The 1,147,688-nt window shown below is 42.0% G+C and overlaps 8 protein-coding genes and 1 long non-coding RNA gene across 18 annotated transcripts; 6 read left to right on the plus strand and 3 right to left on the minus strand.

Moving 5' to 3' along the window:
- Positions 1-4,584: 4,584 nt before the first annotated feature.
- Positions 4,585-42,584, minus strand: TDRP (testis development related protein). 3 transcript variants are annotated; one of them, XM_073336180.2, is made up of 5 exons: positions 42,507-42,584; positions 41,972-42,117; positions 28,044-28,103; positions 11,134-11,237; positions 4,585-7,812 (listed from the first exon to the last, which is right to left on the minus strand). In XM_073336180.2, exons 2-5 carry the CDS (start codon positions 42,083-42,085, stop codon positions 7,467-7,469), a joined length of 624 nt encoding a protein of 207 aa, XP_073192281.1. In that variant the 5' UTR covers positions 42,086-42,117; positions 42,507-42,584; the 3' UTR covers positions 4,585-7,466. The 3 variants fall into 3 exon arrangements, with proteins under 3 accessions (XP_073192281.1, XP_073192283.1, XP_073192282.1); XM_073336182.2 differs by lacking the exon at positions 28,044-28,103; XM_073336181.2 differs by lacking the exon at positions 42,507-42,584 and having other exon boundaries at positions 41,972-42,218.
- A 100,322-nt stretch (positions 42,585-142,906) lies between these two features.
- On the minus strand, positions 142,907-252,388 carry ERICH1 (glutamate rich 1). 3 transcript variants are annotated; one of them, XM_073336184.2, is made up of 8 exons: positions 252,250-252,361; positions 236,619-236,660; positions 228,154-228,318; positions 205,956-206,087; positions 157,171-157,545; positions 153,223-153,417; positions 145,349-145,529; positions 142,907-144,159 (listed from the first exon to the last, which is right to left on the minus strand). In XM_073336184.2, exons 1-7 carry the CDS (start codon positions 252,269-252,271, stop codon positions 145,456-145,458), a joined length of 1,005 nt encoding a protein of 334 aa, XP_073192285.2. In that variant the 5' UTR covers positions 252,272-252,361; the 3' UTR covers positions 142,907-144,159; positions 145,349-145,455. The 3 variants fall into 3 exon arrangements, with proteins under 3 accessions (XP_073192285.2, XP_073192284.2, XP_073192286.2); XM_073336183.2 differs by lacking the exon at positions 236,619-236,660 and having other exon boundaries at positions 252,250-252,388; XM_073336185.2 differs by lacking the exon at positions 205,956-206,087.
- Positions 252,389-252,489: 101 nt separating this feature from the next.
- On the plus strand, positions 252,490-948,196 carry DLGAP2 (DLG associated protein 2). The gene is made up of 15 exons (XM_073336187.1): positions 252,490-252,786; positions 390,490-390,544; positions 603,208-603,240; positions 751,543-751,575; positions 822,691-822,756; positions 847,276-848,345; positions 872,028-872,239; positions 887,276-887,423; positions 895,826-896,045; positions 917,093-917,442; positions 930,437-930,522; positions 931,798-932,213; positions 943,811-943,902; positions 945,447-945,599; positions 947,853-948,196. The coding sequence occupies exons 1-15, from the start codon at positions 252,769-252,771 to the stop codon at positions 948,069-948,071; spliced, it is 3,171 nt and encodes a 1,056-aa protein (XP_073192288.1). The 5' UTR covers positions 252,490-252,768; the 3' UTR covers positions 948,072-948,196.
- A 29,480-nt stretch (positions 948,197-977,676) lies between these two features.
- Positions 977,677-993,435, plus strand: LOC140908636 (protein CLN8). Of its 3 annotated transcripts, none has more exons than XM_073336188.2 (3): positions 977,677-978,124; positions 988,836-989,488; positions 990,775-993,435. In XM_073336188.2, the coding sequence occupies exons 2-3, from the start codon at positions 988,946-988,948 to the stop codon at positions 991,096-991,098; spliced, it is 867 nt and encodes a 288-aa protein (XP_073192289.1). In that variant the 5' UTR covers positions 977,677-978,124; positions 988,836-988,945; the 3' UTR covers positions 991,099-993,435. The 3 variants fall into 3 exon arrangements, with proteins under 3 accessions (XP_073192289.1, XP_073192291.1, XP_073192290.1); XM_073336190.2 differs by lacking the exon at positions 977,677-978,124 and adding an exon at positions 983,492-984,265; XM_073336189.2 differs by lacking the exon at positions 977,677-978,124 and having other exon boundaries at positions 984,952-989,488.
- A 26,848-nt stretch (positions 993,436-1,020,283) lies between these two features.
- LOC140908638 (protein CLN8) lies at positions 1,020,284-1,029,871 on the plus strand. The gene is made up of 3 exons (XM_073336194.2): positions 1,020,284-1,020,712; positions 1,027,811-1,028,460; positions 1,029,548-1,029,871. Exons 2-3 carry the CDS (start codon positions 1,027,921-1,027,923, stop codon positions 1,029,869-1,029,871), a joined length of 864 nt encoding a protein of 287 aa, XP_073192295.2. The 5' UTR covers positions 1,020,284-1,020,712; positions 1,027,811-1,027,920.
- A 7,818-nt stretch (positions 1,029,872-1,037,689) lies between these two features.
- On the plus strand, positions 1,037,690-1,061,349 carry LOC140908637 (protein CLN8). Of its 2 annotated transcripts, none has more exons than XM_073336191.2 (4): positions 1,037,690-1,037,826; positions 1,041,138-1,041,270; positions 1,058,128-1,058,780; positions 1,060,764-1,061,349. In XM_073336191.2, exons 3-4 carry the CDS (start codon positions 1,058,238-1,058,240, stop codon positions 1,061,085-1,061,087), a joined length of 867 nt encoding a protein of 288 aa, XP_073192292.1. In that variant the 5' UTR covers positions 1,037,690-1,037,826; positions 1,041,138-1,041,270; positions 1,058,128-1,058,237; the 3' UTR covers positions 1,061,088-1,061,349. The 2 variants fall into 2 exon arrangements, with proteins under 2 accessions (XP_073192292.1, XP_073192293.1); XM_073336192.2 differs by lacking the exon at positions 1,037,690-1,037,826 and adding an exon at positions 1,040,838-1,041,034.
- A 39,638-nt stretch (positions 1,061,350-1,100,987) lies between these two features.
- On the minus strand, positions 1,100,988-1,109,503 carry LOC140908641 (uncharacterized). Of its 2 annotated transcripts, none has more exons than XR_012157940.2 (3): positions 1,108,448-1,109,503; positions 1,105,027-1,105,112; positions 1,100,988-1,102,371 (listed from the first exon to the last, which is right to left on the minus strand). It is a non-coding gene; the product is annotated as an uncharacterized LOC140908641 (long non-coding RNA). The 2 variants fall into 2 exon arrangements; XR_012157941.2 differs by having other exon boundaries at positions 1,100,988-1,102,374.
- CLN8 (CLN8 transmembrane ER and ERGIC protein) lies at positions 1,109,262-1,119,354 on the plus strand. 2 transcript variants are annotated; one of them, XM_073336197.2, is made up of 4 exons: positions 1,109,262-1,109,644; positions 1,111,705-1,111,793; positions 1,114,275-1,114,928; positions 1,116,699-1,119,354. In XM_073336197.2, the coding sequence occupies exons 3-4, from the start codon at positions 1,114,386-1,114,388 to the stop codon at positions 1,117,020-1,117,022; spliced, it is 867 nt and encodes a 288-aa protein (XP_073192298.1). In that variant the 5' UTR covers positions 1,109,262-1,109,644; positions 1,111,705-1,111,793; positions 1,114,275-1,114,385; the 3' UTR covers positions 1,117,023-1,119,354. The 2 variants fall into 2 exon arrangements, with proteins under 2 accessions (XP_073192298.1, XP_073192297.1); XM_073336196.2 differs by lacking the exon at positions 1,111,705-1,111,793.
- A 1,138-nt stretch (positions 1,119,355-1,120,492) lies between these two features.
- On the plus strand, positions 1,120,493-1,125,134 carry LOC140908640 (zinc finger and SCAN domain-containing protein 32-like). Its single transcript, XM_073336198.1, has 2 exons — positions 1,120,493-1,123,946; positions 1,124,535-1,125,134. The coding sequence occupies exons 1-2, from the start codon at positions 1,123,403-1,123,405 to the stop codon at positions 1,124,615-1,124,617; spliced, it is 627 nt and encodes a 208-aa protein (XP_073192299.1). The 5' UTR covers positions 1,120,493-1,123,402; the 3' UTR covers positions 1,124,618-1,125,134.
- The last annotated feature ends 22,554 nt before the right edge of the window (positions 1,125,135-1,147,688 follow it).

Here is a 1,147,688-nt window from a genome sequence, read left to right on the forward strand (position 1 = left end):
TTCTCCAACTGGTTTATGAATGTTATAATTCTTGACATCTGATTTGTGTCCATTTATTCTTTTACGTAGAGACTGTCCAGTTTGACCAATGTACATGGCAGAGGGGCATTGCTGGCACATGATGGCATATATCACATTGGTGGATGTGCAGGTGAACGAGCCTCTGATAGTGTGGCTGATGTTATTAGGCCCTGTGATGGTGTCCCCTGAATAGATATGTGGGCAGTTGGCAACGGGCTTTGAAAGTTGCGATATTACAACAAAAAAACTTCAAATCCAGACTCCAGCGAGAGACTGTTGAATTGGAATTCATTTGAAAATTGGATACAATTAACTTAGGCTTGAATAGAGACTGGGAGTAGCTAAGTCATTATGCGAGGTAACCTATTTCCCCTTGTCTTTTCCTAACCCGCCCCCCCAGACATTCTTGTTAAACCCTGGATTTGTGCTGGAAATGGCCCACCTTGATTATCATACACATTGTAAGGAGAGTGGTCACTTTAGATAAGCTATTACCAGCAGGAGAGTGGGGCGGGGGGGAGGTATTTTTTCATGTTTTGTGTGTATAAAAAGATCTTCTACACTTTCCACAGTATGCATCCGATGAAGTGAGCTGTAGCTCACGAAAGCTTATGCTCAAATAAATTGGTTAGTCTCTAAGGTGCCACAAGTACTCCTTTTCTTTTTATGACTAACCCAGTTGATCCTGCTGTTGTTGAGCCTGTGTCCAAGGAGCCAGATACCAGCTCTGTTGGTAAGGCAATGTGGGGAACTGCTATGGTGCCATTGGAACCCTTCGGTAGTCATGCTTCCAGAATGAGAGCAGTTGGCCATGTTGAATGTTTGTATCCTTAGAGTCAGAGACATCGGAGACCTCCACAAATGGAAGCTAACGAAGCCATCAGAACCATATTCAAGTTACAGTAGTTAATTTTCTGTATTCTTTACTCTCAGACAGAATGGATTGATTTAAATCAAAGTGATTTAAATCCTGATTTAAAATCAGCAAGCAGGAAACCTTGATTTATGAGGACATATTAATAAGAAGACTGCAACTTTTCAGTTTAGAAAAGATGACTAAGAGGGGATATGATAGAGGTCTATAAAATCATGACTGGTGTGAAGAAAGTAAATAAGGAAGTGTTATTTACTCCTTCTCATAACATAAGCACTAGGGGTCACCAAATGAAATTAATAGGCAGCAGGTTTAAAACAAACAAAAGGAAGTATTTCTTCACACAATGCAAAGACAACCTGTGGAACTCTTTGCCAGAGGATGTAGTGAAGACCAAGACTAAAACAGGGTTCAAAAAAGAACTAGATAAGTTCATGCAGGGTAAGTCCATCAATGGCTATTACCCAGATCATGCTCTGAAGTGTCCCTAGCCTCTGTTTGCCAGAGGCTGAGAAGGGGCAACAGGGTGGATCACTTGATGAGGACCTGTTCTCTCCATTCCCTCTGAAGCACCTGGCATTGGCCACTGTCGAAACACAGAATACTAGGCTACATGGACCATTGGTCTGACCCAATATGGCTGTTCTTATGTAAATAATCAATTTTAATCTTTTTTTGCATGTGTATTTGAATAATTTTCCTAAAGAAAGGTTGATTCTTTTTGGTTGGTAACCATCAAAATGTGTTGAATTGAAACTAACTATAGACTTTACACTAAACTTGGTACTTTCTGCTAATCAGGAGGACATACCATGTACATACGTTTATTCAAAGTCTTAATTTTTACAATTTTGTATTATGTTACAAAAATGGTAAATGATGCATTTCTTATTTATTAGATGATTAATTTTTTACTTGTGATTTATGTCAAGCTTGGTTTGGATAGAAATTGGAAGTTCAATTAAAATTATAAAAATAGCATTTAAAACTTTTATTAAACTATCTTAAATGTGTTGGATACAAGAGAATGGTTTGCATTTAAAGCTACCTTATTTATTAAACAAAAGTAGTATTACCTGTATCTAGCTGATCATTTCTGGTCATCATGTCCTTCAAGACTTTAGAATTTGTCAATCTCACCCCCTCACACCTAATTTTTATTCATAGACTGGAAGAGGAAAACAAGCTTTCCTGCTTTTTCAACTCCGAATCAGTTTCTTAACTTTAAATGAACTGAACTACCTGAATAAGTGAAATGAAGACATTGCTATCAAAAGCTGGTTTAGCACTTAAAAAAAAAAAAAAACCAACAGATTTCATGTGCTTAGCCTGTTCATTAGTTTGGCTTGCTTTAAAACTTTGGCAGCAAGCAGATGTAATCTGGGTCTAAACGAGTTTTCCCCTGACAGCTATCTGGGAGGAGGAGAGACTTCAGGAGCAAACTGTATTTAATACACCTACTTTGCATAAGTGTCCAGCAGACAGGAGCTGTGTAGCTCCAAGTGATCAAGTTTGGCTGGTGTTGGGTTACAAATCACTTCAGTACTGAATGCAGGGGTGGTGAAATATTATCAGTGTTATTGTCTGTATTATATGAATAAAGGGGGGCAGAACTGTGCTTAACCTGTCCCAAACAAGGGGGTTGTCCTCAGTTGAAAGGGTGATTAAGCCAGGGGCTTGAATACCAGATCCCTGTGAAAATAAGAGGAGTGGGGATAGCGAGCCAGAACGAGTGTCCCCAGTCTGGTGTAACCTGTTCCTCCCCACTTTTCAAAGACAGAGCTAAATAAGCTCCATTAGGAGCCTTTTGTTATTTTAGGTGCTCGAAAGATCTGACAATCACTTGTGGTGGGACCATGTTTCTGTCCAGCGTAAGAGCTGAAGATCACTAAGAGCTGGGTGAAACCTCAAGAAACTGACTTGCAGAGGTCACAGCAGAGAGGCAGGTGGCAAAAGGTGACGGGTGAGTGAAATGGGGAGGCAGAGGGCAGAGCGAGCGGCTGGCAGGGAACCAGCGGAGTGGAACGAGTGGCTGGTAGAGCGGCCAGCCAGAACAAGTGCTCAGAGCAAGCAAGGTGCTTTCTTCCCCTGGTGGGAGGTGAACTCACCCAGATACGCCTCACTGACCAAGGACAACCACGGTGAGTGGGGTATGGTGAGGGAGCAGAGGGGCACAGAATAGAAACTTTTGGTTGTAGAACTCAGGAACATGAGGCAAAAGACACTGCCCCACGCACTCTGGGGTGGGTGTCCTATCACAGTTTTAGGATTATGAATCCTGCTTGTAGAGTTTTCCCTAATTAATGTCAGGTGACTTCTCTCCTTTCATTAGAAGTTTCTTTTCTACTCTCAGGTTCTGTGCTTGTGAGTGGGGAAGCATTGCCTCTCAGAGGCGCCCAGAGGTGGTGTGTAATTTTCCTAGGTTACTGGGTGGGGGCTCAAGCTGATTCTGTGTTGTATCGATGGAAAGGAGCCCCTAGGTATTGAACTTGGTCCTGGTTACTGCTGGCGCCACGTGGCAGAAGGGTTACACAATTACTGCTTAATTTTTTTATTTATTTAAATTAATATAATAGATTAAATTTAGGCTGTAACACAGGTTATCAATTTCAAAAAATTACTTTAAAATAGATTTTTAAAAGAAAAATATATTTGTATTAAAAAAATCTGATTTTTATAAATCATCAATTTTTATCCACCCTGCTCTCAGCAGCATAAAAGTTTAAACAGACAAGTTCTTGAACCATTTAATAAACTGGTAAAGGTAAGACAATATAATTGTTTTCTTGTGTCTTTCAGTGGATGCCAGAATTTGATGTCTCTGACTTCCCAAATTCTGAAGTAAATAGCCTCTTCCATCTGAGATAGAAGACAAGTCTATCTGAAATTTACTTTACAAGCAGTTCTTCTCCTTCCCTGTGAAACTAGCTCAGAGTTTACATGAGATTAGAGTATACAAATATTTTAGTCACTTTTGCCTGATTTTTCACCACACGCTTCACTGCCCTATTGCTACAGAGAAATCTGAAATTAAAGTAAAATGTACACTATGTTCAATATCCTTTGTTTCTCAACTTTGTGCTCTTTATCCATTTGTTGATTATCCAGCATGCCATGATAAAGGATACCACTCTTACAATCCTTCTAGTTGTAGCCAGGAAAAACAGTCAGCAAGAACCAGCAAGCAAAAAACCCAAAACAAAACATACAATAAAACCCACTAAACATCTCTCAAGCCTTTGTTATATATCACAATCCCAACAAAATCAGTAACAAGCAAGGAGGAATCAGCATATTGAGATGTCCTTCCTACGTAAAGATAGCATATTACTAACTTTGAAATCTTCAGAATGCAGTAGGGTACCATTCTGCTCTTGCTTTCACAACAGTTATGGAATTATTAACAAACAAGTGAGTATCAGTCAAGACAAGTCAAATTCTCTCACTACAAGAACAGGCAATGCTTCATAGCTAGGATATCTGCTACTTCTAGGAGAATTCAAACGTGCATCATTATATACACATGTATTTGTTTAGACATATTTATTACTTCTTTGAATAAATTCTAAGATGACTCAAGAACCTGAGAGTTACATACAAACACTAATCACATAGCTTTATGGCAAATCAGATCACATATACAGGCATGAATATGGAACAAAAATTATGGAATGAGGCATTTCAGTTCAAATTGATTCTTTATTAAGATGTGAAAATACTATATTTTTGCAAGTGATGCTAATAAATAAAAATACCCAGAAAAAGAACTTTTATTTACTATTAAGTGACTAGTTACAGCTACGGAGCATCTTACTCCCATTAAGTTCAAGACAACAATCATGCAGATTGGCAATGAAAAAGCAATATAAACAATATTTTATTCATTTTGTGCAATCTTAGTATACAATTTTGATGCTATCTTTCTTCTAAACCAGTTCACATAGGATTGAAATGCAATTTCAAAACAAATTTTAAGGGGCATATTCTACTCCTGTTCCACACATGGAGTTATGTACAGCATAAGTCCATGAATGTATAGTGTAGCTAAACATTTAAAAAGAAAAAAAATCAATCTCTGGATAGATATTTAACAAAAAGTCTATGAACATTACAAAAGAAAATGTCACACCACTGTGTTCTCAAAACAGAAATGTTACCAAAGCAGAACAATAAATTATATTAAATTTAATATTTGTCTTTATAATTAAAGAATTATGTCTGAGGAAACCACTTTTTTAAAAACATTTGTATAGCTAAGGAAGTCAGACTTTACATTTACATATCTCAAGTTCCCATTTAGATACAGCTTTCTTTTATAATAAATTTCTGCCTTGAGACTATATCCTTTATTGGAAATTTAAAAACAAAAAATGAAAATTAACTTCTCAGTTCAGCTGTGCATCACAAATACATCATCAAGGTGAAATACAGGCACTTAGCAGTATAATGTGCAAGGCATAACTTTTACTGGTAACAGTATAAACGGAGCTTCCACTGGAGGAAAAAATGACATCCTTGACTCTTCTCCCCCAGTAAAACATTCAGGGTTCCTAGTAGATTTGCTTCAATCCCTTTATGTTAGCACTAACTGCCAACATGCCACACTTTTGCTCCTGCTCTATAAATGCTTTCCATGAACTGTAGAACAGAGTATCTTTTACAAAAAGTAGCAAGGATTTTCTATACTCATGCCCAGGACAGAAGTTTGTATAAACCTGTTTCTTGCCTAAGGTGAATTTGTATTTTTCCTAATGGAGCCAAATAATAATATTACCTAACTCGTATACAGCATAATATAACTCCAGCCCTCTCTCCCCTATTAATTTTTGAAATAATAAATTTACTAACCAAGAGACCCCGTTTTGCAGCAGCTAACCACTGTTGTTCCTTTATATAATTTTAAAACAGTGTCTCGTAACGTTCTATTTTTAAAAAAGACATGCTTTGACACACTGTTTCCATACAGGCAGATCTATATAGCAGATATTTCACTGATTTCAAATGAATATCCATTTGGATACTGCAAACCAGAAGGACATACATCAGCGTATGTGTTGGGGGGCAAATGTGGCAGCGGAAAGACAGGCACCAGCAGAAACGTTTAAAGAAAATTGCAAGCATCCTTTTGGTTAGCAGAGACTTCTTGTGAAAAATATATATACAGCAAGACATGCTTAGCATATTAACAGTACATTTTAATTTCTTATAAAAGGTTTTGATTTTGTTTGAAATGGGTATTTGAGCTTCCTACTCATGGTAGTCATATTGCTGTAGAATATATAATATAGAAAGAGTTACAAATGACATATGTTATACTCTATCTAATTTGTAACTTCTAATACCAGTTTAACATTCAGGAGAGAAAAATCCTAACATCTGTATTTGATGAAACATTAGGGGGTTTTTTCCCTAAGTGTTAAAGTAGTATTTATACAGTATACATGAAACAAAATGGAAACTGGTTTTAGATCTGATGTTGGACATACTACTAATTATGTCATTAAAATAATGGCATGTTATAAAGAGGCACTTTTAGTGTTTTATATACATCTCACATCTCTAGTGTAAAGTTTCATGCTTTGCCCCTTTTTCACTAAAAATAAAAGTATCAATATAAGATGGAGCCTTATAACAAAAAAGCATTAAAGCTTGTGTGTGTGTGAATGTACTTGCAATTGCTTAGCTATATTGAAAATGCCAAAGGGCATCATCAGATCCTTTCTTACAAAAAATAAACGTAGGACCAAGATTAAACAATTTGAAGGGAACAAGGACCAGCTTTTGTAAAAACAAGAACATTCACCACCTCCATGAGAAGCAATATATCCCTAGATAGAAGGGTAAGGGTTTCAAATATTGAATTCCCTTACATCCAACTGTAATGTTTGCTTTCCTGATGTTTAATAAATATTTATATTTATTCTTAGCATGACAAATTTGTTTTTAAAAACTGCCAACTTTTCACTAAGGACCATTCAGTATAAACTTTGGAAGACTCATTTGGTGTTCTCACATTTCACGTACTGTAACATAGCACATTGTGAAAATGTAGCATCTTGTTTGGACAAACCAGAGAAGCATGTACTCATGCTGAAGATCTGGAAAACGGTGTATCAAATGGAAGCATTGTTGTGGCAAGCTGCAGATCGGCACTGTTACTTAAAGAGACAGAATCAAAAATAAAATCTTGAGTGATCCTTAAGAATCAGAAAACCCAGGACCCCAGGCTCATGGAAGTTCCTACATAAGGCAGTCAAAATTCACAACCTGTATTTTACATTCGCTAAGGAATTATTTTTTTTTTCTTTTTGGTAAAACCAACAACCCAACATACTTCAGAGTCTGAATATGAAATATAGGCACAAAATAGGTTCTCCATCTTTTCAGTGTGGAAAACCTAACTATCCAACAATGTAATAAGAAAATGTGAGAAAAAAATCTCTAACAATTTGAATAAAACAAAGTACTGTATAAAGGTGCAATATTGAGCAGATTTAATTTTGGTTTAAATACACATATAAATCATGGAACTTTTCTATTCTTATTTGTAAAGTATTTCACATTATCCGTGTCATTCTAGTTCTTCCCAGTTATCAGTAAGGTTACCTTTGCTCTGTCTTCTAATACTAACCAGCTTTCCCGCTGATTTGATACTCCACCTGGAACTGTTTCCTGAGCTTGCAAGGTTGGTGTATTTTGTGGAGCCTTTGGTCTCATCTTCCCAGCCTGACCAGGATGGATAGTCACTTACAGTATTGCCTGCATCACAGATAGGGTCTCCAGCAGTAATCTGCGGTGGTTCCCACCCTTCAATCTGATCTGGTTTCCTGCTTTGGATGTTCTGTTTTATTGCCAAACTGTCCCAAAATCCAGATTTCTTTTCTGACTTCACATCTTCTTTTAATTTTAAATTAGTGCTAGAGAATAACAAAAACGTGTTATTTAAACATTGATGTTTCTCCCCATTAAAAACTTCAAACTCTATTTAAAGGACATTTATTCAAGATAGCAAAAGATAAACTTTCCTAAACTGGTTCTGCCAAATCAACTCAGTAGAAAGAAGTCTGGGGATAATTTTCACACACCAAAGAAATACTCTGACACAAAAAAACAAAGGCATCAATATGAGCATTTGAAATATTTTGCACCAAATTCCATTATCTTTATTGATAAGGAATAGGATTCCTTACTCTATGAATGATCACGCTGAAATTAGTGGAATCGCTTGTTAAGTAAGGTGCTACTCAACCTGATACTCTGTACCCCTTTGTACTTAATGCCTTGACTTACCCTTGCACTAAACCAGCGTTTGTATGTTTTTTTTTAAAAGGAGCCAAGTTTTGAGAGAGTTAAATTTTGTTTTCAACCAAGTTCTAAAGACTTTTTAAAGTGTGTTTATAATCATCAATGTGTGCGGAACACATTGCATCCTAAAAATAATATGTTCCAGTTTTCTTTGAGCAGTTCATAAAGAAAAGTTCAATTATCTAAACTACTTTGTTTGACATAACATGTATATGAAGTTATGTAATTTCATTTCTCTAATTAAGCAAAGTGTACAATGGTCATTTATAATACTAATGTAACTGTTACATTTCAGTGAAAATCTTGTCCTACAGAAATAGCAATAAGGTCATGCAGTAATTCTCATATATTAAAATTATGTTTGCACTTTATCCAAAGCTGAGCATGCAGACACATTCACTAAGGTTAAGATGTCAGCCCATGATGGTGACCATGCCATGCTAACATATCCAGGCTTCATTACTGTCAGCTTCAGATAGAGCAGCTCGCCAGACTTCTGGTCCCAAGCAAGGTACAGTGATATGATAATCTAGAACAAGCTAAGTGGGTGAACGCAAGACAAATTAGGTGTTACAATTCAACCAAATCTTATGGTTTATATCTTTTTATTACATTATTTTTGAACTATACTTAACAACATTATAGCATTCAATTAGGTAAATTTACCCCAGTGATAAAAGGAAATAAATTACGAAAATGTTTATCATTTGCCAACCAGCTTTAGTATTCGGTCACTGTAATGCTAAGTTTCATACATCAATTGTCACCCTGCCAGGTTATGTCCAAAAATATTTAATGTGCATTGAAATGCTTTTATAGTTACCGGCTTTCCTGAAAAGATTTATACTATATTGGCCACAACGCATTGCCATAAAAATCACCTTATGAAATCTCTGCTAGCTATATTTCTCTTTCAAAGGAAAGAGGGACCTTTATACAGGGTATCTGAAATATGAATTTAGATTTTCAGCTGTGTATAGGTTAATAAACTTAATATTTGCAGTGTACAGCATTTCAAAATGCAAAATGTCAAGTGTTTATACAAGTAAGTTTGTATATAATTAAATAGTAAAACACAGAAGATCGGGTACTAGTGCTGATATATACATAACCTTTGATGTGCAGTGAGTTATGAAGTGAAGCAGATTCAAAGTTTCCATTACCCACTAATAATGCACAAATGTCTTTATTGCAGTTAAAATACGCCATTGACTATAGTCGGGGAAGAGGGGGTTAAAAAATGAAAACACTGTTTTAATTTCAGTTTGCAACCTCCGAAATAGGGAAATTATTAATACCCCAATTAAACAGAAGTGACTGAATATCAGTACTTTAAGAAATCTTTCCTCTGTTATTAAAACCAAAAATCTGTTTTAGCTATTTTAATCTCAGACTCATGGATTATGGTCAGAAGGGACCATCATGATCATCTACTCTGACCTCCTGCACCTTGCAGGCCACAGAACCTCACCCACCCACTTCTGTAACAGACCCTAACATCTCTGGCTGAGTTACTGAAGTCCTCAAATCATTAATTAAAGATTTCAAGTTACAGACCATCCACCATTTACATTACTTTAAACCTGCAAGTGACCGGTGCCCCATGTTGCAGATGAAGGCAAAACACCCTCAGGGTCTCTGCCAATCTGAGCCAATGGAAAATTCCTTTCCAACCCCAAATCTAATTAGACCCAGCCATAGATTTCCCAGTGATTTCCTCATTTTTCATAGCATGATCACTTCATTTTCTATAAAATAAAAATAAAAAAATCAAGAGCTGTTTACAGCAAAATTAACCTTAAAGTTCAGTTGTACTCTGAAAACTGATTAAAAATGACCATGTTTTTCCATGTTTACCGAGTCTCAATTTCCATATCATATGTGCTCGCTTTACAAGTCAGAAGATATTATGCAACTGGCAATTCTACAAACTCAACCTGAGAATCTAGACTTAAGCTGGGTTCTTTCCTTCTCACATTAGCATTCCATAAGTAACCTGGGATCAAAGTGTCTGTGTAACTGTTGTCTTCAGGTGTAACTTGATTGGCCCTGTCACTGGAACTTAGAAAACAATTATACTAAATGAAGCACAAGAGCGAAAGAAAGTTGGATTCTTTCTAAGCTTGCTCTGGAGTGTTATTAAGAATAAAAATAGTCAAAACATTTTTGTTGCTAAACTGAATCTTTATATGCAAGGAACAGATATGATGGATTAGAAAGTACCACTTTACACAGTCCCTTTTCAGTGTCCAACCACATTATAAGGACTTATTTGAGAGATATATTTGAGAGGGTTTTTGTTTTGTTTTTGTGTTTTTTAAAGAAAAAAGTAATACTGGCTTAAAATTTCAGAGTGCTGCTATTGGTTATCCAGCAATTCACTTGCACCCCCAATCAGTTACTTAATTTTGATTTAAACAGAAAAATCAGTCAAAAGCATTAAAAGAAGCTTTGAACTGATTTTTCCACTACAAAATGAAATTTAGTTGACTCAGAGGAGGAATTACAGGGCAATAGGTATTATACATATAGGCTTGATCACAGTTTAAAGTGCTAAATTATACCTAAGAGGGAAAAAAAATTCAAAAAATTTTAATTACTTTCTACAGTAGCTTCATTCTACAGTAAAAGGCTGTTATTCCAACTATATTTATTGTGGCTGTCCCCCCAGTATGTTCAGGAAATCACCCAGCCTAGTAGAGCAGCCCCTACACATTTTAAGTTCAAAGCTTAAACAAGAGATCAAATTTGAAGAATGCAAATTTAACAGTTTCAAAAATATAAACCATTTAGCTTTCTGCAACTTTCAATAGACTAGTATTTTTTTTCTAAATTGGTTCTTTAGACCCTACCTTTACTAACTCCAGTGATCCTGCAGCTATTATCCTCAGCTTGCTGATTTCCTAATTCATTTGCCACTAAGTTTTACTTACCCTTTTGATTTTGGAGACTTGCATTCTGCTAGCAGTTGTTGTTCATCGTCTTTATTGAACATAGAGGTCACTTCTTTCCAACCCCGAAAACTTGCACTCTGAACCTACACAGGGTAGTAAAAATACCAATGAAAATGCATTACAAACTTACTCCCAGGGCTTGAAAAGCCCACTCCCTTATGGCAAGTATAAATAAATCTTTTCCAGGTAGTTACCATCAGCTTACACAGAATCTCTTTCTCCTCCTTCCCCCCATCTCCCAATCATTCTTCTGAGAGAAAGGCTTTTCTTAAAGACATATCCTGGGCCAGATTCACTGGTCCATTAAAGCTACTTTGCACCTTAAAACCAACTAAGCTGGCCAGTGAGGACAAAAGTAGTGGCTCCTTTGACACCTCTGTGATGGGTTTGGTCATAGAGAACCCCTTGGGACTGTCACTTGATGTGCTGAATTCACCTCTGAGCCCGTTTTCCCTGCCAGCTTGGGACTCCAGAACCCTGCCTCGTTGAGCCAGACACACTAGCCTGCTGCAACACAGACCCAGGGTCTGGGCCACGCCCACAAAGCTGCAGACTGGTGAGCTGTTTTTAGTTAAAGTCTGTCTCCAGCACACAGACACCCAGCTCCCAATGCGATCCAAACCCCAAAAAAATCCGTTTTATTCTGTATAAAACTTATACAGGGTAAATCTGTAAATTGTTCTCCTCTATATCACTGATAGAGAGAGATGCACAGCCCAATCCTTTCCCCGGTACAGTCCTTGTTAGTTCAGCAGACATCTCAGGTGATAAGCAGAGGTTCTCTCATAACTGGAGATGGATTTCATTATCAGGTGACATGGTCACATGTCACTGTAAAACCCCTAGTCTCCATTCTTCCTGGTTGGCCCACACGTACACAGGAAGGCTTTCAAATAACTAAGGACATTTACAACCGATTGTTTCTGGAGCACCCTTAATGGCCTCCATTTAATATGTTTACATCAGTGATATAAGTTTATATCTTAGTCTCCTAACTCCAGATATAGAAATAATGCATGCAAACAAATAGGATGAACACATTAAGTAGATTACAAGCTTTCTAATGACAGCATATAAAGGGTGTTTAACATGAAGCATATTCCAGTTATGTCATATTCATAAGCATATTTCCATAAAGCATATAGAGTGCAATGTCACAACCTCCATTCCGCTTTTCTTTTTCTGGCACAATTGGCATACCTAAGGGGTCTCTACATCTGGGCATTCACAGCTACCAGACCCCTTTCTTGGGGCCTGAGGCTATTTTATGCCAGAAACATAACCCAGCAGTCTCATGGCCTTAGGATTTGGGGAAGGCAAAGACAGTTTAAAGCCACCTGTCAGCCTTTCTCCATCTGTGCTGTGGTCCTGCACAGATACACCAAAGACTGGCTCTGAGCCCTCTGGTTGTGAAGATAATCTTCCAAACATGACCACTGTGTAAAATGATGTCTTCCCAAGTCTGCAGACAGACAGCTCCAGTACGGACAGAACCCTAAGGTTTTCAAGCTACGTGCTGGGCAGCTTATGCTTGAAACAAAGGAAGCACACAGGCCGCATGGCAAAAAGACTATAAAAGGCAGCTGCATCTTCTCCATTTTATCTCCAGTCCTGCTTCTTACCTCTGGAGGAACTTTGCTACATACTGAAGCTCTGAACAAAAGGACTGAATGACCCATTCAAGTTGTGAATGTATTCCAGGGGGACTTTCAAGCCAGCAAACTCACGAATACTGCTAGGAACCTGATATATGGATTTTGAAGTCATTGTTTGTATGTGACTGTTTTACCATTTAACATCTCTCTTTTTGTTCTTTCGTTATAATAAACCTTTAGTTTTAGACACTAAAGGATTGGCTGGCAGCATGGTGTTCTGGCTAAGATCCAGACGTATACTGATCTGGTAATGTGGCTGACCCTTTGAGGTCAGAAGAACATTTTGTATATGTGAGCAGAGTTTTTAAAACAACTTCTCTCTTTACTGGACCTATGTGCTGACTGGGAGCCAGAGAACTGGAATGCAGTAAAGGGGTCTGTGTGGTTTCTTTTTTTGCTTCTTGATAACCAGTGTGGGGAATCAGACGTGGAGTTTGTGACTTGTTGAGGAGAATAACTTCAGTGTTACCCACCAGTCTTGGGAGTATCTGCCCTCCCTTTTGCAACCTGCCCTGACCTTGGCATTTCCAGTGAGGGCTGCCCTAGGCATCCCGAGTCACACAAGGTAGCGAACAAAGTGTCAGAAGAGAGAGAGAGAGAATTATTACAATCGCCTTTTATCTTTTATAATATGATCTAATTATAAATAATTTATTTTTCCTTAGCAAAATGGCAGTCTAACCCATATGAAATCATGCAATCCAACCTAAATTACAAGTGGTTTAAAGAGGAATTGTAGGGATTAAAACAAGAATTTTGCAGATTTAGCTCCAAACTCACTTTTTACCAGTACTATTCCTCAATTCAGAATTGAGATGTGCAGCTGAAACCTCTGCATCCCTAACCTGCCTTGCACTGTTTTGAGAACTCCTCCAGCAATGCTCTAGCATGATAACCCAGAGACCAAAGAACAAAATGTTCCAAAGTTGTAATTTTCCCAGTGAAAGCCTGGTAATCTCTTTTGTGTTTTATTTTCAATTTAAAATATCTAAATTAACTTCACTGAACTTGATACCGATTTGAAGATCTACATTTGGAATAATTAACAGGTCTAGTACTCCAAACCGATAACATGTATAGGTCTGCAGATGCACTTTAGAGAAAGAATGAACAGCCAATCTCGTATCTGTCATGGTGTTATTCAATAAGAATATAATATCCTCTTCAGAGAGCTATGCCTTTTCAACACACAGCAATTTACATGTTCACAAAAAAAAAAGGTGCCTTCAACACAAGCCTGTGCTCTTGGCAGATATATAGCTATGGTAACAGCTCTGTAGTAGAAGTCTTTCAAAAATTATTTACTATACTTCCCATCCCTTAATGGAAACTTCTAAAGCTTATTCAGAATTTCCAAATTTAAAACTTCCAGTTCAATTTATAGAAGGGTTTTAACATCCAAAACAGCATGAATATAACTTTTACTGAAAGTTAAACATGCTGTACATCGTCTGCGACTAGGACCTCTCTCTAGGTCCTCACACCCAGGTTATATCTAAATCTGGCAGATAGAATGGATAGAAATTTCTTATTTGAATATTAAAAATATAGCAGTAGGTATATACTACCAACCACCACACCAGAATGGTGATGGGTGATTGTGAAATGCTCCAGGAGATTAGAGAGGCTATAAAAATTGAAAACTCAGTAATAATGGCAGATTTCAACTACCACCATATTGACTGGATATGGATGCAGGAATAATATTTCTAGACACCATTACTGACTACTTCTTGGAGAAACTGGTCCTGGAACCCACAAAGGGAGAGGCAATTCTTGATTTAGTCCTAAGTGAGGCACAGGATCTGGTTCACGAGGTAAATATAGCTAAACTATTTGGTAATAGCGAGTGTAATATAATTAAATGTAACATCCTTGTGGAGAGGAAAATACCAAAGAAGTCCACCACAGTAGCAATTAACTTCAGAAAGGGGAAACAGAAAAAAATGAGGAAGCAAGTTAAACGGAAATTAAAAGTACAGTCACAAAAGTCAAATGCCTGCAAGCTGCAAGGAAAATTTTTAAAAACATTATAGAGACGCAAATGAAATGTATATCTCCAAATTAAAAAACAATAGTAAGAGGACCATGGCTAAACAACAAAGTAAAAGAAGTGATTAGAGGCAAAAAGGCATCCTTTAAAAATTGGAAGTAAAATCCTACGGAGGAAAATAGAAAGAAGCACACACTCTGGCAAGTAAAGTGTACAAGCATAATTAGGAAGGCCAAAAAAGAATCTGAAGAGCAACTAGCCAAAGATTCAAAAACTAACAGCAAAATATATAAGTGTACATCAGAAGCAGGAGGCCTACCAAATAATCAGTGGGGCCACTGCACATTTGAGATGCAAAAGCAGCTCTCAAGGAAGATAAGGCCATTGCAGAGAACCTAAATGAATTCTTTGCATCAGTATTCACTGCAAAGGGTATGAGAGAAATTCCCACATCTGAGCCATTTCTTTCAGGTGACAAATCTGAGGACCTGTCCCAGATTCAGGTATCAGTAGAGAAGGTTTTGGAACAAATTTATAAATTAAATAGTATTATGTCAGGACCAGATGGGATTCACCCAAGAGTTCTGAGGAAACTCAAATATGCAACTGCAGAACTATTACATGTGGTATGTTACTCATCACTTAAATCAATTTCTCTACCAGATGAATGAAGGATACCAACATGAATGAAGGATACTAACGTGACACCAATATTTTAAAAAGGCTCCAGGGGCAATCCTCGCAATTACAGGCCAGTAAGACTAACTTCAGTCCCAAGCAAATTGGTAGAAACTATAGTAAACTATAAAATTACGAAACACATAGATGAACACAATTTGTTGGGGGAGAAGAGTCAACATGGAAATCATGCCTCACCAATCTACTAGAATTCTTTGAGGGGGTCAACAAACATGTGGACAAGGGTGATCCACTGGATATAGTGTACTTGGACTTTCAGAAAACCTTTAACAAGGTCCCTCACTAAAGGCTCTTAAAACAAACTAAGCAGTCCTGGGATAAGAGGAAAGGTCCTCTCATGGATCAGTAACTGGATAAATGATAGGAAACAAAGGACAGGAATAAATGGTCAGTTGTCAGAATTGAGAGAAGTAAAGAGTGGTGTCCCCCCCAGGGTCTGTTCAATATATTCATAAATGATCTGGAAAAAGGAGTAAACAGCGAGATCTACCCCCAATGAAGATAGAGGTAAGAAACCTTTCTGTACAGGTATTACGGCGGAGAATGGTTTGGAAGAGTCATCTGAGGGAAGGGATCAGAAGAAGACCCCATTGACCAGAAGGCATGAGATGCATTGTCCTAGGGATGGGGGTTCCACCACCACCACTCCCAAGAAGAGGAGACAGGTGGTGGTGGTGGTGAGGGACTCCCTACTAAGGGGGATGGAATCATTCATCCACCATCCAGACCGAGAAACTCGAGAAGCGTGCTGCTTGCCTGGAGCTAGAATTCAGGATGTGACTGAGTGTCTGCAGAGACTGATCAAACCCTCGGACCACTACCCCTTCCTACTTCTCCACATGAGCACCAATGATACTGCCAAGAATGACCTTGAGCAGGTCACTGCAGACTATGTGGCTCTGGGAAGAAGGATAAAGTAGTTTGAGGCGCAAGTCGTGTTCTCATCCATCCTCCCTGTTGAAGGAAAAGGCCCTGGTAGGGGCCATCTAATTGTGGGAGTAAATGTGTGGTTGCACAGGTAGTGTCGGAGAGAGGGCTTTTGATTCTTTGACCATGGGATGTTGTTCTAGGAAGAAGGATTGCTAGGAAGAGATGGGATCCACCTAACAAAGAGAGGGAAGAGCATCTTCACTTGCTTACCTAGTGAGGAGGGCTTTAAACTAGGTTTGCCATGGGATGAAGACCTAAGCCCTGAGGTAAGTGGGGAAGTGGGATACCTGGAGGAAACACAAGGAGGAGGGTGCAACAGAGGAGGCCTCCTGACACATATTGAGAAAGTAGGGCAATCGGCTAGTTATCTTATCTGTACACGAACACAAGAAGTCTGGGAAACAAGAGGAAGAACTGGAAGTCCTGGCACAGTCAAGGAACTATGATGTGATTGGAATAACAGAGACTTCGTGGGATAACTCACATGACTGGAGCAATGCCATAGAAGGGTATAAACTGTTCAGGAAGGACAGGTGAGGGAGAAAAGGTGGAGGAGTTGCACTGTATGTAGGAGAACAGTAAGATTGTTCAGAGCTCCAGTATGAAACTGGAGAAAAGCCTGTTGAGAGTCTTTGGGTTAAGTTTAGAGGCGAGAACAACAACAGTGATGTCGTGGTGGGTGTCTGCTATAGACCACCAAACCAGGAGGAAGAAGTAGACAAGACTTTCTTCGGACAACTAACAGAAGTTTCCAATTCACAGGCCCTGGTTCTCATGGGAGACTTCAATCACCCTGACATCTGCTGGGAGAGCAATACAGTAGTGCACAGACAATCCAGGAAGTTTTTGGAGAGTGTTGGGGACAACTTCCTGGTGCAACTACTGGAGGAACCAACCAGGGGCTGTGCTCCTCTTGATCTGCTGCTCACAAACAAGGAAAAATTAGTAGGGGAAGTAGAAGTGGGTGGCAACCTGGGTTGCAGAGACCATGAGATGGTCAAGTTCAAGATCCTGAGAAAAGGAAGAAAGGAGAGCAGCAGAATACGGACCCTGGACTTCACAAAAGCAGACTTTAACTCCCTCAGGGAACTAATGGGCAGAATCCCTGGGAGGCTAATATGAGGGGGAAAGGAGTCCAGGAGAGCTGCCTGTATTTTAAAGAAGCCTTATTGAGGGCACAGGAACAAACCATCCCGATGTGCAGATGGAAAAGCAAATATGGCAGGAAACCAGCTTGGCTTAACAGAGATATCTTCAGTGAGCTTAAACACAAAAAGGAAGCTTACAAGAAGTGGAAACTTGGACAGATGACTAGAGAGGAGAATAAAAATATTGCTCAAGCATGCAGGGGTGAAATCAAGCAGGCCAAAGCACAATTGGATTTTGCAGCTAGCAAGGCATGTGAAGAGTAACAAAAAGGGTTTCTACACATATGTTGGCAACAAGGTGGTGGTCACGGAAAGTGTGGGACCCTTACTGAATGGGAAAGTCAACCTAGTGACAGATGATGTGGAAAAAGCTGAAGTACTCAAAGCTTTTTTTCCCCTCAGTCTTCACAGACAAGGTCAGCTCCCAGACTGCTGCACTAGGCAGCACAGTATGGGGAGGAGGTGAGCAGCTCTCAGTGGTGAAAGAACAGGTTAAGGACTATTTAGAAAAGTTGGACATGTACAAGTCCATGGGTCCGAATGCAATGCATCCGAAGGTGCTGAGGGAATTGACTGATGCGATTGCAGAGCCATGGACCATTATCTCGTGGCGATCAGGGGAGGTGGCGGATGATTGGGAAAAGGCAAATATAGTGCCCATCTTTTAAAAAGGGAAAAAGGAGAATCTGGGGAACTACAGACCAGTTAGCCTTGCCTCAGTTCCCAGAAAAATCATGGAGCATGTCCTCAAGGAATCGATTTTGAAGCACTTGGAGGAAAGGAAGTTGATCAGGAACAGTCAACATGAATTCACCAAGGGTAAGTCATGCCTGACCAACCTGATTGCCGTCTATGATGAGATAACTGGTTCTGTGGATATGGGGAAAGCAGTGGACATGATATACCTTAACTTTAGCAAGGCTTTCGATATGACTAAGGGGGAGAAGACTGAGGTCTATAAAATCATGAATGGTATGGAGAAAATGAATAAGGAAGAGTTATTTACTCCTCCACATAACACAAGAACCAGTGAACACCCAATGAAATTAACAGGCAGCAGGTTTAAAACAAACAAAACAAAGTACTTTGTCACACAATACACAGTCAACCTGTGGAACTCATTGTCAGAGGATGCTGTGAAGGCCAAAAATATAATTGCGTTAAAAAAGAATTAGGTAAGTTCTTGGAGGATAGGTCCATCAATGGCTATTAGTAGAGATAGTCAGGGATACAACCCTATGGTCTAGGTGTCCCTAGCCTCTAACTGCCAGAAGAGGGAAGTGGATAACAGGGGATGGACTACTCAATGATTGACTGTTCTGTTCATTCCCTTTGAAGCACCAGACATTGATCACTGTTGGAAGACAGAATACTGGGCTAGATGGACCATTGGTCTGACCCAGTATGGACGTTCTTATGTGCTAATCATCTGTAAGATATATCCTTTCCTATGCACAAAACTAAAACTCTCATTCAAGCTCTCACCATTTACATCTCAATTACTGCAACATCTTTCTCTCATCCTTCACACATACAACCTTGCCAGGCTCATGTGCATTCAGAATACTTCTGCAAAGATCATTTCCCGAGCCCATTGCTTTCACCATGTCACCTCTCTCTTTGCCAGAGTCCACTCCCACTCCACCACTCTCTATCACATCAAGCATAAGATGTTTGTTCTCATTTGCAAGACTCTTCCCTACCTACCATCTCTCATTTGTTATATAGAATTCAGCCCTCACCTACAACTGGGCCATGATCTCAGCCTCTATTACCCACTTGTTAAATTTCCTGGAAGCATCTTCGTACTTTCTCCCTTACTGCCCCTCATACTTGGGAGGAGCTCCCGGTTAGGGCTGCCACCTTTCTAATTGCTGGTAACTGGACCCCTGAGCCCTACCCCAAGGCCCCACCCCGCCTCTTCCCCAGACTCCACCCTTCTCACCCTATTCCCTGAAAGCCCCACACATGCTCTGCCTTCCCCGCCAAGGTCTCATCCCTATTGCTCACTCCTCTCTCCCAACGCCACTGAATCATCTCAAGGAGCCTGCCTTCAGGCAAGAGGCAGCCCCTGCTGAGCCGGGGCTGGCATGGGTTAATGACCCCGTACCTCCCTGCCACCCCATGGTAACCAGACTTTTGGTTCGAATGCTATTTAAAACCGAGCACCTGGCAACTCTAAATGGCACCTGGACACAGAAGCCAAAAACTAGACTGTCTGGGTGGCAACCCTATTCCCAGTAAATATCTGCAATACTAACTCATGATTCTCCTTAAAAACCCTCCTCAAAACTCTCCTTTGCCATGATGCCTACAAAAGACTTGACAACAGTTAGGCTGCTGGTGCACTGAGACCACAGCCTATCATGCTCACCAACAGTGTCTTATAGTTTCCTTGTACCTCCCTCCAATAGGAATGTCTGTATCCATCTGTTTCTTTCTTGTCTTTGTAAGCTTTTTGGAGCAGGGAGAGTCTTTTTCTTGTGTGTTTGGGGGGAGGGATAGCTCAGTGGTTTGAGCATGAGCCTGCTAAACCCAGGGTTGCGAGTTCAATCCCTGAGGGGGCCATTTAGAGATCTGGGGCAAAAATTGGGGATTGGTCCTGCTTTGAGCAGGGGGTTGGACTAGATGACCTCCTGAGGTCCCTTTCAACCCTGATATTCTATGAACCTATCAAAATGGGGTCCTGGTCCATCACTAGGGTTCCTAGGTGCTATGATAATACAAATTAATAATAATAGTGTGAGTAAAAGAGGAATCCCTAAAAACCATTAGGATTAAAAAGTTTCATGCGCACACACACACATACACACAAACTTCATTTAATGACAGTTAAATTTGAATCAGGACACATCTCACCAACTCAAAACCTGAAAAGCATGGAAAAAGTTAATGGTAAAGTCTCTTGTGTTCCTTGCCATTTTCACATTGTCTCACTCAGCAAAATTCACATCTCGTTCAGTAAAATTCCCCAACCCTCCAAAAGGCCTTCATTTCCACCTCCAACAGAAACCAAAAAAACAACGTGTACTTAAACTTCCTCAAACTCACACTGTGGCGCAGAACCTTAACAGTGACCTCAAATGCTGTTGCACAGATGCTCTCTCCCCAGTGCTGGTCATTCTCCCCACCGTGCTAACTGTTTTCTCCAAGCCCTTCCCACTCTTCCATCATGCTCTTCCTCCTCACCTTTCCACTGTCTCTCTGTCTAGCTAATTCCTTCCTAACATAACCTCACTGAAAGCACTGAAATAACAAACCAAAAAGTTGTGGAACTAATATGACATTTGCAACCAACTCATTGTGTATTCTGCTTGAAACTTCTATCCTTTTCTCCTCCCCTACATACGACTTTTCTATTTACATTGTAAGTGCTTTGGGGCAGGACTGTCTCTTGTTCTGTATCTGTACAGTGCCTATTACTATGGAAGCCTGTTCTCAATTGAACCCTAGACATTATTGTAATAAACATGATTCATAATTGTATCAACACATTGACTATCACACATTCAATTCATTTGGAAAGTTATTCTACCTTAACTTTGCTGAGATCATTGTTAGAGTGGTGCACTACCATCAGAGTATGACTAAGTTGGAACACATATTGCTTCATATCTCTTGGAAGTAGAAATACAAGGAATTTACAAGGTTTTTTGCCTATCACATTATTTCCATGGTTTTCAGGTTTTGAGCTCACAGGTTGTGTCCCAATGCAACCTTAATTGTCACTAAATGAAGATAGTGTATGTTTATTTCTTAGTGTTTTATATATAAGACACACATTCATTCATACACATGCACAGGGTTGATGAACCTTAGCAGATAGTTCCCCAGGATCAGGGAAATTAGAGAGGGAATTCACAAATGACTGAAATGTGAAAACACCTGCATTTTAATGTGTCAATTTACACATAATAGTTCTTAAAACTACAAATGTGTGTTACAGGGTGTTTTCTCATTGTGCGAATTAAATAAAATTAGTTGTTTTTAAAAAGAAAAAAAAACTTTGTAAACAACATTTGTCACATACAGCCATAACATCCCTTCACATAGGTCAACAGCAGGATTTGAACATTCAGACCAGAAATCTACCATTTGACCTACAAGAATAATTGCTAGTCTCTACTTAGTTCAGCCACTAGCGTATGATTTTATGCACACTCTCCCAGTGTATACATCTATTTTCTAGACAACAGTAGTACACTGAAGATCAGAAATTCTTAGTTAAGTACCAGGAGAAGAGTGTGGTTTAGCAGTAAGAGTCAGAACAACAAAATGTATTCAACTGCACCTGGATAGCTAGGATTTGAGTCTATCACATTAAAGTTCTGGGTTCCTCACCTGCAGTAACCTGAGGTAACCATTATAATTTATTTCTAAAATAGGTAGCCAGCTCATACATGACTGCTTTCTCAAGCAGTTAAGTGCATGGGAATAAAAGCTGTAGCTGGTCAAAAAAAAATTTAGGAAACATTTTGCCAATCAAACCAAAATATTTTGTGGAAACGTATTGGTTTCAACTAAAATTTTGTTGGAAAGGTTTCTCAGGTCGAGGCTGGAATGTCTGGTCTGAGACAAAGAGATCCCTCCAGAATAGCCAAGACACACATCTCACTTGTCTGATTCAGAGCAGCGACTTTAATCTGCATCTCCCACATCCTAAGTGAGTGCTCCAACTATTCAGCTATTGACTATTCTGCAGTGAGTTGCTCTCATGATTTTCCACAAAAAAAAAAAAAAAACAAAACAAAAACAAGCCCAACATTCTGAAGGTCTCATTCCTCCAATGAGGGAGGAAAACAAATGTCAAAACATCAGCATTTTTTGTTAAACAGAAATTTGTTTTCCCATCAGTTGTAATATAAACCCCAGTAGTACACATGAGATTTAAACTCATGAACTCCTCTTTCAAACCTTCCCCTAAACTACTGGGGAATTTAGTAGGGGAGTGTCACTGCCTACCCACCTCCCTAGGCGTATCATGTTATGTTGTTACTGATAAAAAGGCCTGGTAGAATTTGATTTCTTTTGGTTGCAATTTTGATGGATAATATTAATGTTTATTTTGAGCTTTTTTTTTTTTACACTATTTTTATCAATTGACATTTTCACAGTGGGGGAAATTATGGGAGGGATCAGACAACAATGATGTAATGACCATAGATGATGAGATTCAAAAAGTTAAGAATTTTATAAAGCTTTAAAATACAAACTGTCAATATCACATGTCAAAAACCACAAATTAAATACTCTTAAATCAAACTTAATTTCTAAAGCAGCATTTTTCTTACTTTATCTGTAAATTTCAATGACCATTGCTGGAAATATTTTTTAGTAAGTTTGTGTGTATACTGTGAAATCGACATTTACCAATAAAAAACTAATCCTTCCAAGCCTATTGATAAATCTGATAGGTTTGACTTGGTGCATTTCTTTTCAGTTACGGAGAGAAAGTGAAAAATCATGACCCAGATTACCTAACATATAACTGATATTGTATTAACCAGAACATGAAGAGCAGCACATGAAGAAAAGCACAAACCCTAAAGTATTTAGATTTCCAAGGGGTGTCGGAAAAGAGGTAAGACATCCAGTAAAAAATTTAAAAAGGTCATTTTGCAAACCTTATAATTTTCTCTGTAGAAACCCAATTTTCAAACCACCATGAAAAAGTCATAGTAGTAAAAATTTACTTTGTTAATTTTTTGTCATTGTAATGACATTTTTACAAAATAAAGGTTTAAAGCTTCAGTTAAACAGAAAAATTCTCACTCAACCTTACCTACGAAGTTATGACCAATGATTTCATAGTTAGTTTGCAAGTCTCCACTGTCAATGTAAAGGTCAGGAGTGGGTATTCCCATCTCTAGAAGTCTCTTTTCCATAAAGTATTTAGAGAGAAAAATCCATTGTAAGGGTAATTAGATGATTTGTAGATCCCTAATCTCTTTGAGTGTTGTTTCACATCACTGATGAACAGGAAACAATCTAATTTCCACAGCTTATTGGTATCGTTAGCCCAAACTCAGTTATATATTCAAACACTGACCTTTAAAATTAAAGAGATGTAATTTAACAAAGCTATAATTCAACTAAAATCTCTTGTCTGACAAGAATATAGAATACTATTAAAGACTATATTTGCCTGTGATATTAGCCTTTTAGAAAGGTAACTTTAAAGTGGACCCATCAGGGACCAGGATCCATCTTACAGATTGCAGTCAACTGTTCTCATAAAACAAAGCAGAAACTAATGAAGGAGCATCCCTTTGAAGTCCAATACTCACCAATAGAACTAGAGGTATGTGAAGGTCTGACCTATGTTGGCTGGACTCATAAAAGCAAGGAGTGTTCCCTTCAGAGAAAAGCCAGCCACTGCAAGACTCCCCCTTTCCTATCCTATCTGCCATTTTAGGTGATTAAAGGACTGGCCTGCTGTAATGCAGTGTCCCACACAGTCCTCCTCCTGTACTGTTCAAGATCAATAGGACTAATCATTAAAAGTCAACCAACTAGCATCAGGGAAACCATCTTCTCTTTACAGGTTTCTAAGGATCTGAAGCCCTCGGAGCAAATTCCTCCACTTCAGCTGGCCAAAACCCCAGCTCCAGCAGTACTCTACTTTCTGTACCGTGAAAAAGCTACCTTTAATTGGCATAGCTGAAAGTGGAAGCTTGCACAGTCACTTCCACAACAGGAGGCAATCTGCTGCTCCATAGTTGCGTTTCCTCCACTCTGCCAATGTTTCCAACCTCATCACTTATCTGTTAGATTCTCACAGTCTTCTATGCCCTCTTTCTTACAGCATCCTCTGCACAATACAATCTCCCTGAACTCCTCCACAGGCCCCTCCCTATTCTGTCCTCCTTCAAGTCCTTTTTGAAATACCTTCTGTTATGTTGACTATAATGATTCAAGTTGACTTCTATATAAATTGCATATAGATTGCTTCCTATTATTCCTTTTCCTCAGACCTCTCTGTCTACTTATTTGGATCTACTGTTTTCCCTTAAATTATAAGATTCTCAGATGAGGGACTGTCCTCCTTATGCATTTAGAAAGCCCACTTGGTGAGCACTATCAGAAATAAATAACAGCTTTCCACAACTATACGAATATTTACTCAATGTAGTATGACAATGCATATTATGCTAGATTTCTATACTAAGCAGGCACCTTTGTTAGCCAATAAGAAAGAAATGACACAACATAACATCCTTCTGAGAAGGAGTAAATCATCACTGAAGAGTCCCTTTTAAGTTAATTTTAAAAGGTACATAATTCATCATTAAAACTGTGCCAAAGGGCCAGAATGGGCATGAAGAAATGGAAGCTATGATAATGAGTCACAGTTAAAAGGAAACAGAGCAGGAATTCTGACAGTGGTTAAAAAGGCAACTGAAAAACACAACCTAGAAGTCTGACACATTGAGTACATGATGAACCTCCACTAAAATATTTAAATTAAATTAAACAAAAATAAAAATGAGAGACAATTTGTAAATGTAACTGAAGGCAGGATGGCAGTCATTAAAATATACAGAATAAGGTGTGAGGCAGATGGAGACAAATAAGGTGTCAAAAACAGGAGAGTAAAATATGTTTGGGTTGTTGGGTTTACTACAAAAAATTAATTCCTTTTTAAAGTAAACACTGGTTATAAATCTGACTGTAAACAACCCAGACATTTTCTTCTTCCGCCTGATTACATAGACTCTAAGTGCGGGGAGCTTTGAGAAAACAAGAGAGGGTCTCCCTGCTCTCAGTTCTGGTGCCACAGCAGTCCCTGGCTTTCAAGAGTAACAACTGGAGAAAAGTCTTGCTTGGTCATAGGATGGAGAATATTCTGTGCAGACGGAATCTTCAGAGAATTTAACTGCCAAACTCTTAACACGCCTCTACTTATTTGTGAACTGAGTTTTTCAGAGGTTCATAACTTGACCCAATTTGGCCATATTTTCACTGGAATAGCTTAAGGCACACTTCTGACACTAAGTCAATCCCTTTGCCAAATTCCAGGCCCATTCCCCAATGCATAGATGCACTAGGGCTTTTCAGCAAAGAGCTGTAAGAATTTTTTTCACCTGGGCAAAATCACATATTTTCTACTAACTATGATCTGAGAAATGAGTGGACTGTTTGCACAGAAATTTTTCCACAAAAATTCAGCCTGATACAGATACCTGACGTCGAAATTTTTGCTCCAAATGGTTGAAGTTTGGCAAAGTTATAAGCAACTGAAAACAGGGTCTTATAATGGAAGGTGTCAGGCAACCTTAACTACAAGTGTTGCTAACTCCACTGTCTATAATAAATACATTAGGCTTTATTGCAGGGAGGATATAATGTAAAATAAATCTCTTATCCAATCTGGAGCTTGCCCCCAGATACCAAAAGACAAGAAAAACATTGTTTCTGGACTCAGCTGCTGACAAAAGGCCGCTCTACTCTGTGGTTTGAGTGGGCTGGAGCTGACCTGAATGTGCTGCAATTTCCAATACACATGGTAAAAAGTGACTGACTTACTTCCCCACAAACCAGTCCACTCCATTTTTTCCAAAACTGGTCTGTTAGTCACAGTGGGAATCACGAAATTCCCTCTCCAACCACACAAAACTTCCAGCTGTGCTTTACTGTCCTTAGTTATATTGATTCAGTACAGGGATTCCCCTATAGCCATGAAGTACATGAATGGCCTCCCAACATGCGTAATTCTTTAACTCTTTATCAAAGATTAAATATTCCAAAGAACCTCACTGCATCACATTTTAAAAAAGTTTAGATTACCCAAATAAAGAACTGAAATGATTCTGCAGACACGAACAGTTGGAGAAAAAGGCAGTTAAGGGAAAAGGCAGGGTTGCCAAAAGATTTCTCTAATGTATCGGTTTAACAAAGTTTGTATGATAATGACAGCTCACTGATTTAGCTGGTGAAATGTTTCCCTGAAACCAAAACAAGGGTTACAAGTCTTTACAAATGATTAAGAAAGTCTATAAAAAGTCCCAAAATAGAAACAATTTTAAAGAATTATTTTTCATTGTTTTGAATTTCCAATATCTGGCCTGAAATCCATTAAAACTTATCTGTGATACAAGGAGTCAATTTTTTCTAGTACCATATTTTATATGAAGTTAAAAAAAAAACAGGAAAATTATAGTACATTTTGAACTTATAATTTCAGTAAAAACCATTTTTTTCTTGCGACCCAGTTGAAGAAAATTGTTGATGCCCACGACCCAACAGAGCTGGCAATGAGGGGTTTGGGGTGTGGGAGGGGGTCAGGGCTCCAGACTGGGGGTGTAGGCTCTGGGGTGTGGCTGGGGATGAGGGGTTTGGGGTGCAGGAAGGGGCTCCAGGTTTGGGGGGGCTCAGGGCTGGGGCGGAGGCACGGAGTTGGGGTGTGGGCTTACCTCGGCCAGCTCCTGGTCAGCAGCGCAGTGGGGGTGCAGAGGCAGGGGTCTTGTCTGTCCTGGCACTGCAGACTGCGCTGTGCCCCAGAAGCACAGTAGCAGGTCCAGCTCCTAGGCGGAGGTACACAAGTGGCTCCGCGTGACTCCCGCCCTCAGGCACCATCCCCCACAGCTCCCATTGCGGAGCTGGACCTGCTGCTGGCTGCTTCTAGGGTAGAGCGCAGTATCAGAACAGGTAGGGACAAGCCTTCCTTAGCCAGGTAGCACCACTGACGGGACTTTTAATGGCCCGGTCGGCAGTGCTGAGCAAAGCCACTGCGACCCAGTCCCTTCCATTCTGCAACCCAGTTTTGGGTTGCAACCCACGGTTTGAAAACCACTGATCTAACAAAGATGAGGCAAAGAAGTGACTTTCATACATTATTAATAGAAAGTATCCTTTTACACCAATTAAACTATAGTTCAATCACTTTGCTCAATTCATTTGGAATTTCAAAACAAGTTCTTACTTGCAATAATTAAGTTCAACTTCTGATCCTTTAACCTTCAACTCATGCATTTTTAAGAGCGTATGTTCTGGGGAGGTTTAAAGACATACATTTTACTGGCTGCAGAAATTGGTTTAATTTGCTTTTGCTTAAGATGAAAAACAGAGTCCCAAACCACTTGTGGTCAGAGGGAGAGTCAAACTTGGAAAACAGTACCTATACTATAGTTAAGAAACATCCATTTTACTTTTTATCTTTTATAGCTTGTTATACGTACCCTTTGAAAATTTTCTTAGCCCTCTACTTCAGTTATTCCTTTGGTTCCTTGCTTTTTTTATTTTATTTTAATAGTACTCCAACACTGGAGAAAAAATTAGTAAAAGACTTGAATACAGGTTAAAAATATTTTTCTTAAAAAAAATAAATAAAGAATTAGTACAAAGCCATAGCGAATAAAAGCTCAACTCAGGGGGCAGAAAAGAAATAAGGATTTTCCTAACATGCATTAACAGAAAAATGCATAACATGAAACAAGTTTAATTACTGAAGGAACAAATATTTACCTTTGTTGCAAGTTGTGACACAGAAGACGTAACTTCATCATGAAGAAACTGGTCCTTATTCTTCGGGGGGGGAGGCGGAGAAGGGGGGGAAGGAAATAGTACAGTCAGTTATAGCTGAACAATATGGAATACTTGTTTCAGAATATTCATGATGTCTTTATTTTACTCAGCTCATCTCAATGGTAACTTATTATGAAGATATGATATACAACTCAAATGTTTACAAAACTTAATGAAAAATGAAAGATGTAAACAAAATCTCATTCAGATCAATGCCACGTTGTGTGTCAAAAGTTATAAATAGCCAAACTGTCACAATATATAAAAGTAAAGAAATAAAACTTCCACCAGGGATTATCTCTACCTCAACATTCTATTGATGTTGTTTTGATCTATATTTGAAGCCTCATTTCGATGACCATGTTTTATACATTACTATCTCATGTACAGAGCTATTTTTTTCCTTGGATGTAATTTTACTAGTTCTCACAAGTTAAGCAAGATAAAGCCTGCTCAACGGGTCAAGCTTGCTCATTATATAGACTGGAGGCTTCCAAGGAAAACCAAAGTACTGCAGGAAGTGGTAGCACATTTCTCTTCAACTCAGAGCTAAAACTATTACCCTATTGGGCCACAAGTATACCATGCTGCCACAGGTACTGTCTTCAGAATGAGACAAAGTATGATCCTAATCACTTGTGCTAACTAGAGACTCTATGCATGTCTTCCTTAACATCCTGCCCAAATTCTATTCTTCTTACCCAAATTCCCCACTATGGGCTATATTCTCCTACTTCAGTTCCTGTCCCTAAATGTGGTGTAGTGTTTCGGGAACCATTACACTGGCTGTTATATCCCAGAGAAAGCTGCATTTTGGAGATAAGTATAGTGATCTCTACAGGAGATCTCCACAACAGTAGCAGACCTAGTTGTTAGAGTACAGGACAATGTCAGGACCTCCTGGGATCACAAAGAACTAAAAAATTACTTGCTGGGGCTTTTGGAAAATCAGTTAGCTAACCAAAATGCAGAGCTTATCTTTAAAATTGGAGAATACTACTACAGATGAGAGTTGAAAGGATTAAAGAGTACTTTACAGTACTTTAATGATGAAAAAAGTGTTATACAAATTCTAAGTATTATTAAATGGTTAATAATTTTCTTTTTTAAAATGTTGAGGCTTTGAAAAGGAGCTATATTAAAAATAAAGTCCCCCCATTTTCACCTCACTCCTTTGTCAGCTCTAAAAGAGTTGGCCCAGTTTACAAGGCCTTACACTCTACTTTATGGCACATCTCTTTTTTGACGTTTAGATGTAATGCTGCATCCAATCAATTCAAAATTTCTGAGAATGTTCTAGGCATCAATGGGGAGAAACCTACTCATTTTGGTGAAAAGTGAAAAAAATAAAAGGCGGAAATGGGGGACCCACAGAGCACCTGGCATCTGGTTAGCAGAGCTACCAGTTTCAGCAACCTCTTTCATTGTCTATAGAGCAAAGAACCAGTTGGTGGCAGCCAGTAAACACAGTCCATCATACCAAGAGGAAGAGGAAAAAGCCAGTTAAACATTTCCCTCCACACTTCTTATATCTTTATAAATATATATATTGAACACAGTGATTTCAAGATGATAATTATTACTATTAATGAAACTATGTTCACTGCTTTTTTCTTTCAGCACCACACATTACTAAATGCTTTTATGATTGATAAATAGTATATATTTATTTCTCCTATTATTATAGGTGGGAAGGGATTAGAAGGGTTTTTTTTTTTTTTTTTTAAAAAAAGGTTTTATTCTAGAATTTCTCTACCTGCATATTTCATGCTCAGTTTCCTTTACCATGCCAATTTTTCCTATATAATAATTTTTGATGTTCAAATTATTTCAGAATTATTCATTGTAATTTAGGTTTGGATAATGTACAATATTACACTATTTCTTTTCACTTACATGTTGAACTCGTAGGGCTACAGTCTTCTGTTGCTGAACAAGTAACTAAATGCTAATGTTCCATGCATTTGGTAAACTCTGATCAACAACTTAAAAGCAAATTTCCAGGTTTGGCAATAGAATGTCAGTACACACAAGTTTCCACAAGGAAACACAAGTGTCCTTTTGTTGAACATACTGCAAACCATAAAGTACTCAAGGGATTAACTCAATAAGCTACAAACTTTTTTGTATAAAGATTATACTGTTGATCTACTTTTCCTCAGTTTCTCTTGTGGTTAAGTAATAAACTAGCCTCTTTTGATTATTCACTTTTAATAAGAAATCTAAGCTGAGAAACCTGGTTAAACACAAAGAATGTACCAAAAGGGGGGGCATACAGGACAAGAGCTGCCCTACTACATAAATGGCAAATTATTAATTATTTCCAATCAGTGCGTCAACCTCATACTATAAGTCTGGATGTCAAAAATCAAAAGCATGAACAAAATATACAATTTATAGCAAAAAGAAATAATCTGTAAAACGGATTTGGGTAACGATCACTTTTACTATAAATCCTTTAAATGTAAATTGTTGCTCTCCTGCTCACCTGTCTTAATTATTTCCCCCACAATTGATCAAGGAATTAGGCATTGTAATTTTAAAATGTCTACACTGTGGTGATTACAAGTGTAGGCTAGGTTAAAAACTTGACATATTTAATTTCTCAGGGAAAATAGCAAAGAATATTCCCAGCCTCCCTCCATGCCTGAAAATATGCATTGAAAAAGGGATCTGAAAATCACCCAGGAAACTACAAGCCTGCAAATTAGCCTCTATAGTTGGAAAGATTCCTGAGTCATGGATTACAGATCAAACAGTAAAACAACGATATAGGCCGATCAGAGACCGTCATAACAGATTTAGAAGAGGTGGTCATGCCACCTGATTAACTTCTTCAAAGAAGTGACAACAAGAGCTGTTGCGAAGTAGTAGATAGTTTACTAGAGTTCAAGGTGGCTTTGGTACAGTATCAAAAGAGATACAGAGGGCTAAGTATATTATTAAGGCAGAATTTCTTCTTGTCTGGATTAAGAGTTGGCTTCAAAGACAAAAGGCAATGGTAAATGTACACAGCTTCAGGTAGGAAGGAAGCAACAAGAGGTAACTGAGTGACATTGACATTATGCACCATTTTGTTTGTTGTGCATGAATATATCTGGAAAAAGGGACAGTGCAGGCAGGTATACATATTTACAGTCATGAAACTAAGAGGTCAAATCAACATTAGAAGATGAGTGATCGCGTTTAAATGAACACAGAAAAAACGGACGTTGTAAAAGCTTTAGTGATGTATTTCATTCAATATTACAACAACTTCCTGAAATAAAATTAACTTGGGTTGGAGATGAGCACTGTCACATGACTCTCCATACAGATGTTAGAAAAACTAGATCTGCACTTTTCAGAAAATATTTAGAAGGGCTGTGTGTATCAATATTACTCAGCCATAACTCTTTTACGTCTAGGACATAAGGCTACATGTTCAAGTGCAATGCAATTATTTGGATGTATATCCAATGTTGATTACTAAAGGTGCTGCATTGTAAGGTGCCAGCCTTTTGAAAAGTCATAAATCAAAGATCCTTCTGCTAGCCTCCAGTGGATGGGAACTAGAACAGGTGGTCTAATGATAAGATTGCCAAGATTTTAGGCTTCATTTTGTGAGATTCATTTGCCTATTTTCACAGCAAAGTAGCTAAAATCCATTTGGACAGACTATACAATTTTAGACTTACCTATGACTATCACTGATGAAAAATATTAACTAGATTACTTCAGAGGAAGAGCAGATTCAACATACTCATTAGGGGGTCAACCATTGTTTTCTTATACAAAAAAAAAATCTTTTTCACCCCCAAAGCTATTCATGATCAAAACCTAAAACGTATCTACACTACCAAAATACACCATCTTTAATTGTAATTGTGAATAAAACATGTTGTAACATGCTTTATTCTGCCCACAAATGTGTTTTTTCCACAGGTAAATATCTAGATTAAAACAACTTTTTTTTTTCTGTCCATACAGAGCCTAAAAGAAACTACTGTAAAGCAACTGGGTAATAAGCATGTTTTAAAACCATGTTTAAATGTGACTATTTATTTTCAGAAGACTGGCCTATGGAAAGTCATCACAGTTAGATCTCTACCAGCCTGAAAAGCAGTAATCGAAGTCTTACCTTGATCTAGTTATGAAAACCTTGTTTACTGTATGGAATTTTTACAAAAACGTCTGTCAGCACTGATGGACAATTTTTGCAAAAATTCTCTGATGCAGTTGAGGCTCAAGCAGCAGAGCCCCAGTATAGCTGTTTGTTGCCACTTCTGATCATATTCACATTGTCTTAAGTTACATTGTGTTTCCACATCATTTTTGCCTTACATGTTTTCATCTTTGAATGGGAGGCAGCATTGTTTGCTTGAAGTTAGAAAAGAAGACAGAGTAAGGATACAAGAGCTCAATTCCTGACTCTTCCACCTGCTTACTGTGTGTTCTTATGCAAGACACTCAACATATCTGCATTTCAGTTTTCTACATCTATCAAATGGAATTAATACTTGTCTACCTTTGTGAAGTGTTCTAGATTTTTGGATGAAAGTATTATTAGACCATGAGTTTAAATAATAATTTTCTGCATTTTCAATTTCCATTCTCCACCTCCACCACTCATGCAATACATCAGTGTGCACATACACAGGACAACACAGCACTGGACAACACAACTACAAACATCTTCTAATCCCCAGACCGTCACATTACTGGTATTGTTTCATTGCTGACAATGAGATTGGTGTTTCATCTTCAAGGATCGCTTTATGACCTTACTGTGAGGAAAAACAGCAAAAGACTGTTGGAGGGGAAAAGGTGATCAAGCACAGATGCTCACAAACTCTTTAATATGTGGACCACATTTTAATAGAGTGAGTTTCATGGACCACCATCTCTTTCATTCCAGATTGCATGAACCACCTCCTTTCCCATTCACAATTGTGTACTTTACTGTCGTTACCACATGCAAGAATATTAACTTTAGTAAGTATTTAATGTATTTTAAACTTTTCAAATGCTGTTTAGCAGATGCAAAGAAGAGAGAGGACCAGCATGTTGTGACCAGAAAATGCTTCATGGACCACAAGTTGAGAACTACTGAATTGGCATACACAATTCCTTTAAGGATATCTCTTCTGCATTTTTCTGCTTGGTTGCTGAGTTTTTTGGTTCACTCTTTCTTAACAAAAGCATCTAGAAGTCTCAAATTCTTTTAAACTATTTGTTTAAATGCCCTTATTTGCGCACTAATTCCATAGGTTTAATACTTTATGTGAAATATTGTGAAAGTTCTACCTGAATGCCAAAATTGATTGTGATTTCAGTTGACAGACTTTTTCCATCAATATGAGGAGTTTCTTTTTATTAAAAGAGGCAAAGAGTCCTGTGGCACCTTATAGACTAACAGACCTATTGAAGCCACAGGACTCTTTGCCACTTTTACAGATCCAGACTAACACGGCTACCCCTCTGATCTTTTTATTACATATTTTAATTCTTCCCATTATTTTGTGTACCTCTATACTAAGCCACCTCAACCTTCTCAAGTGGAGTTAGGATCAAAAGATCATGTTATTTAGACTTTTCTCATTATAGATGTTTTTTAAAAAGGAACACCATTGAACCATACAAAACTAAAAGTATTGCTGGTCAGAAAAAGGAATGTGCATGATGCTGGAAGTTCTGACATTTCAAATCAAGATAAAAAGTAAAAATATTAAAATATTTTGTGGAATGGAAATTCTGAAACATTTTGATTTTACCAAACAACATTTTCTGAGGGAATGCTGTTCCATCAAAATTTTTTAGCCACGCTCTACCTAAAAGGTGACATCTCACCCACACAGTAAAGTGCATATTTGTTACATGCCTCCTGATCCAGAAAATAAGCCCTCCAATGCTGAGAATGCAGTCACACCATTTGGAAAGAACACAGCATTTGACGCATATATTTATAAGTGCCCAGAGGCATTCTGACAAGACAAACACTCCATCTGAAAACTCAAAAGCTCTCCCCCATCAGTTCTGGCAACATGAGCCAGTTTAGCATCTGAAAAGAAGTTTTCAAATGCTGAAGCTGAACACACTATTTTGAAGATTTATTATCAAATCCACTGTTTTGTTTGGTATGTTGCTTTTAGTACCAATTTTGATGTTAACATAGGCCTATCTGTACTGTACTTCTATACTAGACCTAATACTGTAGTCCTTTCTCAGGCAAAGCTCCCACTGAACTCTTTGGGAGTTTTATCTAAGTAAGGACGAGAAGATCAGACACTATTTATTTGCTGCAGAATTCATGCACTAGTTTTGTTTAATTAGTCTCCATACGTGAATCTGTAACTTGAGTGTGCAATTATTGGCAAAAGGTTTTTACTCCATTACTAACTTCATTTTTTATTTTAAACCATCATCTTCTACCGAATCCTCAATTGATTAAAAGTTTAACTTAGATGGAAAAGCTTAATTCTCTTTCAGAAATTGGGTATTTTAATTTACTTCCTCTAAGTTATTATTTTATATGTATTACAATAGCACCAAGAGGTCCCAAACAATATGCACTGTACAAACATATAGAAAGACATTAATTAGCTGATTTCTTATGGGCAGTATAGAGGAGGTGAATCTTGAGGAGAGAACTGAAGGAGAAGAGGATAGTGGCTTTATGGATCTGTTAATAGAGCATTCCATGCATAAAGGCCAGTATGGAAGAAGACACTGAAATATTTGTGAAAAGCTGACAAAGTTGGCATGCCTGGGAGCAGAGCAGAAGTGGCACACTAAATGACATGACAAGAGACAAAAGCAGAGTTATGAGGGGCCTTGAACTTAATGTAATGAAGCAGGGGAAGCCAGCTGTGGCCATTGCGGCCTTGAGGGGTACCCCATCCACACCAGTGGAATGACTGACCCAGATAAGGGGGATGTGGGGCACAGGAGGAAGAGAGTGAGATGCACCGGGACATAATGGAGCTTCTCCATCAGCAAACTCAGATGCTGCAGACTCTTGTAGACATTCAGGTTCACTAATCCTGGGCTCGACTCCCATTGCAGTCTGTGAAGAACTGCAGCACAGTACCTCCCTACATGCCACCTCAGCATTCCACATGGCTTCAGCACCCGCATGCCTACCCCTACCACTCCACACCTGGGGAAAAATGGACAACCACAGCTTCGCATATACTGATCCGTGAGAACCACAGTTGATGTATGTGTAGCCATAGTGGACATCAGTGTTCCTTCCTCTTTTCATTAATTAAGGTTCAATTTTTTTAAATTTAAATGTGTTTACTTGTAAGTTCTTCAGGTATTTTTGGAGCTGTTTTTTGTAAGTAAATAAAACTCTTTTGTTTTGAAAGTTATTCGTTGTTGTTGGTTTACAACACATGGTATATAAAGTCTGCTTGCAGTGAAAGTAGTGGTCTTGTACACTCACAACCCATAGGATTAATGCCAAACAATGCAGTCATCATAAACACACAGCAAGCACCCCAATATTAATAGATCCACTGTCAGTGATATATGCACAGATGTGCATCTAGCACCAAACAATTCCCAACAGGCCCCCAAACTGTTAAGCCAGGTTGAGCACAGTACACTGCAGCACATTAATGTGGCTTTCTTTTAAAGTTCTCCTTCAAAGTCTCCCTGAGTATAGCTCTGTGCTAAGTTCTTCTAATAGCCCTTGTGTCTGGCTGTTCAAACACAGCCGACAGCCACTCCACCTCTGCCCTCCAACCCTGCAGCAACTTTTCCCCCTTTGCTTCACAGATATTAAGCAAGACACAACAGGCAGCTATAATCATTGGATATTTCTCGCACTGAGATCCAATCTGGTGAGTAAACAACACCAGTGTCCTTTCAATCTACCAAAAGCTCATTCAATTGTCATTCTGCACCTGCTGAACCAGTAGTTGAATCTTTCCTCAGTCCTGTTGAAATGAACGGTGTACAGCTTCATGAGCCAGAAGAGTGAGGGGTAGGCTGGACCCCGCAGGATCGCTATCGGCATTCAAACATTGCCAGTGGTAATCCGCAGGTTGTGAAAGAAGGTCCCTGCTTGTAGCTTTTTGAACAGGCCTGTGTTGTTAAAGATGTGAGCATCGTGCACATTTCCTCACCAGTCAACACTAATGTCAGTGAAACATGCACAGTGAGCCACCAACACCTGCACAACTATGAAAAAGTAGCCCATTCTGTTGAGGTACTCCGTGGCAAGATGCTCTGGGGCCAAAAAAGGGATGTGCATGCTATCAACTGCTCCACCACAGTTCAGGAACCCCATAGATACAAAGCCATCCACTACATCCTGCACACTGCTGAGAATCTCAGTCCTGAGTAGCAGGAGACAATTAATGGCCCTCACGGTGGATTTGCCCGCTCCAAAATGACTTTCCATGGACCAGTAGTAATCTGGCATTGCAAGTTTCCCTAGTGTGATCGCTACTCACTTCTCCACCAGCAGTGCAGCTCTCAGTTTGGTGTCCCTGCACTGGATAGCTGGGGTGAGCTCAGTACACTGATCCAGGAATGTGGCCTTGCGCATCCGAAAGTTCTACAGCCACTACTCATCATCCCAAACCTGCACTATGATGAGATCCCACAAGTCAGTGCTCGTTTCTTGGGCCCAGAAGCAGCTGCTCAGTGAACACCATCAATAACCTTGAAATAATTCTCACCATGTCCCACAGCAAAACAACTGCCAGGAACAACAACAACTGCCACCATGTTCCCTGCGGTTCTTCTTGAAGCTCTGCAAATACCAGAGAAGCATAAATCCTGTGCTTGCAATGCTCATGACAATAGTGCAGAGCTGTGCAGGCTACATGCTTCTGCCAGAGACAGCAGGCAGCGACAAGTCTTACACAGATTCGTGGGAATTTGAAAATTGGCACAAAAATTATGGGACAGAGATATTATGGGATGAAGAACACTGCATTATAGGAAGTTGACCCGTTGCTCCCAGTCACCCCTGTGTGACTCAGTTCTGTCCCACCATGCATTGCCAAAACTACTCAAAAGACTGTCCATAGATACCTGTCCATGGTGCACCACACACTCCATCAACACAGCACTCCTCGTGGGTATGCACAATGCCAACAAAAGGAGCCAAGTATGCCTGTGCACAAGCAATGTGCACAAGCACTAACTCTGCCAACATAACTGGTGTCAGCAAAACTTTGTAGTGTAGATATGGCCTCACTGTCAATAGCTGTGATTTTTATGGACTAGGGGGGAGCAATGTAGGCATTAGGGAGGCCATAGAGGGGGGTGGTTACGGTAATCAGGATGGGAGATAAGGGCCTGCAGAAGTTTCTGTTGTCTGGGCAGAAAGAAAAAGGCAGACTTTAGAGATGTTACTCAGTAAGAAGCAACAAGATTTGGACATAGACGAACTGTGCAGTGTAAAGAAAGGAAGAAGTCAAATACAACAGGTGACAGTAAGGACAGTGGTGTTGGCTACTGTGGGAGAAAGCAGGAAGTAGAGGTTTGGGGATAAAGAAAGAGTTATTTTGCAGTGATTTCAAAGAGAAAGAATAATAAGCAGGATTGGACTGAAGTAGACTGATCTACCTCTCTTCTCCTGACCTACAAGTCATCAATGTAAAGATGGTAATAGAAACAATGTGAGCAAATAAGACAGCGTAAAAGGAGGAGAGAAAGGGACAGAAAAAGAGCTCTGTGGGACCTTTATGGAGAGTTGGAGAAAGAAGGAGGACTTACTTAAAGAATTGCCGAAGGAGGGATCAGAGAAGTAGGAGGAGAACCATGAAAGGACAGTCATGAAAGCCAAGGAAAAATAATGTTTCAAGAAAATGTGTACATCTGACAAAGTCAAAACCAGTAGAGTTCAAGAATGATAAGGATGGAATAGACTACTTCAATTTTGGCCAGGAAGAACTTGTCAAGAGAAGTTTTGCTGAATGGAGGAGACCCAGGATGGAATTGCAAAGACAGGAATGAGGTAATGTCGAAAGCGACATAATTTAAGGAAATGGAAAGTGAAGGGGAGAAGTTTGTTGGATTAACATTTACTGCTTTCACTTTTTAACAAAAATAATTAGATTTAATTATAAACAAAATTGAAATACTAATACTTTAGTCCATTCCTGACTTTTAGTAGAGTACCCCAAATCTCTAAATGAAGAACCAAGAATGAAATTAAAGTAGAAATATGACTGGCTTACAGTCTAAATCAGAATGTGCCTGTTAGCAGACTCTCTTCTCTGAAGCAAAAAGACAAAGACCTCATTCTCCAAATCAATCAACTTAGCCAAACTGTTCATGGAACTTTACTATTTTTTGATCCTTAACATCAAAAACTGATGTCATTGCCCTTATTTGATTTATTTCACTAATATACATCTGAAAGCTTTACTAATTTCTTATCCACTCCTTCAGGGCCTGTGTGAGTTTTATTAATTTAACATGAAAGCTTGTGTCAAAACTGTACCAAAGACTTTTAAAAACATTAATTAAAAAGATAACTAAATTTCTGTAGAGCTCAGCTTTGAAATGTTCAGTGAACAGGTCTAAACTGTAACATGAAACATGTCTCTGCATTTCTTTCTATTTGAATATAATAGAAATTAAGATCAAATGAGAACACGTCAAGGAAGAGGAAATCCAGTATTTCATTGTGTCTTTATTTTCTTCCTTTAATTTAAAAATGAAAATTTAGTTCAATTCTCCCTCCCGCCGATAATATGTAATCAACTATCTTACTAAAACAGTCAACAACATCTCATGTATTAGAGTTGCATATCATATTGACACATCACTGTCATCTTAAAGTTTCATTTGATTAATATTTTTAAAAGTATAGTATAGAACATACATAAGACCTTTAGTCAATGAGCACTTACTCAATATGAATGCCAACGCATTAAGTCCTACAAAAGTACAAAAGAAACGTATTTTCAAGTACAGACAATTGACTACAACTTGAATCACAATGAGTATCTTACAAAGTAAATTTATACTCATCATGCAAAGTTGAAGAGCTCTTTGAAAATATAGTAGAAAGAGCAAGTTAAGGAGAATACATTAGATTTTACTAAATACTTGGGCTCTTTAGTTGTATTAAAATCTACTCATGTATTAATTCTTACTTTAGCCAACAAAGTACATTTTGTGGGCAAAAGGGTTTATACACATAATTAAAGTCATTTTTGTGATTTAAGGAAGAATTGTCTAGTAAAAAGTACATGTAGTCAAATTTATTGTCTGATTAATCTTTCAGAGTTTGTCTTTTCACTCTCGGGAAAGTTTTTAAACAGCGTCAACAACCCAACCCACTTTTGTTATGCAGGCACTTCCATCTTCAGTTAGCTCAAGGATGATGATTCTGTTTTAGGAAACTTTTGAAATTGCATTGGAATGAAAATCTTTTCAACATTTTCATGAAAATGGTGTCAAAATATCCATTTTCTGATCAAAACCTAAGCTTTTTGACTTGAGAAGATAAGGTTAGGTTGGTGTCTGTTAAGGGTATGTCTACACAGCAGCTAGAAGCTCTGATTCCCAATTCAATGCTAGCCCTGCTCAAGATAGCAGGATAAAACTGCAGCATGACTGTGGAAGCATGGAAGAAGGCTTAGGCCAGCCATCTAACTGCACCCACCAGACTCCCTGCATCTGTAATCAGGAGGTTAGCAAAGAAAATGTGTGTACATCCAAGCAAACAGGAGATCATACCTCTTAGCTGCTACAGTATGGCAGTTAGGGCACTAACCAGCAGTGTAGGAGACCCAGATTCAAGACCCTGCTCTGGATGATTCAAAGCAGTTTCAGATCACTCTGAAGCAAGCAGAATAAGAACTCTGAATCCCCATCTCCCACATCCCAAGCTAGTGGCCTAACCACCAGGCTATAGGGTGAGAGCTTGAGCTCCCTCTCCAAAATACTTTTTCAAAACAGATACGTATTTGAAAAATGTTTCAGCTTCAACAAAAAGCATATTTTTACAAGATTTCATTTGGTCTAAAATGTTCTGAGCAGCTCTATTTACAACAATATAGATGTTATTTCATATTATTTTTTAAAGTAAGAAACTATAATAGTTATAAATGTTTTAACACTAATTATGTAAATTGTATGCAGAAGCCTTTGAAAATCCTATTAGACTTGACTTATAAAAATACAGATATCTGATTTTAATGCATGGGGAAGACAATATATCACAAATTCAAAGTGAGATTGAAATGTTCTTGTAACACAACCTGAAAAAATTGATTCTCTCTTAAGAAAGTAGAAGATTAGCGAAAGAAAATGTACATTTAAGGAAAAGGAATAATGATCACATTAAGGGGATCTATTTTGTCATTATGAAAAGTAAGTCTATGCCAAGAAACAATACTGAGCTCTCTCATTTACTTACAAGCATGCAAACAAGTATCTGAATATATGGTCCAGTGGCTGGGCCACAAGACTGATAATTGAAGAGATCCTGGCTCCTAGTTCTTGTTGAACTAACTCTCTGATCAGGGCTAAATATTTATGCTATGTACAGCATGATTAGCCAGGCTGTGCAGTGAGAAGGTAGACATTATTAGGGGGTGAGGACTGAATCACTCTCAAGCAGAATTCATAGCAGAAGCAACTCCACAGCTGTATGTTAGAAGCTTGATCCTGTTCCTACAGAAATTAGTGGCAAAATGCATTTATCTCAATGGTGCATGATCAGGCCCTAAACCATATCAACTCAATCTAATTGGTTGTACAACCTTATTTCCTTATGTTATACATCCTCCTTAAGACACTTACCTAAATAGTGAGTTGTAAAAATAAAGCATCTTTGTTTTGAGTGATGTTCTATCCAGATAGTTCATTACAATTAAAATAGATTCATCCAAAACAGCCTTAGCTATATACTCTGACAATCCATTTTCTCATTCTCATATAATAAAAGGTTTAAATAAAGGAAATCCTTGTTAACTAAACAAATGTTTTACACTACATTGAATATTTTACTACAATCATCAAAGCTGTTTTGATTTCAACAAACAAGCAATTATAGCTTATATTGATTTACAGACTTCTCTATAATTACTGTACTAATATATAACATAGACTGGGTAAAGAATTTCTAACTACACACCCATGGTAAGTCATCAAGAGTTATTGAATGATTAGCTTGGTATACTCCTGTGCTGGCACACCCCATCCAGTAAAATTAAACTTCAATCAAATGCTGTAATTACAAGGCACTTGCAAAAAAGAATTTATCAAAACTAATAATAGTGGTAAGCCATTAGACTCACAATTACTAATGGAATCAGTAACTATTTTAGTTGTTCTGTTTTACATTTGACTAATACCTCTCCCTTACCCAAACAGAACCTTTACTCCAGCTTGTAAATGTATCTTTGTAGTATTTATGCAATCTTTTGTGTGCTGAGGGATATCTAACAGGGAAAAGTCTTCAAACAACATTGTGTCTACTTTAATAATAGCAACAGCTGCCTCTCTTTAAGTATAAAAACACGCCAGCCATAACCTAAATCCCCCCCTTTTATATTTAATGGGGATTATGCCTTTGGGGATCATTTGTTTGTTGTGTTCAATGGACTAGTCGCAGTGCCTGTGCTTGGGGGTGGGAGAAAGAAAGTACCCTGTGTAGTATCAAGTCGTGGGAATGAAGGGCGGCAGGTCCCAGCACCGCAAGAGGACCGTTTTTAAGGAGGGAATCCGAGAATCCCAACAAACAGCAGCAATTTATACCCCCTCTACAAATGCCCCGTCGTTCCCGAGTCACGCCAAGCCTCACCACCCAGTGAGTCCAGACAAGTGAGCGGGGGCAGTGGGTCCCACAGAGCGCACGGGGGTGCCGCGATGCTGGGCACTCTTGTTATTAACCGAGTCCCCGCTCCGGTTACCTGCGCGGCGGCGGCGCTGGCTGCTGGCTGCGGCGGCGGGTCTCGGAGCCGGGTCTCTTCCTCCTCGGGAGAATCATCCAGGAGAACTTTGCTGCTCTTGTTGAGTTTCCACATGATGGGGCGTGGGGGTGCCGCCTCACTCAGCCCTGGGACAGGGGGGGAAGGGAGTGACTCCGCGGCCCCGGACGCGCCTGCGAGCGCACTCGGGCACTCGCTGCCGGGCGGGCGGGCAGAGCTTCCCCTCCCTCCGGCCCTATACCAGCCCCAACCCCCTCCCCTCTCCTGCCCGCATCCCCGCCCCGCCGGCCCAGGCGGCCCCCGCCACCCGGGCCAGTGCCCGGCTCCGTCCCAGGGGGCTGCGCCTTCTCGGGCCCCTCCCGCCGGCCGCTCTGTCCCCTGGTCGCAGCGGCCGCGAGGAGCTCGGCCGGGAAGGTCCCGCCCCCGGCCGGCTGAGCGGTCCGAGCGCGGGGCTGACAGGCCCGGAAGGCGGTGGCCGGGGGAGGGAAATGCCGCTGTCTCTCTGGCCCCTTCTCACCTGTGACCTTCCCCCACCAGAGCCGCGGCCCGGAGCCGCCGAGCGGCCGCTGCCATGTTTGCGAGTGGCGGCGGCGGCGGCGGCGAGCGGAGGGAGGGCGGGGGGAGCACGGGCTTTCCGGTCACCACGGCAACCAGGGCGGCTCCGTCCGGCCTCCCACATCCCGCCGGGGCCTACCGGGGGAGAGGGGCGGCCCTCTGCGTGCCCGCCGCCGAGCGCTCGCTGCCCCAGAGCATCCACATATCAACGCCCCCTCTTCACAGTGCCCCACGCACAGAGAGCCTCCCGTCCCTTCACACTATCCCGTGCACACAGACAGCACCCCCATCCTTCACAGCACCCCCACACAGAGCACCCCACTCCTTCACAGCACCCTCAGACCGCCCCCAAACAGACAGCACCCCAGCCCTTAACAGTACCTCACTCTTTCCCAGCACCCCTACAGACAGAGCCCTGGACAGACAGCATCTTACCCCTTCACATCCCTCAGACCACCCCACCACACAGACAGTACCTCTCCCCTTCATAGCATCCCATACTGAGCATGCCACACAGAGCACCCCACCCCATCACAGCACCCACACACAGACAACACCCCAGCCACCCTTTCACAACACCCCCAGACCAACCCCACACAGGCAGCACCTCACCTCTTGACAGCACCCTTGCAGACAGGATCCCACCCCTTCAAAGCACCGGTAGACCAGCCTCAACACAGACAACACCTGGCCCAGACAGCATAGTATTAGGGGAAACCATTTCACTAGGAGAGTGGTGAAGCACTGCAATGGGTTATCTAGGGGGGGGGGGGGGTGGAATCTCCATCCTTAGAGGTTTTTAAGGCCCGGCTTGACAAAGTCCTGGCTGGGATGATTTAGTTGCTGTTGGTCCTGCTTTGAGCAGGGGGTTGGACAAGATGACCCCCTGAGGTCTTTTCCAACCCTAATCTTCTATGATTCTATGATCTCACCCCTTTACAGCACCCCCATGCATAGAACACCCTGCACAGAGAGCACACTACCTCTTCACATCACCTCAGACACAGACAGCATCCCACATAGACCGCCCACACACAGGCAGCAGCACGCCACCCCTTCACAGCACCTCCATACAGAGCACTACACATAGTGAGCAGGCTACACAGCACCCCTCACACCACCCACACAGAGAGCAACCCCACCCACCAATCCATCCCTTCACAACACCCACACAGAGCACCCCCCACAAAGAGCAACTGCACATTACTCGCCACACAGACAAGACCTCTGGGCTACCCTACACTCAGAGAGCACTTCACCCTTTCATAGCACCCTACAACACACCCCAACTTCTCATAGCACTCCACACACAAAGCAATCTACACAGAGAGAATTTCTCACAACAGCCTCCACACACAGCACCCCATCCATCACTACCTCCCAAACACAGAGATGGCACCGCTTACAAACCATTCACAGAGACAGCACTCAGCACAGTTCCCCACATGTAGCATGCTACACAGTCAGTTCCCCTTGCCTCCTTTGTAAGGTGCTTTGAGATCTATTGATGAAAAGTACTATATGAAATATCAGTATCATTTTATTATTATATTAGTATGCCACTGCACACAAATACCTTCCCATAGACAGTACCTCACATGCAGACAGTATCCCCCACAGCCTTGCATACATACACGTACAGCAACCCACACAGTCACTACTCTACCCCCCAACCTTACCTGTACACTGTCACTTCCCACTGATCACCCACCACCCATACAATACCCCCACACAGACAACCCCGAGAACAAGTTTCCACAGTACTCTACACCATTGGTTCTCAAACTAGGGCCGCCACTTGTTCAGGGAAAGCCCCTGGCGGGCCGGGCCAGTTTGTTTACCTGCCGCGTCCGCAGGTTCGGCTGATCGCAGCTCCCACTGGCCGCGGTTCACCGCTCCAGGCCAATGGGGGCTGCAGGAAGTGGTGCGGGCCGAGGGATGTGCTGGCCGCCCTTCCTGCAGCCCCCATTGGCCTGGACTAGCGAACCACAGCCAGTGGGAGCTGCGATCAGCCGAACCTGCAGACGTGGCAGGTAAACAAACCAGCCCAGCCCACCAGGGGCTTTCCCTGAACAAGCGGCGGCCCTAGTTTGAAAACCACTGCTCTACACACAATCATCTCTCACTCGTTGCACACACACAGCATCCCTAACAGTGCCCTCCCTGCTCCACACAGTCACCAATCACCCCACAAACATCACCTTCTACACAAAGTAGCCTCCTTACCCATGCAGGGACTGCACTCCACCCACTGTCCCCACACATGCAGTTACCTCCCACTCATCCCACTAGTTCTTCAACATCCATAAAGATTTCCAAGACAGAAAATACTCAAATTTCTAATTAGCTGAGCAAAGTGAGATCTTACACTCAACTCAATGGCATTTCTCTGTATGTTCAACCTGGAAATACCAGATTTGATATGTTTAATATTTTATAGATAAAAAATAAGCAGACGAATATCTTTAACTTTTTTCCCCGACAGCATGAGCTAAAGTTTAATGGAAAAGTTTAGTGACAGAAACAGGAGTTTGCCATTGAGCAAAAGAGCAGTGAGTTTTCCTTCAACAGTAATAACAACATTTAACAGTAAATACAATTTTTCCTTTAGATATTCATTCAAATTTCACCCAAAATATCTACTTAACATTTCAAATCAAAATTAAATTTAAAGATCTGAGTAATTATAAAATTTACAAATGTTAACTAAACCTTGGGACAAGTATGTGGGAGAATCTAGGTGACTCATCAGTCTTCCCTGAATTCTGGGAAGGTGGGATCATTATTATTATTTATTCTAATACTTATTTTACATATAGGGAAACTGAGACACTAAAAGATTAAATCCTCTGTGTACTACCAGCCATAGCCTTTTGCAGCACACCTCTCTAGGAGAGAACATCTCTATCTACGCCTGTTCAGCAAGGCTCAGAGGATGGTGTAGGTTCCAGAAACTCTTTACCCTCCAGTACGTCTCCTTGAAAGTTACAGGGTTCTCTTTTCTCCAGGCACATCTGCATGAAATAAGGTTTGGACCCACTACTTTCTCCAAGAGATGATCCCTGTGGATACAAAGTCCCTTCATGTAAATTAATATTCACCTTTCAAATGTTGAACAATCAAGCTTAGATACCATAACTAACAAACTAGTCTGCATGTCTGTCCCAGCCAGTTTCTGTATTGTCTTTTTCAAATAGATTGGTATTTTCTTCAATAGAAATTCCCATACAGGCACTCATTTTCCATTGTCATGAATTACGAATTAGGGATGGATGTTTACAGATCTGTCACGGTGCTCTTGGAAGCTGACTGATACCATCTGAGACTGTATGAATTGCTTATCCTTACATGCAATCACACATACCCAGCACATTTACTCACAATGGAGAGTGACAATGTTGCACTCCCTATTGTGCACCATACAAGGGCTTGCAGCATCAAGGCCTAGGTGAGTATATCTGTAGCCTACTTGCTCTACTCTTCTGAACCAATTATAAGTACATATAACAGTGTTTTGCTTAGGGCCCTTTGGGCTGCAATGTACTCCTACCTGCCTATCAGGAAAAGTGGGCATATTTAAGATGGAATGCTGAGTCCCCAAGGCCTGTTACTCAACATGCTGTACATACAAAAGGGGAGTTAGTTTACCTCAATGCCAGTGGATTCTGATCCCACACTGAATCAAAGGTTGCAAATTCAATATAGCTGTATCACATTTTGTGTCATAAAGTAGTGTCTGAATAACATGAACTGAAACCTTAGATGTATCATCATTCTAACCATTCTAACCATTCTGTCATAGAATCTGCAGCAATACTGTTTTAGGCCCCAACCTGGAAAATGCACCTGAGGAGTTCCATTGAGTTCAATGGTATTCATATGTGTTAAGTTTAAAATGCGTAAGTGTTTGTGGAACTGGGGCCTTACATGTTATAATAGGTTTTCCATCCAAGTCTGATTTATTTTCTTTTTTATCCCCATCTCCCATAGAACTAAATCTATTAACAGTGTATGGTAAAATTCCTTTCCAAATCCTCCATTAATATTAACTGAAACTTCAGAGGGCTGAAAGACAAAGCACATTTTCAATTATTAAAGACAGATCAGAGTTAGCATGAAAGTTCCCTTTAAAAGAGCAGGCTGGTTTGTATCTGGTTTTTTAGCCTCTTACTTCTCATTCATATCTAAAACTCAAAGGTTAATCAAGTGCAAGAGACAATCGCTAACATTTCCAATTTACATTTAATTATATTATCTCATATTAAAATAGTAGATAATGATTCTTAAGTTATTTAATTTAGTTTTCATTTGATCATATTAGTTGCTATATAAATAAATAGTTATGAATACATGATCCTACAGTTTTAATCTTATGTCTTTCTTTACCCTTTCCCCTCACTGTTGTTTATTACCCTAACTTGAAACATCATGTCTAAGATTAGGTCCCAACCCTGAAAATACTTATGCATGTGCTTAATTTTGCTCTCATGAGTGGACCCACTGGACTACTCACATGACTAAAATTAATCACATGTGTATGTTTTCAGAATTAGGGCCTGGGTCTGGTCTACATTACTTGCTGGATCGGTCCAGTAGGGGTTGATTTATCACATCTAATCTAGACATGATAAATTGACCACCGAGCCCTCTCCCATCAACTCCAGTACTCTACCAAGGCGACAGTCTCAGGTGGAGTCAACGGGAGAGTGTCAACTGTCGACTTATCGCAGTGAAGACACTGCAGTAAGTAGAACTAATCTAAGTACGTCGACTTCAGCTATGTTATTTACATAGGAAGTTGCATAACTTAGATCAATACCCTACACACACACACACACACACACACACACATGTGTGTAGACCAGGCCTTAGACTGCAAACTCTTCAGGGGCAGGGACCTTGAGTTAAATCCTGGTCTCATTGAAGTTAATGGAAAGATTCATATTGACTTCAGTGGAGTCAGGATTTCACCCCTTGCTTTCTGTTTTTTCTGAGATGCCTAGCACACTCTTGGGCAGTACCAATATTTCATATTGATATTTCATGATCCTGTTTCTTTAAACAATTCAGTTTGTTTACAGACTTCTGAAGTTTAGAAACCTTTGGGTTTTTCATCCTCTTTTAAAAGCTAATTATATAAAAATATCAACATTTTTCCGCTGTCCTCCAGATTAGAAAGTGCACCCCATGAACTCGGCTTGCCTGGTATGAAGGGGAGGCCAGACTCCTAAGGGATACACTCAGTTACAGTGTTTTCTCTTTTATCCTGCTACAAGATGGTCTAAAAACTGATTCAGTGGTGGTTATCAGCAGGATGATAGGAAGTGTGAGAAACTGGGACATTTTGTGGGGGGGGGGGAGGGGAAGGGAAGGTGTAGTTGCCTATATAAGACAAAGCCCCTAATATCAGGATGGTCCTGATAATATCGGGACATCTGGTCACCCTAGCAGTGTGACTTATTTCCTAGAATGCATTGGCTTTATAATGTAGGAAGATTGTGTCTGGAGAAATCCCACCAAGACACAATAAATTATGCCTCAAATATTAACTCAAGAAAAAAATATTAAAAATATACCCCTTCCATAGTGAGTGTCCCCTACCAATAATATATAAAAACCCAACTTCTCAAATCATTTCCATACCTCAGAAAAGGAGAAGCTCTTATCTAATTATTAAAGCAAATCATCCACCCTGCCCCCAACATCAGTGAAGTCTTTCTGGAAGTAAAAACCTAGGTCCACAACTGATGAGAAGAGAAGTGGCAATAGCGACTATAAATAGGCTTGGAAAGATTAGATTTTTATCAGTAAATGTTAGTAAAAATCAATTTCACCATACACACTCAAACTAATTCAAAAATATTTTCATCTACAAATAATCAAAATTTACAGATAGGCAAAGTCAGAAAATTGTTGTTTGAAAAATTCTTAGTTTGATTTAAAAGGCTATGTACTTTGACATTTGATGTTGACAGTTTGTGTGTTAATGTTTATAAAGTTTTAACTTTTTGAATCTCAACATCTGTTGTCATTAAATAATTATTTTCTGACACCCCATACTTTCTCACAACTGAAAATTTAAATCACTAAAATTCTTCAGAAAAAATGCTTAAAATTCATATTTGTGCACAACTGTGAAAATGTAAATCAATAAAAATCTAAAAAAGTTTAAAGATAAATATCAATATCAGTTGAAATTATAAAAAAACAAAAATCAAATTTTGTCAAGCCTTGCTATAAAATACTAAATGATCTGATCCACCCACATTAGTAATGTGTCTCCAACTAGGGCAAAGCTTTTGTCACAGGTGAAAATAAAGTAGTAAGTGCAGCCATTAGAAAAAGGAAATACTTCTTAACTTTAACTTCCTAAAACAATAACAAATCAGTGTCTATAGCCTATTGTATTGAATAGGCTGTGTCTCAGGTCCAGCAAGGGATAGGATGTTAAAAAAAATATCATTTACTGTTGCAACATTAAATGGCTAAGCATGATTCAAGGTTTCATGCCAAGTTATTGCTGGCTTATGTCCATTGTAACAACCACCAGTTAAAATCTCTTTAACCCATTATTAAACTCACAGAAAAATAAACAAAATATTTAAAGCATTTCAAAACTAAGAATTAAGGAAAGCTTTCATTTTAACAATTTTCCTTATTCCCTTTAGATGTGCAACGTCTCCATATGGAAAAACTTCTGTTTGACAGTCTCTTTAGACAGCATTATAGATTGTATTAGAAGTTCTTTTTGGAAGAAGAGAGACAACGTTCATTTATATGGTCTTGAGCTATTATTATTTTTGAAATTCAATCCTGTTTCCTTTAAGAAAAGATATGCCAAATGGAACAAAAAAAGAATAACAAACACGGAAAATGAAGCTTCTGTCTCTGGTCCTTACTTTTACTTGCATACTAGCTGCTGGGAAAGTGAAGGCAGAGTACAGGGTCGTATATACCACAATGAGAACTGACATACTTTTTACCAGCATCAAGCTCTGTAAGGCATTGCTTTGACCTTGGCTTTTTCAACACAGGATCTCAGCAGTGTTCCAAAAGGTGAAGTTGTTTTGGCTGACTAATCCAGATTCTTATTAGATAGAAGGCAAAATGAGAAGGATAAGAAAGAAGACAATTAGGGTAGAGGAAGGAAAATGCCAAACTAGGAATGACAGTCAGAAGCAATGGCTTACATCCCCGATGTTTTTCAGGATTTAGCTGAAGCCGGTAGAGGTGGTGACATCCCCCATTTTTCTCTCTAATTAGTGAGGTCAAGACCTCTGTCTGAATCGGGACAACAAAGGCCCAGTGGTGTTATGGTAGATCGCAGGATGCCAAGAGATTTCTGGGAGGAGGAGAGCAGGGGGAGTTGCAGCCATTATGGCAAAACTCTTTCCTTCCAATCCATTCATCCCATTGTTCCCTTTCAGGGACCCCCAAATAAGCAATGTCCAAAAAGAGGTGTCAACTTCATCTGATTAAACTTAACCACTCAAAACACATTTTGGTGATTTCAGCTATAAACGTTTCCTCCCATTTTTAGAATATTTCAACTTGTCATATCCACTCACGAGTCTGTCAGGAGCTTTAAAGACCCCTTATCACCATTCTTTTAACTTAAACAATCTAGTTCGTGCCAGTCTTTCTGTCTCCAACTTCTTCTTACCCTTCTACACAATTTAGTATAATGAGCTGAGTTGGACTTTTGTTGCCTTGAGCAACATAGAATACAGGCCTCTGCACAATAAACTGCTATAATAAATGAAAATTTCTTCCCAACCTCATGGCAGTAATCACAGAAATCATCAAAATGTATGCCTGAAAGGGACTTTGACAGGTCATCTAGTCCAGTCTCCTGCAGGGGACTGGACATTTTCCCATGACGTCCACCTCATGGAAAAATCTAGGATCGTGGGTGATAAGCAGGACAATAACAGGTTTTGGATGGCAACAGAACACAAGTTATGTAAGTCTCCCAAACTCTGAACTCATACTAATAAAAACTTTATATTACATCACACCATCATGTTCTGTTTGTCATATTTGTTTCAGAGAAGCTAATTTAGAAATGATTTAGAGAGTTTTACAATTTTCTATTTGTAACTCTTTTCTTGTAAATCCAGGTTTGTACCAGTATAGTAAAACCACCACCCACAAGTGAAACAGGCTATACTGGTAAAAAGGCAGCTATGTCTACACTAAGGACGTCAGCGTAGCTATGTTAGTCAGGGATCACACCTGTTCACACCCCTGATTGACATAGGTATGCCTGCAAAAGTCTTGCACAGACATGATATTAAAATGGCTCTTCAAACAGTTCCAATTCTAAAAAATCAGCTTATTAGAAAAATGTTTTTGCTTTTCCTCTAAAAAACTACATTGGCTTAAAGCAAGGTTGAGCAAGGTTTACTCCTGAAGCAGAAACAGTTTTTCTATACATAAAAATGTTATGACTTAAAATCTTGTATCTCACTGCCTTGTCTTACTACAAACAAGCACTTTATTCCTTAAAAAGAGGAGATTCCCAGCTTCCCACTGGGGCCTTGTTACTTGTGTCTCATACTGGAAGGTCTTAAAATAGGGCTGTCAAGCGATTTAAAAAAATTAATCATGCGATTAGTCACACTGTTAATAATAGAATACCATTTATTTAAATATATTTGGATGTTTTCTACATTTTCAAATATATTGATTTCAATTAGAACACAGAATACAAAGTGTACAGTGCTCATTTTATATTTATTTTTATTACAACCTAATAGAAGTACTGTACTGCCATCTCTTTATCATGAAAGTTGAATTTATGAATGTAGAATTATGTACAAACAATAACTGCATTCAAAAATAAAACAATGTAAAACTTTAGACCCTACAAGTCCACTCAGTCCTACTTCAGCCAATCACTCAGGCAAACAAGTTGGTTTCAATTAGCAGGAAATAATGCTGCCCAAGTCTTTTTTACAGTATCACCTGAAAGTGAGAACAGGCTTTCACATGGCACTGTTGTCGCCGGCATCGCAAGATATTTACATGCTAAATGCGCTAAAGATTCATATGTCCTTTCATGCTTCAGCCACCGTTCCAGAAGATGTGTCCGTGCTGATGACCGGTTCTGCTTGATAACGACCCAAAGCAGAGCGGACATATGCATATTCATTTTCATAATCTGAGTCAGATGCCACCAACAGAAGGTTGATTTGCTTTTCTGGTGATTCGGGTGCTGTAGTTTCTGCAATGGAACGTTGCTCTTTTAAGACATCTGACAGCATTCTCCACACCTCATCCCTCTCAGATTTTGGAAGGTGCTTCAGATTCTTAAACCTTGGGACAAGTGCTGTATCTATCCTTAGAAATCTCATATGGGTACTTTCTTTGCATTTTGTCAAATCTGCTGTGAAAGTGTTCTTAAAACGAACATGTGCTGAGTCATCATCCGAGACTGCTATAACATGAAATACATGTTTCAGAGCAGCAGCCGTGTTAGTCTGTATTCGCAAAAAGAAAAGGAGTACTTGTGGCACCTTAGAGACTAACCAATTTATTTGAGCATAAGATTTCGTGAGCTCACGAATGCTTATGCTCAAATAAATTGGTTAGTCTCTAAGGTGCCACAAGTACTCCTTTTCTTTTTATGAAATACATGGCAGAATGTGGGTAAAATAGAATAGGAGACATACATTCTCCCGCAAGGAGTTCAGTCACAAATTTAATTAACACATTTTTTTTAATGAGCGTCACTCAGGGGTGTAAAAAATCCTAATCCCCAGTGTAGACCGCACTATGTTAACGGAAAGGCTTCTCTCATATACATAGCTACCGTCTCTCGGGCAGGTGGAGTTCCTACTCTGACAGGAGAAGCCCTCCCATTGGCATAGGTAGCATCTTCACTGAAGAGCTGCAGCTGCACTCCAGCGTTTTAAGTGTAGACCTGCCTTTAGATAAATAAAAAGTCACTACCAATTGCATTGAGAAATGAGATTTCTATGGAGAATGGAAAAAACATTATGCCATACCATCTACATGGAGAAATTAAGGAAAAGTTTCAGTTTATGTAATTTTCATCTGACATTGATCCAGCTCATTCTCTATTTTCCTCAGTTCAGCCCAGTCAATCGGGAGACAAGAGATAGAGTACAGAGTTAAGGCCCATAATATATGCCCGTATAATTACTTAGAAATACTGTACAGTAAGTGACACGGAAGTCCAGGAAGGTGATCACAGACTGCAGTAGTGCTGCAGCCTTTGATAAGGGCAGAATCCTGAGTCAGTGGGAGGGAGAGGGAAGAGAACTATATATACATCTACAAAATTCTTTGCATAGTTATGATTATAAACTAATTTTCTAGTAAGTATGTATAAGATAGCAGTGGTATGCCCCTATATTTTCCTAAAGAATGTAGCACGCCTGTTCATTTTTTTCTCATTTCTTCTAGTGATTCACTGGAATATGACTGTCTCAATCAGAATGTCTTTTTATTGTAAATGACAGACTTTTTAAAGTCCCACTCTTAGAGAGACAGGTTGAAATCCTGGCCTCATTGGAGGCAATGACAAAACTTTCATTGCTTCATTAGGGTCAGATTTCACCCCCAAAATATCTTGATTCAGACAGGAGAGAAAGCTCTTCATGTAGACAAATCTCTAGGTCCATCCATTTAACTCACTCAGATGCTTGAGGAGGTTTACTACTGGGGTTGGTAGGAAGAATGCTTTTGCATAGATGGATTGGGAGAGAAGTTTTTAATATGAGGCTTCCTTATTCTATGCAGTTTGTTGTAATTTTTTTTTGTTATATGCAGTTTAAAAAAACAATGCAACCAGGATGCTTGAGCATTGTACATACATTCATCAATATCAACCCGTAAAAAGTGAACTTCTGTTACCAAAGTAAAGTTCAAAGGAGTCAGACCTTCTCTACACCTTAAGCTTAGGCTGATCTAGCCATTTCACTCGGTATGAAAAATTCACCCTCCCAAGAAATGTAATTAAGCCAATTTAAGTCTGGTATAGAGACCACCAAGTTGATGGAAACATTCTTCTCTCAACCCAGCTACCACCTCCTGAGGGGCTGGATTTACTACAACAATGGAAAAATCTCTTCTGTTTCTGAGACAAGCGTCTACACTACAGCAATGCAGTGGCATAGCCCCAGCTTCACAGCTCTGCCACTATAGTGCGTGTACTGCTGAAGTGTCAACTTACCCGAAGATTCATTTGATATGCTTCAAGATATAGATGACAATGAGTAATTCTATTTTCTCCCACTTTCCTCTTGATCACAGCAGTAACTTCAGATCCAAAGTATGAATGGAGACTGTTATATTTGCAACATTTCTCCTGGTGGGAATTGTTTTAAGTGACTCTTAACTAAATAATCAAGGTAAGGAACACAGGACATTGACTTCAATGAGTGATGGACCAGACCCCTAGTTTCTGCAGAAAGTCAAGTTAAATGTTGTTAACTTCTTTGCCAAAAAAAGAAGGAAGTGAAAGCTTTCTCATCAGGAGTCAGAGGATCAGAATTTCTGCACCATTCTTCCTGCTTTGGTTTATGAAGCTTGTCTCACGCTGAGTACCCACCCCGATTCTGCTTGACAGACCTCCCATAAGGTTAATCTCCTGCTACAGATGTGTCCAGGCCTCTTCCACTGGCTTCTTCTGTTCTGAGTCTCCCTCTATCCCATTTCTATTCCAGAGTTTACATTTGGTTCCAGTCCCTTTTGTGGGCCACCTATAGTTTTTAATTCCAAGAAAAAAATTACTTACAGGTCTTCACTGATTGTGTATCAGATCACATGTGACAAAGTAGTCTATCACAAAGAATGGCCCTGGGTTTTTGAAGAGATTAAATTGGTTATTTGTGTTCAACTCTCAGTGAACCAGGTGGAAGGGGCTGAACCTTTTACGGGTGGGTCTAAGGAACTATAAAGCTCAGCCACAAGTGGTTTAACTCCAATCTAAGAATTCAGTTTGGGCTGAAACCTGAGAGATTTACTCTGGTTGGGAGTTTGCTTATGTTTAAGGAGCTCAGTTTGGTCTGACGAGCTGGGAGATTTTAGGAAGGGCTGCAATTAGAAGTTTGTATACCTTTCATGGGGAAATTTATACTGGAATATTTCTTATGAAGATCTTACTATAATTTTTATAATTTAAATTATCATATTTCTTTTAGGACCTTGAAATAAAAATGTGTTTTTCCATATTTTAACAGACTCCTGACCTTTCTGAGTCTGATGCATGCTCATACTTCATGGTGTAACAATACTCCATTGACTATCATTTTACAAATAGTAACTTCACAGATGCACTGTATCACTTTTACTCTTCTTCAGTATCCCACAACCTGCTGAGATACTTTAGGATTTCCTTAGGAATGGATCCTACACATAATGCCCACATGCCTACTTTTCCATTTTTCCTCTGGTATTCCTGTCTCAAATATTCATAACTTCTGCTGTTGAGGTGCAGTCCCCTGAATTTGCCCTTCCATCTTCACCAACACACCACTACCCATTTTTAAGCAGCAGGCGGTATAGTCAAATTAAATTTGCTGTCTTTCCCATGGTTAACCTGTTGTAGGCTTAGGCAATTTGGGCCAGATTTTAAATGTATTTAGGCATTTTAAAATGCCTGGAATTTAGGGCCCCAAGCTTCAACTGAAATTAATAATTCTTTTGGAAATCTCATTTAGCACCTGTCTTCAATTTTAGGCATCTAAGTATCTTTAAAAATCCACCCCTTTGCTTTTAAAACCATCATTGTCCCTTATCTAAACATCAAATATTGAAATTTCAGAATATTTGTTCTTATCATCTACTTACATCCAAGAAATTCAGATACTTCTGGAAAGTTTGGACATGCACGAAAACTTTTGGAACCAAATCTGAAGTAAGCTCAAACCTTTAAACTTTTAAGATTCACCATCACAAATAGTTATATGTCACCTATAATGCTGTAACATAGGGTTATAATTGTTAAAACCTGTTTTTGTAAATATATGTTCAGATCTTCATGTTTGGCTACCAGTGTGTTGATCCTGAAGTTAAACTGATTTTTTTTTTTTGTAATCTCATCCATGCAACCATTTGCCCTTAAACACTTAGTATGTAAAATGCCAATGGACTTAAAAAGCAAATAACATCTGCTATAATCATACTGTGAAACTTTTTGGCTGTGGTCAGTGGCAAAGAAGCAGCTGAGCAGTTCTCCCACTGCCTTTAAAGGCAAATATTTAAGAGTGCTTCAGATGGTATGGGCGAGCTCAGCCATCAACCCCCCTAAAAAGCAACTTAAATACAACAGATCTTAACACTACAGCACTGAAAAGAAAATATTTTTCTTTAGAAAACAAGGCTTGGATTCTAAATGTTATATTACATCATGTCTTTTTTCTATAAGCTAATGAAAATCCAATAGTGCTCTCATTTTAATTATAAATGTTTAAAATACTAGATTTTATATATAACGTTTCAAAACTCAAGAGATGCACTTGTACCTATAAAATGAAACCCTATGTTGGGGAGTTCAGGGAGAGATTGTCCCTTAAGGAGGCACAATCTCTTTGAACTCAATTGTGTGTGAGGAGGTGGGGGGCCGTTGTGTAGGTTGCACCACACTTTGGGATACTATGTGTCCAGCTTCCTCAGTGGGCCAGTGTGGCAGGGCAGTGGTTCTCAACAAGGGATACAGGTACACAAAGGTCATCCAAGGCGTACATCAACTCATTTAGATATTTGTCTAGTGTTACAATGGGCTACATAAAAATCACCAGCAAAGTCAGTACAAACTAAAATTTCATACAATGACTTGTTTATACTGCTCTATATACTATACACTGAAATGTAAGTACAATATTTACATTCCAATTGATTTATTTTATAATTATATGGTTAAAAATGAGAAAGTAAGCCATTTTTAGTAATAGTGTGTGCTGTAGGGTGACCAGATGAAACTGACAAAATATCGGGACACATGGGGGAAGCGAAAAAAAAAAAAAAAAAAAAAAGAAAGCGGCCAGAGTTGCCAAGGCAAAAAAAAACAAAAAAAACGCCAGAGTGCCCAAAGCCGCAATATCGGGACAAATGGCATCCCGACCGGGCATCGGTCAGGATGCGGGACAAAGAACTAAAAATCGGGACGTCTGGTCACCCTATGTGTGCTGTGACACCTTTGTATTTTTGTCTGATTTTGTAAGCAAGTAGTTTTTAAGTGAGGTGAAACTTGAGGGTATGCAAGACAAATCAGACTCTGAAAGGGTACAGTAGTCTGGAAAGGTTGAGAGCCACTGTGATAGGGGAAGGAGGGATGTCCCTGCTTCCGTCCCACCTCTCCCTGAAGGCTTTTTTGGTGATGCTTGCTCCTAAATGTGCATAGAGGAAGCCGTCCTTGTGTTTCTGCAAACATATAAACTGCAACTGTCCCTGGTCCTTACACAGGGCACACAAGTGGAGGATGCTCCTTGTGCCTTCCCCATACACTCATCAGGAACCAAAAGCAATCTATCTCAGGAGTTATGTATATAATGTGATACACAAAAAATAATGAGTAACTTAGGGGGAAACCTTTGTCACCCATGCAGTGCCCAATGAAACAGGGCTTGTGTAGGCGACCTGCATAAGTGCTCGTCCAACAAACCAATCACCAGGCACTCAGTCCAGATTTTACTGCAGGGTATGTGGTCAGTAGGTGGTTTAGTGCACAGACTCACTGGAGGCACCTACTCCTCCCCTGAACTGTCACCTCCAGGGCACACTAGTAGACACACGTTTCCCTCTGTAGCCCCCTAGCAGTTCCACTGCATCTCTGGTCTTGCATACCTTTGGAAGATTGGGATGGATTTCGCTCTAGGGCAGTTGAAGTTGCTACAGTGTATAAAAACTTACATCCTTTTCTCTGGTGGTTTGAGTTTAGTGTTCCGAAACACTCATTAGAAATATTTATTTTAATTTTTTTTATTTGATTACATAATATCTGGGTACATGTACATGAATTACTGGGAAACAATACAATAACTGACTTTAAACTAAATTTAAAGAAACTCCATTATATATACTCCATTATCAAGACCTACAGGGAAAGAATAGTGGATCAGCGGTCTATCTGTGAGGCACCAGGAATCCTGGGGCTAGATGTGCCCTTAGGTACAACCTGAACAAGGTTTGTGATGTAAATTACACCACCACAGGAGTAGCCCCAGGATTCCTGGTGCCTCACAGATAGACCTCTGATGCACTATTCTCTCCCTGCTTCCTCCTTGTTGGAGGTAGGGGGATTAGTAATTTGGTTCCAGCCTCCATCAACAAATTATGACATCCTCATATGTAAATTTTGCAAATGTATTTGGGAAGGAGCTTATATTAAGCATGCTCGCTATGTATGTGCTCTGTGAGGGAGATTGTGCATCTGGACCCAAGATCTGTGTAGCGCATAGAGGAGTGGATGAGGGTTCTTACTCCCATGCATAAGTGTATAGTCTAAGATGTTAGAGGGCTTTCCCTCAACCCTCCCACTTCCCTGGTTCTTGTCATGCAGACAGCAAGCAGCAAAAGACCAGAAGTCCGAAGCGCAGAAAATGCAATGTTTGTTGGGGTTAGTTTCCAAGCAAGCATATTCTGAAGCACTTCACACCAGTCAGGCTTATCTCTATTCCCTGATAGCATCTGTTCCCCAGTGTTCCGTTCCCAGCACTGATGCCGCAGAGCATTTACCCCATGTCCCCCTTCCCAGCTCTGACGCCGTAGAGCATTTACCTTGTGTCCCCCTTCCCAGCTCTGATTCCACAGAGCCTTGCCTGTTCCCCATTCCCTATTCCCATTCCCTCATCCTTTGCAAACATGATTCCAATTTCCCTTTCCCCCACTTCCTGTTTGACCCCAGTTTATATAGTAATATTCTTAGCTATACCTTAACCAATCATTTTACTGAAATTTAACTAACCAATCCTAACATATTGTAACATAATTCTCTAACCAATTATATCCCACTACCCTAATTAATTTACACCTAGCAAAATTAATTATACTGCAGACAGAAACAATTAAAGATTAACAGTCAGATTAACAATAGAAAAGTGGGGGCCATAAAGATAAAACATACAGAAATGCGGGTTTCACAACCACAACCATTGATAAGTGATTTCTTGATAGACAGGATGCTATCAAACTAAGTTTTCTTTAACCATCTTAAGATCTGTTTCTTTATCTGGTGGTGATGGGTATTGTCAGGACAGGATTGTATTCCTAACAGCCCAATACCACCTTATTTCAATGTGACTGATTTGGAACTCAAAGATGTGACCATAAGCTTCCCAGCTGTAGCTAAGCAGCAGAGGCAGCCATAAGCTCTTAGCCTAAGAACCAGGCCTCAGACTATCCTAGTGAGAGAAGGCAGACCTGTGATTTCAATTCTTTGTTTTATACCTCTGTAACTAGCTAAGTGATAAAAATACATCTAAGTTCTTAAAGTATAGGCCTTTACAGGCAGGCCTGCATATCTATAGTCTAACATAAGGGATTGTTTACATGGAGAAATTTACTTCCATAACTATAATTGTATATAGCTGTGTAATTATACAGCTATATTTATACCGGTATATGAACTAGTGTTGGGGCCTGGCGGGCCAGTTTGTTTGAAGAGGACTAAATAAATGCAACCCTTTGCAGGGATTGCTAGAAATACCTGTGGACTGTGAGTTCTTCAAGGGCCAAGAAGAGGGGGAATACAGAGGCAGGGTGCCATAGATAGGGCCCTACCAAATTCTTGGCCATGAAAAAACGTGTCACGGACCATGAAATCTGGTCTTTTGTGTACTTTTACCCTATACTGTAGGGATTTCATGGGGGAGACCAGCGTTTCTCAAATTGGGAGTCCTGACCCAAAAAGGCATTGCAGGGGGATCAAAAGTTTATTTTAGGCAGGTCACGGTATTGCCACCCTTACTTCTGTGCTGCCTTCAGAGCTTGGCAGCTGGAGAGCGGTGGCTGTTGGCCAGGCACCCTGATCTGAAGGCAGCACCCCGCCAGCAGCGCAGAAGAAGGGTGACAATACCATACCATGCCACCCTTACTTCAGCGCTGCTGATCGTGGCGGCTCTGCCTTCAGAGCTGGGATCCCGGACAGCAGCCGCTGCCCTCCAGCTGCCCAGCTCTGAAGGCAGGGCTGCCACCAGCAGCTGTGCAGAAGTAAGGGTAGCAGTACCGCAAGCCCCCTTTAAAATAACCTTGTGACTCCCACACAACTCCTTTTTGGGTCAGGACTGCTACAATTACAACACCATGACATTTCAAATTTAAATAGCTGAAATCATGAAATTTACAATATTTAAAATCCTCTGACTGTGAAACTGACCAAAATGGATCCTGAATTTGGTAGGGCCCTAGCCATAGAATGACCTTTGGTCATGAGGGGTGCTTGCCAATGTTACAAATCATCTATAACATATTATTGGCATCTATAAATGCTTAAAACATCTATTAATAATGTATAAATACTTTATAAACTATTTATGTAACCTTACCGTACAAAGTATATATAATGTTGTATGTTTTGACAAGATTATGTACTACCTCCCAGCAAAAGGGAAGGACTGTTTCTTACTTTTACAAAGAAAATTAGTTACAACTTCTAAAAATACCCACCAAGACTGGAGTCACTCACAGCCTGCAAATAACATCCATCTAATAATACAAATGTAAGACAATAGTGAGCATTTCTGAAAGAAACTGCTTTCTTGGTGACATTTTTCACTTTCCATCTGACCAGCAATGCTACTTTGTTGAAATTTGTAATGCAGTGCAAGGGAACATTTCAAGTTATCTTCTCCTTTATTTCCCAAGTAAGAAGCTGAAGTTACAGCGTATGTGCAGTGTAATTAAAATTAAAAAGCTAAGCAGAAAAAAATCCCCTCTTTCAGTTGCTTTTCAACTGGTCAATTTTTGCTTGGTGAAAATTATATTATAAAACATGACCCTGTAATAAAATAAACGTTTATTTCTCTTGCAAAGTACACCAGCTACTTTATTTTAAGATACTGTATATAATTCTAAAGCAGTTAATACTTAGCATGGCCAATTTGAAACAGTCATTGGAATGTTACCACGTATCTGCAATATAACATTTTAAAGTATTTAAGGGAGGCTTGCAAATTAAGTTCTGAGTCTCATATGCTCTGAATGAAAACTGTTTTGGAGACAAGTGCTTTTCTGATGGAACTTCAATTGCTAAAGAGATGTCAGTTTATCAGTTAATCATAGTTTAACACAATTCCTATGTTAACACATAATCATATATTTATGACCTATGAGGGAAGATTGAAAAAATTTCATTTGTTTAGTCTGGAAAAGAGAAGACTGAGAGGGGACATGATAACAGTTTTCAGTACATAAAAGGTTGTTACAAGGAGGAGGGAGAAAAAATGTTCTTTTGAACCTCTGAGGATAGGACAAGAAGCAATGCAGCAAGGGAGGTTTGGGTGGGACATTAGGAAAAAATTCCTAACTATCAGGGCTGTTAAGCACTGGAATAAATTGCCTAGGGAGGTTGTAGAATCTCATTCATTGGAGATTTTTAAGAGCAGGTTAGACAAACACCTGGCAGGAATGGTCTAGATCAGAGGTTCTCAAACTGTGGTCCACGGACAACCAGTGGTCCGCGAGCACCATTCAGGTGGTCCGCGGATAGTAACCTTTCAGTTGCGCACCTGGGTGGCCGCACACAAGAGAATGAAGGGCCACCCACCTAATTAGTGGAGCTGCGCAGGTGTGCCTGGACCCTGAAGAAGGGTGCCTATATCCTGGAAAAGAAGCACGGGGGCTGCTGCAGGCAGGGAGAGACCCCCCCTCCTTCCCAGCCCCAGCTCGGGGGCTGCCGCGTTGGGGGAGAGAGGGAAACATCCATTGCATTCAAATGGTAAGACTGCTGATATTAAAATATAAGTTGTGTGCTTTTATTTGTAAAACAAAAAATGTTAATTATTATTAAGGTTTTTTTTATATAGTGCTTTTATCCAAAGCGCTTTACAATAGTTATCTAATGGTACAAACAACATTTGGAAAGATCATTAAGCGGTCTGATGAGACCCTCAGCCATTTTCAAGTGATCCAAGAAAAAAAAGTTTGAGAACCACTGGTCTAGATAATTCTTAGTCCTGCCATGACTGCAGAGGACTGGACTAGATGATCTCTCGAGGTCCCTTCCAGTCCTATGATTCTATGATTAACATATAAAACAAACGTAAATTATATTAAGGTTGTGAGAAATGCCTCTGGGCTGCCACAAAAGAGACCTGGTTCCAGCTCATTCTCCACTATCCAGGTCAGTTTAGGCTGGAACCATGGCAAAAGCAGCAAATCCAGCTCATAGAGAGTACCTCATATCATTTTCAAGCAACCCCTTCCTGTCAAACCAGGAATGGCAGAAGAAACTATGTCTAACCCTCAGGATTGGACAGGATGTTCTGAGATTGGGCCTTTGAGGGTGAGAAGGAAGGTAAAAATTATGTAGTGGGGAGGCAGTGGGGAGGGATCTAATATGTTGCCCAGGAAAAGAGAACCCCTACAAAAAGAACTTTTTTGGCTCCAAATTTCTGTTTGAATTTTAAAGATATTTATCAACCATCCAGATTTTGTTTCTGTTCTAGTATTTCTTGTTGTGTCTTGGAGTCATTTGTAAAGTTGGAATAATACTTACATGTTATGGTTTTCAAGTTTCAAACCCAGGTTGGTAAGGTTAATGGGAGCAGCCACACTCCAGTCTGCCACCTGGCAGCCTGCTAGGAATAGCTTACCTGAGACCCAGGATGCCCAGCCCCAGTGTGAAGCTCTGGGCTAAGGTCCAATGGCAGACTGACTGGCTTGCTGGCCTGCTTAAGCCAGCAACAGACACGTGAGGATGTCTGAAAAACTGAGTTTCCCTCTGCTCAGGACTGTGTGACTTGTGCTTGCTGCTTCCCTGGCTTGATCCCCTAGCATTCCAATGTGCGTTGATTCTTGGCATCTGACTTGTGTTTCCAGACCTCTAATTTGTTTCCTGCTTCTGGCCTACACTGGTTCCTGCATTGTTTTCTGATCTCCAGTTTGTCGCCTGCTTCCAACCTGCCAGTATGCTGACCCAGCTGACTCCTGTCTTGTGATGGTGAGCTCTGGTCTCTGACTGTCCATGATCCAGCTGTGATATTTTGTACCTCTCAGAGGTGTTTTGAATATAAATGAATGGGTCAGATTCATCTCTGGATTGAATTGGGCCCAAAGTTTGAAGACTTTTGAGATCCTTGAATGAAAGGCTTTGTAGAAGTGCAAAGTATTAGTAAGTATTATTATACTGTTAACTGCAGTTATAATCATATTTATACTGTCAGTCTGTTCCTATGAAAAGAATTGTGATGATCCACTTTAATCAAATTCTGTAGACCACAGGCAAAAGGAATTTTGACTGAATGAGGAAGATAGGATTTAGCCATAAGATTTAATGTAAGGTTCATATACTAAAAAAAGAGAAGAGTAACTAGGAAAGAAGGCCAATATTTTCCAGTCTAGGTACTTAAACGTAAGTCTCTAAGTCCATACTTATATTCATTCTATTTAGCTATCTTTCAATAGCTCCAGCTACTATTGTCTTAGGTGGGAGCTGGGGATACTCAGGATCTCTGAAAATTAGGCATGTTGTACTTATTAACCCAGCTATTTCTCAGAAAGATGCATTATAACTGACATATCTGCTGTGGGTGAGGGACATCTTAGAATCATGCAGCGCCAGAAGGAACCTTAAGTGATCATCTAGTCCATCCCCCAATGCCAACACATTGAACTATAGCTAGACCATCCCTGACAGATGTTTGTCTAACTTGTTCTTAAAAATCACAAATGACAAGGAATCCACAACCTCCCATGATAAGCACTGGAACGGGTTAATTATCCTTATAGTTAGGTTTGACATTATGGAAACTTTCTAAGTCTCTTGTAGTAATAGGCTTAATTTACTTCTCCTACCCTTGGTGGATATGGAGACTAATAGATCGCAGTACTCTTTATAACAGCCCTTAACATATTTGAAGACTGTTATCAGGTCCCCTCTCTCGTTTCTCTTCTCTAGACTAAACATGCCTAGTTCTTTCAACCTTTCCTCTTAGGTCATGTTTTCTAAATAATTTTTCTAATATCAGTTTTTGTTATCCTCTGGACCCTCTCTGGTTTGTCTACATCTTTCTTAATGTGGGGTACCCAAAACTGGACACAGTACTCTCCAGCTGAGGCCTCGCCAGTTCTGAGTAGAATAATTATTTCAGGTGGCTTACATATGACACTCTTGTTAATACACCCCAGAATAACATGTGCCCTTTTCACAACACATCACATTGTTTATTCATTCAGTTTGATCCACTATACCCTCTGCCTCATTACAAGTCTCTGCTGGCAACAGACCATGATGCTGTCACCTGCTGCCATCCACAAGTGGTTTGCTAGTGTGACTATACCTGTATAGGCAAACCCTCCCAGTGTAGATGCAACTTCTATGGGAAAAAATGTGATTTTTGCCAGTATGGTTTATACTAGTTCTCCAAATTAAATAAACGACGCTGTTGGAAATGCTTTCTTTGCCAATATAACTGTATCAACACTAGGGCTTTTGCTAGTATTAAAAATCACACCACTAACCAACATCATTATACTGGCAAAAGTTTCTAGTGAAGATGTGACCTTAAATTTTATAACACCATGTAGACGGCAGCCATTTTAACCGTATATTAACATTTCATTTACTAAACAGAATACATTCCTGTATGAATACTCGGTCATTAGTTCAGCCTATAACTTCTGATTGTTAATTTTTGATACATGAAAGAAGGATGTTTCTTTTGATTATTCATTTCTTGGCTCCGTCAAGCTTTCTAACAGAGATGAAACTTACTAAATGAGCCTACAATTGGGAATACAAAAAAAAATCCATCTTCATTGCCAGTGTATTAGCATAAACTGTTAGAAAATTCTAACTAAATTCAGGAGGTGTGCAACTATTTCACAGGAGAAGGGTACAAAATATGAAAAATTCATCCAGCACTATAAGAGGATATATTGGAAAAATATAGAAAACAGACAACTGTAAAATATAAGTCATTTGTGGGGAAGATAAAAATCAGATATACAAAAAGACTTACAGAGAAGTCAGCACTGTTTTTAATTCCTACTATAAAACTATGTATTGCTCACTACAGAGAACAGGCTGAAAGCTAGAGCTACTCACAAAATGGAAAAATATTTTGCATTTTTCCCTTTTTTGGGTTTTTTGAAATCAAAATTAATATTATAAAAATATTCCAACCAACTGTAGTGAAAACAACCCCCAAGCTTGTCATCTGATAATCACCCCCATATCAAGAACTGTTGTTTTGGGAAGACATGCAGGAGTTTCTCTTCTATGACAGTCTCAAAAAAAAAATCAGTTGTATATTTGACAAAGCAGATACAGGTTTCCTTCTTCTGAAAGTGTTAACTTACAAAGCAAACAGCTGTCAGTTCCTCAGTTTCTTCTCTTTCAGTGTGATGTGATATGGGCTCTGTTTACTTTTTCAGACAATATAGGTCTGTTACAGGGCCTCCCTGCCTCCTCTACAGACTCAATAATTTACAGCCACAGTAGCAAAGTTCTTATTTGTGTCACTGTATGTCTGTATTTCTGTAACTACAGTTGAGTGAAAGTTAACGACCATCCCCCTGATTATGCTCCTCTCTTGATTTTTGCGAGAGATCAGCAATAGATATGTTACAAGAAGATTATGTGGATTGTGTCAAATCCTCTGATTTGTGGGTACTGGCAGGAACTGCGCAGCCTGGAGGATGATGCAGAATAAGAGCAGTAGCCATAGCTTGGCAAAATAATGAAATTATGGTAAGACTTCCTCCTTACTGTCCACAACTGAGCTATCATCATTTCTTGGGTGCTCCCATTCAAATTGCTTAGGTCAATGATATATTTATCTTCCTTACTATTTTTAATCTCAGCAGATCTCATGAACAGATGGGGTGGACTGCAAATGTGAGCATAACCTTTGAAGGAAAACACCAATGGCTTTTTTTTTATTTAAAATTTATCTTGGTTTGTACATCAAATGCCGTGGGGTTTGCCTTTCTTTTTTAAAGTAACATTGTAATTAATGCTACAAAAGAGGTAAAGCCACTGCTGAGCTGGAGCTGTCTCATAGGGGCCACTTTCTTAAAGTTGTAGCATCATTTTGACAGAAAAATTGGTCTGATTTCCCTGCCCCTGATAAAGTTCAGCCCTTCCGTACATACCCTTAGTTTACCCTTACTGGAAATGACTTATTGTTCAGACTCATGAGTACACTGAAGCGAACATTTCCTTTGAATGGAACTAGATTGCGACAGGAGCTGAATTTTTTTTTAAAAAAAATCCCCAACAAAGGTTCCCCTATATTCCCCTTAAATACCTTCATCCGTTCTCTTGACTTCAGATTTTTCTGACATTATCACTTGTATCTTTAGTATGTTTGTCAGGAACAAAATATAACCTTTTTCAGTCAAAGGACACTTACACTGTTTCTTGTTTAAATGGGAAGCAGTTAGGTTCTCCAATCTCTCAGTCTTCCCTTCTGAAAGCATATGCCACAGGGCTGGTCAGTCAATGATACCAAACCTGCACCCAAAGAGGGCTCATAGGTCATACAAGCTTTACCTCACAGAAGACAGGCTGATATGCTTTCTTTTCCTGATCATATTCCAGCTGCAAGCTATTTTGTGCTGACAGAGCTCACTTAAGCCACCTTAGAGAATTATCACATCTGCTTTTGCTCTGGCTGGGGCTCATGGGGTTCTCCCTTTCTCCTTTTAAATGAACGGATCCATCCCCTGTTCTCAGAACTTTTTTTAAAAACACACTATTTATGGGTACATTCGCGGTTGCCTTCCCTTTCCACACCCAGAAACTAGGGTAAAGAAGCTTGGGGCAAGTGGTGATGAAAAGCTCACACCCTGAATTTTAGGCCCTGTAATGAGGGACCCAGAAAAATAGGGAGCTTTTGGGGGGTGGGTGAAGGTGGCTTGGCTTTGAACTGGTCCTGATATGGCCCCTGTATATAGAATTTTATTGTAGGCTACAGGGAAAACATTTTGTTAAAATATTTTCAGTGCATTATTAGGAGATGTGGACACTGACTTACATACAAGTTATTAATCTAGATACGCATCGGTTCAAAAATGAGGAAATACATGTTTAAGAACTGGACATCTGCAATGAAGTTTTCCAGGCTGCTCAGGATGAAAGATGCTCTGGCTTAGGCTCACCCCTGTGTAGGGGTCATTGCACAGCTGCTGCACCTCCCGCAAGGAGCCCTGTGAAGGACCTGTGACACTTGGTACATCTACATTGTAGCTAGCAGGTTTGGCTTCCAGCTCAGGTAGACGTACATGCTCTAGCTCTGCTTGAGAACAACCTTGTATGAATTTCAGGTAGTGAGCCTGAGCCACCACCCATGCCACTGTGGCTACATGGCTATTTCTGCCTTACTAGCTCAAGCAGAGCTACTGTATGTACATCTACTCACACTGGGAACCACACCTCCCAGACGTATTGTGTAGACATATCCCCTGACTCATAGCTCCTTCTCTACTTCCTCTCACTCCATGGGGAAGTTATTTACTGCAGTCCTTTACAGTACAGTATCTTTCTTCCTCCCTTGTGCTGTCTTAACACTGCTGGCTCAAGCCATTGGGAGGCAGAACCATGACTCCACCCATTCCATGCTCACCTGCTGAAGCTGTGATGTGGGGAGTGTTACCAGGCCTGTGTATGGTGGGGAAGAGGAGAGGGCATCTTACTCCTCAGTGCCAGCCACGTTATATTGACTTATAATCTGGTCCTATGGAAATATTAACAAATACAAGTATCAACTTTCTTTCCTTTTATAGTGTGCCTTCGACAGCTCTTAACTTTCTTCTGGATTCTGCTACGGCAATAGACAAAAATATTCCCTTATGTGTGTATCTTTAACTCAGCCTTTAGTATGATGATACACAGTGCAGAGCAGCTTCTTAGCTGTGAACTGACAGTACCACAATGCAGGACTTGGCATCTCCTGCTCCAGTGGAAGAAGTTCTTGGATCATCTTCTCTAAGGGCTTGTCTGAGTTGGAAACTTACTGAAATAACTATTCCAGAATAATTTTTCCAGAATATTATTTCAGTATAAGCCCCTATGTGGACACTCTTATTCCAGAATAAGTGTGTTTCTTTACAATTTAGCTTAATTTACTTTCCAAGAAAAATCAGAAAAAGAGTATCCATAGGGGGGCTTATAATGAAATAACTACTCCAGAATAATAGCTAGAATAGCTCTTTTGGTAAATTGCCAAGCGTAGACAAATTCTCAGCATTCTGCAACCTGTACTTTACTGGGAAAGGAAAATCCTTTTGCCAAAGAGTCTTACAAAGACAAATGAAAAGCCTTTTAAAATGTTATCCTGAACTGCAGCTGTTGTGACAAATGATCGGTCAATAGGTACTGCACTTTATTTTTGGAGCTTGAAGAAGTGAAAGCAGAATTTTAGCTTGTATTGCATTACTGTATTACTCATTGAGTTGCTTTAATCTTAAATAGGGAAAGATGATTCACTTGTATCTAATGGCAAGGAAAGGAAATGCTGTTTAGAATACTGAAATGATGCATTGGTTTATTTCTCTTGCATTATTTCTGAGGTTTGTCATTACAGTTATAGGGACAGATACTGGGCCTTGTCTCTGAAAGGGACTATAAAGCCAGTTTAACTAACTTTAGGGAATCCTCTGGTGGTACAAAGTAGATGTAACTGGTTCTATGTCCCCTCCCTCCCTAAACATAAGGAGCATGGCCAATGGAGAATTTGTACCTGGAGTTCTCTTGCTTCACTCCAGTGATTCCCAGCTGCTGGAATTACCTCTTGTGGCTTCTGCAGCCAGCTACAAAGTAGAACAGCCCTGAATCTGGAGTTCTGTCAGACCAGAGGATAGGACAGATCATATACAGTACATGTATTTCAAGTGTTGTTCATATCCCAGTAAATACTATGTAACTGGTATGTTTTCCTATAGCCTGTAATACTCAGTTTCATACAGTTGAAAGATAGAGGTCCAAGGTGTTTGCAGGCAGCAAGTTAAGAGGCCTGTTATAAAAGGTATGAGTCCCAGGAATGCTGGGAAGACTGAACTTTATTTCTTGGTCCCAGACACATCATCTGGGTCTAGTTTAGAAAGGGTTAATATACGTGCTACATGACAGAAGTCAGCATCCAGCAGTTACTGTTACGAGCCCAAAAGATAGAAAATAACGGTCATATGATTATAGAAATCCTTCTGCTCAGTTTGGCTAATAAAAACCCTCAGTTATTCATAGTACAGGGATCTGCCTGGTGTATAGTTGGTGAAAAATAATTGTTGTTCATTTTATTTTCAGCATCCAAAAGCAAGTATTTTTGGACAGTGAAAAATACTACTACTAACATAGGTTGGTCTGTGACTCCACAGAATTTCTCTGCTTTGATTAGTTGAAACCATACTATTTCAGTATACCCCTGAAGAAACTCTCGGAGTTTGAAATATGCAAGCTTTTTGGTTATAAATAGCAATATTTTGCACATCATCCAAGGACCTGAAAGTAATTTACTACATCAACTAGCGTCTTAGAACACCCCTGTGAAGGTTAGATGCGTGAACTGAATCACAGAGAGAGAGGTGACTTGCTCAAGGACACACCAGAAGGTAGCAGCTGAAGCAAGAAGTATGACCCATTTGTCATAGCTCTCTGATCTCTGCTCTAAACACCAGATTGAGTCCCCCTTTCTGGTCTGTCAGGTATATCTGGTCTACTGTAGTCTATATTAGGTATTTACAAGGTGCCTATCAACTTGGAATCAAAAATTATTTAAAAATGCATACTTTCACCAAGCACCATGCTAACAGCCATCAATTGGGAGAAAGGCCTATTCATCATGATTACAGTTCCAAATCACCAATTATCAGGTCTTATTTTCAAAATGGGTGAGGGTATCTACCTTCATTTCTAAGCACCCACAAGATGCCAGAAAAGAGCTAAAGGATATTATCTTAGAAGGCCATTTAGTACCAAAAATATCACTACAAGCTTCCGTGGATGCTTTGGACACAGCAGCTAGATCCATGGCCACCACTGTGATCATGTGCAGAGATTCATGGCTCCAAGCCTCTTGCATTCCAAAAGAAGTGCAAGGCATTACCAAGGTATTGCCAGTTGAGGGAAGAGAATTGCTCAGCATGCATATGGACAATGCACTGCTTTCTCTCAAAGATTCCAAGCCTGTATTCTATTCTTTGGGCATATGTATCACAGCCCTTCACCATAAGCCCTTCAGGTACCAATGTCAGTCTGTGCAAAACCCAACTACCTGTCATCCGAATAGATCCTCCAATTATCCACCTAGGGAAAAGCCTATATACTCTCAAAGAACACCACGGTCTTCCTCAACAGTTGGTCACTCCACACCTGCATCCACCTGCTGTAAGGCCATGCATCACCTAGCCATGAGTTTTTGCTGTTAGACTACTGTCTCTGTGAAGTCTGAGGTAGCAGTGCTTTGGCCCCCTGGCCAAGGCACACTTCAGTCCTACCCTTCCAGGGTGCTATAGTTTTAAAGAAATTGGGAACAAAACAAAACAAAAAAAACCCAAACCCCACAACTCATAAAGAGGGTCATCCAATAAACCAACAGTGGGGCTCCACCCTTCCGTTCAGGGCTTCTCTTCACATAGGCCATACTTCAGCCAAGCTTCTAGCAGGAGGCTTGTCCAGCCAATAAGCCAGCTCAGTCTCTGGGCTGCAATTCGGTTTCCCTCACATCAGGAGTAGCAGAACTCTGCTCTCCTTCCTGCACAGCTCTGAACTAGGCTAGATCTCCTCCCTTTGACCCCCCTTTCCAGGTCTGACACCTAGTGCAAGTGGAGCAGGGCATTGCCCATTGGCTCCACAGTCCCTCATTAACTCTCTCATTCCTTTCTTCCAGGAGAGAAAAAAATCCACATCTTGGACTTAGTATATACCTTGACAGAACATAGCCCTTTAGATTCTCTTTCCATCTCTTCACTGCCATCTCTGGTAGTTCAGAGTCGAGCCACCTCCTCCCAGAGAAAATCAAAATGGGCTATGCACTGCATACCACATGGCTGATATACCCCTCTCCTCAGTGTTAAAGTGTACTTCATTAGAGCTCCTGCTGCATGCTTCAGAACTATCTCCATATCCGAAATTTGCAAGACAGCTACATGAAATAACCTGCTGGCTTTCGTTAAACACTATGCCCTTGACCCAGCAGCAAGATCAGATGCTAATTTCAGGAGGGTAGTGCTGCAATAACTTTATAGCTAGTGTCCGGACTACTCAATCTCACCTTCCAGCTTGGGCACTGCATATCAGTCACCCAGAGTGGGAACCACACAGACACATACTTGAAGAGAGAACATTTATGTACTTTATAGTGGATCCATGACCCAGCCTCCATCCTTGCTCTTTTAGAGTCCTTATTATCTGGGATTCTGAATTATCAAGGAAACTGAGGGTTTATTGTGGCTTCTCTGCCCTTTATGCCTTTGGGGGTTGAGAAAGGGTAATGGGGGTCATGCAGATGGTAGGTGCGGCCCAATGGATACTGCTTTTCAAATGAGTCGGATCTTGCATACATGGAGGTTCATGTGAACTTACAGTGGGATCCACATGGATAAAAACATCAGTATAAGGTAAATAATCATTCTTTTATACCAGTACAGTGAGTGGAACAGCCATTTTGTATATTATTTATTGTAATGCAAATAATGTGTTAAAGGTTGCCAGCGGGAGTGTCTTTGGACCTCACTGAAGCTGACATGCATGCCAGCCGGCTTTCATTCAGGATAAATGAAGAAGCAATTAAACTTATTTATAGCTGAAACGATAGAAACCAATGCCCAAACACTAGACCAGGTGGGAAGGCCTAAGCATAAAGTAACTCAGGGAGAACAGTAGGGGCTTCCCTGAAACTGACTGAAAATGCAGGGCTTGGGGCATTGATTGGATTGTAGCTGTTTCTGTCTGTGAGTGACAGAAGCGGAAAGAAATCGGAAAGCTAGGAGAAAGCTAAAGAAGCACTGATAGCATGGTCCTGAGAGGAAGCAGCAACTGAGCTGCTTGGGGCATAGGGCTGGATTTCTGAACAACAAAACTGCCTCCTATTTGTTCCCAATATGCTCAGGGAAAGAGGGCCTTGTGTCCATTCCTCGCAAATAAACAGGATTGCACCAAAAAAAAAATCTGACTCTATCATCAATATTTTTTCCTAACAGAACCAACCCAGCTACACCCCAAATATTGGGTAGCCACTTGGCCCAAGGGTCAACAAAAATAATATCCATCAACATAATGACAGGCATGATACTTGCCTTCTGAGTAAAGGACACAGCTTGAGAGACCAGAGAAGGCTTGATCCAAATCTTACTTGCCTCAGGTTTTCACCAGGGTAATTCCAAAATGTTCAGTGGAGTCATTCCTGATTTACACTAATGTAATTGACAGCAGAATCAGACCAAGAAGACCTAATGAAACAAAGGAATAAGTTATTCAGTAACTGAATTCAGCAAAAGCCCCCATCAGAGCAGAATAAAGGAAGTGATCTACTTATCATTGTTTGTTAAGTAATCAGGGTTGTGTTTGTATATAGACAGTCTTAGACAAAGAAACTCTGGTTTCAACCAACCCTGTAATACGAAGGTGTCTGTGGGCTTCAAAATGAAGGAACTAACATTAGCTTTCTGGGTTCTCACTAAAATCCCCAGAAACAATTCTTGATTAGGTATAGTAGATCATCTGAATGGAAGTGGTTCTGATCTCTTCTAATTCTTCCTTCTTTCTCCTCTGTACTCCTCTCTCTCCCCATGCCACCTCACTCTTGTAATATTATTTATAACCATTTTTTTCAGATTACATTCCAGTACTGGCAGTTGCCCATCCCTCTTTGAAGAGCATCGCTATGAATCTCAGAACCTTTGGACTCAAGGCTTTCTTTTCTTTGCTCGTTTCAGACATACTGATTCAGTGCAGCAGAAGAGGAAAACTGGTGATCAGATATAGAACAGAGCAAACTTTGCCACAGCCAGATTCAGAAAAATCATCATCTTCCTGTGTATCTCACCTGCTGTGCTGTGCAGATCCAGTTGCAGAATGCAATGAGGAGGTTACAAGAAATCTCATTGTCTTCCACATCAAGCACAAACGTCTTGTCATCACCTTCAGTGATCTGCACAGTTCTGTGCCTGTCTATATCTACTCTAATCTATTTCTGCTCTTTAACTCACTCCTTCTGCTCTGCCAAGTCCGTATTTCTATTACCTTTGGATCCATCACCCACTTTTCTCTTCTCACCTTTTTTCACACTGCCCCTTATTTCTTCCTCTCTGGGTACACCAGATAGCCTCCCTCTCTTCCTCCAGATCTCTTCTTGAAACACATTTCTTCCATGGAACCTATAGTACAAGCTTTAATCAATTTTATGCTGTCATGTATATTGTTTTCAGCTTTGCTTTGTGATAGATCCATCTCCTGGACATGTTGTACTTTGTTGGTCTGAATTGGTTGGTTAAATTTTAGTTGGCTCTTCCTTTGTGTTTTGTATAGCAGCAAGCACATAATCACGACAAGCTGATTACAAAATTGCCAATCTGAGGTATACTGTGCTCTCCAGAGGACAAGCTTCTGGAGAACAATCTTACCATGAAAATGCAAGGGTACTCTCACTCCTGGATGAAGAAATGTGATCCAATGAGAATGTTACATGTGTACTTAATTCTGGTTCTGTGGGAAAATGTTCTCTTTAATTAAAAAAAAAAAAGAGATTTAAATGATTTTGCATGTCTCAATAAACCTGATTAAACAAACTCTGCTGCCAGTTTGTCAATCTGCCAACTTTCGCATTATGCTCCAAATACAAACCCTAAAATGGACATTCGGCATATTCATAATGTAAACCTTACCTAGACAAACATGCCAACATGCAGAATGCTAGTAATTCTGCCTTTACAATGGAAGCTTATTGGAGCATGGCCTTACTATGAAGTAAGATAAGTAACTTTAAACAAACCTATTGTATGCTGTTGAAAATGCTTCTTATATATTTATTTCTTAACTTAAAATGTATAACATTTTTTAAAAAAAACTTTGCAGTACCAGATAGTAATAGGGAAAATATAAGGCGAGGCTTAGCCTTAAGGCTAGCTCCTTTCTTTAGCTTGCAGTCTGTCTCAGGCTGAAGAACTCTCACAAGATAAGCAGGCTTGAGCCTTGTTAGTATTTCAATGATGGACTTCCCAGGAAACCCCATGTTGCTGTAGATCTTAGTGACTCCTTCTTCATTGGAACTGAATGAAAGTCCTAACATGGTGCGAGGGCCAAGAGCACTGTGCTGCTAGGAGTACTGTGATTCAGATGAGATGAAAAGCTGGAGGTCCTGACCATTTGCAGTCATTTCATATCCCATGGAACTTTTTGGCAGGAGTATGTGTCCATTTTGACCAAATTCTAATTTGGGTAGTTACATTCTGCCCTGAGTCTGCTCTAATTTACACAGCGGTATGACCTGGCTCCTGGAAGCCCTGTGGATCAGGACAGCAGAAAGATGCTTAAAGCCACTTGTTCAATTCCCTCTTCTTAGTGGAATTCTAGCACACCTGAGGATCTGGTCAGAGGAGTTAATACACTGCAAAAATATCAGACCTTATGCATTTTTTGGCACCATGCTCATCAGAGGCTATGCAAATATAACAACGATGCTAGAGTAAGACATTACATTGCTGTTAGATGGGGCATATAGCACTAAGCTTTAATGGCAGTATGAAACAAGGCATAAAGACAAGAGTCAGTGAAGTATACAAATAAAGCCTTAGGCCTTGATTGTGAACCACTGACATCAATCGGAGTTTTGCAACTGGCTCAAGTGGGTGCAGGATCAAGTTCTTCATGCAGGAGAGTGGGAGATCAGAGGTATTATTATATGAGCATTTGCAGAGCACCATTAATTTTTATTTTGAGAAATTATACTGTGGTGTCTAGTTCTTTTTCCGGGCTGGTTTTTCAGTTATATGTTAAAGATGTTATTTAAGATGCTGTTGTTAAGGAAATAACAGTGGATATGAAAGCACAAAGCTTCCATTTCTTTTAATGACATCCTGCTGCGAATCACTGACCTTGACATTTCTGTCTCCATGTTTATTTTTTCTTTGGGGAATACTTTGAATTCCTAAGCAATAATGTGGACTAAGATTAAATACCAAGCAAAGATTTCTAAAGGTGGCTCTTTTACTGAGAACGTGGATTTTATTATGTTTCCCAGGGAGATAAAAGATTCATAGCCTAAGAAAAGTAATATGCACTCTTCACTTTGCTATTTGTCACAACTGTGAAGACACTTTACTAAAGTAAAGGAAGAGCTGATTAGACTGAGTAGTTAGAGGGGTAAAAAAAATTTCTCAGAATGAATGTGCTTTTTAAACTTCCAGACACTAATACCAGACACTGGGATTCTCTAATTGATAAAGCAGAATATTCAGAAGGCACTGAAAAAGGAAGGATATGTATTACCCTAAAGATTTTCTAGAAGACCAATACTTCACAGGTTGGAATTTTCAGAAATAGCATCAGTCAACCAAACCCAGGAACAAATTTCCAGTTTGCCAAAAAGAATGAGCATTTGCCATTTTCTAACCACACTGACACTTAGCTGATCAGACCAGTGATATTTGTTTGTTTTGTTTTCTAAAATTGTCCTCTATGGTTTTCCATAATCTGGCCTTTATTTATTATTAATGAGCCTTCAGTTTATTAATTGAAAAAGATAGCTGTCTCTACTTAAGAGACTACCTTGATATTTTTCTTACTGCTTTTATAATAGCAAGATTTTTATATAAAAAAATCAATACATGAAATAGTTTCCTCCTCCCTGATTTCTAGAAACATCTCAAACTTTTCTCTTTTTTTCAAATGAGCCTAAAGGGACTCAACACACAGGACTGGCTACATTTTTGTAATGTTTCCTTAACAGCAGTAGAATGCACTTAAATCCAAATCCAAAGCCCATTGAAGGACTGTCCTTGACTTCAATGAACTTTAGATCAGGCCCATATACTTGTAGATCAATGAGTTTAACTACTAACTAAGGGCTTGTCTACACTGGCAAGTTTCTGCGCAGTAAAGCGGCTTTTTTTACACTCAAACTGCAGACGTGTGCACACTGCCAAGCCTCTTTGTGCGCAGAAACTGCTCAGTTGCAGGACTGCAAAAAAAACACCTCGACGAGAGTCGTAAGGCTATTTGCACAGGGGCTCCAGTGCTCTATGCCAGTGTAGACACTTGATTGCTTTCTGTGCTGTAATTGGCCTCTGGAGCTGTCCCACAATGCCTCAAGTGACCGCTCTGCTTGCTGTTTTGAACTCGGCTGCCCTGGAGACATGCGCCCCGCCCCTTTCAAAGCACCATTTCTGACAGCCCTTGTTTGCTGTCCTGATCTTGCTTCCTGCCCCTGTCTGAACTTACAAGACAGCATGCTGACACAGTCTCTGTGCCCCAAAACACACTGTCTCTCTCGCCCCCTCCACATACACATACACACACACACACACACCGCCCCAATCACTTCAGTTGAAAAGCAGCTGGCAAAGTAGTAGGATCAGTACCGGGTTTATAGTGCCATAGCGCCGAGCCCAGAGTCAGAGGAGCCCCGGCCAGTCCGATCCCCAGGCCGGCTGGGCCAGCCAGGAAAGCTGCCCCCGCCCCTGTTCCGCCCTGCCTCTTCCCACCCCTGCTCCGCCAGAGCCCTGCCGCCATTCCACCCCTTCCCCTGAGCAAATCCCAGTGGACTGCAGCAGGGGTCGGGCGTGCCCTGCAGTCACGGGGCGGTGGGAAGTGGAGCGACCCGACCTCAGCCCACTCCATGCTGCCAGTGAGTGCTGGGGGGCAGTTCCCCCAGTCCCAAGGCTGGGAGTGAGGGGAGCAGAGCAGAGCAGGCTGGGTTACTTCACTTCCCGGTGCCCCGTGACTGCAGGGTCGGGCCCTCCCTGCACTCACCGGGTGGCGGGAACTGGAGTGACCCGGCCCCAGCCCGCTCCGCTCCACCGGCTCCCAGCCGCGCCGCCAGTGAGGGCTGGGGGGTGGTTCCCCCTTGCTCCCCAAGTCCCAAGGCTGGGAGCCAGGGGAGCAGAGCGGAGCGGGCTGGGGCTGGGTCACTTCACTTCCCGCTGCCCCATGAGTGCAGGGTCGGGGCCGACCTGCAATCACCAGGCGGCAGGAAGTGGAGCGACCCGGCACCAGCCTGCTTCTCTGGCTCATGCTTGGGGGCAGTTTTCCCCCTGACCCCCAAGCCTGGGGGGGGGAGATGGAGTGGTGGGGAAGGGGCATGGGATGGGGAAGAGAAGGGGATGGGGAAGCGGGGGAAGGAAGGGGGTGGGATGAGCAGGAGATGGAGTGGTGAGGAAGGGGCATGGGATGGGGAAGCGAGGGCCCAGCATGTGGATCCGCTTGGCAGCAGCTGGGGCTCCCCTGTTAAGCAGGCCCATCAAACCCTCATCCTGACAAGCTCCACCTCCCCTGCATCTGTACCACCCCAAGGAGCCCCCCCTGACACCCTCCCCACTGACCTCCAACCACTACACCTGGACCCTCACCCAACTGAACCCCACCTCCCCTGCACCCAGCTCCCCCTCCCCCTGCCGAGCTCCAACCAGTTTCACTTGGTACCCCCTGCAGACTCCCATTGCCCCTGCACCTGGAACCTCCCTGTGCATCCAGATCCCCCACTGAGCTGCCTGCACCCAGACTATCTCTTACCCCCTCCCCCCACAGAACCCTATTACCCCCATCTGGATCCCCCCTACACTAAGTCCCTCTGCACTTGGATCCTGCTCCCAGGCTGAGCCTCCCTGCCCACATCTGGTGTGCCTGGCATAGGGTGTTTCTGTGGCAGGCATTGCCCTTGTGCAGTGTAAGGGTCAGGTTCAGCCTCATTGCCAAGTCCCTGTCCCGGGGGGGCGGGGCAGGCTGCAGGGTATTCTCCCACCTCCATGCAGCCAGCAGCCTGTGCTCCCCACTACCATGGTGGAGCTTCCACATTTATTTATTGTTAAAAAAATTGCAGAATTTTAAAATATTATGCACAGAATTTGATGCAGAATTCCCTCAGGAATATGGGGTGCTGTACAGCTGTGATGGTGGGACTGTGAAGGGGGTGTTGGACAGTAGGGGATCTGTGGGTGGGGTAGTTGGGCAGGGGGTATGGTGTGCAGGGTGCTGTGCAGTTGTGGTGGAAGGTCAGCGGCAGGGGTTTCTGGGGAGTGGGTGCTGGGCATAGCATGTCCATTGGCATTGGGCATAGGGATCTGTGGGGGAGGTCTCTGGTGAAGGGGTGCTGGGCATAAGGGCAGGGCACTGGGCAGAGGGGCAGTGTGGAAGGGGCATGCTGGCAGCGCAGGGCTGGGTGGGCCAGTGTGCGTCTAGCAGTTGTGGGTTTGTAAACAGTGCCCTTGTGCTGGGCTGAGTGGGGCTCTCACGCTGCTCTGCACCACATTACCTCCAACCGGCCCCTCGCTCTGCCGACTGCCCCCCATCACATGCCCTATTTCCCCAATGGAGGCCGATAAATATGTATGGTGCTGGGCTCACAAAAAGTTAATCCGGCCTGAGTAGATGCCCATGGAACAATGGGACTGGGAAACCTGCATCATGTGGCCCTGTGCCTGCCCCATGAGGCATTGCAAACCCTTCCCAAAGCACCCTGTGGCCAGTTGCACAGTGGGATAGCTACCACAAGGCACTGCTCTCTTTGCCATTGCAAAAGCTGCTAATGTGGATGCACTCCAATGTCACAAGGAGCGCAATGTGGACACGCAACAGCGGTTTAATTCCAGCGGTTTAATAAAAGTGGTATAACTTGTGATGCAAAAACTTGCCAGTGTAGACATACCCTATCTGTTCCAACTCCTGAATCTCTCTCATTACAGTTATAAGATCTGGGAGACAAAAGCCTGCTTGCCCTTCTCTATATCAATACATGAATAAGGGTAGAAAAAATTAGGAGGAAAGATTCTTCCTATTGACTGTAAGTAAGTGCCATTTGCACAACTTTCTCAAGGTCAAAGGGCAAAAACCAGGAGGTGGCATTTGTACAGATTATGTACATTATGGGCCAGATTTTGACACCCCCCTCACAATGAATAACACCAGGTAGTTTCACTGAGGTCAATAAGGCTCCTGGAAGTGTAATGTACTATTAAATGTGAGTAAGAGTGTCAGAATCTGGACTTATACAAACTGACTTATGTCAATGCTGGGTTTATTTAGAAATTGACATTTTTCAAAAATCATGGGGTCCTTTTTGATTACAAGGGACACATTTCAACAATTTTAACATTCTCTGATAACGAGATAGTGGCATATTTTGTAAAAAACCTGATGTTCAAACAAGTACCATTTCTCATCCAGCAGCACCGAAGTCAAAGTGTCTGTCTACCAAACTGCCTCAGACAAAACAGCCACTTTTCACAAACGCTGCAACAAGTTTTAGGTTCCCTATGACATGAGCTGGAAAGATCTGTATTGGTTATGTTATGAAAAATAAATAAAATTAGGTAGTGATAGAACCTGAAACACCGGCTAAAAAAGCCACATTAATAAAAAAAATACATAAACCTATCAAGAGAAGCCGGAGGAGAGGAGATTAAAGGGTGTTAGTGAATAAAGGATGGAGGCTCATAGCTACTAAAAAGCAGAAATTCATTATAGATCATCTTGTCCCTGGATATCCTTAATATAGGAGATCCTGCTAATGGTTTTCTCTTAAGAATTTGTCCCCCCAAATCCATCTTATAACTGAATCCCAGTCACATGTCTGTACTTCACTACTAGGCTCTTTTTCTTAGCCTCAAGATGATACGGTTGCAATGTGCATGTATGTGGCTTTTATGCTAGGAGAGATGCCTTTCTGTATTTCACTTGCCTATCTACCTGTAAAAAGCATAAAATGGAGAACAGCATTTTATACCCAATCAATGTCTCAGAATGGGGCTTATGCTGGCTCAGCACACTAATGTCCTATTGACTATCCTAGGGTCGACTCTATTTTCAGTGCCACCTGAGTACCCCAGACCTCAATCACGCTGACTGTGGAAGAAATTCTTCAGACAAAAAGAACAGTTGCTTCTAAGGGCAGAGGAAGCAATGGGAAAACCAGGGCAGACTTTTGGTCAGACAGCATTTTGTTTGTCCAAGCCCATTCTTCCCAGAGAAGAATGGAGGTATTTCAGGAGACCTAAGTTTCAGTTTGGAGTTTTACATGGGGAAGTGGCCAAATTATTGGAAATGTGTAAGTCTTAAGATGACAAACGAACTCTATTGCTTGCATCAGTGGACACAACCCCACTGAAATCACATTTGTGCCTACTTAGATCAACAGTGAATTTGGCCCAATAAATCTAAATATCTAAAATGGCAACTGTATGGGTCAGATTTTTCAAGGAGTTGCCTAAGTGAAACTTGTTTGCATGCAGAGGTGGTTGACGTGACATGCTTTCTACAGAGGACCCCACTTAACAAGCATAGCATGGGAGAGGCCTTGATTCCTTGAGCTGTAAGAACTACATATGGGTGGGATTTCAAAAAGAGCTTAGCATTGGCCGAACTCTGATCCCACTGAAGTCAATGAAATTTTCACCATTTACTTCGCTGAGGTAGGCCACCGCTGAGTGCTTTTGAAAACTCTTCTCCATCCACACCACCCCTTCGCTCCCTTAATAATACTGCACATTTCATTGCATGCTTTTCAAAGACACGTAGATTTTTTTCAAAGCCAGAAGGGACCATTGTGATCATGGGGTCTGACCTCCTGAATAACAATGGGCAGAACCACCCAATGACTTTTGCCTCAAGCCCACAGCTTCTGCCTGGGTTCAAGTATATCTTCTAGAAAGATACCAATCTTGATTGAAAGAATTTGAGTGACAGAGAATTCACCACATCCCCAGGTAAACTGTTCCAATGGTTAATCACCCTCAGAGTTGAAAGTTTTAATCTGATTTTTAGTCTGAATTTATCTAGTGTCAGCTTCCAGCCATTAGATTTCGTTTCACCTTCCTCTGCTGTTTAAAGAGCCAGAGAGACAAGGTGGGTGAGATAATATCTTTTAATGGCTCCATCCACCCACATGCACACACCCCCACCCTAAGGAAGGAAATTCTTTCTTTCTGTTTTTAATTCTCATCTCAAACAATTGATATGGTGTATTTACATGCCAATAGAATGGTTTACTCATCATTTGAAAAATAAATACTTTGGGTGAGGAGTTTGTTTTTATTTTTTGTGGCTTTTCCTTCTTCTCTGCCTCTTCTTTTGTTTTGCAAATAGATGTGGAAGGAATTCACTACACCACCACTTGTTGCTGTTCCTTCCTTGTGCAACTTATTTTGAAAGTAAAATTTCAATGAAAACAAAACCTGCCCATTTACATTTACAAATACAGAAATTTGTACATGTGGACTGTTGCATGCACATATTTTACAGACACAATTTAGGAGGCTTGTTTGGAAATCTACCCCTTTATGCATAACAGTGCACTTAGAGCATTTTGTGTGGGGACACACACAATCGACTATATAAAAACGATTTCTAAAAAAACGACTTCTATAAATTCAACCTAATTTTGTAGTGTAGATGGAATTAAGAACAAACAAAGAGGTTGTGATGCGTTCCAGTCCCTAGATGATCGATTATCTGTGAAACGCAACTCAGTGGACCATTTCAACAGAGGGAAAATAAATTACAAGTTTGTTGATAGCCCATTAACACTCCTTGAATTGTTTAAATATATTTGGGGCGATGGGCAGTTTCCCTGGGTCATGTTCCTTAAAAGAAGTCACATTAGATTACATTTCCCCCTTTCTATAATTCTATTATCTTCATAAGGTGGTGTAACCAGAAAAAAAAAGGGGTTCCGATTTTCTCTGAGAGTCTAACACTAGATTTTGGGCAATATACAGATACACACAAAGAGTAAAGGAACTGAAGCAGGCTTGAAAGGATAACAATATGATATATTATTAAAAGAACATGCATATATTTTGGGGATACCAAACTAAAATGTTAAGTTGAATTCCAAGCAGCCACCACAGCCCATCAAACTGTAAATTAGGCTTCTCTTCCCAGTTTCTGCTTTGAAAATGGATGATGTCAGCTATCCAAAGTCTCAAACCTGCCAATTGGCCAGCTGCTCACTCCCTGAGTGTGAAAGGTAACACTTCAAGCCTTTCAGTTCACTCCTCAAGCAAGCCTGGGATTTCACTTCCACTCCAAGCAACAGATCCATCCAGACTGCCCAAGTCAACTCTCTTTTACCTTCAGTAAGTCTAAGATGTGCATGGTTTCCTTGGCAACTTACGTGTGGCCAACACAACAGTTAAAAGTAAAATTCACATATGCCACTTCAACTCTCATCAATGCATCCTCCCTTGGAGCAGCACCACTAATGGACAAGGAAAGATTTTCTCTTACTATTTTTCTGAAAAATGATATGTTCAGTGGTGCAGGTACTACAAGATTGCATAATATTTATTTGGAGATGTCTATTTCATCAGAGATCATTACTATTATTTATTATCTGCAACGACAATCTACTCAGCACTATACAGAGCACAGTTCCAGTCCTGGAGCATTTACAATGAATATGAGATTCAATAAAATGCATAAAGCCTTTAAAAACATCTCCCCAATAAAAAGAACAGATTCTGATCCCCTAACTCACACTGAATAGTACCTTCCTCCATTGGTAGACCTATTGATACCAATAAGTAAGTGCTACTAAATTGGAGTAAGGTATCACAATATGGTCTGGAGGAAACAAAATGGTTATGACATCAGCCCCTTAGGGCAGTGTAGCCCCATAGCCTAAGTCACTAAGGCAGGCCTGGGCTTCAGGACCATAAGGCCGAGTAGCTAAAGTCTAAGTAGCAGCCCTCCTCCCCAGGGCAGTATGGCCCAACAATCAGAGACAATAGGGCTATCTTGGGATTCAGGACAGGAAGGCCCAGTGACCCAAGTCTAAGTAGCCACCCTTCTTCCCAGGGTAGTAAGGCCCAATGGCCAGAGTTAGTAGGGCTGTCCCTACTGTTCAAAAAAGAACTAGATAAATTCATGGAGGATGATGGTGTCCCTAGCCTCTGTTTGTCAGAAGCTGGGAATGGGCAACGGGGGATGGATCACTTGATGATTACCTGTTCACTCCATCTGGAGCACCTAGCACTGGCCACTGTTGGAAGACAGCATACCGGGCTAGATGGACCATTGGTCTGACCCAGTATGGCCGTTCTTATGTTTTTGTGTCCCAGGGTTGAGAATAGTAAGGCTAAAGTATGTAATGGCCTTCGGCAGTCCAATTCACTTCCCTGCATGTTGGCGGTATCCATGGTGAGTCAGACAGTTGGGAGAGCTGGACCACCATTCTCCACAAGGTCCCGAGCCAGCACCCTAGAGAGCAGATAACTCACTGCTCAGTCTCAGTCACCCGTTGCTACTGTCCCATTTGTTGGGTTGCTTCACCATTGTGCGGGGGGGGGGGGGGGGATGCACAAGGCCCATGCACAGCTTAAATGCCATTTATGCTCTAGTGCAGTGGTTTTCAACATTTTTTCATTTGTGGATCCCTAAAAAATTTCAAATGGAGGTGCGGAAATTCAATCTGTGGCCTGCCGCCCTGTACCATGGACGTCTTAGACGGAACAGAATTCGACTATAAATGTTGCACAGCTCGGCGTGGCATTTGACGCAGCAAGAAAAAGGGGCACTGAACTGTGGGCTCCTATGGTAACGACAATGCTGCTGGGTTTTGACCTGTAGGTGGGGGGGCCTTCACTTACTGTTGATTGATCAGAAAAATGGAATGCCTTTTCTGGGATCTGAAACTGCATTTTCATAGCCACCATCCATGGCCCCCTTCTACATAGTCTGCGGACCACAGGTTGAATACCGTTGCTTTAGAGCACAACTCTAGCATAAGTTGGAGAGGCATCTATCCTCTAAGGACTTATATGCTCTCCATTGCCATAGTATAAGAGCACTTCCCAATCTTTAATGTATTTATCTCTACAACTCCTCTTTGAGGCAAGGTGTTGGATCATATTAAAGAAGTTCTGTATTAAAATCACAAATGAGTTTGATTCCCCACAGTTTAAATTCCAGGGTATTACTAATTAAGAGGTCTCTTGGTTTTTGGTACTGTTTCTCTCCCTCTATGTGTGAAACTTGCAAGCTGCTAATTGTGTTAGTACATTCTAAGACAGAGTCTGTTCTCAAAGCAATTCACAGAGAGAGAGACTCAAAGCAATACTCTAACAACAGAAACAGCACCCAGAGACTCCCCGCCCTTTTGTTGTATTAACAATTGTGATTAAAATAGAGATAGAGGATGTATGTGGATGGATGCTTGGTGTGGATAATAACTGAATGATCAGGGAGGTGCCAGCCTAAGAATCCAGTGTCCATCGGCTGAAGAAGGCGTCAAGTGGAAATAACCAGAGGACCCCACCCGGAGGGCAGACTGGAATCCACCCAACAGCCTCAAGAATGGGAGAACCAAAGAACAAGATAACATCTTGGAGCCGTCAGGAATGTGCTATCTGCTGACTGATTCAGCAACAGCATGATGAAGCAATTCCCATAGACTGGCATAGGAAGAAATTCCTATAAAAATAGACTCTAAAAAGTGAGAACTTTGGGGTCTGATTCTGCAAACCAACTTCCAGGAGCATCAGATGAGCATCTGACAAGGCCCTGCTCCCTCCTCATGTCCAGGCCACCTGGCCAGTGACTTGGCATGAGCAACTCTAAGGCTGGTAACTATGATAACAACCTTGCAGAACCTGTGTGTGTGTGTGTATGAATGAATGTGAGAATAAATATGAGATTGAATGGAATGTTATAGCTATAACTAACTGCTTACTATGATTCTTTCTGTATTCACAATAAATGTGGTATTTTGCCTTTTTCCCTTTAATAAGATCCTGCTGGTTTTTATTTTATTGGTACAACAAAGGAAGTGCTATTATCCCCACTTTACAGATAGGTAGTAACTGAGGCACTGAGAGGCTAAGAGCTAGATTCACAAGGGAGACTCAGGTGACTAATTGGCACTTCAGGCACCTCAGTCCAACATTTAGGCACCACTGGCATTCACAGAACTGCCGATCAACTGCCACCTAACCCTGAAGGCACCGAAGGCTAAACTAGATGGCTACGTTTTCAGCAGTAAAGTCAGTGGGCTGCCTACATTTCTGCTGCTGGACATGTGCACAGCCACCTAACACCGCCAAGCTGCTTGTCAACTAACTCATGCTTAAGCCTCAGTGGGATTTGTAAGGTAGGAGTTTCTTTGCCTCACTCACTTGTTGGGCCTGATCCAGCTGGCATGCTGAAATGCCACATAAAAGCTCACTTACTGGACGGGGCCTTGTACAAAACAGAGAGGGGGGTGATAACTTACCTCCATCCCAATAATCCAGTGGTCAGAACTCTTGCCTACGAGTTGGGAGACTGAAGTTCAAATGCCCCCCTCTGCTGGATTCAGAGCAGGGACTTGAATCCATGTCTCTCCCCTCTGACATGAGTATGCTAAACACATAGGGCTAGGTATCTAATCTCTCCTGCTGAATCTGTTCCTCTTGATATGAAATATTTAAACATGAATTGGAGCAGGGACTGGAATCTGGGTCTCCCGGAGAGTGCACTAAGCTATCAAGTCATTCCCACTTTGTCTCTGTACCAATGAATTTACAGGTCTCATACAAAGTAGAACAGCTTCACTAGATGGAACTAATCTTCCAAAACTTTATTCATGTGTTCAATCTTTCCGTGAAGAAGTAGCCTGATTAAATCAATGAGATTACTCCAGTGAGTAAAGATTACTCATGTGGGTAAGGAATTGCAAGTTCTGGGTGTATTTTTAGTTACATTTGTTTAAAAACTTAATTGGGAGGCAGGAGTTCGGCTGTGCACAATGTAAACCATTGATGTAAGTCACAAACTAAACCAAACAGCAAGATAAAGCAGTTATTAAAGAGATAAGAACTGTCCTGAAGGGGAGGAGACCAGAGACAAACAGAAGTAAGGAGGGAAATGAGTCAACTGATTTTAAACGTGTAATTCATCCTATTCCCCTTTCACAAGTTTCACAGCCCTGTTTTGTTTGCTTGTTTGTAGTTTTTTTCTTTCCACATCAATTTAAGAGTTTCTCTGAGGGTAACAAGATACTAAGAGGACAGTTTTTGTTGCAGTCAAACAGATTAAAAATCTGAGCCAGTCAGATCAGAGGGATTATAGTAGCCCATCAGAATAAAGAGATTTGCAAAACAGTAGTTACTGAGAAATAATGGTACAGGGAAATGCATGCACTCTGGTAATAATGGCATGCAGGTCATCCAAGTAAATGGATTCTCATCCTAGAAAATAACCATATAGTGATTATATCTATTAGATAACTAGGAAATAACCTGCCAGCTTCAGCTTCAGTAATTGTACAGCATCCCAGGATTCTTGGTACAACATCTCTATTTCAATATTTTCTTATATAATGCAGATATTTGCAACAAGGTGACTGACTGACAGAGAATAATTATTTCCACATTCCTGTTGAATTGGAGTATTGATGTTTGGTACACTCAGTCATTCTGAGGCACTGAGTACAGGAGGGAAAAAAAATCCCAACATTCAACTCTGACTTTTCCATCAGAGAACACCAGAGATCACTGGTCTGTCCTTTCAAATTTCAACCATTCAAGTGCTCATCTGAGCTAATACCTAGGTATTTGTTACACTCTGGTTGGATATTATCTCTCTTTCTTCCACCCCTTGTTTTTCTTGTCTGTTTAGTTTGTACACTCTTAGGGGCAGGAACTGTTTCTTATCAACGTTTGTATAGGACCTAGCACAATAAGACCCTGAGCTCAGCTGGGGACTCCAGGAACTTCTGGAATACAAATAATAAATAAATAAATAAATAAATAAATAAATCATAGGCTGCTACCATCACACCCCATAAAACACCTACCACACGGCATAAGCAGCTGGGGAGGGAAAAATATAGAAACTAATAAAGAAAGATATGGAATATAGGGAGGTGTCAGATGGAATGTCGGGCTTAGAAGGTGGGGGTAGGGACTCTTGTGATAGATAGGACTGCAGGTGTCCAGAAGGTCGCTAGTTCTAATTAACAGATTTTAAGAAAGAAAATTGTCAAAGGCAATTGTTTTTACAATTGTATTTTTACACATTTTTGTATTACAGTAACTAACACCCTAACCAAGATCAAGGCTCACTGCCAAACAAGGACAAATCTAATGGAGTCCCAGGGGGTCAGCCCTGGGTCTGGTCCAGTCATTATTTTCATTAGTGACTTGGATAATGGAATGGAGAGTATGCTTCTAAAATTTGTGGAGGACACCCAACTGGGAGGGGTTGCAAGCACTTTGGAGGCCAGTATTGGAATTCAAAATGACCTTGACAAATTAGAGAATGGGTCTGAAATCAACAAGATGAAATTCAATAAAGACAAATAGAAAGTGCTTCACTCAGGAAGGAAAAATCAAGTGCACAGCTACAAAAGGGGGAATAACTGGCTAAGTAGTAGTACTTCTGAAAAGGATCTGGGGGTTAGGGTGGATCACAAATTGAATAGGAGTCAGTCACGTGATGCAGTTGCAAAAAAGGCTAATATAATCCTGGGGTGTATTAACAGGACCATCATACGTAAGACAGAAGAGGCAATTATCCCATTCTACTTGGCACTGATGAGGCTTCAGGTGGAGTACTGTGTCCAGTTCTGGGCATCACATTTTAAGAAAGATGTGGACAAACTGAAAAGAGTCCAGAGGAGAGCAATAAAAATGATAAAAGCTTTAGAAAACCTGACTGTCATGGTGTGTACCTCTTGCCGCCGGACTGGCACCTCCTCCTGGTTGCTCTGGGGATTAGCTTGAGACCAACACCCCCATTGACAGTCTTCACACCATCTCTCCATCTCTGCTTCCACTTACAGCCCCTCTCTTGGCTTCCAGAACTGCAGCATGCTCTTCACGACTCAGCCCTCTGCTGTGTCGCCATCCAGGTTTCCCCCTTGCAGGGGTGAGTATCCCAGTCCTATTGTCCAGCCACTTCCCCACCGTGGGGGGAACCAAGTGTTACCAGATTTGCCCGTTACTTTGGGGTATGCTCATTTATTGGGGCTACTCTTCTTGGGAGGGGGGTGTTCTGTAATTCTATTAATGTACTGCTTATGTCACTTGTGTTTTCATATAGAGCTCTACTTCTCCCTTTTGCAAGTCCCCTCCCAATAGAGCTATCTTGCAGGACCTAGGTTTCCCAGGGCTGGGTTCCTCTAGCCCCAGAACCAGATGAACACACACACACGCACACACACATTAACAGAGCAAGTCTGAGCGGACTGGGTCAATCAGCACTTTCAAGCTGTCACCCTTATGTACCACAAGTACCGCACTCGAATAGAGTACGCCTGAGCAGGCTGGGTCGAGCAGCACTTTCAAGCTGCCACCCTTGTATGTCATAGGTTCATATCCCCACTTTCACATCACAGTTGTTCTGGTACTAACCCACCTGATGAGCAAACCCCATAAGATTTTTGGGTGCTACAGGGATCTTTAGCTTAGGCAAAAGAAGCGTTGCTGCAGAGTAAATGGGGAAGCTAAAGACACAGAAGAGTAAAGTTCGGGGGGAGGGGTGGGCAACCAGCTTAACCACAAAAGTTATTGATTGAATAATAGTGATAACTACACAAGGAGAGCCTAAACCAACATAACGGTTACATTACTAAAGGTTAATACCTGAGGTAGAAAAGATGCTATATGCTAATGAAGATGTCTCCGTGTCCTATCTTTCATGCAGATGAGTCCAGGGGAGTTGCCTCTGTTCTCCATTCTGTATGCTAATGGAGATGTCTCCCTGTCCCATCTTTCATGAATATGAGGCTAGGGGAGTGGCCTTTGTTCTTGTCACCCTTGTCAGGAGGGGTCTAGGTGTGTCTCCAAACACCCTTCACTGCTCTCTGCAAGTCTTTTCTTTGATCAGTTTTGGTTCAAGCAGAGGCTGGTGGGGGGCGGGGGGCGTGTCTTCCATGAGTCAGACAGGCTGGATACTGTGCCCTAGTTCCCCAAGAACACAGAGCTGACTGATATCACCAGGCCTGCCCACTACTCTGGTTCCCAGCCGAGGGACCCTGTAAAGAGCAGCCTCCTGTTGCCTTTCCTTAATTCTCCACTAATGCTGCTTCAATTCCCTGGGCCACTTCCCTGCAGCCCCAGCATCTTCTTCCCCCTCGTCTCAGAGCCTCCAGGCACATGTCTGGGCAGCCATCCAGGAGCTCCCTCTTGCTCCCTCAGTCCCCACCAACAGCTGCTTTGTCTAAGGTGCTTGCTTCCATCTACCTTCTAGGAGCCCAATCCTCCCTCCTTGAGCTCCAAACAGCAACCACTGACTGTCTCTGGCCCTGCAGCTCCTTTTAGGTAAGCGCTGGGCCCAGATTGGCTGCGCCATACAGCCTCTCGACAATTGGCTGCTCCCTGTGCAGCTTCCCTAGGTTGCTTTTAACTCCTTCCTTTCCAGTGTGGGGTGAACAACCTAAAAACTAGGCATGTTTAGTCTTGAGAAAAGAAGAGTGAGTTGGGATCTGATAACAGTCTTCAGATATATTAAGGGCTGTTATAAAGAGGATGGTGATAAACTGTTCTCCATGTCTACTGAAGGTAGGACAGGAAGTAATAGACTTAATCTGCAGAAAGGGAAATTAAGGTTCAATATTAGGAAAAACTTTCTAACTATAAGGGAGCTTAGCTCTGTAATAGGCTTCCAAGGAAGGTCGTGGAATCCCCATCATTAGAGGTTTTTAAGAATAGGTGGAACAAACACCTGTCAGGGATGGTCTAGGTGTTCTTGGTCCTCAGCTGGACAAGAGGCTGGACCAAATAACCTCTGAAGGTCCCTTCCAGCCCTACATTTCTATGATTCTATGATTGTGCTACTCACAGCACAAACAGATATTAAGAGACTCTGCCTTGAAGAACTTATAATTAAAATGATTTATTTTTTGAATGAAAGTAGAACCTAGCAGCTCCCATCAAGGATCAGGGCCTCACTGTGATAGGCACTGTACAGATGTATCATGAAAATTTGGTTCCTAACACAAAGAAATTAGAAACCAAGTTGGGGAGATAGACAAAGAGTGGAGGAAAGGAAGTTTTATTATCCACATTTTACAAATGAGGAAGGGAGGCAAAGAATAATCTCCATGATCAGAAGTAAATATAAAGCTTGAGTTTTGCTCACCATTGACCATGTCTCCATTTCTCTCTCCCTTAATAAAGCGGATGATTGCAGGTCCTTGGCATCTTGTCAGCTCTCACAGCACAAGGCACAGCACTGTATTTACAGTACACCATGGATCTACAGGTAATCACCCACAGAGCTATTACACAACTATGTACATACAGATGCATGTACTGAAAATAAATGAAAAAAATATTTATATACAATCCTTTAACATTACCCAGGGCTGAACAACATAATAATAAGTAACAACCCCTATATAGCAAACACTTCATTTACAGAAAGAATTCAACAAAAAAGGTATTGCCATATCAATGCTGAATTTAAAAGGTTACTAGGTTATAAAAAGGTATGTTTTAAGACTAGTTTTAAGGAACCAAGAACGTCAGCTGTGCAGCACAATTCCCTTCTTAATTCCATTTTGGAATGGCCACAAAACACACAAACGACTGCACAATGCGGACCAATGGCAGCTGAATTTCTACACAGTCAAGTACAAAATAATGTACAGTATCTGTTCATCTATCATGTATCATTATTGTATCAAAGTGCCATGGATATACGTTATAATAGTATCATTTCTGTCTGACAAGGAGCATGGCATCATGATTTAGGGAAGGCTAATACAAATAGATGCGTCTTACATTTGCCCTAAAGTTGGCAGGACTCAAGTTCAGTTTGATCTTCTGTGGTAGAGAATAGCTGAGGGCCTGAGGGAGAATGCCTAGCCCCTGATAGTTTCACTTTGGGGACCTTCAGCGGTAGTAATGCCCCAGTACAGTATAACTGTTATAGTTGGCCACACAAAGAGAGATGGTTTCTGAGATCGCTCACCACAGTCTTGTGCAAAACATGATGGTTCTAAGTCTAATGAACATGTCTGAATTTAGTCCTCATCCTAGGACTCAGTACCCACAGTGCTGCTTTAAAGTCCCCCATGCCCCAACACCAAAGAAAGGGATCTTCAGGAGGTCTACATCTCAGATAGGGGACTCTCAGGATATCCAGTCTGAGGGCCCTATCTTACCATCAGCGCAAGGGAGGCCTTTCATCCAAGATCCATAGCTTGGATACAAAGGGCCTTTGCTGGCTCCAAGCTCTCTCACACAATGGCTCTTTTCTCCTCCCCTCCAAAAGAGGCTTCCCAGGAGAGCTCCCCATGCTTAGTGAGCAAGTTAAATGGGCCATTCTGCTTCTTCTGAAGGTACCTCTTTTCCACCCCTAAAGCAACAAAACCCTTGTCCTTTATTGCTTCCCTCCCTCAGATACAGTTATCCAGAGGGTGAGCTAGACTCAGAGCTGGACCTGTGCATTTTAGCACAATACCTTCCCCTCCCCTCAACACACCTCAGAAAACCTTAGGAGATCATGCTGGAGAAGTGCAGATACTTGGTCTCCCACAGGACAAAAAACTTAACTCTTTCTCTAGTGGAGGAAAATTCCTTGGCGAGTGGGGCAGAGCACTTTATGTTCTCCCAGGGGACCCCTTCAAAGTTGACTGTGCCTTTTGGGAAGATGATGCAAACAGGCGGTGCCACTCCTGACTGTGCACCCATTCTGCCAAAGAACCTCCTCAGTCTCTAAACTGAACCCTAACTCCCACAACCTCTGGTTGTCCCACAGCAAATATGACTCAGTGGTGGCTTCCTATTCTAATTCTCTGCCTCTGGAGGTTAGTGTGTTTCTTCATGACCACTCTGGACTGGAAGGTAGAAAGGGCTGTTAAACAATCATTCAAACTGGGGACTCCCAGATTGTTATCACAATCTGTGCCTCACACACTTTGAGAATGGCCATCCTGTAGCTCATTGCATTCCAAGAGGACAAAGTAGTTTACTCCAAGCTGCCCTTCTTGGTACACAGGAACCTCTCAAAGTGCCTTATTGCTGTTAATGTTCTGAACAACATGACTCCAGGATTCCTGCTTAGAAGGTCAATGTTTTGGGAGCTACTAAACTGGGAGGAGTGGTGATACTAAACTGGGAGGAGTGGTAGATACGCTGGAGGGGAGGGATAGGATACAGAAGGACCTAGACCAATTGGAAGATTGGGCCAAAAGGAATCTGATGAGGTTCAATAAGGATAAGTGCAGGGTCCTGCACTTAGGACGGAAGAACCCAATGCACAGCTACAGACTAGGGACCGAATGGCTAGGCAGCAGTTCTGCAGAAAAGGACCTAGGGGTGACAGTGGACGAGAAGCTGGATATGAGTCAGCAGTGTGCCCTTGTTGCCAAGAAGGCCAATGGCATTTTGGGATGTATAAGTAGGGGCATAGCGAGCAGATCGAGGGACGTGATCGTTCCCCTCTATTCGACATTGGTGAGGCCTCATCTGGAGTACTGTGTCCAGTTTTGGGCCCCACACTTCAAGAAGGATGTGGATAAATTGGAGAGAGTCCAGCGAAGGGCAACAAAAATGATTAGGGGACTGGAACACATGAGTTATGAGGAGAGGCTGAGGGAGCTGGGATTGTTTAGCCTGCAGAAGAGAAGAATGAGGGGGGATTTGATAGCTGCTTTCAACTACCTGAAAGGGGGTTCCAAAGAGGATGGCTCTAGACTGTTCTCAATGGTAGCAGATGACAGAACGAGGAGTAATGGTCTCAAGTTGCAGTGGGGGAGGTTTAGATTGGATATTAGGAAAAACTTTTTCACTAAGAGGGTGGTGAAACACTGGAATGCGTTACCTAGGGAGGTGGTAGAATCTCCTTCCTTAGAGGTTTTTAAGGTCAGGCTTGACAAAGCCCTGGCTGGGATGATTTAACTGGGAATTGGTCCTGCTTTGAGCAGGGGGTTGGACTAGATGACCTTCTGGGGTCCCTTCCAACCCTGATATTCTATGATTCTATGATTCTATGATTCTGTCCAGATCTGGAGATCATTCTAGATCCAGCATTGTTCACCCTCTTGACAATCAGAAAGCAAATGCCCTCAATGAACAATGATGGCACACCCCCAGCCAGTTTCTCAACCTGCTTCCTCCATTTTGTGAGCAGCACATCTGCTTTACCTACTTTGAACCTGGGACAGCTGCTTTTCATCCAGATATTTATTTTTCCCAGGAACTGTGATGCTTGATACAAGCACTGTCTCTGCTAGATTTATGTACAGCTGGGCATTGTCAGGGTATGCCTGGCATCAAAGCTTACAGCATCACACTGTTTCTGTTAATGGCTGAACATAAAGGTGAGAGCTCTTGAAAGTCACAATGAGCAATTACTCATCATAACTTTCTGGGATCTATCCAATAAGAATGAGCAAAGACAGCTTACTGCTACTCCATTTGTACCAACATTATTTCAGTCCTACATGCATTCAGCTGGAGCCCGCTTCTTTTCAGCCAGTCACTTACTTCTCTCTGGCACTAAAATAGTTGGCCAATGGCAATGCCTGCAGTTAATGTGAAAGAGATGTAGCAGTAGGTGTCATCAGCATATTGTTGGCAATGAAGGTGTGAAGGAAGCCAGCTTAATGCAATTCCAGCCACCCCTGCCAGGACTCATAAATGAGTCAGGACCATCTCATGATGAATAGCATTGAAAGCTGTGACTAGATCTAACAACACTAAGATGGAGGTTTGTCCTCTCTCTCTGAGTGAAAGAAGATTATCCATTAGTGTAAAAAGTGTCTTCTCCATACCATATCCTGGTATGAATTCTGACTGGGAAGGATTCAGATCAGGATATGGCAAGATCAGGTGTTGTTAGAGTCAGTTCACCGTCTTGATAACTTTGCCCAAGAAGGGGAGCTAAAGGACAAGGCGGTAGTTGATGAGATTGTATGTGCTGAGTTGTGGATTCCTGAAGTGTAGTTGGACTATTGAAATTTTCAGGGTGGTTGGAAGGCTGTCATTTCTGAAAAGGGCATTTACAGTCTAAGTTAGCAGTGGCTTCAGGCTAAGCACTCCTCATTAGCATTCATCAACCATGAAAGTCATAGTTCTATTTCATATACAGAGACTTTTGTTCATGTCTTGACAACCTTTGGTTTTGAGATTTGGGTAGCCTCTATCAAAGAAGAGGTTGGGTTTGCTGGCCACTGCTGCGATTCCAGTTCCTCAGACTCATTGGAAAGAGTCTCAAACTCAGCTGACATTTTCGGAAAAACAAGCTGAGTGTTCCACACAGCAGGATGCGTTCGTCTGGGAGAATGCACTAATTAATCCACCATCTGGAACATCTCTAGCTAGTCGGCATTTTGCAGACACAAGGATTCTGAGTTTTTGCCTCCCAGGGCTTCTTGATATACTGCTCAGTGAAAATGTTTGTTTAATGCACAATGGCAGTCAACAAAGCAGAAGTCAGGCTGTGTTAAGGAGGGATAACAAGTTATAAAGAAAATATTGTAATGCCATTACATAAATCAAAGGCATATTCTCACCTTGAATACTTTCTATCAACAAAGGCCTGATACAATACACATTTTGAATGTGGTGCTTTGGTCCATTTCCCTCACTTGGCCAAACTGCTGTGTGTACAGCACTAGATAGTCAAATTCATCCCAAGGCCCTCTGCATAGGATTATCTGAGCTCATCTCAGCTAGACAGGAGGGTGCACATTGTGCTTCCTATATTCTTCACAGTATTATGGTCATCTCGTTTCCTTTCACTCCTTTTTGCAAGATAGCATCAGTTGAGGTCTTTGTGCTTTTTTACATGGCAAAGGAAAGAGACACAGGGACACACACAGAAAGGGTGGAAAGGAGGGGGGATTTAAATATGTTTCAAAATGTTATGAACAATGATTTACAAATTATGGGGGGGAAATGACCCTTTTTATTTTACATGTGGAAAATACCCCTAGACCAGTGTTTCCGAAACTAGGGCTGCTGCTTGTTCAGGGAAAGCCCCTGGTGGGCTGGGCCAGTTTCTTTACCTGCCTCATCCGCAGGTTCGGCTGATCGCGGCTCCCACTGGCCGTAGTTCACCGCTCCAGACCAATGGGGCTACAGAAAGCGGCAGCCGGTATGTCCCTCGGCCCTCACCGCTTCCGGCAGCCCCCATTGGCCTAGAGCGGCGAACTGCGGCCAATGGGAGCCGCGATCGGCTGAACCTGCGGACGCAGCAAGTAAACAAACCGGCCCAGCCCGCCAGGGGCTTTCCCTGAACAAGCAGCATCCCAAGTTTGGGAAACACTGTCCTAGAGTTTCTTAAAGCTTCTATTCAGAAACCTCCTCTTGAAACTTGATATTATCAAATTCCAGTAAGAGATGAAAGGTGAAAATAATACCAAGGCAAGCTCCAGGTCTGAAGCACAGTGTGTAATCTGTAAGTGAATGAAAGGAAAGGAAAAAAAGAATCGGAGTTGTCTGATGAAAGTTCAGATTCTTACCAGATCTACACTACAGACAGAAACTAAGAACCAAGGAAGGATTTTGTTTTCTAGATAAGTAAGAGTCAGGGATTTGCACAAAGAGTAGGTTATATAATGGCATTCTTCTTCACACCCCTTCATTATTAAGCTCTTCTGTAATTTGAGTATCAGAGCTCTGTCCTTGCCCTTGAATGCTCTCTCTCAATCTCTCTTTCTAATCCTGTAGTACAAAGGGACCAGAAAGCTGCTCTAACAGGATAGCTGATATGGGGAATGGTGACATGGAGTCAGTATGGTGAATCCCTGCTAGTGTAGAGCTTCCATTGCCAGCTCTGTGCCAATCTCCCTGGTGTATCTTGATGTGCAGCCAGAGCACATAATACTTAAGAAACCCCAATCCTTAGGGGGCTGTTACAACCCAGGAGACATTAGAAGAGCTCTGAGGCTGCTCTAAGTTATGCAAGGGGTTGAATGGCCCCTGGCAACCCAAGGGAGCAAGGTAGTACAAAGACAGACTTAAGGCACCATTGCTCTCCCCTTCTCTCCATCTGTGCCAAGTAGAGCTCTCATGTTGCTACAGGTCTGGCTCAGAGAGTATAGCACAAACATATGCACTAGTTTTTAATAGGTGGAATTCTTACTATCTTTTTGAAAGAAATCCAGATCATAGACTCATAGAGTTTAAGGCCAGGAGGGACCATTGTGATCATCTAGTCTGACCTCCTACACCTAGAATCATAGAACTGGAAGGGACCTCGAGAGGTCATCTACTCCAGTCCCCTGCACTCACGGCAGGACTAAGTATTATCTAGACCATCCCTGACAGGTGTTTGTCTAACCTATTCTTAAAATTCTCCAGTGATAGAGATTCCATAATTTCCCTAGGCAATTTATTCCAGTGCTTAACCACCCTGACAGTTAAGAAGCTTTTCCTAATGTCCAATCTAAACCTCCCTTGCTGCAAGTTAAGCCCATTGCTTCTTGTCCTATCCTCAAAGGTTAAGAACAATTTTTCTCCCTCCTCATTGTAACAACCTTTTATGTACTTGAAAACTGTTATGTCCCCTCTCTGTCTTCTCTTTTCCAGACTGAACAAACCTGTTTTTTTCAATCTTCCCTCATAGGTCATGTTTTCTAGACCTTTAATCATTTTTGATGCTCTTCTCTGGTCTTTCTCTAATTTGTCCACATCTTTCCTGAAATGTGGCACCCAGAACCTGGACACAGTACTACAGTTGAGGTCTAATCAGTGTGGAGTAGAGCAGAAGAATTACTTCTCATGTTTTGCTTACAACACTCCTGCTAATACATCCCAGAATGATGTTTGCTTTTTTTGCAACAGTGTTACACTGTTGACTCATATTTAGCTTGTGTTCCACTATGACCCCCAGATCCCTTTCTGTAGTACTCCTTCCTAGGCAGCCATTTCCCATTTTGTATGTGTGCAACTGATAGTTCCTTCCTCAGAGGAGCACTTTGCATTTTTCCTTACTGAATATCATCTTATTTACATTATGGGCCACAAAATTTCACCCATCCATCCACTCCTGTAATAGACCCATAACCTCTTGCTGAGTTACTGAAGTCCTCAAATCATGGTTTAAAGACTTCAAGTTATAGAGAATCCACCATTTACACTAGTTTAAACGTGCTAGTGACCCATGTTCCATGATGCAGAGCAAGGTGAAAAAGCCCCAGGATCTCTGACAATCTGACCTGAGGGAAAATTCCTTCCCAACGCCAAATTTGATGATCAGTTAGACCCTGAGCATGTCAGTGAGACCCACCAGTCAGACACGTGGGAAAGAATTCACTGTAGTAACTTAGGTATAACTCAAGTGTAAGCATGAGCTATGCTCGCTGAATTATTCACAACCAGTAGTGAGGGGACTCTGCTCAAGGTTCTATGCTTTGCCCAGTTTTGCACCATCACCACATCACAATTTCAAATCAGTAAATTCCTTGGTGTACAATACACATTGGAGGACAGACAATTCTCTTATTTATTCTGATATCTTTTTTAAATTGCCAAAGTCCTTAGCAGCAAGGTTCTTCCTCTACTTTTATAAAGAAGAGATCAGCAGGATTAAAAGAAAAACAAATGGACATTTACATGTATAGTAAGAACATTCACATTCCATTAGACAAAGGAAGAATGGACTAGTGCTTTGTGAACAGAAGGGAGTTCCATGAACTTCTGAGATCTAATACTGTGGCTCTAACTTTGGGTCTCCTCTGTGGCACTGGTCACAATTTAACCTCTCTGTCTTAGTTTCCCTCATCTGTAAAATAGGGCTGTCAGTATTACCCACCTGCAGTGCATTCTGGGGGTGTTATTGATCATAGAATTTTTTAAGTTGAAAAATGCTTATTATTATTATTATTGAAGATGGAGATTAAAATGCTTGTATTTTGTAAGATCACAAGAGTGACTGAAGTAAAATCACTCACATAACTTACTGGGTAACAGTTTTTAGGCAAGAATGATGTATGTGTGCATAAAATTCCAATATGAAAGTGAAGAAGCATCTCTTTCAGGCCACATTGTGTCACTGATTTTTAAACAGAATTCTCCATTAGAATCAGTGAGAAGCACTGTTTACAAATCAATGGCACAATATGGCTCTTGATTACTGCGGAAGTAAGTGATTAGATGCTCAGTTAAAAGCTGAAGTGATGGAGCTCCTTGAACCTTACTACGCTACTATTTGATTAAACTACTTTCAGCAACCTTATTCAACTACTGTTTTTGTAGAACAGTAACACAAGAATCGTATAGAAAAGAACAGACAATTGTATCCACTTATTCTATTTCTTGGTGCTGTTGCTGACTATTTTTAAACCAAAGGGTAAAGACCATGAAATGATGAGCACTAATATCAAAAACACTGTCAAAAAACCATTTGTCCTGCAATCACTGTAATCTGTATAAAATCTCAAAGGACTCTTCTGAAAGCAAACACCTGTATAAGCATTAAAAGGTACTCTGCAGTTTAGATGTAGTCTATTCATCTAACAATGCAGATAATGACATGCAAAGGTATATCTTCTAAGGGAAGCTTCTGCACAGAATAAGTCCATATTAACCTGGGCTTCCTTTTTATGATTATTATTAGTAGTAGTAAAAGCAGCATTTCAGTTCCACCTTATAGGCCCCAACCAAGATCAGAGTTCTACCATGCCAGGCACTGCATAAACACAGAGTGAGAGATAAATCCCTGCCCTGAAAGACTTATAGACTTTACAGACAAGAAAAAAAGGGAGAGACGAAATAGAGACTTACTCAAGACCATGCCACTGATCACTGGTAGAACTGGAATTAGAACGCAGCTTTCCTGACTCCTAGGCCAATGCCCTATCTACTAGTCCAATACTGCCTCCCTGTTTACTGCCCATGTGGGCTCTCTGGGTCATCATCATCCCTGGGGCAACTGTTGTGTTATCAATAGTTACACAAGTGAAGCATCTGACAGAGATAAAACCTCCCTCGTGGCTTTTCATTTTTTAATTAGAAACTTGATAGCAATTTTACAAGTCTAAAATCCTACAGTGTTTGGAGGGCAGGAAATATCTTAGACAAGTGATTTGATTATTCAAACTGCAGCATCTCTTCTCCATAGTGAAAACATATACATAATTCAGGGAAGGAAACGTGCACTTTCCCATTTTAGCTTTATGAGGATTATTATTTGAGCACTGTGGAGTCTAACTTAAACAATCATAGTTACAAACATTGTGAACACCATGAATTTGTTTTCAATGGATTCACAGTTCAGGAAATACTTTTTCTGAGTTCTCTTCCCACATTTGTTCATCACTTAGGCAAACTGTACCACAGTTAGGCCCCTGAGCCCACACGGATCCCCTTTGAAGTAATCTTTTTCATTACCTTTCCTGAGTTTTCAGCATAATTGTTCTATGGTGTATGCATTTGTCAAGGTCTCTTCCCCACTCTGAACTCTAAGGTACAGATGAAAAAACCCCTAAGCTTATTTCTACCAGTTTAAGTTAAAAACTTCCCCAAGGCACAAAGTCTTTGTCCTTGGATTAGGTAAAACATTGCCACCACCAAGTGTTTTAGACAAAGAACAGAGAAAGGACTACTTGGAGTTCCTATTTCCCCAAAATACCGCCCCCCCAAGCTCTTACACCTCCTTTCCTGGGGAGGCTTGAGAATAAACAAGAAGAGCACAAACCCCTTGGATTTTTAAGACCCAAAAAACCCGATCAGATTCTTAACCATCAGAACTTTATTAGAAGAACAAAAAGAGATAAGAGAACAACTCTGTAAGATCAGAATGGAAGATAATCTTACAGGCAGTCAGATTCAAAACACAGAGAATCCCTTTAGGCAAAACCTTAAGTTACAAAAAGACACAAAAACAGGAATACACATTTCCTCCAGCACAGCAAAGTTACAAGCCAAAAAACAAAGAAAACCTAACGCATTTTCTAGCTAGATTACTTACTAACTTTACAGGAGTTGGAGAGCTTGCATCCTTGGTCTGTTCCTGGCAAAGGTAACACACAGACAGACCAAAACCTTTTTTCCCCCCTCCAGATTTGAAAGTATCTTGTCCCCTCATTGGTCATTTTGGGTCAGGTGCCAGCGAGATTATCTTAGCTTCTTAACCCTTTACAGGTGAAAGGATTTTGTCTTTGGCCAGGAGAGATTTTATAGCACTGTATACAGAAAGGTGGTTACCCTTCCCTTTATATTTATGACAGCATTTTAGCAAGCTGTTTATATAAATTATATCCTGTAACTCCAAAACCTCCATTGCTTTTTCCTTTAGTCTCTATGTAGTTCCCTAGCCAATCTCTGGATACTTGGGGCCCAATCTTCCTCCCATTAAGGTAATACCAATACTTGAATAGAAGCAAGATCAAATCTTTCACAACTTTGTTTGCCACAGATACACAACCACAGCAATCGTTTGAAGTACCAGCCCATACTTTCCAAGGCAAAGTACTAGCATAGCTACTGTTATATCCAAGAGTCTCTACAGATCGGCATTATTATAGTGCAGGGATTCTCAACCTTGAGGTTGTGACCCCAGGGGGTGGTGGGGGAGAGAGAGGTTGTGAAGTGGTACCAGGGAAGATGCAATCATACTATCTTTCCCATATTGCTAAAGGAGAGCTAGATCCCAGCTAGCTGGGCTGAGGTGGTGGTTTTGGGGTGGTCCAGGTATGGAGGAGGTTGAGAATCATTATGTTAGAAGATATATTCAGTAAATCCATATATAAACACAAGTCATTAGTAAAACACATTATTCAAGTCTCTGTACTGACTTCTTGACATTCTTTGATATACATGGGCTACAGCATTTATCTCAAATAGCTCAAACCAATCCCAGTGTATTTCTCCACAGAATCCCTTCCCAATCTCAGTATCTCTGTCTGATGAGAAGAATAATTAAAATATTTGATTTACTATTTAACATTTTCATTTCATTTGACTTTAAGAGATACACTTATGCATGCAAACTAAACAGTTACAAAATCTTCTGAGGTTGCTGCTGGTAGAATATAATAATTAACTTGAACCATCAAGCTGTAATGCAGATTTGAGAAGTTATTGCTGACCAATGTGGATTAGTTTAGTTAAAGATTGTTTGGCATCAAGAGACATTCATTTAGATGTGCCTGACTTTGAGAGTTAATAAAAACAAGAGATAAATTCTGTGAAGCAGCTTTTAACACACATTAGTGAGTAAGGTCTCGTGTTTACTCATACAGCTCTGCTATTTACATATTTTCACACAGCTAGGGAAGATAAAAAGTAATTCCTGGCATATAATGTCTCAAAACTAACAAATTATGTGCCAAATTAAATACATCTCTGGTGTTTCTAAAAAGCTTTACAGTATTAAGTAAGCAGCTTCAACTTACAAGCACTCAACACTTTTGCTCTGTGTTAAATTGCTGATGAATTGCTGAATTGCCAAGATTTTCAAATTTAAAGTCATATACACTAAAAAGGTGAAGATGTCGAAAATACAATTTTTTTTTTTTGAGGTTCAAGTAGAGGCAAGGAGATCAGCACATTAGTACCCCGATTCAGCAAGACACTTTAGCACATGCTTAAATCACTTTTACTTCATTGGGACCTAAGAACATGCTGAAAATTAAGCCTGCCTACAACCCTAATTTTGCACTGCTAGGGACTTTGGATTATAGTAAAACTACTTTTGTGGTCACATAAGTTGCCTATGGCTGGATATTGTTGACGTTCTAGAGACACATGCTTATGTCAAATCTCCCCACACTATACTTGTCTGTCGCCAGTGCAATCAATCCATCACTTTTATCAGCACCAAATAAATCTGGCGAAATTATTAAAAGCAAATGTTCTGAAAAAGAACACACATTCCTCATGAGTTTCATAACTTTGAAATTATAGCTGCAATGTAGCCATTTTATACAGTTGTAGTATATCTTCTGAGCATCTTATTTCAAAAACAGACTCCAATGAGAGACTGATGAATTGGAATTAATTTGCAAACTGGACACCATTAAATTAGGCTTGAATAAAGACTGGGAGTGGATGTGTCATTACACAAAGTAAAACTATTTCCCCGTGGTTATTTTTCCCACCTACTGTTCCTCACACGTTCTTGTCAACTGCTGGAAATGGCCCACCTTGATTATCACTACAAAAGGTTTTTTTCCCTCTCCTATTGGTAATAGCTCACCTTACCTGATCACTCTCCTTACAGTGTGTATGGTAACACCCATTGTTTCACGTTCTCTGTGTATATAAAATCCCCCTACTGTATTGTCCGCTGCATGCATCCGATGAAGTGAGCTGTAGCTCACGAAAGCTTATGCTCAAATAAATTTGTTAGTCTCTAAGGTGCCACAAGTACTCCTTTTCTTTTGTTGTGTTAGTTCTACTTAAAAGCAGGTCCAATATATGATACACGTATCTAGGCAAAAGCTTTTATTTTAACACAGATAGTGGAAGTGGTAATATCCAGTTATCTTATATTCACCTTTGCACAGGCGCTGAATGAATGGCAAACAGGATACAGTACAAAAATTAATTAATTAGCTCACGAAAGCTTATGCTCAAATAAATTTGTTCGTCTGTAGGGTGCCATAAGTACTCCTTTTCTTTTTGCGAATACAGACTAACACGGCTGCGACTCTGAAACCTACAAAAATACAGCTGATCAATGTAGTGTACATTGATTAGAAAGTCATAAGAAATACAGACATTTTGTGCAACAATCTATGTACTGAATCCCTCAGCGATAGGTCTGACATGATTAAATATTTTCCAAACGCACTATTACTTTTATTTTTGCCTAAAAGATGAAGTTTTCTCTACTTCCTCACAAAGGAAGGCAAAAGATGGACTATTCCACCACCTTATTTTATATTTTAAGTAGAAACAAAGTGACAGCAGATGCTAGGTAATTTGTCGGAAAATGACCTGCTAAAACTCATTTTCTAATTTGCTTGAATTTAATCACACATGGTTCTGGAAAACAAACAAACAAAAAACAAAAATAGCACAGGGGGGTTTAAATCTGAATCTCTCTGTGATTTATAATGTTGCACTGAACAATCTTGAGACCTGAAAATATTCAGCTGTGTAGGATGCCCCTTAGTGGCAGACTATAAATATTGTTGACAGAAGAAATAATTTTTAACATTGAAAAAAGAAAAATAGTATTACATTTGGTTATTAGGTTAGAACACAAGAGTTTAAATACTAACTACTTACATATCTGACTTGCTGCACCCAACCAGAGAGTGAGAACTGTGTTTTTCTCTGACACATAAAAGTGCCTACAAAGCTGTTTGCACAAAATCTCTGAAACAGTTAAAACAAAATGAATAATAGTTATAGAGCTTGCCTGAGTAAAATGCTCATTAAATAAAATTGCACAGAAACGTAAGAGGGGGAGGGGAAAAGCACAAACTCCAGTTCTATTTTAATCAGAATATGTGTTGTGGGATCAAGAGGCTAAGCAGAGGAATGTGATCAGACAGGTTGAACTCTGCACAAGAGACAATTCTTTATTTGTACTGTTCCCTTCTAGAATAGAAAATTTAAAAAGCTACACAGCCACATGCACAGAAGCAAACCAGACTTAAAATAATCATATCAAGACATAAAACACCAATAAAGACATTCATATATTTGCTTTGGCATTATCCTTCCTTTTTCATACCATATGCACGGTATATAATCTGCAGCATTTTTTTGTTTATTACACTGGAATATCTGAATATATTTTTGTATAAACATTTCCAGACAAAGGTAGCCAAAGGATTGTAGATGTAACATGCAATATTAGATGGAAGTTCCTGCAAATTCTGTAATACACATAGCTATATATATATATAAAAACAGTGCCAGCAGTCCATGGGATGTGTTTTGCTATTTGCTTGTCATTAAAAATATTTTGCTTCCAACCCTCCCTTTCAAAACATGGCTTTGTACTGTAGATGATTTGCAGAAGCAATAAAAAAGGTGACCCTAATTGTGCATAGCACCCCCCCATCAATCTGTTTGCACTTGTTCTGATTTTAATTGTACTTCATACATTTACATTTCTCTCAGTGTTCATACTGTATACTGACAGAAATCCATCACATGTACAAACACTCCATCTTGCTTGCAAATCTAATGCTTCCCCAAATCATTAGTCTTTTTTTATTTTATTTTATTTTTTTGCCGGCGAGATCTACAACTCTTCTTCCATCTTTTCCAGCTTGCTTTTAAAAAGTGTCTTATGACCTCCAAGCTGATAATGGAGAGACAAATAATTCATCAGTTCTGTTGACATAAACTTTCATTTCTTGGATCATATTCCATCAGTTTAAAGGTTCAAGGGGAGTCTCTTCTCTTGAGTTAGCCGGCGTGTGCTATAACCAGATATACTGATCCCAAACATTCCTAGGAGCAAAGCTGTACGTTGCATCAATATGTCTGTTGTGTTGATAACAATTTTTCCAGCAGCTTGAGTCTATGGGAAAACCAGGACAAGTTACATGCCAGTTCTGCTGAGTTTGATACTTTACAACTTCCAAGACAGTCTCCCCCCAGCCCCCCTTCACATTATTTCATGTGGCATGACTCTGCTTTCTGCTGAAAAATATCAGGCAAAACCTCCTTGTACTGAGAAATATTAAGATTTCTCCCCTTCTACAAGTCAGCTACTAACGCAATCTCACTTCCTTAAATGTTAGACATTAATTCTTTACTGAAAGTCTGAATAAGGAATGGAGACTACAGCTGACTGGTACATACATCTTCTTAGGAATCAAAGAAATGAATGCATGGAAATTAATTAATTAAGTCCTTGGAACATCAGTCATAAGTTAAAATGTACTGCGTATCTTTCCAGTGGCACCATTTGTTACATTAAATATTGTTTAAGCACTGTTCAGGGATTTATTTCTTGTACTCTTTTCCCTGCTCACCTAGGGCGAAATCCTGGCCTCAGTGAAATTAGTGGCAAAACCCTCACTTAGTGGAGCCAGGATATTGCTCCTAGACCATAGTTTTTGTATGTATGCTTGAATGAGAGTTCGCTGCTCTAATCCTGAAAATGTCATAGACAACAGGATACTTTAACATGTAAAAAGAAAGATTTCAACACAAAAAGTTACTATATAAAGATATCACAAGTCAGAGGCAAACAGGAAGGAATTTCTGTTATGACTGCAACAGTATCCTGAGCTCAACCATACTGTCTGTAAGCTATTATACTTTATGCTTTCGAGTATGTGTGTTATGTTGGTTACAGCTGTTGGACCCACTGATGAAAAAATGTAAGTATTGCAAATATGAACTGAGTTAAGGAGGATGCCCCAACAGCCTTTATTCCCAATCTGCTTTATATTGATATTTTATTCCCAAATATTAAACTTATTTAAAGGCATTTTATATATTAGCAGAATTCTTTCTTCAGGTACTTCACTTCCGGAGCTCATAATTGTTCCAGCTTTCCTCATCCAAATCACCAAACTAGGTAGGCATGTTTAATTAATGATCTGTTTTAGCTGTTTTGGAATGCTGTCATTCTCTTTGCCGTTAGCATTTTTCTACTGTCTTAAAGACACTAAGTTATTGCAGTCTAAAGCTTCACTCAGAAATATTCATCATTTAAATACATTAAAAATTTAAAATGTATCTTCTTCCAAATATTCTGCATTAGGTATTCCAGACCGACACCCATTATCAAGCATTATCATAACTCATTTAGTTTTCAGCAGATGCTTAATTAAGACTTCTATGAGTTCTTCTGAAAGTTAACCCAGCAGAAGCCAATGTTCTCTTGGGTTGGTCACATGATGTTATGAACTAGAATCCCTTTTAGCAAGACAGATATCAGTATTTCAAACTTCTAATTAAAAGAGAAAGGAAGAAGAGAGAATTTTCATACCTGCAATAATCTTATATACCCAGGCGTGATCCTCCGCAGACGAATAACCATTTTACCAGAGTTTTCGTGGAGTTTCAGTTCCTAAAATTTTAGAACACAGTGTTACTAAACTCTGGGGGTTTCTTTACAAGATGACATCTTAATGAAATAAAAAATTAAATCAAATTTGGTTTGTTATAATGCCAAAGCACTTTGAGAAGCAATATTAGAGGGATGAGTACATTTTTCCTGACCTGGTGCAGATCTTTCCATAAGCCCTTTACATGCCAGTGTCCCACTAGTATATAAAGTCCAAGTCAATTGCATAAGCTGTCACATGTGATCCATCTGTAAAGCTTCTGTGCTGGCAGAAGGCCTTAACTATCATGCCTGGGGCTAGGCATGTCTGCAATACTGGAAAACTCTTTAGGTATGTCCGAAGCTCATTAGGAAAACAAAGGAACAGTTGCCCTGCTTTAGAACAAAAGGCCCTAAGCCTGTTTAACAGATAGGATTTGAGATAAAGAAGGAGGTCATTGAAGCATTGTGCAGTGACAAAGCAAATTGGATTCTACCGATTTAATATCTTACATAAATATATTTGTATCTGAATAGCAATTTACTCCGTAGTCAGTTTAATTTAGCCATGATCCAACTTAAAAGGATGTGCTATATTAGGGTTATACAAATTTGAGTAGACATTTAGAAGTAGACTGTTTCTTTTCTATGTGTATTCTAATATATTCTGTATGCAACATAGGTATGGTCACCTTTTCTACTGCTACATCCTTAACTCATGGAATTGGGTCCCCATCACTTGGCTAAACATTTTCAATTAATTTTAAAACTCAAACGCAAATAAATAATAATAATACAAATACATTTTCTCTTAATTGTGGATGCCATCTACCTGTAATGACTTTGGTCCCAATGCTGCCCTCCTTACTCATGGGGTAAGGTGCTACACTATGTGAGTAAGGGTGGCAGAATCTGGTCTTTTATAATTCATTTCCCTTTCAGTAAATAGAAATATTCAGGGCTAGACTGTGGTAAGGATGGGGAAGATCCCTTACATCAATTTGTGCCCCCATGAATAAAGGCAAGGCAGAATTTACCCCCAAATATATATACACACACATACTCTCTCTCTCTCTCTCCCTCTCCCTCTCCCAGTGCCAGATCCTCAGCTGGTGCAAATCAGCATAGCTCCAGTGAACACAATGAAACTACACAAATTTACACCAGCTAAGGATGTGAAATACTCCATGGAACTAGGCCGATTTACAGCAGCTGAGGATCTTTCCATCTTAGCACAATCTGCCCTTGAATATTGAAATGTAATGCTTCGTGAAGAAATATTCATCACTTAAATACAGCAAAAACATGAAATGTATTTCTTTTCGATTCTTCATTAGGTATTCCAGAATGACACCAGCTATCAAGAATTATCGTAATTCATTTACTTTTCAGCAGATGCTTAATTAAGGGCATGTCTATACAGAGGAGCAATGTGCACTACAGGAGTGTGATTTCTAAAGTGCAGTGATGTGTTGTACACTAATTGGTCCATGTAGGGCCTGCTGGTGCACACTGGACGTTCCCCAGTGCACTTTAAGGCAGTACTGATTGAAACAGAATAAAGCCCAAGTCAATTGCATAAGCAATTGAGGGAACCTTTAGTTCACACCAGAAGAGTCTACACGGGATGGATAGAGTGCAACATTCTCAGTGTGCGTGAGGATGGCAGAGTCATCAGCATACTGAAGATCAGTAATGGATGCCCTGAGGGACTTTAGACTTTGAGCAGAGATGTTGAAGATTAAAAAGCTGCCTATCCATTCTGTATTGAATGTCAACTCCATTGGGGAAGTAGTCTTTAACGAGGACAAAAATGACTGCTAAATAGGTGGAGAATAGGGTTGGGGCAGTAACGCATCCTTGCTTAAACCAAGTTTTGATGATGAAAGGGTCCGTCTCCAGGCCATCACAGAGAATGGTGGCAGTCATCTGATCATGAAGAAGTCTTAAGACCTTAATAAATTTTGGAGGGCAGCCAAATCTCGCCAGCATCTTCCAGAGGGCTTCACAATTGATGGAGTTGAAGGGTTTTGTCAAATCGATGAAGGCTATATATAGATCCTGATTTTGCTCCCAAGACTTTTCCTGGATTTGGCAGTTATCCTGCGGGATGGTCTAAAACCACACTGAGATTCTAGCAATATTTCCTCAGCAAGGGGAATTAATCAGTTTAAGAGGATACAGGCCACACTGGATTTTTTTTTTTTGCACAAGCTTACCAAAGCCTAAGACTCGCACTCAATATTGAGAAGACTAAAGTGCTCCATCAACCTGCTTCAGGCCTTGCACATGACCCACCACAAATCACCATCGAGGGACAGACTTTGGAGACTATCATGTACTTCTGCTACCTTGGTAGCCAACTTTCTCAAAACACAAAAATAGACAGTGAGATCCAGCACAGGATCCAGAGTGCAAGTGCTTCCTTTGGGAAATTACTCCAACGCTTTTTCACAGACCATGACCTATGGCGGGACACCAAAATCCATGTCTATAAGACAATTATTATTCCTACACGCTTTTTTGGATGCGAAACCTGGGTGACCTATTGACAGCACCTCAAGAATCTGGTGAGGTATCACCAACGATGCCTCTGGAAGATCCTTCACATCAAGTGGGAAGATCACTGCACTAATGCCAGCCTCCTTACTAAAGCCAACGGCAGCAGCATTGAAGCAATGATTCTCATGAACCAACTCTGCTGGGCTGGACATTGTGTGCAGATGCCAGACTCTCACCTCCCAAAACAAGTCCTCTACTCTCAGCTCACCCATGGTCAGAGATCATATGGTGGTCAAAGGAAAGGCCACAAAGACACACTGAAAGCATATCCTAAGAAAACTGATGTGGACATCACAAGCAGAGAGGAGCAAGCCACCAACTGACCTCAATGGTACCACATCCTCCAACAGGCAGTGGCCCACTTCAAGGAGAAGCACCTTGCCTTTGAAGCCGAAAAGAGAGAGAGAAGGAAGGAAAAAGAGAGAACTTTCTCTCAGCAGGCAGCTAACCCGCCAGGAAATCTCTATACTTACTGCAGGCAGATCTGTGTTCCAGGATCAGACTCCTGAGTCATCTCAGGATCTGTATGTAAATCTGTGGGAGAGATCATCCTCAAATCGAGGGACCGCTGATGATGATGATGTATGTGCAACACGTTAGTGTGCTTCAGAAATCAAACCCCTGTAGTGCACATTGCTGCTCTGTGTAGACAAGCCCCCAGACTTCTATAAAAAAAGGATCACTAGCTGATGATATGGCCCACAAAACACATTCTGAACAATTTTAGACCACTTTAACTCCATTGACTTCGGTGGAGTTACTTTTGATTAACAAAAATGTAACTGAGGGCAGAATCAGACCCAGGGTGTCTGCTATATTCCTTACAGCTGGGAGACTGGGAGCCCAGAGTCCTGGGCTTTATTATTCCTAGCCCCACAGTAAGACCATGATCTTAGATAAGCCTAAAATTTAGGCACAGTGAAAATCACAGAGATTCACAAAGTCTGCGTTAGGCACTTATAGAATGAATGCGGAGCAACAGGCACCTATGAATGGGATACACAAAAGCAAGCAGGCTAGACGATGCTTCTTCTAAGCTAGTCAATGGGAGATGCAGAAGCTGAGAGATGTATGCTAAGCCCTGCCCCTCTCATGGAGCTAGGCCTGTCTCTCCTCATTCACTGTGGCTAAATAATTAAAACAAAGGTTACTGGAGCAGGGTGACTGGATTCTGGGGCTCCCACATCCCAAGTGACTGCCGGGTCACTCTCATGCTCTCTGTCTGGCCCAATGATTCTTTCATTATTTATCCACAGTGGAGCAGCCTCCCCTGCAACAAACCAGAGTATCCTATAGCCCAGTGGTTAGGGCAAGCCCCTAACAGAGGGCACATCCCTGGTCAAATCCCTTCTCCCTCTCAGGTGGAGAGGGCACCTGAAGCAGGGGTCTCCCACATCCCAGGTGAGCACCCTAACCAATGGGCTAGAAATTATGAGGGAGAGCCTACCCCTCCCCAGTTTCTTGCAAAAACAGCATAGGCACCCAATGCCAAGAGAGGGTTTGCAGCTGAGATTCCCAGCCAGAGGGAGACACTTCCCTGCATCTACACTTAGGCTCTGAACTCTCTAAGGGGTGGGATTCAGTACACACCCCTTGCCTTGGCGTCCCCCATTGGCTAGCTTTGGCAAGGAACCACCTAACATGCTGGCTTATGTGAATCTCATTCTTAGGCACCTCTCTCTCCCCATTTATTGTACAGGGAGTCTATGCTAATTCAGGCTTTGTGAATCCCAGTGATTTTCTGGGCACCTAAAAGCTAGGCACTGTGATGCTTGGCAATCACAACGCCGAAGTTCCTTTGTGAATATAGTCCCATGTGACTTATTTTACCCATTTTTATTACTGGAAACATTCAGGGCCTGATCCAAGGGCACTGAAGTGAATGGAAAGACTTCCGTTGACATCCGTGGACTTTGGATCACGCCCGTCTTCTCATTATAAGTGGAAAAACCAACTGAAACAGAATGCATCTCTAGACTCACTGAACACACACAAATGAGTTTGACAGTAGAATCTGTACTATAAAAACAGCAAGGGTAGCCTACTTTCTTATTATTAGTAGTTGTTTCCAGCAGCATACAATGTGCTAGCTGCTGTAAAAACACAAAAAAAGCCAAAAAGAAAAGGAGTACTTGTGGCACCTTAGAGACTAACCAATTTATTAGAGCATAATAAATTGGTTAGTCTCTAAGGTGCCACAAGTACTCCTTTTCTTTTTGCGAATACAGACTAACACGGCTGTTACTCTGAAACAAAAAAAGCCATGATCCCTGCACAAAAAAGCTTGCACTCTAAATCATCAGGCAGAAGAACTGCATCCCTTTGGAAGCATACAGCTCAGTGGTTTGAGCCTTGGCCTACTAAACCCAGCGTTGTGAGTTCAATCCTTGAAGGGGCCATTTAGGGATCTGGGACAAAAATAAGTACTTGGTCCTGCTGTGCAGGCAGGGGACTGGACTCTATGACCTTTTAAGGTCCCTTCCAGTTCTATGAGATAGCTCTCCATATTAAAAAAAAAATGATTAGCAGAGCTTTAAATTTCATGCGTTTTAAGGATCATATGACTGGAGGTGGTTTTTTTTCCAATGCTACTTTTATTCTAGTGACTAGCAGATGGATTCTGTAGTTATGTGACAGTACAAAAGTGTTCCAGCAAAAATCAGTGTGTCTTCTTAACACAACACAGTGCTTTGGCAACAAAGTAGTTCAACCTCACTACACTTTACATTGTCATGTTGCCTCACAGTACAATGTTCTACTGAGAGACTCTAGCTGCAGCCATAAATGCCACCCTAGCAAACCTTGTTCCAACTATGTCATTTACCTTCTGTGAATGTCATTGCTTTTGGAGAAACAAGGTGGGTGAGGTAATATCTTTTATTGGCCATCTTCTGTTGGTGAGAGAGATCAGCTTCACTGCTTTTGGAACTCTCAAGGGACCTGTTGCATGGCTGGAGAAACTATATGATGATTTTCTCAATTTTTTATCTGCTTTCAATATTGAGACAGTGCAGGGTATGGAAAAATCGGTCATTTCATAGACAGAGCGGGTCGAAAAATTTTCAAGAAACCTTTTTCCATTAAAAATGCTGTTTTCTCAAAATCTAAATATTTCACAGAAATGTACTGGGTTTGACAAAAATGTCTCATGTCAAAATGAAAGCCAGAGAGAGACCTCACAACAGCCAATAACCTGGTGGTTAGGGCACTTACCTGTAGGAGACCAATTCAAATCAAACAGAACAGGGACTTGAACCTGGTCTCCCACTTCCCAGACAAGTGCCCTGAACAGCAACTATTGACAATTCTGGGGTAGGTCTCACTCCATTTTTGGGGGGTTTTGGTTTTTGTGTTTTAAACACAAAATATCAAAAAGATCTCATTTTCTTTTCTCATCAAAACAAAAACAAAATCCAAAACCTCAGAATTGTTCACTAAGTAGAATTGCCATTTTCTGGCCAGCCCAATTCTTAGCCCTACTTTGGGAGAGAGGGCTGCCAGCAACAATGTGGCTTCAACTCCACTCGCTGCTACGATTGAATAGTACAAATAAGGATCTTGTTCAATGCTCACTAAAGATGTATGGTAGTGGATCTTTTTTGTTTTATTCAGCTCCTCTTGTGATAGGCCTTTGTGAATATGCAGGGCTATATGCCTTTAAGATGAAATGACCCCCAATGCAGAGGGCCGACACAAGGTCCACACAACACATAAATTCTGTTTTAATGATTTACAAAATGGTATATAATTCACTTGGCCCAATGCTGAAATGTTTCAGGTGGAACACAGCGGCTGTTTTAAGAGCACACAGTAGGTTGATGAAGCAGAATAGACATTATTCCGCTGTAATTCCAGAGCACTGATTTATACCAGAAATACCTAATTCCAGTCATTCTTGGAACCCACATGTCACTTTTCCCCGCAAACCAAACATTCAGATTTTTATCATACCAACACAGATTGTGTGGGTTAATGTATTCTATGTGGGTTTGTTTTAGAAGTTGTGAGTCATGAATCCGAGTTTTTTTTTTTAACCTAGCAATACATATTTAGATGTCACCTCCAAAATATCTGATCAGCAAGGCTACAGAAGCCTTTTTAAAATATTTTTGGGGGGGGGGCAGGGATGGACAATATTTTGTATGTGATTTAGGTCAAAATTAACCAATGGATTAATATCAAAGTGGAAAATACTGACATGTTTAATTATTACAGCTTCAGCAAAGTGTACTGGAACAAGGAGCAAAAATCCTAAATTACCCTGTATCTAAATAATCTTTTAAGAAAGTTATTTGTTTAAATTCAGCAATAATTGATAAGGAGATTTTCAGAATCCACAAATACTTCCTAATTTAGAAACTGTACATGCTTGTATCTACCCTGGGAAACATTCATGGGCCTGAATCACCACTGTATTACTCCAGTTTTATGCCAATTTAACTCCATTGAAATACAATAGTGAATCAGGCCAATAATAAAATATTAAATGTCAGAGAATTTGTTTGCTGTCTCTAAACTACAGAAAGCGCATTCCAACAACATACCAAGAGATAAAGTACTGTAGCCTTCTTAGTGTGACAGAAGATGATTCAAAACTTTACATTAAAGAGTTTTGGTGAGGTCTTTGCCAGCTGAATTTTGATTCTTGCACCTTTTTTGACACATTCACTGTTGTTTCTGTTCTCTTGTAATTGCCTTACATAGAATCATAGAATATCAGGGTTGGAAGGGACCTCAGGAGGTCATCTAGTCCAACCCCCTGCTCAAAGCAGGACCAATCCTGACTTTAAAAACCTCTAAGGGTGGAGATTCCACCACCTCCCTAGGTAACCCATTCCTAGGTAACCCATTCACCACCCTCCTAGTGAAAAAGTTTTTCCTAATATCCAACCTAAACCTCCTCCACTGCAACTTGAGACCATTGCTCCTTGTTCTGTCATCTGCCATCACTGAGAATAGCCAAGCTCCATCCTCTTTGAAACCCCCCTTCAGGTAGTTGAAAGCAGCTATCAAATCCCCCACCCCCATTTCTTCTCTTCTGCAGACGAAATAATCCCAGTTCCCTCAGCCTCTCCTCATAAGTCATATGCTTCAGCCCCCAATCATTTTTGTTGCCTTCCACTGGACTCTTTCCAATTTTTCCACATCCTTCTTGTAGTGCGGGGCCCAAAACTCGACATAGTACTCCAAATGAGGCCTCACCAATGCCAAAGAGAGGGGAATGATCACATCCCTCGATCTGCTGGCAATGCTTCTACTTATACAGCCCAAAATGCTGTTAGTCTTCTTGGCAACAAGAGCACACTGACTCATATCCAGCTTCTCATCCACCATAACCCCTAGATCCTTTTCTGCAGAACTGCTGCCTAGCCACTCGGTCCTTGTTGAACTTCATCAGATTTCTTTTGGCCCAATCCTCTAATGTGTCTAGGTTCCTCTGTATCCTATCCCTACCCTCCAGCATATCTACCGCTCCTCCCAGTTTAGCGTCATCTGCAAACTTGCTGAGGGAGCAGTCCACGCCATCCTCCAGATCATTAATGAAGATATTGAATAAAACCGGCCCCAGGACCGACCCTTGGGGCACTCCGCTTGATATCAGCTGCTAACTAGACATGGAGCCATTGATTGCTACCCTTTGAGCCCGATGATCTAGCCAGATTTCTATCCACTGTGACAAAGTTCCTCCTCTGCCTTGGTGGGTCCTGCGCTTACTGGCAGATTTTCTCACCTCAGAGGTTCATGGAAGCCCTCAGTTGGCCACTTTCATGGCTCAAATCTGCCATTCACTCAGTTAGCCTCATCTTTGGCCAGCATGGGGAAAGGAAGAGGAACAATCCCTACAGTCTCTGCTGATCCACCTAGTGGATCGGGGAACAGGCCAGGGACCTTCCCCTCTGGTGGAACCCACAGTCCAGTTCAATTGCTCTGGTATCAAGTAGGGAGTTGGGGGGACGGAGGGAACCCAGGCCCGTCCTCTACTCCGGGTTCCAGCCCAGGGCCCTGTGGATTGCAGCTGTCTACAGTGGCTTCTGTAACAGCTGCGTGAAAGCTACAACTCCCTGGGCTACTTCCCCATGGCCTCCTCCCAACACCTTCTTTATTCTCACCACAGGACCTTCCTCCTGATGTCTGATAATGCTTGTACTTTTCAGTCTTCCAGTAGTACACCTTCTCACTCTCAGCTTCTTGCGCCTCTTGCTCCCAGCTCCTCACACGCACCACAAGCTGAAGTGAGCTCCTTTTTAAACCCAGGTGCCCTGATTAGCCTGCCTAAATTGATTCTAGCAGCTTCTTGATTGGCTGCAGGTGTTCTAATCAGCCTGTCTGCCTTATTGTTTCCAGAAAGTTCCTGATTTTTCTGGAACCTTCCCTATTACCTTACCTAGGGAAAAGGGACCTACTTAACCTGGGGCTAATATAGCTGCCTTCTATCACTCTCTTGTAGCCATCTGGCCCGACCCTGTCACACCACCTTATAGTTCATTCTTCCAGCCCATACTTCTTTAACTTATAGGCAAGAATACTGTGGGAGACCATATCAAACGCTTAGCTAAAGTCAAGGAATAACATGTCCACTGCTTTCCCTTCATCCACATAGCCAGTTATCTCATCATAGAAGGCAATTAGGTTAGTCAGGCATGACTTGCCCTTGGTGAATCCATGCTGACTGTCCTGATCACTTTCCTCTCCTCGAAGTGCTTCAAAATTGATTCCTTGAGGACCTGCTCCATGATTTTTCCAGGGACTGAGGTGAGGCTGACTGGCCTGTAGTTCCCTGGATCCTCCTTCTTCTCTTTTTTAAAGATGGGCAGTACATTAACCTTTTTCCAGTCATCTGGGACCTCCCCCAATCACCATGAGTTTTCAAAGATAATGGCCAATGGTTCTACAATCACATCCGCCAACTCCTTTAGCACCCTCGGATGCAGTGCGTCCGGCCCCATGGACTTGTGCTTGTCCAGCTTTGCTAAATAGTCCTGAACCACTTCCTTCCTCCACAGAGGGCTGGTCACCTCCTCCCCATGCTGTGCTGCCCGGTGCAGTAGTCTGGGAGCTGACCTTGTTCATGAAGACAGAGGCAAAAAAAGCATTGAGTACATTAGCTTTTTCCACATTCCTACATTGTAGCTTACATATGGGTCTTTTCTTTTCCATTCTGTGTTCTTATTTAAATATCCTAATCCCTTAACAAGGCATCTATTATTTTGGAATGGCCTTGTGCCAGCACAGTTGTTGGCTATTTAACTTGATTAGATAGGTATTCTTAAGTATAATCTCAAGTAAAGGTACATTAATTATGCTGTACACATTATGGCTGAACACTGGAAGATTCTCACATCAACTTAAACACAGGGTAAAACAACCCATGAGGTAACTAAATCATAGAAAATATTTTAATTAAAAAGTGAAATATTTGTACAGTGTTTATTTTTTCATTAGGCAGCCTTTATTCTGATTAACTGCTGAGGCCTCCTCACTGTGAGGTGAGGTGGAAATGATATAAAGAATTTTAATACCTTTGTGGAGTGAAAGTGTAACGCAAGAGGAGGAACAGTGAAAATCCACACTTCTGACAGCCACAGGATGTGGGGATTTGGGATTTCTCCTAAGATTTTGCTGTATTCTCCAGGATAAAGGCCTAAAAAAAGTTTCTAGCCCTTTTGATTGTAAAGATGCCACTGTTCTATCATTTTGCTGTGTCAAATGATTTCAACATGGCTACAAGCCATCATGTGGACCCATGTTCATTTTTCTTGTGTGCAGAATGACAACCAGACCAAGCACAAATGTTATAGTGGTAAATGCAGTCCTTGTGACCTTCACTCACATTCACCTTCCTCCGCTCCCACTTTCTCCCCTAAGCTCAACCAAACTCTCCTATTTTTCTTCCTCTACTTTCACTCTTCATTCATGATTTCCCCTTTATTCACCCCTTATTTAGGGCTTGTTCACAAGGTGGAAAAAACCCAAAATAGTTGGTGTGAAACAGCTAGTGCTGAATAACCCATACAGCAAAAAGCACTGTAAATAACGTTTATACTGAAGGTGTAAATTCCAAAGACACAATATGCTAAAAATAGACATGTAGCCATGGTGGCATTAGCTGTGAGAAGGGCTAGCCACCTGAGTACATAGCTAAGGTCTTTGAAAGGCCCCTAGATCTTCACTAACTCCCAAGCATGGGCTCTGCTTGGTGAGTTTCATTCAGAGTGGGAACCTAAGATTGTGATCTAGACTCCCCTCCACCTCAATGCTTTGAGACTGCACTGCAGGGATACTTCCTTCCGAGAATTTCATACTCTCATTCCTTTTAAAAGACTGTTAATTTTGCAGTCTAAACACAATTTCAATGTCAGTCAAGGTACCTGCTTCACTGTTGACAGACGGACAATGCCTTTAGCCAAGCAATGGTTTCAACTGCATGTTTCAATTTTGCATTTCACCTGCGGATTTTGTTGTTGTTGCAGTGCAGTAATTATAAAAACTGACTGATGCTTTCTGATGACTTGATCAACCAGTTCAGCTCAAGCCAGCTCTGAAATCCGGACCCGAGAAGCATGAGCTTCTTCCCATCTGAGCCAATGATAGACATTAAGCTACTGTGTGATTCATGGTATTGTTCCTTGGCTCATGCAACTTCATGGAGTCAAGATGAATCCATGGGCCAAGTTGGAAGGCACAGTGCTGAAATGACTGTTAGCCAAAAGTTGCCCTTCGTTAACCTGCTGGCAGTTCAGTTTTACAAAAGTTTCATTCCTTACACTTTCTGTGATACAGTGTAAGGATCAATCTATTTCTAACATCTGCAGTACTAAAAGCCTTTATCCTACAGAAGTAATTCAGTTGCTGAGCTGAAAGTAAGTGCACATTTTCAGGAAGCTATTGAAACTTCCCTGAGTTTGTTTGGCACCATACAAGATGAAGCACCATACCCAGACAAAGGTTAACCCAATCAAGAGTGGCAGCAATACAGACGTACTGGGCCACTAATCTGAATGTGGTACTGTGAAACAGGTGCATAGACCACCTTACTAAACTGTTGCTAGTTGTCATAGAAAAGCAAGGAAGAGCAACAAACATAGAGGGCACTAGAAATGGAAGGTGCACTTGGTGCAGATGGTCAGCAGTTTCTATAAAAAAGGTAGCTGAAAGCTTATGTTTGTGTGTCTTACCAATTGCAGCACCATGGTGAACTGCATTGCACTGATACAGCTGTCCATCTGTAATGTATGCCCTGAAGGGGTCTCTGCCCCCAAAATAAAAGGGAGTTTTACAGCTGTTTTCCTGATGCAGAGTATTCTTGGGTCCAGAGTCAGACCCAAGTCATTCCTCAGAGTATACAGTGAGTATACATTCCTCATGCCTCAGGGTATACAGTGAGTGAATGCTCAGTTATGATGATTCTTATTCACATGCACAGTGTTGAACTGACTGCCAGATTTAGGAATGGGAATTAATATTCCTGTGGGGCACATTGGCAGCTTTTGAAGCACTGGGCATTCAAAGCCCATGGTTCTCTGACTAGGATAATATCCAAGTCCATGGATTTGGATATTGCCCAGAGAAGAGAAGGAAAAGGAACTGACTGTAAGATGCCTTTCTCCAGTGGACTTTTGGATGGTCTGCTTGATCATAGACAATTTTCATTCAAAATGTTTTTCTCTCAGTTCTCGAAAAAGGAAGAGTGACAAAGATTGACTTGATTAGGGTTTGTTACAGTTTATAGCTTTTGTAGGCTTATAGGTTTCATAGTTTCTTTTTTGATTAGCTCCAAGCAAAGGAAATGCTCTTGAAGAGTTTGAAAAGCCATCCTCCCCAACGAGATGAGTCAGGGCCCTATCCCCTTCCATAGGATTTAAGTAAAAGCAATTTCTAGGGTAGCCAGGATACCCCTGATTAAAAGCAGGGTTAGATGATTAACTTAGATAGCTTGTGCACATAAGCCAAACTAAGTAGCTAACCAGATTTGAAGACAGGAAGGAACCCTCGCAGGCCATATTGGCAGACTTTTTTTTTTTTTTAACCTTCCAATGGAGGCCTGAGCCAAAGAAACTGTTAGAATCCCACAAATCATTTTGTGAGGATCAGCATTGGGGGAACTCATTCTTTCCTATCTTCACATGTGAGTCATTTACACACAGACCACAATAGGCCAAATCCTATTCTAATTCTATTATGTTAATGAGACTTTTGAGAGCAGCAGAAACTGGCTCATGGTCATCATCCACATCGAGAAAACCAATCATTATGTAGCTATAAAAATCATGTCCCTCTGTTTCCTTTATTTTACTGTGTATGGTGCAAAATATTTCAATTCTCCCTTCCCCCTTAAAACTAAACAAATCTAATTGTGGCCCTTACAGTAGGAAGGATGGGATACTTCAAGTTACATTTTGTTTTAAATTCCCTTTCCTGTCATGTTTAGTTCCTGTTTTAATTGGTCCTGCTGTGATTGTGCTTGTTACTGTGCTACTATGCAACTGTTTTTCCTTTGTTTTTCCATAGTGAACCTTCAGGGCCAGATTGTGACGCAGCCTGAACTGGGGGGAGTTGGTTGGGTGAGGAGGCATTGCGCTGGCATGGGGACCCCAACAGAAATTCTGTCTGACTTAGAAATCCTCCTAGGAGTCTGCCTGTGTTCCCCTCTGGAGTAGGACAGCTTTGGGCAAAGGGTAATTGGGGCCCTCACACCAGACACCCTTTCAGCTGCCTAGCACCAGCTGAGAGAAGAAATAATGCTGCCTATCATGACTGTGCCTGGCCCATGATGCCACCTCTTCGGGGCTGGGTACAATTTGGTCCTCACTGAGCAATTTCAGTAGCTAAGAGCCCCTATCACCGTGGTGAAAAGCACTTGTTCCCTAACAATAGCATTGAGTGCAGAAAATGTTACTTTGTACTAGCAGTCACAGCTAACATTTTGCTTTTGTACTATGGAAATCTGCCATAATGCACTCATGAAGTTATCACACACAACTGCTTTGTAATGCCCTGAAAGACTGTTGTAGTATAAAAACTGTCTGTGTTGATTCTCAGGCTAATTTCTGGATCTCACTTTTTTATCATTAATCCGTACTTAATGTGCAGTTCAAAGGTCCTTCCCTCCCCTATTAGCTGAATGTAACAGAACAGATAATGTACAGACTAGACACATTCATCTGATCATCTTATCGAACACTGCAAACATTAGAAACAAACATTCTCCCTTACTGGTGGCAGAGTTAATGATATGGATCACATCTTGCAAAGAAAGAAAATGAATATGAATTTTCCTTTGATGCTTGGAAGCGTGGAACCTTTCTGAATAAACACTCTTAACTAACACAAACCATTCCCTGCAGAGCAGCAAATTTAAAATAAACACATGAGATGTAATTGAAAGGTGGTTTGTTGTAAACAGTTTTCAATTATTCTTCTTTCTGTGTAACTGCGTTTTTTAAATATGTTCCACTCAGAAAATATTATGGATAGTAGTATACTATGACCATCAATATGGGCTAGTTATTAGACTTTTGTAAGGTTTTTGACTTAGTAACACACATGACATTCCAATTAAAAATATGGCATTATATAATATCAATAAAGAACTGTTTAAATGGGTTAAGAACTGATTAACAGATCTCAAAAAATTTGTATCAATAGAAAATCATCATCAAATGAAGGTGTTTTTAGGAGGGTTCCACAGAGATTGATGTTAAGCTGATGCTATTCAATATGTTCATCACTGATCTGGAAGTAAATATAAATTTAGTGCTGATAAAATTTGGAGATGACACAAAGATTGGCAGAATGGCAAATGATGACGACAAGGCAGTCATACAGAGCAGTCTGGATTGCTTGTTAAACTGGGACCACTGAAACAAAATGCATTTTAATACAGCCAAATGCAAAGGTATACATCCATGAACAAAGAATATAGGCCATACCCACAGAATGGGAAACTGTCTCCTGGAAAGCAGTGACTGAAAAGGATTGAGGGGTCATAGTGGACAAGCATCCCATTATGAGCTTCCAGTGCGATGCTGTGCCAGAAAATGTTAATACAATCTTTGGATGTATAAACAGGGAGTTGTACATGGCAATACTGCACACAGCTATGGTGTCCATATTTTGAAAAAGATACTGAAAAATTGTTAGGGTGCACAAAAGATCCACAAAAATGATTCACAGGCTGGAGACTCACAGTGAGACACTTAAAGAGCTCCATCTATTTAGTTTACCAAAAAGAAGACTGAGAGGTGACTTGATTACAGTGTGTAAGGACTTTCACAGGGAGAAAATACTGGGTACTAAAGGGCTCTGTAATCTAGCTGAGAAAGGCATTATAAAACCAGCAGCTGGAAGTTGAAGCCAGGAAAACTCAAAGTAGAAACTAATTCTAACTGATAGGTCTGAAAATGTAACTGTAAACAGAGAATGGTCATTGAGTGGGTATGTTTCCAGTGGGGTCCTGCAGGAATTGGTTTTTGGTCCTGTGCTACTTAACATCTTTATCAATGAGTTGGAAAAAAACCTACAGTTATCACTGATAGAGTTTGCAAATGACATAAAAACTCAGAAAGTGGTAAATAATGAAGAAAACAGGCCATTGATTCAGAGAGATCTGGATCACTTGGTAAACTGGGCGCAAGCAAACAATATGCATTTTAATTAAGCTAAATTTAAATGTACACATCTGGGAATGAAGAGTGTAGGCCAGACTTACAGAATGGGGGGGCTCTACTTTGAGAAGCAGTGACTCTGAAAAAGATTTGGGGATCATGATGGATAATCAATCAGTTGAACATGAGCTCCCAGCGTGACACAGTGGCCAAAAGATCTAACGCCATCCTGGGATGCATAAATAGGGGAATCTTGAGTAGCAGAACAGTTATTTTACCTCTGTATTTGGCACTGGTGTGACCACTGCTGTAATATTGTGTCCAGTTCTGGTGTTCTCAATTCAGGAAGGATGTTGATAAATTGGAGATGATTCCGAGAAGAGCCATGAGAATGATTAAAGAATTAGAAAATGTGGCTTTTTGTGATAGATTCAAGGAGCTCAATCTATTTAGCTTAACAAACAGAAGGTTAAGGGTTGATTTGATTACAATCTATACCTATTTATCCCTGGGTAGTTTGTTCCAATGGCTAATTACCCTCCTTGCTAAAAATGTGCCTAATTTCATAGATTCTCAGGCCATAAGGGACCATTGCGATCTGGTGTCCTATAGAATTTTCCCAAAATGATTCCTAGAGCAGATCTTTTAGAAAAACATCCAATCTTGATTTAAAAAGTCAGTGATAGAGAATCCATCATGATCCTTGGTAAACTGTTTCAGTGGTTAATTACTCTCACTGTTAAAAATATATGCCTTATTTCCAGTCTGAATTTGTCTAGCATCAACTTCCAGCTATTTGATCGAGTTATATCTTTCTCTGCTAGATGGAAGACCCTGTTATTAAATATTCGTTTTCCATGGTGGATGCTTCATTTCTTGATGTCTTCAGATCAAGACTGGATGCCTTTCTGGAAGATATCCATTAGCCAAACACAAGGTATTGGGCTCAGTACAGGAGTAAGTGGATGACATTTAACGTGATATACAGGAGGCAAAACTAGATGATTTATTGGTCCCTTTTGGCCTTAAACTCTATGAAGCTATCCACTTACTGAATGAACATGGAGTGGGAGTCTTTTTGCATGCCTTTGGCCATCTAGATAACACTGTGACTCATGGAAGAGGCTAAACACATCTAGTGATAATAATATATCAGAATACCTCAAGAAGAATCCATCTGTTTTCCAATGCCTATCAATTTAGAAGTTTAAGATTATTTTATTTGATGCACACACATGTTACACTGGGTTAATGTGAAAGGGTTAAGCACAAAAGGTAACGAAACACTGTGCCACATATTTAGTTTAATGTGGCTGGAAAAATCAATACACTTGGGTCTGTCAGCAATCTCACATTTAATTGAACAACATGTCAAGTATTTTAATCTGTTTACCAGTGTAAACAGAATCTACACTAATGCTAATAAGCCAGAATACTTTTCCTGAATTGCAACTGGATTTGAACATGACCTTCATTTTAGGACCTTCAGCATGATCAGATATAGATCAAAGAGCTATCATTATGTCTACAGAATTTGGTGAAGACCTCTGTTATTCAATTATATATTCACTTATTGATTCACTTTCTAAACTCAAATAAAGGGTAATCAGTTAAATATTTCTAGTGATGGTTACTTCATGGGTGTGCATTTGTATTCACTTCCATTTTATTATTGTCACTGGGCGAGGGCATAAATCAGACAGCAGTCTATTATTGAAGCCGTTTGATAAACAGTTGGAGCCAGATTGTGTCTGCCCCTTGCACAGAGGGGGACTGAGGAGAAGGGTATAAATAAGTATTCCTTCTTGCATCTTTTGGGCCAGGACTAGGAATAATTGCAGCCCCTGCACTCTCCTGAGACTGGACTACTTCCTCTTAGCTCTCCCTGGGATACTAGTTATGCAAAAGGGGGCAGAAAGGGGGAAGGAGAAGGTGGGCCCATGGACCCAACTCTCATCAGAAGATCTTACCAGTAACATAGGGAGAGCATGCAGCACCATCTTAAGGATTGGTGAAGTGGGCATGCTCCTCCTGGGTGCTTTGAATCACAGGAAGGCACATTCTGGCTTGAAGCTCTCCCTGATAAGGTGCAGCTGGGGGTATTGTCCCCCAAGTGTCTAACACCTATCAACCAAAATCTGGTCAAAGCAAAACAAGTGTTTTCACAATGGAGAGAGGTAAATAGCAGGGTCCCCCAGGGATCTGTACTGGGACCTGTGCTATTCAACAAATTAAAAAATGATCTAGAAAATGGGGTAAACAGTGAGGTGGCAAAGTCTGCATATGATACAAAATTACTTGAGGTAGTTAAGTCCAAACCTGATTGTGAAGAGTTACAAAGGAATCTCACTAAACTGAGTACAAAATGGCAGAGACAAAATATTGACAAGTGCAAAGTAATGCATATTGGAAAACATGATCCCAACTATACATACAAAATGATGGGGGTCTAAATTAGATGTTACTGCTCAAGAAAGAGTTTTTGGAGTCCTTGTAGAGTCCTGACTGTGAGGATTTACAATTTTAGCAAACATTTTTATAGTTACAGAGCAAATATTTAAACATTACCTTGTGTCATAAATATAAAGGGAAGGGTAAACCCCTTTAAAATCCCTCCTGGCCAGGGGAAAGCTCCTCTCACCTGTAAAGGGTTAAGAAGCTAAAGGTAACCTCGCTGGCACCTGACCAAAATGACCAATGAGGAGACAAGATACTTTCAAAAGCTGGGAGGAGGGAGAAAAACAAAGGGTCTGTGAAGGGTTCATGTAGCGTTCATGCACCTGGAAACAGTCAGGGCACACCCTGACTGTTGTGTAGGAGCAATGCACACATTGCTCTGCTCTGTCCAAGGACATGGACCATGGAAACATGGACCATCTGGGAAGTCAAAATAAGGACATCAACCGTGGGAAGCTTCCTCGGCCTAAGCTCAAGGCCTGAGAACAAAGATTGTAGTAGATAGAGGCTAGTAAATAGGAATATTAATCAAAGTCATATTATTTCCTTTGTTGATGCCTTTTGCGGTCGGTTGGGGTATGTAATGCGCAGGGGGGAGAGAAATAAAAAAGAGGTGGAAAAGCTGACAGGGGCAATCCCGTCAGCAGACCAGCCTGCTTGCTTGCCTAAAGCCGTGTCCTGTCTTGTATTGAATCGCCACAACCGGCGCCCAAACGTGGGGCCCTCAGCACTCACCTCGCCCGGCAAGGGTTTCAGACGCATCACTCATCCACTTCGCAGATCCCGGTGAGTATTTTTCGTTGTGGTAAGTATGGGAAGCTCCCTCTCTGCTTTGCAAGTGCAACACCGCAATGAGCTACAGTATTTGCTGCGTAAGGCTCAGCATGATTGCCCCACTCGAGAACTCACTCTCCTGCTACAGGAGGTGAGTGCCCAATGCCCGTGGTACCCTGAAGCTGGAACCCTTAAGCTAGCGGACTGGGAGCGGTTGGGCCAGACATTGCACAAGGAGCCTCGGGCGCCCGTGCAGGCTTTACACGCCTGGCATCTCTGCCGCGACGCGATACAGCGTGTTGCTTCGGACAGGCCTCCCCCCCCAACAGAGGGTCTGTCGATCTCGCCACCCCCGTCTGCTCCTGTAACCATCCCTCCCCCTGCTTCGCCCCCAGGGCCTCTATTACCACCGCCTCCCTGGCCTTCCCCACTGGAGCTGGTGTGTGATCACCCTCCCCCCGTGGGGCCCCATGCTCCGGGGCCCCCCGGAGGGTCGTCCGCGTCTGCTCAGGGGCTTTTGCTGGTGCAACAAATGGTCCATGCAGCGAAGACTCGCTCAGATCTTACAGCAGAGGAGCTGGCTGAGCTGGTCTCAGTCTGTCCGGTGACCTGGGCAACCAGGTTGCAAACTGGGTCAGTTTGCCTTACTCGGTGATCAGAGACGTAAAGAAAGCGATTCGCGAGTTCGGCCTCACTAGCACGAATGTAAGTGGTCTCATTGAAGGGCTAGGTACTGGGTACATCCTGATCCCTGAAGATTGGAAGGTGCTGTTGCGCATGATGCTGACACCTAGTCAGTATGTTATTTGGCTTAGTGAATTTCGGCAGATGGCGGAACGCCAAGCCCAGGTATATAGAGAGCAAGGTGTCATTTATGAGCAGTTGGCAGGGGAGGGCCAGTTTGCTACTGTTCAGATGCAGTCTCAACTCCCTCAGGCCGTCTTCCCCATTATTTCCACCTGCGCCCAGCATGCTTTCCGGAAGGTCCCGGATTCAGGCAAGCCTAGCAAAAGCTTTGCCAGTATCCGTCAGGGTGCATCAGAGTCCTTTATGGATTTTACCAACAGATTGCAGGAGGCTATCCTCCGACAGGTGGATAGCCCTGCAGCAGCTCAGGAGATCCTGTTAAAAATGGCGGTTGAAAATGCGAACGAGGATTGCCGCCGTGCTCTCCAGGCAGCACAAACTGCTGGAGTTCTAGAGCTGTCGGACATGCTGTGGGCGTGCCAAAACATCGGAACTCAAGCACATAAAGCTGGGGTTCTGGCCGCCACCCTGCGGAAAAGCGGGAAGGAGGGGAAGCGTCGTTACCGCTGTGGTAAGGAGGGTCACTTTCAGCGGGAGTGCCGCTCATCGACGGCGCCCGCCCGCCCCTCAAAGAAGTGCCCCAAGTGTTGGAAGGGCTATCACTGGGCTAATCAGTGTCGTAGCGGGTCGGGAAACCGCACGATGGGTTCCCCCCGAACCCAGGGCCAAACGGGGGTGTTTCCCACTCAGACAACTGTTCCTCTGCCTTAAAATCCATAGACTTCATGAGGGCGGCGACTGCTGGAAGTGCAGGGCTTGATTTGATTATGCAGGAGGACGCTGATTTTCAGTTGCCGGGGGAGGTTTGTGCCATACCTACCCAGGTGACAGGACCTCTCCCTGACGGATTTGTGGGTCTGGTTCTCCCTCGCTCATGCTGGGAAACAGGGCTTTTTTGTCATCCCAGGGGTCATTGACGCCGATTACAACGGCATAATTAAGGTTCAGGTGTGGACCCATCTACCACAGTCGCTCCCGCATGGACAGTCAATTGCGCAATTGATTTTAGTCCCCTATCAGGTGCCAGCTGCAGAGGATCGAGCCTGGGGCGGAGGCGGCTTTGGATCGACACTGGCTCAGTCGCCATCTCACAACACGTCCTCTCCACTTGTTGCTTTAACAATGTCGGTCCGCCCCTCAAAACCTCAGTTAACACTTCTCTTAAATAATGTTCCTTTTACAGGGCTGGTGGACACTGGAGCTGATGTTACGGTGATTTGTGATCCGGAGTGGCCGGTCGGTTGGCCAACAGTTCCTTCTAAAGAGTTGTGGGGGATCGGGGGTAGCAAACCTGGGAGCCAAAGTTTGTCTTGGGTCACGGTCTCTAAACCAGGAGGCCGTGCTCTTGCTACAATCCACCCTTTTGTACTCCCTGTCCACCTCAATATTTGGGGCTGTGATTTACTTACAAAGCTGGACACCACCCTTGATATTAATATATAATGGCCCGAAATCCTCCCTCACCCACCTTGCCATCTGCATTACCGTTGGTATGGCAATCCTTAGAGCCCGTATGGATTGACTAGTGGCCCCTCCCCCTAGAAAAGCTGAAAGCGCTTCATTTACTTGTACAACAATATTTGCATGCACAGCGCTTGGAGAGCTTCACTAGTCCTTGGAACTAGCTGCTGTTATTTTGGCCTTTCAATTTTTTGCTGATTGTCCCTTTAATTTGATCATGGACACGCATTATGTTTATCAGGTAATTGATCATTTACCCCTTGCCCTTATTACCCCTCAGGTCGATGCGGACCTTCTTCGCCTGTTTTTGTCCTTACAGTATCTCATCACCACTCGTAATTTCCCTTATTTTGTTGCTCATATTCGCAGTCATACACCTCTGCCTGGGCTACTCACTGAAGGCAATGCGCGTGCTGATCGCGTGTTACGTGGTCAGGTAAATTCCCTTTTTTCTGACCCCATCGAAAGCCATGCCTTTTTTCATCAGTCTGCCTCTGTTTTGGCCCGACAGTTTTACATTCCTGCTGATGGTGCACGTTCTATTGTTCGTTCCTGCCCCCACTGTGCTGCTGCTGCCCCTACCTTTTTTTATGCCGTTAACCCCAGAGGTACCGCAGCGAGTCAGCTGTGGCAAATGGATGTCACTCACGTGCCACAATTCTGCCCCTATTCGTTTTTACATGTTTCCATTGATATCTATTCGGGATTCCTCTGGGCGACCCCACAGCGTAGGGAAGCCACTCCCGAAGTTAGTCACCATTTGCTAGCCTGTTTTGCTGTTATGGGTCGCCCGAGCCAGATAAAAACAGATAATGCCCCAGCCTATTGCTCCACAGCCCTTTCCATCTTTTGTGCCCAATGGGACGTCCGTCTCAAACACGGGATCCCTTATAATTTCACAGGCCAAGCTATTGTTGAACGTGCAAATTGCACACTAAAAACCTTGCTTGACAAACAATTAAAACAAGGGGATCTGCGTCTCTGAACCTTAGGAGACATTCAGCAACAAATGCATATCTTTTTGTTTACTTTAAATAATTTAACGCTGAACGCAGATCAGCAGACCCCCACGGATCGGCATTTTCATAAATCCGAGGTACTGGAAAGACCACATGTCTATTACTGTCAGCTGCCCGATCCGCAATGGCTGGGCCCAGTACCTCTAATCACTTGGGGTCGGGGATATGCTGCTGTGTCTCTCCCTGCAGGACCGTTGTGGGTTCCGGCGCGGTGTGCGCGACCGGCACTGAAACAGCATGGTGTGGCACCAGGGGCTGTTGAACCCCATACCGGAGTTTCAGCTGACCTTGGAGGAGGACGCGGTGCCTCCCAGGTCGACAATGGCAGGACGGAGACGGAGGAGGCGTAGTGTCCCAAGCCAGCCCGTGACATGGGGAGCAGTAAAAGCATTGGTCGCCGCTGCTCAACGACGGCTGGCAGCAAACCAACAGCCAGAGACTCCTGAGACTTTGTTTGTGGCAATTCTTGCCCAAATTACTGCTAATTCTGTATTGATTGTGTGCCTTTTGTGCCTGCTATTTCCTGTAGGGGTTGGCTCGGGAGCGCTTTCTCCGTTACGAGCCCAAATGATATATAACCTATGGGAAAGATTGGCTTCAATAGCAAATGTTACCCACTTTTGTTTATCTAATTCTGTAGCAGCCGGAGAATTGTTAGGTACATGCCCTATCCCAGTATGTCATCACCCTGAGGAAATAGGGAATGAGACGATGCTCGCTGCTTACGCGAATCTCTCTTCCCAATACTCTGGTATGGCTAATTGGGGCCCGGCCAACTATACTTTGCCTCACACGGCCATATCCCTCCACACACCGTACCCGGCCGGGGCCAACAATGTCACCTGTGTGCGTGTGGTTAACTGCACTAGTACAAAGGTGCCCTTGGGCTGTCGGCAAGTTTCTCAACCCTTTTTAAATTGTTCCCACGCCGTGAATGTTTCGTAAAATTATGGCCATATCATTCTACCATCAGGGTGGTTTTTTACCTGCGGCTCACGCACCTTTAGTTATATTCCCGCAAATTTAAGCGATGGCACCCTTTGCTGCCTCAGCAGAATGACACTCATTCTGCCTTTTGCCAGCCAAAAGCGCAGTAAAAGAGGTGTACCCCTTTCAGAAGACTGTGTTGCAGATGTTGATCTTTTTAGCCGCGCTGAGTATACCGCCTTAGCGGCCTCTATTGTTGGAGTTCCCGGGCTTGCCACTTATACAGCCAGAACTTTAAATAACCTGGCATGCTTTGCAGCAAAGGCAATTAATACAACATCCCAGGCAATTGCCCTACTTAACACAGAGCAACACGAATTAAGGGATGCAATTTTGGATAACAGAGCAGCCATTGATTTTCTGCTCCTGAAACACCATCTAGGCTGCTCCACGTTTCAGCATATGTGTTGCTTTAATTTAACTGATAATAGTCGCTCCATAGAAACTAGACTGGCCAAATTGGCCAATCTTACAGCACACATACACCAAGATCTGGGGTTTGAGGGCTTTTGGAATTGGCTTACAGGATGGCTGCCCTCTCTAGGATGGCTGCGACAACTTTTCGGTTATGCTGTGTTTGTAATTGTTGGGCTTATATTTTGCTGCTGCTGTATACAATGTATTCCCTCTTTGCTAAGGCTTTGCAGAGATCCGCCCTGGCAGGCTCCCAAGTTATGTCCTTGTCTGTCCAGGAGTTAAATCACTTGCAAAAGCAAATTGATGGCTACCATGAGATGGCCGAGCACAAATAAAAACAAAAGGGGGGATGAAGGGTTCATGTAGCGTTCATGTACCTGGAAACAGTCAGGGCACACCGTGACTGTTGTGTAGGAGCAATGCACACATTGCTCTGCTCTGTCCAAGGACATGGACCATGGAAACATGGACCATCTGGGAAGTCAAAATAAGGACATCAACCGTGGAAAGCCTCCTCGGCCTAAGCTCAAGGCCTGAGAACAAAGATTGTAGTAGATAGAGGCTAGTAAATAGGAATATTAATCAAAGTCATATTATTTCCTTTGTTGATGCCTTTTGCAGTCGGTTGGGGTATGTAAAGTGCAGGGGGGAGAGAAATAAAAGAGGTGGAAAAGCTGACAGGGGCAATCCTGTCAGCAGACCAGCCTGCTTGCTTGCCTAAAGCTGTGTCCTGTCTTGTATTGAACCGCCACAGGTCTGTGTCTGTCTGTATGCTGCTTTTGCCGGGGATAGACCAGGAATGGAGTCTTAGAACTTTAGTAAGTAATCTAGCTAGGTATGTGTTAGATTATGATTTCTTGAAATGGCTGAGAAAAGAACTGCGCTGAATAGAATGACTATTACTGTCTGTGTGTCTTTTTTGTAACTTAAGGTTTTGCCTAGAGGGATTCTCTATGTTTTGAATCTAATTACCCTGTAAGGTATCTACCATCCTGATTTTACAGAGGTGATTCCTTTACTTCTATTAAAAGTCTTCTTGTAAGAAAACAATGCTTTTTCATTGTTCTCAGATCCAAGGGTTTGGGTCTGTGGTCACCTATGCAAATTGGTGAGGATTTTTACCAAACCTTTCCCAGGAAGTAGGGTGCAAGGGTTGGGAGGATTTTGCGGGGAAAGACGTGTCCAAACTACGTTTCCCAGTAAACCCAGTTAGAGTTTGGTGGTGGCAGTAGAGATCCAGGGACAAAGGATAAAAGTAATTTGTACCTTAGGGAAGCTTTAACCTAAGCTGGTGAAAGTAAGCTTAGGAGGTTTTCATGCAGGTCCCCACATCTATACCCTAGAGTTCAGAGTGGGGGAGGAACCTTGACACCTTGTAACATGGAATACAGATATTATAAGTAGGATTAATACATGCAGCATCCTACATAAAGCATTCCATAATGTCTAAACACCAAACACATTCTTATAACTCTATTATCTGTTTTAACAATACTAACACACAAGTAAGTCAGACTGGTTTGCAGCTATGCATCTATCAGTGTTCAGTAAGGCCTGGGGCCTTGATATGAACTGGCATGGGGTCTGCCAGCTTCACACACCCAACTTGAATACTGCGTGAAGTTCCCCATCTCAGGGGGAAAAAAAGAAAAGAAAAAAAAAAGGTACATAAAATTAACAGAAGGTAAAACTTCCATATGAGGAGAGATTATAAAGACTGGACCTATTTAGCTTAGGAGACGACTAAAGGTGGATATGATAGAGGTGTAAAAATCATGAATGGTATGCAGAAAGTGAATAGCTAAGTGCTATTTACCCTTCACATAATACAAGAACTAGGAAATCACATGATGAAATCATTAGGCAGCAGGTTTAATTTAAACATAAGGAAGTACTTTTCGTAGAAGTGGATCTCTTTGTCACGGGATGTTGTTGAGGCTCAAAGTATGACAGGGTTCAAAAAAGAATTAGATAAGTTTATGGGGATAGGTCCAGGAATGGCTATTAGCCAAGACAGTCAGGGATGCAACCCCATGCTCCAAGTCTCCCTAAACCTCCAACTGCCAAAAGGTATGGGTCACTTGAAATTGTCCTGTTTTGTTCATTCCCTCTGAAGCATCTGGCACCAGCCATTGTTGGAACACAGGATACTGGGCTAGATGGACCATTGGTCTGACCCAGTATGGCTGTTCTTATGTCCATAGATTTCAGGACTGGAAGGGTCTGCCTGGGTCATTAAATCCAGTCCCAGTAGCCATCTAGGAGTTTTCCAGTTTTCTCTTAAGTACATCTACTGATGGTGCCTCAACACCTTCCCTAAGTAGATAAGTCTATCGTGTGGCTGACCTTGCTGTAGGAACTTTTTCTCCTAATATCCCAGCTTGAAGTTTAATTTATGCAGGTTCATACCACTAATCCATATATGGCCTCCTTTGGCTAGCCTGCATAATTCTTCCCTTTCTTTTAGCTTCTGTCACATACCCTCTTTGAGAGTCCTTTTCTGTACAATCAACATATCTGATTCCTTCAGTCTCACATTCATGTCCTACAACCCTTTATTTTTGTAGCCTTTGTTTTGACTCCAAGCAAACAATGCTTATTCTATATAATTCGGATGCAGTGCTGTAGTTATACGATGTGTTCTTAGTAAGGCTGAGTAAAAGAGAAATTGTCATTTGATTGGTCTTAAAAAAGTATAGATTCCATACAAAAAAACGGAAATGAGAATATTAAGGTAACACATTTAAGCACTAAAGTCACGAAATGCCAATGTTTAAAGATATATGTATAATCCTAACACCTCGAGTCTATTCATTAAAATGCAATTGCATTACATGATCACATACTATTTCTCAAATAATAGAATACATCTCACACATTTTTTCTGTAACTTTAGACACACACACACCCCACCTTATACAATTTTCCACACTTTTTAAATGTATAGTAGTTTCCACTGTCATCAAGGTTTAGTACAATATATACGTATTGGCTTAGACATCTGATTTTTTTCCCTCCATAAGGAAAATATTGTCATCATTCATATACTATACTTGCCCTATTCAACCACAATTGCTTAGGTGCAATGCAGAAGGATAAAGCAGTTTACGACACTAAAATTAGCTGCACACAACGTATTCAGTACAAACTGCATTAGGTACAGGTCAGGGCTGAAGTAATTAACTACAACGCTTATTTAGCTCCAACCTTCAGTGGCCCACTGTAAAAATGTCAGCAAACTTTGACTACTATTCTGTTATACTTCGTGTGTAGTTTGCTGTGAAATTTTTGTACTCCTTTCCTAGACTTTTTTATGATGTAAAAGATGCTACATGTGTAGTTAAGTGTTTCACAATTTTGGTATATACTTTTATCTGAGAAACTGAAATTGTATGTGATCACGTCATGAAAGATTACATCATAATGCATACATACAAAGGGCTAGAGTTCAGGCTTCATGGACAACTTTGCATTTTCCGACTTCTGAGTGTTTAACCCATGCATGCAACCATAGGGCTAGATTGTGGCTTTTATTCTACATCTCTGCATAGAGGTGATTGGTGCAGAGGCCCCCTGTCACAGGAGAACACTAGAAAGATTATGCTGCAGTCTCTCCAAGTCTGTCCTTGTGCACAGAGGCCTGGGGTGGGGACTGCAATCTATTCAATCTTTGGCCCATCCACCTCCTTGCCCCGAACTTCCCAGAGCACTATTGTGAGCAGGGCTGACTGGAGGAGAACAACTATGTTTAGAACGATTCCTCACTGGAACAAAACCAAACCTTTTAAATGTTTACACAAAAACACAACGGGGCTCAAATGTCTGTTTTTGGACAGAAGAAGAGGTTACTCACCTTATGTAGTCAATTAGAGGGGTAGCCGTGTTAGTCTGGATCAATAAAAGCGGCAGAGAGTCCTGTGGCACCTTACAGACTAACAGCAATAATAGCTGTTAATCTATAAGGTGCCACAGGACTCTGTCACCTTATGTAGTAACTGTGGTTCTTCGAAATGTGTGTCCCTATGGGTGCTCCACTGTAGATGTATTCACGTCCCTGCACCTTAGATCAGAGATTTTAGGTAGCAGTGTCTGTTTGGCCTGCACATGTGCTCTCTGTGCCGCAGGCTCTGCTGCTATATATTGCTGTGCGGGTGAACCACCCTTAGGTCCTTCACCACCACATAGCTGATTGATAAGAGCTTTGAAGCAGAGGCGCGGAGGGTGGGTAGTTGAGCACCCACAAGGACACACATCTCGAAGAACCAGTTACTGCACAAGGTGAGTAACCTCTACCTCCTCCTCTTCTTCACATAATGTCCTCATGGGTGCTTCACTCTAGGTGACTCTACAGCACTACCTCTAATGGATGGGGTGGGGCTTTGGAGTTGAGTCCAATATTGAAGACAGTACAGTCGAGCTAAATAGAGCATCAGATGCCGAGTCATGGGTGACTGCATAATCTTCAGCAAATGTATGAGTAGATGCCAGAGTCACTGCTCTGCATATTTCTATGATCAGAACGTTATTGAGGAAAGCTATGGAAGTGGAGAAAAGTCTTGCAAAGTGAGTTCGAGCTCCAGAAGGAGGTTGAAGGTCACGCATGTGATAGCAGTGGATAATGCAGTTCAATATCCACCTAAAGAGAGTCTTTGCTTAGAGACCAGGTACCTTTAATCTGTCTGTGATGGAGAGGAATAGTTTTGGAGGTTTTCTAAAAGGTTTGGTCCTTTCCTAAAAGAATGCTAATGCTCTCCAGATGTTGAGTGTGTGCAGTGTTGCCTTCCCACTTTTATCCCTGTGAAGTTTGGGAAAGTAGGCTGGGAAGTGGATAAGCTGATTGATGTGGAAGGCTGAAGGTATTTTTGGTAGGTATTTGGGGTGCGGTCATAATATGATCTTGAGAAAATTGTAAGGGTTGGGGGTACTCCATTAGGGCTCCTAGCTCTCTCATTCTCTGATCAGACGTGATGGTTTTCATAAAGAGGTGCAGAAGCAAGCAAGTGGGCATAGGCTCAATGGAATCTTTGTAAGACTGTTTAAGACAAAGATAAGGTCCCATGCTGGTGTACCGTCTCTGGTTTGAGGGTAGAGGTTACTCAGAAACCTTTAAGAAACCTTTTCATCGTAGGATGAGAAAACACAGAATGTCCGTCTGTCTTCTGATGGAAGGTGGATATGGCTGAGATGTACTTTAACTGAGCTTAGAGATAGATCTGATTTCTTTAATTGTAAGATGTAATATAGCACAATCAGTAGAGAGGATGCAGATGTAGCCTGTCTTGCATCAGACCAGAGTTGGAATCTCTTCCATTTTTGAATGTATGTATGACAAGTAGTTATTTTCCTGCTATGTAACTGTACCTTCTTCACATCCCCAGAGCAGTTCATTTCTAAGGTTTGGAATCATCAAGGAGCCACGCTTTGAGTCGGAGAACTTGTAGATTGGGATGATGGTTCTAGCCTGCGTCTTGAGAGAGAAGATGAGGAATGGGGGGCCAACTGAGAAAGGTATGGAAACCAGGTCTGCCTTGGCCACATGGCAGCTATAAGAATAAACTTGGCTTTTTTTTTTAAACCTTGAATATAACCTTGGATATTGATGGAAAAGCATAAAATAGCTGTCTGTTCCATTTGAGGATAAAAGCATCTCTGATAGAATGGTGACCCAGGCCTGCCCTGGATCAGAATTGGGAACATTTCTTGTTTTTGGCTGTGGCAAACAGATCTCTCTTTGGAATTCCCCACTGTATGAATATGCTGTGAAGCAGGGTAGTGTCTATTTCCCATTCATGATCTTGGGAAATTTTTCTGTTGAGTATATCTGCTGCAGCATTCTGTATGCTTGTGAAGTAGGTTGCTGATATGCTGATGAATGCACCAGTTCCATAGTTTCACGGCCTTGGCATTCAGGGAAGGTGATTTTGCTCCTCCCTGGCAGTTTATGTAGAACATATATGCAATTTTGTCTATCATAATCTATACGTTTGCTTTTGATCAGTGGCAGGAAATGTAAGCAAGCGTTGCTGACTGCTCTGAGCGCTAGTAAGTTGATATCCAGTGTGGATTCGAGAGAGGACTATTTGCCCTGAATGGTGTAGGTGTCCAGGTGGGCACCCCACCCTATTAGGATTGTGTCTGTCATCAGTATCTGGCATAGTTGAGTGGAGGAGACTTCTGTGCAGACATTGTGAGGATCTGTCCACCAGTCAAGAAGTTTTTGACTGCTGAGGGCATTTAAAGTAGTGTGTTTAATTGTGTCTGCTAGGGATGTATACCATTCTGAGCCACCCTTGAAGGCAACGCATGTGGGGTCTCACATGATTTAAGACAAAGGTACCCACCACCACATGTGCCAGTAGTTGAAGACAGGCTCTGGTCAAGATCTGGGGACTGGCCTGAACTGTTGAGATTAAGCTGGCTAAGGTGTTGAACCTGTATGATGGGAGGAAGGCTTTGGTCTCTACTGCATCTAGGTAGGCTCCTATGAATTCCAGTTGCTGCACTGGGGTCAAAAGTGGACTTTGGGGGTATTTAGTTGTAGTCTCAACTGTAGGATTAGATCTATCATCTTTTGTCTCTCTCAAGACATCAGTGAAGAAATGTGTTTTGAGCAGGTAATCGTCTAGATACAGACATATCATGATGCCTTGTTTGTGATGGTGTGCAGCTACCACTGAAAGGACCTTAGAGAACACCCTTAATGCAGATGAGAGACCAAACAGGCGCACCTTATATTCAACATGATCTTGACCCAGAGTGAATCTTATGAACTTCTTGTGGGACGGGTGGATTCTAATATAAAAGTAAGGGTCTTGTAGGCCGAGAACCAGTTCCCCTGATCCAGAGATGGGATGGATCCTGCCAAGGTAGCTAGCTTGAAGTATATTTTTACAAATCTGAGGCAGCTATGCCCCCTCAGCGCTACTGGGCATGCTCCAAATGCACTAGTATATAAGGGAGCAGCACAGCTCAGTTGAGCTGACCGCCAGGGAGGAAGGACGCATGTTGCAGCTGAAGCCCGAGGCTGGAGGAGCTGGAAATGCTGCAACCCAGGCAGACGTCAAGATACACAGAGGCCTCACAGAGTCCGGGAGTCACCGGGGACCATGAGGACTGGGGAACCTGGAGACAGCAGAAATGCCTAGACCACAGAAGCAGGAACCATGGTACGAAGCAGCCCAGGGGAAATAGGTCATGGCCCGGTTAGTAAACTGGAACTTTGAGTCAGCATATTTCGGTTAGATCCCCGCTGACTCATTGGCACGTGCTCTTACTACTACCAGGGCCCTGGGCTGTGGCCCAGTGGAGAGAGAGGGCCCAGGCTCCTTTACCCAGGCTGCTACCCCCCCCCATTGTGAATGGCGGCCCCCCCTTTCCTGACTGGGGCCACTTGGCCACTACGCCTTGCTGCCTGCTGACTGGGGAGAATCTATTGCTGTTGACCACTAGGCCTTACTGCCCGGCTGACTGGGGCAAATTTATTGACTTGGGTCCCTAGGCCTTGCTGCCCTACTAATAAGGGCGAATATATTGACTTTGGCCACTAGGCCATATTGCCATGCTAACAGGGGTGAAAACACTGACTTTGGCTACAGAGGCATAAACGTGGGATACTTACGTCCCGCCCCTACACCCTAAGGGGGATGGAACAGATTCGGCCTGCACTGGACGGGGTTCCCCCACCCTGTTACACCTTCCCTCTGTGTTGTGTGGGAACTGGTTCTATAGTTCCTAGTTTAAGGAGGTGGTTTGTTTCCCTCATGTAAAAAGTGCTCATGAGAAAGGTCCCTGAAGGGGGGGTGGATACAGGGAGGAAGGTAAAGTAGATTGAATATTCCTTGGAGATGATCTCTAATACCCACTTGTCTGTGGTTATACACTCCCAGTTTTGATGAAAAGGAATAAGGCGGTTGCCGAATGGGTGGAGATGTCTGGGTTGTTGCAGCAAATGAAATTGCAGGTGGTAACTCGGGGCCTCGACCAGCACATTCAAATTGTTGCTTGGATGTAGAAGGCTGTGATGTGATTCTTTTTGTAAATAATTTTGATCCCTCAGGAGGTCCTCCACTGTGGCTTATACGTCCTTCGGAAAGCTGGAGAGATGAAGTGAAGAAGCTCTCCTCATGACCACTGCTGTCAAGATGGAACAAGCAGCTGTACCAGCAGCATCCAGAGATGCCTGTAATGCTGTCCTTGCATGGAGCTCTCAACAATAATCACCTGAAACTGCTCTTTGATCTGATATGTTCAATAAAGGCATTTAACTTACAGTAATTGCCATGAGGGCTTGGTAACCAGCGATCCTAAATTGTAGGGTTGCTGATGAATATGATTTCCATTCAAATAAATCCAGTCATTTCCAGTCTTTGTTGTATGCTGTCATTTTAGCGTGCTGCTGTCTGCCATATTAGTTAAAAGCATTGAAAACCAGGGAATTTGGGGATGGCTGAGAAAATAAAACTCCATGTCTTTAGAGGACATATAATATTTTTTGTCCACCTGTTTGTGGGTATTGTGGCTGGGTCTGCCATATAGTTTTTGCTGGGTGACGAGGCCTCATTGATGGGGAGCGAAATTCTGGCTGAGGACAACATCTATAAGATGTCAAGCAGTTTGTGCTGTGACTCTGATTTCTTCAAGCGGGATTTATAGTGAATCTTCTACTCTCTTAAAAGAGGTCTTGGAACTGTTTCAAGTTGTCTGCTGTAGTTGGTAGAGGAAGCATAACAGCTTCATCAGGAGAAGAAGAAGAAGAAATGTGGGTTGCAGGAGTAGCCTCCTTGTCTAGCCTCTCCTCCTGTTCCCCAAAGATCTCCACTTCAGGATCAGGGGATCTGGCTAATGAAGCTGAGGGAGTTCACCTTCCTTTATCCCTTTGGGTAACCCTAGAGGTCCTCAAGAATTGGTGTCTATATGCCACTCATGGATCCCAGTATGACCAGTGAGGTGGTACAAAGGGCAGGCGTGATGGCATCCACGGGTGTCCATACCAACTGTGTGGGCCATGTCTCCCCTGATAGTAAACTGAAGGTGCATCAGTTTCTAGGTGGCTAGATCCATGGTGTTGTAATGGAGAGCTTTCCAGACACTTAATATAGGTCATCCTCATCATGCTCTTTATTGTCACTTAATGGGGTAGAGCAGTCATGGATGGTGGAGGAGATTGTCTCAGCACCGCATGTAAGTCAGGGGAATAGGACGTAACTGGTACCATGGTCAAGTTGGTGCCTAGCAAAGATGATTCAGGCATCTCTGAGATCATCAAGTCTTTAGGGAACCAAAATCCCTGTGATACCAGCACAGCTGGCGGTACCGCTGAGGCTGGCTGAATAAGAACTGTTGAAGTGTACAGAATCAACGGTACCGGAGGTCTTTTGTACTCCAACAAATGACCAGCAGATGTTGTCCTAGACTTCTGCGGGGCTGAAGTACTCATGACTGAGACTCTAGAAGACTCTGTCAGTGCCACTTTAGAGGAACTAGACCACCATTCTTTGCTGCTTCTTTCCCCTGCCAGTACCAATTTACCCAAGCCTGGCCCTTAGGATCTTTGGGCTTAGCAGTGGTAGTGGTACCTGAGGATCCTGCAGCTTCATGGGTACCAAGTGGTGGGTTGGGTAGTCGACCTTGTCAGGGTCTCTTTCTCTTGGCTGATTCCCTATTCAGGCAACTTGTTGCCTGTTTGAGACTGAGAGAAATCAAAGGATTTCCTCTTTGAAGTCATCAGAGAGTACTTAGCCCATGATGTTGACAGAATTGGCCTTGTCATGGATCACTGTACAGTGGGTCCTGAGTCCAGGGTTGGAGGCTGGTCGGAGTGAGCTTTCCATCATGAGCAGTCTTAATTTTTGCCCATGGTTCTTTCCAACTCTCAATTTTAGTTTGAGGCAAAATGTGCACTTCTGAGACATGAGTGACTCTCCAAGGCAATGAATGCAGTGGGAATGGCCATTGCTGATAGGAAAGGTTTCTTCACTGGAGAGGCAACGTTTAAATCTAGGGGAGTTGGGCATACCCTTTTAGGGTTCACAACCTGAATGGGAAGAAACTAAGGAGAACTAACTTAGGCTTGGACAATAACTATTCTACAAGTAAAGTCATTTTTTTGAAGGGGGGAGAGAAATGAAAAGAAGGCAGTATTAAGACTAACTAACGGAAGCTCTATTACTACATCTAATACTGAAGGAAACAAACAAGAAAACACTAAGAAACTCTGTTAATGGGATTTGCTAAGGCTCTCTCTCAGGCCAAAGGCAGTTGAAAAGGAACTGAGGGCAGAGCAAGAGACTGGGAGAGCACATGTGTGAGTCAAACAGACACAGTTATCTAAAATCTCCGATCTGAGGTCCAGGGACACGAATACACCTACAGTAGAGTACCTATAGGGACACTACTGGAAGAATCACCTGAGCTTTTCGATTTGATAAACGTGGAAGGCTGGTTTGTGGCCTGGTGGTTAGGATACTCGAATCAAGAGTCTGCTGTCTGATTAAAAGCATTGTTTTTCATCCCAGATCACTCAGAGCAAGGATTTGAACTTGATTCTCCCACATTCCAGACCAGTGCCATAACCATCAGTCTATACATCATGAAAGTCTCTCCCCCTTTTCCCCAGGAAAACTTTTTGAAACTGACATGTCTCCATGAAACTTTTCAGCTTTGACAAAATAGTATATTTTGGCTAAATGAAATTTTGCTGAAAATGTTCAAACCAGCTCTAATTGCGAACAGCTCTTCTTGCACACCTTGAAGATCCTGCACAGCCATGTGTGGGCCACTCACTATTTGGTCCTTAATATTCTCTTGATTTTTCTTTGGCATTTCCTAGGGGGGCTTTTAAGAGAAAAACAAAGTAAAACTTACCTCTCCCAGGCTTTGAAGTTCTGGGGGCTTGCAAAAAATTGACAATAGCAAATGTTTGCTGAAACTATCTGGCTCGAAGAAGCTGGAACACCTCTCCCCTCCATATCTTAGGACACTGTCCCTCTCTTGCATACCAGAGGTGAAAGTCTCTGTCTTATACTCCTTAGGAGCTAAGCAGCTTATAAGATGCATGATTTCAAGGCTCCCACTTGTGCTCCTTACCAACTTAGCAAGGAAGTCCAATGTAAAATGTACTGCACATGCACAGCATGCATCTTTGAAAAGTTCATGACTTAATGAATTCAGAATTTAACCAATACAAGGCACTTCTGCTCAATGAGGACTATGATTATTCCAATTTTCAGTTTTCATAATTCAGCAATGTTGGTTATAGGGCTGTTTCAATAAACGTTCCAGGATTTTTGATGTATTTAAAATAAAGGGGAAAGTATACCCCTCAACTCTCCTCAGAATTCTAAACAGATAAACTCTTTTTGCTAAAACTTAAAAACAAAAAACCCACCTAAAAACACTTATAATTTGGGACCAGACCCAAGGTACATCTAATCTAGTATTCTGTCTCTGACAGTGGCCAGATACTTCACAGAAAGAATGCTAAAAACCCTAACACAGGCAGAGATGGGGTAATCTGCCCCCCTTATGCTAAACTAACAGAGCATAAGGTCTAATGTCTCATCCAAAATTTACCATTAATAATGATCACTTTGCATATCCTTGTTATCCATATAAATGTTCAATCCCTTTTTGAATCATGTTAGATTCTTGGCATCAGTGATTTCCTGTAGCAGGGAGTTCCACAGTTTAATCTGTTTAATGTGTGAAAAAGTACTCCTTTTACTGGTTTTGAATTTCTCACTTTTTAATTTAATTGGGCAGTGACCACAAGCCTGGAAAATTTCAACCTGAAAAGTCAAAATTTTGGTAAGTTTTGAGAACTAAAAACAGGATGTTAAAATGGAAACTATGAAGAAAATGACACTTATATTAGTTACCCCGGTCGTATTACTAAAAAAACAGGGCTTGCTTTATTTACCCACATGGTCTGGCTGTCCACTCACATTTATTACTCCTGAGTCTCATTCTGCAACGCTGCTCTTAAACCAGTTTTCTTCCATCTTATATTTTAGTATGGCATTACTGCATACACTCATACACAAATATACACTTATAACCTTGCATTTATCCACAGAGAACTTTATCTGATTGAAACTGGCCCAAATTTCATAACTCTCCAAGATCTCCTGCAGTTTTATTTTATCCTCAACTGTGTTTATAATCCCAGTTAGTTTAACAGCAGCAGGTTTGATTAGTGTTTGATCTCATATTGCACATCATGTATAAAAATATCAATCACCATTGACCGCAACTGGCTAAACCATTAAATGTTTCTTAGGCTTGTTTTGTTTGCAGTACTTGACTTTTTTGCACAAAATGCACGGATTTTACAGTGGCTACAGTGAAAACAAATTAAGAGATTAAACACAATCTTCTCCCCACTTCTAATTCATATTAAATACTTTTTTTTTTGAATGAGGAACTTCTTATCATGATTTTTGGGACTAGACAGTTTACAAGACAATATCCTTGTATCGTAGTGTGTAACCCAAAGGTACATTTCAATTTTTAAATAAATGGCTTCAAAATACTATTACAAATTGTACAGAAGAACAACAAACTTTGAATAACCAACAACATCTCTCAGTTGTCACTATTTCCTTAACAATCTTATATATATTTGTGTTTTCCTTTAGATAGAAATTCTTCCCTACTGCATGAAATTATTCATGACAAATGACAAAAGTTAAGATGCTCACATGAAGCAATTTCTGCTATGCCAACAAAACAGTCTTTAAAAAGTGGGACACAAGAACTTTCCCACTTTCTAACAATCAGTCTCTTAAAAAAAAAAGACAAAAGGATTAATGCTGTCCACTATCACCATCACTGTGTATGGTGAATGTGGAGCCTCTTGAAGAAGCAATCAGCAAACATTTGGGAATTTCTGGAAGTGAAGAGGAGGAATGGAACATAAGGCATTTTACTACAAGGGATAACCAGTTAATGAATCTTATTAATTAATGAGTATTTACAAAAATTGTGGAGAGGAGTGAAATATTCCCTTTGTCCTAATTCTATTCTAATATGCCAATGTTTAAATGGAGCTCGTCATGGCTGAAAAAGAGACAAAACACCAAACCAGCAACTCAGTTAATTAAAATGGATTAAGGCAGTGGTCCCCAAACTTTATACCTCATGCCCCTCCTTACCCCTGTCTGCATCCCCCTCAAATCAGGGATGGGAGCAGGGATATGGCTCTGGGAGGGGGGGACATGGACAGGGTAAGGGGTCTGACCCTGGGCCCATAACTGGAGGAAGGGGTAGGGCTGGGAGTGGAGCCTTGGCCAGCAGCTGGGACCCAGGGTATGGGGCCGGAGCCATGAGAGGAGCTGGATTGGGCCCCAGCTGTACCCCTCCAAACATTACTTGGGGGCTCTCCACAGTTTGGGGACCTCTGGATTAAGGGTTAGAATTCAAACTGTCAAACAAAAAGGAGAGAGACAAAGTAGATGAGGTAATATCTTTTATTGGTCCAACTTCCAATAGCCTTGTTCACACTGAGTAGCAATTTACTCTGCGACTAGTCCCACAGAAGTCATTGAGATTACACATGGAGTAAAATGTTCTTCCTTGTGAGTGAGGGTATCAGAGTCTGGCCCCTTTAAGTATGCAGCAACTTAAAATTGAGCTGCACTGTTTTAAATGAATACTGCACATGATCAAATCCTTTTTATGGTGAGGGAACAGACCAAGCATTAAAACGGAAATATTATTACAAGACATGGTTTAGAGTTTCCAACTGTAGAATTCTATCATACTCAACACAGCCTTTCACTATTGGCTCGTTGCGGTCATTTCCTACTTGGACAGCACCTTTTCCATTCCAATCCTAACTGCATGAGGACAAAACTGTCTAATCCACCTAAATGTTGATTAATTAAAAATGAACTAATATTACAGTATAGAGAAAGAAGATGTTTGTGGAAGATCAAATACATTGATCAATGTTCTACCATTATTAATACAATGTTCTTCCATCTGGAACAATTCAATAAAATAGGTCCCAGAGCTGGGAGGAATGGATATGAAACTATTTCTATTATACATCTCACTCTCTTCCAATCACTCAGTGCTCTCCATCCTCTTACACTGTAACGGGCCCATCTTACCAGCAACAGCATGTTAGTAAATGGATAGGAACCATGGACCACATCCCATCCAGTCCCAACATGCCTGAGGTGTGCTGCCAGCAGCACTGACTAATTCTCCTTTCCTGTGTGCTGCCAAAGTGCAAGCAGCCAAATTAAAGCTGCTGGCTCATGCAACCTTAATTTGGACCCTTTGTGCACGTTCTTTATTATATAGTTTTTAATTCCATGAACACAAGTATGCTGTGCTTAGGATTCCTGCCTCATTCAGTGCACAGGATGGACAGTGCTCACTTAATAAGCAGCTATTCAATATTTTGTTTTCTCCTAGTTTTTCACTGTGCGGTGCAATGCCTTATTTTCTGCACACTATTCAAACCCTGCTCTGAAAAAATAAATTATTAATTTCCTCATGGGCTTTTCTGTGGTGCTCCTCACTATAGCATCCAACTACTTCACAAACATTCACAAATGTTCGCAACACCCTTGTGATGTGAAGGCGTGGGGAACGGAGGCACAAGAAATCAAGGTCAGAAGTGTCAACTGATTTTGTGTTCCCAATCTGAGATACCCAGTGCTTGACTTTTCAAGGAGTTTAGCATTGTATAGCACTTTATATATTCAAAGCATAGCTCCCACTGACTTCACTTATCACCATCATTATATGTATTGCAGTAGAGCTTAGGAGTTCCAGTCATGGACCTGTACTCCATTGTGCTAGGTACTGTGCAAACAGAGAAAAGAACGGCCCTGCCCAAAAGAGCTTACAATGTAAGTATACGACAAGAGTCAATCAATGGAGCAGACAGACCGACAGGGGAGTACAAGGAAACTATGAGATAATTTTGGTCAGCATAATAAACTGTCAAGTTTGTAGGCCTCACAGGAAAGAAGAATTTTATTGAAGGATTTGAAGGAGGACAATGAAGTAGCTTTGCAGATGTTTGCAGCTGTGAGTGCTCAACATTTCTGCAAAACAGACCCCAGCCTCTCAAGTCAGGTAAACAGAAAAAGAAGAACAAAATTAGTGACCACCTGTGAAAAGTTTGATTTAAGCGACTTGCCTAGCATAAGAACTCTGTGGCAGAGGCAGTCATAAAATTCAGATCTTCAGGGCAGCATTCAGCTGCCTTAACCAGGAGACAATCCTTTCTCTTCCAACAATACCCTGCTTCCTTCACTGCACACCTTCCCACTTCTGCAAAACCACATTGATCGATCCCCAGAGTGGTCCATCCTGTGCACTGAATAAGATGGGATCCTGTGGAAAAAAATAGGATGTGATCATGTAATTAAAGACTTTCATTCAGCCCCCTTATGCATATGCATTATGAAAGTTGCACTGGTAAGTCCTAGTCTCATCCCTTCATATTCCTTATGTTGGGTCCCGGTTTACCTCTTCACTCCAAGCCTTGGTGCCAATATGGGGGTTATTAACGGCACAGGAGAGACAGGTTCCCTGAGCTCACTTCTGGTGCCCAGATCCACTCTTGCCCGGAGTAGCCACTATAGGGAAAGTCAGACTTCACTCTGTAGCTCTGGGCTGGAGGGAGCCTGCACAGTCCAGTCACACACAGGAACTGTGAGGAGATGGAATCTATGGAGATGGTAGCTATTAAACTCTAGCAAATCTCTACCGAGCATTGCGAACTGCAATATTTCAAAGGTTTATAACTTTGACAAATTTGGACAGATTTTCACAACGACCCGAGAGACACATCCCTGACACAAACGCCAGCCCTTGCCAAATTTCAGGTCCCTGCTACAGTGCATGGAGGAACTTATTAGAGCTTTCTAAAGAAAAGATAATCAGAATTTTTTAAAAATAAATTTATAAATATATATGTAATTTAAAATTATTTAAATGTTTAATAAAAAAGCATGGCTAGAAAGGAGATGTTCTCAGAGTTTTAAAAACAACTTTATTTTCCTTCTTGTCTTTCTCAAAAACAGCAGAACTGTTGTGGCTGAACTTTCCAAAAAAGTCAGCCTGCGGCAGGTCACCCAGCATGGAAAATTTCAGCTCAAGTGATTAAAGTTTGGCAAAATTAAATGCAACTAAAAAAAAAGGTCTTATATGGGAAGTGTTGAGCTACCTTACCAACAGGTGGTGCTATAAATTCCACCTAGAATACATTCTGACACTCTGCAAACAATAATGGCTAAGAAGCACATTTTCTAGAAAGAAATTACCAATAAACATTTAAGTTTAATGTACCTCTTGAATCTTTGAACACCTAGAAACCATCCCATATGTCCCTAATCCCGCAAAAAGATGCATCTGTTTGCACAGATCCAACTGCCGATTCAGGCTCTATGTTAAATGATTTGGTTGATGCATGTCCACATGTAAGATGTTCCCAACCAACCAAAATACAAAATCAAAGTACTTTTATATTGCTCATTATCTTTTGGAGGACAGTCAATGATATGAAAAATACTTCATTTACCTTGCTGAATATACAGCATGTACGCTGCTATTTCTGAACATTCGCTATTCAGTTTACAGTTGGTATATTAAATTTTAACTCTGCACAGATGGACACACACACATGCTTTATTTCCTGTTCTTCCCAGGAAGGATATCTGTAATCCAGTAGTGGAATAGAGAAGAGATGATCTTGGCATGATCTGAAAAGAAGAAAACAAATTCTTCCTGAAATATATTTGTGGTATTTTTCAGCAATCAAATACCTGAAGGTTAAAAAAAAAGCTTTATAAACATATGTTTTCATCTGACATTACCATTTAAGAAAAAAAAAAAACCCTTGGAGCTTGAGACACCAATATAAATTTGAAGACGACAGACCAAATTCATTTCTGGAATAAGCAAGCGTGACTCTTCATAGATTAGTTGCTTGTACCAGGGCTGACTCTGGCCTTATACTGTTTAGTGCAACCACTGAATTATTTCGTAATCAACAACATTGAAAAGTGGATTAAAATGACACAACCACAAGTGTATAGTTGAGGCTGAAACAGTCTGTGATCTGCATCATTTCCTTAGGTATTCTCTGAATGGAGAGTGATTTCACCTACCCTTTATTTATTATTATTTATATTTCAGCTGCATTCAGAGCCCCAACTCATAGAATCATAGACTAAGGTCAGAAGGGACCATTATGATCGTCTAATCTGACCTCCTACACAACGCAGGCCACAGAATCTCACCCACCCACTCCTGTAACAAATCTCTAACCTATATCTTAGCTACTGAAGTCCTCAAATTGTGGTTTAAAGACTTCGAGGTGCAGCAAGTGACCCGTGCCCCACGCTGCAGAGGAAGGCGAAAAACACCCAGGGCCTCTGCCAATCTGCCCTGGAGGAAAATTCCTTCCCGATCCCAAATATGGCGATCAGCTAAACCCTGAGCATGTGGGCAAGACTCACCAGCCAGACACCCAGGAAAGAATTCTCTGTAGTAACTCAGATTCCACCCCATCTAACATATCATCACAGGCCATTGGGCATATCTACCGCTAATGGCTGAAGATCAATTAATTGCCAAAATTAGGCTATCCGATCATATCATCCCTTCCATAAACTTATCAAGCTTAGTCTTGAAGCCAGTTGGTCTTTTGCCACCACTGCTTCCCTTGGAAGGCTGTTCCAGAACTTTACTCCTCTGATTGTTAGAAACCTTGGTCTAATTTCAAGTCTAAACTTCCTGATGGCCAGTTTAATCCATTTGTTCTTGTGTCCACATTGGTACTGAGATGAAATAATTCTTCTCTCTCCGTGGTATTTATCCCTCTGATATATTTATAGAGAGCAATCATATCTCCCCATAGCCTTCTTTTGCTTAGGTTAAACAAGCCAAGCTCTTTGAGTCTCCTTCCATAAGACAGGTTTTCCATTCCTCAGATCATCCTAGTAGCCCTTCTCTGTACCTGTTCCAGTCTGAATTCGTCTTTCTTAAACCTGGGAGACCAGAACTGCACACAGTATTCCAGGTGAGGTCTCACCAGTGCCTTGTGTAACGGTACTAACACCTCCTTATCTCTATTGGAAATACCTTGCCTGATGAATCCCAAGACTGCATTAGCTTTTTGCACAGCCATATCACATTGACGGCTCATAGTCATCCTGTGATCAACCAATACTCCGAGGTCCTTCTCCTCCTCTGTTACTTCCAAGTGATGTGTCCCCAGTTTATAACAAAAATTCTTGTTATTAATCCCTAAATGCATCACGTTGCACTTTTCACTACTAAATTTCATCCTATTACTATTACTCCAGTTTACAAGGTCATCCAGATCTTCATGTATGATATCCCAGTCCTTCTCTGTATTGGCAATACCTCCCAGCTTCGTGTCATCCGCAAACTTTATTAGTGCATTCCCACTTTTTGTGCCAAGGTCAGTAATAAAAAAGATTGGTCCCAAAACCGATCCCTGAGGAACTCCACTAGTAACCTCCTTCCAGCCTGACACAGTTCACCTTTCAGTGTGATCCATTGTAGTCTCCCCTTTAACCAGTTCCTTATCCACCTTTCAATTTTCATATTGATCCCCATATTTTCCAATGTAGCTAATAATTCCCCATGTGGAACCATATCAAATGCCTTACTGAAATCGAGGTAAATTAGATCCACTGCGTTTCCTTTGTCTAAAATATCTGTTACCTTCTCAAAGAAGGAAATCAGGTTGGTTTGACACAATCTACCTTTTGTAAATCCATGTTGTATTTTGTCCCATTTACCATTGACCTTTAACTACTTTCCCCTTCAAAATTTTTTTCCAACCCTGTGCATACTACAGATGTCAAACTGACAGGCCTGTAGTTACCCGGATCACTTTTTTCCCCTTTCTTAAAAATAGGAACTATGTTAGCAATTCTCCAGTCATACAGTACAACCCCTGAGTTTACAGATTCATTAAAAATTTTTGCTAATGGGCTTGCAATTTAATATGCCAGTTCCTTAAATATTCTTGGATGAAGACTATCTGGGCCCCCCTGATTTAGTCCCATTAAGCTGTTCAAATTTGGCTTCTACCTCGGATGTGGTAATATCTACCTCCATATCAACTGAGCTTGTGCTAAGCAATGTGCAGCTATATAAAAGCACAGTATGGCCAGAGCTTCAGCCTTAACACAGAGATTCCCGTCTATTTTAACTATATTTTTGATAGCACAGCAATGAGTACCGTAGATATACCTATCACATTTAAGATGCTCTATAAAGTCATTTTAATGCAGCTTTCCTATTTTATTTCCTTTTGTATGAATAATCTGCAAAAATGTTATTTTGAATAACTTGAGGCATATGTATTAATTTGAAGGCACATGTACTGTACCTAGGTGCAGCATAACTATTACTTTTCCTGGCCTGCAAAACACAAATGAAATATTTTTAGAGGACATCTCTCCAAGAAAACCAGCAAAAAGTAGCTTTCAGCTCTTTAGTGAGTGATAATTTCCTAGGCAACAAGAGAGGAGTCTATTTTAGACTTGATATTCGCCAACAAAGAGAAAATGTTAACAGACAAGGGAAGGGAGCTAATGAGTAGAAACTGAAGAGGTCATATATCAGGGAATAATGACATTATTTTTCTACTGGATAATTACCTATGCTCTTAACACACACTCAGAATTAGGACTAAGAATCACTCATTCTAAAATTTGTAATTCCCAACAGCATATAAAAGCTTTATCTTCTAGTCACAGACCATTTTTTGTCTCATGCACAATAAGGTGACATGAAGCAGCTCAACCTCCCCTCCAACGTAGACTCACAAGCAGCATTCTGTTTCCCACACTTTCTGGAAGAGGTGAGTGAAACTTCTATGAGAGATTCCTTTATATTTGACCCCTATCCCTACCCTCTTCAGGTGTATGGAAGATTTTGGGTAGAGAGGGCTAGAATAGGGGTCTCCAAAGTGGGGTGCGTGCACCCCAGGGGGTGCGCGGCAGGAGGAGTGCTGCCGGCACGATGGCAGCAGCGCTCCCGGACCTTTGATTCTTCGGCCGCAGCTCAGCTGTCCCCGCTCTGTCTTCGGCAGCACGCCGGCAGTAACTCTTTTTTTTTTTTTTTTTGGTGCTTCCCTAGAGCTGGACCTGGGGGTGCGTGATCCAAAAAGTTTGGAGACCACTGGGATAGAAAATAGTACACGTTTTTTGTGAAAAAATTCAAAAGAAGTGAAAAATGTTAGGTTTTCCTTGCAAACATTTTCACAATTTTTTAAATTTTGAAAATGAACAAAAATATTTTTAGAAAAATTGCCATTTTTTAATCTTATTTTTAAAAATGAAAATTTTTGATCACCTCTAACTTTGGGGTGATTACTGAGGTGGAAACCATCCAACTCCCTCAGTCTGCCTCCCCAATCCCCTTCCTCTGGTTCTGGAGTGAGCTAGGGGACCACCTCTATATTGGTTAGAGTGCACCACATTATCATAGGCGTCCTGGATTTCCCCGTCTCTTTTCAGGTACGTTTCCTCACTTGGTACGAAGTCCTAAGGGCCAGAGAGAGAATGACAGCTTGAAGTGCGCATCTCTACAGTTTCACTGTCCTAAGCAGTCTCTGCCATGTCCTCTGCCTGCAACTCTGATGTGTTTCCCACCTCTTCTTCCGGACATCTCCACCACCACCATTGCATGCTCTGCCAAAGAATAGGAACTAAGAACTTAAAATAAAATGTAAATTTCCTTTTTCTTCTTTTCTTTTTTCTTTCTTCTGTCTACTGAACAATACCTCCCAATCACAGTATTGTTCTGGGAGGTGTGGAGAGAATTCCAGATAAATGCTTTATTCAATTATCTTTTTATAACAGGGTAGAGCATAACACCATTATAAAGTTCAGAGATGAGGAAGATACATTATTATGTATAAGGAGAGGGTCCGCGTAAAGACTTTTATTCATTCTTCTTCATGACTCCCCACTGCAACATCCTTCATTAAGGGAAAAATACCCCCCACAAATTATTAGCCATTTGACCCAGGTGTCTTGCACTGAATCATAACCACAGGGAAAAGGGGTTCTTTTGTTAACTTATTGCTTCTTGAAGCACAAGAGAAAAAAATGGGTTTGTTTTGCAAAAATAAGCCTCTTTGCTAATACTAATAAAAACTGTTTTCTTTTCATCAAGTTAATGAGGAATTACCCTTTATTCTAGGGCATCACAGCCCAGTAAAAAAAAAACAAACCAAAAAAAACCAAAAAAAACCCCACACTCTAGAAACAAAGGCAAGAGAATCATATGAGCAAGTCCTGATGGAATTTAGATCTCATGTTTGGGAAATATTGCGGTTACTAAGAAGTACTCTATGTTTTATCTTTTTGAATAGCCCTGAATTGTGTTTCTGTAATGAGCAGCTGGAGTTTGCTGAGGCAGCGAACTTCTGTAACAGCTACAAGGAAGGTTGTCTGCTTTTATCAGCTTTCTATTGTAGATTAAATCTGGGGTTTTTTGGACTATGAAAGAAAAAAGTTTATTAATTAAAAAGGTAGAAAAATAAATACATAATTAAAAAATTATGTCGGAAGTAATTTCTTACCATTACATTGTAGCTCTTTGAGATTTCAAAAAATAAAGTTAAAAAGTGATTACCTCTGCTGAGGTAAGTTAGTATAGAGCAGACCTTTAAATAACAACACTTAAAATACAGAAGGCTGGATTCTTCTCTTACACTGGTGTACGTGAGGAATAGAAATTTGATTGTATTGACCAGTGGAAAATAGGTGTGAGTGACAGTAGAACTGAACTAGGAGTGACTAAAGACATGAGGAGAAAATCAACTGGGAGAATAAATAAGGCTGTACACCAACAGGGATGTTTTCAGTCTTCTAAAAGAGGAAAAATACTTATTTCAAAGGGCAGCTCTGCTGTGAATGCTTATTTTATATTTTCTGAGTGGATTTTTCAAAGTTAATTTGTTTTCTTTTCCTTATTCTATTCAACAGTTGTGTTTTACCAAAAAGAGAGAGAGAGAAAAAAGGTGAGTCTGATCCAAAAGCCCACTGAAGCCAGCTGAAAGATTTCCATTCACTTCAATGGGTTCCGGGTCATGCGCACAGTGACTATAATGACTTTGCACATGACTCAACTCTCACTTCTCATTGACTTAATGGAAGATGAATTAGGCCTTTTGTTAAAGGCCCAATTCTGTTACCCCTATTAATGCTGAGTTGTATTTTGCTTTGAGAGTATTTACTCTGAAATCAGTGGGATACACAACGTACTTAAGGGTAGCAGAATCTGGCCCTAAAATTCCAGCTCCAACTTTAAGCAGTTCACCTGTGATCACAGTGAGGGATGATTCTTTACATTTACTGTACACATGCATTTTATTCCACATGCAGATGCACTGCCAATGCACCAGGTCTTCAAGTATTGAAAAATTTCAAATGTACTTTTTGAAAGAGTAGGGAATAATAACTGAGTTCTGGTTAATAGCCTCAGACTGTAAACCCTTCAGGACAGAGATTCTCTCTCTTCTGGGTCTGAACAGCAAAATGATGCACAAAACCCTACTGGGGCCTTGTGGTGTTACCATCACATAAAATTATAGTAGGTTCTAATGCCCAGTCCTCTATGAATTACTGTCAGGTATCTAACGGCTACTGTCTTCACTTACTCAGTTACTGCACTACTGGAACAGAATACAGCCCTGTATTCATAACCTAAACTCTATTGCAGTGGTTCTCAACCCGCGGCCTATGGGCCAACTGTGGCCCAATCGGCACACAGCTGTGGCCCATATGACATCCTCAGGGCCATAAAGGTAGTATTTTTATACGGTGTGGATGTGGCCCACATAACACAAAGAGCGGCATATGCTGCCCACAATGATAAATAGGTTGGGAACCTCTGCTCTATTGTAATAATCTTTGTATAAAGTATGCCTTGTAAAGTATCATTTGAAAATTCATACTTTGCTGGTCAGTACTGTCCTGGTAAAATATGTGTGGCAACATTGTGTGTGAGGTTATAAGATTCCCCTGTATGATGTTGTTAACATATGTTCCAAACCCCACAGCCCTGCCCAGGCAGAAGTCAGGTCTGGCCTAGACAAAGGAAGGAATGTATGCCTCCCTTAATTTGCATTTAAGCAGTGAAGAGAGTCATCGAACAGGGAGGGAAAACAAAGGAAGTTCAAACAGGTGAAAAATACCCAGCAGGGAATATCTTTCCACATAGACCCTTTGTCTCCTGCGTCTCAGCTGGAAATGTTTTCCAAGAGGGGAACTGAAACTATAAAAGGGAAGGAAAAACACTACAAGGGACCCCTCTCTCTGCTGGCCCATCTTATTCACTACATCTGAAGAGACAAAGGAAGCAGCCATTGGACTCTGGGAGCAGGGTCTTGACCTAAAGAGTTTGGCCTGTAAGACTGCTGAAACACGTAGTGAGAAAACAAACTATATTAGATTCAAATTAAAGTTAAGTTAGGTACCAGTAAGCTTTTTATCTCTATTTTTGTTGTAACTACTTCTTTCTTTGTAGTTAATAAACTTGTTTTATTGGTTTATCTCATCCAGTGTGTTCAAGCTGAAGCATCTGGGTAACTCCATTTGGGGTAACAAATTGTGTGCATATTATTTCCTAAAATGAGTAACGGACTTAATATATTTGCATTGTCCAGGAGAGGACTGTGCAGTACAGGACACATTTCTGGGGGGAAATCTGGGAGTAGGACTGTGTTGGTGTCATCCTGTGGTAATTTTTAAGACTGATAAGAATCAAAGGTGTGCTTGGCTGTCTGCAGCACACACAGACATAGCTGGGATTGAGTTCCATGCTGGAGGCTGTTTGTGAGCAGTCTAGGTTGGCGGCTACAGCAGCAAGACACTGGAAAGGACACCCCAGGTTAAATGGCAGGGATGACACAACTACTCATTCATCTGAATTGTACCTTGATAGGTCACAACTACCACTATCTTACTCATTACTTTTCAAGATTCTTTAAAGCACTATACACAATGGTATAAGTATAGTTCACAATACTGGTTTCTTATTCTAAGCATTGAGAAGAAACAGGGACTAAACCTATTCAAATAGCTGATCTCTTCCTATGCAATTCTGAGAGCCTTCACCTCTCACTAACTTCTTTGAGAGCTGAGGACACTCAGCACCTTACAGTACGAGTCACTATTGTGGTTTCATATCAGTCACAACTCTTCCCCCCGACAAAAAGGCAAATTAATGTCTTCCCCGTGAAGAACGATGCTTTCATAATCTAGTAATAATCTTACTTTCACCATTGTGTAGTTATTTAGTTACTGTTTTGTCCCTGTATGAGAATCATGACAAATTTGAATATTTGAACATTTCTAAATGTTGAGAAGAACATCAGCAGTATGATGAGTAAACTGCACATACCTGGCAGCATCATGGAATGTTCTTGGAATTGTTCCAAAATGCCCTTCAATCTCTCAATATCCTGCAAAAGTACAAGGGATTTCATCTGATGTAGAAGTGTCACATCTGAGGAAGCCATGCTGTGAGATTCAAGATGTTGTAAAATCTCTTGGACAGTTGCTGAACTTATAGCTGAATCCAGGCATTTTGATTTAGCTGAACAAAGAAAGCCAAATAAATTTAGGAACTTTCTCCATGTTTATTGAAAATTTGTTAATTACCTTTACTTTTAAAATACATTTCCTTCCTTTTTATTTACACTTCCTTAAAACCAATACCATGTTGTACTGACATGCAGCCTGTTTCTTCTTAACATGATGGGTAGGAAGATGCTGAATATGAAAAGTAAAGACGACGCCAATAGGACTACCAATGAATTGTGAGGAATCTAAACTCGCTACCTAGCTTTTCTAATAAAAACAAATTGTGATTTATGATAAAGTAGGAAGGACTAAGGAAAAAACTGTACTATAGTCAAAGCAAGTGTCTGTGTACAGTACCACGCACATATTTTTATGGATATACATATACAGAGAGAGGGTCTGCTGTAAAGCTTTTTGGGAGACAACTGATCAACTTATTCCTGTATATTAATATTTATGCTTTGAAAATATATATTATAGCATACAATAAAACTAGAAAGGAAACTATGATTTCTCATACTGTGCTGTTGCTTCTCCTAACTTCTCCAATGCCAGTACCTTTGAATGGTTTGTCCCTATAACCCCCTCAAGACAGGCTTTCTTTAAAGTTAGCTTTTCTAATAAAAACATTTTTAAGTGATGTGTTTAGATTCCTCCTAATTAATCTTTCTAACAGAAATATAAAGGTATAATGCAACGTGGTCATTGGTAAATCATGCTGAAAGCAGTGGCTTCCAATTTTATCTAAAAATGGGGAGGGAAGTGGGGTACCCAATGAGAAAGATTGTGATAAAAGCAAACAGCATAATTTCAGATCTATATATAAACCCCCATTTGTCTAACAGGCAAGTCAGTCATACCGTGATATGTAGATGCGACATCTAATCCATAACATAGATTTGCTTTTGCCTGACAATTTCTCTTTTGTGAATAACCAGGTCCATGTTGGGTTTACTGTCTGCGCTACAGTTTTGGAGTTAGGGCCAATCTGTCAATCACTGACAGAATTTAGCTTTGCCTATTTTGGAAACTGACAGTCTGAATACTTTTTGTTAGAACTGTGCAGTCAACACAACTATGGGAAAGTGAACAGGATTCCATTCTGGCTCAATGAATTGTTAACTAAGAGTCAAATTCTACTCTCAGGGTACATTTGAGCTGGGAGGTGAGTGTCTCAGCTTGTGTAGATATACCTGCAGTAGCTCTGCTCGAGCTAGCATGCTGAAAATAACAGTGTAACTGGGGTACCATAGGTAGCAGCTTGAGCTAGCTTCCCGAGTATGTATCTAAGGTGTCTGGGTGGGTACACAGGTCTACATGAACTGTGAATCACAACTCCCTGCTCAAATTTAGATACACTCCTAATTACAACAGTGTAATTCTAGAGTAACTCCATTAAGGTCAGTTGAATTACTTTTGATTTACACTGATTTAAACAAGAGCGTAATTTAGTCATAAATTCTAATTGCAAAATCTTTATTACTGATGACAATATATGAACCTGAAAAACGGTGTTTGTCTTTCATATAACAGGCTTAGGCCTGGTCTATGCTGCCACTTTACAGCGCTGCAAATTTCTTACTCAGGGGTGTGAAAAAACACCCCCCTGAGCGCTGCAAGTTTCAGTGCTGTAAAGTAGCAGTGTAGACAGTGTACCAGTGCTGGGAGCCACACTCCCAGCACTGGCAGCTATTCCCTTCATGGAGGTGGGTTTTTTATAATGTGAGCAGATCTCTCTCCTAGTGCTGGTGCCACGACTACACAGCCACGTTAAAGCGTTGCTACAGCAGTGCTTTAACGTTGCTAGTGAAGACATACAGACCTGAGATAGAGTAGACATCTTTTTACATGTAATCTGAACAAATTTTATCTGAAAATCATTGAGGAAAAAATAAATATGAATTCCCCAAATGCCATTTTTACAGTCATTTTTCAAAGATGTTCTATACCTTAAAGGTGAATTTTATGAGACTGGGGTCCAACAGCTTTGGCTTACAATAGACACTTTATATGCAGGCAAACTATTTAAAATTCTCCACATAGTTCCACCAGGAATGTCAAAGCTGTGAGTTGTGAAAAGGTGACATTACATGTCCTAGTTTTAAAGCTATGTTCTGGATCCCAACAATGTAAACAACAGTATTTTGCACTTACAAAGCATGTTCCATTCTTCATTATACTAAATTGCTTTAGAATATGCACAGGGAATCACTTCACCCATAATTAAAATCACTTCACTCATCACTAGTTACTTCTGAAGTGGATTCATGACAGAAGCTCCATAGAACAATACTTTAATAGGACAAGAAAATAATATTGTCCACTTGAAACAATAGGGATGTGCCTGATCCCAGTCACCTGAATTAGAATATAATAGGACATCAGATCTAACACCTTGATAGTCTTTTGAAGGGTGCTACAGCATCTTTAATTGCCACAGGTTACTAAAACCTGAGTTATGCATCTCATCCACAAGATCCTTAGGTCCTCCAGTAAAGCTCCTACTGCTTCCCCATTTTCTCTGGGTGACTGGTGAGTTGGCAAGTCATTGTAGCTCTCCCTGTACATCACAAATGAATCAAGAACAGTGGTACTTGTGGCACCTTAGAGACTAACAAATTTATCTGAGCATAAGCTTTCATGGGCTAAACCCCACTTCATCGGATGCATGCAGTGGAAAATACAGTAGGAAGATAGATATCTATCTATCTATCTAGAGAGATATCCACACACACACACACACACAAACACACACACACACACACAGAGAACATGAAACAATGGGTGTTATCATACACACTATAACGAGAGTGATCAGTTAAGATGAGCTATTACCGGTAGGAGAGAGAAAAACAAAAACTAAAACAAAAAACAAACCCCTTTTGTAGTGATAATCAAGATGGGCCATTTCCAGCAGTTGACTATTTCCCCCATGTTTATTTTTCCCCCATTCTGTTCCTCACAAGTTCTTGTCAACTGTGGGAAATAGCCCATCTTGATTATCACTACAAAAGGGTTTTTCTCCCCCGCCCCCTCCTGCTGGTAATAGCTCACCTTAACTGATCACTCTCATTATAGTGTGTATGATAACATCCATTGTTTCATGTTCTCTATGTATATATCTATATATAGAGCTATATATAGATATAGATATCTTCCTACTGTATTTTCCACTACATGCATCCGATGAAGTGGGTTTTAGCTCACGAAAGCTTATGCGCAAATAAATGCGTTAGTCTCTAAGGTGCCACAAGGACTCCTGTTCTTTTTGCAGATACAGACTAACACGGCTGCTACTCTGAAACAAATGAATCAGACACTGGAGAAGGGGGAGGAGGAGAAGGGGGAGGGGAGGTTGGAAAATAAGGACAAGAAAACTCAGATTAGAACAGCAATTACTTCTGTAATTTGAATGTTTCTGACATCAAGCAATTCATCTGGATGTTGATTCACAGAAGAAAAAAAAAACAATTTGGATGATTTAGCACTTTTTACCGAAGGTTCACAAAATGCATGACAAAATATTATACACATTTTAAAGATGGGGAACCAGAGATCTCATCTTTTACATCTGTGCACCTACTTGCATATTTAGAGACCTAAAAAAGGGAACTGAGTTTTAGAAGTGCTAAGCACTTGCAACCCTTACTGACTTCAATGCAGTTATACTAGCAATGGATATAGCCCATTTTATATAGAAATAATAAGCGTATTTTTCCCTAATTTCAAGCTGTTATTGTTACTGGAAAAAAAGGTTGATACATACTGTCAGCAAAATAGATTTCTTGTGTTGCCTGCAAGAAGTCCAGAATGCCATCTGCTTTTTCATATATGTCTTTAAAGTCTGCTCCTTCACTGTTGTCCTTCTCAGGCTGATACGTAAAATCCACACCAGTGGTTTTTGTTAGCAAGCCAGCTGCTCTCATCTTTTCTTTTTGTCGTTTCTTTTTCATTTTCCTCTTTTTGTTTTTGCTTATTTTTCTGCCATCTGTCTGCTGCAGCTGTAAATTATCTTGAAACAGAGTCTCATGCTTCCCAGATTCTGTTTGTTCTCCATGTAAATTATCAGGATTTCCAACACTGTTCTTTCGTTTCGTCCTTCGAATGCGCTTTCTCTTGGGTTGTCCGCAAGAATCCTCCACTGTAGGTTTAAAAGAGGGATATTAACCACTTCCCCCCCCCAAATTCTGACATATATAGATACCCCTAATCTTACTCTCTTTCCTCAGTGTGGCTTTCAGTATTACGTATCACACTTCTTGAGTCCAATTGGTCCAGAAAAAGAAATGGCCTTACCCACTTTGTCTTTCTAATATCCTGGGACTAACAGAGCTACAACAACACTGCAAACATCTCCTTGAATGCATCAGACAGGAAGGCCAGTGTCTCTCCCCTTCCACTGCTGATGGAGACTTCTTTTCATCCCATTGGTATGAAAGGCCTTAAGACTCATGGCCATATTAAGTATGGCCCTACTCAGGGAAGAGGACAAAAAAGCATCCCACCCTCGCCACGCATGGGGGCACAACATAACGATGGTGAAGCTTCTGCTAGGCTACCACTGGTGGCTGATAACAGAGCCAAGACCCCACCCATCTGAACACCAGCTAGTGGAGCTGATCAAGCACAGAAGAGCATTGTGTGCAATATCCTAAAAATGATTGATGGAGCCTCCTGTATGTTCCAACTGTAGGGCTGTGCCTGAAAGGCACAACTTAGTTCTCAGTCTTTGGCTCTTTCCTCTTCTCCATTTACACCACTGATAGCTTTGGCCTTGGACATCACCTTTATGGGGAAAGACATTTAAGGTAACAATGCCCTTGACTCACAATTGCTGATCTCTCTCACTGCCTCTCTTGTCTGTCATTCCCTGGCTATAACACCATAACTTCCTGACTGTTTCATTTTTTAAAAGGCTGAAATGTCAAGGGGATGAAGTCCCTCCTTTGGCTTTCATGCTCCTTTATTCAGAGCTTAGCTTTGTACCCAAACCAGAACTCTGACATCATCCATAACACCGAACTTGCCTCCTCTCCCACACATCTCCTCAGAATGCAAGTCTTGCCTGTTACTACCCACAGAAGATTGCCAAAATCCACCCTAACGTTGACTGTACTGCTGCTGAAATCCTTATTTATGCCTAAAATATTTTTCTGTCTAATTAACTGCAATTCTCTTTTATGGTCTAATGACATCCTTACTCTCAAACTTCAGGGGGCCCTGAACACTGCTGCCATTCTACTGTCTCACTTCAGAAAGCAAGACCACTTAATCCTTATTATCCTTTATCTTCACATTCTGAATTCAACTGAAAACACAGGTTCTGATTCTCTGTAAGCTAGTTTTACACCAGTGTTACTCTGTTGAAATCAAAGAGTTTCTCTACATCATTACACCAGTGTTATGCTAGTGAATCAGGTCCACACTCTTGGTTGCTCTGCACACTTTGTCCGCTTGCCTCTGACATCCACAATTTGTCTGGCCCTCCAATCTTGGCCTCTATTTTCTCAGTAATTGGGGACTTTTCATTTGTGCTTTCATTCGACTCTTCTGTCTCGAACTCAGTTAGCTCTAGCCACTTTCTCTCTTTTACAACCCTCAATTCCTCTTTAGCTATGGATGACTCACTGCAAAGACATTTTTGATACCTTCTATGAAGGAGGCTGTGGAGCATTTCACATGCATGACATTTGAGCTAAACATCTTTATGTAGGATTTTGACATATGGGATGTAGGAAAAATACAGTCTGTAGTGCTGGTGGAGTAAAATATGAGAGCTAAAGGCAGGGATGAATGGGGGAAGAAAATATAAACAAAGCACCAATGTTGCATTTTAAGATCTACATTGGCCTTGACTGGATTAAGTTGGTAATAATAAGTAAATCCTATGGTAAAATTTGATAACTTTTCTTCTCTGAGATTACTTAACCGTCTCTTTACATAAGCACATCAGTTTCGGCTCATGAAAGCATCTGTAACCTGTTTCAGCTGCCAAATGCTCCAAGACATTTTTAAGACAGCCTGAGACCACTAAGGCTCAGGGCAACAATTTCATACCGTGGAGCAAGGCACCCCCAAAAGGCTTGAAACTGCCAAGAAAATGTCTCAAAAGGGAGGAAAGGGCTTAAGATAATAGAAATTTTGAGTCAAGTCCAAAGGTTTTCCTATCCTTTGTAGCTCAGGACAGCAGGAGGTCTGGAGACAGCAGGGTGAGCAGGCAGAATGAACTGATTCTTCTCATGTATACTGGCTCCCCAATGGTGTACTTCCATTGATTTCAATGGAGTCACACCTGATTTACACCAGTGTAAGTTAGAGCAGAAGCAGAGGCAGCATTTTTATAAGGTGTACTTAGTTCTCTTCATCTTTCTTAAGTTAAGCTTCCTGTCCTCTAGTCATTTCTTGTGGGTCTTTTCTGAACATCTTACAGTGTTTCTACATTTTTCTGGTATTAGAGTTCACAAAAGAACTTGCCACTTTGTTTGATTACTCCATGGTACTCCCTGCTGGCCAATCAGATATTGTACCACTGATATGACGCTCAATGGCAGAAAAAAATCAGTGTTGATAAATGCAAAGTAATGCACACAGCAGGAGGGAATAATTTGAAAAACTCAATACTAGGCTCTTAATGGACTGTATCAACTGAAGAAAAAGACCTGGTCATCAGTGTGGACAGCTCAATGAAGATCTTTGCTCAGTGTGCATCACTGATAAAAATAAATAAATAAGAATGTTAGGATGGATAAGAAATGGGATAGATAATTGTTAGCATATAGGTCTGTTTGTTAGCCTGGGATTGATAGCCTAGTCTTTTGATACTCTTATACCAAGAAGTTGCTGAACCGACTAGAGGGGATGCCATTTTAGATTTGGTCTTGGTGAGTAATGAGGACCTCATAGAGGAAATGGTTGTAGGGGATAATCTTGGCTCAAGTGATCATGAGCTAATTCAGTTCAAACTGAATGGAAGGATTAACAAAAATAAATCTGCAACTAGGGTTTTTGATTTCAAAAGGGCTGACTTTCAAAAATTAAGGAAATTAGTTAGGGAAGTGGATTGGACTGAAGAATTTATGGGTTTAAAGGTAGAGGAGGCCTGGGATTATTTTAAATTAAAGCTGCAGAAGCTATCGGAAGCCTGCATCCCAAGAAAGGGGAAAAAATTCATAGGCAGGAGTTGTAGACCAAGCTGGATGAGCAAGCATCTTAGAGAGGTAATTAAGAAAAAGCAGAAAGCATATAGGGAGTGGAAGAAGGGAGGGATCAGTAAGGAAAGCTACCTTATTGAGGTCAGAATATGTAGGGATAAAGTGAGACAGGCTAAAAGTCAAGTAGAGTTGGACCTTGCAAAGGGAATTAAAACCAATAGTAAAAGGTTCTATAGTCATATAAATAGGAAGAAAACAAAGAAAGAAGAAGTGGGACCGCTAAAAACTGAGGATGGAGTGGAGGTCAAGGATAATCTAGGCATGGCCCAATATCTAAACAAATACTTTGCCTCAGTCTTTAATAAGACTAAAGAGGATCTTAGGGATAATGGTAGCATGATAAATGGGAATGAGGATATGGAGGTAGACATCACCATATCTGAGGTAGAAGCGAAACTCAAACAGCTTAATGGGACTAAATCGGGGGGCCCAGATAATCTTCATCCAAGAATATTAAAAGAATTGGCACAAGAAATTGCAAGCCCATTAGCAAGAATTTTTAATGAATCTGTAAACTCAGGGGTTGTACCGTATGATTGGAGAATTGCTAACATAGTTCCTATTTTTAAGAAAGGGAAAAAAAGTGATCCAAGTAATTATAGGCCTGTTAGTTTGACATCTGTAGTATGCAAGGTCTTGGAAAAAATTTTGAAGGAGAAGGTAGTTAAGGACATTGAAGTCAATGGTAAATGGGACAAAATACAACATGGTTTTACAAAAGGTAGATCGTGCCAAACCAACCTGATCTCCTTCTTTGAGAGAGTAACAGATTTTTTAGATAAAGGAAACGCAGTGGATCTAATTTACTTAGATTTTAGTAAGGCGTTTGATACTGTGCCACATGGGGAATTATTAGTTAAATTGGATAAGATGGGCATCAATAGGAAAATTGAAAGGTGGATAGGGAATTGGTTAAAGGGGAGACTACAACGGGTCCTACTGAAAGGTGAACTGTCAAGTTGGAGGGAGGTTACCAGTGGAGTTCCTCAAGGATCAGTTTTGGGACCAATCTTATTTAATCTTTTTATTACTGACCTGGGCACAAAAAGTGGGAGTGTGCTAATAAAGTTTGCAGATGATACAAAGCTGGGAGGTATTGCTAATTTAGAGAAGGACAGGGATACCCTACAGGAGGATCTGGATGACCTTGTAAACTGGAGTAATAGGAATAGGATGAAATTTAATAGTGAGAAGTGTAAGGTCATGCATTTAGGGATTAATAACAAGAATTTTAGTTATAAGCTAGGGACGCATCAACTAGAAGTAACGGAGGAGGAAAAGGACCTTGGAGTATTGGTTGATCATAGGATGACTATGAGCTGCCAATGTGATATGGCTGTGAAAAAAGCTAATGTCGTCTTGGGATCCATCAGGAGAGGTATTTCCAGTAGGGATAAGGAGGTTTTAGTACCGTTATATAAGGCACTGGTGAGACCTCACCTGGAATACTGTGTGCAGTTCTGGTCTCCCATGTTTAAGAAGGATGAATTCAAACTGGAACAGGTACAGAGAAGGGCTACTAGGATGATCCGAGGAATGGAAAACTTGTCTTATGAAAGGAGACTCAGGGAGCTTGGCTTGTTTAGCCTAACTAAAAGAAGGTTGAGGGGAGATATGATTGCTCTCTATAAATATATCAGAGGGATAAATACCAGAGAGGGAGAGGAATTATTTAAACTCAGTACCAATGTGGACACAAGAACAAATGGATATAAACTGGCCACTAGGAAATTTAGATTAGAAATTAGACGAAGGTTTCTAACCATCAGAGGAGTGAAGTTTTGGAATAGCCTTCCGAGGGAAGTAGTGGGGGCAAAAGATCTATCTTGCTTTAAGATTAAACTCGATAAGTTTATGGAGGAGATGGTATGATGGGATAACATGGTTTTGGTAATTAAATAGTCATGGTAAATAGGCCCAATGGCCTGTGATGGGTTTTTAGATGGGGTAAGATCCAAGTTACCCGGGAAAGAATTTTCTGTAGTATCTGGCTGATGAATCTTGCCCATATGCTCAGGGTTTAGCTGATCGCCATATTTGGGGTCGGGAAGGAATTTTCCTCCAGGGCAGATTGGAAGGCCCTGGAGGTTTTTCGCCTTCCTCTGTAGCATGGGGCACGGGTCACTTGCTGGAGGATTCTCTGCTCCTTGAGGTCTTCAAACTACAATTTGAGGACTTCAATAGCACAGATATAGGTGTGAGGTCTTTTTTTAGGAATGGTGGGTGAAATTCTGTGGCCTGCATTGTGCAGGAGGTCAGACTAGATGATCATAATGGTCCCTTCTGGCCTAAATATCTATGAATCTATCTATGAATCTATGTGTAAACAAAGGACAAAGACACTGTGATGTTGCTTCTGCCTAGTCAGATGGATCTGTTAGTACAATGGGAATAGATAAAAGCAGTTAAAATGTTACTCAGAGCACACTTTCAGATTGCCTCAACCCCTATCTCAAGGCAAAAATCAAGCAACCAGTCGGGAGGGGCAAAAGGGGGAAGGTATAAAACACTACAAGACCAAAGAAATGCCCGTTAATGACCAGAGCACAACCTCACTCCTTACCCCTCCCATGGGGTAAAAGAAGATGTGGGATGAAGAACCCAAAATGCAACATGACCCTAAATTGTAAGGGGTGGGGCTGTGGGCATGCATTTCCGGTATAATGATGCCTTCTGAGGAGCAGGGGATGAGACACTGGAAAACAAGGCTCTGCAGCGTCAGAGTTATGGAACATGTTTGCTGGAAACTAACCCCAATAAACATTGCATTGTCTACACTTCGGACTCCTGGTCTTCTGCTTTCTGTCTGCATGACAAGAACCAGGGGAGAAGGTGAAGGGAAAGCTCTCTCACAATAATAGTAAAGAAAATAGTATAAAGCCATTGTATAAATCAATATCACTTCCTTTTCTGCATTAGTATGTTCAGTTCTTGTCACCCCATTTTCACTAGAATATAGCAGAATAGATGGGAGTTAGGAAATAGCAACAAAAACAATTAAGAGAATGGAAAAATCTGGAGAGAGACTGAAAAGAGTGGGACTATTTATATTACAGCCCAGATGAATAAGAGAGGCTATGATAAAAATATATGAAATAAAGGAATTATAGGGAGAAGAAAAATCATGTTACATAATACAAGAACAAGGGAACATTCAATGAACTTGAAAGATGAGAAATTCAGAACGGAGAAAAGTAAATATTTTTTTCCATAAAATGCACTGTGGGCCTGTGGAACTCATTGACACAAGACAATATTGAGGCCATGACCTTGCAAAGATTAAAAAAAGATTAGCTATTTATATGGACAGCAAGAACAACAGAAATATCGAGTTATATTATATAATAGAAATATTAAAAAATAAATAAGAGTATTGGACATTATATAGGCCCTCAGGCTGAGGGTATAAGCCAGCCTCTAACAGCTGTTGGGGTTAGGAAGAATCTCTGTCTGAGGGAAACATTAGCCCACAACTGCCACCACAAGTTTTCTTTCACCTTCACTGAAGCATCTGGTCCTAGGTATTGTTACTGTGCTTATGAACTATTGGCCTGTTCCAGTATAGCAGTGGTCTCCAAACTGTGGGGTGCAGAAGTATGTTCGTAAGGGCACAGAGGGGCCTGGGCCAGCCCCCACAGGGGGCGAAGAGGGAGGGCCACCCAGTCCCACTCTGCCTCCAGCCCCAGCTGTGGCCTCCTGCCCCACTCCCGGTCCCCATTGCGGCTCCACTCCCATCCCCAGCTGCAACACTGACCAGGGCTCCCAGCCCTTACCGCGGGCCCCAGCCGTGGCACCACACCTGGCCCTGGCTCCCAACCGTAGCCCTGCTTTTGGCCCCAGCTCCCAACCATGGTTCCCAGGGGGGACACGGACAGGTACCATTATGGGTAATGGGGGGTATGACAGAAAAAGTTTTTGGATCACTGCAGTATAAGAATGCTTATGTCTTTATACTCCTTGCTTGCCCATCAGGATGTGTCATATCACATGCATTGATCCCATACATGAGAAATTTAGGGTCAAATTTTGCCATCTTTACTTACTGACTGATTTCAAAGGGGCTCTCTGAGAAGTAAGATACTACTATTTAAGATGAGTCCAACATATTAGAATCTGACCTCTCCTAATTAGCAAAACTCACCAGCTTGCAATACATATTCAAATTTGTGAGATTCCACTGTAAATTAATTTTGATTGATCCGTTGCACCATATATCAGTTTGTAGAGCTACTTGGATTCTTTGAAAAATTCAAGTGACATAAATTTTGCTCTAATAATAACTTCTTGCTATTGATTCAAGAAGTCTGTTATTTCTGAGATATTAGTATGTTCTAAGAATGTATATTGTATAAGCAATTCTAATAAGAACATGTTAAATGTGTAGTTAAATGGAATACAATCATAAAGACATCATAAACACTGCTCCTGTCTGAAATAAAGGGGTCAGATCATTAATATTCATTAGGATGAATGGATCATTTATATAATATTCATACATTTGAAGCCCAGTTTAGGTCTTCATGGAAAAATAGAAATGATTTTAAATAGTAATGCTTTTCTCTTGCATACTGACATTAATTGATATTCTTATGCATCGATCCCCATGGCATCTGGCCACATGACACAATTAAATACAAACTTGCATTTCAACTGTACACACTAGGCCTGACAAATACTCCCCATTTCTGTGTCTTCCCCCTGGCCCAACCATAAGGAGAAATTCATTGACAGCAACTGAAAAGATGTGTCTCGTACTGCCACCTTAATGCCAGCAAACTGTCTCTGGTGAATCAACGCATCTAAATAATCTCCACTGAAACACTTAACTTTCACTCCCACATGGAGACTGAGTAAATGCACAGTAGCTGGCTTCAGTCACTAGGGAAAGAGATGGTGCCTAAGGTAGATGGGTTCTACACCACATAGGGCCAGATTTTTAGGGCACTGAGCACCCGCAGTTCCCACTAACTTGAATTCAAGTTGTGGATGCTCACCACTTCTGAAAATCAGGCCAGAAGACCTTTACAGATTAGAATCAATAGCACCCCAAACTGACAGAAAGACAGTGCAGTGCACAGAGCACAGATTAAGAGATTTTTTTAAAGGCACAAAGAATAGGTACATGCCCACCTCCCACTGGAAATCCTATGTGCCTTTGAAAATCTCCCCTACAGTGTGCTAATGTTGACCCAATCTAGACAGCAGGAAGGTTGCTGTGTTCTTCACTAGCTGAAGCTTCCTAGTGGTTTTCAAAGTAGTGTGCAGTACAACATGGTGATAACAAGGGCATAGAAGACTATGACATGGAAGACAAAGCTGGACATGGTTCAACACAAACTCAAGTGGGTACTGTGATTTTTCTTACTACTTATCCCCCAAAAGATAGCTATGTACAAAAAAAGTAGAGATGGGGAAAGATAAAGAGTCAAGTGTAATGTCTGAAGAAATATAGTTCTTGTACATAACAGGTTTACAAAAAGATTCTTTTAAAATGCATTGGATACCTCAACTGCAGCAGTCAACTTTACCATATTTGCTCAGGGACTTTCTAGCTCACACAATGGGCTTTTTGGAAGATGTCTGTGGTATTTATATTCAGAGAACAGCATTTATCTTCTGTTCAAATGAAATCAGTTGTCTCCGTATTTTCCATGTGTTTTAAGCTCTTTTTTCCCTCCCTGTCACTACATATTTTTCCATGGCGCACCAAGCAGTCACTGAAGATGAATTTCACTTTGGTTTAGGTTGTTTGAGAGAGAAAAAATATGCTATTTTTGGTGTAACTTAAATTATATCAGCAGGCTGTAACTGGTCCAAGAGAGAAAAAACAGTGGCTAGCAAATGCATTAAGACTTATGGTGCATGGGAAATCATAACAATTCTGAAAAGATCTCAAGAGCATAGCGCTAGACTTTGGTATTTCTAGTCTCTTCATTTTCTGAAACACAGAAAATGCAGCTGTAATGGTTTTACTCATATGTAATTTTGTTGGTGCTGAAGACGACAACAAAAGACTATCAGCTCTACACGGCAAGGACCATTATATCTTAGCACTCCTGTAAAACAAACCGAACAATAATAAAGTAAAAATCTCAACTCTCTATGACAAACTGACTTTTCCATCCTAAAAGATTGAGTAGGCCTCCACCAGACATTCTTCACAGTTTTATAGCGCTGAAGGCCAAAAGGGACCAGTAGATCATCTAGTTCAGGGGTCAGCAACATCTGGCACGCGTGCCAAAGACGGCATGTGAGCCGATTTTTAATGGCATGCTGCTGCCTACCGGATCCCAGCCGCCGGCCCCGCTCAGCGCCCGCTGCCAAACCCTGGCAGGCAGCAGCATGTCGTTAAAAATCCTGCCCACCCTGGCCTGCTCTTCTCCGCCCCCCACACAGGGGCAGGGTGAAGAAGCTTGTTACTGCCAGCTGCTGCTGCAGGGCAGGCAAGCTCCCCCTCCCCCTGCCGTGCTACCTGCCTGCCCTTCCTCCTCTCCCTCCCTGCTGCCGATCAGCTGATGGCCCTTGCGAGGGAGAGGGAGCAGCAAGAGCGCTCCGGGGAGGAGGTGGAGAAGAGGTGGGGACAGGGCCTTGGGGAAGGTGGGTGGAATCGGGACATATCCCCTCCAGACCCTTGCCATGAGCTGCTCTAGACAAGGGGCTGGGAGCACCCCCACGACCCCAGCCCACACCGCCAGCCCTCTGCTCTGACCCCTGCACCCCCCTCACACACCCCCCAGCATCCTGCCCTGACCCCTGCATACCATGATCCCAGCCCTGACTCCAGCACCCCCCCCATAAATTCAGTCCTCCACACTCCATGCCCTGACTCCTGAACCCCCCTCACACGCCCTCTGCCCTGACTCCTGTACCCTGCTCATACACTCCCAGCCCTCTGCCCTGACCCCTGCATCCCCGACGACCCCAGCCTTGACTCCAGCACCCCCACACATACCCAGCCCCCCCACACCGCATGCCCGGACTCTTGCACCCCCCATATTCTCACCCCCACCGTGAGCACCAAACAGGAGCTCCTACACCCCACCCCATTTCTACCTGCACCCCTTGCACCAAATGGGAGCTGCCCAGGTAAGCACTCCAATCACTCAAACCTCCTGCCCCAACCCTAAGCCCCCTCCCTCATTTTAGCTCCTGGTCAGACCCTACACTTCAACCCCCAGCCTGCTCCTTCACCCCCAGCCCTGTGTACTCCCACCCTCAGCCCAGTGCAAAGAGAGAGGAAGAGAATGGGCTAGAATCAGGGAGAAGGTAGGTACCCACTCTACGTGGGCAGGGCCGGGATGCCAGACCGGCAGCGGGCTGAGCGGGGCCGGCAGCCGGGACCCTGGCTGGCAGGAGCCAGCGGGGATGGAACCCCAGACCGGCAGTCTGCCGGTCTGGGGTCCCGGCCCCTGGCCCCACTCAGCCCGCTGCTGGTCTGGGGTTCTGGCTGCCAGCCCCTTGCCAGCCAGGGTCCCAGCCGCAGGCCCCTCTCAGCCCACTGCCGGCCTAGGTGAATGGAACCCCAGGTTGGCAGCGGGCTGAGTGGGCCGGCGGCGTAAGATCAGTATTTTAATTTAATTTTAAATGAAGCTTCTTAAACATTTTGAAAACCTTGTTTACCTTACATACATCAATAGTTTAGTTATATAATATACAGACAGAGAGAGAGACCTTCTAAAAAACGTTAAAATGTATTACTGGCATGCGAAACCTTAAATTAAAGTGAATAAATGAAGACTCGGCACACCACTTCTGAAAGGTTGCCGACCTCTGATCTAGTTTCAACTCCTGTATATCACAGGCCACTAAATTTCACCCAGTTACCCTGGTATTGAGCCCAATAATTTGTATGTTTGACTAAAGCATATATTCAGAACGATATCTGAATATATTCCCCACCTCGATATGAAGACAATTCTCTATCTCTTGATGTCAACTTCCCTTGGTAGTTTCTTCGAATGGTTAATCATCCTCACTGCTAAAACTGTGTCCTATTTCTAATTTGAATTTGTCTAGTTTCAGCTCAGTTCATGTTATGTTCTTACTTCATGCAGACATGGGCTGCAGTAATCCACAGGCTGCAGAGAGCTCCTACTAATGAATTTGTTTTCCCTAGTGATATCTATACCCAATACATGAAAGCCCCAATCCAAAGCATCTTGAATCCTACCGACTTCAATAGATTTGCGATCAGGAGTGCTGGTACTTTACATAGGGACATGTGGTTACAGAAAGCTTCTTCACTCAGTCACTGTGGACAACATCACCACCCTGCTTGTCAGCCAGATCTATAATCTGGGTGCCATCTTCAACTCAGATCTCTCTCTAGGTCAGAGGTTCTCACAACAAATTTTTTGGAGGCCTCAGAGTGTGGCCACCATCTTTTACTGGGGGCTGCTCTGACAAACCTGTCTCTCTGTCCCCGCCTCCCGTGGCCCTTCAGCAAGAGCCTGCCCCAGGGAACTTGGATAAGGAATTCACCTGCTGACTGCGGAGTCTCAGGCTCCTGTGTCCTGGCCGGGTGGGAGTGGGGGAACTGCCCAACAAGAGCTGCCTCCGACACCTTGCACGCCGTCCCTGTGTGTCTCCAGGGGCGATGCCCGGAGCCCCTGAGGAGGCTGTGCAGTGAGGGCACTGACCCCTGCTGGCAGTGTCAGCACAAACACTAAGGTAGCGCATCTCACTGCCCTTAGTAACAGCTATTCAGGAGCAACAGCTGGACCCTGCAGGTAGTGGTCACTACTTTGCCCCCCCCATAATCTCTGCCTATACTTTGTAGGCTGTCATGGCCCCCAAAAAATCTGCTGGTGGCTGCATTTGAGAAATGCTGCTCTAGGTCCTCATAACCAGGCTACCTCTAAATCTTGTAGATTCTTTCTGAATAACATCTCTAAGACATGGCCTTTCTTTATCCATCCACTCAGCTAAAACTTGCATCCAAGATCTGATTACCTCAAGTCTTGATTACTACACATCCTTTACTCTGGCCTTCACATATACAGTCTTGCCCCAGTCAGATCCATTCAAAATGCTGCTGCAAAGATCTTTTTCCTAACCTGTCACTTTGACCGTGTCACCCCTCTTTTTGCAACTCTCCACAGGCTTCCCCTTCTCCATCGCATCAAACATAAACTGCTTGTCTTACTTTCAAAAGCCCATCGTAGGCTATCCCCATTCCCCAACTCTACCTATCATTGCTCATTTGCTATTGAGACGTTGATTCCCATCTCCAATCAGCCCAGGATGCCAGCCTCTGTCACCCACTTGTTACATTTTCAGACAAGCACCTTTATGCTTTCTCCCATGTTGCTCCTCACTCTTGGGAGGAGCACCCTATAAACATCCACAAAACAAATTCATTATCCTCATTCAAAACTCTCTTTTGCCATGATGCCTACAAAAATCTGACAACAGTTAGGCTGCTGGGGTGCAGAGACAACAGCCTATCATGCTGACCAATGCCGGCCTCATCGTCTCCTTGTAGTCTCCTGTCAGTCTGTCTCCATCTGTTATCTCTTGGCTTACACTTAGATTGTAAGCTCTTTCGGGGAGGGAATGTATTTTTCCTCTGTATTTATACAGTGCCTGGCACAAAGGAGTCCTAGCGCACGATTAGAGCTCCTAGGTGCTACAATAATATAAATAATACAATTAAAAAAATAGGAATGGCTCTTGGAGCTATGACAACTCAATGGCTTGTTTTTTAAACATAAGTATCTTGAATGCTTAATGATCTCTATCAATTTTTACTTTAAATTCCATTTTATGCATTTTGACTTTTCTTGACTGACTTCCAACCAGGACCTTTCAGTCAGCCACCTTCACATTTAGACTTTAACCAGCACTTCCTACATTTTCTCATTGGAGTTCCCCAACACCATTTGTAATGACTATTTTGACAAAAAGGGGATGTCTACACTGCAAGTTGAAGGTGTAACTGTAGCATAGGTTGGCATACTTGTGCTAACTTTCCTGTAGCTAGCACAGATAACGATAGTACTGAAGACATGCAAAAACAACGAGGAGTCCTTGTGGCACCTTAGAGACCAACACATTTATTTGGGCATAAGCTTTCATGGGCTAGAACCCACTTCATCAGATGCATGGAGTGGAAAATACAGGAGCAGGTATAAGTACATGAAAAGATGGGAGTTGCCTTACCAAGTGTGAGGTCAGTCTAACGAGACAATTCAATTAACAGTAGGATACCAAGGGAGGAAAAATAACTTTTGTAGTTGTAATGAGAGTGGTCCATAGTGACATGGTGGCACAGATTTCAGCACAGGCTAGCAGCCCCAGTAGAAGCCTACCTAAGATCCTGAATACTTAGTTGGGTTGTTAGTCTGTGCTGTGCCGCCACGTCTTCACTGCTATTGTTATCCTTGCTAACTAGATCAAAGCTAGCATGGATTTGCCTACCCATGTTACAATTACACCTTAATTTGTGGTGAAGACAGACTCTTAGAGCAAAAAAAGTAGGCAGATCTAAAGATTCACAATCTGGGGAGAATTGGCAATGAAAGTTAAAGCCAGGTTTCTATGACAATTATTATCCTTTTTTTAGGGCTACTGAATCAGAAATGCTGTAAAGGTACCAAGCTGTGAGTGCCCACGGAACTTTTACAACTTAGCAGCTGCAGAGCTTAATTGCTGTTAAACAGGGAGATTCTTTTCTTAATAAGATTGTGTTCTTGTATTTGAACTGAAAGTATCATCAGGTTTGTGTGGTTGCTGGGAGTTCCCCCCCCCCCATAATTTATATGAATAAAACTGAAGACATTTTAAACATTTCAAACCACACATTTTCAATACAATCAATCTAATTTTCTTCTAGTTTTGTAGGCCACAGATTAACATTTCACAGAGTCGTCTTCACAATCATTTTTTCAGATTTGGTCTTCAATGAATTGTAAGTTTAAAGAACCCAAAGGGCTCCCATTTCCTCAGAAAAATAAAACAGAAGTTATGAGAAAAGCCAGAATATTAAAACACTTAAGCAGCATTTAAAATCTGCATTTTCAGTTAGTCACGATAAATTGATGTAGGCTATAAGGCCTAATTTGGACTAATCAATTACAGACTATTAAACGACAAGTGATTTAATGGGAAAAAATGTGATATTTATTTTAATTCCTAACAATTAATAGTATGAAGAACAGAAATTTAGTTGCAATTTGAAAATGGACTTCTGAAAGACCAAAATGATACAGATGAACACGGAAACTCTGCCCTAACTTATCTATTTTAGTTAACATGCTTATCAGATATTTAAATATTTTAAAATCTTCTTTAATTTACTGCATTGTACTAAACTCTACTGATTTTTTAAATTTCTGACAGCATGCCTGATTGTTAGTTATGGTGTAACCTTGTTTATGATGTAGTTCCTAAGGCTACAATTAGTAATTTTTAGCTGCCAGTATAGCCATTTTTAAAAGAGTGGAGAATGAAGTCTAATGAAGTATTATAAGGAATGCAAAGCTTTGGAGTATTTTTATTTTTCAGTATCTCCTCCAGAGGGGTTGTTTTGTACTGTTAATTCAGATTTAGATTAAAATTTGTACACACATAAAATAGTGGATGAAAACAGGTATGCTTCAAGGTGCCAGCTATTTCCTAACACTGGATATTCAAAGTTCATTTTGTTTATTAAATGGCTTAAAACGTATAGTTAAGTTAGAAACTTCTTAATGTAAGCAATAAGGCCTGGGGGGCAGGGGGGGAGTTAAATCGGTCTAAGTTATGCAACTTCAGCTACGAAAATAGCGTAGCTGAAGTCGACATACTTAGAATTACTTACCGCGGTGTCTTCACTGCGGTAAGTCGACTGCTGCCACTCCCCCATCGACTCTGCCTATGCTTCTCGCTCCGGTGGAGTACCGGAGTTGACGGGAGAGCACTCGGTGGTCGATTTATCGCATCTAGTAGACCCCTGGTGGATCGATCGCTCCAGAGGTAAGTGTAAACATGCCCTAAGACATGGATGAGGAGGCACAATGCTACATTAACTACACCCCAGGTGTATTCTGAGAAACGGAATGAAGAACATCCTGGACAGGTCCTCCAGTGGTGTAAACTGGCATAGCACCAATTTATGTCAACAGACCTATGTTAATTTACAAGCAACTGAGGATCCGGCTCAAGAAACTTCCCCATTGATTTAAATTTGTTATGAAATGTACACATTTGTAATTTTTTTAAACAACAAATTATTTTAACAAATATGTGGATTCTAGTCAGGGATATACCATAAATACCCCGTGTAAAATGCTACTGTGGTGATCTGGAGTTGGGAGTGCTCAGTACTTTGAAAAATTAGTCCCAAGGTTGGGCATCCAAACACAGAAGCACCTAAAGTTAGCAGTTTCTTGGAAGTTTTGACCTACGGGTCTTGAGTCTGCCACGTGCAGTGCACCCTTAACTCCCATTTACTTCAGGGGGAGCTGGGGTTGCTCAGCACCTCTTCCTTTAAACACAAAGGACATGGAGTTTATTATCTCAGTTCAGTGATATGGCACCATCAGTGAAATAAGATCCCTGCTGTAATAAGGAAAAATACACAAACCTCTCTGCACTTGACATTATACTTCATATAAGCCCAAAAATACGGCATCTGCATCCAAAATAAAGCTTTTCACATTACATATTTAACACCATAAACCAAGATTAGTGGTGATGCTATTGCTTTTGTTATTTGCTGGAGCATTGCCCAGCATCTTTATAGACTGAAAATGTGTCATCTTTTTCACTTCATACAATTTCAACTATCACTGGCCATATAATTTTTACAAGCATGCACAGTAATTCTTTTCACTTTTCTGATATTCTGTCTACATAGGTATTTATAAAGTGCCAATTACTGAAATATCTGAATACTTCACAAGCTTTAATGAATTAATTTATTCTCCCAGCTGGCTCATGATTTAAGGAAATATTGTTATCCCCATTAGGAGGGAATCAGAGCCCGCAGACAAGATGGGCAGGTGGAATGACTAATTTAAGAATCCTGCGTCACGGCCTGGTTTTTCCAGAGCTCTGAGCCGCTTGTTGGCTGTGGGTGAGCGTCAGGACTTAGGCAGCTTTGTGCATGCCTACCAGCAGAAACTTAGGCAACAGCTAAGCAGTGGCTTTGAGAAAAGACTCATTGCCTAAGTATCTTTGTGAATTTGGCCCTTGATCTCTCACCACTGAAGCCAATGGCAGGTTTGTCATTAACATCAATGGGCATATGATCAGACCCTGATTGACTTGCTCAAGATCAGACAGGAAGTCAGGGGTAGAGCTGAGAATGGAACCCAGCCCTCCCAAGTCTCAGTCCATTCTTCCTCTCCATATTTGCACACACAGAGCTGGAGATTTGGGGTGACAGACACTGATATGTGAGAAGATTTGGTACCAGAGAAACAAGGATCTAATTTTCTTAAATGTTTTACTGTATGTGTGTGTGTAGCTTGGGAAGCATGCATTTTGTAGGGAGTACCTTGAGCTAGATCTGATTCTCTCATTGTGTGTACCATTCAGTATGCAGTTAGTTAATCGTAAAGACTTCTTTAGTGATAGGGAAGAACACAAGCTTCAGAGGAAATCACAATTCCTCTGGTTTAATTTTAGTCAGATTTCTTCCAATCTGAAAACAAACAGAAAATGGTCAAAGACAGCCAAAAACTGAAAGATGATTTGATCTCGATACACCAAGACAGCAGACCAGAGTGTTTCTTCTAGCATTTACCCATCAATCCTTTTGGATTATGGTGGATTACAGTATTTGATTGGTATCAAATTACAACTGCCAAAGTCCATTATTTAGAAGATATAAAACCTTTACCTTGCATCATTTATTGTACAATATCAAAATATAAGGACATGAATGGGGAACCAGGCAGTCTTCATGTGTTTTATACCTTTATTTACCTAAATGCCAAACTGAGAAACGGATGAAGTTTTCATTATCTATATTGGTGAATCATTAATAAGCAGTCTGTTATCTACATTAGGTACAAAAATACAGAATGTAGTTAGGTGGCTGGAGGTCTGCACCCAGTGTCAAGATTGCCTTATGGCAGCTTACAAGTGTGTTACTTAACATAGTGAGAAGGGAACTCTCTCTCTTTCATCCTTCCTGACCTTTCAGCAATGTTTAATACTGTGTGCCACAACAGACTGATGTAGTGATTGTGACAGCAAGTAAATTTGGCTGACACTGTTCTGACCTCCTTCTCACCTTATCTGCTTATAGATTGTTAGTTTCTATGGGTAGCTTCTCATCCGATCTCTGTTACTAGATTTGGAATTCCCCTTTGCTATACGAGTTTGTTAGCATTTATATGCTACCTCTATCATTCATTATTCACCATTAAAATAAGCGTGGGCATTTTTTGCTGATGTCACCCAGTTACATTACTGTTTTACTGTTCCAGTGGTGAGTAGAAGTATGGGACATTACAAATAAGCTGATGATCAATATTGTTAAAACATTTAAAAAAATCCCAGCAATTTAACACCCCAATTTAACACATTGTAGGAGGTGTCTGTTGTCCTATCCCTGCCCAAACATCTTGGAGTCCTTTTTCCTTCTTGTTTATCATTTGACATTATTCTTTCAACACTGGAATGAAAAGTGTAGGGGTTTCCTGATTTCCAGAAAATATGAAGACTTTCAGAATTGCTCCAGTAGTATGATATTCAGAACTGTCAGGACTTCATCACAACTCAAGTAGGGCACCTCTAACTTGATTTTCAACGAAGCTACACATGTTCAGAGTGGTGCTAGGGTTACAAATCACATTACTGATGTGCTGTTGTATCTGCAATGGCTTTGTGCCAAACATTTTAATCTGACAATTTCCAGAGCCTGGGATCTTCTTAGAGAACAAAGCTTTTTACGCCTTGTGACTCCACTTACACCCTCTTGTCTCTCTGATTTGACTGACATCTATTTTTGAGAAAGCGTTTATTCGCACTGCACTTAAATTGCACAACTCAAATCTGACAATTTAGGGCAGCCAGATCCTAGGAAGTTTTTAAGAATCAGTGACTGTAGACATACAGTAGTGAAACATCTGCACAGAAGGCTTTGCAAACAAGACAGTATTTGTACCACCTTACCTTACTGTTTACATGGAAAGGGAGCCTTGCATGGGTGGGATTCTGGTGACCTCAGAGACTAATTCTCTTCTGCTGTAACACAGAGGCAGATGACATATCCTGAGGCTCTTGGCTTAGTTGTGAGGAGCTGGAGACATGGGAACAGATCTTCAGTTGGTATAAATGGTTGTAACTCCATTGAAGTCAAAGAAACTATGACCATTTTACACCAGATGAAGAGCTGCCCCATGGTGCTATCACTGAAGCGGTCTTTCACTAGAATTCACTTCTGTTTTTGATTTATTGTAGACTTTTTTAAGCTTAAAAAAGTAAGAACTGTTATAGCAGATTAGACCAATGGTCCATCTAGCTCAGACCAGTGGTCCATCTAGTGGTATCCTTGCTCTGATGGAAGCCAGCCAAGGTGCTTCTATAATAAAGTTTTATATACCTTATACATTTTATTCATCTCTTGTAATTGTGGATGTTCCCATCCACACATCTAATCATGTTTTTAATTCTGCTAAACTCTTGCCTCAAAAACAGCTGTAGCAGTGAGTTTTAAAGGTAAATTATGCAGGGGATAAAAAATTGCTTTTTTTTTCAGTTTTAAATTTTTGTAGAGACTTGGGAGGTGAAAAGGATTCAGTTTCTTGTGACATTCACCTTTTTTTTTTTTTAATTTTATATATGAGGATATACGGCCAGTCTACTGGATGTATATATTTTTAAATAAATAAAAGGATTGATTTTTTTAAAACACAAGTACAATATTCATAGGGCCTTTCATGTTCAGTTTTTATTTAATTTAATTTTCCCCCAGGGATTTATGAATGTTTATTACAACAACAACAAAAACAGCTGAAAATTGGTTCAAAAAACGATTAATTTTTCTGGGTAAATACTGGGGTTTATTTTGGTGGACGGAAGGATAGGGAAAAAGTATGCAGTAAATTAATGCTTTGATGAATGGAATACAATGTGGTTTGCTGCAGAACTAAGACAGAACTCAAAACACAATGCCACCTCTGAGTTTAAGAAAACAATATATTTCTAATCCCCAAATAAACCTTTTCATTTGAATAAACAGTTTACTTTTGTAGACTTAAAACTATTAGCCTATAAATATTTACATTTAATAATTGGGCCCAATATTTTAAAATATTTATAAACGTTCACTAGCTTACGCGAAGTCTTTCAGTGCAATTTCCAAAAGCCCTGCGAAGTGCAGGCTCGAAGCAATCTTTTCGTTCTCCCAGTTTTGGATGTAGCCGAATTTTGAAAATACTCTCTCCACATCAGCTGAGCCAGCTTGACATGTATACGTGGTCGGCGTGAGATTTACCAATACGTTCAGATGAGCGCACACGCTTCAGAGCTTGAGTGGGGGAGAGATTTGAGTTTGTCAAGGCCTGTGCCTATGGGACTATGTTACATGCTGGAGTGTATGTACCTCCTGAAAAATCGTGCAAGCAAGTGACCCGAGTGATTCACTGCAGTGTGTGGCTGTGAGCTCCCTGGAGACAGCAGCAATATCACTGACCTTAGTATGGCCATGACTGAGAATGAGGGCCAGCTGATGGAGAGAAAAAGCAGATATGCTTCCCCCTAGGTTGGCTATGCAGCTGGGACGAGACAAGAACAAAGGAGGTTGTAAATTATAGTGCTCAACTTCTCTCAGTCACTGAAAGAAAGACATACTACTCATGACACCAGGCAAGCAACTGTCCCTTTTTCATCATCTTGTGCTCTCGCTGCTAAAAGAGGGCTTCCATTGTACTAACAAGCTATATGACAGCACAAAAACCAACAGATCAGGTTCACCAACAGAATTCACATGGTGGAAATGCGCAGTTTCACTATAAGTGGGTTTTCCTATATAGTCTGTATTGTACCTTTAAAAGAAGGAAAGTATATTACAAAATTTCCATATATTTGACCTAAAAAGACACATGATACACTGAAAGTTTACACAACCCATGATATTTCAGCAAGGACTGTTTCATTTTGATATGTGCATATTTAAACTAGTGCTAAAAAGAATTTTAAAAAGCACAAAAATACTGTAGCTATGGAGCTAGAGCAGGGGTGGCCAACCTGAACCTGAGAAGGAGCCAGAATTTACCAATGTAATTGCCAAGGAGCCATAGTAATACGTCAACAGCCCCCCATCAGGTCCCACCCTCCAGCCCCCAACGCCTCCTGCCTGTCGCAATCAGCTGCTTCGCATGCACAGGAGGCTCTGTGAGGGAGGGGAAGGAGCAAGGGCATGGCAGGCTTGGGGGAAGGGGTGGAGTGGGGGCAGGGCCTGGGGCAGAGCAGGGGGTTGAGCAGTGAGCACCTCCCGGGACACTGGAAAGTTAGCATCTGTAGCTTCAGCCCTGGAGTCAGTGCCTAGGCAAGGAACTGCATATTAACTCTGAAAAGCCACATGCAGCTCCGGAGCCACAGGTTGGCCACCGCTGAACTAGAGGAATAGAACTGTTACCAGTCACACTATTGCACATTCAAGTCAGTTACACATTAAAGCTTTGCTTAGATTAACATATGGAGAAGTATTTTAGTTATTACAGATAAGTAATGCTTAGAATGAAGCTGTGTGTAAAAGAACAATGCTTAGAATGGCAACAGCAGCTCTACATAAACTTCATAAACTTTGAGAAGGCTTTTGATAGCTTTCACAGGACCAGCCTATGGCTCATTCTGTGGGCACATGAAATCCCTCTCCGTATAATCAACACCATCAAAAGCTTTTATTTCAATTTTACATGCAGTGCTGATCACAGTGAGCTCAGTTTTGAAGTCAAAACATGAGTACATCAGGGGTGTGTCATGTCTGCAATCCTCTTCAACATTGCCATTGACTGGGTAATGCAGCGTACAACAGAAGACATGCCAAGAGGGATTAAATGGACACCCTTCTCATCCCTTGAAGACCTGGACTTTGCAGATGATCTCACTTGGCTTTCCTACCACATACCCAACACCATATACAAGAAAAAACAACTCGACTCAATGCATTCACCCAGAAAACTGGACTGAAAATCAATCTCAATAAGACAGATATCATGACCTTTAAAAGGATGGTCGAACAAGCCAGGACATCTGGATCAAAATCAATACAGCCAGGAACACCTTCAGGAGCTTAAATACAGTCTGGAAATCATCAAAATACACCACCAAAACCAAACTCAAGATTTATCAGAATTGCGTACTTTCAACATTCCTTTACAGTACAGAATGCTGGGAAATGAGAAAGAATGACACATTCAAACTGTCTTCATTTCATACAACCCACCTCAGAAAAATCCTCCATGTCTTTTGGTCCATAACAATCTCAAACCCAGATCTACTGATACAATGGAACCAAGAGGGTATGAGCACCATCATTGTCAGGAGGAGGTGGAGATGGATTAGCCATGTGCTTCAGATGGAAACTGATTCCATCACCAGAGTAGCAATAAGATGGACACCTGAAGACAAGCAAAAATGAGGCCACCCAAAAACAACATGGCAAAGAGCTGTGGAAGCTGAGCTGAAAAACCTGGGGCACAGCTGGGGAACCATTGAAACTCGCCAGAAACAGACAGAAGTGGAGGAGCTTTGTTGCTGCCCTAAAATGCCAGAGGTGTAATGGGAACATGATGATGATGACACTAGTTCTTGTGTACTTTGTACAAAAATAAAAGCAAAGCTTCACTAGGACAAGTCCACCTTCAAGGCACCAGCTACACACGTTGTGTCCCAACTCAGACATGAAGGAAGAGGAAGGATGGTTCAGTGGTTAGGGGACTGGCCAGTTTGTAGGAGACCTTGGTTCAATTCCCTGCTCTACCATGGACTTCCTATGTGACTTTAGGTAAGTCACTTAGCTTCTTTACGTCTCAGTTCCGCATCTGTAAAATGGGGATAATAATGCTTCCCTACCTAACAGGAATGCTGTGAGGATAAATACATTAAAAGATAATGAAGAGCTTTGAGATCTACTCATTAGAAGTGCTACATAAGAAATAGGATTTATTATTAATAATGTAGGCAGCAACAATTGCTGTCTTCCTCTCTGTACTGCTTTATCATCACACTGCTCCAATTTCTGTACACCAACTCCCTCTCCAATACTAGCAGATATTATAGGGCTCTTTAGTCTAGTGGAGAAAGGCATAACAAGATCCAATGGCTGAATGCTGAAGTACATAAATTCAAATTAGAAATAAGGCTAAAAATTTTAAACATTGAGGGTGATTAATTATTGGAAAAAACTACCGAGAGAAGTGGTGAATGCTCCATCACATGATGTCTTCAAATCAAAACTGGATGTCCTTCTAGAAGACATGCTTTAGCTAAATTAGAGCTGGTCGGGAATTTCCTGACAAAACAGTTTTTATCACAGAACACAAGAATCAAAACTCTTCCCTGAAATGTATCAATTTAGACAACATTTTTGTCAGGAAAGTTTCTCAGGTCCAGGATGGAATTTCTGGTCAAAATCAGAGAAAGAGACATACACCCCATAATGGCCAAGTGGTCAGGGCACTTGTCTGGGAGACACATGTTCAAGTCCTTGTTCCAATTCAGGCAAAATGGGGACCTGAAACTGAGACCCCCCACATCTGAGGTGCCTATTTAACCACTGGACTATTGAGGAGAAAAGGAGTCTCTCTCACATTCACATAGAGAGAGCGATGTTGACATCACAAATATTTGTGTAGGATGGGAAAACCTTTTCCAATCCAGCTCTAAACTGAACACAAGTCAGTTACTGCACTCAGCAGAAGGGTAATCAGATGAAATTTAATGTCCTATGACATATGGGGAGGTCAGATTAAATGAGCTAATAGTGCCTTCTGGCCTTAAACTCTATGAATACATACAGATGATCCATAAAACATTGCAAGGCTAGATTTGAAGCTGCCTCAGTTGTTTGAGACAATGACATGAAATGCATTTGGCTAAATGTCCTAACTCATGATATATTTGGGATGGATAGAAATACACATTTATTAAGTGCTTATTAAGAAGATGAAATGCTGGTGGACCAGGTCATATTAGCAAAAAGAAAAGGAGTACTTGTGGCACCTTAGAAACTAACCAATTTATTTGAGCATGAGCTTTCGTGAGCTACAGCTCACTTCATCGGATGCATACTGTGGAAACTGCAGAAGACATTATATACACAGAGACCATGAAACAATACCTCCTCCCACCCCACTCTCCTGCTGGTAATAGCTTATCCAAAGTGACCACTCTCCTTACAATGCGTATGAAAATCAAGGTGGGCCATTTCCAGCACAAATCCAGGGTTTCAGACTCCAGCGAGAAACTGCTGAATTGGAATTCATTTGCAAATTGGATACTATTAATTCAGGATTAAATAGAGACTGGGAGTGGCTAAGTCATTATGCAAGGTAGCCTATTTCCCCTTGTTTTTTCCTACCTCCCCCCCCCGACGTTAAATTTGGATTTATGCTGGAAATGGCCCACCTTGATAATCACACACATTTTAAGGAGAGTGGTCAGTTTGGATGAGCTATTACCAGCAGGAGAGTGAGTTTGTGTGTGTGATTGTTGGAGGGGGGGTGCGGGGTGAGAAAACCTGGATTTGTCTGGAAATGGCCCAACTTGATTATCATACACATTGTAAGGAGAGTGATCACCTTAGATAAGCTATTACCAGCAGGAGAGTGGGATGGGAGGAGGTATTGTTTCATGGTCTCTGTGTATATAATGTCTTCTGCAGTTTCCACAGTATGCATCCGATGAAGTGAGCTGTAGCTCACGAAAGCTTATGCTCAAATAAATTGGTTAGTTTCTAAGGTGCCACAAGTACTCCTTTTCTTTTTGCGAATACAGACTAACACGGCTGTTACTCTGAAACACCTGTTCTGTTCATACCCTTTGGGGCACCTGGCATTGGCCACTGTCGGAAGACAGGATATCGGGCTTGATGGACCTTTGGTCTGACCAATATGGATTCAAAGGAAAATCCTGTATCTCTGCACTGTTTACATTCTAATAGGGCAGAACAAGTGATCGAGAAGATGGAGATCCCCAGAATTATTCTGGGTAGCCTTGAAAGATGTTTGGAAAATTGTCAGTTTATTATATCACTGCCACCATTTGGAGTTACAAACTGTGACTCACCTGTGCATATAGTTTGCCCGCTTTAACCTCTCAATAACTCTAATTTCCTTTTCTTAGTTAATAAATCTATCATTTGGGATGTCAGTCCTTGTTTTCCGACTGTCTGCTCTGAGACAGGCACTCTCAGTTTTGAGCCACTCCAGACAACGTGACAAAAGGTACAAACCATTAGAAGTTAATAGAAACTACTTGTGCCTTTGCTATATTATCACTCTATTGTTCAAGCTCTAGTATGAAAATCTTTTCTTAATTTTATATCTGACATGTTGACAGTGTAATTGTTATCTGTCAGAAATACCAGAAATACAACAGAACAACAATACACATTCGTTTCTGTGTATTGGGGATTAAACACGCTGTACCGGAACACGGATACCTGATCCAGTGTTCCATCTGAACTTTCCCAAACCTACGCTACCTCCTCTCTCCTTCCCTATTAAAGTGTCATAGATGCAGCTTTTTAGTAAATAACCACCAGTGAAATATTTCTAGGAAACTTCAATCCCCTAGTATTATTTTGGTGGAGGCCTGGTATCTCTGCCCTAAGGAAGCATCTAGTTCCATAAAGCAGGTTCATAATGGCTAGAAAAGCAACATACAGTAGAATCTCACAGTTACGAACACCTCGGGAATGGAGGTTGTTCGTAATTCTGAAATATTCCTAACTCTGAACAAAACATTATGGTTATTCTTTCAAAAGTTTACAACTGAACATTGACTTAATACAGCTTTGAAACTTTACTATGCAAAAGAAAAATGCTGCTTTTAACTATCTTAATTTAAATGAAACAAGCACAGAAACAGTTTCGTTACCATGTCAAATTTTTTTTTAAACTTTCCTTTTATTTTTAATAGTTTACATTTAACACAGTACTGTATTGTATTTCCTTTTTTTGTCTCTGCTTCTGCCTGATTGTGTATTTCCAGTTCCAAATGAGGTGTGTGGTTGACTGATCAGTTTAACTCTGGTGTTCATAACTCTGAGATTCTACTGTGTTTCTCACATGGCCTCAGCAAAAGCAGTAGAGACACATTTTTCCAGGCGAAACTGCAAGGAAGCTCTTGCCAACAACCATCAACTAAGCAGGAAAGTAAGGAGTTACTCGGGAAGGTAACTTGATCCTTATTTATAAGGTATATGAGCAAAGCTGGTTAGAATTAATGAAAGACTTAACTAGGTCATTAGATTGATTGAGCTAAGACAGACTCAGATCTGAACTTCCTAGCATTACTCAAATTCTAAACTAAATTGAAACCTATTAAACAAATGGGTTAGATTGCCAAGTGAAGCATTATAATAATTGATCCAAGAGGACACCACAAAGGCATGGATCAAAGTCTCTGCATCAACAAAGGAAGGGAAATGTTGGATATTGGCAATGATTCACAGGTGGGAAAAGGCTGATTTCACCAATGCAGACACATACAGTTGGATTCCCAGCTGGTGGACACTGGCATTGCACCATTTGCTTCAACGAAGCTATGCTGATTACACTAGCTGAATAAATGGCCCATTGGCAGCAACAAGCCTGAATCAATCTGAACTTCCAGATTTCATGTGGAGGAGTTTTTGAAATATAGCATCATCACACTGGGTCCAAGCAACGAAGTATCTTGCAGCAGCTTGTGAACTATGGGTCCAGCCACTGAAGTTACTGGCTTTCTTTATCAAGGGCCAGAGTAACAGCCGTGTTAGTCTGTATTCGCAAAAAGGAGTACTTGTTGCACCTTAGAGACTAACCAATTTATTTGAGCATAAGCTTTGAGCTGTAGCTCACGAAAGCTTATGCTCAAATAAATTGGTTAGTCTCTAAGGTGCCACAAGTACTCCTTTTCTTTTATCAAGGGCTAAATTGTGACTTTGCCATAAAAGGCCTGTGTATGTGGCTGCATACTGTCAAAGCAGCCTAGAAGCAGATTGATGTTTAGTCATAATCTGCCTCTTGGTTCCCCACTGAACCTGGGAAATAGGTGATAGATATGTATGGCACCCGCTCTATACCTGATGCTGTGCACGCTCCCTAGCACTGACTGGCACGTTACTCCTCTGCAGAGTAACATACTCTGGTAACATACTCTATTACATTCCCACAACAGGCCATGATCTGGCCCCAAGTTACTAGTAGTTCTATTCCAAATACACCTGACCATGGTGTAAACAATTTTCAACTTTTACAACAAGGAGAAGACATGAAAATTACAAACCCATAAAGCATAGCAGTTAGAAAAATTGGAGGTTTTTTTATGCTCATAAAGTTGTGTGGTGTACAAGATCAGGAGGTTATTCAATTTAAAAAAATAATCAGCAAATTTTGTAGCCACCAGCATTGCAAGCAACAAGATAAAGAAATTAATGGGGTGGTAAGGCTGACATAAATGGAGTTAGCAACATGATAAGAAACAAGATCTAAGACATCGGTCAGGGCAGAGTTGCACAAGGCATTGGAGGCAGTTCAAACTTGGTACAGCGGCCAAAGGGAAAGCTAGTGAAGGAATCTGAAGAAGGACATGATGTGATTTGATCGATGGGAAAGAAAGAATTTCAGCAGATTCACTTTGGATAGTACCATATTGGTCATGGAGTGCAGGATAGGAGTACATTACAACAGCAGGATGAGAAATAATTAGGGCATAGGTGTTATTTATTTAGAGAATAAGTATAATACATACAGCAACTAAGTGTAACTTTTTGGAATATACCACCCCACTCAAATGTAACTTCAACTCTGCTCCAGATAGATAACTCATAAAAATGAGTTCATGTCCATTTAACCCTTACATTTTCCACTACATCTGAGTATCTCAAAAAACAAAACAAAAAACAAACAAACAAAAACCCATGAGCCACAACAATGCTGATCAGTATCTTTTGTTGGACCAACTTCTGCTAGTGAAAGAGAGAAGCTTTTGAGCTAAGCAGACCAGAAAAGGTCTACATAGCTTGAAAGCTTGCCTCTTTCACCAACAGAAGTTGGTCCAGTAAAAGATATTACCTCACCTACCTTGACTCTCTAATATCCTGGGACTAAGAGAGCAACAACAACACTACAAAGTGCAGGTTAAGTCAACTTTAAGGCTGAATGTTGCATTAAGTATGACTGTCCACTAGCAACTCATTACACACAGATCAGCCAACAGCACTTAATGGTAATGACTTTCAGTCACTACTAATCTGTGCTGATAGAAGTCAGTGACGAACACATTTAAAGCACCACCCTTTGAGCCATTAAATTTCCTAACCTGTGACAGATTGGAACCAGTGTCCTAAAAGCTGTAACAACCTGTGGCCATGACCCTACAAAGGGCCATTATAGTTATATCAGCACGTAGAATGAGACGGCCATAAAAAGGAAACTGCTGGATTGGCATGATTCTATCTTTCAGCAGAGGTCTGTGAGGATTCCTATGGAGACTGCCTCAGCATTGTTTTCTATAACTTATGCTGTAACATACATTATTAAAAAAGAGCACACACATTATATATAAATTCTATTATTAAAGCCATCCACATGACTGGTTTATGTAAAGGCCCATTCTTTTTTCCCGTTGCCCTTTGTGACTGATTCAGTCACAAAGACCCCCTTGGGATTGTCACCTGATGTGCTGAAATGACCTCCGAGTCCAGTTTCCCTGATGGCTTGGGACTCCACAACCCTGCCTTGTTGAGTCAGACATGCTAGTCCACTGCAACACACACACCCAGGTCTGAACCAAGCCCCCAAAGCTGCAGGCTTTAACTGAAAACCACTCAGCAGGTTACCTATCTCCAGCACCGAGAGACCCAGTTCCCAATGGGATCCAAACCCCAAATAAATCGTTTTACTCTGTATAAAGCGTATACAGGGTAAACTCAAATTGTCCACCCTCAATAACACTAGTAGAGAGATATCCACAGCTGTTTGCTCCCCAGGTATTAATCACTTACTCTGGGTTTACTAATAAACAAAAGTGATTTTATTAAGAATAAAAAGTAGAATTTAAGTGGTTTCAAGTAATAACAGCCAGAACAAAGTAAGTTACCAAGCAAAATAAAACAAAACATGCAAATCTAAGCTAATACATTTAAGAAACTGAATACAGGTAAATCTCACCCTCAGAGATGTTCCAATAAGTTTCTTTCACAGACTAGACTCTTTTTTAGTCTGGGCCCAATCTTTTCCCCTTGTACAGTTCTTGTTAGTTCCAGCTCAAGTGGAAACCAGGGGATTTCTCATGACTGCCAGCCCCCTTTGTTCTGTTCCACCTCGTTTCATATCTTTGGCACAAGGCGGGAATCCTTTGTCTCTCTCTGGGTTCTCACCCTTCCTTCTAAATGGAAAAGCACCGCGTTTAAGATGGATTTCAGCATCATGTGACATGTTCACATGTCCTTTGAGACTTCAGTACTTGCTGGCTGACACCCATGTATACAGGAAGGCTTACAAGTAAACAGAACCATTTACAACCAATTGTCCTAGTTAATGGGAGCCATCAAGAATCCAAGCCACCATTAATGGCCCACACTTTGCATAGTTACAGTAGGACTTTAAAGTAATACTTTACACAGTAACTCCTCACTTAATGTTGTAGTTATGTTCCTGAAAAATGCGACTACAAGCAAAACGATATTAAGCGAATCCAATTTCTCCATAAGAATTAATGTAAATGGGGGGGGGGTGTTAGGTTTCAGGGAATTCTTTTTTTGCCAGACAAGAAACTACATCTATCTATCTATCTTTCTATCTACACACACACACACACGCACACACAGAGTATAAGTTTTAAACAAACAATTTAATCTGTACACAGTGATAATGATTGTGAAGCTTGGTTGAGGTGGTGGAGTCAGAGGGTGGGATATTTCCCAGGGAATGCCTTACTGCTAAATGATGAACTAGCAATTGGCTGAGCCCTCAAGGGTTAACTCACTGTTAATGTAGCCTCACACTCTATAAAGGCAGCATGAATGGAGGGAGGGGAGACAGCATGACAGACAGAGACAGGCACACCCTGTGTGTGGGAGAGAGAGAGAGAGAGATACCCATTTCCACTTTAAGTACGCTGATACCACTCTTAAGTACACTACCTTGTTAAATTAATCAGCAAGCTGAGACCACAGCAGCTGCTGCCAGGAAGCTCCCTGAGTCCTGAGCCCTGTTGTGTATGTCCCCTACTCTATGGAGATGGGATAAGCGGGGTGCAGGAGCAGGGGGGAGGGGGACACCCTGACATTACCCCCTCTCTCCCTCCCCCCCCAAGTAGGAGGCTCTGGAGAGCAGCTCCAAGGCAGAGGGCAGGAGCAGCACATGGCAGTGGGGGGAGGGACAGCTGAACTGCTGACAATTGATAGCCTGCTGGGCAGCTGCTGTACAGGGAACTTAGGGGAGCGGGGAGCTGATGGGGGGCTGCCGGCCTGCCCTGGTTCCAAGCCCCCACCAGCTAGCTGCAACGGGCTGCTCTTCCTGCAAGCAGTGGACAAAGCAGGAGGCTGCCAAACGACTTATAAGGGACCATTGTGCAACTTCAAATGAGCATGTTTCCTAATTGATCAGCAACATAACAATGAAACAACATTAACCGGAACGACTTTAAGTGAGGAGTTACTGTATTTCTAGCTTCAGATACAAGAATGATACATTTATACAAATAGGATGAACACACTCAGTAGATTATGAGCTTTGTAATTATACCTTACAAGAGACCTTTTGCATAAAGCATATTCCAGTTACATTATATTTACACTCATAAGCATACTTCCATAAACATCACACCCTCATCTTCCTTCCCCATTTATTCAGGCAGATTGTTACACGGACTTGTTGAATCATGCCTTAAAACTGACAGAGCTCTTCGCATCAGGGACAGTCTCTTCCTCTGTATTGGTACAGTGTCTAGCACAATGGGCCACTGATCTCGATTGGAGCCTTTAGGCAGTTATAAGTTAACAATAGTAGAAATTTCAAACTCACACTGCTTCTTCTCCCTCACCTCCTTTTTAATGATGAGAGGGAACTGAAACAAGTCCACTGGAATAAGTTAGGTTAGAGAGTAAGAGCCACAGCTTCAAGTAGATGTGCACTTAAGTGATTGCACCTGTCATAGGTGCACAAGCTTCCAAATGTATGTGTAAACCTACATGACCCCACACCACCTCATCTTGCACATGTACATTTCTGGGGTAGCAGTGGTTCATGGTCATATGCTTGAGCCTGGTGTGTGCAAAACAGAGAGAATAATTAGATGTGCACCAGTGGACATGTGGGCCTAAGCGAGTAAGAGAAACAATACAATATTCAATGGTGATATTGGAAGGTTAGTAGATAGAGAGGGCGCAATTGGGGATTATAGTTTTACATACCATCAACCAAGCAAATGATGCCAAAATCAGAATACCATATATGAATAAAAATCTGTAAAGTTCTTTGAGATCTATAAAAGGAGGGTTAGAATAATTATTTCCATATTACAGGCGGAGAAACTGAGGTGTAGAAAGGTGAAGCAAATTACTCAAAGTCTGTCACAGTGAGTCAGCACCACAAACAGAACTAAGGGTTTCTGACTCCCAGTCCAAGGCCCTATTCACTGTATCATGCTGCTGCAGGCCAATTTAAATATGGAAGGACAGGTTCAGAAGGAAATTGTGCACTGATGAGGAAAGGGTTAATTGGTATGTTCTAACACCTCTACGGTTCCTAGCAGCATTAGGGGTTTGAATGAGGTGGACCTTGAGGCAGGTCCATGTGCCTGTCCTCCTCTGTAGGTCCCTGCAACAAGACAGAAGCTGCATGTTTTCTCCATTTCCCCTTCCTGCAAGTTGCCTGCTATCACTATGACAACAGGAAGCCTGCAGCACAGCTGCAGGGGAAGAGAGAACATATAGCAGCAGTCTAGAGAGGAAAAGAGACAGGGTGGGTGGGGGGCAGGAAAGAAAACGTATAAGATAGAATAAAGAATGAGAAAACAACCAGGAAAGGAAAGGGAGAAAAAAATTGGTGAGACACTGCCCTTGAACCATGGCATGGTGTGAAAGCACAAAGGGGCTGATAGGCACAACCCATCATAAAGGGGAGAAATGTCTAACCAAACAAGCTTGGGAACGCTGAAATATATAATTTAAAACAGTCAGCCAAAGGCCCCAATTCTCCCACTTACCCCAGTCTGACACCCATGTAGATCCACTGACTTCATGCTACTCCTGATTTACAGGAGTGTAAGTGAGACAGGTTAGTCAGGTCCTTTGAGAAGCTAAGAACTTAATTCAGGATGGCGAAGGGAGAAATATATTATAGAGAGCTAAATAAAACAATGTAAATGCCATAAACAACCTTTAAATGTCTCTTCACTACATGTATGCGGGGTGATGGTGTTTCTCTACATCTCGTGACATTCATAGAAATTCATACTCCTGGCTCCAAATACTTTATAACCTACTGTTCTGTCATTCAAATCTTTAAGACTTGCTCTTCTCCAATGCGTACACAAAGTGAACCATTTATATTATAAGTATAATTTTAAAATCTCCATTGAACCATTAATATATGCCCAAGCCTAAACTAAATCACTGTGTGGTAAAATTGCTGTAATCTTTGCCTTTCCTTACCACATCCTCATCCTAATATTTATGGTCTTTAACTGACACCACAGCTAGCTCTCTAGGTAGAAATTCTGTCTTCCTAGGTTCCTGAAAAGGCCTACTGTACTTACAGTTGCTGTAAGAACAATGTCTAACACCACTTGGAATAGCTTAAAAAGTCAATAGTATGTAGAAGCTCAAGACTTCTTACCATGATGCATGTGGTTGTGGAGATGCTGGCATTTAGGAATCAGACAGAATTACAGATGGTGAGGGCTATGAAAGGAATGGTAATTCTGTTACACACAAACTTATACTTTGAGGGGGGAAATAGTTTTTATTAAATTATATTTATATTCATGCTCTGTTTAACAAACTTGAACACTTCCTCAGTGGATGGCACAATTCCTCAGTGAGTTTCATACTCATCTACATGAGATTTAAGCTTGTTTTCATCTGAAATAAGAGTCTGTTTTAAGGGCCTACTGGACAGCTATATGCATCATCAAAAATCACCATTATACTGGGATGTCAAAGTTATAGTACATTGGCTGGATAGTGAGGCAAAGCTTTACTGGGTTCAGTAGATATAGGTCAGTCTGGAAACTTCCACAAGCTCAGTCATGACAGAGTGATGCCCTTTTTGCCTGGAGTAGCACACGAGTACTACTCATCTAGGCTCTACTTCAGCAAGGTACATAAGCATGTATCTAAATACAAGCACTGATTAATCCCCTTGAAATGAACATGCTAAAAAGTTGCTGCATTGGAGCCTTAATAAAAGGTGCTCGAGTCAGGCCTCATATTAATAAGTTTTAAAAAAATGATCCCTATATTTCCTTTACCTTTCCAAATTTAGCAGAACTGGGAAGTGACTAGTCAAGACAAGTTCTCCACCACCCAGATAACTTTAAACCAAGCAGAGTACTTGATTCAGATCCCACTCAACACCATGAAACTAGAGTAATCCCACTGACTTAAGTGATGCTGCTCCTGATTTACAACAGTGTGTGACCACCACCAGACCTTGAGTTTCTCATGAACTCAAGACAAAATGTAGTAAGAAAGACTAATCAAACACTGGGTATTTATTTGAACTCTTTGAATAAAGCTGCCTGATTAACATTTCATCTAAAAATGACAGCAGTGATTGCATCCCTTAGTATGACATATGTGGGAAAAGGTATTGCAAAAGGAAGAAGCTTGAGCAATTGCATAAAAGAGCTAACTAACAAGGATCTGCAAGGAAAGACACTTTGAATCCTTCAATATATCTTTCTGGAGATCCTTGCACAGCCATTAAATCTCTGCTAAGAGTTCCCTTTTCATATATCACTACAGAATGAGAATAAGGATAACACCAAAAAATAAGAGCATACAAATGGCCATAGTAGGTCAGACAAAATGTCCATCTAGCCCAGTACCCTGTCTTCCGACAGTGGCCTATGCCAGGTGCCCCAGAGGAAACGAACAGAACAGTTAATCATCAAGTGATCCATCCCCTATCGCCCATTCCCAGCTTCTGGAAAACAAACAGAGGCTAGGGACACCATCCCTGCCCATCCTGGCTAATACAGTCATTGATTCACCATGATGGACCTATCCTCCATGAACTCATCTAGTTCTTTTTTGAACCCTGTTATAGTCTTGGCCTTCATAACATCCTCTGGCAAGAAGTTTCCACAGGTTGACTGTGTGTTGTGTGAAAAAATACTTCCTTTTGTTTGTTTTAAACTTGCTGCCTATTAATTTCATTTGGTGACCCCTAGTTCTTGTGTTATGAGAAGGAATAAACACTTCCTTATTTACTTTCTCCAAACCAGTCATGATTTTATGACCTTTATCATATTCCCCCTTTGTCTTCTCTTTTCCAAGATGAAAAATTCCAATCTTATTAATCTTTCCTCACACAGAAGCTGTTCCTTATCCCTAATAATTTTTGTTGCCCTTTTCTGAACCTTTTCTAATTCCACTATATCTTTTTTGAGATGTAGATGAGAATGAAACTCACTGAAGAATTGTGCCATCCACTGAGGAAGCGTTCAAGTTTGTTAAATAGAGTTCGAACATAAATATAATTTAATAAAACTTTGATCATCTTTGTTACTCACCTCTGGATCCTTTCCAATTTCTTTACATCCTTTCTATACAATGGTGTCCAAAACTGGACACAGTACTCCAGCTAAAAAAAAGGAGTACTTGTGGCACCTTAGAGATTCACAAATTTATTTGAGCATAAGCTTTCGTGAGCTACAGCTCACTTCATTGGATGCATGAGGCTTAACCAGCACCGCATAGAGCGGTACCATTGTCTTCTGTGACTTGCATGCTATGCCTCTGTTAATGCACCCTAAAATTGCATTTGCTTTTTTTGAAACAACATCGCATTGTTGACTCATGTTGAGGTTGTGATCCTCCACAACTCCCAGATCCTTCTCAGAAGTGCTGTTGCCAAGCCAGTTTCTCCCCACTCTGTGCATTTGTTTTTTCTTCCCTAAAGTGTAAAACCTTACATGTGTCTGCTGAATTTCATTTTGTTGTCTATAATCCAGTTCTCCAATTTATCAAGATCCCTCTGAATTGCAGCTCCATCCTGCAAAGTATTGGCAACCCTCCCTAGCTTTGTGTCATCTGCAAACCTGACCAATATGCTCTCTATACCTACATTTAGATCATTAATAAAGATCTTGAACACCAGATCCAGATCCCCATGGAACCCCACTTGAGACCTCCCTCCAATCAGACATCATTCCATTAATAGTTATTTGTTTAAAGTTGTTTAACCAATTCTGTATCCACTTAATGGTAATTCTGTCAAGCCCACATTTCTCCAGTTTACTTATCAGAATGTCATGTCGAACTCTGTCAAAAGCATGGCTGAAGTCCAGGTATATTATGTCTACCACATTCTCCCAATCCACCAAATTAGTTACTTGTCAAAGAAGGAAATCAAGCTGGTTTGGCCTGATTTGTTCTCCAGGTATTGTCCTCCAGGTATTCACATATTTAATGTTTTATACATTGCTCTAGTAGCTTCCCAGGTATCAAAGTCAGGCTGACTAGTCTATAGTTTCCCGGCTCCTCCTTCCCCCTCCCTTTTAAATATAGGCACTACATTAGCCCTTCTCCAATCTTCTGGGACCTCTCCCATCATCCATGGGAGTGTAAATATTATTGCCAGTGGTTCTGAGATTTCTTCAGCTAATTCCTACAGTACCCTTGGGTGAATTGCATCCAGCCCTGTTGACAGGGGTGAAAGTAAGATTAAAAAAAGACTTGAAGGGGCGGGGCCTCGGGCAGAAGGGGCAGGCCTCGGGGGTCAGCCTCCCTAAGCCAGCCCTTCCGCGCTGCCCAACCTGCTCCAGCTGGGGCTCCGGCGGTGATTTAAAGGGCCCGGGGCTCCGGCCTCTGCCTCTAGTATTACATCTTTTAAGATCTGCCATGTGTGTATGTATGTATATAGGTAAAAGAACACTAATCTCAAACTCTCATTAGTCCAAAGACAAATGTTGACAAGGAGAGAGTATCCAAAAGGAGAAATAATATAATTATCTCGATTTTCTGAATATATATTATATTAGTGGCATTGTCATGACTGAGTTATATGGTGTGATTCTAATGTGTTTAATAAGTTACTCACAGAGCTTGTTAATGATGGATAAGCAAGAACTGTTCAGAAATTTTTCAAGTTATTTTAAATTAACTGAAAGCAAAAGTAACTGTGGTTGAGTCAAGATTCCAAGAGGCTCTCAAATTATACTTTTAAAAACAAACTGGTCAAAATCCAGAATTATAATCTGTTCTTCCACAAGGTCATCTCAGGTTACTGTAGTAAATAATTACACACTTGGAGAGTGTTACTCAACCATAGATCTCAAAGTGTTTCTCAAAAGTGGACAAGTATTCTGATACCCATGTTACATACAGGAATCTGAAACACAGAGGCCCCAGTTTAACAAAGCATTTAAGTTTAGGCACATTTGTAAGTTTCATTGACTTCAATAAGACTTAAGCACATGCTTAAATGCCTTGCTGAAACTGGGCCAGAAAGATTAAACAAGTTGTTCAGGGTCACAAAGTAGACAGCAGCTTGCATAGTCTAGTTTACCTTATACAACATAAAAGAGAAGGTAGGGACAAAAAATACAAATACGGGACAAAGAGGGTAGAGGGAGGAGTAGTAAGAGTCCAACTTCATGTACCTTCATGAAAATTTCTGTCAATTCCCCTTAGTTCTTTTCCCTCCTGGTTTCTGAATAAGCTCTATATTGCTGCAATATTCATTTGTACTCAGACGCTGCTACTGATCAAACAAACAGGCTTGTTGCTGCGTGGCAAGGCTAATCCTCTTTCTCGCTACAGGCGTGGGGTGCACTGGTTCCGTACACTCACTCCAAGTTCTAATAAACCTAGTGAGCAAGTGGCCAAGCACATGATTCAAACATAAATCTCCTCAGCAACAACAGAGTTTTATATTCCTAAACCTTCCTCGCATGCCTGCACCAGATCTTCTTGAACAAATCAACCCTAATAGATGCACAAGAAGCAGCAGCTGCCTGAGTAAGCCAGGGGCAGAAAAATCCCCATTTCAATGAGGGCTGAATGTTTTACAAACAGAGCTAATATTTTTGGGAAGACCTGTGGAAGAGCCACCATTCCCTGAAATGTAAAAAAATTCTTGTCTAACAGGATCAAATTACTGCCCTAAGAATTCTTTGGGATAAATCCCTATATTTAACTGACTTATTTACAATAGAACCTCAAAGTTACAAACACCAGAGTTACGAAGTGACCTGTCAACCACACCCCTCATTTGGAACCAGAAGTACACAATCTGGCAGCAGCAGAGACGTACCAAAAAAGCAAATTCAGTACAGCACTGTGTTAAACTACTAAAAAAAGGGAAAACAGCATTTTTCTTCTGCATATAAAGTTTCAAAGCTGTATGAAGTCAATGTTCAGTGGTAAACTTTTGAAAGATTAACCATAACATTTTCTTCAGTTACCAACATTTCAGAGTTACAAACAAACTCCATTCCCAAGTGTTTGTAAACTCTGAGGTTCTACTGTAAGTAAAAAGTATGAGGAGGGTGATCTTTATGTTCTCCCTCTCTGCCCCAGCCTCCTGGGGCAGAGGTACTGGGTTTTTTTCATCTCCAGTAGTCACTTTCATTTACATTTTCATTCCCTCTAAAGCACCTGACATTGGCCACTGTTGGAAGACAGGATATTGGGCTAGATGGACCATTAGTCTGATCCAGTATGGCTGTTCCTATTTTCAGAACTCTTTTTGCAACAGAACTATACTTAAAAAAAGTAAAACCACAAGATGAGATTCTCCTTCATGAAACTCAACGCTCAGCTTTATTACCAAGTGGCTTAGTCGCCCCAGTTTATCAGGAAGGAAATTTGGAACGTGTACTTATGTAAGGCTACATTGTACTTTTGCAATCTACCCAGTATAAGAGGCAGAGTGTAGTACAGGAGATTTGGGCTAGATGATGGGTCAGCTTATGTGTCTGCATAGGGACATAGGAGGAAATAAGGCACACTGACATACCTCTGCACAGCCTTCCCAAACCTTGGTGCAATGCTTCAGACCCATTCCTCCTCCTCTTCTCCCTCCACCCGCAAACCATAAAAATGGGAGGATGGGAGGGCAGCAGGCAGAGAAGGATGGGGAGTGTGTAGAGCCTTGTCTCTCCCCTCCTAATGTGCCAGCCAGCAAAGCTGTTTGAATGGATACCAGTAACAGATTATTATCCTCCAAGACAGTTCACATTTGCTGGCCAGCACATGGAGAGGGTGAAGCCATGGCTTCACCTACTCCCCATAGCTTTCTGTCCACCAGCTTACAGTGGGGGAAATGCAGAACTTACTATCTCCTTTGTACCTGGACTTAGTCTGGAGAGGCAATACAGGGGTGGGCCTTATGTGAGCAGATAGGCCAAGCCACAATCTGGCCCTACTCTCTTACACTGAAAGAATGGTATATGGTCTCATCTCGCTTGAGATTACGTAGCTCATCATCACGTCGGCTGTAATAGTAGATTACATACATAACACTATAGTTTAAAAACCGGGAAATACATAACTGAGATCGGGCAGGAATAAAAGAGGGGTAACCAAGAAAGAAAGAAAGAAAGCAAGCAAGCAAGCAAGCAGCAGGGTTCCCCCGCCCCCATCCGTTGATCTAGGTTCCCCAATTCTTTTGGTTGCATACTGTCTTTTTAGAACAGAGGTGGGCAAACTATGGCCCACAGGCCACATCCGGCCCGTGGAACCCTCCTGCCTGGCCCCTGAGCCCCCAGCTCCTTCTCTCCCCCTCTCCCGCAGCCTCAGCTCACTGCGCTGCTGGCACAGTGCTCTGGGCAGTGGGGCTGCAAGCTCTTGCTGGGCAGCACAGCTGCAGAGCCACGGCCTGACCCGGTGCTCTGTGCTGCGCCATGGCGTGGCTGGCTCCAGCCAGGCAGTGCAGCTGCCTGTCCTGGTGCTTTGGGCGGTTTGGCTGTAATGCTGCCAGCCACCGGTGCTCCAGACAGTGCGGTAAGGGGGCGGGGAGGTTGGATAGAGGGCAGGGGAGTTCGGTGGTGTGGTCAGAGGGCAGGGGTGGGGCTAGGGGTCAGGGTGGTCAGAGGGCGGGGAATAGGTGGGTTGAATGGGGGCAAGGGTCCCGCGGGAGGAAATCAGGAAGGAAAGGGGGGGTTGGATGGGATGGCAGAGGGGAGTCAGAGGCAGGGATTCTGGGGGCAGTCAGGGAGAAGAGGTCGTTGGGTGGGGCAGGAGTCCCAAGGGGACAGTCAGGAATGAGAGGAGGCGTTGGATGGGGTTGCGGGGGGCAGTCAGGGGACAGGGAGGAGTGGATGAGGTAGGGGCCCCAAGGAGGCTGTCAGGGGATAGGGGGGCAGGGGCTGGGCCTCGCCTGGCTGTTTAGGGAGGCACAGCCTCCCCTAACCGGCCCTCCATAAAATTTCGGAAACCTGATGTGGCCCTCAGCCCAAAAAAATTGCCTGCTCCTGTTTTAGAATATAAGATCTCCAGTTCAGGGATCTGTTCTACCCTGCATCCAGGAAAACACCTAAGAAACTTTCGGGCACTACATAAAAAATAAACATAATATTAATGCACTTCACAGAGAGAGTAGATCCCTGTGCTTTACATCAAGCATGATAAAGTTACATTATATGTTATACACTATCATTGCTTATGAAAGGCTCTCATGGAGAGCATTACTGAACATATTGGAGCAACTGCTCCTTTTAAGGATTTATCTTTTTGAGGAAAAGGAGTTAAATTAAACAAAAACAGTTAACATTTTATTGCATGGCATAGCATTATTGTTTAACTTACCTTGAAAGAAGAAATAAAAGGTTTGCAGATCAACTCCAGTTCATTAGCTTTATAAAAAAAGTTCAGCTAATGCTGTGTAGTAAGTCAGAGTAAGTGAATACATGATAATGCAACTTCTCATTGCTTTGCTTTCATTCAGAATGCCCTTGTAAACAAGATGGTGCATCACAAGGGGCTTATCCTGAAGAAGTACATTTAAGTAAAGAGATAAGATGGAAAAAAAATTGGCAGAGTCAGAGATCAAAATTAAAGAGCTTGAAGCTAGGAAGATATTGACCTAGCTACCAGAATTTGATGGATGATAGCTTATCTATAGCTTCAACACTGAAGTTTGTGTTAATGCCCTTGTTAGAAAGCTTCAAGTCTACCGCTAAAAGAAAGTTAGCTACGTGAGTTTAAAAATATGTAATATCACAGTGAATACAGAGAAATATTTGTAAGAGAAAGTAAGAACTTCTCTGCATTTTTCCCTACCTCTCTTCTATTTAGAACTCTATAATGCATCAAACATGACTGATCAGGTTTTAGATCACTATGGCCCAATTCCAATATTTCAATATATGCTCAAAACGAAGTCCCTGTTTTAGGTGCCTTCGTCCCACTTTTGGGACCACTGTGATACACAAAACTTCAGCCAAGCCCTGAAGGTGTTTAAACTCACTTGGCCCCAAAACCTTTTTGTAGTAAAAAGGTTCCTTAGGCGCCAATGTTTCTGACTCTGAGCATGCACGTTGCTGCCTCTCTCTAGGCATCTGGTTGCCTACCTCTCACGTAAGCCCTACAGAAATTAATGAACCAGGGTAGACAGGCTTTTGGCTGTCTACATTGTGCTCAGAGGCTGCCTACTGGATTGGGGCCCTAAGGTGAGATCTCAGAAGACAGCTGAGAAAAAGGAGCTCCCTCATAACTTTTAGCTGGGAGGCTAGGGTACTCACCTGGGATGTGGAATACCCCGGGTTCAAATCCTTTCGCCCCCTCATAGGGAAGGGGGACTTAAATCCAGGGGTATTCCACATCCCAATGAGTACTCTAACCACCAGGCTACAAGTGATGAGGGAAGTCAACCTCCTCCCCATCTATGAATTGCTAGCAGCAATAGTTGCCTCTGTCTGAGAGAGTGGTGGGTCTTATCACACATCCATATCATTGGCATCTCCCACTTGCTAGCTTAGATAGCTCCCTTGCTAGCATATTGGTTTTTGTGAATCACAATCTAAGGTTCCTATCTATCCCCTTTCATTGTATAGGAGCCTAGGCACCTAAATCAGGCTTTGTGAATTAGTGATTTTCTAGGAGCCTAGAAGCCAGGTGGTATGACTCTCAGTGTCACAAAGCTTAACTTATTTTGTGCATCCAACCCTCAGATCCTAATCTTAAGAATATGTGTTGAGTCTATGTCACAAGTTTCTCTTGAAAGAAAATACAGCTTTTGAAGAGCACATGTACGGAAATACAAAACAACCCTCCTTCCTCCCCCACAAGATCTTTTATAGAAGGAACCCAACCGCAGAGCCCAGTCATCTTCAAACAAACCTGTTATATGTATTGGAACTGTACAAAACAAGTCTCAAGCATCAGAGATGAAGCATCAAGATGCAACCCAAGCCTCTTTTACCTCAAAAATACCTTAAAATAACTTATGCAGTCACAATGATGTATATGTAATTAAACTAAGGTTAAATACAGTAGCAACGTATATTATTTATCCTTCATGATAGGGAAAAGAGCTTGAAGCACTCGAACAAACAGAGTGATGGATATTCACCTAGATATACTTTATTGTTCTTTTTCTTCCCCAGACTCAAGCCTGGACAAGACAGTCATAAATCAGAATTCTCATCTTCTAGTCAGATCAACCACAAGGCAACTATCACAGAAAAGAGGAAGAGGAATAATGGATATAGAGATTTTCAGGGTCTTAGGGCTGACCCTGCTACATTCCAAAGCTGAAACTCTTTTTCATTTTAATATGTAACTATTTCAATTTATAAAACAAAACAGGTTGTGTTTAAATTCTCAACCTAGAGGCTTGATATTCCATTTTACCATGACTGAATTTTGTGTAGTAAAATGTCTTTTCTAGGGCTATCCCTGCTCCTATTTTTTATGCCTGATGAGGTTGTATCTTCCCTCTTTAAAATCAATGGCATTCCATAAGCTTCAGTGAACACTGGATCAGGCAATAAAAAACTATACAGGCCAAATAAATCGAGATGAATGAAAGTGGGATTAGCAGCAGGACCCATCAATTCAGGAGGCAATATCTCAGAAGGCAAATTGACCTGCAGGAATACATTAGCTAGTTCCTGTCTGACCTTGCAGCAGAATAAACCTAGAAAACTCTACAATCCAATTACCATTGATATTGTACCCAAATACAATTAATCTCTTGTCATTATACTATTGTTGCACTTCTAAAGGAACTAAATTAGATTTAATGCCTAAACTGATGGCAGCACTCCATACACTAGGATCACAGTAAAAGGATATGAATGAGAACATTTTACAGATATTATTCAAGAAAGAGTGTCACTATAATTATTTTGATACATGCCCACAGCATCCTGTGTTTCACTTTAAATGATCACATTTTATGATTCTAGGAGCTATAAAGCAAGCATATAAATACACATTTTCAAAGAATCATGCATACACACAGACGCACGTGTGAGGGCACATATTCCTCTGTGCACATGGGATTGTATTTATTTTCATACACTCCTAAACACACCTGAACAGGCTAAGAATTCAAACAGAACTTTGTGTAGTCAAGGTCTGGAATTTTGTGTAGATTGTCCGGGATTTTGAGAAAAGCTTCTATGGCTTTCCAACCCAATTTTTCCTGTCTGGGTAACTGCAGCTCACAGTAACATCTCAACACTTTTTGCAACTCCTGAAAGGAATACTGAAGGAGGAACTTGGGCACAATGACGTAACCAAAGAGGGGATTAGTGGCATGAACCCTCTGTGACAGATATGGCAATTTCGAAATTGCTATATCCTGGACAAACCTTATTGAATTAATTCAATAAAGTTAAAGTATCTTATGAGTTCACAGTATTAACAATTAAAATGTTTACGTATTATTGTGGGATTTTATGTAGCATCTCTAAGGAGGAGATCTGATTAAGCTAAACTCTGGAACTCCTGGGGGAGTTCTGTGCCAAAACAATTTCTGCACACAATATTTTAAAATTCTGCAAAATTCTGCATATTTTATTTGTCAAAATAAAACTACACAATCACTCCAGTTTCAATTATTTTGGTAATTTATTTCAAAATATCTGTAAGCAACTACGTCTGTAACAATACAGACACAAAAAATATTCCCCCAGGAGAAGTTAAAGAAACTGCTATGACAACCCAGTTCCTGTTTTTCTGTCCCCTTCAATCCAGAGCCCAGACGGGGGGCCAGATGTAGGACACTCCCCCCCGCCCTCGCCCAGCTCAGACACTCACACTCCCTACCTTTCCAGACCCCAGGGATCCAGAGGGAAAAACAGCCTGATGCTGGGTCCCAGGCTTGTGTAGAGTTTCCTGCACACTGCCTCCTTCCTTCAGGGCATGCCAGGATGTGCAGCTGCCCAGAATCCTCCAGCTCCCTCCTCCTCTACCAGAAAAGTGTCTATTTGCAAGCTGGGCGCTGCCAGATCCAGCTAAGGTGACCAGATGTCCCAATTTTATAGGGACAGTCCCGATTTTGGGGGCCTTTTCTTATATAGGCATCTATTATCCCTCACCCTGGTCCCGATTTTTTACACTTGCTATCTGGTCACCCTAGGTCCAGCGGCCCCTTGTGGTGGCCAGCAGCTCTGCAGCCCATTTCTGGGGATGGGGAGGAAATTCTGCACAGAACAAGAATTTCTGCACAAATTCTGTATTGTGCAGTGGCACAGAATTCCCCCACGAGCAGAAATATTATGAGCTTCAAAAGGGACCACTTGAAACAATGTGAACTTTTAAAGTTAAGCTGGTTTCCCAGGAAATTTCCAGAGGGAGGTGAATGCAAATGTAAACCCTTTGGTTACACAAGAACTCAGCCTTTTGAAGCTTTGCCCAGAGGTTCCTTCTGGAGCTGTGAACCTTTTGTCTGCTAATCACCTGTTACAGGAGGACAGATCAAAGACCCAAACTGTTTAAAGCAGTGACTCAGATTCATGGCGAGGATTGTTCTGAGCCAAGGTGGTTATGAACTTGTAGCCACAGGAAAAAAATCCCAGGGGAGTGGAGAGAGGGGAAAGGAAGGTTGAAGAGTTGTTCACCTGCCAGAGGCTTTGCTGGAGCTGGGCTGATTTTTCGTAAACTTATTAACATGTGTGTAGGTTCTTTTATTGTTTTCAATACTTTTTCTCTGTAATGCTTTCATCTTAAGAATAGATGTGCTTGCTTAGAAAGAGCTGTATGGAAACTTAACTCTGGGCAGTCATACTGTATATTGCCTCTGAGGAATGAAGGCAAAGCAGGCCTGCTGAAGCAAGCTTTCTTGATGAGAAATTCACAGAGTAAACAGGAAACTCTGCAACCTAGAAATATCCTGGTCAAGAGGGAGAGAGACATGTGTATCTGCTCAGTAGAGGTGAAAACTGGGGAGCCGGGAGTCTAAAGTGGATGCACTTGCTGGATCACAGAGGGGAAATACAGTTGCCCTAAACTGTGACACCCGCTATGAAGTCTTGTTTACTACTGGCATAAATTCCAAATAAAACAATCGGCACAACGGAAAATGATGAAGTAGGAAATAAAATGGGAATTAAGCCAAAAGGGAATTGTTTCCTCAATTTGAACTGCTTTGATCTGGATGGTGGAGATAGACAGAGTCTGGCCTGGGTAAATTATTCTTAAGGGCTTGCTGCAACAGAGAAAATCTTTTCTGCATATGTAATTGTCTTAATTTCAGAAGTTGTGTTATGTTGCCGTTAGTAGGGGCACCACCAGTATATTATAACAAAAGAATTATCTAGCTATAACATCAACAGATATGTTTACAAAGCAACATTATAGCCACTGATATGAAGAATCAGCCATCCATTAATAGGAGTGTTAACACCCAATAGTGAACCTTCACCTGGGGCCCAGTTCTGATCACTGTCACACTAATTTTACACTTCAAGAGTCACTACTGGGATATAACTGAGACCAGAATCAGGTCCAAGATATTTATTCTAATCTATATTTTATTATTTATTATTTTATATTATACATCTATATTATTTATGTTTATAGTTTATAATATAATTTATATTATTTATCATTCTATTGTATTATAATCATATCATTATAATATAAATTTATTATAATTTATATTATATATCTATTATTATTTATATTTATTTATTTATTATAGTTTATTCTATATTTTCAGACAGATCAAGAAAGAAACAAACTTTCCTGAGCCAGGAAGTTAGAAATGGAAAACAATTAGCATCAGTAAAATGTCATTAGGCAATATGTTGTAATGTGTTAAGAGCTTTGAGACTCTGCTAGCAAGAGAGCATTAAGAGAGTGATATGGGATAGCTTTGTGTCTGCCCTAAGGATCACATCACAGGATGCTGTTACTTTCGCTTAAGAAATTTTGTTTTACGTATTTCATATTTTTTACAGCCTGTAACTACACCTAGTTAAAAAAAGCCGAGGGAAAAATCCCCACCGTGCAATTATTTAAACTGTTCCTGCTATACTGTCGGAGTCTTCTTTGAGATTTTAGCCTCAATCCCACAAAGATTTATGCATGGATTTAATGTTACTGGTGATGTTTATATGCTTTCATTTCAAACAGGACTACACATGTGCATAAAATTAGGCATATGCGTAAATCTTTGTCGGATTAGTATTAATCTGTTACAATTGCATTTATCAACTATTGTACAAGTGATTAGTCTCTAAATTGACTCCTTCTGAACATCTGACGGAGGCATTAGCTAAATCAGAGATTGCCTTCCAATGGTCAGAATAGTCAATGAGTGGTTCTGTGCGAACACTCCTTGCCAAAAGAGGTTGAGAAACTATGTTTGTAATAAAAATTTTGGAGTACTGGAAAAAGTAAGTTTAAACCACAAAAGTGAGCTCAGAACTGGCAAAGTGAAACAGATGTATTAGATATACACATTTATTCACTTAAAATAAAAAGAATGAAAGGATGCTTAAGAAGCGAGAGGCATAACTCAGTAAAGCAGTCATTGCAAAAACTGGAATGCAATGTTTGTACTATCTTTAAAGGTGGAGCTATAATACCATTGTACGTTTTACACTTCATTATTATAAAATATATTGGTATCCAATATGCACAAATATTTCTTCAATTAGACTTTTAAATATTTAAACAGCAGATGAGGAACATAACCACAGTAGTCCAGGACTGGTATCATAATGAAGATGGTTTGATAGTTAAAGCATAGGGCATTGAGATGACTCACAGGCCTGTGCTCTAATCAGTAGACGATCTTTATCATCCCATGTTTTACTCTCAAGTCATTTAAGTGCCTCATTTTCTCCACTTATAAAATGATAGTGCCACACAAGCATGGGGATTCCTAATTCACTCATGTTTGTGAAATGTGGAAAAGGGGCATGTGTGTACACCTGTCTGTATAAGGGATGTGAAAGGAGACCAAGTTAAAGGGGTCAGAAGAAATTTTTCATCGAGGCCTTGAAACTTAGGACAAGAAATTTTAACTATATGCACTGCAAAGTAGAAACCCAGTAACCTGTCATATGATGATTGTGTTATTAAAATAAAATCTTAAAAAACAAATTAATAAGCTTTTTATTCAGAATATAAGTCTGATTTAACACAAAGAAAAAAGTGCACAATTTAAATTTGGTTCTCAAATAGCTTCCTACAAGGGAAGATCAGCCACCTTAAAAGGCAATTAGAAGAAGAGAAATGGCTTAGCAAAATTGGTTTTTATTTTTAAATCCTAACAGAATTTTAATAAAATAAGCTTGCTAGCGTATATTTTGTTTTTACAAATGGATTTTAATGAGAAATACTTCTGTACTGTCCACAGTCTTTATACGGAGAAAAATCACCTTAAACTTTTTTTTTTTTTTGTGATGTCACATTTCCAGGGTAATGTATGTGTTTGACCCCTCGTTCCTTCTCTCTGAGGGCACCTCTTTCAAGTGACAAGCTCATGCTTGCCCTTCTGTCTCTGTAGGGAAATCCCATGATTCGCTCTATTCTGAGCTTAGGTCTCCACATTACAGCATCTCTTAGGTCTCCACATTACATGCAGGTTACTCTGCAGGTGTTTTGGCCGTGCTACAGACTTCCCTCCCGGACTGAGAACAGCATGAAAATGTAGTAGCAGAGAAAAGCTTGTTCAACACAAAGTATTACATACTTACCTCTAGGAACATACCAATCAAAGAAAAAAAGGGTTAAAACAACAAACACTGAAGATTAGCATTTCCCTCAAGATTTAGGCAGGCCTGACTTACGCTTGGTACCCTCCTCCTCCTCCTAGGGAACACGGCTGTGTCTGCACTACAGAGACTATACTAGCATAGCTACATTAGCCTAGCTGTGCCAGCATAGCGCCCAAGTGTGTAAATGCAACCTACACCAACAGAAGAACTTTCTTTGAACTCCTCCCCACAGCCTACACCTCCTCCAACTAATTAGCTAGTTGACGGACACATTCTTCTGCGGACTTAACTGTGTCCACACTTGGGGTTAGGCTGGCATAGTTATGTCTGTCAGGGTGTGCTTTTTCACATCACTGACCAATGAAGCTGTGTTGGCCTGACTTTTGAATGACAGAATCATAGGACTGGAAGGGACCTTGAGAGGTCATCTAGTCCAGTCCTCTGTACTCATGGCAGGACTAATCATCATCTAGACCATCCCTGACAGGTGTTTGTCTGACCTGCTCTTTAAAATCTCCAATGATGGAGATTCCACAACCTCCCTAGGCAATTTGTCAGGGTTCTTAAGCACTGGCATAGTTAGGAAGTTTTTCCTCACGTCCAACCTAAACCTCCATTGCTTCTTGTCCTATCCTCGCCTTAAGAACAACAATTCTTCTCCCTCCTCCCTGTAACAACCTTTTATGTGTTTGAAAACTGTTATGTCCCCTCTCTGTCTTCTCTTTTCCAGACTAAACAAACCCAATTTTTTCAATCTTCCCTTATAGGTCATGTTTTCTAGATGTTTAATCATTTTTGTTGCTCTTCTCTGGTCTTTCTCCAATTTGTCCACATTTTCCTGAAATGTGGCGCCCAGAACTGGTCACAATATTCCAGTGGAGGCCTAATCAGCATGGAGTAGAGCGGAAGAATTACTTCTCATGTCTTGCTTACAACACTCCTGCTAATACATCCCAGAATGACGTTTGCTTTTTTTGCAACAGTGTTACACTGTTGACTCATATTTAGCTTGTGGTCCACTATGACCCCAAGACCCTTTTCTGCAGTACTCCTTCCTAGACAGCCATTTCCCATTTTGCATGTGTACAACTGATTGTTCCTTCCTAAATGAAGTACTTTGCATTTGTCCTTATTGAATTTCATCCTGTAGACTAAGTCAAAGATACAGTCTGCTTCTCTCTCCCCAGTGTCTCTCTCTCCTTCCCCCCATCCCATTTCCCCAGGCTGCTCTTTTAAATTGCTTTCAAGTTCTTTGTTTCCAGACTCCTGCTTGTAGATCCCATGAGGTTAGAAGCTGGGATTTTCACACACTGCACCTCCACAGGTCAGCCAGAGTCCTGATTCCATACTGGGGGAGATACTAATTCTTTTGAAGTTTATCTCCCTTGTCCATTTGAGTATCAGCAACTGGGTGAGCTTCAGCCATTGCTTGGTTGCTGTGTACATGTGGAGAACTCCAGCAGGAATTAACCCTTAGAGTACATCTTCACTGCACAGCTAACCTGAGCTCTTTCTTCATATGTGGCACCTGAGCTACAAAAGAAGGAGCTAGTCAAATTCTACCCTTAGTTACATCTCTGCAACTTCATTAACATCTGTGGCATTGCAAAGATGTTACCAAGTGCAGAATATGGCCCTTTAATTCTAAAATAGAAAGTCAGCCCATGTGGACACATATCTTAAGAAAAGGCACTTCTTTTTGTTGCAAAACAGCGACACCCACTGGCAGCAAGAGTTAAATACCTGGGTGCTCCAGTTAGGTTTTACTTGATAATTGTGTTGTTAACATATCTTTCTTAAAGAAAATGTATTATAGAAACTGTCATTTAGAGCAATTCCTTACCTGCTGCATCACCACTACTCTCTGAGTGTTCAGCATTTGTGGGACTATCTGTTCTTGGATTACCTGGGACGTAGCTATCCGGAGGGAGACTTACTGTGTATAACCTTGGAAGAAGGATTTCATTTTCTCCACCTGTAAGGCAGAAACAAAGTGTCTGTCTATTGATTTTTGCATAGATTTGCTCATACAAGTTTTTCACCTGTGCATGGACACAATGGCAATAGGACATCTAGGAAAACCGATCAAAAAGACAGAGCATTTCAAACAAGGAGAATTATTAAATTATTTTGTAAACAACTGGAATAAACAAACTATGGAGGTTAAATTCTGTGGTTGCTACAGAACAATTAAGGAGGATCCTGAAGTTATTCTGAAATTTGTTGTCCCTATTTTCAGAGCTTTCCTTCTTCTAAGCTTTGGAAGAAGTGTCCCCCAAAATGAGCCATTTAAGTTATATATTTTTTAAACTGCCTTATTTCCTTCTCCTTTGAATGAAATGAACACTTTTTCTATTAAGTGTTTATTAAAAAATGGATGGGGAGTAATAAATTCTTTCCCATCAGCAGAGACCATAATGAAGCAATAAGAAGAAGTGGGGTTCTACTGCCCCTGTTTGGAGAGACTTCTCAGATGCGGCTTTTGCTGTGGCTCTGAAAGGTTCATAGAGAATCTGAAAAGCACCACCTGGCCAGGTCTGAATAGTTTCGTTCACAGTGGCAGTCTGGATGTGGCTCAGCTCTGTGCAGAGTTCTGAGAGAGGAGAGTGCCCAGCAAGTCACTGTTCACCATTTACATATCTTTTAGAGGAAAGATTCATTGTGGTGATGTTGGCAGCACCTCTTAAAGTAGTCATTTTAGAGAATGGAAAGGCTAGCTTTGTTCAGCAGCTCAGAAGAGCAGAGGACTAAAGGGACTTGGAAATGGGTGAGAGTGAGAAGCTGAGGCATATTTGTTCTGGCATAGGAAGATGAGATCCGAGCAAGTTGAGCCAAGAGATATAACCACTAGATAGCCATTGAAAAATAACCACACAGATGTGGGTCAGTAACCATACAACTTCCCTGAGCTTCAATTGGAGGAAGCCATTCCATTTCAACACACCAAGGGCTAGACTATGGCATTTGTCCAAATGCCAAATTTGGAGTGACTACAGGAGGAATTGTACAGAGGGTGGACTATCCTTCCCCGAGGTCCAGGAGGCTTGGGAAGGCTTCTGAATGATACAATGAGGCTTCTGAATGATACAATGTGTTCTCTCTGTAGCCAGCTATCTCTGCAAACTGTGAAGGGCAGAACCATGGCTCTACTTCTCTGTCCTTTTGGGGTGATTTGTGCCCTTAGGGGTAAGAGAAGGATCAGTCTATATGACCCTGAAATGCAGACACTGACAACGTGGAAAAAACAGCCACCAAAATTAAATTTTAAAACTATTCTTCAATAAATTCATTTCATTACGCTGATGCCAAAACCTTGAATGGCCAGTACCTGGGGCTGATTTTTCTCCACCAGTGTTGATTAATGATGAAGTGTTAATCAGTGCTAGAATTAAAAGACAAGGACATCTGAATGTCCATAAATGTGTTTACGCTATTAAACAATATCAACGTTTGCTAATTTTTCAGTGCAATATTATTGGATACTTTGGATTTGATTCCTACAAAAAATGGTTTACTCAAAACATTAAACACAATTTGCAAGGTCATTTTCAATTTAAATCTTTTGACTCCAGAGTGCCACTATGTAATGATAAGATTTCAGCATTTATAGTTTGGATAGATATGCAAGAAGAGAGAGAAACATGTCTAATGGTTGAAGAAATTCCATTGAGTTAATTGTGATGACAGCTACTGCCTCATATTGATTTAAAGTAAACTGCAGCACCAATGCTGCAGGAATCTCAAACGTTTCTAGGAAAAGGTGTTTACGCAAAATATGCTTTTTTGTGAAGATGTATCACCAAATTCTCTGCAGGACAGCAATAATTTCTGTGACAAGGTAGACAAGTGATTAATTCAATGGGTAATTTTAAATACTTTGAAAAAAATTACCATATGCTTACTTGAGTTGTGTTTAAATTTGTACTCCTCAATCAAAAGTCTAGGGCAGTGTTTACCAAACTTCAGGGAAAGCTCCTGGCAGGCCCAGACAGTTTGTTTACCTGCTGCATCCGCAGGTTCGGCCGATTGCAGCTCCCACTGGCCGCAGTTAGCTGTGCCCGACCAATGGGGGTTGCAGGAAGCGGTGCAGGCCGAGGGACGTACTGGTTGCCGCTTCCAGCAGCCTCCATTGGCCGGGCACAGCGAACCCCGGCCAGTGGAAGCTGCGATCGGCTGAACCTGCAGATGCGGCAGGTAACCAAACTGGCCGGGCCCAGCAGGGGCTTTCCCTGCACAAGCAGCGTCCCAAGTTTGGGAAACACTGGTCTAGGGCACAGGTATATAGATCTTTTAAGATGCACAGTATTTTAGATCTGGTCTACACTAAAAGTTAGGTCGACCCTGGCTATGTCCCTCAGGGTGTGAAAAATCCATACTCCTGAATGACATAGTTAAGTCAACCTAACCCCTGGTGAGACAAAGCTAGGCTATCAAGGAATTCTTCCATTGACCTAGCTACCACCTCTAGAGAAGGTGGATTACCTACGTTGATGGGAAAGCCCTTCCGTTTGAGTAGGCAATGTCTACACTGAAGCACTACAGTGGCGCAGCTGTCGCTGTGCTGCTGTAGGATTTCAAGTGCAGACAAACCCTCAGTCTTTGCTAACATTGTATAGGTATATCACCCTTGCCCTTCCTATAGTTCCCTAAATCATTCACTACACTCCTAGCACCTGTAGCAACTGAGGCAGAGATCCTACAGACAATAGCCTCATTCAGTGAACAACCCTGATTCCTCAGTGTACACCATCCCTCCTGTTCACAGAATGAAGCAAGGGTCCCCTGGAAAAATATAGGCTTTAGTTACATGACCACAGACTGTTCCATAATGCACATGCACAATAGTGCAGAATTCATTTGTTAGACAATGTACAGGATAAAAACTAATTATATATAACACAGCAAAAATTAAGGTTGCAAAGTCAAGCACTCATAAGTAGGGCCCTACCAAATTCACAGCCATGAAAAATGCATCACCTACAGAAATCTGGTCTCCTCCCGTGAAATCTGGTTTTACCCTATACTATACAGGTTCACAGGGTGGGAGGTAACTGTGATTCCCCCTCCTGCCCCAACTCCTTTTTGGGTCAGGATCCCTACAATTACAACACCATGAAATTTCAGCTTTAAATAGCTGAAATAATGAAATTTACAATTTTAAAAATCCTATGACCATGAAATTGACCAAAATGGACCCTGAATTTGGTAGGGCCCTACTCATAAGGCAGGAAGTGCTAGAATTAAAGGCTGCACAGGCAGAATTAAAGACTGTAACATCGCAACCTTAATCACATGATTACATACTATTTTTTCCACAAGATCAGCATCTCCTTCAATGCACAGAACTTGCTCTCAGGATCAGTCAGAGTTGTGTGGTAAAGGAGGCTGCTGTCTGAAGCCTCTGCCTCATTTGTTGCAGAAATTGGAAGGTTTGTAGTGAATGAAGCAGAAGACTGCAGAAAGAGAACGGAGGTTAAGGCTGTTGAATACTACCCTGGAGAACCGGCCTCTAACCCTGTCTCTGCCAAAGAGCTCCCATCTGATGCTAGTCGAGTCCCATGAACAAAACTTTTCACAGGTGGTCACTAACTGCATACACCTAATTTTATGCTTGTCCAGCCTGATCGGATCTGATCTGCAGAAGTGCTGAGCACTCACAACTACATCTGACGTCAATAGGAGCTGTGCTTTGCAAACATGAAGTGTTATAATGCTAAGTACTCTAAAAAGTCAGGTTGGTCTTAGGCATCTCATCTCAAGGTACCCAAAATCAGTGGACAATTTTAGCCTTAATCTCCCTGTGCCTTAGTTCCCCACTTGTAAAATGGGGATAATACTTCATCTCACAGGGATGCGGTGAAGATAAATTAACGTTTGAGAAGCAGTCAAGTATCATATTGATGAGTGCCATAAAATAGCCCATGAGAATATTACTAATTCTGGCTTCATAGCAGGATTTGAATAGTGTGCAGTAAATAAAGCATGAGGTTACGCACTGAACAATGTTCAAAACACAATATTTAATAGCAGCTCATTCAGTGAGCGTTGTCCATTCTGTACACTGAATGAAGCAGAGGTCCCGTGAAACAAAATAGTACGTGGACATAGAATTAAAGACTATCATAACGCATATGCACAAGAGGGTCAAATTCAGGTTGCACAGACAACCTTAATTCTAATATTTCCTAGCCCTTGAGTGCTTAATTTTACAAACTTAATGTTCTTTTAACATAGTTTTTTTGTTTTTGGTTTGGGGTGGTTTTTTTGGGAGGTGTGTGTATAATTTCCTAGGTTTTTAAAAAAAGCAAACTGAAAAGACAAATTCCATATGTAGCATCATATTGACACTCACAAGGTTCAAAAGCATATTTCACCTCTTCTAAGGGATAGTGTCTAATTCCTTTCACATTTATGTTAATAGAAAACTCATTTCCTTCAACAAAAGCAAAAATCAGGTGTAATGAGATCTGAAACACAAAGGGTCTATAAAATATGTCATGGCCCATTTTTCCCCCCATATATCATCGGGGAGAAATAACAGAAAATGTGGAAATGGTAGAGGTGTTTAATGACTTCTTTGTTTCGGTTTTCACCAAGAAGATTGGTGGTGTTTGCACATCTAACATTGTGACTATCAGTGAAAATGAGGTAGGATCAGAAGAGGCTAAAATAGGGAAAGAACAAGTTAAAATTTACTTAGACAAATTACATGTCTTCAAGTTACCAGGACTTGATGAAATGCATCCTAGAAGACTCAAGGAGATGACTGAGGAGATATCTGAGCCATTAGCCATTATCTTTGAAAAGTCATGGAAGACGGGAAAGATTCCAGAAGCCTGGAAAAGGGCAAATATAGTGGCAATCTATAAAAAGAGAAATAAAGAGAACCCGGGGAATTACAGACCAGTCAGCTTAACTTCTGTACCTGGAAAGATAATGGAGCAAATAATTAAGCAATCAATTTGCAATCACTAGAACAGGGGTTCCCAAACTCGGTTCACGGCTTGTTCAGGGTAAGCCCCTGGTGGGCCGCAAGACGCTTTGTTTACCTGAGCGTCTGCAGGTATGGCCGCTCGCAGCCAATGAGAGCTGCGGGAAGAGGTGAGGGCCAGACCACCGCTTCCTGCAGCTCCCATTGGCTGGGAACTGCGAACCGTGGCCGCTAGGAGCTGTAAGCCACTAGCCATCACCTTCAGCCCCCAACTAAAACCTCTCCAACGCATCATCAAGGATCTACAACCTATCCTGAAGGACGACCCATCACTCTCACAAATCCTGGGAGACAGGCCAGTCCTTGCCTACAGACAGCCCCCCAACCTGAAGCAAATACTCACCAGCAACCACACACCACACAACAAAAACACTAACCCAGGAACCTATCCTTGCAACAAAGCCTGTTGCCAACTGTGTCCACATATCTATTCAGGGGACACCCCCATCATAGGGCCTAATCACATCAGCCACACTATCAGAGGCTCGTTCACCTGCACATCTACCAATGTGATATATGCCATCATGTGCCAGCAATGCCCCTTTGCCATGTACATTGGTCAAACTGGACAGTCTCTACGTAAAAGAATAAATGGACACAAATCAGATGTCAAGAATTATAACATTCATAAACCAATCGGAGAACACTTCAGTGTCTCTGGTCACTCGATTACAGACCTAAAAGTCGCAATATTACAACAAAAAGACTTCAAAAACAGACTTCAACAAGAGACAGATGAATTGGAATTAATTTGCAAACTGGATACAATTAACTTAGGTTTGAATAGAGACTGGGAGTGGATAGGTCATTACACAAAGTAAAACTATTTCCCCATGTTTATTCCCCCCCTCCCCCCAAGCCCACACTGTTCCTCAGACGTTCTTGTTAACTGCTGGAAATGGCCCACCTTGATTTATCACTACAAAAGGTTTTCTCCCCCCCGCTCTCCTGCTGGTAATACCTCATCTTAAGTGATCACTCTCCTTACAGTGTGTATGATAACACATTTTTTCATGTTCTGTGTGTATATAAATCTCCTCACTGTACTTTCCACTGAATGCATCTGATGAAGTGAGCTGTAGCTCACAAAAGCTTATGCTCAAATGAATTGATTAGTCTCTAAGGTTCCACACGCACTCCTTTTCTTTTTTCCAGGTAAACAAAGCATCTCGTGGCCCACCAGAGGCTTACCCTGAACAAGCCGTGAATCAAGTTTGGGAACCCCTGATCTAGAAGATAATAAGGTGGTAAGTGACAGTCAGCATGGATTTGTCAAAAACAAATTGTGTCTAACCAACCTGACAGCTTTCTTTGACAGGGTAACAAGCCTTGTGGATGTGGGGGTGGGGGGAAGTGGTAGACGTGGTAATATCTTGACTTTAGTAAAGCTTTTGATACTGTCTCGCATGACCTTCTCATAAGCAAACTAGGGAAATGCAACCTAGATGGAGCTATTATAAGGTGGGTGCAAAACTGTTTGGAAAACCGTGCCGAGAGAGTAGTTATCAGTGGTTCACAGTCATGCTGGAAGGACATAATGAGTAGGGTCCCGCAGGGATCAGTTCTGGGTCCAGTTCTGTTCAATATCTTCATCAATGATTTAGATAATGGCATAGAGAGTACACTTATAAAGAACAATCGGTTGCACACATGCAAAATGGGAAATAACTGCCTAGGAAGGAGTACTGTGGAAAGGGATTTGGGGGTCATAGTGGACTACAAGCTAAATTTGAGTCAACAGCATAAGGCTTTTGCAAAAAAAGCAAACATCATTCTGAGATGTATTAGCAGGAGTGTTGTAAGCAAGACATGAGAAGTAATTCTTCGGCTCTACTCCATGCTGATTAGGCCTCAACTGGAGTATTATGTCCAGTTCTGGGCACCACATTTCAGGAAAATGTGGACAAATTGGAGAAAGACCAGAGAAGAGCAACAAAAATGATTAAAGATCCAGAAAACATGACCTATGAGGGAAGATTGAAAAAACTGGGTTTGTTTAGTCTGGAAAAGAGAAGACTGAGAGGACACATGATAACAGTTTTCAAGTACATAAAAGGTTGTTACAGGGAGGAGGGAGAAGAATTGTTCTTCTTAACCATGAGGATAGGAAAAGAAGCAATGGGCTTAAATTGCAGCAAAGGAGGTTTAGGTTAGGAAAAACTTCCTGTCAGGGTGGTTAAGCACTGGAATAAATTGCCGAGGGAGGTTGTGGAATCTCCATCATTGAAGATTTTAAAGAGCAAGTCAGACAAACACCTGTCAGGGATGGTCTAGATAATACTTAGTCCTGCCATGAGTGCAGGGGACTGGACTAGATGACCTCTCGAGGTCCCTTCCAGTCCCATGATTCGATGATTTCTTAATTATCTTTTAAAAATGTATTTTCTTATACTAACCAGTGATCTCTTAAATTAGTTCTAATATGTTGCCTCTCATTTCAAATAAATTTCTACAAAAAAATAAATCATGCTCCTAACCTGACTTTTCTATTAAACTGTCCTACTTAACACAAAGCTGGGCATATGATCCTTATATAAAATTGAGTTTAGAGCAAAAGCATATTGTCAACACACATCTGTTTAGCTATAATAAACTGAAGGGGTCACACAAAGGCCCTAAATTAGTGACTTTTTATTCCTCTTAAGGAATCAAAAGGTATAAGGACATGAAGCAAATTCTACTCCTTCCCACTTCTCTTACATAATTACTTTTACATTTTCAGGCAGGCTTACAAGTAGTCAGAGGAACTTCTCCCTGTCTTCTTACGGAGGAAAAAAAGAACCAGCACTGTCATGTGTCTCTCCTTTCCTCCATTCCATGCATTTGCCTGCAGTAAGTTTGACCAGGACCATTCAGGCCAGGACATCACCATTTAGAAGATCAGCTTAAAGGCATGCTTCTAGGCTACTGAGTTTCCTAACAGACTCCCTATGGATTAATCCAAACTATAAGTTTGAGCAAAAGGATTCATTTAGAACAGTCAACCTTTGAATCTATTAACCTAGATAAGTTTACCTAATGGAAAATTTAAATTTTCAGACTTAAACATTTGGTGCGTTAATGTAAGCACAGAGTACTTGTTTATTTGAAGAAGATAATAATTGGGGAAAAATGCAGCAATCTATAAATTTACCTCTTCACTCCTTTAGCATTTAATATGTAGCCTACCACTGAAGGCGATTAGGAAGAGAAAACAGAAATCCACTTTGAATTTTTGGAAGACCAGAAACCAATTTAAAGAGAAAGCAAAGTCAGTGACATGGCTGCTTTTAGCAGGGCTGAATTTGGTTAGAAGGGAGTCACAAAAAAGGAAGAAAATCTGGCTCAATGCATAATTCTCATTCTGAAGTATGAAGATAATTTTTTTACTGTATACTGGAATTTCTACACCCTTTTAACATTTCTACACCCTTTTAACATAACAAGACAGGATTATAGTACATTTTATTGACTATCAGTTTGAAGATACACAAATCATGACTGAGGGGATCCAGCTACAGATCTTCAGCAAATACAAAGTCTGATCACCTACAATGATAGGCAACATTATTAGGCCATTAACTGAAATTACGCTATTTTGTAAATACAGTAGCTTAGTCTCCATCAGCTGTTTTATGTAAAAGGATAAAAACAAATTATAGAGTTAAGTATCAAGCTATTTATCATGTACTTTATTGTGTATCAATATAGGCTGTGATGTATTGGCCAATTTCCTGCAATATTTCTGGAAGATCTTATTGAATTAAATTTAAATAGCTGTGGAGTCATTTGTATTACAAACTTTGCATTTATCTATTATTGTGGGATTTTACATAACTTCTCTAGGGGGGAGAAGTGGCCAGTGTATACCTTGGGAAGTGTTCTGAGCTTCAAAAGGAATATTTTAAACAATGTGCCAGACAAGAAGGAACATGCAGGATAGACAAAATAAAGTTGGTTTCCTAGGAAATACCTAGGGGGAGAGGAATGTAAATTCTCACCATCAGACCCAATCTTTAGAAGCTATGCCCTCAGGAGAGAAGCACTCTCTGGCTGATTACCTACTCAAAGTCTCTGATGATCAAAGTCCTAGACCAGCGGTGGGCAACCGGTTGCCCGTCAGGGTAATCTGCTGGTGGGCCGCCAGGCAGTTTGTTTACATTTGCATGGCCGCCTACAGCTCCCAGTGGCCGTGGTGCGCCATTCCTGGCCAATGAGAGCTTCGGGAACCAGTGTGGGCTGCAGGGATATGCTGGGTGCCGCTTTTCACAGCTCCCATTGGCCGGGAACGGCAAACCACAGCCACTGGGAGCTGCGGGCGGCTGTGCAAATGTAAACAAACTGCCTGGCTGCCCGCCACTGAATTACCATGATGGGCTGCGTGCGGCCCGTGGGCCACAGGTTGCCCACCACTGTCCTAGACTGTATAAAAGAAAGGACAACCTATCCATAGGGGTGATTGTTCTGAGGTAACAGCTGTTATGAACCTGTAACCACAGGAAAAAATCCTTCGTGGGGTTTGAAGAACTGACTTCTACCAGAGCCTTTGTTGGAGTGAGGGGGTGATCTCTGGTAAGCTTATTAGCATGCAGGTTGGTTCTTTTATTTTTTTTAAATATATTTTCTCGTTAATGCTTTCACCTTAAAAATAAATGTGATTGCTTATAAAGAGCTGTAAGGTAACTTAACTGTGGGCAATTACATTGCTACATAGCATCTGGAAGAAAATAAAGCGGGCCTGCTTAGGCAGTTTGCCTTGCTGGGGAACTCACAGGGCAGGCAGGGAACTGTGCTGCTTGGAAAAACCCTGGTCAGAAGGGAAAGAGACATGAGTGTCTGTCCAACAGAGGTGATGGCTGAGGAGCTGGGAGCCTACAGTAGGAGCCCTTGCTGGAGGATGGAGGAGGAATATAGGTTGCCATTGCCCTGAACTGTGACATAGGCAATTATATTTTGTGTTCAGCATTATTTTTTCTGTCAGATGTCTACAGATTTCAGACATATTGGGAGAGCACATAGTGATATTTCCAATATGGCTTTATAAGTAAGTTAGCACTTTGCCAAATATTTCAGCCAGAACTGTAGATCTCATTGGTTGAGTGTTCCTTCCAAAAGTCTAATAATAGAACCCTCTGTCAATCAATGTAATTTTTATAGAATGCAGCAGCTTCAAATCCAAAAGGCCACGTCTATGCTGCAATTTGTTAATTACCTTCAGTGATTAACTGATTATATCATTACTGAGACTTTTTCCTGGAACACTCACAGGAAAAAAAAAATTATCCATAACCCTATACAAAGTACAAGTTTGCTCAAAGATTTAGTTTTTAAACTGAATTTTCTTCTAATATCCTTCCTTACTTTGGATAATTGACAAATAATCAGTATAGCAATTAGTTCCTGTTAAGTGCAACAGTGATAGTAAGACACATATTTTGGGAAAACACAATGTATAGTATGCCAAATTCAACACAGATTTACACCTTAAGCAATCCTACTAACTTCAAATAATGGTTTTGTATTGTGGGGGAGGGTAGAGGAGGCAGGCACTTGTGAGAGGACACAATGAGAGGACACAATGTTAAATTTGACCCCAAATGCCATGGTTTTGCCTCTGAAGAGCAGCCACCAGTGGAATGAGCTCTAACTGGACATTTAAGATAACTGACTAATTTTAAGAAATGGAAATAAAAAGACGCTAACCTAGAAGGCTTTCAATGACTCATCCATCAGATACTCCAACATATCTAATGAAAACAAAGATGACTAGAGGCTAGGCTTCTACCAACTCATCTCCTCAGTCTCTTGAAAAAATGTCCCAGGTGTAAGGTCCAGTTGGTCTTGAATCTGGGCCTGCAAAGCTGATCCGTAGCAAACACCTCCACGCTTCCACCCAATAGCAGCTGTTAACTGGCTCATGCTCCACTACCTACAACCTGCTGCAGACACAGACCGTGCAAAGTCCTGCCTCAGGGGATCCAACAGGCAGCAGCTTCATGCATCCTGATTGGCTCCTGGCCCTATATGAATCCAAAGTGGGTGTGTTTCAGGAAGTATCCAGGTGACATCACTGATCTCCTGTAGCTGCCATGACCTGCTTTCCTCTCAAATTCCTGGCTTTGACCTCAGCTTGATTTGTACCTTGCTTCTTGATCCAGACCCTGAAACCTGACTGGGATTTGGATTCCCAGAGATTGACTATAAACTCCCCTGCTACTTTCAGGCTCAGGTTTGACCCTGCTCTGACCCTTGGTCCCAACTGCCCTTGTCAGGATCCTGACAGTTTGCCTGGACAACTCTAGTTAGTGGTGAAGGCCTACTCTGAGGGAATATGGAGGTAACGATCCACTCCCTACCAAGAGGCTGCATAGGTTGATTGCTCCCAGAAGGAGCTCCCCATGCTGTGAGCCCAAGTATCACAGCTTGCAACAGAGAACCAAGCTCTGTGCAGGCAATCTACCCAGCTCAATGATGAAAATGTGGGACTGTGGGCCCACCTGGCACAGCATGCCGCAGATGCTATGAGAGCAGGTGGCTCAGCTGTGAGCGAGAATGCTACACTAGGATATGTGCTATGGCCGTGTACCTGGACCCAGAACTCCCAGTCCTCTTCTCAGAACATTTTAATGGAGACTATGAAAAAAATGGGGGGGTGGGAGAGAAAGAAGGTTATTAACCAATGCCAACTGATGTTTCTGCTTCAACCCCAATACTACCCCATCAATCAAGCAAAAGGAAAACTCGTTACTACCCTCATAATGGGAGATGCATTCGATCGGACCTTGCCCCTGCTTGAACAAGTGACCCTGACGCTCTCTGAGATACTTTCCTCCAGGCATTTCCCGCCATATTTGGGGAGTCCAACCATGCCTGCTCAGCAGAGGCAGCCCTGTGCAAACTCAGTCGGGGCAGGGACTGGCCTCCTCCTATGCTACCCGCTTTTGGCAACTAGTCTCTTACACTGAGTGGAACAAAACAGCTCAGCTCTACCAGCTGCGTTGACGACTATGAAAGGAGATTAAGGATGAGCTAGCTTGTGTAGCTACAACTTGGAACAAGGCATCAAAATGAGGGATTCCATTAAGGTTGCTGGAACAGGAAACTTCAGCCGTGTCCAGCCATGGTTTATGATGCAGTAAGACAAGGCAGGTTCAGCACCAGGCAAGTGGCCTAGTACTCATATGTGGTGAGGTATGAGATGGAGCTCTCCCTTCCCGCAATCAACCCCCGTCAGCTGGGAAGCTCAGACCTGGAACATTAGAAATAATAGCCTTAGTGCTTAAGATGTGGTTCTAATTGTGGAATGCCGTTTAGGTGGAGGCGCTGATCAACCTAGATGCCTTCATTGACCTCATCATATGCATCAACAACAGGCAGGGAAGGGGTCCGGGCCACCACACCCCCAGCATCCCTTGGGACCCGTCTCCAAAATGGACTCTGAACCCATGCAGCTGTATATTGTCTGCCGTCATGTGACCCCTAAGGAAAAGGAGTGCTGTTGCCCCATGGGCTGTGTTTCTGCTGTGAAGGATCTGACCACACTCTTAACAAATGCCCATCATGTGCTCGAGCACAACTCAGTTTAGCAAATGACCATCAGGGCCGGCCTTATGGGTGGGCGACTGCCTGGGGTGCCATGGTCGGGGGTGCCAAGGTCAAGCGACCAGGAGCGGGGCATGCCTGGAGTGTGAGGCCGTAGAAGGGAGCTTGGGGCAATAGAAGCAGGGGGAGGGCTAGGGGAGAGGCAACAGAGCTTGGGAGCAATGGGAGGGATGAATGGGGGGGCAGTGCTTAATTTGCAATGACAGAGGTGCCAGAACTCAAGCTGGGTGGCCAGAGAGCGGCGGCTGGTTGAGCACCCAGCTCTGAAGGTAAAGTCGCCACCACCAGCAGTGCAGAAGTAAGGGTGGCATGGTATCGTATTGCCACCCTTATTTCTGTGCTGCTGCTGGCAGCAGTGCTGCCTTCAAAGTTGGGTGGCCAGAGCGTGGCAGATGCTGGCTGGGAGCTCAGGGTGCCAGGGCTATGAACCGCCAAGCCTAGAGGTGCTGATGCTCAGCCCCAGCAAGCCCTAGCACATATTAAGTACTAAAGCAGTGGTCAGGGGTGCCAAGATACAAGTTTGCCCAGGGTGCCATTTTCCCTAAGGCCAGCCCTGATAACCATGCCCAGGCCCGATAGAGTGGGTTGGCCTGAGCAAGCCCCAAGATAGTACCACCCTACTGCTCACCCTACTGTCTTTTTCCTTCTCTACCAGATTTCTTTTCTTTCCTATCTTTCTTCTTTTTCTTTCTGTAATAACAATCTGGCTTAGCCAGCAAAGACTGCATATTTTGCAACACTGTTGTAAGCAAGCGTGTGACCAAAGAAGCAAATAAAGGCAATGTCCTAAATAGCCTGATGCTGGTACAAGTTTCGGAGTCCAGGTCTTGGAGTCACTAATAAGACTGAGTGCCATGCTTGAGTTCTTCCAGCAGTGAGGCTGCAAGTGATAGCCAACACCAGAGACTAAAGCTGCATTTTCTACCTTTGCAGTTCTTTCCTTTCCCCTTGTACGTGTTGGTCTTGTTTCGCCTTCTAGAAAACAGAATCAAACTAAAAGCAAAAAGAAAAGGAGTACTTGGTTAGTCCCTAAGGTGCCACAAGTACTCCTTTTCTTTTTGCGAATACAGACTAACACGACTGTTACTCTGAAAACTAAAAGCAGCAGCAGCAGCAACAGCCCCGTTCCATCTCAATTAACTTCTTTTCTTTCCCCCAAAAGGCCAGTAGTTACCACATTTAACTCCATTTAAGAGACAGTCAAACAAAGGGCTTTTTTCAGGGAACAAACGAGTTGTTAAAATGAAAGCCTTATTTAATACTTTACATTTCAAATGCTTGAACTGTTTTCCCCTTCTTTTCTCTATCTTTAATAAAACGTTTAAACTATTTTTAATGGTGTGTTTTCTATGGTACTATGCAGGCTGAGGTCTGTGTACCGAACCTTGTTTTAAGCTGTTGTTTGACAGTGACAGGGTTCTGTTATCATCTTTAATTTAGATGGAATACATGAGCCCAAAGAATTAACACAACAGGAGGTCAGAGGGCCAGTTATCCTGAAACTGTAACATATTCTGTTACAGAAGAGACAGACTCAAAGGCAGCAAATGTGCAGGCCCTGTTCTGATATTAAGGCTAAAAAGGCTTTTGAAAGCACTGGTACCCTACATAGCACAATTTTGCATAAGTCAAAATTAAGGAGTGGCCGGGGGGGGGTTAGAAAAAAATAATTTATTGACACTGAATAAAAGAGGAAGTTACTCACCTTGTGCAGTAACGAGGGTTCTTCGAGATGTGTCTCCCTATGGACGCTCCACTTCACGTGTCGGAGTGTCCCTGCGCCGCAGATTGGAGATTTTCAGTAGCACTGCTCGGTTGGGACACGCGTGCAGAGTAGTCACCTCGTGGTGCCGTTGGCACCTCATGTAGCACACACATGACCCTGACCCTTTAGTTCCTTCTCTACTGCAGAGCTCGAACGAATTCTGAAGTAGAGGGGAAGAGGGTGGGTAGTTGAGCACTCACAGAGACACACATCTCAAAGAACCCTTGTTACTGCACAAGCTTGAGCAACTTCCTCTTCTTCTTCGAGTAGCGTCCCGGTGTGTGCTCCACTTCAGGTGTCTGTAGAGCAGTGCCCTACCGTGGATGGTAGGAGCTTTGGTGTCATGCGTGTTGTTGCAGAAAGCATGGTAAGGCCTAGTATAGTATCTGACAGAGCACTGAGTGATGGCATCATGTTTTCCAAAGGTGTGCTCTCAGGCCTGTGTGGTAGCCCTGCATATATCTATTAGAGGGACATTGTTCAGGAAGGCTATAGATGTGGCCATGTCATGCGTACAGTGGGATCAGATCCCCAGTGGGGGTTCCTTGTTGCGCAGTCAATAGCAAAGTTGGATACATTTAGATAGTCTCTGGTTGATATAGCGGTCAGCCCTTGGAGTGTTCTGTTGTGGAAATAAAGTCTTGGGGATTTCTGGAACGGTTTGGTTCTGTCTAAATAAGTCGATAAATAACTCGATAAGACATCGAGTGTGTGTAGAATGGCCTCTTGGGAGTTCCCATGTGGTTTTGGGTAAAATGGTAACTAATTAATTAAACAAATCTAATTATTTCTAGAGAGAAAAAACAAAAAAAGCAGCACTGCCACTAGGCTCCGTCTGCAGCTGAGGACAGTTGAGAAGGAACTGAAGGGTAGGTTGCACACACCCTGACATGAGGCACCAACGGCACCGTGAGAGGACTGCCACGCACGTGCACCCTGATTGAGCACTGCTACTGAAAAATCTCTGATCTGTGGCACAGTGACGCACTGACACCTAAAGTGGAGCACCCACAGGGACACTACTCAAAGAAGAAACAGGAGTTCCTCATATAAAAGAATTTATTCAGCCTGTTTCACTCTCGGAAATTCATCATGAATGAAGTTTATACTCTCAAGAGTTTTAATTGTACTTTGGTCAATTATATAGTATTACATACAGTTCTTGTATGCTACACCGTAAGCAGTTTAATTAAACTTAAATAATATTTGCTACGTTTGCTTCCCTTCCCCATTAGTGCTGCTTCAGACTTGAAAAGACAAAAGAATTCAAGTGACTTGTTTCTGCAGGACCTTAAACCACTTCAGTTCCCTTACTCAGTGGTGAAGAAAAAGAAAAAGCCAAGTGGGATGGTGGGCTTTGCAGAGAAGAGAATAATTGAACACTACAGATCTTGTTCTTAGAGTAATTATTTTTCAGCCTCTTCCTCAGCACAGGTCTGCTGCTCAGCACCTCTCAGAATCAATCGGTACCAAATCCCAAATGAGGCTGTTGTGCAGATCAAGTGAGAAAGTGTAGACAATTGTAAGAGAGAACATGATTCTAAGACGCCCTTAGAAATATGCTGTCAAAAGTGAGCAAGCCTACTTTATAGTCTATCTACTTACTTACAAAGCCCCTCCACCACAGGACTGGAGCTCGAAAGACAAAAACCCCCACCCATCAGGTTCCAGCTTTGCAGATTTCAAGAGAAACCATCTTTCCCAATATTTATCCTTGCTATAGCTAGGTCAGGCCTTAACAAAAGTCAGAAGCCAAGAACATTACTTCCATCAGCCAGGAGGTGTAAAGTTTTAATGCAGTCTATTAAAGTGAGTCTCTCGTGCCCATATGAAACAAGTTTCCTAATAAACTTCATGTTGCCAGGCATTTCTTTGATGTGATACAGGTTTTGCAACATGTTATTTAATATGGCATTTGAAAACACTTTGGGAAGCTTGATGGAGAACAATTCTGTCTTTCTGTCTGTACTTGAAGGGGACTAATATCAGCACGGTTCAGTTTTCCAATCATTTCAGCCTATATGACCGTTGTCAAAGAGTGAAGATTTTACCATGACCAATTTTGAATTTGAAAAAGTTGTACAATGTTCTAGACAGGTAGGGATATAAGCACCTTCAAGACCAAAAGATAGCTACCAAAGGCAAAATACTAGTTTCCTGGGTAGACCTAAGAAATAGGAAAAAATAGAACCCCCTAGAAAGGCAGAGAAGGATACAAGTGTTTTTTAGATTCAGAAGTGAACTTCTAGTTCCAGTACCAAACAGCTTTCTTTCTTTTCTTAAAGGGAATAATGACTAGATTGAGCTTGTGAATGATATCTACTTTCCAAGTCATCGGCCACAAAGGACATGGATTTCTCTGAAGTTCTCAATTATTTTGGGCTTTTTCCTGAGCTTTCGTCCCAGAATTTTTGCAGCAACACATGACTAATACTACGCAGAACTACCAATTTGTCACTTTTGGGAGAATTAAAACAAATTTTAAATTGTATCCTATTTAAAACCATACATTAAAAAAAAAACAAAAAAACCACTTTTCATAAACAGTTAGGCAGGTGCTGCCTGAGTGTTTTTAAAAACTAAAACAGTCTTTTACAATGAGTTCCTATTTTTGCATCTTTCCAAAAATAGGGCTCTTACTGTGCTAGTGTTCTTTGTTTATCAAAACACGAGCACTGATATTTATCCCTATCAGAATTCCAACTATCAAGTCATTATTAAAAAGAAAAGGAGTACTTGTGGCATCTTAGAGACGAACAAATTTATTTGAGCATAAGCTTGAAGTGAGCTACAGCTCACTTCATCGGATGCATTCAGTGGAAAATACAGTGGGGAGATTTATATACACAGAGAAAATGAAACAATGGGTGTTACCATACACACTGTAAGGAGAGTGATCGCTTAAGATGAGCTAATACCAGCAGGAGAGCGTCGGGGGTGGGGGGTGGACGACACGACCTTTTGTAGTGATAATCAAGGTGGGCCATTTCCAGCAGTTGACAAGAACGTGTGAGGAACGAATAAACATGGGGAAATAGTTTTACTTTGTGTAATGAGACATCCACTCCCAGTCTCTATTCAAGCCTAAGTTAATTGTATCCAGTTTGCAAATTAATTCCAATTCAGCAGTCTCTCGTTGGAGTCTGTTTTTGAAGTTTTTCAACAAAAAAACTTCAAAAACAGACTCCAACGAGAGACTGCTGAATTGGAATTAATTTGCAAACTGGATACAATTAACTTAGGCTTGAATAGAGACTGGGAGTGGATGTCTCATTACACAAAGTAAAACTATTTCCCCATGTTTATTCCTCCCCCCTCCCCCGTTCCTCACACGTTCTTGTCAACTGCTGGAAATGGTCCACCTTGATTATCACTACAAAAGGTCGTCGTCCCCCCGACGCTCTCCTGCTGGTATTAGCTCATCTTAAGCGATCACTCTCCTTACAGTGTGTATGGTAACACCCATTGTTTCATTTTCTCTGTGTATATAAATCTCCCCACTGTATTTTCCACTGAATGCATCCGATGAAGTGAGCTGTAGCTCACTTCAAGCTTATGCTCAAATAAATTTGTTCGTCTCTAAGGTGCAACAAGTACTCCTTTTCTTTTTGCAAATACAGACTAACACGGCTGCTACTCTGAAACAAGTCATTATTAGGATTTATTGGTCATAAAGTGGGCAAATATCAATGCTTGCACTCCCAGAAAGGGGGATTGTTGTGTTTTGGGCTTTTTTTCTTGTGCATTTAGGAAACTCTAGTCAGAGAAGTTTATTCATAGGCTTTAGAGAGAAACATTTATTCTACGAGAAGGTAATTTTTAAAAAAAAGAGCCTGTGTTCATGCATGAAGTCTAAAGGAAACACAGCAACAGTCTTCAGAAGAGACAGATTCGTGTCCATGTGAAATTACCTACTATTTTACATAGGAACAAGACATCTTTTTGGAAGGTGTTAGCTTTGAATTGCAGCCTGGTATAAGAAAAGGACTCAGGGCTAGAACGCCTCAGTTCTAATCACAATTCTGCCATCGACAAAGCGAGATAAATCACTTCTATATGCCTCATGTTTTACCCAGTTGGAGAATGAAGATATTTATTCACAAACATTGTAGGATTCTTTTAAATAGTAGTTAATATCTGTAAAGGACATTGACGATATAAAGCACTTTAGTCAGTGACCGTGCCAAATATTATTTGGAAGTTCCTAATCGAGACTAGAAAAAAAAATTAGGCCGAGATCAACTAACAAATCTGAATGCCTGGGGAGCCATTTCAGTCACCTTTATAGCACTGTTCTCCTCCTCCTCCACACTGCAAGAAGGCCTTGTTGCAGAGACTGAATTCCATGATGGGGGAGGCGGCAGAGATGTGGAAGGCTTCAGGTTGGGGTGGCAAGAGAACAGAATGTTGGAGCAGTGGTGAGGGAGTCTGACTAGTTTGTGTGTGCGTGCATGCGAGAGAGAGAGAATAGAGGGTCAGCAGTAAGCGGCAAACAGTTTCACACATTATAAGGCCAAAAGGGACCATTGTGATCATCCAGTCCAACCTCCTGTATAATATAGGCCATAGGACTTCACTGAATTAATTACTGTTTGAATTAGAGCACATCCTTTAAATCAGGGTTGGATTTTTTTTTTGTAAAGATTTCCACTGATTGAGAATCCACCATACCCTTGTTACATTGTTTCTATGTTTAATTATCGTCACTGTTAAAAGTTTGCACCTTATTTAAGAATATGAGACCGGCCATACTGGGTCGGACCAAAGGTCCATCTAGCCCAGTATCTTGTCTTCCAACAGCAACCAATGCCAGGTGCTTCAGAGGGAATGAATAGAACAGATAATCATCAAGTGATCCATCCCATTGCCCATTTCCAGCTTCTGTCAAACAGAGGACACCATACCTGCTCATCTTGGCTAATATTAATTTCTAGTCTGAATTTGTCCAACTTCAACTTCCAGTCACTGGATCTTGTTATACATTTGTCTGCTAGCCCTCTATTATCTAATATTTTCACCCATATAGGTACTTACAGACACTGTTCAAGTCACCCCTTAACTTTCTCTTTGTTAAGGTAAGTAGATTATGCCTTATAATGAGAGACTTGAGGAGCTTGTTTTCCAATCCACCTCACGGCCCTTTGAGCCCTCTCCAACTCATCCATATCCTTGAATTGCAGACACCAGAACTGGATTTCCAGGAGCAGTTGCTAAGGGAGCTAATATAGACCTCCTATTCATACATGATTCCCCTGCTTATACATCTGTACACTACCAATCTCACTCACTTGCCTGGGGAATTAGCCACACCCAAATTATACTTTAGATAAAAATTGGAGCCTGGAGGGAAAGGCTAAACAACCACAAACTCACAAAGGAAAAAAAACTTCCAGATAGGGCTTTCTACCCAGCCACTACTTCAGTCCTAGGACTTCCCATCCAGTCTGTCTTCCGCAGGGCCACAGCAGTAGATGGTTCTTTCCTGCAGCTTCTCTGTATTACTCCCTCCATCCCCCCACAACTCTTTATAGCCAACAGCTGTCCCCTTCTCAGCCTCATCTGATTAATCTTCATCCAGTGTTGAGAAAAAAGAAAGTTACATCAATTATGTTGTGGGGGACTGTCCAGCAAGTGTATTCAGAAGTGAAGAATAATTCTTTAATGTTTATGATGAAAAAAACACAACAAGACCTTATTTAACTAGGAAATTGAAAGAACTAGCAGGAGTCTCATTCAGCGTGGGCCCATATGCAATTTTCATACATCCTTGGAGAACTTTCTACCTTATTGTAATTGTATGCAGCAACTACCGTCACTGCAATTCATTATCAGTTAGTATATGCAATGTCCTAAAACAGCATAGTTGGATGACCACTAGTTCATGAGTTATTGCAACATACCCACATTACCCCACATATACTTTATTAATCGTCATATGCAAGTTACATTTATGTTAAAAAACAGCTTGCTAGTGAGGAAGACAGTCACCACTATTACAATAAAAGATACTCTCTTAGAGGCAAAAGTGTATATAGAACTACTAAAAATACAGGATAACAGTACAACATGTTTGGGGTACATTTTACCCACATACTTTTTGATAGAGGAAAAATATGTTTGTCACACTAAATTGAAACTTTTTTTTTTTGCTGAATTTGTCACTTAAGCACAAGTACACATGTCCAAAGAACAGCATAGTTGGAAGACCACTAGTTCATGAGTTAACAAATACATGCTTGTGGAGTACAGCATAACCCTCATTCATGTTCACGGGGTAAATAAACAGGGCTGGCTGCCCCCAGACCTCCAGCCTTTGAAGGGGAAGGCCACCCTGTTACAACATCGAAGGATCACAGCCTTTTTAGCACAGTGTTGCACTGGAAACTCATGATTATCCACCATGACTGGCAGAGAGAGGGGAGTTGAGGCGATGACAGCAAAAGCAGTGGAAGAGAAGAACTAGGCTGTGGTAAGTGTGGGTTCTGAATAATTATTCTAAAACATAACTGACACTGAGTTTAGGCTGAAGAGTGGTGCCTAGTAGCATTCCAGAACGAGGAGAGTGGCTAACCAAGGAAATACAAAGTTGAGGTACATGTCTTCCCGGTGTGGACAGGCAGGATGGTCAGGAGTGGAGATTAAGTGGGTGAGCCTAGCTAGAGCAATGATTACCATGGATGCATGTTAATCCCTTCACTGCCTCTGCCATCACCATCTCCTCTCTCCGCCAGTCCAGCACAGTCCTCTCTCTATGGGAAGCAGCTCAATGTACAGCTCAGCTTATGTAGCAAAGAAAAGTGCTGCCTATGATTTGTTTGCACCAGCAATGGGCACCAAACAGCAATGGACAACTTTGCTTCTAGAGTATAATGATTTGCAAGACAGGAAGGGGAGGGTTAGCTGGAAATATGGGGAAGGTTCTGTGTAGAGAAGGACACACACAGTGTTCTCTCACATGCTTAACCAAAACAGAAAGTCTATCAGCATTCCGTAACAGTCAATGCGCAGTTTCTCTCCCTGTCCTGTCAGCCACTCCACACTCCTAACATTTCAAAGTACAAACCATTACATTATAACAAAACATACTGCGGGGTAAACTACAGACCACTTAGGAATCACATTGCATCTTTGGCCTTTAGCGGGTCACAGTAGCATCTTTACCGTACACCTCTGTAATAACTACAGCTGTCCGAATAAAGAACTCCTACAAAGAGCATTTTTATGTTTAAAAAAAAGTTAGAAAAGGATATTTTGTTAGCGAATTTCCTTAGTGCAGAGTTAAGGTTGCCTGGTAGAATCATGTGCCTTTCCAGAATTTCAAGTTCAACAAAACTCAGAATTCTGAAAACCAGGATGTACAAAAATCAAGGTTGCTCTGGTGCATACCTTAACTCTCAGACTTCTGAGTCTTGCTGAACTTGACATTCTGGAAGGACACACGATACCACCAGGCAACTCTAACTTTGCATTAACAAAGGATTTTTTGTCAGTGAAAAATTTAGTTTGATCAAGATGCCGAATGGTATGCACTGCAGGGAACTTGATGGGTAAACCCAAAAGTAATTTTGCATTTAAAATTTGGGGCTCAGTGCATACATAGGACAAGGCTCTGCACTATGCGTTCATATATAACTTTTTTCTCTTTAAAAACAATGACCAAAACCCAAGTATTTTCACATTGCAGTAATTAGCAGATTACATTACCTGCCGAACTGGCACAGTTTGATGAAGCCTGAGTATTCTCAGAATCCTTCTGCTGTGGTTTTGATGTGGGATTTTTTAGTACCATCTCTTCTCCACTTGGAACAGGCACATGAGAAGTGGAGGGAGTAGCAGCGAAGAGCCTCTTCAGTACTTTCCCTATGAACACTATGGGATAATAAAAATAATTGTAATAAATAAAAGTAGAAACATCTTTACAATAGACATAAATCACTGTATTCTGAGATCCTTTTTTTAACCCTCTAATCAATTAAGAGTTGCTTCCCTTTCCTCCAGCTGTAAGTGCAAGCTGCCATCTGCACGTAAATCCCACATCCTCAAGGGTCATCAGTGAAATTTTGAACCTGGAATAGCCAGCATTCCCCCTGGCTATTCCGAGCTAAAGGAGTAAATGTTAGCTCGCGGCAGCAATTGTACGCTGCAATCCTCTGCAGCCAGGACAGGACATTTTACAAGAATGCTACACAAGCATCTTAAGACTGCTTAAAGTGTCTTGTTGGCACTGGGAGAATAACATGAGGGGGAAACGAGTCCAGGAGAGCTGGCTGTATTTTAAAGAATCCTTATTGAGGTTACAGGGACAAACCATCCCGATGTGTAGAAAGAATAGTAAATATAGCAGGCGACCAGCTTGGCTTAACAGTGAAATCCTTGCTGATCTTAAATACAAAAAAGAAGCTTACAAGAAGTGGAAGATTGGACAAATGACCAGGGAAGAGTATAAAAATATTGCTCGGGCATGCAGGAGTGAAATCAGGAAGGCCAAATCACACCTGGAGTTGCAGCTAGCAAGAGATGTTAAGAGTAACAAGAAGGGTTTCTTCAGGTATGTTAGCAACAAGAAGAAAGTCAAGGAAAGTGTGGCCCCTTACTGAATGAGGGAGGCAACCTAGTGACTGAGGATGTGGAAAAAGCTAACGTACTCAATGCTTTTTTTGCCACTGTCTTCACGAACAAGGTCAGCTCCCAGACTACTGCACTGGGCAGCACAGCATGGGGAGAAGGTGACCAGCCCCTGTGGAGAAAGAAGTGGTTCAGGACTATTTAGAAAAGCTGGATGTGCACAAGTCCATGGGGCCGGATGCGCTGCATCCCAGAGTGCTAAAGGAGTTGGCGGATGTGATTGCAGAGCCATTGGCCATTATCTTTGAAAACTCATGGCGATCAGGGGAGGTCCCGGACAACTGGAAAAAGGTTAATGTACCGCCCATCTTTAAAAAAGGGAAGGAGGAGGATCCTGGGAACTACAGGCCAGCCAGCCTCACCTTAGTCTCTGCAAAAATCATGGAGCAGATCCTCAAGGAATCAATTCTGAAGCACTTAGAGGAGAGAAAAGTAATCAGGAACAGTCAGCATGGATTCACCAAGGGCAAGTCATGCCTGACTAATCTAATTGCCTTCTATGACGAGACAACTGGTTCTGTGGATGAAGGGAAAGCAGTGGACGTGTTGTTCCTTGACTTTAGCAAAGCTTTTGACACGGTCTCCCACAGTATTCTTGCGAGCAAGTTAAAGAAGTATGGGCTGGATGAATGGACGATAAGGTGGATAGAAAGCTGGCTAGATTGTCGGGCTCAACAGGTAGTGATCAATGGATCCGTGTCTAGTTGGCAGCCGGTATCAAGTGGAGTGCCCCAAGGCGTCGGTCCTGGGGCCGGTTTTGTTCAATATCTTCATAAATGATCTGGAGGATGATGTGGATTGCACCCTCAGCAACTTTCCAGATGACACTAAACTGGGAGGAGAGGTAGATACGCTGTAGGGTAGGGATAGGATACTGAGGGACCTAGACAAATTGGAGGATTGGGCCAAAAGAAATCTGGTGAGGTTCAACAAGGACAAGTGCAGAGTCCTGCACTTAGGACGGAAGAATCCAATGCACCGCTACAGACTAGGGACCAAATGGCTCGGCAGCAGTTCTGCACAAAAGGACCTAGGGGTTACAGTGGACAAGAAGCTAGATACGAGTCAACAGTGTGCCCTTGTTGCCAAGAAGGCCAATGGCATTTTGGGATGTATAAGTAGGGGCATTGCCAGCAGATCAAGGGATGTGATCGTTCCCCTCTATTCGACACTGGTAAGGCCTCATCTGAAGTACTGTGTCCAGTTTTGGGCCCCGCACTACAAGAAGGATGTGGAAAAATTGGAAAGAGTCCAGTGGAGGGCAATAAAAATGATTAGGGGACTGGAACACATGACTTATGAGGAGAGGCTGAGGGAACTGGGGATGTTTAGTCTGCGGAAGAGAAGAATGAGGGGGTATTTGATAGCTGCTTTCAACTACCTGAAAGGGGGTTCCAAAGAGGATGGATCTAGACTGTTCTCAGTGATAGCTGATGACAGAACAAGGAGTAATGGTCTCAAGTTGCAGTGGGGGAGATTTAGGTTGGATATTAGGAAAAAAACTTTTTCACTAGGGGGGTGGTGAAACACTGGAATGTGTTACCTAGGGAGGTGGTGGAATCTCCTTCCTTACAAGTTTTTAAGGTCAGGCTTGACAAAGCCCTGGCTGGGATGATTTAATTGGGGATCGGTCCTGCTTTGAGCAGGGGGTTGGACTAGATGACCTCCTGAGGTCCCTTCCAACCCTGATATTCTATGATTCTATGATTTGTATGTAAAAGTAACGAGAATGGTAGCAATAGCACATGCTAACACTATTATTTCTATTAGAGAAGTAGCTTTCTCACATGCCCTTTTGCCTTCCACCTCACCCTATCATCTCATGCTTGCAGTACAAACTGCTATTGGTTATTTAAATGCAAAGGTCATTTAAATAAAACCAAGCTGTAGCTAAAATTGCCTTCTTCCTAATGAGCATGCCTGAGTATTTTAGTCACTTAAACCATATTTTGTTTTAGTCACAGAAAGCTGTTGTCTAGAGTGTGACACTCTTGGGTTATGATGTATGCCTGGTCAAGCAGAGATTTTTACAGAGCAGAGGAGGAGAATAGGTTTGGAGATAGTTATCTAACCTTTGATCCAATTTTAATGTTTTGGCAGGAAAAGGCACTTCTATCCTCAGGGTAACCTACTGTGGGATTCTAACGAAATAATTATAATGTTGCCTGGAGAAATGGGGTTTTATTACTTTAACAGGCTGATAGGATGGAAGGGCTCCCTTTTTCATGATAAAGCTATTTTTAAGGAATAGTATTCCCTCTAGCCAGGCAATCTGATTGTGGGCCACGAGACATTTTGCTGATCTTATTTGTCTATAGGCATGGCCCACCGCAGCTCCCAGTGGCCGTGGTTTGCCATTCCTGGCCAGTGGGAGCTGCGGGAAGCGGTGGCCAGCATGTCCCTGCAGCGAATCACGGCCACTGGGAGCTGCAGGCAGCCATGACTGTGGACGATCAATGTAAACAAATCTTCTTGTGGCCTGCCAGTGGATTATCCTGACGGGCTGCATGCGGCCTGCAGGTTTCCCACCACTGCTGTAAGTAATGGCTGCTATGACTCTACAAGGACATGTGACCAGGCCACATGATGCTGCCCTCCATCTTGGGATGTCAGTACTTTTCCACAAACTGACCTGGGAACCAAGCTTTGAAACAAAGGGTTCCCACCATATACTAAAACTATATCAGGCAGGGAGTGACATCATCTGGGGATCTTCACTCCCCACACAAGATGACTCCTGGAAACACCTGAGGAACAAAAACTGAACTGAGGGAAGTGCTGGACCCAGGCTAAAGGGATTTCTAGCCTGTGTATGAAAGACCTGGGGATCCAAGCTGTAAAGCAAGTGCAGCTTGCCCCTTAAGAATCTGCAGCCTGCTTGTATCATTTTTAGGGCGAGAATCTGCTATTAATATCCAATCTAGTATATTAAGCTTAGATTGTGCTTTTGTTTATTTGCTAGGTAATCTGCTTTGATCTGTTTGCTATCACTTATAATCACTTTAAATCTATCTTTTGTAGTTAATAAACTTATTTTATGTTTTGATCTAAACCAGTGAGTTTGGAGTGAAATGTTTGGGAATCTTAGCTCAGAGGGCCTATTGCATTTCCACTACACATTGAGAGGCAGGCAAACTATGAGCTTACGCTGTACAGTTCCCTGTACAATGCAAGACAGTATAATTTTGGGTTTATACACGGGGGTGGGGGAAGGAGCCTGGGGAGCTGGGAAATTGGCTGGTGTTTGTTGTTTCCACTCAGGTAGCACCACCTGCTGTCATGTTGGATAGTAACGGTGCCTGGGTTAGGCTGGATGTGTCCCCACCCAGCTGTGTATCTTAGAGGGGTGCAGTGGTTCCCCCAGCTCTCAGACTGCACTCCAGGGGTGACAACCCATCACAGGTCCCTAATGTAGTGCCAGATGCTTCTATCCTTACTTATAATAACTAGTCCCATTGACATCAGTAGTAGTACTCTTGCCAGGTCTTTAGCAGTATCAGTCCCATTTTATGGACACATTCTGCTCATCTCACTCATAGAATTAGTCCTATTGACTTCAATTGAACAACTTACATCAGAAAAGTGAGCACAGTTTGGCACTTAGTGGTGACTAGCACTACGCATCTTGAAAGACATGAGGGGAAACAGTCATCTACCATAGTATACATACACCCATTATAATTTCATTCAGAACAAGATTCTCTTTAAATATTTAAACTGGCTCACAGCACTATTTAAAAGCCTAAATTATTTTACTATGAATGAAGTCTCGTGCCTCTAGGAAATGACAAGGTATGAACAACGAGTGTGGGACATTCAGGGGAAAAAAGCATTTTATGCTGTAATCACAATTTCTATTCATTAACTAGAGGAATAATTTCATTGCGACTGTGGCTTAGATTCTTATTCAATAAGCGTATTGAGAATAATGTGGTGGTGGGGGGGAATAAATGGTAAGAGAGTCTTTAGACTCAGTCCAGAGGATGGGATGGTGCAACTACCTGCTGCCCCAAGAAGAAATGATGACTCAGTTTCAGTTCCTCCAGCGCCTACATCCTGCTTTTGGAGAGGGGGAAAAAAGAAAGGAGGGGTAAATTATTTCACCCATTTTGATGGGGCATTTGCTTGCCCTGCTACTGACCTGTGTGTACACATATGTACTGTCAAAGTTTGACTCAGACTCACAGTTTATCAGACCACTCTGTTAAGGGTGGCAGGTAATTGAAGATACATGAGTGGTCTCAGGGATCTCGAAGGGTGGTGACTAAAATCTTTTTCTTCTTTTGTCTGTAAGTTCTCTGTAACTTGTTCTCCAAAAAACTGTATAAATTAAAAGACACAAGCCCCACTCGGGGGGCTCACTTCTAAATGTATTAGCAGAGCAGCTTTGCTAATAAAACAATCTCCTTTAACAGCTTCCAGTTAACTTAACTAATTGCCCTTCACACCTTCCATTCTGATGCCTGCTTCTTAGATGTGCTGGCTCTATCTTAATTGCTTCTCCCTCAGATACTTTGTAACATGTTTTGGCATGCCCCCTCATATATAATGTATCCAGCATGTCCCCTTATACAACCTTATACTTATACAATGTTATACTTCCACAGTACCACGGGAGTCAGGGCAAGTACATCAGGCATGCATTTTGTGCTCTCTTTGCCTTCCTTTCCCATGTGTCAAGCTCTGATTTAAGCAGCCCTACTGCAGTTGCACATGGCAGGGCATGTGGCCTTGCTCTCCCCCTGCCCTTACTCACTGGCATTGCTATATTTCTAGCAAATCAAAATCTAGCCCAATTAAAGTTTTGTGCTCAAGAGCGGTGCCAAATTTACAACAACAAAGACTGCACTACTGTGTTCTGTCACCCTTTCAAGTGACCACTACAGATAAGGATCCAAACAAATTGGTTCCAATCCAGCACCTTTCACAATCACTAAATTCATTAAAGGAAAAGCTTCCTAGAAGTGTTAGGAAAGATGTAGCGATGTTAAGTACAGAGAAGATTTTCCCCATGCTGTGTGTCTCCAGTGTACAAATATATATTCTTTGCTCAGTGAGACAGTAACAATTATTGGCACTGGTCACAATGGTGCCCTACAACCCTTCTGAGATGAAAGCATGTTCTAATCTAGGAAATCATTTTCTATATTTACATAAATCTGAGAACATTTGAAGTTAGGGCTATGAAGGAGATAACCTTTTTAGGTAAGGTTATTTTTTGGCTTGAACAAAAATAGTTTTAATTTATTCAGTGCCAGAACTTGGTAGTCATAAATGGAAATTTTACTAGGACAGTTAATTCAGATTGGATTATGTGCACGGTCATGTGATTTTAAGACCAAATAAAGGACTACACATGGAAACCAATGATAAATACAAAGTATATCAAAACAAGACGGAGGAGCTTTATCTTGAGTAAAATGGGGATGAATGCTAAATTATATCTATGCTCTTCATTACACATTAAGAGGTAAAAGAAATACATTAATTTAGCCTCCTTTGGAAGTTTGCTAACGTTTGAAACACACTCCAAAGAGAAAAATATAATGGACTGAAGGAGATTAAACAAAATTTTAACCTAAAAAAAAAAAAAAAAAAGCAGGCAGATACATCTGCAGAAGATTAAGATCTAAACAAACAATGAAGGCAGTGGGCCAGCAGATAGCCTGGTTTCAAAGTTAATGAATATCCACAGCTCCCACTTACATCAACTGAAGTTACATAGGCTTAGTTAGTACTTCTGAAAATCAGGCCCTATGATATGCAAGTTCAGACACCCAAAATTAGAATCCACTTTTGAAAACCTGGCTCCCTCTCGGTACCCTGGCTTCCTCCCCTTTATGAAGAGCTGTAATCTACACATGATATTTAGAATGAAGGGTTATGGAGTGTTTTAGCTCCATTTCAACAGTCTGACTTAAAAAAAACCCAGTTACATTTTATCGGAAATATGAATTAAGAAGATACAAACAGCAGATGTAGATTTCAAGAGAGAAAAACAGCTGCCAAACCACAACAAGCTAGTCTCCAATTATGGTATCCATGTATAAAATGAAAATGCAAAGGACCTGGGATCTATTTAAATATCAATTTTATTTTTGCATAATTAAACCCATCCATCAACCACAATGCCAGCCAGAATTTCCAACAAATTATGAGCTTATTACTGTCACTACTGAAGAAAATAGGCTGATTCTGGAAGCATGCGTGCACATACTGCCCTCCTGCCCACACATCCTGACATCTTTTCCTGAGTTGGATTTTATTCCTCTTGTTTAAATGGGAGGGGCTTGTGTCAGTTTTTAAAGCAAGGGTCATCAATCCTGGAACTCCCTTCTACACTGTGTTGCAAGAGAACCCAGATTCTCTGACCTTCATGACATCCTGCAAGGTTGATTTATTTTGCCAGGTGTCAGTTTGCGTAGATTTCCGGGAGGAGAGACTTTTCAGCAGGGAGTAAGAAAGGTTTAAAGACCATGTGATCATTCTGACATTGCAATCAGATGCTGTACAATCATTAGAAGGGACTGGATAGGGGCTTTTATAGAGTTAAATATATATTAAAGAAAGGCTATATTTTGAAAGGTGCTAAATGACAAATTCAAGGTTTGCACTTAACAGAAGTCCCATTCAAGCCAAAGAAAGTTGAGGATGTTCAGCATCACACTGTAAACCGGTGGTTCTCAACATATTTACCACATCCAATACTACCTATATGGCCCTGAGGATGTCCCATGGGCCGCAGCTGCGTGCCGACTGAGCCACAGGTTGAGAACCATTGCTGTAAACATTCAGCACTTCACAGGTGCAATCTCTAAACGCTGAGTGCCCAAAGCTGTATATGAGTACCCAGTGTTTTGTGTCTGAGGATCTAGAGAGCTTGACATAGAAATGCAAGATAGTATTTCAGTGTGATCATGTCACAAACAGCCTGTGGATTTTTCAGTTGACATTTTAAATCCAAGATTGAAAGACACAAATTTTAGCTGTAGTGATTCTTGGATTAGTTGGATAGGGTAGGAGGGAAATGAAATCTATAAGTAGTTCACAGGTTCTTGTCAAGGTGAAAGGCTGAAATATATGAAAAAATAAGCACTAAAAATGTGGGATGTTTCAATTGTACAAGCAACCAAAGCAGCAACCACAGACCACATGTTTTATCTTTCCTGGTACTCTGTGTGGGCAATAGGCACCTGCTATTTTTAGCAATGAGAGCAAGTTGTGACAGATACTAAACTGCTAGACAAACATTAGTCACTGCAGAACTAAACATAAAAGCCGTATACGGAAAGAGATATATAATACATTGCAAAAATAAAAGCAACAAATGTTTAACCAAAACAAAACCCCACACACAATGCACCAAGCACTAACCCCCATTAAAGAGAAAGCAAGCCAGTATAAGAGAGGAATTCAAGCTTGAACTCACATAATAGAAGAACACAATGTGGTACCCAGAGACTTCCCACCCACTCCCAGAAGAGACAGACCCCATATTAGTAAGAGAAACTGAAAACTGAAATGCAAAGACAGCTGTAACTCACATAGACTCGCTGTCCAGCACAAAGTGCTGATCAAAACCAAAGCTGTACAAGAGAAATTGGAAAATAAGGCAAAAATTAACATTATAGGCCAACACCAGCATAAAATTCCAGATGTAAAGGTTCTCCTGCTGTTACTAAAGTTATCTAACGGTTATTTGAGACTCTAATTTGTTTAGTTATCCTGCTTGTGTTGATTACACAAAATTAAAGTCCCAATCAACATCATAATAGCTCCTTTCTTGGCTCAGTGTAGGAGGAGTGAATTTCCTCCAGAGGCCTTCTGCATCGAGTGCCTGACATACACTGTTGGCTACCTGCCATACATACTGTGAGCACCCCTGCCGTGTAACTCAATTGGTTGCCCACTGCCTATTCAGATGCATCTTGGGCAGCAAAAAGAAAGCAATATCAGACATGCTCTACACATTACATCTGGATTAAAAGGAAAAACTGACTAGAAACATGAGATTTTCCCTACTTAATTGCTGTCTCCATCAAACACAGAAGTGTTTTTCTACTAAGAAAGGCTACACAGGAAAGCGACTAGGGGTCAGGACCTGCTCTGAAGTCTTTCCATGTGTAAAATGCAACAACATCTGTTCCTCCAAGTATGGAATGACAGTGTACAATAGGACAGGAGAGCGGGAAAGAGAGATTATCTTGATTCGGTAGTCTACACAGAAAACACAGATGGAAAAAAAAATAAAATCCCAACACATTTTAGGTTACCTAGTTCATCTCTCACACAAGAAAGAAAATATATAAAAGCATTGCATGATTTTTCTTCACTGGGTTTCTTAAGGGTTTTGTCCTTTGTTTTAAACATTTCTGGTCAAGGAGCTTCCACAATTTTCCTTGGAAGATTACTGAATAGTATAATAAACTTCTCTGTAAAGGTGGTGCTCCTCCCACCCTAGGCTTATCCAGACTAAGCTTATTCATAACGTAGTCCCATTATTCCTAGTCACAGTTCCTTTGTACCCAACAGAGCTCTAGTCTCTAAGGTGCCACAAGTACTCCTTTTCATATTTAGCTCTTGACATCCTTCCTCCTAGAGCGATCCCTCCTGTCTCCTAATAATTTTTCATTCTCCTCTCTGAACTTCTGCCAACGAGTCAGTGTCTGCTACTGAAGTGCCCAGAACAGCAAGCAATTTTCCATTCAGTGCTTATTCCCTACATTCACATTCCTTGGAATATTGCATATGATATTATATAGAGTGCTTCTGATAACAAGTCATATCTAACTCTGGGTTCTCTCCCCCAGGCTCAGGTGGCAGCTGGACTTAGACGGGCTACTGTTGTACAATTTTAGGTGTGTTATTACATTTGTGCTGTTCTTGGATGCTAACGTAGCAGTTGTACCCTCCCTGTCTCAACCCAAATCTGCAAGAAAAGTGCTGCAGTTTATTATAGATAGGAGCTGTATCCTTATCTTGGTCACTGCAAGATTAGATTGCTGAAAAACAACAAACTCTGCATGGAGTGACATGAGGACTACTAAGAAATTGAAGCTAATGCAGTTTGCCACAGCCCGTTTATTAAATGGAGTCTCACACTGGGAGTATGTTATACCAGAGCTTTAGGGTTTTCACTGGCTGGCAACAGGCTTCTGGGTAGAATTACTATTCCTAGCTTTTAAGGCCAGAAGATCATCTACTCCGTCTTCCTGTCAGGAAATAGAATTCCATTCAGTTACCCCTGTATTGAGCTCCAATAACTTGTGTTTGGCTAAAGCATTCCTTCTAGAAAAGGCATCCAGTCTGAATTTGATGACATCAAAAGATGGAGAATCCATCACTTTCCTTGGCAGTTCCAATGGTTAATCATCCTCTGTTAAAGCTTTGCGCCCACTTTCTAATTTGAGTTTGCCTGGCTTTGGGATCCAGCCAATGGTTCTTCTTATGCGTTTCTCTGTTAGATTAAAGAATTCCTTAGTATGCAGTGTTCTCTCCTTGTAATGGTACTTATACACTGTAGTCAAGTTACCCCTCAATCCTCTTGTTGATAACATGAGCTGATTGAGCAATTTTAAGTCTTCCACTAAGGCAGTGGTTCCCAAACTTGCTCCGCCGCTTGCGCAGGAAAAGACCCTGGCAGGCCAGGCCGGTTTGTTTACCTGCCACGTCTGCAGGTTCGGCAAATCGCGGCTTCAGTGGCCACAGTTCATTGCTCCAGGCCAATGGGAGCTACCAGAAGCGGCAGCTGGTACATTCCTCGGCCTGCGCCACTTGCAGTGGCTCCGATTGGCCTGGGGCAGCGAGCCACAGCCACTGGGAGCCACAACTGGCTGAACCTGTGGACATGACAGGTAAACAAACCGGCCCAGCCCACCAGGGGCTTTCCCTGCACAAGCGGCGGAAGAATTTTGGGAATCACAGCACTAAGGCACTTTCTTCAGCTCTCAAATCATTTTGGCTTTTTTCTGTACCTCTCCAATTGCACAGTCTTCTTTTTAAAATGTTGACACCAGAACTGGATACCGTATTCCATTGTCCATTTCACCAATGCCGTACATAAGAGGTAAGAGTCACCCTCTCCTCGCTACTCCTCTGATTATACATACAAGGATAGCATTAGATCCAGTGGCGGATTACTGTACCCAACCAATTGGAGAGCCCCACAGGAGTGACTGGAACTCTAGCCACAGCCCCTGCTCCTCCTCTCCCCCCAGCAGCCCTGCCTCCAGCCCAACCAAAGAAACCTGTGTGGAGGTGATGAGCAATTCCCGTCGCCCTGAGACAGAGCTGGCTGACTGCTGCTTGTCCAAGCCTCACACTGAGGTGGCCCAAGGATCTCCCACCCTGCATGCTGGACAAAGACCCCACCCCAGCCCCACGCTGGACTGAGGCACCCCCCCCCGCCCCAAATGTGGTGCTGGACTGAGCCCCTCTCCCCCCCCTCACCAGGCATGGAGCTCACCTGAGCCCCTCTCCCCTCCCCGGTGTGGCGCTGCTCTGAGCCCCCTCAACCCACTCCCATCCCTGGCGTGGTGCTGCTCTGAGCCCTCTCCCTTCCTTCCCACCCCCGTGTGGCACGGAGCTCCCCTGAGCCCATCTCTCTCCTGCCCCCGCACAAAGCTGGCCTTCTCTGCTCCTTCGTGTGGGGCTGGCCTGAGCCACTCGCTGAAGCCCACATCTTCCCTGCACAGGGCTGGCCCGAGACCCACTGCTCATAACTGCCCCGCCCCAAGGCCCACCACTCATCCGCCCCCCTCCTTTTTGAAAAAACTGGACATTTGTCCCATTTGCTCTTGCGAATTGGTGATCAGTTGGCGAGAGCAAATGGGACAAATGCCCAGTTTTGCAAAAATGTTAGGACGTCTGGGGCCAAAATGGGACATATGGTCATGCTAGGCCAGGGGTCCCCAAACTATTTTAGTCACGTCCCCCCTTACCCAGTCCATACCCCCTCCATCTCCAGGAGAAGGGCAGGAGTGGGGCCGGGGCCCACAGTCAGGGGCTGAGAGTGGGTGTGTGGCCGGGAGCAGAGCCACAGCCGGTGGGAGGGCCATAGCAGAGCTGGGAGAGGGCTGGGCCCTGCCATGCCCCCCCCCCGAACAGTCCTCTGTGCCCCCTTAGCGGGGTGTGCCCCATGGTTTGGGAACCACTGCCCTAGGCTGTGGTAAGAACTGCACAAAGAGCCCAGACAGTTGTGGGGGAGCTCCAGAACCTGCACCTGCCTTGGACAGGGGGCTGGAGTGCCAGACAGCAACCCCCAGCCATTGTCCCTGCCCCCACTCCCAGGACACGCCACCCAGGGCAGGTGGAGGGACCAGGACTCCCCATAGTGGCCCAGACTCCCTGGACAGCTCTTACCATGGCTTGGCTTCTGGTCAGGCCAGGGGGTGGAGCCTTGGGGGAAAAGGGGAGGAGCAGGGGGTGGGACCTCATGCCTGGAAGGGATGTGGTGGGCCCAAGTGTTCTTCGTTCCCACTGCCCCAATATATCTTAATTTGCCTCTGATTAAATTGTTTTTGCTATAGCATTGCACTGGCAGCTCACGTTCTGTTGCTTATTCCCTACAGTCCCTAGATCCTTTTCAGAGTCACTGCTTTCCACAATATAGTCCCCCATTCTGTAATTGGGCCTGCAAACCTACACTGGCCTGGGCACAAAGTTGCAAACAGCTTGAGTCCAGATTTCCTGTGAGACGGTAATACTATGCATTGCCAAATTGCTTCAGAGGTCAACAGAAGTTAACAAGGGAGGTTGTGGAATCCCAGTCATTGGAGTCGTTTTTGAGAACAAGTTAGACAAAACACCTCTCAGGGATGGCCTAGACGAGGGTTTCTCAACCAATAACTGAGTCACCAGAATGTCTGAAAAAGTAACGTGGCAGCTCCTGTCCCAACAGGCTGGCTGGGCTCGACTCCCTGCTCCAGGCACAGCAACCTCTGGGGTCCCAGTGCCGCTCAGTTCTGGCCCAGCCGTCATGATAATGCAGGGCCACAACCACAGCAGGGCAAGTGGGGCAGCCGCTCAAGGTACAAAGCCTTGGGGGAGGAAAAAACAGGGTAGTGGGGGTGGAGCCACAAGGCCCTCCAGATTTCTGACCTCCATTTAGCACAGAGGTTTTCAAACTGTTTGAAATCATAGAATCTCAGGGTTGGAAGGGACCCCAGAAGGTCATCTAGTCCAACCCCCTGCTCGAAGCAGGGCCAATTCCCAGTTAAATCATCCCAGCCAGGGCTTTGTCAAGCCTGACCTTAAAAACCTCTAAGGAAGGAGATTCTACCACCTCCCTAGGTAACGCATTCCAGTGTTTCACCACCCTCTTAGTGAAAAAGTTTTTCCTAATATCCAATCTAAACCTCCCCCACTGCAACTTGAGACCATTACTCCTCGTTCTGTCATCTGCTACCATTGAAAACAGTCTAGAGCCATCCTCTTTGGAACCCCCTTTCAGGTAGTTGAAAGCAGCTATCAAATCCCCCCTCATTCTTCTCTTCTGCAGGCTAAACAATCCCAGCTCCCTCAGCCTCTCCTCATAAGTCATGTGTTCCAGACCCCTAATCATTTTTGTTGCCCTTTGCTGGACTCTCTCCAATTTATCCACATCCTTCTTGTAGTGTGGGGCCCAAAACTGGACACAGTACTCCAGATGAGGCCTCACCAATGTCGAATAGAGGGGAACGATCACGTCCCTTGATCTGCTCGCTATGCCCCTACTTATACATCCCAAAATGCCATTGGCCTTCTTGGCAACAAGGGCACACTGCTGACTCATATCCAGCTTCTCGTCCACTGTCACCCCTAGGTCCTTTTCCGCAGAACTGCTGCCTAGCCATTCAGTCCCTAGTCTGTAGCTGTGCATTGGGTTCTTCCGTCCTAAGTGCAGGACCCTGCACTTATCCTTATTGAACCTCATCAGATTTCTTTTGGCCCAATCCTCCAATTTGTCTAGGTCCTTCTGTATCCTATCCCTCCCCTCCAGCGTATCTACCACTCCTCCCAGTTTAGTATCATCCGCAAATTTGCTGAGAGTGCAATCCACACCATCCTCCAGATCATTTATGAAGATATTGAACAAAACCGGCCCCAGGACCGACCCTTGGGGCACTCCACTTGATACCGGCTGCCAACTAGACATGGAGCCATTGATCACTACCCGTTGAGCCCGACAATCTAGCCAGCTTTCTACCCACCCTATAGTGCATTCATCCAGCCCATACTTCCTTAACTTGCTGACAAGAATACTGTGGGAGACCGTGTCAAAAGCTTTGCTAAAGTCAAGATACAATACATCCACTGCTTTCCCTTCATCCACAGAACCAGTAATCTCATCATAAAAGGCGATTAGATTAGTCAGGCATGACCTTCCCTTGGTGAATCCATGCTGGCTGTTCCTGATCACTTTCCTCTCATGCAAGTGCTTCAGGATTGATTCTTTGAGGACCTGCTCCATGATTTTTCCAGGGACTGAGGTGAAGCTGACTGGCCTGTAGTTCCCAGGATCCTCCTTCTTCCCTTTTTTAAAGATTGGCACTACATTAGCCTTTTTCCAGTCATCCGGGACTTCCCCGGTTCGCCACGAGTTTTCAAAGATAATGGCCAATGGCTCTGCAATCACAGCCGCCAATTCCTTCAGCACTCTCGGATGCAACTCGTCCGGCCCCATGGACTTGTGCACGTCCAGCTTTTCTAAATAGTCCCTAACCACCTCTATCTCCACAGAGGGCTGGCCATCTCTTCCCCATTTTGTGATGCCCAGCGCAGCAGTCTGGGAGCTGACCTTGTTAGTGAAAACAGAGGCAAAAAAAGCATTGAGTACATTAGCTTTTTCCACATCCTCTGTCACTAGGTTGCCTCCCTCATTCAGTAAGGGGCCCACACTTTCCTTGGCTTTCTTCTTGTTGCCAACATACCTGAACCCTTCTTGTTACTCTTGACATCTCTGGCTAGCTGCAGCTCCAGGTGTGATTTGGCCCTCCTGATATCATTCCTACATGCCCGAGCAATATTTTTATACTCTTCCCTGGTCATATGTCCAACCTTACACTTCCTGTAAGCTTCTTTTTTATGTTTAAGATCCGCTAGGATTTCACCGTTAAGCCAAGCTGGTCGCCTGCCATATTTACTATTCTTTCGACTCATCGGGATATGAGGTGCAAAATGAAGATGCTTACTTGCTACTGCCCAGGGGAGCATCTCATGGCAGCCAGGCTCTGTGGGTAGGGGCAGCTCCAGGAGGAATTGTGCTACCCACAGTGTCCCATTTTTCCACACCCCCCACTTTGCACCATGTGTAGCTGTCCTGATCGCCCCGCTGTAGTTACACCCTGGGTGCGGAAACCCCAGAGATTGTAACATCCGGAGTGGAGAGCCAACCCCAGCCAGCCTCAGAGCACAACTGCTGCCCCTGTGGGGCACTTAATAATATTGAGAGACTTTGTCTAATGGACACTTATGAATACATCTATAAAATTAAAGAACATATTTGCTGCCACTTGAATTTCAATTACATTACTATTGGGAGGAGCTCTTCTAGCAATTACAGGTTTCTTCTTGTTTAATCCATGTCTACATTTTGGATAATCTCCCCTTTTAGTTTTTCCACATTAGTTCTTTATTTTATACTGTTTTTCTAATCAATATATCCTTATTATCATCTCTCTGTCCCCAGTGGTATCCACAACACCTATTTTAGCATAACTTGATCCTATAATTATTTCCAAACAGAATATATGAATTCTATATATTTTCATTTTAGAAAATCTTCATCATGCAAATCAAGAGTCATGTTAAACTATAACAAAATACCCAAGTTACAATTATTTTTACACACCTTCTAATGAGTACGTTGTGTGTGTGTGTTTGTTTGTGTTTTTACACAAAGACCAAATTATTTAGGTTGACGTAAGGGTCATTTAGGGTCAGACATTCTGGAGTGAGGAAATATAAGCCTTTTTTAGTTCCCTGTGCAAATTCTGCTTCCTTGTGCATCCAATATAAGGCAGGGTTCACAGAAAGAAAAAAAAAAGTGATTGTGCCATTAAAGAGTATAATCATACTCGTACACAGTGAGAGACCAACCCTTTTCCCTCCTTCCTAATGCAAGTCATTAGTGTTTTCATAACTATTTTGGTGCACGGTTATACTTTCATGTATCTGGGATGGTGGTTTTTTTGTTTTAAAGATATATCTAACAAAAATACACATCGTGTGCAAGTAGAGGTCCCAAGCCTAAACTGTCAGTTTTGGCTAGGTTTAAGCCTAGATTGCTCAGAATTTGCTTGGTTTTGAAAAGATATTAAAATGTAATCTGCATAATATAACTCCCACCCCTCGCACCATCTTTCACCAAACCCAATACCTGTTAGCAAAGAAGATCCACGTTTTCTACTACTATTTCCACAGAATTCCTTTCAGTTTGTCTTTCCAGAACCTGCCACTCATGAGAAGCTCAAGTGGGTGGATCTATTTTTGTCACTGCATTGGATTACAGACTGGCTGACTATAATTGACCCTAGTTAGTTTTTGGGACTGATATAGTGTGAATTATGAGCTATGTAGCACAAGTGTACTGTGTCAGTTTCCTTTTCAATCAAGACTACTTTCTCTATTACACTTGATACTCTGTGACAGAAGTGTACAGGTGTCAGAAATTAATGTGATTTAACACCAGTGTGAATTTAAGACAAGGTCACAGGTTGAAGTGCAGGAAATGTCACATTACCATAAAGATCAAAATTTGGTCACATCCGGTAGTTGCAAGTCTCTATGGAAACACTTGGATCAGTAGTGCTGAATTGCTTTGGCCAATGAGGAAAAAATCTTGGCTGCATTTGAGTTAACAGTTCATTTGCTTCTTCCTAAAGAAATTGATGGGAGTTATGCACTATGAGAACTGTATTATTAAATATTGTCAAGGACAGTGTTGGAATTAATAATATTTGAAATTATGATTACTAATACAGGAAATCACCAAATACTAATTTAACTATAAATTCCTTTATTAAATCCAAAGGCCAAATGGGACTTTATGCAATTGCTTTAAACACGCTTAAAAATCCTAAATAATAAGCAATTTACTACATCGAAACAGTAACAAATAATTTATAAGTATTTGATCAAGATACTGACAAACGGGCTAGACCAGGGATTAGCAACCTTCGGCACGCGGCCCATCAGGGTAAGCCCCCTGGCGGGGCGGGCCGGTTTGTTTACCTGCCATGTCCACAGGTTCAGCCAAACGCGGCTCCTACTGGCCACGGTTTGCCACTCCAGGCCAATGAGGGCTGCGGGAAGCGGCGGCCAGCACATCTCTCGCCCTGCGCCACTTCCCACAAACAAACTGGCCCAGCCCGCCAGGGGGCTTACCCTGGAGGGCCGCGTTCCAAAGGTTGCCAATCCCTGGGCTAGCTGAAGAGGTGCTTAGACCATGCCGGTTTGCTTCAGTGTGGTCAGGTAGGTATTAGCAATGAACCCTTTAAGAGCTGACTTTTTATTCCTTTTAACAAACAAATGATGTCATTGCCAATTACTGACTTCAGCTAAAAACCAACTTGAGACAGTTTACCCTTATGTCCAGTCTTAATCCACATAAGATTTATAACCTTCTTTCTCCCCAAGACCTTTCCTCCCCCTCCTCCTTGCTGTCCAACAGTTTTTTCATTGCACCGGGGTTCACATAGATATGTGGGATGGGAAGGTCCATGCTGGCTCAGTTTAAGACAGATTCTCTTTGATTGCAGATGGTTTTAAATCAGTCACTCCTATCAGTTAGAGGTCTTCTTTTTAGAAACTTCCCCTTATTTCATTAGTTATTCTTTGAATCAGACATCCTTCCTACAATTTATTCCTTTTGACCTTAAAACATTATTTTTAAGGCCCTCCTTCTTACTAGTCAGGGCCTTTCTTCATAAACAATTTTCCTTAACCAATAAGCTAACTTTATTTTTTTAATTTTAAACTTATCCCTAGCTCTAACAATCTGTAGGATAAGTACTGTTATTTTTTGTATGCATAAATCAAAAAATAAGTGGTCTAAAGATGGTCGGTCAGTTCTTTCAGGATTCTGTTAAGAGTGCATGGTTAATGTCAAATTCCACTGTATTTCACATAGAATTATGCGCAAAGCCAGCTGTCTCTCTGGTCAAAGCAGAATCCTAATATACACAATGGTATTTCCAAGGTACTGAATATATGGCACTTTACCATCTATGCTTGCTGGAATTATGTATAGCATGACTTTTATTAATAGCTGGAAACTCATGTTCCCCCATTAAGGAGCCATGTTTAAGAGACCTCTGTTCGAAGATTTTATTAGATCAGGCTGTCTTGTCATATTATTACCCTCCAAACATATGGAACTGCACTGCCTCATAGCCTTAATGGCTGGATCCCAAGAGAACTATAACAAATTGCCTTCGAGCTAATCAGTGACTAACCCTCTTGCAGCAAACTACGAGGGGAGGTGTGATGCTCTGTACCTCAGGGGAAAACACCCAGCAGCCCGATGTTCATTCTTGTAAAATGATTGTGTGGTATCCAATGCAAGGTTTGTCATGTCAGGTATCTTCGGAAGGCTCATGATGCACTGAGCATTGTTGTTACAGTAATGTTATAGGTTATAATTTCATGTATGGAGTTATGAGGCTGAAAATGTATCCTCATGACTTACAATAAGCCCAGGCAAAAACTCTCCAAGAGCAGAGAGGCAATTCACACCTCATCAGGACAGGTATGGGACAAACCCAGCCCAGACTCACAGAACAAAAGACACTGGCCTAGGCAGCAACAAAAGGATCTGTTGGACTCTCAAGTGAGTCACCCCCCTTCGTTTGGCCAGTTTGGGACTGCAAGGAGGTAATGCTCACCTGACTCTGAAGGGGGGTGGGGGAGAGGTGAAGCCATGATGGAAGAAAGAACATGATAAAAGGGATAGACTTTGCCATGCTCTCTCTCTCTCTTTCACTTACATCTACAGACACCACACCAAGCAACCGAAGCACTGATCAAAGGGGAGAGCCTGGCTGAAGAGCCACCAGACAGCCTGTGGTGAGAAGCATCTAAGTTTGTAAGGGCACTGAAAGCGTTAAGATCAGTTTAGAATGCGTCTTGCTTTTATTTCATTTGACCAAATCTCACTTGTTATGCTTTGACTTATAATCACTTAAAATCTATCTTTATAGTTAATACATCTGTTTATTTTACCCGAAGCAGTGCATTTGGTTTGAGGCATGTCAGAGTCTCTCCTTGGGATAACAAGCCCGGTACATATCCATTTCTTTGTTAAACTGACGAACTCATATAGGCTTGCAGCATCCAGCTGGCATAACGGGACACTGCAAGATGGAGGTTCCTAGGGTTGTGTCTGGGACCGGAGATATTGGCTAGTGTCATTTGGTTGCACAATCTAAGGAGCAGCTTACATGTCAGAGGCTGTGTGTGTGAAGAGCCCAGGAGTGGGAGTTCTCACAGCACAGCAGGGGTAAGGCTGGCTCACAGAGTCAAGAATTGGAGTGACCTAGCAGATCACCAGTCCAGATAACACCAGAGGGGAATATCACAGGCAGGTCTTATAAGGTATCATTTTAAATCTCAATTTGCTAGTCAAGATTGTTCTGATAAAATTGCAGCAATACTCTGTAAAGTTACAAGATTTCCCTGTATGATTTTAACACTGTGTGTTCCAAACCCCACAGCCCTGCCCAAGCAGAAGTCAGCAAACAGGTCTGCCCTAGGCAAAGAAATGTGTGCTCTGCTTAATTTGCATTTAAGCAGCAAATAGAGTCATCAAGTAGGAAGGGAAACAAAGAAAGCTCAAACAGGTGTAGAAGGTGTCTGAAACGGAAGTGTCTGAATAATTATTTGAGATAATAAACTGCCAAATTAGTCCCTTTAAGAAATAACAGACTTTAAATATTTTGTACTCTCTAGGTGAGGGCTGGGCAGAATAGGACATTCATTTCTGGCAGGGAAATCTGGTACTGGGGATGTTAGGATCACCCTGCAAAATAACCAATGCTGGTGAGAGCTAGAGCGTAACCCAGGTGTGGCTGGGAGGCTGCAACTACAAAGACACTCAGCTTGTGGCTTGGGTGGTGAAAGGCTGTTTGTGAGTGCCTGAGGTGGGAGCTACTTCACCAAGGCAGGGGTGACCCTGCTGCCCATTAGTCTGGATTGTACTGTGGTATATTATAAATTCCTAAAGCAACTCTTTTAGAAAAACTTCTAATCTTGATTTTAAAATAGTCAGGAATGAAGAGTTTACCATGACCCTTGGTAAATTGTTCCAATGGCTAATTACTTTCACCATTAAAAACATATGCCTTATATGCAGTCTGAAAGCAGGTCAGCTAACCTGAGTTAAGAACCCATTTATTTATTTTTTATTGCAGTGTAGATACAGCTGGTCTGTGTGTGTGTTCCTTGGCCACCCTGCCAGCTCTTGCTGACACTGTGAGCAACTTCTGGGCACTCACTCAATTGCCACCCTTTTCTAGGCCCAGGGTCCTCTAGCGTGTTGTCTTTGATCTTTCTCTTCTCACCTTGACAAGACAGCTAGGGCACCAGAGGAGTCGCGTCTTCAGGACCATAAGCCTGACTATCATGTTTGAGTATTTGTTGGGATGCTCCTTATTTAGAACATTGATTTACCTTTCCTGCTTGGTTCCCCTGACAATCCCTTTTGACCTAACTCCACAACAAATAACCTATCATGAACGCACATAGAAATGCAGCATATTAATAAAAAATACAGGAAAGTTCATCACACACAGTAATGCTGAGCATACCAGCCTCATGCCCCTCCCCTCCGTTTCCAGCAAATGTCTCTGCCAGAGAGATATTCTTGTTTACATGTTGCTTTGAAGAGACAAAGATTGTCTATTAGGTTGAGATCTAACTTTAGGTTTCCACAGATACTGTAGGTGATGGGTTCTCTATAAAAGCCTAGACAAGCTAGGTTCCATTTCTCTTCTGATTCCCTACGTTAGGCTGCTGTTCAGTAACTACACATTGGCTTAGACACAGTTTAAGGAGAATATTTATTCACTGATTTAAGATCTGATGCTGCAATCATGAGTATGGCAGTTTTGGAGCACAGTCTGGGAAGCGAACATCTCTCTTTAATGTGTGACCTGACATAGTAATACTTTAACATGGTGTTTCTAATGGGAGCAGTACTGAAAATTATAAGATGAAAGGTATTCAAAATAGGTTTCACCATTTAAAATAAAAGAATTTGATAGATGTTCAGAAAGGAAACAACTTATTGCACAAATTGCAATATCTTTTCTGCTTGAAAGGAGGACAGTCTTGTGGTTAAGAACTAGACTGAGATGGAGACAGTCTAGGTTCAGTTTCCAGCACTGGCACAGACTACATGTGTGACAGCAGACAAGTGAATCACTTCATACCTCAGTTCCCAAACTGAAGTGGGAATAGTAATACTGTTGTAATTCACAGGAGTGCTGTGAGATTAATTTGTTTGTGTTCTGAGGTGTGCAGATACTATGGTAATAGGCATTGTACGGGGTGGGGGGAGAGGGGGCATCTCCAGTCAGGCCAAGGGAGCCACAAGTGGGGAGAAGGCAAATTCCATGCCTACCTTGGTTTGCAGTTGGGGGGAGGGGGTACGGGGGAAATGCCCAGGTAGGTCCTTATAAGTAACAAGATATATAATGCTTATACACCCTGGTTTATTGTATGAGCATCATGAATGGGTTCAATATTTATTTTTAAAAGAGGGAGGGGTAAACACATGCAGTTTTCCTAGGGAAGAAACTCACTCAGTTGTCTTTATTTTACAAGAAGCTAAATAGATCACATTCCAGGGAAATACTGCAGAGATGCGGCCCATATAAATATTTGTTAACAACAGGATAGTTACACACACCGTACTGAACACTAAAAATTCCTCCAAATTAAGAGGATTGGGACTTGCTTGCCTTATTTGTTCTACTCCTATCATACACAAAAACAGATGTTCCAAATAGACATTTCTCCCTTTCAACTGCTACTTAAGTTTCTCTCTCAATAGTATCAGATCACCCCATGAGAGAAGATGCGTGAAAGAAATATCAATTAATGGGATCAGACAGGCAACCTTGGCTCCATTAGCAAGTCTTATATCAAGAGTCTCAGGCCAGCCTCCACAGGTTAAGGCTACAGTTTTCTTCAAGCAGTGGCTGGTTCCTCCTTATGCTAAGATAAAAGGAAGACACAGAAGCAGAGCCTAAAGAGTTAATCCTGAAGAACACTGTCTTATTCCCTTGTTTGATGGACTGCAGAAGGTTTTATGAAGCAGGGGCTCAAAGAGGATGCCTTCCATGATTCTCTACTATTTCAGGATCCCTAACATTATATTAGATTTATATAATTCCTATTTTGTTTTTCAAATAAATAAATACAATCCATAGTTATCTGGCTTGCAGAAATTGCAAAGTCTTTGCTCTGTAGGGGATAGACTTGTAGAGCTTACAAGATTCAGAACCAGCCAGGGTATACTTAACTAGCTGCATATACACACTTTACAACATAAAATGTTTTATTGTTCTTACTCCATATTAAGTTTTAAACTGATAAAAAATTGTGAAAAATAATTGCATTTTAGAAGCTTAGCAGTAACACTGTTCCATTAGGATTATTTAAGTGCAAAGCTGCAACTTTCAATGTTCAGATTTTTAGAAATAGATACACACAAAAAAACAAGCCCCCCAAACCAAAAATCCCTCAAAGGCAGTCACATTGCAAAAACAGGAAAAAGTCTATTTTCCCAAAATTTTATAACTCCAACTGCACAAAACAGCTCCAAGCATTTGTGCGCACACACTCATCTCGAGGACAACAAAAAGCATTGACAGTTTCAGCCAAAAGTGAGAAAGGTTTTTTGAGGGGAGAGAAAGGGGAAGACTATTAAGATGAATTTAGAAAGGGGTTGCATAGAAGCATTACAGAACCTTAACAGGAACTCAACTTCTGGGGTGAAAGGAGGCAGCAGCAGCAAGTGCACAGCAAGAGGAGGGTAACTTTTGCTCAAGAACACAGCTACAAGCACCTAGTCTTCTAAAATTACTGCAATCTTCAGGGTCCACATAGGGCAGGCAGAATCTTGTTTTAATGGCTTGTTGCTTATCCCCGCTCTTCCTCCCGCCCCCCCAAAAAACACCCTGCAAGGCACTCTTTCTAACGACACAAGGCCAATTAATTAGAGCACTCAAAGGCTGCCACACGTTTATCTACAAATATAATCTATCCTTGCAGATCTACTAAGTGTCACACACTGGACATGACACTCACACAGACAGCTCCATGCCTGTCCTTGCCTATCTGCATACTTCGTGGAATTTCGTACATGCAGCAAGTTTTTCCTATCGCTTCTCCTCCCTGCTATCCGGATTTGTTGTGGTGCTGGGTCTGCAGGCAGCCTCTCCATGCTAGCTCTCAGCCCATGTGGAGCGGCGGGCAGTAAAGCAGGAGCAGCATGCTGTCCCTGGCATGGGACAGGAGCTTCGGCTGGTGGGGGGGAGGGGGGGGAAGGGAAGTGGCGAGGTAGAGCAGTGGCTGTTCCAGATCACCACCAACCCTCACAGGCACTGTAGGCACACCCCAGACTCTCTCCCAGCTCTCCCTGGCACCTCCTAGGCTGCTTCCGGCGATTCCCCCCCGACCCCATGACAGCACCCTTCCCACAAGCTACTTCAGGCTCACTCCCCCACTCCGATGAACGCATCCGATGAAGCGAGCTGTAGCTCAGGGAAGCTCATGCTCAAATAAATTGGTTAGTCTCTAAGGTGCCACAAGTCCTCCTTTTCTTTTTGCGGATACAGACTAACACGGCTGCCACTCTGAATCCCCCACTCCAGCCTCCCCTTCCTGGGCTACTGGGCTCTCCCCGCCAGTAACAAGCCCCATCCAGGCCCCAGGCTTCCTCCCCGCTCCTAGTCCCTGGCCCCAGGGCTCCTCACCCCCAACCTGCCGCCCGCTGCCTCCCGGTCCGGCTCCCGCAACCGCCCGGGCGCGCGGGGAAGCCGGCTCCGCGCCCGTGTGTCCCTGGGGCAGGGCTCACGGGAACTTTGGAAACGTTTCCCGGACCGAGCAGCGAGCGGGCGAGCGGAACCGCCGGCCCGCACCGCCCCCGAGCAGGCAGGGGATCCCTGAAGCGCCCCGGCCCCGCGACCGCACCTTGCCTCCTGCCGACAGACATGGCCCCACACGCAGCTCCGGCCGCGGCACAGGGCCCTGACAGCGCGCCCCAGGCTTCCGCCCTTCCAGCTCCCTCTCCAGCCGGCCGCGCCCACCCCCGGCCGGGGACGGCGCCCATTGGCGCTGCCGGCGGAGGGGCGGCCCCCGCCCGGGGCGCAGAGCGGACCTTCCTGGCATGGCGGCTGCGTCCGGACGGCCCCCGCGCCGCGCCTGCCGCGCTCCGGCCGGGGGAGCGCGGCTGCGCAGAGCGCGCGCGCCGTGTGGAGAGCGGGGTTTGACAGCTGCAAGCTCAGCAGCAGCCCGGGCGGCAGCAGCGCATGGCTCGCGCGAGGGGAAGAGCAAGCGGTGCAATGCCCCAGCGTGTGTGACCGCTGCGAGGGGGGGAAATGTTATACACACCCCGCTCCTCCTCCGCCACCTCCTGCCCGGGCTTCCCCCTCACTTGACCCGCCAGCCCAACATGCAACCCGGCACCTGCTAAATCAATAATGTACTAGAATGTCAGCGCTGAAAAAGGTAAGGACACGGTGATGGGTATCTTCTGTCTCATGCCGGTGAGTGCCCCAGGCTGGGGGCACTGCTGCTCCCAGGGTAATGTAGCCTCTGCAGGCGGGAGACCGGGGGCACAGTGGCCAAGGATATGCAGGACTTGGGGTGTCAGCATGAAGAGACGGGAGCGAAACGACTGGGCTGAGCGTGGATCTTGGGCTGCAAAGTCTGACAGACTCTTGTTAAAAACCATGAGAAGTGCAGCTGCTGAGCGCGTTTGGGGGCGAGGGTACAGCTGCTGCTGGGCTTGTTTTGTGGACGCAGCTAAATCCTGTTGGAATCGTGGGGGCGGTGTGGCTGTTGGGGGTGGAGTGCATCGGGGGTTTCTTGTGGCATTCTGGTCTTAGCAGGAGCTGCTTTGCTGCTGTCGGGTTGGGCGGGAGGCATCTGCAGCTGTGCCTCAGGAGAGCAACGTTAGAGAGCGGCAGCAGGTGCTAGCAGGGTTGTTGCAGGTCCTAGGGATGGGGCTGCTTCTGTTAGGTATCGGCGTGAGGGTTGCAAGAGAGGGTCTTTCTCGTTGCACTGCCTGGGGGCGCATCAGCTGCTGAGCACCGCTGGGATGTTGGGTTTGAGCAGCTGCTGCTGGGGTTGTTGGTTGTCGCTACGCTCCCTCGGGTCCCAGCACTTCTGTGCTGATGAGGATGCAGCTGATTTTGGGGGCTGCCGCCGCCGCTGGGTGTCCAAGGTGCTGACCGGCGGCACAGGGTGTGAAACCGTCAGCTGCGGCTCTTCTTCCAGAAGGCAAGAGACGGTGACAATTGCGCTTTTTGGCCCCGCGTGCAAAAGTGGAAGCCCTACAGCTGACTGGAGCGTGAAACGGGTTGAGGGGATTTGCGATTAAAAGAAGCATTGCACAAAATGCGCGCGCGCGCCATGCCTGATAGAAACACACAGAGAACATGTTAAACGTGTATGTTACAGACTGACCAGCCCGGGGGGAGGAAGGAAGAGGGGGCTCCTCCTGGATTTATATCCATGCAGTAGGGCAGAGTAAGGCTTTTGGCTGGAATGGAGAATTGATGTGTGGGAAGGGGGACACCGTGCATCTGATTTCTTTGCCTGGAAGGGACGAAAGTGCTGTCAGCGAGGATGGTGGGTTTTCACAGACCATCATTGTAAGGGTTGCTATGTGAGGCTGAAACCAGAGAAAAGGCTGGTGTAACCAAGCCGCCTCCTCCACGTCCTCTCGGTGGTGTACTGCACTGGCGGCGGTTCTCAAAGGGACCAGCAATGAGCATTAGTCCCGGGGCAACGGCTTGGAGGTGGGGGGGGGGGGGGGGATGCTGGGGTGTGTGTGATTATCCTGTGTGCGGAGGTAACTGATAACTGGCTCAGCCCTGAACAGGGGGTACCATGGAGAGGGCTGCGCAGGGTGCTGCTAAAGGGAAAGGAGGGGCAGGGAAGAACGGGAAGGGGCTTGGAGGGAGTTTGGATTTAGCGAAAAAGGGGAGATCCATTTCCCTTGCTTGGATAGCTGAGTCCGGACGCTTTTCAAGAAATGGAACCGAGATGCTGCTGGCATTGTCCCTTGCCTGGAGCTGGGATGCTGCCTGTTGTGGAGGGTAACTCTGGCTTTGAGGGGCGGTTGGCTTGATCAGTGCAGTCTGCATCTTGTATAGGAGACCAAATAAGGCTAAGGCAATAAATCATATTGCTTGTGTCTTATCAATGTAGCCAACTTGGGTAAGGTGAAGAAGCTCCAGTGACTTCCTCCATCTTTCTAAACAGGGAGATAAAAGGAGGGGCGGAGGGGACCCATAGGTCGAAATTATATCCCAGATAGGTGAGAGTAGCAGCCGTGTTAGTCTGTATCCGCAAAAAGAAAAGGAGGACTTGTGGCACCTCAGAGGCTAACAAATTTATTTGAGCATAAGCTTTCGTGAGCTATAGCTCACTAGTGACCAGAAAATATTGAGGATTGCTTTTCAGAAAGGCATGTTAAGTGCCTTTGTGGCAACCAAAATCACTTAAGCACTTGGCATTTTCATGCAGCTGCATTTGATGTACTAAACACGTTATGTACAGTACACTAAGTATTAAAAAATTAATAATTTAACTACACTCTTTGTGGTGGGGAATCAATTACAAACTAGCATGTCTAATTACTTTGTGGAATAAAGGATTGAACACCTCTCTAGAAACCCTCTAGGGAGATAGAACCACACTCTCCCCGTACTGTAACAAAGTCAGATCTAATCTCTACTTAGGAATATCATGACTGGAAAGTTATAAAATACTTCTAATATGCCCCCCCCCATATCTTTCGTTGCTCTTGGAAACTAGTAGATTATATAAGGCTTGTAAAGAGGAAGAGCCAATAGTCATAGCAGTTCAGCCTGTTGCCTTGATGCTAAAATGAAGAAGTCATTAATCAGGATTTTCTATCAGCCAAATTGTCCTGTGGTGGCTGCTGGTGACTAAGGCTGTGTTAGCAATTGCGACAGATTTCAGTGTGTTTTGTTGCATTTTCTATTTCATGACGATTTAGATAGTGAATTTCAGATGGTGTGATCTCATCTTTAGATGCAGAGAACAGATTAAAATTTTGTGTGCACCAAGTACATATTGGAGGATGAGGGGAAAAGGAGGAGTACAATAACAATTTGTAGGTATTCAAATCTTTCATCTCAGAAATAGTAATAATTACCCCCCCCATCATTTTACCAAGACCAATATGTTCAGTAACATCAGTTATGCAAAATTCAGCTGAATAATATGCCAGAAAAAGCATAAAGAACTCCTAATTTGCACCTCTTTAAAAAAAAGCTTCCCAGAGCCATTTTCTCCTCAACCCTCCTCTTATCCCTTGTAACTCTGAGGGGTTAGGATCAAATGGATGGTGAAGTTTTTCCACTCCAGTTGGATCCTTAGCACCCATACAGAGTCCCTCCTGACATGGGTAGTCCCATTAACTTCAATGGAAATACTGCTTTTGAATAAGGCTTTGCAGGATTAGGACTTTAAATTGTTTGTTTAAAGTTTAAACAATCCTAATATCAATTTTAGACCAAATCTAGTCATTCTGATTCAACGGGGAAATCTCACTATGCAAAGATGAATATATACATATCAAAAATTAGTCAAGATGATGAGACTATGTTTTATTTCTTTCATTGTCCAGGTTTTGACAGACTTTGCAATCTAATGATTTTACTATTAGGGCCCTGATTTTTTTCAGTTGTAATTTGTGTATTCTTATCTGTAAGCTCATTTTATGTGTGTGTCTATCTTCAAGTGCATTATACATACAACTAGTGGCATTTTCCCCCTAGTATTATAAATTCTTTTTTAACTCAGACATTAATTATGTCCTTTTTGCAGTTTGTTTCCATTTGTATTTTACTACATTACAGGTTTAAATTGGTTTACTATGTCTTGGAAGCAAGTGATAGTTGACACACTTCCAAATTAAAACAAAATCATGTGTTCCACTAAACTTGAATCAGTCTTGATTGTGTATACCCAGGAACAAGACTATCAAACTGAAGTGCTCTTTAATTGATGGTGTGTTTCATCTATATTTCTCTGGAAGCTATAATGCTGCAAAACTGGAGAACTGACAAAATCTGAAGAAATCCAATACTTCAGATCATCTACATAGGGTGACCAGATAGCAAGTGTGAAAAATCAGGATGGGGGGGAGTAATAGTTGCTTATATAAGACAAAGCCTTTAATATTTGGACATCTGGTCACCCTGTCTATGTAGATTATGACTAGAAGTATGAACACTTCTACACTAAGGCTTTTCTTGAACATGTGAAGGAGCCCAACTGTAGATTACTGACAACGCTGGTGTGGGTTTTTTTTTTCCTGGGGTGGTGTGAGCTTAATTCTTTGTACTGTGTCCTGCAATACACCATGGGAGTACATTAGCTGTAAAGGATTGATTTTAAGAAATGATTCTAGATGTGCTGCAGATGTTGAAATTATTTTCTAATGCAAATATATTCAAGATACCTAATGTACGCTATCAATTTCCATTCAGTATTTGTGTTCTCTCTGGAAAGTTATTAGGACAAAACGGGGGTAGTAGAAGATTTCCATTTTTTGTACTTTCAGAGCTCAGCAATTATACATAAAAAAACCTATTAAAAAGTCATTCCACATGGAGTAAACAAAGTATTTAGTTTCATGAATGCAATTTTATATTTTTCCAGCTGCATTATTTTTAAAAAGATCAACCAGATTTTATTACTTTTTCTTTTAAAAGGGATTTTGTTGTTTTTAGTCATGAATCATTTTGTATGCTCTTGAAGATATCTGGTTTGTCGTTTAAAATTGTATCAGATTATGTTAATGATTTTATGACTGAGTGTTATGCACTGGAGAGTTAATTCTGAGTGTTATATTCAGAGCCTGTGTGATCCTAGAATAAAGAATACATTTATTAAGTCTGCATAATTTAACTAAACAAAAAATAAAGGCTAGATCTGTCAAATGTAGTTGATTCTATTTGAGATTTTTTTTTAGCATTTTTCCTTAGTGCTATAAAATGCTATTTGCATGCACTTTTCAAGCAATATACCTAATTTCCATTGGGAAAAAATGTAGGAAATACTTATTGACTAGCTTCTTATAATTTGTAGTTCTACTTTGCAGATTATTTAAATATCTAGTGTAATTTTAAACTACATTTACAGTGAAACCTTTTTTAAATAAGCACTCAGTAAACAAAGAGTACTTAACAGAGGTGATCAGGAGCAGTACTATATTAAGCAAGAGCCAAAATCTACAGAATGGAGCCCTGGCCCTGTTGAAGTCAATGGCAAAACTCCCAGTGATTTCAACGGGGCCAGGATTTCACTCACAGCTTTTACTTAGGAAAAAGTCCCACTGAATTTGAACAATGTTAGATATGGTATATTCTCAAGACAAAAAAAGTTGCTTGATTAGGGTTTCAATCTGCAAAGTCCCGAGCACCCTCAGCTCTGACTGAGATCACTTGAGGCATAATTGTATTCTAATAAAGCCCTCACTCATGCCTAAAGTCAAGTTACTGGAATATTCATTAATAAAATGTGATAACTGTGAAGGCAAGTGGTTGCTTTATTAGGTATTCAACATATGTGATCCTGAAAGGTGCTGAGCACTCACAACAATTTTTAAATCAATACTGGATGTTTTTCTGAAAGATATATTAGAGTTCAAATAGGATTTCCCTGAATTAATTCCTATGTCCTGTATTGTGGGGTCAGGAAGGAATTTTCCACAGGTCAGAGACCCTGGTTCTTTTCCTGACTTTTTTCTTTTGCCTTCTCTGCAGCATGGGGCATGAATCACTTACAGGTTTAAATTAGGGCAAATGGTGGATTCTCTGTAACTTGAAGTCTTTAAATCATGATTTAAAGGAGGAGGCCAGACTAGATGATCACAATGATCCCGTCTGGCCTTGGAACCTATGACAAATTCCCATGGAAACTCAGCACTATGAGATCTCCCTTACTGTCTTCATCGTATGTTGATTATCCTGATAGAGCTATCCCTTCTCTTCACAAGTACAGCATTGTACTCTAATAGTGGATGCTACAATAATATTAGAAAGGGATTCATAAATAATATCTTCCATGATGGAACTTTGGCTTGATAGAGAACTTTGTTAGAATACATGATGCAGAATACTCAATGGAATAATTTTTTTTAGGTTTAAGAAAAGTGTTAAAATTGTGCACCTATCTTTACTATGCAAGGGGGAAAATCTTTTGCAGTTAAATGTAGTCAAAGCAATTTCTTTTTATGACTGTTATAATCCTATAAGTAATTTTGGTAATAGAGAGAACATTGAAACGTCCCTTGTTTTTTCTATGGTTTACCATCAGGGGCCTCTTTCAAACAACATCAGTCAAACAAAAACAGCTGCTGCAATTTTAGTGCATGAACAAGACAATCCTTATTAGCTACTTCCGTTCATCACCATAGTGAATTAGCTTATTTAAGCATGCATGATAAAACAGACGATTGCGGCCCATTAAAGCAGAAAACTAATGTTAGCCCCTCAAGTATGATGGTAACGATACTTTATATCAGTTGTTAGAAATCTACTATACAGAACAAATATTTCTGTATTGATACAGTATTTCATTATTAGGATAGAGGGAGGACCTCTTCCTTTTAATATCGGGGGGGGAATAAATGCTGTATAATTTACCTTGCTAAACTCAGATATCCATGAACCGTACAGCTTCCTTTCCTCCACTAGTTAAGAATACCTGTGTATAACAGACAGTATGTCAACAGCTATGATCAAACATAAGTATAACTAGGTATGGATGAATCAGAATCCCTATTGTAATAGACCTGACTGTGACTACAAATGGTCATGCTACATTCCATAAATACCTCAATACTAAGCATGTGCCCCCTGCACCATATTACACTTCAGCAGAACTAATTATTGTTATGTTTCTTTCTCTGACTCTCAGTTTTTGCCTTTTTGCTTTTATCTGCTCTCTGATTTTCTAGATACTATACTTCTTACACAGCTTACCCAACTATTCCATTTTCCTCACTGACTTTTCCGTTTTCTCTGTCTTGGTGAGTTTTGAGAAGTGAATTGCAAATAGCTTGTGTTCTAGCTGTGTTGGTCCCAGGCTATTAGAAAGACAAGGTGGGTGAGATAATAAAAGATATTATCTCACCCTCTTGTGTCTCTCAAATAGTTTCAAGCAAGACACTAGCCCTTAGATCTCCTACTAACTTCTATGTTTTATAGCCACATTCTTCTATCATTTAAAATATTTTTCCTCTCTCATTTTCATAATGAAATGTGTGACACAGAAGAATAGTGGAGTCTTTATTTCGAGGCTGCAGTCACCTGATATGGGTCAGATACGCTAATAGTTGATACTCTCATCACAGAATGGGAGTCAGCATCCACTAACTCCAGTGACTGCTTTTAAAGCTGTTGCTAAAAAAAAATAACTGGCTAATCTGACAATAGTGAAACTGATTACATACAAAATGCTATCAGAGGCTCAAAGTAAACAAATTGAAAGAGTAAACAAAATATTTCCTCTTTACTCTTAGTTGTCATGGGTAACTTTAGTAGGTAATTTTTGTTCATGGAAGTATTTTTTTATTAATTGACATTGCCTCTTTAAGTAGTAATGGCATTTGAAGATGGCATTTGCAGTATAATGAGAGCAGCTTCTATGAGCACATCAGTTTGTGCACCTATATTCCACAGTGAGCAGTTGGACTGCTTTGCCAGTGACGGTACTGTGGTATTAAATTCAAGCGAGTAAAAAACAAATGATGTTGGGTAATTTGGTGCTTTACAGAATCATCATCAGTCAGGTACCAGAGAGGAACAGTTTTGTATTAGTGGGTGTCTTGTTTCAGTAAGGAGTAGAATGAAGTTCCCAGCTTTCATGTCATTCTCCTACCTTCACAAGTAGCCCATAAAAACAACATAAAACAAATTGCTTCAGTAGCCTGTGTGGAGGTTTTGTTCCTGGAATGTTGTTCTTTGAATGGAAGGCAGGAAAGAGAGAGAACTCTCCACTTCCTTTTTGCGCTCCCCGGGCAACCCAAAAAACAGACCTACGCCCTACCCCTGTTCAATCCTTGACAATTTATGGTTTAATAAGCAACTGGGATATGAAGCTATGTAGCATAAACTTTGGTACACATCAGATTTTGTCTAAACAGAGCCCTAAAAGAGTAGGAGAGAAGCTGACTCATTTGTTTCATTCACTTAAGGTTCTGTCTACACTCAAAAAACAAAACAAAAAACGTGTTCTGACTTGGGTTAGATAACCTGACTTAGCTAACAAATAGCAGTGAAGATACAGCAATTTGATTTTTAAGTCAAGTTAACAGGTCAAGTGTAAGCCTATAGGGCAGCCTTGAGTTGAATTCAAACTGCTAACCTAAGTTAAAAGCTGAGTTGTTGTGTCTTCACTGCTATTTTAACTGGGTTAAGAACACACCTTTTTTGCAGTGCAGATATGTCCTAAGGGTGAAATTCACTCTGTGCAGTGGATCAGTACAAGGCCTATCTTGTATTCTCTGCACAGCAGTGGTTTTCACCCTAAATGAACGAATAGAGGATGATACTAATTATCCTCACTCTGATGGGAAAGTAAGTGAGGTTCTCCTCTTATCTGAATTGTCTTTCTCCATCTCACTTCCAAATCTTATAAATCTGCATTACCAGTAGCTTTCTGGATCTTATTTCATAAAACAGGAGATATCAGTAAAACAATTACATTTGAGGTCTCTTGTTTGTCTACATAAATTCTCTTCCTTCTATTCCCCCTCCTTGAATAGGATCTCTGATTGTAACATGTAGTTTTAATTATGCTTACCCACCTTAGTAAAATGTTGTCATCTACAATTGAAAAATGCTACATATATGCAAAATATTATTCTTTTCCATTGGCTGGTAAGTCTTTTGGGCTCTCATTGGTGAGAAGGATGGCTGCTAAGCTCATAAAGCTCATTTTCCCTTTGGAGTAAAATTCAAACCTCTCGGTTTTCAGCTCTTGCTGGCTGCTGGAACATGAAGCTGGCTGCATGGTTTCCTTCATGGCAGCTCATAGCTCTATCATCTAACCACTGGCACATTTTTCTGGCTGATTAATTCTTACTTGGATTTGCTATTTGTGTGTTACTTAAAGGCAACTAATTTTAAAAATTTATTTTAACGTCTTGGAGGTTCCATCTAACACTGAATCTGATATTCTTTCAATCCAAGGAGTTGCTCTTAACTATTTCAGCTTTAAGAGGGTAATTTTGTACTAAAGAGATTTTGATAATAAAGAACCTACTATTAATGAAGTTCTTAGAATGGCTAAATGGAAAGAAAGCAGCAAAATCAATTGGTTCAGAAATTTAAGTTTGTTGATTTTGTTTTCTGAAATGGAAGCAGACAAAGAACATATGATCTGCTGACTACCAATCATTTTTTAGTAAGTTCCATTTGGCTGAAGGTTCAAAGATTCAGACAAAATAGCTATTGTTCATTAATATTGGGTAGATTATTTTATATGGGATCTTAAAACAATTTGTTCATTTTGGAGATTCAGCAGATATTCCTGACAGAGTTGCTTATAGTAGAGTATTTAGAAAGTGCACCTGTGCATTTAAAAGTCCAACACTGTTTATGTTATGAAGTGAGAACCCCAAAATTAGTAAACCTGAGAAATTAAGAATTCCATCAGTGATGAGATCCTAATTCTGCTAATAATGCAACATTTGATAATACTGTATCTAAGACTAATTCAGTCAGTGTTTCCCCCAAGTATTAATTTAGAATTTATCCTAAAAAATCCCAATATTTGTAGGTATTCACTTCTAAAAGTGCTGCTCTAATATCTCTGGACTACTGCAATATCTTCTTTCTGTAGATCAATACACTCTCAACACTGACCTCTTTAGGGAGAGTTGCAACAACTAAAATCCTTCACAACCTCACTGGAATTGAGGATTAGCATATTAAAGATTTTTGCCCTGTCTTACTTCAGAATGTACTTGTACCTCCTCTCTCCTCCACCCATTTAGTAGGGGAAACATAGTACATGAAGATACAGGATCTGTAGCAGGTTAATAAACTGCAGGGAAATACAATATTGAACAGGACCAACCATAAATATGGTAGGTTTACTTTACTGAAAGCTTTAGCCTGATCTAAGGCTAAACATTACTCTCCCATCTTCTCCATAGCCCAATTTCAAATATTTCCTGCAAACTACACAAAGTGTTTGCAACCTTTAACTGCGTTTTAGTGTCTGGGATGTAATAGTTTCCCTGCTGTCTTCCCCAAACTTTTGGCTAAAATGGAAGCAAAAAAATTTGTAATCCATGTTCAAAAGGACAATAGACCTCCAATTACTGATATCTTCCAATTCCCCCTTTTCTGGGTTGGGGGCGGGGGGAAGGGCCTTCATAAAAGGAAGTTTTCAACTTGCCTCCAGTCAAGGCATTGGTGAAAGTCCATGGAAGCACCATAGGAAAGGGATCAACAAATCTCTGATTTTGCCATCTATGCATCAGCCCCAAGGGGAGTTTCCTTTATTGACAACGTAGCTGCAGGAACTTCTGTCTCCCCTGTTAGCCTCACAAGCTAGTACCATTCCTCATCTGCCAAAGCAGGAAAACGTGCAATAATAGTCAACAACTTGCTGCTGCTGAAAAGGAGGAATGTTTTATCCCTGGATGAGCTCACTGCAATACTCTGCTATACTGAGGTAGTTCCAGCAGGTCCCTGCAGACCTGCCATGTTAGGATTCTGTAATTCTACCATCTCCCACTGCATTTTTTCCTTTACATCCTGTAAATACATCAGAGGAGGCTGCCCTGCCTTTTGTCCAGAAGTCCTTTTCAAATGTAGCTGATTCCAGCTTTCTCCTTTGATATTAAATCATTTCTTTCTTCCTTTAAGATCCTCCTGTCTACTTTTCTCTAGCTTGTGGTCGACTATGAACTCCCAAATGACTCTGCAATGCTAAATAACACTTGTAATCAGCTGTATTTCAACATTGCGAAAGAAACATACAGAGGGCACCAAGTTGCACATGGTCAGTTTACACCATTTCATCTGGGATGCATAAAACTCTTGACAGTTTCTCGTTCCATAAAGATGCCTTCAACCTTTCTAATTATCAACGGCATTATTGAGTAAACAAATATTTAGTGTCCAGTAACCTCAGCCAAAAGTCCCATTCAACCTGAACCAAGCAGTGGTCAGAGAACTCTAAAGGCTGCACCCACATCTTGTATCACTGAAGTAGGGTTCACATACACCTGTCCAATCGACTACTTGATTCCCTTTTAAAAAAAGCCCCAGCCCTTCTTAAATGAGAATGCCCGAAACATTTTGTAACTTTGTGGCAACTCATACTGCTTGTAAATACGTTTCATCAACTCGTAAGACTTCAGGTTATTTTGTCTGTTGGTCACTCCATAAAAACTGTTAAAATACCTCCCCCCCACCCCAAAATAAATCTAGCTGTTGAGCCAGCAGTAAGAAAGGAATAGCCTCCATAAAAAGGATCTTTCCTCAGCTTTTGATGCTATGGGCTGTAAATGGCAACACAGTGATACCTCACACCCAAAAAATAGAAATCAAATAACAACCCCTTTCCTAGTTGCATTTCTGCAATTCTCTGCACCAATATTGCAGATGTATAAATCTTACCATTACTCCATCATAAGTAGCAGGCCCAGTGGACCAGAAGGATGGGCCCCTCCTCCAAGTCCTCTGAGCAACCAAAACATCTTTCCTAGAACATAATCTTGTTTCTTGGATCTCTACTAAATCCAAAGACCCTTCAAAATCTGAAGACCATTTGCCTCCAGCACACATGCAGGATGGAGCGCACATTCCAAATTGCTATTTTCAGTAACTTCTAAACAAAGGCTCAGGTCTGAGTCATCACAGGTACTTGCAATCCCTGTCTAGTTGACCATCTTGGTACTGTTTTTAATTCCTCTGATTTACCCCTTTCTCTCACCCTTTCCTTTTTGTCCCCTCCCCCCCTTTTTTTTGACTGATTCATTAATCTTCAAAGTCCCAGATCTTGATCCCAAAGAGCATGGTTCTTCCTGAAGTTGCTCAAGTTTAGTAACTCCCCAATCTTCATCCCCCAATAAATGGGCTTGCAGGGCAGATTGACTCAAATCAAAGCAACTGAAATCACCAATTTTAATCATGATTTCAATTAGCAAGTAGGAAACCTTGATTTAACTCATTAGTTTTAATTGTGTTTTGGATTTGTACTTTTTAGTTATTTTCCTCAAGAAAGATTGATTCTCATTTGATTTGCAGCTAAACATGTTGATTTGCAACTAAATATAGCCTTTACATTAAGAATTGATGCCTCTTTTTGCTAACCAGGATGATACACGCTATTAAGACACATTTATTTAAACAAGTATATAGTGTAACTGACACGTATTCAAATTCTTATTTTTTACTTTTTGTTGTGTTAGAAAATGGTGAATGATGCATTTCTTATTTATCAGGTGATTATTAATTTTTACTTATGATTTATGTAAAGCTATATTTGTATGGAAATGCAAATGCAAATAAAAATGAACAAAAGAGCAGTTGTTTTAGTATTATTATTATAATTAAATTAAATGACCTTAAAAGTGCTGGATACAAAAGAAAAAGGTTTATCAAAATAAGTTTTGCACTTAGAACTAACTGATTTATTAAATGAAGGAATTATCTTACCTAGTATTTATTTATAAATTGGAAGAGAAAAACAAGTTTTCCTGCTCTGTCAGCACTCAATTGATTTCTTAACTTTGAACCAATTAGCAGTTGAACTGAACTAGTTGAATAAACTGAAATGAAGAAAATATTCTCTCTGCACCTGTAGAAGAGGCTACTGCTGTCAGAAGTATTTCAACAAACTCTGGTTGCAGGTGTTTAGCTTTCTTGGCAGCTAACATGTAGCACTTACAATTATTTTTGTATTTAATTTAAAACTTAATAAATTTGGGCCTTAATTTAGGCTGTCAATTCCAGATTTAATTTTAAATAGGTTTATTTCAATGTGTACTTAATTTTAATTAACCAAAATCTGATTTCAATTAAAAAATCTGATGTTTTTTAATGAATCAGTTTTTATCTACCCTATGAGCTTATAACGTGTCCACAAGCTCCTCTCTTTGCCCCCCCCTTGCCCGAGGCAGCACCAAATACAGAAAACCTGTTATTCATTGGATTGGTGAAAATCCTATGTAATTAGGGTTGCCAACTTTCTAATTGCACAAAACTGAACACCCTTGCCCACACCCTGCCTCACCCCTTACTGAGGTCCCCTTCCCTCTGTTACTCACTCTTCCCCACCCTCACTCACTTGCTCATTTTCACCAGGCTAGAGCCGGGGCGGGGGACTGGGGTATGTGATGGGGTGAGGGCTCTAGCTGGGGGTGTGGGCTCTGGTGAGGGGCTAGAAATGAGGGGTTCAGGGTGTGGAGGGGCTCCAGGCTGAGGCAGGGGGTTAGGGTGCAGTGGGGAGGTGAGGGCTTCAGCTGGGGTTGTGAGCTCTGGGGTGGGACTAGGGATGAGGAGTTTGGATTGCGGGAGTGGGCTCTGGTCTGGGGCCAAGGTGTTTGGCATGTGGGATGGGGTTCTGAACTGGGGCAGGGAGTTGGGGTACGGCAGTGGGTATGGGGTGCGAGTTCCAGGAGGGAGTTTGGATGCAGAAGGGGGATCAGGGCTGGGGCAGAGGGTTGGGGTGCAGGAGGGGATGCGAGGTGCAGGCTCTGAAAGGGAGTTTGGGTGCTGGAGGGGGCTCAGGGGGTATGGGAGAGGGTGCAGGGTGTGGGCTTCAGGTGGCGCTTACCTCAAGCACCTCCCAGAAAAAGCTGGCATGTCCCTGTGGCCCCTAGGTGGGAGGAGGAGGGGCATCAGGGAGGCACCGCATACTGCCCCTGTCCACAGGCACTGCCCTTGCAGCTCCCACTGGCCGCAGTTCCCGGCCAATGGGAGCTGCGGAGTTGCGCTTGGGGCAGGGGCAGAGCGGTGAGCCCCCTGGCCACGCCTCCGTGTAGGGGCCACAGGGACATGCCAGCTGCTTCCAGGGAGCTGTGCGGAGCCAGTTATGTCCCCTTTCAACGGGGTGTTCTGGTTAAAAACTGGACGCTTGGCAACCCTCTATGTAATTCAGGCAACTGTAGGCCACCCTCATGATAAACTGAGCATTGTCTTTGGATCCTCTGTTTCACTTTCCAATTTCAAGAAACATTGCTGTTCCTGAAGATGGGCACATCAAAACGTGCTCTCTAACTAGAGAGTCTGTTAGTAGCCTGTCGATCCATCCCTGGTGCCTGAGATTCCTGTGTAACCAATTGTGTCTGCAGATGTTTCTCTTTTGCCCCCTCCCTATCTCTGTTTCTAAGGCAAGACCATCCCCCATATTACCAGGTTTAATGCTCCAGTCTTTAGCGTCCTGACTCTCAGTGGTTCCCACATCCTCTCCCTGACCCATCCCCAATCCTGTATCAGTGAAGGACAAAATCAGTCCTTCCCACAAAGGTAGAGTGGCCCAGATGCTCAAAATGGGCCCTTCATCAATCCTTGCAGGGCTGCTTGGAATCCTCTGACCCCCTGGCTTTGTATGACTGGGAGTGATATCTTTTCCTATTGTCCCATGCTTCTGGGCACTTTCTATAAACATGTCCACTGTTCCCATAGATATAGCATCTAATAAGGTCCCTGCAGTTGTCAGTCTTGTGAATATGTGATCAACAGGGCATGCCTTTTCTCACCCCACAGTCATCACTAAAGTGTTCTGTAGAATCACAGCTAAAACAAGTGTGTGGCTTCCAGGGATACCTACAGTAACCATACATAGAACCTAAATATAATATATTGGAAAGATGTTGCACTATTTTATTTATCAGGAAAAGTTTGAAGGGGCCTTTAAATTCACCATTTCAATTCCTGGATGTATTGTAAATTTTAGATTTAAGCTAAATGCTGAATATCTGCTCCCTGTATATTTTCATTGTGGAAAAAAACAGGAACTGGGTTAATAGAAGGTTGAAATAAAGAAATAGCTACTGTACCATCTCAGACTCTCGTTCCTTTCTTAAATCCAAACCATTCCCAGAAAAATTCAACTTCACCCTAGGATTAAAAGCTGGTATCAGATTCTCTGCAGCCTAGCACATGAATTATGACTTTCAATTGTGTAGGAGAGAATCCTACAGTTTTTAACAGAGTCCCAGTAATAAAATCTCTAGTGGGACATTTGTCCACATCTCCTGTGTAGTGCATTTGAATCATGTATCTTGCCTAAGAAATCCTAGGAAAATGTTTCCAACTGTGAATAGTCCTGACCAGAAGCCTGATCCTGACCAGCTGTGATTTCTGCATATGATTCTGTGGCAGCTCCATGACTGGAAACAAATACCCCACGTCCTTTCATATAATCACTTTTCTTCAGATGCTCATTCAAAATAGGCCATTGTACTCACAACAGCACTAGGACTTCCCTTTGTGTTGCTGGGGACCTCAGGATCACAAAAAAAAACAAAAGATCCCACTTCAGAATCTAAAGAATGCCTCTTCTGAGCTACTTTTCCCTTCAGTTGACCCTTATCCTTGGAGCCCCTGCAACAGAGGAGACACAAGTACTACTCCATCTTCCACAGGGAAAGGGGAAGCCACAGATGTGGCAGCTAAGTTGCCACTTGCCTCTACATTTGTGATACACCACAACCATGGCAAAGCGTCACTGTACTGCTGAGGACCCCATGCACAGTTTGACACTTAGGACACACTCTGCATATCATTTCCCAGAGAGAGGGAACCCAGTTCTACCATATCTGCTCCCTCTGGCAGCTACTCCACAACAGCAGGAAGCTCCAGAGCAAACTCTTTTCTTTTGAACAACATGCACTCCTATTGATTGCCTCTTCATATACACCCCTTCTTTCTCTCCCCACCCCCAGCACAGCCGCAGGCCAGTTCCACTATGCAACGTGCCTTCGGCCTGGGGGCACAACTCCCAGGCCCCACAGTAACAAGGCTCATAACATCAGTTGCTAAAACAGCTGAGAGAACCACAGGATCCACCAGTCCATGCAAAGTAATTTGTGCATCAGACTCCAAACAGTCCTTGACTCTCTCACCATTACATCCAGAGAACTCACTGGAGAAACAAAACCTCCTCCAGCCCCACCACCTCAAGCTTCAGCCATCTTGGCAAGAGGAGGAAGTGAGTGTGCTTTCTCTCTCTCTGACCAGAAATTCCATCCTGGACCTGAGAAATGTCTCTTGATGAAAGCTTTGTCAAACCTGGCACATTCCTGGGAAAAGTTACAGTTGACAAAAATCAGCATTTTCCGACAAAAAAAAATAATAATCAAATTATTCCTTGACTCACTCTAAATGGGTGGCTGAAGCCTCAGAGAAACAGATTGACCAAGTTTGTTTGCCAGGAAGGAGGTTGAAGAAGTACAATTTTTCCCAGAAGGTGCACAAAGAATCCAGGTCTTATTCCTAGCATTTAAAAGCTCAGCGGGTTGGGGAGAGAAAAAAGACAGACCTTTGTAGAGAGAAAGGGAACTTTTTGACAGTGGGACCAACCAAGGCTAGGGGAGCTGTCTGCTGAGGTCAGCAATTTGGAAGAGAAGTCGGACTGGGAGGAATGGAGTCCTGGAGAAGGATCTAGAACCCTGAAAGGACACTGACTCAAATCCCAAAGAATGCTCAAAAGTGGAAGGGAACGGAGGCAGGGATTTTTATGCAGGCATTTCTTATTTTGCCTGGATCTGTACAGTATACCTCTTGTGGTGTCTAAATGAAAGAGTGATTGCAGTAGAAACTCTACACAAAGTCTGTCTCTGTTTGCTTCAACTGACACATGTTTCTGATGGGATAAACTGTAAACTATAGTGCCAACACATTTAAAGCTCTGGGAAGGGTATGCTCAAGCCACTGGGGTGTCGGGTGGGGCCTGGGGCATTTAAATCTAGACAGTTGGGCTGCAAAATCCCAGCTCCCAGAAGCAGGTGGTAGATGGAGTCTCTGTATTCTGAGAGTATGCCTAGAGATGCAAATGTAACCCTTCTGCCAGGCCGAGTTGGTAGCAGCAAAGGCCGGGTTCAGAACACAGGGGTTCCCTCTCATCAAAGCAAATGCTAAACTGTCTCGAGCCCCCACCCAGTGACCTGGGAAAATCTTACACACACCCCTGGGTGCCTCAAAGAGGCAATACTTCCCCTCTCGCAAGCACAGAGTCTCGGTGTAGCAGAGAATCTTTAATAACATGAGGTAAACGACATCAGCATTAAATTGGGAAAACATCACAACTAGGGTTCATCAACCAAACCATGAGCAAAGACCCACCCCAGCAAATTGGGCCATGTCCTTTCCCTCGGATTCTTGAGTCCAGCAACCCAAAAGTCCAGCCCCAGAGTTCAAAAGTTCATCCGCAGAGCGTTACTCCTCAGTCTGGGTGAAAATGTGGGGGAGGAGGGGCGGGAAGAGGTAAGGGGCACCTTACATAATCTGAAGCTGACTGCCCCACAGCTCCATAGGGCTTCACTCCAATCTGCCCCACGAGCCCCTCTGCTCCACCAGCTGTCCCACAAACAGCTCCGCTATGCAAGCAGCTCGAGCCGTCCGATGAACTGCTCTACCAGCCGGTCCACGAGCCGCTCCCACCGTCCCGCAAACTGCTCCGCTCTGCTATAGATCTTCAGGCTCCCCACTACTTAACACAGTGCTCAGTGATTTCAGCTCTTAATAATTTTAGCTCTTTGGTGATTTCAGCTTGTAGTGGTAGGAGCCTCAGTGCTAATGCACCATAAGGCCAAAGTGAACTCAGTACAGGACCTGTAGTTAGACTCCTAATACACCCAAAATTAGCTCTGATATTCCACAGCGAAGAAAGACAGAGAAGTTATTGATGTTTCAGGCCCACACCAACAGATACTGATACTGTCTCCAGCCTCTCTACATTCACAGACTTTTGGAACCCATGTCCCTTGCCTAGCGACTGCTACTTAGTTGATGGCGAGTCCCTCCATCACAACAAAATGCCAAGTACAGTTCCACTGTCCTTGATTCCCATAATCAGGAAAATGACAGTTTATTCTTCCTGCCCCAATATCAGAGACACTGGGGATCCCGCAGCAGCCAAAGTGACCATTTGGGCAGCTATGGGCTCATTCTAGGCGGGGTGGGTGTGTCTATGCAAATGAGATCAGCCCCTTAAGTTCTTTTCTACAACTTGCCAGACCTCACCACCAGATGTCAGGGTGGAGCTCATCCTGACTCTGCTTACACAAAGCCAGAGGGAGTGCCTGGACTCTGCTCAGACTCAGCAAGCCAAAAGCACATGATCCAGTGTGGGATTCAAATGCAGCAGCCTGGTGAGTGTCCAGTAGGGAGAACTTGCCCAGGGCTGTGGAAAAAAAACAACTCTCAGGGAGAGGTGATAGTATTGATATCAGTGGGAGCCCCACAAATGAAATCGAGGGAAAGCAAAATATTAAAATTACAATGCAGATCTGACTGGAGAATTTTGCCTTACTTACTTTGATAGAGATGTTTCTCCACTAGAACTGTCAGCTAATGATCCCCTTGATTAGTAATAGGCAAAAATTCCTTCCAGGAACTCTACTGGCTTTTATCCACGGATAATCTTTTCAGCTTAGTTATTAACTCAAATACAACACATTCTGTCTCGTAACCATTTTTAATTTCAGGCCAGGGTTTCTAGAAATAGAGAAAATACAGCCCTTTGACTTCTTTAATATTGCATAACTTTTCATAGTGTCTACTTTGTTGGGTTTTTTAATAAAAAATCATACTCAACCATTTTTATTGATTAATGCTTTAAAATAATTGACCATAAGAGAGGTAGTGTGGCTTTAGAAGAGGATAGGTATATACAAATAAAATATTTTTCCCAAGAAAGATTGTATTTATGCTTCATTGCTTTTTAACCCCCCCACTCCTCACCTACACTTTCTCAAAGCATTGTAGAAAATGTGGTGTCTGAGTTATTGGAATTCCATAGCATGTATGTAGCTATTGAAAGTTACCAGACTTGATGTGTTAGAAACAAAACTTTCATTAAATTGATGGGTTCATTGAAAAGCAAAAGGAAGATTGACAAAGTTGTATTACTTCCCAGTTTAGAATCATAGAATCATAGAATATCAGGGTTGGAAGGGACCTCAGGAGGTCATCTAATCCAACCCCCTGCTCAAAGCAGGACCAATCCCCAACTAAATCATCCCAGCCAGAGCTTTGTCAAGCCTGACCTTAAAAACTCCTAAGGAAGGAGACTCCACGACCTCCCTAGGTAACGCATTCCAGTGTTTCACCACCCTCCTGGTGAAAAAGTTTTTACTAATATCCAACCTAAACCTCTCCCACTGCAACTTGAGACCATTACTCCTCATTCTGTCATCTGCTACTACTGAGAACAGTCTAGATCCATCCTCTTTGGAACCCCCTTTCAGTTAGTTGAAAGCAGCTATCAAATCCCCCCTCATTCTTCTCTTCCACAGACTAAACAATCCCAGTTCCATCAGCCTCTCCTCATAAGTCATGTGTTCCAGTCCCCTAATCATTTTTGTTGCGCTCCGCTGGACGTTTTCCAATTTTTTCACATCCTTCTTGTAGTGTGGGGCCCAAAACTGGACACAGTACTCCAGATGAGGCCCCACCAATGTCGAATAGAGGGGAACGATCATGTCCCTTGATCTGCTGGCAATGCCCCTACTTATACATCCTAAAATGCCACTGGCCTTCTTGGCAACAAGGGCACACTGTTGACTCATATCCAGCTTCTCATCCACTGTAACCCCTAGGTCCTTTTCTGCAGAACTGCTGCCTAGCCGTTCGGTCCCTAGTCTGTAGCGGTGCATGGGATTCTTCCGTCCTAAGTGCAGGACTTTGCACTTGTCCTTGTTGAACCTCATCAGATTTCTTTTGGCCCAATCCTCTAATTTGTCTCGGGCCCTCTGTATCCTATCTCTACCCTCCAGCGTATCTACCTCTCCTCCCAGTTTAGCGTCATCTGCAAACTTGCTGAGGGTGCAATCCACACCAGCCTCCAGATCATTAATGAAGATATTGAACAAAACCGGCCCCAGGACCGACCCTTGCTTGATACCAGCTGCCAACTAGACATAGAGCCATTGATCACTACCTGTTGAGCCCGACAATCTAGCCAGCTTTCTATCCACCCATACTTCTTTAACTTGCTGGCAAGAATGCTGTGGGAGACCGTGTCAAAAGCTTTGCTAAAGTCAAGGAACAACAAGTCCACTGCTTTCCCCTCATCCACAGAGCCAGTTATCTCATCATAGAAGGCAATTAGATTAGTCAGGCATGACTTGCCCTTTGTGAATCCATTCTGACTCTTCCTGATCACTTTCCTCTCCTCTAAGTGCTTCAGAATTGATTCCTTGAGGATCTGCTCCATGATTTTTCCAGGGACTGAGGTGAGGCTGACTGGCCTGTAGTTCCCAGGATCCTCCTTCTTCCCTTTTTTAAAGATGGGCACTACATTAACCTTTTTCCAGTCCTCCGGGACCTCCCCTGATCGCCATGAGTTTTCAAAGATAATGGCCAATGGCTCTGCAATCACATCCGCCAACTCCTTTAGCACTCTGAGATGCAGCGCATCCGGCCCCATGGACTTGTGCTCATCCAGCTTTTCTAAATAGTCCCGAACCACTTCTTTCTCTACAGAGGGCTGGTCACCTCCTCCCCCATGCTGTGCTGCCCAGTGCTATAGTCTGGGAGCTGACCTTGTTCGTGAAGACAGAGGCAAAAAAAGCATTGAGTGCATTAGCTTTTTCCACATCCTCAGTCACTAGGTTGCCTCCCTCATTCAGTAAGGGGCCCACACTTTCCTTGACTTTCTTCTTGTTGCTAACATACCTGAAGAAACCCTTCTTGTTACTCTTAACATCTCTTGCTAGCTGCAACTCTAGGTGTGATTTGGCCTTCCTGATTTCACTCCTGCATGCCCGAGCAATATTTTTATACTCTTCCCTGGTCATTTGTCCAATCTTCCACTTCTTGTAAGCTTCCTTTTTGTGTTTAAGATCAGCAAGGATTTCACTGTTAAGCCAAGCAGGTTGCCTGCCATATTTACTATTCTTTCTACACATTGGAATGGTTTGTCCCTGTAACCTCAATAAGGATTCTTTAAAATACAACCAGCTTGAGAGAGCATTGCTTTACAAGGAAAGCTGGTCACAAACTGTTTTGTATTACCAAGCATTTGTTGTTTGTCATGATGTGTTAATTTAAAGGTCATGTGAAAGAGTGGGCTTAGATTAGTGTTGGAAAGCTAGCCAAGAGTCTTGAGGAGGGACCTGAAGAAGAGTTATGAGATTACTTGGCACCCAAGAAGAGGAATGCAGTTCCAGGCAAAGTAGATGATAGGAAATAATCTGTGAGTAGGAGAAGAGACAAAGGGACTATAAAAGAGAACAAGCAAAGGATAAGAGTGATGGAAGCATACAGTGATGGAGGAGTAGAGGGAAACAAAAATGGACACATGAATGGTGCAAACCTTTGAGTATGAAGTGTTTGAACCTGATGTTGAAAGAGGAAACAAGTGAGAAAGAGTTAGGGAAGTGAATGGTTAGTGAAGTGGGAGAGGAAGATTATTTTAGCTGCAGCTTTATGGTTATGCTGTAAAGGATATGGGTGGGTGGCTGGAAATGAAGTTATTTAGCACCTTTGCCAGGAACAGCCCTAGCCGTTTTGCCGGCCAGGGCAGAAAACATTGTTTGGCACCCCCTGCCCATTCACCCCCACACCCAATGAGCAGCTGAGGAGAAAAACAAAAATTGGCCAATCTGTGGAGAGAAAAAAAACCTGAGCAATACAGCAACCTCCTGGAAATTGGCAACCTGGGAGACCGCCCTGCTTGCATACCCCTGGAAGTGGCCCTGATCTTTGTTTCTGAAGGATTCCCGAACACTTCTATAGGATTTGAAAGGAAAACGTATTTTCAATCCAGGAAGTTAAACCAAATTGAAAATTTATTTTTTTAAGCTGACATAGTTGTTTCTAACTGCTCAATATTTAACTGTATTTCCATAAATATGTACTAAAGAAGCCTAACTGATGATGATGTAGTTATCAGGTTGTATTTCTATAATGCACTTTATCTAGGAATAAAACTGGATAACTTAAAAAGCTCCAACTGGTTCAGAAAACAATGGTCTATCCTCTGAACAACAAAACGTCTTCCCAGTGTTCTTATCTCTTCACTGGGTCCTGGCTGAATAATGAATCAAATTTACAGTTCACTCCTCATCTTCAAAGCCTTTCATAGGGCCCATCCAAGTTACCTGGAGGAATGGCTCACTTGGCATGATCATAATTTCCTGCAACAGCTACATTTGTATGGAACAATGGAACTACCAGCTGCAGAGTTCAGCTCAGTCTCAGATTTGGGAGTCAGGCAGCAGAGCTTTCTTGGCCTCAAGCCCTTGTCTGTGGAACTCCCTTCAGGAAGAAATCAGAATGATCATGAATATTCACATCTTCAGAGCAAAATGTGAACCACTTCCTCAGCCTTGTCTTCCCTCCCCTGAGAAAAATCAACAAATTCCAGATGACTGGAACATTGAGAGATGTAGAGAAACAGATAAATTTATATATTCATGCAAATAAATTTGTAAGGTGCTCAGACATGGTTTAAATACCTAGATAGATGAAAAAGTTTTCAAGTGTTTAATTGTAAAACTCTATTTATGAAAACCCACTTTGTTATCCAAGATTACTACATTTTACTATAAACTAGTTATAGGGTATTGCTTTTATTTTTTTGTGTACTTTTCATATGAATGATTTTTCATGCATTGTTTTTTGTGCTAAACAATACTACAAGATGCTGTTCGCAGGTCTCTATTGTAAGTTAGAAAAATTGTTATATTATTTGAGCAATACATTGTGATCATTTAATTAAAGTATTAAAAAGCATCTCTACAAGGGAGAGTGGAGCTGGGGTTAAGATTATGCATATAATCTTAACTTTTGCATTTCCTGTTTTACATACTTTTTCACTACACAACCTTAGAAAGCCCTTTGTACCTGTTTTTTTTTAATTTCTCATGTTTTTTAAAATAAACTACATGTTTTCTCACTGAAAAAATCTATAATAAATAGTATATAAATAGTATATAATATATACTATAAATAGTATATAATAAATAATATATAAAAATCTATAATCTATAATAAGTGACTAAAACATAATAAAATAAATGAAAGACATGGAAGATTACTATACCAAAGAATTGAGAATTACCAGACACAACAAATTAGTACTAATAATATTATAGTCATTTTAGAGATGAAATTCCTATTGATTTCATTTAAAAAATTCCATGTGCAGGCTCAATCTTGCTCCTATCCAAGTATATGGCAAAACTCCCATTGACTGAAATGGGAATAGACTCAAACCCTTTAGCAATCTGTATATACTAGATTGTCATTTCACAACTATTCAAAGAAAAATTATGTTAATTTTCCCTCATGTATAGGTAAAAACAAAGACTTGTATTTAAAAAAAAAATCAATGAAAATAGTTTCCTGTAATGTAGATGTGCTTCACCAGGAAACAATAATGACATTCTTTGAGAACTTTCATAATATAAATATGTTAATAAAAATCTCACTATTTGTTTTCCCTATAGATGGTAACAACAGATCATTCAGACACTTCAGCTGGTACAGAATATATCTGTATATTTAGCAATACTTGCAGGGAGTACGCTACATCTTTGTTTTACAGGTTGCATTGGCTTCTGTTCAGTTTCCTGATGCAGTTCAAGGGGTTGATTGCAATTTCTACAGCCCTTCATGGTCCAGGTCCTGTGTATCTTAGAGGCCATCTCTCCATAACTTCAAGGGTCTTCTATTTTCCAAGACATTTCTATTCTCAAACTAACATTTGAGTTGGTTTTGGAGTTTGCTTTTTATAATGAGGGATTGATGTTGGTAATGTTGGCTAACATTGGGTTAGCAAGTATTTAATCTTGATGGTTGATTGTAATTTATTGTAAGTAAGGGTATGTGTGTGTAGGAGCATTATATAACATTGAATAAATAAATAATGCTTATTCTCTGAATCCTTTCCCCCTTTTTCTATCTGCACCTAGAATTAAGAAGAATTTCCAAAGTAGATACTGAATAGCACTACCTGCTAATGATCGCTGTAGATAAGACTAAATTAAGGCTTTTATTTTAACCCCTGAATTTCACATGCTCAGAACTTTTGAAAAATTCCATTTCTGGGCTGACTTTTTTCATGCTTGCTGTCATTCAAGAAGTAAATATCTGGGAAAGTTGAAGCAAAATTATTTCAGCCAATTTTCAAATTAGATGAAGGTGAAAAAATATATACTTTTAACACATTTAGGCCCCAGTTTAGAAAGATACTTAAGCACATGCCTAACTTTATGCATTTGAGTAGTCCCATTAACATCAATGAAAATTATTGAAATATTAAGAAAAGATTGGGGTTGGTCACAGAGTTTTAAAGCTAGTGGCTTCAAATTTGACAAGTCCATAATAAACATGTGTCCTCTCTCCAAGAAACTAATAAGAACATTGTAAAACATTGTAAAACTTCCCACGTGCAAACCTGAGTTTTTAAATGCTTATAACTCAGTTAATTTTTATTCAGTTGTCACAAATTAGTCCATTTTTCAGTGACATCTAGTCATCTTAAATATTTAAAATATTAATGTTCAGCCATTTGTGTGTGTGAGCAAAAAATCATCTTAAAAACTCCCTAAGGCCAGATTTTGCAATGAAGTCCCAGTCTAGTCTTTAGGCCTCAGTTCAGAAAGGTACTTAACATTTAGCAGGTGAGAAGTCCCATTGACTTTAGGATTATGACTATATTAAGCTTCAAACTTCATCTGTTTTTGTTGTAGCCCTATCTATAAAACATGTTACAAGGATATTTTTAAATATATGGGAATAAGTATTTTTTCACCCTTTCAGGTAATAAATAGGTTTAACAAAAAGCAATTATCTTTCTTTAAGAATTTTTTCTTTAGGAATGCTTTATCACCTCTGTTTTCCTGCCATCCAAATGGTGACCAGTTATGGGTTTACTTGGGCTGTGGTCTTGTTAGTTCTCACAAACTAAGGTGATGTGACTGTTATATAGCATTTGGTATTACCAGAGGCCAGTTTCTTTGCCAAAGAGGTCCTGGTTTTTGTTGCTAAGATAATGATCCTCCTCCTAGTCTTTATTTTACCCATATTATTTATTATTATTTTATTACTATTTATTATTTGTACTGTGGTAATGCCTAGTAGCCCCAATCCTAAACCAAGGCCTCACTGTGCTAAGTGCTGAACAAACACATAACAGAAAGACTGTCACAACTCCCAAATTATATGTGATCCATTGTCTTTGGGCTTATGATCATAGAATCATAGAATATCAGGGTTGGAAGGGACCTCAGGAGGTCATCTAGTCCAACCCCCTGCTCAAAGCAGGACCAATCCCAATTTTTGACCCAGATCCCTAAATGGCCCCCTCAAGGATTGAACTCACAACCCTGGGTTTAGCAGGCCAATGCTCAAACCACTGAGCTATGCCTCCCCTCCCCATAGATGGAGACTGGTTACCAGCTGGATAAGTCTTATTTTCAGTCAGTAAGCTCACTTTAGTGTCTCTTCATGGAGTGTTACCAGATATAAGTCTCCTGAGCTGCTGGAATGGGCAGGAATTAATATGGAAATCTGTGGACCACAATTTGGGGGGGGTCCATCCATCTGTCCCCCCAAAGGCTGCTTCCTTGTCTATGGAGTCTGCATTCAGGCAGTCTTACCACTAAGCAGTTATACAGTGTGTGACTATCATAGGCTCTACAACGAAGCTTGTAGCAATAAACCTCAACTGCAGTTTTTCCAAGAGCAGGAGCTTAAAGGAAAGCCAGAATTCTAGGAAAGGTTAAGATGCTAGTTCTTACATCTTCTCCCCTCAACACTCCAATATATATGTTTTGTTCCACCTTCCCAGGGTTTTTAGGAACTTTGGCAAATTATTTATCAAAAATGGCTGTGTCTCCGAGCTCTGTCCTGTTTCAGAGGGAGAAGATCAAGAAATCAGTTTGCAGTTACTGTAGTTTTATTGTGAAGCAGATGAAGTGGTGTCTAAACCCCTGCTTCAGCAAGGTGCTTAAGCACATGCAGAATTTAAGCATGTGAGTAGTCCTATTGAAGTAAATGCTTAATGTTCTACAAGTGCTTAAGTACCTTGTTGAATCAGGGCCATAAGAGCAAAGAGATGCTGACTTTCTTAGGGCTCTGTATTTATGGACAGATGTTGCAATGACATGATAGCTTTGGTGCCCTCTGCTGTCTAAATTTGATTTTTCTTACATTTGTTTCTGCACTGGAGAAGCAAATGAAGAGTGCAAATCCTGTCATAACTTGCCACCTCATTCATTACTAGAATTCAGACTTTTCTTTGAGTTGTCTTACTCTAGGAAAATCACAGTTAACATTCTTCTGTACTTTCCTTAAATGATTCCAAACAAAGGAATAAGGATTCTTTCACTGTTCATCATGTACAAAACTGTATATAATTTTGATAACTTTTAGAAATTATCTCTGAAAGATCTGATACTGCACAATTTATTTTAAGAATACTTCAGGGGATTAAAGTACTTACGGTTTAAATAAAATCTGTCAGACAATAGCAATACTAAATTTAAAATCAAAATTACATGAGTAATAACTAAGTGATCCTCATTGCTTATTCTATGTGCCAGTACAGATGACATCTGACAACAATTGAACCAACTAATATCCACCTCTGTTAAACATTTCTTGAAAACCCCCACCTCATTTAAATCATAAAAATGGCATATGGATATGCACAGCTCCATTTTTTGTATCCCTCTCATTTCAGACTTCCTATTTGTCTCCAGTGTCTGTATCTTGATGTATAATTCTTGACCCTAAACTCCCCTGCTCCCACATCCGTTTCAGCAAGTCTTCCTCCCATCACCTTCACATTCCACTGCCAAGTTCACCGTTGATGAAGTCTGCATTCGTGCCTTTGTCATTTAGACTGTTGCAAATTCTTTCCATGCTGTCTCCTCAAGGTCCAGCTCTCCAAACTCTGGCAAGTGCAGAATACTGCTGAATAGCTTCCCACAAGGGCAAAGAAGCATGACCATACCATCCTTATATAGCTTGCAACTCTACTTGATTTCTATAATCAAAGCAATTCTTTTAAAGCTTCAGAGTAACAGCCGTGTTAGTCTGTATTCGCAAAAAGAAAAGGAGTACTTGTGGCACCTTAGAGACTAACCAATTTATTTGAGCATAAGCTTTCGTGAGCTACAGCTCACTTCATCGGATGCATACCGTGGAAATTGCAGCAGACTTTATATTTTTAAAGCTGTTTTTAAAAACTGGAGCAGATGTTCCTTGTCAACTTTTTTTTAATTCTCTTCTCTCCTCCCTTCCCCTCTTGTCATTAAATGCCTAATACTATTGATTCTCCATTTGAATGTATAGAATGGTGTTCATATTCACACTTGAAAAACACTTAACTTTGTGGATAATGCCAATGGCATATATATTATATGTATGCTATTATCAAGTGTTGCTTAGCAACTTCTATGGACATGTTCTGCTAGTTCCTTTTCATGCTTTATATCTGCTTTTCATAGCCAAAATTTAGCAACAGTACTTGATATGTTTTGGATGCCTGTATGGGTAGATCCTGGTTTTGGAAACATTTGAAGATGCACGTTGAGAAATTGAGATCAGACAAACAGACTTATCCAGTCAGGCATTTTGATATTGAATGTCTTACTTTCCGTATTGCTAGCCTCTTACCAGAATTCTTACCAGAATGACCTTATGTCAAGTCAGCTTGTTCAAAAATTCGATGAAAAAAATCTGTTAGTTCAATATTAAGGTTTAGATTTTAAAGCTTCCAAAAGCAAGAAATTCAGAGCTGAGGTTCATAGGAGAGGTGAAGTGGTTAGAGCTCATGGGCTTGACACAACTCTCACAATGATTGACACCAGTGTAATTCAGTCAAATTCATTGGAATTATTCCTGATTTACACTGATTTTGCACTGGTGATTGGATTCAGGCCCACAGTTGTCATGTGGTGCTTAAGATTTATATTCTCATCTATGTGCATTTAAAAATTCTTTCCTAACATTGCATTTACTTGAGTTGTTTGCACTTAATATTAGTCTTTTAAAGGGAGAAAAGTCTGAATTAGAACCAAAGGCAGGGGGAGGGGTTGGCTTCTGTACCTGGTCAGCCTTTTAAAGTAGGTCACCTGACTGTGGATTGACCTGCTGAGATATTCGGGGATTTGCTCCCCGTCGACTCAGGAACTTCCAGCTCATGAGAGGCGGAAGCAGAGTTGACGGGGGAGCGGCAGCAGTCGACTCGCCACCGTACTCATTGCCAGGTAAGTCGACATAAGATGTGCCGACTTCAGCTACGCTATTCATGTAGCTGAAGTTGCATATCTTAGGTCGACTCCCGCCTATTGTAGACCAGGGCTTAGATGGAGCTGATTATCACTAGTAAGAAGGAGTACAGGGCATAGCTGGTGCATGCACAGAATAAGCCAATGATAGCAGTCTGTGCTAATGGTGCTATTTCTCATAGCCATATGAAGTGCCTCTTCTTGTGGTAAGTGTTGTGTCATTCTAATCACTTCTTGAAGTTAACTATATAAAAGAATCAGATGCATAAAATATCTTGACATTGAGAAAGTTTTGTAGGTAAGAATCACAGGTGCAATTCAGGATTTAGGAAGATAAGCAAGGCTAAAAATGTGTCCTCAGATATGTACATAAATTGTACTGGCTTCAATTAGAGTTGCATGCCTGTAATCTGAAGGCAATGTTTAGCCGCAAGTGAGAGTCAAATGAAGAAGTAGCCTCATTTCGTGTTTCTTCACTTGTGAGGAATGAATCTCAGGTAAACTGTTTATCTCAAAATTCTACCTTTTAAGCTGCAGAAGAATTTTCATTTGTAGTCAGGAGTAGTACTAGGTACCTGACACTATAAATTACACAACATCACAGTCTCCTAGAATCTTCAGCTTTAACAGATCTGACTGCATAATTTCCTCTTCCCAAAATATATGCATCCTGTATTTGGTTGATTTGTCTATCAATTTTATAAACAGCAGCAGTCTATACATTGGTGTTTTTATACTTATTTCTGTCCTTCCTTAGACATAGAATTGCAGAAAACCTATGTTTCAGATGACTCTCAAATGTCAGTGAAAGATGTTTTCCATTAAAGTAATTCACAGGGACTTAACATACCAAATAAATACTATTTGCCATTAGTATGAGCCAAAATGGGTGCTAATAGTTAAATATAAATTGGCCACAGCAATGGAATGTTTGGTCAAAATTAAACTTCGGCAATGCTAGGAACATAAAAATGATGAATTGTCCATGTTCATTATGTCTTTTCCAGTAACACATATCTTTGCCAATTGAAAACATCCTTTTATTCCTGATTAAGTAAAGTCTTTAGTCCTTAGGGCTTAAAGGCCTGCCAAGTTTCAGACTGTAAAACAAAAATGCTTGAGTGGCTGAAGCATGGAAAAAAAGGTCTTGAAGTCAGTGTTTTATATTCTGTATTTAGATGAGTCAAAATTGACCGAGGTAAATTTTAATCAAACCCAGTCAAAAAAAAATTTATAATCACTCCCAAACTAAGACCAGCATTTCATAGTTTGAATGTGATAGTATAATTTTTTTCCTAATCTTAAAATAGGAGTTAAATGGTACACATTGTCCATATTTGGAAGTTTGGACACGCATAAAAATAGGCCAAAATGGATCATGTTAATAATGTTTAGCTATGAAGGGGCCTGACCAAAATCCCCTTAATACATACGGAGATTCCTATTGACTCCACTGAATTTTGGATTAGGTTTTGAATCTATGCTTATGAAGTGAATGCTCTCATTTAAACATGCATCTTTTTCTGTTGAATCTTATGCATAAGATACGGAGTTGTAGAACAACAAAATAACCCTTTAATAAGTTTAAAGGTACAACCGGTTCTTTCTCCTCCATGTAGTCCCCCATATTCTTAGTATCAACTGATATCTTTTTAAAAAAAAATTAAATAAAACATTGAATTAACGAATTAGAGAAGGCTATAACAGCAGAACTAAGCAACCAATCTCCATAATCATTCTTTATATTTCCTACTCCCAGAGTAAATATACCAAGTGAAGGAAAATTGGCCATAACTTTATTCCGTTCTCCACAACAGTGACATGGTATAATGGCAACTACTTAGATTGTGAGCTTTTTGAGGGCAGAGACTGTCATTTAGTTCTGTATTATTACAGCTCCTAGCACAGTGGGTCCGGGTCTATGACTAGGACTCTGAATCGCTACCACAATACAAATAAACAGCAAATAATTATAATGCCTGATTCCTGATGAGCAAAGTGTTTCCTGCAGCTTAGCCTTTTCTTCCCCGGCACAGGTGCTTCAGGAAAGGTTTGTAAAAGTTGCCTCTTGGGAGACAGAAGGAGAAGATGTCTGGTGAGGTAGAGCTCCATCTACGGATTGAACCCCATCTGAGGATTTAGTCATTAATATTAAACTGCTGATGTTTATTATTGTAAATGCAGCCCTCTAGGCCTCAAGAACAGTCAAATCTTGCTAAGACTTTATTAACTAATGGAATTCTAGAAAATCAGTAATGTTACTTGGAGACTTTGTTTGGGACTTTCAAAAACACTCAGCTAGCTTTGCTCCCATCAAAGTCAATGGCAATGGTCTAGTACTTCCAATAGTAACATATGTTGTGGGAATTTGAGGTTCATGCAAATCTCATCACTGAAACACAGGTAAGTAATATGAGTGGGAGAAACCAGAGCCAGAGAAGAATCAGATCTAATAACACCATCACTTCACACATCTATATTACCTTTCACCTAAGGATTTCAAAGTGCTTTACAACCAATTAAAGAGTCACAACCAAGAGAGGTGTGCACTGCTAGCCTGAGCATAGCACTGCTATGTTCTAGACCTGGCTCTAACACCAGCTTCTTCTGCGGCCTTGAGAAAGTCATTCAGTCTCTGCTGCCATTTCGCCATCAGTATAGTGATGATACTTATCGACTCAAAGGGGAGAGGGGAGGATTAATTAGTTAATGTCTAAAGTGCTGAGTGTTATTTTTTAATTGCAACAAAAACATTGTAACACAGAGGGTGCAGCTTCACCTATCATTGTAGTTATTTACCATAGTTCACCAAGTGCAATATAGGCAGAACCATTTCTGATATTAAATTATTTTTAAGAAGATTATATATAGCTCCAGCCCAAAGGTTGGTTGTTGAAGAGTATGCATTTAATTATCCTCTACTCCACATCAAATATCAGGTGAGTGAGTACCTCCAAAGAGTCTAATTCAAGCAGTGACTATAAAGACTCATTTTTATATCAAACACTTTCAGTTAATGAAAAAAAGAAATAAACCCCTAGTTGTTCCACACAAACACCTGATATAGTATATCGAGCCATGAGGAAAAAGTCTTAAAGGAATAGTCCACATGAGTTTGCTAGAGAAACAAGCAAACAAGAAAAATCTTGTAGCTAATAACTTGGGGGAATGTCCAGAACAGATGACCCCATCACACGACCATGCTCTACCCTATGTATGAGGGAACAGCCATAGAAACAAGTCATTCCCCTCTCCAGATTGAATCAGGCTCTTGACTGTTTTCCAAAAGTGGGAGTTTCAAAGAAACACAGAGAGTATCAACTCTGGAGCAGCAAAAAGCAATCAGAACATATAAGCCACTTTCTCACAGCTGCTATCCTTCACATTCTTCTACACACACAATTCTAACCTGCTCCTCTGCCCATGCACAATGTCCTCCTCCTACATTCCTTCATATTCCCCCTCCTCTCCTTGTTGAGTAGATCTGGTGCAAGAATTATTTAAAATAAATGTTTAGGATTAATGATCACTTTTGCCTTTCTTCATAAGTGAATGTTTCTTCTTCAAGAGAGGCTAAAGGCAAATGTTCCCCACCAAATCCACAAAAAATTGCCTCCTTCCAAAATGGCTGCCTACTATTTTCAAATTGGCACTTCGCCTCAGTGAGAACACTTGGAGGTGATAACTCATTTTGCAAAGGGGCTCTTTGCTAATGGCAGTCCTTTAGCTTCACTGTAATGGAGAACAACGGAAGATGGTAGCCATTTTGAAAGAGGACAGATCTTTGTGGAATTCCATGAAGGACATTATTGATCAGCCTCTACTGAAGAAGCTGTTATGAAAAATACAGCAAAAATTCCCATTAATCCTTAAAAGATTCTTCAAATATAGCTTGTGCACAAGGTCTTAGTGAATTTTAAATATATAGGAATTCTGAAGAGTCTGTGTTATTTTATTATTAAAATCATTTGGGACAAAGAAATGGTCAGACATGGTACTAAATTTCACAAAGGGCCCTGGCCAATTTACTTGTAACTTTTCAGAAAATGAATGATGCACTCAAACAGTAAGTTCTGTAAATTTGGGGAGCATACACGTTGTTCTTAATACATAACAAAATAGCTGAAACCCTGCTTTAAGTACAAAATTCAACTTAACCTTTACTATAGAACCATGAGTGGCACTTCCATAATAGTAGCCAAAGCATGCTAAGTGATTTGCATTCAAGTACAAAGAAATTTTTTTGTCCCAAAGAGCTAAATAAATCTAGAATCTACATAAATGTGTCAGATTTGGGAATAGAACCCAGATCTCCTAATTCCCATTCCTGTGCTGTAGCCACAAGACATTCCTTTAGTATTCTGTAGCTTACAATTCATATTATAATTCATAGAGGTTTTTTAAGAACAGGTTAGACAAACACCAGGGGTGGTCTAGGTATACTTGATCCAGACTCAGCTCAGGGGGATGGACTTGATGACTTTTTGAGGCCCCTTCCAGCCCTACATTTCTATCATTCTGTGAATGTAGGGAATTACAGGTGTAAATGTAGGACTTCAATTTGAAACACCCCATTGATTTCAGATGTGAAGGGTTGTTCCCTTAGAACCAAATCCAGAGCCCAGCGCCTGGATGATATGTGTGCCGGGGTGGTATGAGGCCTACAGCACTGGAATTTCCACACACAGTTGGAATACCAAACTGTCCTGTTCAGAGTGACTTGAATGTGGGCCAGGATGTGACTGTGTATGTTTAGGTTTCTGTATTGCAATTTTTAGAATCTAACTTGCTGGTTTTCCTAACTAGTTTAAATACTGTGTGTTATGTTTCCAGGTGCACAGTAAGTCATCATGTTCCTTCAGTAAACTAAATTACTTTAATTAAAATGAAGAGAAAAGTATAAGAAAATAACAAAGATTTCAAATTCAGTACAGTGAGAATGAGTCTTCCTATTACACCTGTCATCACTTGTCTTCCTAATTCATTTTCAACTCTTAGTATAGAAAGTCATCATTGCTAATAAAGCTACATGTACAAGTATCTTTTTTGCACTAACCCATCCTCTTCTTCTGTATGTGTGCCTGTAGGGAAATTACAGGGTCTAAATCTCACCTGCCTTGTACCTTGTGAAGCGATTTTTCATCTGGGAAAAATGTAAAACGTGATTGCATCAGAATGCTAGTGTTTTACACCCACTTTGCACTTAGTTAGCAAAGTGTAAATAAATGACTGCACAAGTGGCAAAGCAGGGAGAATCATGTCTGTGTGTGGAATCTGTGATATTACAGTGATTTCCATAACAGTTTACAGATGTCAGAAATGGAGTATTCTGATGTCAATACAGCTAAGGCAGAAGGGGAAGTAGTACTTCTGCTTGAGAGGGTGGGGCAGGGCTCAACAACCTGAGGGTCCTTGGTGGTTTATGTCTTATGTTCCTAAAATCTCATGTTTCACTAAAATCTCCAGTGAGCTGCAGGAAGGGATTTGTTCCTACTGTGTTATGTTTGTTTGTTTTGTCTCAAGAATCAGAGATAGCAACATCTGGAGATGGGACACAGGACAGGGTGGCTGTTGCTCTGAAGTGGTACTGAGAAATCTCTTTCTTGGGTGCTTGGCTGGCTGGTTCTTGCTCACATGTTCAGGGTCTAACTGATCATCTTAGGTGGGAGCAGGAAGGAATTTCCTGCCAGGTCAGATTGTCAGTGACTTTTTTGTTTGTTTGTTTGGTTGGTTTTAGGGTTTTTTTGCCTTCCCCTGCAATGTGGGGCATGGGTTATTTGCTGGGATCATGTGGGTATATCTCACTTAAACAATTCCCTGCCATTCTCTGCCTGTGTCACTCAATTAATTTGGGGAAATTCTATAACCTGTGTAATGGAGAGGGTCAGTCTAGATTATCCAGTGTCTTTTCTGGCATTGGTTTTTCTGAGTAGTTTAGACTCCTGAAGCCAACTATGTCCAGTTGTTGGATTTAGTGTGTTGGTGGCCTGTGATGTACCGAAGATTAGACTACATGAGCTGGTAGTTCCTTCTGGCCTTAAACTCTATGAATCATGATTTTCTCTGTGCTTCATTCAGTGCAGCATGTGAATTCCAAATTTGGCAGGCACCTCCCTGACCCCCGACGTGTTTGCTTGCCAAATTTCTAAGTCCTGCAGCAAACCATGGGAATGATGTAAGAACTCTTCAAAAATCATCACAAGAATTTTTTATAATTGAAAGTTTTAGGTAACCTAAATATAGAGGTTGCTGAGGTGTGTGTGCATGTATGTATAAACACAGACACACAGATCCTGTCATGTACTTCTGAACCAAAAATGGACTGGTCACAGAGCTTGCTTATACGCTCCAGATGTGTTTATCATACAATCCTTTAATCCTCTGCCAGGTATGGCTAAGGTTAACTTTAAATAAGGTATTTTACAAAGTGGCATCAAGTGGCTGAACAGGATAATACAGTTTAGCATTCCACAATTCTGCAGACACTTGCACACGTGAGCAGACCTACTTTAATCAATGAGATTATTCACAATTAATCTTATGTTGTCAGGATTAAGCTCATGTACTGCAGATGCTATTTCAGCTTCTGCAGTTTTGCAATGCACCTTTTGTTCCCACTCTGTACTGCAGATGGTATTCCAGCTTTCTCAAAATTCTCTGTTGGCCTTATGAATAATAACTCAAAGTCCTCTTCCCCTTTATATCTTCTTTAGTTGTTACACTGGTATCCTGACAGTTCTAACTATTCACATTTTCTGATATGTCCTTCTGAACAGGACACATCAGTATAGAAAAAATCCCTGTGCATCATATTCAGTGCAGTATCACGTGAATTCCAAGTTGTCCCACACCGGTTTGCTTTTTCCTCCCTTTCTTTAGCTGAGTGGGGAGTCCTACATTACATATAGTTAGTATCATTGAGACTGTGCTCTTGTATAGTATTGCATTCCATCTAATTGCACCACTGCCAGTGTGAACACAACATAGTCTCCTGCCGATTTCACTGTGCTTCAGGTGTGGCTGTGAGATACAGGCACAGCTTGGATAAGGCTAACTGATTCTTTCTAGAAGATGCTTTAGAAAGAGGAGAACATCATAGCGTGGGGAAGAAAGACTCACAGCACTTCATAAATGTTAAGGTCAGAAGAGACCATTAGATCATCTAGTCCAGTGGTTCTCAAACTTTTGTTTCACATAACAAGCCTCTGAGTGTGACCCCTCCCCCCCTTATAAATTAAAAACACTTTAAATGTATTTAACAGCAATTATAAATGCTGGAGGCAACGCGTGGTTTGGGGTGTATGTAATAACCTTGCATCTCAGTTTGAGAAGCCAGGATCTAGTCTGACTTCCTGCGTAACCCAGGGCATAGAACAGGCTCCCTCTTTACCCTTGCCTCCCCAGGAGCAAAACCTGGCTCCGTCATTGGCCAAAGATAATAAAGCACAAGAGGCAATAGTGGTAAAGCATAAAGGGCATTTGAACTAGAATTTAAGGCGCTGCAGGGAGAGGAGGAAGAACTATGCAGTCACACTCTGGGCACTAGAAAGTCAAGATTTCTGGAACACACAGGATTGGTGTAAGCTTCTCTGGTGGACCCTGTCATAAAGGATAGAAGCCAGACCTCTAGGGAGAAGCCCTGGGAGGCGGTGTTATTACAAAGAGCCAAGAAAGGGGCTGGGGAAAAGGCCTGAGAACAGGCTAATGGTAGGAAGGAGTCCAGGGAGGCAGTGGAAGTTGTTTGACAGAGCAGACCTTGGACTGAAACCCAACAAGGGGGAACACAGACCCATCTTCTACCAGCCAGTGAGCAGGTGGCCCCTTCTGTAAGGAGGTCAGGACAATTCAGAGCCCAGAGAGAGGGACAAAAGACCGTTAGGCTCTGAGTCAGGGGCTAGAGACCTGATACAAGATTTTAGGATTATTTGTTGGACTTTGCTACCCAAGATGGAGAGAGACTTTTAAAACGACCTGGGTGGAGTGCTGAGTCATGAGATCAAGACTGGATTTAATGAAGATATGCTGTCGTTCAAATGGAATTATTCTGAGGAAGTCCTACGGCCAGTGTTATAGAGAAGATGAAACTAGATGATCATCATGGTTCCTTTTGGCCTTGGAATCTGTAAACCCCACCCAGTAATTTCTGACTCAATCCCCTAACTTGATGGGCTAAATGGAGGAAATGGGGACTAGTATCTGAAAGAGAAAAACAGAGAAACACAGAAAGAAGAGAAGTCATAGTCCCAGATGAGAAACAAATCAAATAGAGAGAAAAGAAGAAAAACCAGGCAGATAATTCCTTGTTCAAACAACTGAAATGAAACCTTGTCGAGTTTTTGTTGTCTTTATCAGCAGAAGGATACTGCTATTACAAATATAATATTCCAATCTTTACCTTTATAATAGGCCCTGTGCTGATCAGACAAATTTAATAACCAGTTGATGAGCACATTTTGTTCTCCCCTCCGATCCCTTTTTCTTTTTCTTTGACTGTACTAAGTATAGCTACCGGCTGCCATCTTTTGCTGTGACTGCCTATCCCATAGGTTAAAACACATTTAATAATACAAAAGGACTGCCCATCAATATAATAACTACCATTACCCTGAGCCTGTTCCCTCCACAATAGCCTGAAAAAAAAGAGTGAGAGAAGAGAACTTTCTAAGCATACTGCAAAACTCAACAGATCTGGGCTGAGGTAAACAATAGGAGGAGCGATTTCCAAACCTAGGGCCTATCACAGAGAAGGCTCTGCTAGCAGTCCCCTCTTGTTTTGTTGTGGGAACCCTACTTGAGCACCTCCGCTGATCTGGTAGCACGACTCCACAACAGGGGGAGACAGGCAATTTCTCTGGTAGCACGTCAGAGGGAGAGAGGCAATTTCTCAGGTAACATAGTCCCATAAGTGCTGGAACTAGAGGTGCTGCCACACCCCTGGCTTGAAATAATTTCCATCATGTACAGGGTTTACAGTTTGATTCATTGGCTAGCAGCACCCTTTCACAGTCCTAAACCAGGAGGGGCTTTACAGGACAAAACGAACACCTGGAATTGCACCTGGAAACTTATTGCACTTGCATTATGTTTATAGCACAGATACAGGCATTTTTCTTTATCAACTGCTTGTCATTTCTGCATTGGCCTCCTGGCTATGAAAGACAGACTGTACTTATTTACGTGTTGCAGGAGATGATTATATAAGAGAGGTGCATAGTGCAGTGAATCAGAGCATCAAGATAACAAAATGTGTTGTTGGATTTTCATTAGCTTTTTTATTCTGGGCTGCCCTTTCATGCAATGATTTGTAATCCCACGCTGCCCCCCTCCGCCTCCCATTTTGTTGTGCTGCACTGGCCATGGATCTGGGAGAGCTGACCACCTCTCTTGCTACAGAGCTGTGTGGTCAGTCCCTGGAGCTCTTACCTCAAATAGACAGCGTCAATTTTCTGGCCAAGAAGCTAAATCCTGAATTTGCTTCTGAATGTAAACCTCACATGTGGTGCACTGTAGGCCTGATTTAAGCTCATTAAAGTCAATGGGAAGACTCCCATTGATTCGAATGGGCATTGGATCAGGCCTGGAGCCACTAAATGAAGCAATGGCTTTGTCTAACTGTGTTTTAATAAGGAAGCTTGATAGTAAGTATTCATAGCTGAATGACAACTTCATAGTCTAAATTATTTTTTGGAGTATTTTTGTTGATATCAATGGAATTACACCAAGGATGAATATGACCCAATATTTTTGTTTATATGAAGGTTGATTGTTTTTCACTGATGTGACCAAGAAAATTAGATCTTGGCTTCATTTTTATGGTTAAACAATATAGTTATAAAAGCTGGAACCTAGACCTAAGCTTAATATGGGATACTCAGATCTAACTAAAATGCAAAATTGAGTTGTTCTGTTGATAGTACATACTGTACATTAGCTGGAACATATTTTTGGACACCATCCCTGTATTTTGCAAGTCAAATGCTGATATTCAGCCAAGATAATTCTAAAGGTAGAGTGTAACTTTAGCAAAAAATAATTGAAACAGTAATTGTGTTGATTATACTATGAGGACTTAATCAAAATAATTTAAAATTTTAACAAAAATATGCTTAAGCCATGTATGCTTAATTCACTAAATTAAAGCAAGCTACTGGTTGCTTAGTTTAGTAAATTAAAGAGAAAGCTATTTAGTTTAAATGAATTTCAGTAATCTGAAGAAACTTGCACATGGTAGATAATGCTTCAAGGCTGTACCTGTAATTACTATTTTTTTAAACTAGTTTGGCGAAAACACCATACAAAATGATTCATAGTGACCTTGTGCTTCTCGGAAACTACAGAAAAGACAATCACACATGGAGGCAGAATGTAGCAATACTGTGAGAAGGTGAAACGGCCAGGAAATAGTTATGGGCTGCCTATCTCTCATATGTTTAAAGGAAGGGGTATTTCTTTTTTTACAGTTTGGCAAGACAAAGATAAAAGCCTCTCAGCCATTGCAGCCTGCTTGGGTCAGGGGAATAGCTTTGTGGTGTAGTTTTTTGTAATCAAATAATAATCTGTTCCCTGAGGTAAGGGTCTGAAAGAGGCTCAGCAGTGGCAGAGGTTCTTTCCTGGGCTGGGGAGAGAATCTACCAGCATTAGGGTGACCAGATGTCCCAATTTTATAATTGGGGGACAGTCCCGATATTTGGGCCTTTTTCTTATATAGGCACCAATTACCCCCCAACCCATCCCGATTTGTCACATTTGCCATCTGGTCACCCTAAACAACATATAGACACTCCCTTACAGATAAACACTTCAACTTGCTTATCAGCTTCAGAGAAGATAATTTATTATATGCGAGATCACATAGTATACTAACAAAACAGTGATTAAATATAAAATTGCTCTATATATTTCAAAGTATATCTTAAAAAAATCTTTAGTCTCTAATTACATACTGAATAGTATTTGAAAAAAGTTACATATAAACCACATGGGATCGGAGAGGAGAAAGCTGAGGTTGAAAACTGAAGAATTAAAAACACAATGTTCGCTGTCTTTTGTGCTCATGAAAATGAGGGATGATAGCATTTGCCAGAAACAGAAGTGCTGTGCAAGCTTCACCAACCAGTTTGTAATTGTGTTTAATTCTGATCTACAGCTCTGCCTTAAAAATCCCCACTACTACCACCTACCTCCCTTCCAGAGTAGCCACTAATGATGAATTATGTGACATCTATTTTAGCTAATGTCCATTAAACAAGACTATCACACAATCCTCCTTATAGATTTGAACACCCCATTCGTGGGTGAATAGCTTTTGTATTCACCCACTGTGCCTCCTACTCCCCTATAATACATTTTCAGTTCACTCCATCAAAAATATCTCTGGAGAGAAAGTGATTTATTTTTGAATAGAAGATGTTCAAAAATACCTGAGTGCTGTGTTTATATTACACATACTTTTTCTTAGTATCCTGTGGAATTTAAAAAGCTTAAGCCAGAATTTTCTCCTTTGTCTCTAGAATGAACAGTTTATAGTTTTCGAAGATTTTTTTTCATAAAGTGCTCTTCTGTTTTATAACAATGAAAATTTCAGGAAATACAGCTCCATACTAGAAAATAGCTGGTCGTTTTGTAATTGCTAGAAAGCAGCTACATATGTATTTTGTTGACAGAGAGATAGTAATAATAGCTAGTGTTTTCAAAGTATTATGGAGTCATGAGTCACAACTCCATCATTTAGACTGATGTCATGGTTAGGGGGCTGCTTGCTCCTCTGTCCCCTTTCTGGTCTCTCTAAGTGCACTCCATTGTATGTTAGGCCCTTCTGCCTTGGGGTGCAATTACACAATTCTCCCTTTCCTAGACTGAGATTTGGGTACAACACCCCAACTATGCCGGCTGCTTATTACCATGCAGGTCTGACCCAGATACTTGTGTTTCTTCCCTTCATGAGCCTGTGACCAGTGATATAGTGACCAACAGCCTTCTCAAAACAAGTATGTTTGGTAGCCAGTGGAACAAACTATGAGAGGAGATGATTTCAGAACAAGCCACCTACATGCATATTTAGTCTCATCTGATTTTATACTCCACTGCAAGCTACATTACTTCGTCTTCCCTCGAGTTGCAGGAACAGAACAGACCCAACTTCCATTCTTTTAGGAAGCCAAGGAGCTTTTGGGACCCAACCTGTCCCAGTTTGTCTTCCAGACTGAGTGTCTGCCAGTCCCAGCTTTCAGGGAAGCTGCTTTTTTATGGATTCATAGATTCCAAGACCAGAAGTTGTGATCATCTAGACTGACCTCCCGTACAGCACAAGCACCAGAATAATTCCTAGAACATACAATATCTTTTTAGAAGAACATCCATCTTGATTGAAAAATTGTGAGTGATGATGAAAAATCCACCATGACCCTTGGTAAATTGTTCCAATGGTTAATTGCCCTCACCGTCAAAAAATTTACACCTTATATCTGGTCTGAATTTGTCTGGCTTCAGCATCCAGCCGTTGGATCATGTTATATCTTTCTCTGCTAGATTGAAGAGCCCATTATTAAATATTTGTTCCCCATGTAGAAGCTTATAAACTAATTAAGTCACGCTTTAACCATCTTTCAGAGTAGCAGCCGTGTTAGTCTGTATTCGCAAAAAGAAAAGGAGTACTTGTGGCACTTTAGAGACTAACAAATTTATTTGAGCATAAGCTTTTGTGAGCTACAGCTCACTTCATCGGATGTAAGGTGCCACAAGTACTCCTTTTGTTTTAACCATCTTGTTGTTAAGCTAAAGAGAATGAGCTCTTCAAGTCTGTCACTCTAAAGTCTGTCATTTCCAATCGTTTAAATCATTCTCATGGCTCTTCTCTGAACCCTCTCCAATTTATCAGTGTCCTTCTTGATTTGTGGACACCAGAACTGGACCCGGTATTCCAGAAGTGCTTGCACCAGTGCCAAATATAGACATAAAATAACTTCTCTACTCTTACTTAAGATTCTCTTGTTTATGCATCCCAGGATTTCATTAGTTCTTTCAGCCACAGTGTTACACTGGGAGCTCATGTTCAGCTGATTATCCACCACAACCCCCAATCATTTTCAGAATTATTACTTCCTAGGATAGAATCTCCTATCCTGTAAGTATGGCCTACATTCTTTGTTCTTAGATGTATACATTTACTTTTAGCTCTATTAAAATGCACATTGTTTACTTGCCTCCAGTTTACCAAGTGATTTAGATCAATCCAAGATCAGTGATCTGTCTTCTTCATTATTTACTCCCCCAATTTGTGTCATTTACAGACTTTTTATAAAAATCATCACTGATGTTTTCTTCCAGGTCATTAATAAAAAATGTTAAATAGTGTAGGGCAAGAATTGATCACAGTGGAACCCCACTGGAAACACACTTTTGATAAACTTACTTGATAATGATTCTCCATTTACAGTTACATTTTGAGACCTATCATTTAGCTAGTTTTTAAATCTGTTTAATGTATGCCATATTAATTTTATATTGTTCTAGTTTTTGAAACAAAATGTCATATGTTACCTAGTCAAGTGCCTTACAGATATTCAATTATATTATGCCAACCCCTATTACATTTATCAACCAAACTTGTAATCTCAAAAAATAAAAAAGTTAGTTTGACAGGATCTATTTTCCATAAATCCGTGTTGATTTTATTAATTAGATTACCTTCCTTTAATTCTTTTTTAATTGAGTCTCATATCAGCTGCTCTATTATCTTGGCCGGGATCCCATGTCAGGCTCTCAGGTCTATAATTACCCAGGTAAACCCATTTACCCTTTTTTAAAAATTGACACAATGTTAGCTTTCTTCCAGTCTTCTGGAACCTCTCTAGTTCTCCAAGAGATATTGAAAAATCAACATTAATGGTCCAGTGAGCTCCTCCAACAGCTCTTTTGAAATTCTTGGATGAAATTTATCTGGATCTGCTGATTTAAAAATGTCAGACTTTAGTAGCTTCTTTTTAATATCCTCCAGAGATAATAGTGGAATGGAAAGAGTTATCACCATATGAAGAGACTACATCATCGGGTTTTCCCCAAATTTATTGACAATTTCTGCCCTTTCTGCATTATTATTAATAATTTGACAATTTCCATTCAGTGATGGACTTATACTATTGTTAAGATTTTTCCCCTCGGAGGACTTGTTCTGGTCAAACATCTTTTGCAGTTTATTTACAGTGTTCTCCCCACCAGCCTTACAAATTGTGCATCTCAGTATTTACAATAGTATACACGTCATAGCTCATTCAACCAAGGAGGAGGAAGATAGAAGAAGTCTAGATGGCTCGATGTCTAGTTGGCAACTGGCATCATGTGAAGTGCCCCAGGGGTGGTCCTGGGGCCAGTTTTATTCAACATCTTCCTTTAATGATCTGGATGATGTGCTAGATTCCACCCTCAGCAAGTTTGCGGATGACACAATGCTGAGGGGAGAGATAGATACGCTGGAGGGAAGGGATAGGTTCCAGAGTGACCTAGACAAATTGGAGGATTGGGCCAAAAGAAATCTGATGAGGTTCAACAAGGATGAGTGCAGAGTCCTGCACTTAGGATGGAAGAATCCCATGCACTGCTACAGGCTGGGAACTGACTGGCTAAGCGGCAGTTCTGCAGAAAAGGACCTGGGGATTACAGTGGACGAGAAGCTGGATATGAGTCAACAGTGTGCCCTTGTTGCCAAGAAGGTTAACGGCATATTGGGCTGCATTAGTAGGACCATTGCTGGCAGATTGAGGGAAGTGATTATTCCCCTCTATTCAGCACTGGTGAGGCCACACTTGGAGTATTGCATCCAGTGTTGGGCCCCCAGCTACAGAAAGGATGTGGATAAATTGGAGAGAGTCCAGCAGAGGGCAATGAAAATGATTAGGGGGCGGAAGCACATGATTTATGAGCATTGGCTGAGGGAACTGGGGTTATTTAGTCTGCAGAAGAGAAGAGTGATGGGAGATTTGATAGCAGCCTTCAACTACCTGAAGGGGGGTTCCAGAGACGATGGAGATAGGCTGTTCTCAGTGGTGGCAGGTGACAGAACAAGGAGCAATGGTCTCAAGTTGGGGGAGGTCTCGGTTGGATATTAGGAAAAACTATTTCACTAGGAGGGAGGTGAAGCACTGGAATCTCCATCCTTAGAGGTTTTTAAGGCCCAGCTTGACAAAGTCCTGGCTGGGATGATTTAGTTGGGGTTGGTCCTGCTTTGAGCACGGGGTTGGACTAGGTGACCTCCTGGGGTGTCTTCCAATCCTAATCTTCTATGATTCTTCTATGATTCCTCTATTGAAATCTCCCCTGGTGTTGACTCTCAAAAACCTGCCAATCAATCAGTCTGTCTTCCCCCCTCTTCTCCCTAGCACTTCTTGCCTGTCCCTTTTTACTTTCTGGGCTAATGGATTAGTTAGCCTTGTAGCTCTCTCCAGCCCATTCTCGATCTATCAGTTAGGCAGAGTTTTCCCCCTCACGTTCACTCTGGGGTTAGTTAACTGGTGATCCAGTGACAAGAGTGCTGATACAGCTGCTATTGCCCAGCACTCTGTCACAGGCCCAGCACTCTGTCACTCTGTTATTCTCTTTGCACATTATAAATGGGATCAAATCATGATCAGCTGAACCTAATCTACCAATAATTTTTAGTTCTGTGATCAGTTCCTCTTTATCTGTTAGGACAAGGTCTGCCGTAGAATTCCCCCATGTTGGCTACAACACTTTTTGAGTTGAGAAATTTTCAAGTGTAATGTTTAGAAATTCCAAGGATGCATTAGTACTGGCAGCATGCGACCTCCAGCATAAGTCGCTTGAATTGAAGCCTTCCCATGATCAGTCGTCCCCCCCCACCAACACCACACACACATTGTACATAGGTGCATAAGGAGGCAGCCATCCTGTCCCCTAGTGTGATTTGGTTGTCTGTAGTGGTCATCAACTAATAGCCCATCTTGTGCTTATCTATTAAGACATTTATCTGTAAGCATTCAAGACCATTTTCTTCTGAGTTATCAGTGACTTCGAAACAGGTGATTTTTGACAGAGTGCCAATCCTTTTCCCCTTTTGCCCACTCAGTCCTTCCTAAATAGGTTATAACTCTTGATTTTAACATTCCAGTCATGTGAATCATCCCACCAGGTTTCAGTAATACCAACTAGATCAAATTTATACTCATAAAGAGCAATTCCAATTATTATGCAGGCTGCTACCATGGGTGTACAGGCAGTTCAAGAATTTCTTCTCTTTTCTCAAAGCCTCTCCCTTCCTATGTCCATTGATGACTTTTGTTACAGGGTCTCGGTGGAAGTCTTCCTTTTACTTTAGCCTGCCTGGGCATCTGGCAAAAAACAGCCAGATGCCCAGGCAGAGTAAATCCCCATGATAGTTGCTTCATTGTTTGGCAGTTAGACCCATTCAGCCTCATTGGCCTTCAATCCTTGGTCTGGTGACTATGGCAAAGTGTGCCAAGACTGAGTGCTCCCCTCTGACATTCCAACACACCACCTCAGAAATCCAATACATAAGCCACATTTTGGAGTACAAGTCAGCATGCACCATTGAGCACCCCCACATTCATCATAGCTGAGTTTTGCACTTTAAGTATGAAGATTCTGTGTTGTTAGGTTAAGATTATTCAGGGAAAAATGGGACACACAACTAGTGATAGATTACTTATAGGGCCCATTTTTAATTAGATTAACACAACTGACAGATTTTAAATTCACAATATTTTGAACTACACTCAAAGAGTAAGAGATGTGCATTTGAAGAAGAAACTATTTTGAAAAGTGTCCTGTAACCTTGATGTTAGAGGCATCAGTATATACTTGAAGAGTCTGAAAGTTTCAGCTGTTTTGATCACATTTGTTCTACAAAAGCTTTCAAATGAAAAATGTTGGCCTCCTACATTACTCACCCACTGTGGACAGGCGGAGCCAGCAGTTCAATGCGGCTCAGTGAAAAGTACCTCAAAACTTTTAAGATATTTAGATTTATTTTTGCTTCCTCCCTGGATAGATGTCCTGAAATATAAAATGTTTACTTGAGCAATTCACAAGATAACCACTCGACTTCACCACATAGAAAATATTCACCGCACCGTGTTGAAAGTATTTTTGGTGAGACACTTACTTGTGTCTTATTCCACCTCCATTTTACACCATGCACTATGTCCAATTCACAACCTTTGCTGCTCGATATTTCTTGAGTCTTGGCTAAACATCTATGGCTAGATAGAAAATGGAAGTGCTTTTATAGAGTTACCAACTTTATAATCACATAAAAATGAACACCCTGGCCCCACCCCGGCCCACCCTTTCTGCGTGGCCCTGCCACCACTCACTCCATCCCTCCTCCGTCGCTTGCTCTCCTCCACCCTCACTCACTTTCACTGGGCTGGGGCAGGGGATTGGGGTGCAGGAGGGGGTAAGGGCTCCAGCTGGGGGTGTGGGCTCTGTGGTGGGGCCAGAAATGAGGGGTTCAGGGTGCGGGAAGGTGCTCCGGGCTGGGGCAGAGGGCAGGAGTGTAGGAGGGGGTGAGGGCTCTGACTGGGGGTGCGGGCTCTGGGGTGGGGCCAGGTATGAGGGGTGTGGGGTGTAGGAGGGGTCTCTGGGTTGGGTTAGAGCTGAGGGTTTGTAGTGCAGGAATGGACTCAGGGCTGGGGCAGGGGGTTGGGGTGTGGGAGAGGGTGTGGGCTCCCGGTGGGAGTTTGGGTGCAGAAGAGGGCTCAGGGTTGAGGTTAGGTTGCGGGAGGGGATGCAGGCTCCAGGAGGTAGTTTGGGTGTGGGAGGGGGCTTAAGGCTGAGACAGGAGTTTGGGGGCGGGAGGGGATGTGATGTGCGGGCTCCGGAAGGGGGCTCAGGGCAGTGGCAGTGGTTTGGGCTTTGGCTCCAGCTGGGCGGCGCTTACTTCAGGTGTCTGCCGGTCGGTGGTGCAGCAGTGCTGAGGCAGACTCCCTGCCTGCCCTGGCTCTGTGTGGCTCCTGGAATCAGCGGGCATGTCCGGCTCCTACACGCAAGGGCGGCCAGGTGGCTGTGCGCCAAGTGCAGTGCACTCTGCCTGTGCCTGCAGGCACTGCCCCTGCAGCTCCCATTGGCTGCGGTTCCATGCCAATGGGAGCTGGAAAGCTGGCGCTCAGAGGGGGGGGCAGCGTATGGAGCCACACTGGCTGCCCCTGTGCGTAGGAGCCTCCTTGGCTGCCCGTGTGTGTAGGCAAGGAGCCTACCTGAACCCCGCTGCCCTGCCAACTGGGAGTTTTAACGGCCTGGTCAGCAATGCTGACTGGAGCCGCCAGTGTCCCTTTTTGACCGGGTATTCCAGTCGAAAACCAGATACCTGGCAACCCTATGCTTTTATCAATCTCTGTAGGAAATACCATGAAAAATGCAGTATTTCTAGCAATCTCCAGAGAAGAAACAAATTTCTAGTATCTGTGTTGGTGTGAGAGATTTCATAGAAAGAGAAGGGGACTTTCATTCCCTCAGTAAACACATCTTTGTGCGTATGCATTTATGCTTCTCCTTTCCAATTCATATTACCACATAAATTCCCAAGTTGCATATGCACCTTTGCTGATGCACATGACTAGATGAATGTTCAAACACATGTCTACATAGGGTCTGCAAATGAGTCCGCTGATTATCAGGTAAAAAATGTACTCATAAATACAGATAATCCCTACATTAAAGCTGTCACTTGTAAAGCTTCATCTGATGTTAAGATGCTTTACATTTCCTTTTATCTCATGTATTGCATGCTTTATGCTTAAAATTCCCTGAGTCTCATGTAAGTTCAAAGAGAAGTAAGCAATTATGTAGTATATTAGCTTAAAGTAACACAAAAATGTTAGAGTGAGGGATATTTTAGTGTTCAATTCTTTCTGGGTTACACTTGTCTAAGCTGTTACACATATGCTTTAGCCTTCAGACTTCAAAGGGAACCTAACCAATTGACTCTCTACTTTCCTGAATACTGCACTTTCTACTTTCCAGGGAGGATAGCATCTACCATAGAATATATATGTTGTTCATTCAATTCTTTGATTTATAGTTGATGCAAAAACTTTGATATAGTGGTTATTTGAAGACACTGAAACAGCAGTCTATAATTTGAAAGAAATTTTAGAACTAAGAAAAGGCAATGTATATATAAGCCTATGCTATAAAACTGTGATTCTCTACCACCGTGCTAAATCATGTGTAAGCTACTTAACTTTTGATCCAGCCATTAATTAGTTTAAATGCAGAGCATAGTGGGCCAGATTCTCCTTTACACTGAGGCCACTTTACACCATTCTGGAAATGTAAAGAGTCTGAAACTAAGTGAAAATATAATTTACACCCTCTTTAGACACTGTTACACCCATAGGTAGCGAGTTATATGAACCCATGGTGCCCAAGTTCCACCAATATTTAGGAATGTGGGCCCGGCTCCACCAATGTTTGGGCTTACCATGCTTTCAGGGTCCGTCCTATGGACGGCACAGCTCTACTTGGACCTGTTCTAGGTGGCACTAAAAATTATACTAACCTGGCGCCCATGGTTACATCAGTAAAAGACCTTAAGGTAAATGAGAGTAAGGCCCTATAGCATTAATAGTAACCCTTTTCCTTCTGGGGAATTTTGAATGTGGTCTCTTTTGGTATCACCTGTCTTTTTGTGAAGTTAAGAAAGGCTTGAGTCTTCTCTACTGCAGTGATGTAAAGATGCTACACTGTGCTTGACCTACAGTAGCTGGACAAACACTCTGCCAATAACAATAAGGTAGTCCAGTTACATCACTTCTCAAGTCAGTTATTATGGACTAGATTTTGATTTTAGGCACAGCCCTGAACAAGGGGTGGTGAGCAAGCTTCAGGATGCCAGCTGTAATGCTAGGAGGCATGATGCCACAGAGACAACCTTGCTCTAGCAGGATAGTCATTTGCCAAGGGAATGAGGAGATTTTACATTATTCCCTACATTTGCTCCATGGAGGGAGTAAACAGACCTGTCTGCCAACTCTACTGGTTTTCAGACCTTGCTAGGGATCCATGAAGAGGAGCAACCAATCAAAACTGCTTTCTGTGCTCAGGGTCAGCCTAGTGTCTCACGTCAGGAAGCCTGAAGAGCTTCTGCTTCCCACTTCCCAGCCAATGGGCTGAGGGTACTTCTTAGTACAGCCAGTTAGGGATCAGCTGTTCCTACGGGCTCTGCAGGTCCTGTTATGGTTCCTTGTGCTGTCCGGGGGGCACAGAGAGAAGTGGGGAGAGTGAAGATCTTCCTAGATCTTCCTAGATCTTCAAGTCTAGCTTCCAAGATCTTCCTAGATCTTCAAGTCCATCTTAGCCCCCCTCCCCCCAGGTTTGGGAGGTTGGAAAGAAAAGATGATCCTCCCTGCACTGATCTCCATTCCATGGGTCTCCAAAAGTCGGGGGCGGGAGGGGGCTTTTTGATGTGAAATTGGTTGGGGATTTGTTTATTTTTAGCACAACAAAGTTTGTTTTTTTTGGTGGGGGTTGGTGTGAAATGTTGATGCTGAGATGGAAAAGAAGAATGAAATGCTTCCATGGGGGGGAGGGAGTGGAAGCAGGTAGAGGATGAATTACTGGAGTCTCTCTCTCCCTTCTCACTCTGTCCCCCTTCACCTCTTTCTGAGCATCTCAAGGCATGTTTATGCAAATCAGTTCACATTTATGCATATATATAAAGAGAGATTTTACATAAATGTGAAGTCTACTGCTAGTTTGCTCTGAGAGTTTTGGCAGCTCAAGTAAATAGGTGGGCAGTACCTGGTTATCCATGTAGGCCTGGCTCCAAGGCCTGAGTGGCCCACAGAGAAGTTTAAGGGGAGGCTCTCTTACTCCTTCTTATTCTCTGCAAAGGCACATAGTCCAAGTCACTATCTAGTCACGTATTATTAGGATGTATATCTGGTCATGATATGATTGACTCTGTTTTTTTGGTTCTGTGACACTGATGCAGAGGCAGAACAAGCTTGTATAGGTGGTATGATATTTAAAGTACAAACTGGCATTTGAATTTTGAGGCTTCTAACTCTTAATGTTCTTTGAGAAAACCACAACATTGTCTAAAGGCCCACCCTCACCTTTAAATAACACAAGGACTATGGTCAATACAGTTTGTGTTTTTATGATTGTGTGCTACGCGTGGTTGGATCCATTGTTAATCATCAGTTCTTTTGGTATCTTCCAGTTTGTTCAGAATATATGTGAAAACATTCCATGTGAATATGAGCTAAAATACTGGGAGAGCCAGATTGTAACTTTATTCTTGAACGATGAACTCCGTTTTCAATGTAAAGCCAGAGTCTCAACTGGTGTAAATCAGTGTTTCCCTTGACTTCAGTGGAAATGCGCCAATTTATAGCAGGTGAGGGTCTAGTCCATAGTATGTACAGTGAAACATGTAGCGGGGAAGCTGCAACGTATACAAATGATTTGGTGTATGCAGATAATATTTGTCAGTGTGATGGAAGAAGAGTTGTGATTTAATGTTTAATGCTGGTAGGCAAAGTCACGCTAATTTTTATTTTGATCCTAAAGGCTATATGAAAGTCATACTACTGGTTCTTTTATAAAAATGAACTTGTGTTGAAAAATTACAAGTTTTTTTGCTAATGTAAAAATTCAGTTGTAAGTCAAACCAAAGAACTAGCCTTAAAAAAAAAAGAAGCACATACTCTTACATCTATCTTTGGTACTTATGTGAGCATCTCACAGCCTTTGATATATTTATGTTCATAACACCCCCATTTAGCAAATAGGGAACTGAAGCATAGAGGGCTAGATTCACAAAAGGACTTCACTTCACTTAAGGGTCTACCTACCACTTTAGGCACCTACATCCCAGAATCAGGCCCCACAGGGATTCATAAAACTCTTGCTCAGCCACTCGCAAACCTTGTAGGTGGCTAGATTTTTGTTTATGTGCCTATGTTTCTGCTTCTGCAGCCTCAGTGTAGGCAATGGCATCTAGACTCCTAAACTCTAGAACAATGCATGAACTAGGGGAACATAGGTATTCCTCTCCCAAAAACCCACAAAGAAGGGAAGGAGTAGGAGTTCCCTGGTAACTTTTAGCCCGGCAGTAGGGTACTGTCATAGGATAGTTCCCTGAGTTCTTTTCAATATCAGTCACTGACCACAACTCCTCCAGCTCTTTTTAACCACCACTGTGCCTTATTATATGTTATACTTACAATCAATAGCTAGCCTTTTCACTTACTTCTAGAGAATACTGTAGCAACCAGTCTTGCCTGCTTCTGCCTTCCCAGCATAGCCTTCCGGTTTGCTTATATAGTCATAGCTGCTGGGGCTATTTCCACCCAATTAGTCCCTTCTCTTCTCTTTCTTCTTGCGCATGTATTTAAACATACACTGTTTACTGCAATGACTACTGAAAACTGGAAGTCCCAATACCAATTGAAGATTCTTCCCCATCCCTTTCAGGACTGACTATTTCTTTTCCCATCAGACTTACGTTCCTCAGACTGACCCATCGGGTTGTGTTGGGGATGGAGATTTGTTGGAGTTTTTCAGCTGGGGATTTGCTCCCTGTTTGTTTTTGTTTTATTGTTATTTTAAATAATGTCAAAGAGATCCAGTGTTGCAGAGGCACATTTTTATGTCAATAATACAGATGCATTTATTGTTATAGCAGTAAGCATTTTATTAAAAATAACCACTGTGTAAAAAATAGGGTGCAATATATTTCTTTGTTAAGCTTTTCTTTAGCTGCTTTCTGTTCCTTTTAACTTTTAAAAATCTAAGGAGCTATAGCTGCTTTCCAGGCCCAGGGCTGGAGTGTGCTGTTAGACACAGCCCCAAGCAGTGGGCAGAGTGTAAGCTGCACCATTCCAAGGCTAGCCCCAGGAACCTTGGACTAGATCCACAAAGGGACTTAGCATCCTAAATCAAAAATTTAGACCCTCAAAACCCTGCTCAGCTACCCTTTAACTCTGGGGGAACTAAATTCCCTAGGTGCCGATGATTTTGCCAGTAGATTCCCATAGGCACCCATGTTTCTGCCACTGAGCATATGCAAAGTTCCCTCAGTCCTGACACCTGGCTCGCAGCTAAGCCCCAGCAGGATTCACAAACTAGGTATTCCCTGGCCTATTTTGTCTGCGGGGCCCGATCCAGAGGGCATGCCCAGAGGCTGCCTATCAGATCAAGTGCCACATAAAACACTGCTGAAGGAAGACATGGTGATGCTCCTCACCCCCTTTACTCAATAACTAGAGCACTCATCAGGATGTGGCTCTCCTGGGTTCAAATCCCCATGCTGATCCCCTGATTCAGAGCAGGGATTTGAACCCAGATCTCCTAGTAACATACCCTAGCCACGGGGTCATTCTGGGGTGCTCTCCATCTCTCTTGTCAAAGCTGTTCCACTTTTTACAAGATCATTAAATATTAATTGGAGCAGGGACCAGAACCCAGGACACCCCCTCCCAGCTGTGTGCCCTAATCACCAGGTTATAGAGTCAATTCTCACTCCCGTTATGCCCCAATGAATGATTTGAACCTGTGTGTGTATATATGTATATGTAGTGAAAAGGGTGCCTAATCCAGGTCAGCACTAAGTCCAGGAAGAAGTTCAAGGCTGAGAATCTTGAGCAGAAGGAGACTCCTCCCATTAAATGCCTAACTCCCTTTGAGGGGCAGGGATCAGGCAACACCCCTCTTCTTAGCATTTTCTATTAGCTGCCTTAGGCAGCTCCCTGCTCAGCATGCTGACTTCTGTGAATCCTGTACTTAGGCACCTATCTCTCTCCATGCATTGTGTAGGGAGCCTGGGTGCCTAACTCAGAGCTGTAGATTCCACTAGGTGGCATGGTCAAGATTGGTTTCAGAATAGCAGCCGTGTTAGTCTGTATCCACAAAAAGAAAAGGAGTACTTGTGGCACCATAGAGACTAACAAATGTATTTGAGTATAAGCATCCGATGAAGTGAGCTGTAGCTCACAAAAGCTTATGCTCAAATACATTGGTTAGTCTCTAAGGTGCCACATTTCAGAGTAACAGCCGTGTTAGTCTGTATTCACAAAAAGAAAAGGAGTACTTGTGGCACCTTAGAGACTAACCAATTTATTTGAGCATAAGTTTTCGTGAGCTACAGCTCACTTCATCCGGTGCATCCACAAGTGCCACAAGTACTCCTTTTTTTAGAGTCAAGTCTGTCCATTCCCTGCCCTTTGGCTCAGTGTGGGGAGTAGAGGATACACTCAAGGTCTGGGTAGCCCATGTAGAGGTTTCAGAGAGATCTCTGCAAGAACATATAACCCAAGTCACAATCTAGCCCAGTATTTAATTTTCTGGGGAATGGAAATGGATATTTTTTCTCTTTCACCACATAATTGACTGTGATCTCATTGCTCATTTTATTGATTTGTACCTAGGATATATTGTCTGGTAGAATCAGAAAAGTTACATTAATTATTTTTTCTTAATTAAAACACTATTTGTTTTTTATGTGAGATGCGCCTCACATTTCTTGGGATTTGTAAGGGAAAGGTTAGTGGATTGCATTTTCTGTTTGTTGGGAGCTATTTATGAAATATAATGCTACGTTGATTAGTATAAGAAACCGCAATACTTATTTTAATCCAATACTTGTATGTAAGCGTCCAATGTACAATACATACTCTATTTAGCAAATGCACAAGCAGAGGAATCAGACACTAAATTCTGTCTGTAATCTAATCGGAACTAGCTCATGGTTTTCCATGTAAAGAGCAGAAGTGATGAGAACTGTTACAACTACACAGTGGCAAAGTTAAACACATCTAAAGCTTTTTCCATGGTCTGATTGTTGATGTGCAGTCTCTGTGTTTGCTTGCTTTCCTGCTACATTGCTGTGCTCAATTTAATTAAATGCTGCTTGGGACCATGGTTTTATTTTTGTTTTATGTGCACACCACATGGATTTATACTTTCCTTTTTTTTGATGGGGGTGGATTTTTTTTTGCATTTTTATCATGTTTTTTCCCATTTCTATTCACTCCTCATCTTAGGATTTCACATCCTCTGAAGTGCGAGTGTAACCACTGCAAGTTCATCCACTGCTGCTACTTGCGAATGCCTGCAACGTGCACAAGGCTCAGACATTATGGGGACAACTCAGGTACTATTTTAACCTCCTAGGAAATGCGTTTATTTCCAGTGAAGAAACTGCTTCCCCACTGCACTGAGAATACAAAATGGCTATTTGGATTCCTAGTGTTAGATAACATCATATGGGGGCTAGTTCTGCTGTGCTTACTGATATTGAGTCATACTGAAATCAGTGGGACTACTCCAAGAGTGTGGTCCTACTCCAGGGGAGTAGAAGTGGCAAAATCTGGCCCAAAGAAGAACCATTGGTATCCTGAACATTCATGCTGGCTGTTGACATAGGAACATTTACATTATAAAATTTTCTAATTAGAATTCAAGTTAGCAATTTAATTGCAACCAAGTTTAATTTCTACCATTTCAATATTAAAACAAACCAACAAATTCTGCAATCTTGTTAAAACCAAAAGAAATTAAAATGTGTGGAAAGAAGTGCACTTATGTTTACAAACATCATATAAAGACTATTACAGCAGTGCCCCCTAGTGTTGCTCTAATTAAAGTGTCAGTGTTGTCAAGATAAAATCCCATTTTAAGAAATATATTTATTAGAGGCCAAATCCTGCATCCTTTACTCACATGAGCAAATCATTAAAATATGCAAACAACTAATGGGAGAAGAGCTGTGTGTAAGCTTGAAATATTGTGTCTCTCATCAACAGAAGTTGGGCCAATAAAAGATATTACCTCATCCACTTTGTCTCTCTAAGTGGAGAAGGATAAGACTCCAGGTATTTGTATGTGGGTGGGTTTTGGGGATTTTTGTTTTTAAATTTCTGAACATGGTATTGTTAAGCCTGAAGTATTTTTATAAACTTTTTTAAATTGGGGAAATGTCACTTTTATCAAATTATAAAAGAACTATATTTATTGTTTATTGTTTGTTGTTGTTGCATATCCAGAAGTCGAAACTAAATAAAAAGTCCACGCCTTAAGCCATATTTAGAGTCCTTTTGGAGTTTCACTTTAAGTTGTTTTGAATACGTTAAAAGGACCAATTTGTTACTGGAATTTTGGCTCCCTTGACAACAGTGAGCTTTAAAAAAAAAAAATTTCTTTTAACACTGTAACAGGAGAGAGGTAGGACCAGCAAATCAAATTTTGGGTTATTCATATAGTTGTATGGAATATTAACCACAGAGCTTGACTGTAATCATAGTTTTGTGTTTGAATAATACAGACGTGGTTCATGTATTGAAGTGTATTTGGTCCCTGTTTGTGTGGCCATTTTTTCATATGGCCACAGTGTGCTGGTGAAAGTGTAAATGAATCTTGAAATTCACATGAACAATTTATCTAAAAAAAATCACACCAGAGGCTATTTGTTCATTATGATAATTTAAATTTAACTCATCCATTCAAAGAGCAGAAACAATATCATGCGACTTTGGTGACTAATCACACACCACAAATATCAAATGAACAGCGTATGAACACCCCCACAGAGAAATTTGAATAAACTATTTCAACAAATACATTTTAAAAATATCTTCAATATCATTAATGGTTTTGTGGGAATGAGTTTGATAATACAGGAGTTTCCTGGAAAGAAACTCAACATGCAAAAGGAAATATACCAACTATTATCGCTATCTTTTCAGACTCCTGTTTCAAACTTTATGTTTTAAGTTCCCTAACCTTGAGCAGTTGAGGTCATTTGTTTTGATGGCTCTCACTTCTTGATCTGTTTTGTAAACAAGTATTGGCCATTAATGCTGGCAGGCTACTTATCCTTGCAGCATTAAAACTAATTAAATTGCCAGCAGAGTCTTAAATTCCATTCTTAGGCTAGTCCTGATATGTGACGGGATATGTCCCTACATGGGGGAAGATATATGCTAACATACATAAACTAACACAATAATAGATGTAATTAAGGATGAATTACAAAGATCACCATGTTGTCTAAACCTAGCAATATATATACATTCTTTTTTAATCTTTTTCGTATGGCTGAATGTAAGGCAGTGTTAATAACCTTGAAAACCATCTCCTGGACTCAAGTTTTTTCCAGTGTGAATTCCCTAACTACTCTTGTTTTGCTGACCTAGATTCAATTTTAATCTTTTATGGGATCTTTGTTTTAGATTCTCACCTATTTAAACGTAAATTCAGAATAGCACAACTTATTTTGGAATGAACTTACTACAGATATAGAATGCTTCTAAAATCACACTTTCATTTGTCTATGACATGGGTGGACAAACTTTTTGGCTCAAGGGCCACAGTGGGGTTGCGCAACTGTATGGAGGGCTGGATAGGGAAGGCTGTGCCTCCCCAAACAGCCTGGCCCCTGCCCCCTATCCGCCCCCTCCCATTTTCCGCCCCCCTCAGAACCCATCCAACCCCCCCTGCTCCTTGATCCCTGACCGCCCCATCCCAGGACTCCCCACCTCTAATTGCCCCCCCCCAGGTCTCCCCATCCAACCCCCCCCCACTCCCTGTCCCCGACTACTACGACCCCTATCCACACCCCCACTCCCTGACAGGCCCCTCGGGACTCCCATGCCCTATCGAATCCACCCTGTTCCCCGTCCTCTGACCCTCCTCCCAGAACCTCCACCCCCTGGGACCCCACCCCTTATCCCCCTCGCTCCCTGTTCCTCACTGCCACGACCCCTATCCACACCCCTGCCCCTAACTGCCCCTCGGGAACCCCACCCCATATCCAACTCCCCCTGCTCCTTGTCCCCTGACTGCCCCTGGGGACCCCCTTCCCCTTATCTAACCCCCGCTCGCCGCCCCCTTACCATGCCAGAGGCAGCCACGCCGCTGCGCTGCCCGACTGGAGTGGCAGGCCAGAGCGCTGCCCGTGCAGCAGCATGGCTGCGGGAGAGGGGAGACAGCGGGGGAGGGACCGGGGACTAGCCGCCCCGGTCGGGAGCTCAGGGGCCAGGCAGGACTTTGCCACAGGCTGGATGTGGCCCGTGGGCCGTAGTTTGCCCACCTTTGGACTATGAGCTTTGCGGGTATGTGGTGTCACCAGTTCAGTGTATGGCAGTTTTTGTGTTGCATTTCATCCAATTTTTAGCTTTCTGCTATTAGTTTATATTAAACATTTTTTAACCATCAATACAGTTAGTTATTGTTAAATCACATAGGATCTAATAGCTTATTTATTCTGTTGTATTGAGATGGCTACCGTGCCCCTCACCTGTTGACACTCACAATAGCTGCACAGATTAAAATTCACCCTTTTGCAGAGAGCCAGCATGAGGCCTATGAGAGACAGATGTGATGTTTTGGAAGCATGGAATATTCACACTATTATACACTATTATATTGAGATGTGACAGATGCTATGTGTGATGGGTTCCCCCAGGGTGCCACCTGGAACTGGCATACCACTGAGCCGTCTGACCCAGCAGCCTGGGCTCCCTCTCACACTGTGCTGCTGTGACAAATTGCAAAGCCCTCTCAGCTTGCACTTTCACCAGCATTCACACAGGTAGGGACACACCCAGCTGCAGTTACATGCAGGCTCTTTAACCACGAGCCTCCCAGCCTCGGACCCCAGAGCAGTACTGTCCTGCTCTGGTCAAATCTGGCCAGTATATGGGTTTAATACCCAATCCGCCTGTCCCTCAATGTGAAGAGGACCATGCACACTTGTGGTAACCAAGCTGAGATTTTCCCCAGACACCTGAGTCAAACACACACTGATTTGTATTAAAACATAAAATAAGTTTATTAACTACAAAAGGATATAGATTTTAAGTGATTACAGGGGGTCCCTGCTATGCATCTTCCCCTTATCCATCGTTTTGCATATCCTTCGCTCATCAATAGGGGAATGTGTTCCGATTCATGTTGGTCCCGATCTGCGTATCTGTCATTTGTAATTTACTTGCTTCACTTTTTTTGTTGCTTTTCTGTGGGTGCTTAGCACCCACCGGCAGCCAGCACCTCTTGTCTGCCGAGATCAACTCCTCTCCCCCGCCGCCCAGCGCCTCCTGCCTGCCACGATCAGCTGTTCAGCGGCATGCAGGAGACACTGGAAGGGAGACGAAGGAGCAGGGAGGGGGCGAGCTTGGAGAATGCGGCAGAACTGGGCAAGAAGAGGCGGGGCAGGCTGTGAGTACAGTACTATACAGTACTACCCATCATGAGTGGAAAAGTGTTCAAAGTCTTGAGAGTGGGCCTGTGTCTAAGAGGCTATGTAAAAGTGTGACACTAGAAGTGAAATTAGATGTTATAAAGCGTACTGAAAGAAGTGGGCATGCAGCCAACATTCCTCTTATTCTCTGTTTGCCTGCTATGACGATACACACAGGATTTTTAAGAGTGCTGATCAAATTCATGAGAGCACTAGAAGTGCTATGAAATTGTCATAGATGAAGATAACAAAACAGAGAAGCAGTAAAATGGAGAAGATGGAATGTTTGCTGGCTGATTGGATTGATGACCTCCATCAAAAGAAAATGCCTGTGAGTTTAAGCTTGATTCAGGAAAAGGCCAGAAGCCTGTATAATGATTTAAAGGAAGGAGAGGGGGAGAGCTCCATAGCAGTAAAGGAGACCTTCAATGCTAGTCATGGGTGGTTCCACAGATTCTAGAAGCATGCCAATCTACATAATGTAAAACTCACAGGAGAAGCGGCTAATGTGGATGAAGAAGTGGCTGAAATGTTTCCTGCGCAGCTAAAGAAAATTGTTTCAGAAGGTGGCTATTCTCCAAAACAATGAGATGGGCCTTTACTGGAAGCAGATGCCAACGAGGACTTATATTTATCATGATGAGAAGACTGCTCCCGGATTCAAAGCCTCAAAGGACTGCTTAACCCTCCTGCTTGGGAAAAATGCAGAAGGTGATTACAAGTTGAAACCCTTGCTTGCCTACCATAGTGAAAACCCAAGAGCAATGAGGGGCTACGTTAAGTCTCATCTCCCCGTAATTTGGAAGTCAAACGGAAAGGACTGGATAACACACAATATTTTCCATGAGTGGTTTGTAGACCATGCTGTACCTGAATTTAAGGCTTACTGTCAGAAGGAAAATTTGGCCTTTAAGATTCTCCTTCTGCTGGATAATGCAAGTGCCCACAAACTGGACTACGAAGCCCTCTGCCGCAATGTCAGTGTCCTATTTTTGCCACCCAACACAACATCGTTGCTGCAACCTATGGACCAGAGTGTAAAGGCCACGTTCAAGGCTTATTACCTACGGAGGATGTTCTCCATGCTGATTAAGGAGACGGCAGGTAAAGGAAAGCCCAGTGTAAAGGAGTTTTGAAATTCCTACAACATTTTGAATGGCATGGAAAACTTTGATGCACTGGGGGAGGAGGTCACTTCGCAATGTATGAACAGCATTTGGCACCGTGCATGGCCAGACGCTGTTCACAGCTTTGTCGGATTTCATGCCATTCCTACTCTCCAGCAAGAAATCATCAAGTTGACAAAGAATGTTGGCTCCAAGGAGGTGGAGGAGGAGGATGTAGAGGAGTTGTTGGAGTCTCACGCTGAAGAACTGACAAATGAGGAACTGATTGAGCTGGACCAACAATGGATATCCTAAGAAAAGAAGGATGACGATGAAGATGACGTAGGGCAGGAAGCCAGGAGTCTGACGGCAAAGAATCTCTCCTGTTTCTTTGGATTGCTGGATGAGATGACGGAAATCATACAGAGCGGCAATCCTTTTTGTGAATGTTCTGCCAAAGTCTCCAAGGTTTCAATGATGCAGTGGCTTGCTACAGGGAGAGCTGTCATTCAAAGGTTCATGCAGGAGAGCAGACGTTGATACAATCCTTTTTAGGACTTCTGCAACCGAATAGCCAGCCCAAGAATACCCAGCGCCACCTTACCTAATTAAGTGTAATTGACACTGTTTTATCTTACTGTATTTACTGTATTAAAATGTTCTATGTGTTTGAACAGTGTTAGTAGGATTCTACATTATTTTATTCAATGTTTTATGTGTAAAATGTGTACTATATAACCTGTCATTGTAAAAAGGTACATTGTTTAGGCAAAAAGAGCATTGTCATAGGCGAATGTGTTGACACTGTGAACACATCCCCCTGTTATTCCATTATTTCTTATGGGGAAAAATTCCCCAGTATCAGTTGTTTCGGTATCTGTCGCCCTTTTCAAGAACATAACCCCGACGTATACTGGGGATCCCCTATATAAGTGATAGCAAACAGATCAAAGCAGATTACCTAGTAAATAAACAAAACCACAAGCTGAGTTTAACATACTAGATAGGTAGGATATGAATTAGCAACTTCTCTCCCTGAGTGATAAACAGGCTGGCAGATTCTTAAGGCATAAGCTGCCTTTGCTTTTCAGCTTGGGTTTCCCAGCTTTTCATACACCAGCTAAAAATCCCTTTAGCCTGGGACCATCATTTCCCCCAGTTCAGTCTTTGTTTCTCAGGTGTTTTCAGGTGTGTTGTTGTAGGGAGAGTGAGGTACCATCATGATGCCTGTTCCCCCTTCTATATCTTCTTCTCACTTGCTGGAAAGCTCTTTTGCTGTGACCTGGGTTTCACAGATCCCATTGTGTAGTGCTATCTCTGAGAGGTTTCTATTGTACACAGTTCCTGGGGTAATACTTGTGCTTGTGTGCATTTCCTCAATAAGCCATTAACATTATTTGGCCTTTTTACTGTTGTACCTGAAAGGCTGCTTGTGGGTGTTTTTAAACTCACAACATGTTTCAGTAACACATACATAGCCAAACTTCATAAATTCACAAACAATGATACCACATACAATCCAATGCAATATTAATGTCTAGCAGATCAAGACTTTTAGAATGATACCTCACAAGACATACTTTGTGCAAAACATATCTTAATTATATGACAATGGTGAATAAGGGGGTACCAGGGTGTCACACTATGATCACATGGAATCTTCAAAGACTACTGAATCACTATTATACTATACATGTTATGTATATCTTCATGAGCTAGTTAGGGAGTGTGTTTTTGGCTCAGTGGGTGGGCTTAAAGATATTTTTACAAGAACTAAAGTCATACTGGGGAAGAATTAATGCAAATGCCTAATGTGGATAACAAGTATATGGCAGTTTTGGCCCCTGGGGAAACAGCATATACTGGTTTGACCTGGTTCAAGAGGTTGGCAGTCAAAGAACCTGAAATAGTATGATGATTGCCCTGATCCAGGTGGTCTACCACAATTCAGGTCAACTGTACCTGTATTCCCCCTCCATGGTCCAGCAGGGGCACCCACTCTAGGCCACCAGCTCCTCAGCTGTTACCTCTCTTGAGCAGAGATCTGTATCTCCTTCCCTCCTAGCTGGAGTTTTTCCATACTTCATAGTTCCTGGCCTACACTATGAGCACCCCAGCAAGATAGACTGCCTAAGCAGGCCTGCTTTGCTTTCTCCTCAGAGGCTATAAACAGCATAATTGCCCACAGTTACCACACAGCCCTTTCTAAGCAAGCACATTTATTTTTAAAGTGAAAGCATTACAGAGAAAACATATTAAAAACAACAGAAGAACATATACGTATGCTAATAAGCTTACCAGAGATCACCCCCCAATTCCAACAAGGGCGGTAGGAGTCAGTCCTTCAAATCCTACTGTCAAGGTTTCTTCCTCACTCTGAACTCTGGGGTATAGATGTGGGGACCTGCATGAAAAACCCCTTAAGCTTATTTTTACCAGCTTAGGTTAAAACTTCCCCAAGGTACAAATTATTTTACCTTTTGTCCCTGGACTTTTTTCCTGCCACCACCAAGCGTCTAACAAATATAACAGGGAAGAGCCCACTTGGAAACGTCTTTCCCCTCAAAATCCCCCCAAGCCCTTCATCCCCCTTTCCTGGGGAAGGCTTGATAAAAATCCTCACCAATTTGCATACGTGAACACAGACCCAAACCCTTGGATCTTAAGAACAATGAAAAATCAATCAGGTTCTTAAAAGAAGAATTTTAATTGAAGAAAGAGTAAAAGAATCACCTCTGTAAAATCAGAATGGTAAATACCTTACAGGGTAATCGGATTCAAAACATAGAGAATCCCTCTAGGCTAAATCTTAAGTTACAAAAAGACACAAGAACAGGTATATACATTCCATACAGCACAACTTATTTTATCAGCCATTTAAACAAAACAGAATCTAATGCATATCTAACTAGATTGCTTACTGACTTTTTACAGGAGTTCTGACCTGCATTCCTGCTCTGTTCCAGGCAAAAAGAACACACAGACAGAGAGAGCCCTTTGTTTCCCCCTCCTCCAGGTTTGAAAGTATCTTGTCTCCTCATTGGTCATTTTGGTCAGGTGCCAGTGAGGTTGTCTTAGCTTCTTAACCCTTTACAGGTGAAAGGGTTTTTCCTCTGGCCAGGAGGGATTTAAAGGTGTTTACCCTTCCCTTTACATTTATGACACCTATAAAGGGGTTTTTCTGTGGTTACAAGTTCAAAACACCTATTAGCTCAGAACAAGCACTCCTATGACTCTGTGAACCACTCCTTTATACAGTTTAAACCTTTGATCTTGGGACCTTGGGAACAGGTAATCAACAGACAATCACCCCCTCCTCAGAGTGTAGTTTCAAAGGGTAAAGGGGGGGAACAACAGTTTGCATACATCTTCCATCTAGATATTTCCCAGGAAGTCCTCTGAACACACATTGTGCCAAAAGTTCATTCTTGTCTGCCACGTTGTTTCATATAGTACTTTGATCATTCAGGTCCAAAATAATACATAATGTTTGCATTTAATACAATGCATATATACTTAATTCAGTAAGATGTGCCAAAGTTTTTGCAGGAAATTGCCATAAATCTCACAAGGCCAATCTCATGCAATTCAAGAACTGACGTGAAACTGTTACCAAGAGAGACAGACCCTGTGGAAAGGACCTGAAGTACTTTAATCCTATCAGGGTCTCAGTATGGAAGATGGGTGACTGCCTAGTAAAGTAAGAACATAAGTACGTATAAGAACTTAAGAATGGCCCTACTGGGTCAGACCAAAGGTCCATCTAGCCCAGTATCCTGTCTTCTGACAGTGTCCGGTGTCAGGTGCCCCAGAGGGAATGAACAGAACAGGTAATCATCAAGTGATCCATCCACTGTTGCTCATTCCCAGCTTCTGGCAAACAGAAGGTAGGGACACCATTCCTGCCCATCCTGGCTAATAGCCATTGATCGACCTATCCTCCATGAATTTATCTAGTTCTTTTTTGAACCCTCTTATGGTCTTGGCCTTCGCAACATCCTCTGGCAAGGGGTTCCATAGGTTGACTGTGCCTTGTGTGAAGAAATACTTCCTTTTATTTGTTTTAAACCTGCTGCCTATTAATTTCATTTGGTGACCCCTAGTTCTTGTGTTATGAGAAGTAGTAAATAACACTTCCTTTCTCTAAACCAGTCATGATTTTATAGACCTCAATCATATCTCCCCGTAGCCGTCTCTTTTCCAAGCTGAAAAGTCCCAGTCTTATTAATCTCTCCTCATATGGAAGCCGTTCTATACCCCTAATAAGTTTTGTTGCCCTTTTCTGAGCCTTTTCCAATTCCAGTATATCTTTTTTGAGATGGGGTGACCACATCTGCACACAGTATTCAAGATGTGGGCGTACCATGGATTTATATAGAGGGTAAAAAGATATTTTCTGTCCTATTATCTATCTCTTTCTTAATTATTCCCAGCATTCTGTTCCCTTTTTTGACTGCCGCTGCACATTGGGGATGTTTTCAGAGAACTATCCACAATTTTTAAGGTCAGGCTTGACAAAGCCCTGGCTGGGATGATTTAACTGGGAATTGGTCCTGCTTTGAGCAGGGGGTTGGACTAGATGACCTTCTGGGGTCCCTTCCAACCCTGATATTCTATGATTCTATGACAATGACTCCAAGATCCCTTTCTTGAGTGGTAGCAGCTAATTTACGCCCCATCATTTTATATGCATAGTTAGGATTATGCTTTCCAATGTGCATTACTTTGCATTATCAACATTAAATTTCATCTACCATTTTGTTGCCCAGTCACCCAGTTTTGAGAGATCCTTTTGTATCTCTTCGTAGTCTGCCTGGATCTTAACTATCTTTAGTAATTTTGTATCATTTGCAAATTTTGCCACCTCACTGTTTACCCCTTTTTCCAGATCATTTATGAATATGTTGAATAGGATTGGACCCAGAACAGACCCCTGGGGGATACTACTATTTCCTTTTCCCCATTCTGAGAAATGATCATTTATATCTACCCTTTGTTTCCTATCTTTTAACCAGTTACCAGTCCATGAGAGCACCTTCTCTCTTATCCCATGGCAGCTTACTTTGCATAAGAGTCTTTGGTGAGGGACCTTGTCAAAGGCTTTTTGAAAATCTAAGTACACTATATACACTGGATCCCCTTGGTCCACATGCTTGTTGACCCCCTCAAAGAATTCTAGTAGATTGGTGAGACATGATTTCCCTTTACTAAAACCATGTTGACTCTTCCTCAACAAATTATGTTAATCTATATGTCTGACAATATTGTTCTTTATTATAGTTTCAACCAGTTTGTCCGGTACTGAAGTCAGGCTTACAGGCCTGTAATTGCTGGGATCACCTCTGGAGCCCTTTTTAAAAATTGGCGTCACATTAGCTATCCTCCAGTCATCTGGTACAGAAGCCGATTTAAATGATAGGTTACAGACTACAGTTAGAAGTTTTGCAATTTCACATTTGAGTTCCTTCAGAACTCTTGGGTAAATACCATCTGGTGCTGGTGACTTATTGCTGTTTAATTTATCAGTCTGTTCCAAAACCTCCTCTAATGTTACCTCAATCTGGGACAGTTCCTCAGATCTGTCACCTAAAAAGAATGGCTCATGTTTGGGAATCTCCCTCACATCCTCATCCGTGAAGACAGAGGCAAAGAATTCATTTAGTTTCTCCTCAATGGCCTTATCATCCTTGAGTGGTCTTTTAGCACCTCTATTGTCCAATGGCCCCACTGGTTGTTTAGCAGGCTTCCTGCTTCTGATGTACTTAAAAAAAATTTGCTGTTACTTTTTGAATCTTTGGCTAGCTGTGCCTCAAATTCTTTTTTGGCCTTCCTAATTGTATTTTTACACTTCATTTGCCAGTGTTTATGCTCCTTTCAATTTTCCTCACTAGGATTTAACTTCTACTTTTTGAAGGATGCCTTTTTGCCTCTCACTGCTTCTTTTACTTTGTTGTTTAGCCACGGTGGCTCTTTTTGGTTCTCTTACTACGTATTTTAATTTGGGCTTGTCATAAATATAAAGGGAAGGGTAACCACCTTTCTGTATACAGTACTATAAAATCCCTCCTGCCAGAGGCAAAATCCTTTCACCTGTAAAGGGTTAAGACGCTAAGATAACCTCGCTGGCACCTGACCAAAATGACCAATGAGGAGACCAGATACTTTCAAAGTTGGAGTGGGGGAAACAAAGGGTCTGTCTGTCTGTGTGATGCTTTTGCCGGGAACAGAGCAGGAATGCAGCCTTACAACTGTTAGTTAGTAAGTAATCTAGCTAGAAATGCGTTAGATTTTCTTTTATTTAATGGCTGGTAAAATAAGATGTGATGAATGGAATGTATATTCCTGTTTTTGTGTCTTTTTGTAACTTAAGCTTTTGCCTAGAGGGGTACTCTATGTTTTGAATCTGATTACCCTGTAAGGTATTTACCATTCTGATTTTACAGAGGTGATGCTTTTACCTTTTCTTTAGTTAAAATTCTTCTTTTAAGATCCTGATTGATTTTTCATTGTTCTTAAGATCCAAGGGTTTGAGTCTGTGTTCACCTATGCAAATTGGTGAGGATTTTTATCAAGCCTTTCCCAGGAAAGGAGGGTGTAGGGCTTGGGGGGATATTTTACGGGAAGATGTCTCCAAGTGGTCTCTTTCCCTGTTTTTTGTTTAACATGCTTGGTGGTGGCAGCATAGGGTTCAAGGACAAGGCAAAGTTTGTACCTTGGGGAAGTTTTTAACCTAAGCAGGTAAGAATAAGCTTGGGGGGTCTTTCATGCAGGTCCCCACATCTGTACCGTAGAGTTCAGAGGGGGAAGGAATCTTGACAGGGGTATACATTGAAGTTGAGCCTCTATTATGGTGTCTTTAAAAAGTTTCAATGCAGCTTGCAGAGATTTCACTTTTGGCTCCCTACCCTTTAATTTCTGTTTAACTAACCTCCTCATTTTTGTGTAGTTCCCCTTTCTGAATTAAATGCTACAATGTTGGGCTACTGTGGTGTTTTTCCTGCCACAGGGATATTAAATTTAATTATATTATGGTCACTATTACCAAGCGGTCCAGGTATATTCACTTCTTGGACCAGATCCTGTGTTCCACTTAGGACTAAATCAAGAATTGCCTCTCCTCTGGTGGGTTCCAGGACCAGCTGCTCCAAGAAGCAGTCATTTAAGGTGTCTAGAAACTTTATCTCTGCATCCCGTCCTGAGGTGACATGTAGCCAGTCAATATGGGGATAATTGAAACCCCCATTATTATTATTGAGTTTTTTATTTTACTAGTCTCTCTAATCTGCCTAAGCATTTCACAGTCAATATCACTATCCTGGTCAGGTGATCGGTAATATATCCCTGCCTCTATATTCTTTTTATTAGAGCATGGAATTTCTATCCATAGAGATTCTATGGTACAGTTTGATTCATTTAAGATTTTTACTTCATTTGATTCTATGCTTTCTTTCGCATATAATGCCACTCCCCCACCACCACAACCTGTTCTGTCCTTCCTATATATTTTGTACCCTGGTATTACTGTATCTCATTGATTATCCTCATTCCACCAAGTTTCTGTGATGCCTGTTATTTCAATATCCTCATTTAATACGAGGCACTCTAGTTCACCCATTTTATTACTTAGACTTCTAGCATTGGTATATAAGCACTTTAAAAACTTATCTCCTTTTAGTTGTGTTGCATTACACAATGTAATTGAATGGGACTCTTTTTTTATTTGACCGTTTCTGATCAGACCCTGCCTGTATTTTATCATTTTCCATCCTCTCGTCCTCACTAGGACATAAAGATTCTCTATTAATAGATCCTCTCCTAAGGGATGTCCAAACCATTTGCTCTTCCGACCTTTCGGCTTTCCCCCAGCCCTTAGTTTAAAAACTGCTCTACAACCTTTTTAATGTTGAGTGCCAGCAATCTGGTTCCATTTTGGTTTAGGTGGAGCCTATCCTTCCTGCATAGGCTCCCCCTTTCCCAAAAGTTTTCCCAGTTCCTAATAAATCTAAACCTCTCCTCCCTACACCATCATCTCATCCACGCATTAAGACTCTGGAGTTCTGCCTGTCTAACTGTCTCTGCGCGTGGAACTTGGAGTATCTCAGAGAATGCTATCATGGAGGTCGTGAACTTCAATCTCTTACCTAGCAGCCTAAATTTGGCCTCCAGGACCTCTCTTATATCCTTGCCTATGTCATTGGTACCTACATGTACCACTACCACCGGCTCCTCCCCAGCACTACACATAAGTCTATCTAGATGTGTCGAGAAATCCGCAGCCTTCGCACCAGGCAGGCAAGTCACCATGCGGTTCTTGCCGTGGGGGTGGGACCGTTCTACTGTGTCCCGGAAAGTCTCATCTGTGTACCTCTCCATCTCCCTCAGCTCCTCCAGTTCAGCCACTCTGGTCTCCAAAGCCCGTACACGGTCTCTGAGGGCCAGGAGCTCCTTGCACCGAATGCACATATATGCCACCTGCCCATAGGGCAAGCAATCATACATGCTGCATTGGGTGCAATAAACTGGGTAGCAACCACTCTGTTGTGGGACTTCTGCCTTCATTCTCTTTTTCCTCCTGCAGCTGGTTCCTTTGTTGTTGTTTTGTTTGTATCAAGGGGCTTTTAAGTGTAAAGAATGTTGAGTTCTAGTCCCTGCTTACACTCCCCCTCGCAAAACTCCCCTGCTAGCCGCTCCTGGTCGCTAAAACCGGAATATAAGCCGTTTATTGCTTTTAAAATAAGATTTCAGAGTATGCTTTTGTTCTGAATAAATAGTACTCTACTTTATGGGAGACAGTTGGTCACTAGTTAATCCTGTCATTGCCCATGAGAGAACAGGACTAAAGGCAGACCTGCTAAAATAATCAAGATGAATTGCAAAAGTCTGTAGCCTAGCTCTAGCGGGAGAGCATCACAGAGTTCCCTCAAAGAGGCCACGAAGGGATCAGAGGTGCAGTTACCTTGGGATTAATTAACTCAGTTAAATCCTGCTGAAAATCTATTTTGACCCTATTAAGTGAGATTTAAGTTGTTCATAGGTCTTTTATTGGCCCTCTGCCCTGCAACTCCATGTGACAACAAAAAGTTTTGGGATCCCTTCCCATGAGTATTGGGATAATTTTCCACATTCCATAAAGAAAGGGAGGGAGGTTGCGCACCCCCTTAAGGTGTTCCTGCCCCTCCCCCCTTTGCCCCCAAGAAGGTGGCAACATCCACAATTGATCGTCTTTGCCACAGAGGAGTAGCTCCAGCATTATAAATACATCAAATCATTCAGATGGGAAGAAGAGCACTAAATCCTGTACTGCTCTAAAAGCAAAGAGTGGGAATTGAGGGCATGAAAATGATAATATGTGTGCTTCATGTAAGCTCACTATCAAATCTGAATATTTGAATCAAATGAATCTACTTCGTAAGAGTAAATTTCTTTTTCTGGGGGCCTGTGTGCACATAATGAATTTGATGTAATCTACGTCTCTCTTCTTAAATATATCTGTGTGTGAAGTGCTGTGTGCACACCAGTAATTACTTTGTGCCCAACTATCAGTCAGGTGAAACTGCTTAGCTGCTTTTTTTCATCTCTGATATCTTACGCTTTGTCTTCACTGCTAAAAGAAAGTTGCATGTTTACTAGGGCTGTCATTTAGTCACAGTTAACTCACGCGATTAACTCAAAAAATGAATCATGATTAATCGCAGTTTTAATCAAACTGTTAAACAGTAAAATACCAATTGAAACTTATTAAATATTTTGGATGTTTTTCTACATTTTCAAATATACTGATTTAAATTACAATACAGAATACAAAGAGTACAGTGCTCACTTCATATTATTCTTTTTATTGCAAAGATTTGCACTGTGAAAATGATAAACAAAAGAAATCGTATTTTTCAATTCACCTCATACAAGTACCATAATGCAATCTCTCTATCGTGAAAGTGCAATTTACAAATGTAGATTTTTTTTGTTACATAACTTCACTCAAAACCAAAACAGCGTAAAGCTTTAGAGCCTACTAGTCTGCTCAGTCCTACTTATTGTTCAGCCAATCACTAAGACAAACAAGTTTGTTTACATTTACAGAAGATAATGCTGCCCACTTCTTATTTACTATGTCACCTGAAAGTGAGAACAGCCATTCACATGTCACTTTTGTAGCCAGCATTGTAAGGTATTTTTCGTGCCAGATATGCTAAGCCCTTCATGCTTCGGCCACCATTCCAGAGGACATGCTTCCATGCTGATGACGCTCATTAGAAAAAAATGTGTTAATTAAATTTTGACAGAACTCCTTGGGGGAGAATAGTATGTCTTCTTCTCTGTTTTACCCACATTCGATGATGTATTTCATATTATACCTGTCTTGGATGATTACCCAACATATGTTGTTCATTTTAAGAACACTTTCACTGCAGATTTAAAAAAACGCGAAGAAGATACCAATGTTAGATTTCTAAAGATAGCTACAGCACTCCACCCAAGAATCTGAAGTGCCTTCCAAAATCTGAGAGGGATGAGGTGTGGAGCATGCTTTCAGAAGTCTTAAAAGAGCAACACTCCGATGTGGAAACTACAGAACCCGAACCACCAAAAACGAAAATCAACCTTCTGCTGGTGGCATCTGACTAAGATGATTAAAGTGAACATGCATCGGTCTGCACTGCTTTGGATTGTTATTGAGCAGAACCCATTATCAACATGGACGCATGTCCTCTGGAATGGTGGTTGAAGACGAAGATTAAGATATGAATCTTTAGCATATCTGGCACGTAAATATCTTGTGATGCCAGCTTCAACAGTGCCATGCAAAAGTCTGTTCTCACTTTCAGGTGACGTAAACAAGAAGCGGGCAGCATTATCTCCTGAAAATGTAAACAAACTTGTTTGTCTGAGTGATTGGCTGAACAAATAGGACTGAGTAGACTTGTAGGCTCTAAAGTTTTACATTGTTTTGTTTTTGTATGCAGTTATTTTTTGTACACAATTCTACATTTGTAAGTTCAACTTTCATGATAAAGAGATAGCACTATAGTACTGGTATGAAGTGAATTGAAAAATACTATTGGTTTTTTTTTACAGCACAAATATTTGTAATAAAAAATAAATATAAAGTGATCACTATACACTTTGTGTTCCGTGTTGTAACTGAAATCAATATATTTTAAAATATAGAAAACATCCAAAAATATTTAAATAAATGGTATTCTATTATTGTTTAACAGTGCGATTAATCGTGATTAATCTTTTTAATTGCATGACAGCCCTCATGTTTACCTCAGGTAAACTGACACATGTGAACTGTCCTGGGGGAAATACTCAGTAGTAATGACGAGGCACTTTAGTTTTACTGAAAGTAAAACTGAGTTTGATCTCGGTGAGTTTACTTCGAGGTAAAACTGAAGTGCTTTGTCATTACTGTGTCTTTACCTTAGGATAGTGCATGAGTGTGAGTTACCTTGGGGTAAAATCATACCTTTCCTTAGCAGTGAAGACAAGGTTACAGAAGGTGTCCCCTGAAACAGCTGTTGACCTGACTATCAACTAAAGCGGAACACTAAAGTGCATTTCCCATTTTGGTTAAGATGCTGATTTGTGACAGTTTATATTAAATATCATACTGAAAATGTTCCAGACATCAGCAACTGGTTTTCAATAACTATATACACTTATGTTAATTCTTTAAAGAGATGCTATGGTAGATACAGAGAGCATTTTCTCCTAGCATATATACTGTAAAACCCAACTTATTTATTCATTTGTTTTTGTATGTTGTATTCAATTCCAAACTTGCATTAATCTACCTCAGATTTAAACTATGTATAAAATTAAATACATTATCCCATTAGTTCATTTTTTAATTATATATTAACTAAGTTCTGAGCTACTGTAGTGGGGGCTTGTAATTAACTATGTCTGTATGGTGCAGTGGTATAGTAAAAGCAGCCATTTTGATTTTCCCAGTTAGGAATCCTGCCTTCCACAAACACCCTTTTGATGCTCGTAGAGTGTATTCTACCAACACTGGTGCCTGTTTGTTAGAACTGCATAGTTGTCAATGTGCTTGCTGGAAATGTGGCAAGACAGTTTCACTGGGGCACAGATGCCAAACAAAAAATCATTTAGATGGGCAACCCATAAAAGTGAAGTAAGTGCTGCTTTATGCCACATTCTTCTATACACTTACCGTAAAACACCTATTCATTTTTGTGTGCCTAAAATGGAGTATCTGAACAGGGAAAGAAGGCAAAACGTGGAAGTCAAAGGTACATGTGTTTTACCAAGAAAACAAAACAATGCTACAGGGTTTCAAGGACATGTCAAAGCTCGGGGCTGTTTTTGCAAGGGTTAGCAATCTTTGTGAAGATTTTGACATTCACATAGATCTTTCCAAATTGTGCAGAGCACGTGTTGGATTTTGCTAGCTTCACCAGTGTCTTGTTGACTTTGAGCCAGATTCTCCAGGACAATCAGTGCAGAGGGGCTGGATGCTATCTGTAAATAGAGAGCAGAGAATGCTCCTTGTGAAGAGAAACTCTCTGCAGGCATAAACCCTGACCTCAGCTCCCTCTTCCTTCAGCATGGGGAGAGAAATGGTGGTATGGGGGTGTCATAAATATAAAGGGAAGGGTAAACCCCTTTGAAATCCCTCCTGGCCAGGGGAAAGCTCCTCTCACCTGTAAAGGGTTAAGAAGCTAAAGGTAACCTCGCTGGCACCTGACCAAAATGACCAATGAGGAGACAAGATACTTTCAAAAGCTGGGAGGAGGGAGAGAAACAAAGGGTTTGTGTGTCTGTCTGTAGTCGTCTTGGCCAGGGACAGAACAGGAATGGAGCCTTAGAACTTTTAGTAAGTAATCTAGCTAGGTATGTGTTAGATTATGATTTCTTTAAATGGCTGAGAAAAGAATTGTGCTGAATAGAATAACTATTTCTGTCTGTGTATCTTTTTTGTAACTTAAGGTTTTGCCTAGAGGGGTTCTCTATGTTTTTGAATCTAATTACCCTGTAAGATATCTACCATCCTGATTTTACAGGGGGGATTTCTTTATTTCTATTTACTTCTATTTTTTATTAAAAGTCTTCTTGTAAAACACTGAATGCTTTTTCATTGTTCTCAGATCCAAGGGTTTGGGTCTGTGGTCACCTATGCAAATTGGTGAGGCTTTTTATCCAACATTTCCCAGGAAAGGGGGAGTGCAAGTGTTGGGAGGATTGTTCATTGTTCTTAAGATCCAAGGGTCTGGGTCTGTAGTCACCTAGGCGAATTGGTGAGGCTTTTTACCAAACCTTGTCCAGGAAGTAGGGTGCAAGGTTTTGGGAAGTATTTTGGGGGGAAGGACGCGTCCAAACAGCTCTTCCCCAGTAACCAGTATTAGTTTGGTGGTGGTAGCGGCCATTCCAAGGATAACGGGGGTAATATTTTGTACCTTGGGGAAGTTTTGACCTAAGCTGGTAAAGATAAGCTTAGGAGGTTTTTCATGCAGGTCCCCACATCTGTACCCTAGAGTTCAGAGTGGGGGAGGAACCTTGACAGGGGGCATGCTGAAAGGTATGCTCTGCTTTACTGATTCTCAACAAGTGTAAGGTCGATTAGGACTTCATGCCAGTGGCATACTTAGAGCAGCTACTAAACTGCACTCACTGACTGCTACTTGAGCTGGCCTGGCACAGAATGAAGGAGATATAATTGGCTTCTAACAGTTTCTCTTATACCTAGTGGAACTCAATGCACAGAATCAAGCCTTTTGAATCTTGCAGTTGGATGGGACAGCAGTTTGACCTTTTATTTGGCTCACTGGTCTTCGTTGACATACACTAAAGGATATTCCAGGAACCATTTGGGGGACTTTTACTATGTGGTGCTTTCTTCCTCCTCCTGCTATTTTTCATCTCTGTGAGTTTGAAACATGGCTATTATCAGGATAGCGGTCAGAATTATTCCATGCTTCTGACTGATCACTCTGCAGTGGTCTTAGTACTGCTGTCTTGAATAAATGAAGTTTATTTATGGATGGCACATCCAAAAAAACACAGGCCTTCAGTGTTTTTCCTCATTTATTCCAACTCATGCATTTTCTGTTAACACTGACTTGATTGATTTTTTTCAGTTTCAAACAAGATCTCTTATGGTTGGATTACAGCAGAGTTCGCTCTATCTGGGACTATAATCATCTTCTAGTGCTACCACTTCCGAATTACTTTCCAAATTTCAGAAAGTACTTTCAGAGTAATATGGGGACTATAGAGCTCACTTTGATAACCGCTCAGTTAGACTACAGCAATGACTTGTCCTATGGTCTCCCTGAAGAAGTTTTGCATGGGCTCCAACTTGTGCGCAATGATATTACTCTTATTTTAACTCACTCACAATAGACTGAAGGAGTAACTGCAGCTATAAAGAAATTTTACAGCCTCTCTGGGAAATATTAAATCACTTTGAAATTGGTTAATGCCTTATAAAGCAGAGTACAATTTAGGTCAGATGTCTGATGCTCTGCATTCTGTGTTATGCTCTCAACTAAAGGCATTTTTAGACTGATAATGAACACCTCCTTTTGTTATATTCTTACATTTTCTTTCATAAGAAAGCTGTCCCATCTTACATGACAAACCATCAAGTTTTCTTAAAGATTTCATTTTGTCCTAACCACTAAAGAATACCACAGTCTTCTCTAATTAAAGTTTACTCCAAAAAAGTTGGATGAAAGTGGAGCTTATATTGTTAAATGTTCAACAAGCATTGGGATAGAGTGTCAAATTGTATATGTGATAAACCAGATATATGGGGTCAAATTGAATTCTGTGGAGTTACATCAAAGATACAGTTGACTTAGGTTTTTGGTTTGAGAAGGTTTGGATGCTTCCTTGAGAGGATTTTATAAGATGTTCACAGCACTAGAAGTTTATTTTGCCCAGTAAGGGATGTAAGGCTTTTCATGAGTCTTATTCTTACACAACTCCGACTGGGGCCACAAAAGTAGAGACTAAGGCACAAGCCAGACTCTATATCGCTGGTTCTGATCTACTTCCTTATGAGCTGTCTGGACCCAGCTACTATTTCTGAACGAAAGCTAAAATGTGTATTGCGTGCTAAGAAAATAGTCCTGGTTGGGATTTATAATTCTGGTTAATAGACTCAATCCAATCTAATATCTTTATTTTCTTAGTCCTGTTCTGATTCACGTTTGTTTGTACTTTGGATTTTTAAAGTACATCTTGATTGCTTTATATGAAAGGTGCTTTTAGTCTTACCTTGTAGTGCCTTGCATTATACAAGGATACAACCGACAAACACTGTGTACAAAGACAAAGTTAAAACAGACAGTGACACTGGGAATCAATTCAACTAATTAAGGAGTCTAGATGAACAAACCCAAACAACAAGGAGTCCGGTGGCACCTTAAAGACTATCAGATTTATTTGGGCATAAGCTTTCGTGGGTAAAAAACCACTTCTTCAGATGCATGGAGTGAAAATTACAGATGCAGGCATTATATAATGACACATGAAGAGAAGGAAGTTACCTCACAAGTGGAGAACCAGTGTTGACAGGGCCAATTTGATCAGGGTGGATGTAGTCCACTCCCAATAATAGATGAGGAGGTTTTATGTAGGGACTGTCTGGTTTGGCCAGTGTGCATGGCAGAGGGGCCTTACTTGCACATGATGGTGTGGCTGATTTGGTTGGAGCCTCTGATGATGTTGCTAGAGTAGATATGGGGACAGAGTAGGCAATGAGGTTTGCTACAGGGATTGGTTCCTGGGTTAGTGTTTCTGTAATGTGATTTCTGGGTACCTGTCTCACTCTGTCAATCTGTTTCCTCACTTCCCCAGGTGGGTACTGTAGTTTTAAAAATGCTTGATAAAGATCTTGTAGGTGTTTGTCTCTGTCTCAGGGATTGGAGCAAATTTGGTTGTATCTTAGGGCTTGGCTGTAGACAATGGATTGTGTGATGTGGCCTGGATGGAAGCTGGAGGCAAGTATAGCGGTAGTAGGTTTCCGGTATAGGGTGGTGTTTATGTGACCATCACTTATTTGCACTGTAGTGTCCAGGAAGTGGATCTCTTGTGTGGACTGGTCCAGGCTGAGGTTGATGGTGGGGTGGAAATTGTTGAAAGCCAGGTGGAATTCTTCAAGGGCCTCCTTCCGGTGGGTCCATATGATGAAGATGTCATCAGTATAGCGCGAGTAGAGGAGGGATGCTAGGGGACAAGAGCTGAGGAAGCATTGTTCTAAGTCAGCCATAAAGATGTTGGCATACTGTGAGGCCGTGCAGTATCCAGAAATCACCTACTACAGGACAGACCCAACAAGGAAAATAACAGAACACCACTGGCCATCACATACAGCCCCCAGCTAAAACCTCTCCAGCACATTATCAGTGATCTACAACGTATCCTGGAAAACGATCCCTCATTTTCACAGACCTTGGGAGGCAGGCCAGTCCTCGCTTACAGACAGCCCCCCAACCTGAAGCAAATATTCACCAGCAACCACAGACCACACTACAGAAACACTAACCCAGGAACCAATCCCTGTAGCAAACCTCGTTGCCTACTCTGTCCCCATATCTACTCTAGCAACACCATCAGAGGACCCAACCACATCAGCAACACCATCAGAGGCTCATTCACCTGCACATCTACTAATGTGATATATGCCATCATGTGCCAGCAATGCCCCTCTGCCATGTACATTGGCCAAACCGGACAGTCCTTATGTAAAAGAATAAATGGACACAAATCGGACATCAGGAATGATAACATACAAAAGCCAGTAGGAGAACACTTCAATCTTCCTGGATGTTCTATAACAGATTTGAAAGTAGCTATACTTGAACAAAAAAACTTCAGAATCAGACTTCAAAGAGAAACAGCAGAACTAAAATTCATTTGCAAATTTAACACCATTAATTTGGGCTTGAATGGGGACTGGGAGTGGCTGGCTCATTACAAAAGCAGCTTTGCCTCTTCTGGAATTGACACCTCCTCATCTATTATTGGGAGTGGACTACATCCACCCTGATCGAATTGGCTCTGTCAGCACTGGTTCCCCACTAGTGAGGTAACTCCCTTCTCTTCATGTGTCAGTATATAATGCTTGCATCTGTAATTTTCACTCCATGCATCTGAAGAAGTGGTTTTTTACCAATGAAAGCTTATGCCCAAATAAATCTGTTACTCTTTAAGGTGCCACTGGACTCCCTGTTGGTTTTGGGGATACAGACTAACATGGCTACTCCCTGATACTTAAACCCAAACAAGTTTGTGGATGATACCAAGCAGAGAGATTTGCAAGTGCTGTGAGGGGCTGAATTAGAATTCAAAATGATCTTGACAAACTGGAGAAATCGTCTGAAATAAACAGGATGAAAGTAAATAAGGAAAAATGCAAAATACTGCACTTAGGAAAGAATAATCAATTGCACAAATAGAAAATGGGAAATGACTGCATAGGAAGGAGTACTGCAGAAAAGAACCTGGTGGTTATAGTAGATTACAAACTAACTATGAGCCATCAGTGTAATGCTGTTGCAAAAAAGTGAACATCATTCTGGGATGTATTAACGAGTGTTGTGATCAAGATTCGAGAAGTAATTCTACTCTTTCAGCACTTATAAGGCCTCAGCAAGAGTACTATGTCTACTTCTGGGTACCATGCTTTGCGGAAAAGGTGGACAAATTGGAGAGAGTTTAGAAGACAGCAACAATAATGATTAAAGATAGAAAAGAATAGTTTTCTTTAGTCTGGAGAAGAGATGACTGGGGGTGGGTGAGACATATAATAGTCTTTAAGTATGTAAAAGTTTTTTATAAAGAGTACAGTGTAGATTTTTAAGAAGAGGTAAGACAAACATCTGTCAGAGATGGTGTCAGGGTTCCTTCCCCACTCTGAACTCTAGAGTACAGCTGTGGGGACCCGCATGAAAGACCCCCTAAGCTTATTCTTACCAGTTTAGGTTACAAACTTCCCCAAGATACAAACTTTGCCTTGTCCTTGAACAGTATGCTGCCCCCACCAAGCGTTTTAAACAAAGAACAGGGAAGAGAACACTTGGAGACATCTTCCCCCAAATATTCCCCCAAGCCCTACACACCTCCTTTCCTGGGGAGGCTTGAGAATAATATCCTAACCAATTTGTTACAAAATCATCAAAGACCCAAACCCCTGGATCTTGGAACAATGGAAAAATCAGTCTGGTTCTTAAAAGAAGGATTTTATTAAAAGAAAAAAAAAGAAAGGTAAAAATCATCTCTGTAAAATCAGGATGGAAAATACTTTACAGGGTATTCAGATTCAAAACACAGAGGATCCCCCTCTTAAAGTTACAGAAAACAGGAATAAACCTCCTTCTTAACACAGGGAAAATTGAGGTGAGGCTGACTGGCCTGTAGTTCCCAGGATCCTCCTTCTTCCCTTTTTTGAAGATGGGCACTGCATTGGCCTTTTTCCAGTCGTCCAGGACTTCCCCCCGATCGCCATGAGTTTTCAAAAATAATGGCCAATGGCTCTGCAATCACATCCGCCAACTCCTTTAGCATTCTCTGATGCAGTGCATCCGGCCCCATGGACTTGTGCTCATCCAGCTTTTCTAAATAGTCCCGAACCACTTCTTTCTCTACAGAGGGCTGGTCACCTCCTCCCCATGCTGTGCTGCCCAGTGCAGTAGTCTGGGAGCCGACCTTATTCGTGAAGACAGAGGCAAGAAAAGCATTGAGTACATTATCTTTTTCCACATCCTCTGTCACTAGGTTGCCTCCCTCATTCAGTAAGGGGCCCACATAGTAAGGTTGCTAACATACCTGAAGAAACCCTTCTTGTTACTCTTACCATCTCTTGCTAGCTGCAACTCCAGGTGTGATTTGGCCTTCCTGATTTCACTCCTGCACGCCCGAGCAATATTTTTATACTCTTCCCTGGTCATTTGTCCAATCTTCCACTTCTTGTAAGCTTCTTTTTTGTGTTTAAGATCAGCAAGGATTTCACTGTTAAGCCAAGCTGGTCGCCTGCCATATTTACCATTCTTTCTACACATCGGGATGATTTGTAACCTCAATAAGGATTCTTTAAAATACAGCCAGCTCTCCTGGACTCCTTTCCCCCTCATGTTATTCTCCCAGGGGATCCTCCCCATCAGTTCCCTGAAGGAGTCAAAGTCTGCTTTTCTGAAGTCCAGGGTCCATATTCTGCTGCTCTCCTTTCTTGCAAAGTACTCCTCTTAGGAAGGAACAATCAGTTGCACACATACAAAATGGGAAATGACTGCCTAGGAAGGAGTACTGTGGAAAAGGATCTGGGGGTCATAGTGGATCACAAACTAAATATGAGTCAACTGTGTAACGCTATTGCAAAAGAAGGAAACATCCTTCTGGGATGTATTAGCAGGAGTATTGTAAGCAAGACACGAGAAGTAATTCTTCTGCTCTACTCTGCGCTGATTAGGCCTCAAGTGGAGGGAATATTGTGTCCAGTTCTGGGTGTCAGATTTCAGGAAAGATGTGGACAAATTGGAGAAAGTCCAGAGAAGAGCAACAAAAATGATTAAAGGTCTAGAAAACATGATCTATTGAGGGAAGATTGAAAAAATTGGGTTTGTTTAGTCTGGAGAAGAGAAGACTGAGTGGGGACATATTAATAGTTTTCAAGTACATAAAAGGTACAAGGAGGAGGGAGAAAAATTATTGTTCTTAACCTCTGAGGATAAGACAAGAAGCAATGGGCTTAAATTGCAGCGAGGGCGGTTTAGGTTGGACATTAGGAAAAACTTCCTAACTGTCAGAGTGGTTAAGCACTGGAATAAATTGCCTAGGGAAATGGTGGAATCTCCATCACTGGGGACTTTTAAGAGCAGGTTGGACAAACACCTGTCAGGGATGGTCTAGGTAATACTTAGTCCTGCCTTGAGTGCAGGGGACTGGACTAGATGCCTCTCAAGGTCCCTTCCAGTTCTATGATTCTATGAAATTCTATGAAAAGATAAACTAATCCGCCTTGCCTGGCTTACCTATACTGACTGCAATATTGGAAACTTGGATTAGGATGGGTTGGAGAAGATGGATTTCTATCTGGCCTCTCTCAGTCCCAAGAGAGAACAACCATGTAAACAAAGAGCACAAACAAAAGCCTTCCTCCCAAGATTTGAAAGTATCTTGTCCCCTTATTGGTCCTTTGGGTCAGGTGCCAGCCAGGTTAGAATCATAGACTATCAGGGATGGAAGGGACCTCAGGAGGTCATCTAGTCCAACCCCCTGCTCAAAGCAGGACCAATTCCCAATTTTTGCCCCAGATCCCTAAATGGCCCCCTCAAGGATTGAACTCACAACCCTGGGTTTAGCAGGCCAGTGCTCAAACCACTGAACTATCACCCCCACCCCCAAGTTAGCTGAGCTTCTTAACCCTTTACAGGTAACAGGATGTTGTCTCTGGCCAGGAGGGATTTTATAGCACTGTATATAGAAAGGTGGTTACCCTTCCCTTTACATTTATGACAGATGGTCTAGATAATAATTAGTCCTGTCACAGTCCAGGGGATAGGACCTGATGACCTATCAAGGTACCTTCCAGTCCTCCTCTTCTATGATTCTGTATAGCCACTTCCTCATCTCTGTGCACCACTGGAGCAGTGCAATGTGGTCAGAACCCCCAGAGAAAGCAGCCTCTAGATTCTGTTCCAAGCTCGCCTGTGTATTACTAGGAGCAAATCAGTTAACTCCATTTCTCAGTTACTTAGTTTATAAAAAGAAAAGGAGTACTTGTGGCACCTTAGAGACTAACCAGTAATAAATTGGTTAGTCTCTAAGGTGCCACAAGTACTCCTTTTCTTTTTGCGAATACAGACTAACACGGCTGCTACTCTGAAACCTTAGTTTATAAAATAAGGATCATAGTGGTTATTCACCTGAACAATGTCCTTGTGGATTCAAAGTATTAATATTGATACCAGGCATGAAATGCGTAATTGATGCACAAGTGATGATTGTGGGCATCATTTTAAAAAGTTAACAATTTTCTGTAGCCATGTAGTGGCAGAGTTACTTTTCATTCTAAGGATAGGGAAATACTGCAATCCCTAGCAAGCCTTGTACCCTCCTTGGAGTGGTCAGATTGAAAAGGAAAACAAAATATAGAATTAACATGACATCTGCTGAACATCACCATTTGCTCATTCGCTTGCTTTTGTCACATCCCATCTGATGCTACTCCTTGTCTATTTAGATTATAAGGTCCTTGGGAAGAGCCTTGTCTTATTTGTCTTTAAAATGCCTAGCACTTTTGGGCACTAAATAAATAATATCTCAACTATGTATCAGAGTTCCTGATTCAGGGAAGTACTTAAGCAAGTACGTAAGTCCATCCCTGTTTTGGAAACCACATAAGCATGTTCTTAATAGAGCTGTCCGGAAAACAACAGTCCCATTTTGTGGCAATTTTTGAGGTTGCAAAATAAATGTCTTAGTTTGCTAGGGCTGTAAAAGCACAGTTTTGTCCAGTCTAGCAACAAAAGTTAGAAACTCACTTATGGTGTCTTATTATGCCAAAATACCTCCCTTTGAGATGTATGTTTCTCTGTGCTGCACTTCCTAGTGCCTCTCAGCCTTCTTTCCATTTGTGACTTGAGCAAGAGATGCCAAGAGGATGACTTAGTGTAAAAAGACATTTGAAAATGAAGGGTAAGTGACAGCCTTTGAAGTGCTTTCTCAGACTCGCTGCAATCTTACCACGGGCAGGCAAGAGCACACTTGAGACACACTAGGATCACACCTGGCAAATGCCTGAGAGATCTGGGGGAAAAAAATCTTAATTTTGAAAGGGGTAGGTTTCTATGAGTCTCTTTGGAAAGAGAGCTGAAGTGATTGAGCATCATGTTTAGCTTTTAAATGGGTCCAGGCCATTTAAAAGCTAAACATGATGCTCTTTACAGTGACATTTGAGTTTTGCTGTACCCTTGCAAATTCTTCCAGAAGTTTGCAAATTAAGATGATTTAAAGTGTTCTGTGACAATTTTCAGCTTTTTGCAAAAACAGATCACTTTAAACTTTGTAGTACAAATGATTAGTGAAGTGTTTTTAGCATGCATAGAAACATATTCATGAAATCCAGAAACAAAGGTTCTTTCCATATTATATTTGGAAATGGAGATAAATTAAGAAACTAATTAAAGTGCTGCTATGTTGGCCATGGTTCAGTAGGTTCTCTAGGAGAAAAGCCTTTTCTATATTTTTTAAAAAAGCGATCTTAAACAGGAGAGATGCATTTTAACCAGTTTGTAAGTAAAAACATACTGCAATAATTAAATGCATGAAATTATTCCCTTGATTTTCCAACTTATTTTATTACATTCATTAAGTTCAAACACATAGCCTTTGGAAATTCTTGTTCATTTTGAATACTTGAAAACTGATAATAACTGGAGAATTTATTCAGTGACCTTTACGTGAAACTTACCCTTATGCAAAGACCCAGCATAAGACTTATGCAGTACTTAAAACCCACTAAGGCCTCAGTGGAAAATCAGGAGCTAGATGCCCAAGATTAATGCACAAATTGAATTTTTCATGGTCATGTTTATAATTAATCTGATTTGTATAAGATGAATGGATCTGATATTGATAAAAAACTACATTTTAAAAAACCCTCACATCATTGGCCTTAGATTTCATTTTGTCTTTGGATTGAAGACTGTCTTCTCTTTTTGTTGGGGCTCTAGCTGAGTTCCCTTTTGTCCCTGATCCTAACGAGTGGTCCCTCATGGCCATCCACTAGGACTGCTGTAAGCCTTTGTGCTCTGGATCCCCTGGGGTGTGTTAGGTTTCTAGAGTCTCAGCAGGCTACAGCACTAGTTCCTCCCTTGGCCTCTCTGGCACAGTTCCTCGCACACTGTCAGTCTGCTACTCCTGTTCAGAAATGGTGCTCCTCAGCTCACCTGCCCTAGGCCCTCAGGACCCAGCACTGACCCCCGAGATACTCAAACACACCCTTCTCTCAGAACGCCATCCAAAAGCATAAATCTTCTGGTTTCCAGAACTCCCCAAGGAGCACACAGTAGGATGCTACATACTAGGTGACTTCTCTCTCTTGGACTGGACCCCTATCTAACAAACCAGCTTCTGCCCTTCTAAAACCTTCAGCCTTGTCTCAGGTGATAACTTTGCCAACTTCCCCATAGGAGCACAAATCCCTGCCAGGTGAATTTGTTGCCAAGGTGACTCCCTCCCTGCTAAACCAGTTTTTCTGCACAGGGAACAGTTTTTTATCTAGATAATTGCCTTTTGGGTCTTATATCTAACAACCTCGTTAATATACCCCAGAATGATATTAGCAATTTTTTGCAATTGCATCAGATTGTTGTCTCATATTCAATCTGTAATTCACTATAACCCCCGGAACCTTTTGAGCAGTACTGCCACCTAGGCAGTAATTTCCCACTGTGTAGCTGTGCATTTGATTTTTCCTTCCTTAGTGTAGTACTTTTCACTTATCTTTATTCAATTTCACCTGCAGGAGATCTCATGACCCAGTCATGCTGTTTTCCCATGTAGGACAACCTTTGTTTCAGGGGCGTGGTGAAACTGATAAAAGTCATTAGCAAGTGAATGGCCCTTGGCTGGTAGTCTCCATTGTCCTGCTTGCCCAAGATTATTCATTTGATGATGATCCTCATCAACTGTCCGATTCAGGAAGTGTCATTGTAGCCCTGTCAGTCCCAGGATATGAGAGACGAGGTGGGTGAGGTAATATCTTTCATTGGACCAACTTCTGTTGGTGAGAGATATGAGACAGAAGTTGGTCCAATAAAAGATATTACCTCATCCACCTAGTCCCCCCATTCAGGAACAGACAGTGCTTGTCAGTCCCCTTCTCCATAACACAAGAAGGATGACGCGAGGATACACTGCAAGACAACAATAAAACAGAGAGGTCATAAAATCAAAATGGATTTCGTAACTTCATAGTCATAGACAGATCCCCAAACCACCACATTTGGTGTCTCTCAAGCAGCCCTGTTAGAACAGTATGTTAGGTCAGAGGCCTTCCCTGGGACTGCACCTTGGCATGGTGGGAAGGCTTGTGTGTTCCAGTGACCATGAGAGCTATGCCAGTGGGAATTTTAACACCTGGAAGGGGCACTAAAGCTGTACAAAGCAAAAGGTGGGGACCAAATTAAAAACAATCCACTGGTACTCTAGATTAGGGGTTAAGTGACAGGCAACGTATCCTCAACAGTGACAACCTATCCTCGAACAAAAAGTTAAGTTACAGAAACACAACAAGGTAGTCATTCCAGCAAACAGCGTGATGGACAGGAATGGTAGAACCTTATTGTGCCCTAAGTGAACATCTGATAGTGTGGAAAAGATTCAGATTCGGATGAATAGTGGGAATAGCTGGAATATGCAGTGTAGTCTGTTGGAAATCTATAGGCCATGATAAAATAACGAAGACTACTTTCACTTCATATTTTGTACATTTTTTGTATAAACATTATGAATACCTTGTTTTGGTAAAATAAATGTTTATTTGTACCGAAATTTAAAACCAGCCTTTAAAATACATATTTTTATGTTGGCAGTGCTTTATAAGGATACTGCATACAAAGCTATGCTCCTTAAATATTTTGTAGCTACTCATGTCCACCAAACGTACGTGTGTCAGAGCTTTCCATTTTTTATTTTGCTTTCTTTTTTGTGTGATGTAGTGTAAGGGTTCTCAGTCATCAACTGATTTTATTTTCCCCATATACTGATGTAAACATTTTCTTTCCTCTGAGTTCTCAAAGACCTTTTTGGCAGGTGCCTATTCTATTATTTTGACCAACCTTCACACTCACAGTTAATGAAGAGATAATGTCAATGGAATAGAAAGCTGTCACAAGAGAATGGTCTCCCACAGTTACAGTGCTGTACTTAATGCTGAGGCATTTATTAAAAATAAACATTTTTAATGTTTCATGCATATTGCTACAGCAGAGATAGAGCTTCTTGCTACAGGGTTAATGAAAGGCTGCATTGTGTGTGTTTTATGGAGGGACTTTGCATCTCAATTGCCCCTAATCACTGCCTGAATATGGGAGTTCATTAACTCTCCATCTGCTGGAAGAGATGGACCCTAAATACCTATCCTGCTGACAGCTATAAAATACATTTCCTTACTCTTTTTAATGTAATCTACAATCTCTTTTAGAATTTTAGTATCAAATCCAAATTATGGAGCAGTTTAGATGATATGGTGATGGGTGCAAGAGGACAGGTGCTACAGAAATCTCTAATGTAGATAGATCATTCTGTTTTACTCACTGATTTATTTATTTTTTGACTTGCTCTTGTGTGACCTTCAACTACAATAATGTTTCCTCTTTCCTACCCTGGGAACATAGGAACGGCCATACTGCTTCAGAGGAAGATATAAAACTTCCACACTGTATAACTGCAAAGTGGTATGCCCACAAGGGAAATTTTCCTTTAACCCCAAACTCTAGTGATTAGTTTAAAAGGCATATTAACCTGATAGATTTCAGAGTAACAGCCGTGTTAGTCTGTATTCACAAAAAGAAAAGGAGTACTTGTGGCACCTTAGAGACTAACCAATTTATTTGAGCATGAGCTTTCGTGAGCATCCGATGAAGTGAGCTGTAGCTCACGAAAGCTTATGCTCAAATAAATTGACAGGTTTCAGAGTAACAGCCGTGTTAGTCTGTATTCGCAAAAAGAAAAGGAGGACTTGTGGCACCTTAGAGACTAACCAATTTATTAGAGCATAAGCTTTCGTGAGCTACAGCTCACTTCTTCAGATGCATATCGTGGAAACTGCAGCAGGCTTTATATATACACAGAGAATATGAAACAATACCTATTCCCACCCCACTGTCCTGCTGGTAATAGCTTATCTAAAGTGATTTCCAGCACAAATCCAGGTTTTCTCACCCTCCACCCCCCCACACAAATTCACTCTCCTGCTGGTGATAGCCCATCCAAAGTGATAACTCTTTACACAATGTGCATGACAATTAAGCTGGGCTATCACCAGCAGGAGAGTGAATTTGTGTGGGGGGGTGGAGGGTGAGAAAACCTGGATTTGTGCTGGAAATCACTTTAGATAAGCTATTACCAGCAGGACAGTGGGGTGGGAATAGGTATTGTTTCATATTCTCTGTGTATATATAAAGCCTGCTGCAGTTTCCACGATATGCATCTGAAGAAGTGAGCTGTAGCTCACGAAAGCTTATGCTCTAATAAATTGGTTAGTCTCTAAGGTGCCACAAGTCCTCCTTTTCTTTTTGCTCAAATAAATTGGTTAGTCTCTAAGGTGCCACAAGTACTCCTTTTCTTTTAACCTGATAGAGAAGGCTGTATATTCTTTGTAACTTTTCTCTGTCTAATATAGCTACAAATATTCGTATAAATCAATAGTCCTTTTTCCTCTGTGTAATCATTGTGTTTTCTTACTTTACCTGATAAACACTGAATCATAGAACTGGAAGGGACCTCAAGAGGTCATCTAGTCCAAACATTGGGTGAGCAGGGTTGTAATTTACTACTGAGCATACACTAGATCCACATTTTCATACCATCTGTTTAAAAACATACTGAGCAAAACACTAGAAAGTATCCAGCAGGAAACTCCTTTGCCCTGACAGGGTGATATACGAGGTAGCCTAATAAGATTTTTCTATCTATAGACTCAACCTTGTTGTTTCAAGGCCTTTTCACATATGACACTACCCACTTATATTCCAATTTCTTTTTTAATTTGGCTTTCCATATTAATTCTCCATTGATTTCATGTTTCACTCATTTCTAATTCTCTGCATACACTCACTCCTCTAGCTCTCCTATTTTTTGGATTTGTGTAGCAGGATTTCATACCTCTTTACCACAGGAAGTTATCCAATCCTTTTGATTACCTCTTGTATTCTTCTCTGTTTGTTTTCTTGTCTCTGGCTCATAATCTTACTGCGTATGCTCTTTCATCAGTTTTTACTTGTATTTTAAATACGCAAATCTCTGTAAACCCTCTTGGTTTCCTTTTAGTTTAAACATTATTGTGTATATTTTTTGTTCCTGTCAATACTCACTACTGCATCTGGTGGAAGTATATATTGCAAATAACATAACTTGATTGATTCAGCTCTTTTTCTCTGTTAGTGAATCATTCACAAGAAATGATCCTGATCTTTGACAGTTTTGTATAAGACTTCCCTGAATAGTTTAGAGTCTAGACAAACATTTTCTAGCCTGTTGGCTCTTCACAAACTGTTTACTTTGACTGTCAGAAAGTGATTAGTCATCTAAATCATTAGATGGTGTGATTAGTCATCTAATGGGTGTGATTAGTCATCTAAATCATTGCCAGCCAGCCTGTACCCTTCAAAAATCAGCCCCCCCCCCAAATTCATGAAACTAGTTTAAAAATGATGATTTAAAAATAACAATTCATTTTGAATTCTTTTTTATTTGCCTTCTAGTTTCTGAGCCTTTTGGTTGCACTCACTTCACATTTTCAACCTTTCCTTCACAGCCCTGAGGGCTAGAAACTTTTTTTGAAATGCAAACTTATATATTCTTGCAATTTTTTGATTCCAGGAGGAGGGGCTTTAATAAGCACACTGGCCACAGGGCCTGCCCAAGCAGTGGCCAGTGCAGCTGGCCCCAGGGACCAGCGGTCCTGGGGGCAGCGGGAGCGGTGGCAGGGAGAAGGTCAGAGCAGCTGCTGCTTGTACCCCCACAGGCCTTTCCCAGAGCAGCGGCCCCCCCAGGTCCCTCCCAGAGCAGCAGCCCTCCAGACACCCCCCCGAGAGCAATGTCCCCCCACCGCCCACTACTCCCTGAGTAGCAGTCCCCCGGAGCAGCGCCCCCTGAGCAGCAGTGCCCTGGGGGCTTCCCAGCTAAGGTTTAGTCAGGGTATTTATAGTACAGGTCATGGACAGGTAATGGGGCTGTGAATTTTTGCTTATTGCCTGTAACCTGTCCATGACTTTTATTAAAAATAGCCATGACTAAATTGTAGCCTTACTTGTGTGTACTTTTCTTAATGTAGTTGAGATATTGCTACTTCTGGCCCAGTTCTAGTCTGACCAACACCCAGGCTAACTCATTGTATTGAATGGAGTTGGACCATGTTTAGGCCATGCTAGAATTCGGCACTTAGTTACTTGAACTATAATTATTCACTTCTCTCTCTCCTCCCAAACCCCATCCCTTTGTGTGCATATATTTGTACAGGGATCTTTTGGTTTGCAATGTGTGACCAACACCCTTACCAGCTCTTCTCTCCTGCTTGATCCTTCAGCGTCTCCCTTTGTGTTCCCTTGCCATACTTCGATGGCAACACAAGTTACTGGAAGCACCACTTCTGTCCATGTACCTTGAATGAGACTATAGATTCTAGAATCTCTTTACACTTCAGCATCTCTCCTTGGGTTGTGAGGGGGTTTTTTTGTGGGAGATGTCTGAGCAAAATTACCCATTGCAGCAAAATTTATTAAAAATAGCAAGAACATGGAATAAATAGTTTGCTTAACATATCTAGGTTGACAGTTCTCAAAAGATAAGGCATTTTAGTTACAGAGACAAAAAGAAAAGTGTCAGAGTAACAGCCGTGTTAGTCTGTATTCGCAAAAAGAAAAGGAGTACTTGTGGCACCTTAGAGACTAACCAATTTATTTGAGCATGAGCTTTCGTGAGCTACAACTCATTTCATCGGATGCTCACGAAAGCTCATGCTCAAATAAATTGGTTAGTCTCTAAGGTGCCACAAGTACTCCTTTTTTTTAAAGAAAAGTGTGTAGCTCACACCCCTTGAAAGCAAATTCCTCTCCAAACTGCCTGCCCAGAGCAGCACAACTCTCTGCTCTGTCTGCAAAGATCTTTCTTATGAAGTCCTCCCCCATCCTGGGCCACTATCCCTGCTTTAAAAAAACAGTTTTCTGCACCTCCCACAATAGGATTTATTTAGGAAATGGACCACTGAAGATAGGAAGACCCTTAATGATGATTAATGGCTGCCTTTCAAAGGCTTAATTGCCTAATTTAGATACCACTATTTACAAACCACCTTGGCTGCTTGTACCCAGTTTTGGTCAAGCCTATTGTATCTAAGCCAGGCCATTAAGCAAGTTTTTTTTCTTTTGTCATGAACTATGAATTATGGGAAGGTCCCCAGATGTGTTGGTCACACTGTTCTGACTTCTGCTCTCTCTTGTTTCCGCTTTGTTTCCTCATCTAATCTTCATTTGTTTTAACCCTCTTCTCCATAGAACAGACATTTCCCCCTGGTTTATTGCTGCCAGCTTCGCACTCCTTCAGTCCACACTCCCTCTAGCCAATCTCTCTTTCCACCCACCTCTCCATTTGCTCTGTGTTTTCACCGAACAGCCTCCCACATGTCTTGTATAAGCAGCTTCCACAGTTCATTCAGCTAAGTGCAAAGCAGCAGTAATGTTCACAATACCTTGCCAAAATGCTTGTTTCTATCCAAACTATGTTGAAATGTATCAGAGGGGTAGCCGTGTTAGTCTGGATCTGTAAAAGCGGCAAAGAGTCTTGTGGCACCTTATAGACTAACAGACATATTGGAGCATAAGCTTTCGTGGGTGAATACCGACGTCATTGGATGCATGTAATGGAAATTCCCAGAGGCAGGTATAAATATGCAAGCACGAATCAGGCTAGGGATAACGAGGTTAGTTCAATCAGGGAGGATGAGGCCCTCTTCTAGCAGTTGAGGTGAGAACACCAAGGGAGGAGAAACTGCTTTTGTAGTTGGCTAGCCATTCACAGTCTTTTTGTTTAATCCTGAGCTGATAGTGTCAAATTTGCAAATGAACTGAAGCTCAGCATCCATACAGCCTGGTAAAGCTCCCCCTGCTGGACATTTACCAGACTGCTGTTTGGGTCCCACTGAACTGGGCCCTTGTGCTTTTCAGCTTTCTGTGGTTTGAGTAGGCTGTGGCACTGTCTCTTTTCTTGGCCTCTCTGAAACTCTAGTGAGGCACAGATTCTTGTGAGGCACAGACCACAGCCCAGCTTCCCTAGGCTCAGGGACCAGGATTAACATCTCAGACTCCCCTGCAGCTTAAGCACACCCTTTTCCAGAGCTCCAGTCTTGTGGGTGCGTTGGGTTTACAGTTCCTCTTTAGGGACACGTGATAGCGAATGCAAGCAAACACACAAGCTTTCTCAGGGTTCCCCTCATAAATCACTCTTTATTGAGATAGCACAAGAAATATGGAGATCTAGACAAAATAATAAACACCTGAACACATTTCCCTGCCTTAATTTCCTCACCACCTCTAAAGGAGACTGGATCCCTTTTCCTGCATGTAGCTTCTCCTCCCAATCACAGAATCTCTCTCAGTCTTATGAAAGCTAGTTTAATAGATAAAGTTGGAAGGGACCACTATGATCATTGGCTCTGGCCTCATGTAAAACACAGGGCATAGTGCTTCTCTGAATTAGTTTCTGTCTGAACTAGAGCGCAACCTTCAGGAAAACTTCCAACCCTGATTTTAAAATTTCCAGTGCTGGAGAATCCACCAAAACCCTTGATAAGTTATTTCAGTGGTTAATTACTTTGACTGTTACAATTGTACACTTCATTTCTAGTCTGAATTTGCGTAGCTTCAACTTCCAGCCATGGACCATGGTCTGCTAGTTTGAAGACCCCAGAATTAAAGCTTTGTTTTCCCTTTTAGGTACAAAGACTTGTTAAGAAAAACAGATTGAGCTCCTGGAATCTCTCATTGTAAAGCAGATTTTCTAATCCTTTAATCATTCTTGTTCTTCTTTTCTGAACCCTCTCTATTTTTTCAGCATTCTTCAGTTGTGGACTCCAGAAGCAGACATATTAGGAATACTTTAGGAAAGATTGGACAATTTGAAGAGAATGCAGAGGAGAGCAACAAATGAGGAAAGGTTTAGAAAACCTGACCTCTGAGGAAAGCTTAAAAAAACAAGGCATCTTTAGTATTGAGAAAAGAAGACTGAGGGGGGACCTAATAAGTCTTAAAATATGTTAGGCTGTTATAAAGATGATGGTGATCAATTGTTCTCCATGTCCAATGATGGTAGGACAAGAAGTTATGGGATTAATCTGCAGCAAGGGAGATTTACATTAGATATTAGGGGAAAAAATTCTAACTGTAAGGATAGTGAAGCTCTGGAATAGGTTTCCCAGGGAAAATGTGGACTCTCCATCGCTGGAGGTTTATAAGAAAAGGTTGGTCCTGCCTTAGTCCAGGGGGTTGGACTAGATGACTTGGAGATCCCTTCCAGACACTAAATTTCTATTATTCTGTGACTACAGCAGCTGTTGCACCATTGCCAAATACAGCAGTAGTATATTCGTACTCAAGATTCCCAGGTTTATACATCCTTGGATCACAATAGCCCCTTTGTCCACAGGATCACACTGGAAGCCCATGTTCAGCTGATTACCCACTGCGACCCCCAAGTATTTTTCAAAGTCGCTACTTCCCAGCATAGAGTCCCCCATCCTGTAGGTATGCCCTGCATTCTTTGTTCCTACATGTATAACTTTACATTTGATTCTATTAAGACATTATTTGCCTGCACCCATCTTACCAAGCAATCCAGATTGCTTTTTATCAGTGTCCTGTCCTCTCCATTATTTACCACTCCCCCCATCTGTGTGTCATCCACAAAGTTTATCTTTGTGAACTGGTCCTGCAGTTTAAAAAAGAGGCCCCCTGCTGCAAAAACATGTCCCTCTCTTCCTTTCTCCTGCCCAAGCATCCATGTCTGAGTCCCACGAAGTTTCTCTTGAGGCTCTCAGGCTCAGTGGCATTTGAGATTCACTGTTAACACCTCTTCCGTTCTATATAGCTTTTTATACCATGCTTATCACCATAGTATCTGAGCATCTTCCAGTTGTGCAGTAGGCAAATGTTACTACACATCTGTCAGGTGTCATTTATTCGGTCATCCTCACCTCAGAAGGAGAAGTATATGGAGTGGAGTGTCTTGTTTGGGAAGTATTTTTTAAAGAAAATTATTAAATATACCTGTTGCTGTGTGTTCATATTAGAGAAGGCAAAGTCAAAGAAATGTGCCTTGCACTTGGAACGGAAAGTGGTGTGATTTGTGATGGTCCCTCAGTTCTTCGGGGAGTTCATACCACAGTCTCAGACCATGTCCAGAGCAGTTTGTCTCCTGCACAAACAAGCTTTGTTCTTACTGCTGAGAGTTCCCAGAGAAGTTGGGCCAGAGAAGCAAAGTTGACAACCACAGCCTTTGTCCTAGAGCTTTAGATGGTCTTTTTGGTATGCAGGGCTGAAGCCATGGAGCACTTTGAAGATAAGGACCAAGACCATGAATCCGAGTTCTGTGGAAAGCCAGTGTAGAAAATGCAGAAGCAGTATGATGTGGTCACTGTAGCCTATGTTGCTGAGGAGTCATGCTGCAGTGTCGTGTACCAGCGGGACTTTCCTGAGTGCTGAAGGTTCATGCCCAATTATACCGCACTGCTGTAGTCCATCTGAGAGATGACAAAGGCATGAATAAATGAGTCCAGGTCTCCATCTGCCAGTATGGGATGGAGTTTACCAGCCAAGTAGACATGGTAGAAAGCATTACTCCCTGATGCTGCTGTGAGAGCTCAGCATCAGTGAGGACCCAAGAGTTTGCCTAGACTACCGACTGAACTGACCTATTATGGATGTAAATCTTCAATCAAAGGAAACTGCACTATGGCTACAAACTCCTTAGAAACTTTCCTCTGCCCACCAACATCACCTCTCTTTTGCTTCAGCCACCAGTTTTTCATCCATGAGCTACTCTCATCCAAGCACTGGGCCATCTTGGTGGAAGTGGTGTGGTCATATGCGATGAAGAATAGATAGAGCTGTGTATCATCTGCATATTGCTGGCACTTGAGTCTATGTTCTCTGGCCAGTTCATGTAGTGGTTGCAGTAGATTTTGTAAAGGGCCAGAGAACTGATCCTTGTGGAACTCCACAGTTGAGGGGTCTAGTGGTGGAAGTGCAGTTTCTTATCACGATGCTTTGGGTGCATCCCTCCTGAAAGTGCTCAAACCATTTTAGTGCATCGCCATGGTATCCTGCCTCCTCTTTCAGATGAGACAGCAGTGTCAGACAATGGTGTCAGACACTGCAGAGGTCCAAGAGGATGAGAATGGACGTGAATCCTCTGTCCATTGACAGGAGGAGATCATCCATCAGTGCCATTAAAGCAGTTTCAGTTCTTTGTCCTGGCCTGAATCCAGATTGTGCTTGTTATACCAATAAAATAAAAATCAGCAGGATCTTATTAAAGGGGATAAGGCAAAATGCCACATTTATTGTGAATCATATCAGAAAGAATCATAGTAGGCAGTTAGTTATAGCTATAACATTCCATTCAATTTCATATTTATTCACACATTCATTCATACACACACACAGGTTCTGCAAGGTTGTTATCATAGTTACCAGCCTTAGAGTTGCTCGTGCCAAGCCACTGGCCAGGTGGCCTGGACATGAGGAGGGAGCAGGGTCTTGTCAGATACACATCTGATGCTCCTGGAAGTTGGTTTGCAGAATCAGACCCCAAAGTTCTCAGTTTCTAGAGTCCATTTTTCTAGGAATTTATTCCTATGCCAGTCTATGGGAATTGCTTCATCATGCTGTTGCTGAATCAATCAGCAGATGGCACATTCCTGACGGCGCCATGCTGCCAGATGTTATCTTGTTCTTCAGTTCTCCCATCCTTGAGGCTGTTGGGTGGATTCCAGTCTGCCCTCCGGGGGTCCTCTGGTTGTTTCCACTTGATGCCTTCTTCGGCCGATCGACACTGGATTCTTAGGCTGGCACCTCCCTAATCATTCATTTATTATTCACACCAAGCATCCATCCACATACATCCTCTATCTTTATTTTAATCACAATGTTTAAATCACATTTAATCAATGTTTCTGTTGTTACAAAGTATCGCTTTGAGTCTCTCTCTGTGTGAGTCGTTGTTGTTACAAAGTATTGCTTTGAGAACAGATTCTGTCTTAGGATGTACCAACACAATTAGCAGCTTGCAAGTTTCACACAGAGAGGGAGAGAAATGGTAAAACCAAGAGACCAAAAACCAAGAGACTTCTTAATTAGTAATACCCTGGAATTTAAACTATGGGGAATCAAACTCATTTGTGATTTTAATACAGAACTTCTTTAATATGATCCAACATGCTGGGTCTAGAATGTTGGCGTTAGTTAGATGAGCTTGCATTTGACCTTTCCCTAGGTTCTTTATGAACTTGTTCAGGAATAGGAGGTTTGACATTGGATGGTAGTTAGCTAGGACTGAAGTATCCATGTTGGATTTCTTCAGTGTTGTTTGGACTACTAAGTGTTTGAAAGAGGAAGGGAAGATTCCATCTCTGCATGAGGAACTAGCTATTTCAGTTAGGAGTGGAACCAATTGTTCATGGACTCCTTCACAAAGCCAGGAAGGGCATGGGTCAAATTCACAAGTCTTGGGTCAAGAGTCCTTAGGGGAGTCTTCTTAATGAGTGAATGTACTGATTCTGGGAATACAGGTCGGCTGTTGCTTGATGGGTGCTTGAGCGGATCCATGCTGCTTGAGAAGACTTCCCAAATGTGTGTGACCTTGTCAGCAAAGTAAGATGATAGCAAGCACTGTGAAGAGCTCAGTTGTGATGCAGGTTGTAGGCATTCAGAATTGATGAAGCGGTTTACCACCCTGGATAACTCCTTGAGGTGGGATTCAGAAGCCTTGATCGTGGCTGATGGAAAGATTCTCTTATCCAGTAATACAGCCTCAGCACAGGCAATGAAGAATTTTTTTCTTCTTTTCTGTATCAGCGTTTGTTTTCCACCATCAGTGCTTGATTTTCAATCCCTCTCTCTGTTGCAGGGTGTCAGAAAACCAAGGAGATCCATGTGGGTGATGCGGAGGAAGGACCCATTTGGTGGGCCAGCATATCAATGGTCAAGGCCAGTGTGGAATCGTAAGGTTCCACCAGGCCCTTAACTCCTCAGTCTGCGGGTGGAATGCTGTCTTTTTAGAATGTCTTTTAGAAGGCTTTGGAATTTGTTGGCGTCCATGAGTCTTTGTTGTTGCATCAGGATCATTGGTCTTTCTTCTTGCCTGGGCAATGGAAGGTTTCTGACCACTGCCTTAATCAGGAGTTGGTCTGTCCAAGACATCGTCTGGGTTGAAATGTTCTCTGTCTTGATATGGAGGCAGTAGATCAGGCTGTATAGTTGGACCAAAGTTGACCTGTGAAAATCCCAGGGAGGCAAGTGAGATGAGTTTTGGGGATTTGCATCTGCAGCCTTGTCTGCACCCAACTTCTTTGTTTGCACGTGTCAAGGTTCCTTTCCCACTCTGAACTCTAGGATACAGATGTGAGGACCTGTAAGAAAGTCCCCCTAAGCTTATTCTTACCCGCTTAAGTTAAAAACTTCCCCAAGGTACCAACTTTGCCTTGTCCTTGAACAACTGCCCCCACCAAGCGTTTTAAACAAAGAACAGGTATAGAGACCACTTGGAGACGTCTTCCCGCAAAATATCCCCCCAAGCCCTACACCCCCGTTTCTGGGGAAGGCTTGATAATAATATCCTCACCAATTGGTAAGGTGAACACAGACCAAACCCTTGGATCTTAAGAACAATGAAAAATCAATCAGGTTATTAAAAGAAGAATTTTATTTAAAGAAAAGGTAAAAGAATCACCTCTGTAAAATCAGGATGGTAAATGCTTTATAGGGTAATCAGATTCAAAACACAGAGAATCCCTCTAGGCAAAAGCTTAAGTTACAAAAAGACACAAAACCAGGAATATACATTCCATCCAGCACAGCTTATTTTACAAGCCATTAAACAAAAGAAAATCTAACGCATTTTCTAGCTAGATTACTTACTATCTTTACAGGAGTTGTAAGGCTTGCATTCCTGATCTGTTCCCAGCAAAAGCATCACACAGACAGACAAAACCCTTTGTCTCCCCCTGCTCCAGATTTGAAAGTATTTTGTCCCCTCATTGGTCATTTTGGGTCAGGTGCCAGTGAGGTTACCTTAGCTTCTTACCCCTTTACAGGTGAAAGGGTTTTGCCTCTGGTCAGGAGGGATTTTATAGCACTGTATACAGACAGGTGGTTACCCTTCCCTTTACATTTATGACAGCAGGTTTGGGTATTTCCCACTCTCCAAACCCCAGCTCCTTCAAGCAAACTTGGTGAGACAGACCATCCAGTCCCAAGGGGCTTCTGTTTGAATGGGCACCATTAAGGTTTAATGACCCTCCATTGTTCCTGGTCTGGGAGACAGCCCTGACAACATATGGATGAACTCCAAATACACTGAAACAGCAAATTCTCAAAATTGTCATACCTTGTACCTAAGCAGGGGTGATGGATTCCTCCTAAAACTGGGGGAGGGGCACAAGGCCCCCACCCCCAGCATTGCCCTTCCCCCTGGCAAAGCTGGATCCAGGCCGGGGAACCCAGGCCCTCCACCTGCCCAGAATGGGAGGGCCTTGAGAGTGGCCCCCCTATTCAGGGCAGGTGGAGGGTCCACAGCTCCCCACAGCTGCCCAGGCATCTCGTTGGCCCCCAAGGACCTGCCCCCAGGCCAGGCCAGAATCTGGAGCCAGGTTGGGTCAAGAGCCATGCGGGCAGCTCTGGGGAGCCATGGACCCTCCACTTGCCCTGGGAGGGGAGCGGGGACACGAGCCAGGGGCAGCTCTCTGCCCCCTTGACCGCAGGCGGGTGGAACGTCTGTGGCTCCCTCTATCTGCCAGGGCTACTTTTCCCCTGGCTGTCAGGGGTGGCCTAAGGGCAGGGCAATGTGGGCCCCTGCCCAGGGAGCCGTAGCTTGGGGCCTCTGTGGTGCAGAGGCCAAGGGCTCGGGCTTCCCATTGCTGCCTGCGGGGTGCAGCCTGGTGCGGCAGGAGTGTCTGCTTCCCTGCTCCTTAGCAGAGGCCCCCTGCTCACCGCCCCACGTGGTTTCCCAGCCTGGCTCCAAGTCCTGCCTCTTCACTCTGCAACTAGGAGCTGGGCTCTTTCCCCTTCCTCCTCCCAGACTGTCCCAGTCCTGCCATTCCTCTTTCCACGGGCCGCCTGAATGAAAGCCATGCTGCCCAATGGACGGTGAGTGTGGCATCTTGGCCAGCCAATGGGAGTTGGAAGTTGCTGGCCTCTTCCAGGTTGGGAAGGGAAGGGACTGGGAACTAAAACTGCAGGGCAAAGAGACTAGTAAGTCTTAGGGGGTCCTGACCCTGTTCCCCAGATCCCAGCTCCCTCTCCCCCCAGCTCCCAGGGACCCCTCCCTGTGCCCACATCTCCCAGCCCCCGGGGACTCCTCTCTGTGCCCCCAGCTCCCAGGTACGCCTCCCTGTGCCTACAGCTCCCAGCCCCCTCCATGTCCACCCAGCTCCCAGGGACCCCTCCCTGTGCCTACAGCTCCCAGCTCCCTCCATGCCCACCCAGCTCCTAGGGGCCTCTCCCTGTGCCCACAGCTCCCAGTCCCTCTCCATGCCCATACAGCTCCCAGGTGGCCTGTTCTCTGCCCCACAGGCCCCAGCCTCCCAGTTTTCAGGGTGTCCCTCACATCTTTGAGGTCCCTCTCCTGCATGGCACACTCTGACCCCACAGTTCCCCATGCTGCCCAGCTCTCAGGGGCTCCCCCTTTTTCTTACTCATCCCAAAGGGAGGTGTTAGTGCAGGGGGTTGGGGATATTTCCGGAGCCAACCTTCCATCCTCACCACCCACTCTAGCTACCTTCAGTGCGCTGGAGCATTTTAACCTCCCCCTCTCCCAATAACCCTCTTCCCTGCGGAGGGGCACTTGAATATTGGGGATGCTCAGTATTGGGGTGGGGAGAGATCTGCCCTTCTGGAGAACCACTGCCCCCCTGGTATCCCCACACCAATGTGATTCTATCTGTACACCTCTGGTTCCCTCCCCCATTTCTGGGGCTCTCAGGCCACCAGGCTTCTCTGCTGCCACCGCCCTGTGATGCCCTACTGTCACTGTGCCTCCATTTGGGCTGCTGACCCCCTGGGGCTCTGGCAGAGGAGCTAGATGCCATGCTGAGTGGGAGAGTTTCAGAGGTGCAGGAGAGAGAGGACTCTGCCCCAAAGGCCACTCACCCCGTCAGAGTGCAGAAGACCACCTACTACATTGTCTTGGCTATCCTGCTCAATGACCAGATGAGGGGTCCCTGTAGCACTGGCTGGGAATAAATGAGATTGCTGTTGGGTTTCCTATGATGCTCATCACCGTGGCATCCAGATGTGAGTCACTGGAGGGCAAGACCGGCTCTAAGTGGGGAGACGTGGTCAGGGGGTGCTGTGATTAAGAGGCAAGAAGCAGGGTGGGCCTGGAGTGTGAGGTCATGGAAGGATGTTTGGGGCAATGAAGGGTGGAGGGAGAGGCAGCGTGGGCTGGGGCGACGGCGGTAGGGAGCCTGGGAAGACAGCTGGGGCCAGGGTTCTCCAAAATACAAATTTGCCAAGGGTGCTATTTTCCCTAAGGCTGTCCCTGCAGGCTGGGCTCCAGCTTCTGGCCTGGCAGAGGGGTGGGATCTCAGGGAGAAGAGGAAGGGCAGGAGGCCAAGCCCGTAGCAAAAAGTGGGAGGGCCATGGCCCCTTGGGCCCCCCATTCCGGGGCTCCTGTACCTAAAATCTCCTTTGCAAGTGAATAAAATAAGCAATTGTAGGGGGAATTGTTTGTTCAATTCTATGCTCCAGATAACAACATAATAGACAATAACATTTCAGCTGGCTTCAGTGCTTTCATGGTTTAGACAATCAGCTGATCCACAGAGAACTGCTGACAATTCTGTAAGGAACTGCTGCTCATTTACCCTCTGGGTCAATTATCCACCTAATAAGAAGGGTAGAAAGAAATGCAGCCTTGTGTAGCTCTGATTTTAATTATATTTTTTCTGTCATCCACTGCCACATTATGCAGGGATGTTGTGTCATAAAAGACCAATTACATCAGATTGTCTCAACTACAGACCTGGATTTATGGGAAAAGGAGAAAAGGCCTCAGGAAAGGAGAGACACTAATACATGATTAGACTGAGAATGTGGAGATGTGATCCTGTTGTTATGTACTTAGAAGCTTGAGAAAAATGTATCTAACGCATAAATGAGTCCAGTAAATTGCTGGTCATATCTTTGCAGATTATCATTTTGGTCTTAAAGCATTAGTGTAAGACATCTTCTTCATTGACTTCAATATTTGAACATTTAAAGCTAGTAAATAAGGAGACATCATTTTTGGAGCCAATGAACAGACAGCAGAGTGTTATTGCATTGCCAGCATTTCATAAAATTAACTCACATGCATGGGTCCATATGCTATTGCACAGAAAATTAAATTCAAGGCAACTTCCTGAGCTACACTGGTTTTCATAGGCACTGTTGAAAAGAGAGAGAGTTGGAAAAACCTGACTCATGAGAAATGTTAGGTAAAGCATATTCAGGAAATTGTTGTTAAGACTCTTGCTTAACAATGGATTGATGCTCTGTTCTGATCAAACTCTGCTCAGCCCGGGAATGGGGATGTCTAAAGAGGAATGAAGGTAGCACCACACCGCTTTTGTGCTCCCCACATTCTAGGTCCATCTGGTTTGACACCTGGTGCAAGTTATAGTAGCCAAGGGGTTGTTCAGCCAGAGTGCTGTAGCACTTTGACCATACCCCTTTTCCTGGCCACACCCTCTGCCAGAAACTGCAGGGGGTAGCATAGATCTGCAATGCCAAATACACACTACAAGGAGATTCCCACCTAGCCAGATATATGGCCGTTCAGCTCCTTTGCACCCACAGAGAATTGTGCAACAGAGCAGTTTTTGTCCACTTGGGAAATTTGAAATGAGTGCCGGGTGAAGCTAAGTTTATTGAGGGAAACCAATACTCCCAAACATGAGAAAAGAAGACAATATCTATAAAATGCCAAAGAACTGGCCAAAACTAACTCATGGCACACTTGTTTGAGTTTGTGATCTTATTTTGAATTGTTTTTTATCATCAGATTTTGGTTCATTCAGAAGTGAGGAATAGCCCTACATATAGCTGTAGACTAAGAGAATAGAGCTCTGTTTTCAAAAGCTTAGGCAGCTTAATATCCACTTCAGCAAGATGCATATGTGTGGTCCACAGCACTCTGCCAACTCGACTGAAGAAGCAGTTAATGTTACAACGGTAAACCTAACTTACTTTCTATGCCATGCAAGGAACTTTAAGAATTTAATTAAATTGGATATTTTGAATAGATATGATTCTCCTTCAGATGATGATAGAATTCTAACATCTTCCTTATGTATTTCTTTTGAGGCCTCAAAAGAATGAAACTATGTTTGTGTGGAAATAGTGTTAGAAAGTTCAGTTTTATGAAGAGTCTGTGCATGCAATAGGAAAATGTGTTACTAAAGATGAATGATGGGGCTTAGTCTCATACAGATACTGAAGGTGACTTACTAGATAAGTTCCCTTTTATTTCATAGGGGGAAAACGGTTGCACCTTTTGGCCCCCTTGCTCCCATTTTAACAGCTTACAAGCCTGATTTTTCACACTGGAGGAGTATCAACTTCTTCTTTGAGTAATGTCCCTATGGGTGCTCCACTGTAGATGTGTCTGTGCTCCCGGTGCTGCTGAGTGGAGAATTTTGGTAGCAGTCTGTCCTGCCGGGAGACTAGCCAGAGGCTGTGCGGGCATTCCCTCCTCAGTTGCTTCTCAATCATTCCTAGCTAGAGACAGAGCTAATAGCTGGCCATTCACGGATTGTTAGTTCCGTTTGTAAATTTTTGCTTCCCTTGAAGCCCTTTTCCTTTGTTACCTCCTTTGTTTTTTTGTTGGCCATGCTGGAAAAAAAGAAAAAAAAGAAACACCCCCACACTCCCCTCCCGCCACACAAAGGTATGCCTGGCTCTCCAGACTTCAAAAAGTGCCTCAGTTGCAAGAGATCTATCCTAGAGACTGATGGACACTCACAGTGCCTTTGCTGCCTGGGAGAAAAGCACAATCCACAAAAGTGTGGTTGGTGCCAGCAATTAAAACCCAGGTCCAGGAAAGACAGAGACAAGGCTCAAACTCCTGCTCATGGAGTTGGCTCTTCAGCCTCTGGAGCCCTGGCGAGAACTCTCACTGCAGCCTTCTATTTCAAAGGCAGGTGATCCCAAGGAGCCGAGACACTCACTTAAGACCACTAAGGAAAGGTTTGAGAGTCCTTGTAGCAAACCCTGATTAAGTTTTAAATGATCTCCAGCTCCATCGGTATCATTGGTACTGATGGCGCCAAAGCCACCTGAAGCTGGTACCCAGGGTATGAACAGTCCTGAGAGAACAAATCAAGTCGTCTGCCCGAAGACTTGATGGGCACGGGTAAAGAAGTACTGGTGTGGGGCATGAGAGGTATGGAAGATCCACCCCGGGATAGGCTATGTCAGCACACATATCGGCTCTGGCCCTGGTACGCATGGCACTGATGGACTGTACGGTCAGGTCCGATTCTCTGACTCATTGGTAAAAGCCTCTCAGCACTGACAACCACCACCGGTACCGACACCATTCACACCGCTGGATTTCCAGTGCGTGACAGATCTGTGTCCGATGCACCAGACTCGTCCCTACTCAGTACAGGGGCCCCAGTACTGAGTTCTCCCAGAGCACTGGGCTCGCTGGCATATGCCTGCCTCACACCACCTTTCTCATCATCTGAGTTGGAAAGTGAGGAGAGGATTTGGGTTTCCACTGCTCTTCAAACCCACCATATGGAACCCAATCTCAGTATGGGCACCAGGGATATCGTCCATCTGACCCTCAGCCTCCATAGCTTAGCCAACCATGGTACCAGCTGCCAGCCTCCTCAATGGCCATGCTGGGACCCTTGGCAGGCCCAGAGGCAGCACGTCTTCCAGGCTCCTAGTGTGGCATACCAACAGGCAAGGAGGCATCCTCCTTCAGCTGCGACTTTGAAAGCTTCGGAACCTCCTAAGCAGCTGGGGGAGGAAGTTGGGGCGGAGGCAGAGGAGAAGACACTCCTTGAGCTCATTTCTCGTTTGTTCTCACCAAATGAGGTGATGGCTCCTCTGCCATCCATAGCTGATGATTCCAGAACCTAGGTCAGAGCGTGGCAGAAGCTCTGCAAATACACTTACAGGAAGTGATTGAGCCTCACCACAAATTGGGGGATATTTTACACTCCTACACCTCTTATAGAGTGGCCCTCTCAGTTAATGAGTCACTTCTGGATCCTCCCAAAGTCATATAGTATACACCTGCATCCATCCCACCAGCATGTAAGCAGGCGGACAAAAAGTATTATGTGCCAGCAAAGGACATGACATTTTTATTTTCCCACCCACCTCCCAATTCCATCATTATAGATGCGGTTAATTCTAGGGGCCTCCAGCACCAGTTTAAATCTACCCTGTATGACTGACATGGGAAACATCTGGACCTGTTTGGCATCAGCCACCCTCCAGTCCCATGTGGCAAGTTACCAGGCCTTGCTGGCAAAATGCAACTACAAGAATTATACAAAAAATAGGTTCCTTTATTGAACAGCTTCTGGACTCCCATAAAGATCAATTCAAGGCCATAATCAACGAGGGCCAACTGTTGGCTAAAATGTCCCTCCAGTCCACATTAGACGTGGCTGACAAGGTGGCCTCTCAATTTCCACGGTCATCGTTATGAGAAAGGTTCTGTGGTTGCATTTGTCCAGCTTCCCTAAAGAGGTCCAAACCAAAGGATCTTCCTTGTGAGGGGATGAAGTTATTCCCTGAAAAGACCAACACATCTCTTCACATGTTGAAGGATTTGTGGGCGACTCTTCAATCCCAAGCGATATACATATTGGCTCACAAGTGAAAATAAGCCCTAAGCCACTGTTTAAATCTTGATCACCACAATACATGTCTCAGTACTTGTCACAAAGAGTTTATGAGCCACAGAGGAAGAAGCCGACATCAGTTTTGATGGGTTGGTTGTGGCACCTGTAAACTTCTCTCCTTGCCACCTCAAGCTGGAAGACCTTGTTTGTCCTTTCGGAGACTGCCTTACCCCGTTCCACAGCACCTGGGATATGCTATCCATTTCTCCTCCCTCCCCAAACACCTTTCCCTCCTCCCTCGTCAGGGACCGTCTACTCAGTGTTGGAGCTATAGAGTCTGTGCCCGTATATCTGAGGCAAAGGCTTCTACTCTCGCTAGTTCCTGATACCAAAGAAAAAGTGAGGTTGGAGACCCATACTGGACCTCAGAGTGCTCAACAAATACATCAAAGCACATACATTCAAGATAGTCACTCTATCAATGATTATTCCAGCATTAGAGGACCTGGTAAACGTATGCATGGGAATCCCGTTTGCTCAGTCTTCCCCATCTCTACTCCTGACCACTGATGCATTCCCTCATATGATGGGGTGTACATCTCAGTAGTAGCACAATACAGGGCAAATGGTCTCCAGCAGATATATGTCTCTACATCAATCTGCTCGAGCTTAGAGCAGTCAGAAATGCTTGTGCTCACTTCCTCTCACTAATCAAAGACATGCACACAAGGGTAATGAAAGACAATATAGCCTGCATTTATTACATAAACTGACAGGGAGGTGCCAGGTCTCATTCCTTGTGCGTAGAGGCATTAAAACTATGAAACTGTTGCATCTCCCTCAATGTCTTAATATTAGCAGCTATCTACTGGGAATACACAATACGATGTCCAACAGTCTCAGCCACAAATTCCCACACAACCACGAATGGGAGCTCATCAGTGATACTACACAACATGTTCCGATAATGGAGGATGCTGGTAATAGACTTATTTGCTACTTACCAGAACAAGAAATGTCAACAGTACTGCTCATAGGCACCAACTCCGTGGGTGCTCTGGGGCTGGAACACCCACAGGAAAAAAAATGGTGGGTGCTCAGCACCCACCAGCAGCCCCCCAACCAGAATGTCCCCTCCCCACAGTGCCTCCTGCCCGCTGGTGGGCCCTGCCTATCAGCACCTCCCCCACCCTTCCAGCGCCTACTATGTGCCGCGGATCAGATGTTTTGCGGCGTCTGGAGGTGCTGGAGGGAGGAGTTGGGGCACAGCATGCTCGGGGGAGGAGTCGGAGTGGGAAGAGGCAGGGTGGGGGTGGAGCAGGGGTGGGAAGGAGCAGGGTATGGGTGGGGTCTTGGGGGAATGGTGGGGTGGGGGCAGGGCCTGGGCAGAGTCAGGAGGGTGCACCCCCCGGGCAGATTAGAAACTCAGTGTCTATGGTACTGTTCAATGGTGGGGATCAGATGACACTCCATCTGAGATGCTCTCCTCCTTCCTTGGGACAAGGGACTTCTTTACACCTTTCCCCCATTCCCTTTATTACTGAAGGTCCAGTTGAAAATAAGAAGAGAGAAAGCAAATGTCATACTGATTGCTCCCACCTGGCCCAGGCAGATGTGGTACCCTTACCTGTCACAGTTGGCATTTGGTCCACCAATAAGTCTCCCAACACGACTGACCTCCTGTTGCAGATCGAGAGACACACCGTCCATCCCAGTCTGTGGATTCTGCGACTAGAGCATGGCTCCTTCATGATTCAACACATGGAGACTTCTTGCTTTGAGGAGGTACAAGAGGTGCTGTTACACAGTAGAAAGGGACCTAATCATACCTACCTTCAGAAATGGAAGAGGTTGGTGCCAGCCCAAGGGTGTCACCCCTATTGTGACCATCCTACCAGTTGTCCTAGACTAGCAGTTGACTTTAAAGAAATTGGGTCTCTCTGTTAGCTTGCTGAAGGTTCATCTAGCAGCAATTGCAACCTTCCACCAAGAGGTAGAAGGATACTCAATCTGCTCCCACCTGGATAGGAAGAGGTTCCTTAAGGGCATAGCAAACCTTTCCCCACAACCCAAGCTCCCAACTCCCCTATGGGACCTCAACCTAGTATTAAGGACTGACTAGACTGCCATTTGAACTAGTGGCCACTTGTTCACTAACTCACCTTTCCACGAAGATGGTGTTCCTCATCGCCACCACCTCTGCCAGAAGGAGAGGGGAGATAATGGCTTTGATGGGGCATCCCCCTTTTACTGTGTTCTTCCCTGACAAGGTCACACTTAGGCCACATCTCAAAGTTCACCCCCCAGGTGACTTCTGCATTTCACATGAATCAGCTTATTCAGCTTCCAGCCTTTTATCCCAGACCTTATGAGGATAACAGGGAAGCCATCCTCCATATGCTTGACATGAGAACAGCCTTGACCGTCTATTTGGACAGGACAAAGGCTTTTAGGAAATCTCCAAGACTTTTCCTCTTGGTTGCAGATAAGTCAAAAAGGTACTGCGATCTCAGCTCAGGGGCTAAGTGGGTCTCTGGCTGTATTAAATTCTGTTACCAATTGTGTAATGTAGCATCCCCATCTTCACTATGAACACATTCTACAAGATCAGTCTTCTCGTCCGTCACCATCTCCATGGGTATCCCTATATTGGAAATCTGTAGAGCAGCCACTGGGGCATCTGCGCATACCTTTGCGGAACATTATGCCATCCTGGGGGATTTGGCTGCAGATGCCAAATTCGGTGCCACAGTACTATATCTATATCAGACTTGATTCCCAAGTCCCAGCCTCCAGTGGTTGTCTTCAGTAGAGCACCGATAGGGACACTGCTCAAAGAAGAAGTTACTCACCTTGTGCAGTAACAATGGTTCTTCGAGATGTGTGTCCCTATAAGCACTCCACAACCCACCTTCCTCCGCCTCTACTTTGGAGTTCTAGTAGTTGATTTAGCGGTAGAGAAGGAACTGAGGAGGGAATGCCCATGCATACTGGCTAGCCAGTGTGCACGGCGAGGAGCAGTGCATACACAGGCGGGACAGACTCTAACCAAAATTCTCTGATGAGCAGTGTGGGGATGCAGACATACCTGCAGTGGATCTCTCAAAGGGGGACACAGCTCGAAGAACCATTGTTACTGCACAAGGTAAGTAACTTCTTCTCCAGTTGGGGTTTTGGATGCACAACACCTTTGTAAATCAGGCTTCTCCTGTTCATCTCATAAGACAGTTATCAATCATGGCTAAAAGAACAGTTATCTCTGGGTTTGCTATCAAACTGGGAGGAGGTATCTAGTGGGGTCCCACAGAGGTCTGTCTTTGGTGTAGTATTTGATATTTTCATTACTTGATAATGGAGCGGGGATTGTGTTTATACAATTTGTGAATGATAACTGGAGGGGTTGCTGGCATTTTGGAGGACAGGACTAGAATTCAAAAGGACCTACACAAATTGGATACGTGGTCTGAAATCAACAAATCAAAGCCAAGTGCAAAGTACTACACCTAGGAAGAAAAACAACTCAAACGCACAACTAGAAAATGGAGAATAGCAGCTAGATTAGGGGTCGGCAGCTTTTCAGAAGTGGTGTGCGGAGTCTTCATTTCTTCACTCTAATTTAAGGTTTTGCTTGCCAGTAATACATTTTAACGTTTTTAGAAGGTCTCTTTCTATAAGTCTATAATATATAACTAAACTATTGTTGTATGTAAAGTAAATAAGGTTTTTAAAATGTTTAAGAAGCTTCATTAAAAATTAAATTAAAATGCAGATCTTATCAGTTTAGTGTGATCCTTGCCCTTGCTTTTCCTTGCTGAGTTTCCAATGTCCGGTACATATTTGGATACTTTAAGCTGCACACAGGCTTCTGAGTGATCAGTTGTTAACCAGCTCTGAGAGGGACAGAGGACAGATTTCATGTGTGAAAATAACTGTTCACACAGGTATGTGGATCCAAATGCTGAAAGCATTGCAAGCGCAATTTTCTTCAAAGAGTTAAAATTTCACTGGCCGGGACGTCCAGCAGGTCAGAATAGAGGCTCCATGATCTCTCTCGGTAGCTTCAAGTGCAATCTGCAGATCTCCAAACTTTGATGCCCACAATTCTGAGCTTTTTAACTGAACACCCATCCACTGAAATACAGACAAATCCAAGTTGCTTTCATTGAACTTTTCAGGTTTAATTAGAAAAGAAAGCATTGGACCAAATTGCTGGAAATCTTGAAATCGTTCAGAAAATTCTGATTCCAGTTCTTGCATGTACATTCTAATCAACATCAAATGCAGCGCGCTGTTCCACATGGCGTGATAGTGATGTAAGAAGCAAATCAGAACTTAAAAATATCCAAGAACAGTGGTGCTGGAACATTTTTTAAGCTGAGGGTGCTGAGCTGCGCCCCCTCTTGCCCCTGTCTGCACCCCTCACTGCTCCAGGCTGGGGCCAGTGGGCCACAGCTGGGGGTGGCTGCAGAGCCCCGGGCCGGTGGCCAGAACCCCAAGCCCGCAGCAGAACCCCCCAGACTGGTGGCTGGAACCAGCAGCGGGCTGAGTGGGGCCAGCGGACGGAACCCTGGTTGGCAGAGGGCTGGGGGCTGATATCCCAGGCCGGCAGCGAAGCCCCCAGGACCGGTGGCTGGGACCCGGGCAATGTGAGTGCCACTGAAAATCAGCTCACTTGCCGCCTTTGGCATGCATGCCATAGGTTGCCTACCCCTGAGCTAGATGGTAGTACTGCTAAAATTATGTGGGAACAAATGGGAATGAGGATATTGAGGTAGATATTACCATATCAGAGGTAGAAGCCAAACCCAAACAGCTTAATGGGACTAAATTGGGGGGCCCAGATAATCTTCATCTGAGAATATTAAAGGAACTGGCACATGAAATTGCAAGCCCATTAGCAAGAATTTTTAATGAATCTTTAAACTCAGGGGTTGTACCGTATGACTGGAGAATTGCTAACATAGTTCCTATTTTTAAGAAAGGAAAAAAAGTGATCCGGGTAACTACAGGCCTGTTAGTTTGACATCTGTACTATGCAAGGTCTTGGAAAAAAATTTGAAGGAGAAAGTAGTTAAAGGACATTGAGGTCAATGGTAAATGGGACAAAATACAACATGGTTTTACAAAAGGTAGATTGTGTCAGACCAACCTGATCTCCTTCTTTGAGAAGGTAACAGATTTTTTAGACAAAGGAAATGCAGTGGATCTAATTTACCTCGATTTTAATAAGACATTTGATACGGTTCCACATGGAGAATTATTAGTTAAATTGGAAAAGATGGGGATCAATATGAAAATTGAAAGGTGGATAAGGAACTGGATAAAGGGGAGACTACAGTGGGTCATACTGAAAGGTGAACTGTCAGACTGGAGGGAGGTCACCAGTGGAGTTCCTCAGAGATCGGTTTTGAGACCAATATTTTTATTACTGACTTCGGCACAAAAAGTGGGAGTGTGCTAATAAAGTTTGTGGATGACACAAAGCTGGGAGGTATTGCCTATTCAGAGAAGGACCAGGATATCATACAGGAAGATCTGGATGACCTTGTAAACTGGAGTAATAGTAATAAGATGAAATTTAATAGTGAGAAGTGTAATGTCATGAATTTAGGGATTAATAACAAAAATATTAGTTATAAGCTGGGGATGCATCAATTAGAAGTAATGGGGGAGGTTGGAGTATTGGTTGATCATAGGATGACTATCAGCCGCCAATGTGATATGGCCGTGAAAAAAGCTAATGCGGTCTTGAGATGCATCAGGTGAGGTATTTCTACTAAGGTAAGGAGGTGTTAGTACTGTTATACAAGGCACTGGTGAGACCTCACCTGGAATACTGTGTGCAGTTCTGGTCTCCCATGTTTAAGAAGGATGAATTCAAACTGGAACAGGTACAGAGAAGGGCTACTAGGATGATTCGAGGAATGGAAAACCTGTCTTATGCAAGGAGACTCAAGGAGCCTGGCTTGTTTAGCCTAACCAAAAGAAGGCTGAGGGGAGATATGATTGCTCTCTATAAATATATCAGAGGGATAAATACCAGGGAGGGAGAGGAATTATTTAAGTTCAGTATCAATGTGGACACAAGAACAAATGGATATAAACTGGTCATTGGGAAGTTTAGACTTGAAATTAGATGAAGGTTTCTAACCCTCAGAGGAGTGAAGTTTTGGAACAGCCTTCCAAGGGAAGCAGTGGAGGCAAAAGACCTATCTGGCTTCAAGATTTAGCTCAATAAGTTTATGGAGGAGATGGTGTGATGGGATAACATGATTTTGGCAATTAATTGATCTTTGACTATTAGTGGTAAATAGGCCCAATGGCCCGTGATGGAATGTTAGATGGGGTGGGATCTGAGTTACTACAGAGAATTCTTTCCTGGGTGTCTGGCTGTTGAGTCTTGCCCACATGCTCAGGGTTCAGCTGATTGCCATATTTGGGGTTGGGAAGGAATTTTCCTCCAGGGCAGATTGGCGGAGGCCCTGGGGTTTTTTCACCTTCCCCTGCAGCGTGGGGCACGGGTCACTTGCTGGAGGATTCTCTGCACCTCAAAGTCTTTAAACCAGGATTTGAGGACTTCAATAGCTCAAACATAGGTGAGAGGTTTATTGCAGGAGTGGGTGGGTGAGATTCTGTGACCTACGTTGTGCCCGAGGTCAGACTAGATGATCATAATGGTCCCTTTTGACCTTAAAGTCTATGAGTCTATGTGGGGGGTTAGCATGGATCACAAATGAATATGAATCAGCAGTGTGATGCAGTTGCAAAAAAGGCTAATATCATTCTGGGGTATGTTAACAGGAATGTTGCATGTAGGACATGGAGGTAATTTTCCCAGTTTAGTTGGTACATGTGAGGCTTCAGCTGAAGTACAGTGTCCAGTTTTGGGAATCACACCTTAAGAAAGATGAGGCCAAATCGGAGAGAGTCCAGAGGCAAGCCACAAAAATGATAAAAGGCTTAAAAAGTCTGATCTAGGAGGAAAGGTTAAAAAAAAAACTGGGTGTATTTAGTCTTGAGAAAAGAAGACCGAGTGGGGACTTGGTAAGTCTTCAGATATGTTAAGGGCTGTTATAAAGAGGATGGTGATCAATTGTTCTCCATGTCCACTGAAGGCAGGACAAGAAGTAATGGGCTTAATCTGCAGGAAGGGAGATTTAGGCTAGATATTCGGAAATAACTTCCTAATTATGAGGATAGTTGAGCCCTGAAATAGGCGTCCATGAGAGGCTGTAGACTCTCCATCACTGGAGATTTATAAGAACAGGTTAGCCAAACACCTGTCAGGGATTGTCTAGGAGGTTTACTTGGTCCTGCTTCAGCATGGAAGGGCGAGGGCAGGGGAAAAATACATGTCCTCTCAAGGTCCCTTCCAGCTCTACATTTCTATAAGAACAATGATGTGCTCTGGGAAGTGCAGCTGCCCTTGTCACAGTATAGCTTATCCCATAAGGATTCCAAGGTCTTATCTGGATTCCTTCAGGAACTATTGGAGTTCTATTAATTGTAGAGGTTGCTGGTGCTGCTGAGTGGAGTAAATGGGATTCTGGCCAAAATGGAGTTCCTGCTCTTTGCAGTGTAATTAGAAGGTGCGGGGGAGGAGAAGCAGGGGGTGCTCAGAGAATTCTTTCCTGGGTGTCTGGCTGGTGAATCTTGCCCATATGCTCAGGGTTTAGCTGATCGCCATATTTGGGGTCGGGAAGGAATTTTCCTCCAGGGCAGATTGAAAGAGGCCCTGCAGGTTTTTCATCTTCCTCTGTAGCATGGGCCACAGGTCACTTGCTGGAGGATTCTCTGCTCCTTGAAGTCTTTAAACCACGATTTGAGGACTTCAATAGCTCAGACATAGGTGAGAGGTTTTTCACAGGAGTGGGTGGGTGAGATTCTGTGGCCTACATTGTGCAGGAGGTCAGACTAGATGATCATAATGGTCCCTTCTGATCTTCGTATCTATGAATCTACCATATAATTATTACACTCCTCTTTTTTCCTTCACCGTAGCTTAACTCTTTGCTGAAGCACTGGCCAGAATTCTGACTTTTCAAAAAGTAGTACACAGAGTTAAACCTTGGGGCTATTGTGTGTAAAACCCTGATAAATGGATGTTAATAGTTCCTAGTCAATTTTCATAACATTTTCTATACTTTAGCACACATCAAAACACATTCCCCTCTCATCTTCTCTCAGAGAGGATTTCTCAGTCTTTATGGTGTGACTGTAGTATGCAGGATCACCTGTCTCTTCAAAGCTTGAGAAATGGCAGTGTCTCAGTCCTTTCAAACACTTCAGAACCCTGTCAACTAGCAAACACTCTGGGGATCTCCACAACTTGCAGCACTCCAGCCCTGGGTTAATAGCTTAGGTCCTCTTAGTTGCTGGTGAAACCAAGGTCTCTAGCCTGTGTTCAAAGTGGTACAGTTATTGGAATCATCATATAAAATATCCACTTCCTGGATCTCTCTAAGGCTCTCATTTGATAGCACACCATAGTCTCCCTATAATCCCAGCTAAATTGGGCAAGAATTAAAAACCCTTACTTAATCAACTGCTGCCCCATTCTTTCTCTTTAACTGAGCCAGATACTGACTTTTTAAGGGAAATCATGCCTCACCAGTCTACTAGAATTCTTTGAGGGTGTCAACAAGCATGTGGACAAGGGTGATCCAGATCATGTAACGTACTTGGACTTTCAGTAGGCCTTTGACAAGGTCCACACCAAAGACTCTTAAGCAAGGTAGTGGGATAAGGGGGAAGGTCCTCTTATGGATCAGGAATACATGGTCAGTTTTACAATGGAGACAGGTAAGTAGTGGGGTCCCCCAAGGATCCATACTGGGACTTGTGCTGTTCACTATATACAGAAATGATCTGGAAGAAAGAGGTAAACAGTGAATTGAAAAGTACGCAGATGATACTAAATTACTCAAGGTAAGTCTAAAGCTGACTGCTAAGAGTTACAAAGGGTTCTCATAAAACTAGGTGACAGGGCAATAAAACAGGGCAATAAAATGGCAGATGAAATTCAATGTCGGTAAGTGCAAAATAATGCTTATTGGAAAATGTAATACCAACAATACATAAAAAACGATGGGTTCTAAATTGGCTGTTACCACTCAAGAAAGATCTTGGAGTCATTCTGAATAGTTCTCTGAAAACATCTGCTAAATGTGTGGTGGCAGTCTTAAAAGCTAACAGAATGTTAGGAAAGGGATTTATATTAAGACAAAAAATATCACAGTGCCACTATATAAATCCATGGTATGCCCACCCCTGGAATGCTGTGTGCTGTTTTGGTTGCCTCATCGCAAAAAAGATATATTAGAATTGGAAAAGGTACAGAAAAGGGCAACAAAAATGATGTAGGGTATGGAACAGTTTCCATACAAGGAGAGATTAGTAAAACTGAAACTGTTCATCTTGGAAGAGATGACTGAAGGGGGGATATGAGATAGGTCTATAAAATGATGAATAGTGTGGAGAAAGTGAAAAAAGTAGTGTTTACCCCTGAATATAACAGAAGGACCAGGGGTCACCCAATGAAATTAATAGGGAACAGGTTTAAAACAAACATAAGGATGTCCTTCTTCACACAACACACAATCAACATGTGGAACTCATTGCCGGGGATGTAGCGAAGGCCAAAAGTATAACTGGGTTCAAAAAAAGAATTAGATGAGTTCATGGACGATTGGTCCATCAGTGGATATAGCCAAGATGGACAGGGACACAACCCCATACTCTGGGTGTCCCTAAACCTCTGACAGAAGCTTGGACTGGACAATGTCACTCAATATTTGTCCTGTTCTGTTAATTTCTGCTGAAGCATTTGGCACTGGCCATTGTTGGAAGACAGGATACTGGGTTAGATGGACCACTGGTCTGACCCAGTATTGCCATTCCATGTTTTTAGTCCTGTGTCAGCCAGCCACTGAGTCCATTGCGGTTTTTAACTCCTCTATTTATAAACTTCTCTCTCTCTGCTCTCCCGCTTTTCTCTTTGGTTGGCTCAGATGGTGAATAGAGTATGACTTGCCGCGGGGGTGCCCCCAATAAAGGCTTCCTATACAGCCTCAGAACAGCTACTGAGCATATCCAGTAGCTACCACAGCCTGTTCTGGGTCTTTCTGAGTTGTCCTGCTGTGCCCTCTGTACAGATGCAGAGACAGAGTATCCAACAAAGGCCAAGTTAAGTTGACCCAGGTATGTCACTCAGGGGTATGAAAATTCCACCCAGAGCAAATTAGTTAAGATGACCTAACCCCCCCAGTGGAAACAGTGCTAAGTCAATGGAAGAATTCTTCTGTCAACCTAGCTACTACCTCTCAGGGAGATGGATTAACTACACTGATGGGAGAACTCATCCCTCCCTGGAATGAGTGTCTACGCTGAAGCATTACAGCAGCGCAAGAGTAGACTAGCCCTAACATCCATGTCCCCTCCTCGCTGCTTCGCTTCCACTCCCCTAGAGAAACAAAGTCAAATGCTGCAGTATAAAGCATATGGGTTACAATAGCACTGACCTCATGCTAAACATTTCTAGTGAAGATTCTCTTCTGCAATCACCCCCGTTCTCACAAAGCAATTATTTTCTCTTGACTACTATTTCTATACGAAATTTGAAATGTAAAATTTCAGCTATTTGGGGGATATTTATGCACAAAAATGCCTTAGGTTATTTTTTTCCTAGAAAGAAACAGTACATTTTATCCTACACACTAAACTCAGAGAGCTGAACAGATTTCATTCAAACTTCCCAAAAAGAACGGGAACAAAAAATAAAAATGTAAATAAAAACACCTGAACTCAAACCAAATAACCCAGCTACCTTTTGGCTGAAGTCAGCTATGGAAGGGTAATTTGGGAGAAGGGAATGGGCACGTTATTATAACTTCTATTTTTTATGAGAGTCAATTATAGTTTTGGCTGATGTGAAAGATATAAAGTCACCTCATCAGTTTACAGATACAGAAAGATTAGGAGTTACAGATTTGTCCCTCTTAATTTACATTCTCATTTTAGGGGTTTTTAACTAGCAAATCTGTGATGCTACAATAGATGATGTATGTATAAACAAGTACACAAACTGGTTACATGCATGTGACTAATTGACACCAAATACTTTAGGCAAGCAATAATCTGAGATCCTGTCTCTCTTGCAAAGTGGTCAGCTTCATTTTCTGTCTTTCTGACTGAAGGGTCATCTCTGAATGATGAAACGTTAGCCCATTGTAACATCCTCCATTCATTCTAGTATAGCAGTTGTTTCCCAGGTAAACTAGAAAGAACAACAGTTTATCAAAAAGTAGTCTCTAAGGTGCCACAAGTACTCCTTTTCTTTTTGCGAATACAGACTAACACGGCTGTTACTCTGAAACAGTTTATCAGTGACCCTAATCTCAGGTGCAACTAGGGTTGCCTGGAGTCTCCAGGAGTTAAAGATTAATCTTTAATTAAATATTATATCATATGATGAAACCTCCAGGAATACATCCAACTGAAAATTGGTAACCCAGGTGCATCACATACCCTTCATACGTGGATATTGTGAAAGAATATTGTTTCACGCTGATGCATAAGGCCAGATTCACCATTACGGACTGGCTGCTTTGTGCCACTCTGGTGAGGCAAGCTACTGATCATTCTGCACGGCAACTAGTTAAGTCAGCAGTGTGGCTTCTTTACCTTGTTTAGGAGCACAAATCAGCCAAAGCATACCAGTGAATCTGTCTCAGAGTTTCAGTGACTGCATTGGCTAGGACCTGCTTTCTTTGCCAGTATTTCCTCCATTCCTAGTGATTGCTAGAGACTGGAGATCAGAATTAGGCCCCATTTACAAAACTGCACTTACACTTGTGTATGTGAAATCAAGAACAGATCCCTGAATTTATCATATAATCCAGTAAATAAATTAAATTCACTGTGATTGTATTTTCTGAAATGTACCGGGCTAGATTTTTGACTTGGATTATATGTGTGAGCTGCCCAGAACATGAGTCTGGGTAGGTTGGAGTAAGCAGGTACTGCCTGCCCACATACTCCCCACCCATATGCTCCAGAGCAAGCTGAGCCAGCACAGGGGGTGTTGTAGTTTGCTATTAGCAGAATGCAAATTGTGACTCAGAGTCACAATGCCTCCTGGGGCTACTTCTGCCATGATGCAGTTCATATACCACCCCTTGCTTAGAGCTGCGCCTGATGACCTACCCCATAGACACTATAATTAGAAGAAATGTTACTTTAAGGTTCAAAATTTATTGCTTATCTATGTCACAAAGCATCCATAAATGGAAGGAAAAAAATCATCGTTTGTAATATTGCTGGGCATTGCCTGATGTTACATTATGCTGATTATGTCATCACTTGATAGTATGAGACATTAACAATTCTGGGTCAACAGGACTTTGTTTTGCTTTTGCAAATAATTTGTTAAATTCATCCTTATTTTGAAGCTAATCCTAAATCTGTTTCACCATTTAAAAATGTCTATTAGCCCCAGCTAGTCAGTTGGAATGCACTGTAGTCCAGCAGGACCCTTTTCTCTCTCAGAAAGCTGCTTCAGGAATGTTAAGTGACATGATGAACTACATCCGGCAAAGTGTAAAAGGGACTATTTGCATCTCCTGGTGTGTTGCAGTCTTTTATGCCCTCCAGATATCCAAAATATATAAAGTTTGTGGGAAATAATCACAGCATTAAGTCATTCCAATAGTTGTAAGTCTGCCGAGAGGTATCATCTCAGACATTTTTTTACATGATGTTCTAGTAAGGTCACTTTTTTGAGGGGTGAGGGTGCTGAAATACTATGATGTTGTTTTTGTAGTTGTGCTCTGTAGAAGAGTGACTCACCAGCTTGTGGCTGGACACAGCATTGCAGGACCTTCCTTCCTGTCAGTGGCTTCATCTCTCAGCTATTCAGGCCTTGCGGTGGGCCAGTTCTCCTCATAGCTTGGCTGTCTGGCCAAGTCATGTGAAGACTCATCCTCTCCAAGTGAAACTGTCTCAAATAAACAGTGTCCAGCACAATGCTGGTTATCAATACCATATCTTCTGCCCCTCCTAGACTCTTCTTCAGTCCCACTCATCTTTCTGAGTAGCAGGCTCTCAGGTTCCTCCCTGCATCCCCCAGCAGGAGACACAACCCCAAATGAAACTAAACACATTTTAAGGTACCTCTGTCTGACCTGGGCTTGAGCTTGTAGTCCCTCTGGGTTCTCCACAGCTCACTGTTCCTCTTCAGAAACACCGACCCACAGGGCTACCTCCCTGGAGCCTTGTGCCCATCTCATGGACCACCACGGGACTAGTTCCAACTCCATAACTTTCCTGTAGTCGTTTTCCTACAGAAAGGGAATTCTGGGCCCCTTTCGTCTCAACTCTCTCCTTCCCTCATCAGTCACCCATTCGCTCCCTAGAGCACCACAACTCTTTTTCTGAAACAGTCCCAGCCCTTCCCCTCCTGCATCTCATAAGTAATTGAGTCTGACATCCCTCCAGGTGCAATGAAGTGAGCTAACTGAGATTTCAGACTCCTGTTAACCCTTGTCTACCAATGTGAGGTTTATACATCCCATCACATGCACTAACATACAAGAACTGCAGGAATCTCAGTGGATGTACTGACACCAAAGTCAAGAATGCAGTTCAGCAAAGCACCTAAGCACATGGTTAAAGTTAAGCATGGAGTTGGACTGCTGAATCAGAGCTCTTGATAGTGATTTGCACAATGGAAATGCAGCTGAGTACTAACTGCAAATGAGTTCCTGAGTGCCAGTACAACATCCATTCATTATACTAGCTCCGTCAAAGCCCAAACACACAAGTCCCTTGAGATCTACTCTTGCATTTGCAGCTTAATTAATACCTTTTTCTCTATGCCTCTTTCAGTTCTATTGATTTCTGTAAATCCTCCTCCCTGAAGTCCTCTAAGATGACGTTATTGTGCAAATAGTTTAAGCAAAGGGTTTGTTCCTTCCGTTTCTTTAGGGTCAGTTGTTTAAATCTGCAACTACATTCACAAACTTGGAATTGCTGATGTATTTCATAAGTATCTTATTTCTTGCCAAGAACACTAGGTAAGCTAACTATGCACTGTGTGTTTCCAGGATAACAGTTTAGATGATTCCAGCTTCTTGTCACTAATGGTGACAAGCGCACAGCATATTTTCCACAGGATTCCATCACTCTGAGGTGGATGATCCTTAGTTTAAACAGAGCTCCCTCTCTTTATCAAAGAATCAACTGCACCACATCCATGAGCAAGAACAGCCTGTATAATGAGTGGATCGCCAATAGATCCAGAGGGACTTTCATAACTACCTTTCCTTTGTTTGTGGTTACATGGGAGGGAGCCCTTGAAATATTTTTCTGTTGTAACATGGCATCATGGCATGGGAGAGGTTGAGAACCATAGCCCTATATAATCTTATACAGAATCTTGCTGTTCTTCCTAACCTTATTATGCCAAATCTGATGCAGTGGACTTCAAATATCAGGCTCCCAGTCACAGAGTGAAACACACATGAAAGACTAAGGGCTGCCTGACTGTCATGACTCAGCAAGGGATTGAAGGAGCAGGGGCATTTTGTCTTTTTCCAGCTGAAAGACACAAGAAAGAGGAAAGGTTTCTGGGGTCTGCAGCTGGTGTTCATCAGGGGAACTGTTTTGTGTTACACTTCATGTGTTTTTGTGTTTGAGTAATAAATTGTACCCTCAGATAAGGGCCTGAAACAGATGTGGGCATGACACTAGTTCTTCTTAGGGCTGATAAGAGAGTCCCTATGTATACTCCCTCTTAACCCCCACCAGAAAGTTCTATATAAAATTTTGTTTTGCTGTGATTCAAGATTATAGCTAGTATTTTATGGAGGTCCATGAAGGACTTTTTCACAAAAACCCTCAAGTTTGTGAACCATGTTTCTGTTGCCCACGGTAATTGTTTAAAACCCCTTGTTAGGGGGCTTATTCCTTCACTCACTTCCTTCCCTGGTCCTTCTCGCATGAACAGAGAGCAATAATACCCAAAGTCCAAAGGTGCAAACAATTCAATGTTTATTGGGGTGAACTTCCAGCAAGCATGATTCCAGTTTCCTTCCTTAGTATCCTCCTTCCCAGCCCTGACAGCACAGAGCCTTACACCTGTGTCCCTGTTCCCATTCCTGCCCTTAGCAAAACATGATTCCAATTTCCTTACCCCCATTCCTTGTTCCCATTTCCCCCTTTAGCAAAACATGATTCCAATTTCCTTACCCCCAATCCCATCTCCCCCTTTAGCAAAACATGATTCCAATTTCCTTACCCCCATTCCCTGTTCCCATTTTCCCCCCCCACACACACCCCCTCACTTCCTGATTGACTGCAGACTATATAGTAAAACTTGAGTTCGGCTTAGCTATACCTTAACCAATCATTTTCCTGAAATTTAACTAACCAATCCTAACATATTGTAACATGATTATGTAACCAATTATATCCCACCACCTTAATTAGTTTACACCCAGCAAAATTAATTATACAGCAGACAGAAACAATCAGAGAACCAGTCAGAGATTATACAGACAAACAATAGCAAAGTGGGAACTATAATGACAAAACAATACAGAAGTGAGGATTTCACATCCCAGTATTGATAAGTGAGTTCTTGCCAGACAGGATGCTATCAAACTAAGTTTCCTTTTACATCTTCTAGGCACTTCCCTTTCTCTGGGGGTGATAGGCATTATCAGGACAGGATTGTATTCCTAACAGCCCAATAGCACCTTCTTTCAATGTGACTAGTTTGGAATGTGAGGATGTGACCGTTCCCTGCTTCCCAGCTTATGGCTGCCTCTGGTGCTCAGCCAAAGGCCTTAGCCTAAGAACAGGGCCTCAGACTGTCACAGTAAGAGAAGGCCCTTACACTGGCAGACAGTGATTTTGATTCTTTCTTTTATACCTCTGACTAGCCAAGTGATAAGAATACACCCTAAATTCTTAAAGTACAGGCCTTTGCAGACAGACCTGAAAATCTATATCCTAACACCCCTTCTGAACATTTGAATAAATAAACTGTCTGGTCATGCTTTGGAACATGCTTGTGATGAAAATACCATTTTCCCGTAATCTTTTGGATAACGTTTGTGATGCAGTGAAGCATAATATGGCTGCAACCTGGCACAGGTGTACATAGCAGAACACCCTGGTGTTAAGGTTGCTATTCAAAAATAGTCCAGCATCCTTTGCAAATAATTCTTGATGGGGCAGGTTGAAGCCGTTTCATTAGTGATTATGGAGCACGTGTGTTTGGGAGGTGAGAAGTAGAGATTTCAGTTGCTGAAAACAGAGAAGGGGCTGGATTAGACAAATGACAAGGTAATATAAGTGAAGAAGCATCTGAAAATGGGATGACCCAAGAGGATAATTGAAGTGCTAAAACAGGAGCACATGTCAATGGAAACAGCTTGTCTGGTAGTCCTGATGCTGATTCTTTAGTATGTTTCAATGGGATGGACTTATCAGTTAGCCTGATTGTATAGTTCAGCATTGCTTGTCTTTTAACCTTTTCTTTTGGGGAGGTAACATTTTCCTGAAGGCAGCATGAATTGAAGAATTAAAAATAAGTAGGCTGAAATCAGCCAAATATCTATTCCAAAGCCATGCTGGTAAAAATTTCCCCTTTAACAAATTTTGCTTATTTGGATTTATAAAATAAAATAATAATAATAATTAATATAATAAATAAAGCACCTTTCTAAAAAGCTCTGGACTGCCTGCCATTATGTAGATACACATACAAGGAGAGATTCTCCTGCCACCCCAGTCTCCATATGCTCCCCGGTTGGCGTATGGGGAATGTAAACACTGCTCAGCTTGGAAGCCTCTTTAAAGAGGACAGGGGGAATCTAGGGATGAAAAGGCGCATCTTCAATAGCACATTACACTAGGGAGATTCTGGGTCATTACCCAAGAGGCTGCTTTAAATTAGAGCAAGCCCTGGGACTGCTGTAATTTACACTGAGGTCTCGTCAGTTCCCAGCTAGCCTAGAATCCAGACAGTGGAAAGGTGACTTAAAACCATCCTTGCCCTCCTGCCTCTTGGACTACTTTTTCTATGCTATGCTTTCAAGAGAGGCATTGACAATAGTCCCCACAAATTATATAATCTGCCTCCCCAAAGAATATAGCCATAAGCAAATCAGTCCAATCATAATAGCCAGCTGATGCCTCACTCTGTCTCAGAACCTATCCTTCAATAAATCCACCTTCCCAAAGCCCTGAAAAAGAGCCAGGCTTTGCCACAAGCTGCAATATTGTTCAATTTCAGACAAAGCTCAGGTGGGCAGTAAAGCCAAAGTTATTGTTTTAAGGGAAAGGCATTCATTAAAAAAGTATGTGTTTGCGCTAGAGGAAAAAAAAATCAAACCATGTTATGAATGCGAATCCTTCCTTCACCGTCAAACATTGCTTAAGGCGTGAACAAGGCTCTACCATCCCTGTCCTTTGCATGCAAGATTTGTGAAACCTAAATTTAAGTAATGACTGTTCTTAAAAATAAACCTTGTGTGTTCTTTCTTTCATTCTTCCTTTGCTGTCATTTACTCTTGTCTGGATGGGGTGATTTGCTTGAAGACCTCTGTTCCTTTCTCTATAATCTTGAATCCTTGGGGGGGGGCACTGCTACTTCAGGTAGTATTATGGGCAAAAGGATGATCACATTGGGTGGCAGTGTAGCTTAGTGGATGTAACTCTGAACTGGGACTTGGAAGGATTGGTTCTGCTACTGGCCTGCCTGGTGATTTTGGGGGAGTCACTTTGCAGCTCTGTGCCTCAGTTTCCCCATCTGTAAAATAGAGATAATGATACTGCCCTCCTTTTCAAAGGCCTTTCAGGTCTACTGATGAAAAGTGCTACATAAGAACGAGATGTTGTTTATTATTAATTATTATTATTTTATTTATTATTAATAAAGATGCTATCTCTGGAAATGCCAAGGCTGGTGTCCTGTTCTCAACCTGGCCAGTGAAATGAATAGTTAATAGTGCTGACAGTTAACTCTTCAGAGTAAATACCTCATTGAGATGAAGGTGAGGAATTTACACTTCTGGCTACAGCTGTTGTTTTACACTCTTAGCCTGTTACTCCTGATTACATTCGAAAATTTATTTTTGGAACCATAAGGGATAAATACTTTTATAATGCTCAGATTCTGATAGAGAGAGGAGTTCTCTTGTCCTAATTTTCCTTTTTCTACACCCGATCCCACTCCAGATCTACTACTTCTTAATTACTAAAATGTGCCCTGGGCATAAGAGAGTAACTTTAAAAAGCAATCATGTATACTAGTTAACTGTCTATTCCTTACATGATTCCTAAAGTGTCTGAGGACTTCCCTACTAATTCAGGGTATCATCCTGCATACAATCCTGACAAAAGTGAGTAGCCCCTCTATCCACAGTGAAACTATTCACATGGAACCAAGCCCTTAAATGCTAGTGAACTTTCCATAGTTTGGGATGCTTTTTAAACTATATCACTGTATTTGTAGTCAAAGGACATTCTCAAAGGTCTTTCTCTTGATCTCCTATAAAAGGATGGATTGTTTTACATTTTCACACTTTGACCTCACTCATCACTTTTCAGATGGATTTTTCTTACACACCTGTGGCTTTAGGCAATAAACCAAAGCATGCTATAGGGACAGTTTTATATCTCCATGTCCTAGCTCTAAACTGTCCATTTTAAATTTTAATGAGGATCAGCTTGTTTCTACTTGAGATTCAGTGGATGATTATAATTCTACTCTTACCATTTAATCGATTTGCTTGTCTGGTTGCACTGCATAGAGTTATCAAAACCTTTTAGCCTGTCAAGCTTTAGTATAAATCTCATATGCAGTATTACATTCCACACAAAGGGGAATAACACCCAAAGCTTTTGACACCAGCACTCAGGTTGCTTGCATTTTTCTTAAAACATACACCCATCCTCTCTGTGTACTTGTGTAAATTCAAATAATATACTATTTAATTGCACAACCGTAAATTAAATAGATGTCTCACTTGACAAACCAGAGTATAAACGTATCCCAATGTGGTTTTCCAGACAAAAGCCTGCAGGACAGCTGCATGTGGGTGGGGTTGGGAGAGAGACTGCATGGAGCCTTCCATTTGACGTTGCAATCCTATTTAGGGGCTACCTACAGTATGGCGAAGCAGCAAAGGAATGGTGCACAGCTGAGGCCATCAGTCCCAGTACAACCCTCAGTGGGCAGGCAACAAGAAGAGTACATGCTCTATCCACTGCAGCATGCATTTCTGGGAGCTCCCAGGAGGGAATCTCATAGATTCCAACGTCAGAAGGGGGACCACTATGATCAAGTTATCTGACCTCCTGTATAATACAGGCAATAGAACTTCCCCAGAACAATTCCTCTTTGAACTACAGCATATACTTTAGAAAAACATTCAATCTTGATTTAAAAATTGACAGTGATTGACAGAATTCACCATCAACCTTGGTAAGTTGTTCCAATGGTTAATTACCCTCCCCAAATCAGTCAGAATTACTGTGGACTTCTGCTGAGCTCATGTTTTGTGGGATTGGGTTTTAAGCCTTGAGTAAACAGATGAGTTTTACTATTTGTCCTAAAGGTCAAGTAATTCCAGACATGTCATATCAATAGAGGAAGCAATTCTGAGTCAGGGGTCATCTACTACAGAGGCCCTGTATCTGGTCCTACTCCTGTTAAGGTATGATATATAGCAAGAGTGCACCAGCTGACCTTTCTTTTGCAGCACTGCACTGGAAAGAGATGTGTGCTTTGCAGTGGCCATGATCCACCTGTTTATTGTAGGGTTTAAAGTTCAGTGGGCTGAGAAGATTTAACTATGCTTGCTGCTAATGTGCTCTGTCCATCTTGTATCAGTACAAACCAAACAAGCATTGCATGTGGAACAGAGTGATATAACGGTGATAAGTGTCATACCAAACAGCCGGTTCTGAAGGACCTTTGTGACTGCCTTGTGATTTATTTATATTACGGCCCCAACGAAGATCAGGGCCCCATTGTGCTAAGCCTAGTACAGATCCATAGGAAGAGGCAACCTGTGCTCTGTTCATGTTATAATCTAACTAGAGAAGACTGAAAAGGATGGGAGAAAAGGAGTGATAGCTCTGTTTTCTAGGTACAAATAGATTTAAGGGCTAGATTTACAAAAGGACTTAGGCACCTAACTGCCCCTTTAGGTACCTAGATCCCAGAATCAGGCCCCACTGGAATTCACAGAGTCCCCGCTCAGCTGCCCCTAAACCTTGTAGGTGTCTAAATTTGTTCAGTCCCTAAATTTTGCAGTAAAAGGTCCCGAGGCACCTATCTATTTGCCTGTGTGCATGTGTGTCAGGGCTCCTAAAACCCAGAGTGATGCACAAAGATAGGCATTCCTCCACTTAACTCACCAGCAGGGCCTGATCCAGTAAGAGTGCTCTGAGCATCATAACTGGGCCTCTATAGATGAGCTCACACAAAACAGGGGGTGGACTTCTCTAATAACTTCTAGACCAGGATTAGGGTACTCACTGTGGGATGTGGAAGACTCCACTTCAAGTCTTCCCCTCTTCACCTGGGGCGGGAGAAGGGATTTGAACATGGATCAGCCTCTGTTTAGGTGAGTGCCCTAACCATGGGCTTATGGGATATTTTGATGTAGAGTTACCTCATTCTCTCCTGTTGAACCTGTTCCCCTGTGAATAAATAATTTTAAAAAGTCACTGAAGTAAGGGGCCTGGATTCTGGTCTCCCACCTCTCACATGACAGAGTCATTCTCATGCTTGTGTCCTCTCTCTGGCACGGTGATGCTTTCAGTATTTATTCAGAGTGCAACAGCTTCACCAGGAGAGATTGAAGGCATCCCCCATCCCCCGTTAGAATGTCCCATAGTTTAGTGCCGTGGTTCTCAACCTTTCCAGACTACTGTACCCTTTTCAGGAGTCTGACTTGTCTTGCATACCCCAAGTTTCATCTCAATTAAAAATTCTCTGGCCACCCAGCTCTGAAGGCAGCACTGCCGTCAGCAGCAGCACAGAAGTAAGGGTGGCATGATATGGTATTGCTATCCTTACTTCTGAGTTGCTGCTGGCCAGGGCATTCATATTGTTTGCAGCGTGGGAGGATTATTTTTTTTAATCCTGCTACAATCTGTCCCGCCCTGCAATACCCACTCCCATCCGCTCCTGCAATGTTGAATTTTTAATCCCTCTCCTGCTGTTATGGCAGTGAGTCCAGCAGGTTCCCAGTCCTGCTGCAGGGCTCTGGAGCCTGTTGTAAAACTAGGCAAATAAAAGGAGTTGATGTACCCTGGAAGACCTCTGCATATCCCCAGGAGTGCACATACCCCTAGTTGAGAATGACTGGCTTAGTGGTGACAGGTGGCAGATCCCTCTTCAAATCTTTTCACTCCACTCAGGTAGAGGGGGGACTTGAATTGAGGGGCTCCCACATCCTGGGTGAGTACTCTCACCATTGGGCTAAAAATTATGAGGGAGGGCTGCTACCCTGACCTCTTGCAGAAACATCATAGGCGCCTACTGCCAAGAGCAGATTTGCAGCTGAGAATCCCAAGCAGAGGGAAGAGCCTCCCTGTAACCCAGACATAGGTGCCTACCTTGGAGAGGGGTGGGGCTTCAGACATACCCTTCGGTTGGGCATCTCCTATTGTGCTGGCTTTTGTGAATCCCATTCTGAGATGCCATTTTCCTCCATTCATTGTACAGGCAGCTAGGCGCCAAACTCAAGCTTTGTGAATTCTAGTGATCTTCTGGACACCAAAGCATCACCATGCCCAAGTTATTTGTGAATTTAGCCCTACGTGACTTGCTAATTAGAATACAAAATGTCTGCAACAGATCCTGGAATCATCCCAAATTCCGCAGTCAAGTTCCTAAACACACATGGTCTTCAACAACTGTCTCCAATGAAAAGTTGGCTTTTTATAAGAACTTTTTTCCCCACATGCCCTTCTAGGGCTGGCCCTTTAAATTTCATGGAGTTAAACCTCTACAGCCCTAGAATAGGTATTTGTAACTAGCAGCTTCTGGCTGAATCTTGTTCTCTCACTTTCTTCCAGTTGGTGAGTACCTATTATATTTCTCTCAGTTTTCCTTTGCTAGTTGCAGCAAATTCCTGCATTATTCAAACTTAATAATCCGCTAGCAGGAAATTGAAATGGGAATTCCATATGGCTGTGTTTGTTTGAAATTGCTTTTTTGGTAGCAACATCATTTTGGTTTTCACCTACTTCTGTAGCTGGAGGGTTTTTATTAATACTATGCCTCTCACTATGGCGTTGAACACCTTAAAGAATTAAATATGCTATGTGAATGCTCTACATGGAACCTAATTTTTTCATTTCCTCCCGTTACACCCTGTAGCGGGGTGGTCACCCCACTCCAGGGCTGAAGGAGTTAAAATAGCCCTGGAGAGGGCTACAGCTGGGGGAAGCTGAGTGAGTAGCCTTATAAGAGGGCTGTGGGCCAGAAGCAGGGGAGTCTCACTCTAGCCCTGGAGTGGGAAGGGCTAGCTGCCTAGGAGTAAGGTACCTGAAGCGGAGCAGTACTGGGGAAGGGCAAAGGGAGCTGGGGAGTTCCAGCCTGGTAAGCCCCCAGGCTGCAGGCCTTGTTAAAGGCCCAAGAGGTACTGGGGCTGCAGAGGGGCTGCCTGAGGATAGGCAAAGGCAGCAGGTCCTAACCCCTTGCCAATGATGAGTGGCCATTACAGACTGCAATCTACCCCCGTGAGCGGGGGGCTAGATGATGACTGGCAGTAGTCACTGAGACAAGGTGGGTTTCTTTGAGAATCACAGCTGCTTCAGGAGATTGTACTCATGGTCTTTGTATGAGCTGGGACCAAGCTATCTCAGATTGTGAAGATAAGGACTCGAAATTCAGTGGGCAGCCAGTACAACTGTCTGAGAATTAGCTAGACATGCTCCCACTGACCTGCATTTTTCATGCTGTGTTTTGCACTTACTTGAGGGATGGGGTATTTTTAGTAGCTGTGGATTCCTTCATAAGTACAGTCAATTACAATAATTGAATCTGAAGGTCACAAGTGTATAGAGCTCCATAGCCAGGTCTGGATCTGACAGAATAGGTTGTAACCTTCTGACCAGTCAAAGGGGGAAGAAGTGTTGTTTTTGTTGCTCTTGCTATTTGGGTGTCTAATATTAGAGGAATCCAGGAGGGACAGGCTTGAGGTTGTTGTTGCTGCCAACTCTTATTTTCAAATATTATCAAATAGAAAAAAGGCTACCTTCTAGCATTAATTTAAGTAATTTAAAAACAGGAAGTGGTGCAGTCTTCCTCAATCCTTTTTGAGATGTTTGTTAGTTTTTTTTCCCCCAAAATAAATGTTTGCTCTTCAAAGGCTGTGTTCAGAAAATGTGTATGATATATGATGGCTGTGTGAGGATTTGGTGATTAAAAGTAACAGTGGTCTTCAAGTTTGGGACTATTGTAACTGCTCTTATTGGTATTGACAAGAATCTGCGGTAGAGCTAACTCACGTTTTCTTTCCTGGGACATCGGGGAAGTGATATTTTAAAAACCGAGTTGGGCTTCATTTTGCTTTGTGACATTGATGGCCAGATCATAAGCTGGTGTAAACTGAAGCCAATCAGTTGCATCCATTTACACCAGTTGAAAATCTATCCCTTATGAGATTTTATCTTTTTGTTGGGAGAAGGGTCTCTGTCCTTCGTTTTAATTTGATTTTGATACAACATATACTATACATCCATTGGGTTTGCCATTACTGAAATCCTCTCCCATTAATCCTTAATTTTGGAGGTAGAAGGAAACAACCTTTATTGCTTTTGCCCACAATGTCTTTTCAAATTACAGCCCTGTGTTACTTCTTCCAGATCTCTTTTTAATCATGGAGAAGGTTTTAGAAAATTTCCCTCTGGTTGCAGATTTGCTACCAACTGAAAGAGAATTCTAAATTAATACAACTCTTAACACATGTACATGAAGAAAATGAAATAAGGCTATATAAAAGTCTTATTTGATGGCTTAATTTCATTAAGAAGAACAAAGTTCTGATCCCAGAATATAGATTATACATTCACATATAAAATATTTTTCAGCAAACTTCTGATTATTGCTGAGTATTTCCTTTTGTAACCTTAGAGATTTTGTTTTAGTGGGCAAAAAAAGGAAAACTGTATGTAATTTAAATCTGATTTCTCTGTATTTCCTCTAAATTGTTCAACAAAGGTTGTCCTTCGTGACAAAATATCCTGGACCTGTTTCATGTATCCTCCTGCTATCTAGATCAGTGGTTTAATTTTTTTTTTCATTTGTGAACCCCTAAAAACTTTTGAATAAAGGTGTGTGCAGACAACTTTGGAAATCTTAGACATAGTCTGCAAACTCTCCAGGGGTCTGCGTACCGCAGATTGAAAACCTCTGATCTAGATGGAAAGGTGGAATTTTGCAGAGACTGATAGTAGAGCGGCATCGGGGGAGAGGGGAGAAATGCTTTTTCCCCACTCACAAAGTGAATCTCTAGCAAGTGCTTTTTGACAGTAATTTGATATGAAAGCTGACCAGTATGAATATGAAACTGAGAATTGGACAACAGCAGTCTCGGAGAATTTTGAAGAAACATAATTGGACAAGTCCAGGACATATCATCACAATACAGTGAAATACAACTAACAATAGACTTTTTATTGGAATCCCTCTGGGTGGGAGAAGTTTTGTACAGCCTGCCTTTGCCAACAGATGGGAGCTAATAAAGAGCTACTATGCAAGATTGTTTCTTTAGGATGGCAGAGATGCTGACAATTAACAGAGAATGATTGAGAGGCATTGCAAATGCTTTGCCAATTTCAGCAGCACTTAATGCCCAAGTTTTAGTGCTTCAATATTTCCAGCACTAGTACTGAGTTAGTCCATTCATAATGGCAAGGCCAGTGTTGCTTTGACATAGATCTCTTAGGTAAATTTTTGCTGTAGAGTATATGCAGGTCTGGATTAGAAGTGGAAAGCAAGATCACTCTATTTATGCTTGGTTGTCTTAAACAAGATATTCCACAGAGCAATTTCACAAATCTGGAAACCTGTTGCTAATCCCTGTGGATATGGCACATAATAGCATGGCATAAAGTAATACTTAGAATGGAGTTGCTGGCTATTTTAGATCACCTTTGAATAGTTATGGGAATTGTAGTGAAACCAAAGATCTCACTGATATTATCAAGACTAGTCTCCCCTAAAAAGCATAGTGAAATGTAATACTCTTGATAATATTTCAGAGTAACAGCCGTGTTAGTCTGTATTCGCAAAAAGAAAAGGAGTACTTGTGGCACCTTAGAGACTAACCAATTTATTAGAGCATAAGCTTTCGTGAGCTACAGCTTATGCTCTAATAAATTGGTTAGTCTCTAAGGTGCCACAAGTACTCCTTTACTCTTGATGATAGAAAACTGGTCACATTGGCTCCATAATAAGCTTCATCTGCTGAGCATTGTCTAGGCCGCAAACACAACTTTTCTATGCAGCATTTCAGCACTTCTATTGACACTAGTGTTTGTATGTTCTGAAAAATGAAATATAGTAATGCTATAAAGGAAAACAACATTTGATTTATAATAATTTGCAGCTCACAACAGCTTGCAAATAGAAGAGCTATTTTTTTCCCCCCTAGAGAAGAAGTATCCCTTCGGAAGTCTGGTAGAAAGCTGGTGATTATAAGAGGCTCAGTCCTACATACCTCATTTGTCCTAAGTAAGGAGTGGGGAATAGCTCCCAAAAGCAGCAAGAGTTTCATCCTGCAAGATACTGAATGTCCTCCACTCCCAATGAATCACTTGGAGTTGGGGTTCTCAACATCTCACGTGATGCTCAGCATCTCACAGTATGATATCCAAAAAGAAAGGAATAAAGGAAAAACAGAATAAATCTCCAAATGCAAAAAAACCCAAATCAGTAGAGGCAAAAATAGAAAATACGTCTATAATAACAGGAGGAAGCAAAGGACAATTCTTAGTGAAATTTCAGCACAGTTATAGAAGTCACTAGCATTACAAATTCTGCAGTGGTACATACAAGGACACTTTGGGATAAGTTGTATCTGATTATGAAGAAATCTTGCACTAAACATGAGCCTCATTTGAAAAATATGAAAAAGCAAACAAAATAATGAAATATGATCTGTAATCTGAAAAACAAGTAAGACTGATCCCACTAGGTTTGGGAAAGAAGAAACTAACAATATTTAGCACAGAGAAGCTGCAAATAACACAAGCTTAAAGCTTCAGAGGGGTAGCCGTGTTAGTCTGGATCTGTAAAAGCAGCAAAGAGTCCTGCGGCACCTTATAGACTAACAGACGTATTGGAGCATGAACTTTCATGGGTGAACTGTCACCCACGAGAGCATGAACTTTTGTGGGTGACAGTTCACCCACGAAAGTTCATGCTCCAATACGTCTGTTAGTCTATAAGGTGCCGCAGGACTCTGCCACTTTTACAAGTGTAAAGGTGTGCCTCTTGTTAAGGAAAAGTTAGCATATGTGACTCCATTTTGGTTTGGGGCCCACCATTGTCTAAAAGCAAACACATCATGCACCGGGAGGATTGTTCCTTAGATACTGCATTCCTGTGAAAAGCCTCCCCCTTGTTTCCAGCCTGTCTCGACTCCCGGTTTCTGTTCTTTGTCTGTTCCTAACTCCCTGCCTCCTGGCCTTGATGTGAGCCTCCCATCCTGATAAGAAAGGCTACTGGTGCATTGCTTTAGGACCATGTTGTGTAGTTGAAGTAATGGTCTAGCACGGGGAATGTACCTAGCAGGGATAGGTGGTAGATAAGGGAAGGGTTTGTCTATTGGCTAAGGTTTCCGATGCACGAGGGCAACATGCTTTGCTAAAAGATATAGAATCTCTGTATAACCTGCATTTGGGGTCTCCTCCTGACTAGTGGGGGGCACCATGCTTGAGTGTAATAAACTTAGTGTCTCTGGAAACTCTACAGTTGTGGACTTTGTTGGTGTGCCTCAGCCTAGACTCAAACTGTGTGTGACCTAGCAGGTATAATTCGTAGCAGTTCTTGTGCGTGACCTATCAGGTGTAATTTGTAACACTCTTAAGAAAAAAGAGAGGATTTGCCTTACTGGATCAAACTAGATCATCTAGTCCAGTATCTTGCCTCCAACTCACCTGTACCAAGATGCTTCAGATAAAGGGGCAAAAAGCTCATTAGTGGATATTTGTGGAATAACCACTGCATAGGAGAAGTTTCTTCTTAATGTTCAGCAGTTAGCTGCTGTCTTAATGTCGTGAAGAATGAGTTCATATCCTATTATTTTTAATTTATGTGATATAATTGTGGATGTTTATCCATATAAATGTCTAATCTTTTAAATCCTACTGAGCTCTTGTAATCCAGTCTGTTTTTATGACAATGTGTTCCACAAGTTACTTTTAACCATATAAAGTAAACTTGCCGGCTTTTCTGGGGGCATGTCAGGGCATGGCCTTTGGAGGTGGTTGCAGGCAGCTGTAATTTATAGCAGCTCTGAGGCTACTCCAGTTTATGCCAGGGGCTGAACTGGCTCCAGGGAATCGGGGATTACTGGATGCAAATAAGGTATAGACCTGCTGCTCAGTCAGATGTGACTTATCAGGGATTCACCATGGGATCTTAAAATCAAGCTGGGTTCTTTTTTCTCTCATATCTACTATAATAAAAGTTTTCTAGGTCAAATTCTGTCTTGAGTTACACCTATACAAAACCATTAGGCCCTCAGTAACCTAGGACCTATGCAACCTTTTCATCTTCAGTTGATTTGCACAGTGGTAATTGTTTGTAACTTAGTAAACAACTATGTTGATGGACAAGAAAAAAATAGAATCCAGCTCATTCTTACAGCCATACTAGCTGTGTAGTGCTAACAGGAGTAATGAGCATTAAAACATGCTTCTCACTACAGACATAGGGATGGCTGGAGACACACACTGACCAGAACTGCTGAGTAAATTGCTATAATTTTTACATAGTCACTTGAAAGAATAATTCTACTACAAAAAGTTTAGATTCTCTGTTTGTGAAAGGAGGTAAAGGGGACTGGGGTTTAATAATTTCCAACCTCTAAGAGGTTTTGTAGGATTTAAGTAATGAAGTTAAAGAACTTCAAAGGTTGCTTGCTCAGAATTCACAAAGCACTCATTTGTATTTTCTTAACAAAATATTTTATTGGCTGAGCTTATAATGCATTCCTCTCAACTTGATGGCATTATTGTCTGTCTGGCTGTTAAACTGTAACTTCTGAATTCTGCAGCCAATTAATTCCAAAATTTCAGGGAATATTCTAGGCATCAATGGACAAAAATCTATTGATGGGGAGGGGGTGGGAAATGGGGAATACATGGAAGCCCTGCCATCCATTTAGCACAGCCACAGGTTCAAGTGCCCCTGCAATTGACTTATCGATCAATCAACTGGTTTGATGCTTTCCAGTATAACAGTACTTTTGCTCATCCTCCTAATAGGAGGATACCCTGAATGATTTATCTCCCAGTCAGTTAGTTAATAAGGTGGGCAGGGAGACGGGGTATTCCATAGCCCCTGGCATGCGGATGAGTGGGTACAGAGCATGGGGAATGTGGAGATGGAGGAATGGGGGTGCACAGATCCCCTGTTGGGAGAGAATCTGGGAGCCCTGCTATGCTGAGGGATTGGCACAGTGTTCCTAGCATGGGAAGAGTGGGGATGAGGGACAGAAAGAGACCCAGGGAAGGGGTGAATTCAGGAAAGGAGTACTCCTAGAACCCCCGGAGGGGGGAGATCACACAGAACCACTGGAGGGTGGGTGAGAGAGAGAGAGACTGAGAGACCCTTGGGTGGGGGGAGGAAAAACTTTTTTCAGTTCAGGTGTGGGAAAGATGAAACAGAGTAAAAGGGGAAAATATAAAAGAAGCAAAATGCCAGGTCTTGTTAGTGACTCTGTCCCAAGTTATGGCAGTATGAGTGAACATGCTTTTGCAGATGAAGTTATCTGAATGCTAGACCTTGGCAAGTGACATGGCTCAACTTGCTCTGCCCTATCAGACCTAAAATGAATATATATATATATATATATATTTTTTTTTAAATTGGAAAAATAGGATTTAAAGTGTCGGCATTAAAACACATGATGCTCTACCTCTTCATTTCACATTGCGAGAAACTTTGGCTCTGATTTGGGTACATAAGCACATTTGTAACTAAGCATGTGAGCAGTTGTCTTTTCCTTCAAGCTAGGAATATGCTGAAGTATCTTAGCATTAAGTATTCTGTGCAGCAAGAGAATTTTTGAAAGGGATCTTAAACCTTATTCTTTGGCATTTGTTAGTCTCTAAAGTGGGGGAACAGGTTACCCTACATCTGCTTATGGTGATATTCTTCCACCTTTCTTTGAAGCATCTGATGCTGGGCACAGTCAGAGATGGAATTCTGGACTAAGTGTCCGATATCCAGTATGGGAATTCCTGAGTTGCTCACCGGGGGTCTATCTCACAACTGAAGGTAAACCCTGCTGGCTTTGTCTTGCGAACTTGTATTTCTACCTTTGCTGCGGAAAGGGGGCATTATATAAAACAGCATTCCATTCTGTGTCTGCATTTTTATATTTCTCTATCTACAACATACTACAATTGTGCTTACTGCTGTTCCAGTCACTCCAGATCTGATCTAATTTGGATGAGGATTACCTGTTCAGGTAGAGATGCAAACAATTAAAACATAAATCCAAGACTTCTCTATGTAATTAAAGAAAAGTAAGGCATTTTAAGAAATAGGATTGCAGTATGTAAGTTAATTTAAAGGAAGAAAGCAGGAGAGAGGAGAAAGTGGAGAGAAGGGAGATAATTTGCTAAAGAATTCTGACTCCCTCTACTGAGTAAAGAAATGGAGGGGAGAAAGTGGGAGGAGAGCCGTGAGAAGAGGCATTCGGATGCCATGGAGATGGGTACAGTATAAAAATCAGTATGTGGAGGTTGATATTAAACTCCTGCCAGCCAGAAATTGGTTTTATACAGGGCAGCAGTGTAAAGAAAAGACCGCAAGAATTGTTGTAGTCTTTTCTGCAATATTTCTAGTCCTGATGTAGGAAATGGGCAATAAAATGCCCTAAGGGCCTGGTTCTCCATTCTTCTACACTAGTTTTACATGGGAGCAAATAATTGAGTTCTAAAGCTTTAGCCTGTCTCCTGTACATTTGCTTTTTCTTTAATGTCTGCTTTTGTTTTTCTTAATTTCACTCTAATCTGATTGAAAAAAAAATCAAGCTCTCCTAAGAAATACGTTATGCTGCTTCATGGGTTTGGGATTTTGCAGAAAAAAAAATTGTGCCTGAGTGGGAAGGAACTAAATGTTCAGCTGTGGTACAAGATAACTCAATAAGACTGTGTTTTCTAATCTCCATGTCTGTGTAACACTGCTTTGAAAGATTGTCCCTTTTCATTTTAGGATTTTCTTTGTTCTCTGCTTTTAATTTTTCACTCTCAGTACCTAAGTGCTGATGCTGTTATTTATATCCACAGGTATAAAGAATGTCAGTTCAGATGTATTACATGGTACTTAAAAAAAACCCTTCCATGAAATGTAATAGAACAATTTTAGTTTTCTGAAAATTATGGTGGTAATAATGCTATTCTTTTAAAACTCAAGTTTCCAGCTGATTTATGAATTGGTATAAGAACACTTGGCTACTTGAGTCCAAATCCTGCTCTCCTTACTTATTTAAGTAGTCTCATTGGCTTCAGTGGGACTATTTCTATGATTAGGTTAAGTAGGATTTGGCCTCTGGTCTGCAGGTCTCTTACAATAATAAGTAGTGCCATAGGAAAATACTTACTGTACCTTAACTACTCAGAAGTATATTGCATACAAAAGTGTATTAAATAACGTGATTTTAGCTTGCCAAGGCAATCACTCAAAAGTCCAGAAATGGCAGCTTTGCAGTTGCCTGTCCAACCTTAATTCTGTCCCCTTGTGTCCTATGTCCAATGAAGCACATTAGGCAGGGTCCCTGTGGGGGTGGGGGGAGGGGGAATAGTTTGCAATCATGTAGTTAGAGACCATATTCTTATGCATAAAGGAGCAGCATCAAGGTTGCACAGGCAACAACAGTAAATCTTTTAAAAAAGAACAAAGAGTACTTGTAACACCTTAGATACTAACCAATTTATTTGAGCATAAGCTTTCGTGGGTAAAACCCACTTCATTGGATGCATGCAGTGGAAAATACAGTAGACAGACACACACACAACATGAAAAAATGGGTGTTGCCATACCAACTTTTTTTCATGGTGGGTGTGTGTCTACTGTATTTTCCACTGCATGCATCCGATGAAGTGGGTTTTAGCCCACGAAAGTTTATGCCCAGATAAATTTGTGGCACCTTAGAGATTAACAAGTACTCCTAGTGTGTGTTTGGTTGGTTTTTTTTTTTTTTTTTTTTTTGCTGATACAGACTAACAGGGCTACCACTCTGTAAAGTAAATCTGTTGTGTCTCGGTTTCAGGGTAACTGATCCTCCACAAGCCATTGAGGGCACCCACAAGGTTTCTGGCTCCTAGCTGTCATCTCTCTTGGGTGTAAACCCAAGGAAGCCAATTAAAAACTATTAAAGTACTTGGCAGACTTATTTATATCTATCCCTGAAGTATCTAGGTGCTGATCCCTTAAGACCCACTGAAGTCCTTTCAAATATCACAAAAACCGGCTTTTGAACTGAAAGGAGACCAACACTGCCACTCTCAGCCTTGAATTAGAAGATTAACTACGTTAGCTGGCAGCACTGTTACCATAGGAGGGTGGAGATGAGCAGGAGGAGTGGACTCCTGGGGCATGTGCTGGGTCTGGGGAACGGTTAGGGGGAAACCAACCTGGCCCTCTTTCTTCCCTCAAATGCACTGAAAGTTGGGGAAGCTCCTCTCACATGTCCCCCAGAGTGGGGAACGGGCTATATGGTAGCTCCCAGGCATTCCCCGTGTAGTATTGTGGGGCTGCTGCTGTTTTGGGGGCAGTGCAGGCCTGGGTCTTGTTTTGGTTCAGCTATTCTTTTGGCACACGGCCAAAAGTTTCCTCAAACAATAAATAACAAATTGCAAGAACTTTTTCTAGTAGAAAGTATTATACAAAACTAACCACAGTGGTAATGCCAGCTCCCCCATGATGCTATTTTGCCAAAACAAAAATAACCCCCCCCCCAACAGTTATAGATTGACTGACTGGTATGTTCTGAGAGTGGCAGTATTCTCTTTTCAGTCAAAGCTAAATCAGGCTTTTCTGATACTTGCAAGGAGTTCAGTCAGTCTTAAGTGATCAGCACCTAGGTATTGCAGGGATAGATATAAAGAAGGCTATCCAATACCTTAATAGTTTCTAATTGGCTTCCCTTTGGAGTAGCCACGGCAGATATAAGTTTTCAGCCACAGTTACATTTAGGTTGATAGCACTTTTATAGTCACCTTCCTTTCTAAGGATATCAGAGTGCTTTGTAATGATGGATTAAGCCTCCTGACCCCATGAAAGAGCTACCTATTGTCCCCATTTTTATAATAGAGGTTTTGTGATTTACACAGGTCATGCAGCTAATCTGTGGCAAAGGTGAGAAGAGCCTAATTCCTAACACTCAAGTTCTCGGCTCTAATCATTAGCCATGCCCCTTCTGTCACTTACACCAATGGGACATAGAGTGCCAAAGTCCCTGCTGAGCATTTTGGGATCTTGGTATTTGCCAGCTCATGTCTTTTACAATAAGACAGGAGATGCAACTAGTAGTCTCACACGTGACATGTGATGTTCCTGTATCTTCAGTTTATAAGAAATCTTGTCCATCTTTAAACAAGTAAAGGTATTTTCTCTCTCCATATCAGGTAATAGTGTACCAGAGTGTCCTGTCCTTTGCAAACAGTGTAGTGTGGTGGCAGTCATTCCTCCCCCTCTGGCTCAGAGGGAGGCCAGAACTCCTCACTAAACAGACAATCTTTATTATGAAGTGTGTCATCTTGGGGATTGTATGCCTCCGATGAAGTGAGCTGTAGCTCACACAAGCTTATGCTCAAATAAACTTGTTAGTCTCTAAGGTGCCACAAGTACTCCTTTTCTTTTTGCAGATACAGACTAACATGGCTGCTACTCTGAAACCTGTCATCTTGGGGATTGTGACAAGCTTTCTGTGCTAGCCAAAAGAGGGCAGAGATGTTGAATCAGATGGCTTTTGGGGTTCATCTCAGCAATGTCAGGGATAAATTGAGAGACCCAATATTACATCTTTTAGATTATGCAGATCCCCTCTACATCCAAACAATTAGAAAAAAAAAGTCTTTCCCTTGGTGACCTTTCAGATTCTCAGTTTTAAAGAAAAGGCAGTTTTTTACTGAAACCACTTCAGTGTATAACAGCTCTTCAGAAGATTCTATATTAGGGGAAGTTCCAGAACACAGCACCACTGAGTTTATAACTTGCTGTACCAGATGACTGGAAGATAGCTAATGTAACACTGATTTTTTTTTAAAAAGCGCTCCAAAGGCAACCCTGTCAATTACAGGCCAGTAAGCCTAACTTCAGTACCAAGCAAATTGGTAGAAACTATATTAGGGAACAGAATGATCAGGTTCATAGATAAACATGATTTGTTGGGGAAAGAGGCAACACACTTTTGTAAGGGAAATTCATGTTTCACCAGTCTGTTAGAATCCTTTGCAGGAGTCAACAAGACTATGGATAAGGCTAACAAAGTATTGTAATGCCCCTATATATAAATCCATAGTATGCCACACCTTGAATGCTATGTCCAGTTCTGTTTGCCCCATCTCAGAAATGATACAGTGGAACTGGAAAAGATTCAGAAAAGGGCAACAAAGTTGATCAAGGGTAGACAATGGCTTTCATATGAGGAAAGACTAGAAAGATTAGGGCTGTTCATCTTAGAAAAGAGATGACTAAGGGGGGTTATGGTAGAGTTCTCTATTCATGATTTTATAGAAGTTTTTATCCACACAATACAAAAACAAGGGATCAACCGATGAAATTACTAGGCAGCAGGTTTAATACAAACAAGGGAAGTACCTTTTCACATAAAACACTGACCTGTGGAACTCATTGCCACAGGATGTTGTGATAGCCTCACGTATAACTGGCTTAAAAAAAGAAGTGAAGTTCCTGGAGGATAAGTTTGTCAATGACTGCTAGCCAAGATGGTAAGGAACACAACCCCACGCTCGGTGCATCCCTAAACCACTGACTACCAGAAGCCAAGAGTGGAAGACAAGGGGGTTAATCATTTTGTAATGGTCTTGTTTGGTATGCTCTCTGCCAGAGACGTGATACTGGGCAAGATAGACCATTGCCGGCCCCAGTATGGCAGCTCTTATGTTCTTAAGTGTATGTATGGGAAAACCAAGGCACAAGGATAAGTCAACATTTTCAAACGTGATCTCTAATTCTGACCATGATTTTTTGGTTCTTGTATGAGGGTGGCAAATGTGGGTAGCCCAAAGTGCAGCAAAGTATGGGATGGTCTAAGGCAGTGTTTCCTAAACTTGGGATGCCGCTTGTTCAGGGAAAGCCCCTGGTGGGCTGGGCCGGTTTGTTTACCTGCCGTGTCTGCAGGTTCGGCCGATCACAGCTCCCACTGGCTGCGGTTCGCTGTGCCCGGCCGATGGGGGCTGCAGGAAGCTGCATCCAGTACGTCCCTCCCTTCCTGCAGACCCCATTGGACGGGCACAGTGAACCGCGGCCAGTGGGAGCTGTGATCAGCCAAACCTGAAGACATGGCAGGTAAACAAACCGGCTGGGCCCGCCAGGGGCTTTCCCTGAACAAGCGGCATCCCAAGTTTGGGAAACACTAGTCTAAGGTATCAGGGTGGTCTACCACTGTAAAGCCCTGTTCAATGATCAGACCCTGCTGGGAAGGGGTCAGGTATTTCCTTTATAAGGCTGAGTGTGCTCATTTGGGAGGAGAACTGCAAGAGGGAGGTTGGCTCTTATGACTGGTCCTAGAGTGGAGAGAGGATTACCGAGTGAAAGGTCTTTGGGCCTCTAGCCTGTGTTGATCAGGGGAATATTTTGTTTTGTTACTTTGCATGTTTTTTTGTTTGAAATAATGAACTGTGCCCTGAAGGGAGGCCTAGAAGAGACTTGGATGTGGTGTTTATAGTTTTTCCTGGGCTAGTTTCCTAGGTTCTAATTTTAAGAAATGCTAGGAAGCATAACTTAAACTGAAGTCAGTGGGCAATGGGTGCCCAAAGTTAGCACCTCAGCAAATCAAGCCTTAGGTATCTAAAGTCCTATGTCCAGAAAAAAGGCCTCTAAAATAAGAGGCCATTTCTTACTGTGGGCATCAGTGGTTTGCCAAAGGTAGGGTTGCCAACGTTGTATTTTTAAAACAAAAAATAAGGGACTGTTTTCTTAGCACCCCTGCCTCACCTCTCCTTCTGATATCATCCTCCTCCTCCTCATCATTAATTATAAATACTACTACAGTAGAACCTCAGAGTTACAAACACCTCAGGAATGGAGGTTGGTTGTAACTGAAATGTTTAACTCTGAACAAATATTATGGCTGTCCTTGCAAAAGTTTAAAACTGAACAATAACTTAATACAGCTTTGAAACTTTACTATGCAGAAGAAAAATGCTGCTTTTAACCATCTTAATTAAAATGAAACAAGCACAGAAACAGTTGCCTTTCCTTGTCAAATCTGTGTTTTTGTTTTTTTAGTGGTTTACGTTTAACACAGTATTGTACATTATTTGCTTTTTTTCTTTCTGCTGCCTGATTGCATACTTCCAGTTCCAGATGAGGTGTGTGGGTGACCAGTCAGCTTGTAACTCAGGTGCTCATAATGCTGAGCTTTACTGTACTAATAAGCAATACTCACCAACATTCACCAGGGGCATTTCTTGCTGCTGCTTGCAGCACTCATCAGCTCCCAATCTTGTTGTACAGAGATGAAAAAATAAGGAATGTCCCTTGTAATAAGGGACTGTTGTCAACCCTAATTCAAGGTCACATAGTGAATCAGTATCTAAGGGGTGATTAGAATCCACACATCTCCTGGTGCCCAGTCCTTTGCTTTATCCATTCATCATATTACCTCTTCAGAGATGTCAGAGTAATAGGAGCTGAAGGGGGAATGATTGCCCATTGACAGAAGATTATACTCTATCTATTGATCTGAGTGTTGTTGTTTTTTAGTTGAGTATATTTCTCATATCATCTTTGCTGCAGTTTGTTAGATGACCTTGAAGACAAGCTATGCAAAATTTTTATGGAGACATACCAGCTCAGGCACTTAATGTTCTTGTCTGTCAATACTTGATGATAAACCCAATATTAAACTCATGGGGAGGTGGGGGAGTATAGTTTTGCAAGGAAGTTGTTGCTGACAGGAGACTACTATCCTCACTGTGGCCATCAGGCGTTTAAAACTCCTATTGACTTCAGCTTTTATACAGCTGAACTTCCACTGAACCGCTGGATTCGCAGAGCATTATAAGAACTATTTACTTTATGTTGAATAATAAACGTCACCTTTCCCTCAAATAGTAGTAACTCTTTTTTTTAATGTTGCAATAGGTTCTGCCTGGCATTTTGCAGAAGCATTGCTGTATTTTACCAGACAGGAATACAGGTAAACCTCTTCTTTTTTAATTTTTTTGATCTGTTAATGTGCCTTTCTTGTGAGATGCAGAGAAACATGAAAGCACAATTGTATAAGATTGAGAAGATTTCTTGTTTCTAGAATAGGACTGAAAAGTGAAAAATGAGATATTTATTTCAAACAGTAAGTTGATTCCTCTGTTTAAGTGATCCGTTTTCATGTGAAATAGGTTTACAAGTTACGTTCTATTTTTGGCTATTATCTTTGTAGGAAATTGCTAACAGATCTTGCTTTATAAAGTTGAATATGTTAACTCCCGAACTACTTTGCTAGCCAGAAAAATTATTATTATTAATAATACAAAGAGGTTTAACACTGGAGTCCATTTGTGGCTGGGTCCCTGTGGTTCTTAACTTTTCATACTGACATTTGAGTTAAATACTTGTACTGTATTTATTTAAAGTGTGTTTCTCAATGCATAAAAGAATAGAGTGGAAGATGATGTGAAATTACTAGTTTAGGTAAGTTCTTACTCTTTTGTGTATAGATTATGATGTGGTAAGTTTGACTTTTGAAGAATTATATGGAAGGAAAATCTCAAGGTGAGTGAGAAGAGATATTTGTATCTACCCTGAAAAACAAAATATCAATTTGAAATACATTTATTTCATCAGAAGCCCTTGCTTGAAACCTGGAGTCATCATAAAAGAAGATTTATAAAACATATTAATCCTCATAAATATGGTGAAATTTGGTTGTGTGACAAATTGTGTGAACATTTTAAAATACTTGGAAGTAGTTGTACATTAATTTCATAGAGTTCGAGAAAATACACAAAACAACTCATTTGTGTGATCAGTTGAACATATATCAATGCACAAAGCACTTCCATTTTCTCAAAAAAATAAATTAAAATCTGATTTCTTTCCCTCAGCCTATTTGCATGTGGAACTTGACCCATACATCATGTGACTCATGGGTATATTATTGTAATTAAAGATAAGTTGAAATTTCATTTACATATTTCTTAAACTGCAAGACCTAAAATAATAAAACAAAAATTGTCTTGCCTATCAAATTTGGACATCATTAATAACGTGAGCACAGACTGAGTGTAAAAGCCAAAGTTTGTTCATTCCTTTCTTCCTGTTTTCAAACTATCTTGAAAAATTCTGTCAAGATAATGGCTATAATGACAACATTCCATTTGGTGTTTGTTCATTAGTGTATTCTGTATTACTCTGCTTACTCATAGGGCTTGATCCCAATCCTGTTGAAGTCAATGGTGACATTCACACTGATTTCATTGGTACATAATTGTGTCCTGCAGATATTAAGGCCAACATTTTCAAAAGTTGATGCCTAAAATTAGGCTTTTGAATTCATCCACTTGGATAAATGGCCCAACTTTCAAAAATGCTGAACACCCACCACTCATTGACCTTTCAAAGTCAAGCCCCTTATTTAGGTGCCTTAATGCACCTAGTTTTGAAAAATCTTGGTCTGTGTTTTAGGTGAGAGACACCTGTTTATTTGGTGACGGGTTTCAGAGTGGTAGCCGTGTTAGTCTGTGTTAGCAAAAAGAATGAGGAGTACTTGTGACACCTTAGACTAACAAATTTATTTGAGCATAAGTTTTCGTGGGCTAAAATCCACTTCATTAGATGCATGCAGTGGAAAATACAGTAGGAAGATAGATATTGTGACAAAGTTCCTCCTCTACCTTGGTGGGTCCCGCACTCATTGGCGGATTTGCTCGCCTCCGAGATTCACAACAGCCCTCAGTTTGGCCACTTCCATGGCTCAAATCTGCCATTCACTCAGATAACCTCATCGCTGGCCCGCATGGGGAAAAAGAGAACAACAACACCTGCAGTCTCTGCTGATCCACCACGTAGGTCAGGGAACAGCCCAAAGACCTCCCCTCTGGTGGAACCCACAGTCCAGGTCAACTCTTGTGTCTGATCACGAGTTGAGAGGTTTGTGGGGAACCTGGGCCCACCCTCTACTCTGGGTTCCAGCCCAGGGCCCTGTGGATTGCAGCTGTCTAGAGTACCTCCTGTAACAGCTGCATGACAGCTACAACTCCCTAGGCCACTTCCCCATGGCCTCTTCCCAACACCTTCTTTATCCTCACCACAGGACCTTCCTCCTGGTGTCTGATAACCCTTGTACTCCTTAGTCCTCCAGCAGCACGTCCTCTCACTCCCAGCTCCTTGCATGCCTCTCCCTAACTGAAGTGAGGTCCTTTTTTAAACCCAGGTGCCCTGATTAGCCAGCCTGTCCTAATTGATTCTAGCAGCTTCTTAATTGGCTCCAGGTGTCCTAATTAGCCTGCCTGGCTTAACTGGTTCCAGCAAGTTCCTGCTTGTTCTGGAACTGCCCCGTCACCTTACCCAGGGAAAAGGGATAGACTTAATCTGGGACTAATATATGCCTTCTATTACTCTTCTGTAGCCATCTAGCCTGACCCTGTCACATCACACATGCTCTCGCTCTCTACAAAAAGGAGGATTCTGCGTGGACTCCTCCTGAAGGTCGAAACAACAGACTGGACTTCTACATAGAGTGCTTCCGCTGACATGCACAGGCTGAAATTGTGGAAAAGCAGCATCACTTGCTCCATAACCTCAGCCATGCAGAACACACTGCCATCCACAGCCTCAGAAACAACTCCTTTGTCGGCCTTTTTGATTATGATGTCAGAGGTGCTGTCGTCCCCATGAATAGGTCAGAATATGAACAAGAGGCTGCTCGGCAGCTCTCCAACACCACATTCTACAAGCCATTACCCTCTGATCCCACTGAGGGTTACCAAAAGAAACTATACCATCTGCTCAAGAAATTCCCTGAAAAAGCACAAGAATAAATCCACCCAGACACACCCCTAGAGCCCCAACCAGGGGTATTCTATCTGCTACCCAAGATCCATAAACCTGGAAATCCTGGACACCTCATCATCTCAGGCATTGGCACCCTGATAGCAGGATTGTCTGGCTATGTAGACTCGCTCCTCAGGCCCTACGCTACCAGCACTCCCAGCTATCTTCGAGACACCACTGACTTCCTGAGGAAACTACAATCCATGGGTGATCTTCCAGAAAACACCATCCTGGCCACTATGGACGCAGAAGCCCTCTACACCAACATTCCACACAAAGATGGACTACAAGCCATCAGGAACAGTATCCCCGATAATGTCACGGCAACCCTGGTGGCTGAACGTTGTGACTTTGTCCTCACCATAACTATTTCACATTTGGGGACAATGTATACCTTCAAGTCAGCGGCACTGCTATGGGTACCCACATGGCCCCACGGTATGCCAACATTTTTATGGCTGACTTAGAACAACGCTTCCTCAGCTCTCATTCCCTAATGCCCCTACTCTACTTGTGGTACATTGATGACTTCTTCATCATCTGGACCCATGGAAAAGAAGCCCTTGAGGAATTCCACCATGATTTCAACAATTTCCATCCCACCATCAACCTCAGCCTGGACCAATCTACATGGGATGTCCTATACCGGAAATCTACTGACCACTATACTTACCTACATGCCTCCCAGCTTTCATCCAGACCACAAGATCCACTGTCTACAGCCAAGCACTAAGATACAACCGCATTTGCTCCAACCCCTCAGACAGAGACAAACACCTACAAGGGTGATGTCATGGTGGGAGTCTGCTATAGACCACCGGATCAGGGGGATGAGGTGGACAAGGCTTTCTTCCCACAACTCACAGAAGTTACTAGATCGCAGGCCCTGGTTCTCATGGGAGACTTCAATCACCCTGATATCTGCTGGGAGAGCAATACAGCGGTGCACAGACAATCCAGGAACTTTTTAGAAAGTGTAGGGCACAATTTCTTGGTGCAAGTGCTGGAGGAACCAGCTAGGGGCAGAGCCCTTCTTGACCTGCTGCTCACAAACCAGGAAGAATTAGTAGGGAAAGCAAAAGTGGGTGGGAACCTGGGAGGCAGTGACCATGAGATGGTTGAGGTCAGGATCCTGACACAGGGAAGAAAGAGCAACAGAATACAGACCCTGGACTTCAGGAAAGCAGACTTCGACTCCCTCAGGGAACTGATGGGCAGGATCCCCTGGGAGAATAACATGAGGGGGAAAGGAGTCCAGGAGAGCTGGCTGTATTTCAAAGAATCCTTATTGAGGTTACAGGGACAAACCATCCCAATGTGTAGAAAGAAATGATAAATATGGCAGGCGACCAGCTTGGCTTAACAGTGAAATCCTTGCAGATCTTAAACTTAAAAAAGAAGCTTACAAGAAGTGGAAGATTGGACAAATGGCCAGGGAAGAGAATAAAAATATTGCTCAGGCATGCAGGAGTGAAATCAGGAAGGCCAAATAACACCTGGAGTTGCAGCTAGCAAGAGATGTTAAGAGTAACAAGAAGGGTTTCTTCAGGTATGTTGGCAACAAGAAGAAAGTCAAGGAACGTGTGGGCCCCTTACTGAATGAGGGAGGCAACTTAGTGACAGAGGATGTGGAAAAAGCAAATGTACTCAATGCTTTTTTTGCCTCTGTCTTCACGAACAAGGTCCGCTCCCAGACTACTGCACTGGGCAGCACAGCATGGGGAGTAGGGACCAGTCCTCTGTGGAGAAAGAAGTGGTTCAGGACTATTTAGAAAAGCTGGATGAGCACAAGTCCATGGGGCCGGATGCGCTGCATCCGAGAGTGCTAAAGGAGTTGGCGGATGTGATTGCAGAGCCATTGGCCATTATCTTTGAAAACTCATGGTGATCGGGGGAAGTCCCCGACGACTGGAAAAAGGCTAATGTAGTGCCCATCTTTAAAAAAGGGAAGGAGGAGGATCCTGGGAACTACAGTCAGCCTCACTTCGGTCCCTGGAAAATCATGGAGCAGGTCCTCAAGGAATCAATTTTGAAGCACTTAGAGGAGAGGAAAGTGATCAGGAAGAGTCAGCATGGATTCACCAAGGGCAAGTCATGCCTGACTAATCTAATTGCCTTCTATGACGAGATAACTGGCTCTGTGGATGAGGGAAAAGCAGTGGACGTGTTGTTCCTTGACTTTAACTTGCTGGCAAGAATACTGTGGGAGACCGTGTCAAAAGCTTTGCTAAAGATGTATGGGCTGGATTAATGGACTATAAGGTGGATAGAAAGTTGGCTAGATTGTCAGGCTCAACAGGTAGTGATCAATGGCTCCAGGTCCAGTTGGCAGCCAGTATCAAGCAGAGTGCCCCAAAGGTCGGTCCTCAGGCCAGTTTTGTTCAATATCTTCCTTAATGATCTGGAGGATCGTGTGGATTGAACCCTCAGCAACTTTGCCGATGACACTAAACTGGGAGGAGAGGTAGATATGCTGGAGGGTAGGGATAGGATAAAGAGGGACCTAGAAAAATTGGAGGATTGGGCCAAAAGAAATCTGATGAGGCTCAACAAGGACAGAAGAATCCCAAGCACCGCTACAGACTAGGGACCAAATGGCTCGGCAGCAGTTCTGCAGAAAAGGACCTAGGGGTGACAGTGGACAAGAAGCTGGATATGAGTCATAGAATAGAATCATAGAATATCAGGGTTGGAAGGGACCCCAGAAGGTCATCTAGTCCAACCCCCTGCTCGAAGCAGGACCAATTCCCAGTTAAATCATCCCAGCCAGGGCTTTGTCAAGCCTGACCTTAAAAACCTCTAAGGAAGGAGATTCTACCACCTCCCTAGGTAACGCATTCCAGTGTTTCACCACCCTCTTAGTGAAAAAGTTTTTCCTAATATCCAATCTAAACCTCCCCCACTGCAACTTGAGACCATTACTCCTCGTTCTGTCATCTGCTACCATTGAGAACAGTCTAGAGCCATCCTCTTTGGAACCCCCTTTCAGGTAGTTGAAAGCAGCTATCAAATCCCCCCTCATTCTTCTCTTCTGCAGGCTAAACAATCCCAGCTCCCTCAGCCTCTCCTCATAACTCATGTGTTCCAGACCCCTAATCATTTTTGTTGCCCTTCGCTGGACTCTCTCCAATTTATCCACATCCTTCTTGAAGTGTGGGGCCCAAAACTGCACACAGTACTCCAGATGAGGCCTCACCAATGTCGAATAGAGGGGAACGATCACGTCCCTCGATCTGCTCGCTATGCCCCTACTTATACATCCCAAAATGCCATTGGCCTTCTTGGCAACAAGGGCACACTGCTGTCTCATATCCAGCTTCTCGTCCACTGTCACCCCTAGGTCCTTTTCTGCAGAACTGCTGCCTAGCCATTCGGTCCCTAGTCTGTAGCTGTGCATTGGGTTCTTCCGTCCTAAGTGCAGGACCCTGCACTTATCCTTATTGAACCTCATCAGATTCCTTTTGGCCCAATCTTCCAATTGGTCTAGGTCCTTCTGTATCCTATCCCTCCCCTCCAGCGTATCTACCACTCCTCCCAGTTTAGTATCATCCGCAAATTTGCTGAGAGTGCAATCCACACCATCCTCCAGATCATTTATGAAGATATTGAATAAAACCGGCCCCAGGACCGACCCTTGGGGCACTCCACTTGATACCGGCTGCCAACTAGACATGGAGCCATTGATCACTACCCGTTGAGCCCGACAATTTAGCCAGCTTTCTACCCACCTTATAGTGCATTCATCCAGCCCATACTTCCTTAACTTGCTGACAAGAATACTATGGGAGACCGTGTCAAAAGCTTTGCTAAAGTCAAGAAACAATACATCCACTGCTTTCCCTTCATCCACAGAACCAGTAATCTCATCATAAAAGGCGATTAGATTAGTCAGGCATGACCTTCCCTTGGTGAATCCATGCTGGCTGTTCCTGATCACTTTCCTCTCATGCAAGTGCTTCAGGATTGATTCTTTGAGGACCTGCTCCATGATTTTTCCAGGGACTGAGGTGAGGCTGACTGGCCTGTAGTTCCCAGGATCTTCCTTCTTCCCTTTTTTAAAGATTGGCACTACATTAGCCTTTTTCCAGTCATCCGGGACTTCCCCGGTTCGCCACGAGTTTTCAAAGATAATGGCCAGTGGCTCTGCAATCACAGCCGCCAATTCCTTCAGCACTCTCGGATGCAACTCGTCCGGCCCCATGGACTTGTGCACGTCCAGCTTTTCTAAATAGTCCCTAACCGCCTCTATCTCCACAGAGGGCTGGCCATCTCTTCCGCATTTTGTGATGCCCAGCGCAGCAGTCTGGGAGCTGACCTTGTTAGTGAAAACAGAGGCAAAAAAAGCATTGAGTACATTAGCTTTTTCCACATCCTCTGTCACTAGGTTGCCTCCCTCATTCAGTAAGGGGCCCACACATTCCTTGGCTTTCTTCTTGTTGCCAACATACCTGAAGAAACCCTTCTTGTTACTCTTGACATCTCTGGCTAGCTGCAGCTCCAGGTGCGATTTGGCCCTCCTGATAACATTCCTACATGCCCGAGCAATATTTTTATACTCTTCCCTGGTCATATGTCCAACCTTCCACTTCTTGTAAGCTTCTTTTTTATGTTTAAGATCCGCTAGGATTTCACCATTAAGCCAAGTTGGTCGCCTGCCATATTTACTATTCTTTCGACTCATCGGGATGGTTTGTCCCTGTAACCTCAACAGGGATTCCTTGAAATACAGCCAGCTCTCCTGGACTCCTTTCCCCTTCAAGTTAGTCCCCCAGGGGATCCTGGCCATCCGTTCCCTGAGGGAGTCGAAGTCTGCTTTCCTGAAGTCCAGGGTCCGTATCCTGCTGCTTACCTTTGTTCCCTGCGTCAGGATCCTGAACTCAACCAACTCATGGTCACTGCCTCCCAGATTCCCATCCACTTTTGCTTCCCCCACTAATTCTACCCGGTTTGTGAGCAGCAGGTCAAGAAAAGCACCCCCCCTAGTTGGCTCCTCTAGCACTTGCGCCAGGAAATTGTCCCCTACGCTTTCCAAAAACTTCCTGGATTGTCTATGCACCGCTGTATTGCTCTCCCAGCAGATATCAGGAAAATTAAAGTCACCCATGAGAATCAGGGCATGCGATCTAGTAGCTTCCGTGAGCTGCCGGAAGAAAGCCTCATCCACCTCATCCCCTTGGTCCGGTGGTCGATAGCAGACTCCCACCACTACATCACTCTTGTTGCACACACTTCTAAACTTAATCCAGAGACACTCAGGTTTTTCTGCAGTTTCGTACCGGAGCTCTGAGCAGTCATACTGCTCCCTTACATACAGTGCTACTCCCCCACCTTTTCTGCCCTGCCTGTCCTTCCTGAACAGTTTATAACCATCCATGACAGTACTCCAGTCATATGAGTTATCCCACCAAGTCTCTGTTATTCCGATCACGTCATAGTTCCTTGACATCACCAGGACCTCCAGTTCTCCCTGCTTGTTTCCAAGGCTTTCCAAGTCAACAGTGTGCCCTAGTTGCCAAGAAGGCCAATGTCATTTTGGGATGTATAAGTAGGGGCATTGCCAGCAGATCGAGGGACGTGATCGTTCCCCTCTATTCGACGTTGGTGAGGCCTCATCTGGAGTACTGTGTCCAGTTTTGGGCCCCACACTACAAGGTAGGATGTGGAAAAATTGGAAAGCGTCCAGAGGAGGGCAACAAAAATGATTAGGGGACTGGAACACATACTTATGAGGAGAGGCTGAGGGAACTGGGATTGTTTAGTCTGCGGAAGAGAAGAATGAGGGGGGATTTGACAGCTGCTTTCAACTACCTGAAAGGGGGTTCTAAAGAGGATGGATCTAGACTGTTCTCAGTGGTAGCAGACGACAGAACAAGGAGTGCTGCTGAAGTGAAGAAAGAGATTGACAGAGCTAGAAGAGTACCCAGAAGTCACCTACTGCAGGACAAGCCCAACAAAAAGTAACAGAACGCCACTAGCCGTCACCTTAAGCCCCCAACTAAAACGTCTCCAGTGCATCATCAAGGATCTACAACCGATCCTGAAGGACGACCCATCACTCTCACAGATCTTGGGAGACAGGCCAGTCCCTGCTTACTGACAGCCCCCCAACCTGAAACAAACACTCACCAGCAACCACACAACAGAAATACTAACCCAGTAACCTATCCTTGCAACAAAGCCTGTTGCCAACTGTGTCCACATATCTATTCAGGGGACGCCATCATAGGACCTAATCGTATCAGCCACACTATCAGAGGCTTGTTCACCTGCACATCTACTAATGTGATATACATCATCATGTGCCAGCAGTGCCCCTCTGCCATGTACATTGGCCAAACTGGACAGTCTCTACATAAAAGAATAAATGGACACAAATCAGACATCAAGAATTATAACATTCAAAAACCAGCCGGAGAACACGTCAATTTCCCTGGTCACTCGATTACAGACCTAAAATTTGTAATACTACAACAAAAAAACTTCAAAAACAGACTCCAACGAGAAACTGCTGAATTGGAATTAATTTGCAAACTGGACATCATTAAATTAGGCTTGAATAAAGACTGGGAGTGGATTGGTCATTACTCTAAGGAAAACTATTTCCCCATGCTTATTTTTTCCCCACTACTATTACTCAAAACTTGTCAACTGATGGAAATGGGCTATCCTGATTGTCACTACAAGAGGGTGTGTGTGTGGTTCCCCTCCTCCTCCCCCCCCGCTGATAATAGCTCACCTTATGGATCACTCTTGTTAAAGTGGGTATGGCAACACCCATTTTTTTCATGTTCTGTGTGTGTACGTGCGCGCGCGCACACACTCCTCTTCCTACTGTATTTTTCCACTGCATGCATCTGATGAAGTGGGTTTTAGCCCATGAAAGCTTATGCTCAAATAAATTCGCTAGTCTCTAAGGTGCCACGAGTACTCCTCCATTCCTTTTGTTTATATTTGGTGCATCTCATTCATTGTACAGTGTCATTCACATGAAATTTGTATATAACTCCAGTCTTCTGTAATTGCCTTGTGACACTGCTGTACAAACTGCACGCATGTGTGTGGCTGGTATGTCACAATATGCCCAGCTGGTAATTTTTTACACCATTCAGAGCTGCCAGCAGTGCCGAAAGTAAATTTGTGTTCCTAGCTCCCATAACAATGCACAGTATATTTGGAAAACAAAATATGGCAGCAAGCATAATTTTTCTTGCATTTGCTTTCAGGAGGCAATCGAATAGTAAGCAAAGAGGCTGCATGTGCAGCAGCTGGACTCCAGTGAATAAGGGGCTAATGAAAACTCAGGGGAAGACCTATATATTGCCTTGATTTGACTCTAGCCAGAGCTGTGGGGTATAGACTGCAGGGCTCATAGAAGGAGAAATTGAGCCTTTGCTAAGCTCTGAATAAAGGTTTCCAGTCAGATACACCAGCAAGGAGAAGTCTTCCCATCTCTCACTGGCTCAACTCTGTTGGCTGGCCCTTGGCAGAGAGTGGAGTTAAGGTTTTCCTTGTTCCACCCTGTCCACTTCCCACACCCTTGCTATCAGTGGAGAACCTGTGTTCTCTCTCTGCTACTGGACTCCTGGTCCTGGCAGACTGTGCTGAGGTAGGGATGTGGCTATGAAGCATAGGAGCTGACTTTTGGTTTTTTTTGCCAGTGGGTGCCTCTTCAGAGGCGTGTGTGTGTTGGGGGGGCACTCTACCAGTTTTGGGGGGAGGCTATTTTCAGCATATTTATAAACTTCTTTCATATTCTACTTATTGAATGTGTTTATCATTGCTATCTTTACTATTTTAATGATTCAATTATGAACTACATAATTACATTATCATGAATTACAGAATATTAAGATCATTGCAATCACCTACAAGCTTTGTTCACTAACCTCCCAGTTTAAAGACATTTATGGCTCACTGTACCTTTTTGGATGAAAGTTTCAGCAATCTTATTTACATCTAGGTTCCCTGGTATTATTTTGATGCATGTTAAGGACAGCTACATTATTCAGTTGCATCTGTCCCATTGATGACTGGAGATAATTTTTAAGTCTTCTGAAGCAGGAGAATGAGCATTCCACAGTTCAGGATGATACAAGCACAGTGAGAAGGATTCTTACAAATTTGCAGTACTCGGGAAAACGTAGTGCTTCCAGAATACTGCAAATGACTCCAAGTTCTTTCTTAATGGGTAACAGCTAATTTAGGCACCATCATTTTGTATGTATTGTTGGAAGTATATTTTGCCATGTGCATTACTTTGCATTTAACACTGAATTTCATCTGCCATTTTGTTGCCAAGTCACCCAGTTTTGTGAGATCCCTTTGTAACTCTTTGCAGTCTGTTTTGAACTTAACTATCTTGAATAATTTTGTACCATCTGCAGACTTTGCCACCTCACTGTTTACTCCTTTTGCAGATCATTGATGAATATGTTGAACAGCACTGATTCCAGACCAGTACAAGCCGCTAGTGGGACACCATTATATACCTCTTTCCATTCTGAAAATGGACCATTTGTTCTACCCTTTGTTTCCTATCTTTTAACTGGAGTGCCTGGCAATGCTTTCAGGATCATCCAACAACCATTAATTTAATGACAAGCCTTTTGTTATCTTAATCATCCTGTCTCTGATTATAAACAAACCTTCTGCCCCAAGGGCAGAAGATATTAGCAGCAGCACAGAACTCATCAATTCCACACTTTAAGCTCTGATTCCTGGGTACTGAACACCCACTATCTCCCTCCCACCCCCCCATGGGTGTTTCAGCCTCGGAGCATCCACAGAGTTGGCGCCTTTGCTATGAAGGGCTTGGTGACAATGGAGCCCTGAGAAATACCTTACTGGCAAACTTTAGATGCAGGTTTGGGTCCAGATTTTAAACTCCTCCAAAATTTTGAGGGTGCTTGGATTTAGGATGGTCAGGCCTTTGCGGCAGAGTGTTGTTTTGTTCTGTTTGTACAGCACTTTGCATGTTGGAGTCTGTGACTGTTGCTCCTTGGCACTATGATGATCCTAATAAATAATAGCGGGGTCCATTTCTGTATAAAAAACAAAGGGAGGGATGGAGGGACAAAGTGTGTGGGGTAGGGAAGGCATGAAATGAAACACACAAATGTTAAAGGGAAAAAAAGTTGTTGTTTTTTTTTAAATGCAGGTACTAGAAAGAGAAGACAAACTAGAGGCTTGGGCTAAAAGAAATCTGATGAGGTTCAACAAGGACAAGTGCAGAGTACTGCATTTAGGACAGAAGAATCCCATGCACCCCTACACACTAGGGACTGGCTGGATAAGCAGCAGTTCTGCCAAAAAGGACCTGTGGATTACAGTGAATGGGAAGCTGGATATGAGTCAACAGTGTAGCCTTCTTGCCAAGAAGGCTACAACAGCATATTGGGCTGTATTAGGAGCATTGCCAGCAGATTGAGGGAAGTGATTATTCCCCTCTATTCAGCACTGATGAGGCCACATCTGGAGTATTGCATCCAGTTTTGGGCCCCCACTGCAGAAAGGATGTGGACAAATTGGAGAGAGTCCAGCAGAGGGCGATGGAAATTATTAGGAGGCTGGGGCACATGACTTACGAGGAGAGGCTGAGGGAACAGGGGTTATTTAGTCCGCAGAAGAGAAGAGTGAGGGGGGAATTTGATAGCAGCCTTCAACCACCTGAAGCGGGATTCCAAAGAGGATGGAGGTAGGCTGTTCTCAGTGGTGGCAGGTGACAGAACAAGGAGTAATGGTCTCAAGTTACAGTGGAGGAGGTCCAGGTTGGATATTAGGAAAAACTATTTCCCTAGGAGGGTGGTGAAGCCCTGGAATGGGTTACCTAGGGAGGTGGTGGAACCTCCATCCTTAGAGGTTTTTAAGGCCTGGCTCAAGAAAGCCCTGGCTGGGATGATTTAGTTGGGATTGGTCCTGCTTTGAGCAGGGGGTTGGAGTAGATGACCTCTTACTATTTGCTCTCCCCAAAGCAGTGGAACATGATCAATCTATGACTTTTGTCTCATCAACAAGGGTACATTTATGAAATGCAACAATGGTGGTAGGGTAACTGACCTCTGTGTGTATTTTGTGCCGGTTTGATCTGTCAAACTGTGAATTGCTGACATAGATCTAGAACAGATTAAACCAAATCATACAGTCCTCGATGCTCTGTACTACCCTTTCTCATTCCACCTGAGTGGAATACACTGTTCATCTGAGTCCCTCTTATGTAGTTCCACATTTGCTAAGATTGGAATGACTGTTTCCATTACAGGTTTCAGAGTAACAGCCGTGTTAGTCTGTATTCGCAAAAAGAAAAGGAGTACTTGTGGCACCTTAGAGACTAACAAATTTATTTGAGCATGAGCTTTCGTGAGCTACAGCTCACTTCATCGGATGCATTCAGTGGAAAATACAGTGGGGAGATTTATATACACAGAGAATATGAAACAATGGGTGTTATCATACACACTGTAAGGAGAGTGATCACTAAAGATGACCTAATACCAGCAGGAGAGCGGGAGCAGGGAGTGGGGAAGAAAACCTTTTGTAGTGATACGTTGTTTCCATTACAGCCTCCTTAAGAAATATTAATATCTGCTAAACCTTAAATGGGTTGACACCATGCTACGGTGAGCCTTGCTCTCCTCTCCACCTGGTTTAAAACTAGTGATGTCCTCCTGCCCTTTTAAAACCTTGCGGGGAAGTTTATACCTGATTTTGAAGTAAAACATAGGTTTGAAACAGTGTATTGAACTTTATGTGGCTAATTTTGAGTTTGATAAAGAGTTTGGTTAAAAAAGTTATACAGAAACTCTAGCGAAATATGGATTTATGTGGTGTCATTCTTCATCAATTCAATTTCCAGCTTTTGCTATTCATTATTGTATTTTCACAGAACAGTAAAACTCTCATTATTCTGTGTTTATGTCCACTTTCATTTTCATGTGGCCATTACATGGGCTAAAATCACATCAGTCATACTCTGTTTGGATGTTCTTTGTTTTACAAAACTGATGATTTCTACCTGATAAACTGGCACAGATGTAGTATTAGGGACACCACAGTGGTGACCATCTACTTCTTTAGCCAAAGTAGTTAGCTAAGAAAATGCTATTGCACTTCCTTCCCCCCGCCCCCCCCCCAATTTATTTGAACAGCAAATACTTGCTAGGAGAAAATCTAAGGTAGATTTTTTAAAATAATTCCTATATTCAGATGTAATTTTGTTTATACTTGACTTAACTAAAGAAATTAAACTTGTGCACTTGCCTCTGAAAAGTAGATCTACATTCATTTATCATTTGGTTTAGCTGCTTTTGTTAGAGTTTTGGATCAGGATTCGGGAAAGTGTGCAGGTTTTGCCGTTATTATATTAACCAGTGGTTTATTATTAATTTATTATTTATTTTTAAATGAGTGATCTGAATGGCTGGTAAATGTTCCAAATCCATGGACTTGATAGGGTTGTCACCTATCGGGTTTTACCCGGACAGTCTGGTTTTGGCTTCTGTGACCAGGTGTACTTGACTTGTGTAGCAGCCAGTACGACTTCTCAGAGAGCATAACACTACAGAGTTTAGGAACCAAAACACTATACCAATAACAAAATAGGCTTTTACTTGTATATTTAAATGCATGGCTAATTATAGTGGATTTTGCCCAGTGCCCTCTTTAAGAGGGAATCATAGAAACAATACATCCACTGCTTTCCCTCCATAGAAGGCGATTAGATTAGTCAGGCATGACCTTCCCTTGGTGAATCCATGCTGACTGTTCCTGATCACTTTCCTCTCCTCCAAGTGCTTCAGGATTGATTCCTTGAGGACCTGCTCCATGATTTTTCCGGGGACTGAGGTGAGGCTGACTGGCCTGTAGTTCCCAGGATCCTCCTTCTTCCCTTTTTTAAAGATGGGCACTACATTAGCCTTTTTCCAGTCATCCGGGACTTCCCCCGATCGCCATGAGTTTTCAAAGATAATGACGGCTGTGACTGCAGAGCCATTGGCCAACTCCTTTAGCACTCTTGGATGCAACACATCCAGCCCCATGGACTTGTGCACGTCCAGCTTTTCTAAATAGTCCCTAACCACTTCTTTCACCACAGAGGGCTGGCCCCCTACTCCCCATGCTGTGTTGCCCAGCGCAGCAGTCTGGGAGCTGACCTTTCTCATGAAGACAGAGGCAAAAAAAGCATTGAGTACATTAGCTTTTTCCACTTCCTCTGTCACTAGGTTGCCTCCCTCATTCAGTAAGGGGCCCACACGTTCCTTGGCTTTCTTCTTGTTGCCAACATACCTGAAGAAACCCTTCTTACTCTTAACATCTCTTGCTAGCTGCAGCTCCAGGTGAGATTTGGCCCTCCTGATTTCATTCCTACATGCCCGAGCAACATTTTTATACTCTTCCCAGGTCATTTGTCCAATCTTCCACCTCTTGTAAGCTTCTTTTTTATGTTTAAGATCCGCAAGGATTTCACTGTTCAGCCAAGCTGGTCGCCTGCCATATTTACTATTCTTTCTACACATCGAGATGGTTTGTCCCTGTAACCTCAATAGGGATTCTTTGAAATACAGCTAGCTCTCCTGGACTCCTTTCCCCCTCATGTTGTTCTCCCAGGGGATCCTACCCATCAGTTCCCTGAGGGAGTCGAAGTCTGCTTTCCTGAATTTCAGGTTCCATATTCTGCTGGTTACCTTTCTTCCCTGTGTCAGGATCCTGAACTCGACCAACTCATGGTCACTGCCTCCCAGATTCCCATCCACTTTTGCTTCCCCTACTAATTCTTCCCGGTTTGTGAGCAGCAGGTCAAGAAAAGCTCTCCCCCTAGTTGGCTCCTCCAGCACTTGCACCAGGAAATTGTCCCGTACATTTTCCCAAAAACTTCCTGGATTGTCTGTGCACCGCTGTATTGCTCTCCTAGCAGATATCAGGGTGATTGAAGTCGCCCATAAGAACCAAGGCGTGCGATCTAGTAGCTTCTGCAAGTTGCCGGAAGAAAGCCTCATCCCCATGGTCCGGTGGTCTATAGTAGACTCCCACCACTACATCACACTTGTTGCTCACACTTCTAAACTTAATCTAGAGACACTCAGGTTTTTCTGCAGTTTCATACCGGAGCTCTGAGCAGTCATACTGCTCCCTTACATACAGTGCTACTCCCCCACCTTTTCTGTCCTGCCTGTCCTTCCTGAACAGTTTATAACCATCCATGACAGTACTCCAGTCATGTGAATAATACTTTTCTGCCTCAATTTTACATATGAGGAAATGGAGGAAGTTAAATTCCCTGCCAGTTTCAGACAGAAATCTGTGGCAGGGCTAAGGACAGAACCCAGACCTGTTGACAAGTCCTTTTTTGCTTTAGTCATAATACTTCCCTTTGCTTAAAATCTATAGCTGGGTTTTGAATCCATATCTTGTAGAATTCTCCTGCTGTCTGCCTGCTGAGTTCTACAAGTGTTCTCATTCAGCTGCTCAGCTGTAGACTGCCTGCTGGTACTTTCCAGCCCTGTTTCCATGGAAATGGGAATTAGAGGGGTGAAAACAAAGCAAGGATAAGTACTTTCTTAATCTTCTATCTAATCCAGAAGTTCCCAAACCATGGTCTCTAGATTGCTTTGCTCTGCTCTTTATTTCCTCCTGTCAAATTTCATTAATAGAAGCTAAAAATACATGAAATATATCCTCCATATTATTGTCATGAAAGTAATTGCTGTATTTGGCCTAGGTATGTATGGGATCATCACTGGGACAGGAAAAGGATTGTGTAGCCATGAAGGGGAGGGGAAGTAGGCAGTAGTGAATGGGAGGGGTGGTGCTCAGTAAAACAATTGCTTTGTCAAGACGTACGGTTATGAAAAACTTTGAGATGCATGGATTCCTGTATTGTGGTCTGTGGTGTACTGGCTTTAATTGAAGCCACGTATGCCCTTCTGAGGGCTCAGAAGGGCAAAATTCAGCCTCTATATGGATTTATTTTCTTTTGAGTTTGATAAATATGCATTTCATAATTTACCTGGAGTCCATCTCAACTGCATTAAAAAAACCACATTGCTGTACAAGAAACAATTTTTGGAAAAATGCTAATTTTTTTTTTTGTCTGAAGAGACCTATACCAAAATTTCTTAAATTGTGACATCAGTGAATTTTGGCACTTTGAGAATCTAATGCAAGATCCTTTTGAAACCTAAAGATCCATTATTTTTTCTCCTTTCCACTCCTGCTCTCTTTGAATTGTTTTATATTGCTTTTCCACTATTGGGGAGACACAAATAAATCTGTTAGCCTTCAAGGTGCCACCGGACTCCTTGTTGTTTTTTGTGGATACAGACTAACAGAACTATCCCCTGATACAAAGAGGCTAGCCATTAAGAGAGACATGTCCTCCTCATTCCCCACAGTTGTTGCACCTGTTTCCCCAAGCTGTGCATCGCATCAACCCTTCTTTTAGTGGAGGAGGGCTGGGGACAGCAGGCTCTGAAGCTGAGTGTTTCTTGATTAGCCAAAAAGGATTACTGAAGCATCCACCTAGGGACTGACTCTGCTTCCTGTATAAAAACTCCTTATTCTAGCAACCTTCAATCTTGGGGGAACTCAGGTAAAGATTTTAGTCCATGTTAAACTTCCTCTAAAAGCTGTTTATTTTGGTCAATCAGGGATCCTCACTACTTCTGTTTCCAGATGTACTATGCTACAACACAGCCATCTTTATTATAAATGCACACTTTTACAAAATAAACATCCTTATTTTATTTTCAAATATATGCTACCCCCTCAACCTCTTTATGGGTGGCTAAGTTGCCTATTTAGTAGCATGGAAAAGATACAAAGTGTGGCAAGAGACCACTCTGACTTAATCAGGAGATCTTCAATGATCTGAAACTCAAAAAACTCCTCTGACAACCAAGTTCCTGTTTCTCTGCCCCCTCCCCTCCAGAGCCCAGCTGGAGGGTCATTCACCCACAACCCTTCTCCTCCCCAGCCAATACACCTGAAATCCCTACCCTCCTGACCAGCCCTGGGGTCCCCCTTGCCCAGATACCTACCCCCTCCCCCTAGAGCCCAGCTGCAGGGCCCCCCTTGCCCAGATACTCTCTCCCCTCCCCCAAAAAGCCCCTTCCTCCCAGAGCCCAGCCATGGCTCCCTCAGCCGAGACAAAGGCTCCCTCTCCCCCCAGAGCCCAGGCATGCCCCCCCATCCTATGATTCTATATCTTCTCAGCACTACACTTGCAGAGGAAGCAGTACTCTCCTAAGGACCAGTTCACTTTTTAAAGGAAATGCAACCTAAGAAGTGGGAATACGATGATCTTTTTAAAATTAAAAAAAGGGAGCAGAAAATTGAGGTATGTGGTAAAGATGGTATCATAGGATTTTAACTCTCCTGATCAGTGGGTTTCATATGAGTTAAAACATGTCTTTTTTCAAAAAGCTGTATGAAGGCACCTGGTTACTGTATTGACAGAATGTTGCCAGAGTACTAGCTTGGTTCGACATTCTCTTCTTCACCATCTGCATGAAATCATTGGTTAGCTGCTGAGACAACATGGGCTGAACTACCAGTAGTATGCAGACTAGACCAGGCTCTACATTTCCTATGTGAATAACGTCATCCTGAGTTTTCCCACTGTCTACATAAGAACAGCACCTGGATAAAGTGCAGCTGGCAAAGCCCAAAATCTGGCACGATGAAAGTGGTGCTGGTAGGAAGGGGGGAAAGTTTATTACTTCTATTAGTGTGGCACTTAGGCTCTCTAGCCTCTATTTGTAATACGCTGATTGTAAAGTGCATTTGCATCATCAAGGTCCCTTTGGACTCCTCAGTGCTGCTGGATGTCAAAATAGTCATCGCTATGAACATTTGAAGTTCCATCTGTGACTGGTCAGAAGACTACTGCGGTCCCCACGTGAACCCAGAGTGGCTTTTTGACCTCCTGTAGTGTGAAGATATAGAGGTTTATTAGTCTGCTATTGCCTTCAAGCTAAGGGACCAGATCCATTTTCTCAAGCAGTTCATGTCTTCAGATCTATAGCTTCAGAATTCAATCCACACAGACAAACTTAACCAAGGTGGTGGTTGTGCATATACTCATGACCTCTAGGCCTAAATATTGTAATTTTATTACATCTAGGAATGAAATCTATCACCCTGAAAAACCTCAAACTGGTACAAACCCCAGATGCCCATTTGCTAAGTAACGCAGGTGTGCTTTGAACACATCACCCCACTGCCAAGTCTTTGTACAGGCTCCCTGTTGAATGCAGAGTCCAGTCCAAGGTTTCTCACATGACAGTCAAATCCCTCCATGTGATTGGTACTAGTTATACTTCCCCATCTGTGATCATGACCTTCCCCACAAAAGTTATGTTTCCCCAAACCCATAAGTCTGTGGATGTATAGGGGGAGCTTTTTGTGTATGGGAGACAGCCATCTCTGGATTACAGCACTCACTCTCACAAGAGACCAGAATGTGCACTAGCTTCACCCCTTTCTGCATTAAAAATAAAATCCATATCTCTGACTCAGCTTTCCCACCATAATCTTAGCATATACACAATTAGACCCAGATGCAAAAGGGGAAAAAAATCTACTAGTTTACTCAAGATTAATCCTACAGGCAGAATGGGAGGGAGGGAGTGTTGTTGTTGTCTTCTTTCAGGCAGTGATGGAGGCTACTTAATTATGTAGCTAGGAAAGTCTATCCAAAACATAGCATCTCCGGGGAGGAGGAAAATGAGAAGAAGGAAAAGAAGAAGAAAAGAAAACACTACCTTGCTCTATATTTCTGACATAATTAATAGAGAATTCCTAATGTATACAAGTAAGCACCTCAAAAAAGAGGAAAAAATATATACAATAAGTAACACAAACTGCACACAACTGCTAATAGTTATAATATAGTTAGAGGGTAACTATTAAGCTAAATGAAAACAGCAGGTTAAAAAGAATGATTGATTTCAATAAGCCAGAGATTTGTTTATTGACTGGTTCAGTTTATTTGCTAAATAAGTATTCAGGCAGTACCTATATCACATTAGAAGTTTACTTTATGAGGTCATTCTTTTGAGTGGGAGTTGTGTGGATAAAGCGTTGAAGTCCAGAGCCAAAATGCATGGCATGCCAGCACAGTGCAGTATGTGGGCAGAGTCAAAGGAAGCATGTAACTGAGAACAGAAAATCAAACAATAGAAATTCCTTGTCAATTTCAAGTCAATAAGGTAAAATTCTTGTGTATATACATGGTAAAATATTAGTCCTTACCATATTGTGGAATAGCTACCAATTAATGGCAAGGAGAAAAGAGTTTTCATAGGTCTCAAGGAATCAGAATAGGTAATGCCAAAGGAGACTTAGGGCTCATTGATTCTGCATAGGTGCAGAAGTCTGTGCTGGCATTTTCTTCCCACTGCCAAGATCCGGGTCCCATTATAAGCAAACCAGAAATGATCTTCTGACCTATGTAAGACAACAGGAAATGTTCAAGTGAGATCTGCATTTCCTGTTTCAATATTATCTGATTGCATGCCAGATGTGAAGAGGTGACTTGGAAGTACTTTCAAGATACTGTGCCTGCAAACACAGGTGCAGAGTGAGAATGTGCTAACAGCTCCTATTTCATCAATAAGGAGCAAAAGAAACAAGTGAAAGTGAGAAGGAACCATTACTCTCCTGATCCTCTACTGCTTTTCTCGCACCTGGCTTCTAGTCTGTGACTTCTTTCTTTTGCCAGTGATTTTTATCTATGTTTTGAAGAGCAGGAAGATACATTCTTAAGGCAAAGAATAAGATGGGGAGAACCCAAGTATGCAGGGAAAGGGAAACACAAGCTCAACTTCTGAAGGGAACTTGCAAGTCTCTCTGTCACCAAAGAAGCATGGGAGCTTTCCTCTAATTATACCCATTTTCTAGAGGATCTGAGAAGTCCTCCTTCATCCAAAGAATACATACAAGAGGCCCTCAGAGCGTGGAGACATTTTTCTGATTATATTTTTTTCTAGCTTATTCCTTTTACATAAATTTCCCTTCACTTCCCATTTCATCTCCTATTACTAAAAACTGTAGAATTATATTGTTATTAATCAAAATGTGAGGATTAAAAAAAAAAAAACAAGCTCTAGTTACCCTATAAGTTTAAAAGGACTTTGCTAAATTTGCATAGCTTTACTTGTAACCTTGGCTGGCTTGGTTTTACAGTCCTTTTGGATACTATTGTATAATAATACAATAATAGTCACCAGTGCCTGCAGTCATCTACCATAGGTAGTACTGTAATTTGTCTCCTTTTCATTGTGATAGGAAATGGCAGATGTTTCTGCATTATAATGTGTATCATGATAGATATTGTTACTGGTGGTTATTGTATAGCCCATGTTGTGCACTATGTATGATATGAAACCCTGTGATAGTTTGCACAGATGATGGTTAGTTCTTTCAGTAGAGGTTTGTCAGTAATGAGGACCTGCAGCTGCACCAGCCTGGTCATTGGGCAGCCAATGAGTGCACCTGGGCCACAGCAAAACCACTTCATTGGCTAAGGCAGTAAGGTGGCTTGCTCTTGAACCCAGCAGCTGCGGAGGACCAGGGGCTGCTTAACACATATGCTTGCAGATTCTAAGCCTTCTTATGTTGGCCTCACTCCAAGCCCTGCACCCAGCCTTGCTCTTGCCTAGACCCTGCCTTGCACCTGGCCTTGTTCCAGTCTTATCCCAGCCTTGCTCCTGCTTGAAACCAGCCCTGCTCCTGTCTTCCCTGACTCCAGATAACCCAGTTCTGACCTTCAGCTCCAATTCCTGACTGACTCTGCCTTGATCATGGGCTCTGGCATTCAGACTCTGACCACTAGGCTGACTCCTACTCTAACCAGTAGGCCTTACTCCTGCTCTGACAGTTAGGCCTGACTGCTTAAGACCCAGTCTCCTGACAGTCTCCAAACAATCTCCTAAGTAGCTGAAGAGCCAAGAGGGAGCAGAAAATTTATTCATTCCCTCATAACATTCTCCCTCCTGTAAAATCAGTAAAGAAAAACATCTGGCAAAAGACATCTTTTATGGTGAAATATTCAAAATTTAACCTTTAGATGGGCAAGCATAACAATTTGCACAGAATCACGTGCACGCTTGCTAGTGCATGCAGGTGATAACCTATATTGTTTACTCCATTTAATTCAAACAAGCAAAAAACTATATTAGAAGAATATTAAAACTGTGTGGTTAAACATTCAAATCAGGAAGTGCCAGTGAGTGTCAACAGCTGGAACAGTTATGAGAGAAAAACAGCTGAGAGCTGTGTGGCTCACTCCCCTGCCTGCCCAATCCAAACATCACTGGGGTTGTAGCTATAGCTCATAACTATATTCCGCTGATAGCAGCCTCAGTGGGTGATCCAGCTGTGGCTTGAGGGCTGCCTATTGTAGATGGTTTGTCAGACCTGATTTCGGAGCCCTGATGGCATTTGTGGACAGTTTTAAACTATATTATCTCAGTGCCTCCTTTTAAAATCTATAAGGGCCAGTCCTTCTTACTCTGTCATTAAAATTTTACATGAGCCTGGAATTTCTATGTCAAATATAGCCTGAACAATGCAGGAGGTTCCGGTTGATAGAATTCTAATTCATGAACGACCTTCACAAATATATTTGGAGGTGGTGAGTCACTGAAGTCTGCCCACAGTGCATAAGAAATTACGTCACAATTAAACTGTAGGTGATATAAATATAAGGGTAAAAAAATATCAAAATCCGCCTCAAACTAAACGGGAATGAATTTTGAAAATAAAATTCTTCAGGCTGTGTTCAGTCTATACCACTCTCGCATCCCCAGTTGATTTTCTTGTATTTGAAATAACTTCTTCACAGCTGATGATGCTCTCCCATTTAATGGGAAAAAAATCCTTCTTTAAAATGTTTTTAAAGAGATTAAATGTACCCCTTTTTCATGTTTCAACTCAATCTTTAGTGACTGTGAAGACTTAGAAATAATGTACAGTAATAAGCACTTACATATTAGGACTAGTCAACCATGTATTGTGGCATAAATGCCTACAACAAATTTATATGCCAGGTGTGTGTATATATACATATATGCACTAACTATATACTATAATGATTCATTTAAAAAAAATCATTTGAATTTGTTGCCCACTACTGAAATTTTCTAACTCCATCTTGTTTCTATGGAAACTGTTATAGTAAGAAGATACAGTAAACATGTACTGCATTATATGAGTCTTCTTTATAGTGTATTCATTTGATTAATATCCATCCAAATTGTTCCAATGACAGGTGCTATATGTGTTACTGTGCTGCCATCCAACATGCAGTATTCTTTTTTTCTTTCCACTGTGGCTAAGTCCATGCTAACATATGTGGTGCTTTCACTTTGGTGGTTGATCACCCTCACAAGTAAGTGATGGGATTGTATATACCAGTGGTTTATACTAGTGATAATCAGAATTTTTTTCCAGAATCTTTGACAGAAAATACCATTTTCATCAAAGTAAATATATTTTACAAAATGTCGATTTCAGTGAAAATTCCCACAATTTTTTAAAAATGAAAAATGTTAATTTTTGGGAGCTGTTTGTTCACTTCCCCACATGTTCATTTTCTTCGCATACAGTGCTAACAGAAGACACTTTCATCTGGAAAAGGAAAGATATGTTTCAATCAGTACTAAGTAGCAATGGTCCTTAATGGTTTTTAAATAGAATATTTCAACTATTATATTGTCATATTATGACATGTCAATAGTAGTGCATGTTATACACTAATATCGTTATGTCATGATAGAATGTAAAAATAATATTTATAAAAATAAAAACCTCCACAAAATAACATCCAAAATGAAACTTCAAAATTCTGAAACAATTTTTCCAAAGCTGAATATTTTTCAGAAATTCTAGTTTGTGGTAAATTTCAAAAATGATTTGATTTGTTCCAAGTCAAAATGAAAAGAAATGTGGAAACTTCCTGCAAACTGGACATTCTACGTTTCACCTAACTCTAGTTTAGACATTACTTCTAATAATACGTACCTAGTTCACAGGAGTGCAGTGAGGATTTATTTGTTAATGTTTGTAAAGTGCTTCAAAGATTAATAGCTTCATAAAAATCACAAACCCTGCTCTTTTCTTTTGTGAATATTTGGGACCTGTGTGTTGCCTTGGCTGTTTATGTATGACTTTCCAGGGGCATAGCTCTTAAAGATGTGGTTCAGTTGCTAAGAGTGCATGAGATGAAATAGCTTTCGTGGGCCAGATTATGCCTGTCAGTAGTGGAGAGTGTAAACAGCATTCTCACTTTGAGCCAGGTGCTGCTGCAGGCCTTCCACTACTCTCAGCACAGGCACTGCTCCCACCTAGCACTTCCTGGATTACTATGCACACCAAGGGAGGAGCAAGGTGCTGGCCATGCCCCTTCTTCCCGCTCCCCCTGCCACCTCCATACTGGCTAGCAGAGCTGGCTGACTGCAGAGAGGAGTATGTGCTGCACCGTCCAAAGGGGATTGAGAACATTCCCCCCATCTGCCTAGCAGATGCAATGCCTCATGGAGTTCCAGCCTGTGTTGGCAGAGCTCCGCAGTGCCCCAGTGCAGGCCTGAGCTATAGTGGAGTCAGGCTGTGGTTAGTGACTGACTTTTAGGGGATGTCTACGTTGCACCATAAACCCATGCTTGAGCCCAGGCTCAAGCCTAATGTCCCTTGCACCTACAAGGCAATTGGACTAACCTCGGGCTCTGACACAGACTCTACAGAGTAGAGTGGTAGATACGCTGGAGGGCAGTGATAGGATACAGAGGGACCTAGACAAATTGGAGGATTGGGCCAAAAGAAATCTGATGAGGTTCAACAAGGACAAGTGCAAAGTCCTGCACTTAGGACGGAAGAACCCAATGCACAGCTACAGACTAGGGACTGAATGGCTAGGCAGCAGTTCTGCGGAAAAGGACCTAGGGGTGACAGTGGACGAGAAGCTGGATATGAGTCAGCAGTGTGCCCTTGTTGCCAAGAAGGCCAGTGGCATTTTGGGATGTATAAGTAGGGGCATAGCCAGCAGATCGAGGGACGTGATCGTCCCCCTCTATTCGACATTGGTGAGGCCTCATCTGGAGTACTGTGTCCAGTTTTGGGCCCCACACTACAAGAAGGATGTGGATAAATTGGAGAGAGTCCAGCGAAGGGCAACAAAGATGATTAGGGGTCTGGAACACATGACTTATGAGGAGAGGCTGAGGGAACTGGGATTTTTTAGTCTGCAGAAGAGAAGAATGAGGGGGGATTTGATAGCTGCTTTCAACTACCTGAGAGGTGGTTCCAGAGAGAATGGTTCTAGACTATTCTCAGTGGTAGAAGAGGACAGGACAAGGAGTAATGATCTCAAGTTGCAGTGGGGGAGGTTTAGGTTGGATATTAGGAAAAACTTTTTCACTAGGAGGGTGGTGAAACACTGGAATGCGTTACGTAGGGAGGTGATGGAATCTCCTTCCTTTGTCAAGCCTGACCTTAAAAACTTCAAAGCCCTGGCTGGGATGATTTAGTTGGGGATTGGTCCTGCTTTGAGCAGGAGGTTGGACTAGATGACCTCCTGAGGTCCCTTCAAACCCTGATATTCTTTGATTCTATGATTCCCAGGACCATGCAGAGGCTGGACTGTCCAAGCTCAAGTTAAACTGGGACCCAGGGTCCAAGTCTTGTTGCTTTGCAGTGTAGATGCAGTTTCTCTGGACTTGGGTTCTGGGCGTCATCTGGGTGTATCCCAAATTCCACTGATCAACTTCTAGTCTTCTCTATCCTAACAATCTGCAATCCACTCTATTGAAAATGGAAGCCACCCCACCCGTTGCAAATGGCAGTAGCTTAGGTCAGTGTCAACTCATTCTGTTCTGATCACCAATCTGCAAGCACATGATCAGAGAGCCTCCCGGTTTTGCAATGGAGAGCGAACCTATCAAACGTCTTGGCACAGCGAGCTGCTTCCTGGTCTTCTCACAGTGCACCATGGTCCTAGGGCTAGATTGGTCACATTTTGGGGGGCTGAGAGAGATGCTAGGGACTCTGTGATATGGTTATTTTGACTCAGGTCTGTACACTGCAGAGTGAACTCCAGAGCCCAAGATTGGAGCACAGATTAGAAAAGTCTTAACGTAGGGTTAAAATGCAATGTAGATGCTCAAGCCCATGGGTCCCTAATATGGGTCAACTGACCCTGGGCTTACATTGCAGCACAGAATTATGTTTGTTTTTTCTTAAAAAAAAAAAAGAAAAAAGCAAGCTCAGTTGGCTTCAGGGCCAAGAACTGCTGCTGAAGGACAGCCAGATTTTGGTCGGGTAAGATTGCTGAGAGAAGGAGGCCAAGTGGTCCAGGGAACAGTACAATGAGAGTATTAGAATAAATTAACAATCAGTAAATATTGTCCAGGAATCTACTTTTCATAATGGGCTGAAACGACACCTAACCCCTTAGAAAAAAATATTTCATATATTCTATTTGATTAAATGAAAAATGAACAAACCACACAGATAGCAATAAACTATTCCAGCTTGTGCGTTTGGCCCATTGATTTCAACGGGACATTTTCCTTTAGCTTTAATGGGCATTGGACTGGGCCCTCACAGGTTATGGTGATGGCTTCTTGGACGGCTGATGCTATGAGGTTGAACTCACCTGAGGCATATATCTATCACTTATTAATGTGTTATTTCCTGTAGCCCATTGATGTAATGGCACAATCTGTCCACAAAGAAAAGCATCTTTCAAATGAAGAAATGTTCTGAGGGGAGTGGCTTACTTAAAAAGGGATGGAACTGGGAAAAGTGTCAATAAACTTAGGAATGTTTGGAAACAAGGACAGTCTCCATTTGTTTTTGTCCTAGTGGATAGAACAGGAGAGCTGGGCCTGCAAGGTGACCTTGGGCAAGTCACTCTACATCTGTGCCTCAGTTTCTGCATCTGTAAAATGGGTTAATGATACTGACCTCCTTTGTAAAGTACTTGGAGATCTACTAATGAAAAAGTTCTGTATAAGAGGCAGGTATTATTTATTATTATTTTGGGTACTAATTGACTCATGTGCTTGTCACTTAATGTCTGTTCTGTTAAGTATTAGGTTAGATCAATTGATTATAAAGGCATCTATCACCAAATAAAATTAGAAATACCCTAGGAAGATGCACAAATCTCAGGGAAAGTGAGTGGGAGAGATGTTGGCTCTCTCACCAGAAGCAGAAGTGACAGCTGTAGGGCCCTGCTGCTTGTGCTGCATTTAAACTGAAATCAGTCTATAGTGCTCCCTTTCTGTTTATCTTGCAGTGCTTTGCATATCATGGAAGCTTTAGATGATGTGGGATATGGACGGGGCTGATTCAGAACTTTTAAACTGGCACATGTAATGCAGCAACCTGCTTACTGAGCAGGCCTTCTCGGTAGCAGTCTAACGAGACAATTCAATTAACAGCAGGATACCAAGGGAGGAAAAATAACTTTTGTAGTGGTTAACTTTTCCTCATAGGTCATTGTGACAGGTTTCAGTTGGTCCACCGAGCCGCTGGGGGGCGGTGGGGAGCTACTACCCTACCGGCAGGCCCTGGTCACACCTTTCTGTCACTAGGGAATTAGCAGGGGAAGGTGTGCCAGCCAGAGCCCATGGCGTTGTTGGGATTCTGCTACCCGAGGCGGGTTGGCCAGGGTAGGGGAACGCAGGCCCACCCAACTCCACTGCGTTCCAGCCCAGGGCCCTGACCGTGGCAGGAGGAGAAGGTCCCACCACTGGGTCAGCAGGGAGCCATCTGCAACACGCTGACCAATACTGACTCACTGCACTGTGCAGTTCTGGCCTTGGGCTACTTCCTACCTGGTCTCTCAAGCGGGTCCCTCTGGTCCCTCCAGCTCATCAGGGTATTCCACTGTTGGCAGCTCCAGCTCCCCCTCCGCATCAGGCTCACACTGGCCCGGGTTACTGCCTGGCTCCTCCAGTTCTCCAGGTACTTGGCGGCTAGCAGTCCTGGTAGCCCCAGTCCTTCATCCAGGTCAGGTGTCTCCTGGCCCAGGGCCTCCCCTGGCTCAGCAGCAGGGTCTGGAGAAAACAGCCTGTGTCTTTCTCCCTCCCTAGTACTGCCCTGACTGGGCTAAGGGCCCCGCCCTTTATACTTCCTGTCCCACCCCTCCCCTTCCGGGGGTTGGAGTAAGCTTGGTCTGGCCCCGCCCACTCAGGCTGAGAGAGTGGCTCTTTACCCTCTGGTTCGGAGGGAAACCACCCTGGCTCCCTACAGTCATATTTTCTAAACTCTTTATCCTTTCTATTGGTCTCCTGTGGACTATCTCCAATTTCTCCATATTTTCTTAAAGTGTGATGCCCAAAGCTGGACACTGTACTCCAGCTGAGGCCTCACCAGTACTGAGGAGAGCGGGACAGTTACCTCCCACACCTTACATATGATGATCCTGTTAATAGACCCCCCAGAATATTAGCCTTTTTTACAACTGCTTCATATTGTTGGCTCAAACGCAATTTGTGATCCTCTGTAACTCCAGATCCTTTGCAGCAGTACTACTGCCTAGCCAGTTATTCCTCATTTTGTGGTTGTGCATTTGATTTTTTCCTTCCTGAGTGTTTGCCCTTGTCTTTATTGAATTTCATCTTGCTGATTTCAAAGAAATTCTCCAGTTTGTCCAGTTTGTTTTCAGTTCTAATCCTATGGGCCACAGTGTTAACAACCCCTCCCAGTTTGGTGTCATCTGCAGATTATATAACCATAATTTCCACTCCATTATCCAGGTCATTCATGTAAATATTGAATAGTACTAAACTAGACCCCTCCGAGACCAATAGGTATGTCCTCCCAGTTTGATAGCAAACCATTGATAACTACTCTTTCAGAACGATCTTTCAACCAGTTATTCAACCACCTTTTAGTAATTTCGTCTATACCATCTTTTCCCTAATTTGCTTTTGAGAAAGTCATGTGGGACTCTGTCTAAAGCCTTACTAAAATCAAGATGAGACATATGCATCTTTTAAATTAAACAGAAGATGCTGCAGGGCACAGCATGTTTGGCTGAATTAAATGTGAAATTAAGAAGTGTATTAAGAATGTGTAGTATTCTGAAGTTGTGTGTCTAATAGATAATGTTATTAGGTGTGAATACCTATTAAGTAAACACATTTTTAGATAAACTTCTTATCCTTTGCATGCGATGTTAAGTTATGAATCTCAAATCATATTCCATGCTTCTTCTCTCATTACATTTTTATGTTTAAACATTAGAACTCTTCTTCAACCTTTATGCATTCAAATTTTGTCCATTATTAGAATAGAAATTATGTATGTGCGTAAGTGCTTTTCTGATTAGAGATGCTTCTAAGCATGTGCCTAATCGCCTTGCTGAATCTGGCCTACTTCTGTTTGCAAAACTCCCTATTTCTGAAATGAAAAACTTACATACAGTTTGAAAAATTGTTGCCTACATTTTGAAGTAATCAGTCAAATTTTCATTTAAAAATGAAGATGTTTTAAACATCACAGCATCAAACGCATTTTAAAATTATTTGTATCTCTGGAAATATTGAAGTCCAATAGTTCTGACGCATGCAAATATATTTAATCTTAGGGGTATGATAGTACAGAATGCATGAATGTTAAAAAATCAATTATTACACACGTTAGCAATTGGGACATCAATTCTGCAAGTCATTCCTCGTGGACAGGTCCTTTGTCCACATGGAACCCTATTGATTTTAGTGGGGCTTTGATTGGGTGCAGGTTCCTTTTGTGCAGAACAACTTGCAGGGGTGACTTGCAGACACTTTCTGTGGGACACCCTTATCCTAAATTCACACTTGAGAATGGTAATCTGAAGGGGAAACAAATCTATCTACCTTTAACTTCTGATTTTCCTTGTAGATTCATATTCAGTGTCATGGTCACTAAAGGGTATTTGACTTTTTCCTTCTCGCCTATATTCATGATCATTACCTATATTTTGTAAACCTAATGAACATAATGTTTAACTCATAACAGTAAACTCAGACATCCTTGTCTTAATTTAAAATTATAAAGCTTTCCCAATAGCAGAATAATAGTGATGTCCACTGTTGGATAACTGGGAAAATAAATACACCAGGCTTCTGGTTAAGTGTTTTAAAAGAGTTTCTCTCATACTCATGTGAAAACAGTCCTGCCATGAATTTTTATAAATTGGTAAGTCTGTTTATTATACAGTACAGTGATTAATGGTGAATCCCCTTTTGAAAGCTTGAGTAGGGTTGCCAACTTTCTAATCACACAAAACTGAACACTCCTGCCCTTCCCTGAAGCCCTGCCCCACCCCTTCTCCGGGGCCCCACCCTGCTCACTCCACCCCCCCCCCTCCATTGCTTGCTCTCCCCCATCCTCGCTCACTTTCACCAGGCCGGGGGAGGGGGAGAGGGTCAGAACTCTGGCTGGGGGTGCGGGCTCTGGGTGGGGATGAGGGGTTTGGGGTGCGGGAGGGGGCTACAGGCTGGTACAGGCAGTTGAAGTGTGGGAGGGTGAGGGCTCTGTCTGGCGCTGTGGGCTCTGGGGTGGAGCCAGGTATGAGGGGTTTGCGGTGCAGGAGGGAGTTGTGGTATTGTGGGGGTGCAGGGTCCAGGAGGGAGTTTGGGTGAGGGAGGGGACTCTGGGCTGGGGCAGGGGTTGAGGTGTGTGCGGGAGGTGAGGGCTCTGGCTGCAGATGTGGGTTCCAGGGTGGGGCCAGGGATGACGGGTTTGGGGTGCAGGAGGAGGCAGGAGGTTGGGATGTGTGGGGGGGGTGAGGACTCTGGCTGGGAGTGTGGGCTCTGGGGTGGGGACAAGGGGTTGGGATGTGGAGAAGGCAGGGTGCGGGCTCCGGGAGGGAGTTTGGGTGTGGGAGGGGACTTTGGACTGGGGCAGGAGGTTGGACTGCGGGGTCCTGGTGACGCTTCCCGTGGCTCCCAGGAAGTGGCCGCCAGGTCCCTGCAGCCCCTAGACGCATGGGCGGCCAGGGAGGCTCTTCACGCTGTCCTTGTCCCCACAGGCACCGCCCCCGCAGTTCTCATTGGTCACGGTTCCTGGCCAATGGAAGCTGCGAAGCTGGCCCTGGGGGCTGAGAAAGCGCGCAGAGCTTCCCTGGCTACCCATGCGTCTAAGAGCCACAGGGACCTGGCAGCCACTTCCAGGAGCTGCGTGGTGCTAGGGTTAGGCAGGGAGCCTGCCTTAGCCCTGGGGCCCCACTGTGCCACTGACGGGACATTTAATGGCCCTGTTGATGGTGTCGACTGGAGCTTCCAGTTGAAAACTGGACCCCTGGCAAACCTAAACTTGAGTCATTGGCCAGGGCACGCTCCAGGTATCACACACTGCAAAAGATTACTTATTGTGTAATCCCAGAGTCAGTGACAACCCCTTAACTGAATTTTATAATTGGAAAGATGATGCCTGTTCAGAGTCGAGAAGTTTTAAACATTATTAAAAACTTAAAGCAATTACAATGACTCAGGAAAAATAAATATAATAATTGAAACTGGTACAGACTGTAATGAGATTATAATGGTATAATAATAAAAAACAAATAATAAGCAAATGAAGATTACACTATCAAATATATAAAGCTCCTGACAATAGCTTGCAAAGAGTTAGCTTAAAATAGATGAGGAACATATATGAAACCAGATGAGGCAGTAATTGACTGTGTGCCTGCCCTGCAAAGGATTGTGTAATACGGGGACTTGGCTCCCTGTGAATCGATGACTCTACAAAAAATGAGGTTTATCTATGGATAATATATGAAAAAAATTGGGGGAAGAGGAGGGGAATGCAGAGGGATGCATACAATCCATCTCTCTTCCTTAGGAGCCAAATTCGGATACTTTTACTCATGCTGAGTAATGCCTTGCTTCACAAATGGTCCTATTCATTTCAGCTGCACCACTGGTACTATACAGTGTGAATAAGAGTATCAAACTCTGGAACTTGGGCATTGAGTAGTAAGAAGTAGAACTAGGCATTGTTGTTTGTATTTGGTAGCACCAAAGGCCTCAGTCAGGACCCCACAATCTCATTGTGCTAGGTGCTGTACAAATATCAGTATTGTCAACGTTAATCATGTGCACTATTAATTTGGATGCAAATTCGTGCTGCCCTGAATATGTGCACAATAATCCCCACACAGACACTTGTAGAGAGATTTTCAGGTTTTTTTTAAGATTACTTGCCTTTGTGTGTTTGTTGTAAATTGGAAACATTATTGTTCTTATTTATTTGTAATATGTATTTGAAATAGATCTTTGATTTGCTGAATATGTAAAAGCACTCCTTTTCCAGACGGAGTGCATTCATGTCACATCTCATCCATGTTTACAAGTCAGAGGAGAACTTGTTTAAAAATGAAAAATATGTATTTATCCTCTAGGTTTACAATATTTCTGTCTGCTTACCTGCACATCCTTGGAAGTGCGCGCTCTCTCTCTCTCTCTCTCTCTCTCTCTCATTTAATATTCGTGAATCACTCAGACCCTACAGTGATGAGTACCATAGAAAAGCCCATACAAAATGAATAATTCTGCCTTCAGATCAAGGTTTGAATAGCATTCAGTAAATAAGGAATGAGGCCTCACAAGGAGTTCATTAGTGAGTACAGTCCAACCACTGTGCACTGAGTGATGCAGGGGTCCTGTGGAAGAAATAGTATATGATCATGTTACTAAAGACTGTATCATAATACATACATATGCACGAGTAGACTGAATAAAGGTTGCACAAACTACCTTAATTCTGGCATTTCCTAATTTTTAGTGCTTTACTTTGTAACCTCAAGAATGTTCTTTTAATGTTGTTGGTGTGTGTGCAATTTTCTAGATTTTTGAAAAACAAACTGAAAAAACAGAAAATCTGTCATGAGGCACCATATTGGCATCCACATGGGCCATCATTAGGTTTAGAACTTTTAGATCCACTGCACAGACCCCTGTTGCTTAAGCTAATGGAGTAACATAGCAGGAGTAGGTTGCCATCCTCCATGTGGATCCACACTATAGGGGGATGGGACTTAGGATCATAGAATAACAGGGTTGGAAGGGACCTCAGCAGGTCATCTAGTCCAACCCCTTGCTCAAAGCAGGACCAATCCCTAGTTTTTGCTCCAGATGCCTAAATGGCCCCCTTAAGGATTGAACTCACAACCCTGGGTTTAGCAAGCCAATGCTCAAACCACTAAGCTATCCCACCTCCGGACTTGCTTCTGGGTTTCCCAGGTATTTGCTGACAGAAAAGGAATAATGAGACTCAGGGGAGTGTGCTCTAGTGGGTGCAGACTCTGTCTGTTCCCCCTTCAAGCTTCATCCTTCCTGCCCCATCTCCTCCAAACTATCCCTGTCCCAGTTCTGTCTTTTCTCCATCTCTGGCTCCTCGTCTCAGTCTCATTTGTCTCACCTACCAAGTCCCCGTATTGACTCATCAGGTTTCTCATCCCAGTGCCAGTCTCCTTGCCAGCAAGTCCTAGTCTTACCCCTCTGGACTCTCCATCCCTGTCCCCCCACCTCCTTGTCCTCAATTTCCTTGCCTAGCCAATCCCAGTTTCCTGCCCCCCAGCTCTTCATCCAATCTTTCTTCTCTAGCCTGGCTTCCATGGTCCCAGTCCCAATATCCCTCCTACCACTTCTCATCCAGTCTCATTATCCCCCACTGCACCTACTGGTTCCCGGTCTCCCCCACGCTGTTTCCCTCCCTGTCTCCCTGTGCTAGCTCCAGTCTCCTTGACTGGCCAGCCTTTCCTCCCACCCAGGTTCCTGCCCCGTTTTATTTCCCACACTACCTGCAAGTCTGTCTCTCATTCCTTTTGCTTTCAGATCAGCTGGCTTCTCCCTCCATGCTGCATGGGTCTAGCAGGGAGGTCGCTGAGGGTATGTCTGCAAATAAAAACCCGCGACTGGTCTATTTCAGCTGACTTGGGCTCCTGGGTCTTGGGCTGCTGGGCTGTTTCATTGCAATGTAGATGTTGAGGTTCAGATTGAAGCCCGAGCACTGGAACCCTCTCATCTCACAGGGTCCTGGAGCCTGGACTGCAGCGCAAGCCTGGAAGTCTACTGTGCAATTAAACAGGCCCTTAGTCCAAGCCCCGGCACAAGTCAGCTGCCATGGGCCAGACACCGGTGTCTAAATGCACTGTAAATATACCCCAAGAGCACAGGAAAAACAGGCTCCCTTCTCTCAGTTCACTTAGTGAGTTCCAGCCCAGAACTGCAATTGCAATGAAAGTCCTGCTGAACCCCAGGCTGGAGTTTACTCTGTGGACAGAATCTTTGGGGAATCGAGCTGCTAAAATCTAAGTTGTCTCTATCCAGCATGTGCAAGTGTGATGTTTTTGCAAATTGGCCAAATTCTGGCAGACTTTCATGGGGACAGCACAAGCCATATCCCCACCACAAAGGCCACCCCCTTCCAAATTCCAAGTCTATTCTCCAATGTATGGGGTGTCTACAGATTTTCAAGGAAAAGGCCACTAGAATTTATTTAACATGGGCCAAACATATTTTCCCCAAACCTTGTTCTCAATAATAACTGAACTGTTTTGTCTGAAATTTTACAGAAAAATTCAGCCTGAGGCAGACATCTAGCATGGAAAATGTCAACCCATTTACCCAGTTTGGTAAAGTTTTAAGCAGGGTGTTATCATGGGACCTGTCAGGCAATCTTAATCGATGGTGATACCAGCCCCACCTATAACTGATGCAGAGAGAGCAAGCAGGGTTCCGCTTATAACATTTTTGGTACCCAATGCAGACCAAAGAAAACAGAATGTGCTTTCTTGGAGAAAAACTGTTCCAGATCCTGCTGAAGTGAGTGGAAAGACTCATTCATTTCAGTGGCTTTGGATCAGGCAACAGGAGATCTACATTTTACGCTTTTTTAGTTTCTGGGTGTTCTTAAGGTGCATTGTTGAAATTCAGTCTGGAGGTGACAAGTTGTGGATTATTGTAGGAAAGTAAGCATCTGAAAGAAAAGGTCACAGCCCTGTCACCAGAAATATAGAGTAAAAAGCATTCCTGGCCACTGCTCATATTTGGACCTCTGGAAACAGCTGAGGAGCACATAATCCCCCTACAGTGCAAACCTGAGAAATGAAAGGTGGGCACACACCCTGAGCTGGAAGAAGTTATTATTATCTCTGCCATTTTTTTCTGGTTTCTCTCTTAGCTGAAGAGCATTACCTCAGTCTTCTTAGGCTTGGGTCTCTGCCACCTTGTCCTCATCCAAGCCCCAGTTCAGATCAGACACTAGGTAAACCAGTTAATGACACTATCCAGTCTGATGGAGTGGCACTATAGAGCTGGGTGTCACCTGCACATTGAATACAGTGCAGCCCAAACCTAATGGCCATCATGCATCTGAGATATAGATATCTACTAGAGATAGGATAGAGATTAAAAGATAAGTGAAGCTTTATAGTTAAGGCTGCAGAAAGGATCATTTGAAGGGGTCATTTTCAATTGTTAACTTTTATTAATCTCATATCTTTCATGCTAATATTTGCTAATTTTGTTCTCAGCTCAAACAATGTTTTGAGGGTTTTGGAAAAAGTAGTTCAGCCATTTTCAAGAGAGAGGAAGCGTGGGGGGAAAATACCCTTTTGCCATTATAAAACATTTTGCAATCTTCTCATGAACAGCTTTAGTGTCTCAGCAGGAAGTGGAAGGACTTGGAATTTGGCAGGGACAGAGTTCCTGATTCACAAATATGCCTTTTGGTGCCCTGGTGAAAAGTGGAGTTGATTTGATTATCTTAATGATCTTAAAAACTGCTCTCTCACATAAAGGTTTCTCTTAAATGTTAAAATTAACAATCTGTCAAAGTGCCATTGGCCACACATGAGACAAGACAGGCAGAACAGTGGAATTACATTTCCGTGCATTAGGCAGGTCAGTGAGAATTTGTATTTTAATATGTAGGTGTGTCTGGCATTCTCTGTAACCATCACCACTCACAACAGCTGCTTTCCATTGGTTCAATAGTTTGGTTGTTCCAGTGTGGAGAAGATTGAGTATACAGGAGACAGAACTTTCCTGGGAGCTGGCACTAAACCATGGAATACCGGATAAGATAAGAATGACTACTGACGCTCCAAACTGCACACAAAACTCACTTCTTTGGACACGTACATATGCATGAAAAAGTGATTTACTGCTATATGCTGAAAAGGGCAGAGGAGAGATTATTGTTCCTGTAACTACTTTGGAGCACTCTGGGGGCAGACCATTTAGGAAACTCGATAGGTAGATAGTGTCTGTGGTCATCTGAGACAAAGATGGAAGGTGGTGGGGCTCTGTCTTATAATATGTAAAGATGCATGTGAAATGAGGCAAGGGTTCCTGCCCCAATTACTGCATGTATTATGGAAGACAGAGCATTGTGCTGTTGTCTAGTAAATAGTTGCACATTGATAGAATTTCTCTACTTTTGATTTTCTTTTAAAACAAAATCTAGAAAACAGCAAAGGTTGTCTGCTACCATAAATTCACCTCTTGCACATGCAGTATGGATTGATGTTTTATTACATGTTCTCATGCTACTACTGAAAAAAATACAATACTTTTTTTCTAAAATATTATACATTTGTTGAATGTTGAACAATGATAATGATTGTTTGTAGGCTACAAAGTGGCAATGACATGAAATGAATAAACAGTCTAATTGAGTTGGAGCAGATGTTGACTAGGTATTGGCCATTCTGCAATTACTGGTGTGGAGGTTCTTGATTCTCTTCTCATGCTGATTTCACTCATAAAAGCACAATGTTTAGGTTTTGATATAAGATAAGTGTATCTGTACAGTAATTTTGTGGCATATCTTGTATTTTCCCTCAGTTAATAATGAAGTTAGATTGTGTGAATTGTATTTTAATTAATATCCAAATGGGAAATTAGCTTTTCAAATTCTGTTAATGACAATTACCAGTGCACTAAGTCTTTTAGTAGTATTAGTATTAACATAAGAATGCTTTTCCTCATCTCTCTGGCATTGTTTCTATGCTATCTTTGCACATAAGAGAAAGGAATAATTATTTGTTGCTCCTATTCAGGTCCCACACACATTCTATATGGAAACATGTATCTGGTACTTTTATTGAATATCTAAAGGAGACCACATAATTTGAGAGAGACGAGGTGGGTGAGGTAATGTCTTTTATTGAATCAGCTTCTGCTGGTGAAAGAGACAAGCTTTTGAGCTTACACAGAGCTCTTCTTCAGATCTGTCTTGGATGGATATTCTCATCCACCTTGTGTGTCTCATATCCTGGTATCAGCACAAGTACCAAACTCTGCAAACTATATAATTTAGCAGTTTTAACCTCTCTGCTGTTGGATCCTTGCCCAGAAGCCAAATCCAAGTAAATGGACCACCAAGCACAGATTTTGTTATGAACTGAAATCTGTTGTTTCATTCCACTGAAGCTGGAAGAAAAAGGAATTTCCCCAAATTTCTATTAGACTTCTATCACTAGATACAAACACACAAGTGTATTGACCCTTTGTTTTTTAAAAAGTCTGAATTATGTTGTGATATTATATTCACAGTCTAAAAGTGTTTTTTTACTTTATTCAAAATAAAATGACAGATAGTAACCTTGAGCAGAGTCTTTGTCATCAGTGATTTAATTGTAGCCAAAGATAGGAGCCCATTCCTCCTCCTCTTCTTGCCAGTTTTTGTCCATGTCCCATTACCCAACTATCCAAGACTGATGGCTTCTCACCCAGGGCATATTGAATACAGTTCTGTTGCTCAGTTGCCATGAAAGGTGATAAAATTTCATTATCCCTACTTCCAATATTTAAATTTTAAACAAAATAACTAGAATTTTCACACTGGAATGACAATAACAAACATGCAGACAGTTCGACTCATTCTTTCTCTTCCTCCAGTTCACCAATAGATGGTGACAGAGAGCTCCTTCTCTGTGGATATTCAGACCACAGCCTTACGTGTAGATCTTTGATACTGATTTATTACAGAATCTGGCCTAAGTTATGAAACACAACAGCAGTTTTATAATTAATAAAATATAATTAAAATAAATTAAAATGCCTTGAATAAACCAGGTGGGGGAGGAAGAAAAAGACTTCCCAGTCTTCTGTCATTCTTTGGTGCCCTAGCATTTAAAAAAAATGGAATATATTATTGTAGACAGCTGTTTGGTAGGAGGAAGTGGGGGTGTCTTCAGTAGAAACACAGCAGTTTCACACACAAGCTCCTATTTTTGTGGCATATTAATATTCAGATTTTTTAAAGTTAAATTAAATCCAGAAGAAACAAGTGTTATGCAGAACAGTTTCTTGTCAGTTATCAATTAGTTGTACAGTAGTTTTGTAACTAAATGTCCTTGTATCTTTGAAAAATGTGCCAAATTAGTAACAGTGTGTACCTCACAGATTAAAATAAACTCAGTATGGGCCAGTGACTGCTTCATTACACTGTATGTTCACATACTTTATTATACTTAATGAACATGTCTCTTACATGAGATGTGATTCAGGACATGATTCTCACATTGTGTTTGGGGGCATTAAATGGGAATAAGATGTTATTTATGATAACTGTAAGGCCTATTTACAAGGCAAGTGTGGTGGAAAGGGACCTCAGTTTAAATGACCATCAGGATCACAGAGCAGCATTTACATATCATGAACTCAGATACATAAAACTTCTTTTATAGTGAAACATAATAAAATTGTCATGCTTATTTCAGAGTGTTGCAATTTCCAAAATGCATTTGCATGTACAGGCTCAGATTCAGAAAGGCACTTAAGAATATGAGTAGTGTCACTGACTTCAATGAAACTAAAGACATATTTAAAGTTAGATGCATACTTTAATCAGGCCAACAGTAAGCTTCCACTTACGGTGAAACATTTTGACGGGGAGGAACATTAGATGCTACTGAGAAGAACACTAAATAAACTTGTGGAGGAGGGTGAGGGGAGACATTTCAAGGCACAAATAAAACCTCAGACTGGAAATACCTTTGTGCAACTAGAAAAGATTGTTATTGTATGTACTGTTGGAATGTGTTTCTTCATCATAGTATCACTTATCCTTGGTAGACTGTCTATGACATGAATGAATTTCATCCACTCCCTTCTTCTCATGTACACACTGATGCCATAAGGAAATTGTGACACCCTGTATCCCATGTAACACCCTGAATCCTCATGTTCACCACTTTTATATGGCTATGATATATTTTATAGAAAATATGCCTTGTGAGATATCATTTGAAAAATCATAATCTGCTGAATATCATTGTACTGCTATGATGTGTGTAACAACACTACATGTGAAATTGAAATTTTACTGTATAGTATTACTAAAATGGGTTATGGTTCTGGGGAACGCCCACAGACTAGTGCCTCAGAAACATACAAAAAGCACAGGTGTTAAGAAACTGTTTATTGCTTAATCAGAGATTCGTCATCAGGGGAGTTGTAAAGAAGAAATTTACAGGAGGCAGCTCACGAACACCATGGAACTGCCTGACCCCATAACCCAGCAAAGACTTTTCCATCACAAGGAGCTAGAGCAGTGGTAGTCAATCTACGGCCCGCAGGCTGCATGTGGCCCATTAGGGTAATCCGCTGGTGGGCTGCAAGACAGTCTGTTTACATTGACAGTCTGCAGGCACGGCCGCCCGCAGCCACCAGTGGCTGCGGTTTGCCATTCCCAGTCAATGGGAGCTGCGGGACACAGTGCGGTTGTCCACGACTGAGTTAGAGTGTGAAAAGTTGGGGGGGGGGAGGAGAAATGCCTCTAGACACCTCTCCTCCCCCATCTCTATTCACAGCAGTAAAATCATTTGAAAGACAAAGAACCATCATTGCACTGGGGGGAGTGGTCCAAAATGGAAGGCTTTTCAGTTGGTATGAACTGCTGAAAGTTTTAGGTGAGAGAAATCCTTTTGTTTTCAAATTTTATTTAGCTTGGTAACATTTAGGAAATAGCTTGCATGTTAATCTTTTATTTCTTTTGTAACCAATTCTGACTTTTTATGCTTTTACTAGTTTTAATCACTTAAAATTTGTCTTTCTTTAGTTAATAAACTATTTTTTAATCAAACCAGTGTGTTTTGATTGAAGTGTTTGTTAACCTGAGTAAAGATTCCTCAAAGTCTGGTGCATAATCATTTCATTTGAGGTAATGATGGATTTTAATGAGCTTACACCAGTGGTAGGCAACCTGTGGCTGCATGCGGCCCATCAGGGTAATCTGATTGCGGGTCTTCCCACACCTCCCATTGGCTGGGAATGGCGAACCGCAGCCACTGGCAGCTGCGGAGGGCCGTGCCTGTGGACAGTCAACGTCAGCAAAATGTCTCTCAGCCCACAGTCAGATTACCCTGATGGGCTGCATGTGGCCTGTGGGCTGCAGGTTGCCCACCACTGGTTTACACTATTCAGGGTGGGGTGGGGGTCCTGAGCAGTGTAAGATGTACATTTCTGGGTGAAAGGCTGGGACTGGGGGATTTGCAGGTGTCACCCTATATATAGTTCATGAGTGGCTGGCAAAGCATTCATGTATGCAGCTGGGTGTCATTTTGCATGCTGAAGGCTGTGTGAGCAGGCCAGGAGTGGCTATTCTGACAGCAAAGCAGAGTAAAAGGCACCCCAGGCTAGAGAATTAAGGGGACACAGTGGTTCCACAGTCCAGATTGTACCCTAGGGGATGTCACAATAATGTGGACTCATCAGCCTTGTATAAGATATCTTTATAAGGTACCTTTTTATATTTTCATAATTAAAAGCTATGACAGTTACTTATTTGTATTATCAAAATTGTCTTGCTGATACCTTCCCTCATCTATTCATTGTGTCAGGCTGTTGTTGGCTGTCTGAATCAGGGATTGGCTTTATATACGTACAGTACCTCACACAGTGGATCCCTGATCTTTGATTGGTGGCCTCTAAGTACTACTTTAAATACAAGCAATAATAATAACAGTGGTTCCAGGGGCTGTGGAGTTTGAACATATCACTTACACTTTGGTAGGGTTTCAAAATCTCTCTTTGCTTAATTTCAAACTCACTCAGAAAGTGTAGGTAGGTTTGGAAGTTCAGTTAGAACTGATATGTAGTTGGGCTTGCATTCTGCTCAGGGACTGAAAAAATGAGTGAAACTGAGAGAAAAATGAACAAAAATGGAGAAAAGAAACACTGAAAAAAGAAAAGGAGGAGATAAATTCCAATAGAACAGTAGATTCAGAATGTATACTATATTCACCTGGGGTGTTCTAACCCTAAGGTATGGTTCATCTTTCCCCCCTTTGCCCCCAATAAAAATATCCCCCTTCAAACTGAAGTGAAATAACCCATTGTTGGAGTCCAAATCTCTCCTGACTGCTTGGAATCCAGGACAGTCCTGTGTTAGTTTACTCATGCGTCAATCTTTCAAGCTGTTCAGAGCAGGAACTTGGTGATTGTTTTGCCACTTGCACAGAGCCTTGTAAATGCATGGTACTAGAACAATAAAGAATGAGGAATTTCAGAAAGTTAATATCTGCCCTTTTCACTCAGCCATAGGCAATTGTGACTCCCCACAACTAACTGTCATCAGGGAAGAAAACCAAGACTTTTTTTACGCACTATATATATGTGTAAAAAAAAATCTATATATAAAAATCTATATATATGCACAAACAAACTCCGACACTGAATATAGTCATGAACCAGAATCACGACTGAGGACAGATTTTGTCCCTAGTTCTAAATCATAATCTGAATGCTTTTTGCCATTCCATTTGCACACCGTGCCCCAAAGCAGGCAGATCCTGCTCCTGGAAGATCTGTCCTGCATCAGGAGAAACAGAGACATCCTAGCAAACTCCCCCTGTGTTGTGGTGATCCCTGACTCAAAACAGCTCTTTTGGGGTCATTGCTGTTCAAGTCTGTATTGTGGGAGCAGTAAGGGGGAACACTCTTAGATAGTGATATCAGTCAACTTCTGTCTCACTTGATGTTCTCTGCTGAAATCCAAAAAAGGGCAATGGATTCTTCAAATCACAATACCAGAATAGGCTAATTTGGAAGCCCTCCTATATTGCTTTTCCTTTCAATCCAGGATCCACTTAATTAACTTTTCCCCCCTAGTGATCTTTGAAGAAACAGGTTTCAATTGGTTGCAACTGTGTTTTGATAAAATGCAGTATTGCTTTAGTGATGTATTATAACTTTGTAGATATGTGTTTCAATTTAGACTTCTACACAGTTACTCACTTGACTCCCTATAAAATGTTGATATCAAGATGAAGTAGGAAGACAGAAACAGCCAAATTTCAAGAGAAACAGGTTGAATAAGAAAACTTCCCCTTCTTCTGTGTTCTGATCCATGTCAACTCCACAGTGTGACTTACTTTACTAGAAGAAAAAAGAAAGGTTCCAGGGATTGAAATGACACTGTGAAAGACTCCCTACAGATAGTACAGCATATTCCAGAGACCTTGTTCAGTAAATACTCAGGACTCAGCTAAAGTCAAATTGGATTCATTTCTTGCTTTCAAGTTCTCTAGCGTAAGACATAGTGCTGAGAAAACTTGTACTGCTGCTACTTTCTTCATATATTTGCATTAATCAAGAATGGCCTCAAATTCCACTAACAGCATTTTATTTTCCAAAAGAATGCAGTCCACAACAAAAACATTAACAGGTTCCAGGCTACATTTACAATTTTTTTATATTGTAAAATGCAAAACATTAGATTTCCCATATTGTATGCCATTAGAGGGAGAAATTTTGGCTAATATAGGCTTGAGATATAAAGCTCCAGTTGAGTAGCATAAATCAAGTTCAGTATTTTCCCAGTAAAATAGACTTTATTTGTTGTTCTCTGTAAGGCCTTCTTCCACCTCCACACTAATAAGCATTCTTCTCTGCCTTAGCTAGCTACCCACACACTTTCTTCGTTTAAAGACACAACTGTCCTCAATTACCATTCAGAATTTTTCAGTCTCTCATTAAATTAGAAACAGTAGGCAATTTAATCAGGTGGTGAACAGTGAAATGGTGCTAAAAATGAACTTCAGGAAACAGATCTAATAAAAACATGGAATACTTCTGGTGCTAGTTTTGGAGATCTGTTTAACCAGATTAAATTATAACATTTTAGACACTAGATTACATTTTTTTTAAATTGCACCATTATTACAAATTAGTAGGCTTCCATAAATATTGTTTTAGTTCATTTCAGCATGGTCTCTTGCATATCAAATATGAAACTCTTATGCCCCAGTATCCAAAACTACTGCACATAGGTTTAGGTGCTAACCATTAAAATGAAACTGTTTGCAGAATTGGGGCCTTAGTTCTCATTTACCAGACAATGGGAAAAATACTCCAAAATTATATCTTATTAAAAGTGTCATATTCATTTTCTCATATCAAAATTTCTTTTACAAATAAAAAGGCAGTTTTCCTAACTGTCAGACCTGCAATCTGAACCCGGAATCAGGGAGTCAAGATGGATTATTTTTGTTCATGCATCATCACCTCTATTGAAGGGGAGAGCACCTTGCCCCTTTACAGATGTACATTCCCTTTTACTGCTCGGACAGCAACAGTGGCCAGGGCTGGGAACTGTTGCACCGAAGCAGTTCAGACCAGCTCCTGTCCAACAGTGGAGTGAGCACTGTAGGATTCTTTCCCTTTAAGGACTTCCCCATGAACTACCATCTAGCAACAGCCCAAGACATCAAAGTGTGTGGCACTGGCCATGTTTCCATGCATTCTTTCCGCTGTACTGATCTTTCTGTAGAGGGGCATCAGATGTGTATGTATATGGATGAGTATCCTGTATAGATGTCTTTGAAATCTGTACTGTCAGCATACTTGAAAAGTTGTTCTGCTTCCATGACTGTTTTTCTAGGCTATAAAATGCTCCCCAGTGTAGTTTAGGGTCCTGGTCTTCTCTGGTGGGTGGGTTTGGGACTAAACGGCTTCCTCCTTGGCTCTAAGAAAAGGAGTACTTGTGGCACCTTAGAGACTAACTAGTAGCTGCTGCATTGCCCTCTAATGGAGCTCTCTGGAGCCTCATGGCTTGTGCATGCTAAGAAAATATGCACTTAGACTGGTGCAGCCCCCTAAATAAGATGAGATGCCCTGGATTGAAGAGGGACTTACACCCATGTAGCTTAGCTCAGCAACTTACTAAAGTAAACTGCATCCCACCCTGTGCTGATTTAAATCAGAACTGTGCCCTGGTGTGCCCAGTATATCTTGGTGTATTTCTCAAACATCACTGCTGTCTGCAGATCTGAAAAAGACTGTACCACCATTGGGTACAATAAGAGCTGTGTAAAACAGCAGCATCTAGTATCAGAATGCAGTTTTTTAAAGATGGAGAGAATGAGAGAGTACATCGCAGTTGTTGAATCTTGACCTCTGAATCCCTTTAAATATCATCTCCATAGGTTTGCTTCGGGTAGGTCAATCCTACATCTCTCATTTCACCAGAGCGGTGTGTGATGACTGTACCAGTTATCATTGTCAAGAATGTGGAACTTGCTATGTGCAATAAGATAGTCATCTTAAAATTCATTCTTGTCTTAGTGTATCTTCAGTTGCTGATCCATAGGCATGAATTCAGTATTAAAAAACAAAGAGGATGACTATTTCATGAGATTTGGGATAATATTATAAAGATTCCCCTGGTTCTTGTGCTACATGAAATAAGGAAATGAGCAACTGCTAGCATGCAAAAAGTTAGTGACTGAATTTTATCATCATTTTTTAAGGGGAAAATTTGGCAATATAGTAGCATCTAATATACTTCCTTTCACAGTCATTGAATAGAGAAAATGTCAAGCAAACGGAACTCGAGAGAGACCAAGATCAACAGTCAGTTAAGCAGAAATTTTTAAAAAGGAAAAAAAATGCTTTGAATTCCTGTTCTGCCTACAGAAGACAGGCATCAAGATTCCAATTCTGAATTCAAGATACATTTCTGCCAAATAGAGAAATAAATAAAGCAGTAACCACTAAAATGAACAAGATATTGTAAATTATTGACCATTTTTGGAATCTGCTTTGAGCGGTAGTCTTTAAGCATCACACTGAATGGTACTGCACCAGCTAACATAACTATGTAGCACATCTTTTTCACTCAGATAGTGAGGTTGATAAGACCATTGAAGACATGTCTGAAGGGGACAAGTTGCTAGAAGCCAGCAGGTCTTTGTCCAGTTGCTTCAGCATGACGACATCAGAATGTCAGACTAAATTGGAAAAGATGTTCATCAAAAATTCAGTCTGAAAGATGGAAATATAAAGTAAGATCACTATATAACATGGTATTTGCTTACAGTGTTTTATAGCACCCAAATCTATTGATAAAGCTGCAAAATTTTATTCAAAAATAGTATATAATAATACTTATTTGCTTTTCTAGGACAAACCCATACTCATGATCAGAGACCTAAATTCTTAAAGTGTACGGCAAGTGAGGAATTGGAAAGAGTTGGAGGGAATTTTACAGATGTCTTATTTATCCATGAGAGAGCTTGCGAACTTGAGATGTCTTCAAATTGAAGCCAGATTTCTCATGGCTGTACAGTATCATGGAAGTGTTGAGAGCTACTTGTAGTTTTGGAGGTTGATGTACACATCTGCATAGCTTTTACTCTAGTTTTCCTTCTGTTGTGGCAGGAGTTATGAACCACACTTATTTCCAAGTGTATATCATGAAAGATTCTGTTCCATTTGTGAAAGCGTTTGGTATTTATCAGTGCTTCTAAGGCACAACCCACTGCACTGTACTACCACACAGAAAATCATATTGTGCGTAATAGAGTATCACATTGTACAACTAACTACATTTTACCACTTGTATATCCCATTAGTATTTCAGATTAGGTTTTGGTTGGTTGGTTTGTTGATTTTTTTCCCTCTTCATATTCAAACATTATTTTATCATAAATGCTTTGTCTGTCTGTAATGCAAACAAAAACCCATAGAATATCCCATCTGACCCCATCATTATATCAGAAACTGAGTGCAGGCTTCCTCCCACCAAGTAAATACTCTTTTTTGAGGGAAATTTAATCTTCTTGAATGTTAAAATGTTTCTGATGTTTTTTTTTTCTATAGGTCTCCTGATCTATCTGCAGCTGACCTAATTTTGGAATTAATCCCGACAAAGGCAAATAAAACATGAAAGGAATTAGTATCATGATTTTAGTTCTGATGGACTACTCTTTGAATCTCTTGAAGAGTTCTAAATTCAAGACAACCATGAAAGTGCTGTATCTTGCTTCTCTCTTGTCATAGAAAGGTTAGAGGAAGCACTGATTTCATAGCAGATGAGGCAAATTTGAATACTTTTGCCTGGGCATGCAGAATTTTAAGTCTCATGGACCACTGAAAGTTTGTGTGTGTTCTTCTTTGTCATGTCATGTCATGCTGATGTAAGATCGTGGAATCAGAAGTTAGACCTCTTTCAGTGAAATATGGCTTGAGGATCTCTCTACAAGAAGATAAGATTACACTAATTTATTATCATAGTTCAGAGAGCTATTGGTCTCAGATCTGAATTATCCCTCGTGTCTCATAATTTCAATCCTGCATGCTTGAACTTGTATTGAAATACAAGTGGCGAATCTTGATCACATGCTTTGGGTTGGATTGGTTGCAAGCTTCAGGATCAGGATGGAATTTTCCTCTATCATGATCAGAGCAAAGATGGAAGATACAATTTTAAACTTAAGGGTGCCAAGTCTTGTCTGTGTAGGAGCCCACAGTCCTATTTGCAGAAGTGCCTAAGTCCCATTTGTTTTCAATGTGTGTTAGAATCGCAAGTGTGCTAGGCTCCAGGTCAGTTCAGTGCTTTTGAAAATGTTGTCCCTTGTGGTGTTTTTACCCTCTCTGAAGCATTGTGGATGAAGCTTTCCCCACATCCACATTACAAGTACAGAACAAAGACTCCAGGACTGAGTTACTGAAGTCTCACTGTACTGCCCTTCTTTCCTCTGAGACACTACATTATGTAAACTTGCAATATTTCCTGCAACCAAATCCACATCTAATAAGTCTTTTCCTGGAAGGCTTTGGTTCCTAGTTAGAAGAATCCCAACAAGAAAAACCATGTTGATTGATGTTCAGATCCTTGGAGAATTGCTGTTTTCACCATGATAGTGCTCAGATCTAATAATATACAAGATCTTTCCTTGTCTTGTATCACGAAGACAGAGCAATAATAAGATATATTCAAATCTAATAGCTAATAAATAGATCACACAAAAGTGAGAATGAAGGAGGTGAAGAATGCAGTGGGGAGTAAAGGATGTTAGGAGGGTTGCCTGGTGATAGATATGTTGGACAAGCAACCATTGGGCAATGGGACAGTTGGTTGTTTCCAAATGGTGGTTCTCAATTTAAAAGTGACTACTTTAAAATATTTTATCTGTTTGGGTTCGTTTGAGTTAACCAACTGTGGGAAAAAAATCTTTTACCAGTTCAGAAATGTTTCAGATTTTTTTTTTACACTCAAATCAATTGAAAATGGCTTTTTAAACCAAACTTCATATTTGGCTTGGACTTGATCTTCAGCGATGAATATAAAGACATTAGAGTTAGAAATTAAGTTCTCCAGCTTACATACTGATAGAAAATTATCTTATGTCTCTTAGTGGTCTGTGTGAATTAAGTTTGATCTCAGTCCAGTTCCTGGTGCATAATGAAAATCATCAGCACAATTGGCAAAAATTGTAACAATTTTTACCCATCTCAGAAGAGACAAGAAGGAATGAATAGGCTTGCTGACTCACATGCCTTTCCATCCTGAGAGGTGGTGCCTCCAGTTTAGGACAAAGACACATCAGTTAGCGCGTGCTATTAGCCAGGATGGTCCGGGATAGTGTCCCTAGCCTCTGTTTGCCAGAATTTGGGAATGGGCAACAGGGAATTGACCACTTGATGTTAGAAGACAGGATACTGGGCAAGATGGACCTTTGGTCTGACCAGTATGACCGATCTTATGTTCTTATGGGAGAGCAAGAGAAAGCATTTGGTGCTACTACATGAGATGTATCTGATATATAGTTGGAGGGCTTTGGTCTCCAAGGATGGCAGTCGGGCATCTTTTTGTGCTCTGTTTAATGTCCACTTCTAGTTCCTTTGTTTATCTGTTTGACCTTTGCTCCCATTCCCCTATACTTTTCCTATGTCCCCTGCCCTCAGTTGACTCTGTATTTGTGGCCCCCTCCCATCGCCTCACTATCTTGGAGGTCAAATAGACTGACACTAAAATGCACATCCCCAGATGTGAAAGCTAGAAAAGAAAGCTATGGAGAAATAGAAGTAGTAAAACTGTTGCTGTGTGCCTTAGCAGAGTCCTGCATTTGAGAGTATGATGGCTTGGTAATCCCTCTTTATTTTTCTGCAACCTTAACTTTTACTGCTGGTAATAGCTCATCTTAAGTGATCACTCTCCTTACAGTGTGTATGATCACACCCATTTTTTCATGTTCTGTGTGTATATAAATCTCCTCACTGTATTTTCCACTGAATGCATCCGATGAAGTGAGCTGTAGCTCACGAAAGCTTATGCTCAAATATATTGGTTAGTCTCTAAGGTGCCACAAGTACTCCTTTTCCTTTTGTGAATACAGACTAACCCGGCTGCTACTCTGAAACCTACCTTTATTTAGGCATCCAAGTTTGATAGTGCTGGCCATAATAACTAATGCTAATGGAACGTTAATAACAAAATTTGACATGAAAGAGAATGCTCTCATATTTCAGGACTACAAATGCTGAACTTCTTTACCAAGTGATCTTTCATCAAAGCAAAAGGAGATTCGGAGCCTCTCTTATGATCAAATGCATATAACTCAGGAATATCAACTCTAACTCTCCTCCAAATAACCCATCATTCTGCATGTAATAATTAAATGATAGCAACCAAAAATCAGTTAAATGCAAAGACTGGGCAGTGATGAAACTCAAGTTACTTTCAGCAAGCAAATCCTTGTGACCTCAGTTTGCCTGGGCCCTAAATGGAGACAATGGAAACAAAGATTGTTTCCTGCTGTGCTGTAGACATATCTCTTCTCCCAAATTGAAAAGCTATTGTAACACTGCATTATTGGACTGTGTCTTTGAGCCTCAATGCAGCAAATGCTTAAGCACGTAAGTAACTTTATCAATGGGAGTAGTCTCACAATGCCTGTAAATCGCTACCATCTAGTATTGGTTAGGCAAGCAGTCACCTGTGGCCATTAGACTACTCATTTATTTAAATACTCAAACTCCGTTTTAATGTTGACTCTTGTCCCCCCCTGATTTCTGTAGGTCTGTTTATTCTCTCTCCTCTTAGATTCTGAGCTCTCTGGAGTAAGGACTCCCCCCACCCCGCCCCATCTGTACAATGCCTAGCATAATTAGGCCTCATCCCTGATTGTGGCTTCTACATGCTACTGCAAACAAATAACACATATTTTTTATAATAATATCATTCTTCATGTTTAAGTACGTAACTTAAATAATGTAAATGCATTAGTACCAATGCATGGTGCAGGGAATGCCAGTAATTGAATGCACTATGCAGAACATACTCTTTGTTGCTTAGCAGTTAAATGTATGCACGTAGCTGCAGTGCTGACAAAAATGCTAATAAAAGCTGACAAGTTATAGCTCCAGAAAAATTACACAATTAAGAAAAAAAAAATCTGAAGAACTGCCTGAGCAGCAGAAAATGGCACATACTGGTAGAGATCCCATCCCTTGTGAAGACACTATCTTCAGCTCTGAGCCACTTAAGGGGCTGAAGGGGATGGGAAAGGAGAAGGGTTCACAATTATAGCATGTGCTGCAGACAAATAAGATCATGGTAAGGATTTTGTTCCTTTTTGAAGATAGAAATGTTTTTCTTGCAAAACTGTCCAGAAAAGTCTTTTTCTTCTCACTGTTCCCTGTTGTCTGCTTCCTGTATTTTTGTAGGTTTTCCATAGCATCTGTCGCAGTCAAATTTGTGACTTTTCTAGCAGATGGTTGTATCACACTATATGGGTTTTATTTATGTAATATGATACAGCTTATACTATTAATATAAAATGAATTGCTTTATCCACACAGAAGATCCTATAATGACACTTTTCAGAGTAGCAGCCATGTTAGTCTGTATTCGCAAAAAGAACAGGAGTACTTGTGGCACCTTAGAGACTAACCAATTTATTTGAGCATAAGCTTTCGTGAGCTACAGCTCACTTCATCGGATGCAACTGAGCATCTGATGAAGTGAGCTGTAGCTCACGGAAGCTTATGCTCAAATAAATTGGTTAGTCTCTAAGGTGCCACAAATACTCCTTTTCTTTTTATAATGACACTGAATCATTTCATTGTTTTTAATATGTTTTTTGGTTATGAAAGGAACGAACACAAGGCAGAGGGACAGGGTGGTAGGCTGGGATTTTCAAAGAAGTCAATGGGATTTAGGGGTCTGAATTCAGTTGTGGTTTTAACCCTTTATTCTCCCTCTCCCCACCTTTAGGCTCTTTAGAAATATCAGCCGTGACATAAAGAACCCAGGAAGCACAATCCGTCTTTTGGAACATGTCATTACTCATTATCCCCTTTTATTAAGGCAGACTTGTAATAAAAAGTTAGCATACTACATCACACATTACTTATTCAGGATCAGGTTAATATTCAAAGAAGCAGGCTAAAGATTCTAGCTTGCTGGTTGCGACGGTCTCCTTCTCTGACTACGCTAAAAAGACCTATCAAATTTCTAAATACCTATCCTCTTTTTTGCATTTTTCTTGTGTACATCTGTGGTGTGAAAGCATTTCCATTACAAGGACAATCCATATTTTACTATACCACAGTTGCATAGAAGGAGAGGAGGGGGGTCACATTTTTCCAATTATGCGCAGTACAAAGTCTTGCAAATTTGTTATTCTGTTTAAAACATAGATCTTTTAGTGGGGCATTAAGTAAGCAGGTCAGAGCATCTCCAGAAAGCCAGCATTTTGTCATAGGATTAATCTTTTTAATAATTTCTTTCACAAACAGTCTTAATTCCTAGATACCACCACCACAAGTTTCAGTATGTTCCCCTTTCACCACAACCTGTCCAACCCCTTCCTAGTAGCAAAAATATGATGGATCTTAACTGGAGTCAGATGCCATCTATACAGTAATTTATGCATTGTTTCTTTAAGAGCTACACAAATTGAAGATACAGATATCTCCTTTCCCATATAAAGACACACTCATCCAGATAAATATCTTTGTCCAAATCTCTCTCCCATCTTTTCATTATTAACTTTCTTTTCAATCAAAATTGTATATATCTTAGAAACTTTTTGTTCCAGCTTGCTTCTGGGTCAATTTCTTAATTGTGTTTAAAGGTCTAGATAGAGCTGCCTCATGTCCAGATTTCACAATAAAATGTTTGAGTTGTAAATACTGAAAATACAGGATCTTTAAGTTATTTCCATTACTACATATTGGTATGATTTCCAAGGAGCAACTGTCTAAATTGAGTAATCTGAGCACTTACCCACAACAAATAGTCACTCTGATATTTCCTAGGGATAAATTTCTGATTATTAATTAAAGTAGCTAAGGGAGAGGACCTAGGCGACAGAAATTCAGAAAATTTGTCCAAAGCTGCTAAGTGGGATAAATGAGTAATGTTTTTTTTTATTTTTGATGACCTAAATTTCTTTTTAACCCAGCAGTTACAATGAATAGCTCTGTTTGGGTTCCAGTCTTGTTTGAGTTTTCCACAGTGTTTGGATGGTCTGTTGCTAACCCAGTTGATCACATCCTTGAATTGTGATGCCTAATAATAAGCCAAATTAGGGAAAGCTAAACATGCCTCTTTGTAGCCTTATACAGAACTTTATAACGCACCCTTTGTCTTTTACATTTCCTTATGAATTTTAATAGTGCATCCTGCCATGTTTTAATGTAATGTTAGGGATATGAAACAAAAATAACAAGTTTGGGGAGATTCATCTTTACTGTCGCTATGCTGCCTAGCAAAGAAATTTATTATTTGTTCCATTACTCCAAGTCTTTTACTATTTTACTTCACAATAGAGGGTAATTTACCTTAAAAAAATTTTTATATTTCTCAAAAATATTTACTCCTAAATATTTTAAAGATTACTTTATCCATTTAAATTTATTTAGCTGCCAAACTATTTGTTCTGAGGCTTTGGGGAATATAAATTCCTCAAATTTCAGATTCTTTGTCAAGACAAAGTGGGTGATGTAATATCTTTTATTGGAGCAATTCTCTTGGTGAAATAGACAAGCTTTTGAGCTACACAGAGCTCTTCTTCACCTTGTCTCCCTAATATCCTGGGATCAAAATGGCTGCAATGACACTGCAAACCACAGGTGTATTTTGAAACCAGGTACCTGCTCAGATTCCAAAGTTGATTGTTCTATAATTTTTAACAAGGCTTCTGGTTCCTTTAATTATAAAAAGACATCAGCATACAAAGCTATTTTGTTTTTTAATCCAGAAGTTTTGATACCCTTTACCAAGGAACTGTTTCTTACATTTATTACAAATGACTCCATTGCTAAAGCAAACAACAGGGGAGAGGGATAATGGGCAACCCTGTCTCATACCCCTAGAAAAATTAAAAGGAGGAGATTGATGACCACTAACTAAAGCAGACACATGAAGATAAGTATATAGGGCCAATACGCCCCTATAAAGTGATTTTCAAAACCAAACGTTACCAAAATCTGTCTACTCTAAGGTATTCCCCCTACAGCTGGTTGGAGGCTTTTTTCAGCATCCAAAGAAAGCAGCACATAGGAAGAATTTGTAGAATTAGCATTTTAGGTCAAATCCATAGTTCTTCTGGTATTATGAGATAGAAGCCTGCCAACAACTAACCCACATTGGTCAGGGTGAACATATTCGGACAAGATAACACTCAATCTGTTTGCTAACATCATGGCATACATTTTAGTATCCATATTAATTAAAGAAATTATGATTCCCAATAAGATCTTTTCCTTCTTTGGGAATGACCCAGTTTTCGCCTCTTTCCATGAGTCTGGAATCTTGTTCCCTTGAAATATACCATTAAACAATTCAGTTAAAATAGAGACCACCACTTACTTTAGAGCTTTATAATATTCCCCAGAAAACCCATCAGGACCTGGACCTTTATTGGATTGTAACTTCTTAATTACATCTTCAACTTCCTCAACAGCAAATGGCCTATCAAGGGTGCCTCATCATTCTCTGAGAGCTCAGATAGTTTCACTCGTCTCAAATATCTACACATTCAGGATTTGGATGTTCTGAAGCACACAAAGTGTGGAAAAAGTTAGCAAACATTTCAGAGATGTTTCTCCATTACTAAATCTCTCTTTTTATTTCTAATCAGATGGATGGCTGATTTATCCTGTTTCTTTTTGAACTGTCTGGCTAAAAGCCTATCAACTTGATTGCCTTTGTCATAATATTTTTGTTTAATATAGCTAATTGTTCAATCAGCCTTGTCTGTGGTAACAGGTTAATCTTCCCTCTTATTTCAATTATTTTCTTATACACTGTTTTAGATCCTGTTGATTTATGTTTACCTTCCAAAAGAGAGAGTTCTTTAACCAAACTCTTTTTCAAGACTTCTCATCTTTTTGAGGTATGATACTTTATTTATAAGGGTTCCCCTCATTACTGTCTTTCCAGCATCCAAGAGAACACTTTTATTGATCACTTCCTTATAATTTTGTTCTACATATTTCTGAAAATTTTCTTCCAGTTCTTAAATTTTAAGGTCATACAGCAAAGCTCTATGTTACTGCCAGGCCCTTTGTTTTTCCACTGAGTCCCAATCTTTATAACTCCCAGAATAGGTTTGTTGTCCTAATAAACCAATAACCATTTTTATTTCTAATTAACCAAGGTCTTAGAAACAAAAGTCATACAAATCCTAGAATAAGATCCAGGAGTAGCAGAATAATATAGTCTCTGATGTCCAGATTAATTAGCGATGCAACACATTTGCACTTGCTCCTCCCAAATGCCCACTGTGTACATTTGCATTATCCAAAATGGAATTAAGCACCTTGTTGAAGTTCCCCCTAAAATAATATCCCCTTATCTAACATTTTCTAAGTCCCTAACAAACTAATCAAAAAAAGAAGCTTGATCTTCATTGGGAGCATATACGTTGGCTAAGGTGTTTCAAGGGCTGCTTAGCTGAAATATATCTGCACTCTTTATTTATGAGTTGTGCTGAAACAACAAAAGGGAAGTGTTTATGAAGGAGCATTGCCACCTCTCTTCTATTAGATTTCCCTGGAGAGACATGTGGTAGCTGTGTCTAAGAAGTATTCCAGTATTTATCTTCAATTTTCTTCAAGTGTGTTTCTTGTATATAGATTAAACTAGGAAAATGCTTTTTCAGTGTGCAGAATACCCTTTTCTAAAAAGCTTTCATTTATATCTTAGATATTTCTTCTCACCCAAGGTCCTGATCCTGCAGTTGACATAGAGTCTGGGCCCAGTTTTGATCTGTTTATATCCTATCCTATTTCACTGTAACTGATTATAAGTACAGATCTGCTCACAATAGCTTAAAGAGTACCTTAAGCTGCGCCAAATCATCAAGCAGTTCATTTGAAGTTTGGCCCCCAGTGCTGAAACCCCAATATTTTTAGTTAAAGCATTTTAGAAAAGTATTGTTATTTTTCAGTTAAAAGTGGGCTCTCTGCAACAATCCCTAGTCACTCAGTGAAATCAATGGACATTTTGCCTAAGTAAAGAGGGGACCTGAGTCAGTATGGATCAGATTGATTAATTTCATTTATTAAAAATGCTGACTGGTTTAGGCTCCTGTGCAGGGATTTGGAGCAATCAAATTTTTGAATTGCTCCACTCCAGCTGTGCTCCGGCACCAATAGTGACTGCTCCAGGTCCGCTCCGACTCTGCTCCGCGCTCCGACTCAAATTAATTTTTAACTAAATAAAAAAGTGCATACTGTAATTTTGAAAAAAACATTATTTTTATTCAGACTTTTAAAACAATTTAAATGTCATCAACAGTGATACAAATTGGAATAATTCATAATTCATTCTGTAAAAAATTATTGCAGCAATCAAGTTGTCTCTCATAGCCTGCCACAAATGTTTGAGGTTAAAATTAACCTTAAGGCTGAAAACAGTCACTCTACACTAGCTTGAGTTGTTGGCATTCTCAAAGCAATTCTACAGGCAGCCTGAATGCGGTGTGGATAGCTGTGAATGGCCTCAAAAACAGACTTAACTTTTAGCCTACCAATAGACTCCATCACCTCACAATCTTCCAGAAAGTTTCTCTTGAATAATACTTCATTGCAATTATGAATCGCAGAAATTCACCGGCGTCTTTCTTGTTTATCCAATTCCTTTTTGAAGGCGTCATCTTCTGAAGAATTGGTGCTTGAATTATCTCCATTTCCCTGTGATGGTTGAAGATGTCTCAGGGATGGACGCTCAAACAAGTTCAGAGTGGAGACGGAAGTTTGAGAACAGCCTGCTATTTCTGAAGGATGTGAACTTTCCGAAACCGCAAATTCGATTGTTGATGACTCCTTTTGTTGTGTTTCATTTTCTTCAACTTCTTTTGTCAAGTTCAAATGTAGCAATCAATTTTGTTTTTCGAGTTGTCTAGCAATATCAAGGAGCCCTTTCTTTGCCTTTGGTATTTCCCTTGAGGTAAGAAGAATCCAATACTGTGGGTCAACATAAACTCCAGCAAGGAAATGAATATTGTCAAAAAGCTTCTCTTCACGTTCCTGCATGGAGGATAGAATTCCTTCTGCAATTTGTCCACCATTTTCTTGCAAGAATTTTGACAGTTTTCACCATTCCTTCTTTAAAATTCCTGGGGTTACATCGACAGCTTGAAGATTCATGGTTGTTTTGTTTGGCTTTGCCAAGAGGTCTTGCAAGTTCTTCACTTCATCCCGCTCAGCTTTTGTCAACTTGAGTTCTCTTGTTCCAGCAGCAGCCACTTGTTCACAGTAAGATTGAAAAAACGAGAAGCCGATCGATCATCGCAAATGTTGAATCCCAGCGAGTCACAATATCCAATGATTGAGTTACCCCATGTAGATCAAGCAGAACACTTTGAATACTTGGGGTTCATAGTTTGAGAATGACTTGTTGAATTTTTGCCAGAAATTTCTTCGCATGTTCTTTGTTCAGTCCATCCCAGATTGCCAACTGAAGAGTGTGAATACCACACCTCACCAGTTGGACTTTTGAGTCATCCTCATGAAGCCATGTTGGAAGTATGAGGTTAGGGTCATTAACCAATTGCGCAGCAGCATCTATGTTGAGTTCGATTTCATCCATTCCTTTAATTCCTTCATCAGGCAAAATAGCTTCAGTTCTGTCCACATCCCTGTTCTCAGAGGTTGAAATGATTTCATTGTCCTCGCTGAAATTTTTGATGGCACATGTCATGTTTGCTGCATTGTCAACACAGATGCTCAGCACTTGCATTTCACTGATCCCAATTTTTTCTAAAATAGCTTTTACTTGACTTTAAACATATGAAGAATTGTGACACCCTTCAGTGTCTATTATATCCAAGGTTTTTACTACAGCTTTATCTTTTCCTTCTTTATAATACTGAGCATTGACTGCAAGGAAATATCTCTTTCCACAGGTTGCCACATCCATTTTCAGGTAGCACAATTTTTGCTCCAAAGATTTCTTGAGCTCTTCGCGACCAGACTCAGCTGTGCTGACAACTACATGACGAACCGCATCTTGCCCCATCGAAACGCCAAGCTGCCGACCCATTTCACCTGCAATTTTTTGGAATCCTTTGTTCTTTAGCCTGAAGGTAGCAAGCGGTGTTGAACTCAAGCAAACCATTTCCATCAGCCATTCACGGAAAGTATTGGCATCCATGATGACTGTAACCTTTGAGGACGTCAAATGTGAGTCAAGTTTTGTTGCTCAATTTTGGGTTTCTTTTTCAGATGAAGCTCCGCAAAAAATCTTTTCTCCAGGAGTTTTCAAAGAGCCAGGTGAACGTCATTGAGCCACATCAGCTTTCTGTTTTGCCTCATCTTCCTGGTCCTTTTTTGTAACCAGAGCTGCATACTTTTCAGGATGGTTATGTTTTGCATGCTGTCAAATGTTAAAACTTTTTATGGCACTTGCTTCACTTGTCTTGAAGCTACATGGTTTGAGCTTGCCATTCACTTCCTTTTCCACCTTGCACATTGCCGATTTCTTCTTTACTTTTCCAAAAAGCCCAAATTTGGGCTTTTCAAATTCAAAAGTAAAGACGTGATTGAGATCCTTTTTTCTGTAAATCGGCTATCAATCATGGGAGGGCAGATTTGATTTTTTTGTTGAAGCCATGGCCAAATCTTCTTGTGCTGCTTCTGCATCCAAATGTTTCTTGTTGTGATCTTTGAAAAGCAATGAACAGAATAATTACATTTTTTTTATAACGTACCTGCTTGTGATATCTTAACCACTTAAGGTACTTCGAATTTATTTTGGATTTTCTGGACAAAAATGATTGCATTTTCTTTTTACACAAAATTATTATTAATGTATATTTTAATATTTTAACATGTTTCTTGCAGTCTTGATGAAGTAAGAAGTATTTTTAATATACATAATGTGACAAAGCTCTGTCCTTGCCTCCATGGGTCCCACATTTCCTGGCGGATTTTGCTAGCCTCAGAGGCTCACTGTGACCCACGTAACCCTTCTCTCTCTAGAGACAAGGGTCACAGTCTACTGAGCCATTTTCATCATAAGCCAGCAAGGGAGGTGAGGAGAAGTTATCCTTCCGTGCACCGTCTCTATTGTCTCCCAGTCTCAGTGATTAATCAGGGGGCAAAGGAAGGGGGGAGCCCTGGCCCACCCTCTACTCCGGGTTCCAGCCAGTGACCCTAATAGTATCAGCTATGGTAGCTGACCTTTTAGAAACATGACATGTACAATTTCCTGGGCTACTTCCCCCCCACAGCAGCCCTCACTTCCTGAAGATCCATTTCACCCTTACCTCAGGGCCTCCTTCCTTGTGCCTGATATGGTGTGTACTGCTCAGCCTCTCCAACAGCACAACTTCCTCCCACAGCTCCTGACATGCACGCCCACCTGACTAACTGGGAGGCTTTTAATGAGTTTCAGCCAGCCCCTGATTGGCTTCACGTGTCCCAATCAACCTAGCATTCTCCCTGCCTTCTGGAAAGTTCTTAATTGGCCCCAGGTGTCTTAATTGACCTGGAGCAGCTGCCATTTCACTTATCCGGTACCAGGGATTTGTTTAGCCTGGAGCTAATATATCTATTTCCCACTACTTTTCTATAGCCATCAGCCTTGCCCCATCACAATAATTAATATAAAAATTTATTTATAAATTGCAAGTTAGTTTTTCTTATGAAATTTTGCAGTAAAAATATTTGAAATATTTTCCAAGTTTTTAATTAATATCTCAAAAATGCTTTTATATAGCTATATCAATGGAATTTGGTATGTGCCATAGCATTAGTACGTGCTATCGCTGTTCTACAACATTAATTGTTGGGAAGTAACAAGGCTACACATTACAAGGTTGAAAATAAACTTTAATGGAAAAGCGGATTCAAATTGCAAGCACAGTCCTTTTAGTAAAGAGAACAAATTTTCAGAAAATATTTTTGCTTCATCAGCCTGAATAGATTATATAAGATTTAATATATATTAAATATTAAATATTTATTATATATATTATATAATATATTAAAATTATATCTGTAGCTCCTCTCCTGGCTACATGAGGTGGCGGCGGCCTGGCCCCCCTCAGTTCCCTCTCACCGCCTGTTGGCTGGAGTTGGAACTTTGTGTGGTTGTAGTGTCACAACCTTGTATTCATGCTTTCTTAGCCTAGTTTATTGTACATAGTTAGTTAGTGTCATTTTAAAAAAAGTAATAGAGTATAGTGTTAGCGGTAGTGTTCACTGGTGATGCCCTAATCGGGGTTCAAACATTGCCCTACGTGTGGAGTGGAGATTCCTAACAGTGACCCACACACGTGGTGCTTGCTCTGCCTTGGAAAAGCCCACCTTAAAGAACGCAGGTTCAGTCTGTAGATCTTTCAGAAAAAGGACTGAGGTGGCGTGGCATCTTCGCCTCAAACAGGCCATGTGGCCTGACCCGGTACTGAGGCCCTTCTTGGGCCACAGATCGCCCTTGGACTCGGAAAGTGCTGCCTCTTCTCTTGTTGGGACAGGTGCCTCTCTGAAGAGGCACAGGAGTCGTTCTCCATTGTCAGCATCAAAGAAGAGATCTCATAAGACCAGTTGTGAGCACAGCAGGTCACGGGAGACTCTTCTGCCTTCCCTAATAAGAGCATGGACCAGCTGGGGACTGGTACCTAGTCCAGTACCAATGGGAGTGATGCCAGTGCCCACTATGTCTGTGACGACAGCATACCAGGCTGTGGCAGACCTACTATGCCTTTCGGTCCCATCCTTACCATTGGTCCAAGACTTTCCAAGACTGGTGGCTTCAGTGGCTCCCCCGATGGAGCGTACCACCAAATTGTCAGGACTTTCAGCACTGTACTCAGGTGCACCCCTCCCAGTGGTAGGGATGGAAATGGCATCAGAATTAATACAAGGACCTTGGTACCAGGACCCTTCTAAGTACCGATGTATTGACACTACAGATGCTTGTTTGCTGGCTGTCCCCACCCTTGATGTCAAGGCATCACAGTGCTCCGGTACAGCTGTTTGCACCTGGATCAATCTCCTTACATAGAGTTGCACTGTCCTTGCACCGACAGTGTGGCCACCTTACATAGAGTTCTTCAAGGACAAGGTAACACATCGGCCACACCCAAAGTTCTTATCCAAAGTGGTCTCTCAGTTTCGTTTGAATCAAGTGGTGTACTTGGCTGCATTCTTCCCTAAGCTGTGTTCCTCCCTGGAGGAGCAGCGCCTCAATATGTTAGATGTTAGACAGTATCTAGCCTTTATCTGAACAGGACTGAACCATTTCGTGCTTCACCACACCTGTTTATGTCATATGTGGACCACATGAAGGGACAAGCAGTCTCTGGTCCGACCGTCTCTAGATGGATAACATATTGTATCAGGACTGCATATGAAATAGCATCAGCTACGCCTCCTCAGCAGATACAGGCTCATTTGATGAGAGCACAGGCAATGTTGGTAGAATTCCACAATGACATTTCCATATTAGACATTTGTAAGGCAGTCACATGGTCATCCAGCCGTACATTTACCAATTATTATGCTATCACTGCATGTTCCAGAGTGGACGCTAATGTCAGAAGGGTGGTCCTGCAATCCCTACTCTGATAGGCTCCGAGTCCCACCTTCTACAAGCTGTACTGCTTGTGGGTCACCTAAGTGGAATACACATCTCCATCTCCTCAAAGAAGAAGAAACAGTTACTTACTGTAAATGTGGTTATTCGAGATATGATGCAGACAAGTATTCCCCAACCCACCTGCTGTCCCTTCTGCATTAGAGTCTTCCTCTGGACATTCAGTGCAAAGGAACTGAGGGGGTCCAGGGTGGTGCCACCTTATAAAGCCAAGGGAGGGGCTACAGACACAAGGTGTGAGCGCTGCCCCTCTACAGGTACTGCTAGGTGAAATCTCTGGTTCCAGCATGTAGGGTGCACACACACTAAGTGGAATACATGTCTGCATCACATCTTGAAGACTCACAGTTACAGTAAGTAACCGTTTCTTCCACTGCATGGGTTTGCATCCTATTGAAGCAGAACAAAATAGCGACCAGAAGAGTGATTACCAGTTGCTGATATTACAATGGGCCTTCTGCTTAATACATTCATTTGCAAAAGTTGGATGCCATTTAACAGTGGCACTGTGACTTCATCATTCTTTCTCAGTATGAATCAAGTCAGCTGACCTCTGTGTCTGTAAAGGTGCGTTGCAGCTGTCTCACTCTCAGTGCCATGCAAAAAGACTAAGAGAGTTAGTATGCAGCAAGCCATGGTGTGAATCTAAGTGCAACAACTTGCCATGCACTAACTCCATGCTTCGGAACTTTCTCTGCTGTAGTATGATCCACACAAGTTGGTGTATGGCTAACTGGTGCAATGTAGATTCACACCCTAGCTTGCTGTGCACTAACTCGTCGTGTAGACGAGTCCAAAGACAAGGGCAAGGACCTGTTTCAGACATGGTGAGAATAGGTAGCTATAAGATGCACTGGTGCCTCTACCTCTGGAGCTGTTCAGCCTGCCTTACCCAGCAGACCAAGCCTTGACTAAGCCCCGTTAAAACAATTCACAATTCTGTACAGCATGGCCAGAGAAGTACTATGCAAGCAATTTGAGCAAAAAGTCAGTTTATGCCTGTAGGACCTGTGAATTCAAATTAGAATTCATGGCACCATACTGAGTTCACAGCCTGAGAAACTACTTGAGCAAAAACAAAAAGGAGAACTAGTCAATGTCATATAAAGTCAATGTCTGTTTGGCCTATAGACATTCCTTCACATGTGTGTTTACAGATGTTCAACCCCACTGAGTAACATACAGTTTTGCAACTTTGTATGTATAAAACATATGAGAGCATACATAGCAATTGTGTCTAAGCCAGTTAAGCTTGCCCAGCATGAATGACTTCAAAATTCTGTCAGAAGAGATGCCACAAAATTTCAAGTTTCAGAGTAGCCATAAAAATTTCAAGTTTAGTCTGTATCTGCAAAAAGATCAGGATTACTTGTGGCACCTTAGAGACTAACAAATAAATTTGTTAGTCTCTAAGGTGCCACAAGTAATCCTGTTCTTTTTACAAAATTTCAAGAAAACTGTCACAAATTTTGTAGTCAGGCAGCCACTCATTTCTTAATAGTCTCCATTATCACAGAAGGCCCATGTCACTGTGTCATTCCCCAATTAACGAATGGGTAAAAATGAGCCACAGAGAGGTTAAATTTGCTTAAAGTTACAAAGCAAGTTTGTGGTAAATCCAGGAATAGAGTCCTCATCTTCTAATTCTTAGCTCTTTGCTTTAACCACTTTCTAGCCACTGATTTATATCTGCAAAAAGAACAGGAGTACTTGTGGTACCTTAGACACTAACAAATTTATTAGAGCATAAGCCTTTGTAGGCTACAGCCCACTTCATCGGATGCATAGAATGGAACATATAGTAAGAAGATATATATATATACATACAGAGAAGGTGGAAGTTGCCATACAAACTGTAAAAGGCTAATTAATTAAAATGAGCTATTATCAGCAAGAGAAAAAAACGTTTGTAGTGATAATCAAGATGGCCCATTTAGAGAGTTGACAAGAAGATGTGAGGGTACTTAAGATGGGGAAATAGATTCAATATGTGTAATGACCCAGCCACTCCCAGTCTCTATTCAAACCCAAGTTAATGGTATCTAGTTTGCATATTAATTCAAGCTCAACCTAATTTATATCTGGATCCTGTAGCCTGCCTCTTTATTTTATCCTAAATATAAAAGTACATTAACTTATAGAATTCTGTGTTGGATAACATTAGGATGCTAAAATGTTTTGGAATTCTTAGTCAAGTTATAATCTTGAAAGAATGAAGAAATTGTAGAAGCAATTGTTTAAAGAATGTAATGATGCTCCTTTTAAAGAATATGCATTACTTTAGGGGGGAAATGCCTGATTTTTTAAAAGTAAAATGTCAGTAGAATTGTAAAAAAAATGGTGGTTTAGCTTATTTAGCTTTATTTGCCTACTGTAAAAAGAACACAGAAAAGGGAGGATAAATAAGAAAAATCAGAGACAGGGAAGTACAGTAACTCCTCGCTTAATGTTGTAGTGATGTTCCTGAAAAATGCTACTTTAAGCGCAATGATGTTAAACAAATCCAATTTCCCTGTAAGAATTAATGTAAATGGGGGGGTTAGGTTCCAGGGAAATTTTTTTCACCAGTATAAGTTTTAAACAAACAATTTAATGCTGTACACAGCAATGATGATTGTGAAGTTTGATTGAGGTGGTGGAGTCAGAGGGTGGGATATTTCCCAAGGAATGCCTTACTGCTAAATGATGATCTAGCAATTGGCTGAGCCCTCAAGGGTTAACTCACTGTTAATGTAGCCTCACACTCTACAAGGCAGCAGGAATAGAGGGAGGAGACACAGCATGGCAGTGGCTGCAAACATTCCCTGTGGAAGAAACTGAACGTGATGATGAACCCATGCTATCCCACTGGAGCCCACCACTCCCTCCACTTTCCAAAGTGCCGGGAGAGGGTGCCTGTGTAACGAGAGAGAGAGACAGAGACACACACCATGTGTCTCTGTGAGAGACAGAGGCACACACCGTCTATGTTTGTGTGTGAGAGAGAGAGGGAGAGACAGAGACACACACCGTGTGTGAGAGAGTGACGCCCCTTTAAGTATACTGACCCCACTCTAAGTACACTGCCTTTTTAAGTAGATCAGCAAGTTCCCTCCATCCTGAGTCCTGTCCTGTCCCTTCCCAGCTTTGTGGAGATGGGGTACAGGAGTGGGGGGAGGAGGATACCCTGACATCAGCACCCCTCTTCCGCCCCACCCACTGCACAGCAAGCAGGAGGCTCCTGGGAGCAGCTCCAAGGCAGATGGCAGGAGCAGCACATGGCAGAGTGGGGAGGGACACCTGAACTGCCCAGCACTTAATAGCCTGCTGGGTAGTTGCTGCATAGGGAACTTAGGGGAGCTGATGGGGACTGCTGGTCCACCCTGGTTCCAAGCCCCAACCAGCTAGCTCCAGCGGGGCTCTTTCTGCAAGCAGTGGACAAAGCAGGCTTCTGCCAAATCACGTTATAAGGGAGCATTGCACAACTTTAAATGAGCATGTTCTCGAATTGATCAACGAGGTAACAATGAAACAATGTTAACCGGGATGATGTGAAATGAGAAGTTACTGTATTTGCAATAGAAGATAATAATTGGACAGCCAGTCATGCAAATAAAGCATATAGTGAGTTCTTTCTTTCCCCTTTCAAATGTCTTGCTTGTGGTACCCAGTTCATGTACCTACAACAATTTTCTATAAATTATGCATATTGAACTGGTAAAAATTAATTACACAACTTCCATAATGTGCTAATATGAGTACACTCACTCTCTGATTTCCACCTTTCCCCACTAATGAATACAATAAACTAATGCATCCGCTAGTCATGGGCAGAGCATAATACACTATGACGTTTTTTAAACAGGCATAAATGAGTAATCTGAGTTAATTTAATGCAATGACAGTCAGAGTCTCTACTTGCTGTGCTGTGGCCCAGATCCTCAGCTGGTTTAAATCTGAATAGCTTCAGTGGAGCAATACGGATTTATACCAGCTGTAGATCTGGCAGTGTATTTCTAGGGAGCCTGAAAAATTCTGAGGAAATGGGATGACGTCTGTATAGAATTTTCCCTATTTATATAAATATGGATAGTAGGAGTACTTGACCTATAGTGGAATTAGTTTTGTTAATTAAACTGTGACACATCTTTTGAGTTCTAATTTACTGTGTAACTGTAAGGCCAAACGAAACGTTCAGAAATAGCCATTCAAAGCAAAATTTTTTAGTCTGTTTAGTGCAGCAGGAAAGTTCTGCTGTGACAAATGGTTGGCAGAGAGTCGAAACCAGAACAATGGAGGAGGTGGGGTGAGATTCTAATGTAATGCAGTTTTTAAGGTGTGTGATTTAGTGTTTGTTTTCGAGATTGCTTTGCTCCATAATGCTGCTGCTGTTTGGCTGGAGATATTTATTAATTAATAGTAAATTGACTTACTCTAAGTGCAGTAAGGATGGTCTTTGCCACAGAAAGGACTATAAACATCCTTCTCAGTAGTCCATGACTACTGTCTATCACTTCAAACTATTGACTTAAGTTTGGTATGTAATAAAAATGTAAACCTATCTATTTGTTGACAGATCAGTGGGAAACACCTGAGCTGCAACTCTTAGTATATAAAAGAGGGAACTACTGGCAAGCATTCAAATGCCCTTTGACTTTGGAATTCATTTCCTCTGCTCCACTAGGTTTGTAATAGCCCAGGTTTTGTTGACTTTTAGGGATTCAGCAAAGTCAGTCTAATGGGCAGCCACTGAGAAGGGTTGAGTTTGGGGGCAGGATTGGTGGAGGTGTGGGGGTGCGTTTATTTTTTTCAGGGATTAAAGTTTTACAGAAAGTACGATAGGTGAGATTTGATTCTATGAACTGGCTTCTCTTTGTGGAGAGGTGGTTTTGGTTAGCTACTACGATGTTAGTTGGACTGTGAGTTTTAAATATCTGTCAAGGGTGCCTGGAATGGTTATTTTTTGTGATTATGTACTGACATAAAAAATAAATAAAAGGCTTTAGAGATATGGTTATAAAATTTGAACAGCTGAAGGATTGTTTGCCCTCTAGATGGAGCTGTCCACTTGTGTTACAATAAAGATGACTACAAATATATAATTACTACGGGTGAAATCTTTCTGGAGATCTGATGGCAGAACTTGCTTTTGCCTGTAAATTACCATACATGAGCATGTCAATGGATACAATTACAAATTTTCCTCTGTCTTCCATGCAGATTTGGACATTGTGGACCTGGCTTTAGGGTCCATTTCTCCCCAATTACAGCCATGACCTTTTAATTCTGCTTTCAGCCCTATATACTCTTCTTTAAGCTTTCTATACTCCTCCTAGTTCTCACTCGTAGCCACTTCCTTTATCTCTTTATCCCACATTTTGCTTAGCATCATCTTCCAGGCTTCATGCCCAGCACTGAAACAAGCTCTTCCTTTTTGTCCCCTGGTGGCCTCTCGTCTGCATCTTCAGTTTTTCTTCCTTAAAACCCACCTCTTTTCTTAACCTGTTAGTGGGGTTCTCCATGATGATGACATTCCCACATTCCCTTTGTACTACCTTCTCATGTACTATATTTGTGAGTCTGTATTAGACTGCACAGTCCTTATGTTACAGAGGGACCATGCTTTCTATGTATTTGTGGTGTTATGTACAATGATCCATAAATAATAATTCATAGATTCATAGAGATTAAGATCCCTAAGTCGGAGTGAAGCACATCCATAATTGTCGCAAGGGCTAGTCCAAAGGGTTGTTCCATAATGGATTATTCCAGACCATGTTTTCAAAATGTTAAAAGTCACACATGGGCCACATCTTGTAAAATCTCAGCCACACCCTCTGTCCTGTCAAGTCTGTTGTCAAGATGTTAGGTTCCAAATGAAAGCTATAGGGCTGCAGCATTTTTGTGATACATTGCATGCATGTTAATTAAACAAAGAGAATGTTTACATGCCAACCAGCCTGTCACATGCTGCATATTACATGGCATTACAAAGCTAATAGTACGTTGCATAAAATAGTCACACTTTTATTGTTTGGCATTTCTCCCTGCGAATAGGCCAGGAGTTCAAATAAGAGGTGAAGAATGACAGCAAAACTACCAAAACAAATCCATGGAGCAGCACTTTCCAAATGCATATTAGCCATTTAGCATGATCCCCTCCCACAATTACACAGTTTTGACAAACTGGTACTAAATTGCTATTCTATTTGTTTTGGACCCAACAATCGGTGCAATTAATAGTACTTCATCAGAAGGCAGGCCCATTTCATGTATTCATATCTGCTGAAAAATGCTAAAAAAGAGAGCTGTTCAGAAGTATTTGTTGTAGCTTTTAAAATTACAGTAGACCCTTGCTATAATGAACCTGTTGGGATCCAAACCTTTTGTTCGTTATAGCCAGGGATTCGTTACAATGAAAGGACAATCAAAATGAATGATAAATTGCTGGAGTAACTTAATGAAGTTACCTTGGATAAAGACGTTAGCTGAATCAATTAATAATAATAATAAAAATTAATAACTATTTGTAACATGCATCCAGTATTCTGCATTATTTCCTTAAAGAATACAGTACAAAAAAATCACAAATCCCAAATTGAAAGAGAACATTCAAAACCAGTCAAATGTGAAAAATGTAAAAGTTTATCAACACATTTTCAGTTTTGTTTCAGTTCAAAAAATAAAAAGTCCAAATGTTGATTTGAGTCTCAGTTCTAAAAAAAATAATCAATTTTTCTTTGCCGTAATGGTTGCATGGAAGCTGTATGAGCCAACATCAGCACTGGATGGAGTTCCAGGATTTTTATTAAAACAACAAGGAGTCCAGTGGCACCTTAAAGACTAACAGATTTATTTTGGGCATAAGCTTTTGTGGGTAGAAAACCCACTTCTTCAGATGCATGGAGTGAAAATTACAGATGCTATTATACTGACACATGAAGAGAAGGGAGTTACCTCGCAAGTGGAGAACCAGCGTTGGAGGATTTTTATTGCCTCCAGATCCTATGTTTCCATCCATGCAAGAGCAGCCTCTAACCGCTTAACTGCCTCAAATGCAAGTGGGGTAGGGGGCGCTGGTTTGTTTGCCTCATCAATTTCATTTTCCTGGGCATCTAAGCTCCCAATGCTTTGTCAACAATGTCTTCATCTGTCAGCATGGTGGTCACTGCACACTCATCATCCACATGAAGCCAGTCCTTCACTACAGCTTCAGGATTCTCTACACCATGCAGCAAATGAAGCATCCGGACATCTGACAGAAGTTGCTCATTGTTGTTATTTTCCAGTTGCAGCACTTCTGCATCTTGATTGACAATTTGCAGGGAGGGTCCTAATGTCTTGTTCCAAATGTTTTTGACATTTCCTGAATGAATACTGGACCATGCATCAGCTGCAAGATATATCATATCTTTCAGGGTGAAGGATGTCAAAAAAGTCACATAGCCTGTATTCCTTGTGACTAGGATTTCTCTCAGTAGCCTTCTTCTGTACTGCTTCTTGAATGCTGCAATAATCCCACCATCCATCAACTGGATTTCTGACATTGTCTTTTTAGGTAAGTAGACAACTTTAATTTTTCCATCAGATGTCACTAAGTGGGTTGCAGGGAGATGTGTGGGTAGTTGTCCAGGAGTCACTGGGCTCTTCCATTTTGATGCACTTGACATTGATGTTTCTTAACACTACAGACATAGTCTTCAAAAAAGCACTGTTTAAAATTTCCCCCCATCATCCAGGCTTTTCTGGAGTTCTTGTAACTGACTGGAAGTGACTTCATATTAATGTGATGAAAGCATTGTGCCTGTTGTGACTTCTTGATGCAAAGCGGGATAATTTCGTGACTTCCACTTGCATATGTACAGAACAGAAATGTCACCCTTTCCTTCAGCACTTTATATCCCTTCACTATATCTGCCCTCTAGGAAAATGTCCTGTCAGGCACACATTTCCAAAACAACCCTGTTTCATCGGCATTGTATATCTGCTGCAATGTATAACCTCCTTCTAACAAAAGTTGCTTTCGTTTTGGGAGAAAGCTGCCTGTAGCCTTGTCATTGCATGAACAGGACTCACCAACAACATTCAGTTCCCAAATGCCATGTCTTTTTTGACGTTGCCACAGCCATCCATCAAATGCTTTGAATGTTGTTTCAAGATTAATTTGCTTTGCCTGGATGTTTGCTTTTTTGCAGATGCTCAGTCCAGATACAGGATTACCATTGCTTCTGGACTGCTGGATCCACAACAAGATTTCTTCATCTAGTGCATCATCATCAGATTCTCTTAATTTCTTCTGTGACAGTCCTTTGTCAGTGTTGACTTTATGGACAAATGCTTGGAGATTATTTTTTTTAATGTTCCAGTTGTGCTTTTTGATAGCCCATCCTCACGACTGAGATCTGCCTACATTGCTCCTTTTTTCAAATGATCAATCATTTCTAGCTTTGCTGCAACAGAAATTGATTTTCGCTTTGGGGGACTGGCTCATACTTTTGTGACGCTTTTGTTTCAGAGGCACAATGCGATTTTTTGTGACACTTCCTTTTCGGAAGCACTGGATAAAAATTGTGCATGCATGCGCAGAAGCCATTTTTTTGTACAGTATTGTAGTTAGGATCCAGGGACCAGGTTTGTTATAGCCGAAGGTTTGTAATTATGAACAGTGTTACAGTGAAGGTGTACTATAGTTTGGCTGGCTGGTGCCAAGCCTTATGAAAGGCAGCAGCAGGTAGGCAGATTGTGGTGTGTTTTTCCTTGAAGCTTGTAAACACAGTCCATGCATTCAGCTATTCTTCACTAATAGCTGAGCCACTTTGAAATTCTGGGTAATACGTTCCCCCTTGACTTACCCAACTGCTATGAACAGTAATAGGATTTATGCGTCAAAAGTAGAGTGTTTCCTACTCATGATTTCTTGTGACATTGAGTGTCCACGATGCTGAACTCAGGTGATTACATGAGAATTTCAATTTCCTTAAATAAAAACAAGTAAGTTTCTAGCCTTCATGGTGGTTGAGAAAAGCTTGGAATCATGAGCCAAGGCAAATAGAACCCAAAATTTACTATTTTAGAATGTTCTCATGATTTTTAAGCCACTCTCGTGATTTTTTTTTGGTGGTGGGGGGCGCTGCTAATCATGATTCTTGAATGCTTGGGGTGAGCAATACCACAAGGAGAATGCATGTAGTGTGTGTGTGTGTATGGGGGAGGGGGGATCTGGGAGGGAAATGTGAGTTGCCCCCCAGGGAGGCACATATAAACTGTGTGAAAGCCCTGTTAGAATAGCCGCCATTGTGATGGTAGAGTAGTTAAATATCTATAAATGTAGTTCAATATAGTAATTGTTAATTGTCTACTAATAAGTTATTGAACCTTTTTGTATGTCTCATGCCGAACTTGTGCATCCTAGCTTTACTGCCTGAAGGAGAACAGGGCAATTTAATGCAATCTGCTTAAGTGATTCTGTGGAAGAACACATGAGATGTCCTCATGTTAAGTGTGGAAAGTTATGCAAAAAATTGTATTTTGTATAATGCAAAGCCATTTGTTCGCCTTTGATTTGACATTCTTTTTGTTAGGAACTCCTAGATTGTCATCTCATCTGCAGGCTCCATGTACCATAGAAACCAAGAAGTTCCAATTCAGTGGTGTAAATTAATGTACAAAGACCTTGAACTACCTTTCAAGGAAAAGTAAAACTAGAGAAGGATAAAGAAAATTTTAAGAGGCCATTGTTCCTCTGCTGGAGAGAATTTGCTGTAATAAGGATTTGGTGGCATAAGTTACCAAGTTAGATGTAGGCATGTGGTGACTGTTTTTTAGTCCGGTTTTCGGAATAACAGGTAGTCGTGGTCAGCAAAGTCATTTGGCATCCTGAGAGGAACTGCAATGAGAAGAAGCTAGTGGAAGAGAAAAAGTAAGGAAAGATTTTTAGTGTCCATGAAGGAATCAGCTAGTGTACACAACTTACTCAGAGTATATGGGGTTTTCTGGAGTATAAAGTGAGAACAAAACCTTGTGAAACACCTCACCAGTGGATGTTGTATAAGTAGCAAATGAAATAATGCGTATAAGAAGATTAAAAAAAATAGTCACTCTGACACCAAAAACAGAGCAAAACAAAAATGTATTTGTAGTCCTAGTAATGTTTTAAAGTTTTGATTCTAGATTTATACATTTATTTTTCATTACAAGAGACAATTAAACTAACCAAGACTAACTTTTCCCACAGCACAGGCTCATACCCTTAGACTGAAAGTACTCCTATATTATTATGAGCATTTACTCTGAATCAGCATGCCAAAGCCACAACTAGTGCTACTTATTTGGCATTACACATGAAATATTTCCTGGGTTGCAGATTTTATATTCTCAGCAACTGGGAGCTGTTCATCTTTGAGTGCTGAAACTTGCATCTAATGAGGTATTCACACTGCAAGATTTCTAATGCAAGTCTTTTCACTTTAAACAGGCATAAAATAATTATATATATACACAACTATATTTTGATTAAAGACCTAACTTAAAATGATAAAAGCAACAGAGCTAAGAGAGCTGCATCACATGAAGAACGTTTCTCTCTGTTTCAATATTGTTGGTACATTTGCTGAATTTTAATGCTTATGAAAATGAAGGATTTCATTCTAGGCATAGTGAGTGCGGGCAGTAACCATAGTGACTTCTGCACATATAAGCATTGCCAGTGTTCTTTGGTCCTAGTCTGCAACATCCTAGCAACTTAAAAATCAGTGAGCTTTTCCTGAACAGATTTGGGCAACCATTGCAAACAATGTGATACAGTGGGTTCAGGTGTATAAGTGTCCTGTCCCGAAAGGACTAGAATCACAGAAGTATAACTCAACTGTGCTAGGTTTCCGAGTCTAGTCAAAAAACCCTCATGATCAAAGGTTTCAAAGCTATCAACAGATGTATAAAAAATAGCATGGACACTTTACCTTTGTCCATTGTCAGGGACAGATCATCTATTAATGAAACCAGTATATTTGCCATATTATACTTAGGCCTGTAGCCAGATTTAACAGGATTCCCCATGATACTTGCAGCATGAGGCTATTCTGTAATATTTCTAGAGGATTTCATTTGTTGATCCTTTTGCTGTTATTGGCAGAGTCTAGCTCCTTTTATCATTCTGCAGACACACAGGACTTGGTGAAATGCATGCCTCTATTTTGTTTGCTGTGCCAGAAATAACAGGACTATTTGAAGTAGCCACCACTAAGTAGTCTTCTTATTGCACATTTCAGCCATCATAGTTTCTGCTCGAAGTCTCTGGAGTGATACAACTCATAAATGGGTTAGAAAACTACTGTGGCTCAAACTGAAAAGCTTATTATTTGGACTGGGAACAAACTGCTGTAAAAACAAATACGTAGGTGAACCAAAAATGATAAAGCATGGGATTTCATTGCCATGGGATTTCATGAATGCCTTTTATTTTTGCTTTTAAAATCCAGTGAAACAAAATAACCACAGCTTTCTTAGACTTTGTCATGAAAACAGTAGCTGTTCTTTTCTGAAAGCATGTAAATAGCACATGCAGCATTCGCTATGGTTCTATTTGTTCTTAAGACAGTAAAGCAAAGTCACATGATAAAATAGCCTTCCTTTTTAAATATCGTGTTGCAAGCTTTAGCAGGCTTTATTCACTGTTTTGACATTTGTCATCCACAGATCCATGCATGGTGTGTGTTTCAGTAAGGCAGCAATAAAGTGCACACCCTAATACTGATGCATTGTTTTGAGGACTGCAAGGTTAAAACCTGCCCAAAATAATTTGCTTCATAATTCACTTTCTGTAATGAATAATTAAAGGAACTAGTGCACTGCATCCCCTCTCAGCACCACGACTTCACCTTCTTTAATTTCTATCCCAATTTCAGAAGCTTTGGAAAACTCTCTTGAACAAATCACAGTGGGTTGATTGGCCTTTGAGGAGCGTAACATTGACTTGCTGACATTTTAAAATGTGACCTCTCAAATTTATAGAAGATAAATAAGCAGAGTGTAAAGTTGTTGCTGTTGTTTGTATCACAGTATCCTGAAGAGGCTCCAACAGAGACTGGGGCCCCGTTATGCATGGCACCATACAAACCCATGGTAAGAGGTAGTCTCTGTCTTGAAGGGCTTACAAACTAAATAGATAAGACAAAGGTTGTGTGGGGAAACAGAGGCACAGCGAGATGAATCAACATGCCCATGATCACACAGCGGGTCAGTGGCAAGCTCAGTACCCAGGTCTCCTGAGGCCTAGTCCAGTGCCTATCCACTAGACCACACTGCCTCTCAAAAGTGTCTTTAGTCACAGTAGTACAAAACAAATAAAAATACTGTTCTTCATTTTCACTTCCAGACCAGCTGAAGGATTCTACCTCAATTGACTTAAATAAATGATCTCACCCTTTCTTTGATAGGCCGGAACAAGCAGTCGTATTCAGAAATTGGTTAGAGCCAGTAGCCATGACTGTAGCTGAGCAGAGGATGACAATTCCACATCACAGCAACTTTTGAGGCTTTGGAATTTATATTCCTTTCACATTCAGAGCACAGATTTTCATCCCAAGCCATTCTGAATGAGGCAGTAGGGGGACTAGAATCTGGGTTTCCCCTATTTTAGACCATTACCCTAACCACTAGGCTATAGAGCATGAGCTCACACTTTTGCTTGCTCCCTCCCTCCCTCCCAACTTCCTGATGAAAGCTTTGTCAAAACATACATCTCCATAAAATGTTTCAGCTGTGACTAAGTGTCCTGAGTCACTCTAGTCACAACAGCACCACAAACTCTGGAGGCAAGTGCTGTAGGTGCTCCAGCGGTTACAGCCATGTAGACACCTAACACTCACTGGCTTCATGCAGGAAGGACACTCTGCAGAGGTCACAAAACAAGCAGGGAGCTTTACTTACAGTCTGGCAGAGATGAGGTCAGACACAATGTAAAGGGAATGCAGGTAAGGGGATTACACTAAACAGCAATAGATTACATTGTTAGTGCATAGCAAAATTAACAGTGATAACTACAGGCTGGACTGTGAACCAGTGCCTGCTTCCATCGTCTGGCCCTACTGACCCCTAACCCACCTCCTTAGCCACCTCTGGCCATTTACTGGGTTCCTCAGAGCCCTTTCTTTTCACACTGTTTGTCCTGAGTCCGTTCTCTCTGGTATCATACTCAAGCCTGTCTGAGGCCTTACCTTCCCAAGGCTGGATCCATGGACCCTCCAGCTCTCTCTTCAAACCAGAAGTTTGCCTGGGTCTCAAGTGAAAGGCTCCTTTTTCCTCCCTCAGGACAGGTTCTAGGAGCTTCCTCTGCTTCCCAGAGCTGCAGCCTTACTGTCCAGTGTTCCAAGATGTCTGCTGTCTCCAGTACCATCCGAATGTGATCTGGTAGCTGAGAGGAATCAGCTCTGTATCAAAACATCTGTCTTTGATCAGTCCTAAAGCTACATGCTTAGATATTCTTTAGCCAAACCACAAGTTATGCTTTAACCAAACACAAGTTACTGGGCTCAATACAAGGGTAAGTGGGTGAAATTTAAGGGCCTGTGACATAGAGACTAGATGTTCTTAATGGTCACTTCTGGACTTAAACTCTTATGAATCTGCAGCAGCTCTGCGTCCTGTTGGAGAAATGGCAGTGGCCCTTTCACCGATTTACAACATCTTCTAATTCATTGTGAGACCAAGCCAGAGCACTTTGCAGTGAATGTCAGCAGTTCACAAAATCTAGGCTTAAACATGAGAGAGCTGGAGGGTAAGACATTCTTGGTCAAGGGAGCAGAATTCCAGAAGAGACTATACTTAACCAGAGTCTGATCGCTTTTAGGTCATGCTGGAAGATTTTCCTCTATGCCAAAACATTTCCATCGTAACCAGAATGACTTTTTTAGCAACAGCTCCCTGTCCCACATCAGAACCCCCCTCTTCCTCCACCTCCACCAAAGACGTCACTGTCTAATTACCTCAGAAAGGCACGCAAGGAGAGGAACATGTACAAAGCCCCAAGAGAAGTAGAAAGACAGCCATGGTTTCACCACGAATCACTGTTGGAGGTTCCTTTTAAGCCTTTGAACTACCCAGTTAATCCAGAGTATAATAAATCAGCACATAGGAATGCTGATAAGATACTGGTCTTTATTTCCTGAACACAGTTGCATGACAAGGGTCAGGATTGTAAAATGTTATATACCCTGAGCACATGGCACAGGTAACCTCAGGTAATTATTACTCAGATCAGTGGAAACTCTGCAAGTGGGTAGGCAAAGCTAACATTCCCAATCCAGGGATGCCTGAGGTAATGTTACCTGTGAAAACTATTTGTAAGTCTGGCTAAAAATAATGCTTCAATTCAGTTATGGATCATTTTAATAATGACTGAAATTTAAACACAGTAAGGCTTTATATCTTGACCACTGTAAATTTATACATGATAGGGCAGGCCTGGTGAGTGAGTGGCATATTTTTTTTCCTAATAATCACTGTGAGTAGCCTAGTGCCTGTTTCTGCAAGGAAACAGGTTGCAAATTTTAAAAGAAAAAGAAAAAGTTTAGACTAGCAGGAACAGAGATAATCTCTAAGTGAAACCCTCGTAAGACTGAGGTGATGTTGGTTAGAAGAGGAAAATATTTTGAAGAGTTGTCCAAAACCATAATACCACTTTTGATTGAAGATGGTTGGCCTCCTTTTTTCACGGTGCTACCTGGTTTTTGAGTCTTCTAAATTCTCTTCTGCTCTTGGAGGCTTATATAACAGAATGGGCAGGAATATGGTAGGATTTTTTTGTTTTGTTTTTACCTTTTTTGATTGGCCAGTAAATTGTGCTTCCTCCTGTTGAATGAGGACATGTAATCCACATATTCATCACTTCCGGGCTTAATTACAGCAACACACTGCAGCTGGGTAATGACAGAGGCTGGGATGAAGAAACCCTAGCTATCCCAAGGCATAACTACCCTCTTTCTGAGCAGCACAAGTTTATGACATCATATCAGCCTGGTTCTTTGATGGGGTGAAAGTATGGCTTTGATCATCAATGTACAGAGCCCTAGCTTTTTAGAGACCCTCTTGCTGTCCCTGGGGGGATTGTCTTGCCAGAACAGCAGCAGTTATCAGGAACGATGCAACAGCACCAAGCATTAGACCTGTAGACGCAGGTGATCGTCAGTGGCTCACCTACAGCTGTAAAACTGCTTTTTAGTAGATGTTACAATGACTATGGACCCCCCCCTCTTTGCAATATCTTTCTCTCAATAACAGTGTTGAGGTTTGCTGTAGGAGGCTGTATTTAGTTACTGTTTATATTCAGAGGCAGTTTAAATGGACGCTTAAGCCATATTGTGCCCTGAGTGTTTAAACAAAACTCCCTTTCCAAATCAATAGGAAAATTCCACTGAAGATTGTATGACACAAGATAGCCCATTGTAATTGTGCTTTCAGTTTTAACTGGAGAGTAACATTACTGTTTATTAATGAATTAGGTAAGATGGACTTAGATCCAAACCACTGCTGCTTTTCTTGATTTTTAAGACTGTAGTAGCCAGGTTTTGCAAAAACTAAATACCTCATTGCTCCATCTACAGTTTTTTGCATGTTTTTTATTCTCCATTATTTTAATATTCATGTAGAAGATTGAAAGTAATTTATTTTCCTACCGGATATTATAAAACTTATGTAATATGTGTATAGTGAGGTTTGAAAAATAATTAGAAACTAGAGGTTGTTCCCCAACATCATAGTAGTGTTAAAGTAAATTACATTTGGGCCTGAACAGTTTGAAAATGTCCCTTTGTTCATACTAAAGCTCTGATGGTGATTCCCAGAAGGTCCAGTATGTAGGTTTGTGTAAGCATTGCTTAAGTTTTCGTGCCTAATTTAGGTATACCTCATTGTGGTGTTATCTGAACCCAATGTGTCCACTAAGCTGGGCTGAAACATTGGAAGAACAGGCTTCCGCAAGAGATTTCTGACATGTCTACCCCTTACATGTCTACCCTTTACAGGATATTTCTGGTCCTGGCTGGAAACCAAATGTGAAAACAACTTACAAAATCTGAATGTTCAGGAACTGTGATAAAACTTCAATTTTGTTCTAGAAATGAGAAAAGATTACAGGTGGAGGTTATATCCTAAGGTTTTTTCAATGTGCCAATTTGCCTGTTTCTAGTTAATAGTCACAAATAAGAGGTGTCTTTAGTAATACAATTACAGAAGGAAGCATCAAATTTCACATAGTGCACAGTAATTGTTCTCATACTGTGCACTTGTAACTGCATGACGTGAGGAGCTCTGTTTTATTTTTATTACTACTGGTTGTTTGCAGTTTAAGGGTAAATAATTCCAATGTGGTGTGTGTTTTAAATCATATGTTGTATACTTCTGCTTGTTGTAATATTTCTATTTCCAATTAATATCAGTTACAATGGCACCTACTGGGGATGGCAGCCTTTCCTCTCAGTTAATTCAGTAGATAAACCTCATTTCACTGCAGCAGATCTTTCTGTTTCTTCTCAAAAGCAACTAGCTCTTGGACATGTCAATGTGTGTATTTTGGAAGCTAAGGCTGGGATATAATATCTTGCTCTCTCTCCTCCCTACTAGAATGGAGCTTCGGAAACTTATGGGGCATGAGATGCTTTGTGTTAGTTCTTCAAAGCAAAGTGGACTCCCAGCCTAATCCTTCAACTGAACTCTCTTCTCAGTATCCCCAGGTGTTCTCATCTTTTCCTTCAAGTTCATAAACTCAGAGAGCCAAGTACATGTAGGGATCAGCTCATAGTCACCACCGTGCTGGCTTGGACACTCCATCACCACTTAAGTCATAAGTTATACTTAGTGTAGGGTGTAGAAATTTCAAGAAGGTCCAAGCTGCTTACTCCCAGTGCAGGAATCATAGAATCCTAGAATATCAGGGTTGGAAGGGACCTAAGGAGGTTATCTAGTCCAACCCCCTGCTCAAAGCAGGACCAATCCCCAGCTAAACCATCCATGCAGGTTTATGGGCTGGCCCAAATGTGGGGACAAAGTTAATTCCCAGGTATGCTAGAAAAGGACAAACCTGAATGGAAGTAAGGGCAGAAAGGAAATCCAGAGACAGGATCAGCGGTGGACAATGGACATTGTTCCTGTGAGCTTGGCTGAAGTACTGTGTTCCTGTGAGCTTGGCTGAAGAATTTACACTGTGACAGAAGAAAGCCACTTGCTCTTAAAGGGCTAGGATCTTGTTTTATGTTCTGTACAATCTTACCATTTATGAGAATCTTTTTGTTCAGTCAATTCTACTTGGTCTGATTTATCACCATTCCCCTCAGACAGAATTTCCCAGATACCTTTTCAATGCAGTGACTGTGCCTCCCAGCCTAATCCTTCACCTGAACTCTTCCTCTCAGTACCCCCAAATGGTCTCATCTCTTCCTTCAAAGTGGGGCAGCCCAGCCTACCCTAACTGCTGTCTCTCTGACAGCAATTAGCAGGATGCGGTACTGCTACCTACTGTTCTGCCTCTCACCTACTGCTAAATCTGGGTTTCCCCAACAAGGCCCAGAGTCAGTGTTGCTCCTTAACTCCGTTTGGCATACACCCTTGCTTAGGAAGGCAAATAAGGAGGTAGTCTCTTCTCTCATGTACTGCTGTTGCTATGTATGCTGGTGAGCACAAAACCAGTTTAATGTAACGTGGCAGGATGTGTCATATGTGTGTCTCTGGGCTCAGGTGCCACAAGGAACCCTATATTGTGCTCCAGCTGTAAGAAAATAAATGATTTTCATTTTACCTCTGGCATATCCTTCAGAGAATCTTTATCATGAAACACTTAATGGGCCTTCTCCTTAGGCTACCCTGTGGATGATGGTGCTCTCACAAACTTTCATTTTAGGTTGCTGCTTTCCCCTTCCCATTTTGTAATCTCACACCAGGCCAAAATGACAATTTTTAGGCCATGGAGAAATTGAAGTCTTGCATCCCTCTTACACCCACATATGTCCCATTTTTTCCTTAACTGCCTCTCTTCACATTTTATCATGGAAATGCATGAAAATTATTAGTGTCTTCTGGACCCCAATGTTATGCTTTCCTGCTTCCTCCCAATGCTATCTCAATACCAAGCCTAAGGTGTGATGATCCCCAGATGCCTCTGTCAAGGCTGCATTTTTGCCATTGCCTGTACACCACACCCAGAGCAAAGAGGAACTAGCTGCAACATGAGGACAAGCAATGCCAAAAGCAAACAATCAGTAAACGAAGGATGAGGAGGAAAGCGCTTACCAGTGTTTAAATCACCCTTAAATGTTCTCAAATGGACATCTTTGTCTACTTCACTTGGAACCCTGTGAGGCCATGTCTACATTTGACATTTTTTAGGAAATCTCTCACATTTCAATACCACTAGTGTAGCTTCACTGGTAGAACAGTGGGAGCACTGGTGTGGGTAGGACGTGGCTGTAGCCCTGCTGTGAGTCACAGAGCTTGTTAGTCATGTCTGAAATGTTATTATTTATTGCTGTACTGCTTGTAATATGGGCCCCATGATGCTGAGTGCTGTACAAACATATAGTAAAGGACACTCCCTGCCCCACAGAGCTTACAATCTAAAAAAACCAAGATGCAACAGGCAAGTGTAGTACACAATGGAGGGAATGCGTAAGAAGATGAGGGTAATGGTAATAGGAACACATAATTTCAGAGGTAGCTATGTGCATAACTGACAGATATAAAGCTTTTCATGGAAACGAAGATACTTCATTAAATCTCTTAAAAGGCCACCAGTCTACCCATTATCGATGTGTAATTTTCAAGTATGGCTCCATATTTAAACAGTTATGACTAATTATGCTATAACTGTGTTAAGAAACTGTGCAAAAGTGTATTGAATGCTTTCCCATTAGCCTTTTTGTTTAGAGGAAAAGCTTGGACACACTGATGTGGAATTTATTGTAGCTACAACTATGCTTGTTATTGCAGTGGCATTGTCTGTATTTTCAGAGAAAACATGCTTAACCATCTTGAACGTGTTTGTAATATGCATTGCTCAAGACATAGTGTAGACGGGTCCTAGTACACTGTCTTGAATGGCAGAAAATAGAGCCTTCTGTTTATGGACTAAAGAGGAGTTGAGCCACTTCTTGGTCTTTTTGGCACAGGGGCAATTAAGCTAGATTCTGGAAGATACCCATCGGCTATCTTGTCAATCCCTTGCCTTTTTAAAGATCCATGTGTGGATTAAGGCACATTTTACATACCTAGTTTTTGTGGCTCATGCTTCTCAATGCTTGACATTTTTCTGCCTTGAATGTTTGTATTTCACCATTTTCACCAATCATTGACCAGAGGAATAATAGTTACTAAGTACAAAAACTGTGTCTACCTATTGTTAGCAACCGAGCCACTAGACTTTAAAAAAAAAAAAAAAAGAGACGGAGAGTAAGAACACCCTGCATTACCATTTACTTTAATTGTCCCCTCAAATCTTGATTTGCCCACCATGTGTCAATTTGCAACACCCTTAGTCACATTGAATCGTACCTTACTCCACGAACAGTCCTATTGAAACCAGTGGGGCCACATGTGGAACCAGCAAAGTGGCAACTGATTTTAGCTAGCTGTGACCTCCACCAGAAAACTTCACAAATAAACATGTCTAAAAGAATGCTTTGCTGAGCAAATCTCAGCTTGAGCGTTGCTCTGATGCAGTCAGAGTTTTAACCAAATGAATCTATCCGAACGAATTTGAAACACAAAAGGAAAACAGTCTAAGTATATTTTATTAGAAGTTTATCTACTGAGCAAATAGCACTGCCAGGCAGAGTCCTAAAAATATTCCATAAGGGTGGCTAATATATGTGCAGCATGGAAGCATTGGTACTTTTGCTGTCAATATATGTTTTGCAGTCACTAGAAACAAGAAATACAGTATTTCTTACTTTGCTAAAAAGAAACTGTCACCTACACATCTTAACCACTAATGGATTTCGCTTTTCTAAACTCCCCAGTGCTTCCCTGAAAACATGAGGATTCTGAGAAGGTGCCAGTGGTTTTATCTTATTTGCCTTCAACACTTTTCTAAAAGGTTTTTTTTTTAAAATGAGCTCCACCAGGCAGTTTCTTCTTCATTTGCAGCTCTGTGGATGATTATGCAGGATTCATGATATCACATCAGCAGAAGCTGCTGTAGATTGATGGGACCCCATCAATCACCCTGCCCCCTCAATATTATCAAGATTTGTGTTGTCAGGGGCCGTGATGCTGTGTAGGAAGTTGTCCATTTATGGATAATAGAGCAAATGATATCATCACAATAGGTGGCTCCTGTCTAAATAGGGATCATTTGTTAAATGAGATTACAAGTATTTATCTGGAAAACAGGAGACAGAGGCACCTGCTTTATGTAATTGATATCCTGGGGAATCATATTGTACCATAATCAAGACAAATCTTCATTTCCAATTCTATTATCTGAAAAAAATAAACCCCTCCTTTTTCTGCCTACACAAAACAAAGCCCACATCCACATGGAATAAGCTCCAGACCATGTTTTCTATTATGCTTGAATATATGGGACATGCATTGCAATCCTATGCTTGCCACACTGCTGCAGTATACTTGTTTTGCAGAGCTCTCTAGCAGGCAAGTCAAAGCTGTGAGTAACCAGACCCCTGGATACATACTTTGATTTCTGGCCTGCATTTTTTACAATGAATTTGAATTGTTCATTGACTGCATATTTTTCTGATTTGTGCGAAGCTCCATGCTCTGTATTTGGATGCTGCCTGTAATACATCATTAGTCTTTAAGACGGTAAGTCAAAGATGACTCATTTCTTACTTTTTACCTTCAGTGTATACTTTCTTCAACACCATTTTATCAGTCAGAAAATAATGTATTAATTATCCTGAAACTAGTTAATTTCCAATACATGCTCTCTTTCTTCCTCCCCAAGTACTTTGCACCATGTTTTTTCCCCCATGCAAGCAATAGGCTTGTATTGTCTTTAAGGAAAATGCTTTTGCTACATTATTTTTTATTATAATATTGCTGCATTACATGGTATACCTTAATTGTAGCGGTAAATAGGAAAACAGCTCACATAAAGAAGTCTAGAACTAAACATGTGTTACTAAAATAAAATAAGTTCAGTCCAGTATTAATCTTCATTACAGTAAATCCTGTAATAATTTGTAAGGCAAGAATCATTTTGTTTTGATACTTCTGTTAAAGTAGATGTGTTGCTGATGGGAATTAGTAAATATAAGGACCTGCAGGTACAAACCCCTTTATTTTATTGAAAGCTGTGAAAAGAAAAGCCTTACCAAAAGGCAGTTTTCTCTGTAGTGCAGAAGAAGATTCAGTAGTATATCTTATCAGCTGCTCTGAATGGGATAAAAGAGAAAAGGCAGATTTAGTATGCTGTGAAGTGCTATGTTGGTTCATAATATAGAAACACTACTGGTAAAAATATGCTATTTAAAAGAAACCCTCTTGAAAAAGCTTTGAACCTAAAATACTAGTGTCAGTGCACTCAAATGTCAAACTCCAAATTAGCTGATATATTAATTGTATAGTGACGGTTACAATTTTATCTAAGGATTATTTTAGAAGAAATATGTTTAAGTAGGGGTCTGGAGGATCACTAGGTTACTAGGTCTCTTCTGGTAAAATTCATTCAGTAGGGTCTTTAGAATGAGGAAACTTTGTAACAAGTGAGTGGTGTCTGGATGGATTGATATGTATGAATTTATGTGCATCCTTCACAGCTATTTTTCATGGCTCATGCTTTTCAACACTTGACATTTTTTCTGTCTTGAATATTTAGCACTGACACACCAGATTATACTTATCAAAAGTTGTTAGTAAAATTATACTATGGACACTGCCCATGTTTTTAATTAACTCTCAAGTATCTAGCTAAAATAGCTTCTCTTTTTTTAAGTTTGTACAGGGATGTAGTAGCAAAAGGCATCCTCTTTAGTGATCAAGAAAACCGAAGTAAACTGTGTATTATATATATATAAAAACAAGGCTATAGGATAATTGTCATATATTCACAAGTTTTAATGGCCTTCAATTATTTTCATTCCTATTGCTAAGTTTTAGGGAAGGCTTGATATGTGCACTAGCTGAGTAATTATTCTGTAAACATGCATTAATATCAGTGCTTTACATTTGTTCATAAGTCGTTCATAGGATTAATATCTAGCATGCTTTCCAGTCATTTCCTGTGCTCTTTATTTAGCAACAAGTGATCAGCATGATTATTCATCTCACAATACAGTACATTTTAAAATGCAAGCTTTGATATGTAAATGCAGTTAAATAATGTTTACTAGATTTATAAAATCTACATGTTCGACAAAATTTGTGGCCCTAGGTATCTAGTTTTACATTGCATATACTGTGTTTGAAATGCTGGAAGGCAAGTGAAATTACTTCAGCTCATAAGCACATTAAGCATCAGATTACTGTCAGGCATTACCCTCTGCTTTTGCTAACATCTCCCCAAATAAAGACTATTTTTAAATTTAAAACATGCATAGAGTTGGCTTTCTAAATATATTCTGTGAAAGTTATTTCATTGTAAATACATCTTAAAGTGATCTAGAAAGGAAGGAATTTCCATAGACTGCATTCATCTACATTAAGCAAAAGATGTAATTCAGTTTCTGCATTTATTATATGTCACACTGCTACATACTTTGTAATTCTGGCATGCAACATTTTATGTATTCTGGTTCATCTAATCTGAGGTAAAAGGTGGTTGATATAGTGTATCTTTTAGAAAAAATATTTTTGAGCAAGTTACAATTTGATTTTTTTTGTTAAACTATCTACAATTTTAAAATTTTATTTTCAAGAAATTAAGATTGATAGCAATTTTGGATATATACTTCATTGCCTTTTTGCAATAGAAAATTATTTGATAACAGCTTATTAATTATGAAATACAAAGTAAACCAACATAATTAGAATAACAGTTGCTATTCTGAAGATCATATGAATGAAAGCTATGCAATCATGTTATTTTTTTAACTTCATATTATTATTGCTTTAATACTATTCATAAAGAAAAATATTTAACAGATACAGGGAACTTAATCAGTAATCATGGCAAAGAGCATATACAATGATCCACATTTCAAAACAGTTATGTCAGGTAAGGAAATTTTGTACCCTAGTGTCATACAGCTATATAATATAGATTGTGTCATATTAAAGAGATTCCATAGGTTTTATTCATAAGTATTCTTTGAAGCTGTGTTATATTAGTAGTATCTTGACCATATTTTTCTGAAAAATTTGGGGTTTATGCACTTGGAAAGTAAAAAAAAAAATTAAGCGTTTTTAATTCTAAGGCTGCTCTTAGCTTAAATCAAAACAACAACTTGCACAGTTTCTAATTTAAATATATTCTTAGGGGACAAAGGCCTGGATCTGATCTTAGTTCACCAATGTACACCAAAGTAAATCAAGAGTAATTGCATTGGAATTACACTAGGATAATACTGGGGTAAGTGATCTCTGATAGAGGCCCCTGGTCAACTCTTGACATAAAAGAGCTATGTTCACACATGAAGGAGCAAATATGAGCCCAGCTTTTTTTTGGCCTTTCGGTGCTACCATAATATAAATATTAAATAATAATGAGATATTTGAGGGTAACAATGTTTGCTAATTTCCCACACTCATTTCAAAGGGGAGCTCTTCATACACATGACAGCATAATATGATTGCATGGAAAGACATTTTACGCTGGCTGTCAATTTCATATACATCATGTAACCACCGGTGTTACTTTTATTAGCATGGTTCAAACATTTGTCTGGAGGGGTAGAGTACATGGTAGGCCACACACCATTGACCAGAAAGGCTGCAGTTAAATTTAATTACATTGTTTTTGGTTTCTCATTGTACATTAGGAAATATTTATAAATTCAACAATGAAATATTTGTATTCATAGGTCTAGCATGAATTGTATCTCGGATATAATGTAACTGTCTTTGACAGGTACATTTACAAAATGGATATTAAGACTGACAAGGTGCTGAAAATCATACAGAACAGTATTAATGTCAGCTAAATATACAGGAAAGAACAAAGTTATTCTGCTTACCAAGCTAGTAATTCTTCTTAGTAGTATCTTGCCAAAGGAAAAATTGGGTAATGAGTCTGTTACTATCAAGCAACCACCATAAAACATTTAGGGGAAGACAGAAGGAGCCACAAAGTAGTGCATATATTGCTTTATTGTAGTGAAATTAAATTGTGCAGTGAACACCATTAAAATCTTGACAGATGCTATTTGCAAGTACTGTAATAAATATTACTGCAATATCTGAGAAAGAAGTAATGGTAATTAGTTACAATGGCAAAGTTGTAAAGCTTTTAAAGATGACCAATGACCATAAAAAAAATCCAGAGTTGAAAGTGACATGCATATTATACAGGAACGTCCAGTTTCTTAGAAAAACACTCTTGGTTGGTAGATCCCAAATTAAACTTGCCTCTTAGTAACCTGTTGTTGTATGGTAACAAACATTTCCTCTAGATCCTGATCATTCTATCAACCACTCCAAAATGAGACCAGCAACAGTGTGTATAAATCTTAGGTAATCTGATGGGTGACCCACCAAATCAAATTCTGGACACAGGGGGCCCGAACCTGCTCCCTCTGAAGTTGATAACAAAAGTTCTATTGACTTCATTGGGATCAAGATGAGGGCAATACATTATTTTTCATTGCATGGCTAATGGATGCTGTCCTTCCTCCTCACCTGCTAGCTGCCTGGAACTATTCTTATGAGCAGACAGGCTACTGGAATTTTCCAAGAGCAGAACTCTGTGGACTTTGTATACAAATCCTACTCACAAGAGGGGAAGAGGCAGAGTGAATGGATGGCATGATGCACGCTCTTGTGAACCAAAGCAAATGGATGCTTAATGCCCTGTACTTCTGTGAGTGTTGCTATGGGAGTCAGATAGAGCAGATTTTCTCAGCTGACACAAAGGGGAGCTTTGAGGCTGTAGCATCATCCACCTGTAGCTCCTTAGGACCCTGCCGGAGTTCTGTGGGGTACTGGTGCAAGAGATGATTGATAGGGTTACCAGCCATTCTCTGGTTTATATATTTTCACCTATATTTCCCCCTTTTCTGAAACCAGTGTTTGCAAGCAGAAAACAGATCAGGCATTAATGTAGTATGAAGCAAGATTAACTCTCATTCTACGGCTAGTACTGTGCAGCTGCAGGGGAACCCAAAGCAAAGGTAGTGCAGTGTGGCTCTTGAAGGAGCCATGCTACAATTTGGAAGCAGAAGGCAGCGTAGCAATGCATGGAGTCTGATGCCTTCTGTCTTTGTGGCACTGAGTCTTTTCATTCCTGTGAGTCTCCATGATTGGGAAGTAAACCTTCAGCTCACTGAAGAGAGTGCGATTGGTTGGTAACTCTTGTCTCAGAGATAGCCCAAATCTGCAAGCTTGCACTACCAGGCACAGCGCTTACTACTGTAAATAGTCCCATTCAGATGAATGAGGACTCAAGCAAGTAAGCACTACATTTGACTGTGCACAGAATTTTTTGGCCTCTTTGCACAGTTCTCCATGGAATTTACTTTTCTAGCCCAAACTACTTTTCTAGTTGCACTTTTAGCCTGTCATCTTTATCAGTATCTCTTTAAACAGGTCACTGTCCGCTCAGTATTCACACTTGTATCAGATGTATTTTGTGCCTCCAATTGATAGAAGTAATTGAAAGAGATGAAAGAAATATTTTTTCTGTTTGTTCAGTTGGTGTATTTGACAGCCCTTTGTATCTAGTCAGCTTTATTGTTCTCTGTGTACAGTCATTTGGTTTCCCCCTGTTTATGCAGGTATTTACACATACCAGCAGAAACGAGAAAACATCTTAAAACAGGAAAATCTGATTGTATTACCACAAATTTCTACAGGTGAAGTACCTTCAACTCATAGAGGATGCCTTTTTAATTTTTTTTAACTGACTAGGTGAAGTTGGTGGTGTCCCTTCTGTAAATATTGCAACCCAAATGTTTTGGCAGCCTAGATTTTGTGAATTCCCAAATAATGTTTAAAATTGATTTAACACAATACAAAAAGTCTGGATTTTCTATCCCTGACTTCTCCCAGCAACCACCAAATAGACACTGAAAGCCAACTATGACAACGTCTGACTGAAGACTGAGGCCATATAGTGTACTATATTGTCGCCAGCATTAAATAAGACTTAACGTGACCAATGATTCAAGACTGCAGTTCTCCCATGTCTGTCACATGCCCACATTCTATCCTCAGATGAAAAGTTTCAGAGAGATTCTGGGGGCCAAACTTTCAACCTTATGTCTCTTGATATAGCTGCAACAACTAGAGCAACTTGTTTATTATTGGTTTCAGAGTAGCAGCCGTGTTAGTCTGTATCTGCAAAAAGAAAAGGAGGACTTGTGGCACCTTAGAGACGAACAAATTTATTAGAGCATAAACTTTCGTGAACTACAGCTCACTTCATCGAATGCATAAAGTGGAAAATATACTGGGGAGATTTTATATATGCAGAGAACATGAAACAATGGGTATTACTGTACAGACTGTAACAAGAGTGATCAGGAAAGGTGAGCTATGACCAGCAGGGGTGGTGGGGGGGAACCTTTTGCAGTGATAATCAAGGTGGGCCATTTCCAGCAGTTGACAAGGACAGTAGGGGGGGATAAACAAGGGGAAATAGTTTTACTTTGTGTAATGACACATCCACTCCCAGTCTTTATTCAAGCCTAAGTTAATTGTATCCAGTTTGCAAATTAATTCCAATTCAGCAGTCTCTCGCTGGAGTCTGTTTTTGAAGTTTTTTTTGAAGAATTGCCACTTTTAGGTCTGTAATCGCGTGACCAAAGAGATTGAAGTGTTATCCGACTGGTTTTTGAATGTTATAATTCTTGACATCTGATTTGTGTGTGTTTATTCTTTTACGTAGAGACTGTCCAGTTTGACCAATGTACATGGCAGAGGGGCATTGCTGGCACATGATGGCATATATCTCATTGGTAGATGCGCAGGTGAACGAGTTTCTGATAGTGTGGCTGATATGATTAGGCCCTATGATGGTGTCCCCTGAATAGATATGTGGACACAGTTGGCAACAGGCTTTGTTGCAAGGATAGGTTCCTGAGTTAGTGGTTCTGTTGTGTGGTTGCTGGTGAGTATTTGCTTCAGATTGGGGGGCTGTCTGTAAGCAAGGGCTGGCCTGTCTCCCAAGATCTTTGAGAGTGATGGGTCGTCCTTCAGGATAGGTTGCAGATGCTTGATGATGCGCTGGAGAGGTTTTAGTTGGGGGCTGAAGGTGATGGCTAGTGGCGTTCTGTTATTTTCTTTGTTGGGCCTGTCCTGTAGTAGGTAACTTCTGGGTACTCTTCTGGCTCTGTCAATCTGTTTCTTCACTTCAGCAGGTGGGTATTGTAGTTGTAAGAATGCTTGATAGAAATCTTGTAGGTGTTTGCCTCTGTCTGAGGGGTTGGAGCAAATGCGGTTGTATTGTAGAGCTTGGCTGTAGACAATGGATCGTGTGGTTTGGTCTGGATGAAAGCTGGAGGCATGTAGGTAAGCATAGTGGTCAGTAGGTTTCTGGTATAGGGTGGTATTTATGTGACCATCGCTTATTAGCACCATAGTGTCCAGGAAGTGGATCTCTTGTGTGGACTGGTCTAGGCTGAGGTTGATGGTGGGATGGAAGTTGTTAAAATCATGGTGGAATTTGATTACCACTACAAAAGGTTCTCCTCTCCCCCCCGCCAGCTCTCCTGCTAGTAACAGCTCACCTTACCTGATCACTCTCGTTACAGTGTGTATTGGTAACACCCATTGTTTCATGTTCTCTGTGTATATAAATCTCCCCACTGCATTTTCCACTGAATGCATCCGATGAAGTGAGCTGTAGCTCACAAAAGCTTATGCTCAGATAAATTTGTTCGTCTCTAAGGTGCCACAACTACTCCTTTTCTTTTTGCAGAGACAGACTAACACAGCTGCTACTCTGAAACTTGTTTATTATTTTGATTTCTTTTACAGAAGCACCTTTGAATCCCAAAATCAAGGGTTAGGACCCCCTTGTGTTAGTCCCCATACAAACAAATAACAAAGAAGATAGTCTCTGCCCCAGAGAGTTTACAATTTAGCTATCAGACAGGATTCAGTAGATGGATCAAGCAGACAAATGGGAGTTGGGATGATGAAGTAACAAAATGAACAAAAACGGATGTCAATTTCTGTTTAAACTTACGTTTAAGCATGTATTTTTTTCAATTAGCAAAAATACGCACATATAAAGCCATAAAATCATTTTGTGTAATTAGTATCTAATCTTGTAGCACCCACATATGTAGTCTATTGAATTCCTTGGGATTATTCATGTAAATGTGGTAAGATTGAGACTTACACTTCTTTCATGTACTGAAAATCCACACGTAGTTTTATGGGAGCCAGCTTCCTTGTTCCATTCCTGATTCAATCCAATCTTGTAATGCAACTCTGCCTCCGAAAAGAATGTAGAAGGGCTTAAAAAGCACCATGTGTACTGTAGATGTAAATGACTATGGGCTTCCCTTTGACTTCAATGGGCTTGGGATCAGGCACCTTTGAAATACGCATAACACCTCCTGCAGTCCTTTTGGGTCCTAATTCCTTGGAAGCTTTAAGTAGTACCACTCTCACACATCCCTCATGTGAACTTGTGTGCAGTGAGGACCTGCCTTTCATTGTTCTCCTGACTCCCAGATAACACAATGTTGTCCAGATCCTGACTGATTTCTATTAAATCTATGAATGTGAGAATAGAGGACTGTATGTTTGTGTATGTTTGTGTTTCAGTAAGCAAGCACTAATATGCCTTTATTGTAGAATCATAGAAATGTAGGAGTTGAAGAGACATCAAGATGGGGTGGGATCTGAGTTACTACAGAAAATTCTTTCCTGGGTATCTGGCTAGTGAATCTTGCCCATATGCTCAGGGTTTAGCTGATCGCCATATTTGGGGTTGGGAAGGAATTTTCCTCCAGGGCAGATTGGAAGAGGCCTTGGAGGGTTTTCACCTTCCTCTGTAGCATGGGGAACGGGTCACTTGCTGGAGGATTCTCTGCTCCTTGAAGTCTTTAAACCACGATTTGAGGACTTCAGTAGCTCAGACACAGGTGCGAGGTTTATCACAGGAGTGGGTGGGTGAGATTCTGTGGCCTGCGTTGTGCAGGAGGTTGGACTAAATGATCATAATGGTCCCTTCTGACCTTTGTATCTATGAATCTAGGTCCTCTAGTCCAGCCCCCCACGCTAAGACAGGACCAAGCACATCTACGCTTGTTATGTAAAAGTGAGAGATACTTGCAGTTTCTGTTCTCGTAGAAGCTCATACCTTGCTCACCAGGTCTCCCAAAGAAATGCTGTTATGTATGCATCATCCAAACACGAAAAAGAGCTAACATACTTTCGGTCAGATATAGAGAGAGAGCACAGTATGTCTGTCCTCTGAGAGTCTGTTCTGTAGTGTGAGAACAACCACTGTTTCTGAACTCTGGGCACAGGAAGAATGTCGATGCTTAATGGTGCCTTGATTTCTGTGTACTGCACATCTTTCACACCTGCATACACCACAAATGCCTCCTTCAGATGGGAGCTCTAGGATGTATGATCGCTCCAGTGGCAGGCCTGGAAATTTTGGCCTGATTTTATTATTTAGATCTGCAATTCTTCAAGCAAAACGTGGGCAATTGCTTAAAGAAATCAAGTAATTAAGTGAGCCAAAGATCAAGTCTGGTTATATTGTCATTGTACTTTTAGGGTGGGATTTGAAACTAAATGGGACATCTACTCATAGATTACTTAAGTGCTTTTGAGTACCCCACTCCTAACTTAAATAAACAAACAAAAACTATCTGGTCCATAGGGTCATTCACTAATCCTTTCATAAAGATCTCAACCTTCAGCATTCTACACAGCAGCTTTGAGTCTAATTCTGTCGGTCTGCCTCTGCGACACCAACATGCCAGACTCCTGAAGTGTGATGGGCCAATTATATCAGCTTCCTGCCTGTGCCTGAAGTACACACTATAATCCAACTGGTTCAGATGTGCTCCTTTCAGTTTTATGATGCCATCATTAATATGCTAGACAACAGTGAAAAAGGATGTGGACATATGAAAGAACAAATCTGGGTTATATTCATCCTCTCTGATGAAGAGGAGATTCTGGAAGGAAGGTCTTGTAGTGTAGGTGTTAGAGTGAGATTCAGAAGATCTGGTTCTGCCACAGACTTCCTTTGTGATGCTGATCCCACCATTTGATCAGTCTGTGCTTCAGTGCTCTGTCTACAAAATGGGGATACTGATAATTCCCTACCTCACACAAGGCTGTTTTCAGGATATATACAGGGGTGATGCTCAGATACTATGAAGATGGGTGCCACTTTGTACCTAAATAGAAATTGCACCTGACTCCGCCAGCAAGTCCTTCTGTACTTGCTGGGGGAAGAGGAAATCATTTCTACAAGAGGAAAGACCTGTTTTCATTGGTACTCTCCCCATGGGTGTCCAGTAAGGAGTAGACAGCTTGATATAAGTCTACAGATGTGGCTAAACTGTAAGACACCCATGAGTTATGCTTCGTTTGGCTTGAAAGTGCTGCAGAACTGCTGTACATGTCTGTAAGCAACATGGTGCCCTGGAAACCTTCCTAATTGACTAAATTGTGGTGAATTTCAAAAGAATGTGAGGGTATTAATTTAATTAGACAACTCTTCTTTAAAAATTTCAACTCTAAATTTCTGGCTGGTTCCCTTTAGCACTTTAAATATCACTGTATTGATAGCAATCTTATTTAGGCTGCATGTTTTCATTTTTTTTCTCACGGGTGAGATAGCTTATCTGCTTTCTAGAGTTTCCAGTCTTCATTATTACAAGATAGTTCTGAAATCAGAAATACAATTAGGAGATCTTCAAATGATTTAGTCTGAAAACAAAAGAAATTACATCACGCTTGTCAAGTCAGTTTTCCATTAAGAATCTAATTTGGGGACAGGTGCTACATTTTAAAAGAAGGAAAATCCCGTTTTCCTGGAGTACAGACAGTAAGATTTTGTGACCCCTAGTCACCATGGATCTAGCACTTTCATGTGTGTCGCATGAAATCAATGCCAATATGCTTTTAATTTTGTTTAAAATGTTGTAAGTTTTGAACTAATCAAGTCCATTATGGATCTATTCCCAGTTCTCCCACTGGTCTGTTGGGTGAATGTGGGCAAGTCTCTTTGGTGCCTTAGTTTTCCCCATCTGTAAAATGGGTAATGATTCCAATGTTCTTTATAAACCACTTTAAGATCCACTGATGAAAAGCACTATATAAAGAGTTACATATTATTATTATTATTATTTTATTTGAACTATTGGATAACTGGGATACTTCCAACCTGCCATTTTAAAGTAATGTTTTTGTGCTAAAATTAAATATTTTTGCCATGCAATTATATTGTGTCAGCATCAGGAAAATAATAACAGAGAAAAATGTCTCTCAGTGACTGGATCAGGCACAGAGGGGATATTGTGACTACATTGCTAGCAGCTGTTGTCTTCCACTTTGAACAAATATTTAGTGAACTTAAAACATATGTTATATATTTGGACGGAGTATAGACAGTATTTTTTATACTGATGATCTAATATTAAGAGAGAGCCAAAAACGATTTTTTTAATTACCAAAATATTCAACATGAGCAATTTATAGAGTAGCATTTATTTCTGATTTCAATGCTGTACTTGGTCTGATGATCTATTTTTAAAAATGATTTAAAGAATAATAATTAGTGCCCAACATAGATGGTCATATAACTCAGCAAATGTTTTTTTAATCCTTAGATAGTAAATATGGGAAAGTATAGCTAGTTATGAGCATGCACAATTGAAAAGCAAACACGGCTAAAACTTGCCCTTTTGAAACACTAGTGCACATAAAGTGGAAGAGTGTGAGTTAGATTTGTACACAAAAAAATCAAAGTTGTTTTGAATTACAAATGTTCAAAACTTTACACATTTTTTCCTAATTTTTTGACATATTTATCAAAAACATTAGCAAAATGGTTGAGATTTATGATTTGCCAAAACCCCAATTTTCAGTAAACTGACAAATGTGGTAACTATTTAGATAAGTTTTATAGTGTTTTCAATAAGCATTTCACAAGAAATTCCAAGTCTTTTTTCCTAGCATTATTTTCAGAATTCCAAAATTTTGACATCAGCAATTTTTCATAACATATTTCAATTTTAGAAAAAGGGCATTTATTATGGAAAAAATCATTCAAAAAAATTTGACCAGCTCTTGTGAGGCATGTTCTCCTCTCCCAAATACAAGCAGTGGGCTAGAATATCTCCATATCATTAGAAAGAAGAAAGTGACATGTTGGCCTAAACAATTTAACCCAAAAGGTTATGGTCCAGGAAAAAGAAAGCATGGAGAGTCCAGTCCCCAGAAATCTAGCATGCATGCTGCTGTCAGTGCATACCAGCACATCTTCACCACACCCCTATTCTACACCCCTATTTTGCCTAGGGAGGTGGTGGAATCTCCTTCCTTAGACGTTTTTAAGGTCAGGCTTGACAAAGCCCTGGCTGGAATGATTTAATTGGGTATGGGTCCTGCTTTTGAGCAGGTGGTTGGACTAGATGACCTCCTGAGGTCCCTTCCAACCCTGATATTCTATGATTCTATGATACCTGGCCCTCCAGGATTCTATCTACAAAGGAGACTAGGGATCGAATGGCTAGGCAGCAGTTGTGCAGAAAAAGACCTAGGGGTTACAGTGGACGAGAAGCTAGATATGAGTCAACAGTGTGCCCTTGTTGCCAAGAAGGCTAACGGCATTTTGGGCTGTATAAGTAGGGGCATTGCCAGCAGATCGAGGGACGTGATCGTTCCCCTCTATTTGACATCGGTGAGGCCTCATCCAGAGTACTGTGTCCAGTTTTGGGCCCCACACTTCAAGAAGGATGTGGAAAAATTGGAAAGCGTCCAGCGGAGGGCAACAAAAATAATTAGGGGACTGGAACACATGACTTATGAGGAGAGGCTGAGGGAACTGGGATTGTTTAGTCTGCGGAAGAGAAGAATGAGGGGGGATTTGATAGCTGCTTTCAACTACCTGAAAGGGGGTTCCAAAGAGGATGGCTCTAGACTGTTCTCAGTGGTAGCAGATGACAGAACGAGGAGTCATGGTCTCAAGTTGTAGTGGGGGAGGTTTAGGTTGGATATTAGGAAAAACTTTTTCACTAGGAGGGTGGTGAAACACTGGAATGCGTTACCTTGGGAGGTGGTTGAATCGCCTTCCTTTGAGGTTTTTAAGGTCAGGCTTGACAAAGCCCTGGCTGGGATGATTTAGTTGGGGATTGGTCCTGCTTTGAGCATGGGGTTGGACTAGATGACCTCCTGAGGTCCCTTCCAACCCTGATATTCTATGATTCTAGGAGGTATCAGCCAGTGTGTCTGTGTTCTCTAACCAGGATAGGATTTGGATTTGGCTGTATTTGTGAACACAAGTTACTCCATATAATATATAGAATATTTAAGGCTAATTCCCAGCTCACTTGAATGTGAGTTCATTGTGACACTGATTTCAAGCCAATATTGCAGATGCAGATTTATTGGCATTGTGACGTAATGCAAATGTACAATGGCTAAATGGTTTCAATGTCAAACTGTACTAGTGTATGTCTTTCTAGAACCCTGCTTGCAAAGTGACATCAGTATAAATCTACAGAGCCTTCATCACAATGAATGATATTAATATTTTTTCTACCATTTAAAATGAAAAAAAACTAAGGGAATTAAATTTATATAATTATAAAAATAATAAAACATAGGGAAACCTAAAAAAGCATAGATTTTGTATCCTGGAGTATACCGATGACACCAATGTAGACAATTTGAAGACATTCAGCCAGGGTATAGAAGATTGCCTACCACGGTGACATTCATTCATAGAGAGTTAGATACGCCACTGATGAGTACTCAGCATACTTTGTATCATTATCCTTTGTGCTGCAGTGTTGAATTCCAAGTTTTTACTCAAAATGTCTTCATTTCTCTGGGTTTTTCTTATTGTGTCAAGACTGTGTTTTTGATTGTTATTAAAGGAGTAACCATCAATTCAGTTCCATCCATGGAGTTTCCTTAAGGATATCTGAAGTATGTAACAGTGTTTCTAAATTGTAAAATTAGGTGCACAAACAGCTCACTGATGGACTAGTTAGCTATTAAATCTCCACTAACAATAATAGCTCACTGACCAGTATAACGCTCAGTCTCTCCATTTTTATGGCAGAATTGCACTCATCCATGCCTGGTTTTTTTAGATGAATGTAATGATTATGAAAGGTATTAGACAGGCATAGCATGGACAGTGTCCATGCATGAATCCCCATTGCTGCCTCAGTGATGTGCCTCAGACATGATCTTGATCTACCACATTTTCCAACTGTGGTGTGGACAGCTCTTAAAGAATAACTATACTGAGAACACAAACTGCTTTCATGTAGGTCATTAAATCAGTAATCTGAGCCCTGTATGCCACTACCAATTTCCAGAACCAGTGATCTCCAAATTGTAGTCCAAGGATCATATGTGGTACATGGAGAATTGGTTGGTGACACAATGATGGCTGATCTTGTTTCTAACTGCTAAATATGTTACCTGGGGTTTTCAAAACCCCCAACAGGGGCAAATTAACTATTTCACTCCAGGCACACAGCACTTCCGTCTGATAAGATTCATTCAAGTAAGCATGCTCTTGTCTAAACACTGCAGTTTATTAGATTTAAGCACACACAAACCTAAGCAATAGGTTTAGCACATCCCAGATAGTTGCCTAACATCTGGAACGGTATTGAGGAATTAACACAGGTTCTCAGTGGCCAGTTGCTCACCCACCGGGGAAAAAGGGTGTCAGGAAAAAACATCTCTCAAGATGGCTTCAGAGGACTGCTCCAAAGTACACTCTATTAGCTAATCTTTTATAACTAACTTCTACAAAATGCAAAGGTCATAATGACCCCTACTATATCATCACTTTTCTAACTTTCAATAAACTTTTAATATGAGAGGTGTCTAGACTCAAGGTTTTCCAACCACTAACTTTTTAGTCTCAATTGTTTACTTGTTTGTCCCCTCCTCCCATTCTGATTAGCAGAAACTGTAGCTAGATTTGACCTTGCTTCTAAAAGCTTGTCTAACCCTTAACTATGTGGCATTCTATTTCATTACTTCAGGGTGGCTGAATGCACATAATATGCTTGCAATTAGCTTGATCACATTCTTTGGTATACATAGCCCTCAAATCCAGGGCAACAAATAATATTAGATACTTTCTTAATGTCCCTCTAGAGTGTAAATAATTACTGTAGTTATCACAGGTATGTTGTGTGATCACAAATAGAAGAGAACAAGGTCCACAATATGGAAATAGCAATAGATGGTGGTCTGCATGACTGTCCTGTATTATAAAGTGATCCATACTGGAAAAAAAAATTGTTCAGAATCTCTGCCAAGAGCCATCCTGCTGTGCTAAATATTATGTACTGTTTCAAAAGCAAATGCTTATTTTTCATACTGTTGTCATGCAACTCTGGCCCAGGCCTTGGTCAAACTACTCAGATTATCATGGAGGGGAAATAATCTAATTGATAAAATCATATTGTTTCAGATAAAATGCTTCATGAGGATACACTGATGGGAAAATCCAGTCCAAAGGTAGACTGATAGCTTGCACACAGACAATTAAATTTACAAGGAAACACACATGGTTCTGATTTATACTTCTCAATGTAATATCAGGGATTTTCCTCAAGCAGAATTAGTGTGCAACATGTCATGTGTTGTGCCCTATACAAAACACTGGGCAAAATACATCTCTGGCATGTATTTTTCCCTTTTCTGTTTTTCAGTAATATTTTTATTAGTTTCAGAGTAACAGCTGTGTTAGTCTGTATTCGCAAAAAGAAAAGGAGTACTTGTGGCACCTTAGAGACTAACCAATTTATTAGAGCATAAGCTTTCGTGAGCTACAGCTCACTTCCTCAGATGCATATCGTGGAAACTGCAGCAGGCTTTATATATACACAGAGAATATGAAACAATACCTCCTCCCACCCCACTGTCCTGCTGGTAATAGCTTATCTAAAGTGATCATCAGGTGGGCCATTTCCAGCACAAATCCAGGTTTTCTCACCCTCCACCCCCCCACACAAATTCACTCTCCTGCTGGTGATAGCCCATCCAAAGTGACAACTCTTTACACAATGTGCATGACAATCAAGTTGGGCTATTTCCTGCACAAATCCAGGTTTTCTCACATCCCCCCCCACCCCCATACACACACAAACTCACTCTCCTGCTGGTAATAGCTCATCCAAACTGACCACTCTTCAAGTTAAAATCCAAGTTAAACCAGAACATCTGGGGGAGGGGGTAGGAAAAAACAAGAGGAAACAGGCTACCTTGCATAATGACTTAGCCACTCCCAGTCTCTATTTAAGCCTAAATTAATAGTATCCAATTTGCAAATGAATTCCAATTCAGCAGTTTCTCGCTGGAGTCTGGATTTGAAGTTTTTTTGTTTTAAGATAGCGACCTTCATGTCTGTGATTGCGTGACCAGAGAGATTGAAGTGTTCTCCGACTGGTTTATGAATGTTATAATTCTTGACATCTGATTTGTGTCCATTTATTCTTTTACGCAGAGACTGTCCAGTTTGACCAATGTATATGGCAGAGGGGCATTGCTGGCACATGATGGCATATATCACATTGGTGGATGTGCAGGTGAACGAGCCTCTGATAGTGTGGCTAATGTTATTAGGCCCTGTGATGGTGTCCCCTGAATAGATATGTGGGCACAATTGGCAACGGGCTTTGTTGCAAGGATAAGTTCCTGGGTTAGTGGTTCTGTTGTGTGGTATGTGGTTGTTGGTGAGTATTTGCTTCAGGTTGTGAGGCTGTCTGTAGGCAAGGACTGGCCTGTCTCCCAAGATTTGTGAGAGTGTTGGGTCATTCTTTAGGATAGGTTGTAGATCCTTAATAATGCGTTGGAGGGGTTTTAGTTGGGGGCTGAAGGTGACGGCTAGTGGCGTTCTGTTATTTTCTTTGTTAGGCCTGTCCTGTAGTACATAACTTCTGGGAACTCTTCTGGCTCTATCAATCTGTTTCTTTACTTCTGCAGGTGGGTATTGTAGTTGTAAGAAAGCTTGACAGAGATCTTGTAGGTGTTTGTCTCTGTCTGAGGGGTTGGAGCAAATGCGGTTGTATCGCAGAGCTTGGCTGTAGACGATGGATCGTGTGGTGTGGTCAGGGTGAAAGCTGGAGGCATGCAGGTAGGAATAGCGGTCAGTAGGTTTCTGGTATAGGGTGGTGTTTATGTGACCATTGTTTATTAGCACTGTAGTGTCCAGGAAGTGGATCTCTTGTGTGGACTGGACCAGGCTGAGGTTGGTGGTGGGATGGAAATTGTTGAAATCATGGTGGAATTCCTCAAGGGCTTCTTTTCCATGGGTCCAGATGATGAAGATGTCATCAATATAGCGCAAGTAGAGTAGGGGCTTTAGGGGACGAGAGCTGAGGAAGCGTTGTTCTAAATCAGCCATAAAACTGTTGGCATACTGTGGGGCCATGCGGGTACCCATAGCAGTGCCGCTGATCTGAAGGTATACATTGTCCCCAAATGTGAAGTAGTTATGGGTAAGGACAAAGTTCAGCTACCAGGTTAGCCGTGACATTATCGGGGATAGTGTTCTTGACGGCTTGTAGTCCATCTTTGTGCGGAATGTTGGTGTAGAGGGCTTCTACATCCATAGTGGCCAGGATGGTGTTATCAGGAAGATCACCGATGGATTGAAGTTTCCTCAGGAAGTCAGTGGTGTCTCGAAGGTAGCTGGGAGTGCTGGTAGCGTAGGGCCTGAGGAGGGAGTCTACATAGCCAGACAATCCTGCTGTCAGGGTGCAATACCCACCTGCAGAAGTAAAGAAACAGATTGATAGAGCCAGAAGAGTTCCCAGAAGTTACCTACTACAGGACAGGCCTAACAAAGAAAATAACAGAACGCCACTAGCCGTCACCTTCAGCCCCCAACTAAAACCCCTCCAATGCATTATTAAGGATCTACGACCTATCCTAAAGAATGACCCAACACTCTCACAAATCTTGGGAGACAGGCCAGTCCTTGCCTACAGACAGCCCCACAACCTGAAGCAAATACTCACCAACAACCACATACCACACAACAGAACCACTAACCCAGGAACTTATCCTTGCAACAAAGCCCGTTGCCAATTGTGCCCACATATCTATTCAGGGGACACCATCACAGGGCCTAATAACATCAGCCACACTATCAGAGGCTCGTTCACCTGCACATCCACCAATGTGATATATGCCATCATGTGCCAGCAATGCCCCTCTGCCATATACATTGGTCAAACTGGACAGTCTCTGCGTAAAAGAATAAATGGACACAAATCAGATGTCAAGAATTATAACATTCATAAACCAGTCGGAGAACACTTCAATCTCTCTGGTCACGCAATCACAGACATGAAGGTCGCTATCTTAAAACAAAAAAACTTCAAATCCAGACTCCAGCAAGAAACTGCTGAATTGGAATTCATTTGCAAATTGGATACTATTAATTTAGGCTTAAATAGAGACTGGGAGTGGCTAAGTCATTATGCAAGGTAGCCTGTTTCCTCTTGTTTTTTCCTACCCCCTCCCCCAGATGTTCTGGTTTAACTTGGATTTTAACTTGAAGAGTGGTCAGTTTGGATGAGCTATTACCAGCAGGAGAGTGAGTTTGTGTGTGTATGGGGGTGGGGGGGATGTGACAAAACCTGGATTTGTGCAGGAAATAGCCCAACTTGATTGTCATGCACATTGTGTAAAGAGTTGTCACTTTGGATGGGCTATCACCAGCAGGAGAGTGAATTTGTGTGGGGGGGTGGAGGGTGAGAAAACCTGGATTTGTGCTGGAAATGGCCCACCTGATGATCACTTTAGATAAGCTATTACCAGCAGGACAGTGGGGTGGGAGGAGGTATTGTTTCATATTCTCTGTGTATATATAAAGCCTGCTGCAGTTTCCACGATATGCATCTGAGGAAGTGAGCTGTAGCTCACGAAAGCTTATGCTCTAATAAATTGGTTAGTCTCTAAGGTGCCACAAGTACTCCTTTTATTTTATTAGTGTCTCTCTCTCTTACTGTTCCTGAATGCTACCCCTCTGGGTGCATGTGTGTGTGTGTGTGTGTCTCCTCCCCTCCCTCCCTCTGACTGTTCCTGAGTGCTATCCCTTGGTGTTCCTATCTGTGATTCAGTCTCATTTTTATTCATGTATAACTTGGCTAATGCAAATGTTGATCTTTTCTTTTTAAACTATTTTGTTATGCAAATGGACAACATGTACAAAAAGGGAGATGTGGGGGTAGAATTCAGAATTCTCTATTCTTTCTTTGTCTTTGTTAGCATCTATATTTAATCAGGATGAATAGAGAGATGACCACTGCAAAGTAAATTAAAATGAAATATTTTAGCATTTACAGGTCAATTTTTTTTTAATTTTAAAGGAGAAGCATAGTCAGTCTTCCAAGTCATCAAAGCAAACAACTTAATGTAAAATCCTACACAGAACTTTCTTCAGGCTTTTTAAATGGACTGCTCTCATTCTGTGAATAGTCCTTAATTATATGAGAAACATGAGCAAGATTTGCAAGATCAAACCAATAACTATGCACCTGATCCAAAGTCAATAGTAAGACTGACATTGAACAAAAATACATCCTCCTAGATCTTTCTTCATTTATCCACCCAGAGCAGAGTCACTGTAACTATTTTTCATGTTTTTTTGCTGTGTCTTCCAAATTATTTTCATCCCGTGTATATGCTTTTAAGAAAGTTTTAACTTCTCCTAGCTCCTCTGAGAATCAGATTTTATTGTTAGCATTTGACTCCAATTTGTGCAGTGTTCAAGATTGCCATTTGTGAACCAAAAGCAGCCCCGTGGCCAATGAGCTGCTTTCAGCTGCTGTGCACAAATCAGAAAACTTGTATATCTTCTTCTGGTGTAAATAAGTGTCTTTCCATGCACTCTTCCCCTGTGTATATAACAATCATTTTATTTTTCCTAGAAATATTGAAAAACATAAACATGGGCACAACTGAGCTATAATCACTTTTATTCCTAGCCCTAAGTGTCTGGAATCAGTTTTGGTTGTTTACTGGAAAGTGATATGCTTTATTAATTATAGAAATATTTCTGCTCTTGGATACATCCTGGAGTAAGTCTGAAGAAAATGGGAGAGTCCTTTCTTCATTCTTTGGGAAAGTACTAGGGCCTGGATAATTTCGGTCAAATTCAGATAAGATGTTTGGACTCCATACTGCTCTCAGAATCACTGACTAGATTCACGAGCTCTGCTGCTCTCTAAGAGACATAATTGGATATGACTTATACCCTGAGGAGCCAGAAGAAGGTGTAACATAAAAACAGTCCCCACTCATCTTTAACTTACATCCTCTTATACTATCCACCCACTTCTATGTATTTTTGTAGCCCCTCATTCTCATCTGCCAATAGGGTATTTTTAGAAGATTAGAACATAAGAACATAAGAATGGCCATACTGGGTCAGACCAAAGGTCCATCCAGCCCAGTATCCTATCTACCGACAGTGGCCAATGCCAGGTGCCCCAGAAGGAGTGAACCTAACAGGTAATGATCTAGTGATTTCTCTCCTGCCATCCATCTCCTGCCATCATCCATCTGACAAACAGAGGCTAGGGACACCATTCCTTACCCATCCTGGATAATAGCCATTAATGGACTTAACCTCCATGAATTTATCCAGTTCTCTTTTAAGCCCTGTTATAGTTCTAGCCTTCACAACCTCCTCAGGCAAGGAGTTCCACAGGTTGACTATGCGCTGAGTGAAGAAGAACTTCCTTTTATTTGTTTTAAACCTGCTACCCATTAATTTCATTTGGTGGCCCCTAGTTCTTATATTATGGGAACAAGTAAATAACTTTTCCTTATTCACTTTCTCTACACCAGTCATGATTTTATATACCTCTATCATATCCCACCTTAGTCTCCTCTTTTCCAAGCTGAAAAGTCTTATCCTCTTTAACCTCTCCTCATATGGGACCCATTCCAAACCCCTAATCATTTTAGTTGCCCTTCTCTGAACCTTTTCTAATGCCAGTATATCTTTTTTGAGTTGAGGGGACCACATCTGTACACAGTATTCAAGATGTGGGTGTACCATGGATTTATATAAGGGCAATAAGATATTTTCCGTCTTATTCTCTATCCCTTTTTTAATGATTCCTAACTTCCCGGTTGCTTTTTTGATTGCTGCTGCACACTGCGTGGACGTCTTCAGAGAACTATCCACAATGACTCCAAGATCTTTCTCCTGATTTGTTGTAGCTAAATTAGCCCCCATCATATTGTATGTATAGTTGGGGTTATTTTTTCCAGTGTGCATTACTTTACATTTATCCACATTACATTTCATTTGCCATTTTGTTGCCCAATCACTTCGTTTTGTGAGATCTTTTTGAAGTTCTTCAGTCTGCTTTGGTCTTAACTATCTTGAACAGTTTAGTATTGTCTGCAAACTTTGCCACCTCCCTGTTTACCCCTTTACCCAGATCATTTATGAATAAGTTGAATAGGATTGGTCCTAGGACTGACCCTTGGGGAACACCACTAATTATCCGTCTCCATTCTGAAAATTTACCATTTATTCCTACCCTTTGTTCCCTGTCTTTTAACCAGTTCTCAATCTATGAAAGGATCTTCCCTCTTATCCTATGACAACTTAATTTACGTAAGAGCCTTTGTGAGGGACCTTGTCAAAGGCTTTCTGGAAATCTAAGTACACTATGTCCACTGGATCTGCCTTGTCCACATGTTTGTTGACCCCCTCAAAGAACTCTAATAGATTAGTAAGACATGATCTCCCTTTACAGAAACCATGTTGACTTTTGTGCAACAATTTATGTTCTTCTGTGTGTCTGACAATTTTATTCTTTACTATTGTTTCAACTAATTTGCCCGGTATTGACGTTAGACTTTCCGGTCTGTGATTGCCAGGATCGCCTCTAGAGCCCTTCTTAAATCTTGGTGTTACATTAGCTATCTTCTAGTCATTGGGTACAGTGACTGTAATCTGATTTAAAGGACAGATTACAAACCGTAGTTATTAGTTCTGCAATTTCACATTTGAAGTCTTTCAGAACTCTTTGGTGAATGCCATCTGGTCCCGGTGACTTGTTACTGTTAAGTCTCTCAATTAATTCCAAAAACTCCTCTAGTGTCACTTCAATCTGTGACAATTCCTCAGATTTGTCACCTACAAAAGACGGCTCAGGTTTGAGAATCTCCCTAACATCCTCTTCCTCTTTTCCCCAACGCTCACCGTTTTAGCTACCTTAAAACAACTAGGATCCCAGTCCTAGTTGTTTTGGAGCCACCATAGCTGCTGACATGGCATCTTAGTAGGTAACAACATGTTCCATGCCAGGGCATTGGGTTGGGCAAGATTCTTTACTGGTGAAGGATTTTGCTAATGTAGCCCCCAGAGGAGTTCTTGAACCTGCAGAATGACCTCCGTCAAAAGTTAGAGTATCTCTCACCCAAATCAAAGCCCTATTCAGCTTTGTAGCACAAAATAGCTATTTGCATCCATCATCTCAGCTTCTTGGAAACTGGCAAATTCATGACCTCACTCTACTTGAAGGCACATAGGGAATGGAAACCTCACATATCTTCCTATCTGGGAATTCCCCCCAGCATGAGATAGTCCTCAGTGGACACAGAACCAGTGAGCCCTCTCCTAACAATTACAGCCCGTGGTGAAGGGGATATATTAGGGTAGTAAACAGAAGTGGCTTGGTTATGCTTTACTCTGCCTATGCTTAGTTAGCAGATGGGCTTAGAGGCTACTCTAACATGTGCCAGGTCTAGGTAGAAAATCAGGGATCTGTAACTGGGTGCCTGATGGTGCCTCCACCCCACCACAAAACTTGCAAAGCAGAGAAATTGGCCTGGGTTTCCTGATTACATACAAAGAAATTGTGTTTCTCTAACTTAATATATAACTAATGGAAGAAATGGGAAGTTGATGGTAATGAATATAAATCAGAAGTTAGGAATTGTAGAAAATTGTTAAGGGGATCAGAAATCCATGGTAAGCAGAGTCAAGGACAATAAGAAGTCTTTAAAGTATATTAGGAACAAAAAGAACCCTGAAAATAGAATTGGTCTGTTACTGGGTGTAAATAGTAAAACAATCAATAATAATGCAGAAAAGGCTGAAGTGTTCAATATGTATTTTTGTGCTGTATTTGCAAAAGAAACAGATATATAGTCTCCGCATATGGTGATGATAACACCCTTTCCATTCCACTACTATCTCGGGAGGATGCTAAACAGTACTACAGTTAAACATTTTAAAATCAGCAGGTCCAGATAACCTTGCATCCAAAAGTTTTAAAAGAGTTGTCTAAGGAGCTTATTGGACCATTAATGCTGGTTTTCAATACGTCTTGGAGCACAGGGGAAGTTCTAGAGGACAGGATTAAAGACAACATTGTGCCAATTTTTAAAAAGGAGAGACAAGGTGACCTGGGTAATTATAGGCTTGTTGGTCTCACAGTGATCACAGGCAAGATAATAGAGCAGCTGATATGGGACTCAATAAATAATTAAATGAGGGTAATGTAATTTAATGCAAATCAACATGGGTTTATGGAAAATAGATCTTGTCAAATGAACTTAATACCTTTTTGTGAGGAGATTTCAACTTGGTTGATAAAGATAATAGCATTGATGTGATTGACTTAGACTTCTGTATGCTGTTTGATTTAAAAAAACGAGAATAATATAAAATTAACATGGCACTCGTGAAATGGATTAAAAACTAGCTAACTGATAGGTCTCAAAATGTAATTGTAAATGGATAATTGGCATTGAGAGAGTGTGTTTCCAGTGTGTACTGCAGCGATTGGTTCTTGGCTCTCCTCTATTTAACATTTTCATCAGTGATATGGAAGAAAAAATAAAATCATCATTGATAAAGGTTTGCAGAGGACACAAACATGGATGGAGTTGTAAATAATGAAGAGGACAGGTCACTGGTATAGAACATTATAGATTGCTTGGTAAGCTCAGTGCAAGCAAACAACAGGCATTTTAATATGGCTGAATGTAAATGTATGCATCTAGGAACAAATAAACTAGGCCATATTTACAGGATGGGGGACTGTATCCTGGGAAGCAGTGACTCTGAAAAAGATTAGGGGCTAGGTGGTGGATAATCAGATGAACATCTTGCGTAGGAGTAGACAGGTTGTTTTACCTCTATATTTGGCACTGGTGTGACCACTGCTGAAATACTGTGTCCAGTTCTGGTGCCCACAAGTCACAAAGGATATTGCTAAATTAGAGAAGGTTCAGAGAAGGTCCACAAGAAAGATTAAAGGAAAACAGGACGTATAATGATAGTATCAAAGAGCTCAATATATTTAGCTTAACAAAGAGAAGGTTAAGGGGTAACTTGATTACTGTCTATAAGTATCTACACGAAGAACAAATATTTTATAATGGACTCTTCAATCCAAGGTATAACATGATCCATGTCTGGAAGTTGAAACTAGACAAATTTAGACTCCATCACAGTTTTTAAATCAGGACTGGATGTTTTTCTAAAAGATATTCTGTAGGAATTATTTTGCAGAAGTTCTGTGGCCTGTGTTATATAGTAGGTCAGACTAGATTATCACAATGGCTTGGAATCTATGATCTTCAGATCTGGCATTTTTAGTTAAGGAGATGAGCCTTTAAAAATAGCTACTGCAGCTGCACACAGTGATTCTTTGCTCATTTAAAATAGGAGGAATACTGTAGAGGTTTGGAGAGTCTCATCTTATTGAAATGGCATCTCCGCTTCCTTTTTCTCTCCTCAGGAAGCCTGCATGAACTGTCCAAGACAAGGTCCTGCAAACAGGCTAGGATTCATCTGCATAAATTAGCAGTGTGTGGAAATCATGTATGAAAACAGTGTTGAGCATTTACTGTACATTGATAGAGCTGCTAATTATTCATCATTACAGGTTTACTTGTATACTTGTTCGGCATTATTAGAATTACTATTTTTTAAAAAGAAAAGGAGTATTTGTGGCACCTTAGAGACTAACAAATTTATTAGAGCATAAGCTTTCGTGAGCTACAGCTCACTTCATCGGATGCTGTAACTCACGAAAGCTTATGCTCTAATAAATTTGTTAGTCTCTAAGGTGCCACAAGTACGCCTTTTCATTTTACGGATACAGACTAACACGGCTGCTACTCTGAAATCTATTTTTTAAAATTAACAGTACATTTTATATAAATTCTATGTTTTACCAAATTGCAGGATTGGATGGTCCACAGATTAATACTTGATGTATATCAAATAATTCATCATCTGGAAATATAGATGCTTCAGAGATAGGAAATGAATAATTAATTTGTTTCCTGGGTTAAAAAAAATTCCCTGAGGTGCTTTTCTGTTTTCTGCTGAGGCTTAAATTTTGTAGTCCTCTGACAATGTCTTACACCCTCCAATATGTCTTGTTTCTATGGAGACACCCATGAACTGCAGTTTGCATTCTTCTGCACATCACAATGCTAGGCTGCTTCAGTGTTTTTCCAACGCTTTGCGTTTTTCTCTTTTAATTTGAACCTAATCAGTATACTGTGCTCTCTGTTGTTTGTTTAATGCAGACACAGACACAGTCACATACTGACTGGTACTGTATATAGCATTGTGTTAGAATTGTTGGCCACGGCCTATCTGTAAACAAACAATCTTCTCTAAACTTAATGGTACAGACCAGCATGGTTATCTTATAATTTAGCTGGAGTGTAATCTTAACCTCCATTACTTATGTTGTATATGGCATGATAGATAAGATAATCATATGATACTTCAGACCTCTTAAATAAAAGGAAGTATGTTATAGTGGTGAACCCAAGAGATCAGGATCTCTGTATTCTATTCCTTTCACACTAACTGACTTGTTGTTCGACCACAAGAAAGTCTCTTAACCTATTTCATAGAATCATAGAATATCAGGGTTTGAAGGGACCTCAGGAGGTCATCTAGTCCAACCTCCTGCTCAAAGCAGGACCAATCCCCAACTAAATCATCCCAGCCAGGGCTTTGTCAAGCCTGACCTTAAAAACTTCAAAGGAAGGAGATTCCATCACCTCCCTACGTAACGCATTCCAGTGTTTCACCACCCTCCTAGTGAAAATGTTTTTGCTAATATCCAACCTAAACCTCCCCAATTGCAACTTGAGGCCATTACTCCTTGTTCTGTCATCTGCTACCACTGAGAACAGTCTAGAGCCATCCTCTTTGGAACCCCCTTTCAGGTAGTTGAAAGCAGCTATCAAATCCCCCCTCATTCTTCTCTTCTGCAGACTAAACAATCCCAGTTCCCTCAGCCTCTCCTCATAAGTCATGTGTTCTAGTCCCCTAATCATTTTTGTTGCCCTCTGCTGGACGTTTTCCAATTTTTCCACATCCTTCTTGTAGTGTGGGGCCCAAAACTGGACACAGTACTCCAGATGAAGCCTCACCAATGTCGAATAGAGGGGAATGATCACGTCCCTCGATCTGCTGGCAATGCCCCTACTTATACATCCCAAAATGCCATTGGCCTTCTTGGCAACAAGGGCACACTGTTGATTCATATCCAGCTTCTCGTCCACTGTCACCCCTAGTTCCTTTTCTGCAGAACTGCTGCCGAGCCATTCGGTCCCTAGTCTGTAGTGGTGCATTGGATTCTTCCGTCCTAAGTGCAGGACTCTGCACTTGTCCTTGTTGAACCTCATCAGATTTCTTTTGGCCCAATCCTCCAATTTGTCTAGGTCCCTCTGTATCCTATCCCTACCCTCCAGGGTATCTACCTCTTCTCCCAGTTTAGCGTCATCTGTAAACTTGCTGAGAGTGCAATCCGCACCATCCTCCAGATCATTTATGAAGATATTGAACAAAACCAGCCCCAGGACCGACCCTTGGGGCACTCCACTTGATACCGGCTGCCAACTAGACATGGAGACATTGATCACTTTCCCTTGAGCCCAACAATCTATCTAACTTTCTATCCACCTTATAGTCCATTCATGCTGCCCATACTTCTTTAACTTGCTGGCAAGAAATCTGTGGGAGACGGTGTCAAAAGCTTTGCTAAAGTCAAGAAACAACACGTCCACTGCTTTCCCCTCATCCACAGAGCCAGTTATCTCATCATAGAAGGCATTTAGATTAGTCAGGCATGACTTGCCCTTGGTGAATCCATGCTGACTGTTCCTGATGACTTTCCTCTCCTCTAAGTGCTTATGCCTCAGTTTCTCCATCTGTAAAAGATGGTTAATAACATTTAGTTATCACATGGTGGTGCTGTGGGGCTTAATTATGTAGGGCCATGTTTTGTGTCTGGGTGTCCATGGCTCCCATTGAAGCCAACATTTGTATCCTACAGCCTAATGTGTTAGTAAAGTGCTTTTGACATTCACAGACTAAGGACACAAGATAAGTGCAAACCCTACTGTTTTTATTAGAAGTATACTATAAGGTATAAAGCGTTTTTAATAAGAATCATGAGGGTGATATGATGCCAAAGCACGCTCCTATTACCGAAGGAAATCTTGACCCCATGAAGTGTCTGTGACAGAGTTCTCATTTAGTTCAATGGAGATAAGATATCCCGCAGCTGAATGTAGTAGACAACCAAAGCTTGTCAGGGCAATACCAAGAACTGAAGCTGGGATGGGAAGGGAATCATATTCTGTTGAAATAAATAGGTGTTCTGCTCCAGTATTGTAAGATAGAACTTGCACAGGTCTAACACTGAAGTCATATATCGTGTATATGTTGAAATTCTGTAAGTCACTGTAAGAGTTCTTGCTGGGCTCGGTGGCCTTGTGGCTAGGACCCCCAAGTTGGGGCAGTGGTATGGGAGCCCTGACCCATCCACTCCACTGGGCACTGACCCAGGACCCTAGGAAGGTCAATATGTTTGACCTCCGAGGGGCCCTCTGAGTTACTTTCCCAGGCTTACTTCCTGCCACTGCTTTCCTTCCTCAGCTTCTGGTCCAAAAACAGGGAAAAAGAAACTGAATTGTCAGCTCCAGCTAGTCTCGGCATATAGTCCGATTCCCTCAGGGAGATATCTCCAGCGCCTTTGTCAGGAGCCTTCTGGATATGTCTGTCCCCCTCCCCAGCCTCCTCCCTTCTGAGCTGGGTTGCTGCCTTTTCAACCCTGTCTCCAATGGAGCATGCTCTACAGGGCTGGAGGGGTAGGGCCACCTGGGTCCAGAACTGTGCTTCAACCCCCTCCAGTCCAGTGTGGGTTTGATTATCCCATCACAGTCACCTTGCTACATGCAACAGATGATATATAATTGTTAGGCAATTGGTGTGCTAAGACCACTGCTTTTGATGCTGACCACTGCTTTTGATGCTGCTTTTTGATGCTTTTGATTTATCTGGTTGTTTCCTTGCACTCCCCATCTGTCTGTTGTATCTCTTGTTGTCTCTTGTCTTACACTTACAATGTAATCTCCCCTAGGCAAAGACTGTCTTATTGTGTGTTTTTAAAGCACCTAGCAAAAGGAAGTCCTGGTCTGTGGTTGGGGTCCCTAGGCACTATGGCAATAAATAATAATATAAATAAAATAAAATGTGTTTACCACGTATGCTAGTAACTGATAATATAGCCCAGATATATATAATTTTGTTTGTGCACCTCATTCTCATTTTGTTGCTGAACTAACATAGTAAAATAGACAGCACATTAAGCCTAATCTTTAGGACATTTCAGTGAATGTGCTTTGTTTTACCTTTATGGACCTTTACATTCCATCTTTAATTTTTTTAAATCACTAAATTTGTTTGTTGCCACTGCTTTACCAAGGATGTTAACTAAAATTATGTACTCTAACAGATATAGTTAAACATAAACCTGTTCTTGACAGAAGTTGGTGGAGTTAGAACAGGGATGAACAAAGCTTATTAAATATAACGTATATAGAGGTTGTTCTGCAGTTACTGTGATTTTCTTCATGTCGTTATAAAAGATGGACCAGAAAAGGTATGTCATGTTAACTGCAAGCCAATAAAGAAAAAGAACAATTCAGCCATATAACGATGTGATAATCTAGAAAAATAGCCATGTTAGAAATGGGTTTACAGCTTGAATTGTCAATAAACAAATCATAGGTAAAACCACATTGGTCTATTAAGGTCCATATTCCCACAAATGAGGATTTAGAGACGGGATTCCAGAGTACCAAGCTCCATTCAAGTCTTTAAGCACTAAACTTTTTTCATTCTGCATAGCTTTCTATGCATAAAACTGAATTACTGAATTATTTGCAGTACAGAAAGGACACTCTGAAATCAAAACCTCGGTGCATAATGAATTATGTGAAAAAACTTCATGAGCTTAAATATACCTGGTCTTCCTTTCTTATCAGCTCTCTCCTCGCTCTGATTCAAAACTAAGTCTGAAGACCTAGATTCTAGATCCAGACATTTCCCAGCTGCTCCAATCCATGGGGGGCTTCAAGTTCACTGACCCTGAACTTAGAAGAACAGCATGGACTTGTCTTGTTGGTCTCAATGTTTGACTGTGTTTGTAGCTCTTAGAAAATGTCTGTTGACTGGGAATGTGGATCCTTGATCTCGCTTTCTCTGGGGAAGTAGCAGCAGTGTGGAGTGAGGAGAGAACAAAAACTTTCAAACTAACGAAAACTAACAAAAAAATTGTATGTGCTGAAGTCCATCACTTTCAAGAGTCCCTTTGCCCGTGAAGCTTTTTCCTCCACAAACTCACTCATATACTATATTTTAAATGCTACAACTTTAACATTTAAAATTTTGCATGCCAGTATTTTTGACAGGGAGCTAATCACTAACGATGAAAAATACAGATTATTTTATTTTCAATATTTTTTCTAAATGTGGCCTTCGCATAAGGAATTTTAAGTAGTAAAATTGTGAAATATTAAAGACAAGATTTTTTTTTTAGTTTTAGAGGGTTAAAAATATCTGACATTTTTGTCCTAATTTCAAGGATTTTTTTAAATCTTATAATGAAAAATAGTTTGAACAATCAACAAAATTAACCCAAGAATAATCGCTAGTTTTGAGGACAAAGGCATGTTTCTGTTCAAAGTTGATTTTTGTTTCTTTGGTTAGGTCATTATAATGGAATTCTAGTTGTAACTATGTGTGTGTTGTGTATTTATAATATATAGATAGATAAATATAATCTTCTTCTATTTAATACTGTTCTTTGTTCTTATTTGCTATCCAACTTTTTTTTATCAGTTTTCAGACAAATCAGTTTTATGGTTTTCATGGAGTTCATTGAAGCACCTATGCTCTATAAAGAGAAAAAATGTAGTGTAAAATAGAGAATTGGAATGTGTTGAGGCAAAAAGAGAACAGAAACAAGTATCAATCCAAATTCCATGACCTCACTGCACCTTAAGCCAGGGAGAGAGGCTGGAGAGGGGCATTGTCTGGCTTGCCTGAGGAAGGGAATACTTCATTAAGAGGTAGAGAAGCATGGATCAGAGCGGATCAGTATGGGTATGATGATTCATCCCCCCAAGGTGACCTGACCAGAAAGGAGAGGAGAGTATATAGGGGAAAACCAGGTAGGAAAAGCCCCCTCTCGCCCACTCTCTTATGACCCAAATTCATGGGGGGTCATAAGGGAATCAGTAATTTTGCATCCTGACATAGCATATGGGGCACCAGAATTATCAGGGAGGATGGAGTTCACCTTTCACACTTGGGGACTGACGTTTTTGGTCAATATTATAGGAGGCATTAGATGTCTGGGAACCCAGTGGGGTATGGGGATGGGGGAGGCAGCCAAGCTAATAGTTGGCACCTCCTTGTGATAAATGTCCAGTACAGGTACTCCATAGGAAAGAGATATAGTGATCAGATAAATGGATTGGTAAAAGATTTAAAGTAGGTGTTTGTTAAAGGAGTGGAAATGGGGAGTTGAACTCCCTTGATTGGCACGGCAGGGACCCAACTGCCCCACAACAATTCCTAGTCCACTTTAACCCTCATTCAGGGAGGGGCATGGCAAGATCCCAGCAGTGGGTTGGCTAGGAATCAGGATAGAAAAGGGAAGGGGGGCTAATGGACCCCCTGCCCAGAGAAATAGTGAAATGATCATAGATTTACTTGCACTGTACTCTTTTTTTTTTTTTTTTTTTTTTAAATCTGCTGAGTACTCCCAGACAGTTAATAATGAAGTTGTGGCCTAATTAAACATATCCAGTGTCTCCTGTCATTCTCCCAGTACAACCACGTATCTAGATAAACACTGAGCCTTTTTATGCTAGGCTTCCCAAACAGCTTTTATGGCACATGACAAATGAAGCGCAATCAATCCTGCAATTATTAATATACTAAAATCAATTAAAATAAGTGGTTCTGACAGATCAGTTTGTAAGTCTGTTGTGAACCAATGTGATGGTAGGAGCTTTCCTGATGGGAAATATCAATTGTCCAGGGTTGTACCAAAGTGATTGGACATAGGTTCGGCCTTATTTAGTAGTTTCATTAACAATATTAAGCAGGAGTAAACAGCATGTTAATGAAATCAGCAGATGATGTAAACAGCAGGGAGCACAGAAAATACAAGATATTTAAAGATTAGAAACATGGACAAAAAAGTAACATATTTCAGGTGGGAAAATGGAAGGGAATCCATCTGGGATAAATTAATCCTAGATAGGTAGGTAGATACTGGAAAACAGTAATCCTGAAAGACACCTGTAGGTGATACAGGGCAGTAGTTTGCAATTCAGTATGGTAGCAAAAGGGCCTATGCAATATTTGGAAGCATGTGCAGATGGATCGTGCCACAGAGCAGGGAGGATATTGTCATCTTTTACATGAACAGGTGAATTGGAGGGAGTTCAAAGATGAGTAAATAGAATTCAGGAGTTAGGGAGATTGACTTGTGAGGGAAGATTGAAAGAGCTAAATGTACATAGTTTGGTTAAGTAATCAATGGGGACAGATGGAATAAAACAGTCTACACCCTTGAAATACTTGTAAACATTCAAGAGGTAGGTGAGTTATGCAGGGTGTGAGATGATGAATCTCTCATCAAAGAATCAGGAAAAGATTATATCAAATAAAATACAGCCAAGATACAAAACACTTCGTAGTGCAGAGGTCCCCAAACTGTGGGGCACACCCTCCTAGGGTGGCACAGAGGAACATTTGGCAGTGCATGGTGGGGCCCAGGTCAGCCCTCACAAGGAGTGGGGAGGGAGCACCACCCAGCCCTGCTCTGCCCCCAGCTCCGCCCTGGCCCTAGCCTCAGCTGCGGCTGTGGCTGTGGCCCCAGCCCTCGGCCACAGCTCTGTTCCCGGCCCCAGACCTGCCTCCGTTTGCGACCCCGGCCTCTTACCCCTGTCTGCAGCCCCCTCACCCCCCGGCCCTGGCTCCTGGGGCGAAGGGGGTGCAGACAGAGGTAAGGGGAGGACATGATTGTGAAAAGTTTTGGGGCCACCGTTCTAGTGCAAGGAGTTATCTGCTAATTTACAGCACAAACAGGCTACAGTACTTGAACCTGTAGGGTGCTCAGCTGCTCCTGGAAATGGTGAATGCCTTCAGCTCCCACTGACATGGCTGGGAGTTGCAGGCCCCTGGCATACCCTGGAGCTGCCCAGAATCTTGCAGCACTGAGCTCATGAACTGCTAGCTTTGCACTAGGTCCAGGCTTCTGCCTATTGGAGGGGAGACCTTTCCAAAGTGTTCCACTCAGTCCTCTCACTACTCTCAGTCTCAGATTCAAATGAATTAAATCTCTCTTTCCACTCATCTCCTCCTCTTCCAGTAACTCATGTGTGGTAGAAAGATACAACTCCCTGCCAACTCTGAACGGTCATTTTCAACGTGGTATCCAACATCTTGTTAAACTCATACAAAAACATGACTTGTAACCTGTGTGACTGGGTCAAGACAGGGATCATATTCTAGCATCTGCTAGAATCACAGCTGTTGCTTCCTACTCCAGTTCTAGCTGGAAATGGGGCCCACACTGGAATTCTGGTATCTGAGGTTCAGAGTCACTTTCAAGTTCAGAGAACTTTAGGATTCAGCTCCATTTCTAGCTGCAGCCTTCTAAACTGGAATGCCTACAGATAAAACAGCAAAATAACATTTCCGTGGTTCTCTGGGATAAAATAAACAGGGTGGGTTTAATAGAGAAGTACTGGCTACTCAGTGCAGTAGCTCCAAGCAGTTTGGTACAGTTCCCACAAATGTATCAGTCATGGTGAGGAGCTCAATTCTCTAATTAAAAACAAATTTTTATCAAATATTTTTCAGCTTTTTACTCTCAAATTAAAGCTTAAAAACCTCCCGGGAAGGAAAGGAGGCCAGATTGGAGGGGGAGGAGGTGAGAGGAAGGAAGTGGGTGGAGAAAACCACTATATTCCCAAGATGCAAGGAAAATGGAAAAATAGAAGAAAAAATGTATTAAATCAATGTAAACTAAGAGGTAAGTTTCAGGGGTTTTTTACTTTTATTTACACTTTGTGGGGCTATTGTTAGTGGTGCTTTTAAACACGCGCACACGCGCACACACACAGTGTGGGGTAGCCATTTATTATTTTGCCTATTGCTGCCCTAGGCCCAGTTTATATTTCCAGTAAGACTTTTCAGGGTGTGTGTTGTGGTGAGATATCTCAACATGCTTTGTTCTTTATGTGCTAAGCCTTCTATCTCATGCTCAGTGAGCAACATGAAGTGAGGGGATATCCCATTGTGACACACACAGTGTTGAGTCTTAGAGTTAAGCAATGGAAGTAGATTGTTTAGGCAGCTTTAATGGGCCTTGTTTCCTATTGCTTATACCAGCATAATTCAATGGAGTACCAATACATGTCAGGAAAAACTGCATGGAAATCAATAGACAAGCACTGGTGTAATTTGGAGGAGAGTCAGGCCCACTATAAGTCAAGATCTGATATGTCTTTATATAGTAATGATTTTTATTGTAAGCTGCCACAGAGATTGTATAAATCCTTTGAAGGTTTGATTAGAGACCACCAACAGCTGTGTAGTATGGTCTGGTGCATTTAAAAACTTGTTTGTTACTGGAATGTTTACTGTTACTCTGCCAGGAGGCTGCAAAAGCAGCAGCTGAATACAAATATTGCTGACTAATAAGATTGTGCATGTGTTGTAAATATCACATGGGTTTGCAAGTGAAACTGAAGATTTTGTCCAAGATGAATTTAGAAAGGAAGGAAGCAGGAATCTGGAAAAAGTGGATACAAATTTTAAGTTATATACAGATGCACCAGTGTCTAGATCGGAGAAAAAACATAAAGAAGGATAAAGGAGTTTGAGGCGCAAGTGGTGTTCTCGTCCATCCTCCCCGTGGAAGGAAAAGGCCGGGGTAGGGACCGTCAAATCGTGGAAGTCAACGAATGGCTACGCAGGTGGTGTCGGAGAGAAGGCTTTGGATTCTTTGACCATGGGATGGTGTTCCATGAAGGAGGAGTGCTGGACAGAGATGGGCTCCACCTAACGAAGAGAGGGAAGAGCATCTTTGCGAGCAGGCTAGCTAACCTAGTTAGGAGGGCTTTAAACTAGGTTCACCAGGGGAAGGAGACCAAAGCCCTGAGGTAAGTGGTCAAGCAGGATACCGGGAGGAAGCACAGGCAGGAACGTCTGTGAGGGGAGGGCTCCTACCTCATACGGAGAATGAGGGGCGATCAGCAGGTTATCTCAAGTGCCTATATACAAATGCACAAAGCCTTGGAAACAAGCAGGGAGAACTGGAGGTTCTGGTGAAGGCAAGGAATTATGACATGATTGGAATAACAGAGATTTGGTGGGATAACTCACATGACTGGAGTACTGTCATGGATGGTTATAAACTGTTCAGGAAGGACAGGCAGGGCAGAAAAGGTGGGGGAGTAGCACTGTATGTAAGGGAGCAGTATGACTGCTCAGAGCTCCGGTATGAAACTGCAGAAAAACCTGAGTGTCTCTGGATTAAGTTTAGAAGTGTGAGCAACAAGAGTGATGTAGTGGTGGGAGTCTGCTATAGACCACCGGACCAGGGGGATGAGGTGGATGAGGCTTTCTTCTGGCAACTCACAGAAGCTACTAGATCGCACACCTGGTTCTCATGGGCGACTTTAATCATCCTGATATCTGCTGGGAGAGCCCTACAGCGGTGCACAGACAATCCAGGAAGTTTTTGGAAAATGTAGGGGACAATTTCCTGGTGCAAATGCTGGAGGAGCCAACTAGGGGGAGAGCTTTTCTTGACCTGCTGCTCACAAACCGGGAAGAATTAGTAGGGGAAGCAAAAGTGGATGGGAATCTGGGAGGCAGTGACCATGAGGTGGTCGAGTTCAGGATCCTGACACAGGGAAGAAAGGTAAGCAGCAGAATATGGACCCTGGACTTCAGGAAAGCAGACTTCGACTCCCTCAGGGAACCGATGGGTAGGATCCCCTGGGGGAATAACATGAGGGGGAAAGGAGTCCAGGAGAGCTGGCTGTATTTCAAAGAATCCCTATTGAGGTTACAGGGACAAAGCATCCCGATGTGTCGAAAGAATACTAAATATGGCAGGCGACCAGCTTGGCTGAACAGTGAAATCCTTGCGGATCTTAAACATAAAAAAGAAGCTTACAAGAAGTGGAAGATTGGACAAATGACCAGGGAAGAGTATAAAAATGTTGCTTGGGCATGTAGGAATGAAATCAGGAGGGCCAAATCGCACCTGGAGCTGCAGCTAGCAAGAGATGTTAAGAGTAACAAGAAGGGTTTCTTCAGGTATGTTGGCCACAAGAAGAAAGCCAAGGAAAGTGTGGGCCCTTTACTGAATGAGGGAGGCAACCTAGTGACAGAGGATGTGGAAAAAGCTAATGTACTCAATGCTTTTTTTGCCTCTGTCTTCACGAACAAGGTCAGCTCCCAGACTGCTGCACTGAGCAACACAGCATGGGGAGTAGGTGGCCAGCCCTCTGTGGAGAAAGAAGTGGTTCGGGACTATTTAGAAAAGCTGGACATGCACAAGTCCACGGAGTGGTAGATACGGTGGCAGGTAGGGATAGGATACAGAGGGACCTAGACAAATTGGAGGATTGGGCCAAAAGAAATCTGATGAGGTTCAACAAGGATAAGTGCAGGGTCCTGCACTTAGGACGGAAGAATCCAATGCACCGCTACAGACTAGGGACCGAATGGCTTGGCAGCAGTTCTGCAGAAAAGGACCTAGGGGTGACAGTGGACGAGAAGCTGGATATGAGTCAACAGTGTGCCCTTGTTGCCAAGAAGGCCAGTGGCATTTTGGGATGTATAAGTAGGGGCATAGCCAGCAGATCGATGGACGTGATTGTTCCCCTCTATTCGACATTGGTGAGGCTTCATCTGGAGTACTGTGTCCAGTTTTGGGCCCCACACTACAAGAAGGATGTGGAAAAATTAGAAAGAGTCCAGCGAAGGGCAACAAAAATGATTAGGGGACTGGAACACATGACTTATGAGGAGAGGCTGAGGGAACTGGGATTGTTTAGTCTGCAGAAGAGAAGAATGAGGGGGGATTTGATAGCTGCTTTCAACTACCTGAGAGGTGGTTCCAAAGAGGATGGTTCTAGACTATTCTCAGTGGTAGAAGATGACAGGACAAGGAGTAATGGTCTCAAGTTGCAGTGGGGGAGGTTTAGGTTGGATATTAGTAAAAACTTTTTCACTAGGAGGGTGATGAAACACTGGAATGGGTTACCTAGGGAGGTGGTAGAATCTCCTTCCTTAGAAGTTTTTAAGGTCAGGCTTGACAAAGCCCTGGCTGGGATGATTTAATTGGGGATTGGTCCTGCTTTGAGCAGGAGGTTGGACTAGATGACCTCCTGAGGTCCCTTCCAACCCTGATATTCTATGATTCTATGATTGTTCTGTACAGAATAACAAAAGGCATTAATCCCAAGCACTTGTAGCCTTGCCAGATATTTAAAATACAGTCTCTTTAATAAATTATACATCCAGCAATTTCAGCCCAATTCCCATAGCCAGAAATATCCAGCCAGGGAATTGAACACAGATACACACATCCCATCACACACCTTCTCTTTTTTGTTGTCTCTCCTCCCCGGGAACTGATGAGTTTTGCACCATTTCCTAAAGTCAATACATTGAGGTTATTGTAGATGAAGATTAGAGTGCTATGTTCTAAAGCTGAGGGGCCCAGACAGAGAATTCCCTGCCAGCAGCTCTCCAGCGCAGGCACCTCTGCTGATTGCAGACTCTAGCAGTATGGAACTGGGAGAAAGACAGTGCCTCAAATGGGCAAGTCCCTAGCCACTGAGATTAAAAATACACTGGGAAATCAACAGCAGCCATCTGAGATTGTGGTGCATTGGGGTTCACACCACTTACCAAGCATGCAGTGCCACCTTCAGTTTACAGATGAATTTAAAATGTAGTGCACCATGAAGCAGTCCCGTCTTGAGCAGTGGATGGTGGCAGAGAGATCCACACCTGAAAGAGATGCTTGCAACCTTCTGCCTATGACTGCTAGTAACAGCAGGTGGGAATCTAGCCAAACCCACAGCAAATCTGAACAACCACCAGCAGAGGCAGATCCAGAGTCAGGCCCACCCAAAAGATAGAAAATCATGAGTCAGACATTGAAAAATGATGAGATTGCCCCCCAAAATCATGAGTGTCTTTAGACTGTCTTTCAACTTTTTAATGCCCTCTACTCCTCTGCCAAAGTGTGAGAGAGAATTTGGGGATAAAATGTCAACCCTTAATGCTCACAAAAATGCCCGCCTCTCCCTGGCTGCTCAGATGGAGACTCCACCTTCTTTCTCCTCCCCTCTAAGTTAGGGGGACGTGCCTTAGCCAGCCAGCTGTCATCTGTGCCCCAGTCTTAGCTATACCCTGTGTGAGATGCTCAACTGCACTGGCTGGATCAGATTGAATGGAAACATACTATCTACATACGGTAGATAGTAATCTCCTAAAGCAGGGACAGTCTTTCTGTTTTTGTACACCATCCAGCAAAATGAGGCCCTGATCCTGACTGAGCCAAAAATGCTGGGGAGGCACATGCATTGCATAACTTCTCCCTTGCCTAAATCCAATAAATCCAACCCTCCTGTCCTCTTTCATTTCACCCTAGAAGTGAAATTAATCTCCTTCTCAGGCACCCATCTGTTACCTTTCACACACCCATGATGCTCAACATACTCAATCCCCACGCCCACCATTGAGGATAGGTCATTGGTGAGTGTGAACAAGAGAGGAGGAAGTTGGAAGTAAAGATTCAGTGAAGGGGATGTCACCCTCAATGGAAGAGGAATACCTCCTACAGTTACTGCCACTCTCTGCCACAGAATGCGGACAGTAGTCAACACGTAACCAAGAGTAGGAAGGCTCACACCCACCAGTACTGAATCAAGATACAGAAAGCAACTTCTCACTTCTCATAATCCTCCGGCCCATTCCGAGATACATCCCTAGCCCAGAGTACTTCCAACCAAAGGGGAAAAAAAAACCCACACACACTCTTCCACAATTACCAGAGTGTACTGGGTGGAGTCCCTGAGAGGGTATTCCTACGCTGCAGCTGTGGGTATGAATGGCAGCTTGTGTAGACATACCCATGCTAGCTGCACTCTAGCTAGCTTGCTAGAAGCAAGACTGCTGAGACACGGGCTTCAGTATGGGCTGCACAAGCAAGTACTTACTCCCGTGGGTTAGGTGGGCTTGTGAAGCCTGCATACAACATCTTATATTTTATTTTTAGTGAGCTAGCTAGAGTACAGCTAGTGTGAGTATGTCTATATGAAGTGCCATTCACACCCCAGCTGCAATGTACATGTACTCTCAGTGGCAGAGGTCCCATCCTCAAGGGGATCAATCTCATCCCTTTGTTGTTCCAGGAAGCTGGGACTGAACTGCACTGGTGCAGTGGCTACCAGATGCCTTTAAAGTTCCTAATGCGTGAAGCACTTGTTTCTTAAGCCCCGTTATGGCTATAGATGGTTGTAAAATCACTCCCCTATAGTTACAACACAGTTAATTTTTTAAAATTTATTTTTATAAACAATTATTTAAAACAAGTATTTCTCTAGAGCAGAACTAGCTTAAAAATGAAAATCAGTCCAATATTCCCTTTGCAATTTTATAGATGGTGTTCAGTAAGCATTTTAGGCATGGTATGTGCATAAGTTCAATTCAGTTTCCTAGTTTAAAAATTACTCTACCTGTCAGCAAACCTAGGGGGACGTTCTGGAGTTAGGAGAAAGTGCAGCTGTCTATTTTACTTCCTGGCTAAATTTGAATGGAGGGCGGGGGGACTGGAGAACATTTAAGTCTGTTAACAGAACAGACTGAAAAGTGACAAGGGAATTATTTGATATATATTATTGCTTTTTAAAGAATAATTGTATTTAGCAAGTCTGTTTATTAGTGATAAGTTTTAGCAGTGATTTCAGATAGGTGGCACCTATTTTCTGAACAGATTAAATTAAAAGACATTAAAACTCTGTTTTGGATACTATCTTACACACATCCGAAAAGGGTTAAATACTTAGACTTTGTCATATTAGTATTATTATTAATTATTTGTATTACCATAGCACCTGGGATCCCCACTCATGGACCAAGACCCTGTAGTGCTAGTCTTTCTACAAACAAAAAGACAGTCCCTGCCCCAAGGAGCTTACATTCTAAGTTATACATGTATGTAAAGTACCTGGCAGAAATACATTGTACTGGGGCCTCTGGTTGCTACTGACATATTAACTAAGAGTGAGATTATATCCTGAACTGCATGGTCATTTAAAGGTGTAAGGTCAAGTGAGTCTCCTCCATGCCCATCTTTGCATTCCTTAGACCACTCTGGGCATGTAGGGGTAAAACAGCAATATGCACCCCTGAATTCCCCCCTGAAGCAGATGTGCAGGGTGCAGACAGACAGGCGTGGGTAGATGGAGAACCTTGGCTCTGCTCTCCAATGCTCCGGCCATCATAGCTGTACCAGCGCAGGATTCAGGAAAGGAATCTGCTACTGGTATGAGCCAGCAGCACCTTATTACTCCCCCGGAGCAAGGAAGGAATTGTGACTTTGAGGTATGTTTCCTTTCCGGAAGAATGGCTATCCACCACCTTTTATGCGGGGGAACACAATCTACCCCAGGAAAAGGGAAACTATAAAGTGAAAGCAGAGGAAGAGAAAAATGTTTACTTTGTGAATACAACTGATCTGCATTATTATTTAAGAGGCCTATAAATAGATTAAAGTAGTAGCCCGCCTAGGAGCTTTTTGCCTTATTATGAATTCCATAACATGTTCGCATAAATTAGGCTCTTTTGAACAATAGCAATTATCCAAATAAACTATGCAAGGTTATGACAATAAAATAATTGATTCCTTAGTTAATGACTGTACAAAAAGAAATTGTGAACATAATCTTACTATTTTTGCATTTTCATTACCTTTACTTTTCTGGGAAATGTTTTCTCGGTTCAGTCATAAGTGGAATTTAGCACTGGTGTTTAGTTCCTATTTGGAAATCCTGAAGCTCTGTCTTACCCCTTCTACTTAGCACTTAATGTTAGTGGTTTTCATAGTAAACACACATTATGTAATATGAATTAATTTTAGTGCTATTTTATCAAAGGAGAGACTTGCCCCAAGGGACTTGCCCCAAGCCAAGTCAATGACCATGCACAATGATTTGAGCTCAGTGGTTCCTAATTTCAAATCGTGGGTTTAAACCACTGGACAATATCTGTCTCTCAATGAGACATCCTTGTATCTTTCCCAATGATCTATATACCTTGAACAGAAAGGTGTTACCTTTGGAATAACTTAACTGTGTTTTAATGTATATAAACCACTGTAACCTTAAACAACTGCAATTGAAAAAATTCTTGTATTTCTCATTGTGTCTAAAAGCACCACAAAAGTTTCCTTAGGTATGAAAGTATCTAGATCTATTTCTGTATCTGTTCTTGAAAAAAAGTGAGGTTTCTATTTTGCAGAGGTCATGAGATTCCACTATTAATCACATCTATTTATTTTAGTTTATATTGTGGAACATATGAGGGACTTTTCCTCTGAGATGAATTCATACACATATTGTGAATGACTTACATCTCTGCTGACTGCTTGTCTTTAAAACCTAAAGACCTTTCATGTATAAAATTAAGCGAATTGCGTCATTTATGGCACAATGGGAAGAATACATCATAAGGAAAAAAGTGAAAGTTATTCTCTTCCATCTGTTCTTCTGTTTAAGTGTATAACAATAATCTTCCTTAAAAAGGAATGAACAGAGTGGGTATATAGGAGGGGGTGGACAAACAAATAAGACGAGATGCTGACCGTATCTCTCAAAGCCTTCACTTTGGAACACTATTCAATCTTTTTTTTCTTTCAAAGATCTCCTCTCCAAATAACTTTTATGGACCTTAGTCATTGCATATGATTCAGGGATATTTTAAACCAAGTAACATATAAAACTGAAAATTAGGTATAATGTAATTCTACATTATAGCAATATTTCCTCCATGTCTCAGGAGGATCTACGGCCATGATTTCTCAGTGGCACTGTTACAGGCTAGCAGTATTTGCTTGAAACACCCTACCAAGTCAGCAGGTACTGATACCCTGCTGCGAATCGATGACATGCCGATTCTCCCAGGAAAATGGGAATCGCTCTCTGCCTGGGGGAGGATCTGTGTTGTGGCCTGAGAGGTCTTGAAGGGGAAACTCTAGGAGTAGCTGGATCTGGGAAGAAGCCTCAAGCTGATTTTTTTAAATCTTATTGTTTTCTTTGTTAAAGCCAAACTCCTGGAAGGGAATGAGTTTGGACTTTCTGTGCAGTGTGGACTGTACAGGTAGGCAAAGTTACCTGCTCACTGGCACCTAAAGTAAATATTTTAATAGAGAAAGCTATTCATGATCATTTTCTACTCTTTCCATCAATAATGTCTCTCTCCACCATTTAGTATATTACAAAAATTGTTCGCACTTGCTGTAAGAGTAATTCAAAGCCCTGGTCATTCTAATGAACTACATATAGTGCAATGAATAAAAATACAGTACAGTTCCTTTAATCTCTATCATCATTTAAGCAACTGCCACTGTTCTCTTCAGAATCACAGAGCAGAATACAGTAACTCCTCACTTAATGTTGTAGTTATGTTCCAGAAAAATGCGACTTTATGCGAAATGATGTTAAGCGAGTCCAATTTCCCCATAAGAATTAATGTAAATGGGGGGGTGGGTTGGTTCCAGGGAATTTTTTTTTGCCAGACAAAAGACATTATATACATATACAGTATAAGTTTTAAACAGTTTTAAACAAACAGTTTAATATTGTACACCGCAATGAATGATTGTAAAGCTTGGTTGAGGTGGTGGAGTAAGAGAGTAGAACATTTCCCAGGGAATGCCTTTCAGCTGAGCCCTCAAGGGTTAATACGCTGTTGTTAATTTCACCTCACACCCTACAATGCAGCATGAGCTGAGGCAGGAGGGAGGAAACACAATAGACACAGGGCAGCAGCTGCAAACACTTCCCTGCAAAAACTGAACATGATGATGACCCCACGCTATCCAGCCGGAGTGCACCTCTCCCTCCTCCTGACAGCACATGCATGGCTGCACAGGTGCTGACTGTCCAAAGTGCTGGGGGGTGCATGCATGAGTGAGAGAGAAAGACGGGCATAGCCCCTTTACGTACGCTGGCCCCACATCAAGTATGTTGCCCTTTTAAGCAGATCAGCCCGTGCAGACAGGAAGCAACAGCTTCCTGAATCTGCCCCCCTCTTCTGTCCCCAGCACTGTCCCCTCCTCCACTTTGTGGAGTGGGGACAGGAACAGGGGGACATCCTGACACCAGCACCCCTCTTTCCCCGCCCCATCCTCAGCAAGCAGGAAGCCCCCCAGAGCAGCTCCAAGGCAGAGGGCAGATCAGGAGCAGCACAGCAGTTGGGGGAGGGACAGCTGAACTGCCCTCCCCTTACAGAGAATTTAGGGGAGCTGATGGGGAGAGGGGGCTGCTGGACCCCCCCCCCCCCGGTTCTAATCTCCACGGGGAGGGGCTGCCCTTCCACAGAATCCTGCAAGCAGTGGACAAAGCAGGCGGCTGCCAAACGACGTTATAAGGGAGCATTGCGCAACTTTAAATGAGCATGTTCGCTAATTGATCAGCAACGTAACAATGAAACAAGTTAACCGGGATGACTTTAAGTGAGGAGTTACTGTACTTAATACATTGTGCTAATAACTTGGAACCAGTATATCATACCCACTGTTCCCTCTAAGCTGTGCACGTGTGTGTGCGCGCTCACACAGATCCTAAACACCCGTGCACACGGCGAAACACCACGTGCACAAAAATTTGCACAGAAGCACAACAATTTGCACAGAAGAAATTTTTTGTGCACACGGCCTGCCAAAAATTAGAGGGAACATTGATCACACAGAGATAAGGGGTGATAAAAGACTAAAATTTCAGTGATATTTGACTTATGCTTACTATCAGGAGTTTCTTATAAGAGATTAATAATGTATAAAATCTTTCAAGAATAATTTGAGTAGCATTTGGCTACATAAAGAGGAGCAGGAAAAAGAGGAAAATGTATAAGAACCAATATTCTGTATAAGTTCTTGGGAGAAGTATCTCGGTCGCTTTCTACTAATTTGGCTTCCTGAATGGAGAAGGGAGGTTGTATAATTCATTTTTCTCCTCACAGAAAAATTGTTCACATGTTCAGTGGTTCCACTGGTTTGTAATGAGAATGTTGAGGATATCCTACTATAAGCTTTAAGGAATGTTGTCATTCTGCTATGTTTAATGGTGGCTGTGTGGGGTAAAGATACAGCACTTCAAGATCTGTAGATATGTTAAGGGAAGGGGGGAAAAACCTGTAAGAATATTTGGTGGTCACACAATTTTTTAGAGACTTCATGAGTGGAAAGTTAATTGCTCTAATATCACAAGAAGAGAATTGAGGGAAGCTGTGGTTGAAATGACTTTTTACAGGATGAAAGATAATAGAAAAAGAATATTGATTTTGGTTCATTTTTAAAAGGGTTGGAGGCTTCCTCTCTTGCTTGTGTCTCTTTCACTATAACTGCTAATTTATACACTGCAATTCATGGTTTATGAATATGCTCATTTTATTTTATTGTTTGGAGCTGGAAACATCTTTTGGTCGCTCACTTTGGGACCCATCCATTGCCTATTGAAGACAACAGGCGTTTGTCCAAATAATCCAATAGTCACATGAATACATAAAAGGAAAGTTTATAATATGAGGGGATCATGAATTTATTGGTATTTTCAGTATCTTCAACAAAATGTGTGCATTACATTTCACTTGGCTCAGCCAAGTCACATTATGAACACTTTGTTTTCATATCAAAATGTATTTCAGTGCCAAGCAATTTGTACTTTTATCTATTTTTTTAAAGAAGATCGTTGAAATTGTACAAACATCCATTGCGCGTACAAATGAATATCTGCACATAAGAGCAGGTTTTTAAGTAAGAGGAATTTGATGGTTCTCAGCTCCCAAGATTTGCTCAACACCATGTCGTATCAAGACTTTAATGTTTAAGATCTTACTTAACCATAATAACTAGGAGATTCAAGCTGAAAGCTAAATATTGACCTTAATCACTCCACTGTGCTTAGGTCTTGCTGAACATTTCCAAACTTTGGGACAGTTGTGTGGACTAAGATGAAATTATGGTGCTGGTTTCCAGAGATGTATCTTTATGTCCCTTCTCATTCTGGTCTTCAAGACAAGACAGCTTTTCTCATATCTCATGTGATAAGTTAACTTCTTGGAATGGTGATCACTATTTTTTCCATTCTATCCATCATGAGCTTTCAGTTTTATGTCCAAACTGCAAAGATGTTTCCTCCCATATGATCAGTTGCTGTTAATCCCCTTGTAACTGGACTTTGCTAGGTTAAAAAAGATATGCTCTGGAAATAAAAGCATGGAACATTCGAGTTGGGAAAGAACTAAACACATCACTGTAAGCGAAGCGGGGTGGGAGGAGTGAAAGGGAAGTTGAATATGTGCTTTTTCTCATGGCTTCTAAGTGATATTTTGGCAAAAATGCTGACTCTACAAAATTAAGAAAGCAACAAAACATTGTAGGTGAAAGAATGAGACTTGAAAGCACATTAAAAACTGTCAAAACCAATACTTTTGATGAAGTAATTGCTTTTAAGATTGAAATGAAATATTTGAAGCATACTCTGTCAACGGTGGTGGACCAGGACATCTGTGGTCAGATTTAGTGGTTAGAGCAGTGGTGGTCAAAGCAGGGGTCAGGTCCCAGAGCCAAGCCGAGGGTCAGAGTCAATATCCAGAACAAGTCAGGAGGGTGGGAACCAGAAACAGGGCAGGGACCTGGAATAAGGCAGCAGGGTAGGAACCAAGAATAAGGCAGAGCTCAGGTGAGGAGGCAATGTCCAGTGTAGCAGCCAGCCAGGAATTCACTTAGGACAACTTCTGGTACCTTCTTATGGCTTAAATAGCAAGTCTGAACCAATCGGAGAGGCTGGACATCTCTCCTAATCAGGAACTTCATAGGCAGTGCCTGCAGTGAGCTAGGGTCCAACACTTCCCACTCCCTGTTGATACAAGCAAGCTGCTGAGCAGTGGCTTGGGACCCATGGACCTGGGTTCAAGGCCTGTGATCCCTCGTATCAACTTTTTAGACAAATTATTTATGGCCTTGGGTTTTGGGGGGACTCATATTGGTTTAAAATGGCAATAGGATGACAGCTGGGAAGAGTTATTAAAATGAGATAATAATCAGCAAACAACTTTTAATCCTGAAAAAATACAGTCTTTCTTTCCAACCTTACTGGCATTTGAATTGAAAGACTTATCAAAGTAGTTTCAAATTCAATGTGATGAAGTATTCTCTATGGCAGAAAACACAAAGGTAGATAGATATAAGAAAGAGAAAGAAAGAGTAATTGGGTCTGATCACAAATACTTTACTGTAACTTAAGCAGAGGGCTGACAAGATGTGGAATGAAGAAGGTTCATTATGCAGTGTCTGTCGCTGATCCCTCAGAGTTTGAGGATGGTGGTCCTCCAATAAAACGATAGCCGGTTGTCGCTGGTGATCTGCAGGTGACTAATGAGACCTATCTGGGATCCACAAACCTTGTCACAGTTGGGGCAGACATTTCCCAATGGAAGGGGCAGACCTGGATTGTTAAATTGGGCTGCTGCATATTTTTTCCTCCTTTCCCGTTTCTCCATTTCCTGTTGTCTCTGTTCGAGCTCAAAATACTGGCATCCTTGCCGCAAAGTCCTTTTCTATTTTGGTGAATCGAGGGCTTGGTTTTCCCATGAGTTTATGTCAATATTGCACTTCTTCATGTTGGCTTTGAGGGTGTCTTTGAAGTGCTTTTTTTGCCTGCCCCTTGATCGTTGGTCATGGCTTAGTTGTAAGAACATGACCTGCTTCTAGAGTTGACTTACAGACATTCAAAGAACATGACCAGCCCAAGGGAGTTGGTGGCAGATGACCATAGCTTCAATGCTAGAGGTTTTGGCTTGGGACAGAACACTAATGTTGGTGTGTCGGTCATCCCACTCGATTTGGAAGCTCTTTCGGCGGCACCGTTGATGGTAGCTTTCAAGCACCTTGAGGTGTCTACTGTACATGCACAGATTTTGGCACCGTACAAGACAGCAGGAATAACGACGGCCTGGTACATGAGAAGCTTGGTTTGATTCTTGATCTCCTGATCTTCAAAGAAACCTTTTCTCAAGTGTTCGCAAGCTGCACTGGCGCATTGAAGGCAGTGTTGAATTTCCCTGTCGATATCAGCTTTTTACAACAGATAGCTGCCAAGTTAAAGGAAGTGCTTGACGTTCTTCAGGATCTCTTTACTGATCTGAATTACAGGAGCCTGTTGGTGGAGTACTTTAGTTTTCTTGGTGTTAAGTGTGAGGCCAATTTGGTTGTAGGCCTCAGAGAAAGTGTCGGGGGGGGGCAGGGGTTGGGGTTTTTTTTTGGAAGATCTTCTGAGTGGGTGCACAGGGCACATGCAGCATAGGCACTCAGATACAACACTGATAGGCTTGTTATAGAGTGATAGAAACTAGATAAGAAAAATAGGAATAAGATTAAAATAACTCAAATCAAGGCAGATTTGTGTATGTGCTGTATGAACATGGATGCAGGAAAAAAAGAAATGATTTCAGCATTCAGTCAATCAGTGAATTTTATAGACATTGATGCAGTTTAGTCCATCATTTTCACTTACATTGTAGAATGACATCAGAGGTTAGATTTAAAAACTTGTCATGGGATTTCAAGTGAAGAATAACCAGTAACTTTTCAAGATTCATCAAAAGCATAAAAGTTAGATATGATTAGCTTTTCGAATGTTTATGAATAAATGGCATTTTACTAGTAGAAATTTCCAAATAGATATATAACAACTGAGTTGGTAATTGCAGAGTTTGGATGGTACTTCATGAATACTGTATTGACCTCAGTACAGCACCATTGCTCTGAAATCATGACAGACTCACAGGTCCTGTAGGGGTCTTCATTCTGAAAGGATAGAGTAATAGGGCTATGTTCTCAGATGGTGTAAATGACTTACAAGTGATTTCAGGGACTTGATTTCAATGACACTATGGCAGCGTATACCAGCTGCAAATCTGGCCAAGATAATATTCAGGCCATCTAATTTCTCTCACTGCCTATGCAAGATTGTTCACTATGGTACACCTTTTTTAGTTCTTTATCCAGTTTTAAATGATCCAAGCATTGTAGGATTTCATGACTTCTCTGTGGAGATTATTTCACAGTATAATAGACTTCAGTGCTTGGAACTACTTCCTAATAAAAAAGGAGTGAATCGAAAAAATAGCAATGAGATTGTGAGTCTTACAAAGCTTTGAGTTTATCTTGCAAGCTGACTACACTTCCATAATATTGTATCTTCATATCCAGTCTTTTTTTAAAACGAGTACAGATATTTTTATAGTAAGGCTTACTTCTCATTCCTGCTTGTGAATAAGTATGAATTTCATAGTGTGGCAAGTTGCTGCCCCAACATGCCCCCTTGTACCATTGCAGCACCTTTTGCTTCAGTTTCCCCCCACTGTCCTTCAGCCAATTCTCGCTGTCACAGTGCCTCATCCTCTGGCCAGACTACTCTGCAGGGTTCTGCTCCTTCTGGGGCCACAGAGTACTTTACTAAAGTCCAACACAAGCATATACAAAACCAAACCTTCAGCCTGACTGGGTTCAGCTGGCAGCCACCTCTTCAGAGGTGTGCCTCTGATGCTCTGTCTAGACTATTCTCCTGTCTAACCACTAGCTTTTGTACCTCAATAAGGGGCTGGCACAGTCCTCCCCCCACTCTGGTTCAGGCAGGCTACAGTTCCTCAGGGCCCATGCTCCAGTCAGGCTTGCAGCTCACCTCTGGAACAGCCTATCTGCTCACCTCTCCTGCTCAGCCTTCTTTCAGGCTGCTTCCCAGAGAGAGTGAACTTTCCGCCTCCTCTCCTCCAGGTCTCCTCCCCACAACTGGGCTCATCTAGCTCTTTATGGGGAAAATAAACAGTCCCCCCCCTTGAGTTAGGCCTGGCCCACCCTGGAGGTGCACCCATGTTGGTTAATTGGTCTCACAGGCCTATATTAAGCCTTTCACAGCACGTGTGGGGTAAGCACCCCACCACATTTGGTTAAATTTGAAAGATACCTACTCAACCATTTGAACGCAGCAGTATGTGGTCCCTTCCTGGAACTTGTGTTCTAACATTCTGATGCATCCAAGTATCCTGACTGGTAGTTGATTGGTTGAGTATAGTATTTAGTTTATTGGTTTATGGTTGCCAAAAAGAGTCATATCATTTTTGGTTTTCTTTTAGGACTACTTGCAATTTCCAGTTCTATAAACTATTTTATACTCTATGTCAGGCTTCTTTATGTTAAGGTTCCACATGAAGGATAATTGGTTATCAAATGTTTCTTGAAAAGTACATAACTTCTACATCATTCTCTTATCTACCATGGCAGTATTATGTTCAAAGAACTCTATTGACTTAATTATGCAAGACTTTCCTCTTATAAATTAATGTTGGCTGACTCTAATGGAATTAAGCTTTGCATGGTACTTCCTCAATAAACAATTTGTTTTCATTATGTATATACCACAATTAAGTGGTAAGCTAGCTGGCCTTTATATTTTTGCTGTGTCTCTTGGGTATCTTTGATTCATGATATTGGGCTTTCAACTTTTCAGTCCCCAGGAAATGGAGATGCCATCATAGGATATCAACTGTAACAACTCACTACCCACTTCACTAATTGGAATGCATAATGGACAAATCACACCCGTAAACTGAAATGAAGAGGTAGGAGGGAAATGGAAAGTACCTCAAGGCAAGTTTCAGAGAAGCTGAATGCATATGTCCAAAATTTAGAAGGAGAAAATTACCAGTGTGAATAAGCATCAGAATACAAAGAGTGATAAAAGAAAAGAAAATTGTGAGGCTGAAAGTATTGGTGTGAAATTAAGGACCTGAATGCTTGTGGCCCTTCAATATCCATTTGCATTTCCTTGCATTTCATTTCAGTTGTCAGGAGGTTAACTCCAATGCACTTGGCTAGTCCAGTTTCATAATTGTACTCTGTCTAGCTGAAGTTTCACTGTTTGATATTTTTCACTTTCTGTCCTAAAGTGTTGAGTAATGTTGGTGTTAAGCAGTTACCATGCTTCGCTCCAGAGGTAGCTGCATTCCACTGGTTGGTGAAATAACACTTCGGATTTATCTATACTACGAGTTAGTATGCAACAAGCCTGGGTGCAAATCTACAGTGTTGTACACTGATTGCCAATATGGGCCCTGTTACTGTGCACTGAAAGTTCCTTAGTGTGCTTTGACTTATTTCTGTAGGGAACTTTTAGTGTGCATCAGCAGGGTCCATGTGGACAGATATTGCATGGCAAGTTGGCGTCGGAAACTACAGTTCTCTAGTGTGCCATGCCCTAATTCGCTGTATAAACATGCCCTAATAGCTTATCAATGTAAATTGAAAAGTGCTTTGGGATAGAAGGCATTATATAAATACAAGGGTCTTATTAATACATCACCAGGGTTATTGCTGCAAGAGGCATTGTCTTAGTGTGAAGTGAAAGAATGCACATAAAAATGAGGCAAAAACTGGAAATGAAAAGAGACTGCAAACAAAGTAAAGACAAAATTTTACTTATCTATAAGAAGACCGGTTGCTGCAAGTATAGACACTTCATGGCAGGGTGAAAGGGACTTGGTGGCAGAGAAGACATATATTGCTGAGAAATTGAAATATTTCTTTGCCTTTATGTTCATCATGGGGAGAAGAAACATGTCATAACAGATTGGATTTATTGGGAAAGAAAAGAGAATATCGTACTTAAATTAAGGGTCACACTAAGGCAGATTGTGGCAAAAAGTATATAAGTGGAAATAAATAGAGCTCCAGGACTGAACAGCCTGCAACTCTGTATTTTCAGAGATGGGAATTATATTTTAAAAATAATATAGAAATGTTTTAAATCCTCAGTGGCAACAAGAGCAACCATGACACATGCACAGAAAGCCTCCCAGAAATAAGCAAGTTACAGAGCTGTAAATTTTGACCTATGGATATACAGCACTGGGAAATAGTCTGTTGATTAAGAGCAAAGTAGGAGTATGGTTTGATAGTATAAACTTCATTCATTTTTTGGTGAAGGGTGGCTTCGGTTCTCTTGCAAAGCAAAATAAAGTATCTTCAGAACAGAAGACTAAATCACTGCTGATGAGTTAAATGCTTACATGTTGTTCTCTAGAGCATTGGTCCTTTTCAGGTCCCACTGAAGTCAATTGGAGTTTTGCTCCACTGAAGCATAGTGAGGTTAGAGTTGTTGTTTGCAAGAGCAAGCTGTACACAGGTTTATGTAGGAATCACAGTTAAGACAATTGTGATTTAGCCATACATACAAAAGCAGCACACCATGATTTTGCCTGTAGCATGAGCCGATAGCTCACAGCTAGAAAGCAACAAAGGTTCAACTATGTTAAGGTTGTTCAAAACAAATTTGTTTTAAGAGGTTGATATGACAGTCATAAATGTCATATTTACAGATTGAACAGGTGATTTGATCGTTGGCCATATTTTAACTGATAACTAGCTTGCATTTTAGTCTACTCTGTTAAGATGCCTCTGGATATTAAAATTGAGGTTATTTTGTCCAGTAAGGGAGGAGTGTAACAGGGTGCTCCACTCACCGCAGGGATGGTGTCTCCTCCTGGCCATTCTGGGGATTCGCTGTGCAAGGCCGATGCCTCTTTCTGCGGTTGCACACCATCTCCCTGTCAGCCTATGGCCCCCTCTCACTGCAGTAACCGCAGCGTCCTCTTCATAACTCAGCCTTCTGGTGAGGTCACTCAGCATTCCCCCCTTCTGGAGTTTTGCCCTTCAAAGTCTCTTTCTCTCCCACAGTGACCCAGGAAGTCATCCAGTTCACTGTCCTGCTGGTGACACTTCCCCAGTGGCAGGTAGGGGAACCCGGGTCAGCCCTCTACTCTGGGTTCCAGGCCAGGGACCCTACAACACACAGCCAAGGTCTGTTCAGTCCCCAACCTTGCTGCTTCCTCCTTGGGCTCCTCCCTACTCCATGTCCCACAGGCTCTCTTCTCCACCTTGCTCTTTTCAGGGTATACCCTGCCTCTGGGCCAGACTTCAGCATCCTACTCTTTCCCTTGATTCCCATCCTTCCTGCTCTACTAAGCCGAGGGTGACCACAAACTTCCTCCCAGCCACCCTTGCTGCTGCCAGCTTCCTGGGTTTATACTAGCCCTGTCCACCTCTGCTCAGGTGAGATTCCATCTAATCAAGGATATAATCTGGCAGGGAGATATAGACTGTATCTGGCTTCCATTGACCCCTTCACGGTAAGTGTGGGATGGACACCCCATCTCAAACAGGAACAATAACATCTTTGCATAGTTCAATTAGCATAACCCTCTTTTATTTGAACAATTTACCACAATTACAGTATTCCTTTTGGGACAAAGTCAGATGAACAAATATATGAGGAGGAAAAGGAAAGGAAATAGGAGAAAAAATTGGATTATTCTCATCCTTGGTCATATGTTGTCCACTCTTCTTCTTCTGGGCTTTCTGCAACTTTCAGAATTGTTGAAAGGCTGGCAGAGTCTGCTTAGCTCTTCTACTTTAGTAGTTTTCATTCTCTACTCATAATGCCAAGGCAAAGCTCTTCAGTTCATAAAAAGTTCCATGAGTATTAATGTATGTAAAGCTTTTTTCAGTTTAAATCCAGGATAGACACGCAGTTAGTGTTTCAAATCCTGGGCTACAAGACAATGTTAAGCAGGTAAAAACACAGTGTGCACACTCTGTGTGGGGTCAAAACAAACTCTTGAGTTTATCAATGAACAAATGCTCTGTAAGACAACATAAACTCCAACCTATGTTTTCAGACAGGTTTATCTGATACCATGGTTCTTAGATCTGGGCAGCCCTTCTCAGCCTACACCTTTAGTTCTCTGCCTCTCTTTTCAGGACAGACTCTTACTCCCTTCCCAGCCTATTCTAGTGTGGATTTCATTTACGACATCTCAAGAACACTGTACGAGTCAACATCATTGATATGAAAAGAGGAGAATTTAAAAGAGTGAAAAATTCTACAGCATAGGAATAAACGCAATGGGAAAACAGCAAAGATTTATTTATTTTTTTAAAAGAACTTGAATTTCACTTTGAGTTTTGCCTGAGTAAGGATTTCAGGACTTGGCCCACTAGGAGTAAAATATTTTCCTTAAAAACTCTTCTCTCTTTAACACAAGTTTTATATAACTGGCATGTTATTATGTGGTTAGCATCATAATCAAGGGAAAAGAAAACATGTAGCTTCACTCTCACTGTCGGGTTATATAATGCTTACTCAATGCATTGCCAGCATTGTCAGACACTTAGAAGAACATAAATTGTTGGGCAAAAGTCAACATGGTTTCTGTAAAGGGAGATCATGTCTTACTAATCTATTAGAGTTCTTTGAAGGGGTCGACAAGCATGTGGACAAGGGGGATCCAGTGGACATAGTGTACTTAGATTTCCAGAAAGCCTTTGACAAGGTCCCTCACCAAAGGCTCTTATGTAAATTAAGTTGTCATGGGATAAGAGGGAAGATCCTTTCATGGATTGAGAACTGGTTGAAAGACTGGGAACAAAGGGTAGGAATAAATGGTAAATTTTCAGAATGGAGACGCGTAACTAGAGGTGTTCTCCAAGGGTCAGTCCTAGGACCAATCCTATTCAACTTATTCATAAATGATCTGAAGAAAGGGGTAAACAGGGAGGTGGCAAAGTTTGCAGACAATACTAAACTGCTCAAAATAGTTAAGAGCAAAGAAGACTGTGAAGAACTTCAAAAAGATCTCATAAAACGAAGTGATTGGGCAACAAAATGGCAAATGAAATGTAATGTGGATAAATGTAAAGTAATGCACACTGGAAAAAATAACCCCAACTATACATACAATATGATGGGGGCTAATTTAGCTACGACTAATCAGGAAAGAGATCTTGGAGTCATCGTGGATAGTTCTCTGAAGATATCCACGCAGTGTACAGCGGCAATCAAAAAAGCAAACAGGACCAGAGGAATCATTAAAAAGGGGATAGAGAATAAGACGGAGAATTTCTTATAAATCCATGGTACGCCCACATCTTGAATACTGTGAACAGATGTGGTCTCATCTCAAGAAAGATATACTGGCATTAGAAAAGGTTCAGAGAAGGGCAACTAAAATGATTAGGGGTTTGGAACAGATCCCATATGAGGAGAGATTAATGAGGTTAGGACTTTTCAGCTTGGAAAGAAGGAGACTAAGGTGGGATATGATAGAGATAAATAAAATCATGAGTGGTGTGGAGAAAGTGAATAAGGAAAAGTTATTTACTTGTTCCCATAATATAAGAACTGGGGGACACCAAATGAAATTAATGGGCAGCAGGTTTAAAACAAATAAAAGGAAGTTCTTCTTCACACAGCACACAGTCAACCTGTGGAACTCCTTGCCTAAGGAGGTTGTGAAGGCTAGAACTATAACAGGGCTTAAAAGAGAACTGGATAAATTCATGGAGGTTAAGTCCATTAATGGTTATTATCCAGGATGGGTAAGGAATGGTGTCCCTAGCCTCTGTTTGTCAGAGGGTGGAGATGGATGGCAGGAGAGAGATCATTTGATCCTTACCTGTTAGGTCCACTCCCTCTGGGGCACCTGGCGTTGGTCACTGTCGTAGACAGGATACTGGGCTGGATGGACCTTTGGTCTGACCCAGTATGGCCGTTCTTATGTCCTTATTAGCCTTTTTAGGAAAGCCAAAACATTGAGTTTTCATCATAAATATTTAATTTGTGATTATTTTAATAGGGAATTTTTTTTAAAGTAGCTGCTAGATGTATCCATAGCAGAAAGTAGAGGGGAGTTAGATATTCAATGACTTCAATAGGAATTCTTTTAGACCCTTAAATAGAAACATCAGCATGGAGGCAGATGTTAAAAAGGGGGCATCAAATCCTGTGTCATAGTGCACTGCACTATGAAGATAGTTTAATGTCATGTTAAATTACAAATACATAACAGAAGAAAAGTGTAGGGTAATGATGTATAAAATGAGCTGGATAAGAAAAACAATCTGTTTAGCTAGCAAGAGTTCTGCAAGTAACACAAGGAGATGAAATCACTGTTAACATAAAGTTGTGGCATGAAAGCAATAACATATGCCAAGAAAAGTGGTTTCAGGAATAGACAGTGCATTTTACAGGGGGCTTGGCAGCTCACAATACACTTGCAGCAAAAACACATCCTGATACAGAATAATATAGATGAACATAAGAACGGCCATACTGGGTCAGACCAAAGATCCGTCTAGCCCAGTATCTTGTCTTCCAACAGTGGCCAATGCCAAGTGCCCCAGAAGGAATGAACAGAACAGGTGATCATCAAGTGATCCATGCATCATTCCTTCCTTTTTTCTCAGGGCTTCTGTTTCAGTTGTCTGTGTCACTCTTCTTTTGCAGTATCCACTTACCTTCGACACATACAATGGTCATCAGCATTACCACACAGTGCTGCCTGAAAGTAGCACAGTTGTTCTAGATAGGAACATAGCCATGTAGTAAAGTTTAATAGTTTAGTAGTTTCCTAGACACACTCTCTGGCCCTGATCCTGCATGTGACTCCGTACAGGTGGACACCTGCACCTGCATGGAGCCCTGTTGAAGTCAGTGGGGCTCTGTACTGGTGCAGGGGTTCGTCATCACAGATGCTAGGTTAACAGGGCCCCTGTGAGTACATAGATTCAATAGAAACAAAGTGATGTTTTTGATTAGTTTAATTTTTAAGAATATTTTTATAGTATTACACTGAGAACTGTGCTGTTATTTTTGCGATAGCACAAATTTCCACAGGAGATTTGAGAAACTCAATTCCCACCTAAAAATGATCTCCACTGAGCTTAATATTATTTAATTTTGTCTTGCTTGATACTTTACGTTATGCATGAATTATTTTGTAATTTTTTAAATTATATTGTGCATTGATTTGACATACTCAACTACTAAAGGAACTTGGTAAAAACTGTATGGTATTACAGTATAGATTTGTTATGGTGACAATCAATAACTATATCACTGCTTGAAAGAGGTTACAGTTCTTAAAAAAGGACATTCCTGAAATATGCACATTTATTTCAACATTTCTGTTCAGAGTTTCACTAAGCAAAAGTATCTGTATTTCCTACGTGGTTGTAGGTGTATTATTATTACTCTTACCGCAGAGATATTTGGGGGTCTAGTGATTAAAGTTTGAGACTAGAAGTCAGAATGCATGTATTCTATTTCTAGGTCTTGGGTAAAGAAGTAAGACCTTATGATTTTAAATACCATGGATACAGTGAAGTTAAGGTTTTGGGACCAGTAGGGTCCAGTGGCTAAAACAATGGATTGTAAGTCAGGAGACATGGGTTCTAGTCCCAGCTCTGCCAGTGGTCTAGTGTGTGATGTTGGGTCAGTCTCTTCACTTCTCTGTGACTCTATTTCCCCATCTGGAAAATGAAGAAAATTATACTTACCCTTCTTTGTAAAGAGCTTTGAAATACTGTATATGCATGAAATGCAGTGTATACATGGTGATGGATAACCATCATCATTGACTGGGCATCAATGTCTCCCATCTGCAAAATGGGAATAATAATGGTGTGATCTGGGCTTTATGGGATTCAGTTAAAATTTGTGAAGTGCTCAAACATCTCAGATGAAAGGTGCTATATATGTACAAAGTATTATTTTTATTATGCTAGATGTTTCACTGGCCTGAGGAAATATTAGGTGGAGACTCTCAAAGGGAATATGGCCACATATCTACCATTCATTTAACACCTTTTCTAGAACAATTGTTTCACGCTGCCTCTGTAGACTCAGGAAGACAATCTTGCATCAACTCATATTTGGAAGGGAATCTTCACAACCAGAAGGGATACAAGCTTAATTGATTTTAAATGAAAGTCGCTTTGTAGTCTCTTTATACGGTGGCCCTACTTCAAGAAAAAAATGCATGGTATAGAAAGTAAAAGCATAGTAGAGCTACCTCTATTGAATACTTTACCAGAGCCTGGTAGGTACGGGTTGATTCATGGCCAGTATCTTGTTTCTTCTCATTTGGGGATCCTAATAGGTAGTTCCATGACTGCCCAGCCTTTCAACAGTATTCTGCTAATGCCATTAGGAGTTATGAGTAGATCTGCCATATATTAATTCAATTGAATAGATAAAAATGGTACTCTAACAGAATACATATATTTGGAGGCAGATTAAATTCATGACCATTCCACAATGCATAATCTCTCAATAGCTGTTCAGAGTTTTCCTGAGAGCATCTCAAAGATCTCTACAAGGTTTCGAGTCAGCTTTCATTTACTTTACAGCACTTCACACTCCCAAATTGCAGTCACTAGAGAAGAATTCACTGAAAGTTTTGAAAACAAACTCTCCAAAAGCCTCTCACTTACATGAGAAGTTTTCTACCAACAAAATCAAATCAAGATACCTAACCAAGGTTACGATCTTATTTGTTCTAGCAGTATACATAGTACCAAATATATAGAATCAAGTTGTTTGCATGCTAATAATACTCCTAAATCCAGAATATATTATTTTAAGTATTCTGTATATACATCAATTAAATTATGTTTGAGATTGTCAAAGCAGGTCAGGAGATTTAGCTGCATGTCTTTCTTTACAATTAATAGTGTGTGGCTAAATCGACTTTGAAAATCTGAACCCACAAAACTAGGGCATTGACACTGCTTTCTTTTTTAAAACAACTAGCATTCTTAATAACACTGGGCCAAATTCTTAGTTTCTTATTTGAGGAAAAACTCTCTTTGATTTCAGGATTAAAGACTAGAGAATGTATCCTTCTGTAAATTAATGGAATTACTTAACAGTATTCTTTTCCTACATGTTGTGTTAACCCCTCTCTTATATTACTACAGTATTAAACTATCACCCTTCTACTAGAGGTTTAGCAGTTTGAACAAAATTATTGAATTACAATTTTATTACATTCTAGTAACATGACTTTTATATTTCCTGAGCATTTTACATGGACAAAGTAGAAAATCCTTCAAATCGGTGTACATCACATACAGTAATTTATATATATGGTATATAATGTAAGGAACCCATGGTACTTGGAACTGGTGCATCTGAACTGTTTTATTTACTATCCAAACTATAATTTTCTTTAGACAGTTCTCTTCTTGAAAGTCTGTGTGTTTTTGGAGGTGAAGGATTGGTGTGAGAGACTTCGTGAGGGCTGGTTTCAAATAGCCTCAGTAGACTGCAGTTGAGTGTATGGCTTCCAAACAAAAAGTGCAAGCATGTAGGCCAAGTGCCACAAATAATAAGTCACTCCAAAAGGCAGCATCCATGGTGTTTGGCACCATCTACGCTAAAACTCCCTCTGTGCAAATACACAGATTACTGGCATTGTTAGGGGTGTCTGTATTTTAGTGCATTTTATATTAGGGGTATTTGTATAGGTGTCCGTATTTTATATTAGGGGTGCCAGTTACCTCAGCTTGGGCTGCCACTCCAATGCCTCAGGGCTGCTGCAGCTGCCTGCCATCCTCTCCGACTTAGGCTACAGTACCACATCCTCTTGCAGGACAGCCACTCACTGGAACTCAGAGTAGCAGCCGTGTTAGTCTGTATCCGCAAAAAGAAAAGGAATACTTGTGGCACCTTAGAGACTAACAAATTTATTTGAGCATAAGCTTTCGTGAGCTATAGCTCACTTCACTGGGTGCATGCAGTGGAAAATACAGTAAGGGGATTTTATATACACAGAGAACATGAAACAATGGATGTTACCATACACACTGTAATGAGAGTGATCAGGTAAGGTGAGCTATTAACAGCAGGAGAGGGAAAAAAAACCTTTTGTAGTGATAATCAAGGTGGGCCATTTCCAGCAGTTGACAAGAATGTGTGAAGAACAGTAGTGGGGGAAAATAAACATGGGGAAATAGTTTTACTTTGTGTAATGACACATCCACTCCCAGTCTTTATTCAAGCCTAAGTTAATTGTATCCAGTTTGCAAATTAATTCCAATTCAGCAGTCTCTTGTTGGAGTCTGTTTTTGACTTTTTTTGTTGTAATATTGCCACTTTTAGGTCTGTAATAGAGTGAACAGAGAGATTGAAGTGTTCTCCGACTGGTTTATGAATGTTATAATTCTTGACGTCTAATTTGTGTCCATTTATTCTTTTACGTAGAGACTGTCCGGTTTGGCCAATGTACATGGCAGAGGGCATTGCTTGCACATGATGGCATATATCACATTGGTAGATGTGCAGGTGAACGAGCCTCTGATAGTGTGGTTGATGTGATTAGGCCCTATGGTGGTGTCCCCTGAATAGATGTGTGGACACAGTTGGCAACGGGCTTTGTTGCAAGGATAGGTTCCTGGGTTAGTGTTTTTGTTGTGTGGCGTGTGGTTGCTGGTGAGTATTTGCTTCAGGTTGGGGGGCTGTCTGTAAGCAAGGACTGGCCTGTCTCCCAATATCTGTGAGAGTGATGGGTTATCCTTCAGGATAGGTTGTAGATCCTTGATGATGCGCTGGAGACGTTTTAGTTGGGGGCTGAAGAGTACCCAGAAGTTACCTACTACAGGACAGGCCCAACAAAGAAAATAACAGAACGCCACTAGCCATCACTATTTTGTAAAAGAAATTATGATCTTCATGGAAGTACGCTCTTGGCTATTAAACGTTTACCAAGAAGTGGGGAGATAGCATGTTTCTGTGTGTGAATTGTGGATATGTGGACTGTCAAAGTGACAACGAAATAGTATGCTCACAGTAATATTGCAAGAGTGCATGCCCAAATAGTGTACTGATACACTGGTATACATTTTGCATACATTTTACACTTAAGTTATACTGCATTTTTTACAAAACAACTAAGTTTATTAAGTGAAATTGATATAGTTATAAGCAACAGCATACAAACTATATTATGTAATGAATTAGACACAACTAGAATTCTGTCACATAGAAACATATTGGAGAATTCTTCAATTAATGATACTGAAGGCCATGTACTATCCTTGTCCACAGAAGCTACTCCTATTAATTTTACAGTGATGATATGACCTTGGGGAGAGAGATTTTATGTTTTGTGAAGAAAACTACTTCACATTTAATTCCTTTCATCATAAAAGATCCCAAAGCATTGTACAGCACCACAGAAATACACAGAAATGGTTTCAGGGTGGCAGAAATGCAGACAAGTGGCACATGATATGCCGTACAACTGGGATGCGTAGAGATTTTGATCTAGGTCACTGGGGCAAACCTCTATTTCCATACAGTGCCATGGAATCTTTAAAATAGATAATGTGCATATAAAGTGGTTAACAGCTAGCTCAGAAGACCCTTTCTCACATTATAAGTCTCATGGCTATCAATTTATCTACTTCTTTGTGGGTACCAAGTTGATCCTGTGGGATTTTAATTAGCATTCCCGGTAAGACTAAATATGACAAACCTGACATAAGATGAATAAACAGTCCCTTATTACATGAATGTAACAGGTCAGATTTAGTCCTGTTATTGTAATTCACATTATTTCTACACAATGGACCAGATTCTCAGCCAGTGTAAATTTGGCATTGTTTAACATTGGCAGAGGACTTTCCCAAACATTTTATCAAATTAAGGAGAGAATTCCAAGGTCTTAATCTTAAAGTCCTCACTCGGGCAAAACTCGCATTTGAACACACTTAAGAAAAAAGTCATAGCATATTGTTGCTCTCTGTGAAGCATACAGTCACTCTCCTCCCTTTGCCAGTTGCCTCCCCAGTCCAAGCACTGGTTATGCCATCCCTTTGTAGTCCTGATACTGGTCTTCTGAAATCCTTTCTACCACTGATTTCTTACCTCTAGCATGAGAATTCCTCTTAGAGATCCTGTGTAAGACCCTGACTCTGCCCATGCTGAACTTCACACGAGTAGTCCCATTGACTGTGTAAAACTAAGCACGTGCAGAAGTATTTGCAGTATCAGGGCTTAAATCTGCTCCATAGAGGGGTCACTCCTGCAAGGTGCAGAGAAGATCCCGGAGGCGCTGAGTGCTTTTAAATTCCATTGAAGTCAACAGGAGCTTGAAGTTACTCAGCACCTCCAGGAGTTGTTCTCCCTCTTGTGCAGCTGAGCCCATGGAGGGTTTACACATGTACAAAAACCCTAAGAATTATGAGACCTGCTGGTCTTTTCCTGCTTGTCCCAAAGTGTGTGAATAACCCAAGCACTGACATGGCATATTTTCTCATGTACTGCAATTCCAGCATGTTGGAATCTCTGTAGCATACCTGTGATATTTGGTATCTCTTCCACATGGCAACCTCTTAGGCTATAGCAAATGTTGTCATCTGGCAGTCTCATATTTATATTCTGCACAGCACTGAAAGTACTGTCAGCATCCATCAAATAATAAAATAATAGCCTTGTAAACCTTATTATCTCTACTATGGCCAAAAGCAGTAGCTTGGCTAGCCACATAGTATAGCTTCTGATCTGTTAAATAATGAAGTAAAATTGGCTTCAACCAGGAACCCATGCAAGGGTCAGATTTTAAAGACTTTTATTCCATAATTATAGTGTTATCCCTCTTTATATATGAATACAGATTTATATAGCTATATACCCTTCTCTACTGTTGGTCACCAATACTCATTGGACCACATTATAAATCTAGATAGGTAATCTCTTTCCATGTGTTCTGTGAAGCAACTATTACATTTCTGGTCCTGCAAAGCAGTGATCCTTTGTAATGGATCTACTATGGCTATTTTTAAGGTTAGGACAGATGTTAAGCAGGGTTGTGTCATTGCCCTGATGCTCTTCTCCAACTTCCTCACTGTGATAATCTATTTGATCACTGACAAGATCCCAACAGCAGTGCAGCTAATCTATCAAATGGATGGTAAGCTGTTCAACCTGGGCCACTTTTGATTGAGAACCAAAACGTTGCTGACTTTAGTCATTCAGCTTCAGTATGCGGACGACGGTGTAGTGTGTGCTCACTCGGAAACAGATCTTCAGGCGGTCATCAGTGTCTTTGCTGAAGCATACCAGATAGTGGGACTGACACACAACATCCAGAAGACAAAGGTCCACTATCAGCAAGCACAACTCCTAGCACCAGCAATAAAGATTCTTGATAACCTTCTAGAGAATGTTGTGCATTTCCCATATCTTGGAAGCCAACTCTCCCAGACAGGTGACATTGACTGAGAAATCCAGTACCAGCTCAAATGTGCTAGCCGAGCTCTTGGTCATCTGAAAAAGAGCGTGTTTGAAGATTGCAACATCAGAATTAAAACCAAACTTCTGGTTTATAAAGCTGTTGTGATACCCACCCTATTGTATGGGGCTGAAATGTGGACAACATATAGGAGACCTCTAAAAGTGCTGGCAAAGTATCAGCAATGCTGTATGAGTAAGATTATTCAAATTAAATGGGCTGATAGATGCACTAATATCAGGGTCCTCTTGCAAGCTGATATAACGAGCAGATTGCCAAAATAAGTTTTCTGTTCTCAATTCAGCCAAGGGAAATATGCTAGAGGATGGCAGAAAAAACACTATAGAAATGTCCTCAAGGCTAATATGAGGAAATGCAACATTGACATTAACTCCTGGGAATGTATAGCCCAGGACCGAATAATGGAGGAATTGGTTGCGGCAGGGAACTCTGCAATTTGAGAACCAGGTATATGTAACAGAAAAATGGGAGCAACAGAAAGAGCACACCCTGACACGAACCAACATCCCAGGTTCACCCATGTGGAAATACATGTCTGCAATGTGGAAGAGTTTGTGGCTCTAGAATAGGCCTCATCAGTGGGGGGGCTGACCCACTGAGGCAGGTGGCTTGTTCCTCTAGCCAGATATAAGGGAGTAGCTAGCTTGAAATGGAGACCTAAATTCTCCTTTTCATCACTCTGGCAGCATAAAGGGATGTTAAATTTGGTTTAAAATACATGTACACTCATTTTAAGGCTCTTTATGCTGCCAGAGTGGTGAAAAGGAGCGTTAGTGTAACTGAGAATTCCAAGTCATGAGGCTCCCCAAGCCTAAGGACACTCTGTGATGGAAGGCACTCCTGTATTCTCACCCTATATGCTATTGTAATACTCTTTGTACAAGATATGCCTTGTAAGATGTCAGTTAAAACTGGTCAATAATATCATGGTAAAATGTATATAGCATCATTATATGTCAAGTGATTAACATAAGCTGAAATCATGACTCACGTGTGTTTATCAGCCAAGTCTGGAAAGTGGGTAAACCTGTTCCTCAAAGACAAAGGGCAAGTTGAGGCCCCAGCCAGGTGTCATCAAAACTAATGGACCATCACTGATCAAGTTGGCCATTCTTTGGCAAGGACTGGTGCGGGAGGGGAGGAGGTGGAGGAACAAAGCAATCTGATCTTAGCAAACAACCTCTCCTCTCCCTGCCACGAGACTCCATGTCTCTTTGCTCTCGCCTAAAAATAACTTTATATAGGGTCACTCTCAGGGAAATACATTTTCAAAGGGTGTCTGAACTATAAAAATGAGCAGCAAACCCACCCCAGGTTCTCTCTCCCGGTCCATTTCTCTCTTTTCCATCAAGAAGACAAAATAAAAAACCTATCGACTTTGGATGCAGATCCTGACCTGATACTTGGTCAGCAATGATACTGGGAACCAGTGGTTAGAACTTCACCTTAAACCAAGCCTAGTTTCTTAAATTTAGAAAGTGTTTTATCTTTATTTTTCCTGTAACCATTTCAAACTTTAATGCCTTATTACTTGTACTCACTCAAAACCTATCTGTAGTTAAATAAACCTGTTTTTTTGCTCTTTAATTAATATTAATCTAGTGTTGTGAACTATGTGGGTGTAGTGAGGCAGTGTGGCTTCCTGCCGTCCCGGAGAGGGTGCCGGAGTGCTGGGTGCCATCCAGGTGCCGGAGTGGGCGGAGCTAGGGAGCTCTGAGCCCGCCCCTCAGCGGGTCAGGCGGTGACCCGGAAGCATAAAAGCTCACCCTCAGAGCTCATTGGGGGCCCAGCTGCTGGGGAGGCAAGATGCCTCCAGCCTGGCCTGTGACTGGGAAGCCCCCGTGGCCCAAGGTGCATGCCAGGATTGGCCTGCCTTGCCCTGCCTTGCCCTGCGGCGGCTACCCAGAGGAGTTGCCGGACCTGCCCTGAAGCCGCTACCTGGAGGAGTTGCCTTACCTGCCACTTGCCCGTTACCCTGAGGAACCCATGGTGCTGGATGCTGCGGAGGACACCGCCTGGACCCAGGTACCCCAAGAGGGGGAATCAGGAAGTACTCTGGGGGCAGCTGACTGTAGTCTGGCTGAGGAACTGCCAGAGCCTATGACAGTGTGTTGCGGCCAGGAGCCTCACTGACACAGAAGCAGGTCTTCTGCCACTGCTAGGGCCCTGGGCTGGGATGCAGTAGAGTGGGAGGGCCTGCGGCCCCCCCCCCCCGCCACCCAACTTGTGGGTGGCAGTCTCCCCCTCTTCCAGGTCCTTTAGAGGCCTGGGCCTGCTCACATTGAACTGTTTGCTCAGCCCCTGCCTGAGGGTCTGAGCTACTGGCTTGGTTGCCCTGCCCTGATCCAAGGCCTGGGCCTATTTCTATATACTGTTTGCTATGGCTCAGCCCCTGCTGGAGAACCTGAGCACCTGACTTATTGTTGCCGCGCCCTGACCTAGGGCTCGGGCTTACGGTGCTGGTTCCAGTTGCCGCAAGGGCAGCCGAGGGAGACTCCCATGGCCAGACTGATTTCCCCAAACATTATCTGTATGTCGTGAGCCGGTGTGGCTCCCTGCTGGCCCGGAGAGGGTCGAGCCCCGGCTAGCTGCATTACAGTGGATAACTCCATTTAAGGTGGCAAATTGTTGTATATTGTTCCCTTACAGGGACAACAGATCTTTGTAATCTGAACTGTCCAGGAGAGGGCTAGACTGTGCAGTACAGAATAGACATTTGGGGTGGGGGGAAATTTAGGACTCTGAGTGTGTTGGGGTCACCTTGCATGTGGTAATCAAGACTGGTGGAAGCCAGACTGTGGCTGGAGTGTGCTGACAGACTGCAGCTATAGAAAGACACTCAGCATGTGGCTTGGATGCTGGAAGGCAGTTTGTGAATGGCCCATGTGGGAGCGACAGCAGCAAGGCATTATAAGGCACCTAAGGTTGCAGGGTAGGAGTGACACAGCCCGTCACTGGTCTGGATTGCAGCCTGGAATGTTATATTCTCAAGCTAAGGGAAAAGGCTTGAGTTGAACTTCATTATCTTATTTTTAATAAAGTAAAAGCAAACCTCAGGAAGGGGAGCAAGTTTTGACTATTCACATTCTTTTACTGCACCCATTACCATGGTTTCTGAGTGCCTATCTGATTCACTGCTCTTTGAGCTATGATATGTGACTCTGCACAGTGCAGTGAGTTCCTTTTAAAAACACAGTGGGAAAGGCACCTACTCACACTATTCAGCAGTATAAATCTGCTGATTTAATAAATTGGAATCAAAACAATGAAGCCAAGAGTGTGCACTAATCATGAACTCTTTCGGAGTTCACACTGCTTCGCCTTCCATCACAAGGCAATGATCAGGGTTTGAATTGGAGTTTCTAATTTGAAGGATAACATACTACTTCCTATATTCTCTGAAGAATGAATTTATGTGATCTAGAAGGAAGAGATTTATGGTAAACTCAATATATTGAAGCAGAAAACGCAGAAGTTAAGGCAGGACACGTTTGAGAGAAGTGTCCTCTGGAGAAAACACACGAATAGATGATCTAATAAGAAAGGAAAGTTGGCCAGGCATGAAGGAGGCCATAAATAACATAATATTTCTTTTCTGTCTTCCACACAACCTACTAGTAAATTACTTTAATATCTTCTGTGCAAATCCAGGACATATTTTCCCTGTTGGTGGTTCATGATCAGCTAATAGAAGTTAACATTCTAAGAGAACATAAATATGACAAAATCACCAAGGCTGAAGGTGAAGAGAAGTAAACCATTCTGGATGAGATGGCATTCTTGCAAACAGATCTGAGGCAATAGAAACATTTACTCTATTAATAATTGTGCTGTGTTGGATGAATGATTCATCTAATATTTTATCCTCTAAATATGAAAAAAATGAATTTGATAACCTCATACCAGCAAAAGGCTTTAAACTGCAGATTGTGATGTGCCTGCCAGGCAAATGTCATTCTTTGGGCATTCATAAAAAGCTTTGTTGTTCTAATTAACAAGAGGAAAAGAGCTGATTCCAGATATTCAGGGAGTTCCTTACAATGGAGGAATAGTGGGAGCATGTTCTGCGTACATACAGTAGTGTTCTCACTTAATAAAATATTTATCTATTAATGCGTGAGTTAAAATATTTCCTCTGATGTTTTGAGGTAGGAAGCTTTTACTTAGGTCTGAAGAAAAGACCTTGAAACAGCTTTTAAGCCACAATAGTATTTTTTTTAACAACTATCCTGTAGGTAATTATGAAAACTTCAGAAATTGACACACATGGCCCTTTTTATTCATGTAATTAATCTTAAATGAAATTTAAATGTTTCTTGTAAATTAATATACATTTAAAATATGTAATTTTTCAAATGTAATTGAGGTTTTTTCCCCCCTGAGAATTGCTATCAATTGAATTCAATTCCATTAGGCTTGATATAGACATAATGTGCTGTTGAAAATCTATCTGTAAATACTGATAATTCCATATTCAGAACATACAAACTAATTTTAATAAATAATCCAAATATATGCTATATTAGAATCATAGAAGATTAGGGTTGGAAGAGACTTCAGGAGGTCATCTAGACCCCTGCTCAAAGCAGGACAATCCCCAACTAAATCATCCCAGCCAGGGATTTGTCAAGCCGGGCCTTAAAAACCTCTAAGGATGGAGTTTCTCCACCTCCCTAAGTAATACATTCCAGTGCTTCACCACCCTCCTAGTGAAATAGTTTTTCCTAATATCAACCTAGACCTCCCTCACTTCAACTTGAGACCATTGCTCCTTTTTCTGTTATCTGCCACCACTGAGAACAGCCTAGTTTCCATTCTCTTTGGAACCCCCCTGCAGGAAGTTGAAGGCTATTATCAAAACTCCCGTCACTCTTCTTTTCTGCAGACTAAATAATGCCTGTTCCCTCAGCCTCTCCTCATAAGTCATGTGCCCCAGCCCCCTAATCGTCTTCGTTGCCCTCTGCTGGATTCTCTCCAATTTGTCCACCTCCTTTCTGTAGTGGTGAGGACCAAAACTGGACGCAGTAAGCCAGATGTGGCCTCACCAGTGCCGAATAGAGCAGAATAATCACTTCCCTCGATCTGCTGGCAATGCTAATGGAGTCCAATATGCCGTTAACCTTCTTGGAAACAAGAGCACTCTGTTGACTCATATCCAGCTTCTCATCCACTGTAATCCCCAGATCCTTTTCTGCAGAACTGCTGTTTAGCCAGTCGGTCCCCAGCCTGTAGCAGTGCACGGGATTCTTCCATCCTAAGTACCTAAGTCCCACTCCTCCAATTTGTCTAGGTCACTCTGGACCCTATCCCTACACTCCAGCATATCTACCTCTCCTCCCAGCTTATATTAAATTTGATCTAATTTTACCTGAGGGCTTTCCCCTGCTCTCCCCTTAAAGATACTGCTTAAATAGTAAAGAAATTGAGTGTTTTAGTTTTTTCAGCCCATAGAAGGCATGGTGCAATCTTCAGTGGCCCCAAAGGAAGTGAGACATTCAGTCACCTTTACACTTCCTCTGATCTCTCTGCAGTGAGGCGGCAGAAGCTCCTGGAACAAATCAGACTAGCCAAATGACTGCTCTAATTTATACTGGTTAGAATGGTCCTGAGGTGAAAATCCTGCTGTTCAGGGATTGGCAGAGTACATCATGCTCCAGCCACTCCTTGGAATGCCTCAGCTAGCCCGAACATACCTCCTACACCAAAAGGACCAGAAGAGCTGGCATAAAGCTGGTCAGTCCAGGATTCTCCCATGCAGGGGGGATGCTCTCTCCCTTCATGGCAATGATAAGGTCACTTTGTGCCACTCCGGCAGTGATTTTGGGGTTCATGCTCTGGCTCATAGTTTTCAGCATTAAGACTACCACTCTATTTGTAACTAACTGAAGATGACTTAAAACTGCATTTTAAAATTCCTTAAACCAGCCCCTCTAATTTGCTTTGCTAAATTTGGGATTGAGTAAATAACTGTAAACACTTTTTTTTACTATTCAGAATAAAGTAATTCTATCTAGGGGAAGAAAGGTAAAGTCTGAGCAAATCAAGTTTGCCTCTCTCCTTACTGAAGTATGCTTACTGTTCCAGTCACTAATTGAGCTGTGAGGTTCTGTTCTGAAAGATATCCTCATAACCCCAATGTCTTCAAGAGCTGTGTGCAGGTTTAGCTGAGTAGAATTTGCTAAACACTCCTATTGAGGATACACAGGAGGAGGAAGAATCCAGCTTGATTTCTGAACTGTGTTGGCTCTGTAGATCTAACAAAAGCACAATAACTTTGTGAAGGATTGCCCCCCGCCCCTCTGGGGTGCCACCTGATGTGCTGGTATACTACTGACCCTGCCAGTTCCACCAGTCTGGGTTCCCTTACATTGCCCTGCTGGGCCAGGCCCTCAAACCTCCTCCAGCACACATGCATCTATGGCCATACCCAGCTGCAGAAAGACACAGACACTGAGATCAGCTCTCCATAGGAAGACTCAGCTTGGAAATTGCCCAGTGCTCAAGTGCACACCCCCTCTGGAGGGTAAACCCAAAATTATATTGTCTTGCGCTGCACAGAAAACTGTACAGTGTAGCTCATGAAATTTGCTTCCTCCCTCAATGTGGAGGAAGATATGCACAGCTTTTTGAACCCCAATTATGAATTGCACAAACTGGTTAAAGAAAACAAACCCAAGTTTATTAACTACAAAGGATAGATTTTAAGTGTTAAGGGACAGCAAACAGATCAAAGCAGATTACTGAGCAAAGAAATCAAACACGCAAACTAAGCTTACACTAAAGAAACTGGCTACAAGTAGTAATTTCTCACCCTAAATGTTTTAAGCAGGTTGCAACGTTTCTTGAAGACAAACTGCTCTTGCTTGCAGCTTAGAACTCCTAGTATTCCTTTCACAGGCTGCACAACTTCTAGCATAACTCCAGTCCTTTCTTCCCCAGATCAATCTTAGGTGTTTTCAGCAGTCACCTTGGGCAGGGATTCAGTGAAGAACCGACCCTGATTAACTCACTTCCCTGCCTTAAATAGAATTTACATATGGCAAGAATCCTTTGTTTCCCAGTTTGAGCCCCACCCCATTTGTGGAAAAATAGCAGTCCAAGATGGAGTCCATTACCAGGTGACATGATCACATGACCCTGCAGTGTCAAAACAGCCATAAGTCCTCAGGAAGACTTCCCAGGAAGGTGGGAGATTAGCATCTTCAAGTCCTATTGTTCGCCCTAATGGCCCATACAGACTGATTGCATTCTGCATTCCCCAGATGTAAACCCACTTGTAATTGTTACATTGTCAATATTCCTAAATTTAGATACAAAAATGATACATGCATACAAATAGGATAATCATATTCAGTAAATCATAACCTTTCCAATGATCTCATGAGACCTATCTTGCATAAAATACATCCTAGATAATATCACCTTATAACAATATTTCTATGAAGAATATGGGGAGTAGCATCACAAACTTATTTTTGTCATTCAAGTCAAAAAGATATGACTGAATGTATCCAGAATGCAATTCAGTTGATTACTAAGTTGTCATTTTTACATAGTTCCTTTTCCGAGCAAAACTGCACTTTAGTTGTGAAAGCTGGTAGAAGGAGAGTATCTTCATATCTTTACTCTAAGAATAAATAAAGTATTGGTGCTAGTGATGAGTAAAAGGGAAAAAATCATCTCAGTGGGTTGTTTTCATTAGGACTTGAAATTGGTGATGGAGTCAGGTATTTATTTGATGCAGTCTTTTTTATTTACAAAGCATGTACACAGCCCCGCCCTGTCCTCTTGAACACAGGAGGAATCAAACAGGAGATAGTTTCTTTGCTCACAACTCCAAGGCTCTTTCAGCCAGCACTCAGCCCCAAAAGTTTTCTCTCGAGGCATTTTCTCAGACACTGTCTGTAGGCTTTCAGTCCTTGTTCTGCTGTCGCCAGGGCTTTTCTGTGTCTGTTTCTGTGGTGTCTCTCACTGCTTCTCTCTCTCACACACGGACACAGACACACTGCTCCAATTCAGTCACTCCCTCATCCCTGAGTTTATCATAATCACAGGTGACCCTCCTTGTGCTACGCAGCTAATTCCTACTCCAGCCTTCCATGTGGCTTTGTTTTGGGTGGAAGCAAATATTATTTCAGCTTACCATTTCATAAAGGAACTCAATTGTTTTTACATTTATCCTGAATGAAGGGCAGCTGTTATACCCACCAGTTTCAACCAATCCATTACAAGACAGTATACGCCCCAAAGAAAAATTCATTTTCCTCTTATTCAGCAAAATGATCTTATCCAATGATCTATTTGTATTCTTAATCATCCTCCCTATGGAACAATAATGGGTGGCACACCAGATCCTGAAAGCTTATTCAAGCTATCATGCCTGGGCAATGTAATACTAATGCTATGAATTCTGAAAGGATTAGCATAATTCCTAACTGGAAGAGACAGTTGATGGACCTACTTCTCAAATGACATACTTTCATTAACTTAAATATTAATAAAGGATCAAATACAACTTATTCTGTAAAAGCAAAACTTAGTGCAGTAGCAAAATGGATAGGAAAGTCAGAGATGAAAAAAAGGGCAAGGAAAGTCGAAATATAGCAGCAATGAAACAAGGCAGTGCTCAGGTGAGAGGCCAGCAGGAGGAGAGATGCTGGTGGGAGAGGCAGAACAGAAATAAGATTTAGAGGCATTTGCGGGAAAGAAAAATATGAAGAAATGGTAAGAAAAATAGCATATTTTATTATAGGTGCCAGTGTAATACAAATAAGTAATAATAGAGGTCCCATTGTCCTAGCTGCTGGACAAATACATGGTGAAACAAGCCCTAACCTGAATTGTTTACAGTCTAAATAAACAAGACAAAGTATAAGATGAGACGGGGAGGTAAAAACAAAATAAATCACTAACTTCTTTCCCTGGTTTGACTGAACTTTTTTGAAATGTTACCTAAGGGGGATTTAGGAGCACAAGCCCATTAAAAGTCATTTTGAACTGTGTGCCTAAGTCCCTTGGATGCTTTTGAAAATCTCACTCCTAACTGATCATTGCCAATACTGATAATTGTTTCACCAATAAATAACCACCTGCTTCTGAACCTACTGGCTGTATACAAAAAGGTGGGGTCAGAACACTCTTTAACTGGATTTCTTAATCTTGCATATTGGCACTATTACCTGCATTGTTAAATTCATTCCAGGGGCCCAAATATAATTTCCAATGTACATACACAACCATTGCATATTGCACCAGATGTAGAGTAAATTGATGCAGACTAGGGGAAAGTATTGCTATTATACTCCCATTGATTGTCATGATGTATGTGATTAATAGTTCTGATGAGCACAGTCAGTTGAGACTAGAGGGTATGGCCAGGACAAATGTAGGTGCAGTCAATATGAAACCTACTGTGTGGATTTCTGTCCTCCATAATCATAAAATGCACAAAGGAGGTTCAATTTAAAGCTGCTTGGAGCTACTTTAAATGGCACATTTCAGCCTGTGATTTAGAGTAGGCAGGACAATGGAATTAGATATGGCAATAAGAGCTGCTAGACACTCATCTAGGTAGGAGATGTGAAGGTGAGTGAGATGACAAGGTAAGCTTGTTCCGGACAGGAAGAAATGCTCAGTTACTTACAGAAAGCAGCAAGGTTGTAAGGTAAGTATGAGGGGTGAGTCCTAAACTTCTGGAATGTACAGGTCCATTATGCTATCCATGCATTCACAAACATGAGAGCCCAGCACAGGTACTCTGGAGCCAAGGAGGCAGCACACCAAACTGCATTATATGGTTTTTCAAACAGGCAGGCCATATGGCTGTACAAACAACCGAGATACAACAGGTACAATGCCTGTCTAACCCAACTGCAGCACAAATCCAGTCCTGCAGTGGCTCGGAGGTACTGTCAGAAAGAGTCTCTAGAAGGCCATCAAACCAGTAGCAGGTACAGAAAGGTCATAACATTTCCTCCTACATAGCACATTCCAAGGTCTGTTTTGTCCAGAATTGTAAATACCATGTGTCTGCTGCAGAAGTGGTGGTAGCTTTTACATTCACATCCCCATCCCCAGTGATATCAGTTGCTGTGGTTTGCTCTACTTGTTCTGGTAGACACCATTGGTGAGGAAGGTTTTATGGCAACTCCCTTCATATGGTCGCAGTGTATTCTGTTTGATACCAGTCATTGCTGGCTTTGCAGCTGTCTTAAAGAGGGATTTTGCATAGATTGTCCAATTGCCTTAACTTCTGTCCTCCAGTTTTATGCATTCTTTCTCCTCCTTTTATAATTGAGAGAGAGAGAGAAATCAGGCTCCAGATCTTCATGCTTTTCATGCCCTTTGCATCTGTCCTTCACATATCTCCATCTGAAAGGAAGTAGAAAATAGATGTGACAAACACATATGTTACCTGAAATGTTTGGTTTTTTTTCCAGTACTATTAAAGTCTATTGATCTTTGCAGTCAATAGAAATCCGATTCCCAATACTCTGGTGTTAACCTCTCAGCACTAAATCTTCATAGTGACCTTATTAAAAATCAATATTTGTTTATCAGTAAATGTCTTGTACTTAATCAACTTGTAAAACTGATATAATACAGATACCTCCATTTCAAGGAAGTGCTATTTTCAATTGGTCACACGAATTGTACTACTGCATTTGTCATGTGCATTTTAATTTTGAATATAAAAATACATATTTTCTAGTTTTTTTTTTCTGGCATGAATTTTAACTTAAGGCTCTTTTAGGCTTTCTAGAAATGTCATGCTCAGTTCTAATACAGAAACTGAACCTCACTACATACTATCCTATGATGAATGTTGTGATGGCAAACATTGCTTGAAAGAGTGATTCAAATTAGGAGTCTCATTTAAAGTTTACTCTGGAATATTAATCTTGTCATGTTGTGCATAACTATATATAATACCAGCATTAGGGAACACAACTACACATTTTTAGCATAATTTACTAAGAAATTTTGGGCTAAAAGTTAGCTAGAAATATAGGGTCAGATGTTCAGCCACTGTCCAGTTGCTTTGAGTTGCTTAGGCGCCCTGTGTCATGTAAAGTTGACAGCTCTGCTCCCCTCCTCAGCACAGAAGGCATTCCAGGCTTGTGGCTGAGGGCATGAGAGAGTGGGGTCAAGGCACACTTCACTCCAGTGAATTCCTAGCAGGTGAAATTGTCCCAAGGGGGCAACCCATACAACCAGCATAATTAAGTTGTGGCCCTTAGACTACTCTAAATTATTCCGATGGCAGAGTGGCCCTTGATTGGCCTCAGGAATAGAGGATTAGAAGTAGGGCGATTGCGTATAGGACCAGATAGATTGCATGACCACAGACAGGCCAAAGGGAAATAAAATAGCCCCCCTATTTTTCATCTCATGGTGCCTGAAGACTTGAGGATGGTGATATTGTCCTAATCATGTGAAGTGGTGTGTGGAAAATGGTGGTTTAAATTTAACAGCTTTCCATGAGACATCAGTTCTGGGGCTTGAATCAATTGCTTTATTTTAATAGAAAGAAGATCTTCACAATACATAGTCTTAAATAGGATAAATAGATGTTCTCAGCAGACCCCAGGGCAAATTGTTGGATAGTCCACTTGAAAGGCTCAGGACAGCCCTTTGCTCCGTACTTTGACTCTGAGAATGCTAAACGCACCGTTCTAAGCTTTCTATAGAACTGAGATCTTAATAAGAGAGGTTGACTGCCCAATGATCCTGTCTTAGGACCTTTCCACGATATAAAACCATTTCCAGTACAAAGTTAATGAGTAATATTGTCGCACCAGAGGTATGAGAGGAGACCACATTGTAGAGCAACCCACCAATCCTGCAAATGCAGGCTGCATCTTCACACAGCACCATCTGCTGCCTCTAGAGCTGGTGATAGGCAGCATTGCCCCCCCACTAAAAAACCCACCTTTGATTGAAATCCCATCCCCCCAGCCTGTCTCAAACAACACCCACTGCAATCCATGTAATGCGGGAGGGGTATGCCATTACAGTCTAGACATTTCTTTAAGACATAGAACACAAATCTTGATGCCAGTAAGCACTTAGACCAATATAGCAATATTTAAACTTATATTAGACTATTGACTTCGCCTCCCTTCAGTAGTTTGATCTTCTTCAAAGGTTTCTCTCGGTCCTACAGAGCCTGCATTCTGCTGGTTAATCCTCACTGGTTTCACCAGCAACACACACACAACTCCTCTGCTGTAAAGCATTTTAACCCTAATACAGGTTTCAGAGTGGTAGCCGTGTTAGGCTGTATCAGCAAAAAGAACGAGGAGTACTTGCGGCACCTTAGAGACTAACACATTTATTTGAGCATAAGATTTCGTGGGCTAAAACCCACTTCATCGGATGCATGCAGTGGAAAATACAGTAGGACTATATATATAATATATGGAAAATACAGTAGGACTAATATATATATATATATATACACATACAGAGAACATGAAAAAATGGGTGTTGCCATACACACTAAAATGACAGTGATCAATTCAGGTGAGCTATTATCAGCAGGAGAAAAAAATCTTTCTCCTGTTGATATTAGCTCACCTGAATTGATCACTGTCATTATAGTGTGTATGGCAACACACATTTTTTCATGTTCTCTGTATGTGTGTGTATATATATCGTCCTACTGTATTTTCCCCTGCATGCATCCGATGAAGTGGGTTTTAGCCCACGAAAGGTTATGCTCAAATAAATGTGTTAGTCTCTAAGGTGCCGCAAGTACTCCTCGTTCTTTTAACCCTAATACAGGCATCCTGAGTCACCAGCTTTCATCATATCCCTAATTACCAGGAGAGCAAGGGTTGCAAAAACCAAAATGAAGTGGAGAGCCACTCCCAAAATAAAAAGAAAAGGAGTACTAGTGGCACCTTAGAGACTAACCAGTTTATTTATTTTCCACTGAATGCATCTGTCATAAATAAAGGGAAGGGTAAACCCCTTTGAAATCCCTCCTAGCCAGGGGAAAGCTCCTCTCACCTGTAAAGGGTTAAGAAGCTAAAGGTAACCTCGCTGGCACCTGACCAAAATGACCAATGAGGAGACAAGATACTTTCAAAAGCTGGGAGGAGGGAGAGAAACAAAGGGTCTGGGTCTGTCTGTAGTCGTCTTGGCCAGGGACAGAACAGGAATGGAGTCTTAGAACTTTTAGTAAGTAATCTAGCTAGGTATGTGTTAGATTATGATTTCTTTAAATGGCTGAGAAAAGAATTGTGCTGAATAGAATAACTATTTCTGTCTGTGTATCTTTTTTGTAACTTAAGGTTTTGCCTAGAGGGGTTCTCTATGTTTTTGAATCTAATTACCCTGTAAGATATCTACCATCCTGATTTTACAGGGGGGATTTCTTTATTTCTATTTACTTCTATTTTTTATTAAAAGTCTTCTTGTAAAACACTGAATGCTTTTTCATTGTTCTCAGATCCAAGGGTTTGGGTCTGTGGTCACCTAAGCAAATTGGTGAGGCTTTTTACCAAACCTTGTCCAGGAAGTGGGGTGCAAGGTTTTGGGAAGTATTTTGGGGGGAAGGACGTGTCCAAACAGCTCTTCCCCAGTAACCAGTATTAGTTTGGTGGTGGTAGCGGCCAGTCCAAGGATAACGGGAGTAATATTTTGTACCTTGGGGAAGTTTTGACCTAAGCTGGTAAAGATAAGCTTAGGAGGTTTTTCATGCAGGTCCCCACATCTGTACCCTAGAGTTCAGAGTGGGGGAGGAACCGTGACTGCATCCGATGAAGTGAGCTGTAGCTCACAAAAGCTTATGCTCAAATAAATTGGTTAGTCTCTAAGGTGCCACTAGTACGCCTTTTCTTTTTGCGAAGACAGACTAACACGGCTGCTACTCTGAAACCTCCCAAAATAAACACTCTCATTAGGATTGGCAAATGATGCCTCCCTCAGAACAACTTTTCCCAAACCAGTAATCCCCATTTATATAAAATAGGAAACTATCCCCCCCTTAGAAATTAAAGAGAGAGGTGTGACTTGATTATCAGCATTCACAGAATCATAGATTCAGATTGGAAGAGATCTCAGGAGGTCATCTAGTCCAACCCTCTACTCAAAGCAGGACCAACCCCAACTAAATCATCCCAGCCAGGGATTTGTCAAGCCGGGCCTTAAAAACCTCTAAGGTTGGAGATTCCATCACCACCCTAAATAATGCATTCCAGTGCTTCACCATCCTCCTAGTGAAATAATTTTTCCTAATATCCAGCCTAGACCTCCCTCACTTCAATTTGAGACCACTGCTCCTTTTTCTGTCATCTGCCACCACTGAGAACAGCCTAGCTTCCATTCTTTTGGAACCCCCCTTCAGGTAGTTGAAGGCTGCTATCAAATCCCCCCTCACTCTTCTCTTCTGCAGACTAAATAAGCCTAGTCCCCTCAGCCTCTCTTCATAAATCATGTGCCCCAGCCCTCTAATAATTTTTGTTGCCCTCCACTGGACAGTCTCTCCAATTAGTGCACGTCATTTCTGTAGTGGGGGGCCCAAAACTGGATGCAGTACTCCAGATGTGACCTCACCAGTGCTGAATAGAGCAGAATAATCACTTCCCTCAATCTGCTGGCAATGCTCCTACTAATGCAGCCCAGTATGCCATTAGCTTTCTTGGCAATAAGGGGCCCACTGTTCACTCATATCCAGCTTCTTGTCCACTGTAATCCCCAGGTCCTTTTCGGCAGAACTGCTGCTTAACCAGTCGGTACCCAGCCTGTAGCAGTGCATGGGATTCTTCTGTCCTAGGTGCAGGACTCTGCACTTGTCCTTGTTGAACATTATCAGATTTCTTTTAGCCCAATCCTTCAATTTGTCTAGGTCACTCTGGACCCTATCCCAACTCTCAACTACTCTTGAGTTAGCTTAGCTTAAATGACAGCAGTCACATTGCAAAATAACAGCTGATCAGCACAGACTGGATTAGCAGCACAGAGTAGCTGTGTCCTCACTGCATTCCTAGCACCCGTGTCAGTGCACTCAAGCTTCAACCCACGTGCCCTGCCGGGCTAGCTAGCTCAAGATTAATCTGAAAATGGAAATTTTGTATGTAGATGGGACTTGGTTTACGGGCAACATTTGAGTTCTATGTTGCGCTAACACTGCAGTGAAGACATGCCCAGAGAGAACAGGCAGGTTTGCTGATTGTAAACTAGCACAGAGCAGGGAGAGAGGAAAAAGATAACGTTTTTATTCTCTTTGAAAGTAAGTTTCCACTTATTTTTTTTATTGTGAGCTTAAAAAGAAGAGACAGAGTTATGTGGACTTATCTCTTTGCAGTAATGTTGTCAGACTTAATTAGTTAATGCTTTTCAAAGCACTATTAAAATCCTCAGATTAAAGGCTCCAAATACTGTAATTGTAAAGTATCTTATTTATTATTTATTTATTATCAGCTGCTGCAGGACTAATGTAGAGCTGATTTCCAATTTTAAAAACAATTGTAATTCTAGGGCTAAATTCTAGGGCTAAACTTCTGATTTTTTTTATTTATTTTAGCTTTTTGCGTTGTGAAGCTGAGTGTGCACAAAAAATTTGAAAGCCTGGTTACCAATGGGTATAAATACGTATGGTTTCATTGACTTTGAGCTCTTGTATAGCAAAAGAGGGTGCTTACCTATTACAAGTGTGCGCATTTAAAAAAATGCCCATCCACATTTATGTGTGCAGTTAATCTATGAGCTCAAATGCATGATCTCATTCTTTCTGCTGTAGCTTCCCAGTTATCCTTTTACATCTAAACATGTGGCCCCATGTTATCCAATCTGGACAAGTGACTGCTGGCAGAAGAGTATGGGTGGGGTATTCACCCTCCATTATGCTTGCCTTATACTGTGGTAGCACTGAGCAGCTAGAGCTTCTCTACATTATGACCATCCACCCATGTTTGCAATGAGCTGTCTCAAAAGCTGGGGATCAACAGGGAATAGTCTATGATCCATTTTCCCTGGACAGTAGCTTTCTGCCACACAAAGATACTCCTAGGTAGGAGGAATGCTAGTGTTTGGCTCTACTGTCTCTTATGGTTGCTAGAGTTGCATAAAGCAGCTGGAGTGGGGACCAGGATCTGGCCCATGTTCTCACTTGCTAGTGGTTTTAAAAAAGAGGGCTTTGGGTTTTGGCTGGGGTCTGATTTTTGTTTTTTGATTTGTTTTATAAAAGCTTTGTAGTTCACTTTTGAGCATCACTGAAGGTTGTCAATATTTATTAGACATCTGTATATCAAAGTATTTCTAATGAGCTCATTGCTGTGGTATCTGAGCACCTGAAGCATTCAAGTTATTAGGTCAGCTGTGAACTAAAGTTGAAGTTCAATTAAGCTGCAATGCCCTTGGATGTGGATCCTCCAGATCAGGCAATGGGCTTCACGATTACAGGCTCTATTGTGTCTTAATTGACTGTGAGATGTTATGCATTCTGGATTGAAGATGCATAACCTGTTTTGAGGTCAATGATCTTTTGGTCATGCTCCACAATAGGAGCTACTATTCATGAATGCTGATAAAGACAGGTTTTCCTTGTTTAAAATAACATTGTTCTGTAGGAGTATTGCTTTTATATAGCACTTCCAAAGTTGGTCTTCCTTAGATCTCCTTTACACAAAAGTTTGTAGCAAAATTTAAACCTTTTATTATTAATGAAGCAAGACAATAAATTATTAACTTTAGAACATAGTCTAAAAAGCCTTTCAGAGTGGTTGTTTGCGGAGAATATGCACTGTTAATTTAACTGTGATAAGGTTATCTGTAAAGCTGTGGAATATAAGAGCACAGTGTCTGCTTTGAGGGGAAGAAACTGTAAAAAAACAAACAGAAGAAAATGCTGACTGCTTGAGTGTGCTTCCTCCTTGGGATACCGGAAGGAAGCACAGGCAGGAACTCCTGTGAGGGGAGGGCTCCTACCTCATACGGAGAATGAGGGGCGATCAGCAGGTTATCTCAAGTGCCTATATACAAATGCACAAAGCCTTGGAAACAAGCAGGGAGAACTGGAGGTTCTGGTGAAGGCAAGGAATTATGACATGATTGGAATAACAGAGACTTGGTGGGATAACTCACATGACTGGAGTACTGTCATGGATGGTTATAAACTGTTCAGGAAGGACAGGCAGGGCAGAAAAGGTGGGGGAGTAGCACTGTATGTAAGGGAGCAGTATGACTGCTCAGAGCTCCGGTATGAAACTGCAGAAAAACCTGAGTGTCTCTGGATTAAGTTTAGAAGTGTGAGCAACAAGAGTGATGTAGTGGTGGGAGTCTGCTATAGACCACCGGACCAGGGGGATGAGGTGGATGAGGCTTTCTTCCGGCAACTCGCAGAAGCTACTAGATCACATGCCCTGGTTCTCATGGGCGACTTTAATCATCCTGATATCTGCTGGAAGAGCCCTACAGCGGTGCACAGACAATCCAGGAAGTTTTTGGAAAATGTAGGGGACAATTTCCTGGTGCAAGTGCTGGAGGAGCCAACTAGGGGAAGAGCTTTTCTTGACCTGCTGCTCACAAACCGGGAAGAATTAGTAGGGGAAGCAAAAATGGATGGGAATCTGGGAGGCAGTGACCATGAGTTGGTCGAGTTCAGGATCCTGACACAGGGAAGAAAGGTAAGCAGCAGAATACGGACCCTGGACTTCAGGAAAGCAGACTTCGACTCCCTCAGGGAACTGATGGGTAGGATCCCCTGGGGGAATAACATGAGGGGGAAAGGAGTCCAGGAGAGCTGGCTGTATTTCAAGGAATCCCTATTGAGGTTACAGGGACAAAGCATCCCGATGTGTCGAAAGAATAGTAAATATGGCAGGCGACCAGCTTGGCTTAAAAGTGAAATCCTTGCGGATCTTAAACATAAAAAAGAAGCTTACAAGAGGTGGAAGATTGGACAAATGACCAGGGAAGAGTATAAAAATGTTGCTTGGGCATGTAGGAATGAAATCAGGGGGGCCAAATTGCACCTGGAGCTGCAGCTAGCAAGAGATGTTAAGAGTAACAAGAAGGGTTTCTTCAGGTATGTTGGTAACAAGAAGAAAGCCAAGGAAAGAGTGGCCCCTTATTGAATGAGGGAGGCAACCTAGTGACAGAGGATGTGGAAAAAGCTAATGTACTCAATGCTTTTTTTGCCTCTGTCTTCACAAACAAGGTCAGCTCCCAGACTGCTGCGCTGGGCAACACAGCATGGGAAGTAGGTGGCCAGCCCTCTGTGGAGATAGAGGTGGTTAGGGACTATTTAGAAAATCTGGACATGCACAAGTCCATTGGGCCGGATGCGTTGCATCCGAGAGTGCTAAAGGAATTGGCGGCTGTGATTGCAGAGCCATTGGCCATTATCTTTGAAAACTCGTGGCGAACGGGGGAAGTCCCGGATGACTGGAAAAAGGCTAATGTAGTGCCAATCTTTAAAAAAGGGAAGAAGGCGGATCCTGGGAACTACAGGCCATTCAGCCTCACCTCAGTCCCCGGAAAAATCATGGAGCAGGTCCTCAAGAATCTATCCTGAAGCACTTATGCGAGAGGAAAGTGATCAGGAACAGTCAGCATGGATTCACCAAGGGCAAGTCATGCCCGACTAATCTAATCGCCTTCTATGATGAGATTACTGGTTCTGTGGATGAAGGGAAAGCAGTGGATGTATAGTTTCTTGACTTTAGCAAAGCTTTTGACACGGTCTCCCACAGTATTCTTGTCAGCAAGTTAAAGAAGTATGGGCTGGATGAATGCACTGTATGGTGGGTAGAAAGTTGGCTAGATTGTCGGGCTCAACGGGTAGTGATCAATGTCTCCATGTCTAGTTGGCAGCCGGTATCAAGTGGAGTGCCCCAAGGGTGGGTCCTGGGGCCGGTTTTATTCAATATCTTCATAAATGATCTGGAGGATGGTGTGGATTGCACTCTCAGGAAATTTACAGATGATACTAAACTAGGAGGAGTGGCAGGTAGGGATAGGATACAGAGGGACCTAGACAAATTGGAGGATTGGGCCAAAAGAAATCTGATGAGGGTCCTGCACTTAGGACGGAAGAATCCAATGCACCGCTACTAGGGACCGAATGGCTAGGCAGCAGTTCTGCAGAAAAGGACCTAGGTGTGACAGTGGACGAGAAGCTGGATATGAGTCAACAGTGTGCCCTTGTTGCCAAGAAGGCCAATGGCATTTTGGGATGTATAAGTAGGGGCATAGCCAGCAGATCGAGGGATGTGATCGTTCCCCTCTATTCAACATTGAGGCCTCATCTGGAGTACTGTGTCCAGTTTTGGGCCCCACACTACAAGAAGGATGTGGATAAATTGGAGAGAGTCCAGCGAAGGGCAACAAAAATTATGATTAGGGGACTGGAACACATGAGTTTTGAGGAGAGGCTGAGGGAACTGGGATTGTTTAGTCTGAAGAAGAGAAGAATGAGGGGGGATTTAATAGCTGCTTTCAACTACCTGAGAGGTGGTTCCAAAGAGGATGGTTCTAGACTATTCTCAGTGGTAGAAGATGACAGGACAAGGAGTAATGGTCTCAAGTTGCAGTGGGGGAGGTTTAGGTTGGGTATTAGGAAAAACTTTTTCACTAGGTGGGTGGTGAAACACTGGAATGGGTTACCTAGGGAGGTGGTAGAATCTCCTTCCTTAGAAGTTTTTAAGGTCAGGCTTGACAAAGCTCTGACTGGGATGATTTATTTTGGGAATTGGTCCTGCTTTGAGTAGGGGGTTGGACCAGATGACCTCCTGAGGTCCCTTCCAACCCTGATAATCTATGATTCTAGGAGTGGTCTTAAATTAGTGGATACAGGAAATGGAACAAGATGGATTAATTATAGGCCAGTATTCGAATACATATTCAGACCCTCAAACTTGTAGTCCTTCACATGCTAAACTCCCACTGATTTGAATGAGAATACTCATGTGAAATGACTAAAGGCCTGAGTCCAGCCCTGTGTATAATAGTAGGTATTGTACTTTGTCCTATTTTCTTTTTTTTAAACTCTTCAGTAACTAAGATTACTTTAAAAAGTAACTTTAAGATCTTTATTTCAAGAATCAGTAACATACAGATACAGAGTGAAGTATTTCTCTGCACTTTATAGGGGCATGCATCTCAAATTGTATACTTCTGGCTTTGTTTGTAGGTGAGTCTGTGGGCAGGGTTTCCACATCCATATTTCTGATAAATACAAACGGTGTTAATATAACACTTATTCAGCATGTTAGTATCTATTTGTATTTTTAACTAAGATATTAAAATAATTTGCACTTACACTGAGCTTACTATATAATATACAGTATCAATCAAAGTTCTTTGTCAAAGTGATAAAGATATATTGTCACCATATCTTTCAAACTAGAACACTGAAGATTAAAAATTATGACTTGCCTTAGGTCATGCAGGGAATCAAGTGCAGAGATGGGGACAGATCCCTGTAGTCCTGGCTCCATCCCACTTGGTCAGTTTAATAGAATACAGTTGCCCCTTAGCTGTGATTTGCAATTTGTGCAACACTTTTTGCCTTACTCTGAGCAATAAAGCACAGGTTTCATAGCCATTTTGTTAAACAGCTTAGCCAACGTATCTGAGAGCAGGAAATAAAATATACAGTGTATAATAATTCTCTTTTCTTATTTTCTATATGGGACTTTTGCATCACAAAGTACACATTACTAATGATATCGCTTAACCAGAGTATGTACTGCAATATTTCTGTACATAGTGCAGCAGCATTTTCTGATACGATGTCCCAGACCTCTGTTTGCCAGAAGCCGGGAATGAGCGACAGGGGATGGATCACCTAATGATTACCTGTTCTGTTCATTCCCTCTGGGGTACCTGGCACTGGCCACTGTCAGAAGACAGGATACTGGGCTAGATGAACCTTTGGTCTGACCCAGTAAGGTCATCCTTATGTTCTTAAGTGGAAGACATAAGAAGCTGGCTTCATCATCCAGTCCCTTTGTTATGTCTTCTGCTCTTTACACAACAACAACAATATGAAGAAACCACATGGGCAGACCTCCCAACAGTCCCAGGTTTCGTGGGACTGTCACGCTTTGATCTACAAAACTTGCTTTCCCAGTTAAAATGGCTCCTGTCTCAGGGGATTACCTGGACTCAGTTCCCTCTTAGCCCTGCTGCTCTCCCATTCACTCCTTGCTCCCAGCCTTACTTCCCACGCCCACAGGACAGGGACCTGCCATTGTGGAGTGAGTGTTGGGTGGACTCACTCTGCAATTCCTTCCCCTGGCCTTTCCCCCTTCAAGAGAAGCACCTTCCCACATTGAGGGCAGGACCTAACCCACTTTAGAGAACACTTGGAGGTATGCATGGGCATAGTTGGGTTCCACATAACTGTGTTTACTAACTATACACAGATATGAAAGGTCTAACTGCCTACTTACTACATCTCTGGCTGATTTCTAAAACAAATAGCACAGTGAGTGCCACTGGGGGACTCATGATTATTTAAAGGAATACTACTCAGTTCCGGTACACTTATCCTCATCCTGTGACTGGAGCCATGTGGGCAGTCCCCTGTTCCATTACCAAGTCCTTTGAGGATGTGGGACTCCAAATGAGCACAAGGCTTAGGATCAGAACCTAAGATAGCAGAAAGATAAGATGGTGGTCTTTACTTTAATGTATTATTATATTAATTAACACTTTTATAATTAAGATAAAGCAAGTATATTTTTTAAAAGTAGGTTTCCTTTAAGAGTAGTGATCTGAAAACCTAAAGACAGCTCAGCTGAGTATAATGGAGTAGAAGTGGGCGTACCATTTGAAAGGGCAAAAATAACTGCTGGAATTCTAGTGAGGAAGATTTTATGAGACAGATGAGTATGCTGCTGGCAACCTAAAAAGTGGGAGATGGGTTTTCATAGCAAAAGTTCCTCAAAAGTTTTTCTGGTGTTTAATCCTTTCTCAGTTTAGTGTGATTGCTAAACAGGGAATTTGGTATATTTTTCAGCATGGGTTTCAGAGTATAAAAGAGTATTTAAGATGTGTTCATTACTTTGCCCCTACAGTACTAAAATGATATCCCAGTCTTTCCCTGGAGTTCTGGCTGCACTATTGCGGCAGACTGTGGAGGCCCTCTCCCTCTTTTAACAAACTATATTCAAAATCAGGTAACCACTAACTTAAACCAGCTGTTCAGTGCAAGAGTACTGTTGCCAGTGTTAACTTCTCCCAACATACACTACCTGTTTCATGTGATTAATTATGGCTAGCTGTCTGTTACTCTGAGTACATTGTTCATCCTGTTCTTTTTTCCTAATTCCTTTTCTATCAAACTTCCCACTCATAGATAGTCAGAAATGTCCACAATAAAAATATGTTTCTGTATTCACACTACATTACGTTATGTTCTTAAACTGACCAGATATTGTCAGCCAAAAAGTGAGGCACCTAAATTTCCCTGGCAGGATTTCAAAATGGACACTTCATTAGTTCATCAAGAAAGTAATGCAATAAGGTGAATGTATTTTGGAATATTTGTACCTTATGCCTGAGTGAGCATAACTTAGCTAAAAGCCTGGGGCATTCTGTGCATGTTATAAGAGCATGGCTCATCCTGGCTGATTCTGTGTGTGGATACTTAAACAAGAGAATCTACTTGAAAGAGAATGTTCAGCATCACAAACAAACCTGGGTTTTCAGCTGCATCTGTGATCCAGGGGATGTTACAGCTTTAAACTAGTCACATCATCTCATTTCTTGAGGAGGAATAGCTGCATGTTTTTGCAGATGAGTGCAGAGGTTTGGTGTCACTCCTTAGGATGTGGGCTGGCCAGCAGACTGGATGTAGGTGTGATGTAGTTCCATTTTTCCCCCTCCAGAACTATTACTTCAGCCTCTCAAATAGGAGCTTTACTCTGCTGAATGTGGAGCTCAGATCCAGGCTCATTCAGTAAGGGCAGCACCTGGGCACAGGGAATGAAGAGTTGCCTTTTGTCTCCTCACAGTTTTATGAAGGTGAAGCTGCTCTAGTGGCTTAGTAAAAGGAAAAGGAGTACTAGTGGCACGTTAGAGACTAAAGAAAAGGAGTACTTGTGGCACCTTAGAGACTAACCAATTTATTTGAGCATAAGCTTTCGTGAACTACAGCTCACTTCATCGGATGGTTAGTCTCTAAGGTGCCACAAGTACTCCTTTTCTTTTTTCGAATACAGACTAACATGGCTGTTTCTCTAAAACCTTAGAGACTAACCAATTTATTTGAGCATAAGCTTTCGTGAGCTACAGCTCACTTCATCGGATGCATAGTGTAAGGCTGAAATATACAAGGTAGGTGTGAGCACACAAAGAGGTAGGAAAAAGACACAGTAAGAAAAGAAAGTAGGACACAGGACAGGGGGGCAGACTTACAGAAAAAAGATGAAACTAAAGCCCTGGCCAGTTATTTAAGAAATACATGATTTTGACATGACAGTGTATGCTATTAAAACTCAGCATTTTCTGACCATTATTACTTCAGGGAATTTAGATAGGAAATGGTAGTGTTATCACAAATATAGGAATAAATTATGGTGTCTCATATGCCACTAGGTTGTAACTACTGGCAAATACGGACTTTTAAAATGGTGACTAGTGTGCACTCTGGCTGTGCTGTAGTTATGGTTGGGATGACACTTCACACTTTCTGTCTAAGCCCAACACCCCATATTTGGATTATTGTAACTTTTTAGAAAATTTGACTTTTGGGATTAAACTTTTCTCATTTTTCCTCAGCCTAAAATGAATTATTTTTGGAAAATTTCATAAAAATTTAGTTTGGTCATTTCAGAGTTACCCCAGCAAGAACGGAGGGGGTGGCCATTTTTCATATTTTTTCTTTGTGCATTAGACATTGCTCAGATGATTTTTTAGGCTAAGGACTTGATTTCCAAACTTTTTATGGATTTAGCTCCTGATGAGGAAAAGTGCTATTGATATTTGTAGACATTTCATTCAGAAATAAGTTATACAGCTTTGAAATCATATCCTGCAGGGTGAACATTCCTGCTTTTGTAACAGGTAGGGCAGGCACAGGATGTCTTATTTCAGTGGTTAAAGTAGATAGAAACAGGAAGGAGAGCTCTCACTGCTCCATCAAAGGAGAATGGCACAGCTCTTGTGGAGCATTTCTTACTATGGGCCTGGCTTGACGCAAGTAATTAGACATGGATGAGACTTCATTTCTTTGGAGACAGGATTCGAGAGGTCTGTGCGTTAGTAGGCTGGAAACAGAATATCTGTGCTAACTCAAATAGGTAAATGGGTCAGTAAGCTAAGAGGCAGAATGTCTGTACTATTTTAGATAAGAGGGAACGCACAGGGAGCCATTTCCTATGGACAAGGTAAGTCTGGAACATAAAATTAAGTAAAGAGTAAATCATGCATGGACAGTAGGTGGATGAGCTTCCTTTACAGGGATTGGTTCCTACAAAATAACCAAGCCAATCCCAAAACAAGTGATGCAATGTATAGTAAATGCAAAGTAACCTGTAAATGTATACAAAGGAAGAGGTTTTCTGTGTAACTTTGGATGTGTGGTATGCCCTATCCCCACCCCCTATTTCTGATTCTGATCAACTCGGCACAGTTTTGCTGTATGCCAAATAAAGATACTTGAGTGATGAAATATAGAGTTGGATTGAGTTCTTAGGACTCCAAGTGGAAAGAGGTCTTGGAGGGAATCGCAACATAGTGGTGCCTTGACTCAGATCCTATTCGTCTGGAGCAGGTAACATACAGTTTATTATACATGTAGCTTTGCTGACAAGGATCACAGCCAATGAGCAACGACATTGGAAGGGTTCAAATTTGAGGTTCCCAAGGCACTGGAGGAGTGGGTTAAATCTGAAGAGGTCCCCATGGACTCCCTGGGAAGTGATGGGGTAGACTGGAATGGGTGAAAAAGGAACTCTAGAAAATAGTATTAGCAAAGAACTTAACTTTCTTCTTGCATTTAACATAACATTCAATAAGAAGGTGTCAAGGTTCCTCCCCCACTCTGAACTCTAGGGTACAGAGGTGGGGACCTGCATGAAAAACCTCCTAAGCTTATCTTTACCAGCTTAGGTCAAAACTTCCCCAAGGTACAAAATATTCCACCCGTTGTCCTTGGACTGGCCGCTACCACCACCAAACTAATACTGGTTACTGGGGAAGAGCTGTTTGGATGCGTCTTTCCCCCAAAATACTTCCCAAAACCTTGCACCCCACTTCCTGGACAAGGTTTGGTAAAAAGCCTCACCAATTTCCCTAGGTGACTACAGACCCAGACCCTTGGATCTTAAGAACAATGAACAATCCTCCCAACACTTGCACCTCCCCTTTCCTGGGAAATGTTGGATAAAAAGCCTCACCAATTTGCCTAGGTGACCACAGACCCAAACCCTTGGATCTGAGAACAATGAAAAAGCATTCAGTTTCTTACAAGAAGACTTTTAATAAAAATAGAAGTAAATAGAAATGAAGAAATCCCCCCTGTAAAATCAGGATGGTAGATATCTTACAGGGTAATTAGATTCCAAAACATAAAGAACCCCTCTAGGCAAAACCTTAAGTTACAAAAAAGATACACAGACAGAAATAGTTGTTCTATTCAGCACAATTCTTTTCTCAGCCATTTAAAAAAATCATAATCTAACACATACCTAGCTAGATTACTTACTAAAAGTTCTAAGACTCCATTCCTGGTCTATCCCCGACAAAGACAGACTATAGACAGACACACAGACCCGTTGTTTCTCTCCCTCCTCCCAGCTTTTGAAAGTATCTTGTCTCCTCATTGGTCATTTTGGTCAGGTGCCAGCGAGGTTACCTTTAGCTTCTTAACCCTTTACAGGTGAGAGGAGCTTTCCCCTGGCCAGGAGGGATTTCAAAGGGGTTTACCCTTCCCTTTATATTTATGACACGGCCCCCAAAACTCAGCTAGGGTGAAACACTGGCTGGGATTTCTTCCTGGAGCTCTAGGAAAAACAGAGTTAATAGACGCATGCATCTCTAAATATACTACCAAGTACATAAAGACTAACAATATTTTCCACATCTCAAGGACAATTTTAACCAGTTGATTCTGGGAAACTTTCACTGGAGAGTGCATCAGCCACTTTGTTAGAAGCTCCTGAGATATGTCGGATGTCAAAATCAAAATCTTGGAGAGCTAAACTCCACCGAAGAAGTTTTTTGTTAGTTTCCTTGACAGTGTGAAGCCACTTCAGTGCAGCATGGTCGGTTTGCAGATGGAAACGCCGTCCCCAAACATATGGGCGTAGCTTTTCCAGAGCGTAGACAAGGGCGTAACATTCTTTTTCAGTGACTGACCAGTTGCTTTCCCTCTCAGACAGTTTTTTGCTGAGAAACACTACAGGGTGGAATTCTTGATCAGGTCCTTTCTGCATTAAAACTGCTCCCACACCACGCTCGGACGCATCTGTGGTTACTAGGAACGGTTTGTCAAAGTCTGGGGCCCTTAGTACAGGGTCAGACATGAGTGTCGCTTTAAGCTTGTTAAAGGCCTTCTGACACTTTTCGGTCCACTGAACAGCATTTGGCTGTTTCTTTTTGGTTAGGTCTGTCAGTGGGGCAGCGATTTGGCTGTAGTGCGGTACAAATCGTCTGTAATAACCGGCCAAGCCTAAGAAGGATTGAACCTGTTTCTTTGACTTTGGGACAGGCCACTTTTGGATAGCATCCACTTTGGCCTGTAGGGGGCTGATAGTTCCTTGACCCACCTGGTGTCCAAGGTAAGTCACTCTGTTTGTTTAGGCCTATTTGACACTTCTTAGCCTTAACAGTTAGTCCTGCCTCCCTTATGCGCTCAAGGACTTTGTGTAGATGTTCCAAGTGGTCTGCCCAGGAATCTGAAAATATGGCCACATCGTCAAGGTAGGCGACTGCATATTCTCCTAATCCTGCTAGGAGACCATCTACAAGTCTTTGGAAAGTGGCGGGTGCATTTCGCAGCCTGAAAGGGAGTACAATAAATTCATACAGCCCGAGATGTGTGATGAAGGCTGACCTTTCCTTGGCAGATTCATCTAGCGGTACCTGCCAGTACCCCTTGGTTAAGTCCAAGGTAGAGATGAACTGGGCCCATCCCAGTTTCTCTAATAGTTCATCTGTGCATGGCATTGGGTAGTTGTCTGGGCAAGTTACAGCATTTAGCTTACGGTAGTCCACGCAAAAACATTTCCCCATCTGGTTTGGGAACTAGAACCACTGGAGATGCCCATGCACTTTCAGAGGGGCGGATTACACCCATCTGTAACATATCCTGGATCTCCCATCCTATAGCAGTTTTAGCTTGAGGAGACACCCGGTAAGGGTGGACCCTAATTGGGTGAGCATTACCTGTGTCAATGGAGTGGTATGCCCGTTCAGTCAGTCCTGGGGTGGCTGAGAACGTTGGCACGTAGCTAGTGCACAGCTCCTGGATCTGCTGTCGCTGCATACGCCCAAGGGTCATGGAGAGGTTCACCTCTTCCACACCACCACCACATTTCCCTTCATAGTAGACACCTTCGGGCCACTCAGCATCATCTCCTCCGTGGGCTGTAAACTGACAAACCTTTAATTCTCCGGAATAAAAGGGCTTTAGAGAATTAATATGGTACACCTTAGGCTTTCGGTTGGAGGTGGGGAATGCTATGAGATAATTAACAGCTCCCAGGCGCTCCTGGACCATGAATGGCCCTTCCCACGATGCTTCCATTTTATGGGCCTGGAGCGCCCTTAAGACCATGACCTGGTCTCCTACTTTGAAGGAACGCTCTCTGGCATGTTTATCATACCAGGCTTTTTGCTCTTTTTGAGCATCCTGTAAGTTTTCTCTAGCAAGGGCTAAAGAGGTTCGGAGGGTGTTTTGTAGGTTGGTTACAAAGTCCAGAATGTTAGTTCCTGGAGAAGGTGTAAATCCCTCCCATTGCTGCTTCACCAACTGCAATGGCCCCTTAACCTCACAGCCATATACAAGTTCAAATGGGGAAAACCCTAAACTGGGATGTGGTACAGCTCTGTAGGCAAAGAGCAACTGCTGCAACACTAGGTCCCAATCATTGGAGTGCTCATTTACAAATTTACGTATCATGGCCCCCAAAGTTCCATTAAACTTCTCCATCATGCCATTTGTCTGATGGTGGTAAGGAGTGGCAACCAAGTGATTTACCCCATGAGCTTCCCAAAGGTTTTTCATAGTTCCTGCCAGGAAATTAGTCCCTGCATCTGTGAGGATGTCAGAGGGCCAACCTACCCTGGCAAAAATGTCTGCTAGTGCCTGGCACACACTTTTAGCCCTGGTGTTGCTTAGAGCTACTGCTTCCGGCCATCGGGTGGCAAAATCCATGAAAGTCAGTATGTACTGCTTTCCTCTGGGTGTCCTTTTCGGAAAAGGACCCAGAATATCCACAGCTACTCGCTGAAATGGAACTTCAATGATGGGGAGTGGCTGGAGAGGGGCTTTGACCTGGTCTTGGGGTTTTCCCACTCTTTGGCACACCTCACAAGACTGGACATAGGTAGAAACATCCTTGCCCATTCCCTCCCAGTGGAATGACCCCTCCAAATGGTCTTTGGTCCTGTTCACCCCAGCATGGCCACTAGGGTGATCATGGGCTAAGCTCAAGAGCTTGGCCCGGTATTTAGTTGGAACTACCAACTGTCTCTGAGGATGCCAGTCTTCCTGGTGTCCACCAGAAAGAGTTTCCTTGTATAAAAGTCCTCTTTCTACAACAAACCTGGATCGATTAGAAGCGCTGAGAGGCGGTGGGTTGCTCCGTGCCGCCGTCCAAACTCTCTGGAGGCTTTCATCTGCTTCCTGTTCGGTCTGGAACTGTTCCCTTGATGCTGGAGACATCAGTTCCTCATTGGATTGGGGACCTAGGCTTGGTCCCTCTGGAAGCGATATAGGGGATGGAGCTGTTTCTGTTGACTGTGAACCGCTCTCCGCTGGTGCACTATGTTGGGATTCAGGCTCCGGCTGAGCCTCTTGTGTAGGGTTATCGGCTGCTGCCAGTTCAGGTTCGGTGGGGCCCTCTGGTGTTGAGGTTGCAAGTACTGGATTCAGTGCTGACACGGGGTCGGGTGTTGGTTGTTCGGCTGGTTCCGGTTCTGGGACTGGTTCCGTCTGGGTCTCTGGGACTGGATCCACTACTGCTGTTGCAGACATTGGCCTGGGGTCCGGGTCCATCACCTCTGATCGGGTCCTGATAGAAGTTTCCGGAACAGAGCTAGGCCTCACGGCTTGTTTAGCCTGGCTGTGGGTGGCCGTTCCCACCCTCTTGGCCTGCTTCACATGGTTGGCCAAGTCTTCCCCCAACAGCATGGGGATGGAATAATCATCATAGACTGCAAAAGTCCACATTCCTGACCAGCCCTTGTAGTGGACAGGCAACTTGGCTGTAGGCAAATTGAAAGAGTTGGACTTGAAGGCTTGAATCATCACTTGAATCTCTGGATTGATTAAATTGGGGTCCTCTAAGGAAGCATGGATAGCTGACACTTGTGCTCCGGTGTCCCTCCACGCGGTGACCTTCTTCTCGTCCACACTCAGTTTCCCTCCGCTCCACGGGTATCTGGGAGGTATCTGGGCCTGTGGACCTCTGGTGTGATTCCGGTGCAATGAACTGTAATCTGTTGGGGTTCTTGGGGCAGTTGGCCTTTACATGCCCCAGCTTGTTACATTTAAAACATCGTCCAGCTGACGGGTCACTGGGGTGAGGAGAGTTGCTGGAGAACGGGGTGGTGGGACGATAAGGGGTCTGGAGGGTTCTTTGGGAGGTAGGTGGGGCTTTGGGCGGCCCCCGGTAATAGGGTGTGGTCTGGGGTGGTCCCTTCTGGTCTCCGCTCCAACTGCGACCAGTTTTCTTCTTCTCTGCCACCTCCACGCATCTGGCTCCAATCTCTCCTGCCCCGATTACAGTTTTGGGCTTCCCGTCTAGGATGTATCTTTCTATTTCCTCAGGAACACCCTCTAAGAATTGTTCCATTTGCATTAGGAAGGGCAAATTTACTGGAGATTCAACACTTGCTCCTGATATCCAGGCATCCCAATGTTTCACAATGTGGTAGGCATGTCGGGTAAATGACATGTCTGGTTTCCACCTTAGGGCTCTGAACCTCCGACGAGACTGCTCGGGTGTTATCCCCATTCTGACTCTCGCCTTGGATGTAAACAGTTCATACTTGTTCATGTGTTCTTTAGGCATTTCAGCTGCCACCTCAGCTAAGGGTCCACTGAGCTGCGGCCTCAGCTCTACCATGTATTGGTCAGTAGAGATGTTGTACCCAAGGCAGGCCCTTTCGAAGTTTTCTAAGAAGGCCTCAGTATCATCACCTGCCTTGTAGGTGGGGAACTTTCTGGGATGGGAAGTGGTACCTGGAGAAGGATTGCTAGGGTTTGTTGGTATATTCTGCCGGGCCTTTATCCTCTCCACCTCCTCCACATGCTTCCTCTCTTTTTCCCTCTCCTCCTCCACATGCTTCCTTGCCTCCATTTCCCTCTTGTGGGCAGCCTCCTGTACCTCCTTCTCCAGCCGCATGAGTTCTATCTGTCTTTCATGCTCCCTTTGTTTTTCCTCAGCCTGAAATTTGGCTAATTCCAGCTGTAGTCGAGCTGCGGATTTGGTCATTCTAACCTCTCTGTTTTTAACTAACTTTACACCCGAGGTTTAGAAATAAACAAACAAAACGTGGCTGTAAAATTTTGCTGTGCTGGAATAGGATACCTATTCTCTGATAGTGACTGTAAGCCTACAGAAAAAGACAATTCCCTTGTCTCTGCTCTGGGCTCAAATTAAAGCAAAAAACCTCCAACTACTTGGAAACCTGCTTACCCAGCCCAAAGAAAAAGCAAATGGGTAGAACACACACCCCCTATTTACTTTTAGGAAGAAAAGAAAAAAAAACCTCTGGGTTGGAAGACTGTGAATTTCCCTGTAGGAGTTAAGTACCCTGCCTCCAGGCAAAGAAAACCTGCAATTCACAAAGATAATCCCCTTTTGTCTCTGCTTGGCCACAAAGCAGAGAAAAAACAAGCTGCTTTCAGTTTCAGCTGCTTTCTGGACTTCCTTTCCAAAGGAAAAAAAAATTTCCTTTTTAAAATCTGTATTTCTAGTTCAAAAAATCTCAACTGGATCTCAATGATTTCAGGTTAATCCCACCACTATGCCACCATGTCAAGGTTCCTCCCCCACTCTGAACTCTAGGGTACAGATGTGGGGATCTGCATGAAAAACCTCCTAAGCGTATCTTTACCAGCTTAGGTCAAAACTTCCCCAAGGTACAAAATATTCCACCCGTTGTCCTTGGACTGGCCGCTACCACCACCAAACTAATACTGGTTACTGGGGAAGAGCTGTTTGGACGCGTCTTTCCCCCCAGAATACTTCCCAAAACCTTGCACCCCACTTCCTGGACAAGGTTTGGTAAAAAGCCTCACCAATTTGCCTAGGTGACTACAGACCCAGACCCTTGGATCTGAGAACAATGAAAAAGCATTCAGTTTCTTACAAGAAGACTTTTAATAAAAATAGAAGTAAATAGAAATGAAGAAATCCCCCCTGTAAAATCAGGATGGTAGATATCTTACAGGGTAATTAGATTCAAAAACATAGAGAACCCCTCTAGGCAAAACCTTAAGTTACAAAAAAGATACACAGACAGAAATAGTTATTCTATTCAGCACAATTCTTTTCTCAGCCATTTAAAGAAATCATAATCTAACACATACCTAGCTAGATTACTTACTAAAAGTTCTAAGACTCCATTCCTGGTCTATCCCTGATAAAGACAGACTATAGACAGACACACAGACCCTTTGTTTCTCTCCCTCCTCCCAGCTTTTGAAAGTATCTTGTCTCCTCATTGGTCATTTTGGTCAGGTGCCAGCGAGGTTACCTTTAGCTTCTTAACCCTTTACAGGTGAGAGGAGCTTTCCCCTGGCCAGGGGGGATTTCAAAGGGGTTTACCCTTCCCTTTGTATTTATGACAGAAGGGAAAAAAGAATGCTTGGTTTGATGGTAAAACCTGGTTATGGCAGTGCAACTCAGTGTAGTCTCACCCAGTGGAACCCTGGTAGTCAAACAAATTATGCAAGGGGAGGTCAAGTGGTGACCCCACCGCTATGCTTCTCTCCCCAAGAACCTTTACAGTGATTCTAAAGGGAAATGGGCCTTTTCTTAAAGGAATGATCTGTAAATAATTGTAAATGACTGCTGTAGGCAGAGAGAGAATTTGACTTGACTCATTTGACTATGAACAATTTAGTCAAAATCACTAAAAAGGAAATAAGGGGTTTCTGTATGAACTTGGCTGCCTCTGATGGTACAAGGAGGGAATGTAATCTGAGAATAGTTTTGTAAAAAATAATTAGAGCAATAAAAGGGGTGTTGAGAAAAATATTTAAAAGAAATACAAAATACATTCTGTGTAATTATGCAAGGTTTTAAGGACCTAAACAAACACTGCTGGCTTGTAAAGTCCCATTGTATATGTTTTTTTAAATCATTTTTTTTATTTCCACTAAAAATCCACTTGATTCTTTCATTTAAAGTTGCAAAAATTGACAGATATACTTTTTGAGCAGCTGTCAATGTTTCCTGGTAGTCTTTGCTAAATTTTTATTTCTTCTCGAGCCAGACACAAGTAGCTGGTGTTGTTTGGATTTATTACTTAGCATTTAATCATTTAAGTACCTCAGTGTGGTAGTTTTTTTGGTTTTTTTAATTCAATATCTTTTTTAAATAAGGACTAGGCTGTAGTTGTGGTAGAAATGGCTAGAACCATGACAGTAAAAAAAAAAATCACTAAATCCTTTTGTATTAATAAAACAGCTGAAAGAGCTGCAGGAGGAGGATAAAAAATTGAAGACATGGTGTACCTCAAAAGTAACAGCAAGTGGGGAGGGGTCACAAAAGTAGCTGTGTTGGAAACACTGAGCCTTAAAATAGCTCTGAGAAATCAGACAATCACTTTGATGGGGCGGGTTCATAAAAACTCTATAAGCACAAAATGAAGTTAGACTTCATGTAAAAATTAATGTGGCAAACATAATTTTATGAGAAGTAAAGGGTAAACATTGCACTATGGGAGGAAGGTGCATTCCCATAAAACATGTAGTATATATTGTAAAAGGATAAACTTTATATAAACATCACGTGCAGCCTGATGTAAAAGACCCCACCCCCAGTATGGGAAGTGGGTTACAATCTCCTTGTCCTTCAGCTTCACTTTCACCTCCTCCACTCAACCACTCACCCCCTCTGGAAAGAAACCCTTGGCATGCCAGGACCGTTTGTCTTATTTATACATGCGTGGTGCTTCCGCTAACTCCCCACATGTTTAATTAAAATCCTATACAATTTAAAAATGCATTTTTTGTTTTGTTTTTTTCCACTCTACTTTTTAAGCAGGTCTGTGGCAGGCAGAGCTACTCTGCAGTGCCCTCTTAAGGACCACATGTGGTATTGTAGCTACACCCCACCTAATTTGCAATTTTTGGCCACCTGGGGCAGAGCAGCCTGGGCTGTAAGCTTGGTGTTGGTTCCAAAAGAAAAATAGCTACTCAGGATTCAGCTGTCTGCACCGTTAAACGGAGAAGAAAAAATGTAAATGCTTGTTGGAACTCTCTGGGAAAGGTTTTGGGTTGACCCTGAGGAGCTCTGCCTCTGGCTCAGCTCAGTCTTTGAGCAAAAGTGGGCAAGCCTTTTTAACTGTCCTGGTGGTTCTTGATTGGTCAGTATTTCCTCCTAGCCCTTGTAGGCCTTTGGAGAACTGTCATGTTGGTTACCCAGTCTGGGTGGATTTTTCTTGGGTGGGAAGCGTCTGGGTATTTATACCTCCAACAAGTGGAAGAGGCGTCCTGATAGACCCCATCACAAAATCATAGAGGGAGATATCTTCCCTGCCATTCCCTTTACTTTAACTCATGCCTTACTCTTACAAAGAAGGACAGTAGTGTCAAAAGGCAGGGTGTGTGGCTAACTTATTGTACCTCTGGACAGGGAAATGTAGATTGTTTTGCTGAAGCAGGAAAATGCTACCGAATGTCAGATACTTGCTCACCATAAACTTTGTTATACCAGTGCTGCTAATTTCATGCCACTGCTTTGACATACCAGTAACTTTGAGTTGGAAAGTGACCTTGAGACACATTTATGTAAGTTCTTTTACCTAGCTAATAGTTTTTTCCAATTTTTTTTTTAATTAAAACCTCATGCTCTTTTGAATAGGCACTCAGACTTTAAGGCCAGAAGGGGATCATAATCATCTAGTCCAGGGGTTGGCAAACTTTTTGGCCTGAGGGCCACATCAGGATACAAAACTGTATGGAGGGCCAGGTAGGGAAGGCTGTGCCCCCAAAACAGCCTGGCCCCCACCCCCTGTCCGACCTCTCCCACTTCCCGTCCCCTGACCGCCCCCTACCGGGACCTTCTCCCCTAACCGCCCCCCAGAACCCCACCCCTATCAACCCCCATTGCTCCCTGTCCCCTGACTGCCCCGACTGCTATCCACACCCCCACACGCTATCCAATCCCCCTGTTCCCCATTGCCTGCCCCCCCCGAACCTCTGCCCTACCCAACCGCTCCCTGTCCCCTGACTGCCCCCCAGGACTCCCTGCCCCATATCCAATCCCCTGGCCCCAGCCCCCTTACCATGCTGCTCAGAGCAGCATGTCTGGAGCCACGCTGCCCAGCTGGAGCCAGACGCGCTGCCCTGCATGAGCATGCAGGCCCGCCGCCCAGAGCACTGCCCATGCGAAGGCGTGGCTGCAGGAGTGGGGGAACAGCAGGGGAGGGGCTGAAGACTAGCCTCCCCAGCTGGGAGCTCAGGGGCTGGGCAGGACGGTCCCGCGGGCCGGATGTGGCCCATGGGCCATAGTTTGCCCACCTCTGATCTAGTCTGACCTTCTGAACATTGTAGGCCACAGAACCTCACCCACCCACTCCTATAACAGACCCATGATTCAGGGTATCTCATTTAAACCATCATTATAAAACTACCCATCTGGATTTCTGTTCCTCAGAGAGGACTTCCTGTGCTATGTACAGACACAAACATGAAATACAGGGCTATTTTAGTACAAGAACACAGGAAACGCTCTGCTTCATAACTTCGTAGATTCTTCCTCTTCCCTTAACTCTTAAAGGTGCATTATATAAGCATTGTTTGCTTGCTTAGAGAAACTGGCAACTGCTGACACAATTCTACTATTTTTATATGGGGCTACATCATGCCTTTAGGCACAGCCCCAAGCCAGGAGTAATGTATGCTGTATTACCCTGATGTTAGCCCTGGGAAGCATGGTGACTCAGATACCCTCTGAATCACATTTTCTCCCCTGCTTCCTCCTCGCTCCTAGGAAATAGTAATTTACTGCTGATTTACTATTAGTAAATTAAGACCCCTCTGCAGCAGCTCAGATGCTCTGGTCAACAAGTAGGAGTAGAGAACTAAAGTTCCAGCCATGCCCTTTCTCTGCCCATCTGCTCCAAGGAGGGAATAAGCGGGTGAATGGTCTGACTTATTCCTACTCATTCAGGCCCAAAGTTTAGGTAGCTTGCATAGGGCTGTCGGTGTGGGGTTCTTATTCTACCATACTCTTGTGTGTGGGTGCATAGTTACAAGCTAGACCTCCTAGAGGAAACTGCAAATGTGATTAGGTAGCATAGATCAAATAAATAACACTTTATTTTGGATCAATGATCCATGCTTACAAGTTGAAAAATCTTGGACATTGGACTTATATCCATGAACTAATCTTTTATTTCTCAAACTTCTCATCATTTAATACAGTGGATTTTAGTAATCTGTTTTAGTCTGGCGCAGGACTGAATCTAGCAATCCCTGGAAGGTCTGTTCTCTTCCTGGCACATGCCACAAAGCTCCCAGCTCAGTTGCAAGTTCCTTGACATTTTATCTAATGACATCAACTCTAAGAGGTCTGTTCTGCCATACTTGTGAATAATTTATCTGTAATATGCAGAACAGAACTGATGTCTTAGAATTTCTATAATTGTGGGCAGGAATTTTGAGGAATTATGAGGAAGTTTGGATGTCCATATCCTGCTCCCTGTCTAGTCTGTGGATAAACAGAAATCTTGTTTCTAGTTTAAGGTATCAGTTTAAGGTATTGATAGCCCTAATTACACTAGTATTACAAGTTAACACCTCTAAAGTGTTTATGGATTTATCCTCACAAAACACATGTGAGGTAGGAAAGTGACAGTTCCTTTATTTTACCAATGCTGAACTTAAGCACACAGAGATTGTGACTTGCCTGAGGCTGCACAGAAAGTCAATCACCAGAATAAGGAACTGAATGTAGGTATTCTGAATCCAGTCCAGTGCCTTAATACAAAACTAACAGAACCCAAAACTAATGTATTTGTGGTGTTCAGTAACTATTGGTTATCTTTTAAATGTTTGTACTTGAGGAAGAGGGATAGTGCTTGCTACACTTTACATGGAAAGGGCAGCATGGAAGAAGGATCCAAATGAAGCACTTTGTTATGAGGTATGGGAGGATTAAAGGGATTGGAGGTCTATGGGGAATAAATGTACAGCATATATTGGATGTAAAAAGTAGAAACATGGACAAATTGCTAAGGATGAGTACAAAAGAATAACAAACATGTAGGGATAAAAAGAGAGGCTAAAGCACAAAGTAAATTACACCTAGCAAGAGAGATGAAGAAAAATATAGGTCTTCTATTTGGTGGGGAAGGAGAGCTGATAACATGCAGCACAAAGATGGTAAAGGTGTTGAATGTCTGTTTTGCTTCAGTCTTCACTGAAAAGGTTAATGGTGACCAAATTGTTAACACAACTAATAACAACAAGAGGGAAGGAACACAAACCAGAATATGGAAAGAACAGGTTAAGTTAGGTGTATTCAAGTCTGTAGGGCCTGATGAAATTCACCCTATGGTGCTTAAGGACTAGCTAAAGCAATCTCGGAAAGATTAGTGATTGTCTTCTAGAACTTGTGGAGGATGAGTCAAGTCCCAGAGGACTGGAGAAGTGCAAACCTAGTAGCTATTTTTTAAAAAGGGAACAAAGAGGACTGAGGGATTACAGATCAGTCAGCCTAATTTTGATACCTGGAAAAATACCAGAACAAATTATTAAACACATAGAAACTGATTATCTAGAGGATAGTAGGGTGAGAAGGAACAGCTAACATGGATTTATTAAGAACAAATCATGCCAAACCAATCTACTGTCCTTCATCTACTAGGCCGGTGGCACTGTCAAAGGAGTAAAGCTGTAGATTTGATTTTAGTAAGGGTTTTTGACACAGTCCCACATGACTTTTTAATAAGCGAACTAGGGAAATGTGATCTAGATTAAATCACTGTAATGTGAATGCACAACTGGTTGAAAAACTGTACTCAAAGAATAGTTATTAACAGTTCACTGTCAAACTGGGAGTATGTAACTAGTTGGGTCCCACAGGGGCCTGTCCAGGATCTGGTACTAGTCAATATTTTGATTAATGTGTAATGGTTTGTGACCATCCCTCCCCCTTCAGTCTTAAAGAGAGGCCACACCCCCTCACTACATTGTACCTAGAAGTACAATGCTTCACAGGGGAATTAGCAGTCTCAGCGCTCTGGCACCTCTGTGTGGGGCAAAGCACCAAGCCAACACAGGTCATCCGGCCTAATGTGGGTAGGCTGCTGCCCCCAAGGGTGAGCTGGCAGCAAGCAGTAGGAGGACTTATTGGAAAACCTGGGAGGTGGGCAGGTGCAATCCCGCCCACTTCTAAAGGCCCCTCCCCCAGCCTAGCAGGAGGGACCACTGGACACAGGAACCAAATGAATATGCGGGACAACTAATGAAAAACAGGGATCAGAGTGGTGGTCACAAGTTCAAAATAAGGGTACCAGATAGAGACACCGAGAAGAGAACCCCAGACAGTACCCAGTGCTCCTCAAAGGTATCTAGGGAGCCAGCGGACGTTGCCCAGTGGAACTCTGCCCGGAGACGTGAGACCAGGAGGAATGGAAATAGGCCCCACAGTCGCAGAGCACCCCCTCGTCCAGCATCTTCTTCTTGGTGTTATAGATGGTGACTTTAGCTAGAGCCAGGAGGAGGTTGACAAGGAGGTCTCATGACTTTGTGGGGCCTCAGATAAGGTGTGCAAAAATGAACAGGTGTGGGGAAAAGTGCAGCCAGAACCTCAACAAGAGGTTCTGGAGGAGCCAGCATAGGGGCTGCAACCTGGCACATGCGAGGTAAGTGTGCGCCAGGTTCTCCCTCACGCCACAGAAGGGGTACGCCTCAGGTATAGGGGTGAACCGCGCCAGATACACGCCCCTGCTCACGGCTCTATGAAGGAGCTGCCAACCGATGTCCTCGGCGGGCCTTGGGACCAAAGTGGCTTTAAGGCTGGCCCGCCGGGGCTCCTCACCCTTCACAAGTGGTAAATAGTCCCGCCACTTGGTATCAGGGCAGGCCGAGAGGGTGAGGAAATGCAATGTGTTGAGCATGAGCGTGTACAGTTGGTCCCTGGGCGTGGTTCAGAAGCGAACTGGCTGCAGCGTGAGCAGCCGGCTCGGAGTATGGGAATGGGGAAGCCCAGGGGGGCTCGGGGAACACGGGCCCAATAAAAAGGTCTGGAGGACCCGGGATGAGGGGTGGGTGGGGAGCGCCCTTTCGCAGGGCCCGCCGTAGGAAGACGAGAGAAGCGGGCGACAAGCCAGCGCCCACCTCCTGGAGTAAACACAGTGGGGTCGGAACGGTGCAGAGTCCCATGCACCAACCGAGCGCACGGGGATCCACCCAGTTCCCCCCGTCGTAGTCCAGAAGGTCTCTGACCCTGGTAATTTCTGCCAGGACCAACCTCCGGCGCACCGAGGGAGACTCTGCCACCTGCACACATAGATCGGGGTTGTGTAGCAGGGGCTCTGTGAGGAGGTCCACCCCCTCGGTGGCCACAACAGATCTGGACACCAAAAGGAGCTTCCAGATCTAGAGGAGGTCCTGGTAGAAGACCGGCAGCAATGAGAGGTCTTGCAGAAGACCCCTTGGGTGAAGAAAAAAAAGCTGCCAGTTGTATCAGAGCCCTCAGAGGTGGTGGAGGAAGGCATGGGCCAGCGTGCTCCGTGCCGGACTACCTGCACCAGGGCCTGGAGGCAGAAGACGTGGACCTGACTACGAAGGCAGACTAGGCCCCGCCCACCCTCCTCCAGGGTAAGACTCAGGACCCCTGCAGAGACCCAGTGCAGTCCTGTCCAGAAAAACTCCAGGGCTGTCCTCTAGAGCCTGGTCAGGATCCTGGGGGCGGGACCAGGGTGTTGAGCCAGTGCCAGAGCATGGACAGGACTAGCTGGTTCAGCACCAGCGCCCTCCCTCTCAGCAGTCTTGTCCATCTCCACATCCGCTCACCCACCCTGGCCTCCAAATCCTGCCAGTTCTCTGGCAGAGATGGATACGTGGCAGAAAGGTAAACACCGAGATAGAGCACCGGACCCGCGCTCCACCGGATGTCTTGAAGCGCGGGTGGGAGGGAGCTCGCCTGCCACCCGTCCCCCACCACCAGCCCAGAGCTCTTGACCCAGTTGACCCGGGCGGAGAAGGCCGCCGAGTAAATGGCCTGTCAGGCCTCCACCCGCACCAGGTCACGCAGGTTCTGGGCCACAAGGAACACATTGTTGGCATACGCCGACAGGACCAGCCGCAGCTCTGGCTCCCAAAGCACCAACCCCGTCAACCGCCGGCAGAGGAGACCGAGGAAGGGCTCAATCGCCAGAGCATACAGCTGGTCTGAGAGGGGGCACCTCTGCCGTACTCCTCCCACCGCCAACGCTGACAGGCTCGGGATCCAGTTGAGCCTGACCAGACACTTCGCCTCAGCATACAGCACCTGGAGAAAGCCCACAAACTGGGGCCCGAAGCCGAACACCCGCAGAGTGCCCAGGAGATACCCATTGTCCATCCTGCCGAACGCCTTCTCCTGGTCCAGGGACAGGAGGGCGAACGACAGACCATCCCTACGCCCCAGCTCCAAAGGGTCCGGGACCAAGTACAAGTTATTGAAGATGGTCCGGTCTGGGATGGTGTAAGTCTGGTCAGGATGGACCACGTCCACCAGCACAGACCCCAGCCACAGCGAGATGGCCTTTGCTATGACCTTGTAGTCCATGCTGAGGAGCGAGAAGGGACACCAGTTCCGTAAGTCGTGGAGGTCCCCCTTCTTCTGCAATAAGGTGAGCATAGCTAGCCTGCACGAGAGAGGGAGGACCCTGCTTTTCAAGGACTCGGCCCAGACAGTGACATGGTCTGGGCCAAGGACATCCCAGAACACGCGGTAGAACTCCACGGTCAGCCCTTCCATGCCTGGAGAGTTGTTGGTGGGCATGAGACGGAGGGCTTCCGAGAACTCGGCCAGAGAGAGAGGCAGCTCCTGTCGGTCTCGGTCGCCCGTGCTGACTGTCGAGAGTTCGGTCCAGAGCACCCTACAGGCTTCGACATTGGTCGGATCTGGGGAGAAAAGGCTGGCGTAGAAGGCCCTGGCCCTTCCACGCATCTCCTCCGGATCCATGAGGGGGTGCCGTCCTCCGCCAGGAGGCAGGTGACATGCTTTTTGACCCCCCTCTTTTTCTCCACAGATTAGAAGAAACAGGAGCCACGATCCATCTCCTGAAGGAGACGGATGCGGGATCGAACAAAGGCACCCTGGGCCCAATGGTCCTCCAGGATCTGGAGGTCCTCCAGCTTCTCCCGGTACGCTGCACAGAGGGGTGGATCCTTGGGGCTGGAGGCCAGATGCCTCTCTAGCTCTTAGACCTCCTGCTCCAACTGCTCTATCACCGCATCCCTCTGCCAGCTGGCGCCCTGGGTGTAGTCTCGGCAGAAGACCCACGCGCATACCTTCCCCACATCCCACCACCGCCGTGCTGAGGGAAAGGTGTGTCATTGCCCCCACCAGGCCAGTCAGAACTCCCGGAAGGATGCCACGAAGCCCACATCCTCCAGCAAGCTGTTATTAAAAGGCCACTAGGCTGGCCCCTGAACTGAGAGAGGCCGTCCCGTCACCAAGGGTGATCCAAGAACGAGGCCGTCCAGATGCTGGAGGCGTTGGCCCGTGCCAGATGGAAACATGAGAAATAAATTCAGTCCAACCTGGAGTGGCGCGACCAATTGTCCTCCACCCGGACGTAGGTGAAGGTGGTACTGTCATCTGGGTGGTGGTCACGCCAGACGTCCACCAGGGAGTTAGGGACATCGTGGACCATGAGGATGCTCGCGGTGGCCTGGGAACTCTCGAGTCCTGAATGGTCCCGGTCCTTGAGGGTGGTATTGAAGTCCCCACCCAGAACCAGGCATTCATGAGGATCCAGGATGCCAAGGAAGGCCGACACATGCAGGTAAAAGCGCACCCAGTCCGGGCCCGTGTTTGGGGCGTAAACGTTGAGGTCAGCCCCTCCCCATGGGCCTGGATGTGCAGCAGGCGGCCCAGCATGACCTCAGTGACCCCCCAGCACCTCAGGCCTGTTTTCCATGCAGGTACTTATAGACTGCCATCAAGTCATTCCTTAACCACCTCTTTGGTAAGATAAATAGAGTGAGTTCCTTGAGTCTATCACTAGAACAGATATTAAAGGAGTTGAAACATTCTCAGGGCTCTTCTCTGAACCCTCTCCAATTTTTCAACATCCTTCTTGAACTGTGGTCTCCAGAACTGGACACAGTATTCCAGCAATGCTTGCACCATTGCCAAATACAGAGGTAAAATAACCTCTCTACTCCTACTTGAGATTCTTCCATTTATGCATCCAAGGATTGTGTTTGTCCTTTTGGCCACAGTGTTGCGCTGGGAGCTCATGTTCAGCTGATTATCCACTATGACCCCCAAATCTATTTCAGAGTCACTGCTTCCCAGGATAGAATCCTCTATCCTGTATGGGGATCTGCCCATGTGGATTCTGTTGCACAATAGGGATTTTAGTGTTTTTAAAACAGTACTTCCCAGGAAAAAGCAATAGGGGTATCTCTATAATATCCTGAGCTTCATCAAGTGATGATGTAAATTAAAGTCTGTTTTTTTTCCTAATCTGTTAATCCTGCATCTTAATTAATTGGTTAATTTATGAAATCTCATAAAACAAGTAGGGTAAGTCATGCCTGTCAATATTTTAACAGGAGACCCTATACATGTGTTTCTGGAAATGGTTTTGTTAACACAAAATAGCACTTTCCCCTCTGACTCAGTCTTGAACCCATGACACAGCATTTGTTCTCATATGGACTCCCGTACATTTGAAAATGCACTAAGACATCAGCTCATCACATTTAAAAGGATGAATTCTTTCAATTTTATACTTGGAAGAGACTTTTTTTAATTCTTCCAGGAAAAATCTTGGGTATATTTTACTTCTTTAGCATAATCAATACAAACTCATTCTTTTCAATATTAAATAGAGAAGGTCAGAAAAAGTCAATCTGTTCTTTTTCTTTTTCCAAAATTTATTGTGAAAGGGGTTTTCCCTACTTTCCAGCCAGCTGTAATCAATCACCAGTCAAGAAAAAAGGTAAATATTTTTATTTTTCTTATCAGATATCTATGTGCCCCAGGGGAAATTAAGGAAGGATCTTATCCTGGTAGTCTGTGGAAGTCAGAGTCAGCATGACACCAAGGGTGCCTTAGAGGGGAGAGGAATATAAAAAAAGAGGTGAAGCTTTGCCGTGCATTCCTATCCAAACTTGAACTGACTCGCTCAGAGGTTCATGAACTTGGACATGATTGCTATTTTTCTAAATCTCCAGGCACCTAATAGTGCCCTTTGTGCATCTAGTCCACAAAGTACTGCTGGGTGGAGGAGAATATCTAATCTAGCCTCATCTTTCCACAGTGAATCATACCAATCTCCAGGAAAGTAAAAATCACAAACTTAAGACTCTAACGATGATTTAAAATGCCATTTTTCTAGTTTCTGTCTCAAACTTTATCTTGCAAATTAGTTCTATTGTTCTGACTCTGCAGTGATAAAATATCACTGTTATTCTCACATAACTAACATCATCTGCAAATTATCTCCTTTGTTCTGATGTCTTTGGCATGTTATGTTCACTGACTTCACATATGACAGCCAATCTTTGTGTCATTCATTTGAGTAAGGAATGTAGAATGTGTATATTGTAGCTATTGAACTATTATGGTGCACATCCCAAGTGAAATAATCTACTGTCTTCTAGTGTGCCAGGCTCACAAATTTAAAACAAAAAAGATTCATAAAATAAGAAGGGGGACTGGATTTATCCTCCCCTTTCTGATATAGCCAGATAGCATATTTCAGTTTTAAACACAGAAATAGGAGTTTTGATATTTGTATTAGTAATTTGGTCAAAATCCAGATGTCTCTATTCAGACAAAACTCCCATTTAGACTTTGATGTTACTTATTGCCCCCAAATAAACTTTCCAGTGAGAAGAAGCTCCTGCTACTAGTTCTGTGGGATTGCAAGAAAGTGAATTTTAAGCCTGTCACAGGTGTAGAACTGTTCATTGTATGTGGTGGGCCTCAGGACAGTGTCCGAGTGGGAGAGGTGTTGATGTAAAAAGTGCACACACGTTGGGGGAGAAGAATGGAACATTTATCTAGGGCATATATATTTTTTTTAAATACCAGCTGTTAGAAATACCTCAGAGTTCCAGCATGTTGTTTTGCATCAAGATGGGGAATCCTGCCTCCACTCCCAGGCCACAGAATGCCAGTGGAGATTCTATTGCCATCCATTGGCTATAATAGCCTCCACAGTCACCATGCCCTCCATACATGGGAGGTTTGGTTGATTTTGCATAGTTCCATACCTCTTTGCGCTTTCTTCTAAACCCCGCTTCTCACATCTTGCTACGATGGACCATTCATGGAAAAGAGCTCTGGATGCACAGGGAGATGCAATTCTACCTCATGAATAGGGTCTTCACAGCCTGCCCCCAATGCATGCAAACTGACGTTTTTAGCCAATTAGCACTTTTACTGTAGTGGGAGGATTTATAATTCAAGTGTTCTGTCCCTGTTTCCTTCCCAATGCAGTCCCCTCAATGGTGCCTTTCTGCAGTGGGCTCTTCCTTGGGCTGCACTTTAAGACTGTTCAGAATTTGAAGCTGGTGCAGAATGAGGCCACCTGCTTTTTTAGCAGAGGAGCTTCACAGAAAGAGCATATTATACCCATGATCTGTAATCCTCACTGGCTGCCACCTCTGCCTTTGTGCAACCCTTCCATGGTTGCAATCAGAATAGACAGTCAAACTGGAGCCCCTTCAGTTTAAACAGGAGGGGTCTGCTGGCAGGGCATTCTCTGAGAAAGGCTCCTTTCATTTAGAATTGGCTTTACCAGTGGTCTGCCAGAGCTCAGATCCATTAACTCTTTGGACATGCTGCAAATCCCATGGAAATCTGAGGAGGGGGTGAGGTGATAACTGGCTGAGAATGGTTTCATTGGGGGGGGGGGCGTTATATTATAGCATGAATGTTTTTAAATGGCTACAACTTCTGAACTGATTATTGTCTTATTTTTTTCTAAATTGGCAAGGGATATGAGATTGCCACTATGAATTCTAGATAAGAGTCCCTATACATCATTTTACCTTCATAATACATCTTAATGTATTTTCCACATGCCTGCATTAACTAAGCTCTGTCTTAATGTTTTTCATATAAATACTTTATCTTTCAGCCTCTGTGATCTAATTTATAAATGTGGTCTCAGTTTATTTGTAACTACATTGTTTTCCCTTCATAATGAAAGATTAAACAAATAGGTATAATAAGATTAAACTTTCCTAGAATAATGGGATTTTTGAGCAAAGAGGATAATTATCTACAAATATCTTACCGAAAACGTTTTTTGCCAGCCAATCCATCACTCCCCTTTACACAAACACACACAAACTCTCATCAGAAGAGACTGAGTTGATAGACAACACAGACACAGGGACAGAGAAACCATTCCCACCTCCTTCTAAGGTGTTTTCTTTAATCAATTTCAATAAAGATCAGATGTTTGTAGCTGACAGAGACAGAGAGCTTCTGCACCTCAGTTGTATTTGTCAAATACAGTAATTTCCAATGAATGAATATTATTTTTTAAAAGACTGTAACTATATATTTGAGGAATAATCAATGTGGGAGAGGAAGTTAGGGAGCTACAGAAGCTTAAAAGCATACGATTAAAAATGTCTTTGGAGCTACAGATAAGATACACTTAATTGATGTAAAGTTTGTGAAAATGTTTGTTTTTGTTTACTTCAGTTAGCATGAAAGTGTGGGAAGAATGTGTTCACTTAACAACAGATACTATCTGATTTATGCAGGTGCACAGGTTGGGGAGGGTGCAAGGAGCCTTTGCATAGCTCTCATCAGGGCCAGTGATCATTTCAGTCCCTGTGCAGAGGAGAGTGCAGGGATTGCTTTGTACCCTATGCCCCGGCTTCCACTTCACACCATACCTCACGCATAAAACCATTAGAAATAGGTGAGCTCCTCACTCAGGTCATGCTGGAATTTTTGCCTCCGATTGCTCCTTTTGGGGCATTGCAACTCCACACCCTGCTTACAATGGGCTGTACACAACAGGCTGTTAGAAACCATTTGCACACACATATGGATATTAACTAATAATGCATATTCACACCCATTTCTAGAATCAAAATCATAACATCTTCAGCCTCAGACACCCACTAGGTCCAGTTCATAACTACTCATTTTTTCTTTGAAAAACTATGCAGCAATAAATTGCCCAGACAGTAAAACAAAACAAACATCAAACCCCATCACTTCATAATATCTACTAGAAACAAGTAAGGGAGCACTTAAAAGGGCATTATAATGCATCTGAGGTTCTTTTATGGGTAGGTTTTAAATGTTTGAATGCTTTGTAATGTATTTTTATAGTAGTCAAACATTCTGCTCCTTGTCACTAACCTGAGTCTGTGAGGAAGAGGAGTTTGGTTTTCCATTTTAGAACAGTCTGTCTGGTTGCCCATTTCGGTGGAGAGAGCAATTGTGTGACAGACATGGGTAGTGACCAGGAGAAAGGAGAGCCTTGCTCTGATTGCCCAAGTTGGAAGTGTAATAAAGAAACAAGGTAGCCTGTAGTGGCCCACAAGGATTTTTTTTCCAATTCGTTTTTTTTTATTTTAAAAAATTGTATCCTGCTTCCCCATCTGTGCATAAGACGATAATTAAGTTAGAAAAAAGACAACGAGTTTAATCAAAAGCAGTAAGCACAATTATACTGTATAAATTGTGGTTTTTAACCTTTACTGCAGCCTGCACCCCTTTGGTTCTCAAAATATGTTCTCGCATCCATTATCAAAGATCGTTGAAGTAGGTCAGTTCTTTAAACCTAGATATATTTTTTGTTTGTATATTACAGTAATCATTAAAAAATGTATAATGTTAATAAATACATAGGTTTGATGAAACAAAGTAGTTGTACTTATGTGCCTGTGCTTAATTTGTGTTTTTGATGATTTACCTTCTAAAAAAATTTGGCATGTCTTGCACCCCCAGAAAGGGCATCTCGCACCCCCAGGCGGTATGTGCACTCCAGGTTAAGAACCACTGGTATAAATGTTCTTTTGGGATGGCAGAAACTTGGATTTGTATTGGCAAGGCTTAATTAAATTCAGACCTTATTGCACATGGAGAGGATTGTATTAGCCATACTTTATGGAAGGGTGGTTATTGTGTAAGAGAACTGGTCAGGAATTTCCATCCTTCTTTTTTTCTTTTTTTGACAGAAAATGCAATTTCTGCAGACTCAATTTTTTCCCCAGATACATTTTGATTTTGCTGAAATTTTTCCCCCATCAGGAAAATTGAAATATAGTAATTCCACTTTGGGTTCAGTCAACCCAAATCAAAATATTTTATTTTGTTGAATTAAATTGAAATGTTTTGTTTTGAGTCAATTCAATATTGAACTGCATCCCCCTTACTAGCTGTGGCACCTCATGGGATTTGTAGTTCAGATGCCTTATGCCCCCATTCTGTCTATTGGCCAAACTCTCTGGCTGGCCTACAGTCTTCCAAAATGCTGTGGCACATTATAGGCGTCACATGCCTGGTGCATCATGGGAGATGCAGTCTAGCTAGGAAGCCCAGACTATAGAAGAGAATGGGGGCTTGAGGCACCTGAATCACAACTCCCATGAGGCACTGTGGCAACACAAACAGACTCGGTTCCATGTTGCACTGAGCCAAAATGAAATGTTTCAATGTAGTTCAATTCAGGAATGTCAAAATGTATAATTCCACAAAAATTTAACATTTTGATTATGTCTCAATTCAGGATGAAAGCAAATGTCAAATATTGAAATTTTCCCTGACATGGAAATTCCGGTGTGTTTTTTTTTTTTTTAACCAACTCGGCTACATAGGTGCACCAGTAGCTGAAGAATAGTGGGCAATACCAGCAGCAAATCACTACTCTCCCCCTTGTTGGTTCATTTCCACTGATCCCCAGTGCATTGGTAATGAAAACAAGGCTCCACTCACTTCCCACTCACTTGCTCTGGGTATGGGGAAGGAGCAGGTGGGAAGTAGCAGGCACAAAGCATCTGTTTGCTCCTGCACATCTGAATCCAAGATCTAGGTAACCCATAGAGAAGCATAAGGGGAAGGTTTTACTCTTCCTTACAGCCTTGTGGGGGAGTGTAAGCCAAAAGACAAGCAAGCCCTTTGAGAATATGCTGAAATTCAATAATTTAAAGATTCACAGTTTTCTTAAAATTCTGGGCCAAAGATTCTCAATCTTGATTAATAAAAAATGTTTAAAAAGTCAATGTTACTCTGTGTAGGTGTAAGGGGCTGTGTGGGCAGATCACTCTGCAGGATTGGAGCTTTTTATCTTAACAAATGCCCATAAGAAACATGTCTTTTCCTCTGACTCTTCTGGGTTTTTTTTCCCTTCAGAATATTTCTTCTTTGGATAAAATGGGGGATTATTATGAGAATTCTTATTTCCAATTGTTTCTAGAGCTCTGCAGATTATCAGTACTAGACTTTTTGTGAATATAAACAAGCTATCTTGGCATATAGTTCTCCTATCTGTGTTCTTGCACTGGATAAGATATCAAATCAAATGCTGATCATTTAATATAATTTTAATAAACTAAGAGTCAAACACAATTAAAGGAAACTTTAATAAATATTATAGATTAAATTAATCAGATTATTTGATCAAATTATCATTAATATAATGACTGATAAAGTCATTGTTAAATGCCATAGTTAACATAGTGGCAATGAAATCAGTGTCAAAACTCCAAATGATTTCTGTGGTTGGTGCAAGACTTGACCAAAACTGAATATTCTATGGCCATCTTTGTATGAAGTACCCAGTCCATCTCGCAAACACCTACACGACTAACTTGACTCACATGTGTTATGACTAACAGTGCTCACTTGGGTGAGATGATTAAGCTACTCACATTGGTAAGAGTTTACAGGCTCCAGGTCCTAAAATTGCATGCATTTCCAGAGGCATCACCCAGATCCTCCACCCCAAATTGCTGCTACCAAACCATCAGATAAGAAGTGATACTGGAGAATATGTGTTTGGCAAATGAGTAATCATGGGAATATGAATCTTGCAAAGATGGAGCCCTGTTGATTTCAGTGGGACTCTGCACAGGAATAAAAACCTGCACTTGTGGATCTGTTTGCAGGATTGTGCTTTTGAGCAGTAACACCACTTCCTTTCTACCCACTTCAGCCCTTGCCAGATCTGTACATTCCAGATGGTTCTTAACAAGTGTGTTAGGCATTAATAATATAACCTCTTTTATTTCATATTGCATCTATTAATATAACCTATTATCATCTTGCCTCTTACAGCAGCTGTGAACTGGTCTGATAGTTTCAATTATTTGTTCACAATAGCCTCCAAATTCTTTTCTTCATCAGCACGCAGGAGAAGATGTCCATTTAGTACATATTCTCTAACTTGATGCCTGGCTCCCATGCTAATTATCTCACATTTTTCTGCATTAAACTGCATTCACCATCTGTTCATCCAATCACAAAAATAATCCAACTCCTTTTAAATCTGATGGCATTCTTTTAAATTATTGCTTCTGTCTATAATTGTATTATCATCTGCAAAGTGGCCGAGGTTGGGCCAGATACACCAATTTACCTCCATCAAGTATCTCCATTGATTTCAGCAGAGCTGTGCTTATTACTCCCTTTCCTTGTTTGTACCTGTGATGGGGTGTTCACGCCACACCAGCCTGGAAAGGGTTAATGTGGCTCAGAATGGGTTAAGTAATCTGATAGGCCACACCTGAGGGAAAATTAGGTTTCATAGGGGAGCACTGATTGAGGATGTGCTGAGCCCAGCTGTGTAGGAGCAGTGGGGCTGATATGTGGCCAGGAAGTGAGGACCAATGGAAGCTTCAGCGTGAAAGCTTACAGTCATTCTCTGGGCTTACACAAGGAAAGGAAGAAATGCAGTGGGAGACACCCTGGAATCCAGGCCCTGAAGGAAGGGTTACCCAGAGAGGTAGTGGAGAATGAAGCTGCTAGATGCATAATAGGAAGGAGCCCAGAGAAAATGGCAGCATTTGTGATAGAGCAGACCTTGACTGCTGATTGTAAGGCCCCTGGGCTGGGACCTGGAGTAGAGGTGGGCCCAAGTTCCCCTACTAGCCAGTAAGGGAGTGGCATAGCCTTGAAGTGGAGGACTACTGGGGATGAGGTCAGCCAGTCTAGTGAGACTTTGATACCCCAGATGGGGAAAGACTACAGTGATCTGGCCAGAGGGCCAAGCCATGAAGAGGGAGCATCCCGAGTCTCAAAGAGGAAGTACTGCAACTCCTGGAACATGAGAGAGGCAACAGTATGAACAAGAGAGAGAGAGGGTTGTCATACTGGATGGAACTATTCCCCAGATGCAGCCATATGGAGGTGCCCCAGAGGTGAGTAGAGAATTCCACAACAGTACTATTGCCCATTCTGAGATCCCTATCCTCCCAGAGAATATAAATGCCTTAGTCATCTCCCACCTCTGTGCAGCCAGTGGCCTATGTTCCTCAATGCCATGCTGTAGCCTCCACATTTATTTGACAAATAAAATTTGCAGAATTGTAAAATATTGTGTACAGAATTTTTAATTTGTTGATGGAGAATGACTTCCAAAGTAATATATGTACGGTATGCTTAGTTTAGAAGATAGTCCATGATTAAATAGTAATGAATAACTAGGTTGTATGTGTACTACTGCACTCTGCTGTGTGTAATATCTGATCCAAGACACACTGAAGTCAGTGAAAAGCGTCTTGTTGACTTCAGGGTGCTTTGGAGCAGGCTGCTATCCAGAACTTATCAGATGTGTGTCTTTATAGATTGTCTGTCTACTGCTAAGAGAGTTTCCATTAATTCTAGTGGTGTGGGGCTGTGCTTTTGAAGCAGGCAAATCTGTAGTCCAGCATTTCTCAAACTGGGTCTGTGGGCCCCTGGGTGTCCCTGAGGGTACTCCAAGTGGTCCGTGGATCCCGCTTAAAAACTCCTTCCCCTCCCTCCCTCCCAGCATACCGGGGAACAGGCTTCCTACCTGCCCTGGCTCTGTGCCGCACCCGGAAGCGCCCAGCATGTCCCTGTGGCCCCGGGGAGGAGAGGAGGCAGGGGGCTCTGTGTGCTGCTTCCACCCCAAGCACCGACTCCGCAGCTCCCATTTGCTGGGAACTGAGGCCACTGGGAGCTGCTGGAGCAGCACACGGAGACTTCCTGACCACCACCACCACCTAAGAGCCGCTGCCAGAGGGATCTGCCGCTGCACCCCTCAACTCCTCCCACACCCCAAATCCCTGCCCCAGCCCAGAGCCTGCACCCCACACCCAAACTCCCTCCCAGAGCTCTCACCCTGCACCCCCTCCTGCACCTTAACTCCCTGCCCCAGCCTGTCGAAAGTGAGAGAGGGTGGGGGAGAGCGAGTGATGGAGGGAGAGGGGATGGAGTGAGCAGGGGGGGCAGGGCCTCAGAGAAGGGGCAGGGCAAGGGCTGAGCGCGGAGGCTTGGGGATCCTCAAAAATTTTTAAATCAAAATGTGGGTCCTCGGGTTGCTGAAGTTTGAGAACCGCTGCTGTAGTCTATTCCCACTGCAGTAGTGGAGTCCCAAGTAGCCATGGTGTGCAGCCTAGTGGCAACCGTGAAGTCATACATAGCTCCTGATTTATTCTAATATCTGATCTTTTGAGTCAGTAGTCATAATGTACTTACATTTAGAAGCTTCTCTTAAAAGCAGAATCCAGGTTCATGATTTAGTTAAATGAGATATAAGGAGATCAAAGGACTTGCTCAAAGTCACGTCATGAGTTCTTGACTCAACTCAGATTAGATGTCTGCTGTTTACCAGTCCTTTTCTCTTTCTGGTAAACTGCATCAACAGCAGGTTTTCACTTCTTTTGATTTGTTTTAAATAAAATATACTTTTTTTTGGTGGGCGATCATAAGTATTTTATTTCTCAAACCTTTAGGAATGCCAATTCTGGAAATGAATTTGAAGTACAGGTTGAGCAATTATTTACTATTGCTTATCAACTATAACGTAACTTTATAAAAAGAACAGGAGTACTTGTGGCACCTTAGAGACTAACAAATTTATTAAAGCATAAGCTTTTGTGGGCTACAGCCCACTTCATCAGATGCATAGAGCATGTGAACTGCTCTATAGAATAGAATGGAACATATAGTAAGAAGATATATATATATATATACACACACACATACAGAGAAGGTGGAAGTTGCCATACAAACTGTAAGAGGCTAATTAATTAAGGTGAGCAATTATCAGCAGGAGGAAAAAAAAAAACTTTTTTGTAGTGATAATCAAGATGGCCCATTTAGACAGTTGACAAGAAGGTGTGAGGGTACTTAACATAGGGAAATAGATTCAATATGTGTAATGACCCAGCCACTCACTTTATAGTGAAAGATCTGCTGTGAAAGCACTGCCAATGCATTCTGGCAATGGTTTGAGCATTAACTATTTCACCCCGATGAAAATACAATGTTAGGTGTTAGTGATTGCTGCATACGTCTTATTGTTTGTCATTTCATTTGTTTTAAAGGATATTGTGAAGTTAGTTGTCAAGTTTTTGGAACATTGCAAAGTTGTTGAGTTTTTTCTGCTTTAGGCTCCTCTCTAATGGCCATTTTATATTCTGTTTTCATTGTATATTGTTTTAGTCCCCGTCCCTCTCAAATATAATTGTCAAAAACTACTTTGATATTTTCCTGACTAGAATCTTGACAAGGAAAGAAGTTTTATATAATTGTGTTTTTCTTATTTTCTTAGTGGTCCCATCGGCCATTTATATGCTTTTGGACATTTCACTATAAAACCTTTATCTCTTCTCTCAAATGTTTTTATGTTGCAGTTTTTAACTGATAACCTTAGCCAAAATCCTTTAATTTTTTCCTTTTATTATTCCATCTTCAGAAGAACCTTAAGCTCTTAGCACTACACCTGGTTGGGTTCAAAGTGGATTTTAACCTATATGATCGTGATTTTCTGGGATCCCATATGTCTTTGATCTGCCGTCCTGGGTCTTGACCATCCTGGCTAGGTGGAACATTTTCAACTTGGAAATCATGTCTTCATCTGGAAACTTTGTACTGGCTATTGTTACAAGGAACATCTAAGATTACTATAACTAAAATATGAGAGAGTAGAGCTTGCTTATTGTGTATTTGGCAGTACATTCTCTGTAGTCAGTTTAATTGTTGCAATTTCTGTCTCATGATTTCCCCCCTTGCACTGCTGGGTGGGAGGGGGATATCATGTGTATATTCTTCTGCATATCCTTTAATAGCTAACAGTAAAACCAGCAGCAAAACCAAACCTGTAGATGCAGCAGACAGACTGAAAATAAAGAAATAAAAGGGGGATGGAGATGGAGTATGTTTGGTGGTACTCCTGACTCTAGGTATAAATTGATTCACCATTTTGGTCACACAAATATCTTCTTCCTTCATCTGTCCCTTATTCCTTCCCCCTTTCTAAAAATTGACTGACCACAGTTCTTTTTAAGAAGTACTTTCCATTTTTGTTGTTCTATTCCATTTCCACACTCTCCCCATTTATTTTTGCTGATGCCACTGTGGATTCTTAGTTTCTAGTTTTTATTAAAGATTAGCAGAATTGACTGTACAAAGTTATTGTTTTATGTAAGCAGCAAAAGGGAAGGTGGTATATACAAGAAAAGAGTATAGTGTGGTTGAAGTAAAGTAAGATGTGAGTCACAATAAGAATACATATGTATGTTATAAAAGTTATGTCTGTAATTTATTTTTAACTCATTCACCCCACTTGGGCCATCTTTCCTGATATAGTTCAGCTGCTAATCTAATATAGCCAGTAGGTCTTTCCTTTTCTCTTCAGCTCTTGACCATCTTTGCAGTCGGTATTTTGTTTTCTATCCTTAGGGCCTGATCCTTGTGGGTATAGAGCTTGCTGTCATTAGGAGTCCTGCTGAATCGTAGGACTGGAAGGGACTAGTCCAGTCCTCTGCACTCATTGCAGGGCTAAGTATTATCTAGACCAGTGGTTCTCAAACTTTTGTACTAGTAAACCCTTTCACATAGCTAGCCTCTGCATGTGACCCCCCCCTTATAAATTAAAAACACTTTATTGTATATTTAACATCATTATAAATGCTGGAGGCAAAGCAGGTTTGGGGTAGAGGCTGACAGCTCGCGACCCCCCATGTAATAACCTTGTGACCCCCTGAGGGATCCTGAACCTCTGATCTAAACCATCTCTGACACATTTGTCTAACCTGCTTTTACAAATCTCCAATGATAGAGATTCCACAATCTCCCTAGGCAATATATTCCACAGTTTAACTACCCTGACAGTCAGGAAGTTTTTCCTAATCTCCAACCTAAACCGTCCTTGCTGCAATTTAAACCCATTGCTTCATGTCCTATCCTCAGAGATTAACAAGAACTATTTACCTCCCTCCTCCTTGTAACAACCTCTTATTTACTGGAAAAGTGTTATCAGGTTGCCTCTCAGTCTTCTCTTCTCCAGTCTAAACAAACCTGATTTTTTTTCAATCTTCCCTCACAGGTCATGTTCTCTAGACCTTCAACCATTCTTGTTGTTCTTCTTTGAACTTTCTCCAACTTGTCCACATCTTTCCTGAAATATGCCCAGAACTGGACATGGTACTACATTTGAGGCCTAATCAGTGCAGAGTAGAGAATTACTTCTTGTGTTTTGCTTACAACACTCCTGCTAACACATCCCAGAATGATGCTCACTTTTTTTGCAATAGTGTTAAATGTTAACTCATATTTAGCTTGTGGCCCACTATGACACCCAGATCTTTCCACAGGCAGTCATTTCTCATTTTGTATGTGTGCAACTAATTGTTCCTTCCTAATAGGAGTACTTTGCATTTGTCCTTATTGAATTGCATTCTGTTTACTTCAGACCATTTCTCCATTTGTCCAGAGCATTTTGAATTTTAATCCTATTCTCCAAAGCACTTGCAACCCCTCCCAGATTGATATAATCCGCAAACTTTACAAACGTACTCTCTATGCCATTATCTAAATAATTAAAGATAGCGAACAGAATTGACTGATGTGGAAGGTCTAAGATATTCAAGAAGTCTTTTTTCCTTTTGGCAGGAACTACACACCCCATTCAAGAGTGGCCACACTGTAAATGAACAGAAGGAAGGGTCAGAGTTAGACTAGCAATGAAGGAGATTATTCTTGGAAGCAAGCAATGTGCTCAGTAATAAGTGTTTTTGTAGAAATGGGTCCACAGGGATGAAATGCATTTATTGGCTTAGTCACAATGATTCTAAATAGCTAGTATCATTCAATTTTTATATACATTCTTTGTGATACTTTGATGTTTGGCTGTTGCATTTAAATGTTAGTGCAGTGCTTTTCAGGAAAGGTCTTTTAAAATAGAAATTTTATTAATTATTTATTTGACTGCATAACTTATCTGAATCAGTTCAGATTTGTCTCTTCTATGACTGTTCATAGAAATAAGCCAAGTTCCTATTTAATCCCTGGTATGTTTTAAATATTCTCTGGAGTCTGGTTTTTTTGTTTGCAGTGTTTGCATGAACACACTCAAAATCAATAAGAAATAGTTAAATAGTATTAGGAAGTGATGCTGGCACAGTTATTCTTACCACTTCTTGGCTGCATGACAGGGAGGTAAAACAGGACCCTTTCCACTGACTTCAGTGGGCTTTGGATAAGGCTAATAGTGCCCTTACTATAAAAATAAGACTGAGTCCTGGATCTGGTGAAACCTTGTGTCACGAGACACCCCTGCATTCACAAAGTGTTCTGTACTTGCACCATTTCACTCAATTGATCCCTAAAGACATTTTCGTAGAGTTTAAAAATTCTGCCTATGGATATCTGTGTGAGATGAGACCTCTCTTAGTTATGTGGATATGTGAGCATAGGGTAGGAAATGCTCATACATTCATTTTGAACTGGGAAACTGTCAGAAGGACTCACTCGATCTTTGGAGTGAATCAAACATGCTAGTTGTGAAATTAGAGTCCTGGGGGACACTACAAAATCTTTTGGATTTATTCCACAGGTCTGTCACATTTGCATTTCATCTGAGGGCACTGTGCTACAGTGTGAAATCAACAGGCTGAGAGCTCCAAATAAAGAAAAGAAGAGGGATCGTAGATAAAATAGTGAGTCATAAATAGGGAGACATAAAATAGAGAATGAAACACAATTCATAATACGATCAGCTTTAATGGACACTATTCATAGTTGTGTTTAGATACAAATATTGGACCAAAATCCTGAAAATGACTAATGGTCTCTCAGCACACCCCTAAATTGTGCCTTATCTACTAGCTTCACTAAATCCCAAGATACTTTATTTCTCTTTAAATGGCACAGAAAGAATTGTAAATTCCATTTCAGTGACATCAGGGTAGACACATATTGATGGTAATACTATTGCATTACAAACAGTTGCAGCACCCTTCTTCCTCTGATATCAGTGAAACGAAAATTTGAAGTATTAAATGCTAATGTTAGAATGGATTTTTAAAGTTTACTGGAATTCCTACTTGATTTTGTTTTATTCCAAAGATTTATGTTCTAACAAAGAAAACTATATTTTACTGGGAGGACAACTATATTTCACTCCATAACAGAAATAATCTCCATTCTTCTTGTAATGCTTGGAATTCTGATTTTCAGCAGTGGTGTTCAGTTATATTACGTAGCTTATGGGTTTTTGCTGTTCTGTAAATTTGTGTATTTTCAAAATCCTATGAACTCCCTTCTTCATCAGTGTGACATGCACAGTGCCGTGCAATAATACTTTATTTTTATAGCTTCTTTCATTCAAACCTGTGACCTACAGAGTTAGGTAGTAACTGGAAGAGAGGAAATTTTAAGAAATATAAGCAAGAGAGACTACACATGTTTGCAGCTGAGGTTTAAAATGAGATGGAGTGTGGTTGAGACAGAGAGATTCAGGAAGGTTATTCCAGAAGACAGGAGCAGCAGAAGAGAAGTTGTTTCTTCAAATCAACAGTGGTCAGATCACATGAGGGAGAGACAGAAAAGACTGGTGTTACACAGAGAGTGAGGGTATAGGGAAGTGGGAGAGAGAGAGAGAGAGAGAGAGACACACACACACACACACACACACACACACACGGTCTGTGAAATATTTTATTTGTAGTCTCATTTAGAATGCTCATCAGTGTATTGGATCACCTCATGTGCTATGGAATTTTACATCACAAACACTCTTATGAGGCAGGGAAGTATTGTAGTCAGTATTTTACTGACAGGAAGCTGAGATGGAGAGAGGTTAAATGATTAGTCCATGATCACACAGAAAAGATATAACAAAACCCTGATCTGCTGAGTTCCATCATGATGCTTTCATCACAAGACCATCCCTCCTTAATAGGTAGGAAGATTTTTTTTATAAAAAAGGAGTCCAACTCTGAGCTAGATCCTGCAAAGAATGAGTTTGTTTGAATATGGGCTGGTGTGGCCATCCTTCTCTTTACTTGAGAGAAGGCTGAGAGCAGCATTCTGCACATGGTGGAGCATGGGGAGACCCACATGGAGAAGAATGTTGCATGAGTCAAGACAAGAATGCGAATGATGATTTAGCAGAGATGGAGTCAGGACACAGGACAGTGACATATGTTGCAGTGATAGTGATAGGTAGGTTTTCAGAAAGAGGAGATACAGTAGGATGAGAAAAGTTCAAGGTCATGGATCACACTCAGATTATGGACTATGTAGGCTAATAGGAATCAAATAGTGGGATCAACGTTCATGTTGCACTCCCTGTCAGTACCTGGCCGCAGCCAGGAAAGCTAATGATCCACCAGAAGACCAAAAATGTTGATGAATCCTGGTCATGTGCCACCTAAAGCACATTGTGCATATGCTAAGAATAAGTAAGATGGAGAATGTGAAATTGTGCTTGAGGACGTTCGTCATTCCCAAGAGAAGACCTTTCTTTTGAGGCATTTACTGTCACTGAAACAAATTAAGAAAGACAAATAAGCGTCTTTAAAAGTGATGAAAAATTAGTATTATCGCTGTTAAATTCATAGTTAAGGATAATGATAGAGATAAAAGCACAAAGATAGACAGTAGATAGAAAAGAGCAGAGAGCCAAAAAGTGAAAAAGCTGTCCCTCCCCCCACTACCATGTGCTGCTCCTGCCCTCTGCCTTGGAGCTGCTCCCGGAAGCCTCCTGCTTGCTGTGCAGGGGCGGGGAAGAGGGAAGCTAATGTCAGGGTCTGCTCCTGCCCCTCGCTTACCCCATTTCCATAGCAGGGACGGAAACACAACAGAGCTCAGGACAGAGGGAGCATGCTGGCAGCAGGGGCTGTCTCAACTTGTTGATCTAATTAAAAAGGCAATGTACTTAGAGTGGAGTCTGCGTTCTTAAAGGGGCAATGTGCATCTCTCTCTCTCTCACACACACACACAGGGGGTGTGTCTCTGTCTGCCATGCTGTCTCCCTCCCTCCATTTGTGCTGCCTTGTAGAGTGTGAGGCTACATTAACAACGTGTTAACCCTTGAGGTCTCAGCTGTTCTAGCTCATCATTTAACAATAAGGCATTCCCTGGGAAATATCCCACTCTCTGACTGCACCACCTCAACCAAGCTTCACAATCATCATCATTGCTCTGTACAGTATTAAATTGTTTAAAACTTATACTGTGTGTGTGTATGTATGTGTGTATATATTTTATATATATATATAAAATCTTTTGCCTGGTGAAAAAAATTTCCCTGGAACCTAACCCTCCCATTTACATGAATTCTTATGGGGAAATTGTATTTGCTTAACATCATTTTGCTTAAAGTCACATTTTTCAGGAACATCACTACAACGTTAAGTGAGGAGTTACTGTATATCAGTGTTGGTGGAATAGCAGTTTAGAACATTCTGAGCATCCATCCTCTGAGGCGCTTCGGTTTAAGTGCCAAAATCACTATTCACTTCTGAAAGTCTTGGCTAGCCTATACTACTTTATAGGAAGAAGATTGTTGTGTCTATTTTATGATGATCTTTTAGTGCAAGCTAGACAAATTCAGACTAAAAATAAGATGCATTTTTAACACTGAGAGTAATTAACCATTGAAGCAAACCTAGAGACATGGTAGATTCTCCATCATTTGCAATCTTTAATGAAGGCTGGATAGCTTTCTAAAATATGTGCTATAGCCCAATAGAAGTTATGGACCCGATGCAGAAATTATTGGGTGAAGTTCTGACCTTTGTTACAGAGGAGGTCAGATTAGATTATGATGATGCTCTCACCTGGCTTTAAAATCTATGGCTCTGTAAAACTATTTGTATTACATGTTGAAGCCTATTGACTTCTCTGGCCATATTAAAGAGGGAAAACTGTTACTTTGTATAAAAGCAAGTGGTTAAGAAAAGAATATTGTGTGTTCTGTGTATCTTTAACTATTCAAACTGTGAAAAAATGTTAGTCAGTCAGTTTGGTAAATAACTAGTGACTAAGCCAAATGTAGCTCCTTCATTTACTTGAGTGAAATTACACCAGGAATGAACTTGGCCATTTGAGTTCAGGTTATGGCATAACAAATCATAATTGTGGTGTGTGCTATGTGTAACATATGAATGTTCTGTTTCACAAACAGTAATATTTGGCCTTTTTGGTATATTTTCTTTTGTAAATCATTATGCTGAAATATAAGGATAAATATAACTCCGAGTTTTGCTTTTCATGATTCAGCTGTTACTTTTTTATATTATTTCTTTTGATGTCAAAACAAGGAGAAATTGTTGGCTATCTACTTCATGCTTATTCCAAAAAATAATACTTAGTCCTTGTACACAGTGTGGAGATACACCACTTCAAATCACTTTAAAACCATGAACTAATCATAACTATTATTAGTCCAATAGAAGTTGCTCACATTAAGTGTTTATAAGATTGAGAGGACCTTAGTTAGCCATATGTCTCCAACAGTGTACTAAGGGCATGCAGGAGTGAAATGTTGCTCAGGCTTGCAGGAGTGAAATCATGAAGGCCAAATCACACCTGGAGTTGCAGCTAACAAGAGATGTTAAGAGTAACAAGAAGGGTTTCTTCAGGTATGTTGGCAACAAGAAGAAAGTCAAGGAATGTGTGGGCCCCTTACTGAATGAGGGAGGCAACGTAGTGACAGAGGATGTGGAAAAAGCTAATGTACTCAATGCTTTTTTGCCTCTGTCTTCACGAACAAGGTCAGCTCCCAGACTACTGCACTGGGCAGCACAGTATGGGGAGGAGGTGACCAGCCCTCTGTGGAGAAAGAAGTGGTTCGGGACTATTTAGAAAAGCTGGACGTGCACAAGTCCACAGGGCTGGATGCGTTGCATCCGAGAGTGCTAAAGGAGTTGGCGGATGTGATTGCAGAGCCATTGGCCGTTATCTTTGAAAACTCATGGCGATCGGGGGAGGTCCCAGATGACTGGGAAAAGGCTAATGTAGTGCCAGTCTTTAAAAAAGGGAAGAAGGAGGATCCTGGGAACTACAGGCCAGTCAGCCTCACCTGAGTACCCGGAAAAATCATGGAGCAGATCCTCAAGGAATCAATTCTGAAGCACTTCGAGGAGAGGAAAGTGATCAGGAACAGTCAGCATGGATTCACCAAGGGCAAGTCATGCCTGACTAATCTAATTGCCTTCTATGATGAGATAACTGGTTCTGTGGATGAAGGGAAAGCAGTGGACGTGTTGTTCCTTGACTTTAGCAAAGCTTTCGACACAGTCTCCCACAGTATTCTTGTCAGCAAGTTAAAGAAGTATGGGCTGGATGAATGTACTATAAGGTGGGTAGAAAATTGGCTAGATTGTCGGGCTCAATGGGTAGTGATCAATGGCTCCATGTCTAGTTGGCAGCCAGTATCAAGCGGAATGCCCCAAGGGTCGGTCCTGGGGCTGGTTTTGTTCAATATCTTCCTTAATGATCTGGAGGATGGTGTGGATTGCACCCTCAGCAAGTTTGGAGACGACACTAAACTGGGAGGAGTGGTAGATATGCTGGAGGGTAGAGAGAGGATACAGAGGGACCTAGACAAATTGGAGAATTGGGCCAAAAGAAATCTGATGAGGTTCAACAAGGACAAGTGCAGAGTCCTGCACTTAGGACGGAAGAATCCACTGCACTGCTACAGACTAGGGACCGAATGGCTAAGCAGCAGTTCTGCGGAAAAGGACCTAGGGATTACAGTGGACAAGAAGCTGGATATGAGTCAACTGTGTGCCCTTGTAGCCAAGAAGGCCAATGGCATTTTGGGATGTATAAGTAGGGGCATTGCCAGCAGATCGGGGGACGTGATCGTTCCCCTCTATTCGAAATTGAGGCCTCATCTGGAGTACTGTGTCCAGTTTTGGGCCCCACACTACAAGAAGGATGTGGAAAAATTGGAGAGAGTCCAGCAGAGGGCAACAAGAATGATTAGGGGACTGGAACACATGACTTATGAGGAGAGGCTGAGGGAACTGGGATTGTTTAGTCTACGGAAGATAAGAATGAGGGGAGATGTGATAGCTGCTTTCAACTACCTGAAAAGTGGTTCCAAAGAGGATGGATCTAGACTATTCTCAGTGGTAGCGGATGACAGGACAAGGAGTAATGGTCTCAAGTTGCAGTGGGGGAGATTTAGGTTGGATATTAGGAAAAACTTTTTCACTAGGAGGGTGGTGAAACACTGGAATGCGTTACCTAGGGAGGTGGTGGAATCTCCTTCCTTAGATATTTTTAAGGTCAGGCTTGACAAAGCCCTGGCTGGGATGATTTAATTGGGGATCGGACCTGCTTTGAGCAGGGGGTTGGAGTAGATGACCTCCTGAGGTCCCTTCCAACCCTGATATTCTATGAAGGGCGGGGGGTGGAATTAAAGACTGAATTGAGAATCTCAGGTCGAGAGAGGAACAACAAATAAGGTGCTAATCTATATCTAGGTATCTATCTATAGCTCTTGTTAACCTGGTGAAAGGACCAGTATCAGCAGGGGGAAACACTTCCTTCAACTCCCCAAGTAGATTTAATACATGATATTTAACATAATACTGTGATGGGGTATAAAAACACTGTAAAGGGTTAACTATCTGCTGTGGGCTCAATCAGCTCTGTCCTGCTCCATGTGCAATAGGTATCGGGCTTAGAGAGGCAGGTGAGAAGGGAGGATCCAGCTCAGTTAGGAGCTGGCTGGGAGGGAGAGCAGTTCTTCAGCTTCCGTTCCTTGAGAGCAGCCTGGCTAGGGCCAGGAACTGAGTAGACTCCTGCCTGACCGAACCTTCCTGAGGGAAGGTAGGTTTGACGTGGAACTATTGTTTTGAGTTGCTATGAGTGATTTGTTTGTTTGTTTCTGAGTATGACTGCTTCAAATGGTGCTTCACTGGAAGGGGGAACAGCCAAATTAAAACAGTTTTGTCTTTTGCACCTGGCCATGGACCCAGAAGTAATTTGTTAGGAGCCCAGGAATGACCCTGTCACGAATACTTCCTTTAATCAGGCAACTCACATGTGAGTGCTCACAGAATTGAGGGCTCATTGACCGACAGGAGAGAGAACACTGAAACATGGACCCACCTCCCAGAGAAATCTTCCCTTCCTAGATATTAGATCTAGCTGAGAAAAAAAAGTTGAAAGACTTTTTTAAGAAATAACTTTTAAATGAGATTTCAAGTCCTTGGTTTTTATAGATACATATGTACACACAACCATAATGTGTATTTTTGTGTGGTCATTCGAAACTTAGTGGATCTAATTTTAGAACAGTACTATTGTGAATACCAAACAGAATATCGTTCATTCTCTCATAGGTAGCATACTAATACATTATGTCCTGCCATGCATACCAGCAAAGCCAGTGTGGCCTTCAAGGTTTTTCTCAAATGGATATCCACAGAAACCTTACTATAGTTATGCTGGATCTTCAAACATACAATCACTACTGAGACCTCTTAGAATGAGGTAAGAATGACCTCTTAGAATGAGGTCATATACTCTTATGAACAATAATCACATGATACAGTGTCTCAAACATTTTCTTATTCACATGTCTAATAGAACAAGTCTTGTTTTTATTTTTGTGATTGAGCCAAGCAGAACTTTAAGGAGACCTGGTGCTCCACAGGTAGCTGGTTGGAATAAAGGAAATTTGTAAGCATAAGATCACTTATGAATCAACAACATCCACTTAGTCTGCTTCCTCCCAATCCACACAGAGACATCAGTCAATTCAAGTATTTTTCATTCTCAGCGGGGCAAGAATTGAGAATTTCAAAATGAAAATCCCCAGTCAGCCTTCTCTTAGTGTGCTGAGAGGTGAAGGAGGAAGCTTTTGACTTGCTTATAGCAAGGACCCGAAACTAACAAATCGGGGAAGAAAGTGCCAGTGAAGTCTTGAGATGAAAGCTCCACTTGGCACTAGCCATGGTGATTGAGCCTTATTTTTCAATGTGTGCTATTAGAGTAGATACTCTGCTACAGATTTACAGCAATCCTGTAGCAATATTGGCCAAACAAACTGGTACTATGATGCACTAGAAACAGGGGAGGAAGAGGATGGTGATGCCATCAGTGAATGGTGATTACATCAGTGAATGAGGACCTTTGGAAGACATTGCTGAGAATTCTTGAGAATAATGTGACCACCACACTGGTCATGCTGTGAAAGCCTACAAACCAGAATAGCAATCATTAATAGAACACACAGGGTCAGCAAATGAGCCAGAAGTTCTGAGTCTAGAGCCCATTCTTTCCCAGAGGTCAGTATAAGCAGCTATGAATGGCCATGCTGCCTCTCTAATGAAACCTGAAGAAAGACTTAAAAAAAAAAAAAGGTTTCAGAGTAGCAGCCGTGTTAGTCTGTATTTGCAAAAAGAAAAGGAGTACTTGTGGCACCTTAGAGACTAACCAAATTATTTGAGCATAAGCTTTCGTGAGCTACAGCTCACTTCATCGGATGTAGCTCACGAAAGCTTATGCTCAAATAAATTGGTTAGTCTCTAAGGTGCCACAAGTACTCCTGTACTTTTTTTAAAAAAAGAAAAGGAGATCTTCTGAGCTGCCCCTTGCATCATTCACCCATCAGGGACCCAGAAACAAGCCTGTCTCACCTGATTTTAAATTAGTTTTTAAGCTTTACTCTGGTACATGTTTTCTAACTTTCCACTGGTAGTGGCACTGAGCAGGGCTGCCTCTACAGTTTTTGCCGCCCCAAGCAGTGAAAAAAACTGCCACCGCGGATGGCAAAAGGGAGAAGCTGCCGCCGATTTGCTGCCGCCGTGGAAACACTGCTGTCCCTTTCTAACTACCGCCCCAAGCACCTGCTTGGAACGCTGGTGCCTGGAGCCGGTCCTGGCACTGAGGCAGGCAGTATGTCCACCTCTGTGCTTTAGAGACCCTCAACATGTTTGTCAGCATCATTCCCTTACTAAACTGCACACAACATATGTCACTATCTTTTTGACGTTGTTTTACCTTTTGTTTAGTCTTCTGGTCCATCCATCCAATTAAGCACTGTTAATTACTTACACTGTTAACTTCCTCCTTTTTCTTCTCAAACATCTGTTTCCCATGTTACACCCAACTGACAGTATTAAAATATAGGAAGGGCTTGCTGGTTTCCTGTTGTAAAATTCTGATTGCCTTGTCAGGCTTAGCTCTCTGTCTTGAGAGAGACTTCTATAAATTGGATAATATCATGGATTCACCGTAAATGTCAAGCTGGTAATCAATTCAGCCCCCATGCCCCTTTTCCTACACAGAGGTGGTTCTTCCTTAATGTCAAGACTAACAGCTTCTAGGGGATTTTAAATCCCGTCCACTATTTGCCATTCAGTAGAAATTGGATTGGGCCCTTAAGTCAAAGAAGATGAGATAATTTAGTCAAGCTAATGTACTTTGGGCGCAGTGTCTCAATCAGTCATGTTGAAACTCTCTTGAGGTTCTTCCATTACTGCTTAAGGACGTGTATTTTAAAAAAAAATATATCAGTTTCAGAGTTTTCCAGAAGGAACTGCTTATCAGTGTATCTGACTTTGCCACCCATCAGACAGATTGTTCACATTACTATAACAAAAATAAGAAATATGAAATAAAATTAAATAAACTTGTTTTAACAAATCATTTTATTGTGTCTTGTTCTTAATTATTTAATTACACATGTAAGTAGTCTTTACATATTAGTCAACATGTGCTAATGCTTTAAAGTTAAATACTCGTTTAAGTGTTTGTGGTATCAGGGCCTAAAAGGACAAAATGCAATGGAAGAGTTAAGTCAATAAATGGCAAGGGAATAAAAGGGATAAATTATGGAATAAGTTCTGAGGTTCCTTGTTGTTACAGTACAAATACTGTTATGGGTTGATTTAAATGAATACTTTTTTATTGACATTTTAGAAGTTGTGCCTGCCAACTGAAAATTAAAATATGCATCACCAAAACCCCTTACATGTGATTCTGATGGAAACAAACTTTTAAAAGGTGGAGGCAGAGGCCAAGGGGGAGAATGCTGCTGTTCATTTATGTAACATCTACCTAGATAAAGCATAGTCAAGGCTGTAACATATGCCACTGAGAGGATGAGTACATTAGTTGCTAAACTTTTAGTATTAAGACATTGGTTCACATTTATTTTTGTGCTTGGAGACTTGAAATCTCACTCATGTGGCTATGTCTATGCTGTACTTGTTGCCGATATGCAATTTATTCTTATTTATTTGCAGAGCATCTTAAAAATACTTACTTGGAGTGGTATTATTTTGGCAAGGAGAAGAGGGTGGTTGTTGGGTTTTCTTGTTCGTTTTTTTTTTAAAGGGAAAAAATCTGAAAATGTAGATTTGCAGATTAAATCTTATCAACATATGCGGATAGTTTAAAAAATGTTTCTGGGATGGTGATTCAGTGTATGGCAGTGTTTGTGAGTCAGTATTGAACTTCTGTCTAAGTATGGCTGTAGCAGTCTCTCTGCCACGTTTCATCTGGGAAATAAGCAGAGGCTCTGACTGTTTGTGGCCATTAAGTATATGGTGCTATATAGTTACGAGTAGAGATGTTAATGGGCTACTTCAATGTCATTATATTCCACTGATTTAATTACTCCCTGTGATTTCAACTGATAATGGTATTTTTCAGGTTTTGTCCTACATTATAGAGTTATCCCACAATTTGATACAGTCACCACACCAGAGGTAGTGGTATTTCAGGGGATAGAGATTTTTTTGTGTTTGCTATACAAAACACATGTAAGACAAACAGCCTAATCACAGGCAGCCCTTCATTGCCAAGTAAGGGTGAAAACTCAGCTGAAATACTGTGTGTGAGAGAGAGAGAGAGCACGTGCTGAGATATCAGGAAGAAGGAATCTTTTGCAAGAAGTCTCTGCATTCCCCTCCTTGCTGAGGAGCAGAACTCATTGGCATTTCCCCACAGAGAAATTCAGAGAGGAGGAAAGGAGCATGTTGTAGGTGTGACTGGGGGGCTCGCATGCTTTGCCAAACACTGCATTGGGGATATGTACATGAGGGACAGAAGCATCAGGGGTCTTTATTCCTTAGTGTTATTGCTGAATATTTTAATGAGGGGCATAACTCATATTATTCACTAATTTGCAGGACTTGACCCAGAGAATTTAGAAACCTTCTGGAAGAAAAGAGTGTAAACTCTTCCCCCATTATTATTTTTTATTCTTAGTAATAAAGTTAAGAGCGCATTATATATTCAGATGCCAATGACTACATGCAGTTTTCCCTATCCAAAATATTAAGGTACCAAATGTTTTTAGTTACACCCTCGCACTACACTAGAATCTGTGGGATTTCATGGCTGTAACTGAGAGTCAAATCTGTCATTGTTTAAACATTTGAGTAAAACCTATTTTTAAAAAAATCCTTGTACAGAACTTTATTTTCATTTAAAAGTAATTTTTGCAATTTTGGTGTAATAAAAATGGAATGAGACTTTCAGGGACACAATAGAGCAATCCAACCCGCAGTCTGACAGCCTCTCTGCTGTTAAGGAGGATGAAAGTCTTGGGAAAGGAGAACATCAAACTGAAGAGGAGGGAAATGATCCCATAGTTGGAACTCACCTTCCAGATATCCTCTTGCTCAGAGGATATCATGATATCTCTCCACAGGAGGGAATCACAGTTACTAGGAAGTCAGGTAATAGTAATGGGGAATTTGATCATGAGACATACAGATAGCTGAGTTTATGTTGACCGGGAGACTCTCATGGCGACTTGCCTGTAGGGTGCAAAGGTCATGAATTTCTCAAGACATCGAGACAGACTTACGTGCAGTGCTGGGAAGTAGCCAGTGACCATGGTACATGTAGGTACCAGTGATATAGGGGAAAGGTAGGAGGGCCTGGAGGCCAAATTTAGGTAAGAGATTAAAGTCCAGGACCTCCATGTTGGTATTCACTGAAATGCTTCCAGTTCCATGCTCAGGGACAGTTAGGCAGAACTTTAGGGTCTCAGTGAGTAGATGAGATGATGATGTAGGCAGGAGGGTTTTAGGTTTATTAGGAATCCAGGAACCTTTTGGGGAAGAAAGAGCCTATACATGAAGGATGGGCTCCACCTAAACCAAAATGGAACAAGATTGCTGGCATGTAAAATGAAAAAGGTAGAAGAAATTTTAAACTGTCTGGGGGAATGCTGACTGGTGCAGAGGAGCATATGAGTCCGACAGAGACATTCCATTGGAGAAGATCTATTAACAGGGATTCTCTATATCCTGATAAAGAGGAGACAATAGAAACTGATTAAGTACAAGAGAAGAGAAACAATCAAACAAAGGAGTCACATTCAGTTATACCACATGGAGGCAGACAATTAAAAAGTAAAAAATTTTATGAGTGCTTGTATACAAATGCTAGAAGTCTAAATACTAAGATGGGTGGGCTTGAATGCCTGGTATTAAATGAGGCTATTGATATAATAGGCATCACAGAAACTTTGGTGGAACAATGATAATCAATGGGACACAGTAATACCAGGGTACAAAATATATAGGAATTACAGAGTAGGTTGTGCTAGTAGGTGAGTGGCACTATATGTGAAAGAAAACATAGTCAAGATATTAAATGAATCAAACTGTACCGTAGAATCATACTATCAACCTCGTGACTGGGATGGTGACGGTAATTGTGATTAGAGAGGCTATAAAAATAGCAAACTCAGTAATGGGGGATTTCAACAATCCCCATATTTGAGTGGATACAAGCCACCTCAAGATGGGATGCAGAGTTAAAATTTCTAGACACCATTAATGACTGCTTCTTGGAGCAGCTAATCCTGGAATCCACAAGGGGAGTTTAGGATTTAATCCTAAATGGAGTACAGGATGTGGTCCAAGAGGTGAATATAACTGAACTGCTCAGTAATAGTGACCAAAGTGTAATCAAATTTAATATCCTGGGGGTAGGGGAAGCGGAAATACCAGAAACTGACCACAGTAGCATTTCATTTCAGAAAGAGGAACTAGACAAAAATGAGGAAGCTAGTTAAGCGGAAATTGAAATGAACAGTCATGCGAATGAAATGCCTGCAAACTGCATGGAAACTTTTTAACACCATAATAGAGGCTCAAATTAAATGTATACCCCAAATAAAAAAAAACAGTAAAAGGACCAAAAATGACACCATGGCTAAACAAAGTACAAGTGGCAGAGGCAAAAAGACATCCTTTAAAAACTGAAAGTCATACATACTGTACTGAGGAAAATAGAAAGGAGCATAAACTCTGGCAACTCAAGTGTAAAAGTGTATAATAAGTGTATAATAAAGTAAAAGTCTTTTGCTAGTTGCTCTTCAAATTCTAACAACAAAATAATTAAGTACATCAGAAGCAGAAAGCCTACCAAACAGTCAGTGGGGCTGCTGGATGATTGAGGTGCTGTTGAAGGAAGACATGGACGATGCAGAGAAGCTAAATGAATTCTTTGCATCAGTCTTCACTGTAGATGATCTGAAGGAGATTCCCACACTTGAGCCATTCTTTTTAAGTGACAAATCTGAAGAATGGTCCCAGATTGAGGGGTCAATAGAGGATGTTTTGGAACAAATTAATCAAACTAAACAGTAGTAAATCACCAGGACCAGATGGTATTCACCCAAGAATTCTGAAGAAACTCAAATATGAAATTGAGGAAGTATGAACTGTGGTACTTCTTAAATTAGCTTCTTTATCAGATGACTGGAGGATAGCTAATGTGACCCCAATTTTTAAGAGAGGCTCCAGAGAAGATCCTGGCAATTACAGGCTGGTAAGCCTAACATCAGTCCCAGGCAAAGCGGTTGAATCTATTGTAAAGGAACAGAATGATCAGACAGATAGAGGAACACGATTTGATGGGGAAGAGTCAACATGGCTTTATAAAGGGAAATCATGCCTCACCAATCTAATAGAATTCTTTGAAAGGTTCAACAAGCCGGTGGACTAGGGTAATCCAGTGGCTATCGTGTACTTGAACTTCAGAAAGCCTTTGACAAGATCCCTCACCAAAGACTTAAGAAAGCAAGCAGTCATGGGATAAGAGGGAAAGTTCTCGTGAAGATCAATAACTGATTAAAAGATAGGAAATAAAGGGTAGGAATATGTGATCAGTTTTCAGAATGAACCAAGATAAATAGCAGTGTCCCACAGGTACTGCTGCTGTTCAGTATTTTCATAAATGATCTGGAAAAAGGAGTAAACAGTGAGGGGGCACAGCTTGCAGACAACACAAAGTTGCTCAAGATAGTTAACTCTTTGCCGTTCCCTTTGGATTTAACAAAGGGATCTCACAAAACTGGGTGACTAGACAACAAAATGTCAGATGAAATTCAATGATGATAAATGCAAAGTAATGCACATTGGAAAACACCACCCCAACTATACATACAAAATTATGAGGTTTCAATTTTGCTATTACCACACAAGAAAAAAATCTTGGAGTTGTGGGTAGTTTTTGGAAAAATATCCACACAGTGTGCAACATCGTTCAAAAAAGCTTAACTGAATGTTAGGAAGCATTAAGAAAGGGTTGGATACTAAGACAGTAAATATCATAATGCCATTATATAAATTCATGGTATGGCCACATCTTGAATACTGCATGCAGTTCTGGTTACCCCATATATCTTTTTTTATATTAAAAATTGAAAAGGTGCAGAGAAGAACAACAAAAATAATGAAGGGTACGGAACAGCTTTCATAGGAGGAGAGATTAAAAAACTAGGACTGGTCAGTTTGGAAAAGAGACAAGTAAAGGGAGATATGATAGAGATCTATGAAATCATGAGTGGTATGGAGAAAGTGAATAAAGAAGTGTTTGTTTACCCCTTCACATAATACAAGAATCAGGGGTCACCCAATGAAATTTATCGGCAGCAGATTTAAAACAAACTAAAGGAAGTACTTCTTCACACAATGCACAGTCAATCTGTGGAACTTGTGGTCAGTTGATGTTGTGAAGGCCAAAAGTATAATAGGGTTCAAAATAGAATTAGATAAGTTCATGGAGGATAGGTCCATCAATAGCTATTAGCCAAGATGGTCAGGGATGCAACCCCATACTCTGACTGCCAGATGCTGGGACTGGATGAAAGAGGATGGATCACTTGATTATTTCCCTGTTCTGTTCATTCCCTCTGAAGCATGTGGCATTGGTCACTGTCGAAAAAGAAGATACTGAGCTAGATGGACCATTGGTCCTAGCTATCATTCTTGTGATACTTCTCATTCATGCACAGTTTGAGTACTGCCAGTTTGAGTTACATTTGTAAATGATTGTGATTTGGTATCTCTTGAGCAGAAGTAATGATCTCAAATATGAGCAGAAGAAATGACTTTTATCTCTCTTCTTTTTTCTTTTCAGAGTCACAGTGTACACTCTGTGGTGAGCCTGAGGGTGAGTGTGTTTCTATATTCTTAATCATTTTCAAAGCTGATAGTGCACAGGCTTGACTCAAGTGATCTGTTTAGTCTGTTAGTTCATTTGTACGGGTAACAGTAGATTGAACATGGTATTAGAAATGATGCTAACACAAGAAACACTCACACTTTGCTGTGCTAGATACCAAAATGAATCAAATTAAACTGAGTAAAGCACAGTACATGCTCCAGGCAGAAGGAAATTATCTTAAATGACAAATATTCCATTACAGTAAAAATGGAAATATTTGCTTTTTGTTCAGTTTTTGTGTTTGCCAGTGTAATATGGGATATGAAACACTGATGAGGCACTTGAAGACATTATTTGGAAAAAAAAAGGACATTGGATAATGTAAATGAAAATGACTTAATCTGTAAAGGGTCACATTTTCATGTTTATTGTAACTCAGAGTACTAAGAGAGGCTCTTTTTTAACAGGTGAAGTGAATAAATACTACTTTTGAAACAAGGATAATTAGGCAATAACATTAATGCAAACATATGCACCAATGATATTTATTTTTCAGTGCCAGATTAACACTAAGATGAGATGTAGGATTTACCTAAATAAGCATTGATGTGAATCTGAGGGTTTTACTCTTCGAAGCAAAGAGTCCATTGCTGGAGAAAAACCTCATATTCTATTACCCTTATTGCTATTAAACAATTTTCCTCTTACATTTTATCTTCGAACTCAGCTATCTGGAACCTCTCTGTCAAAAGTAATCCAAAATACTGGCCATGATGGATCCATGTCCATCCATTTTACAAAACTCAGAAGCATGATTATGCACTAGCAGCTTAATTTTTCAGCACTTTATCTCTTCAGAATAGTTTCTGAAAAGCAAAACAAAGCTTTCTATATTTTGAGGTGGGGAGGAGAAGCTAATAACTGTATTCAGGAGATTTAAAGATGGTATCTGATGTGATGAGTCTTGGGGTGTTGCAACTAATGAAACAATCCAGTTCATAAGAACATTTTTCATCTGCTTGTATTGATTTGTTAGCCATCCTGACAGGTTTGTTTTGACGTTTTTGTGTTCTTTTTACAAAAAGCTACCGTTCTAGTTGCAGTGCTTTTTCCATGCACTTTATAAAAAGTTAGACCAAATAAAGGAAAAGCATAAAACAGATGTTCAGTGGCCTTATGTGGCAAACTGAGGACTTCACTATCTCTGTGTACAATTGTGTGTTGGATTAATACTGTTGTTGTTGTGCATGACTAAACTGATTTTCCACAATCATGCTCATTTTCCCCAGAAAACCAGAAGTACATACTCAGTTTTGCAAACTTGAATTCAAAAACTCATGTCCTTAAAAGTGAACAACAGGGTTCAGATTTTTTTTTTAAAAACAGTTACTCAATAACAAGCCCTTTATTTTTATGTGTTTAAAAAAAAATCTATCACATGGTCAGTGAGTGTGTTGTTGGTGGGACCTGTATTAACTTGATATTCAGTGTTTAGATGAGCAGAAACAAACTGTTATAGTTAAGAATTTTTTCTGGCGCACCAACTAACTCCTTGAGTGCAGTGCTGCTGGTATGCTAATTGTTAAATCTTAGCTACGGTTTTTAAAGCATACTCATTAAGTTCAGCAAAGATAAGTGAACTCCAGGTGCGGAGCAAACTCAGTGGTTTTAACCATAGTATTATGGAGCAGTGGTAGCTGCACCAGAGTTAAGGTTGCTTTACAGAGTTTCATTTTAACATGAGCTTTACACTTTTGTTTTGTAGCGGTCTCAATAAAATGGCAAAAAACTCCACACACACAATATAAATTTTGAGCATTATATGAATTTTTCATTGTGGTTTGATGAAAAATGAATTGATAGGGAGAGACTAATGAGAGTTCAAAAATCACCCATTTTGGCAATTATTTCATTGGATTGTCTCTTCCTCCCCACTCCAGAAATCTAAAACACTATAGGATCTGTCCATTGGCTACACTGTTGCTCAGCTAGATAGTATTTGTCTTTAGAGAATTTTCCAACTTTTTTTAGTCATGGAAAATACATTTATATTCATTTCCAAGGGAGGGAGGCAGAGACTGTTTCATCCTCTACCCCTGTACCTTAGGGGGCAGTTCCCTAATCTAGGAAAGAGGATGCCGCAAGGTTCTTACCTCTTCTAAATGCTGTTTAAATTTCTGTCCAGTTGATTATGCTCACGATTGACTAAGGCTGGGAACCCTCCCTAGAAGACAGTTAGAAACGTGCTTCTGAACACTCCTCCCCTCCTCCCCCATTTTAAAATAAATCAGCAGAATGTTTATTCAAGGTTGGGCAGGCCCGGACGCCAGGTCTTTAACATGACAAACCCCCCATCTGATCTACTATACCACATAGCTTTCCATACGGGTTTAGTCACACTGAGTTATCCTATTTCTAGCCACTATAAACCACATTGCTCTGCCAGAACCAGGAGGAATCCAGGATTTCTGATCACCAGTATTCTACTGTGGACTAGTAACTAGTTGTGAAACACACTGGGAAGAGCATGTGAAGTCCTTCTCCAGTGCCTCATCTAGACAGGAGTTTGTGCTTACTCCTGCAGCTCAAATAGTAAGAACTTAAGGTAGTGATCTGAAAGTTAAGAGATTCAAACCCTGCTGCTGATCTATTTGGAGACATGGTAAGGATTATGTGATTCCCATGATGAAAAGGCCACTTCAAAACAGGTTTTTTACTTAAAACCCTATGATCTGTAAATAGTCATGTGAATCAATAAAATACATTTTTCATATTTGTTATTTATCACTCATTTTGCTTGTGCGATCAACTGTTCAGTGTATGTGTAACATGGCCTTGTCTAAGCTCACAGAGGATGTGAGACTGTGACAACATTCAGCTTGAAAGCCTGGTTCTTTAGCACAAGCTGTAAAGATTCAAGTGTTTATATCCAGAGCTCATCAGTTCAGTCCCTTTTACTGTCTAAGATGGCGATTGTCACACTTGCAGCTGTACCACATTAGCATATTTAATTGTTGAGAGTTATTCCTCATATTAGTAGGGAAGGGGGAGTGCATTAGTCAGATCTGCTGGTACAATACAAACATTCTCACCCTATTGCTGTAGCTGCTGCTGGTGTCATCTAATTTCCAGGAGTCCATGAGAGGCTACAAGCTGTTTTGGGAAGTGAGGGATGGTGCAGATTCCTTCACCGAAGTTCCCTTGAGCTGAAAGGTTGTTGGTGCTAAACATGAAGGGTTGCTCTTGCTGTACTGACTTTGAGTAACTTTTTAAACAGAGAGAAAATGTTGTAGACAAAGAATTTACTGAGGCAGAACATAGCTTCTCATGTTCTTGAATAGTGTGGATGAAGTCAAGAGTAACTTCAGCAGCAGTTGCTCCCTGTGATCTCTAGGCATATGCAGCTCTTCTTTTTCCTGACTTTCATGAGCTGTCCTCTGAAATACACTAAACCTATATTAAAAAAATTGGGAAATTAGCAAACAAAAACTACATTTGGTAGCAGGGCACACTCCAGCTACTCAGAACCTTAAAAGTATGGAACTAAGTTATGGGGAGAGACTTATGCATTCTTTTCCATCTTCATATTGCTTACAATATTAATAACACATGCCAGCACTCTCATAAAGCTTTCACTTCCATTTTTAGCTTGTAGCTTATGTATTCTATTGTTATGGTTTTCCTTGTGTTGACAAAGGTAACTGCATAAATGTAATATACTTTGACTTTTGTAGGGTGTTTGACTTAGTACTGCACTGCATTTTGATTAAAAAATTAGCACAATAAAATAAAGCACAAATTAAATGGACTAAGAACTGGCTAACTGACAAATCTCCAAGTAGTTGTCAAAGAGGAATCATCATTGAATTTGAGTGTTTCTAACAGGATTCTACAGGGATTGGGACTAGCCCTGGGCTATTCCCTATTTTTACCAATGATCCAGAAGTAAATAGAAAATCACTGCAGATAAAAGTAGCAGGTGACACAAATATTGATGTAATGCTAAATAATGATGACAGAGAAGTCATACAGAGTGATCTGGGTTGCTTGAGAAGTTGGGTCTATTCAAACAAAATGTACTTTAATACAACCAGATGCAACGTTTTACAGATACAAACAATAGAGGCCTTACCTACAAAATGGGGGGGCTGATCCTGGAACACAGTGACTCTGAAAAAATTTAGGGTTCAGAGTGGATTAGCAACTGACCATGAGCTCTCAGTGCGATCTTGTGGCAAAGAGGGCTAATGCAATCCTTAAATGTGTAAACAAGGGAGTAATACATATGAGCAGGGAAGTGATTTTTACTTCTGTATAGGTTATAGGTGAGACTGATACTAGAATACTGTGTAAAATTTTGGTGTCCACATTTAAAGGATGGTAAAGAGTAAGAGGTGACTTGTTTGAAAAGTATAAGAACTTTCATGGAGTGAAAATGCCAGGTAGTCAAGGAGTCTTTAATCTAGCAGAGAACAACATAAGAACCACCAATGGCAGGAAGCTGAAGACTTAATTCAAAGTATCCAGTGATTTTTTTTTCTGGATGTCTAGTGTGAGATGCCTACAACCTGATCTTTCACAATAATGAACCTATAAGGTGCTCTTTAGTGTTCAAAGCACAGCTCCCTTGACACACTGACTTACAGTGGCAGCTATGAGTGCTCAGCACTTCTACAAATCAGATCTCAGGGTCCTAAATCAGGCACTAGAAAAGGAGGAACATACAATTAGTGACCACCTGTCACAAGTTTGATTTAAGTTACTTGACTAACATGATACAGGAACTCTGTGGCTAAGGCAGGGATAGAATCCAGTTCTCAAGGGCAGCATTCAACTACTTGAAACCTGAGACCATCCTTTTCTCTTTCTGCAATCCCTTACCTCATTCACTGCACACCTGTGCTTTTCTTTCTTTCAGAAGGGTATGGTCAGTGTATTGTCTCCGGTTATGTTACCACACAACTCATCCTAAGCAAGCACATTTATTCTTATGGGGAAAGCATTACAAATAAAACACATTAAAACAGTAGAAGAACCTACACATCTGCTAAGAACTTACTAAAGGTCATCTATTAGCCTTATGTGGCCCTTAGTAGGTCAAGTCTTTCCATCCTTTCCACAAGGATTGGAGCCCAGCCTTGGACAGAAGGTTCTGTCTGTTTTTTGCATTAGAAAGAACCCCAAGAGTTGGTTTAAACTCAAGCTGTTTATCCAAGAAACCCTTTCTTTGTCTAGTCTCTGAAAGATCCAGTTTCAACTATCTTATATGAGCTTTCCCAGAAGGTGGTACCTCTCTGGCAGGGTTTCAGCCTGGCTGATTTGCATTAATCATCACTTTTGTTGTTGTTGAGGAGGAGTTGTGGTAGCCCTCCCCCAGGAAGTAGAATACAATCACACACAAACCATTCATTTAAAACAATGGACCCCCAAAGATATTGCAAGAAGTTTCCCCATCTGTCATAGGCTCTTCCTTTATTACACAGTCCTGATTCATCCCCAAAGCAGGTCCATCCTGTGTCTTGTGGGGGGAAAAAAAGTATGTGATCATATAATTAAAGACTGCCTCATAAGACATATACAAAAGATAGGTCAATTAAGTTAACTTTCATTCTAGCATATCCTAACTTTTAAATGCTTGACTTAGCAACTTAATATTTAATATATTTTTGTATGTATTCAATATAATCATATCTTAAATGTATGTTATGAAGGGGTTAGACTTTACAATTTGGATCTTAGGGCCAAGTATTCCATAGTAATTGCAACCACTCTTGAATTATTGGTGCAGTTTGCGTATACAATTCATATGTGGGCACAACCTGAGCATGTACCCACAAACCTACTACCTGCATTTGGATGCCAGTCAGGCACTTCAGAGGGACAAGTATTCAGATTCTCTCCACCCCTGAGTTGTTGATTTCTTGAAGGTGCAAAATGCCTGCACAAATTTGGCCTACAAGAAGGAGGCTGGCTTCAACCCTATGTAAAACTATCCCTTAGTGTGTAGCAACTTGGATTGAATTTTCCAAAATCCAGATGTATTCATATGAGAGCTTCATATTGTTGTAGAATGTGGAGAGCTCCCTGTGCTGTCTGGTCTTAAATGAATGGAGTATCAGAACAGTACCCATGTTCAATTATGTGACTATTTGGAGATCATCACTTTTCATTTCTTTTCACTCAGAATTTGATACAAGTGTCGCTTTGAACAGATCTATACCTTTTATTCTTTAAAACCTTCCCTTTGGAAGTTTATCAGGACTACTTCCAAACATACACTCTGACTATGCTGTCAGACAGATCTAAAAAGAAGGATCTTGGAGGACCCTATAGCATTGCAGGATCTGTCGTGATTTTGTATTTATGCACATATACACAAAAAAGGTTGAATGAAGCCCTTAATTTGCATATGGAATTTAAAGGTAGTTGTTTTTACATGTTGTTTTTAGATATGTACTCACTGGAGTGCCACTGACACTCTCTTGCTTCAGTGAGTTTAAGGAATACACATATTTACATATTCACAAGGTAATTTACATATCAGATCATATTTTGATGAGATTTTTTTTACTCTGAACATCCCATATGCAAGGAGAGGGAGTGAGTGTTCATTCATCAAGCTATGCACAATTGGCTTCAGAACTAGGGGCAGAAAAAGTGGAAGATAATATACCATACTAAGCTGCTGTCAACTCTGCCAGAAAAACAGAAGGATGAAGACCTTGATTAAAGCAAATACAAACTACTGTTAGTGCTTCATGTTACAGAACAAACATCAGGGAGACGATGTTCATTTAAGGGCTTACCTTTAAATCACACTAAAAGTGAACAATGAAATTTGTTTGATACCTTTTCTCCATCTGATGCATATGGAAAAGATTAGGATGTGAAGAGGGAGTGGGGAACAAGAAATACTATGCCATATATTTGAGAGTAATGTCAATGGCTGTGGTATGATTCTGGCCCCACTGATAGGATTCATCTGGATATATCTCTCCAAATTGGTTCCCATTACAAGGGCGTTAGGAATTGATGCCCCTCCTTCCCTCTTGGTCTCTGCTTGTGGCACATAATAGTCCACCTTGGTATCTCCTATTCTTAGCCTGTGTCACACACTAGCTAGGTCTCCAAAGGGCTGTAATACTTTAGACTGATTCAGGTCATTGGACTCAATACAGGAATAACTGGGTGTGGTTTAGTGGCCTGTGATGTGCAGAATGTCAGGTTGGATGATCTGGCAGTCACTCCATCTCAAATAGGATTTATTAGAAATAGCAGAGATGTAGAAACAGATGACAAATACAATTCAGATGCATTGAGGAAAAAATTGCATCAATAGAAATTGAAAAGATTGGGATCCTTTATTCTAAAGAGGATGCAAATGCGGGAACGTAACAAGTACAAAACAACAAATTCTATTAAAAATGGGCCCTTTCAATTATTCATACTTAAACCAAAGCAAGAGAACAGTGAGTGAATTACAAAGCCTGAAAATTCAAAACTAATCAAAGGAAATACTATTTTACACAATGCTCAATTCACCTGTGGAACTCATTGCCACAACATACCTTGGAGGAGGAGGAGAAGAGTTACAGAGGGTTTTAAAAGCACTAGATGCTTCCATGAATAATGAGAATATCCACAGCTATATTAGAAAAAAATTAAAGAAAAACAAATTTTAGGTACATAAATTCTTAGGCATTAGTGCAGAGACCAAGCTCTAATTGAAGGGATTAGGAAGAAACTTTGACTGTACAAGCAGGTTATCCCATAATTACCCATTTTCTTGCCCATTCCTCTGAAGCATCTGGTATTGGCTGTAGTTAGATAGGATACTGGATGTAGTCCTAATTGGTCTGATCTGGTATGACAATTCTTATGGTTCTGTGAACCTTGATTTTAATTGGATCATGTGGGTCCCTGAGAGTCAAACCTCTGAGTGAGTGGGAAGGGAAGAATTTAGGTACCTAAATACTGTTTGAGGATCTGGGCCAATTCACTGAAATCAATGGGAGTTAGGCCCAGATTCTCAGGTGCCTTTCTCCCTCTCCACACTGTGTGAGCTCAGACAAGACAGCTGAGCCTCACTGGTGACTCAGCAAATCGGGGCTGGTCATCTTGTCATCTTAATTGTACCATTAAAGAACTTCAGAAAATATTCTGGGGTTGAATGTGCAAAGTTATATCAGCATACAGAATATTATATGTGATAATATTATGTCCTGCAAAGTCGGAGGAAGGGCTGCAAGATGTGGAATACATGTTTTTGTTTTAATTTCAAGTGCCTGTAAATTAAGATGGGTTTATTCTCGTTGCCTTTACAGCTCGTGAAGATGTCTTGTTCAGTTGTTCTGACCCCGGACATTGCGAAGTAACAAATTGGATACATATTAATAATGAAAATATGAGTTATTTGTATTGCTACAGATTTACATTTTCAAATGAAGAACATATCTAGATTGTTGTATTTTTGTCTAAGGAGAAACCAACTTGTGTTAAGTACTACATTTTAGCAAAAAACTCAAGTTTCAAGATTGCTAGACTCTAAATACCTTCCCATTGCTGACACTAGCAAGTGGTTGATCTGATCAGAATTTATGTGATTTTGTTTTTTAAATCATTTCTTTCCTGGACAGATAAATATGCTAATTTCCACATATTAATATCTTTCTACCAGCCTGTCTGGGGAAAAACAACTAGAAATACTGATTTTGTTAGGGTTTTATCCAAATAAAAGAAAACAAATTATGAATATTTTGTAATCAAAACCAACAATATTGTTGAGTTTTGGACAACTAGCCAAATGTGTAAAATATCTAGAACTGTCAGAACTATCCAGAATGAGTGAGATCTTTTTCTCGAGTGGCAACAGCTAATTTAGACCCCATCATTTTGTATGGAGATTACGTTTTGTAATGTGCATTTCTTTGCATTTATCAACACTGAATTTCATCTGACATTTTGTTGCCCAGTCACCCAGTTTTGTAAGATCCCTTCATTAACTCTTCACAGGCTGCTTTGGACTTAACTATCTGGAGTAATTTTGCATTTTCTGCAAATATTGTCAACTCACTGTTTTCCACCTTTTTTCCAAATTCTTTATGGATATGTTGAACAGCACTGGTCCTAGTACAGACTCCTGGGGGACACCACTATTTACCTCTCTCCATTCTGAAAACTGACCCTTTTATTCCTATCCTTTGTTTCCTATCTTTTAACCAGTGACTAATTCATGAGAGGACCTTCCCTCTTATCCCATGACTGTTGACTTTGCTTAAAAGCCTTTGGTGAGGGACCTTGTCAGAAGCTTTCTGAAAATCTAAGTACACTGTATTCACTGGATCACCCTTGTCCGCATGTTTGTTGACTCCTTCCAAAGAATTCTAATATATTGGTGAGGCATGATTTCTCTTTACAAAAGCCATGTTGTCTCATCCCCATCAAATCATGTCCATCTATGTGTCTGATAATTCTACTCTTTACTATAGTTTCAACCAATTTGTTGGTACTGAAGTTAGGCTTACTGGCCTGTAATTGAGCCTACAGTCATCTGGTACTGAAGCTGATTTCAATGATAGGTTACATACTACAGTTAGTAGTTCCGCAATTTCATATCTGAGTTCTTTCGGAACTCTTGGGTGAAGACCATCTGGTCCTGGTGACTTATTACTGTTTAATTTATCATGTTGTTCCAATACCTCCTCTGATATCTCAGTCTGGGACAGTTCCTCAGATTTGTCACCTAAAAAGAATGGCTGAGGTGTGGGAATCTCCCTCACACATCTGCAGTGAAGACTGATGCAAATAATTCATTTAGTTTCTCCTCAAGGACCTTATCTTCCTTGAGTGCTCCTTTAGCACTTCTGTTATCCAGTAGCCCCACTGATTCTGATGTGCTCAACCATTTTTTTTGCTATTAGTTTTTGAGCCTTTGGCTAGTTGCTCTTCAAATTCTTTTTTGGCTGCCTAATTCTACTTATGCTTAATTATCTGGTAATATTTTGAAAAATTTAAAAACTAAACTGAAGAATAACTTTTAGTTACAAAAAACCCTGCTCTATGCAAAAAGTTCCTTTTTTAAATTAAGATCCATCATTTTAAAGGTCATTATTAAAGTACTGGAACTATACTACTTTCATGCCAGCTGTGTTTCTGGTTAAGATGAGTGTTTCTGGAGAAATTCTCATTGTTTTCCTTATTAAAATAAGGAATCTGGGCAATATTTAGTTCCAAAAGAATTTCTTAATATTGCAATATACTGTTCACGATATAGATAATGTTCCATCTGTATGGCTATATGATGGCTCCATAGTATTTGTATTTCACCTAGCTTAAATAAGACTAATGGTCATAGGAAATCAAAAGGATGTGTTAGAGATTTTTGAAATGAGATTAATAAAATATTAAAATAAAAATGCTGACAATTTGGATTAACCAACTCAACTGCATTTTCATCAGTTGTATGCATTGCTCCTAATAGATGTTCAGGCATCAGTGAAATATAATGGAGATCAAGTAGTCCTGTATGTCTTTCAGTACCTCTAATGTTGATGCATCTTGACATGGTTCTTTAATATCTTTTGAAAGCAACAAATTAGCATGTTTTCTACATTATTCATTGAGCCTTGTTTTGTGTGTGTGCGCTTTTGTTTTGTTTTTTGACATGATGTGAGGAGATGAAATGTACTGCTTCCTGTCATTTTCTTCTGTAATATATGTATCTTATGACAGTTCATGGAGTCTGCTATGGTTTTTAAGCAATGCTGTCTAATAAATTACAATAATTATAATATTTTAAAACAGCGTTGAGCAGCATGTTGCTATTGTATTGACATGATAGTCTTCAAAACTGCATTTGGGCACATAGAAGTGATTTATTCAGGTAGTCTGTCAGCTAATGGACTAGTTTATGAAAAGAAACTCTCCGCAGCTGATTACACTTAGTGCAGTCTAGAGCATTTCTCAAACTGCTGAAGCAACAGTGAAATCTTCCAATATTGGTATTTTATGCATGTGTTGTTCTAACACTTGATAAAAGTTTTCTCTACAGTGGATCCTTTGGTAATTAAACCAAGGATCTCAACATGCTGCAATGCTGAAAATGCTGCAATATCATGTTATCTGGTTATGTTGGAAGACATTGGATGTGGTTTAATTAGGCAGCAACTTTATTCTTAAATGTCTGGGAGTACTCAGCAGATAAAAGTGCACAGTGCAAGTAATCCCATAATCATTTAAATATATACCCAGGGGGCTTCAGCCAGCCCTCCCCATTACCCATCCCTATCCCCAGCCAACCCCCTGCTGGGACCTCACCATTCCCCAGCCCTCTCAATAGAGGGTTAAGGGGGCGGGCCTATAAAGGAGGGGAGAGTTGGCCCTCTGCTGCTCTGGACAAGCACCCTGTTTATATAATGAGTTGCAACATTATAGCCTAACTCCCATTCCATGTTTTACCCCAGATAAGTTCCCTCTCCTCCAAACTCATTGTGGGGAAGGGGACTCCCCCTCACCTTGGCCAATCAGATGATCAGGTGGAAATTCTTTCCCAGCCCCCCAAGAAATGAATGACTAGCGCAATGCCCACAGTGAATCCAAAAAAACCCAGTATTTCACCACTCACATGGTTAGGAGGGTGGGTGCTGCCCCACCTGGTCCAAGTAAGAGGGCTTTTGGGGACCGGTGGGAACGTATATAGTCCTCCTTCCCTTCCAGTCCCCTGGAGGGTGGGGAAATGGGTCAGAATCCCCATGCTGATCTTGTCTGCCGCTGCAGCAGGAAGTCTTTCCAAAAAGCCAGACAATGGCCCCCACTGATTTAATTTGTGGTGAAATTAATTTAAGGGCACAAATCCTTTTTCACAAAGGGTATGTCTACACTACGAAATTAGATAGAATTTATAGAAGTCGGTTTTTTAGAAATCAGTTTTATATGTTTGAGTGTGTGTGTCCCCACAGAAAATGCTCTAAGTGCATTAACTCGGCAGAGAGCTTCCACAGTACCGAGGCTAGAGTCGACTTCCGGAGTGTTGCACTGTGGGTAGCTATCCCACAGTTCCTGCAGTCTCTGCTGCCCATTGGAATTCTGGGTTGAGATCCCAATGCCTGATGGGACTAAAACATTGTCGCGGGTGGTTCTGGGTACATATTGTCAGGCTCCCATTCCCTCCCTCCCTCCCTCCGTGAAAGCAAGGGCAGACAATCGTTTCGTGCCTTTTTTCCTGAGTTACCTGTGCAGACCCCATACCACGGCAAGCATGGAGCCCGCTCAGCTCGCTGTCACCGTATGTCTCCTGGGTGCTGGCAAACACGGTACTGCATTGCTACACAGTAGCAGCAACCCATTGCCTGTGGCAGCAGACGGTGCAATAGGACTGGTAGCCGTCATCGTCATGTCCGAGGTGCTCCTGGCCACATCAGCCAGGAGCGCCTGGGCAGACATGGGCGCAGGGACTAAATGTGGAGTGACATGACCAGGTCATTCTCTTTAGTCCTGCAGTCAGTCCTATTGAACCATCTTATAATGAGCAGGCAGGCAATACGGATTGCTAGCAATCCTACTGTACCATCTTCTGCCAGGCAGGCAAGAGATGAGGATGGCTAGCAATCCTACTGCACTGTCTTCTGCCGAGCAGCCATGAGATGTGGATGACTTGCAGCCCTTCTGCACCGTCTGCTGCTAGCCAAAGATGTAAAAGATAGATGGAGTGGATCAAAACAAGAAATAGACCAGATTTGTTTTGTACTCATTTGCTTCCCCCCCCGCTCCCATCTAGGGGACTCATTCGTCTAGGTCACACTGCAGTCACTCACAGAGAAGGTGCAGCGAGGTAAATCTAGCCATGTATCAGTCAGAGGCCGGACTAACCTCCTTGTTCCAATAAGAACAATAACATAGGTGCACCATTTCTTATTGGAACCCTCCGGGAAGTCCTGCCTGAAATACTCCTTGCTGTAAAGCCACCCCCTTTGTTGATTTTAGCTCCCTGAAGCCAACCCTGTAAGTCGTGTCGTCAGTCGCCCCTCCCTCCGTCAGAGTAACGGCAGACAATCGTTCCGCGCCTTTTTTCTGTGCGGACGCCATACCAAGGCAAGCATGGAGGCCACTCAGCTCACTTTGGCAATTAGGAGCACATTAAACACCACATGCATTATCCAGCAGTATATGCTGCACCAGAACCTGGCAGAGCGATTCCGGGTGAGGAGGCGATGTCAGCGCGGTCACGTGAGTGATCAGGACATGGACACAGATTTCTCTCAAAGCATGGGCCCTGCCAATGCATGCATCATGGTGCTAATAGGGCAGGTTCATGCTGTGGAACGCCGATTCTGGGCCCGGGAAACAAGCACAGACTGGTGGGACCGCATAGTGTTGCAGGTCTGGGACGATTCCCAGTGGCTGCGAAACTTTCACATGAGTAAGGGCACTTTCATGGAACTTTGTGACTTGCTTGCCCCTGCCCTGAAGCGCATGAATACCAAGATGAGAGCAGCCCTCACAGTTGAGAAGCAAGCGGCGATAACCCTGTGAAAGCTTGCAACGCCAGACAGCTACCGGTCAGTTGGGAATCAATTTGGAGTGGGCAAATCTACTGTGGGGGCTGCTGTGATGCAAGTAGCCCACGCAATCAAAGATCTGCAGATATCAAGGGTAGTGACCCTGGGAAATGTGCAGGTCATAGTGGATGGCTTTGCTGCAATGGGATTCCCTAACTGTTGTGGGGCCATAGACGGAACCCATATCCCTATCTTGGCACTGGAGCACCAAGCCGGCGAGTACATAAACCCCAAGGGGTACTTTTCGATAGTGCTGCAAGCTCTGGTGGATCACAAGGGACATTTCACCAACATCAGCGTGGGATGGCCGGGAAAGGTACATGACGCTCGCATCTTCAGGAACTCTGGTCTGTTTCAAAAGCTGCAGGAAGGGACTTTATTCCCAGACCAGAAAATAACTGTTGGGGATGTTGAAATGCCTATAGTTATCCTTGAGAACCCAGCCTACCCCTTAATGCCATGGCTCATGAAGCCGTACACGCTCAGCCTGTAGTTGAACAGCTCCCGACTACTGTCCAGGCTGCCTAAGTGCAGAATGGTGGTAGAATGTGCATTTGGACGTTTAAAGACGCGCTGGCACAGTTTACTGACTTGCTTAGACCTCAGTGAAACCAATATTCCCTCTGTTATTACTGCTTGCTGTGCACTCCACAATATCTGTGAGAGTAAGGGGGAGATGTTTATGGTGGGGTGGGAGGTTGAGGCAAATCGCCTGGCTGCTGGTTACGCGCAGCCAGACACCAGAGCGGTTAAAAGAGCACAGGAGGGCGCGGTACGCATCAGAGAAGCTTTGAAAACCAGTTTCATGACTAGCCAGGCTACAGTGTGAAAGTTCTGTTTGTGTCTCATTGATGAAACCCACCGCCCCTTGGTTCACTCTACTTCCCTGTAAGCTAAGCACCCTTCCCTCCTCCCTTCGATCACCGCTTGCAGAGGCAATAAAGTCATTGTTGCTTCACATTCATGCATTCTTTATTCATTCATCACACAAATAGGGGGATGACTACCAAGGTAGCCCAGGAGGGGTGGTGGAGGAGGGAAGGAAAATGCCACACAGCACTTTAAAAGTTTACAACTTTAAAATTTATTGAATGCCAGCCTTCTGTTTTTTGGGGCAATCCTCTGTGGCGGAGTGGCTGGTTGGCCAGAGGCCCCCCCCACCGTGTTCTTGGGCGTCTGGGTGTGGAGGCTATGGAACTTGGGGCTGTAGTGGCAGTCTGTGATACAGCTGCCTTTGCTCCAGCTCAACCATACACTGGAGCATACTGGTTTGATCCTCCAGCAGCCTCAGCATTGAATCCTGCCTCCTCTCATCATGTTACCGCCACATTTGAGCTTCAGCCCTGTCTTCAGCCTGCCACCTCTCCTCCCGGTCATTTTGTGCTTTCCTGCACTCTGACATTATTTGCCTCCACGCATTCGTCTGTGCTCTGTCAGTGTGGGAGGACAGCATGAGCTCAGAGAACATTTCATCGCGAGTGCGTTTTTTTTCTTTCTAATCTTCACTAGCCTCTGGGAAGGAGAAGATCCTGTGATCATTGAAACACATGCAGCTGGTGGAGGGGGAAAAAAAAGGGACAGCGGTATTTAAAAAGACACATTTTAAAAAACAGTGGCTACACTCTTTCAGGGTAAACCTTGCTGTTAACATTACATACATAGCACATGTGCTTTCGTTACAAGGTCGCATTTTGCCTCCCTCCACCGCGTGGCTACCCCCTCAATCCTCCCCCCTGCCCGTGGCTAACAGCGGGGAACATTTCTGTTTAGCCACAGGCAAACAGCCCAGCAGGAACGGGCACCTCTGAGTGTCCCCTGAAGAAAAGCACCCTATTTCAACCAGGTGACCATGAATGATATCTCACTCTCCTGAGGATAACACAGAGAGATAAAGAATGGATGTTGTTTGAACGCCAGCAAACATACACTGCAATGCTTTGTTGTACAATGATTCCCGAGTATGTGTTACTGGCCTGGAGTGGTAAAGTGTCCTACCATGGAGGACGCAATAAGGCTGCCCTCCCCAGAAACCTTTTGCAAAGGCTTTGGGAGTACATCCAGGAGAGCCGCAAATGCCAGGGCAAATTAATCCTTTCACATGCTTGCTTTTAAACCATGTATAGTATTTTAAAAGGTACACTCACCGGAGGTCCCTTCTCCGCCTGCCGGGTCCAGGAGGCAGCCTTGGGTGGGTTTGGGGGGTACTGGCTCCAGGTCCAGGGTGAGAAACAGTTCCTGGCTGTCGGGAAAACCAGTTTCTCCACTTGCTTGCTGTGAGCTATCTACAACCTCATCATCATCATCTTCTTCGTCCCCAAAACCTGCTTCTGTGTTGCCTCCATCTCCATTGAAGGAGTCAAACAACACGGGTGGGGTAGTGGTGGCTGAACCCCCTAAAATGGCATGCAGCTCATCATAGAAGCGGAATGTTTGGGGCTCTGACCCGGAGCGGCCGTTCGCCTCTCTGGTTTTCTGGTAGGCTTGCCTCAGCTCCTTAAGTTTCACGCAGCACTGCTTCAGGTCCCTGTTATGGCCTCTGTCCTTCATGCCCTGGGAGATTTTGACAAAGGTTTTGGCATTTCGAAAACTGGAACAGAGTTCTGATAGCATGGATTCCTCTCCCCATACAGCGATCAGATCCCGTACCTCCCGTTCGGTCCATGCTGGAGCTCTTTTGCAATTCTGGGACTCCATCATGGTCACCTCTGCTGATGAGCTCTGCATGGTCACCTGCAGCTTGCCACGCTGGCCAAACAGGAAATAAGATTCAAAAGTTCACAGTTCTTTTCCTGTCTACCTGGCCAGTGCGTCTGAGTTGAGAGTGCTGTCCAGAGCGGGCACAATGGAGCACTCTGGGATAGCTCCCGGTGGCCAGTACCATCGAATTGTGTCCACAGTACCCCAAATTTGACCCGGCAAGGCCGATTTAAGCGCTAATCCACTTGTCAGGGGTGGAGTAAGGAAATCGATTTTAAGAGCCCTTTTAGTCGAAATAAAGGGCTTCATCGTGTGGATGGGTGCAGGTTTACATTGATTTAACGCTGCTAAATTCAACCTAAAGTCCTAGTGTAGACCAGGGCAAAGTCTCTCTTTATCTTTACATGTCACTTGTGTTGAAGAGAAATTCAGCACATTATTGTTCAGATACCCCTGTTTTTCAAATGTATGAAATCCTACACCACTGGGCTTCATTTTCTGAACTCCTCATTCACTTTACTGGGGATGTGCAGATAAAGACAAACCAAATTAATCTGTTCAAATGAAATGTAATCCCAGCCACAGAAAGCGAGGTCTGTCCATTCATTTTACATGCCACTGGTTAAAATAAATGTGCATCTAACCTGCTCTCATTTGAAGTCAATGGCAAAACCCTGTTTCATTTCAATAATTGGAGAGTCAGTCTCAAGGGCCCACATTCTGCAAACACTTACGGATGTGTGTAACGTTTATAAGGTGACTATTCCTAGGGATAATAATGGGTCTCTTCATATGAGTAAAGTTACACACATTCTTTAGTTCTATTTATGTCAATTGGACTATCCACATGAATAAAGTTACATTCATATTTAAGCATTTGCAGGCTCAGAACCATTATAAACAAGGTCAATACCACCTCCAAGATGTGGGTATCTTTTGGTTTAGGAATAAATTCTTTGGCTGGTTGGTTACTGCTATTCTACTATTTGTTATACTGCATTTTTTAAAAATAAAAGTGGACATAAGTACTGCACTACCTGAGGGCTGTTGGAGGATTTCAAGTCTCCTTTTTATATGCCGACTTCTACTTCAGCATTTTGTTGAAACTTCTTTGCAGGGTTAAGGTTGTTCTTTGAATATGCAGTGCAGTATCTTACCCATTATTTAGTTAAGACTGTATGAATAGTCTGAGTGTTTGAAGATTATCTGCTTTCCCTTAACTGCTCATTTCAATAGATTGTAATTCTCAGGTTTATCTTTTTTTAAAAACTGTATTCCTTGGAATATGTAAAGCAGCAACTTGTAAGCCTTTAAGTTACACAGTAACATCTCCCAAATTTTTCCTCAATCTTGTTACTTTGTATATCTTCACTATCCCTGTTCAACCTTTGATTGATATGAAACAGTGTAGAATTCTACTGAATACACAACCTTTGTGTAGGCAGAGGTTCTCAACTCTTGGCCCAATCAGCACACATTTGCAGCCCATGTGACATCCTCAGGACTACACAGGTAATATATATATTGTGTAGATGCTGCCCACTCCAAATAACACCTAGAGAGTCACATATGCAGCCCCCAGTGGTGAATAGGTTGAAAGTAGGAGCTTCTGTGCTACTGGAGAATACCCTTCCCCCTTGCGCTAACCAGTAAAGCCAGCTTTACAGGCAGAATTCCTCACCAGCAAGGTGCAAAGATGCTGTCTGTCCCTTGGTATTCCAAAAAGTATCAGATGAAGTGTTACTGAATCAGTGAATCACACATTTTAGATAATTTAGGGCACCATTCACTTCCATGATCCATGAAAATTCTGCACTTTTACCATGTGCCGAACTATTGTTGATATTAATCAAAGTATTCTGTGGAGATGGAGTGCAGACCATGCAATAAAATTTTAAAGCGCGTACCTTCAAGCAGAATGCTTTTTGGCTTATGGACTTTCTGATCCTTTTCCATCACCTCTCCCATCCTCTTTAGACCTGAGACTAGCTCAGACATCTAACAAAATGTTAGAAGCAAAATTTGTCTGTGATAAATATATAGCACTGAATATGTGGCTGGAACCTTATTGTATTTTGTAACTGACTGCCTATTATTATAAGTTATATGATACAAATGACTGTTAATTGCAATGGCATTGCACAGGTTTGTGATATGCATACTCTTTGGTGCTCCATTCATAGTATTTGAGAACATTTTTGCTTGACTCTGAAATAAATCATAATCCTAGAATATCAGAGTTGGAAGGGACCTCAGGAGGTCATCTAGTCCAACCCTCTGCTCAAAGCAGGACCAATCCCCAATTTTTGCCCCAGATCCCTAAGTGGCCCCCTCAAGAATTGAACTCACAACCCTGGGTTTAGCAGGCCAGTGCTCAAATCACTGAGCTACCCCTCCCCACCATAAGTTATTGTGTAGTTCAATTTTTAATTTGACTTCCAGATCTAATATGCTCATTTTACAAATAAAAAGATAATTTTCTAACTGCTGGCCCTGGACCATCTCGCTGAGATTTGAGAGTCTGTGTGGATTCTTTCTTACACCTTCTCACCTATGCTAAAGATTCTGCCGGCCAAATTAGACTCCCAGTATTTTTTCCTCAGTGCCGCTTTTACAAATCCACTGCCTTCACTGTGTTTCTAGAGGTGTAACTGTTGTGATGCAATAAACTGTTCTGTGATATAATACACAATGGAATGTAGTCCAGCTCCTTTTCTCTTACCTTAGTAAACTCTGCAGTAATGACAGTAAAATCTGTTTTGTCACAGATGTGACTCAAATATATAAATGGAACAGGTGGCTTAACTAAGAAAAGGAGAATCATTTTTACTTAGTCACTTTTCAGAGTGGACCCATTCTTTAAATTAGAATGCAGCCCTTTTATTTTATTTGAAGTGAATTTTTTAATGTGGTATTACACCATCGTGGGTTCAGCTCTGGCAGCTACAGTTTCAAGCTTAACAGAGTGAAAGTCACCTTTGCTACTTGTTTTAGTGTCAGTCTCTAGAAACACATAAAGACCAAGGGTAGTGACCACACATATATTCACAAGTACAATGTTTAGACTGTTTTACAAGTTTTATTCAAGTTACAATTAAAGTTGTGATTATCCAAACATATCAAAATTCTATACAGACCTATACACAAGTTACAAATACAGTTATACTCCCATCCTTAACAATAATGTTAGGGTCTGATGGGTCTCTCATGGCTTGATCATCAGTAGAGGGAGGGTTCCTCCTGGAGTTTCCCACAGGAAGCTCGATTTTCCCATTCTGGGCATCCCCTTTTTATAATGTGATTCTGTCTATACATACATTGTGCACATGTCCATAAAAGTGTCAACCCTCTTTTCTCCTATTAGTCTGTGTCCCCTGGAAACTTAAGGAACCCTAATTTTCTATAGGCTGTGTACATTCCCTTTATTCTCATTAGCATTGACGCACAACTAGTATGCTGTGGTTATGATGCATGTCGGAGACAGATGCACCTTTACAGTATTTTTATTTTATGATTATTAATATGATCTTTATTAACCTTCTGGGTAATTTTTTGCAATATTTGGTACCTCTTTTCCCATAATCTTAGGGCATCAGGTTATTTTCTGGTCACTTATGTCATCCATTTCTTGTCTCCATGGCCTAAAATAGCTAAGCTAAACTCTTGTAGGCCTCAGCCTACAGGTTCTTGCATTTTAGCTTGTCTTACTCAGGTCTAATACATGATTCTTCTAAATACTGATCATAAGAATGGCCATACTGGGTCAGACCAAAGGTCCATCCAGCCCAGTATCCTGTCTGCCGACAGTGGCCAACGCCAGGTGCTCCAGAGGGAGTGAACCTAACAGGTAATGATCAGTGATCTCTCTCCTGCCATCCATCTACACCCTCTGACAAACAGAGGCTAGGGACATCATTCCTTACCCATCCTGGATAATAGCCATTAAAAGACTTGAATTTATCTAGTTCTCTTTTAAACCCTGTTATAGTCCTATCAATCTTATACGTTTATAATCCTACAAATGAACTCTAATTAAGAAAAAATGAATGTCATACAACATATTGATTAATCATAACATCATACAATAAATGGATAATAAACTAAAATAATTGGCTACAAGAAACATCCATTGTTGCATTTGTGTTAATTCGTGTGCATTGCAATACAAACTTCTTTTATATAATGTGCCCATGTTTTAATAAGGAGAAGCCTTTGCCTTCCACAATGTTGTAGAAACCCTTATCCCACAGGATTTATTTAATGTTATATTTTCATTATACTATTACATACATGATAAAAGTTTAACTTGAATGTTCTTTGTTCATAGTGTAACCCATACGCCTTCTGGGTGTGGTGTTCTGTCCCACCTAGTGGCACCGAGACCACTTAGAGAGAGAGAGATAAAATGAGTCTGCGTTACAGCTTTAGCTAACAGGCACTTGGATTTTAGCTCATGTGGAGAAACTCATTCACTAAGCTGCAGAGACCCCGGGTTCGGTCCCGCCCACCGACAACCGAGGTCTGTCGGCATTACAATAGCAACTTCTGAAACTGCTAATACTGCATCTTTCAAAATTTTTCAAAACAGATTACAGTTTATTGATAGGACTTGAATGTCAGTATTTATAAACCAGGTTTAGCTGTGAATAGAGCACAGCTGAACCTGGTTTACAAATTATTGCTTTATCACTCATATAAAAGATGTCCTGCAGAGGTTACAGTGTTCAGAGATTAGAAAGAGTATTCTAACTCAATATCCATTTGATATGTTTCAGGGAGAGAGCTCAAAACTAAAGCAACAGAATCACATTTATGATGTGCATTATTGTTAATCATGAACTGAACTGAGGCTTCTAAGTTTGTTTCATTCAACAGTTTAGTGTGAGCATGAACTGTAGCCCGTGAGATTATGACTTTCACCTTTTCTTCAATAATCTTTGGATCATTTTATTGGCACGGAAGAAAAGTAAAATACTTTGGTGCTGAAGAAAAACATGTATGTGGCTTCTTTTTTGTTTTTGTTAGGTTTTTTGGAGAGGTGGAGGTATATAAGTAGCTGAAAGCAGCTGAAAACTTGGCTTAACTAGCTGTTTAAGTTAATGGTTGCTTTGCATCAAAGGAGCAGCATAAATTAGCTGTAAGGTGCTTGTGAATTTGGTCAAAATATTCAATTTATGCCTAGACAAAGATAGTAGAGAGTTTATGATCAAGCAAAGTCTATCTGTTCAACTTGTCTTTTTCTTCTTTATCTGAATCCTACTCTACATCTTTGTATATTTTAGCTAGCCAGCTGCTGAGAGCACAGGTCTGGGGGGAAAAACTAAACAATTGCCTTAGATACCTTTTCCGTGGAGTGGTATATTTTAGAATTTAAATGAGTGATAATGAATTCTAGCCCATAACCACCTCTTTCCTTTAAAACATGGAAGAGGACAGATCCTGCAATTGCAGAACTCTCTTTGACTTCAGGGATAACTGGCCGATATAGATCGTCTATTTCTAGCACAAATCTTTTGATAGCTGCTAGTAGTCACTAACTAGAATTTACTTTAGGCTAGTGATGGTAGTATTAAAGCCTACAGTGATTTTTGTAATAAAATACCTGCTTTAGAGTAGGCCTGTAAAATACTTTTTCTATTCTGCCCGGCCCAACCAACTCCTGTCCATCATGGTTAAATCACTGTCCACTGTAACAGCCACAGGATTTGGGGTTGGATAAGTAAGAGGATTCTTTCACACACACCAAACTTAACTGATTAAATAGTGAAAAAGGGGAATTGAGGAACTTTTCACTAGCGTCCTGCTGTAAGACACAGGAGCCCAGATCCTTGTGCCAGGGGCCGTTCATCATTGCCAGCATTTTAACTTTTCAAAAGGCCAAGTCTGCAACCATAGTGAGGGTATAGGGGGATGCTTGAGGCTTTGTAGAGAATTTTAACTAGTCATTAACTAACTATCACATTTCTGCAGGAAGATAGGGAGGTTGCAGATGGAAATAACACAGACAGAAAGGCTACAGGACTTGAGGAGGGTGACCAAGGGAGTCACCACCTGAGCTAGACAAAGAATATGGGGTCCCTTGTTCTCAGTCCTACGCTTATTTCACTTGACCATGTTGAGTCGCATGATACTGAGTGTGTGCCTTGTGTGTAGAGGTCACCTTGACTTCTCAGCAGAGGAGCCAGCTTACCTGTAAGAAGTGGCTGGAGGGAACTTGTAGCGATCAAGCATTATTTCTACAGCGGAAAACTGGTCTGGTCTGCTGAGATCCACAATGATCAAAAGAATTATGCTTGTGGGTCTTGTGTCTCAAAGCCAACCCTGAACCCCATGAATAAACTATTATTTTTAGGAAAAATCACAGTGACAGACTGTCAGTTGTAGCAGCTGGACTATATCACTATATGTCAGTTTATTTTTTTCCAAGGGTATCTTTAGAAAGAAAATGGTGAGAAAATTACTTTAAAAATTAATAAATTAAAAGAACAAAAGTGGCTCGACACTGGTGTTTTGAGGCCACTGTGTCTGATCCATTATTAAATATAACATATAATTACAGCTAATGATCCAGCTAGAAAAGGAGAGAATGACCAACAAGATATGGGGGATTATTATTTTCTATCTCAGAGGTCCTTTTTCCAGGATAAATTATAATGGATAGCATTGCCTAAAGAGAATATAAGTGCTCTAGTTGAGAACTATGCAGAAAACAAATCATGCCTAGATGACCTTCAAACATTCAGAGATGTAGTACTAAGCAGTGCATTTTATATTCTAAAACAATTGTTAAAATATGTGGGTGCTGTAGGTATGCCAGATAAGGATATTTTGGTAGGTTTATAGCCCCTGATTATAAATGAGTACTCCTTTGGGGAATCACTTTTAAAAATATTTTGCAATAAAAAATCAAGGGCAGGTCCTCAACTGGTGTAAATTGGTCTAGCTTTACTGAAGTCAGTGGAGCATGCTGGATTTGCAATGGCTGAGAATCTGGCCCCCAAAATTATATGTATTAAAATAATCTCTGGGAGTATTATGACAGTGTTTGTACATTGGAACTATAAAGTCAAGTCTCCTGTGTTTTTTGGCTAACTTCCTTGATACACTTTTGATTGGCCTAGCGATCTAATAAAAGAATCAATAATACATTACAGCCAAGCCAAATAAAATTTGCACAGGTTAAGTGACACTTTTCAGAAGAAGCAACACTGCAGTGTAATTTAAGGAAACAAATGGTAATTATTTTTACACCAAAATGTGGGAACACAGCAGGGTGATTCCAGGAAACATTGGATTTTTCCTCTCATAACAATGTAGAAATAGGTAAACACATTGTAAATATTCACAGCTTTAACATTCCCTCCAACTCACTACCTTCTTGCACAATATTTTTCGCCCAGTGGAAATCATCTCCTCTGTCACACCTTGTATTTATAACTCTGGATTCCCACACCACTCTTCCTTTCAGAAAAATGAAGACTACTCTAAACAGTGTTTATATATGTACACAGGGGCTTTTACGTGTTTGCACAGGTATACTGATTATTGAGTGTTGCATAATTTCTTGGAGAAATGATTGCTCTTAGTGTGATAAGTCTAGCTTCCCAGCACTATTGACTTCTTGCCAAACCGCTATTTCTGTTTCTTATACTTCTAATATTAGTTAAAATAAACTCATTCAACATCTTCTGTGCTCAGGAGAAGAGGTAATAACATTAACATGACTAGGGTTATATTTTTCTCCATCTCAAAATTCATACTATGGCAATACCAGTAGGGATGCACATACTGGACCTATTTTTATACTGCTTATACTTGTTCAGTTCCACTGACTTCAGTTTTCAGTGTTGCTCCTGATTTACAGTAATGTAACTGAGAACAGAAGTGGGCCCCTTTGAGTGTCAACAGTCAATATAAACTCACCTTTTCAGGGGTGTGGTTTGTTTTGTGAACAAAAGGTGCAATCTGTGGGGGGTGTTATGGGCTTCCACTAATGGAAGTAAATGACTGTGAACTTCTCTGCTGTCCTGTTTGTGCAGTCCCAAGCTATACATGGTGGAAGAGTGAAATGAAGCAGAACTCATCACACTGCTGCATACAGCTGAGATCACGTAGTTAGTGAATTGTTCCATGTTCTCCTGAGTGACTAACTGCAAGTCTAATATTTCCCTTTGTCACATTTTCCTCATAAACAGTGTTGATGTGGATAATCAAAAACAAAATGAACAAAACCAGTGTTTTGGTGGCATTTACAAAAATGTCATCTTTTGGACGGAACACAAGCTAAATTAATAGGGTTAATGACTCCGTATTTACAAAGGCAAATTTAATGTTTATTACTTGGAATAATAAAACAAAAATATTACTGCACTGGTTGCCAGCTCATTTCTGGATGAAGTTTCTGGAGCTAGTTTTTACCTATATATTTTCATTTCCGGTTACCATCCTGACTGCCTCTGGCGCTTTGTCTGCACTGGCAAGTTTTTACGCAGTGAAGCCGCTTTCTGCGGTGTAACTCCCGAAGTGTACACACTGCCAAGCTGCGCTGTTGCAGCACTGTAAAAAACCTACCCTGAAGAGGCATACAGCTTTCTGTGCTGGGGCTACTGCACCGCAGTGCCAGTGTAGAAACCCTGGTTGTTACAGCACTGCAACTGGCTTTGGGGAGGTATCCCACAATGCCTGTTCTCGCCTCTCTGGTCATCGGTTTGAACTCTACTGCCCTGCTGCTCTCAGGTGACCAACCGTGAGCCCCATCCTTTAAATTCCTTGGGAATTTTGAAAGTCCCCTTCCTGTTTGCTCAGTGACACATGCATTGGTCTCAGTGCTGAGCCCATGAGCTGCTGGTTCTACAAAGAGCTGGACGTGATACATGGTGGCGACCCCACCTCCACTGTAAAGACTACTGTGGATACTTTGATGGCTCGCATGGTAGTCGAGAGTGGACCAAGCCAGGAGGAGGAGGAGATCTTGGACAAGCATGTGGAGGGGCAAAGGGACCCAGAGGCAGAGGACAACTCAGGAGAGATGCATGCAGCCAGGAGTTCTTCTCTATCTCGGAGGAGGCTAGCCAGTCTCAGCTGTTAGATGTTGGCAAAGCGCAAACAGGAGAGGAGGCCCCTGGTAAGTGGCTTTGATTTTTGGAATCGCTGAAGCAAGTTGTTGGGGGCAGGAGGGTTGCAGAAATCAGGCTTGTGTCTGTATGATGCACGTACCACCACATGCCTACTCTGAGCGGTGGAACAGGGTGTTGATTGACTCCCTCACTTCTCTGAGGGAATCTGCCTCAGAGATCTCCATTAAATTCTTACGGAGATACTGGGTAATCCGCGGCCACAGGGTCTTTGGCAGAGTTGCTTTGTTTCCTTTCCCATTAAGGGTAACTTTCCTACGCCACTCTGCTGTCATTGTGGGGAGGGACCATTTCTGCACACAGGTGAGCCGCATAAGGGTCAAGGCGGAAGCTGCAGTCTTGGAGAAGACCCTTCCTTGATTCCCTGCTCTCCCTCAGCAGCAAGATATCTTCCATAATGAACACAGCCTGTGGAAAATGTGAGGACAGTAATGATGATAAGGCTGGGTCTCCCCAAGAGCCACATAACCAGTGTACAGTATGATCCTGGTACACTGATTTCCCCTGCCCCTGTGGTTACTCACCATTTTGGGGGTCTTGTGGCTCATGTGTGCTTGCCTGGGGTCAGCCAGTTAGTGACAAGTATGTGAATAGTGGCTGTGTTTTAAATCATGGAATCAGTGGTCTGTGTGTTGCAAACAATACTGCTTCTGTAAAATGTTGCATTTTGTTTCACAGCTATGACCTAGGGAGCCCAACCTCCCTCTTTGTTACCGCAGACTGAATGGCTGTGCAGAATTAGAAAGTGGCCATGAAGAACTAAAAATGACTTTCTGCGTGATGTCATCATGCACTCCACAGCCAAAAAACAGGAATTGAAGGAGTGGCAGGACAGTGAGAGGAAGGACCAAAAGGAGCATGTGGCGTGCCAGAACAAAGCCATGGAGCGGCTCTTAAACATTATGGAGCGCCAAGCAGACACGCTCCAGGAGCTACTAGCACTGCAAAGCAAGCAGCTCCGCAGCCGCTGTCGCAAAACTCTTTTTTTGCGCACGCTGCCAACACACTCTTATCAACCTCTTGGCTCCAGTCTGTACCCGCTGCATACCATTCCTCCCCCATCACAATCCAGCCCTGCGGACTCCCAGTGCCCTCTGCACTCAACACCCATCCCTCTGCAGTTTAGCCCTGCTGAAGAACAGTACCCACTTCACTGTACTCCAGAGGACAAGGTTGCATATGATACCTGGACATGCACAAATCTTTAACCGTCCTGGGACTTCACCTCCTCCTGGGACCCTCCCTTCCCCCATCCCCCACGGTGCTGATGTCTTTTTTGTTTTGTCTCTCTGCTCCAGTTGTTGTTTTTTAATAAAAGAATTGTTTTGGTTTGAAAGCAATCTTTCTTCCATTAATTGAACGCAAACAGAGCCCAACAAAGCAAGAGCAAATTTTCTTAAACCTTCACAGTGCATCGTCTGTACCAATCACAATCACCTCCTAGCATTACAAGCACTGCACTCCTGAGCATAGCAACAAATATTAGTGGCTTTCAGCTTCAAATTGCTGCCTCAAGGCATCCCTGATCCTTATGGCCTCACGCTGTGCCCCTCTAATAGCCCTGGTCTCTGACTGTTCAAATGCAGCCTCTAGGCACTGAGTCTCAGTGGTACAGCCCTGTGTGAAGCTTTCACTCTTCCCTTCACAAATATTATGGAGTGTACAGCACACAGCTGTAAGCATAGCAATATCGTCATCAGCCAGGTCCAGCCTCCCATATAGACCGTGCCAGCGGGCCTTTAAATGGCCAAAAATACATTCAACAGTCATTCTGCACTCACTCAGCCTGTTGCTGAACTCTCCCTGCCACTGTCAAGGTGCCCATGTATGGCTTCATAAACCACAGCATTAAGGGGTAGGCATGGTCTCTTAGGATCACAATGGGCATTTCGACTTCCCCTATGGTGATCTTCTGGTCCTGGAAGAAAGTCTCTGCATGCAGCTTCCTGAACAGGTTAGTGTTCCAAAAGGTGCATGCATCATGCACCTTTCTGGACCAGCCTGCATTAATATCCGTGAAACGCCCATGGTGATCCACAATTGCCTGGAGAACCACTGAGAAATACCCCTTCCAATTAATGTACTCAGTGGCTAGGTGATCTGGTGCCAGAATTGGAACATGTGTGCCATCTATCACCCCTCTGCAGTTAGGGAAGCCCATTTGTGCAAAGCCATCCACAATGTCACGCACGTTGCCCAGAGTCACAGTCTTTCGGAGCAGGATGCGATTAATGGCCCTGCACACTTCCGTCAACATGAGTCCAACGAGTCCCATTCTGAACTGGTTAGCGACCATTTGGTAGCAGTCTGGACTAGCCAGCTTCCACAGTGCAATTGCCACTTGCTTCTCCAACAACACGGCAGCTCTCATTCTCCTTCATTCTCATTCATCCTTGCGCCGCAGGGCTGGAGCGAGCTCATCACACAGTCCCATGAATGTGGCTTTCCTCATCTGAAAGTTCTGCAGCCACTGCTCGTCATCCCAGACATGTATGACGATGCAATCCCACCACTCAGTGCTTGTTTCCCGAGCCCAGAAGCAGCGTTCCACTGTGGTCAGCACCTCCGTGAATGCCACAAACAATCTCGTGTCGTAGCTGCTATGTGTGGCGAGATCAATGTCGCACTCCTCTTGCCTTTGTAGTTTAAGGAATAACTCCACCGCCACTTGTGACATGTTAGTGAGAGTGAGCAGCATATTGGCCAATAGTGCGGGATCCATTCCTGCAGACCAAAGAGGCAGAGCGCGCAGTACACAAACCATTGAAAGATGGCACCAAATGCGGACAGAAGCACAGGGATCGCTGGGATGCAAAGCAGTGCTTCACAGGGGCATTGGGACAGGACCCAGGATGCCCTGCGTTGGGAAAGGACCCAGGATGCCCCTCCGCCTTCCCACAACTCTTAGCAGAAGAAGAGAAAGAGATGCTTTATGGGATAGTTGCCCAGAGTGCATCGCTCCAAATAACAGTGCAAGTGCCGTAACTGTGAACACGCTATTGTGCAGGCAGCTGACTGTGTGAACACACAACAGTGGTTTCCCTTCACCACTCTGAGCGGTGCTGTAACTGCTGGCAAAGTAACTCTGCCAGTGTAGACATACCCTTTGTGTGACCTTGCAGCAGTTGCACCAGCTCAGGTGCTTGAGTTGACAGTCCCAGTTTAAACAATAGGAAGGTGATTGGTTCCTGTGGGTACAGCCTATTGGAGCAGTCTTTCCTGTAGTCATCTGTACCCAAGTGTTAATTTCAAACTTTGGATCTAGAACAAATGACTTCCTACAATAACTGACTAATCCAAGCTTGGCCATTTAATGTTCAATTTCATGCTTTCACTGTTTATGAGAGGTATAAAGAAGAGGGAGAAATATCCTATTCCTTAGCCAGTTTTGTTTACAGGCAAATTAATTGTGACTCCTACCGTTTTACTAGGGTGAGTGATGAAATGGTCATGATCCTCAAATCAAATGGACACACACGAAGGAAATGGGAGGTAACAGTCTCAATAGCTCAGCTATCTCAGTGACATTTACAGCTCTGTAGTGTGTTGTTGTTATGAAAAACTAGGTATTTAAATTAGGTGTTCAAAGATATCAAATAATATTGTAATTAAACATAAAATTGGAATTGAAGCAAAACCCTTGAGCCCAAGCTCAAGTTGAGATCCAAATCCAGTTACAGATTTTTGCAGTTTAGGCCAAATGCTGATCTACGTGGAAGATTAGATTAATTGACACTGACAAAAAGTTTTCTGCCACTCTTGAAATATTATGTATTTATCTCATGTTCTTCTTGCTTCTTCAATACAGTAGATTTCTTACAAAACTGAGTCAAGTATCAGGTCATCACCTCTCATTATCTTTCAGATCACTTACCAGTTATTTGCCAGGCCCTTATTCAAAGGAGAAAAAATCAGCTTGGTGCTCTGTGGACAGAGAGAACGGATGACAAAATTAACTGTAATTCAAGATTTAGGAACAGTTTATTACTCATCTCATATAGAAAAGTGTCTATATCTGTAAAAAGAGTAATCTTGCTCCATTTCCAATGCATTCTCTAACATGTTGTCCATGAAACTGCAGTCATGACAACACAATAAGTATCATATCCCAGTAAGTATGACAGTTGACAGAGTTGCCCTGGAGCTTCAATTACTTGGGCTCCGTGATGATGAATGAAAACTGTTACAGCTCTCAGGAGGACTGCAGGAGACTGGCAACAGTTTGATCAATGATGGCATAACTATTAAAGATCTAGGGAGATTGAAGTATTTCAGTAACTACAAAGAATAGACATCTCTGGGCTTTGGCTTGTCCCAAAGCACAGTGTGACTGAGCGGACTGAATAAAAACAACAGAATCACAGTTAGCTGAAATGTTTTGGGATGTGCAGCAACTACTAATATGATGTGGGCCGTGTTTGGAATGGGCATAAGATAAATATTTCAGTACCTAAAGATGAACAAACTTCCTATTAACACCTTCAGCAGAAGAAGCTGAAGTATTTTGTACATGGAAAGAATCCAGAAAAGGAGAGTCTGTAGTCTGGCTTGGGAGCACTGAAAAGATTGCTCATGCCATATTATGAAGTAGATAGGCCTATGAGTTAATCAAAGTATCATTATCACGAGACACTTTTGCATTATGCTACTGACCCACAAGGCCATGAGGAAAGAAAGAAATCTCTCAGCAGGATCTCAGGAGACATTCTGAAGTACTTGGCTGTCAGCACCTTGGATCAAGAGCAGTAGACACATCACTGAATATAAAATACAACTATGGTAAATTGCTCAGTATTATTTAAAATAATTTAGCAGATTATTATTTAAGGTCTTGATTCAGCAGAGCACTGAAGCATATGCTCAATTTTAAGTGACTGGCGTCTACATGTTCTTTGGTGAATCATAGCCATAATGCCTTTTTTTCTCTCCTCCTGGCAATAGCTCACCTTAACTGATCACTCTAGTTATAGTGTGCCTGGTAACACCCATTGTTTCATGTTCTCTGGGTAGAAAAATCGTCCTACTGTATTTTCCACTGCATGCATCCAATGAAAGTGCCCATATGCTCAGGGTTTAGCTGATCACCATATTTGGGGTCAGGAAGGAATTTTCCTCCAGGGCAGATTGGAAGAGGCCCTGGAGGTTTTTCGCCTTCCTCTGTAGCATGGGGCCCGGGTCACTTGCTGGAGGATTCTCTGCTCCTTGAAGTCATTAAACCACGATTTGAGGACTTCAATAGCTCAGACATAGGTGAGGTTTTTCGCAGGAGTGGGTGGGTGAAATTCTGTGGCCTGCGTTGTGCAGGAGGTCAGACTAGATGATCATAATGGTCCCTTCTGACCTCAGTATCTATGAATCTAAGTGGGCTGTAGCCCATGAAAGCTTATGCTCAAATAAATTTGTTAGTCTCTAAGGTGCCACAAGTACTCCTGTTCTTTTTGTGGATACAGACTAACATGGCTGATACTCTGATACCTCACTTTGTGATTTGACAGCAAAGTACCAGCCATGGTAGAAAGGTTAGTTTGACTGGCCTCACACCCACATTGCTCATAAGATGACATTCTTATTATCTTAGATTGCAACTTGATTGCTGTTTGTTCCTTTATTGATATAAGGTTAAAAAAAATCAGGGAAAAAGAGTACTCTTGGGGTGGTGGGAATATGTTGCTATGGCAGTAATCTAACACAAGGACACATTTCTGTAATATTAGTTTTAAATGAACATTTGTTTTGCTTTTGTTTTGTGCAGGTACATTTCTGCACCTCACAACCCACTTAACTACTTTTGTAATTACATAAAACAATTTTTAAAAGTGTTGGCTCTCTCTATAAGAGCTAAATGCTAACCTGCTTTTCAAACACAAAAATCCAACTTATAGTATTCCTGGGGAACAAAATTGAATAGCATGTTTTATTATTAATCTCTATAGAGATTCATAAACTTGTTTCTAAGAACCTAAGTAGATTATCTGTCGATTACTCACCTGCTGCACAATTCCCCAGTGTGAGGAATTACCAGATAAAGGGCCAACTTGCTTTGAAGTGCAAAATGTGTGTATTTAGCTAGATGTATCCAACCATCTATTTGTGAATCTATGTATCTAATATGTAAATACACAAATTGTGCATTATAATGCTAGCTAACAGCAGAATAGTGAATGGTGTATATATAACTTTACACATTATTTTAAAAGTTGGGAGTGTGCTATATCTTAGAATTAAAGATAATGGCCCACAAGGCAAATAAACTGGGAATCCCCCCGAAGGCAGAGTCTGCATGAGTTATGAGGCATCTGCCAGGGAATTAATGCCATTTACTCTCCAGTCTGTCTTTTCTCTCTCTCTCTCTCTCTCTCTCTTCACTCTGGTCCCTCCATCATACTGCAGCTGCAGTTACGATCCTTGCTCTTCACTCTGTGCATGTCACCCACTTCTCATATTCCTTTGTCTTTGTCCAATCTCATTCCTCAGCATCTTCACATTTCCTCACTCTCACCTTTAAGTATCTATATAGTGACAACCCTGTCTATTTCAGAGTAGCAGTCGTGTTAGTCTGTATCCACAAAAAGAAAAGGAGTACTTGTGGTACCTTAGAGACTAACAAATGTATTAGAGCATAAGCTTTCGTGAGCTACAGCTCACTTCATCGGATGCATACAGTGGAAAATATAGTGGGGAGATTTTATATACACAGAGACCACGAAACAATGGGTGTTACCATACAGACTGTAACAAGAGTGATCAGGAAAGGTGAGCTATTACCAGCAGGGGGGGGGGGTCCTTTTGTAGTGATAATCAAGGTGGGCCATTTCCAGCAGTTGACAAGGACAGTAGGGGGGGAAATAAACAAGGGGAAATAGTTTTACTTTGTGTAATGACACATCCACTCCCAGTCTTTATTCAGGCCTAAATTAATTGTATCCAGTGTGCAAATTAATTCCAATTCAGCAGCCTCTCATTAGAGTGTGTTTTTGAAGTTTTTTGTTGAAGAATTGCCACTTTTAGATCTGTAATCGAGTGACCAAAGAGAATGAAGTGTTCTCCGACTGGTTTTTGAATGTTACAATTCTTGACATCTGATTTGTGTCCATTTATTCTTTTACGTAGAGACTGTCCAGTTTGACCAATGTACATGGCACATGATGGCATATATCACATTGGTAGATGCGCAGGTAAACGAGCTTCTTATAGTGTGGCTGATGTGATTAGGCCCTATGATGGTGTCCCCTGAATAGATGTGTGGACACAGTTGGCAACGGGCTGCAAGGATAGGTTCCTGGGTTAGTGTTTTTGTTGTGTGGTATGTGGTTGCTGGTGAGTATTTGCTTCAGGTTGGGGGGGCTGTCTGTAAGCAAGGACTGGCCTGTCTCCAAAGATCTGTGAGAGTGATGGGTTATCCTTCAGGATAGGTTGTGGATCCTTGATGATGCATTGGAGAGGTTTTAGTTGGGGGCTGAACTATGGCCTGCTATACGTTTGTTTAATCAAAATGCCCCCATCTAGAACTCTGGGCATGTTACACTCTACCCTCCTTTCAGAACCTTTAACATCTACAATATAGTCATCTTGCTCCTTGTGCCGTGAACAGCTTCTGTCCTCCTTCACACCTTAAAATCCACCTCTTCCAGTTAGCATCCCGCTGCCCTTCAACCACTTAATTTCATTTAACTCAATTTAACAAACTTTCCCTTCCCACAAATGATATCAGTAGATTCATAGATTGATAGATTTTATGGCCAGTCAGGACCATTATGATCATCTGGTCTCACTTTCTGTATAACACAGGCCATTGATTTCTCCCTGTGATTCCTGAATGTAGCTGAACAACTTGTGGTTGAACTAGGCACACAGTGTCTTCTAGGAAGTCATCTACTCTTCATTTATAGACTCTGAGTGATGGGAAAAGTGCCATAACCCTTCGTAATCTGTTTCTATGGTTAATTACCTTCAGTGTTTAAAAAAAAATAAATCTTAGTTCTGGTTTGAGTCTGTTCGATTGTAAACTTTCTCCTTATGTCTTTAAAATGCTGAGTGCACCAACTGTACTATGTAAAGAATCAGTAATTCAAGCAATTCAATTAGGAGCCTGAATAAATAGAAACCACTAACCCTCTCGTGTTTGTTCTTCAAAGTAGAGATTTCTCTCATTTTCCCCTTCCTCTTTCTGTCTCCTTTCCCATATCCAGTTCTTGGTTGACTCTCTCCCACCTGTCCCAGTGCTTCTCTCTGTATATTGCCATTATATTCCATTTTCATTGCTTTGCATCCTGATTTTTTTGTCTCCTTTTGACATTACATGATATACTGCATTATTATTTATTGTTTAACATGTCTATTGTAATGGTGCTTTGTGGCCTTAACCAGGTCAGAGCCCCATGGAACTATGTGCTATAAAGTCTAAACATTTAGTAACTGGCAGCACTTACCCTGAAGAGCTCTCAGTTGCAGCACCTATTTTGGAAGTCGTGGCATGTTTAATAACATACCTAGCAAGTGAGGCCAGTAAATGCCAGCTCTGGCCCTACCTCTGGGGCCTCCACAAGTTCTTCTAATCCTCCCCTTGAGGAGGGAGCACTACTGACCTCTGCACAGCAGGAAGGTGAGTTGGGGCATGCTAGCTGGAAGGGGGGAAAAGTGTTAGTGTTGCTGGAGCCAGAGCATCTGGAAGTAAGGCACTCTAGGACACCACCATGGAGTACTGCCTAACGGCTAATCTCACCCTGAGGAGGAGAGTTTATTTGCCAGAGGGATGAGGCAGGCAGGTAATTCCTTGCAAGGAGAGGAAGGAGCAGGAGCTACATAAGGGGCAGAGGGTCATCATTTGCTGACTATGTTGCCTTTTATACCCATACCTGCCAGGCTTGTTAATCTATCCAATTTTAAACTACCCTCTTCCAAAAGGCATGTTGCAGTACCATGCCATTCCTGGGACAAGGCCAGCTTTACAACCATCTGGGACTCAAACAGCTGCAGGAAAGGGGGAAGAAAATTGTTTCCACTTCTGGTTCTATTGCTAAGGGGGCGGGGAGAATGAGGGATGAGTGGTAAGTTTCTGAGCAGGACTGAGTGGGACTCCCAAGTGGCTGCTGAGTTAGTTTAGTTCCTGCAGGCAGCTTTGGCCTAACAACACCATCTTTAGAAAAACTCAGTTGGAATGACATTACAGGCTAAATATATTATCATTTCTAGATTTGAAATATAATTCCTGGGGGAACCACTCATGGCCTTCTTCCCATCGGTGGGTAATTGCATGGTTGCCATAATAGAGTCATAGATTCCAAGGCCAGAAGGGCTGATTGTGATCATCTAGTCTGACCTCCTGTATAACACAGGCCACAGAACTTCCACAAAATAACTCCTAGAGCATATATTTTAGAAAAACATCCAATCTTGATTTAAAAATGTCAGTGACGGAGAATCCACCATAACCTCTGGTAACTTGTTCCAGTGGCTAATTACCCTCACTGTTAAAAAATGTGAGCCTTACTTCCAGTCTGAATTTGTCTAGCTTTAACTTCCACCCTTGGATTGTATTATACCTTTCTCTGCTAGATGGAAGAGCCCAGTATTAAATATTGGTTCCCCATGTAGGTACTTATATTCTGTAATAAAGTCACCCTTAACCTTCTCTTTGTTAAGCTAAATACTCTGAGCTCCCTGAGTCATGCAAGGGATGTTTTTTAATACTTCAATCTAAACCTTCTCCAATTTATCAATATCCTTGTATTGTTGGCACCAGATCTGGACACAGTATTCCAGCAGCAGTCACACCAAGTGCCAAGTACAGAGGTAAAATAACCTAACTTCTCTACTCCTACTTGAGATTCCCCCGTTTAGGTATCCAAGGATATTAATAACTCTTTTGACCAGAGCATCACATTGGGAACTCATGTTCAGCTGATTATCCACCACGTTCCCCAAATCTTTTTCAGTCACTGCTTCCCTATCTTGTAAGCAGTGTTTAATTTGTAATGAAAGAGGTGTAGCAGCTCAAGCAATTTCATTACATTCATAACTGATGCAGCAATCCCAGAGGTACCAGGGCTATGAACTGCCAAGCCTAGCGGTCCTGGAGCTCAGCCCTGGCACAAATTGAGCACTGCCTGTAAGTATGAACTACATCATATGACACACTCTAACAGTGACAGATGTTCTGCAAATCTTTGGGGGATTGGAGCCCTCATTTGAATTCTAAAACCAACAATTCAGTTTTAGCTCAACATTTGTACTCCCTTTACTAATCTGTTTTGATTTTTGAAGGTTGTGTAGGAAGATTCAAAATATTGACTGGAATGTAAACTATATAGATCTAGTTTCTTCTGTCATGCATGTTCCATCAATTTTTTTTTTGTTGAGTATAAGTTCTCATTAGATAGCACAGGTGCTCCTTATTACTGTAGTGCCATATTAAGAATGTTTTTCTCCTTTTCTTTTGAAAACTAAGACCTATCAGACCTACAATAACAGTGTTAGGCTAAGTAGGTCTAGAGGGGACAAAGCTGGTATATATTCTGGTGGGGACTGAGGGGAGAGGAGAAAGAGGATGCTACACCAACACAGAGTCCCATCTGAATTGATTCCTAGCCTGTAGTGACAGTGTTCCAAAAGGCTGAGGAGGAGCCACTGGGGCTTAATTCAGATCTGTCTGGTTAGAAATGTATACATCATACAGAGTACTGAAACACAACACATCAGTTACATACATAACCACATGATCTACATCACATATTGAAGAGTCAACAGTCATGACCCATAGCTCCATCCCAGGACGATTTTTCCTGAGCAGTTATGGTGTCAATTTACATCTCTTGATTTAAGGTAAGGAGTAGATTTAAAAAAAAACCCTTCATAAATGCTCCAGTCTGTTCAATCTGCATTGTCTAACACACACAGAATATTGAACTCCTCCTCTGGATTGTTTTATGTACTTTTTCTAACTGGAGTTATACACTTCCATTTACTCCAGACATTTCAACTGCATTTTTTATATATTTGTTTGGGGTTTTTTGGCTTTGGACCCTTAAAAGGACAGAGGGATTAGATCTGTTACTCATGGGGACTGAGGGTGGAGCACATTCTTGTGCAGGTCAGCATTAATCCTACATGATTAGTGTTCTATCATGCATCCCCCTCTAGTGACTATTCCACAGAAAACATGAGACTGTTACTAAAACCTGCTCGCATAATTATTTGTCATTAACTCAAATGATAGAGGCCCATGCTTTTAGTGCTAGAGATCCTGGTGGCAACTCAGGATTAGTTACCATACATCACTTAGGTCCCATATTGAGTACATTGGCCTTGTACTGGCTGTCTGCCTGGTATGAGTTTCAGGGGTCTATCATTTTCAGTTCCTCATGCTGTTTTTCACTTTGAAGGAGGTGTTAGGGTTCCTTCCTCACTCTGAACTCAGGGTACAGATGTGGGGACACGCATGAAAGTCCCCCTAAGCTTATTCTTAGGTTTCATAGATATTAAGGTCAGAAGGGACCATTATGATCATCTAGTCTGACCTCCTGCACAACGCAGGCCACAGAATCTCACTCACCCACTCCTGTGATAAACCTCGCACCTATGTCTGAGCTATTGAAGTTCTCAAATCATGGTTTAAAGACTTAAAGGAGCAGAGAATCCTCCAGCAAATGACCTGTGTCCCATGCTACAGAGGAAGGCGAAAAACCTCCAGGGCCTCTTCCAATCTGCCTTGAAGGAAAATTCCTTCCCGACCCCAAATATGGCGATCAGCAAAGCCTGAGCATATGGGCGACATTCACCAGCCAGATACCCAGGAAAGAATTCTCTGTAGTAACTCCGATCCCACCCCATCTAACATTCCATCACAGGCCATTGGGCCTATTTACCATGAATAGTTACCATGAAGATCAATTAATTGCCACAATCATGTTATCCCATCATACCATCTCCTCCATAAACTTATCGAGTTTAATCTTAAAGCCAGATAGGTCTTTTGCCCCCACTGCTTCCCTTGGAAGGCTATTCCAGAACTTCACTCCTCTGATGTTTAGAAACCTTCGTCTAATTTCAAGTCTAAACTTTCTGATGACCAGTTTATATCCATTTGTTCTTGTGTCCACATTGGTACTGAGCTTAAATAATTCCTCTCCCTCTCCGGTATTTATCCCTCTGATATATTTATAGAGAGCAATCATATCTCCCCTCAACCTTCTCAAGCCCAGCTCCTTGAGTCTCCTTTCATAAGACAGGTTTTCCATTCCTTGGATCATCCTAGTAGCCCTTCTCTGTACATGTTCCTTCTTAAACATCATCCTTCTTAAACATGGGAGACCAGTTTTCCAGTATTCCAGGTGAGGTCTCACCAGTGCCTTGTATAATGGTACTAACACCTCCTTATCTTTCCTGGAAATACCTCTCCTGATGCATCCCAAGACCGCATTAGCTTTCTTCACGGCCACATCACATTGGTAGCTCATAGTCATCCTGTGATCAACCAATACTCCAATGTCCTTCTCCTCCTCCGTTACTTCTAATTGATGCGTCCCCAGCTTATAACTAAAATTTTCGTTATTAATCCCTAAATGCATGACCTTATACTTCTCACTATTAAATTTCATCCTATTAGTGTTACTCCAGTTTACAAGGTCATCCAGATCTTCCTGTATGATATCCCGGTCTCTCTCTAAATTGGCAATACCTCCCAGCTTTGTATCATCCGTAAACTTTATTAGTACACTCCCACTTTTTGTGCCAAGGTCAGTAATAAAAAGATTAAATAAGATTGGTCCCAAAACCGATCCCTGAGGAACTCCACTGGTAACCTCCCTCCAGCCTGACAGTTCACCTTTCAGTATGACCCGCTGTAGTTTCCCTGTTAACCAATTCCTTATCCACCTTTCAATTTTCATATTGATCCCCATCTTTTCCAATTTAACTAATAATTCCCTATGTGGCACAGTATCAAATGCCTTACTGAAATCTAGGTAAATTAGATCCACTGGGTTTCCTTTGTCTAAAAAATCTGTTACTTTCTCAAAGAAGGAGATCAGGTTGGTTTAATATTCTTGGATGAAGATTATCTGGGCCCCCTGATTTAGTCCCATTAAGCTGTTCGAGTTTCTCTTCTACCTCAGATATGGTAATATCTACCTCCATATCCTCATTCCCATTTGTCATGCTACCATTATCTCTAAGATCCTCATTAGCCTTATTAAAGACTGAGGCAAAGTGTTTGTTTAGATATTGGGCCATGCCTAGATTATCCTTAACCTCCACTCCATCCTCAGTGTTTAGCGGTCCCACTTCTTCTTTCTTTGTTTTCTTCTTATTTATATGGCTATAGAACCTTTTACTATTGGTTTTAATTCCCTTTTGCAAAGTCTAACTCTACTTAACTTTTAGCCTTTTTCACTTTATCCCTACATGTTCTGACCTCAATAAGGTAGCTTTCCTTGCTGATCTTTCCCATCTTCCACTCCCTGTAGGCTTTCTGCTTTTTCTTAATCACCTCTCTGAGATACTTGCTCATCCAGCTTGGTCTACAAGTCCTGCCTATGAATTTTTTCCCCTTTCTTGGGATGCAGGCTTCCGATGGCTTTTGCAGCTTTGATTTAAAGTAATCCCAGGCCTCCTCTGCCTTTTGTTCCATAAGTTCTTCAGTCCAATCCACTTCCCTAACTAATTTCCTTAATTTTTGAAAGTCGGCCCTTTTGAAATAAACCCTAGTCACAGATTTATTTTTGTTTGAACTTCCGTTCAGTTTGAACTTAATTAGCTCATGATCACTTGAACCAAGGTTGTCCCCTACAACCATTTCTTCTATGAGGTCCTCACTACTCACCAAAACCAAATCTAAAATGGCATCCCCTCTAGTCGGTTCAGCAACTACTTGCTGAAGGAATCCATCAGCTATCGCATCTAGGAAAATCTGAGCCCTATTATTATTACTAGCACTCGTCCTCCAGTCTATATCTGGGAAGTTAAAGTCTCCCATGATCACACAATTTCCATTAGTATTTACTTCATTAAGAACATTAAAGAGGGCTCTATCCATATCCAAATTAGATCTCGGCGGTCTATAGCACACCCCAAGCACTATCCCAGGGGAGGCTCTACTAGTTTTCTTCCCCAATGTGATTTTTGCCCAGACGGACTCTGTCTTATCCATTCCATCGCTTCTTATTTCTTTACATTCTACCTCATCGTTGATATACAGTGCTACTCCACCACCTTTACCTTTATTTCTGTCTTTCCTAAACAGCACATACCCTTCAATACTTGTAGTCCAGTCATGACGACTATTCCACCATGTTTCTGTTATCCCTGTAATATCTGGTTTCACTTCCTGCACCAGTAGCTCTAGTTCCTCCATTTTGTTACCTGGGCTCCTCGCATTAGTGTACAAACATCTTAATTTTTGATGTTTGGCCTCACTCACATTCTGTACCCAACTGGGCATGGTCATTCTACCAGTATGACCTATTAGACTTGTATCCTCACTGCCCTTCCTCCTTATGTCCATTCTCCTACCCATGGCTGTATCCTTTCTTACTTTGTTTTCTTCCCTCTCAGTGCTAAAATCCAGCATGGAGATTACCTGGACATCTCCCAACCATCTCCCCCAAATTCCTAGTTTAAAGGTCTCTTAATCAGTTGTGTCAGCCTCCATCCTAGAAGTCTATTTCCTTCCCTACTCCGATGAAGTCCATCCCAAGAGAACTGTCCTCTGTCCATGAATGCCTCCCAGTGGCCATACATCCCAAAGCCCTCCTTATAGCACCACTGCCTAAGCCAACTGTTGGTAGTCATAATCTTGTCACACCTTTGTTGCCCTTCTCTAGGAACAGGCAGAATCCCACTAAAGATCACCTGAGCCTTTATTTCCTTAAGCATCTTCCCCAGCCTAGCATAGTCTCCCTTGATACATTCCAGCAAGAATCTACCGGTATCATTTGTTCCCACATGAAGGATAATTAGGGGATTCTTTCCCACTCCCTTTAGGATCCTTTTCAACCTCAGGTCTACATCCCGTATCTTAGCACCTGGAAGATAGCACACCGTTCTATTCTCTGGATCAGTTCTGGTTACAGGCCTGTCTATTCTTCTCAGTAAGGAGTCCCCGATCACATAGACCTGCCTTTTCCTGGTGACTGTGCTATTCTCCAGTCTATCCCCTGTTCCTTCTGGCTACAAGTTCTTTCTATTCCTATTCTCCCTTATAATCCTCTTCAACCCATCCTGTATCTTCCTGGACTCATATTTGGTGTAGTCTCCATTGGCTCTTCCCCTTTTCCAATAGGGCTAGCTGCTCTTCTCTTCTTCCTTGCCCTTCCACCTTCAGTGACCACCTGCTGAGCCCCTTCTTCATTTTCCAACTCTGCAAACCTATTCTTGAGCTCTATTTCTCCTTCACTAGCCCGTCTTTTCCTCTGCCTGCTTCTTTTAGTCACATGCTTCCACTGTCTACTTTCCTCACCCAGCAGTCTCCCCATCTGCAAGTCTGAGCTTTTCCCTTCAGCTACCTCATGTCTTTGCTCCATAATCTGCTCGAACCCCCTTCTCAACTCAGCCAGAATTTCCACCTGCATCTCCAATCCTTGGATCTTTTCCTCAATCAGCTCTATCAGATGGCATTTCATGCAGACAAAACTCTTACCAGGTACCCCCTCCAGGATCATGTACATACCTCAGCTTTCACATCCAGTCATCTTCATTGTGTCTTCCACCACATGGGTCACTCCCACTGCTGCCTCTGTATCTGTCATTGCCTTCCCACCTAAATCCTGTTAATCTGGGAAATACAAACCACACCAAAACACCACCACCCACAGCAAAAACCAACCCCAAACAAGTACCACAATACAAAATCCCACTGAAACTCCCCTGTTTACAGCTCTGTTTGCTGGCTCCTGTGCCAGGTTAAAAACTTCCCCAAGGTACAAACTTTGCCTTGTCCTTGAACAGTATGCTGCCATCACCAAGCGTTTGTAACAAAGAACAGGGAAAGAAACCACTTGGAGATGTTTTTCCCCCAAAATATCCCCCCAAGCCCTACAACCCCTTTCCTGGGGAAGGCTTGAAAATAATTCTCTCCAATTTGTACAGGTGAACACAGACCCAAACCCTTGGATTTTAAGAACAATGAAAAATCAATTAGGTTTTTAAAAATCATTTTAATTAAAGAAAAGGTAAAAGAATTAACTCTATAAAATTAGGATGGAAAATACTTTACAGGGTATTCAGATTCAAAACACAGAAGATCCCCCTCTGGGCAAAATCTTAGTTACAGAAAAAACAGGAATAAACCTCCCCCTGAACCCAGGGAAAATTCACATAAAACAAAAGATAAACTAATCTGCCTTGCCTGGCTTACCCTATACTGGTTGCAATATTGAAGACTTGGATTAGGATGGGTTGGAGAAGATGGATTTTTGTCTATCGTCTCTCAGTCCCAAGAGAGAACAAACACGTATAAAAAAAAAAAAGAGCACAAAACAAAAGCCTTCCTTCCCCCAAGATTTGAAAGTATCTTGTTCCCTTATTGGTCCTTTGGGTCAGGTGCCAGCCAGGTCAGCTGAGCTCCTTAACCTTTCACAGGTAACAGAATGTTGCCTCTAGCCAGGAGGGATTTTATAGCACTGTATACAGAAAGGTGGTTACCCTTCCCTTTATATTTATGACAGGAGGCATTGCGACATTTTGCTTTGCTTCAATCCTTGTGCTGGAAGAAAACAAAACCAGCTTTGCTTTGCTTTGCTTTAGACATTTTGTAATTATTTTTGGTACACATATAATAAGGGTTTTATTTAAGCAGTTCTAGACAAGTGAGTAGAGGACAAAAGCTTTCTATTTTAGAAACAGGCAGACTCATGTTGCTAAGCTGCATTCTCCATTTCACTCCTCCACTCAAGGCAGAGCCCATTCACTACTACAAGCAACTCAACAGTTCAAAACTGGACTGCAGAGCACCAGAATTCTGCACTTAAAAATGTAGGGTGAAGTTGAGAGTTCAGCCTAAATAAGGGTGTCTGAACTGATGAAACTTATACCATCTTTTAGCTCCCTCTAAATGTATTTTACCCCAAGGTAGACCCCCCTCTAGAATCCCATACGCTTACTTACCTAGACTCATACTCACTTTCCAGTGGGTCACTTGCCCATCACCTTTACATATCACCTCTGAATTTAGTCCGGAGCCGAACTGAGCGTGACAGAGTGGAAGTTTAATTTGGCAGCTGCACAGGGAGGGCAAATAACTGCCATGACGATCTCCTGAGATGTTCAGCCACTCCTGATTTTTTTTTTTAACAGATTCTTTTTTCAAGCATTTTTCTTCTGTAGTTTGGATTTCACTTTAATGCAATAAGCATGTGTTATGTTGCTAGAAGTATCTGATTAAAATGGAATATCACTGAATGGTTTCATAAGCAATTATCCTTACCATGTAATTAAACACAGCTCAAGCATATAAATCAGAGGCTTTCCTGTATCGCTGAAATCTAATATGTAGTGTAGCAGGACGGTTCTAATATACAGTGTAGCAGAACCGACAATGGATGAAATTCGCTGTGTCTGTTTCTCCCCGGCACGAATTTGTTCTTTTGTCAGCTAAGAAAGCAGAGGCATTGGCCCTCACTAGCGCCAGCCGTCAGCCTCATGCAGGAAAGTGAACCCTTGGTGGTAAGCGCTTTGTGAAAGTGGGAACATTAGCTAGCATTGTCATGCTCTGTGGTATCTTACTTCACAACCAGCAATGACCTAAGGTATGTGAAGAATAGTGACAGCCCCACAACAGTAAGACCATGGCATATTATTTAAATCCTTGTATTGCATAACATCATGAAGACCTTATGCATTTTCCAGGCTGTCTGACTAGTGCAGAAAACATTTTTCTGCACTTTAAAAATCTCAACATAAAAACTGCTTAATCCTTTACTTTTCTCATAAATCTTAACACAATTCCTTCTTTAGTAGAAAGCTATGGGTAATTATACTGTACAACAAAAACATATGCTTCGAGGATCATTGGATGTGTTAATTACCATTTAGTAGGATTGATGCTTACATTGTTGAAATAGTAAGGAAGAGTGTAAAAAATTATTCTTGATTAAATCAATTCCTTTTCTCAAATGAGGGTGATTTCAGTAGTCATTTCCTTTTTTAGATGATGGATAGATAAGTCTATCATCATTCTCCTATGCACTCCCAGTCCGGAGAACAGTGTCTCAATTTAGCAAGGCCTGTTGAATATTCTTACTCTTTTAATAGAACATATTTGCAAGATTTGCACAGATGTGTTTACTAATACAGTCTGTTTTGCATATCCCTTAACCTTTTCTGAATTGGGACAAACTATTCAGTGCTTATACCAAATAAAAAGTCTATTTTGTATAATTCAGTAGCTGCTGATCTTAGTGAGCTACAGGTCATTTTGACCCAGCCAAGACTATCAATACTGTCTCCAGTCTGGCTTTGTGCAGACATGGATTGCAAAAAATGATCAAGTTGCACTGTCACTTTCTTATCAAAGTCAACTAGATTTTGAAGTAACTTCTTATTGTGTCTGCCTTTTTTAAAAAATCATTTTGTTTGTGGCAATGTAGTACAGGAACAAATCTACATGCCTGGTTTGAATATAACCAAAGCCTTGTTTTGAAAATACACAAGGTCAAATCCTGCTCTCCTTTCTCACATGAGTAGTCCTAGTGGGAGTGTAGAGCAGGATTTGCCTTATAATATATAAAACATGCATTCCTTATATACATTAAAGCCACAAAAAAGATCTGCAAGGGAAGATACTGCACCCATACAGATCCAGTGGCAGGTTAAGTCCTTGCTTTTACAAAAAATGAAACATGTGAGATCCAGCTGAGACTCATTTTTCTTTCTAAAGAGTCTTTATAATTTAGAGAGCTATTATGAAGTAACTAAGGTTCAGAATTGGATCTAATATGTATATAGGTTTATCACACACACACTGCAGATATATATAAAATTCACTCTGCTGTCAGGCAAGACTATATGATGTCTGAATGACTACTCTGGTTGGTTGCTTGGTTGCCACTCCGGCAGCCTCCTGAGAGAGAGAGCAAGTCAGCTAACAAACTGTCCTCATACTTTTAACACTGGTCAACAGAAAATTTAAACAAGCCATAGCCATGTTGCTGTTTGCAGTTCCCTAAAGGAATCATAAGAGAAATGAATGCTTGCTGGGTAAAAAAGAATAAAATACAAAACAAACATGTAATGGTGCTGAGGGAGTTGGCTGATGTGATTGCAGAGCCATTGGCCATTATCTTTGAAAATCCTTGGCGATCGGGGGATGTCCCGGACGATTGGAAAAAGGCAAATATAGTGCCCATATTTTAAAAAAGGGAAGAAAAAGAACCCAGAGAACTACAGACCGGTCAGCCTCACTTCAGTCCCCAGCAAAATCATGGAGCGGGTCCTCAAGGAATCCATTTTGAAGCACTTGGAGGAGAGGAAGGTGATCAAGAACACCCAACATGGATTCACCAAGGGCAAGTCATGCCTGACCAACCTGATTGCCTTCTATGATGAGATAACTGGTTCTGTGGATATGGGGAAAAGTGGTGGATGTGATATAGCTTGACTTTAGCAAAGCTTTTGATACGGTCTCCCACAGTATTGTGCCAGCAAGTTAAAGAAGTATGGATTGGATGAATGGACTGTAAGGTGGATAGAAATCTGGCTAGATTGTCGGGCTCAACAGGTAATGATCAACGACTCAATGTCTAGTTGGCAGCCGGTATCAAGCAGAGTGCCCCACGGGTCGGTCCTGGAGCTGGTTTTGATCACCATCTTTATGGGATGAATTGCACTCTCAGCAAGTTCGCAGCAAGCTGTGGGGAGAGGTAGGTATGCTGGAGGGTAGGGATAGGGTCCAGAATGACCTAGACAAATTGGAGGATTGGGCCAAAAGAAATCTGATGAGATTCAACAAGGACAAGTACAGAGTCCTGCACTTAGGAAGGAAGAAAGAATCCCATGCACCGCTACAGGCTGGGGACCGATTGGCCAAGCAGCAGTTCTGGAGAAAAGGCCCTGGGGATTACAGTGGACGAGAAGCTGGATATGAGTCAGCACTGTGCCCTCGTTGCCAAGAAGGCCAGTGGTACATTGGGCTGTATTAGTAGAAGCATTGCCAGCAGATCGAGGGAAGTGATTATTCCCCTCGATTCGGCACTGGTGAGGCCACGCCTGGAGTATTGTGTCCAGTTTTGGGCCCCCCACTACAGAATGGATGTGGACAAATTGGAGAGAGTCCAGTAGAGGGCAATGGAAAAGATTAGGGGGCTGGGGTACATGCCTTATGAGGAGAGGCTGAGGGAACAGAGGTTATTTAGTCTGCAGAAGAGAAGAGTGAGGGGGGATTTGATAGCAGTCTTCAACTACCCGAAGGGGGGTTCCGAAGAGGATGGAGTTAGGCTGTTCTCAGTGGTGGGAGATGACAGAACAAGAAGCAATGGTCTCAAGTTGCAGTAGGGGGAGGTCTAGATTGGATATTAGGAAACACTATTTCACTAGGAGGGTGGTGAAGCCCTGGAATCGATTACCTAAGGAGGTGGTAACCTTAGAGGCTTTTAAGGCCTGGTTTGACAAAGCCCTGGCTGGGATGATTTAGTTGGTGTTGGTCCTGCTTTGAGCTGGGGATTGGACTCGATGATCTCCTGAGGTCTCTTCCAACTCTAATATTCTATGATTATTTCTAAGTGGCTATTGAAAGCAACAGAGAAAATAACATACAGAAATTGTCACATACATTTTCGTAGTGTATGTCTACACTATGAAATTAGGTCAATTTTATAGAAGTCGATTTTTAGAAATTGATTTTATACAGTCGATTGTGTACGTCCCCACTAAGAGCATTAAGTCGGCAGAGTGTGTCCTCAATACCGTGGCTAGCATCTACTTACGGAGTGGTGCACTGTGGGTAGCTATCCCACAGTTCCCGCAGTCTCTGCTGCCCATTGGAATTCTGGGTTAAGCTCCCAATGCCCGATGAGGCAAAAACATTGTCAAGGATGGTTTTGGTTACATGTCATCAGTCTCCCTTCCCTCCGTGAAAGCAACAGCAGACAATCGTTTCGCGCCTTTTTTCCTGGGTTACCCATGCAGATGCCATACCACAGCAAGCATGGAGCCCGCTCAGCTTACCGCTGCTGTTGTGAGCATTGTAAGCACCTTGTGAATTATCCTAGAGTACATGCAGAACCGGGCTAAGAGATGCCAGCACGAGGATTATTGTGATGAGGATGTGGACACAGACTTTCCTGAAAGCACAGGCTGTGGCAATTGGGACATCATGGTGGCAGTGGGGCTGGTTGATACAGTGGAATGCCGATTCTGGGCCCGGCAAACAAGCACAGACTGGTGGGACCGCATAGTGTTGCAGGTATGGGATGGTTCACAGTGGCTGCGAAACTTTCGCATGCTTAAGGCAACTTTCCTTGAAATTTGTGAGTTGCTTTCCCCTGCCCTGAAGCGCAGGAATACCAAGATGAGAGCTGCCCTGACAGTTGAGAAGCGAGTAGTGATAGCCCTTTGGAAGCTTGCAACACCTGACTGCTACTGGTCAGTCAGCAATCAATTTGGAGTGGGCAAATCTACTGTGGGGACTGCTGTGATCCAAGTAGCCAATGCAATCACTGACGTTCTGCCATCAAGGGTAGTGACTCTGAGAAATGTGCAGGTCATACTGGATGGCTTTGCTACAACGGGGTTCCCTAACTGTGGTGGGGCGATAGACGGAACGCATATCCCTATCTTGGCACTGGACCACCTTGCCAACCAGTACATAAACCGCAAGGGGTACTTCTCAATGGTGCTTCAAGCACTGGTGGATCACAAGGGACATTTCACCGACATCAGCGTGGGATGGCCGGGAAAGGTGCATGATGCTCGCATCTTTAGGAATTCAGGGCTGTTCGAGCAATTGTAAGAAGGGACTTACTTACCAGACCAGAAAATTACCACTGGGGATGTTGAAATGCGAATAGTTATCCTTGGGGACCCAGCCTACCCCTTGCTCCCATGGCTCATGAAGCCGTACGCAGGCAGCCTGGACAGTAGTAAGAAGCAATTCAACTATAGGCTGAGCAAGTACAGAATGGTGGTAGAATGTGCCTTTGGACGTTTAAAAGCTCTCTGGCTCTGTTTGCTGACTAGATTAGACCTCAGCACAACCAATGTTCCCATTATTATTGCTGCTTGCTTTGTGCTCCATAATATCTGTGAGAGTAAGGGGGAGACTTTATGGCAGGATGGGAGGTTGAGGCAAATCGCCTGGCGGCCAGTTTTGAGCAGCCAGACACCAGGGCAATTAGAAGAGCACAGCTCAGCGCACTGCTCATCAGAGAGGCTTTGAAAACCAGTTTCATGATTGGCCAGGCTACGGTGTGACAGCTGTGTGTGTTTCTCCTTGCTGCAAATCCCCTTTGTTGATTTTAATTCCCTGTAAGCTAACCACCCTCCCACCTTCGATCACAGCTGGCAAAGGTAATAAAGTAACTATTGTTTTGAAACCATGCATTCTTTCTTTATAAAAAAGTGAGATAACTGACAAGGTAGCATGGATGGGGTGGGGTGTGGGAGGAGGGAAGGACAAGGCCACATTGCTTATTGTAGCCACACTACAAATCAAAACTGTTTGAATGACAGCCTTCTGTTGCTTGGGTCATCCTCTGGAGTGGAGTGGCTGGGTGCCCAAAGCACCTCCCCCCTGTCCCCCTTCCCCCTCCCCCCGCGTTCTTGGGCATCTGGGTGAGGAGGATATGGAACTTGGGGAGGAGGGTAGGTGGTTATACAATGGATACAGCAGGGGTTTGTGCTCTTGTTGGCTTTCCTGCAGCTCCAACAGATGCTTCATCATGTCCATTTGCTCCCCCATTAGCCTCAGCATCACCTCCTGCCTCTGCTTTTTGCACTCAGTTAATGCTTTCCTGGCCTCTGCCACTGCCATGCATTAAGCTGTGCCCTATCAGTGCAGGAGGACTGCATGAGCTCAGAAAACATGTCATTGCGAGTGCATTTTTTTCGCCTTCTAATCTGCGATAACCTCAGGGACGGAGATGATAGGGGGAGCATAGAAACATTTGCACCTGGGGAGAGATAAAAAGGGAGAGTAAAATTTAAGATGATACATTTCTGAGAACAAAAGGGAAACTCTTTCACAGTGAATCAAGCAATTCACAGCAGACAGCACATGTGCTTTAGGTACAAGATCACATTTTGCCTTTTATATTGAGTGCCTGCCAGTATGGTGACACATCACACACGGCTGGGCAACAGAATTCAGTTTCCAGGCAGCCATGGTAAGCCTTTTGGTATGCAGGGTTGGCTTCTTCCACCTTCATAACATATGGAAATGGTTTCAAACTGCAGCGCCATCCGTGCAGGCAGGCCAAACTCCGATCAAAAAGAAGAAATGCTAATATATATGCCAAAATCGCACAGGGCATGGTGGAGAGAGGCTACAACAGGGACACACAACAATGCCGCATGAAAGTTAAGGAGCTCAGGCAAGCCTACCAAAAGACAAAGGAGGCAAACGGTCGCTCCAGCTCAGAGCCCCATACATGTCGCTTCTATGATCAGCTGCATTTCATTCTGGGGGGGACCCTACCACTACCCCACCACTGTCCGTGGACACCTGCAAGGGGGGAGTCTCACGCAACAGGGAGGAGGATTTTGTGGATGAGGAAGAGGAGAAGGAGAATGCACAGCAGGCAAGTGGTGAATCCATTCTCCTCGGCAGCCAGGACCTTTTCATCACCCTGGAGCCAATACCCTCCCAAGGCGGGATCCCCTGAAGCCGGAGAAGACAGCTCTGGTGAGTGCACATTTGTAACTAAAGTGTAGGGTTTAAAAACCAAAACTGTTTAATGTTTGATTTGCCTTGAAGAATTTGGATGCATTTGCGGCCGGTACAGCTACTAGAAAATTCTGTTAACGTGTCTGGGGACGGAGCGGAAATCCTCCAGGGACATCTCCATGAAGCTGTCCTGGAGGTACTCTGAAAACCTTTGCAGAAGGTTTCTGGGGAGGGCTGCTTTATTTCGTCCTCCCCGGTAGGACACTTTACCACGCCAAGCCAATAGCAAGTAGTCTGGAATCATTGCAGCACAAAGCATGGCAGCAAATGGTCCTGGGTTTTGGTCGCATTCAAGTAACATTTGGTCTTTATCTTTCTGTGTTAGCCTCAATAGAGTGATATCATTCATGGTCACCTGGTTGAAATAGGAGAATTTTTGTATGGGAACAGTAAAAGGACCCCATTCATGCTGGGTTGTTTGCGCTTGGCTAACAGGGATCATCCTGGAGAATAGCCATGCGGTGAGGTGGGGGAAGGTGTGTGCTGCACATCCACCTGAAAACCGCAGCCCCTCCTTTTAAATGTGAAACCCAACCAGCATTGCTTGTTAAGGGAAAGGATGGCACTGCAGTTTGAAACCATTTCCACATGTTATGAAGGTGGAAGAAGCCAACCCTGCATACCAAAAGGCTTACCATGGCTGCCTGGAAACCGAATTCTGTTGCCCAGCCGTGTGTGATGTGTCACCATACTGGCAGGCACTCAATATAAAAGGCAAAATGCGAACTTGTACCTAAAGCACATGTGCTGTCTGCTGTGAATTGTTTGAATATCTGTGAAAGAGTTTCCCTTTTGTTCTCAGAAATGTATCATCTTAAATTTTACTCTCCCTTTTTATCTCTCCCCAGGTGCAAATGTTTCTTTGCTCCCCCTATCATCTCCGTCCCTGAGGTTATCGCAAGGGAGACACCTAATGCGGCTAAATTCGACTTAACCCTGTAGTGTAGACCGGGGCTTAGTCTGAATCTTCTGATTCCCCATGTGTCTCCACCAAAATCCACAATGGAAATTACAAACCTCCTTTGATTTATATTGTAGTACTGTAGTAAAATCACGTCATGATCTGCAGTTCTGCTGCTGGTCAGTATGCATTCCTGGTACACAAATTCTTTTGCAAGGGAACAAACCTAAAGGTATGCAGAATATGCATCTGTTCTCCTATTTGCAGTGCTACTGTTATAATTTCATCTGAATCTCTGGTCTAGGGTATAAGGTCTTTAAGAAAATTTCTCCCCAAAAAGAACAGTAGTAAATCTTCAAAAGGCATATCTTTTAAATTGACTTCACTGGGAGCAGGATTGGATCCAGAGTGGATAGATATTCTAAATGTATTTTGACCACTCTTGCAGATGTTTCTTCTCTCTTCATCTTGGTTTTGGTTTGGTTTTGTTGCAAGATGCAATGTATTGTGTTTATGAGCATGATTTATTTAACATAATTTATCATTCCAGAATTATTCTGATAGTAATAGTAAAAGTTTAGGGAGGTTGATGAGATTCACAGCTTTTCAATTCTAGGTTGCTGTTTGGAATCTGGCCCAGGCCAACTATAATTTAAAGTTACCAGTCATTACTGGTTGTTTTCCAGTTGCTTGGGTCGAAAAGTAATTGGAAAGTTAAGAAGTATGGCTGCCAGAGGATATTTTATAGACCAGCTGAAATAATTTCATCTTTAGTGGAAAAACAGCACACCCACTGGAACAGACACTTATACGCTCTCTTTCATACCGTTATGTGGACTTCAAAGGCTCAATGCCATCTCACGTAATTTGAAATGGTGCTATTTTGAAAATAGCTGATAGAGCAGACATCATCATCAGAATAGTTGAAAGTGTAAAACACAAAAATGGCCATACTAGGTCAGATCTGTGGTCCATCTAGCCTGGTATCCTGTCTTCCAACAATGGTGGTTGCCAGATGCTTCAGATCAAGTGAACAGATCAGGGCAATTTATTGAGTGATCCATCATCTGTCATCCAGTCCCAGCTTCCGGCAGTCAGAGGTTTAGGGATGCCCAGAGCATGGGGTTACATGCCTTGTATATCCTTATTCTTTCATGTTCCTCCTTATGGGCTTATAACTTGTGAAGCAATGTGACTACTATAGAACCCGGAGGGGGCAAGTGGAGGGTGTAGAGTGGGGCAGGAGACTGAGTATGTTAAACTACCACCATTCTGATTGGGTAGCATTTTACATCCACTTTACAATCACTTGCCACAGGTGATGACTATACAAGGTATAGGGCAACAGAAAATCAGCTCCCATTTTCTGACATAAATATGCACGTCAGCCCTGATCCTGAGGGTTCTTAAGCCCTTCCATAGCTTTACTCATATGAATAACCCACATACTTGCATGGGACTATTCACATGAATAATGCATGAATATGCTTAATATGCAGGGCTGGACCTTAGAAAAGAAAAGATGAATGCTTAATCTGAGTTGATTTTGTATTTATTTAAATGGTGCTATTTGAAGATGAAAATAACAGAAACAATTTGGTTAAGAGTAACATTACATATGTTTAAGTGTAAAGTCTGAGAGAGAGAGGTGATGTGGAGGTAAGTTTCCTATGAACTGAATGAAGCAGGGGCCCTGTGGGAAAAAATAGTATGTGATCATGTAATGTAAAGACCATATCAAAATGCATACACATAACATTATGATCGCACAGACAATCTTATTTCTGACATTTCCTGACTTTTGAGTGTTTAAGTTTGCACTGGGCTTCTTGTACCAAAAGTGTTTTTTAATGTAATGTTTTATTAAAAAGAAATATAAAATGTGTATAACTGCTAATGTGTCAGTTTCCAGAGGTAGATTTCAGGGGAAGTTAGTGACCCTTACTAACAGCCCCATCTAATATATAAGGAGCTGATAGAAGACAATCACTTAGGAAGGATGGAAGTCAAAAAAAAATGGAAATCAAATTTGACATAATCACACATAGCATTGCAGTGTTTTTAGAGGCCGAATGGTTTCATGTTCAATCTTAATCAAAGATAATTTTGACTATATGGTACTTAGTTATGAAAAATACTTCACATACTTGGTCTTTATAAAAAGATCCTGATTAAAGTACACTAAAATATCCAATTTCAATTGTTTGTTCTTAATGTAGAATAGGACTTTTCTCATTTAGTTACAGCAAAATTTTAAATTCTGCCGTTGTCGTCTTTTGTTTTTAACCTGTGGTATAATGCATACAGGTTCAGCTGCACAGACTAAGGTACAATTTGTGAACTTGTGAGGATATTTAGTATACAGGTTTTTTTTCTAAGTTGCAAAGGAGTATAGTTTCAGCCAGACCACACTCATAGAGGGCTTTTGTGATGTCCCTTAGACTTTGGAGGTTGCTCTGCTCCGTGGTTTGAAATAGTCTGAAAATGATGTTTGACAGGTCTTGGAGGGAAATTTGAGGATATGTCACTGAATGGTGCGAAAGCTGCTACTTTGATTTGTTTTGTATGCATATTTATATGTTAAAGTGGGACCACTAACACTGCCTATTATTAAGATTATCCAAACCTGTCCATTATAAGATTCAGTTTCCTAGTAGCTTATACTTTGCCAAATTTAACCCTTCGTGCTGAAACTTTCCATGCCAGGTGTCTTCTTCAGTCTGGGTTTTGGAAAATTTCAGCCAAAACGGTTCAGCCCTTACCAAGAATGAAGCTTGGGAAAAATAAGTTGTTCGTGTTTAAAAAATAAATAAATAAATAAAAAATGGTGACTTTTTTTGGGAGCAGGGACTTATATATTGGAGCAGTGACTTGAAATTTGGCAGGGCCGTGGCCATGGTGTGTCTTTTGCTGCCCCAGTAAAACTGAAGGATGCATAGTCAAGTGCTCCAAAGTTAGGAAGTACCAAAACTTAAGGTTTGCTATGCAACATTAATCCAGCTCTCATATGTGCATGTATTATGATACAGTCATTTATTACATGATTACCTACTACTTTTTCCACAGAGCCCCTTCCTCATTCGGTCCACAGGATGGACCTGCTCTGGGGAAGGATCAGTGTTGTGTTGTGAATGAGGCAGGAGATTGCAGGAAGAAAAGGATGGTCTTACGATTCAGTCAGTTGGATGCTGCCCTGGAGAACTGGTGTCTCTCGCTGTCTCTGCCATAGAGTTTCTGTGTGATGCTCATCAAGTCACTTAAACCAAACTTTTCAGAGATGGTCACTAATTGTGCGTTCTTCATTTTCTGCTGGACTGCACCAGAGGGGTGTTGAATAAGATATTTTAGTTCTGTTCTGTACTTTTCCCCTGAATGGATACATGTAAATTTTCTGTTATCTCAGAAGTAGGTAATTTTCTTGACAATTCATAAAAGATTACTATTTTATTGAACTAAACTTTAATGTGCATCTACAGTACTTCTGATTTAAAGCACTGGGATAATTGTATTTATTTATAAACTATTTCCCTATATTAATAGACTTTTTGTATTGTATTTTTGAAGAAACAAATAATTTTTAATCACTTTTGATTGTAGGGCATAGTGATCTTATAAGCAACAATTGTATTGACTGTGCCAGAAAATTTATCAAAAATTCTTGGAGCAAAGGAGGTACATGCTTTTCACTGGAACTGATCATTTCAAACAAGAAGAGGGAGGAAATATTAAAAGCAGATCCTTGCAGAGTTAGATCACCAGTACTCACCAGAACTAATTATGCATGTGGTTTTCTGAGGGAGAATTTCATTTACTGTCAGCATTTGTCAGAACCATCATCTTTCCCCCTTCAGATCTTCCCTGCCCACTCCCTTCTCATCACACTAGATAACACAACCATTGTCCCTTCTCCTGGGCTCAACTCTTCTTTGGCTTTTCTCTCCTTCATCCAAGCTGTTGCTAACTTACGTTTCTTATCATAGCACATCTCCAAAAGCAAACCTTGCTTCCAAAAGCAATCCCTGCTACCAAATCCCTTGACTGTGCACTAGTAATCTTCTGCTGGATTAGTACAGCCTGTTTCTTTCTGGCCTATTTGACTATCATGTTGCACTTCTCCCCTCTACTCAGTATGCCACCTCCATACTTACTTTTCTCTCACATTACTCTTACCAATAATCCTTCCACCTTTCGTTTCCTTTCACCTCCTGTGTATCTACATCATATTCAAACTCTTCTCCTCACCTTCAAGGCTATTTACAGTTCAGTTCCTTTCTACGTCTTGCCTCTTTTTTCCTGCTTGTATAACACCGACAGACCCTGGTAGTCGGCAGGCAGGATCGAACCAGGGACTTCTGGAGCTTAGTGCATGAGCCTCTACAGCATGAGCTAAAACCCAACTGCCTGTTAGCTAAGGCTGTAGTGCAAACTCATTTTCTCTCTCTCTTTAAGAGGTCTCAGTGCCACTAGATGCAACAGAACACCACACCCTGAAGGTGTGTGGGTTACACTTGCACCATGCACTCTGCTTCTTTTCATTCTGTCTGTGTAATCTGCTTACAAAAGGGCTTTCACACTTTCTCCCATAACATCTTTATCATCTCCCTGATCCCATATGCCATTTAATCTTGCCTCATATACTACTACTTTTGATTCTGTTTACACCAAGATTTGTTTTCTTTTTTTCAAATTATGATTATTAAAAGATCTGACAGCTAGAAAGATGAAATGTCAAGTAAAATTCAGTTTCCATTCCACTTTGGGATTATATTTTCTTAATAAAAGCAAGTGTTAGAGGGTGGAATCCTTCATAAAGCAGCTTTTCTCTACATTTTCTGAGGCAGCATGATACTCCATGGCTGAGTTCAGTGCGAAGAATCCCTTAGATTTGATGGTATTTTGCAACCTTCTGTTGCAGTGGTAACATTTTTTAGCCAATGACAATTCCACTGTCTGTTACCTAATTCCTGAAGCTCTCTCACTTGTACATTCCTTTTTCCATAGCTGCAGAATCACTCAATAGCCCTGGCATTTACCTTTTGCAGTGCACTAAGTTATACATCTTATGAAAGGGAGTTGGTGTACCTTGTAAAAAAGACAGCTAGAGAAAACAGCTTTGAGCTATGTGCTGTATCACCTTATCATGCCATTACATCTCAAGGCACTTTGCAGAAGATGTACAATCATTTAATAATACAGTCTCGAATGCTGATCAAAATGACAGAAAGCACAAAGGGGAAAGAAGTGAGTTATCAGTTCTGATTTAGAGAGTGAATATCCCTGATATAGCTGGGTGTAGAGTTCCACAAAGAATGTGATGAATGGTTAAAGCAATAGCCATTCCACCAAGCACCTACTGTTTAGATACTGGTGATGAATGTAGGATAGCATCAGATTACCTCCACTGTCAGTAGTGACTGAAAAGCAGGCTTGGTCAGAAAGTCCACTTGGACAAAGATTGAAGAGCTTGGTAGATCAAATGAAGTGTGTACTGCATTCTGAAACTAACGCAGAATCTGAGCCACCATTGTTATTAAATCAGTACTGGAGTTATGTGTCTTCTCTGTCATATAGTATTCATAATTGAAATTCAATGTTGATAAATGCAAAGTAATGGACATTGGAAAACATAATCCCAACTATACGTATAAAATGATGGGGTCTAAATTAACTGTTACCACTCAAGAAAGAGATTTTGGAGTCATTGTGGATAGTTCTCTGAAAACATCCACTGAATGTGCAGCGGCAGTCAAAAAAGCGGAGAGGCTGTTGGGAATCATTAGGAAAGGGAGAGATGATAATACAGAAAATATCATATTGCCTTTCTATAAATCCATGGTACGCCCACATCTTCAATACTGCATGCCGATATGGTCCCCCCATCTCAAAAAAAGATACATTGGAATTGGAAAACATTCAGAAAAGGGCAACAAAAATGATGAGGGGTATGGAATGGCTGACATATGAGGAGAGATTAATAAAACTGGGACTTTTCAGCTTGGAAAAGAGATGACTCAGGGGATATGATAGCTGTCTATAAAATCATGACTGGTGTGGAGAAAGGAAAAAAGGAAGTGTTATTTAATCCTTCTCCATAACATAAGAACTAGGGGTCACCCAATGAAATTAATAGGCAGCAGGTTTAAAACAAACAAAACGAAGTATTTCTTCACACAACACACAGTCAACCTGTGAACTCCTTGTCAGAGGGTGTTGTGAAGGCCAAGACTATAACAGGGTTCAAAAAAGAACTAGATAAGTTCATGGAGGAGAAGTCCATCAATGGCTTTTACCCAGCATGAACAGGGATGGTGTCCCTAGCCTCTGTTTGCCAGAAGCTCGGAATGGGCAACAGGGAATGGATCACTTGGTGATTACCTATTCTGTGTATTCCTTCTGCGGCACCTGGCATTGGCCACTGTCGAAAGATAGGATACTGGGCTACATACACCTTTGGTCTGACCCAGTATGGCCCTTCTTATGTTCTTAAGTAGGGATGGGCAAAGCCAGGGCAGAGAGAGATTGCAAGTGTCACAGTGTGTTAAAAAAATCTAGCACATTTACAAAGGAGCTCATTTTAAAAAATCTTTCTTTTTTTCTGTAAATGACGCCCTCACTCTTTTAAAGGCGATTCAGTTTTCAAATCTGTTTTACTGCTAAGGGAAGCCAGTGCTATGTAATCAGTGAAGAAAACTTTGAAAGATCACTTCACATGGGGCTGTTCCTTTAGTCAAAATCCTAAAGAAGCGCAAACAATTTCAAGCGGTTTTGGACATGGGGAATCTCAGCTGCTAGATTGTACTGAAAATTATCCTGGGACTCCAACTTACAAATTTTGATGAAATAGGCACTGAGTAAAATATTTCGGGGCATGATGGAAGCACATATGCTGTTTCAGAGAGAGACAGATTCACAGTGCCTCACAAGCAGCAGTGACACATATAGAGGGGACCCTTAACATCAGTAGAAGAAATGTACAATTTGGCAACAGCCCTGATAACGCTCCAGCAGCGCCTGGAAGGACCGAACATGTGCTGTTTGTAGAAGGGAAGACTATAGAAAGACACTTATCCCTCAGCTCTCCTCCCCATGAGAAGTGTATTCAACAATAACAGGGCCTTTAATATCAATGCCACAGCTATACAGCTTGGCAGACTCTCTATGTGGGAATGTACTGCTTCTCACAGGTGCCGACTTCTATTTTTCCCCGAGGATGCTCCACCCCTACTCTGCCCTGAGGCTCCACCCCTCCCTGATGCCCTGCCTTTGCTCCACCTCTTCCTGTCCCCACTATGCCCTCTCCCCTAGGCCCACTGCTTATTACTCTCCGCCCTGCCCCAAGTGCCCCCTGCCAGCAGCTAAACAGCTCATCGGTGGCCCCGCTGGAAAGCTGTGGCTGGTGGCTGCTGAGCACCCCCCCCTTTTTTGTTTTTCTTTTGTGAGTGCTTGCGCCCTGGAGCACCCATGGAGTTGGTGCCTATGTTGCTCGTGTTAACAAGCCAGTAGTAGCACAACATTTCAGTAATGGATTTTTACATCCATTTCTTGGCCACGCAGAGGAGTGAGGAACCCTGGCTGGGCTTCACTATTTTCTAGCTAGTGTAACTTCTTGGGTACTTTTTCAAGTGATTTTCTATAAATGTCCTTTTTGTACAATGGGCCAAATACATTTTGCACCAGGAACATTTACTGGGAGATATAATAAATGCTTCCACTGAGTGCCAAAAATTATATGTGGGATTTTTTATTTGCATCCTATTCAAATAATATGTAAAGAGAAATTTAAAATATTTCTGTGTTTTTCTTTTCTACAGAAATGTTGTTAGACCAAAAATTTTCTATAAGCAATGAGATATTAACTCAGAAGAAAAATATGGAACAGAATACAGGAACTTTTATATTCAAGCTATGGAAGGTGGTTCCCAAGTTAATGAGTTAAGTACTGCTAAAGCAGTAACGGTTTAAATAGAGTTAATAAAAAGTATGTTAATGCATACATGTGTAAGAGCTTTTAAAATCCATGTAGGTCTGACATTATCCTACCTGCTGTGATTAAATTAAAAATCCAGTGCAACCAGTAAGAAATAGGAGTCTGGATTTCATCTGTGCACCACATTGCATTAGTTTTTGTCAAAACCCTTAGCCCCTGCTGTAAATTGTTCCTACACACTCAAAACTCCTGTGAAATAACACAAAAGGTGTGGTTTGTTTCCAAACCATGTGTAGCTAGTAGTGATATCCATTCCAGAGTAGAATGTGATTTGTATCTATAGCATCCTTCCTATAGAGTATCAGAAAAAGCTCTACACAGAGAACCATAGAATATTAGGGTTGGAAGAGACCTTAGGAGATCATCTAGTCTAATCCCCTGCTCAAAGCAGGACCAACACCAACTAAATCATCCCAGCCAGGGCTTTGTCAAACCAGGCCTTAAAAACCTATAAGGATGGAGATTCCACCACCTCCCTAGGTAACCCATTCCAGGGCTTCACCACCCTCCTAGTGAAATAGTGTTTCCTAATATCCAACCTAGACCTCTCCCACTGCAACTTGAGACCATTGCTTCTTGTTCTGTCATCTCCCACCACTGAGAACAGCCTAACTCCATCCTTTTTGGAACCACCCCTTCGGGTAGTTGAAGGCTGCAATCAAATCCCCCCTCACTCTTCTCTTCTACAGACTAAATAACCCTTGTTCCCTCAGCCTCTCCTCATAAAGCATGTATCCCAGCCCCCTAATCATTTCCATTGCCCTCTGCTGGATTCTCTCCAATTTGTCCACATCCCTTCTGTAGTGGGGGGCCCAAAACTGGACACAGTACTCCAGGTGTGGCCTCACCAGTGCCGAATCGAGGGGAATAATCACTTCCCTCGATCTGCTGGCAATGCTCCTAGTAATACAGCCCAATATGCCATTGGCCTTCTTGGCAACGAGGGCATGCTGCTGACTCATATCCAGCTTCTCGTCCACTGTAATCCCCAGGGCCTTTTCTCCAGAACTACTGCTTGGCCAATCGGTCCCCAGCCTGTAGCAGTGCATGGGATTCTTTCTTCCTTCCTAAGTGCAGGACTCTGTACTTGTCCTTGCTGAACCTCATCAGATTTCTTTTGGCCCAATCCTCCAATTTGTCTAGGTCACTCTGGACCCTATCCCTACCCTCCAGCATACCTACCTTTCCCCACAGCTTGCTGCGAACTTGCTGAGAGTGCAATTCATCCCATAAAGATGGTGAACAAAACCGGCCCCAGGACTGACCCGTGGGGCACTCTGCTTGATACCGGCTGCCAACTAGACATCAAGTCGTTGATCATTACCTGTTGAGCCCGACAATCTATCCAGATTTCTATCCACCTTATAGTCCATTCATCCAATCCATACTTCTTTAACTTGCTGGCAACAGTATTGTGGGAGACCGTATCAAAAGCTTTGCTAAAGTCAAGCTATATCACATCCACCACTTTCCTCATATCCACAGAACCAGTTATCTCATCATAGAAGGCAATCAGGGTTGGTCAGGCATGACTTGCCCTTGGTGAATCCATGCTGACTGATCTCGATCACCTTCCTCTCCTCCAAGTGCTTCAAAATGGATTCCTTGAGGACCCGCTCCATGATTTTGCCGGGGACTGAAGTGAGGCTGACCGGTCTGTAGTTCTCTGGGTTCTCTTTCTTCCCTTTTTTAAAATATGGGCACTATATTTGCCTTTTTCCAGTCATCCAGGACCTCCCCTGATCGCCACGAATTTTCAAAGATAATGGTCAATGCCTCTACAATCACATCAGCCAACTCTCTCAGCACCCTTGGATGCATAGATCTGGACCCATGGACTTGTGCATGTCCAGCTTTTCTAAATAGTCCTTAACCTGTTCTTTCACCACTTAGGGCGTAAAGGAAAGTTTTATCATATGATGTATAGAAATAAAATTACTGAGTGCATGAAGATTATGTGCCAGTTGTTTAGGACAGCACAGAACAAAGAGTAACCCCCCACAACAATGGGGAATAGACAAGAAAGGACAACAGGAAGGCCACAACCAGAGTGTAGTGAATGGCTAGCAACATGAGTGGTGCGTCCAATAGGTTGGGGAAGGCTGTGCTTCCCCAAACAGCCCTGACCCTGCCCATGCTCTTCCCCGAAGCCCCTTCCTGCTTGCACTTTCCCCCTTTGCCCCAGCCCAGGCAGGCTGCTCCTCTTCGGTCCTTCTGCGGCCAGGACTTGGCGTGGCTTGGGCTGCCCAGTGTTGCTCCACCGCCCAGTTCTTGGGGAGAGTTGGGAGGGGGGGTGCTGAGGCTGCCTGCCCTGTGTCAGGGGGCCCTGGGGGCATTGGGGCCACGGGAGCCGTGTGCTGCCTGCCTGCCCGCCCACGGCTTGAGGGCTGGGGAGGGCCACGCGCTGCCTGCCAGCACTCGGTACTCTGGGCCTGGGCCTGGGACAAGGGTGGAGGCTGGTGACGGCAGGGAGAGTGGGCTGGTGGCTCCGGCGGGGGAAGGAGGGGCGGGGCCAGAAGGGGGGGTGGGACCGGCTGGGGGCTAGCCTCTGCCAGCCGGCGTTTCACCCACTGCCCACGGCTAGGAACTAGCTTTTGAACACGATTTAGGGTGGGATAGGATGCCAGTAAAGACAGAGGTGATGTGGTCTTGCTTTCTGGAATGAGAGTTCTGGCTACAGCATTCAGGAAACCCTGAGGTTTGGAGAATAGAGATTTTGGAAGACCATAGTACATAGTAAAATGGTTGAGGCAGGAAGGTAAGAGATAAATAGTGATTTAATCAGTCCATTTAGGGTGAGCTCTCACAGTGTTCTGGAGGTGTTGGGTAAATTAGCAAACTAGAGACATAAGGGAGAAAAGAGTAAGTTAGGGTTAAAAGTAAATCCTAGCATTCTGGTCTGAGACCAGGCCTGAGCATGGGAATTTCTCTTTGTTTGTATTTTCAATACTATTGTTTATTTGTCCTTGTTTTTTTAGCTTTTTCACAACTCAGGAAGCTATTTATTGGGCTACAATAATTGGGCCAGCTAGTCTTCCCATGGCATGTCAGTATCTTGATAATAGGGATAGGGCACGCACACACACGCTCCCCACAAGTATATCATACACGCATCTGCACCCATTATAGTTCAGTGTCAAGCAGGACTGAAAGCAAGAATGGACATGTAAAAACATTTATGTGGTAGCTATTGTGTATTTCTGTTCTGTATCTAACTTTAAAACAGACCTTAGAAAACCTCCCATACTATTGTTAAAACTTCTGTTTTTGCCCTTGGTCCTGTCTGCCTCTGGCTATCCTTCTTTATTATTATTTCTTCTCTCACACATTAACTTATGAGTATGTGACATTGCTATCAGTGCAGTGTGTGGAGAATGAAGTCAGTGGCTGTGTTCAATGAGCCTAAACACTAAAAACATTACACATTTGTGCACCGACACTTACATTTTTCAGTCTTATTAACTTAAAGAGGTGTGACTTTGCTGTCATTGCAGTGCAAAGGACATGAAATCTTGTCCCAGTGCCCAGGCTAGCCAAGAGAGAAGTTTCCGAAATAGTCACTGTAGGAGATTTGGTACAGTTTGCTACTAAATCAGTTGGGTTGCTGGAGCATAACCCGGGGGCTGTACAAGGAAAGAGAGCATGTTTTGGGAAATGAGTGCCAAGTCAGACTGGGATTTTTGAGAGGAACTAGTCAGGCTAGAAAGGTGAAAGAAGGCTCATTTAGAAGAGGTGACTGGTGAGGAAGGAGAGAGGAAACATCGGGATAGATATGGACGGGTCTTCTGGTTGTGGATGGTGATGGAGGGAGAAGAGGAACTGCAGACAATGAAATGTCTTTATTACTTTAGTAAAGTGCATGTAAGATGAACCTATACCAGTCTTAAAGGCTGTGAAGTGATTTATTGCAATCACTGCTACAAATTGTATATGTTGCATTAAATTCTTTAATGCCTTATATGATCATATACCAGTGTGTATCTTGTAACTATCCTCAGTGTTGCATATTTATCAAAATACATGGAGATACAAGCCTAAACATTTTATTAATATGGGCTCCACTGGAGCGGAGGGCTTTTTAACCACATAACATCCAAGAACAAGATTGGGAGTTGTACCTTGTTATGCCAGGATACAATTTGTTCCTTTATTATAATGACCAATGAGGAGACAAGATACTTTCAAAAGCTGGGAGGAGGGAGAGAAACAAAGGGTCTGTGTCTGTCTGTATGCTGCTTTTGCCAGGGACAGAACAGGAATGGAGTCTTAGAACTTTTAGTAAGTAATCTAGCTAGGTATGTGTTAGATTATGATTTCTTTAAATGGCTGAGAAAAGAATTGTGCTGAACAGAATAACTATTTCTGTCTGTGTATCTTTTTTGTAACTTAAGGTTTTGCCTAGAGGGGTTCTCTATGTTTTGGAATCTAATTACCCTGTAAGATGTCTACCATCCTAATTTTACAGGGGGGATTTCTTTATTTCTATTTACTTCTATTTTTTATTAAGAGTCTTCTTGTAAAAAACTGAATGCTTTTTCATTGTTTTCAGATCCAAGGGTTTGGGTCTGTGGTCACCTATGCAAATTGGTGAGGCTTTTTATCCAACATTTCCCAGGAAAGGGGGGGTGCAAGTGTTGGGAGGATTGTTCATTGTTCTTAAGATCCAAGGGTCTGGGTCTGTAGTCACCTAGGCAAATTGGTGAGGCTTTTTACCAAACCTTGTCCAGGAAGTGGGGTGCAAGGTTTTGGGAAGTATTTTGGGGGGAAGGACGCGTCCAAACAGCTCTTCCCCAGTAACCAGTATTAGTTTGGTGGTGGTAGCAGCCAGTCCAAGGACAACAGGTGTAATATTTTGTACCTTGGGGAAGTTTTGACCTAAGCTGGTAAAGATAAGCTTAGGAGGTTTTTCATGCAGGTCCCCACATCTGTACCCTAGAGTTCAGAGTGGGGGAGGAACCTTGACATGGTGGCATAGTGGTGGGATTAACCTGAAATCATTTTGAGATCCAGTTGAGATTTTTTTGAACTAGAAATACAGATTTTAAAAAGGAATTTTTTTTTTCCTGTGGAAAGGAAGTCCAGAAAGCAGCTTTGAAACTGAAAGCAGCTTTGTTTTCTCTGCTTTGTGGCCAAGCAGAGACAAAAGGGGATTATCTTGTGAATTGCAGGTTTTCTTTGCCTGGAGGCAGGGTACTTAACTCCTGCAGGGAAATTCACAGTCTTCCAACCCAGAGGTTTTTTTTTCTTTTCTTCCTAAAAGTAAATAGGGGGTGTGTGTTCTACCCATTTGCTTTTTCTTTGGGCTGGGTAAGCAGGTTTCCAAGTAGTTGGAGGTTTTTTGCTTTAATTTGGGCCCAGAGCAGAGACAAGGGAATTGTCTTTTTCTGTAGGCTGACAGTCACTATCAGAGAATAGGTATTCTATTCCAGCACAGCAAAATTTTACAGCCACGTTTTGTTTGTTTATTTCTAAACCTTGGGTGTAAAGTTAGTTAAAAACAGAGAGGTTACAATGACCAAATCCTCAGCTCGACTACAGCTGGAGTTAGCCAAATTTCAGGCTGAGGAAAAACAAAGGGAACATGAAAGACAGATAGAACTCATGCGGCTGGAGAAGGAGGTACAGGAGGCTGCCCACAAGAGGGAAATGGAGGCAAGAAAGCATGTGGAGGAGGAGAAGGAAAAAGAGAGGAAGCATGTGGAGGAGGTGGAGAGGATAAGGGCCCAGCAGAATATACCAACAAACCCTAGCAATCCTTCTCCAGGTACCACTTCCCATCCCAGAAAGTTCCCCACCTACAAGGCAGGTGATGATACTGAGGCCTTCTTAGAAAACTTCGAAAGGGCCTGCCTTGGGTACAACATCTCTACTGACCAATACATGGTAGAGCTGAGGCCGCAGCTCAGTGGACCCTTAGCTGAGGTGGCAGCTGAAATGCCTAAAGAACACATGAACAAGTATGAACTGTTTAAATCCAAGGCGAGAGTCAGAATGGGGATGACACCCGAGCAGTCTCGTCGGAGGTTCAGAGCCCTAAGGTGGAAACCAGACATGTCATTTACCCGACATGCCTACCACATTGTGAAACATTGGGATGCCTGGATATCAGGAGCAAGTGTTGAATCTCCAGTAAATTTGCCCTTCCTAATGCAAATGGAACAATTCTTAGAGGGTGTTCCTGAGGAAATAGAAAGATACATCCTAGACGGGAAGCCCAAACCTGTAATCGAGGCAGGAGAGATTGGAGCCAAATGGGTGGAGGTGGCAGAGAAGAAGAAAACTGGTCGCAGTTGGAGCGGAGACCAGAAGGGACCACCCCAGACCACACCCTATTACCGGGGGCCGCCCAAAGCCCCACCTACCTCCCAAAGAACCCTCCAGACCCCTTATCGTCCCACCACCCCGTTCTCCAGCAACCCACCTCGCCCCAGTGACCCGTCAGCTGGACGATGTTTTAAATGTAATGAGCTGGGGCATGTAAAGGCCAACTGCCCCAAGAACCCCAACAGATTACAGTTCATTGCACCGGAATCATACCAGAGGTCCACAGGCCCAGATACCTCCCAGATACCCTTGGAGCGGAGGGAAACTGTGAGTGTGGGCGGGAAGAAGGTCACCGCGTGGAGGGACACCGGAGCACAAGTGTCAGCTATCCATGCTTCCTTAGTGGACCCCAATTTAATCAACCCAGAGATCCAAGTGACGATTCAACCCTTCAAGTCCAACTCTTTCTATTTGCCTACAGCCAAGTTGCCTGTCCAGTATAAGGGCTGGTCAGGAATGTGGACTTTTGCAGTCTATGATGATTATCCCATCCCCATGCTGTTGGGGGAAGATTTGGCCAATCATCTGAAGCAGGCCAAGAGGGTGGGAATGATCACCCGCAGCCAGGCTAAACAAGCCGTGAGGCCTAGCTCTGTTCCGGAAACTTCTATCAGGACCCAGTCAGAGGTGATGGACCCGGACCCCAGGCCAATGTCTGCAACAGCAGTAGTGGATCCAGTCCCAGAGACCCAGACGGAACCAGTCCCAGAACCGGAACCAGCCAAACAACCAACACTAGACCCCGTGCCAGCACTGAATCCAGTACTTGCAACCTCAACACCAGAGGGCCCCACTGAACCTGAACTGGCAGCAGCCGATAACCCTACCCAAGAGGCTCAGCCAGAGCCTGAATCCCAACATAGTGCACCAGCGGAGAGCGGTTCACAGTCAACAGAAACAGCTCCATCCTCTATATCGCTTCCAGAGGGACCAAACCTAGGTCCACAATCCAATGAGGGACTGATGTCTCCAGCATCAAGGGAACAGTTCCAGACCGAACAGGAAGCAGATGAAAGCCTCCAGAGAGCTTGGACGGCGGCACGGAGCAACCCACCGCCTCTCAGCTCTTCTAATCGATCCAGGTTTGTTGTAGAAAGAGGACTTTTATACAAGGAAACTCTTTCTGGTGGACACCAGGAAGACTGGCATCCTCAGAGACAGTTGGTAGTTCCAACTAAATACCGGGCCAAGCTCTTGAGCTTAGCCCACGATCACCCTAGTGGCCATGCTGGGGTGAACAGGACCAAAGACCGTTTGGGGGGGTCATTCCACTGGGAGGGAATGGGCAAGGATGTTTCTACCTATGTCCAGTCTTGTGAGGTGTGCCAAAGAGTGGGAAAACCCCAAGACCAGGTCAAAGCTCCTCTCCAGCCACTCCCCATCATTGAAGTTCCATTTCAGCGAGTAGCTGTGGATATTCTGGGTCCTTTTCCGAAAAAGACACCCAGAGGAAAGCAGTACATACTGACTTTCATGGATTTTGCCACCCGATGGCCGGAAGCAGTAGCTCTAAGCAACACCAGGGCTAAAAGTGTGTGCCAGGCACTAGCAGACATTTTTGCCAGGGTAGGTTGGCCCTCCGACATCCTCACAGATGCAGGGACTAATTTCCTGGCAGGAACTATGAAAAACCTTTGGGAAGCTCATGGGGTAAATCACTTGGTTGCCACTCCTTACCACCATCAAACAAATGGCATGGTGGAGAAGTTTAATGGAACTTTGGGGGCCATGATACGTAAATTCGTAAATGAGCAATCCAATGATTGGGACCTAGTGTTGCAGCAGTTGCTCTTTGCCTACAGAGCTGTACCACATCCCAGTTTAGGGTTTTCCCCATTTGAACTTGTATATGGCCGTGAGGTTAAGGGGCCATTGCAGTTGGTGAAGCAGCAATGGGAGGGATTTACACCTTCTCCAGGAACTAACATTCTGGACTTTGTAACCAACCTACAAAACACCCTCCGAACCTCTTTAGCCCTTGCTAAAGAAAACTTACAGGATGCTCAAAAAGAGCAAAAAGCCTGGTATGATAAACATGCCAGAGAGCGTTCCTTCAAAGTAGGAGACCAGGTCATGGTCTTAAAGGCGCTCCAGGCCCATAAAATGGAAGCATCGTGGGAAGGGCCATTCATGGTCCAGGAGCGCCTGGGAGCTGTTAATTATCTCATAGCATTCCCCACCTCCAACCGAAAGCCTAAGGTGTACCATATTAATTCTCTAAAGCCCTTTTATTCCAGAGAATTAAAGGTTTGTCAGTTTACAGCCCAGGGAGGAGACGACGCTGAGTGGCCTGAAGGTGTTTACTACGAAGGGAAATGTGGTGGTGGTGTGGAAGAGGTGAACCTCTCCATGACCCTTGGGCGTATGCAGCGACAGCAGATCCAGGAGCTGTGCACTAGCTACGCGCCAACGTTCTCAGCCACCCCAGGACTGACTGAACGGGCATACCACTCCATTGACACAGGTAATGCTCACCCAATTAGGGTCCAACCTTACCGGGTGTCTCCTCAAGCTAAAACTGCTATAGAACGGGAGATCCAGGATATGTTACAGATGGGTGTAATCCGCCCCTCTGAAAGTGCATGGGCATCTCCAGTGGTTCTAATTCCCAAACCAGATGGGGAAATACGTTTTTGCGTGGACTACCGTAAGCTAAATGCTGTAACTCGCCCAGACAACTATCCAATGCCACGCACAGATGAACTATTAGAGAAACTGGGACGGGCCCAGTTCATCTCTACCTTGGACTTAACCAAGGGGTACTGGCAGGTACCGCTAGATGAATCTGCCAAGGAAAGGTCAGCCTTCATCACACATCTCGGGCTGTATGAATTTAATGTACTCCCTTTTGGGCTGCAAAATGCACCCGCCACTTTCCAAAGACTTGTAGATGGTCTCCTAGCGGGATTAGGAGAATATGCAGTCGCCTACCTTGAGGACGTGGCCATATTTTCGGATTCCTGGGCAGACCACCTGGAACATCTACAAAAAGTCCTTGAGCGCATAAGGGAGGCAGGACTAACTGTTAAGGCTAAGAAGTGTCAAATAGGCCTAAACAGAGTGACTTACCTTGGACACCAGGTGGGTCAAGGAACTATCAGCCCCCTACAGGCCAAAGTGGATGCTATCCAAAAGTGGCCTGTCCCAAGGTCAAAGAAACAGGTTCAATCCTTCTTAGGCTTGGCCGGTTATTACAGACGATTTGTACCGCACTACAGCCAAATCGCTGCCCCACTGACAGACCTAACCAAAAGGAAACAGCCAAATGCTGTTCAGTGGACCGAAAAGTGTCAGAAGGCCTTTAACAAGCTTAAAGCGACACTCATGTCTGACCCTGTACTAAGGGCCCCAGACTTTGACAAACCGTTCCTAGTAACCACAGATGCGTCCGAGCGTGGTGTGGGAGCAGTTTTAATGCAGAAAGGACCTGATCAAGAATTCCACCCTGTAGTGTTTCTCAGCAAAAAACTGTCTGAGAGGGAAAGCAACTGGTCAGTCACTGAAAAAGAATGTTACGCCATTGTCTATGCTCTGGAAAAGCTACGCCCATATGTTTGGGGACGGCGTTTCCACCTGCAAACCGACCATGCTGCACTGAAGTGGCTTCACACCATCAAGGAAACTAACAAAAAACTTCTTCGGTGGAGTTTAGCTCTCCAAGATTTTGATTTCGACATCCAACACATCTCAGGAGCTTCTAACAAAGTGGCTGATGCACTCTCCCGTAAAAGTTTCCCAGAATCAGCTGGTTAAAATCGTCCTTGAGATGTGGAAAATATTGTTAGTCTTTATGTACTTGGTAGTATATTTAGAGATGCATGTGTCTTATTAACTCTGTTTTTCGTAGAGCTCCAGGAAGAAATCCCAGCCAGTGTTTCACCCTAGCTGAGATTTGGGGGGCGTGTCATAAATATAAAGGGAAGGGTAAACCTCTTTGAAATCCCTCCTGGCCAGGGGAAAGCTCCTCTCACCTGTAAAGGGTTAAGAAGCTAAAGGTAACCTCGCTGGCACCTGACCAAAATGACCAATGAGGAGACAAGATACTTTCAAAAGCTGGGAGGAGGGAGAGAAACAAAGGGTCTGTGTCTGTCTGTATGCTGCTTTTGCCAGGGACAGAACAGGAATGGAGTCTTAGAACTTTTAGTAAGTAATCTAGCTAGGTATGTGTTAGATTATGATTTCTTTAAATGGCTGAGAAAAGAATTGTGCTGAATAGAATAACTATTTCTGTCTGTGTATCTTTTTTGTAACTTAAGGTTTTGCCTAGAGGGGTTCTCTATGTTTTGGAATCTAATTACCCTGTAAGATATCTACCATCCTGATTTTACAGGGGGGATTTCTTTATTTCTATTTACTTCTATTTTTTATTAAAAGTCTTCTTGTAAAAAACTGAATGCTTTTTCATTGTTTTCAGATCCAAGGGTTTGGGTCTGTGGTCACCTGTGCAAATTGGTGAGGCTTTTTATCCAACATTTCCCAGGAGAGGGGGGGTGCAAGTGTTGGGAGGATTGTTCATTGTTCTTAAGATCCAAGGGTCTGGGTCTGTAGTCACCTAGGCAAATTGGTGAGGCTTTTTACCAAACCTTGTCCAGGAAGTGGGGTGCAAGGTTTTGGGAAGTATTTTGGGGGGAAGGACGCGTCCAAACAGCTCTTCCCCAGTAACCAGTATTAGTTTGGTGGTGGTAGCGGCCAGTCCAAGGACAACGGGTGGAATATTTTGTACCTTGGGGAAGTTTTGACCTAAGCTGGTAAAGATAAGCTTAGGAGGTTTTTCATGCAGGTCCCCACATCTGTACCCTAGAGTTCAGAGTGGGGGAGGAACCTTGACACTACCTCATTACCAAGGGGAAAATTGTTCATGTTAAAGATAAACTAAAAAGACTACTAGGAACTTCCATGAAGTATGGAGACTTTACACAGTCTCTCCCTGAGATGACAAGTGGAATACTTTCTGCCTCAATCCAGCAGAGCATTTTAGCATGTGCTTAATGTTAAGCATGGAGATAGTCCTGTTGATGTCAATGGAACTACTAACATATCTAATGTTAATACCACAGTGATAGATGATATAAAAACCATCTGAACCTGTAACAGAGTCCCCTGCGGTTCTTCCCCCAGGTAGTGGGAGAACCTGACCACACCCAGTTATTTGCATTGGGAGGTTCCAACACAGGCCCCAGATCCTTGCAGGCCTTTGTAGGCCTTCTTAAGTCTCTCCAGATGGGGGATCAAAACAAAAGTCACAAACACCAATGCATTCAAGGGTACCCCCCCTTCCCAGGGCCCCTCAAAAGGATGGTAGGGGAAAATGCCAATGATACAGCACCCACATCATGGGTTTCGAGAAATCTCCCTGGCTCGGCTTCTGAGTCAAGCTCAGTCTGTCTGGTTTACCCTGAGAGTTTGCTGCACTCTCTATAGGGTCAGGGTGAAGGTCTTCTGGCTGGGAGTTCACTCTGTAACTTCAGGAGTTGCTCCTGCAGTCTGCTGTTTATGGCAATCCTAAATTCTCCCCCACGCCCCCGATGGCTACAGTTTCCTCCCTTTTATAGGCCTTCCTATACATGATTGACAGGGTTTCAGGGGAGAGGCTACCTCTGCTCCCAGGGCCTCACTGGCATCTTCCTGATCTGTATGGGATCTATACACCCCATCACAGAAACTGTATAAAAACCTAAGATATATAATGGAAAGTGTAAGGTAGCAAACATTACAAGTGATATTCTTCTGTATGCTTGATGGTTCCATTAGCTTATTGTTGTGTGTAATCATATCATGGACCAGATCCTTCAGTGATATAAATCAGTGCTGGGTCTTTGAAGTCAGTGGAGCTATGCAAGTGTACACCAGATGAGAATCAGGCCCTTTGGTTTTAACAGGAGAAGTAAATGGAAAGCGAAACTGGTTCAGTTCTGACTTTTTATTAGTTCCTCTGAATTAAGAACAATCATTTCTGCCTGAAGTGTGTACAGTAAAATCACAGTGAAATGAATGAAAAATCTGCCTTTATTGCCAGTTAAGGTGACCAGATAACACGTGAGAAAAATCAGGGCAGATGGTGGGGAGTAATAGGTGCCTATATAAGAAAAATCCCCCAAAATCGGGTCCGTCCCTATAAAATCGGGACATCTGGTCACCCTATTGCCAATAGACCCTTTGCTGGCAGAACAGTCATGTGAGGATGCAATCTATTAGAGCTCTTAAGACTGGAGAAAATTTCTTGGGAAAAGGGATGGTTTCCTTATGCTATTACAGGCTGGCATTTTCCCATCATTGCAAGGCTTTTTTTACTCCATTCCACATCCCTCTGTTAGTCTAATGCAGTGGTTCCCAAACTTGTTCCGCCGCTTGTGCAGGGAAAGCCCCTGCCAGGCCGGGCCGGTACCAGTACGTCCCTCAGCCCGCGCCGCTTCCAGCATCTCCCATTGGCCTGGAGCAGCGAACCGCAGCCACTGGGAGCCGCGATCAGCCAAACCTGCGGACGCAGCAGCTAAACAAATCGGCCCAGCCTGGCAGGACTTTCTTGCTCAAAATGGAATTATGCAATGCAATTTGCATTGATCATGAGTACAGCTAGTGTTTAAAAATGTGTTGTGGGAAAGAAAAGCAATAATCGTGCTTCCAAGCATTTCAGTGTTAAATGAATTAATATTCGCAAAAAGAAAAGGAGTACTTGTGGCACCTTAGAGACTAACCAATTTATTTGAGCATGAGCTTTCGTGAGCTACATCGGAAGTGAGCTGTAGCTCACGAAAGCTCATGCTCAAATAAATTGGTTAGTCTCTAAGGTGCCACAAGTACTCCTTTTCTTTTTGCGAATACAGACTAACACGGCTGTTACCCTGAAACCTGAATTAATATTCTGACTGTAGTCCTGTTCTTTAACACTAGACACATCACATACATGTTGAGCTCACTTGCTACCATCTTGGGCCATCTGTTGGGTCTTTCAGCTATAAAACCAATGCACAGTTGCTATTATCACTTGGTTGACTACATCTCTTGTTTTTGATAACATCTGTGTCTTTCTAAAACACAGCTATATATTTTAAACACTAAACAGTTTCCTTTACTTTTGTGGGTAGGTTTGAATTATAGGTATACTTTTGTGTAAATATTCTAAATCACAGAACTAAAAATTAATGGCAGCTTAGGTGCAAGTGGAAAGGACTTGATCACATTTATAATGTGCAAACAGAATAAAGTCCAGACCAGTAATAGATATACTTGCTGCTTTAACAGGGTCAACTGCACAAAGCTGAAAACAATTATGAACCCGATCAACTGAAAGGAAGAATTCAATCAGAAAAATTTGAATGATAATTGGGAATTGTTTAAGAACACTGCACTAGATGCCCAAAAAGCCACAGTCCCACAACTGAGGAAGAAGGTTAAAAAATAACCTGCTTTAGAGAAGAAATGAAGGTAGCTGTAAAAATAATAATAAAAAATGTAACAAGTGGAAGAAAGGGGAAGTTGATGATAATGAATATAAATCAGAAGCTGGGAATTGTAGAAAATTGATAAGGGAAGCAAGGGAACGCAATGAGAAATCTATGGCCAGCAGAATTAAGGACAATAAGAAGCAGTTGCTTAAGTATGTTAGAAACAAAAAAGAATCCTAACAATTGTATAGGTCCATTCCTAGATGGAATCAGTAGAATTATCTATAATAACCCAGAAAAGCCAGAAGTATTCAATAAATATTCGTGTTCTGTATTTGTTGGAAAAGAACAGATGATGAAGTCTTATCTTATGATGATGATAATACTCTTTCCATTCTGCTAATATCTTAGGAGGATGTTAAACAGCAGGTCCGGATAACTTGCATCCAAGAGTTTTAAAAGAGCTGACTGTGTAGCTTACTGGACCATTACTATTGATTTTCAATAAGTCTTGGAACACTGGGGAAGCTTCAAGAGACTGGAAGAATGTTAATGTCTCAATATTTTAAAAGGCCTGTCTGGGTAATTATAGGCCTGCAGTCTGACATCAATCCTGGGGAAGATAATGGAACTGTGATACAGGACTCGGTTAATAAAGAATTAACGGAGGGTAATATAATTATGCCAATTTACATGGGTTTATGGAAAATAGATCCTGTCAAATTAACGTGATATAATTGTTTGATGAGATTACAAGTTTGGTTGACAAAGATAAGAGCGTTGATGAACTTAGATGTCTTTAGGGTGCTTTGACTTGTTACCCCATGACATTTTGACGAGAAAACTAGAATGATATAAAATTAACATGGTACACATTAAATGGATTAAAAGCTGGCTAACTGATGGGTCTGTTGTAAACATTGAATCATAATTGGGCAGGTGTGTTTTCTAGCAGGGATCGGTTCTTGGCCCAATGCTATTTAACATTTTTATTAATGATCAGGAAAAAAAACATAAAATCATCAGTGATAAAGTCTGTAGATGACACAAAAATTGAGGAGTGGTAAATAATGAAGAGGACAGGTCACAGATACAGAGCTGTCTGAATCACTTGCTAAGCTGGGCACAAGCAAACAGTATGTGTTTTAATACAGCAAAATGTAAATGTATATACATCTAGGAACAAAGAATGTAGGCCATAATTACAGGATGGGGGACTCTATCCTGGGAAGCAGTGATTCTGATAGCTAATGTTGCTATTGCAGTCGTTGTTGTCTTACCCCTTCCCTTCTCCATTGGGATTTCCACCCACACCTCGCTTCTGGTCCCTATTAGACTGTAAGCTGTATGCGGGAGGAATTTTATGCTTTTACAATGCCCAGGACAATGGGGTCCCAATGCATGTCAAATACAAATAATACATAATAAGAGAGAGAGAAAGAAAAACTCCCCAACGTTCCTTCAGTGATGTCATTTCCTGGGTTTTAGTTTCAAAATTTTCTCCCCTGCTCCCTTTTCCAATTATAAGGCAAAAATAAAAAGGATGTTCTTGAAAGATAATAAATGATGACCAAGTTTGCTGGAATTAGTGCATATTTTTAAGTCCTTCAAATGACACACCAAAGCTCATAGTGAACAGGAGATTCTGCAGTGTGTGGGGTACATTATAAGTGTGTTGAGTAGTGTAGAGACATGCAGCTAAAACCTAAGTGTAAGAGAGATACTGGAGGGAGGAATGAATGTCTTTGAATAAAATTAAAATATATTTGTAAGTCACTGTGAACACATGGAATAGGCAAGAACTCTTTTCACTTTGCCATGTATTGTGCCTAGCTTTTCGATGTGTTTGAGGAATAAGCTATCAATATAATATCCAGTGAACAAACTTTTGTTTTTAGACGTGTATTATTCCTTTGATAATACCAAAATAAAATATAGTAAAGGATCTGATTTAAAGCCACTAGTGTAAGGAAGTTCAAAGGGAAGGCTGAAAATCCATTCTGACATAGGCACAATAAATAGATGCATGACAGATGGTGAAATCCTGGCCGCAGTGAAGTCAGTGAGAGTACTGCCATTCACTTTGATGAGGCCAGGGTTTCACCTGGATTTGCAGCCTTACTTTTAAATGTCCTCACTTTTGGGGGGGTTGGTGGGCCAATCAAAGTTGCACCCTGAGCACTGTGTAGTTTAGCTTTGCTACTAAAGGGAACTGTTCTGATGCATATAGGTATACTGTATATTTTACGTGGTGTAAATTCTGTTTACGTATTTTTTGGTAGACATGGCCCAAACCAAAACCCCAGATCCCTGCTGAAATCTGGACCCTCCTTTAGCATCTGGTACCTTTCCTGTCCTAGATTCAGTGAATTTTCATGGCTGATTTTTTCTGTGAGGCAGTTTATACTGTACATCTTTTGAATGCCAGCAATCTATCATGGCATGTTTTAATCTAGTTATAATATGACTCAGATCCAGGGCCGGCTCCAGGCACCAGCTTTGCAAGCAGGTCCTTGGGGCAGCATTTAGAATGGGGTGGCAGTCCATGTCCCGCGGCAGCAATTCGGCGGTGACTGCTTGGGGTGGCAAAATTGGTAGAGCCGCCCCTGCTCAGATCAGAACTGAAAATATGCAAATCTGCCCTGGCTTAAGTTTGTAAATATTCGTAAAGTTCTCAGATGCGAATAAATACATTGTTTTATAGCTCTGCAGTGCTACTCTAGCTTTTATCTGCTGCTGCTATTATTTGTATTATAATAGTACCCAGAGGCCCCAATCAGGATCAGGCCCCATTATGAGTTATATATTGCTGATTTGCAAAGAGCCTTATAATTACAAATACAGATATTAATTTTGCTAGTAGAGCTAATATCTAGAAGTAGAGGCAATTCTCTGGTTTGTTGCTTTTACATGTATAGACACAGCTTTTCTTTGTGTACCTGTATTATGTCCCTTGTGGGTTTATAGAAACTGCAGCTGCTTTTGTGTGCTGTTAATGGGACTCTTACAGAGCTATCTATTGTGTGGGAGATTGTTAGATTTTGATCAGTGGGTTGTTGTCTTTTCAATGTCTAACAGTAATAGACTACTTTGTGTTCTGTTTTGCTGCGTGATTTGTGAGCTGTACTTGGTCCTTTTTTCAAAATGCAATATTGCTGTTCGCTTTTCCTTTTTTTTTTCCAGAGGTCATTCATATTTTTTGGAGAATACCATTTGTTAGGTTATTAATATTCTTGCATTCAGTAGTATATTTCTTCAGAGTAGTTGCTCTGTTACTGCTTTGTGACAAGCCATGATCTGGAGCCAGTGGGAGACCCATTCTTCTGCATGGATGTCTGAAGTAGTACATATTCTTCCCCTGTTGTTCAAATGATTTTTGTCCTTACTGGTGATCAGTTTTGCAACAAATATGCTTCCTTTGGACCACACTGTGGCAGTTAGGCACAGCTCTGAGTAAGTAATAGTGAGTGGCTGGAGAAAAAAAGACTTTCAGGGTTCTTGGGTTTGCAGAGGCAGCTACACCTCTGCACCCCTTTATGAGATGCAATTTATTACCCTTCGTGTGGCCGGATGCATGTTGTTTAGATTGAGGGAGACTTCGGTGAGCTGACATTAAGGCCAGGCAGAACCTAACCCTTTATGACCAATAACTATTATAAGAATTAGAGCTGAGTGAACAATTTTGCAGTGAGTAATGGTTGAATTTCATAACAGGTTGAATTTCATCGATCTCTGCAAATTCTTGGTGAACAATATATTTGTCTCAAATCTATTCTTATGCAAAATCACGTGGCAAATAATTTCTTCCAAAACTTTTTACTATCTAGACTGTCCATGTGCAAGTTGTTGCATGTATTCAGTAAATTGAGTAATTGAAATTCAAGTCATATTGGACACAGAGGTCACATGATACATTTGATTCCTGATTGGATGAGCATAATTCATAGACTCAGACTTCTGATGCAAATGTTGTTGTTCTTGCCTTGTCCTGCAATAATCATATCAGGCCATGAAGTTCAAGAATGCAAATGCTAATTTTCACTAATTCATAATTTACTTTCTATTAATAATGGGCACTTGTTCCTTATAGGTGGCAGAAACACTCCTGTAAACTGCAAGTGAGTTCACTTGCTGGAATATTTCTGAACAGCAAGCCCCAATGGTAAGGCAGTGGTGGCGCCGCTTTCAGAGTTGGGTGCTCAGCCAGCAGCCGCTGTTGCTCTCCAGCCGCCCAGCTCTGAAGGCAGCGCTGCTGCCAGCAGCAGTGCAGAAGAAAAGGTTGCAATACTGTGCACGCTGCAGGGCTCTACCCCGTATCGGGGTTTTTTGGAATTTTCTGCCCCTTTTTTCTACTCTTCCCCTCCCTGGCTTTGCACCCTGAGTGGCTGCCCCACTCACCCTGCCTTGGTTATGTTCTGATCTTGTAACCCTCCTACAATAGCCTTGTCACCTAAATTCCCTCTAAGAGGTGTGGCCATGCAGCAGCCTATTACGTGCCGTGCAGGCGCTCAGGGCCCCGGCCCCGGACCTGCCACAGCAAGGAGAGGTGCCTCTCCCAACCAGCCGCAGCCCAGCCCCAGACCTGCTGCGGCTGGGGAAGAGGCACCCCTCCCCGGCCCCAATCCAGCCTCGGACCTGCCGCACCCAGGGCAGGCTGCACCCCAAGCCTCTCATCCCCAGCCCAGAGCCTGCACCCCCAGCTGGAATCCTCACCCCCCTGCACCCCAAACCTCTGCCCCAGCCCTGAGCCCCCTCCTACACTCCGAACCCCTCGGCCCCATACCCGCCACATGAATTTTGTTATGTGCACCAATATGGAGGTGATGTGTCACACATAACAAAATTTATTCTGCACATGCATGAGAAAAAATAGAGGGTACACTTCTTGTGACTCCCTTTTGGATCAGGACCCCCCAGTTTGACTGATTTTGGTATAGATTAAACATTTAAACAAGATATCAAATTTTGTATCTGATGCTCTGCATTCAACTCAAAATGCTAAGTGTCACCTTAGCTATAAAATCAGGGTAGTGTAACAGGTGCTTATTGTTTTATTCTTCCTCATTGTTTTTCAGATGTTATGTTTTGCCATATGTTAGTGACTGTCAAGGGGATATTATTGATCAGCTGAGGCATCTGCTCTGCTCACATTAATTTGACTATTCTTTCAAGATGGATGGGTTCCTTCCACTGTAGCACAGCAGTACTGACCAGGTCTTTGCAACTGGGAAATGAACATTGTATTAACTTCAGCTCCAAGTCCACAGCTTTTGTTTACTCCTAAATAAACTGCATTCTAATTGATGGAGTCATCTCTTTGCAAACTCTGTTGAGAATAAACGTCTTAAGATAAAGAGGACTAATTTTCTTCCTAAATTGCAATTTTTAATTTGCTACCATGCCTGAGGTAGAAAAACAGTAAAAATTCTTGTCACAAAACAGAAAAAGGCCTAGTCCTATTACATTCTAGGGACTAATCATTACTCAGCAAAGGATTGATTGAACTTTGAAAACAGAATGAATGTGCAGACCTAAACAATATTAAACTTTTAATGATACATCCAAAGGGATGCTTTGATTATTTTACATAGAGTGTGGAGGGACACTTGGATACAAGAATATAAAAAATTGGTTAATAGAAAAAATCAATATTCAAAACAATACTTTTAACTTTTGTTCCTTAATTATGACTCTGTGAGGTCAAATGATGCTCTTACCATCATAACTGAAAAATGTGAGCTCTTATCTTGAGTCCCAATTTTTATGAAAATCCTACAGAAGCAGAAATTCCCAGAGAGAGAAATCATCACAAAGAATAATTATCTTTACCTTCTGTTTATACTTGTAACTACTACAGTTGAATTCCACCAATTTATGGTTTCTGACTTATGGAACTGCCTTTTAAATAAAAGAACTGCCTCAATCTTACTTTGAATATTGGTTCTATATATTTGTGAAGTCATCCTTGCCCATATGCCTGACATAGATTTAAAGCAGTGAGCAGACTGTTGAAGAAATTATTTGGTTGGCTAGCTGCGCTCTGATTCTAATTCAGGCGTCAAAGTATAGGAAAAATCTGGTGTAATTCTCTTGTTCAACTTACCTTGTCATCTTCCTTGTTTGCTCATACCTTCTCATTAGTGGATGGTAAACTCCTTCTCTTCACACCTGGAAATTGTTGCCCATCTTCCTCCTCTGCTTCTGCCCCTTACCTCGTGGCACACATAGTTCTGGAGGCTAGCTAGAAGTGTGGTTATTTATTTATTATATTCAAATGCCCTAATCATTATAAGAACCTTATGGTGCTAGGTTCTGCACGGACACAGAAAAGTGCCTGTCCTGAAGAGTTTACAGTATAAAAGCAAGGTTACAGACAAAAGATTGGAGGAAGGGACAGGCCATGCAAACAAAGTGATCGGGTAACAATGGGTACCTCTTAGAATCATAGAATCATAGAATATCAGGGTTGGAAGGGACCTCAGGAGGTCATCTAGTCCAACCCCCTGCTCAAAAGCAGGACCCATCCCCAATTAAATCATCCCAGCCAGGGCTTTGTCAAGCCTGACCTTAAAAACTTCTAAGGAAGGAGATTCCACCACCACCCTAGGCAACGCATTCCAGTGTTTCACCACCCTCCTAGTGAAAAAGTTTTTCCTAATATCCAACCTAAACCTCCCCCACTGCAACTTGAGACCATTGCTCCTTGTCCTGTCCTCTTCTACCACTGAGAATAGTCTAGAACCATCCTCTCTGGAACCACCTCTCAGGTAGTTGAAAGCAGCTGTCAAATCCCCCCTCATTCTTCTCTTCCGCAGACTAAACAATCCCAGTTCCCTCAGCCTCTCCTCAAAACTCATCTGTTCCAGTCCCCTAATCATAATTTTTGTTGCCCTTCGCTGGACTCTCTCCAATTTATCCACATCCTTCTTGTAGTGTGGGGCCCAAAACTGGACACAGTACTCCAGATGAGGCCTCACCAATGTCGAATAGAGGGGGACGATCACGTCCCTCGATCTGCTCGCTATGCCCCTACTTATACATCCCAAAATGCCATTGGCCTTCTTGGCAACAAGGGCACACTGCTGACTCATATCCAGCTTCTCGTCCACTGTCACCCCAGGTCCTTTTCCGCAGAACTGCTGCCTAGCCATTCGGTCCCTAGTCTGTAGCTGTGCATTGGGTTCTTCCGTCCTAAGTGCAGGACCCTGCACTTATCCTTATTGAACCTCATCAGATTTCTTTTGGCCCAATCCTCCAATTTGTCTAGGTCCTTCTGTATCCTATCCCTGCCCTCCAGCGTATCTACCACTCCTCGCAGTTTAGTATCATCCGCAAATTTGCTGAGAGTGCAATCCACACCATCCTCCAGATCATTTATGAAGATATTGAACAAAACCGGCCCCAGGACCAACCCTTGGGGCACTCCATTTGACACCGGCTGCCAACTAGACATGGAGCCATTGATCACTACCCATTGAGCCCAACAATCTAGCCAACTTTCTACCCACCTTATAGTGCATTCATCCAGCCCATACTTCTTTAACTTGCTGACAAGAATACTGTAGGAGACCGTGTCAAAAGCTTTGCTAAAGTCAAGATACAATACATCCACTGCTTTCCCTTCATCCACAGAACCAGTAATCTCATCATAGAAGGCGATTAGATTAGTCAGGCATGACCTTCCCTTGGTGAATCCATGCTGACTGTTCCTGATCACTTTCCTCTCATGTAAATGCTTCAGGATTGATTCTTTGATGACCTGCTCCATGATTTTTCCGGGGACTGAAGTGAGGCTGACTGGCCTGTAGTTCCCAGGATCCTCCTTCTTCCCTTTTTTAAAGATTGGCACTACATTAGCCTTTTTCCAGTCATCCGGGACTTCCCCCGTTCACCACGAGTTTTCAAAGATAATGGCCAATGGCTCTGCAATCACAGCCGCCAGTTCCTTTAGCACTCTCGGATGCAACTCGTCCGGCCCCATTGACTTGTGCACGTCCAGCTTTTCTAAATAGTCCCTAACCACCTCTTTCTCCACAGAGGACTGTCCATCTATTCCCCATGTTGTGATGCCCAGCACAGCAGTCTGGGAGCTGACCTTGTTTGTGAAGACAGAGGCAAAAAAAGCATTGAGTACATTAGCTTTTTCCACATCCTCTGTCACTAGGTTGCCTCCCTCATTCATTAAGGGGCCCACACTTTCCTTGGCTTTCTTCTTGTTGCCAACATACCTGAAGAAACCCTTCTTGTTACTCTTAACATCTCTCGCTAGCTGCAGCTCCAGGTGCGATTTGGCCCTCCTGATTTCATTCCTACATGCCCGAGCAATATTTTTATACTCTTCCCTGGTCATACGTCCAATCTTCCACTTCTTGTAAGCTTCTTTTTTATGCTTAAGATCCGCTAGGATTTCACCGTTAAGCCAAGCTGGTCGCCTGCCATATTTACTATTCTTTCGACACATCGGGATGGTTTGTCCCTGTAACCTGAACAGGGATTCCTTGAAATACAGCCAGCTCTTCTGGACTCCTTTCCCCTTCATGTTAGTCCCCCAGGGGATCCTACCCATCTGTTCCCTGAGTGAGTCGAAGTCTGCTTTCCTGAAGTCCAGGGTCCGTATCCTGCAGCTTACCTTTCTTCCCTGTGTCAGGATCCTGAACTCAACCAACTCATGGTCACTGCCTCCCAGATTCCCATCCACTTTTGCTTCCCCCACTAATTCTTCCTGGTTTGTGAGCAGCAGGTCAAGAAAAGCTCCCCCCCTAGTTGGGTCCTCTAGCACTTGCACCAGGAAATTGTCCCCTATGCTTTCCAAAAACTTCCTGGATTGTCTGTGCACCGCTGTATTGCTCTCCCAGCAGATATCAGGAAAATTAAAGTCACCCATGAGAACCAGGGCATGCGATCTAGTAGCTTCCGCGAGCTGCCGGAAGAAAGCCTCATCCACCTCATCCCCCTGGTCCGGTGGTCTATAGCAGACTCCCACCACTACATCACTCCTGTTGCTCACACTTCTAAACTTAATCCAGAGACACTCAGGTTTTTCTGCAGTTTCGTACCAGAGCTCTGAGCAGTCATACTGCTCCCTTACATACAGTGCTACTCCCCCACCTTTTCTGCCCTGCCTGTCCTTCCTGAACAGTTTATAACCATCCATGACAGTACTCCAGTCATGTGAGTTATCCCACCAAGTCTCTGTTATTCCAATCACGTCATAATTCCTTGACATCACCAGGACCTCCAGTTCTCCCTGCTTGTTTCCAAGGCTTTGTGCATTTGTATATAGGCCCTTGAGATAACCTGCTGATCGCCCCTCATTCTCAGTATGAGGCAGGAGCCCTCCCCTCACAGACATTCCTGCCTGTGCTTCCTCCCGGTATTCCGCTTTCCCACTTACCTCAGGGCTTTGGTCTCCTTCCCCTGGTGAACCTAGTTTAAAGCCCTCCTCACTAGGTTAGCCAGCCTGCTCGCAAAGATGCTTGGTTGTGCTCTTTCTAAAAATATTCATTTTTCATTTTTTAGTTTTTTTAAATTGTTATGGAGACAGGGTTGAAATAAGGCAGATTACAGGAGAAAGGTGAATAAATAAAAGCAAGGGAGTGTGAAAAAAGGAGGGAGAGAATAATGCAGAGGAACAATGATGGCAGGGTGGGTGACGTGGGCAGTGGAAGAAAAGGGATGGAATTCAGAAAAATGTAGGTTGGTAAAATCAGGGACCTTCCTAACAGCGAGATCTGGGACTCTATGAAATACACCACTTCCCTTGGGAAACTGTGCGCTCATTGCGTGGACATTTGAAACTGGACTGGAAAATACACTGTTATTCTGGAAGGTGTTAACAGCTGCTAGTGGTCATGTCTTTGACCTATAGGCAATCACAGACATTTCTAAAACTGATGGATGTGGTAATCACTTTTCATTCCAGCTCAATGGAAGAAGCCATTAAGCTCTTTTATAGAGTAAAAAGCTGAAACAATAGAAGCCACCTTGTTGGGCCTGATGAAAAGGCCTGAGCAAGAAGTAACTCAAGGAGAGTAAGAGGAGTCTCCTGGGGATTGACTGTAAATGAAGGGGGATGGGCATTGACTGATTGCAACTGTGTTTGTTTTTGTGGATGTCAGAGGTTGAAAGCAAACACAAAGCAATGAGAAAGTCAAGAGAGAACAAACAGAACACTGAGTGTCCTTCAGAGGGAGAAGAGAGACCCTTCTTTGGGACAGGCAGGGTGAGGGGTGGGAGGGGCTTGGACGTTGTGTGCAAGGAAACTGCCTGCTATTGTTTGTTCTTAAAGGCCTTTGTGTACATTCTATGTAAATAAACATGACTGCACCAAAGAAATAGCTGACTCGTATCATCAATTCTTCCTTGATGTCAAGGCTTCAAATATTAAGAACATAAGAATGACCATGCTGGGTCAGACCAATGGTCCATCTAGTCCAGTATCCTATCTTCCAAAAGTGGCCAGTGCCAGATGTTTCAGAGGGAATGAACAGAACAGAGCAATTATCAAGTGATCCATCCCCTATCGTCCAGTCCCAGCATCTGGCAATCCGAGGCTTCATGGTTGCATCCCTCCCTGCCCATTTTGACTATAGACTTTGATGGACCTCTTCTCCAAGAAATTATCTCATTATTTTTTGAACCCCATTATAGTTTTGGCCTTCACAATATCCCCTTGCAATGAATTCCACAGGTTAACTGTGTGTTGTATGAAGAAGTACTTCCTTTTGTTTGTTTTACACCTGATGGCTATTTTCATTGGGTGACCCCTGATTCTTGTGTTATGTGAAGGGGTAAATAATGTTTTCTTATTCACTTTCTCCACATCATTCATGATTTTATAGACCTCTATCATATCCCCCCTATCCTCTCTTTTTCAAGCTGAAAAGTCCCAGTCTTTTTAATCTCTCCTCCTATGGAAGCTGTTCCATACCCTTCATCATTTTTGTTGCCCTTCTCTGTATCTCTTCCATTTCTAACATATCTTTTTTGAGGTGGGGTGACCAGAACTGCATGCAGTATTCAAAGTGTGGGTGTGCTATGGATTTATACAGTGGCATTATGATTTTTCTGTCTTATTATCTCTCTCTTTTTTATTGGTTCCTAACATTAATTCTTGTGACTGTTCTTTTTATTTTCTGTTTAATTAGCTTCCTCATTTTTGTGTAGTTCCCCTTTCTGAAATTAATGGTGGGCTTCTTTGGTATTCCCCTCCACCCCTCACCTGTCATCACAAAGATGTTAATATAATGAAATTTATGGTCACTATTACCAAGTGGTTCAGCTATATTCACTTCTTGGATCAGATCCTGTGTTCCACTTAGGACTAAATCAAGAATTGTCTCTCCCCTTGTGGGTTTCAGGACTAGCTGCCCCAAGAAACAGTCACTAATGGTATCTAGAAACTTTATCTCTGTATCCTGTCCCTTCTTTTGTTCTAATTTTTTCTCCTAACCTCCTAATGGAAACAACCTGGCAAGGCTCCAAATATTGGCTAACTGCTTGATTGGTAGGTCAACAATATTGTCAGGGAGTCCAGTGGCACCTTGAAGACTAACAGATTTATTTGGGTATAAGCTTTCATGGGTAAAAAACCCACTTTTTTACCCATGAAAGCTTATGCCCAAATAATATTGTCAGGAACAATCATGCAGTGGCTGGATATGATGACAATAGCCCAAATCTTTTCTGTCTTAGGTATCTGTTATATAGCATCAGTCTGGGTGGTTCATCATCTAATTAGATTAGATGTGAAATAGTTAGTTAGTCAGCACTTTACAGCTACATAAATAAGCTTTAGAATTAACTCCCCATTGATGCCTCTTCAAGAACTCCCTTCTGTTAACTCAGGAATGCATCAGGGCATCCATTCATAATCACAAGGTTTTTTTCCAGTACAAAGCTTAGGGTTTTGTTTTTTAAACAAATGTTCCAGTGGTACAGGACTGACCAGCAGAAACTTCCAGAAGAGGCATTCTGTCTTATATGTTCTAGACCAGTGGTTCTCAAAGTTTTGTACTAGTGACCCCTTTCACATAGCAAGCCTCTGAGTGCGACCCTCCCCTGCCCCCGCTTATAAATTAAAAAAAACTTTATATATTCAAAACTACTGTAAATGCTGGAGGCAAAGTGGGGTTTGAGGTGGAGGCTGACAGCTCGTGACCCCTGATGTAATAACCTAATGACCCCCTGAGGGGTCCCACCCCAGTTTAAGAACCCTTGTTCTAGACAGTCTATGTAATATAATCTCTTTCCTGTCTACATTATTTTCAGCCACCCTTACTCTTATCTCTGCTTAATTTTTGAATTATTATCACATAGTTATGAACACATTTATGTAGGGTCTGATTCTGCTTCCACTGAAGTCAATGGCAAAATTCTTATGCTCAAATAAATTGGTTAGTCTCTAAGGTGCCACAAGTACTCCTTTTCCATTTATTTCAATGGCAGCAGGATTGATAGCCCAAATGTTCTTGTTGAGCTGTTCATAGACATGCCTTTTCCATATTAATCAGTAATAAATTCTATTTGTCATTGCTGCTGCTCACTTTGTATGAAAACAATAACAAAATGATATGACAAAGTGTGCCATTTGTCATTCGTGTATTCCGTGTTGGTCCCTGGACATGAGAGAAACAAAGAGGGTGACGTAATATCTTTTATTGGACCAACTTCTGTGGTGAGAGATACAAGCTTTTGATTACACAGAGGTGTTCTTCAGGTTTAGGAAATGTACTGTGTCACAGATAAATACAAGGTGGAACAGATTGTTTAGCATAAGTAGTTAACACATATTTCAAGGAACCATTCAAGCTGAAGTGGCCTGGTAAAACCTCCCCAGTCATAGTTAGCAAAGGAGGGGAAGGAGGTGGTGGGGTGGGATAACAGGTTATAGACTGTGGTAATAAGCCATAAATCCAATGTCTCTATTCAGTCAGTGTTGCTAGACACTAACAATCATGATGACCTTAAACTTCCAGGCTCATCTTTTGAAAGAGTTGTGCAGGTTTCCTTTGAGGATGAGGACTGAGAGGCCAGTTATAGAGTGGTTGCTTTGTTAAAAGTGTTCACCTGTGCGTGAAATGGTGTTTTCATTCAAGAGCACAGTGATTGTCTCATTTCACACACATAGTTGTTATTGGGGCGTTTAGTGCACTGGTTGAGGTACACCATATGTTGTGATAGACCAGGTGGGTGAGGTAATAGCTTTTGTTGAACCAACTTCTGTTGATGAGACAGACAAGCTTTCAAGTCACACAGAGCTCTTCTTCAGATCTGGGAAAGACATTGCTAGTGTCACAGTAAAACGCAAGGTGGAACAGATTGTTTAGCATAGTTAGCACATATTGTAAGGGACCATTCAAGGTAGAGTGGCTTGTTAACACCACTGCAGACATAGGACAAAAAGAGGGGTTAATGGGTTACAGATTGTTGTAATAAGCCATAAATCTAGTATCTGTTCAGGTTGTGATTTTTAGTGTCTAGCAGAGTGATGATTTTTAAACTCTCAGGCTCATCTTTTGAAAATGTTGTGCAGGTTTCCTTTGAGGATGAGGACGGATAGGTCAGATACAGGGTGATTGCTTTGTGAAAGACAAAAACACCTCTGGGTGAACAATTTTCACTAAGTGATCACTCTGTGTCCGACCTATGAGTCCTGTGACAGAGTGCTGGCTAGGAAACCCTGAGCCAGACCTCTGTCACACCAGCGCCAATCAGGAAAGGGGAGTTGGAGCTGGCTGAGTAAGCCCAGGCCTAACTAACAAATAGGGAACATCTGCTGGCGTCGTAAGCCAGGGGCTACATAAAGGCTGGCAGGAAGAAAGCCGAGGAAGGGGAGGAACCAGGGAGTTAGAGGCTGCTCTCCCCTGTTGGCTGCAGAAGCTAGGAGTCCCTGAGACTGTCAGCAGCTACAAGGTGGTGGGAACTTGTACTGTAAATAAAGAGCACAGGAGATTGCACCAAAGCAGAGGTTTCTGGCTGGTTTGTGGGAGCAGAAGCAGCAGAAGATCGAGGGGCCCACCTGTGCACTGTTACAAGTCCTCATCTTCAAAGAAAAACTGCACAACATTTTCATGTGTGTTAAGGTGCATATCCCAGATTTTCTGCTCCAGAGCATATTCTGTGATGTCTGAGTGGCTGGCTAAGAGATTTCTTGGTGTATTTGGAGTGGTTACGGGATCTGTGAAAGTAGGTATTGCAATTATGTATAGCTGTTGTGACACTGGTAAACCAAGTGCCAGCTCTTGCCAAAGCTGCAGGCATTATCTAAGAACTGATAAACTCATAGCTGGAGACCAAACCAGCTCATCTGTATGTTAATTTTGTTCAAAATCAGTATTAGTCTTATATGAATATGTTTAGACTCTATGAAATACTTGTCTGTTGATGCATGCATTAATCTTGCTTGTAATGTCTGTATTCCATAGTATAAGGAAATATATAAGATTTGCTTAGTAACTGTGAAAATGTTTGCTCTGAACTTGTGAACCCAGGCTCAGGAATCATCCCCCTCACCCATCCGAGAGGACTTTCGAAAAGTAAGTGGGCCATTATAAGACAAAAGCCTTGTTACTTCACCATGTCTGGATGGGACAATTATGTGCCGAAGACCTTGCCCCATCCATTTGAGTGCTGGAAGAGGGAAATAAAAATAGTGGACATGAATATTTTTCATCTAAAGTTGTCTGAACTCTCACAGAGCCAGACACACTCAAGTGAAGTCAGATCCCCAAGGGTTCCCCCTGGGTCCACTCTGAAAGACATTTTGAATTGAATTGGTCACTCTTAGAATTTAGATTGCAACTCATTTGTGTGTACAGTATATGTTTGTTTGCTTTAACCTGTAAATTACTCTTATTTCTTTTTCCCAGTTAATAAACCTTTAGATAATTATTACAGGATTGGCTACAGGTGTTGTATTTAGCGTAAGATCTAGGGTACCAAATGATCTGGAATAAGTGGCTGGTCTCCTGGGACTGGAAGCAACCTGAATATTTTGTGATTGGTTTTTTTTTTTGTTTTTTTTTTAGTGTAAGTGACCATTCATCACTAAGTTCAGCTTGTCTTGGTGCAAGATTGACTGGAGAGTCTAAGGGGACTGTCTATGACTGCATGGTAAAACTGTTACAGTGATCCAGGAGTTCTTCCCTTGTCTTTTCACTGGCGTGGTGAAATCTAATTATAGAACGTACCACAGATTTGGAGTGTCTGCTTTGTTTTTGACAGCCTGCCCTCTGGCAGGCACTCACAGGCGTAAGCCATTCCAGACAACAGACAGTTGTCTGTAGGGTCAAAGGACTGTTGAAGCTGATTGTGGTGTCCAGGAAGTGGATGCCAGTGTGGGAGTTTTCTAGAGAGAGTTTAATGGATGGGTGGTAGTTGTTGAATTTGTGGTGGAAATCTGTGAGGTAATTTAGGTCATCTCTCCAGAAGATGAAAATATCATAGATATATCTAAGGTATGCCATTGATTTTTGGGGTGCATGAAATGAATGAGTTTGGTGATGTGTTTAGAGTGGATATCTGAGGGCTGGCCATGGTCTTGTAAAAGTCATCATTGTGAGGGATGCTGGTGTATAGGGAAGTGACATGCATAGTGACCAGGATGGTCTTTTGAGAGATGGTGTTTTAATGTTTCGGATTTTCTGGAGGAAGTCAGCTGTGTCCTAGACAAAGCTGGCCCTTTGTGTGGTGAGTGGTTTGATGATGGTTTCTGAGAGTCCTGATATTCCTTCAGTAAGACTGCTGTAGCCAAATATGATGGATCTGCCTTGGTTCCCTTGTTTGTGCATCTTGGGAAGCATGTAGAAAGTCCCTGGGGTAGTCAAAGTGGTACCAGACCCTGCCAGACCACAGATGAAAAACCTGTTGACATATTTCCATTGCTATGATGATTAACACCCCGCACAACATACCTTTCAAGATCTATGAATCCTTCAGATGTCTATCACAACATGTGATGTACCTCATCCAGTGGACTTGGTGCCCCAAAATAACAGCTATGTGGGAGAAATAAGATAATTACAACACTCTTGAATAAAAGGTTCTCTACTTCTCTATATCTTACTTCTCAGTCTTCATCCTCAAAGGAAACCGTCAAAAGATGAGCCTGGGAATTTAAGTTCATAATGTCGGTAGACACTAACAATCATGGACTGAATAGACACACTGAATTTATGGCTTATAACCCATTTAAGGCCCCCCCCCTCCTCCGACAACATTGTTTCCCCTTTCCCCCCTTTGACTGGAGAGGTGTTAATGGGCCACTTTACCTTGAACAACAAGGAGTCTGATGGCACCTTAAAGACTAACAGATTTATTTGAGCATAAGCTTTCGTGGGTAAAACCCCCAATTCTTCAGATGCCTGGAGTGAAAATTACAGATGCAGACATAAATATACCCGCACATGAAGAGAAGGGGGTTACCTCACAAGTAGAGAACCAGTGCTGACAGGGCCAATTTGATCAGGGTGGATGTAGTCCACTCCCAACAATAGATGAGGAGGAGTCAATTCCAGGAGAGGCAAAGCTGCTTTTGTAATGAGCCAGCCACTCCCAGTCCCTATTCAAGCTCAGATTAATGGTGTTAAATTTGCAAATGAATTTTAGTTCTACTGATTCTCTTTGAAGTCTGTATCTGATTTTTTTTGTTCAAGTGTAGCTACTTTCAAATCTGTTATAGAATGTCCAGGAAGATTGAAGTGTTCATGGCAGAGGGGCATGGCTGGCACACGTACAGCCACCAGCTAAAATCTCTCCAGCACATTATCAATGATCTACAACCTGTCCTGGAAAAGATCCCTCACTCTCCCAGACCTTGGAGGCAGGCCAGTCCCTGCTTACAGATAGCCCCGCAACCTGAAGCAAATACTCACCAGCAACCACACGCCACACCACAGAAACACTAACACTGGCCACTTTTGGAAGATAGGATACTGGACTAGATGGACCTTTGGTCTGACCTAGCATGGCCATTCTTATGGTCTTAATATTTGAAGCCTCGCCATCAAGGAAGAATTGATGATACGAGTCAGCTATTTCTTTGGTGCAGTCATGTTTATTTACATAGAATGTACACAAAGGCCTTTAAGAACAAATAATAGCAGGAAGTTTCCTTGCTCACAACATCCAAGCCCCTCTCACCCCTCACCTGCCGGTCCCAAAGAACAGTCTCTCTTCTCCCTCTGAAGGACATCCAGTGTTCTGTTTGTTCTCTCTTGGCTTTCTCATTGCTTTGTGTTTGCTTTCAACCTCTGACATCCACAAAAACAAACCCAGGAACCAATCCCTGTCCCCATATCTACTCTAGCGACACCATCAGAAGACCCAACCACATCAGCCACACCATCAGAGGCTCATTCACCTGCATGTCTACTAACGTTATATATGCCATCATGTGCCAGTAATGCCCCTCTGCCATGTACATTGGCCAAACCAGACAGTCCCTACGTAAAAGAATAAATGGACACAAATCTGACATCAGGAATGATAACATACAAAAAGCCAGTAGGAGAACACTTTGATCTTCTTGGACATTCTATAACAGATGGTGTGGGGGTGATGGTCTGCAGGAGGGAAGGGACATATATGTCTGGTGCTGTAAGATAATACATTTGTGCCTAATACATTAGAGAAATTGTTCAATAGCAGTTTCCTTGTAAAATATTTTCCCTGTAATTATATCAAAAACTTACAACCAGACTCTGCCTCTCTTATTCATGCTGTCATACTGATATAGCACCTTACTTTGCAGTTAATCTCACTGAAATCACTAGGACTATGTGCAGAGTAAATTGATACTCCGCATAAGTCGCAGAATCTGGTTCTAAATTATTTACCATATATGTGATAGCCAAATAAGGTAACATGAAGAAGTGCAATATTGACAAGCTTATAGGAAACCCACCCCTCAACCAAGCAAAATGGAAAGGGACCCTGTGGCAAGGATCCAAGTATTTTGAGATCCGACTGAGACAACAAGAAATGGAGAAACGAGGAAAGTATGCCCCTCAGCCTGATTCAACAATTCAGATCCTCTCCTTCCATTGGGAAATACCTGCTGCCCCAATTGTGACAAGATCTGTGGATCCCAGACCAGTCTCATTAGCCACCTGCAGATCCACCAGTGATAACTGGCTTTCTTTTTATAGAAGACAGTCCTCCTCAAACTCCAAGGGATTGCTGATGAACTACATATGGATGATTTTCCTACAGCCTAGTGTGGCAAATTGCTGGCACTACTACGATGGATCTTGCGCTTTCTCTTCTTGGGGGGGAGGTTCAGGGCACCATTTCTTGCCCCTGAACTGGGCTATTAACTGCCCCACTAGTGTCCTAGAGGAGAGGAGTGGAGAGGGAGGGACCTGGGCACACCCTCTACTCCGGGTCCCAGCCCAGGGGCCCTAGGGATAGTGGTAAACCACTAGAACTAGCGATTCCTTCCCCGGGCTACTTCCCTCTCCTGCCCTTCAGCTTGTGGGGCTTCCTGCCCTCCCTCTGCACAAACCAGGTGTCCCTTTACCTAGGATCTTGGTCTTCTTAGCCCACCGCAGCACTTCTCCATATTCTCTGCTTCCTTCCAAACTGCTCTCTGCTCCAATACCAATCCACTCTCCTTTAAGTCCTCCTCTTGTCTGATTGAAGCAGGGAGTTTTTATCATGTGACTGGCTTCAAGTGCTTTAATTGGCTTCAGGTGCTTTAATTAATTTATAGCAAACTTTCTTCCCTCTACAGGGAATAAGGCTCCCTTCTGACACTCTCCTGCTGCCCTCTGGCCATGCTGTATCACACTAGTCTAACTTATGCACTCAGTTTTTCAGGCAAATTCAGATCCGAAATGTTACTAGGAGAGGGTCTTGAAACCCTGGCAGCTCAGTTCAGCACCTGGATTCCTACCTCAGCAACTGGATTCCCCCTTTTGAGCTTCACTCCCAGTGTTGTCCAGATTCTTTGGTCATTTCCCAAAGAACTTAAAATGTATGGTTACAATAGAGATGTTAGTTATTTTCTTAAACAATATTTGTGAAGTTTTCTAAGTGTATTAGAACAATTTTAAAACAGAAAACTTGTCAAACTAGACCTTAAATGGTTTTTGCAAGGTTCTGTTTTCTATCACAGATCCGGTTGGGCTTCCCTTACTGACCACCCACCAGAATACTGTCGAGGGGCCCAGCTGCTGGGTCCCTGGTGTTTTAAGCCTCTGGAGCCTGAACAGAGCCCAGCCACTTCACAAGTCTTTGGTTCCCTAGGCAAACTCTCGGGGCACAGACCTTGCATCTTGCACCTCTTCCCTAACCAACCAGTTTCCTGAATAGAAACCAGCCTTTTGCCTTGCCTTTTTGAATAGGGTCCATCACAATGTAACAGCTGCCTATTGTTAGGTCTTTGCCACTACCCCTGTTGGAATTTCAGTCCAACAAAGCGGTGAAAGTATAGAGAAGACAAAAGGCTGCATCTTCAAAATGGAGTTTGCAGTTTGGCACAGATCTATTCATAGAGAGCATAACCTCACAAAGAATTCATAATTTGTACAGAGGAATTCTCTAAATTGGCACATCATCCCAAAGTCAAACTCCATCCTATCATAGGTTAAAACTCAGCTAAACAAGCCAGGAAATCAGATTGGCTCAGGTATCAATTGTTGGCATAAGATAATATGGTGTCAGAGGGTGTCATTAGAGGAGATTTTGGAACAAATCAATAAACTAAACAGTAATAAGTCACCAGAACCAGATGGTATTCACCCAAGAGTTCTGAAGGAACTCAAATGTGAAATTGCAGAACTACTAACTGTAGTTTGTAGCCTATCATTTAAAACAGCTTCTGTACCAAATGACTGGAGAATAGCTCATGTGATGCCAATTTTTAAAAAGGGCTCCACATGTGATATACTAGGCAAACTGGTTGAACCTATAGTAAAGAACAAAATTGTCAGACACATAGATTAACATAATTTGTTGGGGAATAGTCAACATGGTGTTTGTAAAGGGAAACAATGCCTAGCCAATCTACTAGAATTCTGTGAGGGGATCAACAACCATGTGGACAAGGAGGATCCAGTGGATTTAGTATACTTAGATTTTCAGAAAGCCTTTAACAAGATCCCTCACCAAAGGCTTTCAGCAAAGCAAGCTGTCATGGGATAAGAGGGAAGATCCTCTCATGGATTGGTAACTGGTTAAAAGATAGGAAACAAAGGATAGGAATTAATGGTTAGTTTTCAAAATGGAGAGAGGTAAATCCTGGTGTCCACCAAGGGTCTGTACTAGGACAAGTCCTATTCATAAATGATCTGGAAAAATGGGGTAAATAGTGTGGTGGCAAAATTTTCAAACAATACAAAACTACTCAAGATAGTTAAGTCCCAAACAGACTGCAAAAAGCTACCAAAGGATCACTCAAAACTGGGTGACTGGGCAACAAAATGGCAGATGAAATTCAGTGTTGGTAAATGCAAAGTAATGCACATTGGAAAACATAATCCCAACTGTACATATAAAATGATGGGGTCTAAATTAGCTGTTACCACTCAATTGTTCTTGGACTCATTGTGGATAGTTCTCTGAAAACATCCACTATTGTGCAGTGGCAGTCAAAAAAGTGAACAAAACATTGGGAATCCATTAAGAAAAGGATACATAATAAGACAGAAAATGTCATATTGCCTCTACATAAATCCATGGTATGCCCACATCTCGAATACTGCATGCAGATGTGGTCACCTCATCTCAAAAAAGATATATTGGAAAAGGTTCAGAAAAGAGCAACAAAAATTATTTAGGGATATAGAACGGCTGACATATGAGGAGAGATTAATACGATTGGAACTTTTCATCTTGGAAAAGAGACGACTAAGGGGGGCTATGATAGAGGTCTATAAAATCATGACTGATGTGGAGAAAGTAATGAAGGAAGTGTAATTTATTCCTTTTCATAACACATGAACTAGGGGTCACCAAATGAAAATAATAGGCAGCAGGTTTAAAACAAAAGGAATTATTTTTTCACACATCACACAGACAACCTGTGGAACTCCTTGCCAGAGGATGTTGTGAAGACCAAGACTATAATAGGGTTCAGAAAAGAACTAGATAAGTTCATGGAGGATAGGTCCATCAGAGGCTATTAGCCAGGGTTGGCAGGGATGGTGTCCCTAGCCTCTGTTTGCCAGAAGCTGAGAATGGGCGACAGGGGATGGATCACTGGCTGATTACCTGTTCTAGTCATTCTCTCTGGGGTACCTGGCATTGGCCACTGTTGGAAGACAGGATTCTGGGCTAGATGGACCTTTGGTCTGACCCTGTATGACCGTTCTTATGTTTTAATTGACTAAGTGTTGATCAGCAGCCTCTAGTTTGACACCCGTGACAGGCTAGTGTTTTTTTTTTTCTCCAGACATGGTTAAATGTTTTTTTATAAAGGCTATAAAAGATTCATAGATTTCAAGGCCAGAAAGGACAATTGTGATAATCCAATCCAACCTCCTATATAACAGGCCAGAGAACTTCCCAAAAATAATTCCTAAATCATATCTTTTAGAAAAACATCCAATCTTGATTTAAAAATCAGCGGTTATGGAGAATTCACCGTGACCCCTGGTAAATTATTCCAATGGCTAATTACTCTCATGCTTAAAATATTGTGCCTTACTTCCAGTCTGAATATGTCTAGCTTCAACTTCCAGACATTGTTTGTCTGCTAGATTGAAGAACCCATTAATAAATATTTTTCCCCATGTAGGTAATTATAGACTGTAATCAAGTTTCCCCTTAATCTTCTCTTTGTTAAGCTAAATAGATAGATTTAGAGAGTTCAATTATAAAACGTGTTTTCTAATCCTTTAATTATTGTTATGGCTCCTCTCTGAACCCTCTCCAATTTTTCAACATCCTTCTTGAATTGTGGACCAGAGACCTGGACACAGTATTCCAACAGTGGTCACACCAGTGCCAAATACAGAAGTAAATCTCTCTACTCCTTCTCAAGATTCCCCTGTTTATGCATCTCAGGATCACATTAGCTCTTTTGTCCACAGCATTATACTAGATGCTCATGTTCAGCTGATTATCTACCACAAACCCCAGATCTTTTTCAGAAGCACTGTTTTGTAGGCTAGAGTCCCCCATCCTGTAAGTATGCCTACGTTCTTTGTTCCAAGATGTATATACTTAGCCATATTAAAATGCATATGATTTGCTTGTGCCCAGATTATCAAATAATCCAGATTATTCCATATTAGTTACCATTCCCCCAAGTTTTGGTGGATCTGTGAACTTTATCACTGACAATTTTATGTTTTCTTCCTGGTTATTTATAAAAATGTTAAACAGAACCAATCCCTGTGGAACCACAGTAGAAATACACCTGATGAAGTAATTATATTAATTAAAACTTGCTTCTCATGTTCTTTCCTGTCCTGTAATAGTCACATTTTCTGTCAGAGTCAAATTTAGAAATACCAAGAACACTGAGCTGTAATACTTTGTCAATACAGGTCAGTAATAAATATTGTTCATACAAGATGGCAAATGCTGCTGAACTGCAATCTGACAACATAGTCTAAATTGTATTCTTGGGTAGGCAGGTGATGAGCTGAGAGTATTGTCTGCAACAGGGGTCGGCAACCATAAGCATGTGGTCCATCGGGGCAATCTGCTGGTGAACCATGAGACATTTTGTTTACGTTGTCCGACCGCAAGCATGGCCTCCCGCAGCTCCCAGTGGCTGCAGTTCATCGTTCCTGGCCAATGGGAGCTCTGGAAAACGATGCGGGCCGCAGGGACGTCTTGGCCACCACTTCCCGCAGCTCCCACTGCCCAGGAACGATGAACTGCGGCCAGTAGGAGCTGCGGGAGGCCATGCCTGTGGACAGTCAATGTAAACAAAATGTCTCACGGCCCCCGCAGCGGATTACCCTTATGGGCCACGTGCCGAATCCCTGGTCTGCAATATACAGTATGTTCATTTTACTGTTACCTTGATTTAGTTCCCCTTTCAACTACCTGTTACATTTTGTCAGGAGCCAAGAGTATGAACTTTCGTGGGCAGGGTCTGCTTTATTCCGTGTGTGGACAACAGCTAACACACTGGGTCCCTGTCCCTTGACTGAGGATTTAGTTGCTATTGTAATATAAATTAATAATAATTATGAATATTTAGCAATTTAGACAAGGAAGTCAGTGTAGGAATAGATTCCACATATGGTATTTTAAATTTAAAGGAATGGTGAATAATGCTAAGTGCAGTTGTACAGTAAAAGCTGTGTTATCTGGCACTTTATCAACTGGAAAGCTCTATTAACCAGCATTTCTGATGTCTCCCAATACAAATCTTCAATCTAGTAATCGGAACTAGTATACTGCCCAGGAGGTTATGCAATTGCACATTCTGCCCTCTACTTTTTTATGCAAATGTAACCCTTCTGCCAGGCCAAGTTGATAGCAGCAAGGGCCGGGTTCAGTACACAGGGGTTCCCTCTCATTAAAGCAAATGCAAAACTGGCTCGAGCCCCCACCCAGTGACCTGGGAAAATCTTACACACCCCCTGGGCGCCTCAAGGAGTCTATACTTCCCTTCTCGCAAGCACCAAGTCTTGGTGTAGTAGAGAATCTTTAATAACATGAGGCAAACAACATCAGCATTAAATTGGGGAAACACCACAACTAGTGTTCATTAACCAAACCATGAACACCGACCCACCCCAGAAAAATTGGGCCACATCCTTTCCTTCAGGCTCTTGAGTCCCAGAACCCAAACGTCTCTTGAGTCCAGCAATCCACAAATCACCCAAAGTCCAAAAAAGTCCAGCCCCGGAGTTCACCTGCAGAGTGTTACTCCTCAATCTGGCTAAAATGTGCCTGGGTGTGGGGGAAAGAGGTACGGGGCACCTTACATGTCCTGAAGCTGACTGCCCCACAGGGCTCTGCTCCGCTTCACCACGACCGGCTCCGCTCAGCTCGCCGTCTCACGAACACACCGCTGTCTCACGACCGGCCCCGCTCAGCTCGCCGTCTCACGAACACACCGCTGTCTCACGACTGGCTCTGCTCAGCTCGCCGTCTCACGAACACACCGCTGTCTCACGACCGGCTCCACTGCACACTAGATCTTCCGGCTCCCCACTACTTGACACAGTGCTCAGTGATTTCAGCTCTCAGTGATTTCAGCTCATAGTAGTGGTAGCCTTAGTGTTGGTGCACCATAAGGCTGAAGTGAATTCAGCACAGTACCTGTAACAAAACTCTTAATAGACCCAAAATTAGCTCTGACATTCCACAGTGGAGAGAGACAGAGGTGCAATTGGTGCTTCAGGCCCTCACAAAGGGGCCTACGCCACCAGGCACTAATACCTGTCTCAAGTCTCTCTCAATTCACAGAGTTTTGGAACCCATGTCCCTTGCCTAGTGAGTGCTACTCAGTTGATGGTGAGTCCTCCATCATAACAAAAAGGCCAAGTACAGTTCCAAGCACAGTTCCCATAATCAGGGTACTAACAATTTATTCTTCCCGCCCCAATAACAGAGACACTGGGGATCCCACAGCAGCCAAAGTGACCATTTTGGCAGTTATGGCCTCATTCTAGGCCGGGTGGGTGTGCCTATGCAAATGAGATCAGCCCCTGAAGTTCTTTTCCACAACTTGCCACACCTCACCACCAGATGTCAGGGTGGAGCCCACCCTGTCTCTGCTTACACAAAAAAGCAGACAAGTAAGCAAGTTGATATCGGGGATTTATTCAAAAGAACTGCTTCCAGGGTGTGTCATAGGGTCATTACAGGTTCAGCCCAAACTTCTACACCTTTTACCTCTACAATGATGAGTGATGTTGATAATGATGACCCTGAGGCACTGCAAGATCCTGACGTGCCTTCTGAATCATCAAAGAAAGATTAAATTATCTGCAGTATAGTTTTAGTGTTAAGTGTATTTTTAGTGATCTGGGCATATGCCATGTGCTGCCTGTAGTGATACTGTATTTAGTGTCATAAGATAACCTACTGTATAGAAAAATTTACCTGAATATACCTAAGTGCTTTAAGAAACCAACCACTCTGCAGTGCAGTACCATTACTGGATTGGTGAGAACCTGTATAGTATTTTATACTTTATTCATTTAATTGTATTCTAGTTCTTTGAAAATTGGTATTTCATTGGTAAGTATAACTCTTAGTTAACTGGAATTTTTGACTGACTGGCACCCCCCATTCCCGCAACATGCCAGATAACAAAGCTTTTACTGTACTATAAAGATAATGTTGCCAACTATTTCTCACTTTTGAGAGAAGCCAACTGATTTATATCAGGATTAATTATTTGGTTATTCAGAACAGCTTCTGAAAGCAGTCCCTAAAACCTCCCTTGATATTTTTTCTGACAATTTCATCCTGATGTCAAGTTTTTGGTGAGGGCGGTAGTTAGTTAGTTAGGATTAATGATAGGCTGGTTGCCTGTGCACTATAAACAGACATGTTACCTTTATCTTCTACAGTCAAAATTTACAATAGACCACAAAATTCTCAGCGATCCATATTCAAGGAACAATGGGTAGATTAAGTCAGAAGTGACTAACAAGCATTTAGAAATCATTGAGTGCTGTGTGTGTGTGTGTGTGCGGGGTGCTTACTGAGGGGTATAATTATAGTCATTGTCATGTTGAATTCAGAAGTATACATTTTTTTTTTCCTAGGGGTCCCCTGTATCTCTTCAAAGTTCTCTCCAGACCCCTCATGCTCTCCTCCATGTTTCTATCTCTCTGAATCATTATAAGTTCATTATATGCATCTTCCTGGCCAAAGGGGCCAGTTCAGAGCTCCCTCTGTAACCACTCATAGCTGCTTTTTCAGAGGTGAATTATAGAGTAACATTAGCCATGATCTGCATCTAGCAGGAGGGTGACACTTCCGCCACCCTTGTATATTCAATCCTCACTGATGTAGGAGCCTTAGTCCTGAAAGTATCTCCTGCATAGCCACGTAGTGTGTTACCAGAAGAGTTGGCCAGTCTCTGGGTTTTTAAATACAATATACCATGGCTACATAGGCATATATCTGTGTTTTTCTATGGTTTTTAACTGGGGTGCCCATAAAAACCCTGACATTTTTGAAACATGGCACATCCTTGATCCCTGTACATTATGCTACTTTTAGATATCAGATATTCACAGCTGCTAATTCTTTTCCTTCAACATTTCTTCAGTCCGAAGCACACGCACTCTCTCTCACTCTCTCTGTGTATATATGTGTGTGTGTGTATATATATGTGTGTGTGTGTGTGTGTGTGTGTGTATATATATATATATATATATATATAATAATTTATAGAGCAGGACTTGTCTAAACAGCTCTTGCATAATGTTCAAATTATTTTTTTGTGGAACCTGCTTTGTAAATTCTAATGTATGTAGTTTTGCCTAGCCATGGTGAATTAGAATTATATTCTGGGAGTTTATAGTTCCAGTGTCATATCTGAACCTTCAGATTTTCAGAACTTCTGAATCCCCAGGAGAGTAATGAATGCTTGTATCAAAAAAATCTATCATCTTCTCAGTTTTCTTTCTTTTCCCAAATACATTTATCTCAGAGTCTTCATTGCCCCCAGAATTTCCCATTCCTTCAGCCCCTCCCTAACATTACTCTTTCCTCCCTAGCAGAGTCTCCAAATATCAAATGTTTAATGAATTATTTGCATTTTTTAATTTATTTAAAATAATTACCATTAGTTTTCAGAGTTAACACCCCATTGAGATAAATGGGGAATTTAACTCCTTTCCGAGAGGGATTGTCTACCTGCAGTTTTAAGGAGAGAGCATTGCATTAGTTCTAGATTCCTAAGATTATTTCACAACTTGTAGGGCTAACGTTGCTTACATGAAAGCTTTCTTATCTCGAAGACATCAAAAAATGCTTATAGTTATGCTATAGAGTGGTATTTCCCTGGCATGTATCTACAATACTTATGTTCATTCTCCAAAAGAGACATTCAGTCCTGTATCTGCTTAACTTAACTTTTCTTATTTGGTCATATAACTGTGAAGAAAGTGGAGAACTTGTGGTAACAGTTACACAAAGCTAGGCATTTCTCCCCCCCCCCTTTTTTTTTTTTTTAAGAGAAGAGAAGTGGCAAATTTAGTAATTCAGGTCTTAGTTTTCACATGGCTGGGCTACTCCTACATGTATTTCTAGGACAAATCTCAAATATCTTTTATCTAATTAATTTTCCTTGACACAAACTTGAACCAAGAACCCTGGGGCCTAACTAGCTGGAGAGAGAGGGCAAAAATCTTACCAGCAGGCTTCATTGTGATTGCAGATCTACTAATGTAACCCATGCCCCCTTGGTGTAGAACCTACCCCAGCTAGAGACTGATGAGTCTGCTACAGCCTTGGCTAAGAGTCATGGGGCTTTTAACTAATGCAGGAGAGGCTCATACACTAAGTTCAGAGGTCACAGATCCTAACCGGGGTATGTCGATGTTATGCTTATATAGGTTACTTCATCCCCAAAAGCTGAATGTGCCTATGCAGCCCCTTAGTCTCTATTCCCTTCACTGGCTCACCGATGCCTGCCTGCCTCTGCATTCCCATTTTATTTCCTGGGGAGCCTTCACTCTCATACAGAAGAGAACTGGATTTGGTCCTTTATGTGGCAATATTTGTTATCTAACAACAAGTATTTTGTTTTGCTGCTGTATTTTCTTCGTCTTTCATCATTGATTCTGAGCCAGTACATGTGGATCTTCAGGTGAGTCAGTTTGTCTGTAGCCCTCTCAAAGCTTGGTCTGAGATACAGATCCAAATTTTCAGACTTGGTGTCTGAAGTTAGGAACTTAAACAAGTGTCCTCTTTTTCTGAGTTGCTGCTTCCAGGAACTTCAGTAGAAGCTACAAGTTTCTCAGCAACTCTTAAAACCAGACCACTATAGCTTAAGTGTCTAAATATGGATTTAGGTGTCCACCTACCTTAGGTAGGCCAGTTTGAAAGTAAAGAACTAATTTTTAATCTCCCGGTAACTGCAACTTGTTTCAGATTTGCTGGATTTCCCTATATTATTTTTAAAATAGACATAATACAAAAGCTTTCCTTTCAAATAATATAAAATTAGGAGTGATATGTGACACTGCACCCCTTTTTATTCATAGTGATATAATTCTGATATGATTATAGCAAAATTATGATGTATTGTATGCAAGATGGGTTATGTAAGGTGTATTTGGAAAAGTTATGATTTGCTGAATATTATTATCCTATTTGTATGCATGTATCATTTTTGTATCTGAAGATATAAATACTGAATATGTATCTATACTTCAGATGTAGTTACTCCTGAGTAACGCCCACTAGACAAGATGCTTTCAGTCTAGATATCTTGTTGGGAAGGGCCTATTCAAGGCAATGAGCCATTAGGATAACCAATAGGCCTTAGGAGAAGCTTATCTCCCACCTGGTGAGTCTTCCTGACAGCACTCTACACAGTGTGTAAGTAATGGCTGCTATGACTCCACAAGAACATGTGACCAGGCCACGTGATTCTGGATTCCATCTTGAGATGTCAATATTTTTCCACAAACTGGTCTGGAAACCAAGTTTTGAAACAAAGGGTTCCTGTCATATGCTAAAGCTATATAAGGCAGGGAGAGACATCACCTGGGGTTCTTCACTCCCCCCACAAGAAGACTCATGGAAACACCTGAGGAACAAAGACTGAACTGGGGGAAGTGCTGAACCCAAGCTAAAGAGATTTCTAGCCTGTGTATAAAGACCTGAGAAACCCAAGCTGTAAAGCTAATGCAGCTTGTACCTTAAGAATCTTGCCTGTACCATCAGTTAGGGTGAAAATCTGGTAATTCATATCCAATCTATCTAGTATATTAAGTTTAGGTTGCATTTTTGTTTATTTGCTAGGTAATCACTTAAAATCTCCTCCTCCCCACCGTGGGCTTTGGGGAAGAGATTGCGGGGGGAGCCAGCCAGAGACTGAAGTCAGCACAGCAGGTTTCGAAAAGTTCAAGCAGGGACTAATAGACGCTCATATCACACTGCTTTCTATAGTTTTCACTCTGAACTTCCTCTCCCCTGTGTTTAATGGCTGTTTTCTCCAACCTCTACTGCCCCTCCCTTCCTTTGCCTTTCCATCTAACTAATCCCAATCTAACATAACCTCAAAGGATTTACATCATAAAACAAAAGCAAATAAATAAAATTGTAGAATTAACAGTGACCATCCCATTGTGTGTTCTATATTTCCCCCCACTGTTTGTCTCTCTTGTCTGTTTAGATTAAGCCATTTTGGGGCAATGACTGTCCCTCATTCTGTTTTTCTGCAGTACCTAGCACAACAGCGTCCCATTCTTAGTTGGCACCCTGACACTGCCATAATAGCCATGATAAATAAATAAGTACAAACAGTGATATATATAAAAATGTCCTCTACTGTTATTTTACGACTTATATATGCTTTCCTTTTAGATACACATAATCCCTTTTGGAAATCGGGTGAGTCTTTTCTGCTGCAGTGAGTGATTCACATGCAAACTATGTTTTGCATGTGGGTGGTTAGATCTGGAAGTCTGCATACATAACATCACTGGGCTATAAGGCAAACCTGCAAAAGTAAACAATATACGCTTCCTTGTGAAGAACTACTTAAGAAACAATAGTACGTAAAGACAGATGGGTCCCTTTCTCATATGTAACATTAATTTTATAAATTCATTCGGTCCCCAGAGATGACCTGGTACAGAAGCACACATTGCTCTTTTAATTCCAGCATTACTAGAATGATTGTTTTTAAACATTACAAACCCAGTGGAGAAATTAATACAATATTGAGCTGCAAAATTTGACGTTATAGGCCTGTGAAGGGGAATGCTCACCTGCAGTGACACCTAATGGTCAGGCTGGGTGTGGCATGCTGTCCTCCTCCCAGGCATTCCCTGTTCTCACTTCAGATCCGCTATGTGGGGGATCTGTCCTTTCGGCAACTCATCCTTCTGGCCAGGTCACAAATTCAAGTCACCTCTTTCAGGGTACACATAAGGAATCCAGTTTTGTGGAAATCTTCAGAAGTCAGCAAGGGCTTCAGCACTTCCTTCTTGGGTGGGGGACTTAGGGTCCAGACCCTTGCACCTTCAGGATCTTCCCCAATTTAGATTCCCTAGGAAGGGATAGACTTTAGTCATTGTCCCCTCCTAAGGAGTTGGTAGGGTAGCCCAGGCCCACACTCTCCACTGGACTCTAATTCAGGGCCAAAAGTTAGGCAGCTAAAATCTGCACCTTGGGGTGCTATGTAGCTGCCTCCCTTGATCACTTCCTACCAGTGTCTCTTCTTGCCACAGGAAAAATAAGGAACCAAACACAAAATTAAAGTTTCTGACCTTCAAAAGTCACCTGTCCCTTCTTTGCAGGCTAGGTGGTCAGTATCGCCAAGCCTCAGGCAGCAAGTGCTCCTGGGGGGGGCTCCCTCCCAAGAGCCCAGAGCATAGGTCTGCTCCCTTCCACTGTCAGCCTCCTTTTGCAGTCTCTGCCTCCAGCTTGTGCAGGCTTTGCCCGTGCAGAAGGGCAGGGCCACTTCAAGAGCTGCTCCTTAGCTCCTTCTTCTCTAGCGTGGGATTTGTGCACCACATCACAAGGCCAGATCCTCAGCACCTGCTCTGGCCCTGTTGTGTCACTTTTGTTGCCCAAACAGATCAGAAAGATACCCTTTTAGTGCAAGTCTGAATTTTTCCTGTTTTGAATGCTGAAGTGGTGCTGTGGTCTCTGTACTAGGGTGAATTTCATCCATGTAAACATCCCAGCATGTATGGGTTTATTTATACACGTATGACTAAATTCACATGGCATTTCTTTCTTATAGGAGTTGTGTATGTAGGGCCACAAGTTCAGAAGTGCTCAGTACCCACAGTTGGGGTCAGATGTTTCAAATTTTACTTAGCACCCACCATGTGAGGTTGTATGCCATACCAAGTTGTTATTAATTCTGGAGCATTTGTGCTCTGTGATAGTAAAGTGATGTATAATAGTTATAATTGTGCTTAACATATGTAACTAAATGTAACACACTTTTTATTTAAATTGTTTGTTTGATTGTGTCAAGGTCCTAATAAGTACAATGACTCCAACATACAGTAAAACAATGACCACTCTAATATGTAATGCCTGTTTATGATTAATAGCCTATGGCCCCATTTCCCACCTGGAATTCATTGTGTGAATGGGGCATATCTAGATAGATATAGATTCTGGGATAGAACATGAAATCTCACAGTAACTCTACACCATACTTTAGAATGAGTGGTAAATAATACTATAAGCAATTGTAAACTGCAGGTGAAAATTTTAGAGAGGCAGAATTTAATTAACCAAACTGAAAAATGGCTAGGATACTGGGGATAGCAGCCTTATAACCACTACCAGATGGATGTTGAAAATTAATTTTAACCTGAACCAAAAAAATTACCACACTCATATTTCTCCTGGTGCTGTTCGAAGGGCAAACTGTTGCAAAGAGGATGACAAATATGAAAGCGATCCTTTAAGTGTCATGGTTCCAGTGATTTCTTCTGGAGCTGGGCAGTATTAAATGATTGGATACAAAATCCAGTAGTAAAATAATCGTATTCTAAAATATTCTTAATCTTTTATTACAAATTATACATTTCCCCTGCCTAGGAGTAGAGTATCATATGGCAAAAATCTATATTCATAAAAATACTGGGGGAATAAGCCTACACTGTGGTGTGTGGGATAAACTCGCAGCCTTCCTGAGAATTAAACAACAATGGGGGCCTTTTGTCCCCCAATACTATGGGGTGCTTGTTACTTTAGAATATAACAATTTATATAGGTCTTCCACTACAGAAGAGTGTGAACGTGTGTATGTATCTGCACATGTGTATTTTGCATAAGGTTTGTGTAAGATTTCTAAAGTATCCTCAATATAAAAAGTCTATTAGCTGTAAATGTACTAAAAATTAGAAGTTTATGATGAAATATTTACAAATCTTATCAAAATTAGTATCACATGCTTAGATTTTATTTATATAAGATGTTTGTGGTATGGACTGTGCCACTGTCTCTGTTCAGCATTTTAACACAATGGACGTCCTGACTTGGGTCTCTAGGCCATACCATAATAAAAGTAATACATTATATAATTTCCATCAAAAGTGTGTGTGTGTGTGTGTGTGTGTGTGTGTGTGTGTGTAATTTAGATTGTGGCTACACTAGAAACCTTACAGCGGCGCAGCTGCACCAATGTAGCTGGGCTGCTGTAAGCTCTCTAGTGTAGCCGCTGTAAACCAGGAGTTTTCCTGTCGATTTAATTAATCCACCCTCAATAAGTGGCAGTCGCTATGTTGATGAGAGAAGCTCTCATGCCGATATAGTGCTGTCCACACCGGCGCTTAGGTTAGTATAATTTATGTTGCTCAGGGGCGGAGTTTATTCACACCCCTCAGCGACATAAATTATACCGACATAAGTGACAGTGTAGACATAGCCTTTGTGATGTAAAGAGAGTAAATAGAGTAACAAGAGTAAATAGCATCTTAAAGATCTGCATTCAGGAGTAACAAGTCAATTTATTTACAATAAGCATTTTCTCGAAAAAGATCACTTGATTAGGCATTTCTGTCTAGCTGGATATGTTTAACATGTTTTAAGTAAAACCAGAAATATTTATGGTGAAAAATCATGGAGCAGGTCGTCAAGGAAACCATTTTGAAGCACTTGGAGAGGAAGGTGATCGGGAACAGTCAACACGGATTTACCAAGGGCAAGTCATGCCTGACCAACCTGATTGCCTTCTATGATGAGTTAACTGGCTCTGTGGATAAGGGGAAAGCACTGGACTCGATGTGCCCTGAATTTAGCAAAGCTTTTGATACGGTCTCCCACAGTATTCTTGCCAGCAAGTTAAAAAAGGATTGGATGAATGGATTATAAGGTGGATAGAAAGCTGGCTAGATTGTCAGGTTCAGTGGCTAGTGATCAATGGCTCCATGTCTTGTTGGCAGCTGGTATCAAGCGGAGTACCCCAGGGGTTGGTCCTGGGGCTGTTTTTGTTCAAGATCTTTATTAATGATCTGGATGATGGGATGGATTGCATCCTCAAAAAGTTTGCAGATGACACTAAGCTGGGGGGAGAGGTAGATACGCTGGAGGGTAGGGATAGGGTCCAGAGTGACCTAGACAAATTGGAGGATTGGGCGAAAAGAAATCTGATGAGGTTCAACAAGAAAAAGTGTGGAGTCCTGCACTTAGGACAGAAGAATCCCATGCACTGCTACAGGCTGGGGACCGACTGGCTAAGCAGCAGTTCTGCAGAAAAGGACCTGGGGATTACGGTGGACAAGAAGCTGGATATGAGTCAACAGTGTGCCCCTTGTTGCCAAGAAGGCTAATGGCATATTGGGCTGCATTAATAGGATAATTGCCAGCAGATCGAGGGAAGTGATTATTCCCCTTTATTCGGCACTGGTGAGGCCACATCTGGAATATTGTGTCCAGTTTTGGGCCTCCCACTTCAGAAAGGATGTGGAAAATTTGGAGAAAGTCCAGCGGAGGACAACGAAAATGATCAGGGGGCTGGGAACATGACTTACGAGGAAAGGCTGAGGGAACTGGGAATTTTTTTGTCTTCAGAAGAGAGGAGTGAGGAGGGATTTGATAGCAGCCTTCTAAAGAGGATGGAGCTCGGCTTTTTCTCAGTGGTGGGAGATGACAGAACAAGGAGCAATGGTCTCAAGTTGCAGTGCGGGAGGTCTAGATTGGATATTAGGAAACACTATTTCACTAGGAGGGTGGTGAAACACTGGAATGGGTTACGTATTGAGGTGGTGGAATCTCTGTCCATAGAGGTTTTTAAGGCCCTGCTTGACAAAGCCCTGGCTGGGATGATTTAGTTGGTGTTGCCCCTGCTTTGAGCAGGGGATTGGACTAGATGACCTCCTGAGGTCCCCTCCAGCCCTAATCTTCTATGATTCTATGAAAAGGTGAAATGTTAAAGATACAGTAATTTAAGTTATTGAAAGTTACTTAGATTCTACTTCTGGAGGGCCAGATTCAATAAAACTTGTTTCCTTCATGGCCGCGTTGCAAGAATAATGTGTTCACTTGAAAAAGCTATTTGGATTTTTTTATATGGGTTTTGCAGTTGATGCAGGCAGCTGTAGTGTGGGATGATGTATCAAGTTTTAGTACACTTGTCCTTTCAGTAAGTTAGCAAATATGAATTAATATGCTTATCATATATCCGAAACATATTATTAAACCTAATATTGTATATGAAAACTATAAAATTTCTAATAAAAATCATACCCAGTATTGCTGCTGCTTTTAGCAATGTATTATACTTGGCAAGTTCAAAAGGAAGCATTTATTTTATCTTACTATAAATCCCTCACCTCTAAGCTACATTCAACGGACAGGAAAATGCCAAAATGTATTGTAATCAGATCAATATGGTAAATACCATTTTAAGTTGCAATACTGAATATGCAATTATAAGTGAAGATGTGTATTAACTTATTTTAAAACAGACTTATAATATACATACTTTACCTTCATTTAAATATATGTATCATATCTTTAAAAAATGACCATTAGGTCACAAACCCGCAACTTCTTGGATGTGATTTGTATGACTGCGTGGAAGGTTCACACTGATAAGTGAAACTGGCAAGTTTGATTAGAATCACTTGTCGTCATGGCAGTTTTACATATATTCTATCACAAGCAAAAGGCAAGTTTCATTCGGCAAAACCTGGCTTGTGGTTTGTACAATGAAATATAATAATGGGAAATTTTTCTGAAATATGTTCGAGTTCTCAAAATTACGTGAAAATATTCAGAATAATCGCATAATTTACAAAATGGACAATTTGCAAAATTGAATAATATTTCAGACCACAATACGTGCTACCAAATTTTACTAGGGTTTGTAAAGCATAACTCAGGAATTTAGCAAAGCCCTGCTGTTTTCTACAGTACCTTTTTATTTTTTTTAACTTCATCACAAAATAGCCACATTGGGAGTTAATGGTAATGGCCATACTTACTTGTCTCCAGAAAGCAAAAAAAAAGCAATTGAGTTTCCACAGAAACATTTCTATTAACATCATTATTTTGTTGATCTAAAATCTCATTCTGGCAAACATCCTGTACATATATATAAAAACGTAGCAACAAATATGACTGCATAGAAGTAGAAGTGGCTCAAGGAATGAAATATTAGAGAATTATTGTACCCAAACAAAGAGTTTGATCCTGATCCCATTGAAGTCAATGGAAAAGCTCCCATTGAATTCAGTGGTGCAAGATTGATTCCCAAGTACCTGTTGAATCCTTCTTAGGTGTACTTAGTTAAAAGATCCAGATCAGCCCCTCCCATGGAAAAACCAGTCAAAGTGGGGCTCACTTTCAGAGGAAAGAATTCTCCAGAGGACACCCTTTGCAGAAACCTCTCCAATATTGTCCAATGTGGGGGTGGAATTTGTCACCCCTATGGAAAAGTCCTCAAGGGACACTCTAAACCTGGTGCAACCCCAGGCCATTTACATCAGCTCTAGAGCCTGACCGCCTCCACTTGGGTTCTCTGGAAGCAAGAGTCTGTTGGATCTGTACTACTAGAGCTTCTGCCTGGTTGCAGTGGCCTCTGATGAGTAGCAGGGTTCCTTGGAAAAAATAACAGGCCCAAAGTTGTATTATCTCCTTTTTACTAATTTCTGAGGAACAAGTACATGTGTAAATTGTATCCTTTCCTGCCCACCCAGCGCTCCTTTTAGTCAGTCTTATCTCCAGTTCCTTCCTCAGCAGACCATGTGGAAAGGCTTCCATAGGGCCAGAGTTAGGGTGGGAAAGGTGTCACTGCGGTGGATGGAAACTCCTTCTGTATCTAATGTGGGGGAGGGTGTAAAGGGTCCCTTCCACTGTGGATCTAGGTTGTACAGGCTTGTCCGAGGGCTCAAGTGCCTGACCATGATTCCAGATGTAGTGCATAGCTGGTGGAGTATGGTACTATTCAATGTGAGTATGAGTGGCAGAATCAGATCCAATGAAATGTATTCTGAAAAATAAATTTTATAGTTTTACTCTGAATATACATGCTGATTTAGGTCTGATAATATGAAATTATGAAGACAATGTGAGGTACCTATGCGGGACTCTAATTTTACAGTTGTAGTAACCCTGATATGGACTTCAGGCAGCTTTGAAATTGCTTTGTTTGATTCCTTAGGCTACGTCTACACTACCGCGGTAAGTCAACCTACGCTACTCAACTCCAGCTGCATTAGTAACGTAGCTGGAGTCAATGTATTTTAGGTCAAGTTACCACAGGGTCTACACCGTGGAGGATCGATGGGAGAAACTTGCCCGTTGACTTACTTTACTCTTCTCGTCGGAAGTAGAGTACAGGGGTCAACTGGAGAGTGATCTGCTATCGATTTGGCGGGTCTTCACTAGACCTGCTAAATCGACCGCCGGTGGATCGATCTCAGAGCGTGGATCCTAGCTGTAGTGTAGACATAGCTTCAAGTACTTAAATAGGTACTTAAAGTTGTAAGAGCCCCAAATTGAAATCAGATGATGTAAGAGTTTAGGACAGAAAATAGAGAGACTTTTTTTCTCTCCAGTGTTCACATTAATCCCTTGCTCCCCACTCACATTTCAGGACATTTGAATAACAGCTTGAAAACATCGTGTTCAGTTTAGAGCTAAAGGAGCCATGAATTAAATTTGGTGTCATATGACCAGCAGCCAGTAAGCATTTTCCAGCTGAGTACGCTAATAAACCTGTTTACTCTTTCTGAATGATCAAGCACAGGCTCATTAGCTGCAGATGCCTTCAGCAATATACTCTGACATATAGAAGGTCATTCTCCTTTCATTGTCTTCATATCTTTATAGTTTAATGGTTCACCAGAACAGCTGCATTAATGTATGTTGTATTGAGTAGCTAATTAGTAATATAAAACTGCAGTTGCAGCTATTGTAGGATTCTCCCCCCCCCATCCTGATGAATTAGTGCTTCATGTTCATTTACTATGAAAGCTCTTAAATTAATATGAAATCAGCACAGTCATTTAAATTGCATTAAAATATTGCAGTAAAATATCCTGCACCGCAAAATGACCCCTTTATGCCCCACTTTCCTATCTGGTATTCAGTGCTTGGGTACTTGCTTGTAAGAACTCTGTCAGTTAAGCAAGCAGGGGGCATGGATGGTTTAATTTGCCATGCCCTCTGCCACTTACATCAGACTCCCTCCCCCACACCCAGGACTAGGTGGCAAAATGGGCTCAATATTGTGGTACGTTTTTTGAGGAACATAACAATTCTCACACCAAGAAAAGGAGTACTTGTGGCACCTTAGAGACTAACCAATTTATTTGAGCATGAGCTTTCGTGAGCTTTCCGATGAAGTGAGCTGTAGCTCACGAAAGCTCATGCTCAAATAAATTGGTTAGTCTCTAAGGTGCCACAAGTACTCCTTTTCTTTTTGCGAATACAGACTAACACGGCTGTTACTCTGAAATTCTCACACCGTTTTATTGTCAGGAGGAAGCTAAAGCCCCAGTTCAGTTTCCCTTAATATTAAGGTTAGGCAGTAGTATTAGCAAAGTGAACAAGTACCATATTTATTTGCTTAAGTAATTTTAATCAGGGCTGTCATTTTACTTCCACTTTAGCCATTTTCAATGCTCTCTTCCAAACTTTTTTCCAACAGGAACAATCCTGTTTGCATGGAAGGTTCTCTTGCAGGAGAACAAAACCAGTTTTCATACTTAGTTTTTATGGGAGTGAGAAAACTCTCTGATGTTTGAGTAGCAGCCGTGTTAGTCTGTATTCGCAAAAAGAACTTGTGGCACCTTAGAAACTCCTTTTCTTTCTCTGATGTTTGACATTGAATGCGAGTAGTGTCCCTTTACAAGCATAAGAGTTGCCATACCTCGGTGTTTCTCAAATTTGGGACGCCACTTGTTCAGAGAAAGCCCCTGACGGGCCGGGACGGTTTGTTTACCTGCTGCGTCTGCAGGTTCAGCCAATGTGGCTCCCACTAGCCGCGGTTCGCTGCTGCAGGCCAATGGGAGCTGCAGGAAGCGGCGGACGGTACGTCCCACTTCCGGATGCGGCAGGTAAACAAACCGGCCTGGCCTGCCAGGGGCTTTCCCTGAACAAGCGGCTTCCCAAGTTTGGGAAACACTGCCATACCTGACCAGAAAACGCTGGTCAGGCTAATTTTCTATCCTGCCTCTGGTAGGAGCCCATATTATTTTTATTTTATTCATTGTACTATGGAAGCACCCAAAGGCCCCAACAAGGATTGGAGTAATGTTTTAAATAATTACTAAAACAAATTGCTCAATATTCTCAACTTTCTCTTAGTCCATCTGTCTCTATTTCAGGGTAACTGCACCTGTGTGCCCCCTCTGTGCTCTACTCCAGAAGTTTCCACTCAGGTATCAGGTCTTAAGCCATCACTTGTCTCTGGCAGGGACCCTGATACCTCTCCTTTCTGACTGGAGGTTTAAAGGCTGCACTGTGTTCTCTCTGAGGGCTATGAACAGCATATTGCCAGAAGTTGCAAGTTACCACACCACTCTCTCTAAGCAAGTACATTTATTCTTAAGGTAAAAATATTACAGAAGACTCATAAAAATATTAAACCGATTTAAACACACACAAAAAAACATATCAGGAATCACCCATTGGTTTATTGGGCCTTAGTAAGCCAAAGCCATTCCAACCCTTCTGCCAGGGTTGGGGCCTCCCTTGTACAGAAAGTCCTGTCCATTTGCTGGATCAGAAAGAAGGTCCTGAGTCAGTTTAAATCTACCCTTTTTGTGCCAGAATCACTTTGTCTCTTAAAAAAAAACAACCCAGTTTAAACCAGTATATGCTAGCCTCTCTGGTGGCACCCCTCTGGAGATGTTTACAACCTAAGTGAGTCACCTTAATCATCCCCCACTGTTTTTGTTTCCTGGAGGAGCTATAGGAACCCTCACCCCTGCAGTCGCTTACAGTTGCAGGCCCTCAGTAATACATACACTATTAATACACTTAATACAGTATGGTCCTGTCAAGGTTCCTTCCCCACTCTGAACTCTAGGGTACAGATGTGGGGACCTGCATGAAAGACCCCCTAAGCTTATTCTTACCAGCTTAGGTTAAAACTTCCCCAAGGTACAAACTTTTACCTTTTGTCCTTGGACATTATGCTGCCACCACCAAGTGTGTTAAATAAAGAACAGGGAAAGAGCCCACTTGGAGACGTCTTCCCCCCAAAATATCTCCCCAAGCCCTACACCCCCTTTCCTGAGGAAGGCTTGATAAAAATCCTCACCAATTGAACATAGACCCAAACCCTTGGATCTTAAGAACAATGAAAAAGCAATCAGGATCTTAAAAGAAGAATTTTAATTAAAGTAAGAGAATCACCTCTGTAAAATCAGGATGGTAAATACCTTATGGGGTAATCAGATTCAAAACATAGAGAATCCCTCTAGGCAAAACCTTAAGTTACAAAAAGACACAAAAACAGGAATATGCATTCCATTCAGCACAGCTTATTTACCAGCAATTTAAACAAAAGGAAATCTAACGCATTTGTAGCTAGATTACTTACGAACAAGTTCTAATACTCCATTCCTGTTCTGTTCCCAGCAAAAGCATCACACATACAGACAGGCCCTTTGTTCCCCCCTCACCCTCCCCCGCAACCCTCCAACTTTGAAAGTGACTTGTCTCCTCATTGGTCATTTTGGTCAGGTGCCAGCGAGGTTATCTTTAGCTTCTTAACCCTTTGCAGGTGAAAGGGTTTTGCCTCTGGTGAGGAGGGATTTTATAGTTCTGTATACAGAAAGGTGGTTACCCTTCCCTTTATATTTATGACAGGTCCCCAAAGATATTGCAGGTGATTGAAATGTCTGTCACACCACTGACTCACTTAAAGAGGGATTTAAAACAGGCATGTTACTATCAGTTTGTACAGTGCCTGGTCAAGGCCTCTAAGCTCTACTGCCATACAACTAATAAATACTAATAAAGGATAAATAAAATTTAAGACTCTTACATTCAAGTTTCAATGCCACAAAATCTATTTATTTAACTCCGCCATCTTATATTTTCTTCACAGATACACGATGTCCAGTTGTTCAAGGTTTAATAGCAGAAGCTGTTTGTTTAACTTCAAATTACAATAAAATGTAACGGTCAAAAATAAAGTTAACATAATCCTTGGCTCCACAGATGCAAGACTTTATCTCACCAAATGAAGCTTGAGGCTTGATGATGGCTTCTTGTTGAAGGACATTCTTTCTGACTGCTGGGCTCATTGCTGGTCCTTTCTTCATGCTGAGGCTTCTTGTCTGTCTGGCCTCTGCCCTGTCTCCATTTTTCTGTGTTATTTGGGCTCTGTGGCCTTCAAATGTATCTTCTGTTGTATACAGGATCTTTTTTTCCTGTTGCATAATGAGATTTTGTCACAGTTGCCTGAGATTCAAGTTTTATACCCTGAAACTTGTGCTCTCTCTGAATGCACTGAAGTGGGAGAAGTCCCCTCATTCTTATCTCCTTATTCCAGATTTCTGATTATTTATGTAATACAAAAAACAATAATAAGAGAGAGAGTTATTCCTTTTTCGGCTGAGGTAGTATTTGGGGCCTTGCAGGTTGTTGATATTAGGAGGAGAAATTGATGATGGAATCAGGTATTTCTCTGATGCAATCCTGTATTCTCACAAAAAATGTTCATGAAGTCCTGTTTTCCCAAACAGTGGGAATCAAACAAGAGGAGACTATTTACTTGCTTATAATTCCAAGTCTCTTTCCAGCCAGCGCTCTGCCCCAAAAGCTCTCTCTCAGCTTTCTTTCAGGGTCACATTATCAGCATTTCTCTTGATTTTCTGCTTTTTCTGCTAGCTTTTCTGCTTAACAGACATGTGCACAGTTCAACCAAACAATATCCAGCCCCTGCATTTCCACTCACACCCCAGGGAAAACCCCTCAGACCACATAGCTCAAAACTCCTACTAAGGCCTTGCCATGCTCATCTGTGATTTGGGCAGTGGCTTCTATTGTTTTAGCTATTCATAAACTGCTCCCTCATTTAGCTTGAATTGAAGGCTGCTATCATGCCCAGAGCTTAAAAGAGTTTTGTGACTTCCCATAGATCAAAGACACACTCCCTGGGAGGCCTCAGCTCCAGTATAACATTAATAATAATAATATAATACACCAATAAGTATAATGAGTAGAAATATTTGAAGCTGTGCATCTCTTACAGCTCATGAAAGATGAAACAATGGCTTCATACCATGCCTCTAACCCAAAAATAAATTTCAGTTGAATCATTTTAAAAAATAATCTTTTTGCATTAATACTGAGGGTTTCATTCACATAAAATACTGCGTTTTATTTTTTAGCTTACACTGATCATGTAAAATGTCTTAATGTCAAGAGACCATCACTTTCTAAGCCAATCACTAAGATGAAACCTTTTCATGCCAGTTTGCAACTCTTTGTTTGCCAGTCTGCCAATATTAACACTTAGCAAAGGATTTAATAGGTAGTTTCACCAGTTGCAAGAATATCCATTACTTTTACTGTCATATTAAGGGCCTAGTCCAGGGAGGTGCTCACTCCCCTCACATCCCAGTGATTTTAGTATGGAGTTGTAAGCATTCATCACATTGCAGGCAATAAGAGAACAATTTGGACGCAATATAAGGTAGTGCTTTGACAGCTAGGTTTTGTTATTTACAATATTCTACATTATTTTGTTCACCTATTTTTTTCTTCTACATTGGTTTGATCTGGACTGCCGTCTGAACAGATTGTTTCTCTCAGGGCTTGTGTGTATTTACACTCTGCACTCAGTCATAGAATGTACCTTTTGTATTGAATTGCACTATCCCATTGTAAGTCTTAAACTACCTGTTTGATTCAGTATTTTTTAAGATGGTTTGTTTGTAGTGCATTGCAACTTTGTATAAAGTCCTCCTGTGTTGATAGAATAAAAACTATATAGATTTATTATTGACTGGCTGACAAACTCCAATCCACTGTTTGTTCAAAATACTGCTGGCAGCTTCCTGTAATATACACAGCATGTACACATTATTCTAATTGTGTACAAATGACATGCTTGAGACAGAATTAATGAACATTGCAGTAGAAAAGGTGATACTGTATAATACTAATAATTAATAATTAATAATACTCGGCTCTTGCATAGCTCCAAAGAGCAGATAAGTCTAATGATTTCCATTTTACAGATGGGAAAACTGAGGAACAAGCATGAAGTGACTTGCATAAAGTCACCAAGCAGGCCAGCAGCAGAGCTGAAAATAGGATCAAAGTTTCCTGGGTGCCAATCTAGTGACCTATCCACTAGGTCATACTGCCTGCTAACTTAACTCTTTGTGAACTGTAGCCCAAGAGCAACTCTCCAACATAAGCTTAAAGTGCCACTGAAGTTTAAGAACTCTAACTATTGATCTCTCTTGATTGCTATTCAGTATTTTCTTATGGACTTGGGTAATCAGTGGGGGGTTGAGGGAGGAATGCTGAGTTGCACAGTTTTATACAGTTCTTGAATTTGGTAAGAATCTTTTTTTAATTTTTTTTATTCCAACTATTATGCAACACACCATAATGCATAAGTTGGAAAATTACCATAGCAGTTTGAGGTAGTGTACATCATACTTAAGGAGGTCAGTTTAGTTCTACTTTATCGAATTCCCTCTTTTATTTTTCATTGATTATGTTATTACCCAATTTTCAACACACACAGCCAGGTGATTGGAGGGGAAGTTGAAATGGAGGTTATAGTATGTGTCAAGTATGACTGAGCCATTTAGTACTGTTTTTTTTTTCTTGCTCATTTGGTTCCTGCAGGCTAAATATGGCAAGGTTCACAACATTTTTATATTCTTGAGATGAAATGTTGAGATGGTATGTGCTGCTCCACGGTTGTTGACATTAATAAGAATGGTGAGCTCTTATGAAGAGGGGAACTTGATCACATTAATAAATTATACCTAGGATCTAATTCTGCCCTTGGCTGAATCCACCAGGATCCCTTCTGATTTAGTGGGAGCCCTACGGTATGTTTCCAAGGACAAAATTTGGTCCTTAATCCTTAGAGCACTGGCTGCTTCCTGGGAGCTAGCCAGCTCGTACAGCCTGAGAGCTGTGGTTACTGCCAAACTGCTGGGAAGTAATGTGCTGTGGTGGATGGAGGGTTTCTGGCTGTTGTGGGATAGTACAGGTTAGGACTTTTTTGAGGAATGAGTCCCAGCCTACCTCTTGTCCTGATGGTGATCTGATTCTCATGCCTTGTTGTGGCCAGGAACCATCAGGAAAAGGTGAGACACGTTGGGATCTAAAGCTTGCGGAAGAGGAGAAGTGAGGTAGGACCCAGAATGGCCACATGCAGAAAGAGAGGTTGAGCAATGGAAGGGGATACATGTCGTCAATATTCAGATGTTGACCTGCTAAGAGAGGAAGCAAGGTATTTTGGTGATTGGTGCAGGAAGAAGAAAGGAGAAGTCTAAGGATTTGGGAGGGCTCTCCAAGAGAAGAGGAGAAGCAAAAAGGTAGGGATTCTAGTGGAGTGGAAAGAGTGGTACTGGAGTAGAAAATATTTATCTAGGAGCTCTTTAGGTACAGGATCTAAGAATACTTATCTTTTGGGGCCAAGAGTTAATTGAGATATTTTAGGATTCCATGTAAGAGAAGAAGAAGGTGTTGTTCATTCAAATACAGAAAGCAAACAAAAATGAAATCTATAATAGATAATCCTCTGACAATTATGTCAGAAACTATAGAACATCATCATGTTTGTTTATTTATAACACTTGTGACTCTAAGCAAGTTTCAGAAGCAATAAATAAAAATCAAAGCTTTGGATGAAACACCTTAAGGATTTAACACTTCTGCAATCACTGAAAAATATATTTGTTTAAAAACTGGAAGACTGCAGATTTACTTACAGGATAAAAATCAGCCTGAAAAGCATCCCCTGGAGTGCTGTAGTCTTGAGTAAAAATATACCTCCCAGCAAAAAGATAAAGAATGCAAAATTGTTTGAGTATGATTGTATCTTTCCCAAGATTTTGAAGGCAAATTCTGAGAACGTAACTTGCCTTGGGCTGTTGACTGCAATTCTCTCTTACCTCACTGTTATATCTTCAATCTTTCACACATTCTACATGCTACGTTCAATTGCAATAAAACAATTAAAATAATCAATGCAAAAGATGGATAAAATATTTCATGAATGTAACTCAGTGAAGATATTATGCCTAATAAATAAGCACAAAACCATTCAGTTTAACCATTAAATTTAAACTTGAGAAAAAGAACCACAAGTGGTTTGTAGCTGGAAATATTGATTTTTCTTGCAGTGTAACTCAAGTTTCTGGCAGGGATACTATAAAATAAAGTGACACAAGTAATGCTATAAAGGCAATTAACACTTTTTACTGTTACCAATGGAAACAAGAGTTTCTTTTCCTGGTAATGGGCCATTGAAAGATTTTGTGTGATAGCTCTGTAAATTGCAGAACGTATTTTGTTACAGCTGCTATGTATTCTTTACTGCTAACATGACATGAAAATTAGTATCTCATGCAAGAATGAGAGATGAGCCTGACATACAAAGGTCAATTCTAAATCCAAACTGTCCCCAAATCAGGGGGTATTCCAGAGGTCTGGTTCAATCCATTAGAGAAATAGGGACTACACAGATCCAGTTTTTGAGCACAATTACTCAGTTTATGAATATTCCATCCCATATCTAAGTAATACTCTTTATAAAATAGTGTAGAACATTCAGTATTTAGGTATGCTAAAATCATGGAAAGGAGAGGTTGTTGTTTAAATACCATTATAGAAAACTACACATTTTGGGCCCGATTCAGCTTTCAGTTACCCTAGTGTAATTCCAAAGTAGTTCCATTAACTTTACTGGAGATGCTCCAGAGTTACACAAGAGTAACAGTGCAGAATTTGGCACTCTCTGTGTTCATCTATAACCTTATGATCAGTAGCAGCTATAGAAAACTACTCTTATTCTGTGTTTAAATAAAATGCTTCATGCCAAGACATCACGTACCTTCAAGTCTTACAATGGTCCTAACTGTGTGATATGTTTTAGTGGAATCCTCTCTGATGTCGTAATTTAGGTCTCATCAAAAAGGATGCAAGGTGTCTGTCTGTGACTGAATATCAAGCCAGGGTAAAACCAACTCCCGAATGAGTGTTGTATGATGACAAGACTATTTTGCGGCTGAGACCTAGACTTTCAATTTGTCGTTATAATTTGTGCCCACAAAAATGTAAATACAGGTTTTTGCATCCAGAGGTTAAGCTGGGGGTGAAAATCTTAGTAGCTGTACATCTAACAACTTGCCCCCCATCCTGATCTATAGTTAGATATTTCATTAAGATTTTTACCAGAGATTATTTACAGGCTCAGAGGGAGACCAAGCCACTGAAAATTTGGCTTTTTAAATCAAATATGATGCTTTGTGTACTTGTTTGCATATCAGTAGCAAGATTTAATTTCCAACTCTCAGGTATGTTGTCTAGAGATTACTTAGAGTCCAACTCAACTGCTTATTCTGCCACAGCCATGAGCTTGTGTGTGTGTTTTTTTAATCTAAGCATGTTCAGAAGGACTATGTCCAGGATTAAGCCTATTAAGTGCTACTATGGCTATTCATTATTTAATACCTATAAAAGTAAGTATATTAAATGTTGGACCAAAGACAATACTGGAGTAACTCCACTGTCTCCAATGGGATTATATCATAGAAGAATGTGACCTATTCTGATCATACGTTTCGTACAAAAAACGTAAAGAATATTATAAAAGAATTCTAAGGTAGCCGAGTGAAGCAGTCAAAAGTCTGGAAATGTCAGTGCAGCCTTAGCTTTGCCCCTTGTAAATATGTAGGATGGTACAGATTTTAGTTCTGTTATCATATACTGTATTATTTTGCCCCACAAGACCTCTGCCCTGTTTAGGGCTCTCTTCTACTCCCATTGTAATCAATAGGAACAAAATCCTGATCCCACTGAAGTCAAAGGAAGTTTTGCCATTGACTTCAGTGGAGTCAGTTTTACACCCTAGGAGTTTTCCTACTGACTTCAATGGAAACATGATTGTGCCCTCAGTGCATAGGTTGGATGTTGCTCAGTGAATGAGACAGATAAGTAAGATTATTATGTTCATTATTCATTGTGTGGTGCCTTACCTCATCCATTGCATGCAGTCCGAATTCTATATCATGGGTTATCTGGAAATGACTGCCACCCTCCCGCTGCTTTGATGGCAGGAAGAGGGAAGGCAGCCACACTTGTAAGATCAGATAGGGTTATTATTTCTATAATAGAAAGGACCCTCCTCAGAGAAAATGACTTACTGTCTGACTTTGAAGGACCTGGATGAGTATACCATATCTTAACTGTGAGTAGTATCCGGATTCAGATGTCTGGGACACTTTATTATTTTGTAGAGACGAGATTGAGTTTTTTAATCGAAAACAAACAAAAATAACTTCATTTCAAAGACCGGTTAAGATTGCTAGGTAACTAGATTACAGTAATTTACCACATATTTTACAGACTCAAGCACTTAAAAATAAGGAAGTGAGTAGTCAAGCACATCAAAAATCTTTTCTTGTCCACATAAACAAATAGGATGCTTATCAAATATAAAGAAATGCATAGGTCATAACTTTACACAGAACAGCCTTCTGTCATTCTGAATGATGGTGAAGAGTACTTCATGAAAAATGATAGCACAAGAAGTGTCTAACCTAAGGCTAGAACTTATTATCTTGATTCTAGAGCCAGTGCCTGACAAAGTTGACCACAATGCCTAGCAGCTGTCACTAAACCACTCTGGCTTAGTTGCCCTATTTAAAAAAAAAAGTGGCAGCTAATTCTTTGCATTTACAATTTGTCTTGTCATCTGCGACTCTCAAAGCACTGTACAAAAGTTGAGAGGCACTACTGTTACCATTTCATATTTGGCCTCCGAGCCACTATGTGAATCACTTCTATGAGAGACACTGTGGTCTAGTGAATAAAATAGGGTCCCATCTCTGACGCAGCTGCCTGTGTCACCTATATCAAGTCACTTAAACTCTCTGAACCTCAGTTATTCCTCTGAAGACTGGACATGTACATAAGCCAAATGGGCATTTTGGTGGTGTATGCAGGATGGATTATTTTACTACATCCTGGAGCTGTTTATTTGCATATTTGAAAATTATAGTAATACCTAACTGTTATGTACTGATACCTAGCTGTTCATCCAAGCAGACCTAGCTTGCTCACAAATACAGCATTAATATATTATCTGTCATTGTTATTTTTCCTGTTTGCTTCATTGACAGAGACTCATGTTTAATTTACAGTTAATGATAGTTCCTTAAATATTTTATTATTCTTCCCTTGAAAACAGCTTCTTACACAAACCATAGTCAAAAGGTATCTACATTTCAAATGCTATGATGTAATGTAATAAAAGGACTGAAGGAAAAATTAAGACACACAAAAATTAAAAGAGGAGCTGTGTTTGTCTTTTAATCTCAAAGATTTCATCCATATAACCAAAATTTTCATAAAACATTGTAGCTGTCAATGAGACTTCACTTTAAAAATGTGAAAGCAGCAGAAATTCTATTTTTAGGAGGGTCAAAATTAGCCTTATAAATGGGATTGTGAAAGCTTAACTAATGAGAGGTTATCACCTGTCCATAATGAAATAGCACAGAGACTGTCATAGACGAGACTTGAACCTGGCATTCTAGCTAAAAATCCAACCACCGATCCCCCCGCCTTACCTCCCCCAACTAAAAATACAGGCTTCTGTTGGTTGTGTTGAGAGAACAGCTGACAGCTATTGACCTGATGCTGCTTTCACTGATCTCAGTAGGAAGAAAACTCCCATCAATATCAGTAGAAGGAGGATTGGGCCCAAAAATTAGTAATAGATTTGCTTAATTTTAATCTAATCTCTTCAAATATAGCCATGGGCATGTGGATATATATGGAAAGTTTGAAAGGATAGTAAGCTGTTTGAGCTGGAGGGAGACAGAGAAATCTAAATTTCATTTTAGGGTATATTTTTAATGTCCTGTAACTCATAGAAAATTTGACTGTTTCTGCAAAGTCTGAAGCTAACTATTCTCCTTTCCCTTCATAGTAAATCTGGACATTTTCAGATCATACTTTATTTTCCAAGCCAAGATTTGGGGTGGGGAGAGCTAAAATAGGGCTTTATAATTGGAGTTGACTGCAATCATCTCTCCATAATTAAAACAGACTTGAAAAGGGATTTTTTTTCTCCTTGAACCAGAACACCAATATGTTGATCTGACAAACCTTTGGCCTCCAAAAGAGTCCTGTCTTTAAATTAGAATATCATCCATTTAGAACTTTACCACTTTAAACTTCCTGAGACATCTTGGGAGTAGAACTAATTCCAAATAGCATTTGGTTACACACACAAAGACTATTAGTGTATTAAGGCAATTAATTAAAAGTTTCTATTTCAGATTCTAAAAATATCCCATATATAATATTGAGAATATTTTTTCTCTTTCAAGCATCACTGCCATTTTGTCAGCAATATTATATTGTTTTATTTAAATCATTTGGATTAATGCGTATCCATATTTTATTTGGCTTTCCTATTGCAATAATGGAATTAACTAACTCAGTGTATAGGTTGTTCTATACTTTCAATAACTCCCATATAATCAAGTTCAATTTTTACTTTAGCTGCTAAATCTAGAGTAAGTTTTCTTGTTGGTGGGTGGATCACTCCTGGTACTAATCTGTCAGTCTTAATCTGTGGTCTTCCTTCCAGACACCCCATGCCTTGGAAGACATCTGAGAATTCTCCCAGTATGTTGTCTGTACTCTCTGTGTTTAGTTCTGTGGCATTTACAACAAACTACTACTTATACCAGCTTCGTGCCTTGGCAGGTTTTTAATCCTAACAGAGGTCATATATCTGCATTTTCTGTATGGAAAGTCAAGTTATAGTGTTTTTTCAAATAAGCTGTATTAGTCACTTTGCATGCCTTTGCCCTGTTATTTTATATCCTCCTGATAATTAGACAAGCTTTGCTTCAGATTTCTCCTGAGACTATTAAACATCTCTCATAAGTAGCATTTTTGGAGGTTACAAAATTTATGCATAATTTATGCCAAATCCCCTTTATCTTCTGCCTCCTGTTCCTTTCCGCACGTAAAAGCATTATTAACCAGCAGCACTCTTGGGCTTGCCACATGGAACACATCATTGCCTGCACGTTGGTGATTTCTCTGCAGCCTTCACGGTGATGTGAGAAATTTCAATGTTGCTTAAGTAGGTGCCATTTTTTTCCTACAAGGTTTCTTTGCAAATCCAGTGTACTCAGAGGAAATAGTTGCTCTTTTAGTCATATAACATGACACACGTGACAAACAGAGAAAATGTCTGTTTTTATTTCATATGAACATTATGTGTGACTTGGTTTCCTTGTTGAATTGTCTACGGCTGCCTGCCTGAATGCATCAAGCTATATCAAAGGAGGCTGTAAAGGACCTGGTAAAGGGCCAAGCAGGAGAGGTAAAACAATGCCACAAACTCTGAGGTACCCAGCTTCAAAGGAGTTAAGGTAACAATGGCTGGGCCATCAGCTGCGGGGACAAGTTACCTAGCTGGCTCCATCCAGGCTAGGATATTTTACTCTTCCCAAGCCTAAACCTGAGATCTAAAAAGACACTGACCAGATAAAAAGGTGCCTCGGGCAGAAAAGGAGGGGTGTTTTTTGTGAGCTGCCAGAGGCTGCCAGGATGGTAGTGAAAAGGTGGCAGTCTGACTGAGACACTCAGAGTATGTCTACACTGCCTCTGGGACCAAGCCCCCCATCCAGGCCCACAGAGTCATGCTAGCAGGGTTTATGCTGGGGCTCTAAAAATAGTTGTGTAGACGCTGCAGCTCAGGCTGAAGCTTGAGAGCTGAAGAGTGAAGGAGAGAGAATCTGGGATATTTTTGCCCCCCACTTTTATAATGAAATGCATTTTCCAGAGGTCGAAACAGCAAACTGGACTTCTACATAGAGTGCTTCTGCTGACATGCACGGGCTGAAATTGTGGAAAAGCTGCACCACTTGCCCCATAACCTCAGCCGTGCAGAAAACACTGCCATCCAGAGCCTCAGAAACAACTCTGACATCATAATCAAAAAGGCTGACAAAGGAGGTACTGTCATCATCATGAATAGGTCGGAATATGAACGAGAGGCTGCTAGGCAGCTCTCCAACACCACATTCTACAAGCCATTACCCTCCGATCCCACTGAGGATTGCCAAAAGAAACTACACCATCTGCTCAAGAAACTCCCTGAAAAAGCACAAGAACAAATCCACAGAGACACACCCCCAGAATCCCAACCAGGGGTATTCTATCTGCTACCCAAGATCCATAAACCTGGAAATCCTGGACGCCCCATCATCTCAGGCATTGGCACCCTAACAGCAGGATTGTCTGGCTGTGTAGACCCCCTCCTCAGGCCCTAAGCTACCAGCACTCCCAGCTATCTTCGAGACACCACTGACTTCCTGAGGAAACTACAATCCATGGGTGATCTTCCAGAAAACACCATCCTGGCCACTATGGATGTAGAAGCCCTCTACACCAACATTCCACACAAAGATGGACTACAAGCCATGAGGAACAGTATCCCCGATAATGTCACAGCAAACCTGGTGGCTGAACGTTGTGACTTTGTCCTCACCCATAACTATTTCACATTTGGGGACAATGTATACCTTCAAATCAACGGCACTGCTATGGGTACCCGCATGGCCCCACAGTATGCCAACATTTTTATGGCTGACTTAGAACAACGCTTTCTCAGCTCTCTTTCCCTAATGCCCCTACTCTACTTGTGGTACATTGATGACAGCTTCATCATCTGGATCCATGGAAAAGAAGCCCTTGAGGAATTCCACCATGATTTCAACAATTTCCATTCCACCATCAACCTCAGCCTAGACCGGTCCACACAAGAGATCCACTTCCTGGACACTACAGTGCTAATAAGCGATGGTCACATAAACACCACCCTATACCGGAAACCTACTGACCGCTATACTTACCTACAGGCCTCCAGCTTTCATTCAGACCACACCACATGATCCATTTGTCTACAGTCAAGCTCTAAGATACAACCGCATTTGCTCCAACCCCTCAGACAGAGACAAACACCTACAAGATCTCTATCAAGCATTCTTACAACTACAATACCCACCTGCTGAAGTGAAGAAACAGATTGACAGAGCCAGAAGAGTACCCAGAAGTCACCTACTACAGGACACGCCCAACAAAGAAAGTAACAGAACGCCACTAGCCGTCACCTTCAGCCCCCATCTAAAACCTCTCCAGCACATCATCAAGGATCTACAACCTATCCTGAAGGATGATCCCTCACTCTCACAGATCTTGGGAGACAGGCCAGTCCTTGCTTACAGACAGCCCCCCAACCTGAAGCAAATACTCACCAGCAACCACACAACAAAAACACTAACCCAGGAACCTATCCTTGCAACAAAGCCCTTTGCCAGCTGTGTCCACATATCTATTCAGGGGGACACCAACATAAGACCTAATCACATTAGCCACACCATAAGAGGCTCGTTCACCTGCACATCTGCCAATGAGAGATATGCCATTATGTGCCAGCAATGCCCCTCTGCCATGTACATTGGCCAAATTGGACAGTCTCTACATAAAAGAATAAATGGACACAAATCAGACGTCAAGAATTATAACATTCAAAAACCAGTCAGAGAACATGTCAATCTCCCTGGTCACTCGATTACAGACCTAAAAGTCACAATACTTCAACAAAAAAACTTCAGAAACAGACTCCAATGAGAAAGTGCTGAATTGGAATTAATTTGCAAACTGGACACCATTAAATTAGACTTGAATAAAGACTGGGAGTGGATGGGTCATTACACAAAGTAAAACTATTTCCCCATGTTTATTTTCCCCCCTACTGTTACTCACACCTTCTTGTCAACTCTTGGAAATGGGCCATCCTGATTATCACTACAAAAGGTTTTTTTCTCCTGTTGATAATAGCTCACCTTAATTGATTACTCTCGTTATAGTTGGTATGGCAACACCCATTTTTCATAGTGTGTGTGTGTGTGTATATATCTTCCTACTGTATTTTCTACTGCATGCATCTGATGAAGTGGGTTTTAGCCCACGAAAGCTTCTGCTCAAATAAATTTGTTAGTCTCTAAGGTGCCACAAGTACTCCTCATTCTTTTTGCTGATACAGACTAACACAGCTACCACTCTGAAACCTGTCACCATTTTCCGGAAGGTTATCCCTAGATAAAATTCCTTTCCACTGTGAGGATGGAAACATGGAGTCTCACGGTGAAAGAGGTTCCGTGTTGTTGGTTGTTAAAATGCAAATCTGTTCCTGCCCCCCTTCATTGCCAAAAAATGGCCACTTGACAGGTGATAGCCGGTCAACTTTGATGACGCCTGGTTAGAAATTTTAGTTTGTCCTTTCTCTTTGAGGAACAGATTTACCCCCTCCTTAGACGTGTTTGGTAAACGCATTTCAGTCATCACTTCTATTTATGTCCATAACTTTATATCTAATGTTGCTACACACATTTTACTGTGATATTATTGACCAGTGAGTTATTAGTTTTCAGATGATACCTCAGAGAAGGCATATTGTACAAAGATTACTACAACAGTCTGTAGGGTGTGACTACGGGGTGCATTTAGGCACACTGTCTGAGCTGTGGATAGAGAGGTAACAGCTTAGGTAAGGGAATATGTGTACACTTCTCATTATCATTTTAAAATCTGCTTCTTTAAGCACTGCAAAAATCTTTTGGCAAAATAAATGATGCTTTATTCTGAAGAAGCTTTTTTTCTGTATCGCTGCAAACATATGCTGTCCAAGATCCCTGTCAAGGTTCCTTCCCCACTCTGAACTCTAGGGTACAGATGTGGGGACCTGTATGAAAACCTCCTAAGCTTACTTTCACCAGCTTAGGTTAAAACTTCCCCAATGTACAAATTAATTTTACCTTTTGCCCTTGGAATTTCCACTGCCACCACCAAACTTTAACTGGGTTTACTGGGAAATGTAGTTTGGACACGTCTTTCCCCCCAAAATCCTCCCAACCCTTGCACCCCACTTCCTGGGGAAGGTTTGGTAAAAATCCTCACCAATTTGCATAGGTGACCACAGACCCAAACCCTTGGATCTTAGAACAATGAAAAAGCATTCAGTTCTCTTACAAGAAGACTTTTAATAGAAGTAAAGGAATCACCTCTGTAAAATCAGGATGGTAGATACCTTACAGGGTAATTAGATTCAAAACATAGAGAATCCCTCTAGGCAAAACCTTAAGTTACAAAAAAGACACACAGACAGGGATAGTCATTCTATTCAGCACAGTTCTTTTCTCAGCCATTTAAAGAAATCATAATCTAACACATACCTAGCTAGATTACTTACTAAAAGTTCTAAGACTCCATTCCTGTTCTGTCCCTGGCAAAAGCAGCATACAGACAGACACAGACCCTTTGTTTTTCTCCCTCCTCCCAGCTTTTGAAAGTATCTTGTCTCCTCATTGGTCATTTTGGTCAGGTGCCAGCGAGGTTACCTTTAGCTTCTTAACCCTTTACAGGTGAGAGGATCTTTCCTGTGGCCAGGAGGGATTTTAAAGGGGTTTACCCTTCCCTTTATATTTATGACAATCCCAAAGTAGGATTCAACCCCAGGGGAACCTGCGGGACTAGTCGTGGTTGGTGCCAGGGGGCTGTATTCCAGGTGTGAAAGTGGATGAATTCTGGAGTTCCACCCGGGAGAGGAAAAAGCCTGAGACCTGGCAGATATGGAGAGAGCCAACAAGAGTTGACAGCAGCGCAGCTAACCCTGTGACTGGGACAGCTCCATCTACTGTCTAATAAGTAATAGTAACATTTGGGGGTTCACCCAGGCCAGTAAGAGGGTCAGTGAATATCTGCCTTGTAACCGTTGGTGGCTGTGCATATCAAACAGCTTGCCAGCAGCCCACCAGCCTCACCCTAGCTTTGCCCAACTTGGTTACTCCTTGCAGGCTGACCTTTGTACCTTTCCAATCATCCTACTGTAGAGTCCAGTCCCTTGCTGGACCCTCACAGAAAAAGTGTTAAGTTTGCTGCCTCTGCGGAGTCAGTAAAAAACTCCAACCTCTGTCAGCTTACTATAAGCACCCACGTTACTGAACTTACCCAGCACTGATGATTTACAACAAAAGCAAAACAAGTTTATTAACCAAAGAGCATGGCTTAAGTGACACCAAGTAAAAGAAATAAAGATAGATATGATTATAAACAAACAAAAGTGAAACGTGCATTTAAAATTCTAAAACTTAATCTAGCAACAGCCTGTGTTCAAGATGGTTTCTCTCACCCATGGTTGTCTTCCCAGTTTTTTACTGGCTGGCTTGGCCAGGACCCATGGCAGGGATCAAATAGCTCAGTTTCTTTGTCTCCTTAAAATGAAGGATAATTTATGAGTTCTCACCCCCTTTCTGTATAGTCCAGTGATTCATTGAAATGTATTTTTCTGAAGGGCACCCTCAGATAAATTCCTTAGTTCATGCTAACTAAAGGAGCCATGAAGTCTGGAGGATAAGCTCCATATTGGCTCTTCCCACCCTGATGGTGATTACTACTATGCAAATTATGTCTTCCTCCTTCAGCCTCCCATGCAAATGAATAGCCCATTTGGCCGCACCTGCTTTGAGTTGTCTGCCTCTTTTCTTTGTCAGGAGAAAACCTGTTTATCAACTCCCCCAGTATGGCTAGTTTAAACACCTTTTAGTCTCAGACTTTAAAGCATAATATCGCTAAATATCCATAATTTCACATACAGCACAGTTACATATATTTTACAATATTATTAACCAATGTGGTGTTAGTTTTCAAATGATACCTCACAAGGCATATTTTGTACAAAAATAATTGCAGTAGCATGTTGGGTGTGAATACAGGGGTGCCTTGAGTCACAGTAATTGAGTCCATTTTGTGACACTCAGCTCAACTGGGTTCCTCACAGGCATTGGAAAACATCCAGTTCACAGAGGATATGCTCAGAGGCTTAATATAATTATTAGCATGGTCATTCCCATACTAGTGTCTAGAAGATGATCAGGCATAAGCTTTCATGGGGTAAAAAACCCGCTTCTTCAGATGCATGGCGTGAAAATCTGTAATTTTGACTCCATGCATCTGAGGAAGTGTTTTGTTTTACCCATGAAAGCTTATGCCCAAATAAATCTGTTAGTCGTTAAGGTGCCACTGGACTCATTGTTTTTGTGACTACAGACTAACACGGCTACCCCTCAGGTAGAAGATGATCTCTACCCTTACAGAGAAGAGCTAGGAGAGCACAGAGTCACTAAAACCCACAGAGGAGAGAGTGTTCAATGGTATCTAATAAAAGCAAAAGCTCAAGTAGGATGAAGACAGAAAAAGCCCTTTGATGGTGAGGGCGATTTTATCAATGATGTTAGTGAGAGTCGTTTCAGCTGAGTGGAGGGTTGCAGCCCAAATTGGAGAGTGCTCTGAAAAGAATTAGAGGAAAGGAAGCTGATGCAGTGGGAGGAGATAGCACACTCAAAGATTCTAGATGTAAAAGATGAGGAAATTGGTGTTGTGCTTGCAGATGTTGGTTGTGCCAAGAGAGTATTATTATTTCAGGATAAGTATTTACTATAGTGTACTTGAGCAAAGCAGGAAAAGTCAGAGGAGAGGAATGGAGTAGTTAAGAAAAAAAGAGCAGGGTTAAGACAGAATGAAAGAATTAGGAGACAGGAAGGAATGGTCTCAAAGGAATATGTTGGTATGTTTGACATGAATGGTAGCATTAAATGGGACAATTGCATTCTGCATTTTTCTGCCCATATTTTATGCAGAGTTAGGTTAGTTAAAATAAAACTTAGCAAATAAATTAAATTAACACAGTCAGCTTTAAACTTTTGGGGAATAACATTCTGCATATTTTAAGTATATTCTTAGGTCTGACTGCATGCAACTGTGCACTTTTAATGAAATAAATGTGTACAACTAGGCATGATGGGCCAAATGAAACCTAGTGTAAGCATCTCTGGCCAGATTCCATGATGACCGAAACACTCTTGGATGTTACATATTGGGTGTTGTTGAGGGACACAGAGATGCCATGTGTGAAGGGCTGGTGTAGTTTGTATTATATCTTTGTTAGTTGCTTGGCCTGCTACCACTTTCTGCATGTAAGGTAATTTGTACATACACTAATTTTTGCATTCAGTCTATATTAAACAAGTTTACCATTTAGACCTAATATGCAATGAGCTCTCATGTAACACAAGCCTTTGTTTACATCACTATTGAATCTAATCTGGCACTTGTGCCCAATGCCCACACCCATAATTTGAGCAGTAGACTTCCGTTGCTAGTCCACAAATCTCTCTACATTGAGATTTGCATAAAGTACTAGATACAAATCTGTTTTATACTCTATTTAATCTATCATCCTGCCTTAAAATGCAGGGATGTGTCAAGATTCCTCCCCCACTCTGAACTCTAGGGTACAGATGAGGGGACCTGCATGAAAACCCCCCTAAGCTTATTTTTACCAGCTTAGGTTAAAACTTCCCCAAGGTACAAACTATTTTACCTTTTGTCCCTGGACTTTATTGCTGCCACCACCAAGGGTCTAACAAATATAACAGGGAAAGAGCCTACTTGGAAACGTCTTTCTCCCCCAAATCCCTACACCCCCCTTCCTGGGGAAGGCTTGATAAAAATCCTCACCAATTTGCATAGGTGAACACAGACCCAAACCCTTGGATCTTAAGAACAATGAAAAAGCAATCAGGTTCTTAAAAAGAATTTTAATTGAAGAAAAAGTAAAAGAATCACCTCTGTAAAATAGGATGGTAAATACCTTACAGGGTAATCAGGTTCAAAACATAGAGAATCCCTTTAGGCAAAACCGTATGTTACAAAAAGACACAAAAACAGGAATATACATTCCATTCAGCACAACTTATTTTATCAGCCATTTAAACAAAACAGAATCTAACACATATCTAACTAGATTGCTTATTAACCCTTTACAGGAGTTCTGACCTGCATTCCTGCTCTGGCCCCGGCAAAAGACACACACAGAGCGAACCCTTTGTGTCGTCCCCCCCTCCAGCTTTGAAAGTATCTTGTTTTCTCTTTGGTCATTTTGGTCAGGTGCCAGTAAGGTTATCTTTAGCTTCTTAACCCTTTACAGGTGAAAGGGTTTTTCCTCTGGCCAGGAGGGATTTAAAGGTGGTTAGCCTTCCCTTTATATTTATGACAGATGCAAATTGTGATGGCATGATGTTGCAATATTATCAGTAATGATATGAAGTACAGAAATTAACATTGCCTGTCCTGTGTTTTGGCATGCATGTGTTTTACACTAACTCATGCAAAACAGTCATTGCTTTATAAAGCAATGATTTATAAATGTATGCAGGTAGGGAGTGAATGCAATTTAATGGTTATGTGGCCATTAGGAGTCAGAATGCCTGTTTTTTATTCCCATCATTGCTGTATGATCTTAAGTCACTTAAGGCACATTTCTCCTATGCAGCCTTTGGAAAAAAAAGCCATTTGGATGCCTATATACCCATATCTAGTTGATTTTCAAATTAAGTTGTTGGTGGGCATGTCCAAATCACTTGAAGTTCTGGACTCATAGAAAATTGCTTTAAAATGTTATCTGGGGAATTGTAGGGATGAAAGGGGCATTTCAGTTTAAGAGCCAAGTAATTTTATCTCAAACTACTAAAATTCATAGTCTAGAGAAGCAAGAAGTGGTATAATTTTCTCTCTTAATGCTTGTTTGGGTACTTGACACGCTATTTCAGTCACATAGGGTTCTTATGCTTAAAAAGATCTTGTGAGCTTTTTATATAGGGGAGAAGGCAACACGCCACATTTATTGAGAATACAGTAGTTAGCATATGCTTTTCAGTGTCTCACACACACACAGTCCCACCAGTTGATGGTCATGGTATTTTGGGTTGCTCTTCAGCTGGTATCAGCTTTTCCTGATTTTCTGAAAGACAAAAAATATGTTTCTACCCCTGTTGGGGTGGCAGATTGCTTAAAATATCCCTTTCTTTTACAAATACCCTTGCTGATTGAGGGCAAAACAGAGGAATTACCTGCATACTTTTCTGTATTTGTTCTATAGGCAGGCCAAGTGTCAAGGTTCCTCCCCCACTCTGAACTCTAGGGTACAGATGTGGGGACCTGCATGAAAAACCTCCTAAGCTTATCTTTACCAGCTTAGGTCAAAACTTCCCCAAGGTACAAAATATTCCCCCCCGTTGTCCTTGGACTGGCCGCTACCACCACCAAACTAATACTGGTTACTGGGGAAGAGCTGTTTGGACGCGTCTTTCCCCCCAAAATACTTCCCAAAACCTTGCACCCCACTTCCTGGACAAGGTTTGGTAAAAAGCCTCACCAATTTGCATAGGTGACCACAGACCCAAACCCTTGGATCTGAGAACAATGAAAAAGCATTCAGTTTTTTACAAGAAGACTTTTAATAAAAAAATAGAAGTAAATAGAAATAAAGAAATCCCCCCTGTAAAATCAGGATGGTAGATATCTTACAGGGTAATTAGATTCAAAAACAGAGAACCCCTCTAGGCAAAACCTTAAGTTACAAAAAAGATACACAGACAAATAGTTATTCTATTCAGCACAATTCTTTTCTCAGCCATTTAAAGAAATCATAATCTAACACATACCTAGCTAGCTTACTTACTAAAAGTTCTAAGACTCCATTCCTGTTCTGTCCCTGGCAAAGACGACTACAGACAGACCCAGACCCTTTGTTTCTCTCCCTCCTCCCAGCTTTTGAAAGTATCTTGTCTCCTCATTGGTCATTTTGGTCAGGTGCCAGCGAGGTTACCTTTAGCTTCTTAACCCTTTACAGGTGAGAGGAGCTTTCCCCTGGCCAGGAGGGATTACAAAGGGGTTTACCCTTCCCTTTATATTTATGACACCAAGTTTTAATGGCTTCTACCTTTTAGGGGTTTAGGGGAAATTGTTCCACTGTTCAGTTATTAAATTCATGAGGTGGTGTACCTCAGTTTCCCTTTTCATACAGCAGACCACGTTTGTAATGTTTTTCCTGCTGTGTTAAGCTCTAAGTTTATTTATAGGTAATAGTGAGAAGCATCATTACCAAATGACCTGAAAGGATTTTCCAAAAATCACACACACTATACATTGTTACAGGGGTACTTATTAACATTAATAGATTTAATGCTATTATTGTTATTAAACATTGAAATAAATTTAAAGGTATCTTGTTATACTATACCTTTTATTTAGACAATTTGTTTGCTGACCAGGTATTTCCTTTATCTGCAGCTTTATTTATTTATGGGCAGTTTTTTTTTTTAAATCAGTTAGGTAATTTGCATCAACACAGATGCTTTCTGGCTTGCTTTTGGCTTCAAAGCCATCAGCAGCTCAGAGATTCTGTTTTTAAAAAGGGACACAATCAACTTTCAGAGTTCTGATTACTTTTCACTTTTAACTCCCGCTTTCAAAACATACAGCGATCTGAAAAAGAAAACACAACCTATTGTGGCTCCCTTTGGAGCCCTAATAGGATTTTAATTAAGTAGCATGGTATGTTTGCATTTCTTTTACCCCTTCTACAATATACACTACACATGTCCTGGGGAAAATGCACATTCCTTCTGTAGTTTAGCTTCTATAATATTATATTAGTCATATCAATTTTTACTTAAGGTGTAACTGTTTCTTTTGTGCTTAGAGTTTTCATGTACCCTTATCAAAGTGACAGTCTGATTACACAGAGCCATCTTAAGGCTCAGAGTTTCTACCACTGCTTATTTTTGTTTTGTGCACCTCACCCCTGCTGTTGCTTCAGAGGGGTACTGTCTTTTTTTAAATTTTATTCTTTTACTACAGCTCTCATCTGCTAGTTTGTTACCAAAAACAACCAAACAAAAGGAATCCAGAATCTCTTCCTGTTCTCCTGATTTTTACTGCTTTGCTGCAGCCACGACTTTGGTCTGTATTTAAAAACATTTTAAATTTTGTAAAGTATCGAGTTACTCCTTAAGGGTTAAATGCCAATTTCCAAAGCCAAACAACACTATACCTGTGTCTGGCAAAAAGGTCGGACAGTTTTGCAACTTAGAATTAAGGAGTCAAATGGATTTTTAGTGGCATTATTTAAAACAAAATCAGTTGGTCCTTAGAACCTTACATATTTACACACAGAGACATACACATTTTCTTTACATCTCTTCTACACTGCTCCGTTTTTACATAGCTGTACATAGATTACATTCCCTTTACACATTTGGGGGCAGTTAAGTTCTAATAGAAACTCCTTATGTTCTTTTAGCAAATGAAAATTTGACTAAATTGTCCATAGTCAAATTATTTAAATCAGGTTGTCTCTTTTTGCCTGGCTTATTTACAAACATTCCTTTGGAAAAGGGCCCATTTTTCCTTCAGAATAGCTGCAAGGAAACCAAGAATGCTTTTTCTCTAACACTTTTCCTTTAACATTTTTAAAAGTTTGACTGCTTAATTCCCTGCAGTCTCTGTAGAGTTAACTTTTCACTCTTTCCTTAAATCACTTGCTTATCTCCCAAAAGGAGACCTTAATCAAATCAGATTTTACCATTCCAAGTATTGTTTCAGGGATCTGAATTCCCCATGCCTGCACTTACTCCATTTCTTACTCCTGCTACTATGTCCTCAGGGTTTCCAACCTGTTTTCCCAATTTCTTTATCTGTTGCCTGCCTGCTTGTCTGGGCCCAATCCTGCTTTCCTCGTTTAACCATCCCTTTCCATGGGCACATACTTTGGTCCAGTACCAATTTAGCAAGGAGGGTGGGCTCCTCAACTAGCCCCTACCACTCCTGGTCTCTTTCCTTAAAGATTTCTTTCAAAATTGTGAAATCACCACAATATCACTGACAAAAAAATACTATACTGCCCAAACTCCTATATCCTCCAGAGTTTGGTTTAACAGAACAAGATTTGTTTAAAAGGAGTAATCTTTGGATTGCTTCCTTTTAAACATTTCTTACACAAGTGCTAACACTATTTGCCCACACTCCTATATCCTTCAGTTGGGTCTCACATAGAAAATACCACCTGAACATATTTCTTTATGAATCTCTTTTACCTTTATAACTCTTCCATGCCCACACTTGTGCTGGGACTTATAAAACACAGAAGTCTATACCCACTAAAAAAGAAATCTTCCTGACGGAACTGGAGGGGGAAACTCTAAGCCCCCTACCTTTTGGGTTCAATCCTGCTACAACTGAGGGTATATTCACCTGTGCAATTTTCTCCAACAGATGGGTAGGAGTGAGAACTCTAATCCTCCCCCTTATAACCCCCTGGTTGCAGGGGTGTCGGGTCATATACCTAGACAGTTTGTGTATATATCTTACAGATATAGTTTTGCCATACAGACAGGTCAGAGCGAGGACTCTAATCCTCCCCCTATTGCCTGGCACTTCTCTGACTGGGGGTGTGCACACCTGAATTATCAATCCCTTTATACATATGGTATACCTTTTAGTAATATTTGGCAGTATTTTCAACTATTACAAAGCATATTCTTCCCCCTTTGCATTCTCCACCAAAAAGGTTATGCTTATAAAAAGCACATGGGATCTTTTCAGGGAAAAGAGACAATACGCCACATTTATTGAAAATACAACAGTTAGCATAGCTATTCTATTACACAACACATACACCATGCATACAGTCCCCCCAGTCTATGTTTATAGTTACCAATCCAGAATCTGGATCAATCTAGTGGCCAGCTCAATTGGTTGCAGAGGGGAGCCAGCCTCTGTCGGTCGCGATCCGATGCTCCTGGAGTTGTGGCAAGACGAACCCAAAGTTCCATGGCAAAGCACACTGTACTTATAATCCTTTTTTTCCACTGAAGTCTGTGGATTTTGCTGTGTTATTTATGACCTTAATTGGTGTTATCTTTTGATGTTAACACTCCAAAGCACTTCCGAGAGGGTCATCCTGTCCTGGTTTCGATTTAATCAATTACCTTGTCTTTAGGGGTGCCAGCCTCTACCACAGGGTCATCAATCTGCCCTTCCTCAAATATGGATGTGCTCTGATGGTTCTCTGGTGTCTAAGTCTCTTCACTCCTCCTTCCTTGACCATCTGACTTTAACAATGGCTTTCACACCTTATCTTTTCCTGATGCATACACTCCTCATTCACACAGTCTTGTACAGAGACCTTCAAAAGGTCTACAAACAGCCATGTTTTACATTGAGCAAAAGACATTGTAAATTAAACCTTACTAAATCTTGTGACCAGAACAGTTCACATTGCGGCCTGGGCCTTCAACATGCTAAATATTTACATAGTAAACATTATGACTTATCATACATTAATACATGCTACATCATTATAACTGTCAATCATAATCTCTAATACAAATATAAAATCCTACTCCTACATTCTTTGCCATGCCTTAGTGGACGCCACAATTAAAAACCAGCAAAATCACAATTATTAATGCTGACTCTTATAAAAGAAAGGAAAAGGAAAAACCCACAAACAGAAAACGATGGGTTATTTCAGTGGTTGCTACAATCTCTTCTGGAGAGCCTTATGTGTAGATTACACCTTTGAGAGTGGGCCTAACCTTGAAGGGGACTGAAGTATTATATTCCCAAAACTAATAGAGGGTCCTGTCTTTGTGTATCATAGATAAACAAAACAGTTTGTAGATGGGCAAACAAATTTCATTTAAGGATATAGTGAGTCCTGTTTGGTATACCATAGATAACATTCAGGTTATAAATGGGCAAAAGTGAGTAATCTTAATTAAGTCCTATGCAAAGAAAGTATTTACATCAGTTACTCAAAAGAAAAAAAAAATCTTTCATTCTTCTGCACAGATCTCAAGAAGAGCTCTTTGCAGCCTGAAAGCTTGTCTTTCACCCAACAGAAGTTGGTCCAATAAAAGATATTACCTCACCCACCTTGTTACTCAAAAGAATTCATGCAAGGATCTCAAGACCAAAATTAAATCCCACTGTTTCCTTATGTTTACAAAAGGTTAGCCTGTATCTCCTCTCTACGAATACATGGTCTAAACAATTTGGAGTCTATCAAGAGAAGCTTTTAGTATTTTAAATTACATTTGCATTTCAGTTTCTCCTTAAAATAATCATAGGAAAGTAGAAATCAGATTCCTTGGCAGTGCTTTACAACTTCATCTCACCAATTCATATTGAAGTTTTGGTGGTGGTGTCTTCTGAAATGAAAGGTTGCTGCTTCTTGATGGCGCTTTGTGACTATCTTCTTAGTAGCCTTGCTTCTAGAGACAGGCTGAGCAAAGATGTGTGGCTGTGATGAGTGGATGAAGATCTGAGTGCATTGGTTGTTCAATCTAGAGAGTTTTATAACCTCATACAAGAAGGAAAACACACCTTTTTCAGGCTTGGCTGTTGTTATCCTGTCATTGGCTCAGCATCTTCATGGGTTGCTTATTAGCAGTTTCAGCTGATAAATAGGTGATCTGCTACTACATATGTGGTGGAGTTGTAATTTTTCCTCAGCTGATGGTTATACTGCCTTTGTCTCTGTAACAGGTTATTCTCAGGTTTCAGAGTGGTACCCATGTTAGTCTGATCAGCAGAAAGAACCAGGAGTACTTGTGGCACCTTAGAGACTAACAAATTTATTTGGGCATAAGCTTTTGTGGGCTAAAACCCACTTCAGATGCATGCTGTGGAAAATACAGTAGGAAGGTGTGTGTGTACACACACACACACACACACAGAGAACATGAAAAAATGAGGGATGCCATACCAACTCTAACAAGACTAATCAATTAAGATGGGCTATTATCAGCAGGAGAAAAAAAAACTTTTGTTGTGATTGTAGCAAGGTTGAGACTCTCAGGTGCCACACCTCCTGTTGGTTGTCTTGGGAATTAATTCATCCAGCTTGGAGCACCCCTTCCGGCCAGTGTCTCACCTTCCACTGGCCCTGTGTTCCTCCGTGACCCCAGTGCCCCTTTACCTTGGGGTACTTCCCCCAGCAGTGCCCCTGCATTCTAGGTCTCCCCTCCCAGGGGAACCCTCAACCCTCTATCCCCTCCTTGCTTCAGTCACCCTCTAGCCCCCACTCACTGGGACAGACTGCTGTCTGTAAAACACTATCATTGGCAAGGGGGTTGGACAAGCTGCCTCTGCCTATTCCCAGGCTACACCTCTGTAGCCTCCATACCTTTCCTGGCCTTTAGTAAGGCCTGCAGCCTGGGGGTTTTCCAGGCTAGAGCTCCCCAGCTCCTTGGGCCCTTCCCCAGCCCTGCTTCGCTTCAGGTACTCTTTTCTCCCAGGCAGCCAGTCCTTCTCTCTCAAAAGCTAAAAAGAGTCTCTCTGAGCACCTGGCTCACAGCCCTTTTATAGGCCTGCTGTGGCCTGATTGGGGCGTGGCCCCAGCTGTGGCTGTTTCCCCAATCAGCCTAGCCTTTTCTCTCAGCCCTGGCCCTCTCCAAGGGCTGGCTTTTAACCCCTTCTGAGCCGAAGTGGGGTGACCGCCCCACTACAGTGATAAGCAGGATGGCCCATTTCAAACAGTGGAAGAGAAGGTGTGAGTAACAGTAGGGGGAAAATTAGCATGGGGAAATAGTTTTTAGTTTGTGTAATATTTCCCCATGCTAATTTTCCTCCTACTGTTACTCACACCTTCTTGTCCACTGTTTGAAATGGGCCATCCTGATTATCACTGCAAACGTTTTTTTTCTCTTGCTGATAATAGCCCACCTTAATTGATTAATCGCATTAGAGTTGGTATGGCAACTCCCATTTTTTTATGTTCTCTGTGTGTATGTATATATATCTTCCTACTGTATTTTCCACTGCATGCATCTGATGAAGTGGGTTTTAGCCCACGAAAGCTTATGCCCAAATAAATTTGTTAGTGTCTAAGGTGCCACAAGTACTCCTCATTCCTTTTTAGGAAATCCTCAGAACATCTTTAAAGTTAGAGTTAGCTTTTTCTCTAATTCAGTCCACTTTCTGAGAGACCTGGTCAGTTTCATTAGGGGCCAATACCAACTGAAATTCTATTTCAAATAAGTCCCGACCTTTACTTTCTATGTAAAAGTTTTTCAGTTCTAAAACAGTCTTTTAAAACTCTTTTTAGTGTCTTTTAAATAGCCATCCAAGAATGCATCATCTCTTCTAAACGGTCTTTAGAGAGAGAGCTCTTGTCTATCTCTGCTTGGTAAGGAAATTGCTTAAGCATTGCCAGATAACTAATTAATTCCCCAATTAATATAAATAGTCTATACTCAAATGGCTTCTTTCATTAGTAATCAGTTAAAATGAGGTCACTGAACGCCATATCAGTACATAAAATATCTTACCATTGCATTGATAGGAAGTTATTGCATTAGATGCTTGCATTTAAATGCAAAATGTTTGCAAACATACATCTCAAAAGAGGCTCATGCCATCTTTAAGAATCTAAGGAATTAGAAAGATTTCACCTTTATGCAGAAACAGTAGTTTAGAAGAAAGGTCTTCCACAAAACATTTCCCAACCATAAGACTTCATTTTTCCAACTGTAAGAAATTATTTTCAGTATTTCTATAATTTTTTTGGAGGCTTTGAAACTGAGGTTTTTTTCTTGCAAAGGAGGATGGGGTAAAGAGAAGCCTGCTTTTATGACTTAGGTTTGTAGCTTTTGGTAACATTCCTTATGAATCACTTCTTTGTGAATCCTTATATTCTTTTAAAGTCAGGAATCTTTCTCACAACTAAATATTTTGTAAAGCCTGTTTAGATAAAACCTTATCTGAATCAGATGATATTTTCTACAAGAGACATGTCCTGTTCTTTAATAAGACAATTCATTGGTTGTTTGTCTTTTGACCAAAATGGTTCTTGGATTTATGTCCTGCCATTTGCAGTATATTTACAATGTTCAACTAAAGATTTCTAATATAGATTTTATACACAGCACAGGTCACTGTAACTAATGCTTAAATACACCTTCCAAATCATAGCAGAAAAGAATATAGTATTGAAAGTTAAACCAAGATTGATGTTATAAAAACTGCATTTTAGAGTCTGTATAAACATACTTGGGTTTAACGAATATGGTTTTTAGTCAAAAAGGTGCTCTCTTTCCTGATGCTCGGCTTGTCTTTTGGCAAAAATCTCCTGAATTTCTATAGTTAACCTAAACTTCTTATTTAATAAAACAATCAAAAATGTCATCATGTAAATTATTATATTCTCCAAGACTCATGTAGAAAAACATGTATCTCTTAAATTCAGTAACAGTGCAGGCAAGTTTATAAGGACCTAACATAAGAATAAATTATAATTTTGATAGCCATTTTGCAGCAATATTGAGGGAATACCCCTTACAGAATTATCACCTAACTAGTATTTTCAAAAGAACTCAGTGCTCATAAGCGCGGCTTCACTTAGTTAGAAATAAGCCAGTTTTCAGGCATGACTAAACCAGGGGTAAAAGTAAAGGGCTTGTAAAGAATATATAGATATCTGTATTCATAGAACCATAGGGTTAGAAGGGATGGTAAGGGTCATCTAATCTAACCCCCTGCCAACATGGAGGATTCCTGTGGGTTTGGTCATTACTGTGTTGCTGGCTAAATGTTAACTCGGGGTTAAATCAGTCTTCGTTAGACCTCAGTCTGTAGGAACAAAAGTCAATGGCTATAGACAACATCAGCTGCTGATATTCAAATGGACAATGTAGATGTTAATTCAGTGATACTCAGACCTCAGTGGCTCAGGTGCCAAATTAGTGATCAACATTACCCAAAAGAGCCACAATAGTGTGAATTCATGGTTTCCTATACAATTCATATAGATAGATCCTTACAGCAAAATGACTGAAATATTATTTTATCAACTACAATTGGTTAAAAGCATAACAAAAGCATCCTGATTGGTTAATAACTTAGATTTGTTAAGAGTTAAATATAACAGTGTTTTAATATCATGTGCTACAAAGAGCCACAAAAGACACATTAAAGATTCACTTGCGACTTGTAAGCCTCAGTCTGAGCATCACTGTGTTAATTCCTTTGACATTTACCTTCACTAGTGTGGAATCAGGAGTCAGACTGAGAGGAGGGAGACCCTTGCAGTTTGTAGCCTCAAGGGGATCCAGGTGAGAAATCCAAAACACAGAGACTGAAAGCAGTTAAAAGCCGAGCCTCTGGTAGGAAAGAAAGAGATATAAGGTCTGCAGAGTAATAGTAGTTTGGCCCACTTAAGCCATGAGGGAAATGCTAGGCTTTTGAGTTTTAACCTTTGCTATCCTATAGGTATTTTCCTATGGACAAATAAATATTACTTCGTTTTGAAGAAGCTGTCTAGTGTCATGGCTCCCGGGTGGAGGTCTATGGCAGTGGTCAAACCCAGTTGGACCTGCTGAGGAAACTTGGTTGATAAACAGAGGTGCTGTAGCCTGTTGATTCTATCTCAAAGTGGATGAATTGTGGGATTCCACAGTATGAGAAGGGTAGATATAAGATTGTCACATGAGGGACTGAGAGAGAAATTAAAGGTACAGCATTCCCTAGAATCATGAGAGTGGTCAAAAAGCAGCCTTTCATTTGAGTCTCCTTAAAAGAAAGAAAAGGCTATGGTGAAAATCGGTTTATTTTTAATAATATTGCAAGTGAGGACTCAGGAGTTTAATAGCTAGACAAGAGATTTTCAGAACACAAGAACTATCCATGTTCTGCTTTAAGATTTCACCTTGCTTTCTCAGAGCCCTTTAGTGCTTGCTTCCATCCACTGCAGAATGACCAGCTTCGGATCTTGTATACCTCTGTGTCTTAGTTTGTCCATCAGTAAATCAATATAAATCAAACAAAAACTTAGTTTCATTGCAGTTTAGGTTACTTAAGTGTTAAATCTCCAACACAATCCCTTAAAAGGGATCACTCAGGGTCGAGCGTGCCCACATACTCGGGGTCCAACTGGTTGCTGCATTTGGGGTAGGGAAGAAATTTTCTTCCAGGGCAGATTGACAGAGACGCTGGGGATTTTTCTGCAGCATAGTGTCCAGTTCACTTGTGAAACTAGTGAAAATGGTGGATTCTCTGTAACTTGAAGTCTTTAAATAATGATTTGAGGACTTCAGTAACTCAGCCACAGGTTATGGGTCTATCACAGACGTAGGTGGACAAGGTTCTGTAGCCTGCAATGTGCAGGAGGTCAGACTAGATGATCATGATGATCCCTTCTGACCTTAAAGTCTATGAATCTAAGACCTAAACCTCACAGTAATGGTCCTTCATAAGAATCTGCCTTGCATTGGCAACATTTAAATAATACAATACACACACCATATTTCTCTGACACTCTTAACACAAAACCTTATTACCAATTTTAGACTTTTCTCATTTACTTTTAATGCATCAGGTGTGCATTTATGTATTATGTACGTGGGGACCTTGCTGAGTTACAGTGTTTTGTCAGAGTGTGAATTAGAGGAATGTGGTGTAATGTTCTTTGAATTGCTGTGATGAAAGGCAGTAAGACAAGTACAAAGCATTAGTATTTCAAACTTGAGGCACTTGTATGTGGCTGAATGTTCTGTAGGATATTAAAGAATAGGGTTGGTTTTTTTACTCTATTGAGTTTAGATAAATCAGTCTCAAGACTGTGGTTACGCTCAGAAACATTAAGCAAGCAGCTTGCTTGGGATCAACAGAAGGAAAAAGATGGACCAATGAACACTACCTAAATATATAGAAAATGTAATTTTTCAGTCAGCAGAGTTTAAAAAAAAAGGGGGGGGGGGAAGGAAAACAGAAGGAATGTGGGAGGACAATATAAAGTGCAATCCAGTTAAGATGGCTGGTTTCAATAGATCCCAAGTTTTTCTCTCTTGAAAAAATGTTTCTGGGTATGCTCATCAAAGGCTGCCTTAATGGGACTCCGTCGATTCAAAGTTGACCTGGAGCTTAGCTTTACATTTTTGAGGAAGTTAAATCTAAAACCTAAAACCATTTTTAAAAAAGTCCATGCAAGAGTTATTTATTTTACAAATACACATTCCACTGAAGTTTCTATAGTACCAAGAATGATGAGGTGAAACTAATTAAACTAAAGATAATTGATTTAATTGGTTTTCATTGTCCAAGCTGAAATAAATGCAAGAGTCAACAGTATTTTTTACAGTTCTTTCTGTGTTAATAAGGTGTTTCTAGTAAGATAGGTACAGAAATTTTATAATATTATGTAAGTTGACAATGTCCCGGGAATAATGTAGCTTTGGAGGTAGTGTACATTTTACAACATTACCAGTTCTTGGGATTTTATCACAAATCTTTCAATATTTGGTGGTTTTTTTATAGCCCCAGCTCCTGAAAATCCCAACTTTAGTTTTTAATAAAGTGTGTTTCTAGCCCTCGTTGCAGTGAAAGGCTTGAAAGTTCAAGCCTAAAGACTCAAAAATCAGAATACAAATAAAAAGAACCCAACCTTCATTATATTTTGTCATCTCGTGATTTTTTTAAACCAGTGTCATGATTCTGAGGGCCTGACTCATGAATTTTGAATGCTTTGGTTTGGCTATACTAAGTTCATTTTCGTCCTGACACTTTAACTTGTGCTTTTTAGAGATGTCTGACTATCAGATTTATTAACAGTAAGATACTTAATTTTCCATACAACCATTTATCCCAAACAGTTCTTGCATTGTTCATGTGGTTATACTCAGAATAGATAAAAATGAATTTAGTGTCTTTAGAAAACAAGTGACAGCACTGGATTGAAAGCTGACAGAACCAATACATGATTGCCCCTGTGGATTTGATTTGAATGGCCCATTTTGATGTGTAGTTTAATCACTACTATGCCTGTACCTAGAAAAAAAACAAGAAATAAATAGCTTTACATAGTGCATTGTTGGACAGTTTTCATAACTATCTAACCAAACTATTATTTTTCTTCTTGCATTATTGCTGAGATGGTAAAAAAACAGAGTTCAGACAACCAGTGCAAATGATTTATGGGGTTCTTAAGCTGACTACTGTAACATTATGAATGTCTGTGTAATCTACAAACTCATTTTTCTCCATTTTTATCAGATGGATCATTATAGAAAACATAAATTCACATTAAAAATCATAATTGCACTGTTAACAGAAATAATGACAGACAAGTGTGATAATGTAGCAATGACCATGAGAAAGAGTCTGAAAACTGAGTCTTATTAATTGAGATAGGGGCAAGAGGATAAAATAACAATAATTACTGAAGATCTAGGTCTAGAAATGAGAATTGTTTGGGAATTGTCTTTACAGCAACAACAGTCTTTTAATTAATAATGTATATTGTTTCTGCAGCGGAAGCAAATTTCCATTATAGTGCCATCATACAGAGGCACGGATGCCGTTCTGTCTTACCTACTAGTTTTATTTAAGGATGGTCCCCAAACCTAAAAGGTATATCCACTAGTGGCCATCTTCTTCTAGGGAGTGCAGACTTGTCAACTCTTGAGATGTTTTTCACAAGAGTCTCAGCTAGATCCCAGGGAGGGAAGAAGGTGCTGAGCTCCCAACATCCCAAATCTAAGAAGGATGAGGGGACCGAAAGAAAATCAGGAGAGGCTTGGGGAGATGGAACACAAGAGAGAAAAGACAACAAAGTAAGGGAAGAGATAGAGAATGGAAGAGATGGAGAAAATGCATCCTGCCAAAAACAGCCCACTTTGTCTGCCAGATCGGACATGCAAGAGAAGAGCTTGAGATTCATGTCTCACTTCTCCAAAATCAGGGGAAAAAATAATGGGACTAAAACACAAAAGCTCTCATCAACTTTTAATAGATAACTTTAGAACTCAGATACTTTCCAACTGCTGCTCCACCACTGCTTCTGCTCCCTCCCCCATCCCCACACTGGCTGACATAGATTTTTATTTCCCATGTCCTGGCTGGAAGAGCTGCAACTGCAGCTTCTGACCTGTGCAAGTCATCCCAGTTCTCCAGCCACTGCAGCTCTGCTGTCCACCCCCATTCCACTTCTCCTGCTTCTGTGAGGCCCTGACCAGTCTTTCACATCTCTTCATATCCCTTCTTCATGTCCCAAACTTTTGTAGGGCAGTTCTTCTGGATCCAGCCCTCGGCCCTTGACTGCACCCCCTTTTTCTTTCTAAAGGACCACTATAAAATGCACTGTTCCCAGGTCCTCTGAGCTATTTTACAGTACACACCCAGAATGACTCTTGGTCCCTTATTTCTACTGCTGCTTTCTTGTTCTCCTGCCCAGAGTAAATTAGGATCCAGCCTTCTTGTAATATTTTTTTGCCTACCACAAAGAATTAGAGGAGAAAATATAATTCCTGGCAGGGAAGTTATTGAACATTTAGAACCAAGGAACATATATTTGCAAAGAAGCATAGTTTAGAGTTTCTTTGGCTTCTCTTCACTCTGCTATGAATGAATCAGTGCACAGATATTAAATTTGGCATTTCAGTATGTCACTGATATTCCAGGGAAGGATTCCTAACATTACAATTACTTACATGTGTTCTACACCTGAAATACATTTCCCAGTGTGGCATCACGACTGTGCTTCCAGAGTAGGTGTCAGTGTTCTTTCAATACAATGCAGCAGCAGTACAAACCTGGGATGGGTTTCAGAGGAACAGCCGTGTTAGTCTGTATTCGCAAAAAGAAAAGGAGTACTTGTGGCACCTTAGAGACTAACCAATTTATTTGAGCATGAGCTTTCGTGAGCTACAGCTCACTTCATCAGATGTTTACCGTGGAAACTGCAGCAGACTTTATATACACACAGAAATCATGAAACAATACCTCCTCCCACCCCACTGTCCTGCTGGTAATAGCTTATGTTAATCCAGGAAGAAGATATATTGTACATCACTATTTTAGTGCAAATCCTGCTTTAGAGGAACCACCCAGGTGAAAGATGAAGCTCTGCATATGGCAGTGTACAATATGTGCTATTATTCAAATGTGAAGAATTGTGCCCTGGAGACAGGAAATAGAGAAGACTTCATCTTTGTGATGCTGGAAATCCTAATCAAATCAATGCTAAGAAATAAACAATGATCTTATCTATATAAAAAGCCTGTACTCTCTCTAATGCCTGTTCTGCACTGAGCTAATGAAATGATTGCAGCGTACTAAAGAACAGTATATCCCCATTCCCCTTCTAAAATCATCTACATTTTCTACAGTGTAAATAGAAGTCAGTACTAACTTCAAATCAGTCTTTTTTCTCTTCTATTTAAATGAATGAATTACTGTCTCAATCAGGTATGCATTTTGTGAATATAATTTATTGCTAATTGCTACTGTGGACATAGTAGTTATGCTGTTTGGAAATGTGTTTCATCTGCATGTACATCACTTTAATCAATGTTCCTATTTTTTGTTTGGGAAATCTTGTGTGAATCAAACTGAAAACCACCACATCAGAGCAACAGATATGATAAATGGAATCCAAGAAACTTTTATTCCACCTGATCCCGTATAGTTAGTTGAAAATCAGTCCAGGGAATACAAAGTCTTTTTGATAATAAGGACTATTGCTTTTCTTCTTGTTATCCCAAGAACAGACTCAGGGATCCCCGAGTATCCCTCCTGTATCTTACTTCCAGGTTCCCAAGATGTTGACCTGTTAATCAGTTCCTGCAAGGAGAAAGGAGGCGGCCTGCCCTAGTAGAATTGCCAGGCTTAACCAGGGATCTCCCTATGTCCTTCAGGAAACTCCCCAGAACAGACTAGATTTGTTCACTGCTGGGAGAACATGGATACAGCCCTCTGGTCAAAAGATTGACACCCAGGCAATACTTTTCCAAAAGTATTTTCTTTATTTAGTGTAAGCAGCCTTTCCTAATGCAATTCATCTAAACATCAGTTAAAACATAAATCCCTTATCACAGGTATACAAGCTAAAGTACCCAATATTGTAATGTTATACAGTTGGAATGGCTTAAGTGATTATGTTCTGCACATGGTGATCAGTCATACGTAGGACACTGCCAGCAATTTTAATGAACTCTAAACTTTATACATGGTAACATAAACATACACACTACAGACACTCATCTTTAGTATCCTAGCCATACATATTCATTAACCCTACTTCTGTTTTATATCCTACACTATACCTAGCATGCTTACTCTCCATAGGTTATTCTTCCTCTGTTTTGTCAGGATCCTTCTGCTCTGCACTAGAAGCACTGCTGCTGCTTCTTCTGATGTTCTTTTGGTTCTCCTTCTTTATCTCCTGCTCCTTACTTGACTGACCTTTGCCTGCTCGCTCTGTATTTTATAAAATTTTTGGCCTGTTCTGATTGGCTTGTCTCCCAATCCTAGCATTAGCATACCTATCCTCTAATCACCTTCAGACCCTCTCTGATTGGTCCATACTTACATTTAGCAGTTGTGGTTGGTCTATAACTGTCAATTAAAGCTGTTACACAATAAGTTGTAGTATTATGGGATATTTGCTATTATGGGATGGTGACCCTAACCTAGTTTTGGACTGACCTCTCCTTGCAGCGTTGGAGTGACCTTTACTTGACCTCAGTCCATATCCACCTACCAATGCACTAGCCATAGACCAAAACTGCCATCTCTCTGTCTTTGGCTGTGTGCCAACATTGTATGCACGCTTAAATTACCAACCGTTTGAACTATAAACCATCTTCTTATTTCTTTAATATATGCTTAATGGTAACATATGGACCTTAATGTTATGATCTATCACTGCCACCCTGTTTCTTACCAATTTAGTTAATTTTAGTTCAGTTCTTCCCATTTTCAGTTCTGTGCATAAGAAACAAAACAGAGCAGCTCAAAACCCTTCCTATCATCCTGGCCTTTAATTGGTGTAACAGAGTTGTAGAATCCCTATGGCAGAGACTGGAAACCCCAGTTGTTCCAGGCACAGCAAAGATTTCATTCCATTATTAACTGTAATAATTGCATGTACTTAAGTTTTTAGCAAGGAAGAGCAGCAGACTGTATTTGTCTGCATTTGGGAAACCTTTACACTGCTCGCCTTCTTTAGTTCATATCACTTATTGTGGGAAAGTAATGATGGAAGCGGGGCTTGTGGATCATGATTTGTGAGTTCAATGTATCCTAAAATTCAGTGGTTTCAACTAGCAAAGGAGGACTTACTTTATTCAAAACTTCACACAGTAGAGTTGTAAGAGGGTGACGAACTACCTTATTTTCATCTCATGTAGGTCTAGTTGCAAGGAAATAAACACATGCTATTCATGTAGTACAACAAACTAGTGTTGATTTATTTTGAGACAGATGCATTATGTGCATTGCCTGCAGAGTATCCAGTTTTGCAGTCATTCTACCCAGAGTCCCAGTGGATGTACACATGTATTTCATAGGTAACAGTCTACGTCCATGTTTTTATTTTTATTTTATTTTATATAAACAAGCAATTACTCAAGCCCCAGATCCACCAAAGGATTTAGGCGCCTAACTTGGGGGAAGGTGAGTGTTAGCACTTGTGTATAATCTGTAACACATGGATGGTCAAGGGGTCATGAACAGGTACTGAAAGTAGTCATGACCATGATCCCTTTCTTATGGGAGAGGGAGATCTAAAAATGTGTTTTTCTGTCGTAACTCAGATGGTAAAAGTTGAGAACCACTGATCTAACATGCATGTAGAATATGTGTAGTGTGCAGTGTCTTTGTATGATTTTTGGAAAGCCGTATTTTCTAGGGCAGGAATCATGTTTTCTTTGTTCTTTTATAGCATTGAGCATGTTATTGGTACTCAGTAAATTTCTCTCATTTGGACATTTATATATCATCACAGTCAGGAATGTTTTCCTTCTACCTTCTAATGGGAGAAGCTGTGTGTCAGCCTATCCAGCAGAAGATATATTTTTTCACCACAACTATTTTTTAAAAAAATAAAAACTGTACTGTAGGAGGCTCAACATTTGAGCTGCATCAACAAATATTCAAATCACATCCGCTTTTTTTTATGTTTGTTACAAACAGGAAGGAAAATCCTTTTTCAAGGCTGTGTTTATTTAAAACTCCTACTGCACATTTCTAATAAATTTACTCAGATCCTTGAGCAACCCATCTCCAGGTAAAAATAAAGACTAAATTAATTTCAGAATAACACCAAGTGAACTCACATAGGGGAGTAAGCACATAGGGGAGTAAACTCGCCACTGAGCTTTTCTCCTCCAATTCCTCCTCCAACACCTTTTCTCTTCTTCTCTTTTAATGGGAAGCACAGAACTCCCCTGCTCTGCTGTCCTGGGGAACACACAGCTGCTTACTTTTATCTCACAATCTGAGTGGAGGGAGGAAGGAACTCTTGATGGTGGCATATCTTTTATAATACCATTGTGAGGGTGATAGTCGTAATTGGGATGGGGTGCTATTGACCTATGAGGCTTTGCTGTATGATCAAAAGGTCTGCACACCCCATTCCATATTACATTAGGTAGGAAGACTTCTTTGGCCAATCAAATATATTTTACTTTTGTCTTCCTAATACAAAAGGAGCCCTTGCTAGTCTTGTTAAATAGTCATGATTCTGTGACCCTGTTTTACAAAGCAGAGCTTGGGTTCAATTCCATCTACAGACCTAAATATGAACACAAGTGTGTGAGTTATAGAGCATCTTTCATAAGTTACCAAATGGGTCTCTGTTAAAAATATAGAATTGTAAATGGCAGGGTACTACTCCTGACAGCTACAATTCTAGATTCTTGTCCTACCAGTAGGAAAAAGCCTGAAGGATTTGCTGTGTTGGTATCATTGTCTGCTTTCCCTCAAAGTGAATTCTCCTGGGATACGGGAGTAATTTACACTTCCCTGCTCCTGCAGTAGTATATCAGGCTTATCATCTTTTGAACGTAGATCTTTAAAGAATCTTTTTTTTTATATTTGCAAGAAAAAGAAAAATATTACTATGGGCTAAAAATTCATATGTACAACTTCAGAACGCATGTTCACATTCAAGGAATAAACCTCTGAAAACAGTGGTTTGTAAAGGAATTACTTGCGAAACCCAACCTAACTATAGTGAAGCATGATTAAAGTTGTTATAACAAAGCAAGTGAACTTGTTAAATTGTACAAGAGTTTCATATTTACATACTGCTTTTTCTATGTCATACGGACCCAAATTTATACACACTACCTAATGAGGTTTTTATCTTTGCTGCCTGTGACAAATTTTATATTAATGATACGTGATCTTGGTACCAATTAAATTAGTGTTAAAGATTTTTTTTCACTGTTTTAATTTCAGGTTTGGATTCTCTAACAGGGCATGCATTTCCAGGTAAAGTTTCAGTTAGATATTGTGTAACCTTGTGCGTTTTATATTTATTTTGTTTATATGCTTTTTTCTTTGTTTGTTTTTTTGTCAAATTGTGTGGTTTCCCCCACATGCCATTTCATGTGAAGGCTATGCCTTAAGATTTTTAGTCCAGGTACATGAAGAGGAGATACCAATATCAATCTTAAAAAAATATAACTGAAAATCTGTTTGCAATGGGAATAACACCATCTTTAAAAAGTAAAAGCAAACCAAAGGAAAAAGATTGTGGAACTAAAAATTTCAGATCCAAATTAGAATAATTGAAATGAGTTCAAAGTGGAGATCAGTTTAATAATCTGGTAACATTAACAAGCCTATGCCTGGATAATGATTTAGGAAGTGTAAGATTCTGTTTCCACCCTGCTGAAGTTTTGAACAGTCACGGGATGGTGTCCTGTAGAGAGACAAACCAGGGTGGGGTACACCATTATAGTAATTCTCACAACTTTCCTGCATACAATTATATCTAATATGACATGACCAACATGATTTAAAATAAAAATAGTCTCTGTGATGGCTGGATTAGCATTATTATATCCTCAGAGCCATAATTTGCTTAACCAATGTAAACATTTTGGGTTGGGAATTTTCCAGTCAGGAGCTAGATTTGATGCTCATTGATCAAGTGAATTTCTACATTGTGCCTGGAATGTAGTTTTTACGTAATCAATCAAAATTCTGATGCAATAGTCCATTTAAATAAGCAGTCTCCATAATGCTGCAAGCTTTCTCTGTTTTACAAATGTCCAGATGTCTACCTCTACTCAAAATCTCCCTTCATGGTAGAGCAATGAGTCCAATAAAATGAAACAGGTGGTGAAATCCAAGTCATAACATGTTAGGTATCCAAGGAGCTGTTGACCCAAAGGTAGAGATTGTATGTCTCCGTTTTATTAGAACAGTCTTGGTCTTTCATATGATATCTAAGTGCCCAAATGTCTTTTGGGACACATCAAGTTTATCTTTGTTTTCATGCAATCAATAAATGTGTTGTTTTAAATAACTACAGAAGGGGGACGGTTTTGTGCTGGGCTTTTCAGATGCTTATGTGGGGGCAAGATTTCGCCATCCTTACTCATTAAGTACTTTGAGTAGTCCCACTGGTATAAATGAGAATACTCCTGGAGTAATGTACCCCCAGTCAATCTAAGGGTTCTGTAAATCTGTTTCTTAAGACAGGAATAAAATCACTGTTGAGTCAGAAGTTGGCAGAAGTAGCATCAGTACACATTCATTAAAAACAACAAAAAACAGCCTTTTTAGTTTGAAAATATGGCCACTTTAACAGAAGGAGATTACTCAAGCAGACTAACAGTAGGGCTTCAGTATTATTTTGTGTGAAGCAAAGTAGTGGGAAGGAGACTCCATGTTTGTTCTGCTAAGAAAACATCCAGTGTAAAGGCCAAATGCATCCTAAGTGTAAGCACATGCAACTCTATCAAGTGGCCCTTTGCATAGCAGGGACACATATATCCTGTGCATAGTCGACCGTCAAAGAGATGCAGATTGATAATATCTGTGTCCATGAGGAGTAAAAGCCTGGAAATGGGGATTTGATTTATATAGGTTCAAAATGGAGATCTATTTAACCCAGAGAAACAATTTCCTCAGTTTCAGTGCTGCTTGATATTGCTCAGTTGGCTGCTGTTTCTTCATCATAGCTTAGTTTAGCCAAGGCACCAGCTTTTGGTTTGTTAGCATTTGTTATGGAAAGAGATGTCATTCCCTGGCAAATGCAGCAAATAACCTGTCCCCTGCGCGCACACAATTTTTCTGGCAGAGCTGGGACACTTTTTTTCCTCACAGAGAGATTTATCCCCAGTGTGGGATGTTTTACAATGCCCCCGAGGCGAAGACTGTATGCTTATCTTTGGTCATTAGTTATTAATTGGCTCCTACTGTGGTAGTTCAGCTAGTCACATGTGTAACTATGTTAGCTTTGCTGACTTAGGCCCTTGTCCTGTTTATATTCATATGGATCCCCACTGACTTCACACAGATACTATGGGGGTGTAAGGGTCTAAAGCTGTGGATCTTTAAGTGGATTCACACCCCTAGCATAAAATCACTATGTTGTATGGACATGTTAGTTATGAGATTTAAGGCTCTTCATCGGAGGAAACTCTAGCCACCCAAAATGTATGGGTCTTTGTATTTTTGTTGCTCTCCCCTAGACTCTCTAGTTTGTCCACATCTTTCTTAAAGTGAGGTGCCCAAACCAGGATGCAATATTCCAGCTGAGGTCTTACCCTTGCTGAGCAGAATGGAACAGTTACTTCCTGCGTCTTACTGTCAGTACACGCAATAATTATGTTAGCCTTTTTCACAATAGCATCACATAATTGGCTCATGTTCAATTTGTGATCTACTATAAACCTCAGATCCTTTTTGGTGGATATAGTGTACTTGGACTTTCAGAAAGCCTTTGACAAAGGTTCTTAAGCAAAGTAAGCAGTCATGGGATAAGAGGGAAGGTCCTCTCATGGATCAGTAACTGGTGAAAAGTTAGGAAACAAAGGGTAGGAATAAATGGTCGGTTTTCAGAATGGAGAGAGGTAAATAGTGGTGTCCCCCAGGAATCTGTACTGGAACCAGTGCTGTTCAGCCTATTCATAAATGAGCCAGAAAAAGGAGTACACAGTGAGGTGGAAAAATTTATAGATGATACAAAATTATTCAAGATAGTTAAATCCAAAGCAGACGGCAAAGAGCTACAAAGGGATCTCACTAAACTGGGTGACTGGGCAATAAAATGGCTAATGAAATTCAGTGTTGATAAATGCAAAGTAATGCACATTGGAAAACATAATCCCAACTCTACATACAAAATGATGATATCTAAATTAGTTGTTACCACTCAAGAAAGAGATCTTGGAGTCATTGTGGATAATTCTCTGAAAACATCTGCTCAGTGTGTAGCAGCAGTCAAAAAAGCTAACAGAATGTTAGGAACCACTGGGAAATGGATAGATAATAAGACAGAAAATATCATTATGTCACTATATAAATCCATGGTATGCCTAAACCTTGAATTCTCTGTGAAGTTCTGCTCACCTCATCTCAAAAAAGATAAATTAAAATTGGAAAAGGTACAGAAAAGAGCAACAACTATGATTAAGAGTATGGAACAGAGCCCATATGAGGGGAGATTAATACGACTAGGACTTTTCAGGCTTGGAAAAGAGATGACTAAGGGGGGATATAAAATCATGAAAGGTGTGGAGAAAGTGAATAAAAGTGTTACTCCTTCACATAACACAAGAACCAGGGGTCACCCAATGAAATTAATAGGCACCAGGTTTAAAACAAAAGAAAGTACTTCTTCACATGACGCACAGTCAATCTGTCTAACCTGTGGCCAGTGGATGTTGTGAAAGCCAAAAGGATAATAGGGTTCAAAAAAGAATTAGATAAGTTCATGGAGGATAGATCCATCAATGGCTATTAGCCAAGATGGTCAGGGATGCAACCTAAGTTCCCTGTAAGGTGGCTGCACAGCAGGCTATCAAAAGCCATGCAGGCAGGGAGGGGCGCCCCTTCCCTGGCCCGGCCCAGCCCAGCCCCACCGGAGCTTCCAGGGAGAGGTGCCCCTCCCCCAGCCCAGCCCTGCCAGAGCTGCTAGGAAGAGGCGTCTCTCCGATGGCCTGGCCCAATCAGCCCCACAGGAGCTGCCGGGGAGAGAAGCCCCTTCCCCGGCCTGGCCCAGCCCAGCCCAGGCCCCCGGAGTTGCCAGGGAGAGGAGCCCCTCCCCCAGCCCAGCGCAGCCCAGCCCCGCCAGAACTGCTGCAGCCCAGGAGAGGTGCCTCTTCCCTGGCCCCCAGCTGCTATGGCAAGAGAGGGCTGAGGGACTCCTCTGTCTCCCTACCACAGCCCTGGGGCAGCCTGCACCCCAGACCCCTCATCACCATCCACACCCCCAGCCAGAGCACTCACTCTCCTGCACCCCAAGCCTCTGCCCCAGCCCTGAGCCACCTCCCACACGCCGAACCCCTCAGCTCCACCCTCACCACACATCACCTCCATAGTGGTGCACGTAACAAAATTAATTCCGCACATGGAAGGGAACACTGGATGCAACCCCATACTCTGGGTGTCCCTAGCCTCTGACTGCCAGAAGTTAGGAATGGATGACAGGGGATGGATCACTTGAAGATTACCTGTTCTGTTCATTCCCTCTGGGGCACCTGGCATTGGCCACTGTCAGTAGACAGGATCCTGGGCTCGATGGACCTTTGGTCTGACCCAATATGGCCGTTCTTATGGGTTCCCAGGTTGAAAGGAAACCATTGGTAACTCTCTCTGAGTACTATTTTTCAACCGGCAATGCACCCATCTTGCAGTAATTTCAAATAGACCACACTCCCCTAGTTTACTTATAAGACTGTCATGTTGGATAGTGTCAACAGCCTTATTAAAATCAAGATATATCGCTATACCAGCTGCTTCCCTGCCCCCATCCTCTAGGCCAGTAACCCTGTCAAAGAAGGAAATGAGGTTGGTTTGGCATGATTTGTTCTTGACAAATCCATTAGGGGCTCTCTCCATTCCCTCAATACATACATTAGCTCCCCAACAGCTCCTGGGCTATAACTCGCACCATCATTCCACTGCTTCTCCTGACAATGAGAGAGTAGCTAGCCCCTTTTGCTTGCTTCCCTCCCTCCCTTTCTCTAGGTGACAGCCCTCTGTTTCCACTTTTATCTACCCCACTTACCTTGCCAGGGCATAGCACCCTTCCTCTTCCTTTCCTCCCAAGTACAGGCTCCGACCTTCTGCCCTCTTGAAATCATGGGCTGGCTAGCTCCTCCTTTCTTCTTCTTCAGCTTTCCTTTGGTCCCTGTTGCTGCTGCTGGGGGGTGGGGGGGACAGCGTGGAGCTCTGCATCTAAGTCACAAACCTTTGGAGTACCCTGATTCTGCCCAGAGGGGCTACAAAGGCAGCCTGCAAGCATGTGCAGCTCTTAGCTCTGCACCCTTTCAATGAACGAAGTAGCTCACTTGAGGGGCAAGACCTTAACAAGCCCGCTCTGCCCCTTGCTCCCCTGGGTGCACTCTGGTGCTGCTGTATTGATGGGACTGGATGCTACTAGTCCCTCTTTCCCTGACTGCGCTCTACGGTGCTGCATTAAAGGGACAGATTGTATCAGCCTCTTCTTTCCTCCCTCATATACTCCTTGTGTTTTCTCCATTGTGATGCTGGAGAGAAGGGAAAAAAGAAGGGCAACTGCCACTAATGCTTTTAGTCTTTAAAGGAAGGAATTAAGTGGGTCTGATGCCAGTAATCCCTTACTGGCAGCTTTCACTATATAGATTCACTTTCCCCAGAAGTCCAATGTGACTCTCCCAGTCAGAAGCAAAGCAGACAGAAAACTAGAAGGGTTTTTGGACTCGACATTCATAGATTCATATGCCAGAATAGGAATCTCAAATAGGAGTAAAGAGGTTATTTTACCTCTTTTTTTTTTTTTTTTTTTGTCAGTGATGCAACCACTGCTGGAATGGTGTGTCCAGTTCTGGTGACCACAATTCTAGAAGGACATTAATAAATTGGAGAGAGTTCAGAGAAGAGCCACAAGAACAAATAACAGGTTTCAGAGTAGCAGCCGTGTTAGTCTGTATTCGCAAAAAGAAAAGGAGTACTTGTGGCACCTTAGAGACTAACAGATTTATTTGAGCATAAGCTTTCGTGAGCTACAGCTCACTTCAAAGGGTTAGAAAACATGCCTTACAGTGGTAGATGCTGGAAGCTCAATCTATTTAGCTTAACAAAGAGAAGGTTAAGGAGTGACTTGATCACAGTCTATAAGTACCTACATGGGGAACAAATATTTGATAACAGGCTCTTCTATCTGGCAGACAAAGGTATAATATGAAGCTAGATAAATTCAGACGGGATATAAGGCATATATATTTTACAGAAAGGAAATAACCCCCAGAGCAATTTGCCAAAGGTTTTGATGGATTCTCCATGGTGATTTTTAAATCAAGGTTAGATCTGTTTCTAAAAGATGTGCTCTAGTTGAAACAGGAATTGATTCGGGGAAGTTTTTGCCTGTCTTATTCACAAGGTTGGACTAGATAATCACAATGGACCCTTCTGGCGTTTGAATCTGTTAATGAATTATGATTATCTAGTCTGACCTCCTGCAGACCACAGGCCATTGGATCTCCCTCAGTAATTTCTGCCTCAGGCCTATATGTTAGACTCTTGTAAATTGGGACAGATATAGGACTGTTTGTATTATTTACATAGTGCCTTAGGTTAAAGGTGGTTATTAATAACAATCTGTTTTATGTTGTGCAGGTCTTAAAATATGGAGAAGAAACACTTAAGATAGAAAAACACATTTAAAAACACGAAGTCAACTATTTTAACTCTGCTGTACATATGGTCTGAATTTTCTACATGACTATTGTAGAAATTTTGAAATGATTCAACAATATAGTTATTTCCTGCAGTACCAGTATTACAAATGTTAATCTGTTCAGTGCTTAAACATAATAATAGCAATATAAAGTTCATACAAAATATGTTCTACAAGCCTTTGGCATTCTTTTCACATGAATCATTAGGCAAACTTAGTAATATAATTTTAAAATTGATGTGATTTTAGGAATCTATAATGTATAGAAATCTTTTCCACTGTAAGATTCAAATCCTGTATTGTAACTTGTGTCTTGAGTACAGCATGCCGAAGTAGAATTAGAGATAGGTAGAATAGTGTCTATTAGAAATTTCTGATAGATTTTTACCAGGTGGAAAATGTCACTTGTTTTAAGTAGAGAAAGTGATGTATCACAAGCATATCTCACTTCCAGGTAGACCCTGTTCTTTTTGTGTTTGTCATCCACAGGACTTGCCAAATACATATCAATACACATCCTCGTGGATGAAAAAAAGGGTCTATTCATAATGCCAGATTCTCAGCTGATATAAATTGACATAGTTGCATAGAAGTTACTAGAGACTTCAGGATGTCCAGATGCTTGATTTTTCTCCCTTCGGCTGATAAATAGGTTGTATAATTGTTCTGTAGTAGTTTAGCTTTTTGTTATATCTTCTTCAAATTCCATTCCAACACCAGCTCTGGAATGTTTTCTCCTTTCTTTACTAACTTCCCAAATTGATAAAAGCTTCCTGATAGGCCCTTTTCAATAAGATCCAAAGGCTAAGCTTTTGCACATCTTTTGCGTAGCTCACAGTTTATGAAGCCCAAACCTCTTTCAGGATTAAGATTGTGGGTGAATACTTGTTCCAACAGTTCTTCATTCATTTTGGGTAATGAAGCCAAACTTTAAAATGCCTTATTTTTTATTCTGATAGCTTTTCACCAATGCTGGCAAAAGAATCTTCAGGGTTTGTGGTACTTGAGGTTTCAGCATTGTACTCAGAACTCAAAAATCTATCCTTAGATACAGATTTGCATGGTAACTCAGGGACTTTCAAGAGGCAAACAGGATATGTCTCGAATCTTCATACAGCTGTTGTAGTATATTGTCTTACAGGAAGAATTAGGGGAGGGATGGCTAAAAAATGCCAATAAGAATACATTCTAACTCCTTGAATGCACCTGACAATGAAAGATAGTTGGTTTGTGACTACTTTTATACCTGAAGAAATAGCACTTTGTCCTTTTAGAGAGTGTGTGTTATTCCACGGGTTACAGCTAGTAAGTAATCTGTTGAACTGTTTGTATTCCAGACTAACCATCCTGTTAAGTTTAGATGTTATGTGAACATTGTATTCTTTTCCATTGCTTGTGGTTGAAATCATAGTTTACCAGCCCAGTGCCTGCTCAATCATGCTGTTGGCAACTGTGGCATTCAGTAATAAGTTAGAGTAAATCTTACATTGTCTAACTACATTCTCTAAATTTTCCGTGTGGTTTTTCAGAATTCTTTGGAACATTAGGGAGAGGTGGACATTGTAAAACAGATGATCAGGGGCTGTGTTTAATCCAAGATTCTCAGCATCAAAAATCTGTGACATCTAAAGTCATTACCATTTGGATGACAAATCAATCTGTTCAAAGACATTGTTGGAGATATTATATTATAAAGATGCTACTTTCTAACTATCCTCTTGAAGACTGATTCAATTCCAATCTCACACTTAAAGTGAAGTTAATTGGGATTAATCCTGATTTACACCACACTAAATTAGAGCAGAGGACCCAAGCTGAGGAACAAACAGTGCAATCTTGATAGATAACACAAAAAGTAAAGACATCAAATCACCGATGTACAGGGAATGGTGTGATAACAAAACAAAAAGAACTATTGTGACTCATTGACTATTCCTGGTATTTCCCATATTTTGCAGAAATCTGTGGGTATGGTCAGAAATGAGTGAATATTCTCATAAATTGCACTTGTCTTGGTGGGCGCCACTGGTCCATGGTTCAGCAGTAATTTTAAAGTTGCATTAATTCTGGATACTTTTTGCATGGCCTTTCGCAGCTCAACTTGGATGAAATTTTCACCTGAGCAGAATGCTAGTAAAAGGCCTATACACCAAATAAATTTCACGTAAGCCCTCAACATCTGAAGTGGAATTTAAGTGGTTCATGTGCTTTTTGCTGACCGTAACTCTCAGTCTGCCAAGCAGAGCTGAAAATTTTGCGGAAAATTTTGCAGTTCCAAAAAAAAAAAACATTCGGAATCAGAACAAAAAGACACAGATACAGAATTTTTCATGGAAGGAATATAAAAAAAATCAGTTTCAGAAGAACTAATATGAAATTTTTCAAAAAGTTCCAGTCCCACCTCCCAGGGGCTTTTCAGTTTTTTGGATCTGCAGCAGCCTGCTGGGAAAGCTGTCAAGGAGCCTGAGAGCTGGAGCTCCCAGGACTTTCTGAGTTCTCAGCAGCCTGCCTATTGAGCCACTTGGAAGCCTGGGAGCCTGAGCTCCCCAGGAGCTTGCTAGATGAGCTGCTGAGGTGCTGAGAGGCTGGAAGCCCTGAGATCCCCGGCTCTGTGGCAGTCCACCAGGTGAGCTGCTGAGGAGCCTGGAAGGCCAAGGAGCTTGATCTATCTGGTAGCCAGAAAGGCATTCTGCTGAGGAGGCAGGAAACAAGGCAGGCATCTGTTGGAAACATGACTGTTTTTTGTCAAAATGAAAACATTCCCAGTGGAATGTTTCAATTTCAATTAAAAATGGTTTGTTAGAAAATTGCCAATAGCTCTGTTGCCAAACATGGAACGCAGTGTGTGTTAAAGACCCAAAATGAGGGACACAGAAAATTACTCATGCAGGAATCTGAAAATGATGTGGGGTTCTTTCCTTTGGTGAAAATAACTCTTTCTATAATCTCAGTTTCATGATACTTTATTTTGGATGTAAATAAATACTTTTCAACAAGAAAAACCAAGAGGGCACTGGAGTTAAGATAACTTTGGAACCAAAATGAGTAACATTCTTTGAAAAGAGGTACCTGTGAGAAGTAAGGTGGTGACCCTCTGCAGAGGAGTATATTTCTCGCCAAATGATTAGTCGGAGTATATTTCTCGCCACATGATTAGTCGGCTTCCATCTCCTTTGTCTATCGCCACGCTTTTCTTTTCTTTTCTTTTCTTTTCTTTTCTTTTCTTTTCTTTTCTTTTCTTTTCTTTGATAACAGTTGAATATAGCTGAAGTGCGAGAGATTTTATCTCTTGCTTCCCAGTCATTTGTGAAACTTGCTGTCCTTCTAGATAAAGTCTGGTGAACTCCTGACTGTATATAATGTTAAGTTAATGACTTATTTTTTCAGTTGTGCTTTTAATTAATTTTGTTGTCATTTTATTAATTAATTGTTCTTGTTGTAAAGTGCTCTGGGGGTGCTTGATATTAAGGCTGCAATATAAAAACAGTGTGATTATATGTTTCATTCTTTACGTTAAAACAGAATTGAAGGAAAAGAAAATGAAAATTTCATCTGGACCATAGTTATTGCAGGATGATGTATCTTTGATTTACAAAATAAATTAATTCATTACTTGATCTCTATTCAATTAAACATTTTCTTCCTTGAAAATCTGAAACATAATTATTTGAGAGCAGCAGAGGCAGCAGTAATTCTGATGTTGGGCATGTCAAGTTATTCTGAACATTCTACTAAGGCAGTGATTTTTCTGCATTGTCAGTCATCCGTTCTTGCTCTACATTAGTCTGGGACGCAGCTCGAAATGACATTGTCAAAAGCCTGTTAAATTGCAATACATCTTAAATAGCTCCAATGCATCAGTATGTTGAAGGAAACAGGTCAGAATGAAGAATCTATTCCATTCTTTCAAAAGAATGATATTCAGATGTTGTAAGCTAATTCTATATTCTATGGGAACTCATGTGAAGGAAGGTGTAAAATTGGAATTATAGCCAAGGGCAAATCCTAAAGGAAATTAATTTGGACTAAGGGTTGCAGAAGTGGTCAATTAGGTTGGCTTGTGTCATTAATCTGCCAACATGATATTTTAAAATATAGGTTCTGGCAGTTCTCTGAATTATTGTGTATAAAATTATTGTAGCTGTTAGACGCATGCAGAAAATGTAAAAGTACTGTTCTGATATTGCATTAAATCCTACATTTGCTTGAAAAGAAACTAACTACTTTGCATAACATACTGTCTGGAGTAGAAAGAATGGTCTGTTGTTAAGGTCTGTGGTCTAAGAGTCAGAAGTTATAGTTCTAAGTAGATTCTTATGTGATCTTCGGCAAGTCACTTAGTTTCCTTATCTTAAAAATATGGATAAAAAATCTCCAAGGCTAAATTCATTAACATGTATCATATGCTTTGAAACCTTCATCTAGGAGGTGCTCTAAAATACAGAGGTGGTATTATTAAATATTTGGTAACATTTCTAACTAACCTTGCTAACATACCATATAGCTGTAGCTCACGAAATCTTATGCTCAGATAAATTTGTTAGTCTCTAAGGTGCCACAAGTCCTCCTTTTCTTTTTGCGGATACAGACTAACACGGCTGCTGCTCTGAAACATACCATATAGATGTTGCTCCGTAGTTCAGAGTTCATGACTTCAGTGGAGCAATTCCAATTTACACCAGCTGTAGATTATTCCCAGAACACTTTACAAAATGACAGCTTCATTTAGTATCATACACTTTTCTATACCACAGTATGCTTTTTGTCAGGGTTACAAGAACATTCATAATCTTTATGACCCCAGACAGCTCAATATTAAGTAAGGTTCCTCTATGAATTTTGGCTCTTTATATATCCAGCACAGTGGAATATGGGAGAGCAACCTATATTTTAAAATAGTTTTAAGCTATTAGTTAATCATTATTATTATACATAAAGGACAGCATCCTCAAAATAATGTGACACCAGTACACTTTTTGTTTTTTTCTAAGTACATTTTTAACATTTACATTTTTTACTGTGACAAAGCCATGACTTCTACTTAGTTCATGACGTGATAAGCAACCAGCCTTGCCCACATGTTACCAAGGCTGTGAAGGGAAGGAATTGGCAGCTAACCAACTTACTGAAAACTGAATGGATACTAAGACAAGTTTAATGTATTGCATAGAATAAAATTCTGATACCTTTTCCTGTTGCAAAGATTTTAACAAGAATAAGTAGTGGTATGACATGAAACTACTCTCCAGACAGTTACTATAATAAGAATGTTAAAAGTAGAAATATAAACCATAGTATTTACTGTTTTAAGATTAGACTGATGGATGGTATGATTTTAGTGTAATTCTTGAAAGCTTGCATTTGCCATTTTTCTTTTTTAGTTAGTCCAGTAAATGCTGCCTGACTGATCTTACTCCAGTGTAAATCAGAGGAGAATCAGGTTTACTGCAGACAATATATTTTAAAAATTGGATTTTTCCCCCTCTTACCTAACGTGGTCATGAGTCCTGTGTCCAGAAATTTTGGAAAATTCTGTAATTTTGTAGTTGTCTTTGATGTCCTAGAGTTGAGATTTGTTTATTAAAAATCAGTGATTTTTCTGGGTTTCTAATATTGGAGTTTGTGCGCTGCTGGTACACTATGGAGACAGCCAGTTCCTGGCTTGGTGGCTAGTACTTTGTCACTGTGCAGATGCAGGAAATTTGCTGCTTATCCTATCCTCTAGGAGCAGATAACCTGCCCTGTGACTCAAGAGCAGACTACTGTGTTGAAATCTGTATGGGAGGAAGTACTTTATCATGAGGGTGAAATTCATGCCTGTGCTGTGGGTCAGTAGAAAGCAAATGCACTCTTTAAGTTCCACTTGAGCGTTATGGCTTTGTGCTGACCCTTAGTATAGGGGTTAATTTGCTATTTATCATATGTGAGCAAGTAGAGTAGCCTGTGTGTGGAGTAAAAATGCATAGAGCAAATTACTGTGGAAATAATAATTACTATTTTTTTGTAGTGGTAATTTTCCTTCTCTACCTGGTAGGCCTAATTCTGGTTTTGCATCAGTTTAATTCTCTTTACTTAATTAGACTTGTTCCTGATTGATACTGGAGTAAATGAGATCAGAGGCAGGCCATGTATGTTCAGAAGAAGGGTCGATAGGAGGAGTTAAGACAAAATTAAAAAAAAGGATTACTACTTTGTGTGGGTGCACAAAACAGAGAGATGCTGTACTGCAGATGGAAAAATACTAGTTGCCAGGATTTAATTTTTAAATGCATCTTTTAGTTTAGTTTCATCAGCATTAGAAGCTGTACTTCAGATGTTCATCCTTGAACTGTAATATTGTCTCCTCGTTTTGTTTCACGTTTCCCGTACTTACCCACAATGCTGGGTATTTGTATTCTAGCGCCACATTTGCTTGTCCAAGTAACTGTCAGTTTTGCCTTTGAGGCACTGTCCAAGACAAAAATATGAGAAAATAAATTGAAAGTCAAAAAAATTATCTTTATCCCCAAAACATGCATAATAATTGACAGCTGTTAAGCTAACAGTGTTGCACTTTCACCATCCAAATATTGTGGGTTGGGGGAAAGATTCATGATGGGTGTCAGGCTCAGTGGTGGTCTTAAGATCACTTTCAAATGTACCATTAATGATAAGGGGACAGATTGTGGTACTCTTACTCATAATGAGACTCAATGATTGAGTAGTTCTGCAGAAAGAGTCCTTTTGCCTTCATTGGAACCACTTTTGGCAAAAGACGCTACTCAGGATAGGATAAACTTCTCACTGTGAGCCAGGGCATTTCAATCTGGCTCTGAGCATATGTAAAGATTATGGTGCTCCAAACTTCTGACTTAGGCCACAACTACCTGGGTATGGAAATCAAGCATCACTTTAGTGAGAATATGCTTTGGCATCATGCTACATCAGCTGTTTAAAATTTTCACAGCCACTTTTTGCTGATTATGAAGTATTGAAAAAAAACAGGGTTTTTCTAATGCAACATTGAAAGTGCTTCAAGCCTGATAACAAGATCCATTTTGGAACTTGGGACTGTGTATATCTGACTTGAGTGCATTTAGGGTGGAGTAAGCACAAGAGACTTAAGCAGTTCAGCGTACTTGTTGTGCTGGCCTTCCTGCAACAAGACAGGGTGAATGTTACCCATACTGTCTGACTGGTGGGGGGGAAGATGGAGCCCACGGGAGTAGCTCCAGCTTGTTCCTCAAGTTCCAGTCAGTTCCTGAGTTGGAAATGCCTGTTTTCCCCCTGGACACTGTTTTATGAAGTTGTGCACCCAGTAAGAAACTGAGGTTTATCTACCTGTACTCAAGAGACTGGAAATAAATTGATTTGAGGCTGCCTTGGGTGGAACTTGAGGAGTCAGATTAATTCAGAGTTTGACAAACTTTAAGTGCCTGGTGAAAGGCTCTCATTTGGACCTTCCCCATCATAACCAACTAATGGAAGATGGGAAACCATGTAGATGAGTATCATAACTAGTGCCTTCTCTATCAATTAATAGAGAAAAGCAGAAGATTAGGAACCTTGCCTGGCATATTTAACTTAAAACACTGCAGTGATGGGCACCCTAGAAAATCCTATGAAAGTCAGGTGGGTAGAGAGGGGAACAATTTGTCAAGCTCCCTCTGAAATGAGGGCTATACCGCCATCAGATGTTTTCTGGTGTTTTATCTGTCACAATATGAGCTTCTTAGAAGAATCACTTTTGTATTTGTGATGACAATGAAGGTCTTAGAATGGAAAGCACCTGTGTTAGCTCAAGTATGTTGCCTGTTGCTATGGGAACTGTAGAATGTTTTATATAAGAACTTTATCTAGAATTTATATGGCATCTTATGCTAACATAATAATATTAATACTTCCTGCAGTTTTAGATTTTTATTTTTATTGGCAATATGGAGCAATAATTCTACTGGAGAAAATAATATACTATCCCCTGGAAACATCCCTCATAAAGATAGACTTAGCAATTTTCAATACAATGGGGAGATAGCATCCTGACTTAAGTTAGATATTACTGATGTTTTAAAATACATAAAGGTATAGAAGAATGTGATTTTTGAAGTCTGAGCTTTGAACAAGGCTACCACACACTATGTATTCAGGACATTGCAATCATGCGCTAGACTTCATCTCACCCTTCTCTTCTGCACAGTCTCTTTACCACTAAATTATTATTTGTGGAGGTAACAACAAATAGCAGCAAAATATGAGCTTTCATCCTAAGTATTTCTTTTAAAAAACTGCATTGTACCCCCTGTACTCAAGATTCACCTGTCACCCACTTTTATGTAGAAAGGCAATGTTGTTTATCGATATTAGTCCACGATAAAATATTAGAAACCCTGAGGAATTTTAGTCAGAGCCCAATTTCAAATACTTTCTATTAAACAAATTATTACATTGAACTAAACTATAAAAAAAATCCAAATTGCGTGAAATCTAACACTATATGAAATTTCACACCAATGCATCCATAATAATTTTTTGTCTCTGCAAACATTCAGTACAAATTGGTACCATGCATGCTATACCATAGTAGGAGGCAGCTGTTATAACTGTTCATTTCTTATTTAGTACCAAGTACTATAGTTTTCTCAAAGACAAACTATTTATTTTCATGTTTGAAACTGTTTTGTGTTGTCTTTTTTTTTAAATTGGAATACACACATTTTATATGCTTGAGTTGGAAATGCCTGTTTTCCCCCTGGACACTGTTTTATGAAGTTGTGCACCCAGTAAGAAACTGAGGTTTATCTACCTGTACTCAAGAGACTGGAAATAAATTGATTTGAGGCTGTCTTGGGTGGAAAAACTGCATTTATAGTGCTGATCCATGTAAAAAAAAATAAAAGAGGAAAGCAATTAATAATTAATGCAGCTCTATATTCATAAATAAAATTAATGTAAAAATGTTCCAAACAGTATTTCTCCCTCAAGCAGGATAATACTTTTCATTCATCTAATAGCATGGAATAGTCACTTTGAACAGTATAGGCAACTTTTTTTAAGTGAGGGAACTTTCTCCTACTTTAAATTATTTTAAGTATGGAATGGCCTCATGTTTTCATTACAATAAACAAAACATCCTATTTCAAAGCATTATTAAAATAAGCAGCTTTTGGAAAACTAAAGATCCAACACTACATATGGATTGTGATAGGTGAGATTTCAGATTTCTTTTTAAATAATGCCCAGATGTCATAGTAATCCTTTACTTTTCATATACCTGTAGTTAGGGTGACCAGGGGTCTCGATTTTATAGGGACAGTCCTGATATTCAGGGCTTTGTCTTAAGTAGGTGCCTATTACTCCGTACTCCTTGTCCTGAATTTCCATATTTGCTATCTGGTCACCCTGGTCATCAGTTGAAAAAAGCAAAGTGATTTTGTCTTGGTTTATTATAAAATAACATTTGTCACAGATCCACAGGATCTGTGCTACACCTCCAGCTTTTGAACAGTCTCTAGAAGGAACCCCTCGTGTGTGCCAGACCCAAGGGATAACACTCTTCCTTCAGGGTAGGCCACTCAAACTCTCAGCCTCCCAGTTTCAGCCTCTGGGACTTTAGCACTCTTATTTCAGCACTCTGCCCAGTGAGAAGATAGACTCCTGGTAGGCACTTGTACACTCTTCAGGGACTAATGCCCCGCAACAATTGTTTGCAAGTACCCCAAACCATGCTTTCAAAACAGAGTGGGATTTATTAGTCAGCTGGAACACAGCATAGGAAGTCCTTAGGTTAGCATAGTTCATTCTGGCCAAGCCACAATTCACCGGCCAAGTCACAATTCACCAGCCAAGCTGCAATGAACTCTGTTTTCAGGCTCTGTCTCTCTCTGATTTTCCTTCCTTCCTTCAGTCAGTTCCCAGGTGACAGCCCATGCTTCCTCCAGAGCTCAAAGACCACACTTATTTCCCAACTGCATATCTCTCAGTCCTTTGTTCTTGAGTTCTCTGCTCATAGTCCTTGCTGAGAGTGTCAATCCATTGGAGCTTGCATTGTATCTCTGGACCCCTTGTTGGACTGGGTCAGTTTCAGCCAGTTTCTTAACAACTCTATTTATTCCCTCCAGACAAGGAAGTGACATACACAGACTTATGTCTCCTAGTCTACTCTGAGAGCAAACTTAATCCCTCCCCCACCAACCACTAGGTAGCAGTGCAAAGTATAGGGGGAAACTGAGGCACACATAGGCATCATGAAAATATTACAGAAAATTCCCACTTTGTTGTAATGTGTGATTATCATTCCTTCCAAATAGTATTCTCATATCCTGTTTCACCTTAGCCATCAATAACAAAGGTATCATTTTTAGCCCTTTGGCCTTTTATCTGCATTTTGTCTCTTCATTTTCTTCTACTCTAACATTAACTTCCACTTTTACAGTTATTCAGCTGCATACAGATCTTCCAACACTTTTATGACTCTTATCTGCCTGTTTTGATCAAGTGAACTTGTTGGTTCATCTGAGCTTCCTTCATCTCCAATCACTTTGAGAGAATGCTTTGCTGGGCCAAGAGAAGCATCCTCAGCCACAGCTCTGTACCTTCTATCTCCCTTCTTGACTCAGTTATTCAGTTTCCCTCTACTTTCCTTATGCCACTTTGACCCCTCAGCTCTTCTTTTCCTACATCTGTCTATGATTCTATCATTCCCTCTGTATGGCCTGCTCCCAGATCCATTTAAATCAAAGGAAAGGCTCCCATCAACTTCAGCGGACCTTTGGTTCAGCCCCATATTGTTGACAATGCCTGTACCTGGACTGAAATCCTCATCCATACCTTAGTTTGCTTTCACCTGGGCCATTGCAACTGCCTTCTCTAAAGTCTTCTTATGATTGAGCTTTCCAGACTCCAGCCAGCGCAGAAGTCTGGGGGGCAGATCCTGATCTGGTGTAAACTATCATAGCTCCATTGACATTAACAGAGCTATGCCCATTTACATCCATGGAGGAGCTATGACACCAATCAGTGGAGTTTGGACAGTTAACATCATCTGAGAATCTGCCCCCTGCTGTTTGTGTTCTGACCTGCACAAAGAAGATTAACTGTGTCATCCCTGCTCTCCAAGCAGTGGCTCATGGGGATACATTTCATGATCCTTTCAAAATTGACTGTTTGTTTTCAAATTTCTCTGAACTTACCTCACCCTGTCTCACAGACCATGTTCCAGAACATTATCTTGCTACTTTTGTTAAGGGAGCCTTTCCTTCTGTTATCAGCAATAGATTTCCAGCAGTTGTCTCTGTTTTCAAATCTGATCGGAAACTTTTCTCCTTTGTCTCATTTTTTAAATTTCTGTCTTCTCTTGGTATCAATTAACCTGATAAAGGTTTATGGGTCTTACTATGAGAGAAAATAAAGTTATTGGGTGAAATCCTGACCCCACTCAAGTCAGTGGTAAAACTTCAGTAACCAATGCAAAGAGTTAGATTGGAGTGGGGCTGTATTAATTGACTATTGCATATATTTTCTGTGTTAATGAACATTATGCTTTGAATAAATGTTGACTTATTCAGTCTCGACAAAGTATAAAAAGTTGATGTAAAATGTTTGTTTTGTTGTTTAAGTTTTTAGCTTTTATTGGTTGACTTTTTTGAATTCTCATACAATATGTGTGTGTATGGGGGTGGGGGGAATGTGAGAAAACCTGGATTTGTGCTGGAAATGGCCCACCTTAATTATGCACATTGTAGGGAGAATGGTCACTTTGGATGAGCTATTACCAGCAGGATAGTGAGTTTGTGTGTGTGGTTTTTGGGAGGGGGGTGAGGGGGTGAGAGAACCTGGATTTGTGCAGGAAATGGCCCAACTTTATTATCATGCACATTGTGTAAAGAGTTGTCACTTTAGATGGGCTATCACCAGCAGGAGAGTGAATTTGTGTGGGGGGGTGGAGGGTGAGAAAACCTGGATTTGTGCTGGAAGTGGCCCACCTGATGATCACTTTAGATAAGCTATTACCAGCTGGACAATGGGGTGGGAGGAGGTATTTTTTCATATTCTCTGTGTATATATAAAGTCTGCTGCAGTTTCCACGGTATGCATCCGATGAAGTGAGCTGTAGCTCACGAAAGCTCATGCTCAAATAAATTGGTTAGTCTCTAAGGTGCCACAAGTACTCCTTTTCTTTTTTCATACAATATTGCAATCCTCAGTCTTTAAAATAACACATGTAGTACCTGTTCAACATCTTTTGCGGTTCATTTTCAAATACAGAGTGTACTATGATATGAAGCAGAGTGAAGTGAGAATGTATTGAGATGATAATGTGAATTATTAAAACTACAGTTTCTTTAAGTCTCTCTGCAGGCTTTTTTTTATGACCAGCAAGAAAAAAGTCTGATCACAAACAGAAACTTCTAAAATTAAAAAGAAATCTATTACTCTGTTTTCATGAGAAATGCAGTGGCATTAAAAAGTGGCATGTCTCTGTTTCAAGCAAGGATGAATAATAAATTTTGTTTTTATTCTTTATTTTTATAGTTACATGGTTAAAGTCTAATCCATCTTTCCTTCCTCCAGAGAGCTTCCACTGGGAGTGTTGGGTGCACAAGGAGTACTGGATTGGATTTTAGCACAGTTATGTAGTGCAAGATGCAGACCATAGGCCCTTCAGGATTGGAACTGTTTGATGATACCCTATATGTTCCAAAACTCTTAAAAAAATAACAAAGTAAAATCATTCTTACCCATTTGCAGAAATATCACACCAGCCCCTCTGGTCTCTCCCATCAGCTCTTCAGAAAAGGAGCTGATGGCTATTCTCAAGCACTAAATTAGTACCCTATTAATTTATAAATCCCATACTGTTATACAGTAGATAAGCACATATATGTAGGATCAGACTATCCACAACTTTTTCACTAGTGTACAAATGAGAGAGGGCACAGTGAGGACCCTCCCCTCTTGTACTTCTATACAGCAAACAAGCATAGCTGTAGTGAAAAAGGCATGGAGAAAGTGGGGCCATGTCATTGTCCACTCCCTCCACCACTCTCATGGGAGTATGCACCTCCTGAGCCTGCAGAATACCCCCTTAGATCCCATGTGATATGGTGGCTGCACACCAACTCACCACAGGGCTTGTGAGTACAGTTGGGCCCTTGATAGCTTAATAGTCAGATCCAGACTAACATGGCTACCCCTCTGATGCTTAATAATTGAAGAATCTTTTAGAGATAGAATTAATATAATAGAAAAAGCACTCAGGTTTATTTAGGTAGTAAGAAAGTGAAAGCATATCCATTAGTAAGTGACCTTAATCTCGGGCTGTATATGTACATTTTGGATAGATGGATACTGTAAGATCCAAAGGGGAGATATGTCTTTGAGTACATTTTGGTATTGTAAGGACATTGGATTCTATCATTCTCTCTGTATGGCCTGTATGGCCTGCTCCCAGGTCCATTTAAATCAATGGAAAGGCTCCTGGTAAAACAGGAACTGAGGTTGGTCTAAATGTTAATATCACCTTAACTGTTGATTTCTTTGACTAGAGAATATTTACAGTTGAGCACACTTAGGCTGTTCTCCACTATGTGCAGGGAGGTAATACGTAAAAAAAAGGGACAAGCTATGTTAAAACCATGAAAGGGGAAAGCAGTAACAATGCAGCATATTTCCCCCACCTTCACAACCCATGCATGCCCAGTAACCAGTGTTTCTGTCCAATCTCCCCCCCCCCCAACTCCCGCCATATACACATATACTGTATACACATGAACTTTATGTATCAACAGGGCTGATGGGGGTGTGGAGGAAGGGGGCAATTGTACTGGGCCCCTGAGCTCAGGATGCTCCCCAAAACATCTGCAAGTGGGATGAAATGGGAGGGTGGAGGTGCCAGCAAATATGATGTCCTGGGCCCTAAATTTCTCTCGACAGGCCTGTATATCAGCCTAATTGCTTTTAGGATTGTGGTTCTGTATCTAATATGTTGCAAAGGGTTCCTCTTCAGCTAGGAAGGTGTTTAAACTGACTTACTCTTTAAAATAGTGCATTTAAAATTATAGGACAAAAGTATTTATAAACTCATCTAAGTAATTAGTTTGAAAGTTTTACCTCGTATTCCATAAGCTTCATCCATCTTTCACTATTATGCAATTGCATATGAGTTATCAGTGGAATCTTGACGTACTGTAATGGTGTAAAACTTTTATTTATTAAGCACCCAATTCTTCATTCATGTGCACCCAAAGCTTTCATTGATTCAAATGGAAGTTTAGATATGCAAGGAATTAAAGATTATACCCATTCTAAGGTGACTATAAATTTATCTGTCATTTCAGGCATTTAAACCTAGACCTTATGATGTATTATAAAATTGCCAATTGAGTTCTAGTGAGGAATAAGCCAAGTCATTCTCCACGAGCTATTCTGCAGTAACAACGTTGGTACTACACTAAGGTAGTTGGAAAGTGTATCACTTGTGTACACTGCCAGTAAAGAACGATAATATACGGTACTAGTAGTGCAGAATAGAACCATAAATAAAACAAGGCTATGGAGAAGAGGTGGTGCAAGGAGGCAGCTGTGGCTCTTCAATTCAGAGCCACATGGCTCTGGTGCAAGTCAGGGTTGAACAGGAGCAGCACTAATTTACACCATTAGAATAAGTGGAGGAACAGTGGTTGGAGCTGAGGTCAAAGCTGGACATCTGGTCGGGACTGGGAAAAGGTGGTTCCTTGAAGGAACAAGCCAGGATCAGAACAGAAATTGGAGTACATAGTCAAGCCAGAAACAGTACCGTAGCCGGAGTCCAGGTGAAACCAGAGGTTGAACCTGGGTGGTCAGAGTCTAGGGACAAGCCAAGTCAGTGTTGTAGCTGGGGTCCAGATACAGGCCAAAGGTTGATGCTGGGCAGTCAGAGTCTGAGGGTCCAGGGAGAGTGAGGAAGCAGAAGCAAGGCTGGAGTAGGTCAGCAACAGGGCTGGAACTAGATTAGGATAGGGCAAGGACAAGACTGGAATAGGGCTCAGGCAAGTGTGAGCAGGAACAGGAAGAGGGTCAAGAGCAGTCTGGGAGTCTCAAGAATCTGATACACTGTGAGGTACCAAGAGAATTCCTGGCAGGGTTGTGCTATTGCACAGACTGATCTGTAGCTCTGGCATGGTGGGGGAAATACCTTAGCCTGTGCAACATCTAACCTAGACTCTGCCCCTGGATAGGCTGCTGCCACATGCATGAAGAATGAGTCACTGCAGGAAGAATAAAGAAAAGGAGTACTTGTGGCACCTTAGAGACTAACCAATTTATTTGAGCATAAGCTTTCGTGAGCTACAGCTCACTTCATCGGATGCATACTGTGGAAAGTACAGAAGATCTTTTTATACGCACAAACCATGAAAAAATGGGTGTTTACCACTACAAAAGGTTTTCTCTCCCCCCACCCCACTCTCCTGCTGGTAATAGCTTATCTAAAGTGACCACTCTCCTTACAATGTGTATGATAATCAAGGTGGGCCATCTCCAGCACAAATCCAGGGTTTAACAAGAACGTCTGTGGGGAGGGAGGGGTCGGAAAAAAAAGGGGAAATAGGTTACCTTGCATAATGACTTAGCCACTCCCAGTCTCTATTCAAGACTAAGTTAATAGTATCCAATTTGCAAATGAATTGCAATTCAACAGTTTCTCGCTGGAGTCTGGTTTTGAAGTTTTTCTGTTGTAATATCGCAATTTTCATGTCTGTAATCACGTGACCAGAGAGATTGAAGTGTTCTCCAACTGGTTTATGAATCTTATAATTCTTGACATCTGATTTGTGTCCATTTATACTTTTACGTAGAGACTGTCCAGTTTGACCAATGTACATGGCAGAGGGGCATTGCTGGCACATGATGGCATATATCACATTGGTGGATGTGCAGGTGAACGAGCCTCTGATAGTGTGGCTTCCTACCCCCAACCCCCTCAGACATTCTTGTTAAACCCTGGATTTGTGCTGGAGATGGCCCACCTTGATTTTCATACACATTGTAAGGAGAGTGGTCACTTTAGATAAGCTATTACCAGCAGGAGAGTGGGGTGGGGGGAGAGAAAACCTTTTGTAGTGGTAAACACCCATTTTTTCATGGTTTGTGCGTATAAAAAGATCTTCTGTACTTTTCACAGTATGCATCCGATGAAGTGAGCTGTAGCTCACGAAAACTTATGCTCAAATAAATTGGTTAGTCTCTAAGGTGCCACAAGTACTCCTTTTCTTTTTGCGAATACAGACTAACATGGCTGTTACTCTGAAACCTGCAGGAAGAATAAGTTAGTGCGGCTGAGTTGGTGCCTCATACCTGATTGGTGACTCACTACAACTCTGTTGGAGAGGCAGTTATTAAGTGTCAAAAGGAATAGGTGGATGCAAGCCTGCCCCAGGGGTGAAAGTAAGTTGAGTGACTTACCAGTACGCTGGGGCCAGCTCTGGGCCCCGGAAAGGGTGGGACCTAGGATGGAAGGGGCGGGGCTGAGGGGGTCAGAGCCAGCCCCAGCCCACCCTGTAAGGTAAGTGCCCCCCATTCTCCTCCTCCTCCCCCCCCCAACCGGGGCAGCAGCAGCCCGGGGCTCCGGGGGCTATTTAAAGGGCCCGGGGCTCCCCTGCTTCTACTGCCCTGGTCCTTTAATTAGCTGCTGGAGCCCTGGGGAAGCAGCGGGGCTCCAGCAGCTATTTAAAGGACCGGGGCAGCAAAGGCAGCTGGAGCCCCGACCCTTTAAATAGCCCCCGGAGCCCCCGTTACCCCAGGGCTCTGGGGGCTATTTAAAGGGTCTGCGGCTCCCCTGCTTCTACTGCCCTGGTCCTTTAAATAGTCCCTGGAGTAGCGGTGGCGGGGCTCCGGTGGCTATTTAAAGGGCTGGGGTAATAGAAACAGGGGAGCCCCGGGCCCTTTAAATAGCCTCCGGAGCCCTGCAGCTGCTACCCCAGGGCTCCAGCAGCGAGGCTCTGGAGGCAATTTAAAGGGCCTGGGGCTCCAGCCACTGCTGAGAGCCCCAGGCCCTTTAAATTGGCCCCTGGGGAAGCCGGGCTGCCCCAGTACAGTGCACCGGCTCTTGCCAGTACGCCGTACCAGGGCATACCGGCTTATTTTCACCTCTGGCCTGCCCACATATAACGGCCCCCCTCCAGCCTAAGGGGAGGAGCTTCTGAACCCAGGTCTCAAATTAATACAGGCTGTGTGAGGACAGCTGAGTGAACAGCCCTGGTTTGGCTTCAAGTTTGCCTCACAGCCTCCTCCAGTCACTTTTAAGCAACTTTGTTCCATTTTTGTACAAACTGAGCTTAGTGAACCAGAGAATCAACTCTTTATAACAAAACAAACCAGGCCAGATCCGTAGCTGGTGCAAACAGGCATATCAGCATGGAAATCAGTGGAGCTATGTTGAGATTCTGGCCCTCTAGATGGATTCCATATTTATATATGTTGAATCTTGTATGTTTACACGATTTATGTCTATTCTATAATCTCAATAAAATTTACCTGCAGCATATTCAAAATAAAAGTTGGCAGATATGTTAGGCTAGCTAATGAGCCTTAAAGAAGCACAAAAATCAGGAAAACACTGTTAATGCTGATGATCACTTTGAACAGGATCTTTTAAATTATTATCTTTAAGACTGAATGGCGTGCCAATTAAAATGGATTTTTTTTAAGCTGGTCTCTGTACCAGCTGTCAGCTAGAAGTCTCATGAGTACTGCTACAACTCTAATCACAATGCTGTGCTTTTCAGGAATTTTTTGCTGATACTGAATAAAAAGGTCAGACAGTTCATGTAGCATTCATTACTCTGTGCCAACAGCATCAGACATCCTAGAGCTGCTTACTCTTATGGATGGCAACCATGATTCTCTAATTCTTTGGGGGTAAACAGTAGAGTTCTCAGAGCCTGACCTCTGAAATTCATCACATGTTCTGACTAATTTTGGTATTGAAAATTACATGAAATACCCTAAATGAAGAAGGTGGGGTAGGGTGAGGTTGGAATAACTGTCAGCAGTAATTCTTATGTAACTAGAACACATGGTTGCATATCAGAAAAATTCTTTTTTGGAATAATAACTGTCCCTAAGGCATTGTGAAGTACTCTAATCTATGGAACATCAGGCAGAATAAGAACTACATTAGACATTTTACTTTTATTTCAGTCTCCATAGAAACTGAATGTTCAAATGTGTTATTTTTGTCTTTTGAGTCTTTATGTGCCACAAAATTTGGATATGTGCTGGTGTGGGGGGGGGGAAACCTGTGAAATCCCAATTAAATGGTGTTGCCATATGTACTGTCAGCAGGCTAGTGAGATCTTTCTGAATGACTGGCGTGGCAAAAATGATCTCTTTGAAGGGATAAATACAGGTCTCCCGCAGTATGGTACACACGATGTCTATTTTTTTACTTGATTGTAAAAATTCTGTCCAGTGAACTATATTGTCCAATGTTTAGAATATGCATGGTCAGCACACTGCTGCTGGACCCCTTCTCCTCCCCCCGATTCAGTTGAAATGGTGGAAGGCCTGAAACAGACAATTATCAGTATGGGCAGTGTCACATTCCACTTCAACTGGTTCTTTGTATTCCAGCAGAAACAGGAAAAGGAAGAGGAAAAACCACTACAGTTAAATCAAAGCTATTTTTTCTTGGCTCTTGAGAATCGTCTTTTAATGAAGAAGCACTGTATTACTTAATTCCAAATCAAGTAAAGCAATCTCTGGTAGCCTCACAAAGAGTAACATTCTGGTACCTCACTAACTCAAGAGCAAGGTGAACAGTTACTTTATCCCTGAAAGAGGAAATGGCAGTATCGGTTATTTTTGCTGTTATTCCTTCACAGCGCTGTTACTGGGATGTTGATAATATCTGATATTAAATTACAGGAAGGTGGAGTAGTGGGTATTTTGTGATTACTTAGTGGTGTATTCAGAGTAGCAGTTGTGTTAGTCTGTATTCGCAAAAAGAAAAGGAGTACTTGTGACACCTTAGAGACTAACCAATGTATTCACTAGTACTCCTTTTCTTTTTAGTGGGGTATGTTAGTACTAAACAAAACACCCCTCATCCCAATAAATAACATGAAAGGACATTAGTAGCTCTCTCTCTCTCCCCTTATGGCTTTCTTCTTCATCAAGTATTTGCTTGCTCTGATTTTTTTAATTAAATATATTTTCATTGTATGAAGAACTACAACAGTTACAATGAAATAAGGGAGAATAGAAACCCAAATCAAAGGGGGTTACAATATAAGCCACATGCATCAATATTACATTTGTTCAGTGCTTTATGTTCTAGGAAAAGTCAGGAAGGAGAAAATAGCCAAAGTAAGGAGAAATGAGAAACCACAGGAAACGAGAAAAATGACACCCGGAACCTAGCAATTCAGACAGGCAGAGCTAGAAAATTATCAACATACAACAGAGAACAAGCTTGATACTTATACCGATGCTGTGACAAGAACATGAGCATATAATATATCTCAGCAGTAAAGAACTTTGCTGCCTCCAAGCTACTAAACAGAACAGTCTCTAATTTCTCTTCAAAGGCTGCCAGCTAACTCCATCCAGCCATTTCTTCAGTTTGCTAGTAATGAAAATCCACAGGCTTCTAAAAAGACATTTCAAGGAAAGCAAGTTAAGTAAAGTTCAAGGAAAGATACAAAATAGGTCAGTTGTCAAAAAGGAAATTAGTACATTTAACTTCCATATGACAGGTTGTTATGGATACTCAAAGATAAGCCTTTTAACTACCCAACATTGTTTGCAATCGAATGGCACGTTTTATGCAATATATCCACAGTGCTACATAGTTGCTGCCTCACAGTATATACAAAGTTATTAAATCTCTTTTTTTACCCTTTTTATGCTGAGAAAAATTGGTTTACCAGAGATAGGAAGAAAAATTGTTCATTAGATTTATCAGGCAAAAAGTGAATGCTACAAATAGAATGCAGACTTAGTGTGGTCACTAAACCATATAAACCAGACTCCAGCAAATATCTTGTTAGATAGAAAATAGCCAGCTTGTGAGCAAGCTTTACTTTAATCTCTTGATCTTGCAGCCTTGGTTTGCAAAAATATTTTTCTTTTAATTAAATCAAAAGTGCCCCCATCTTCTGCTGAACTGAGCATTATACTAAATATGGTGTCCAAAGAAAGCTCTGAAACACAAATCTATTCATTCAATAGAAAAATGGGCAGAGAATGATTGATAAAATATCTACCATATTTAAACTTTTTGTAATTTACTATAAAATATACATGCACTATTTGTGTTTTATAAACCTATTTGTCTATACATTTTATAGAAAATGTTAATGATGTTCCTTAATCCTAATTAATTGATTTTTGTTGTTGTTCTGTCCTAGAAAGTGTAAAGTGTAAAGACACTTCAATACATGATTAAATATATAGTCACTAAATGCAGTGAGCTGTTTCTAGCTGTTGAGTTGTTCCTACTTCAAGTCCCCAAAGGCCTTTAGTGATGGGTTTTTTGGGAGGTTGGGAGGGGGGGATGAGGGCAGACTGTGGGGTTTTTTATCCTGTGTTTGAGTGCTATTCCTAATGAATTGATAAGGGAATATTTCAAAAGTAGTCATTGGGGCCAAATGATGACGTTGGCTCTATATGAGCCTAATCTAAAGGCCACTGAAGTCAATGAAAAGATTCCCATTGATTTCAGTGGACTTTGAATCAGACTTTTTGCTTAATTCCAAGAGGTTGATTCTTCTCACACATGAGTGAAGTGAATGGAGTAACACCACTGAAAAATTGGTGGAAGTATGAGCAGAATAAGACCTCAAGAAAGTGTCTCAATGTGTGTTGAGGACTATGTTGGAATTGCAAGCTATCACTTTAAGAGTGGGGGTTTTCTGGTCCTGCTTACAGGGTAGGTGGCTCTGTGGGGAAACGTGCAATCTGAACCTAGCAGTTTGCAGCCAGACAGCCTACAGTGAGGTGGGAGAGTTGTGCCTCCTTGTTTAAGGAGCAACCTGCTCTGTTTCTGGTTACTGTGTGTGTTAACATTCTGGATTCTAAGAAATAAATTAATGTTAGGTTGCAACCTTCCAGCAAAAGTATATATCTTTTTATCTAGCTTCTCTGTGTGTATGCTATCAACATAACACTCAAGTGTGAATACAGTGTAGTTGTAATTTAAAACACCTAACTTGATCTTCAGGACTCTACCATACTTTCAGAAGTGCTTTGCTACAAGTACTCATGTCTCATGCAGAATGGTTTGCCACACAGGAAGGGCATTTTCCAAAAAGGGACAATGCTCTTTACTGAGTTTTGGAAATGCAAGAAATGCAGGATCACGTCCTCATAGTGGTAAAATAGCAGCATTTTATAGCCACATTCTGGCCAACTCTAGACTCCTGCACAGCCTCCAGCATAGGTTCCTCAAGACAGAAACAAAAACATTTGAAGCCAGCATGCTCTATAGTGTCTGCAAGGCCCTTACCGTGAAATGGCCACTCATGTCTCAGTACATGAGGCATGTGTGGATGGCTGGTGACATGTTAGGGGCCAAGATGTTACGGTGAAAAACACCATATAATAACAAATAAACAACAAAATAATTTTACAAGTTAGGGAGGAGCCAGCATTGGAGCATAACAGTTTTGCCTTATGGCTCTCTCAGCGATTGCTTTTTGGATGTATTTGTATTAGAACACCAGTCCAGAAATTATCCCCAGATTTCTATTCTGATTTCTGAAAAGCATGTAACTTTCCTACTCTTAGAATAACTTGCACTCTCTCCATGAGTAGTCTAGAGAAATGCCTGACTGGCTGCATTTTCAAACGTGTACATGTCCCTATACTAACTTTAGCACTCACAAACATACAGATCTGAGATGCTCCCTGGAAATTTTTGCTTCCATGTCTGAGCAGTTACTTGTATGTGTTTGGAGAAATATAATCCTGCTCCCGAAGGTGTGATGGCATTTTGAAGGAGGGTTTACAGCCATTATTTTTAGGTCAGTATTCTGAAATTTCAAAGAAGATGATGCTCCCAGCTTGATTATACTCATAAATAAATTAAAACAACAAAGTACACTTCTCCCATAAGGCAGATCTATGCATACATGAATTTGTCTACTTGGTATTGGGGCCTAAGAGACCCTGATCCCTCATATTGTGTCTGTAGTTGGCATAAAATAATAGAGGGAGGAAATCTATAGCATAATTCCAATATAGAAGTTAAAGATAAAATGAGATAAGATTTAAAGGAGGCCAAGGGGAATATTATGGTATTTCAACCATCTTTTTCTAAAACAAGTACCATTGTTTTACACATTATTTAAAATATAATTACATCAAGGAGTTTCCCTAGAGAAGGCCTATTATTTATTCAGACATCCTTTTATGCTCTTTTTTTAGCTGGCTTTAATAAACCTTTTCATTAACAATTTGAATCCTACCGCATGTCTTAGACAGAGGCAGTCTAAGCAGCCAAGTGAAAACCTCACTAGTAATTGCTGATAAGACAAGGTAGGTGATTCCTTTTGACCACATTTTGTAGTAAAACGAAATGCCTCCTTTCATTCATTCACTTTCTGCTCTAAAAACCAAATGACCCAAATGAAAGCAGAGTTATATATATATCCTAGAATAGTAAGTAATGTATATTTGGCAAATCAAAAAACTTAATTTTGGGTCAAACAAAATGTATTTTGCAGGGTTTTTTTAAATAAAATTCTAAATGAAACATTGTTTTGTATTGACTGACACAATTTAGCAAATGCAGCACAAATTTATGAATGTTTTGGTCTGAATCTGCATTTTCTGGCAAAAATGTTGTCTGAAAAATTTCACCCAGCACTAGCCGGCAGTTCAAATATACATTGAATAGGATCAGTAACTTTCATTCCAAGTATCTCCCATGTTGTTTTGCAGTATATTATTTTATTCCACTATATCCTTTGCATTGTTGCAGTTACTCTATTCCTTATCTCCCAGAGATTGCCTTCAGGATGATAATGTTTGTTTAGATTACAGTAGTACCTACAGAAGTAAGGAATTAGGGTTCCATTGTGGCAGGAGGATAAAACAGTGATAAGGTAACTAATAAGAGCATGTTTTTGCATAGACTAGCCCAGCATACAATTTGTATTTACTGTGCTATATCTGAAAATACATCTATGCATATCATAAAAGCTGAAATTTGAGTTATTTACTTCCTTGATATTATACTTCTGTTGTACAGGCTGTTAGAATATAGATATTCAAGCCTGCCTGTAAAGCCTATACTTTAAGAACTTAGGTGTATTTTTATCACTTAGCTAGTTACAGGGGTATAAAAACAGACTCAAAATCACAGTCCATCTGTGTAAAGGCTTTCTCTCACTAGGATAGTCTGAGGCCTTGTTCTTAGGCTAAGGCCTTTGGCTAAGCAGCAGGGGAAGCCATAAACTGGGAAGTGTACAGTCACATCCTCACATTCCAAACCAGTCACACTGAAATAAGGTGCTATTGGGCTGTTAGGAATACAATCCTGTCCTGATAATACCCATCACCACCAGATAAAGAAACGGATCTTAAGATAGCATCCTGTCTGGCAAGAAATCACTTATCAATGGTTGTGGCTGTGAAACCCTCATTATTGTATGTTTTATCTTTATGGCCCCCACTTTTCTATTGTTAATCTGTCTGGTTCTCTAATTGTTTCTGTCTGCTGTATAATTAATTTTGCTAGGTGTAAGTTAATTAGGGTAGTGGGATATAATTGGTTCGAGAATTATGTTACAATATGTTAGGATTGGTTAGTTAAATTTCAGTAAAATGATTGGTTAAGGTACAGCTGAGAATATTACTCTGTAAACTGGGGTCAAACAGGAAGTGGGGGGAAGGGAAATTGGAATCATGCTTGCTAGGGCGGGACAGGAAACGGGAATAGGGAATGGGGAACAGGGACACAGGCAAGGTTCTGCGTTGTCAGAGCTGGGAAGGGGGACATAGCGTAAACGCTCTGCGGCGTCAGAGCTGGGAACAGAACACTGGGGAACAGACTCTGTTGGTGTATAGAGATAAGCCCAACTGGTGTGAAGGGCTTCGGAATATGCTTGCTTAGAAACTAACTTCAGTAAACATCACATTGTCTGCACTTTGGACTTCCGGTCTTTTGCTGCTTGCTGTCTGCGTGACAAAAACCAGGGAAGTGGGAGGGTTGAGGAAAAGCCCTCTAACACAGGCTATGCATTAAAACATTACACTGTTCATGGGACTTTTAAAGGCTTGATCTCATATCCAAATGAAAATGTACATCTCTGTAAGTAAGTCTTATGAGACTAGGCTAAAGCTTTCATGAGCAATTACTTAGAACATCGCAAAATAAAGAAAAGCTATGTATGACATATTTTTGTTTTGTAGTTGTTAATATTCTTTATACATTTATTATTAATAAAGCTAGAGAATGTTTTTGCAGATATTTGTGTCAGGCAAGTATACTCTTTTGCTTTATTCTGTCACAATTGCTTTAATCTGCATAGGTTTCTCTTTTTACATGAAATCTGAATGTAAACTAAAATGTATGTTTTTTTATGGAAACTGATACGTTACACAAGGTCTGATCCTGAGATATACTTACCTCCTTCACGACTCTGAGCTGCTGAGGGCCCTCAGCTCCCACTGAAGTAAATGCAAGTTTTAAACCATAGAGGGCTGTGTGAAATGACCTTTGTGCAAATATTTCCTTTTGTTTCAATCCACATGGATTCTCATGCCTCTCCACTCAGTTTTGCTTTCTGTTTCAAAGATTTGTCCTGAAATCGTCACTTTTCACATGCCTACCTTCATGCAAGCTCACTGACTTCAATAGGGCTCCTCAGCATTATGTGGGGGCTTACACTGTGAGTACTTTAGGGCAGAGACTGTGGCTGAAATCTTGTTCCTATTGAAGTCAAGGGGACTTTTGCCATTGACTGCAGTGGGCCAAAGTTTTACTCTGTGTCTTCCACAGCATCACTCACAACAGGGCCCTGATCATGAAATAATTTCCAGAGTAACTTCTTGTTCTGTTAGCTCAGACCTTCCAGAAACTTTAACCATTAAGGCTGCAATTTTTTGAGTGATTTTTTTGTCCAGAGGTGAATTATTCTGTTAAGTTTGAGGAAGAACAGTTTAGCTGTTTGGAAATAGACGGAATGGGGGGAAATAAGCATAGAGGGTTGAGTTCCAGATGCTGTTGAGTTCTTGTGGCTTAGTCAAAGATGGTGGGAGCTGTTGTGCCAGAAGAGTTTCAAAACCATGAAGGGTGTAGCTCCTTCTGTGGATTTCCCCAGACCTCTTTTTTTCCTTTTAAAGGAAGCCTAAGAAATTCCACATAAATATTTAAGAGAATAATAAGATGAATTCAAATGTCTGGAAATGCTGAAGCTGAGGCTTGTGCTTCCCGGACTATTTATCTTAGCCAGTTACCCAAATATTTCATGTTTGTTAGGTCTGGCTGACAGCCGAGTTTTAATCCAAGTTGTCAGTATAGTACTTGTGCCTACCCTCTATTTTATCCATCAGTTTCTTATGTGACGCTTTATCAACTGCATTGCTGAAATTCTGATAGATTGCTTCTATCACCTTCCCATCATCTACTTCCTTGATCATCTTTTTAAAAAACTTATTCATATTTCACTGACAAGATACATTCATAGGAAATCTATTTTGATGTTTGTTTTTTAGCCCATAGTCCTCTAATTACATTGGGCTAGTCTACACTACCACGCTACACTGGCGCAGCTGCAGCATGTCTGGTGAAGATGCACTATGCCAACAGGAGAGTGCTCTCCCATCGGCATAATTACTTCACCTCAGCGAAAGGCAGAAGCTATGTCGGTGGGAGAGCATCTCCTGCTGACTTAGTGCTGGTGTGGACAGCGCTTAGGTCGATGTAAGTTGCATTGCTCAGGAGATGGGTTTTTCGCGTTCGTGAGCAACATAAGTTACATTGACCAAAGCGGTAGTGTAGGCAAGCCCATAATCTTTCTCTTAATGATTAACTGAGTATGTTATTTGAGGGTGGGTTAAACTAAATGGTCTGTAGTTGCCATTGTGACGGTTCGGTCACAGAGACCGCCTTGGGACTGTCACTTGATGTGCTGAAATAACCTCTGAGTCCATTTTCCCTGCCGGCTTGGGACTCCAGAACCCTGCCTTGTTGAGCCAGACATGCTAGCCTGCTGCAACACAGACTCAGGGTCTGGGCCACGCCCCCAAAGCTGTAGCCTTTAACCAAAAACAGCTCAGCAGATTACTTCTCCAGCACCCAGACACCTAGTTCCCAATGGGATCCAAACCCCAAATAAATCCATTTTACTCTGTATAAAGCTTATACAGGGTAAATCCATAAATTGTCTGCCCTCTATAACACCGATAGAGAGCTATGCACAGCTGTTTGCTCCCCCAGGTATTGATCACTTACTCTGGGTTTATTAATAAACAAAAGTGATTTTATTAAGTATAACAAGTAGGATTTAAGTGGTTTCAAGTAATAACAGACAGAACAAAGCAAGTCACCTAGCAAAATGAGGCAAAAACACGCAAGCCTAAACCTAATACATTAAGAAACTGATTACAGGTAATATCTCACTCTCAGAGATGTTCCAATAAGCTTCTTTCACAGACTAGACATCTTCTTAGTCTGGGCTCAATCCTGTCCCCTGTTACAGTCCTTGTTAGTTCCAGCAGGATTTAGATGGATTCCAGGATCATGTGACATGGTCTGTAAGACCCCTAGTCTTCATTCTTCCTGGGTTGACCCACACCACAGGAAGGTTTGCAGGTAAATAAACCATTTACAATGAATTGTCCTAGTCAATGGGAGCCATTAAGATTCTAAACCACCATTGATGGCCCACACTTTGCATAATTACAATAGGACCTCAGAGTTATACTTCATATTTCTAGCTTCAGATACAAGAATGATACATGCATACAAATAGGAGGAATATATTCAGAAGGTTATAACTTTTGTTATGTTAGCTTACAAGAGACCTTTTGCATAAAGCATATTCCAGTTACATCATATTCACACTCATAAGCATATTTCCATAAAACAAATGGAGTGCAGCTGTCATCACCTGTTTTTTTTAAAAATATAGGCATTAATGTCCATTAGCCTTTTCTCAAGTTCTGCTACCCTGTGAATAATCAATAACAATGTAGTTTTGATGAGACGGTCACTTTTTCAAGCCCCAAGTGGATACCAGGATAGCAGAAAGTGGCATTAAATGAATGTCTATTTGTATTTTCTCTTGTTCTTGTTATCGAACCAGCATCACTTGATGTTGTAACCTGCAAAAGGGAATGCCTGTAGTCTTCTTCTTTGGGACTTCAGAATGTTCATGATGTCCTGGAGTTGGTTCCACATAGGCAGCCTTAGAAAGCATAATCTAGGGAAATTAAATGTTAGTTTCTAATTTGGCAAGTTTCAAGTTAATAATAAAAACTAAAACCTGGTTAGTTTCATGAGATTTTGGTTTTAACAGAAAACATTTTCTGTTACTGAGTTTTAGATATGGGACTGATTCTTGAGTGATAACCACCAACAGGGAGCATAACCAGTTCCTATACCTCCCTTGTTAACCCTTCTGGTACAAGAAGTGTGGAAGGGGTCAGTGGAGATGTGTCAGGTTCAGAGAATGAGGAGTGTCCAGACTATGCTTTGACTTGGCTAAACCCAGCTGGTCTATGATCATTAGACTGTTAGCTAGCTCTAACGTATATCAGAAATAGACTGAGAATCAGGGAGCCATAAGTCTGTTATAAGAAACTGAACCACTATTACAGTTGTTCAGGAGAGCATATTATTTTATAGCTCTTACACTGAAAGACTAAGAGACAGCTCCCGATCATCTTAATTACCTAGATAGTCTCTTTGCAACTAAATACTCATGTTGGGCTGCACTAACTATACAGCATTTGTGAACTCCTGAATGACTGAGACAATTTCATTTTATTATAATGCCAGTTAGTCCAGTAAAATTTAGGATGACTGAGATATTACACCTCTGGTAGCACAATGGAAAAACACTTTAATAGTAAAAAACTACTGTATTGCAATATAACGTAAAGAATACGTTCACAGTACAGCAGCAATTATAAATCTTCTTACAGTTTATCTGTGTCAGTGTGTTGAATGGCTATATTGTTGTTTTAAGATGTTTTTAGTCTGCTGCATTTAAGTAATTTTCTGAGCAAAGTAAGGCCTAACACTCAAATCAATGACAGGTTTCAGAGTAACAGCCGTGTTAGTCTGTATTCGCAAAAAGAAAAGGAGTACTTGTGGCACCTTAGAGACTAACCAATTTATTAGAGCATAAGCTTTCGTGAGCTACAGCTCACTTCCTCAGATGCATATCGTGGAAACTGCAGCAGGCTTTATATATACACAGAGAATATGAAACAATACCTACTCCCACCCCACTGTCCTGCTGGTAATAGCTTATCTAAAGTGATCATCAGGTGGGCCATTTCCAGCACAAATCCAGGTTTTCAAATCCAGACTCCAGCGAGAAACTGCTGAATTGGAATTCATTTGCAAATTGGATACTATTAATTTAGGCTTAAATAGAGACTTGGAGTGGCTAAGTCATTATGCAAGGTAGCCTGTTTCCTCTTGTTTTTTCCTACCCCCCTCTCCCCCAGATGTTCTGGTTTAACTTGGATTTTAACTTGAAGAGTGGTCAGTTTGGATGAGCTATTACCAGCAGGAGAGTGAGTTTGTGTGTGTATGGGGGTGGGGGGGATGTGAGAAAACCTGGATTTGTGCAGGAAATAGCCCAACTTGATTGTCATGCACATTGTGTAAAGAGTTGTCACTTTGGATGGGCTATCACCAGCAGGAGAGTGAATTTGTGTGGGGGGGTGGAGGGTGAGAAAACCTGGATTTGTGCTGGAAATGGCCCACCTGATGATCACTTTAGATAAGCTATTACCAGCAGGACAGTGGGGTGGGAGTAGGTATTGTTTCATATTCTCTGTGTATATATAAAGCCTGCTGCAGTTTCCACGATATGCATCTGAGGAAGTGAGCTGTAGCTCACGAAAGCTTATGCTCTAATAAATTGGTTAGTCTCTAAGGTGCCACAAGTACTCCTTTTCTTTTTACTCAAATCAATGACATTTCTCTATTTGACTGTCTGTGAATGCAGCTGTTTTTAAGTAATATTATAGACAACTTGTGTCTTGTACTCAATCTGCTAAACTGTCATTTTACTATTACCTCTTTCTCCCAGCCCATTCCTAGACTTTTTTTCTGTTTTGTCTGTCAGCAGGGACTGTTGCATTACTTTTTTTTAATACCAATATGAATTTGAGGATTACTCCCCAGTTCAGGTTTGTCTCAGGCCTGTAATTCCCAACCAGACATTAATCCCCACATAAAATCAAATCAAATCCTGCAAGTCCAATGTGTGTGACTCCTGTGAAGTTCATACTGAAGGTTTACAGTATTGGGCTCAAACCCACTAGCAATGACGTCTTTCCTAACTACCCTAGCCCAGGACATCATGAGGTAAATAAATCACAACCAATTATCTCATAATATTCAATGCCTGGAATCACCTCATTGACACTGTGGAACCACATAGTTCATGTTAATGAAAGGTTATTAAATTATTCAATGTGGTTTCAAGTGTGTGGTTCACAAACAAACTTTCACAGTGGAGAACAGCCAATCAGAATGATCAATGAATTTCATCCTTATTATAATTAAGTACAAGAATACTTTTCTGCATTTTATCCTTCGATGAAATATTTCTTTTGTATCTCCTAGGAAAAAAGATAATAAGTATTTCTCTTTAGATCCGATTATAAATACAGATATGAGCTGGCTTCATCACTAATCAGCACATGTGACTCAACTGTATAATCAGTACTGATCTAATTAAAAGCTATAGCACTGGCAAAGTGACCTGAGAACATGCAACAAGTAAAAATAGGAACCTATGTGTCGGCTTTGGGCCACATGGTCCATATTAGTCTTTTTCCTCTAAGACAGCAGTGGGTCAACTTGAAGTCCTGATAAGATACCAGAGGAGGCAGTGAGCATGCTTGTACATCCCCATTTGTCATCTAGTAGAATAACAGACTTCACTCCATAAGAGGATGAGAGTTTGGGTGAATTCATAAATATCTATTCAGCCACCATGTAGGAAACATTCTCTATTGTTGTTGAGCCAGAAAGAATCATGGAGCTTCTGCATAAGAACAGCCGTATTGAGTCAGACCAAAGATCCATCTAGCTTAGTGTCCTCTCTCCCAACAATAGCTGATGCCAGGTGCCCCAGAGGGAATGAATAGAACAGGTGATCATCAAGTGATCTCTCCCCTGTTGCCCATTCCCAGTTTCTGGCAAACAAAGGCTAGGGACACCATCTGTGTCCATCCTGGCTAATAGCCATTGATGGGCCTATCCTCCCTGAATTTATCTAGTTCTTTTTTGAACCCTATTATAGTCTTGGTCTTCACAACATCCTCTGGCAAGGAGTTCCACAGGTTGACTGTGCATCATGTGAAGAAATACTTCCTTTTGTTTGTTTTAAACCTGCTACCTATTAATTTCATTGGGTGACCCCTAGTTCTTGTGTTATTAGAAGGAGTAAATAACACTTCCTTATTTACTTTCTCCACATCAGTCATGATTTTATAGACCTCTATCATATCCCCCCTTAGTCGTCTTTTTTCCAAGCTGAAAATTTCCAGTTTTATTAATCTCTCCTCATATGTCAGCCATTCCATACTCCTAATCATTTTTGTTGCCCTTTTCTGAACCTTTTCCAATTCCAATATATCTTTTTTGAGATGGGGCGACCACATCTGCATGCAGTATTCAAGATGCAGAATCGTGTTTGTTTGACTAATCCATAGAAAGGGACAACTCACAAAATTTTCAAAGTGACTGAATGAGCTGTAGCTCATGAAAGCTTATGCTCAAATAAATTTGTTAGTCTCTAAGGTGCCACAAGTACTCCTTTTCTTTTTGTGGATACAAACTAACACGGCTGCTACTCTGAAACCTGACGATCTTTGGATGCCTCTGTTCGGGGTTCACAACTTGAGACACCTTATTGAGCCAGATTTTTTGAAAGCTGAGCACCTTCAGTTAGGCACTCAAAATCATTAGTCGCATTTGAAAACATGTATCTGTACCTATATCTTATGCTCTCCTTTTCTGGAAATAGTTTAAATTAATAGATTTTAAAAGGAAGCTCTGCCTAAGTGTTTTTATGCGTTGTCAATACAAATCAGAATCTGACCAGTAATGTACAATACTGGCCAAAGTCAGCCTAATGCCATCCTGTCCTTAAGTTGAGTCATAGCCCAAACATTTCCAAGGAACTTTGTAGCTGGACCACTCTCACCCCCTGAAAGAGGGTTCTTATTAGGCCCACTTATACACATCGAAACTTTCATTTCAAATTATAACCTCTGCAAAAAGTTAAAGTTTAAAGTTTTTAGCTAAAATTAAAATATTAACTGGCAGGGATCATAGGTGAGTGAAGTGCAGAAATACTGTAAGAATAAGCTTTGCTGAAGTATTCCCAACCTTACATGAAATCTATTCTAGTATAAGACTTGCAGCTCAGTTGTAAGATGAAGCATCCAAGCTGTTGGGTGTGTGGATAATGGTAAGCAGCTAAACTCTGGGAAACTTTTCTGAACATAAACACCAAACCTTTTGATCAGCAGCCGCTTATGTGGAAGTTCTTCCCAATTCTAGCCTCCCCTTCATTAGCACACACCTTCTAGTAAGAGAGAGAGAGAGAGTGTGTGTGTGTGTGAAAGAGAGCAATCGGCCATGGTTTAGGGGACTCCCCCTCCCAGGCTAGGTGGGGACCAATCACAGGACAGGGTACCTTACTGGGGAGAGAGAAGGAAGCAGTCCTGAGATCAAGAGTGATTGTGGGGCATGGCAAGAGGCAAGTAGACAGGAGTTCGGGCTAGAATAGTGCCTTACTCAGGGGACATGTGTGAAATGTACTCATATCTCTCCCCCAGATGTGGAAGAGCGTGTAACTGAACTTGAACAAAACCTTTTATCATGCCAGGGAAAGGTTTTTTTCCTCCCCTATTTCACACAAGTATGGGGTCAGGCAATGGCGCTGGAGCAGTTTTTAGAGTGGGGGTGCTGAGCTGTGCTCTCCCCTTACTTCTGTCCACACCCCTCACTGCCCCTTAGAGCTGTGGCTGGGAGCAGGGCTATGGCTTCAGGAATGGGGAACATGGACGGAGTAAGGGGACCAAGTCTGGGGCCACAGCCAGGACCCCACACAAAAGTAGGAGGTACTGCAGCACCCCCACACACACCCCTAATTCCTGCACCTATGGGGTCAGGTTGCCTGCTCCTGTCTTTTCTGGTGGCAAATGGAGAAAAAGGTGACAGAGTGGCCCAGTTTTCCTCTCCATATTCAGGGGATCTGCACAGATTGTACTTCCTGCCAAAGTGTGGTACGATCTATGGTCTTATGTGAGGCTGTCTGGGTAAAGAAGGACAAAGCAGACAGAATCAGAGGTTCAGATAAGCATTTGAACTTTAGGATCCTTATGAACTGAGTCTCCATAAAACAAATAATAGATGTGGTCATATTAGTGTAAGCTCTCCCAATGTGAAGGTAGACTATATCTTTTCATCATTAAAAAACACAAAACTCAGGTATCTGTTCCATTTCTTTGTTATAAAATGTGAACATCAAAGAGATCAATTACACCATTCACCAGCACTGCATGTAGCTCTTTTGGCTACAGATGTAGTAAACAGAGATGAAAGTGAGCTCAGCATCTTTATGCATGTAACTCCTTTGTGTCTTTGACATAACAGGATTTACTGTACTCGTGAAGTGCCAAAACTTAGGGGCATCTTTAACCATTAATTAATAGTAAATGTTTACCTGGATACTTTCTATGGAGGCAGAAAGGCTTCTGTGTGACTGGAGGCCTAATTCCTAAATAAATATATACAAAGATAAAAAAGAGCATGCTCTGTGTCCCTGTGAAAGTCACATTGCATATGCAACAGAACCAATTTAGGGTGTGCTTGTATCATGTAAAAATTGTAATTAATGTGCCTGATTTGAATTCTGCCTCAGTGGATGTTTCAGTTGTGCACCCAAGGGGGCACTCAGCCCCAAAAGAAATAGCCGCAACTGAAAATGAAGCACAGCTTCATACTCTGCTTTTCAAAAGACAGGCTACGTGTTACTGCAGCCCCAGGATGGCGGTAACCTATGTGCTAACAAGGTATGCAGATTTTATGTATTGCAGCACTTTGCCATTCAGTTAAAAAATCTCCTCACCATGGCAACCATTGCATCACTTGGTACTTCTGCCACTTCTGAAGTGCAAAGCATCTTCCTGAAAGACTACATAGAGGAAAACAAACCTAGTAAAAAACAAGACAGGAAACTTCATAAAATCTACATGAGGTATTGGTTGAGACTCTCCCCAGTTTTTCCAGGATTGGGGTTTGTTTGGTTTTTTTTTGTTTTTGGGTTTTTTTTGGGGGGGGGGTGTTACATTATTTCAGTGCATTATGATGAGCATTTACAAATTTGCACATAGTTATATTCCTAAATTGAGTAATTGCAGTGTTAGTTTTTCTTTACAAAGGTATAAACAGTTATACTCAGGCAAAAGTAGCTCAATAAAGCAGTGGCTAAGCAGTCTCTTTGAACTGCCTCTACAGCAACAGATGGGCAACACAGGCCCCAGTCCTGCATTCAGCTCCACACAGGGGTGTGCTCATCACCTTCAACAAGAGTAGCACTAGTGCCTACAAAGGTACAGCATAAGCGTGTTCTGGCTGTAGCTCTACAAATGATGCGTTGTACACAGACTTTTTATATTGAATCTCTTTTCTTTAACTAAGATTACATCATCATTTTAGGAGACTGAATAACGCAGTTATCCTCCTATGACACTTAGACACTATGATTACGGTTGTGTTAGAAAAGCACGTGCAAAGATAATATATTGTTTTTAAATAGGAAATGACCACCTATAATGGTTGTCACTCCATGATTTAGTCAGCCAGGGCAAAACTGCCATTAGAAAGTTGAAATGATATATAATCAGCACCCCCAAAGGGTAATTAAAGGTATTGTGGGTTACGCACTCAATTGGAGGCTGTTTCCAAACAGTAATGTAATATTATGTCATCTTGGAGAGACCCTTTGTTTTAAGCTGCTGGAAATAGTGTTGAGTTGGAGGTCTGAGTGAGCCCTGACAGAGAAACAGTTGCAGTGTGACCCTGAAAAGAAGCGGAGACTGACCGACAGGCTTCTTGAGCACAGGGCTGGAGTGTGTAGCTTGGATTTTCTGCAAAGGCTGTTTGCCCTAGAGTTCTACTGCGGTTCAGGGAATCAGGATTGGTGTATATTTCTACAAATAAATGGATCACATCAAAGGTTAACCTGACTGCATATCACGAATTTCTCATCCAAACAGAAACCACCCCATAAGGCCCTGAATCTCAGCTTTCTCCTCGGCCAAAGGGGTAACAGTATGCTCTTAATTTTACCATGTTTTCTGCATTGCAATGGAAAACTGAGTAAAGGGTAATCATTAGTCTGTGAAAATGACTGGCATTTCTGCTGCCTCTGTCTTTTCTATTTCCCGGACTTTATTTATTGCTTGACTTTACTCAAGGTAGGGATCAAAGAGAGGTGTCATACATTCTGTCCAGTTCTACGTGCACTTTACACTACAAATAGGAAATTTGTAAGGAGCTTTGAGCTGCCTGTTCATCTTGGAATCTGTAGGCACAGAGAGGATGTTGTGAGCGAAAAGATGATAGGCAAGGGTATATATAATAGGTTGGTTTGTCAAATTTCCTCTCCCCTATAAAACTACTTTAACTAAGAAGCATACCCATTCCTTTAAACTTCTCTATCTATGGTAGATATATGCCCTTGCCCCCTTGTGATGTGATGTGAGTATCTCACAATTGTTAATATATTTGTCCTTACAATACCCCTGTACGGTTTTAACCTTGTTTTACAGATGAGGAATTGAATCCCAGAGTGACTGTGACGTACCCAAATTCACACAGGAAGTCTGTGGCAGGCCAAGGAACTTAAGTCTCCCAAGTTCTGAGCTAACCACCAGACCATCCTTCCTCTCAAGAAAATATAGCCAACATCCCTTAAATAAAAAACAAACAAATGTGAACTTCAAGGGAGTAATACATGTACACAGAATATTTCCCACAGATAAAGCAGTGACAGGATCAAGAGAACTAGATGCTGGGGCTGCAGGGCTCCTTATGACTGACACGTCTATGCCACTACCCATGGGACAGACATGATCTATGCACTATCAAGCCTGTGGAGCTAAGCATCACACGAAATACTACCTATGGGAGACCTGGTTGGCAGCCCCCTGTGACCTCTGATTGGTCTAGGTGCACTATTTAAGCATGAAGGGATTAATGGCTTTACTTCTGATCCTTGACTCCAGTTCTGATCCCTGGCTAGACTCCTGACTCTGGCTCTGACCTTAGGCCTGACTCCTGCTCCAACCACCAGGCCCTAGTCCTACTGTGACCAGTAGACATGATCCCCGGTCCTATCTGGTAGACCAGAGCGCCCACATCCCAGTCATGACAAGTAGGCTGCAATTACATAGATTCATCCATTTCTACAAAGATGTGGACAACGTTTTTCCTTTTTTCCATTAACTACAATTTTATAATACTAGGAAACAACAGAGTGTAAAGGACAAAAATAAGAAAGAAAGTGGAGGATATGTGCTAATACAAAATGCAGTATAGGATGGAATCACATTTATCAGAACCTTCAGTATGTTTGTCATGGGCCCAACATGTCCGAAATGATTTTGCTGCAAAAACCACAAGGAAATTCTATTAAAGCACCATCTTCTTGGCACATTCGAAGAGACCAAAAAAAAAGGTTGCTTATTCATATCGTTTGATTTCCTTAGCAACAGGTTAGTATCAGCTGTGGTACAGCTGAGGGCTTGTAAACATGGCGGGGAAAAGCTACAGCATTAATGGTTGGGTATTTATGTTCTGTTGTTTTTCCAGCCTGTGAATAATATTTAAGTGCTTTGTGCCAAACGGAATGAAATTGCCAGGATTCTCATTGTTGAAAAGAGAAATAATTGAAGGCAAATATATTTTCAGAGAAGCTGTCAGTGTGATAATCATGCACTTGTGTCGCTAAATTACATAAAAATACATGCATTTATGCAGTTGCTAACCCTGTGAAACATTAACAGAAGGAATACCTGGAAGAGTCGCTGTGGGAATCTTTCTGTTCTTTTGTTACTGTTATCATTGCTAGGTAACCCACAGACATCAGCCATCACATTGTGTTTGAAAATATTGTAGTTGGCCAAGATGCCACTGTTTGCCAATCACAGTTTCTGGTAACAATATCATGTCAAGATTTACAAAATCAGTTCAGCAAAAAATTAATCTGAAATTCAAGGGACGAGGAAAATCAATAGAAGTAAGTAAGGTGCTTGTTAACTATTGTGAGGTTGTATGGTTTTATGAATAACATACTGTAGTTTTTTATGCTTTAATGTGATAGGACACCTTGGACAATAGTCCTCAAGGGAATAACGGGTAGACCTATAGAATTTCATTAATTTTAACAAATAACTTTCCTGTATGTTGAAATTCAGAAGTATTTTTCAGTGAAAATCACCAAATTTCAATTTTTAGAGCACTCTTTAGTACTTTAAAAAGTTGTGCAGTTTGATATTCCTGAGGTGCACGCTGATGTAAATACAGAAATTCCAAAGCAGTCAGCCACTTGATTCATCAACTTCAGGATTGTTGAAAAAAAGAATGTTAAAATGGTTCTGACTAAAATTCTCGTAAGTAAGGGAATTCTGGGTTAAGAATGAATATGGATGTAAATGGCCATTTAGACACTGAAAGACTGCTCAAGGCCTCCATTCTGCACATTGATGTCAATGGAAGTATTGTTGTTGATTTAAATAGGAGCAAGATCAGGGCCCATGTTACTAAGGGCTGAGTCCTGCCAGGTACTGAGCACTGTGACCCCAATCCAGCAAAGCAACATGCGTTACTTTTTAAGGATGTGTGTAGTCCCATTGTAGCTAATGGACAGACCTATACCCATTGTGAAGAATGTATGAGATGCCTGTATTATTTTTAATGATTATTATATGTACCACTGTCCATCTGATTGCTATCATGATGTCTGCTGCATGGGTGCAAAGTGATAACTTAAGTCTGGCCTGTTTTATAAGTTTTAACAGCATAACTGTCAGTCAGAGGTGTGATTTTTTTTTTCCTCTCACCCCCGACTAACAGCTATGCTGCTGCAAGCACAGTTACACCTGCAAAAAAGTCATTTTGCAGCTATAACGCAATCCGTTCAGGGAACTGGTTTAAGCTATATCGCAAAATAACTCTTTTTTTGCCAGGCCTGGTCTACACCTAAAAATTAGATCAACCTATCTACATTGCTCAGGGCTGTGAAAAATTTTGCATCCTGAGCGATGGAACTAATGCTCCCTGTAGGTGCAGCTAGGTCGATGGAACAATTCTTCCGTTGAGCTAGTTAATGCCTCTTGAAGAGATGGATTAATTATATCGATGGAAAAACCCCTTCCATCGATGTAGGAACTGTGTATACTGCAGCACTATTCTGGGGCTGTGCCTCTGTAGCCATTGTAATGTAGATATATCCCTTGTATAAGCTGTGTCTTTGCCATAGGTTTACTTCTATAGCAAGGCTAGCAAATCCTTTCCAGCACAGATGAGGCAGAGTCCTGCAGCATGGCAGACATGGTTGTAGACAGCACAATCATGGATACTTAACAAACAATACAGGTGCCATGACCTGTTGTTGTTTTGCCCCGTCCAGAAGGAAAACAACCAACCCCATCTTATGGCAGAGCCAGCAGCCCTAGCATGACCATGTAGATTACTAGTCAGAGACTATTGACTTGTTTTTATCTACAGTAACAAACGCAGAGGATGGGCAAATATAAAAACCCCAGTGGAGTGAAGGAATACACATGACATGAGAAAGAGCTGTTAAAAGGACCAGACCAGAATGAAAAGAGAAGGCCAGGCAGGAGGAGAGGGGGTGCAGAATATTTTGGACCACTTTTTTAATATAGAGATTGTTTCCCAGACCACTTCTCCATCTAGTTACATAATATCCCTGTAGCAACTACAACAATTGCTTTCATGGGAAAGTAGTCTTGGAAAACTATTCTAACATTTTAATGCCATTTAGCATGTGGAAATAGGGAGGAGAAGACTGCTCGCTGTAGACTACCAGAGGTTCATGGACCTAGGAACCTTTGCCCTAGAACAGGGGTGGCCAAACTGCAGTATGCGAGCTGCATGGGCTCTTTTACAGTTAAAGTGCATCTTGCAGAACCGCTTCCAACCCCACCATTCTCCACCTACCAGATGTGGTGGGGAGCCTGGGGCTTCTGCCCTGTGGTGGGGGTAGGGGCTTCTTTCTGTTCAGCAGGGAAGGGAGTCTCGGGGCTTCAGCCACAGAGGGCTGCCGGGGTGCAGCTTTCGAACTTCTGAAGATTTTCAGATATGGCTCAGAGGGTCAGTGAGTTTCACCACCTCTGCCCTAGAACATGAACAGATCACATGATACAGGTCTCATCTTCAAAGTGTATGATGGCATCTGGGGCACTGTAATGCACTGATGACAATGGCTCTGCAGCACTGCCTTCCACTGGATAAAATCAAGAAATTAAACATTTGTGAACGTCTCCCCATCTGGCAGCTGATTTGAAAAGCTTATAAAAACCTTCAAAAGTGGTTACAACTAATAGAGATTCTCCTAAGCTTAACTGGTAGAAGCCTGTATTTCGGGAGGAGCAGAAGATCGACAATTCTGAATATTATTCCCCAGGCCATCATACCAGTTAGCAGATGGACTCTGGTGGATGGTTTATTGCTGATTTGATGAGGATTTGCTCATGCTTGGTGCTGACCAAGGCATGATCCATGTCCTTACTATCACCTTTAGGACCTTAAGGAGGAAGGATGGTGTTTTTTACAAACAACAAAGTTTAGAAATGCCAAGCTATTTTGGGTGCTTCAGTTTTTGGCTGCCCAACTTGAGACCCCTTAAAGAAGCATGATTTTGCAAAGGGTTGGTGCTCAGCACTAGTCACTTTCAAAAATCTGAATTGTAATCTTTTAGTTTCCCTATTTTCTATCTACAAAATGGGGATATTAAATACTTCTCTACTTTATGGGGAATTGTGAGGCTAAATCTATCACTGTTTGAAAGGCACTTAGATTACTATGGTGACTGCCATATAAATGCCTCTTTAAAATAAAGAAAAGCTTAGTCTTCTCTGGGGAACATCAGTTATTCCTCCACTGCAGAGTTAGCCTGGGTTCTTCCTCAGGTGCTGCCCTGATCTACCTCCCATGCTTTCAGCCTACATGGCTGAAGATGTTCTGCTTTCACTCACGCTGGTAGTCCCTGGTCACCACTCATAAGGGAGAGCTCAGTCAGGGTTGTAATAAGGGTGACCAGTGTGAAAAATCGGGATGGGGTTGGGGTAATAGGTGCCTATAGAAGAGAAAGTCCCAAATATTGGGACTGTCCCTATAAAATTGGAGCTGCAGGTGACAGGGGTATCCCGCAGCCCCCAGCTACTGCAGGCAACTCCTAGTCACTGTGCAGCTGCCCCCTTTTAGGCAGCCTGGGGATCCGCAGATCCCCATTTTCTCCTGGACATTTTTAGTAAAAGTCACTGAATGGTCACGGCTTCCATGAATTTTTCTTTTTTGTTTGTGACCTTTCTGTGATTTTTACTGAAAATATCTGTGACAAAATCTTAGCCTTAAATATAGTTAAAACCTAAAGCAATACAGTAATGGTGCGTGTAAACCGGAGTGCCTTGGTCCTTCCTGTAGTATAAAGGTAGGCTCAAGCTGAATTTTTTTTTTAAAGGCAGTGACCTGTGGGATATGGAGAAGGTGGAGGAAGAAGTCCAGTGATTTTTTTTATAACTTGTGTTACTTTGTTTCCTCCTTCCCTCAGCTTATGATGACTCAGTACAGAGAAATATTTCGCGTTTCATAAGGCTTTTAAATAATGTACACAGTACATCTAAAAGTAAAGGATGCCGTGGAAACAGGCTTTACACATAGTCCAGGGCAGCATAGTCTAGGACTAACAGAGTCATGTATAATATTTACAGATGATGCATTCCAAATGTGGCAATTCCAGGTGTGTGCCTCCTTTCAAATGATTATAAAATGTCTAACTCACGTGGCATTGAAATATGGGACCATAATCATATTAGGGGTTTGACCCCTCTTCTGAAGATTTCATTAGTAACTGTGACACAGAAGCCTAGTGGTGGTTCACTATTCTGTCTCAGCAACTCATGTCAGGCCTGACATACTCACTACACCTCACACACTGTTCTCATGATATTTATCCAAATGTTGGCATGTAATATATCATTAGAAAACTAATAACTCACTGATAATTAATATTCTTGTATGTTATATGTGTTGTTAACCTTCAAAGAATTATACAGATATGCTGGAAATATGTGACTAAAATGTGCTTAAACCAGAAATGTCAGTCAAAGTTGATAAACAGGTTTTTCCAGACAAAGAAAAGGGACTAACACCTCAAGCCAGGTATGCCCAAGGACAGTGTGTCAGAAATACCAAGACCTTCATTGGCATTGTAAAAATCACAAGTGTAGGAGAGGCCAGTTTGGCGTCTACATCAGACAGCATGGCATCTACACTTCGAGGGATGCACTTCAGAAGGATATATTTCATAGGCTTACTAGACTGTAGAGAGAGGGGGAGAGAACTCCTAACTGATCCCTCACGTAAGGAGTCAAAGCGCTTTGAGCTCTGTGTATTGGGTTCTGGCTAAAAAACAGGCCAGCCATGATGAAAGAATGACTTTGGGGAGAAAAACTTCTTTAGGCTTAGAAGTTATTTTTACTTTAGTTTGTTTCCAACCATCTCCATCCTTATTCCTTATACTTAGTATCACTTAATCCTATGTCATTTTGTTAGTAAACATGTTTTACTTTTACCACAAACAAACTCAGTGCTTTGACTGAAACAGAAGGTTTTCCAATCCCAGTTAAGTAATAAACTGCCGTGTATAGTTTGTTTAAAGGAACAGTGAATTTGTTAAGGTTTTGTGGATGCTACGGTAAGAAAGGCTGAGCATGGTAGAGAAAGACATTTTTGGGGTGAAGCTGGGACTGGGAGGGTGTTGGTGTCACCCTGGAAGGAGTAACCAGGTTGGTGGAAGCCTGGGTTGAGGCTGTGGTGCTGTAAACATGCTCCTGGTGTCAGGGCTCTGAACCAAAGCTGCATGACACAGAGGCACCCAGGTTACAGGGCAGGTGGTGACACAACCCCTTACTGGTCTGAGTTGAACCCCAGAGTGTCACAGTAACTACCATGTATTTTATAGTTTATTTGCCATATTGTTGTAGCGATGTTGGTCCAAGGATATGAGAGCGACAAAGTGGGTGAGGTAATATATTTTATTGCGCCAAAGTCTGTTAGTAGAAGAGACAAGGTTTTGAGGTTCACAGAGCTCTTCTTCAGGTCTGGAGAAGGTAACCAGAATGTCACAGCTAAATATGTGTGTTAGCCCCCTATGTGTAACAATCTGTCCTACCTTGTATTTAGCTGTGACTTCCACCAACAGAAGTTGGTTGAATAAAAACCATTACCTTACCCATCTTCTCTCTCTCGGGTATCATATATAGCCTCTGAATACATACTCAAGTCTGATTTCTTCCCCTTAGTTTTACTGTAAAAATAATAAAATACAATTACTTTTAAACACACTGAAAATTTCTACCATCATCAGCATCTACACAACCTGAAGTTATATTATCAAATTGAAAAGAAAACTCAAATGTATATGACACTAGGCAGATAGTCTAGCTGCCAAAATACAAAATTAAAATGTAGTTGAGGTGAATAAGGACACTTTTTATATTTCATGTTAACACTTGCCCTTTATATGACATGAGTTTAAAGGACAAGGAAAAATTGTTCCCCTTATTTTTTTTTCTTATTGTTGTTTTGTTAACTCCCTGTTTCCTTCTTCCTCCCTTCATGGGATGAGGTCATACTCTGAAATCATCTGTCTAACTACTCCGAGTGAAATCGGTGTGTGCAGGATCAAGCCCGTAAATCGTAAGCTCCCTGTAGCAGGGACCCTCTCTTCTCATAAGATTGGAAAACCTCCCCCGCATATATCTGTTCTGCTGTATAAAAAATAGCATGTGAGTGAAATTAAATTTTTCACCCAAAAGAAAGCCATTCAATAGGTTTTGTGTTCTCTTCTTCAGTTATTTTGAATGAAAAACCATGGAAGACTAGAATGCCAGGAAGAAAACCAGTTATCTTCATATCCAAAAAATAAAACACTTTATATATCACATATCTACCTGGTAACATACTTCGCTGGACTTAGGGAAGGTCAACAGATCTATGTTCTGAATTTGGAGGGAACCCAAGGTCACCCTAAATCTAGGTTTATGTAAGCGTACTCTTCCCAGAACAACCCCCCACTCTGAAGGATGACTAGTGGTGGCACCAGCTTCTGTCTCATCCAGGTTTCAGTAAGGTTGTTTTCAGAGGGTCATTGCAGACACGCTGGCTGAGGAGCGAGCATTCCCGCTTTGCAAAACTTATATTGCTGAGTAAAACTTAAGACAGACACTCAGGATTTGGCCCTTTGATAGTGCAATTATTCTTAGCAATTGTATGGTGCTTTGTAAGTGCTGTGCACCGTGAATTAATCTTCACAATATGTGTTGGGCACATAAGTAAATTGTACAGATGGAGAAGTTGAGGCGGAATGATTGTGTGAATTGCTCACGGTCACACAGCAAGTCAGTAGCAGAACAGTGATTTGGACCCAGGAATTCCTGACTCCCAACGCTGACCTTATTCCCCGAGATATGTTTGTGTTTCTGCTTCATTAATATTTAGCATAAAGTCTCTGATCTTAATTTTTCTGTTTTCAAAAGAGCCAGGCATTAGACCTACTTCCGTTTTCCCCTTGAAAATTGAAATGGGGAATTTGACATGAATTTTGCCTGTTGGCAGGTAAAATATGTATCATAGAAATATTGGGAAAATTTTTTTTTACTCTTATAGCCTGAATCTCTGTTGAAAAGGTAAATTTTCCCATTATGGCATGGTAACAAAGAAGTTGGCAGAAAGTTGTTAAGATCTCCAATGAATACCTGAAGTGAAAGCAGCTCTTTATCTACCTCCAGGCTTCAATTCAGTCTCTCCACTTATCTCACCAAGCTTTGGCCCATTGCCATTCATCTAAGAGAGTTATGCTTCTGGATTCTTATATACTGTTCTTTTCTCCTTTATCCCTCCAGTGCCTGCAGTTGCTGCTGCACCGTGTTCTCCACAGTTAAAAGTGGTTCTGCAGAGCCAAAATCTATTTAAAATGATTCATGATAATCAATAGCTTTATCTAGGGCCTGATTCATTATCTGCAAATGATCTACAAGTAGGAAATTACTTGGAAATCCTGGATCCTCTCCTAGCTGACAAAAGTCTTTATATGCAGTCTGCATATGACCTGCAAGGTTTACTTTTGCAGCCTGCTGGTAGCCCCATCAGTAGCTGCAGAACTTTTTATCTTGTTTCAGACGTGCTCCCAGTGTTGTATTTGACTCCTTTCTCTCTTAGTCTCTGAAACCTGGTTGTCGTCATCATCTCTTTAAAATCCTTTTTCAAAACTACCCCTTCTTGTCTCTAAAACATGTTCTCTGTCATGATATGCTGCACTATTAACCACAGCAATATCATCCTCTCTCTGCTCTCCTCTCTTTCCCATCCAGTGTATCCAAAAAGCCATAGGTAACGTCATTTTCCTTTTCTATTACTTTGACTGTGTGATTCCCTGTCACTTGTTTTCCCATTATCTTCCATAGTAAGTTCAAGCTCCTTACCGTCACTTTAAAGGCTCTTTGTTCTTACTGTTGTTTGTATTGACCCAAAATATTGTAACACCCAAAGTCTCTATTCTTGGCTTCATTTTGTTACTTGCTGTACAAACACAACGTGACAAGGTTCCTGCCCCAAGCAGTTTACAATATAAATAGAAAACTGACAAGAGTAGCTAAAAGAGATAGCATAAAAATAAAGTGGTCAGAGTGGTGCTTCGCAAATGCCATGCTTGTTCCAGACAAGGTCAGTGTGGAAAGGATGAGTCAACAGGGATAAGAGGGTAGCAAAAGGATGAGGGATATTGACGGGAAGGAGCGGGGAAAAGTGAGGGAGTAAGTATGGAAAGGCTGTGAACTGATGGGAGACCTTAACATTCCAGATATATATTAGCGAACAAATGCTACTAGTAATGGTACCATCTGTGGGCTTTCTGATGTAATAGCTGGCAGATTTCTTCAGCAAATAGTCACTGAACAGCAATAGGTGATGCTATTTTAGGCTGCTTTGCCTAAGTAGTGAGGATGTTATAGACGAGCTGGTTGTAGACAATAAGTCATCTTTAAGTCAAAAGTGCAAAAGCTATCTGGAATTTGTATCCTAAGTAAGGCGTGGGGGGGGACATAGGGAAGAGCTCCAGACATAACTCAATGATAGTAAGAGTAAGCAGAGAGCCTACCTAGAATGGAGGAGGGACTGATCAGCAAATAAAGCTACGTCTTGGAAGTCAGAAATTGTAGAGATAAAGTGAGACTGGCCAAAAGTCAAGCTGAGTTAGACCTTGTAAAGGAAATTCAAATCCATAGTAAAAGGGTTTTTTCCCCATGTAAGTATAAAAAGAAACAAGAAAAGAAGAACTGGAGTTGCCGTGCGGCAAGGATGGGATAGAGATTGAGGATAATCTAGGTATGGCCCAAAAACTAAATGAATACTTTGCCTCAGTTTTCAGTAAGGATGACAATGTAGAACATGAGGGACAAGGCAGGATGACTAATGGGAATGAGAACACAGAAATAGAAATTACCACGTCTGAAGTGGAAGCAAAACTCTCAAAGAGTTTAATGCACTCAAGTCAGGGTGGCGGGGGGACACACACACAATAATCTCCATCCCAGAATACTGAAAGAACTGGCACATGAAATTGCAAGTTTGGTAGCAAGGATTTTAAAAATATCTATCAAATCAGGGTGTCACTGTATGACTGGAGAATAGCAAACAAAGGAGAAAAAAAGTCACAGAGAAATATTTTGAAACTTAGTTTCATTTCAATTCAGATTTGAAACCAAAAATTTCAAAAAATCTCTGTGAAAGGGAAAGTCTCACTTGCATGACTCTGGGACAGTTCGCATGACAGGCTGCACTGAGGGCACGGACATTAAGCCCGGGATCCAGGTTCTTCAGCAGTCTGCCTGAATGGCTGTTCTGGAATGACAGATCCTGAAAGTCCCTAGGGTCCCCAACTCTGAGGCAGTACACCTGGCTGGGTGCCCTAGAGCTGTGGACCATGGAAGGCCCAGCAGCCCTCCAGGTGGGCCGGCCAGGCAAGCTGGCAAGAAACCAGGCAGGTTTCAAAAGTTGCCTGGCAAGCAGTGTTCTGGAGGAAATAGTCAAAATCAAACCATCTATGTGGAACATTTTGATGAATCCATGAATTCCGATGAAAACATTTTGTTGGATTTTTTTCTGACTCCTTTGGTTTCTTGTGAGAAAGTTACAAATGGTCTTGTTTTATATAAACATATTCCTATCAGTATACACCATGGTTTTTTGGCATGGCAAGCTCATAATTTTGTCAAACTGACCACAGGGTTGCATCAGTTTCAGCTAATATAGCTAAAATAATATTTAATTCTCATTTCACCAGCGTTAACATTTTTTTGTCAATGTTATGCATTTATGCCTACGTTTTGGTGTCTTAGAAATTAGTGACAGAAAAGGTCTAGAAACATATTCCTCAACTAATGGAGAATGTTTTCAAATGACATATTTTCCACAGTTTTGTCTAGTCTATTGTCAAACAACAAGCAATGGGGCTTCTGTCACTGCCCTTAGAAGAATATTATTCCATTAATAAATCTCTCTGTGGATAGCTTTTATTTTTCATGTTTACATTTTCTTTTTCATAAATTCTTCACATGGCTCCTAGTTGTATGCCAGGGAGACGAAACAAAGCCACCAAGAGAAAAAGGGAGTCAGTAGGCACCAGTGGAAAGGGACCCAGAAATAGTTTACAATAGCGTAATTATAGTACCTTACATATCATAAAATATAAACCACTTACAGTACTACAGTGCTTTTGAAGAAGCTATATTAATGTGGGATGTAATGTTACAATTATTTTAATTCATGCTACGTTTTGTTTATTTTTGGATTCATCACTGGGGGCAATTCAGAGTCATGTAAATTAAAGTAAATATATATGCAAGTTATTCATGGCCCTCAGGTTGAGACAAGTTGCCAATGCAGGCTCCATGCTACAAGGGTAAAGGTACACTGCTAATCCATTCATAGGTACTTTTGTATTAGTATTACCGTAGGCTGATGAGTTTAAAAATCTGGAAGTCTATTGTGTTTCCATATTTTGTCATGATATTTACTTGCCATTTATTTTATTCCAGTCTTTGTCAGCAACTGAAGTTAAATGCCTTAATTTCATCTTCCTACTTACCACTCTCAAGCATTTGTTTTCTTGATGTTTTATATTGTTCTTCCTGATCTTGTCTCTCATCTTCACTCTTATTGTCTTCCACGAAATGAGGAGGGAGGGAAATGCCATTGTTAAAGTGCTTTCAGTCTAGTTGGAGCTGTCTGAATTTCTTTTCAGTGTTGCACCGCACTGTAATGATTCTGTCGTAAGTGCATTATATGCAGCACCGTAATTTTGTGGCCAATCATACATATTTATTTCATTATGATTATGTATGTATTATGTTTGTTATGGTACTGCCTATGGGCTAACTGAGAATGGGGCCCCCTTGTGCAAGGCATTGTGTAAACACAAGATAAGAGACAGTCCTTTCCCCAAAGAGCTTGCACTCTAAATAGCCAAGACAAAATAGAGAGGAAAGGGATACAACACACAAGCAGAGGGAGTCATGATGGTTTGTAAACTTTAAATTCTCTGATTGTGCATTTTATTGGTTTGTGTTTGTTGTGAACTCTTTTGGATGGGGTTTTGTTAGGAGGGAAGTGGCTAAATGGAAAGACAAAGGAAGAAAGCATGCTAGCAAGAGCTGGAGCCTGTGAGGAAGGAGATGGGAGGGGGTTGGAGCGAAGAGCCAATCAGTACAGTGGAGAAGAACATTCAGAGTGAAGACTGCAGAAAGCAGCCTGATGACATCACTATCCGGCATGCTTGCTTACACTCCTTCACAGCTGCTCCTGCCAGTTTAAGGCCACATCCACACTAATAACTTTTGCTGGTATAATTATGTAAGTTGGGAGTGTAAATTTTTTTTTACATTTCTATACCAGAAAAACCCCTACTGTTGTTTTAGTTAAATCAGCAAGAAAGTTTATTTTGATTGGGAAACCATGGGTATAAGCTACACCAGCAAAAGTACTTTTTTGCCCGCATAAGATCTGACTACACTAAGAGGGTTTTCTGGTATCGCTATATTAGAAAACCTTTTCTAGTGTAGACCTAGCTTAAGTCTCTGGCTGGTTCCTTCCTGCAATTTCTTGCCCCAAGGCCACATGCATGGCTTGTGGGAGGAGTGGGACCACATAGCCCTAGTGCTTCCAGAAGAGAGGATCTCTTCTGCATGGTTCCGAGTTGAGAGCTGTGGGTGGCTTACGCATTATTCTTATCAGCTTTTGATAAGTGCCTCTTGCTCGCATGCCGTAACGATAAGATTGGAATTTTCACAAAAGATGCCTAATTTCCATGTCCTGAGGCTCCCTGTGTTCTTAGAGGATACCATAATGTCAGATGGAACTTTCCTCTGGAATTGGATAATTTCATTTCCCCTTTCTTCCATAACTGAAAACTTCAGAGAATGGGTATCAGCAACTACATCAGTGATTATGACATTTCTCCCAAATGTAATGAAATGAATCCTCATCCAATACCCCCAAACTCTTATGCATCTTGTGAAGTCATTTGCAGCTGTGCGAAGCAAGCACAAAATGCTACTACTCTCATTAGGAGTGTCTTACACATGTTTGGCCCACACTTTGCCCAGAAATAAATAACTACACAAGATGCAAGGCAGTTGAAAAATAGCCCCATTGGTTCTAAATGCTCCACAGACATAACTCTAGCTAGATCAGTGGTTCTCAACTCTGGTCCACCGCTTGTTCACAGAAAGCCCCTGACACGCCGGGCTGGTTTGTTTATCTGCCGTGTCTACAGGTTCGGCCGATGGCGGCTCCCACTGGCTGCGGTTCGCCGCTCCAGGCCAGTGGGGGCTGCAGAAAGCGGTGCGGGCTGAGGGATGTGCTGGCCACCCTTCCCACAGCCCCCATTGGCTTGGAGCAGCGAACTGCAGCCAGTGCGAGCCGCGATTGGCCGAACCTGTGGACGTGGCAGATAAACAAACCAGCCTGGTGCGCCAGGGACTTTCCCTGAACAAGCAGTGGACCAGAGTTGAGAACCACTGAGCTAGATGATCCTCCCATTCTGTGAACAACGAAAAGTCCCACTGAAATCCAGGAATGCAGGATCTCTCCCCAGAATGGGATTGAAAAATTTGTTCTGATGAAGAGACTGCTATTGTGTGTACAGTATAGCATGTATCCAGCTGTACTGTAGACAGGTTTCATACACAGAGTACATATACATGAATTATAATTTTGGCATGTTGCACAACACTAGAAAACAGTAGGTGTGCCCTAGCATTATAGTTTAGAACAAAATGTGTGAAATAAATCCCTGGATTGGGATGATAAATACATTTCCTTCCCACACGTTTCCTCACCTTCCTGGAATAGTTCTGTGTAAGAAATGAGTTTAGCTCCATTAACCTGTGGGATTTCTCATGCCTTTCATCCCAAAAACCAGGAGTCAGAAGTGGCCTTAGACAGTAAATCAGACAATCTGCATAGGTATGAGAGGACAAGATATAACATATTTCTGTTACCAATGATACATCTGTGCATTACTAACCAAAAGAAAACCTCTCGTGATGTTTTAACACATTTCCTCAGAAATCTTACAGAAGTTTTTAAACAGACACATTTTGTTTGCTGATTAAGCCTGGGAATATCTAAAGGACTATAACTGTTGATAAATGTCAGTATATTGACATTAGAACATAGTCATCTTATAAAATAAGATACTCATGTCCATGCGGAAGTCCATGCGGAAGTTTTAACATAGAGCCTAATGCAGTTATAGTGGTAGAATGAAGACTTCAGCTTTGCATTCAGGTCAGACTTGTATTTAAATTAGATTAGGATATAATGAATACTGCTTTTAGTATGGATGATGCTTAGACTGACTGCCTTACTCAACACAGATAGCACTTAAAAATGAAAACCTCACTAGTTCATGGTGAAGATTTTACAGTATTTAAATGGAAGCCATTTTAGTGCTTCACAAATGGATCCTTTTTATGCATTCCCTGGCTATGCACATCTTTTTGGAATTAAGGTGTTTTATCTTATAGTCATAGCTGACTTCTTTTAGGAGATGACTTCATAACCTGCATGAGAAACCTGTGGTGGCAGTGGTTGGCTTTAACATGATAAGGCCTTCTAGGCTAGAGAAGAAGGGTTGTAGAATTGATTTGTGTATGCTGTTTATCTGAATGTGACTTTGCTGTAATTAATTTTAACTGCTGTCCACTTTCACACAATCGTGTTCGTTCTGTCATACATTAATACGTGGTGTGGTTTTGGTGACTTTGAATTTCCCTCTGGTCTGTTTCAGATGTGAAGGTTGTGGGTAGACAGGCTGTATAATTTCATTCAGATTATTTTTTTACCCTGAATCCAGAGTGCAAATGCAAAAATTGTATTCCTCTCCAAGTAAAGCCATTAGTAATTGTTAGAGCAGTGGTGGAATGTGGACTGGTTGTACACAAACTGGAGCTGGAAGTCCAACATTAAAACTAATCACTGCCATTGTCCTAACAGAGCAGCAATGAAGCATTAATTAAGCACATTGGAAATCCCGTCCTTGGGGAACCAACTGGCTGAAAACATATGGGTCTTATTCATGGCTGTCATAAATATAAAGGGAAGGGTAAACCCCTTTGAAATCCCTCCTGGCCAGGGGAAAGCTCCTCTCACCTGTAAAGGGTTAAGAAGCTAAAGGTAACCTCGCTGGCACCTGACCAAAATGACCAATGAGGAGACAAGATACTTTCAAAAGCTGGGAGGAGGGAGAGAAACAAAGGGTCTGTGTCTGTCTATATGCTGGTCTTTACCGGGGATAGACCAGGAATGGAGTCTTAGAACTTTTAGTAAGTAATCTAGCTAGGTATGTGTTAGATTATGATTTCTTTAAATGGCTGAGAAAAGAATTGTGCTGAATAGAATAACTATTTCTGTCTGTGTATCTTTTTTGTAACTTAAGGTTTTGCCTAGAGGGGTTCTCTATGTTTTGGAATCTAATTACCCTGTAAGATATCTACCATCCTGATTTTACAGGGGGGATTTCTTTATTTCTATTTACTTCTATTTTTTATTAAAAGTCTTCTTGTAAAAAACTGAATGCTTTTTCATTGTTCTCAGATCCAAGGGTTTGGGTCTGTGGTCACCTATGCAAATTGGTGAGGCTTTTTATCCAACATTTCCCAGGAAAGGGGGGGTGCAAGTGTTGGGAGGATTGTTCATTGTTCTTAAGATCCAAGGGTCTGGGTCTGTAGTCACCTAGGCAAATTGGTGAGGCTTTTTACCAAACCTTGTCCAGGAAGTGGGGTGCAAGGTTTTGGGAAGTATTTTGGGGGGAAGGACGTGTCCAAACAGCTCTTCCCCAGTAACCAGTATTAGTTTGGTGGTGGTAGCGGCCAGTCCAAGGACAACGGGTGGAATATTTTGTACCTTGGGGAAGTTTTGACCTAAGCTGGTAAAGATAAGCTTAGGAGGTTTTTCATGCAGGTCCCCACATCTGTACCCTAGAGTTCAGAGTGGGGGAGGAACCTTGACAATGGCTTTCTGGAAAATAAAACAAACTCTAAATTTTAAAGCAATTGCAGTATCTTTTTAAAATGCCAGAGGGACAGCCCTGGAATTTGTCTAATTAGATGTAAATAATGTTCATGTGGAGGCAAAATTCCCCACATTGCCATGCTGATGTGACTCGACCTTGACCAAGAGGGCATCTAAATGGTTGAGAGCTTAGTTTATTCTCCTTGCCCCTTTCTTCCTGAGACAGCTAATTGTGAGTGTTGGTTTTTGAGATGTAGACACCTTTCCCTTGGGAATTGTACAGACCCTACCGATTCATTTTCAGCCAATGAGTTTGCCACTACCATTTCAGTCTTGAACTAAGCACTGAAGCAGAAGTGATAATGTTAATATTCTAGTTCCACTTCCCTGACCCACTCTATGCCCCTATTTATATCTTTCAGTAAACAAAGACATGGAGCAGAAAATATGGTTTCGAAGGCCAGTAATTGGTTTTACTTTTTCAATGTGAACTTTAAGACTACCACACAATTCTCCTTCCAGTCCCCCAGAATTGAATAACACAATAGCAAATGTATAATGCTATACCTAAAGATTATTAAAACAAATACACTTCAAAAAGAAATCACTGAATACAAATATACTATATTTAATATTTAAGCATGTCAGAATACATGCAATAAAAGTGAAATTATTTTCTGCTAAGTGACTCTGTAAAAATAAAATTGTGAAGTTACGTGTTTACAGGGGCTCCGTCATTTCCAGTTCAAATATTTTCAGTTTACAAATAGATACATAGTTTTTCTTCTAACTGCAAACTCATCCTAAGAGCCGAGACTCAGGCGGGGTTCTTTCCTGATCATGCATTGTTACAAGTCGGGGGAAAAGGCCAATTTATTCTCCAGTGACATTTATCTTATGCCAGTGCCTTTAGTGGGTTAGCTAAGGTGTACGTGATTGCCTTTGTAAGCTGTACTGTGTAAGTGAACCCCTGTGCTTCTGTGGAATGCCATTGACTTCAGCTCTGCATGGTTGCAGGTGTCTGCCCATGTACAATAGCTTGCAGGATCAGGAACTTAGTGAGTGATTCTGTTGATGAACTGGAAAGAATAGAATCTGGCTTATTCTTTTTTAGCTGTGTTATCTTAGCTGGATTACCACATGTGAATGGTGGTACATACTTTTGTTCCCAGATTAAGAAATTATGACTCTGAATGCACACAGGATGCAGATCTGTGAAAAAAGGTGTCATTATTCTAAGAAAGAAATGAGTCCTTGTGGCACCTTAGAGACTAACCGATTTATTTGAGCATAAACTTTCGTGAGCTACAGCTCACTTCATCAGATGCATACTGTGGAAAAAACAGAAGGTGTTTGTTTTTATACATACAAATCATGAAAAAATGGGTGTTTATCACTACAAAAGGTTTTCTCTCCCCCCCACTCCACTCTCCTGTTGGTAATAGCTTATGTAAAGTGATCACTCTCCTTACAATGTGTATGATAATCAAAGTGGGCCATTTCCAGCACAAATCCAGGGTTTAACAAGAACATCTGGGGCGGGGGGGGCGGTTAGGAAAACAAGGGGAAATAGGTTACCTTGCATAATGACTTAGCCACTCCCAAATAACAGAACGCCACTAGCCGTCACCTTCAGCCCCCAACTAAAACCCCTCCAACGCATTATCAAGGATCTACAACCTATCCTGAAGGATGACCCAACACTCTCACAAATCTTGGGAGACAGGCCAGTCCTTGCCTACAGACAGCCCCCCAACCTGAAGCGAATATTCACCAGCAACCATATACCACACAACAGAACCACTAACCCAGGAACCTATCCTTGCAACAAAGCCCGTTGCCAACTGTGCCCACATATCTATTCAGGGGACACCATCACAGGGCCTAATAACATCAGCCACACTATCAGAGGCTCGTTCACCTGCACATCTACCAATGTGATATATGCCATCATGTGCCAGCAATGCTCCTCTGCCATGTACATTGGTCAAACTGGACAGTCTCTACGTAAAAGAATAAATGGACACAAATCAGATGTCAAGAATTATAACATTCATAAACCAGTCAGAGAACACTTCAATCTCTCTGGTTACGTGATTACAGACATGAAAATTGCGATATTACAACAGAAAAACTTCAAATCCAGACTCCAGCGAGAGACTGCTGAATTGGAATTCATTTGCAAATCGGATACAATTAACTTAGGCTTGAATAGAGACTGGGAGTGGCTAAGTCATTATGCAAGGTAAACTATTTCCCCTTGTTTTCCTAACCCCCCCTCCCCCAGACGTTCTTGTTAAACCCTGGATTTGTGCTGGAAATGGCCCACCTTGATTATCATACACATTGTAAGGAGAGTGATCACTTTAGATAAGCTATTACCAACAGGAGAGTGGGTTTGTGTGGGGGGGGGGAGAAAACCTGGATTTATGCTGGAAATGGCCCACCTTGATTATCATACACATTGTAAGGAAAGTGATCACTTTACATAAGCTATTACCAGCAGGAGAGTGGAGTGGGGGAGAGAAAACTTTTGTAGTGATAAACACCCATTTTTTCATTATTTGTGTGTATAAAAACAAACATCTTCTGTTTTTTCCACAGTATGCAGCCGATGAAGTGAGCTGTAGCTCACGAAAGCTTATGCTCAAATAAATTGGTTAGTGTCTAAGGTGCCACAATTACTCCTTTTCTTTTTGCGAATACAGATTAACACAGCTGTTACTCCTATCATTATTCTAAGAGCAGAAATAGACATTAAGAACCCTGTCAAGTTTTTGATTTGTCCTTTACTCTTTGTTCAGTGTTTAGGAAATGAACAAAATACATTTGTACACATTTTTAAATAAAATCCTATACATTGATTCTCCCCTTTCCCCTCTTTCCACACACACATCTTGAGACTGCCCTATATTTTTCTTTATGCATCAACATCATCATTATTATTAATTATTTGTACTGGAGTATGTGATGGGGTATAGAAATCACACATTGGAGAGCAAGGGGTTAAGGAGCAGCTTTGGGCCCAGGCAGCCCTGTCCAGTTGCACCTGCAAAGCCTGCACCAGCTGGAGGTGGGGTTTTAAAGGGGATGCAGAGTAGCTCAGAAGGGGTCAGGCAGGGAGGGAGCAGACCTCTGCTCTGAGCTATGAGGAAGTACTTCCCAGGAGCTCTCATGGCCAGAGACCTAGAAAAACAGACCCGATAGAAACCTACAAAGGAGGACTGGTGACTGACTGGAAGGTCAGAGATTTTATGTGTAATTCTGTAATTTACTCCATGGGGAAAAGGGAAACTTGGGTAGGAAGTGGTCCTGGGGTCAGCTACGTAGCACCTCAAAGTGTAGAATGTAGCTGCCTGCCATCAGACCCTGGATTGGAGCCTGGTGGAGACAGTGAGCCTGGGCTCCACTGCCCCCTTCCCAACGACCGGACAACAGAAGCCTTTAACTTCGTAGGGGGTGCAGCTGGGGAAGACCTTGACTCTTCAAGGGCCCAGACCCCAAAGTCCCTGTACTAAAGTGAAAGCCCTGAAGTGCTCATGGGAGCTGAGGGACAGGACTATATCTGAAAAGGGGCAACTGATCTCTGGCTCCTTGTTTTGGTTACTCTTATATCTGAGGGGGAATGGTGCATTGTTTACAATCGATACTTAAATTCCCCACTTGGTTAGAAAAATGCTAAAGGAGATCAGATCATAGAATCATAGAATATCAGGGTTGGAACGGACCTCAGGAGGTCATCTAGTTCAACCCCCTGCTCAAAGCAGGACCAATCCCCAACTAAATCATCCCAGCCAGGGCTTTGTCAATCCTGACCTTAAAAATATCTAAGGAAGGAGAGTCCACCACCTCCCTAGGTAACACATTCCAGTGTTTCACCACCCTCCTAGTGAAAAAGTTTTTCCTAATATCCAACTTAAACCTCCCCCACTGCAAGCTGAGATCATTACTCCTTGTTCTGTCATCAGCTCCCACTGAGAACAGTCTAGATCCATCCTCTTTGGAACCCCCTTTCAGGTAGTTGAAAGCAGCTATCAAATCCCCCCTCATTCTTCTCTTCCGCAGACTAAACAATCCCAGTTCTCTCAGCCTCTCCTCATAAGTCATGTGTTCCAGTCCCCTAATCATTTTTGTTGCCCTCCACTAGACTCTTTCCAATTTTTCCACATCCTTCTTGTAGTGTGGGGCCCAAAACTGGACACAGTGCTCCAGATGAGACCTCACCAATGTCGAATGAGGGGAACAATTTTGAGTCTCTTCTAATTGAATCTTCTCTCTCCTCACGAGGCATGTGTATTCAGAAGAAGCTTCATTGTGTTGGTTTGGAGCTTACAAAATATGAGTGCGGATTTGCAAAAAACAAACTACCCAAACTTGTCACATCTCTACAAATATATGGTGGCCTTGTGATCTAGTGCCAAAAGGCTTTATTTTAAGTGATCAAAGCTACAATTGACACTAATTACTGTTTTCTTTTAGTTCCAGAAGGAGAACTCCTGCTTTTGCTCATATTCCATACCTCATCAGGGACAGATCCTTCTCATATTAAATGTCTTCAGTATTCATAAACCAGTGAATACTATGATTAATCCAATATTTCTTGTTCAGCAAATTCAGTTTGTCTCTGTTGTTAGAGGTTATATTGACAGCACATCTGGAAAACTGGGACAAACCTGGCAGTGACTCAAAGTACATGTGGGCTTCTTGCAATCCAGTCAAAGTTATAAAAGTAGAATGCCATGATTTCCTAGGTAATAATTACAATAAAGCTGTATATATTTCTTACAGCCAAGTAATACATATTGGACGCAAATGTAGTAAGGGCACATTGCTTGTCTATCTTTCCATTTGCAGCTACAATGCTACAAAAATTGTGTTGTGCCTAATAGAATTTGACATAATGTTCTTAATCATTTAAAGCAAGAAGTTATTGGATTTTAAAACGCTGACTTAAAGTGCATTCTAGATGGACTCATACTGCACTTACAATGATGTCTTAGATCTCAAAATGTTTTACAAATGATCAATGCCTATCTCTATTTCCCAGGTAGATATGCTGAGATACAGAGGGGTATAGTAGCTGGTCAATGTAACCTGAAAATCAGTGAATAAAACCCAGGCACCAGATTCTTCTTCCACAAACATGATCAACTCAACTGAAAGCAATGGAAATTTGTCTTGCCTGAGGAGATTCCAGGCCTATAATGTCTGACTCACCACTAGTACATTCTCACAACTAGAATTACCATAAGTTCCACACTAATCATTAGTCTGTGCATTGACCCACAGTTTGATCTCATTTCTAGTAAGATTTCAAGTAAATTAACACACTAAACAAGCATTCTGACACCAAGATGCAGCATTCGTTTTGAAATGACAAGCACACAATGATGCCAGAGTTACTCAACATAGTTTCCTGACATGGCTTCCCCATTTACCATTCAGTGTACAGCAAGGACGTATGAAGAATGTATAAACATCAGCAGAAGATCATTGTGAAAGCACCCTCTACATGCTCTCATCTGAGGGAGGGTACAATAGGCACAGAAAACATATACAGCAGATTCCGATTAATAGGAAGTCGGATATTGACAACTTCTGCTTAATAGCACCATTTTGCCGGAACCAATCCCATCCACTTTCAAGTCAGTGGGATTCAGATATCAGCAATGGCATGCTGCTTATTAACAACATTTTTGGAAGAGAGGCCCCAGCTTCAGGCAGGTTTGCGAGGCTGCAGCCAGGGAAGAAAGTGGTGAAGGGTCCTGAGCACCCACCTCAGGCCGGTTTCCAGGGCTCTAGCCAAGGAAGGATGTGCTGGAACGTGTCTCCCCTGCCTGCAGGCTTGCACACCCGCTTGCGGCTGGTTCTCAGCTCGTCCCAGCACTTCCTTTTGGGGCTGCAGCTCCGCAAACCTGTCTGCATAGAGGGACTACACAGGAGGCAAGGGGCTGCAGGCTGGGAGGGGAGCAGCAGCCTGGATGTTGGAGGTGCATGGTACCTCTTTCTGTGCTCTTTGGACTATGTCCTGCTGGGGAACTGCACCCAGTGAAGGAAGCACTAGGACGTACTGAGCCCCGACCACTGGAGAGTGCACAGAGACATACAGCTCCACATGTGCCCAGCATGATCCCTACTCCCTGTAAAAAGCCCCAGCCTCGGGTGTAGCTCTGCCTACAGGCAGGGTTGCAGCCATACAGCCAGGGAAGGCGTATCCCAGTGCTTCCTTCCCTGGCTTCTGCCCTGTAAACCTGCCTTCTGCTTATTAGCAGCTGCTGGATAATGTTGGCAGCTGTGGGGTTGCCAACAAATGCAATCTACTGTACAACATTTTTACCATATTGATTTTATTGAGGAAGTCTTGGAGGATGGAGCCAAAGCCCTGAGATCAGCCCAGAAGGAAGTCAAAGGACTGGAGATTTAGTCAGGAGATTCAGAAATATTTGGCTTGCTGAATAAGGACATCATCCGTGCTGCTTAGCTAATGAATTTTATTTAGTAACGAATTGTTATTTAACAGTGTACATTTTTGGTTGTCCACCATGGAGCCTGAAATGGGACTCAAACCCTTCTAGTTTTGAAAAGTCAGCAGAAATTTTTAGGATCTATGAAGCACACTGTCTCACAGAACTAAGGGTTTTTCTCTACAGGGCCATTATTGCAGGTTTCCTCTTTTCGTTACAAGATCATTGCTGATTTCGGTAAGGACAAATCAGCTTTTTAAGGAAGTAGGCTGTTGAAATTCTGCAGTGACTGAAAGTGTATCTGCTGTGACAATCTTTAAAACTCCTTAATACTTCTTGGGGCAGAGGTGGGCATGCAAACGTTTTGCACAAAATAAATGGAGGAGCTTGGAAAGGAGTCCAAGCAATGTAGCTATTCTGGCTGGCTCTGTGAACACCCACTAATTGGCTAGCTTGAAAGGGCTACCCTCTGGATCCATGACCTCAGAGTGCAATCACTAGAGCAGTGCCAAGGCATCCTGGGCTCTATGTATGCTTTCCAGCTAAAAGGGAGGATATGCTGCACCCAGATGGATCCAGCGATCCCCAACAGCATATTTCGTTTAGGCTTCCTGGGAAATAGAACCATACAGACACAGGCAACTTCTTCAGCTTTATTTAACAGGCTCCATGACTGACTAGCATTTTCAAACAGCCAGATTGTGTAGTCAGGTTTCAGCTGGCTGGAACTATGTTGTATGTACAAAGTGGAAGGATTAGACTGGAAAGAGAGATCTAGGCTTCATCAATCCTTCTTTCTTATCTGCTGCACTGATAGTAGCAAATGGGACTAAATTAAATACAAGGACTTATTCAACATTTACTAACATAACCTATCAGAAAACTTTGCCTGTATAAGGAGAAAAGACAAACTAATCATTATCTTAATTTACATGTGCAATGAATTCTCCAGTTTGTGAAGTGGCCAGATGGGATGTAAAAGGAAATGGGATAAAACCAATAGTGGTGTTAATAGGAAAAATAAGAGCAACTTGGCAAAGTGACAAAATTTCTTTTTTTATTCCCATTACCCAAGGAGGGCACCCAAAAAAGTGGCCCCCAAGAGTTTAAACCTTTTCATGTAATCTTTAATTTTTGTTACAATCATGGTTTCCAATTTAAATCCACTGCTTCCCCTGCTCTGTGTATCTGCCACACACTGGTATACTGTCAAAACAACGTACAAGGGTAGTCTGTTATTTGCTAAGCACTGGCAGTATGCCAGGTGCTATACAAAACACAAAAAAGAACAGTACCTGCCTAAGGAGTTTACAGGCTAAAAGAGAGACATAGCTAAGGCAAGATGCACTAGGAGACCCAGAGGAGGCTGATAACTCAGTTCATCGATTTTTAATTTATTTATGAATTTTAATATCAATTTTAGCTCAGTCTGTCTCCTATGCAGCATTGTGGTGGTGAAGGCAGATAACTGATTGAGAGCCTTGCTGAAGAGCACCTTTGGAAGGGATGTCAATGAGCAGAGGGTGAGCCCTTACTGCACTTGGATTGGGAGCTTGTTCCCCGGAAGGTTACAGGGGATTGACAATGTGGGAGGAGGCTATTATTAGTAGAAGTATGCTATATGAACAGGGTGGGTATGGTGTGGGAATCGGTGCTGCCTAAGAGGAGGCAGTTGCTGTTATAAAGGTAGGATGGGACCAGGGCTCAATCATGTTCACTAAAATATTATTTTACAATTTATGCTCTGAGCAACAGTAAAGAGCATATGTTTTAATTCAGATAAAAAAAATTGAAGTGTAGATGAAGTGTTTCATCAGGCTGAGGCTCTTCCTGGTTGCCAGCAGAGTTCCTTGGAGAACAGATAAACAGTGGGGAGGTAGTTAGAGTTGACCTGAGACTGCTTTAAACCTGTACTGGAGGCTGAAACTTCTGCTGACTGGCCCCAGAATATGAGGAACAAAAGTGACCACCTCGACTCGCTGAACCTCAGTTCAGGCTAGGACTATATGTAAGCGGGGGAATAGTCCCGCTATTGTGGGGAACTTTCCTGGCTTCTCCACTACCCCAGTGAAGTGGGCTAGCAAAAGGATCTGAGTCCTCGCTCCCACTTCCTTTACCCAGTGGCCTCCCTGCCCTTGAGGACTCCCCTTCCACTCTCCTGTCTGGCAGAGTCCTCGTAACCCCAATAAGGCTAGGTCCAGGATTCCTGGGGGGCTCGATCCCCAACCCTGCTGTGGTCACCTAGGACAGGGACTAGGGTGTCCCCACTCCGGGGTACTCTCTCTCTCTGCACTGGACACTTCTCTGACCCACTGACTATTACATACAATTTAAAGCAAATGCAAGTTATTTAATCAACAATTAATTTTAAAAAGAATAAGGAAAAATGGGAAAGGTTAAAGGAAACACATCAACCCGCTCTCTGGCAGGGAACATCACAAACGGTGTCTCTGGAATGTCAGGGCAGTTCACAGTCTGTTCCTTGTAAGTCCCAGGCATTCTTCTCAGGCCCTGGCTGTGCTGCAGGGATGCCGTGGGTTGGATGCTTGCTCTGGTGGTGGCCACACGCTCTCAGGCTCTAAGTGGTAGGAACCCTCCTTCCCCATGTCGCCCCCGCCCTTTCGGGGTTACGATCCAAGCCTGGCCTGCAGAGCCTCTTGGCTGAGGTGTCTCCCTCTGCTGGGCCCGCTGCCCAGGGTCCCCCTCGCTCTTCCCAGCTGCTCACCGCACCCAGCTCCGGACTGCTCCAGCCCCAGCTCCACCACTCTGTCTCAGCGCTGCTGCTGCTCTGCCTCCAGCTCCCTGGGCTGCTTCTTTGGCCCCTCTGCCTCTGGTTGCTACAGCTCTGCTCCCAGGACAAGTCTGCTCTCTCTGGGCTGTGCCTCTGGCTTTGGGGCTGCAGCTCTGCTCCCAGGACAGGGTCTGCTCTCTCTGGATCTGGCACAGCTCTGCTCCCCAGCGCAGCTTGCGCCCCTGCTTTCCCCTAGCTCGGCCCCACTCTGTCTGACCCAGGCAATTCCAGCTAACACGGAGGGCGGGACCTCCCTGGCCTCCTGACTCGCTGATTAGCCTGCCCGCCCTGTCATTCAGGCTGACCTGGAGCATTGGCCTCTCCCCATTGTTCCTGGAGACTATCAGTTTCGGGGTCCTGATTTCCCATAGACCCTTCGCTTTTTAGTACTGGGAGCTAGCCAACCAAAACACCCCCACTGAATGTTAGTAAGGGGGCAACAGTCCCCTTACATATAACAGTGTTTAAAAGAGAACTGGATAAATTCATGGAGGTTAAGACCATTAATGGCTATTAGCCAGGATGGGTAAGGAATGGTGTCCCTACCCTCTGTTTGTCAGAGGGTGGAGATGGATGGCAGGAGAGAGATCACGAGATCACTTGATCATCACCTGTTAAGTTCACTCCCTCTGGGGCGCCTGGCATTGGCCATTCTTGGTAGACAGGATACTGGGCTGCATGGATCTTTGGTCTGACCCAGTATGGCCATTCTTATGTTCTTATTCCTGCACCAAGCAGAGTTCAGCCAGAACAGAAAATTGGGGCCTGAGGCATGGCTGCTTTCATAGATGAGTGCATCACCGCATCGCTTTCGTAGAAATTCAGCTTTCACAAAAGCAAATAGATATCCAGGCATTTTTTAGCCTGTTCATTTTCCCCATGAGACTTGCATACAACTCCTATTGAAGTCAACAGGAGTGTTATGTTCTTCTGAGGACAGATTTTGGACTTCACTTTATATTAATCTGTAATGTGAGAATGTGTGCACTTGAAGGAGACTTAACTAGTAATTGTATCTGTTGTCTGCAGAATGTGAGTTCTTTATATTATTCAAATCCTTAAAATGTAAATCATCCTATTTTCATAATCTCACCTTTATTGTCAATGTCTTTTTTTTTCTAAGCCCTTGCACTTTATCCCTCATCGAGTAGTTTCACGTTAAGGTTAGCATTATCATGTAAAGCAGCTGCTTTCAAATCCTCTGGAGTTAGTGCCACTGCAGGCGGTGGGGCAGCGGGCACAATTTGGATCTGTGTTCTAGGATGAGGAAAGTAACAGATGATCCATGCATGTAAGTATTTTAGAATGTTAGAAGAATGCTAGAATGACACAAGAATGCTATGAGCATGCCACACAATGTGCCCTGCTGCATTACCATTACATAGGGAAAACACTAATGACTGACAGATTATTTTAATTTTGTTAGTCGGTAATAAAAATGATTATTCATAGGAAAAAATGTAACCAGACCAAACAAAAGCTATCCATGCCTTTGTTAAAGGAATTACAGTATGTTGGAGTAATCGTTTAAGAACCTCAGACAAAGATTATCCTTGTAATGCCACATCAGTCACTGAGACCTTTGATTAACTTGGGCTTCATCAGTGCAGAAGGCATGAACTGAATTTATTCAAAGGCTGACTGAACTGACACTAGCCATTTGGGGAAAAAAAATCTAAGCAGTGAGGTTACATGTGAATAGTTATAAATTTATGATAAAAAATATAAGGAGAATTACTCTTCATGCCTGGAACATAAACTGGAAGTAATTCTCTCCCCCACAGCAGAGTTATAGATCAAGGTGTTTTACATGAGTATTATGCCTTGCTCTGAAGCATTTGGCCACCATTCAAGGCAGAAGACTACTCTGCAGTATGGCAGGTCTTACATCCTTATGCAATTTAACTGTCTACCTACTGCCATACATTATACTAGTGGAACGCATCTCAAGCAGTAAGGAATTTATTCTTACAAGGGACCTATAAGGTAGGGAAGGATTATCTTCATTTTACAGATGGGGAACTGAGGCACAGAGAGAGTAAATGACTTGTTCAAGGTCACACAGGAAATCATGTGTCAGAGCCAGAATCACAGTCATGGTCTCCTGAATCTTGATCCTGTGCTGTAACCACAGACCATCCTTCCTTGATTGTTTGTGCTAATATCCCATTTCTACATCTTTTCTCTGACCTCTTTTGGGTTTATTCATCCATTTTCTTCATCTCCCTTTGCTTGTGTAGCAGCCATTCTCTCCTCTCCCCTCCCACGCCCCCGCTCCTTAGCAGCAAGGGCAGTTGAAAAGAATTAAGTTAGACAGAAGAGTTATATTCCTCTTCTGTCTAAAATATGTCAAACGTATGCAGGGTATTTTCAGAAATTTTCTTACAATCTTAGTGTAGTTTGGGGTTGAGTAAATATGAATTTTACAGACTTCTAGCGTGGGAGGAGTTACTGCATACATTTCTGTTTTCCTTTTTGTTTTCTTTTGATGATGGTTTAGGTGTTTTGGATGGATACATCATTTGTGATTTCAAAATACAGCTACTTGCACAAAATTACTGTCTTAAAGGAAAACTTCCTTTTCACTAAGTTTCCTGTGATATTTGCTAACTATTTGCAAGAATTTAAAGGATCTTCTGGGTTTTGGGGGGACTCTATTTTTCTCATGCCTTCCTCTTGATTCCAGACTCCAATGCAGCAGAATTAGAGGCTTCACTTATGAGTTACAGTATATGCAGATCACATGGACACAGTCTCCATGGAAACTGTCTAATTTGTGCTTATATTCAATTAGAATTGTCCATTACCTCTCCAAATGAAATTTAATTTGAATACATGTGCCAGTCATTTTTTAAAATCGTATGATATTCCTTTTCTGTCATTTGACTGACTAGATTTCTAGGAGGTTGAACGTGAATGAAAAAGTTTATTTAACTATGATAAGTGTAGGAATACATGTTACTTTTTCTGAAACTTTTAAAATATTTTCTGATTCTTTTTTCCATACACTATCTGGATTCTACTTCCCACTCTTATAAAATCAGTTATATTAGCTGAAGCCTAGAGTGAAGCATGACCAGGAACAAACATCTGTAAATGTCTAAATTAACATTTGCAACCATGTTATTTAATTTGAGTTAATTGGAAATCAGTTAATTCACATTACAACACAACTAAAAACACCAGACTAGAAAATTTACTAGGCCAAGAAATATACAAGGTGTATACATTTATTAAATACAGCATTGAAATCTGCAAAAACTGTAATTTTGTTTTCATTATAAGTCAAACCACACAAACTACATACCTGATGTGGTAATTATATAATCTTGGTACCTGAAAAGAAAAGCAGGTGTGGCCTAATTTGTAGCCTATTTCAAATGTTGAATGTCCACCTCAGAATAACAGTTGTATTCATGAATGTGAGTTAATTGGAAATCAGCTACTCGGGTTACAACTCAACAAAAAGAGAAGCCCAATATGTCACTGTGTTTGTTCTCTGAAAATGTGTGCCCCGTTTCCCAGTTACCTAAGCAGTGGTAGACAGGAAGTACCTCCCCCTTCACTTTCACTCACTCTTCTACTTTGGACCACTTGCACTTTTGATTAAAAAACAGGGTATGGGGAGAAATACTATGAAAGACCGTTTTGACTTAAAGAATTTCCTGGGAACTGTATCAGAAAAAAAAGTGAAGAAAGGACCAAAAAAGGGACATGACAAAAAATAGAGAATGTAAGGATAAGGATAATTTTAGGTACTTATATGCCCTTTGTTACTGTAGTTTCTGACCAAGTAAAGTTATTCTAAGGCACAGTGAGGCTAAGTGACTCGCCTAAGGTCACAAGGAAATCTGTGGTGAAGAGAACTAAAATGGCAAAACTAAAATGAACTAAAATGGCAGAAGAGTCACAAACAGAAAATTACTGGACCTTATACATCCAGACTTCAAAAGATTAAGTCGTGAGTGAAAGAAAATAGGCTGAAAAGCATTTATAGCAGTAAAATAAGCAGAGAGAAATGGGAAGTATTTACGACACAACTGGAGAAGTTACAATAAGAATTCTTTCCAAAGTAACTAAAAAAGGAAAACCTAAAAGGGCACCAGAAATCAATGGGACTAAGCAGAGATGGAAAAAGCAACATGCAAGCTAAAACAAAAGGCATTTATTGATACAAAGGATCTGCCCAGGTGGGAAAGTTACAAAACCAAACAAAAAGCATGAAAATAAATTTAGAAAAGCAAGAAGGGCAACAAATATTTGAGAATTTAAGATCCCTTTCCCCTCACTCTGGCCACATCATTCAGCACATACAGTATGGTGAGTCATTTAAAAATGAATGGAGAGCTTATAGCCAGGAATATGGAAATATCAGAGTTATTAAATAGTTACTTTGTTTCTGTCTTTACAGAGGAAGAGGGTGGCGATCTGCTCAAGTCGGGGATCAGTTTTCCGGGGACAACAGAGGAGGAGCTAGGTACAGATATTCTCTCTCAGATAACTTTATGCTAAGCAAGGTTAGAGGCACTTGAAATAGACTAAGAATCAGGTCTGGATAATATGCAACCAAGCAGTGAGCAAGGAAATTGATGGAGCTTTAATTTTTCCTAAGCTATCTAGATTCAATTCCCAATTATTTGGGAAGTACTACAGAAAACCTTTTTAAAAAAAAAAAAAGACCCGAAAGGAAAATAAACTAAAAAGGTATATAGTCTTTATCAAAATGTTAATGTACCTTAGTAAAGGTCTTCACCCATATGTGCATATTTTCAAATTAATTAAAATCTTAGGGGTGTGGTTTATCTGTTTGTTTTTCTTATTGAGTAGTTTTGCATTTTGTTAGGAATATTTAGCATTTCTGTCTAGACCACTACATTGTAAACTGAAAGTAAATCTTGATCATTATCCTAAAGGGTCTGGTTAAGAAAAAACCCCAGAAGACCACAGTTCGATTAAGGAGTAGTGATTCAGGGACAGGAGGCCATTGTGTTTAGCTCATCTCTTGGGGTGGGATTTTCAAAAGCAATCAGTGCTGGCCTAACTCTGCACCTACTGAAGTCAGTGAGAGTTTTGTAGATATCACTAGAAGAATATATGAGTTTTGAAAAATGTGCATTTACCAAGATTGCACATTAGAGATTAAAGGTTAAGGGAAAGAGTTATGGGATATGGCATTAATAGTGCTGGATAGAAGATTGTACTAAGAAGTGATGAAAACTATTCAGTTTAGTAAGGGGTCACAAATTAAATATTTCCACCTCCGGCCTCTGTGTGTTCTCATACTGTATGGGGTAGGTATGGTTTAAAATTCTGGCTCAGTAGTCCCTATCGATGGACGCAACTCCGGATTGCTATCAATGGAGGCAACACTGCGCCTCCTTTTTATGCCGCTCTGGCTCCCAGCTGTCCCCTTCCCTAGCACGTGGGAGTTGTAGACACATTGTGCCACTGCAGCCTACCTACTGGGAACTTTCCCCTGCAGCATTTCTGAAGACAAAGCAAATAATATATAGGTCAATGCAAGCTGGTGCAGAAATATGCGGCTCCTTTAGGTGATGGGGTAGGCAGTAGTTAGTGGAGTTCCATGTAAGCTAATGGAAAATAATTAATCAAGGAATAAGGAACCAGCCTCGGGAATATGTGCTAAATTGATCTATCATCCAGCATCCTGATTAGGAAAAGATTGTGGGGTTATTGTATAAAAGTCATTAAAACCAGTAGCAAATGTAAAGAACAGTCAATCAGAAAAAAAGCTGCATCAGGAAAGGAGCAGAAGACACAAAGAGAGGTGATATTGTTACAGTATAAGAATTCACTAAATACTGTGTGCTGTCATACCAGTCATACCACACAAAGGTATTTGTGTTGGGTTGGACCCCCCTTTTGGTGTGCCACCGGATGTGCTGGGGTCCCACTGAGCCTGCCTGTCCTACCAGCCTGGGTTTACCTTACTCTGTGCTGCTGTGACAGGCTCTCAAGCCCCTTTCCAGCACACACAGAGGCAGGAACACATCCAGCTGTAGAATCACACAGAGTCTGGGATTAACTCTCTGTGGGAGGGCTCAGCTAGGGGAATGCCGAGCTCTCCTGTGCACACACCCTCTGGAGTGTAAACCCAAAATGATATTGTCTTGCACTGAATAGAGATCTGTATAGCGTAAGCTCATAAAAATCGCCCCCTCCCTCAAAGTGGAGGGAGATATGCACAGCTCTTTGCCCTCTTCCGCCACAGTTATGAATTGCACAAACTGGGTTTTGGAATAAACAAAAAATAAGTTTATTAACTAAAAAAGATAAATTTTAAGTGATTATAAGGGATAGCAAACAGAATAAAGTAGATTACTGAGCAAATAAAACAAAACACGCAACCTAAGCTTAATTCACTAAAGAAACAGGTTAAAAATAGTAATTTCTCACCCTAAATGTTGTTTAAGGCAGGTTGCAGAGTTTCTGCTGCTTAGAGTTCCAGTTATTTCTCTTCAGAAGCTAGAGCCCGTCTCAGCCTGGACTTAGCCCTTGCCTTTCCCCAGCTTAGTTCCTTTGTTTCTTCTGGTGCTTTCAGCAGTCTTCCTTCTTGTGTGGAGAGGCAGTGGAGAAGAGCCCTGATTGACTCACTTTCCAGCCCCAAATAGGATGTACATAAGGCAGGAATCCTTTGTTTCCAATGGAAAAAATACCAGCAGTGTCCAAGGTGGTACTCCCTACCAGGTAACGTTATCCCATGACCTTGCAGTGTTAAAGCCACCAAGAGACAAGGTTTATTTGTAAGGTCCACAGGAAGGAACTCCAGGATGATGAGAGATCAACATCTTCAAAGACACATTCTGTTGTCTTTTCTAATGGCCCATTCAGGCTGATCGCCTACTGGTAGGCGTTCCCCAAGTGTACACACAGTTGTAATTGTTACATAGTCAATATTCCTAACTTCAGATACAGAACTGATACATGCATACAAAGTGGATAATCACATTCAGCAAATCATAACCTTTCCAATGATACCTCACATGTCACATCTTGCATAAAACATATGCAAAGTTATGTCATATTCATATTACAACAATATTTTTATGAATATGGGGTGCAGCATCACAGTATTGTTCTCTTGGATTCTAAGTCCAAAGAATCTGAGGTCCCCATTCTTCCCATATAGGAGAATAACCTATGTAGGGGTAGGAAGTTCTGTGAGTTTCAATTTAAGCTTCCAATTAATTCTTTCCTCATGGACCTGTTGTGCATCCTCCCACCTTACTTCTGCAGAAGAAACCAGGGATTCTGCTTCCTTAACTGACAGATCACCAAGATACGTGATAGACAAGAGGCACCCTCATGGCAATTTTATGTAAAGCCTCGGTATGCATGACTGGGGGTGGAGGATTCCATAGAATTTGTTCCATTATTTCCAATTCATTATTATGTGAACCAGAGTAAGATGTCTCTGATAAGGCGTTTGGTCTTGTGCTCATTGAAATCAGTGGGAACCAGATCAGATCCTAAAAGGGAAGCTTGCTTTTATCACTTGTACTCTAACCCAAACAACAGTTAGTACAGGAGAAGTGTAGGCACCTATTGTCCCCAGCAGGATATGGATAATTCCAATTGAAATCAGTGGAAGTCTCCTATTGGCAGAGAACAGGGCCCCTGTTTTCTAATATTAAAATTATATTAGAAACAGTCTGCAGTAGAGAAAAAATACATGATGTCTTTGATGAACTCCAACCCCATAGGTGTGGGCTTTTGATCTGGGCATAGAATGCTGACCCGAGAAGTCCTGGTTTTGACACAGATTTGCCCCTAATCTAGGGCAAATCACTTAATCTCTCTGCCTCCATTCTCCTGTTTCTAAAATTTGGATAATATTACCTGCCTAGCTTTCAGGGATATTGTCAGGATTAACTAATGTGTGTACAGTATTTCACAAATTTTAAAGCACTGTGTAAGTGCCAAATAGAATTATTTATAATCCCCTGCATAAAGTGAGAGAAGCTATCAAGGGACAGGACCGAGATCAACTCTGGCATAGTATTGATTCTGCAAAACAGCTCATCAGTTTATACAGCCAAAAGCTTATTGGATTCTTTTAAAAAGGCTTACCAAAGCTTTTGAACCCACTTTATTCTGTAGAGTAATATTTCAAAGGTTTCTACATTGTTGTTTGTTTAATGGAGATCACAATATGGAAAGAGCTTTCGTTATTATGAAATCTACTATCCAGCTTGATCCAGCATTCCTCCCATACCCAAATCCCCATTGTTTCCATTGGGAACATCCACTGAGAGGCAACATGGTCAACAAGGAAGGGCCTCAGAGTGGGAGTCATAAAGTCTGACATGCTGCATGACCTTGAACAAGTCACTTTAAATCTCTGGATCTGCAAAACTTCAGTTATTAAAACTTGCCGGCCGCAATGCAATATGTTGAGATCTATGATGATGTGTGATCTCTAAATACACAGTTTTATTAATATTATTATTAATGTAGGATGGGCCCATAGAGAGTAGCATTCTGTGAAGCTATGCTTTATGCTAGTATTTAAATTCTAAAGTCCTAGATCAGAGACCTCATCTCGTTTTGGCCTGTAAAGTGACTGTTCACTTTGGACACCACAGAAATAATGCTAGCCTAAGGTCACTGAGAGAAATAAGGAAAATGTATTATATTTCAAGGGACCAAATTGTAAAAGAAAAGTTTGGGGTGGTGGGTGGGAGGAGAGGCTGCATTTCAAAAAAGTTTTAATGGGTGATTTTCATACTGGAATAAATAGGGAAAAGATAACCATTATTAAAAATGTATTGAGACAGTTGTTTTTTTAATTCCCATTTGTAGCAATAAAGATATTTGTGTTTTACAAGTCTTCACTACTCGTCGGGCAGCGTCTTGTGTTTGACTCTATTCATATGAGGAATTGCTGTAAAAATGGTTTTAATGTCACAAATTGAACATTATGACTTAAGGCAGTATTGATAGGAAAGAAAGCTAGGATGGATACAACTTTTTCTGAAATAAACATTTAAACCCTGATCCTTCAATTTGATATGTCTCGCTAGGTACAACTAGCTAGATACAACCCTTATCACTGAGCATCTCTCAGTTATTAAATGATTTTACACTCATAACTGCCTGGTGAAGTAGGGGGAAGTATGATCCCCATTTTACAGACTTGCCTAAGGTGTCACAAAAAGTGTGAATAAAACTCAAAACTTCTGTATCCCAGTCCAGTATCCTATCCACTAGGCCATCTCTCTTCTTAATGATTCCTGATGGCAGACCATTAGAGCATCATGGAATGTAATGGGAGTCAATGAGACTCAGAGGCCTTCCCCCCACACACCCCAGATTGCCGGAGTGGTATGTAAATTTGTAATTAGTAAACACACTAAGAAAAAATAGATCTTAGGTACTTATATGGCCCCCATTAGGATCTGAGGACCTCAGAATCTTTAATGTATTTATCCTAAAAATAGCCCCGACAGGGAGGGAAATGCTATTATTCCCATTTTACGTATGGAAACTGAGGCACAAAGAGCCAAAGTGACTTGCATAAGGTCACACAGGAAGTCTGTGGCAGGATAGGGAATTGAAGCCAGGTCTCACAAGTCCCAAGGACAATACTTCCTCCTTATATGCTGAAAAAGATATAAAATTATGCTTTTATATTTAGGCATGAAAGTCCCTCTTAAGCCTAAAATTTATCTGCTGCCTCTTAAATAGAAGGTGTGCTAATATTTCTTTACATATCTGTGTTATGTACTTTATACCTGTGCAAATTCTAAGAAGAAAAATAGTTCTATGAACACGTATTCATATTTTTAAATATAGCTACTATGTGCCCTTTCTGTTCCCCAGCTGCAAATATTTTAGTGGAGCATTTACTGTCAGGAATGGCCATAAACACAGAGAATTTTAATCAAATATTGGAGAATATTTTTGGAAAACAAATTTGAACTTGAAATTGCATATATTCTTACCTGAAATCTGATTCTAAGTGTTACCCATCCAACCAGGGAACAGAACCATGCCACGTGACCTAAATATCCAATGAAAACTGATTAAACAGCCTGGATTTTAATTACTGACCCCTGGCAATTAACTGCTTACCTATGTCTATTGACCAATAATTATGATGCAGCTCATAATTCCAAATAATTCATTTAGAAAATGAAAACAGTGGGGCAAGTGCTATTCTCCTCTGCTTTAGCGCCACTTCATCTCGCAGTCAATTTTCAAACAGGAAAAGAGCTAATATTCATAATGAATTATTTGCCCATTTCTGCTATTGAATAGACAGTGGTTTTATTTATTCATTTGTTTGTCAAGAAGTAAAGTTGGTTTTTGGTACAAATGATTTTTGCCCTCTTACCTGGCCAGCTTGCTAGAGATGCACAAGTACTTTCAGTGTGATGTTACATCTAGAATATCAGGGTTGGAAGGGACCTCAGGAGGTCATCCAGTCCAGCCCCCTGCTCAAAGCAGGACCAATCCCCAATTTTTGCCCCAGATCCCTAAATGGCCCCCCTCAAGGATTGAACTCACAACCCTGGGTTTAGCAGGCCAAGGCTCAAACCACTGAGCTATCCCTCCTTCCATCTTTATGTCTTTACATCTTGCAAAGACATATTGTATGTTTTAAATTTACTCTCATTACAGACAGCTAATATGCTGGGGTTTCTTATTCCTTAAAAACAAAATAATTATCCTGATTTGCACTCAGTGTCCTTTCCTCCACTTGCTGCTCTTCCGTAGTAAGCCTTAGACCCTATCTTTACTGGAATTTTTGAACTGATATAGCTATGCCAGTGCAAGCCCCAGTGTGGATATAAGTGACCATGGGAAATCTCACAAAGTACCAGTCACAGTTGGCACTGGTGCAGTGTGTCTCCATCAGGGGTTTACACCAGTGTAATTAAATCAGCATAATTATACCAGGTCAAATTTCCCAACTCTAGCCAAGCCCTTATACAGATGCTCAGAAACTTCAATTCTGAGTTCATTTGCTATCTCGAAGATTTTAAAACTGAGAGTTTCACACACAGTTCCCTTTCCTTTGTGCAGTTCATTACTGCCAAAAGTAACTTTGTCTTCATCAGTAATCAGACAACGGCAGAATTAGACCATTCACTCTCAGGGCTATAGCTCAGCACTTTGGAGACTGTCATGTAGCACATACACAGTCACACCTTCTCATGGGCTGAGTCTATGACGGTCCTCCTTGCCTGCCATATAGGTGCACTAGGTCCCAATGAAAATTAGGGGAGGCATTGAGAACTTGCATTATCTCCCAAACACTCAGAATGGAGCTGTCAGCCTAGTAGAAAAGAGAGAGTGACACTGGTTAAAAAATCTCAGTCTGAAGATAGCAGAGAAAAGGGTATTTTCCACCTGCCTACCATGGTAGTATATTTGAAAATAATTTTTTCCCAGTCTAGACTCTCTCCCTGCTCTCTGTAGGAACTCATTAAGGATGAAGAAAGCTCTTCAGTTCTGGTGGCTTGAGTGGGAGAGAAAATTCATTATACGTGGTAGAGCTGTTAGAGGTTGTGGCAAGCAGTAGCTCCTGAAAATCCCTGATTAGCTATACAGTTTCAACAGTGGAACAGGTGCTATTCTCCTCTGCTTACCTTTAGCCCCAAGTCAACCAATGCACAGGCTCAGCTGACCCTGAGTTCAGCCTGTTTATGCAGCTGTCTGGTCATGCTCTACTCCTTACAGACACATAAACCAGCCTGGGCATTACTTCCAGATTTGTTAAAACAGTATCACTTTCTACAGCTCTACAAACATAAGGTTAAAATGTAACATAGCACTAATAACCAATATGATAGCTCAGTCATGAAGCCAGTTAGGTTTTGCTACCAGCACTCCCCTTGCAAGTCTGTTCCAGAATGTCACTCATCTGAGTGTTAGAAAATTTCATCTAATTTCAATCCTAAACTTGTTGATGGCCAGTTTATAGCCATTTGTTCTTGTGTCAACACTGACACTTAACTTAAATAACTTCTCTCCCTCCCTGGTATTTATCCCTCTGCTGTATTTATAGAGAGCAGTCATATCTCCCCTCAGCCTTCATTTGATTTGGCTAAATGTGCCAAGCTTTTTGAGTCTCCTCTCGTAATGTAGGGTTTCCATTCCTCTGATCATCCTAGTAGACCTTCTCTGCATCTGTTCCAGTTTAAATTCATTTTTCTTAAACATGGGAAACTAAATTTCACACAGTATTCCAGATGACGTCTCACCAGTGCTTTTTATAACGGTGCTAACACTTCCCTATCTCTATTGGAAATCCTAGGTTTGAATTAGCCTTTTTCATAGCCATATCACATTGGTCGCTCATAGTCATCCTGTGATCAACCAGTACACCCTGGTCTTTTTCCTTCTCCATCACTTCCAACTGATAAGTCCCCAGCTTGTAGCAAAAATTCTTGTAGTTAGTCCCTAAATGCATGACTTTGCACTATTAAATTTCATCCCAATTCTATTACTCCAGTTTTCAAGGTTGTCTAGATGTTCTTGTATGGTATTTCCAGTCCTCCCAACTTTGTGTCATCCACAAATTTTATTAGCATGCTCTCACTTTTTGTGCCAAGGTCATTAATAGAAATGTTAATTAAGATTGGTCCCAAGACCAATTCCTGAGGAACTCCACTGGTAACCTCTCTCCAGCCTGACAGTTCACCTTTCAGTATTACCCATTGTAGTCTCCCCTTTAACCAGTTCCTTATCCATCTTTCAATTTTCATGTTAATCCCTGTCTTCTCCAATTTAATTAATAATTTCCCAAGTGGAACTGTATCAGATGCCTTACTGAAATCCAGGTAGATTAGATCTACTGCATTTCCTTTGTGTAAAATATAACTTATCTAAGCGGGTTTCAGACTTCTGAGTGCCAATCTACGAAGGGCAGTGTACGTACAGGGCAGCGCGTGTCTCTCTCTCTCTCTCTGTCACAGACACACACACACATACACTGTGTGTGTCTCTCTGTCGCACACACACACACACACACACTCTCTGTCTTTCACACTCACCTCCCAACACATACTTGTATTATTGTTGTTGTTATTACTTGATACTTCTTTCAAAGTGTGTTGTTTTAGTTTTTTGACTGGTCTATGCATTTCATAATTTTTATTTCTCTCTTACGCTTAAATTTAATTCTTTGAGTAGTGAGTTCTAAAATGCCCAGCCTGTCCTGGCTGGAGTAATTATCCCTATGGTAACTTTAAAAATATATATATTATATCTAGGTTTCTTTCTACTGGTGGCATACGTCCAAGTAATTCCAAGCCTCCTGTACATTCAGATCCTTGAGTTTTTCGATTCAATTGCTTATCACTTGAGGTTCAGTCCCCCTGTGTTTATCGATCAGTAAACCTCTGAAATGGATTCTTCTGAGGGTCAACTCTCAAAGTAAAGTTTATTCAAACTGTGAGGAATGTGAAGTGGAGTCTAGTGGTGGAGGAAGCTCCATGCTCTTTCTTCCCCTGCTGGTACCTGCTAAAATGCAAATTGTTCTATTTCCTGCAATCTCCCCCATTCTCCTTGTTAGTTTGATGGCCCTATTTACTGTTTACATTTAAATGTGCCTTCATTGTCTGCCTGATGACTGGGTTGATCAGAGAAGTAAACTCATTTCTTTGCCAGGGCAGATCTGTTTATCATCTGCCCCTGACATGCCTGGTTAAATACATTTTAGTCATAATCCCAGCATATATCCATAACTCTTAATACACGCTATTTTCATACATCACACATGAATATTAATGATCAGTGAGTTATTAGTTTTCAAATTATACCAAACTGGGCATATTTTTTACAAAGATTATTACAACAGTATGTAGGATGTGAATACAGCCACCCTAAATCTCTCCACATGCCCAGGTAGACAAAGAAGGGAATGGAACTGGGGAAGGCAGGGAAGAAAATAGGGAAGGACAGGGGCGGTTCACATTCAGTACCAAAAGTTACTAAAAAGGTTAAAAGAACAAGGAGTACTTGTGGCACCTTAGAGACTAACAAATTTATTTGGGCATAAGCTTTTGTGGACTAAAGCCACTTCATCAGATGCATGCAGTGGAAAATACAGTAGGAAGATATATATATATATATATACACACACAGAGAACATGAAAAAATGGGGGTTGCCATACCAACTCTAATGAGAGTAATCAATTAAGGGTATCAATTCTCAAACGAGAAACTGCAGAACTGGAATTAATTTGCAAACTGGACACCATTAAATTAGACTTGAATAAAGACTGGGAGTGGATGAGTCATTATACAAACTAAAAACTATTTCCCCATGCTAATTTTTCCCCTACTGTTACTCACACCTTCTTGTCAACTGTTTGAAATGGGACATCCTGATTATCACCACAAAAGTTTTTTTTTCTCCTGCTGATAATAGCCCACCTTAATTGATTACTCTCATTAGAGTTGGTATGGCAACCCCCATTTTTTCATGTTCTCTCTAACTTCCTACTGTATTTTCCACTGCATACATCTGATTAAGTGGGTTTAGCCCATGAAAGCTTATGCCCAAATAAATTTGTTAGTCTCTAAGGTGCCACAAGTATTCTTTGTTCTTTTTGCTGATACAGATTAACATAGCTACAACTCTAAAACCTCTCAAAAAAGTTAGTACAGCCCTGGGTCCCTGGGAGCAAATGGAGCCAGGAGCCAGAGTGGCGCTAGCTTCCCATGGATCAAAGGGATCTGCCAGTTTTGGAGGGCTTTTTAATGAGAAATCCTTCAAAGTCTCTGTGTGTAACTTTAACCATAGCAAGGGACAACTGGAGACCTTGAAAAGGCCTATACAAGATCGCAGATAGACATTTCCCTTCTCATTTAAGTTTACTGCCGTTCAGTGATGGTTATTAATAGGTATCAAGTTTCTTTGTTCTGGTTAAGGCATCTCTATTTTCTTCTTTTGGGGGCCATTTTGGAATCTCAGTATTTGCACAGAGAATAGTCATTGGCTGATAAAGACAGTCTTTAAATAAAGAAACAATTTATTAGAACACCCTCTGCTTAGGTACATGAAGATGTTACAGACAAATAGACAGATTATCAGAATATACTTTTCTAGGAACAGTATCTACAATATATAAAACTTGCCTTGGAATGTCCAGGCATTAAATTAGTTCCTACTGTCAAACATGAGGAACCATTGTTTTGATGTGCTGGCATATTTAAGAGCCATTAAAGGTAACAAGTTCTACTACTTTGTAGCAAATGTCCACGGTGCAATTCTCTCCCAAAGCAGATCAAAGTGCTTAAAAAGACAATCCACCAGCTGTGTTGATACTTTCATATGTAAAAGAACTAGGCTTGAATGGCAGTTTCTCTTGCTGTTTTCCTAACACTCAAACTCCATCCAAATGAAAAGTTTCAAATAACAAAGGAAAATCATAGCAATTACAGTCCAACTTTCTTTTACTCATATTCAGCACTGTAGCGTTGTGTTTATCCAGGCTGCTGTGCTCTTGCTGCATATTCAAGGGGCCAATACAGATTTCAGAGTTTGAAGTGTGTTTGGAAGAATATATATTTGTATTCTGGGCTATTATCCAATATTTTCTCACTAACCCTTATATTAGACAATATCTTGTCAGAATATCTGCATAATACAGCATTCAAATGAGGCACTGATTTGTTCAACTGTACAGCCATATCCGAGGCAGAACATAAGAATGCTGAGTGACACAGGTTTAATTTTAGCTGTGCCCCCTCATGAACTGCTCAGTTGTCATATTGTATTAGACTCTGTGTACTTGTTCCCATTCTTTTGACTGGATATTTACTGTCTTTTTATGATAAAACTATATTTTAATTTATTATTTGTATTACAGTAACACCTATGGCCCCAAATTAGATTGGAACCTCATTGTGAGAGGCCTTATATAGCATACAGTGAGAGATAATCCCTTATACTTGCTCTGAAGAGTGAACAAACTAAATAGGATTATTTCAGTCATTTTACATGTGGGGAACTGAGGTACAGAGTGATTAAGTGACTTCTCCAAAACTGTATAAGATGTCTGTAGGTCTCCTGAGTTCTGCTCTGCTGCCCTAACCAGACCATCTCAGATGTTGTCTTTTAATTCTGAATGTCCACCTGGGATTTAAGGCTCAGTGAGGCTGGGAAATGTTCAGTTAGTTCTTCCCTTTCAGGACTTGGATTTGGTGAGAGATTTTGAGGGCACCAACCAGAAACCCAGACTATGTGTGTGCTTCCAGCCACCTGGTTACCTCCATTGCAATGCCAGCTCCACCCCCTTGCCTATCTTTTATCATCTCTTCTCAACTGTTCAAGGAGCATCTGCTCTTGCTGAAGTTAAGAGGCTCTATGCTGTTGCTGAGTGCAGCTCAAACATAGGAATTTGCCATATTGGCTCAGAGCTGTGGTCCATGTACTACAGTATCCTGTATCTGGCAGTGGACAGTGATAGACACTTCAGAGGAAGGTACAAGAAATCCTGCAATAGGCAAAGGTGGTATAATCTGGCCTCTAGGGGAGTTTCCACCTAACCCTTAATATTTAGAGATTGGCTTAAACTCTGAAGCATGAGCTTTAGATCCACTGTAAAACTTCTCGTTGTAGTTCTTACTATTATAGCTGTGGATGTTCTTGCTATTCATGTATGTGTGCAATTTCTCTTTGAATCTTGCTAAGCTCTTGACTTCAGTGACATCCTGAGGCAATGAGTTCCACAGTCTGTGAAAGAGTATTTTCTTTTATCAATTTTCAATTTGCTGCCTTTCAGTTTTATTGAATGTCCCTTTGGTTTTGAGTTATGAAACAGTGAGAATAGAAGTTCTTTAACCACTTTCTCAATACCATTCATTATTTTTGTATACTTTTATTGTCTCTTCTTAATCATTTCCTTGCTAGTCCTTATCTTTTCCATTTTTCTTCAGATGAGAGCTTTCCTATCCCCTAATGATTTTTTCATGCTCATCTCTGAACCCCTTTTAATCTGAAAAGCTTTTTGAGATGGGGTGACCAGTATTGCATGTAGTATTCCAGAGGAGGATGAACCATTGATTTATATAACATCTTCATAATATTTTCCATATTTTTCTCCATCCCATTTCTTATGTAGTCTAGCATTTTGTTAGCTTTTTGACTTCAGCTCTATGTTGAATAGAGGTCTTCATTGAGCGGGTTGCCAGATCCTTTTCCTGAGATGATTAGAGTTACTTTAGAACCCAGTTAGATGTATGAATGATTCAGATTTTTCCATGAACCATGCATTACTTTGCATTTATTAACAGAAAATTTCATCTGCTGTCATGTTGCCTGAGCTTGGTTGCCTGAGCTTGGTTAAGAATTATGAATATAGCATATTTATAAACTACATGAGAAAAATGAAATATATTATTATTTAATAATATTATTATTATACCATTTAAAAAGTCAACATTTATAGGTGTCTAAGTATAGGGGAGACTTGTGATATATATTTCAGATACCATTGCATTATAACTGTTGGCAAATGCTTGCCTCTAAATGGTATCCACTATATCTAAGGCCAGAAGAGCTTTATGAAAGCACTTATGTGCTGTGAAAGGTACATTATTGTAATATACAATAGAGTTGGAAATGGTAGATCATGCTTACCCAGTGAACTGACATAGAAGTAATTTAAGTGAGCCTGCATTTTATTTTCTCTTACATCAGGCTCTCATATTTCTGAAATCAGACAGAGGAGCACTGCCAGGACAAGGTTCAGAAATGCAGATTTTATTTTTCCAATGCAGTTTATTAAAGGTGAGAAATGGGAAGAATCCAAAAGGGATTGGTGGTTCAGTTCTGATGAACAGTGAAAGGTTTGGATCCTTGAGGTGAAATCCTTGCCCCACTGGAATCAATGGCAAAACTCCCATTTATTTCAGAAGAGTCAAGATTTCACTACTGAACTTTCTGCCTTGGCTCAGAAAAATCATACTATTTTCTGATAGTCCTCCAGCTTGATCCTCACCTTCCATCCTCAATTAGTGGCCACCCTCAGTTTTCCTCCTTTTCAGCAACTCCCTAGGAACTCCTCTCCTGTACTTTCCATTTCCATCATAACTCTCCCACTCCAACAAAATGAGGTTAAATCTTTAGATTTATTTAACGTAAGGGGAAAAAAGAGGAAAAATTTGTCTTTAACTTGAAATCGTAAATAGCCCTGGGACTAGTTATTCAACCAGACATAGATTGTAGGACTAGGGAACATCATTGGGAGAATGTTGTAAAAAAATAGGGAATCTGAAAGATTATCATGGTCTACATTTTCTTAAATAAACCACATTAAAATAGTGAAATGGGAACACTTTGAGAATTAATCAGTCAATGATGCCTTTAGGTTCTTTGACCAAAATGGCCATTTTCTGTACCTGCGGGAATATTTGCATAAATGTCTATCAACTACAGCAACCTCCCGGTAACTCAATTCCACTTTAAGCAAATCTGCTCCCTATTAGGCTTGAAATGGCACCTGACAGAAATTTTAAAACTGATTAAAACGGATAGCCATTGCTAAATGATTTGGCCTGGTAAATGTCAAACAATGCTTACTTGGAATTGTACCATGTAAATGTCTAGTTTGTTGAGTGTTACTTTCTTGTGCTGTGTGATTTGTCAAGGCTTCTAATGTACTTGTACCAATCAGGCTCAAATTGCAATTTGATAATATTCAACCCTAGCTAAAGCTGATCCAGTAAGCATTTAGGGTGAAATCCTGGCTCCACTGAAGTCAATGGGAAGTTTGCCCTTGATTTTAATGGGACCAGGATTTCATCTGTACATGGAGAATAGTGGACAAATTCGTATGGGTCTTTGAATTAGACTAACAGATTGATTTTGCTGTCCTTTCTTACTGAGTTTCATGGTGAACTGGTGAGTTTCCCAGACTCAGCCCTGGAATAAGCAGTTGCAATTCCAGTGATGTCAGTGGAGTTTGAGGTGTTACTTCCAGGCTGTTTTTGGCCTACTAACTACAAAGTATTCATCTTTCAATTCCAAACAGCTCTGTCTCTAAAAAGTGGCAGGAAATAACTGATATGATAAGTTAGTTTAGCTCTTTCTAAGATGACACTTAATGGGTCAGCAAAAGCCAGTGCTTTATGTTCTTGTCAAGCTCTGATCTTCATATTTTTTCACTAGATTCCACATATGGACAGATTCTGTGAAAAATGATGGGTTAAAACATCATTTTGCTCACTTACCTCCTCCCTCACAGTGATATTGTGACTAATAATGAAATGTGTGTTCAGCACTTTGAAACTGTAAAGCACTGTGAAGTGCTAAGTATTAAGTATTATTATTACTTTCACAGATTTTGTTGTATTCTATGGAATCCAAATTTTCATGTAAAAAAATGAAGTTTTGGGGCCTCTTCTTTGAAAAGGTAACCTTTCTTCTGTGGCTAAATGTACTGTAGATTTAAATGCAGTCAGCTTTGCAGAAAAATGTCAGTAAAAATACCAACATATGGTACCATCCTACAATTCCTGCACATGCAGAGCTCTTATTGACTTAGGATCCAGTCCTGCATGCATTTATGCACATGAGTTGTCCCATTAAACTCAGTGGGATTGTTCATGTGTGTAAAGTTACTTATATGCATAAGGATTTACAGGGGCCAGTCTTAAATGGGAGTTCTGCAAGTGGCAGGCTTGCAGGATCAGACCCCATAGCATTTGCAAGCCTGTGAATTCCAATTATTTTACTTATATAAGATAGCAAGTTCTAAGTCTACTTGAAACCATAACATCAGATTCATGCTTGGAGTTTCTGATGCCCATAAATTTGTGAACCTACTTGGACATTGTGCAAGGTCCATCTTTTTTTTCCAGGTATCTGGGAGCAGGTTGTCTGAAGGGCTTGGGAGCTTCATTTGTGTATGTGCCAAATATTTTTTTTATTGTGGTACAATGAACAGGCAGTTAAGTTATATAATTTATACAAGAATTTCTGTGGGAATGTACATTTTAACGACAATGTTGTAATACGTCTTCTAGCATAGGATGAGTGACAACTGAATGTCCAATATCTTTATGAATGGATGTAAATAACTTAAATTGATATGAAATTCTGTGTATAAGAAGATGAGGAGGTAAACTTACATCTGAAGGGCTTTGTCTTGCATCCTTGACTTATGCAAATAGTTCCACTCAAGTCAGTGGGATAAGAAAGCTCCAGGATTGGGCCCAAAATGAGAGGTATCCTTTAGATAATGATTAGGGCTGTCGATTAACTCCAGCGATTAACTCAAAAAAATTAAGCGCAATTAATTGCAGTTTTAATTGCATTGTTAAACAGAATTCCAATTTAAATTTATTAAATATTTTGGATGTTTTTCTACATTTTCAAATATATTTATTTCAGTTACAACACAGAATACAAAGTGTACACTGCTCATTTTATATTATTTTTGATTACAAATATTTGCACTGTAAAAATAATAAACAAAAGAAACTGTATTTTTCAATTCACCTCATCCAAGTACTGTAATGCAATCTCTCTATCGTGAAAGTGCAATTTACAAGTATAGATTTTTTTTTGTTACATACTGCACTCAAAAACAAAACAACGCAAAAAATTTAGAGCCTACAAGTCTACTCAATCCTACTTCTCGTTCAGCAAATCGCTAAGACAAACAAGTTTGTTTGCATTTACAGAAAATAATACGGCCCACTTCTTATTTACAATGTCACCAGAAAGAACAGGCATTCACACAGGGCTTTTGTAGCCAGCATTGCAAGGTATTTATGTGCCAGATATGCTAGACATTCGTATGCCCCTTCATGCTTCGGCCGCCATTCCAGAGGACATGCTGATGAAGCTCGTTAAAAAAATAATGTGTTAATTAAATTTGTGACTGAACTCCTTGGGGGGAGAATTGTATGTCTCTGCTTTGTTTTACCCGCATTCTGACATATATTTCATGTTATAGTAGTCTTGAATGATGACTCAGCACATGTTCATTTTAAGAACACTGTCGCTGCAGATTTGACAAAATGCAAAGAAGGTACCAATGTGAGATTTCTAAGGATAGCTACAGCACTTAACCCAAGGTTTAAGAATCTGAAGTGCTTTCCAAAATCTGAGAGGGACAATGTGTGGAGATTGCTTTCAGAAGTTTTAAAAGAGCCTCGGATGTGGAAACTACAGAACCCAAACCACCAAAAAAAAAAAATCAACCTTTTGACTCAGATGATGAAAATGAACATGCATTCGTCTGCACTGCTTTGGATCATATCAAGCAGAATCCATCATCAGCATGGACGCATGTCCTCTGGAATGGTTTTTAAAACATTCAGGGCCATATGAATCTTTAGCGCATCTGGCATGTAAATATCTTGCAACGCCGGCTACAACAGGGCCATGAGAACACCTTTCAGGTGACATTGTGAACAAGAAATGGGCAGCATTATCTCCTGCAAAAGTAAACAAACTTGTTTGAGTGATTGGCTGAACAAGAAATAGGACTGAGTGGACTTTTAGGCTCTAAAGTTTTACATCATTTTATTTTTGAATGCAGTTATTTTTTTACATAATTCTACATTTGTAAGTTCAACTTTTATGATAAAGAGATTGCACTACAGTACTTGTATTAGGTGAATTGAAAAATACTATTTATTTTGTTTTTTACAATGCAAATATTTGTAATAAAAATAAATATAAAGTGAGCACTGTACACTTTGTATTATATGTTATAATTGAAATCAATATATTTGAAAATGTAGAAAACATCTAAATATTTAAATAAATGGTATTCTATTATTAACAGTACGATTAATCACAAAATTAATTTTTTAATCGCTTGACAGCCCTAATTATGGTGATTGCCTAAAATTGAAACATGAGGTAAAATTTTGAAAACACCCAAGTGACTTAGATACTTAAAACCCAATTTTAAAAATGGCTCAGGCACTTCAGACAGAGCCCTAGTCTCATTGAATTTCAATGGGATGTACGTTTCTAAATACTGAAATCATTTTTGAAAATGGGATTTAGCCTCCCATGTCACAGAAGCACTTTTCAAAAATTTATTCTTGGTCCCTTCACTGGAGCAAAAGCAATTCAGTGCTTTATCTTTAGTCTAGAGGTAGGATGTGTGGCCCTCTTCCATCACTGCAGCTTCACAGTCATCTAGCAGAGGTGTTACCCTATCCGTAGACATCTTTTTTATTGTGCCTCCCACCGTTATCTTGGGTTATCAAAGCTTTTATACAGATTTAATATTAGGTATCCCTTCCCTGAAACATCTTTATCATACCACAGAGCAATTCAAAGAGCTTGAATTTCCTTTCTATTAAAATATACTCCAGAGTAACAAAGGCCTTGATTCTGTAGTTCACTGTGCATCAGTCACCCACTGCACCGATACCCAGCCCCATTCACTACATTTATCTCACTGGGGTTCCGTGCAGGACAAGAGATGCCCCCATGCAGGATGAATAGCAAAATTGGGGCCTTAGTGCATAAATGCTTGGTTCAGATAAAATTGCAATTGTGTTATGCCTGGATCCATACATATGGTATATTGTATACACATCCTCATTTGCAAATGCAGCTGCAGAGTGAGTATATAGGTAGTAAAAAGCCAACCTCTGAAATTCAGAGGTTCAGATCAGGTAAGCATCCAAATGATTTGGATGCTTATGTAAATGTTATTTGAACCTGGAAATCTCATGAGACTAGACTAGCTCCTTGAGACTAGAAAATCTAGTGGAAATCTCATGAGACTAGAATAGCTCCTTTCCAGTATTTGTTCCTTCCAGTTAGGGTGACCAGATAGCAAGTGTAAAAAATCGGGACTGGGGTGGGTGGCAATAGGTGCCTGTATAAGAAAAAGCCCCAAAATCAGGACTGTCCCTATAAAATTGGGACATCTGGTCACTCTACTTCCAGTTGGCCAATTAGTCAACCACTGCAACCAACAAAAGGTTCAATTTCAGTGCTGGAATAAGTTATAAGCAATTAAACAATAAGTTATAAACAATTTAAGTGTTGTTATGCAGGCAAAATTCCCTTTAAAGCCACAATGTCTGTAGGAATGGGCCCTACGGCCTGTTCCTGCTCCCATTGAAACCTATGGCAAGATTTCAGAGGTGCTGAGCAGTTGCAGCTCCATTAAATACAACTGGAAGTGTGGTTGCTCAACACCTCTTCAGTTCAGGACCATTGGCTCAGGCCCTAAGTGACAGAGGTCCTCAAAATTTTGCAAAAACAGAGGAATTCTTTTAAATTCCCTCTGTATATTGGCAAAACATCCATGCAAGCTTTTTTTAAATTATTAGTTCTTTTTCCTCCTACTAGTGTGCCAGAGCCCCTGCAATGGGCTGTAGTTAGGCTCCTAAGTTATTTGCATGGCATACTTAGAAATAAAGAACTAGTCTACTTAAAATGTGAGCAGTTAAGTGTGTTTATTCATCGATACTAAGGTCAGAAGGGACCATTATGATCATCTAGTCTGACCTCCTGCACAACGCAGGCCACAGAATTTCACCCACCCACTCCTGCGAAAAAACTCTCACCTATGTCTGAGCTATTGAAGTCCTCAAATCGTGGTTTAAATACTTCAAGGAGCAGAGAATCCTCCAGCAAGTGACCCGTGCCCCATGCTACAGAGGAAGGCGAAAAACCTTCAGGGCCTCTTTCAATCTGCCCTGGAGGAAAATTCCTTCCCGACCCCAAATATGGCGATCAGCTAAACCCTAAGCATATGGGCAAGATTCAACAGCCAGATACGTGTTGCTTTACTGATGAAACATTTGCAAATATAAATTAATTTTTCAATAAAAATCAGAGCAATTTTCCAATACAAGTGGGTATGGTTCATTACTTACAGGCATTATCATTTTTTATGCTTTCTCAGTTTGCATTCAATATGAGACATACAGACAGATTTGTAGAGCTAAATTTGCAGTGATAGATACTTGCTTTGAATATCTGAGAAATTTCCAGTTCTTTTCACACTGATTCCCTTTAGCAAAGAGCAGAGTTCCAGGAAGTTACAGATGCAGATCCTTGATTTTTCATTGCTTAAAGGTTTTCAGGTCTCTTGCCCTAGCACACTAATGTTAACAGAGCTACTTCACAATTTCAAGCAATGCTTTCAGTAATTAAAGCTGATGCTAGCTGCCTCCCCTCCCTTGATGCTGACACAAGGTAGAGAAACTGGCATGTTCTCAAGAATTATGGTCAGTGCTTAGAGAGAAGAGAACAGCCTAGCAGCTACTTGAAATAGAAGAGCAGCATTTTTAAAATTGGAAAGTGCAAAGGAGTACCCAGGAGAAGGTGGAAGAAGGAAGAGGAGGGGACAGATGCTGGGGGAATAGAGGAAATGGATGGGAAAGGATGCAATTCTGACATCCATCAGAGTTTAAGTTTGGTGCAGTGTTCCATAGCATAGAAAGGGAAGCTTTAAAGAGTTTTACAGGATTTTAAAAATTGTTAATAAGTCTTCAAACTAAGGGTCAAGTGCCATCCTTATACGCTATCCATGTATGCCAACATATATCTGGGTCATTGCCATGAAAGGAATAAATCGTATATATGGACTAGTCCTGTTGTCTCTAATGGCCTCGTCCCTTGAAGTCAATGAAAGATTCCTCTCTTTCTCCAATAGAACCCCAGTAAAAGCCACAGCTCTTGTTGCAGGATTAATATGATATATTTCCTCAGCCCCTAGTTAATTTGGCCAAACTGGTCTGGATTACTCTAATTTGCTATGTTCAAAGCTTCCTTAGTTTTGTATATTAACTGGCAGTGCAACTTTATTTGTAGGAGACATTAGTGTCCTCAATTATGAAAAAATGTAAAATATTGTTATAAGAAAATATAAGGCCTGCTCTTGTAGAAAAGTGACTGAATAAGATCATTCTGTCATTTTTATTGTGTCCTTTAAGAAACAGGGCAAAAATTCTGCCACATTCTGGCTTGTTTATATTATATTTTTTAAGCTTGCTCTGACATTGATATTCAAATTAGGCCAGGTACTGGGATCCTCAGGAGTAGGGCAGATAGTGAGGAGAGGAAATGTACAGGACAAACCCCAAGAATTTGATAAATTCATAATGAAAGTAAATAAGTAAATGAAATTCTTTAGAAGACTGGTAATGGGACACGAGTGATGCCCAAGAACATTCTGTTTTGTGTCCAAAGTAGAGTCCTTAGCTGAGTGATTTGGGACCTTGCTGCAGGTGATTGTTGGCATATCAATGTAATTATGAATTTTATTTATTATAAGATATTTTTCCTTGGAAAAAAATCTCCTTTTTGTTTTGATTTTTAATTTTTTAAAATATGCTTTGTAATAAAGTTGCACAATAGTCAATGAGAACACAATTAATGGTGACAAAAATACATAAATCCCACCCAAGTATGTGAAAGATGTGATTTTATATAACAGTATACAGGCAATTATACCCAATCATTGTGCAATCTAACTGTGCAAGAATCATAGACGTTAGAGATGGAAAAGTTGCTCTTAGATCACCCATTCTAACATGATTACACCCCTAGAGCTATAGCCAGCTGAAAATATTTGCAACCTACTGCGGTGCAGGCTCTGGCTGGGCAGCGCTTACCTCAGGCGGCTCTCAGAAGCGACTCGCGTGTCCAGCTCATAGGCTCAGGGTCACCCAGGGTGGCTTGATGCTCTGCCCCTGCCTGCAGGCACTGCCCCCGCAGCTCCCATTGGCTGTGGTTCCCGGCCAATGGGAGCTGTGGAGTTAGCATTCGGGCTGGGGCCAGCACGTAGAGACCTGTTGGCCGCCCCTGTGCCTAGGGGATGCAGGCACCTGTCGGTCACTTCTGGGAGCCACCCGGAGCAAGGACAGGTAGGGAGCCTGCCTTAGCCCTGCTGCGCTGCCAACCGGACTTTGGCCTATTAAAATCTCCCGTATTGCCTTTAATAATCACAGGGAGACTCCCAGCCAATCCGGGAGGGTTGGCAACCCTAACCGGTGCTGGAGAGTTGACTTTTGCTGGTTCCTTGATTTGACTGAGGGGCCTTCTTTCGCTGCTCTTGGGCTGTCAACTAAAAGTACTGGCCACTTTGGAAAAAGTTGCCATAAGTTTGTGTGTATTTCAGTTTCTCCATCTTTAAAAAAGAGGTCAGTAATACCTTCTCTATCTCACAGAGATGTTGTGAGGACTAATTCAGTAATGTTTGTTAGGTTCTATGAGATCCTTTAATGGGAGATGCTTTGTAAATGCAAAGCATGGAGTATTACTATTTTCATGATACTTCTTGGTGATATAGTGAGTTAACTACCATTAAATACTGTGCTAGTGTTGTGACTAAATCCAAATGGACTGTTATAATAATTAACTGCTTTGTCTATATAATAGTTCTGCTTTTCATTGGATAATCAAAATTAGGTCATTCCAGTGGAACATTTCTATTTTTGTTTCTTTTGTGTAGCCATATTTGTGCTGGAGATTCTGGGCTAACCACCACAATAGACTAGAATCTGTGTATAGAACAATGAGTTTTCATTTTAATATGATAACAGGCCAGAAATAGGTAAAATAGATTGATACAAGCAAAACAGAAGTAGAAAAGAGTAGAGAAAGATTAATTTAATACCACAGTAAAGCCGGGGGATGAGATCTTGATCCCATTTAAGTCAGTTTAGACTTTTGTGAGGTCAGGATTTCACCCAAGATACAGAATAAGATTTTGTTGTTTTAATTGAATATTGAATTTCCTCTAAAACCTTACTTAAAAGTCTATTAAATATAATAAATTATTACTTAAGTATCCAACAATATACCAGACTGCTCTGGTTATAACTTTGCTCTTGCCAAAGAATATCAATGAATTGCTATTTTATCATGGGTATTGTATTATTTGCAAAGAGGAAGATACCCATTTGCACTGTAGCCAGAGCCAGGCTTTGATTTTTAGACAACCAATGGGGACCTGAGAGGGGAGAGAGACTTTTCACAGGTGTATAAAGATCACTCCAGCTGCTCCTTCACTATTGTGTTGCCTTTGAAAGCTGGTTGCTGATGTCAGGTTATGACAAGCAGCATATTCTCCGGCTTCCATTTCTGTTGAAGTCTCTACTTGTTTGTAGCATGCACCTGCAGTAACTTACCCACTACTGCGTTCTCAAGAGCAAGTTTGCAAAAAGATGGTGCTGAAGTGAGTTGGAAGTGTAAATTCTTAAATGCATAGATGATCCTCTAAAGGATTGGTTTAAATAGCCTAGATATTTATCGGCTTTTGAAAAGTTTGCCTTCATAAGCTGAATTTTGAGGAGGAATATGAATGCCGAAATTAAACTGAAATATTCCTTGAGTTTTCAAATTTTTGTTTGCAGAATTTGACAGCTGCAAGGACTTGCATAAGAAAAGGAGATGAATTAATCAAAAACTGAATACCATATACCTTCATTTACAAGCCACCCTTGATTAGTAATCACTCCTGTTTAGTAGCCACAACTTTACTACAAAAACTACAGGAGCAAATAATTAACTATAATAGAAGCGATAGCTTCTACATGTATATATTTGGTATCTGCTGTCACCAGCAATAACACAGAGTGGTTGAAAGAAATGTTATCTTATTACAGTACTCTGGGACAAATGTATAATTGAGACAAATAGTATGTTTTGGAGATGACTGTACAGTATAAGAAAGTGACTGCTATGGGAGTGCATCTGAGTAGCTGATGAGTAAGGCTCCGTGTTTGTCACAGAAGTCACGGAAGTCATGGATTATGTGACTTTCCGTGACCTCTGTATCTTCTGCAGCGGCTGGTGCACCTGGACTGGGGGCAGCCTGAGCAGCTCGGGCAGCCCCTGGGCCAGGCGCATTGGCTGCTGCTGGGGCAGTCTCAGGCCCCCACACCTCGCAGCAGCAGGAGCTCAGGGGCTTAGGGCTGGGGGTTGGGGTGTGGGGCGGTGCTTACTTTGGGGGGTCGCCTCAGAGGGGTGACAGCAACTCCCATCCCTCAGATCTTATCTCCACATGCTGCCTGCGCCTGCAAACACCGCTCCCGCAGCTCTCATTGGCCGCTGTTCCCAGCCAATGGGAGCTGCCAAACCGGGGCTTGGGGTGGAGCGGAAGCTGCATGTGAAGCTAGGAGCTGGGGTAGCCGCTTCTCAGAAGCCAGGTAAGGAACCTGCCCCAGCCCTGCCAACCCCTCCCTCCAGTACCCGCAGTGCCCCCCCCGAGCACCCGTGGTGCCCCTGGGCTGTGCCTTCCCCCAAGTACCCACAGATCCCCCTGGGGCTGCCCTCCTGAGCTGCCCCTCCCCCCAAAATTTTGTCAGGGGTATATAATAAAAGTCATGGACAGGTCACAGGCTGTGAATTTTTGTTTACTGCCCATGACCTGTCCATGACTTCCACTAAAAATACTTGTGACTAAAACATAGCCTTACTGATGAGAGATGCTCAAATAATGTCAGACACCTGCTAATGAAAAGTTTAGGGAAATGGAAACCAGGTTGAATTCAGTGTGTTCATAGTCCTTTATTATTTGCTGTTTCTTACTTGTAGTTTAGTTTGTATATATGTTTTTGAATAGCAAATTCGGGGGCTTTTGTTGAGATTCACTTAATCAAAAATGAAGTTCAGTTTGTGACAAAACAGTTTATAAGGGTTAGGTCATCCAATTGGGGAACAGAAACAATACCACATGACTTAGGTGACCAGTCACAAAGCTTGAGTAGTGAAGTCAAAATATCAATTAATTAACTAAATGCTCATAATGTATCCATCAAAATTATTTGAATGGATTTGCATAATGAACACATTCAGAAGAATCTAGATCTGTTTGTAGACAACTTGTAAACAGGAAAAAAGGTCTAAATTCACCAAATAAATTGTTCACAGCAAATATTTAACCAGCTTTAATTTGGAGATTGAAGTCTCTGATTGAAGTCCCTGAGACCTTCTATGAAAAAAAGGCTTTATTTTCATATTTGTACTTTTAAAATTAATATTTTAATTAGCTACAATACTGAACTGTGTGTGTTCTGTCAACAGACCAGCAGTACTCCTGGTCACCTTCTCAGCACTTCAATGAAGAAAGATTCTCGCCTGCTCCGAGGAACATGAAAGGATTATCTGGTAGTCGTAACCAACCACAATTATGTTCTGCTCATACTTGTGGCTTAGCATCCCCTGAAGATTGTGAACATACCCACGATCATATCCACCATGGGCAGGAGCCAAGGCAATCCTATCTTCTCAGCCCTACAGAGAGCTGCCCACTGGACCATCATCGCTGCTCACCACGAAGCTCCATCCATTCAGAGTGCATGATGATGCCCATGGTTATGGGCGATCACATGTCAAGTAGCACTTTCCCCAGAATGCACTACAGCTCACATTACGAAACGAGGGACGATTGCGCCATGTCTCACGCTAACCCTAAGATTAACCGAATTCCTGCCAATCTCCTGGATCAGTTTGAGAAACAACTTCCTCTCCACAGGGATGGATTTCACACTTTACAATATCAGAGGACCTCAACAGCTGCAGAACAACGCAGTGAAAGCCCAGGAAGAATACGCCATCTTGTTCATTCAGTCCAGAAACTTTTCACTAAGTCTCATTCTTTGGAAGGATCATCCAAGGGCAATGTCAATGGGACAAAGGGAGACAGTCGAGGGGACGACCATCATCATGGACATCATTCCAAGCATAGCAAAAGGAGTAAAAGTAAGGAGCGAAAACCAGAGACCAAGCATAAATCTGGAATGAGTAGCTGGTGGAGTTCTGATGATAATTTGGACAGCGATAGCACTTATCGCACACCTAGCGTGATTAATAGGCATCATGTAGATCATATTTCCCACTGCTACCCTGAAGCTCTCCAGGGGCACTTTGGGGATCTCTCACTAAAGACTTCCAAAAGTAACAATGATGTGAAATGTTCTGCTTGTGAAGGGCTAGCAATGACCCCTGATGGTAAATACATGAAAAGGAGTTCTTGGTCTACACTTACAGTAAGCCAGGCTAAAGAAGCGTATCGCAAGTCATCCCTTAACCTAGATAAGCCTCTGGTTCATCAGGAAATCAAACCTTCCTTGAGGCCGTGCCATTACCTTCAGGTAAAAGCCAGATTTGGTTAATATTTGTAATAGAAAAGCAATTAGTTATAATTTATGCCAGAAAGTCATTGTAAAACTACATGGATGCCCTGTAAATGTCTCTCAAACATTATGGTATTCACCTACTGCAGATATCTTGGAGGTGAGAAATCTGCAGTATTTATTCTTTATTAAGAGGATTCAGATTGAAATGTGAATAAAATTGACGTAATGTTAACTAGTCTAATTTTAATGAATTTGTTTTCAGTACCTGGGTTTATACTGTATTTAAATCTTAATGAAGTCTGTGTTTCAGATTACAGAAAGGGGCACTTTGCACAGCAGTTTTTGTCTAGAATAAATGTATAGAAGACCATTATAAATTAAAGATATTAAGCTAGTCAGGGTGAGAGCTTTCCTTCTGTTCTGTCACTCCCACGTCTCCTCCCAAAACTTCTTAACAACACAGGGCTAAATTTACTGGTAAGCTCAGTTGCTTTTGCTGCTCTGATGTCGTGATGCAAAGTAGTTTAATTGGCTGGAGAAACTGGGTTTATGGTTGCTTTGCATCCCTGAAGTGGTGCAAAGCAGCTGAGGGTACCAGTGAATCTGGTCCTGTCTCTTTAAGGCTTTGTCTGAAAAACTCAGGTGCTGAGCAGCATGACATTTAGTGTATCTAACATGAGGATGAAGGTGTGAGCCATTCCTGTTGAAATTTGAATAGATGGCCTTAGGGAGAGTAAATATTTCAAATCTTGATATTTAGACAACTTAACTAGCCTGAAAACTCCATTGCTGTTGTGAGTGCCTTCACTCTCATTTTCTTTTAAAATCAGATTTTCTCTCTATAGAAATTGTTTGTCCCATACGTTAACCCACTCTATCCCTTCTCACCTTTTGTGTCTTGAGTATCTCCAAATCTCTTTGGTTTCTGTGGAAGCCAATAAATGTAGAATAAAGGGAGGAATGTTTGTTCTAGTCCTGTGCAGTGCTTTTGGTCTCTCCAAGCTGAACGGGACTGTAACAGGGTGGTCTGGCCCCTTGAAGGAAGTGGGATTTCATGCAGCCAACCCTATGCCACAACATGGCCCTTTTAAGGACCAGGTATTTAAGGGAGCAGCAGACAAACAGGGGAATAGGGCCAAGGTGTTAATCAGAGAGCTATCTCCTGAATAGGATAAAAACCCAGCTGTTAATGGAGGAGAGAGAAAGGAGAGTCTGTGAAACAGCCCTGGAACCCAGCTACTGATGCTCTGGGGAAACTGGCTTGAAGCACTGCACAGCCTCATGAAGGAGGGCTGTGGACTCCCTTAACCAGGGGATAGGGTTTGGGCCAGCTATGCCCAGGGAGACTGTATTTTTGTAAAGACTAGGCCCTAAGAAAGTGAATATAACTTGATTGCAGTTAAATATTACTTAAAGTAATTTGGGAGAAGCAGGAGGGAACGAGGACGGCATGTCAGCAGGGCCAAACCCATGCCGCCAGGGGGTCGGCTGTGAAATAGCACGCTCCCCCAACAACCAATGCTGCAAGAGCTGTATCTTGTCAAACATCTGTAGAAACATTCCATATCTTTCCAATTTCTGTCCTTTATTTCACTTTCTTTTTCTCCGTCCTTTCTGTGTTGAGCTCTCTCTCTCTCACTCAATTCTGTCTTTGTGTCTCCTTCTTTCTCCCCCGAGCAACTCTCAGTTCTTAACCCAGTTAGCCTCACTCCCCCACACTTCATTCTGCTCAAATGATCAGTAGTGAAACAGTTAATGCTGAAATTGGAAGCGTTATCATTAAGCTTTAGAGCCAACAGCCCAGTGAGATGAGTGGGACGCAGGAGACTTCATTCTTCTCAAAATCATTATTTTAGGCTGTTTGCAAATTCAGGAAAATATTAGAAAGGAAGGACAGTCCAAAGATTAGGATTCTAAACTAGGATTTGGGAGGCCCAGTTCAAGCTTGTACTTTGCCAGAGACTTTCCTTTGTGACGCTGGGCAAATCATTTAGCCTCTCCCTCAGATCTGCATCTGTAAAATGGAGATAATAGAACTTTCCTAACTCATGGGATATTTCAAGGATAAATTCATTAAAGATTGTGAGGTGCTTAGATGCCACAATAATAGGAGCCACAGATGTTCCAATAAAGAGTACTGCACGTAGCTCTATATTAGAGAGAGTTTTTTCAGAAATATGATGGTTAATTTTTGTATTGAAGTTTGTATTCTGTGGACTCTGAACATGACATGTAGGTCACATAAATCCATCAAGCTGGCTGGGTGTTAGACACCTCTGCACTAGACCTAGTTGGGTAAGCAAGTATGAGAAATCCCATTCTACAGATGACGTAATTAAAAAGATAGCTTTGAGGCATTTTCTTTGAGATGTACTATCTATTAGATGAGACATGAATCATTCATATAAGAGAGTTGGGCTGTGTTAGCAGCTCTGTCACATATTTCCTATCAGAAGTGGATTAAATCATTTGTTAATCTCCCTAGCTTCAGTTACATCATGTGTAAAATTGGAGAATATTTTCCTACCTTACATGGGAGTGCCTACTAAATGATAAGATTTACTCAGGCTGGTCAATCAGAAAGGTAGAGACAGTTCTCAGGATCCCGTGGTAAAAGTAAAGGCACTGCTAGCACCTCTTTTTGACAGACATATTTGGAAATGGATCCTGGCTAGTTCAGAATAATTGAAGATATTAAGGTGTTGATTATTCAGCTAAATCAGCCATGCAAAGCATTTACCTGAGGTGTCCACATGATCAGTTTTGCAGGAAAAAAAAATCCATGTAAAACCTCTCTGGGTATAGCGTTAAAAGTATGTGACATTCAAAGGTTCAAAGACAAGGGTGTTTTCCATACCAAATTTAAACATCGAACTGTCCATTTAGATCGTGGCCATGTAACTATGGAATCCTAGGCAGATATTTTTTTTCACACAGAGGAAGTGTATATTTTTAACTCCTTTCTGTTTATCTTGGGTATTTATATGGCCTGAATCACTTTTGGTATCGGAGCACCTCACAATTGTCCATCTATTTATCCTCACAACACGCCTATGAGGTAGGGAAATGCTACTGCCCCCCATTACAGGTGATGATCTGGGGCGCAGAGAGACCAGTGACTTGCCTGAGGTCACTTAGGAACTCTGTGGCAGAGCCTGAGGTCTGGCGCTTAAATCTAGGTGTCCCAAGTCCCAGGCTACCCCCTAATCACTGTCTCATCCTTACTCTTCCTCTTGCCGAGAAACAGCTGAACTGTGTGTACTCAGATTTTCATCTTTGGGGAGTGACCAAGCCAGGAAAATTTCAGTGTGAAAGATGACAATTTTGAAAAAATATGAATAACTGAAAACAGAGGGTTAGAATGGAAACTCTTGTGCAGCTTTAACTATAGTGGTTGCTGCTGCTCCCCAAAGAATTTATCCCTTTATGTAGGAAGATGTTGGGAGCAAGGAAATGTCTATAATCTTCAATTATTGGATTCTTTGGCTAATTAGGTACAACACATTTGAAGCTGAAGCCTATTATTTGATTTATTTTACTGTTTGACATGAATCCCTAGGTGTGACAAGGATTTTCAGGGAGAAAGCTGGAAGTGAACTAAGTATCAATAGTAAAATTATAAACTTAAAAGGATTTTACAGTTTCCAGTATTCAAATATCTCTGAGCACAGCTGGAAGAGAAAAGGAAAGTACTTCAGGCAAAAATGAACAACTAACAATCAGTACAGTTTGGGAGCGTAGCATTATGTGCCATTGATTGATATTCCGTCCTCAGCCATTCAACAGTAGTTGAAGCAGCAGCATAAAATCGAGGTAAACACATCAATGGTACAGCGAATGAGTCAGCACTTAAAAAAGAAACTAGCATGTTGTGCTAAAAATGGCTACCGCCCCCTTCTGCCTTCCTGATGCATTGAAGTGCTAGCGTCATCCGTTATCTGCATTGACATTGCTAGCACGCAGGTAATAATAGCAGCAGTGGACTCTGTAGCATGAAGGGAAAACACTGGGTTTATCTCTCCTTCCGTTTCATGTTATCTTGAAAAAACAGAGCCAGTGTCAGTTGGGCTGCACTCTGGATTTAGGTGCGCCGATGTGGAGAAGAGCGCTGAGGAGGGGCCAGCGGAGGGGACCACTGAATTGTCACTTACACAGGTCCTAGTTTTGGAACCCCGCTGAGGCCACTGTTGCTTCAATACTGTAGAGTTACAGTCTCAGAAGGTCTGTGCCACAGCTGTGTGCTGTCTCATGGCTGGGAGGGTGGAATTCATCCTAACCCAACTCTATATGCACTACACTGTCACAAAGGCAGATTACAAGCTCCAGGTTTTGTCACATGAAACCCTATATTCCAACTATACACAACTACTTCCAGTGCTGAATAACTATTGAGTATAAATTACTCCTAATGTGTGTTACAATGAACTACTCATATGCATTCATTTCATAATGTTCCCAGTATCCATTATATATCTCTGTATAATTCTGTACTTGCTCCCTGAACAGCTTTAAAGATCTAGGGACTTTACACTAAACTGACACTCCTTCTTCCCAGTCTCTACATGGCCAAGGCTGAAGTGCTGCTCTTTGCAAAAGAAAAGTGAAATAATTATATGGACTCCACCATTGGTCAAGGTTATGACTAAAACCACTGAGCATCTCCAGTAATTACAGTGATTAATGACATGATAGCGTGCTGCCTCTAAGTGCTAAGAAGCCACTTACCATTTCTGATTAAAATACTGCTGCAGATGTGCTGTAGCTGGTTTTCCAAACAAAGTAACAAAAATATTCATAGTTTCATATCCTTCTAACAGCCAGTGCAAGTTGACATTATTGCACAAGTGGTGTCACCAGGATGGGAGAGAGGCTGTATTCCTACCAATATTTTATTAAGAATGATTCTCCTTTATATTTCCAGCGTGTTTTTGTTGTCAAAATAAGGTTCAACATTAAACAGAGAGGTAGGCTGAAAGTTGGTCTTTGCCACATTTGTCCAGGGCTACCCGCAGGGGCCCAAGAAGCCTGCAGCCACAAGTAACTTGATATTCTAGAGCCCTGGACCAATTCACACATGTGCTGGGGGTGCTTGCTCAGATTACTGCCACTGAGGCTAGATAACCACACACTCCCCTTGGCTGCCTAGGACTGAGCTGATCAGATAGTGCAGTTTTCGGTCATGGAGGTCACAGCACTCACTTTAAAAACATCTTTTAAAGAATGGACTCTGACCCCAAATGGTCACGATTTTACCACCCTTTCTGGGTCATCTTATAGTCCCATCTTTAAAGGATGTTTTTGAAGTTAGTTGCTTATGTGCTTAAATATCTTAGTGGCAATGTATTCACGGTCCCTGTTACTTCAAGTAAGGGAATAAATATACCCCCCTTTAGAATTGTACAGACAGTAAAATGTCTCCTAACAGCTGCAAAGTAACAAAAATACTGACTTTTCTCTGGCGGCTAAATAATTGCCAATGGAGTTTTGAGTCAGCTGATCAGAACCATAAAACTCATTTGTTAGGATGAGAAGAGTAGATGAGAGAGAAAATATATGTGCATTTCTATATAGCCCTTTTAAAAAGAGGGGTTTTAAAAGACATTTGTGCTATCATTTCAGTAATGCCCACATAATGACTGAGGGAAAAGCCCATGGAGGAAAAATGTGTCTTGCTTGGAATAAATAGGTGGCTTGAAACAGCAGTAAGTCAATGTGCTCTATGGAACGTCTAGTGCACAGTAGCAGGGTTCACCCCAACAGTTAGCACACAGCATGCTGCAGCAATGCAGATTTACACCCCAGTTTGCTGTGCAGTAAGTGTTGGTGCCCGGAAATGCAGTCAGAGAACTTCTCTTTTTCTATTATTACTTTACTCAATCACAAAATAGGCTTTCTGTTACAACTCCTACAATCAACAACCTTCTGCATGTACCTCAGTGATTATAAACTGATGCACTCTTGTAGATTTTACAGTTGTTTAACAGCTAAGATTTTTGGAGTCCTGAAAGTGAATATTTTTAAAAAGTGGGCTACACTTTTTGGTTCATGCAGCAAGGGCACATTAGGCCAGCTAGGTTATCTATAAATAATGCCCTGGATGTCACTTGCTCCTTATGGGCCAAATCCTCTTGCCTCCCATCAAGTCTGAATAGCCAAAGTTGGTGTGCGGATTTCCAGGGCAGCAGAAAATAAAGGCTTTTCTCTTCTCCCCAGACTCCAGAGCAACAGCAGAGCTTCTCCTTGACTACTACTGTAGGCTGTGCTGTGTCCTCACTATTTGAAGTAGTGGTCAGTGATTGATCTTCCAACTCACCCTTCTCACACACCAAACCCATCTGTGGAAGATGCAGAGGGAGCCCCATAGTCTTTGCTCTGTCGTCTGCAGAGGGCTTGAATCCAGCATGTGGGATTTCTTTCCTCTGTACATCAGAACGACACCACTTGTACTTCAGGCAGGGCCTTTTGTGGCCACAGAGAGGGAAGACGCATGATTATCCTTAGGTGAGGTAGAGTGACTGGAGAAATGCAAAGGTAGAATGATGTAGCTCCTCAGAAGGGGTTAGTTACCAATAATTCCAAAAGAGTCAGCTTTTACTCAGCCTTTCTTGCCTGAGAAGACTTGTAGCAAAAAAGATATGCCCAGAGCTCCATCTACTTCTGTGGCACAATGAAAACAAATTACACAACCACCACCCTTAAATTCCAGAGCAATGTAATTTTGTCTGTCACTATGAAATACCCTTCATTCCCACCTCCTCATATAAACACCTTTATTTGCACCTCTTCATATAAAGATGCACAACTATGGTTCCTGGTTTAAAATACTAATGGATGCAAAATTCATCTGAGTATTCTTACAGTGATTCTTTTTATAGTGAATGGATGAGGATTTTTTTTTGTTTCCATTATATCCTCTAGGTAGCCTGGCTCCACACTCCAGGCAAAGGTCCCGGAATCATTCAAAGCCTTTTTCCTCCCATATGTGCCAGGGAAGCTTGTGGTCAGGTTCATTTGGTCATCTTCCTAGTCCTCTGGGCCTTGTCCCATCATCCAGGCAGCCCAGCTGGCTAGCCTACATTTTCCAGATCCCCCTGGTTACAAGCTGGACTCCAGCTCTAGCTCCCTACGCCCTGTTTCTTTGCTCCCTATAACTTGCTCTGTAATTCAATTAACTCAGCTTTTGGGGAAAGCTGGAGAACAAGGTGCATCTACAGGCAGGTCCTGGTAAGGGTAGGGAAACAGAAGGCTGGGTGTGTGGCTACAACAAAATAGCAACTACCATATCAGAAAGGCTGGATTCTGTGGCAACTTGGAAAAGTCCCTCTATTTATCTGTGCCACAGTGTGGCCCCATTACCATGGTATGTATCTGAGCACTTCACCATCTAGAATGTATTTATCCTCCCAACACTCCTGTGAGGTAGGGAAGTTCTGTTGTCCCTGTTTTACAGATGGGGACCTGAGGCACAAAGAGACTTGGACAAGGTCACACAAGAAGTCTGTGGAAAAGCAGGGACGCAAACCCAGATCTCCAGAGTCTCATGCTAGTACCTTAGCCACTAAACCATTCTTCATCTCTGGCTATGGAGTCCTTTGCCATGGAATCACAGAGACTATGGGGCCCTGTCACGGTTCCTCCCCCACTCTGAACTCTAGGGTACAGATGTGGGGACCTGCATGAAAAACCTCCTAAGCTTATCTTTACCAGCTTAGGTCAAAACTTCCCCAAGGTACAAAATATTACACCTTGGACTGGCCGCTACCACCACCAAACTAATACTGGTTACTGGGGAAGAGCTGTTTGGACGCGTCCTTCCCCCCAAAATACTTCCCAAAACCTTGCACCCCACTTCCTGGACAAGGTTTGGTAAAAAGCCTCACCAATTTGCTTAGGTGACTACAGATCCAGACCCTTGGATCTTAAGAACAATGAACAATCCTCCCAACACTTGCACCCCCCCTTTCCTGGGAAATGTTGGATAAAAAGCCTCACCAATTTGCATAGGTGACCACAGACCCAAACCCTTGGATCTGAGAACAATGAAAAAGCATTCAGTGTTTTACAAGAAGACTTTTAATAAAAAATAGAAGTAAATAGAAATAAAGGAATCCCCCCTGTAAAATCAGGATGGTAGATATCTTACAGGGTAATTAGATTCAAAAACATAGAGAACCCCTCTAGGCAAAACCTTAAGTTACAAAAAAGATACACAGACAGAAATAGTTATTCTATTCAGCACAATTCTTTTCTCAGCCATTTAAAGAAATCATAATCTAACACATACCTAGCTAGATTACTTACTAAAAGTTCTAAGACTCCATTCCTGTTCTGTCCCCGGCCAAGACGACTACAGACAGACACAGACCCTTTGTTTCTCTCCCTCCTCCCAGCTTTTGAAAGTATCTTGTCTCCTCATTGGTCATTTTGGTCAGGTGCCAGCGAGGTTACCTTTAGCTTCTTAACCCTTTACAGGTGAGAGGAGCTTTCCCCTGGCCAGGAGGGATTTCAAAGGGGTTTACCCTTCCCTTTATATTTATGACACGCCCCCCAAATCTCAGCTAGGGTGAAACACTGGCTGGGATTTCTTCCTGGAGCTCTAGGAAAACAGAGTTAATAAGACACATGCATCTCTAAATATACTACCAAGTACATAAAGACTAACAATATTTTCCACATCTCAAGGACGATTTTAACCAGTTGATTCTGGGAAACTTTCACGGGAGAGTGCATCAGCCACTTTGTTAGAAGCTCCTGAGATGTGTTGGATGTCGAAATCAAAATCTTGGAGAGCTAAACTCCACCGAAGAAGTTTTTTGTTAGTTTCTTTGACGGTGTGAAGCCACTTTAGTGCAGCATGGTCGGTTTGCAGGTGGAAACGCCGTCCCCAAACATATGGGCGTAGCTTTTCCAGAGCGTAGACAATGGCATAACATTCTTTTTCAGTGACTGACCAGTTGCTTTCCCTCTCAGACAGTTTTTTGCTGAGAAACACTACAGGGTGGAATTCTTGATCAGGTCCTTTCTGCATTAAAACTGCTCCCACACCACGCTCGGATGCATCTGTGGTTACTAGGAACGGTTTGTCAAAGTCTGGGGCCCTTAGTACAGGGTCAGACATGAGTGTCGCTTTAAGCTTGTTAAAGGCCTTCTGACACTTTCCGGTCCACTGAACAGCATTTGGCTGTTTCTTTTTGGTTAGGTCTGTCAGTGGGGCAGCGATTTGGCTGTAGTGCGGTACAAATCGTCTGTAATAACCGGCCAAGCCTAAGAAGGATTGAACCTGTTTCTTTGACTTTGGGACAGGCCACTTTTGGATAGCATCCACTTTGGCCTGTAGGGGGCTGATAGTTCCTTGACCCACCTGGTGTCCAAGGTAAGTCACTCTGTTTAGGCCTATTTGACACTTCTTAGCCTTAACAGTTAGTCCTGCCTCCCTTATGCGCTCAAGGACTTTTTGTAGATGTTCCAGGTGGTCTGCCCAGGAATCCGAAAATATGGCCACATCGTCAAGGTAGGCGACTGCATATTCTCCTAATCCCGCTAGGAGACCATCTACAAGTCTTTGGAAAGTGGCGGGTGCATTTCGCAGCCCGAAAGGGAGTACATTAAATTCATACAGCCCGAGATGTGTGATGAAGGCTGACCTTTCCTTGGCAGATTCATCTAGCGGTACCAGCCAGTACCCCTTGGTTAAGTCCAAGGTAGAGATGAACTGGGCCCGTCCCAGTTTCTCTAATAGTTCATCAGTGCGTGGCATTGGATAGTTGTCTGGGCGAGTTACAGCATTTAGCATACGGTAGTCCACGCAAAAACGTATTTCCCCATCTGGTTTGGGAACTAGAACCACTGGAGATGCCCATGCACTTTCAGAGGGGCGGATTACACCCATCTGTAACATATCCTGGATCTCCCGTTCTATAGCAGTTTTAGCTTGAGGAGACACCCGGTAAGGGTGGACCCTAATTGGGTGAGCATTACCTGTGTCAATGGAGTGGTATGCCCGTTCAGTCAGTCCTGGGGTGGCTGAGAACGTTGGCGCGTAGCTAGTGCACAGCTCCTGGATCTGCTGTCGCTGCATACGCCCAAGGGTCATGGAGAGGTTCACCTCTTCCACACCACCAGCACATTTCCCTTCGTAATAGACACCTTCAGGCCACTCAGCGTCGTCTCCTCCCTGGGCTGTAAACTGACAAACCTTTAATTCTCTGGAATAAAAGGGCTTTAGAGAATTAATATGATACACCTTAGGCTTTCGGTTGGAGGTGGGGAATGCTATGAGATAATTAACAGCTCCCAGGCGCTCCTGGACCACGAATGGCCCTTCCCACGATGCTTCCATTTTATGGGCCTGGAGCGCCTTTAAGACCATGACCTGGTCTCCTACTTTGAAGGAACGCTCTCTGGCATGTTTATCATACCAGGCTTTTTGCTCTTTTTGAGCATCCTGTAAGTTTTCTCTAGCAAGGGCTAAAGAGGTTCGGAGGGTGTTTTGTAGGTTGGTTACAAAGTCCAGAATGTTAGTTCCTGGAGAAGGTGTAAATCCCTCCCATTGCTGCTTCACCAACTGCAATGGCCCCTTAACCTCACGGCCATATACAAGTTCAAATGGGGAAAACCCTAAACTGGGATGTGGTACAGCTCTGTAGGCAAAGAGCAACTGCTGCAATACTAGGTCCCAATCATTGGAGTGCTCATTTACGAATTTACGTATCATGGCCCCCAAAGTTCCATTAAACTTCTCCACCATGCCATTTGTTTGATGATGGTAAGGAGTGGCAACCAAGTGATTTACCCCATGAGCTTCCCAAAGGTTTTTCATAGTTCCTGCCAGGAAATTAGTCCCTGCATCTGTGAGGATGTCGGAGGGCCAACCTACCCTGGCAAAAATGTCTGCTAGTGCCTGGCACACACTTTTAGCCCTGGTGTTGCTTAGAGCTACTGCTTCCGGCCATCGGGTGGCAAAATCCATGAAAGTCAGTATATACTGCTTTCCTCTGGGTGTCTTTTTCGGAAAAGGACCCAGAATATCCACAGCTACTCGCTGAAATGGAACTTCAATGATGGGGAGTGGCTGGAGAGGAGCTTTGACCTGGTCTTGGGGTTTTCCCACTCTTTGGCACACCTCACAAGACTGGACATAGGTAGAAACATCCTTGCCCATTCCCTCCCAGTGGAATGACCCCCCCAAACGGTCTTTGGTCCTGTTCACCCCAGCATGGCCACTAGGGTGATCATGGGCTAAGCTCAAGAGCTTGGCCCGGTATTTAGTTGGAACTACCAACTGTCTCTGAGGATGCCAGTCTTCCTGGTGTCCCCCAGAAAGAGTTTCCTTGTATAAAAGTCCTCTTTCTACAACAAACCTGGATCGATTAGAAGAGCTGAGAGGCGGTGGGTTGCTCCGTGCCGCCGTCCACGCTCTCTGGAGGCTTTCATCTGCTTCCTGTTCGGTCTGGAACTGTTCCCTTGATGCTGGAGACATCAGTTCCTCATTGGATTGGGGACATAGGCTTGGTCCCTCTGGAAGCGATATAGGGGATGGAGCGGTTTCTGTTGACTGTGAACCGCTCTCCGCTGGTGCACTATGTTGGGATTCAGGCTCCGGCTGAGCCTCTTGTGTAGGGTTATCGGCTGCTGCCAGTTCAGGTTCGGTGGGGCCCTCTGGTGTTGAGGTTGCAAGTACTGGATTCAGTGCTGGCACGGGGTCTGGTGTTGGTTGTTTGGCTGGTTCCGGTTCTGGGACTGGTTCCGTCTGGGTCTCTGGGACTGGATCCACTACTGCTGTTGCAGACATTGGCCTGGGGTCCGGGTCCATCACCTCTGACCGGGCCCTGATAGAAGTTTCCGGAACAGAGCTAGGCCCCACGGCTTGTTTAGCCTGGCTGCGGGTGACCGTTCCCACCCTCTTGGCCTGCTTCACGTGATTGGCCAAGTCTTCCCCCAACAGCATGGGGATGGGATAATCATCATAGACTGCAAAAGTCCACATTCCTGACCAGCCCTTGTACTGGACAGGCAACTTGGCTGTAGGCAAATTGAAAGAGTTGGACTTGAAGGGTTGAATCGTCACTTGGATCTCTGGGTTGATTAAATTGGGGTCCACTAAGGAAGCATGGATAGCTGACACTTGTGCTCCGGTGTCCCTCCACGCGGTGACCTTCTTCCCGCCCACACTCACAGTTTCCCTCCGCTCCAAGGGTATCTGGGAGGTATCTGGGCCTGTGGACCTCTGGTGTGATTCCGGTGCAATGAACTGTAATCTGTTGGGGTTCTTGGGGCAGTTGGCCTTTACATGCCCCAGCTCGTTACATTTAAAACATCGTCCAGCTGACGGGTCACCGGGGCGAGGTGGGTTGCTGGAGAACGGGGTGGTGGGATGATAAGGGGTCTGGAGGGTTCTTTGGGAGGTAGGTGGGGCTTTGGGCGGCCCCCGGTAATAGGGTGTGGTCTGGGGTGGTCCCTTCTGGTCTCCGCTCCAACTGCGACCAGTTTTCTTCTTCTCTGCCACCTCCACCCATCTGGCTCCAATCTCTCCTGCCTCGATTACAGTTTTGGGTTTCCCATCTAGGATGTATCTTTCTATTTCCTCAGGAACACCCTCTAAGAATTGTTCCATTTGCATTAGGAAGGGCAAATTTACTGGAGATTCAACACTTGCTCCTGATATCCAGGCATCCCAATGTTTCACAATGTGGTAGGCATGTCAGGTAAATGACATGTCTGGTTTCCACCTTAGGGCTCGGAACCTCCGACGAGACTGCTCGGGTGTTATCCCCATTCTGACTCTCGCCTTGGATTTAAACAGTTCATACTTGTTCATATGTTCTTTAGGCATTTCAGCTGCCACCTCAGCTAAGGGTCCACTGAGCTGCGGCCTCAGCTCTACCATGTATTGGTCAGTAGAGATGTTGTACCCAAGGCAGGCCCTTTCAAAGTTTTCTAAGAAGGCCTCAGTATCATCACCTGCCTTGTAGGTGGGGAACTTTCTGGGATGGGAAGTGGTACCTGGAGAAGGATTGCTAGGGTTTGTTGGTATATTCTGCTGGGCCTTTATCCTCTCCATCTCCTCCACATGCTTCCTTGCCTCCATTTCCCTCTTGTGGGCAGCCTCCTGTACCTCCTTCTCCAGCCGCATGAGTTCTATCTGTCTTTCATGTTCCCTTTGTTTTTCCTCAGCCTGAAATTTGGCTAATTCCAGCTGTAGTCGAGCCGAGGATTTGGCCATTCTAACCTCTCTGTTTTTAACTAACTTTACACCCGAGGTTTAGAACTAAACAAACAAAACTTGGCTGTAAAATTTTGCTGTGCTGGAATAGAATACCTATTCTCTGATAGTGATTGTCAGCCTACAGAAAAAGACAATTCCCTTGTCTCTGCTCTGGGCCCAAATTAAAGCAAAAAACCTCCAACTACTTGGAAACCTGCTTACCCAGCCCAAAGAAAAAAAAATTTCTTTTCAAACCTGTGCTCCTTGTAAAACAAAAAAAAAATCAAAATCCTAAAAAAAACCCTGCCACTTTTGTCTCCAGGCAAATGGGTAGAGCACACACCCCCTATTTACTTTTAGGAAGAAAAGAAAAAAAAAACCTCTGGGTTGGAAGACTGGGAATTTCCCTGCAGGAGTTAAGTACCCTGCCTCCAGGCAAAGAAAACCTGCAATTCACAAGATAATCCCCTTTTGTCTCTGCTTGGCCACAAAGCAGAGAGAAACCAAGCTGCTTTCAGTTTCAAAGCTGCTTCTGGACTTCCTAAAAATTCCTTTTTAAAATCTGTATTTCTAGTTCAAAAAATCTCAACTGGATCTCAAAATGATTTCAGGTTAATCCCACCACTGTGCCACCATGTCACGGTTCCTCCCCCACTCTGAACTCTAGGGTACAGATGTGGGGACCTGCATGAAAAACCTCCTAAGCTTATCTTTACCAGCTTAGGTCAAAACTTCCCCAAGGTACAAAATATTACACCTTGGACTGGCCGCTACCACCACCAAACTAATACTGGTTACTGGGGAAGAGCTGTTTGGACGCGTCCTTCCCCCCAAAATACTTCCCAAAACCTTGCACCCCACTTCCTGGACAAGGTTTGGTAAAAAGCCTCACCAATTTGCTTAGGTGACTACAGATCCAGACCCTTGGATCTTAAGAACAATGAACAATCCTCCCAACACTTGCACCCCCCCTTTCCTGGGAAATGTTGGATAAAAAGCCTCACCAATTTGCATAGGTGACCACAGACCCAAACCCTTGGATCTGAGAACAATGAAAAAGCATTCAGTGTTTTACAAGAAGACTTTTAATAAAAAATAGAAGTAAATAGAAATAAAGGAATCCCCCCTGTAAAATCAGGATGGTAGATATCTTACAGGGTAATTAGATTCAAAAACATAGAGAACCCCTCTAGGCAAAACCTTAAGTTACAAAAAAGATACACAGACAGAAATAGTTATTCTATTCAGCACAATTCTTTTCTCAGCCATTTAAAGAAATCATAATCTAACACATACCTAGCTAGATTACTTACTAAAAGTTCTAAGACTCCATTCCTGTTCTGTCCCCGGCCAAGACTACTACAGACAGACACAGACCCTTTGTTTCTCTCCCTCCTCCCAGCTTTTGAAAGTATCTTGTCTCCTCATTGGTCATTTTGGTCAGGTGCCAGCGAGGTTACCTTTAGCTTCTTAACCCTTTACAGGTGAGAGGAGCTTTCCCCTGGCCAGGAGGGATTTCAAAGGGGTTTACCCTTCCCTTTATATTTATGACAGGCCCTGACTGGGGCATTTCACACCTCTTTGAGCTTTTGCTTCAAGGCTCTCTGAAGAGTAAGGCAGAGGATCATATATTTATACTAGATTCATGTCTTTCAGTTTAAGCTGAGATTTTGGAGCACAGTTCTGTAGCAAGTGGATATTCTGTGGATACAGAATCCCTGAATACATGGGACCCATGTCTTCTTCACCTCAAATTTCAGTTCCTGCAGTTGTGCTCTGCTTGGAGCTACTCTTGAAAAAAAAGTTTGGTAATGGCAGCTAATACAGAATGTATCGGCTGACTTTCTTCATGAAGTGTCTCACACACAGCATATTACGCTTGTGCTTTGTGATCTGCATTGGCTTCCAGGTCATTTCCAGGTGCAATTGAAGGTGTGATTTTGACCTATAAAAGCCCTAAATGGTTTGGGATCTATCTGACCACCTCCTTCTGCATGTGATACCATGACAGATTATATCAGGTGAGGTTCTCACGATGATGTCCTCCTGGTTTAAATGGGAGAGTTGTTGGTAAGACATTCCCAGCAAGGGGTCCTCAGCTCTGAAATTAACTACCCACTTGTTTGACAGTGTCAGTTGACCTTCAGGGCATGCTGCAAGATCTCTCTGTTCTCCCACATGTTCAGGGATGGGGGCGGCTTATGAAATTTGAAGGGAATGGAGGGGGTGGCTTTCATTGATGTTGAGGAGGAATTCCTGGTACATTTTATAAAGCATTTTGAATGTTTTTAATTATATAATACATGTACGTAGAGCAATGAATCAGCACTTTAAAAAAAATCAGAATAACTAAATAACATGTGCATTGAGAAAGATATGTGCACTGAAAATGGTGTTGAGGAGATAAAAGGTTATGTATTTAAGGAAACAAGGCCTTCTTTATAGGTACAGATTCATCCTATAACTCCTCCCTACTTCCAAAATCTTGAGAGTCATAGTCAATAGGGCTGGAGGAGATAGAGCCAGTCAAATTTGTATGGGGTTAGAGACATCTGATTCTAGAATTTGTGACAATAAAGTTATTTGCATTTTTATGTTTATGGAAAATTGCATATATATTTTTCATAGAATTTCTCTCCTTTTTTTTTTTTTTGGCCCAGTAACTGGTTCAAAAAACATTTACTCACAGGGTTTTGTGTCTTCTCAGGAAAAAAATATTTCCTTCAAAACTGGGACCAAATTCTCAAATCCACAATCTAAGGTGAAAAGACTTTCAATTGTACCATTTCAAATTTTGCTGCAAATATTTCATATGCCAACAGGAGCTTGCCACAATGCCAAGCATGACATTGTGGCATTTACCCTCTAAGAACACAGTAAATCAAGGAAAACAGTCAATACCTAATGAATCTCTTATTTTTATTTTCTTTTTAAAATGCAGCAATAGAATATTGTCTTTAGATGCTTATTGAACAGGTGCTGCTTGAGGAGAAAACAAAAAGCATAGCCCTCTATATTCAGAGAAAAGTCACAAAGCAAAGGAGAAGCTTCAGGAAAAAAAGCAACCAACAGAGAGAGAAGCTATTAAGAATCCAAGTCTCAGTGTAACTATCAGTCAGGCTCACAGTATTCTTCTTGTCCTTTCACATATAATTCCAGGAATAGTCTACTCAGTTTGGGTTTTATAGAGCCATCACCACCACCCCAGGAAGAAAACATTTAGACCAGGGTAGTATTTTTGTCCTTTTCGATTTTCTGAACAGCGATTCAGGTGTCTTCCAAAAAAACAGCATGACTGAGCTCCCTCTTGTTCCAGAATTTTCTCTAGTTTAGTTTCTTCTGATTGGATAGGCCTCCAAAGTGGGTTCTCTGAGAAAACAAAATGGAGAAATCAAAGAGCAAAACAAGAGCAAGGACTAGCAAATAAGTTCCAGACTAGTCCTGGCAGTTTTCCATGGAGAAACTGCTAGCTCTGTGCAAACCTCTAAGGTTCTCCTAAGCCTTCTTCATAGGAATGCTGGGTTCTTCCTATTAACTCTCAAGAGAATAAGCTCATCAGTGTTCATGCTTCCCACACAGCAGACCAAAAACTAGTAAACATTCAGGCAAGCATCAATATCTACTTTAATATATACACTTTTTCCTCCAAATTATACATGTTATACTCATGACAAAATCAGAGTGTGGGCACTAGCCTTAATGTAGATTCTGTAGTGGATGGTTATGCTAGGAAGAATTGCTTACCCTCACCTATAGGGACCCTCTGAAGAAGCATGTGGGTCTTTCAAAAAAGCTAGCACTCTAGTTGAATGGTTCCTCTATCATCTTGGGAAGTTTTCTTCATGGCTGCAGAGACATTTTCTACACATCTAGAAGTAGTTTCTAGTGCATCCATTTCATAGTATCATAGAATCATAGAATATCAGGGTTGGAAGGGACCTCAGGAGGTCATCTAGTCCAACCCCCTGCTCAAAAGCAGGACCCATCCCCAATTAAATCATCCCAGCCAGGGCTTTGTCAAGCCTGACCTTAAAAACTTCTAAGGAAGGAGATTCCACCACCTCCCTAGGCAACGCATTCCAGTGTTTCACCACCCTCCTAGTGAAAAAGTTTTTCCTAATATCCAACCTAAACCTCCCCCACTGCAACTTGAGACCATTACTCCTTGTCCTGTCCTCTTCCACCACTGAGAATAGTCTAGAACCATCCTCTCTGGAACCACCTCTCAGGTAGTTGAAAGCAGCTATCAAATCCCCGCTCATTCTTCTCTTCCGCAGACTAAACAATCCCAGTTCCCTCAGCCTCTCCTCATAAGTCATGTGTTCCAGACCCCTAATCATTTTTGTTGCCCTTCGCTGGACTCTCTCCAATTTATCCACATCCTTCTTGTAGTGTGGGGCCCAAAACATGACACAGTACTCCAGATGAGGCCTCACCAATGTCGAATAGAGGGGGACGATCACGTCCCTTGATCTGCTCGCTATGCCCCTACTTCTATATCCCAAAATGCCATTGGCCTTCTTGGCAACAAGGGCACACTGCTGACTCATATCCAGCTTCTCGTCCACTGTCACCCCTAGGTCCTTTTCCGCAGAACTGCTGCCTACCCATTCGGTCCCCAGTCTGTAGCTGTGCATTGGGTTCTTCCGTCCTAAGTGCAGGACCCTGCACTTATCCTTATTGAACCTCATCAGATTTCTTTTGGCCCAATCCTCCAATTTGTCTAGGTCCTCTGTATCCTATCCCTGCCCTCCAGCGTATCTACCACTCCTCCCAGTTTAGTATCATCTGCAGATTTGCTGAGAGTGCAATCCACACCATCCTCCAGATCATTTATGAAGATATTGAACAAAACCGGCCCCAGGACTGACCCCTGGGGCACTCCACTTGACACCGGCTGCCAACTAGACACGGAGCCATTGATCACTACCCGTTGAGCCCGACAATCTAGCCAACTTTCAACCCACCTTATAGTGCATTCATCCAGCCCATACTTCTTTAACTTGCTGACAAGAATACTGTGGGAGACAGTGTCAAAAGCTTTGCGGAAGTCAAGATACAATACATCCACTGCTTTCCCTTCATCCACAGAACCAGTAATCTCATCATAGAAGGCGATTAGATTAGTCAGGCATGACCTTCCCTTGGTGAATCCATGCTAACTGTTCCTGATCACTTTCCTCGCATGTAAGTGCTTCAGGATTGATTCTTTGAGGACCTGCTCCATGATTTTTCCAGGGACTGAGGTGAGGCTGACTGGCCTGTAGTTCCCAGGATTCTCCTTCTTCCCTTTTTTAAAGATTGGCACTACATTAGCCTTTTTCCATTTATCTGTCCATCTATAGCTATATACAATGACATGCTGGGTACTCTTGAAGAAATCTTAGATTGGGGGTGAGGAAAGGAATCTGTCATCTAAATTTTAGTTCTTGCCCTCTCCTTTTTGTTGGGGCATCTTCTTGATCAGGCTTAGAAAGTTTTAAATGAAAACAAGAATTGCATGTGTAGCCTTATCTATAGTAATGAGTTACTTAGTTTAACCAGTTACCCATCCCAAAGTGAGGGTTTACCTCTACTGTAATCTGTGAGAGTTTAGCCCCCAAGATTGACTACAGTAGAGTGGTTATCAATAGAAGGGGGAACCCCATGGTGCCCAGCAGAGACTACAAAGTGCTCTTTCTATAATGATTATAATTTTTAGCCATCAAAACAATACGTACTGCAATCTGGTAAAGTAGAGAGGCCAGTACAAAATGCACAATGTTTGCATTACTTACATCATCCCTTGTGGAAAAACCTGAAGTGTTAGTCCTCACAGTCACCATCATCATCACCACCAGTGGTTGCCATCCTACAGTCTCCCACCCCAAGACACACAGACTGTGATACAGCCTTTATAATGTCTTATGCTGACGCTGAGTGGGGTTCATACATATTTATAAAGGTTTTAACCCCTTTTCCTTATTTGAACTTCCACACCCCACTAATACTCATGAACATTTATGTCATGTTGTCACCATAGGAACAGGCAATTAAGGAAGTCTCCAACATTTCACTCTACCTACCTCATCTTGTGGTGTCTACAGATCTCTTGTAGGTATAGTACAGCAGTTATTTTCAAACTCAGCAGTTATTTTCAAAACATCAGCATATCACAAACATAAACAGAAGCTCAGCAGGTTTACTACTGACTTACTTATGGTAATTTATCCTAACTCCTAAAGTCTAATTTGGCTAAACTAAATATTTTACAAGCCTGGGGACTATGGGTCTTGTGTTACAGCATTAATTTCATCTCTATATCCTAAATATACCTGATACTTTTATCCTTGGCTACAGCTTCAACTCTTGTTCTTATATTTCTAGCCTAATTTCATGTATAGATTGTGTATGATGATAAGATTTTAGATTTATCTTAATAAAGTAAGATTTTGATGGTAATTTTAACTTATATAGCTCCATTCATCTGAAAATTTCAAAGCATTTTACATTTACATGATAATTAAACATCACAGTGTTTCTGTGAGGTAGGTAATGCTCATTTTAACCTTGGATCAACAAAGATTTCAGTCAGATTTCCAAAGGAGCTCAGAACCCACAACTGAGGCCAGATTTTCAAAAGCCATCAGCTCCTGTTTAAACACCAAAATAAGCAGCCTGATTTGTATGAGTCCAGCGCTATGGAACACTTCTGAAACTCAGGAAATTAGCTACATACCTAAATGGAAGCTGAGCCTGATGTGAAAATCTGATCTCAAATGCTGGGGTTGGGCTCTTTGGAAAATCTGACCCTAAGTGATTAGCCTAAGATCCCACAGTGGAACAGGAACACAAGAATGAAGAGATTCCCTAACTCCTGCACTCCCTTCTCTTCCTCACACCACAAGAGCACAGAATTTGTTAAAGAAAACTCATCATTGTCCATAATTGTTATAACCAAATCAGCAGCAAATGACAGATTAAATGAAAAGATCTTGACCTTATCAGCTTATTGTTCTTTTGAAGGAAAATGCATATGGTAATATGCAGTCCTATTGCTTTGTGGATAAAAACTTCAAATACAAGTTTTTATGGGAACATCTAGAACAGGAAGAAGGCTCGTTTGAAATTATAAATATCAGCACTCATCACTATATGCAAGTAGGTAATTAGGGTAATTATTCCCAATTAGCAGTTGCAAACTCTGCAGATGGGAATTTCAGGGGCTGATAACTATTGTAAAAGGCATTTTTGCAAGCTGTAAAACCACTTTAACGTTTTGGAATGCATACATTTAATACCCCCTACACGATCTGTAACAGATTTTTGTTAGTGTTTCAAAATAATAAAAAAGGAGAACTATGTTCATGCTGTGCTGTGCTGTGCTGTGGTTCAGGAAAATGTTGGCATCTGAGATGGGCTGAATTTTAAAAAAAAATGAAGGTCTTTAACCTACAGTATAATGACTGTACAAAGAGCCGAAGTGAATCTTTAACCTGCTCATACTGAAGCTGAGCTTTAGTATTGCCATGTTTTTCAAATCTTGTAGGAAGAAGTTCACAGGGGCTGATGCAGGGTCCTTTGAAGTCAATGGAAAGACTCCAATTATCTTCTCTGGGGCTTGGATCTTGTCCCATGTGAAGAAATGTGTACCCCACTAAAACATGTTTCCATTGAGCCACTATGCAACATCCCTCCTTCTACCCAGGATCTGGAAAATCCCACTCACAGTTACCATTTGCTATGGGGTTAGTAGCCTTTTCTCTCTTCTGGATCTTCCAGAAGGTTTTTTTCCTTTTTGAGGACTGGACTACCAATCACCTTCTTTCAATCACAGGGGTCTTTTGTTAGCCAGTAAGGGCTCTTAAAGTAAAAGGGGCAGAGTGGTTTTGGGTGTACCTGTGTTCTCTCTGTTATATTACATGCAAGAATAATTCGGTGGAGGGCTTTTCCTGATTCCAGTGTCCTTGTGAACTTATTTGCAAAACCAACTTTACCTGTATCAGGTCACTTAGCCATACAAATCTAATCAGCCCAAACAGGATGTGATTAATGTGTCCATGGTGGAAAACTTGTCCTGGAAAAGCTGTTTACCAGCTTTCTAGCTAGAACTGCTGTTAGGATGAAATTGCAAACTTTAAACATTCATAACTTTACAAACAAGGCTTGAGTTGAGCTTGAGTCGCAAATAAGAATCTCAAAATATAAACTTGTTTTTAACATGTTTAGCTTTCAGCCATTTTTGAGTTACAGAAGTACAGAATTTCAGATTGGAGCATATGGGGAAAGTAGGCTTTTTCTTACTTGAATAACTCAAAAACAACTGACCTGATTTTTCTCACACTTTTTTTTTTTTAAAAAAAATCATCTTAGAGTTGAGACAAAGCAGTGAAAATCTCAGAGCAAAATCAAGTTGTTACAATAAGTTATGGACATTTGGAAAAGTGTGTTTAGACCAGAGGCTGCAATTCATCCTTAATGTTGGAAATTGAGAAATGAAATAAAGCACATAGGAACCCACTTCTATGCCAGTAACCAGAATGCTTTTCAGTTACTTGAACCTTGTTCGTAGCCATGCCGGCATCAGAACACGAGCAACAAAACAAAAGGTATAAATAAGTTTGTTTGGTATCAAGTATTTCATCATAATGAATTTACTGATCTAATTCTTTAGCAGTATATCGTTCAGTCTTTGGCAGTCAAGAGAATTGCCAGATGTGTTGTAATAAAGTTTAAGAAAAAGTATTGATTTTTCAAAATGTTAAAGATTTCCATCTGTTACCCTAACACTGCTCGCAGATATTCTTGAGTTCTCAGCAAACCTTGAAAATCCTTCCCCACAGAGAACTTCCATATGTGTTTAGTTTTAAAAGGAAAATGTGGGTGATTTATTGTATCTAGAGATCTCAAGCTTGGGGAGAAATAATCACCCTCTTCTCTTAGCTTCCCATCACCTCCTTCCAAAATCCAAATCTGGCTAACTTTAAGATTTGTTCCTGTGCTTCAGATGGCAACTTTTTTGTTTATTTGTTATTCTTCCTTCTTGTTGCATCTTTTCTTTCCTCTCTCCTGCCGGTGTTTTCCCTATGTTTTTTCTTCTTTTAAAATACTTCAGAGTATATTTTTCTCTAATACAATTTCTCTTTTCAAGCTGTTTTTCTTTTCTGATTTGCGCTTGCTCTCCCTATCAAGTGTTACCGTTAGTGTTTAGAGTGTGTGTGTCTCTCTCTCTGTCTTTGGTTCAGCGTCTCCCTCCCACTCACTCTCTGTCTCTCTCTCTCCCCCTCCCCTTGTTCCTCCTCTTTTTTCATTTCCCCCTTGACCCTCTTTGGATGGGGTCCACAGCACAAGTCCTGCTCACCTACATTTGGGGTATGAGTGCATTTTGGAGAGTGAGGAGCTTAGAGAATAAGTTAGTGTCACTCTCCATGGATCTGATGCAAGGCCTGTTGAAGTCAATGGGAGCCTTTCTATTGAGCTGAATGGACTTTGGATCAGCCCCAAATATATTTAGTTTGACAGACTTGACTAGACCTTCTGACTTTTCAGAATCTCCACTATAGATTCTTACCTCGCAGTCCTCCAGCTTTATAGGGTATATATATATATATATTAATGGTTCTATATAATATGTGAAGGCATTATGCTGATAAAGGGCTTGATCTTCCAAGGTGCTGAGATCTATGGCCCAGATCTAGCAAAGCACCAATGTATGCCCTTAATTTTAACCATGTGAGTTTCTGCATGCCTATATCATAGCTTGAAACAGCACTGCTTCCAATTCTGAGTTTATGTTGGGTAGAGACTTCATCTCATGCTGAATTACTTGGAAGATTTGTGATGCAGACAGTTATGAGCATGTAGCCATCAAACTCATTTTCACTTGTTTCCTAAGTCAGAATTTGAACCTAGATCTCCTGATGTATAAAGCTAGTGAGGAGTGATGGATTGTCTAGTAACTAAACATAATGAGCATTTCAAAAACTGCCTAAAATGTATGTATTAATAATTAATTGCCTGTTTTGCTGGTATAGAATGAGATTATACTACAGCCTTCTCTGAATTATTTATTTATCGTTCTTTACAAAAATTACTGTAGAAAACTCCTGCCATTACGCTTGTTTCATAAGAGTCTGAATCATGAACAACAGTAGTCATCTCTCTGAATTCCATCAGGTTGTGACAGAACTACATCTTAATGTTGTTTAAATGCAGTTTTTTTATATTTCATTAGCGATGGTATGTCTGAAAGGCTACAGAATCACAATATGAGGATAATGGGTAAAGTATTCAGAAGTGCTTGACTCTCGATGAGTTTTAGGCTCCTATGCACATAAGCCACTTTCAAAAGTGTGACTTAGGCTCTTATGTCACTTAGGAACTTTTGAAAATTTTACCCAGTGTCATTGTGCCTGAAGAGTCAAACCTAAATGACTATGTCTTGAAGTGTGGAATATCTAAGGCTGTCTCTTAAAATATGATGAGATTCCTGCATATTTTGTGTTTGGTACCAGGTGCCTCAAGATGAATGGGGAGGGTACCCTGTTGGCGGTAAAGACGAGGAGATCCCCTGCAGGAGAATGAGAAGTGGGAGTTATATTAAAGCCATGGGAGATGAGGAAAGCGGAGATTCTGACACTAGCCCAAAAACATCACCAAAGGTAGCAGTTCGACCAGAGTCATTATTAAAATCCATTGGACAGAGACCACTTGGAGATCACCCAAAGTAAGCTTCACCAAACTTTGTCACATATCTTACTAAAAGCCACAATGACTCAGGTCATTTTTTTATGATGTTTTGATGTGATTACAACAAACGGGTTTCATGAAATATATATATTTAATATATAAATAGATAAATACACACAGCAAAAAATACAGCAATACTACATTTGTGTCATCTATAACTTTTAGTTATAACATGATTCTTTCCATATTGCAACTTTCCCATGTATCAAGTATATTGTATCACACTCATTTAAAAAACAGTATAACATGTTTTTCTGAGCATCCATAATGGGTGGTCTGTCAAATAAGTAATGTACATAGCTCAGTGGTTTGAGCCTTGGCCTGCTAAACCCAGGGTTGTGAGTTCAATCCTTGAGGGAGCCATTTAGGGATCTGGGGCAAAAATTGGGGGTTGGTCCTGCTTTGAGCAGGGGGCTGGGCTAGATGACCTCCTGAGGTCCCTTCCAACCCTGATATTCTATGATTTTACATATTATAATTGTCTGGATGTGTATTTACATAATGGAGCCATCCTTGTGCTTCTAGTAGGTTTTTATTTTTGTCTTTTTTTAAAAATGTACCATTACAACACTACACATTTGAGTATTTTGGAGCGGTAAATGTTCAAAGCAGTAGCATCGCTCCAGTTCTGCAACTTCCATTAATGGACATTCCACATAGCTTCGGAATTCTGTGAGAAATGCACCAAGCAAAGAAACTGAGGCTGAGGCTGGTTGACTATTTGACCTTTATCCACCAACTGTGCTGTAGATATTACCATATATGCAGTACCTTAGTGATGCACACTTTTATAATAATAATAGTAATAATAAAAAACCTCAACTAAATTATCATCTGTTTGGCTTCATTAAATAAAAGAATTTAGTTAGCAGATTGGAGGAAAAATAATGTTCACAGTACCAACAATAACCAATGTCATAAAAGCAACATGGAATCTAAAAACTTGCTTCAGAAGACAGTTCTAAGAGTGTAGTGTGCTATTTATTTATGCAACGTAAAGGACGTTCTGTTCTCTTCGTAGAAATCAAAAATTACACATTTAAATAAGATATATGTTATAAAGGGCAGCTTTTTATAATCCACAGTATTCATAACGCAGGAGCTTATCAGTAGGTCATTGTGAAAATAGTCTATCGATTTTGCCATGTTTTGCAAATATACTGTACAAAACCAAAATATTAAAAACAAAGAACAGTACTAATGCAGTATACTACAAATGACGGAAATCAATGGCAGATTTGCTGCTGATTTCAATTGTAGCAGGATCAGGTTCATTTTAGCATTGTAGAAAATGATTAAAGGCTTATTTGTGGCTTTGCCACAAGCCCTGAGCCAAGGGCAGCACGTATGTGAACTGTTTCAGGACCAGACCATGAACAAGATTGTGACTGAGAGCCACTTTCTGATTCCTGGTTATCAACTTGCCCAATACCAGATACAGGTTATGTCCCCTGATGCACCAGCTCAGCTGCATTGATTGGCTTGTCCACAGTGATCAGGTAGCTTGTACAGAGAAGTAAGTAGGTACTTATACTCCTTACTCCCTTGTTCCGGTACATAAAATGGTTCAGAATTGAGCTCTACAAGAGCACTAATGTCTTTGACTCAAAAAAAAAACTGCACTGACATTTTAAATGTAGACAAGCCCTAAGGAAGAGGTTTTTTAAGTATTTAGGTGGCTAAAGATGCAGGTAGGTTCCGATAGTGGCTTTTTCAAAAGATAGCATACCTTTAAATCCCTTTAAAAATCTGTCCCTTAGTCTCTCATCTGACAGATGCATTTTCTTTTAATAGTATCATGATACACAAAGCAAACACTAGAATAGTGCAAATCCTACTGCTATAACGTTGTGTGAAAGACTTACCAGTATAATTTACTGCATTTAAGTAAAATATAATATAATAAAGCCTTCTGTGTTGGAGACAGAAGCGGATTCAAATATCTGTCCTATTTCATGTTTGTTCCTTCTTGGAATAGTGCCAATGCTCATATTTGTCTTGGAAATTGTCTTGACTTCCTTTGGTCAGGAGTGGAAAAATTCAACATTTTTTGCTTTGTGGTTAGGTTTGCAAGGGGGCTGCCTGATATATAATCTGGGATCCTACATCAAAATATGGACTTTAGGAAGTAAAACACCAACTTTTTCCATTCAGTCCACTGTTTGCTGGTAGAAAAGCATTTAACCTCAAGTTATAGAATTTCTGATCTTATTGGCAACAGTCATGCAGATGAATAATCATGTGGTGCTAGAGTTTTCCATTATGCTTTTGAAGCACCTCAAGAGAAACTTACCTTTGTAAATATGAAGAGTGAAGTGAAAATGAGCTAGGTCAGGTAACAATAAAAATGACAATGTGTTGTGTATATTTTGCCTACTGCTTCTCTAAATAACAGACTTTACTATAGCAATAGATCCTCCATATGCATTGGATATATATGGTATGTGTTGTGATATTTAATTTATGAATCTGACAGGTATTTAGGACAAATTATGTATTTGGCTAACAACAAGAAATAAGCACAGTATTGATACTGCTATAATTTAGCCTGGCTGTACTCAGTATTCTGTATTCAGGAGAGACTCTCCTGTCTATGTGTGTGAGTGAGTCCATTGGAGTGAACAGGAAGTATGACATTGCATGGTGTCATTTAAAACATTTGAACTTCCTGCTGAAGCTTAACCCTTTATAGCCCAAGTATAACATAAGAACAAAAAAGAAATATAGAATTTGTTGTACTGGATCTGTTCTGCAATCATCTGCCTCTGACAGTGGCCAGCACCCCATGCTTGCAGGGTGGTGGCAGTTATGGTGAGTTTAGATATAGCATCCTTCTCATGAAATACTGCTTGGTAAGCATGCAGACAGGAAGCTTGTCTTTGTATAGTCTTGTGAAGGATCATGCAGGGGCCAAATTTAATCCTGCTTCCATGCTATATTAATTAATACACTATTTCACTGTCACCCTTTGCTGCATGTAGCTGATCCATCCCTGTTTAAATTGTTAAGTTTAAAACTTATTTTTTTAAAAATATGTTCTGTATTTATTTTAGACATGGCTTCTGTAGAGTGTGGTGCTGATGGAATAATTTCAGTTGAGGAGATGGGAAGAATAATTAGCTGCAGAAAAATTATGTTAATCTTGTATTTGCTCTTTTTATTAATCTTTGCTTTTTTTCATCCTCCTGACAGTAGAAGTCCAGCTGCACACTTCATTAGCAGCTTTCCAAGTTTCTGCAGTGAACTAGCAGCCAGCTAGGAGTCTCAGACGGTACATCTATACAGGAACAAAAAATCCACAGCTCCCCCGGGTCAGTTGACTCGGACTTGCAGGGCTGAGGCTCTGGAGCTGAAAATTGCTGTGTAGATATTCAGGCTCAGGCTGGGGTTGCAGGGTCCCAGAGCTTGGTCTCCAGCCCAAGTCTGAACATCTACAAAGCAATTTTTAGCCCTGCAGCCCGAGCCCCAAGTCAGCTGACTCAGGCCAGCCCTGGCAGTCATACTGCGAGTTTTTTATCCCCATGTAGACTTACCCAAAGGGCTGAAAGCGGAGATTTACCAAGAACAAGATAGCTTTTTACAAAGTCTTATCAAACTAACAGGGCAATTGCCAGGCCAATGGTATAGCTGCTTCCTCTACTGTCATTCAGGAGATGTGGGTTAGACTGCTCCCTGGGTTGGGAGAGAATGCTTGAGGGGTAACAGGCTTAGCCCCTGGGAAAAGAGATGTTTTGCAGTGCTGAAGAGCAAGCCATCTGGCTAATGGCTGGACGTTGAAACTGGACAAATTCAGACTGGAAAGAAGGTGTGATTTTTTTAAGTGAGAATAATTAGCCCTTGGAACAGTTTACCAGGGTTATGGTGGATTCACCATCACTGTAAATTTTTAAATCAAGATTGGATGTTTGTCTGAAAGATATACTTTAACCATTATTTTGAGGAAGTTAAGTGGCCTGTGCTATACAGGAGGTCACAATCATTCATTCTGGCCTTGGAATCCATGAGCCTGTAAAGTAAAAAGTATCTTTTATGCCAGTGATACTCAATTAGATCTACCCATGGACCCATTTGAGAATTTTATGACAAGAGGCAGGCCATTTGCGCAGAAGGCTGGCAAAAAAACAAAAACAAAAAAAACTTCAGCTGCCAATACATAAAGACCTTAATTGCAACATACGTGTTACTGTTCTATCTTCTAACAAAGTTTATAAATCAACATTATTACCTTTGTTTCTGGCAATTTCTAATGGGAGATGTGACATCGACAATCTCTGGCAAACTTTGTGAAGAGTGATTTGTAGGAGGTCAGGAGAAGGCGCGTGCATTAGTGAAGATACTTACCTGTCAAATTATTGTGATGTTGGTTTTTTATAATGTTCCTGGTAAAAAATCCAGATTTGCAGAGGTACGTTGATTTGAACATCATTAAAAGACTAGATTCTGGCTATTCTGAAACTGGTCAGCCTACTGAGTCCAGAAATTACAAAGTCTCACTTCTTTCAGTTTTGCTTTGAAGACAACTGAGCTCTGGAGCTTTACAATTTCTAATTGAAAGACATCTTCATCAACTGAATCAAGAACGTTCTTTGCATCAGAAGGGCAAGGTCCATTGGCAGAGCCAGCAAACCGTTCATGAACAAATAAAAGCAAATCCTTGGGAATTTTAAGATTCTCAAATCACATTTTAAAATTTTCAGTCAGATTGTTTAGAATTTCGTGCATTGTTTTTGTCATCAGTTGTTTGTTTCGTGTGTGTTCTCTGCGTGCTACTGGCTCTGGCCAGATAACCTGTACAGCGGGCTCTGATTGAACTGCCCAAGAAGACCACAGACTCTGATCAGTAGCGAAAACGCTTGGCCAGGTTTATTGTCAACAAAGCATGTTCCTGGTTTCCTGGATCAATGTATGCCCATTACAATGGACTCAGCTCAGTGAACAGTGGTACTTTCTGTTCCCCTCTCAGCTGGACAAAGACACACCTTCTGTGACCCCTCTTTTATATACTGTTACAAGTAAGTTACTTGTTGCCCCTCTGACGTGGTTAGTTACCACTCTTTGCATTGTACATGTTGGTTCAATTTGATTAAAATGTCTCTATCCATTAGCTGTCACCCTAATCTTATCTTCAGGAGGAGTCAGTGTGTCTCTATTATCTTCGGAAAGTGTGTTTAGACTTTACTTGATATCAGGGTGTTCTGGTACCACCCTTCTGGAATGTGTTTACGTGAGTGTCCTGTGCCTAGCACTTCTTAGGAACATTTGCATTTTTGAAATACCAGCCCTGTTCTTGCCTGTTCTGGGAACCTGCAAGTAGGCATGTTTTGTAACAGGACCTGAGTTCGGCTCACAGCCTGATTTTGCTTTATATCAGCAGGTCCTGACTACTTTAGTTCAGGCCTTAGGCTTCATACCAGGCCTCATGTGTCAAGCTTTCTCATTCTACTTCAGTTTTCAACTAAATTTCATCTGTAGAAACAACACAACAAGTGCAACATCTTTCCTGTTAAGCTTGTCTGAAAGATTTCAAGATTCCTCTGAAAGGCACACACTTTTTCAAACAGATTCCCCAACTCTGCTTGCACAGCCTTGTAGCTGCAAGTTGAGGGAATTGAAGTGACCAGTAATATCCCATAGAAAAGCTACCTGTGACATAGAGGGGGCATAATTCATAAATTCCAAGAACTTGCAACCCTTGTTGGTCTCGTGGTTTGAAGGAAATTATATTATTTCTTTTTGAAGTTCAAAAAACCTTTGTAACATGTATCCCCCCTTAACCAACTAACATTGTTGTGCTGCTACAGGTCATTATATTCGTCTGAAACGTCAAGTAAAAGAGCTTTAAAAAGATGATGTTGCAAGCTAGAAGTTGAGCATATGTAGTTCACCAATCTGATTACAAGACCCATTATTTTTTTAAAGTCCCCAGACAAATTACTGCCCAGGTCAGTCTGGTGAATGATGGGTATATTGCTGCCAAATGTGAAGCAAAGCCCTTCTCTTTCCCTGTCCTGGAGGGACCTCCATGTGTAACAAGTAAGTTTACTTTCTGCAGATCTAAACTGTTTTATTCAAAAATGCCTTTTACCTTTTCAAATATGATCTCTCCTGTTGTGTAGGTTTCTAATGGTATTAAGCACAAAACTTCTTCCTTGAAAATTTTACCCTCATAAAATGTAACAAACAGTGATAGCTGGGCAGTGTCACTTAAATCACTTGATTCGTCCACTGCAAGAGACATGTATTTGGCTTTTTTTTTTTATTGGAAAGGAGGGCTGACAAATCATCCTCATAAATTACTTCCAATCTTCACATTGCCATGGAATCAGAGAGGGATCTTGCTTCACATGGTTCACAATGTCAATGAAATGTCATCTTTGTTTTTGTCTCCATGAAAAAGCTCCTCCAGCATTTCCAACATGCACTCCTTCGCAGACTTGGCATCCAGGAAAGGCTTTTTCTTTTTAGCTAGTACCAACATTATCCAAAGAGAACCAGCTGCAAAGGCAATGCATGGGAGACGGGGACATGCAGGGTCATGTGCCTTCCCCCCGGATTTGCTGCTTTGCTTGTACTGAGCATGGTCACACAGACTGATCTCAGTAACAAAAAACTGCTGAAGCCAGCCACCCTCACTCTGCTTCCCCACTATCAGTAGGCACAGGATGTCTCTGAGCAGCTGTTGCTTTTCCCTGCACAGTCACTGATGTTGTGAGAATGACATTTGAAGTGTGATATGAAGACTTCAGATTTTCAGGTTTGTCACACCTTGCAACACTGCCAGGAGAATAAGCCATGTTGAAGTTACTTTGCTTTGATTCAAAGTGGTGCTCATGTTGACCATCTTATAGATGGAGATGGTGGTTTGGCATATTAAATACAAAGGTTTTGTGTTTAAATGAGGTGGCATAATAAAAAGAAAATCTGCTGTCCAGTTTGGGTTAAAAGCTTGTTTTTTGCTGTCGACTTTATGACGTTTACTCCCACTCACATTCATTTTTGGCTCCATTTCCATCACTAATGAAAAATGAGTGGTGTCCTAGCTCAATCATAGCCAATGTGATCTTGAGAACTTAAGATCCAGTAAGCAATGCTTCATTTGTTCCAGGGCTGAATTTGTCCCGGCACCTCTAAGCTTGGCAGTTCATAACCCCAGCACCCGGCCATTCTCCAGCCACCCAGCCAGTGCTTAATTTGTGCCGGGGCTTGCCAGGACTGAGCCCGGCACTTCTTTCATTACAAATTAAGCACTGCCAGTAAGTTACTAAGGAAGTCATAGGCAAATGATAGGCCGATCATCACTGTTTGGGAATTTAATTATAAATATTTTTAAGGTGAGCTGGTGGGCCACACAGGAAGCCTTGATAGGTCATATTTGGCCCACGGGCCACCTGTTGAGTATCACTGTTTTATGGGTTCAGAAGGAAGTCCCATCCATTCTTCCTTGCAGAAAGAAGAGTCGTTGGTCTTGAACAATGCAAGATATCTTTGTTCCCCCAGTTGCTGAGCATGTTGCCCTTTACCAGCATTCGTTCCAAACCCCGGAAATTCGTTCCAAACCCCAAACGCCTGACCAGTAGAGAACACTACCACTATGTTATTGGCTTGAAATACAAGGCCACCAGATTAGGATGGGAACGTCAGTGGGTGATGGGGGTAAATCTTCAGGCTCTGACAAGAGTGTGTGAAGCTTCACAGACCTGTAATTCATCCCAATGATGTACAGAAACAATCATGTACAAGGGCAAGTATCACAACCATGAATTTACAACTTCTGATGACAAAGCCTTTTTTTCCCCAAAGTTGCCTGTTCACTTCTGCTCTCAACTTGTGTCTTACTTTTACTTTTCTTTTAATTTAAAAGGCTGAGTTAAGAGGCGTTTTTGTTTTTGTTTTTCTTATTTAATCTCCTACCATAAAAAGTCAATGCATATAAATGCTCTCTGCCAGAGGCAAGAATTTGAAAAATAAGATGTTTTTAGTTAGAGAAGCAGAAAAAAATGCATAAATTAAATTCTGGTTTTCCTGATGTGACTTTTATTTCATTTTTTAGGTTACATGAAGTCATCTTGTGAGGGCCCTATTCAGTACAGTACTTGTGTGCTTCGTCCCATCAACTATAATCCCATCAACTAAATCCCATCAACTATAATGGAACTTAAGCACCTGCTTACATGCCTTGTTCAGTACAGATGGACTTTAGCCCATGTTTAAGTGTTTTGCTGAATTAGGGCCTGTTACAAAAATATAGATATGTACATAATGGAAAAATAAATCAAGTAAAAGCAGAAGAATATAAGAAGCAGCCTGTCAGAGAAAACGGGTAAAGTTTTCAAAAGTACCTAAGTGACGTAGAAGCCTAAGTTTAATTGAAAGTTAATGGGACTTAGGTGCCTAAGTCATATAGAGGCTTTTGACAATTTTACCCTGTATCTCTGATTTCTGTAGGCCACCGTTTTGGGAAGCAAAGCATGAAGTGAGGGTAATGATTAGAAAATTGCTACAATAAAAATATTCTGCATACTGAATTATGATATAAATCACAGTGTTGGTCATGCTCCTGCCTAAATACATTAATCACAGCTAAACACAACCAACTTTAAAAAAAAAATTTCAAAATTTTACATCATAAATCGTTCACCATAACAACCAGCCATTAAATCATCTTTAAGTGTTCCTTTAAAGATAATATTACAGAATTAAGAAGGCATTAAATTTCTCTGACATAAAAAAGAGGACCTCTGTTTCCTTCCAATAATTAATAGAAATTTCACAGGGAAAGAAACAGCATCCTATGCCCTGTTCCTAACACGGTCTCACTTTAATAAATGGAATGTGCAATATCTAAGATGAGTTTGTCAAAAAGGGAAAATAGATGGCTACTTTCCTATGCAGAAAACCTTTTTAATTTCATTTGGCCCAAAACCTGATCTCTATCATAGTCAGACCAAAAAGAAAGTATTATAGTTTGGCAAAGCATATAAAGTAAATTTTCCACTATACAGAAATTAACTAGATTTATAGGCACCTGCTATATTTCAAGGAACCCAAAATAGCTATTCTATCCTTAAGGGAAAGTCAAACTTAGTATCTACAGTCCTGGGTTTGCAACTGACTGAAGGTGGGCACTTCCACTCTCCCATGCAGAAAGCCCCATTGACGTCAGCAGGGCTCCACAATTACTGTGTGAATCTCAGCTTCTACAGAATGGCACTGTTCATTTGTAAGATCCAGGTTTCTGAGCTATTTTATGCATATCCAAACACTGAATTAAGATACATCTGGGTAGAGAAATGAATATCCATTGAAATGCAAATCCCTCAATAAAATAGGTTATGATGACTGATGAAACACTGCTAATATTAATATACCTGCTTGTTAAGTGTGAAGCCTCAGGTCTTTAACAAATTTTATGTAACCTTTTTATCACAGAATAATGCTTCTGCATCTCACTTACTGACAGTTAAAGGTGGTTGTATTTTCTTTAACGTTATCATTCATTCTTAGATTTTGTACTAATACGGTGGTGATCCTGGACATTTTTTTAAAAAGTCAGAAATACAGTGTTGGAACATTACAGTTACCTATGTCCTACAGGGCATGTTTTGCCCTCAGAGTGAATTCCATTGAATGATATTTGGTTCCTGTAAATCAGACACACCCTTCATAAACTTGGTGGAATTTTAAGAACTCAACAGTGAGATTCTGTGCTTCGCCTCTAAGCACGGAACTCACAGCCCTGGAGAGTGCAACTAACATGGTTTTAACATACCGTTTGCACCCTTCTAGCCCTGGGCTGCTCCAGAGGCTGAACCAACTCCCAGTGTAACTTTAGAGAGGTGTCCAAGGGCTTGTCTTCACTACCGGGGTAAGTCGACCTAAGTTACGCTACTCCAGCTATGTGAACAATGTAGCTGGAGTCGACACAGCTTAGGTCGACTTACCCCTGTGTCTTCCCTGTGCTGCATCAATGGGAGACGCTCTCCAGTCGACTTCCCTTACTCTTTTCGGAGAGGTGGAGTACTGGTGTCAACTGGAGAGTGCTCTGCCATTGATTTAGCAGGTCTTTACTAGATTGATCCCTGCTGCATCGATTGCAGCATCAATCTCCCTATAGTGAAGACCAGCCCTAAGTTAAAACAGCCTGTTCCCAGTGAGTAGCACTGCCTAAAATCTGCTGAAGCCCAGGATTGGACTGTACCAATGTGAATATATTTTGTGTCCATTGTATCTGTTTAACAGCCACATAAAAAGTAAAGGAAGGCAGATTTCTGAAAATAAAAGTGCTTGCTGTTAACTTAACAGAAGACCCTTTTGTGATGATAGTCTGAAGAGATACAGCCATTTATAAATCATATGAAGTTAGCACCTCGCTCTCCTCAGAAATGCATACTTTAAAAATAATGATTAAAATTATTGATTTCAAATTAGCTTTGCAATAAATATAGCAATAGACCATAGCAGACACAAAGGTTCAAACTAATTGTTATTTTCTCTGGCAGCAGAGAAAACCAGCGGTTACTTTTGAAAATTCAGCTGTAAAGTACGAAGCTAGATATGTAATGCTGGAGGAAATGGATCCCTAGGCACAGCATGATATTTGATCATCCATGATATTAGCTTATCTTGCCTAACTGCAGATGTTATTAGTAATTCCAGTCTTTTAAAATTCAGCCACACTAGTTTTTATGTTTACTCCTCGGTTCAATGAATTCCACAGGTTGACGAGATATTATGCTACCTTAAAAATGTCAAAACAATAAAACAAAAAATCCTTCCTTTCTTTGGTTCTAAACATACAGTACTGCTCTTTAATTTCCTTGAGCATCTCCTTTTTCTTCTTCTAAAATTGGGTAGGAGGAAAAGATGGACAGATTACATTTCACTAAGTCTTCCATAATTTTCTCAAATCTCCTCTTTTTTTCCTTTTCAGGATAAATAAAATTAGACCTGGTTCCTAAATACAGTAACTCTTCACTTAACGTTGTAGTTATGTTCCTGAAAAATGTGACTTTAAGTGAAACAATGTTAAGAGAATCCAATTTCCCCATAAGAATTAATGTAAATGGGGGGGTTAGGTTTCAGGGAAATTTTTTTTTGCCAGACAAAAGGACTAGGCACGCCTCCCCCCTTGCCCTTCCCCCCCCCCTCGGTGGCAATCAGCTGGCTTGCAGCGTTTTGGAGGTGGGGGGGGAGAGGAGTGAGGACTTGATGCACAGGCTCTGCCTCCTTCCCTACCCTCCCTCCCTTCTAAATGCCAGAAGCCAGCTGATTGCCGTGGGCAGGAGGCAGGGGAGGGAGGGGGAAGGCACACTGAGTCCTCACTCCTCCCCCTCCCTCCTGCCCGGGGCAATCAGCTGGCTTGCCGCATTCAGGAGGCAAGGGGAGCCTGTGCGCCAAGTCCTCGCTCCTCCCTCCTGCCTCCAAAACGCCGCAAGCCAGCTGATTGCTGCCTGTCCATTGCCGCCTGAGTATATACTCACTTAGACCCACTGGATACATACTCGGGTGGCTAGCCCAAGCCACCATCAGTACCCCAGCTACGCTGTTATTTCTAGTGCACTAGCTTGAGTAGAGCTAGTGCAGGTACATCTACACAAGATGGAAATCACACCCTGAGCTCCAAGCATAAATAAAGCCTGAGATAAATACAGTGTCCAGTGGTTGCCCTTAAATGGGAAAAAAGATAAAAGAAAAAAATTAAGGGCATCTACAAAGGTAAATGAATAGTTTTTGCTAGCTCTTAAATTTTTTCTTGCTGTGTCTCTATCCTTCTTGTCCTTCTTTGGACTTGTTCAAAATCCAGTGTATCTTCAAGGTGAAATGACCAAATCTGTTCGCAGTACTCCAGAAGATGCCATGCCATGCCATGGTTCAGTTATATCATCATAACACAGCATGTTGCCCTCTTTAGTTGCACTTGAGCAACCAGTTTAGTATGCTAAGTGCTGTGGCAGAATAGGAAATCTGCACTGAGCAATTCTCAATAACCCCTAAGCCTTTCTTCTTAGGGCAGTGGTTCTCACACTGTGCTCTGCAGGGCAGTTGCTGGTGGTCTAGGCAGAGCTAGATGTTCCTTGTTTCCAGTTCCTGTTATGGATGCTGGGCTATCTATTGGGAAAAGAGCCTGGATTCCTGGGAAAGCAACTGAAGAGGCAAAGAGCTGGTAGCCAAATCTCATCCATTAACATCCACCACTACAACAGGGGAAGAGGAAAGGAAATGGCTGCAACCCTCATGACTGGAATGTGTGTATATGTACTATAGTGCTCTGCTGTATGGAATGTTAGACCTTCTCCAGCATTTAGCAGTGTCTTGGCCTCTGCTATTGGTCTGTGAGGAGAATATAAGATCTTCTGGTACTAAGAATAAATTACAGTTATCTTCTCGATCAAGTGGTAGAACTGTGACCTTTGGCTATCACAGTTGCACAATTTTAGTCCATAAATAATATTGGTCAATCATATTTCACATTCTGATCAGCAGGAAAATGACATAAAAAGTTTATTAATTGAACCCCATATCTACAAATACATTTCCAGTGAGGACAAATTAGAAACCAAACTTTGACGCTTATTTTGACGCTTATTTTATTTTAAAAAATGATTTTTATTTTAATTTATTTTAACACTATTTGCAATAATATATGTAGAGCATTCAGCAGCCTGCTGAGAAGCAGACACTGGGATCAGAAAAGTGATTTTTCCTTGGCAAAAAGGCAATCTTTGACTTTAATCCACTGCTACAATGGCGCGGTGAGGATGTACAGTGGTGCAAACACAGTATGTTGGATGATGAGGCAGACCGTGCCTCCAGCACCGTTGGGTCCGAGCACAGAGCAGCTGCTGCTACATGCTATATGTTGTAACAGAGTGCATGCAATATGTGCTGTCCCCATGACATACCAACACAGGGGAAAAGGAACCATATTGCAGCCCATTTTGAGTTTCCTAACACTGTTGGGGTTTGTTGGTACTAGGGTATTTTTTTAACCCTCAAATGAATTAATTGCCCAACTGCCATGGGTAAAGAACAAACCTAGCATTCCATTTTTGTGTTCTTGTTTATACAGTGCCTAGCACAGTACAGTCTTGGTCCATGATTGAGGCTCCTAGCTGCTACTATAATACAAATAATAATGATGATAAGATTCTGCTAACTTGGGACAAAGAACTTTACTTCACCTGGGGTAAAGAAAAAATATTTGTAGTTTGCCTCAAATGTTTGTGGAGTGTTCACACTGGCACCAATGTGCTAACGACCTCAAATTAATTGCCAATTAACTCAAGATAAAAGAAGTCTAGTGTTGCCATGTCTTGTTGGCGTTAGAGTTCCCTGTTCCTAGCGTGCCTAGACTGTGCATGGTGCTTGAGCATGCTGTAAATGGATGCGGAGGCTCCCTGCTCTTTTTCCTGCACCCTGTGAACATGCACAGATCTCGTCCCAGGCCTGGAATGCAAGTGCAGGTTGCTTTAGTGCCCATGCTAGTGCATGAGGTGTAAGAGAGAGGGAGCAATGAGCATCCTTGTCCCAGAAGCAGGGAAGGAAAGACAAGATGTGAGGGATGTGGTTTAAGTGGGCAGCAAATGTATTAAATTATCTAGGAACTACAGCTTGTACCATGCATGATTCCTTTCTCAGTCATTCGGTGGAAATGAGTCAGACCCTAAGCCCTCCACAGCTCATCCCAGCCCGTTGCTGGGATACCACGGCCCTCCTCCCATCTGAGGGTTAAGGGGCTGAGGAAAGGGTGTTATCCCTTTGCTGTACCATACATTGGGACCCCCAACCCCATTCCTCAGCTTCCTTAGGTGATGCTTTCCCTGAGTCCCCTTCCAATGCCAGCTATCACGGAACTGGACCCACTACAGAACAACTGCCTGGACACCTGTTAAGATGAGACAACTTGAACCTTAAAACTCCTGACCTACCCACTGGGTATGTGAGCTCCTGTGGGAAAGGCAAAAAATCCCACCCTGATCAATCCAGCAGTGAGGGGAACATTCCTTCCCAGTCCCATAAGTCAGTTACAGCAATGGGCATAGCAGACCAGGCTTATGTAGTAAAACTGCAGACATTGGCAAGGGGAGAATTGAGGGCAGCTGCTTTTAACTCAAGCTGCCTAAAAACCTATGACTTTACAGTGAGAAAATGACATGCAGTATCCTGCTGTAAAATCCTACTGGAGACACGGCTCTGTAGTTTTTAATGTGATGTAGCTAGGGCAGGTCAGCTGCCGCTGGGAATATAGTGTTGACCTTGCTTAGCTACATCATAGTAAACCCTATTTATGTCTTTTCTCCACTAGGAGAGCAAGAGAACTTAATGCAGGTTAGTTATCATGTTTAAAGAAAAAAGAAAACTTTTTTGGCAGGGAAGACATAGCCAGTGTCTCTTTAAACAAGACCATCCTCTGGGACAGGAGGTGATGGTGGTGGTGTAAGCTCTGGACACTCAGGGAAAAGTACCTTGAGAGGTGTGTTGTAAAAAGACCGGTTCAGGAGATTTATGCGGTTGTGCTGTGTGCCATTACAAATCATGTTCTTTAGCTGATCCACAGGATATTTTGATCTTCTGTAAATGTATTGATACTTTTAACCTATAAGGCATCTTGAAATCCAGCACCTTGATGAAACAAGATGACAGAGAAGAGTGATTTTTATCCCTGTAGATACATTTCCATTCCTGCAGTAGTTGTTGTTCATATTGATGTTCACATTTTATTTTAGTAAAATGTAACATTTGTAGCCAGGGGAATATTAGTGATATTAATTTACAGTAAAAATGCTGAATGCTTCAAATCATTTTGGTAGTAAACTTAAGGCCAAATTCTCTGCTTATATTAAATGATGCAGCTCTCCTGACTTCAGTAGCACTGTTCCTTTTACGTTGATCAAGAATTTGGCCCCAGGGAGTGCATTTATGATGCTAATACCAATTGCTGTTTTCAGTGTCATAACTGATTCCATCTGGAGTTTTTTTTATAGCCTCCTCTTTTTTCCCCTTTCTTTTATAGTCAGAGCTACCTTCAAGCTGCAAGTGATGTCCCTGGGGGCCACAACATGGATCCCTCCGCAAACTACAATTCCCCAAAGTTCCGATCAAGGAATCAGAGCTATATGAGAGCAGTGAGCACACTCAGTCAGGCCAGCTGTGTTAGTCAGGTGGGAATCTATTGTTAAATCTTTTACTGTGAGCTATTTACATATACAGGACTAGCTACTAAAAATGGAAAATTTGTTTTTCTTGATTAATATTAGAGGAGTGAGGATGTAAGTAGTCACAAAGTAATTCAAGCTTCAAGTAATTTAATATTGAAGGAAGATGGTATGATTAAAAAGAGACAGTCAAATTGCAAATTATGCCAAAAAACTGCAAAATCAGAATTTCCCTTTTAAGAAATCCACCCTACATATAAATATATACAGTGTTGCCTTTTAGTTTCACTGGGTTCCCACTTCGTCTTGTACAGGAAGAGGGCATGAACAGGAACGCTCAGAGGCTGTTCTCTAGACCATTCATTATTATGTATACCTCTCTCATGTCACCTTTTCATCTTCATACCTCTCTAAATTAAACAAACCTAACCTTTTCAATGTCCCTTCATGTGGAAGTCTGTCCAGGCTTTTAAAAAATGTCATTGCCCCTGTCTGGACATTTACCATTTCTGCTTCATCCTTGTCGAGATGGGATGACCAGAATTCAGTGAGGTATACCATCACTTTATATAATGATATTATGTTAAGTAGTATTCTGTTTCTTCCTTAATATACATTAATATTGTTTGCCTTATTTGACAATCACTATGCACGGAGAAAGTGTTTTTCATTGAGCTGTTCCTAATAATAATTAGGATCTTTTTCTAACTCATTAGAGTAGTGTATATGATGGTTCATATTCTTTCAGGATTCGCAACCTTGCTGTTGTCCACAGTGAATTTCATTTGCCATCCTTTGCTCAATTATCTTGCTTAATTAGATCCTACTGAAGTTCCTCAGTATGTCCTTCGGTCTTGACCAACGTAAATAATTTTGTGTCATCTACATATTTTGCCATTTCACTGTTCAATCTTTTCCAACTCAGAAACATATATATTAAATAACACAGAATATAAACTAAATACATTCAGTTAACAAGTTCTGAGCCTTTGCTATTTCCTGGTCCCTTCCTATGACATCGCACTCTGCATGTTCCATCAATATGATAGCAGTTCAGTGTTTTTATTTCTGTTATATCAATGGGTTCCCTTCCCACCCTCTACTGCTCAGGACTGAATTGAGGGATACTGATGGACTATATATTTAAGAAGTATATATTCACTCTTGCAATTTGTATTTTAAAATTATTATTTTGCAAGTGTCAACAAACTTTGTTTGAAAAAAGTAGTAAGGAATTTCATCATGTAATTATTGACTGAGGCCAAGGTTTTCAAATGTTACAGGTGATTCTGGGTGCCTCCATTTGTGGGTGCCCAACCTGAGATGCCTTCAAGGACCCTGATTTTCACAAAGTGATGAATGTTAATACTTTGAATTAAGCACTGTTAAAGTATCTCAAATTGGGAGGCTCCAAAAATTACTAGTCACTTTTGAAAATCTTGGCATAAGTTATCATAACTCTCTTGGTCAATCGTGTAAGCAAAAGATGATTTAGAATAAGTTTTCTTTTCCCTTCCCAGACTTCATTTATTAGAAATATAAAAATGATAATTTTATGAAGGACAAAATAATTCATTTCACAGTGGACTTAATTGCCAAGATGCCTTTCTAGAAAATTAGAATAACAGCCTTTCATGGGGCTCAGAGGTTCTGTAAGAAATTTCTATATGCTTGATTAATGAAAACTATGGAAAATTTGCAGTGATTTTTCCCCCAAAAATGAATAAGAGTTATTGACCACAATATATAATAAAAAGCAATATCATCCAGATGTGGAGGCTGGTGAGGTTATGAGGTTGACTAGATATTTATATGATTTTGTTTCTTTCATTCTGCTTTAATAAATGATTATATAAAATACATATTATTGTCATTTACTGCTCTCTCCATTATTCAGCTTCTAAATTCTCTTTGGACGAATATTATTTCCACTTATCCAGCCAAATGCTACAATTTGATATTTAGTACATTCCTAATAATTATCCGAGAATGTCTCCAAAATGAATCATACAAATTCATGGTGAAATTAACAATTGTCCAGTGTAAAAAGAGATAGTAAATGGACATAGTAAAACTAAGTAAAACTAAATGGCCCAACTTGATGATCACTTTAGATAAGCTATTACCAGCAGGACAGTGGGGTGGGAGGAGGTATTGTTTCATATTCTCTGTGTGTATATAAAGTCTGCTGCAGTTTCCACGGTATGCATCCGATGAAGTGAGCTGTAGCTCACGAAAGCTCATGCTCAAATAAATTGGTTAGTCTCTAAGGTGCCACAAGTACTCCTTTTCTTTAAGCTCTTTTTTAACACCAAGCACTTGACATTAATATATTTCAGTCCATGTTGTGATTGGCTAAATAAAAATAATAAAAAAGAAAAATATGATGTGAATAGGGCTAGAAAGAGTGTTTAAAAATGAAATCAGTATGTGGGAACTGATGCTCAGCTGATTTAAATCAGCCTAATTCACTATATTTAATAGAGCAACACCAGTTAACACTATTTATGGCTGTGACACATGGTATTTACATAGTTTCTGTCAGTACAGAGCAGATTATTTCTGTTGGGGTTTCCCCAAGATCTCTTCTACTGCGTTTCCTAAGAATTCAGTGTAATTCCAGTTTCATCACTTAAACTTCTTTATTTGGCATACAGCAAACCTACACTGAGTTAATCAGACTGAACCATAAGGGGTGGGCATAGGGTATACCTATGGTACACAGAAACCCCCCTTCTATATATACATACATTCACTTTACATTGCATCACTCATTTTGGCATTGGCTAGGTTGCTTTGTAGGAATCACTGCCTGTACACCATGCTCTGTCCACTCACTGTCCATGTACAACTTACTCTTTTCCCCATGACAACAGTAGTTTTAGTAATTTGAACCAACATTAATAATAGGCTCGGTGTATGAACTGGGGTGTGCAAACTTGCCTCCTCTGGTATAGTCCACTAGAGTGTAATTCTACATAGAATCCTAGAAATGTAGGACTGGAAGCTACCTCAATAGGTCATCTAGTCCAGTACCTTGCACTCAAGGAAGGACTAAGTAACAACTAGACAATTCCTGACAGGTGTTTTTCTAACCTGTTCTTAAAACCCTCCAATGACAGAGATTCCACAACCTCCCTAGGCAATTTGTTCCAGTGCTTAACTACCCGCACGCTGAGGAAGTTTTTCCTAATGTCCAACCTAATCCTCTCTTGCTTCAATTTAAGCCTATTGCTTGTTCTGTCCTCAGAAGTTAAGGAATACAATTTTTCACCCTCCTCCTTGAAACAACCCCACTCGTTCTGCCCTGCCAGCTTGACTGTAAACCATTGATACTACTCTGTGGGAATGGTTTTTCCAACCAGCTATGCACTCAACTTTAGGTAGCTCCATCTAGGCTATATTTCCCTAGTTTGTTTATGAGAAGGTCATGCAAGATAGTATCAAAAGCCTTACTAAAGTAAAGGTATACCACATCTACCACTTCCCCACATCCACAAGGCTTGTTACCCTCTCGAAGAAAGCTATTAGGTTGGTTTGACATGATTGGTTCTTGACAAATCCATGTTGACAGTTACTTATCATCTTATTATCTTTTAGGTGTTTGCAAATTGATTGCTTGATTATTTGCTCCATTATCTTTTCAGGTACTCAAAGGTAAGCTGACTGGCCTGTAATTCCCCAGGTTGTCCTTATTCCCCATTTTATAGATTGGCACTATATTTGCCCTCTTCTAGTCCTCTGGAATCTCTCCCATCTTCCATGAGTTTTCAAAAATAATCACTAATGGCTCAGATATCTCTTCAGTCAGATCTCTGAGAATTCTAGAATGTATTGCATCAGGCCCTGCCAACTTGAAGACATCTAACTTGTCTAAGTAACTTTTAACTTGTTCTTTTCTTATTTTAACCTCAGATCCTACCTCATTTTCACTGGCATTCACTTGTTAGACGTCCAATTGCTATTAACCGTTTTGGTGAAAACTGAAACACAAAAGGCATTTAGGACTTCTGCCATTTCCATATTTTCTATTATTGTCTTTCCCCCTCATTGAGTAATGGGCCTACCCTGTCCTTGATTTTCTTCTTGCTTTTTAATGTATTTGTAGAATGCTTTCTTGTTTCCCTTTATGTCTCTAGCTAGTTTAATCTCATTTTGTGCCTTGGCCTTTCTAATTTTGTCCCTACATGCTTGTGTTGTTTTTTATATTCATCCTTTGTAATTTGACCTAGTTTCCACTTTTTGTAGGACTCTTTTTTGAGTTTCAGATCACTGAAGATCTCCTGGCTAAGCCAGGGTGGTCTCTTGCCATACTTCTTATCTTTCTTACATAGTGAGATAGTTTGTTCTTGTGCCCTAAATAATATCACTTTCAAAAACTGCCAACTCTCTTGAACTGTTTGCTTCCCTTGGTATCTTACCTACCAACACCCTGAGTTTGCTAAAGTCTAACTTCTTGAAATCCATTATCTTTATTCTGCTGTTTTCCCTCCTACTATTCCTTAGAATCATGAACTCTATCATTTCATGATGACTTTCACCCAAGCTGCCTTCCACTTTCAAATTCTCAACCAGTTCCTCCCTATTTGTCAAAATCAAATCTAGAACAGTCTGTCTCCTAGTTGCTTTCTCTACCTTCTGAAAGAAAAAATAGTTTCCAATGCATTCCAAGAACTTGCTGGATAATCTGCCTTGCTGTATTATTTTCCAAATGGATATCTGGGTAGTTGAAGTTCCCCATCACCACCAAACCCTGTATTTTGGATTATATTGTTCTTTTTTAAAAAAGCCTCGTCCACTTCTTCTTCCTGGTTTGGTGGTCTATCCTACCATGACATTATAGGCTTGCTCTGCCTTTAAAGCCTCCTTCTGTAATTTTAACTTTGCTTTTATTTTAATTACATTATAAAAACTGGTACTTTTTCATTTATTAATACAGGAAATGTAGGTATGAAACAAAATATAGGCCAATTAAAATAACATTTCCTGGGTCTGTACCAGGAGTGGTCTTCTTCAGCCACCACACAATACTTATTACCTCCATGAGCAGTTTTTACTTCACCAGTGTCCCAGCATCTCAACTGTACTGTGAAATTTAGAGACTGTTCCCCCAGAATGAACATACATGCTGACAACTCTGTCTGTAAACCAGTACACCTGCACCCATAAGTGTCTCCTAGATGCCAACAGCAGGACAAGTCTGGGGCTTTCCAGATCTTGCATGGTCTTTCCACAGTATTTGAGGAGGGAAAATAAATTTCTTCCACACTGTATGGGTTACAGTGGTTTTACATTTAACTTCATGGTATTGGACCCCAGTTAATTTTCGTGCCCTTCTCCAACTGGTGTTACCTATCTTGTGCCAAATTTTTAACTTTTATGTGGTGATAAAAGAGGGCAAGTTTTTCTTGATCCATATCACTCGAGGCTGCTTTTACTTTGTATAGCATGTATCCCTCATATATTACACAAGATATTATTATTAGAACACATTGACTTAATGCCAAACTTCTTTAAAAGCAATTACAGCAATATGTATACTATATAGAGTGTAACATAAACTTACTAAAATCTCAAATAGCTAAAATACAAAAACCGCTGTATTTTAGCAACATTTTGTTTTACTGTTGTTACTTCCTTTTTTCTTTCTCTTTTTTTCTTGGCATTTTAGCTACTTGAGGTTTTAGTAAGTTGACTGTTACACTTCACTTTTTTTGACAGGAAGTTTTTTTAAAACATTTTTTTCTTTTTTCACAGTTTGCTGTTTGAGCTGATCAATGCCCCTTGCATTGCTTTAAATTATTTTTTTACACAGGTTACATTTCCACTACTTTGCTGTACCCAGGTTGCATTTCCCCTACTACATTCAGAAGCAGTTAAGCCATAGAGAAATCCCTAATTTCTTCAGTGATTTTAACTAACTCATCCATAGTCAGACAATTTAAATCAGATTGTCCCTATACCTGCAGCAGCCAGCACAATTAATTTATTACAGACACAAAGTGCCCCACCCCCCTTTTTTAGAGTGGCCGTAAGTCATGTTGGAGAGAAAAGCATAGTGGTGGTAGTTGTCACCACTTGACCTTCCTTTGCATAATTTGATTACTAAGAATTTCACTAGGCATGAATGCACTGAGTTATATTGCCATAACTGGGTTTCATTATTAAACCAAGTATTCTTTTTTCTTTCTTTCTTTTTCTTAACACTTTAAAGTCCCTTTTAACATTTTATACACTAAAGTCCTTTTTAACACTTTTACTTTTACTGCCCCTGACTATTTATTCCCCTCCAAGATCTCCAGTGTTAATCTGTGCAAAAATTTAGCTGCATGTACTTTTTTTTAAAGTAGTCACTTCAGTTTTTCACTGTTTAATAAGACATTTCCCTAGACCTTACTAGCTGCCAAATTCTGGGACTATAACTCTTCTATTTTATTTCCTAGAATAACACATTTCTCAGCTGACTTTTCCTCAGTGGTCTAAGCTTATTTTTTATGACTTTTGCTCTTATTTCTTAAGTTAGTATACTTTGCCTGCACAACTGTACTCTCTAAATTGAATGGCTGCTTTTTACTTCGGATTTTTTTTTTAACTTTTTAAGGAATCTTTTCCATTTAGTTTCTTTCCTCCTCTTACAACTTTCATTTGCTTTTTATGCTTTTAGCATTCATTTTTCAAAGTAGTACATTTTGTTTGTAATGTTTTAGCCACTAGAAATAATCCTTGTAAAGCTGCTGCTTTGATCTGGGCTTTCTTTACATTAATATAAAAACAAACAAACTAGATGCTATTTTTATGGCTGCCAATGGATCCTATTTTTTGAAAATGTCAGTGACATTCAATAGACCTCTGCTGTGCTTTGCCAAATATTCTTTTTTAAAAAAAATTGAATACGACTCCCTGGAGTTCCTTTTTCACCTGGATCCAGTCTCCCTCTAATCTTTCTCTATAGGGTCCTCCCTTAGATTTAATCCACTTCTCCAGCATGATGCTAACTTCCTCATATTTAAACCCTTAAACCCTACCAATGCCATTTCTCTTAATGCTAGGTTGCGACCCTCATACTAAGGGTATAAGGGTATATATGTTACCAGCTCTAGACGAGCGTATCCAAGTCATGGCACCGCTATGTTAGGGTTCCTCTGTGGCCTCTTCCACTTGGTTCCCCATGAATTCAGTCTCACTCCAGTCTTGTCAGTTTGGTTCCTTTATTTGGCATGCATCAAAGCTATGGTGAGTTGATCCGACTCAACCGTAAGGGGTGGGTATGGGGTGTACCACACATCCAAAGTCACACAAAAAAACCCTTCCTTTATATACATGTACACATCACATTTCATTCACTAGACATTCCAACATGTGTTTGGGGTTTGACTTAGTTACCATACTTTATAGAAACCAATCCCTGCCCCCTGCACTGTCCATGTACAGCTTACTGTTTACCTCATCTTTATGGTCCCAACTTATCTTATCCATTGTTATTTTGTCCATGGTAAATGGTTTCCTTGGTGCCCCTAGCTAAATACAGACATTCTGTTTCCAGCTTGCTGGTCCATTTACCTCCCTAATCCTGTCTCTAGAGAAAAAAATAAGGCCTCGCCCATGTCCAGTTACTCATGGACCAGGTACTGATTTGTGTTGACAATTTTTAATAAAAAAAGGTCCAGAGTGTGGTGTTAGCTCTCAATCACAGACAGACACTTCACCATCCCAATCGAGGGCAACGCATACAGCTGCAGACGCATCTGTTCTGTTGCAATGCAAGTGGCAAGTGATTCTTTTCTTCTGTCAGTTAGCACACTTTGGGCTTAAATTGTGGCACTGGGTGACATAGATAGCTCCTGGAGCTCCCGCATAGCAAGGGGAAAAGAACAATCTGCAACATCCCCTTTAAAGGGTGCTGTACACACAAAGCTATGTGGCCAGTAAATTTGTTGAGTTGTGCACAGAAGGTACTATTCAGCCCACTTCTCCACTATGCTTGCAGGCTAGGGTAAATATAACTCAAGAGTCTGAAAATTCAGACTCGTTTGATTCAATGTCTCAGGTAAAAGACCAGATATAATTAAATGGTATTGAATGGGTCTTCTCTCTCCAGTTGTGATAGTGGATAGATTTCCTAATCAGTGTATAGAGATTTGGATTGTTGGATGTATCTGTTAGTGTTCTTCATATTTATTAAATATAAATAAACCAAATGGAAACTAACGATGGTCATCTAAAACATACTATATATGGCTAATGTAAAGTGCTAAAATGTGAATGTGTTCAGAAGGGTTTCCTAATCTTTAATTATTTGCTAAACAGTTCTTCATCAATGCACAGGTGTCCACTTGACAGACGTTGAAGCCATGATGATCACAAACAAAGCAAGTCAAAAATCAAATGCATTGTTGTTATTTATTCAGATGAGTGAAGCAGAGGTCAATGGGCAATTTGAGTCGGTGTGTGAATCAGTGTTTAGTGAAGTTGAAGCTCAGGCAATGGATGCCCTTGACCTCCCTGGATGCTTCCGAACAAGAAGCCACAGTTACCTGAGGGCCATTCAGGCAGGTTACTCCCAAGATGATGAATGTATCCCTGCTATGGGATCTTCCAACATCACCTCAACTGTCAGGTCAACAACAGGTAAGAAAATCTATTCTGGCCTCCTTCACATGTAAAAATAATCAGGATGGAAAATGGTGCATGAGACTGAAAGCCTGTTTTTCCCTGTGTAATTATCATAATTGATATTGTCTTTTATGTTGATATAGTACCTTGAGAATCAGGCCTTCCTTTAATATTGTACTGTAGTGCCTGCATGTTTGAATGTGTAGTTATGAATAATTTCATTTTCATTAGAACTTGTAAGTGGGCCTGGACTATAATGGGCCTGAATTTGAGCATAGACTTAACTTCACCTGCTTTGCTCACCTGCACAGTTTTGCAAGTGCAAATAATTGCAGGCAAAAAATGGTGTTATTTAGATATTTAAATAACTGATTGCACCTGCCTGTCTTGAAATTAAACATCTAAAAGAGATCAGTTACATTCACAATCAGTTAGGCCCTTAAATTGCAGGTACAAGAAGGGAAGATGGGGTTTAAATATCTGGTCCAAACTCTTAGGGATAGGGCAGGGTGTAACTTACTTAACTCTGGAAAGGGTATGACAGATAAGGATCATATACAGTGGCATATTTCACGTATCTTCACTGTTACTCATCAGTAATCATTATCATTCATTATTATTCAACTCATTTTTAGGATTCTTTCACACCTTTAGAGCTACTTTTTTTCTTTTAAGTTGCTTAACAAAGAGATTGATTTTATTATTTTATTATTTTTAACTGTCATTTATAGAGAAAGGTGAGCAAATATTGTACAGATAAGTTAGAAAACTAAACTGAATCCATTATAACATTTGTGAAGTTATCCAAATCTATTTTTACATTCCCAAATATATTCCTGTCACACTCAGTGATACTGACCTATCCTCATATTGCTGAAATGAGATTCCACATTCACAGAAAGTAAAAATATAGCCCAAACAAAAAATGAAACAAGCCTACTTAAATTGATTTTTGACATATTTACTATACAGCAGAGCAGTAGGAGCTATTGAGCAGAAAGCAATTGTTGTCTTTCATTATCATCAGCATACAGTACTACCAAGAGCATTCTGTGTTATTTTATCTTCAATGTATCATTTTATACAACACAGCTTAATGAGATATTGTAAGCAACTCCTAAAATACAAATAGTTATTGTTACTTCCCTCACCACATGTATACACATTTCCATCCCACGTTTAGAAGCTTTAATAACTCTGTCATCAAGGGATAAAATATATAAAGCAATAAAACTTTTAATAGCCACCAATGGGACTACATTCTTCCCAGCTGTTGTATAGCACCGTATGATGAATATGAAGATACTGTTGCATGGACTGAGACCAAAGCAGTCAAACGTGGGTGCCTAAATATGGGTTTTTATACCTGACTTTAGGCACCGAAGTTAGAACATTTCTAGATCTAACTTAGAAGACAAGTTGGTTGACTTATCTACCTGAGATACTGTGACTTTGCATTCCAGCTTAAACACAGCCTTCCCATTCAGGAGAGCACTTTCTTTTTCCTGGAGTCATAAAGTTGAATAGAATATGATATGTTTGGCAAAATCATCAGATTAGACAATAAATATGACTGCGTCCCATTGTTCTTTCCTCATGAAAAATGCTATACATTGATTAGCAGTCTGCTGGTTAAATTATGTGGTTTTGAAAACTCTAACCTTCATTTCACGCATGATTTCCTTCCTATTTCTGGAATGATTTATCAGATAGATTTTGTTGTCTAAATACATAATATTTCTTATTAGTCAAGGTCAGGAAATAGTGACACCATAGCAAAAAAAAGACTATAGGAAAACTGGTAATTAGAAATGGGGCCCTAAAGAGAACTCTGTTTCCAAATCCCATAGACTTTAGAAGGTTCCGAATCTGGATCTGTATTCAGATTTTTCAGTTTGTGACATTCTCTAATAAAAATTATTATCCCTGTGCCACGGAACAAGTTTGTTCGTAACTTTTACGGGGTTACTGACCTAAGACAAATATTCAAATCAGAAATATTTATTAGATTTGCAAGGGAGAGCACTGATTATGTGGTTCAATATTAATTGAAATTTCCAGTTTCCAAACAAGTCATTAGCTGTAAAACCATGGAATAACTGTTTCATATTTCTCTCTTCAGCATTTAGCACTTTAGAGACAGATGCTTCTTTTCATATTATTGCTACATTTCAAATAACCCCTTACTTCCTCCTTTACTTATCTGAAAATTGTAAAAGAAGTTATTAGATACAATACAATGTAAGAGGCTGGCCGATATTTAACATGCCCATAGGCTTCTTTCAAATAAAAGCGACAAAGGTTAAAGTTCCATTTCAACCTTCAGTGCAAATTCACCCTTTTGAATCTTTAGGAAGATTAATTTTGGTCAGATTTTTTCCCCGCTGCTGCTATTATAAGCCCTTCTTGGCAAAGTCATTAAGGCCATTTCTTAGAAAATTAACAGGAAACACAATTTCATTATTAGTTTAAATATTAGTAATAGGAGCCGTGGCTGCCTTTTATCAATGTTGTAAAGAAATGAAATTGTAGCACAGACTAGAAATTGTAGCATTAGACTTAGCTAAAAGATTTAATAATGTAAGAGAAAATGTAAATATTTCATCTCTGAATTTAATTATGGAACTATCTATTTTGGATGTATATTTATATATACATTTATAAAACTTAGTTTGTCAAAAGATGCTTACAAATGTGGACAGACACATAGGTTTCATTCAGAATGGCAGGAAAGCTACCGCTTTATTCAATAGTACGTGGGACATATTTGCTCATCCTGTTAGAAGCATTAGGATGTCCTCATAACATTTGGAAAGAGGGTTACCATAGTCAACTCTTCCAATATTTAAACCACTTTCCAGAGACATACGTGATCCCAGGACATGCTCTTGAGTACTGATGATTACTATGGGTTAGCTTTTTGTGCCGGTAAACTGGGCTATCCATTGGACGAATCCCTATCCACCCTTACTTGTCAGATTGATTTTTTTCTTCTGTGGGAGGAAGCAAAACTCTCCCCTAACCTCAGCCAGGTTGTAAAACAGGGTTATTTTTTGCAATACCACCTAAACAGTGAACTGAGGCTACTTACTTGGTAGAATTCAAAATGATGTAATCTTACTCCAAGAAAGGAAACACCAGATTGGCGATGAATGTGAACATGAAGACTCAGGGACAGTACCTATACTTTTGGCCTTATCTAAATCAGGAAGAAGCCAGTGCCCCACTCATCCTTATGGTCCAGTGAGAATAAGTGACAATGACCCAAAGCAGTCCACATTGTTGGAGACCAATGGTAAATCCCACTCGTCTGTATGACTCTTGCCAAGACTAATTATGATTCACTGTGGTTAAGAACTTTCTGTCCATCTTCTATAAGAATGGTCAGAAGTTGGGAATGGATGGATCACTTGATGATTATCTGTTCTGTTCATTCCCTCTGGGGCACCAGGCACTGGCCACTGTTGGAAGACTGGATACTGGGCTAGATGGACCTTTAGTCTGACCCAGTATGGCTGTTCTTATGTTCCATTGTTTTGTTAAGTGGATAATGTTGTAACCTTTCTGCCAAGTGGTGGCAATAGCAGGAAAGGCTGAATTCAATTTTTAAACAAAACCAGCTCAAGCCCCCACCCAGAAATCTGGGAAAACTAAACACCACCCCTGGGCACCTGTGATAGGCATTACTTTCCTACTTACAAGCATTGAGTCTGTGTATAACAAAAGAAAATTTTATTAAGGGGAGCATTAATGCTGTGTTGTCCAGCATTAATCTGGGAAAACAATGACTCGGCAATATGCAGACAATAAGTAAAACACTTGCCCCCTTGTATCTTGGGCAACACTTTGCCTCAGTTTCCCATCTTGTGCTGTGATAGTTCAGTGGACAAATGTCCCTTTAACATTCCACTCCCCACTGTTGCACCTCACTCACAGTTTGTTGCTTGAGCTCAATGAAGTCCCTGAGTCCAGGGGTGTGCTCAAGTGGGTTAACCTCCATCCCCAGGGGAGTGGGGAGAGTGAACAAGTGATCTCTTTGCCACTGTAGATATACTGTCACTGAAGCTGCTCACCCTTGTCGCTGCTGCTAGTAGTGATGCCATATTCTGAGATTCCACTGCCCAGCCCCGTTCTTATTTTGGTTAAGAGGGTATATGGCAAAGTCCAAAGCAAACACCAAGAATTCCCATTCCCAAAGATGCCTTTTTCCCCACTCTTGTTTACATATCACAAACTCTTCTTTATAGCTAAGTTCAAAATCATACATGCATACCCCCAAACTTTTCCCAGGGCAACACTGGCCTGAAAGGAAAAATATAGCTTAAACTGACAGCTTACTTTCCTGTCTCAGTGTCAAGGTTCCTCCCCCACTCTGAACTCTAGGGTACAGATGTGGGGACCTGCATGAAAAACCTCCTAAGCTTATCTTTACCAGCTTAGGTCAAAACTTCCCCAAGGTACAAAATATTCCACCCGTTGTCCTTGGATTGGCCGCTACCACCACCAAACTAATACTGGTTACTGGGGAAGAGCTGTTTGGATGTGTCTTTCCCCCCAAAATGCTTCCCAAAACCTTGCACCCCACTTCCTGGACAAGGTTTGGTAAAAAGCCTCACCAATTTGCATAGGTGACCACAGACCCAAACCCTTGGATCTGAGAACAATGAAAAAGCATTCAGTTTTCTTACAAGAAGACTTTTAATAAAAATAGAAGTAAATAGAAATAAAGAAATCCCCCCTGTAAAATCAGGATGGTAGATATCTTACAGGGTAATTAGATTCAAAAACATAGAGAACCCCTCTAGGCAAAACCTTAAGTTACAAAAAAGATACACAGACAGAAATAGTTATTCTATTCAGCACAATTCTTTTCTCAGCCATTTAAAGAAATCATAATCTAACACATACCTAGCTAGATTACTTACTAAAAGTTCTAAGACTCCATTCCTGGTCTATCCCCGACAAAGACCAGTATAAGACAGACACACAGACCCTTTGTTTCTCTCCCTCCTCCCAGCTTTTGAAAGTATCTTGTCTCCTCATTGGTCATTTTGGTCAGGTGCCAGCGAGGTTACCTTTAGCTTCTTAACCCTTTACAGGTGAGAGGAGCTTTCCCCTGGCCAGGAGGGATTTCAAAGGGGTTTACCCTTCCCTTTATATTTATGACACTCAGCGAGAGACCCTTAGTATTTCTGGATCTCTGCAGGTCTGTCAAATTCTCCTTATGAGGGAAGAAAGCTACTAATATACAAAATCTGCTTCCCAGCATGCCGTGCTGAAATCCTGCTCTATGACTCTCAGCATTGCCAGGAAACTACAATGCTCAGTGTGTCCTCATTACTGCAGGAATATGGAGTTTGTACCCACCTACACTCTGAAACTGTGGCCTCAGGCTCTAAACAGAGTTAGCAGCCTGGATTTTTCTTCCAAACTGCACACTGCAACCCTGAGACCACTTCTTCTTCCTTGTTAGCTGCCTTCCTTGTTGCTCTGGTATGTTCCCAGAGTAAAAACCTAGAATGCAACACTGCTGAGCCCAGTGGATTTTTTTCAACAGTTTAAAAGGCCAGTATACTCCATTTCCAACCACTTACATTCTTTTTTTCAGGCAGCAGGAAGTGGAATTACTTCAGACCAGGTTATTCAACAGTTTATTCCATCCAATTCACACTCTGCAGTCTCCTAACCTTCCCTTCCTAATACTTCTTCAATGATCCCTATCAGGAGAAAGCACTAAAGAATTAAATTATCTGTCTCCTCCAAATGCTTGCTATAGAGGAGGTCCCTCAGCAGCAAAGGAGAGGGTTTCTATTCCTGTTACTTTCTTATTTCCAAGATAAAAGGTGGATCAAAGTAACCTGAACAAGTACATCAAATGGTGATACTAGCATCCATAGTCCCATCTCTAAGGCAAGCCGGGTGTCTGCTGCTTCCCCCTTGCCATTCAGTAGTGTTCCGGGTGTGTGCTGCCCACTAAAGGTTTGGATAGAGGATTTGTGCGTGTGTGTAAGAGAGAGAGAGAGATGATTTGATCCTAATGCCTTAATAGGAAAAAAAATCCCCAAACTATCAATTAAAATAAAACCAAAAGAGGAAAAAAAAAACACAACCACATTCAAACAGAGCTGATCTGCATAGTAACCATCTTCCTGTGTGCCCTGAAGCTCATTAAACTGGTCTTGGAGCACCACCAAAGGGAATGAGGTCCAAAGCCAGGGATTCTTAAATGAAAAAAAGACCCAACTCTGGACTATGAGAATTTTACCCCAAAGGAATGAATAACGAGTGCACTGCAGTTGATCTTCACTGAGTCACTGGGATGTAAGGTGAGAGGCTGTCTCTCAGAAGGAATCCCAGACCCATTTAGGTTTTAACAACTGGAGGGAAGGGTTATATTGGTACAGCAGAAAACTCTTGCTCTAGAGGGTGGTAAAGTGACCAATAACCAGTTCTGGAACTTGTAAGGTACCTGTTCCTTGGAATCATTCACCATAATTTGAACCAGTATTTGACCCTTTTCTGTCAGCTGGTAGCTGGGAGAATCTATGGATTAGCAAATAGCCACTGGTGAATAATGGGGAATTTGTTTAGTTAAATGAACCTATCTCAACCAGTTGCACTCAGACTAGTAAAGGGTTGTGAAAAATAAATAGAATTCCATATTTATTAAACGATTGAACTGTAATTCCAAATCCAGTTGGTCACATAGCACGAGATAGTTTCAGTTATAGCTAGGGCTCTACCAAATTCATGGCCATGAAAAATACATCATGGACCATGAAATCTGGTCTCCCACAATGAAATCTGGCCTTTTGTGTCCTTTTACCCTATACTATATAGATTTCACAAGGAGACCAGCGTTTCTCAAATTGGGGGTCCTCACCCAAAAAGGAGTTGTGGGGGGGGTCGCCAGGCTATTTTAGGGGGGTCGCAGTATTGCCAGCCTTACTTCTGCGCTGCTGCCTTCAGAGCTGGGCAGCCAGAGAGCAGCGGCTGTTAGCCGGGTGCCCAGCTCTGAAGGCTGCTCTCCGCCAGCAGCAGCGCAGAAGAGTGGCAATACCATACCAGGCCACCCTTATTTCTGTGCTGCTACCTTCAGAGCTGGGCGGCCGGAGCATGGTGGCTGCAGATTGAGGGCCCAGCTCTGCAGGCAGCAGCGCAGAAGTCAGGGTAGCAATACCACAACCCCACCTACAATAACCCCCCCCCACTACTGTTTGGGGGGTTAGGACCCTACTATTACAACATCATGAAATTTCAGATTTAAATAGCTGAAATAATGAAATTTACTATTTTTAAAATCCTATGACTATGAAATTGACCAAAATGAACCGTGAATTTGGTAGGGCCCGAGTTATAGTTCACTCCACCAGTCAATAATAAAATATCCTCGGACTTTCAGATTTCCTTTCTCTTGCCGAAAATTATTTTCAGTTCTGTCATTATAAAACTATCTCTAATAACTAGATCCAAATGGGGAAGTTTTGAGTGTGATCTGTAGGTATTTAGTCACAGAAGTCCTGTTAATGAAAATGAGACTTGTGAGGTTATGTTCCAACAACCATGCTTCAGGACTCCCCTGATGCCTGATATTTCATTTAGCTGGTGAGCTGCAGTTCAGCACAGTGCCTGTTACTAAACCAGCAAGCATTCTTCTTGCCATCTGAACCATAAAGATGAGTTATACTTCCTCTTCAAGGCTATGGAGATACTGAATATAGGGAAATGTATCAGTCATGCTGTGCACAAAAGAGTCAGATGTTTGGTCTGAACACAGGACTGGAAGCCACTCTATTTTTGGCTCTGATAGTGACTCCTGTATCCTTGGGTAAGTGGGTTTCCCCATCTGTACACACAGGATATGATTATCCATCTCACTTGGGTATTGTGTGGGTTAGCTGTTTGTAGAGCCCTTTAAAATGAAAGGCACCATATAAAATGAATTGTTGTATTATTTTTATTATTCAAGTTGGTTTAGTAATTTATAATTATCATTAATCTAGGAGAACTGTCATCTTGCACCATCTTGTACCATTTCATTGCATGATACTTCTTTTAAGGTTAATTGATTATACCAGTATTTCTCAGCTTTTTCAGGTTGGTGACTCCTTAATGAAAGTCAAACATTTTCACAACCACCTATAAAAGTAAGAGTAAAAACGTATCAACAATCATAATGATAACCCTGGGTGTCTGTGTGTGTATGTGTGTGTTTAGAGATTGGCAGAAATACTTGACGTTGAAGGAAAAAGGTGTGTGGGAAGGCGGGCTGGGGGACAAGATTTTCTTGGCTGTAGATTGTAATAATATATTCAATAGCCTGTGACTCCCCTGATCATACTTCATGACCCTCCTTGGGCCAGGGAAGGGGTTGAGAAACACTGAATTATACTAATATGGGGACTGATCCTACTTCACTTAAAGCCAATGGCAAAACTCCCATTGACTTTAATAGGAGCAGGATTACCCAGTAGTTCCTTTTCCTCTCTGCTGCCCTTTGATAAGTGAAGAACATACTTTCAATGCTTGTAATATATTTTTAAATGCCGCATTATTAAATTCACATTTTTCCCACCTCCTTCCTGCTGCTGAAAATCTAAGATCATGTTTTGTAGTGCAATTTAAATATTTTAGAAGAACAAAGAAATTGTCTAGAACGGTGAAACAGCTGTCAACACTACTTTGCTGTCTACAGGATGCTAAATTCTGGTTAGACTATAATTTCTTACTAATTAACTGATCTAAAATAGAACCCTTCGTAACTAGTCCATCAACGATTCCACAACGTTGGTGTTGCCCACATCTCTCTTTTAACTTTAGTACACGCTTACAGTGTGTGACCTTGATGTCTTGCTTGACTTACATTTCTGTTCTGAGATTAACATTAATTACACTGTCAAAATAGATTTTACCGTCTATGTAGAATGAGCTGCCTTCAGAGCTAGATTCTTCCAATATGGAGGCAATGATTTACACACTGAATGACTTGAATATTGTAATTCCTTTTATATTGTTCTCCTTCAAGTTCTAATTAGGAGATTGCTGTGTGTTAAAATGCTACTCTTTAGACTTCAACATTTTCAAAATTTAGTGGTCACATTTCCCAGTTTATTTGTTTTGTTGGTTTCCTGTACGATGTCACATAGATTCATCGATTTTACAGCTAGAAGGGTCTGTTGTGATCATCAAGTAAGCCACAGAATTGTAACTAGTCATTTCTGCACCACACCCAATGGCTTGTAATTCATCTTGCGTATCGCATGAACAATAAATCTTTTGTATTGTCTCAAATGGCTTCATGGATTCGATTCAGTGCTGAGATGTCAAGAACAGATGATACATCACATGCTGCGTTAAAAGTATCATTGGTATAAGACTTGTCCAGCAGCAGTGACCTGGTGTTTCAGAAAATAGTCCTATATTTTTTTAAATACAAACACAATAGACACTAACCTAGCCCATCTGTACTGCACACAGTGATAATGATAATGTGCCAGATCCTCTCCTGGTGCAAATTGGCCTAGCTCCATTGACTTCCATGTTGGTGACTTCATTGGAGCTACACTGATTTATGCCAGCTGAGGATCTGGCCCAATGTTTAATACTTTACAAGCAAATTCAAAACTACAGAAATATATAGGATTTGGTCCCATCCATTAACATTTCTATACAGCAGGTCTTCAGACAAGACTTTGGACCAGATTATTACGATTTGCTGTGTGGCTGTGCATGGGGAAAGAGATCGTGGAGCGATCTCCTCTCTTCCTGCAGAAACCAATCACAACCAGCAACCCTTGCCCTGGACCAGCAAAGTTGGTTGACTGCAGAGAGTAACACACAGTGCAGTTGCTTTGCTCTGCTGCATGCCAGAGTGCTCCAGATGAGCTGCCACTGAGGGTATGTCTATACTGCAGTCAGGGGGGTGAGGGGGTATGATTGCAGCACAACCAAACTATCTTAACTCTAGCTAGCACAAGTACCAGTAACATTGAAACTGCAGCAGCCCGGGCTTCAGCATGAGCTGTACAAACCTGCCCAGCGTGTTGGGTACTTCCTTGGGCAGCTAGCCCACACTGAAGTCTGTCCTGCCGCAGCTTCACTGCTATTGGTACTTGTGTTATCTAGATGAAAGCTAGCTTGGGTACATCTGTACACGGTGCATCTGCACCTCTGATGGCCGTATAGATATACCCTGAGATGAAGCATGTATGTACTGCCCCCCACGTAAGGCCGGTGCCTCAAAGGCATGATAGAATTCTTTGTAACTAAACTGCTCCATCAAAAAACCTGAGCACATGGTTAATTGCAGCTTTTTAATCTTAAGGATTGTGCCAGAATGTGGTAATATGTGGCCAATTCTTAATTATATATTAGATGTGTGACAGATGTGTACTCCTATCCTTGATTTCTAAACATTGTATTTTGTGATCAGTTAAATCTGATCTCTGACAACCAATCTACCTTTGAGTGACCCAGCCGGGAAAATGAATAGGAACTATTACAACACAATGGCCCAACAACCAAACTATGTAAGAAGCTATTTAACTTTAAATATTTAGCTAGATTTCACTCTAGTCTGTGATAAAAACAGATAAAAGTTCTGGTAGAACTGAAGTGCAGGGAAAGCAGAGTACTCCCCGAGGAAGTACCAGCACACAAAGGTCACTGTGACTATATTAACGGTTTCCCATCTGCCCATCTCTGGAAAGCAGCAAGAATGATTCTTTTTAAAGAGACAGAGAGAGAGAGACAAGAGAAACTCCCTGGCAATAGGCAGGAGGGCATGCTAGTGGGCCAAACTAGGGGCTTGATTACACTTACAGCGCTGCTCTACTGTAGTGCTTAGTGAAGAGGCTACCTAAGCCAATAGGAGAGCTTCTCCCATTGGTGTGGGGACTCCATCTCCATGAGAGACGATGACTATGTCAATGGGAGAGACTCTCTCATCAACATATTGCTTTCTACACCAGGGGTTAGGTCGGCATAACTATGTCACTGAAGGGGGTGGATTTTGCATACCCCTGAGCGACATAGTTATCCCGACATAAGTTGGTGGCATAGCCCAAGCCTCAGATTTGATCTCTGGAAACATGTGAGCATGTAAGCCTCTTTGTCCTGGAATGGTGATTAAGATCACCAATCTGATTAGCTTTTGGGGAAAAGTAAAAATGTAGCTATGATAAGAAAATCATTAATTTTTGTTTAAAATATACTTTTTCCTTAATTTCCAAAATAACTTGTTTTTTAAAGAATTTGGTTGTAAGTTTGCAATATCCAATTCTGTCCTAGAAGTAAAACACCCAGAAATATTCCAAAAGAGAAGGGCTCTGGAGTCTGGGGCACTCTGGTCCCAGGATAAGGATGAAAAGATCCTTTTCCAGTAGAACAAAAGGCCGAAGTGGGCACCCAGGCAGGAAATGACTGAGAAACCAAAGAGCAGACCAGCAGGGTGGAAGGGCCAGTGGATAACAAGGATATATTCTTGAAGCCTGATTTGCCACCACTCTGCACCTTGTGTAGTCATTTACACTTGTCCAGTGTAAATGCAAAGTGTCTGTGAAACACTGCCATTCTGATATGGTAGCATTTTACATTCACTTTGCGCACATACTATTGATTTCACCAGGTGCAAGTGTTGTGTCTCCTTCTATTTTGTGTCTTAAATAGTGTTCTATAAATTACAAGTTTCCCTGCAATTTAACTTTCTTTGGCCCAGATTAATTGACTTTCATGTGCTTTTTGCTCTCTGATCAGTTTTGATTTTAAATAATAATAATTGCATGGAGTAATTAAATTGGATGGCAAGGAATGGGCATTGTAACAGTTGTCTGTGGAGAAGTGCAAAAATGTATTTTCCTCTATTCAGATCATGAAAAATTCCTATGAATTGGAATATTTCCCTAAGATCTATACCCAGAAGACTCATTTTTGTTTGAGATGTTTCAGAATCCTCCCAGTTTCTTGTGGCTCTCCTTTTTAAATGCCCTACATCATGGTGATGTCCTTTCCCTCGGGAGCCCGTCAGCACTCATGTCAGGTAGTGGGGAGGGTCACAGCAAGGGGAGGCATTTTTTCCTTGTGGTCCATACTGAGTACATACTGTTTCTGCATGTAAGAGAGGGACCAAGCTCAAGACTGTAAATGTGGATCCTGTGCATTACAGGTGCTACTAGACTCTCTGGCTAGCCCCAAGTGACTAATTTATGTTAACTTTTGCCCATTCCTTCAGTTGATCCATCTTTGTTTACCCAAAGCCACATATGCATTATATCTAATCGCAAAAAGAAAAGGAGGACTAGTGGCACCTTAGAGACTAACCAATTTATTTATTAAATTGGTTAGTCTCTAAGGTGCCACTAGTCCTCCTTTTCTTTTTGCGAATACAGACTAACACGGCTGCTACTCTGAAACCTGTCATTATATCTAATCATTTCTAAAGCATCTCATTATTATTGAGCGCAGAAATGTATTGATGCAGGTAAGAAACCACTGGCTAGATCTCACACTTCTACTTTCCTTTTGTCTATGTACATATGAAATGAACCTATGTGACATTCTCCTAATCTCTGAAAGTTGTTTTACATGGCCATTAGAGACCAGATTGTGAAGTCGATTGATGACCTGCTTATTAAATATAAAAACCATGTCTCAGACACCTCTTTTTTAAAGGAAGGGCTTTTATCCTTCAAATGGGGCATGGATTTATAGGAAATCCCTCAAAGGGGTCATCCTTTGATCAGCAAATAAAATCATTTAAGTGCTCAAGATATCATAATTCAAAAGCTCCATTTGCTTTCTGCAGTCAGTAGTCTTTTAATGTTCATTATTCTTTGTTTTTAAAAGTGATTTTTTTTTGCAGCCATGAGTACTTAAAAAAAAAAAGTTCCATATTTCTGCTGCATGCGAAAGCATTTCTAACAAAGCAAGGCGGTGCTTTAAGGACACTTTATAGGTGACCATTTTCAATGATGTAAATGAATTTGATTATAAGAATTCTCATAATGATCAGAAGATCACACAATGAATTTAGTACTCTCTATGTTTGGGTCCAAATTTTGTCACGCCCTTAAACTGGCTGGCACAAGGAAACTTTCCTCTTGCACAGTTGCAGGTTTTGCACTCTGGCAGAGCAAAGGAAGCTCCAAGGGAGTACTAGCCTCACCTTCCTTCTGCACTAGTCAAGAGAACAGGAGAAAACATAGTGCATTCTTTCCAACAGCAGCTCAGTTGTCTTGCTCCTCTGAAATCTGGGGCACATTGTATCTTCCTGAAGCAAGTAACCAGACCCAGGATGAATAAAGCTTGTTACTCAGGAAATCTGTTGTGCTTTCCCCTGGATAATGGCATCTTCCCCTTGAGTTAGTGTTTAATGTCATTAAATTAATGGTTATGTTGATTCATAAGAAAAGGGTGATCACATTGTGCACATGCACTGACAACTGTGGGTGAATTAGAAAGCTGCATCTCTTGAAGGTGGCTGAACTGTGACCTCATGAAATTCGATGTCCGATCCAAAATACTAGGTCTCACCTCTTGCCTTTCGTCTTGAAATCTTCTGATTCACTTAGATAATCCTAGGCCTAGTTATTTGTAATAATCTCAGTCTGAAGAGCATTTCATTTCTAGTAGAAATTATATTTGCATTGAAAAAAATTGGTTAGACTGAGTAACTGAATTATTCCTAGAACTGTTTCTACAATACTCAGAAAATTCAGCAAAATGCAACGAGGTCTAAGGGAGAAAATCTGCTTTCAGTTATACCAGTTACATCTAAAAATGCCTTTCATTGAAGAGATAAATCAGTAGAAATACTTCGGATTTATACCAGTTTTTTCCCGTCTGAAACCTAAACTGTAAGCTTTCTGGGGCAGAGATTGTCTTCTGTACAACGTATCTGTACAGTGCCTACCATACTGATTTCTGATTATGCTTCATAAGAGATATCATAATGCAAATATTAATGAAAGTTGAACATGGTTCAGAGGATGCATCATTAATGGGCATATTTGGGCCAAACTCAGTGGTGATAGAGAGTTATATATATATTATACGTGATGTAATAAGTGACTATATAGTGTGCCAATTTGGCACTGTGTGGGTGTGCAAACCACATGTAACTTGAGGGAAGATAGCACCTCCCACACTGCAACTTGAGACCATTGCTTCTTGTTCTGTCATCTGCGACCACTGAGAACAGCCTAGCTCCATCCTCTTTGGAATCCCCCTTCAGGTAGTTGAAGGCTGCTGTCAAATCCCCCCTCACTCTTCTCTTCTGCAGACTAAATAACCCCAGTTCCCTCAGCCTCTCCTAGTAAGTCATGTGCCCCAGCTCCCTAATCATTTTTGTTGCCCTCCGCTGGACTCTCTCCAATTTGTCCACATCCCTTCTGTAGTTGGGGAACCAAAACTGGACACAATACTCCAGGCGTGGCCTCACCAGTGCCGAATAGATGGGAATAATCACTTCCCTCGATCTGCAGGCAATGCTTCTACTAATACAGCCCAATATGCCTTTGGCCTTCTTGGCAACAAGGGCACACTGTTGACTCATATCCAGCTTTTCGTCCACTGTAATCCCCAGGTCCTTTTCTGCAGAACTGCTTCTTAACCAGTCGGTCTCCAGCCCGTAGCAGTGTATGGGATTCTTCCTTCCTAAGTGCAGGACTCTGCACTTGTCCTTGTTGAACGTCATCAGATTTCTTTTCGCCCAATCCTCCAATTTGTCTAGGTCACGCTGGACCCTATCCCTACCCTCCAGCGTATCTACCTCGCCCCCCAGCTTAGTGTCATCTGCGAATTTGCTGAGGGTGCAATTAATCCCATCATCCAAATAATTAATAAAGATCTTGAACAAAACCGGCCCCAGGACCAACCCCTGGGGCACTTTGCTTGATACCGGCTGCCAGCTAGACATCGAGTCCACTGTGAATAAACATAGAAGCATTTTATTGTCCTGACATAAATTTGCCTAAAAATTTATTTTCTAATAGGAAAACACAAGGGAATTGCTTGTATATGTTTGTAATAACAATGGGCAAGTATCTAAATAGCCCATACTGTTATTCAAAAGGGCCTATAAGACATCTGTATAATTTAGCATAAGGAGGGAGGTTTTTGTGTATCTTGACCTGTACACTTCATTTCCTTGCTTTGGGATGATCAGTAACTAACTGATGAAGACAAGTTGTAAATTCTGATTTCCAGAAAAAGGTTTTTCCTGTTTATAAATTTAAAACTATCTTTGCTGAGGTAACCTACAAATGTAAAAGGAAAGACAGTCTCAACCTCTTTCATTCGTACTTCTTTACGTGTTCAGGTTAAAACTATCCCATAATATGTCTTGACTACTGGTGCCAACTCATTTTTCTGTTTGTGCTTCAGAGCTGCTGCAGATGTCACAGATCAATTGTCAGTGTGGAACCAATCTGTCATTTTTGCTTTGTATGTGCCTCTGTGTTCAACAGCAAGATTGTTGCACAGCGTATTGAAAATGGCCAGCGATTAAACACCAAAATCATTCATGCAAAATAGGGAAATAAAAAACTCACATCAAATTTTGCATGTTTCACAATATATTGGGCATTTTCTGTGTTATCCAAGAATGCTGTTTTACATTGAAAATAAGCTTTTACGTAAACACGGAATCGGGGCATTTCTAAGGAAGCTTGGGCATGCCTCTGCTCAACTCGCACTATGTATTCAGTGGCCGCACTGACTTGCTCCAGGCCTCCTCACACTTGTGTGTGAATTGTTCCACTGAAGGGCAGGATTTCGGAGCTAATAGAACATTATAGGGAAAAACTGAGTTAAGCAGAGATTGAAAAGACTGGAATTGTTTATGTTAGAAAGGAAACAAATAAAAGGAGGCTTGATAATAGTGTACAAAATAGTGAATGGTAAAGAGCAGGTAGACTGAGAGCTTCTGTTCTCCCCAAGTCAGAACATAAGAACAAGGGGGAAATTTAATGAAATTAAAAGGTGGCAAATTCAAAATTGAGAAAAGGAAATATTTTTTTACACAACATGCAATTAGAACTCATTGCCACAGGGGACTCTGGAACTCATTGCCGCAGGGGACTCTGGAACTCATTGCCACAGGGGACTCTGGAACTCATTGCCGCAGGGGACTCTGGAACTCATTGCCGCAGGGGATCACTGAGGCAAGGAACTTTGCAAGATTCAGAAGGAATTGGACACTTTTATAGATAAGAATATCCAGAGGCATAATAGTTAATGCTGAGAAAAGTTTTGGAAGGGATACTAACCCTGATGCTTCAGGTTTTAGCAAATCTATAAATATTAGAGATCAAGATGAGGCCTAATGTAGGGGACAGCTCCCACATCTGCCTACTGCAGGGTTCTTTTGCCCCCATCACCTTCTATTTAGTTATCACTTAGCTAAGCAATACATTTTGTGTTCATTTAGAGCAAAATCCTGCTCATCTTGTTCATACAAATAATCCCATTGGCTTCACTGGAACTACTTAAGTGATTAAACCACTGGGATTGGCCCTTTAATCTTTCCCAATAAATCAGCCCCTCCAGTATTTTAACAATTTTTGTTAGTGCCTCCAAGTTTCTATTTCTCTCTGGCAGTAAAGCAGCCCTTATAGAACACAGATCCAGGTGTGCTCTCACCAGCTGTGTAGCTATGGATTTTAACTTCCCTGCCTAATGATCTGATCTCTGTGTAGGGTTGCCAGGCATCCAGTTTTCAACCGTTCTAGTTGAAAAGGGACCCTGGCGGCACCAGTTGGCACTGCAGACCGGGCCATTAAAAGTCAATGCAGTGGGGGCCGGGGTCTAAGGCAGGCTCACTGCCTGCCCTAGCTCTGCATGGCTCCCAGAAGTGGCCGCCAGGTCCCTGCAGCCCCTAGATGCATGGGCGACCAGGGAAGTTCTGCAGCTCCCATTGGCCAGGAACTGCCCATCCATCTAGGGGCTGCAGGGACCTGGCTGCCGCTTCTCAGGAGCTGCGGTAAGCGCCGCCAGGACCGTGCACCCCGAACCCTCTCCTGCACCCCAACCCCTTGCCCCAGACTGGAGTCCCCTCCTTCACCCTAAACCCCTCATCCCTGCTCCACCCCAGAGTCTACACCCCCAGCCGGAGCCCACAGCCCCTCCTGAACCCCAAACCCCTCATCCCTAGCAGAGAGCCTGCACCCCCAGCCGGAGTCCTCACCCCTGTCCCACACCCCAACCCCCTGCCCCAGCCCAGTGAAAGTGAGTGAGGGTGGTGGAGAGAGCGCGACGGTGGGAGGTGGGGCCTTGGAGATGAGGCAGGGCTTCAGAGAAGGGGCGGGGCAAGGGTGTTCGTTTTTGTGCGATTAGAAAGTTGGAAACCCTGTCTCTGTGTCTGCAACCTGGAAATTCATTGGACTTTTTTGCTGCTATGTCTCACTGTAAATATATATTAAGATTGCTTATGTGCTTAGATCTTTTTTCATCATTACCTCTTTCCTGGTTTCTCCCTCTCATTGCACATCTAGGGGTGCAGGGGGGGTAAATTATGACGCAAATGCTTTCCAGTGTTTTGCAGAAATAAGTCATAAAATGTATTTGTAAGACAGCTCACTCAGCAGAAGGCCAAAAGCAATATTAAGTTCACAGAAGTAACTCTTAAATCTTACCCCCAAAAAGTAATATTCAAACAACCACACTAATTCTTCTAAGAGAGGACCTTTAGACAAGCTAGATAGAAATTAAGCTAACAGTGGAAATATATTGAACAAGTTCAATATTTACATTGGTTAGGTAGAAATGGGACCTATTGCCTGTATATTAGGATTATGCTTGCCCATGAGGTTTCACTGTCACATTCACCATATGCTTCATTGCTCACTGCTGTTCTCTGGGATGAAGACAGCTGGTGAAATAAAATAAATTAGTTATAACACAGATAACCTGTCTTAGTTTAATCTCCTTATCTGGATTTCACCCACTTCATTTCATCCCAGTAGCCCTATTTCTAATGCTTTCCAGCACTGTGACCACCTGCATCTACCTTTTCTAGCACCATCATTAATTTGAGCTATAGTTTAAGCTTTGCAGATACTATCATAATTTTCAAATACTGTGGTCATCTCCATCTCTGAGAGGACAACTATATTCTGAAAAGCTGCCCTCTTACTTGGCATTTGAAAAGTGTTTTTGTTTTGTTTTTAGTTGGTTTTGTCTTCTCAACCAGTAGTTACAAATCTGATAGGAGATAAGTTTGGTGATGGAACAGCACAACCATGCTTTAAAAAAATGCATCAACTCTCAGAATCTGGACTGTCTCTTCAGTCTCATTTTCTCAAATAAACTCTTTTATTAAAGTCTGTTCTTATTATAGTCTATTCTGATTTTTATGAATAGTTGCCCTAGTGTTTACAGACAAGGATGGCTTAAGGGAAATTGATGAGACAGGCATTCCATTGTTTTAAGGAGAAGTGAAAATATTCATAGTTGATTAAAATTATAAATCAAGATATTTGTAATTATTGATTAAAGATAAATGTTTTATGTTTTTCTAGATCGTTCAGTGTTGTTTCAGTATTCCTGAACAGCCATTTCGGTCCGGTAACCTTAATGTTTACTGTCTAGAATCTAGTTACCTGGGCATACAATCCACTAAAGAATGACCACCAGACCTAGATGGTAGCACCACACTTGGAACAGCTATGTTTTTGAGCCCCATGTTCAGATTTACACTCAGGACCCCTTCCCAGTTTTGCAGTTTCCCTTCCATGTCAAGGAAGCAAGACAAGGCAAAACCAGAATTAGGCAGAAAAATCATAATCTGATTTCTGAATAGTATGTAAGGATGTATAATGATGAACTTTCCAGTTTTATAATTCAACATTTTAAACATATTTCCTCTTTATTCAAACACTTTACACATTAACCTGTCATTTGCCCATTCCCACTCGCTATAATCAGTTTAAGATTGCTATGTCTACATGTCACCACAAGTGCCCTTTAAGTAAAGTAGCAATAGTCAGTGCAGTGACAAACAAGAACTGTTTGTCCTGTGTCTAGAATTTGGTCACCAATGTCCACTCAGCCCACCACTAATACCACAACACCTTCTGTATTTCAAACATTTGATGGTCTGGTCTGTGAGGTCTTTGACATCTCTTGAATCTGATGGCACTATCTATTGACCCTGTTCCTTTAAACTTCTTTAACTCAAAGGCAAGAGCCTCCTCAAATTTCCACCAGAATTGGAGCAGTTTAAATAAGTGGTAGGTTCAAACTGGGCTCCTACTGAAGGGTTTTCTTCCCCAGTACTCACTCTTTTTCTTATTTCATCTGTGATTACCAATGATAAAAAGAAAATGGAAGAATGGCGGTTTTCTCCTGGCTCTACTTTCCCTATGTGGTAACCCTCTCATTCTTGCTCAGCAGAAGTTACAATGGCTAGCAGCTTCTTAGCCAGCCCCTCCTCTCTCTAACTGTAACATAGACCTCATACTAGCTGGAAAAAACTGGATCGTCCTATTTCTTCGCTTATCATGTGACCTCTCTACAGCGGGAGGCACTCTTTGCCTGAGGCCCTGGCTTACCTGGGTCACCTTTACGAAATCCTGCAAAACGCAAAGCCTTGCTGTTAATAGTAGATTTATTAGGCTGTATCTGCACTCACAAGTTGTGCCGCTAACTACATTGGTATAGTTAAAGTAGTACAACTCCGCTCATGTGGGCACAAGTATATCAGTGTAAAAGTGCCATAGCTATTCCTGTATGGGAAGGGGAGTAAGTTATACTGCTATAAGGCACTATTGTATCCATATAATTGCATCCACCCTAGGAGTTGTACTGGTCTAACTATTTCAGTAACAAATCACTCCTCTACCAAAACAGTACGAACTGGTGAATGGACCTGTCGCTAGTGCAGCCCCTTTCGAGTCAGGTGGGTTGGATTTAAAAATTCAGATTGTTTATGGTATGATAGTGATCACAAAATAAATAAAGTGTTTTCTACCACTCTGCAAACTGTTATTTTTCTGTTCCCTGAAATACCAAAAAGCAAGAGATTTCTCCTGGTCGGGATTCTCCCTTTTTTAGTCTCTCCTGGATGCACCTGATGCTTTGTCAAACTCTCTACTGTGTGATGGGATTAGAGTCAAACCAGAAGCAAACCTGATTCATCCTGTTGATATTAGTTCTCTGTCCCTCTGATGTGTAGCCCGTTCTTTCAGCATCAATTTCATCCTACTTTTTAGATCTGTACTTTTGCTGGTTCTGTCTATTTCAAAATAGTACCCTTCAATATACTCTCACTGCATTTAAAATTTACTACAAGAATAGGGATAAAATGTCACTGTAGATTAAAGTATTTTAGTCTGTTTTGGTTTTAAAGGTCATTCTTAGCCTTTGCATTTTAGAAACATTTGTATGTACAGAATTTCCTGCTTGACTAATATTTGTAGCTTGTTTTAATCATATATATTTTAATCCTTATTCCCATTTAAGTAGTCATATTATTGTCAGATAGTAAATCTATATCCAACAGTAAACCTAAAATTAGTATTAAAAAGATCAAAAGTGTAATGAGCTGCTGCTCAGTGGAAGAGTCTGTCGAAGAATTTCTTGTTTCAATATATTGCTGTCATTTTCTTAAATCCCCACTGAATCAGTGAAGAGTCCAGAGTTCAAATGATTACATAAGGTGAAAAAATCATCCCTCATTCCTGTTATCAGCTTTATCCCATGCAGAACCAACCCATGGGCACTAACGGGTGCAAATCTGAACATCACTCTCAGTACTCAGACACACACACACAAATCCGTGCTAACTCCTTTCATCTTCACTGTAATCAAGGGTTCTTATTTTAGTATGAGGAGCGTTTTCAATCCTTGCTTCCCTGATGAAATAAAATAAACCTGTTGCTATGGATACCCATCTTAGGATGAGAAAGAGTTTGTGCTGATAGCGAGCTTTGCAGATGAACACTATTTTGCAATTGTCTTTGGTTTTTAAGTAGCATAGTCTCTGTTTTACATTTTTCTCCAATAAAGCACAATATTGCCATTAACAAATTAATCTTGATTTCTTTTTTTCTTTATTCCTTCTGTAGCTGTAACTTATACAAGTTACAAAAAAACGCCACCACCGGTACCCCCACGTACCACTTCCAAGCCACTCATCTCAATTACAGCACAGAGCAGCACAGAATCCACCCAGGATGCATATCATGATAGCCGGACTCAGAGGATTTCCCCATGGCCACAAGATGGTCGAGGGATGTACAACTCTACAGACAGTTTGGACAGTAACAAGGCCATGAATCTTGCCATGGAAACTGCCGCGGCACAGCGCCATGCTTCTGAGAGTCAAATCACTTCAGTACGAACCAGTGACAAGGCCATTTTAGTGACAAAAGCTGAGGAGTTTCTTAAGAGTCGACGGTCCTCTATAGGGATTCAGGTAGCCTATCATTAACATCTGTTCTGTGATGAATTGCTTGCCTTGGTTCTGTAAATAGCATAGAATGAGTCATTGAGCTTCACTGACTCTAATAATTTAACAAACAACCCCTGGCTGCTTAGCATTAATTGTAATTCGCATCATGGCAAAGTGGCTGTGCAATAACCTGGAAGTGAAATGAATGAATAAATCTCTAGGGAGGTTACCTGTCATTCACACTTGATATGAAATGATATTGAGGATCTACAGGTGAACAGAATGTTCATCTCCTTCACTCTATGAATTCATAGTCTTTTTTATAGAAATATGTCAGCTTTAAAATCCTGGACTGCATTTTTTCATTATCTTTCCTTTTTGACCATGGGGGATAGGTACTGATGCTGCTTCGTGTTTATTGTTTGGTTGTTTGGTTTGGGTTTTTTTTAATTATTACTTAATAATAACTTCTTCAACTCACCCAAAGCAAACCAGAACCAGGAGCTTTGTTGGGGATAAAAAGATAAAAAATGTGTCAGTATAGATGAACAGGGAATTGTAAACTGAACAGACATTATGTAGAATTAATAAGAAAGTCCTTTGAGTAAATTTGTGTGACACAAAAAATATGTTTTTGGTTACAAAATGTCTGCCAGTCTATAGAACATACTGTCACACTGTAGTTTCAGGTGAATGACATATGATGATCTAGAATGCAAATTTTAAATCATATTTCTTCTGCTGACTGGCAGACACTAGGTGCTGGTTGTCATTTAGTTATATCCCTAGCAAATGTTGATTATTAATAAATATACTGCAGGTAACCATGCAAACAGTTCAGGAACTTTTGAGGAGGGAGGAGCAGGCTCTGTGCCTGCAAACACTTAAGGCATAAACTTAACTTTAGGCATGCAAATGTTCCCATTAACTGCAGTGGGACTACTCATCTGTTTAAATTCCTCTGCCTTTCATTACACACAAAGTAATTGCCATGGGTTTTTACACCACTCCTGGAATAAGGGTACATGTGACAGTGACTGTACTGATATTGCAGCATCATTCCAGAGGACAGTGCAATGGAATCTAGTAAATCGAGACATCCCAGTGGATGGCCTGTAGTCCCCATTAAGAGGCAAGCCCATTAAGTGGATCTACTGTTCTTTTTATACAGCAGTTCTTCCATTGCCATTAGGCTTAAATATGTTCCCTGAAAAAATACTGATTAACCAACCAAGATGAAGAACTTTCGTAACTGACATCACAGTATGATAACATTTTGGTGTTACACAGCTCAGGTGTTGGACGTATGAAAAGGCACAGGATTAGGGTAACATTGCCTGCTCACTTCTCAGTGTAAAGGTTCTTTGCCACAGCTGGTTATATTAAAGACTAGAATCCAATTTGACATTAGCAGCAAAATACTCAGGTATCACTTTTCAAATGCTTTAGGAAGGAATTAAGTCTTGCCACTATCCATTACAGTAGTGCATCCTATGAGGTTGTTCAAAAAGGGGGCTAAGTGGATAATGATGGAAAGCTGAAAAGAGGTAATTTTGGTACTTTTAGACTTTTAACCCAGAATTCACAGTTCAAACAGGAAAGGTACGTGTGGTGGTTCTCGTCTGTTCTTGACAGCCGCTGGAACTAAAGGTATATAACAATAGTGGTGCCTCCCTTCAACTCCTGTCTTTGAACAATTAATTCAGAAGCTTTGATTACATCAGTCTCTTCCTACAGCTGATGACCAACATTTTTAGTAGGGTTCTGTTGATTCTTTGTGTGCAGTATTTTTGGTAATGTGTGCTCATAATCCCTTAATACATCCATGCAGTGATTTACACAGGCACAGTGGAATACCTGCAGCCACACAGCATTTGGTGCTTGGCTCCTAATTCTGGTTTTCAGGTTTGATCCCTGTAAATGATAAAAGCTGTTTGTGAAAGGTCAGAGTCTAAAAAGGCTGAAGCACAATATTTTCAGAAGTGCAGATACCTCCTGGGCATCTTTTGGAGGATTTTGTATATAAGATTAAAGTTACAAAATTATCCCAGGACACAATATATTTGTACTGGTGATTTCTCCAGTAGGTTCCAAATGTTACATCTGTGTGAAAAATATTCATTGGCAACATTTCTTAGCAGAAAATACATTTTGTCATATTCCCGTTGCTTTGTTTGCTATGAATAATAAAGCAGAGTAGAATAATTTTATTTCAAAATACAGAAAAAATTTAGTTCCTGCCTCAGAAATAAGACTAAACTACTTCAGTTACGTTAGCCTTCTGCATCAAAGCACCTAAGATAAGGATGGTTTTTTTTACATATTACCTTGATAGACTGCATTATTAGCTTTCTCATTAGAATGCAATGCAGTGCTGTTATGTTGCATCTGAATATATTTGCATTAATAAATTTTGCATCTTCCAGGATGGATAATTAGTGCATTATTAATGTTGCACTGATTTAACAAATTGGTGTGAAAATGACTGCTATTACGGTTCTAGACAATATGAGACCGTCTGAAACATAAGGCAGTCTGCTACTATGAAAGTCTTGCTACCATACAGGCTGTGAAGATGATAGATTACTAACATTAACACCAATCTAGCAATGCTGCTGCATGTGGAACTGTGGAGTTCCTGTATGTGGAACAGCTACCGAGCCTGGCCCTTTATATGAAAAAGAAACATTTTCTGTCCTTAATCCTGGACCATTCAAGCCAGGGAGTTTTGTCATTGACTTCAATAGCCCTCTATTCCCAAAGATGGGCAAACTGTAAAATGTTAAACTTGGGTTAAAATTTAGACACTGTTCTATTACATTGATTGCAGTTAAATCTGCAGTTTTGTCATTGCTGTAGTGAGAGTCATGAAAGTCCCAGAAAGTCATGGGAGCACAAGAAAGCACTTTGATATAAAAACAAACCCAATGTATGCCAAGACCAAATCATGATTACATTATTGGAGAAAGTTGTGATAGGTAGTATAGAAAAATGGACTCTTTTCCCTTCATTTGTCATGTACAGGGACCCTTCAAAACGGGTAATTTGTATTTATTTTTTGCAGGACCCTCTCTATAGTAATTGTTACAAATCCAAAACCTATTTTGCTTTAGTCTGCACTAAAAATGTTAATGGTGACCGGATACTCAACATAATTAATATTAACAACAAGGGGGAAGGAATGCAAGCCAAAATAGGAAGGGAATGGGCTAAAGATTATGTAGATAAGTTGGATGTATTCAAGTCAGCAGGGCCTGATGAAATTCATCCTAGGATACTTAAGGAAGTAGATGAAGCAATCTCGAAACTGTTGGCATTTATATTTGGGAACTCCTGGAGGGTGGGTGAAGTCCCAGAGGACTGGGCAGAGGTGACATGGGGGGGGGTACCACACAGGGTCATATGCCCTCCCAGATTTGCTGCTTTGCTTGTACTGAGCATGCTCACATGGACTGTTGAAGCTGCTGCTCTTACTCTGCGCTCCCACTATCAGCAGGTACGGGTCATCTGGGACTGGGGAAGAGGACAGTACTGGAGACAGTACCTGTCTTTAAAGAAGGGGAACAAAAAGAACCTGATGAATTATGGAACAGTCATTTTAACTTTGATACCTGGAAAGATAATGGAACAAATTATTAAGCAACGAGTTAGTAAGCACCTGGAGGATAATAGGATTATAAGGAATAGTCAGCATGGACTTGTCAAGAACAAATCATGCCAAACCAGCTAGTTTCCTTCTTTGACAGGGTTACTGGCCTAGTGAATGGGGGGAAGCAGTAGATGTGATATATCTTGTTTTTGGTAAGGCTCTTGACACTCTCCGGCATGACATTCTCATAAGCAAACTAGGGAAATACGACATAGGTGAAAGTACTGTAAGGTAGGTGCAAAACTGGTTGAAAGACTGTACTCACAGACCAGTTATCAATGGTTTGCTCTTAATCTGAGAGGATGTATCTAGTGGGGTCATGCGGGGATCTGTCCTGGGTCTGGTACTATTCACCATCCTCATTAATGACTTGGATAATGGAGTGGATAGTATGCTTTTAAAATTTTCAGATTGCCCCAAGATGGGAAGGTTACAAGCACGTTGGAGGACAGCACCTGTCAGGGATGGTCTGTGTATACTTAATCCTGCTTCATCACAGGGAAATGACCTAGATGACCTCTTGAGGTCATTTCCAGCCCTACATTTCTATGATGTTATGCCAATCCACTGTATGATTGCTGTAATATGAAGCTTCATGGGCTGCAGTGGTACAATTAGTCTCAGCTGTACTCCATGAGTTTTTTACATTATGACACGATGTAACTGAATACGTGCCTTGGATGAAAGGCGAAGTGGATTCCACTATTTTTGTATATATTGAATGGAAAACATTAGAGATTATTAGAAATTTCTTGTTTTATTTTTCTCCTTTCTCTCATAGTAGCATTCTGTGAGACAAGAACCTATCAAGTGCCACTTTCCTGAGTCACAGTCACGATACAGGCATTTAATTAGAAGACCCTACTGTGGTATCAACCTTTCTTGGGCAACTCTAAAATGCAGATTTCTGCAGCACTACCTTAAGAGCAAGAGTTGCATTCATGGCACCTCCCAAGTGGTAATGTTTGTACCTATGCCCTTGCTTTACTTTTTAAACAGGTATAGCAAACAGTCCTCTAAATGCAGCCTTGTCACCATGGAGGTGAGCAAATTCAAAAAGTAATTGTAGATGGAGAATCATCATCCAGTGAGGGTGTTTCTGTTGGAGGCACATCAAGATCTGTTCTTGGTCAAGTGCTGTTCAATATTGTTATCCATGATCTGGGAGGAAACATAAAATTGTTGCTATTAAAGTTTGTGGATGAGACAAAAATTGGTGGAGTGGCAAATAACGATAAGGCCAGGTCACTTCTACAGAGCTATCTGTATTGCATGATAAGCTTGAACAACATGCAGTTTACTACAGCTAAATCCAAGGTCATACTCCAGGAGCTAAGAATGTTGGTCACGCGCAGAAGCTGGGGAACTGTACTTTGGAAAGAAGTGACTCAAAAAAGGAGTTAGGGCTGTGGTGAACGACCAGCTGAGCATGAGCTGCATTAGTCTGATGCTAAAGACTGGTCTAAACACGATGTTGCACTATCAAGTGTGATTATTTTGTTCTTTTCTTTTTTTCCCTGAAACAGCAATACTGGCTCGAGCCCTAACATGCAGTTATGCCTGTATAAAGCACCTTTACCAGTATAACTGCATGCACGCTAGGGGGTTGTACTGCTTTAACTATACAGCTATACTTAAAGCAGCACAACTTTTGTGTGTAGACGCATCCTAAGACAGCAAATACAAACCTTGGCTGTATAAGCGGGGGGATATTTACTAGAAGTAGGGAGGCATTACTGCCTCTGTATATTCATTAGGAGACCACTACTGGAATACTAATGTCCACACTTTTAAAAAGATGTAAACAAATTGGAAAGGGTTCAGAAAAGATCTACACGAATTAGTGGAGGTCTGGAAAATCTGCCTTATAACAAAAGACTTATGAAGTTTAGTCGACGTAGTTTATTCAAGTAGAGCTTTAATGGTGACTTAATCATGGTCTGTAAGTTCCTACATGGAGAGAAGGTTTCTGATAGCAGAGGGCTCTTCAGTCTAGCAGACAGAGGCATAACAAGAGCCAGTGGTTGGAAACTCAATCCAGACGAGAAATAAAGTGCACATTTTTAATAGTGGGTATGTGTATACTGTAATCAAACACCTGCGGCTGGCCCGTGTCAGCCAAATTGGGATCATGGGGCTTGAGCTAAGGGCTGTTTAATTGCAGCATAGAAGGTTGGGCCCGGGCTCGGGCTGGTCCCTCTCCCCACAGGATCCCATATCCGAGCTCAAATGTTTGCATCGAGTCAGCTGACAGAGGCCAGCCAGGGGTTCTTAATTGAAGTGTAGACACACCCAGTGCAGGTAATAACCATTGACACAACTTATCCTCTCTCACTTGACATCTTTAAGATATGACTGGATGGCTTTCTAAAGAATATGCTGTAGCCCAACCAGAAGTTATGGGCTTGATGCAGGAATCACTTGGTGAATTATATGAGCTATGCTGTGCCTTCTGGCCCTAAAAATCTCTGAATCATAATCACTCCTTATACCACCCCTACACACACCTTCTCTGAGCAGGAAACCAGCGTTGGCCACACTAGCATTCCCACCTTCACCCTCACTCCCCCTCACCCTCATCACACATACACACTCACTAGGTACTTGAAGAGCACTGGCTATCAAATGATGATACTAAATATGGGAGCAATGAGGGCAGAGCACAGGGAAGGATCTCCCTGTGCGCCCTATCCCCCACCAGCACATCCATTGTGAAGCAGCCATAATTTGACCCCTAACATTGTTCTTTGCCCATATGTGCACATAAAATAATGGATGTAACCAATTAATGGATTTGCCTCATCCAAAAGCTATTTCTTCCCTTGCTAAAAAGCTTAGCAGAAGTGGTTGTAGTTGAAACAAAACGACTTTTTTTTAAAAAAAGCTTGTAATAATGTAATCTTCTTTCACAAATTATCCTATTGATTTTCTTAATTGTCATGTAACATAATGAAAAGTTCATATTACTAAAGATCCAGGATGTTGTCATGCAGACTGTCTGCTCATTTAGTTTGTTACGGAAGAATTGCCATTTAGCCTCTGAATGCATAAAGGATGTTGAAAATAGTCACCGTTCTGTTATGTATTAGAATTTGTTGTTGGTAATCTAACTTTAGTTTAATATGAATCCTGTTTTCTAAATTTTCTGAATTATTTCTTTTATCCAATAGAACTCACTTAAAAGAACCATGAAAGTTTCCAACCTGCTTCATGCATTTATCTGATAATTAGCACTTATTTTGTCACCCACCATATTCAGCAACCTGGACTTCCTGCTGAGAAGTATTATAGCAGTAAAATGCTCCCCCTCTACAAAACACAGAAATCATTCACAGATACAGAGAGAGAGAATCCCTGATGTGCATTTCTAAAAAGTGTTTTGAAAATTGAAACATATGCATCTGTTAGTTGTAAATATTCCTTCAGTTAATTAAAGCAGTGGAAGTTCTCACTGCAGTTTTACTTTAAGCTATTATTCTACTTTGAAAAGTGACTATGTACAAATGAAACTTTCTCATACATCAGATTAGTGTGTGTAAGTGCTAATCCTTGTGTGTTTAGAGTCAGATTTGCTTGTTATTGTGTCAAAAGTAAGGTTTTCTTACTCTTGTTAGCTCTGAAAAGCCAATAGGGGTAAGGGAGAGTGAGCTGAACTCTTTTCCATCAACAGAAATGTTTATTAAATTATAATTGCACACAGAGCCAAGCAGTTATAGCAGGGCAAAGCCACTGCGGGCAATGAGGTTGCATGGGGTCATGAGAGGCATAATGTGGCCTGCAAAAATTTTTATTGCTGGTGGTGATAAGGGAAAAGGGAAAAGCCCGGCTTTACTTTCAGATAGTAGGTTGAGGTCTGTTTTCTTCAAAACTGAGCATATTTGGTTTGGAATTCATTGACAGACAGTAAATCTGAAACTCCATTATGCGATTTTCACAGAGTCAATGTTCAGAGCAGACAAATAATGCTGAAATAAGCGGTGCCATTTATTGGCTAAACATAAATAGCTAAAAGAGCTGAGCAAATAATTTGCAAAAAATAGTTTAGTCAATTAATGTATCTTTTTTTCAGTTTGTTGAGTGGCTGCAAAACAAATCAAGCTATACTCTAATTTATGCTCTGCGTTTATTCAGTTTTGTGAAATTCCTTTGTAACTCTTCTCAGTCTGCTTTCAACTTAACTCTCTTGAGTAATGGTGTATTGTCTGCAAACTTTGCCATCCCATTGTTTACCCTTTTTTCAAAATCATTTATGAATATGTTGAACAGCACTGGTCCCAGTACAGATCACAGGTCACTGGGGGACACCACTATTTACCTCTCTCCACTCTGAAAACTGACCATTTACTTCTGCCCTTTGTTTCCTGCCTTTTAACGAGTTACTGATCCATGAGAGGACCTTCCCTCTTATCCCATGACTGCTTACTTTGTTTAAGAGACTGTTGTGATGGACCTTGTCAAAGGCTTTCTGAAAGTCCACATATGCTTATAAAATTTTGGATGATACCGACCTTGGTTGCAAGCACATTGGAGGAGAGCACCTGTCAGGGATGCTCTAGATATACATGGTCCTGCCTCAGCACAGGGGGATGGACTAGATAACTCTCAAGGTCCCTTCCAGCCCTACATTTCTATGATTCTAACTACATAAGAAGGGTGGATGTTTAAAGGTGGTTTAGCACACCATCCTCTCCTCTGCATCTCCCATTTCTTACTTTAGGTGGCACCCCACATAGTGTGCTGGATTTTGTGAATCTCATTTTAGGCACCTGTCTCTCCCTGTTCATCATATAGGGAATGTAGGTACCTAACTTAGGCTTTGTGGATACCAGTGTTGTTCCAGTGATTTTCTGGGTGCCTAAAAGTTAGGCGTTGTGATGCTCAGTGTTGCAACACCTAAGTCACTTTGTGGAGCTGGGGCTACATGACTGTCTTTCACCATATATCATATTGCTGATGGCATGGCCAGGGTTTCAAATATTAAACTATTTGGAATGCATGCTAGTGAGTAATAAAATATTCAAGGATCACGGAGAATAAATCTACTTCGGTAAGATTCATCCAAGTTTTGGGAGCCACATGACAAAACCAAACGTGTTACCTTTTCCCCTGTGCTGAGTTGAACTTGAGTTGATACCAAGCAAATAACTTGAACTGAGTTGATACCAGGCAAATAATTTCAGTACCAGACAAATTGGTTGAAACTATAGTAAAGAACATGATTACCAGACATGTAGATGAACATGATATGCTGTAAAGGGAAGTCATGCCTCACCAATCTATTAGAATTCTTTGAGGGGGGTCAACAAACAGGTGGACAAGGGTGATCCAGTTGACATAGTATACTGCGACTTTCAGAAAGCCTTTGACAAGGCCCCACACCAAAAATTCTTAAGCAAAGTAAGCAGTCATTGGATAAGAAGGGAAGGTCCTATTATTGATTAGTAACAGGTTAAAAAACGGGGGGGAAAGAGTAGGAATAAATGGTCAGTTTTCACAATGGAAAGTGGTAAATAACGGGCTCCTCCAAGTATCTGTACTAGGACCCATGTTGTTCAACATATTCATAAATGAACTGGAAAATTATGTAAACAGTAAGGTTATAAAGTTTGCAGATGATACAAAGTTACTCAAGATAGTGAAGTCCAAAGCAGACTGCAAAGAGTTACAAAGGGATCTCACAAAACTGGGTGACTGGGCAAAAAAATGTAAGATGAAATTCAGTGTTGATAAATGCAAAGTAATGCACTTTGGAAAACATAATTCCAGCTATACATACGAAATGACAGGGTCTCAGTTTGCTGTTACCACTCAAGAAAGAGATCTTGGAGTCATTGTGGATAGTTCTCTGAAAACATCTGCTCAATGTACATCAGTTAAAAAGGCTAACAATGTTAGAAACTGTTAGGAAAGGGATAGATAATAAGACAGAAATTATCACAATGCTACTATATAAATCTCTGGTATGCCCACACCTTGAATGCTGCATGCAGTTCTTGTTGCCCCAACTCAAAAACATATATTAGAATTGGAAAAGGTAAAGAGAAGGGCAGCAAAAATGCAAGGAGAGATTAAAAAGACTGGGACTCTTAAGCTTAGAAAAGAGACGACTAAAGGGGGATCTGATAGAGGTCTATAAAATCATGACTTTGGTGTGAAGAAAGTAAATAAGGAAGTGTTATTTACCCCTTTACATAACACAAGAAACAGGGTCACCCAATGAAATTAATAGGTAGCAGGTTTAAAACAAACATAAGGAAGTACCTCTTCACACAGTGCACAGTCAACATGTGGAACTCTTTGTCAGGGGATGTTATGAAGGCCAAAAGTATAACTGGGTTAAAAAAAAGACCTAGATAAGTTTGTGGAAGATAGGTACCTCAATAGCTATTAGCCAAGATCATCAGGGCACAGCCTCATGCTCTGGGTGTCCCTAATCCTCTGACTGCCAGAAGCTGAGACTGGATGATAGGGGATAGATCACTCGATAATTACCCTGCTCTTCTAATTCACTCTGAAGCATCTGGCACTAGCCACTGTCAGAAGACAGGATGTTGGGCTAATTGGATCATTGGTGTCTATGCCCGATCTTATGTAAATTAAGCTGAGGCTGGCTGGAAGACAAGAATTCTGTTTTGCAAAATATTTCAAGATCTCTACATTTGTTTTTTGTTCTGCATCAAGATGAAACTAAGACCTTTCAAAATATTTCACAAAAAACAGGGAAACCCACCTCAGGATGGCCATGAGCCTAGTAGTTAGGGCCCTTACCTGGGATGTGGGAGATTCATGGTCAAGTTCCTGCTTCAAATCAAATAGAGAGAGATTTGAACCTGGGTTTCTGCATCCCTGGGGAGTGCCCCAACCACTGGGCTATTAGCTATTCTGGAGTGGGTCTCTGTTTTTGACCAGACATTTCATCCTGAGAAACCTTCCTTGAAGGTTTTGTTGAAATGGATACGTTTCCACAAAAAGTCTGTTTTTTGTTTGTTTTTTTTTAGAAAGAAACATTTAGTTGAAAAATTATCGACCAGCTCTAAATGAAGCCTGGCCAATCTGATCAAATTTGAATTATCTCCCTTTTTTTGCAGAAGGTGACCTTACACTGCCTATGTTTCGCAGAAATTGTTCACCACTCCCCCCCCCCCCGCATTGTTACATGAAACTGATGTTTTCCTGCTTTTACTTGTTTCAGCCTTTGCTTCCATTTTGCAGGTTTGTTTTCTGTTTGTCAGGTGTTACAATATTTGCTCTCCAAATTACATCAAAAGTCCTTATTTGGCATCCTCCTCCTGCTGCAGGGCACAGCAAGCAAATGAAAGGTATTAAAATGTGAAAGCAATCATCAGAGCATTTACTTAGTGTCAGCTTTGGCAAGCTGGATGGGAGGATAATTTGGCAGAGTTTCCTGTTTAGAAGGAACTCGTGCCAAAGCCATTTTGACACCTGGACTGTAATTTTACTGATAACTGTGTTTTCAGTCATATAAAAGTTCAGTGTAGATCAACTATATATACATTCCTATAAATTCCTGTGTCAGTTACATATTAGGTAAATTATAGTCATCCAGAGCTCCTGCAGAAATGCCCATAGGAGGGCACTTTGGAAGAGGAACTCTCTGAAATGCTCTCTCCATGGAGATGTTCCCAAATCATTCCATTAGTGCAAAGATTTAGCCCACATTGAACACATAGGGAAATCGTCTCTGATGTTGCTGAGGCACTGGGCAATCCACATGGAGGCTAAATATCTGGCTAAATTGCCATGAGCTTACCTTTGTCTTCAGATGATTCTCCTAGTGAGATCTGTGCAACATCATTATCTTCAGTATATTTATGCAGGTTTAATTTATTGCTTCTTAAATGTAATTTAGTGAATAATTCTGTTGATGATGGACTAGAACAGGGGCTCTCAACTGTGGTCCACCGCTTGTTCAGGGAAAGCCCCTGGCGCGCCGGGCCGGTTTGTTTACCCGCCAGGTCCGCAGGTTCGGCCAGTCACGGCTTCCAGTGGCCGTGGTTCACCGCTCCAGGCCAATGGGGGCTGCAGAAAGTGGCACAGGCCGAGGGAGGTGCTGGACGCCCTTCTCGCAGCTCCCTTGGTCTGGAGTGGCAAACCGTGGCCAGTGGGAGCCGCAATCAGCCGAACCTGCGGACGCAGCAGGTAAACAAACCAGCCCGGCGCGTCAGGGGCTTTCCCTGAACAGTCGGTGGACCACAGTTGAGAACCACTGGACTAGAAGGAATAGAAACCAGTTTACTCTACCTTAGCTGTGTTGGCTCAACATGATTAACTAACAGGAGTAAAAGCTACTAGAAATATATGTTTGTTACTAAGTCAGCAGATGTGACTCTGAATGCACAGAGAGAGACCTAGTGAATAAATGGTTGCCAGTTTTATACAGTCCCATTTCAAAGTAACACTGTATCTTAAGTTAACAATTATTTCTAATATATAATGGAATATATATATTTCCAATATATTATGGAAACATATTTTTGTAATGTTAACTATACGTATGGGTAACTGCCATTCATTTTGTTTAACAAACAAAATATCCTCCAAAAGAGAAAAACGTTCTATTTTAATTATTTTTTCTTTGACTCGCCTTAGATTCCACATAATTTTCATGCTGCAACATATGTGTGTGTGTGCGTGTGTGTGCGTGTGTGTGTTTATAGTAAAGCCTGCAGTAATTTTTATTGTAGTAGTAGTAGTTGGTTTTTTGATGTGTAGTACCAATAAAGGTGAAAACTCTATTGTGAATATATTTTGTAAGAGTATTGCAGAGGGGAATACTATTTAAAAATTCTTGACTTAGTTGATACAGTATTCTCAAGATTATGTTGTTAAGAAAGGTGAGCTATGGTATTATGCTGTATCTTCTTTATCACTTAAATATTTCTTTATTTGTCGGCACAGTTGTCAATAGAATCCATTCATTGTAACATTTCTTTTTATGACTTGCAATTTTTATGGGGCTATTTTCTTTATTTTATTTTGTAAATCCTGGGAAATAATGAGGTTGTATGCTAATAATATATAAAGGGGCTAAACTATGGGTTCCCAGTTCTAATAATAGAATAGTCGAGCCAATCTTACTTTCTGCCTGCATTAAACTGAGTAATTGTATCTGTATACATTTAAGAAAGGGAATTACAGAGCAGAGCAGAAGTGGTTATGCACAGTTTTATAAAACACAGCACCAAAACAATAATGCCAGACTGAATGCTTATTTAAATGATTTTACTGGGCTAGGTGTTTCTTTGAAGTGATTAGAGAAATATATAATTAATTGATATAAAGGTAGGTAGATATAATGTTGGATTGTCAATGTTCACTTCTGCAGATGTATCTTTTGTGTTGAATTAGGTGGAAACGGCAACCGATTCAGATACCGAGAGCAGAGGCCTACGGGAATACCATTCCGTTGGCGTGCAAGTGGAAGATGACAAACGGTAACTCATGCAAAATAAAAGTGTAACCTTTCAGAAGACAAAACACTTCTGTGAACAAACTGCTAGCAAACACGTAGATGATGCTGTCTAGAAATAATTCACAAGGCCAGGCTTATATGTGCATGTTGGCCAACTGCTAATGTTGTAAGAGATGCTTTAGCTCTCCCTTCATATTTACTCAGAGTTTCCAGGGTTTTTTTTCTTTGATTGGGAGGAAGTTAATGTTTGTAAGGTGAACTTAGTGCTCCTACTTAATGAGAGGAATCACAGAACAGGTGCAAGCACACTGACGCGCCAGCCCTGCAAAGGGATCCCCATGGCTGAATCTTTATGCTATACAGTCCATTTGCAGGATGGGGCCTACCTCAACCCTGACCTAAAGGGACTACTTCTAGGAGTCAGTTTCCATGGTCAATCAATCCTTGTCCAGGATTGTCCTGAGACTGCTGACAAATGTGCTAATTCTGGTGGTGGTAGGTGTTTTTATTTAGACACTTGTCCACCTGGCTTTGGACTGGGACTACTATCTAATTTCACAGAAGCCATCAAACAGCCTTTGAGGATAGTAATCACCTTTGCTTACAACTGACATGAGCTAAATTTGAACAATTGACCTGTATATTTCATGAACAATCCTTTGAGCCTCTGTTACAACTATTGAACATGAATTTATTCTAATATTTCAGTATCCAAGGTAAGTATATCACGACACACTCACCATTTCATAATAGTTCTATACAGTGTTTAAACGCGAACAAACATAAAACCACACCAGCCTCCTACCACTTTTTACATTTATTACAAAATTCTTGACAGCCTTAACTCAGAATGTCTTTGAGTAAGACACTTAGTACTTGAAATAATTGTAAATATTTATTTGATAGTCTTCATTTCAACAGTACATGCAGCACTGCAGGTCTTTGGTGCGATTTCTAGTTCTGTTTATTAATGTTGTGCAATATAATGTAATGTGAGAAAAGATCAATATTCGCTTCCAAAGGTGGTTTAAATCATTTTCATTTATATCTTTGTTCAGATCAATAATGACACCAGATAGACGACATATAGATTTTTTGTGTTGTCATTCACTCTCTTACGTTAAGTAACTAAATCAGTTGTAGGGTAGATTTTGACAAAGATTAATTGAAAAATATCCTGTATGCCAGCAAAAATATTTTTTACTATTAGATGCAGAAAGAAAATCAGATGTGTGTTGCCAGTACATTATTCCCTCTCAACGTACGTATTTTTCTTTCTTTTTTTTCCTTGCCCAAGACATGGACGGTTTAAACGTTCAAATAGTGTAACAGCAGCTGTTCAGGCTGACCTGGAACTGGAGGGCTTTCCAGGACACATAACAATGGAGGACAAGGGACTTCAGTTTGGTTCATCATTCCAGAGGCATTCAGAGCCTAGCACTCCTACCCAATATGGTGCAGTAAGAACAGTACGGACACAGGGACTGTTCAGTTACAGAGAAGATTACAGGACCCAGGTTGACACCTCAAATCTTCCACCACCAGAACCCTGGCTGGAGCCAGCCATTGAGACAGTTGAAACTGGTCGGATGTCCCCATGTCGACGGGATGGGTCTTGGTTTATGAAGTTGCTACATACTGAAACGAAGAGGATGGAAGGATGGTGTAAAGAGATGGAGAGAGAAGCAGAAGAAAATGATCTTTCTGAAGAAAGTAAGAACACCTCAGTATCTTTTGTTACATACATTTGACAGAGAATGTGAAGCTGTGGTTTATATTTATCATTAATTGTATATATTAATTTTATATATTAATCAATTTCTATACCACTTGGAAATGTCTTAGACCCTCTACAAGACAAACAGAGAGAAGGTTTCCACTCTGAGGCGCTTACAGTTAAAGCCCCCAATCCCGCAGTTGACTGTGCAGGCAAACTGCTGTATCTGAATGGAGCCCCACTGAAGTCAAAGAGGGTCCATCTGTACAGTCAGTTCCAGGATCAGCCATGGTTTTTGACATCATGAGTGAGATTCTGTGCTCTGCCTCTAAGAGAGAGAGGAGGAGCTAATGTCACAATAAGTCACTCTTGTGCTCACCTGATTCTGAATTGCTCCAGGGGTCATAGCAGGCCTTGGTGTAATTTAGTCCTGAGGAGCTTCTATCTTATGGCAACCTGCCCATGCCTAAGTATGGCAGGAGCATTGCCCAGAATCTCTTTAGTGCTACATGCTTGAGCCCCACCCCTGACACAACCTTTCTGGCAATCCTGTGCCAGGGCATGTGAGAGGATTCTTGAGAGACAGCCTCCAACAGTCTTCTTCAGTTCCGCACCGCAAAACTTTTCTCCCAGCTGGATCCAGGCCTTTTAGAACCCTTTTACTCTACTCCAGCCCTTTTCCTGGCATAAAGGGGCGGGAGCGATGATGGGGGAAACAAAGATTGGAGAGGAAATAGAGTGAGGAAAGACAATGGTTACAGCAACAGGATTCTGTAGTTATTTGGGCATGTGTCCTTTTAGATGGTTCAGTTACATTTTGTTGTTGCATTTTTAGAGAGAATCATTATTATTTGCTCGCTTCTTGTGGAGACCATGAGAGAAGTGATGGAGTGAACTAAAAAGTGATCCAGGTTTCTTGGAGCCAGAGCCATGTTGGCATGAATGATGCTGATAAATAAAACTGCTCCTACCAATCTGTTAGATGCCTCCCCACAACTCTATCCATTGCCATGTATATTTTAGCCTTTGTCGACAGGCTTTTTGGCCAGTTTTCAGTTTGCATGACAATGTTCCTATCGCAGCCAATTTGAGTTGTTTTTTTTCAGTTCAGACTTCCTCAGGCACAGGATCAATTCATTTAGACTTTTGCTGCCCACATATTTCCTCTTCAAGCCCTGCCTGACTCTGAATGTTCTTGTTTGACTGCTTCCTCTCTTCTATGTCAGATTCATGTTTTACCCTCACATCTCTGGACAGTCGCACAGTCCACTGTCCCATTTCTATTTCTTGACTCCTCTTTTTCAGAGGAAAGACAGGCTGTTCTGTTATTAATTCATTTTTATTTACCCTTAATTATTTTGCTCCACCATGCTGTGCAAAAGCCTTTGCTGAGTAACTGCATTATCATACTGCTGCAAGGCCAGTCTTTCCACCTCAACCCCCTCCTTTTCTCTTTTGTCATTCCTTTCATTGTGTTATGTCTGAGATTGGATTGTAAGCAATTCAGATGAGGAAGTTTATCTTCATACTGTGAACTTCTTAGTACACTCTTAGGTGCTATTAAATAATAATAATAATAATTTTATAATATTGTGCTTTTGTTAGAGTGGCTTTTAAGACTCCCTAGACTTCTTCCATAATAGTGGATTTTAATATCCCCTCTCATGTACCTTATTCATCAGATTTCTCAGTTCCCCCAAATCGAATGCCCTTGTACTATTGCAATCTGTAAATCATTTGCTTTGATGAAATCAAGTAGCTCAAAGACACAGATTCCAAGGTTCTCTGTTGTTCTCAGTCACTGTTCAGTCCTCAACTGGTAGATACAGCTACATTTGGTTGGGGTCATTACTTTCCGGAACATAAAACAGTCTTCTAAATACCTTAGGAAGCTTTGATTATGTCATGTTGTATTAATATTGATATCTGGATCCTTAACATCCCCTGTGCTTATAGCATCCTGCAGTTTAGATTACCATAAAGTACAGTGCTGCACCAGTGTAACCATACTTTTCAGATAGTTGTGTGGGACAGATGTCCATGAGGACATCATTTGGCTTGCTGCATTTTTATTGCTGTTTAGATCTGGTGAGACAATTTCAACAAAAAATAAATGTGGAAGAAATGAGAATTGAAATGTCATGACTTTATTTTTCTCCCATTTGCTGAACAACTCTATTACTGGTGGTGGTGCAAGAGAAGGAGAAAAGCCAGCCTCTTGTTGCTGAGATGGAGTCACTGAGATAAAATAAACATGGACTCCCTGTGATGTTGTTTTTACAGGATTATGTTTCAGAGAGCTGCACTTTGGCGGAGATTCTGCTGTTGCTGACACTGAAGTCAATTGAGTTATTACAGGTTTACGTGGTGTAATTGAGAGCAGATTTTGGCTCCAACTAATTGTAACATGTGGCATTCATACTGCTGCTTTATATAGCTATATGTCTCAAAGGTCCCTCATTTCAATGAACATCCCTCCTTTTACTCCCAAATTTACATGCATTAACTACAAACAAATTTGCATTGATATGATTTGCTTCAGGAAAAAAAAGAATCATGAAGTTATCAACAGAGTTACTTATATTAAAGGAATGAATTCCACAGCATTTTGAGTCTTCTGCATGAATAATTTTATTCATTTTGGGGTCTTTTTCACACACTGCATCCCACATTTAGGCCTTGGCAGACTGAGTGCTATTCTATCTACCATACCCCAGGTTTAGTGATAACCCAGCATGAAATTTATCTTGATGTATTTAAACATTTGGCAGATCCATGAAGAAAATAATCAGAAGTGCCTGGGCCAGAGGCAGCCAAGTGTATTTTTTCATCTTCCACTGGAACATACTATACCCAAGAAACTTCACAGCAGAGTTTGCCCATTCAAAATGTCACTGTTAATGCTGAATCCCTTATTTGAGTGTCAGATCTATTAATTGTACCACAAGTGCAGATATAGATGTATATCCCATAGGCGAACCTCGTACTTTACACAACCATTTATATTTCACAGATAATCTTGAAAAAGAGGGCTTAAAATAGAGTTATGTTTTAAAAAGCAATTTCACTTTGTGTGTTAGGACAATAGCCTTGAGATCTTAGAAAACTGTTTGATTGCCCTATTGATTTTTTTCTTTTACTGTAGCCTTTCTCCCATAATGTTGTTTTAAGATCTTCACTCATTGAGAAGGAAAGAATAATCACTGCACCAAAAATAACCTTTCATGTCTCAAAGTCCCTCTCTTTATTTATCTATTTACTTATTTATTTGCTCAGTTAACAGTAAATTATACGAGTGCATTTATTTCTGTAAATGTCATTTATTATTTATGTGGGTAGATATTGGTGTTTTTATAGTTAGGAAATTCTGGCTGTTTCCAGGGTAAGTCATTTGACCATGTTCACTGGAAAAGTGGCCCACGCTATTTTGCAAAGATATGTGTTTCTAAACAACAGCAATTAGAGTCTCAGTTTTGCATTCAGGAAACTACGTTAGGCTTACTACTGTTGGAGGGGTGGTAATGAGAAGATCGCTATCCATGTTCCAGAGCTCCACAGCACAAGGAGAGTGAGGAGCCATGTGGTCCTCAGAGTGCAGCAGGGGAGTGATTTCTAATGGCAGCTGGGAGACTTGCAAAATAAGGCAGTGAGTAAGTAAGCTATGCAGGGCACTGAGAGTTGTGGGAGCTAAAGACACCACACCACAACATAGGGAGAGGCATGGGAGCCAGGAATACTGTGGTACTCTTAAGTTCCACATTTGTCCTGTTTCTTCAGAACCTGGAAATTAACGAGCAGACACTACCTATGTGCATTGTTATGCCTGAGGGAATTCTGCAGTAAAAAATTTAAAATGATGTGCACAATATTTTAAAGTTCTGCAAAATTCTGCATATGTTATGTGTCAAAATAACACAATATGATCATGCCAGTTTCAGTTATTTTGGTAATTTATTTCAAAATACTTGTCAACAAGTATGTCTGTAACAATACAGATGATAAAAAAGATTCGGGATTTTTTTTTTTACAAATAGATTCCTTACTAGGCATATTAATACAGAACTTTGAATAATACTTCATTTAAACTACAATACAGAAAAGAGTTTCCTGCACCCCTAAGAAGCAGTGCAAAGGCTTGGGGGAGTCAGGGGTAACAGAGGAGCTGACGGAGGGGGAAATAATTTCTGGAAAGGAGCCTGGGAGTGAACCAGGAGGGTTGTTCGGTGTGAGAGAAGTATGGAACAGATTTTTTGGGTTTTTTTGGAGGGAAGGGATTGTTAGGGAGTTGGGGAGCCTCCCCCATGCAGAGCCTGGCTGACCCCTAGCCTCTCCCAATCAGTCAGGCACATCTGCCTGTGTCCTCATGTGTCCCTGCATCCCTCTCCCCACTCCCATTCAGCCCCCACCCCAGGTTATGACACTCCACTAGCCCTTCTGAACCCCAGTCTATGTGACCCCCCCAACAACCCCACGTACCCTGCTCTGTCTATCCCCCCACCCATATGTGCCTCCTGACCTGGCCCCAGGAGCAGGGCGCTGTGAAGAACACAGCCTCCTCTTCCTTCCTTCCTCCATAGCTCACTGCTACGGCCAGTGAGCCGGTTGCCCTCTGTTCTGGTGCTACAGAGGCCCCTGATGGGCAAAAGGCATAACTGCAGTGACTCTTTGTCAGAATGTATTTTCTGTGGAGAAAAAAAAAATCTGTGGGGGGACATGAATTCTACACACACACAGAGGCACAGAATACCTCCAGGAGTAGCACAACAAGGAATGTTACAGTGGAAAGCCAAACCAACAGCCAAAGCACCCAAACATTCAAATATATGGAAATTAAGAGATGAGGGAAAGTAGATAAACACTCAGATACATTTACAGTTCATACAGTACCCTAAATAAGTATGCCTAGTCCAAAAGCATTTTCATTCTGCCTCAGTGTAGTCACCCAACCTAGTCTAGATACTGTACCCAATTCCCAAGTACTATGGTGAATTACACGCAGTGAATGCCTAAGACAGCCCAAATGTCACTGCACTCTGATTCCAGATGTTCAGGGCTTTGGGTGAAAATTACTTGTCAGTGGCAATGCGTTTCTTGGGCAAAATTCTCCATATCACAAAGTACCTCAACCATTGGCTCGCTTGTTGCTGATGTGAGAGGCCACTGAATGGGTATGGCAACTATGATACCCTTTGGCCCCTGAGGCAGTGTCTCTAGGTTAGATGGGAGAGGCATATTAGCAGAGCACTGTGGAGAAGATCTACATTGCTACTACCTGAGCTGGATCTATTGAATTGCTAAATATACTGGCAGGAGTTAAATTCTAGTGTTGTGAATCTGGCAGCTTTCAAGACCCACTAAAGGCTTGTCTGTATATCAGTTTGCACCAAGTTAGTTAAATTGGTTAATTAAACTAGTGAAAACTCCTGAGTGGACAGACTTATATCAGCTTAGCTTGGCCCTGTAAATTTGCAGGGCCAGCTAAATGGATATAAACCAACTTTAAATTAATTTAAGTGTCCACACACAAAGTTTTACTGAATTAACTAAACTGATTTAAAATCACACCTTTACATATATCAGGGCAACTTGTGTGTGTAGGCCTAAAATGCAAACTTTTAAAAAATAGTCTACTATTTGTGGAATTCTGTATGAAAAAAAAACAAGACTTGGAAAGATTTGGAATGAAATTTACTGTTCAAACTACCTTGATTCATTTTGTAACCACTTCAGTCCATAAGACAGTAGATTCCTCCAGGTGGAAGGTATATATTTGGATTTCTCGTGGTAGGTCCTATTGCACTGCAATCCTGATTCTTACACAGCCAGAAAGCAGCATCTCCTCCTCTCTTGCAGACTATCCCTCTTTTACAGTGTTGCGTCTCCTCCTAGCTTCTCTGATCAGTTCCCCCACCTTCTTGATATGTTCCTGACTCATCATCTCGACACATTCGCTTCACCCACGACCACCTGTTTTGCTCCCATGACCCTTATTCCACCTCATGCCTACCTTTTCCTCACTACTTTTTTCCCATCCTGCTTGCATGCCTCTGTTCCGATTCTCCAGCTTTCCCTCTTGCCTTCCCTCACCTGTTTCTGCTACTATTCCTTCTACTTTCCAGGTCTTGGTGGAGCCCCTTTTCTGTGGTTACCTGTTACTCTTTCTCCCTTCCCATGCTGCTGTTCCTTCCAAGTTTCTCCAGAATCCACACAAAGACCTATATACCAGACGCTCCACCTACCTTGCAGCACCCATAGATTTGCACCACTCTGGATTTTCAGGGACGAGATGGTTATCTGCAGCAAAATACTGTGACCCTAGGCACACCTGTAGTCACACCCTACATACAACTGCAATGATATTTGTACAAAGTATGCCTTGTAAGGTATCATGTGAAAGCTAGGAACCTGCTGATTATTAATACTATTATAAAATGCATGTGTTAACCTTATATGTGAAGTTAGAAATTCCCTCTGTATGATGTTACTAGAGCATGTTTAAGACAAGACAGCCTAATCTAGGTAAAGGCGATAAACAGGTCTATGCTAGACAAAGGAATGTGGATTGACCTCAATTTACATATTAGCAGTAAACAAAGCCATTGCTAAACTAGCAGGGGTTATCCTGGTCCTGAACTCGAGAGAGCAGACTGAGCCCCCAGGAGGCCGTCCTGACTTGTAAGACAGAGACATCCCTTTGGGATATAAGGAACACAGAGATACTCCATCTTGATCCTTCACCTTAGGAGACAAAGAAACCAAGTGATTTGATATCTGTGATGTGTCCTGGCCAGTAAAAAGTTGGGTAAGAGACTGGGGGTAAAATAAACCTTTTTGAACAAAGACTGTAACTTGCTACATTAAAGTTTAGACTTTCAGATGCATGTTTTCACTTTTATTTGCTTGTAACTATCTCTACTTTTTATCTCTTTTAGTTGGTATCACTTAATCCATGCTCTTTTGTTAGTAAACTTGTTTTACATTTATTATAAGCCAGTTCTGTGCTGTGTTTGAAGGGAAGGGTGTATCTACCCCAGTTAAATTAATAAGATGTGATGTACTGACTAATTAACAGAGCAGCAATCTTAATATTGTCTGTGGATGCACAGTGGTAGGGGCTGTGCATTGCAGAGAAACATCTCTGAGGCACTCGGGCTGAAGTTTATTGATCGTTACCTGCTAGGCAAGATCTGGGCCAGGCAAGCCTGGAGCAGTTTGCTGGTGAAGGAGACAGATTAGGGTGACCGGGAGCTGACACACAGTCTAACTGCCAGCAAAGCTCACTCTTGCTGAGGAAGAGAGGTAACACAGTGTCTCACAATTCTGGGTATCCCCAGCAGCATGTTACAAATACTAACAGTAGCAAAGCAAGATTCTCATTAGAAATGAACAAGTTTACTTTGCCTTCCCTTCTCACCACAGCAGTCTTGGGCCACAGTGAAGTGACCCTTCCCCACAATGATGAAAATTGGATGCAGCCCTCTAGAGCTTTTAAAAGCTAACACTGCCCAGTGGAGGGGAAAATTGCTTTCCCAATGAAGGGATTAGCATAATATTTGATGCCTGGACAGGAGGGGAGCAAGCTCAGTCTGCAACTGGGCTCTTGTTCATCTTGAATCCATGCTTTGGAGACACATTTCCTAAATGAAATGGTTCACATTTCCCAAGCAGTGCAGGAAATTTAGCAATATATATTAAAATTAATTAAAGAGGTGTGGCTAAATCCCCTATACTGCTCTGAAAATCTCAATTAGTATATTTTGTTATGTCCACCAATTAATAAGAAAGCTTTCCAGGTGTCTTATTCTAAGTAAAAGTTATACTTTTATTTTAACTAAAAAGCTTACTTACATATTTTCCCTTTCCTGTTCAGGTATCCAGTCCATCAGCATCTGTTGGAATTTAAATAAAAAATTAAATGGCTAAAGAATATCTTTGTTTCCCCAAAACAGTATTTTAAAGCCAATAAAACACTGTGTAAGGAATCTAAGAATCTCTCTTAGCACATTAAGTGTTCTGCCCCTCTTTGAATCCTCCTTCAGTTAGCTGGAAAGTGGATCTACATATATTCTCATTCTGTTCACAAGGATTCCATTGTGCAACTTTTGTGACAGTAGACATAATGTAAGATTAATTCCATGGAAATTTGTCAGTTAGGTAACATCTCAATAGCATGAAAAGCTGTGGGATTACTCACGCTAAAATTAAGTGTGTCGTGCTTTTGAGCGTGCCCTGTAAGATTTCACTGCAGATTTGAGACAGCGGCTCCCCACTTTCATTTTTAAAAAGCAGCTAGAATGTCAATGGTTTGGTGTGTAGTCAAGACTCTGTAGTGTACTTTATCAATTATGTAAGATTCATGGCATAGGCCTGATTCTGTGCTTGTTAAAGTCAATGGCAAAACTCCCACTGACTCAGTAGAGGAAGGTTTAGTTCTGATTTCCAAACCACCCCACTGACATATGTCATATATTTTTAATCTTCCATTCTCATGGTTATACAACTTATTGAACTAAAATAGACATATTTGACAGTTACACTATTTGACATTTTTAACTGACACAACTTGTGCTGCAATAAAATGCCATCCCAGACTAACAAACCTATACATAGTGCTAAAAAACATGTGTGTTGTGAACGAGGTTTGCAGTTCAGTAAGAAGATTTAAGTTTAAAAAAAATTTATATAGTAAGTACTAAATATAATTTACTCACAAGCACAAAAAATTAGAAGTAGATTACAATCAAAATGACAACTTTCATATAGAATTATGATTTCATATATATGTATTATATATAACTTAGATGTTAATGCCTGAGAATTAAAAAACGATAGTGTTTTAAGAGGTTCAGTAACACATTTATTATGTGTAGTTTCCTCATTATTATCATATCGACTGCAACTGAGCAGAACTATTTTAACCTACGGGGAGTAGCGCTTAAGCAGAATCATGGTTACTTTTGTGTAAATCTGTATAACCTTTATCTACCCCTTTGTGCACATGTGATATAGAACTGTATTCGATTGTATGATTACATCATATATCCCAAATAATATGATCTAGCATCACACAGGATTTTTTTCTGCAGTATTATAACATGCTTGGTCCATGTGGAAAAGTTTCTGTGGCATTATTTGTGCATCTTGTATACAAATAACTTTCACAATCTCTCTATAAGACCTGAACCTATTCCTGTTGAAGTCAGTGATACAATTCCCATTCTCTTCAGATGGAGCACGAGCAGGGTCCTAAATAGTGGTACTCAATGGGAGAAGATTAGTTAATTAATTAAAGAGTGTATTGTAATTCACACTCATGAGGGAACAGAGCTAAAGTTGCATGACCATTTCCTGACTTTTGAGTGGTTAACTGTACAACCTTGATTTTCTCTTAGTAGGTTTTTCTTATATGGAATTGATAGATATGTTGGTTAATTTCATCATCGTTCATTGATTAGCAAAATTCTTTCTAAGGATTACAAACATCTCAACCTCTACAGTCTCTAACATTCATCATCCCTTCATGGAGATAATCAATCTGCACTCATCAGAATAACTCCCCAATGCATGAAATTAATAACAAGGTTTTGGCTGTGTATTAATTCTGTGCTAAAGATTATGAACTGAAGTATTTCAATACTTAATTTAATTACAGTAAAGCTGAGAAACATGAATAAGAGAGATTCTCACTTGTTATAACTTTCTAAGTATGATTTACTTATTTAAATGTAAATAAAGTTAAGAAAGACTGTAGCAAAAGGTAGGCTCTTAATAATACATATTGGTTCACCAATCCCAGTGCTATAACATGTTACCCCCTGCTAAGAGCTAACTTTTGAAAGGTGATGTGTTGCAGTGTACTTCTGATATAGTATCTGCTTCAGTCCTTTGTTTCTAGCACTGCTGAAATATCATTCTAGACCTCTACAAGACTGGCACAAATCAGTATAGTAGGGTTTACTGAATTTGGTAGAAAGAAAAGGAGTACTTGTGGCTCCTTAGAAACTAACAAATTTATTTGATCATAAGCTTTCGTGAGCTACACATAAATTTGCTAGTCTCTAAGGTAAGCTCATATGCTTTGTTAGTCTCTAAGGTAAGCTCATATGCTTAGGTGCTCTGTTTAATTTGGGCCTTTATGGATAGTCCTAAGTATGGGTCAACATGTACCTGCACCATTCCAGGAAGATCTCTGGGAGGCATTCAGGCTCAGGTTCCTCTGAGGTTCTTGTAGTAGGGTACTGGGTTCTGATCAGGGTCGGGGCAGCATCCACAGAATTGTTAGTGTAGTTCCAAGTGAAGGATCTTTATCATTTGAGCTTTCAGAGGTAGAGGGTGAAATCCTGGCTTCATTGAAATCAATGGCAAAACTCCAGTGGGGGTTGGATTTCACCAGGAGAGAGAACATTTTGATTGTGAGATTCCCAGACTGGGTTTACAAGGCAGGCATCATCTTTTTACCCATAAACTGGGCAAATTTAGTATTAACATCATTCAAAGACAATTAACAAAGAAGTCCAGAATGCATTTCCAGGCATCTGAAGAAGTGGGGTTTTTACCCACGAAAGCTTATGCTCAAATAAATCTGTTAGTCTTTAAGATGCCACCGGACTCCTTGTTGTTTTTGTGAATGCCATTTTACAAAGTCTCTTTTCAGTATAAAACAATGTTTTAAGGAAAACTAATACAATATTGTTCTTGATTCATAATTATTTTATATTAAGATATTAACACATGAGCTAGCACTTAATATTTTATAGAGACTGTGCTTTAGAAAGATGTAGTACTTTAATTAGTTACTAGAATGTTAATGCATGGAATAAGCCCTGGCTAGTTAACAGAGCCCTGCTGCCTACGATGTGCTCTTAGGCCCTGATCCCAAGCCTGTTAGCATCATCAATAAATCATATTCCACTGTGGAGTAAAGATATTATTGGGTTGAGCTCCAGATTGTTAGTTGTGCCTGATGATGCTTGTGAGATAAGGTTAGAAAAACTGATGGACTGTGGAGTTGAATAACAATTTAGAACAGTGCTTGTGACAATCCACTGGTCTTATTGACTTTCATGGGCTGCTGAAGTATTTAAAGTTAAGTGCATACTTAAGTGCTTTGCTGGATAGGGACTAAAGCATTTGCTAAAATAACTTCAGGATGATGACCCTTGGGACTGAGCTTTGGTTTTGTCATTTACTGTATAAATCAAGGTTTGCCTTAAAACTAAAATCTGAGTGCCTGCCTCAGCAAGTTATTTAATATTTTCTCAAATCTTTGATTTCCTAGGAAGTGGAGACAGTGTTAGGCTTGCCCTCTTTTCCTACGTTAACCGTCCCTGCATTCTTTCCAATTAGTAATGTATTGTTTATTATTGCCAGGGGAGCAGGGAGGTTGGGTATAATGCTATACACAGCCTCAGAGTCTTCTGATAACTGCATCTTCCTCAGAAGTAGTTTGTCTACATAGTCTCTAAAACATAACAAAATAGTTACTAATATTCTGAAATAATAGGAGTTCAACTCAGTACTTGTATCTCATCACAGTTTTGCATTAACATTGCTTCAAAGACACCGGTTGGCAAAAACCTGTCTACTTGTTCAGTTCTAGGTAAGATCCGAAGTGCTGTTGGAAGTGCTCAGCTCCTTATGTCTCAGAAATTCCAGCAGTTTTATTGGCTTTGTCAACAGAATCTGGTAAGTCAATATCCCTACCCACCTCTCTCTAATCCCTCCAATATCCTGGGACTGGCAGCTACAACTGCATGGCATACATATTACTGGATAGTTTAAGCAAGTTGATACCTACATTGATCCACAAAAAATTGGTTTTAACATTCCAGTTCAGAGCCAAATTTAACCATCTAGTTACTGCACCTGCATAAAGTTGTACAAGTCCTGCCGTTTCACTTTGGAGGGTTCCCAGGGCCCTTATTTGTCCTAGAACTCTCTTTTTTTCTTCTTAAGCTGAGTCTGGCCATAAAAATATAGAATGGAGCTTCTTATTTTTCCCACAGAGTAAACGTAATTTCAGGCTAGGCAACTTTTATTTCAGATTAAAGAAAATAAACAAATATAAACTCTCTGTGAGACAGAAAACACAGTGACTTCATTTTGTAATATTCTGTATCTAAACTGAGAATGGCAGCCACCTTAGTAGTAGGGAAGAGAAGACTTCCCTTGATTTAAAGTTGCAGTACAAAGAGAACAGAATTGGCATGTGTTTTGGTTATATAATTACATATATACAGGTCTGATCCTGTCAAGTCAATGGGAAATGAACGCATTTGACTTTGGCATTTGGCATTCACAAGCCATTGACTCCCCACAGACTGGGCTACAGTGTGTGTGGAGGCTGCTGCAGGCAAAGGTCTAATGTGGTGGTTGTAGATTGTCTCCACGGCTGCTCTGAGGCCTAGAGGGAAAGATTCCTTACTGCTGTCTTCACAGAGATCCTTACCACTCAGGCCATCTCTCTCTAAAGTTGTCCAGCTGGTCCCTACCTGGAATAGCACTCTCAAGAAAATGCCTACACAGCAAAGGATTATGTCCCCATAATAGCTTTTCTTATATAATTTCCCTTTAGTACCCAAATGGATTCATAATGAGATGAAGGTCTTCAGGCCAATTCATTACCACTATTATTGGCTGTCCATTAAGTCATACTGCCTGCCCTTGGCACAGAAACTACCTAATCAAAATATCTTGAGGGAAGAGCTTGCCCAGCCCTTTTGGGACCAACCAATAGAACTTTTAAAATGTCTTAGATAAGATATTTGTGCTGTACATAAACCCTAAGACCTGAGAAAATGTAATAGCAACAGTAAGCATAAGCTCGAAATTAATTCATAACATGATTATTTTTGTCTTCTACTCAGATATCACTAGTGGGATAAAAAAAATTGGTTTCTCATGTTCTCCTTCCTCTGTAATGATCCGCAAACATAGTCTGTATGACAGCTTACTACATTTTAAAAGTGCAGGTCAGCTTTGCACAAGAATCTGCACAAGCTACAAGAATCAGTGTATAATGTATAACTCATAGATTTTGGGGTTGTATGCGAGGCACATATTTTCAGTCACAGTTCCCAGCCTCATAATTTACATTGCCTTAGCACTGTGTATCACTGTAACAATAGAAACGGTCACCAGGCATTTTCAACTGTATACAAAGGTGCTTTAAAGAACGTTGTTCAGTGGCTTCCGGTCTATTTATATTTTCTCTATTGTGCATATGTCAGGACCCCAGTGCCATGCCAAGGCCAACTTCCCAGGACCTAGCAGGATTCTGGGACTTATTGCAGCTTTCAATTGAAGACGTCAGCATGAAGTTTGATGAACTGCACCAGCTGAAACTCAATGAATGGAAACTAACAGAATCACCTGAAAGGAAGGTAAGCAGGCCAGATACAATAAAATTTCCCTTCAGATTATAGTGATAAGGCCTCCTGGTGTTACAGTCAGTCCAGAAAGTGATTGGTTTCAAACCTGAAAATAGAAAGTGACTATTTTCCATTGCCTCATTAACAGACAACACTGTCCAGAATCAGGGCCTTGAGGTTTATTTTTACTTTCTTCTCCCATTTTTGGTTTAAATTGTAAGATATAAATAATAAAGGTATAAATATCCCTACCAGCCCTGTGCCTAGTCACTGTCATTTGGCCCCTTGAATTCTGATAACAAATGATTGGAATTGAAAGATGCTCTGATTCATTCAGATTGAAAATGCAACTGAAATAAAGTCCCTCATGCTGTCACACTGTGAGCAGTTAATATCTGGGGACTGCATCCTCTACTTCCTTCCTAATGGGGAGATCTGACTCCCCAAGATCTCTGGCTCTCTGGGGCTGTGCACCATCCCCTCTGAGAATCTCGAGGACTGCAGATCAGCCTGTGAACCTTGTGTGGATAGAGGTTGCATCCTTGTGAATTTCATGCTGTCTGCACTTGGGCTCTCAGGCTCCACATCCCTGCGGCCCCCCTTGTTCACACCAGTAGCAGCACAGATTGCAAATGAGCCACAGTGGCAATATTGCTGTGTATCTGCTTTCTTCTTTACGCTCCTGGCTGCATCTCTGCTGATTACAATATTGTACAAACAGGGAGGGTGTCTTTAGCTTAGAGTCAGTGAAGCTGGCCCCAACTGAATACTTATTTGGTTTTGGAATGCGACTGGAGGCATCTTGTCAGAAGTTGATGTGCTCTTTCACTTCTTCAGGCATTTAGTATAACTGCCTGCTCCTCATCTTGAGTTGCTTGGCCAGGTAGCTGGTGGGTAGGGAGTTTCGCTTTTGCTGATGGTGGGGGTGAAAGTAAAAGATGATTATAGTGGCAGCATTGGTGATTGTCTAAGGAGGAAACTAAATCCTAGTAAAGAGAGAGAAGATGGGAGGAAGGGCACTGGGATGTAGTGCTCCTGGCTGAAAATAGCAAATAAAAACAAAGCACTCTGGCAGAACGTGCTTTCAGGAAGAACGGTGCCTGTGTCCCCTCTCAGGACTCTGCAATAAGTCCTTTAATTTGGAAAGTTGGAACAAGACTGCCAAATACTGTAAAATCTAACCAGTGATAAGTGCATTTGACTATTAGGTTCACCAGTTGCAATAAGAAAACCTACACAATTCATGCCCCTCAAAAGATCTTTATGACATAGGTCTTGCAGTGGATTAAATTAACAATTTACCAGTGTGTCCTATGTAAATAGTGACCCACTGTATCGATAATTATTGCAGCATTAACATGTACCAATGGCGGAAAGCTGCATCATGATAACAATGCCACTGATGCAGGAGGATACATATCATCCAAAGCTTTCAGTTCACAGCCCCACTCAGCAAATGAGTCAAAATAGGAGATCCAAATTTTGAAATAAAATCTGCATTTCATTTTTCAAAACAATATCAGGCTTAATAGCTGCAGAATTGAGCTACCACAAGCATTATACAAACATGTATTAAGAATCACTTTATATTCTAATAATTTCTCAATATGATTTTTTAAGGTATTCTGGGCTGATGTATGGAACAATTAGCCCTACATTTCAATCTGTCTAGTTTGTTTTTGTACGTTACCTTTTTGCAATTCAGAGAGGAGACTAAACTAATAGAGATATATACACAGCTGCTATCTCATACCCAGCTGAGGCTAAACTCAGTATGATTAATTTAATTAAAATCCTGTCCTGCTAATCTTAGACAGGCTTTTCATTGGACCAGAACATCCAGATACACTGAGTTCTTATCAGCCTGTGCTTCTGAACATAATGGATATAATGATGTGCCAGGTAAAATAAAATTATCACAAACATGAAAGTGAGGTTTGCAGCATGCATGTGTACAGTACCTGCAATGAGAGTAAATGGAGATTCACTCTTTATACTGTGCTATTGTACTGCAATGCAATGCATTGGAATTTGCACTGGATTCTGCAATAGCTGGTCCCTCCTGCCCCCTCCCCCCCCGGAGTCCCCAGAACTGATGGTGATTAATGTTTTACATTAATTAGCTCATCTCAGAGTATAAATTGAGCATGTTTATTAGTTGTGTGACAAGTATTTTTTCAATTGACATTTCTCTAATGTGCATGTTTTATTGATATGGTGCCTTTCACATTTAACTCACTTTTCAATTTTCAATAACCATTGTAGGAAGAAAGGAAGGTTCCTCCTCCAGTACCAAAGAAGCCCCCAAAAGGAAAATTCCCTATAACGAGAGAAAAGTCTCTTGACCTACCTGACAGACAACGTCAAGAAGCCAGAAGACGACTAATGGCTGCTAAGAGAGCAGCCTCCTTTCGGCAGAATTCAGCCACAGAGCGGGCAGACAGCATTGAGATCTATATCCCAGAAGCCCAAACCCGGCTTTAAAGACAGAGCGCTGCAGAGTGTCCTTTTTTAAAACAAATGCTTGTACAGTTTGTCACTTACCTGGTAATTTTTTCTCATTCTCTCCACTGAATATGCCCTTGCTGTTGTGTTCTTTGTGCCATAAGCACAGTGGAATGCTTTTGATTTCCTCAGAGTTTGCTGAGCTCCTTGCAAGAACTACTTCTTTTTGTATTTATTGTCTGACTTACAATCAGCTACAATGGATAGGGCTTGTTGAGACCTGACTTATCCAATATGTTCTCAGAGGACAACAAGAAACACCTCTTGAGATGGAACCCAGCTTACTTTTTTGTTATTTATATTTTTATAAATTGTGTGATAATTAAGGATAAGAATAACAAACTATAAATGGGTGCATCTCACCATTCACTAGAGGCATTAGCTAATACAAGTAGAAGGTGCTACAAATGTGAAGTGCAGGAAAGAAAGAACCCATTTATCTCTCTGACCTCCAGTTTCTTTTCCTTGAACCCAGCTAAAATATTTGCCCATGTGCTCTGCCATTCTACCCATCTTTGTTACTGCAGAATAACATTAGGCCTCTCATGTCAAGTCAAGTTTCTGGAGATGAACAGGAATATCCAGCCACTAAAACTCCGAAGTTCATCAGGAACCAAGGTCCTATTGGGAATGCCCACTGAGAAATGTTTGTGATAGCAGTATAACGACATTCAGAAATCAAAGCAAAATTATAATGCAAGAAAACTTGAGTGATGGGGAAAGGAAAGTGGAAGCCTTAAAAAGTTAGATCTTCTGTAGCAAGATGTGTAAAGAGAACAGTTATACTTACTCCTTTGGAACACTCATTGCATTTTAACAGTTCTTTTATGTGTTAACTTTTTATTTTACAACAATCTTCTCTCTTTAATTTCAAAAGCTATGCTACATGTGATATTTTAAACTCTCAAAATGCTATATCAATTGAGTTTCCAGGGTATCCTTGAAAAAAATATTTGCTTGTTTAAAATGCCAGTTGTGATGTTGTAACCAATTTAAGAAATATGAATGTGAGTGGTAAGTATATCTAAGTTTAAATGGTTATCTTAAGGTAAAGGTGAACTGTGGTTTACATTTTTTTTCCAGAAATCTTTTTCCTATGCAGTATCAGTTAAGGCAAGATGATTCTCTTGCTTGTGTCAGACTTAAAGGAATGATTTGATTGTAAAATGACTTCCAGACATGGAATATAAGGAAAGTAATTTTTTCAAGCCTCTGATTATTACAAGAGAAAAGTAGGAACCATGACAATCAAGAGGCTTTAAATGTTCATTTGAAATAAATTTAGATTGTATTATTCCACTTCATCTACCTTCCCAAACATAATTGAGCATCCCAGCTCTTAGACATCTTCAGATAAAGATGTAATAAAAGATATAACCCACAGATCCTGATACCAGGGTTCTGATTCCTGCTCTAGGTCAAAAGAGTATTACAACTATGGTTAGTCTCTAAGGTGCCACAAGTACTCCTTTTCTTTTTGCGAATACAGACTAACACGGCTGCTACTCTGAATACTATGGCACAGATCATCCCAACTAACTCATTTTTTGTTTACTGCTTTAACAAATACTATGTACTTCACCATAGGCAGAATAGCTACTTAATTATACTCCAGCACTTTGGTTTGTTCACCTTGATGAGCACTTTAAATATGTACTTGGTACACCCTGCAGCCTGCCACATGACTGAGAACATTAAGTAACACAGGTTACATAGATCTGACATTGCTTCAAATCTGGGGATAGTTTCTTTGTTTTTTTTCCTTCTGAGCATTTTGTTAAGCATGAGTTCTGGTTTTGGAGCAAAGCTGATATAAGCATGTTTAGCTTCAAGATATGAATCTTTAGAGTTGAATAGCTGAGAAGTTTCTATAAGGAGAAAACTCTGTAAATTGAGCCTGATATCTGGTATATATTTTACCAAATAGCCTTAAACTATATTTGGAAGCAAAAACCAAGATGAATGTATATCCTTCCAAAAACAACAACAACAAAAAACCCCTCCCTAAAATATTCTTATATAAATGAAAACTTAGTATACCCTCACCCCCCAGGGTGTTCAAAGCGTTTTCTGTATACGGAAAGAGCTGAATCCTGGGTAGTGTACAATATTGATGCTGCTTCCTATATTTGTTGTACTATTTTAAATACAAATGTTAAATACCTATTGGCATCTTTAGTCTTTAAAAGTGATATTTAATGTTAAGTGGAGCTGCGAATTAGAACTATCCACATGAAAATAAAGCCAGTGTATTTCCTAGATGTAGGAAATTTAAAATAGACCTATATATATATTTATGGCACCTGATATGTTTTATCTCATTTCCTTGGATACTTCCAGGCTAAATCACACTTGTTTTATTCACTTCAGTAATCCCACATAAGACAAAGGGATCACATGATTAAGGCAAACAGCATTTGACCTGTCAGTATTCAGAACTTGTAAAGTCCAATTGTAAAAATTAGACTAGCTGTTAAATTTAGATACCAGATTATGTTATAATGTTGACTTGGAGCAGTCCATAAAGGTTTTAATTACACATCAGATTTTGGTAAATATTTTGGGGTATTTTATGTTAGTATGTCATCAGTAAATTGGACTCTAAATGTCTGGCTAAAACAGACCTGTGTGAGCAAATCAGACCCTAAATTTTACAATGTCCATGCAATGATGGGAATATGCTCACCGTGAGTCTTTGGATATGTATGATTCCCTGTCTGTTCCACCTCTTTGTTCCAAAGAAGAAGAATTAAAAGTAAAATAGATGCCTACTGCTAAATCTGATAAAATATTATCTGTGCATGTTACATTTTTAAGTGCAATATATTCAACTTGTTGTGCAGGTAACATTCTATCAATAAAGGCAGATGATAAGCCATGTTTACCTATGTATTGTACATCTAATTAGTTGGAAAAAATAAAATTATGTTTATAATACTTGTGTTGAAAGTCAGTCACACCCGATCTGCTTGAATCATTGCTATAAGATACACAGTATTCAGTAACTATCGCTTATAGAGAGGTCCTGTCAAATCTGGAAATTGCATTCATTTCATGCATAGGAATGGATTACAGGACCATGTAGGAGAAAATTCAGTAACTTACAATGTTCTATTAGCATAATACACTTCTACCCCAATATAATGCGGTCCGCAGGAGCCAAAAAAATCTTATCGCGTTATATGTGAAACCGCGTTATGTCGAACTTGCTTTGGCCCCCCTTCTCCTTGTCCCCTGGCGCCCCCTCCAGAGACCTCCCCGTCCCTAATCACCCCCAGGATCCCACACCCTACACAATCTCCCTGTCCCCTGACTGCCCCGACACCATCCACACCCCTGCCCCCTGACAGTCACTCACCGCCGGCAGTGGGAAGCTCCACTCCGCGGGCTGGGGCTGGGCTGCTTCACTTCCGCCACGCCGATGAGTGCGGGGGGGAGGGGGAATCCCTTCCACCAAGTCCCTCCCCTGAGCGACACGGCTGGGGCCGCGGTGAGGGAAGCGAAGCAGGCTGCTCCTGGCCCCCCGCTAATCACCCGGGCCACTCTGGGCCTGCAGGTCCCCCAGAAGTGCCCCTGCACAGCTCCTGCCTCCCAGACCTTGGAGGGGGGGAGGGCCTGCTTTACCGCGTTGTATGCGAACCTGTGTTATATCAGGTCACGTTATATCAGGGTAGAGGTGTAGCTGAATATCTCTTTCTTAGCGACTTCATGCTCTACAGATACTTAGAACATCTTTAAAAGTCAGAATTCTCATAACAACAAAATATTTCATTAACTAGGCCATTTGTATACTAGATTTTATCCCTAAAGGATGAAAGATACAGAAAGCCACCATTTGTTATTTCATTGTCCGTAAAACACAAGTATAATAAACAGAATTCTCAAGAGTATTATATTTGATGTAGGAACAAGACCTGACCGGTTTAAGGTTCGATACGTGTTATACTTATTTTTTGCTTTGTATATTTTTTTAGATTTAAAGTTCATTGTAAATTGCTGAAATAAGTTAAAATGCATTTTATTGTTTCTTGACAGCTTGGATCAGAATGGCCCTTGGCAGTGTGTAAAAACTGAAAATGTTGTACAGTTTAATACCAAAAATTACATTTTAGTTCATGCTTAAACTTTGTCACTGTATGTCAAATTTGAGGTCAATTAGAAAAGAATTGAAGCATAAATAGGAAGGTGTGTGGATTTCATACAGATAATGCACTTCATATAACACAAGTTATTTTTTTTAAATCATAACTCCTGCTGTATCAGTAAATCAGTGCCCTAATTTTCACTACGTTAACACTGTTGATTCAACAAATTGGGGAAACTTCCACTCAGCTGGTGATATTGAAAGGGATAGAATTTACTACTAAGAGACTATGCACTGTAGTTTAGCTATCGGCCATAAATGTACCAGGAATCTCACCGAATCCTTCTTTGACTTTTGCTTCTCAACAGCCTCTCTTTCTTCCTAGGCTTCTTTTGTTCATTCCTCTCTCACAACACACATTATCCAGTTCTACTGCTCATTGCCAACTCTTCTGAACGTCAACTTTGTGTTAGGTCCCTGTACTGTTTTATTCCGGTACGTATTTAGAATACTTGGTAGCTATATTAGCAAACTAAGGACCAGATTTATCTCAGTCATTTGCATGCAGCACATTCTGAGACAAATTCTGTTCCTGTTTACACCTGGACTACAGAATTAATGTCAGTGGAGGAGGCCAGAGTTTGGCCTGTCTGACTGCATTGTGTGTTGTGCATGTTAATCTGAAGGCTGAATTTATCCAATAGGAAATTACGTACAGCTGCCTCCTTTAATATTGTATAAAAGCATAAAGTCCACTGTGAGAGGGGCTTTAGAAATGCTGATTGATAGTTGAGTTAAAATGCTCAACAGTCGTCAGTTATTCCTCCGCACTGCTTTCAGAGCAAATCACTAGACAATGCTGTCACACATAAATTGAAATTCAGGTGACAAATATCAGTAACTCCTTTAATATTCAGAGTGGTGCTTCTCTGGTGTATGGGAGGTCAACACTTACATTTATATAGTGCCTTTCATCCAGAAGGATCTCAAAGCACTTTACTAGCTGGTTTGCAAAGGGTTGGCAAAATTCTGGCTCATGCAGGGAAAGTGGTTTAACTGGTATAGGGCTAGACCATGTCCTCTTTCCCTCTACACCAAAAGGGAGTTTTATAATCCCCTCAGAACAGTATGGAGGCCTCTTTGCATAGTCCAGGGTCTGGGCTGGAGGAGGAAGAGGTAGAAATTGGATGAGTCAAGAGAAAGGAATGACCATAACAGGGGTGGGGGCAATGCACATGGTCGTCCCTCAAGAAATTAGGCAGAAGAGAGAGTACATCCTCAGGTTATGGCCTCTCCTTCATACTTGATAGTCTTTAGGGCCACTGTGGCCAAGGGAGAGTCTATTAGGAGCTATGCTATCAGGGAACTGGATAATGATTCACGAAGGAGCCACAACCGGCGCTGAAGGCACAGAGTATGTGGGTAGTACAAGTTTGCCAGGTTTTTTTCTATCTCGCCTCTCAGTCTTTTCCATTGAGGCAAACCATCCCTCTCCCACAAGGGATGATATGGAGGGATCTCCATTAGGGATCTTCAGCAGATATCTCCTCCACCAGAACTCCTTCCCATGGGTTTTTTCAGCAGAGGATGATCTGGACTATCTGCTGCAAAAGCAGTCAATGTATGCCTGTATTATAGGAGAAACCTGCTCTATTCGCTGCCCCCTTGTGGACTGTAGTAAGGCCACAAGTAGAAGTAAAAAGAAATAAAATATTCTGAAACTGTATGTAGAGAGCAGGCATTTGCACGTGTGTGGACCAGGCTCTTTGATTACACCTTTTATGACCCTAACAGTTCATTTTATGAAAGATTGATAAGACAACCTCTATGCAATATTTGGGTGGGGGCAGATTAGGGGCAGCCATCATCCGTCATAAGTGATGCCACATTTTTGTGGCATGCTCATGTGCACACCCAAATTCCTAGCTAGAATTAAGTTCTCTAGACGCATAGGGATCACTTAGTCCATCACTGAAATGCACCCATCTCTGAGGTGAAATATAGGAGCTGAAACACTACACAACAGTATGTTCAGGACACTATGTGTAAAAGTGAAAGTAAAAAGGAAACTTGCCCAACGTTGAATTTCTCTAGGATACTGAGATTAACACACCTCCTTGTATTTACAAAATAAACAAATAAATGTAATTATTAATGACTGTATGTGGCCAGTACAATGTTTTCATTACATATGAAAGACACATCCCAGAACCTCTGTTACTAAACATGTACCACCATTCATAGAAGGTAATTACTAGGGGACGACATTATGGTCCTAATTTTGCCCTTGGTGATACGGGTGTTGTAACCTTTACCATTCGCTGAGGTCAGAATTGAGCTTTATGGGTCAGAGTCTCAGCAGGTGTAAATCCCTGTAGCTCCACTGACATTAATGCCTATATATGCCAGATGAGAATCTAGCCTTATATCTGCAGTTAACGATCATTGGTAGTCACATTTCTAAATTGGTAATTTGTTGCAAAACAGTCTTGCACTCTTTTAACACTGAGCTGACAGACAAGACAGTATTTAAACGAGGAACGAATGGGAGTTTATTTGAAGACATGCTCATTAGTTTTGCCACAGAGATGTTTAAAATCCACAAATCAGTATAGCCCATTCTGAGAATTTTCTCTTTCTAGTTAGTCATTCTACACAAAGCTGTTTCCATCTTTGGGGCTGAACTGCAATCAAAGCTCCAACTCTATGTGATAAATATTCTTTAGCTTTGGGACTAGATTCTGATCTCAGTTACGTTAATGTAAACACTGATAAACACCACTGAAGTCCATAGAGTTTATGCCAGATTTGTACCAGTACAACCGAGATCAGAATCTGATGCAGCATGTCCTATTGAAGTGGAAATCACTTACTGGGGAAGTTAGCGCATGCAAATCTTTTTGTAGTAGATCTTCCCTTTCAACTAGGTCATAGTCACCACAGAGTGCTTGAAACTGGGCTCAAGTCTATGAAAACTGTCATTACATAGAAAACTACTAGCTTTGTTTATAGTTACCTGTGGAATCCACATCCTCATTCCATCTTTGATTTTCCCCTTGGAGGTTTAAATAGTATGGCCATCTCACTTTAAAAGGGCTCAGCATGTATGTATTCTTTACTCCATTTTATATAGCGATTTTTCTCAATTAACAAAATTTCCCTTTGAAGTCATGTGACTTCTACTGCTCTAGAACTGTTCTTTCTTGAAGAAAAGACACTATAACTGTGCAGTTTCTTCTGTACAGAGATGAAACTCCTACATCCATTTACCATGTAACATGCCAAAATATTTAAGTGTGGCCTAAGGACTAAATTAAATGCCTCCTATAAAATTTCAAGGAATGTTAGAACCAGGAAACTAGCTGTTTAGTTAACATTAAAATATATATAAATATATATATATATATATAAATATATATACATAAGAAATCATATCAACAATGAGGATGAACTGAGTGCCAAATATTCACCATCTGTACAAAGCTACACTTCACTAGAATTAAACTATTTTATGTAATTCTCTTTTCATGCTTTTATGGTTCTTTTGATAAATTCTATTTAGTAGCATGCAGGATACCTAAATTGAATGTACAGTATGCTGTTTCATTGCTACAATAATTTCTTGCTTCTAGGTAATATCTTCTTTACCAGAATGTTACTTGTTATTTTGAAGACATATTTGAGAATTGTTTTATTCTTGAGTTACTCCTTTTCATGATTCTCTACTCACCTCCAGCTGATTGTAAGAAAATGTGCTTCACTCTTTTGCCCCAGGCTCTTTTATGAAGTTGCCTCTTTCAACTGGTTTATGTATTGTTTATGTTCATCTCCTGTACATAATTCTGCAATTAAATTTTTTGAGAAAACTGGAATTTACTCTTTAATGAATTCAACAGTTTGCATTAGTTGAAAATACACAGGAAAATGAATATCCGCCCCAATCAGGAAACTCGTAGACCCCCCTACTATTATAGTGTAACAAATCATATGATAACTGTGAAAGAACTTTACAGATGCAAAGTTTCATGTACCTGCAATTTCAACTTAAATGTAATAGTTTTAACAAATAGTTGTTTGAATGCCAAAGCAATGCATACTTAATATCTGAAGGAATGTGGTAAATCAATTTGGAATCGAGCAATACTAACAGTTACACTGTTTGATTAATATTCATACAAGAGATATAGAATCTAATCTGCATACATTTTGAATCAATTCATTGTTCTTCATTAACAGAGAAAATAATGGCCTTGTACAGATTTAAAATAATTGAAACTGAATTGTTTGCAATTAGTTTGTACTGGAATGTAAAAAAACAACAGAAGATCATATTGGTTGTACAAGATGGATCCCAGTGTTTCTTCATGTATGTATTTGACCTTTTAGCAACTAATTAGCCAATAAGAACTTTAGTGTGTCATGTTTTTGCAGCTCCTTCCAGAGCAAATGGTCAAAGTTGTCTCAGAAGAAAACCTGAGTAGTGCTTTGCACTGCCCACACTTCTTGATATGCCAGTCGGAGTGCATGAAGATGAGTTTGGAATCTCTGAGAATAGAAGAAGGCGGTACAAGAGACACTGTGAGAATCATGAATTTATTGGGGGCAGGCAGACGTATTAGGGGGAAATTACTTAGCTGGCTTAGTATCTGTTTGAAACTCAGTAGTCTGCCTGCCCACAATTTGGATGAGAGGATTTTTGCTTTTAATATTAAGATGGGGGAAATCCCAAGAATTTTTTTCTCGGTGCTAAAAGTCTGTGATTTTCTTATAAGAACTGAAATTCAGGGAGAGGGCCTAAGGCAGCCTAGCTTTTCTTTCTGTCTGTATCTGTCTCCAGTCCAAGTTCTGTTTTGGCAGAAAGAGGCATTAGTAGCAGTTCTGCATTGATATTCTGCAACCAAGATGTGCCTTGATCACAAGCAGTGGCCATTCCAATACCCATTTCCTTAATCAACTTTTGGGGGTTCTCTAAAATCAAGGATCCTTTCTGGAAATGCATTCTCTCAGAATTGTTAATGTTGTTTTTCTTAAAAAGTATACTGTTTCTTGCACAGTAGTTTTAGGGCTGGCCTGCACTTACATAGTTTTACTGACATGTACATATATGGGGTTGAGATGTGTGTGCTTATTTGCCAATATAAATATGCCAGCTGCTAAAAGCCCTAGTTGTGGCCACAGTTATCCAGGTATACAGTTATTTCAGTATAGCTTAGGTCAGTTCCAGAACTGGAATAAGCAAAGCTATCCTGATATAAGCACTTTTATACTACTATAATTGTGTACACACTCGGAGGTGGAGAGGGAGTTGCTGCTTTAACTATGCCAGCATAGTTATACTTTTAAGCGTAGAGAAGGGTAGGCCATTACTGTGAGCTGTGTTTCTGTCCAATCTAAAGAAAAGCAACATGAGGCAAGGTTAGTGCTTCGATAAAGGCCTTCAAGGTAAATGTAGGTGCCACTGGAGTGCTAGTGACTTATTTGGTGATGTTCTTCTCCCCGAGTCCGTACTGGGCTAATGTCCCAGCACGGTATTAGCAGGAAATGGGACTCTAGAGGTGCAGTCTTTAGACAGAGACATAAAAGAAAGGTCCTGACTACTGGTGATCATTAAAGATCCCTTAGCTTTTCCCATGTGAACAAAGCTGGTAAGCCTGGTGTCCTGACCAAGTTCCAGTTTGAGTAATAATATTGTGCCTGTCTAAAGTCTCTTTGAAATTTCCCATGGATGCAGTATTTTTCATTAACAGAGAATAATGGCCCCTTACAGATTGCAAATACTTGAAACTGAATAGTTTGTAGTCAGTTAAACTGTTTAGTGTTGCTGTGTGCTAATGTTATTTATTACTAGCTACAAATACCTAACGACAGTCTTCTGCAGGGGTCCCAAGGACCCGATTTTCAGAGGTGCTGAGCATCCATAACTTTAACTGGAGCTGTGACACTCAGCAGTTCTGAAAATCAGACCCTAAAATGCTACAAGAACTCAGTGCCACTGCGGCTGAACCCCATCACACTTGATGCAGAACCTGGCACTGAAATGCTTCAGAAATCTCCGTATTTAGGGCGGTGATGTGTGATATGATGGCCACCAATTGCAATACAGCTCTAGAGGGAATCTGGGAACTCAATATAATAAACTCCTTTAAATGAAAGGCTATAAAAAGGAAATTAACCTGTAATGCAATGAATACATAACTATTAATAATATGGTAAAGATCAATGACGTATTACAAATGACATCAGAAATCATATTAGAGATGTGACATAATATACTTTTGACAGTTCAGGAAACAAACTCCAAATGAGGAGTGAAGAAGACACATAAATATTATCTGGTATTGGAATATGTCCAAATAAATTTGATCAAATGCATCTAAACTAGAAAGAAATTGACAACACCTTAGAAAAAACTGACCTGATTTTTAAAGTGTATCTATACATACAATTAAACTGATAGATATGATGGACCGCACCACTTGCTGGTGAAAGGCAGCGTGGTTCCACTGGGGCTAATGATTTACACCAGCAGAGGAACTGATTCAAAGTGTTTACATGCACAGCTGCTCAGTGAGTACTGCTGAAAGGAACACAGAAAGGGGAAGCTGAAAAGGAAGCTAAAGAGAAAGCTGCTGGGGAAAGGAAATGTACAGATTAATACAGCTAGAAATTCTACATTTCTTATGATCAAATCAGGAATGTAAGCTTAATTCTGGGGATGTAAAAATTTATTTCACCATATCTTGCTTAAAGTACATATGTGAAGAAGCAACTTTTGATTAGTCCCTATTATGAACCTGTCTGTAAGGCTCCTGCCTCCAGCGGTTGCCAATAATCTGACTTTAGAGCTGTGGTTATCAACCATGGGTATGCAAAGGTCTTCTGAGGGGGTACATCAACTCGTCTAGATATTTGCCTACTTTTACAAATGGCTACATAAAAAGCACTAGCAAAGTCAGTACAAACTAAAATTTCACACAGACAGCTGCTCTATATAGTATACACTGAAATAATATTTATATTCCAATTGATTTATTTTGGAATTATATGGTAAAAATGAGAAAGTCAGCAATTTTTTCAGTAATAATGTGCTGTGACACTTTTGTGTTTTTTATGTCTGATTTGGTAAGCAAGTACTTTTTAAGTGAGGTGAAACTTGGGGGTACACAAGACAAATCAGACTCCTGAATGGGATACAGTAGCCTGGAAAGGTTGAGAGCCCTGCTTTAGATGACTACTTCACAGCATCCTGGCATCCTGCAGGCTGTGAATTAGGACAGCTACCTACTTCTTTGTAGGAGGGATAGAATGCCACAATGTTTGGTCAAAATCAAGACCTCTTATTCATCATTTATTCTCATGACTTTCCTCAAGCAGACATATCAGCAAGAAATCTCAATTAACTTATTCTATGTGCAGGTGGAATAAACAATGTACAGATATCCTTTGTAATAATCCATAGGAAGCTGTACAACTATATCTGATTTTACTTTCTGATCATAATCATAATCGAAGAGCAAAGAATCCAACACTTGGGGATAGTATGGATTTGTATCCTCATAGCCAAAGAGGGGACCTTAAGGATCATGAATAAATGACTGAAGTGAATATGATGCTATATGTAGGTATTTTCTCCTTATCTTTGATATTTTATATGGATGTTTTTCATTTGTGAAATAAACCAAGCATAATCAAAACAGTTTGTTATGTTCAGAGTTAAAGTATTCTCTTTAATTAACCACTTCAGAACATATTGAAATAGTACAACAAAAGAGAAATTGCTTCCACAACTGGAATGGCAGTTTGCACTATTTCATTGCATGAGGCATGCCACTTGGCAATTCGAAAGACTTGTCATATGAAGCAATTTCCATTGAGCCTTTGACAACTAGGACAAGTATTTCACTTCAGTGCCATTTGACCCGCATGCCCTAAAATGTTGCAACCATTTCTCATTTTTCTGAGACCTAGCATCTCACTGTCAGGAAGTATGACAGTATGTCTAGCCCATAAGTTGCATGATATTTGACTTTATTGTCACAAGTGACACATTTGTAGATGTTTTCTGGGATGATCCATCATGGAATATTGTGTCAGATAGTACACTGGGACCCTGGTCTCTCTGCAGAAAGTTTTAATGCTTCTGATTACGCTGATGCTGTATTTCCAGTTGTGCTAGGAAAAGATTATGGGGGGCAAGATGAGGCAACAACTCTGAGTCAGGATGGAAGGAAGAAAAAGGTGTGGTATGCATAGAAAATACCTAGGGGAAATTACATAGGGAGCAAAAATGGGTGGGAACCATATTGTCACAGATGGTAACAGAGAACAAGGAAATTCACAAACATTTTTGCAGTAGCTGAAAATCAAATACATTACTTGGAATATGTTCTCAGTTGTTTCTGCCCAGGCCTCTGGGGTTGTTCTAATTTTCACCCTCCAGCCAGGTCCAAAATTCAGACAACATAAAGAAAGGTTAATGCCACCTTATTCCCAGCGCACATGGGCTGTGCCGGCTGATTTGAGCAGCTCATAATCTGATCCCCCATATTTAGATTTCAAAAGTTCTGTTTTCCTGAACACAGTAGGAATCAACCGGGAGACAGGTTCCTTGCTCAATATCTCAGGACTCTCTCCAGCCAGCACTCTCCCCAAAAAGTTCTTTGTTTTAGATTGCTCTCAGCTTCAGTGCTTCCCTAGCTGTTCTTGGGCTTTCTGCTTTGTCTGCTTCTGTGGTGTTTTTAGTGCTGTCTGCTCTTGCTCTCTCTCATGCTCAAACTCTTACACACAGCTCCACCGACACAATACACAGCCCTCTGCACTGTACTCCTGCGCAAAAAAATTAAAAATTCTGCGCACAATATTTTAAAATTCTGCAAATTTTAATTATCAAAATAATACTATATAATCAAACCAATTTCAATTATTTTGGTTATTTATTTCAAAAACCTGTCAGCAAGTATGTCTGTAACAGTAGCAGAGAGTTAAAGAAACTCCTATGACAACCTGTTTCTCTGCCCCTCCCCTCCAGAGCCCAACCGGGGGTGGGGGAGCAGACACTCACACCCACTACTTCCCAAAGCCCAGCCATGGGGCCCTCCCCAGCCCAGACACTCACACCGCCTCCCTCACAGAGCCCAGCCGTACCCCCCCATCCCAGACACTCACACCTCCTATCCCCCAAGGCCAGCTTCAGGGCGCCTCCCCCACCACAGAAACTCTCCCACCTCATCCCCCCACGAGCCCAGCCATGCCCCCCCAGCCCAGACACTAACATTCTCTACTCCCCAGAGGCCAACTGCACCCTCCCGCCAAGTGCAGAAACTCCCTCCCCCACATTCCAGACACTCACACTCCTCCCCACCAGCACCTAGCCACAAGCCCAGACACTCACATCCTCTACTCTCCAGAGGTCCACTGCCAGGTCCCCCATGACCCAGACACTCTCACCCTGTCCCTGCAGAGCCCAGCCACAGCCTTGCCCAGCCCAGACACTCACACCCTCTACCCTCCAGAGCCCAGGCAGCCAGCGGGAGAAACAGCCTGATGCTCGGTCCTGGGCTTGCACAGAGTTTCCTGCGTATCACCTCCTCCTTCCTTCAGGGCATGCTGAGAACTACAGCCTCTGGGACCCCTCCAGTTCCTTCCCCTCCCCCGGCCTTGTCTTCTACTTGCAAGCTGGGTTCTGTCAGGTCCAGCGGCCCCTAATGGCAGCCAACAGCTCTGCAGCCCATTACTGGAATGAAAAAAGGAAATTCTGCATACACAGCATTAATTTCTGCAAAATTCTGCATTGTGCAGTGGCACAGAATAGCACTGTCATTCAGCTCGTCCCTCCCCCCAGCTCAGCTCCTGATTGGCTTAGCGTGCGACCTTTGTTTTGGGCCGTAGCTCCTATTATTTCAGCTATTTTACTCCAGTCGCTTTACCATGGGGCCCAATTTTTCTTAACTAGCTGAAGCCTTAAAGGTATATGAAGATGGATTAATTACATATAACTAGCTAGCTCCAGCTGGTGGGACAATAAAGCATTTCCCATGGGGAGGATGTAGTTGCTTCCTTGCTTGTCCATGTAGTTTTTTTGGGAGGGCAGTGGAGGGCAACAGACTTTATTTAGTGTGTCTGTCAATTGTACTGAATGTATATTGTAGCCGACAACATTTTTCATGTGTCTATATGCTTTTGAACAAAAAATGCCCTATGCAACAAGCTATTCATAAGATTAAATGTGGGTCTATTTATATTTCTCCAGTTCTATGACGGATTCCATACCATCGCAATCAGGACCTTTATTTCAATTTTGCGTTTCTTTTAACCCTTTGGAAACGTTCAGTATAATCTCCTCTCCCTTCCCACCCGCCACGCGCACCCACACTCACACCCACACCCACAAAGAGTCACCATTGAAAGTGACTGTACTTGCAGGCAGAGTGGGTAGTGCCACCGAGAGTTAATAGCATAAGACTCTGGTTTTAATTGCTTATTATTTTGCCATACTTTAACCTGAAAATTTTCATGCCAGGTGTCAGCTTCGGGCTGAAGTTTTTGCAATATGTCAACAAAAATAGTTTAGCCTGTTGCAAAAACAAGATCAGGGAAAAATACATTGTTTTGCCCATTTTAAAAATTCTTGCACCCATCTTACTGAGGTGCTCTAACAGCTCCATTTTAGAATCAGGCAAATGTCACCACTAGAAAAATCTCAGCTTCCTTCAGAGCCCACTAGTCACAAAGAAAGTCCTGGGCCGCAGAGTGTGAGTTACATTTCTTTTGCATTCTGTTTGCATGTCCTTCTTATTCCAATATCAGTGCTCTTGTGTTGCATGTAAGCAAGAGGATGCTACAAGCAAATTCAAGAATTTATAGTCAAGCAAGCAGAGTTCTACACTATGGCATTAAGATAAGTTCCTACCTGAACACAGGAGAACTTCACTAATTTTAATTAATGACTTGGAGACCCATTGTAAATTACTGGACAAGCAAAAAGGCGTAGGGGGAGTTAAAAAAAGAAGCAAGGATGCTGCATCACAAAATATATGGTGTTCATTTATTTTATTTATTGTTTTTTTATTCAAATTACAAAAACATCTAAGCAGAGCTCTAGGTGATGTATAATCCTTGTTAGTGCATGAAAAACTCAATAGATCAAAAATAGCACAGAACAACAAAAAAGGGCATCTAATTTCAATAATGTATAATAAGTCACAGTCTCCCAGTTGCGGTATATTTTGTAAATATAACGGAGTGTCAGCTACATGAAACCATACTACAATAGATGGCCATTAAATCTTTGCTTTAGCAAACAGGCTGCCATTCTGTGTGTGGAAAATTGTGGGATATGTAGACTGGTGGCCTGAGAATTAGTGATATTTTACAAAGTTCTTTAAAAATTAATTTTGTGATTTGGAAAGAAAAAATGGAATCTGGAGATGAAAAGAGAACTCAGAACAGCAAGTTAAAAGCAGACTGATTTTTTCACAGTGGATGGAAGGCTGACTTGAGAAAAACAATTGTCCATTATGACAGGTTTCAGAGTAACAGCCGTGTTAGTCTGTATTCGCAAAAAGAAAAGGAGTACTTGTGGCACCTTAGAGACTAACAAATTTATTTGAGCATAAGCTTTCGTGAGCTACAGCTCTCTTCATCGTATGCATCCGATGAAGTGAGCTGTAGCTCACAAAAGCTTATGCTCAAATAAATTGATTAGTCTCTAAGGTGCCACAAATTGTCCATTAGTATCCCTCGCTTTTTTCTTTGTAACTATAGGCTCTCAATATATGAGTCCTGAGAGGATTTCAGCTATCCCTCTTCAAGTACTCCTGAGGGCATTCTGCGCCAAAAAATTAAAAATTTTGCACACAATATTTTAAAATTCTGCATGTTCTATTTGTCAATCAATAAATGCAGAGGCTCTCGCATGACAGTGGGAAGCACAGGCCACTGGCTGCACAAAGGTGGGAGATCACCCTGCAGCCTTCCCACCCCACAGACACTGAGTCGGTGGTGAGGCTGCACCTATCTCAGCACAAGGCCTGGGCCTGCCCCAGAAACACTCCGGGGCCCTGCCCCTCTACACCAGGTATGGGTGGGCAGGCTTAAGCAGGCAGGATCCAAGTGTAGAGGGATTCAATATGGGGGTGATCCAGGTGTGGGGTGAGAGGATTCTGTGTAGGACAATCTGGGTGCAGGCAGCTCAGTAGGTGGGTCTAGGTGTGGGGGAATCTGGATGCAGAGAGGCTTGTTCGGGGGGGCGGGTTCCAGGTGCAGGGGCACTGGGACTCTGCAGAGGATTCCGTATAGTGACCCCCTTCCCCGCACAGCTAAGCATCGATGCGGGCAGGAAGCAGGGGAGGATGCTGAGTTTCCTGCAGCTGGGGGAGGTTTCTGGGGATGGGTTGGACACCACCTCAGCCACTTCTTGCAGGGGAAGAGGAAGTCCCATCCTCTCCTGACTCCAACCCAGCTAGGACTAGCAGCTGATCCTGGCTCAGGGTAGGAGCCATTGGCTGGGGTGTCCCCAGCCCTGCAGTGATTCACCTCTCTGATGGATGTTCCAGGTGCCTGAAACAATGTGCCCATGCAGCTGAGAATGGTGTGTGACTGCTCTTGCAGTTTCCCTGTCAGAACGTCATTTTTCTGTGGGGAAGCAAAGAAATCTGCAGGGGACATGAATTCTGCGCACGTGCAATGGTGCAGAATTCCCCCAGGAGTATCCAACATCTTCTGTGGCTGAGAAGAACAGTCAGTAAAGGAAATCTAGCTTCCAGATGGCACTGTGCCATGCCCAGTAACCTTTCTCTGATGAGGATTGTAACATAACTTCCAGGTAGGATGTGGAAAAGACCTTGCAGGTATCTCCATTTTCATCCTCTGAAGTTTAAATATGTGTTCTGTTTACCTCTCTAGAAAAGAGTTCAGAGATGAGTTAGGCCTTACTTTTGTGGACTTTCAAAGCATCAGTAAGGGATCAATTCCCAGAGGCTACTAATAGTCACTGTTTGAGGAGAGAATCAAGGCAGAGAAGCAAAAGGAACTGTTAGAGATCCTAGTTGGAATTCCAGCAGAGTATGGAGGACAGTGGCTGCTCCCTGTCATCTGTACCTTCTGTCTCAAGTTCTTTTGACATCAGTTTCCTGTTAGAAATAGACACTCCATCCACTAGGCTGCATCAATAACATGCCTGTGATGACCATCTCTTTCTTACTTTGATTTAGTAATCTCTGTGCTGAGTAATGTTATAGAGATAAGTAACGAGTTAAAGAGGAACAACAGTTGAAGTTTACAGTGTGGATTTAGTGTCACATACTAAAAATAAAATAAAAGTCATTGGCAATGGCTACAAAAGTGAACTAAGGCTACGTCTTCATTAGAAATGCTACAGCTGTGCTACAATAGCAGTTCAGTGTAGACACTCACTACAGAAATGGGAGGAGTTGTCTCTGTCGCTGTGGTTAATCCACCTCCCAGAGAGACAGTAGCAACGCTGATGGAAGAATTCTTCCATCAACCTAGTACCGTCTTCACCAGGGCTTAGCTACATTGCTCAGGGGTATGGATTTTTCACATCTCCAAGCAACGTAGCTGGGTTGACATAACTTTTTAGTAGAGGCCTGGCCTATGTCACAGGTTCTAGCCACAGGAGTACAAATGTATGTTGGAAATTCATATAGAATCATAAAAATATAGGGCTAGAAGGGAAAAAGCATCACATTGTTGGCTCATATTGGATTGGGTGGATTTTTATTGACTCTGACAGACAAGGCCTGAATGTTACAGGATTGACCTGCTCGATGATCTTGAACAACTTCACATACTGGTGATCTAACCTGGCTACAGATTGGGGAGACCAGATGTTGGCACCGAGACCTTGTCCCTGATAGCTATGTTAGGCGTGGTTTGACAGCTCTTATCTTCATACTGCTGATAGAGCATTTTAGCAGCTTCTAGATAGTCTATGAGCTCTTGTGGTATGTGATGCAGCCAGGTGACCAGATCAGCAGGTTCAGCGACTGAGAAGCTCTTAGGAAGTGCTGGATGGAAGTGAGGGTGCAAGCTGTAATTGGCATAGAACAGGCTCTGCTGCATGGAGGCATAGATCATTTTGCTATAAGGAAATTTGCTAAAAGGGAGCATGGAGACCCAGTCACCCTGATGGTAATTCAGGATGCATAAGAGGTGCTCTTCAAGAATCCATTTTACCTGCTCCATCTGCCAGTTAAGCAGTGGATAATATGCAGACAAGGTGAGGCATTCTACAATCCAGAGTTTGAAGAGCTCTTGCCAGAAACAGGCAACAAACTGTGGGCCTTGGACCAATACAATGTCAGTCAGTATCCACCGAGACAGAAGACATATTCAAGAAAGAGGTTGGAGATTCCCAGGGCAGTAGGAACCACACAAAAGTGTGCCATCTTGGTCAGGAGAGTGACCAATACAACTGTACATCCATGGGAACAGAGTAGTTCTACTGTGAAACCCAGGGACACAGTTGACCAGGGCTGTGATGGGGAGGGTCAGGGCTCAAAGAGACTGAATGCCCTTCTGTGAGGGTTTTTGGTCCAGGAACACAGGTCACAGAGTCAATGTATTTTCTAAAAACCAACGAGGAGTCCTTGTGGCACCTTAGAGACTAACAAATTTATTTGGGCATAAGCTTTCATGGGCTAAAACCCACTTCATTAGATGCATGGAGTGGAAAATACAGTAGGCGGGTATAAATACACAGCACATGAAAAGATGGGAGTTGCCTTACCAAGTGTGTGTGTGGGGGGGGGGGGTCTAGCACTTATATATATATATATATATATTATATATATATATATATATATATACGGGGCTAGCACGTCAGCAACACAGGGCTGCCCATCTGCGTGGCAAAGTGCTGGTACTGCTGCTATCTACCTCGAAAGGGGAATATCGCGGTGCTGTGTTTACCTCAGGTGTGCAGGCCTGAGCATCGTGCTGTAGGGTTGTGGGAGGGTTTATCATACTTGCACGCGAGGGTGAGCTGCCAACTGCCATCCTTGTTCGGGATTTTACTTATGCCCATGATGTCGCAGGGGAAGAACAGAAGAGGCATCAACATTGAACAGAGCCAACACCTGCCTGTATCCGGAGGTCCACTCTTCACCTGCTCGTCCACCTGAACAGAATCTGGAGCCGGTCCCCATCTTGAGGTCCTCAGATAAAGCTGCAAGAAGATGGTAGAGACCTTTTAGTCCTCCATACCCCTGCCTGGGACCTGTTCTGGGGAGGGAGTAAACGCTTTTTGGTCACAGCTAGAATCGCAGTCTCACCCTTATCTGTTTTCCTTGTTATCTGCATTGGGAGTCCTTATAGTTTACACCTGTTTATCCTTACCTGATTAACTGTTGCTTTATTAATAAACATACCTGGTGTTTTGCACCCACAAATTTTGTTAATTTTACATTGGGGCATATAAACCCTGTCGATAGATGTGGGACAAGGGAGACGAATCTCTAGGACTGGTCCCCGGTTGATTAAAACCAGTCAACAGCCCTTCTTATTCCAATAACACAGTTCCTGTTGCAGTCCAAATACAAGACAGAACAAGGCTTTAAGCAAGCAAGCAGGCTGGTCTGCCGACGGGCTGGTCTGCCTGTCAGCTTTCCACCCTCTCCTTTATTTCTCTCCCTCCTCCTGTGCATTACATACTCCAACAGATAAAAGGAATACATTGGCTTTGTTTAATATTCTTATTTACCAATATCTATCTACCGCATTCCTTGCTCTCGGGCCTTGAGCCCAGTCCTGGGAGGCTTCCCACGGTTCATGTCATCTGGGCGAGATTCCAAGGTTCATGCCCTTGAGAGGAGCCGTGTGTGCACTGCTCCTACACAACACTCCGGGTGTGCCCTGAATGTTGCCAAGTGCATGAACCCTGCATGAATCCTACACACTTCCTATAGCAAAGTTTGATGCATCAGTCTCCACTATGAAAACTCTGGTAGGGTCAGGATAGACAAGGATGGGAGAAATAGTAAAAGTCTTCCTCAGCTGGTCAAAGGTGGACTGGGCCTCAGGGGACCAGATGTATAGGCTCCTCTTCTGAAGGAGTGCTGTAATTGGAACTACCAGGTGAGAAAACCCTTTGATGAAATGCAGATAGAAGTTGGTGAAGCCAAGGAACCATTATACCCCACATATGTCGATGGGAGCAGGCCACTTGGAGATGCCAGACACTTTGCATTGATCCATAGTTAACCTGTCTGAGGACACTACCTATCCAAGGAACTTGACTGTGCTACAATCAAATTAGCATTTCTCTAATTTACAACAGAGGTAGTTTTGGTGGAGCCTTTCCAGAACATGGAGTGCACGTTGGTCAGGAAGGGTCTGGTTCTCAAAAAAGATAAGAATGTCATCAAGATAAATAACTACAAACTAGTCCAACTTATCCCTACATGTGTTGTTCATAAAGTCCTGAAAGGTTGTGGGAGCACTGCATAGCGAGAAGGGAATGGCTAGGTATTCGAAGACCCTGTAGTGAGTGCAGAACATCATTTTCCATTCATTCCCTGCCTGGACACAGACCAGGTTGTAGACCCTGTAGAGGTTCAAGCTGGTGAAAATGTTTGTGGAATGAAGTCTCTCAAGAAATACATTCATGAGTGGCCAAAGGCATCAGTTCAGAATGGTAACCTTGTTCAGAGCCTGATAGTCCGCACAAGGGCCCAGGAAGCCATCCTTCTTAGCCACAAAGAAAATTGGGGTGCCTGCTGAGGATAAATGAATCCCTTTCCCTGGTCCTCTGAAAGGTACTCAAAGCTCAGGCTCTGAGAGGGACTAAATATGGCCAAATGTTTAAATTGCAGATTTTATTATAACCCCTCCTGCACCCACCCCATTTTTCCTTCTGACTCTTGTTAGTATATTTTAAGGGTACCTTTTCTTAGTGATACATAGAAAATAAACTCATGTAGTGTTTCTGCTTTCACACAAGATGGCAGTAAAGTGACATGGTGAAGCAGCATTTATCTAGACCTGTAAGTATAAGGTGGTTTTTACTTTCTTTTTTGTTGTTATTTTTTAGGGCTGTTAATTAATTGCAGTTAACTCATGCGATTAACTCAAAAAAATTAATCTTGATTAAAAAATTAATTGTGATTAATCACACTGTTAAACAATAGAATACCAATTGATATTTATTAAAAATATTTTTGGATGTTTTTCTACATTTTCAAATATATTGATTTCAGTTATAACACAGAATACAAAATGTACAGTGCTCACTTTATATTACTTTTGATTACAAATATCTGCACTGTAAAAATGATAAACAAAAGAAATAGTGTTTTTCAATTCACCTCATACAAGTATTGTAGTGCAATCTATCGTGAAAGTGTAACTTACAAATGTAGATTTTTTGGTGTTACATATCTGCACTCAAAAACAAAACAATGTAAAACTTTTGAGCCTACAAGTCCACTCAATGGTACTTCTTGTTCAGCCAATCGCTCAGACAAACAAGTTTATTTACATTTACGGAAGATAATGCTGCCTGCTTCTTATTTACAATGTCACCTGAGAGTGAGAACAGGTGTTTGCATGGCACTTCCATAGCCGGCATTGCAAGGTATTTATGTGCCAGATATGCTAAACATTCGTATACCCCTTCATGCTTCAGCTACCATTCCAGAGGTCATGCTTCCATGATAATGATGCTCATTAAAAAAAATAATGCGTTAATTAAATTTGTGACTGAATTCCTTGGGGGAGAATTGTATGTCTCCTGATCTGTTTTACCTGCATTCTGCCATATATTTCATGTTACAGCAGTCTCGGATGATGACCCAGAATGTTGTTTGTTTTAAGAACACTTTCACGGCAGACTTGATAAAACGCAAAGAAGGTACCAATGTGAGATTTCTAAGGATAGCTACAGCACTCAACCCAAGGTTTAAGAATCTGAAGTGCCATGCATAATTTGAGAGGGACGAGGTGTGGAGCATGCTCTCATAAGTCTAAAAAGAGCAACTCTCTGATGCGTAAACTACAGAACCCGAATCACCAAAAAAGAAAATCAACCTTCTGCTGGTGGCACCTGACTCAGATGATGAAAATGAGTCTGCTCTGCCTTGGATCATTATTGAGCAGAACCCGTCATAAGCATGGACGGATGTCCTCTGGAATAGTGGCTGAAGCATGAAGGGACATGAATCTTTAGCGAATCTGGAATGTAAATATCTTGTTACACCGGCTATACCAGTGCCATGCGAACGCCTGTTCTCACTTTCAGGTGACATTGTCAACAAGAAGCGGGTAGCATTATCTCCTGCAAATTGTAACCAAACTTCTTTGTCTGAGCAATTGACTGAAGTAGGACTGAGTGGACTTATAGGCTCTAAAGTTTTACATTGTTTTGTCTTTGAATGCAGGTTTTTTGGTACCTAATTCTACATTTGTAAGTTCAACTTTCATGATAAAGAGATTGCACTACAGTACTTGTATTGATGAATTGTTTCTTATAGTGCAGATATTTATAATAAAAAATATAAAGTGAGCACTGTACACTTTGTATTCTGTGTTGTAATTAAAATCAATATATTTGAAAATGTAGAAAACACCCAAAAATATTTAAATAAATGGTATTCCATTATTGTTTAACAGCGCAATGAATCACGATTAATTTTTTGAATCGCTTGACAGCCCTATTATTTTTTACAGTGCTTTTAGTGTTACCGGAAATATGGCTATAAGACTTTGGAAAACAACTTTATGGTTATTTTAAGGAAATCAAATTACAATTAATTTTATATTTGTTTTAGTAGTTTGAAATCAAAGGGGTAAAATAGCTAAATGGTAGGAATACAGGCCAAGATTTCAAAGAGTGACGAGTAATTTTGGGTGACCAATATGAGGCACCTTAGAGGGGCCTGATTTTCAGAGGTGTTCCAAATTGGGCCCCCAAAATTACTAATCCCTTCTGAAAAACTTGGCCGTACCGTATGACCATGTTCTCCAGCATACAGTCCAATCTCTACGGAAGGCAAGGGCACTGAGTATGATGCTGGCAGACCAGATGCCTGCTCTTGGCAAGGCTTTAGGCCTCAACCAAGCACAGATAAATTCATTGCTCAAACTAGTCGTTTTTACCTGTGGATTAGTACAGTTGAGATGGCTGCCTTTGTACTTGTTTTACCTCAGGATCAGAGAACTGTTTCACTTGGCAGGGCATGAAAATGGATACACATACATTAATAAATAACGCCCAGAGGCAGGCCTTTTGTTAGACTGAGAGGGACAACATTCCTTTCCTGGGTGGGTTTGATGGCTGCTGCTCTGTGGCAGAAACTAAGGATGGGCCTTGGTTGGATCTGAGGACTGAAGAAGGGAAAACTGACTCAGGGGGAGCTGTCACGCCATGGTCAGCTGTTTGAGGGTACCCGGTAGGATGGGCCACTGTCAGGGAGTCCTGCCCCTGCAAGTATTGCTCCATCCCTATGTGGTCTGCCCGGGAGATGCTGGAGGATGGCCTACAAGAGTCAGCCTTCTCAGGTAGCAGCATTATATTATAATGTTCATGGTCAGGTGTTATTTGTTCAGGCTGCCAACGTGTGGCTCACAGCACATGTGACAGAAGGGAAATGAGAGTCTTCTAAAGCTTATATTTCCATCTAACCTGACTGGAATTTCAGTAGAAAAAGAAAAGGCATTTCTCTGGCCCCAAAGCTTTATCTCAGCCTAACTTCAAAAGCCTGCTTCAAACAGTGGAGGTGCTAAAGTCTCTCAAAAATGTTGCAAATCTTTTATAATGGAAAGTGTTAGGCAAACTAGATATAGGAGCTGCTACCAGTGCCCCCTCTAATAATGTTAAAGAACAGATACAGTATTGGTGACAGATCTGGATTCCACCAGATTTTCTTTTCTTTTTTTAACAAAATGTTTTTTTTTTCAAAATTGCATTTCTGGCCATGCCAAGAAAGATATTGACAAATTGGGAGGACTTCTCAGAACAGCAACAAAAATGATTTGAAGGGGTGGAGTGATTGATTTGAGGGAAGACTAAAGGCATCTTCGATCTGAGATGTCTAAAAAGAGTCTTGAAGGTTGACAAATGGTGTAAGTGTAAATGTAACACCGACACACCCTGGTTCTCGGTGGGCGGGATCAAACCAGGGACCTCTGGAGTCTAGTGCATGAGCCTCCACTGCGTGAGCTAAAAGCCAACTGGCTGTTAGCTAAGGCTGTAGAGCAGACTCATTTTATCTCTCTCGCTAAGTGGTCTCAGTGCTACTAGATGGGACAGAACACCGCACCCAGAAGGTGTGTGGGTTACTTAAACACCCAGGGGGAAATCCTGGGCCCACTGAAATCAGTGACAAAACTTGCCTTCAGCAGGGCCAGAATGAACCCAAGAATGGAGGGAAAGCAAACTGAACCTTCTCACTGTCACAGTGTGTCTGGAATGGGTCTATGATACTGAACAAGATGCATACAGAAGTATTTACACAATATTGCATTAAGTCTCTGTCACAGGGAACCTCCAACGCTGGAGCAAGTGAGTGGAGACGGGATGCAGATGTTCCGAGCTGACATAAAAATAAACACATACCAGATTTGATATGATGAGAATCAGTGTACATTTCAGTATGGCCAAATGTAAGGTCATCCATATAGGAACAAAGAATATAGGCCATATGTGGGCCTGATGTATACCTAAAAAATATCAGATTCTTCCTTTGACCTGGCGACCACCTCTCAGAGGGATGGATTAACACCAGCAACAGGAAAAACCCTTCTGTCAGTGTAGGACACATCTATAGCACCATAGCTGTGCCACTGGAGCTGCTGTAATGTAGACATGCACTCACTGAATGAGAGGTTCTGTCCTGGAAAGCAAGAATCCTGAAAAAGAATCTGGGCTCATGGTGGATAATCAGCTGAATGTGAGCCCCCAGTGTGATGCTGTGGCTAAAAGGGCTAATGTGACCCTTGGATGTCTGAACAGAGTGAATCTTCAATTGGAGAAGGGAGGTTATTTTACCTCTGTGTTTGGCATTGCTGTGACCGCTGATGGAATACTGTGTCCGTAGGCTGGCAGGGCCATCCCTCCACGTCTGCATCTGAGGGGACCATGCCTCCTCACTACAGTGAGTTGGGTCTGCTAGAGCCTTCTCCAATCCGAAGAAAAGTGTGGGGGAGGGGAGAATTAGCAATTCACAGCAGGTCGCGTCCTTCAAGTGGGGCGGGCTGTACACAATCTGGGCTCTGGCTGGTGACCTAGCCTTTAGGAAGGGCAGGGCAGCTGCCAGTTAAGGCTAAGGCCTGCAATACGGCCTAACTGTAGCCCCAGTCCAGTCTATGGGGCTCGGGTTTGGGGCAAGTGCCACACACACATGCAGTCCATGGGACTCGGGTTTGGGGCGTGCTGAGGAGTACAGGCCTCCTGGCCTACTGAGGGGGGAGTACTGCCACCCCAGGGGTAGGGTGGCGGGGGGACACAGGCCCACCCAACTCCATCATGTCCCAACCCAGGGCCCCGTCTACTATTGGGTTAGCGAGGATCCACCCACAACACACTGACCTGGTTTCAGGCTTGCTCTCCACCAGACTACTGCCTGGTTCCCCTGGGTTGCTTCCTTCTCTCCCCCTCGGGCGTACCTGGATCCAGGGGTCATCCTCAACCTCCTCTGGGTACACGGCCAAGGGTAGTGGTAGCAGCTCCTCTGCCTTGAGAGCAACAGGGCTCCCTGGAAGCTCCTGCTGGTCCCTGGGGCAACAGCAGTTCTCCTTGGTGCTCACCTCCAGCAGTGAGGAAGAAGCATCTATTGCCTCCAGCAGCTTCTCCCCAACTGTGCAGCTGAGCTGACCTTTTATAATTCCCCTTCCTGTCCTGCCCCTCTGCTTCCGGCGTGCATGGTGTGGCCCTCCTGACTCCTCCCACCAGGCAGCTTGTAGCGTTCCCTCTGCGTCTGCATCTGAGGGGGCCACTCCTCCTCACTACAGTGTCCTTTTCTGGTGTTCACAATTCAAGAACAATGTTGGCAAAACTGGAAGAGAGTCATGAGAATGATTAAAGGAACAGAAGACATGTCTCAATGATAGATTCAAGGAGATCAATTTATTTTTCTTACCAAAGGGAAGGTAAGGGGTGACTTGATCATAGTCTGTAAGTACCTACATGACAAAGGTATAAAAAGATCCCATGGTTGGATGCTAAAGCTAGACAAATTCAGACTAGAAATAAGATACAAATTTTAACAGTGAGGATAATTGTTAACCACTGGAACAATTTACCAACAGTTGTGGTGCATTCTCCATCACTGGGAATTTTTAAATCTAGCCATGCTGTAGTACAACCGATCTGAAGAAGGAATTAATTCAGGGAAGTCCCATGGCCTGTGTTATGCAGGATGTCAGACTAGAATTATCATAACAAAGGTCCTTTCGAGCCACAAAAGCTGTGAATCTATGTACAGTAGATTATAATTAATAGCAATCCTGATATTAGCAACTTCTGTTAATGGGAACCTATTGCTCAGAGCCAATCCCATTAACATCAGTATTAATTGGATTCAGATACAGGCAATGGTGTGCTGCTTACCAGCAATTTTTTTTTAAAGAAAGGCCCCACCTGCAGGCAGGCTTGCAAAGCTGCAGCCGGGAAGGAAGTGCGGGGAAGTGCCTTCCCTGGTGGCAGCCCTACACACCTGCCTATGACCAGTGCTTCCTACTGGGGCTGCAATCCAGCAAACCTGCCTGCCCGAGGGGATGTGAGGCTGTGGAAAAAGATTTCTTTTCTATACAGACTTGGGGCACGTCTACACTTACTTCCGGAGCGATTGATCCAGTGGGGGTCGATTCATCACGTCTAGTGAAGACACAATAAATCGACCACCGAGCGCTCTCACGTCAACTCCGGTACTCTACTCCAGTAGGCGGAGTCTGTGGGGGAGCATCAGCAGTCGACCTGCTGCAGTGAAGACACCGTGGTAAGTAGCTTTAAGTACATCGACTTCAGCTACGTTTTTTTTGTAGCTGAAGTTGCGTAACTTAGACCGACTTAGCTCACCCCCAGCCCCCCAGTGGAGACCAGGCCTCAGTGTTTGCGAGAGGGGAAGTATTGCCTCTTAGAGGTACCCAAGGGTGGTGTGTAATTTTCCCAGGTTGCTGGGTGGGGCCCGAGCTGGTTCTGTGTTGTATGAGCAAAAGGAACCCCTGGGATATTGCACCTGGCCCTTGTTGCCAACAACTCCACCTGGCAGAAGGGTTTCATAAATAATAACATTTCCAGTCTCTGCCCAGGCACCCGATGTACCAGCTTTGCATGTGGTAGTGGCAACGTGGACAAATGGGCATTGAAATAGGTCTGGCTGGGTCATAAGTAAACGTGCAGGATTCTAGACTAAACTTCTAGTCCTCCATGTTTGTTTACTTATGTGCCAGTTGCAAATCTATTATACATCTCTTGCGCAGATGTAAGCAGTGTCAGGATGAGCTCCACCCTGACATCTGGTGGTGAGGTGTGGCAAGTTGTGGAAAAGAACTTCAGGGGCCGATCTCATTTGCATAGGCACACCCACCACGCCTAGAATGAGACCATAGCTGCCCAAATGGTCACTTTGGCTGCTGTGGGATCCCCAGTGTCTCTGTTATTGGGGCAGGAAGAATAAATTGTTATTACCCTGATTATGGGAACTGTGCTTGGAACTGTACGTGGCCTTTTGTTATGATGGAGGGATTCACCATCAACTAAGTAGCACTCGCTAGGCAAGGGTCATGGGTTCCAAAACTGTGTGAACGGAGAGAGGCTGAGGACAAGTATTAATACTTGGTGGCATAGGCCCCTTGGTGAGGGCCTTACATGCTGATTGCACTTCCTCCTCTCTCCACTGTGGAATATCAGAGCTAATTTTGATTTCATTAGAAGTCTAGTTATAGGCTGCTGAGCTCACTTTGGACTGACAGTGCACTAGCACTGGGGCTCCCCTACTATAAGCTGAATTCACCTAAGAGCTGAAATCACTGAGTGTTGTGTTAAGTAGTGGGGGAGCCTGAAGATATATTGTGGAGCAGTTCGACGCGGAGCAGTGTGTGTATGGCAGGAGCTGCTTGTGGGCCGTGGAGCTGAGTGAAGGAGTTCGTGGGGCGGCTAGCGGAGCAGAGCGCAGCTGAGCGAAGGAGTTCGTGGGGCGGCTGGCGGAGCGGAGCGCAGCTGAGCGAAGGAGTTTGTGGGGCGGCTGGCGGAGCGGAGCGTCGCTATGGAGCTATGGGGCGGTCAGCTTCCGATCACGTAAGGTGCCTCTTACCCCCGTCCCATTTCCACCCAGGTTGGGAGGTAAAGCTCCGCAGATAAACTTTCGAACTCTGGGGCTGCCCTGACCAGGGACAGAGACTTTTGGGGCATTGGACTTTTGGGACTTTGGGTGATTTGGGGTTGCTGGACTCAAGAACCAAAGGGAAAAGGGCATGCCCCAATTTGCCTGGGGTGGGGTTGTTTTTGCTCATGGGTTGTGTTATGAATCCTGTTGGTGGTGTTTCCCCAACATAATGCCACATTGTTTCTCTCTGTTATTAAAAGACTTTTGCTACACTCAGACTATGTGCTTGCGAGAGGGGAAGTATTGCCTCTTGGAGGCGCCCAGCGGGGGTGGTATATATTTGTCCCAGGTCACTGGGTGGGGGCTCGAGCCGGTTTGCATTGTGTTATTGGAATGGATCCCCTAGATATTGAACCCGGCCCTTGTTGCTGCCAACTCTGACGGGCAGAAGGGTTACACAATATACAAATCAGTATAGGACTCTGATGCTTTTAAAGTGTGTATTAATGTTTCAATTTCAATTCAAATTTCCAAACAATCACTAAATTGGCAACATTGCATGTAACTGGTTCACAAAACTGGGGCGGGGGTAGGGAAATCCCTGCTTGCAAGTATGTCATAAGACTGGGAAACATTTTGTACAGTGAATAAAATCATCTGAATATTGTTTTAATACAACACTAGGAATAAAAAATACATGCAGGAGAATTTAGCAATTTATGAAAAACTCTAGCAATCTTTTGTAAAATAAAAACTGCTCATGTACTGAAAAATTACAGAATAATTTACATTTACTCTATCTGGTTAATAGATGGACCCTGTTCTAAATGCGATGTATCAAAGCTAGTTTAAGCTTGTTCAACAGGGCTGAAATTCACTTTGCCTACTTAAAGGCTGAGTACTCATCACTGTTAGCTAGAGCCTTATTTGTACCCCTGTACGAGGTGAATTTCACGCTGTAGGTGTCCTGAGATTGAAAGTGTGCTCTTGGAAACTATTGATCAGGACCATCTCAGTGTCACACAGACATGTTGGCTTCTAAAATTTCCTAATAATTAAAAGGACAGTGTTTAAGCCCCAAAATTAAGTTCCGTTAGCAGAAATAAATAAACAAAACCTAATATTAACAGAATTATTAGGATTTTTTTAAAAAAAGCAAGAACCCGAACACTGCATCATTTGCTAGGCCATAAGATACGCAAAGTGAAACTGAAAGGAGACTAACCGGGGCTGTGGAGACTAACACAGCCCACTGTGCAATGTTTTGTTAGGACTCGCTAGTGGAGTTGATCGCCCTTTTACTCAGTGCAACACAAAACCTGGCTGCAGCACCAGGGCAGACTGTGGTCTGACCCCACTCCTGCCACTGCAAATTAAGTTCCAAGGGGAACTGTGAACAACCACAAAGTCCCGCTTGCCAAAGCGGGGTATTTGGTGCGCTCCACTTTCCCCTCCGGGGAGGGAGCGATGGTTTACGTCAGGCCGAAACAAAGGGTGGGGCAGGAGGAAGCGAAAAGCAATATTGGCTGTTTACTGTAGTGAGGAGCTGAGGCGCCAAGCTATTGCATTGCAGCTGCTTCTGCAAAGGTGGAAGAAGCAGCCCTGACTTCATTATCTTGCAGTCGGCTGATCGCTGCTGCAGTTGGAAGCACAGCAGAAACGAGCCAGTAAGTACCATGCAGTGGGTGCTGTGTGGAGAAGGGGTTTATTAACTACAGCACTCATTTTAGGGTGAGCCTAGGAGAACCTGCATATGGTTATTTCGTTGTTGTTCTTTCCCCCTCCTTTATTGATTCTTTTGCAAATATTTTCTGTGTGTTGTACGGTGCTGTTCCTTCTTGTGAGGAGGAGGAAATGGGGATGAGATAACGTTAACTGAGTGCTGGTTTTGGTTAAATGCTGCAAAATATCAAACTTCCAGGAGAGACTATTGTATGAAGTCAGGGGAATTTCATGCAGCCTGTTAACCACTGTATTTAGAGGGCTGTACGTAACAGTGGTGGTGCTGCGGCGGAGGGCGTTTTGCTTTCGTTCTCGTTTTTTGTGGAGATATGAGAGGAAGATTTCTGGGGCTTTCCCAGTGTAACTATGCTGATATGAATGGACTGATTCTCCACTTCCTTGTACATTCTCTAGTTGTCTACATCTGTGCAGGATGAGTGCGAAATGCTACCAAATGAGAATTCTTAACTCTCCCCCTGATGCAGGATGCAAGGTGGTGGTAAGGAAAGGCCAGTGGAGTTGTTCAGGAGAGCAGAATCACACCCTCTCAGAATATAAATAAGCAATATTCCTTTGCTGTGTACCTATAAGGAGCGGAGAGGCAAAGCATCTCTGTAGAATCTGTTTACTTATGCTGCTAAATCCATATGTCTTCCTCTTCTGCCTCCCCCTAGAGCTCCCAGTCAAACTGTGTGAAATGAGATACACTCTGGGCAGTTCTCCCCCTGCCCATATTCACAGGATGTGCTGTCTGGCAGTCTCAGCAATCTAGTCTAATGCTTCAGCAAAATGGAACTGTGATCATGGATATTTTCAAACAAAAGTGAAAGAAAACATTGAGCTTCTTTTAACCACTACATGTGGAGGAAGTTTTAGTTAACTTTATGCCCCCAAGCTTGAAAATTCTGGACTATATAGTTAATGATGACAGGCTTCAGAGGGGTAATTGTGTTAGTCTGTGTCAGTAAAAACAACGAGGAATCCTTGTGACACCTTACAGACTAACAAACAAATTTATTTGGGCATAAGCTTTTGTGGACTCTAACCCACAAAAGCTTATACCCAAATAAATTTGTTAGTCTCTAAGGTACCACAAGGACTCCTTGTTGTTTTTATAGTTAATAATATTAACTGTGATGCTGGCTGAGGAAATATGCAGGTTGTGTCTCTATGTCCTATCCGCTTAGTTAGCTTCAGGAATAACAGACCTTTTAGAATGTGGTCCAGTTCTGGTCAGAAGCTGACCGTGCAATTTTGTTCACAAGATGATCCTGCAAGCTCTTTCTCATGGAAGTAGTCTCGTTTACTAGACTAAGGCTTTGTAGAATTATGCCCTTTGGTGTCTGATATTCCAAATTGCAAGCAAAACAACATTGTTGGGATTCCCTTCAAAACCTTTTCCACTCAACTGATCCAGAACACTTCAGTTCTGCGAGAACACTTCTATCCCGTTCTCTGGAACCCAAAAACTCAGTTCAAAGCTGGGCTTGTCACTGAGGTTTCTTTACTGGCATTTTAGAAAGCTGCACCTGAGGCGATCAGGTCAGGTGTAGTGGGGTAGGTTAGGGTGCACAACTCCAAAGTACATAGTTTTAAATCAGATTATACACCTATTCTAAAAGAGACTAACACATGCAGATTACATTTTACATTGTATCACAGGCATTATGATTGGCTTACCAATTTTGTGAACCAGGCCCTGTATAGATCATCATGAGCTATCCATGTGCTACAAACTGTGCTGGTAAGCAAAGCGGCAGAGGCAACCTTATCACGCATCTTCCATTTCTTTATCTACTAGCTACATGTTATTCACAAGGCCCCTTGTCAATTCATGCTTTGTCCATTGTCCATTTGTCCTGTGTTCTTACTTCTAATTTTCATTGTCCATACAAGGCTTACAAACCTGCAGACCTGTGATGCTGCATACATAATTAAAACACCTCACAGAACAGGGCTGTCTTTTCTTTAAACTTTGAAAAGTTGTATTTATTTTTTCATAATATGACTTAATACAGAAAAAGATAAAACAGTTCTGATTACAACAAAGTACATATTTGTGTGTATCAAAGGTCTGTTAATGTAAACATATAATGAATAATTTCTTTTTTTTTTTTCTAGACAAAATTAAATGTGTTCACATGAACCTTAGATATTGGGCTCAATTTTCATGTAGGTCACATAATTCCGCTCCAGCAGTTCAAAGCTCTTTTATACTTCCAGTCAGTGTAAAGTGGCCTTAGTGTAAATGAGAATAAGGCCCATAGTGGCTGGTTTGTTGAAGCTTTAATCTGTACCTTGTAAACTTTTAAAAATAATTCCAGCTATGTATAGGGTGACCGTATTTCCCTATGCTGAATATGGAACACCTTGTAAAATTGCTTGTATTCCACAGCAATCAATCAGAACTATGCAGAACCCCCCCCCCCCCCCCAACATGCTATAAAAACTCCAGAGTCCAGCAGGGAAAGGGGGGGCTCAGGGGTCTGGGGGAGGGGGTGGCCTCGGGCATAGGCGTAGTATGACTTCTATTTTGGGGGTCAGGGGCCAGCAGGGCTCAAGCCAGGACACGGCTGGGGCTGCGCTGACTGACCACTGACTGAGCAGCAGGGGGATCAGGAAATATGGGACCATTTGCCCATTTTTTTAAAAGAAGGCGGGACACCTGCAATAAGACTTAAATACAGGACTGTCCTGTTAAAAATGGGATGGATGGTCACCCGAACTATGTACAAAAATTAGGTCAAATCCTTCCCTTGTGTGATTGAATTGAAGGCAGTCTAGATACACTAGGGATGAATTTAGGGGGTGGAGGTGATGCCCTCTCCTTGGGCACCACCATGTGGAGCTGGCCCGAGACCCGCCAGGCCCTGCCCCCTCCTCCAAAATATCAGTCAAACTTTGCCTATGCCCGAGCTTCCCCGCCTCCTGGTGGCTGAAGCCTGGAGCCTCTCCCATTGCATCCTGGAGTTTTTATAGCATGTCGGAGGGAGCCTCGGCAAGAAAAAGATTGAGAACTCCTTCTCTACAACATTTGCAAATGGTAGCTGTGATCCTAAATAAAGAAGTGACTAGCCTAAGGATGAGGAAAGAAGAATTAGAAGAAGAAGAATTAGTGAACAATCTGAGGGCAGAAATGTAGGCATTAAAAGACAAGGACAAGGAATTGGCTAGTCTAAGAGTGGAGGCTAATATGTGGAAAGCATAGCATATGTTAGCGCTAGAGTCATACCTCACAGAAGGAATCAGAGGAGAAAGAAAAGAAAGTAGCTAATGCAAAGGCCGAAACAGCTAACTTAAAAGCAGACACTAATATGCTGAAAGTAGAGGCTGACACTCTAAGAGCAACTATCTTAACACAAGGAGCTCAGATTGTAGCTGTGCAGAAAGAAGCGAATGATGCACTGCTAGAATAGGGCAAGTTAAGGCAGGAAGTGACAGCATGGAAACAAAAAGCATCAGATGGGCAAGCTGCAGTAAGAGCTGTGCCCACCGATACGAAAGAGAAGAATGGTTGGTCCGTGCCAGAAATGTGCTCTGAAAAGTGCGTTGCAAGCGAGAAAAGAGGTGTAAAGCGAGTAAAGGGGCAAAGGAAGAAACTTTGATGGTGATTTCCCTAAATTGTGCAACGAAGAGGAAGGGACCAACCCTTGGGACAAGGACTCCTCTGATTTGTACTATGAGAGGGACAACCCCTCTTTCTCAGAGACTTTACACCCCAGAACCAATTAGGGCAGTGGGCAAGTTCAAGGGTCCCCTGAATAAGGAGTACAGTTTAAGAATGCAGAAGTTAGAGGCACAGGTGCCGACTTTCCAAAGTGCCGGGGGTGCTTGAGCCCCCGGTCTGCCCCAAGGCCCCACCCCCGCCTCTTCCCACTCAGCTCCACCCTTGCCCTGCCTCTTCCCAGCCCCTCTCTACCCCGCCCCACCTCTTCCTGCCCAGTTCCACCCCCTCCCGTGAGCGTGCCACATCCTTCCTCCTCCCCCCTCCCTCCCAGCCTCCTGCATGCCACGAAACAGCTGATCGCAGTGGGCGGGAGGCGCAGGGAGGGAGGGAGAAGTGCTGATCTGTGGGGCCCACCGACGGGCCGCAGGTGCTAGGGGCGTGGGGGGAAGCTGATGGGGGGCTGCCGGTGGGTGCTCAGCACTCACCATTTTTTCTCTGTGGGTGCTCCAGCCCCAGAGCACCCATGGAGTTGGCGCCTATGGTTAGAGGAATCAAAAATGTTGGAAGAGTCCTTAAATCAGATTCAGCAGCAACTGGAGTTTTGCCTTAGGGAGAAGACTCAGTGCAAGACTGAGAATTCCACACTGCAAGTAAAAGCGGTAAAGGAAGCACTAGAGATTGAAAAGCTGCAGCACACTTGTGACAAGCAGCAGCAGATAATTATGATGTTAAGGGAGCAAAATTGCTGCTTGGGGAAAGTATTCTGCCGCACAGGGAGCAGTAGCTGCAGCTCTGGATTCCCAGAGTCCGCAGACTGTGACTGACCACACACTTTGCTGGTATAGTGCGAGAAACTGCTGTCTGTAGGAATTTGCTCCATTAGATAGCAGTTTTTTATAATCCCTTTCATATGAGTAACTGCTACAGGTAGCAAGCACCAGGCAGTGCGGGGGGAGGAGACAGCGGGGCTAAGGCAGGCTCCATGCCCAGCTCCGCACAGCTCCCAGGAAACGGCAGCACATCTGACTCCTAGGCGGAGGGGCGGCCTGGGGTAGGGGAGCTATGCATGCTGCCGCCTCCTGCCAGCGCCACCCCGAGCGCTGGCTCCGCAGCTCCCATTGGCTGGGAATCTGCGGTGGGAGTGAATCCTGGACACATCCAGCTTCCTTCATCCCCAGGAAATGCTGGGGAAGAACTGGTAAGGCTGCTATTTAAGGGGCCATCTGAGGTCAGCATGTCATGGAGCCCCTGCGAACTGCACCAGCCAGAGCTGCCCAGAGCCCGCCCCCTAAGCCCCAATGCCCTGCCCCAGTTTGGAACCCCCCTCCCGCTCCATCCCGGAGCACGCATCTCACACCCCCGTCCTGCACCCCAACCCCTTGTCCAGCCCTGAGCCCTTTCTGCACTCTGAATCTCGGTCCCACCCACCCCCAGTCCAGTGCCCCCTCCTGCACCCCAAACCCATCATCCCTGACCTCACCCTGGAGCCTGTACCCCTGAGCCCATACCCCAGAGCTCATACCCCCTCCCACAACCCAACCCTCTGCCCCTGCCCGGAGCCCCCTCTCACACGTCGAACCCCTCGGCCCCACCCCCTAGCCTGGAGCCCCCTCCTGCACCCCAAACCCCTCATCCTCAGCCCCACCCCAGAGCCTGCACCCTAACCCAGGAGCCCATACCCCCTCTCTGCCCCCTAGCTCCCTCCCCTACCCCCAGCCCCAAGCATGGGGCATGGGGTCACTTGCAGGTTTAAACTAATGTAAATGGTGAATTCTCTGTAACTTGCAGTTTTTAAATCATGATTTGAGGACTTCAGTAACTCAGCCAGAGGTTCTGGCTCTATGACAGGAGTGAGTGGGTGAGGTTCTGGGGCCTGCAATATGCAGGAGGTCAGACTAGATGATCATAATGGTCCCTTCTGACTTTAGTAAAAGTATCTGAGTAAGAATATACATTACAATTTTAAACCTAACCAGTGACCCTTAAGTGGCTTGCCACAAGATGTCAGAACATATTAGTGTTAGAGCTGAGTGGGTCTAATATTTATTTAATTTTCTTTCTTGATATAAGAATTAGATACAGTGCTCCTGTCAGATATTGCTAAGTTATTATCTGGAAAAATGTTAGCGTTTTCAGTTGCCTAAGTAGCCCCTGGAGTCACGGTTAAAATTGTGCCCCCTGTCCAATCTGAAATGACACCCCTGTGGGCAGGTCCAGAATTTGCCTGTCTCGCTACGCACACCGCACTGGCCTATCTGGAGCCAGCCTCCCAAATATAGAAGTCAGACTATACCTAGCTGACTCTGCAAAGGTGGAAGAAGCAGGCCTGACTTCACTGAATTCACTGCTGTTGAGCACATGACAGGAAAACACTGAAGCTGCGGGGAGAAACTGTAGAACAACCGAAACAGACTAGCCGGTAAGTAGCATGCAAAGGGTGGTGCCTGGAGAAGGGCTTAATTAACTACAGCACTCACTTTACTGAATGTAAAGGGTGGACCTAGGAGAACCTGCATATTGGTATTTTGTTGTTGTTTTCCCCTCCTGTACTGATTCTTTTGCAAATATTTTCTGTCTGTTGTACTGTTCCTTCTTGTGGGAGGAGGAAGTGGGGATTAGACGGTGTTAACTACCTGCTGGTTTTAGTTAAATACTGAGAAAACATCATACTTCCAGAATAGCGTTGCCAACTTTCTAATTGCAGAAAGCCAAATACCCCTGCTCTGCCCCTTCTCCGATGCCCTGTCCCCACTCCCTCTGTCCCTCCTGTGCTTTCCCCCCACCCTAGCTCACTTGCTCATTTTCAGGGGGCTGAGGCAGGGGCTTAGGGTGCGGAAAAGGGTGAGGGCTCCGGCTGGTGGTGCGAGCTCTGGGGTGGAACTGAGGATGAGGGGTTTGGCGTGCAGGAGGGGGCTCCAGCCTGGGGAGTGGGGCTGAGGATTTTGGAGTGTGGGAGGGGGCTCCGGGCTGGGGCAGGGGGTTGGGGTGTGGGAGGGCTGAGGGCTCCGGCTGGGGGTGTGGGCTGTGTGGTGGGGCCAGGGATAAGGGGTTTGGAGTGCAGGAGGGGGTTCACGGCTGGGGCAGGAGGTTGGGGTGTGTGGGGGGTGCGGAGTCTGAGCAGCACTGACCTTGGGCAGCCCCGGCATTTCCCGGGATGGAGGAAGTCCATGCGACTCCCAGGAAGCAGCTGGCATGTTCCTCTGGCTTCTGTGCGGGGGGAGCTGCAGAGCTGGCACTTGGGACGGTGTTTGTGGGCAGGGGCAGCACACAGAGTCCCCCTGGCCGCCCCTTCACCTAGGAGCCAGAGGGACATGCCATTGCTTCCCAGGAGCTGTGTAGAGCTGCATGGAGCCTGCCTGCCCCACTGTGGCCAACAGGACTTTTAGCAGCCTGGTCAGCTGTGCTGACTGGAGGTGCCGGGATCCCTTTTCGACCAGGCGTTCCGGCTGAAAACTGGACGCCTGGCAACCCTATTTCCAGGAGAGAGGCTGTTTCTTGAAATCAGGGGAATTTCACACAGCCTGTGAATCACTGTATTTAGAGAGCTGTAGGTAACTGTGCTGGGCAGGGGGAGGGCAGGGAAGGGGCATTTTGCTTTCTTTGTCTTTTATATGGAGAGTTGAGATATGAAGGTTTTCAGGGCTTTCTCGTCACACCAATGTAACTATGATGATGTTAATGGCCTGATTCTCCACTTTCTTGTATGTTGCATAGTTGTGTACATCTGTGCAGTGTGAATGTAAAATGCTATCAAATTAGAATTCTTAACTCTTCTTAACTGGTCCAAGATGCAAGGCAGTGGGAAGGAAGGGCCAGTGGAGTTACTGTGGTTTAAAGTAGAGCAGAATCAGGCCCTCTGAGAATATAAATAAGCAATATTCCTTTGCTCTCTAGCTATTAGGCTGCCATCCTCTTTTTCTGTTATTTATTCTATTGAGGAGTAGAGAAGGAAAGCATCTCTGTAGAAGCTTTTTACTTGTTTTGCTAACAATCCATATTGCTTCCTCTTCTATCTCCTACCAGAGGTCCCAGTCAGACCATGTTAAATTAGTTCTTCCCCTGGTCATATTGACGGGATGTGCTATGTGCAGCAGTCACAGCGATCTAGTCTAATTCATCAGCAAAATAGACCTGGGGCATGGATGTTTTAAAACAAAGAAACAAAACGTTCATCTTCTTTGAAACACCTCATGTGGAGAAAGTTTTAATTAACTTTGTGCCCCCAAGCTTGAAAATTCTGGGCTATACAATTAATAATAACTGTGATGCTGACGAAGCAATAGAGAGGTTACTTCTGTATGTCCTACCCTCTTAGTTAGCTTCAGGAAAAATAAAACTTTTAGAAAGTGGTCTAATTTTGTTCAGAAGTTGACCATGCAATTGTATTCACAAGATGATCCTGCAAGCCCTTTCTCATGCAAGTAGTCCTGTTTACTAGAATAAGATTTTGTAGTATTATGCCCTATTTATTTTTTTTTGGTGTCTGATGTTCCAATTTGCTAGCAAAACAACATTGTTGAGATTCCATCTGAGATCTTTTCCATTCGGCTTATCCAAAATGCTTTGTCCAGTTCTGGGAAAACACTTCACCCAGTTCTCTGGAATCCAAAAACTCAGTTCAAATCTAGGTGTGTCACTGAGGTTTCTTTACTGGTATTTCATAAAGCTGCATCTCCAGTGATCAGGTCAGGTATAGTGGGGTAGGTTAGGGAGCATCACAGCTCCAAAGTCCATAGTTATAAATCAGATTATATACAGGTTCTAAACCAGACTAACACGTGTATTACATTCTACACTGTGTCACAGGCTTTATGATTGGCTTGCTAATTGTATGAACCAGGCCCTGTATAGATCATGAGTATGGATATGATTTTGTCACAGTAGAATTAAGCCGAATTCACAGTCATGGTAAAAATGTACAAAATCAGGTATGGTCACGGTGGGACTGAAGTTGAAGCCTGAGCCATACCGCAAAGGATTGACAGACGAAGCCTGAACCCCGCCACATTGAGGGCGGAGAGGGGGACATGCACAGACAGAGCCCTGCCAAAGTCACGGAGATCTGTTAAAGTCATGGAATCCATGACCTCCATGACCAAATTGTATCCTTCATCATGAACTATCCATACACTACAAACTGTGCTAGTAAGCAAAGCTGCACCTGCAAGCTTATCATACTTTACTAGTTTTCTGACTATTTCTTCATCTACTTCCTGTTTATTATTTACAGGGCACTTGTGAATTCATGCTTTGTCCATTGTCCATTTGTCCTGTTTCCTTATTTCTGGTTTTATTTTGTGCATGCAAGGCATACAAATGTGCTTACCTGTGATGCTACATACATAGTTAAAACACCTCACAGAAGAGAGAACTGTAAGAAGCAGGGTTACCTTTTTGTACTCTTTGAAAAGTTTTAATTATTTTTCATAATATGAATTAATACAGAAAAAGATTAAAAAGTTCTAATTATAACAGACAAAAACTATGCACTTGCATGTATCAAAAGTTCTGTTAATGTAAACATATAATAAAGAAAAATATTTACACTATTACTGATATTATTTTGTCTTAAAAAAAAAAGTGTGTGTACATGTACTATAGAGATAGGGCTCAGTTCTCATTTACATTTAGCCCACATTATTCTGCTTCAACAGTTCCAGGCTCCTTCATACTTCCACGCAGTGTAAAGTGGCCTTAGTGTAACTGAGAATGAGGCCCATAGTGGCTGGTTTGTTGCAGCTTTAATCTGTACCCTGTAAACTGGGCGTGTACGTTTGTTCCTAAAGACTCATAGATTCCTAAAACCTCATGTCTATGTTGCCTTGTAAAATCAGTGGCAGAGAGGCTCAGAGCCCAAAGCTTATGCTATGGCACTAACCCAGTGGTGGGCAACCTGCAGCCCACGGGCCGCTCGCGGCCCATCAGGGTAATCCACTGGTGGGCCGCGAGACAGTGTTTACATTGACTGTTGACTACATTGACTGCAGGCACAGCCATCTGCAGCTCCCAGTGGCCATGGTTCGCCATTCCTGGCCAATGGTTACTGCAGGAAGCTCTCAAACTCACCCCTTCCATGGATTTCAGAACCCAAGATCCAACTGGAGCCCAAACATCTACACAGCTGTTTTTAGCGCCGTAGCAGGAGCCTGAGTCTGTAGCACAATAGCGCAAACCTGACTCTGTACATCAGGGCTCAGAGACTCACTGCTGTGGATTTTAAGATACAGTGTAGACCTATCCAGAGGGCTCTACAGGTGAAAAATGAAGGTTCAGTGGTGCTTAAACATGCTGCTAAAGAATTGTAAGCCTCAGCTGTGGTTGTGTTTTTCTCCCTTTAACACTAGCCTCCTTTGTTTATGTTTATGTAGGAGTTGTTTCTGTTCACACCTGGAGTGTTAACTTTGTTAGAAGTAAAAAACATTGGTCATAAAGCAGATTTCAACTGTTACGTGAGGAAGGTGTGGGGGGAATGATTTTGGCATATAAGCTGTTTTACAAATGTGTTGTCAGTAGTGTTAGCAAAACACTTCAGCCAGACGGACTTCTTGTGGAATGATTTATAAAGGCAATGGAAATCTTGAAGAAGACAAAGAACAGTATGCAGTCTACATAAAAACCAGTAAGGAAAATGATAAGGAAAAGGTATTATATTTTTACATAACTAGGGAACAAAAGGTGAATGTTTTGTGACTGTAACATCCATTGGCATGAATAGTTCTGCAAGTAAGGAAACAGGGAGTCTCTCTCTATAGCTCATCTTCTCTTTTATGTACCTCGTTGAGACCCTGAAGGTTAATTATCAGCCTTGACCAAGGTTTTTTTATGTCAGTTCTAAACTGTTGGGAAATACTAGTGGAAACAGTAACAAATGCTAAACTGTAGTGAAACTAGCGAGCTTTCATAAATGGGGAGATCACATATAGACACACATACAACCATTCTCTGCAAGTATTGAGTTATTTATTTTATTTTATTTTATTTATTTGCAGATGGGTTTCTGCTCTGTGTAACAGCCCAGGCTCAGTAGTCTTATAGTAGACCAACGTGTGAGTAAGACACTTCAGACTCCTTCCAGATATTTTGAATAATAGAAGAAGAAATGAATCTTGCAAATGATGGTGCAACGTTCAGTGCCATTTATGACTGGAACTATGTTCTGTGGGAAGTTCGTTTGAAGTTACTAGCAGCTGGTTTTTTCAGTTACCTGGGAGTATTTCTTATAGCTCACTGGCTGTCCTCATGGATCAGTGCCACTTATTGCACTTTGTCAACAAAGCAGAAGATCTTCTGGAATATGAATATCACACGTGGCCTATTTGCAGTTCAGAGTTGTGGAGCTGGCTTGTGGGCCTTGCTTATAGATCCAGTTTTTCAAGTTGACCAAGTGTATTCACAGCAAAAATGGAGCTGGTTTCATTGCTTAATAGCCGCTGGCTACTTCTTGCTTGAAAATATCGTTTTTAATGTGTCTAACATTGTTTTCAGGGTATTTGATGTGTTCGAAGGAGTTCATCATTTATTTGCCTTTGGTGGGCTTCTTGGTCTGATAATTAACATAAAGTCTGGACACTATCTACCCCTGATGGGTCTGCTACTTGAGATGAACACTCCTTCATACTGCATATCCTCTATTCTTGCAAGGGTAAGAACTTGCTGTATTAATTATGGGTGAGAGAAGTTACCATCATAGTCCTCATAGTTCCTCCTCCTCAAAACAAATCAGCAAACAAAGAAATATTGGCCTCTAAAATGGCAGATTAGTTCTGGGGTCAAGAAAGAAATTTTTCTTCCAAACTTGAAGTGATGTGTCCATTGGAATCGTTAATTATAACACCCTAACAATAATTAAATATTTTCTGGAAAATCTTTTAACTTTTTTTTTTACCCATTTTGTAGCAAAGAAACAAAAAGAAAGAAATTTTAAGAAATTAGTTTACAGACTCACTAGTTGGGATCTAGTGCACAGGAGCAAAGATTAGGTGATTAAACTCTATTTTTAAAAGATTTTTTTTTTTAAGATTGAAAATAGTAACATGAGAATGTGTGATCACCTCCAACAAGCTTAATGCAGACCATTACATATCTGCTGGAGATTAAAAATATGTCCATGTGTGCTCACACACAAACAAGTGTTTATGTACATTATGTATATTCTGTGGATGCAGAGAGGGAGTACAGCCTTGAGAAGAGCTGCCATGCTTGTAGGGAGAGAGGAAATCGGCCCTGCTTCCCAAACCATAATCTGTTCCAAAGAGTGTGTCTTAGAGCAGTGGTTTCCAAACTTGTTCCGCTGCTTGTGCAAGGAAAGCCCCTGGCGGGCCGGGCCAGGCCAGTTTGTTTACCTGCCGCGTCTGTAGGTTCGGCTGAACCTGCAGACGCGGCAGGTAAACAAACTGGTCTGGCCTGGGCCGCTAGTGGCTTTCCCTGCACAAGCGGCGGAACAAGTTTGGGAACCACTGTCTTAGAGGTTTAAACTTAAATCCTAAAATATCCTGACTCTTTAGAACTACAGCCACAAGTCCTGGCACGATCACCTCAACCCTTCTGCATGTGTAGATGCTAGAGCAATTTGAGAGTCATGGTCTACCTGAGTGGTGTTGGCCAAAACTTCCAAGATCCTGCTAGTCCTTGCACACTTTTGTGACATGTGTTTTGTTTTGATCATTTTCCTCCATCATCAGCTGGCTGCATCTGACTGATGCGGTATTATGCAAAGTGATTTAGAATTCTGCTAGACAAAAGGTGCCATATATATGTGCAATCTTTTAGCAGTCTAGAGAAAAATAATTGAGAGAATGTTTGTATGGCAGTTTACACTAAACAAAACAGGAAAACTAAATATGTGTGTCTCTTATTTCTAGAAAATTCTGACTGCCTTAACATGAAGGTGCAATCTCATTTCTTTCTCTTTGTTGTTGTCTCTTCCAGATTGGCTGCGCTAATACCCTTTTTTGGAAGGCAAACCAATGGATAAATATCCATATGCTTCACTGCCGCATGGTCCTTATTTATCACATGTGGTGGGTGTGTATTTCCCATTGGAATGATGTGGTGGAAAATCTGGGACTTCCATATTTTATTGTTTTTTTCATGGGTTTAAGTACACTTACGTTAATACTTAATCCATACTGGATATTCAAATCGACTCAGCGGCTCTTTAGTCCAGTTGACAGGAAATTTCCAAAAACCGCAGTGAAAAATGCATCCTATGAAAATTTAAATAGTGAAACATTCCAAAAGAAGAGGATATAGTTCTGCAACAGCTATTCGGGTTACAGTAAAATATGTCCAGGAAAAAATGGTGCAGGTTTACTAGCCAGTCCATGAAAATAGAATTGCTTACAAGAAGTCTATGAATGTATTGATCTGTTTGCAGTTTGCTATCAGTGTATTATACTCATTTGTCAAAAGTGTTTTAAAATTGTTGCTGTCCATCTTTAAAATACACACACACTCTTTGACTCAGTCAGGATTTATGCCAGTAATTTTAGTCTGGGAGCATAATGTAATAAAATCTCATTCTGGGGGGGAGGGGCAAATTAATGATAGAAATGTAAGGGAGGTGTCATTTGATTCATAAAAATCTACAGAATCATAATTTCAATGATGTTACTGTCTGTAGCATGGCAGGAGGGATTCACTGACTTTCCTCTCCCCTGCTCCCCATCTCCAGGTCCTCCCAGTTGGTGGAAATTTTATGATAGAACTTTGTCAGAAATGGGTCAAATTACCTATTATTCAAAGCCCTTTCTCCCATGAACACAATGGTACCAAACATGACAAACCCAAAAAAGTTAGGTAGATATATATTGGAGAAAATATTGAAATATCAACTTTTAAAATTGTTCTTTAACACAAGGAAGCATTGCTTGCATGAAAAAGACACTGACCTTTGGCAATCCTAACAAGTTTAGTCTTGACATGGAGGATTGAAAATATTTATTGGTCAACATTGTCATCAGTGTCATTACTGTCTAGGGCTAGTGATAGACACGTTATCACATTGATACTCATCCATTCCACTCTCACACATTTCTGTATAAGGCAGACAGCTGGCCAGACATCTGCAAGATGTTGAGAATCTTGTCTTTGTGCATGAGATTTTGATTAGCTGAAGGATTGATTTAGGAGTGCATGGTATTTCATGCATAACTGGTACAATCAGTGCATCCTCCAAGACCTATCTGTCCCCAATAAGAGAGGGTAAGTTTTAGATGCACGCAGTCATTCTGGAGCCATTCCATTGCTTGATAATTTGCCCTCTTGATAGCAGACATAAATGCATCTCTTGTCAATGGCAATTTTTCTCCATTTTTCTGCTTTTTTTTTAAACATCTACCATGAATCTCTGTAAGTGTCATAATGTTCATCTTCAAATGGTAAATTGAGCATATGTATGCCTCTAGTGCATTTACGTCCTCATCTGTGACTGTCTCAGCCATTGTGAGCACCTTCAGTGCAAGGACAGAGTCTTCGGAGGCTGAATGAAATGCCTTCCTGTAAAATCATCTGGTCTTTCTAGCCAGCCTCCTAGCAGTGTCACATTCCAAAAAGGGTCTGGAAACCTGGCAATGCGGCTGTTGAACAGGTCTATAAAGACCCAGGTCTAGTGACACAACACATTTTGATTCAATTTTGAAGATGTACTTGTTCATATATTCCAGCTCCATAAGGAATGTTTACTGAACTGAGTGATGAGTGGGGAATAGCATTGTTGGGATGGTGCCAAATTGGTGTGGCCATATGGAATGAACGGTGAGAGCATAACCTGCCATAACTTAAACATGGCTGAAGGGCTGCAGAGGATCCTGGGAGCAGGTTCCCTTTAAGCAGAAGCAAATTTGATAAAAAACTGGAAAAGTCTGCGTGTACAATCAATATTGAACCTATTGGTCAGCAAATATGGACCCATGCAAAAATAAATATCACATGTATAAAGTTCTAGCATGGAGCACAGGTCGACCTGATTATAGTGACCCTATCGCAAGGACTCACACAGAGAGCCAGAGTGAATGACTGATGAGTAAAAGTGGGGTGATCTTCGTTTGGTACCACCACCCCCAGCTCCTTCTAAAACACTAATTAGGTAAAAATTAGTCACCACACACCCACTGGGCATGCTTTTAAGGCATGTGACTCCTCTGAGGAAAAAGAGTATAAGAGTCAAACAAAGTAAATTACTGTGTTTGGGATTCCTTAATTGATGTTTGAAGAAGCACCGCTGCTCGACAGAGTAGTCAAAACTCTGTTCCGTGGGCTCGAGTAGGACTGTGAACCAGAGGGGCCTCAAGGCAACCAAGACCTTGCCTCGAGGGAATCCGAGACAGACCAGAGGGCTGAGAAAAACAGACCAGGAGAGAAGAAGCCGTCTATAAAATTGGCAACCACCTTCTCTGTTTGCCAAGCAGGAACTGTGTGGGACCAGCGCAGGGCCTTTTTATGTATGTTTGTGAAAGAGAGACTCATTAAGAGGAATGTATAGCTCTTAATGTATAGCTCTTAATGTCTCACATAGGAGTTATGTGTTTAATATAACCCTTTACCACTTCTGTAATTCGTTCTCAATAAACTGCTGTGTATTGAAGATAATTACTGTGGACCTTTTTCACTGGTATGACCGTAATCTGCTCCACCGGGAGCCAGTTAAGATCCATTTCAGGGGTAGTAGAGCCCCCTGTTGTCAACATAGTGTGACGTTCCCCTGGTGAAATCTGGACTGGTGATCTGCTCGGTCACTCCAATTCTCAACTCTGGGAGCCAGCCTTACCCTGCTCTGCTGTGAGAATCCCCACTCCCAGGCTGTTCACACATAGCCTCTAGCCTGGAAGCTGCTCCCAGCTACGTGAGTTAGCACTTTTGGTGAGCCACTACTTGGATTGTGCAACTGAATGACACTAGCCAATATCTCCGGTCCCAGGCACAACCCTAGGAACCTTCAGTTATGCCCACTGGACACTGCAAGCTTATATGAGTTTGTCAATTTAACAAAGAAATTGATATGTACCAGGCTTGTTATCGCAAATACATTTATTAACTACAAAAGATAGATTTTAAGTGATTATAAATCAAAGCATAACAAGTCAGATTTAGTCAAATGAAATAAAAGCAAAACACATTCTAAGCTGATTTTAACATTTTCAGTGCCCTTACAAACATAGATGCTTCTCACCATAGGCTGTCTGGTTGCCCTTCAGCCAGGCTCTCCCCTTTGATCAGCACTTCAGTTGCTTGGTGGTAGTGTCTGAAGATGGAGGTGGAAGAGAGAGGAAGAGCATGGCAATTGTCTCTCCCTTTTATCATGTCCTTTCTTCCCTCTTGGCTTTGCCCCCCCCTTCAGAGTCAGGTGAGCATTACCTCATTGTAGTCCCAAACTGTTATTGCATGTAGTCAGGGGAATTTCACACTGCAAACCACTATATTTAGAGGTCTGTCTGTAACTGTGCTGGTGCTGGGTGAAAGGGAGGTGTTTTGCTTTCTTTTTTTGTGGGGAGTTGAGCAAGGAAGGTTTCTGGGTGTTTCTCTTCACCCCAGTGCAGGGTGCTAGAACAGAGTGTGCTGTGATCCACTGAACCAAACTGTAAACCATGTGTATAATGGAAATCACTTCAAACCAGGGGTGCTGCAGCACACCTTGCACCTATGCCCCAATGTAAATATGTTGACGTTAATGAGACTGATTCTCCACTTCCTTGTACTTTGCCAAGGTGTATAATAAGAACATAAGTGCAGAGTGAGTGTAAAATGCTACCAAATGAGCATCCTTAACTCTCAGTGGTCCAAGATGCAAGGCAGTGGGAAATAAGGCCCTGTGGATTTCCTCTGGTGTAACTGAGACTATAAATAAGCAACATTCTTTTGCTCTATAGCTAGGGGGATAATATCTTCATTTGTGTGATTTATTATAGGAGCAGGAAGGCAAAGCATCTCTGTAGGATTGTTTTATTTATGCTGCTAACAATCCCCATGGTTCCTCTTCTAACTCCCACTAGAGTTTCCAGTTAGGTTATGTGAAATTAGAAGATATTCTCTGGGCAGCTATTTTTCTGGCCATATTCACAGGATATGCTGTGTCCAGCGGTCATGGCAATCTAGTCTAATGCATCATCAAAATGGATCTGTGATTATGGATATTTTGAAATAAAAATGAAAGAAAATGTTCAGCTTCTTTTAACCACATCATGTGGAGGAAGTTTTTATTAATTTTATGCCCCCAAGCTTGAAAATTCTGGGCTATACAATTAATAATAATTGTGATGCTGGGAGAGACAATAAAGAGGTTGTTTCTCTCAGTCCTACCCTCTTAGTTAGCTTCAGGAATAACAGACCTTTTAGAATGTGGTCTAATTCTTTTCAGAAGTTGACGGTGCAATTCTCTTCACAAGATGATTCTGTAAGCACTTACTCATGCAAGTAGTCCCATTCACTAGACTATGGTTTTGTAGAATTATGCTCTGTTTTGGTGTCTGATATGACAAATAACAATCAAAATAGCATTGTTGGGATTTCCCCCGTCACCCCGCATGACCTTTTCCATTCCACTTATCCAGAACATTTGGTCCAGTTCTGGGAGAACACTTTATCCAATTCTGTGGAATCCAAAAACTCAGTTCAAGTTGGGATTCATCATTAAGGTTCCTTGATTGGCTTTTCAGAAATCTGCACCTGAGGTGATCAGGCTCAAGTGTAGGAGGTAGGTTAGGGTGCATCACAACTCCAAAGTACATAGCTATAAATCAGATTTTATACCTATCTATTCAAAAACAGACTAACACATGCATTACATTCTACATCAGTGGTTCTCAAACTGCGGGTCGCGACCCTGTTTTAATGGAGTCGCCAGGACTGGCATTAGACTTGCTGGAGCCAGGAGTGAAGCCCGAGCCCAACTGGGGCCAAAGCCTGAGCCCCAGCACCCAAGGCGAAACATGAGTGCTTCAGCCCTGGGTGGCGGGGCTCAGGTTACAGGCCCCCTGCCTGGGGCTGAAGACTTGGGCTTTGGCTTTGTGGCCCCCCACTCCCCAAGGCAGCAGGGCTTGGGCTTTGTCTCCCCCCACACACCCCGGGGTCATGTAGTAATTTTTGTTGTCAAAAGGGGGTCGTGACGCAATAAAGTTTGAGAACGCTTGTTCTACATTGTATCACACGTTTTATGTTTGGCTTACTAATTGTGTGAACCAGGCCCTGTTTAGATCATTAGTTATCCTTGTACTACAAACGGTGCTAGTAAGCAAAGCTGCAGCTGCAAGCTTATCACACTTTACTCTTCTATTTCTTTATGTACTAGCTACATATTATTTACAAATAGGGTTGCCAGGTGTCTGGTTTTGACCGGAACACCCCATCGAAAAGGGACCCTGGCGGCTTCAGTCATCACTGCTGACCAGGCGGTTAAAAGTCCAGTCGGCGGTGCAGCGGGGCTAAGGCAGGTTCTCTGCCTGCCATGCTCCACGTGGCTCCCAGATGCAGCGGCATGCCCCCCCTCTGGCTCCTACACATAGGGGCAGCCAGGGAGCTCCGTGCACTGCCCCCACCCCAAGCGCTGGCTTTGCAGCTCCCTTTGGCCAGGAACCGTGTCCAGTGGGAGCTGCGGGGGCGGTGCCTACGGACGGGGCAGTGCACAGAGCCGCCTGGCTGTTTCTGGGAGCTGCTTGAGGTAAGCGCTGCCCGGAGCCTGCACCTCTCCCCTGTCCCCCCGCAACCTCCTGCCCCAGCTCTGCTCCACCTCCAAACCCCTCGATCACAGCCCGGAGCCCCCTCCTACATCCCAAACCCCTCATCCCCAGCCCCACTCCAGAGCCCACACCCCCAGCTTCACATCCCCTGCACCCCAACCCCCTGCCCCAGCCTGGAGCCCCCTCACACACTCTGAAACCCTCATTTCTGGCCCCACCCTGGAACCCGCATCCCCAGCCCAGAGCCCGTACCCCCTCCCACACCCCAACCCCCTGCCCCAGCCTGGAGCCCCCTCACACACTCTGAAACCCTCATTTCTGGCCCCACCCTGGAACCCGCATCCCCAGCCCAGAGCCCGTACCCCCTCCCACACCCCAACCTTCTGCCTCAGCCTGGAGCCCCCTTCCATACTCTTAACCCCTCGGCTCCACCCCCCCCCCCATCCCCAGCCCCACTCCAGAGCCTGCACCACCCAGCCAGAGCCTTCACCCTCTCTCACATCCCAACCCACTGCCTCAGCCCGGAGCCCTCTCCTACACCTGTACAGACCAAAAGTACACACTTGTGTGTATCAAGGGTCCATTTATGTAAACATCTAATAAAGAAGAATATTTACAATAGTACTGATTTTCTTTTTTCGTAGACAAAATAATAAAGTGTGTGTACTATAGAGATAGGGATTGAGGCCATGTTATTCTTCTCCAGCAGTTCAAGGCTCCTTCATACTTAGAATCATAGAATCATAGAATATCAGGGTTGGAAGGGACCCCAGAAGGTCATCTAGTCCAACCCCCTGCTCAAAGCAGGACCAATTCCCAGTTAAATCATCCCAGCCAGGGCTTTGTCAAGCCTGACCTTAAAAACCTCTAAGGAAGGAGATTCTACCACCTCCCTAGGTAACGCATTCCAGTGTTTCACCACCCTCTTAGTGAAAAAGTTTTTCCTAATATCCAATCTAAACCTCCCCCACTGCAACTTGAGACCATTACTCCTCGTTCTGTCATCTGCTACCATTGAGAACAGTCTAGAGCCATCCTCTTTGGAACCCCCTTTCAGGTAGTTGAAAGCAGCTATCAAATCCCCCCTCATTCTTCTCTTCTGCAGGCTAAACAATCCCAGCTCCCTCAGCCTCTCCTCATAACTCATGTGTTCCAGTCCCCTAATCATTTTTGTTGCCCTTCGCTGGACTCTCTCCAATTTATCCACATCCTTCTTGAAGTGTGGGGCCCAAAACTGGACACAGTACTCCAGATGAGGCCTCACCAATGTCGAATAGAGGGGAACGATCACGTCCCTCGATCTGCTCGCTATGCCCCTACTTATACATCCCAAAATGCCGTTGGCCTTCTTGGCAACAAGGGCACACTGCTGACTCATATCCAGCTTCTCGTCCACTGTCACCCCTAGGTCCTTTTCTGCAGAACTGCTGCCTAGCCATTCGGTCCCTAGTCTGTAGCTGTGCATTGGGTTCTTCCGTCCTAAGTGCAGGACCCTGCACTTATCCTTATTGAACCTCATCAGATTCCTTTTGGCCCAATCTTCCAATTGGTCTAGGTCCTTCTGTATCCTATCCCTCCCCTCCAGCGTATCTACCACTCCTCCCAGTTTAGTATCATCTGCAAATTTGCTGAGAGTGCAATCCACACCATCCTCCAGATCATTTATGAAGATATTGAATAAAACCGGCCCCAGGACCGACCCTTGGGGCACTCCACTTGATACCGGCTGCCAACTAGACATGGAGCCATTGATCACTACCCGTTGAGCCCGACAATTTAGCCAGCTTTCTACCCACCTTATAGTGCATTCATCCAGCCCATACTTCCTTAACTTGCTGACAAGAATACTATGGGAGACCGTGTCAAAAGCTTTGCTAAAGTCAAGAAACAATACATCCACTGCTTTCCCTTCATCCACAGAACCAGTAATCTCATCATAAAAGGCGATTAGATTAGTCAGGCATGACCTTCCCTTGGTGAATCCATGCTGGCTGTTCCTGATCACTTTCCTCTCATGCAAGTGCTTCAGGATTGATTATTTGAGGACCTGCTCCATGATTTTTCCAGGGACTGAGGTGAGGCTGACTGGCCTGTAGTTCCCAGGATCTTCCTTCTTCCCTTTTTTAAAGATTTTACACTTCCAGGCAGTGTAAAGTGGTCTTAGTGTAACTGAGAAGGAGGCCAATAGTGGCTGGTTTGCTGCAGCTTTGATCTGTACCCTGTAAATTGTGTTCACACGTTTGATTCCTAATGACTCTTAGGATGTGTCTGTGTTGAGTTTTAAAACCAGTGGCAGCAAGTCTCTGAGACCAAGTTTACAGATTCCAGCTAACGCTATGGCACTAAACAGGGCTGTAAATGTTGCGGCTCAGGCTCTCAAACTCACCCCCTTCCTGCATTTCAGAACCCAACCTCCAGCCTGAGCCTGAACATTTACACAGTTGTTTTAGCACCATAGCGCAAGCCCGAGTCTGTAGATCGGGGCACAAAGACTCACTGTTGTGGGTTTTAAAATGCAGTGTAGGTGTATCCAGAGGGCTCTACAGCTGAAAAAAATGAGGGTTCAGTGATGCTTAAACATGGTGCTAAAGGATTGTAAGCCTCTGTTGTTGTTGTGTTTTTATTCCTTTAGCACTGGCCCCCTTCTTTTATGTCCATAGGAGTCGTTTCTGTTCACACCTGGAATGTTAACTTTGTCAGAAGTAAAAAAAAATTGGTCATAAAACAATTGTGTTCTGTTAGGAAGGTGGTCTACTTAAATTGCAGAGAAATCACATATTTTTCCCGGGTTGGTCATGGCATAAGGAGCAAATTTCATGAATGTGTTACATAATTTACTAAGTTGCAAAATACATCTTAAAAGCTCATAACTGAAATCTGTTTTTAAACTGAATTTCTCAACCCTGCTTACACGTTTTGCCATCCTTTTTACTACGGCTGTCAAGCGATTAAAAAAATTAATCGCGATTAATTGCATTGTTAAGCAATAATGGAATACCATTTATTTAAATATTTTTGGATGTTTTCTACATTTTCAAATATATTGATTTCAATTACAACAGTACAGTGCTCACTTTATATGATTTTTATTACAAATATTTGCAGTGTAAAAAACAAAAGAAATAGTGTTTTTCAATTCAATTCACCTAATACAAGTACTGTAGTGCAATCTTTTTATCATGAAAGTGCAACTTACAAATGTAGATTTTGTTTTGTTACATAACTGCTCTGAAAAATAAAAAAATGTAACACTTTAGAGCCTACAAGCCCACTCAGTCCTACTTCAGCCAATTGCTCAGACAAACAAGATTGGTTACAAGGCAGGCAACAGCATCTCCTGTAAATGTGAACAAATTTGTTTGTCTTAGCGATTGGCTGAACAAGAAGTAGGACTCAGTGGACTTGTAGGCTCTAAAGTTTTACACTGTTTTGTTTTTCAGAGCAGTTATGTAACCAAAAAAAATCTACATTTGTTAGTTGCACTTTCATGATAAAGAGATTGCACTACAATACTTGTATGAGGTGAATTAAAAAATACTATTTCTTTTGTTTATCATTTTTACAGTGCAAATATTTGTAACAAAAATAATATAAAGTGAGCACTGTATATTTGAAAATGTAGAAAACATCTGAAAAATATTTAATAAATTTCAATTGGTATTCTATTGTTTAACAGTGCAATTAATCGTGATTAATTTTTGTAATTGTGCTTAATTTTTTTTAGGTAATTGTGTGAGTTTACTGTGATTAATTGACAGCCCTGCTTTCTACTTGTTGCTATACTTGAGCCTTAGGTATCTCAATCCCTCATTCATGTACTCTTGGAGAATTTGTCAAGAAAAGATACTGTGAGAAGTCCAATCATACTTGGTAAATAGAGTCAGATCCTCAGGGATGTGGAAGCTGTGCTTGGTGCAGAGGAGGTGAGGGGCAAAGATGACTTTCAGCCATTTTCCTTCCCCCAATCCTGGGTTTGACTGGGGATAGCACATGTTAAAGCACCCTTGAAGCTATTATAATGTGCACTAGTTCATACCAGCTTCTTAGGAACCGTTTCATCAATGGTTGATGAAATTCCTGGAAGACACCATACTCCAGCCACAATCCCTCCTATCTGACATCAGGAGTTACTTATTCTCTTTCCATGGCCATATGTCTATCCCAGAGATGTCCTTTTCCATATGCTTTATGTTCAAGGGTTCTATTTGTTTAATTGACACCAGTTCTTTGGGCAGTGAATGAACTGAGTGAACCATATAAAAATGGCTTCCTGTTTGTACTACTGCTAAATGCAATCTGGCAGGCCTAAATCTGGAAGGCCATATTGGGGTCCTTTGATCTCAGGTAAGGAAGTCTCTGTTGTGTGTCCAAGGAGGATTCCATCTTGGACAAATGTACAGCATCCTCACTCCATGCATTTAAAAAACCCTGTTTCTTGGTTTCAGGCTTTAGAGGGGAGAGGGAATCCCACTTCACAAGCCCAGTCTCTCTCACCCATTAGGGTTTATTTCTTTTGAATGTCCCCTAATTTAAGTTGGCCACATTGCTGTGTTTTGGATACACCATACAGGTTAAGAGTTAGCTCCCAAAAAGAACATGAGACCTGTCATCCTCTTCCTCACATTGCTTGCATTGGCCTAGTTCTTGCTGACAACATTTAGTGTTGTTGTTTAGGTTTTGTGGTATTCCTCAGCTGCTTACTCCCTATCTTGAGAATCCTAGCTAGATGCTCTCTTTAGACAAATTACCTGCTGATTCTGATTCTCTGAAAGTATCTTCTTGATAGATCCTCATCTGTTCACTCCTCTCCATCAGAGGTTGGAGGGAGATCTGTTTGAGGTGGTGTCTATCTCTCCAGTTTCAGGCTGTTATTTTTCTGTTCATTTAAGGTCTTGATTGTTCAGTTTTTTGTTGCTTGATTTATTGTTCTTTGGGGAACCTTTGCTTTCAGCTCTAACTAGGAGGAGAAGGGAAAGTTTCAAGAGCAGCAGTTAAGCTCAGGGGTAGTGTTTCAACCATCAGTGGGAGGGAAGGAAGGAAAGTACACACTTCTACATGCCACTGCTACCCTTAGGAAGCTCAGAAATCTTGAGAGACTGGAAAGTTCTGCCTGTCTCTCTCCCTTGAGTGCCATGACCCAGGACTGAGAATCCTGACAAAGGAAGATCTTCAGAGAATCAGAAGAAAAATGTTTCTCTTCTCTATACACCTAAACATAGTAACTCAGGTTTCAGAGTAGCAGCCGTGTTAGTCTGTATTCAGTTATAATTCATGGAAATGTTTCTTTAGAACGTCCTAAACTTTCTAGTTATTTCTTGTTACAGTCAGACTCTGTGTGTGTGTGTGTGTGTGTGCATGTGCAGGGCCCAGCCAGGTGGAAATGCCACCAAGGTTAATTTCCATAGAAATAGAAGGATTCTCATCTATGCAACATCACCATTGGGATACTCAGGATCTCCTCTACTGTTGACAGCATCAGACCTTCTGGCATACATGCGAGTGTTGCCTGCTCCCGAGCAACCTGGGAAGCAAAGAGGAGTTATGTTCCTATATCTCTTTCTCCCACCCTGTCTCTTTTGTCTTTTTTAATTCTAAGTTCTTCAGGGCAAGCATGTTGAATCCCCTGAGACCCTCTTTCACTCGGTTCCCAAAAACTCAGTTTGACTTCAGAATTTTTCATTCAGGTACCTTTTATTGGACATATAGCAACACTATGCACACTCTGGCCAGGCTTAAATGCAGGGGTGGATGCAGGATTCACTACAAATCCAAAGTTACATGACAAAACTTTTCCTTATATACGTCATTACTAAGACCTGCATTCCTTACTGTACATTGCATTATGCATTTCATGATTGGCTTGGCTACCTTTTAGGAACCAATCCCTGTACAGCATGCTCTATATGCTGTTCACTTATAACCTGATCTCTACATTACAAGATTAGTTGGTCCATTTGTCCCTACTACCCGGGTGTTCCTGCTTACCATAACCAAACTGAATCTATTCTAATGCTAGTTAAACTCTTACTTACAAGTTAGTCTTCCATTCACTTGTTCAGTCAGGCCCACTGAGAAATAAGGTCTTACTTATGTCAAGTTAGTCCAATAAAGGACTGTCTGTGATTCTGTTTGTACAGCACCTAGCGCACTGGGGCACCATTCTCCATTGGTCTCTAGGCATTGCAATAATACAGATAATTCATAATAAAGTGTAAATGGTGGTGTGGGCTCTGCCTAAGAGTCTAGACACCATTTGACTTTGCCCCACTCCACTGTTTAAAGACAGACCTAATTAAACTCAGAGTCTTTTGTTTCCTTATGGCTCACTGGAGTTGAAATCACATATAATCAGGACTAAGCCTTAGACCTGCTGTGGGACAGCGTCACAAGCGAAAGAGGCTGCCCCACTAACAAGCTGAAATCACTTAGAGCTGTGTTGAGAGGTGGTACCTCAAGATATTGCAGAGGTTGCAGTAGAGGGACAGCAGCGGCGTGAATGACTACACTGGCACAGTGCTTGAGTGACAATGCAGTAGCTTACAGCACAGCAGCAGAGCGAATGGCAACGCAGTGGCAGAGTGGACAACAGCGGAGCACCCAGCAGTGGAGTGAACACCGGCATGGCAGCAGGCAGCGACACAAAGTGGCATGGCAGCAACAGCTGAGGCATTGCTTGATGCATTCTCTTCTGCAGGTTGGGAGGCGAACTCATGTGAACACACCTCTGCATTCTGGGCCTTCACTAACCAAGGACAACATCTGTGAGCAAGGTGCAAGTGGAGGGAGGGATAGCTCAGTGGCCTGCTAAACCTAAGGTTGTGAGCTCAGTCCTTGAGGGGGCCATTTAGGGATCTGGGGAAAAAATTGGGGATTGGTCCTGCTTTGAGCAGGGGGTTGGACTAGATGACCTCCTGAAGTCCCTTCCAACCCTGTGATTCTGTGAGAGGGGAGTGGTGTGTTAAAGGAACATTTGTTTGACTTTCATGCCACAAGGTGAGAAACTGAGGAAAAGGATGCTGCACAATGTACGCTGGCATTTTACTCGTGGTCATATGTTTTCCAATCATGCGCTGTACTGGAGGGTGAACGCCCTTTTGCTCAGTGCAATGCAAAACTTGGCTACAGCACCAGGGCAGTGTGTGGAGAACTGTGAACAACCCCAGAGTCTGGCTTGTCAAACTTATTTGTTGCCTGTACTCCCTCCTCCTGTCAGGGCGTGATGGTTTAGTTCAGGCAGAAACAAAGAGTGGATGGGGCAGGAGGATGTAATAGGCAATATTACCCGGTGTGCAAGTATCTCTAACCGCTACAGGCTGTTTCATTTTTTTTCTAGTTGCCTCTGCAAAGGTGGAAAAAGCGGCTCTGACTTCTGGTCATTGGTGTTGAGCACATGACAGGAAAGCACAGAGTTAAAAACAGAGGCTGAGAGCAGAAAAACTGAAGCAGACCAGCCAGTCAGTAGCATGCAAAGGATGCTACATTAGAACCTCAGAGTTAGGAACACCTCAGGAATGGAAGGTGTTTATAAGTCTGAACAAAATGTATTGTTGTTCTTTCAAAAGTTTACAACGGAACATTGACTTAACACAGCTTTGAAACTTTACTGTGCAGAAGAAAAATGCTGCTTTTAACCATCTTGATTTAAATGAAACAAGCCCACGAAAGTTTATGCTCAAATAAATTGGTTAGTCTCTAAGGTGCCACAAGTACTCCTGTTCTTTTTGTGGATACAGACTAACAAGGCTGCTACTCTGAAACCAAACACAAAAACAGTTACTTTACCTTGTCAAATCTTTTGGTTTAATTATTCCCTTTATTTTTCTAGTAGTTTATGTTTAACACAGTACTGTACTGTATTTGCTTTTCTTTTTTTTTTGTCTCTGTTGTTGCCTGATTGCGTACTTCTGGTTCCAAATGAGGTGTGTGGTTAACCAGTCACTTTGTAACTCTGGTGTTCATAACTCCGAGGTTCTACTATTAAACACTCATGCTGAATGTAAAGGGTGGGCCTCAACGAACTTGCATATTCTTATTTTGTTGTTGTTTTTCCCTTCTGTACTGATTCTTTTGCAAATATTTTCCATATGTCTTACTGTTCCTTCTTGTGAGGAGGGGGAAATGGGGAGTTAACATTGTCTAATAACTGCTTGTTTTGGTTAAATGCTGAGAAAACGTCATACTTCCAGGAGAGAGGTTACTGCATGAAGTCAGGGAATGTCACACAGCCTGTGAACTACTGTATTTAGAGGGCTGTATGTAGCTGTGCTGGTACTGGAAAGGGGTGTTTTGCTTTCTTTGTCTTTTTTATGGGGAGGTGGGAGAGGAAGGTTTCTGGGGCTTTCTCTTCACACCAGAGTAAATATGCTGACACTAATGGCCTGATTCTCCACTTCCTTGTATGGTGCACAGGTGTATACATCTGTGCAGAGTGAGTGTAAAATGCTACCAAATGAGGATCCTTATCTCTCAGTTATCCAAGATGCAAGGCAGTGGGAAAAATAAGGGTCAATACAGTTGAGTTTCTCTGGTGTAAATTATAATATAGTTAAGTGTCATAAATATAAAGGGAAGGGTAAACACCTTTAAAATCCCTCCTGGCCAGAGGAAAAATCCTTTCACCTGTAAAGGGTTAAGAAGCTAGGATAACCTCGCTGGCACCTGACCAAAATGACCAATGAGGAGACAAGATACTTTCAAAAGCTGGGAGGAGGGAGAAAAACAAAGGGTCTGAGTCTGTCTGTGTGATGCTTTTGCCGGGGACAGAACAGGAATGGAGTCTTAGAACTTAGTAAGTAATCTAGCTAGATATGCTTTAGATTATGATTTCTTTAAATGGCTGAGAAATTAAGTTGTGCTGAATAGAATGAATATTCCTGTCTGTGTGTCTTTTTGTAATTTAAGATTTTGCCTAGAGGGATTCTCTGTGTTTTGAATCTAATTACCCTGTAAGGTATTTACCATCCTGATTTTACAGAGGTGATTCTTTTTACTGTTTCTTCTATTAAAATGTTTCTTTTTAAGAACTGAATGCTTTTTTCATTGTTCTAAGATCCAAGGGTTTGGGTCTGTGGTCCCTTATGCAAATTGGTGAGGATTTTTACCAAACCTTCCCCAGGAAGTGGGGTGCAAGGGTTGGGAGGATTTGGGGGGGAAAAACATTTCCAAACAACGTTTTCCCAATAAACCCAGATAAACGTTTGGTGGTGGCAGTGGAAGTCCAAGGGCAAGGGATAAAATAGTTTGTACCTTGGGGAAGTTTTAACCTAAGCTGGTAAAAGTAAGCTTAGGAGGTTTTCATGCAGGTCCCCACATCTGTACCCTAGAGTTCAGAGTGGGGAAGGAACCTTGACATGTCTTTGCTTTGTACCTATAAGAATGCCATCCTCCTTTTCTGTTATTTACTGGGGAGCAGGGAGGGAAAACTTATCAGAAGAATCTTTTTATTTATGCTGCTAGTGATCCACATGGCTTCCTCTTCTGCCTCCCACCAGAGCTCCCAATCAAAGTGTGTTAAATTAGATATTCTCTGGGAATATCTCAAATTCTTCTTTTGCCCACTTTGATAAAATGTGCTGTGTCCTGCAGTTCCAGCGATCTAGTCTAATGGATCAGGAAAATGGACCTGTGATCATGGATATGTTAGAACAAAAATGAAAGATAACGTTCAGCTTCTTTTAATCACCTCCTGTGGAGGACGTTTTAATCAACTTTTTGCCCCCAAGCTTGAAAATTCTGGACTATATAGTTAATATTAACTATGATGCTGGAGAGGCAATAGGGAGGTTGTTTCTGTACATCCTATCGTCTTAGCTAGCTTCAGGAATAAAAAAAATGGTCTAATTAGAAAGTGGTCGAATTCTGTTCAGAAGTTGACTGAGCAGTTCTGTTCACAAGATGATCCTGCAAGCCCATACTCATGCAAATTCTCCCGTTTACTAGAATAAGGTTTTGTAGAATTATCCCCTATTTCATTTTATTTTTTTGGTGTCTAATACTCCAATTTGCAAGTAAAACAACATTGTCAGGATTCTCTCTGAGACCTTTTCCACTTGGCTTATCCAGAACACTTCATCCAGTTCCCTGGAATCGAAAAACTCATCAAATTTGGACGTTCACAAAGGTTTATTTACTGGCATTTCAGAAAGCTGCACCTGTGATCATATTTTAAAACAGACTCGGATATGTGCATTACATTCTACATAGTATCACAAGCTTCATGACTGGAGTACTAGTTTTGTGAACCAGGCCCTATGTCAATCATGAGCTATTCATGTACTACAAACTGTGCCAGTAAGTAAAGCTGCAGCAACAAGCTTATTACACTTTACTTTTCTTACTATTTCTTCATCTACTTGCTATATATTATTTACAAGGCCCCTTGTGAATTCATGTTCTGTACATTGTTAACCTCTGTTTCCTTCTGTTTTTCTTTGTGCATGCAAGGCCTACAAACATGCACACCTGTGATGCTGAATACTGTGACAGGGTCGGGCCAGATGGCTACAGGAGAGTAATAGAAGGCAGATATATTAGCCCTAGGTTAAGTAGGTCCCTTTTCCCTGGGTAAGGTAACAGGGAAGGGTTTTTTTTGTTTTTTTTGTTTGTTTTTTTTTTAAAACAGAAAGAAAGTTTATTGGTAACGCTTACAGAATTACCAAAGGAAACAAAACAACTATGCAACAAAACAACGCAATCAGAAGGTATAACACAGCAGTGTTCAGGAGGGAGAAGTGTTCAGGCTAGCCTGGGCCCAGAGCGGGGGGGCTTCCTCGACACTCGTGGTCTTCCACCCTCCTGAGTTACCTGGTGGCCTAGAGCGGGGGGGCTTCCTCGACACTCGTGGTCTTCAACCCCCTCGAGTTACCCAGTGCCGCGCCCAGTGTCACCGATCCTCCCTCTCCTGAGAGTGCCCGGTAAGATGGGCACGGCTGCGGGGTGGGCGGTTTAGGGAGGCGGGGGGTAGACACCCATGTATTATAGGACCCCTCCTAGATGACAGGAATGATGGTATCCACAGCGGCAATGGCTGGGGCTGGCGTCTCTCGCTCTTCCCCTCAATCAAAGGGTCAGACGGAGGGAACCGGACGGGGTCACCGAGCAGAGAACCCCAGACAGCGCCCACCGCTCCTCGAAGGCTTCAAGGGAGTCGGTGGACGCCGCCCAGAGGAACTCCGCTCGGATACGTGAGTGTACTGAGGATCGGAAAACGGCCCCACAATCGCAGGACGTTTCATGGGCCAACCTCCTCTCTCTGGTTTTATAAATGGCTGTTTTAGCCAAAGCTAGGAGGAGGTTGACCAGAAGATCCCGCGACTTTGTGGGGCCGTGGATGGGAAGTGTATAGATAAAGAGGTGGGGGGAAAAATGAAGCCAGAAGCGTAATAGAATATTTGTGAGGACCCGGAAAAGGGGCTGCAATCTGGCACACTCTAAATACACGTGCGCCAGGGTTTCCCTCACATTACAAAAAGGACAAGTGTCCGGAATGGGGGTAAACCGTGTCAAAAACACGCCCGTGCTCACAGCTCCGTGAAGGAGCCGCCAACTGATGTCCCCGACGGGCCTTGGGACCAGGGTGGAATACAGGCTGGCCCACCGAGGTTGCTCACCCTCCAAAGGTGGCAGGAGATCCCGCCACTTTGTATCGGGGCGGGACACCAGGGTGTGGGCATGAAGGGTGTGAAGCGTAAGTGTATATAAGTATTTCCGTGAAGCAATTTGAAAGCTAACCGGCTGCAATTCGTGCAGCCGGCTTGCAGTGAAAGGGTGAGGGGTGTGTTGGGATCTACGGGGTGGGGGCCCGATGGAAAGGTCCGGCGGGCCTGGGGTAAGGGATGGGCGGGGTGCGCCCTCGCACAAGGCTCGGCTAACATAAGCCCGAGCAGCGGGGGTCAAGGCGGCCTTCACCTCCTGAAGTACGCGCCGGGGGGTACGGAGGCTGGAGAGCCCCATGCGCCGAGCGAGCATCAGGGGATCCAGCCAGTCTCTCCGGTCGTAGTCCAGGAGGTCTCCGACCCTCGTAACTTCCGCCAGGACCAACCTCTGGCGCACCGAGCGGGACTCCGCCACCTGCACACAGAGCTGGGGGTTGTGTAGCAGGGGCTCCGTGAGGAGATCTGCCCCCACGGTGGCCGCCACAGACCTGGTTGTTAGAAACAATTTCCAGGTCCGGAGGAGGTCCTGGTAGAAGGCCGGCAGCCCGGAGAGGTCTCGCGGAAAACCCCTCGAAGAAAGATAAAAGAGCTGCCGGTCATATCGAAGCCCTTGGAAACGGCGCAGGAAGGCGTGCGCCAGTATGCTCCATGCCGAACTACTTGCACTATAAAAGAGCCTCTGCAGGGCCTGGAGGCGGAAAACGCGGACCTGAGTGTACAGACACTTCAGGCCCTGCCCTCCTTCCTTCAGGGGTAGATGAAGAACTCTAACAGGGGCCCAGTGCATTCCTGACCAGAAGAACTCTAGAATCAATCTCCGGAGGTGGGTCAGGAAACCCGGGGCCGGGGCCAGGGTGTTGAGCCGGTACCAGAGCGTGGACAGGACTAGTTGGTTAAGCACCAGTGATCTCCCTCGGAGGGAGAGACATCGGAGAAGCCTCGTCCATCTCCGGATCCGCTCTATCACCCCGCCCTCTAAATTTTGCCAGTTCTCCGGCGGGGAAGGATGCGTGGCGGAAAGGTAAACGCCGAGATAGAGCAGTGGACCCGCACTCCACCGGATGGTCTGAAGTGCGGGTGGGAGGGAGCTCACCTGCCGCCAGTCCCCCACCGCCAAGCCAGAGCTCTTGACCCAGTTGACTCGGGCGGAGGAGGCTGCCGAATAGATGGCTTGGCATGCCTCCACTCGCGCCAAGTCGCCCGGGTCCTGGACCACGAGGAGTACGTCATCGGCGTACGCCGACAGGACCAGCCGCAGCTCCGGCTCCCGCAGCACCAACCCTGTCATCCTCCTGCGGAGGAGACAGAGGAAAGGCTCGATCGCCAGAGCATACAACTGGCCCGAGAGGGGGCACCCCTGCCGCACTCCTCGCCCGAAGCTGACCGGTTCAGTCAGGGTCCAGTTGAGCCTAACCAAACACTCTGCGGAGGCATACAGCACCCGGAGAAAACTCACAAACTGAGGTCCAAATCCAAACGCCTGCAGAGTGCTCAGGAGGTACCCATGGTCTACTCTATCGAACGCCTTCTCCTGATCAAGAGACAGGAGGGCGAACGATAGACCATCTCTCCGCCCAAGTTCCAAAAGGTCTCGGACGAGAAAGAGGTTGTCGAAAATGCTGCGACCCGGGACAGTATAGGTCTGGTCTGGGTGGACCACGTCCGCCATCATGGACCCTAGCCGCAGCGAGATTGCTTTCGCTACGATTTTGTAATCCTAGCCTCCAGGGCTAGACACATTGTCCCTCATCCATGCCAGTCACACATCTCTGTATGAGGCAGATGTCTGGCTAGACATTTGCAGAGTAGTGAGCATCTGATCTTTCTGTATATCCTTTCACACAGATCCAAAAACTTCAGCCAAGTATCTTGTATTAATTATCTGATTGCAGCACTCCCATGCTGTGTTCTGTGCATTGACTTTTTGTTGTGTTTTTTGTGTCTTCGTTTATTAAATCAATTTTATTCTTATGTACAAAGCCTACCATGATGTAGCAAAGTGGTTTTCAACCTGTGGTCTGTGATCCTCAGAGGGGTCCACAGACTAAGTTCTGTAAAAGGTTGTTGTTACCATGAAACAGTAGTTTTCAACCTGTGGTCTGCAGGCTCCTGAGGGTCCGCAGACTGTCTAAAATTTCCAAGGGGGTCTGCACCTCCATTTGAAATTTTTTAGGGATCTACAAATGAAAAAAAGTTGAAAACCACTGATGAAGTACCAACAATACAGGCTTTCTTGTCCTATACATTCCAGCCCATTCTCTCAAGCCCTCCTCTAGATTGCCAACTGTGACCAAATCCTATTAAAAAAATTTCTTGTACAGTAATTGAGGGTTTATGTATTGTGCCCTCTCTTTCTAGAATGTCCTACCATTGACCTCTGGGAGATTCCCACTTGATATGGATTTACAAGCCTGTTTAAACTGTTGTTTAAAACACTAAATGTAGTTGGGTTCGTTGTACAATAAAGCATTTGTGGGTGATATGCCATTTTTGGCTTGTTTGCATCAATAAGTATTTTATTGAATAATTTGATTTGTTTGACTCTTCCTATGAGGCAGACAAGCAGTTTAATAATTCAATCACAGGCTGAGGGAAATCAAGGGAAGGTTAAAAGGGATTATTGCATCTAGACCATTCAGTATTAAAATAGATGTTAATTGTATTTGTCTTTGTCTCCCTCCATCCAGTTCAAAGTATGCTAGTGTAACTAAATTAACCTGTTGTTGCTGTATCCTTTTCATGCCTTGTAACGGTAATTCCCTCTACATTATGAATACAATTCTTCTTAATCGACATTAGACCAAAAAGGCTGTATTTAGCATTTAGATAAAAAAAATTACTGGATATCATATTGTTAATGAAAACTAATGAAAGGTATGGATGTCTGTAACCATAAGATTTCGTATGTCTTTGTAATGGAATGGCCCACCAACGAAAATGGAGGCCTTAAAACTTTGAATGAGAAGCTCATTAGCTTCAGAGCATGGTCATTATGTAGGACAGTGAAAGATCCACAAAACTTTGTCTGCATTGAGTCAACACAGCACGAACCTATGCTGGACTAGAGACAAGCGCTAGACTGTTTTCTTCTATAAGAAGGCACAGAGCGATTCTTTTATCTCTGATCCATCTGAACACGGTCTGGGGGTATTCCACATACAAGACTGAGATACCTAAAAAACCTTTTGGGAAGCCCTGAGAGATTTATGAAAAGACTCCGAGACTGGTACATTATTTAATCTCTGCTATCATTTGAACTACAAACTCTAATTCAGGTGTAATACAGTTCATCTGCTTTAACCTTGCAATAACTCTATATTCTTTCTTATCTTATAATTCTTTAGTTTGAGTTTACTAAAGGATTGGCTACAGCATTGTTTTTGGGGAAGATCCTGAGAATCCATTGACGTGGGTGAGTAACTGACCCCTTGGGGCTGAAAGACCTAATGTGTGATGAAATTTGGTTTTAACAACCTTTTCATTATAAAGTCCAGTTTGTCTGGGTGGTAGAGAATGGCAGGAGTGTCTAAGGGGACTATTTGTGACTTCATGGCCAGGTTATAGTAATTCAGGAGTGTACATTTGTTTTACTGATGAAATGTCTGCTTCTTCACTGTTCAACATTTTTCTTTTGGTGACTTGCAGTGATGAAATAAGCTTTGCAATATATGTACTAAAAATATCATTTGTGTATTGACAATGGGAGCTGCAAGGTGGCTGTGCCTGAAATGGTCAAAGTAAACAAAATGTCTCATGGCCCACCTGTGGATTACCCTGATAGGCCACATGCCAAAGATTGCTGACCTGTTTTATTACATAGGTTAAGGATAACTTCAAGTTCAGCAACTGGGAAATACCATAGTATAAACTTTTCATGTTAGCATTGATTAGAAAGGGATAAGTAAAAAAAACCTACCCACTTTTCATGTATTATGGATTATTAATGTCCATGCAGCTTCACAATGTTTGTCTTGTGTACAGGTGATTTGAAAAATGCTCCACTTTGAGATTGTTCCTTTAGTTTGTGTATTGTGTGTCTCAGATAGGCCCTGATCCTGAGGACATGCATGTGAATAACTTTACACACGTGCATAAACATTTTCAGGTTTATCTTAACCAAAGAGGAAGAGGTCTAGTGAAATAAAAATTACAGTACAATGTTTCAAAGAGATACTATCCCAAGCTTTTTTTAAAAAAAAAAAAAATAGCATTAGCTTGTTTTTAAAGTTTTGCCTAAATGAATTGCTCAGCATGCAAAAAACCCACAACCAAATAAAAACTTTCTAAAGGCTATTTACAGAGCTAAGATGTAGGATTCTAAATCGGCTCATTGTTTGTAAATTGGGAAGAAATATACAAATTTTGAGAAGGGTTTTAAAAATAACCACATTTCAAAAGAAAAAGCCATAGCTTTGTAACTGCATGAAGGACAGAAATAATAGCTGTAGCATCAGACACTGGGAGCCGTTAACTACTACCGTTCCCTGATGAAACATGTCCACCCCCTCTACATCCTCTGCTCCCGAGCTTTTTTTTAAAAAAAAAAACCTAAAAGTGACAGCTTCTCCATATCCTTTTGCTAAACATTCTGTTTTTAATAGCGTACATTTTAAAAAAATTAAACGATCCTAAACATTTAAAAGGTTATTATGAAAAAAAAACAGGGCATGGGGTTAAGAGAGCTTACACTGATTTTAGGGAAACTGACAAATGACTGAAATCCTTTTTAGACAAACAGTTTTTTATCCATTCTGTGTTAGCTACGATGAGTTGGCATCAGTAAGCGTTGGTCATACAGAAACAATCCATATCTTTATGAGGCATTATTTCTTCCATTGTCTTGCCAAATTTCTAGTCATTTATGGGGTGTCAAACTGAAAAAAAAAAACCAATCAAAAGCATTGGTAGTATTATATATTTAGGTGATATTTTCTAGCAGTACTTGCAGAGCAATAATTATATTTTTTGTATTTATCATCACAGCAACAGGACCCCAAAGAATTAATCTATTCATAAACACTCTACATTTTACTTTTACTGAGCTGTAATCCTAGATACTTTGTAGCATTAAATAACACAAGATAGTAGATGAAAGACCTGAGAAATCATTGAACATAATGGCATTACACTCAATAAGTTTTATTGCAGAGTGATTGGGGAGAAATAAAGACCCAGTTGAAGTTGAAGAGTGTGTGATTTAAGAGGAGACTTGAAGAAAAGAGAAGCTGCGTGGCTCAGGGTACTTTATGCTGTCTGATTCCCCACCGCACATACACCTACCAGATGCTCAAGAAAATGTGGCCCTTCTCAGAGGAACACACAGCATACTGTTGTGTTTGATGAAGTATAAAATATAAAAGTACAAAGTAAGCCTGCAAATGTCTTCGCCTTACCTCCTATCCTTTTGACAACTGTCCCTAGCCTCCAACTGAAGAGACACTGGTTCCAGAATACCCCATATCTCAGTGATTAGGGTTTCTCCTAAGAGAAGGGAGACCATGTTTAAAATCTTTCTCCATATCAGGCAGAGGGGGTACTAAGCCCAGCTCTCTCATATCCTGGGTGAGTGCTCTGACCATTGGGCTAAATGTTATTAGAGGCACCATCACTACTATTACCACCTCTGCTAGCTGTTTTGTGTGGGGTGAGACTTGCTCGGACCAGGTCTTCTGGATCAGGCCGGACAGGCAAGATAGCAGGGGGAGTGCCTAGTCTGAGGAGCCAGCCTGGGTTTAGAAATGAGCTTAGGCAACCTGGCATGTAGACTGAGGTGGCTGTGCATATGCAGAAACGTAAGCACTTATGGGACTTTAATGGTGGCCATATAGGCATCTAAAAGGTTATGTGGCAGCTGAATGAGGGTTTTGAGGATCTCAGTGGCAGTTAGACTCCTAAGTCCTTTTATAGCTCTAGCCCTAAATGTCATAATTACAAGAATCCATTAGGAAACAAACCAATATTTCTGACACTATTTGGCCTTTCATAGGACTGGTGACAGAACAATAAAACTAGAAATCATGAAAAGGTCAGTGCACTCTTCTTGCAATTTCAGATGCACTTGGTGTATTGTTCTCAAATTTGGTGGGTTGAAGAGCTGATAGGATGGACTCTTACCTAGCTGACATTTAGATGATTACTAATATGGCCCAGTAATAGTTTATAGATAACAGTTAATAACTTCCACCAATGTATTGAGATGCATACCTGAGTAGTCTATATATTTGTATATTACTATTTTTTAAAACAAAATCTCTGATTCCAAAGTGTGTCATGTGCCTGTCAGGGTTCCCTCCCCACTCTGAACTCTAGGATACAGATGTGGGGACCTGCATGCAAGACTCCCTAAGTTTATTTCTACCAGCTTAGGTTAAAAACTTCCAAGGCACAAATTCTTCCTTGTCCTTGGATGATATTGCTGCCACCACCAAGTGAGATTAAGCAAATGGTCCACTTGGAGTTCCTGTTTTCCCAAAATATCCCCCCAAGCCCATTCACCCCCTTTCCTGGGGAGGCTTGAGAGTAAACAAGGTAAGCACTGACCAGACCCTTGGGTTTTTAGGACACTAAAACCCCAATCAGATTCTTAAAAACAGAACTATTTAGAAAAACTGAACGAGCACAAGTCCATGGGGCCGGATGTGCTGCATCCGAGAATGCTAAAGGAGTTGGCGGATGTGATTGCAGAGCCATTGGCCATTGTCTTTGAAAACTCATGGTGATCCGGGGAAGTCCTGGATGACTGGAAAAAGGCTAATGTAGTGCCCGTCTTTAAAAAAGGGAAGAAGGAGGATTCTGGGAACTACAGGCCAGTCAGCCTCACCTCAGTCTCTGGAAAAATCATGGAGCAGGTCCTCAAGGAATCAATTCTGAATCACTTAGAGGAGAGGAAAGTGATCAGGAACAGTCAGCATGGATTCACCAAGGGCAAGTCATGCCTGACTAATCTAATTGCCTTCTATGACGAGATAACTGGCTCTGTGGATGAGGGGAAAGCGGTGGACGTGTTGTTCCTTGACTTTAGCAAAGCTTTTGACACGGTCTCCCACAGTATTCTTGCCAGTAAGTTAAAGAAATATGGGCTGGATGAATGGACTATAAGGTGGAGAGAAAGTTGGCTAGATTGTCGGGCTCAACGGGTAGTGATCAATGGCTCCATGTCTAGCTGGCAGCCGGTATCAAGTGGAGTGCCCCAAGGGTCGGTCCTGGGGCCGGTTTTGTTCAATATCTTCATTAATGATCTGGAAGACGGTGTGGATTGCACCCTCAGCAAGTTTCCAGGTGACACTAAACTGGGAGGAGAGGTAGATATCCTGGAGTGTAGGGATAGGATACAGAGGGCCCTAGACAAATTAGAGATTGGGCCAAAAGAAATCTGATGAGGTTCAACAAGGACAGTTCTGCAGAAAAGGACCTAGGGGTGACAGTGGACGAGAAGCTGGATATGAGTCAACAGTGTGCCATTGTTGCCAAGAAGGCCAGTGGCATTTTGGGATGTGTACGTAGGGGCATTGCCAGCAGAGCAAGGGACGTGATCGTTCCCCTCATTTGACATTGGTGAGGCCTCATCTGGAGTACTGTGTCCAGTTTTGGGCCCCACACTACAAGAAGGATGTGGAAAAATTGGAAAGAGTCCAGCGGAGGGCAACAAAAATGATTAGGGGACTGGAACACATGACTTATGAGGAGAGGCTGAGAGAACTGGGATTGTTTAGTCTGCGGAAGAGAAGAATGAGGGGGGATTTGATAGCTGCTTTCAACTACCTGAAAGGGGGTTCCAAAGAGGATGGATCTAGACTGTTCTCAGTGGTAGCTGATGACAGAACAAGGAGTAATGGTCTCAAGTTGCAGTGGGGGAGGTTTAGGTTGGATATTAGGAAAAACTTTTTCACTAGGAGGGTGGTGAAACACTAGAATGCGTTACCTAAGGAGGTGGTGGAATCTCCTTCCTTAGGAATTTTTAAGGTCAGGCTTGACAAAGCCCTGGCTGGGATGATTTAGTTGGGGATTTTTCCTGCTTTGAGCAGGGGGTTGAACTAGATGACCTCCTGAGGTCCCTTCCAACCCTGATATTCTATGAACTTTATTATAAAGAAAAAAAAGTAAAAGAAGGACCTCTGTAAAATCAGGATGGAAGGTAATTTTACAGGGTAATAAGATTTCAAACACAGAGGATTCCCCTCGAGGCAAAACTTTAAAGTTATAGAACACAGGAATAAACCTTCCTCTTAGCATAGGGAAAATTCACAAGCTAAAATAAAAGATACTCTAACGCATTTCCTTGCTATTACTTACTATTTCTGTATTTTTAGATGTATCATTCAGTAGGAGCTGGATTACTTGCTTGGTCTCTCTTGGTCTTAGAGAGAGCAACAAAGAGCACAAACAAAAACCTTCCTCCCCAACAGATCTGAAAGTATCTTCTTTCCCCATTGGTCCTTCTGGTTAGGTGTCAACTAGGTTAATGGAACTGATTAACCCTTTACAGGTAAAGGAGGGATTTTATGCTACCCTTAGCTGTATGTTTATGACAGTGACTTAAAGAAGGCATTTGATTATTATAAGACATTTCCCAATTATGGAAGATTATTCATTTCATTACTGGCATGGCTGCTTTTCAGGAACCATTCCCTCTACATCATGCTCTATGTGTGCTGTTCAAGTATAAGCTGCTCTCCACATTCCAAGTTTATTTGGTCTATTTGTCCCTAGTTTAAGGTGTCCCTGTTTATCTTAGCTAGACTGACTCCAGTCCAGTGCTTGTTAAGCCCTTATTTACAGCTTAGTCCTCCATTCACCTTCTCAGTCTGGCCCACTGAGAAATAAGGTCTTAGTTCATAGAACTCAGACACAGTTCATAGAATATCAGGGTTAGAAGAGACCTCAAGAGGTCATCTAGTCCAACCCCCTGCTCACAGGAGGGCCAATCCCCAATTTTTGCCCCATCCCTACATGGCCCCCTCAAGGATTGAGCTCACAACCCTGGGTTTAGCAGGCCAATGCTCAAACCACTGAGCTATCCCTCCCCTTACTTATGTCAACTTACTCATGTCAAGTTAGGCCTACAGACCTGTCTGTGACTCTGTTTGTACAACATCTAGCGCCCGGGAGACCATTCTCCATTGGTCCTTAGGCATTTCCATAATACAAATAATAATTCATAATAAAGTGTAAATCGTGGTGTGGGTTCTGCCTAACAGTCCTAGACACCCTTTGACTTTGCCCCCTCCACTGTTTAAAGACTGAGCTGATTAAACTTAAGAAAACAAAAGACTCTCAATTACAGACCACTGGAGTTGAAATCACTGATAATCAGGCCTAGGCTTAAGCCTGCTGTGGGATAGTGTCTCCAGTGAAAGACTGCCACAGCCAGCACTAGCGGTGAGGCTCCCCCACTAACAAGCTGAAATCACTGAGCTAAGTGGTGGGACCTCAAAACTTCTGTCCTGGGGTTCTCTCGCTGCTGATGGTGCCTCCTGATGGCCATCCTGGGTATTAGCTCCAGCCAGGCATTGTGCCCTCCCCTCGTGGGGTCTCTTCTGTCGTCCTCTCACCCTGCAGATCCCTCTCACTCCAGGAACCGCAGCCTCCTTTCCATGACTTAGACTTCCATCCCTTAACAAATGGGCTCAAGGAGTCTTCCTGCTCCGCTGGTGCAACTTCATCAATGGCTAGTAGAGGACCTGGGCTGGCCCTCTACTCTGGGTCCCAGCTCAGAGGCCCTCTCATCAGCAGCCAAGGTTTGACCTCTCCCACACCTCGCTGCTTTTCCCTGGAGCCTTACCTACGTCTCTGGCTCTTCCCCTCTCTGGGTTTGCCAAACCACACTCTCCTTTCAGGGAGTAACTGTGGACCCTTTATAGTCCCAGACATGCCTCCCAAGGAGTGACTACAGACTATACCTCTGAAGCCTCATTTGTGCCAGCTTCCTGACTTATATAGGTCCCTCCAGCTGAGCCTGCTTCCAGTCAGTTCCCTGCTCCCTGGCTTCTCCTCTGGGGGCAGCTTGTAGAGTTAATTAGCCCATCAGGTCATCTTAACCCCTTCCAGTCCTGTGTGGGGTAGTCACCCCATCATATCATCACAGATGTTGCTGTACAGAGGTGGAGTGAACAGTGACCCAGTGGCCAACAGCGCAGTGGTGAAGTGAGTGGATGATGCAGTGGCTGATAGCGCAGGGGCAGAGTGAACGATGGTGGAGTGGCATACCTGGAGTGGGAGATGAACTCATGTGAGTGCACCTTTGAACTATGTGTCTTCACTGACCAAGGGGAAGAACTGTGAGGGGTGCAGTGGAGGGAGTGGAGAGTGGGGTGTGAAATGAACATTTGTTCGTTAGACTTTCTCACTGCAAGCTGAGAACCTGAGGCCAAGGACATTGCCCAATGTACTCTAGGGTGGGTGTTTTCATCATGGTCATATGATTTTGAATCATGCCTGTGGTGTGTTCCCAAATTAATTCCCGGATCCGTTCCTTTCCCCTTTTTAGTGAAAGTTTTCTTTTGTATATCCAGACTCAGTGCTTGCGAGAGGGGAAATATTGTCTCTAGAGGCACCCACGGGTGGTATGTAATTTTCCCACATTAACGAGTGGTGGCTCAAGCCTGATCTGTGTTGTATTGACAGAAGGAACCCCTAGATATTGAAGCTAGCTAGCCCTTGTTGCTGCTGACTCAACCTGGTAGAAGGGTTTCATAAATAATACCATTTCCAGTGTCTGTCCAGGCACTCCCTGTCCCAAATTTGATACTGAACCCAGCCCTTGTTGCTGTCAACTTTGATGGGTAGAAGGGTTACATACAGAAGAATCTACATGTACTCTGTCTGGTTAATAGATGGAAGGTATTCTAAATGCTATCTAGAAAAGCTAGTTTAAGCTTGTTGAGGGGGTGGGGAGAAGTTCTGGCGGGGGGGGGGGGGCTGAAATTCACATTACCTGCTAAAGCCTGAATACTAATCACTGATAGACAGAACCTTACTTGAACCCCTTCACAAGGTGAATTTCATTCTGAAGCTGTCACCAGAAAGTTGCACTTGGAAATTCCTATCAGGGCCATCTCGGTGTTGGCTTCTAAAATTAATGTTGTGATAATTAAAGGGACAAATGTCAGATTGGTTAAGCCCCAACTTTAGGTTCCGTCAGAGAAAAATAGATACATAAAACCTAATATTACGATTTTTTTTAAAAGCAGGAACGCGAACACGGCAGCATTTTGCTAGGGCGTAAGATAAGCAAAATGAAACTGAAACAAGACTAACCGGGACAACTTCCCACCTCCCCACGCTGGTTCCCAGCCAGTGTCAGCAGGAAGCGGCAGGTGGCCGCGCTCCGGGCAGCAGTGAGAGGAGACTCGGCGAGCAGCAAAGCTGGGGGCTGGGCGGAAGGGGCAGACAGGGAAAGGAGCAGACTAATGGGGCACAGAGCTAGAGTGAGGGAAGCTAAGTGGAAGTAATGTAGGTGGGGGAGGCTGCTCCAATATCTCCCCTCCCCCCAGTCATGCTTGAGGCTCTCAATGCTTCCAATCACCCTTCCCCACCTGGTCCAGGCTCAGTTACCCGCCTCTCCTCCTCCCACCCCCCGTTAACCTGTTCTCGTCCGCAGTCCCCCTCCACCCAACCCCCAGGCACCTTACTCCGCGTGCTCCCCCAGACTCTCTCCAGTACTCCCCACCGGTTTCCCCAGTCACCCTGCCTTCCCCAACCCCCGCTCATCCCCGCCCCAGTCCTGCTTCTGCAGGGCACATTGGAGAGGCTCCTGCCCTGGGGAAGGGCGCCACCCAGAGAGGGAAATCCGTGACTATGGCCAATGAGAAACGTCCCACACCAAGCTGCACAAAACCAAGACGTGGGTCCCTTCATATACCGCAGTCGAGGCACGGTACCGCCAACACACGCGTGTGACACACTATTTCAGTGCAGGATACACACACACACACTTCCTGCCCACAGCGGGGTATTGGAGGGGTCTGTCCCTGGGTTCCAGCTCCCACGTGTCTCCACAGCTCAGTGGTTCGAGCTGGGCTCAGGCTGGCTTTTCACCAGACACGTTTTGCATCCTCGCCAACAGCAACGCACTCCAGGGTGCCACAAACTTCAGGACTCTGTACTGGGGGGCGATCGCCCTTTTGTTCAGTGCAACGAGAAACTTGGATACAGCGGCGAGGCAGAGTGTGGTCTGACCCCCGCTCCTGCGCTGCGGAATTCAAATCCAAGAACTGGGAACAACCACCGCAGAGTCGGGCTTGCCAAAGCGGGTCATTTGCTGCGCTCCACTCCCCGCTCCAGGGAGAGCGTGACGGTTTGCTTCAGGCAGAAACAAAGGGTAGCGCAGGAGGAAGCAACAATATCCCGTGTGTGCAGGTGTCTCTCCTTGCTGCTGTGGGGAGCTGGGGCTCAAGGCTGTTGCAGCTGCTTCTGCAAAGGTGGAAGAAGCAGCCCGGACTTCTCTGTTTTGCAGTCGGCCGGTCGCTGCTGTTGAGCACGTGAGAGGAAAGCACAGAGGCTGCGGGGAGAAAGTGCAGAGCAAGTGAAGCAGACCAGCCAGTAAGTAGCCTGCAAAGGCTGCCGCGTGGAGAAGGGATTTATTAATTACAGCACTCACTTTGCTGAATGTTGAGGGCGCGCCTCGGAGAACCTGCATCTCGGAGAACCTGCATTTCGTTGTTGTTGTTTTCCCCTCCTGTTCTGATTCTTTTGCAAATATTTTCCTGTGTGTTGTACTGTTCCTTCATGTGGGGAGGAGGAAATGGGGATTCGACCGCGTTAAGTAACTTCTGTTTTTGGTTAAATGCTGAGAAAACATCCTACTTCCTGGAGAAAGGCTACTGCGTGAAGTCAGGGGAATTTCACACAGCTTGGATGTAACTGTGCTTGTGCTGAGGGGAGGGAGTGGGTTGGAGGGTGTTTTGCTTTCTCTGTCGGGAAAGGAAGGTTTCTGGGACTCTCTCTTCACACCAGTGTAAACTATGCTGACGTTAATGGCCTGATTCCCCACTTCCTTGTGCGGTGCATAGTTGTCTACATCTGAGCAGGGTGAGTGTAAAATGCTACCAGATTAGAATTCTTAACTCTCCCGCCCCACCGGTTCAAGGTGCAAGGCAGTGGGAAGGAAGGGCCAGTGGAGTTACTCTGGTACAAAGGAGCGCAGAGTCAGGCCCTCTGAGAATATAAACAAACAATATTCCATTGCTCTCTAGCTATAAGGATGCTTCTGTTATTTATTATATTGGGGAGCAGGAAAAGAAGGCATCGCTGTAGAAGCTTTTTACTTATGCTGCTAAGCATCCAGATGGCTTCCTCTTCTATCTCCCAGTCAAACTGTGTTAAATTAACCCAAATTCACAGAACAGTCATTGTAAAAATGTACAAAATCAAGTCATGGTGGGGCTGACAGCCAAAGTCTGAGCCACGCTGCGTGGAGCTGACAGCCAAAGCCTGAGCCCCACCACGCTGGGGGTAAAGGGGTTGGAGATGAGGGGGTTGGGCTGACAGCTGGAGCCCCACTGTTCCGGGAGCATGGGGGAGCTTCTGGGGAGCCCCACACTGGGGGAGAGTTGCACAGCCAGAGCACTCCCAAATTTACAGAGATCTGTTAAAGTCATGGAATCCATGCCCAAATCGTATCCTTCATCATGAGGTATCCATGCACTACAAACTGTGCTAGTAATCAAAGCTGCAGCTGCAAGCTTATCACACTTTACTCTTTTTCTGACTATTTCTTCATCTACTAGCTACATATGATTTCCAGGGACATTTGTGAATTAATGCTTGGTCCATTTGTCCTGTTTCCTTACTTCTGTTATTTTTGTGCATGCAAGGCCTGCAAATGTGCACACCTGTGATGCTGCGTACTTTGTGAAAACACCTCACAGAAGAGAACTGTAAGAAACAGGGCTGTCTTTTTGTAAACTTTGAAAACTTTAAATAATGTTTCTAGGGCTGTCAATTAGTTGCAGTTAACTAGTGTGATTAACTAAAAAAATTAATCATGAGTAAAAAAAGTAATAATGATTAATTGCAGTTTTAATCGCACTGTTAAACAATAGAATACCAATTGAAATCTATTAAATATTTTGGATGTTTTTCTATATTTTCAAATATATTGATTTCAATTACAACACAATACAAAGTGTACAGTACTCACTTTATATTATTTTTATTACAAATACTTACACTGTAAAAATGATAAACAGAAGAAATAGTATTTTTCAACTCACCTCACACAAGTATTGTAGTGCAATCTCTTTACTGTGAAAGCGCAACTTATAAATGTAGATTTTTGTTGTTGCATACCTGCACTCAAAAACAAAATATAAAACTTTAGAGCCTACAAGTCCACTCAGTCCTACTTCTTGTCAGCCCATCGCTAAGAGAAACAAGTTTGTTTACATTTACGAGAGATAATGTTACCCGCTTCTTATTTACAGTGTCACCTGAAAGTGAGAACAGATGTTCGCATGGCACTTTTGTAGCCAGCACTGCAAGGTATTTACATGCCAGATGTGCTAAACATTTGTATGCCCCTCAATGCTTTGGCCACCATTCCAGAGGACATGCTTCCACGCTGAGGACGCTAGTTAAAAAAATAATGTGTTAATAAAATTTGTGACTGAACTCCTTGAGGGAGAATTGTATGTCTCCTGCTCTGTGTTTTACCCGCATTCTGCCATATATTTCATGTTATAGCAGTCTTGAATGATGACCCAGCATGTTGTTCGTTTTAAGAACACTTTCACTGCAGATTTTACAAAACACAAAGAAGGTAACAATGTGAGATTTCCTAAAGATAATTACAGCACTTGACCCAAGATTTAAGAATCTGAAGTGCCTTCCAAAATCTGATCAGGACGGAGTGTGAAGCATGCTTTCAGAAGTCTTAAAAGAGCAACACTTCAGTGCAGAAACTACAGAACCCAAACCACCAAAAAAGAAAATCAACCTTCTGCTGGTGGCATCTGACTCTGGTGATGAAAATGAACATGCATCAGTCTGCACTGCTTTGGATCTTTATCAAGCAGAACCCATCAGCAGCATGGACCCATGTCCTCTGGAATGGCGGTTGAAGCATGAAGGGACATATGAATCTTTAGAGCAGCTGACATGTAAATATCTTTCAGCACCAGCTACAACAGTGCCATGTGAATGCCTGTTCTTGCTTTCAGGTAACATTGTAAACAAGAAGCGGGCAGCATTATCTCTTGCAAATGTAAACAAACTTGTTTGTCTGAGCGATTGTGGAAAACATCCAAAAATATTTATATAAATAGTATTCTATTGTTGTTTAACAGCACGATTAATCATGCAGTTAATCACAATTAATTCTTTTAATCGCTTGACGGACCTAAATTTTTCATAACATGACTTAATGCACAAAAAGATTAAAAAGTTCAAGTGTTTGCTCATGTCGATTAAATGCTAGGTGTGTGCATGACTGCTGGAACTTTTTCCATACGGACAGCTCCTGTGGTATCCATACGGACAGCTCCAGCGCCCCTGGTGCCCCGCGCTCATGCGCCGGTATATGGGGTGCCACCAGCTCCGTGCCCTTTCAGTTCCTTACTACCCGTGATGGTTGCTGGACTGTCTCTTACAACTGGAAGCTCCCTTGGGGTTTTGTCTGTGGACTTCCTTGGACTTTTCTCTAGACATAATTTTTAGTGTAAGCAGTAGTTCAGTTAGAGTGGTGAGCTGCTTAAAGTCCCTCGGGAAGCTCACATCAAAGAAAGTGCAGGGTCTGCAAGGGCTTCAGGCTTCTCATGCTTAAGGACAGGGATATTTGTCTGAAGGCCCTGTTAATAGAAGCTGCCCTTCGTTCAGCTTCAGAGCTTTGCCACTCCAACTTGGCACCAAGCATGTCAGCCTTGGTGCGGAGTGCTCCGCCAGCATCGGGCTCTTCCTGGCACCGTTCCCCTTCCCCTATGCCAAAGAAGAGGCACAAAAAAACAGCACGGCGACAGGAGACGCTCCCCAGTGCTGCGGAGGGACAGGTGCGGAGCTCCTGACAAAGTGAGACCCGGGCCAGGTTGCTCGTCTTCCCTAGAGCTGTAGTTGGCGGTAGCTATGCCTTCTAAGGCATCCAGCCTGTTAAGGACCCACCACTGACACCTAGGAACAGCTCGGAACCCCTACACCTCCAAGCTCCCTCAATGTTGGAGGCTTTTCAGGCAGCAAAGGACCTCATGTCATTCTCAGCTCTGTCCATGCCTAGAGACTCTCGCCCGTCTGTGGAGTTGGCGAAGGTGGTCACTTCAAGAGGGAAGCCCTCGATGGGGCTGCCCCAGTGGGCCTCAACCTGATGCAGGTGCCTGTCCTGTCACCAGTCGCCAGATCCACGGCATTGATCTCCAGCGTCATGACACCATTCTCCAGCTTCCCGGTCATTGGCCCCCTGGCACCGCTCTCCATCACCGCACCGTATGTCTCTGGCACCGGTCTCCAGCGCCCGCCACCAGTTTCCAGTGCAGCACCACCTTTGTCTCTGCATCACAGCCAACTGGAGACAGTAGCAACAGCTCCTCCTGGGTCACTGAGGGAGGAGTCTGAGTCAGAGGAGGAAGCTATCCCTTCCCCTTCATGACACTGGCCGTCTGGACCAGACTTCGCTGTGGGTCCATCGATGGGTTGGCCACTGGGACAATGGCCAGTGCAATGGCCTTATTGGACCCCTACGGGCTCCCACCAATGTCAGGATCGTATTCCTCGCCAATGTCCTCAGTAGTCTCAGAGAGGCAGAGCCTAGCACCAACCTGGCCACCGGAGATTGAATTGAAACCAGACCCTGGTACCAAAACCCACAATGGCCCTGGGGCCGTCTGCCCTGGTTGTGGAGGAGGAGTCAGTCCCTCCCGTGATGATGGCCTCTTCCTTGTCCTCTCCAGATGAGACAACCTGCTGCCACCAGATGATTTTCGAGCCCACCAGGAGCTCCTCAAATTTGTCACCTCGAACTTGGGGTTGGAGGCAGAGCAGCTTAAGGAGCCTACGGACAGCCTTTTTGATATATTGGCTGCTGCAGCTCCCTCTAAGGTGGCACTCCCAGTGCATGATGGGGTACTCAAGCAATTCAAGACACTGTGGCATACCCCGTCCTCTCTGCCCCAACACCTAAACGGGCAGAGAAGTACTACTATGTCCCTGCCAAGGACAATCAGTACAGGTATTCCCACCCTCCCCCAGGGTCACTGGTGGTCTCAGCTGCCAATGAACAAGACAGGCTGAGGCAAATGAGAGCAATCCCTAAAAATAAAGATGCTAAAAAGCTGGATTTACTCAGGAGAAAGGTTTATTCGACGGCCAGCCTGCAACTGCGTCTCTCCAACCAGCAAGCATTGCTGGGGAGATATGACTTCAGTGTCTGGAACTCAGTGGCCAAATTTACAAACTCCCTGTCTCAGGAGTTGAGACAGGAATTCTTGGCCATCATGGACGAGGGCAAGGCAGTAGCCAGGGCCTCCCTATAGACCATCCTGTACACAGCTGATTCTGGCAGCCATGCACGTGAGTGTGCACACACCTAGCATGGAATGGACATGAGCAACACATCTCGAAGAATAACAGTTATGAAAGGTAGATAAGAGTTTTTTCTGATAACAAAGTACATATTTGCATGCATCAAAGGTCGGTTAATGTAAACATATAATAAAGAAGAATATTTACACTATTACTGATTATTATTTTGTGTTTAAAAAAAAAACAAAAAAACCCCATGTCTACAAGGGCTCAGTTCTCATTTACGGTTATTCTGCTCCAACAGTTAAGACTCTTTTATACTTCAAAGCATTGTAAAGTGGACTTGGTGTGAATGAGAATGAGGCCCAGAGCATCTGGTTTGTTGCAGCTTTAATCTGTACCCTATAAACTGGGTGTGTGTTTGATTCCTAAAGACTCTTATGGTATTTCATGGGGGCTCAGTGTAACAAGGGGATTGCTTCTGTTTGCCCAGTGTAGAGTCGATACACCCCATTACACAGTTGTGGAGATTCCCTGCTGAGTCAAGCAATCAGTCAGGAACTCCAGACCCCTGAGCCGGGCAGAGCAAACAATCAGTCTGTAGCCCCTGAGCCTCCTGGTTAGGACAAACACTAGTAGTTGGGGGCTCTGACCCTGTTCCCTCAGGGGGTTAAGGGGCATGGTCTTTTGGGCCAACAGTGATTGGTCAGCCTCCAGTGACTAAGTCAGCTGGACTGCCCTTGCCGTCAGGACTGTAAGGCCTAATGGTCAGAGTAAGTAAAGCAGCCCCAGCTCTCAGGGCTGTAAGGTCTAGTGGCCGGAGTCAGTGAGGCGGCCCGCTCTCAGAGTGGTATGGCCTGGTTGTCAGAATCAAGATGGCTGCCCCCTCTCTCGGAGCTGAGTGGCCCAGAAGCCAGTCGGGGAAGTGGGCTACAACCTAGGGGTGGGTAACAGCCGGGATGGGGGGACCCAGGCCCACCTTACTCCACAGTTCCCAGCCCAGGACTCTATCAGTGGCAAGGGTCTCTGCCACTGAGTCAGCAGGGATCCAGACTGAAATACTCTGAGTGTTCCAGGGTGTGTGGTTGCCTCCTCCCCCTGGGCTACTTCCTACCTTGTCCCTTGTAGTTGAGCATGAAGCATCTCTGGAGTTTCCAGGCTATTCAGCGCGGATAGCTCCCAGCAACTCTGGGTTTCCGCAGACCTCCGCCATTTTCTGGGTCTCCTCCTGGGCTTCAATGTCCCTGGTTCCCACTGTTGGAGCCTCTGGCACTTCCCGGGCTGAAGCCCACAGTGAACATCCTTCCTCCTGGGTATTTCTATGCTGCATTTTAAAACCAGTGGCAGCAAGTTTCAGAGTCCAAAGTTCATGCTACGGCACAAAACAGCACTGTAAACATTGCAGCTTGGGCGCTCAAACTTACCCCTTCCGTGGTTTCCAGAACTCAAGCTCAAGCCCAAACATCTACATGGGTGTTTTTAGTGCCATAGAACAAGCCTAAGTCTGTAGATCAGGGCTCAGAGACTCACTGCTGCAGGTTTTCAAATACAATGTAGACCAGTGGTTCCCAAACTTGTTCCGCCGCTTGTGCAGGGAAAGCCCCGGTGGGCCGGGCCGGTTTGTTTACCCGCTGCATCCTCAGGTTCGGCCAATCGCGGCTCCCAGTGGCCGCGGTTCGCTGCTCCCGGCCAATGGGAGCTGCTGGAAGCGGCGCAGGCTGAGGGATCTACTGGCCACTGCTTCCAGCAGCTCCCATTGGCCTGGAGCAGCGAACCGCGGCCACTGGGAGCCGCGAAAGGCCGAACCTGCGGACGCCGAGGGTAAACAAACCGGCCCGGCCCGCCAGGGGCTTTCCCTGCACAAGCGACAGAACAAGTTTGGGAACCACTGATGTAGACATTTCCAGAGGGCTCTACAGATGAAAAAATGAAGGTTCAGAAATGCTTAAATATTTCGCTGGAGAATTGTACGCCTCAGTTGTGGTTTCTTTAGGTTATTGAAAAAAGTAAGGTAGCCACCTAACAGTGTTTAGCCCACTGGGCCATCTTTTTGTAGGTTATTTTATTTTGAGGGTCTTTCTGTCAGTTCTGAACTGTTGGGAAATATTAGTGGAGCTTTCATAAATGGGGAGATCATATATATACATACACTGGGCCTTCCGTACATGTGTCTCTCTTTTTTTTTAATTGCAGATGGGTTTCTGCTCCGTACAACAGCACAGGCTCAGTAGCTTCAACATAGACCAACACATGGCTGAGAACCTTCAGACTCCCTCTAGATATTTCGAATTAAAGAAGAAGAAATGAATCTTGCAAACAGTGCAGCATCCAGAGACATATTTGACTGGGACTACTTTCTGTGGGAAGTTGGTTGGAAGTTACTAGCAGCTGGCTTTTTTATCTACCTGGGACTCTTTCTTCTAGCTCACTTGCTGTCGTCATGGTTCAGTGCCAGTTATCGCACTTTGTCAGGAAAGGAGAAGGCCTTCTGGAATATGTCTATAACAAGTGGCCTGTTTGCAGTTCAGAGTTGTGGAGCTGGCTTGTGGGCCTTGTTCATAGATCCAGTTTTTCAAATTGACCAAGTGCATTCGGAGCAAAAGTGGAGCTGGTTTCACTGCTTAATAGCTGCTGGCTTCTTCTTGCATGAAAATGTAGTTATTCATGTGTCTAATATTGTTTTCAGGATGTTTGATGTGTTCTCAGTGGTTCATAATTTATTTGCCTTTGGTGGGCTTCTTGGTGTGATAACAAACATAAAGTCTGGACACTATCTACCACTGATGGGACTGCTACTTGAGATGAGTGCTCCTTCAACCTGCATCTCCAATGTGCTTTTAAAAGTAATAACTTGGTGTATTTATTATTGGTGATAGAAGTTTCCATTATAAAGCTCACATTGCCTCCTGCTCAAAAAATATCTGCAAAGGAATATTGGCCTCCAAATTAAGAGATTAGTTCTGGGATCAAGGAAGAACTTTTCCATCCAAACTTGAAGTGAAATGACCATGGGAATCCTTATTTATATCATGCTAAAATAGTTAGATATTAAAAAATTTTGCCCACTTTGTAACAAAGAAAGAAAATGGAAAGATTTTTAAAAAATTACTTTACAGATTCACTAGTTGGGATCTAGTGCAGAGGACTAAAGATTAGGTGACTAAACTCTATTTTTAAAATATTTAAGACTGAAAATAGTAACATAAGACTAGCTCATCAGCTCCAACAAGCTTAATATAGACCATTCAGTTTCTGCTGGAGACTAAAGGCGTGTGCATGCTTGCTCACACATCTGAGTGTGTGTATATATATTCTATGGATGCAGAGAGGGAGAGCAGCTTTGAAGAGATCTGCCATGCTTGTAGGGAGAGAAGAAATCAGCCCTGCTTCTGAAACCGCAGTGAGTTCCAAGCGGTCTGTCTTAGTGGTTTAAGCATAAATTCTAAAATATCTGGACTCTCAAACTACAGCCACAAGCCCCGACAGGTTCACCTCAGCCCTCCTGTGATGCTTTTCATGACAACTTAAACTTGAAGGTCCTGTCTGTGCATGTAGGTGCTAGAGCAGTTAGAGTCAAGGTTTGCTTGGGAGGTGTTTGCCATAACTTCCCAGACCCTGGTAGCCCCCCTGAACTTTTGTGAGAGGTGCTTTGTTTTGATTGTCTTTCTCCCTTCAACAGGTGGCTGCACCTAAGTGATGTTGTATGCACACAGGTGGCAAAGTGGTTTAGAATTCTGCTGGACAAAAGGTGCTATATAAATGTGCAATCTCTTAGCACTCAAGAGAAAAATGATTGAGAGAATGTTTGTATGGCAGTTTACACTAAACACAACAGGAAAGCTAAATATGTCTCTTATTTATAGAAAACACTGACTGTCTTATCTTGAAGCTGCAATCTCATTTCTCTTTCTTTGTTGTTGTCTCTTCCAGATTGGCTGTGCTAATACCCTTTTTTGGAAGGCAAACCAATGGGTAAATATCCATATGTTTCACTGCCGCATGGTCCTTATTTATCACATGTGGTGGGTGTGTATTTCCCATTGGAATGATGTGGTGGAAAATCTGGGACTTTCATATTTTGTTGTCTTTTTCATGGGGTTAAGTACACTTACATTAATACTTAATCCATACTGGATGTACAGATCAACTCAGCGGCTCTTTGGTCTAGTTGATAGGAACTTTCAAAATACAGCAGTGGAAAATGGATCTTCTGGTAAATTAAATAGTGGAACATTTCAGAAGAAGAGGTTATAGTGCTGCAATAGCTGTTAGGGTAACTGGAAAATCTGTCTGGAAGAATGTGGTGCAGGTTTACTTCCAAGTCCATGAAAATAGAATTGTTTATAAGAAGTCTATGAATATATTGATCCTCTCACAGATTGCTATCAGTGTACTATACTCATTTATCAAAAGTGTTTTAAAATTGTTTGTCTATATTTAAAGTACACACACACACACACTCTTTGACTCAGTCAGGATTCATATCAATAATTTTAGCCTGAGCATAAAGTAGTAAAATCTCATTCTGGGGGAAGTGACAAATTAGTGATAAAAAGGCAAGGTATGTAAAAATCTACAGAATCATAATTTCAGTGGCAAGAGGGACTAACTGCCTACCCACTTCTCCCCTCCCTCAGCTGCCATCTCCAGGTCCTCCAGCTGGTGGAATTTTTGATAATACAACTTTGTCAGAAATGGGTCAAGTTAGGCCTTTTGAATAACATCCTTCTCCACGAACATAATAGTGACAAACCTAAAACAATTGTGTATATATCTATTTGAGAAAATATTGAAATATCAACTTTTTAAAATTATACTTTAACAGAGGGATGCATTGCTTAGATGAAAATGATATTGACCTGTGGTAATCCTAGGGAGTTTAGCCTTGACATGTAGGACTGAAAACATTTATTCATCAAAGTCATTATCTGTGTGATCTCCATCTAGGGCTCCACTGCTAGACACGTTGTCACATGGATCATCATCCACAACACACTCACGCATCTCTGTTAAGGCAGACGGCTAGCCAGACATTTGCAGGGTCGTGAGCATCTGGTCTTTGTACATGAGCTTTTGATTAGCTGAAGGAGCGCATGGTATTTTATGCATAACTGGTGTGATCGTTCCATCCTCCAAGACCCATTAGTGCCCGATAGGGGAAGACAGTTTTGGATGCGGTCAATTGTCCCAGAGCCATTCTATTGCCTGATACTTTGCCCTCTTGACAGCAGGTACAAGTGCATCCCTTGTCAATGACGCTTTTTCTCCGTTTGTCTGCTGCTTGGTAAACATCCACCAACATAGCTCTGCAAGTGTCATAATGTTGTTCTTTAAATGGTAAACTAGGCATATGAATGCCTCTAGTGTGCATTTATGACCTCATCAGTGACTGTCTCAGCCATTCTGAGCGCCTTGAGAGCAAGGAGAGAGAGACTCCGGAGTCTGAATGAAATGCCTTCCTGTAAGATAATGACAGGTTTCAGAGTAACAGCCGTGTTAGTCTGTATTCACAAAAAGAAAAGGAGTACTGTATGCATCCGATGAAGTGAGCTGTAGCTCACGAAAGCTTATGCTCAAATAAATTGGTTAGTCTCTAAGGTGCCACAAGTACTCCTTTTCTTTTTGTAAGATAATGTGGTCTTTCCAGCCATCCTTCCAGTAGTGTCACATTCTGAAAAGGTGTTGAAACTTGGCAGTGCGGCTGTTGAACAGGGCAGTAAACACCCATGTCATTTTTATTCAGTTCTGACAATGTATTTGTTCATGTGTTCCAGCTGCATAAGGAATGTTAACTGAACTGAGTGATCCCTGGGTCTAGCATGTATGGCTGGCCAGCGAGGCATGAAAAGCCGCTACCGACACATTGTGCTACCAGTAACAGCCTCTGACACGTAAGCTGCCCTATCAGAATTTGCTACATTTCCCCAATTTTTGGGCAGTGATAGTGAATTCTGAAGAAGTAGGTTCCCTCTGTCGTAATTTGCTACCTTTGAGCTTTTGTCTGGTCAGTGTAGCTAATCGTGATGGGTGGGTCACCTGTTGCAGTTTGCTACCTCTCCCCTTTCACATCATCTGATTCAGGGTACCTTTCACATCCTCTGGTCCATGGGTTACAGATTGTGACAGGGCATCACCACCCATCTCAATTAGCTACCCCTGGACAAAGGTGAAAGGTAGCAAGCCATGGTGCATATTGATGTCCTGTTACAATTTGCTACCATTTTGAAATCACCATTGTAAACATGGACTCAAAGAGAGGTATTTACAAACTTTATTATTGTAACCAGGTATATAAACAAGAACTGTTTACTTTCCATTCCAAAAAATTTTAAAAAATAAGCATCAAAATATATGTATTGATAGTTATTAACACCTTTTTTCTATACTGAAATGAACAGTAAAATTAAACTTCTCTATTACTTGTTTATATTCCAGCTGCGTTATTCCAAGAAAACTAAAATATTTCTCTTAAAAAAACAATTATATAATGTACATATTAGGTTAACATCTGAACTATGCATACTTGTTGCACCTGTACTCTTTCTTCTCATCAATTAGGTTTTCTTCATTAGTTCCCTCTGGAAGGCAAGGCATATGTTCCCTCCTCTTACAAGAGTCACACTGGATCTTTGATAAGTTCTAGATGAGAAAATGAAATTACAGAACTACCAATACTAAACATAATTTCTGTTTACTCATAACATTTATAAAATGATATTCCTTCAACATATAATCATTACTCAAGATATGACTATCAGCAGCGGTGAAAATGTTTATTACTAGAATTATTGCAAGAATCTTGATCCTTAGGCTGGTTATTACATTGGGTCTCTATGCAATAGGCTAGATGTTGAGCCATGGCTTTTGTTTTTGTACGACAGACCATCATATTCTGCTTACTTATCTGTTCCAACATACAGTGTGTGTTTCTCATACAATGTTGTGTTCTTACCATCATGCAATCTTCATTTTCTTTTCTGCAAGTGACAAAGTTGCAGCATATGCAGTACACCATGCGCTCTGAAAAATCAATACAATGTACTCAAATGATGATTACGTTGTGACCAAAACTCTAAATAGAAATGTGGAAGTAGGTTTCGCTTTTTCTTACAGTTGCTGTACATGTTTTGTGATCGTTTCTCTATTTAATGAATGGTTGCAATGACTTAGTGCTCATATATATATATATATATATATACACACTTGGTTTCATATTATCATATCAGTCTTATGCTCTGTATCACTCAATTTGCTGTGTCAGAGCTATGCAGGGTCTATGCTTCTGTCAGAGATGGCAGATGGTGAGGAGGGTCCCGTGGGTTTGTGGGATTTAGGAAAAAAGGTGCAAAAATTATGTATAATTTTACATATGGGATATGTATAAAATTATGGAATGGTGAACACCACACTATGTGAAGTTGATCAATGTGCGACGCATTTTGGCCCCAGTGTGCATTGCCAAAACTTTCAAAAATACAGTACAGTCAACCGTGGCGAGTTGCACAGTGGGATATCTATCCATGATGCACCACACTTTTAATCGATACAAGGATTTCTATATGCTCAGTGCCAATACAAGGAGTCAAATCGGCATGCGCACATGTGACATACTAACGTGGAGATTCTATGGTGATGTAACTTGAGTTAATATAAGTTTGTAATGTAGGTATGGCCTTAGGTATATGAAATGTTTGGGAGAGGTAACAGGAAAAGTATGAGGCTAGTCTAATTCATTCAAGTGTTTAGGCTCCTGCTTTTGTGGAACTAGGCCTACTGCATCCTAAAGGCTGAAGAACAAAGAGGCACATAAAAAGAAACAGTATAATTAATTTCTTGTTTTTTAATGTCATGACTTGAGGGTGTATAATTCATGATTTTGGAATTCTTGTGGTTTTCATGCTATCTTGGGGTTGTAGATGTGTTTTCACTATGTTGTGAAAGCCAAAACTATTAACTGGTTCAAAAAAGAATTTGATAATTTCCTCACAATCGGTCCATCAGTGACTATTAGCCAAGATGATGAGGGATGCAATCCCATGCTCTGAGGCTGGATGTTCCTAAACCTCTGATTGCCAGATGCTGAGAGTGGACTTCAGGGGATGGATCACTGAATGATTGCCTGTTCTGTTTATTCCCTCTGAAGCATTGGCACTGGCCATTGCTGGAAGACAGGATACTGGGCTAGATGGACCATTAGTCTCACCTACTGTGGTCGTTCTTATGTTCAGCAGTTACAGAAGATTTTTGCCCTTGAGATGGATGTAATATGAGATAGTGTACTGCTCTTATTGAATATTTGAGACTCAAGTTCTACACACAAGCAATGACGTGAAAAAGCACTTGGGGCTGGGATTGAGAGGCAAAATAACCGTTGCAAAAGGCAATCCCCTTCGGTGGATCAAATGCCAGTGAAGTTTTGACAACAGGCCAGGACATCAATCAGACTGAAAGTCACATGATCCAACAGAATAAACTTGTGTTATAAAAATAAAAAGAAAAAGTTAGAATTAAAAATCACAGTAAAAAACATAGCTAGTGCTATACTAGAATCATTGCTCAAACTCCTAGCAACTATTTACATATACATATTTTGATGACTATTTGCTATTCAAATAAAAATAGCACGATGACATGCATCTGCATAATGATAAAAAAGGTAAATGATGACGTGGTAAGAGTAATAAAAATAACATTGTAAAAGGAGCAAGCTATATTCAAAATGGATTACAAGGAAGGAGCACAATTCAGGGAATCGCAGCAGATAAGACAAATTTGTGAACTGTTATGAGACTTCATGTAGACAAACTGATAAGGGCTTCTTTTTATTTTTAAAATATGTGACACACAGTTTTTGAGGGGCTATATGTAAAATATTTCACTGAATCAAGTCTCCTGTATCACCTCAGCATGTTATATCAGATAGAGAGGAGCTATAGTGTCTCAGCATTGGGATACACTGTGCCTTTAAGAACCTAGCCCTAGGAAGCCTGTGCTGAGGCATACTGTCCTGTGCGAAGAAATAAAAAAGCCCATTTCCCCCCATCTCTATTTTTGAAAACACAGCAGGTGGCTCATCCCATTGGGGTAACTGTTACCCCCCTCTGCCCCTCCCTGTGCCAGGACTTTGCCCTCTGCCATGGTTGTGCAGCGCTGTCCCCCGAGGTGAACCCTGGCTTCTAGCCCCCCCATCCCTGATTTTCCTCTTCAGCCCCTCTCCTGCCCCTGCCTCCAGCTGCTTGACTCCACCATCCAGTAAATTTCCGCCTCCTGCTCAGGCCGTGCCTATCCCCGCCCCCTCCAATTTGCCCCCTTTTTACTCCGCCAAAGAGCATACAGCAGAATCTGATTCCAAGTAAGGGCAGAGTGAGGACAGTGGCTTCAGCAGATGTTACTGAGCGTACTCAGTTCATGTGAGCATGCTCAGTATAATGTATGTAGTAAATTCTGACAGGAAGTCTGGCACCTCATGTAGTGCTGAGTTAAAGGCTGACCATGTCGGAATGTACCTTTCTCCTGAAATTGTGCAGTATGGTATCTGGGTGTCTGGATCATTTGAGGGTATAGCTTTTGTCTCTTCAGTGAAGCAGTACTCAGTGAAGCCGGCCTTGATTTTAGTACTGGAATTAACAGTAGGTTGGGGATGCAAAAGGATATTAGAAGGTGGGCCCTAATGGGTTTAGGCAGATGAATAGGTATTTCCATAGATCTGTGCAGTGCGTGCTGTATCTCTTATTTTTTAAGTATTAATAGGGAAAAATAGGTTTCTAAAACTGATTTTATAAAACATATAGTGAACAGAATAGCTTATATTACACTCTTTTACAATTTCAAATAAAAGTATTTCCCTTTAGGAAAAAGTAAATTTCCTTCCCCTAACATTCTCCTGAGCCAGTGTAAACTGCTCAGGGGCAGGGCAGGAGCCTAGTTATATTTTATACCTCCTAAAGCATCCGGCACATCAGTGGTATTTAATGAATAACATTGTTCACCTACCAGTGTTTGCTAGCACAAAAGAACCAGAAAGAGAAGCTGATATGTATCAAAACTGAATTCTTATTTGGAAGGGAGGAGTGTTCTTCAGTATTGTTAAAAATATAGCTAGGGCATTATTTTTATTAATGTGACTTTCACCTTGGTTGTGTACCTTGAGCACTCAGATATGGGCATAATATAAGAAGCTGGATCAAATTCATTTACTTTATTTGAAGGGGGTTGGGGAGGAGGCAGAGAAGGAGGGAGGCTCAGAACTTGTTAAAGGGGAGGATAAGAGAAGTTCACCTGGTATGTATCCCTCTAAAATTATAACATCAACAAGTAAACTTATGTGTACAGAGTTACCATTTGGTCAGGTTATTGCTGTTATGCAGATATACATAGATTGCTCTCAGTTCTCTAGACCTAGACTGGTAGCATCTTTTCTTTTTAAGTTTCTTTAGCTCTGAAGGATGAGAGCTTAATCCTGCCTACAGGGCTGGCCTTACCATAAGGCAAACTGAGGCCGCTTCCTGTAACAGTTGCCAGTGGAGAACACAGCTTCTCCAAGCTGAAGTTAATAAAAATAAATCTATGCTCCACAATGACACAGGAGAGGCTGGTCGGCCTTGCAACCATCTCAATAGAGCATGAGCTGGCCCAGACTGTGGACTTTCAGGAAGCAGTTCAAATCTTTGCAACCAAGAAAGTACGGAAAGCATCACTGTGATTATTCAAACTGTTATACCAATAAAATAAAAACCAGCAGGATCTTATTAAAGGGGAAAAGGCAAAATACCACATTTATTGTGAATACAGACAGAATCATAGTAAGCAGTTAGTTATAGCTATAACATTCCATTCAATCTCATATTTATTCACACATTCATTCATACAAACACACACAGGTTCTGCAAGGTTGTTATCATAGTTACCAGCCTTAGAGTTGCTCATGCCAAGCCACTGGCCAGGTGGCCTGGACATGAGGAGGGAGCAGGGCCTTGTCAGATGCTCATCTGATGCTCCTGGAAGTTGGTTTGCAGCATCAGACCCCAAAGTTCTCACTTTCTAGAGTCCATTTTTATAGGAATTTCTTCCTATGCCAGTCTATGGGAATTGCTTCATCATGCTTTTGCTGAATCAATCAGGAGATAGCACATTCCTGACAGCTCCGTGCTGCTAGATGTTATCTTGTTCTTTGGTTCTCCCATTCTTGAGGCTGTTGGGTGGATTCCAGTGTGCCCTCCGAGGGTCCTCTGCTTATTTCCACTTGACACCTTCTTCAGCCGATGGACACTGGATTCTTAGGCTGGCACCTCCCTGATCATTCAGTTATTATCCACACCAAGCATCCATCCACATACATTCTCTATCTCTATTTTAATCACAATTGTTAATACAACAAAAGGGCGGGGAGTCTCTGGGTGCTGTTTCTGTTGTTACAGAGTATTGCTTTGAATCTCTCTCTGTGTAAATTGCTTTGAGAATAGACTCTGTCTTAGAATGTACTAATGCAATTAGGAGCTTGCAAGTTTCACACATAGAGGGAGAGAAACAGTACCAAAAACCAAGAGACCTCTTAATTAGTAATACCCTGGAATTTAAACTCTGGGGAATCAAACTCATTTGTGATTTTAATACAGAACTTCTTTAATATGATCCAACAAAACAGATAAAAATGCCAGTGTTTACTATGCAGACAAGAAAAGTTACATTTGCTGTTCAGGCATTTGAAAGTTAAGTGTTACTAAAATTTTTGAACAAGGCATTTTAAGTTGTTAGTTCTTCTTTATTGGGGGAGGTAGCAGAGCATTTCCATGAGAGGAGTAGAACAGGAAGAAGGTAGAATTGAGACCTTTCAAAGCTTTGGCCCAAGCAAGTGGGCATGGGGTGTCATTTGAGCTCCCCGTTTCAGGTGCCAAAATGTTATGGGCCGGCCCTGGCTTCTAAAATTAATTTTGTGATAATTAAAGGGACAATATCAGGTTCTTTAAGCCACAAATTTAGGTTCCATCAGTTAGAAATAATACATAATATTTCTATTCATGTTAGATTCTAAGAATTTTTTGAAAAGCAAGAACCCAAGCACGGCAGCATTTTGCCAAGGCAAGAGAACTGCAAGATGAAACTGAAACCATACTAACTATGGTTTAACCCGCTCCCCACGCTCGTTCCCAGCCAGTATCAGCAGGAAGCAGCAGATGGCCGCGCTCCAGGCAACAGCGAGAGGAGACTTGGTGAGCTGCAAAGTTGGGGGCTGGGCGGAAGGTGGAAGGGGCAGACAGGGAAAGGAGCTAAATAGTGGGGCACAGAGCTAGAGTGGGGGAAGCTAAGTGGAAGTAATGTAGGTGGGGGAGGCAGCTCCAAACTCCCCCCCCCCCAATAATGCTTGAGGGTCTCAATGCTTCCATTGGTCCAGGCTCCATCTGGTCCAGGCTCCATCACCCACCTCTCCTCTCTCTCCTCCCCTCCCACCCCCAGTTAGCCTGTTCTCCTCCACAGTCCCTCTCCAAACAACCCCCAGGCATCTTGCTCCCCCAGACTCTCTCTAGTACCCTAAATCCTCACCGATTTCCCCAGTCACCCTGCCTTCGCCAACCCCCGCTCATCCCTACCGCAGCAGGGCCAGATTAACTTTTTGTGGGCCTGGCACCAAACATATTTGCGGGCCCCCATGGGGCAAGTTGCAGGGGGTGGGATGGTCAGCCTCCAGAGTGAAGGGCAGGCTGGGGGCAGTAAGGCACAGCACGGCGAGAGCAGCCCCGCTCTGCGCAGCCAGCAGGAGTGCACTGTTTACGAACCTGCAACTGCCAGACACACACTGGCCTGTCCATCCCTGTGCTGCCAGCATGCCCCTTCCCTTTGAGGGCAGGTCCGCACCACATCACCCCCCTGCCCAGGGCCCCCCCCTTATGCCCAGGGCCCCCTCACCCAGAGACCTCTACCACAGATCTCTATGCCCAGCCCCCACCCCTCCCAGAGACCTCCCGGCTGGCCTCCCACTACAACTGTACAGCACTCTGCACACCACACCACTCGCCCAGCACCCCCTGCCCATAGACCTCCCCACTGCCCACCACCTTCCTCACAGTCCCACCATCACAGCTGCACAGCACCCCATATTCCTGAGGGGATTCTCCACCAAAAAATTAAAAATTCTGTGCACAATATTTTAAAATTCTGAAAATTTTATTTGTCAATAAATAAATGTGGAGGCTCCAACATGGCAGTAGGGAGCACAGGCCACTGGTTGCATGAGGCGGGAGAATACCCTACAGCCTTCCTCCATACCACCTCAGGACAGGGACTCAGCAGTGAGGCTGCACCTGACCCTGACACAGTGCAAGGGCCAGGCGTGCCCCAGAAACGCGCTGGGGCCCTGCCCCCCTGTGCCAGGCGCACCAGATGTGGGTGAGCAGACTCAGCCCAGCAGCAGGATCCAAGTGCAGAGGGACTTAGTGTGGGGGGATCCAGGTGGGGGTAAGAGAGTTCTCTGTGGGCAATCTGGGTGTGGGTGGCTCAGTGGGAGATCTGGATGCACAGAAGCTCATTGGGGGGTTCCAGGTGCAGGGGCAATGGGACTTTGCAGGGGATCCAGGTGAAGGTATTTGGGGCTCAGCAGGGGGGTCGAGGTGCAGGGGAGGTGGGGTTCATTTGGGTGGGAGTCCAGGGAGAGGTCGTTGAGGCTCATCAGGGAGGTACAGATGCAGGGGAGGTGGCGCTTTTCAGGGTGAGAGTTCAATGGGCCTGCTTAACAAGGGAGCTTGTTTCCAGATGTAATTGGCTAGTCCTGAATAATCTTCCATCAGATAAACTTTACTGAGGAACAAAGCACCTCATCCGTATCTCAAAATCAGCTTTTGTTGCAGTGATCTTTTAGCACAAAATGCCAAAGATAGTTGAATGCACTTAATTTCTCCTGAGGAACCAACTTAATTTGGTAAATAAAATTTGTCACAGTATGTTGCCAACTGGTGGGATTTTATAGTCTCTCTCAATACTAGATGTTTTTTTTAAAGTCCAGCACCTACATTTGTGTGATTCACATTGTAATTAAAAAAAAAAAAAAAAGTTTATACCCCTATGGTTGGGAAGTAAAGCCTGAAAGTGTGATTCCAAGTGTAACCCAGTCGGTCAAGGGGATGCCATATGCTGGGCTCCAGCTTCCCCCCTGCCCCCACTTCCCCTATCCCCTTTTCTTCCCCATCCCATGCCCCTTCCCCACCACTCCATCTCCTCCCCAGGCTTGGAAACTGCCCCCCCAGCACGACCCAGGGGAGCGGGTTGGGGCCAGGTCACTCCACTTCCTGCTGCCCAGTGATTGCAGGGCAGGCCCGACCCCGCGCTCATGGGGCGGTGGGAAGTGGAGTGACCCGACCCCAGCCCGCTCTGCTCTGCTCCCCTGGCTCGGGATTGGGGGGGGGGGGGCGAACCGCCCCCCAGCACTCACCGGTGGCGCAGCTGGGAGCTGGCGGAGCGGAGCAGGCTGGGGCCGGGTCGCTCCACTTACTGCCCCTCAGTGAGTGCACGCCCGACACCGGCTGCAGTCCTCAGGGGAAGGACTCGAGTGGGCCTGCGGCGGAGCAGGGGTAGGAAGAGGCCGGGCGGGGGCGGAGCAGGGGTGGGGGCAGCTTTCCTGGCCGTCTCAGCCGGCCGGGGGATCGGGCTGGCCGGGGCCCCTTCTGACTCTGGGCCCGGCGCCATGGTGCCACTGGTGCCGTGGTAAACCCGGTACTGCACCCCAGTCCTGCTTCTGCAGGGCACGTTGGAGACTATCCTGCCGCATCCCCACCCTGCCGGGGCCGGTGAGGGAAATCTGTCATTCTATGGCCGGTGAGAAATGTCCCACACCAAGCTGCACAAAACCAAGACGTGGGTCCCTTCATATACCGCAGTCGAGGCACGATACCGCCAACACACGCGTGACACACTATTGCTGGGCAGGACAGTCACACGTCCTGCCCACAGCGGGGTATTGGAGAGGTGGCGGTCTCTCCCTCGGTTCCAGCTTCCACGTTTCTCTCCGGGGCTCTAGCTGGGCTCAGGATGGCTTTACAGCGGACATGTTTTTGCATCCTACAGCCTGCGGCTGCCAATGACAACACAAAAAGAAAAGGAGGACTTGTGGCACCTTAGAGACTAACCAATTTATTTGAGCATAAGCTTTCAACACACTCCACCATGACAACACACTCCACCATGCAACGTTTCTCACGCCTCTGTACGGGGCGGGGGGGGGGGGGGCGATCGCCCTCTTGCTCAGTGCAACGCGAAAGTTGGCTGCAGCAGCAAGGCAGAGTGTGGCCTGACCCCCTCCTGCGCTGCAGAATTAAGATCCAAGGAGAACTGTGAACAACCCCAGAGTCCGGCTTGCCAGTGCGGGTTATTTCGTGCGCTCCACTCCCCCCGGGGCAGGAGCTACAGTTTACGTCGGGCGGAAACAGGGTGGGGCAGGAAAAGCGATAAATGTAACACTATTCTGGGTGCAGGGGTCTCTTCTTTCTGCGGTGCTGAACTAGGGCTCCACGCTGTTGCATTTCCATTCTAGGGGGCAGCTACTTCTGCATAAAAGGTGGAAGAAGGAGCCCGGACTTTTCGGCTGATTGTAGCTGTTGAACACAAGACAGGAAAGCGCAGAGGCTGCGGGGAGGAACTGCAGAGTAACTGAAGCAGACCAGCCAGTAAGTAGCATTACTGTTTCTTCTTGTGAGGAGGGGGAGGAAATGGGGATGAGACAGCGTTAACTAACTGCTGGTTTTGCTTAAATGCTGAGAAAACATCCTACTTCCAGGAGAGGCTATTGTATGAAGTCAGGGGAATTTCACACAGCCTGTGAACCACCATATTTAGAGGGCTGTATGTAGCTGGGGAGGGGTGAGGAGGTGTTTGTCTTTTTTTGTGGGGAGTTGAGAGTGGAAAGTTTCTGTTGCTTTCTCCTTCACCCTTGTAACTATGCTGATGTTAATGGCCTGATTCTCCACTTCCTTATACGTTGCCTATTTATATACAGGAGAATGTTACCGGAGTCAGGAACTGCTCAGTCAACCACACATAGGGTGACCGGACATTCTGATTTTATAGGTTTCAGAGTAACAGCCGTGTTAGTCTGTATTCGCAAAAAGAAAAGGAGTACTTGTGGCACCTTAGAGACTAACCAATTTATTTGAGCATGAGCTTTTGTGAGCTACAGCTCACTTCATCAGATGCATGCCATGGAAACTGCAGCAGACTTTATATATACACAGAGAATATGAAAAAATACCTCCTCCCACCCCATTGTCCAGCTGGTAATAGCTTATCTAAAGTGATCATCAGGTGGGCCATTTCCAGCACAAATCCAGGTTTTCTCACCCTCCACCCCCCCACACAAATTCACTCTCCTGCTGGTGATAGCCCATCCAAAGTGACAACTCTTTACACAATGTGCATGATAATAAAGTTGGGCCATTTCCTGCACAAATCCAGGTTCTCTCACCCCCTCACCCCCCTCCCAAAAACCACACACACAAACTCACTATCCGGCTGGTAATAGCTCATCCAAAGTGACCATTCTCCCTACAATGTGCATAATTAAGGTGGGCCATTTCCAGCACAAATCCAGGTTTTCTCACATCTCCCCCACCCCCATACACACACAAACTCACTCTCCTGCTGGTAATAGCTCATCCAAACTGACCACTCTCCAAGTTTAAATCCAAGTTAAACCAGAACATCTGGGGGGGGTAGGAAAAAACAAGAGGAAATAGGCTACCTTGCATAATGACTTAGCCACTCCCAGTCTCTATTTAAGCCTAAATTAATAGTATCCAATTTGCAAATGAATTCCAATTCAGCAGTTTCTCGCTGGAGTCTGGATTTGAAGTTTTTTTGTTTTAAGATAGCGACCTTCATGTCTGTGATTGCGTGACCAGAGAGATTGAAGTGTTCTCCGACTGGTTTATGAATGTTATAATTCTTGACATCTGATTTGTGTCCATTTATTCTTTTACGTAGAGACTGTCCAGTTTGACCAATGTACATGGCAGAGGGGCATTGCTGGCACATGATGGCATATATCACATTGGTGGATGTGCAGGTATACGAGCCTCTGATAGTGTGGCTGACGTTATTAGGCCCTGTGATGGTGTCCCCTGAATAGATATGTGGGCACAATTGGCAACGGGCTTTGTTGCAAGGATAAGTTCCTGGGTTAGTGGTTCTGTTGTGTGGTATGTGGTTGTTGGTGAGTATTTGCTTCAGGTTGCGGGGCTGTCTGTAGGCAAGGACTGGCCTGTCTCCCAAGATTTGTGAGAGTGTTGGGTCATCCTTTAGGATAGGTTGTAGATCCTTAATAATGCGTTGGAGGGGTTTTAGTTGGGGGCTGAAGGTGACGGCTAGTGGCATTCTGTTATTTTCTTTGTTAGGCCTGTCCTGTAGTAGGTAACTTCTGGGAACTCTTCTGGCTCTATCAATCTGTTTCTTTACTTCTGCAGGTGGGTATTGTAGTTGTAAGAAAGCTTGACAGAGATCTTGTAGGTGTTTGTCTCTGTCTGAGGGGTTGGAGCAAATGCGGTTGTATCGCAGAGCTTGGCTGTAGACGATGGATCGTGTGGTGTGGTCAGGGTGAAAGCTGGAGGCATGCAGGTAGGAATAGCGGTCAGTAGGTTTCCGGTATAGGGTGGTGTTTATGTGACCATTGTTTATTAGCACTGTATTGTCCAGGAAGTGGATCTCTTGTGTGGACTGGACCAGGCTGAGGTTGTTGGTGGGATGGAAATTGTTGAAATCATGGTGGAATTCCTCAAGGGCTTCTTTTCCATGGGTCCAGATGATGAAGATGTCATCAATATAGCGCAAGTAGAGTAGGGGCTTTAGGGGACGAGAGCTGAGGAAGCATTGTTCTAAATCAGCCATAAAAATGTTGGCATACTGTGGGGCCATGCGGGTACCCATAGCAGTGCCGCTGATCTGAAGGTATACATTGTCCCCAAATGTGAAATAGTTATGGGTAAGGACAAAGTCACAAAGTTCAGCCACCAGGTTAGCCGTGACATTATCGGGGATAGTGTTCCTGACGGCTTGTAGTCCATCTTTGTGTGGAATGTTGGTGTAGAGGGCTTCTACATCCATAGTGGCCAGGATGGTGTTATCAGGAAGATCACCGATGGATTGAAGTTTCCTTAGGAAGTCAGTGGTGTCTCGAAGGTAGCTGGGAGTGCTGGTAGCGTAGAGAAGCCCTTGAGGAATTCCACCATGATTTCAACAATTTCCATCCCACCACCAACCTCAGCCTGGTCCAGTCCACACAAGAGATCCACTTCCTGGACAATACAGTGCTCTACAGCCAAGCTCTGCGATACAACCGCATTTGCTCCAACCCCTCAGACAGAGACAAACACCTACAAGATCTCTGTCAAGCTTTCTTACAACTACAATACCCACCTGCAGAAGTAAAGAAACAGATTGATAGAGCCAGAAGAGTTCCCAGAAGTTACCTACTACAGGACAGGCCTAACAAAGAAAATAACAGAACGCCACTAGCCGTCACCTTCAGCCCCCAACTAAAACCCCTCCAACGCATTATTAAGGATCTACAACCTATCCTAAAGGATGACCCAACACTCTCACAAATCTTGGGAGACAGGCCAGTCCTTGCCTACAGACAGCCCCGCAACCTGAAGCAAATACTCACCAACAACCACATACCACACAACAGAACCACTAACCCAGGAACTTATCCTTGCAACAAAGCCCGTTGCCAATTGTGCCCACATATCTATTCAGGGGACACCATCACAGGGCCTAATAACGTCAGCCACACTATCAGAGGCTCGTATACCTGCACATCCACCAATGTGATATATGCCATCATGTGCCAGCAATGCCCCTCTGCCATGTACATTGGTCAAACTGGACAGTCTCTACGTAAAAGAATAAATGGACACAAATCAGATGTCAAGAATTATAACATTCATAAACCAGTCGGAGAACACGTCAATCTCTCTGGTCACGCAATCACAGACATGAAGGTCGCTATATTAAAACAAAAAAACTTCAAATCCAGACTCCAGGGAGAAACTGCTGAATTGGAATTCATTTGCAAATTGGATACTATTAATTTAGGCTTAAATAGAGACTGGGAGTGGCTAAATCATTATGCAAGGTAGCTGTCATAAATGTAAAGGGAAGGGTAAACCCCTTTAAAATCCCTCCTGGCCAGGGGAAAGCTCCTCTCACCTGTAAAGGGTTAAGAAGCTAAAGGTAACCTTGCTGGCACCTGACCAAAATGACCAATGAGGAGACAAGATACTTTCAAAAGCTGGGAGGAGGGAGAGAAACAAAGGGTCTGTGTCTGTCTGTATGCTGGTTTCTGCCAGGGATAGACCAGGAATGGAGCCTTAGAACTTTTAGTAAGTAATCTAGCTAGGTATGTGTTAGATTATGATTTCTTTAAATGGCTGAGAAAAGAATTGTGCTGAATAGAATAACTATTTCTGTCTGTGTATCTTTTTTGTAACTTAAGGTTTTGCCTAGAGGGGTTCTCTATGTTTTTGAATCTAATTACCCTGTAAGATATCTACCATCCTGATTTTACAGGGGGGATTTCTTTATTTCTATTTACTTCTATTTTTTATTAAAAGTCTTCTTGTAAAACACTGAATGCTTTTTCATTGTTCTCAGATCCAAGGGTTTGGGTCTGTGGTCACCTATGCAAATTGGTGAGGCTTTTTATCCAACATTTCCCAGTAAAGGAGGGGTGCAAGTGTTGGGAGGATTGTTTATTGTTCTTAAGATCCAAGGGTCTGGGTCTGTAGTCACCTAAGCAAATTGGTGAGGCTTTCTACCAAACCTTGTCCAGGAAGTGGGGTGCAAGGTTTTGGGAAGTATTTTGGGGGGAAGGACGTGTCCAAACAGCTCTTCCCCAGTAACCAGTATTAGTTTGGTGGTGGTAGCGGCCAGTCCAAGGACAACGGGGGGGAATATTTTATACCTTGGGGAAGTTTTGATCTAAGCTGGTAAAGATAAGCTTAGGAGGTTTTTTCATGCAGGTCCCCACATCTGTACTCTAGAGTTCAGAGTGGGGGAGGAACCTTGACAGTAGCCTATTTCCTCTTGTTTTTTCCTACCCCCCCCCCCCAGATGTTCTGGTTTAACTTGGATTTAAACTTGGAGAGTGGTCAGTTTGGATGAGCTATTACCAGCAGGAGAGTGAGTTTGTGTGTGTATGGGGGTGGGGGAGATGTGAGAAAACCTGGATTTGTGCTGGAAATGGCCCACCTTAATTATGCACATTGTAGGGAGAATGGTCACTTTGGATGAGCTATTACCAGCAGGATAGTGAGTTTGTGTGTGTGGTTTTTGGGAGGGGGGTCAGGGGGTGAGAGAACCTGGATTTGTGCAGGAAATGGCCCAACTTTATTATCATGCACATTGTGTAAAGAGTTGTCACTTTGGATGGGCTATCACCAGCAGGAGAGTGAATTTGTGTGGGGGGGTGGAGGGTGAGAAAACCTGGATTTGTGCTGGAAATGGCCCACCTGATGATCACTTTAGATAAGCTATTACCAGCTGGACAATGGGGTGGGAGGAGGTATTTTTTCATATTCTCTGTGTATATATAAAGTCTGCTGCAGTTTCCACGGCATGCATCTGATGAAGTGAGCTGTAGCTCACGAAAGCTCATGCTCAAATAAATTGGTTAGTCTCTAAGGTGCCACAAGTACTCCTTTTCTGATTTTATAGGGGCAGTCCCGATTTTGGGGTCTCTTTCTTATATAGGGTCCTTTAACTCTCCACCCCCTGTCCCGATTTTTCATCCTAACCATACACCTCTTTGGGAACAGCTGTAGTGTAGTAAACTACTCAGTGTAGTAATGTGCTACCAGTAGCAGTTATTGATGTGTATAGATTGTAAGAAACTGCTCTTGCTGTAAACTGCTACTGATGTAACAAATGCCTACAGGTAGCAGTTCCTTGCACTGTAGTGTATGTGAAATTGCTACAGGTAGAAAAGTGCTATCTGTAGCAATTATTGATAGGTTTAGATTGTAAGAAACAGCTTTTGTAAAAAGATGCTACTTCCCTCATAGGTCATGTTTTCTAGACCTTACTTTTTTTCCCCCCCTCTTCTCTGGACTTTCTCCAATTTGTCCACATCTTTCCTGAAATGTGGCACCCCGAACTGGACACAATACCTAATCCGCGCAGAGTAGAGCGGACGTCCCAGAGTGATGTTCTGTTTTTTTTGCAGCAGCGTTACACTGTTCACTCATTCAGGTTGTAGTCCACTAGGACCCCTAGATCCCTTTCCACAGTACTCATGTTCAGTTTGTGGTCCACTATGACCTGCAGATCCCTTTCCCCAGTACTCCTTCCTAGGTTATCATTCATAAACTTTGTAAGTGTACTCTCTATTACATATCTCAATCATTGATTAAGATTTTGAATAGAAACATATCTCAATCATTGATTAAGATTTTGAATAGAAACATATCTCAATCATTGATTAAGATTTTGAATAGAAACCTATCCAGAACTGATTCCTGGAGAACCCTACTTGTTATCCCCTTTCAGCCTGACTCAGCCCTTTCAGCCTGTGAATCACTGATAACTACTGTTGGAACTGTTTTCCCAACTAGTTTTGCACCAGTCTTATTTTAGCTCCATCTAGGTTGCATTTCCGTAGTTTGTTTATGAGAAGGTCATGGGAGACTGTATCAAAAGACTCACTAAAGGCAAGAGAGACCATGTCGACCACTCTCCTCCCACCCCCTCCACCCCCCCCCAATCCACAAGACTTGTTACACTGTTAAACAAAGCTATCAGGTTGCTTTTACATGTGAGACTTCTTGAATTAGCTACACCAGATGGCCTTTTTAGCAAAGTAGAACCTGTCACTGCTGCAGGTAGTGTTGTACCAATAAAATAAAAACCAGCAGGATCTTATTAAAGGGAAAAAGGCAAAATACCACATTTATTGTGAATACAGAAAGAATCATAGTAAGCAGTTAGTTATAGTTATAACATTCCATTCAGTCTCAAATTTATTCTCACATTCATTCATACAAACACACACACACACACACACACACACAGGTTCTGCAAGGTTGTTATCATAGTTACCAGCCTTAGAGTTGCTCATGCCAAGCCACTGGCCAGGTGGCCTGGACATGAGGAGGGAGCAGGGCCTTGTCAGATGCTCATCTGATGCTCCTGGAAGTTGGTTTGCAGAATCAGACCCCAAAGTTCTCACTTTTTAGAGTCTATTTTTATAGGAATTTCTTCCTATGCCAGTCTATGGGAATTGCTTCATCATGCTGTTGCTGAATCAATCAGCAGATAGCACATTCCTGACGGCTCCAAGATGTTATCTTGTTCTTTGGTTCTCCCATTCTTGAGGCTGTTGGGTGGATTCCAGTCTGCCCTCCGGGTGGGGTCCTCTGGTTATTTCCACTTGACACCTTCTTCAGCCGATGGACACTGGATTCTTAGGCTGGCACCTCCCTGATCATTCAGTTATTATCCACACCAAGCATCCATCCACATACATCCTCTATCTCTATTTTAATCACAATTGTTAATACAACAAAAGGGTGGGGAGTCTCTGGGTGCTGTTTCTGTTGTTAGAGTATTGCTTTGAGTCTCTCTCTCTTGTGAATTGCTTTGAGAACAGACTCTGTCTTAGAATGTACTAACACAGTTAGCAGCTTGCAAGTTTCACACATAGAGGGAGAGAAACAATACCAAAAACCAAGAGACCTCTTAATTAGTAATACCCTGGAATTTAAACTCTGGGGAATCAAACTCATTTGTGATTTTAATACAGAACTTCTTTAATATGATCCAACATAATCCCCCTTTTGACACTAAGATTTATAATCGTCAGTGTCACTTTCTATATAGCCTGTTAAAGAGAAAGTACTGTGAGGCAATTTGAGTTTGTGATTCCAATTCATGCCACATACATGATCCTAGTGATGTATCTTTACTACAAGGTTCTGGGGAAACAGGCAAGGTGAGGCACACCCACTTTTGAGGAGTCCATTCGGTACAACCTCTAGTGTCCAATAGCTTCCCTCCCTCCCCAGCCCACTGGCTCAAGGTCCAGGGTAGCCAAAAGGATCCCATGTGTAATATGGGGAGTGGGTTAACCTTCAATACCTTTGCCTCCAGGGACTGTTGGTGTGCAATTTTGACAACAATTTCTCCCATTAACAAGTCTGGTTTACAATATTGGAAACATATTGCATCCATTCCTATTGATAAGTGTCAAACAATGATCTCTTTCTTTTTTAACAAATGCATCAAACCCTTAATATTTCCCAATATGACCCAGAACATTTTGTGTTCCAAAGTAGCTAGTGCAGGTATCTGCATTTCAGTGCATCCCATAGCTATGGCTGTGTAGTTTCCTATTTCTAATATTTTTTTTTTCTTATGGATAAGCCATGTGGTAGTATTAAGCCATTACTAAAGATTCCATTGGCCTTTTAGGTTACCCAGACCAATTTGGACCAAGTCTACATTGGCATGTACTTGTTTTTGTATCAGGCTGTCCTGTAGCTGGGACAGAAAGCTTAATTTATTTTTAAGTTCCTGCAGGTCTTCAGTATTTTTTTTTTTAAACACACAACAGTGCTAGCAACAAGACAAAACACAAGACAAAACATAGAACACAAAACACAATTTCTATTGTGACAGTAGATTCATGGTATTGGGTTGCTTTTCAGCTGGCATCAGCTTTTCCTGATTTTCTGAAAGACAAAAAGAACATGTTTCTACCCCTTTTGGGGTGGCAGATTATTGCTTAAAATATTTCTTTTACAAATACCCTTGCTGATTGCAGGCAAAACAGAGAAATTGCCCCCATATTTTCCTGTTTTTGTTCTATAGGCAGGCCAGGTTTCAATGGCTTTTATCTTTTAAGGGTTATGGGGAAATTATCCTACTGTTTAGTCATTAAATCCCTGAGTTTTCCTTCTTATACAGCAGACCAAGTTTATAATGTTTTTCCTGCTGTGTTAAGCTTTAAGTTTTATTTACAGGTAATAACTGAGAAGCATCATTACCATACGACCTTAAAGGATTTTTCCAAAAATCATACACACTATACGTTGTTACAAGGATACTTATTATCATTAAATTTATTAAAATTATCTTGTTATCCCATGCCTTTTATTTAGACAATTTGTTTGCTGACCAGGTATGTCCTTTATCTGCAGCTCCTTTGTGCTGCTAGTTCTTTCCTTCCTTTATCATTTAGGTAATTTGCATTTTCACAGAAACTTCCTGCTTTTGGATTTAAAGCCATCAGCAGCTCAGAGACTCTATCTTAAAAGGGACACAATCAACTTTCACCAGAGTTTTGATTACTTTTAACTTCTGCTTCCAAAACACACAGCAATCTGAAAAAGAAAACCCAACCTATTGTGGCTCCCTTTGGAGCCCTAATAGCATTTTAATTAAGTAGCATGGTATGTTTGCATTTCTTTTGCCCCTTCTACAATATACCCTGCACATGTTCTGGGGCAAATGCACATTCCTTCCATAGTTTAACTTCTATAACATTATCCAGATCCATTTTTACATAAGGTGTCACTATTTCTTTTTTTGCTTACAGAGTTTTCATGTACCTTTATCAAAGTGACAGTCTGATTACTCAGAGCCATTTTAAGACTCAGTGTTTCTAACATTGCTCCTTTTTGTTTTGTGCACGTCACCCCTGCTGTTGCTTCAGAGAGGCACTGTCTTTTTTAATTTTTTTTTTTTACTACAACTCTCATCTGCTATTTTGTTACAAAAACAAACAAAAAACAAACAAAAAGAATCCAAAAAAAAATTTTTTTTTATATTCTCCTGATTTTGACTGCCCTGCTGCAGCCACAACTTAAAAACATTTTAAATTTTGTAAAGCATTGAGTTACCTTTTAAGGGTTAAATGCCAAATCCCAAAGCCAAACAACACTAATTACCTGTGTCTAGCAAAAAGGTCTGTCAGTTTTGCAACTTTGAATTAAAGAGTCAAATGGATTTTTAGTGGCATTAACAAAAACAAAACTAACTGGTCCTTAGAACTTTACATATTTACACACACACAGACAGATACATACACATTTTCTTTTCCTTAACATCCCTTCCACACTGCTCTGTTTTTTACATCTTACATTCCCTTTATACATTTGAGGCAGTTAAGTTCCAATAGAACCCTCTTATGTTCTTTTAGCAAATTTGACTAAATTGTCCAGTAAAATGATTTTAATCAGATAGTTTATTTTTGCCTGGCTAATTTACGGACATTCCTTTGGAAAAGGGCCCATTTTCTTTCAGAATGGCTGCAAAGAAACCAAGAATGCTCTAACACTTTTCCTTTTTAACATTTTCGGTTAAAAGTTGTTTGGGTGAAATACAAAGTTTAACTGCTTAATTCCCTCCAGCCTCTGCAGAGTTAACTTTTTTTTTTTTTTACTCTCTTTTCTCTTTGTAATTATGCCTGGGGGTGCCGTACATAGGACCTTCTCCCCCTTTACCTGCCTCCCTCCAGCCTCTGCAGAGTTAACTTTTTCACTCTTTTTGTATTCCTGGAGTGCCTCTTTCACTATTTTCAGCTGGCTTTGGATATTTGTAGCCAGCACCTTCCAATTGTCTGCTCCCTTTTCCATTTGTGCCTTTTCCTCTTTACATGAAGACAAGCGGAGGGAAGAATCCTTACATGCCTCCCACAACAACCAAATTGCTGCTGCATCTCTTTTGGCAGCACTAGAAGGTTTGTATATGAGGATATACTGAGCCAATCTATCCTCTAGGTCCGAAATAGTGCAGACATCAGCTAGGCCTTGTTTAGTCCAAGGACTGTGCCCAAATTTTTGAAGGATTTGTTTAAAAGGTGTAATTTCTTTAACAAAAGGTGAGGTTGGAGTTCCTTCTGACTCCATTCCTCCCTCTAGTACTGGCTTACCCTGTTTTCTTTTAAACATCTTAACATGGATATTTCAATCTCTTTGTCACTGCTGGTATTACTTAGCAAGTGACACAGCCTAGATTCTGAAATCATAGCTTAATCTATGCGTTTTTCCCCTGCTACCTTCCCGGAGGCCCGCAGGTCCCCTGCTACCTTCCCGGAGGCCCGCAGGTCCCCTGCTACCTTCCCGGAGGCCCGCAGGTCCCCTGCTACCTTCCCGGAGGCCCGCAGGTCCCCTGCTACCTTCCCGGAGGCCCGCAGGTCCCCTGCTACCTTCCCGGAGGCCCGCAGGTCCCCTGCTACCTTCCCGGAGGCCCGCAGGTCCCCTGCTACCTTCCCGGAGGCCCGCAGGTCCCCTGCTACCTTCCCGGAGGCCCGCAGGTCCCCTGCTACCTTCCCGGAGGCCCGCAGGTCCCCTGCTACCTTCCCGGAGGCCCGCAGGTCCCCTGCTACCTTCCCGGAGGCCCGCAGGTCCCCTGCTACCTTCCCGGAGGCCCGCAGGTCCCCTGCTACCTTCCCGGAGGCCCGCAGGTCCCCTGCTACCTTCCCGGAGGCCCGCAGGTCCCCTGCTACCTTCCCGGAGGCCCGCAGGTCCCCTGCTACCTTCCCGGAGGCCCGCAGGTCCCCTGCTACCTTCCCGGAGGCCCGCAGGTCCCCTGCTACCTTCCCGGAGGCCCGCAGGTCCCCTGCTACCTTCCCGGAGGCCCGCAGGTCCCCTGCTACCTTCCCGGAGGCCCGCAGGTCCCCTGCTACCTTCCCGGAGGCCCGCAGGTCCCCTGCTACCTTCCCGGAGGCCCGCAGGTCCCCTGCTACCTTCCCGGAGGCCCGCAGGTCCCCTGCTACCTTCCCGGAGGCCCGCAGGTCCCCTGCTACCTTCCCGGAGGCCCGCAGGTCCCCTGCTACCTTCCCGGAGGCCCGCAGGTCCCCTGCTACCTTCCCGGAGGCCCGCAGGTCCCCTGCTACCTTCCCGGAGGCCCGCAGGTCCCCTGCTACCTTCCCGGAGGCCCGCAGGTCTGGTTAACCTAATAGAAATGCCTAGCTCACTAGAGCTGGCGGTGTGCACACCAATATTTACAATAACTGAGGTTTTTTACCAATATTCCCCCTTTCGCAATTCTCCACCAAAACGTTGTACCAATAAAATAAAAACCAGCAGGATCTTATTAAAGGGAAAAAGGCAAAATACCACATTTATTGTGAATACAGAAAGAATCATAGTAAGCAGTTAGTTATAGTTATAACATTCCATTCAGTCTCAAATTTATTCTCACATTCATTCATACAAACATACACACACACACACACACAGGTTCTGCAAGGTTGTTATCATAGTTACCAGCCTTAGAGTTGCTCATGCCAAGCCACTGGCCAGGTGGCCTGGACATGAGGAGGGAGCAGGGCCTTGTCAGATGCTCATCTGATGCTCCTGGAAGTTGGTTTGCAGAATCAGACCCCAAAGTTCTCACTTTTTAGAGTCTATTTTTATAGGAATTTCTTCCTATGCCAGTCTATGGGAATTGCTTCATCATGCTGTTGCTGAATCAATCAGCAGATAGCACATTCCTGACGGCTCCAAGATGTTATCTTGTTCTTTGGTTCTCCCATTCTTGAGGCTGTTGGGTGGATTCCAGTCTGCCCTCCGGGTGGGGTCCTCTGGTTATTTCCACTTGACACCTTCTTCAGCCGATGGACACTGGATTCTTAGGCTGGCACCTCCCTGATCATTCAGTTATTATCCACACCAAGCATCCATCCACATACATCCTCTATCTCTATTTTAATCACAATTGTTAATACAACAAAAGGGCGGGGAGTCTCTGGGTGCTGTTTCTGTTGTTACAGAGTATTGCTTTGAGTCTCTCTCTCTGTGAATTGCTTTGAGAACAGACTCTGTCTTAGAATGTACTAACACAATTAGCAGCTTGCAAGTTTCACACATAGAGGGAGAGAAACAGTACCAAAAACCAAGAGACCTCTTAATTAGTAATACCCTGGAATTTAAACTCTGGGGAATCAAACTCATTTGTGATTTTAATACAGAACTTCTTTAATATGATCCAACAGTAATACTATCTTACAGATAGGAATTTCTCACATACATATAGCTAATAAGGGCAGGGTGAAGGGCAGTGGCTTCAGCAGATGAACTGAGCATGCTCAGGACCCGTAGCTGGTACAGTAGGATGCAAAGCAGTTTACTACACTATACCCGAAGTAAGCAATCTGGCAGCGGCAGAGCCAAACCCCCCCCCCCCCCAAATACAGTACAGTACTGTGTTAAATGTGAACTACTGGAAAAAAAGGGGAGACTTTAAAAAAAAAATTTTGACAAGATAAGGAAACTTTCTTTGCTTGTTTCATTTAAATTAAGATGGTCGACGGCAGCATTTTTCTTCTGTATCGTAAAGTTTCAAAGCTGTATTAAGTCAATGTTCAGTTGTAAGCTTTTGAAAGTAAGAACATAGCGTTTTGTTCAGAGTTATGAACAACCTCCATTCCTGAGGTGTTTGTAATTCTGGTGTCTACTATATATCTGTGCAGAGTGAGTGTAAAATTCTAGCAACTTAGAATTCTTAACTCTCTTACTGTTTCAGAATGCAAGGCAGTGGGAAGGAAGGGCCCTTGGGGTTGCTCTGGTGTAAAGGAGAGCAGAATCAGGCCCCCTGAGAATATAAATAAGCAATATTCCTTTGCTCTCTAGCTATAAGACTGCCATCCTCCTTTTCTGTTATTTATTATATTGGGGTGCAGGAAAGGCAGGCATCTTTACAGAAGCTTTTTACCTATACTGCTAACTATCCATATGGCTTCCTCTTCTGCCTCCCACCAGAGCTGCCAGTCAAACTGTGTGAAATTAGATACTCTCTGGGCAGTTCTTCCCCTGGCCACATTGACAGGATGTGCTGTGTCCAGCGGTTATGGCAATCTTGTCCAATACGTCAGCAAAATGGACCTGTGCTTATGGATACTTTAAAACAAAAACATAATAAAATGTTCATCTTCTTTAAACCATACCACGTGGAGGGCATTTTAATTAACTTTATGCCCCCAAGCTTAAAAATTCGGGACGATACAATTAATAATAATTGTGATGCTGGGGTGGACAATAAAGAGGTTGTTTCTCTATGTCCTTAATTAGCTTCAGGAATAAAAGATCTTTTTAGAATGTGGTCTAATTCTGTTCAGAAGTTGACCATGCAATTTTGTTCACAAGATGATCCTACAAGCCTTTACTCATGCATTTACTAGACTATCATTTTGTAGAATTATGTTCTGTTTTTTGGTGTCTGATATTCCAAATTGCAAGCAAAACAACACTGTTGGGATTCCCTCCGAGACCTTTTCCACTCGACTGATTCAGAACACTTCAGTTCTGCAAGAACACTTTTATCCAGTTCTGTGGAATCCAAAAACTCAGTCCAGATCAGGACTCGTTACTAAGGTTTCTCTATTGGCATTTCGGAAATCTGTACCTGAGGTGATCAGACTCAGATGTAATGGGGCAGGTTAGGGTGCATCACAACTCCAAAGTACATAGTTATAAATCAGATTATATACATATTCTAAAACAGACTAACACATGCATTATATTCTACATTGTATCACATGCTTTATAATTGGCTTACTAATTCTGTGAAACAGGCCCTGTATGAATCACAAGCTATCCATGTGCTACAAACTACTAGTAAGCAAAGCTGTAGCTGCAAGCCTATCACACTTTACTCTTTTTCTATTTCTTTATATACTAGCTTCATATTATTTACAAGATCCCTTGGGAATTCATGCTTTGTCCATTGTTAACCTCTGTTTTTCTACTTCTGTTTTTCTTTGCGTATGCAAGACTACAAACGTGCATTCCTGTGATGCTGCATGCGTAATTAAAACACCTCACAGAAGAGAGAACTCTAAGGAGGGCTGTCTTTTTTTTTTTTTTTTTTTTTTTTAAACTTTGAAAAGTTTATTTATTCTTCATACTGTGACTTAATATAGAAAAAGATTAAAAAGTTCTAATTATAACAGGCCAATAGTACATGCTTGCGTGTATCAAAGGTCCATTTATGTAAACCTCTAATGAAGAATATTTATAACGTTACTGATTTTCTTTTTTTCCTAAACAAAATAATAAAGTGTGTGTACATACGTACCATAGATATAGGACGCAATTCTCATTTGCATTGAGGCCACTGTGACGGGTTGGGTCACAGAGACCCCCTTGGGACTGCCAGCTGATGTGCTGAGACTACTTCTGAGCCCGTTTTCCCTGGCAGCTTGGGACTTCAGTACTCCGTCTCACTGAGCCAGACACGCTAGCCTGCTGCAAACACAGGCCCAGGTCTGAACCACGTCCCCCAAAAGCTGCAGGCCTAACTGAAAACAGCTTAAGAAGTGCTCTTGTCTCTAGCACCCAGATACCCAGTTCCCAATGGGATCCAAACCCCAAATAAATCTGTTTCACTCTGTATAAAGCTTATACAGGGTAAACTCATAAATTGTTTGCCCTGTATAACACTGATAGAGATATGCACAACTGTTTGCTCCCCCAGGAATTAATTACTTGCTCTGGGTTAATTAATAAGCAAAAAGTGATTTAAGTGGTTCCAAGTAATAACAGAATAAAGTAAATTACCAAACAAAATAAAACAAGGCTAAGCCTAATACAGTAGGAAACTAAATGCAGCTAAATCTCACCCTCAGAGATGTTCCAATAAGCTTCTTTCACAGACTAGACTCCTTCCTAGTCTGGGTCCAGCAATCACTCATGCCCCCATAGTTATTGTCCTTTGTTCCAGTTTCTTTCAGGCATCTCTTTGGGGTGGAGAGGCTATCTCTTAAGCCAGCTGAAGACAAAATGGAGGGGTTTCCAGGACCTTATATAGTCTTTCTCTTGTGGGTGGAAACCCCTTTGTTCTCCTGTGTAAAATCCCCTCAACAAGATGGAGTTTGCAGTCACCTGGGCAAGTCACATGTCTATGAATGATTCAGCTTTTTGCAGGCTGACGCCATTGTTTACATGTTAGTTTGAACGTTTGCAGGAAAGCTCAGATGTGGATTGGCGTCTCCCAAAGTCCATTGTCACCTAAGTGTTTCTTGATTGGGCACTTAGTGAGAATAGTCGTTTCTCAAGAAGCTGACCAAATGCTTCACTGAGGCCACTTAGAATCAAACAAGTACATAGCCAATATTCATAACTTCAAATACAAAAAATGACACACACATACAGACAACATAATCATAACCAGCAAACTACAACCTTCCCATAGACACCCCACTTGGCCTCCTCTGTACAAGACCTGGTGCAACCATAGGACCCTGGTTGCAACAATGATCTGTATGGTCACAGTTTATGTCAATAACGTCACAATCATGTTATTCTGTTCCAACAATTCAGGGCTCCTTTATACTTCCAGGCATGTAAAGTGGCCTTAGTGTAAATGAGAATCAGGCTCAGAGTGGCTGGTTTGTTGCAGTTTTGATCTATATCCTGTAAACTGGGTGTGTACGTTTGATTCCTAAAAATTCTTAGGGTACGTCTACTCTGTGTTTTAAAACCAATGTGAGTGAGTCCCAGAGCCCAAGTCTACAGACTCGGGCTCATGCTATGGCACTAAACAGCACTGTAGATGTCGGGGTTCAGGATCTCAAACTCACCTCCTCCCTGGATTTCAGAATCCAAGCACCAGTTCGAGCCTGAACATCTACACAGCTGTTTTTAGTGCTGTAGCTTGAGCCTGAGTCTGTAGTACCATGGTGCAAGCCCGAGTGTGTAGATCGGAGCTCGAGACTTACTGTGTAGACCTATCCAGAGGGCTGTACAGGTGAAAAATGAAGGTTCAGTTATGCTTAAACATGCTGCTAAAGAATTGTAAGCCTCAGTTGTTTTGTTTTTTCTCCCTTTAGCACTGGCCCCCTTTGTTTATGTCCATAGGAGTTGTTTCTGTTCACACCTAGAATGTTAACTTTGTTAGAAGTAAAAATCATTGGTCATAGAACAATTTTCAAGTCTTCTGTGAGGAAGGTGTGGGGGGATGCTAGTAGCTAGCTGGTGAAAGATTGTTTTAAAAATGTGGTGTCAGTAGCGTTAGCAAAACACTTCAGCCAGATGGACTTCTTGAGGGATGATTTATAAAGGCAAAGGAAGACTTGAAAAAGATAAAGAATAGCGAGTATTCTACGTATATAGAAGTAACAGGAAGGGAAGAAAAAACAGTAAGGAAAATGACGAGGAAAAAGTATTATATTTTTATATAACTTGGGAACAAAAAGTAAAGGTTTCGTGACTGTAACATCCATTGACACTAATCATTCTGCCAGTAAGGAAACAAAGAGTTTCCCTCTCTCATCTTCTCTTTTATATACCCAGTAGAGTTCTTGAAGGCTAATTATCAGCCTTGAGTAGGTTTTTTCTAATGTCAGTTCTAAATTGTTTGGAAATATCAGTGGAAAGAGAAACAAACTCTAAACTGTAGTGAAACTAGTGAGATTTCATAAATGGGGAGTGTGTGTGTGTGTGTGTGTGTGTGTGTGTGTGTGTGTGTGTGTGTAAAAAATGCACGCAGCCAGTCTCTACAAGTCTCTTCTATCTTTTTTTTTTTCATTGCAGGTGGGTTTCTGCTCCATGTAACAGCAAAGGCTCAGTAGCCTTAAGATAGACCAACGTGTGGTTGAGAAGCTTCAGACTCTCTCCAAATATTTTGAATTAGAGGAGAAGAAATGAATTTTGCATATGCTGCTGAAACCTTGAGTGTCATATTTGATTGGGACTATGTTCTGTGGGAAGTTCGTTTGAAATTAGTAGCAGCTGGATTTTTCTTCTACCTCACTGTATTTCTTCTAGCTCACTGGCTGGCCTCATGGATCAGTGCCAGTTATCGTACTTTGTCAGGGAAGGACAAAGTCTTCTCGAATATAGCTATTACTCGTGGCCTGCTTGGAATTCAGAGTTGTGTAGCTGGGTTGTGGGCCTTGCTCATAGATCCAGTTTTCCAAGCTGACAAAGTGTATTCACAGCAAAAGTGGAGTTGGTTTCATTGCTTAATAGCCTCTGGCTTCATCTTGTTTGAAAATGTAGTTGTTCATGTGTCTAATATTGTTTTCAGGACATGTGATGTGTTCTTGGTAGTTCATCATTTATTTGCCTTTGGTGGGCTTCTTGGTCTGATAATTAACATAAAATCTGGACACTATCTACCCCTGATGGGACTGCTACTTGAGATGAGCACTCCTTCAATCTGCATGTACTGGCTACTTCGAAGGGTAAGAACTTGCTGTATTAATTGTTGGTGATAGAAGTTTCCATTATAAAACTCCCATTGCTTCCCCCTCAAAAAAAAAAAAAAATCTGCAAAGAAATATTGGCCTTCAAATTGGGAGATTAGTGGTGGGATCAGGGAAGAATTTTCCTTCCAAACTTGAAGTCCTGGGAATCCTTAATTATAACACCCTAAAATACTTAAATATTGTTCAAATGTTTTTAAATTTTTTTTTACCCATTTTGTAGCAAAGAAATGAAAAGGGAAGATTTTAAAAATTACTTTACAGACTCACTAGTTGGGATCTAGTGCACAGGACTAAAGATTAGGTGACTAAACTCTATTTTTTTAAAGATATTTTTAACGAGTGAAAATAGTAACATGAGAATGTTGGAGCTGTTAAGTGTTTATGTATCTTCTGTGGATGCAGAGAGGGAGACCAGCCTTGAAGAGATCTTCCATGCTTGTGGGGAGAAAAGAAATCAGCCCTGCTTTCCAAACTGTTATCTGTTCCCAGCAATAAGTTTTTAGTAGTTTAATCTTAAATTATAAAATATCTGGACTCTTTAGAATTACAGCCACAAGCCTTGGCAGGATCACCTCAGCCCTTCTGCAGTGCTTTTAATGAGACCTTAAACATGAAGGTCCTATCTGTGCATATAGACGCTAGAGCAGTCAGAGAGTCATGGTTTGCCTGAGTGGTGTTAACCAAAACTTCCCAGACCCTGGTAGCCGCCCCCCCCCCCCCCGCACTTCTGTAACATGTGCTTTGTTTTGATTGTCTTCCTCCATCCAACAGGTGGCTGCATCTAAGTGATGCTGTATGCACATAGTTTGCAAAGTGGTTTAGAATTCTTCTGGGCAAAAGGTGCTATGTAAATGTGCAATCTCTTGGCACTCGAGAAAAATGATTTAGAGAAGGTTTGTTTGGCAGTTTACACTAAACACAGTTAATATAGTTAATATATATTATGACAGACCTAGAGCAGTGGGGTACAGGAGTCCGGCCTTATTGGGATCCAGGAAGTGGGCGGGCGAAGCCTAAGGGGGGGTTACAGGAGTCCGGCCTTATTGGGATCCAGGAAGTGGGCGGGCGAAGCCTAAGGGGGGGTTACAGGAGTCTGGCAGAAGGCAAATATACTGGCCACTAGATGAATAGTTTTCTGTTCCTTGAGTGACCAGAGCAGGGGCTGCCCTAGAGCAATCAGGCACCTGCTAGAACCAATTAAGACAGGCAAGCCAATTACGACACCTGGAGCCAATTAAGAACATACTAGAATCAGTTATAGCAGGCAGACTAATCAGGACACCTGGTTTTAAAAGGACCTCCCATCAGTTAGTGGAGGGCGTGCAAGGAGCAGAGAGTGAGAAGGTGTGCTGCTGGAGGACTGAGGAGTACGAGTGTGATCAGACCTCAGGAGGAAGATCCTGTGGTGAGGATAAAGAAGGTGCTGGGGGGAGGCCATGAGGAAGTAGTCCAGGGAGTTGTAGCTGTAGCTGTCGTGCAGCTGATACAGGAGACATAGACAGCTGCTATCCACAGGGCCCTGGGCTGGAACCTGGTGTAGAGGGTGCCCCCCTCCCCGGAAACTCCTCTGCCTTCCCCCCCCCCCCAAACTCCTGATCGGACACAGGAGGAGTTGACCTGGTCTGTGAGCAACACCCAAAGGGACGGTCTAATTTGGAAAGGGATCTGGCCTATCCCGACCCACTAGGTGGGACAACAGAGACTAGGGAGATTGTTCTCTGTTTTCCCCCATGCTGGCCAATGATGAGGTTAGCTGAGTGAACAGCAGGTTTGAGCCTCTAGCAGAAGCGGCCAAACTGAGGGCTGCCGAGAACCTCTGAGGCGAGCAAATCCTCCAAAAAGTGCAGGACCCACCAAGGCAGAGGATGAACTTTGTCACAATATCTTAATTCTAGAAAATGCTGACTGCTTTATCTTGAAGGTGCAATTTCATTTCTTTCTTTGTTGTTTTCTCTTCAGACTGGCTATGCTAATACCCTTTTATGGAAGGCAAACCAATGGGTACTGATCCATATGCAACACTGCCGCATGGTCCTTATTTATCACATGTGGTGGGTGTGTATTTCCAATTGGAATGATGTCGTGGAAAATCTGGGACTTCCACATTTTATCGTCTTTTTCGTGGGGTTAAGTACACTTACATTAATACTTAATCCGTACTGGATATACAGATCAACTCAGCGGCTCTTTGGTCCAGTGGACTGGAACTTTTCATTTTTCACTGCTGTTTTTGGATCCTCTGGAAAATTAAATAGTGAAACATTCCAAAAGAAGAGGAGATAGTGTTGCAACAGTTATTGGGATAATAGTAAAGTATGGCCAGAAGAATATGGTGCAGGTTTACTACTGAGTCCATGAAAACAGAATTGCTTACAAGAAGTCTATGAATATATTGATCGCTATGTAGATTGCTATTAGTGCACTATACTCCTTTATCAAAAGTGTTTTAAAATTGTGTCTATATTTAAAATACACACACACACACACACAATCTTTGACTCAGTCAGGATTCATGTCAGAGCATTATGTAATAAAATCTTATTTTGGGGAAAGTGGCAAGTTAGTGATAGGTAAGGGAGGCATTGTTTGATTTGTAAAAATCTAGAGAATCATAATTTCAGTGGTGTCACCCTCTGCAATGTGGCAGGGTGGGTCTCACTGGCATCCGCTTGCCCCATCTCTGGGTTTCCTGTTAGTGGAAATTCTGATAATATAACTGTCAGAAATTGGTCAAGCTGGGTATTATTCAAAAGCCCTTTCTCCCATGAACACAGTGGTACGAAGCATGACCAACCCAAAACAATTATGTAGATAGTTCATTATTTTCTAAAATATATATCCCCTTTTTTTTAATTATTCTTGAATACAGAAATGCATTGTTAACATGAAAAAAACACATTGACCTTTGGTAATCCCAGGGAGCTTAGCTTTGACATGTAGGACTGAAAACATTTATTCGTCAAAGTCATCATCAGGGTCATCTCCATCTATGGCTCCACTGCTAGACATGTTGTCACATTGATCCTCATCTGTGTCACACTAATACATCTCTGTATAAGGCAGATGGCTAGCCAGACATTTGCGAGACAGTGAGCATCTGGTCTTTGCACATGATATTTTGATTAGCAGAAGGATTGATTTGGGAGCGCATGGTATTTCCTGCATAATTGGTGTGATCAGTCTATCCTCCAAGACCCATCTGTGCCTAGTGGGGGAGGGTAGCTTTGGATGCACTCGATCATCCTGGAGCTATTCCATTGCTTGATAGTAGGTATAAATGCATTTCTTGTCAATGGCAATATTTGTCTGTCTGCTGCTTGGAAAACATCCACCTATGTAGCTCTGAAAGTGTCATAAGTTGGTTTTCAAATGGTAAACTCAGCATATGAACGCCTGTAGTGCGCTTGTGACCTCAACAGTGACTGCCAGAGCCATTCTGAGCACCTTTAGAGCAAGGAGAGAGTCTCCAGAGGCTGAATGAAATGCCTTCCTGTAAAATAATTTGGTCTTTCCAGCCAACCTTCCAGTACTGTCACTGTCATAAATATAAAGGGAAGGGTAAACCCCTTTGAAATCCCTCCTGGCCAGGGGAAAGCTCCTCTCACCTGTAAAGGGTTAAGAAGCTAAAGGTAACCTCGCTGGCACCTGACCAAAATGACCAATGAGGAGACAAGATACTTTCAAAAGCTGGGAGGAGGGAGAGAAACAAAGGGTCTGTGTGTCTGTCTATATGCTGGTTTCTGCCGGGGATAGACCAGAAATGGAGTCTTAGAACTTTTAGTAAGTAATCTAGCTAGGTATGTGTTAGATTATGATTTCTTTAAATGGCTGAGAAAAGAATTGTGCTGAATAGAATAACTATTTCTGTCTGTATCTTTTTTGTAACTTAAGGTTTTGCCTAGAGGGGTTCTCTATGTTTTTGAATCTAATTACCCTGTAAGATATCTACCATCCTGATTTTACAGGGGGGATTTCTTTATTTCTATTTACTTCTATTTTTTTATTAAAAGTCTTCTTGTAAGAAAACTGAATGCTTTTTCATTGTTCTCAGATCCAAGGGTTTGGGTCTGTGGTCACCTATGCAAATTGGTGAGGCTTTTTATCCAACATTTCCCAGGAAAGGGGGGGTGCAAGTGTTGGGAGGATTGTTCATTGTTCTTAAGATCCAAGGGTTTGGGTCTGTAGTCACCTAGGCAAATTGGTGAGGCTTTTTACCAAACCTTGTCCAGGAAGTGGGGTGCAAGGTTTTGGGAAGTATTTTGGAGGGAAAGACGCGTCCAAACAGCTCTTCCCCAGTAACCAGTATTTGTTTGGTGGTGGTAGCGGCCAATCCAAGGACAAAGGGTGGAATATTTTGTACCTTGGGGAAGTTTTGACCTAAGCTGGTAAAGATAAGTTTAGGAGGTTTTTCATGCAGGTCCCCACATCTGTACCCTAGAGTTCAGAGTGGGGAAGAAACCTTGACACCACTAAATCAAGTCAGAGCCAGTCTGATATACGCCTCTCATGCACAAAAAGCTAGATATGTTCAGTGAACTAATGGTTGTGTCACAATTCAGGGGAACTGCATCATTATTCCTCCTCCATGATCCCTTGCGTACACCCACTTCAGCTTCCCAAGCTGTCACCTCTATTGGACAGAGATCCATTCTCTCTCCCTCCTGACCAGGGTTTTCTCCAGGATATTCTCAGTGATACAGACTGCCTAAACAGGCCAACAGCTACGCTTTGCTTTCTTTTTGAAGGCTTATGAACAGCATAGCTGCCAGCAGTTATAAGTTACCACACTGTCTTTTATAAGCAAGCACATTTATTCCTAAGGTGAAAGCATTGCAGAGAAAACATTTTAAAAACAATAGAAGTTCCTACATGCACGCTAAAGACTTACCAGTGGTCACCCCTTCAGCAACAACAAGCACAGGAGTAGGAGTCTGTATTTCAAACCCCACAGAGGGTTTTTTCTGTGCTTACGAGTCTATAATAGCCTTGGCTCAGAACTAGCACCCAGACAGGGTAGATCAGCCTGTTTCTTTCTACAGCGTGAGCCTTTGATCTTCAGATTCCAGTGGACCCTTCCTCATGGTGCAGCTTCAAAAGGCTGGGTATTTGCATAACCAGAGGGAGTGGGGGAGGAATTTGCATTCACAGCCCACTAGATATTTCCCAGGAAATCTATGTCAGACATTGTCCCAAAATACTGTTCTTGTCTGCCACAATGTTCAATATAGTTCTTTGAGCATCCAGTCCCAGAGTATTACATAACCTCTGCATTTCATACAACGGGCTCTAAAGATAATGAAACTTAATTCAATAAGGTTTTCCAGGGACATTGCAGGACATTGCCATATCTGCACAGGCTGCATTTTGAGTAGACAAGGAGCATCCAACAAGGAAAGTTCATTTCTAACTTGTAGGTTACATTTACAGGATGGGGGACTGTATCCTGGAAAGCAGTGACTCTGGAAAGGAGCTAGGGGTCATAGTAGATAACCAATTGAACAGGAGCGCCCGTGTGGTGCTGTGGCTAAGTGGGCTAATGCGATTCTTAGATGTGTAAGCCCTGTGGCCTGAAGCTCTGGAGGGTAGGGCACTCAATTCTATCGTTTGTTGGTGAACAAAGGAAAAAGCACCCCAGAGTAGCTTCAGAACTCCAAACACAGAAACTCCATAGGGGCATGAACTCTCTGCCACCATCTACTTGTGAACAGGGATAAGAGACTGAATGTGCCAGGCCTTATTTGCATTTTTGTTATGTGAAAGTGTTGGTTGTTTTGGATCCAACTCAGTTCTTCTTTGAGTGATTGCTCATGTCCATTCCACTGTAGGTCTGTGTGTGATTTGTGCACAGATGTTGTAGTTTTTTCCCCTCCGTTGGGATGGCTCAAGCACCCTCTGTCACCACCGTGTGCCACTGCATGCTGGTATAAGAGAGGGGAGCCACCCCAGCCTCCTGTCCTTCTCCCTCCCCACCCTTTCCTTCTTACTGTCAGTGATGGTTGTCAGCGAGATCCCAGACTTGCTAATTCAAGTGGTTTGCTCACTCATTGTAAATAGTTATACTTAGTGATTCATAGATATTAAGGTCAGAAGGGGCCATTATGATCATCTAGTCCGACCTCCTGCACAACGCAGGCCACAGAATCTCACGCACCCGCTCCTGCAAAAAACCTCTCTTCTATGTCTGAGCTATTGAAGTCCTCAAATCATGGTTTAAAGATTTCAAGGAGCAGAGAATCCTGCAGCAAGTGACCCGGGCCCCATGCTACAGAGGAAGGCGAAAAACATCCAGGGCCTCTTCCAATCTGCCCTGGAGGAAAATTCCTTCCCAACCCCAAATACCGCGATCAGCAAACCCTGAGCATATGGGCAAGATTCACCAGCCAGATACCCAGGAAAGAATTTTCTGTAGTAACTCAGATCCCACCCCATCTAACATCCCATCACAGGCCATTGGGCCTATTTACCATGAATATTTAAAGATCAATTAATTGCCAAAATCATGTTATCCCATCATACCATCTCCTCCATAAACTTATCGAGTTTAATCTTAAAGCCAGATAGGTCTTTTGCCCCCACTAGCTTCCCTTTGAAGGCTATTCCAAAACTTCACTCCTCTGATGGTTAGAAACCTTCATCTAATTTCATGTCTAAGCTTCCCAATGACCAGTTTATTTGTTCTTGTGTCCACATTGGTACTGAGCTTAAATAATTCCTCTCCCTCTCTGGTATTTATCCCTCTGATGTCTTTCTAGAGAGCAATCATATCTCCCCTCAACCTTCTTTTAGTTAGGCTAAACAAGCCAAGCTCCTTGAGTCTCTTTTCATAAGACAGGTTTTCCATTCCTTGGATCATCCTAGTAGCTTCTCTGTACCTGTTCCAGTTTGAATTCATCCTTCTTAAACATGGGAGACCAAAACTGCACACACAGCATTCCAGATGAGGTCTCACCAGTGCCTTGTATAACGGTACTAAAACCTCCTTATCTCTACTGAAAATACCTCGCCTGATGCATCCCAAGACCACATAAGCTTTTTTCACGGCCATATCACATTGGCGGCTCATAGTCATTCTATGATCAACCAATACTCCAAGGTCATTCTCCTCCTCCGTTACTTCTAATTGATGCGTCCCCAGTTTATAACTAAAATTCTTGTTATTAACCATTTCATTATCCAACTTTCAATTTTCGTATTGATCCCCATCTTTTCCAATTGAACTAATAATTCCCCATGTGGCACAGTATCAAACGCCTTACTGAAATCTAGGTAAATTAGATCCACTGCGTTTCCCTTGTCTAAAAAATCTGCTACTTTCTCAAAGAAGGAGATCAGGTTGGTTTGGCACGATTTACCTTTTGTAAAACCATGTTGTATTTTGTCCCATTTACCACTGACCTCAATGTCCTTAACTACTTTCCCCTTCAAAATTTTTTCCAAGACTTTGCGTACTACAGATGTCAAACTAACAGGCCTGTAGTTACCTGGATCACTTTTTTTTCCTTTCTAAAAAATAGGAACTATGTTAGCAATTCTCCAGTCATACAGTACAACCCCTGAGTTTACAGATTCATTAAAAATTCTTGCTAATGGGCTGGCAATTTCATGTGCCAATTCCTTTAATATTCTTGGATGAAGATTATTTGGCCTCCTGATTTAGTCCCATTAAGCTGTTCGAGTTTCGCTTCTACCTCAGATATGGTAATATCTACCTCCATATCCTCATTCCCATTTGTCGTTCTACCATTATCCCTAAGATCCTCATTAGCCTTATTAAAGACTGAGGCAAAGTATTTGTTTAGATATTGGGCCATGCCTAGATTATCCTTGACCTCCACTCCATCCTCAGTGTTTAGCGGTCCCACTTCTTCCTTCTTTGTTTTCTTCTTATTTATATGGCTATAGAGCCTTTTACTATTGGTTTTAATTCCCTTTGCAAGGTCCAACTCTACTTGACTTTTAGCCTGTCTCACTTTATCCCTACATGTTCTGACCTCAATAAGGTAGCTTTCCTTGCTGATCCCTCCCATCTTCCACTCCCTGTAGGCTTTCTGCCTTCCACCTGCATCTCCAGACCTCAGATCTTTTCCTCCATCAGCACTATCGGACGGCAATTCATGCAGACAAAACTCTTACCAGGTACCCCCTCCAAGATCATGTACATACCGCAGCTTCCACATCCAGTCATCCTCATTGTGTCTTCCACTACATGGGTCACTCCCACTGCTGCCTCTGTATCTGTCATAGCCTTCCCACCTAAATCCTGTTAATCTGGGAAACACAAACCACACCAAAACACCACCACCCACAGCAAAAACCAACCCCAAACAAGTACCACAAGACAAACTCCCACTGAAACTCCCTGTTTACAGCTCTGTTTGCGAACTCCTGTGCCGCTGCAGCTGTCTGTGTTAGATAGTTCTTTACATAAACTAGTGATAAGTTTCTCTTTTTTGCATCCTTTGTGGACTGTTTCTTCTCTTTTGACACTGGGATTGATATCAGTAGGATGCCTCGCTTGCCAGGTTTTAAGTCAGGGGTAGGCAAACTTTTTGGCCGAGGGCCACATCTGGGTATGGAAATTGTATGGCGGGCCGTGAATGCTCATGAAATTGGGGTTGGGTGCAGGAGGGGGTGAGGGCTATGGCTGGGGGTGCGGGCTCTGGGGTGGGGCCAGAAATGAGGAGTTCTGGGTGCAGGAGGGGGATCAGGGCTGGTGAAGGGGGTTGGGGCAGGGGAGGGGGGAGGATGAGGGCTCCAGCTGGGGGTGCGGGCTCTGGGGTGCAGCCGGGGATGAGGGTGCTCTGCTCTCTTATACCAGTATGCAGTGGCACACACTGACAGTACCCTCAAGCCATCCTGACAGCTATTACTGATGGAAAAAATCTGTGCACAAGGCATGCACAGATCTACAATTGTATGTGCAACACATCTTGAAGAACAACAGCGACAGAAAGGTAGGTAACTATTTATTTTGGTTGCTATCCTTGTTGGGTGACAAAAGGGCAAAAGAACTTCACCAAATATATCCTGGGTGAGGAGTCACCCTGACCTAACACCAGTCTGGGGTGGTTGCGTAGTGGAGTATGGATACAAGCCAGTGAGAGAGGGGTTCTTACTTTGTGGCAGGGAGTATATCCCAGATGTCAAGGAGTCTGCTCAAGGGGCCTGTCTGTCACAATCCCTGTAGACATTACAAAGAAGCAGCAAGCAGAGTGACAGCTTTGTGATCTGAAGTGGCTTGGCAGTGAAAGGTGGATGTTTGCTGAATTCCAGTGGACCCACAAAAACTGAAATCACCATAGCTGGGTTACGTGGTGGTACTGATCTGACCGGACCAAGCAACACTTCCCCTAGGAGCCAAAGACAGACCTGCCTGAAGTCAGGGACTTCTCTAGCCACTGAGACCAGCTGTGAGTGGACTGTAGTGGAGGGGAAAGGTGACTGTTAATGGGACATTGCCTTACAATATTTTCACTCTGGCGGGTGTGGAACTGAGTACTGTTGCGAAAGATACAGTGGTGGTGGGTATTTTAGGGAGAGAGAGAGTGTATGTGTGAGTATATATGTATGTGTGGAGAGAGTTCTATTGTTCCTTTCCCCCCTACCCAAGTTGATTCTATGTTCCCTTTATACAGTTTTCCTTTTTTCACACAGACTCAGTGTTTGTGAGTGTGGAAGTATTGCTTGTTAAGGGAGCCCAGAGAAGGTATTTAGTTTTTCTCAGGTTTCAGAGTCACAGCCGTGTTAGTCTGTCTTCGCAAAAAGAACAGGAGGACTTGTGGTACCTTAGAGACTAACCAATTTATTTGAGCATGAGCTTTCGTGAGCTACAGCTCACTTCATCGGATTTTCCACTGAATGCATCTGATGAAGTGAGCTGTAGCTCATGAAAGCTTATGCTCAAATAAATTGGTTAGTCTCTAAGGTGCCACAAGTACTCCTTTTCTTTCGTTTTTCTCAGGTTTCTGGGAGGTAGCGCCACCTGGTGGCATTTGTTAGATTTTAAAAAGGCACCTCTAAATATTTGAGCCCAGCTCATCTTGCTGCTGACAACACCAGGCAGAAGGGTTACAGATGTATAAAAAGAAAAGGAGGACTTGTGGCACCTTAGAGACTAACACATTTATTTGAGCAGAAGCTTTCGTGAGCTACAGCTCACTTCATCGGAATGCATCCTTTTCTTTTTGCGGATACAGACTAACACGGCTGCTACTCTGAAAGATGTATAAAAGGGAATATTGAGTAGTAGTAGGCAGGAGGAATTACAGTGTTGGTGTGAGCATTACTGAAATGCTGTGTCCAGTTCTGGTGGCCACATTTAAAAGAAGATATAGACAAAAATGGAAAGGGTTCAGAAAAAAGCTACAGGAACGATTTAGTTTCTTGAAAACCTACCTAACAGTGCAAGACTTAGGACACTCTTATCTATTTATCTATCAAAGAGAAGGTTTAATAGGCAATTTGATAACAGTCTACAAATACCTGCTAGAAAAGAAGATTTCTGATAGTTAGAGAGTTTTTTAATATCGCAGACATAGGCTGGAAGCGATGCTAGATAAATTAAGGCTAGAAATAAGGAACATTACTCCAATGGCAATTTACAAGGTATGTGTTGGATTCTCCATCACTTGATTACTTTAAATCACAATTGGACATCATTCTAAATCATGCTGTAGCTCAATCACAGCATATGGGCTTAACGCAAAAATTATTGTGTAAATTCCATTGCTTCTGTGATGTAGTAGATCAAACTAGATGATCATAATGGTCCCTTCTGGCCTGAAAGCTTATGAGTGATATCACTTAACTTCCTTTATTTTTCCTCTTGCAGATTTTTTTTTAAAAAATTAAGTAATAAGAATATTAATTAAACTCACCACCTTAAAGTTACTTAAAAAGAAAACATCTTTTCATTTTTCCCATTCATGGGTGTGATGCTTTTAATTGCTAGTTTAGTAAGATGGTGTAAATTTACCTCTGTACTGGCTACTGTATAGTTGTACACATTCACAGTGTGAACAAATAGATAAAATATAGCCTGACTAAAATTATAGACAAAAGCCAGGCAACATAAAAAGCATTTTCTTTTGTTGAATTGCCATACTGCAAAATAAAATCTCTACTTAATCTTTAGGGTAGCATATTGAATTGTCTATCATTGTACATATTCTGTTTGATTGAGCTTGCATGCTCCAATCAATTTCCCATCCCATCCCATCATGTAGATGTTCATATTTTAAAGTTATTTATGCTTTGTTGTCTTAAAAGGGATAAAAGCACTTAGGAGCCTAAATCCCATTGTCTGTTGATAGGATTTAGGTTCCTAGATTGGTAGGTGTTGTGACACTGAGTGCAGCAATGCCTAAATTGCTTTAAAAATCTGGGTCTAAAACACTTCAGCATCAAACAACAGGAGGATGTATTGATCCTAGAACAGCATTTAGTTATAGGAACCTTTCATACTCCAAGTATCCCAAAGCACGTTACACAGTACAGCAATAACTGTAATATATTATACAGTGCAATTATCCCTAGAATAGATGAAATATTGAAAGAGTATTTAAAAGCATCTACATTTCTCCACACAAGGTGGCAGTATCTCTTTATGGATATACAGGACAGTGCACGTATGTTCCCAACGACATCAACCATTCCAGTTTTCCATCAACTTTTTCAGTTTGTTACAACAAAAAACTAATAATGGTCTTCAGTTCAGTTAGAGAAAAATGCACATATGTGATGTGCTCAATCCAAGGCATAGGAAATGCACAAACTATTTAATATACTACTTACAGCAATAAGCACTACGAGCTACTGTTGCAGTGCTTTAGTTTTCATTGGCTTTGGACCTGGAACATATTGATTTTCTGTGATTTATAGTAAGATAATTATCATATTCAAAGAAAAAAGGAACTGTAAGAGGGGAAAAGGAGTAAACAGTAAAAATTTGGAAATGATCAAGTTAAAATTGATAGTAATTGTAATAGAGAATTATTAAGTTTTTGATACATTGCTAATCAAGTGGACTTTTTTGAATCTATTAATTTTAAATGAGCTTAATTTCAAGATAAAAGGAAATCAAAGTGATTCCAGAATACAGGGGCCTAGATCCTAGCATCCAGTTGAGCTGCTCAGCAGGACATACAGCTGGGGAGCAAAGCTGATTATATAAGTAGCTATTCAGGGGCTCGTTTGAACTGCCCTCTGCACAAGCAGCCTCATAGCTGTGCTTTGTACCCATCTGTAACACTCCCTAGAGGCTGTTCCTGCAACCAAAGATTGCCAGAGCCCAGCTTCACTTCCATCTGACAAATCCTCTTCACCTTTGAGAAGATATGTGGCATGTCTGAGCAGCTGCTTAGCAAACCAGTGGAAAGCAGCCACAATGGGGACCAGAACCAGGCCCAGTAAATCTTACTCTACTCGTTGTGTAATAGAGCTCAGCGGGAATATCTTGTAGTAACAGGTATGAGATTTAAAAGTAAATTATATGTATATTGCAGCAAGGCCACACCTGCGGGATCATCAAAAGTCAGATGTGAGTCTGTGAAATGAGAATGTGGTATCCAAAATCATTCTCCCTACAGTAAATTTAAAAACATGTGATCTAAAAAATGCAAGCTCCTTGCACTTAACTTCCTTTTAAAGGAATGGAACATCAGCTGTTTTTCACTGAGTCCTTTCAGTATTAATGTTCATCTTTAACTACCACAGAGAAGAATTATAAACAAATAATTAATTAACATGATATTTGTCAAGTACATTTTAACTTCAATTTTAACTTGATTCTATAGGATAACACAGCTCTAGGGCTTTTTATAACTCTTATTCACAGATACACATCTCTGTCACACAAATAAACAATGGAATTGAAATTATGTGGTTGGTTCCATTTGACAAAATAGGATAAGACCCTTCCGTTCATAGAATTGTGTGCAATTCTGAGAAACATTTACTTACGTGAGAGTTTGTGCACAAGGTGTGTGGAGAAGAGAGAGGAAGTGGTCTGAACACGTAAGCTATAAGGGAGATATTCTCATATCTGTTTAAAAATGTAAAAAAATATTGTGCATAATTTAAAGATGCCAACATGGCACTTAAATCTGAATGACCAGCACTTTTTTTACCAGGTGATATGAGATCTCACTCAAGTGAGGGGCTTATATGTGAACTAGAGCTTCAGCAAACGATTTGAAGCCATAGCCACAGAGGGCTTTGAAGCCATCAGATGCACTGCACACCTGTAATATGATAGATCTAACCCGGGGTTGTTTTTTCCTCCAGGGGAGAGGGTTGGAAGTTTACAGTGGAGTGTCTTGTTTTTGTAGGATTTTAGGTTTTGAGAGGGGATTTATGAGATTTTGAAGGGGCCATTATATCATAAACACTGGAGTGGGTCTAATAGTCTGTGAAGTAGAGAGCAGTCAGTGGCATTCATGGACATTACCCAATACACTTAAAAGCTCATGATGCACTTCAACCTAAAAGGTTTAGGCCTCTCATTGCCCTGTGCTGTGCACACACACAACTCCCATTGAAGCCAGAGTGAATCAGATGTGTGTGCCTCCATCCTGCATGCAGTTACACCTATATTTTAAAAAACCCTTGTGATATTGGGTAACCAACTTGAGACATCAGAAAAGGCCTGATTTTCGGAAGAAGAGTGTTCAGCATATCTGGAAATCTGGTTCCTTTTAGGTGTGGAAATCTGGGGACACAAAAATTGAGGCAGTGAAAACCAGTAATAGCTCTTGAGAAAGTAAGCTTTGGATGGTCTGTTGAGAGGGGCCTTTTAAAATACCTTATTAGATTAGATAAGGTAGCTCCAGGGCAGAATAGACCCTGAATTTCCAGCCAAGATGAAGGAAGTTGCAGAGAGTGGCGATGACATGCTGCTTATTAGCAACTTTCTTTGAAGAAAGTCCCCATCTACATGCAGGTTTGTGAGGCTGCAGCCAGGGAAGGAAGCACTGGGACATGCCGTCCCTGGCTGCAGCCCTGCAAACTTGCCTGTGACCCTGACCCAGTGCTTCCTTGTGGGGCTGCAGCCTGGCAAACCTGTTCCCAGGGACTGCACCAGAAGGTAAGGGGCTGCAAGGTGGCAGGGGAGGCTGTGAGCAGGGCAGTAGTAGGGAAAGGAAACGCGGCCTGAATGTCAGAGCTGCACTTTACCTTACCATGCCTTCTCCAGGCTGCACTCTGCGACAAGATTGCAAGCAGGGAAGAAAGCGCTGGGATGTTATGAACCCTGGCTCCTGAAGAGAGTATAATGCAGCACCACAGATCCCTAGGGCCCTTGCTCCACATAGAAAGCCCCCTCATCGGGGCTTCAGCTGTCTACTGCCGCCCTGGCTGTGGACAGGTTTGCAGGGCTGCAGCCAGGGAAGACTCATCCCAGCACTTTCCTCCCTGTCTGCTGCCCTACACACCTGCTTTATCAGCAACTACCGAGTAATACTTTTGTTGTTGATAGCTACCAGTGTGGTGTTCTGCTCTTGTTCGATGATGATAATAGTCGGCTGCGTGCGTGTTCCCTCTGTGTGCTGCCCCAGCTCTGCGCAGATAGCTGACACAGCAGACCCCGAGAGAACTCCCCAAAACCACAGAGTCTAGTAAGGTACAAAGGAACCCAAGCCAGGTTTATTGTCAAACGAAGCACAGTATTAGTTCCCTATAGACACTACTGGACATACTACGAATATGTGCTCCCTGGCAATGGACACAGCTCAGTCAGTGGTGGGACACTCCACGGCCCCCTAGACTGGACAAAGATGTGCGCTCCCGGACCTACTTTTATACAGTTGCAGGACAAATTACTCATCATAGTTCAAACAAATCTATCCATCATGTTGTCCTTTTGACCTTGTCTTTAAGATGCACCTGCCTGTTCCTTGTTATGTCTGTGGAGTGTTTTGATGCTGTCTTGGCACAAGTTCCTCTCGTTAGCGCTTATGTGTGTGTGCACGTGCTCCTAACAACCTTTTCTTGGCAACTTCTGTGAGTGGGACCTGCCTCTGGCTCACAACCCAGCTTTGCTTAACACTGCCTGGAAGTACTTTGGTTCAGGCTTCAGGCCTCAGACTGGGCCTCTGATACAAGAGTTTATGTTTAGGGTCTCCTCTTCCTACAACTTTTTGCTGGAAACCAAGGAGTTGCTAATAAGCGGAATTTACTGTACTGCAGTGACCCCACAGCTACAGTCTCTGCTCTGAGCCCAGAGTCCACATCTGGTCCTCAATATCCCAGAGTACACTGGGGAGGGTGTCATAAATATAAAGGGAAGGGTAAACCCCTTTGAAATCCCTCCTGGCCAGGGGAAAGCTCCTCTCACCTGTAAAGGGTTAAGAAGCTAAAGGTAACCTCGCTGGCACCTGACCAAAATGACCAATGAGGAGACAAGATACTTTCAAAAGCTGGGAGGAGGGAGAGAAACAAAGGGTCTGTGTCTGTCTGTAAAAAGAAAAGGAGTACTTGTGGCACCTTAGAGACTAACCAATTTATTAATGGAGCCTTAGAACTTTTAGTAAGTAATCTAGCTAGGTATGTGTTAGATTATGATTTCTTTAAATGGCTGAGAAAAGAATTGTGCTGAATAGAATAACTATTTCTGTCTGTGTATCTTTTTTGTAACTTAAGGTTTTGCCTAGAGGGGTTCTCTATGTTTTTGAATCTAATTACCCTGTAAGATATATACCATCCTGATTTTACAGGGGGGATTTCTTTATTTCTATTTACTTCTATTTTTTATTAAAAGTCTTCTTGTAAAACACTGAATGCTTTTTCATTGTTCTCAGATCCAAGGGTTTGGGTTTGTGGTCACCTATGCAAATTGGTGAGGCTTTTTATCCAACATTTCCCAGGAAAGGGGGGGTGCAAGTGTTGGGAGGATTGTTCATTGTTCTTAAGATCCAAGGGTCTGGGTCTGTAGTCACCTAGGCAAATTGGTGAGGCTTTTTACCAAACCTTGTCCAGGAAGTGGGGTGCAAGGTTTTGGGAAGTATTTTGGGGGGAAGGACGCGTCCAAACAGCTCTTCCCCAGTAACCAGTATTAGTTTGGTGGTGGTAGCGGCCAGTGCAAGGATAACGGGCGTAATATTTTGTACCTTGGGGAAGTTTTGACCTAAGCTGGTAAAGATAAGCTTAGGAGGTTTTTCATGCAGGTCCCCACATCTGTACCCTAGAGTTCAGAGTGGGGGAGGAACCTTGACAGAGGGATTCTCCATCTTGCCACAGCCCCTGTATGCTGTTGCAGCAGCCAAATACAGGGCAATATAAACACTAGGCCTGACCATGGGAGAATTCCTTTGAGTAGCTTATACTGCCCTAAGAGTCTCACCAGCCCTTCTCCAGAAAGCTCTAGCATGGGGACATGGTAGCAGCACAAAGGAGCATTCTCCATGGCACAGTTGCCCACAGGGCAGCCCAGGGAGGCTATCATAACTTAGGGCTGTATTTACATACTACTTATGGGTGTCTCATGCCATTATCCATCATGAAATTCCTGGTTTCCATTCCCTGCACACTTTCTGAAGGTACTGCACCACTTCCTAGGAGCAATGTGCTGGTGAGCCAATAGGTTAACTTGTTATGTATCACACAGCTGTAGTGTTATACTCCTAAAACACAGCTACATACACCACAATGAATATAAATGTGCAGCTGCCAGGTATGGCACTACTTATGGCACTGTCATGTGTGAATCTTGGTGTGATGGGGCACCTGCCCCACACTGGCCTGTAAGGGGTTAATGTAGCCCTACGGAGGCTGTGTTGGAGGCAGTCAATTAGAAAGGGGCTGAGAGAAGTTATCCAATCATGGCCTTGGAGGCTCATATAGGACTGCAGGGCAGAGCAGCGTTCAGTAGCTGCCTGGAGCTTGAGGAGGGAAAATCAGGCTCCTAGCATGAAGAATGAGTGCCAGCACCTGGACAGAGCAGTGCTACCAGCAGGGACCAGGGAAGCTAGAGAGAGGTCCTGGCTAGCTGCTAACATTGGCAGACTGAAACCCTGAGGTAAGGGTGAAGAAAGTGCTGAGGGTTTTGGGGAAGTGGCCCAGGGAGAGGTACAGAGAGGTTGGAGGGGACACAGATCGTGGCTACCATCTACAGGGTCTCTGGGCCAGGACCCAGAGTAGTGGGTGGGCCTGGGTCCCCCCTCGCTACTGAGGAAGTAGCCAAACAATTGGCTGTGGTTGCCACTGAAGGAAGTGGCTGGACAGTTGACCCCAGTTCCCCCAGAAGGGGGAAGAACTGAGTGTGACACAGTTGGAGAGCTGTGTCCTGAAGAGGATGCCACGGTATTTGGGGCAACAGTGGTCCAGGAGCAGATGTGTCAGTGGGCAAGGCACCACCAAAAGGGTGCAGAGCTAATTCCGAAGACAGCCAGCCAGAGGCGTTGCAGTGGTGAGTCGCACCCCCATCACACATGGTATTAGCATATTTCTGAGCACACATTAGTGCTAGGACTGGCACCTTGGGGATATGCAGGGCAGCATAATCTAGTGATCTGTACTGGAAGTCGCACATTCTTGAGTCCTAATTTTGGTTCGACTAGTGACTTGCTGTTTGTTTGCAGGTGACTCATTTAACCTCTGTGTGACTTGGTTTCTTCATCTGTCCAATGGGAAGAACAGTCCTAACCTTCTGTTCAGGATGTAGGGAGGATTAGGTAATGTTTATACAGTATTCTGAAGTTGTAAAGCTACTAGAGTGACTGATGTCCCTCTCAGTTCCTTCAGACAGAGTAGCCATGTGATAACACCTCCTATGTAACTGCTACTGCTATGGTGACTCACCTAACTCTGTACAACAGGATTGGTGGCACACAGGCTGACAAATGCCATGGCCTACGGTCATCAAATCGATGTAAGCTGTTGTCTGAGCCTACAGGAATCGCTATGAGACTGAAGGCATACACAGCTCTTACACACTGGAAACCAGACAAGAAAAGTGGCCATTGGATTTGTAATATGGATGTCTAACTATCTAATGGACTGCATGTACCACTCCCTTATCACTTGTATTTGCAGCGCTATGACAGTCCTTTGCCCATCTCCTTTAGTACAGTTTGTTCCTTCTCTTCCATGTGATGTTTGCTGACAGCTATGTTCTTGTGAGGGTAAGTATGAGTAGTGGTTTCAGGTGTGGGGCTATTTCAACAACTGCTAGCATCCTCCCTGTGTACCAGCCATTCATGTGCCGGAGTTGTGGATTCTGTGTCTCCCATCCTGTTCTAACCAAATCTTACTGTATTTTGTTCTTTGTCCCAGGGGTTTGTTTCTCCTACCATTTATAGCCACGATGCTAGTCACCTTGATTTTGAGGACGATGTTGACAATCATACTTTGTACAAATGGGTCTTTGCATAACTTCATAGACCAATTCAGGAAGAACTGTGTTTTACCACTGGCCACAGAGCCATTTCCCTAGCTGTGCTAATTGAGCTGTAGGTTTTTTTTTTCTCTGCCTGGTGCCGTGCTTCCAGCTGTTCAACGGGACTCTTCCCAAAGTTGTGAACACCAACCATTAGAGTGGCACCATGCAATGCGATCAATCACCAGTTGTTTAAAGGTTGAATCCGAAATTTTTGTGACTCTAAAGCGTTTCATCTGTGCTCCATGCTTATAGTTGCTGGAGCTTAATTTGGAATATAAGACTTGTTTTGGTAAATGGATCTCAGGCATTCAAATTTAATGGCCAGTCTATCTCCATTGGGCGCAGATCAAATGAGCTTCAATGCCGACTAAGCCAGCCTTCACCAGGACTTCAGTGTGGGAAAACCTGGTCCTGCCATTTGATACCCAGGAATTGTTGTAGGTGTCACAAATGGAAGCAGTCAGGCTTCTGAATGTGTCATTGATAACAAGTCCATGTTTCACACCTTGTAGCTATACAATGTGCCTGGCCTGCAGGAAGTTTGGTCTGTGCTGTAATGATTACTATTTGCACAACTATTCCTTCCTGTGGGTCCCTTGCAGCACACTTTCTAATGTAATGGATAGATGTCTTAGGACCCTTTTGTATCAGAAATTGCATTACATGGCACACATTGCAGTAACTGCATATTGTCTAGAGTCAGTTGGGCAGTTGTCTTCATCAGCCCAGCTCTGCCCAATAAAGGATGGAGAACATGATTTGCAGAGGACGTTGGGCTCTCCTCTGGGAGTCAAGACCAGCCCCATGCAGTGTGATGGCTGCTAAATGGTGGGACTGTTTGACCTAACCCCTCCTACTTTGAATGAAGTTGAAAACAGCTTCTCATCTTCCATGCTCCAGGTCTAGCTGTTCCAAGAAGAAATCATTTAAGGTGTTGAGAACCTTGTCCCAGTGTGACATGATGAGTTTACATGCATGCAGCTGATGTCACCAATGATTAGTTTATTAGATTGCTGTTGGCCAGCAATCTGTTGCTGAGGCAAACCTGCACCTCACCTTGGCAGCCACTGTCTTCCAACCACTCCCATATATCTGCACGCAGTACACAATGTAGAGTATGCAGAACTTTTACTTTCCTTTGTTTTGTAACTACTGCGAAAGGGAGTAAATCACAGCAGGGCAAAGTATAGGATCCAGCCCCTTATATTTGGATTCCAGGAATTCAGTGTTTCACTTCTTGTTGCTACTGGAGAACATTGCAGCTGATCAGATTTCCCCGGAAGTTTCTGTCTTTCCTTTTTTTTATTATTTTTTATTAGAGTAGTCATTTGCAATGTACTGCATGGCCCTGATTGCGTCCCTTCACTGGTGATTTCTATTGGCCTGAATCTCCTGTCATAAAAGTGTAAATCAGGAGTAAACCCATTGACTTTAGTGGAATAACAACAGTGTAAAATGAACATACATAAAAGAAAATAGGCCCTATGTTCTTAACAGTGTATATCATAAGCAGCTTGTGACAGCATGTTGTAACCTTTGATTTTTTGTGTTCCCAGTTAGTAGTTTAAAGAGAAGCAATAAGATCAAACTGAGTTCTTGAAGGTTTGTGCCTCCAGGGTGGTTACAGATAATTTAATTTAGTGGAGGGCTGTGAATGACACAATGAGTGATAAAATTGTCATGCTATCTAGAGTGAGTCACAACTGTGAGTGCCTACTACAGGGCAGACTGTCAGAAACAGGACATATACCCCAAACTGGTGAGATGTTCTATAATTAGATTTCACCAAACCAGTACCAAACGTGAACTCCTGGATTATAACAGTCTCACCATTGAGTCACAGACAGTCCCCTTAGACTCTCCAGTCTATCGTGCCATCCAGACAAACAGAGCTTAGTGATAAATGGTCATTTCCACCAAAAAATCACATCACATTCTGGTTGCTCCAGTCCCAAGAGACCTGTCACTTACCCCAGATCAATTGGTACCCTAGGTCTTACACCAAAGACAATGCCAGTAACCAATCCTGTAATAAACTATCTGAAGATTTATTAACTAGGATAAAGGAATAAGAGATATTTACAGATTAAAGCAAGCAAACATATACACACAAATGAGTTAACACCTAAATCCTAAGAGTGACAGAATTGTGGTGATCTGTCAATTCAAAGTGTTTTTTAGGGCAGCCCCAGGAGGCAGCCCCTGGGGATCTCTAGCTTCAATTTAGAGTTGAACTTACTTACTTACTGAAAGTAAAACTTACATATTTTCTTATCGCATGGAATTCAGACATTTCAAGTGAGATTAACGCATGCAGCAACTTACTTGCATTTTATAGAGCCTAAACACTAAATATTCTTATCGAACCAATACCTGTTTTGAACAAAACTAACATACAAGTGAACTGGTCTGGTCTCCAGCTATGAGTTTGTTAGTTCTGAGTTTATGCCTGCCTCCTGGGCAAGAGTTGGGATCTGATTTTGCCAGCATCACAAAAATTAGACTTGATTGAAAATAAAATAATGAGCTCAAGCCATGACTTTCAACCTGAGGTCCATGAACCCCTGGAGACCCACAGACTATGTCTAATGGGTCAGTGAAAGGTTGTCATTACCACAGAACAGTGGTTTTCAACCTGTGGTCTGCAGACCCTTGGGGGTCTGCAGATTATGCCTAAGATTTCCAAAGGGGTCCATACCTCCATTTGGAAATGTTTAGGAGTCTGAAAATGAAAAAATGTTGAAAACCACGAGTTAAAGCAAGCACATATTGCAGTATAACCATACACTATGTTGATACTCACATCCTAAGATGAAATGATGCATCCAGGGGAGATCAGATCCGAAATAGGAAGAATTGTTATAATCCTTTCTCTCATGGTTCCTTATGGGTGGATGGCTGCACCTATCTAAACTCAGCATACTACCCTTTTTATAATCAGTTACATTAATGCCCCTTAATTAGTTAGCATTAAATCCACCTTTTTACAATAAAAATTTTTTATTTTCTCATTGGCTATTTAACATTAAGCATTGTCTTAATTAACATCTGTGTAGGTGCTGTTGCCAGCACCCAGTGCCGAGACGCAAAAGAACAGCAGGGGTTGGTTCGCTACCCGGTGTGCTTCACCCAATAATTACAACAGGGTGGAGAAGCAGAAAAGTTTATTTGAAGCTACAAAAAGGTACAGGGAGAATAGAATCTCAAATCCTGCACACAGAGCAGGAAGTTACACGGGCTTTTATACATCCTTTCTTCAGCATACTTATCCAATAGCAAGCTGCCCTAAGTATCCATATAGCCAGCCAATCCAGTTACCAGCTAGTTCCCTTGTTTTTTTGTATCATTTGTTAAACTATACATAAAGCTGCTTTATTCAGCATTTTTCTTCCGTATCTGCCCTGTTTGGCCTTGTTTAGTTTCAGGCAGTCTGACTCTGCAACATATTGTTGCAGATCCTCAGCATAACTGCTGTGAGTGCCTCCAGGCCGGGGGGACACTTGGGCCTAGTACACAGAGCTGCTGCGAGTGCCTCCAGGTGGGAGAGGGGGGGCCAAGGACACTTGGGCCTAGTGCGAGGGGGCTTCATTGACACTCGTGGTCTTCTATCCCCTCGAGTTACCTAGTGGCCATGCCCCAGTGTCCCCAACAACTCCCTCCTTTGAGAACACTCAACAGCCTTGGCTCTGAGTTTTCTCACTTGGGCTACTTATTTTTTTTTCAGTAGGTCTTTGCATAAGCACTTTGTGATAGCCCTGAAGAGAATGACTTATTAACTTTTGCAAAAGGGCCTTGACACATGATACTGCACAGCATAATACCATTAATACAAGCAATACAGGAAAGAGAAATTTCAATAACAGGCTAAATAAACCACCAAGCCAAGACGACAAACCCCAGCCTGAAAACAAGTTTTGCAACCAATCGCTCTCTGGGGCAGTATAGGCAACCTGTCCTCTGGCTCGGGCATGGCCCTCAGCCTGTACCACCTTTTCATAGATTTCATAACTGCTATCATTTACATATACACAACATCGGGGCCCGACGAGGGCACAAGAGATAGTCCAAAGCCAGCCTGTTTTGGAGGGAAAACGTCCTGAACTGCTGTACCTCTTTATTTAATGTTTTTACTGCTGACCCTAAATCACTAACCGAGTCCTCTAACTCTAGGGTCACTTTCTCAAGTACCATTTGCAGCCTTACAGTATAGCAGCCTATGCATGCCATGGCTGGCCCTGAAAACAGTGGCGCTATTCCCAGTACAGAGCACCCTACAAGCTTCTCGGTTGTGAGGGAATTCTTCATATTGCCCTCCAATGCCGTAGTCAGTCGCCACAGGGTCTTTTCTCGTGACTCAACAAAGGTGTCTCGGGCATTTCTAATCTTTCCTTTGGGCAGTGTGGCAGTTATTGACAGATGAGGAACTCCATGAGCTATATAACAGCTACCTGTCCAGTTGGCTGGCAGCACCTTGTAAGCCTTTCGGCCACGTACAAAATAGTGACCCCGTAGGGCCCATTAAGGACTGTTTCTTAAGGGGATTCCTGGGATATTTAAGGCTGTTTTTCCAAACAGTTCATATGCCCCTAAGGGGGCATCGCATCCTCCTGATTGGGTACAAGTGGGGGTGTTTCTAATTGTGCCGTTCAAATTACACTCGCCATAGGGACCACTACAAACCCACCATTGGCTTGCTACATTGGAGATATTAACTGGACGGCAAGTTATATTTCCAAACACTTTTTTTTTGTGGTAAGATTATTTGTAAGAGTTTCCCTAAAAGGGGAGGAACCATTACACCCACACTGCTGGCCTCCCCTTTTGGTCTTTATCCAATACCCATCAGCCCACTGTGTAATAACACAGGAGCTTTTTCCCACAGGACGCCCATCAGATTGGTTTTGGGTAAAACATAATACTCCCTCAGTGAGTACTGCAACTGAATACTCCTGGTCCTGATAGGTGGCTTGCTGTAAAGAGGTCTTATTCCAGAACGGCGAGTCCTTTCTTTCCTGCTCTTTGGTGGCAGATAATTCTGCTAGGGTCAGGGGCAGCATGTCAAGGGGCATTCCCGTTTTGGGGAACAGTGGAGTTGGAGCACATACCCAGCAATCAGTCTGGTTTGTTAAAGTAGCAACATGGTGCGCAAGTGAAACAAAGGAGTTATGCTCCCGATATGCACGGTTTGGAAATACCAATACAGAGAATAACAATGTTACCCAATTAATTATCACCAGAGACTTTCCAACCCAGGGTCTCCAGTACCTGGGTGGGCCCATTTTAGCGTTAAGGTGCCCACTATTTGTGACTTTTAAACAGTAGCTTTAGCCCGAGATCGTCACTAGATGAGGAGTCAGCAGGTTGGATGGTCCACTGTTCTGCTGACGAGGGGCCGGGTACTGCCTTCAGACGAGAGTGATGGATCCAGTTCTTGTGTCCCTCGATCTTTGCCGCTGTATGGGAGATCAGCAGGACGGTATAGGGTCCTTTCCACTTTTCCTGGAGAGGCTCGTCTTTCCAGGTACGAACAAGCACGGAGTCACCGGGCTGTAAGGAGTGGACGGGAGAGTCCAAGGGGAGAGGCTGGGAATCCTTTGTATACCTGTGAAGAGACAAGAGAACAGCAGACAGGGAACACATATATTGTGACAAAAAACCATTACCCAACTCCCATTCCCCTGACAGATCCGGGGTGCCATTCATAGGCCATGCCCTTCCAAACATAATTTCAAAGGGACTAAGCCCCAATCTACCCTTCGGGAGAACGCGGATACGAAGTAGGATGAGGGGCAAAGCATCAGGCCATCGCAGTGAGGCTTCTTGGCACACTTTTGAGAGATGCCGTTTAAGGGTCTGATTGGTACGCTCCACTACACCACTGGCTTGCGGTCGCCAAGGCGTATGGAGTTTCCAGGGGATCTGTAAGGCATGTGAGATGCTTTGAATGATTTTTGACGTGAAGTGTGTCCCGGTGTCAGATTCCATCCACAGGGGGAGTCCAAAGCGAGGAATGATCTCCTTAACAAACTTGAGGGCCACTGTTCTGGCAGTGCAATTATGGCATGGGAAGGCTTCTGGCCATCCACTGAACCAATCCACTATGACAAGGAGATATTTGAACCCTTGGGCCCGGGGAAACTCAGTAAAGTCTATTTGCCACACTTTTCCGGGACCCGGAGTGGGTTCTAGGGCAGCTGGTGGCACAGGATGTCCCGGTCGGGGGTTATTCTTTTGGCAGACTAAGCAGTCCACTTTTACCTGGGCAGCCAGGGTCGGAGTCCGGAAGTGATAAAGTATTTTCCCATTAGCTGGATAAGTGCTTCCCTGCCAGCATGAGTGGTTTGATGTAGTTTCTGCAGCACCGGCCGGATCAGGCCCTTTGGTAGGAGGACATTCCCTTCCGGGGAATGGAGCCATCCCTCCTTTTCCCGGAGACCGAGTTTGTCAGTTAGCTGTCTCTCCTCCCCAGAGTACTGAGGGGTTGGAAGCTCCCCTACTGATGGGATAAGGGCATGCATATGGGCGTTCTCAGTCTGAGGGGATGGCAGGGTGGCAGCATGCTTGGCGTCTCTATCTGCCCGGGCGTTACCTCTGGCCACGTCTTGATCTTCCCTTTGATGAGCTTTACAGTGTACCACCCGCCACTTCTGAGGGAAGTTGTACGGCTTCTAGGAGCCGGAGGATTTGGGGCCCGTACTTGACTGGGGAGCCTTGGGCTGTCAGCGTTCCCCTTTGCTTCCATAGGCCAGCATGACCATGTAGCACACCAAAAGCATACTTTGAATCGGTAAAAATGTTGACCCGCTTTCCTTTTGACAGTTCAAGTGCACGGGTCAGGGCTATTAGTTCGGCAAGCTGGGCAGAGGTCCCAGCAGGCAAACCTTCAGCTTCCACATTGTCATGGAGGGTCACAACAGCATAACCCACTCTCCTTTGCCCATCTATTACAGTACTGCTACCATCAATGTACCACTCATAATCTGCATTTGGGAGGGGTACATCCTTTAAATCCGGACGGCTGGAGTACTGGGCATCTATGATCTATAAACAGTCATGTTTCTTTTCCTCTGTTTCTGGCAAGAGGATGGCTGGGTTAATGAAGGGGCAAGGCTGTAAGGTGACTTCAGAGTTCTCTAACAGCTTAGCCTGATACTGAGCAATCCGAGCTTGGGTGAGCCAAAGCCCTCCCTTTGCATCCAATAAGGCTCAGACCATATGGGGAGTAAAGATTTGCATAACCCCTCCCAAAGTTAGCTTTTCGGCTTCCTCAAGCACTAGGGCAGTAGCTGCGACCGCCCATAAACATGCCAGCCAATCCTTTGCAACCTGATCCAGTTGCTTAGAAAAATAAGCCACGGGATGTCTCCATGCTCCTAACAGCTGTGTGAGCACTCCTAGGGCCACCCCCTTTCGTTCATGTACATACAACTGAAACGGCTTAGAGCGATCCGGCAGGCCCAGTGCCGGGGCTTCCATCGATTTTCTTTTCAGGATTTTAAATGCCCTATCAGCCTCTGGGGTCCAATAGAAGGGGTCATGATCTGCTCCTTTTACACAGTCATACAGGGGTTTAGCCCACAGTCCAAACTCTGGGATTCATATCCTGCAAAAGCCTGCCATACCCAGAAATGCCCTGAGCCGCTTACGATTACTTGGGGTAGGAACTTGACAGATAGCTTGCTTTCTTTCGCTTGAAAGCTGACGCTTCCCTTGCCTTAGCTGTAATCTGATTCCGCTGTACCTCAGACAACAGGGTTCTCAGGAGGATATTACAGTCGTCTCAATCCGGCTTGTGACTACTGAGGCACCCCTCAAAGACTGAAATAAACCGGCCTGGGTTCGTGGAGAATTCCCCAGCCTGTGTTTTAAAAGTTGCTAAGTCTATTGGATTGAATGGCACATGAGTGTAAACTTGCATAGTGGTAGCCTAATGTCCCTCTGCCCCTGGGCAAGCCACAACAGTCTTGGTAAGCAAGGGATAGAGACCCACTGAGGGGGCATTCTCTGTAACCCGAGGCATCCTACTCTTATAAGGTGGGGGTGTGGGGGCCGAAGGGGACACCGGCTCTGCCATTACAGTGGGGGTGGGGGTCTGGGGACTAACGTTAGCTACGACCGAACCAGTCGGAGTCAAATTACAGCTCTGCAGAATTACAACTCTGTTCATAGAATCATAGAATATCAGGGTTGGAAGGGACCTCAGGAGGTCATCTAGTCCAACCCCCTACTCAAAGCAGGACCAATCCCCAATTAAATCATCCCAGCCAGGGCTTTGTCAAGCCTGACCTTAAAAACTTCTAAGGAAGGAGATTCTACCACCTCCCTAGGTAACGCATTGCAGTGTTTCACCACCCTCTTAGTGAAAAAGTTTTTCCTAATATCCAACCTAAACCTCCCCCACTGCAACTTGAGATCATTACTCCTTGTCCTGTCCTCTTCTACCACTGAGAATAGTCTAGAACCATCCTCTCTGGAACCACCTCTCAGGTAGTTGAAAGCAGCTATCAAATTCCCCCTCATTCTTCTCTTCTGCAGACTAAACAATCCCAGTTCCCTCAGCCTCTCCTCATAACTCATGTGTTCCAGACCCCTAATCATTTTTGTTGCCCTTCGCTGGACTCTCTCCAATTTATCCTCATCCTTCTTGTAGCCCAAAACTGGACACAGTACTCCAGATGAGGCCTCACCAATGTCGAATAGAGGGGAATGATCACGTCCCTCGATCTGCTCGCTATGCCCCTACTTATACATCCCAAAATGCCATTGGCCTTCTTGGCAACAATGGCACACTGCTGACTCATATCCAGCTTCTCGTCCACTGTCACCCATAGGTCCTTATCCGCAGAACTGCTGCCTAGCCATTCGGTCCCTAGTCTGTAGCTGTGCATTGGGTTCTTTCGTCCTAAGTGCAGGACCCTGCACTTATCCTTATTGAACCTCATCAGATTTCTTTTGGCCCAATCCTCCAATTTGTCTAGGTCCCTCTGTATCCTATCCCTGCCCTCCAGTATATCTACCACTCCTCCTAGTTTAGTATCATCCGCAAATTTGCTGAGAGTGCAATCCACACCATCCTCCAGATCATTTATGAAGATATTGAACAAAACCGGTCCCAGGACCGACCCCTGGGGCACTCCACTTGACACCAGCTGCCAACTAGACATGGAGCCATTGATCACTACCCGTTGAGCCTGACAATCTAGCCAACTTTCTACCCACCTTATAGTGCATTCATCCAGCCCATACTTCTTTAACTTGCTGACAAGAATACTGTGGGAGACCGTGTCAAAAGCTTTGCTAAAGTCAAGAAACAATACATCCACTGCTTTTCCTTCATCCACAGAGCCAGTTATCTTGTCATAGAAGGCAATTAGATTAGTTGGGCATGACTTGCCCTTGGTGAATCCATGCTGACTGTTCCTGATCACTTTCCTCTCCTCTAAGTGCTTCAGGATTGATTCTTTGAGGACCTGTTCCATGATTTTTTCTGGGGACTGAGGTGAGGCTGACTGGCCTGTAGTTCCCAGGATCCTCCTCCTTCCCTTTTTTAAAGATTGGCACTACATTAGCCTTTTTCCAGTCATCTGGGACTTCCCCCGTTCGCCACGAGTTTTCAAAGCTAATGGCCAATGGCTCGCAATCACAGCCGCCAATTCCTTTAGCACTCTCAGATGCAACTCGTCCGGCCCCATGGACTTGTGCACGTCCAGCTTTTCTAAATAGTCCCTAACCACCTCTTTCTCCACAGAGGGCTGGCCATCTACTCCCCATGTTGTGATGCCCAGCGCAGCAGTCTGGGAGCTGACCTTGTTAGTGAAGACAGAGGCAAAAAAAGCATTGAGTACATTAGCTTTTTCCACATCCTCTGTCACTAGGTTGCCTCCCTCATTCAGTAAGGGGCCCACACTTTCCTTGGCTTTCTTCTTGTTGCCAACATACCTAAAGAAACCCTTCTTGTTACTCTTGACATCTCTTGCTAGCTGCAGCTCCAGGTGTGATTTGGCCCTCCTGATTTCATTCCTACATGCCCGAGCAATATTTTTATACTCTTCCCTGGTCATATGTCCAACCTTCCACTTCTTGTAAGCTTCTTTTTTATGTTTAAGATCCGCTAGGATTTCACCATTAAGCCAAGCTGGTCCCCTGCCATATTTACTCTTCTTTCGACTCATCGGGATGGTTTGTCCCTATAACCACAACAGGGATTCCTTGAAATACAGCCAGCTCTCCTGGACTCCTTTCCCCTTCATGTTAGTCCCCCAGGGGATCCTGGCCATCCATTCCCTGAGGGAGTCGAAGTCTGCTTTCCTGAAGTCCAGGGTCCATATCCTGCTGCTTACCTTTCTTCCCTGTGTCAGGATCCTGAACTCGACCAACTCATGGTCACTGCCTCCCAGATTCCCATCCACTTTTGCTTCCCCCACTAATTCTTCCCGGTTTGTGAGTAGCAGGTCAAGGTTCTATCTCTTAAAGCCATAAACGCTTGTGCATAGAAATGTTTATTCCATTTACCCATTCACTGACAAAACAAAACTAATTCAAGGATCGTGTTGTAATTAATTGACCCTCCTGGTGGCCACCACTCCTGGTCCTCTAGTTGATATTGAGGCCAGTCAACTGTACAGAAGCTTTTTAATTGGCTCTTAGTCATTGGATCTGCACCAAATACCTTCCAGTTTGCTGGAATGCACTCTAGGGGCGTACACCGTGCCCTAACCCCTGAGCTCTGTCCCTGTCCCATACCTACAGGGTAACTCTGGCCGTCCCCAGGTTCCAACAGAGCATACAATCCGGATTACAAAAGGTTCCTATGTTATCCAAGGGACCAGTTCCTTACTGTCGTCCGCAGCTGTTTCTCCCCTACGTCCAAGAGACCGGTTCCTCACCGTCGTCCACAGCTGCTTCTCCACTATATGAGTGCGTTGCACCGTTGTGCCCTCCAGGGTCGATCAAATCCATGTCTCTTCCGAGGCCCCCGATGAACTCACCGGTGCGCGGGGGGCGTCGGTTCTCGCCGCAATCCTCGACCTCCAGGAGGGGTCCGGGCAAGGCTAAATAGCAGCCTCGTCGCCCACCCAGCGACACCAAAAGCTGTTGCCGGCACCCAGTGCCGAGAGGCAAAAGAACAGCAGGGGTTGGTTCGCTACCCGGTGTGCTTCACCCAATAATCACAATGGGGTGGAGAAGCAGAAAAGGTTATTTAAAGCTTCAAAAAGGTACAGGGAGAATAGAATCTCAAATCCTGCACACAGAGCAGGAAGTTACACAGGCTTTTATACATCCTTTCTTCAGCATACTTATCCAATAGCAAGCTGCCCTAAGTATCCATATAGCCAGCCAATCCAGTTACCAGCTAGTTCCCTTGTTTTTTGTATCATTTGTTAAACTATACATAAAGCTGGTTTATTCAGCATTTTTCTTCCATATCTGCCCTGTTTGGCCTTGTTTAGTTTCAGGCAGTCTGACTCTGCAACATATTGTTGCAGATCCTCAGCATAACTGCTGTGTGTGCCTCCAGGCCAGGGGGCCAAGGACACTTGGGCCTAGTATGCAGAGCTGCTGCGAGTGCCTCCAGGCGGGAGGGGGGGGGCAAGGACACTTGGGCCTAGTGCGAGGGGGGCTTCATTGACACTCGTGGTCTTCCATCCCCTCGAGTTACCTAGTGGCCATGCCCCAGTGTCCCCAACAGTGCCATACAATAACTATCAATATAGATAGTGTTTTCCAAAACATGAATATCTTATTTAAAACACTTATAAAAACTAGTTAGGACCAAAACATATGTTCAGCATCACCTGGGGTTATGCCCTAATTTACCTCTAACTTGCCTCTGATTTGTATCACTTCAGTTTCCTTTTATTTTACCAGGCCTTGCTTGACAATTGTCAAGTCTACTTTTAGGAAATACATTTTTTGGGCCTACTCATACTTCACCACATTTCTATATGAGAAGCAAGCATCATCTCTGTTGGCTAAAATGTACAGCACTGTCCCTTGAAATGTATGGTGGATTTGAAAGAGCTGCAAAATCCCATGAAATTATTCCATGTGCAAATGTGCAATCCATGTAATCAGAGTTTGACTTTTATCATTGCAAGTATAGAGTCTAAAATAAAAGTCCTAATACATACAAGGGCAGACCTTAAGGAGAGTTTTATTCCATACAAACCCTAGGTGTTCTCTGCTCATCACCCACTGTACAAGAGCGACAGATGGTCACAGTAGGACATCCCACTAGCCCATCAAAAAGTCAGACACTTTCAAAAAGGCCAGGTGGAAATTTGAATCAACAACATAAGCTTTATAGATCTGGGCTGGCTGTTGGTGGAACACTGAATCATAGAACTGGATGGGACCTTGAGAGGTCACCTAGTCCAGTGCCCTGCACTTAAGGCAGGACTAAGTATTAGCTAGACCATCCCTGACAGGTGTTTGTCCAACCTGCTCTTAAAAATCCCCAATGATGGAGATTCCACAACCTACCCAGGCAATTTATTCTGGTGCTTAACCACTCTGACAGTTAGGAAGCTTTTCCTAATGTCCAATCTAAACTGCCCTTTCTGGAATTTAAGCCCATTGCTTCTTGTCCTATCCTCAGAGCTTAAGAAGAAAAAATTTTCTCCCTCCTCCTTTGTAACAACCTTTTATGTACTTGAATGTTTGAGTAGTGTAGGTCTCACAACTTCATCCCATCAGTCTGTCACATGGCCAGATGTGCACAGTGAAACCTGTGTTGCAGAGAGAGACAAACTAATTGGCCCATATCCTGTTCTCAGCAGTGTTAGTCCACCGAATACAGTAGACTTACTTCTGATTTACATTGGTGTAACAGAATGCAGAATCAGATCCATTGATTCCTGCAGCCCTGGCTGAGCAAGTGTCTGTTCTCTGCACATTGATATAGGCAGCATTGAAAGTACAGTACCAGCTCTTTCCTTGGTAGCTTAGCTTACTCTCTGTTCACAGTAAAGACCTCTTAATATGCCTCCCAGCAGGGCTTTCATTCTCAGTCTTTATCATTGTTCTACATGATTCTGCTGTAACAACCAAAACACCAACATAAAGAGCTAGGAATGGTTAAAAGACTTCTAGTTATAAAAGCTGTTCCTCTTTTCTAAGATCGAAACAAAATCCACTTCATATTTGCTGTACTGTCATTCTATACAAGTGGGGAGAGTTTCTCTGGTGAAAAGTGCTTTGTTCAGAAATGCCCATGTGTCTTATCAATTATGCCTTAAGGGTGTTGCAAAACTGTACTGAATATGCTTTACATCTCATTGTGCTGAATCTCGGAAATGCTAAGTGAAAACATCTTCAAGCGCTTTCCAAATGAAATGGTGCAGCAAGCAACAGCATATCCGCTACAGCTAGCAAATTGCTAAAGCACTGTAGGCAATAATTGTCAGTCTGAAAAGAAGGGGTTATGGTCAAAAGACTGTATAGACAGCATAAACCGCAGAGTGCAAAGAGATTTGACTTTCCTAGCCTGGCAATCACTAGGCCCATTAGGGGGACCATGCATAGCATCATCTTTGTCTGAGGAAACCTTAGACCCATTTTACTAGATTTGGCCATTATCCTGAAAAAATGTACTTGTTTATCCATTGTGAGTAGTCCCACTGAAGTCAATGGGCTGACTCTCAATGTGTCAATTTAAGCATATGAGTGAATCTTTGCAGGGTTGGGACCTCAAGAGCCTGCCAGACCTTAATCTAAACAGTTGTTGCTAGTGAAGTTAAAACAATTGCATCATCTCATTTTGCAGATTTTTAAATCCTAGGCTTTGGAAGCCAAAACAATACTCCTTTCAGGGAAACAGAGATACACTCGGCGATGTAAGAGAAAAGACTGTGGGTTTTATTCAAAGTCCATTGACGTCAATGGAAAGATTCATGTAAGAATACTAGAATATAACTGGCTGCTAAAAATCGTGTTTGTCTGTTGCGTTCCTCTCATACCCTGCAACTTCTTTTCCTTTTGCCTATCAAGGGGGTCTCCTGTGACTGTGGAGCCTATTTCTGATCCTCTGTCCACTCACACATCCAGGCAGAGTTCCTCCGGGCGGCGTCCACTGGCTCCCTTGACACCTTTGAGGAGCAGTGGGCACTGTCTGGGGTTCTCTGCTTGGTGTCCCCATCAGGTTCCCTTCGTTTGACCCTTTGACCTCACTCCTGTCCCTGTTATCTCATTAGTTGCCCCCCGGAATCATCTGGCTTCCAGGTCCTGTGGATCCTCCCCTTAGGCTGGGGGGAGGTCCTTTAGCAGTGGGCAGGCTTCAATAGGATCACAAAAAAGAAAAAAAAAAGTGTTTCTTCTGTTATCTCACTGTGTTGTGGATATTTCCATAGAGAAGGCTAACAAGAATCTACAGTTTTATCCACTCGGAATTGGAACATCTGACAAACTCATCACAAGCAGCAGGAACAGATGTGAAACAATGTAAAAAAGATAGGGATAATTCAGAAAAATTGAAGCAGTCAGCAAGGACTAGGCAGAAAGAAGTGGGATGTGTCAGTATAAAAGAGAGAGGGAGGACCAGATTATCAGTTGGTGTAAATCATCTAATAGTCTAAGAACAAGACAAAACAGTAACAGGTAGGCACTCTCAATACAAAGCTAAATTAGAAAATGATAGTACAGTGCAATGCAGATTTTCTACCTAGAGATGTATCTGATGATCTGAATGGGGCACCAAACTTTTAGTACATCTGAGCCCAGCATAATCTAAATAAACCCTTCAGAGTTCTTTCCCTAAATTGTTGCTGTAGTTTGAGAGAGAGGGGGAAAAAAAACAAAAACAAAACTCCTAGCCTTGCCTGAGCAGAAATTATCTTGAGCCAGGGGTTCTTGCAACAAATTTTTGGTGACCTCAGTGTAGCCACCAACTCTTGCTGGTGGCTGGACTGACACTTTTTCCTAAAATTATTTATTTTTACTGAAGTTAATAAAGTAATAGGCACATATTATACATCTGAATCATAGTAATTTATTTATGTAAGGTTGGGGGGGTTGTTTTTGGTTTTTTTGCAGACTCAATAAAAATAATGCACAGTTAGGTCTAGTAAAGAACAGAGATAACAGAATAGAAACACAAATAAGGTGCTTTGCATGTTCTTGTCTTTTTTTATTATTCTTTTGCTTTTTTGGTAAATGTGGTTGTCTGTACAACAATTCTGAAATAAATTTAAAAATGCTTTGACATAACAGAAGTCCAAATAATAATGAAAAACATAATTGGGTGGCTTGGGTCTGGGGAGGGGAGGCACGGCTGCACCTGACCCAGGGCTCCTCTAGGCAGGCGGAGGAGGGCTTGGGGCCGAGGGGGGCGGTGCTCGGGGCTTCTCCAGGCGGGGGGCTTGTGGCTCCAGTTGCAGGGGGAGTCGGGGGTCTTGGGGATCCGGGTGCTGGGAGTGGGGGGGGAGACATGGGTGGCAGGGGTGGAGTCGGGGGTTAGCCTCCCCAAAGGGGGGCTCCACCTGCTGCCCATGCACCCACTGCTTGCCTCCTCAGTCCCCTGCCTGCTGCTTGCCTCCTGCATCCCTCCTCAGTCCTCCACCCGCCGCTTGCCTCCTCAGTCCCCTGCCTGCTGCTTGCCTCCTGCATCCCTCCTCAGTCCTCCACCCGCCGCTTGCCTCCTCAGTCCCCTGCCTGCTGCTTGCCTCCTGCATCCCTCCTCAGTCCTCCACCCGCCGCTTGCCTCCTCAGTCCCCTGCCTGCTGCTTGCCTCCTGCATCCCTCCTCAGTCCTCCACCCGCCGCTTGCCTCCTCAGTCCCCTGCCTGCTGCTTGCCTCCTGCATCCCTCCTCAGTCCTCCACCCGCCGCTTGCCTCCTCTCACTCGCCCACCCGCCACTCACCCCCCAGCCCGCTGTGAGAACCCCCACTCACCTCCTCACAGCCAGACCCCCCGCCTGCCTCCTCACCCTGCTGCTGGCTTGCCGCTCATCTCCTTACTGCCCTGCCTCCCCCCCCCCATCTTGCTGCTTGCCTCCTCACCTTGCTCCTTAAGCGTTGTGCATCCCACCTTTGTCTCCAGAGCGGCGGGGCATGTAGGAGCAACAGGGAGGAAGGGCAGGGGCTAATGCTCCCCCCACACACACTGCCCAGGAAACTGCCATGGCCGCAGGGAAACCCCCTGGTGGCCACATGTGACAAACGGTGGCCTAAGAGGTCTTATAAATACCCCAAGTGAGACACAGATGAAAGGATTTGTTTCACCAGCTCCTACAGAGGCATCAGATGTACCTGATGTGAGGAATCTGAGAAGAAAGGCAGAGAAACAAGTTCTGAAGAGGCAGGCTATGCCTAAAAGACCAGTTAGACCAGCCCCTGAAGAGTAAAGCTATGAAGAAAGAGTCTGACTACCCAGTGCGGATTGGTCTGATGCACCCAACACTGTTAAGACTTGTCCAGACATAAGGGAAGAGCTTGAATGCTGAGCTGTCACCCACAGTATCCTACTCAGTGGGAACCAACAATAACCAGAAGTTTCATCAAACCTGGGTACGTTAATATTTATTATTTATTTATTTCTAGGGACAAAAGGGGGAGATAGTAGTACCACCAGTGTTTGTTTCTAGACACCTAAAAAGAGAGGGGAGGGAGAGTCCATCTTTTCTTAAGGAGCTGGGACCCAGGGAGAAGACAAGGGAAAGAAATTTGCATATTGTATGGGTTTGAGATGGGAGGAAGCAATGTGGTTAGAAAGATTTGGACAAGTATATTTATACTATAAAATTAGTATAAAATTTATTAAGTGAGATGGTGCATTTAGTATTGCAGCTGACGCCCTGGAGGCAGGGTGTGCATATATGTATCCCAGAGATCGAGACCCAGAGGTTTTAATATAGAATGCAGATTAGTGGCTATTAGAAGAACAGATCTCAATAAAGATGAAGATGTCAGGCAAAATTTGGTGTTAAAACTATGTGACGACATAAAAGATCGTCAAATTTTCCATATGGAAAAATCCACCAGAATAGAGTGCCCTCTCCACTTCCTCCCCCATGATTTTGGGATCGGGGGCTGAGACCTTTATACTGCGTGCTGGTATTTGTAACTGAGATAAGTTTTTCCTCTCTGGTTTTTGGCTTTGTTAACCTTGCTTTGAACTACTAGGACAGTACTTTTAATTTACAGCAAAGGTACCTAGATCCCTGATCAGGCATATTTGACATATTGTATAAATCATAAAGAGAGCCACTCTCAGCCAATGCTACCCTGCCATGCTACATATAGCTATCAGGGGAATGCCCTTGTCTCTCCCTGGTAGGTCAGTATTTTTGGCTTACCACAGAAAGCCAGAGATTTCACCTGAGAACAGGCCAGGAATAATACAGATTAGATGACTACACCTCCTACAAGACAACCCAGGGAGTTACCCAGGAACTAACTATCTTAACAAATCTCAGGCACGGAGAACAGGGAGAACTCTGATACTATGAACCTGGCTCTGAGAAATGAGGTAAGACATGATCTACATCACATTCAGGAGGACATAACCCAAAGGCCATTTTCAAATACTTCTAGAAATTGTAATTATAGTAATAATGAAGGACCTATTAAAGACAGCACTCGCTAAGCCTGGCTGTAGTGTCAGATACTGTAAGTGACCCCAGATACTGTGGCATATTAGAAAAGGAGTACTTGTGGCACCTTAGAGACTAACAAATTTATTGAGCATAAGCTTTCGTGAGCTACAGCTCACTTCATCGGATGCATTCAGTAGAAAATACAGTGGGGAGAGTTATATACATAGAGAACATGAAACAATGGGTGTTACCATACACACTGTAAGGAGAGTGATCAGGTAAGGTGAGTTATTACCAAGGGGGGGGGGGGGGCAAAAAAACCTTTTGTAGTGATAATCAAGGTGGGCCATTTCCAGCAGTTGACAAGAACATCTGAGGAACAGTCAACTGCTGGAAATGGCCCACCTTGATTATCACTACAAAAGGCTTTTTCCTTCCCCACTCTCCTGCTGGTAATAGCTCACCTTACCTGATCACTCTCATTACAGTGTGTACGGTAACACTGGGTGGGGGATTGGCGTAAGCTTGATCCAGCCCCGCCCACTCAGGTTGAGAGGGTGGCTCTTTACCCTCTGGTTCGGAGGGAAGCCACCCTGGCTCCCTACATACCCCACCCCTCAAATCCAGCTCCCGATCTTCGGAGCTGGCGTCCTCACCCTCTCCAAGGCGGGATAGGAAATCCGCATTGGCGTTGTCTCGTCCCGCCCAATGGTGAATCGTGAAGGCATAGGGCTGCAGGGCTAGATGCAACCGCATCAGCCTGGCATTATTGTCCTTCATCTTATTAAGCCACTTCAGGGGTGCGTGGTCCGTAACCAGTATAAAGGGGGCCCCGAGGATGTAGTAGCAGAGAGCATCGACTGCCCACTTAACTGCTAGGGCCTCTTTCTCCACGATGGAGTAGTTCCATTCTCTGGGGAACAGCTTCCGACTGAGGTAAACAATAGGCTGTTCCTCCCCGTCAACCTCCTGTGAGAGGACCGCCCCAAGCCCTACGCCTGAGGCATCAGCCTGAACGATAAAGGCACGATGAAAGTCAGGGTTGAAGAGTACTGGATCGCTACACAGCCGTTCTTTGACAGTTCAAAAGGCCGTTCGCACTCGTTGGACCAATGCACCCGGCGGGGACTGTCCTTCGTCAGGAGCTCCGTTAACGGGGCCATAATGCTTGCGAAGTGGGGTACAAACCGCCGGTAATAACCAGCTAAGCCCAAGAATTGACGCACCTGCCTCTTCGTGGTCGGCACCGACATTCCTGGAGTGCTTGGACTTTCCCAATGAGGGGGCGGACCGGTCCCCGGCCCAAGGTGTAGCCCAGGTAAGTGGTTTCCTCCCGCCCGAGTCGGCATTTTTTTGGATTGGCCGTAAGCCCGGCTGCGCGGAGGTCCCGGAGGACCGCCACTACTTGGTTAAGATGTTCCTCCCAGTTATTGCCATAGATGACCACATCGTCCAGGTAGGCCGCAGCGTACTTTGTGTGTGGTTGCAACACCGGGTCCATCAAATGCTGGAAGGTTGCCGGGGCCCCATGTAGGCCGAAAGGCATCCGGGTGAAATGGTATAACCCTGAAGGGGTGGCAAACGCGGTCTTCTCCTTGGACCTGGGATCCAAGGGGATCTGCCAGTACCTCTTGGTGAGGTCTAAAGTGGTGATATAACAGGCCTCCCCGAGCCGGTTGAGGAGCTCATCAATGCAGGGCATCGGATAGGCGTCAAATTTTGACATGGTGTTTACCCTCCGGAAGTCAATGCAAAACCGCCGGCTCCCATCTGGCTTTGGTATGAGAACGACGGGGCTCCGCCACTCGCTCTGGGAGCACTCAATAACACCCAGATCCACGATCGCCTGGACTTCCTCTTCTACAGCCTCCCACATTCGTCTAGGCAATGGCCGGGTTGTCTCTCAGACCACCACCCCGGGTTCCGTCTGGATCACATGGTAGGTGAGCATAGTCCGCCCGGGTTTCATGGTGAATGTCTTGGGGAATGCCCTTACTAAGCAGAGTGCCTGTTCTTGCTGCTCAACTGTGAGTCTCTGCTAGCTGGGGCTCACCATTATCCGACTCCTCGGGCAGTTGGGGCCCCAGGTCCAGTTTGGGGGGATATGGGGCAACAAGGAGCCCTTCCCAGTCCTGCCAGGGTTTTAAAAGGTTTACATGGTAAATCTGTTTTTCCTTACGGTGACCAGGTTGCCGAATTTCGTAGGTGACAGGCCCTACCTGGTGGAGGACCTCATACGGACCCTGCCAGCGGGCAAAAAGCTTTGATTCCTCCGAGGGGAGCAGGAGGAGCACTTGGTCCCCTGGCCCAAATGATCGAGCCTGGGCGCCCCGATTGTAGTGCTGCTCCTGGGCTCTTTGGGCTGTGTTTAAGTTCTCCCTCACGAGCTCACCCACCCGTGCCAGCTGCCCCTGCAGTTGTAAGACGTATTGCAAGAGACCCTGTGTTGCAGACGGGTTGTGTTCCAAAGTCTCCCTCAAGAGGTCTAACACCCTGCAGGGTTGCCATCCATAGAGGAGCTCGAACGGGGAGAACTTCGTGGACACCTGTGGGACTTCTCGAATTGCCAGTAGTAAAGGAGGGAGCAGCTGGTCCCACTGGCGGAGGTCCTGGGTATGGAAACGCTGCAACATTCCCTTCAGGGTCCGGTTAAATCGTTCGACCAATCTGTCAGTCTGGGGATGGTAGACCGAGGTCTGCAATTTCTTAATCCCCAATAGGGCACATACGTGACGGAACAGCTTAGACGTGAAGTTGGTCCCCTGATCAGTGAGTATCTCCCGTGAGAATCTGACTTGCGAAGATCTTCAAGAGCTCCGCAGTGATAGTGCAGGTGGTGATACTTCTTAAGGGGACGGCCTCGGGGAAGCGGGTGGCGAAGTCCATCAGGACGAGGATGTATTGATGGCCTGCCTTACTTTTTGGAAAAGGCCCGACCAGGTCCATGGCTACCTGCTCAAACGGTACACCTACGACTGGTAAAGGGACCAGGGGGCCTTCCGTACCCCTGCTCGGGCTGCAAGTTTTGGCAGTCCGGGCATGACGCACAGTAATCCTTCACCTCACGGTGGACGCCGGGCCAGAAGAACCTGGCCAGGACCCTAGCCACAGTTTTTTCCTGCCCTAAATGGCCAGCAGCCAGGATGTCATGTGCAAGCTTCAGGACAGCCCGACAATGAATACGGGGGACCACGAGTTGGGTCCAGACCTCTTGGGTCTGGGGGTCTCAGTCAAGGCGGTAGAGCCGCTCGTGGTTGAGTTCAAACCCGGGCCATTGGGTGGTGCGCCGCGCCTCCACGACCTCACCATCCACCCAGGCCAGCTGCTCATAGGCAAATCAGAGTGTAGGGTCCTCCTTTTGATCCCAGCTAAAGTCCACCAGGTCAGGAGGGGGACCAGCCATTTCCAGGCCATCCGGTGCGGGGGTGGGACCTGGGTCAGCTCCAGGGTCAGAGCTCGAGTCAGGTCCTGTCTTCCTCTCAGGCGGGGCTCCCTCGAGCGCCTCTTTGTTGGGTAGGGATTGGAGCACCTAGACGAAGTCTGGCCAGTCGTGGCCCAGGATCACTGGATAGGCGAGGGATGATGCCACCACCACATTCATTAACCGAGTTGCTCTGTTCACCGTGATGGGGACCCGAACCGTGGGGTATGATTTTATGTCTCCGTGGATGCACTGAATCCGTACTTCCCCAATGGTTCGCTTGGTGTCCAAGAAGAGTGCCTGGTGGACAAGGGTCTGCCCACAGCCCGAATCAACTAGACCCACCACTGGGACCCCAGCGACTTCCATGGGAGCTGTCAGTTTGGCCACGGAGAGCGGACAGGCCCACCACTCCCCGGTGCACACCAGACCAAAGTTGCAGTCCATCGCAGGACAGCCCCATTGCAGATGACCATACTCGCCACATCGGAAACAAGGTCCTACCTCTGGGCGCACCAGCCGCGTGGGGGCACCAGTGGGGCTGCAGAGTTGGCTGGGGCCCGGTGGTTGGGTTAAGCGTCCAGGGCTGAAGCGTGGTGAGGACTCGGGGCGTCGGGAAATCTCGGTCCTGCTGCCATCTGGTCGTCGGGTACGGTGGGGTGCGTTGGTTTGGGAGGTGGGCCCCCTCCTTTCAAGTTTCTGTGCATTGGGTCCAGGGTTTGGGGGGCAGGCGGCCGGTCCTATTGGGGCCTCTGCCTCGAGAAAGTCCTCCATAAGCACGACGGCTGTGCTCAGACTTTGTGGCCAGTGCCGCAACACCCAAGCCCTCCCCTGGGGTGGGAGGATGTGCACGAATTGTTCGAGGATGACCTGTTCAGTCACCTCAGCTGCGGTTCGACGCTCGGGTTGGAGCCATCGGGTACCTGCGTCCTTCAGTTCCTGGGCCACGGCCCGGGGTCTGGTGCCCGGTGGGTAGACCTTTTCCCGAAACCGTCGCCGAAAAGTCTCCGGCATAATGTCAAAGGCATCCAAGATAGCTGTTTTCACTCGAGCGTAAATGCGGGCCTCATCATCTAGGAGCCCACGGTAAGCCTTCTGGGCCGGCCCCGTCAGATATGGGGTGAGGAGGGTCGCCCATTGGTCAGGTGCCCAACCAGATAGGCCTCTGGGTCATCCTCAGGCCCCATCTTGGCCAGACGGATCAATGGGGCGGGAGGGGGCAGGGTGGCTGCCCTCTCCGGTTGCCCCCACCATGGCTCGGCCACAGGGTTGCAAGCCGCTGGAAGCATTGGGTTTGGTGTTCATGGTGCTGGGCCCCCAGGGTTTGAAGCAACTGCTGCTGGTGGGCCCCCAGCTGCTGTATGAGTTGGTGCTGCTGCTATTGCCGGCTCTCAGCCAGGAACTTGATAAGCCTTTCCATCTCCTTCTTTCCAGTAGGGGAGTTTCAGAGGCCCCCTCGCGCTAACCCCTTTCTGCAAGAATAGGGATCGCCTGCCCGCATTCTCCACCACTTGTGACAGGTTTCAATCGGTCCTCCGAGCTCCTAGGGGGCGATGGAGAGCGACGGTCCCAGTGGTGGGCCTTAGTCATGCCTTTCGGGCACTGGGGAATTAGCAGGAAAGGTGTGCTGGCCGAAGTCTGCAGCGCGCCCCTCAGGCAGGGGAGCGCCGGCACGAGTCTGCAGCGCACCCCTCAGGCAGGGGAGCGCCGGCACGAGTCTGCAGCGCACCCCTCAGGCAGGGGAGTGCTGGCACGGGTTTGTCGTGCATGGTTCTGCTACACAAGGCAGGTTGGCCGGGGTAGGGGAACGCAGGCCCACTCAACTCCACTGCGTCCCAGCCCAGGGCCCTGACAGTGGCAGAAGGCGAAGGTCCTGCTGCTCGGTCAGCGGGGGGCCATCTGTGCCCACTGACCAAACACACCCACCCCACGGTGCAGTTCTGCCCCTAGGCTACTTCCTACCCGGTCTCTCCAGCGGGTCTCTCCGATCCCTCCAGCTTGTCCGGGTATTCTGCCACTGGCAGATCCAGCTCCCCCTCTGTGTCGGACTCACGCTGGCCTGGGTTACAGCCGGGCCCCTCCAGGCCCTCCAGGTACACAGTGGCTGGCCACAGGCCTTCTTCCCGGTCAGGTTCCTCCTGGCCCAGGGCCTCCCCTGGGTCGGCAGCAGGATCGCAAGGGAGCAGCCAGCAGCCTGTCTCTGTCTCCCTCCCTGGTGCGCTCCCCACTGGGCAAAGGGCCCTGCCCTTTGTACTTCCTGTCCCATCCCTCCCCTTCCGGGGATTGGCATAAACTTGGTCTGGCCCTGCCCACTCAGGTTGAGAGGGTGGCTCTTTACCCTCTGGTTCAGAGGGAAGCCACCCTGGCTCCCTACAGGCAGTCTCTGCTGCATGTCCAAGGATAATTCCGTTTTGGGCATATGCAAAGCATCCTCAGTCCATGTTGCTTGGTTTCAGTCTCTAGAGAGGAGGAGAAATCCCACTTCACAAGCCCAAATTCTCTCACCTGTTAGAGTTTTTTTTCCTTTAAGATTTCTCCTAATTTATGTTAGCTGCATGTAATAAAGCGGCCTTTGGTGTGACACTACTGAGAGTATCAATTCAGGACAAATTGCTTAGAGCAGGGCAGTTACAGCCCAAGGTCAGGGGTCCTTTACTAATAAGGCACACCAAACCAGCCAAATGGAGAGGACTGCAGTTTTACCCCACTGGCTAACCAGAAGTCATACAAGCAATTCCCTTAGACACTCCAGTTTCCCAGTACCACCACCAGCACTGCTCCTTATGGGGATGAATGGTTATGAAAACCAATACCCCTGTAAAATAAAAAGAGGTTCTCCTGATCTCAAAGGACCAAGCCCCAGACCCAGATCAATATACCAGTTAGATCTTACCCACAAATCACGCCATTGCCAATCCTTTAGAATCTAAAATCTAAAGGTTGATTCATAAAAAGAAATAAATATAGAAGAGAGTTAGAATTGGTTAAATGGAATCAAATACATACAACAATTGCAAAGTTCTTAGTTCAGGCTTGCTTCAGGCTTGATGGGATTACTGCTGATTTAAACCAATCAAGTCTCTGGAGTACAAACATCCCAGTTTGGATGGGTTGTTCAATCCTTTGTTCAGAGCTTTAGTTTCAAGCATAGTTCATCCAGAGCTCAGAAGCAGGACTGAAGACAAAATGGAGGGGTTTCCAGGGCCTTTTATATCCTCTGCCATGTGGAAGGACCCCTTTGTTCTTACTGTGGAAAATCACAGCAGCAAGATGGAGTATGGAGTCACATGGGCAAGTCACATGTCCAAGCATGACTCAGTTTGCAGGCAGCAGCCATTGCTCACATGCTACCTTGAACGGTCTCAGGAAGGCTCCTCAGATGTGGATTGGAGTCTCCCAAGGTCCATTGTCATTCAAATGTTTCTTGACTGGGCACTTACTCAGAATAGTCCTTTCTCAAGAAGCTGACCAAATGCTTCACTGATGCTACTTAGAATCAAACACATTGAGATACAAGTACATAGCCAATATTCATAACTTCAAATACAAAAATGATACACACATACAGACAGCATAATCATAACCAGCAAATTACAACCTTTTCATAGACACCTTATTTGACCTCCTTTGTACAAGATTTGATGCAACTATAGGACCTTGGTTGCAACAGCGATCTATATAGTCACAGTTTATGTCAATAACATCACACCACATTTTTAATGTTTGTTTTTTGGATACAGCGTACAGGCTAAGAATTAGATCCAATGTTCTTTTTGGAAGCTGTATACCCCTCCCTTATAAACTTCTTCCTTGTATTGCTTATATTGGCTTACTTAAATACTATCAAGTACTACACTTCAGTACTGCATAAGGACAAGCAAAAAGCCATCTTGGAATCCATGTACTGAGGAAACCACTGGAAGAGTGTAGGGATATTCATGAAAATTTGGATCCTGGTTTTGTCTGAAAACCAGCAGTTCCGTCAAAGACTGAATCCTTGGCAGGGCCGGTTCCAGGCACTAGCGAAGGAAGCAGGTGCCTGGGGCGGCCAATAGAAAGGGGCAGCACTCCTTCCGTCATCGGGGCGGCACGTCCAGGTCTTTGGCGGCAATTCGGCGGCAGGCCCTGCAGTCTCTCTCTTCCTCTTCGGCGGCAGCTCAACCAGGCTTGGTTTTTTTGTTTTTTCCTTCACCGCTTGGGGCGGCAAAAAAGCTGGAGCCGGCCCTGATCTTTGGGAGAATATCTACTTGATAAAATAGGAAAGATAACCATTAATAAGTATCGACTTAGGATTGTATTTTATGTTTTGTTTTATATGTGTAACCAGATCTGTTTCCACTCATTTTCCTTTCTCAGTGTGTCTGAAGTCTTAATCTGTTGATAAACTTAAGATTGTTTTCGCTGTAAATATATTTCAGTGCTGTAATGTTATAAAGGACCTGATCCTGAGCTGTACCACTCAAGCTGTGTGTACTCTCTCTCTTTTTGGAAATGGCTTACCTGGTAATAACTGTCAGAGTCTATATCAGGGATCGGCAATCTTCAGCACGCAGCCCGCCAGAGCAAGCCCCCTGGCGGGGTGGGCCAGGCCGATTTGTTTACCTGCCGCATCCGCAGGTTCAGCTGATTGCAGCTCCCACTGGCTCTGGTTTGCTGTTCTGGGCCAATGGGGGCTGCAGGAAGCAGGGCAGGCCATAGGATGTGCTGGCTGCAGCTTCTCACAGCCCCCATTGGCCTGGAACGGCAAACTGCGGCCAGTGGGAGCTGCGATCGGCTGAACCTGCGGATACAGCAGGTAAACAAACTGGCCCGGCCTGCCAGGGGGCTTACCGATCCCTGGTCTAGACACAGGGGCTGGATACTGCAGGGAGCACTCTGAGGGGGTTGGTGTGTACTCAGCACTAGCCTGCACAGAGAGGGCTAGGTCTGCGAACACTGGAAGGCAATGTTGGGGGGAGTGAGGGCGGTCCAGAGGCTGTTGGGTTTAGGGAGCAGAACCACAGCAGGCAAAGACAAGACTGTTTCACACTAAGGGCAAGTAGTGACTAGATGCCTCAGAAATCTGGGTCGTTCTGGGGAGCATCACAAGCTCATGGCAACTTTTCTTTAGAACTTCTAACTTAGGCCTGTTTCAGAGTAGCAGTGGTGTTAGTCTGTATTTAGAGTAGCAGTCGTGTTAGTCCAGAAAATACAGTGAGGAGATTTATATACACACAGACCATGAAAAAATACACATTGTAAGGAGAGTGATCACTTAAGATGAGCTATTACCAGCAGGAGAATGGGGTGGGGGGAGAGAAAACCTTTTGAAGTGATAGTCAAGGTGTGCCATTTCCAGGAGTTAACAAGAACTTCTGAGGAACAGGTGGGGCGGGTGGGGGGAGGGAGGAATAAACAAGGGGAAATAGCTTTACTTAGTATAATGACTCACGGGCAGGGGGGGGGGGAGGAATAAACGAGGGGAAATAGTTTTACTTAGTATAATGACTCAATGTGAATCATTATACTAAGTAAAACTATTTTCCCTTGTTTATTTCTCCCCCCCCCCGCCCGTGAGTCATTATACTAAGTAAAACTATTTCCCCTTGTTTATTCCTCCCCCCTTTGCCCCCACTGTTCCTCAGAAGTTCTTGTTAACTCCTGGAAATGTGCTGGAAATAGCCCACCTTGATTATCACTTCAAAAGGTTTTCTCTCCCCCCACCCCACTCTCCTGCTGGTAATAGCTCATCTTAAGTGATCACTCTCCTTATAATGTGTATTTTTTCATGGTCTGTGTGTACATAAATCTCCCCACTGTACTTTCTACTTTATGCATCCGATGAAGTGAGCTGTAGTTCACGAAAGCTTATGCTCAAATAAATTGGTTAGTCTCTAAGGTGCCACAAGTACTCCTTTTCTTTTAACTTAGGCCTCTTTCTAGTTATTTCTTGTTACTGTCAGATGGGGTGTTCATGTTAATAATATTCATTTCTGTCTACCTCTTTCTCAATTGTTTCTGCTTGTTGCTGTCTTCTTTAATTTTCCTGACAAAGCCCTGTCAATTCCAAGAATTCAGATCCATTTCTATTGCTTATGTTATGCTGATGGTGGGAACTCTAGATTCTTGCTAAACTTAAAACACAATTCTTGGATTTATTGCTCACTTACCATGTTTTGTACTGGTTTGGAACAAAATTAAAAATAGTGAAATTAGATCCAAAGTTGTGTTTGTTAATTGACTTGTCAGTGCTTTTGGGAGGGGAGAGAGTGAATGAAGCAATTCCCTAACCTTCCTATGTTTCCTTGATACAACTTTAAGATGATACTGAATTCTTCTATTGGGCTGATTTTAACCCCTAGTCCAGGAGCAGGACTATTATTCCTATATCCCAATCATCCACCCTTTGTCTCTCTTGTCTATTTAAATTCTAAGTTCTTCAGGCCAAGGACTGTCTACTATTCTTCTTGTACAGCACCTAGCACACTGGGGCACATTTTTCATTGGTCCATAGGCACTACCATAATACAAATAATAATTCATAATGAAGTGTAAATGAGCACCCAAGGTGCATTGCAGTGGTGAATTAGGCCCTTGATCTCCATGTTGTAAGCATCAGATCATCTTGTGCACTGACAAAAACAACAAGGAGTCCGGTGGCACTTTAAAGACTAACAGATTATGCACAGTTTGTCCACTGACATCCTTCCCTACTGTATGATTAAAACTGGAGTGGTAGTTCAGTTTTGTTGCTCATTAAGAGTTGACACTCAAAACATGAAACTGAGACAAAGCAATTAATTACAATCAGCTAATTTTAACTATAAAATCAGAGGTTGTTTCTATTTCTATATATTGCTTTGGCCTTTTGCACTAAAGGGATAGAGTTTTATAACTATAGAATGTGACTTTTGATCACCTGATTTGATAGTTTCACATCTCTAATTGTTTGTTTCTGCTCTTCTCGGGAAGCAGCAAAAAGAAGTTAAAGTTGAGCAGCAGGCTCTGTAAAGGAGGAGGATAAAAAATAAGGGAGAAACCTTGGGTGAACTGTAAGTTACAATTTTTGACTATCTTCCTATGTGAATGTATCATTAACACTTTATGTGACTATTGCAGCATTTAGATTTATGATTGTAACAAAACATCCTTAAAATACTGCGCTTTAATATGTTACTGGCCATTTTAATATTTGCTGTAGACTACAAACCAACACTAACTCAGAAAGAAAAGACCCATATCTTTGATTTAACATGCATATTTAACTTAATTTTTCAAAATCTCTAGCTAGGAAATTAAGATTTTAAAAATAATACAACCTGTTTACAAAAATTAGGCCAAATCCTTCCCTGGTGTGATTGTATTGAAGCCAGTACAGATACACCAGAGATGAATTTGGCCCATAAGTTTAAATTATTTTCCCTTGTCTTAGTACTCCTTGTTTCATAGGTATTTCTGGAAATGTTAGCTGTACATGACTATTTAGAAATTGTATTTGTTGGATGCTAGGCTTTAAAAACACACCTTGCAAATTATAGAGTAAATACACTGTGAACAAGTCTACCTTCTGCATTGTTTTTAACTGAAAGGTGTACTAAAAATTACAGGTGTGCCATAATAAATCCATACTGTTTTTCTTTAATCTATTATAGTAATAAGGTATGTGATGTGCACTGATATAAATGAAAGCTACTGAATTCCAGTCACTCTAATGTGTTTCTGAGTTAGGAGAGGAATTTTGCAAAGAGCAAGAAAGCACAAGAAAGGAAGAAACATAGGCAGGGGGTAAAAAACAGGCAGCAGTGTAATTCTTTGAACGTACTTCTCTTGTCTACTATGGTACTGCAGAATAATTAATACCTAGGTCTTACACAGAGCTTTTTATCCATTAATCCTTAAGGTGCTTTGCCAACAAGGGTAAGTACTGGGAAGAAACTAACAGGTGAATTACAAATTACAAAGTGTACCAGCTGAATTATTTCAGTAACTATTAACTGAATAAAACGAGAATGTTATCCTCATTTCTTGAGACATTTCAACCTAGACTTGGAAAAGCTCTGGAGCACACAGTGCAGGGACAAATGCTGAACTGTCAGGGGCAGAGAAAAATTGGCTGAACTGGGAGCCAGTTTGCAGTCAGTGTGAAAGGAAGAGAATAGATGCCAGTGAGATACCAACTGTGTTGCAGATATTTAAATGACTAAATCTATTGGGATTAAATGTACTTTATACTGCTGTATTAGGGTGTTCCTAATTAAATGCCTTTGTTGGATCATATTAAAGAAGTTCTGTATTAAAAACACAAATGAGTTTGATTCCCCATAGTTTAAATTCCAGGGGTTTTACTGGATTAAGAGGTCTCTTGGTTTTTGGTACTGTTTCTCTCCGTCTATGTGTGAAACTTGCAAGCTGCTAATTATGTTAGTACATTTTAAGACAAAAAGAAAAGGAGTACTTGTGGCACCTTAGAGACTAACCAATTTATTTGAGCATGAGCTTTCGTGAGCTACAGCTCACTTCATCGGATGCATACCGTGGAAACTGCAGCAGACTTTATATACACACAGAGAATATGAAACAATACCTCCTCCCACCCCACAGTCCTGCTGGTAATAGCTTATCTAAAGTGATCATCAGGTAGGGAGAGTGGTCACTTTGGATGAGCTATTACCAGCAGGATAGTGAGTTTGTGTGTGTGGTTTTTGGGAGGGGAGTGAGGGGGTGAGAGAACCTGGATTTGTGCAGGAAAATGGCCCAACTTGATTATCATGCACATTGTGTAAAGAGTTGTCACTTTGGATGGGCTATCACCAGCAGGAGAGTGAATTTGTGTGGGGGGGTGGAGGGTGAGAAAACCTGGATTTGTGCTGGAAATGGCCCAACCTGATGATCACTTTAGATAAGCTATTACCAGCAGGACAGTGGGGTGGGAGGAGGTATTGTTTCATATTCTCTGTGTGTATATAAAGTCTGCCGCAGTTTCCACGGTATGCATCCGATGAAGTGAGCTGTAGCTCACAAAAGCTCATGCTCAAATAAACTGGTTAGTCTCTAAGGTGCCACAAGTACTCCTTTTCTTTTTGCGAATACAGACTAACACGGCTGTTACTCTGAAACCTGTCATTTTAAGACAGAGTCTGTTCTCAAAGCAATTCTTTGTAACAACAACTACTCACACAGAAAGAGACTCAAAGCAATACTTTGTAACAATAGAAACAGCACCTGGAGACTCCCCGCCCTTTTGTTGTATTCATCTTGCTTTGTTAACAATTGTGATTAAAATAGAGATAGAGGATGTATGTGGATGGATGCTTGGTGTGGATAATAACTGAATGATCAGGGAGGTGCCAGCCTAAGAATCCAGTGTCCATCGGCTGAAGAAGGCGTCAAGTGGAAATAAGCAGAGGACTCCCGGAGGGCAGACTGAAATCCACCCAACAGCCTCAAGAATGGGAGAACCAAAGAACAAGATAACATCTAGCAGCACAATGACAGGTTTCAGAGTAACAGCCCTGTTAGTCTGTATTCGCAAAAAGAAAAGGAGTACTTGTGGCACCTTAGAGACTAACCAATTTATTTGAGCATAAGCTTTCATGAGCTTTCGTGAGCTATAGCTCACTTCATCGGATTTTCACCGATGAAGTGAGCTGTAGCTCAGGAAAGCTTATGCTCAAATAAATTTGTTAGTCTCTAAGGTGCCACAAGTACTCCTTTTCATCTAGCAGCACGGAGCAGTCAGGAATGTGCTATCTGCTGATTGATTCAGCAACAGCATGATGAAAGCAATTCCTATAGACTGGCTTTTATAGGAAGAAATTCCTATAAAAATGGACTCTAGAAAGTGAGAACTTTGGGGGGTCTGATTCTGCAAACCAACTTCCAGGAGCATCAGATGAGCATCTGGAAAAGCCCTGCTCCCTCCTCATGTCCAGGCCACCTGGCCAGTGGCTTGGCATGAGCAACTCTAAGGCTGGTAACTATGATAACAACCTTGCAGAAACTGTGTATGTGTGTGTTTGTATGAATGAATGTGTGAATAAATATGACATTGAATGGAATGTTATAGCTATAACTAACTGCTTACCATGATTCTTTCTGTATTCACAATAAATGTGGTATTTTGCCTTTTCCTCTTTAATAAGATCCTGCTGGTTTTTATTTTATTGGTATAACACCTTGTCTTGAGGGCCAATGCCAGGTTGCTTAAGCCCCACATTTAAATAAATAAATAAAACCTAATATGGTAGAAATTTTGAGAATTAAATAAACGAACACACAAAAAAAGCAGGAACCCAAAGGCTGCAGCATTGGGCTAGGGCAGAACTGCAAAGCAAACTTACACGTCACTAAGCAGGGCTTGCCCTGCTCCCCACGCTGGTGCTCAGCCCGTGTGAGCCGCTGTCAGCAGCAAACATCAGATGGTGGCGCCCCAGGCAACAGCGAGACGCGAACTCCCGGAGAAGAAAAGCTGGGGGATGGGCAGACAGGGAAAGGAGCTGGGGAGGGGGCTAGATAACTGGAAGAAGTGCAAGCTGGGGGGAGGCTGTTCCAAACATTCCCCGCATTAGGCAGGGGCGAGGATCCCAAAGCTTCCCAACCTCCTGTCTCCGGACACCAGCTGGTCCAGGCTCTTCCCCACGCCGGTTAATTTATTCTCTTCCTCCCTTCCCCACTCAACAAACCCCAAGCATCTTACTTCTTGTCCTTCCCCGATTCCCTCCACAACCCTAATCCCCACCGATTTCCCTGGACACCCCTGGCTCCTACCGCCCCCGCGAGGGAAATCACTCGACTGTTCTCCCCGAGAAATGCCCCACACCAGGTTGCACAAAACGTGGCAGCCCTGATAAAATAACAGGGCACGGTATAACAACATCCCACAGGGCGGGCACATACGAGACAGCCGACACACGATTTCTGTGCGGGTCACGCACACACGTCCTGCCCCACAGCGGGCTCTTGGAGGGGTCTGTCCCACGGGTCCAGCTCCCACGTGTCTCCACAGCTCAGTGGTTCTGGCTGCGGCTGCCCATGACAACACACTCCACCGTGCAGTGTTTTGTCAGGACTCCGTGCTGGGCGGGGCGCGATCGCCCTTTCCCTCAGTGCGACCCGAAACTTGGCAGAGCCTGGCCTGGCCTGGCCTGGCCTGACCCCCCCGCCGCGCTGCGGAATTGCGCTCCAAGGCGAGGGGAGCGCACCAAACACCCCGCCCTGGCGCTCCCCGCCCCCGCCGGGGCGGGAGCGATGGTTTACGTCAGCCAGGCGCAAAGGGTGGGACCGGGGCAGCTGCACATTATCCCGTGGTGCGGGTGCGTCCCTTCGCAGCAGCGGGGACTCAAGGCTGCTTCACTTCCTTGCCAGCTGCCTCGGCGAAGGTAGAAGCAGCCGCCGCCGCCGCCGCCGCCGCCCGGACTGCACTGTTATGCAGTCGGCTGATCGCTGTGTGTTGAGCGCATGACAGGAAAGCACAGAGGCCGCGGGGAGAAAGCTCGCAGCCAGCAGGAGGCCTGCGTGCTGCTGAAGCAGACCAGCCAGTAAGTAGCGAGCAAAAGGTGTCGGGTGGAGAAGGGGTTTATTAACTATCGCGCTCGCTTTGCTGAATGTTAAGGGTGGGCCTCGGCGAACCCGCACGTGGGTATTTCGTTGTTGTTTCCCCCTCCTGAACTGATTCATTCGCAAATGCTTTCTGTGTGTTGCATTGTTTCCTCTTCTGAGGGGGAAATGGGGATTAGACAGCGCTGGTAACCGCTGGCTTCGGTTAAATGCTCGGGAAAGCCTCTATCTTGGAAGTATGGTGGCATTGCGTGAAGTCAGGGGAGTTCTGAATGTAGGTGGGGTGGGGTGAGTGTGTTTTTTGTTTTTTTGTGGGGAGTTTAGAGAGGAAATGTTTTTGGGGCTTTGTCTTCACACCGATGTATCTATGCTTATGTAAGCCGGGGGAATAGTCCCGCTATTGTGGGGAACTTCCCTGGCTTTTGCACTGCCCCAGTGAAGTGGGCTAGTGAAAAGATCTGAGTCCTCGCTCCCACTTCCTTTACCCAGTGGCCTCCCTGCCCTTGAGGACTCCCCTTCCACTCTCCTGTCTGGCAGAGTCCTCGTAACCCCAACAAGGCTGGGCCCAGGATTCCTGGGGGCTTGACTCCCAACCCTGCTGTGGTCACCTAGGATAGGGACTAGGGTGTCCCCACTCCGGGGTACTCTCTCTGCACTGGGCACTTCTCTGACCCACTGACCATTATATACAAGTTAAAGCAAATGCAAGTTATTTAATCAACAGTTAATTTTAAAAAGAATAAGGAAAAATGGGATAGGTTAAAGGAAACACATCAAGCTGTTCTCTGGCAGGGAACGTCACAAACAGTGTCTCTGGAATGTCAGGACAGTTCACAGTCTGAAGTCCCAGGCATTCTTCTCAGGTCCTGGCTGTGCTGCGGGGATGCCGTGGGTTGGATGCTTGTTCTGGTGGTGGCCACATGCTCTCAGGCTCTAAGTGGTAGGACCCTTCTTCCCAGTGTCGCCCCCACCCTGTCGGGGTTACGATCCAAGCCTGGCCTACAGAGCCTCTTGGCTGAGGCGTCTCCCTGTGCTGGGCCCGCTGCCCAGGGTCCCCCTCGCTTTCCCCAGCTGCTCACTACACCCAGCTCCGGACTGCTCCAGGCCCAGCTCCACCACTCTGTCTCAGCGCTGCTGCTCTGCGTCCAGTTCCCTGGGCTGCTTTTCTGGTCCCTCTGGCTCTGGTTGCTGCAGCTCTGCTCCCAGGACAGGTCTGCTCTGCAGGCTGCTTCTGTGACTCTGCTCCCAGCACTGACCTGCTTCATGGGCTGCTTTTCTGGCCCCTCTGGCTCTGGTTGCTGCGGCTCTGCTCCCAGGGCACGTCTGCTTTCTCTGGGCTTTGCCTCTAGCTTTGGGGCTGCAGCTCTGCTCCCAGGACAGCGTCTGCTCTCTCTGGGCTGCTTTTCTGGTCCCTCTGGATCTGGCACAGCTCTGCTCCCCAGCTCAGCTTGGGCCCCTGCTTTCTCCTTAGCTCGGCCCCACTCTGTCTGACCCAGGCAATTCCAGCTCACAGGGACGGACGGGACCTCCCTGTCCTCCTGACTCTCTGATTAGCCTGCCTGCTCGCCCTGTCATTCAGGCTGACCTGGAGCATTGGCCTCTCCCCATTGTTCCTGGAGACTGTCAGTCTCAGGGTCCTGGTTTCCCATAGACCCTTCCCCTTTTACTACTGGGAGCTAGCCAACCAAAACACCACCACTGAATGTTAGTAAGGGGGCAACAGTCCCCTTACACTTACATTAACGGACCTGATTCTCTACTTGCTTTCAGAGAGAGTGTAATATTGTATCAAATGAGGATCACTAACTCCCACTCGTCCAAGATGCAAAGCAGTGGGATTGCTCTGGTGTAAATGATGATAAGCAACATTCCTTTGTTCTGTAGCTATGAGGATATTGTCCCCCTTTTCTGTGATTTATTATATTGGGGAACAGGGAGGGAGAGCATTTTCACAGAATCTTTTTATTTGTTATTAACGATCCATATGGCTTCCCCTTCTGCATCCCCCCAAACTGTGTTAAATTAGATATTCTTTTGGCAGTTCTTCCCATGGCCATATTTGACAGGATGTGCTGTGTCCAGCGGTGGTGCACTGCTGACTCCACTCTGATGCATCAGCAAAATGAACTGGTGATTATGATATTTTTAAACAAAAAAGTTCAGCATCTTTAAACCACATCATGTTGAGGACGTTTTAATGTAACTTTATACCCCCAAGTTTGAAAATTCTGGACTATATAGTTAATAATGATATTACTGTGATTATCATGCACATTGTAGGGAGAGTGGTCACTTTGGATAAGCTATTATCAGCAGGAGAGTGAGTTTGTGTGTGTGGTTTTTGGAGGGGGGTGAGGGAGTGAGAGAACCTGGATTTGTGCAGGAAATGGCCCACCTTGATTATCATACACATTGTGAAGAGAGTGGTCACTTTGGATGGGCTATTACCAGCAGGAGAGTGAGTTTGGGAGGGGGGGGCGGAGGGTGAGAAAACCTGGATTTGTGCTGGAAATGGCCCAACTTGATGATCACTTTAGATAAGCTATTACCAGCAGGACAGTGGGGTGGGAGGAGGTATTGTTTCATGGTCTCTGTGTGTATATAATGTCTTCTGCAGTTTCCACGGTATGCATCCGATGAAGTGTCGGTCCTGGGGCCGGTTTTATTCAATATCTTCATAAATGATCTGGAGGATGGTGTGGATTGCACTCTCAGCAAATTTGCGGATGATACTAAACTGGGAGGAGTGGTAGATACGCTGGAGGGGAGGGATAGGATACAGAAGGACCTAGACCAATTGGAAGATTGGGCCAAAAGGAATCTGATGAGGTTCAATAAGGATAAGTGCAGGGTCCTGCACTTAGGACGGAAGAACCCAATGCACAGCTACAGACTAGGGACCGAATGGCTAGGCAGCAGTTCTGCAGAAAAGGACCTAGGGGTGACAGTGGACGAGAAGCTGGATATGAGTCAGCAGTGTGCCCTTGTTGCCAAGAAGGCCAATGGCATTTTGGGATGTATAAGTAGGGGCATAGCGAGCAGATCGAGGGACGTGATCGTTCCCCTCTATTCGACATTGGTGAGGCCTCATCTGGAGTACTGTGTCCAGTTTTGGGCCCCACACTTCAAGAAGGATGTGGATAAATTGGAGAGAGTCCAGCGAAGGGCAACAAAAATGATTAGGGGACTGGAACACATGAGTTATGAGGAGAGGCTGAGGGAGCTGGGATTGTTTAGCCTGCAGAAGAGAAGAATGAGGGGGGATTTGATAGCTGCTTTCAACTACCTGAAAGGGGGTTCCAAAGAGGATGGCTCTAGACTGTTCTCAATGGTAGCAGATGACAGAACGAGGAGTAATGGTCTCAAGTTGCAGTGGGGGAGGTTTAGATTGGATATTAGGAAAAACTTTTTCACTAAGAGGGTGGTGAAACACTGGAATGCGTTACCTAGGGAGGTGGTAGAATCTCCTTCCTTAGAGGTTTTTAAGGTCAGGCTTGACAAAGCCCTGGCTGGGATGATTTAACTGGGAATTGGTCCTGCTTTGAGCAGGGGGTTGGACTAGATGACCTTCTGGGGTCCCTTCCAACCCTGATATTCTATGATTCTATGATTCTAAGTGAGCTGTAGCTCACGAAAGCTCATGCTCAAATAAATTGGTTAGTCTCTAAGGTGCCACAAGTACTCCTTTTCTTTTTGCGAATACAGACTAACACGGCTGTAACTCTGAAATAGAGAGGTTGTTTCTCTATGTTGTATCCTGTTAGCTAGCTTCAGGAATAAATGACCTTTTGGAAAGTGGTCTAATTCTGTTCAGAAATTGACTGTACAGTTCTGTTCACCAGATAATCTGCAAGCCCCTTGCTCATGTAAATAGTCTCATTTACTAGCATAAGGTGTTGTCAAATTGTGCCTTGTTCTTTTTGGTCTCTGATATTCCAAATTGCAAACAAAACAACATGCACACCTCTTATCCTACATACATAATTAAAACAACTCACAGAAGAAAGAACTATGAAGCAGGGCTGTCTTTTTTTTTTTTTTTTTTTTTAATTTTACAACTTTGAAAAGTTGTATTTATTTTTCACAACATAGGACTTAATAGAGAAAAAGACTGTAAAAGCTTCTCATTATAACAGACAAAAAGTACATTCTTCTTTGTTTCAAAGGTCTGTTAATATGCCCATAGTAGTTGTTGCTCTTTGCACTTGAATTGTGAACCTTGTTAGAAGTAATAAACATTGGTCATATAACAGGATCCTGTAAGGAACTGGCAGATACACTGTTGAATTATTTTAACAGTGTGACAATATTGACAGTTGAGATGTTTTGCTAACGCTACTAGGTCTTCCTGAGGAATGATTTTGAAAGGCAACAGAAGACTTGAAGATTTAAAAAAAAATAAAAAAATTATTCTATGTATGTAGAAGTAACAGGAAGGGAAGAAAGACCAGGAAGGAGAAACTCTTTACTGTAGTGAAACTAGTGAGCTTTCATAAATGACTTTTTCAAGAATGGCTGTGCCTGTTTTATTTATTTATATTATATACATGCGCGCGCACACACAGAACCATTCTTTCCAAGTCTCCTTTCTTCTTCTTTTTTAAATTTCAGATGGGTACCTGCTGTATGTAATGGCACAGGCTCAGCAGCCTTAAAACAGACCAACGTGTGAGTAAGGCGCTTCAGACTCCCTCCTGATATTTCGAAGTATAGAAGAAAGAAATGAATCTTGCAAATGATGGTGCAATGTCCAGAGCCATATTTGACTGGGACTATGTTCTGTGGGAAGTTCGTTTGACATTACTAGCAGCTGGTTTTTTCATCTACCTGGGAGTATTTCTTCTAGCTCACTGGCTGTCCTCATGGATCAGTGCCACTTACTGTGTTTTGTCAGCAAAGGAGAAGGTCTTCTGGAATATGACTATCACACGTGGCGTGTTTGGAGTTCAGAGTTGCGTAGCTGGGTTGTGGGCCATGCTTGTAGATCCAGTTTTTCAAGCTGACAAAGTGTATTCACAGCAAAAGTGGAGCTGGTTTAATTGCTTAATAGCCTCTGGCTTCTTTTTGCTTGAAAATGTAGGTGTTCATCTGAATAATATTGTTTTCAAGACGTTTGATGGGTTCTTGGTAGTTCATCATTTACTAGCCCTTGGTGGCTTTCTTGGGCTGATAACAAACATAAAATCTGGACACTATCTACCCCTGATTGGACTGCTACTTGAGATGAGCACTCCTTCAACCTGCTTCTCCTGGGTACTTTTAAAGGTAAGAACTTGCTAATGATTTTGTGTTAATTACTGGTGGTAGAAGTTTCCTCTAAAAATGTTGCCCCTTCACTCCCCTCCCCATGAACATATATATCTGGAAACAAATAAATAATGGCCTCCAAATTTGGAGATGAGTTCTGGGATCAAGGTAGATTATTTTTTTTTTCTTCCAAACTAGAAATGAATTGACCAAGAGAATCCTTAATTAGAAACACCCTAAAAATAGTTAACTAGTGTAAAACAAACATTTTTTTTGTTTTCCCTATTTCATAACAAAGAAACAAAATGTAAGAGATTTAAAAAAATAGTTTTCTGACTCACTTGTTGGGATCTTGTGCATAGGACCAAAAATTAGATGATTAAATTCTAATTTTAGAAGGTTTTTTTATTACGTCTAAATAGTAACGTGAGAGTGGCTCATCAGGTCCAACAATCATGATATAGGCCATTAAATTACTGCTGGAGAATAAAGATGTGTGCTCACACATGAGTGTTTATGTATGTTCTATATCCCCTGTGGATGTGGGGAAGGGAGAATAGACTAGAAATCTGCCATGCTTGTAGGGAAAGAAGAAAACAGCCCTGCTTCCCAAGTCTTAATCAGTTCCAAAGGGTACGTCTTAGTGGTTTAAACTTCAGTTCTAAAATATTTGGATTCTTTAAAACTGCAGCTCGCCTCAGCCCTTCTGAGGTGCTTTTGATAAAAACTTAAAAAAAACGCGGAGGTACTTTTTGTGCATATAGATGCTAGAGCAGGCAGAGAGTCATCGTTTGCCTAAGTGGTGTTAGCCAAAATTCCCAGACCCTACTAGCCCCCACTGCAATATTGTGACATGTGCTTTGTTCGGATACTTTACAAAATGGTTTATGGAGGAAGACCATGTGCATGTAAGTGATGCTGTATGCCCATCAATGTTCCCTCTAATTTTTTTTATATCCATGTACGGAATGAATTTTGTTATGTGCACAAATATGGAGGTGATGTGTGGCAGGGGTGGGGCCGAGGGGTTTGGAGTGTGGGAGGGGGCTCAGGGTTGGGGTGTGGTGTGGGTGGTGCAGGCTCTTGGGTGGGCCGGGATGAGGGGTTTGGGGTGCAGTGGGGGGCTCAGGGCTAGGGCAGAGGGTTGGGCTTGGTGTGCAGGGGGGTGAGGGCTCTCGCTGGGGGTGCAGGCTCCAGGGGGGCCGGGGATGAGGGGTGTGGAAGGGGGCTCAGGACTGGGGCAGAGAATTGGGGTGGGGGGGTGCAGGCTCGGGGGGGTGGGGCTGGGGATGAGGAGTTTGTGGTGCAGGCTACCTCGGGGCTGGGGCCAGAGGACTCCCCCTCCCCCAGCCCTCTCCACACCTGCCGCAGCCCTGGGACTGGGGCTAGAGGACTCCCCCAAGCCCTCTCTCTGCCGGCAGCAGCTCTGGGGCCGAGGCCCACGGCAGCCCTGTATACCCCAACTTGCTCCCCTCCCCGCCCATCCCCTACCTCTCTCCTCTTCAGGCCCCTGTGGCTGCGTGCCTGGGTGACCCTTTATAGTCTGCCACACAGCTTAGAGGGAGCTTAGATGCCCGTAGTTTATGAAATGGTTTATAATTCTTGTGTGCAAAAGATTGCACATTTATATAGCACCTCTTATCACTCCAGAGGAAAATGATTGAGAATATATGTGTATGTCTGTTTGCATCTAACACAACAGGAAAGCTGAATGTGTCTTATTTATAGAAAACACTGACTGCCTTATCTTGAACCAGCAATCTCATTTCTCTTTGTTGTCTTTTCCAGATTGGCTGGTCTAATACCCTTTTTTGGAAGGCAAACCAGTGGGTAATGATCCACTTTTTTCACTGTCGCATGATCCTTACTTATCACATGTGGTGGGTGTGCGTTTCCAATTGGAATGATGTGGTGGAAAATATGGGACTTCCATATTTTTCTGTCTTTTTCATTGGATTATGTGCACTTACAATAGTACTTAACCCATACTGGACATACAAAAAGACTCAGCAGCTCCTCAGGCCAGTTGACTGGAACTTCTCAAAGACAGCAGTGAAAAATGGATCTTCTGGAAAATTAAACGGTGAAACAGGTGAAAAGAAGAGGCTATAGTGCTGCAACAGATATTATGGTAACAGTAAAATAAGGCCAGAAGAACATGGGGCAGGTTTACTGCTGAGTGCATGAAAATAGAATTACTTACAAGATGTTTATAAACATATTGATCAGTTGGTAGATTGATATCCGTATTCTATACTCATTTATCAAAAGTGTTTAAAATTGTTGCTTTATTTATATATATAATATAAATAACAGTCAAAATCTTTAACTCAGTCAGGATTTAGGCCAGCATTTTTCTCATGCTGGACAGTGCTCTGTCATTTAGCAGTGAAAAGTAAGCTTCCATTGTTCATTTTAGAATCTCCAAGTGCTTTACAAATAGCTAATTAAGCCTCACAGCTCCTCTTTGAGGGAGATTAGCATTAATCCCACTGAATATGCGTGGGAGATATTGATAGTAACTTGTCCAAAGTTAAATTGCTAGTCAGTGGCAAAAGTAGGACTAGAATGCAGAACACCTGGCTCCCAGACCCATGCTTTTACCATTAGCCCATAAAATGCTATAATGAATTCTCCATCATTTGAAGTCCTTTAAATCAAAACTAGATATCTTTCTGAAAGATATCAGAGAATGCTGTAGATCAAACAGAAGATGTGGGCTTGGTGCAGAGCTGAAATCACTGGGCGAGGTTCCATGGCCTGGGTTATGCAGGAGGATGATCATATTGGTCCCTAGGCCTTAAAAATCTATGAAAATGCAAAGTACCACAAGAGTCCATAATGAGCTGTTTGTTAGACCAATTTCTAGTGTACGAGGGTCCATTGCACAAAATCATCCCAGCTGTCGGCACTGATTGGCAACCTGGTTGGTTGGCCAGCTGACTAGAGGGAAATTGAGCTATCTTTTTCACTCGTGCAGATGTTTCCTCCAAATCAAGGATGTGGTTGTTGCCTGTTCTGGAACCTCTTCTATGACCACACAGAGAGCTTTAATCTTCAGGGACACTCCTCTGTATGATAACACTCCTACAACATACTTTTGGCATCTTCTTTGGTTTTTTATTTAGGATCTTTATTTTCTTTACAATAAAATGGCTCATTGAGGATGATAATACTTTGCTAGCATCTATCTAGCATAACCCTAAATCTTTCCCTGACATAAAGAAAATATTGTTGGTTTAAGGCTAACTAGCCTTGGACAACTGGTTAAAGTAATCGTACCCAGTTACAGGCTTGATTGGACCAGTACTGGTTGAGGTTGTAGACAAGTGACTAATAGACTCTTCTGTGCAGGAGTAGCACCTAATGGCAGAAGTGATGCATTAGTTTTAACATATAAAACTGGCAAAAACAAAAATGTGCGTGGGGCATATCCCACAATCTGACAAGAACTCTGCTTAATTGTAAATTTATTTCCCAAAGTAACTAGCTTCTATAAGACACATGGAAGTATTTTAGGTCAAGGCTCATTTTCCTAACCATTTTGTTGTATGTGGACGAGTGGGTAACATACACTGTTTTCCTAATTATAAGGGAAAAGCATAAATTAGCACATTGTATGTAGTGTAAAATGAAGCATTTCACTGACGCATACCAGGTGGAATGGGGAAATACTGAATGCTCAGAATGCTGTTGGGCCCAAGCAGAAATGTATTAGGGAACACATCAAAGATCTGTTCCTGAGATATAGACCCTTTCACCTCTAGATCCTGGGTTCAAATCCAGCCCCAGTTGATGGCAACAGAGTGATTATCTGAAGGCTGTCTAATGAACTATGTGAAATATATTTTGTGGTCTCAGTCCAGTTCCCAGTGGACAGTACTCCAAACCCCCACCTTTTTGGCAGTCTTATGAGAGAGGCCATGAAAATCAGTTACCCTGTTATCCATAGGTGTGGCCCCTCCAGATCAGAGTAAAGTCTTGTTGTTTGGGCAGCATGGCACACATTGATCCTGTCCTGCAGATAAAGAACTGACTGCCCTAGGGAATCCAATCAAGCACTTTTCAGGAGCAGAAAAGTCACACACAAAATGCTTGAGAAGAGTTGAGGATGAATCAATTCCTCATAAACAGAAAAGAAAATCTGGGACCCAAATGTGTAGAGAGGCCATACCTCACTGCCAGAGGTTTCAGTGTTGGGTGCTCAGCAAGTCTGGTCACTTGGAAGCAAGATGCTACCTGGAGAAGGCATGGAGATGAGAAGACAAAGAGGTTGGGGAATTTCTTGAAACCAGGAGACTGGAGAATTTGTAGAGGCCTAAGGACAGGAGAGAAATAGCCTCAGAAGTGGGTGAAACAGGAGATTGGGATATACTTGTAATTTTTGTAGTAGTTTGCGTGGCCTTGGTTTTAGCACTTGGAGGGGCTGGGATTAGCCGTAGTGCTGGAGATTCAAAAGGATATTGGAAGGGTGTTCCCCAGTGGGATTAGGCAGCTGGATCTCGAAGGAACTGTGTAGTTTGGTTTTTTTTTTTTTGGTTTTTTTTTTTTTTTAAACAATTGGGGAAATAATAGGTTTTGTAAAACTGAGTTTATGAAACCTGTTATGACCAGAATAGCTTTTATTACACGGATATATATACAATTTTAATAGCATTTCTTTTTTAGGAAAAGGTCAAGAGGAAATTTTAACATAATCCTGGAGCCAGTGTAAGATGCTCAGGACAGGAACCTTGTAATATTTTATACTTCTTAAAGCATACTGCACCTCAGTGGTATTTTATGAATAATTTTGTTAACCTACCCGTGTTTGCTAACACAAAAGAGCCAGAGAGTGAAGTTATGTATCTAAACTGAATTTTTATTTGGGTGGAGGAAGTGTTCTTTGGTCTTGTGAAAAATGTAGCTAGGGCATTATTTTTATTAATGTGACTTTCACCTTGATAGTGTACCTCGAGCACTGAGATCTCTTGGGTGTAGTATACTTTATTTTGCTTTATTTGAAGAGGGGCAGTGGAGAAGGAGGGAGGCTCAGAACTTGTTAAATGAAAGGATAAAGGAAGTTCTTCTGGTCTGAATGTTGGATCATATTAAAGAAGTTCTGTATTAAAATCACAAATGAGTTTGATTCCCCAGAGTTTAAATTCCAGGGTATTACTAATTAAGAGGTCTCTTGGTTTTTGGAACTATTTCTCTCCCTCTGTGTGGAACTTGCAAGCTGCTAATTGTGTTAGTACATTCTAAGACAGAGTCTGTTCTCAAAGCAATTCTTTGTAACAACAACCACTCACACAGAGAGAGACTCAAAGCAATACTCTGTAACAACAGAAACAGCACCCAGAGACTCCCCACCCTTTTGTTGTATTCATCTCACTTTGTTAACAATTGTGATTAAAATAGAGAGAGAGAATGTATGTGGATGGATGCTTTGTGTGGATAATAACTGGATGATCAGGGAGGTGCCAGCCTAAGAATCCAGTGTCCATCGGCTGAAGAAGGTGTCAAGTGGAAATAAGCAGAGGACTCCCGGAGGGCAGACTGGAGTCCACCCAACAGCCTCAAGAATGGGAGAACCAAAGAACAAGATAACATCTGGCAGCACAGAGCCGTCAGGAATGTGCCATCTGCTGATTGATTCAGCAAAAGCATGATGAAGCAATTCCCATAGACTGGCATAGGAAGAAATTCCTATAAAAATGGACTCTAGAAAGTGAGAACTTTAGGGTCTGATTCTGCAAACCAACTTCCAGGAGCATCAGATGAGCATCTGACAAGGCCCTGCTCCCTCCTCATGTCCAGGCCACCTCGCCAGTGGCTTGGCATGAGCAAGTCTAAGGCTGGTAACTATGATAATAACCTTGCAGAACCTATATGTGTGTGTGTGTGTGTGTGAATAAATATGAGATTGAATGGAATGTTATAGCTATAACTAACTGCTTACTATTATTCTTTCTGTATTCAAAATAAATGTGGTATTTTGCCTTTTCCCCTTTAATAAGATCCTGCTGGTTTTTATTTTATTGGTATAACATGAATCCCTCTAAAATTATAATCTCAACAAGTAACCTTAAGTGTTCAAAATTACCTATTTGCACTAGCTATGCTGCCACTTGTAGGCAGTTTGGTCAGGTTTATTGCTGTTATGCAGATACATCTAGATATCTCTCTCTTTCTTCTGGACCTAGACCAGTAGCATCTATTTTCTTTGTTTCTTTAGTTCTGAAGGATGAGATATTAATCCTGTCTAAATGCTGCTAAGACTTTATTGCGGTAGGCCCAGACTAATTGTAGTTCATTTGTAGGTTTTGCTAATGTAAAACTTAGTGTACTCCTTTAGGAGGACCTCATCACACTCCCATATGGAAAAGCTCCCATTGACTTCAGCAAGAGTTGGATCAAGCCTGTAGTATGTTGCTGCCATCACTTGCAAAATTTTTGGATAACCCTGAATGCTGGCCAGTTAATGTACACCCTTCCCCAGTTCAGTGCTCCAGACTTTATCTTTTGCCTTTGTCATGAACAGGATTAATCATTTTAGTGCTTCTTGGAGAAACAAGGTGTTTGAGGTAATACCTTTTATTGGACCAACATCAGATATTACCTCAACCACCTTGTGTCTCTAATATCCTGGGGCTAACACAGCTACAACAGTAGTACTTTTTGTCAGCCTTCTTGCCAATGCTCCATACCTTTTCAAACAGATCCAAAACACTCCAGCAACGTATCTTGTTCTGATTTCCACACTTCTGGGTTGTGTACTTTGCATTGACTTGGTGTTGTGTTTTCGTTTGTTAAATAAATGTGTTTGTTTTTAACTACAAACCTACCATGATCATGCATTAAGCACATAGACATCCATGCTGTATAGATTCCAGCCCAAACTCTCAAGTCCTCCTCTACATTCCCAACTGTATCCAAGTCCTGCAAATTTTTCTTCTTGTATAGTAATTGAGGATTTATATACTGTGCCCTCTTTTTCTATAACACTCTCTACTCTTGCCCTCAGGGAGACTCCCACTTGACATGGATTTAGAAGTCCGTTTAAACTGTCTTTTCAAATACTGAATGTAGTTGGGTTCATTGTACAATATACCATTTTTTTTTTTTTAGATGGCACTCTGGCTTCTTTGCATCATTAAAAGTATTTTGTGGAATTATTATAATTTGCGTGACTCTTCCATTCACTGTTTTACTGATGAAACATCTGCTTTTTGACTATTCAACTTTGTCCACTGATAACCTGCAGTGATTAAATAAGCTTGCAATGTATATACTAAATGTATCATTTTGTGTATTTATAATGTTTTGTTACATTTGATAAGGATAACATCATGTTCAGCAATTGTGAATAACTAAAGGATAAAGGTCTTCATATTAACAATGTTTATAAAGAAACAGGTGAAAACTGCCCATTTAATGATTACAGATCATTAATATCAATGCAGGGTCAGAATGTTTTTCTTTTATAAAGGGGATTAAAAATGCAGCACTTTGACATTACTCCTTGAGTCTGTGTATTGTGTGTCCCAGCCGTGTGGTCTGTGTCTGAGTTAGACCCTACTTGAGTACCTGCATGTTAGTAACTTTACACATGTATAAGTATTTTCAGGTTTATCTTAACCGAAGAGGGCTAGTGAAATAAATTACAATTCAATGTTTAAAAGATGTACTATCCCAGCCTTTTAAAAAATAACATTAACTTGTTTTTAAAATGTTGCTTAAACGAATTGCCTTGATGCCAATCCCTCCCAGCCCCCACCCCCCAAAAAACCCCCACCAGCCAAATGAAAACTGTGTGAGTGCTCTAACCACCGGCCTAAATATTATTAGGGGCACCATCACCACAACCATCTCCTCTTCTAGCTGTTTTGTGTGGGGTTAGCTTTACTCAGAGCACATCTACTCAATTGGGCCCCACAGGCGAGATAGCTGGGGGAATGCTTATTTTGAGGATCCCGCTGGGGTTTAGGCATGAACTAAGCACCCATCTGCCTAAACTGAGATTACTGTGCATATGTTCACTAGCAGAAACGTAGACAGCTGGGGACTTGAGCAGTAGAAGCACAGGCACCTACAAGGTTAAGTAGCAGTTGAACGAGCATTCTGAGGATCTCAGTGGTGCCTAATGTGGCAGATTGTCCTGGTCTACACTAGGACTTAAGTCGAATTTAGCAGTGTTAAATCGATGTAAACCTGCACCCGTCCACACGATGAAGCCCTTTTTTTCGACTTAAAGGGCTCTTAAAATTGATTTCCTTACGCCACCCCTGACAAGTGGATTAGCACTTAAATCGGCCTTGCCGGGTCGAATTTGGGGTACTGTGGACACAATTCAATGGTATTGGCCTCCGGGAGCTATCCCAAAGTGCTCCATTGTGACCACTCTGGACAGCACTCTCAACTCAGATGCACTGGCCTGGTAGACAGGAAAAGAACCGCGAACTTCTGAATCTCATTTCCTGTTTGTCCACCGTGGCAAGCTGCAGGTGACCATGATGGAGTCCCAAAATCGCAAAAGATCTCCAGCATGGACTGAACGGGAGGTACGGGATCAGAGCACTGTATGGGGAGAGGAATCAGTGCTATCAGAACTCCGTTCCAGTTTTCGAAATGCCAAAACCTTTGTCAAAATCTCCCAGGGCATGAAGGACAGAGGCCCGAACAGGGACCCAAAGCAGTGCCGCGTGAAACTTAAGGAGCTAAGGCAAGCCTACCAGAAAACCAGAGAGGCGAACGGCCACTCCGGGTCAGAGCCCCAAACATGCCGCTTCTATGATGAGCTGCATGCCATTTTAGGGGGTTCAGCCACCACTATCCTAGCCGTGTTGTTTGACTCCTTCAATGGAGATGGAGGCAACACAGAAGCAGGTTTTGGGGACGATGATGATGATGATGATGATAGCTCACAGCAAGCAAGCGGGGAAACCGGTTTTCCCAACAGCCAGGAACTGTTTCTCACCCTGGACCTGGAGCCAGTACCCCCCGAACCCACCCAAGGCTGCCTCCTGGACCCGGCAGGCGGAGAAGGGACCTCCGGTGAGTGTACCTTTTAAAAAACTATACATGATTTAAAAGCAAGCATGTGAAAGGATTAATTTGCCCTGGCATTTGCGGCTTTCCAGGCTGTACTCCCAAAGCCTTTGCAAAAAGGTTCTGGGGAGGGCAGCCTTATTGCATCCTCCATGGTAGGACACTTTACCACTCCAGGCCAGTAGCACGTACTCGGGAATCATTGTACAACAAAGCATTGCAGTGTATGTTTGCTGGCGTTCAAACAACATCCATTCTTTATCTCTCTGTGTTATCCTCAGGAGAGTGAGATATCATTCATGGTCACCTGGTTGAAATAGGGTGCTTTTCTTCAGGGAACACTCAGAGGTGTCTGTTCCTGCTGGGCTGTTTGCTTGTGGCTGAACAGAAATGTTCCCCGCTGTTAGCCACAGGGAGGGGGGAGGGTTGAGGGGGTAGCCACGCAGTGGGGGGAGGCAAAATGCGACCTTGTAACAAAAGCACATGTGCTATGTATGTAATGTTGACAGCAAGGTTTACCCTGAAATAGTGTAGCCACTGTTTTATAAAATGTGTCTTTTTAAATACCGCTGTCCCTTTTTTTTTCTCCACCAGCTGCATGTGTTTCAATGATCACAGGATCTTCTCCTTCCCAGAGGCTAGTGAAGATTAGAAAGAAAGAAAAAACGCACTCGTGATGAAATGTTCTCTGAGCTCATGCTGTCCTCCCACACTGACAGAGCACAGACGAATGCATGGAGGCAAATAATGTCAGAGTGCAGGAAAGCACAAAATGACCGGGAGGAGAGGTGACGTGCTGAAGAGAGTAAGTGGCGGGCTGAAGACAGGGCTGAAGCTCAAATGTGGCAGCAGCGTGATGAGAGGAGGCAGGATTCAATGCTGAGGCTGCTGCAGGACCAAACCAGTATGCTCCAGTGTATGGTTGAGCTGCAGCAAAGGCAGCTGGAGCACAGACTGCCACTGCAGCCCCTCTGTAACCAACCGCCCTCCTCCCCAAGTTCCATAGCCTCCACACCCAGACACCCAAGAACGCGGTGGGGGGGCCTCCGGCCAACCAGCCACTCCTCCACAGAGGCTTGCCCAAAAAAAAGAAGGCTGGCATTCAATAAATTTTAAAGTTGTAAACTTTTAAAGTGCTGTGTGTCATTTTCCTTCCCTCCTCCACCACCCCTCCTGGGCTACCTTGGTAGTCATCCCCCTATTTGTGTGATGAAGGAATAAAGAATGCATGAATGTGAAGCAACGATGACTTTATTGCCTCTGCAAGCGGTGATTGAAGGGAGGAGGGGAGGGTGGTTAGCTTAGAGGGAAGTAGAGTGAACCAAGGGGTGGGGGGTTTCATCAAGGAGAAACAAACAGAACTTTCACACCGTAGCCTGTCCAGTCATGAAACTTTTCAAAGCTTCTCTGATGCGTACCGCGCCCTCCTGTGCTCTTTTAACCGCCCTGGTGTCTAGCTGCGTGTAACCAGCAACCAGGCGATTTGCCTCAACCTCCCACCCCGCCATAAACATCTCCCCCTTACTCTCACAGATATTGTGGAGCGCACAGCAATCAGTAATAACAGTGGGAATATTGGTTTTGCTGAGATCTAAGTGAGTCAGTAAACTGCGCCAGCGCACCTTTAAACATCCAAATGCACATTCTACCACCATTCTGCACTTGCTCAGCCTGTAGTTGAACAGCTCCTGACTACTGTCCAGGCTGCCTATGTACAGCTTCATGAGCCATGGCATTAAGGGGTAGGCTGGGTTCTCAAGGATAACTATAGGCATTTCAACATCCCCAACAGTTATTTTCTGGTCTGGGAATAAAGTCCTTTTCTGCAGCTTTTGAAACAGACCAGAGTTCCTGAAGATGTGAGCGTCATATACCGTTCCCAGCCATCCCATGTTGATGTTGGTGAAATGTCCCTTGTGATCCACCAGAGCTTGCAGCACTATTGAAAAGTACCCCTTGGGGTTTATGTACTCGCTGGCTTGGTGCTCTGGTGCCAAGATAAGGGTATGGGTTCCGTCTATGGCCCCACCACAGTGAGGGAATCCCATTGCAGCAAAGCCATCCACTATGACCTGCACATTTCCCAGGGTCGCTACCCTTGATATCAGCAGATCTTTGATTGCGTGGGCTACTTGCATCACAGCAGCCCCCACAGTAGATGTGCCCACTCCAAATTGATTCCCGACTGACAGGTAGCTGTCTGGCGTTGTAAGCTTCCACAGGGCTATTGCCACTCACTTCTCAACTGTGAGAGCTGCTCTCATCTTGGTGTTCATGTGCTTCAGGGCAGGGGAAAGCAAGTCACAAAGTGCCCTTACACATGCAAAAGTTTCGCAGCCACTGGGAATCGTCCCAGACCTGCAACACTATGTGGTCCCACCAGTCTGTGCTTGTTTCCCAAGCCCAGAATCGGCGTTCCACCGCATGAACCTGCCCCATTAGCACCATGATACATGCATTGGCGGGGCCCATGCTTTGAGAGGAAATCTGCGTCCATGTCCTGATCACTCACGTGACCGCGCTGACATCGCCTCCTCGCCCGGTATCGCTCTGCCATGTTCTGGTGCTGGATAATGCTGGATAATGTGGTGTTTAATGTGCTCCTAATTGCCAAAGTGAGCTGAGCGGCTTCCATGCTTGCCTTGGTATTGTGTCCGCACAGAAAAAAGGTGCGGAACGATTGTCTGCCATTGCTCTGACGGAGGGAGGGGCAACTGACGACATGGCTTACAGGGTTGACTTACAGGGAATTAAAATCAACAAAGGGAGTGGCTTTACATCAATGAGTATTTCAGGCAGGACTTCACGGAGGGTTCCAATACGAAATGGTGCACCTAAGTAATTGTTCTTATTGGAACAAGGAGGTTGGTCTGGCCTCTGATTGATACATGGCTAGATTTACCTTGCTGCACCTTTTCTGTGAGTGACTGCACTGTGACCTAGAGGAATGAGTCCCGTAGACAGGGGGGCAAATGAGTACAAAACAAATCTGGTCTATTTCTTGTTTTGATCCACTCCATCTGTCTTTTACATCTTTGGCTGGCAGCAGACGGTGCAGAAGGACTGTAAGCCATCCACATCTCATGGCTGCTCGGCAGAAGATAGTACAATAGGACTGCTAGCCATCCTCATCTCTTGCCTGCCTGGCAGAAGATGGTACAGTAGGACTGCTAGCAATCCATATTGCCTGCCTGCTCACCATAAGATGGTTCAATAGGACTGACTGCAGGACTAAAGAGAATGACCTGGCCAAGTCACTCCAAATTTAGTCCCTGCGCACATGTCTGCCCAGGCGCTCCTGGCCGACATTGCCAGGAGCACCTCAGACATGACGATGACGGCTACCAGTTGTACTGTACCGTCTGCTGCCACAAGGCAAGGGGTTGATGCTGCTGTGTAGCAATGCAGTACCACGTCTGCCAGCACCCAGGAGACATACGGTGACGGTTACCTGAGCGGGCTCCATGCTTGCCGTGGTATGGCATCTGCACAGGTAACTCAAGAAAAAAGGTGCAAAACGATTGTCTGCCCTTGCTTTCACGGAGGGAGGGAGGGAACGGGGGCTTGATGATATGTACCCAGAACCACCCGCGACAATGTTTTAGCCCCATCAGGCATTGGGATCTCAACCCAGAATTCCAATGGGCAGCGGAGTCTGCGGGAACTGTGGGATAGCTACCCACAGTGCAACGCTCCGGAAGTCGACGCTTGCCTCGGTACTGTGGAAGCGCTCCGCCGAGTTAATGCACTTAATGCACTTAGAGCATTTTCTGTGGGGACACACACACTCGAATATATAAAACCGATTTCTAAAACACCGACTTCTATAAATTCGACCTAATTTCGTAGTGTAGACATACCCTTAGACTCCAAAGTCCTTTTATGGATCTAGCCCTAAATGTCATAATGACGAGAATCCGTTAGGAAGTAAACCAATATTTTTGTCACTATTTGGCCCTTCACAGAACTGGTAGCAGAACAATAAAACTAGCAGGGTCCAGTGCACTTTTGTTATGATTTACTTGGTGTATCGTTCTCAAAGTTGGTGGGCTGAAGAGATGATACGATGCACTCTTACTCAGCAGACGTTTAAAGGATTACTAATTCTGCTGAATATTAGTTCATAGATAACAGTTAATGACTTTCAGCAATGTATTGAGACACGTACCTGAGTAGTCTACATATTTGTATATTGGCTTGATTTTTTTAAATAATGTAAGCTCTCAGATTCCTAAGTGTTTTGTGCCTTAAAAAAGACATTTTATTATTATAAGGCATTCCTGATTTTAGGTTTGTCATTGCCGTCTATCTGTTGTTTATTGTACATATGGGGGCAGGTCCACAGTTCTATGGGCTTCGAATCATAGCTCCATGGACTTTAATGGAGCTAGGTCAATTAACATCAATTGAGGATCTGCCCAAGTGATTCCAGGATGTTTACATGTTAACTCTTTGGCATTTAAGATCTAGAGGCCCCAACAGGAGAAAACAGAGGCTGAATCTAATTCTGAAGCTTCTGCATTACTCCAAACCCAGGAATCTGACAGGAAACGTAACTTCAGAGTACTCCAGGAACAGGTGTGAAAATTTCCTTTATTGAACCAGAGGAATGATTCTGAGTACCAAACCTTTGCTAGGATCTGTATAGGACACACAACAAAGATAGTCTATTTCCCTAAGAACATGCAATCTAGAATAAAGAGGAAACCACTGTACACTGTGATGTGTGTTTTTAAAAAGAACCATCAACTGTGTTTAAATCCATGGATGTGATATACATTGCTGAAAAATATTGGGTTTTTTTGTCCTCTTTGGACCAACTGGAAGATAATAAAGACCCACACACGTAAACCATGTGTGAGAGCCAGTCTCTCTGTGTTCTCCCATTTAGAAAACTTCTAAAATAAAGGTGTCTCAGAATAATTTTAGTGATTTTGCATCAGGGCTGCTTGTTTTCCTCTCCCCTTTCCTTCTGATTAATCTCCTCCATTGGCTTCTGCACTCCACAAGGGAACAGCGTGGACTATCTATTTGCAATGGAGAAACAGGTTAGTTGCATATGAAAAACAGATATTGTTGTGAAATATGTTTGCTCCTTTTTATGAGCCATTGTCCATGAAGGTCAAATAAATGCACATGGTAGCAGGATAATCTTTTCTGGTAAGTAGAGCTCAGACTTACATGTTGGCTATCTGTGAAAACACACTTTTAATAAGCCACTGCCTGCTAACTATTCAGACATCTTCCTAAGGAACATCACATCCAAGTTCAAGGTGCATTTCTTTGATGGTGCCTTCTCTAACGTAAATAAAATTAAATATTATTAAAATAAAATTAACATTATAATTATAATATAAAAAAAACTCAGGAAGTCTAAAACCCTACCAAAACAAGTGTGCTTCACTGTAAGCACTGCTTCTTCCAGGGAGAGGATAACAGAACAAACAACACCCGGAAGATCTTAGTCACATTGCTTAATGAACTATTGGAAAGCAAGACAAGGCGGGTGAGATAATATCTCTTAGTGGAGTAACTACTGTTGGTGAAAGAGACAGGTTCTCGAGTTACACAGAGCTCTTCTGGAGGTCACTGGAAGGTGCCCAGATACTACAGAAGAAATAGAGTAGAATTCCTCTTAATTTTAACAACAGTGATTTTGAAAAAGTTGAAATGTTTGACATTCAAGAATAGCATTAGAATATCCATGAATTTAGGGGCCAGACAATGTAACTACTGTAAATTTGTATAAAGTGGGTGTTGTGTATTTCATAGGATAGCTCTGTGTATAACTATTCTAACAATAGCATTTTGTAGAATAGTAATAAATTCTCAATAAAACAAATTCCTCCACATACATTTTATTCTTTTTAGCTGCTACTAGTAGTTTTTCCTCATGTTTTTGTGCCATCATGGCCTATTGGAGTTTTGAATCTGACTGCTGCATGAATTGCTCTCCAACCAACAACCTTCCTCACAGTTACTCAAACTAAACTACACAATGCCACAATGAGAAATCCATTTTTATGGTGAGAAATTGCAAAGTCCATATTAGTATTATTAAGGTTCTGTATTACATTAGCACACAATGTTCTTAACCAGGCTTAGTGCTCTACAGTGCTGGGTGCTGTACAAACACAAATAAAGAGAGAACCCTGACTTGGAGGATTTACAGTTTAAAAGAAACAGAAACTGATGAATAGTTGGGGATGGGGCTAGAACACAAACAAATGAACCTTGTGATGGCTGGCATTTTAGGTAGCTACAACTGCAGTGACACCCACAAGAGGTGATCAGAGAGATCAGTAAACATCACAAGGCTCACTGGAAGAGGGGAAGTAGAGGTGGGTGGGTGTGAAGCCCCATTAGTTCTAGTATATTCTCTATGAACAGATCTTGATTTTTTTATTAATGTGTTTATTACTCAGAAATGAACAATTTAAGCAAATATATTTCAAATTTACAGGTCTTATCTAACACTCCAAAGATTATATAAAATGGGAAGCATTAAAATGGATCTGTGCTAAGGTGTTATTCAACCGTTGGTACCTTTAAACATATGTTCTGTGGCACTGGAGTGTAATTTTGCTTATTTTGGGAACAAAAAAGAAGGCAAAGCAGTGAGACCATGGTCTTTATATACAAAAAAGGAACACGTCTGTTGCTTTACTTGTGAAGCCCCCTGCGACTGAGGCACACTTGTAAAAATCATTGCAAGGCCTACGTTTGATGGAGTAAACTGTTTTTCACCCATGTAAATGTTTCCTGAGAGTGGAAAATGTTCACACAACCTATTCATGATGACGACAGCACCTCCCTTGTCAGTCTACTACAGGACAGGCCCAACAAATAAAATAACAGAACGCCACTAGCCATCACCTTCAGTTTAGTTTCAACTAAAACCTCTCCAACGCATCATCAAGGAACTACAACCTATCTTGAAGGACGACCCATCACTCTCACAGATCTTGGGAGACAGGCCAGTCTTTGCTTACAGACAGCCCCCCAACCTGAAGCAAATACTCAACAGCAACCACACACCACACAACAGAACCACTAACCCAGGAACCTATCCTTGCAACAAAGCCTGTTGCCAACTGTGTCCGCATATCTATTCAGGGGACACCCCCATTATAGGGCCTAATCACATCAGCCACAATATCAGAGGCTCGTTCACCTGCACATCTACCAATGTGATATATGCCATCATGTGCCAGCAATGCCCCTCTGCCATGTACATTGGGCAAACTGGACAGTCTGTACGTAAAGGAATAAATGGACACAAATCAAACGTCAAGAATTATAACATTAAAAACCAGTTGGAGAACACTTCAATCTCTGTGGTCACTTGATTACAGACCTAAAAGTGGCAATACTTCAACAAAAAAACTTCAAAAACAGACTCCAACGAGAGACTGCTGAATTGGAATTCATTTGCAAACTGGATACAATTAATTTAGGCTTGAATAGAGACTGGGAGTGGATGGGTCATTACACAAAGTAAAACTATTTCCCCATGTTTATTCCCCCCCACCGTTCCTCAGACGTTCTTATCAACTGCTGGAAATGGCCCACCTTGATTATCACTACAAAAGGTTCCCCCCGCCGCTCTCCTGCTGGTAATAGCTCACCTTAAGTGATCACTCTGGTTACAGTTTGTATGGTAACACCCATTGTTTCATGTTTTCTATGTATATAAATCTCCCCGCTGTATTTTCCACTGAATGCATCTGATGAAGTGAGCTGTAGCTCACGAAAGCTTATGCTCAAATAAATTGGTTAGTCTCTAAGGTGCCACAAGTACTCCTTTTCTTTTTGTGAATACAGACTAACGTGGCTGCTACTCTGAAACCAAAAGGGAAGGATCTCTCTGCCACTATCTACTTGTGAACAGGGGCAAGAGAATGAATGTGCGAGGCCTCATTTGCATCTTCGTTATGTGCAAGTTTTGGTTGCTTTGGAGAAAAGCTAGTTTTGGGTGAAAGGACAATGAAATGTTGTTATCTTTGTTGGGTGGCAAAAGGGCACCTGGGTGAGGGGTCATCCTAATCTAACACCAGTCTAGCATGGTTGCGTGGTGGAATAGATACAAGTCAGTGAGAGAGGGGTTCTTACTTTCTGGCAGGGAGTGCATTCCAGATGGCAAGGACTCTGCTCAAGGGCCCTATATGCAACAAATCCTTACACACATTGCAAAGAGATAGTGCAATGACAGCTTTGTGGCTTGGCAGTGAAAGGTGGATGTTTGCTGAAGCAACAGAGAGCAGCATCAGAGCTGAGTGAATTCCAGTGAGGTCCCCCAGCACCAATAAAGCTGAAACCACCATAGCTGGTGGTACTGACCTTAATGAACCAATCAATACTTCCCCTAGAAGCTAGAGACAGACTTGCCTGAACTCTGGGATTTCTCTAACTGCTGACACCAGTGGTGAGTGGGCTGTAAGTGGATATGGAGGGGAACTTGACTGTTAAAGGGACATTGCCTTATAAAGCATGACACCAGCAGGTGGGAAACTGTTAAAGTACTACTGCTGAACATACAGTGGTGGTGGGTATTTGTGGGGGGGGCGGGGGCAGAGAGAGAGAGTTCTATTGTTGTTTTGTTCTTCCAAGTTGATTCTGTATCCCCTTTTCCCCTTTAAAAAGTTTCCCCTGTTTCATACACGAACTCAGTGCTTGTGAGTGGGGAAATATTGCCTGTTAATGGAGCCCAGGGAAGGTACTTAGTTTTTTCAGGAAGGGGTGCCACCTGGTGGTATTTGTTAGAATTTTAGGATATATCTACACAGGAATAAAAAACCCGGGGCTGGTTGGGATCAGTTGATTTAGGTTGGCAGGACTTGGGTTCCAGGGCTGAAAAATTGCTGTGTAGACATTTGGGCTCGGGCTGGAGCCTGAGCTCTGGGACTCTACACATCCCTGTTTAGATGTACCCTTTAAAGGATCCTCTAGGTATTTGAACCTGGCACTTGTTGCTGCTGACAACACCTGGCAGAAGAATTACAGATGTATAAATGGTTTCAGAGTAGCAGCCGTGTTAGTCTGTATTCGTAAAAAGAAAAGGAGTACTTGTGGCACCTTAGAGACTAACCAATTTATTTGAGCATAAGCTTTCGTGAGCTACAGCTCACTTCATCGGATGGGAATTTAGTAAAAGTAGCAAGGAGGAATTACAGCATTGGTGTGAGCACTACTGGAATGGTGTCCAGTTCTGGTGGTCACACTCAAAAGAAGACATGACAAAAGGCAGAAAAGAACAGGAAGGATTTGGGGTCTGGAAAACCTGCTCTATAGTGCAAGATTTAGGATGCTCTATCTATTTAGCTATCGAAGAGAAGATTAATAGGTTGATTTGATCACAATCTACAAACACCTAAATGAAGAGAAGATTTGTGAAAATTAGAAATGTTTTATAATGTTGCAGTCAGACAAAGGCTTGAAGCTGTGCTAAATAAATTAAGGCTAGAAATAAGGAACACAGTTTTAATATTTAATGATAATTAACCATTGGATCAGATTACCAAGGAATGAGGTGGATTCTCCATCCCGTGAAATCGTTAAATTAAGATTGGAGGTCATTCTAAAAACATGCTCTAACTCAATCACAGCATATGGGCTTGATAAGAAATTATTGGGTAAATTCCATGGCTTCTGTTATGTAGGAGGTCAAACTACATCGGGGGGGGGGCAAACTATGGCCCAGGGGCCACATCCAGCCCTTCAGATGTTTTAATCCAGCCCTCGAGCTCCCACTGGGGAGCAGGGTCTGGGGCTTGCCCCACATGTGCTGCCTGGCCACGCCTTCACATAGGAAGTAGAGGGGGGACATGCCGCTGCTTCTGGGAGCTGCTTGAGGTAAGTGCTGCCTGGAGCCTGCACCCCTGAACTCCTCCTGCACCCCAACCCCCAGCCTTGTCTGAGGGGTTGGAGCAAATGTGGTTGTATCGTAGAGCTTGACTTTGTCCTCACCCATATCTATTTCACATTTGGAGACAATTTATACCTTCAAATCAGCGGCACTGCTATGGGAGTACCCGCATGGCCCCACAGTATGCCAACATTTTTATGGCTGACTTAGAACAACGCTTCCTCAGCTCTCATCCCCTAATCCTCCTACTCTACTTGCGCTATATTGATGACATCTTCATCATCTGGACCCATGGAAAAGAAGCCCTTGAGGAATTCCACCATGATTTCAACAATTTCCATCCCACCATCAACCTCAGCCTGGACCAGTCCACACAAGAGATCCACTTCCTGGACACTACAGTGCTAATAAGCGATGGTCACATAAACACCACCCTATACCGGAAACCTACTGACCGCTATTCCTACCTACATGCCTCCAGCTTTCACCCAGACCACATGACACGATCCATTGTCTACAGCCAAGCTCTACGATACAACCACATTTGCTCCAACCCCTCAGACAGAGACAAACACCTACAAGATCTCTATCAAGCATTCTTACAACTACAATTCCCACCTGCTGAAGAGAAAAAACAGATTGACAGAGCCAGAAGAGTATCCAGGAGTCACCTACTACAGGACAGGTCCAACAAAGAAAATAACAGAACGCCACTAGCCGTCACCTTCAGCCCCCAACTAAAACCTCTCCAACGTATTATCAAGGATCTACAACCTATCCTGAAGGACGACCCATCACTCTCACAAATCTTGGGAGACAGGCCAGTCCTTGCCTACAGACAGCCCCGCAACCTGAAGCAAATACTCACCAGCAACCACACACCACACAACAGAACCACTAACCCAGGAACCTATCCTTCCAAGAAAGCCCGTTGCCAACTGTGCTCACATATCTATTCAGGGGACACCATCATAGGGCCTAATCACATCAGCCACACTATCAGAGGCTCGTATACCTGCACATCCACCACTGTGATATATGCCATCATGTGCCAGCAATGCCCCTCTGCCATGTACATTGGTCAAACTGGACAGTCTCTACGTAAAAGAATAAATGGACACAAATCAGATGTCAAGAATGATAACATTCATAAACCAGTCGGAGAACACTTCAATCTCTCTGGTCACTCGATTTCTGATCTCAAAGTGACTATCCTTCAACAAAAAAACTTCGAAAACAGACTCCAACGAGAGACTGCTGAATTGGAATTAATTTGCAAATTGGATACAATTAACTTAGGCTTGAATAGAGACTGGGAGTGGTTGAGTCATTATACTAAGTGAAGCTTTCCCCTTGTTTATTCCTCCCTCCATCCCCCTCCCCCAACTGTTCCTCAGACGTTCTTGTTAACTCCTGGAAATGGCCCACCTTGATTATCACTTCAAAAGGTTTTCTCTCCCCCCACCCCACTCTCCTGCTGGTAATAGCTCATCTTAAGTGATCACTCTCCTTACAATGTATATTTTTTTCATGGTCTGTGTGTATATAAAATCTCCTCACTGTACTTTCCACTTTATGCATCCGATGAAGTGAGCTGTAGCTCACGAAAGCTTTTGCTCAGATAAATTGGTTAGTCTCTAAGGTGCCACAAGTACTCCTTTTCTTTTTGTTGAATTGTCATACTGCAGAATAAAATCTCTACTTAAACTTTAGTATAGCATATTGAATTGTCTATCATTGTACAATTCTGTTTGATTGTGCTAGCATGCTCCCATCAACAAAGCACGTAGATACCCATATTTTTAAAGTTATTTATGCTGTGTTGTGCTTAAAAGGGATAAAAGCACTTAGGAGCCTAAACCCCATTGTTCGTTGATAGGATTTAGACTCCTACATGTCTAAATCTCTTTTGAAAAGAGGATTTAGGCTCCTAGATTGGTTAGGTGTTGTGACACTGAGTGTGGCATTTCCTAAACAGCTTTAAAAATATGGGCCTAAAACACTTCACCATCAAACAATAGGACAATATAGTGAGCCTAGAATAGCATTTAGTTATAGGAACCTTTCATATTCCAAGTATCCCAAAGCACGTTACATAGTACAGCAATAACTGTAATATATTATCATTGGTCAGTGCAATCATCCCTAGAGTACATGAAGTGTTGAAAGAGTATTTAAAAACATCTATATTTCTCCGCACAAGGTGGCAGTATTTCTATATGAATATATAGGATAGTGCACATATGGTCCCAAAGCCATCAACTTTTACAGGAGTATTTTTATTTCAGTTTGTTACTGTCATAAATATAAAGGGAAGGGTAAACCCCTTTGAAATCCCTCCTGGCCAGGGGAAAGCTCCTCTCACCTGTAAAGGGTTAAGAAGCTAAAGGTAACCTCGCTGGCACCTGACCAAAATGACCAATGAGGAGACAAGATACTTTCAAAAGCTGGGAGGAGGGAGAGAAACAAAGGGTCTGTGTCTGTCTATATGCTGGTCTTTACCGGGGATAGACCAGGAATGGAGTCTTAGAACTTTTAGTAAGTAATCTAGCTAGGTATGTGTTAGATTATGATTTCTTTAAATGGCTGAGAAAAGAATTGTGCTGAATAGAATAACTATTTCTGTCTGTGTATCTTTTTTGTAACTTAAGGTTTTGCCTAGAGGGGTTCTCTATGTTTTTGAATCTAATTACCCTGTAAGATATCTACCATCCTGATTTTACAGGGAGGATTTCTTTATTTCTATTTACTTCTATTTTTTTATTAAAAGTCTTCTTGTAAAAAACTGAATGCTTTTTCATTGTTCTCAGATCCAAGGGTTTGGGTCTGTGGTCACCTATGCAAATTGGTGAGGCTTTTTATCCAACATTTCCCAGGAAAGGGGGGGTGCAAGTGTTGGGAGGATTGTTCATTGTTCTTAAGATCCAAGGGTCTGGGTCTGTAGTCACCTAGGCAAATTGGTGAGGCTTTTTACCAAACCTTGTCCAGGAAGTGGGGTGCAAGGTTTTGGGAAGTATTTTGGGGGGAAGGACGCGTCCAAACAGCTCTTCCCCAGTAACCAGTATTAGTTTGGTGGTGGTAGCGGCCAGTCAAAGGACAACGGGTGGAATATTTTGTACCTTGGGGAAGTTTTGACCTAAGCTGGTAAAGATAAGCTTAGGAGGTTTTTTTCATGCAGGTCCCCACATCTGTACCCTAGAGTTCAGAGTTGGGGAGGAACCTTGACATGGTGGCATAGTGGTGGGATTAACCTGAAATCATTTTGAGATCCAGTTGAGATTTTTTGAACTAGAAATACAGATTTTAAAAAGGAAATTTTTTTTCCTTTGGAAAGGAAGTCCAGAAAGCTTTGAAACTGAAAGCAGCTTGTTTGTCTCTGCTTTGTGGCCAAGCAGAGACAAAAGGGGATTATCTTGTGAATTGCAGGTTTTCTTTGCCTGGAGGCAGAGTACTTTACTCCTGCAGGGAAATTCACAGTCTTCCAACCCAGAGGTTTTTTTTTCTTTTCTTCCTAAAAGTAAATAGGGGGTGTGTGTTCTACCCATTTGCTTTTTCTTTGGGCTGGGTAAGCAGGTTTCCAAGTAGTTGGAGGTTTTTTGCTTTAATTTGGGCCCAGAGCAGAGACAAGGGAATTGTCTTTTTCTGTAGGCTGACAGTCACTATCAGAGAATAGGTATTCTATTCCAGCACAGCAAAATTTTACAGCCACGTTTTGTTTATTTCTAAACCTCGGGTGTAAAGTTAGTTAAAAACAGAGAGGTTAGAATGACCAAATCCTCAGCTCGACTACAGCTGGAATTAGCCAAATTTCAGGCTGAGGAAAAACAAAGGGAACATGAAAGACAGATAGAACTCATGCGGCTGGAGAAGGAGGTACAGGAGGCTGCCCACAAGAGGGAAATGGAGGCAAGGAAGCATGTGGAGGAGGAGAAGGAAAAAGAGAGGAATCATGTGGAGGAGGTGGAGAGGATAAAGGCCCAGCAGAATATACCAACAAACCCTAGCAATCCTTCTCCAGGTACCACTTCCCATCCCAGAAAGTTCCCCACCTACAAGGCAGGTGATGATACTGAGGCCTTCCTAGAAAACTTCGAAAGGGCCTGCCTTGGGTACAACATCTCTACTGACCAATACATGGTAGAGCTGAGGCCGCAGCTCAGTGGACCCTTAGCTGAGGTGGCAGCTGAAATGCCTAAAGAACACATGAACAAGTATGAACTGTTTAAATCCAAGGCGAGAGTCAGAATGGGGATAATACCCGAGCAGTCTCGTCGGAGGTTCAGAGCCCTAAGGTGGAAACCAGACATGTCATTTACCCGACATGCCTACCACATTGTGAAACATTGGGATGCCTGGATATCAGGAGCAAGTGTTGAATCTCCAGTAAATTTGCCCTTCCTAATGCAAATGGAACAATTCTTAGAGGGTGTTCCTGAGGAAATAGAAAGATACATCCTAGACGGGAAGCCCAAACCTGTAATCGAGGCAGGAGAGATTGGAGACAGATGGGTGGAGGTGGCAGAGAAGAAGAAAACTGGTCGCAGTTGGAGCGGAGACCAGAAGGGACCACCCCAGACCACACCCTATTACCGGGGGCCGCCCAAAGCCCCACCTACCTCCCAAAGAACCCTCCAGACCCCTTATCGTCCCACCACCCCGTTCTCCAGCAACCCACCTCGCCCCAGTGACCCGTCAGCTGGACGATGTTTTAAATGTAACGAGCTGGGGCATGTAAAGGCCTACTGCCCCAAGAACCCCAACAGATTACAGTTCATTGCACCGGAATCACACCAGAGGTCCACAGGCCCAGATACCTCCCAGATACCCTTGGAGCGGAGGGAAACTGTGAGTGTGGGCGGGAAGAAGGTCACCGCGTGGAGGGACACCGGAACACAAGTGTCAGCTATCCATGCTTCCTTAGTGGACCCCAATTTAATCAACCCAGAGATCCAAGTGACGATTCAACCCTTCAAGTCCAACTCTTTCAATTTGCCTACAGCCAAGTTGCCTGTCCAGTACAAGGGCTGGTCAGGAATGTGGACTTTTGCAGTCTATGATGATTATCCCATCCCCATGCTGTTGGGGGAAGACTTGGCCAATCATGTGAAGCAGGCCAAGAGGGTGGGAATGGTCACCCGCAGCCAGGCTAAACAAGCCGTGAGGCCTAGCTCTGTTCCGGAAACTTCTATCAGGACCCAGTCAGAGGTGATGGACCTGGACCCCAGGCCAATGTCTGCAACAGCAGTAGTGGATCCAGTCCCAGAGACCCAGACGGAACCAGTCCCAGAACCGGAACCAGCCAAACAACCAACACCAGACCCCGTGCCAGCACTGAATCCAGTACTTGCAATCTCAACACCAGAGGGCCCCACTGAACCTGAACTGGCAGCAGCCGATAACCCTACACAAGAGGCTCAGCCGGAGCCTGAATCCCAACATAGTGCACCAGCGGAGAGCGGTTCACAGTCAACAGAAACAGCTCCATCCCCTATATCGCTTCCAGAGGGACCAAGCCTATGTCCCCAATCCAATGAGGAACTGATGTCTCCAGCATCAAGGGAACAGTTCCAGACCGAACAGGAAGCAGATGAAAGCCTCCAGAGAGCTTGGACGGCGGCACGGAGCAACCCACCGCCTCTCAGCTCTTCTAATCGATCCAGGTTTGTTGTAGAAAGAGGACTTTTATACAAGGAAACTCTTTCTGGTGGACACCAGGAAGACTGGCATCCTCAGAGACAGTTGGTAGTTCCAACTAAATACCAGGCCAAGCTCTTGAGCTTAGCCCACGATCACCCTAGTGGCCATGCTGGGGTGAACAGGACCAAAGACCGTTTGGGGGGTCATTCCACTGGGAGGGAATGGGCAAGGATGTTTCTACCTATGTCCAGTCTTGTGAGGTGTGCCAAAGAGTGGGAAAACCCCAAGACCAGGTCAAAGCCCCTCTCCAGCCGCTCCCCATCATTGAAGTTCCATTTCAGCGAGTAGCTGTGGATATTCTGGGTCCTTTTCCGAAAAGGACACCCAGAGGAAAGCAGTACATACTGACTTTCATGGATTTTGCCACCTGATGGCCGGAAGCAGTAGCTCTAAGCAACACCAGGGCTAAAAGTGTGTGCCAGGCACTAGCAGACATTTTTGCCAGGGAAGGTTGGCCCTCCGACATCCTCACAGATGCAGGGACTAATTTCCTGGCAGGAACTATGAAAAACCTTTGGGAAGCTCATGGGGTAAATCACTTGGTTGCCACTCCTTACCAGCATCAAACAAATGGCATGGTGGAGAAGTTTAATGGAACTTTGGGGGCCATGATACGTAAATTTGTAAATGAGCACTCCAATGATTGGGACCTAGTGTTGCAGCAGTTGCTCTTTGCCTACAGAGCTGTACCACATCCCAGTTTAGGGTTTTCCCCATTTGAACTTGTATATATATGGCCGTGAGGTTAAGGGGCCATTGCAGTTGGTGAAGCAGCAATGGGAGGGATTTACACCTTCTCCAGGAACTAACATTCTGGACTTTGTAACCAACCTACAAAACACCCTCCGAACCTCTTTAGCCCTTGCTAGAGAAAACTTACAGGATGCTCAAAAAGAGCAAAAAGCCTGGTATGATAAACATGCCAGAGAGCGTTCCTTCAAAGTAGGAGACCAGGTCATGGTCATAAGGGCGCTCCAGGCCCATAAAATGGAAGCATCGTGGGAAGGGCCATTCACGGTCCAGGAGCGCCTGGGAGCTGTTAATTATCTCATAGCATTCCCCACCTCCAACCGGAAGCCTAAGGTGTACCATATTAATTCTCTAAAGCCCTTTTATTCCAGAGAATTAAAGGTTTGTCAGTTTACAGCCCAGGGAGGAGACGACGCTGAGTGGCCCAAAGGTGTCTACTATGAAGGGAAATGTGCTGGTGGTGTGGAAGAGGTGAACCTCTCCATGACCCTTGGGCGTATGCAGCGACAGCAGATCCAGGAGCTGTGCACTAGCTACGCGCCAACATTCTCAGCCACCCCAGGACTGACTGAACGGGCATACCACTCCATTGACACAGGTAATGCTCACCCAATTAGGGTTCAACCTTACCGGGTGTCTCCTCAAGCTAAAACTGCTATAGAACGGGAGATCCAGGATATGTTACAGATGGGTGTAATCCGCCCCTCTGAAAGTGCATGGGCATCTCCAGTGGTTCTAGTTCCCAAACCAGATGGGGAAATACGTTTTTGCGTGGACTACCGTAAGCTAAATGCTGTAACTCGCCCAGACAACTATCCAATGCCACGCACAGATGAACTATTAGAGAAACTGGGACGGGCCCAGTTCATCTCTACCTTGGACTTAACCAAGGGGTACTGGCAGGTACCGCTAGATGAATCTGCCAAGGAAAGGTCAGCCTTCATCACACATCTCGGGCTGTATGAATTTAATGTACTCCCTTTCGGGCTGCGAAATGCACCCGCCACTTTCCAAAGACTTGTAGATGGTCTCCTAGTGGGATTAGGAGAATATGCAGTCGCCTACCTTGATGACGTGGCCATATTTTCGGATTCCTGGGCAGACCACCTGGAACATCTACAAAAAGTCCTTGAGCGCATAAGGGAGGCAGGACTAACTGTTAAGGCTAAGAAGTGTCAAATAGGCCTAAACAGAGTGACTTACCTTGGACACCAGGTGGGTCAAGGAACTATCAGCCCCCTAAGGGCCAAAGTGGATGCTATCCAAAAGTGGCCTGTCCCAAGGTCAAAGAAACAGGTTCAATCCTTCTTAGGCTTGGCCGGTTATTACAGACGATTTGTACCGCACTACAGCCAAATCGCTGCCCCACTGACAGACCTAACCAAAAAGAAACAGCCAAATGCTGTTCAGTGGACCGAAAAGTGTCAGAAGGCCTTTAACAAGCTTAAAGCGACACTCATGTCTGACCCTGTACTAAGGGCCCCAGACTTTGACAAACCGTTCCTAGTAACCACAGATGCGTCCGAGCGTGGTGTGGGAGCAGTTTTAATGCAGAAAGGACCTGATCAAGAATTCCACCCTGTAGTGTTTCTCAGCAAAAAACTGTCTGAGAGGGAAAGCAACTGGTCAGTCACTGAAAAAGAATGTTACGCCATTGTCTATGCTCTGGAAAAGCTATGCCCATATGTTTGGGGACGGCGTTTCCACCTGCAAATCGACCATGCTGCAGTGAAGTGGCTTCACACCGTCAAGGAAACTAACAAAAAACTTCTTCGGTGGAGTTTAGCTCTCCAAGATTTTGATTTCGACATCCAACACATCTCAGGAGCTTCTAACAAAGTGGCTGATGCACTCTCCCGTGAAAGTTTCCCAGAGTCAACTGGTTAAAATCGTCCTTGAGATGTGGAAAATATTGTTAGTCTTTATGTACTTGGTAGTATATTTAGAGATGCATGTGTCTTATTAACTCTGTTTTTCCTAGAGCTCCAGGAAGAAATCCCAGCCAGTGTTTCACCCTAGCTGAAATTTGGGGGGCGTGTCATAAATATAAAGGGAAGGGTAAACCCCTTTGAAATCCCTCCTGGCCAGGGGAAAGCTCCTCTCACCTGTAAAGGGTTAAGAAGCTAAAGGTAACCTCGCTGGCACCTGACCAAAATGACCAATGAGGAGACAAGATACTTTCAAAAGCTGGGAGGAGGGAGAGAAACAAAGGGTCTGTGTCTGTCTATATGCTGGTCTTTACCGGGGATAGACCAGGAATGGAGTCTTAGAACTTTTAGTAAGTAATCTAGCTAGGTATGTGTTAGATTATGATTTCTTTAAATGGCTGAGAAAAGAATTGTGCTGAATAGAATAACTATTTCTGTCTGTGTATCTTTTTTGTAACTTAAGGTTTTGCCTAGAGGGGTTCTCTATGTTTTTGAATCTAATTACCCTGTAAGATATCTACCATCCTGATTTTACAGGGGGGATTTCTTTATTTCTATTTACTTCTATTTTTTATTAAGTCTTCTTGTAAAAAACTGAATGCTTTTTCATTGTTCTCAGATCCAAGGGTTTGGGTCTGTGGTCACCTATGCAAATTGGTGAGGCTTTTTATCCAACATTTCCCAGGAAAGGGGGGGTGCAAGTGTTGGGAGGATTGTTCATTGTTCTTAAGATCCAAGGGTCTGGGTCTGTAGTCACCTAGGCAAATTGGTGAGGCTTTTTACCAAACCTTGTCCAGGAAGTGGGGTGCAAGGTTTTGGGAAGTATTTTGGGGGGAAGGACGCGTCCAAACAGCTCTTCCCCAGTAACCAGTATTAGTTTGGTGGTGGTAGCGGCCAGTCAAAGGACAACGGGTGGAATATTTTGTACCTTGGGGAAGTTTTGACCTAAGCTGGTAAAGATAAGCTTAGGAGGTTTTTTTCATGCAGGTCCCCACATCTGTACCCTAGAGTTCAGAGTGGGGGAGGAACCTTGACAGTTACAACAAATATATAAAAATTAATAATGGTCTTCAGTTCAGTTACAGGAAAATGCACATATGTGACGTGCTCAATCCAAAGCATAGGAAATGCACAAACTGTTTAATATACTACTCAAAAGACTAAGCACTACAAGCTAGGGTTGCAATGGTTTGCCTTACATCAGTTTTGGACCCAGGCTATATTGATTCTGTGTGATTCATATTAAGATAGTTTTTCTCTTAACATGATAATTAACTGTATTAAGCAGAAAAAGATATAAAGAGAAAACATTGGAAGAGATTAAATTAAAATTGACAGCAATTGTAGAGAATACATTGTTAAACAAACTGACATTTTTGAATCTACTGATTTTAAATGAGTTTAATTTCCTTTGTATCTGGAAATTAAAGTGACTCCAGAATAGCTACAGTGGCCTAGATCCTTTCATCCAGCTGAGTTGCTCAGTAGGACATACAGCTGAGGAGCAAAGCTGATTATATATCCAGCTGCTCAGAGGTTGGTTTGTAATGCCCCCGTGAGCACCAGTCTCAGAGCTATGCTATTTTGCACCCACACTAAGTTCCTGCAGCCAAGGATTTCCAGAGCCCAGCTTCGCTTCCATCTGACAAGACCTCTTCAATGTTGGAAGGGCCTGTTGTGTGGCTGAGCAGCTGCTTAACAGCAGCAAACCAGTGGAAAGCAGTCACAAATGGGGGCCAGAACCAGGAAATCATACTCCATTCATAGGTCAGCAATAGGAAGCTGCGGGAGTATCTTGTGGTAATGTGTATGAGACAGAAGAGAGAAGTAGCGGTCCAAGCAAATAAGCAGCCCATTTTCTCATATCTGTTTAAACAATATTGTGCATAAGTGAAAGATACCTCCACGGCACTTTAATCTCAATTTACCAGGCCACTGGAGATCTCACAGAAGTGAGGGGAAGAGGGCTTATATTTGAACTAGAGCTTCAACAAATTATTTGCAGCCATAGTGACACAGGGCTTTGAAATCATCAGATCCATTGTGCACTGTAATATGGTAGATTTAACCAGGAACTTGTTTGTTCTTTCATCTTCTCCTCAGGGAGAGAAATGCACAGTGGAATGCCTTGTATTGGGAGGGATTTAAGTTTAAGATGGGAGTTAACTATCAGCCATTATATGACAAACACTTTTGAGCAAGTCTCACATTCTGTCCAGTAGAGAGCAGCCAGTGGCATGCATGGACAGTAGCCAACACATTTAAAACTCATGCATGCACTTCAGCTTAAAGCTTTAGGCCTCTAACCAGGTAAACTCCCAATAAAGGCAAAATTCTGGCCTATGCTGTGCACACACAATATCCACTGTGAAGTGAGAGTGAATCAGACATGTATGCCTCCATCCTGCATGGAGTTACACTTACTCTTTCAAAAAGGCTTGTGATTCTGGGTGCCCAGCTTGAGACACCTTAAAAGACCTGATTTACAGAAGATGGGTTGTTCAGCAAATCTGGAAATCTGGTTCCTTTTAGGTTTGTTAATTTGGGGACCCAAAAATTGAGGCCACCAAACCCACTAATAGCTGTTAAGAGTGTAAGCTTTAGATATTCAGGTCAGAGGTATTTTTTTAGGTACCTTGATAGATAAGGTAGATCCAAGGCAGCATTTGGCCCTAAAATTCCAGCCACAATCTAGCGTGGAAGACATAACTCTACACCATGCTGTCAAGAAATTAAAATTTCATAAATTGGAACTGCTGAAATGTAAAGGGAACTGCCTCATGGTCTGTTCTGCTTTTGTCTGTCAGCGTGGAGGGAAGGAGGCTGGACCGCTTCACAAAGTGGGAGAGTATCAGTAGTGAGAAGAGGAAGGTTTGTTTGGACATTGACTTCAGAGGGTACTAAGGAATCTTCAGGAGGCCTCAGCACCTGGCAGGAGCAAGCTGTCAAATGTTTTTAAAAACTGAAATCAGAACAGGAGCAACGACTGAGCCACTGTGAAAATATTGTGAAGTTTTCCCAAGTCTTGTTTAAAGCATGTTGCTTCTCTGAGATGTGACTGTAAAAATGGCCCTGTGTGTTCCATATTTTATTGTCTTACAAGGATTTCTGTATTAAATAGGTTCAGCATCTAGGTAAAGAGATTTGGTCTTTTTCCTTACTGTGGGCCTTGCAAACTCAGCTTGGGTTTTAAAAGCCAAGCTCCATGCTCTGCATCTCATGCATCAATAGTAGAAAAGATTCTAAAGACCAAATTATGCCTTCACTTGCACTTGTCTCACAATTCTGCCCTGAAGGCATGATCCAGTGTTCATTGACATCAGTGGGAGTCTCTCCATTGGCTTTGGATCAGGTCCTTAGTGATATCCAGGCATGTTCATTGGCTTTATAGGCAGTCACACTGACACAAGCCTATGCCACTTTCTATCTCCCGTCCTCTTCGCTGTGTAAGTGGAGTGGAGCTCAATGGACCACATCCAACAGAGGAGGGTTGTGAGAAGGGCCCGGGAGCATTTACTTCCTCCCCTGGACAGCTGTCTATCTCCTTCTAAGTCACGGCTATAAAGGCGAGCTGTGTGCAGGTTTGGACGTCAAGGGCATGGCCACGGGGCAAGTGGGAATGGGGAAAGTGATGCTTCGCAGATTGCAGCCTTGCTAAGTCATTTGGGAGCTACCATACTTCATGCACCCTAAATTGGAGCATCAGAGACCCACTCTATGGCTTTTCTAAATCATGAGGGATGGTCTGTCCCTCTGGAGTGGCACCAACCTGTCTGTAACAGGAGTCAATCTAGTGGTGGCTCAGGATCAAAAATGCAGGTAGACCCCCCCATTGTGACACCCTAGAACCCCCTTATTCACCACTGTCGTTTAAGTAGGATATGTTTTGCACGAAGTATGCCTTGTGAGGTATCATTTTAAAAGTCTTGATCTGCTAGACATTCATCTCTCATTGGATTGTATGTGCTATTGTCGTATGAGAAGTACATACATATGACTATGTATGTGTTACTGAAACATGTTCTGAGGTTGAAAACACTCACAAGCAGCCTTTCAGGTACAACAGTAAAAAGGCCAAACAATGTTAATGTCTTACTAAGGAAATACACACAAGCACCAGGATTACCCCAGGAACTGCTTACAATAGAAACCTCTCAGAGATAGCACTACACAATGGGAACTGTTTGACCCAGGTCACAGCAAAAGAGCTTGCCAGCAAGTGAGAAGAAGATATAAAAGACATCATAATGGTACCTCACTCTTCCTACAACGACACACCTGGAAACACCTGAGAAAAAAAGATTGAATTGGAGGAAGTGATGGTCCCAGGCTGAAGGGATTTCTAGCCTGTGTATGAAAACCTGGGAAACCCAAGCTGCAAAGCCAAGGCAGCTTGTACCTTAACAATCTGTCAGCCTCTTTATCACTCAGGGTGGGAATTTGCTAATTCATATCCTACTTATCTGGTATGTTAAGCTCAGTTTGCAGTTTTGTTTATTTACTAGGAAATCTGCTTTGATCTGTTTGCTATCACTTATAATCACTTAAAATCTATCTTTTTGTAATTAATAAATGTATCTTATGTTTTAATCCAAACCAGTGTGCGTTTGACTAAGGGGTCTGGGGAAAAAATCTCAACTTGATTACCACAAGTGTGCATGGTCCTCTTCACATTGAGGGAGAGGCAGACGGGGTATTAAACCCATATACTGGCCAGATTTGACCAGGGCAGGACAGTACTGCTCTGGGGTCTGAGGCTGGCAGTTAAAGAGCCTGCATGTAACTGCAGCTGGGTGTGTCCCTACCTGTGTGAATGCTGGTGAAAGTGCAAGCTGGGAGGGCTTTGCAACTTGTCACAGCAGCAGAGTGTGAGAGGGATCCCAGGCTGGTGGGTCAGAGAGCTCAGTGGTACCCCAGTTCCAGGTGGCACCCTGGGGGAAGCTTCTCACACCCATAACTCCCCATGGTTACAAAATGTGCTAATTAACTGCAGACACTGCTGTTGGTCTGTTCAGTGAAAGGCGGTGGGGTGCCTTCTCTGATACTCTGCTGAGGCTGTGGAGGTGACTGCTGGAATATGTGCGTCACATCCTCTGGGCGACTAGAGCAGCTGCCTTTGCCTGAATCCCTCCCGCTAGAAGTTGACTGAAAGAGCCGCCCTTGAAAACAGCTGGTCAAAAGTTCAGATTCTGGCCTAAATGTCGAACTGCTACTAAAATCCTTGAAGCTGCTGAGCCAGGTGACCAGTGCCTCGCTGTGCCCTGTTTCCAAAGAACACAAACCACCCAGGATACCGTCTCTGGCTCTGATTTCTATAACTTCCCAGCCAGACATCCCCTTTCTTGCGTGTGCGGTGCCTCGATTTCCACAACAGCGTCGTTCACACCCGCGGTGTCTCTTGCCGAATGATTGAGGCTTTGCAGGTCCGCGGCTGACGCTTTAGCCCCGCTCAGCTCCAGGCTCCGCGGGGACGAAACACGCCGGAGAAGCCGGCCGTCTGGGCGGAAG

Source organism: Lepidochelys kempii, chromosome 3 (assembly GCF_965140285.1).
Source record: "Lepidochelys kempii isolate rLepKem1 chromosome 3, rLepKem1.hap1, whole genome shotgun sequence".
Taxonomy (NCBI): Eukaryota; Metazoa; Chordata; order Testudines; family Cheloniidae; genus Lepidochelys; species Lepidochelys kempii.

Coding starts and splice junctions, on each gene's coding strand:
- TDRP (XM_073336180.2), bottom strand. CDS start 42,085: ATGTGGAAACTCAACAAGAGCAGCAAAGTTCTCCTGGATGATTCTCCC. Junction 28,104..41,971: donor CCAGCGCCGCCGCCGCGCAG/GTAACCGGAGCG, acceptor CCCCCCCCGAAG/AATAAGGACCAGTTTCTTCA. Junction 11,238..28,043: donor TGTCACAACTTGCAACAAAG/GTAAATATTTGT, acceptor TACCCTGTGTAG/GTTCAGAGTGCAAGTTTTCG.
- ERICH1 (XM_073336183.2), bottom strand. CDS start 252,388: ATGGGCGCCGTCCCCGGCCGGGGGTGGGCGCGGCCGGCTGGAGAGGGA. Junction 206,088..228,153: donor AAACTGTGCCAGTTCGGCAG/GTAATGTAATCT, acceptor TCTGCCTTACAG/GTGGAGAAAATGAAATCCTT. Junction 157,546..205,955: donor GAGTAGTGGTGATGCAGCAG/GTAAGGAATTGC, acceptor TTAAACCTACAG/TGGAGGATTCTTGCGGACAA.
- DLGAP2 (XM_073336187.1), top strand. Junction 822,757..847,275: donor GACAACAGAGGAGGAGCTAG/GTACAGATATTC, acceptor TTCTGTCAACAG/ACCAGCAGTACTCCTGGTCA. Junction 930,523..931,797: donor CAAGTGGAAGATGACAAACG/GTAACTCATGCA, acceptor TCCTTGCCCAAG/ACATGGACGGTTTAAACGTT.
- LOC140908636 (XM_073336188.2), top strand. CDS start 988,946: ATGAATCTTGCAAATGATGGTGCAACGTTCAGTGCCATTTATGACTGG. Junction 989,489..990,774: donor TATCCTCTATTCTTGCAAGG/GTAAGAACTTGC, acceptor TGTCTCTTCCAG/ATTGGCTGCGCTAATACCCT.
- LOC140908638 (XM_073336194.2), top strand. CDS start 1,027,921: ATGAATCTTGCAAACAGTGCAGCATCCAGAGACATATTTGACTGGGAC. Junction 1,028,461..1,029,547: donor TCTCCAATGTGCTTTTAAAA/GTAATAACTTGG, acceptor TGTCTCTTCCAG/ATTGGCTGTGCTAATACCCT.
- LOC140908637 (XM_073336191.2), top strand. CDS start 1,058,238: ATGAATTTTGCATATGCTGCTGAAACCTTGAGTGTCATATTTGATTGG. Junction 1,058,781..1,060,763: donor TGTACTGGCTACTTCGAAGG/GTAAGAACTTGC, acceptor TTTTCTCTTCAG/ACTGGCTATGCTAATACCCT.
- CLN8 (XM_073336197.2), top strand. CDS start 1,114,386: ATGAATCTTGCAAATGATGGTGCAATGTCCAGAGCCATATTTGACTGG. Junction 1,114,929..1,116,698: donor TCTCCTGGGTACTTTTAAAG/GTAAGAACTTGC, acceptor TGTCTTTTCCAG/ATTGGCTGGTCTAATACCCT.
- LOC140908640 (XM_073336198.1), top strand. CDS start 1,123,403: ATGATGGAGTCCCAAAATCGCAAAAGATCTCCAGCATGGACTGAACGG. Junction 1,123,947..1,124,534: donor AGGCGGAGAAGGGACCTCCG/GTGAGTGTACCT, acceptor TTTCTCCACCAG/CTGCATGTGTTTCAATGATC.